Source organism: Rhinatrema bivittatum, chromosome 7 (assembly GCF_901001135.1).
Source record: "Rhinatrema bivittatum chromosome 7, aRhiBiv1.1, whole genome shotgun sequence".
In the NCBI taxonomy this organism is placed as follows: domain Eukaryota; kingdom Metazoa; phylum Chordata; class Amphibia; order Gymnophiona; family Rhinatrematidae; genus Rhinatrema; species Rhinatrema bivittatum.
In genome coordinates this window covers 30,389,645-31,543,077 of record NC_042621.1, presented here as the reverse complement: position 1 = coordinate 31,543,077, position 1,153,433 = coordinate 30,389,645, and the positions used below count along the sequence as shown (strand labels likewise).

The window sequence follows — 1,153,433 nt, the reverse complement described above, 5'->3', positions numbered from 1 at the left end:
CCCCCCCCTTCCCTCCCCTGTCCCCACTCCAACTCTCTCCCCTGACACTCACCTCTCCCCTCATTCTCCCTCCCCTGACACTTACCTCCCCCCTCATTCTCCCTCCCCTCACTGTCACCTCCCCCTGCCTACTGCCTACCCTTCAGATCAGAAAACCGTTGTCTTTCTATTTCTGTGGGAACCCCCCCACCCCAACCCCCCCCAATCCCAACCCTTTAAATCAAATAATAACCCCCCACCCTCCTGCCCCCTCCCAAGACCTGGGAAATTAAAATTGTTGGTGCTACCTGTGGTCTGTCCCTGGGCATCTGTAGCCAAATAGGGTAGTGCCTAACCAAATTTGCACTTCCAAATTTGTTTTGTGGTCTGGGGAGGGCTATTTTGGTGCGTTCCCGAGATCGTGCAAGTTTAGTGTATGTATTTGTGTGTGAACCTCCCCCTTCCCCCAAAAAACAACCCTATGAGAAAAGTTCTCTTAAACTAACCACCCCACACTCTCCTGCCCCCCCTCCCCCAGCCATGTGAAAAACAGTAGCCCCCCCTGCCCCCCCCCCCAGAGTTGCTGAATGAATGAAACCTGCCCCCCCCCTGTGACCCCTCCCAAAGATGTTCGCAATAAATTCATCACCACCCCCCACCCTCCAGACCCCCCCGAGACCTGATAAAAATGTCAGTCGGTGGAGCGGGCGTTCAGGAGCGGTCTGGGAGCGATGTATTGGCGTTGGTCCGTCGGCTGCGAGCACTGAAACGGGTTCCGACGGCCCTTTGCCCTTACTATGTCAGTGGGGTGGAGCAATGGCAGCGGTAGGTCCTCTGACATAGTAAGGGCAAAGGTCCGCCGGCTGCCAGTCCTGAAAATGGCTCCGAGGGGCCCTCGCCCTTACTATGTCACATGGGCTATTGCAGCCATTGGTGTCCCCGAGTGGCATAGTAAGGGAAAGGGCCATCGGCGCCATGTTGATTGCTGGCAGCCGACGGCCGTAGTGCAGGAGATGTGTCCTGGACCGGTCCTGGCCCCCCGCTGGAGCCTCCTGGACTTCTGTCAGGTTTTGTGTGTGTTGTGAGGGCCTGGGAAGTAAATAAATTTGGCATGTGTGTGGGGGGTGTGAGGAGGGTGGCTTTGTGTGTGTTGGGAGGCTGTGGGAAGTAGATCAATTTGGCATGTGTATGGGGGGCGTGAGGAGGGTGGTGGGTGTATTTTATCTGTAAAGGAAATAATTATCTTCCAGCGAAAAAAAAGTGCGCGAATGTGTTAAAATGGAAGTGAAACGTGGACCTGGACTGGCGAAATGATTAGTGTAGTGAGTGTTAGTGTAAGGTGTAACAGATGGTGCTTATGTCCAGCAGATGTCGCTGTTTTCTGGAAAACATTTTTAAACCTATTTTACCTGTCACAGGTGTGACATATCTGTAAGTACAGAAGAACCTTCCTGTATGCGAAATGAAGGTTGTGTCCAAATTTGAAAGCAATCAGTTCAGTGGTTTCTGAGTTTAGCGATTTTATCCAAACTATTTAACATTTTTATTTATATAGATATTATTACCCCAATGTTAAATAGAGATGTAGAGTAAGATTAGGTTTTGGAATTGCTCTGCAGGGTTGAGGGCTCAGTGCCTGAAGCGCCCTCTGGTCTGGGAGTCACCGATCTGGATGCAGAGCTCTAGGTTCAATAAGGTTGCCTGCACTCCAGAATTACTGTGTCCTGACTAGGAATCAATCTCCAGCACACTGTTGCAAGCGATCCTAGAGAAAACTCATAGGGCACTTTTAAATACTGAGAGAAAGAGATGGACTGGTTAATTCAGTCCCTTCTGTTAGCAGCTTTCTATATTCCTCAAGGCTACAGTTCAGTCAGCATTTGCAATGTCAGGGGAAAAGATGGAGAAAGAAATCTCTCACTTAAGTGCAGACAACGTTTGTGAGCTATAGCAAATACAATAATATTCATAGAAAGCTGCTAACAGAAGGGACTGAATTCACCAGTCCATCTCTTTCTCTCAGTATATTGAATATTCCTCAAGGCTACAGTTCAGTCAGCATTTGCAGTGTCAGGGGAAAAGATGGAGAAAGAAATCACTCACTTAAGTGCAGACGTTTGTGAACTATAGCAAATACAATAATATTCATTCAATATTTTTTTCATCTTAATACTGCATTGAAGATTTTCTGTCTGTAACAGTGATACTCTTTTTTGTCTTTTCTAAGTACTAGGGCTTAATTTGTAGACAAAAAGGAAGTGGAACTGTGAAGCAGGGGGCTGGGCCATATGTGAACTCTGTCTCTCTCCCCCTCCCCCCCACATTTTATCACACATGTATATGCAGTCCAGGAGAGAGGGGGTGCCAGCATGGCCATTTGGCTAGGGCCTACAATGTTCAAGGGGCCTACTTTTGTTGGGCAAAATTTTAAAAAAAGCTAAATATATCTATTTCTAACATGTATAAATAAAAGGTTTATTCAACTTATTGTACTAACTTTTTTATGCAAGAGAAGGATTCAGTCATTTTGTTCTTTAAATTCAAATATGACAGTTTTATTTTATAGAGGTGAGCAAGCTTGCAAACTTAACAGCAGAATGTAAGGCTGAACTTGGTGGTATTGAAAAGTATCTGGGCAGTTTTGAATGTGTTTAATGGCTTCAATTTGGATTAAAGTGATAACAATGATACATGAGGTAAATCTATTATTGGAATGTCGTGATGCAACATTGGACGCAGAAAGAGACAATATCAATCAATTACAAGAAAATCTTCTGAAGCTTAGAGATAAGTGGGATGAAATACTTCAAGAAGCCCGAATAGTGTCAAGTAAAATAGGTATATTGACTAACTAATTTGCGTCGTGGTTCCACACACTCAACTCAACAACATGCAGAAAATTACTTCATGGTGAATGTCTTCCATAACATAATAGATTTTGTACTAAATGGGCTTAAGTGTCGATTTTCTGCAGTTAAAGAAATATGCAACCATTTTGATTTCTTATGGGACTTAAGAACTTGAGTGAAGACAAATTATTTCAAAAAGTTAACAGATTTGTGAGCCAATATGCGAATCAATTTCAATTGAAGTCCTCGATGAAATAGCTTTGCTTAAGAGAGTGTTTGATGTAAATTTTAAAATTGATATGTCACCGAAAAAATTTACGATCAAATATAGAATTTGAAGTTATCTAATATTTTTCCGAATGTCCTTACTGCACTGAGAATTTTCTTGACACTTCCTGCAGCGGTGGCATCAAATGAAAGAAGCTTTAGTGTCCTAAAATTAATTAAATCCTATTTGCGATCGACAATGGGACAAGAACGACTAAATGGATTGGCTATATTGAATATGAATAGTGATATAGCAAAGTTACTTGACTTTTCAATTGTAATTGAAGAATTTGCTAACAAAAAAGCTCGTAAAGCTTTCTTAAATAAATAAAAATTATTTGGGAAATTTAGAAAAAGATTTCTCAAACCTTACATAGGGGCCTACTTTTCTTAGCTGGCACGGGCCTAATTCCTGCTCTCTCCGGCCCTGTGTATATGCAAACACAACCTTCACACACCATTGCTACAAGGCAGATAACAACAGATTTATATCACTATCTCTATTCTGCTTCATCCAGTCGTGGAAAAAAGGTTACAGGGTTCCCATTCTGTGAAGTCTGCCAGAAATGATTCCCTGGGTAACAGACACAAAAACTTATATGTAGTAGTGGAAATCATCAAGGCCAGGGTTGAAGCCTTAATGTCTGGCACTGCTGCTCACAAGTTTCAAATTTGTGTTAATTCAACTCTTTTGTGTGCCTATTCTTTGCTCTGCAGTGTCCGATTCAGGATCTTCTATTCCTGGGGGAATTCTGCGCACAAAAACTTAAAATTCTGCAAACTTTATATTGGTCAAAATAACACAATTTACATGACAGTCTTTAAGTAATTACATTTTAAATTAATACAGAAAAAAGATATTACTTAAAGATGCAGAATTTTTAATATTTTAAACAGAATTTCCCTAGAAATTCACTGTAAGAGTATCCCTTCCACTCACTCTCCCCTAACCACTTTGCCCTCTCAGGCCCCAACTCCTCCACCTGCTAGTATCTCTCCCCTCCATCTCTAGGCTCAATCCCTTCCACTCTATCGCCAGTCCCAGAGTTTGACCCCGTTCTCAGTACTGTCCCTCACACAGGCTCCCTCTCTCTAGTACACATACATACACCCTCATACAGGCTCCCTCACTCTCTCGCACACACACATCCCCTCATACAGTGTCCCTCTCCCTTGCATACACATCCAAACAAGCTCCCTCTCTCTCATGCATACAACCTCACACAGGCTACCCATGTCTCTCTCTCATGCACCCCTTCACACAGGCTCTGTCTCACACATACACAAAGGGGTGGATTTACGCGCACAGGGCCCTGGTGCGCCTATTTTGCATAGGCCGCTGGCGCGCGTAAAGCCCCGGGACGCGTGTAAGTCCCGGGGCTTTCGAAACGGGGAGGGAGGGGGTGTGTCCGGGGGCGTTCCCGAAACGACACGGCGTTTCGGGGGCATGCCGCAGCGTTTCGGGGGCGGGCCCGGGGGCGTGGCGCCGGCCCGGGGGCGTGGTCGAGGCCTCCAGACCACGCCCCCGGGACTGGAGGACGGAGCGGGACTGCCGGGTTTAGATAGGGCCGGGGGGTGGGTTAGGTAGGGGAAGGTGGGGGGAGGGCGAAGAAAAGTTCCCTCCGAGGCCGCTCCGAAATCGGAGCGGCCTCGGAGTGAACAGGCAGGCCGCGCTGGGCTCGGCGCGCGCAGGTTGCACAAATGTGCACCCCCTTGCGCGCGCCAACCCCGGATTTTATAAGATACGCGTGGTTACGCGTGTATCTTATAAAATCTGATGTACTTTTGTTCGCGCCATCGGCGCGAACAAAAGTACCCGCGCACATAGTGTTTGAAAATCTGCCCCAATCCCTTCACACAGGCTAGCACCCTCACATACACAGGATCCCTTTTTCATACACACCAGCTCCCAATCTCTCACACACATATACACTCCTTCACAAATTCCTCATATAGGTTCCCTCTCTCTGGCACCCACACTCAAGCATCCCCTTTGCTCTCTCTCATACCCTCCTGCTCAGCCCCCCCCCCCCCCCGCTCTCTCACACCCCTCTCTCTCTCCCCTCTCACACCCCTCCCCTCCTCTCACCCTCCCCTCTCACACTCCTCCCCTCCCCCCACGCCCTCTCCTCACACACACATCTCTACACACATTCACTCTCACTGGGGTCTTCATCTTTGCCGTGAACGGTGCGTGCTCCGTTCGCAGCATGCCAGGGTCTCCTCTGCCATTTTCTGCGCAGAATTTGGCAATTCTGCATAAGGGGGGAATTCTGCACAAATTCTGCGTTCCGCAGTAGTGCAGAATTCCCCCAGGAATAATCTTCTTACCTGTAGAACAGGAGGGTAAGGATTAGGGGACAGAGTGGCTGTTCTCTGCTTGGTTTGCTCCAGGCCTACCCCTCCCTTCAGGCTGCTCAGAGGGGAGGGGCTGGAGAAGAACACCACGTGCTGCTCTGCCTCTAAAGTTCCCCACAAATTAAGCCCTGCTAAGTACCGAATGGAATTAACAGAATTATCATGTACCAGTAGTAAAGCAAACTCCCAGAATTACTAGTGATTCTTCAGTAATATTGTATTCAGAGTTTAAATTCTCAGAAACCATTTCCCTGATGAAATCCTACCTCCTGAGTGGGTGGGTCCCTTGCAATCAGGCTGGGGGAGGGGAACTCCCCCGCTCCATCTCTTCACATTCATATTGTGTACCTTACCAGTTATACATAGCACTGCACAGAGACACATAACAGACAGTCACTGCTCCTTGCAGTTTACAATCTACTCAAGACACACAGACAAGACGCTTAGCATTAAAGCAGTGAGGCCAAGATTCAGATGGGCCAATGCAATAAAGTGCGCCCAGCCTAGTGCACAGGTTTATGCCCAGTTGGGCGCGTTTTGGATGCGCTAGACAAGCCCCTGATGCAATAAGGAGATTAGCTCGTCCAAAACGCGTGCCCAAACAAACGTGTAGCAGATAGTGCCCATCACATGTAAATTCCATGTAGATGAGGCTATTAGGTATAACCCCCGATGCAGAAAATCGCTGGGTGCCCAACACACACTTTTTAACACAGCAAATTTAACTCAAGCCCCAGAGGTAGAGTAAAGTCAATCCGCAAGTCAAGGGCTCATGAGAAATAAAATATTACTGTCCTCTCTGGTTCCTTCTACTTCAGTATTGTTGTAACACTTAAATCTACTGCTTGGTGTTTAAAAATAAAGGTATAATAATTGCTTAATGTAAAAAAGAAATTCTGGCCGCACACTTTTATACACACTTTACACGCAAAATATACACCACAAAAAAATAGCAAGGGGCAAAATCAGCCTGAAGTGTTGCAATTCTGAGCGCCCAATGCATTTGAAAGCTAGGGATGCACAATTTTTCCTTAGCATGTATTTTTTAACGCAGCCCCTCATTTAAATACAACATCGGGTGCCCAGGGGATGTGGCTGTGCGTGCGTTAGGAAAACGGGCGCCTTATTGCATCAGACCCAGAACTAAATCAGATGGACATGGGTTATAGTTAGGTTCAATGTTAATTATCTAGTAGAGCCAGAAGTACAGATTTAAAGCAGTCTCAAAATGTCAGCACCACTAGCAAGCATTTTCAAAACTCTCAGGCCAGTATGCTTCTGTTAGCCAGCACAGTTTGAAAATATTCGTGCAAGGTCGAGGCACTGTCAGCAAAAATATTTCCTTGAGCAGAGCTTTGGACAGCTCTGATTGAATTTATACCATGGTTTTGTTTATGTAACATGCTTGAACTTTGCTTACACAGGACAAATCACTATACATACTATTGTTCTCTCAAATATTTTTTTTTCTGCAAGCAATCAGCCTTTTCTTAAGTAGGATAAGTGAATTTCAATAAGCTGAAAGTCATTACAGGTGTAGGTACAGTCAGCATTGGAACTCTATGGGGTAAGTGTGATGCTGTCTGCAGTCCTGTGGACTCATTGCATGAAAAGCTCTTTGCAGCAGCATGCAGGATTCATGGGTCAGTAGTCACTCTTCAGGACTCAGGGCTCACTATAAAGCTTTGAGGGCTTACTTCTTAGGGTGACTTCTACTGGCAGTCCAGGCACATGGACCAGGATTCCAGACTGGGGGTCACTGTGCAGAATGCAGGGTCACTGCACAAAATCCAAGGGATTGGAGATCTTTTGGCTAGGAAATCAAACCATTGCATTTTTTTGGTTTGATTTCAGCATGGGGGTCAGACATAGCTGAAGTTATTCTGGTCTGGTTCCAGCTCAGGCCAATAATTGCTCAGCAACCGATTTGGCACACATGAACCAAACCTAGGAGAAATTTTAAAATATAATGGGGCAGATTTTAAAAGCCCTACGTGCGTAAATCCAGCTGGATTTACGCGTGTAGGGGGGTTAAGCGCCGAGCCTATTTTGCATAGGACTGGCGATGAGCGCAAGCCCCAGGACATGCGTGTGTCCCGGGGCTTGAAAAAAGGGGCGGGGCGAGACGTGGACATGGCCAGAGGCCTCCATAGGGCCTCTAGGCCAGGGGATCGCGCGCTGGCACTTGGCCGGCGCGCACAACCTACACCTGCCCAGAGGAAGGCGCAACTTGAAAAATAAAGGTCGGGGGGGGGTTTAGGTAGGGCTGGGGGCCGGGTTAGTTAGGGGAAGGGAGGGGAAGGTGGGGGGGGGGGGTGCGGAGGGAACAGGGAAAGCCATCGGGGCTCCCCTAGGGTTCGGTGTGCGCCCTGTTGCATGCGCCGACCCCGAATTTTATAACCTGTGCGCTGCTGCACGTGCATGTTATAAAATCGGGCGTAAAAAATACATGCATAAGTATTAAAATCCGGCCAGTGCCTATAATGATCATTTCCAAAGTATATTATCAAACCCCAGATACTGAACATACAAACATAAGATATGCCATGCTGGTTTGATGTCCTCATTCTTAGGAGTCAGTAGAACATTCTGAACCAGTAACCTGAATTTTTTTGTGAGTTTTTTCCAGTTCAGGTTCACAAAGACTTCCATAATGGTTCAAATTCTGTTCTGCTTCAAGAAAAAGAAATAACAGGTTTTGTTTGGTTTCTGATTCGGTTTGCTGTCTTCTACAAGACATAGGGGCAGATTTTAATACCTACGCGCTGGCATAGATTTGTGCGTGCAACCTGGCGCACACAAATCTCCACCCGATTTTATAACATCCGCGCGCATGTTATAAAATCCGGGGTCGGCGCGCGCAAGGGGGTGTACACTTGTGCATCTTGCGCGCACCGAGCCCTAAGGGGGCCCGATGGCTTTCCCTGTTCCCTCCCCACCTTCCCCTACCTAAACCCCCTCCCCCTCTAACCTTTGTCATACAAGATGCGCCTGCTTCTGGGCAGGCATAGATTGCGCGTGCCAGTCAAGTGCTGGTGCGCGATCCCCCGGCCGAGTGATCCCTCGGCCTAGAGGCCCTACGGAGGCCTCTGGGCACGCCCACTCCCTTTTTTCAAGCCCTGGGACATACACACGTCCCAGGGCTTGCACGCGCTGCCAGGCCTATGCAAAATAGGCTCGGCGCAGGTAGGGCTTTTAAAATCTGCCCCTTGGGGTTTGGTGGTCTGCACTCATTACGCAGTTCACCGTGGCTTTTAGAGGTCTGGTCAGGACTCAAGAAATCATTGCCAGGAGCGCCCTCTGCTGGCAATACGTGGATCATTCAATGGCACCGAGGATTCACTACTCGCCGCGGCCTCTGCCGGCAGTCCGTGGCGCCGCCGCTGCCGTGGCGAAAGTGCAGTCCAGAAGCAGCTGAGAGATTTACCCGCGGCTGGTGCAGGCGACGGCAATGGCGCAGGAAAAAGTCATTAAAGAGCAGAAATACGACCGGCAGCTGAGGTAGGGTCTAGAGGGCGTTGTGCTGTGGAGGATCGGTCCGTATTTGCGGTCGGGGAGCGGGCACTAGGGGAGCTCCCGGGACACGCGTGAACGATCCGGGGGCACATGCCGCCGGGAGAGGGAGTTTGGGTTTGAACCTGCAACCGGTGCGCGGTGGCGCTTGCTCCTGTTGCTTCCGTGTTGCTGCAGGTACTAAAATGTAGCTCCGAGTTCTGGCTTCCGATGGAGGATGGACCAAATCTGGAAGCTGACATGCTTACAAGGTACAGAACTGGGATGGAACCAGCACAGAATGGTGGGAAACATAGTGTAGAAAAGGAAATACACTTTCATCACAGGTCACGGTTTATGTATATATCTGTTTATATATATCTATATTTATCTATCTATAGTCCTAGTGTTACCGGGGCCACTACCATCAATTCCTGATTCCCTGCAATTGCAAGGGGAGATTTCCCTGACTCGACAACTAAAGGGGCTTCACGAGACAGTCTCCGCCATCCGTACTCATGCCTGCGAAAATGAGCCCCTAATTCTGACCACCCCGACTCATAAGTTCCAGGTCGATGGCTCTGGGTAAAGGAGTGGGACGACTCTGGCTGTCTTCGGCCTCACTGGAGAGGGCCCTTCACTATACTACTGGCCCCTACCGCTGTAAAAGTAACTGGCAACCCTTCTTGGATCCACTGGACCCGCGTTAAGCCTGCCGCCTCCCCAGCCTCGCAGTGGCAAGTCACCTGCAACACTAGTGTTCCTTACTTACACTGATCTTCCATAACATAAATGTAAGCTGTCACATTTACAAGACTGGGAAACATCTTTTTGCCAGTTGTTCAGCCAGTCCATTCTAAAGCTGTGTTAATAAATGCAATTCAAAGAATACAGAGATGTGTTAAGTGTTTTATGTTTCCATAAAAAAAATTTGACGGGTTTGTTTATTTGTTATTATTATTATATTTCCTCTCGTTTTTTATTGGATCTCCCTTTCTTTCTGTGGTTTGACAGAGTACTTTGAGATCTTATATTTCCTTAATGTATTTCCCCTTTTTATATATTTTGATCTCTAATGTACTATTTCTTGTCAAGTTGATTTAACTTGTAAACATTTGAAAATGATAAATGAGTTAAATTTTAAATGGGTTATCATAAATATTTTTCTGTCTTATCTTTAATTGAATTTGAAACCATTTTGAGAAATCCTCTGGCCGATACAGTAAAAATCGCTCGAGAGCGGGCAAGTGCCCTCTCTCCTGGCGCGCGCACAGGACACTCTCCTGTGCATGCGATACAGTAAATTAATTTATTTAAATTAGGGTCCGCGGCAAAAAGAGATGCTAGGGACACTAGCGCGTCCCTAGCGCCTCTTTTTGGTCAGGAGCGGCGGCTGTCAGTGGGTTTGACAGCCGACGCTCAATTTTGCCAGCGAAGGATCTCGAGTCTGCTGACAGCCACGGGTTCGGAAACCGGACGCCGGCAAAATTGAGCATCCGGTTTTCAACCCGCCATGGGCCCATTTAAAATTTTTTTTTATTTTTTACTTTTTTTAACTTTTGGGGCCTCTGACAATATCTTTGGGTAGGCGCTAATTTCTTAAAGTAAAATGTGCGGCTTGGCTGCACATTTTACTTACTGTATCGCGCGGGCATACCTAATAGGGCCAACAACATGCATTTGCATGTTGCGGGCGCTATTAGGTTGGGGGGGGGTGTTGGACGCGCATCTTCGACGTGCTATTACCCCTTACTGAATAAGGGGTAAAGCTAGCGTGTCGAAAACGCGCATCCAATCGCGGGTTAACAGTACTGTATCGGCCGGTGTGTGAGCATTTTAATTCTCTTATTCTATTGGTTCCCGAAATCCTATTTTAATTTTTCCAGAAAGTGTTTTAGACTTGGAGGTATACCATGGTAGGAACACTCAAGAATATGCCTTTGTTTCTGGAATTGAATCGAATCAGCTGTATCTATCATTTAAAAGCAGATTGCATCTTAAAATTAATTCCAGTAAGCAAAAAATGTGTGTGTGCTTGCAATCAGTCCTAGCCAAAGTGTTACTGTCTGTTTCAGTTAACTTGCTAATTGTGTTCTTTATTTTTATTTTTGCAGGCTTTGGGGTGATCATGGACAAGAAGCTTTAGAACTGTCTCATGTGTGTCTGATAAATGCAACAGCTACAGGAACTGAAATCCTTAAAAATTTGGTATTGCCAGGTAAATTTATCTCCTATTGTGTAAATGCGATCCTCAGGCATTTCCTATGGTCCTACATACACAGTTGAAAAGAGAAACAAACCAGCATTTATGTAAAAAAAAAAAAGGGAAAGAAAAGAAAAAAGATGAAAACTTAGCTTAAGAACTGTGGGGAGTCACAATCATAGTTCTCAAGTTAAGTTTGCATCTTTGTTTATGTGCATGAGAAAATATAAAAACAGCATCACTCTTGAGAATAAGGATTCAAAAACTTGTCTAGGACTTAGAATTATAATGTTTGAACCACCGCTATGCAGAGGTGATAGTTTCATGATATGATAGTCCTTATTCAACAAGCTATCTGCTTGTATAAATTTATTTGGCCTTGAAGGATTTTTGTTATAGTTTTTGGGGGGAGGATACTTTATTAGTTTAGATTTAGATTTTGCTGCTACCCCCAACCCTCAGATTTTGGCTCTCAAGGCATCTAGTTGGCCAAATGGAAGGGTCGGCTCTGCTTGTTAGCTTACTTGGAGCAAAAGAGGTATAAAGGCAGCAAACAATAATTTCCTAGCGTGTAGCAGATGGACTCAGGACCAATGGGTATAGTGTACTCCTGTTAGCAGTTGGAAACGGATCAGATTTCAATCTGACGTCAGCCCTAGTACATAAACCCCTGCAGGAAGTGCAGCTCTTCAGTATTTTCCGTCTCCATAGTAGTTAGGGACTCTATGCATGCTCGCACAGCGTTAGAGTAATCTTACCAAAGAAAATCAAAATAAGAAGAAATCCTACCTCTAGAGATGAGCCCTGCTCTCCTGTGGTGACACCCTTTGGGTCCCTCCCCCAGTTGAGAATTCCCGAGGTGATTTCTGCGATCCCTTGGAGGTAAGCCTCGGTCCAGCGGCCGACCCTCGGAGGGGACCTAGCCCCTGACATCGGGTGCAACTTCAAGCGCAGCGGTGAAGGTATTTTCCCTCTCCCCCCGCAGCCGGAGACCGCCCGGAACGAGACCGGGAAGCGCCGAGACAAGGTAAAGTAGAAATCTATTTAAAAGTCTCTGGTCCCTGAAGCTCGAGGAGTCGCACAGGTCGCCAGCCGGGACCAGTGCCACCGGGTTGATCTGCCCTAGCAGGGCTAGACTCCGGTTAGATCCGAGGGTCCTCCCACGTGGAGACCCTCCGAGGTGGTCACCATATTGTCCGCGTGGTCGCCGTCACCATTTTGATCTGTTTGCCGCTCTGTCTGCCGTCCCAATCCGTGCGCACAGAGGCGAGCCGTGCGCACAAATACCTTGTGCGCACAATTTCGCATGCCCAAATACCGTGCGCACAAGCGACATGCATAGCCACTTGCTTACTGTGCCGGGCGCATAACTTCGATCTGTGCGCGCATATCCTGAGCGCGCACCAAATCTACGCGCACAACTTCGACGCACCGGAGCGCATAACTGTAATTTACGCACACAAAGCCATGGCATCACCAGAAAAGAAGCTCAAGGCTCAGGGCCTCTGCCCAGCATGCCACATTAGAGCTGCACAGCATGAGGAGGCCACCGCCCTTTGTATACAGTGCGAGGAGGCCCTGGGGGATCCAGCCCATGGCCCCCCCCCCCCCAGCCGGTGCCGGGTTCCAGCTCCTCAAACAGTACGCCGGACCTAGCGTCTCCCAGCGGGACCCTCCCTCAAACGGGGCTCCCCAGGGACACCGCGCCTCTTAATTTAGACCCAGCATCTATCTCATGGGTGGAATTCTTCAAAGGCCTGCATACCTTCGTTCACATGCAGCCGGAGACTCCGATAATACGGCCACAACCTCCACCAGAGGACCTCAACATCACGGGACCCTCTATGCCCAGGGAAGTGATTCCACCGCCCAGAAGCCCCACCTTCGGCGACACGGACAACTCAGATGAGGAATCAGAACCCCTGGAGGAAGGGCAACTCCAGGGACAGAGCCCCACTGAACCATGAGACGCTGCTTCACCAAGTACGAGCTTCCAGACCTGGTGACACACAGCTTGCAAGAGCTTGCTCTCCTGGGCACGAGTGCCTCGGGGGAACCTAAGACGAATCCCCTGCTAGAGGGATTCCGTCAGACCTCCCGTCATTTCCCACTGTTACAAGCTGTCCAGCAGCTAATTGACCTGGAATGGGATGCCCCGGGGACTACGTTCAAAGGGGGGCGTGCTCTGGCAGCCATGTACCCTCTGGACCCAGCTGCCAAAGACCTCCTGGCATGTCCAAAAGTGGATGCCATGGTCTGCGTGGTCTCGAAGCGCACTACTATCCATGTTGAGGGAGGAGTAGCACTCAAGGATGCTCAAGAAGGATGTCTGGAATCCATCCTCAAACAGTCTTTTGATGTCTCTGCTATGTCTCTACAGATTGCGGCCTGCTGTGCCATGGTGACTTGCGCCTGCTTATCACAGACCAGGAACAACACTCCTGGGGAAGCCCTGGAACCAGCAGTATCATTCCTCACGGATGCCGCTTCTGATCTGGTGCGCACCACAGCTAGAGGAGTGTCATCAGCCGTGGCAGCCAGAAGACAACTCTGGCTCCGAAGCTGGTCGGCCGACGCATCTTCCAAAACGAGACTCACAAGGATGCCCTTCAAGGGAACCCTCCTGTTCGGAAGCGAACTAGAGAAACTAGCCAACAAATGGGGCAAGTCCCCACTGCTGCGGCTACCGGAGGACAGGAATAAGAGAAGCTAGCGACCCTTCCCCCGAACTTCCAGGGGCAGAGGATCACAGCGCTTCAACCATACAGAAGCACATATCAAGCGGCTTGCCCAGCAGGCAGAAGCCAGTCCTTTTGGAACAAGCACAACAAAAGGGGAGCCAGCTCGGGCCCAGGCCCCAGTCGCACCCCACAATGAAAATCAACCGACCCGTCCAAAGGAAGAAGCCATAGGGGGCAGACTTGCCCTATTCTACCAAAGATGGGTCGAGATAACTTCGGCCAAGTGGGTTCTAGCCATCATTCGAGAAGGATATTACCTGGATTTCCACCACCTCCCTCCAGACAAATTTGTGGAATCCCCCTGCCTCGACCCTTCCAAGAGGATGACAATGGAAGCCACACTGACCAGGTTGCTAGCCTTAGAGGCTATAACACTGGTGGCTCCAGAACAAATAAATACTGGACATTATTCCATCTATTTTATTGTTCCCAAGAAAGAGGGAACGTTCAGGCCCATCCTGGATCTCAAGTCGGTCAACCGTCACCTGAAGATTCCTCGCTTCCGCATGGAAACCCTACGCTCGGTAATAAGGGCGATACAACCGGGATAGTTCCTTACATCCCTGGATCTGTCGGACTCCTACCTACACATTCGATCCATCAAGAGCATCAGCGTTTTCTACGCTTCACGATCCTGGACCGTCACTACCAGTTCCGGGCACTACCATTCGGGTTAGCCACAGCACCCCGGACGTTCACCAAGATCATAGTGGTGGTGGCAGCAACACTGAGGAAGGAAGGAATCCGCGTACACCCTTATCTAGACGATTGGCGGATCCGGGCAAAATCCCCAGAGAAAAGCCACCAGGCGACCAACAGAGTCAAAACTCTACTGGAGAGCCTTCGGTGGGTGGTCAACATGAACAAGACCTGGGAGTCCGGCTCGACACCAAACAAGACAAGGTCATCCTGACGCCAGCAAGGAGATCAAAACTGACGACCCAGTTGCGAATCCTGTTGAGCGAGCTTTGCCCCACGGCATGGGACTACCTACAAGTCCTTGGCCTCATGGCATCCACACTGGAAGTAGTGCCATGGGCAAGAGCTCACATGAGACCCCTACAGCGCTCCCTACTATCACGATGGAATCCATTGTCCCAGAACTACACCATACGCCTTCAGCTCCCGGACAAAGTTCAGACCCAACTACGATGGCGGCTACAAGAATGTCATCTGAGCCAAGGAGTGAGACTATCCTTACCAACCTGGATCCTGCTCACCACGGACGCCAGCCTATGAGGATGGGGAGCACACTGCCAGGAGCTAACCGCCCAAGGGCAATGGAACAAGGAAGAGTCGGGGTGGAACATCAATCGCCTGGAAGCCCGGGCAGTCAGACTAGCCTGCCTATGGTTCGGTCACAGACTCCGAGACAAATCAGTCAGAGTAATGTCGGACAAAGCCACAACAGTGGCCTACTTCAACCATCAGGGAGGAACCAGAAGCCAACAGGTGTCCCTGGAAGTAGTCCCCCTAATGGCATGGGCGGAAGCGAATCTTCAAGAGATCTCGGCCATCCACATCGCGGGGAAAGACAACGTCGCTACGGATTACCTCAGCAGAGAAAGTCTAGACCCAGGAGAATGGAGGCTGTCGACCACAGCATTCCAATTGATAGTAAACCGTTGGGGAACACCAACCATGGACCTCCTGGCAAACCGGTCGAACGCCCAGGTGCCCAGCTTTTTCAGCCACAGGCGGGAACCCCAGTCCCAGGGAATTGATACCCTAGTACAGACCTGGCCACAGGAGACTCTTTTATACGCCTTCCCGCCGTGGCCCCTATTGGGCGCAATCATCCATAAGATAGAACACCACAGGGGACCAGTACTTATAATGGTCCCGGACTGGCCAAGAAGACCGTGGTACGCAGACATGCAAAGACTGCTGACAGGGAGCCCCCTCCCGCTATTTCCACACAGAGAACTGCTCCAACAAGGACCGATCCTCCACGAGGATCCAGCTCAATTCTCTCTTAACAGTCTGGCCATTGAGAGGATTCACCTGAGGAAGAACGGATACTCGGGGGCAGTAATTGACACCCTACTCCGAGCATGCCAGTTCTCCACATCCCTAACATACATAAGGATTTGGAGAGTATTCGAAGCCTGGTGCGAGGACCGTGACATCGTTCCACTCTCAGTCAAAATTCCTGCGATTTTGGAATTTCTGCAGAACGGACTACAGAAGAGATTGTCTCTCAACTCCATCAGGGTACAGGTGGCTGTATTATCATGCTACGGAACCAAGAGCGAGAGCAGCAGCATAGCCTCTCCCCCGTATGTCTCCCGCTTTCTGAAAGGAGTCAAGCAGGTCCTAGATTTCTTAGCAGGAGCCTCTTTCAGACCTCTTCGCGGCCTGTCTCTCCGACTATTATCATTGAAGACAGCCTTCCTGGTGGCAGTCTGTTCGGCCCGTCGTATCTCCGAGCTACAAGCACTGTCCTGCCGGGAGCCGTTCCACAGACTCACCCCGGGAACCATCCGGTTACGCACAGTTCCGTCATTCCTCCCCAAAGTGGTGTCCCACTTCCAAGTCAATCAAACCATCTCGCTACCATCGTCAGATGAGCATAAGAATTCAGAAGAGTCTCGCAGTCTACGCCATCTCAACGTCGGCAGACTCCTAGTCCGATACCTGGAAAGGTCGGAATCCATACGAAAGACAGACCATTTATTCGTCCTTCACAGCGGGAAGAAACAAGGGGAAGCGGCCTTGCGAGCAACCATAGCCCACTGGATCAAAGAAGTCATCAAGGCGGCCTACGTAGAAGCAGGCAAGCCACCGCCTTTACAAGTCAAGGCCCATTCCACTAGAGCCCAGGCAGTGTCCTGGACGGAAACCAAGATGCTGTCGCCCGCTGAGATCTGTCGGGTGGCGACATGGTCCTCCATCCACACCTTCTCCAGGTTTTACCGCTTGGATGTTCAGGCTCGAGAGGACACAGCATTTGCAAGGGCAGTACTAAGTGGGTCACGGGCAGCCTCCCACCCAGTTCGGGAGTAGCTTTTATACATCCCATTGGTCCTGAGTCCATCTGCTACACGCTAGGAAATGGAGAAATTATTTACCTGATAATTTCGTTTTCCTTAGTGTAGACAGATGGACTCAGCATCCCCCCCACGGCTGCTGTCAGTCATGGAATACTCGAGTGACATCACCGACAGCGAGCGATTCGCGGGTAAGCCATGCTTTTCTCCAACTAGAACACCCATCCTACTGGGTGTCGACATTTCTCGGTTGAGGGCACTGGCGGTCTCCAGCTATAACCAATTCAACCAGTTCAAATTAATTAATTTAACCAAGTTATAAAGTTAATCAAGTTATCTAAGTTATTCAGTCATACATGTATCCACAATTGCTTTTTGAGGAGAATACTGAAGAGCTGCACTTCCTGCAGAGGTATATGTATTAGGGCTGACGTCAGATTGAAATCTGATCCATCTCCAACTGCTATCAGGAGTACACTATACCCATTGGTCCTGAGTCCATCTGTCTACAGGAAAACAAAATTATCAGGTAAGTAATTTCTCCAGTAAATTATACCTTTTTATTGTACTATCTTAATACATTTATGTGGGGGGAAAAAATTCCCAGGTGCCTGGCGCTAGTCCATGTGAAGAAGAAGCTGTGGCCATTGTAGTGAGCCTGACGGGATTACTGTGGTGGATCTGGGCCAGGCAAGAACCACTGCTGCTGCAGCAGGCCCAGAGACACATACTTATGTCCCTGCCTGTACAGAACAGAGGCTGGAGGAATAGAGGGGTGAGAAAAAAAAAAAGAAGCAAAAATAGGAAAAAAAAAAAACAAATTAGACAAAACAAACAAAAAAAACCCCACAAGCAAAAAAAGCCTTAAAGGACAAAACAAACAAAACAAAAATGAAAGAGAAATCTGAAACAAGAAAAAGCGAAAAAACAGAAAGACCAACAAAGAGACAAAACAAAAAAACACAAACACATAAAAAGAAAAAAAATAAGGAAAAATACCTTTTTGCCCAGAATTCTAAACATTTTGGTTGGCACCCAAGTTTTCTAAATATACCCTCCCTCATTTGTGACTAGCTTGAAGCACAGTTCTGGAAAGCTAGTCCAAAATGTATTAAGTTAGTCCAATAAAAAGGCACCTACAGCTTATTGTTTGACTATTAATCAATTATACTTAGGGAATAGTCACTGCTATTAATTGCATCAGTAGCATGGGTTCTTCTTAGTTTTTGGGTACTTGCCAGGTTCTTGTGGCCTGGATTGGCCTCTGTTGGAAACAGGATGCTGGGCTTGATGGACCCTTGGTCTGACCCAGCATGGCAGTTTCTTACATTCTTATGACATTGTATTTCCACTTTTAAGATACAAACTGCTTTGCTGTTGACTAATTCTTCTTTTGTTTCTCAGGGATTGGCTCATTTACAATTGTGGATGGGAATCCAGTCAATGGAGAGGATGTTGGAAACAAGTATGTGTTCTTAGATTTCTGCCTTGCAGACCTCAGAATTCCAGCAATATTTATCTGTAAATTATTAATTAGATTTTAATTATTAATATTTATCTGGAAGGGATATTCTGTACTTTAGATTTAGCAGGAGCTGATGTTAGAAGTTGAAAAATATCATTTACTGCAAAGCATCAAACCTTTTGATGCTTTGCAGTAAATATATTTTTGGAATAAATGTAACAGAGTTTTTATTTTGTATAGGTAATTTAGAAATACAGAAATATCCCAAAACCTGAAAAGTGTGTTGGATTTTTCCCAACAAATATTTCATCAGTGATCTTCTGTTAGGTAATTGAATGATGGATTGAAGTAGGAAGCTGTATACTTCCATCTTATGGAGCTGTTTTTCAAATTGAGCCCCAGCTCACAGTTCAGTAGGAATCCCAAGCTGCCATTAGTAAAGTCTGGGCACCTCCCCATGACCATGTTTTTGTGTTAACATTCTTGTTTAGATAAAGATTTTAGATCTGGTTTCCAGCTGTACTAAACACCATAATTACTCTGATCACAGTTACACCTTTTTACAAAACCCAATACTATGTTGTTGTGAAATGAGTTTTGTGGCGAGTGCATTCAATGACATTCTCATGAAGTCATGTTTCATGTGATTGCTCTCACAGAAAAGATATAGTGACATTTAAACCATAAGTTATTTACTAGTATCTAATTTCTCTCCCTCCCTAACCCTACACTTTTTTTTCTTCACCTTTTTAGCTTTTTTCTTCAGAGAAGCAGTATTGGTAAGGTATGGTGAAACCCATACACAATTTTATCTATTAAGGGATCAGATTGGTTAATTCTGCACGGTCAAAATAGGGACTTCTTCCGCCCCATACAGTTGAATTAAACCAGCAGATGATAGGTATTTAATTGTCCTTGGATTTGTCTTTCCTTGGAAGTAAAAAATATGGGTTGTAAGACAGGTGATGCTAATGCTTACATAGAAGTGGAGAACATAATTATTTCTACTAATGTGTGTCTAAATAGATGACTGGCCTGGAAGAGGTAAAAGAATGTGTGAAAATTGTCAGGTAGCCTTCTCACCCTTGCAGTGGCTTTTGTGTGTGTGATTAGAAAGCACTAGAGTTGTAAAGAGTGTTTGGAGGAAAGGTATTATCTAAAGTGTTAATTTAAGTATATGCTTTGCTTTGGCTAATACTCAGCCTTAGCATTCTGGCTAAGATCAAGGTGCAGGATCTGAGATATAAGCATAGGATGGTCCTTTCTTGGACTTGTGTCTCTGATTGACAACCTGTACATTATTGGGGAGGGGGAATAGCTAATGTCCTGCCACTCAATCCCACAGGGAAACGAAAATGTAATGATCATTGCTAAAGCAAGAGGATTAAACCTCTTCTTCTGAAAACAAAGTTAAATTGTTAATACTCATATGTATTTTTAATGCAGAATCGAGGTCAAAGCGTCATGGAACTTTTGCTAGAGTTAAATCTTGATGTCTCGGGTAATTTTGTGGAAGAGGTGGGTATCCTGGGATTGCATCTATGTTTTGTCAGCATTCAGTAGAATCTCACATAGCTAGAGTTACATGTAGGAGCACATAGTACTGTGTTTTAGAGGTGCTTAGCTAAAAGTTTCACAGCTTTAGGATTAAATATTGATATTCTCATCTGCTATAATGCTGTTGTCCAGCCCAAATTAGGTCACCAATGAGAGGAACATCATAAGCTAATTTGGATTTTTTCTTCTAGTCTTTTAAAGCGGTAGTATTACCAAAACTTTTGAGGTGACCCAGTGGGCAGTATAAATAAAGGAGATCAGAGAGGTTCCACTTTACCAGCCTGCTTTTCGTTTAATGTTGGAGGAAGAAGACTAGGTAAAGTTTTTGAAAGCTCTTCCTACCTAGCTGCTCCCATCCTTAAACCGGACCTGCCGTTGGAGCCCTGTGCAGATAAATGTAACTGTAGCACAAACAGCTGATGCATGTTGGGAAGGGGAGTTTTCAAAGCCAAAAAGGTCTTATCGTAAAATTTCAGAGAGCATACAAATATATAACATATATTTATAGAACCAAATGAAGGGAACCTAGATTCAGTAAAAGAATTTAGGCGAAGCTGCTTATTTTTATCAGTTCTTGGTTCCCGGATTGAGATCTACCTTCTCCCTGCTATTGCTTGAGTAGTTCAGTGTTCTTAGTAGCATGTTTGAGTCTTTTTATCTCCAGAAGCTGGGGAGTATTTGTTTTGTTTTAACTGTGATGCATTCATATATATTGCCAGTTATTAGTTATTTGAATGTAAACTGCTTGGATTGTTCATATTTTCAGTATATCAAATAGAATATATTTTATTGTATTTAATTCCACATTTCTTAGTGTCCTGTCAGATGAATCCAGAACAAGTGGGTTATGCATTCCTGCCAGCAGATGGAGAAGGCATAAACTGCCTTCACAATACATATAACCCTGCAGTGACATCAGTCTACCAGTATTCTTCATCTCTAGCAGATAGTGGACGTGCATCTCCCCACTGGGGATTGCTTCATTTTAAACTAATGGAGAATTAAGGATAAAATTCTCCCCGCTCTTCTGTGGTAATACTAAATGGTTCCTCCCCTAGTTGAGAATTTCTGAAGTGGTCCCTCAGATGTGGTCCCTTGGTCCGGTAGCTGGTTTTGCTGGCATGGACTTAGCTGCTTGAGCAGCTGAAAGGCAGCGGGTTCAGGAAGCAGAGTGTGGTGGTGATGGCACATGCCCTCTCCCCCCGCAGCCGGAGCCCATCTCTGTGCTCAGCCAGGTACGGCAGAGCTCAGGTAAGTTTAAAAAAGGAAAAAAAAAGAGAGATAGATACAGAGACTTAGCGGGAGGTTTTGTTGTACAGGATTTCCTTCTCCCCCTATCTCCATGCTCAGCACGTCAGTCCAACATTCATTCCGCTCTATGGAAGGTCGATGGTCATGGGCAACCTGGCAAGTTGAGCAGCCTCCTTAGGCTAGGCCTCGCTCCAAGGCTTTTCCCTGCATGCCATATAGTAGGCTGCAACTGCTTTTTGCATGCTTTTTATGGCTGCCCTTTACAGGATTGTTGGTCTGGCGTGTGCGTCTCGCTGTGCATTCAGGTTTGCGCCCAGTTTTTGGGTACACACTGAGGCCTTGTAGTCTGTGTGCCCACATTAAGCGACACGTAGTGGTCGCGTGCTTACCTATGCACACAAGTGGTACTGTGCGCTTAAATTTTTTTGTGCACTTAATTTTTGGCCGCCTAGGTAAGCGCCTAAGTGTTGGATGCATAATTCCTAGGCGCTTATTTATTTAATTTTTATTTAAAAGCTCTTCTTTTTTTTTTTTCAAAATAATTTTTATTTACCTGGGTGGCAGAGACAACCAGTAAGAACGCTTTACAACTCGGAAAACACAGTACATAAGTACATGGGTACAACAAGGCAAACATGGTAGAACCAACAAGAACTCGAGTCACTGCTCATCCCAATTTTTCTTTTATCCCCCCCCCCCATAAGTCCCCCCGCCCTGAACCCGAACCCCCCGCCCCAAACCCCACTCATCCAGCCAACATTCACACCTTACGCCCCCCCCTCCCTTGTCCCTTCACTTTAGAGGACCAGTTTAGAGTATACCCATTGCGACACAGTTCCTCCTGCAACGATTTAGGAAAAGTAGCAAAGTAAATGTCCCAACAAACACAGTACATGGAGTCCGGCTGCCTCTTGCCTGCCAGGTAATCCAGTCGTTCCATTTGTGCCAGTGAAGCCATTCTCCCAAACCAGGCGGCCAGTACAGGCGCTAGCAACGGCTCAGTCCATCCAGCCAGGATAGTGCGACAGGCCATCAAGACAGCGACCCTCTCAAAACGGGCCTTAGCACAACTGCCAGGTAAATGGCGAGGAGACATACATGAAAGTAACATCCTGGCATTGAGCCGCAAAGGGACGCCGATGCATTTCCCCACCACCTCCAGTACTGCCTGCCAGAAGGACTGCAACGACGGGCATGAGATCAAGCGGTGCACCAAAGTGCCATCAGCAGCTTCACATTTAATACAGGTAGGTGAGGCAGCCAAGTTCATCCTGAACCGTCGAACGTCATCATAGTAAAGAGAATGAAGAAGCTTAAACTGAAGCTCCCGGAGACTGAGATCAGGTAACAGTTTATATAGGTCCCGACACCAGCTAGACATCTGCCGCTCCGTGATCGTAGTGTTCAAAGCTGCTGACCACCGAACAGCCATACGTCGCACTGGAGCGGCGTCACCAAGCTTCTGTCCCAATCGCTTCCAACTGGCGATGGAGTTCCGGAGATACGCAGTATCAAAAATGGTATTGGCAAATCGTATTTCAGCCTCAAACTCTTGACGTGACCAAGCAAAGGCAGTCAGGTAGTGGCGGGCCTGAAGAAAAGCAAAGAAGTGTTTGGCAGGCAGTTGGAAGGTCCGTGTAAGCGTAGCAAAGTCCATCAAAGTACCTGAAACAGGATCATACATATGAAAGGCAAACAGCAACCCCTGCTCTGCCCATTGACTAAATACTGGCTTGCAATCACGCCCAGGGAGAAATTCCACATTCTGCAAAAAAGGAAGCAGCAGAGATCGCCCTCCCGATAATTTAAATTGTCTCCGTAACCATCTCCACGCTTTGATACAGGGGGTTAAAAGAACAGTAGGATAACACGCTACCCTACGCTGGTCCACCCTCATTTGAATAAGGTTCAATGGAGACCCCGGGGTAGTCATACGCCCCAGCATCCCCGCTTCGCAGTAACGATAGGACCCCGTAAGCCATTCCCCCACAAACCTCATTTGGCAGGCCACATTATAAAGCCGGAAATCCGGTAAATTTAACCCCCCACATTCTCGTGGATATTCCATAGCCCCATAGGCCAGTCGCGCCCGTTTCCCCCGCCACAAGAAATTTTGTATGGCGGAGCGAAGGCGACACACCTCGGCCACCGTCAACCAGCAAGGGAGCATGTGTAAAAAGTATAAAAGTTTGGGCATCAACACCATTTTTACCAGGGCCCCCCTGCCAAAAAGGGAAAGGGGCAACATCTTCCACAACCCCAACTGCTCCTGAAATTTGGCAATGCAGGGAGCTATATTTAAGGAGTGCAGCTGCCGTAGGTCCCGCGGAATCATTACCCCCAAGTACTTGAGTTTGCCGGAGGCCCAGCGAAAGGGGAACTCCCCTACCCAGGTAACAGGAAGATTCTCATGCAAGGACAGGGCCTCCGACTTATCATAATTAATTTTGAGACCCGCAATCAATTGGAACTTATCAAATAAATGGATAATGGCCGGTACACTGGTACGCGGTTTCCCCACAAATAATAACAGGTCGTCTGCAAACAGGGCTAGCTTCAGGGGATGCCCATCCAAACTGATACCACTAATGTCCTTTGCACGCTGGATACTAATGGCCAAAGGCTCCAGTGCCATAACAAATAATACAGGCGAAAGGGGACACCCCTGCCGCACCCCCCGAGAAATCGGAAAAGCCTCAGTGGGCAGGCCATTAATCAAAATAGAGGCGCTAGGGAGTTGATAGAGCACCTGTAGCCATTGTAGGTACGCCCCGGAGAAGCCATATTTTTGTAACACCCAGAACAGGTACTCCCAGGAAAGTGAGTCAAACGCTTTTTCCGCGTCCAAGCTCAGGATCAATGCTTCAGCCCCTGCCGGGTAACTCAAGGCAGCTATTAAACGCCGCACATTCCTCACCCCTTGACGACCCTGGATAAACCCGGTTTGATCCTTATGAATGGTACTGGGCAAAACGGGGGACACCCTGGCAGCCAAAACAGAAGCCAAGATTTTAACATCAACATTGAGCAACGAGATGGGCCGGTAAGAGCCCACCTCCGTCGGGTCTTTCCCTGGCTTGGGCAGAACTACGATGACGGATTGATTGGAGGCTGGTGCTATTTTACCAGTATGAAGTAAATCGGCATAATACGCTCTCACAGGCTCAAGCACCCCAAAACTCAGAATTTTATAATATTCAGACCCCAACCCATCGAGGCCCGCCGCCTTGCCCAGTGAGAGCTTTTTAATAACCGCATAGATTTCTTGGGTAGTTATAGGGCCATTCAGCATCTCTAACTGGTCGAAAGTTAACTTTGGCCATGGTAAGTCCGCAAACATCGTATCAGCGAGTTCCTTATCCATTGGCTTCGAGGCATAAAGGGTCATGTAATATTCTAAAAATCGGTTCGCTATACCCTGAGGAGTTGTGTGGTGCACCCCATTCCTATCTTTAACTCCCACAATCGAAGCCCGCTGGCCACGTGGTCTAACCAAACGGGACATAAGCCGACTAGCTCGGTTACCGTATTTGTACAGCTGGTATCGGTAAAATCTGAGGGATTTAGAAGCCCGCTGATGTAACAGACTATTTAGAGCGTCCCGCACCCGGTCCAATTGGGCTTTAGCCTCCTCAGACAGAGCCCCCATGTGAGCACTTTGGGCCGCTTTAAGAGCTCCAGTAAGCCTCAGGATCTCGGCGTTACAGCGTCTATTTTTCTTAGCTACATACGCAATAATGGCCCCTCGCATGACCACTTTCCCCGCCTCCCACACAGTCGACGGGGTAACCTCCGGGGTCGTGTTATTCATTACGTAATCCTTCCAGCAGGCTTGCAAGTACCCATGAAATTCCTTGTCTAGGTAGAGATCTGGCCGCATGCGCCATGAGTGCGGGGGTCGGGCCGTGAGCCCCCAATGAAGAACCATGGACACTGGGGCATGATCAGATAACGCGATAGTACCTATGTTAGCCTCTTGTATTTTAGCAAAACACTGATCTGAAACAAGCAAATAATCCAACCTGGAATATACATTGTGGGGGTGAGAAAAGTGAGTGAAATCACGCTCTTGCGGGTGCAAGATACGCCAGATGTCCAACAATTGGAGCTCATGACAAAGCAAGTTTACCCCCTCCTTACCCTCCCCTCGGGAAGTGAGCTTGGAGGGTGCATGGTCAAGTTGGCGATTTGCCACGATGTTAAAATCCCCGCCCACTATGAGACTATAGTCCGAAAACTCGGTCAAGAGGGTGATTAAAGATACAAAAAGCCCCCGGGAGTAGACGTTAGGGGCGTAAACTGCACAAAAAACAATACGTTGTTGGTACAAAGTGCCCGCCACTAGAACATATCGGCCCTCCTCATCCTGGCAGATACGCTCCAGCTGAAACGGCAAAGTTTTGTGAATAAGAATGGCAACTCCCCTTTGGCGCCTAGTATAGGACGAATAATACGCTTGGCCCACCCAATCTCTTTTTAATTTTGCGTGTTCTGCATCCTCCAAACGCGTCTCCTGTAAGAGCGCTACCTGTGTTTTCATACGTTTGAATAAGGCAAATAATTTAGTCCGCTTGATTGGGGAGTGGATACCATCCACATTCATAGTAACAATGTTAACAGGCTCCATTATGTGATATCAGGAATATAATCCGTGTGATACAGGTGAGGGGGGAGCCGAAGCCGCCCCCTCTCCCCACCCTAGGTGTTGGAATCCCTCCCGGCCTCCCAGCCTAGGCCTTGAGGGGAAGTTGCGATCCATATTTGTGTCAGCAATAGACTGTGTGTAAACCAAAATCCCTGAGTCCCCTTCCCTTCCCACCCCAGTCCCTTAACAGTCATACTCACATACATACCCCACATCCACACCAACCAGATAAGTTTCCCCCTTCGTTCCTTAGGGCTCCAACTATCGAGCGCCATAGGAACTCCCCTATTCTGTCCTACTCCCATCTCCCGCCCCGCTCCCGCACTACCGCTACCGCTACCCATAAGCAGCATAATCCCCAGAAGAACCGAGCGCCCCCACCCTCAACAACAGATACATGTGGGAGGTCCATCGAGTGGAGGCTAAACAAGGGTCACAGAGAGGAACCGGAAAGGATGAGCCCCGCAGCACTGGAACCCCGGGTCCACCAGGGAAACAACTCAGTGGGGTGAGAGTCCCTCTCCCGCAACAATCCCACAGTTCTCAGGAGAGGCGGAGCCAGGCTTCAGCACTAAGACTCCACGACCCGAACCAGGGGGCCCGAACTGGTGCAAAACCAACAACCAAGTTCCAAGAGAAGAAAAACTGGAAAAAACTAAGGGCGTTGGAAAAAGAAAACCAGATAAAAGGCCATTCCAAATGTGAGGTAGTCCGCCAAGCTAGGCTCTTCACTCCCCAGCCGCAGGGGGGAGGCTCGCCACGAATCCTGCAGCCTCCTCCTTAGAGTTGAAATAAAGGGTTTTATTTTCATGCTGGACCTGCAGCTTAGCCGGGTAGAGCAGGGCAAAGCGAATCCCACGCTGATAGAGCGCCGTGCAGGCCGGAGCCATCTCCTTCCTCTGCGCTGCCGTGGCGGCTGAAAAGTCATTGAATAACAACAGTCTGTGGCCCTTGTAATCCACCTCCTTCTTCTGGCGATAAGACCTTAAAAGACGGGTCTTGTGATCCCAATTGAGGATCCTGGCCATTACAGGTCTCGGGCGCCCCAGGCCATCCCGCATGGGCCCCACGCGGTGTACCCGTTCACATTGGAGCCCGTTTCCAGGCAGCAGGAGGCCTACCTGCTGTGGGAGCCACTGCTCGACGATTTCTTTTAGGTCTCCTTCCTTCACCTCCTCCGGGAGACCTATGATTTTCAGATTGTTCCGACGGCCCCTGTCTTCCTGTTCCTCCATCTTGGCCAAGAGCTCCTGCTGTCTGCCGTGCAGGCCCTCTAGACGCTGCTCCGTCGTGGCCAGCCGGTCCCCCAGATCTGAAAGAAGGCCCTCCGCTGTGTCCAGTCGCTTCGCGTGGCCCTCCACCGCCGATTTTATATCCTCCATCGCCGTCTGAAGTTTATATAGGCGGCCATCCAGCGCTTCTGTGACGCGCTGTGAGATTTTTTGCAGGGCCTCCTCGGAGACTGCAGCAAGCAGGGGCTCTCCATGCTGGGCTGCCGCGGCCATCTTGGCTACACGCTGTTGATGTGGACGGCGCTCAAGCTTGCCCCGGGCGCTCGATTTGCGCATCACCCGCGGGTCCGCCCGGGCACAGAGCTGCGTGGCAGCACCTCCAGCAGCCGATCTTATAGTCGGGGTAGCGAAACGGCAAGATTTTAAAGGTAAATTGTACCGATGCAGGGGAGCGGAGCCGCGGAGCTTTCCCCTCTTACTTCCGTCTCTCGCGCGTCATCGCCGGAAGTCTCTAAAAGCTCTTCTATACCGTCGTTAAGTTAGATAACCATCACAACGGTTTACAGCAATGCACGATAATGAATAAAGTTAGTGGTATAGATTACAATTAATCATGTGCCATCATAGTGCGGTAACAATTCATTTCAATAAAATATGTGTGTACATTAAGTTTGTCTGTAGGGAGCATAGTAGACGGAAAGAATTTAACTTTAATGTGCATTTGTAGGTTACAAATAACAATTTCTAGTTTGGTGCATCCTAATCAATCAACTGTTTTTTTCCTTCTCTTTATCTTTATAAAAAGTTTGTTTAAATAGCCAGGTTTTCAGATTGGATTTGAATATTTTGAAGTTTCTCTGCAGTCTTATTTCGAGTGGCATGGTGTTCCATAGCATGGGACCAGCCAGTGATAGTGCTCTCTCCTTAACTTGCGTGAGGCGTGCTGTTTTGACAGAGGGAACAGTTAGTAGAGCCTTATTAGCAGATCTTAGGTTTCTTTGTGGGACATGTACGCGCAGTGCTGTGTTAAGCCAGTCAGCTTTTTCATCATGGATTAGTTTATGTATTATGCATAAGGCCTTATATTGAATTCTTTGTTCAATTGGGAGCCAGTGTAGATCGGCAAGCGTTCCTGTAATGTGATCATTCTTTTTTTTGCCAGTCAAAATTCTAGCAGATGAATTTGGTAATATTTGTAGTGGCCGAATTGTGGATTGTGGTAGTCCTAAAAGTAGGGAGTTGCAGTAGTCTGTACTTGCGAATATCATTGCCTGCAAAACTGTGCGGAAATTGTTTAGTGTTAGTAGAGGTTTAAGTCGTCTTACGATCATTAGTTTTGCATATCCTTCCTTTATTTTCAAGGAGATGTGTTGTTTCATGTTTAGCTCAGGGTCAATTATTACTCCTAGATTTCGTACTTTAGTTGCTAGCTCAGCGGTTTGGTTATTTTTAGTTGTGAGTGTTGGTTGGATGTGGTGTATGTTTTTACGTTCAAGGTGTAGGAATTCCGTTTTGTCGATGTTTATTACCAGTTCCATCTGATTTAAGAGCTGTTTAATTATCTCAAGATACATATTAGCAAGTTTCATTGTTTCTTCAATGGTGTTTACAATTGGTAGCAGTAGCTGTATATCGTCTGTGTATAAGTAGTGTATGATTCCAAGTCCTGCTAGTAGGTGACATATAGGGAGGAGATAAATGTTAAAGAGTGTTGCCGACAGGGCCGATCCCTGTGGGACACCAGTTAGCAGTGTGACTTTGTCCGAAAGTGTATTTTTAATTTGTACTTGGAAACATCTGTTTTTAAGGTATGACTCAAACCATTTTATTGTTTTATTAGTGAGACATATTTCTTTGTCTATTGAGTAGTGTTTTGTGATTTACTGTGTCGAATGCTGCAGAGAGATCTAATAGAACTAGAATGTAGTGTGTTCCAGTATCAAATCCTCTTAAGATATTATCTGATAAAGCTAATAGTAGAGTTTCAGTGCTGTAGTGTTTGCGACCTCCTATTTAAAAAAACAAAACAAAACAAAACAACCCCAAAAAAAAAACAGTTAGACACATGCCTCCGGCCGCCTCTCAGCATGTTGTCTGCCATCATGGCGCCTGTGCCTAAGAAGCTTAAGCATCTTTCTCTTTGCACTGCTTGTTATATATGCGCATCTCAGTTAGGAGTGCTTGCTGCTTTATGCCAGCGCTGTTGGAGGCTCAGGGTGAATTGTCTTCTCTGATTTCATTAAACCTGGTTCTTCCCAGCTGGATGTGGAGCTAGGTAAAGATGACTCAGGTGGGATGCCTGATTTTGGAACTCCCCTAACTGGTTCCTCAGCAGGGGAAGGTAGCTCAGTGAGTACACCTCAGGTCCCTCCCGGTCTGGATGCTTCTACCTTTTCATGGGTAGAATTTTTCCAGGGGTTAAGAAATGCCTCATTCAGCCCAAAAGAGGAGAGCCAAGGAGCGTCAGGTCTCTGATGCGACAGAGGTAACCCCTAAGGTTGGACCATTGGATGCCCATATACGACGAGGAATGGAGTTGGGGTATGAGTGTTCACAGAGTGCTGAGAGGGGGGAAGAAGAGCCCTCTGGTGTTCAAGAACTAATGACATGACTCTCCCCAGGGGAGAGATCTCCGCTGGTTAATCCTACCAAAAGGCTCCTGTTGATCCAAGGAGACCTAGGACCGACCAAGGGTGTCGGTGTGAAGGAGTCTCCCATGAAGTGAAGTGATCATCAGGAAGAACCTACGGCTTTGTATGACATCCAAGGAGCCGACCAAGCTTCCATTGGAGCAACAAATGTGGGGCCCGGAGTAAGTGAAGTGGGACCTTTAATACCACAGTTTAAGCCTTTGGTAAGGCCACAAACATTTTCCTTAGAATATATCTGGGAAGCTATTAATGATTTGAATAAAAATATGGGTTTACAAATGGTAGTAATGCTAAAAACAGTTAATGAAACTAAAAGGAATGTTGAAATGATGGAGAAAGATAGTTTGCAAATGAAAAGTGGATTGAAATTGGAAAAGTAAATGATTTACAGGCAGTAATGATAAAATAAAATCAAATATTGCAATTAAAGATAGAAAAGTTGGAAAATATTTCAAGTTCAAAGAACATTCATTGTATAAACTTTCCCAAATCACCTACTTTAACACCTATGCAGACATGGAGGTTTTAAATATATCTGAGGCAATGTTGCCTATAATTTCTAAAATATTTTATTTACCTCCACTAAAGAAATCCTCAAGTCGAAGAGATGTAGGAAATATACAAATGTAAGAACTGCAGCAAAGACAACCAACCCAAGACACTACACTTAATATATCAGAGATCCTGGAACAAACAGAATCTAATCTAATTAAGCCCTCAACATTATTAGTGTCATTTATGTTAGAATCTGATAGAGATTGGGTTTTCAAGAAATATTTTGTGAATAGGTCTAAAGAGTTTCTGGGCTGTAAAGTCCAGTTATTTCCTGACCTGGCACCATCAACTCAAAAGCGTAGGAAACAGTTTTTACTGTTAAAATCGCAAGCGTTACAACTAGGAATGTATTTTATTTTGAAATTTCCTTGCAAATGTGTAATAAAGTATGAGGGCAATACATATATATTTACACAACCGACACAGTTAACCCAGTTTATTGAAAATAGAGTGAATCTCACTTTAACCTCAACACCGGGAACCACATAGAAGTGCTCCTTAGATGTGAAGTGATCTCTCTAATATTAGAGTACCATTCCAAATGTTAATATTCTTTTGATCAATATACAATGTTGTGTATTGTATTGAAATTGTGTAGTCCACTATGGTGGGCTTGAAAGACAGGTTTTGAGTGGTTGGGAGTTATCCCTATGTAATGATTTATTTAATGGGGTAGTTCTCTATTGTATATGTAACCTGTAATGTAATTCAAGTTGTATATTGCTTGATGTTTAAAATTGTAAAATGCAATAAATTAAAAAAAAATAATAATTTTTCCAGGGGTTGTAATCCTTTCTTCAGGCGCAGTCCTCTGCCCTATCCCATGCTCCTAGAGCAGAGGTTCAGGGGGGAAAACCATGCCTGGATTTTTTGTTGGGTGCCGGAGCACTCGTGGAGTGGCATTGGGTCCTCTGGATGGAAATCCGGATGGCAGGGATGATGACGCTGATCCTGCCTCTTTTGAGGATGGTGAAAATCCCCTGGAATAGAAGCATATGCAGCTATGTTGTGGTTCTTTCATAGAGATGAACCACCAGCTCTGATTTCCCAGACCTTGAAAATTGCTTGGAGTTCCTGGGGCAGATTCAGTGTCTGAGCCAAAGAGAAATCCCATTTTGGTTTCCTTGCATAAAGCCTCTTGTTTTTTCCCCATGATGGAGCCATTCAAGAATTAATTGATCTTGAGTGGGACTCCCCAGAGGCTATTTTCAAAGAGGGTCGGATTTTGGAAGGCCTGTACCCTCTGGATCCAGTGGTAAGAGAGTGCTTATGTTTTACCTAAGGTGGAAATGCACTTGTGTATGCAGTCTCCAAGCGGATCACTATTCCTGTGGAAGGAGAAGTAGCCCTGAAGGATGCTTATGCTAAAAAGATTGAGACTATCCTTAAGCGAGCATTTGAAGCAGTGGCAATTATCTTGCAGATCACTTCTTGTTCCTTGGTGGCTCGCTCTTGTTTGCTTCTCTACCAGGAGCTCGATCACCCTGGGGTAAACTCTAGGGCAGTTGTAGAACCAGCTGCTGCCTTCTTGGTGGAGGCAGGCTGAGATTTAGTCTGCACTTCAGCCAGAGGGATGGCTTTGATAGTAGCTGCCAAGTGTCAGTTATGGTTGAGAAATTGGTCAGCTGATGCGACTTCCAAGGCTAATCTCACCAAATTGCCCCTTAATGGCTCGCTTTTGTTTGGTTGTGAGTTGGAGAAACTGGCCAGTAAGTGGAGTGAATCTCTGCTTCCTCGTTTGCAGAGGATAAGAAGCAGGTGCAGCGCTTCCTTCACATGAGATGGTGTGCTAGAGGATCCAAGCGTTTTCGACCCTGTAGAGAAGCGACCTTCAGAGGACTCGACCCTTTGGTTGGTCTCAGGCCTTTTGTCCCTGACAACCCAGAAGAAATGCAGCCTCAGGTAGTGGAATCTCCGGAGCTTCCCAGTGAAGGTTTGCTGACCCACCCCTGGGAATAGGAGATAGGAGGACACCTCTCTCTCTGTCTCTCTCTCATCAGAGGTAGGTCGAAATCACATCAGATCAGTGGGTCCTGGAGGTGATACAAGAGGAATATGTGCTGGGGTTTCGCAGTGTTCCTCAGGATGTGTTCATGGTATCTCCCTGCCAATCACCACACAAAAAAAAAAAAAAGGCAGTGGAAACTGCATTGGCAAGGCCCCTCAGTATGAGGGCTGTGGTTCCAGTGCCCACGTCTCAAGAAAATAAGGTACGATTTTCCATTATTTCGTTTAGCCAAAGAAGGAGGGCTGGTTTTGTCCTATCCTGGACCTCTAAGGTGTCAATTGTCATCTGTGAGTGAAGCATTTTTCACATGAAGACATTGTGCTCAGTGATAATGGCCTTGCAGTTGGGAAATTTCTTACCTCTCTGGATCTGTCAGAGGCGTATCTCCACATTCCCATCTGACTACAAAATCAGCGCTTCCTGCGGTTCGCAGTTCTGGGTTGCCACTGTCTGTTTTGGGCACTGCCCTTGGTCTGGCCACCGCTCCCAAAACCTGTTCCAAGGTAATGGTGGTAGTTGCGGCAGAGTTGAGAAAGGATGGACTCCTAGGACCAGTTGCTGGAATACCTGCGGGTTCGACACGAAGCAGGGCAAGGTGTTCCTGCCGAAAGCTCAAATTCATAAGTTGCTTGCTCAACTCCATCTGTTGTTGTACACTCTGTGCCTGACCATATAGTTTTACCTGCAGATTCTTGGCTTAATGGCGGCGACCCTGGAAGTGGTGCCATAGGTGAGGCGCATGTGTGTCCTCTTCAGCGCTCCCTGCTTTCTCGGTGGAATCAGCAGTCTTTGGACTATTCGATTCAGCTCCACCTGCCAATGGAGGCCTTCTCGCAACTGCAGTGGTAGCTGCAGGTGGATCATCTACGGAAGGGAGTTTCGCTGTCCTCTCTGGACTGGCTAGTCCTGACAACAGATGTGAGTCTCCTTGGGTGGGGAGCTCACTGTCAGGAGCTGACGACGCAAGGGCACTGGAGTGCAGAGAGTCTCTCTGGAATATCAATCGCCTGGAGACCAGGGCAGTCTGGTTGGCATGTTTACAGTTCGACAGGCTGCAGGGTTGCTTGGTCTGCAAAATGTCGGACAATGCAACGACTGTGTTTTAAATCAATCGGCAGGGAGGTACCAAGAGCCAGCAAGTGTCGCAGGAAATAGATCATATTATGGAACGGGCAGAGGTGCATCTCCAGATAATCTCAGCCTCACACATCGCAGGCTAAGACAATATAAGAGCAGATTTTCTCAGCAGGGAGAGTCTAGACCCAGGAGAATGGACGTTGTCAGTCGAGTTTCAGTTGATTCAGGATCACTGGGATCTCCTGCTCCTGGACCTGTTGGCGTCTTTGCACACTGTGTAAGTTTTGCGATTCTTCAGCTGCAGAAGAGATCTGAGGTCATTGGGGATCGATGCCCTAGTGTAGGAATGGCCGGAAGACAAGTTGCTGTATGCCTTTCCTCCATGGCCCATGTTTGCTTGATTGATTCGAAGGATCGTATGCCACAGATGGATGGTACTCTTGGTTGCTCCAGATTGGCCCAGGATACCATGGTGTGCAGATCTGTGGAGGTTTGCCTCTTCGACTTCCGACACACAGGAACATGTTGCAGCAGGGGCCTGTCCTTCACGAAGATCTGACTTGATTTTGACAGGGCTTGCTTGCTGAAACATGGATACTCTGCAGCAGAGAGCTAGAAAGTTGTCCACTTCCTTGGCTTATGTGCGGATTTGGAGAGTGTTTGAGGCATGGTGTGAGGATTGCGGTACTCTTCCTTATTTGGTCAAGACAGTGTTAATTTTGGAATTTTTGCAGGATGGCTTGAATAAAGGCTTGGCCCTTTGGTGAGTGGTAGACTAGATTATGCTGTCTTTCTGGGTCAACAGAGGTGAGAGGGCCTAAAAGAGAAGGTGGATAGTAATCACTGCTGTGGCGCATGTGGAGCCTATAAGTCAGTGTTGGCTACAGGGCCCTTGTGTGCATCTTGTGTCCGTGCAGGTGAACTTCCAGGAGAATTTTCCTGCAGCTCTGAGGCATCCAGTCACCTCCCCTGTTGGTTAGGGAGGCTTCCTTGGTGTATCCATGGTTACAGCCTATTGAGAAGGCCTCCAGCACACCCTCTTCAGTGGAAGCTTTGACCATCTTGCAGTTGCATTTCTGTTTGGATGGGGTTTTTGTGGATTTCCAGGTTCTGTCTCTCAAGGAGAGGCCTCACAAAAGAGTTCTAATGGGCCATCCTAGTGAATAGGGATTTCTCTCTTGTTCCTTTTTTTATGCTTGGAATCATCAAAAATGAACCATCTCTTTTAAAATTTAGGAAGATGGGGGAAGTGACATTACCTGGTGAAATGGCAGCTTAGGCTCAGAGCTCCTACTCCAGCTAAACAATCTTTTGCAGTCAGAGCGTTTTGGCCCAGTAGGAAAAGAAAAAAACTACTGTAAGTAGACTGGGGAACATCTTTGCAATGTCACAAAAGAAGCACTTTTCTTTTTCATGAGGTAATGAGTGGCAGGCATCGAGGAGGAAATAGAGGATATCTGCGTGGTCACTGAGGCAGAGCGAGATTCTGATTGTGCCGGAGTAAATAATGAAGAAGGAAGTGTGCCGACGGGAGAAGAGTTTAAGCAGTGGTTCGCGGAGATCATGCAAGATGTGGCTGGGATCAACGAGGAACTCAGTGCTATGGTGGTGAAGCTCAGAGAGATGTCGTGGACCTGAGCAGGCGAGTGGTGGAGTCGGAGGTCCGTTTGGATGAGCAGGCCATAGATCTGAACGCGCATCAAGAAGAAATGGCTGGTCTGTCCAAAACTGTGGTGGAATTGGAAGGAAAACTTGAGAACCTAGAGAACAGGTCAAGGCAGGCCAGTCTTCGCTTTTGGGATGTACAAGAGTCAGTAGAATTTGTGGATTTCTTGCAGATGGTAAATAGCATCTACATTATGATTTTGGGGGCATGGAATGCCTTCCATAAAATTGGAAAGAGTTCACAGGCTTTGGAGCTCAGCGTGGCAATTTACCCCAAGAAATTGTGGCATGCTTCCATAATTTTACTGTCAAAGAGAAAGTGGCACAACAGGTCAGAAAAATGGGACAAATCAACTGGAAAAACCAGAAGTGGACGATTTCCAGGATATCTCACCGATCACAATCAGGAAGCGCAGATAATTTAAAAGAGTGATTTCTTTATTGAAATGTGAAGAGATTAAATATCATTGGCTCTTCCCATTTCAGCTTGTATTTCTCAATTCAGGGCAAAGCAGCCAGAGTTAAAACAGTGGTTGCAGCTGTAATCTTTCTGCAGGAGGTTGGATTGACTGTATTCCTAGGAGAAACATCGGACAGCCACTTGTCTGTGGTATAGAGGAGGGAGGAACAACCTAAGTGGCTCAGAGTACCTGGGACCGGAAGATGACTGCACGGACAACCGGGGAGTCCCTCGTCACATGGAAAGGCGAGTGTGTGATGGAGATGAAGGGACAGTGTGTGTTTGTTTTATATGTTTTAGTACTAAGTTCTGCAATTTCTAAGTTACTTGCATAGGGTACTGCAGATCTCATATGCTGGGGATTTTGACACCAGATGGGTGCTAGTTGAGTGGAAGGTAATGGGGTGGGCATGGAAAAGCGTAATTTAGAATATTGCTGATGGAGCTGGGGATAATTGGGTTTGGGGTTTGAGCTGTTGAATAGCTGGGAGTCCTTCCTCAGGATAGGGGAAGTACACCATAGGAGGAGGTGGTATAAGAAGGTGGTGGAGGTGGGGATGGGAGGGAGGGGGAACTGGAAGGAGGTTTTAGGGAGTTGGGGGGACTTAAGGTCTCGGATGAGTGCCCAGGATTACGTGTCTGACTGGAGAATGGCAAATGTATATGGAATGGTTTAAGGGGAAGTGGTTGGAGAGGGATTGCATTTAAAAAGTATGTCCCTGAATGTGAAGAGACTACTCTCCTATCAAGAGAAAGCTATTGTTAAGAGTGGCAGAGAATTTGAAGGCAAATGTAATTCTTAGTCAGGCGATGCATTTAAAAGCTAGAAATGAGACTAATGTTGTCCTACGCATTATTTCGCCCCTTCTACTAAGGCTAACAGGTATGGGGGTGTGGGGATTCTGTTTGCAAAAACACAAATAGTAGATATTAAAGCGGTACTAAGGGACACAGAAGGGAGGTTTCTGATATTGAAAGTCTCTATTCAAGGGGAACTATTTACATTGATGAACATTTATGCGTCTAATGTTTCTAGGGGGGGGGTTGTCCTAATACTCTTATGGGTAGGGTTGAAGGTCATCTATTAATAGGGGGGGACCTTAACATGACGCATTATCCCTTTTTAGATAATTCAGAAGGGGGGGAGTTGGGCTTCTAAAACACAGAGATCTAAACTGAAGGAAATTCACTCTTGGAACTTGATTGATATTTGGGGATTGAGAAATTCCAAGTTGAAAGATTATTCCTTCTATTCAAAACCACGTGCATTCTATTCTGGAATAGACTTTTTCTTGTTAGATAAAATTTTAGCGGGACACATAGTGGGGACAGGGATAAATAATAACACATGGTCCAAGATGCGCCAGTGTGGGTGGAATTAAAATCGGGGCAGTACAACGCTTATTTCAGATGCCTAGGGTAGATGCACTGGTCACAGGTAGTTCAGAGAACAGAGCTTCCATTGAATCACTTGTTTACCTCCACGACTCTGGGTAGATGCACTGGTCACAGGTAATTCAGAGAACAGAGCTTCCATTGAATCACTTGTTTACCTCCACGACTCTGGCAATCCAGATTTCCATTTGTAGTGCTCAAGGCATTCTTGCACTGGATTCAACAGCTCTCAGAAAATGAACAGGCAACTAGAACCAGGGCTTTCTTGAGACCTCTACAGTTTCATTCCTATCTTGGTGGTTGCCTCATTTCCAGGACAATGAGGTCAGTCTCCCTCTGCCATTATCGGCAGTTTTCGTTAGTGGATGGTACTTCGGAACCTGTTGCGAAGATGTGTTGGGGCTATGGACACCAGAGGAGGCCTCTTGGTCCATCAGACCAGGTAATATTGTTCCCTGTACGTACCCGGATCAGTCTAGACTCCTGGGTTTTGCCCCCCCTCTAGCAGATGGAGACAGAAGTTTACACACAAAACCTTATCTAGGCTGGTGCCACCTACAATCTGGCAGTATTCTTCTGTCTCCTATCAGGTGGAGAGGGTGCAGAACCTACAGTTTGTGCTGAGGCCTAGTTTAAAAAAAAATATATATATAATAAATAGTAGAAGGAAGTCTAGTTAGGGTACTGAGATCGCAGTGGATTGCCTGCAGGTCCAGTCGCCTGCCTCCCAGGGTCCTGAAGGGACCATCCCCCCGGTTTCAGAGGCCGCTGGTGTGGAGTTATCTCCCTTGCCAGCATCTATTTTCCTCACTGGGGGTGACACCGGGGATCCCGGCTCACTCCCCCCAGGTGGTCCTGGAGCCGGCGGCGAACGGAAATGGTATTTAAAAAAAAAAAAAAAAAAAAAAAGTTTGCCTTTCTTTTGTGTTCCTTGCTTGCGAAGTTCTCTCTCGTTGCGTCCCGGCCGTGTTCAAGGGCAGTGCGCCGGGGGTTGGCACGTTTTTGCGGGTTGAATTTTTCTCTTCTTCCCTTCGCTCGCAGTTTTGAGGGCGGGCATGCCGCGACGGATGGTTTGCCGCGCTTGCGGCACTGCTCGGCGCCTCTCCCGAGACAGTCTATATTCCAGCTGTGTCGGGGGGCGAAGGGGCGTCTTCGCTCCCGGATGGAGCACGGGGTAGAGTGCCATTACGAGCCGCAGCTCCGGGGAGCAAATCCGGGTCCGGATCAGGCCCGTTACCGCGGAGCGCGGGAACGGGCGCCATTTTGGGCTCTAGAGACTCGGCAGCGGCGGGACCGTCCACCATTTTGATTTCTTCAGGTCCCGCGGTTCCCACATCCCTGTCAGATCGGGGGGAGGCGGACTCACCGCTGCGTTTATTCCCAAAACGCAGGGTCCCTGAGGGGGACAAACATGTGAGGCCACGCTCTGCCAGTGATTCGGAGGTCCCTGAAGGGGATCCTGGGGATTGCTCATCTGATTCTTCTTTTTCATTGGAGTTTGTTTTATTAATGCACAAGGCTTTTAAGGCGCGTCAGTTAGCAAGAAAGAGGTCACAGGGGTCTCATGAACCAGACCCTTCCACAGAGTCGGGGAAGCGGGCTAGGCCCGACCAGGCGTCAGATCCCACTGAGGGGCCCCGGCCCTTCAGACTGAGTGCCCCGCAGGGGGATCCTGATACCACTACGGACACCAATGACCCAGATGAGCAACAGGGGGACCAGGACCCACCGTCCCAACTCCCGAGGGGGATTGAGGGGGACGGTGAGCGGTTAAAAGGTGGCCTGAGCGGTACCCATGGGACAGACAGAGATGACCCCAAGGTAGTATGTCTTTTTCGCCGAGATGAGTTGGGACCCCTTATCCTGGCAATTCTTGGTGAGTTAGGCATTCAGTTACCGCAGGCAGAGTCCAGACTAGGGGCGACAGACCCGGTGGTCTTGGGTCTGAGAGGTCCTCCATCCGCCTTTCCGTTGCATTGTTCAGCATCGGATTTACTCTTCAAGGAATGGGATACCCCAGATTTGGGACTTAAAGTGGCTAAAGCGATGGATAAACTCTACCCTCTGCCTGAGGACGCTTTGGAGCTGCTGAAGGTCCCTAAGATAGATTCGGCGGTGGTGGCGGTCACAAAGAAGACCACCATCCCGGTTACCGGGGAACGGCTCTTAAGGATTTGCAAGATCGAAAGCTGGAGATACAGCTTAAAAAGATATTCGAAGTCTCCGCACTAGGAATTTGTGCGGCTGTCTGCAGTAATTTCGCTTTGCGAACGGGACTTCGGTGGGTTCAACAATTGTTGGCCAATGAATCTCTTTCACAGGAGGAGGCGCTTCAGGCGGGGCGTTTAGAAGTGGTGATTGCCTATAGTGCGGATGCTTTTTATGATTTACTTCGCACATCGGCTCGATCCATGGTTTCGGCAGTATTGGCACGACGTTTGTTGTGGCTACGCCATTGGGCGGCAGATGCGTCGTCTAAAGCCCGGTTAGGTTTGCTGCCATTTAAGGGCAAGTTGTTGTTTGGAAAAGAACTGGAGGATATGATTGAGTCTCTAGGCGAGAACAAGGTACATCGCTTGCTAGAGGACAGACCTAGGTCTAGAGGGTCCGTCAAGGGCCCGTTTTCGTGGAGGATGGAGGCCTCCCAACTCGTGAGGGGCAGTCTCCTCTTTTCGTCACAGTGCCAACCGGCAACAGACATACTCACAGTCCTTTCGCGGGCGCCGCTTTGGACGTCTAGGGGCTGGTACGAATACACAGAGTGGTAAGCCTTCGCAATGATGTACAGCCAGTCCACTCCTCGGTACCAGTGGTTGGAAGCAGATTAACTCGGTTTTACGAGGAGTGGACCAGGATCACCTCGGATCAGTGGGTCCTAGAGGTGATAAGTCAAGGTTACGCGTTAGATTTTGCACGGCAGCCCCGCCAGTGTTTCCTGGTATCGCCTTGCGGTTTTCCGAAAAGCACTGAGCGGTATGGGAGATGCTCAGACGCCTTCGCGACCTCGGCGCGATTGTGCCAGTTCTGCTGCACGATCTTCGCAGAGGCCGGTATTCCATCTATTTCGTGGTACCAAAGGAAGAAGGAACTTTTCGACCGATTTTTCGACCTAAAGAGCGTCAACAAGTGTCTGCGAATATCTCGTTTTCGTATGGAGACCCTAAGGTCCGTGATTGCTTCGGTGAGACAGGGAGAGTTTCGAGCATCTCTGGATCTCACGGAAGCGTATCTTCATATCGGAATCCGTACAGAGCACCAACGATACCTCAGGTTCGCCGTGCTGGGACAACAAATCTGGCAAACTGTGTTTAGAGGTTCGTGTAAGGGCATGGCGGCCTCTAAAGATAGTCTAGCTCACTGGATCAGAGACACAATTTGTTTGGTGTATCTCCTTAGCAGTTGGCGAGCCTCTGAGAATGTTCACGCCAGTTCTACTAGGGCCCAGTTTTCTTCTTGGGTGGAAGTGGTTGTAGAAGCACTGGTGAACATTTGCAGGACAGTTGTTTGTTTATTCTTCCATTCCTTTGTGAAACATTACTATCTAGATGTGTTTGCTAATGGGGATACAGCTTTTGGAGCTGGGGTCCTTAAAGTGACTCTTATTTCCCTCTCCCTTAATATTTGAGGCTTGGGTACTTCCCACCTGTTTGGACTGGATTGGCGTAGCAGGAATAAATGGAAGGAGAAATTTTCTTATCTGTTAATTTTCTTTCCATGAATCCTGCTACACCAGTCCAGGATCCTCTCAGGAAGTTGGGCTGGCTGTCTTATTTATTTAATTTATTTATTTACGATTTTTATATACCGATGTTCATTTCAAAAAGAGATATCACATCGGTTTACAATAAGGTACAATAGGTAATTCACTATCCCCTAAAAGGGCTTACAATCTAAAATTTTTGTACCTGAGGCTAAGAGATTACAAAAATAAAATCATCAAAATCAAAGTTCTTAACAATTAAGCAAAAGGTATAACAAGGAGCATATTAAACAAATAATACAAAGGGGTGCATGATTTATTTCGCTACTATATGTATATATATATTTTTTTAAGAACAAGTGTCCAACTTTATCTTTTCTTATTCCCTATCTGTTCTTCTCATTATACTTTTTTTCTTTGGTTTTTATACAGGAGGGTGGACTTGAGGGTTATTTCTCTCCAAGCATTTTTGGGATGTTTGAATTAATTTTGGTTAATGCAATTCATGTTCAGTACTTTGTCATATGAATGCTGGAGTTTCTCTGTACTACACCACCTCCGCATAGCAGTGATAATGTCAAAGAGAGAGTCTGTGTGCTCTGCCTATCTGCTAATAGGGGGACATAACCCACCTGTTTGGATTGGACTGAACTGGTGTAGCAGGATTTATGGAAAGAAAATTAACAGGTAAGAAAAATTTCTTCTTTTGAATCAACAGCAGCATTTAATCGGAAACCAGTGCTCGTTACCTGAGAAAAGAAATGGTATGAGAATGGTGGGAATCTGAGAGAAGAGAAGAACTGCAAAATGTTGAAGAGCCTGGAGTGGGCGGAAGGCAGAGGCAGGAAGATCTGTGGTAGTTGAGTTTTGAGTTAGAAAGAGTTGGCAGGAATGAGCAGCTAGCACTGAAAATTACAGTTGTATATTATATAGAATGACCTTGTGGAGCAAGGTTGAGAACAGCTAATAATCAGGTCTATCCAGTACCGAGCGGTAGGAAGAGCTGCGTTAGTGCCTGCGGCACCTGCGGTTGCCGCACGCACAGTGCAGCTCACCTACCGCTCGATCCTGAACACTAATTTTATTTAAATGTAAACCGCGTCCGTGAAGCCTTAGGTCCGCGCAACCCATTTTACTGGATAGAGCGCCTATACAGTATCCTGGGTGCGCGGGCCTAAGGCTTCACGCCACGCTGGTATCTGTCATTTCAAATGTCATTTGAAATGACAGATACCAGGGAGGAGGGGAGAAGAGATGACAGCGGCGAAGCAAAAAAAAAGCGAAAAAAACGTTGCAGCCCCCCTCCGATGCCCGGACTGGGGCTGCCACGGAGACTGCAACGGCGAAGCAAAAAAAAACCAAAAGCAATTTTGGTTTTTTTTTTTCCAAAAGCGAAAAAACCAAAAGCAAAAAGTAAGTCGCTTCGCCACTTCACTCTTCCCTCCTCCCGGAGCAGGGCGCGAAAAGCAGCCTTGCTCCGGGAGGAGGGAAGCGGCGAAGCGACTTACTTCTTGCTTTTGGTTTTTTTTTTTTTGCTTCGCCGCTGTGTCTCATCTCCTCCCGGAGCAGGGCGCGAAAAGCAGCCTTGCTCCGGGAGGAGGGAGAGACACAGCGGCGAAGCAAAAAAAAAAACCAAAAGCAATTTTGGTTTTTTTTTTTTTTCAAAAAGCGACAATTTTGGTTTTTTTCCAAAAGCGACTTATTTTTGGGATCTGTCAAGATCCCAAAAGTAAGTCGCTTTTGGACGCCTGCACAACTTACTTTTGCAGCCATCAGCAAACACGATCGTAGCTCCTCCCGACGAAGACGAAGATGGCCGCCTGCACGGGGGAAAGCGTGCAATTGGCCGCTCAAGACGTGGCGTCACATCCCGTGACGCCAAACGTCGTGACATCACGTCTTCAGCGGCCAATTGCACGCTTTCCCCCGTGCAGGCGGCCATCTTCGTCTTCGTCAGGAGGAGCTACGATCGTGTTTGCTGATGGCTGCAAAAGTAAGTTGTGCAGGCGTCCAAAAGTAAGTCGCTTTTGGAAAAAAAACAAAATTGTCGCTTTTTGGAAAAAAAACCAAAATTGCTTTTGGTTTTTTTTTGCTTCGCCGCTGTGTCTCTCCTCCTCCCAGAGCAAGGCTGCTTTTTGCGCCCTGCTCCGGGAGGAGGGAAGAGTGAAGCGGCGAAGCGACTTACTTTTTGCTTTTGGTTTTTTCGCTTTTGGAAAAAAAAAAAACCAAAATTGCTTTTGGTTTTTTTTTTGCTTCGCCGTTGCTTCGCCGTTGCAGTCTCCGTGGCAGCCCCAGTCCGGGCATCGGAGGGGGGCTGCAACGTTTTTTTCGCTTTTTTTTTGGCTTCGGGAGCAGGGGAGAGGACTGGGGCTGCCACGGAGACCGGCACCCATGATCGCGGCCGGGGCAGGTGAGCGGGGGCTGGGGGAAAGCTTGCCACCTACCCTTACCCCTGCCTCTACCGCAGGGGTCAGGGTAGGCGGTAAGTTTGCAGGTTAAACGCGCGACAAAACGGCAGAGAAAACTAGCGATAGTCGGGGCGCGGGTTACGGGATGCTAGGGAATAGCTAATTCGCTCGTTTGCATGCAATATACATGCTGCGTGCGGTAGGGGTTGCCTGGGGAATTTAGGACGCGGTAGGAGTAGGTTAAAGGGGATTTGGGATCGCAGGAAGGGCTAACGCGGCCGGAAAGTGAGTAAAAAGCGGCTTAGGAGCAGGGTAAATGCGGCCGCACTTTACAGGATAGACCTGAATTTGAGCTGTTTTGATAGTGCAACTGCCTTAAATCCATTATTTCCTAGCATGTAGCCTGATAGACTCAGGACCAATGGGGTTATGCTCCCCTGCCAGCAGATGGAGAAGGAGTCAGGTTTCAAAGCTGATGTTACCCAACATACACTCCTGCAGTGACCTCAGCCCTTCAGTATTTCTCAGTCTCCAACAGATGTAGATATGCTTTTCCTATGGGGATCACTGTACTTTTTGGAAGAAAAAATTCTACTTTTAAATTGGAGAAAAGATTGAGCCCCGCTCTCCTACGGTGATACCTAAAAGGTCCCTCCCCAAGTTGAGAATTCCTGAAGTGATTTTCGAGATTCCTCAGAGGTATGTCTTGGTCTGGTAACAGATTCCCAGCATGGAGTTTGCTGCTTAAGCAGCTGAAAGGCAGAGGGTGCATAAAGCCGAGTGCAGCGGTGACGGGCAAAACCCTCTTCTCCCGCAGCTGGAGACCGTCTCTATACTCAGCCGATAAGCGCTGAGCCCAGGTAAGTTTAAAAAAAAGAAAAGAGAAGAGGATTCCTCCTGATTCAGAGACGTTTTGGACATTTTGGAGGGGTTTTGCTAAGACTTCCTCCGATCTCTTTGTTCGGCGTGCCGTACCATAGTCTTCCTGATCCCGTTGGGGTAAGGGGAAGTGGGCTTCTGACCGGGTTGAGCAGCCTCCTGGTGGGCTAGGCCCCTCTTTAGGCTTGGTTGGCACACCGCATGGTAGGCCTCAGTGGCGCTATCTGGTCCGCAAGACGAGACTGCCTGTTTGTCCTTCACGGTGGAAAGAGGCAGGGCGAACCAGCTTCACGGGCTACCATAGTTCGCTGGATTAAGGAGGTGGTCACAGAAGCCTATATGGAGGAAGGAAAGCCATTACCTTTTCAAGTTAAAGCTCATTCCACTAGGGCTCAGGCAATCTCATGGGCGGAAGCTAGACTGCTGCCTCCCATTGACATCTGCCGAGCAGCGACAAGGTCCTCCTTGCACACCTTCTCTAGGTTCTATCGCCTGGACATTCAGGCCAGAGAGGACGCAGCCTTCGCAAGGGTGGTGTTAACCGGACCGTGGGCAGCCTCCTGCCCCGATCGGGAGTAGCTTTTGTACATCCCATTGGTCCTGAGTCCATCGCTAGGAAATGGAGAAATTTACTTACCTGATAATTTTGTTTTCCTTAGCCCAGTTGCCCAAGAACGGTGCCAAGGATTCGCCCATGGAGTGAATATCTATTCCAAGAGATTACGGGTAAGCTGTCATCCAGTCCATAGATCAGGGCATCTATAATTTTACTGTGTTTGGAGTACAGTTATGGTTATCCCTTTTTAATCGTTTTTTCATTAGTATGTCCACAGCAGCTTTTGAAGAGAATACTGAAGGGCTGAGGTCACTGCGGGGGTGTATGTAGGGTGACATCAGCTTTGAAACCTGACTCAGTCTCCATCTGCTGGCAGGGGAGCATAACCCCATTCGTCCTGAGTCCATCTGTCTGCACTAAGGAAAACAAAATTATCAGGTAAGTAATTTCTCCAATATACCAAATGTGTGCCTCTTACAGTCACTGTGTCTTAAGGAATTTCAGTTTTAAGGGCATTCTCTTAGTTTTCTGACTTACACTAATAATTTTTATTTTTTAAGGGCCTGTCAAAAATGATGGGCAAAAAAGGCATATATGTATAACCTCATACCCCCCTCAGCCCCAGCTGAGGGGGGTATGAATTACATTTGCACTTCTCACAGTGGGTAAAAAGTATGGGCTTGATTTTCAAAAGCATTTACATGCTTAAAAATGGGTTTTACACATGTAAATGCAATTTATCCATGTAAGTTGGCTTTTGAAAATTGCTGCCATTTATGCCATTGAATTGTCCATAGGCTTTTGAAAATTGCTACAATAGTAGTTACATTTACGTATGTAAATTATTTTGAAAATTACTTCCTAAATGCGCTATTGCACTGCAAGCATACTTTTATCCTTACACAGACCTGACCATTCTGAAACGTGTTTACACTTACACATATCCTCACACACTGGAAATGTGCAAACAAGCGCTGTCTTTGTCTCGTGCGAAAATCATCTCTTCTATTTCTTCTGCAGTTGAAGTTATTAAAGCACAATTTTGGGTGGGATACTGAGAGGAGAACCTACATAAACAAAATCTCTTGAAAATGCAGCACAAATGAGCAACACAAAAATATAGCATTTAGAGAGAATGGATTTTATATGTTGTTTAGAGTAATATGTCTTTTTTTTTTTTTTTCCCAGAGCCCAGAACAACTTCTAGATAATGATCCTTCATTCTTCTGTAGGTTTAACCTGGTTGTTGCAAGTCAGTTAACAGAGAGGTAAATGTTGCCCTACTTTGAATGTTTTCAGAGTGTAGTTTGTCTTTCTGTCTAGAAATATTCAGAATCAAACAGCCTTTCCGAAAGATCACTAGGTTAAAGAGTCTCCTCCTTACCTGCTCTGTATTATATACTATGGGCCGGATTTTAAAAGGGTTAAGCGCATAAGGTACGCGCGTAACCCTTTTAAAAACCCCCTGTGTGCGCTGAGCCTATTTTGGATAGGCTCTGCGGCGAGCGCAAGCCCCGGGACGCGGCATGTTGGGGGGCGTGTCGGGAGTGATGCAGCGTTTTCGGGGTGTGTCCGGGGCGTGTTTCCAGCTCGGGGGTGTTTCGGGGGCGTGGCTGAGTGCCCGGACACAGCGGCCTGTGTCGGGGCCTGCCGCACCGGCGTGCGTAAGTTGCTACTGCCCGGAGGCAGTAATAACTTTTAAGATAAAGGTAGGGAGGGGGTTTAGATAGTTCCCGGGGGGTGGGTTAGGTAGGGGAAGGGAGGGGAAGGTGCGGGGGGGGGGGGGGGTGTGTGTGTGTGTGTGAATGGAAAGTTCCCTCCGAGGCCACTCCGATTTCGGAGCGGCCTTGGAGGGAACGGACAGCGTGCGCCGACTCCGGATTTTATAAGATACGCGCATATCTTATAAAATCCTGCGTAGATTTGTAAAATCTACCCCTATGTTTATAAATGTGACTGCCTGCCTAATTGTGGCTCCTTCCAGGTTTAGCTTCTCTCTCGCACCTCTCTGAGTGCAGTTAGAGCATTACTTGAGGATTGTCAGACAGGACTATGGATAAAGTGAAAGAAAATAACTTAAAAATATTATGAAGTTGCAGTATTTAGGATTTTATTTATTTTTGCCTGGTAATTTTCTCCTATTTATTTAAGAATCTTGCTCATTTGGAGCTAGCCTTTATTGGGCATTGGCATCCTGAACCTTGATGTGCATCCAACCAGAAAGGGAGATTTTTCCTCAACCAGAGGTCCACAAGTTGCACCCCCCCCCCCCCCCCCCCGAGCTGGCTGATGAAATGAACCTTACGTCTGGCCACTAGGTGTCACTGTTGAGCAATGACAGAGACTCCTTTCCCCTACCAAGGACTTGTGAATGCTGCCTTTGCCGCATTCTTGGCTGGCATGGGAATGAAACTCAGGTCTTCCGCATGGTGGTGCAGTCCGGCTTGGAAATTTTTATTTAACAATTGGCATCTATAATTAGGAAGGGTTTTTCTATTCTTTTTGAAAGAAAACTGTTTTCCTGTATGTACCCGGATCAGTCCAGACAGTGGTTGAGCCTCCTTTCCAGCAGGTGGAGACAGACCAAAACTTGAAGGATGACCTATATCAGGACAGAGCCTATCCTCTACCCCTTCGGTATTTGTCTGTCTCTAGCAGGTGCAGCATCTCCCCTTCGGTTCTCTGCTGTAGGCTAGTCAGCCTCTTCTTCTTTCTTTTTCGGCTCAAGCAAGTAGTTCTTTGATTCCCGCTTGTTTTAGAAACAAAGGAAAAAAATCTAGGAAGAAAATTTTGCCTTCTTTTAGTGCTTTTACTGTTTTTGTGTGGGAGACGTCCGTCTCCCAGCTCTTGCCCGGCTCAGGGGGGGCTTTGCCCCTTTTGCAGGAGGGGGTTCCCTGCATAGTCCTGAGTCCGTGGATGCTTCCAGGTGTGGGGACCGATGCTCTCTGGGCCTCATTCCCCCTCTGGCTGCCGAGAGGGTTTTTAACCCGCTGCTGCGCTCAGTAAAAAAAAAAAAAAAGGAGTTTAAAAGTTTCAAACTTTCAGTAAGTTGCAGGTACTCACCTACCTCTAACTTATTTGCAGCAGTTGACCAGCTTTTTTATTTTTTTCTGGTCAGAGTAGGGCTAGAACTGGCAGCCAGAGAAGCAGAAGGCAGCAGGTTTTCCGCCTGCTCTCTCCTGCTGTGCAGGCTGTCAATCAAGCTTTTTTTTTCAGCTTTTTTTTCTTCGGCCGCGGCTTAGCTATGTCCAGGCTGGCAGCCTGCCTTTCTTGTGGGCTGTCCTCTTCGCATTTTTCGCGGCAGGGCCTCTGCACTGCTTACCTGCCGGGTGGGGAAGGTCCCTCCTTGGCAGGACAAGCAAATTTAGCCCGGGGCTCCACTCCTCCCGGCATGGCTAGGCCTTTCCCGGGTCGGCAGAGCCCGGGAACGGCCGCCATCTTGGATTTTTCATTGGGGCCGATTTCAGTGCTCCCTGGGGCTGGGGGGCCAGATATTTTTGATTTAACCCCCGATTTGGCCCCCGCGGGTGCCCAGGAGGGGGTCCTGACCTTCCCTCGCCCCCCCCCCCCCCCCCCCCCCCGCCAAATCCAGGGTCCCTTTTTCAGCAGATTTCGTCCTCCTCATGCACAAATCTTATCTAGCTAGCCTGCATGAGCTGGACGAAAGCCCCCCCCGCTTGCTCCCCCCCGCCAAAGATCCCTCGCTCAGCGACATTGACCACTGGACCGGCCGCGGAGCCCCAGGGACCAGTTCGGGTGCGGGTGGTCCCGGGGGTGCCCCCCCCCCCCGGGTCTCTCCCGTGTCCTCGGATCCCACTGCTTCCTCGGATTCGGCAGATGCCCCCCCCTAGGGGGGGATGACCCTAGAGCCCTCCGTCTTTTTCGTAAGGAGGAATTAGAGCCCCTCCTCCCTTTTGTTTTGCAGGAGCTGGGTCTGGAGAGTCACTCCGTGGATTATCTCATGGCCTCGCTCCCTAAGGATATGAACCCGGTTCTGGGAGGGCTCCGGGCTCCGGCCTCGGCCTTTCCCTTCCACCCCATGCTTAAGCTCCTTATCCTGAGGCTCCTGAGGGTGCGCTTCGGGTGGGGCGTGCGATGGATAAGCTCTATCCCCTCCCGGAGGAGGGCTTGGAGCTGTTGCGATATCCATCGGTGGATTCTTATGTTTCTGCAGTGGCCAAGCACACCACGATTCCAGTGGAATTTTCCACGGCCTTGAAGGATTCACAAGATCGTAAGCTGGAGGATCACCTGAAGCACATCTTCGACGTTCTGGCCCTTGGGGTCCGGGCGTCTTGCTGTAGCAGTCTCATGATGCGAGCGGGCCTCCAGTGGGTCCAACAGTTACTCTGCGCCCGGGAGCTTCCGCCAGGTGAGGCAGAACAAGCCGAACGTCTGGAGGCAGTCACCGCTTACGTATCGGACGCCCTCTACGATCTGGTCCGTGTCCAGGCGAAGGGGATGGTTTCGGCAGTGGCGGTCCGGAGGCTCCTTTGGCTACACCACTGGTCGGTTGATCAGTCCTCGAAGACTCGGCTGGACACACTGCCCTTCAAAGGTAAGATGCTCTTTGGCGAGGATCTTGAGAAGCTTATGGATCCTTGGCTGACAACAAGGTCCATAAGCTCCCAGAGGACCGCCCTAAGTCTTCCCGATCCTTCGCGGCCTCTCGCTCTCGCTTCAGGGGTCAGTGTCGCTTCGCTTCTCGGGGGCGGGGCGGTTCTGCGAGGGGGTCTTCTCGTGCGCAGTCCTGGTCGCAGTCCTTTTGTGGCAGACGGCCCTTTCGTGAGGGCCAGCCTGTGCGTGCCGCCGCTAAACCTGCCACGCAATGAAGTTCAGCCGACCCATTCCTCCGTTCCTTACCTCGGCGGACGCCTCTCCCTGTTCTTCGAGGAATGGGTCAAGATCACGTCGGATCAGTGGGTCCTCGACATTATCAGAGAAGGGTACGCTTTCGACCTCATCAGGGAACTTCCAGATCTCTTTCTTTTCTCGCCTTGCGGCCGGGCCAAGAGGGACGCGGTGGTCCAGACTCTCTCCAAGCTTCTGGATCTGGGAGCGGTGGTCCCAGTCCCGGAAAGGGAAATTGGCGCCGGCCAGTATTCTATTTACTTCACCGTGCCCAAAAAGGATGGGTCCTTCCGCCCAGTACTGGACCTCAAGAGGGTCAATCGGGCTCTCAAGATCCCCCACTTTTGCATGGAAACCCTGCGGGCGGTTATTGCGGTGCTCCGCCCCGGAGAGTTCCTTGCTTCCCTCGATCTCGCAGAAGCTTATTTTCATATTCCCATTCACCGCGACTATCAGAAGTATCTCAGATTCCACATTCTCAACCAGGACTTCCAGTTTCGAGCTCTCCCCTTCGGCCTCGCAACGGCTCCTCGCACCTTCACGAAGGTCATAGTAGTAGTAGTGGCGGCCTTGCGCCGGGAGGGGATTCTCGTCCATCCCTATCTGGACGATTGGCTCATCAGGGCCAAGTCTGAGACCTCTTGCCGGCGGGCGGTGGATCGCGTCTTGGAGCTCCTTGCCTCTCTCAGGTGGATAGTGAACTTTTCCAAGAGCAAGCTTCAGTCCTCCCAGGAGTTGGAATTTCTGGGAGCCCACTTCGACACCCGAGTAGGCAAGGTTTTCTTACCTCGGGCGCGAGCCCTCAAGCTGATCAATCAGGTCCAGACTTTGATTGCCCTACCCTCCCCGACAGCCTGGGATTATCTCCAAGTCCTGGGATCCATGGCTTCTACCATCGACCTTGTCCCCTGGGCTTTTGCTCATATGCGTCCGTTACAGAAAGCTTTGCTGTCCCGTTGGCAGCCAGTGTCTGAGCAGTTCCACATAGTCCTTCCGTTCTTGGATTCTACTGCCGACGAATTTCAGTGGTGGCTGTCTCTTCCTCATCTTCTGCAAGGGATGCCTCTTCAAGCTCCACTGTGGACGATAGTGACCACGGACGCCATCCTGTTGGGCTGGGTCCACCCAGGGAACATGGTCACAGACTCAGTCGCGCTGGCACATCAATCGACTGGAAACTTTGGCGGTCTGCCTGGCGCTTCAGGAGTTCCTTCCCCTGATCCGCGGCAAGGCGGTACGAGTCCTGTCTGACAACTCCACCACAGTGGCCTACATCAATCGCCAAGGGGGCACTCGCAGTCCCCTGGTAGCCTTAGAAGCCAGCCGTCTCCTCGCTTGGGTGGAGCATCACCTACAGTGCCTTGTGGCTTCTCACATCGCCGGAAAAGACAATGTTCAAGCCGACTTCCTCAGCTGGCAGTCGCTCGATCCGGGAGAGTGGGAGCTCTCTGACGCGGCCATGGCTCTGATAGTGGACAGGTGGGGTCCGCCTCACCTGGACCTCATGGCGACTCTGCGCAATGACAAGGCCAATCGGTTCTTCAGCCGCTGGAGGGAGCACGGCTCAGAGGGCGTGGATGCTCTGGCTCTACCTTGGCCAGCGGACATCCTTCTGTACGTGTTTCCCCCGTGGCCACTGGTGGGGAAAGTTCTCAGGAGAATCGAGCTCCACCGGGGACCGGTGATTCTCGTCGCTCCCGAGTGGCCGCGAAGGCTGTGGTTCGCGGATCTCATCAATCTAGCCGTGGACGGGCCCCTGCACCTCGGTCATCTCCCTCGTCTCCTCCGGCAGGAGCCTTTATTTTTCGACCAGGCCGATTGCTTCTGTCTTGCGGCCTGGCTTTTGAACGGCGTCGCCTGAGGCACAAAGGTTATAGGGAGGAGGTCATCTCCACCCTGTTGCGAGCCCGGAAGCAGTCGACTTCTCTGGCCTATGTGCGCATCTGGAAAGTTTTTGAGTCCGCGTGTACGGAGGCAGGTGTCCATGCTACTCCGCCTCGATTCCTTTGATTCTTTCTTTTCTTCAGAAGGGTCTCTCTAAGGGCCTCTCCTTCAGTTCTCTACGCGTTCAAGTCTCTGCACTCGGCTCTCTCCTGGGTCGGGTGGACGGTCATGCCTTAGCAGCTCACTCTGACGTGATTCGTTTCCTGAGGGGCGTTAGACACCTCCGCCCCCCCCTCTCGGGCCACGTGTCTGTCGTGGAGTCTCAACCTAGTCCTTCGTGCTCTCTGTGCGGCTCCCTTCGAGCTTCTTCGCCATGCTACGCTCAAGGATCTTACTCTAAAGACTGTCTTTCTGGTCTCTATTTCCTCTGCTCGCCGTATTTCCGAGCTTCAGGCGCTGTCCTGTCGGGAGCCCTTCTTGCGTTTCTCGGATTCCGGGGTTTCTCTCAGGACGGTTCCTTCTTTCTTGCCTAAGGTTGTCTCCGCTTTTCATGTCAACCAGTCTGTCGAACTCCCAGCGTTCTCTCCGGAGGAGATTGCAGGTACGGCAGGTGGCGACCTTCGTCGGCTAGATGTAAAACGAGTCTTGCTTCGCTATCTCCAGGTCACCAATGACTTCCGGGTATCGGACCATCTCTTCGTCCTTTGGAGTGGTCCCAACAGCGGTAAACAGGCTTCTAAGACCACGATTGAGCGGTGGTTGAAGGAAGCCATTTCCTCGGCGTATCTTTGTCAAGGTCGTCCGCTTCCTGAGGGTCTGAAGGCCCATTCTCTGCGTTCTCAGGCTATTTCGTGGGCGGAGAGTCAATCTGTCTCCCCGCAGGAGATTTGCAGGGCCACCACTTGGACGTCTCTGCACACTTTTGCTCGGCACTACCGTCTGGATGTACACGCTCCGGTGTTCGGTTCCTTTGGGCGGCAAGTGCTTCGAGCGGGACTGTCTCGGTCCCACCCAGTTTAGGGAAGCTTTGGTGCATCCCACTGTCTGGACTGATCCGGGTACGTACAGGAAAGGAAAATTAGTTCTTACCTGTTAATTTCCTAGCGTGTAGCAGATGGATTCAGGAACAATGGGTATAGTGTACTCCTGTTAGCAGTTGGAGACGGATCAGATTTCAATCTGACGTCAGCCCCTAGTACATATACCCCTGCAGGAAGTGCAGCTCCTCAGTATTTTCCGTCTCCATAGAGGTTAGGGACTATCTGCACGCTCTCAGAGCGTTAGACCAAAATTTAAAGAACAAAACCTAAATTAAGAAGAAACCTACCTGAAGACGAGCTCCGCACTCCTGCGGTGATACCCTCGGGTCCCTCCCCCAGTTGAGTTTCCCGAGGTGATTTCCGTGGTCTCTCGGAGGTGAGCCTCGGTCCGGTGGCCGATTCGCGGCAGGGACTTAGCCCTCGAATCCTCGGGCATGGCGTAGAGGCAGCCTCGGTCCGGTGGCCAAATCGCGGCGAGGACTTAGCCACCGTTCTCGGGCACGGCTGAGAGGCAGCGGGTGCACCCCCTCGAGCGCGGCGGTGAAGGTATTTGCCCTCTCCCCCCGCAGCCGGAGACCGCCCGGAGCAAAACCGGGAAGCGCCGAAGACAAGGTAAGGTGTAAATCTTCTACTTAATCCGGTCTCCGAAGATCGAGGAGGAGCACAGATCGGCGATCGGAATCTGTGCCACCGGGTTGATCCGCCCTAGCAGGGCCAGGCTCCGGCTTTTCCAGGGTCTGCCCATGTGGAGACCCTCCAAGGAGGTCGCCATATTGCCCACACACTCGCCGTCGCCATCTTGGCCTTGTTCGCCGCGCCACCCGCCGTCCGATCCGAGCGCACAAATTGAGCTAAGCGCACAAAATTATTTGTGCGCATATTCTTAGGCGCACATAAAACCTTAAGTGCATAAGTTACGCGCACAGTACAAGGCGCACATCTATGGCTAGACGCACACCTGCGTGCACATATCAGACGCAATGGAGCGCATAAGAGCTTACGCGTCCACAGAAATGGCACCTCCAGAAATAGGAATAAAAACTCAAGGCCTCTGCCCAGCATGCCACATCAGAGCCGCACAGAGCGAGGAAGCAGACACCCTATGCACACACTGTGAGGAGGCCCTGGGAGATCCAGGTCAGGGCTAGTCCCACCCAGGGCCCAGTGCTAGCTCCTCAGGGGGCACCCCGGACCTAGCAGGCCCCAGTGAGTCCACCCCACAGACGGGGACCCCCAGGGAACCGGCGCCCCTCAGACCCAGCATCGATCTCCTAGGTAGAGTTATTTAAGGGGATTCACGCCTTTGTCAAGATGCAGACTGAACCCCCATATGCGACACCGGAAGACCCTCATGCCCCAGGACCCTCGAGGCCTAGGCACAGGCTCCCACCACCCAGAAGCCCCGCCTACGGGGACACGGATTTCTCCGAGGAAGAAGTCGAGCCCCTTGAGGAGGGAGAACTTCCCTCGGGGACAGAGCCACACCGAACCATGAGACGCTTCTTCTCAAAGGATGAGCTTCCGGACCTTGTATCCCAATGCCTATCGGAACTCGCTATCCCGGGCCAAGGCACCCCAGGGGAACCTAGAATGAACCCCCTGCTGGAGGGCCTTCGACAGACTTCTCGCCATTTTCCTCTCTTACAGGCCGCACAACAGCTAATTGACCTGGAGTGGAATGTGCCGGAGTCCTCTTTCAAAGGGGGTCGAGCCTTATCGGCCATGTACCCCCTGGACCCAGCAACCAAGGAGCTTCTGGCGTGCCCTAGAGTGGACGAGGTCACTAAACGCACTACCATCCCAGTGGAGGGAGGAGCGGCGCTCAAGGATGCACACGACCGGCGCCTGGAAGCCATACTAAAACAAGCATTTGAGGTGGTAGCCATGTCCCTGCAAATTGCGATCTGCTGCACCGTGGTGACACGTTCCTGTTTATCCCAAGCCAGGAACAACACCCCGGGAGAAGACATGGAATCAGCACTATCATTCCTCACTGACGCGGCTTCTGATCTAGTGCGTACAGAAGCCAGAGGAGTGCCATCCACAGTGGCAGCCAGGAGACAACTCTGGCTTCGAAATTGGTCAGCTGACGCCTCCTCCAAGACACGCCTCATGAGAATGCCTTTCAAAGGATCCCTCCTGTTTGGCAGCGAACTAGAGAAACTGGCTAACAAATGGGGCGACTCCCCATTACCTTGTCTGCCGGAAGACAAGACGAAGAGAAACCAGTGTCCCTTTCTCAGGTCCACCAGAGGCAGAAGTTCACAGCGCTTCAACCCTTACAAGAATAACTATCAAGCGCCCCGCCCTACGGGCAGGAACCAGTCCTTTCGGAACAAACACAACAAGAGGGGAACCAGCTCGGGTCCAGGCCCCAGCCGCACCCCACAGTGAGATTCAGCCGACCCATCCAAGGGAAGAAGCCATAGGGGGCAGGCTAACCCTATTCTACCGCAGATGGGTCGAGATAACTTCGGACAAGTGGGTCCTAGCCATCATCCGAGAAGGGTACTACCTGGACTTCCTTCAAACCCCTCCGGACAAGTTCATGGAATCTCCCTGCCATGACCCCCGCAAGAGGGCGGCAGTGGAAGCTACACTGACCAGACAAATCTCCAGGACATCTCCGCCGTCCACATCGCTGGGAAGGACAACACCACGGCAGACTTCCTCAGCAGGGAAAGTCTAAACCCAGGAGAATGGAAGCTGTCACCCACAGCCTTCAAGATGATAGTGAATTGGTGGGGGACTCCAGACATAGATCTTCTAGCAAACAGATCTAACGCTCAAGTACCCAGATACTTCAGCCGCAGGCGGGATCCGCAGTCCCAGGGGATCGAAGCCCTGGTACAGGCCTGGCCACCGGGGACCCTACTATATGCCTTTCCGCCGTGGCCCTTGCTGGGCGCAATCATTCACAAGATTCAGTGGCACAGGGGACTAATTCTTCTGGTGGCCCCGGACTGGCCAAGAAGACCCTGGTACGCAGACATGAGAAGACTACTGGTAGGGAATCCACTACCTCTGCCTCCACACAGAGACCTGCTACAACAAGGTCCCATCCTCCACGAGGACCCAGCTCAATTTTCTCTTACGGTCTGGCCATTGAGAGGGCCCGCCTGAGAAAGAGGGGATACTCGGGGGCAGTAATAGATACTCTCCTCCGAGCACGCAAGTTCTCCACATCTCTAACATACATAAGGATCTGGAGAGTCTTTGAGGCCTGGTGCGAAGACCACAATGCCAAACCATGTTCCTCTAAAGTTCCTGTGATCCTGGAATTCTTACAGAACGGACTACAGAAGGGTCTGTCCCTCAACTCCATCAAGGTACAGGTGGCCGCATTGTCATGCTACGGCTCCAGGAGCGAGGACGACAGCTTAGCCTCGCACCCAGATGTATCACGCTTCCTGAAAGGAGTCAAACACATTCGCCCACCACTAAAGTGGCCAGTGCCCCTGTGGAACCTCAACCTTGCCTTGGAGTTCCTAGCGGGATCCGCCTTCAGACCTCTCCGAGGTCTGTCCCTCCGTCTGTTAACCTTGAAGACGGTGTTCTTGCTGGCCGTGTGCTCGGCCCGCCGCATCTCAGAGCTACAGGCCCTGTCCTGCCGTGAGCCATTCCTCAGACTCACCCCGGGGACCATTCAGCTACGCACGGTTCCCTCCTTCCTCCCCAAAGTGGTCTCACACTTCCACCTTAACCAAATCATCTCACTGCCTGCGATGGACGGCTTGAAGAAGTCGGAAGAAGCCCGTAGACTGCGCCATCTCGACATCAGCAGACTCCTATCCAGATATCTGGAAATGTCGGAACCAGTACGAAAGACGGACCACCTTTTTGTCCTTCACAGCGGAAAGAGGCAAGGGGAAGCGGCCTTGCGGGCAACCATTGCCCGCTGGATCAAGGAAATCATCAAGGCGGCCTACGTAGAAGCAGGAAAACCACCACCTCTACAGGTCAAGGCCCATTCCACCAGAGCCCAGGTGGTTTCCTGGGCAGAAACTAGAATGCTGTCACCTGCCAAGATCTGCAGGGCGGCAACGTGGTCCTCCATCCATACCTTCTCCAGATTCTACTGTCTGGATGTTCAGGCTCGGGAGGACACAGCATTTGCAAGAGCAATCCTTAATGGACCACGGTCAGCCTCCCACCTAGTTCGGGAGTAGCTTTTATACAGCCCATTGGTCCTGAGTCCATCTGCTACACGCTAGGAAATGGAGAAATTACTTACCTGATTATTTCGTTTTCCTTAGTGTAGACAGATGGATTCAGCAGCCCACCCTCGGCTGCCACTATACATAGTCCTTCAACAATCAAGGGTAAGCCATGCTTTCATTTCCCTAGGGCATCCACCCTGCCAGGTGTCGACGCTTTCCAGTTGGGCACACTGGCGGTCTCCAGCTATAGTCAACCAACCAGTTCAAGTTAATCAAGTTTTAACGTTCTAACAAAAGTTACCTAAGTTAATCATATTAAGTAAATCAATCAGTCAGTCACACATATATCCACAATGCTTTGCAAGGAAGAATACTGAGGAGCTGCACTTCCTGCAGGGGTATATGTACTAGGGGCTGACGTCAGATTGAAATCTGATCTGTCTCCAACTGCTAACAGGAGTACACTATACCCATTGGTCCTGAGTCCATCTGTCTACACTAAGGAAAACGAAATTATCAGGTAAGTAATTTCTCCATTTTTGTTCCTGTAGTACCACGGATCAGTCCAGACGCACTTCCCTGTCTGTCTTCTGTCCTATCGAAGCTTGTTTTCTTGCAGGTCTGCAGATTTCCATATATTTCTTTGTGCAAGATTACTGAGCAATTACACCGGAAGCCTTGGTCATTTTCTTATACCAAGTTGATGCAAGAGCGTATAGGTATACCATGTTTTCTACATTATTCTATATTTGCTCCGTTGAGCTTTACAGTTACTTGCTTGATCCTATTCTTGGGTTTGTTGTTTTATGCTTTGACATACGTTATACTGAAGGGGTAGAGGATAGGCTCTGTCCTGATATAGGGCATCCTTCAAGTTTTAGTCTGTCTCCACCTGCTGGAAAGGAGGCTCAACCATTATCTGGACTGATCCGTGGTACTACAGGAACGAAAATTAACAGGTAAGAACTAATTTTCCTTTAAGGTGCTTCCTAAGTTACGTCCTGCATTATAAATCTAAGTAAGTCAGGGCGCTGCTATGCTTTTTTTTTTTTTTTTTTTTAAGCAGAAATCCTAAACAGTAGTCTGAGGAGGACATTTTTTAAAGCAGGGATCAGGGCCATAATTAAAGGTGCATGCTTATTCATTTAATTCATTATTTTTTCTTAGTTGTCCCTCCGGGAAGCATTTAGAACGAGTTACAAAATAAATATGAAAATAAAATAGAAATTACATATAATCTAAACTCACAATGCATTACCAATAATATAGTTCACACATGCATTTATTTATTTATTTATAAAATTCTTGTATACCGTCATTCGGACAGGCCATCACAGCGGTTTCCAAACATAAAATGCAAATAAAAGTACAATTAAATTCGTATAAAACACATCTACTAAATTATTATAAAATAAAAATAAACACAAATAAAAATAGTTGGATAATATGAAATATAAAATCACCCTTTTAAATTAAACAAGAAATAAAACATGATAAAGTGTGTTCATGATATAGATCAAAGCACAGCAATCAAAAATTCATAGTAGTAATTTTTAAGTCTCGTACTCTCAGTTGTAAAATAGCTGCTTAGTCTATAATGTAATCATTAAACGCCCATAAGAATCCCATCCTACTCATCAACCACCTAAACCCTCCTTTACCCACCTGCCTCATACCAAGTTTCCCAAACTCCTCCCCACCAAAACTTTGAAAAATCCAACCCAAACTCACAATAAACTTGATGCCATAGGAGTTTCATGGTCTCAAATTCAAGGCTTAGCCCAGAGAGATTAACCACTTGTTGATGGACTGTTTTTGATGCTAATTATTAAACGCCCACAACTTTAGCTGGCAACGAAAAAACCCCAGTAGGACACAGTTATATTTGTGCACACTTTGTATTCCAAACTCTGCACAAATGTAAGAAATAGAATATGATAGGAGAAATGAGAGAAGAATTAGACTAAAGGAGAAAGCAGGTGGGCTCCGAAACAGGCAAGAGAATGTTTGATGTATTGGTGCTGTAGCTTCCTTTAAGGTGTGGTAGACTCTGCCAAAATGCTTTAAAGTCCTTTTTTGTAGTCCACTCATTCTTTTTCCTTCTACTACCTTAGATATGGCATACAATTTTTTAAGTTTTGTATGCTTGTTACATTTGACTATCCTCTGAACTACTTTGATTTGCTAGTTGTTTTAATATAGTTTCCTATAGGGAAACTAACCCTATGTAATCCCCTTTTGGTTTAGAGGTCCCTAAGCCAGGGGTGAAAACAGAAGTCTCTGGGACTACTGTCTCCTGGATTTATCTTTCCTCTCGCTTGCACTATTCAAAATACCACATTCCCTGTACGTACCCAGATCAGTCCATACTGCTGGGTTTTGCCTCCCAGCAGATGGAGACAGAGAAAAACTTGACGAGCATCCCCTCTTAACCTAGTGTGCCACCTGCACCTCTTCAGTATTTCTCTGTCTCCAGCAGATGGAGGTGGTGCAAAACCTGCAGTCTTGGACCAACTCTTCATTTTATATTAAAAAAAAAAAAATAGAGATAGGAATTCTAATTCTACAGAAAGGACGATCAAGCAGGACAACCAGGGTGATACCTCCCAGGGGATAGGCAGGTCCTAATGGGACTATCTCCCTGGTAGCAGGTCTGTAGAGCTGGGGTTGGTTACCCCGCTTGGCTCTCCTTGTTTGGTAAAGCGCCGGTAGTCCGGTCCCTCGCACCTTGCACACAGGGGGGGCCTCCATCTTTGTCTCTGGCCTGTTCCGGGTTGGGGAAAGGGGGGGCTAGAAGGGGAGGAAAGCTCTGGTTTGCCTGTTTTTCAACCAGACCATGCTAGTTTTGGTGCAGGGAGGCTTTTCTCCACAGACTTTGTTTTGTTACTTCATGATGCCTATATGGCCAGTCAGAAAGCGGCTTGGGGGACTTCACAGCCGCAGATTCCACCAGTCCAGCCCACTGAGGGTCCTTCAGGGGATCCCAGGAGGTTTCCTATGCCCGATAATAGGATTCCCTCAGCACAGGGCTTGATTTTTTGCCCGCAGGGTGATGCAGCTGGGGCGGATGATCCAGAGGACACTAACATAGCTCCTAGTGGTACTGGTTCAGGGTCTGGCCAAGCTCCCCTGGTGGCTCCGGTTATTCCGGCTACAGAGGATGCGGGTCAAGGGGATGACCCAGTCTCTTTTATTCATGAGCCGGAGGATCCTAAGGTGGTCCGCCTTTTTAAAAGGGAAGAGCTGGAGGTTTTGCTTCCCTTGGTTTACCAGGTTCTTGGGGTTAAAATGCGTCAGGAGAACCAGGATTTGGATGGTGAGGACCCGGTACTAGGTGCCATCCGAGATCCTCCATCTTCTTTCTCTTACCACAAGTTGGTTAGGAAGTTAGAAGAGGAATGGGGACTCCTGATTCTGGTTTAAAGGTTGGCAGAGCCATGGGGAAACTTTACCCTCTCCCGAAAGTAGATGTGGCGGTGTCTGCTTTGATTAAGCGCACCATGATTCCGGTTATTGGTTCGGCCACTTTAAAAGATGTAGAAGATCATAAGGCAGAGTTATACCTTAAAAGGATTTTTGAGGTGGGGTACCTGGGTTTGCTTGCAGCGCTTTGTTCAAGTTTCTTGCAGTGTGCTTGTCTCCGGTGGGTACAGCAGCTTCAAGGTAATTTGTCTCAATCAGCTATGGGCGCGGATACGGCTGAGCTTGTGGAAGCAGCTGTGGCGGATGCCCTCTATGATTTGGTGCATACTTCCTCCAGAGTAATGGCATCTGCTGTGGCCGTCCGAAGGTTGCTTTGGCTTCGCAATTGGGCAGTGGATGTTTCCTCTAAGGCACAGGGAAAGGAAAGTTGGATCTTACCTGCTAATTTTCGTTCCTGTAGTTCCACGGATCAGTCCACAGCCCGCCCAATTAGGGGCTTATATTAAGGGGAGAGTTGTCCGCTCAGCTGTAGGATTGTTCTTGTTAATTGTTGTTAATGGTTCCATATTTTTTGCTATTATCTGCTTTGATATAGATATATACTGATGAACTGCAGGTGGCACGGTTGCTTAGATATGGTGTCAGCGAGGTTTTTTTTCATCTGTCTCCATCTGCTGGTAGGGGGAAATGAACCCAGATGTCTGGACTGATCTGTGGAACTACAGGAATGAAAATTAGGTAAGAACCAATTCTCCTGTGCCTTAATTATCTCCTGAGTGGGGAAGGACCTTCGGGGGCTTTGCCGGGGTCTGGGTTGAATTCCCGCAGTGCGGGTAAGCGATCTGCCCACTGTGAGGCGCTGGCCGATCCGTTCCCAATCAGTGCGGTAACGGCAGCCATTTTGAAGTCCTTCACCAATGCGCAGGCTAAAGCGTTTGGGGGGAGGGGATCTCCGCCCAACTTATCTCCTGCACAGGACATAAGAACATGCCATACTGGGTCAGACCAAGGGTCCATCAAGCCCAGAAATGAGGGTGGTGCGTCTGGCACTACAGAGCTACCTCTCCTGTGCAACCGGGTGGTGAGAGTCTTGTCCGACAATGCAACGACGGTGGCTTACATCAACCGTCAAGGGGGTACCAAGAGTCGTCCGGTAGCTGCGGAAGCAGAACAACTCATGTCCTGGGCGGAGCAGCATCTCGCCCTGCTGGTGGCCTCGCATATTGCGGGAACAGACAAATGTGTAAGCGGATTTCTTGAGCCGGCAGCAACTAGACCCCGGAGAGTGGGAACTTCTGAGCAAAGTGATGTCCCTTGTCTCTCGTAGATGGGGCCCTCCCCATCTAGACTTTATGGTGACTCACATGAATACCAAGTCTCCACGTTTCTTCAGTCGCAGAAGAGAACATGGAGCGGAAGGGGTCGATGCGCTGGTGCTTCCGTGGCTGACCGATGTGCTTCTTTATGCGTTCCCACCATGGCTTCTGATAGGCAAGGTCCTCAGAAGGATAGAAGTTCATCCCGGGAAGGTCATCTTGGTAGCCCTGGAGTGGCTTCGGCGGCCCTGGTTCGCGGACCTAGTCAATCTCACGGTAGAGGCCATTACTTCTGCGTACATTTGTCATGGCTGGCCAGTTCCTGATGGCTTAAAAGCGCATTCGATTTGATCTTAGGCAGCTTCTTGGGCTGATAGCCAGTTGGTCTCGCTGCAAGAAATTTGCAGGGCGGTGACCTGGAAGCCTCTACACGCTGTTGCTCGGCACTACCATTTGGATGTCCAAGCTCCGGATGTCAACGGTTTTGGCAGCAGGGCCATTAGAGTGGGACTCTCAGGGTCCCACCCTAAGTAGAGGGATTTGGTACATCCCAGCAGTCTGGACTGATCCGGGTACATACAGGGAAAGGAAAATTGGTTCTTAACTGCCAATTTTCGTTCCTGTAGTACCATGGATCAGCCCAGACTCCCTCCCATTAAAGGGGTCATCACTCAGTATTTTCATGAGTCCGCTCTGTTTGTCCTTAGCTTGAAGAAGGCTACAGGTTTCTCCTTTTCCTGGGTTCTTTTTTTTTTTTTTTTAGCAAATTTGGGTTTATTTGTTTCGTTTCCTTCTTGTCCTTTGCTTGATCTATGATATTTAGCATATTCTTATGTAATGCTTCGGTAATGTTCATACTGAAGAGTGCAGGTGGCATACCAGGTTAAGAAGGGATGCTCTTCAAGTTTTTCTCTGCCTCCATCTGCTGGAAGGGAGGCAAAACCCAGCAGTCTGGACTGATCTGTGGTACTAAGGGAAGGAAAATTAGCAGATAAGAACCAATTTTCCTGTAACCCACCACTGGGGCTAGGGTTCAAGCAGCGGGGAGGACAAGCCTCCGGGGTCCTAAGCTGGAAAGTCTCTCACACTCAGTCATTCTCCCTCTTGCACTCACTCTTGGGCATATATATCAGTTCAGCAGATTGGTTCTTAAGGTATAAAAGAGCAGGCAGAGGCTTGGAGTGGTGTTCAACAGTTTTACTGTAACATAAAAATAAAGTCCAGCAGGAATGGCAAAATCATCAAAAGAAAAACAGGATGGCATCTCCAAGTACTAGTGTCTATCCAGGGTCAGCCTCTGAATCAGTGTCCTAGTGTCGAGGGAGCTAGTGGTGAAAAACAAACTCCAGCCTTCAAAAGATGACAAAGAATTTTCTGCAGAAACTAAAGTCTTCTTCTCCTTATAGGTCACTACAGTTCCCACTTTTGCTGGATGCAGGGCAGAGTAGCACCTTGGGCAACTGTAGACCCCACCTTGACTGGCAGCAGGGCTAACAGCACCCAATTCTGTCCCCTCAGGTAGTGGGTCCCCTCCTGAACTGTGAGCAGGTAAAAAAACAAACCAGCTCTCTTAAAAGTCAAAATCTTCTCAGAACTCTCCTGCGGTATCCCACTGGTGCAGACTGGGGTGCCTACTAGGATCCACTCAGAACAGCAGCTTCCACTTCCAACAGAAACTACCTCCAACCACATCTTCCTTGTGCTCTTCGCAGCATGTAAAGGGAAGCTCAGCCAATCCCAAAATAAGGGGAAATAGCCAAACAACTGGGGAGAATCTAAAAATGCAAAACCTCTCCCAGCAGCTGGAAAGAAGGCAGAAACATCTAGTAAGGAACGAAGCCTTCCTTACACCTATAATGTCTGTCCCCCACCAAATAACTTGGGTATTGTTCATCCAAGTTCATTCAAATATGCGTCAGGTAGCAGAGTGCCCAGGGACCCCTGGCTCAAAATTTTCATGGGTCCTTGACATCCTCACCACTTAGAATCCCTTTTTCTTTTTATTTCCTATTGGAAAATGGACCAGTTCATTTCAAAATCTGAGGGAGGTCAGAGCAGATTGTGATGTCACTGAGCATGTTTAAAGCTGCCCCGCCATTGGTTACTGCATGTGGTCACCAACTGACGCCACTTTTTTTTTTTCTATAATGTTTGCTATGCTAGTTTTTGTGTAATAAGTACATTGTCATAATCATGTACTACTTTCTATACTAAAGAAGAAAATTGAGCATCATGAAATGTTCATGCCATCTCTTCATTTCAGATTTTCATTCATATTTTTGTTTTTATACAGTACGCTGTTGCGGTTAGCAGAAATCCTATGGGACTCCAGTATACCTTTCCTAGTCTGTAGGACTTATGGACTTATTGGCTACATGAGGATTGTTGTAAAAGAACATACTGGTAAGAAATTTTATTTGGGATCAGACTCTGTCGGCTACTGTCATGCCCGACTGATAAGACATGTAGTATGTCTTTTCTCACACATTATGACGTATGTTTACTGGAGCAGCTATTTGAGTATTTACAGTTTTGATTTGGACTATATAACTTTTATTCTTGTCAATGTTATTTATTTAGAATATTTCTAACCTGCACGTCCAATACGGTGTTCCGTGTACATACCCGGATCAGTCCAGACAGTGGGTTTTGTCCCCTTTCCAGCAGATAGAGAAAACTTCAAAGGGTGCTCCCATATAAACCAGTGCACCCTCTGTTATCCTCCAGTATTCTTCTGACTCCAGCAGATGAGAGTGGCTGAACTCTAGTTCCCCACTAAGACTTCTGAAAAGCTAAATTTTAGTGCTCTTTTCTCTATTTCTTAGCTTCCTTCCTAACTTATCATGGATCAAGGTTAACAGAGGATAGTAAAAAAAAAAAGAAACACAGGAAAAGCTCAGACCCTTGTCTAGGGTCCAGCAATCTAACTTGCAGGAAGAGCCGTTTTTCAGTCTCCATTGCTGTATTTGCTTTGTGGGGGTAAGTTTTTGTACCTTTCTTACAGGCCGATATAGTAAAGCGCGGCCGTGGTTACCCTGCTTCTAACCCGCTTTGTACCCACAATTTGGCCGCGTAAGTCCAACCCGCGATTCACTATCCCTTTTAACCCATCCTTACCGCTTCTTTAAATCAACGGGCAACCCTTTCCGCCCGTGGCATGTATATGATATGTAAACGATCGGATTAGCTATTCCCTCCCATACAGTAACGTGCGCCCTGATTATCGCCTTTTTAACCTGCAGTTTTGCTGCGTGTTTAATCTGCTAATTTACAGCCTACCCTTACCCCTGCGTTAGTGTGGAGTGTCAGGTCAGAGAGACGAAATTTCATGGGCAAACGACCCCCTCACCCCCCGGGACAAGACCTTTAAAGGAGCCAGGATCAGGCAAACTTTCCCCCAGCCCCCGCTCACCTGCCCTGGTCGCGTCCATGGGTGCCGGTCTCCCATGCGGGCGCGCTGACAGCTCTGGAGCAGGAAGGAAGGACCTGTTGTTTCCAAGCATAACCTAAACTCTTGCCTGCCCAACCTAAAATCCAATGCAACGGGAAAGCCACTCTTCAGATCGCGACTAATCCCATCACTGGAAGGATGAAAGATTTTTTTAAGCGTCCCAGTTCCTCTCTCCGCTTTATCAATGCATTCTCCTTTCCACTGCAATGCGAACAGTATTCTGAAAAATAACTTTCAAACCCAGGGTGGTGGAGCATTGTTGTGCTTGATAAAACCTGCACTCAACAGGATCGGGCAAACTTTCCCCCAGCCCCCACACACCAGCCCTGGCCGCGTCCATGGGTGCCGGTCTCCGGAGCAGCCCCAGTCCTCTCTCCCCTCCTCCCGGGGGCAGCCGGCGGCGAGAGCGGCTTCAGTAGCCCGGGGCGAATCGGGCGCTCCCCATGCGAGGCGGCTTCCCCGGAGAGTGGGAACTCTCCGGGGAAGCAGTGGCACTTCTATTCAGTCGGTGGGGGTCTCCCCACCTGGACCTGATGGCCATTCTATGGAACGCTAAAGCTCCACGATTCTTCAGCCGCAGAAGAGAGCATGGCACAGAGGGAGTGGATGCCTTAGAGCTTCCCTGGCCGCAACACATTCTCCTCTACGTGTTCCCGACATGGCCCCTGGTGGGAAAGATGATCTGAAGAGTAGAGAGTCACCTCAGTCCAGTAATTCTGGAGGCGCCAGAATGGCCACGTCAGCCGTGGTTCGCGGACTTGGTCAACCTCGCAGTGCACGGCCCTCTTCGCCTGGGACATCTACCACGCTTACTGCGCCAGGGTCCGGTATTTTTTGACCAGGCAGATCACTTCTGTCTTGTGGCCTGGCTTTTGAGAGGCGCCGGCTGAGAAGACGAGGATACCCGGAGGCCCTGATCTCGACTCTCCTCAAGGCTAGGAAGACCTGTACGTCCATTGCCTATGTCCGAGTTTGGAAGGTCTTCGAGACCTGGTGTGGTTCCGTACCTGTGTCGCCGCGGAGCACCTCAGTGGCTCAGTTACTGTCGTTCCTGCAACAGGGCCTGGAAAAGGGATTGGCCTACAATTCCCTGAGGGTGCAGGTGGCTGCCCTCTGTTCCCTGATCCATCACCGGGAGGGAACCACTCTTTCCTCTTTCTTCGAATTCTAGACGGTCCACCTTTTGAACTGCTACAAGCCGCTACCCTCAAGGATCTTACGCGCAAGACAGTCTTCGTGTTGGCTATTTGCTCTGCCTGCAGGATTTCGGAGCTTCAGGCGCTATCGTGCAGGGAACCCTATCTCCGTTTCATGGATTCAGGAGTTTCCTTGTGTACGGTGCCCTCTTTCCTGCCCAAGGTTGTTTCCGCGTTTCTTATGAATCAGACGGTGGAACTCCCATCATTCTCAGCTGAAGATTCCCGTGAGCTACGCAAGCTTGAGGTTAAGCGCATTCTCATTCGCTATCTGGAGGCAACGAATGACTTTCACTCGTTGGATCATCTTTTTGTGCTTTGGAGTGGCCCATTTCTCGCTGAGTGAAAAAAGCCTCAGCATACATTGGTGCCAGTCAACAGCCTCCAGTGGGCATCAAGGCCCATTCCCTCTGAGCTCACGCGGCCTCCTGGGCGGAGAGTCAATCCGTTTTGCCTCAGGGTATACGCCGAGCAGCCACCTGGAAGTCTTTACATACCTTTGCTCGGCACTATCTTTTGAATCTACAGCCACCGGTCTTCGGCTCCTTTGGTAAATTGGGTCATTTGAGCAGGGATATCCGGAGCTCCTTACCTGCTAATTTTCATTCCTGTAGTACCACGGATCAGTCCAGATGCCCACCCTAAGGATTTATGGGATTGGGATTGTCTCTCTGCTCAAATTGTTTTCCGTATACCACGTGTTTAGTGGCTGTTTCATGGTTCATTTTGCAAGTTTAGTTGCCTCTAAAAGTTCAATACACACTGTATGTTGAAAGAGTTTTATACCTTGATCCATCCATCTTGTCTCTTCATGCTTTGATATTCTTAATACTGGAGGATAACAGAGCGTGCACTGGTTTATATGGGAGCACCCTTCAAAGTTTTCTCTGACTCCATCTGCTGGAAGGGGGACATAACCCACTGTTTGGACTGATCCGTGGTACTACATTAACGAAAATTAGCAGGTAAAGAATAATTTTCTTGTCTCCTCCGAGGAATGACCAAACACCATAATATGTACATAAAAAACATGTATAGAAATCATAAAAATGCATAAAATCACTTTTATAATCACATGTAAAACATATTTGTATGTATTGTAGAACTTGTATGTATTATAAAGTCTTGCAATGAAGAAATAATTGATCATTCTGATTCCAAATAGTATTTTGCCTATTTAACAGTCATAGAGTCTCATCCTGATAATGCACTGGAAGATCTGAGACTAGACCAGCCATTTTCAGAGCTGAGGGACCATCTTCAGTCCTACAATTTGGATAATATGGAGAGAAAGGTAAGCAGGCAGTTTGTTCTCTGAAGGTCTTAAATTGCAGGCTTGGATCAGGTCTCTGTGTGTCTAATCCTGATCCAATACCCTTAAATTATATGATGATATTACTCAAAGGTGTGATGCCAGGATCCGACTCCCTCCCCTTTTACCACCCTCCCTCCAACTTTAATATGAAACCTTTATCCTGGTCTCTCCTCTTCCAGACATTGGCCAAATTTAACTGAAATTTCTGGAACGTCTGGTGGGACTGCATTTTGTATTGATGAATTCGGTGTGATAACCATAAAAATGGATATTTAGGCATTATCTACTCCCAGAATTTCTCAATGGCAGATTTTCACATGTGTTTCTCTAACATGAGCGTTGGTTAAATTTACACTGCGAAATGGTAAGGTTGTCTAATTAATGTGTTCATTGTAATATCTTCCATGCACCTTCTTGATTGTCGTTTGCAGGATCACAGCCACACTCCATGGATTGTGGTGGTTGCAAAGTGTCTAGAAAAGTGGTACAATGAGGTATGTTGGGTCTGAAATGTATCACTAAAGCAGAGTTTTCCAAACTTTTCATGTTGGTGACACACTTTTTAGACAAACATAATTTCGGGACACAGTAATTCAGTCTATTAGCAAACCAGAGGTTAAAGGTTAAACGGACGAAATGTATTTCGACAATTTATGTATGTTTCCTTAAATATATACATAATAAAATGTTTCACGACACAACCTATCTTGTGAAAACCTTTCATTTATATTAAAAATATATAATATTCCAAGATTAATGCTATTGTTATAGTTTATAAGTAACAATAATAAAACAAAGTTATTGTGTTATTCAATTTACCTCTTTAATGAGATATATGAGCTTGATGGGATGAACACAGCTTTTGAATATTTGGTGTTAATAAAAAAAAGTCCAAAGGGTCTTCTGCGTAATTTTAAAAAGCTGGCCAGTTTCACACTATATAATTATTTGATAGCCTCATTCAACTAATTCTATATGGCTATGAGAGTGAAGTCTGGAATTTATAGGAAGGGACAGAATGTCAATATAAATCCTGCACCTCCAGTTCTGTAACTCTATGCATCCACTGAAATTCCCCAAACAATGGAGCTTGGATGTTTCCCTTACAGCTCATCATACTAAAAGATATTTTAAAATTCTGGTGTCACCTCACAGTAACAGCAGCACAAACACCTTCCACTGCCAGGCACATTGTGAACTAACACAAAACCTCACAAAAAAGACACTCAAAATCTGTACTGCAATCCCATTGTAACATAAAGCAAGTGTTGCTTACCTGTAACAGGTGTTCTCACAGGACAGCAGGATGTTAGTCCTCACATATGGGTGCCATCATCAGGATGGAGCCCAATCACAGAAAACTTCTGTCAAAGTTTCCAGAACTTTGACTGGCCCCTACTGGGCATGCCCAGCATGGCACCAACCCTGCAGCCAGCAGAGGTCCCCCTTCAGTCTTATTTGATAGCTACAGGCAGTGCCGAAAAAATAAAACAACGAAACGTTATGAACCCAACACTGCGGGGCGCCGGGCGTGTTTCGTGAGGACTAACATCCTGCTGTCCTGTGAGAACACCTGTTACAGGTAAGCAACACTTGCTTTCTCACAGGACAAGCAGGATGGTAGTCCTCACATATGAGTGAGTACCGAGCTGAGGATGTCCGAACATGCACCAAATGTACCCAGCGGCGTGCAACAGGCACAACGGGTGGAATTTGGTAGAGGGCATCCTGAACCCCACCGGGCAGGTGGAAGGGTGTTGGTACATCACTTTGGAAATAGGTTACGCAGGACAGATTGGCCGAAGATGGAATCTTGTCTTCCGGCTTTGTCCAAGCAATAGTGGGCTGCGAAAGTGTGGAGAGAACTCCAGGTGGCAGCCCTGCAAATGTCTGGAAGCGGCACCGATCGTAGGTGTGCTACTGAAGTTGCCATGGCCCTCACAGTGTGTGCTTTAACACGGTCTTGGAAAGGAATGCCTGCTTGCTGATAGCAAAAAGATATGCAGTCCGCCAACCAGGAGGAGAGAGTCTGCTTACCCACAGGTTGCCCTAATTTGTTGGGATGGAAAGAGACGAATAACTGAGTGCTCTTCCTGTGGGCAACTGTATGGTCTAGGTAGAACGCTAGAGCCCGTTTACAGTCAAGGGTATGCAGAGCCTGTTCCGCTGGGTTGGAGTGGGGCCTGGGAAAGAAGGTAGGTAGTATGATGGATTGATTAATGTGAAACTCCGAAACTACCTTAGGCAAAAACTTAGGGTGAGTGCAGAGTACCGCCCGGTCCTGCAGGAGTTTAGTGTAAGGTGGATAGGTAACTAGGGCCTGTAACTCACTAACCCTGCGAGCTGAAGTGAGAGCCAAAAGGAAAATCACTTTCCATGTGAGATATTTTAGGTCACAGGAGTGAAGAGGTTCGAATGGTGGTTTCATGAGCCGCCCGAGAACCAGATTAAGGTCCCAAGAAGGGGCCGGAGGACATAAAGGTGGCTTGATATGGAGCAAGCCTTTAAGAAAACGTGTTATGAGGGGTTGTACCGATATAGGGACATCCCCGACACCTTTATGGAAGGTGGCTACCGCACTGACATGCATTCTGATGGAAGAGGTCTTTAGACCTGATTCTGATAAATACTAGAGATAGTCCAAAAACCTTGGGATTGGACAGGAAAAGGGATCAAGGGATTGCGAAGAACACCATGATGTATACTTTTTCCATTTATAGGAATAAGACTTTCTTGTGGAAGGCTTCCGTGAAGCAATCAGGACACGAGAAACCGAATCTGAAAGGTTAAGTGGTTGAAGGATTAACCTTTCAACATCCATGCCGTCAGGGACAAGGCCTGAAGATTGGGATGGCGTAGACATCCGTCGTGCTGAGTGACCAGAAGCGGGTCTGTTCCCAAGGGAATGTGCCTGCAGATGGAGAGATCCTCGAGTATGGGAAACCACACTTGGCGTGGCCAGTGAGGTGCTATCAGGATCATGGTTCCTTTGTCCTGACGGAGCTTCACGAGAGTCTTCGAGAGAAGAGGAAGTGGAGGGAATGTGTAAAGCAGACCCGGCTGCCCACGAGAGGGAGAATGCATATCTGGGCTGAGAGGGCTCGCTCCGAATGAGGGAGCAGTAATTGTCCACTTTGTGGTTCTGAGGGGACGCAAAGAGGTCTATTTGGGGATAACCCCATTGCTGGAAGAGAGAGGTTGCTACCGAGGGGTTGAGAGACCACTCGTGCGGTTGGAAGACACGACTCAGTTTGTCTGCCAAGACATTGTGCACTCCCGGCAAATAGGTGGCCCTGAGGTACATTGAGTGGGAGAGCGCTTCCGCCCAAATCTGCGCAGCTTCCTGACACAGAAGGAAGGAGCCTGTGCCTCCCTGCTTGTTGATGTACCACATGGCCACCTGGTTGTCCGTCTGAATCAGGATGACATGATTTGATAGGCAATCTTGAAAAGCTCTGAGAGCATATCGCATTGCTCGAAACTCCAGGAAATTTATCTGGTGTTTGGCTTCCTCTGGAGACCAAGATCCTTGTGTCTGTAGATCATTCACATGAGCTCCCCACCCGAGGTTGGAAGCGTCTGTGGTGAGAATGAGTTGAGGATCTGGTAGGTGAAAAGGCAGTCCCTGGAGGAGATTGTTTTGATCTTTCCACCAGGCGAGAGACAGACGGAGTGCGTCGGTGATGTGGACAATGGTTGATAGAGGCTGAGTCGCTTGAATCCATTGTGACCTCAGAGTCCAATGCATGAGCCTCATGGCCAGGCAGGCCATTGGTGTGAGATGGACTGAGGATGCCATGTGTTCGAGAAGGACAAGGAATTGCCGAGCTGTTGCTGTATACTGAGACTGCAACTGGTGAGCGAGGGACACGAGGGTTTGCACTCGTTGTTGAGGTAGAAAGGCTTTTGCATGTAAGGTGTCCAAGTCTGCCCCAATGAACGACAAGGTTTGAGATGGGACTAAATAGGATTTCTCGTAATTGACGAGAAATCCTAGAGAAATTAGAGTGTGTAGGGTCAAATCCAGGGACGATCGAGCGGTTTGCTGGGTTGGGGCCCTGATTAACCAGTCGTCTAGATAGGGGTAGACGTGAACACCAACTTTCCTGAGAAAGGCTGCGACAACTACGAGGTACTGAGGTACTTGCGATGAGCTGGAGATATCGCAATGTGGGTGTATGCGTCCTGGAGGTCCAGAGAGCAGAGCCAGTCTCCTCTTTGTAGAAGAGGTAGAAGCGAGCCCAAGGTTACCATCTTGAACTTTTCCCGCTGGAGGTACTTGTTGAGGGCACGTAGGTCTAGAATTGGACGAAGTCCCCCGGATTTTTTGGGGATCAAAAAGTACCGGGAGTAGAACTCTAGGCCTTGTTGCGAAAGAGGGACGGGTTCTATTGCTCTTAACTGGAGAAGAAGGGAAACCTCCTGCTCCAGAAGGACAGAGTGGATGGTTACTCTCCATGCTTGTAGAGGTGGTGATTCCGGTGGAAGAGCAAGAAAGTTTAGGTGGTAACCCTGAGCAATGATTGCTAGCACCCATTGGTCGGTTGTGATTGATTGCCACATGCCGTGAAAGTGGCACAATCGACCTCCCACTGGCAGAGGAATCGGGCTGCTGCTCTCCAAGGGAAAGTCAAAAACCTGAAGCAGGCCCCGGCTGGAGAGCTGCTTGTGGCTTTTGCTTCCGGGGCTGGCGAGGCTGAGATTTTTGATAAGACCTCGTAACTCGGGACCTTGTTGGTGGAGGATAGTACTTCCTTGGGCGGAAAAATGACTTCTTAGAGTCCTTCTTGAAGGGCTGTCTAGAAGGGAAGTCAGAAGGTATTGATGAGAGCTGTTTAAAGGTCTCATGATGGTCCTTTAATTCAGCCACTATTTGCTGAATCTGTTCACCGAACAGATTATTTCCTATACAGGGCAGGTCAGAGAGCCTGTCTTGTACTTCTGGGCGAAGGTCAGAAGACTTGAGCCAGGCCCAGCGTCTTGCCGAAATGGCAGTTGCAGACACTCTAGTGGAGGTGTCGAAGATATCATAAGCTGTTCTTATCTCATGCTTTCCTGCCTCAAACCCCTTGTTGACAAGGATTTGAAGCTGGTCTTGGAATTGTTCAGGCAGGGTTTCAGAGAAGTCCTGTATTTGCGTGAAAATGACCCTGTTGTATTGGGTCATGCACAGCTGGTAAGAAGCAATTCTGGAGATGAGCATGGCCCCTTGGAACACTCGTCGACCAATATTGTCTAGGAACTTGTGTTCCTTAACAGGAGAGGTAGAGGAGTGAGGCTTTGTCCTTTTTGCTTTCTTTTGAGCTGATTCTACCACAACTGAGTGGTGGTCGAGCTGAGATTTTTGAAAGCCAGGGGCTGACTGTACTAGATAGGTAGTGTCAGCCTTTCTGTGTACTGGGGCAATGGAGCCAGGGTTTTCCCAGTTCTTTTTGAGGAGGTCAAAAAGAACTTGATGAATGGGAATAGAAGTGATCACTTTAGGGGCATCTAGGAATTGGAGGAGCTCCATCATCTGGTGCCTATCATCTTGCTCCGTCTGAAGCTGAAAAGGGACCAATTCCGACATTTACTTCACAAAATTAATGAAAGAAAGGTCCTCCTGGAGGAGAACGCTTTCTACTTTCAGTAGGAGAGGGAAGTGAAGGTAAGTCATTGGTGTCTGTGGAAGTTTCATCACCCCGAGTGTCATAAGGATCAGCAGGCTGACCTGTAGGATGAGAAGGGGGTTGGATACCCGAAGGGCCCTGCTGAGGCTCCGAGAAAATTGAAGGAATCACCGGGGGCACCGTGGACGCACTGGGGGGGTATCAGTGCCGGCATCGATGGCGCTGATGTGCGTATTGCCCCCGATGAATGACTCGGTGGCGAGGGACGACATGGCATCGATGGCTGAGGCAATACCCCCGAAGGAGGAATGCGGAATGGTGTTTCTCCTTCCGATGAAGCTGTCATCGGGGAGCGCATCGTAGACCCGGGAATCACCGGTGGAAGGGCGGTCATGAGCACTTCCATCCAGGATAGCAGCGGTGCCAGCGCTGCTGGAATCGGGTCAGTGACCCGTTCCACTCTCGATGCTGGTGTTGGTGCCGGAGGAACCTGGAGTCGTTGCATCGCCTTGTCGATGGCCTCCTGGACCAGCCGGTCCAGTTCTTCCCGGAGACCTGGGGCAATCAGCCCCGGCTCCGTGACGGAAGAGGGAGGCTGAGGCACAGTCGAAGGGACCACCTTTACAGGCGGAATCGCGACTCCCAAACCCCGATCGGGTGAGGGTGGCCTCGATGTCTCGGTCGCAGGAATGGTTGGTGTCTTTCCTGGACGGGGCTTCTTCGATGGTGGCTCGGACGGTGGCGAGGTCGATGATTTCGCTCCCTCGACGGTCCGAGACTTACGATGCCGATGGCGATGTTTCTCTCTACGAGCCCCTCGATCTTGAGGGGAAGAAACGGGAGTCAATGGCCGTGAAGACGTCGATGGCGGGCATTCACCCGGACGGTTATCGATGCTGGTGCGACTTCGATGGTGCCGGTTCCGATGACGTCGATGCGATGGACGGTGTCGGGGTGTGAGCACAGAAAAGGAGTCCCATCTTCTCCATTCTGGCTTTGCGACCTTTTGGTGTCATGAGGGCACATTTGATGCAAGTCAGGACATCATGCTCATGGCCTAAACACATTACACAGACTCCATGAGGGTCTGTGATAGACATGGTGCGAGTACAGTCCGGGCACCGACGAAACCCCGACCCATGGCCATAGAAAAATCGAGCCGCGGTACGGTCGACGACCAGTAGGCCGCGAGGGCCAAACTCGACGGTAATCGACGAAAAACGGTGAAAAAACTTACCGGAGTACCGCGGCCTGAGAAAAGTTAGAGGAGGGACCCCTGTGGGGCAATCTAATTTTAATTAACTCCGTGAGGAAAATTCCTGTCAGGAATCTCTTCAGAGCTCCTAAACAGCGAGGCTACTGCTGCGCGGAAAAAAGAAGACTAAAGGGGGACCTCTGCTGGCTGCAGGGTTGGTGCCATGCTGGGCATGCCCAGTAGGGGCCAGTCAAAGTTCTGGAAACTTTGACAGAAGTTTTCCGTGATTGGGCTCGATCCTGATGATGTCACCCATATGTGAGGACTACCATCCTGCTTGTCCTGTGAGAACAGTAATAACACCAAGGACTCAAACAACAATAACCCTAAGTGTGAAAAAGCAAGGGTAAATATTACACTGGGTCCTAGAATACCAATACACCACCTACTGAGGAAACAAAACAAACCAGATTGCTATAGATCCCTATGGTAGCAGAATCTCTCATCATGGTCACACACACAGAGCAGAGACAGACCCTCACTAAATACAGAATACAAAATAAAGGAGCACAAATTAGACAAAAACTGAAATGGAAACCCCAAGAAGCCAGACTCTGTGTATTAACAAGGGAAAAAACAGAACCACCATTCCTCATAAAACAGAACCACCATTCCTCATAAAACAAATAAAATCAAGAAACATAAAGCATCAGTTATAATAGTAAAAACCATACTAATAAAATAATATTTTAAAACTACTAATAAATATTTATATTAATTAAAATCATTTACATTTTTTACAATTTCCCAAACACCAATAAAATGTTTCAAAACAGCACATATATCAAATAACACCCAATAATTAAAACTAATAAGGATTTTAAAAAGCCCCTGCTGTGTCCATACATGGGAGCTCTTGATTTCCAGTCACCCTGATATTGTCAAGGATTAGGAGGTTATCCTCTCTCTCACACATACTCACATGTCCATTCTCTCTCACACATACACTGTCACATACATACACATTCATGCTCTTATACCCACCATAACCTCTCGCTCTCACAGACACACTCTTAGGCTCTAAGACACTCTGTCCCCCTCCTCACACACCCCCCACACAAACTCTTACTCCCCTGGATTTTCTCATACACACTCATGCTCTCACTCTCTCTGGCTCCCTCACATACACTCAAACACACACACCCAGGCAAGTTCCCAATCAATCATTCTCACACAAACACACACACCCAGGCAAGCTCCCAGCCATTCTCACACACTGAAACTGACCCCCAGGCAGGCTCTCATTCATTTTCACACCACTCCCTCACATTCCCCAGGCATGCACACATTCATTCTCACACACACAAACCCCCAGGCAGGCATCAATTCATTCTCACACACACACATACATCACACACAGGCAGGCACCTTTCTCACACATACAAACCCCAGGAAGACACCCATACATTCTCATACACAGACACACCCTCAGGCAGGCACTCATTCATACACATGCACACACTAAAGGCAGACCCCTCTCTTTCTTTTGCCAGCAACCTCGGAGCCTCTCTCATTTCTCTGCTGCCACTGTCACTGATGCCGCATGGCTATTGGGGAGGCGCTGATTGCTGCTATTGGCACTGAAGCCCATTCTGCTGCCTCCTCTGTGCAGGCCCCATGGGTTTCCACTTCCTCCATGTTGATCTTGTACATTGTGAGATCCGCAAAGAGAAAGTGCTACTCTTGCACATTACCAAAGATTACATGTGCAATCAGTAAAAAGTAATTTTTTTTTTTTACCTTTGCTGTCTGATCTTAGTTTTCTGTGTGAAATATATTTTTATTAAGTGGTGCAAAGGCTCCAAATACAACAGGCATGGAACTCATACAGGCAACAACATACATCAAAGCAACACAATATAACGTATCCACATTGTACAGGTAAATGATACCACTATCTTTTTCTCCCCCCGCGGCATAGCAACACACTTCTCTATCACTCTGGAACCCAAGTCTCTCAACTGGGCACCAGTAGCGTGTCCTCCACAGTAGCTTAGCCGCCATATGCCCCTCCCCCCTCCCCCCAAATCAGTCCCCAGAGTTCAGTGCCGTATAACCAAAGCTCTCAGGTTGCAGTCCAGTATGATTAACATCCACTATTCAGTATCAAACTCCTAGCCCGGTGGGGCAGATGTTGAATATAAGCGTCCCACGTCTGTAGAAACAGCCGACGACTGTTCAATGAGGTCCGAGATGACATGTTATCAAACTCCATCAGCCGGTGGAAATGTACTCTCCAAGTCCAAAAAGAGGGCCCCTTTGCGTCCCGCCAATACAAAAGAAGCATTTTTTTCCCCACTAACCCGCTTTCTTTAACAATGCCCGAAATCCATAATTAGGTACCAGGTGTCTAGTGATACAGTGAAATAGCCATAAGTACGGTGAGAAGGGCAACTGCACCCCCACCAGGTCCTCCAAATAAGCAGAAATTCGGTGCCAATATCGTTTCGTTTGGGAACAGGACCAGAACATGTGCGCCAAGGTACCCCTCTCAGTTCCACACCGCAAGCACCCAGCAGTGGAACTGACGCCAAATTTAAAAGCCATGTATGGTGAGACATACGCCCGACACAGAAATTTAAAATGCATTTCCCGGAAATACATATTACTTGTGACAGGTAATACCCCCCTCACGCTGCCTGCCAAAATACGTGGCGTCAATTGAAAACTCCCATCTTTGTTCCAACGATCTACAGACAGCGCAAATGTATCAAAGCGAACACGCCTGGCATACCCCTTATAATACATGGAGAGGGAAGGTTCTTTAGGAGCATCAAGATGCAGGACCTCATTTAGTACCTTAAAAGCCGCCAGGTGTTGCTCCGATCCCCCCAGAGTGCGGACATAGTGACTCAGTTGGATGTAGCCAAAACGATGTTTATTAGGGATTCCGTACAACTCCTGCAGAGTCTCAAAGGACATGTAGCGTCCATCGGAGTCAAAGACATGCCCCAAATATTCCACTCCCCGAGCCCGCCAATCAACAAAATAAGTAGTCGTAGACCCAGGAGTGAAATCAGGATTACCTGTCAAGGAGGTTAAATAAGTACATTGAATACCGATCCCTAAAATCTTGGTAAGATGTGCCCATGTCTTTCTCAACGGAAGAACCAGTGGGTGTTGCGTCAGTAGTGGAGATAGTGTATCCCCCCGGCCCATTAGTACAGAACTTAAAGACAGTGGACTAGTAAATGTGTTTTCCGCCATTAAATTGATAAAGGACGACTTCCCCAACAGCCAGCCTCTGATCAGGCGCAGATTCGCCGCCCACCCATAATGTTGTAAATTCGGGAGTCCCATACCTCCCGCCGACTAGGGCCGTTTTAACCAGCCCAGTGATATTCTAGCTCTCCCCCCTTTCCAAATGAAATGACGTAATAGTTGGTCTACCCGAGCAAGATCCTTGGGCCGTAACAACATGGGATATGTCTGTAACACATACAGCCATTTGGGTAGTATCACCATTTTGAATAAAGCTATCCTCCCCCCCAGGGAGAGCGGTAAATTACGCCACGCCAACAATTTCTCTTGTGTCACTTTCAATACAGGGGCAATATTTAAGGAATATATATTCTGCACCTCAGTAGTGATATGTATACCCAGATATTTAATGGACCCTCGCGCCCATTTCAAAGGGAAGGGCCCCTCCCATCTCTCCTTAAGTGTCTCAGGGAAAGCCAGCGCCTCAGACTTCTCCCAATTGACCTGATCTTAGTTTTCTAATCGGTTGGTCACAGACTTTTTTGTTCTACCTCCTCTTATTTTTTTGCCTATTGCTTTCATATAGTCTTTTTTTCTATTTTTTTTCTCTCCATCTATCTTCTTCCCTCAATCAGGTTCTCATTCTCACATGCTTTCTCTCTCTCTGTCACACACACACAGGCTCTCAACTCCTCTCATACACGCACACAATCTCTCACACACACACACACAGGCTCTCACATGCTGTCTCTGCAAACATTCAGGTCCTCACTCCCACACACAAATCTCTCAACTCCTCTCATACACGCACACAATCTCTCAACTCCTCTCATACACGCACACAATCTCTCAATTCATCTCATACATGCACACAATCTCTCAACTCATCTCATACACGCACACAATCTCTCAATTCATCTCATACACACACTCTACGGGCCCTCAGCCTCTCTCTTACCTCTGGGCCTCCTCTTCATGGGTCACTGCAGGATGGGCTCTGCAGCGGCCCAATCTTCTTGGGCCGATCCGCGGTGGGGACCCTGCTACCGGACCTCCTCCTCTTCTCAGCCCGCTGCAACAACGCTGCTCCTCTTCTGCACGCGGCTGATGCTCCTCCTCCTTCCTGCCCATGCGGCTCCGGCGGCAACATTTTTCTTCTGGGGCCACGTGGGCAGGAAGGAGGAGGAGCACCTGCACGTTTAGATGTGACCTTTTTCTTCGGGCCGTGGTGACGTGAGCTCCACCACGGCCCTGCCGATCTTCCTGGTGTGTGTCTCCGGCACACAGCACAGCGATTCTTCACTGCTCAGCCGCCAGTGGGATGAGGTCCACCAGTGGCTGCATTGGCTCCCACTTGACGGTGTGTCACGTGCACCGGGCTTGTGAGACACACCGGCACACTGCAGGCGACACACACTTTGGAAAGCTCTGCACTAAAGTGTATGCTGAGTTTTACTGTAATTATTTTCTAAAAATGTTAAGTTTATTAGCTGCAAAAACTCTTTGAAAGAACAAAACATAGAATATTAAAAAAAAAAAGTCCTATCAAGCATCTCTACTCATTTTACACAACCAATTTAAGGTTAAAAAGATAGATTTTCATATATGGAACCCAAACACACATAGGGGCGGATTTTAAGAGCCCTGCTCGCCGGGAAGCCTATTTTACATAGGCCTACCGGCGCGCGCAGAGCCCCGGGACTCGCGTAAGTCCCGGGGTTCTCCGAGGGGGGCGTGTCGGGGGGCGTGTCGGGGGCGGGCCCCGGTCGTCACGGCGTTTCGGGGGCGTGTCGGCAGCGTTTTGGGGGCGGGTACGGGGGCGTGGCTACGGCCCGGGGCGGTCCGGGGGCGTGGCCGCGCCCTCCGTACCCGCCCCCAGGTCGCTGCCCGGTGCGCAGGAGGCCCGCTCGTGCGCGGGGATTTACGCCTCCCAGAGGGAGGCGTAAATCCCCGGAGAAAGGTAAGGGGGAGGTGTAGACAGGGCCGGGCGGGTGGGTTAGGTAGAGGAAGGGAGGGGAAGGTGAGGGGAGGGAGTTAGAGGATTCCCTCCAAGGCCGCTCCGATTTCGGAGCGGCCTTGGAGGGAACGGGGGTAGGCTTTCGCGGCTCGGCGCGCGCCGGCTATACAAATCCATAGCCTTGCGCGCGCCGATCCAGGTTTTTAGCAGATACGCGCGGCTCCGCGCGTATCTACTAAAATCCAGCGTACTTTTGTTTGCGCCTGGAGCGCAAACAAAAGTAGGCTATTCGCGCTTCTTTTAAAATCCGCCCCATAATGAGTAACTGAATTCTTCAAAACTTATAATTATAGGTCTTTATTGCCTCTTTTTTTCAAATATTTTTCATGCACAATAAAATTTTGGTACATGGTACTTTGCTTAATCCTGACGTGGATCCATGTTTTGAAATGCTGCTCTGTATAAATTGATAAATGCTGCTCACAGATAAATTGATTTTTCAACCAAGCATACATATATTTAATGCTTTATTTCACTGACATTTGAAATTACAAAAGGACACAAGCAACATTCAGTTTTTTTAAAAAAAGATTACCTGACCAAATATGCTTTGATACCTACCAAGGGTGTGGTGTGGTATAGTGTAACTCACTTGTACAGGGTACTCACTAGACAGTAGTACTTACTTAATTATAAATTGTGCTGCTACGTTAATTGTGAAAATCATCACTGGAAATGAAATTGAATGTATTGTAATTATCATCAGTTGGTTCTAGGACTTTATGGTATTTGCGTCTTGCATTTCTTAATTATTGAAATATTCATTAGATGTGTAGGAGGCTTTCACTGAAGAATGTAATAATAGACTTTGTTTGAAATTTTAATTGCCAATTATTGTTTTAAATTATTATTTAGAATAATGGGCAAATACCTAAAAGCTACAAGGAGAAAGAAGCCTTCAGAGAGTTGATTAGAAGAGGTAATGTACATGTGTCCGAACATGAGCGATTCAGCAGTCTGCTTTTAGCAGAGATTTTGTTATGTCTTATTTATAGTTTGCAATTTGTTAATTTTTGATGCTGTTGTAAAGCAGAGTTGCTTACCTGTAACAGTTGTTCTCCTAGGATCACAGGATGTTAGTTCTCACACATAGGTGACATCATCAGATGGAGCCCAGTACAGAAAACTTATGTCAAAGTTTCTGGAATTTTGACTGAGTATTGTGAGCATGCCCAGCATGCTCTATTCCACGTGTCCACGCAGGGTTCCTCTTCAGTCTCATAACATAGAATTATGATAAAAATTAAATAAAAAATAGGAGAAACCCAACTCCCCGGGGTGACGGGCTAGTTTTAGTGAGGACTAACATCCTTCTGTCCTAGGAGAACACCTGTTATAGGGAAGTAACTCTCCTTTCTTCTAGGACAAGCAGGATAGTAGTCCTCACACATTGGTGAATCCCTAGCTACAGGCTGCTCCCCAACACAAAATGGGACCAACAAGCACCAACCAGGTGCCAATGGGCACAACAACCACAGTGCTGTTGGTAACAGAGGGGGAGGCAGCCTGAACCCAAACAATGGGCCCTAGGCAGGGAGAATTGGCTTCTACGCCTCAAAGACATTCCGAAGGACAGACTGGCCAAACCTACTGTCACGTTGGTCATCCCTATCCAGACAATAGTGAGATGTGAATGTGTGGAGACAACTTCACGTCACAGCCTTGCAGATCTCCTCCATGGGAACTGCTCGCAAGTGGGCCACCAACGTTGCCATGGCTCTGACAGAATGAGCCTTGACATGACCTCCCCCCCCCCCCCCCAGATGCAGTCCAGCCTGGGCATAACAGAAGGAGATGCAGTCTGCTAAACAATTCGATAGTGTCTGTTTGGCAACAGCAACTCCCAGTCTATTTCCTATCAAAGGAAATGAAAAGTTGGGTGGACTCTCTATGGGTTTCTGTCCGCTCCAGATAGGTAAGGTTCTCTTGCAATCCAAACTATGCAGGGTTTGTTTGCCTTGGTGTGAATGTGGCCTGGGAAAGAATGTTGGCAGGACGATTGACTGGTTAAGATGGAAACTTATCATGAAAATAATTAGTATAAGGTGGATAAGTCACTAAGGTCTGGAGCTCGCTGAACCTGTGCACTGAAGTGACTGCCACCAAAAATGTGACCTTCCAGGTCAGGTACTTCAGGTCAGAAGAGCGCAGTAGCTCAAAAGGAGCTTTCATCAGCTGAGCCATGACACAGCAAGAGGCCTTAGGGGAGGCTTCAATTGAAGCAGGCCCCGTATAAAGCATACAACAGCGATTGGCATACCTTGGTGGTATGGCCAATTGCACTGAGATGAACTCTAACGAAGTTGGTTTTCAAGCCAGCCTCCGATAGGGGTAGAATGTAGTCAAGCAGTTTTTGTGTGGGGCAGGAGAATGGATCTAGGGCCTTCTGCTCACACCACACAGAAAACTTCCTCAACTTCAACCTCAACCGGTCAAGTCCACTCTCTGAGTCCCACAAGGATCCTCCCTCTCCCCAACCCTGTTTAACATTTACCTTCTCCCCCTATGTCATCTGCTCTCAAGTCTAAAGAACACACACTTCATATACGTCGATGACGTCCAGATCCTGTTGCCTATCACTGAATCTATCTCCAACACCATCAACTTCTGGAACAATTGTCTACAGTCCATAAACTCCCTCCTCACTAGCCTTAACTTAGTTCTCAATACTGCAAAAACGGAACTTATGCTGATCACCCTGGATGACAACGGTCAGGCTGCCAACAATCTAATCACACCACTAATGAGCTCCCCCACTCACGTAAGAGACGTTGGCGTTACTATCGACAATAGGCTGAATCTCAAAAAATTTGTCTCAAACACTACGAAAGAATGTTTTCACAAGCTACACATATTGAAAAAGCTAAAACCTCTCCTCCACTTTCAGGACTTTAGAACAGTCCTCCAAACAATTCTATTTTCAAAAATGGACTATTGCAACTCTCTGCTAATTGGCCTCCCAGCTATCACCACCAAACCACTACAAATGCTGCAGAACTCAGCTGCCAGGATTCTAACCAACTCTAGTAGAGTTGAACACATCACACCTATTCTAAAGAACCTACACTGGCTCCCTATTAAATCTAGAATCCTATTCAAAGTACTAACCATAACCCACAAGACCATTCATTCCCAAACTTCGCTAGATCTAAGTGACCCACTTCGTCCTCACGCATCATCGAGACCAATCAGAACCAGCTACTTGGGCACCTTATATGCACCTCCAGCCAAGTCATCACTCAAGAAACGTGCATTCTCGACTGCCAGCCCCTCTCACTGGAATGCCCTCCCCACGGACCTTCGTCTAGAAAGTCGGACGTTAAAAAAGAAGCTCAAAACTTGGCTTTTCACAAAAGCCTTCACATAAAGGTCTCTCCCTCAGGGACAGATTCACGCATTTCTTAATCCAATATGCGAGATTTCCGACGCCATAACCATTTAATCTTATAAGTTAATCTCATTATCTCCCCGTTAGCTGTATGTTATAATGCATTCACGCTTATCAAGTCTGCTGTAAATCCAAGTTTGATTGTTTATTTATTTATATTTATAATAATTTAATTTTAATTTTAAGTCGTTCGCTGCTTTATCTATAAGTTCATAGAAGTTAGCCCTGTAATTTCCAACTTTGGTTCTATGTAAACCGTCGTGATATGTACTAGTACAGGAACATCGGTATATAAAAGCCTTTAAATAAAATAAATAAAACTTCAGTCCATAGGACTTTCTAGGGGAAGGCTTTCTGGAAGCCAACAGGACCCGAGACACATCCTCAGAAAGATCAAGCGGCTGCAGGATTAACCTCTCAACATCCAGGCAGTGAGCAACACGGCGTGGAGGTTGGGATGCCGCAGCCTGCCCTGATCTTGCGTGATGATGTCTGGGGAAGTCCCCAGTCTGATCGTCTCTGGATGGACAATTCCCGAAGTAGTGGAAACCAAATCTGTCTCAGCCGTTGAGGGGCTATGTTGATCATAGTCCCTCGGTGCTTGTGAAGCTTCAAGAGAGTCTTCATGACTAGAGGAATTGAGGATACGTGTACAGAAGACCCCTCCCCCAAAGAAAGGCAAAGGCGTCCAAGGCTTGTTTGCCGTCTGACCTGTACAGAAAGCAGAACTAAGTCACCTTCCTGTTGCAGGGGGATGCGAACAAGTCTACATCCGGGCTCCCCCAGAGGCAGAAGATCTGGTTCACTACCCCCTGGTCCTTATATTCTTAATAATGAGTTTTATTATTATTATTTATTTTTAAATGAGTTATATCCCAGTTCTCCTTTCCCTGTTCTATGTAAGACTCACTTTCAGTCATTTCAATTGTTGTATGTAAACCGAAGTGCTTAGTGACTCTGTCACTAGAACCTCGGTATATAAAAATGTTAAATAAATAAATAAATAAATAAATAAATAAATAAATATACCACTCATGGAGTCTGAAGTCAAGATGCAGTCTCTCCTCCATCACATTCTCTATTCTGGCCAGATACATGGCTCCGAGTACCATCCCATAGGACAGGGCCCAGGACTAGATCTGGACTACTTCCTGTCACAGGAGGTACAACCCTGTGCCTCCCTGCTTGTTGTGTCATACCACATCACAACTTGATTGTCTGTCTATCAGGACAATTTTGTTGGACAGCCGATGTCTGAAAACCCATTTTATGTACCTGATTGCCCGGAGCTCCAACAAGTTGATCTGAAACCGTGCTTCCTGGGCGGACTATAAACCCTGGGAGCGGAGCCCCTCTACATGATCTCCCAACCCCAAGATGGACGCATCCGTGGTTAGGACAATTTGGGAAGGGAAATTTTGGAAAAATATTCCCTGTTCCAAATTCGAGGGAGACTGCCACCAGGACAAAGCGTCCCGGAGAAACGGAGTGACTCGGATGTGAGCCTGGAGGCTCTGCATGGCCTGGTGCCACTGCAACCTCAGGGTCCATTGGGATCTGCGCATGTGTAAGCATGCCGAGGGAGTAACATGGATGGTTGCGGCCATGTGGCTCAACAGCCTCAACGTGTGCTGAGCTGAAACCTGCTGGCTCTTTTGAATCACCGCTGCTATGGACACCAAGGTGACCACCCTGGAGCGCAGTAGGAAGACTCTTGTCTGAGCTGTGTCTAGCAGGGCTCCTATGAAGTCCAATCGAAGTGACAGGCTGAGATGGGACTTTGGGTAGTTGATGACGAACCCTAGTGACTTCAGTACCTGGATGCTCAAGCGCAATGACCGATGGGCCCCTATCTGAGAGGTACTCCTGACCAGCCAATTGTTCAAGTACAGGAAAACATGCATTCTCAGTCTGTGGAGGTGCGCCCCCAGCATGGCCAGATATTTTGTGAAGACATTGGGACCGAAGCTAGCCCAAACGGCAGCACTCTGTACTGGAAGTGCTCTTTTCCCACTACAAATCTGAGTTCCCTGTACGTACCCGGATCAGTCCAGACTGTGGGTTGAGCCTCCTGTCCAGCAGATGGAGACAGACCAAAACTGAAAGGGTATCCCATATCAGGACAGAGCCTACCCTGCAGCCCTTCAGTATTTGTCTCCAGCAGATGCGACAGCTCACCCTGCGGTTCCCTGATCTGTCATAGTTAGCCCTATTTCGGCGGGTTATCTCGTTCATTTCTTTATCCAAGATCAAGCAAGTACTTTATTGTCTCTTAGTTTAAAAAAAAAAATTAGTAAGTACATAGAATTGTCTCTGCATTTTTTTCTCTTCACAGGAGACAGCGCTGTCTCCTCGCTCTTGCGGGGCCCAGGGGGGCTTGCCCCTTGCATTCAGTAGCCTGGGCCCTTTTCCCGGTGATCCTCAGATGAGGTGAAACTGGTGGTCCAATTACTCCCCCCCCCCCCCCACCTGGCTGCTTTGCTCCGGGATGTCTCTTCCCCCGGCAGTATACCTAGGGATGTGCCATTCCCCTATTTAAAGTAAAAAAAAAAAAAGGAAGGTGTACTTTTGATTTGGGGCATTTTTCTTCTTTATTGTCTGCAGCCAAGGTTTTTTTTCGTGAGGAGCGAGCAGGGTTCGATCCGCTGCCTCTGCCCCTCCCGGCACTTAGCCCAGCTGATTTCTCCCTGCTCGCGGCTTCTTCTTACAGAGAATGCCGCGTTCACACTGCTGCCTCGCGTGTGGAGAACCCTCGGCGCGTCTTTCGCGCGAGGGACTTTGCTCCGGCTATCTGCCGGGTGGGGAAGGGCCCTCCACGGTAGCGACTAAAACTCCAACCCGGGGTCACTCATCCCACCGCATGGCCAGGCCTTTCCCGGGCCAGCAAACCGTGGGAACGGTGGCCAATTTGGGAGTTTCAGCAGCCCCTGATTCGGGGCTGCAGGAGAGTGAGGAGTCAAATTTCTCTGTCCCCCCCCCTCCCCGATTTGAGCCCTGTGCAGCCCCAGGAGGTGGTCCTTGACCCCCCCCTCCCCTCCGGCAAGTCCAGGCCACGTTTTTCCTCTGTTTGTGCTTCTAATGCACAAATCTTACCTGGCCAGCTTGCAGGAGGAGGAGGACCCTCACTCAGGTCCTCTTCCTGCCAAGATTCCGCGGCTGCCCCCGGCCCCTCTGGTGGCTCCGGTCCAGGATCCGGATGCGGATGTGGCAGACATGCCCCACCCTCTAGAAGGGGGCAATCCCTGGGTCCTACGATTATTTCAAAGGGAAGAACTGGAACCCCTCATTCCCTTTGTTCTTCAGGAGTTAGGGATCGAGGGGCCCCTGGCGGATACGCTTACTGCCATGCTGCCTGCACATATGGACCCGGTCCTGGCAGGACTTAGGGCTCCCGCCTGCGCTTTTCCCTTCCATCCTGTGCACAAGTTGCTGCTCCTCCGGGAATGGGAAGCTCTCGAAGTGGGGCTTCGCGTAGGGAGAGCTGTGGACAAGCTCTATCCTCTCCCTGAGGACTGCTTAGACATGCTGAAAATTCCCACGGTGGATTCTTCAGTTTCCGCTGTCACCAAGCACACCACCATTCCAGTGGTGGGAGCCATGGCCCTGAAGGATGTGCAGGATCGTAAGCTTCAATTCCATCTCAAGCGTATCTTTGAAGTTCTGGCACTGGGAGTTCGAGCGATGATCTGCAGCAGTCTCATGCAGCGGGCAAGCCTTAGGTGGGTACAACAGTTACTTGGCACCTGCAGAGGCGGAGCAGGCTGAGAGATTGGAAGGCGCCATAGCATATGGGGCGGATGCTCTGTACGACCTTCTCCGCGTCCAGGCAAAGGCGATGGTTTCGGCGGTCTCAGCCAGATGTCTCCTCTGGCTATGCACGTGGTCGGCGGATCCGTCTTTCAAGTCTAGGTTGGGCACTCTGCCTTTTAAGGGTAAGTTGCTCTTCGGCGCGGACCTGGAGCAGCTTATTAACTCCTTGGGGGAGAATAAGGTTCATAAGCTGCCTGAGGACTGTCCGAAACAGATGAGAGCCTTTGTTCCCTCTCGTTCCTGCTTCAGGGGCCAGCGTAGATTTAATGCTCGGGCGTGCGGAGCCTCTACTAGAGGTTATCCCTCCAGATCCCAGTCTTGGTCTCAGTCCTTTTGAGGCCACCTGTCCTTCCGAGATGGAGCTCCTCAGCGCCCCGCTCCCAAGCCGGCTTCCCAATGAGATTTGGCCGGCCCATTCCTCCGTTCCCAACCTCGATGGTCATCTCTCCCTGTTTTACGAGGAATGGGCCAGAATTACATCAGACCAGTGGGTCCTTGAGATAATAAGAGACGGTTATGCTTTAGAATTTGCTCGCGATCTGCCAGATCTGCACGCCGTTTCTTCTTGCGGACTGTTGAAATGGGCTGCCGTGGATCAAACCCTCACCAGGCTCCAGGGCCTGGGAGCCATTGTCCCAGTCCCGGCGGAAGAAATTGGCACAGGCCAGTATTCCATCTATTTCGTAGTTCCAAAAAAGGACAGTTCCTTCCGGCCAATCTTGGACCTCAAAAGAGTCAACCGGGCCCTTAAGGTGCCAATTTTCGGATGGAGACCTTGAGGGCGGTCATAGCGGCGGTTCACGCCGGCGAGTTTCTGGCATCTCTCGACTTGACGGAGGCCTACTTACACATCCCAATTCGTCACGAGCATCAGAGGTACCTTCGCTTCCACATTCTGGACCAGCATTTTCAGTTCCGGGCGTAGCCCTTCGGCCTAGCCACCACGCCGCGTATGTTCACCAAGGTTATGGTGGTGGTGGCTCTCCTTACCTCTCTCGGCTGGATAGTCAATCTTCCCAAAAGCAATCTCCAGCCGTCCCAGGTGTTGGAATTTCTGGGGGTGCGCTTCGATACCCGGGTCGGCAAGGTGTTCCTGCCATACGCTCGGGCAATCAAGCTTATGGATCAAGTGCGCAACCTGCTTTCACTCCCGTTTCCTACAGCGTGGGACTATCTCCAGGTCCTGGGGACCATGGCTTCCACCATCGACCTGGTTCCCTGGGCTTTTGCGCATATGCGACCATTACAGAGAGCTTTGCTATCCTGCTGGCAGCCAGTGTCGGAACAGTTTCAAACGATCCTCCTGCTTTCGGACTCTACCATCGCCGACATATAGTGGTGGCTATCACTGCCGCACCTTCTGAGGGGGATGCCCCTTCAGACTCCGCAGTGGGTTATAGTCACAACAGATGCCAGTCTTTCTGGCTGGGGAACAGTCTGCCAGTCATGGACCACACAGGGATACTGGTCCCCAGTCCAATCCCGCTGGCACATCAATTGCCTGGAGGCCCGGGTGGTCCGTCTGGCTCTCCAAGAATTTCTCCCTCTGCTCCACGGCAAGGCGGTACGAGTTCTTTCTGACGGAGCGTCACCTGGAGTGCCTCGCAGCCTCCCACATAGCGGGCAAGGAGAATGTGCAAGCCGATGTCCTGAGTTGCCAGCATCTCGATCCGGGCGAGTAGGAGCTCTCGGACGGAGCAATGGATCTGATCATCAACAGGTGGGGTCCCCCTCACCTGGACCTCATGCAACCTTGAGTAATGCCAAAGCCAACAGGTTCTTCAGCCGCTGGAGGGAGCACTGTTCGGAGGGAGTGGATGTCCCACCACATACTCCTGTACGTGTTTCCTCCTTGGCCTCTCGTGGGCAAAGTTCTCAGAAGAATCGAACTTCACAAGGGTCGGTCATCCTGGTGGCCCCTGAATGGCCCCACAGACCGTGGTTCGCGGATCTGGTAAACCTGGCGACTGACAGGCCCCTTCGTCTCTGCCATCTCCCATGCCTGCTATGGCAGGGTCCCATATTTTTCGACCAGGCAGATCACTTTTGTCTAGCGGCCTGACTTTTGAATGGAGACGTCTGAGACAGAAAGGATATAAGGAGGAAGTTATCTCTACCCTCCTTCGGGTGAGAGAGGTAATGGTGGTGGGGCCGCTTGGCAATAGTGATCATAATATGATCAAATTTGAATTAACGACTGGAAGGGGTACAGTAAGCAAATCCACGGCTCTCGTGCTAAACTTTCAAAAGGGACATTTTGATAAAATGAGAAAAATAGTTAGAAAAAACTCATAAGCCATCTACTTCTTTGGCTTATATACGCGTTTGGAAGGTATTTGAGAATGTATGTGCTGAATTGGGTGTTTCGGTGCGCTCAGCCCCGGTCTCGGTGGTTCTTTTCTTCCTTCAGAAAGGGCCTCTCCAAGGGTCTTTCCTTCAGCTCGTTGAGTGTCCAAGTGTCCGCCCTCGGCTCTCTCTTAGGTCGAGTGGAAGGGCACGCTGTAGCGTCTCATTCGGACGTTGTTCGTTTCTTGAGGGGTGCCAAGCATTTGAGGCTGCCCGTCCGGTCCACCTGTCCGTCCTGGAGTCTCAATTTGGTTCTTCGGGCCCTCTGTGGGGCTCCATTCGAACCTCTCCGTCGGGCTACTCTCAAGGATCTTAAGCTTAAGGCAGTCTTTCTGGTGTCTCTTTGTTCTGCTTAACGGGTGTCTGAGATCCAAGCGTTGTCCTGTCGGGAGCCCTTCCTGCGGTTTTCTGACTCGGGGTCTCTCTCAAAACTGTTCCTTCCTTCTTGCCAAAGGTGGTTTTTTCTTTCCATGTCAACCAGGTGAGCTTCCCGCGTTCTCTCCGGAGGACATCGCGAGTCCAGTTGGGGGCGATCTTCGCCGGTTTGATGTGAAACGTGTGTTACTGCGCTACCTCCAGGTCACCAATGAGTTTCGGATCTCCGATCATCTTTTTGTTCTCTGGAGTGGTCCAAATAGGGGCAAACAGGCTTCTAAGACTACTATTGCCCAGTGGTTGAAGGAGGCGATTTCGTCGGCCTATATCTGCCACGGTCGGGCGGTTCCTGATGACCTACGAGCACATTCTTTGCATTCTCAAGCTACTCCGTGGGTGGGGAGTCAATCGGTCTCTCCGCAGGAAATTTGCAGGGCCGCTATATGGAAATCCCTGCATATTTTTGCTTGCCATTACCGTTATGATGTGCAAGCACCGGTGTTTGGTTCCTTCGGTCGGCAGGTACTTCAAGCGGGACTGTCTCGGTCCCACCCGTTTTAGGGAAGCTTTGGTACATCCCACGGTCTGGACTGATCTGGGTACGTACAGGGTAAGGAAAATTGGTTCTTACCTGTTAATTTTAGTTCCTATAGTTACCACGGATCAGTCCAGACGCCTTTTCCCTGTTCCTTTTTCTTCCATCCACTCGAAGCTCTTTCTACAGGTCTCTGGATGAAAGTTAGCTATCATTATCCAAAGGACACCGGAAGCATCTGCGTTGATGATCAAGGATATGCAAGAGCGTTCTCATACAGAGTCCATTCAATGTTTGTAATGGCTTAGTTTGTTACTCACTTGAGTTCTTTCGTTACTTGCTTGACCTTTTTTCTTGGTTATCTTTGTTCTTATCTGCTTTGACAATAGTTATACTGAAGGGCTGCAGGTTAGGCTCTGTCCTGTTATGGGATACCCTTTCAGTTTTGGTCTGTCTCCATCTGCTGGACAGGAGGCTCAACCCAAGGTCTGGACTGATCCGTGGGTACTACAGGAACGAAAATTAACAGGTAAGAACTAATTTTCCTATACTGCTGTGACCTGAAAGATCTTAATGTGAGTGCATGCAGGAGGGAAATCAGGGTACCCAGGAAAACCATCTTGAACTTTTTCTTTTTCGATAAACTTGTTCAAGGCCCTCCAGTCTAGGATGGGACGGAGTACCCCTACTCTCTTTGGAATCAGGAAGTACCGGGAGTAGAATCCCTGCCCTTTTTGCCTTGGGTTGGCTCAGGCTCAACTGCTCTGGCTGTTAAGGAGGCAGAGAGCTTCCGACATAGTACTACCTGATGTGTTATTGGTCCCCAAAAAGGGCATGGAGCAATTTGGGCGGAACACCCAATAGGTTTAATTGGTGCCTTTGATGGGCGATTGACAGAACCCACTGGTCCGAGGTTATACTGGGCCACCAATCCGTAAAGAACTGTAGCCTGCCCTCGACGGAAGGTCCAGCAATCGCAAGTACAGGTGGCTGGGTTTATTCTCCCTACGATCCAGTCAAAAACCCCGTTCCAAGATTTGGCTGGGGTGCTGGCTGAGGCTTTGGGAGCTGTCTGCTGCCTGAGATGGCCACGTGAGCTCACCCTCTGCGAATGGGGGCAAGGGGCTGGAGGATAGTACTTCCTCTTGTTGGTAGAGAAGACTTCCTCTGACCCTGCCTTGCAGACCTGATGGCTGAGGAGGGTGGGTCTGAAGTTGCTGGCGGGAAGGTCTCATGGTGATCCCACAATTGGGCCACTACGGTCCCCTTACCTTTTCTCCGAAGAGATTCTCTCCTGCGCACAGCGAGTCTTTTCTGTACCTCCGGTCGGAGATCCGAGGCCCGCAGCCATGCCATTCTGCAGGCACCGATTCCCACTGCAGAGTCTCTCACTACCATCTTGAAAACATCGTAGGTTGAACGAACCGTGTGTTTTCCACACTCCAGGCCCTGTGACTCACCAGCGATAAGAAGGGGTCTTGCAACTGTTGAGGCAGTCGCTCGGCCACCTCTTGCACCTGCTTCCAGAGGTTGCATGAGTATTGGCTCATGTAGAGCTGGTAAGAGGCAATGCGGGCAATGAACATGGCCCCTTGGAACACTTTGCTCCCAAGAGGGTCCATCACTCTGATCTTCACCGAAGTGTGGATGTGAGAGCGCTTGGCCTTCTTGAGAGCAATTCGACCACTACCAATTGCTGTGACAGCTGACGCTTCTCGAAATAGTAGCCTGTTGGAAGAGGTAAACCCCATCCGCCTTCTTGTTGACAGGAGGTACTGTGAGGGGGTGCTCCCAGATCCTCAGCAGCAAACTCCTTAAGATCTCATGCACAAGGAAGCACCATGATCTCTTTAGGAGCCTCCACGAACTGGAGGATTTGCAGCATCTAAATCCTGGCATCCTTCTCCATCATTAACTGAAAAGGGCTGGCCTCTGCCATCGCCCCATACAAACCTGCAAAGGTCTAGTCCAGTGATGACCAACCTTTTGAGCTCAGTGTGTCAAAATTCATAAAAAAAACGAGCATAACTCGGGGTGGTGTGTCACTTCTAGAAAAATCCATAATTTGTGATATTTGTAGCTCTAATCAATAACAAAAAGTTATAATTTTAATATGTACTGTATTTATTAATAAAGCAAAAACAAATAATTCTTTACCTTACCTGCTTAGTGACTTTTTTGTTGCTGAATTTCATTGGCTAAATCTTCAATTGAAGGTTGATATTTCGTACACTTCAAGTCCAAGCAAGCGTTACAAACGTCATCTGTCAGTCGGTTTCTTTTATTGGCTCCCATTCATTTTCACACCACTCCCTCCCCATCCCCCAGGCATGCCACACATTCATTCTTACACACATAGACCCCTAGGCAGGCACCCATGCCTTCACACCACATACACCCCCTGGCAGAGTCCCATTCATACACATGCACACCACTAAAGCAGACCCCCCTCTCCTTTTGCCAGCAACCTCGGAACCTCTTCTCATTCCTCTGCTGCCACTGTCACTGCTGCCACGTGGCTATTGGGGAGGTGCCAATTGCTGCCTACTGACACTGAAGCCCCTTCTGCTGCCTCCCTCTGTGCAGGCCCTGTGGGCTTCCACTTTCCTCCATGCTGATCTCGTACATTGTGAGATCCGTAGAGAAAGTGCTATTCTTGCACATTCCCAAAGATTACATGTGCCAATCACTAAAAGTAATTTTTTTTTTTTTTGCCTTTGCTGTCTGATCTTAGTTTTCTAATTGGTTGGTCACAGGCTTTTTTTTTTACCACCTTCCCTTTCTTATTTTTTTGCCAATTCCTTTTATATTGTCTTTTTTTTTCTGTTTCTTTTCTCTCCATCTTCTTCCCTCAAACACACAGTCAGGTTCTCATTCTCACATGCATTTCTCTTTCTCACACACACACAGGCTCTCACTGGCACATTGCTCTCTCTCATAGAATCATCATAAACACAGGCTCTCACTGGCACATGCTCTCTCTCATACAATCATTCATACACACAGGCTCTCACTGGCACATGCTCTCTCTCTCTCCACAAACACACAGAGGCTCTCACATGCTGTCTCTGCAAACATTCAGGTCCTCACTCTCACACACAATCTCTCAACTCATCTCATACACGCACACATGCACACTCTACAGACCCTCAGCCTCTCTCTCACCTCTGGGCCTCCTCCTCGCGGGTCGCCGCAGGATGGGCTATGCAGCGGCCCTGATCTTCTCAGGCCACGGCGGCCCTGCCTACCGGGCCTCTTCCTCTTCTCGGGCCGCTGCGACTTGGAATTCGCGGCGGCCCCGTAAACGCAAATGCTGCTCCTCTTCTGCACGCGCTGATGCTTCACCTCTTCCTGCCCACGCGGCTCCGGCAACGTTTACTTCCGGGGACGAACAGGCAGGGAAGGAGGAGGAGCATCAGCGCGTTTTTAAATGCGATCTTTGTCTTGAGCCTCATCGCTGCGCCGCATGAGCCTCCCTGCGCCTGGGGGGCATTGGTGGAGGGGGATACTAAAAAACAAATTTTAAAGGGTTGGCGCAGCTGAAAAAGAAAAGGCTCGGCGCAGCCGATTAAAAAAAAAAAAAATTCCCGATAGTCCTTGAAACACTGCGCGTGTCAGCAAAAACGTCTCGGCGTGTCACCTCTGACACGCGTGTCATAGGTTAGCCATCACTGGTCTAGTCTCAACTTTTTTTGGCCGGGGGACACACCTGACATGATGGTTCTCACATGCGTGACAAACAGAACATGTGACCCCCTCTCAACCCCCCACAATGTGTCAGAACAGAACTAGGTCATTACCCATACAACTCACCATATAAAAAGATATTCTGGTTCTGGTGACATCTCAGTAAAAGCAAAACCAAATCCCTTTACTACTAGGTACAGTAGCCTTCCTTATGAAAAGACAGTAATTACCACTAATGCATTGAGAAAACACAACAAATAAGATTGATACAAATGCCTACATGTTAGTAAAATACCTCTCCTCGGTCACACACAAAGCCGACCTTCACCCAAGGACAAAAAGACCACAACTTATAAATATGGAGACAGAAACTGGAATGGAAAACCAAAAAAGCTACTCTGCATGCAGTGCAAACCTGGAGAAATGGAAACAAATATAGCACCTAACATAGTCCCGGATCTGCAATAATGTACACAAACTAAGAACATGCCATACTGGGTCAGACTAAGGGTCCATCAAGCCCAGCATCCTGTTTCCAACAGTGGCCAATCCAGGCCATAAGAAACCTGGCAAGTACATAAGAACATAAGAAAATGCCATACTGGGTCAGACCAAGGGTCCATCAAGGCCCAGAATCCTGTTTCCAACAGTGGCCAATCCAGGCCATAAGAACCTGGCAAGTACCCAAAAACTAAGTCTATTCCATGTTACCATTGCTAATGCAGTGGCTATTCTCTAAGTGAACTTAATATCAGGTTAATGGACCTTCTCCTCCAAGAACTTTATCCAATCCTTTTTTAAACACAAGCTATACTAACTGCACTAACCACATCCTCTGGCAAACAAATTCCAGAGTTTAATTATGCATTGGAGTAAAAAAGAACTTTCTCCGATTAGTTTTAGGAAAAACATTTTATTAATTTCAGATAAACAAAGAGAACCAGTACAGTGAGGAAGAGGGGTTCTGCAAAACCTCACCATAACCGATTAGTTTTTAAATGTGCCCATGCTAACTTCATGGAGTGCCCCCTAGTCTTTCTACTATCCGAAAGAGTAAAGAACCGATTCACATCTACCCGTTCTAGACCTCTCATGATTTTAAACACCTCTATCATATCCCCCCTCAGTCGTCTCTTCTCCAAGCTGAAAAGTCCTAACCTCTTTAGTCTTTCCTCATAGGGGAGTTGTTCCATTCCCCTTATCATTTTGGTAGCCCTTCTCTGTACCTTCTCCATCGCAATTATATATTTTTTGAGATGCGGCGACCAGAATTGTACACAGTATTCAAGGTGCGGTCTCACCATGGGAGAGATACAGAGGCATTATGACATTTTCCATTTTATTCACCATTCCCTTTCTAATAATTCCCAACATTCTGTTTGCTTTTTTTTGACTGCCGCAGCACACTGTACCGACGATTTCAATGTGTTATCCACTATGACACTAGATCTCTTCTTTGGGTTGTAACACCTAATATTTATTTATTTATATATTTTGGTTTTTTTATATACCGGTCTTCTTGCATTAGATGCAAATCAAATTGGTTTACATTGAACAATTAAACTGCTTGAAAAGCATTACATGTAACAAAGAACATCCCAAACATGATAAACCTGTAGGAACAATAATAAAAATGGAGATTTGAATTATTCATCTTAACCAATATGGAACCCAACATTGTGTAATTATAGCATGGTTATTTTTTCCCTATATGCATCACCTTTGCACTTATCCACATTAAATTTCATCTGCCATTTGGATGCCCAATTTTCCAGTCTCACAAGGTCTTTCCTGCAATTATCACAATCTGCTTGTGATTTAAACTACTCTGAACAATTTTTGTCATCTGCAAATTGATTATCTCACTCATTGTATTTCTTTCCAGATCATTTATAAATATATTGAAAAGTAAGGGTCCCAATACAGATCCCTGAGGCACTCCACTGTCCACTCCCATCCATTGAGAAAATTGTCCATTTAATCCTACTCTCTGTTTCCTGTCTTTTAGCCAGCTTGCAATCCACGAAAGGACATCGCCACCTATCCCATGACTTTTTACTTTTCCTAGAAGCCTCTCATGAGGAACTTTGTCAAACGCCTTCTGAAAATCCAAGTATCTACCGGTTCACCTTTAGCCACATGTTTATTAACTCCTTCAAAAAAGTGAAGCAGATTTGTGAGGCAAGACTTGCCCTGGGTAAAGCCATGCTGATTTTGTTCCATTAAACCATGTCTTTCTATATGTTTTATGATTTTGATGTTTTAGCACACTTTCCACTATTTTTCCCTGGCACTGAAGTCAGGGCTAACCGGTCTGTAGTTTCCCCGGATCGCCCCCTGGGGCCCTTTTTAAATATTGGGGTTACATTTGCTATCCTCCAGTCTTCAGGTACAATGGATGATTTTAATGATAAGTTACAAATTTTTACTAAATAGATCTGAAATTTCATTTTTTAGTTCCTTCAGAACTCTGGGGTGTATACCATCCGGTCCGGGTGATTTACTACTTCTTCAGTTTGTCAATCAGGCCTACCACATCTTCTAGGTTCACCGTGATCTGATTCAGTCCATCTAAATCATTACCCATGAAAAACCTTTTCCATTACGGGTACCTCCCCAACATCCTCTTCAGTAAACACCGAAGCAAAGAAATCATTCAATCTTTCCGCAATGGCCTTATCTTCTCTAAGTGCCCCTTTAACCCCCTCGATTATCTAACGGTCCAACTGAACTCCCTCACAGGCTTCTGCTTCGGATATATTTAAAAAGTTTTTACTGTGAGTTTTTGCCTCTACAGCCACTTCTTTTCAAATTCTCTCGTAGACTGTTTATCAATGTCTTACATTAACTTGCCAACGTTATGCTTTATCCTATTTTCTTCTGTTGGATCCTTCTCAATTTTTGAATGAAGATCTTTTGGCTCTAAAATAGCTTCTTTCACCTCCGCTTTAACCATGCCGGTAATCGTTTTTGCCTGCTTTCCACCTTTCTTAATGTGTGGAATACATCTGGATTGTGCTTCTAGGATGGCATTTTTTAACAATGACCATGCCTATTTTTCTCATTTTATCAAAGTTTCCCTTTTGAAAGTTTAGAACACGAGAGCCGTGGATTTGCTTACGGTCCCCCCTTCCAGTCGTTAATTCAAATTTGATCATATTATGATCACTATTCCAAGCGGCCCCACCACCATTACCTCTCTCACCAAATCTTGTGCTCCACTGGAATTAGATCTAAAATTGTCTCCCTCTCTCGTATGTTCCTAACCAATTGCTCCCATAAAGCTATCATTTTATTCCATCCCGGAACTTTATCTCTGTAGCGTGTCCCGATGATACATTTACCCAGTCAATATTGGGGTAATTGAAGTCTCATATTATTACCGCACTAACAATTTGGTTAGCTTCCCTAATTTCTCTTAGCATTTCATTGTCAGCTCTCACCATCTTGACCAGGTGGACGGTAGTATATTCCTATCACTATAGTCTTCCCCGACACATAAGGGATTTCTACCTATAAAGATTCAATTGTGCATTTAGTCTCATGCAGGATGTTTATCCTGTTGGACTCTATGCCATCCCGGACATAAAGCGCCACACCGCCTCCCTGGTGCTCCTCTCTGTCATTGCGATATAATTTGTACCCCGTTATAGCACTGTCCCATTGGTTGTCCTCCTTCCACTATGTCTCTGAGATGCCAATTAAGTCTATGTCATCATTCACTGCTATACATTCTAATTCTCCCATCTTACTTCTTAGACTTCTGGCATTAGCATACAAACATTTCAAAGTTTCTTCTTGTTTGTATTTTCATTCTGCTTTTTAATTGATAGGGATAAGTTTTATTTATTTATTTTTTTAAAAACTTTTCTATACCGTTGCTAAGTTAAATACCATCGCAACGGTTTACATGTAGGCACATATTTAATGTAGGTAAAAGTGTACTATAGTACATTCTAACAGGTGCCGTCAAAAGTTTGGTTACAATATATCCCACATTTAGGAAAAGACTCAAAACATGGCTATTCATGAAAGCCTTTCCAGACCTAAACTGAACCCCAATTCGTCATTAACTAGTCGCTTAGATTTTGCCTTAACATGGTAATTAATAACTCCACCTCAACAGGGCAATTCATTAATGCTACAAATGCATTGATTGGCATATATGTTCTCTCTATTAAAACCCTAGCTTCTTTTCTCTGTTCCAAGTTGTATAACTCCCTTGTTTTATTGTAACTGCAATCCTTAGCCTTCACTTGTTTAATGTTTACTATTATTATTATTATTATGATCAATGTTATTTATTACCTTTTTTGTTCCCTCTCCACTTGTTAATTGTAAACCGACATGATGCGATATTTATCACGAATGCTGGTATAGAAAAACTTAAATAAATAAATAAATATCCTTAAACATAGACATTTAGTGAAGTAGTTCATGACCAATTGTACCAAGGTACTTACACCGGTAGTTTTGTCACATATAGTATTATCGTTATGCTTTATTGTGGTGTGGAGTTTGTAGACTAATCTACTGTACAGTCCTCGGACTGTGTGTCTGTGCCTTTCTGTCTTTTCCTGAATAATTTCTCTCTATTTTCCTGTCTCTTTATAAAATGCTTGTTTAAAAAGCCATGTTTTTAAACTTTTCTTAAATGTCTTGAGATCACTTTGTAGTCTGATCTCTGGAGGCATTGTGTTCCAGATTATGGGTCCTGCTAGTGATAGGGCTCTTTCTCTCACTTGGGTTAGTTTTGCTGTTTTAACTGATGGAATGGTTAGGAGTGCTTTATTTGCTGATCGGAGGTTCCTGTGTGGAATGTGTACCCGTAATGCTGTGTTCAACCAGTCTGATTTCTCATCATAAATTAGTTTGTGAATGATACATAGGGTTTTGTATTTAATTCTGTGTTCAATTGGTAGCCAATGTAGCTCTGCTAGGGTTTCAGTTATATGGTCCCTCCTTCCTTTTCCGGTTAGTATTCTAGTTGCTGTGTTTTGAAGTATTTGCAGTGGTCTTAATGTTGGATTAAGTAGTCCTAACATAAGGGCATTGCAGTAATCTGTGCTGGAGAAAATTAGTGCCTGTAGTATTGTTCGGAAGTCATTTTGAGTTAGTAGTGGCTTAAGTTTTCTGAGTACCATGAGTTTTGCATAACCTTCCTTTACTTTTAGTGATATGTGTTGTTTCAGATTGATTTCAGGGTCCATTATTATTCCCAGGTTACGTACTTTTCCTGCTAGTTCTATTTCTGGTTGTCTTTGAGTATTATTGAGCTTTGACTGATTTCAGAATTTTTCGTTCTAAGTGTAGAAATGCTGTCTTATCAATATTAATTACAAGTTCCATTTGTGTCAGTAGTTGTTTTATAATACTTAGGTACATGTTGGCTAGGTTTAATGTTTTCTCTAGAGTGTCCTCTATGGGTAGAATTAGTTGAATATCGTCGGCGTAAATGTAGTGTATAATTCCTAGCCTTGCAAGTAAGTGGCATAATGGCAGCATGTATATGTTAAAAAGGGTCGCAGATAGGGCTGATCCCTGTGGAACTCCTGTTTTGAGATTAATTTTTTCTGACAATGTATTGTGATCTGAACTTGGAAAAACCTGTTTTTTAGGTATGAATTGAACCATTTTAATGTTAGGCCCTGTAATCTGATTTCTTCCAGTCTATTTAGTAATATTTTATGGTTTACTGTGTCAAAGGCTGCCGATAGGTCAAGCATTAGTAGAATATAGTGTTTACCACTATCAAAGCCTCTTAGAATGTTATCTGTTAGAGAGAGGAGTAAAGTCTCAGTGCTGTAGTGTTTTCGAAAGCCGTGTTGAGATGGATACAGTATGTTATTGTTATCCAGGTGTTCAGCTAGTTGTTTCTGTACCGTTTTTTCAATTAGTTTGGCTACTAAAGGAAGATTTGATACTGGTCTGTAGTTGTTTAGGATAAGGGGGATCACTGTTTTTTTTCTTAATTATTGGTTTTATTATTGCTCCTTTCAGAATATCTGGCATTGTTCCTTCTTTTAGGGATAGGTTATGATTTTAGTCAGAGTTTGGGCTACTATGTTAGCTGATTTCTTCAGTTCAATTGTAGGTATTGTATCAATTTTGGTGTGGGGCGGGGTTTACATATTTAGCATATGTTCCACTTCCATTTCAGTTATCTCAGTGAAAGATGGTCCATGGGTTGAAATTCCTTTTTTTTGCATTTTATATTTCTTGGTTGGCAGTGTTTGGAAGTTTTTCTCTTAGTTTAGTAATTTTGTCACTGAAAAATTTGGCGATTTCATTACATTTTGGTTTCTGGTAGGTTTTTGTGGTGTTCTTGTTTGTCACTGGTTAGGTTTGAAACTATTGAGAATAGTGTTCTTGGATTATGTGCAAATTTTTCAATTTATTGCTGAAATATTCTCTCTTAACATTAAGTATTAGCTTGTTTGTAGAAAGCTAGATGCTTTCTGTATTTAGTTAGGTTCTCGGATGTTTTGTGTTTTCTCCATTTTCTTTCCAGTGCTCTGAGAGTCCTTTTTGTATCTTTTACTTTTGTATTATGCCAGGGGTTGTTTTGTCTTGCTCGCATAAATCCGGGCGGATTTACGCGAGCAGGGCTTTTAAAATCCGCCCCCTAAGGGTTTATGATTTTGTTTGATTTGGGGGTTTCAGGAATTTTACGTCCGAATGAATAAGGAAGTGGTCTGACCATGGAATTTGTGTGTATTCAGATTTGCAGTGTTCTAAATAATTGTGGTTGATGAAGGTGAGATCCAGTGAATGTCCAGCTTTATGTGTTGGTTTGTTTGTTATTAGCGAGAAGCCTAATGCTGTCATAGTGTCTAATAGTGCTTGGCATGTGTTAGATAAAGGGTGGGCATCCATGTGAAGATTAAAATCTCCTAACACTATGGTTGGTTTAGAGATATTTAAGTGTGTGGTAAGGAACTCAATTAATGGCGATATATTTAATTCTAGGAGGCTCGGTGGGCAGTAGATAAGGCATATTTGTATATTGTTGGTATCAAAAATGGCAATTTCATGATTTTGTTGGGGTGTTATTTGTATGGGTTTACATTTAAAGGTTTTTTCAATAATTAGTAAGAGCCCTCCTCCGCCGTTTGTTTATTCAGGGGACTGAAAATACTTCGTAATTTTTGCGAGCTATTTGATTTTTTAGAACCTACGTCTGCTTTTTTTAACCATGATTCCGTTATTGCAACAAAGTTTGGTTTATTATCATACAGTAAATCCGTAATGATTGGGAATTTCTTTGCAACTGAATGTGCATTTACTAGGATGAATGTTAGTTTTATTGCAGGAGTTTTTGGAAATAGACATAGGGTCCTTTTTTATCTGTAATCAGATTATTTCATGAGGATTTTGTCTTTTTTGTTCTCTCTCTGGGATTGTTCCCTAAGTAATTATTCACATATTTACCTTTGTTCATGCAGATGGAAATTGGATATTCCAGTGGTGGTTCGTTTTCCTTGTCCATGTTGAGTGTTGGTAGATGTGTAGGGCTGTTGAGGTTGGCTCCTAGGTTTCTCAGGTGTGTATGAAGGGGCGTACAAAGGGGGCATGCCCCTTTGGTGCGCCCCGCCAGTGCGTGGCGCCTACCGGGTCCCCGACGGGTTTTAATCCTCCCGGGGGCCTCAATGACGCCGGCAGCGTCACCAAGGGGGAGGGGCAAAACCCGGAAGTCCCGGCAGCAGAGAGAGACCTGTAAGAGAAAAAAAGGGAAAATAAAACAGAGAAATCCTGGGGAAAAGACAGTCAGAAAGCCTCAGCTGGTCCTGGAGGCAGGGGGGCACGTCGACCACCGGGTCCCCCGACAGGTTTTAATCCTCCAGGGGCCTCAAATTAATCTGCACAAAGTTACACCTGCATTATGGCATGTACTCCAACAGTAACAACCCTATCTATGAAAAGGTAACACTACAAAATTAACCAGGCCCTAAACACCAATATATTTTCTATTTGGAAAACAGAATAAGCCAAGCCGCTATAGAACCCCACACAGAAATAATTGTAAAACTATACTAATAAAATGTTTTCAAAACAGCTGATGAACAGAATAACAGCCAACAATTAAAAACTCATAAAAATTATTTAAAAATTGTCCAAATACCAATCAAATATTTCAAAACAGACACATAATACCCAATAATTAAAATGGCAGTCAATCAAGAAAAATAAACTTAGACACTTTTACTTACCATCTCCAGCAACTCTCCTACACCTTTCTCTTGCAGGCCAAAAGCACACACCAGAAGCAGCAGCGGCTGCTTGAAACTCTGTCCTCTTCTTAGGGCCCACAACCAGTCACTCCCACACACACCAGTCATCTTCCTGACCAGTCTCTCTTTCTAACCCAGAAACACATCAACTCACAGACTAATCTCTCTCTCAATCACACCACATGCTCTTCTTATATACAGGCTCAAAATCACACACAAATGCTCTCGCACCCATTCACACCCGGCTCCCATTCACACATGCATGCACCGGGCCTCACCGCCAAACCTCTTTTTCCTTCGCTGCAGGGATGGGTCCCAGTTCCACTGCGGCTTTACTCCAGCGGGACCTCTTTTTCGCCGCCACTGGGATGGGCTCCCGTGGCGGCCTTGCTTCATCGGGGTCGGGTTTCCTCTTTACTGCCATGGGGATGAGCTTCCGTGGCGGCCTTGCTTCATCGGGGGGTCGGGTTTCCCTCTCACCACCATGGGGATGAGCTCCCGTGGGCGACCTTGCTTCATCGGGGTCGGGTTTTCTCTTCACTCACCGCCACAGGGATGAGCTCCCGTAGCAGCCTCCCTTTGACACTGCCACTCCTTCCAACCCCGGCCTATGCTTTGTCCCTTCTTCCTGCCTCACCGGCCAACCAGAAGCTTCCTCCCTTCTTCCTACTCCCACTGGCAGGTAGAAGGGAGGAGGCTTCCGATTGGTCTGCCAATGGCGATGGCTAGGACTTCCTCGACCCGAAGAGCTTTTCTCCATTTTGTCGAGCCGAGCACAATGTCCCCTGGGGGTCATCTGGGCACATATGCAGAATCCTGGACTTCGTGCGATGCCCCCAGGCAGAGGGCACACACCTCGTGGGGGTCTGTGATGGACATGGTCCTTGGACACTGGGGACACTGACGGAAACCGGATGAGGCCATGACGAACGTAAAGAAAGGGGTAAATCCTATCTTTAATTCCTATCCTGACTTCACTATCATGACTTCCTATCATGACTTCACCCCTATCCCAAATTCTAGGTCTGATGACCTTTTCCATCTTGCTTATTAATATTCAATCCATCCAAAAAAAGGCTACACTTTTCAGCGATATACTTACAGATGAATCCCCTTATATTTGTGCATTAACTGAAACATGGCTAAAAAACACGGACATTGCCATTACAAATCAACTATTTACAAACACCTACAATGTATTCTCTGTACCTAGACTTAAAAAGAAATGAGGCGGACTTCTCCTGGCTGCCAAAAAGAAATTCAACCTCACTCTACAAACCATTATTCCTCCGCCCAAAATTGAGATTGCTCTATTTAAATAAAAAACACTGCAAATATGCCTTATATACGCTCCTCCAGGCATACTTGAAAACAACCCTGCTTTACTCACTGAATATATATCAAAATACATCAATATTGACACCCCTGCAATTATCCTAGGAGATCTTAACCTTCATTTCGACCGCTCCACACCAACTCCAGCCTGTGAAGCTACTCTTACCACCCTTAACGCACTTGGTTTTAAACAATGGGTTTCGGGCCCTACTCACAAAGGAGGTCACACCCTAGATGTTATTTTCACTAACTCTCTTGTTGATGCTGACCCACCCAAATTCACTCCCATACCCTGATCAGATCATTACCGGATTGACACAAGATGCACTATTACATGCAACCCCCACTCTCCTCACACAAAAAAAAGATCCATTACATTCAGAAAACAATGCAACATTGAGGACATCGCTGAAGCGCTTTCAGAAGAACTTTTGAAGTTAGATCTCTCGGATGCCAACTCGGCTTGCTCCTCCTGGTATCACATCACTAGTAACATAGCAAATGAGCTCTGCCCTTTACATACTAAAGAATCAACTCTGAGAAGAAAGACAAAAAACCCTGGTACACTCCTGATCTTAAAAAATTGATACTTGAACTCCGTAAAATTGAAAAGAAATGGCGTAAAACCAAACACCAATGTTACTTCAGAAATTTAAGCCACTCCTTCATGAATACAGGAAAAAGACCGACAAAACAAAAAAAAACTATTACGCCTTGAAGATCCACCAATACCAATTCAATCCGCGAGCGCTCTTCCAATATGTTGCTTCCATCATCACTCCCCCAGCTAACTTTAACTCTGATAATGATGACAGAAATAGATGTGAAACACTTGCAACCTACTTTCATGACAAAATCAATGCTATTATGAACCGCATCTCTACTTCACCCCTGTCTAACCTCTCTATAAACAATACCACACCCCCTATTACCACAACACATAGAGTGCCCACACACAATCTAAATCTAAACAATCCCTGCCCTGCTTCACTTACAAAATTCGAACCCACAACGACTTTAGAAATTGAAGGGATTCTTAAAAAAACTAAACCAGCAACGCACCCATTTGACATCATGCCTACAAAAACTCTCCTCGCCATCCCTTCTAGAATTGCAAAACTCATAACTAAGATTCTTAACAAATCCATCACCTCTGGAATCGTACCTGCACAACTCAAACACGCCATAATAAGACCAACATTAAAGAAACATGATTTAAACCCAACTGAAGCAGCAAATTTTTGCCCTGTCTCGAATCTACCTTTTCTGTCCAAAATATTAGAGAAAGTCATTAACAAACAACTCACTGAATTCCTTGATGAAAATCAATTACTCTCCTCATTCCAATATGGATTCCGTAAGCACCATAGTACAGAAACGCTTCTCCTAACACTCTCAGATACAATTCTAAAAGCATTAGACACTGGTCATTCATATATACTTGCCCTGCTAGACCATTTCTTCGGCATTTGACACAGTCAACCTTTTAACTCGCCTCTCTCAAATTGGTATCACCGGCACTGCTCTATGTTGGCTCAAATCTTTTCTTAACGACAGGAAATACAGTGTAAAATCTGGACAACATGAATCCAAACCCAAAAATCTGTTGCAAGGAGTACCCCAAGGCTCCTCTCTTTCTTCCACACGTTTCAATATTTACCTCACTCCCCTCTGCCAACTGTTGATGAAACTGGGTCTCCCGCACTTCATTTATGCAGATGATGTGCAGATCCTTATCCCTATCAAGGACTCACTTCCCAACGCACTCAAAACTTGGAAGACTGCACTGACGGAAATTGAGAATCTACTAACTGAAAATTCATTGGCAATAAATACCAACAAAACACAACTTCTCATCATTTTGCCACAAAACAACAACCTTACTAGCCCCACTCAACAATCCCTATCTGACCTTCACACTATACAACAAGTCCGCAGCCTTGGTGTCATAATTGACAATCATTTTACACTGAAAAAATTTATCACTTCCACCATTAAAAATGGTTTCTATAAGCTTCAAACATTGAAAAGGATAAAACCACTTCTATACCCAAATGACTTCCGGACTGTACTACAAGCTACTATATTAGCTAAATTGGACTACTGTAACTCCATTTTACAAGGGATACCAAATAATTCAATACAACCACTACAGATGCTACAAAATGCAGCTGCTCGATTGCTCACTAACACACACCGCTATGAACACATTACTCCAGCTCTTCAATTCCTACACTGGCTTCCGATTGGATTTAGAATAATATTCAAAGTTCTCACCCTTATACATAAGTCATTATATAATCAAGATATGAATTGGTTCACTGAATGTTTTACATTCCATACATCAGTCAGACCTATTAGAAAAATGCAGTTGGCTAAACTAACTACACCAATGCTTAAACAAATAAAACATGTCTCAACGAGAGAACGAACATTCTCGATAGCAGAAATCAATCTTTGGAATAAACTACCCACAGATCTACGCCAAGAACCATGCCACAAGAAATTTAAACAGAACTTAAAAACATGGCTGTTTAAACAAGCATACAGTTTGTGAAATCTATCCATTCAGTCTCTTATATTTTAATATGACATTTATATAATAATATCTTTTCCTTACAATCAGTTACTATTTCAATAAAACTAAGCACACCTTTTGGTGACATATATACTTTCAATATACCTACTATTATAGTAATGAACTGACAATTAATTCTGAATTTCAAGAAATTACATATTCTTGTGCTCTATATTCTCAATCTGTAATATTTGAACTGCTAATTCTGTACTGATACACTTGATCTTCCAGTCCTTTACACCACTACTGAATTCTTGTTTAGTTTATTGTAATTTTAATTTATTAGTTATAGTTTTAATGTTATTAACTATGTTTCATTCTATAATTAATTTGATTTGTAAAGCTTGTTGCTAATTTAATGTTCTTTGTAAACCGAGGTGATGTTTGTTAACGAGCCGCGGTATATAAAAACCCTTAAATAAATAAAATAAATTAAATAAATAAATCGAGAGATGGTGATGGAATGTGGTTGACGCCGGCGGGCACTGAGGCACCGCCGCCACGGGGAGGGGGGAAAACGGAAGTGAAATTAAACTTACTGAACCGCTGAAAATCCTGACTGGGGAAACAAGCAAGTTTGTTTACCGTAATCGGTATTTCTGTAGATAGCAGGATGAATTAGCCATGCTGTCTGGGAGCGTGCACATGACCGGAGTTTTCCTCAGTGAGTCACAGAGCTTTGACTCCGTGCGGCTGCGTGGTCGTCTTCCTGCGTGAATGTACCTCCTCCCCTCAGACTCTTTGCAGCTAAGCCAGAAGTAACATTTAAATTGGCCTTTGTGCAACTGTCTAGGGAGGCGGGTGGGATCGCATGGCTAATTCATCCTGCTATCTACGGAAACACCGTTTACGGTAAGCAAACTTGCTTTTTCCCGTCGATATCAGGGCTGAATTAGCCATAATGTCTGGGAGTCCCAAGCTTCCGGGTTGTGTCCATGTAAGTATGTGTTAGAAGTTCAGGACACTAACCCGTAGAAGAAGTAGACAGTCTTATCGGTGTTGAAGCTTTGACAAGACTGCTGAGCCCAGTGCTGCATCAGAGGCTGCTTGTTGCTGCAGACAATAATGCGATGTGAAAGTATGAATGGAGGACCAAGTAGTTGCTTTGCAAATGTCCAGTAATGGAACCTTTTTTAAGTGGGCAACCGATGCTGCGGTGGCTCGTATTTGGTGCGCATGAGGTTTTTTGTCGAGTTTAATTGAACACTTTTCATAACAGAACTGAATGCATTGCAACAGCCAACTGGCAATGGTTCTTTTAGAGACTGGTTGACCAGGGTCGTTCAGGTTAATGGAAAGGAAGAGCTGAGAAGGCTTGGAAGGAGATTGAGTTCTTTGTTTATAGTAAGCTAGAGCTTGTTTACAGTCTAGCGAGTGCAGGAGGCGGTCTCGCTCATTGTGATGAGACTTCGGCATGAAGATTGGTAAAGTGATGGTCTGGTTAAGATGAAAAGCGGATACCACCTTGGGAAGGAAGGTGGGATGAGGTCGAAGGGTAACCTTGTTGTGGTAAAACTCTAAGTAAGGAGAGTAGTGAACCAAGGCTTGCAACTCACTTGCTCTCCTAGGCGATGTGATGGCCACCAGGAATACTGTCTTCCAGGTGAGGTATTTTATGTGGCAAGTCTCTAAAGGCTCGAAGGGAGACATCATTAGCTGTTCTAGGATAATGTTAAGGTCCCAGGGTACAGGTGCCTTTGCTGCTGGCGATCGGAGGTGAAGCATGCCTCGCATGAATCTGGAGACTAGAGGATGATTGGAAATGGGTAGGCCATTGTGAGGGTGATGAAAAGCCGCAGTGGCACTGATATGCACTGGAACTAATGTGGTAGCCAGACCAGCTTGGTAAAGAGAGTGGAGGTACTCCAGGAGATGTGTAGCAGTAGAGGAGAATATTTCTAGATCCTGTGGTTTGCACCATTCAGCATAGCAATGCCATTTCCCTACATAGTTGCGTCTGATTGAATTTCTTTCTTCATGCTATAAGTATATCTTCTACCTGGGAAGGTAGCCGAGGTGGTTTAATATTTGCCTTTCAATCTCCACGCCGTCAGATGGAGGGAATGATGCATTGGATGAAGGAGTGAGCCTCCTTCCTGTGTAAGTAGTTGTTGGTGGGTCCACAGCGGAATCAGTGGGCGTATGGAAACCGAATGAGATACGCATACCATGGTTGCCTCGGCCAGGCTGGAGCTATGAGAATCATGTCTGCTATGAATGCATTTCTGAATTGTCCTTGAGATTAGAGGTATGGGAGGGTAGGCATACAGCAAGCCCTCTGTCCATGGAATGAGGACGGCATCTGGGGCATATCGAATTCTGCTGGGGTAAAGGACTTGTGTTTGCTGGTTTTCCTCCGTGGCAAAGAGGTCGATTGCTGGGAAGCCCCAATGTTGGAATATGGTCAGGGCTACCTCTCGATTTAAAGTCCATTCATGGGGGGGGGAAAAATTCTACTCAGGCGGTCTGCCATGACGTTGTCCAGACCTGGTAGGTAAATGACCTGGAGGGATACCTCGGCTGCGCTCACCCAATGGAGTATCCAAAGTGCTTCTCGGCAGAGAGTCCATGAACCGGACCCTCCTTCTTTGTTTATGTAAAACATGGCGACCTGGTCGTCTGTGTACACCATGAGATATTTTCCTTGGACCTGAGAGGAGACGGTCTGTAGTGCTCTCCAGATTGCCCGGAGCTCTAATAGGTTGATCTGACATTTTGGATTTCTCGGGAGACCACAATCCCTGAGTTTTGAGATCGGCAAGATGGGCTCTCCAACCCTTCCTGGAGGCATCTGTCATATTAGCTGATGAGGAGGCACTCGGAAGGGAGCGCCTGTGAATAGGTTGGTGGGAGAAAGCCACCATTGAATGTCTGTGATCATTGGTCTGGTTAGGTGTATCCTGGTTGTTAACGGTTGCAGGAACTGAGACCATTGGTGTTTTAGGCCCCATTGTAAACAGCCTGAGCCGAGAGACAAACTGGATGCAAATCCTGTAGACACTCGTACAAATACTGTGTCATGTAGAATTGATGTGGTGGATTTTGGTAGACAACATGGAAGTGTGGTAAACTCTATGTCCAAAGTAATCTAAGTATTTATGATCTTTACCGGGAGGTGCATTCGCGTGAAGCTTCGAACGTTTTGCCTTTGCCAACGCAGACTCTACCACAATAAAATTGTGTGGTAGTTGGGTCGAGTCATAGATGGGAGAGTTCCTCATTCGAAATTTTAGATCCATCTTCCGAGAAAAAGGGGTTTCCCACATCTTTTGGAGGACTCCGTCCAAAACTGGATGGGGCGGTAAAGCCATCTGTTCCGGTGGCATCTCAATGATTTTTAATATGCCTAGCACCTTGGCCTGTGGATCCGGAATTTTTCCCGTCTCTATGTTAAGTAGACTTCCCGCTTTTTCAATGAACTTAGCATAGGAGAGATCCTCTGATGGAAAATATGGTTCTGGGAATCCCTCTGGTGGATCTGAGAGCATGCCTGTAGAGGAACTCTGAGATGATGCGGTTGAGATTTGCGAATCCGGGCTGCGTGGAGGAACTGGAGCTGGAGACGGAAGGTTGGCTGGGTCAGTTGGTCTAGGAGGAGTTGTCAGTGGTGAAGCCGCTGGAGACGTCATTGGTGGTTTTGACCCTGCTTGCATAGATTCCAGATCCTCAAAGAAGGAACTTAGGGCCTGCGAAATCTGCAGCATGACCCTAGATGCCAGATTGCCTGATGTGGAGGCATCTGATCCCATTTCATGGGGGGTCTTGTCGGTAGTGCTGCCAGAAGGATAACCTGCGCATCAGTGCGCTTCAATTGAGGACCCAGAGGAATGATAGGAGACGGTCTATGTCTCTGTCGGAGCGGTACCTGCATCTGAGGAGACAACCTCTTTCTTCGGGATACAGACGATAAGTCGGAGAAGAAGGAGTTTCCACTTCCCGAGGGACATCTCGATGATGTGGAGTCCGGGTCCAACAGCAGTTCTATGTCCACGTCAGGACTTTTTCGTGGCTGCTTACGTTGCATGGAGTGCCCTGAGTGTTCAGAATGCGTGGATGGAGGCCCCTGAGTGGCATGCTTGGCATGTTCCGACTGCTTAGGACGGGATGAGTGGTCTTTATGGCTGGAATGCGCCATCCATGTTGCATGCGTCGTGGCATGCGTCTAATGCATGGTGTGCATCGAATGCGTCGGACACTCTTTGTGCGCCGTGCAGTCCGAATGTGTCGAGTGTGCTGTAGGCTTCGGTTGCTCCGGTTTCATCGATCGATTCTGGGATTTTTTAATGGGTGCTGGAGGTTGATCTAACCTGGGCCCGGCACCTGGAGCGGCGCAAATGGGGTACCATGGGCCAAGTGAGGAGGCCCTCTTCATGTTTTTCTTCGCCGGTCCCGGCAAGGAGTGCATCATCATCATTATCAGGGCATAGGAGCCCAAGCGAAGTTGCACCATTTTTTCAGCACGCTGACACTGCGCCCAGGGGGACATCCGACCACAGTCTTGGCAAGAGGCCTGGTTGTGGTCCGGCCTGAGGCAAATGTAGCAATAGTTATGCCCATCTGTGATGGACATAACTTTGCCACATTGGAATATTTGAATCCGGATGGCTTGGGAGCTATCGCGGCAGCAGAAATTTGAAAAAAGCTGACAAAAAGTTGAGAGGAAAAAACCCCGCGTGTGAACGGCTCACGGAAAGAGACTGAGGGGAGGAGGTACTTGGGAAGATTACTGTGCAACTGCACAGAGCAAAGCTCTGTGACTCACTGAGGAAAACGCCGTCTACTTCGGTCGCGTGCACGCTCCCGGTCAGCATGGCTAATTCAGCCCTGCTATCGACAGGAAATAGAGGGAAACGAGAGGGACCCACGTTCGATGAAATCGTGAGAAAACCCAAAAAGGACAGTGAAAAAAGTTTTCCAAGGCAATTTTTTAAGGAAAAGTCACAGGCTCACTCTGCCATGAGACAAAAGCTCTGCGGGGAAAAAAAGAAACCGAAGAGGGACCCCACGTGGATGCATGAAATAGGGCATGCTGCGGATGCTCAGTCAAAGTTCCAGAAATTTTGACATAAGTTTTCCTTGCTGGGCTCCATCTGATGATGTCACCCATGTGTGAGGACTACCATCCTGCTTTCCTAGAAGAATATAATTTACTCCTCAGCCAGTGTTTGTGGACCCTTCCTCCTCAGCCAGTGTTTGTGGGGGAGGCAGTAATTGGATTAAGATTGCTAGAGTCTCATGTGCTTTGGGAACTGAATCACTTTGGAGCTGGGATCTTCATGAGCCAGAGCCTTTTCTGCTAAAGTTAAGTCCATTTTTGGTTGTTATCTGTGCTTAGAAGTAGGGCATTATATTTGCCAAAACTAGTGCACTGTCTGTTAAAAAGAAGCACAACTGAAATAGAAATTTGGGAGTGCTGTTAGTCTGCTTTACCTGTTTGACACCCTCCCACCCTACCCCTCTACCCACCCACCCACCCCTAGGTTTGTGTTTCTTATATAACCTGCCTAAATTCATAAATGGCAACAAGGTAAATTAGTATTTCCATAATTGCTATGCATCAGACAAATGACCAAAATGAGGTCTATCCAATGCAACTGTTGTGGAGCCTTTATATTGAGGGTAATCATATGGAAACTTAAGGCTTGCCCCATTTGTTCACCACTCTTTACCTTGGAAAAGGAGCTGGCTGAAGGTAAAGCTAAATTAGCTTCAATAAAGAAAGTCTCAGCCACGGTACATTATTCAGAAATTAATTTCCCATTACCACTGAATAACCAAAAGTCAAGGAAAAAGAGATTTACTGTGGGCTCAGGTAGGATAAGACCGGTGACCCACAGACACCCATTCTTGACAGCTGTGCAGCCCACAACTCTACCCCCCCCACTCACACAAGGTATTGAGAAGCTTAAAAAACAGTATTACCGTGGGCTCGGGAAGAATTAGACCTGTGATCCGGAGACACACACTGTATCAAGTGCAACAAGTACAAAATGCCTTCTCTGTATTAAATACTGAAGAAGTTCTTGAGGAAAAGATTGAAATGTTATCTGAAAAGAGAGAAAAAACCCAATGCATACAGAAATTCCAGATCAAAAACCAAAGGAAAAATCTCACTGTGATGGATGACTCTGCCATCAGAGGCACTAATCCTTTCCCTTGCACAAAGGCAAAGGGAAAAGTGGATAACAAAACTCAACTAAAGAGGTCACAAAAGGAGTCCAGAAACAGCAGTAACCTGAATGAAGAAAGCTGGAAAGCTATGAGCACAAATGCTCGTAGTTTGGGCAATAAAATCCCAGATCTGCAAGCCCTAATGGTGGAGGCGGACCTGGACGTTGTTGCTGTCACGGAAACGTGGTTTACGGAATCTCATGACTGGGATACGGCAATACCGGGCTATAACTTGTTAAGGAAAGACAGAGAGGACAGGAAAAGGGGGAGGAGTGGCTCTTTATGTCAGAAACAATATCCAAGCATCGGAGCTGCAAGGAAGATGGGGCAATGAAGAAGCACTATGGGCCAACCTAAAAAAAGATGGGACATCCATTTTTATTGGAGTGGTTTACAGGCCTCCAAACCAAAAAGAAGAGCTGGACAGAGATCTGGTTATTGACATCCACAGGATAGGAAAGAAGGGAGAAGTGGTGATCGTTGGAGACTTTAATATGCCAGATGTAGACTGGAGAATCCCATCTGCAGAATCTAATAACAGTAGAGAAATAGTGGATGCCCTGCAAGTAGCTATGTTCAAACAAATGATTATGGAACCCACAAGAGAAGGAGCAATACTTGACTTAGTGCTCACTAATGGAGATAACATCTCTGATGTCCAGGTGGGCACCCACCTCAGCACCAGTGATCATCAAACGGTATGGTTTAATATCACAAAAAAGATACGGAAAAGAAGCACAAAAACCTGAGTTCTGCAGTTCAAAAACACAAACTTTCATGAAATGGGGAAGTACCTGGAGGAAGAACTAAAAGGCTGGGAGAATGTGAGAGATGTGGATCAACAGTGGACCAATCTAAAAGGAGCAATTGCCAAGTCAACTAATCTATATGTTAGAAAAGTAAAGAAAAGCAAAAGAAAAATGAAACCTATCTGGTTCTCAAAGGAGGTGGCTGACAAAATAAAGGCTAAAAGAACAGCGTTCAAGAAATACAAAAGATCCCAAAGAGAGGAGCACAAAGAAGAATATCTGGTAGAACTGAGGGAGACGAAGAAATTAATCAAGACAGCAAAAAGTCAAGCAGAAGAGAGGATTGCCAAGGAAGTAAAGAGAGGTGACAAAACATTTTTCAGATACATCAGTGAAAAGAGAAAAGAGAAAAGTAGTACAGTGAAATTGAAAGGTGGAAAGGATCAATGTGTGGAGAGAGACGAAGAAATGGCAGAAATATTAAACAAATACTTCTGTTCTGTGTTCACTAAGGAGGACCCTGGAGAAGGACCATCCCTAGTTAACAAGATACTGGAGGGGAGTGGAGTAGATGTAACTCCATTTACAGAAGAAAATGTATGGGATGAGCTGGGGAAACTGAAAGTAGACAAAGCCATGGGACCTGATGAGGTTCATCCCAGGATACTGAGGGAGCTCAGAGATGTGCTGGCGGGTCCACTGTGTGACCTGTTCAATAGATCCCTAGAAACTGGAGTGGTGCTGAGTGATTGGAGAAGAGCTGTGGTGGTTCCGCTTCACAAGAGTGGAAACAGAGAGGAGGCTGGTAACTACAGACCAGTTAGCCTCACTTCGGTGGTGGGAAAAGTAATGGAGTCACTGTTGAAAGAGAGAATAGTGAACTATCTACAGTCGGGAGAATTGCTAGACCAGAGGCAGCATAGATTCACCAGGGGAAGATCCTGTCAGACAAATCTGATTGATTTTTTTGACTGGGTAACCAAGGAATTGGATCAAGGAAGAGCGCTCGATGTCATCTACTTGGATTTCAGCAAAGCTTTTGATACGGTCCCGCACAGGAGACTGGTGAATAAAATGAGAAGCTTAGGAGTGAGTGCCGAGGTGGTGACCTGGATTGCAAACTGGTTGACGGACAGAAGACAATGTGTGATGGTAAATGGAGCGCTCTCTGAAGAGAGGGAGGTTTTAAGTGGTGTACCACAAGGATCGGTGTTGGGACCGGTCCTGTTCAATGTATTTGTGAGCGACATTGCAGACGGGATAGAAGGTAAGGTTTGTCTTTTTGCGGATGACACTAAGATCTGCAACAGAGTGGACACGCCGGAAGGAGTGGAGAGAATGAGAAGGGATTTAAGGAAGCTGGAAGAGTGGTCGAAGATATGGCAACTGAGATTCAATGCCAAGAAGTGCAGAGTCATGCATATGGGGAGTGGAAATCCGAATGAACTGTATTCGATGGGGGGAGAAGGGCTGATGTGCACGGAGCAGGAGAGAGACCTTGGGGTGATAGTGTCTAATGATATGAAGTCTGCAAAACAATGCGACAAGGCGATAGCAAAAGCCAGAAGAATGCTGGGCTGCATAGAGAGAGGAATATCGAGTAAGAAAAGGGAAGTGATTATCCCCTTGTACAGGTCCTTGGTGAGGCCTCACCTGGAGTACTGTGTTCAGTTCTGGAGACCGTATCTACAAAGAGACAAGGACAAGATGGAAGCGGTACAGAGAAGGGCGACCAGGAAGGTGGAGGGTCTTCATCGGATGACATACGAGGAGAGATTGAACAATCTAAATATGTACTCCCTGGAGGAAAGGAGGAGCAGGGGTGATCTGATTCAGACTTTCAGATACTTGAAAAACTTTAATGATCCAAAGACAACGACAAACCTTTTCCGTCAGAAAAAAATCAGCAGAACCAGAGGTCACGAGTTGAGGCTCCAGGGAGGAAGACTAAGAACCAATGTCAGGAAGTATTTCTTCACGGAAAGAGTGGTGGATGCCTGGAATGCCCTTCCGGAGGAAGTGGTGAAGTCTAAAACTGTGAACGACTTCAAAGGGGCGTGGGATAAACACTGTGGATCCATCAAGTCTAGAGGGCGTGAATAAAGAGGAGGCAGCAAAACACTGCACGGAGCGGCAGTAGCCACAGAGGCATTCAAACACTGCACGGAGCGGCAGTAGCCACAGAGGCATTCACGGAGCGGGATGCCAGTGGCCAGTAGTTGGTGTTCCACCTTCACGGAGCGGAAGGATGGAGGGCTGCTATCTCCAAGAAAAAAAAACAAACAAAAAAATTAAAACAGGGGTGGGTAAGAGTATGGGGTAAGGGTGTGGCCTGCTTGTTACAGCGGTTGTTACCCCTAATTGAGCTGGACGTTCACTTGGATGCAGATACGGCGCTGCTCTCTAAATTGGTGGTGGGCTGGAAGGGAATTAGGGCTGGAGGGTCCTGGAAGCCAATAGTAACAGGTGGGAGAGAATAAAAGGGGAAAAAAATGGATAAAGTGCATAGCTTGCTGGGCAGACTAGATGGGCCGTTTGGTCTTCTTCTGCCGTCATTTCTATGTTTCTATCTGTGTGTTTATATTTTTTGTATCATGCTTCAAGATATGATTGTAGATGTGTTGTAAGATTATGGTTCCTGTAAATTCATGGTCAATCCTCTTTCATCCAGGAATGTTAAAAAAAGAAAATGGGGTACCAGAAGATGAAGAGAACTTTGAAGAAGCTATTAAAAATGTTAACACTGCTTTGAATGCCACAAAGGTAGGCTGGAGTTTATTTTATTCATTTATTTAAAACCATTTATATTCCTTTTTATAATGGAGTCCACTGCTAGGTGGATCACAGTCAATAAAACAATAATACAATATCTAAAATAACAGTAAAATAAATAATACAAACCAACTCATCATAAAATCATAATTACAAAAAAGCTGTCTAATACAATAAAGCCTTCAGCTGTTTACAATAGACCTTTATATGATCTAATACACAAAGAGAATCTGGTAAAGAGTTCCTTAAAGACGCTATGCTATGACTTTTTTTGATTGTGGGAACATCGAGAAGAAATTTCCCTTGAGAACATAAGACACATGTTGCTTGATAATTTTTTTTTTAAAATTTAGAATTTTGACTCCATAACCAGTAGAAGACCCATAATAATAATACAATCACTGATATGTAGAAGTCAATACAGCTTTTCACACCAACCCTTCAGCCCCCCCTCCCCATACCATACCATACCTGCTTGATAAATGTTTAATAGAGATAAGTAATTTGGACCACTCTGCTTTTCAGTTTTAAAAACCAGTGACAATCATATAGTTTAAACTCAGTTCGCTGCTTCACTAGAAAATAGTGAAGCTCTTTTAAAATTGGAGTGATATGATACCAAGGTCGCCCACCAACAGAGTTACTTTCAGAGAATAAGGGTGAGATTGTGTTCTTAAAATTATCATTTCCCTGTACTTTAGGGAAGTGGAGCATCCCGACTGGATATCCATGGAGGACAGATGGGGGGACGGGGGACGGACGGACGGACTGCAGTCTTAAGAGCTGAAACTTTTGAGGGTGATTTTGATCAGTGGCAGATTTTTCCCACCAGCCACCCTTTGGCATATAGCCTGCTGGCTGCCCTCCTTCCCTTCACCTTAAAGCTTGTTTAGCTAAGATGGTGACACAGCTGATGATGTAAGGCAGGGCGGCTGCCCATAGGCACTTGACTACTCTGCCTATTGATAAATCTGCCCCTACTTCCAATATAACTTGTAAAGGGTACTAGTTGTGATTTTGAAAATGGGTATGAAGCTATAATGTATTGCCTGTACGTACCTGGATAAGTCCAGACTGTGGGTTATGCCTCCCTTCCAGCAGATGGAGACAGAGAAAAACTCAAAGTACGCCCTCTCTTAACCCGAGGTGCCTTCTGCATCCTTTCAGTCTTTCTCTGTCTCCAGCAGATGGAGGTGGTGCAAATCCTGCAGACTTGCCCTGCTTTAAGGGTGGACATGCGGTCCCTTTAAAAAAAAAAGAAAAGTAGTAATTTAGCTTTTGTCTCTAGCCTACAACGAATCAAGCTATAAAAAAAAGTAGAGCTCCCGGCCTTTTCCAATTTGTCCTCTACGGATCCACACGTGAGAGAGCTACAGCAGTTAGATGTGCGTCGGGTCCTCTTGCGATATTTAGAGGTCACGAATCCGTTCAGATTTTCAGATCATCTGTTTGTATTGTGGAGCGGTCCTAAAAAAGATCAGAAAGAATCTAAGGCAACTATTGCACACTGGTTAAAAGATGCTATTGCATCTGCTTATATTTGTAAAGGAAAGCCTGTCCCGGAGGGATTGAAGGCACATTCCATTCGCTCACAAGCAGCTTCGCCAAATGCCAGCTGATATTCAAGAGATATGTAGAGCTGTTACCTGGAAGATGCCACATACATTTGCTCGTCACTAGAGTTTGGATGTGCAAGCCCCAGATGTCTGTAATTTTGGCAGCGGGACTTTCTTCGTCCTACCCTAGTTAGGGAAGCTTTGGTACTTCCCATATTCTGGACTGATCGGGTACGTACAGGGAAAAGTAAATTGGTCTTACCTGCTAATTTTCGTTCCTGTAGTACCACGGATCAGTCCAGATGCCCACCCAGGGGTTTTTTATTGACAAATCCACGCTCATATTGTATTGTAGGCAGCAAGCAGAGGAACGAAGGCTACAGGTTGCTTACATTAATCTCAAAAAACCCAAAAAACAATCAAAAGAAGTTGTCTTTATAACAGTTGTTTCTTGATTCGTTGTTATGGTTGTTATTATTATTCTTTGCTTGGATATTCTTAAGACTGAAGGGATGCAGAAGTCACCTCGGGTTAAGAGAGGGTGTCCTTTGAGTTTTTCTCTGTCTCCATCTGCTGGAAGGGAGGCATAACCCACAGTCTGGACTGATCCGTGGTACTACAGGAACGAAAATTAGCAGGTAAGAACCAATTTTCTTATCCGAATCCTTTGGCAAATTCAATTCTATTTCCCTTAAAGCTTTATCAGTGAGATTTAGTGCTCACAAAAGATACTGGATTGAGAGCACTGGAATCCAAAATCCCTCATTTATCCACAGAACAGATTCAACCTGGGCAGTAGCAGTGCCCTGCCCGCACGCTCTTGAGGAAGCACATCTGGGGGAGAGCAAGTAATTCACGGGACGATACAGTAAAGTCTGCGGGAGAGCGGGCAAACACCTGCTCTCCCGGCGCGCGCACCGGCCACTCACCGGTGCGCGCGATGCAGTATTTAAATTAGGTCTGGCGAAACATGAGCAAATCAATGGCTCTGGCAAGCTCCGAGATTCTGAAGCGGGAGTGGGATGGGGATTTTCCACTGAAATGGGCGGGTGAGTCCCTTCAGTATCTGGGTTTTCTCATCCCTCGGGACTTATCTAGGTTGTATGCTCTAAATGTCCTCCCGTTGTTGCAACATACACTTGGCAAATTGAAAATGTGGGCAGATATCTCCCTATCGCTAAGGGGTAGAATACAGTTGTTTAAGATGGTGATTCTGCCCAAATGGCTTTACCTTTTTCAAAATCTGCCGCTCGTACTGCGGAAGGCTGAGTTGAAGCAATTAGATAGGATGCAGAGGCAATTTTTCTGGAGGGGGGGGTAAGGCCCGAATTCCCTTGACATGGTTACGTGGCGCCTGGGGGAAGGGTGGAATGGGTGTTCCAGACTTTGCCTTGTATAATTTAGCCGGGAATCTTAGGTTTATCAGAGACTGGTTGTTGGGATCTTCGACCTATGTGAATTTGCAGGTAGATAAAGCGTGGGCATATCCTTATGCATTACCCTTTGTATTACAGGTGCCAGCAGCCAGTTTGAACATCATATTAACTCAGAATATCTTAGCCACCTCTGTGCGTATGACGTGGGCTAAGTTCATGCGTTTATTGGGGGTAGGCAGGGTGTGCAAGTATCTATTGCCCATTCAGGGAAACCCGGACTTTTCCCCTGGGATGCATACCATTTCTTTTCAGAGGTGAGGTAAACTGGGAATAACTTATGTGGGACATGCGGTGACTACAGAGGGTAAGATTTTCTCCTTGACGGAACTGAAAGATACATATGGGGTCTCCGCTAAAGAGGTATTCCCATATTTGCAACTCAAACATTACATTGCTTCCTTACCATCCCATGATGATCCAGCAATTGCCCTAGATAATATCAGGAAATACTTATTACTAGAGCAGACACGGTCTCCATCCCTTTCGCAACACTATCGGTTGCTTGGGCAGCTAACTTACAGATACTTGTACGGTTTTGGTGGAAAGATGGAACAGGGATGGGATATTTGTATTAACTGCAGCGATTATCCACACAAATTTTAGGCGTATCTCACAGCTCTCACTTAACATGTATTATAGGGAAATGCAGTATAAATTTATTAGTCGTAGCTATATAGCTGCACAAGAGGCGTTCCATTCTAAATTAACGGCTTCGCCTAGTTGCCAAAGATGCGGTGCAGCAAGGGGCTCATTATCTCATGTGTTTTGGGCTTGTCCACAGATACAATCCTTTTGGCATAAGGTGGTGCGATATTTGGAGTCTGTGTTGGAAATATCTATTCCGCTGTCTTATTATTGGCTACTATTTGGCTGCATTTCACCATTGAAAGTGAGAGTTCTGGGAGCCCGGCTGCTTATCCAAAAAGCGTGTTTAGTGGCTAAAAAGACTATATTGACCTTTTGGAGAGAGTCAGACAGCCCGTCTTACTGGGCATGGAGAAATAGTTTACATCAGATGGTACAGATGGAGGCCTACATAGCGCATCACGAACCTCGTCGGAAGAAGTACTTCCTGGATATTTGGAATCCTTACTTGCAGAAGCTTCCACATCGAGTACGTAGTTTACTAGTAAATCAGTGATGGACTGTTAGGGGATTTCCTTGCAGAGGACTAAATACTCTGGTCAAAGAATTGGACTACAGATGGCACTGGAACTTATGGGGGAGGGGGGAGGAGGGGGTAAGGAGGGTGTAACTGGGATTTCTTGTACCATTGAATATTCTTGTTTGTTATGGAGGGACTGATTGTTTAGGAGCCCTCCCAGAAAATGTTAGTGGTGTTAAAATCAATAAAAAACCGTTTAAACAAAAAAATTAGGTCTGGCGGTAGATCCGGGCAAAAGGAGGCGCTAGGGACACTAGCGCGTCCCTAGTGCCTCCTTTTTGACAGGAGCGGCGGCTGTCAGCGGGTTTGACAGCTGACGCTCAATTTTGCTGGCATCAGTTCTCGAGCCCGCTGGTAGCCACCGGGCTCGGAAACCGGACGCCAGCAAAATTGAGCGTCCGGTTTTTGGCCCGACAGCTGCGGGCCAAATTCAAAAATTTTTTTTTTTTAAACTTTTTTTTACTCTTCGGGACCTCCGACTTAATACCGTTATGATATTAAGTCAGAGGGTGCACAGAAAAGCAGTTTTTACTGCTTTTCTGTGCACTTTCCCAGTGCCGGAAGAAATTAGCGCCGACCTTTGGGTCGACGCTAATTTCTGAAAGTAAAATGTGCGGCTTGGCTGCACATTTTACTTTCTGTATCCCGCGCGCATACCCAATACCCTAATTTCTCAAACTAATGAACTAAAGAAGCAATAAAACATTTGCTTTAGTATTTAAAGCAGTGTCAGATTGTCCAGAAAGTAATTTATTAATAGCAAAATAGTCAGTGGGTTTAAAAATCACCAAATATTTTGAAGACATAAAAAGTCCTGTATTTTACATAAGGATGCAGATCAACATTTCTCTTTTTTTTTGTCTCATTAAATTGTTTTCCTTTTGGTTACTGCCATGGCTCAAGGTGCAGAAAGAAATTAGCTTATGTAAAGCCATGTACTCTGTCAAAGAATGCTCCTCAGGATATTTTATTTGATCAAGAGAACTACAGCCTGAAGTTCCATGTCTCCAACAATAGTGAGAAAACAAGAGGATCATTCAGAGCCACACACATGATCATATTTATTTATTTATTTTATTTATTTAAAAGTTCTTATATACTGCACCCTCCGTAGTTCGGGGCAGTTTACAATAAGACATGCATAATAACTAATATTAAATAATTAAAATACAAAATAAAATAGACATCAACATAATCATAAAAATTAAAAAAAAACTAACAACTTAATCAGGTAGTCAGATAAAGCAGAGTTGCTTACCTGTAACAGGTTTTCTCACAGGGCAGCAGGATGTTAGTCCTCACATATGGGTGACATCAGTGGACGGAGTCCTGTCATGGAAAACCTTTCTGTCACAAGTTTCTAGAAAGCTTTGACTGACACAGGCACACTGAGTGCACTGAGCATGCTCATGCTGTGTCCACAGGTGTCTCCCTTCAGTCTTGTGTGTAACAAAAAGTGTGAGTGAAAAATAAAATAATAAACATATGTAGACCCAACTCCGCGGGGTGGCAGGCAGGTTTTGTGAGGACAAATATCCTGCTGTCCTGTGAGAACACCTGTTACAGGTAAGCAACTCTGCTTACTCACAGGACAAGCAGGATGGTAGTCCTCACATATGGGTGAGTAGTGACCTGAGGATGCCCGAGCAATGCACCAAATGTACCCAGCCGTGCAACAGGCACAACAACAGGGGTGGAATTTGGTAAGGAAGGCATCCTGAAACCCTGAACGGGTTGGTGGAAGGATGTTGGGTAGTTAAACTGAAAACAAGTTGCGTAGAACAGATTGGCCGAAGATGAAATCTTGTCTGCCAGCCTTATCTAAGCAATAATGGGCTGCGAAGGTATGGAGAAAGCTCCAAGTCGCAGCCTAACAAATATCAACAAGTGGCACCGACCGAAGGTGTGCCACTGAGGTTGCCAAGGCCCTAACAGAGTGTGCTTTCACATGGTCCTGCAGCAGAATGCCTGCTTGCTGGTAGCAAAAGGAGATACAGTCCGCCAACCAGGAGGAAAAGGTCTGTTTGCCCATTGGAACTCGCAGCTTGTCTTTTGTCAAAGAAGGAAAGAGTTAAGTGTAATTCCTATGGAGTGTAGTGCGGTCTAGATAGAATGCAAGTGCACTCTTACAGTCCAAGGAGTGGAAAACCCTGTCGCCCTGGTGAGAGAGAGGTGTTGGGGAAAAAGTGGGCAGAGTATATTCTGCGTCTACCTTAACAAGGATATGAGGGTCATTACGTAGGACCACTCAGTCACGGAGGAACGCAGGGTCGGGTGAGTATGTAACAAGGTGTGTAACTCACTGACCCTGTTGGCAGAAGTGATGACTACGAGGGAAAGAAATTCCCATGCCAGACTGTTAAGTGATAGGAATGTAAAGGCTCGAACGGGGAACGTACGAGTCTTGTAAGCACTAAATGTAGGCCCCATTCCATAACCAGTGAAAATAGAGGCAGCTTAATCAGTGGACAACCCATGGTAAGCTGACTCAGAAGGGGTTGAACCGTTGATTGGGCATCCCCATTCCCAAGTGGTATGCCAAATTGGAACCGAGGTGTACCCATGCGGAGGATGTCTGGGGAGCAGAATCCGAGGGAGTAAGAGAAAAAGAGTGGTGTAGAAAAAAGGGGGTAATACCTTTTTGTATGCGCCATGTGGTAAATCATGCCATTTTGAATGGTAAGATTTATGTGTGGAAGGCTGTTGTGAAGCTACCAGTACCTAAGAACATCAGTGAGTCCGTGATTTGAGACTGACCTGTGAGAAGGCGAATTGGTTACTGGTGTGATAGGTTGAGAAGTATGGGAAAGCATACTTGTCGCGATCAGGACGTGGGTCTGAAAAACAGTGAACCCCATCCTGTTGCAGCATAATGAGAGTTTTGGCTATGAGAGGCATTGAAAGAGACACATATGAGAGGCCTTTGTTGCAGAACTCTCTGTTTCAGTGGCAGGGGGAATGAAGAAAAGATGATTTATATTCAGACAACAACAACAAGGGACTGAATTACATAGTTTGGGTAAACAAATAAGCATGGGTGTAGCTTGCTTGTTACGGTGGTTACTACCCCTAACCAATTAAGCTAGAATCTTCACTTAGATGCAGCTCCAGCACTGTTCTCTACATTAATGGCGGGGGTGGAAGGGAAATAGAACCATAAGGTTACTAAGGGCCAAGAGTAACAGATAAGTATGAGAAAAAAAACAAGTGTGAAAGCTTGCTGGGCAGACTGGATAGGCCATTTGGTCGTCTTCTGCCGTCATTTCTATGTTTCTATGAGTAAAGTGGATAGTGAAAAAACCCTGTGGCCCATCAATGAAAGAATTGAGGGGCTGAGGTTATGTTGCATGCGTGCAGAGATGTTTAGGAATTTGTCAGTATGTCTACGCGGTTGTTGGGCAGGAAGTTAGTTGACTGTAGTGTCCAGAACTGTTCCATATGGGATTTATGGTAGTTAAACAGCAATCCTAGGTAGTAGATTTATAGTGAGTCATGGAGAAGATAGAGCTCCTTGCTTGGATTGACTGCTGTTAGGCAGTTGTCCATGCAAGAAAAGTGTGAATGATGTTTTACTCCGTAGAGAAACAGCAGCCAGTGCTATTGATTTTGGTGAAATACACAAGTTATCGAAGCTAGTGCAACTGGCAGAACTTGGGATTGTAATATTATTGACTCACTATGAAGCACATAGAAAGACTAGAGGAGAGAGGCATCCCACTTACTGCGGTAAGGGAAGCATGGTGGCCAGAGACACCATTTCACATATCCCTTCTGAAGAAAGTTGACATTTCTGAGGTCCAGGATGGGCAGAGAGCATCTGCTTTCTGTTGAAAGAATAGTGAGATTAAAAACTCCCCCCCCCGCCCCCCCCACACACTTTGTAGCGTCTGGGGGACTGTACCCTGAACCCTGGTACTAAGTGGGGTGGCCGCTCTGATATCCGGCAAGTTGAGAGACCAGGACAGGAGGTGTCCAACTGGCGGAGCTGATGTAATCTGGATATCAGCTAGTATCCCACGGGAGAGTGAGCGTTAAAAGTCTTTCCCGCATCTCTGCTGTGCAAGAAAACGTCGAGAGCTGTTGCCAGGTCTCGAGGTGGGCTTGCAATTGAGGCAGTGTCTGCTGGATCTTGTGTCTAGCAGATCAGCTAATGCATCTGGGACTTCGGGCCTTAATTAGGAATCAGAAGACAGAGTATTATCGAGTACGGAGTCCTGTTGCTGACAATGGGAGGATGTCTCGATGCAATCCCAAATTATTGGTAGAGAGGTTCTCTTGGTGTTGTGGCAATAGCAATATGTGACACTAATACGGTAGCTGGCAATAGCGATATGTGACACTAATACGGTTCTTGGAAGATAACACGACCTAGAACCTCCAAAACCATGTGGCCCGATTTAGCGACCAGGTCTCGATGGAATTGTTGCTGAAGCGGGATTAGAGTACTTACCGTCCTTCATGGTGGATCGCAGAAGGACGAGTCTGTGAATATCGATGGCTCCATGGATTTCGGGAGGCATCGAGGACAGCCTGAGCGACGTAAACGTCCGGCTCACCTCTGTAATCTGGTATGGTAGCGCAGCTACAGAGGAGACAGGCTAGGCATGTCTGGCGCTTCCACATTATTTTGTGGTGGCTCAGAACCCCACACCGGTGTCGGTGGGGAACGCCTCGGCGCCTTGGGTGCAGAGGAGCACATGACTCATGAACCCGGGCCTGCTTCGCAACTGGCTCAATGTACATTGACTCCGGTGTGGAATAGGTATCTCTCGGAGCTCGGCCCGGTCATTCTCCAGCACCGAGGAACTGCCACAGATGTGGAACAATGGCGGTGGCAGTAGTGATGTCTCCCTCCGCCCGGTCATTCTCCAGCACAGAGTAAGATAGCACCGATGTTCTGGACTGCGTCGGTGGCGGACGATCACCGTGCCGGTGACAATGATTGCCACAGTGCTCGGCCCGGTCTTTCCCCAGCACCGAGGTGGATGCCCTCACTATCTTGAATGGCGAGGGGTGACGGACTGTTAGCATGCCTGCACTGCTCCTGGTACTATGTAGTGCCCTAGGATGATACGGGGCTTTGGTTAAGGACCTGGAGCATTTTGTTTAGTTGAGGGCATTGCGTTTAGGTGCTACAGTAGTATTGACGGTATCGATGGTGGCATTGAAGGCGGCCTCGAGGGTATCGTTGAAAGCGTCGATGGCCCAGGCAGAGCACCGACGGCATTGGTGTAGGTATCAATGGAATTGATGTGGCATCGATGGCATCGGCGAAATTGATACCAGCATCGACGGAATCGATGGTGGCATCGACAGTATCGGTGGAAACGATGTGGGCGTCGATGGCATGGATGGAATGGACATGGGTGTCGATGGAATTCATGGAGAGATCAGTGCATGGATGTAAACATCGATGGCACTGACAGAATCGATGCAGGGATCGATGGCATCGATGTAGGCAGGATGGCATGGATGGAGGCAACGATGGTATTGATGGGGGCATCGACCGCAACGAAGGTACCGAGGGAATCGATGGAGGCATGGATTCGACAGTGGCCCTGGCAGCAACGGTAACCGTGGATGTCCCTATCCCACTAACCCTAATAACCAGGTGGAGAATCACAGGAGGGCACTCGCAGGCTTTGTGCGGCTGAGATGAAAACATAGGGAGAGGGAAGGCCACAATTCGGTTGGTAGGCCGGTGAAACCGTTAGTGAGGTGACAGGAACTGACTGAAAAACAGGGCATAGTAGTCACAGAGTGTCGATTAAATGTACGCGAAGGGAGACCCGTGAAGGGAAAAATTATTTGTGAAGTAAAACTTCAAGTGTTTCCGTGAGGAAAAGTTGTGAGAATTTCTCACAGAGCTTCTGACCGCAATGCTAACTGCAGTGCGGAAAAAAGAAGACTGAAGGGAGGCACCTGTGGACACAGGGATAATGGCATGCTGAGCATGCTCAGTGTGCCAGTGTCAGTCAAAGCTTTCTAGAAACTTTGACAGAAAAGTTTTCCGTGACAGGGCTCCGTTCACTGACATCACCTATATGTGAGGCCTACCATCCTGCTTGTCCTGTGAGAAACTAAGGAACACAAAATAAAGGAGGGAAAAATGAGAAAGAAGTAAAAGACATGAGAAACGAAGAGATTATGGGACAGATCAAATAGAAGTGGTTAGAATGTTCACTGGTCTGGAAAGACATTTGAAAAGGTGAGTTTTTAGTACTTTTTTGAATTCCTTGGTATTGGTTATATGTTGAATAGATGTGGGAAGAGTGTTCCTAATAATAGGGCCAACAATAGAGAAGGATCTTTCACATGTAATGGCAAGCCTGGTAAACTTGGGAGATGGTACTTGTAGTAACATTTGGTTCTGAGATCTTAAGGTTCAAGAGGGAGTGTACAAATGTAAAGTTGAGGAAAGCCAGCAGTTTTTGTTATGAAATAGATTATGAATGACAGTGAATAGTTTGTTCTGTATGCACCAGCTGATGGGAAGCCAGTGGAGTCTGTAATATCAGGGTAATATGATCAGAAAACTTGGTGCCGGAAAGTAAGCGAGCAGCAGAATTCTGTATACAGAGGATGTATGGAAGAAGCAGGGAGGCTGGTGTAAAGAGTGTTACAATAATCTGAACCGGTTAATACAATGGACTGAAGGACAGTACGGAATGCTTCATGTTCCAGTAATGGTTTGATGCATTTAACATCCTACATATGTGTTTAAAACTGCTTCACCCCTGGCCTCCTGCACTTTAAAGACATTTTTTGGCTTGTCAATTACCTCTTGTTTTTTGGGCTTCTAGCTTAGTGAGAACTGGCCTGTTTCAATCTCAATTATGGACACTGGCACACTGAGCATGCTCAGCATGCCATTATCCCTGTGTCCACAGGTGCCTCCCTTCAGTCTTCTTTTTTCCGCACTGCAGTTAGCATTGCGGTCAGAAGCTCTGTGAGAAATTCTCACAACTTTTCCTCACGGAAACACTTGAAGTTTTACTTCCTATGTGCGCTCCCCATCCTAAGGTGGACGCATCAGTAGTCAGTTACTTGCGGAATTGGCTGTTGGAAGGGTAGGCCTGTAAGCAAGTTGTCTGTGTTCGCCCACCAGAGGAGAGAGGAACGCAGTTGTTGAGGTATTTGAATTGGAGACGACAGTGGTTGAATGGCTTGAATCCACTGTGCTCTTAAAGTCCATTGAGTGATCCTTATGGCTAATCTGGCCATAGGAGTGACATGAACTGTGGAGGCCCTGTGGCCGAGCAGAGTTCGGAACTGATGGGCTGTCTCATGTGTCTTTGTGTGTAGAGATTTCGCTAATGAGGAGTGTCTCTGCACGGTCTTTTGGAAGGAAACCTCTTGACATTATGGTGTTTAATTCTGCTCCGATGAATCACAGTAGGCGAGATGGTATGAAATGGGATTTCTGGTAGTTGATTAGGATTCCCAAGGAATGGAGTAGATTGATTGTGAGCTTGAGAGAGTTGAGAGCTCCTTGTCTTGACTGGCTTCTGATGAGCCAGTCGTCCAGGTAGGGAAAAACGTGTACACTTTCCTTGTGTAACTGGGCCGCTGCCACTGCCAGGCACTTTGTGAACACTCGAGGTGCTGAGGCAAGTCCAACAGTAGAACTCGGTTCTGAAAATGCTGATGTCCCACCAGAAAGTGTAGATACTTGCGATAAGGAGGGAATATTGGAATGTGAGCATAAGCGTCTTGAAGATCCAGAGAACAGAGCCAATCTCCCGCTTGAAGCAGAGGTAGCATGGTGCCTAAGGATACCATTCTGAATTTTTCTTTACGCAGGAATTTGTTGAGTTTCCGGAGGTCTAATATGGGACGTAGGCCTCCTGTTTTCTTTGGAATGAGGAAATATCGGGAGTAGAATCCTCTGCCCTGCTGAGGTCGGGGAATTGGTTCCATGGCCCTGGCTCTCAGAAGGGTGGATAATTCTTTTTGTAGAAGCGTGGAATGATTTTGAGTTGTCCAACACGATCTGGGTGGAGTATCGTTTGGTACAGTTAGAAAGTCTAGATGGTAACCGTGAGATATGATTGAGTACCCATTGGTCGGTGGTGATGTGCGACCAATTTTGATGAAAAAAGGCTATTCGACCACCTACAGGTAGAGTTGGTATCGGATTGGTGGAAAGGCTTCTGTTCTCTGGCAAGGTTTCAAAACCTCGAGGCCTGGCCTGTCTGGAGTGGAGGCTGGGCTCTAGGAGCTCTTGGTTGTCGGGCTTGGGCTCTTTGCACTGGCCTTGATGACTTACCATGGGGTGCTGGGGGATAGTATCTCCGAGGTCTGTAATATGGCTTTTTTGATTCTTTCCTGGGAGGCTTGCGTGCAGAGGACTATGATTCTGCTGGAACAGAGGAAAGCTGACGTAGAGTTTCTGAGTGCTTCTTGAGCTGTGATACAGCTTCACGTACCTTGTCTCCAAAGAGATTATCTCCCGTACAAGGGAGATCTGCGAGCTTTTCTTGTATCTCTGATCTAAGTTCTGAGGCCTTCAACCAGGCCCATCTGCGAGCACTGATACCCTTTGCTGCCATCCTGGATGATGTTTCAAAACTGTCATAAGCTGCACGGACCTCATGCTTTCCAGCTTCCAGGCCTTTGTAAATGATATTATTAAAAGAATCCTGGAACTTTTGTGGAAGTGAGTCAGCTAGTTCTTGCAGCTGTTTCCATAGATTATGCTGGTATTGTGTCATATAAAGCTGGTATGACGCAATTCTGGAAACCAGCATTGAGCCTTGGAACATCTTTCTTCTGATGGTGTCTAAGAATCTGTGCTCCTTCCCAGGAGGAGTAGATGAATGTGGCTTGATTCTTTTAGATTTCTTTTGGGCCAATTCCACTACCACAGATTGGCGGGGAAGCTTAGGCTTCTGAACCCCTGGAATGTGCTGTACCAAATAGGTGGCATCAGTCCGTTTATTGACAGGTGGTATGGTACAAGGGTGTTCCCATAACCTGTGTTGGAGGTCCACGAGCACCTTATGCACCGGTATTGCAAGAACTTCTTTTGGTGGATCCACAAATTGTAAAACTTCTAGAGTTTTTTGTATGGTATTTTCCTCCGTCACTAACCGGAAAGGGATGGTATCCGCCATCTCTTTAACAAAAGTAGAAAAAGAGAGGTCCTTTGGGGGTGACCACCTACTTTCCTCCGGAGGCGAGGGATCTGATAGGACTTCATCTGATGAAGTATTGGTACCTGCATCATCCCAGGTATCCGAGGAAGGTCAACGCAGAGGAGTCGAAGGAAGATGATATCGAGGGCATCGACGATTTCATCGGTGGCCTCAATGGAATTAATGGAGAGAAGGAAGGTTTGGGATGAGAAACTCCTGATGGACCTGGTGTTGGTTCAGGCATCTGTAAAGTCTTCGATATATCTTCATCTGTGGGCCGTGGCATCGGAGCGTCTAGTGGCTGCACCGGTATGGCACCGATAAGAGTGTCCAACTTGGCAAGTATTGACGCTAACAGCGACAAATCCAGCATTGGCATCGGTACAGGCATCGGTGCCGGCGAAGGTGTTGGCATCGGTGATGGAATCCGTGTCGGTATCTTGCAATACCGGTGATAGAATCGGTGCCGGAGCTGGCATCGAAGGTATCTCTCGGATAGCATCTCAAACCGCCTGGCGTATATATACATCCAGTTCCGCCCTTATAGCTGGTGAAGTCAGAGCAGCTATAGGGGGTGGCAGTGAGGGCGAAACCGGCCGTTACACAGGTCCCTGTTATGGCACGGTACCCGGCACCGATGTCGGTGGGGATCGCCTGGGAGTCATAGGCCTCGAGGGCATCGATGACTCATCCATCCGAGGTTTCTTAGGAGTTGGCTTGATAGGCATCGAAGGAACTCCGGGCATCGTGTCAGAATCTGGATCCAGAGGTCGTCGATGCCGATGTTTCATGCGATGCTTGGCACTCTTTTTCTCGATGATAGAGGTTGACTTTATAGACGACCGAGAAGGGGTCGGTGATGGTTGGTCACCCGCTTCTTCCGAATGACGTCAAGTTTTCAATACTAATTTTTTAACCGCTCCAGCTGGAGACAATTGCGTTGAAGTCGAAGTCGATGGCAACAATTGAAGATGGAACAGATGCTCCATCTTTTCCATACGAGCTTGTCTGCCCTTCGGTGTCATTTCAGCGCATTTCAGGCATGTCGATACGTTGTGTTTCTCGCCTAAACATAGCATACATTCAGTGTACGGGTCCGTTATGGACATAGTGCGAGTACAATTCGGGCATTTTTTAAACCCTGTATCCATATTGAAGGCCAGACAGCCATCGACGACCTTCTGACTAGAAATTTAGTGAACGATATCGACCGGAAAATTTGTTTTACTCACCGGTGGTGAAAAAAAGGGTGACCCCTACGGTGGGATACATTTTTCCGAAAATTTTTTTAAACTTATTTCAAGTGTGAATTTACCATACAGGGCTCATTATCTGCGAGGCTAATAGCAGTGTGGAAAAAAGAAGACTGAAGGGGAGACCCCTGTGAATCAGGGAATTATGGCATGCTGGGCATGCTCAGTGGCCTCAGTGTGCTAGTCAAAAGTTTCTAGAAACTTTGACAGAAAGTTTTCCGTGATAGGGCTCCGGCCAGTGAATTCGCCTATATGTGAGGACTAGCATCCTGCTTGTCCTGGGATAAAGGATATTCCTTCATTCTGGCAATAGAGAAATTTGTTACATAATATGATGCAGATAGATTACATGCTATCCCATATATCCTTTAAAGGTCTGAAGACATTTTTGGCAATTTGGGTAAAATATATTCAAAGTTTGTCCCATCGTATCCGCAGTATGATTCTCAGTGTTTGAGTCGACTTGTCTTGTAGAACCCAACAGTTATTTTTGTTTTGTTTTTATGTCAGTATGGGAAATACAATATCTGGTATATTATTGAATTAAAAAGGTAGCTTGATTCAGTGTTTATCTATATGAGGGTGGGAAGGGGAGGGTTAAGGGTGGGGAAATAACTAAAATGGTTTTTGCTTTGAGATATTTACTGTTTAATTTGGACGTGCTTAAGGATCATTGTACTTTTGAAGGACTGTAATATTGATTATTATAGTTTCAATCACATCTCTCAATGTATAGATATGAAGGGAAAATTGATACATTGTATATCTTCACTTGGTAGACATAAGAGCCAAATGTACACTATGGGGTAGATTTTCAAACCGCGCGAATTGGCGTACTTTTTCTGGCGCATCAGGCGCCAGCAAAAGTACGCGGGATTTTAGTAGATACGCGCGTAGCCGCTAAAATCCTGGATCGGCGCGCGCAAGGCTATCGATTCCGTATAGCCGGCGCGCGCCGAGCCGCGCAGCCTACCCCCGTTCCCTCCGAGGCCGCTCCGAAATCGGAGTGGCCTCGGAGGGAACTTTCTTTTGCCCTCCCCTCACCTTCCCCTCCCTTCCCCTCCCTAACCCACCCGCCCGGCCCTGTCTAAACCCCCCCCTTACCTTTGTCGGGGGATTTACGCCTCCCGGAGGGAGACGTAAATCCCCACGCGCCAGCGGGCCGCTAGTGCGCCGGGACGCGACCTGGGGGCGGGTACGGAGGGCGCGGCCACGCCCTGGGCCGTAACCACGCCCCCGGGCCCGCCCCCGAAACGCTACGGCCCGCCCCGAAAACGCCACGTGGATCGGGCCTGCCTCCGACACGCCCCCCTCAGAAAACCCCGGGACTTACACGAGTCCCGGGGTCTGCGCGCGCCGGTAGGCCTATTGAACATAGGCGCACCGGCGCGCAGGGCCCTGCTCGCCTAAATCCGGGCGGATTTAGGCGAGCAGGGCTCTGAAAATCCGCCCCTATGGGCTGGATTTTAAAAGGGTTACGTGTGCCGGGCCTTTTAAAAAAAGGCCCAGCGACGTGCGTAAAGCACCGGGATGCGTGTCCCGGGGCTTTACAAAAGGGGCGGGGCTTGAGTCGGGCGGTCCAGGGTGGAGCGGGGTTGGGGCCAGAGGCCTCCAACATAGCGGCTATTCCCGCTGTGTTGGAGGATTGTGTGCTGGCAGGCTGCCGGTAGGCGCAAAAGGTAAGACAAGGGGGGGTTAGAGTAGGGCTAGCAGGGAGAAAGATTAGGGGAAGGGTTGGGAAGGTTAGGTTAGGGAGAAGGGAACTGAGGAAGGCAGCGCGGCTCTGCGCATGCAAGGTGCACAATTGTGCACTCCCTTGCATGCACTGACCCTGGATTTTATAACATTCGCGCACATGTTATAAAATCGGGCGTAAATGTGCGCGCGCCAGATATGTAGGTCATGTGCACTTCTTTTAAAATCCACTCCTAAGTGTTGGATTATTTGCTTTTATTTAATAAAATGTTTGAACATAAAAAAGTGGTTTTACTTGGGAAACTTTAGCCAGTGTTCAAAATCGTGCAAGGGTCCCAAAATTGCTTTAGACTTATTTATTTTAAAATGTATGTACTACTGTACCATAAGCAAAGCTATCACAGTGTTTTACAATAAAATAACATCCATAAAAATATAAAATCAAATAAATAACTGGATAAAGTAAAAGAATAATGTTTGTTATAGCTAGCTGTCCAATATTTTTCTCAAAGCATAACCAAGTTTTACAAGAAAATAATGGGAGTCATGAATGCACAGCAGCATCTCGAGCCATTCTTTGCTAGCCTGAAGTAGGAGCAAATATATTTGGGTACAAGGGATCCAGGAGGCAAATACAAGCTGCATAGGTATATGGGTGACTTGTGTCCTTGGGCATGTCTGTGTGTAGAAAGGAGACTGTTTAATGGAGCATCTTCTGCACATTCCAAAATCATTCTTTTCCCCCAGGCCATCATAAATATTTCATTAATATCTCCCATAGACAGTTGCAGTTGAGTAAAATCTGAATTTTTCTCTTTATTTAACCTCCAGGGACCAAGATTTTTTAATTACTTGCTTGTCCCAAATGTGACAGTTCTCAAAGGAGGTCTTGCAATTAATCATCTACTGTGTTATCTTTTTCCAGATGCCGAGCAGTATTAATGAGCTCTTTAATGATGAACGCTGCATCAACCTCTCTCAAGAGGTAACAATAATAATTAAATGCTGGCCAATATCATTTAAACATAGAAGTGTATTATGTGTGACCATAGATGAGAAGTAAGAAGTAATATTATGATTTGTACATTGACAGTCGCCTCCATTTTGGATTTTGGTTCGAGCCCTGAAAGAATTTGTTGCCAGGGAGGGTCGAGGAAATTTACCTGTTCGAGGCACTATCCCGGATATGATCGCCGACTCAGATAAATTTATCCGACTGCAGAGCGTGTAGGTATTCTGTAAGGAGGGGACAACAATTGGCAGAGGAACAGAGAAATCGAGGGCCTTAATAAACCTTTTTATGCTGGGGTTCCCACCCCAACAAATAATTAATCTCAGCTTTTGTCTCGTGTGTAATTGTACGTTCTTATTTTGCAAACCTGGGCAAGAATGACGTTTTAAAAACCATGATGCATTTAAGTCTTTAGGAAAATCGTAGTAGTACTTCTGTTTTCCTAATTATGATACTGAATACTTCATTGTCAAAGTGTTATTTTTGTTCACATTTTGTGTCTACTTAATACATTTTAAATACATTAGTTAAACATATTACATTTTTAAATTAATTATTGGAGGGTCCTGGGTATCTTTTACATAGACTTCCTTCCAATTATTATTTCATCATTAACTTTTCTAAACCTGTTTCTGTAATTTTGGCGGGCAATGATTTCAGACTAGAAAACATCAGCTTTTAATACGAAAATGTTTTGTGTTCTACTTTAACAGATGTGCAGGGATTATCCTTAAAGCACATCATTTAGCCATCAGATCACAGAAGGCACTTTGTGGTTCCTCTGGTGCTATCTTCTCTGTTTCCAAGGTGGTCAAGTAAACTCTACCAGGCAAACTGACCCTCTCTCTGCTCAGTACTTTCTGTTTGTGTGTTGCTTTTAAAATTTGACATTACTCTTTAATGAAGAGTGATTAATTCTGGGAACTAGAGGTGGGCTTTTGTGACTTGCAAGCTGGCACCTACTGACTTGATTTAATTTTTTTGGTTTGGTGCTCACATTTCCTTTTTCAGCAGGAAGCTAGTCATCCATTTTCATGATTTCAACTCTTTCCATGTCAATTACTGCAGCAGCAAGACAGTGTCACACCTGCACTGTCCTAGGCCTAACTGCCTCTAGGTTTGTAGTATTATGTTACATTGCTGCCCCATCATCACCATTTTATTCCTTTTTAACTGTGAAATGAAACAGACTATCATCAAAATACTCAAAGCAGAGGGTATTTTTATTTTTGTGTGCTGTAGGTTGTGGTATCTTCCTTTTAAATATTACATTGGTCCAGGGGACTTTTTAAATTCTTCTCCTCTCGGTGTAATTTGCATTGTGACAAATTAGAGGTGGTAACTCTGATGTATTAGTTTGTTGCAGGTATTAAGACTATTAAGGCTGATATTAAAAAAAAAAAGGTGAACTAAATTGAGGTCTCTAAATTAGGGTCCTAACTTAGGAACCTATTTTCAGCTGAACCTACCTCCCTAAGTTTTCAACTGAAAATTCCCATAAAGTTAGGGGCCTAATAGTTAGAGTCCTAAATTCATACCTCCTATTTATTTGCCTAGATTTAGGATCCTAAATTAGGTGCCTAGTTCTGAAAATCAGTGCTAAGACCCTAACTTTGTTTCCCCACCCTAACTCCTCCCATGTAGCTACCCATTTTTTAGGATCCTACATTTAGGAGCCTAATAAAACTAGGAGCCAAAATGTAGGGACTTGGCCCTAGTAAATTTTCAAAAAGACCAATTTAGGAGCGTAATTCCAAAAGTTAGGAGCCTAAACTGTTTGAAAATTGGCCCCTAAATGCCCAGAAATTCTGTGACATGTTCATAATTCTCTATTCTTAAAAGAAAACCAAATTTAAATTTAAAATATTCTGCTATGCTGTCTTTTCAGATATCGTGAAAAAGCTAAAAAAGATGCCGCAGCTGTTGAGGACCATGTTGCCAAACTGTTACAGTCAATAGGCAGGGCAAGTAGTATTTTCAGAGTTCTTTTTTATATGCTCCAAAAGAATGACTATATATCCCTCATTTTAAAAAAGATGAAATTAAAGGGCAGTGTAATAAAAAGATGGGTTTTTGGTATATGCTGTGTTTTAGAATTGGGGAGACGAATGGTTCTTGACTTGTTACCTTTGATACAATGTAAACTGCTTTGATGTTCATGAAAGGTGGCGTATTAATAGGCCTTATTGGATTAAAAATGTAAGTACATTTCCTTGACAGGCATGTGCTTTTACAGTACTGTTGGTTTTCAATGTGAGTTTAAAGGCAGATACTTTATAATAATGGCTGACCTTACCAGTACTGCCTTTTTTAAATTTTTATATATTTCACATTTTCAGGCACGTCAAAGCAGATTACATTCAGGTACTATAAGTATTTCCCTGTGCTCAGAGGGCTCACTGGTATTCATATTCTATACCTCACTTAATTAGTACAATAAAGCAAAACCCTTTTGCTTGTTTCTTTGCAGCTCCCTGAATCCATTCAGCCGAAAGATATTAGGTTGTTCTGTAAGTTTTCTTGCTTCTTTTAGCATATTGAATTCATTTGTTTCTCAGAGTTTCCTAAACAATATAATTTAATTGAATTGTAAATAAATTCAGTATTGGAACATAATTTCTTCTGAAATATATATTTTTAGGACTGTTGAGACTAAAATCTAAACTGTAAACTAATATTCATCTCAAAAGAATAAATATAATTTTTGAGGTGGTATCATAGCTTTGTGCTTGCATGCAGTGGATACCGGTGTATACTAATGTTATCCTCACAGACCTGATTCTCTTCTGTACTCTGAATCCAGGCAGAAATGCCGCATTCCTTCGAGTAACACGCTGTAGATCTCTAGCAGAAGAGTACAGTTGGGATACAGTTAAGAAGGATGAAATTGGTAAGTATCTTCTTTATATGGATCTTTTTCTACAAGTGGCTGTTTTTTTTCCTGTAGAGACTTGCACTAGAACACACAACTAGAAATAACCTGCTTGTCATTCTTCATCCTTTCAAGCCTGTCTTGGGATAGTGGGGGTGAAGGATTGCAGGTCCATGAAAAGCAGTGCCAACTGCTGTCCTTATGCCAGTTAGTCAGACCCTTGTATCTATTTATCGTATTTGCATAAAAATGGAGTGCACTACTTGTATACAGCCAGTTAATAACGACTCATTTTAGAAGGAATGGAATTCAGGAGTGTCTCAGAGAAAACTTGCGCTGAGGCAGACTAGAATGTTCTACTTCATTTCAGTCCTCTCTTCCATGTAGTGCAAGATGATCTCTTATACTATGAGGTGCCCTCCTCAATACTAGTGTCCACGGCTTAATCTGTAAACAGTGGCATTGTTCTCTGAACAAGCTTTAGAGATGATGAAAAAATAAAAATCTTTAGTATATACAGTTTATACTTGCTTACCCAAAGACAATCACAGTGGCTTTTCATTTCAGCTTCTTGGATGGATAATGCAGACAGTGAGATAGTGCTGTACCTAATGTTAAGAGCTGTTGATAGATTTCGAAAACAGCATGGCCGATATCCAGGTAAATAAATGTTTTTTTCTAGACATTTACTGTAAGCATATCAGCTCTTTACCTTTTGCAATTTTCACCACAACATACTATTTATAAACACAAAATTAAAGAACCAGTTTTGCTCAAAAACAGCAACTTGCATCACTATCATAGTGCAACTCACTTGAGAGGTTGGGAACAAAAGTATGAGAAGCACCTCCTGCAAGTTCTCTCCATACAAGAGAGTAATGAAATAGTTTTTCAAGGTACTTAGGCTTTCTCTCATCTCTGGAGCTCTTTTACACATTAGTCCGGTCAAAGTAAAACACCATAAGGCACACAGTAGATGTTGTCAAAAATAAAGTTCTTTACTGGTCTCTGATGGCAGGAAACAAAAATCCACAGCAGCACACTAAACTTTCATGCACCGAACAGGTCAGGAAATAAAGTTCAACAGCACAAACAATAACTCTGTCCTCACATTAGCATAGGCTGCATGCCTTTGTAGGTAAACTCTCTTTATTTATTTAATTCTTTTTATATACCGACCTTCATGACGGGTGTCATATCAAATCGGTTTACATGGAACAAGGGGTAAACATTCTTATCAACCATTTAACAGTAAAATAATTAGAGGAGGTAAAAAAGTTACATATAACAAGGAGATCAAACTTGGGAATAGAAGAAAGAGAAGGACAGAGGGATAACCCTTGTGATTAAAGGGTTTTGCTATGTAAGTTGTCCGGAAGGCTTGAGATGTAGAGTTCCGAAAGTGAAAAGATTAAGGGAAAGCTTGGCTAAATAGCCAGGTTTTTAGTTTTTTCCGAAATGTTTGTAGGCAGGGTTCCTGTCTTAGGTCCGGCGGTAAGTTATTCCAGATAGTGGGTCCTGCTATCAAGAATGCTCGTTCTTTGGTTGCAGTGTGGCGTGAGGTTTTGTTAGGAGGCACATGGAGAGATCCTTTGTATGATTCTCTGATGGGTCTGGATGAGGAATGGAGTTTTCTCTTGGGAAGGAACCCTCCTTTCTGTGCAGCACTGTCTCCTCACAAGCAGATGCTCCCCTGGCTTATTCCTTTTGTCCATCAGAAACTCTTAGGACCTTTCCTTGTTAGGCAGTTTTCCCTCTGAATTCCCACAAAGGCAAAATCCTGTTTTCTCCACACCTCTGAAGCATTCTTTCTGGACAGTTGAGGAATAGGGGCTTACACTGCTCTTCAAGACTACTCCTGTGTCTTCTGAACTCAGGAACATTACTCTTTTTATAGATCCCGCTCACAAAAAGAACAGACTGAGGAGAATCTGTTACTTTCTTGCACGGGAACACGTGCAGCCGCAGAGAGCAAAAATCTAAATCTCTGCTTGGAAAGCTCCGCTTCCTGGACCTGATTGACAGATCCCATGACAGCATGGCTAATTCAGCCCTGCTATGGACGGGAAACTGACTCACTCCGTCAGTCTCTAGCCTGGTGGAAAAATCAGATCAATCTCCTCCACGGCTTGCCCTTTCAGGCTCCAAAATCTCAATTAATTCTCACCATTGATGCTTCCAACCTCGGATGGGGAGCCCATGTGGCCAATCTGCAGACACAAGGATCTTGGTCTCCAGAGGAAGCCAAACACCAAATAAATTTCCTGAAGCTTCGAGCAATCAGATATGCTCTCAGGGCATTTCAGGATTGCCTCTCAAATCAAGTTATCCTGATCCAGACGGACAACCAGATGGCCATGTGGTACATCAATAAACAGGGAGGCACAGGCTCCTTCCTTCTGTGTCAGGAAGCTGCACAGATTTGGGTGGAAGCTCTCTCCCATTCGATGTACCTCAGGGCCACCTACTTGCCAGGAGTGGACAATGTGTTGGCAGACAAGCTGAGCCGCATCTTTCAACCGAACGAGTGGTCTCTCAACCCCTCGATGGCGAACTCCATCTTCCAACAATGAGGATATCTTCAGATAGACCTCTTTGCGTCTCCTCAAAACCGCAAAGTAGAGAATTCTGCTCTCTCATTTGCAGCAAACACTCTCAGCCCAGAGACGCATTCTCCCTCTCGTGGGCAACTGCATTCCCTCCACTTCCTCTTCTCTCGAAGACTCTCGTGAAGTTACGTCAGGACAAGGGAACCATGATCCTGATAGCACCTCACTGGCCACGCCAAGTGTGGTTTCCAATACTGCAGGATCTCTCCATTCGCAGGCTCATTCCCTTGGGAAACGACCTGCTTCTGATCACTCAAAACGACGGGTGCCTCCGCCAGCCCAATCTTCACGCCTTGTCCCTGAACCAGTTTCCCGTGTCTTGATTGCTTCACGGAAGCCTTCCACGAGAAAAGCTTACTCTTAAAAATGGAAAAGGTTCTCTTCTCAGTCCCTTGACCCCTTTTCCTGTCCAATCACGAAGTTTTTGGACTATCTCTGGCATTTATCAGAGTCAGGTCTAAAGACTTCTTCCATCAGAATGCATGTCAATCCGGTAGCCGCCTTCCATAAAGGTATCGGGGATGTTCCTATATCAGTACAACCCCTTGTAACACGTTTTCTGAAAGGCTTGCTTCACCTCAAGCCTCCACTGCGTCCTCCGGCCCCTTCTTGGGACCTCAATGTGGTTTTAGGTCGGCTCATGAAATCACCATTCGAGCCTCTTCACTCCTGTGATCTTCACTATCTCACATGGAAAGTGCATGTTCAGACATCCTCAACTCGGTACTCACCCATATGTGAGGACTACCATCCTGCTTGTCCTGTGAGAAAGCAAATGTTGCTTACCTGTAACAGATGTTCTTACAGAACAGCAGGATGTTAGTCCTCACTAAACCTGCCCGCTGCCCCGCGGTGTAGGGTTCGTAACGTTTTCTTATTTTATTTTTTGGCACTGCCTGTAGCTTTTAAATAAGATTGAAGGGGGACCCCTGCTGGCTGCAGGGTTAGTGCCATGCTGGGCATGCCCAGTTAGGGGCCAGTCAAAGTTCTGGAAACTTTGACAGAAGTTTTCCGTGATTAGGCTCCATCCTGTGATGTCACCCATATGTGAGGACTAACATCCTGCTGTCCTGTGAGAACACCTGTTACAGGTAAGCAACATTTGCCTAACCACTCTTTTACAGGCAAGGAAAACATTTACTTCATCAGCTTATATTATAATCTGGAAGATTTTTGACCTGTGATGCACAGAAGCTAAGGTTTCTCCCTTTAAATCTTTCGTTCCTATATATCTGTCTTGTTTGCAGAAGGGTCTTGTTTGCAGGTTTAGCTCCTTGAAGATATAAGTTGCCACAATTACCTGTTATGAAGGAAAAGTCTTTAGCAGTTCATCTGGATGTTTCTCATTTCCTTAGAGGAGTAAAGCATCTTGGTTCGCCATTTCATAAATAGATTCCTCTATGAAAAATCAGTTTAGCTATTCGAACCTTGTCTGCAGCGCTGTTTGAGCTCATTAAAAGGACATAAATTAAGAATTTAACGCTTTAGATGTTTTTTCTAGTTGCTGTTTATTAGGTGAAAAATATTTCCAACTTGCAAGCTCTATCTTGTGGAGATTAGTTTCTTCAGTTCTCGGATTCAAGGCTATCCATATGGAAGGTCTCTTCTATTTTGTTTAAGGTTGTGTCTCAGTTTCACCTGAACAAGTCTGTGGATCTCTCAGTATTCAAGAAGTGTGAGTTGAGAGAAGAATTTAAAGATTTCCATGTTTTGGAAGTTTAAAAGATCTTTGCTCAGATCTTTAAAGGTGACCAGCCCCTTTAGAAGATCAGATAACTTGTTTGTTCTCTTCGGGAATCAAAAGAAAGGTGATGCAGCTTCTAAGGTGACTGTTAAGATGGTTTAAGGGAGCTATTGCTTCAGCTTACATATCTAAGGGATTGTTGATTCCGAAAGACTTTAAAGCTTACTCCATGGGCAGAGTGACAGTCAGTGTCACTTGAGATCTGCAGGGCAGCCATGTGGTCTTCCTTGCATACTTTCTCAACGCACTACAGATTGTATCTGCACGTTAGGGAGTTTACCTCCTTCGGGGCTGGGGTCCTGAGGTTAGGTTTGTCCAGCAACCTCCCTGTTTAGATGGGGTTGAGTACAGCCCATGCGTTCTAGGCTGGTCTCGGGGACAATAAGGAAAGAAATTGACAGATGATAAACCTAATTTTTCCACATAGAGGTCTCTTATACGTATACTTTTACCTGCATATCAGGCAGGCAGTTTTGTTAAATCCCATTTCTGTGGGTAAAGTACCGTTTACCCATAGAAATGGCTTTAAAAATGATCCTCCCTATGTTTGTGACTTTTTAAAACTTGCTATATCACGTTTATGTGGCTTAATGAAAATTCCAGCAATATGCCATAGATATTGTTTTTAAATGGGCAGATGTTTTAGTCCCAAAAACATTGGTGGTATTTGAATGCTTTGTTTCATTTTCATAACTCTTATTTTCCCAGGACAAGCAGGATAGGAGTCCTCACAGATGGGTGACATCATTAGATGGAGCCCGACACAAAATACTTTTGTCAAAGTTTCTAGAAACTTTAACTGGCACATTGAGCATGCCCAGCATACCACTAATCCCACAACCATGCATGGTCCCCCTTCAGTCTCCTTTTTTCCGCGGTGCTGTTGCCTCGCAGGTATTTGGAGCTCTTCACTTCTTTTTTCCTCACGGGGAAAAATTATCTGTTTTTCACCGGTACTTCCCGCTCCGGGGTTCCCCTTCGTGTGTCTGTTCCTCTGGCATTCAGTAAGTACATTTTTTCTGAGTTGTTGCGGTCGATTCCTGAGCATTTGCCCCCCAGTGGCTGCTGGCTACCGACCACGCATAATCTTTTTTTCAATGGCGACTGGCTTCCGGAAGTGCCCCCAGTGTCTGCAGACTGTCCATTATGGACCCGCACGACGTTTGCGTCCTCTGCCTGGGGCCTTCCCACGATGTTTGTCGGTACCCCACTTGTACTCAGATGACTCTCAGAGGCCAGTGGGCCCGCCTGGACAAGACGGAGCACTTGTTTGATTCTCGAGAATCGGCTCCATCGACTTCAGTACCGGGGCCGTTGAGCCAGGGGCATCTGTCTGACTCCGGGCAATTACCCTCGATGTCCTGTTACGATGACAAAGGTGTGGGGGAATTGCCCCTCACCAGCGTCGGGCAAATCCAAGGCTTCGGGATCGTCTTCCTTGGTGCCGGAGAAGGACCAGGCCAAGCACTGACACCGGCACAGACTGTCGTCACCGCACGGTGCCTGCACCGATACCGGAGGGGCACCGGCTTCAGCCGAACCCCCTCTGAAGCAGCCCTGAGGCATGGAAGCCCCGTCCTCCTCTAGGCCTGGGAGCGCAGGGCATTCCCCCACCGATCTCTGTGTCTGGTACCAAGACTCCAAGAATCCCTGTGGAGGCGCCGGTTACGCATCATCTGCCTTCTCATCCCTCATTGGCACTTACCACGCCTGAGTTTTGGGAGGAGTTGGACCGCGTAGTCCAGCAGGCAGTGCGCCATGCCCTTCGGGGCCTCGAGCAGCCAGTGCCAGCCTCCGTACCGGCATCGGAGCCAGCACCATCAATGTTGGCACCCCTATTGGTGAGGCTGGACGTGCTGCTTGGTGCCTTACTGATGCAGCTGGTGCCTGGAGGTTCTCCGGTGCCTCATCCGCCACCAGTTCCACCCTCCGATAATATCCCGATTCCTTGGAGGAGGAGGATGCTGCTCTGCGCCAGCCACCACGGGCAGCACCGGCAGGAGGTCTCAGTGGACCTAGGGGCTCTACCCTAGGTCCACTGAGGCCTCCTGACAGGCCGTGAATGCCGGTACCCTGGGACCCAGGATTGGGCCTTCCTCCCCGACCCAAACGGGTTAGTGGGGAGGAGGAGGCCCGTTATGACCCATGTGGTGATGATTCCTCTGAGTTTTCCTCAGTGGCTGCGGATGATTTCCCGTCGGAACCTTCACCTCCGGACGAGAGAGCCGCTCGCCCCAGAGGACTTGTCCAGTTTTGTTCGGGTGATGGCGGAGGCCGTGACTTTTCAACTGCTGACTGAAGAGGACGCCCGCCATAAAATGTTACAAGTCCTCCAATTCGTGGATGTGCCAAAGAGGTGGTGGCTGTCCTGGTGCCCGAGGTCCTCCTTGAGCTCCTCTACCGTTTATGGGAGTACCCAGGCTCCGTCGTCTCGGTCAGCCGGAAGACGGATGCCATTTATTTAGTGCAACAGGCCCTGGGCTTCCAGAAGAGCCAGTTCCCACACCAGTCCATTGTCGTGGAGTCAGCGGTCAAGAAGGCCAAAAGGGCACGCACTCACTCCTCTGCCTCGCTGGAGAAGGATCAGAGGGCCTTGGGTGCCCTAGGCCACAAAATCTTCCAGGGGGCGATGCTTATTGCCCGAATAGCAGCATATCAGTTGTACATGAATCAGTACAACCGTAACCTCTGGAAGCAGGTCCAGGAGCTCGTTGAAAGTCTCCCACAGCAGTTCCAAGAGGGCTTGGAGTCCATCAGGCAGAAGGAGTTTAAGGCTGGCAAGCATGAAGTGCGAGCGGCCTATGACGTCTTTGAGACGGCAGCAAGGGTGTCGTCAGCGGTATTAGTGCCCGGCACTGGGCCTGGCTTAAGGCCTCCGCCCTGAAGTCCAGGAGAAGCTGGCTGACCTCCTGTGCACAGGGGAAAACCTGTTTGGAGATAAGGTCTGGGACGCAGTGGCTCAGGTAAAGGACCACTACGAGACCCTGCGACAATTGCCCACCAGCGCTTTGGACCCCTTCCCGGCGACCCATCGGGCGCCGTGTCTGGACTCCAGAAAACCCTTCTTTTTATTTTTTTTAAATTTATTATTTATTAGTTTTCAATAATTAACAAAGAGTCACAATATTTCAATATATTACAACATATTCATCCATCTACACTTTCATAATACCATGCCCCTATCTAATACACTATATCTAATACAAAAGAAAAATAATCCAAACAGGACTCTTATAATTAGTAGAATAAAAATAATCAGGAATATAAGGGGATCCAAGATGTTAAAGGGAGCATAAATCATCTAATTTCAAAAATTATAAGAATTATAAGAATACTTTTATCGTTTATGCCCGAACTACTGAGGTGCCACTGTCTCAGTTCCATAATTATCCAAAAAGGAACGTAAATGTAAGGGGTCATAATATATATACTTGTTATTATTTATATACATTAAACATTTGCAAGGATATCTAATTGTAATTTTAGCTCCCAGCTGCCTTGCTTCTTGGCACATCTCCAACATCTGTTTTCAACGAAGTTGAGTGCTTCTTGAGAGATCAGGATAAATTCTTATTTTTTCGTCATAGAAAAACTTATCTCTATTGCGTAAAAAACAGAGCAGAATCTCTGTCCATAGGAAAAACAAAAGTACACAAAACAGTTCCCCGATACTCTATTTGTTCTGGCGTAGATGTTTCAAGAAAACCAGTCAAATCTACCCCTAAATTTAGGGGACCATTTGGTTCCATGTGTGTGATTTCAGTTGTTCTTGATACAAAATAAATCTTTGAAATAGGTGGTATAGCTTCACTTGGAAATAAAAGAACTTCCAGCATATATTTTTTAAACTGATTGCATAATGGTACCAATTTTATAAAGGGAAAATTTAGTATCCTCAAATTTAAATATTTCTGAGAATTTTCCAAGGATTCCAGCTTATTCAAAGTATTTGCCTCACTTTGTATTAATTTCACTTGAGTGTCTTGAATTTTGGTCACATTTAATTCAATTTCTTTGATTTTCTTCTCTTGAATGTCCAGCACAGGTTTAATTTCATTATCACAGTTAGAGTGGAAATTGCCTTCTCCAAGGCAACTAAGGCATTCCACACAACATCTAAGGTTATTTCTTGCGGTCTTCTTAGCTTAAAACTGGGATCTGGGCTTACCTCCTTAGACCGGCAGACCTCCGAGATTTTCTGGATTTCGTCTGCCAGCTCCTCTCCCCCACCGATAGCATTCATGGGCATGTTCTCATCCACCGGACTCTGCACGGTGGGTCCCCGCTGTTCTCTCCGCTCTTCTCGAGCGTCAACACACGCCCTCTCTCCAGCGGGTCCTAACCCGGAGACAGCCGCTGCCTCCTGGGCTCCTGCCAACCCCTCCGGTCGCCGAGTCCAGGCCTGTTCCGGGTTCCCGTCGTGGATAGGGGGAGAGGGAGTATCGGGCGCCCCAGGACTTAAAGATATTGAAATGTCCAATGGCGTCTGGGCGCGCTCCCCACCCGACGCTGCGGACCTCCTCTCTGGGGTAGAAGTAGTAGCCGCGTTGAAAAAGCCCTCGATCTTAGGTTGAAGGGGATCTGATGAGGCGGCGACTGTGGACTCCAGCCTCACCCTCCCCTTCCTCTTTGTGTGAGGAGCAGCTCTCAATGCGTCCTCTCCTTAGGACGCCATCTTGGATCCTGATCCAGAAAACCCTTCAATAGGCTACAGAGATGATATCCTTCAGCCTCGTGAGCTCGTCCAGCTAGGGCTACCCCAAAGGGCCATCCATGCCCACAACGGATGCCTCGGGCTCAATCCGGGCCTGCGGCGGGTTTTTGACTGGCACAGAGAGAGCAGCAGCTTAACCCCAGTGCCTACAAGTCCTGACCCACCGGTTGGGGGCCAGCTGTGCCTGTTTGCAAATTGCTGGACCCCCATTACCACCGACCGATGTATGTTAATCATCATGAAACAAGGCTATCGCCTAAATCTGCTCAGCATCCCACCAGACTCCCTCCCTCCCTCACCGGGTTGGGGCCTCGTGAAGCACGTGGCTACCTTAGAGTTGGAACTCTCGGCCCTGTTGCGGTCAAAAACCGTCGAATCTGTTCCCCGTGCCCAGCAGGGCCGGGGGTTCTACTCCAGGTACTTTCTCATTCCAAAGAACAGGCGGCCTCTGTCCCATCCTCGACCTCTGAGCCTTAAACAAGTTCCTGAGGCGAGAGCGGTTCAGGATAGTCTCATTGGGCACCTTAATCTCACCGCTTCATCAGGGGGATTGGCTCTGCTTTCTCGATTTGCAAGACGCCTATGCTCACATCGCAATATTTCCACCTCACCGGAGATTCCCGCGCTTTGTGGTAGGCCAGCGGCATTTTCAATACAGGGTTTCACCCTTCGGCCTCGCATCCACACCCCAGGTCTTCACCAAGTGTTTGGCAGTGGTGGGAGCACATCTGCACCACAAGGGGTTGCATGTGTTCCCATATTTGGACAACTGGCTCATCAGGAGTGCACTGCACTCCACAGTCAGAGTGCTCCAGTCCTGGGATTTCTCATCAATTATCCAATATCCCAGCTCATGCTATCCCAGCGGCTCAGCTTCAGCGGAGCGGACCTGGCCCAGTCCATTCGTCGCCAACGGACGGCCTCTGCTCGCCTGCTCCTGCGGCTGCTGGGCCACATGGCAGCATCGGTGCATGACACTCCGATGAGAATGATGTAGCGGAGCTTGCGTTCCCGGTGGCACCAAGCCTCTCAGGACCTCTCTGTGCTGGTCCAGATAACAGAGCCGCTCCAGATCTCCCTCGCCTGGTGGGCACAAGAAGCCAAGGAGCAAAGGACTCCCATTTCAGCCTCCTCCTGCTCAGGTGATTCTTACCACAGATACCTCCAACATTGGCTGGGTTGCTCATGTCGACAGCCTCCGCACACAGGGTGGGTGGTCAAAACCCGAGGCGAGATGGCAAATAAATTTCCTGGAACTACAGGCGATGTGATACGCCCTCTATGTGATCCAAGATCACCTGTCCCACAAGGTTGTCTTAATACAAATGGACAATCAAGTGGCCATGTGGTATGTGAACAAACAGGGGGGCATAAAAATTTGGGCCTGGGCCCTATCGCGAGCCATGCTCCTGCGAGCAGTATACCTGGCAGGAATGGAGAATGTGGTGGTGGACCGCCTCAGTTGGACATTCCACCCTCACTCCGTGGCAGACAAGATCTTCTGCAGGTGAGGTCGGCTGGACGTGGATCTCTTCGCATCCATTCAGAACCACAAAGTGAATCGCTTCTGCTCCCTGCGCAAGGAGGACAGGGAACCAGACGTGGATGCCTTCACCCAATCCTGGAGTGCGGGTCTCCTGTACGCATATCCTCCAATTCTGCTCACAGGCAAGACCCTCGTGAAGCTCCAAAAGGACGGAGGCTCCATGATCCTGATAGCCCCGCATTAGCACTACAGGTCTGGTTTACGATTCTCCGTGACCTGTCTATCCAGGAGCCCATCCGCCTGGGCACCTCTCCTGACCTCATCACACAGGATCAGGGCAGGCTGTGCTACCCGAACCGCCGGTCGTTGGCCCTCACAGCCTGGATATTGAAAGGCTAGTGTTACAGTCCCTTGACCTTTTAGACAACGTCTCACAAGTCCTGTAGCTTCTCATAAGCCTTCCACACGGAAGTCCTACCAATCGAAGTGGAGGAGGTTCTTGGTCTGGTGTGTGGAGCAGGGTCTCGACCCTTTCATTTGTCCCTCTCCTGGACTACCTGTGGCGTCTCTCGGAGTTGGGGTTGCAGACTACCTCGATCTGAGTCCATCTGAGTGCCATCAGCGCCTTCCACCGCGGAGTGAGTGACACTCTGATCTTGGTGCAGCCCTTAGTGGGGCACTTCATGAGAGGCTTACTTCAATTGAACCCGCCACTGCGTCCTCCTGTTGTGGCCTGGGGACCTCAGCATAGTGCTAGCGTGGCACATGCGGTCTCCATTTGAGCCTCTGTGCTCCTGAGTTGAAACACCTCACCTGGAAGGTTATCTTCCTGATGGCAATCACTTCCGCTTACAGGGTCAGTGAGCTGCAGGCCCTGGTGACCAATCCTCCTTATACGAGGTTCTTCCACTCACCCTAAGTTCCTGCCTAAGGTGGTGGCTTCCACCTGAATCAGTCGATTGTACTGCCCACCTTCTTTCCGAGGCCACATTCTCACCAAGGTGACCAGGCTCTGCCTACCTTGGACTGCAAACGTGCTCTTGCTTTTTACCTGAAGTGCACTGCAGCCCACAGGCAGTCCACCCAACTGTCTCCTTTGACAAAAATAGACTTGGGGTTGCGGTGGGCAAGCAGACTCTATCCAATTGGTTGCTATGAGCAAGCGGGCCTTCTGCTCGGAGGCAGAGTGAAAGCGCACTCAGTGAGGTTCATGGCAGCATCAGTGGCCCACTTCCGTGCAGTCCCTATTGCTGAAATCTGCAAGGCTGCGACATGGTGTTCCCTCCACATCTTCATAGCCCATTACTGTCTGGACAGGGATGGCTGACAGGACAGCGTCTTCAGCCAGTCTGCCCTCTGTAACCTGTTCCAAGTATGAGAGCCCAACTCTCCCTGCTTAGGGCCCAATATGTAGTTCAGTCTGCCTCCCGTTGTTGCCAACAGTTCCCCTGCCGTTGTGCCTGTTGCACCTTGTTGGGTGTCTGTTGGCCCTGTATGTCCTGGGGGCAGCCTGCAGCTTGGTGTTCACCCATCTGAGAGGACTACGATCCTGCTTGTCCTGGGAGAAAGCAGAGTTGCTTACCTGTAACAGGTGTTCTCTCAGGATAGCAGGATGTTAGTCCTCAACAAGACCCACCCGCCACCCCATGGAGTTGGGTTCATCTGCGTTTTATTTTATTTTTCGCTCGTCTTTTATGCTTTGTAACAAGACTGAAGGGGGACCTCATGGGGATAGGGGCATGTTCAGTGTGCCAGTCAAACAAAAGTATTCCGTGCTGGGCTCATTCTGATGTCACCCATCTGAGAGGACTAACATCCTGCTGTCCTGGCAGAACACCTGTTACAGGTAAGCAACCCTGCTTTCCTCAGCCAACACAATCACAAGTTCATGGATGATCACAGGTCTTTATCCTTTTGCGTCTTAAGAGGGTAATTTTCAGCAGTCCATGTAGAGCTAAAGCAGATTTGTGTGCCCAAGTCTGCTTTTAAAATTCTTGGATTGTGCCTGTGGCATGTAAACTGCTCCAGAGCAGGTGTAACTTTCTGCATATACATTTATGTGCATATTTGCAAAAGTGTGCATGTGAATGCTTTCACTGCCCCAACTTTGCTCCTGGATCGTCTTCCATGAGCATGGGGAAAAGTATATGTGTGAAATTGTTTTGCACATATTTTCTTTCCTGCACAACTCCCCCTCACTGGTTGATCCCCTAAGAGCCCCATTCTTTAGCTGGTTGGGTTCCGCCCAGTGCTTCCAGCCATTGCAGTGGTTTCTCTTATAGACCAGACCTCCATACATAGGGATGGGATACCGTCTTCCTTCAAAAAGCATATGATAGAGCATCTAGATGACATAGTCAGTGTGTCTAGGGAGGATCAAAAAAAGATCAAGTGCACTGACCAGTTGCCCACCAAGCTGTTCCCTAATACTTTAATAAAGTGCTTGTAAATGAAGTCGTTTTTTTTCTAGATGAAATAATTTATGCTAATTTTTTGTAGGTGTGTACAACTGCCAAGTGGAAGATGATATTGGAAAGTTGAAATCCAGCCTCACTGGGTTTCTCCAGGAATATGGCTTATCTGTAATAGTAAAGGATGATTATATTCATGAATTGTAAGTATTGTTGGTCATGAACAGATCATTCTCGTAAAAATGCCCGTTTAGTGCAAACTAATTTTTTATTCTTAACTTTTTCACTTTTAGCTGCCGTTATGGAGCTGCTGAGCCACACACCATTGCTGCATTCTTGGGAGGTATGCTTTCACTAAACTACTGGGTATCTGACTGGGATTTAAACTGGTTGCCGGTAATAATTCTGAAGCGTGCCATAATTTGTTTTCCTTTAAAATAGAAAGCAAAAGACATGAAGGGTACTTTAGAGAACAGTAGGGTTGAAGGTGATTCAGAATTACCACAGTACGTGTTCAGAGGACATAGAACTTCCTAGTGGTGTCCAATGTTCCCTCCAAGGAGTGACTAGGTGTATGCAAATTTTTTTTCATGTGAGCAACAATTTTTTTTTTAAACCAATAATTTTTGAGTGCCAGTATTAAAGTTTCATTTTTGTATATAGCACAAAGAAAAATTCATGTGAGCAACCATGTAAAACCTGTGTGTGATGCGCCGAAATGTATGAGCAATTGCTCAGGCGCTCAGCTTAAAGGGAACGATGGTGGTGTCATGTTAACATAAGCCATATAATCTCTCCTGCTGTTATGTTTCTATTTTGGTTACCCATCCACAATCCCCTGTCTTTCCCTCATAGATGCCTTGTGTTTGTTCCATGCTTTCTTGAAGTCAGATAATATTATTGTCTCTTCCTGTACATACTCAGATAGTTCCAGACCAGTGGGTTTTGCATCCCTACCAGCAGATGGAGTCAGAGAACAAAACTTTGGACATTGCTACTTAGGAAAGAGTGCCACCTGCAGTCCCTCAGTATCTCGCTGACTCCAGCAGATGGTGGAGATGCAAACCTGCAGTCTAGGACTTAGTCAAAAAAAAAAAGTTACAATTTAGGATGAATGAGGTAGGCTAGTTTGACTTTGCTCTCTGAGGTGTTAGGCACCGTCGCAGGCCATCCCTCAAGTGGAACCGGGCAACCGGGGGGTTGGATACCCCTGGCTGTGCTTCGCCCGTGTCCTACCAGAGGACCTGACATCCAGAAGCTTCTGGCTCTGTTGGCCTCTGGGGCTGTTCCCGGGCTTTCCTCTGGTCCTGCTTCTATGAGGTTTGGGTAGTTAAAAAATAAATAAAAAATAATAAAAGAAAATATTAAGTGCAGCCAAGTCCTTCAGGTAAGCCTCCGGAGTCAGGCAGGACCAGGCAGGGGCAGTGAATGCTGCGGCCTGTTGAGGAGTACGGGGCAGCGTCGGTTGTGAGAGGGGGGTCGGCAGCCCAGGGCTCCGGGTGGGTTCAGCGGCAGGCATGATTTCTAGCCTGGGGGAGGGAGTTCCCTCTGTCTCCTCCGGGCGTGTGTGCTCCTTTGAGGTCCCACGGCGCAGAAGACGCAGATGCGGCCGACAACAGTGTGTTGCAAGGACTTTGGGCGGCTGCCGGTATTGGTAGCGAGGCTGCCTTTCTAAGGGCCGCTCGAGGGAGTTTGTGTTTGGCCATATGGCTGCGTGGTTTGTTGCATGGCACCCAAATCCAAGATGGCCACCTGCCGCGTGTGCGGTGCAGCAGGTGAGAAGTCAGATGCGCGTTCCCTCTGTGCTGCCTGCGTGTCTAGCCAGGAGGGCCCTTCGGTATAGAGCCGTTTCGTTAGACTGGGCCTTCGTTCGGCCGGGGCGGCTTCCATTTCCGTGGGAGCGGAGGCTTGTGATATCGCAGGGAGGGGGGATTCCCCTCCCCCCCAGTCCCCCATGGAGATTGGCTGTGCTGCTGAGGAGGAAGATCCACAGCATGATATCCCTCGGGTGGGGGAGAAAAAGCCTGCAGGCTTCTCCCCAGAGTTTGTTGTTTGTTTGTTTGTTTGTTTGTTTATTTATTTATTTATTTATTTATTTAAAATCTTTTCTATACCGTCGTTAAGCGGCGCCATCACAACGGTTTACAATATGGCACAAAAACTATGTGTTAGATCCAGTGTCTGGAATTCTAAACTCTTAAACAGGTGCCGTTAATTTACTGTAACAGTTTCACAAAAAAAAATATAATGTGGTGAGTGTTATAAGTCATGTCCAGTTTCTTTTTAATCGGTTATGATATATCGTACTCCTTTATTTTGGTTCTTTGTTGTTTGAAAAGAAAGAATAGTTTTAGGATAAAGTAATGAGAGGCACACACTTAAAGGGACAGGTGTGTGAGTGTGAGCTAGGCTAACTACAACCAAAATTTCCGTTTTTTCTGCTCTCAGTTCTCTTTGTGGTATGCTTGCTTAAATAGCCATGTTTTTAAACTTTTTTTAAAGGTTTTGATGTTACTTTGTAGTCTGATTTCTAATGGCATATTGTTCCATATTGTGGGTCCTGCTAGAGATAGGGCCCTATCCCTTACCTGTGTTAGTCTGGCCGTCTTTACTGAGGGAATAGTTAGCAGTGCTTTGTTTGCTGATCTCAAATTTCTGTGGGGGGTATGAACACGTAGGGCTGTGTTCAGCCACTCCGCTTTTTGTGCTGCTCCTTCATCAGGCTTTTTTAGCCAGTCAGAGAGCCGGCGTGAAAAGGGCCGCGGAGCGACTGGTAGGCGGGGGCTCCAAGTGGGCTGCCCAATGTCCTCCTGACATCCTTCTACGCCTGGGTCTTTGCCCAGCACGGGGGGGACCCGACCTTCGGGGAAGACACACAGGGTGTCCTGCACCTGAGTGACCCTCCAGACCCTCAGGGGACTATACCTCCCCTGATCTGGGGGATGGCTCCAAAGATGACCCGACCTTGGATGAGTTCCCCATCCCGGAGGGGGATGACCCTTGGGTCGTTTATCTGTTCAAGTTGGAGGAGCTTGCGCCCCTTGCTTTCTCAAGTTCTGGAGGAGTTGGGGGTTAAGATCTTCCAAGAAGAGTCCAATAATGAGGGGGGTCAATGGTGCTTGATGGTCTGTGAGGACCGATGACGTCTTTTCCGCTGCCCAAGAAGATCAGGAAGTTGGTCATCTGGGAGTGGGACTCCCTGGATGCCAGTTTGAAGGTGGACAGAGCAATGGTTAAGCTTTATCCCCTAGTGCAGGAGACATTAGTCCTCCTGAAAGTGCCGCATGTGGATGCGGATGTGTCGGTAGTCACTAAGAAGATGACAATTCCGGTGGCTGGGGTGGTTCCGTTGAAGTACATGCAGGATTGCAAGCTGGAAATTCAGCTGAAGCGGTTATTTGAGGTCTCAGCCCTAGGTCTGTATGTAGCGGTTTGTGCCAGCATGATGCAGCGGGCCTGTCTGTGTTGGGTCCAGAAGGCTGCTGAGGGTGCTAAGTCCGGTGGCCCGCCTGGAGGCAAGGGGTCGCCTGTGTGGCAGATGCGCTGTATGACTTAGTTCATACCTCAGCCCGTAGTATAGTTTCCTCCGTTGCGGCCCGCAGCCTTTTGTGGTTGTGGAACTGGTTGGCGGACTTGTCCTCCATGGCGCAACTTTGTAATCTGGTCCGGGGAGGATTTGGACCAGTTGGTGAAACTGTTGGGGGAGGCTAAAGGTCACAGGTTGCCTGAGGATAGAAGACTGAGTAAGAAGGTGTTCCCGTCCTGAGCTTGTTTTAGAGACTCTCGTAGGTTTCGTTCCAGTAAACCTGTTCCTCCTCCTGTGCCCAAGCCGAGTCCTGGTCATCAACAATCCTTTCGTGGGGGCCGTTGTGCGTCCAGAGATGGTGCAGGCCTAGGTTTGAGAGGCGGCAAGCCTGCCCAATGAAGCCAGGGTTACCCACCCATGCGTAGAAGCTGTAGGAGGCAGATTATCCAGCTTCTATGAGGTGGGAAAGGATTATCTCGGACCGTTGGGTCTTGGAGGTGGGTAGGCACAGTTATGCTCTAGATTTCTTGTGCCCAGTCAGAGACGCCTTTGTAGAGTCTCATGTTTCGCGCGGCAGGAGAGAAGTGTTATGGACGATGCTGCGGAGGTTACTCAACCTGAATGCCATTTACCCTGTCCTTCCTGCAAAACAGGGCCAGTGCTCAGTGTACTTCGTTGTTCCCAAAAAAGAGGGCTCCTTTTGTCCTATCCTCGACTTGCAGATAAACAGGTGCCTGCGAGTTCCCAGGTTTCCAATGGAATCGCTACGCATGGTGGTTGCGGCGGTGCGCAAAGGAGAGTTCCTAGCAACTCTAGACTTGATGGAGGCATATCTGCATATCCCTATCCGCCAAGACCATCAGAAGTTCCTGTGGTTCAAGGTGCTGGGCCAGTACTTTCAGTTTTGAGCGCTTCCCTTTGGTCTGGTCACCGTGCCTCGCACGTTTACCAAGGTGATGGTGGTAATGGCAGCAGCACTACTCAAGGAAAGGATATTGATGCACCCGTATTTGGACAATTGTCTCATCCGGGCAAAGTCTTGGGAAGACTGCAAGAGGTCGATTCAGAGAGTGATGAACACTTTACTGTCTCTTGGTTGAGTCATCAATCTTCAGAAGAACCATTTGGTGCCCACGCAGTGGCTTGTGTATCTTGGAGCGCTGTTCAATACTCAGGAGGGCAAGGTCTTTCTGGCGGCAGACAGAGTGCTGAAGTTGCAGGCGCAGGTGAAGTGCCTTCTGCGTCTGAGGGTTCCAACAGTTTGGGATTATCTCCAAATCCTGGGCTCCATGGCTTCCACTTTGGAGTTAGTTCCTTGGACCTTTGCGCACATGAGGCCTTTACAACTTGCACTGTTGTCCAGGGGAGTCCCGTATTGGAGCAGTTCCACATCCCCCTGCCTCTTCTTTGGGAACTCAGGCTCAGTCTCTCTTAATGGCTGTCACAATTTAAAGAAGGGGATGGATTTGGACCCCCCAGATTTGGTGGTAGTCTCTGCGGATGCCAGCCTCTCCGGTTGGAGAGCTGTCTGTCAAGATAGGATGGCTCAAGGCCTGTGGGGAGTGACGGAGAAATCTTGGTCCATCAACAGACTCGAAACCAGGGCGATTCACCAGGCCCTTCAAGTGTTTCTGCTCTTAGTCAAAGGTCAGATAGTGCGACTTCTGGTTAGTTGGGAAGGATCCAACTTTTGAGAAAGATCATCCCTTAGTTGAAGTTTAGTGTTGGGGCTTGGGTACAGGCAGATGGGACTGAGGGACTGCAGGTGGCACTCTTTCCTATGTAGCAATGTCCAAATGTTTGGGCTCTGACTCTATCTGCTGGTAGGGATACAAAACCCACTGGTCTGGAATGATCTGCTGTATTATAGGAACGAAAATTAGCAGGTAAGAACCAATTTTCCTTTCTACCTCCACTGCGAGACTATTCCATGCATCCACTACTTTTTCTGTAAAGAAGATCTTTCTTAGATTATTCGAGTCTACCCCCTTTCACCCTCATCCTATGTCATCTTGTTCCAGAACCTTCTTTCCATTAAAAGAAGCCCGCCTCTTGGAGATATTTAAATGTCTCTGTTATCTCATGTCTGTCCCATCTTTCTACTAAGGTATACATGTTTAGATTTTTAAAGTCTGGCTTTAGGCGCAGGATCTCAGGGAATAAATTTGGCCTCTGTGAATTATAGGCAGTGCTGCAAACTGCATAGTTTAGATTGCATATCTGACAACCTGCCACAGAATCAACATTTCTGAAAGCTTTCACACTGAAGCTTCATACAATTCTGTAACATCAAATATACTGTATCACATTTGTATTAACATGCTGCCTTATAATAAACTTTCATAACACAGCTTCTGAGCGTTTTTAAAATTATACCCCCACCCATGAACCTCCTTCCCCCCCATCTGTAGCCGAAGGTGACAGAGTAAGGTCTCATAGCCCCAAAGGTAAATATTGATACTAATGTATATGCTATCAAACACGTATGGCCAGTTGAAGGAAAAAGAGAGGCTGAGCCAGAACGTGCATATATACCCCAAAAGAGGATAACATGTAAAAGTAGGAGACAAAATTACACCGCCCTCAGACCCCCATCATTGATGTGAAGAAATTATGTGGGCCCCTTAGACTTCCATTGTATATAGGGGTGCCAGCCTCTCAAACCTAGTCATCCTATCATTGTGTATAGCAGGGTGTTCTATATGGAAAAGCTGTCTAATCTAGCGCATATGTCACGCAGTGAGGGGACAGATGACTTATGCCACCAATACATGATTTCGCATCTAGCTGCTGTGACCACTTGCTGGACCCATCGCTGAAAAGACTCTGTCCCAACATAAGTTGGTAAGCATAATAAACACACTTTAGGATCTTTGGGGACTTGAGCATCACCCAACGAGCATATGAAATCAAACACGGCATCCCATAGGTTCCCAAAGGCCCACCACAGCTACAAAAAGGTGCCCCTGTCACCACAGCCATTCCAACACCTGTTGTCCAAACCCATGAACATCTTGCTCAAATGAACAGGGGTGAGATACCACCGGTAGAGTACCTTATACCCATTCTCCTTAAGCAACGATGATACTGAGTTCCTACTGACAGCCAGAAAGCATTAATCCCAATCTTTGTCCTCCAACCCAGGTCATGTTCCCAGGCAATTTGGAAAGACATTTTCTGTTGGGGATCACAATTTAGTAATGTATAGATCCTAGAGATAGGTTTGGTAAGTTTATCAGCTTGAGCACAATAATTTCCAAATAGAGACTTGCCCTTAAGATCCCGGCCTACCTTCATGGATGTGAAAAAATGGATAATTTGATTATAAGCAAAAAGATCCAATTCCATAACCAGATAAAATTGTTTCAATACTGAGAATGGCAGCAACTTTTAGACCATCCCATAATTGCTCCCATTTAAATAAACTCTTTCCTGTCCAGCGTTCTATTCCTCTTTTCATTCCCTGGAGGAAAGGACCTGTCAGAGAAAAGAGGTTAAATGGTATGCCTGTTTATCACCCACTAGAATATGTGATAAACCTTATAAATTAAACTAGAGAAGGGGGAAAGACCAGAAAGATTAAACCCTCTCATGCCAAGCTCTAATGTGTAGCGGCGGATCCCCAGCACCTGGGACACTATTCGGGTCCATGGCTTCAGCTCACCATCAATTTACCAGTATAGGAATGCACTCAGTTAAGATGCAGCAAAGTACCATTCCAGATGCGGTACCTGCAACCCCCCCCCCCCCACCTCTCAATTTGTCTAAAAACAAAACGGTTTTGGCAATTCTAGGCTTACGCCTCCAGATAAAGCAGAGAAGCTTGCATTGCCATTGCTTCAACAGAAAAGCAGGTACAGGGATAGGCAGTGTTGCACTGGGAGTGGACCCTTGGCCTGGTGCAGGATTGGTACGGCCCTCCGGTCGGACCCGGAGAGCACCTGCCACCAGGAGGCGGAGCACAGGAGGAGACAGAGGCTAGCTGGAGCTTCACCAATAGCAACCCAGGGTTCCCTCAGGTGTTAAGCCCTTGGTTACCCGGGCCTCCTGGTCTTAGGTGAGCCTCACAGGGTCTCCTAGAGAGAAAGTTCAAAGGAGTGCCCACCATGAACAAGGGTGTGTGGTCTGTGTTCAGACAAGGAAGTCCAGAGGTCGCAGGAGGCCAGAGTAGAGTATCCGAATGTATAGCGAGAAGGCCAGAGTCTTGATGCAGAATGGGTCAGCCAGGCAGGGTCGGTAACAGAGGTCAATCCGGGCGTAATCAGGTAAAGCAGGAGGTCAGATTCCAGGTGGCAGACAAGAGTAGCTGTTCCAGGCAGAGGTCAGGGCAGGCAGCGATCAGAGAGAGGTCAAGAACAGGCAAAAGTCAGTATCATGAGATCAGTCCGAAGGGTACTACCAGGGATGGAGAGTCGAAGGAACAGGAGACGCTGGAACGGGAGACACAGGAGACGCTGGAACAAGACCCTGGAACAGAAGACTGGAACAAGGACACTGGAACGCAGGAAGGCAAACTTACTATCACTAGGTAATCGACCCGATTGCCAAGGCAAGGAAGTGATGTGAGGCACCCTTTTGTATAGGGGTCAATCTGGGTGCACCGCGGAGCTGGGACCTGCCCTTGGCCCTTTAAGAGGCTGGCCAATCCGCAAGCGCCTAGGGGCGGGGAGGACACCGAGCCCCGCAGTGAGGCCTGGCTGGAGCTGGGAGGTGAAGCGTTGGGGAATGCCGCCGCGGAACGCTGTGGCCGAGTGGAGCTGGCAGCAGATGCGAGGGAGGCCGACCTGGCATGGAGGAAGGGTAAGCGGGTCAGGCACGAGCGGGACGCGCAACAGGCAGGGTTTGGAAGAAATAACAAAAATGTGGCAGCACATTCATTTTAATCATAGCTACCCTCACCAACCAAGAGAAGGCAGTCCTATCCCATCTGTCTCAATCACTTTGAATGTTAATTAACAGGGGAATATAGTTAAGTTGAAAAACAATAACAAAAAAACCCTTAATATCTGGTCCAATTTTAACCCTAGGTATTTCACCCACCCCTTAGCTACTCGAAATGGGAGATAAGATGCAATCCGAGCAAAGCAATCGCTGGGTACTGAGATATTTAAGAGCTCTGATTTATCTTCATTAACTTTAAAACCTGAGTACCATAGGCTCTCAGAGCCTGCAGCAGAACCGGAAGGGAGGATTCTGGGTCTCTCACCATGAATAAAAGGTCATCTGCAAACAAACTGAGCTTATAATTATGGGACTGCATGGCCATTTGCTGAATATGAACATTACGTCTCACCATTTCTGCAAATGGTTCTAAAGACAAAGAGAATAACAACAGCGAAAGAGGACAATCCTGTCTAGTATCTCTCTTGACCGCAAAAGGCAAAGTATAACCCCCATTGATTTTTAAACAGGCCTTGGGGCTCGCAGATAGACAATGAAGCCACCTAATAAAGTCAGGTCCTAAATTCATTTTCTCCAAAACTTTAAATATAAATGGCCAATGTACCCTATCGAAAGCTTTCTTAGCATATATAGCTAATAGTACCAAGGGAGTATGACTTATTCTGTGCTTGCCAGATCAGTTCCAGAACCCTACACACATTGTCGGAGGTCACTCGCCCAGGTACAAACCCTGACTGGAGCTACCATCCCCAACCGCATAGCCAAAATCTTGGCAAGGATTTGTAAATCAACATTAATGAGAGATATTGGTCTATAGGACCAGCAGAATGTAGATTCCCTACTGCATTTAGCTAGGAGAGTTATCCCAGCCAGATTAGAGTCCAGTGAAATCGAGCCTCCACCCATAAGGGCATTAAACATATCCAACAGAGGTGGGATCACCACATGATGGAATGTCTTATAAAACTTGGTCATGAATCCATCTAGCCCAGGTGATTTCCCTAACTTTAGGCACTCAATAGTGTGGAAAACTTCAGCATATGTAATTTCTTTATTCAAAAAGCTCACGAGCTTTTTGGAAGGAAGGGCAGCTCCACTCCCCAAAGAAAAGATTCAGTGTCCTGTTCTCCCACTGAATCATCAAAAGCATAAAGCTCCTCGTAAAAAGCCATAAATTGCTGCTTATATCCCTCGATTCATAGAAAAACGACCCAGATAAATCATTTATTTTGTAATAAGAGATTGTGCAGCTCACTCCTTAAGTTTCTGGGCGAGCAACCTCCCTGCTTTATTGTTAAGCTCAAAGTGCCTCTGTTTAAGCATATCTAACTGGAACGCCATCCTTGCTAGATCTAGTGCCTGTAATTCCCTCCTTAGAGCCTCCATTTCCGCTAGCTTCCGGGGGTCCAAGTTACATTTATGACTTAACGCCAGTTTGGCAATATGCTGCATAAGGCGCAACCTATGGGCAGTTCTTTCATTCTTAAGGTAAGTGGACCTCGATATAAGCTTACCCCTAACCACAGCTTTCAATCACAAATTGTACCAGGAGAAACGTCCTTGGTCTGATTAAGGTCTAAGAAAGCTTGTATATCATCAGAAAGGGAATCAGTAAAAGATTTATCATCCAACAAGCTGTCATTCACATGCCAAAAACGTTGCCCAACTCCAGTACTCTTCAGTCCCAAAGCCGCCCAGATCATGGAATGGTCAGACCAGGTAGGGGAACCCACTTCAGCTTCAGAGATCAATTCTACCAAAGGTTTATCAATAAGGAAAAAATCTATACGTGAATAGGATTGGTGTGCATGGGAAAAGTAAGTATAATTACGCAAGGTAGGGTTTCGCAAGTGCCAAATATCAACTAAACCTCGATCAGTGATTCAATTTTTAAGCGCCTGACGGTGACACCGAGATCTTCTTGCATCTGAATGAGAATTATCTAGGTACGGGCATTTAGGTTAAAATCTCCCTCAACTATAATGTGACCTTCCGCCCATTCCTCCAAGAGAACAGATATACGGTTAAAGAAAAGGTCTTGCTCTGTATCCAGGCCATATATAGAGAGGAGTGTAAACAATTCTCCATCCAGCATCACTTTAAGAGCGATGTATCTGCCCTCGGCATCCCGTTTAGTATCCTTGACCTCTGCTACTAATGTTCTCGCAAACAAAATACCCACACCACAATATTTCTTTTTAACCGTAGCAGAGGCCAGAAACTGCTGGGGGAAAAACCTATCCCATAACAACCTTTCCGTGCGTTTAAGCAGATGAGTTTCCTGGCAAAAAATAACATAGATCTCTAGCCTCTTGAAATATTAATTTCCTCTTTAAAGGGTATTTAAACCCTTAGGGGTAGATTTTCAAAAAACGCGAATAGGCGTACTTTTGCTGGCACATCAGGCGCCAGCAAAAGTACGCTGGATTTTAGTTGATACGCGCGGAGCCGCGCATATCCGCTAAAATCCTGGATCGGCGCGCGCAAGGCTATGAATTCTGTATAGCCGGCATGCGCCGAGCCGCGCAGCCTACCCCCGTTCCCTCCGAGGCCGCTCCAAAATCGGAGCGGCCTCAGAGGGAACTTCCTTTTGCCCTCCCCTCACCTTCCCCTCCCTTCCCCTACCTAACCCACCCACCCGGCCCTGTCTAAGCCCCCCCCCTTACCTTTGTCGGGGGATTTACGCCTCCCAGAGGGAGGCGTAAATCCCCGCGCGCCAGCGGGCCACTAGCGCGCGCCGGGACGCGACCTGGGGGTGGGTCCGGAGGGCACGGCCACGCCCCCGGGCCGTAACCACGCCCCCGGGCCCGCTCCCGGCACGCCCCCTAAACGCCGCGACGACCGGGCCCGCCCCCCGACACGCCCCCCTCGGAGAACCCCGGGACTTACGCGAGTCCCGGGGTCTGCGCGCGCCGATGAGCCTATGTAAAATAGGCTCACCGGCACGCAGGGCCCTGCTCGCCTAAATCCGCCCGGATTTGGGCGGATTTAGGCGAGCAGGGCTCTTAAAATCCGCCCCTTAGTGTTAATAGAAATTATGCGTAGCCCTGCCATTTTGTAAAGAACTTATTTATTTTTATTTTATTTATTTTGTTTTTCTATACCGGTGTTCGATTTTACATATCACATCGGTTTACAGTCAACATGAGTGGTGCAAGAAATCAGGCGTTTCCTTTTGTCTTCTCTGGCTTGTGACTAGTTGAACACCACCAGCCTAAATCCTGTATGTAACATCTCAGCCTACCCTGCCTAAAGAAGTACCCAGCCACCAAGATCAAAGAAACAGCTATACAACCACCCATACCTAACCCTCCAATACCAACTCTCCTCCATGACCCCCCCAAATACAAATCCACCTCCCACTGGTAGAACCACTTCATGAGAAATGAAATTATCGTGCCAACTAGCCACTCCACCCCACCCCCGACACAGTTATGGGTAGAGAAACATAGATTGAGAGAATCACCCTTCTAACTCAACCAAATACTAAACAGATCTATGGTGTAACATCTGAAAAAATGCGAAAAATCAGGAACACTTAAGTCTCCATATGAATCAGTCAGTCCACGACTCAAAAGAACCAAGAAGTTCAGGTTGGAGGCTCCTTAGAAGGAAGCAAACTGCTAAAATGTCTCCGAAGACATCTGCCTTCCCTGTCCACTTGCTGCCATCTTTAAGTCTCATTACGCAGTTGTCCACCTCCAATAGCAGGTGCACTGGTAGCCGAGGAAGTAACTTCCAGACCTGCAGCTTACAAAATATCCACTGCTTTGGACACGTGGAAACACGGGAGGCCACTCCAGCCAAGCTAAAGCTCAAACCAAATGGAAACAGCCACCGGTACTTGATGTTGTGCCCACGAGGCATAGAGACAACCTCTCTAAACTCTCTGTGGTTTCGAATGTTCGAGATCGTAAAGTCCTGATATATTTCCACCTTGTGACCCTTCTACTTTGTGAACCCAGACTTCCGGGCAGCTGCAGCGATGTCCTTTTTTAATGAGCAACTGTGAAAGCATGCTATGATGGTCACGTGGGCGATTATTGCGCATAGCCCCTAAAGCACGGTGCGCTCTCTCCAGTTTCACCGCAGGGGTCTCCGATTCTTCTGTACACGAGGCCAGAACTTGCTCGCAGATGCGACAACTACTTTTTTGTAGTCAGTAAATTCAGAGCTTTTGGTATCCCACGAAACCTGAGATTCACTCTTCTGGACCTATTTTCCAGCTCCTTGAATTAATTCAGCAAGTCCATATTAATTTGCACAAATTTATCTTGTGCTATCTTACAGCTTGCCAATTCTGAGGCCTGATCATCCACCCGCCTCCCCAACTGAGTGACATCTGATCTCATCTCAGAGAGCATGCCCTGATTTCGGTTTTCAGGCTTGCCATATCTGATTGCAGGGTCCCGAACCAGCTTAAAAAATCAGCCCGGGTCTCCTGCCTCGCTCACCTCCTGAGCTTGCATGGCTGGCCGGCTCACCACCATCTGGGCCTGCATCTATCAGCGCTGCAGTGGCATTCGTGAACGAAAACTTATGTAAGTCCACATTCTTTTTATGGGACTTCATTCTGCCACTAGAGAGGGCTGCAGGAGTGTTCAAAAAGCACAATTATGCACCGCGGGGAATCTATGCAGAGGGATCCCGTTAGGTCGGGAGCTCCAGGTTTATGTGGCCATTTTGGGCGATGACGTCACTCTTCTCCCCCCCCCCCCCCCCAATTTCACAGGTTTTTTTCCTTATTGTTCCTTTGCTGGGTCCCACTTGGTGCCTTCTCATAATGTATCCTAGTCAGGGGTTTTGGTGATTCGGGTAAGTTTCCTTTCACAGTTGATTTCCCCATGACAGCAGTGCATTGGTGCCCGCCAGCCATCGACGCACTGCTGCCATCGTTTTCATTTCATGCCCCTTTTGTTTCATTCAATATGACTACGTCTTGTTTTCGGCAATGCCCCTGGTACCCGAGGACCATGTCCATGAGATATTTGTCCTCTGCCTGCGGGCATCACATGATGTCTGGTGTTGCCATTTATGCACACAGAATACCCCAAAGGGACATCAGCTTCGACTCGACAAGATGGAGGAGCTCTTCAGGTCGAAGACATCCGAGCCATTGGTATTGGAATCAAAGGACCAAGGAACCACACTGATGGACACTGAGCCATCGATGTCGGTGGGATCATCTGTTCTGTCGATGCCATCGTCAGATAGGGAAGCCAGAGACCAACCACCATAGCTCTCTTCAAGGCCAAAGATGTCTGGTTCTTCGGCAGCAGCCTCGGCACCATGGAAGGACTGGGCTGAGCACACCAGACCTGTTGTCCGTTTCTAGGAGGCCAGCAAAACGGGGGACAAGGAAATCTTTCTTTCATCAAAGGAAGCACTGTCCTCTGCCCCATCAGGGCTCCTGCGGCTGTCCTAGGCAGCAGAAAGGCCCCAAGCACCAGTCGGCTCCTCAGTCATTAGGGCTCAAGTTAAAGTTATAACAGCACTTTTTGAACTGGCCAGGCCCAAAAAAACTGTTAGCTCTTGTATTGTTGTTAACCCTTATACTGCTGACTCTTGAAAAATCCTTACCAGGTGTCATCAATGTATAGGCAACACTGGTAATCTATGGAGGCCACAAATTCCCCCATGAGATAGGAGCAAAAAATCTAAAGCAATGTGTTTTGGCAGGGTAAAAAGGGTACATAATTGTCTCATGGTGCCTTGATCTTCAGCCAGACTAGACTTAGCTCAATCATTTTATTCAATTCGTTATTTTTTTCGTTGCCCCCCATTTTATCTTATCCAAGTTCTACGTCCTGTTCTATGTAATCGCATTCTTACATGCGTTGTTTTTCCATTATAATGTAAACCGAGATGATATGTAATTTCTTACATGAATCCCGGTATATAAAAATGTTAAAATAATAATAAAATAATAAAGGGTTAGAATTTCTCACAGAGCTCCTAACTGCTATGCTTACTGCAGAGCGGAAAAAAGAAGACTGAGGGGAGACACCTGTGGTTCACAGGGATAATTGCAGGCTGAGCATGCTCAGTGCACTCAGTGTGCCAGTGTCAGTCAAAGCTTTGTAGAAACTTTGACAGAAATGTTTTCCGTACAGGGCTCCATCCTGTGATGTCACCCAGATGTGAGGACTACCATCCTGCTTGTCCTGTGAGAAACATATTACAGTAAGCCCACCCCAGGAAATAAAAAAACCAAAACATGAACATAAGAAATTGCCATGCTGGGTCAGACCAAGGGTCCATCAAACTCAGCATCCTGTTTCCAACAGAGGCCAAACCAGGCCACAAGAACCTGGCAATTACCCAAACACTAAGAAGATCCCAAGCTACTGATGCAATTAATAGCAGTGGCTATTCCCTAAGTAAACTTGATTATTTATTTATTTATTTATAGATTTTTCTATACCGGGGTACGTAAGTAACATCACCTTGGTTTACATTCAAACAGTAATTCAGCATTGCGCTTTACAATATAACATAGTAACTGAACGAATACAAAACCATGTATAACTTTGTATTAATGGAATATGAGCAATATATGAGAGACTGTGGAAATTAAGAGGAGTAGTAGCCGTTAATGGACTTTTCCTTCAAGAACTTATCCAAACCTTTTTTGAACCCAGCTGCACTAACTGCACTAACCACATCCTCTGGCAACAAATTCCAGAGCTTTATTGTGTGTTGAGTGAAAAAGAATTTTCTCCGATTAGTCTTAAATGTGTTACTTGCTAATTTCATGGAATGCCCCTTAGTCCTTCTATTATTCACATCTACTCGTTCAAGATCTCATGATCTTAAAGACCTCTATCATATCCCCCCCTCAGCCGTCTCTTCTCCAAGCTGAACAGCCCTAACCTCTTCAGCCTTTCCTCATAGGGGAACTGTTCCATCCCCTTTATCATTTTGGTTGCCCTTCTCTGTACCTTCTCCATCGCAACTATTTTATTTATTTTTATTTATTTAACGGTTTTATATACCGACATTCATCAAAGATATCACATCGGTTCACAGCGTAACAAGAAACTAGTGCCAGTGGCGGCGCTTTACATCGAACAAGTTTAACATAATACAGTTAAAAAATATTGGAACATAATAACTAGAGCATGAGGAAAGGTAGGGGAAGTAAAACATTAGACTAAAATTAGAATAACATGATTACAAGATGGTAAAAGAAGAGAAAAAAGGGGGGGAGAAGTGACAGAAGAATAAAATTAGATTAGTGAATTATTGTAAGCGAAGATTGCAGGTATATACAAAATGTACAATTATAGGGAATAATATAAAATAACAATAGTTCAGGGAAGGGGTGAGGTGAGAAGGGGGGGGGAGAGGTAGGGAATGGAGGGGGGAAGGGTAATACAGAAGGGAGGGAGAAGAGGAATGGTGTAAGCTTAGGGAGAAGCCAGTTCAAGCGGGGACTCACCCGCTTTTAGTGAAAAACCAAGTCAAGAGGGGACAGAGAAGGGAGGGTGTAGATGAGAGCACGGGGACTTTAAGTATATGCTTTGGTGAAGAGCCAGGTCTTGAGCTTGCGCTTGAAGGTTTTTGAGCATTCTTCTTGGCGAAGTTCAACTGGCATTGTGTTCCAGAGAATAGGCCCGGCGATAGATAATGCACGGGCTCTCGTGGAGGTTAATTTGTAAAGTTTAGGTGAGGTGGTGGGCATGGTGGCGAGATGAATGTGTCTAGTGGGTTTATTGGCTTGGTGAAATCGGAGGGTGTCATTGAACCAATTCATTTCGGGATTGAATAAGGCCTTATGAACGAGTGAGAGAGCCTTATATTGTATACGGGAAGCTATGGGAAGCCAATGTAGATCTTTTAGGACCGGTGTGATGTGGTCGTGTCTGTGTGTGTTGGTCAAAATCCGGGCTGTTGTATTTTGTAGTATTTGAAGGGAGTGGATGGCATTGTTGGGGAGTCCGAGGAGAAGGGAATTACAATAGTCGATTTTGGCAAAGATAATGGTTTGTAGAACCGTACGGAAGTCAGGGGGATGAAGTAGAGGTTTAAGTTTCTTAAGGGTGTGAAGTTTAAAAAATCCATCCTTTATTATACTACTGATGAATTTCTTCAGTGTGAGGTGGCCATCGAGAATGATACCCAGATCTCGGACTTGTTGAGCAAATGGGATGTGTGACAGAAGAGAGGAGTTCAGTTGGTTTTGGGGTGAGATAAGCATAATTTCAGTTTTAGTGGTATTAAGGGCTAAGTGGATGGAAGATAGGAGATTGTTTATGGATTGAAGGGTATCTTTCCAGATATCCATGGTTTTTGAAAGAGAGTCGGTAATGGGGATGAGCAACTGAACATCGTCAGCGTATATATAATGAGGGAGGTTGAGGCTAGAAAGGAGGTAACAGAGGGGTAAGATGTAGATATTGAAAAGGGTTGAGGAGAGGGATGAACCTTGTGGGACACCTTGCTTGAGGGGTATGGCCTTGGAGATATGATTTCCTAGCTGAATTTTGAAATCTCTACTAAGGTAGGAGTTGAACCAATTGAGAGCAACACCTGTGATGCCAATTTCAGTTAATCGCTGTAGGAGAATGGAATGGCTGATGGTATCAAACGCAGAGGAGATATCGAGAAAGGCAAGGATATAAGATTGTCCTTTCTCGAAGCCTTTGAGTATATGATCTGACAGAGAGAGTAAAAGAGTCTCGGTGCTATGAGATTTTCGAAAACCGTACTGAGAAGGTGCAAGGATGTGATTGTCATCGAGATATTCAGTGAGTTGTTTGTTAACGGTTTTTTCAAGGAGTTTGGATATGAAAGGGAGATTGGAAATGGGGCGGTAATTGGCTAGATCAGAGGGGTCTAGTTTAGGTTTTTTTAGAATAGGTTTGACGATTGCTTGTTTAAGGGGGACAGGTACCTTTCCTGAGTTAATGGACAGGTTGATGATATTAGTTAAGGGTTTAGCAATCAGGTTAGGTATTGCGAGAAGATGTTTGGTGGGTATTGTGTCAGTTGGATGGGTGGAGGGTTTGGCCTTTTTAATGAGAATTTCTATTTCTAGTGTAGAAGTGCATGATAGAGAAGATAGAATATTAGTGTTATTTCTAGTCTTAATTTGGTTGCAGATGGGTTCAGATTGTTGGATGGGAGTGGATGATGCATTGGTGAACTTGGATATCAACTTGTCTATTTTGGTTTGGAAAAATGTGGCAAGTTCTTCACATTTAGATTTGGCTACGTCATCTGGGACGTCAGAAGCTGCTGACTTGGTAAGAGAGTTAACGTACTCATATAGCACTTTAGGATTGTATTGGAATTGGTGTATTTTGTTAGCGAAGAAATCTCGTTTTGTATTAAGTTTTTCTTTATACAGGTGTAGGGAGGATTTGAATTGTGCCAAATGTTTATGAGATGGGTCATGGCGCCAAATCTTTTCGGATTTTCGAAGTTGTTGTTTGAGGTTTTTTAGTTCGTGGGAGTACCAAGGTTTCTTTTGTTGTTGTTTTGTGAGGAGATGAGTTTGGCTTGTAGGGGGCACGTGGAATTGGCTATAATATTTGTAATGTCATGCCATCAGGCCAGTGCTGTGTCAGCGTTGGAGAGGTCTAAGTGATCAAGATTGTTTGAGACTGCTGAAATAAGGTCATCTCTAGTACAATTTTTTCTGTAGTGGATAGTTTTATTAGTGTTATCGTGGCGTGTGGGTATCTTGATGGAGAGAGATGCATTGATGAGGTGATGATCTGACCAAGGGATGGGTGTTTGGGAAGGAGGGTCAGTTTGAATGAGGGCATTAGTAAAGAGGAGATCGAGGGTATGGCCTGCCTTGTGAGTAGGGAAATCAATGGATTGTTTGAATCCAAGAGCATTTAGTGAGTCGAGTATAGCGTCACATGATGGGGTCCGGGGGGAGCTATCAACATGTAAGTTGAAATCGCCTAATATGATTGCTGGGGTGTCGATAGAGATGTTCTTAGCGATGTATTCTATAAGGGTTGACGGGTTGCTATGTAGAGTTCCTGGGGGGGCATAGACGAGACAGATTTGTAGAGAGGGGGACTTGAACAGTCCTATTTCAATTTTAGGTGGGGGAGGGATGGGGAGGAGAATCATATTGAATTTTTTCTTAATGGCTAAAAGTAAACCACCTCCTTTCTTTTTTGCCCTGGGGATAGAAAAAATGTCGTATGTATCAGATGGAAGCTGATTAAGGAGAACCGTATCAGATTCCTTAAGCCAGGACTCTGTTATGGCACAGATATCCGGATTTTGGTCTATGAGTAGGTCATTGAGTAGAGGGGTTTTTTTGTTTAGTGACTGGGCATTGAGGAGAACAAGAGAGAGAGCAGTAAGACCAATGATTTGGGTGAGAGGGGGGGAGATCATGGAAGGGAGGATGGTTTTTAGATGTGAGTAATGCCGTGGGTATAGGGGAGAGTTGGGCCTGCATTTGTTGTATTTGAGAATAGTGATTTGGTGTTGATGCATGCTGAATGGGTGTTAGGATGTAGTGTATGAATGGAATTGGGTGCTGATAAGAGAGATATATTTTTTGAGATGCAGCGACCAGAATTGTACACAGTATTCAAGGTGTGGTCTCACCATGGAGCGATATAGAGACATTATGACATTTTCCGTTTTATTAACCATTCCCTTCCTAATAATTTCTAACATTCTGTTTGCTTTTTTGACTGCTGCAGCACAGAGCCAATGATCTTTTTCCTGGGTGGTAGTTCCTAATATGGAACCTAACATCGTGTAACTACAGCAAGGGTTATTTTTCCCTATATGCAACATCTTGCACTTATCCACATTAAATTTCATCTGCCATTTGGATGCCCAATCTTCCAGTCTTGCAAGGTCCTCCTGTAATGTATCACAATCCGCTTGTGATTTTGTGAATAATTTTGTATCATCCGCAAATTTGATAACCTCACTCGTCGTATTCCTTTCCAGATCATTTATATATATATATATATATTGAAAAGCACCGGTCCAAGTACAGATCCCTGAGACACTCCACTGTTTACCCTTTTCCACTGAGAAAATTGACCATTTAATCCTACTCTCCGTTTCCTGTCTTTTAACCAGTTTGTAATCCACGAAAGGACATCGCCTCCTATCCCATGACTTTTTAGTTTTCTTAGAAGCCTCTCATGAGGGACTTTGTCAAACGCCTTCTGAAAATCCAAATACACTACATTTACCGGTTCACCTTTATCCACATGTTTATTAACAGAAATTCTGAGCACTTTCAGTCCATAAAATGAAGGATTCAAGATGTCTTCTGTGGCAAAAGGTGGGGATGTCTAAGTTATGAGGTCAATGACAAATGATGTGTACAAGTCTCGCAGCACACCAATCTGGAAGCTGTTATCGAAGTACAGCCTCTGCACTCTCATCACTAATTCAGATGTTCATGTTATGGATTAATACCTGAGATTAGATGAGTAAAAACTGAAATTAAGTAAATAAAGTCTAGAATTTAATGTGGACAAGTGCGAGGTGATGCGTATGAGGAAAAATAACCCATGCTATAGTTAAACAATGCTAGGTTCCATATTAGGAGCTACAACACAAGAAAGAGATCTAGGGGTCATAGTGGATAACATTGAAATAGTTCAGACTAGACTTGGCTGCGGCATATAAAAAGTGTGCTGCGGCATCAAAAAAGCAAACAATGTTGGGAGTTATTAGAAAGGGAACATGTCATAATGCCTCTGTATCGCTCCATGGTGAGACCGCACCTCGAATACTGAGTACAATACTGGTCGCCGCATCTCAAAAATGATATAGTTGTGATGGAGAAGGAAAATGATAAAGGAGATGGAACAGCTCCCCTATGAGGAAAGACTAAAGAGGTTAGGGCTGTTCAGCTTGGAGAAGAGATGGCTAAGAGGGGATATGATAGAGGTGTTTAAAATCATGAGAGGTCTAGAACAGGTAAATGTGAATCGGTTATTTAGTTTTTCGGATAATAGAAAGACTAGGGGGCACTCCATGAAGTTAGCATGTAGCACATTTAAAACTAATCGGAGAAAGGTTTTTCACTCAACGCATAATTAAACTCTGGAATTTGTTGCCAGAGGATGTGGATAGTGCAGTTAGTGTAGCCATGTGTTTAAAAAAGGATTGGATAAGTTCTTGGAGGAGAAGTCCATTACATGCTATTAAGTTGACTTAGAAAATAGCCACTGCTATTACTAGCGACAGTAACATGGGATATACTTAGTTTTTGGGTACTTGCCAGGTTCTTATGGCCTGGATTGGCCACTGTTGGAGACAGGATGCTGGGCTTGATGGACCCTTGGTCTGACCCAGTATGGTATGTTCTTTTGTTCTTAAGCATCAATAACTCCTTGTATGTAATAATCCCTGTAAACACTATGAAGACGGATATCCAACAATGTTTTATTATAGTTCAAAGAAGCAGCTACATAATGTCCAGTCCCTTCTTTATTTCCCCACTTTTCTATAAGACAACACACAATATTCAGATAAAGATAACCTAGGTACTCATTCATCCAGTCACACTACATAGAGACCATGAACTAATGGCACAAGTGCCATCATTGCACTATCCCAATCACACACAAAATGGGTACTGACAAGCACAAAACATCAAACAAATAGCAAACATTTGAGCTCACAAAAGGTAGGCCTAAAAAGAATTTGGATCCAAAGAAAAAAAGTCAGAACTAAAACAGATCTGTTTAAAAAAAAACACAAACAAACAAACAGAAAAATTACATCTTCAAGCGTCACATCCCACTTGATAAAGAAGGCTTCACCTTGTCAATCTGGAAAAATATAAAATCTGTCATACAACAAAAAAAAATTAATGTAATGGTTAAAGTGAAATTACAGTTTAATGTCTAAACTAAATTGGAATTCCACCCCCTTCCCCTCTCCTTGGAATGCAGCACACTTTATTGGCAGAGTATCTGAAAACTCCGGCCTGGATCAAGGCTTGGGAATAACAGCATCCGTGAAAGATATAATAGTTTGAAGAACAAGCGTGCATGTCAGTGCTGCTTGCTAGTACACGCACTGCAGTGGTTAGTCTTTCATTTTTATATTCACCACTTCTATTCCTTTGTAGTTGATCAGCGGGGTCCCACATTGAGGCTGGGCATCCTCGCCCTCTAGGAGGGCGAGGATGCCCAGCAAATTGGAAATTATTCGCAGCAAATTGGTAATTTATCCTATCTGTTCTTGGACATGAACTGTGGCACGGACATATCTTGATGAAGAACAAGTGGTTCATACACTTTTGTTGGCTCCATACACTGAATGGTGCCTCATACGTTTATGCCGCCAGTTAGGGTGTAACGTCTCCACTCAGATTGTGAGTGTATGAACCGCTTGTTCTTCATCAAGATATGTCAGTGCCGCGGTTCATGTCCAAGAACCGATAGGATAAATTTCCAATTTGCTACGAATTTGACAGTTATTTGCAAGCCCCTGAGGCAGCCACTTGGATGTGGCGAAACTCGGCCTGAGTTGGGCGATTTTATTTTTTTCATACGTCTCCATCCAATAAAGATATTGGAAAAAGACATCTTTCGGCATCTACTTTCCTACATTTGTTATAGTATGAAAAGCAATTAATTGATTAGAAATTATCTTCCTGCGGAGAGCTTTTCTGATAGACTGCACCACATAGCCGAACCAGAGAACTTTCCCACAGACTAAGTTCCTAATCTTTATCTTTATATATTTTTTGTTCCAGTGCATCTATGTGCAAATTATTAATCTATGCAGTTCTTTGTTTTTTCTAACTGTTCAGAAAATCCCCACTATTTCACCCACATCCTCCTGTTACAGTTGCCATTGCTGTTACTAGGCATTTTGCCGACCAAGTTCATGTGTGTCCTCCAGATTATGCAGTATTCCTAAAAAGCTGTGTGTGCAAGGTCAACTGTCAGCAGTTTTTCATTAGGGCCTAAGTTAAAGTAATAACAGCACTTTTTGAAGTGGCCAAGCCCAAAAAACTGTTAGCCCTTGTACTTAGCCCTTATACTGCTGACTCTCTACAGTCTTCAAGCCAGCCTCCGAGAAGCTTCTAGGAAAAGTAAAAAGTCATGGGATAGGTGGTGATGTCCTTTCGTGGATTGCAAACTGGCTAAAAGACAGGAAACAGAGTAGGATTAAATGGGCAATTTTCTCAGTGGAAGGGAGTGGACAGTGGAGTGCCTCAAGGATCTGTATTGGGACCCTTACTTTTCAATATATTTATAAATGATCTGGAAAGAAATACGAGTGAGATAATCAAATTTGCAGATGACACAAAATTGTTCAGAGTAGTTAAATCACAAGCAGATTGTGATAAATTGCAGGAAGACCTTGTGAGACTGGAAAATTGGGCATCCAAATGGCAGATGAAATTTAATGTGGATAAGTGTGCAAAGTGATGCATATAGGGAAAAATAACCCTTGCTATAATTACACAATGTTGGGTTCCATATTAGGTGCTACAACCCAAGAAAGAGATCTAGGTGTCATAGTGGATAACACATTGAAATCGTCGGTACAGTGTGCTGCGGCAGTCAAAAAAGCAAACAGAATGTTAGGAATTATTAGATAGGGAATGGTGAATAAAACGGAAAATGTCATAATGCCTCTGTATCGCTCCATGGTGAGACCGCACCTTGAATACTGTGTACAATTCTGGTCGCCGCATCTCAAAAAAGATATAATTGCGATGGAGAAGGTACGGAGAAGGGCTACCAAAATGATAAGGGGAATGGAACAACTCCCCTATGAGGAAAGACTATAGAGGTTAGGACTTTTCAGCTTGGAGAAGAGACGACTGAGGGGGGGGGATATGATAGAGGTGTTTAAAATCATGAGAGGTCTAGAACAGGTAGATGTGAATCGGTTATTTACTCTTTTGGATAGTAGAAAGACTAGGGGGCACTCCATGAAGTTAGCATGGGGCACATTTAAAACTAATCGGAGAAAGTTCTTTTTTACTCAACACACAATTAAACTCTGGAATTTGTTGCCAGAGGATGTGGTTAGTGCAGTTACAATAGCTGTGTTTAAAAAAGAATTGGATAAGTTCTTGGAGGAGAAGTCCATTACCTGCTATTAAGTTCACTTAGAGAATAGCCACTGCCATTAGCAATGGTAACATGGAATAGACTTAGTTTTTGGGTACTTGCCAGGTTCTTATGGCCTGGATTGGCCACTGTTGGAAACAGGATACTGGGCTTGATGGACCCTTGGTCTGACCCAGTATGGCATTTTCTTATGTTCTTAGGTGTAGGAGGTAGTCAAGCAGTTTTTGAGTGGGGCAGGAGAACAGATTTAGGACCTATGGCTCACACCACAAAGAAAACCACTTCAGTCCATAGGACTTTCTAGAGGAAGGCTTCCTGGAAACCACCAGGAACCGAGACACATCCTCAGAAAGATCAAGTGGCTGCAGGATTAAACTCTCAACATCCAGGCTGTGAGTGACAGGGCTTGGAGGTTGGAATGCCGTAGCCTGCCCTGATCTTGCACGATGAAGTCTGGGGAAGTCCCCAGACTGATCGGTCTCTGGCTGGACAACTCCCGAAGGAGTGAAAACCAAATATGTCTCAGCCAATGAGGATCATAGTGACTCTGTCCTCGCGAAGTTTCAAGAGAGTCTTGGTGACTAGAGGAATCTGCATACAGAAGAACCCTTCCCCAATGTTGGGCAAAGGCGTCTGAGGCTGGTTTGCTGTCTGACCTGTACAGGGAGCAGAACTTAGTCACCTTCCTGTTGCAGGGGGACGTGAACAAGTCCACAGCTGGGCTTCTCCTGAGGCGGAAGATCCAGTCCACTCATGGTGTCTGAAGGCATGACTGTCTGTCCGCCATCACGTTCTCCGTTTCGGCTAGATATGTAGCCCTGAGCCCCATCCCGTGGGACAGGGCCCAGGACCAGATCTGGACTGCTTCCCGACACAGGAGATACAACGCTGTGGCCTCCCTGTTTGTTGACATACCACATTGCAACTTGTTTGTATCAGGACAATTTTGTTGGACAGCCGATCTCTGAAAGCCCACAGTGTGTACTTGATTGCCCAGAGCTCCAGGAAGTTGAACTGACACTGTGCTTCCTGGGCAGACCATGAGCTCTGGGTGTGGAACCCCTTTAAATGAGCTCCCCCACCCCAAGGTGGATGCATGCATGGTTAGGACAATTTGGCTAGGGGGATTTTGGAAAGTTATTCTCCATTCCAAATTTGAGAGAGCCCGCTACTAGGACAAAGAATTCTGAAAAGATGGGAGTGACTCGGATGCAAGCCCAGAGGGTCTATTGGGCTTTGGCATGTGAAAGCATGCCAAAGGAGTAACAGAAACAGTTGTGGCCATGTAGCTCAACAGCCTCAACATGTGCCGAGCTGAAATGTGCTGGTTCTGTTGAATCACTGCTGCTGTGGACACCAAGGTGACCGCTCTGGAGTGCAGTAGGAAGGCTCTTACCTGAGCTGTGTCTAGCAGGCCTCATTAAGTCCAATCGACGTGACAGGCTGAGATGGGACTTTGGGTAGTTAATAACAAATCCTAGTGACTCCAATACCCAGATGGTCAAGCACAAAGACCTATTGGCCCCTGAGAGGTGCTCTTGACCAGCCAATCGTCCGTTACGGAAAAACATACTACCAGTCAGCGGAGGTGCACCCATACCACAGCCAGACATTTTGTGAAGACATGTGGGGCTGATGCAAGTCCGAACTGCAATACACTGTGCTGAAAGTGCTGCTTTCTCAGCACATATCTGAGATATTTCCTGCAACCCGGGAAAATCTTGATGTGGGCAAAGGGAGTATAGCCAGTCCCCTTTTTTTGCAGGAGGAGAATCAGGGTGCCCAAGGAAACCATCTTGAATTTTTCTTTTTTTGAGAAACTTTTTTAAAGCCCTTAGGTCTAGGATGTGATGGAGTCCCCCTCCTCTTTGGAATCAGGAAGTACTGGGAGGAAAATCCCTGCCCTCTTTGCCTTGGTGGGACAGGCTCAACTGCTCTGGCTGTTAAGAGGGTGGAGAGCTCCCGAAATAGTGCTTCCTGCTGCACTATTGGTCCTCAAAATGGGCACTGGGGGGGGGGGGGGGCAATTTGGCAGGACACCCAATAGGTTTAATTGGTAACTTTGACGAACGATAGACAGAACCCACTGGTCCGAGGTTTTACTGGGCCACCGATCCACAAAGAACCGTAGCCAGCATCTCTGGTACAGATGGCTGGCTTATGCTCCCTACAATCCAGTCAAAACCCCATCCTGGCATTTGGCTGGGGAAGCTGCCTGGGACAGCCAAGTGAGCTCACCCTCTGCGAAAGGGGGCAAGGGGCCGGAGGATATTACTTCCTTTGGCGGTAGAAAGACTTCCTCTAACCCTGCTTCACAGATCTAGCTGAGAAGGACAGGTCTGAAGTATTGGCGGAGAGCTACTGGAGGGTCTCATGGTGATCCCACAAGTGGGCCACTGTGTCCCTCACCTTTTCTCCGAAGAGATTCTCTCATGTGCACGGCAGGTCAGTGAGTCTTTCCTGAACCACCGGTTGGAGATCCGAACTGCAGCCATGCCATTCTGCAGGCGCTGATTCCTCGTGCAGAGACTCTTGCTCACATCTTGAAAATATCGTAGGTGAACAAACCTCGTGTATTCCACGCTCCAGGCCCTGACACATCAGCAATAAGAAGGGGTCTTGCTGCTGTTGAGGCTGTCACTTGGCCATCTCTTACACCTGCTTCCAGAGGTTGCATAAGATATTGGCTCATGTAAAGTGGTAAGAGGCAATGAGCATGGCCTCTTAGAACATTTTCCTCCCAAGAGCGTCCATCGCTCTAGGATACTTGCCTGGGGATGCCGAGGCGTGGATGCGAGAGCGCTTGGCCTTCTTGAGAGCGGATTTGACCACTACCGATTGGTGTAACAGCTGACGCTTCTCTGTTGGACGAGGTAAACCCTATCTGCCTTCCTGTTGATAGGAGGTACTGTGAGGGGGTACTCCCAGATTGTCAGCAGGAACTCCTTAAAGATCTCATGCACCATGACCACCACGATCTCTTTTGGAGCCTCCATGAACTAGAGGATTTACAGCATCGTATGCCTGGCATCCTCCTCCATCATTAACTGAAAAGGGATGGCCTCCATTATTGCATGTACAAAACCTGCAAAGGTCAAGTCCTCCGGAGGAGACTGTTTTGAAAGGAGACCCTCCAAGTCCTCAGATGAGAATTTTGTAGTGTCGCCCCCCCCCCCCCCCCCAGGGGGTCATACGGGACCTCATCCTCACTATAGTCCACAGGGGCTGGGGCCCTGGGTGCTTGGCCTTTGTCCAGAGGCACCGGCATCAGTGGCACCGGTGACGGCAAAGCTGGATGGGGGGGCCTGCAGGTCTCTATGGAACTTCCTCCTCGGAGGAACCGGCGCAACAAGCACAGTATCTGTTGGGGTAAGCATCGGTACCTCGCTGGGCATTGATGGCCTCTTGGGAACCGGCATCAACTGGGCTAAGCTCGTTGAGCCATTCTATGCAGTGGTTCCATCAGGGCAAGTGCTGGCAACGGCATCGTTGGTGCTGACGGTTCAATGCCCTGCAATGCCCGCTGCACCATCACCTGGACCTTGTGCTGCAGCTCCTCCTCGAAAGTGGCCAATGCCAAAACAGACTGGGAGGCAGGAGGAATGGCCAAATCTTCCTCAGATCCCAGAGGTAGATCGGCGACTGACACCAGGACCGGTGGAGACAGTCACGGACCTCAGACATTGATGGAGGAGATGGGCACTCCTCTTCGCGGGGTCGCTTCTGGGGCATGCATCAAAGGTGACCAGTGCCGATGCTTCCTTGGCTTCACTCTGTGCTCAGCCCAGTCTTTCCCTGGTGCCGAGGTCAGTGATGAACCTGACATCTCGACTTGGAAGAGACAGACTGGTCCCCAGCTCCCCTCTCCGCCGACGGAACAGATAGCCATGCTACTAGCTCTGTGTCCAGTGGTATGGCTTCCAGGTCCATCTGTGTAAATGCCGCCGATGTCTATGGCTGGGACTTCCTCGACCCGAAGAGTTTCTCCATCTTGAGCTGAGCGTGACGTCCCTTGGGGGTCATTTGGGTGTACATGCGGCAATCCCAGACATCGTGTGATGCCCCCAGGCAGAGGACCACACCTTGTGGGGGTCTGTGATGAGCATGGTCCTTGGACACTGGGGGCACTGACGGAAACCAAATGAGGCCATGATGAACAAAAAGGGGAAAATCAAGAGACTGTGACCGCAGGTGGTAGCTGGTGGGTACCAAGGCACTGCCACCACGATGGGGGTGGGGGGACAGATGGAAGCTGAAATTAAACTACTGAACCGCCGAAAAACCTAACTGGGGAAACTAGAGGGAACTGAGAAGGACCTGCATTCCATGAAATCGCGAGAAAATCCGAAAAGGACGGTGAAAAAAGTTTTCCAAGGCAATTTCTTCTTTCACTCTACCGCAAGGCGAAAGCTCCGAGGGGGAAAAAAGAAAGAGACCTTCGTGGAATAGGGCATGCTGGGCATTCTCAGTACGCTGAGTCAAAGTTCCCGAAAATTTGACAAAGTTATCCATGCCAGGCTCCATCCGATGATTTCATCCATGTGTGAGGATATGCTGCCTCTGGGGGAACCTGGAAGTAGATCTGTTAGTGTCCCCTTCCAAAAGGAAGGTCCCTCTGTTTTGCTCTCTGTACAGATCAGATGGCAAACCAGCCTTGGACGCCCTTGCCCACAGAGCAAGGGCAAGGATCTACTGTACGTGTATCCTCAGATTCCCTTAGTGGTGAAGACTCTCTTGAAGCTTCGTGAGAACAGGGGGACTATGATCCTTATAGCCTGAGTCAGGTCTAGTTTCCACTTCGGTAGGAATTGTTCATCCAGAGACCGATCAGTCTGGGGACTTCCCCAGATCTCATTACCCAAGATAAAGGCAGGCTGCGGCATCCAAACCTCCAGGCCCTGTCGCTCTCACAGCCTGGCTGTTGAGAAGTTAATCTTGCAGCCACTTGATCTTTCAGAGAATGTGTCTTGAGTCCTAGTAGCTTCTAAAAAGCCTTCCACTAGAAAGTCCTATGGACTAAAGTGGAGGAGGTTTTCCGTATGGTGTGAGCAGAAGGCCCTAAATCCGTTCTCCTGCCCCATACAAAAATTGCTTGATTTCCTTCTACACCTATCGGAAGCTAGCTTAAATAACTCCATAAGAGTTAATCTCAGTGCAATTGGTACATACCACCAAGTTGTAGATGGTATACCCATCTCCGTACAGCCTATAATTGTATGATTCATGCGGGACCAGCTTCAATTGAAGTCTCCCCTAAAGCCTCCTGCTGTGTCTTGGGACCTCAACGTAGTGTTAGCTCAGCTGACAGAAGCTCCTTTTGAGCCGCTGCACACCTGTGTCCTGAAGTACCTAACCTGGAAGGTCATATTTTTATGGCAGTTACTTCAGCGCACAGGGTCAGCAAGCTCCAGGCCTTAGTGAATTATCCACCTTACACTAAGTTTTATCATGACAGGGTGGTCTTGCGTAGGCACCCTAAGTTCCTGCCTAAGGTGGTGACGGACGTCCATCTTCCTGCAAACATTCTTTCCCAGGCCCCATTCATACCAAGGCAAACTAGTACTGCACCATTTGGACTGCACATGAGCCTTAACCTTCTGCCTGTAGTGGACAGAAGCCCATCACAGTCCACCCAACTTTGTATTTCTTTTGATAGGAATAGGTTGGGTGTTGCTATTGCTAAACACACACTATCCAGTTGGCTAGCAGATTGCATCTGCTTCTGTTATGTCCAGGCGGAACTGCATCTTGGGGATCATGTTAAGAATCATTCTGTCAGAGCCATGGCAGTGTTGATGGCCTATGTGTGAGCAGTTCCTGCGGAGGAGATTTGCAAAGTTGCAACGAGAAGTTCTCTCCACGCATTCACATCTCATTATTGCTTGGATAGGGATGGCCAACGCGAAAGTAGGTTTGGCCAGTCTGTCCTTTGGAACCTGTTTGAGGTGTAGACCCCAACTCTCCTGGCTTAGGGCCCATTGTTTATGTTCCCCCTTCTATTAACAGCAGCACTACTGTTGTGCCCATGGGCACCTGGTTGGTTGTCTGTTGGACTTTTAGTTTCAGGGAGCAGCCTGTAGCTAGGGATTCACCCATCTGTAAGGACTACCAGCCTGCTTGTCCTCAGAGAAAGCAGTTGCTTACCTGTAACAGGTGTTCTCAGAGGACAGTAGGATGTTAGTCTTTACAAAACTAGCCTGCTACCCACGGAATTGGGTTTCTCCTATTTTTAATTTTAATTCCATATAACAAGACTGCAGAAGGACCCTGCGTGGTACAGTTTTTTTCTCCCTGTTAATTGTAATTCTGTTTCTCAAGTTTTATTGTAAACCAATATGATGATCTTACGAATATCGGTGTATAAAAGCCTATAAATAAATAAATAAATAATAAATGCTCAGTGCTCTAGAAACGTTGATATAATTTTCCACATCAGACTCCATCTGATGTCGTCATCCATGTGTGAGGACTAACAAACTGCTGGCATCAGAGAACACCTGTTACAGTTAATCAACACTACTTTCCTTTAAACTTTGAATTTTTAGTGGTAGTACAATACATTTGTTTGGCTCACACTATCCCAGTGAGTTCTAGCCCCATTTCCTTTATAAGAGGGGCCCTGGTATTTAAAAGATTTCTTACCCATCTTTCCAAGGTTGAGGGCAGGGTACAATGAAACATTCACAATGGATCAAAAAATACAACTGTGAATACACAAGTGCAAATATTTCAGTCTGAATCAGCCATGAGAATAGTGTTGAGACTGTCAACTATCAGGATTGTAAGCCTTTTGAAATAAATAGGTCTTTAAGGTTTTCTTGAAGAATTCTGCATGGACATATTGATCTTATCTCCATGGGAAGACAGTTCCACAGTATGGGGCCAGCCCTCAAGGAAGCATGTTCCCTGGTTTCATCAAGGCAATCTAGTTTCAAAGGGCATGTCCAATAGCCCTTGACTGAGAGACCTCAGTGAATGACAAGAAGCATACAATTTTTAAAAGGCAGTATGCCATGGGGAAAAGATACTGTTCAGCAGAGTATGAAGTGTTGATACAAGTTTATATTGAGCATAGTAACTGGAAGCCAATAGAGAGATTGCAGTATTGAAGTGTATTTAACAGACGAGCAGCAGTGTTTTGTATTATTTGTAATGGACAAGTGACATATGTAAAGATATCCGTGGAAAGGGTTTTGCAATAATCAAGCCCAGAGAACAGAAGAAATTGATGCACCATATGAAAGTCAGGAGGCTCTAGCCATTTTCATGGGTAAAAAATGGATTTTCCCCCATGGAAATTGGTTGTCTGAAAAATTGCTCTCCTCCAAAGGGCCATCAGGGTATATCCACTGTTCTACAGGACTCACACTTTGGCCACATTTCCAGGGGGACATTCCTGGGGGCTTGTTTGGGATGGGGGGAGGAAACGTCTATGCCTAAATTGTATTTTCAGATTTACATGTGTGTAATTCCAGCAAAACTACCCACATAAAAAGCAGGCACTGGTGTCTGTGGATGCTGTGTGCCCCCGCAAGCTTCAAAGCAAAAAGTACACATGTACTTTTCAGTTTGAAACTCACAGCAAAGCAAGGTAAAAAAAAAAAATACTCAGACTTTGCTCCATAATGGACAGTTTGAAAAGTATCCCTTTAATGTGATTTCATCTTCTAATATGAAATTATACAAGTACATTTTTATACTTTAAAATAATTTAGGAATGCAATGTGTACACACCATTCACTTAGTTTTGTAAGTGTTGCAATGTACAGTTAATTGTAGTGTGTTTCCTCAAACATGACTTTCATCTGCCTTTAAGAGAAAGCTCTGGGAAAGTATTTCAGCATGTCCAATTTTAGGAGGAGAGACAAACTTAGTTGATAGAAACGAATGCTCAAATGGAAAACCAGCTATCTACTGTGAAAAATGTGGGTCTTCACCAGCTCTTAGCTTTAGCACTTTGTGCAGTCAGCATTATGTAACTACAGTCAGTCCGGCACTTCTCAATGCCTCCTGCCTTTAAGTGGCCTGAGGGCCCAGTGATGAGAAACAAGAATAAAGGATCTTTATGCTTTGCAGAAGTGCAAGACCATGCAGTTCAATACCATTCCCCAGAATATTTCCAGCCCTATCACTTTGAGAATCCAATGCTCTGCCATGCAGAACAATAACCACTGTTTCACTGAGTCACACTTCCTATTCTAGATCTTGGGACTGTTAAAAGTACTTGAATGTGTTAACTAGTTAATTTATGCATTTTTATTTTTTTATCTTCCATTCACAGGAGCTGCTGCTCAAGAGATTATAAAGATTATTACAGGCCAGTTTGTAATTTTTAATAACACTTTTATCTACAATGGCATGTCACAAACCTCAGCAACTTTCCAGCTATAAAAACAATTTTGTTCAGATGTCAGCTAATGTTTAAAATTGTAAATGACTAACTTGTGCTAAGTTGTGTAAAATACTTTTTGTCATTTGTATTGGATTAAACTTGAAAGCAAAAAAAAGAATCTTTTTGCATCTTGTTATACTTTATATTCCTAAACATATCCTTTAAGCTTACAGCACATGTGCAATTATATATTAAAATGGTTCATTGGACTGATGGGATCAGTTAAGAAGCAAATCATTTTAGGTATCTACTGGCTTCTCTCGTGAATGTCATATTAAAACCAGGATTCCCTGCTGACTACAGACTAAATGAAGCTAAATAAATATAAAATAATTACATTTTATGCAAATTAGAATGATTACTGTTAATCTAAAATTTCCTAGCGTGTAGCAGATGGACTCAGGACCAATGGGTATAGTGTGCTCCTGATAGCAGTTGGAGGCAGAGTCAGATTTCAATCTGACATCAGCACCACATATACCCCTGCAGGAAGCACTGCTCTTCAGATTTCTCCATCTCCTTAACAGTTTGGGACTCTACACACGCTTGTCTGTTAAAGAAGCACAACTGAAATAGATATTTGGGAGGGCTGTTAGTCTGCTTTAACTGTTTCAGCCATTAGTTCAAAGCAGTCCCTTCCTCCTCAGCCTGGGTTTGTAAGGGGAGGCAGTAATTAGATTAAAGTTGCCAGAGCCTCATGTGCATTGGGAACTGAATTCACTTTGGAGCTGGGATCTTCAATGAGCCAGAACCTTTCCTGCTAGAGTTAAGTCCATTTTGGTTGTTATCTGTGCTTAGAAGTAGGGCATTATATTTGCCAAAACTAGTGCACTGTCTGTTAAAGAAGCACAACTGAAATAGATATTTGGGAGGGCTGTTAGTCTGCTTTAACTGTTTCAGCCATTAGTTCAAAGCAGTCCCTTCCTCCTCAGCCTGGGTTTGTAAGGGGAGGCAGTAATTGGATTAAAGTTGCCAGAGCCTCATGTGCATTGGGAACTGAATTCACTTTGGAGCTGGGATCTTCAATGAGCCAGAACCTTTCCTGCTATCTACGGAAAACACTGTTTATGGTAAGCAAACTTGCTCTTTTCTTGTAGATAAGCAGCATGAATTAGCCTTGCTGTCTGGGAGTCCCCAGCTAATGCATTGAGCACATAAAGCCCATATCATGTGTCCCTGAAAAACCAGGAAAAAAAATGCACTAAAAGCTTATACCATAATAGGCGGACAGATTTATGATGGTACTGTTGTAGTGGTTCAGATATGTGCTGCTCGAGAATTGTTTCTGTCAAGCGCACATCATTCACAGTCCGCTCATAAAGCAGTAGCAGGAGGTTATCAGATATAGCGAGGATCTTGGGGTTGTGTTATGGATATGGTTCAGTGAAGCAAGTACAGTGTGGACATGGTGTATGAAATAGGCTGTAAAAACAGGGTCTCTGAATTTTGTTAACAGCGGAGAAGAAGTAGTCAGTGCCAGGAAAAATAGTGGAAAGTGTTCTAAACATCAAAATCACAGAACATATAGAAAGACAAGGAAGCCGCGTTGTTTGGACGCGGCGAGGGTAACAGAGGGAAAGCGCGCGAACTAAGTCAGGCGTGGGGGAAGGGTATCGTAGAAAGGGCGGGAAAGATTAGCAGTTGGGGAAGGGGAAGGGCAGAGACAATTCAAACGGAAGGTTGGGATTGGGGAAAAAGATTGTGACGTCAGCGTCCCTGCCAGTTGCTGGGGGAGAGAAGGAGTGCAGGCAGGCGAAAAGTGTAGTGGCGGCTTAGGTCTGTATAGATTTGTGAGCCTTGTTTGGCGGTAGGGCGAGGCGCGAGGTGTCATGAGGAGGGTGGGAGAGAGAAAATGCTTACCTTTAAGCCAAGGTAGGGCGGGTTCGGGAAAAAGGGGGCGAGCTGGCCCGGTTCCCGGCGGCGGGAGCGCTTCCACCCCTGGCGGTCGAGCGGGTCAGTCCACAGGGAGACCTAGCAGTGTAGCGGTAGCCAGCTCCGGCGAAAGTGGGCCAGAAGCGGAGTCGGAGAGAGGGGGGTTTGGCGACACGGGGGACGCGGGCGGTTCCAGCCGGGAGATTTCGCCGAGCCCTGAGTTAGAAGATCGGGCCCATGCGGTTCGCGGGGAGAGTGGCATAGGGGACTGGCGGGAGGAAGCGGGAGCCGATGTGGGCGGCATTGGGGCTACGGATGCGGCCCGACGTGGGGAACTCAGGGGCGCGGCTGTTGTTGGGTCGGCGGGCCCGAAGACGTCAGGAGGTGCGCGCCCCAGGGAGCGACAGGCGGCGAGAGAAGAGGGAGGACGGCACGGAGCGAGCGGCACCATTCCTGCGGAGAGGCCGTTAGCAGACGGGGCTCCGGGCCGTGGGACCAGGAGGACTGGCAGAACCGGGACGAGTGAGGTGCGACAGGCTGGCGTGCGCAAGCAGCAGAGTCGTGGAGGTGCGGTCGGAGGGGAGCGACCAGAGTGCGGTGAGTGTGACCGGAGCAGGGATCAGGAGCGGGGGGCAAGGGGTGGAACAGGGGTCTCCAGGAATGGGAGGGCTAGGGAGGCACGCTATGTACGTGCGCGGCGGGGATTCGGGGGTTGGCGGGCGTGGGATAAAGGAGGGGGTGCGCAGGAGATTGGGGATATTGGCGAGGGGGCATGGAGGCAGCTGGGATTGGAAGGGGAGGGGCCGAGGGTGCGCGCGGCTTGGGCTGTGGATTCCTGGGGAGGGAGGCGGCAGGTGGCACTGACGCAGGTGTGAGTCTTTTTCCCTATTCAGAAGCAGCAGGAGGCAGCGTGCGTAGGGCAGCACCCATGGAAGACAACCAGCGTTATGAGGTGTTATGCGCGCAGGCGGAAGACTCCTTCTTAGGAAGTGGGGATAGAGCGCGTGGAGAGGCAGCTAAATCTCGGATTTGGGGAGCGCCGGAAGGTAAAAGTAGTCAAAGAGGAGGCGAGACGGAGGTGACGGTCTCGGCAAAGAAGCGCAAACATGACAGCAGTTCGAGCGATACTGACAGTAGCTCGTCTGGCTCCTCTTCGTCGGCGTCCAGCAGCAGTCGGCGGGGCAGACGAGGAGGACTGGGGCCAGCACAAGACATGGGGCACCCAGCATTAGCGTCGTTAACTGAATTGTGGGAAGGTGTGCCGGGTAGGATACGGAGACGTATAAAAAAGCGTAAGTATGTGAACATCTTTAGCTTACTGGAAGGAAGAAGTGGGGGACGGAGGAAAAAAGGAAAGAGTAGTAAGAAGAAGAAGAGTGGAGAGCAGGGAGTGCGAGTGACAAAAAATATAGTGAACTGGGTCAGAGGTTTTTTACGATTGGCGAGCATGGTGGGGCACTACCGGCCAGATCAGCATGGGGCATTGTTAGCTTATGGTGATAGTATTCTGGGAGCTTTCAGGGAATATGATGATTGGGCGTGGCTCAACTATGACGAGCGTTTTCGGGAAAAGATGGCAGCTAACAAGTTCATGACTTGGGGTACTCAAGACATTAACTTGTGGTTGACTCAGATGACCAATAAAAGCGCGGCGACAGGTAAAAGGGGAAGCATTGGGTCGGGCCAGGGGGAGATGTCCAAACAGTGGCGCAGGACTGGGGGGAGGGCTCGCAGTGCCCAAAGGGAGCGGAGCGCGAGGGAAGGACGGAAAAGGTGGGAATATGCAGGGTGAGGTATGCTGGAGGTTCAACAGGGGCTACTTGCTTGTTCCCAGACTGTAAGTTTAAACATGCTTGTGCCTCGTGCGGAGGGAGCCATCCTAGTGTGAGGTGTACCCAGGCAGTGAGCAAACAAGGGGAACGAATAGGTAAATAAAAAAAAAAAGACAATTCCAAAAAAAAACCAAAAAAAAAACCGGGGTTCGAAAGGAAATAGCCAGGCGGAGGGTTATGATCGGGTCTCACAGCCTCTATTTAGGTGCGTGTGCGGCAGGGTTGGTGGGGAGGGCATTGGTTTTGGGGGGGGGGGGGGGGGCGGTAGGTAGATGACGGGTTTGGGGTGATGGGACCGTAGGGAAGGGGTAGTGGTAGTTAGTGTGACGATTTTCTTTATCAGATGCTGGCGTAGGAGGAAATGAAGCTTGCCGGGTGAGGTCGAGGACGTCGAGGGACGAAGAATGGGCGCTCATCAGGGCGTCTATGGCTCCGAGTACTTGGTCCGCTTACTCTAGAGGTTGTGCGTCGGTTGGGGATTTTATGAAGGCTAGAGGGTGGCAGGTGGGACCAGTGGTTGGTGGACTATGTAGTGGAGGCTAAAAAGGGAGGTAGGACTCTCGCGTCCATACGTTTGCACCTAATGGGGTTTTCCTTCTTTAGCAAGTTGAAAGGGGCGGGGAATCCGATGAGTAGTTTCCGTTTAAGGAAGGTGTTGAGCCGGTGGCAAAAAGGCGGGGGGAGGGGGCAGGATAAGAGATTGCCGATACGGTATGGGGACTTAGTGCAGATAGGGGATTGTTTATTGGGAGTTTGTTGGTCCAGTTACGAGGTAGTTCTTTTCAGGGTAGCTTTTTCATGGGCATTCTTTGGGGCGTTTCGGGTTAGTGAGTTGGTGGCCAGGTCAGGGAAGGACACAGAGTTCTCAGGAATTCGAGCAGAGTGGGTAAGTATTAGCGAGGTGGAAGTCGTGTTATTCCTGCCACGGTCAAAAACAAATCAGAAGGGCAGGGGAGCAACCATTAGACTGTTACTGGCGGAGAGCGCGGTGGTATGTCTGGTGCGGACAACATTGCAATATGTTCGTTGGAGGCCGCAGGTGGCTGGACCCTTTCTGGTGCACGAATCAGGAGCGGCATTGACAAAATTTCAATTTTCGCAAGTCCTTAGGAGGGTGATCGCTGCAGCGGGGAACGACCCCGCGGGGTTTTAGTACCCATTCTTTTCGTATTGGGGCGGCGGAGGCGGGTATACCGGAAGTGGGCATTAAGAGCATCGGGAGGTGGGCCTCCAAGGCGTACATGCGATACGTGCGATCTGATAGGGTGTAGATTTCTAGGATTGGGGGGAGGATAGGGAAGGGGGAGCGACAACAGAGGACTTGGGGGCGTATAAAAGCGGGAGGGATGAAAGGGGGAGGACAGTATTCGTGATAAGATGTGATAATGCTCTTTCTCTTGCAGTTGATAAGGGGTGGAGAAGTGGCCTGAAATGCGCCTGGATCGTGGGCCATTCTTTCATACATCGCGCACAGCGACGAGCCATGAAGCAACCATATGGAGAACATCTGGAGTTAGAGCGCTTGGGCTGGAGCGTCGCCTGGTTTAGCCGACGCAGTATGGAATGGGACAAGTTCCTACCGTTCGTCGCTGACAGAATTGACTTATGGGGGGTACCGGACATTATATTGGTGCACTTGGGGGGTAACGATGTGGGGAAGAAGACGTGCAGGCACTTGTTGACGTGCATCAAGAAGGATTTGGCTCAGGTATGGGTTCGGTGGCCTTCAGTGCGTCTAGGATGGTCTGACATAATAGTTAGATTAAAGCATGCCGAAGAACAGGTATGGAAGAGCGGAGTAAAGAAGCTTAATAAGCAGATGGGGCGGTGGATGGGATGGGAGGGGGGGTTTTGGATCCTGCATGCGTGGGCATGGAGTGGGAAGGCTGGGTTCTTCTGTGGTGACAGTGTACACCTTTCGGATATAGGTAAGGATCAATTCAACCATACTATCCAGGAGGGCCTGGAGAAGGAGATTTGCAGTAAAGCACAGATGGCCGCAGGGGGGGGGGGGGGGGGGGGGGGGGTGGTGTGTGTGGAAATGGTCGTAGTCGACCGTTTCTCCTGTGGCGGGTAACCCGAGCCCAAAGTTATTGGTTGTAAATGGGAGTGGGGGGGGGGCACTTGGAAGTGGGGTTAAGGCCCATGTAGCTGGGGGGGGCTGCTGCATGGAAGACTGGAGAACTGCGGGGCTAGGTTCCCGGTAAAAGCTTGCTCACACTGGCCTGAGGCGGAGCAGGCAAGGGGTGGGGGGAAGGCAGCTCCACCATTAGGGATCAAGGTGGTGGGGGCTCAAGGGGAGGGGGAAAGGGGGGCTATTCGGTGGGGTTATATTGATGGTTGTGAGGGCTCAGGTTCATGGAAATAAACTGCAGCCTATTTTACTGCCAGTAAAGAAGTGTGTTTTGTGGGATGGGGGGGGGGGGGGGGGAGGGGAGGGTCATGACGATGTGAGCGAACGTCTTTCATCCTGCTGTTAATGGTTTAATGGAACAAAGTCAGCATGGCTTTACCCAGGGCAAGTCTTGCTTCACAAATCTGCTTCACTTTTTTAAGGAGTTAATAAGCATATAGACAAAAGGTGAACCTGTAGATGTAGTGTACTTGGATTTTCAGAAGGCATTTGACAAAGTTCCTCATGAGAGACATCTAGGAAAAATAAAAAGTCATGGGATAGGTGGCGATGTCCTTTCGTGGATTGCAAACTGGCTAAAAGACAGGAAACAGAGAGTAGGATTAAATGGACAATTTTCTCAGTGGAAGGGAGTGGGCAGTGGAGTGCCTCAGGGATCTGTATTGGGACCCTTACTTTTCAATATATTTATAAATGATCTGGAAAGAAATACGACGAGTGAGATAATCAAATTTGCAGATGACACAAAATTGTTCAGAGTAGTTAAATCACAAGCAGATTGTGATAAATTGCAGGAAGACCTTGTGAGACTGGAAAATTGGGCATCCAAATGGCAGATGAAATTTAATGTGGATAAGTGCAAGGTGATGCATATAGGGAAAAATAACCCATACTATAATTACACAATGTTGGGTTCCATATTAGGTGCTACAACCCAAGAAAGAGATCTAGGCGTCATAGTGGATAACACATTGAAATCGTCGGTTCAGTGTGCTGCAGCAGTCAAAAAAGCAAACAGAATGTTGGGAATTATTAGAAAGGGAATGGTGAATAAAACGGAAAATGTCATAATGCCTCTGTATCGCTCCATGGTGAGACCGCACCTTGAATACTGTGTACAATTCTGGTCGCCGCATCTCAAAAAAGATATAATTGCGATGGAGAAGGTACATAGAAGGGCTACCAAAATGATAAGGGGAATGGAACAGCTCCCCTATGAGGAAAGACTAAAAAGGTTAGGACTTTTCAGCTTGGAGAAGAGACGGCTGAGGGGGGATATGATAGAGATTTTAAAATTATGAGAGGTCTAGAATGGGTAGATGTGAATCGGTTATTTACTCTTTCGGATAGTAGAAAGACTAGGGGCACTCCATGAAGTTAGCATGGGGCACATTTAAAACTAATCGGAGAAAGTTCTTTTTTACTCAACGCACAATTAAACTCTGGAATTTGTTGCCAGAGGATGTGGTTAGTGCAGTTAGTATAGCTGTGTTTAAAATAGGATTGGATAAGTTCTTGGAGGAGAAGTCCATTACCTGCTATTAAGTTCACTTAGAGAATAGCCACTGCCATTAGCATTGGTAACATGGAATAGACTTAGTTTTTGGGTACTTGCCAGGTTCTTATGGCCTGGATTGGCCACTGTTGGAAACAGGATGCTGGGCTTGATGGATCCTTGGTCTGACCCAGTATGGCATTTTCTTATGTTCTTATCCACACCAAGAGAGTGTCATTGACGGTAGGCAATCTCGGGCGTTCGGGTTAAAGAAGACTGACAGCTGTGGGGCTCTGTAGTCAGAAGGATTGTGACATTGTGAAAGGCGAATGTTTGGTTACAACTTAGCGTATGGAGGGTAATCTCGCCCTGGTAGGCTTGAGGTTTTGGGAAAAAAACCAGGAGGCGATGGATTTGTTAATGTAGAAGCTGACAAGCATCTTTGTGTGGGAGGCGGTATGCGTACGCAGCACAACCTTGTCATGGTGAGATGGTTGTAGTTCACTGATGTGCCTGGCGACGGTGGAAGCAATCGAAAGGGCAGCCCTCCAGCTAGGAAACATAGGATGAGAAGTGTGTAGGAGTCCCCGTGGTGGGAGCATGAATATGCTATGGAAGCCGTGTATTTCCATTAGAATCATGGGTATTTGGCCACAACCGGAAACGCAAGATCCCTGACTTGAATTTGGAGGTAAGCGGGGGCAGAGGCACAGACAAATTGAAGGGGAAATGGCAAGGGCTTTGATGCTGAGGTATGCCTGAGCCGAAGCTGGTCAGAGGGCTCCAGCGAAGAGGTGGAGGAAGACTGGAGACGGTCTGGTGTATCTGCGCTGAAAACAAAAATAGTGAAGTTGCAGTGTGGATTTTTTTTTTTTATTTTGGTAGTTTATGTGAAGGAGTATGTTCTGCAACAAAGCAGAACTGCAAGCTTCGGAAACAACCCCGAATATGGGATCTGAGTCGTGCAATGTTAATGGTTAAGTGGTGTAGCAGCTACCGCTTGGGCGAGAAGGTGTTTTATTTCTTTTCTTTTTTTTTTTTTTGAGGGATCAGTAGTCAACTATAACTGATTTAGGGAGCGATGCTGACTGTTGGTTTGATGCTAGAGCGTTAAAAACTAGGTTCGCGCAATTTGTGACGTAGTTCTGGATAGCTCTGGGAAGGCCGGTAATGAGAGTAGACTTTGTCTCAGTCTACGAGGACTGCGACCTGTGAGAGAGGACAGACGGTTGGGCAGCATCAACAATCAGTCGAGTATATTGTGCTGCTCAGACACGAAGTGGTCGAGACGGGAAAAACGCTCAGTGCATCTTTCCATTAAAAAAAAATTTTTTTTTTTAAATTGACGCCACTTGAAATTGCCCAGTCGAGGATATGAAAAATAAAGTTGAAAACTAAAAGTTATTTATTGCAGGTAGAAAAACAGGAATGCAGGGGAATAGATCTGCTTCCTTCTTGTTCGAGGATATTACTGGAGCTCTGCAGGGAATCCGGAATTGACAGTCCTTATTTGGTGAAGGAGAATGGGAAAAGTGATTGTTTGGGTGGAGCACCAGGATGAGTCTAAGAAGGGTCCCCACCGAATGTCAGAAGAGCGAGTTGGGTCCCGAAGCTCCGGGCGGATGAGTTGTCGCGCCCACTGTAATGGGTACCGTCCGTGAGTCTATAAGTGGGTGAAAAAAAAAAAACGGGGACCGCTGTGCAATGTAGTGGTGGATGCTGTGGAATGAATGAAGCCCGCCGTTAACGCCGATGTGTCACGCCATCACATCAAATATCTGCGGCGCCTGGAAGAGAGTGAGCCAGCAGTAGAGGGAAGATAAAAGCTGACTATAAGAACATAAGAAAATGCCATACTGGGTCAGACCAAGGGTCCATCAAACCCAGCATCCTGCTTCCAACAGAGGCCAATCCAGGCCACAATAACCTGGCAAGTACCCAAAAACTAAGTCTATTCCATGTTACCATTGCTAATGGCAGTGGCTATTCTCTAGGTGAACTTAATAGCAGGTAATGGACTTCTCCTCCAAGAACTTATCCAATCCTTTTTTAAACACAGCTATACTAACTGCACTAACCACATCCTCTGGCAACAAATTCCAGAGTTTAATTGTGCGTTGAGTAAAAAAGAACTTTCTCCGATTAGTTTTAAAAGTGCCCCATGCTAACTTCAGGGAGTGCCCCCTAGTCTTTCTACTATCCGAAAGAGTAAATAACCGATTCACATCTACCCGTTCTAGACCTCTCATGATTTTAAACACCTCTATCATATCCCCCCTCAGTCGTCTCTTCTCCAAGCTGAAAAGTCCTAACCTCTTTAGTCTTTCCTCCTAGGGGAGCTGTTCCATTTAGATGCCCAATTTTCCAGTCTCACAAGGTCTTCCTGCAATTTATCACAATATGCTTGTGATTTAACTACTCTGAACAATTTTGTGTCATCTGCAAATTTGATTGCACTATAATGGGTCCAGTGTGGGTGGCACATATGGTTGCATATGAGGTGCGATATTGATTGAGGATGTCCTGTGCGAGTATGGTGAGGACTCATCTGGCAGAGGCCCATGCTGGTCACTCGAAGTGCGATTAATACGTTTTGTCCCCGGACTGCGTTCGGGGTGAAGCCTGTGTGTGCCGCAGATAGGATTCTGCGTACGCGAATAGTGTGGAGTAGGAAAGAAGAAGAAATGCATGGGAAGATTGGTCGTAGAGTGGATTGTCTAGTGGCCACTTGCAGGCAGTCTTCCAGGTAGGGAAAAAACATCTGTATCCAATTCTTTATAGGGTGTCTTCTGAGACAATCCAATAAGGAATCAGTAAGTTTTTGCTTGGGAAATTTTCTTTTTTTTAAAAAGTATTGGGATGAAGTTAACTATTTGGGAATATTATTTAGTGTGTTTGTGCGTGTTTGTGCTTTTAATAGTCAGTAAGGCAGGGAATAAACTGAAGTTAGACTGTATTTTTAAATAGTCAGTAAGGCAACTAATACGCAATAGTTGTTGTGTTTATTTATAATAGTCTGTAAGGCAGCTAAGAAGCAAAAGGTAGAGTGTTTGTATAAAAAAAAAAAAGTAGCCAGAAGCTAAAAATAAGCTAGGAGCAGTGTATACCTAAGTAGAAAGGTCGAAAAGTTCAGCACTCACCTTGGAAAGGTGTTAAGGTAGTGTGATTTGGTTTGATTAGGTACCAACATTTGATAATCAAGAGAGCAGTGAGTCGCTCTAGCTGACTAATTGAAGTTAGACTGTTTGTATTCCCCAACCCTCCCACCCCTTGCCCACCCACCCCTAGCTCATCCTTTAATTTATAGGCAGGTGCCACTTTCACAAAAAAAAAACCAAACAAAAAAAACCCCAAAATAATGTATTGAGAGTTTGATCAGACATATAGTGAATTCACCAATACATTTAAAGGACGTTAATTAGACACATTCCTACTCCCATAGCAACCTAAAACTTAACTAGGAAATGAACAAATTTGAGATGAAGGCAGCAGTCCATCAGCAAGAGTGTGGCTTCCCAGTCTTTTGCATCGAGTGTCACATGTATGATTTTTTACCCGCTGATGAGAAATTCTACATGTGAACGCGATGCAAAGAGCTCCTGTCTCTCAGAGAACGAGTCCGATCTCTGGAGGCTAGAGTGGCAGACTTGGAGGAGCTGAGGCAGACAGAGAGGTATATAGATGAGACCTTCAGGGACATAGTAGCCAAGTCCCAACTTCAGACTGGCAGCCTTGGTGCTGCCTTGGAGGAAGGTCTCATAATTGGAAAGCTTCAACCTGGTGCAGCAGGAAAGGATCCTGTAGCAAGGATCTACTCTCCAGGTGGTGCATTGTCCTTTCATACCAAGGATGTGTCTCCAAGGCCTACTGCCCAGGAGGGAAGGCTTAGGTCAGCTGTCATAGTTGGAGATTCGATTATTAGGAATATAGACAAATGGGTGGCTGGTGGGCGTGAGGATCGCCTGGTAACATGCCTAACTGGTGCGAAGCTGGTGGACCTCACATGTTACCTAGATAAGATTTTAGACAGCTCTGGGGAGGAGCCGGCTGTCGTGGTACATGTGGGCATCAACGACATAGGAAAATGGGGGAGGGAGGTTCTGGAAGCAAAATTTAGGCTCTTAGGTAGAAAGCTTAAATCCAGAACCTCCAAGGTAGCATTCTCTGAAATGAACATAAGAACATGCCATACTGGGTCAGACCAAGGGTCCATCAAGCCCAGCATCCTGTTTCCAACATTGGCCAATCCAGGCCACAAGAACCTGGCAAGTCCCCAAAAACTAAGTCTATTCCATGTTACAGTTGCTAGTAATAGCGGTGGTTATCTAAGTCAACTTAATTAATAGCAGGTAATGGACTTCTCCTCCAGGAACTTATCCAATCCTTTTTTAAACACAGCTATACTAACTGCACTAATCACATCTTCTGGCAACAAATTCCAGAGTTTAATTGTACGTTGAGTGAAAAAGAACTTTCTCCAATTAGTTTTAAATGTGCCACATGCTAACTTCATGGAGTGCCCCCTAGTCTTTCTATTATCTGAAAGAGTAAAAAAACCGATTCACATCTACCCATTCTAGACCTCTCATGATTTTAAACACCTCTATCATATCCCTCCTCAGCCGTCTCTTCTCCAAGCTGAAAAGTCCTAACCTCTTTAGTCTTTCCTCATAGGGGAGCTGTTCCATTCCCTTTATCATTTTGGTCGCCCTTCTCTATACCTTCTCCATCGCAATAATATATTTTTTTAGATGCGGCGACCAGAATTGTACACAGTATTCAAGGTACGGTCTCACCATGGAGCGATACAGAGGCATTATGACATTTTCCGTTTTATTCACCATTCCCTTTCTAATAATTCCCAACATTCTGTTTGCTTTTTTGACTGCCGCAGCATACTGAACCGATGATTTCAATGTGTTATCCACTATGACGCCTAGATCTCTTTCTAGGGTAGTAGCACCTAATATGGAACCTAACATTGTGTAACTATAGCATGGGTTATTTTTCCCTATATGCATCACCTTGCACTTGTCCACATTAAATTTCATCTGCCATTTTGATGCCCAATTTTCCAGCCTCACAAGCTCTTCCTGCAATTTATCAAAATCTGCTTGTGATTTAACTACTCTGAACAATTTTGTATCATCTGCAAATTTGATTACCTCACTTGTCATTTCTTTCCAGATCATTTATAAATATATTGAAAAGTAAGGGTTCCAATACAGATCCCTGAGGCACTCCACTGCCCATACCCTTCCACTGAGAAAGTTGTCCATTTAATCCTACTCTCTGTTTCCTGTCTTTTAGCCAGTTTGTAATCCATGAAAGGACATCGCCACCTATCCCATGACTTTTTATTTTTCCTAGATGTCTCTCATGAGGAACTTTGTCAAATGCCTTCTGAAAATCCAAGTACACTACATCTACAGGTTCACCTTTTGTCTATATGTTTATTAACTCCTTAAAAAAGTGAAGCAGATTTGTGAAGCAAGACTTGCCTTGGGTAAAGCCATGCTGACTTTGTTCCACTAAACCATGTCTTTCTATATGTTCTGTGATTTTGATGTTTAGAATACTTTCCACTATTTTTCTTGGCACTGAAGTCAGGCTAACCGGTCTGTAGTTTCCCGGCTCGCCCCTGGAGCCCTTTTTAAATATGGGGATTACATTAGCTATCCTCCAGTCTTCAGGTACAATGGATGATTTTAATGATAGGTTACAAATTTTTACTAATAGGTCTGAAATTTCATTTTTTAATTCCTTTAGAACTCTGGGGTGTATACCATCCGGTCCAGGTGATTTACTATTCTTAAGTTTGTCAATCAGGTCTACCACATTCTCTAGGTTCACTGTGATTTGGTTCAGTCCATCTGAATCATTACCCATGAAAACCTTCTCCAGTACGGGTACCTCCCCAACATCCTCTTCAGTAAACCCCGAAGAAAAGAAATCATTTAATCTTTCCGCGATGGCCTTATCTTCTCTAAGTGCCCCTTTAACCCCTCGATCATCTAACGGTCCAACTGACTCCCTCACAGGCTTTCTGCTTCGGATATATTTTAAAAAGTTTTTACTGTGAGTTTTTGCCTCTACGGCCAACTTCTTTTCAAATTCTCTCTTAGCTTGTCTTATCAAGGTCTTACATTTAACTTGCCAACATTTATGCATTATCCTATTTTCTTCTGTTGGATCCTTCTTCCAATTTTTGAATGAAGATCTTTTGGCTAAAATAGCTTCTTTCACTTCCCCTTTTAACCATGCCGGAAATCGTTTTGCCTTCTTTCCACCTTTCTTAATGTATGGAATACATCTGGATTAAGCTTTTAGGATGGTATTTTTTAACAATGACCACGCCTCTTGCACACGTTTTACTTTTGTAGCTGCTCCTTTCAGATTTTTCTAACAATTTTTCTCATTTTATCAAAGTTTCCCTTTTGAAAGTTTAGCACGAGAGCCATGGATTTGCATACTATTCCTCTTCCAGTCATTACATCAAATTTGATCATATTATGATCACTATTGCCAAGCGGCCCCACCACCATTACCTCTCTCACCAAATCCTGTTCTCCACTGAGAATTAGATCTAAAATTGCTCCCTCTCTCGTCTGTTCCTGAACCAATTGCTCCATAAAGCTATCATTTATTCCATCCAGGAACTTTATCTCTTTAGCGTGTCCCGATGATACATTTACCCAATCAATATTTGGGTAATTGAAGTCTCCCATTATTACCACACTACCAATTTAGTTAGCTTCCCTAATTTCTCTTAGCATTTCACTGTCAGTCTCACCATCTTGACCAGGTGGACGGTAGTATACTCCTATCACTATAGTCTTCCCCGACACACAAGGGTTTTCTACCCATAAAGATTCGATTGTGCATTTAATCTCGTGCAGGATGTTTATCCTGTTGGACTCTATACCATCCTGGACATAAAGCACCACAATGCCTCCCGGGTGCTCCTCTCTGTCATTGCGATATAATTTGTACCCTGGTATAGCACTGTCCCATTTCAGAGAATGCTCCCTGTTCCACACGCAGGTCCCCAGAAGCAGGCAGAGCTCCAGAGTCTCAATCCATGGATGAGATGATGGTGCAAGGAAGAGGGATTCAGTTTTGTAAGGAACTGGGGAACCTTTTGCGGGAAGGGGGAGTCTCTTCCGAAGGGATGGGCTCTATCTTAACCAGGGTGGAACCAGACTGCTGGCGCTAACCTTTAAAAAGGAGATAGAGCAGCTTTTAAACTAGAACAAAGGGGAAAGCAGACAGTTGCTCAGCAGCGCATAGTTCGGAGCGAGGTATCGTCAAAGAATACTAATGATGCATTAGAAATAGGGCATCCCAACAGTGAGGTTCCAATAATCAGAAATGTAGTCCAAATGCCTGTAACTAAAAACTCACCTGAGCTAAAAAGATTCTAACTTATCCCTATCAATTAAAAAGCAGAATGAAAATACAAACAAGCAAACTGAAATGTTTGTATGCTAATGCAAGAAGTCTAAGAAGTAAGGTAGGAGAATTAGAATGTATAGCAGTGAATGATGACAGACTTAATTGGCATCTCAGAGACATGGTGAAAGGAGGATAACCAATGGGACAGTGCTATACCGGGGTACAAATTATATTGCAATGACAGAGAGGAGCACCCAGGAGGCGGGATGGCATAGAGTCCAACAGGATAAACATCCTGCACGAGACTAAATGCACAATCGAATCTTTATGGGTAGAAATCCTTTGTGTGTTGGGGAAGCCTATAGTAATAGGAGTATACTACCGTCCACCTGGTCAAGATGAGATGGACAGTGAAATGCTAAGAGAAATTAGGGAAGCTAACCAAATTGGTAGTGCGGTAATAATGGGAGATTTCAATTACCCCAATATTGACTGGGTAAATGTATCATTGGGACACGCTAGACAGATATAGTTCCTGGATGGAATAAATGACAGCTTTATGGAGCAATTTTAGATCTAATTCTCAGTGGAGCACAGGATTTGGTGAGAGAGGTAACGGTGGTGGGGCCGCTTGGCAATAGTGATCATAATATATTCAAATTTAAATTAATTACTGGAAGGGGGACAATAAGCAAATCCACGGCTCTCGTGCTAAACTTTCAAAAGGGGAACTTTGATAAAATGAGAAAAATAGTTAGAAAAAAACTGAAAGGAGCAGCTACAAAGGTAAAAAGTGTGCAAGAGGCATGGTCATTGTTAAAAAATACCATCTTAGAAGCACAGTCCAGATGTATTCCACACATTAAGAAAGGTGGAAAGGCGGCAAAACGATCACCGGCATGGTTAAAAGGGGAGGTGAAAAGCTATTTTAGCCAAAAGATCTTCATTCAAAAATTGGAAGGATCCAACAGAAGAAAATAGGATAATGCATAAGCATTGGCAAGTTAAATGTAAGACATTGATAAGACAGGCTAAGAGAGAATTTGAAAATAAGTTGGCCGTAGGGGCAAAAACTCACAGTAAAAACTTTTTAAAATATATCCGAAGCAGAAAGCCTGTGAGGGAGTCAGTTGGACCGTTAGATGATCGAGGGGTTTAAAGGGGCACTTAGAGAAGATAAGGCCAACACGGAAAGATTAAATTATTTTTTTGCTTCAGTGTTTACTGAAGAGGGTGTTGGGGAGATACCCGTACTGGAGAAGGTTTTCATGGGTAATGATTCAGATGGACTGAACCAAATCACGGTGAACCTAGAAGATGTGGTAGACCTGATTGACAAACTGAAGAGTAGTAAATCACCTGGACCGGATGGTATACACCTCAGGGTTCTGAAGGAAATAAAAAATAAAAATTCAGACCTATTAGTAAAAATTTGTAACCTATCATTAAAATCATCCATTGTACCTGAAGACTGGAGGATAGCTAATAAAAATTATTAAAATTTTTATTAAAATTTTTATTAAAAATAAAAATTCAGCTTGGAGAAGAGACGGATGAGTGGGGATATGATAGAGGTGTTTAAAATCATGAGAGGTCTAGAACGGGTAAATGTGAATCAGTTATTTACTCTTTCGGATAATAGAAAGACTAGGGGGCACTCCATGAAATTAGCATATGGCACATTTAAAACTAATCGGAGAATGTTCTTTTTCATTCAACACACAATTAAACTCTAGAATTTGTTGCCAGAGAATGTGGTTAGTGCAGTTAGTGTAGCTGTGTTTAAAAAAGGATTGGATAAGTTCTTGGAGAAGCCCATTACCTGCTATTAATTAAGTTGACTTAGAAAATAGCCATTGGCCAATGCTATTACTAGCAACAGTAGCATGGAATGGACTTAGTTTTTGGGTACTTGCCAGGTTCTTGTGGCCTGCATTGGCAACTATTGGAAACAGGATGCTGGGCTTGATGGACCCTTGGTCTGACCCAGTATGGCATGTTCTTATGAGATACAAAGGGTCGGGTTCGACGGAGGCTAACGTATTCCATGTCAAGTGGAGTAGCTCTAAGTGGGAGGAGAGGATTGATCATCTGTAGCAGAAGCCTGTAGTGCAGATGCGGTAGGCCAGGCAGTACAGGTAAGGCAAGAAGAAGCCGAGAGAAAAGTATCTCCGTAGAACACCGAGAGTAAAGGTCAATTGACCTTTTGTCCTGGATAGAATGAAGTTTGGAAGCTTGTTTTCTATTAAATGTGTTGGGAATAGAGTGTCTCAAAAATTAGATGGTTCGTGGAAGTTGGCAGGGGGTTTGAGAATGCCACCGCCTCCCCGTGAATGTGAAGGTTGAGGTCGACACCAGCGGGTCAGTAAATTAATATGGTCGGTAAGAAGATATAAATAAAAAAATTGTCCCGCAAAATTATTTTATGAATCATGCACGGCCAGAAGCATGACTTTATTTCCTGTCTCCATAGACGAAGAAAGTTGTTCACCGTCTGTAATTTTTAAGAGGGAGAGGCAACTTACCTCTGGGAACTTCTGAGTAGAGAGTGAAAAAACCTGTTTTGTTTTTGTTTTTTTACTCTGGTTGATAGTTTTGATCACTAGGAGCTACATTAGACTAGAACCTTGATTGTTTCCACCCATCTGTCACCAATAAGAATGTTGGGAAAAATAGGATGGTTCGTAATTTAGTAACATAGCTGTTTTCGTCTGTAAGGATGGTCAGTGATCACGGTCATAGTGGTGTTGGTGGTGGATTATTCTGAAAAACATGAAATCTTCATATAAATGAAGAAGGTATCATGAAGATTGGCTATGCCATGTAGTGCTAAAAAACGAGTGTCCTGGGACAGAGGCTTCAGAGATTGGAGACATGTGTGGAAGACCGCAGCACACCATCCATGTGGCATTTTATTGTCGTATGCAGTATTGTGTATCGGGGTGTCCTTTGATCGAAAGAACCAAGATATGCTCTTTCTCGCTTGGGGATTTTTTTATTTTTTTTTTTGAGGACTGCTTTATACGAAGTTTGACGCCCTCAGAAGGGTAACGCCCCCGGCTGGTTCTTTTTTTTTTTTTTTAGGCAACGTCCGGGTGTCAGGAATACTCTTAAGTATTCCAAATCTCTGTTGTGTGAGTAACAGAGTCTATCAGTTCCTACTGCGAGGCTGTGTCCCTCCTGTTTTACGGAAGTCAATGAGACGGATTCTTCGAAGAAGAGACAGGTCACACCGCAGTGCAGCGGGGTGTTGGAAGATATCCATACGGATGGGAGTGCCCGGAGAAAATCATGTATGGGAAGACTGCGGAGGGGGCCGGAGGCCGCAGAAGAGTGTGATATGGTAAACGCAGTGAACAAGTGTCATCGGTGTCCATTGAGGTTGGCACTCTATGACCATGTCAAGCTATAAGAGCTCTGGTAGCTGATTGACTCTGTGAAGTATGCGGGGTCGGGACACCATTTCAAAGCCAATTTCTGACATCATCAACCTCTCCTTAACTCAAGGTCTAGTACCAGACCAACTAAAGCTCGCCATTCTTAAACCCATTCTAAAAAAACCTAACTTGTCGCCATCGGACCCAGCCAACTTCCGCCCAATAGCCAACCTACCCATGATTGCTAAAATCATGGAAAAAATAGTTAACAAACAGCTATCGGAATACCTTGAAGAACATAACGTTCTCTCCCCCTCTCAACATGGATTTCGTAAGACACTTAGCACAGAAACTCTCCTTATATCCCTTGCGGACACTATCCTTATAAACATGGAAAAAGGACAAACCTATCTACTGGCACTACTCGATCTATCTGCCGCTTTTGATACGGTGAACCATGCGATCCTACTAGAAAAACTAATAGACATTGGCATAAAGGGATCTGCTCTGAGCTGGCTCAGATCATTTTTGAACAACAGGTGCTTCAAAGTCAGGATTAACACTAAAGAATCCCTCCTCCCCCATCTGCTCTAACCAGGGCGTCCCCCAAGGATCCTCTCTCTCACCCACACTCAACATCTACCTTCTACCACCTTCTTACAAAGCTTAAACTATCCCACTTTGTGCACGCGGATGACGTCCAAATACTCATCCCGATCACAGAATCTACAAAAAAACTTTCAACCACTGGAACAACTGCCTTCAAGCAATTAACCACCTTCTTTCCACTCTTAACCTGGTCTTGAACACTAATAAACAAAACGGAACTCCTTCACATCTCCTCGCACCCCCCTGACCTCCTACCTAACGACCCTAAACTTAACCTCCTCACAGCTCAACCCTCCGTTAGAGACCTCGGAGTCCTTCTTGATCCCAACCTAAGTATGAAACCTCACATCAACTCCATCCTCAAAACTGGCTTCTTCAAGCTAAATGTACTAAAGAAACTCAGACCCCTGCTCTACGCCCATGACCTCCGCACAGTGATCCAAGCTACCCTCACCTCCAAACTAGATTACTGTAATGCCCTCCTCTTAGGGCTCCCATTGTCTTCTATCAAACCCCTTCAACTTCTGCAAAATGCTACTGCAAGACTCATTACAAACACACGCAAACATGACCATATTACCCCCATCCTCAAGGATTTATATTGGCTCCCCATAATGTCCCGTATACACTACAAAACTCTGACCATAATTCACAAGTCCATTTACACCCACAACTCCAACTGGCTCGACCTCCCTTTCACTGCCCCCCTGTCCATCCGAGCCACCAGATCTACCAACAAAGGCACCCTACACGTTCAATCCTTGAAACAGGCACATCTCTCCTCCACCCGAGACCGTGCCATCTCTATTGCCGGGCCCGTTCTCTGGAATACACTACCTGTCCACATGCGACTTGAACCCTGTGCATTTAAATTCAAAAAGAAATTAAAAACTCTCCTGTTCAACCATGCTTACACAGAATAACTCCCTCCACTCCCCCTCGCAGTCCCCTTTCAGGTAACCTCCTTATTAAGGAGACTTTCATTGTAAATTTTTTTGGTTATTACCTTCTTGTTCTCCTATCCTTCCTACTGCCTTTCTGTTCTTCCCCCCGCCCAGTTACATTCCCCTGTTGCAATGTATTTTCCAATCTTTCAGTTACTATGTGAACCGGTATGATGTCCCCACAAATACCGGTATATAAAAGTTTCTAAATAAATAAATAAATAAATAAATAATAAGACTGAGATTCTAATCATCTCACAAGACGGTCTCGCAACACATCCTAGCGGGCCATCCTCTTCCCAATCAGCCAATGCTACTATTAATAACTCTCCATTTGTCAGGGACCTAGGAGTAATCCTGGAAAAACAGTTTAACCTAAGGAGTGCTTCTTCAAACTGCAAGTCCTTAAAAACCTAAAACCACTATTTCACTTCCAGGACTTCAGACTGGTGCTGCAATCCATCATCATGTCGAAATTGGACTATTGCAACTCCCTTCTTCTCGGTCTCCCGGCCATCTCCATAAAACCCCTTCAAATGGTTCAAATCTCCACAGCAAGGATCCTCACCAATACCAAAAATAGGGAACATATCTCCCCCACCCTTCAGAGCCTCCATTGGCTACCTATCAAATTCAGGATCCTCTTCAAAGTCCTCACGATCATTCATAAAGCTAAAAACAACCTCACACATCTACACACTTCTACTCAACTAAGACCTCATACCTCCTCCAGACCAATCAGGAATGCCTACAAAGACACCTTGTATGCCCCTCAAGCGAAAACATCCCTAAGAAAACGCGCCATATCGACAGCAGGTCCCCATCAATGGAATGCGTCACCCCCGGACCTCAGACAAGAACCTTGCCCATCTGCTTTCAAAAAAAAACTTAAAACATGGCTATTCAGCCAAGCCTTCCCGGACACCTAATCCATCCTCACTTGCATCCTCTCTTTCTCAAGTAAACTTCCCAATCGAACACCATTGCCCAGTTTTTCATCTCCGTTGTTAAATATGTCCTGAAGACCATTATGTCTGAAGAAGAAGGACTACTCTGGTTTTTTTTTGCTAACCACTGGAAGGATCCCTTGTTGTCCACACCTCGACCATGATCCCTGGGCCATGCAGAGGCATCGCGTACGATGCGTTAGTGTTGGCAGCCAGCCGCTTGGTTGTCTCACGGAACACGTTTGTAATGTAGGGGCCGACCAGTCGACGCTGGTGAGTTCCGCGTCTGTGTGCGGTTGATTGGCTGGGTAACCGGCGTACACAGTAGCCTGCTGGCACGCCTGGTAGGTGCATCCCAGTGTCCGAACACTGTGCCCTCACCAGTGCTCCTGCTAGCTTATGGACGCGCTTTTGGTTCAGTTTGCCGGTGGAGGCACTGGTGTTTGCGCTGACTCGTTGGTGCTTATGCGCGTTCGAGCACCCGTCGGGGCGTCGGTGCGTCCGCGCCTTCTTAGGAGTCTCTGCACTCCCGGGGGCGCGTCGGTGCTTCGGCGTGTCTGCGCTCTATTTAGGGCTTCAGCACCCCCCCTCCCCCCCCCCACGTGTCCGTGCTTTGGGGAGCCCGTGCCCGGTTTGGAGGTTTGGCATCCAGGTCACTGTGTCTGCGCATGCTTCGGTGGCCCGGCGCATGGTTCGGCAGCTCGGCGAATGCTTCGGGCAACGTTGCTGTTTCTGGTTTTCGGCGCGCCAGCACATGCTTCGGGCATAGGTGCTGTTTCTGGCTTTGGCGTCGATGCTCCGGCGCACGTGCCTCTCCCTCAGTACGCCTGTGGATGTGTTGGTGCGTCAGCGTGCCGGTGGACACATCTGTGAGGTCTGTGCCCCGGCGTGCTCGATGAAGAAAAACGAGTTGCACCTCAACATGGCCATATGACCGTGAGTAAATGACTTGGGCGTTGCCCCCCCATCCCCCCCGGACTTGTCCTCGGTGCCGGCCCAGGCAAACCGGGAGGCTTGATGTAAAAACTTCTAACGAGTGGAGGAGGGGGTGCCCAGAGAAGATTGTTCACTTCTCATATGGGCAATTAGAGAAGACACAGCATAAACTACTATCTTCTGTTCTGTTTTTTTTTTTTTTAAACGTGAGGAGGAGAAAGCTCTGCACACTCAGTCATGCGGAAAAAAACAGACTGAGGAGACTTGAGGTGGCGCGGGATCAGGCAAGCAGGCACGCCTCACTATCAAAGTTAAGCTTTTCAGCTTTGAGAGCTGCGCCACCTGGTGGCACGGAGGACATTCTCAGACAGCATGGCTAATTCATGCTGCTTATCTATGAGAAAAAATAAAGTAACGAAAGACAATATAGAAAAAAACCCATGCGACATACACTCAAGCAGTTCTACTGGGAACAGTGACAAGTTATACTGTCGTGATATAAGCATTATAACAATGAATCACCCAGATTTCAACCCATCTCTGATTTACTTAGTCCCTTTACCCACTGTATATCAGGTCCCCAGTATTCCTCACACATGGTGAAGTTTTTCATCTTAATGGCAGTCAGCCGACTTAAGTAATACATTTTCCCCAATCTCAGGTCAGGCCTAATACTTTCTTCCAACTACACGCTAACTCCACCTTGACGCAATCACTATTTGTTGTATAAGAAATTGTATGGATTTATTCCATTCAGAATCAGGCACATTTAATAAGAAAAATAAAGGCTCCTTATTAACCTTCTTACCCATGATATCATAGATCAATTGTATAACCTGCTCCCAATATAGAACTATTTTTGGGCAGTCCCACCAGATATGTATAAAAGATCCCCTCATATCACACTGCTTCTAACAATCATCTCCCACTGTAGGAAAAATCTTATGCAAATCTTAGATCCCAATGGCCTCCCCAGATTTTGCTTCGAAGCTAAAATGAAGTTGGTACAGATTCCAGCACCCCATTTAATAAGCCATAGATTTTAGAGATACCTCTGGAGATTCTACTAGCCATTTCGCAATAACCTTAAAAAAGAGATTTCCCCTTCTTTATATCACTCAATTCTCCTCCCCCTCTTAAATAATGACAAACCTGAATATAATAAAAACCATCCCCTTTGGGGATATCTAAGGACTGTTGAACTTTCTCAAAAGCGCACACCTCATTTCCATCCCAGTTATGCTCCACCACTGCCTAGCTGACGGGCTATCCATCCCTGTTTGGAACTCCTTATTACTTTAGGACATCTTTTCATTTTAATATCTTCTTTCACCTGCCAATGAGACTTCCATTTATCCCATAATTCCAATGCCATCCAATTACAGGGGAGATGATATCAGGTAACATTCATAAGAACATAAGAAATTGCCATGCTGGGTCAGACCAAGGGTCCATCAAGCCCAGCATCCTGTTTCCAACAGAGGCCAAAACCAGGCCACAAGAACCTGGCAATTACCCAAACACTAAGAAGATCCCATGCTACTGATGAAGTTAATAGCAGTGGCTATTCCCTAAGTAAAATTGATTAATAGCCATTAATGGACTTCTCCTCCAAGAACTTATCCAAACCTTTTTTGAACCCAGCTACACTAACTGCACTAACCACATCTTCTGGCAACAAATTCCAGAGCTTTATTGTGCGTTGAGTGAAAAAGAATTTTCTCCGATTAATCTTAAATGTGCTACTTGCTAACTTCATGGAATGCCCCCTAGTCCTTCTATTATTCAAAAGTGAAAATAACCGAGTCACATCTACTCGTTCAAGACCTCTCATGATCTTAAAGACCTCTATCATATCCCCCCTCAGCCGTCTCTTCTCCAAGCTGAACAGCCCTAACCTCTTCAGCCTTTCCTCATAGGGAAGCTGTTCCATCCCCTTTATCATTTTGGTTGCCCTTCTCTGTTCCTTCTCCATTGCAACTTTATCTTTTTTGAGATGTGGCGACCAGAATTGTACACAGTATTCAAGGTGCGATCTCACCATGGAGCGATATAGAGGCATTATGACATTTTCCGTTCTATTAACCATTCCCTTAATAATTCCTAACATTCTATTTGCTTTTTTGACTGCTGCAGCACACTGAGCCGACGATTTTAAAGTATTATCCACTATGATGCCTAGATCTTTTTCCTGGGTGGTATCTCCTAATATGGAACCTAACATCGTGTAACTACAGAAATGGTTATTTTTCCCTATATGCAACACCTTGCACTTGTCCACATTAAATTTCATCTGCCATTTGGATGCCCAATCTTCAAGTCTTGCAAGGTCCTCCTGTAATGTATCACAGTCTGCTTGTGATTTAACTACTCTGAATAATTTTGTATCATCTGCAAATTTGATAACCTCACTCACCGTATTCCTTTCCAGATCATTTATATATATATATTGAAAAGCACCGGTCCAAGTACAGATTCCTGAGGCACTCCACTGTTTACCCTTTTCCACTGAGAAAATTGACCATTTAATCCTACTCTCTGTTTCCTGTCTTTTAACCAGCTTGTAATCCACGAAAGGACATCGCCTCCTATTCCATGACTTTTTAGTTTTCGTAGAAGCCTCTCATGAGGGACTTTATCAAACGCCTTGTGAAAATCCAAATACACTACATCTACCGGTTCACCTTTATCCACATTCGTATTTCTTTAGGCATCCATACCATAATATCTGCAGTATATCATGTAACAAGAATAGTTCTAGAGCTCCCCACCTCTTGTTTTCCTCACCTTTATGCCAGTCCAGAATCACCCTTAACTGAGAGGCAACATAGTATCACAATAAACAGGGCACCCCCAGACACCCCCCCCCCCCCCCCCCGCTTTAGGAAGATATAATATATGCCGTGCCACCTTGGAGGCCTTCACTTCCAGATAAACCTCATCAATTTATGCTGGCACCCCACAAAACACTTCTCAGATATAGCTACTGGTACAGTTTGAAATAAATAACATAAGCTGCTTTACATCCTAGCCAGGTAAGATTACCTCTATCCCACCACAGGAGATCTGACTCTATTTTCATCCATGTTCCCCTGTAATTCAACTGAAACAGATCAGCCAAATTAGCTCCAGTCTTCACACCCAAATACTTAACCCCTGCCTTTACCACCTTAAAAAGAAATTCTTCTTTAAGGCGTTCCCAACTGCGTCTCAGACAAGGAGATATTCGTAAGCTTGGATTTATCTACATTCATTTTATATCCTGATACCTTCCCAAATTTCTCCACTCAACAACTGAGAGTAAAATGTCTCAGGATTGCCCACAGTGAATAAAACATCATCCGCAAACATAGACACCTTATATTCCTGATCCTCCAACCGAACTCCCGCAATGGACGACAGTTCCCAAACCCTCACAGCAAAAGGCTCCCAAGTAAAAAGCAAATAAAAGGGTGACAAAGGGCACCCCTGCCTAGTGCCCCTCTCTATCGGAAAAGATTCTGCATATCCCCCCCATTAATTTTAATACTTGCACTGTACTGCATATATAATTTCTTAATCCAAGTAGAAAAATTACCCCCCCCCAGATCCACCTTATCTGAAAGTGTAAAAAGATAATCCGAATGCACCATATCAAATTCCTTTTTGGAATCTACTATTAGCAGCATCAAAAGGTATACAAAGATGTTTAGCCTACCAAATTAAATTAATAACCCTCCTGACATTATCTGCCGCTAATCTCCCAGGAATAAATCCTGGCTGGTCTGGATGAATCAAGGTCGATGTTAGTGGCCCCAACCTAGCTGCCAGGCGCCAATATTTTTAAGTCTATGTTAATGAGTGATATAGGTCAATAAGACCCACCTAGGATCCCATCCCTTCCCAGTTTTGCAAAGACTGTAAACCGTGCGCAGTTAAAATCCTCTGCTATGAAGTTATTCCTCAGCAAAGAATTAAACATAGCTGCCAGAGAGAGAGCAAACCTTATAAGAAACGTGCAGAAAAGCCATCTAAGCCTGGAGCCTTGCCTTTTTTAAGATCTTTTATCGCCTGTTTCGCCTCAAAGACAGTAATCTCTTTATGAATCCTCTATTGGGCCTTCTCGGCTACTAAAGATAAATTAATACCTTCCAGGTATCCAATAATATTACATGTGTCTATACTTGTCTGTTTAGCATATAACTCTGCTTAGAACTGGGAGAACCATGCTCCAATGCTCTCATTATCAAACATTATCTTCCCAGCCCTATCCTTAGTCTTCAAAATTTGGCTTTGCAACATCTTCTCCTAGAGGTGCCTCACCAAAAGGCAACCCAGCCTTATTGCCCCCTCAAAATTCTCCTGCTTCAAATTTATCCAACTGAAAAAGAATGGACCCTTTGTCTAATTTTTTAAACTCTATCCAACTGGACCCCCAACCCTGACCCAGGATGCTGTTTATGTTGTAATTCTAATTTACCCAATTTTTCCATCAGGCGAAGTCTAGCAGCATTTCTCTCTTTTTTCTCATGTGAAACTCTCGCTATTAAATTTACCCCGTACAACTGCCTTTAAGCAATCCCATACTGTTACCAATATAACCTCCCCATTATCATTCTCGGCTAAATAATTTTGTATGTCTACCCGCAACTTTTCACAAAACTCCTAATCATCCAATAAGCTATCATTCAAGTTCCAGAATTTTGTCCCAGACTGGCAGCCCCCCACCTGCAAAGATATCCAAACAGGGCCATGATCCGACCACATTATAGGGCTTATACCAGAGTCCCCAGTACCTTATCCACCAGAAAGAAATCAATTCAAGAATATACTTTATGAGCCTTAGAATAAAAAGTATAATTATGTTCTGTGGGATGCATCAGCCGCCATATATCTATTGGACCCCCAGTCTACCAACAACGCTTTAAGACATTTCCTATGTGAATTGGCAGCTACACCTCTTCCCCCCCAAATTGTCATAGTAAGGGTATCTGGTCATATTAAAATACCCCCCTCCCCCAAGAACTATGCACCTCAGCTCAGGTATCCAGGATTTGATAGCTTCACAATAAAGGCCCCTTGGCCAGCAGTAGGAGCATTCACATTCACTAAGTATTTGCTTGTTTAATCTTATTTCAATGATAATATAATGACCGTCTGTATCTCACAATGTGGCTTGGACATCTGCTAGCAAATTTTTTGAGAAAAGAATATCTACACCATTATATTTACTGGACTCCGAAGCTGAGGCAAAGAATTGATGAGGAAAAGCTTGAGAAGCAATCAATCTCTCATCTTTTTCAAAAACATATCAGTTTGCATATGGACAACGTCTTTAATCAGCAACTGCCTCTTGACATAAGTATATAAACCCTTAATATTTAAAGAGACTAGTTTCACCAGTCCCATCTAGTCTGATAATCACATTAGATGCAAAAGAACCCAAAATGAAATCTGAAAACCAGAGAAATAAGTACATACTGTGACAGAAACCATTATTGCTTGAAATTCCAATCTAACTTTATTAGAAAAACAGCAAACTCCTCCCCTACCCTCACTGTATAGATTCCCATCCCCCCGCCCCATCTTCCCAGCCCCTTCTACTAGCTAGCCAAATACCTTGAGGAATGACATCACCCATGCTTGCTACAAGCTTTTACCTCTTTCGTTTGCTCCCTACACTCTCACATTCAGAATGCTCAAACAGAAAATCTCGAGTCCTCCAAATTAACCTCACATTCTCATACTCTGCCACCCAGCAACTGCAGAGACCACTCCCTTATTTCCTTTCATTTTGTGTTTTACTCTTTTTTTTGTTTTGTTCCATGTCCCAGAAACCACACATAAGCTCAGTCTCAAACCTTTAGCTGAGAATGCTGCCGACATCCATTTTCCTGACTGTGATTTGATAGTCCTCTCATGTGTCCACAAATGCTTCCCTCGAGGACGATGAGCTTCCTGAGTGTCTGCGAAGACTCCTGCCTTCAGACTGTACATGCTGCCATTGCGATGCGCTTCTCTACTCCAGAACTAAGGCACCACTCTGGAACCAGTGCTACGGCCCTGTGCTGCCTGCAAAATTTTAGCCGATTCTTCCACAGTTTTAACACAGGAAGATACTCCATTGATAATGAATTGTAAACCAAATGGAAACAGCCATTTATATTTGTAATTCTCTTTACGTAGCACTTGAAGAATTTCCTTAAATTCTCTCCTTTTCTTAATTGTCAATGGAGACAAATCCGGAAAGATCACTTTATGGCCCTGCCAGATGATCTCTCTCCATTTCCTGTCTTGGTTCAAAACTTTTTCTTTCACAGCAAATTGATGAAAGCAGAGGATGATTTCCTGAGGTATGTTTCCTCTGGGCTTCACCAGAGATCTGTACACTCTATCTAGTTCAATCTCCAATAAGGCTGCAGCTCCAGCATCCATATCTAGGATTTCCGTGCAGATACTCGCTGCCACTCTCACACTGTCCTGAAACTCCGGGCCCTCAGGGACCCCTCGAATATGAAGATTGCCTCTTCTGGACCTGTTTTCCAGGTTTTCAATGCAATCTTTAAGAGCCGTGTTGACTTTCCCCCAAAGTTCACAGCAGTTTATGGTTCCATTCCAAATCTTCCACATGTTCTTCCAGGCAACTCTCGGTGTCATTCAGTCTCGCTCCCAGATCGGCACATTGCCAATCACTCAATATTTCAGCCTTAAGTGATTGCATATCCTGCTGGAGCTCAGTAAAACACTTTTGAAAGTCCACCCTAATAAGTGATTCCCTCTGAGTACTTATTGCCTCCCCAGATTGATCTGCATTGTCATTGAGGCCTACCAGGGCTGTACCACTTTCTAGGCTCACCAAGTCCTCTAGGCCGTCCTCTGATCTCATGCCAGCTGCGGATACGAAAATTGCTTTAAATCACACATCTTCTTTCGAACAGACATAATGCTAGATTCTTTCTTTCAGACAAACCTTTTCTGCTGTATTTAGGTAAGTGGGGCTGCGATTTATAGAAACATAGAAACATAGAAATGACGGCAGAAGAAGACCAAATGGCCCATCTAGTCTGCCCAGCAAGCTTCACACATATTTTCTCTCATACTTATCTGTTTCTCTTAGCTCTTGGTTCTATTTCCCTTCCACCCCCACCTTTAATGTAGAGAGCAGTGATGGAGCTGCATCCAAGTGAAATATCTAGCTTGATTAGTTTGGGGTAGTAGCCGCCGCAATAAGCAAGCTGCACCCATGCTTATTTGTTTTACCCAGACTATGTTATTAGCCCTTATTGGTTGTTTTTCTTCTCCCCTGCCGTTGAAGCAGGGAGCTATGCTGGATATGCGTGACGTATAAGTCTTCTCCCATGCCGTTGAAGCATAGAGCCATGCTGGATGTGCATCGAAAGTGAAGTATCAGGCCCATTTGGTTTGGGGTAGTAACCGCCGTAACAAGCCAGCTACTCCCCGCTTTGTGAGTGCGAACCCTCTTTTCTTCTCCCCTGCCGTTGAAGCAGAGAGCTCTGCTGGATGTGTGAAGTATCAGTTTTTCTTCTCCCCTGCCGTTGAATCAGAGAACTATGCTGTATATGCATTGAAAGTGAAGTATCAGGCTTATTTGATTTGGGGTAGTAACCGCCGTAACAAGCCAGCTACTCCCCTCTTTGTGAGTGTGAATCCTTTTTTCCACATTTCCTCTTGCTGTTGAAGCTTAGAGCGATGTTGGAGTCAAGCCTGTGTAGAAAGATTAATGTTGCTGGGTTCGGGAACACTACTCTCACGCATCCATCTACATGGGTGACATCACTTCCTCTCTCTCATGATTTTATAAATCTCTATCATCCCTTCTCCAAGCTGAAGGGCTGTAACCTGTTTAGCCTTTCTTCATAAAAGGGAGTCATTCCATTTATAATTTCTGTTATTTATCTTTGTACCTTTTCTGGTTTTGCTATTTTGTTTAAGATGGGGCATTCAGAATGGCAAATGCTATTCAAGGTTTGGTCTCATTATATAGATGCCTTATGCTATGTCAGATACTTGAAAGGTTTTAATGGTCCAAAGACAACGACAAACCTTTTCAGTTGGGAAAAAAATCAGCAGAACTAGGAGTCACGATTTGAAGCTCTAAGGAGGAAGACTCGGAACCAATGTCGGGAAGTATTTCTTCACGGAGAGGGTGGTGGATGCCTGGAACGCCTGTCCGGGGGAAGTGGTGAAGACCAAAACTGTGAAGGATTTCAAAGGGGTGTGGGATAAACACTGTGGATCAATAAAGTCTAGAGGATGTGAATGAAGAGAAGAGGCATGGGGGTGGCTTGCAGGAATGACAGCTACTACCTGGAGATTAATACCTTATTCAACAAACATACAAAAGGTTAATGCGACTCCAACATTGCTCTATGCTTCAACGGCAAGAGGAAATGTGGAAAAAAGGATTTGCATTCACACAAAAGCGGGGGAGTAGCTTGCTTGTTGCGGCGGTTACTACCCCAAACCAAATAAGCCTGATATTTCACTTTCAATGCATATCCAGCATAGCGCTCTGCTTCAATGACAGGGGGAATGAAGAAAAGAGGATTTATATTCAGACAATAACCAACAAGGACTGAATTGCACTGGCTGGGTAAACAAATAAGCATGGGTGTAGCTTGCTTGTTACGGCGGTTACTACCCCGAATCAATTAAGCCTGATACTTCACTTGGAATACATATCCAGCGCAGCTCACTGCTTCAATGGCAGGGGGAATTAAGAAAAGAGGATTTATATTCAGACAACAACCAACAAGGACTGAGTTGCACAGGCTGGGTAAACAAATAAGCGTGGGAGTAGCTTGCTTATTGCGGCAATTACTATCCCTAACCAATTAAGCTAGATACTTCACTTGGATGCAGCTCCAGCACTGCTCTCTATATCAATAGCGGGTGTGGAAGGTAAAAGTTACTAATAAGGGCCAAGAGTAACAGATAAGTATGAGAAAAAATGTGTGAAAGCTTGCTGGGCAGACTGGATGGGCCATTTAGTCTTCTTCTGCTGTAATTTCTATGTTTCTATGTTTTATTTTCTATTTATTTCAGAATAACTCCTAACATTGTATTTACATTTTTGACCAATGCGGCACAATGAGCTAAGGATTTCAATGTACTGTCATTTCAGGAACATCCCCTCCCCCTCTCCACAAATTAACTTTTTCTTAATACAAGGGCATGCTTTGATTTTTATATATATATATATATATAAATCTGAGCCTGCCCTTGTATAAAGATATATATATATATATATATATATATATCTTTGTCCATATTTATTTATGCATTTGGATACTGTCTAAGTAAATGCAACACACTTATTTATTTATTTATTTATTTAAGGGTTTTTTTTTTATATACCGCGGCACGTTAGAAAACATCACCTCGGTTTAGAATGAACATTAAATTAGCAACAAGCTTTACAATCCAAACAATTATAGAATGGTACATAGCTGATAAAAATTAAAACTATAAAATAATTAATATCAAACAATCCATAGAAGGCGCATTTGGCCGGAAGATCAAAATAACAATACAAATATTTACAGTTTGGGAATATAAAACAGGAGATGTAGGTTACTTGTGAGTCAGGAATTAATTGACAAATTAGTGGATCAGAATAGTCTTTACAATATAATGAGTATTGCAAGTATATCAGTCAAAGGATGTGCTTAGCGTTATTGAATAGAAACTGAAAGGTATGGATAGATAATATTGTATAAGTGGCATGTTATATAGAATTATCTGAAGGGAAGAGTTCATTAATTGTAGGCTTGTTTAAACAGCCAGGTTTTCAGGTTCTGTTTAAATTTCTTGTAAAATTTCAGTTGGAAGGTGAAACCTTTTCATCGAGAGGAAGGTCATGGACCTATTACTCTACCACAATGTCCAGTCATACCCCAACCAGAGGGTTCAAATTGCGCATATTATTACATCTTCCGTTTACATACAAAAGTCTATTTGATGCTTCTAGCTCAGCAGCAACTGGACATTATGGATATAAAAAGTAGTCCTTGACATTCTTTCGAACAAAAAAGTATCCCCTGCCAAATGTGGTTGCATTTACTAAAATGATATCCAAATACATAAACCCCATACACAAGCATTTAAATTTATATATAGATTTAAAAGATTTGGAATCATGGGGCCTTATTCAATAAAGGTTTTTGTTTCCCATAGGCACAAAATGTGGAAAAACTTTTAATGTTATACCTGTTCTGTCTTCTTCTGTTCTCTTGCCTAATCAAGGCCAATTTACTAACCTGCAGTGTTTTACTGCAGTGAAAATTACCTGTGGTACCAAGTACCGCAGGTCCATAAATCTTGCAGTAATTTTTAATGCATTCCCAGGAATGCACACTGCAGCCCAACATTTGTTAAAGGGCAAGATTCACCTCAGAAGCTTCCCTCGAGCCATGAGTGTTTATCCCTGAATGTAATGGGCCCTTGTGGGTAAAAGAGGAAGCTTCTGGGCCCCTCTATAAAATTAAACACTCCCTTAGCCCACCCATCCACCCCCAGGTGCTTAGAGCAGAGCTTTCCAAACTTTTCATGTTGGTGACACACTTTTTAGAAAAACATAATTTCACGACACGGTAATTCAGTCTACTAGTAAACCAGAGGTTAAAGGTTAAACGAACGAAACATATTTAGACAATTTATGTATGTTTCCTTAAATATATACATAAATAAAATGTTTCACGACACAACCTATCTCATGAAAACCTTAAATTTATATTAAAAATATATATTCCAAGATTCATGTTATTGTTATAATTTATGAGAAACAATAATAAAACAAATTGTCTGTCCCCCACACCCTCATCTCTCTCCTCCCCCCAGCACATGTCTGGCCCCCTCACTCATGTACCTCGTCTTTTTGATTGTTGCCAGTTAAGTGCTTCACTCCCTTCCATGATCACCAGACACTGCTGCTTGCAGTCAGTACTCCTCATAGCCAGGCCTCATCGGCAGCAGCAGCCAATGCAAGGATGGCTGGGCTTGTTCCACCCACCAAGCCCCCCAAAAAAACGCGATTGACAGCAAAAATCACCCAATAATAAGCAACCCATAAACTGAAAAAAAAAAAGTGAATCTCTAGAAAAAAAAAAAGCCCAAACTCGCATCAGAGTTGACCGGGCTTGCGCGACACACCTGCACACTGCAGGCGACACACTAACGTGTCCCGACACACAGTTTGGAAAGCTCTGGCTTAGAGTCTCTGGAGGAAAGGATTAACATCCTTTCATGCTTGTCTCACAAGCACCATTTTTCAAAATGGAACTGACTGACCTTTGATGCTACTTTGCCGCTCTATGTTGGGGGGAGGGGGGGTTCCAAAGAGCATCAAAGGTTCTGGGAGTGGGGGTGTGGTCCATTAGATCCCCATGGATCTTGTCACTCTGGGCTGAGGATATTTCCCAAAGCTGGGTGGGCCCTCTATGGGAGCACTGGAACACTAACTACACCTTTTGCGAAGTTGTTAATTTTAATCAAATAATGCCTTGTGTGCGCTTCAATGCAACTTGTGTTATTAACTAGCACGTAATGAACTGGTCTGTGTGTAGTTGCATGCAAACCAGCTCATTATCATTCCTATCAATGCTGTATTATCGCTGTTGCTGCTCTCAACTGCCTGTCACAGCACGTTAGCAAAGATAACATTTCAGATTTTGGTCGATGTCAGGTAAGCAGGTACAAGAGTCAGTGGTCTGGTGATGCCATTTTTACATTGGTGCTTTTTCTTCTCTAAGGGAGGGAGCTTCCTTCGATTTAGCAGCCTTCAAGCTTATGGAGTGGTAGCTGCACTCTCAAGCTTACTCTTGCTGCTTCCTTCCCACAGCTGGGCTTTGAAAGTAGGAAGTGAATAATGCTACTGCGGGTAAGGGACAGCTAGATCCAGGCTGGGCCAAGCTAGGGATTTTTGTTGGTTTTTTTTGCCTAGTTCATCTGGAAAGATGGGGGGGGGGAGAGGAGAAAGATGTGTTATGTACAATAGGAAGAGGGAAAGACAAAGGGGGGGGGGGGGTGTTGAGTTGCAGATATAGTGTTAGATAAAAGATGGGAAAAGCATTCCATGCCTACGCTCCAAACTAACTTCACTCGCCGAGACACCCCGTACTCATAGCAATCGCAAGCCAACAACCGTCAGCTGGAGAGAAGATGCTGAAAAACTGAGGCCCATCTTATCACACACGGGCGCCTCCCGATCCTGCTACAGAGTGTCCTCTGCGCCCCAACACCGCGGGCCTTCCATCTCCGACCGCTCTGCTGCCAATGTCCCTTCCCAGTCCTTCCGGCAGCACTGTGCGCACACTCACATCACGGGTGTGTAGCTAATGAAATAATAATAATAATAATAATAATAAATAATGCTCTCTGAAATAAAGATGGTTACGCCTTCAAGTTGTTTCAAAACACAAACCTCGATTGTAATCTACAGCCATCAAAACACAGTAATGCAACACACCTGGGAGAGGCGGAGAAGCATGCGCAGTATTATTAGTTCCCTGCAGGACAGGAAGTAGGGGTTGGATGCCTGCAGCCTGTGACTTGTACGCGTTGGTCAGAGAAGAATGTGTAAAACAAAGAGAGAAAAAGTCTTCTTTCGTTGTCCGCAAGAGCGCAGTGAAAAGTCGCAGCCGGAAAGGAATAGTTGCTTATAAATGTAAGAAGCGGCCCGATTTGGCGGGAAAACAGATTCACTTAACACGGGGTGGGGGTGCGGGTGGTCTTGCCGGCGGGAAAATATAAGAGCGCGTGCTGCGGAGGCGGTTGCGGAGGCGAAAAATAATAGAAAGGTGTGTGGGGAAGCTCGAGGACAGGCGGCTACAGGTTCCTAACCCTTGCAAGAATAGTGATTTGAAGGAGATGGAAGCGAAAAAGGAATTAGGGAAATAATATAAAACAAGCCCAGCGAGAAAGCTGTGTGTGGTAGGGAGGCCATAGTGATCAAGTTGGGGATGAGGTGGAAAGTTGGGTCAAACAGGCAACTTTATAAAGAAAACAGCTGAGAAATTTTAAAAAGAAAGAAAGAAAATACTGTGGGAAAAGAAATCTGAATGGGGACTTGGGAGGAATTAAAAGAAATAGGAGGGGAGAAATAGTCTAGTGTTACAACAACCAGCTGAGAACCAGGGATGCCAGGGTCCAAATCATACTGATGCTTTTTATGACCTTGGGCAAGTCACTTCATCTTCCCTTGCCTCTGGTACAAATTTATATCGCAAGCCCTTAGGAGATGGAAAATATCTATTGAAAATGTGACTGCCATTCCAAAATGGTGATTTACAACATAACATTCATAATTTCAAATAACCACATATGTCCTACAATGAAAAAGCTTATGAGCTAAATTTTTTAAAAAGTTGCTTATCTGTAACAGTTCTTCTTCAAGGACATCAGGATATCCATTCCACATATATGAGTGATGTCATGGATGAAGCCAGGATCAGATACAGCTCTGAAAACTGTTATGTAGAGCTTCCCCAACTCAATATATTAACTTTATTAAAGGGCATTCTCCTAAGGGAGATGGGTGGGTTTGTGTGACATAAATATTATGCTGTTCTCAGAGAACACCTGTTACAGTTATGAATTTGCTTTCTCAAGGTCAAGCAGGTTATCCATCTCACATTCATGGGGAACACTAGCTACAGGAAAACATTTGCCAACAGGCGAGCAACTTGTTTTTATTGGCAATAATCCAATTTATGTTGGGTTTTTTTTCAGAAGACAACTTGAAATAATAAAAAATAGGTCCTGACACGATGCAAGACACGATGCAAGACAGATTGACAAAACCTACTGGCACACTGGGAGTCTTTATCCAAAGAGTAATGTGATATAAATATGTGCACTGATTTCTGTGTCACAGCTATGCAAATCTCCTTGGAAGTTGACCTTGGTGGGCTACTGATGCCGCCATGGCTCTAACATGCCCTTCCAGAGTCAGACCTGTCTGAACACGACAAAGATGCAGCTTGCTATCCAATTGGTGGGCACTTTACTACAGCAAAACCAGATGTATGTGGGACAAAAGAAACAAAAATCTGGAAGGACTTCTATGATTTTCAGTCCATCCCAGATAGAAAGCTAGCACTTTTTTGCAAACCTGACTGTGCAAAGCTTATCCACCTTTATTGATATGGGACCTTTTGGGAGGATGATTGACTCGCTAAGGTGAAAATATGACACTGTCTTAAGCAGGAACTTAAGATATATGTGCAGAATCACCCTGTACAACAAAAACTTTCATGGATAAGTCATTAGAGCTTGGAGCCCAGTGACACTGGGCTAAAGAGACTACTACTAAAATTATGACCTTCCAGGTCAGGAACTTCTACTCACAGGAGTCCATAGGCTCAAAAAGAAGGTGTTATGTTTTTGTAAGAATGTGAACCCTGGGCTGAGGTGAGAGGTGTCTCAGCCCACAGGGAGGAGCCCTATGAGCCTCACCGTCGGTAGGCGTGGTCTCAGTAGCATAGGACATAGCTGTAAGATAGGGACTTTATTATGAAGGAAGGAAAAGTAAAGCCCGCGGAGCGGGAATTGCAGTTAAAGTACAGTTACATAGAAACGACAGCAGAAGAAGACCAAACAGCCCTTCCAGTCTGCCCAGCAAGCTTTCGCAAATTTTTTTCTCCTACTTATCTGTTTCTCTTGGCCCTTAATAACCTTTTGGTTCTATTTCCCTTTCACCTCCGCCATTAATGTAGAGAGCAGTGTTGGAACTGCATCTAAGTGAAATATCTAGCTTAATTAGTTAGGGGTAGTAACTGCTGCAATAAACAAGCTACACCCATGCTTATTTGTTTACCCAGACTATGTAATTCAGTACTTGTTGGTTATTGTCTGTATATAGATCCACTTTTCTTCATTCCTCCCTGCCATTGAAGCAGAGAGCTATAGTTCAGAGCAGAAGGGTAAATCCCAGGTGATACCTCCGATGTGAAGATCCGGTAGTGGCCCGCAGAGTGGGGTACGCCAGGAAGTGTCTTCAGAAGTGTAGCAGTTACCTCAGATGTGCAGATTCCATAGTGGCCCGCAGAGTGGGGTACGCCGAAGATGTCTGTTCTGCAGTGAAGATGAAGTAGTCTGAGGTGCAGGGATCCGTGGTGGATCCTGTAGATGGTGTGGCAATAACCTGTAGTGCAGGAAAGACCAGAGCGACTCCTACTGAGGAGGATACGGTAGTGGCCCGAGGAATGGGGTACACTGTAGAATCTCAGTAAGGCTTCGTATCGTTGAAGTCCGTAGTAAAGTACTCACAAGAGGTAGTTCCAGGAGAGTGTCCCGAGAAGTAGGACAGGTAGCAGTCCAAGGCAGGAAGGCCCTCCGAGAAGCAGATAGCCAGGAACGCAGAAGGGCCCCCGAGGAGCGGGTACCCAGAGCGTTCAACGCCTAGTGAGAATCTGGAACCGGAAGTGAAGGATGGAGCGGATTCAGCAAAGAGGAAACTCCTTGCTAACTCGTAGAAGCATAGGGCCAGTCAGCTTAAGTACAGCAGCGATTTGACGTCATCCGGAGGGTCGTCCCTGAGGTTCCCGCCATGATGTGTACAAAGGTAGCCCATGCGCACGAGTCTTAGGTGATTCTTGAAACCCAAGGCATGGATCACTGTGTTTAGGCGAGGGCATTACGTGGCAGTTCTATTTCGGTATTGATGTCGATGGCGGCCGAAGTGGCCTCAAGGGTATCGTCAAAAATATATATGAAAAAATGTTGATGACTCGGCCAGAGTAATGATGACATTGACGGAGCACTAACGGTATCGGAGTAGGTATCTATGGGAACGATGTGGCATTGAATAATTGAAAAACCATCGTTGGTATCAGAAAAATGATACCAGCATCGACAGAGTCGATGACCGCATTAACAGGAACGTCGAAGACACTGATGGAAACAACGTGGGCATCGAAGGCATCGATGTATGGAGGCGGGCGCCGACGGCATTGACGGTATGGCCACGGGCATTGACGGTATGGCCACGGGCATCGACGGTATCGACTGGATCAACTCGAGTACCAATGGCATCCATGGCATCCATGCCACGGACATGGGCACCGATGGAATCAATGTTGGCATGGAATCGATGTTCCAAGAAAACAAAGAGGTAGGTGATCTATGATACCGTCAGGTGAACACAAAAAGAATAGAGGCCTGGATCTTTTTCAACGCTTTATTGGTGCAGAGACGTGTCAAATAAAATCGCCCGACTCAGGCCGAGTTTCGCAGCTGTAAAGTCGGGCGATTTTATTTGACACGTCTCTGCACCAATAAAGCGTTGAAAAAGATCCAGGCATCTATTCTTTTTGTGTTCACCTGATGGAATCGATGTTGGCATGGACTCCATCGATGGAATTGACATTGGCATCGATGTCCATCGATGGAATCAACCAGGGCATCGATGAAAATGACCCTGGCGATGGTGGCATCGACCCGAGCATGAATGGCAGCGACGAGACAAGGTGTACGTCGATGGCATCCATCTGGGCAATGATGGCACCGATGAAACCCAAGGAAAAATCAGTGCCATGGATGAAAAAACATGGATGGCACTGATAGAAACGATGCAGGGACGATGGCATCAGAGTACAGTGGGGGGAGGGGTACCGATGGCATCTAAGAGTCCAGGATGGTCTGAAGGGAGTACCGATGGTAGCGATGGGGGCATCGACTGCGCGAGGGTACCAAGGAAATCGAAGGACCCGAATCGACAGGGGCCCTGTCTCACTAGCGCTAATAACCAGGCAGAGTGTCACAGAGGGACACTCGCAGGCTGTGTGTGGCTAACTGACAACATAGGGAGAGGGAAGGCCGCCATCAGTTGGCAGGCCAGGGAGGTGACAGGAACTGACTGAAAAAACAGGGCATAGTACTCACCGAGCATCGAATAAACGTACGCGAAGGGAGACCCGTGCAGGGAAAAGTGTTTGTGAAGTAAAAGTTTAAGTATTTCTGTGAGGAAAAAGTGTTAGAATTTCTCACAGAGCTCCTAACCGCTATGCTTACTGCAGAGCAGAAAAAAGAAGACTGAAGGAGACACCTGTGCCTCACAGGGATAATTGCAGGCTGAGCATGCTCAGTGCACTCAGTGTGCCAGTGTCAGTCAAAGCTTTGTAGAAACTTTGACAGAAAAGTTTTCCGTACAGGGCTCCATTCTGTGATGTCGCCCATATGTGAGGACTACCATCCTGCTTGTCCTGTGAGAATGATGGTTTTTGATTATGGCTGCATGTCTTTGTTTTTGTTTTTTAAGAAAGCTAACAGCAAAAGTATTTCGAAGATGTGGACTCTCTGAAAGATGGAAGTGTCGGGAAGAGTGCTTTAATGGTGAGTTTTTTATAGAACGAAGTTGTTTTAAAGAGCTCTCTGTAAGAAATTGGTGAGATTTATTTTTGAAAAGCTATGGATTTGCAGTCTGTGAATTAGTGAACTCTTTAAATTATTAGCAGGCCGATACAGTACAGTGCGCTCCGACGGAGCGCACTGTTAACCTGCCCTTGGATGCGTGTTTTCCCTTACCCCTTATTCAGTAAGGGGAGGAAAACGCGCGTCCAACCCGCGGCACCTAATAGCGCCCTCAACACGGCTCCTGGCAAGACAAGGCCTGCAGCTCTGAAATTCAGCAAGCAGAACAAATTGCCACCAGAAACACTGTTTTCAAGGTCAGAAATTGCAAGGAAAGGCTATGCAGTGGTTAAAACCTAGGGTCCGCCAATAAATCCAAAACCAGGTTAAGACTCCACAAAGGAACTGGTAACAGCAAGGGGCCACATCAGGAAAACATAATAAGGATTCATCATTCACCTGACCCCTAAAACAGGCAAGAGCCACTACCTGTACCTTCAAGGAATTAAGGGCCAACCTTTATTTAACCCATCTTGCAGAAATTCCAAAATGAGCGGGATCTTAACTGAATGAGGAAGAACCCCTCGATCTTCTTACCAAGCCTCAAACACTCACCAAACCCACACCAAACCCACACATGCTCGTTGACTCTCTTCACCTGTACTTTTGTATATTATCCAGTTAGCCCTCTTTCCTCATTCATTGTAATTTCCTTTCTCAGTTACTTGTAAACCGACATGATGTGTCCTACGAATGCCGGTATAAAAAAGTGTTAAAATAAAATAAATAAATAAACATAGGCTAAGGAAGTGGAGAACTTTTATGCTCACAGCAAGGTGGCAATCACCGCAGAAGAATATCCATGCTTCAACAAGCAAGCCTTCTCAAGAGCCAAACCATAAGACAAAATTGAGTCGGATCTTTGTGAAGGACAGGCTCCTGCTGCAACACATTCCTGTATGGTGGAAAATGAAGGGGGAAGAGGGTATTCTACCAAGAGTCTTCGCAGATCTGCATACCATGGTCTTCTGGGCCAATCTGGTGCCACCAAGAGCACCATTTCCCTATGGCCTTCAATCCTTTGAACTATTTTGCCCAACATGGGCCATGGGTAAAAGGCATACAACTTGTCTTACGGGACTAGACCTTCATAAGAGCATCGATACCCAAGGACTTCGGATCTCTCCTGCGACTGAAGAATCGAACTTTCGCATTGTGAGAAGTCGCCAGCAATTCTAGAACAGAAAGGTCCCAGCAATCCACTATCAACTGGACCACATCATCCAACAATACCCAATCTCCCTGCTGAGAAAGTCTGCTCTTACATTGTCTGTTCCTGCAATGTGCATTACTGAAATCAACTGAAGATGCATTTCCACCCATTATATAAGTTGGTGTATCTCTTGCAATACCTGCTGGCTCTTGGGTCCTCCCTGCTGATTGATATAAGCCACCTTCGTTGTTTTGTCCGACATTATTCTAGGACCACTTGATGCTGCAGCCTGCAGAACTGCAAGCACACCAACCGGACCGCACAGGCTTCCAGCCTATTGATGTTCCAGAAAGACTCCTCTGTATTCCAGCACCCTTGTGTCATTAATACCAGACAGTGGGCTCCCCAACCTTGGAGGCTCACATCTGTTTTAATTTGAATCAGTTGTTTCAAATTAGATTGTACTTTATTATAGATTATCTGTTCATTTTATTTTATTCGATATGTTCCATGTAAACCGCCTCCCCGGCGACAGTTATCTCTGTTATTTGTGAACCGGAGTGATATGTATTGTATACAGGAACTTCCGGTATATAAAAACCAAAATAAATAAATAAATAAATCTGTCGTGAGTTCCAACCAGTCCAGCGATGTCAGGGAAACTCCCTTTCTCAGATGATCCGCTTGCAACCACAAGTGGAGGTGAGAGCAGACTTCCATCAGCAGGAGGAGCCGAATTGAATAGTCCTGAGACTGTGGGTTCCAACGAGACAGCAGGGAATGCTGAAGTGGACGCATATGCTCTTTTGCCCATGGTACCACTACCATAGTTGCGCCATCAACCCAAGAACGTGTAGATACTACCACACTGAGGGGCGTAGATTGTTCACCAAAAGACACACCTGAGCCATCAACTTTTGAATACGAACTTATAGCTGAAAAACTTTGCTCTGCTTTGTGTCGAATTGTACACCCAGATATTCCAATGACTGAGATGGGTGAAGACTGCTCTTGGCTACGTTCACCACCCAACCGAGCTCCTGCAACAGGGAGATCACCTTGCAGGTTACTAGATGATTCTCTTTCAAAGACTTAGCCCGAATCAACCAGTCATCTAAATACGGGTGTACAGGATCCCATCCTTTCTCAGTTCTGCCACCACCACCACCATAACCTTGGAAAACGTTCTGGCAGTGGTGGTTAGACCAAAAGGCAGCACCCAAAACTGAAAACGGCACCACAACACCGAAAACATTGGTGCTCCAATCGGATAGGAATATGGAGGTATGCCTCGGACAGATCCAAGGAAGTCAGAAATTCCCCCGGCTGCACAGCCATTATCACTGATCGCAATGTTTCCGTCAGAAAAAAATCAGCAGAACCAGGGGTCATAAGTTAAAGCTCCAGGGAGGAAGACTCAGAACCAATGTCAGGAAGTATTTGTTCACGGAGAGGGTGGTGGATGCCTGGAATGCCCTTCCGGAGGAAGTGGTGAAGACCAGAACTGTGAAGGACTTCAAAGGGGCGTGGGATAAACACTGTGGATCCATAAAGTCTAGAGGACGTGAATGTAGAGTGGGTGGCTCGCGGGAATGTCGGCTACTGCCTAGCGATAATACCCTTATTCAATAAACACACACACGGTTAATGCGACTCCAAAATTGCTCTAAGCTTCAACGGCAAGAGGAAATGTGGAAAAAAGGATTTGCATTCACAAAAAAGCGGGGAGTAGCTTGCTTGTTACGGCGGTTACTACCCCAAATCAAATAAGCCTGATACTTCACTTTCAACAGCATAGCTCTCTGCTTCAACGGCAGGGGAGAAAGACTGATACTTCACGCATATCCAGCATAGCTCTCTGCTTCAACGGCAGGGGAGAAAGACTGATACTTCATGCACATCCAGCATAGCTCTCTGCTTCAACGGCAGGGGAGAAAGACTGATACTTCATGCACATCCAGCATAGCTCTCTGCTTCAACGGCAGGGGAGAAAGACTGATACTTCACGCATATCCAGCATAGCTCTCTGCTTCAACGGCAGGGGAGAAAGACTGATACTTCACGCATATCCAGCATAACTCTCTGCTTCAACGGCAGGGGGAATGAAGAAAAGTGGATCTATATACAGACAACAACCAACAAGGACTGAATTACATATACATACATATACAAATAATCATGGGTGTAGCTTGCTTATTTGGCGGTTTCTACCCCTAACTAATTAAGCTAGATATTTCACTTAGATGCAGTTCCAACACTGCTCTCTACATTTATGGTGGGGGTGGAAGGGAAATAGAACCAAAAGGTTAATAAGAGCCAAGAGTAACAGATAAGTATATGAGAGAGAAAAAAAAAGTGCGAAGCTTGCTGGGCAGACTGGATGGGCTGTTTGGTCTTCTTCTGCCGTCATTTCTATGTTTCTATGAAAATGGGTCACCCACAAATGACAATTGATCCCTTTGAGATCCAGGATATTTATTTATTTATTTATTTAAAAACTTTTTTATACCGGCATTCGTAGGACACATCATGTCGGTTTACAAAAAACTGAGAAGGAAAGGAAATTACAAAGAACAGGGTAGGGGGTAACTGGGTGAATATACAAGTATAAGAGAGTAAAGTTAACAGGCAGCGATACAACTATTTGCATTCGATTCGGATTAGATATGCAAAAGAACTAATATACAATGTTACATGGCATGTGCATTTGATACATTTAGCATATGGAACTTATTTACAGTGCAACATGGCATGTGTACTTGATATACAGTGATGGTTGCGGGGTGGGGGGTGAGGGGGGGGAGGGGGCAGGGGGGGGGGGGAGGGTTGAAGAGAATAAGGTAAGAGGATATAGGGTAGGGTGGGATTGAGGTGAATCAAGGAAAAATCTGTTAGGATTGGGTGGAATTAGGGTATGCTTGTTTAAAGAGCCATGTCTTGATTCCTTTTTTGAAATGGCTCAGGGACGGTTCTAAGCGGAGATTGACGGGTAGGGAGTTCCAGAGGGTGGGGCCCGCAATGGAGAAGGCTCTATTCCTAGTGGCGGTGAGGTGCCCAATTTTAAGTGAGGGGGTTTGGAGAGTACCCGCAAGGGAGTTTCTAGTGGGACGGTTAGCTTGACGGAATTGTGGCATGTCTTCAAGCCAGGGTGGATTGTTGTTGTGTAGCGTGTTGTGGAGAATGGTAAGTGTTTTATATTGGGAACGGAAGGTGATGGGGAGCCAATGGAGGTCTTGGAGTATGGGAGTGATGTGGTCAGTTTTTCTAGTGTTTGTTAAAATTCTTGCCATGGCATTTTGGAGGATTTGGAGTGGTTTCATGGTAGAGGATGGGAGTCCTAAGAGGAGGGAGTTGCAATAGTCGAGTTTGGTAAGTATGGTGGTTTGCATAACCGTGCGGAAGTCATGGGCGTGGAGAAGGGGCTTCAGTTTTTTGAGGATTTGTAGTTTGTAGAAGCCCCCTTTTAGAAGGGATTTAATGTGAGATTTGAAGCAGAGTTGATTGTCAAGGGTTACTCCTAAGTCTCTGACACTAGGCGATAGTGTGTGAGATTGTGAGGCGTTGAGGATCATTTGGTGGATTGAGTTGAGGGGTTGGTTAGCTAGGACGAGGATTTCGGTTTTCGAGGTGTTAAGTGCGAGATGGAGATTGGAGAGGAGAGAATTAATGGATGTCAAGCATGTTTCCCAGTATTGTAGGGTTTCGCTGATGGATTTTTGAATTGGAATAAGTATTTGTACGTCGTCAGCGTACAGGAAGAATTTTAGTCCAAGTTTAGAGAGGAGGTGGCAGAGAGGGAGTAAGTATATATTGAAGAGGGTGGAGGATAGAGAGGAGCCTTGGGGTACCCCTTGTGTGAGGGGAATGTGTGTGGATTCAAAATTGTCGAGCTTGACTAAGTATTTGCGGTGGTCTAGGTATGAGGAGAACCAGGATAAGGCTGTGTTTGCGATGCCTATCTCTGCTAATCGTGATAACAGGATTTGATGATTCACGGTATCGAATGCGGCTGAGATATCGAGAAGGGCGAGTAGATATGATTGGCCGTGGTCCATGCCTTTGAGAATGGTGTCCGTTAATGCGAGTAGGAGTTTTTCGGTGCTGCGGTCTTTACGAAAACCATATTGGGTGGGGTGTAGGATATTGTTTTCTTCTAGGAAATCGGAGAGTTGCGTGTTAACCACTTTCTCCATGATTTTAGATATGAAGGGCAGATTAGAGATGGGTCTGTAATTTGCAGGGTCATTGTGGTCAAGGGTAGGTTTCTTTAGTAGTGGCTTCACGATGGCGAGTTTAAGTGGGTCGGGGACTTTCCCGGAAATGATGGAGCAGTTTATGATATCTGTTATAGGATAGGCCGAAAGGAGCCTTCCTTCTTGGGCACAATGAAATAAACAGAATATCGACCTGTATTTTCTTGAGACGTGGCTACTGGAACCACAGCCCTCAGACTGAGGAGCCTTGACAGTGTACACTCCACTGCCTGCGTCGAAGCTGTCGGAGGCAGATTATCCAACTTTTACATGGAATGGGCAAGGATTACCTCAGACCGCTGGGGTTTGGGAGGTGATCAGAGACGGATACGCTCTGGAGTTCTCCCATCCCGTGCGGGAGGTGTTTGTGGAGTCCCACGTGGTCTCACGCATCAAGCAGGATGCGGTGCAGAGACCCTGTGGCACCTCATTGATCTCCAGGCCATTGTCCCAGTGCCGGAGGCAGAACAGGACCAGGGATGTTACTCGTTTTACTTTGTGGTTCCCAAGAAGGAGGGCACGTTCTGTCCCATCCTCGATCTCCAGAAGGGGAACCGTTGTCTTCGAATACCTCGTTTTCGCATGGAGACACTGCGGACGGTAATGGTGGCTGTCTGACCAGGGGAGGTCCTAGCATCTCTGGCTCTCACGGAAGCATATTTACATATTCCAATCCAGCTGAGTCACCAGAGGTTTCCCCGCTTCAAGGTTTTGGGGCAAAAATTCCGGTTTTGAGCCAACAATTCTGGTTTCGAGCCCTTCCCTTTGGTCTTGCATCGGCTCCCCGAACATTCACCAAAGTTCTGGTGGTGGTAGTGGCCTTCCTTCGCAAGGAAGGGGTTCTCGTCCATCCATACCTGGACAACTGGCTAATTCGCGCCAAGTCACTGGAGGACTGCGAAAGATCAGTTCGCATGGTAATGTTCACCTTAATGTCTCTTGGGTGGGTCATCAAGGTGCAGAAGTGTCACCTGGAACACATACGGTTCGATACCTTACATGGTGGAGTCTTTCTGGCGTCGGTTTGCATGCCGAATTTGCAAAGCCAGATCTGGGCGCTTCTGCTCAGGAAATGTCTCACTGTATGGCATCATCTGCAAATGCTGGGCTTCATGGCTTCCACCTTGGTCTTGGTCCCATGGGCGTTCACTCACTTGCGGACGTTGCAGCGTTCTTTGTTGTCACGATGGAGTCCGGTGTCGGAACAGTTCCAACCCCGTTGGCCCTGCTTCCCGCTTCCAGACTCAGTCTATCGTGGTGGCTTTCACACAACATTCTGGAAAGGGGGGGGGGGACTTGGACCCGTCAAATTGGCTGCCTTTCCGGTTGGGGAGCAGTGTTCGCGACAAATCTGCTCAAGGTCTTTGGTCTCCAACGGAAGGCTCATGATCCTTCAATCGGCTGGAGATGGGAGCTGTCCGCCTTGCCCTGCAAGCTTTCCTACCCTGGATTCAGGGAAGAATGGTTCGAATTTTTGCCGACAATGCGACAACGGTGGCTTACATCAACCGTCAGGGCGGGACGAGAAGCCCCGCGGTAGCGCTTGAAGCGCGTCTCCTGTTCGCCTCAGCAGAGCGTCATCTCGGGGGAATTGCTGCATCTCATGTTGCTGGAGTAGAGAACGTGCAGGCAGATTTTCTCAGCAGACGACAACTCGACCCGGGAGAATGGGAACTGTCTCCCGAAGCGTGGAACCTCATTTGCGCCAGGTGGGGCGTCCCACAGTTGGATCTGATGACAACACGGGAGAATACGAAGATAGAACGTTTCTTCAGCAGTCGAAGAGAACAAGGCTCTAAGGGGTTTGATGCTCTGGTGTGCCCCTGGCCAACGGGGATTCTGTTGTATGCCTTTCCCCCCTGGCCTCTCATCGGCCGGATTCTCCTTCGTATAGAACTCCATCCAGGCAGGGTGGTTCTAGTGGCTCCAGAGTGGCCACGTAGCCCATGATTTGCGGATCTGATTCGCTTGACCCTGGAGGGTCTTTTGCAGCTGGCTCATCTCCAACTTCTTCTTCGACAAGGTCCTATATTTTCGGATCGGGAGGATCGCTTCTTTCTCGCAGCTTGGCTTTTGAGAGGCGACATTTACGCATGAGCGGTTATTTCGAGCAGGTTATTCCCACTTTCCTGCAGGCAAGATGTCTGACCAATTCTATGGCCTATGTAAGAGTCTGGAAGCTTTTTGAGGCGTGGGGTCACCAGCGTCTTTGTGATCCTTTAACGGTCGAGGTCCCTTTCATTCTTGATTTTCTGCAACAGGGACTCGCTAAGGATTTAGCGTTCAATTCTCTTCGGGTTCAAGTTGCAGCCCTAGGTACCTTGCGGGGACAGTGTGCTGGCTGCTCGCTTGGAGCACACCCGGACATTGTTCGGTTTCTCAAAGGGGTTAAGCATTTGTGGCCTCCGGTCCGTGCGGTGTGTCCGGATTGGAGTTTAAATCTTGTACTGCGCATGCTGTGTAGTGCTCCCTTCGATCCTCTCCGCAGGGCCTCCCTGAAGGATCTGATGTTGAGTACAGTGTTTTTAGTGGCCATTTGTTCGGCGAGTCGGATATCAGAATGGCAGGCCCTGTCGTGTCGGGACCCTTTTCTTGGGATCCACAACGATAGGGTGACGTTACGCACGGTTCCTTCCTTTGTTCCTAAGGTGGTTTCGGCCTTTCATGTTAATCAGACAGTGGAGCTTCCAGGGTTCCTGCAGGATTCCAGGGGGTCGCCTCAGGACAAGGATCTTCTTCTTTTAGATGTGCATCGGGTCTTATTGCATTATCTAAAGGTTACCAATGACTTCAGACGCTCCGATCATTTGTTCATTCTTTTCGGGGGTGCAGAGAAAGGGGACAAGGCGTCTAAAGCGACCATTTCTGGATGGATTAAAGAGACTATTACTTCAGCATACTTGGTCCGTGGCCGCCAAGTGTCTTTGGGTCTCCGAGCTTATTCCACCAGGGCTCAGGCTACTTCCTGGGCGGAGTGTCAGTTGCTATCACCTCAGGAGATCTGCCGGGCGGTGGTGTGGTCCTCTTTGCACATATTTACTAAGCATTATCGCTTGGACGTTAAGACCTCTGATGAGGCGTCCTTCGATGCAAGTGTTCTATGCGCGGGTCTTTCGGGTTCCCACCCAGTGTAGGGTGGCTTGGGTATATCCCACTTCTCTGGACTGATCCTTGTATGTATAGGGAAAAGAAAATTGGTTCTTACCTGCTAATTTTCATTCCTATAGTACCAAGGATCAGTCCAGAGGCCCACCCCTTACTTCAGTTACCGAAAAACTGTGCTGGCTACAATATGCCTAGTTTTTCATAGAGCTCCTTTTTTGCAGAATACGATTGTTGGAGCAGTTTTTTTCTAACAGTTTATTTACTCGTGTTGTTTCCTTGGGGCGGTGGGGGACAGTGGTTTTTGGTCGCCCCTTTGCCCATTAGTATTGGTTGTTTGGCTTGGGTACAGGTCAATACTGAGGGACTGCAGGTGGCACTCTCGTTATGAGCAGTGCCCAAAGTTCTAATTGTTCTCTGACTCCACCTGCTGGTAGGGATACACAACCCACTTCTCTGGACTGATCCTTGGTACTATAGGAATAAAAATTAGCAGGTAAGAACCAATTTTCTTTTTCTCAAAAATAGCTACAGAACTTTTTAAGAAAGAAAGGTCTCTCGAAGCAACTCACATTCTATAACACTCAAAAATCAACTTTCCCAAGCACTCAGCGTTCTGGCACAGCTGATATCTGAAAGCACCCTAGTTGTTCTGTCTCCATCTGCTGGAAAGTGAGTAAAACCTGTGTCTGGACTGGTCTGGTAGAACTCAAAAAAGGAAAATTAACAGGTAAGAACCACATTTTTCCTTAGCCAAATAGATTAGAGAAAGTCATTGCTATCTTTGGAAATGAGTAGCAAAAAATTGTTCTGTTAGGATTTGTGGGTTTGTGGGCCCTGGGCCAAGGTGAGAGATGGTACCACCCATGGGGAGGAGCCCCGTGAGCCTCACTGTAGGGAGGTGAGGTCTCAGCTGCTAGGTGTGCAGGACAGCAGGTACTGGAGAGAGAGCAGAGAGAGAGGTACTGCCCGTAGAGCGGGGAGTGTAGCAAGAAAGTCACACGGACACAGAGGTGCCACAGGGTCTGTGGAGTGGGGTATACCCAGGAGAGAGTGAAGATAGGGCAATGGTCCACAGAGCGGGGTACACCGGTGAGGGTTCCTCAGTAGAGATGATACGGTAGTGGTCCACAGAGCGGGGTACACCGATGATGGTTCCTCAGTAGAGATGATACAGTAGTGGTCCGCAGAGCGAAGTACTCACAGCGGAAGTAGATATGGTTCCAGTGGGAGCCCCGGGGAACGGGGCAGGCAGCAGTCCTAGGCAAAAGGCCCTCCCAGGAGACGGATAGCCAGAGACAAGGAAAGGGCCCCCGAGGAGTGGGTACCCGGTATGTCTCACGCCGAGGAAGCAGGAGCTGGAACAGAAGATCTGTAGTGAGCGAAGCAGATTCAGCAATGAGGGAACTCGTTGCCAAGTCATAGGTAGGCAGGGCCAGCCAGCTTAAGAGTCCATGGGGAATGACATCATCTGAGGGGGACGCCCCTGAGGTTCCCGCCATGATGTGCTTAAGACTGACCCGGAAGCGCGCGCGCCTAAGGAACTCCGAGGGCAAGATGGCAATCGGCAGCTTTCACGCCGTCCAGGGAGGCCCAGGAACAGGGGTGGGCAGGTCGGCAATAGCTGGCAGAGGCCGCCAGTCTTCCTACTTGAGTCAGTGCAGTGAGACAAGAGGTGAGCAACAGCAGTCGCAGCCGTCTGCGACCAATGGGCGTAACATGTTCTACTTTTTGGGACCTGTTATGCGCGCTGGCCGCAGCAGACCCGTGGCTCAGCCCCCTCACCTCTTTCAAAGTACTCCAGCATCTGGTCCCTCGTCTCTGGCAGCTATGGGCCGCCAGCTCCATCCTCGGGCTGCCCCTGCTGCCTCTGGCTCTGCTGCAGCTCCTGATGCTCCGCGTTGGGCCTCTCCGCATGGCCCGCAGAGACGCCATCCCAACCAGCGCCGCGCCGCTCCCTAGGCGCGCACACGTTCAGCTAGCCTTTAAATAGGGCCCGCGGCGGTAACCTGGCTGCGGCCCCAGATGATGATGAAGTCGGCAGAGCTCCGGTATATAAGCCCAGGCTCCGCTCTCTCAAAATGCCTTTGCAACAGGTCCCCTCGCTAGTCGAGTACTCGTTGCCTCTTCAGTTCCTGGTTGCCGATCCTGATTGCCTTCATTCCTGTTTCCTTGTTCCTGTGTTCCTGTTCCTTTGTCTCTCCTTCGGATTGCTAACCTGGTTTGACCTCTGCATTGCCTGACTACTCTGTTGCCTCTCTCCAGCCCTGGACCTCTGCATTGCCTGACTACTCCATTGCCTCTCTCCAGCCTGGACCTCTGCATTGCCTGACTACTCTTTGCCTCTCTCCAGCCCTGGACTTCTGCTTCATCTGACCATCCTTTTGACTCTCTCCTCATCTAGACCTCAGCCTTGCTTGCCACTGCTTCCAGATTGCCGCCAGCCCTGATCTCAGCTTGCTTAAAGACGCCTCTTCAGCTTTGACGCTACCCGTAGGATCCCTCCTACGGGTAGCGTCAACTCCACCTTGGCCCAAGGGTCCACCTCCGGCGCAACACCTGCCAGGTACCTGTGACCTAGATTGGCCACTGTTGGATTTTGGTCTGACTCAGCATGGCATTTCTTAAGTTTTTAAGAGGGAACATTTCAAAATGATGAACAACCTAAGGAACATAAAAAGGAACAGGGAAACTGAACTGGAGGAGGCAAAATGAAAAAATACACCTTAAAAAGCAGAACAACCATGCTGTTACAGCCCAAAGCAGAAAAAACATTTGTTGGGCACCACAGCCAAAATGAAACTGGAGGGGGCCCCACATGATTGATAATGTAGGGACAATCCATACATGCTCAACAGAGTATGTAGAAGGCTCTGGAAAGCTTTCCAAGCAGTATCTGGTATGGGCTTCAGCGACAAAATCACTCATATGTGGAATGATATCCTGCTTATTTTCAGAGAATACAACAGCTCTGTGAGAACTCTAGGTCATGTGTATGAATGAGTGTGGGAGTACAAATATATTGAACAGGAAGTGTTTTGACAAAAAAGCAGAAATCTAAAGCAAGACCGGGAGAATGTTAATCATCTCTGTGGGGAGACTGTGTGCTTGTTGTGGGAACTGCACAGTGCTGGTAAAGGGCAGAGATAGCAGAAGAGGTACAAATGCAGATGATAGGGCTAAAGAAACAGTTTGCTCACCTTGGGGGAGATTTTAAAAGCCCTATGTGCGCCAAGTCTATTTTGCATAGGCCCGGCGACGCGCACAAGCCCTGGGACGCGCGTATGTCCCGGGGCTTTGAAAAAGGGGCGGTAAGGGAGCAGGGGCAAGGGCGGGGTGCCGGTCCGGGGGCGGGGCCAAGGCCTCCGGCACAGCGTCTGTGCTGGGGGATCGTGCCCCGGCCAGCTGGCCAGCGTGTGCAAATTACACCTGCCAGAGGCAGGCGTAAATAACAAAATAAAGGTGTGGGGGGATTTAGGTAGGCCTGGGGGGCGGGTTAGATAGGGGAAGGGAGGAGAAGGTGGGGGGGAGCGGAAGGAAAGTTCCCTCCGAGGCCACTCCGATTTCAGAGCAGCCTCGGAGGGAACGGGGAAAGCCATCGGGGCTCCCCTAGGACTTGGCGCGCGCAAGGTGCACAAGTGCGCACCCCCTTGCGTGTGCCGACCCCGGATTTTATAACATGTGCGCGGCTGCACGCGCATGTTATAAAATTGGGCATAGCTATTAAAATCCGGCCCTGTGTGAGCAGTTGCATGAAGAGCAAGTCTGTTTCAAGTCTTGCACAGAAATGTTGTTTATGATATGTATGCATTTAAGTGAGTATTAGCGAAAGGTATTCTGTTCCCATTCTGTTTTGTCAGAAAAGTTAGTCCAGTTGTGAGCTTTAAGAGTGACAAAATTAGGCATATGGACACTCATTATTTTTTGTTTCTCTTAGTCGGAAGACTGGTTTAAATGTCCTTCCAAGGGCAGTCATGAGCTCACTATTAAGAAATAAAAGATTATTTTTCACCAACAATAAACATGCTCTGACATAGTGAATGCCTGTTGTATATTCTAAATTTTTAGTATAGCCATACCTCTCTATAATGGTGAGTGACTTGATACCTAGAAGAAAAAAAGAACATAGTCAAGTTTTAAAGAAATATAAAAGAAGAGTGTCAAAATGCACTCAGGGCACTCCTGTGTTGGCTGTAAATTTGAATAGATTCCCATAAAAGAGAGAAGTACAATTCAGGAAAATCTAAAGAAAACTATTTAGAATTATTTAATAGTTCTTATGGTTATTACCTGTTTAGAAACTGGAAAGCTGACAGACTACAAGTAAGGAAAAAAATTAATTTGAATGAAACGTCTGCAGTTTTTAAGAAGAAAACAATTAGTTGGCGTTACATTATGTTCACCTGTGTGAGATATTATCAGATTATGCTTGTTCCAATGGAAATGAAAACATTCACTTTGTCCATCTAACCTCAGGTTTAATCTACATAGACTTATAAAACTTCATAGTCTTGGCATTTCCATCTCCCTACTCAACCTCCTAGGAAATTATTGTCCAGGCCAGGTGGGTTCACCATTCATTTCCAAGTAACCTGGTCAGGACACCGAAATTGAAGAAACAGGCAGCATTTCCCTTTTATTATAGCCTCTCAAATAGCTGAGGGAACTAAGGAAATGTAACACCAGTATTTGTACACCACTGAACCACAGGTATCGTGAGCAAACATTTCTCAGTCTCTTGGTGCGTTACAGTAGTTCTTCTCTCACTGTAGGTTGCTTGATAAATTGAATATACAGTTACAAGAAATGCATGGAATAACACATTTCTGAATTAGAGCTTAATTTCTCCTCCCCTTATAAGATGGACAGGGAAAAATGTTATGCATTTTTTGTCCAGTGGTAATTGCTATTCTGAAGGATACACCAAATTCTGTATTTCAAAATGAACCTCAAGAAATAGCTATGAGTCATATTCCATCTGATGGGAGCTGAGGGTTGAACTAGAGTTTGTGTCCTGTTGGTTAAATGACACTTGTTTTACCACATGAGCAAGAAGGAAGTAGAGGACAGGATGTACAAGGCAAGAAAAAGTCACTGGATTCATATGATGGACTTATGTTTTTAATATTTGTTTTACACTTTTTGAGTTTGGCAAAACAGTTTAGAAAAGATTTTAAATAAATAAAATATTTCAGGTTTCACTGAGTTAAAGCAGGTTGTGAGGCTGATGCAATTTTATTTTGGTATGGAGACTGAATGACAAGGAAGGAAAATGAAGTTAAATTCTCTCTTAAAAATAGGAGGCTGATTTTAAAAGTTACGCGCGCGGGGTACATTTGTGCACGCCACTCTGTGCGCACAAATGTACACCCGATTTTATAACATGCACGCACTGCTGCGCGCATGTTATAAAATCCAGGGTCAGCGCGCGCAAGGGGGTGCACACTTGTGTACCTTGCGCGCACCGAGCCCTAGGGGAGGCCCGATGGATTTCCCGGTTCCCTCCAAGACCGCTCCGAAATCAGAGCGGCCTTGGAGGGAACTTTTTTTTTGGTTCCCCCCCCCACCTTTCCCTCCCATCCCCTATCTAACCCACCCCCCCAGCCCTACCTAAATCCCCCCACTTTATTTTGTCGAGTTCCGCCTGCCTCTGGCAGGCGTAACTTGCGTGTGCTGGCCAGCTGCCAGCGCGCCATGCCCCGGCACAGGCTGCTGTGCTGGAGCACTTGGCCCCGCCCCGGACCACCCCCGGACCGCCGCCACGCCCCGGCCACACCCCAGATCGCTGCAATACCCCCAGCCATGCCCCAGGACCGCCCCTTTTTTGAAGCCCCGGGACGCACACAGGGTTAGGTTTTCGGGGGTTACGTGCGTATCTTACGCACGTAACCCTTTGAAAATCTACCCGTGTTAATTAGTACTTGTCTGAGGTTTACTCTGAAACATATTTTAGCTCTTGAAAAATGTTTTACTTGCAGATTTGAGACTATGAATGCAGCACAAAATGGAAATCTTGGAAATAAAAATCAACATTGTGGTAAGAATTTAACAGCTTGATTACATTTGTAATATTTTACCACCCTTAGGAGGCTAAAGCTTTCCCGTCAATAGCAGGGCTGAATTAGCCATGCTGTCATGGGATCTGTCAATCAGGTCCGGGAGGCGGAGCTTTACAAAGCAGAGATTTAGATTTTAGCTCTCTGCGGCTGCGAGTGTGTTCCCGCACAGGAAAGTAACAGATTCTCCTCAGTCTGTTTTTTCCGCGAGCGGGTTTGCACGCGGGGCTAACTTCTCCTCAGCATTTATTTTTCCCGTCGATAGCAAGGCTGAATTAGCCATGCTGTCATGGGATCTGTCAATCAGGTCCGGGAGGCGGAGCTAGTCAAAGCAGAGATTAGAGTTTTGCTCTCTGCAGCTGCGCGTGTGTTCCCATGCAGGAAAGTAACGGAATCTCCTCAGTCTGTTCTTTCCGCGTGCAGGATCGCACACGGAGCTGTTCTTCTCAGCGTTAATAAATTAAACATGTCAAAATCGGGGCTTAAACCCTGTAATTGCGGCAAGGTAATGTCTGTCACGGATGGCCATGACCGATGTTACCATTGCCTGGGGCCAGATCACAATCGTGAGGATTGTGGATTTTGTTCAAGGATGTCTCTGAGAGCCCTGAAACAACGGGCCTACAGGCTTCAGGAACTTTTTGCCTTACCGGAACCATCGGAGGCTCACTCGTCACCTGGCCCCGATATCTTACCGGCTCCCTCAAAAAAGAGGGCATCATCATGGGATCCTCAGTCCTCCAATCTTGGAGGTAAGGACTTGGCGAGCCGGCAAAGGCCATCGGCGCCTAAAACTTCTGCACCTAAGATGCCTTACGCGCCTGAAGAAGTATCGGCGCACAAGACTGCTGCGAACATGGCGCCGAAGACACTTGTGCGCAATGCGCCGAAGGACCCTGCGCGCACGGCGAAGAAGACTTCTGCGCGCACGGCGCCGAAGACTTCTGCGCGCAAGGCACCGGAGACATCGGCGCCGATAACTCTTGTGTGCATGGAGCCAAAAACATGCGCACAAGTCTAGATCTGAGCACAAGTCCAAATCGGCGCACAAAATATTGGAACACCCATCTCAGGTAATACAACATGGGTTAAAGTGATGACGTGGACACTCACAGAGGTCTTACTCCACCCCTCCATCGATAACCCCATCTCGTTCAGGTACTTCCCTCTCTTCGAGAGCTACTTCGACAGAGTTTACAATAAAATGTAGAAAGCGATCACCATCTTCACGTAGAAGTCATATAGACTCGTCGTCACACTATTATCATAAGCACTCACGGCACTCCCACCACAAAAAGTCTGCAAAGAGGAGTGCAACATGGGAAGTAAGCCCTTCGACTTCTAAATCATCTCATGTACCAACTTCAAATACCTTCTCCCACAGAGAGGTAATACAAGTTGTGCTTCTACAGCTTCAGAGGATTTGATGGACATAATATGTGAAAAGAAACAGAAAGACCATAAAGTATCTAGTACTTTACCTCAAACCACTCCAATGCAACCTAAAGCATGTGAGTCACAAGAACCAGATAATCATACAATAAGGCCCCCTCGTACAAAATAGGCATTCTATCAATTGTCCCAATTCTTAGCAGGATTTTAGGAAACACTTCAGTCATCATTCAAAATGTCTAATCTTGCCTCTGTCAGTTCTCCAGAACATAAGAGACAGACTGGTAGAGAACTGTCGGTGGAGCCTCCATCTCCCATAGTGAACCGACCAACTTCACCGAATTATAAACAGGATACATCTTTTGATTCTCTTTCATCGCAAACATCCCCATCATCATCATCTATGGGATTCCCATCGGATCTGCAGGAACAACCTCAGGAGCCGTATTCCCCTCCGGAAACCTTACATACCCAAAAGTTCTTGAAAAATTGGGTACAATACTGCATCTAGAAGTCCAAAAAGAGACAGACCCTAGATCAGAAATCCTTGGTCTCCTAAAGATTTTTGATACTCCAGGAGAACCAACGTCTCTTCCTGTTGAGAGCGGCCTCTGAGGGCCTTGCATTCTGTTGAGGCCGGGGGTGGTTAGTGTGCCCTTGGGCCTCAGCCCGACCCCAGACGAATCCAGGGCCGAACCGAGGGGTGACGGCGTGTCCCAGCATGGCTAAACACGGTCTTACCCTCTGCCGGGCCTGCAAGCTCCCAGAGCCAACAACAGATGATGCTGGTAGGGGAACGATCCTCCGACTGTTCCAAGCCCTTTCGGACCTGCCGCCTGAATCGGCAAGGAGCAACAGGCTGGCCTGAGGATAAGGACATACGGAGGCCTTGATACGTAGACAGGACTATGATTGATGCGACAGCATCTTGGACGAGACTGGGTTGATGCGACGGCATCACAAGCATGACGAGGAACTTGATCCAAACAAGACAAGACATAAGGCAGGAGGACATTGGCACTGTCTCTCAGGGCGCCCTACTCAGCCCACCCGCGGGACTGAGCCGCGGACCACCCTGTCCCACTGCGCGTCCTACACAGCCCTAAGAGGCTGGTCACGGACCACGAGGAGAGTGGGTCAAGTGCAGGGAAGACCCAGGCAAGGAGGAACTCCTATGACGAAGCCGGTGTCATCTGAAGCTTCCCCCATGGCTGGCGGGAACAGAGGCTCAGGAGCACGGGGACAAATCCCTCCTGCAGGCCACTCCGTTCTCGGGCACGATATCATCCGAGAACCACGGCTTTGCAGGAACGGAAGGCTCAGGAGCACCAGATGAAGACGCAGGGAAGAACATCATCGCAGGCAGACACATAAGGACGAGGAAGATCATGACGGAACATCAGGACATGGTCAGGGACCTCAGGCAAGACATCAAGACATGGTATGAAGGCAGACGAGACGAGGAGCTCCACGAAAAACAGAAGACCTTACAAGGCTCTGGCAGGCAGGAGCCTCCAGAGGGAAGTCACTCTGATGCAAGGCAAAGACAGAATGAAGTTGAAGTCCTTTTATAGGGCTGCAGACCGGCGACTCCCTGGGAGGAGTTTGGCAGGCCCACACCTAGCTGGCCCTATAACTACGGAGAAGTGCTGCGGGCCAGCCCCTAGGGAGAAGGGCATGGCTCACACCAGGAAGTCCATGCAAACACATGCAGCCTCAGGCAGGCCCCAAGGACATCAAGGCCTCCCAGGCCCTGGAGCAAATCCTGGACAGTTCGCAGGCGAGGCCCTGGCTTTGGAGCGGCCTCCAGGAAGAGGTAAGGAGCCTCCTGTAGCACCGCTACATGAGGGTTCATAACACTTCCACCACAAGAACTACTGCATTCCGTCTTACAGAAATCCTGTGAAACACCTTACGCAATCTTAGTGGTTTACAGGAAGACGGATATAAAATTCCATATGAGGAAAACATCACCATACTCTATACTACAATTACTTCATGCTTCAATTGTAGTAGAGTCGGCGATGCAAAGATTTAAGAAAACGAAATCACATTCCTCATACCCACCAAGTTAAGACAACAAATATTTGGATGAGTTTGGCAGAAAAATATACCATAACTCAATGTTGAATGCCCAAATTATGCACCATCAATTCTACATGGTACAATACCTATATGAGTGCATACAAGCTATAAAAGGTATGTTGTCTTCGACTGCGGATTAGATACCTCCGCCTGTTCATGACATGGAAGAGTGTTCTCGACACCTTTTGAGGTCAATCTATGAAGCATATGAAACATCTTCCAAGGCATCTGCAACAGCCATTGCAGCCCGAAGACTAGCATGGTTACGCTCAAGTTCGAAACGTGAAGATTTACACAAGAAACTAACAAACCTCCCATGTACAGGAGATAACCTGTTCGGAGAATGATTCCAGGACACAGTAGGTAAACTGAAGGAGGAAGCTCTAGCAGTACAATCATTAACATCACAATCTCACTATTCCACCACGCATCATTATATGGGACCTACTCGTCTGCAATCAAATGCCAGGAGACCTTACAGGTCTTACCAGTCCTTTCATACACAGACATACCCTTCTTATCGGCGTCCTGCTCCACAACAGAATACCTCCAACCAACGTAGAGGTAAAGCACGTAACCAGAGACAGCAGGCACAACAGCCGACTACTGCAGTAAAATTGACTCCATCTTTTTAGTTACCAGGCACTATCACAGCATCAAGTACCACCCGGCAGGATTCATTCTTGCCTGGCAGCCAACTCCAGTTTGTCACAAAACCCATATTACCTCATCTTTCCACTCTCAAGATTCACAGTTTCCAACCACAACTGGGGGAGGAAATTGCTTTGCTTCGCAAACAACAAGCAATTCGACAAATTTCCCCGGGGACCCAATCAGTAGGATTTTATTCCCCATACTTCCTCGTACCCAAGAAGTCGGGTGGCCTTCATCCCATACTAGACCTAAGGGAATTAAACAAATTTCTCACCAAAGAGAAATTCGAAATGGTATCATTGAAATCAGTCCTTCCTCTGATTCAAACCAGCGATTGGATGTGTTCCATCGATCTGAAAGATGCTTACACACACATTCCAATCCACCCATCCTCGTGGCATTACCTATGCTTCCGCTACAAGCATCAACACTACCAGTACAAAGTTCTCTCTTTTGGACTATCGGCTGCACCCAGAGTTTTCACCAAATGCATGGTTGTTGTGGTGGCTCATCTCAGGCAACAAGGTATAACCATTTTTCCATATCTGGACAATTGGCTCATAATCGCCCCAGCTCCAAATATCTTACTCGATCACATCCATCGGGTGATACAATGCTTGCAGGAATTAGGATTGGTGATCAATTTTCAGAAATCACACTTACAACCGACACAACAGCTCCAATTCATAGGAGCATGCCTGGACACCACTTGCAACCAGGCATACCTACCAAATGACAGAATATCAAACTTCGGTCACCTTCTACTTGGATTGAACCATACTCAGAGACCTTCGGCGAGACAAGTTTTAGTAGTCCTAGGCCACATAGCGGTGGCTATTTTCACGGTTCCCAACACCAGGCTACACATGAGACGCCTGCAATGGGGCTTGAAACGTCAATGGAAACAACACTCACAGCCATTGACTCAGAAGTTATTGTTGACCTCCGAGATGAGAAAGGACATAACATGGTGGCTCCTGGACTCCACCCTGTCCAAGGGAGCATTGTTCAGTTCCCCTCCTCACAACGCAGTCTTAACCACAGATGTGTCTCGCAAGGGCCGGGGTGCACACCTCGAGATTTACGAAACACAAGGGTTATGGACAATCTCGGAACAGAACCTGCAAATAAATTTATTGGAACTCAGAGCGATTCAGAATGCATTGCAAGTGTTCCAAGACCACCTGAAGGGCCGCAGGGTCATGATATACGCGGACAATCAAGTGGCAATGTTTTACATCAACAAACAAGGAGGGTCCGGTTCATGGTCCCTTTGCAAGGAGACCCTGACAATCCTCGAACACGCTCACAGAAATTGCATGTATCTGCAAGCAACTTACCTACCAGGCGTGGCAAATACAAGAGCGGACAGGCTAAGCCGCATCTTTCATCCTCACGAATGGGCACTCAATACAGAAATAGCCCAAGAGATATTCATGCAGTGGGGGACACCTTCGATAGATCTCTTTGCAACGGAGATCAATGCTCAAGTTCCCAAATTCTGCTCGATAAGACCAAGCCAATTCAGGATCGCTCAAGATGCCTTCCTCATTCCGTGGACGACAGGCCTCCTCTACGCCTTTCCTCCCATACCACTCATAACAAGGACAATTCAAAAGTGCATAGCAGACAAAACTCAACTGATACTCATCGCCCCGGCCTGGCTGAGGCAACCATGGTACAGTTTCCTTCTCCGACTATCCATCATGGATCCAATTCGGTTACCGAATCGCCAAGATCTTCTCTGCCAAGATCAAGGGATGCTTCTACACCTGCTACACTCATCTCTCCACTTGACAGCGTGGAGATTGAGAGGCTCCTTTTAACAGAACAGGGAGTTTCCACTTCGGCACAATTCATTTTGCTAGAATCCAGGAAACTCTCAACGAGGAAAAATTATAGCTATAAATGGAAACGTTACTCTACCTTGTGCATTTCCAAAAGTGTACCACCATTGGACTGCTCACCTGAATTGCTCATTGATTATCTTCATACACTATATGCAGCTGGGCTAGCAACATCATCAATCAGAGTTCATCTCAGCGCCATAGGGGCATATCATAGGACAGTTAACAATATTCCTATATCCAATCATCCCTTACTATCTCGTTTCATCAAGGGGTTAACTCACCTTCGTCCTCCGATCTCTAAGCCTCCAGTTCCATGGACCCTCAACATGGTTCTGGAACAGCTTATGCTTTTCCTATTTGAACCCATGGACTCGACACATATTAAATACCTCACATGGAAAGTTGTATTTCTGGTTGCAGTAACATCGGCACGAAGAGTTAGTGAATTACAGACCTTGGTCCATTATTCTCCATATTTGCAATTTCATCACCAAAAGGTAGTTCTCTGAACTCACCCATCCTTCTTACCAAAAGTGGCTTCTCAATTCCATATCAATCATACCATGGAATTACCCACCTTTTTCCCTAAAGCTCATGCAAATGATAGGGAAAAACTACTGCACATACTAGATTGCAAAAGAGCCTTAGCATACTACAAAGAAAGGACAAACTCGGACTCCGGTGTTTCTCAACTGTCTCCTTTGACCCAAAGGCACCTGGATTACCAGTGGCTAAATGCACCATCTCCAGCTGGATAGCACAGTACATCAAATTCTGTTACGACAAACAGAAACTACAACTACATTCAAAGCCTAAAGCTCACCAAGTCAGAGCAGTAGCAGCCTCATTGACACACCTAAAGAATGTGCAACCCATAGACATTTGTAAGGCAGCTACATGGTCATCACTTCATACCTTCACATCTCACTACTGCCTTGATCAACAGGCAGCCACTGATGCGAAGATAGGGCAAGCAATCCTGCAATCTCTATCCTCCTATCCACGGTGACCGCCACACTGTCAAAGATCACGTACAAATATATATATCATAAACAACGTGATCGGGAGCTTGGGACTCCCATGACAGCATGGCTAATTCAGCCCTGCTATCGACGGGAAAAAGCATGTTTGCTTACCGTAAACTGTGTTTCTGTAGATAGCAGGATGGATTAGCCATGCTGACCCACCCTCCTCCCTGGCAGTCACCTGGTCTTCGACTACACTACAGCTTAATCACAGACTGAGGAGATTCCCTTACTTTCCTGTGCGGGAACAAACGCGCAGCCGCAGAGAGCAAAACTCTAAACTCTGCTTTGACAAACTCCGCCTCCTGGACCTGATTGACAGATCCCATGACAGCATGGTTAATTCATCCTGCTATCTACGGAAACACAGTTTACGGTAAGCAAACTTGCTTTTATTGAAATGTCAAAAAAGCCGGGGTTTAAACCCTTTGCCTGTGGCAAGGTAATGCTCACGGATGGCCATGACAGATGTTACCGATGCCTGGGACCAGAGCATAATTTACAAAATTGTGATTTTTGTGCTTGAATGTCGCCAAGAGCCCAAAAACAACGGGCCTACAAAGTGTTTGAACTTTTTACATTTTCCGAGCCATCGGAGGCTCATTCTTCACCGGGTCCCTCGTTGACGGCGGCTCCGTCACAGAAAAGAGCGTCGTCGTGGGATCCTCAACTCTCCAGGCTTGGAGGTAAGGACTTACCGAGCCGACATAGGCCTTCGGATCCGAGAGGACCGAAAGAGCCTCGGCGATCGGCGCAGGAAACAATGGCGCCTAAATCTGTGGCGCCGACAACTTATGCCCCTGAAGTACCTTCTGCGCCCAAATCACCATTGGCACATAATACTTCTGAGCCCAAATCGTCATCGGCGCACAAGACACTGGCGCGCACAACGCTGGAAGCGTATGCGCATAACACGCCGAAGACGGCTGCGTGCACGGCGCCGAAGACTTTGTGTACGGCGCCGGAGCCATCTGAGCACAAGGCGTCTGACTTCTGCGCACAAGTCGGTATATTCGCACAACTTACAAACACATCGCACATGGCGCTGAACGGATTAGCGCATTCGACAACACGCAGATCGACGCACAGTGGACTACAAAAGTCCAAACAAATACATCATTCAATACCACATGGGGAAAACGAAGACAATAGTCTCCACTTGTACCTCATTCCACCTCTTCAGACTCTATTTCTACAGAAGTGAAGTCAAAACGAATCAGACGATCACTGTCGGAAGATGGAATTCATACAGGATCATCGTCACACCATCACCATAGGCGATCACTTCACTCACATCAAAAAGCTGTGAACACGAGAGATACATGGGCAGTGAGCCCTTCCACCTCTAGGTCATCTCACCCACGAAGTGTAGATTCCCTATCTCGTAGACAATTAATACAAATCACTTCCTCTGCTGCATCTTCGTCTTCAGATATTTCTGTTAAGACCACAGAGGGCAAGATGGGGAACAAGTATGACGTACCAGCTACTTCTGCTAAAATTACTACGATATCACCTAAAATAGGTGAACTACCAAAACAATCTGGTCATGCAGCAATGCCTCCTCAAACAAAAGAGGCATTTCTTCAATTATCCCAATCATTGGCAGGGTTTTATGAAACTCTTCAATCATCTTTTAAGATGTCTAACGAGCTATCTGTGAGTTCTCCGGAACACAATATACATACCTCTAGAGAACCGTCGGTGTAGCCTTCGGCATCCCTAATGACGAAACGACCAATTTCACCAATTCAACAGTAAGATACCCCTATAGATTCTCTATCTCCACAAACGTCTCCATTGTCATCTACTGGATTCCCATCGGATCCACAGGAACAACCACAGGAACCATATTCTCCTCCAGAGGACCTGACATACCCAAAATTTTTAGAAAAATTGGGCACGATATTCAATCTGGAAGTCCAAAAAGAGACAGACCCTAGGTCAGAAACCTTTGGTCTCCTAAAGATTTTTGATCCTGGAGAACCAACATCTCTCCCACCACACGAATTATCACATTCTGTCTTGCAGAAGTCATGGGAAACGCCTTATTTGCTATCAGCGGTTTCCAAGAAAACGGATATAAAATTTTGTATGAGAAAAACATCGCCTTACTCTATACTACAGTTACCACATGCTTCCATTGTGATAGAGTCAGCAATGCAAAGACTCAAAAAAGCAAAATCGCATGCCTCGTATCCACTGGGTAAAGACAACCGGTGCTTAGATGACTTTGGCAGGAAGATGTATCATAACTCAATGTTGAATTCCCGCATTATGCACCATCAATTGTATGCACCATCAAGTGCATACAAGCCACAAAAGGTATGCTTTCCTCGACGGCTGACCAGGTACCACCGCCTCTTCATGATATGGAGGAGTGCTCTCGACACCTTCTACGATCAATATATGAGGCATTTGAAACATCTTCTAGGGCGTCTGCGACAGCCATAGCAAGCCCGTAGGATGGCATGGTTACCTTCTAGTACGGGGTGGGCAATTCCAGTCCTCGAGGGCTGCAAACCGGTTGGGTTTTCAGGATATCCCTAATGAATATGCATGAAAAAGATTTACATATGACTGAGGCAGAGTGCATGCAAATCTCTCTCGTGCATATTCATTAGGGATATCCTGAAAACCCGACCGGTTTGCGGCCCTCGAGGACTAGAATTGCCCATCCCTGTTCTAGTATGATAAGAGAAGATTTACACGAGAAACTGATGAACCTCCCGTGTACAGGAGACAACCTGTTCGGAGAACGGTTTCAAGAAACAGTTGGGAAATTAAAGGAGGAAGCTCTAGCAGTCCAATCCTTAACGTAACAATCTCACTACTCGATCACGCGTTGTTATGTGGGATCTACACGTAGACAATCCTATAATCATAGGCCTTACAGGTCTTATCAATCTTTTCGTACACAGACGTATCCATCTTACCAGCGTCCTCTGCCGCAACAAAACAACACGACTCAACGTAGGGGTAAACCACATAACCAGAGACAGCATACACAACAACCGGCTGCAGTAAAATCAACGCCGTCTTTTTAATAAATCAGCCACCACCACTACATCAAGCACCACCTGGCAGAATTCATTCTTGCCTGGCAGCCTGGGAGAAAATAACAACCGATCAATGGGTTTTAGAAATAGTATGTCATGGCTATCAACTCCAATTTACCACAAAACCCATACTACCTCACTTTTCCACTCTGAAGTCAAAGCTTCCAACCACAACTGGGGGAGGAGATTGCTTTGCTTCGCAAACAGCAGGCCATTCGACAAATTTTCCCAAAAACCCAAAAAACAGGGTTCTATTCCCCATTTCCTCATACCCAAAATGTCGGGTGGACTTCGCCCCATATTAGATCTACGGAAATTGAACAAATTCCTGACCAAAGAGAAATTCAAGATGGTATCGTTGAAATCAATCTTACCTCTGATTCAACCCAATGACTGGATGTGTTCCATCGATCTGAAGGATGCGTACACACATATTCCAATCCATCCATCCTCTTGGCGTTACCTATGCTTTCACTACAGCCATCAACACTACCAGTACAAGGTTCTTCCCTTTGGACTATTGGCTGCACCCAGGGTTTTCACCAAATGCATGGTTGTGGTGGTGGCTCATCTCAGACAACAGGGTATGACCATCTTTCCATATCTGGACGATTGGCTAATAATAGCCTCGACCCCGGAGATCTTACTTGATCACCTCCGACGGGTGATACAGTGCTTACAGGAATTGGGGCTAGTGATCAATTTTCAGAAATCACATCTCCAACCAACACAACAACTACAGTTCATAGGAGCAGGCCTGGACACTGTTCGCAATCGGGCATATCTCCCAACAGAAAGAATAACACAACTACGTCAACTTCTCTACTCGTTGAACAACACTCAAAGACCGTCGGCAAGACAAATTTTGGTAGTCCTCGGCCACATGGCGGCGGCTGTCTTCACAGTACCCAACACCAGGCTACACATGAGACGCCTGCAATGGGGACTAAATCGTCAATGGAAACAACACTTACAACCGTTGACACAGAAGCTATCATTGACTTCCGAGACGAAACAGGACATAACTTGGTGGCTCCTACACTCCACCCCGTCAAAAGGGGCAGTATTCAGTCCTCCTCCTCACAACGCAGTCTTAACCACAGATGCGTCTTGCAAGGGATGGGGAGCACATCTCGAGATTTACGAAACCCAAGGGTTATGGACAATCTCCGAGCAGTCCCTGCAGATAAATCTGTTAGAGCTCAGAGCAATTCAAAATGCGTTACAAGTGTTTCAGGATCACTTAAAGGGCCGCAGAGTCATGATCTACACAGACAATCAAGTGGCAATGTTTTATATCAACAAGCAAGGAGGATCCGGTTCATGGCCCCTTTGCAAGGAGACCCTGACAATCTTCAAACATGCTCACCAACATTGCATACATCTGCAAGCAACTTATCTGCCAGGAGTAGCAAATACAAGGGCGGACAGGCTAAGCCGCATCTTTCGTTCTCACGAATGGACACTCAATTTGGAGGTAGCCCAAGACATTTTCATGCAATGGGGACACCTGCGATAGATCTCTTTGCAACCGAGGTCAACACTCATGAGTTAACATCAACAATCAACATGCTAACTGGTTTCCCAATCCCCTTACATCACCATTTTTGCCATGGTTCATACTCCATTCCAATCATCAGGAAATTACGCAATCATCAAACTAAACCTCTACCACAACATTACAACCGTCAACAAAGGCTAATTCCAATAATGATTTCACCAATCACACAATTCCTGGGCCTTTCTCTTCTATCCCTAACACTTTTCAACGCACAATCGCTTTCGAAAAAAACACACATCTTAAATGATTACCTTACAGAAGTAAACCCTGATATCTGTGCAATCACAGAAACATGGCTTAAACCCACAGATATAGCTCTATTAAACCAACTACCTACTCAACTTTACAATTTCTTCTCCATCCCTAGACTCAAAAGAAAGGGAGGAGGTCTTTTCCTAGCATCCAAGAAAGAGCTAGGTTTAACTTTACAATATTCAAACATCACATCGAACATAGAGTTTGCAGTTTTTAAATCCGAGCATCTACAAATTGGACTATTCTATGCTCCTCCTGGAACTATAGACTCTGACCCCTCCCCGGTCATTGAACTTACCGCCAAATATTTCAACCCAGATAAACCTGCCATTTTATTGGGAGACTTTAACATACATGTCGACGCTTCACCACAAACAACAAACTGTGTTACCCTACTCTCATCACTCAGCTATATGGGTTTCACACAAATAATAAAAAGCCCAACCCACAAAGCAGGCCACACGTTGGACCTTATTTTCATTAATCAGTGTATCTTGCCCCCGGATTCACCCTCTTGTTTTCCTGTCCCTTGGACGGACCATCAAATTATTAACACGACACTCAAACTCTCAGGACATCCTCCCACTTCATTCCCAAAAACCACTATTCAATTCAGGAAACCCTGTTCCACAGAACTTCTCAGCAACCATCTCTCTAATGAATTATCTCAACTTGATCTCTCCAACGCTTCTACCGCCATATCTTCATGGTGCAACATCACCAATAAAATCGCTGATCTAACCTGTCCTTCAATCACCAAAGTAGTACAACCTTCGCCTGACAACAGGAAACCCTGGTTCACCACTGAACTGAAGCTGCTTAAACAAGAACTAAGAAATAAAGAACACACATGGAGAAAAAACCCATCCCCCACAACATTAGCTGTATACAAAACCACTCTCAATGCCTACAGGATCAACATTCTTAAAACAAAGAGAGATTTTTTCTCTAAAAAAATACATCATTTCATCTTTGATTCGAAAGCACTCTTCTCCTACGTTTCTGCCCTCACTAAACCATCCCCACCTACCATTCCAGATGATCAAGCTCTCAACAAAGCCTCCGAACTAGCTGATTACTTCAAGGAAAAAATTGATAAATTGACTGTCTCTTTCTCTTCATCTAGTTCTTCTACTCCATCTCCACCCAATACTCCACCCAAACTAATACGACTCTAGAAACTTTCGAAACCACATCAGCTCTTGAGATTGAAAATATTCTCAAGAAAATGAAACCATCCTCTCATCCCTTAGACACAATTCCAAACAACCTCCTCATCGCTATAAGGAATACCATTTCAAAGCCAATTGCCAATATCATTAATTGCTCTCTTTCCCAAGGTCTAGTTCCTGACCAACTTAAACTAGCAATTCTTAAACCTCTTCTTAAAAAACCTAATCTTCCGGCCACAGATCCAGCTAACTTCCGCCCAATAGCCAATTTGCCAATGATCGCCAAAATTATGGAAAAGATAGTCAATAGACAACTATCAGAGTACCTTGAAGAAAACTACATTCTCGCACCTTCCCAGTACGGTTTTCGTAAATCGTTAAGCACTGAATCCCTACTTATCTCTCTCACCGACAATATTCTAACTAATATGGATAAAAAACAACCTCACCTCCTTATTCTTTTAGATCTCTCTGCGGCCTTTGACACTGTCAACCATTCATCCTTATTACAAGGTCTGATAGACATAGGCATTAAGGGAACAGTACTCAGCTGGTTCAAGTCCTTCCTGGTTAATAGACAATTCAAGGTAAAGATAAACAACAAAGAATCACACCTGGTCCCAGCAAATCAAGGAGTCCCTCAAGGTTCCTCCCTCTCTCCAACCCTTTTCAACATTTACCTTCTCCCTCTCTGTCGACTTCTTAAAAATCTAAACCTAACACACTACATTTACGCGGATGACATCCAAATAATCATCCCAATCTCAGAATCCCTTCACAAAACCTTGATTCACTGGAATAATTGCTTGCAACTAATCAATCATCTTCTATCCAGTCTCAGCCTCATTCTCAACAACAACAAAACAGAGATCTTAATTATCAATCATGACGTTAATAACAATCTAATATACCCAGCTGTCCCACTCAATTCTACCACTCCTATAATTAATCATTCACCATATGTACGTGATTTAGGCGTCATGATAGATAATCAGCTTAACTTCAAAAAATTTATAAGCACCACCACTAAAGACTGTTTCTATAAACTTCTTGTCCTGAGAAAATTGAAACCACTTCTCCACTTCAATGATTTTCGGATGGTTCTACAAGCCATTATACTAACAAAAATTGACTATTGCAACTCACTCCTTTTTGGCCTACCAACCTCATCCATCAAACCCCTCCAGATGATTCAAAACTCTGCAGCTAGAATCCTTACCAATACGAATAAAAGAGACCACATAACCCCCATACTAAAACTCCTCCACTGGCTGCCTATTAAGCAAAGGATTCTCTATAAAGTATACACAGCAATTCATAAATCTATTTACAATATATCCCCACTCCACTTAAGCACCCAACTACGTTTTCACTCTTCAACTAGACCTATCAGAGGAGCTTATAAAGGCACACTCTATGTTCCTTCAACAATATCCTTACATCAGAAACGTACCATTTCTTTAGCAGGACCTGTCCAATGGAACATGCTCCCACCAGACATCCGCCTTGAGATCTGCTTTGCTTCCTTCAAAAAGAAAATTAAAACCTGGCTCTTTAGCCAAGCTTTTCCAGAACTTTGATTATTTTTACCTCCAGCTATCAAGATTTTCTCACCATCGCAATCCCTTTTGCAGATCACATTTATCTTAGACAATTACGCCTTATTTTATGATTTGATTTCTCAGAGACTTTGCAAGTTTATCAGTGTTATTATTCGAATCTGTTTTCCATGTTTTCCAAGTTCTATAACCTTGTTATATGTACCGCCTCTTGGCATAATTTTTATGTTTCAATGTAAACCGATGTGATCTGTATTTTAATACAGGAACACCGGTATATAAAAATCTAAAAATAAAATAAATAAATGTTCCCAAATACTGCTTGATAAGACCAAGTCAGTTCAGGATCGCCCAAGATGACTTCCTCATTCTGTGGATGACAGGCCTCCTGTATGCCTTTCCTCCCATACCACTCATAGAAGGACAATTCAAAAGTGCATAGCAGACAAGGCTCAACTGATACTTGTAACTCCAGCCTGGCCAAGACAACCGTGGTACAATTTCCTTCTCCGACTGTCCATCATGGACCCCATTCAATTACCGAATCGCCCAGATCTTCTCTTCCAAGATCAAGGAACGCTTCTACACCCGCTACACTCATCTCTTCATTTGACAGCATGGAGATTGAGAGGCTCCTTTTAACAGAACAAGGAGTTTCCACTTCGGCACAATCCATTTTGTTAGAATCCAGGAAACTCTCAAGAGGAAAAACTATAACTATAAATGGAAACGCTACTCAACCTGGTGCACTTCTAATGGTGTACCACCTTTAGACTGTTCACCTGAGTTACTCATGGATTATCTACATACACTGTACTCAGCCGGTCTGGTAACCTCATCCATCAGGGTCCATCTCAGTGCCATAGCGGCATATCACAGACCACTTAACAATATTCCTATTTCCAATCACCCCTTACTATCTCGTTTCATCAAGGGGTTAACTCACCTTCGCCCTCCGATCTCTAAACCTCCAGTTCCATGGAACCTCAGCATAGTTCTTGAACAGCTCATGCTTTTCCCGTTTGAACCCATGGACCCGGCACACATTAAATACCTCACATGGAAAGTGGTATTCCTCGTGGCAGTAACATCAGCACGACGAGTCAGTGAATTACAGGCCTTGGTCCATTATTCTCTGTATTTACTGTTTCATCACCAAAAAGTGATTCTCCGAACTCACCCATCCTTCCTACCAAAAGTAGTGTCTCAATTCCATCTCAATCAGACCATAGAACTACCTATCTTCTTCCCTAAACCTCATGCAAATGACAGGGAAAAATTACTGCATACGCTAGACTGCAAAAGAGCGTTAGCATATTACAAAGAAAGAACAAACTCGGACTCCCGTGTTTCTCAACTCTTTGTCTCTTTCGACCCGAAAGCGCCTGGACTACCAATGACTAAACGCACCTTCTCCAGCTGGATAGCACAGTGCATCAAGTTCTGCTATGATAAACAGAACCTAAAGCTACATTCTGTTCTCAAAGCTCACCAAGTTAGAGCAGTGGCGGCATCCTTGGCACACCTTAAACATGTACAACCCATTGACATTTGTAAGGCAGCTACATGGTCATTGCTCCATACCTTCACATCACACTACTGCCTTGATCAACAAGCAGCCACTGATGCGAAGATAGGACATGCAATCCTGCAATCTCTATCCTCTTCTACACGGTGAATGCCACACGGTTCATGATCACGTACAAACATATATACCATAAACAACGTGATCGGGAGCTTGGGACTCCCATGACAGCATGGCTAATTCAGCCCTGCTATCGACAGGAAAAAGCAAGTTTGCCTACCGTAAACGGTGTTTCCATAGATAGCAGGATGAATTAGCCATGCTGACCCACCCTCCTCCCTGGCAGTCACTGTCTTTCCGAACGACAGCTTAATCACAGACTGAGGAGAATCTGTTACTTTCCTGTGCGGGAACACACGTGCAGCCGTAGAGAGCTAAAATCTAAATCTCTGCTTTGTAAAGCTCCGCCTCCTGGACCTGATTGACAGATCCCATGACAGCATGGCTAATTCATCCTCCTATCTACGGAAACACCGTTTACAGTAAGCAAACTTGCTTTTTCTTCTGTTTTGTGTCTATGTGAAAAAATGCTTAGTAAATGAGGCCCTAATTGCTAATGTAATACGTTTACTTACAGATAAGGCAGAAAAATCTTTATAAATTTTTTTTTTTTTAATCTAGCCTTCTGACTCCACCTGAGTTGGCTTCCTCTAGGGCAACTCTGGTCTTGGAGTGCTACAGACTCCAAGAGAGGTTTTCTGAAGATTACCATGTGCTAGCTCACATGTCTGCGTGTAGCCAGTTAAAAGGCAGCAGCGACTGACAGTACATAATGTTCAGCTTGCAAATGTGATGATAAAACAACAGATTGTAAATCAAACAAAGCAAGTTAACAAAATGGGATCCTACTAACCTGAATATATTGCAAAAGTATATTTTAAACTCACAGCGACATAACCAGGGAGAGAACTAATTCTTTCCTTGTGTTTGGAATGCTGCCATCTTGAGAACAGCTCAAGCAGCTATAGGCTCTGCACAGCTGCATATGATTAAGTGCTGGAACGAAGTAAAAAAAAAAAAAGGCATAGGGATTGCTGCCTGCATCCCTTCCTCTGGGGTTTTATCTCCCCCAGATCCTTAAAAATTCTAAACAAAGTCTTTCAACCTTTCAAGACAAAGATAAATATATTTATTTATTTAAACATTTTTATATACCGGCATTCGTTGTGGACATCATGTCGGTTTACAGTAAACAAGTTAGGTTTGGAAAATTACATTTTAACAGGGAAATTCAACTGGGAGGGGGGGTAACGACAGGCAGCTAAGAAAGACAGGTTAACTAAATAAATAATTTATAAATAAATGGCATGCAATCTTCATGTCCTATAGCACAAATAAGAAATCCAATAATAGGATATACTAAGAGAGTATAGTTAGTCTTCAAATATTAGCCTCTCCCTCTGTAGATCAGAAGGAAGTAGTAAAAAAATTAATTCTGAATGATAGGCGGTCTCAGTAATCCAGTGTTAAACGTTATGAATTCATGACCTGTGGTTCGTCTATGTCTTTTTGCTCATCTGTTTAACCATATTTTATATGTGTTTTTAAGTGTAAGCCATCTAGAGCTCTGCATAGGCAGCATATAAACTTCTCTTACATAAATAAATAGTTGTGAGAGAGATACGGAAGGCATCCAAAACTGTTCCACTCTATGCAGAACTATAAACTACTTTCAGAACAGTCCTTCACGGAGACCGGCTATAGATGTATAATACCATTTTTTAAGGTTAATTCCTCTACCCTTAGAGATAAAGTAATGTCTATTTCAGAAGACACAGATTGATGCAAGGTTCTCGTTATTGAGCAGGAAATCATCTATCCCTGCAGAAGGAGGTGCTGCATGTAAGGAATTATGCTTCATAGTTTTTATTCAGCTATCTGTGCAGATAATACCTTCACTAGTGTGGCAAGAGCCTTACTAACCAGAAATCAGATTTTTGATAAAGAACAGGTGGTACAGCTTGAATTCACAGCTGCTTATCATTCTGATGAAATTTATGAATTTGTTAGTTCTTTAAGATCACTAGCACGTTAAGCGCTAGAATTCTTCTATGTCTCAGGCATTAGGCTGCTGATTCTTGGTCCAAATTGAATTTATGCAAAATGTCTTGCAAAGAGTTTATTTGGTAAGATTCTTGAAAGACTAGTCATGAGTCTAGATGAATCAAAACCACAGAGGCTTCCTGAGGAAAGAACAAATTTCAGATTTTACAGAGATGCCAGAATGCTAGAATGAATTTCTTTTTACAGAAAGTGAATCCACATTACCAGAAGCTTGGATATCATTCAAAATGTTTATGTCACTTAGAGAATAGCCACTGCCATTAGCAATGGTAACATGAAATAGACTTAGTTTTTGGGTACTTGCCAGGTTCTTATGGCCTGGATTGGCCACTGTTGGAAACAGGATGCTGGGCTTGATGGACCCTTGGTCTGACCCAGTATGGCATTTTCTTATGTTCTTATGTTCTTATGTCCTAGAATTGGTTTCCTAAACGCTGAATACATTCATGGTTTTTTCCATGTATATCACCAGTGAAGACAATTGCTGTACTGACAACACTAAACAAATTAATAAAGCTAAGAGTGTTATGTCCTGCTTCATTTCTAAAGCAAGACCAAGGATGTTAATCATTAAAATTCCAGAAGATATTAAAACAAAAACGAGGGGATTGGCTCTTACAGACCAATTCTGGATTTCAGATGGATGAACAAATGCTTACGTTAACCTTATTTTTGATTCAATTGTCTTCACTCATGTCATTTTGTCAGTAAGAAAAGGCAGGTATTTGACTTTGCCAGATCTATTAGAGAAATAAATTACAATAGACTATAATACTGAATGCTGAGTTTCCATTAAAAGATAGGGGGCTAGTGATCTTACTTCACTCTCCTAAATTCAGAATTTATTTTGCATGACTTGTCTTTGGTTGGAGTCACAAAGAAAACCAATTAATGCTAGGGGCCTGATTTTCAAAAACATTTACATGTTTAATTTTGGGCTTTATGCATGTAAAAGCACTTTACCCGTGGAAGTGGATTTTTGGACAATTGTTGTAACATATACCTTCAGGGCATAGAGTGACTGATGAAGTTGGTGGTGCACCAGAAAATTTGCTACTGCTATGTTACCTCCTATATTACCCTGTGAGCCTTCTTTGATTCAAAAATCGTATCAAATTTGTACTCATAGCAACTCAATTGTTACGCGTCCGTCCCGCGCACGGGCCTTCTCACCTTCATGGTTCCACGGCAGGTCCCGGGTCGGCGGCCCTAGCAGCAGCTGCTAGCACTTCCAGGCCCCGGCGTCTCGTGGCGGCGGTCACTGGGCCTTCCACTGCGCATTAGACCTCACGCCAGAGCTTGGCGTCCTCGGCTGTGTTGGCCACGACCCTACGTGCGTGTGGACCACTCGGCCTCTTGTAGGCCAAAGGCGGGTCTTAGCTCCGCGGCGCGCCCTGATTGATTCCTTGTTATAAGGAAGTCCCTGCTTGTACTTCCTTGCCTTGGCAATCGGGTCGGCTTGTATACTAGATTGTCACTGCGGTGGTATCTTGCTCCTTTATCGTTCCAAGTCTCGTTCCAGGATCCTTCTGTTCCAGTTCTGTCCCTGACTTATTCCTGCTTCCTAGTTCCAGCGTCCTCCTGTTCCTGTTCATCTTGCTAGGTAGTACCTATGGACTGTCTTTCTGGTACTGGTCTCGGCTTGCTCCTTGACCTGCCTGCCTGCTACCTGCCTTCTGACTCCAGTTCGCTCCTTGACCTGCCTGCCTGCTGCCTGCCTTCTGACTCCAGTTCGTTCCTCGACCTGCCTGCCTGCTGCCTGCCTCCTGACTCCAGATCGTTCCTCGACCTACCTGCTTGCTGACTGCCTTCTGCCTCCAGTCTGTTCCTCGATCCGCCTGCCTACCGCTTGCCCTGACTCCAGCCTGCTACTCGACTCACCTGTCTGCTGACTGCCTCCTGATCTCAGCCTGCCTGTGACCTCGTCTCTAGATTCTGGCTCTGTTCCTCGCCTTATCATCACCTACGCTATTCTGGTCCTCCTTGTTCCATCTGACCTCCAGTCTCGAACCTGACCGCGCTCCCCTTCTGTCTGTGGGCACGCAGGACTTCCACTCTCCCAGGAGACCCTGCGAGGCCCACCTAAATCCAAGTGGCCCAGGTCCCTACAGGCTTCTCCCGGGGGGACCTCAGGCTTCCAGTGGTGAAGCTTTTCCTAGCCTCTGTCTCCTTCCATTCTCTGCCCCTTGGGAGCAGTTGCTCCTGGTCCCTACCAGGAGGCAGTCCTCCACTGCCTCAGGACAAGGGTCCACCCCCGGCGCAAAAGGTTGCCAAGGCCATGGACTCGGCGGAGTCTCCCACCTCTAGGGCCCTACTGGGTTTGGCCGCCACAGTGAAACAGCATCACCAAGCTTTGGAGACGGCTTCTTTGGTAGAAGAACTGCGTTCTCAACTACAAGATACAGCTTTGGCCAATCCTGTGGGCCTCTTGGCCACCATGCTTCCCAAAGCATCTTTGGCACTTCCTGCACCTCCTCGATACAATTGGGACCCATGCTCCTGTCGTGGCTTCCTTAATCAGTGCTTCATGCAGTTTGCACTGCAACCCTCGTGGTTTTTGAAGGAAATCACTAAGGTGACCTTCATTCTGTCTCATTTGGAAGGGAAGGCGCTTGTGTGGGCCTCTCCCTTATGGGAACGTTCTGATCCCATCCTTTCCAAGTTGTCTCAATTCATCGCTCTCTTCAAGCAGACCTTCGGAGACCCAGGCCGCCAGGCTGTTGCCAGCCATAACTTACTCCACCTCCATCAAGGGACAAGGACCCTCTCCGAGTATACGGTGGAGTTTAGGACTCTGGCCACAGAGCTTGGGTGGCAAGAAGATTGTCTGCAAGCCATCTTCCTAGATGGACTCTCCTGTGCTCTTAAAGATGAACTCTCCATCTGTGAGACTCCCACGTCTCTAGAGGACCTGATCTCCGTTGCCGGGAACATTGATCATCGTCTCCGGCAAAGATGCCTAGAAGTAAAGGCCCCACACTCTCCTATGGCACGTCCCACAAGTACCTCCAATCCTCCAGTGAAGAATTCTGCAACACCACCTTCCTCTGTGGTAGCACCTATGGAGGTGAATCGTGGACGTTTGTCTCCGACCGAACATCTCCATCGGCGGAAGGAGGGTCTTTGCCTTTACTGTGGTACTTCTGGACATCATCTGCAGTCTTGCCCGGTTTGACCGGGAAACTGCAACGCCTGAGCCCGGTGGGGGTCCCGAGCTTGGGCACAACTGTTACAGGCCCTCAACTCGTGCTTCCTGTATCCCTGGGCATCAAGACCCACACCTTTGTTACCACTGCTCTTGTTGATACCAGAGCAAGTGGCAGCTTCATTATGGATGACATCGTCAAGCTCTTGAACATTCCTCTCCAGCCATTGGAGGTGAGTCTCCGCATTGTCTCCATCCAGGTGGATCACCTTCCAGGACTTATCACTCACCAGACAATGGGTGTCCTTCTTACCGTGGGCACTCTCCATGAGGAGGAGAAGTCTTTCTACCTATTTAAGCGATCAACCCATCCGGTTATCCTGGGGCTGCCCTGGCTCCAGGCCCACGAACCCCAGTTCGACTGACAATCCCTGCAGTTGGTACAGTGGGGTCCCAAATGCCAGAAAACTTGTTTGCACTCCGTGTCTCCAGTAGTTCCTGTCTTGAAGTCTGTTACTTTACCTGGTTTGCCTCCGCAGTATTCTGACTTCAACGATGTCTTCTCGAAGCAGAAAGCGGATACCCTACCTACGTTATGCAAGTTCAACTGTCCTATTGAACTCCTGCCAGACACCACACCTCCCAAAGGCAGAACGTACCCGTTGTCTCAACCTGAGACTCAGGCCATGTCTGAGTATATTAAGGAGAACCTAGAAAAAGGGTTCATCCGCCCGTCTGACTCCCCTGCTGGTGCGGGATTCTTCTTCGTTAAGAAAAAGGATGGTGGTCTATGCCCTTGTATTGATTACAGGGGGCTCAATGCCATAACCCGCAAAGATCGATACCCGCTGCCTCTCATTAGTGAACTGTTTGATCGCCTTGAAGGGGCGCGGATCTTCTCCAAGTTGGATCTGAGGGGTGCATACAATTTGGTACGAATCCAACCTGATGATATTTGGAAAACCGCATTTAACACAAGGGACGGTCACTACGAATATACTGTGATGCCCTTTGGGCTATGTAATGCCCCAGCGGTCTTTCAATGCCTTATGAACGAAATCTTCCAAGATCTTTTGTATTCCTTCGTAGTTGTATACCTTGACAACATCCTGATCTTTTTGAAAGACCTGGAATCTCATAGAGATCACGTCAAGATCATCCTTCAATGCTTGAGAGAGAATCACTTGTATGCCAAGCTGGAAAAATGCCTGTTTGAGCGTAATCGCTTGCCCTTCCTAAGGTACATCATTTCTCCGCTCTTACCTCCGGACCTCAGCACCGGCTCACCTCGTCCTCCCCCTCCTCTGTCGGGGCTCGGTAGGCCCAATCGGGGCCAGAGCTCGCTCGCTACACCGCGAGCCGCACAGAAGGAGCGAAACGGAAAAAAAACAAAAAACTCGAAAAAGAAAAAAAAGAGGACAACGCTTTTAAAAATTAGCCGGAAACAGCTCAAAAAATATTTAGTGACCGCGAGGGGAAACTGCAGACGGCAGAACGCACTAGGACCCCAGCACCGGCCCCCACACGGTGAGTCAGCCGCGCCCACTGCAAGGCACTAGGCCAATCAGAGGGCGGCAACCGGGTCTTTAAATTGCGGCGACTCCCATCGACGGCCCTCTTACCTCCGGACCTCAGCACCGGCTCACCTCGTCCTCCCCCTCCTCTGTCGGGGCTCGGTAGGCCCAATCGGGGCCAGAGCTCGCTCGCTACACCGCGAGCCGCACAGAAGGAGCGAAACGGAAAAAAACAAAAAACTCGAAAAAAGAAAAAAAAGAGGACAACGCTTTTAAAAATTAGCCGGAAACAGCTCAAAAAATATTTAGTGACCGCGAGGGGAAACTGCAGACGGCAGAACGCACTAGGACCCCAGCACCGGCCCCCACACGGTGAGTCAGCCGCGCCCACTGCAAGGCACTAGGCCAATCAGAGGGCGGCAACCGGGTCTTTAAATTGCGGCGACTCCCATCGACGGCCCTCTTACCTCCGGACCTCAGCACCGGCTCACCTCGTCCTCCCCCTCCTCTGTCGGGGCTCGGTAGGCCCAATCGGGGCCAGAGCTCGCTCGCTACACCGCGAGCCGCACAGAAGGAGCGAAACGGAAAAAAACAAAAAACTCGAAAAAAGAAAAAAGAGGACAACGCTTTTAAAAATTAGCCGGAAACAGCTCAAAAAAATATTTAGTGACCGCGAGGGGAAACTGCAGACGGCAGAACGCACTAGGACCCCAGCATCGGCCCCCACACGGTGAGTCAGCCGCGCCCACTGCAAGGCACTAGGCCAATCAGAGGGCGGCAACCGGGTCTTTAAATTGCAGCGACCACACCCGGCGTCGCGCGCCGGGCGTCGCGCGCCCGAAGGAGCGCGACCTAAGGGGCTTGCCCCTTAGCGCGCCCCTTGGAGCGTCCCAGAGCCAGGGCCGCTATCCCCTGCCGACCGGCACCGGAAAAATTCTCATCAGCTCCACAAGCTTCCATTTTAAACCAACTAGATCAGGCTGAATCTTTCAGAGGTAAAGTTTGTAAGCTTGCATCTGTATACAAACGTACAAGCCACATTGCCGACATCAGCAACCACTCATCCAGCCTCATCCAGCAACCACTCATCCAGCCTCATCCAGCAACCACTCTTCCATCCTTCACCCAGCCTCATCCAGCAACCACTCCTCCATCCTTCACCCAGCAACCACTCATCCAGCAACCACTCTTCCATCCTTCACCCAGCAACCACTCATCCAGCCTCATCCAGCAACCACTCTTCCAGCCTCATCCAGCCTCATCCAGCAACCACTCTTCCAGCCTCATCCAGCAACCACTCTTCCATCCTTCACCCAGCAACCACTCATCCAGCCTCATCCTGCAACCACTCATCCAGCCTCATCCAGCAACCACTCATCCAGCCTCATCCAGCAACCACTCTTCCATCCTTCACCCAGCAACCACTCATCCAGCCTCATCCAGCAACCACTCTTCCAGCCTCATCCAGCAACCACTCTTCCAACCTCATCCAGCAACCACTCATCCAGCCTCATCCAGCAACCACTCTTCCATCCTTCACCCAGCAACCACTCATCCAGCCTCATCCAGCAACCACTCATCCAGCCTCATCCAGCAACCACTCTTCCAGCCTCATCCAGCAACCACTCATCCAGCCTCATCCAGCAACCACTCTTCCATCCTTCACCCAGCAACCACTCATCCAGCCTCATCCAGCAACCACTCTTCCAGCCTCATCCAGCCTCATCCAGCAACCACTCTTCCAGCCTCATCCAGCAACCACTCTTCCATCCTTCACCCAGCAACCACTCATCCAGCCTCATCCTGCAACCACTCATCCAGCCTCATCCAGCAACCACTCATCCAGCCTCATCCAGCAACCACTCTTCCATCCTTCACCCAGCAACCACTCATCCAGCCTCATCCAGCAACCACTCTTCCAGCCTCATCCAGCAACCACTCTTCCAACCTCATCCAGCAACCACTCATCCAGCCTCATCCAGCAACCACTCTTCCATCCTTCACCCAGCAACCACTCATCCAGCCTCATCCAGCAACCACTCATCCAGCCTCATCCAGCCTCATCCAGCAACCACTCTTCCAGCCTCATCCAGCAACCACTCTTCCAGCCTCATCCAGCAACCACTCATCCAGCCTCATCCAGCAACCACTCATCCAGCCTCATCCAGCAACCACTCTTCCAGCCTCATCCAGCAACCACTCTTCCATCCTTCACCCAGCAACCACTGTTCCATCCTTATCCAGCAACCACTCTTCCATCGTTCTAGGACAACTAATCCTTATATCACCTCCCACATAAGGACTCAATTCCACTCTCCAGCTCCTCATCATGCACCCTATCCCTATACCTACAATCCCCTACAAGCCTAAACTCTCAACCAACAAACCCAGGATTCTAGGCATCCGACAACAGAGACTGATTCCAATCATGATTTCTCCCATCTCTCAAACACTAGGACTAACCCTATTTACGCTCACATTGTTCAACGCACAATCGATTACTAAAAAACTCCACCTCCTCAATGATCACCTGACTGATAACAACCCCGACATTTGCGCCATTACTGAAACATGGCTGAAACCCACTGACACAGTTCTATTGAACCAGCTCCCCACACACCTCTATGACGTACACTCAATCCCCAGAACCAAAAAAAAAGGTGGAGGGATCCTGCTAGCTTCCAAAAAAAGCCTAGGGCTCGCACCACAACTATCCACTACAATAAACAACACTGAAATTACCTTTTTCAACTCAGACCATCTACAAATAGCCCTAGTCTACTCACCACCTGGTACGCTAGATACTGACCCTTCACCATTAATTGAACTCACAACCAAACACTTCAGACAGGACAAACCAGCTATACTGATGGGAGACTTTAACCTACATGTAAACAGCGCCCGCCCTACCCAAAACTGTGACATCCTTCTCACAGCACTAAACTACCTTGGCTTCAATCAGATTGTCAAAGATCCCACGCACAAAGCGGGTCACACCCTAGACCTGATCTTTCTCAATAATGGCATAACTTCGATCACCAAGCCTTCATGTGACCCGGTCCCATGGTCAGACCACCACCTTATCACTGCGGAACTTGAAATCAAAGACCAGCCTCGTCTCACCCACACAGCTACCACCATTCACTACAGGAAACCCTGCTCCATTGACAGTCTTAGTAAAACGCTCAACAAAGAACTCGACAGACTGGACCTCACAGACGCTTCAACAGCCATCAACTCCTGGATTATGATAACAAATGAGGTCGCAGATATATCCTGCCCCTCCATCACCAAATCTCTGAAACCACCACAAGCCAATAGACATCCGTGGTACACTCCAACATTAAAATCTCTTAAACAAGAACTTAGGAAAAAAGAAAACAACTGGCGCAAATCTCCATCCACCACCTCAACTCTAAACTACAAATCCCACCTTAACACTTACAGACTAGCTATCCTCAAAGCCAAAAAAGATTTTTTTGCAAAAAAAATCCACAACTTCGCTTTCGACTCCAAAGCCCTATTCTCATTTGTATCATCCCTAACTAAACCCTCTCCACCTATCATCCCAGAAGAACAAGCAGCAGACAAAGCATTGGAACTAGCGATCTTTTTCGATAACAAGATCACCAACCTCCTCAAGCCTATCTCCACCCAACATCTGACAGCAACACCCCCTAGCACCTCAATCACAATCCCCACCCAACATATGACTTCAACACCACCGAACACCTCAACTCACAACAAAAAATACAGCCTATCATCATTCGAGACCCCATCATCCTTGGAAATTGAAATCATCCTCAATAAACTTAAACCATCCTCTCACCCATTGGACTCCATTCCCTCCAATCTCTTATTATCTACTCCCAACACCATTTCCAAAGCATTAGCAAACATCATACACTGCTCCTTAACTCAAGGAAAGGTCCCAGAACAACTCAAAATAGCCATTCTGAAACCTTTACTAAAAAAACCTAATTTGTCAACAACAGACCCTGCGAATTTCCGCCCCATCGCTAACCTACCACTAATCTCAAGAGTGATGGAAAGATTCGTCAATAAGCAACTGTCAGATTACCTGGAGGAGAACAACATACTCTCCCCCTTTCAGTTCGGTTTCAGGAAATCACAAAACACAGAAGCCTTACTAACATCACTATCTGACACCATCCTCTACAACCTTGAAAGAAAACAATCATAACTCCTCGCTCTGCTCGACCTATCCGCCGCATTCGACACAGTTAACCATACCATCCTCCTCGAGCGGCTATCAGAGATAGGAATCCAAGGGGAAGCTCACAGTTGGTTTCAATCATTCCTGGAAAATAGATTCTACAAAGTCAAAATCAACAATGCAGAATCACCTCCTATCAAATCAACCAGAGGAGTACCTCAAGGTTCATCGCTCTCCCCTACCCTTTTTAACATTTACTTGCTTCCACTCTGCCACCTACTTTCCAGCCTCAAGCTAAAGCACTATATTTTCGCTAATGACATTCAGATACTTCTTCCCATTACAGAATCACTGCAAAAAACTTGGGCTCATTGGAACAACTGCTTACTATCCATCAATTCCCTGTTATCCAGCCTGAACCTTATACTCAACACAAATAAAACAGAAATCCTCATCATCTCGCCTGACGAAAACCACACTCTCTTCAAGGCCCAAAGCACAACACCATCCACAATACCACCCATCAACCACTCACCTTCCGTCAGGGACTTAGGGGTGCGCCTCGACAATCAATTCAACTTTAAATCTTTCATTCACAATACAACAAAAGAATGTTACTTCAAACTTCAAGTGCTCAAAAATTTGAAACCACTTCTCCACTTCAGCGACTTCCGTTTAGTAGTTCAGTCCATAATTCTGTCCAAGTTAGACTACTGTAATTCTCTTCTGCTAGGTCTGCCAATCTCATCCATAAAACCCTTACAGATGGTACAAAACACGGCGGCAAGGTTACTCACCAACACAAACAAAAGAGCACACATCACACCTATTCTGATCTACCTCCACTGGCTGCCTATAAAAGCTAGAATCACCTTCAAGACTTTATCAATGATCCACAAGGATATCATGGGCAACGCACACCTAAATCTTATCTCACAACTCCGCCTTCACACATCAAATAGACCAATTAGATATAATTACAAAGGTTCTTTACATGCTCCCCCGATTAAGACTTCACTAGCTAAACGAGCACTCTCCACAGCCGGGCCCACCCTTTGGAACTCTTTACTGCCTGATTTTCGACTAGAAACCTGCCATTTAACTTTCAAGAAAAACCTAAAAACGTGGCTCTTCCGGCAAGCCTTTCCGGAATCACAGGAACACTTTGACACCGGTTCAACATAAAGTCCATGACCATCCATACACCCTCAGGACCAAAATACGCACTACCTGGACAGTTCTCTTATTATAAAGACCCTTTCTTGTTGCTTCAGCCTCAGCTCGTGCTCGTCTCATAGTTATGCCATTTTAAATGCCCACTGTCACCTGTTTACCTTTACCAGCTCATTTCATCCACCAATAATTTGCAGTTAATACCTCTTACTCATGATATTTGACAAATGTATAAGCATTTTTATTTTATATTTTATATATTTATTTATATATATATATTTATGTATATATATCTATATATAAGATTTATATTTATTGATTTACGTTTTATTGTTCTATTCGCAGTTTATTGTTTATGTTATGCTGTACGCTTTAGTTCAATACTCTGTTTTATTGTTTAATGTAACGCCTTACTTGCGAAAGTTTTGTTTTATGGAAACCGACCTGATTCGATTATGTATATCGAGAAGGTCGGTATATAAAAACTCTAAATAAATAAATAAATAAATTTCTGACCAAGTATTTTCTATGGACCTTGAGAAGGTCCAGGGGATCCGCGATTGGCCCCAGCCAGTAGGCCTCCGAGCCTTACGTTTTCTTGGTTTTACCAATTATTGCTGGAGCTTCATTGCTAATTACTCTTCCCTAGTTGCCCCACTCACCCCTATGAGTAGGAAAGGGGCCAACACCCAGGTATGGACATCCAAAACACTAGCCGCCTTTCAGACCATCAAGGAGGCTTTCTGTTCTGGCCCTTGCCTGCAGCACCCGGATCCCAAACGTCCATTCGTCGTAGAGGTTGACGCCTCTGCAATCGGTGCAGGAGCCGTTTTGAGACAGCTTTCTCCTAAGGGCAAACTGATTCCCTGCTCTTTCTATTCACATAAGTTTTCTCCCATGGAACAGCGTTACACCATTGGTGATCATGAACTCCTCACAGTCAAGTTGGCACTCCAAGAGTGGCGTCCTTGGTTAGAAGGGGCGCAACATATGTTTACCATCTTCACTGGCCTACACCTGAACTTCCCTGTATCACCCTATTCCACCCTTCCCCACTTCCACTACAGGACTTACGCCACTTCTCCCTACTACCCCTGCTCCTTTACCTGTCCTACAATTCGACAGACTTACCACTTATCCCCTACCCCCCCGCCCTTCGCCCCCCCCCCGCTGCCAACTCAATCAATGACTTACACTAAATATCCTTAACTCCCTCAGAACATAGCATTCCACTTTAAACATAAATAATTTCCAGGCCATGCTTTTGATTGTTATAATTCTTCCCCCTCCTGGACAGCAAATACGTTCTCCACATAGGGGCGGATTTTCAGAGCCCTGCTCGCGTAAATCCGCCCAAAACCGGGCGGATTTACGCGAGCAGGGCCCTGCGCGCCGGGAAGCCTATTTTACATAGGCCTCCCGGCGCGCAAGTCCCGGGGTTCTCCGAGGGGGGCGTGTTGGGGGGCGGGCCCGGTCGTCGCGGCGTTTCGGGGGCGTGTCGGCAGCGTTTTGGGGGCGGGTACGGGGGCGTGGCTACGGCCCGGGGCGGTCCGGGGGCGTGGCCGCGCCCTCCGTACCCGCCCCCAGGTCGCGGCCCGGCGCGCAGGAGGCCCGCTGGCGCGCGGGGATTTACGCCTCCCGGAGGGAGGCGTAAATCCCCCAACAAAGGTAAGGGGGGGGTTTAGACAGGGCCAGGCGGGTGGGTTAGGTAGGGGAAGGGAGGGGAAGGTGAGGGGAGGGCAAAGGAAAGTTCCCTCCGAGGCCGCTCCGATTTCGGAGCGGCCTTGGAGGGAACGGGGGTAGGCTGCGCGGCTCGGCGCGCGCCGGCTATACAAAATCCATAGCCTTGCGCGCGCCGATCCAGGATTTTAGCAGATACGCACGGCTCCGCGCGTATCTACTAAAATCCAGCGTACTTTTGTTTGCGCCTGGAGCGCAAACAAAAGTAGGCTATTCGCGCGCCTTTTAAAATCCGCCCCATAGTGTATAGTCTCTGAATACCCTGCTCTTACCTTAAGTATATACTTCTTCACATCAGCCGTGTATATAATTTTCTATCAATATGGCCAGTGATCTACTCCGAACATAATTAACTCACTCTGGTCTTAGTGTCTAACTGTGATTGTAAAAAAAATTTTCAGGTTATCCTTTTGATTGAATTGTTTGAATATTTTCTGCCCCCCATACATGGTTACCCTTTTTGCCTTTATAGCTCTTAGTCTCAATTTCCCAGATCAGTGTTTATTGTAAAGCTTGTTGCTACATTATGTTATATGTAAACCGATATGAGGTTCCCAACGACTGTCAGTATATAAAATTGTTTAAATAAATAAATAAATAAATAAATAAATAAATAAACTGACCATAAGAACCTTGAGCATCTTAAAGAAGCTCAACTCCTGAACCCTTGTCAAGCCCGTTGGGCACTCTTCTTTAAACAATTTAACTTCGTACTCTGTTTCCATCCTGGTTCCAAGAATCTCTGCGCTGATGCGCTATCCAGATCATTTGAACCTGAAGATGTTCCTGAAGTTCCTAGCTTCATCATTGATCCTGCCTGTATATCCCTTGCTGTGACCACTACAGTCCCTACTGGAAAAACCGTCATTACTCGTAGGTTATGTGAACAAGTTTTGAAATGGGCTCATGATTCCAATTTGGCAGGCTATCCGGGTCGTGCCAGAACCCTAGAGATGTTGCGAAGACACTATTGGTGGCCCAATATGGTGCAGGACTCCCGGAATTATGTGGACTCATGTCCCATCTGTGCACATCAGAAACCGCCCACTGGGAAGCCTTGGGGCTTACTTCAACCACTCCTGGCACCTACTGAGCCATGGTCTAGCATCTCGACGGACTTTATCATGGACCTGCCTCCTTCCCAGAACAACACTGTGATTTTGGTCATCATCGACCGTTTTTCGAAAATGGGTCACTTCATTCCCCTGCCGGGCCTCCCTTCAGCCCTGAAATTGGCGAAACTGTTTTTGAAGAACATCTTTCGCCTTCATGAACTCCCCAAGGAGATTATTTCCGATCGGGGACCACAGTTTGCTGCCAAATATTGGCGTTTCTTATGTAAGAAGTTCAAAATTTCCTTAAGCTACACATCGGCCTGTCATCCACAGGTCAATGGCCAAGCTGAAAGGACCAGTCAGACTCTGAAGACATTTCTCCACTCCTATGTAAATGATCAGCAGGATAACTGGTCTGATCTTCTTCCTTGGGCTGAGCTGTCGCACAATACGCATGTTGCTGCAGCCACCGACGTATCCCCATTTTCTATAGTGTTTGGACGGCAGCTCCGACTGCCTCTTCCTGTTCCTCTGACAGTTCCTTCTCCTGCGGCACAATCCATGGCTCACACCATTCGTCAAGTATGAAACCGAGCAAAAGAGCTTCTTTCTCAAGTCGCTGAACGCTCCAAGCATAACTCTGACATCCATAGACATCCTGCTCCACTGTTCTGTCCCAGCCAGAAAGTGTGGCTGAGCGCTCGACACATACGACTGAGACTTCCCTCTCATCGCTTGGCTCCGAAATACATAGGACCATTCCCTGTAATCCGAAGAGTGGGAGCTGTATCATACCAACTCCAGCTATCTCGTGCCATGGGTATCTATAACACATTCCATGTGTCCTTGTTAAAGCCGTTGGTCCTCTCCTGACCCTCACACACAGTGCCCGCTCCTCCACGGGTCTCTGCTGAACCTGACTCTTCCTTCCAGGTAAGGTCCTTAACGTTCGGCTACATCGAGGAAAATGGGAATACCTCTTAGCCTGGGAGAGTTATGGGGCCGAGGAGAATTCGTGGGAACCTTCCCATAATATCCTTGATAAAGAGCTTCTGAGGACCTTTCATAGGACACATCCTGACAAACCACGGCTGTGTAGGGGGAGGCCTAGAGGGGAGGGGGGGTGGGGTACTGTTACACACCCCGTCTGCGTCCGTCCCACGCACGGGCCTGCTCAACTTCATGGTTCCACGGCAGGTCCTAGGTCGGCCTCCCTAGCGGCAGCTGCTAGCACTTCCAGGCCCCGGCGTCCTGCGGCGGCAGTCGCCGGGCCTTTCAATGCGCATCAGGTCTCACACTGGAGCTCGGCGTCCTTGGCTGTGTTGGCCATGCCCCTACGTGCGCACACGCGGACCGCTCAGCCTCTTGTAGGGCCAAGGGCGGGTCTTAGCTCCGTGGCGCACCCTGATTGATTGCTTGTTATAAGGAAGTCCCTGCTTGTACTTCCTTGCCTTGGCAATCGGGTCGGCTTGTATACTAGATTGTCACTGCGCTTGTATCTTGCTCCTTTATTGTTCCAAGTCTCGTTCCAGGATCCTTCTGTTCCAATTCTGTTCCTGCTTCCTAGTTACAGCATCCTCCTGTTCCTGTTCATTTTCCCAGGTAGTAAATACAGACTGTCTCTCTGGTACTGACCTCGGCTTGCTCCTTGACCTGCCTGCCTGCTACCTGCCTTATTACTCCAGTTCGTTCCTCAATGTGCCTGCCTGCTACCTACCTTCTGACTCCAGTTCGTTCCTCAACCTGACTGCCTGCTGTCTGCCTTCTGACTCCAGTTCATTCCTCGACCTGCCTGCCTTCTGACTCCAGTTCGTTCCTCAACCTGCCTGCCTGCTGCCTGCCTCCTGACTCCAGTTCGTTCCTCGACCTGCTTGCCGGCCACCTGCCCTGACTCCAGCCTGCTACTCGACTAGCCTGTCTGCTGCTTGCCTCCTGACCTCAGCCTGCCTGTGACCTTGTCTCTGGATTCTGGCTCTGTTCCTCGCCTTGACATCACCTACGCTATTCTGGTCGTCCTTGTTCCACCTGACCACCAGTCTCAAACCTGACCGCACTCCCCTTCTGTCTGTGGGCATGCAGGACTTCCACTCTCCCAGGAGACCCTGCAAGGCCCACCTAAGTCCAAGCGGCCCGGGTCCCTACGGACTCCTCCCGGGGGGACCTTGGGCTTCCAGTGGTGAAGCTTTTCCAAGCCGCTTTCTTCTTCCATGCTCCGCCCCCTGGGAACAGTTGCCTCCTGGTCCCTACCAGGAGGCTGTTCTCCACTGCCTCAGGACAAGGGTCCACCAAGAGGGCAACATCAATCCTTAGAGGGAGCATTAACTAATCCCTAAAATAATCATCTAATCTACTAACAGCAGTTACAATAAAATATGTAAATGAAAAAATATTTTCTGCAAGAACATTCAAAACCACTTCCTGTATGCAAGTGAAATTAATAAATAACAAACTTTTATTTAAAATAGAAATGAGGAAGAGATAATCAATGCTATAAAAGCCAGTGATAAGTACCATCGTTTTCACAGCAAGAATTAAAGTTACACAAAAACTGGACCTTTAAAATCCAGACAGACCCTCACCAATTACAGAATAGAAATGTGCCAGCAAAAACTGAACTGGAAACCATAAGCCCAACTGTGTTATGCAGTGCCACAATGGAAAAACAGAAACATCATCACTCCTCTCAAAACATCAAGCAATAAAATCGGAGATATCAAACATCATCCATAATATTAAAACCATGTTAATAAGAATAAATGTCAAATAGTCGACGAACAGAGAGAGAATAGATGGCGCTTAATTGAAAAGGATTGCGAGGAATGCTCTGGTTTTCAATCTGAATTTTCATTTCCTTTTGCCTACCGGACAGAATTCCACATACTAAAAGGAAAGCCAAGCTCCGGGAGAGTTTGGCGGTTTCAGAAGTGTCTTTTTCTCTGGGTCAGTCATTAACACCAAGCTTCTTTGCTTCAACTCCGACTTTGCCGGGAACGAGGGCCGCGAACGGAGGTGACGCAGAGTGAATGACACCTACACCGGCCGAGATATCGCTTAGCCTCGGCGTGCCTAAGACTCCGTCCCCCCCTCATGGGTATATTGCTGCGGATTTTCTACAACTTATTGATTCTCCCAACGGTTCGAAAGGGGAACAAGAAAAAGTTACCTCTTTAGAATTTTCCAGAGGAGTGTCCACCAAGATGAAGGGAACCGTGGGTGAGAACCTGGCTCTTCAGATAGAAGAAAAACAGGTTTCCTCTCAACAGCCTGCCGCGGAGGCCGCCTTAGTGGAACAGATTCTGGATGCCAACGGAGAAGCTGAAAGTCTGGGTGAGCAGGAAATGAACTTAAAGCCTTTTCTTATCAAACCTCCTATAATAACTCTCGAATCGCTATGGGAAGCTTCGGCTTCAATTGAAAACGCTATACTTATCTTAGCAAATATTGTACTGGCTACGAATAAATGGTTTATGGCTATGGAGAAAAAGATCGTGGGACAAGATTTCCCATTGATAGCAGGGCTGAATTAGCCATGCTGTCTGGGAGAGCACCACGATCCCAGGTAGGCGGAGTTTCTCTTAGCTTGTCACAGAGTTTTGAAACTCTGCGTCTGCGCGGTTGTCTTCGCGTGCAGTTCTCTCAGCTCTTCAGTTTCTTTTTTTCCGCGAGCCGTTCGCACACGGGGTATTTTTTCTCTTAGCTGACTAACTTTTTTCGTCAAATTTTTTCCAAGATATCACATCCCAGATGGCGCCGAAGTCGTCTGGTTTCAAATATTGCCAATGTGGCAAAATTATGTCCATCACGGATGGACATAATTATTGCTACATTTGCTTAGGCCCAGACCACGACCAAAAGTCGTGCTGGGACTGCGGCAGGATGTCCCTGACAGCCCAGCGACACCGAGCTGCGAAGATGGAAGGGCTCCGTATGGGATCTTCGGCCCCACCATCTTCCATACATTCTTCGCCAGGACCGGCAAAATCGGGTAAGGCTCACCCGAAGCGGGCATCCTTGCTGGGACCAGCGGGGCTAGAAAGGCCCCAAGAAGCGCTACAGGCCAGGGTCTCACACACCCTCAAGGCCTCGTACAAAAGTCGGGGATCCGACAGAGGAGCTACGGTGTAAATCACCGGAAGGCATTTCGTCTGACCTACTGCTGTCTGCGTCATCGAAATCAAAATACGACGCCTCAGGACACAGGGAGCATGGCGCACCTATGGCGCATTGCCGTCACGCCGAATCTTCGATACGTCATACGACGCACGGAACAAGCACGGCGTACGGAACAAGCACGGCGCATGGAGCGAGCGCGGCGCACGGAGCAGGCACGGCGCATGAAGCAATTGTGCATCAAGCTAAGACACATGGAGCACATAAGGCACGAAGCAAATCACATGACGCGCCCACAGAGCATAGAATAATCAGAGATGCTCCGACAACTCATGGTGCAAAAACAATGCACCTTCAATCACCAGAAAGAAGTTTATTGGGCAAACATTGCCATGAAGCACACCATATTGCTTCCACAAGGCCAATAATAAGATCAAGAAGTTCTTCAAGATCTGAGGTAGACATTGAAGACTTCTCGGCATCAGATTCTCTATCATCAGGCCGTTCTCCAAGTGGTACTTCTTTGGCCAGTCTCTCATCACTTTCTAGAGACAAGAGACGTTCTTCTTCTTTACAAATGCCATTAACAAAACTTATTCACCCTTCGCCAGTTATACCCCCCTCAAGGTCAACACAAGCGAAAAGCACCGGAGGATATTTTGCTTGTGGCAATTCCAACAAAACACCCAAAGCAAAAGTTGCATATTCCTCCACAGGGTACTTTGGCGGTATCTACTATGACGAAAATCTCAGATATTCTCAAGAACTGGAAAAAACAAAGGAATTACCACCACAACATTCTCCAAAGGATTCTCCTGTATCACCCCTTGGTGTACAACCTCTAGAACCGGTGAAAGAGGATGCTCCAACTCAACCTACAAGCCCAGGTTCTCCAGAATCAGTTCAGTCTCTAAACTCTTCAACTGGAATGCCATCTGACCCTCAAGAATTCGTCTTATTTTATTATTTATATTTTCCTCTGCAACTGGACTACAATATCTAAGTTCAAAAATTCAAAAACTCATTTTATCTTATTTACATCTGGCATGGTTAATATGTCACTATATCCAAGTTAAATAGTTAAATTATACAGATTATATTACACAATTTTATTAATTACAATGTTAATCTATAATATTTATTATCATTATGTTTTATTGTCATCCAGTTATATTGTTACATATGTGCCACTGTTCTATGTAAAGCCCCTTATCTTGTTGGGCAGTTTATTGTTATATGTAAACCGGAGTGATTTGTAGTCTCTATAAGAACCTCGGTATATAAAAAATTAAAAATAAATAATAAGAAGGGTTACCTGAACCGTATTCTCCTTCGGAGGACTTAACATATGCTAAATTTGTTGAGAAAGTGCGCAGCCTTCTTCAGATAGAAATGGGAAGAATACCAGACTCCAGAGCAGAAATGCTCGGAATATTAAAGATATTCGAATCTCCTCCCGAACCCACTGCTCTTCCTCCTCATTCTGTCTTGGAAAATCTACTATTCAAAATCTGGAAAACCCCTTTTTCATCGCCGGCTACTTCAAGGAAAATTGACATCAAATATAAGATGCGTAACTCAATAATTTACGAATCTGCGCAACTACCCCACCAATCTATTGTGGTAGAATCAGCCTTGTCCAAAGCAACACGGAATAAATTGCATTCGAACACATCACTGGGAAGAGAAAATAAAGCCCTAGATGATTTTGGAAAAAGGATCTATCATTCCTCTGTGCTTACCAATAGGATACAGCATCACCAATTTTACATCACGCAGTACCTCTTTGAAACACTTCAAAAACTGCATCCACTGTGTCTTTTGGAAGACAATATACCACACCAGTCTTTCTTAGACATGGAAGAGGGACTTAGGCACTTACTGCGATCTATTTATGAATCATTCGAATCTTCAGCAAGACCGTCTAATTCTGCTAATGCGGCCAGGCACATGGCTCGGCTCTTTGGAGATAAGTTTGGAGACATAGTATCGCATTTGAAGGAACAAACCGCAGCTGTGCAATCTCTCACCACTCCTGCAGAGTCTCAAAAGCTGCAACACCGATCTTATCCTTACCGTCGTCGGTATTACTCCAGACCATACAATAGGCCTTACTCGCAATACAGATCACAACCATATGTCCCTCCAAGAAATACAGCTCCACAAAATTCTAGAGGTCCGGCCAGACAACAAAGACCAGCAAAACAAACACCGGCCCCTCAGCAGAAATCTGCCTCATCTTTTTTAAATTAATGCAGCCACCACTACTACCGAATTTCATAGGAGGACACCTTCAATTTTTTTTCCACGATTGGGATTCCATCACTTCAGACCAGTGGGTACTCAATATTATCAAAAACGGTTACTCTCTAAATTTTCAATCCACTCCTTCTCTTCCTCATATTCCTCCGAAGAGGATGATACCAACCCACTCTATATACCTCACAGCGGAATTGAACAATCTACAAATTCAACAGTCTATACAGATTATTCCCCTTCATCAACAACACCAAGGGTTTTATTCCCAATATTTCCTCATTCCAAAGATGTCAGGGGGCCTATGACCCATTCTGGATCTCAGACCACTCAAACACATAAAGAGGGAGAAATTCAAAATGACTCAAAAATATCCTACCGCTGATTCAGCACAACGATTGGCTATGTTCCATCGACCTGAAGGATGCATATTCCCATATACCAATTCACCAGTCTTCTTGGCGTTACCCATGTTTCCAAGTTCACAATGTACATTACCAATACAAGGTGCTCCCATTTGGCCTATCTTCAGCACCAAGAGTATTCACCAAATGTCTGGCAGTGGTGGTGGCTCACCTCAGGAAACTTTCCATCCAAATATTTCCTTATCTGGACAATTAGTTGATAGTAGCATCGGATCAGGCTACACTGAGAGATCATACAATACACACGATCAAATGTCTGCAGATGTTGGGATTTATTATCAATTTCGAAAAATCTCACCTACACCTCAATCAGTCTATTGTTTTTCCCACCTTCTTTTCAAGGTCTCACTCCCACTCAGGGGAATGGCTCTTCATACTTTGGATGGTAAAAGGGCCTTGATTTTCTATTTAGATCACACGGCCATCCACAGGCAGTCCACTCAGCTGTTTGTGTCCTTTGATTCCAACAGGCTGGGAGTTGCGTGGGTAAACAGGCCTTGTCAAATTGGCTTGCGGATTGCATTGCCTTCTTCTATGCGCAGGCATGCCTTCCGCTAGCCGGCAGATTAAAAGGTTCACTCTGTGCGGGCTATGTCGAAATCGGTGGCTCATTTACGTGCAGTCCTCCGTCATCGAAATCTGCTGCAACCTTGAGTTCTCTTCACACATTTGCGGCTCATTATTTCATGGATAAAGACAGGCGTCAGGACAGTGCTTTTGGTCAATTCATCTTGCGCAACCTGTTCCAGGCTTGAACCCAACTCTTCTGTGGGAACCAGACTGTCCTCTACTAACCTATAGCACTGCAGTCATGTTGTGCCCGATGCCACCTTGTTCGGTCACTGTTGGCCTCTTCTGTTCTCAGGGACAATCTGGCGCTTGGTATTCACCCACATGTGAGAACTACCATCCCGCTTGTCCTAGGAGAAAGTGAGTTGGTTACCTGTAACAGGTGTTCTCCTAGGACAGCAGGATGTTAGTCCTCAGGAATCCCGCCTACCTTCCCATGGAGTTGTTTTATTTTTTCGCTCGTATCTTTTATCTGTGATACGAGACTGAAAGGGGACCTCACGTGGACACAAGGATAGAGGTATGCTGGGCATGCTTAATGTGCTGCTCAAAGCTTCTAGGAACTTTGACAAAAGTTTTTCTGTGCCAGGCTCCTTCGGATGATGTCCTAGGAGAACACCTGTTACAGGTAAGCAACTGCGCTTTACTAATCTGTGACTTCAAAATCTGTAATAGTACTTAAGAAATATGAATTCTGTTATTTAGAATAAATTATTAATGGAAACTATTATATTATGTTTATTTTGCAAGTCTTAATCTCTAATTACTCCAACAGCAAATTTAAATGAATATCTCTAATGCTTTTAATCTTGCCTTCTAAGCAAATATAGCTTTCTTTTGTAATATTTTTAGAATATTAATGATAATTATTAAATAAAATGCAAAATACAACTTCCCAGGGAAAAGCTATCTTAATATGAAAGTCTCTTTTGATCATTTAGAGATGAAGACTGATCTGAACTTGCTGCTTGAGTGTCTAAAATACCAAATGGACAATCCTGCTTCACAGAAGGAAGCACTGGTCACCATTTGTTCGATTTGTCAACAAAACAGTTAAGATTCTGATTAGTAACTCTTTTGAATTAGAATTATTTGCCCAATATCTGCAATGTTATATCATTGTCTCTTAAAATTATAATAAAATTGAGTGACTGTATAAGCTTTACAAAAAAAATAAAATTTGGGGATTTTTTCTGTGAATTTTTTAAAATAAAATTATGGTATATAGACTTAGCCAAACATCTAAATATTGACCCCATTGTGTTCAATGCACGAGATACAGATTTTTTTTTCCTACGTCATTAATTTTCTGCCTGCATTTCAGATGAAGCAAGTGATTATTTTCGAGAGATTGGTGGTTTGATGTTTGTAAATAACCTTGCTAAGTCAAGCGTGGAGTGCATGGTGAAAGAAGCTGCTTTGTTCACCTTAGGAGCTCTGGCAGAAAGTAATGGTAATATAACAAAAGTCTCTCTTCATCGTTTTCTGTCCCATTTTCCAGCCTGTATGTGTTGTTGCTCATAGAAGCACTTAATCTATCTTTCTATACTTTTTTAACAGTATTGAAAAACTTGTTATAAGACATCTTTCTATATATAATTTGCTAGATGTGTAATTATCACAGTTTTACACTTGAAAAAACCTATTTGGCATCCGCTTTTGCAACATGTGTTGATTGACTGATTGCTTTCACATTCTTCTTAGTATCCCACCCAAAATTCACCCTAAAAAATGTGAATTAAAACAGATTTTTCCATTTTACGCCTTTACTGTGGGTCTGCAGGGTGAAAGTGTATGAGTTACAGAGAAACAGGGTAACTATGCATGTTGCTGTAGACAAACGGGGTGAAGATATGTGCACTGTTCATTTGTGCATTCAAGATATGGCAGAACAGAAGGGTTAAAGTATGCATGTTGTGATGGAGAAACAGGGGAAATGTATGTGTGCTGTGTACCCATGCTTTCTGTATTTCGTGGAAATAAAAGTATGCACACCGTTTGTGTTCACTGTTGAGAAAGTGAGGTTACGTATATGGACGTCATTTTCTCCTGTTATTTCTGGTGGGTACTTCCACTAGTTTTAGTAGAGATACACAAATTGACAGTTTATAAAGACCACTAGACCAAAATGATCCATTAATATTCCCTACCTACTTAAATAATGTAAAATTGTATCTTTGGCTTTATCGTTGCTGTTGCAGTGCTCAGGAATCTTTGTACTTGTCCTGTTCTATACTGAATTTTGATACCATTTTTGCCCATATTACCTTCATTGGAAGGCTATTCCATGCATCCACCACCTTTCTATAGTAGTATGACAATATGTCTAAATGGTTCAAAAGCTGAAGTATGGCATGAATGCAACTTTTCAATTTGTTACATGCTTTTGTCCCAAGAGCAACATGATTCTTAGCAAAAACTGTAGAACGTTATGAACCAATTTGCTGAATACTTAAAGCATTCTTTCATAGCTACAGGTTTGGAATTTGTGGATCTTTGCTGAAAACTTTAATTGAAAAGGAAAAAATTAAAACTGAGGAATTTGAAATCTGGCATTTAAAACTTTGATATTTACCTATTTCGTCTCTTATGTGCATATTTTAGTTTTCTGTCAACAAACCTTGTGCACTTCTGAATTGTTTGAAGACATTATTATGACCTTATCTACTGGGGAATCTTCAATTACTTTGAAAAGAATGGCCATTTATGTTGTTCTAGTCATGGTTTCAAATAACAGTGAGTGATTTTCATTTTCTTGCTATATATTTGTAAATGAAAATTAATGATAAATATTAAATTAATAAAAATTAATGAAAATTCCCTGTTCGTACCTGGATCAGTCGAGACACCTGGGTTCATCTCCCCCTATCAGCAGATGGAGACAGAGAAAAAAACCTCGCTGACACCGTATCTAAGCAACCGTGCCACCTGCAGTTCGTCAGTATTTCTCTGTCTCCAGCAGATGGCGGAGGCTGTTAATCCTGTAGTTCTGCAGTTGACTAATTTTTTCCAGCTAATTTTTTTCTTTTGAGCCTTCCTCCTGGGGGTTTCTTTCTTTTTTTTTTAGAATCCTTAGGGTTCTTCCCTGTCCGGTTGAGGCAGTTGAGCCGGGGGTTGATACACTTGTGTGTGCTTGGTCTGGGCACCCGTGAGGTGTAAATCTGGTTGTCCATATACCTCCCTTGATGAGGCTGCTGAGGAGGCTGCAGGCTCTTTACAATACTTTTTTACAAGAATGTTTTGGCTATTTTTGCCTATTTTTCAGGGCAGGTTGTTCATTTTTAACTAAAGCTAATTAAAAAAAAACCAAAACAAAACTGTGTTTGTACAGGAGCACTGCTCTACAGGTGAGGACTTCCTCCCCTTAGGTAGGAACTTTTTGTGGGGCTCTGGCTGTTTGTTTGGGGGACCTTTTCTTCTGTCGTGGTGAGTACCTTCAGAGAAAGGATTTTCATTTTATCTCTATCTTATGGCTCACGGCAGGACATGCCGTTCATGCGGCTCTGATTATTCCTGGCATAATAGGTCGGGGTTATGCCCTAACTGTGCGAACGGTGGGGAGGGTTTGTCTGTGGCTCTTTCTCCCACTAAACAGTGTCAAGTATCGTCTTTTGGATCAGCTGCAACTTCTTTTTTACCTCACCCAGTTGGCACGGGAACGGCGGCCATTTTAGATTTTGCTACGGCAGTTCCCGCGTCACCATGGGGAGGGGGAGGGCTAGAAGGGGAGGAAAGCAATGGTTTGCCTGGTTTTCAACCACAACATGCTGGTTTTGGTGTAGGGAGGCTTTTCTCCACAGACTTTGTTTTGTTACTTCATGATGCCGATATGGACAATCAGAAAGTGGCTTGGGGGACTACACAGCCACAGATTCCACCAGTCCAGCCCACCGAGGGTCCTTCAGGGGGTCCCAGGAGGTCTCCTATGCCCGGTAATAGGGTTCCCTCAGCACAGGGCTTGATTTTTCGCCTGCAGTGTGAAGCAGCTGAGGTGGTTGATCCGGAGGATGCTATCATAGCTCCTGGTGGTACTGGTTCGGGGTCTGGCCAAGCTCCCCTGGTGGTTCCGGTTATTCTGGCTACCAAGGATACGGGTCGAGGGGATGGCCCGGTCTCTTTTATTCATGAGCCGTTCCGCCTTTTTAAAAGGGAAGAGCTGGAGGTTTTGCTTCCCTTGGCTTACCAGGTTCTTGGGGTTAAAATGCCTCAGGAGAACCAGGAGTTGGACGGCGAGGACCCGGTACTAGGTGCCATCCGAGATCCTCCAACTTCTTTCCCTTACCACATGTCGGATAGGAAGATAGAAGAGGAATGGGGGACTCCTGATTCTGGTTTAAAGGTTGGCAGAGCCATGGGGAAACTTTACCCTCTACCACAACAGGATTTAGAATTTTTTTCTCCCAAAAGTAGATGCGGCGGTGTCTGATGTGACTAAGTGCACCACAATTATGGTTATTGGTTCGGCCGCTTTAAAAGATGTACACGATCGTAAGATGGAGTTACACCTTAAAAGGATTTTTGAGTTGGCGTCCCTGGGTTTACGTGCAGTGCTTTGTTCAAGTTTCTTGCAGCGTGCTTGTCTCCGGTGGGTACAGCAGCTTCAAGGTAATTTGTCTCAATCAGCTGTGGACGCGGATATGGCTGAGCATGTGGAAGCGGCTGTGGTGGATGCCCTCTATGATTTGGTGCGTACTTCCTCCAGAGAAATGGCATCAGCTGTGGCCATCCGAAGGTTGCTTTGGCTTCGTAATTGGGCAGCGAATGTTTCCTCTAAAGCACAATTAGAATCCTTGCCTTTCAAAGATAAATTCTTGTTTGGTGAGGACCTAGAGCAGCTGATCCAGTCTCTTGGAGACAATAAAATCCTCAGGTTACCCGAGGATAAACCTAAGAGTAAGAGATTTTTTCAATCACGGTCTTGTTTTTGGTCTGACAGAAGATTGCGGCCTACCCGTGGTATGCCGGAACCGCAGAGACAATATTTTTCACAGGGGGAAGCATGGGGACAATCCTTTCGTGGCACCAGAAGGTCCTTTAGGGAATCCTCTGGTGGCTCCTCAGCAGGAGGTAAGTCTACCCAAAGATGCCAGTCTGGTCCACTCCGTTGTTCCTATTATAGGAGGTTGCGTACGGCACTTTTATGACGAGTGGGCCAAGATCACTCAGGACCAATGGGTTCTCAATTTGATAAAAAACAATTACGTTTTAGAATTTGCTCGTCCCATACGGGAACCTTTTCTAATTTCCCCATGCAGCTATCCGGTCAAGCGGGTAGCGGTACAACTGACTCTAGACCAGTTATGTTGGTTAAGTGAAGTAGTACCAGTTCCCAGAGCGGAGCTCCGTTAAGGGAGATACTCCATTTATTTTCTGGTCCCCAAAAAAGAGGTCTCGTTTCGGCTGATACTCGATTTAAAGAAGGTCAATGCAAAACTCAAGGTACCACGCTTCAGGATGGAAACCCTCAGGTCGATCATAGCGGCTGTACGCAAATGGAGAGTTCCTGGCTTCCTTGGATCTCATGGAGGCTTATCTACATATTCCTATCCATCAGGACTCTCAGCGTTTTCTCCGCTTCATGATTCTGGGTCAACATTTTCAGTTCCAGGCTCTTCCATTTGATCTCGCCACAGCTCCGCAGACTTTCACCAAGGTGATGGTGGTGGTGGCAGCTTTCCTTCGAAAGGAGGGTATTCTAGTTCACCCATATTTGGACGATTGGTTGATCAGAGCCTCTATGCTGCAAGTCAGTTCATCGAGTTCTCGAAGTCCTACAGTCCCTAGGTTGGGTAGTGAATCACGACAAAAGTCAGCTATCACCAACACAAATTTTGGAGTATTTAGGAGCTCGGTTCGATACTCTTATAGGCAGAGTCTTTCTCTCTCAAAATTGAATCTTAAAACCTCAGGCCCAGATCTGCCAGTTTTTGCAGTTGCATGTACCCAAAGTCTGGGACTATTTACAGGTGCTCGGCTCGATGGCCTCCACGCTGGACTTGGTTCCCTGGGCATTTTCCCATATGAGACCACTACAGACAGCATTGTTGTCCCGCTGGAAGCCAGTATCGGAAGAATATCCTATCCGCTTACCTTTCGAGAGTTTGCAGAGAGACAGTCTGTCATGGTGGCTTCAGACTTCCAATCTCAGTCAGGGAATGGACCTCGAAGTTCCCGATTGGATGGTGGTTTCTACCAATGCCAGTCTCTCTTGATGGGGAGCAGTTTGTCAGTCCCATTTGGTTCAGGGATCCTGATCCATGAGACAGTCTGTGTGGTCTATCAACCGTCTAGAGACCAGGGTGGTTCACTTGGCCTTGAAGGAGTTTCTGCCATTACTACGGAATCGTCCAGTTCGAGTTCTGTCGGACAATGCGACAGCAATAGCGTATATAAATCGGCAGGACCAAATCAAAAGCAAGGCAGTGGCTCTATAGATGCAGAGGTTGGTGCTCTGGGTGGAACGACATCTAGAAAGATTATCGGCATCCCACATCGCAGGAACAGAGCATATTCAGGCGAGTGGGAACTGAGCCATCATGCAGTTAATTCGAGATTGTTGGGGTCTACCTCACATCGACCTTATGGCAACCTCTTGGAATGCCAAGGCCTTCCGATTCTTCAGTTGCCAAAGACAGTATGGGGTTGAAGGGGTCGACGCTCTGGTTGTACCATGGCCTCAGGGAGTTCTACTATGTTTTTCCTTCGTGGCCGCTGGTGGGCAAGGTTCTGCGTCGCATAGAAAAGCATTGTGGAGAGGCGATTCTGGTGGCTCTAGAGTGGACTCTGTGTCCGTGGTTTGCAGATCTGGTCAACCTGGCGGTGGACGGCCCGCTTCGCTTCGGCCACCTGACGTGTCTTCTTCGATAGGGTCCTATATTTTTCGACTAGGCTGGTCGCTTTTGTCTTGGGGCATGGCTTTTGAGAGGAGGTGTTTTGAAAAGGAAAGGTTACCCAGACTCGGTAGTCACCACATTGATACAGTCTAAAAGGAAGTCTGCTAACCTCTCATGTTCTGGTATGGAAGATTTTTGAATCCTGGTGTTCCGTCAGGGGAATTTGCCCTCTTAGGGCCTTAATTCCTGAAATATTATCTTTCTTACAGGATGGCTTCACCAAGGGCTTATCTCTTAGTTCTCTTAAAGTGCAGCTAGCAGCACTGGGCTCTCTCCGTGGCAAAATTGAAGGTTCCTCTATTTCATCTCATCCGAACGTGGTTCGTTTTCTTAGAGGTACGATGAATCGTCATCCCCCAGTTCAGAAATCTTGTCCATCCTGGAACCTTAATCTAGTTCTTAAAGCTCTGTGTGAACCTCCCTTCGAGCCGCTCCGAAGGGCTACGTAAAAGGATTTGACCCTTAAGGTAATTTTTCTCGTCGCCATTTTTTCGGCTAGAAGAATTTCTGAGTTGCAGGCATTATCTTGTCGAGATCCTTTCCTTCAGATTTCGGAATCTGGAGTTTCTTTACGGATGGTACCTTCCTTTTTACCAAAGGTGGTTTCAGCGTTCCATGACAATCAGTCAGTGGAACGTCTGGCTTTTCCTAACTTACTGGCATCAGATCCTAATGTGAGGGAACTCAAACGTCTAGATGTTCAGAGAGCTTTATTGCGTTACCACGAGATTACCAATGACTTTGAGGGGTCTGATCACCTCTTCATGCTGTGGATTGGTCCTAATAGAGGCTCCAAGGCTTCCAAAGCTTCTATTGCACGATGGTTGAAGGAGGCTATTTCTTCCGTGTATATTACACGGGGTCATCCAGTTCCGGAAGGCTTGCGTACTCACTCCACACGTTCGCAAGTGACCTCGTGGGAGGAATCTCAACTTGTTTCCCCAAAGGAAATTTGCATACTTTTGCAAGGCACTATCACTTAGATGTCGGGGCTCTGGCAAACCCTTCCTTTGGCAAGAGTGTTTTGCAAGCAGAACTCTCCAGGTCCCACCCTGGGTAAGGGCTTTGGTACATCCCAGGTGTCTAGACTGATCCGGGTATGTACAGGGAAAGGAAAATTGGTTCTTACCTGGTAATTTTCATTGCTGTAGTACCACGAATCAGTCCAGAGCCCGCCCAATTAGAAGGGGGTTATATTAAGGGGAGAGTCGTCCGCTCAGCTGTAAGATTGTTTTCTATTGCATTCCATGTTCTTGTTAATTGTTGTTTAATTGTTCCATATTTTTTCTATTATCTGCTTTGATACGGCTTAGATATGGTGTCAGCGAGGTTTTTTTTCTCTGTCTCCATCTGCTGATAGGGGGAGATGAACCCAGGTGTCTGGACTGATCTGTGGTACTGAAAATTAGCAGATAAGAACCAGTTTTCCTTTAATGAAAAATTAATGATTAATATCATGGTGGTTTTAACTTTTTAGACAGGGTAAAACTTATTTATTAGCTGTGGTGGCAGCAGCACAGACCTCTTAACTTAAGTGCTAGCTGGGGCTGAATATATTATGGTACTGACTCGCAGTTTATTAGCAAGTGAGTGATAGCACTCTCAGTACCTCTGTTTGTTCTGCAGCTGTAGGTTACTGAAGTGACCTTAACATATACACAAGACAGCTCAATTTCTTAGGTTTTGGAGAAATTTAAGAACATAAGAACATGCCATACTGGGTCAGACCAAGGGTCCATCAAGCCCAGCATCCTGTTTCCAACAGAGGCCAATCCAGGCCGTAAGAACCTGGCAAGTACCCAAAAACTAAGCCTATTCCATGTTACCGTTGCTAGTAATAGCAGTGGCTGTTTTCTAAGTCAACTTAATAGCAGGTAATGGACTTCACCTCCAAGAACTTATCCAATCCTTTTTAAAACACAGCTATACTAACTGCACTAACCACATCCTCTGGCAACAAATTCCAGAGTTTAATTGTGCGTTGAGTAAAAAAGAACTTTCTCATATTAGTTTTAAATGTGCCCCATGCTAACTTCATGGAGTGCCCCCTAGTCTTTCTACTATCCGAAAGAGTAAATAACCGATTCACATCTATCCGTTCTAGACCTCTCATGATTTTAAACACCTCTATCATATCCCCCCTCAGCCGTCTCTTCTCCAAGCTGAAAAGTCCTAACCTCTTTAGTCTTTCCTCATAGGGGAGCTGTTCCATTCACCTTATCATTTTGGAAGCCATTTTCTGTACCTTCTCCATCGCAATTATATCTTTTTTGAGATGCGGCGACCAGAATTGTACACAGTATTCAAGGTGCGGTCTCACCATGGAGTGATACAGAGGCATTATGACATTTTCCGTTTTATTCACCATTCCCTTTCTAATAATTCCCAACATTCTGTTTGCTTTTTTGACTGCCGCAGCACACTGAACTGATGATTTCAATGTGTTATCCACTATGACGCCTAGTTCTCACAGGACAAGCAGGATGGTTGTCCTCACAAATGGGTGACATCGAGGATGGAGCCCACCACGGAAAACTTCTGTCAAAGTTTAAACAGAACTTTGACTGGCCCCTACTGGGCATGCCCAGCAAGGCACTGACCCTGCAGCCAGCAGGGGTCTCCCTTCAGTCTTCTTTTTTCCGCGCAGCAGTTGCCACGCGGTGAAAGGAGCTCTCTAACCACGTTCCTGACAGGAATTTGGAAATTAATTTCCTAAGAAAATTTGCCCCTCAGGGGTCTCCCTTCGACAAATTTTTAGTCATCTTACGGAACCCGGTAAGTTTTTTGCCTTTTTCCATCGACTACCATCGAATTTGGCCCTTGAGGCCTGTTGGCACTTACCGATCCCCAGCCTAAATTTTGGCTTCAGGCCATGGCAACGGGGTTTCGCCGTTGTCCGGATTGTACCCGGACTATGTCCATCACAGACCCCCACAGGGTTTGTGTGATGTGTTTGGGTAGTGAGCATGATGTCCTGACTTGCACCAAATGTGCCTTAATGACACCCAAGGGTCGCAAAGCCAGGATGGAGAAGATGGGGCTCCTCTTCCATGCACCCACCCCAACGCCATCGATAGCATCGACGTCATCGGAACCGGCACCGTCGAAGTTGTACCATCATCGTCAACCCTGCGGTGACCGTCCGCCATCGATCGCTTCTCGGCCGTCGACTCCCGTCCCTTCCCCGGATGGGCGAGGGGATCGGAAGGAAAAGCACCGCTATCGACGGCACAAATCTCGGCCTGTCGAGGATCCACAGCCATCGACCTCTGCTCAAGCCGAGCCACCGACAAAGAAGCCGCGAACAGACCGGACACCCTCCACGTCTCGTTCGCAGGCATCGAGGAAACCCTCACCCTCCCGGGGTGCGGGGGCCGTGATCCCACCGGTTACGGTGGTCCCTCCGGCCCTGCCTCAGCCTCCCTCTCCCGTCGAGCCGGGTATGGTTACCCCTGGTCTCCGGGCAGAACTGGACCGGCTGGTCCAGGAGGCCATCGAGAAAGCGATGAAGAAATTGCAACCTCCATCGGCACCGTCTCCGGCACCGGTTCCAGTGCCGCCCCCGGCACCGACACCGGCACCGGCTTCGCCACCAAGGAGGGAACCGACCACTGAGCCGTTGATACAAGCGTTAGCACCGCTACTGAGCCGCATGGAGGCGCTCATGACGGCCCTTCCATCGGTGATTCCAGTGCCATCGACAACACCACCGTCTCCGACTGGATTTTCATCGGCAGGAGAAACACCGTTCCGGATTCCCCCTTCCGGGGTGGTTCCATCGGTGCCTTCTGGTATATCTCCACCGATATATCCTTCGGTTCCATCCATTCCACGCCAGGCACCGATTCCATCGACAGCACCGAAGCCATCGATGCCATTTCTGGTTCCACCTACGGCACCGATTCCACCTCGGTTTCCATCGATGCCTTTAGAGCCTCAGCCAGGTCCATCAGGGTTACAAACCCCACTTGATCCCTACGATACCTGGGGTGATTATGATGATACATCTTCTGACACGGATTTGCCTTCGCCTCCATCTCCTACAGAGAGTAGAAAAAGATCTCCTCCTGAGGATCTATCTTTCATTAACTTTGTGAAAGAGATGTCAGAAGTTGTACCTTTTCAACTACAATCTGAAGCTGATGACAGACACCAGATGATGGAACTCCTTCAATTTCTGGATGCTCCAAAAATCATCGCTTCCATCCCTATACACCAGGTGTTTTTGGATCTGCTCAAGAAAAACTGGGAATCTCCTTCATCAGTGTCCCCAGTTAACAAAAAAGCTGACTCCACCTACCTTGTTCAGTCAGCACCAGGTTTCCAAAAACCTCAACTGGATCATCGCTCTGTTGTGGTTGAGTCCGCGCAGAAGAAGGCCAAGCGTCTTAAGCCACACTCTTCTACCCCACCTACCAGGGACAACAAGTTCCTAGATAGTGTTGGACGGAAAGTCTATCATGGAGCTATGTTGATTTCACGCATAGCTTCATATCAACTTTACATGACTCAGTACAACAGAGCCATCCTTAAGCAGATGCAAGACTATGCTGACACGTTGCCAGACCAATACCAACCGCAGCTTCAAGCCCTTCTTCACAAGGGATTTGAGGCAGGGAAGCACGAGATTAGGACTGCCTACGACATATTCGATGCTTCCACAAAAGTTTCAGCCACAGCCATCTCAGCCAGACGTTGGGCTTGGTTAAAGTCATCCAACCTTCGCCCAGAGGTTCAAGATCGTCTTGCTGATTTACCCTGCTTAGGCGATAATTTGTTTGGAGAGCAAATTCAGCAGATTGTGGCGGAGTTAAAAGACCACCATGAGACGTTGAAACAACTCTCATCTGTCCCACCTGAGCTGACCTCCAAGCAACCGCAAAAGAAAGACTCTAAGAAGTCATTCTTTCGACCACGCCGTTATTACCCTCCATCGGCCAGGCCTCGTCCAGCTCGATCCTCTACTAGGCCTCAGCCGCGTCAGCCTAGGAAACAAAGGCCTACTGTAGCCCCTCCTCCTGGGCCTGCGGCTGGCCTTTGACTCCCCTGTAGGGAACACATGCCAAACCCCTCTTCCGGACATCCCTGTAGGAGGTCGACTGTACCATTTTCTACAACCTTGGTTACAGATCACCTCAGATCAGTGGGTGCTAACAATTATCGCACAGGGTTACCACCTCAACTTCATAACTCTTCCGGCAGACTCCCCGCCTCTTCAAGCGTGGAGTCTATCCACCCATTTGGCTCAAATACAACAGGAAGTATCCCTTCTTCTGCAATCAAATGCTATAGAACCTGTTCCTCCCTCTCAACGAGGCAAGGGATTCTATTCCAGATACTTCCTAATACCAAAGAAATCGGGGGGACTACGTCCCATTTTGGACCTTCGAGCCCTCAACAAATATCTTCAAAAAGAGAAGTTCAAAATGGTAACCCTAGGCGCGCTGCTCCCTCTGCTACAAAGAGGGGATTGGCTGTGCTCTCTCGACCTCAAGGACGCTTATACCCACATTGCGATCACACAATCCCATCGCAAATATCTGCGGTTTCTAGTTGGCCACGACCATTATCAATACCGTGTCCTCCCTTTCGGTCTAGCTTCTGCCCCACGAGTCTTTACCAAATGTCTCGTAGTGGTAGCAGCATTCCTCAGGAAGGAAGGTGTCCACGTCTACCCATACCTGGACGATTGGCTAATCAGGGCCTCCACCCAACAGATGGCTCAATCCTCCCTAAAATTGACAATTCAAACACTCCTTTCCTTAGGGTTTCTCGTCAATTACGAGAAATCTTGCTTAGTCCCGTCTCAAACCTTATCCTTCATTGGGGCAGACTTGGACACCTTACAGGCAAAGGCTTACCTTCCTCTTCAGAGGGTCCACACCCTAATGTCCCTGGCTCGCCAGCTCCAGTCTCAGAACACTGCCACGGCTCGCCAGTTCCTCATTCTCCTAGGGCACATGGCATCCTCGGTTCAAGTCACTCCCATGATCCGACTAGCCATGAGAGTAACACAATGGACTCTACGACACCAATGGATTCAAGCTTTTCAGCCTCTGTCCTCCATAGTCACAGTCACACAAGCGCTGCGCCTATCCTTAACCTGGTGGACGACTCAGGTCAACCTCCTTCAGGGCTTACCCTTTCTTCCACCGGATCCACAAGTAATCCTAACCACCGACGCTTCTCACATCGGTTGGGGACCCATGTGGACGACTTTCAAACCCAAGGGTTATGGTCCAAAGAGGAAGCCGAACACCAGATCAATTTCCTGGAACTTCGAGCAATCCGCTATGCGCTCCGCACTTTCAAAGATCATCTCTTTCATCAGATAATCTTAATCCAGACGGACAACCAAGTGGCCATGTGGTACATAAACAAGCAGGGAGGCACAGGCTCCTTCCTTCTGTGTCAGGAAGCTGCGCAGATCTGGGCGGAAGCCCTCTCCCACTCCATGTACCTCAGGGCCACTTACCTGCCGGGAGTAGACAATGTATTGGCAGACCAGCTGAGCCGTGTCTTCCAACCGCACGAGTGGTCACTCGATCCTCTGGTAGCGACCTCTCTGTTTCACAAGTGGGGTTCTCCCCGCATAGACCTCTTTGCGTCCCCTCAGAACCACAAAGTGGACGATTACTGCTCTCTCATTCGGAGCCAGCACTCTCGGCCGAGGGATGCATTCTCCCTCAAGTGGACAATCGGTCTGCTCTATGCATTCCCTCCACTTCCTCTTGTGTCAAAGACTCTCGTGAAGCTACGCCAGGACGGAGGAACCATGATCCTGATAGCACCTTACTGGCCACGCCAAGTATGGTTTCCAATACTCCAGGATCTCTCCATCCGCAGGCACATTCCTCTGGGAAAGGACCCGCATCTGCTCACTCAAAACGACGGATGCCTCCTCCATCCCAACCTCCAAGCCTTGTCCCTGACGGCATGGATGTTGAAAGGTTAGTCCTTCAGCCTTTCAACCTTTCAGATTCCGTTTCTCGGGTCCTGATAGCTTCACGAAAGCCTTCCACAAGAAAGTCTTACTCATACAAATGGAAAAGGTACACATCATGGTGCACTTCTCAGTCCCTTGATCCCCTTTCCTGTCCAATCTCCAAATTCTTGGACTATTTATGGCATCTCTCTGAATCAGGTCTTAAAACCTCTTCTATCAGAATGCATGTCAGTGCGGTAGCCGCCTTCCATAAAGGTGTACAGGGTGTCCCTATTTCAGTACAACCCCTAGTAACACGTTTTCTTAAAGGCTTGCTCCATCTGAAGCCACCCTTACGTCCTCCGGCCCCATCTTGGGACCTTAACCTGGTTCTTGGTCGTCTAATGAAACCTCCTTTCGAACCTCTGCGCTCCTGTGAGTTAAAGTATCTCACATGGAAAGTGTTATTCCTTTTGGCTATCACTTCAGCTCGCAGGGTTAGTGAATTGCAGGCCCTAGTTACCTATCCGCCTTACACTAAGCTCCTGCAGGACCGGGCGGTACTACTCCGCACTCACCCTAAATTTTTACCTAAGGTAGTTTCTGAGTTTCATATTAATCAATCCATCATACTACCTATCTTTTTTCCCAGGCCCCACTCCAACTCCGGGGAACAGACTCTGCATACCCTAGACTGCAAACGAGCTCTAGCTTTTTATCTAGACCGTACAGTTGCTCACAGGAAGAGCACTCAATTATTTGTCTCTTTTCATCCTAACAAGTTAGGACATCCTGTGGGTAAGCAGGCTCTTTCCTCCTGGTTGGCGGACTGCATTTCTTTTTGCTATCAGCAAGCTGGCATTCCCTTTCAAGACCGTGTGAAAGCACACTCTGTGAGGGCCATGGCGACGTCAGTGGCACACCTTCGATCGGTGCCGCTTCCTGACATCTGCAGGGCTGCAACCTGGAGTTCTCTCCATACCTTTGCAGCCCACTATTGTTTGGACAAAGCTGGAAGACAGGACTCCATCTTCGGCCAATCTGTCTTGCGTAACCTTTTTCCAACGTGATGTACCAACACCCTTCCACCTTCCCGGTAGGGTGCGGATGCCCTTTACCAAATTCCACCCCAGTTGTAGTGCCTGTTGCACGTCATTGGGTGCATTTGGTGCAAGTCAGGACATCCTCAGCTCGGTACTCACCCATTTGTGAGGACAACCATCCTGCTTGTCCTGTGAGAAAGCAAATGTTGCTTACCTGATGTAACAGGTGTTCTCACAGGACAGCAGGATGTTAGTCCTCACGAAACCCGCCCGCCTCCCCGCGGTGTTGGGTTCGTTTTGTTTTTACTTTCTAGGCACTGCCTGTAGCTTTGAAAATCAGACTGAAGGGAGACCCCTGCTGGCTGCAGGGTCAGTGCCTTGCTGGGCATGCCCAGTAGGGGCCAGTCAAAGTTCTGTTTAAACTTTGACAGAAGTTTTCCGTGGTGGGCTCCATCCTCGATGTCACCCATTTGTGAGGACTAACATCCTGCTGTCCTGTGAGAACACCTGTTACATCAGGTAAGCAACATTTGCTATCTCTTTCTTGGGTTGTAGCACCTAATATGGTACCCAACATTGTGTAATTATAGCATGGGTTATTTTTCCCTATATGCATCACCTTGCACTTATCCACATTAAATTTCATCTGCCATTTGGATGCCCAATTTTCCAGTCTCACAAGGTCTTCCTGCAATTTATCACAATCTGCTTGTGATTTAACTACTCTGAACAATTTTGTGTCATCTGCAAATTTGATTATCTCACTCGTCGTATTTCTTTCCAGATCGTTTATAAATATATTGAAAAGTAAGGGTCCCAATACAGATCCCTGAGGCACTCCACTGTCCACTCCCTTCCTTTGAGAAAATTGTCCATTTAATCCTACTCTCTGTTTCTTGTCTTTTAGCCAGTTTGCAATCCACGAAAGGACATCGCCACCTATCCCATGACTTTTTACTTTTCCTAGAAGCCTCTCATGAGGAACTTTGTCAAACGCGTTCTGAAAATCCAAGTATACTACATCTACCGGTTCACCTTTATCCACATGTTTATTAACTCCTTCAAAAAAGTGAAGCAGATTTGTGAGGCAAGACTTGCCCTGGGTAAAGCCATGCTGACTTTGTTTCATTAAACCATGTCTTTCTATATGTTCTGTGATTTTGATGTTTAGAACACTTTCCACTATTTTTCCTGGCACTGAAGTCAGGCTAACCGGTCTGTAGTTTCCCGGATCGCCCCTGGAGCCCTTTTTAAATATTGGGGTTACATTTGCTATCCTCCAATCTTCAGGTACAATGGATGATTTTAATGATAGGTTACAAATTTTTACTAATAGGTCTGAAATTTCAATTTTTAGTTCCTTCAGAACTCTGGGTTGTATACCATCCGGTGCAGGTGATTTACTACTCTTCAGTTTGTCAATCAGGCCTACCACGTCTTCTAGGTTCACCGTGATTTGATTCAGTCCATCTGAATCATTACCCATGAAAACCTTCTCCAGTACGAGTACCTCCCCAACATCCTCTTCAGTAAACACCGAAGCAAAGAAATCATTTAATCTTTCCGCGATGGCCTTATCTTCTCTAAGTGTCCCTTTAACCCCTCGATCATCTAACGGTCCAACTGACTCCCTCACAGGCTTTCTGCTTCGGATATATTTTACTGTGAGTTTTTGCCTCTACGGCCAACTTATTTTCAAATTCTCTCTTAACATTGATGATCAGTTTGTGGCCAACTCTAATAATGAAACCAAATCTCAGACTGTTCCCTGTTTGTACCCGGATCAGTCCATATTGTGGGTTATGCCTCCCTTCCAGCAGATGGAGACAGAGAAAAACTTGAAGAGCAACCCCTCTTAACCTGGTGTGCCACCTGCATCTCTTCAGTATTTCTCTGCCTCCAGCAGATGGAGGTGGTGCAAACCCTGTGGTCTTGACCTGTTCTTACGGTTAAGGCAATTTCTTCCTAAAAAAAAAAAAAGAACATTTATAAAAACTACAAAGGTTCTCTACACACTCCCCCGATTAAAACCTCGCTAGCCAAACGAGCACTCTCCACAGCGGGGCCCACCCTTTGGAACTCACTACCACCAGATCTTCGACTCGAAACTTGCCATCTAACATTCAAGAAAAACCTTAAAACATGGCTCTTCCGGCAAGCCTTCCCGGAATTGCAGGATCACTTCGACACAGGACAAAGATCAAAATAGCGCAATATAAAGTCTACTGCTAACTTAATACCCTCAGGAACATCAGGACCTTATTGCTTGTTTTAAAGTAACTCTACACATTCTCTGTTCAATACTATGTTTACTGTTTAATGTAACGACCTTATTGATTGTTAAATGTAACGCTACACGTTCTCCGTTCAATACTATGTTTATTGTTTAATGTAACGCCCTCCGGCGACAGTTGTGTTAAATGGAAACCGACTTGATTTGATATATATATATCAAGAAAGTCGGTATATAAAAACCCTAAATAAATAAATAAATAAATAAATAAAAAAGGATCAAGCAGAATAAGGCACAACCTCCCAGAGGGTAGGCAGGTCCTATGGGGACTATCTTCCCTGGTAGCAGGTTTAAGGAGCTGGGGTTGGTGACCCTGCGGGGCTCCTGAGATGTAAGGCACCTGGGGGGGATTACCGGTGGTCCGGTCCCTCCCCCTTTATCCCCAGCCCATTTAAAAAAAAAAAAAAGAGCAGCCTGTCAGCCTTCTCTGGGATTTTTGGGCAGTTGCTGCGGCTGTTTAGATGTTTACGGGCTTCGGGTTGCTTATGAGCATTTTTTTCTCTCAGTCGGTCGGGATTCTCCGATGCCCCGACTGCAGCCATGACTTCTCCTTTGCCTGGTCGGCGCCTCCCCATGTTCCCCGATGCCATGTCAGACGCGCTGTGTGGCCTGTGGAGAGTCGGCTTCGTGCCTCTCCTGCTCAGGCCTCTGCACTCGCTGCCTCTCCAGTGGTGAAGGTAGTTCTGATAGGGGACCAGGATCTTCCTCTAAGACCCGCAGAGCAGGCAAGAGATCTGCCCCTCAGGAGACTCAGGCCGATCCGTTCCCGCTCAGCGCGGGAACAGCAGCCATCTTGAATTCCTTAGCAGCATGGGCCAGGGCCGCGGGGGGAGGGGATCTCCCGCCTGATTTATCTCCGGTCCCTGGCAGTCCTGAGGACTTTTAGATCTGGACCAGGATCTGGACCAGGACTTTTCTGATGGTCAGCCCGATCCCCTGGTGGGGGAAGGGGGCGGTACTAATGCCTTCACGTTGGATTTTGTGCTTTTAATGCACAAAGCTTTTCTGGCTACTTAGGCTCAGCAAAGCGGGGCTTCGCATCTGGGTCATCCTGAGGGGCCTCCCCAGAAAATTCCCAGGTGCCTAGACTCCCAGGCATCCCTTCACGTAGTGAAGCTGTGGGGATCCTCACTTCCAGACAGACCTACCCTCCCTGATGTAGCTGGCGTTGGTGCTCCGGACCCGCTCGCGGCTCCTTTACCCCCACCCGGGACGGAACCAGATGAGGACCTGGGTAAGGCGACTCCTCTGGAAGGCAGTGACCCAAAGGTTGTTCATCTGTTCCACAGGGAAGAATTAGACCCACTTATCCCGTGGGTCCAATCGGAGCTCGGGGTGGAGCTCCTCCAGAGTGTCCTGCCCCAGGATTCTATGGGCCCGGTCCTGCGGGATTGTGGGCTCCAACAAAGACCTTTCCTTTTCATCTTATGGTTCAGCAGTTGATGACCCGGGAGTGGGATGTGCCAGAGGCAGGCTTACGAGTGGGTCGGGCTATGGACAAACTTTATCCTTTGCCTGAAGAGATCCTGGAGCTATTGAAGTTTCCTAAGGTGGATGCCTCAGTGACAGTGGTGACGAAGAGGATCACAATCTCGGTAGCAAGAGCTGCGGCCCTCAAGGACCTCCAGGATAGAAAATTCAAGGTTCTCCTCAAGCGGATATTCAAAGTTTCGGCCCTGGGTATCCAAGCGGCCGTGTGCAGTAGCTTCATGCTCCGGGCGAGCCTCCGCTTGTTAGGATTTGTGTGTTTGTGGGTCCTGGGCCGAGGTGAGAGATGGTACAGCCTACGGGGAGGAGCTCTATGAGCCTCACTGTTGGGATGCGAAGTCTCAGCTGCTGGGTATGCAGGTCAGCAGGTACTGGAGAGAGAGCAGAGAGAGAGGCACTGCCCGTGAAGCGGGGAGTGTAGCAAGAAAGTCACACAGACACAGAGGTGCCACAGGGTCTGTGGAGTGGGGTATACCCAAGAAAGAGGATTTCTTTGTAGAGATGATATGGCAAAGATCCGCAGAGCGGGGTTCACCGTGAGGGTCCTCAGTAGAGATGATATGGCAATGGTCCGCAGAGTGGGGTACACCAATGAGGGTTCCTCAGTAGAGATGAGACAGTAGTGGTCTGCATAGCGGGGTACATCGATGAGGGTTCCACAGTAGAGAGAATATGGTAATGGTCCGCAAGCGAAGTACTCACAATAGAAGTAGTGATGGTTCTAGAGGGAGCCCCGGGGAATGGGACAGGAAGTGGTCATAGGCGCAAGGACCTTCGAGGAGCGGATAGCCAGAGACGAGGAAAGGGCCCCCGAGGAGCGGGTACCCGGGTCGTCTCACGCCGAGGAAGCAGGAGCTGGAACGGAAGGTCCTGTAGTGAGCGAAGCGGATTCAGCAATGAGGGAACTCATGGTGAAGTCGTAGGCAGACAGGGCCAGCCGGCTTAAGAGTCCATGGAGAATGACGTCATCCGGGGGGACACCCCCAAGGTTCCCGTCATGATGTGCATAAGACTGATCTGGAAGCACGCGCGCACGCCTAAGGAGCTCCAAGGGCAAGATAGTGGTTGGCAGTGTCCACGCCATCCAGGGAGGCCCGGGAACAGGGGCGGGCAAGCCGGCGATAGCTGGCGTAGGCCGCAAGTCTTTCCAGTGGAGTCAGTGCAGTGAGGTAAGAGGTGAGCAACAGCAGTCACAGCCATCTGCGACTGTCGGGCGTAACACCGCTGGGTGCAACATTTGTTAACTTCCAGAGACCTTCCACCTGAGGATTCAGCACAAGTGGAGTGCTTGGATGCGGTGGTTGCGTATGTAGCGGATAGCCCTGTGCGATCTTCTGTGCACTTCCTCCTGGACTATGGCATCCGCAGTGTCCGCGAGGCAGCTCCTGTGGCTATGCAATTGGACGGCAGATGTCTCTTCCATGGCCCAGTTGAGTGCGTTACCATTCAAGGGGAAGTTTCTCTTTGGTGAAGACTTGGAGCAACTGATTAAGTACCTGGGGGAGAACAAAGTTCACAAGCTCCCAGAGGATAGTCCTAAGCCTTCCAGAGGCTTCCAGCCAGCCCACTCCCGCTTTCGGGGACAAGGGAGATTCTGGCAGAGCAGGGCGCAATCTGCGGGTCAGAGGCAGCCCGCGGGCAGGTCACAAGCCTGGGCCTCTTCCTTTCGGGGTCGTAGGCCCTCTCGCGATGGTGTATCTTCTGCGTCGCTTGGAGCCAAGTCCTCTCAATGAGATGCAGCTGGCCGGGCCCATCCCTCGATTCCTCGTGTGGGGGGATGGTTGTCCCAGTTTTACGAGGAATGGGCCAGGAAAACCACCGATCAGTGGGTTTTAAGCATCATAGAACATGGCTTCGCTTTGGAATTTGCTTGGCCTCTCCAAGACCTCTTTATGGTCTCCTCTTGTGGTTCTCGAACCAAAGCACAGATCATTCGACAAACTCTCGACCAGCTGAAATCTCTCGGGGCCATAGGGCCCATCCCCTGCGCGGAGTGTACGAAAGGGCACTACTCCATCTGTTTCATCATCCCCAAGAAGGAGGGGTCCTTCTGGCCGATCCTCGACCTGAAGAAGGTGAACAGGGCACTCAAAGTTCCAGATTTCCGAATGAAGACGCTGCGCTCGGTCATTGTGGCGGTCCGGAGCAGCGAGTTCCTGGCTTCCCTGGATCTAACGGAAGCATATTTGTATATAGCCATCCGCAAGGATCATCAGAAGTTTCTTCGCTTCATGATCCTCGGTATGCACTTCCAGTTCTGTTTCCTGCCTTTCGGTCTGGCTACGGTGCCTCGCACATTCACCAAAGTAATGGTGGTCGTGGCAGCGGCCCTCCGGAGGGAAAGGGTACTGATTCACCCATACCTGGATGACTGGCTCATCCGAGCGAAGTCGAGAGCCCTTTGCGAGGAGGCTGTCATCAAGGTCATGAGTCTTCTGGAATATCTCAGATGGGTTGTCAATCAGGCCAAGAGCAACCTCCTCCCATCTCAGAGGATGGGCTTCTTGGGGTCGCGGTTCAACACCCGTGTGGGGAAGGTGTTCCTTCTGCTGGATCGGATCATCAAATTGATGCAGCAGGTCCATCGTCTCTTGTCGCTTCCACTCCCCAAGGCTTGGGACTATTTGCAGGTCCTCTGTTCCATGGCGTCCACCTTGGAGTTGATTTCATGGGCCTTTGCTCATATGAGACCATTGCAAGGAGCGTTACTTTCCCATTGGGATCCAAAGTCAGAGGAATTTCAGGTCCCCTTACCTCTCACCAATTCCTCCAGGTCTAGTCTTGGCTGGTGGCTTGTCCCAGAACACCTGACTCACAGGGTGGACCTCGAAGTTCCACAGTGGGTCTTAGTGACCACAGATGCCAGTCTCTCCAGCTGGAGAGTGGTCTGTCAGTCCCGATCAGTTCAGAGCCGATGGTCATCGGAGGAGGTGAGCTGGTCAATCAATCACTTCCTACCACTGCTACACAACTGGGCGGTTAGAGTCCTGTCCGACAATGCGATGACGGTGGCCTACATCAACCAAGAGTCAGGCAGTGGCCGCCGAAGTGGAGCAGCTCATGGCATGGGCGGAGCGGCATCTCCCCCTTCTTGCGGCATCTCGCATCACCGGAACTGACAACGTACATGTGGATTTCCTGAGTTGGCAGCAGATAGATCCAGGAGAGTCTGAACTTTCCGAAAAGTGGAATATAAATCTAAATTAAAAAAAAAAAGATGGGGGCCTCCTCACCTGGATTTGATGGCTACGCAAAGAAATGCCAAAGCTCCTCGCTTCTTCAGTCGCAGAAGGGAACATGGTGCGGAGGGAGTTGATGTGCTGGTGCTTCCGTGGCCGACCTCCGTATTCCTCTATGCCTTCCCTCCCTGGCCTCTGGTTGGCAAGATTCTCCGACGTATAGAGGTTCATCCAGGGAAAGTAATTCTGTAGTTTGTAGACCTGGTCAATCTCGCGGTGGATGGTCCCTTGAGGCTCGGACATCTTCCACATCTGCTTCGTCAAGGCCCTATATTTTTTGACCAGGCAGATCACTTTTGTCTAGCGGCCTGGCTTTTGAAAGGAGGCAATTGAGAAAGAAAGGGTATTCGGAGGACGTGATTACTACTCTTCTGAAAGCCCGGAAGTCCTCTACCTCCCTGTCCTATGTCAGGGTTTGGAGAGTCTTCGAGTCGTGGTGTCGCGAGCAGGGCATTCTCCCCTGCCAGTCTTCGGTGGCGCACATTCTGGTGCTCTTGCAAAGGGGCTTAGCCAAAGGGTTGTCCTTTAATTTCCTCCGGGTCCAGGTGGCTACCTTGGGTTCTCTCATAGGCAAGGTTCATGGCAGGTTGCTGGCCTCGTATCCGGATGTGGTGTGCTTTCTCAGGGGGGCAAAGCATCTGAATCCTCCCGTCCGTCCTGTGTGTCCCTCATGGAGCCTTAATTTGGTGCTTAGAGTCTTGTGTGAATCGCCCTTTGAACCTATTAAGCATGCCACGTTAAAGGACCTCACTTTGAAAACTGTTTTTGGTGGCAATGTGCTTGGCTCAGAGGATCTCGGAGATCCAGGCCCTTTCTTGCAAGGAGCCTTTCTTGCAAATTTCTGATTCGGGAGTTTCTCTTAGAACGGTTCCTTCCTTTTTGCCAAAGGTGGTCTCGGCCTTTCATTTAAGTCAATCAGTGGAGTGCCTGGCTTTTTCACGTATCTCTCCAGATGTAACACATTCGAGGGAGTTGAGGCGCCTGGATGTTAGGAGGAATCTTTTATGCTATTTGGAAGTCACCAATCCTTTCCGTGTTTCAGAACATTTCTTCGTATTGTGGAGCGGTTCTTAGTAGGGATGTGAATCGTGTTTTGACGATTTAAAATATCGTCCGATATATTTTAAATCGTCAAAAATCGTTAGAGGCGATATTTAATAGGAATTTCCCCGATTTATCGTCAAAAATCGTAAATCGGGGGAAGGGGAGGGCGGGAAAACCGGCACACTAAAACATCCCTAAAACCCACCCCGACCCTTTAAAATAAATCCCTCACCCTCCCTCTCCCCCCCCAAAATGTCTTAAATTACCTGGGGTCCAGTGGGGGGGTCCCGTTGTGATCTTCCACTTTCGGGCCACGAGTGCGTTGATAGAAAATGGCGCCGGCTCTACCTTTGCCCTGTCATATGACAGGGCAAAGGTAGCGTGGCGCCATTTTGGTTCCTGTCCCCGACGTCACGAGTGTAGAAGATCGCTCCCGGACCCCCGCTGGACCCCCAGGGACTTTTGGCCAGCTTGGGGGGGCCTCCTGACCCCCACAAGACTTGCCAAAAGTCCAGCGGGGGTCCGGGAACGACCTCCTGCACTCGAATCGTGTTGCCGTATGGCCATATGCAAAATGGCCGGCGCCATTTTGCAAAATGGCACCGGCCGTACGGCAACACGATTCGAGTGCAGGAGGTCGTTCCCGGACCCCCGCTGGACTTTTGGCAAGTCTTGTGGGGGTCAGGAGGCCCCCCCAAGCTGGCCAAAAGTCCCTGGGGGTCCAGCGGGGGTCCGGGAACGACCTCCTGCACTCGAATCGTGTTGCCGTATGGCCATATGCAAAATGGCCGGCGCCATTTTGCAAAATGGCACCGGCCGTACGGCAACACGATTCGAGTGCAGGAGGTCGTTCCCGGACCCCCAGGGACTTTTGGCCAGCTTGGGGGGGGGCTTCTGACCCCCACAAGACTTGCCAAAAGTCCAGCGGGGGTCCGGGAACGACCTCCTGCACTCGAATCGTGTTGCCGTACGGCCGGCGCCATTTTGCAAAATGGCGCCGGCCATATGGCCATTTTGCAATACGGCAACACGATTCGAGTGCAGGAGGTTGTTCCCGGACCCCCGCTGGACTTTTGGCAAGTCTTGTGGGGGTCAGGAGGCCCCCCCAGGCTGGCCAAAAGTCCCTGGGGGTCCAGCGGGGGTCCGGGAGCGATCTTCTACGCTCGTGACGACGGGGACAGGAACCAAAATGGCGCCAGCGCTACCTTTGCCCTGTCATATGACAGGGCAAAGGTAGCGCCGGCGCCATTTTCTATCAACGCACTCGTGGCCCGAGAGTGGAAGATCACAACGGGACCCCCCCACTGGACCCCAGGTAATTTAAGACATTTTGGGGGGGTTCGGGAGGGTGGGGTATTTATTTTAAAGGGTCGGGGTGGGTTTTAGGGATGTTTTAGTGTGCCGGTTTTCCCGCCCTCCCCCAATTTACGATTTTCACAATATTTTAAAAACCAAAACCACGACGATCCGATTCCCTCCCCCCCCCCAGCCGAAATCGATCGTTAAGACGATCGATCACATGATACACATCTCTAGTTCTTAGAAGAGCCATAAACCGTCTAAGACGACAGTTGCGCAATGGTTGAAAGAAGCTATTTCTTCTGCTTACATTTGTCGAGGCCGACCCGTTCCCTAGGGGTTGAAAGCCCTCTCGATTCGCTCCCAGGCGGCTTAATGGGCTGAATGCCAGTTGGTATCGCTGCAAGAAATCTGTAGAGTGGAAACCTGGAAGACGCTACATACGTTTGCTCGACACTTCCGCTTTGATGTCCAGGCTCCGGATGTTGGCAACTTTGGAAGTGGTGTCCTTCAATTGGGACTCTCAATGTCCACCCTGCATAGGGAATCTTTGGTACATCACAGAGTCTGGAGTGATCGGGGTACGAACAGGGAAAGGAAAATTGGTTCTTACCTGCTAATTTTCGTTCCTGTAGTACCACGGATCAGTCCAGATGCCCTCCCTTTAAAGGGGTTTTCACTAAGTACCTATCTTGAGAGTCCGCTCTGATATTCGTTGTTGCTGCAGAAAGCTACAGCAGAAGGCTACAGGTTTCTTCTTATTCAGAGTTTGGCATTTTTTCACCAGTTTTAGTTCAAAATTCTCTGTTTTGTCTTTGCTTGATCCATTACCATTCTTGTTTCTGCCTGGATAATCTTTATGCTGAAGAGATGCAGATGATACATCAGGTTAAGAGGGGTGGTCTTCAAGATTTTCTCTGTCTCCATCTGCTGGAAGGGAGGCATAACCCTCAGTCTGGACTGATCCGTGGTACTACAGGAACGAAAATTAGCAGGTAAGAACCAATTTTCCTTTTTCATCACATGGTATGATGATGCAAGAATAAATAAGTTATACAAGTAGAAAGAATGAAAAATAATTTATATTTCAAACCCCACAGTCAGGGAGGATATGTCAGGGAGGTACTTGAAAATGAGAGATGTGTTGTTGAAGAGTTTGGCTAATTCATGTGCAGATGAGAGGCCTGGAAGCTGAATGATATGCACCATTTTTGAGAATTTATCCACAATGACACAGATGATAGTGTTGCCGCCAGAGAGGGGAAGGTCACAGACAAAATCTGTGGCCAGATGGGTCCAGGGTTCTGTGGGGGCCAGCAGCAGCTATAACAACCCCCATGGTCATGCTCTGACACTTTTACGCGTGGCACACATAGGGCAGCACTCTTTGTAACACTGAACGCTGTTCTTCATCTGAGGCCATCAGTAGTGTCTTATTAATTCCAATGTCCAGGTATGCCAGGATGATCAGATAGGCGAAAGTCATGCACCCACTCAAGGACTCAGGTTTTGGATACCACCGATTTTCTGGGAGGAACAGTGAAAGTGATTGTCACCACAATCTTGGCTGGATCGATTATGTGCTTTGGAAGCTCCAGTGTACCTTCAATATCGAAGAACTGGGAGACAGCATCAGCTCACCAGTTCTTGTCAGTGGGCCGGTACCGCAACTCGTAGTTAAACCAATTGAAAAACAACTAGCTTGCCTGGGGTTTAGTCTCTGAGCTTGCAGCAGATATTCAAGGTTTTTATGACCCATGTAGATGGTCACTGGGTTCTTGACTCCTTCCTGCAGATGCTACCATTGTTCCAAGGCCAGCTTGACTGCTAACAGCTCAAGGTCTCCTAAAGTATAGTTTCTCTCTACTGGGAAGAATTTTCTTGAAAAGTAGAAGTAGGTCATGAGCATATCAGTATGATTATGCTTCTTGAAGACAGCACTTACTCTGAGGGTTGACGCATATACCTCAAGGATGAATGACTGCTGGATCTGAATGATGTAGGCACAGATTTTGAGTGAATTCCCGTTTAAGTTGCTTGATGGCTTGAATGGCAACTGGAGTCCAGTTAAAATAAGAACATAAGAGCATGCCATACTGGGTCAGACCAAGGGTCCATCAAGCCCAGCATCCTGTTTCCAGCAGTGGCCAACCCAGGCCATAAGAATCTGGCAAGTACCCAAAAACTAAGTCTATTCCATGCTACTGTTGCTAGTAATAGCAGTGGCTATTTTTATGTATTTTTATTTATTTATTTAAGGTTTTTCTATACCGGCATTCATGATAAGATCATATCATGCCGGTTTACATATAACAGGGGGTGCAAAAACTGTTCTTTTAACAAGTGCGGAGGAAGCAAAAGTTACAATAAAACAAGGTTGTAGAACTGGGGGAGGAAGGAGACAAGGATAGCAGCATAAAAATTTACAGAGGTAACTTATTTACAATGTGCAGTGATGTCTCTTTATGGATATTTACATTGGGCAGTGAGGTCTCTCAATGGATATTTGACTCCGGAAAGGCTTATAAGACAACTTAATTAATAACAGGTAATGGACTTCTCCAAGAACTTAACCAATCATTTTTTAAACACAGCTACACTAACTGCACTAACCACATCCTCTGGCAACAAATTCCAGACTTTAATTGTGCGTTGAGTGAAAAAGAACTTTCTCTGATTAGTTTTAAATGTGCCACATGCTAACTTCATGGAGTGCCCCCTTGTCTTTCTATTAATCGAAAGAGTAAATAACTGATTCACATTCACCCGTTCTAGACCTTGTTCCGCGCCCCTTCCGTGCCTGGCCCACGCATGGGCCTGCTCACCTCACTAGGTCCTCTGCAGGTCACGGGTCGGCCTCCCCAATGGCAGCCGTGAGCTCCTCCAGGCTCCTCCAGACCTACAGCCTAGTGTCCGACCGGGCTCCCTTGCTGCTTGTGGGCATGCCTCTCTACTACCTCTCCAGGAGACCCTGCGAGGCCACCTAAGTCCAAGCGGCCCGGGACCCTATGGGCTCCACCCGGGGGGACCGCGGGCTTCCAGCGGTGAAGCTCATCCTAGCCTCTGTCTCCTTCTGTGCTCCGCCCCCTGGGGGCAGGTGCTTCCTGGTCCCTACCAGGGAGCCATTCACTGCTCCAGGACAAAGGTCCACCTCTAAGCGCAACAGACCTCTCATGATTTTAAACACCTCTATCATATCCCCCCTTAGCCATCTCTTCTCCAAGCTGAAAAGTCCTAACCTCTCTAGTCTTTCCTCATAGGGGAGCTGATCCATTTTCTTTATCATTTTGGTCGCCCTTCTCTGCACCTTCTCCATCGCAACTATATCTTTTTTGAGAAGCGGCGACCTGAATTGTACACAATATTCAAGGTGTGGTCTCACCATGGAGCGATACAGAGGCATTATGACATTTTCCGTTTTATTCACCATTCCCTGACCCTTTCTTAGTCAGGGCTGTGAGCAGAGCTCCTTAGGAAGAGTAGTTTGGGATACACTGCTTATAATAATTGGTGAACCCCAAGAAACATTGCAGTACCTTAAGACCCACTGGTCGGGGCCACTCTAAGAAAGCCTTTAATTTGTCTGGATCCATACTGAGGCCTTGGTGAGAGATAATGTTTCCAAAAAAAGGGAAGATCTTCCTGTTCAAAGGCAAAGTTCTCTAACTTAGCATAGAGGTGGTGTTCTAGGAGCCTTTGGACGACCTGTTTCACATGACCTCTATGTTTCGTCAGTAATATGGAGAAGACTATGATGAAATTCATATAAACTACTACATGGTAATAGAGGAGGTTTCAGAAGAGCTTGTTGACCATTGTTGCCTCTGAGGACCTTTGGCCCAAGACAGGCAGAGGTCAGATGGATCCAAGGCCCAGGTGATGGTCAGAGCCAGGCAGCAGTCAGGCTTATCTGAGAACAGGCAGTGGACAGAGGCAAGCAGCGGTTAACCATATCCGAGATCAGGCTGAGGTCAAACCAGGAGTCCATCCGAGAGGAGAAGCAGGATGAATAGGCAAGGAAGATTGGCTAGGAGAAGAACAAGCGAGTAACATGGAAGGAGAAAGCCTGAAGACAAGACGAGGACCAAAGAATAGGCTGGAATTGAAGACAAGGATGCTGGAACTAAAGAACTGAAGACAAGCTGGAAGCAACACGGTTTACTACTGGAGCACGTGGACCTGTTGTTGAGGCATTGAAGGTAGGTCAGCGAGGGCTTTTTATAGGCTGGAGCAAGTAAGGTTATCAGGCGGCATCTTGAGGCTTTTCCAGCCGCGGGCCCCTTTAAGTAAGGTGAAGTTGGGTGTGCGCTTTAGGAGGAGCGGGGCCAGCTGAAGTCGATGGCAGCCTGCCAACCAAGTGTAACAATCATGAATTGAAACACTGCAGGAGAGTTGCATAGCCTGAAGGGCATTACTAGATATTCGTAGTGTCCTGGATGTTAAAGGCCATTTTCCATTTGTCACCTTCATAAGTTCTGATGAGATTGTATGTCCCACCCGAGGTCCAGTTTAGTAAAGACCTGTGTGCCCTATAAGCGGTCAAACAACTCAGAGATCAAGGGGAAGGGGTAGCAGTTCTTCTTGATAATGGAGTTAAGGCCCCCAGTAATCTATACAGGAACACAAATACCCATCCTTCTTTCCAATTAAAAGGAACCCAGCAGTGCTAGGCGACAAAGAAGGGCATATAAAGCCTCTGTCCAAGTTCTCCTTAACGTACATAGTCATCACTAATGTTTTAGGAGTAGAGAGAGGGTAGACTTGGCCTTTGGGTGGAAGCTTGCCTGGGAGCAAGTCTATAGTGCAGTTGTAGACTCGGTGAGGCAGTAAGGGCACAGCCTGCTGTTTGCTGAATAAGTCTGAGTAGACTGAGTACTGGGGAGGCAGACTGGGCATTTCAGCCAGTCACTTGGTCCAGGAGTTTTTTTGATTAACCTTGTGTCCGGCAGGAGACCCACATTGGGAAATCTCCAGGGAGCCCTAGTCGATGTGGGGCTGGTGCTGCCTCATCCAAGGAAGGCCCAAGGTGACTTTATTGATAGCCCCCAGCAGGACATATAGGTGAATTTTCTCCTGATGGAGCAGGCCAGTTTTCATTTGAATTAGTCCAGTGTACTGGATAACACAAAGCTTCTCCAGTGACCAATGAGACAAGAACCATTTCCAACAGATCCATGGGTCTTATGACAGCATACTAGATCCTTGGCGGTGAAGCTCCTGGCCGCAATTATATTTAGGAGGGCTTATACATGGATGCAAGCTTCCTCCCAGAGTAGATCTACTGGTACTAGAATTTGGGGAGAAGGGCTGGAATGACCTTTGGTGACCTCCCCTACCAACCCTAAGTCCTGGTGTTTCCCGACTTGGTAGGGCAGCGGGCTATAAAGTGCCCCAGAGCAGCGTAGTAAAGGCATAGATTGTGAAGCCTCTTCTCTGCAGACAAGAGCTGACAGCAATCAACTTGCATGGGCTTGTCCAGAGCAGTGGTAGCTCCTTCAGTTCCAGGGTAGCTCAGTGAGGCTGATGGCCTGGAGGTCCTGGAGACTGGATAGCAAAATAAACCCCACTCTCTAGCCTGTTCCCAGAACCATAGATCTAGCTAAATGGACAGGCTGATGAGACTCTCTAAGATGGTCAGGAGGTGTCGTCCGATGAGTTCATCCTTTATGGATTCTGATAGACCTTGGCAGAAGATCACGGTTAGGCTGTCCTCCCTCCTTTGGAGCTCCAAAGCTAAGGTTTGAAAGTGGACCATGTACTCCCCCCCCCCCCCCACGGAGCCTCATAGCAGCAGATGTACGGCCAGGCTCATCAAAGATGAGGCAGAATTCCTTGAGGAACTGCTCCAGATTAGAAAGGAGAGGTTTGTCCCTCTCCCAGAGTAGAGCCAGGTCAATGCAGATACTCCCAACTGAGACAAAATATATGTGACCTTGGACTTATCTGTAGAGAAGAGGGCCACCTGGAAGTCAAAGTGCATAAAGCACTGGTAAAGAAAGGTCCTGTAGTCAGAGGGTCCCTATGAAATCAAGGCGGAGGCGGCAGCTGTGGCACCAGTCTGGGGTCTGGAGGTGAGGCTGGCTGTAGCAGATCTACTGAAGGAGGAACAGCTGCTTGTGCAACTGGTAGTGCATCCAGATAAGTCACCAGTCTGTCCAGAACCCCGGTGACCTGTTCTGAGACATTCTGTTGCTGTTGTATCCATTGGGCCATACCAGGAATGGCTTGTAGAGCGGCCAGAACTGCTAGGTCCATTGCCTCAGCAACCTGTAACACTCATGAGAAAAGTGGACCCTTGGTGTTGTGGTATGATTGGTGTCGCCTAGTAGGCAAGTCCACTAGGCCCATACAAACAGGTGACGGAGAAACCCTGTGGAGGGGCTGGCTGGAGCTTCGCCTATACCAGCCCACTCACCCACAGGTTGAGCCGTCAGGTCTTAGATGGGTCCCTAGAGCAATCCATATATGAGAGTCCAAGTCCAGGTGACAGATGAGGCAGGTAGCAGAGTGTAGAGGCAGATAACAGGCCAGAACTTGGGGCAGGTGGCAGACAAGGTAAGGATGATTCCAAAGTAGAAGTCTAGGCAGCGATCTGAGAAGGTCAGGGTCCAAGCAGGTCAGAATCCATGAAGTCAAGCTGAAGGGAACCAGGAGGAGACAAGGACCAAGACAGACAAGACAAGGCCTAGGGCAGGGCACAGATAGGGTAAGGGGATGGCACGAACAAAGCAAGACAGGAGCACAAACACGAAAACAAGGCAGGAGAAAAGCAACATGCACTGGACAAAAGGCACACCAGGAGACTATTGCTAAGGCATTGAGGCAGCGTTCTGAGGGGTCTTATATATGGAAGGCCTATGATGTCATCAAAGAATGCCACAGGGATCTTTCCCGCTGCGTCCCCTTTAAGAGCATGTGAGTTGCATGCATGCGTGCCTAGGGAGAGCCATAGAGGAGGTTGCAGGTGCGGTGTGCTGGTGGCGTTCAAGCCGTGTTGGGAGGAAAGGTCTGCAGCATGGCAGAGGTGATGAGCATGGCAGCTTGTGGGGCTGCAGATCAAAATATTAGGCACGTAGTTTGGCATCTATGACCAAGTGAAAAATTGTGTCCTCACCCATTACACAATACATGACACTATGAGTTAGCAGACTGTTAAGGTTTTGTGTAGCAAAATAAAGAATAAAGAAGACCATAAAGTATAAATAGAAATCCTGCTTTCAGCAGGCGTAACTTTGCGCGCCGGCCGGCAGCCCCGCTCCGTGTTCCGGTCCCGGGGGCTGGTCCGGAGGCCGCGGCCTCACCCCCGGAACACCCCCGGGCCAAATCCACGCCCGCGTTGCCGCCCCCGAAACACTGCGACATGCCCCCAAAACGCCGTGTCGCTCCGGGCACGCCCCCGACCCGCCCTTTTTACAAAGCCCCGGGACTTACACGCGTCCTGGGGCTCTGTGCGCCCCGGCGGCCTATGCAAAATAGGCGCGCCAGTGCGCGAGGGCGCTGCGCGCGTAAATCCGGCTGGATTTACGCACGCAGGGCATTTAAAATCCGCCCCTTAATCTGTTAATGGTACTCCTGTGTTCTATTACTCTTCTATTGAATTGTCTGACTGTTTTTCCTATATACCACTTATCGCAGGGGCAGATAGCAACCTATATCACACCAGTGCTCTTACAGTTAGTAGACCTATGCAATTTGTAAACCTTCTCCGTGGTGCCAATTTTTAGAAATTTCGTTTTAAGATTAACAAAGCCAACACTACAGTTTCCACACGGGCTATGCCCTATAGGTGTTTTCTCTGTGGGCAAATCAACCTGTAATGCTGATGGTAATAGAAATTCTTTTAAGGTTCTTTCTCGTTTGTTAGCTACCGTAATATCTTTATCCTGAAAAACTGGGAGAACTTGCAATATATGCCATTTGTTTAGTTTCACCTCACAATTGTTCATGAAGACACTCGTGGTATTCTTTTGTATCTGCAGTAGTCCAACCGGGTAGAGGCATGTAAGGCGCGTCTAACGACTCCTTTATTCAAGTTAATTGCATCTTCCCACCTCTTTATGAAATCATCGAATACCTCAAGCCGCGCACCCTGCCTCCGTTCCCTCCGAGGTCGCTCCAAAATTGGAGTGGCCTCGGAGGGAACTTTCCTTCCACCCCCACCCCCCCCCCCCCCCGCACCTTCCCCTCCCTTCCAATACCTAACCCACCCCCCCAGCCCTATCTAAACCCCCCTACCTTTATTAGAAAAGTTACGCCTGCCTGAGGCAGGCGTAACTCGTGCGCGCCGGCTGGCCGGCCGGTGAGCGATTCCCCGGCCCAGGAGCGATTTCGGAGGCCTCGGCCACGCCCCAGAAACGCCCCCGGGCCAGAACCGCGGCCCCGCCCCCAGATGGCACGCTGCCGCCCCCCCCCCCCCCAGGAAAGCCCCGGGACTTACGCGCGTCCTGGGGCTTGTGCGTGCCGCCGAGCCTATTCAACATACGCTCGGCGCGTGCAGGGGGAGCTTAGGGCAGGTTTTCGAGGGGTACGCGCATATCTTACGCGCATACCCCTTTGAAAATATGCCCCAATATATCTAAATCCGAAAGAGACGTGATCACCAGTTTGAGTAATGACAATACCATAGTCATAAAACCTGCAGACAAAGGTGGAGCCATAGTGATTATGGATAGATCCAAATATGTGACTGAAATAGAAAGACAACTGTGTGACACTAATTTCTATACAAAACTTACAAATGACCCGACAAGAAGGATCAAACAAGAAGTTGATAAGATTATAGCCATAGACGAATCCTCAAACTATCTTACCAAAAAAGAAATAAAATTTCTTACTGTTCAATTTCCTGTGATGCCGATAATATACGTGTTACCTAAGATCCATAAATCATTATCGAATCCCCCGGGCAGACCAATCATTTCTGCAAATGGTTCATTGATGGAACCGCTCTCTGGGCCAGCTTTTCAAAGGGGTACGCGCGTACCTCTCGAAAACCTGGCCCAAACACCCCCTGCGCGCGCCGAGCCTATGTTGCATAGGCTTCCGGCGCACTCAAAGCCCCAGGACGCGCGAAAGTCCCGGGTCTTTCCTGGTAGGGGCGTTTTGGGGGGCGTGTTGCGATCCACGCATCATCGGGGGCGTGTCAATGGGGCATGACGCGTTCAGCGCGTCATCCGGGGGCGGCACCACGGGTGTGGTTTCGGCCCGGGGGCGTGGCCGCGGCCTCCGGACCAGCCCCCGGACTGGAACATGGAGTGCGGCAGCTGGCCCAGCGCGTGCAAAGTTACACCTGCTTCGAGCAAGCGTAACTTTCGTGATAGAGGTGGGGGGGGTTTAGATAGGGCCGGGGAGGTGGGTTAGGTAGGGGAAGGGAGGGGAAGGTGGGGGGAGGGTGAAGGAAAGTTCCCTCAGAGGCCGCTCCGATTTCGGAGCGGCCTCGGAGGGAACGGAGGCAGGCTGTGCGGCTCGGTGCGTGCAGGCTGCCGATTTTGGGCAGCCTTGCACGCGCCAACCCCGGATTTTAATGTATATGCGCGGCTACGCGCGTATCTATTGAAATCCCGCATACTCTTGTTCGCGCCTGGTGCGCGAACAAAAGTATGCGTGTGCGCAGATTTATAAAATCTGCCCCTCTATTTTTGTAGATACGTTTCTACGTCCCCATGTTCCTCATATACCGTCGTATGTGAAAGATTCAGCCCACATGATCACCATTCTTATGGAGTTACCAATAGAGAACATAGACATCATAATGGTTACATTAGATGTAGACTCATTATACACATACCACAAGATAGAGCAGTCAAAATTGTAGAAAAAATTGTTCATAGTAAAAACACACATTCACGAATACCCAATCAACTTATCATTGAACTAGCAACTATTGCACTAACCAAGAATTTCTTTTCGTTCAACCAGCACTATTATATGAAATAAAGGGGGTGGCCATGGGGTCACCTCTATTGTCAAATTATATGTTGCTGAATTTGAAAATATGTTCCTAACACACCATAGGTTTAAGGATAAAATCATTTTGTGGAAAAGATACATCGATGATGTATTTTTACTATGGAAGGGAAATCACGATGAATTAATGGAATTCAAGGAATGGCTGAATGAATTAGATTCCAATCTGAAATTTAAAATGCAGCATGATACAAATGAAATACCATTTTTGGACATATCATTAAGAGGACACACACGGGTTTTGACACATGTATATCGAAAACCTACTGATACAAATAAATTTTTGTCCTACTGTAACCGTCTCTTTTAGTCAGTAAGGAGGTCCAGACAACTGATCCGTAAAGATAGACTTTTATTGCCAGCAAGATGCAGCTAAGACAAAGGCTTAGTACAACTGCATGCCCCTCCCCTTCAGGAGCAGACTCTTATGCACTTTACAGTTCTTATCTTTTACACATGCGTTCTAAGCATTGCTGAGCAAGCATATTCCGGCTGAAGGGGCTACTGACCCCCTCCCTAGATACCCTGGAACTTTCGTGAAACTTCTCCCATGTTCTGCAGGAGAGGCTGCTGGGACTTGCAGTTCTGGAAAGGAATTTGCGAGTCTGCAGTAATACAGCCCATCACATAATACATCCATTGTTCTAATCTAGGTTACAGCAGTGAAAGCTTATCAGAGAATAAGAACAGCGAAGCCAAAAAAATGAAAATGTGCAATGTGCTGACAGAGTTTCTCAATGTCCTAATTACAGCTGTATTGCAGACTGTAAGTAAACCCGTCATGAAGCAGGGAATTCTGGTACATGAAGTCCTTTGTCAGGTTGAAGCGTTCAGACCCCTTCATTCCCCCCTTTGATACTTATCATTCTCTATGAAAAGTATCACACCATCACAACCTCTCTTTTCATCACGGTTACACTACGATAGTTGTCACAACAAATCACTCGTACGCAATCTACCCTATAGCCAATTTTTACGCCTGAAAAGGTTATGTATGGATACAGATACCTTTAGAAAAAGGTCTAAGGAAATGAAAGTACGTTTCTAAAAAGAGGATATCCAGAAGAATGTATTGACAATTGCTTCACTAGGGCGGACAGACAGCAACGTTCTGATCTGTTACAGACCCGGAGCAGAAGTGTGAAGAAGGGTAAGATCATATGTCCACTAACATTTACAGGCTTATCCCACACTGTCACTCAGGTTATAAAAAAACATTGGCATATATTGCAAGTCCTCCCAGTTTTTCAGGATAAAGATATTATGGTAGCTAACAAATGAGAAAGAAACCTTAAAGAATTTCTATTACCATCAGCATTACCGGTTGATTTGCCCACAGAGAAAACACCTATAGGGCATAGCCCATGTGGAAACTGTAGTGTTTGCTTTGTTAATCTTAAAACGAAATTTCTAAAAATTGGCACCACGGAGAAGGTTTACAAATTGCATAGGTCTACTAACTGTAAGAGCACTGGTGTGATGTTGCTATCTGCCCCTGCGATAAGTGGTATATAGGAAAAACAGTCAGACAATTCAATAAAAGAGTAATAGAACACAGGAGTGCCATTAACAGATTAAGCGAGGGAAAACCCCTAGTAACCCATTGCATGGAGACAGGTCATAAATTTGCAGATTTTAGGTTCTGTATAATTAAGAAACCACATGTAAACTGGAGAGGAGGCGACTTCAATAATGTATTGCTTAGATGGGAACAGAAATGTATTTTTTAGTTCAACACCATGTTGCCTGCTGGTCTAAATTGTGAGATGACTTTGTTGAGAAGGGTTGTTTTAGTGTGCCCTTGAGCTTCAGCCCGGCGCCAGACGGATCCAGGACTGAACGAGGGTTGACGGCGTGTTCCACCATGGCTGACGGTCTTACCCTCTGCCAGGCCTGCAAGCTCTCAAGGCCAACAACAGAATGATGTTGGAATGTGAATGGTCCTCCGACCATTCCGAGCCCTTTCGGACCTGCTGCATGAAACAGCATGGAGCAGCAGGCCAGGCCTGAGGTCGAGGGCAGACGGGCCTTGACACAAAGACATGACAGCAGGATCGATGCAACGGCATCGCGGATGAAGACATGACACAGGATCGATGCAACGGCATTGCGGACGAAGACTTGACACCAAGGCTGATGCAGGCAGCATCAGAGACGAAGGCTGGCACTAGACAAGACACCAAGGTAGCTGAAGACATGACACCAGGGTCAATGCAACGGCATCGCGGACGCAGACATGTTCCCTGTACGTACCTGGATCAGTCCAGACAGCGGGTTATGTCCCCAATCCAGCAGATGGAGTCAGCCAAAGCTTCGAGGGGGCGTCACCATAAGTACTACTACCCCCTCTGCAGGAGTTCAGTATCTTCTGACTCCAGCAGATGCGAGTAGTGGAATCTGGGTTGCTCCAGATTGCTTTAAACCATTTCTTACAGTGATTGCTTGTCTTCTCTGTTTTTCTCTCACTTTTCTGTTGGATCAAGTTTGTTTTATTTAAAAAAAAAATAAAATAAAAAGTTAAAGAGGGTTCACTTTGAGACGGCGTGACTTCCCTCTGCGTTGTCTCTCCCTCTCTCTCTCTATCTCTCTCTCGGTGCTAGCTGTATCTTGTGAACCGGGGTAAGTGCATTCTTCTGTGTTTTTCCTTACAGCTGATTTTGCTCGCGGCTGCTTCGGCTCCGCCGCGTTTTTCTCCCTCACCAGCGGCCATTTTGCCGGTTCCTCGTGGGCTGCGGAGGTGAGCGGGGAGAGCTTCGTTGGCGGGTTGTGAGGCCAGGAGGGCCCCCCCGCAGCACCGTTTTTCATTGGCGGGCAGTGCAGGCCGATCGGGCCCCCCCGCACCGGCGTTTTCCTTCGCGGCCCCCCCCCCCGAGGCATTTCTTTTAATTTTGCCTGTCTCCTCCGTTGCCAGCAGGGCCCACGATGCCGCGGACGGCACGTTGCTCGGCCTGCGGCGAGCCGGGATTGCGGATTTCACGTGAAGGGATCTGTGCTCGGTGCCTCCCCGGGGGGGAGGGCCCGTCGCAGTCCCTTAGCGGATTTTCGTTTTTTTTTACAGGCATGCCCGGGCGGCGCGGGCCGGCCCCTCCCCCATTCCTGGCGGGAACGGCGGCCATTTTACATGCCCAGCGCCCTGAGGGGACTCAGGCAGCGCTGGATGACAGGGACTCCCCCGAGGTGTCTCCACCGAACTTGCTGCCGGACCACAGCCTGACGGTCCAGGATCCCACGGGGTCCCCCCCCTCCGGGGCTTCCTCAGGTAGGCCGGGATTTTCACACTGCGTATTTGCAGGGCCTCGACGCTCCCGCAGCACCGTCTCCAGCCAAGGTCCCGCAGCTCTCGCCTCCCTCTCAGGCCCCCCCCGTCCCGGCGGGTGTGGGGGCCACCCCGCCTCCCGATCGCACCCGGATTCCGGTGGGTTCCGGGGGAGTAGTGACAGGCCCAGCGTCTCCTAGGCCGGACCTGGAAAAAGGGGGCCAAGGGGATTCCACCACAGAGGGGGACGATCCGCACATGCTGCGTCTCTTCCAGAGGGAAGAGCTGGACGAACTTATTCCACTCATTATCCAGGAGCTAGATCTCGATCCGCCGCCGGACCCGCCCGCTCCAGTAGCGCCCGCCATCGTCACGTCGGCCAAGAAGGGAGATCCGGTGCTGGCAGCCCTCCGGCTGAGGGCTCGGGCGTTTCCCATCCATGATTCCTTCCTGCAGCTTCTTACTAGGGAATGGGACGCCCCGGAGGCTTCCCTTAAGGTCAGTCGGGCCATAGAGAAGCTGTATCCGCTCCCGGAGGATTTCCTGGATCTCATCAAGGTACTGAAAGTGGACTCCGCGGTGTCGGCGGTCACGAAGAGGACGACCATACCAGTGACGGGTGGCGCGGCCTTACGGGATACGCAGGATCGCAAGTTGGAAGTCTTCCTCAAGCGGATCTTCAAGGTCTCCGCGCTGGGGATGCGGGCGGTGATGTGCAGTTCGCTGGCTCAGAGGGCGAGTCTTCTCTGGGTGCAACTACTTCTCACCTCTCAGGTTCTGCTGGCCGAGGAGGCTGCCCAAGCGGATAGGCTGGAAGCTGCGGTGACGTACGGGGCTGATGCCTCCTACGACCTGTTTCGGGTCCGGGCTCGGTAGTGGCGGCGCGTCGCCTTCTATGGCTCCGCAACTGGGTGGCGGACACTTCCTCCAAGTCGAGTCTGGGTTCCCTGCCATTCAGGGGTAAGTTCCTGTTCGGAGAGGATTTGAACCAGATCATCAAGTCACTGGGGGAAAACGCAGTCCATCGCCTGCCGGAGGACAGGTACCGGCCCTCCAGGGCGTTTTCATCCTCCCGCACCAGATCCAGGGCGCAACGGCGCTATAGGAACTACAGACCGGCGGGCTCCAGGCCCTCTGTCCACAGGTCGCAGCCCTGGTTGCGCTCCTTTCGCGGGCGTAGGCCTGCGCTTCCTGCCTCGGGAGCGGGACATCCCTCTCCCAAGTCCTCCCAATGATGTTCGGCTCGCCCACTCCACCGTCCCTCGGATCGGAGGACGGCTGGCGTTCTTCTACAAGGAGTGGGCGCGGATCACCTTGGACCAGTGGGTCTTGGACACCATAGAACACGGCTACGCGTTGGAATTGTTCCGCGCTCCAAAGGGACGGTTCATCTTCTCCCCCTGCGGATCGGCCTCCAAGCGAAGGGAGGTACAGTTGACACTGGACAGGCTTCGGGAAATTGGCGCCATTGCGCCTGTGCCCTCCGGAGAGGTGGGCTTGGGCCATTATTCCACCTCCTTCATGGTGCCTAAGAAGTACGACTCCTACCGGCCCATCCTGGACTTGAAGGACGTCAACAAATCCCTCCGGGTGGTTCGGTTTCGGATGGAAACGCTGCGCTCGGTGATTGCGGCGGTGCATCGAGGGGAGTTCCTAGCCTCCTTGGACCTGACGGAGGCCTACCTTCACCTCCCCATCCGCCGGGAGCATCATCGTCTTCTCCGGTTCAAGATCCTGGACGACGGCACCGCACACTTTCACCAAGACCATGGTAGTCGGGGCGGCGGCTCTTCGGAAAGAGGGTATTTTAGTTCATCCTTACCTGGACGATTGGCTCATCCGAGCGAAGTCTTTCCTGCATGGACAAGCTGCGGTGGCCAGGGTAATAGAGTTCCTGCAGTCCCTGGGATGGGTGGTGACCTTCTCCAAGAGCTCCCTCGTGCCCTCGCAGCGCTCGGATTTTTTGGGGGCGACCTTCGACACCCGCCGGGGTGCGGTTTTTCTGCGACAGGACAAAGCGCACGCCCTGCGAGAACACATACAGCGGTTCTCTGCATTACCAGTTCCCACCTCCTGGGACTACCGGCAGCTCCTGGGGGTGATGGGCTCCACCATCGTCATGGTTCCTTGGGCATTTGCGCACCTTCGGCCCCTACAAAGAGCACTTCTCTCCCGTTGGAAATCGCTGTCGCAGGACTACCAGATGCTCCTCCCCCTGCCGCAGTTTGCCAGGATCAACCTGGCCTGATGGATGGATCCGGAGAATCTGGCTCGCGGCGTGTCCCTCGATCTGCCAGATTGGGTGGTGGTCACCACCGATGCCAGCCTCGTCGGCTGGGGAGCGGCCGCAGCGCCACGCAGGGGCCGTGGTCCGCGGAGGAGACGCAGTGGTCCATCAATCGCCTGGAGACCAGAGCGGTCGGACTAGCTCTGCGACACTTCCTGCCACTCCTTCGGAATCGGGAGGTTCGGATCTTATCGGACAACGCGACCACGGTGGCCTATATCAATCGCCAGGGCGGCTCTCGCAGTCCGCACGTCGCGCTCGAGGCAGCGATGCTGATGCAGTGGGCAGAACGTCATCTGGTCCGCCTGGCGGCCTCGCACATCGCAGGCGGGGACAACGTCCAGGCGGATTTCCTCAGTCGCCAGCTTCTGGATCCCGGAGAAGGGTCCCTCTCCGACGAGGCTATGCTCCTCCTTGTCCAGCGGTGAATTCCCTACATGGATCTGAATTCCCCACATGGATCTGATGGCGTCCGCACAAAACGCCAAGGCTCCCCCTTTCTTCAGCCGCAGAAGAGAGCGAGGAGCGGAGGGAGTCGATGCCCTAGTGCTTCCGTGACCAGCCAATCTTCTTTCCCACCATGGCCCCTGGTGGGCAGACTGCTCCGCAGAATAGAGGCTCATCAGGGGAATGTGATCTTCGTCGCGCCAGAATGGCCGAGATGTCCCTGGTTCGCGGACCTTCTCCACCTGGGGATCGTCAGACCCATCCGATTAGGACATCTCCCCCGCCTCCTGCTCCAGGGCCCAGTATTTTTCGATCAGACAGAACTCTTCTGTCTTGCGGCCTGGCTTTTGAGAGGCACCGCCTTCGACGCCGGGGCTACCAGGAGGCGGTAGTGTCAACGCTGGGGCGTTCCCGAAAGACTTCAACATCGGTGGCCTATGTTCGGGTCTGGAAGGTCTTCGAGCTGTGGTGTACTGGTCAGAACACTAGCCCTGCTACGGCTTCTTTCCTCAGATCCTCCAGTTTCTACAAGCGGGGGTGGACAAGGGGCTCGCCAACAACTCGCTCTGGGTTTGGGTGGCCGCCCTTGGTTCGCTCCTGCGCGACGGGGGCTCTCTACTGCAACACCCGGACATTGTTCGCTTTCGCAAGGGTGTCTAGTGTTTGCGGGATCCTTGTCCCTCCTGGAGTCTCAACCTTGTCCTCCATTCCATGTCGGGGCTCCCGTTCGAACCACTGCGGATTGCGACGATCAAGGATCTCACCCTCAAGACGGTGTTTCTGGTGGCCGTCTGCTCCGCGCGCCGCATCTCGGAGCTGCAAGCCCTGTCGGTTAGAGAGCCTTACCTCCGTTTCTCCGACTCCGGAGTTTCTCTTCGCACTGTTTCCTCCTTCCTGCCGAAGGTGGTATCGGCGTGCCATGTGAATCAGACGGTGGAACTGCCGTCCTTCCCATCTTCTGAGCCGAGGGCTCTACGACTCCTGGATGTCAAGCGCACCCTGCTCCTCTATCTGGAGGCTACAAATGAGTTCCGGACTTCCGACCACCTCTTTGTACTCTGGTCTGGGCCTAAGAAGGGATCTCAGGCCTCGAAGACTACCATTGCTAGACGGCTGAAAGCCGGCTTTGCTGCCGCCTACATTGGGTGGGGCGGACTCCCCCACCCGGCATTGTAGCGCATTCTACACGCTTCCAGGCGACTTCCTGGGCGGAGGTTCGTTCGGTTTCCTCTCAAGAAATCTGTAGAGCAGCCACCTGGAAATCGTTGCACACGTTCTCGAGGCACTATCGCCTACACCTCGCCTCTCCTGTCTGTCTCTGGACACTTTGGAGAACAGGTTCTACGAGCAGGCCTCGCAGGACCCCACCCGATTTAGGGACGCTTGGGTACATCCCACTGTCTGGACTGATCCAGGTACGTACAGGGAAAAGAAAATTATTACTTACCTGCTAATTTTCGTTCCTGTAGTACCATGGATCAGTCCAGACGCCCACCACGTTTGGGTTCTAATCCTGCTTGGCTGTCTTCTACGATACAGGCGTGTTTTCTGTCTTTCACGATTTCTCAGCTTTTTCACTGTTTGTCACAGTTCCCTTTGGGTTGACACGCTGTTTGCATCACCTCCTACCGGTTGGTGGGAAGGTTGCAGTTCTTTACTTAGGTTTAGCTGCTTATGGTTGCCGTTTACTTTAAACTTGATCCAATCCGGGGGTTTGTTTGTTTACTCGGGCTTTGATATACTCGATACTGAACTCCTGCAGAGGGAGTAGTAGTACTTATGGTGATGCCCCCTCGAAGCTTTGGCTGACTCCATCTGCTGGATTGGGGACATAACCTGCTGTCTGGACTGATCCATGGTACTATAGGAACGAAAATTAGCAGGTAAGTAATAATTTTCTTACACCAGGATCGATGCAATGGCATCGTGGACGAAGACTTGACACCAAAGCTGATGCGAAGACATCCCGGACCAGTGGTCGATGCGACGGCATCCCGGACCAGGGTCGATGCGATGACATCAGGAACAAGACATGATACTAAGAGTGGTGAAACGGCATCCAGGACGAGACGAGGAACTGACAAAGTCCAGACGAGACGAGAAGCTGGGCGGAAGGACATTGGCACTGTCTCTCAGGGCGCCCTACTCAGCCCACCCGGGGGACTGAGTCGCGGACCACCCTGTCCCACTGCGGCAGAGCCGCACCCTACACATGACATGCTGTCATGTCATGTGTAGGGTGCGCCCTACACAGCCCGAGGAGGCTGGTCACGGACCACACTGAGAGCGGGTCAAGCTCAGGGAAGGATCCTGTCGAAGCAGAACTCCAACGACGGAGCTGATGTCGTTCAAAGCTCCACCAACGGCTGGCAGGACATGACGGCTCAGGAGCACAGGACACCAGTCCACCTGTAGGCTAGTCCACGCTCGGGCAAGACAGCATCCGAGGGACCCCCGGCCTAACAGATACCGGAAGGCTCAAGAGCGCTGAAGACGAAGACACAGGAGCAAGACATCAAGGAACCTGGAACATCAGGAAATAGAGGATCAAAGCGAGACACCAGGACACCTGGACAGGGACCTCAGGCAACGAAGACATAACTTGACATGGCGTGACAACAAGAACTCCATGGAGAAGACGAAGAAGACCTGACAGAACTCTGGCAGGCAGGAGCCTCCAGAGTGAAGCAACTCCGATGCAAGCCGAAGACTAATGGAGCAGCCCTTTTATAGGGCTGATGCAGGAAGTCCACTCCCTAGGTGGGGCCAGCACACTTCCTGTGCCTGGCCCTTTAAAACCAGCAGAGAGTCGCAGCCATGCACCTAGAGGAAGCAGGAGAGCTGTGCAGGACCGCGGACAGCGGCCTGCACCGACGTCAGACGCAGAGGAAGCAGGGCAGGGCCTGAAGAGCAGGCCCGGTGACGGCAGCGGCTCCAGCCGCTACAGGAAGCCCCGGGAGTGGCTCCAGCCGCCACTCCGGCCTGGGGATGTGGCCTTCGTGCCGCGAAGATGAGCAAGACGTCGGCGGCGTTCCCAGCCACGCTGAAAAGAGCAAAAGGCCCGTGACTCCGGCCGCAATGGAGGGAGACCCGATGGGCGGCCTCCGGGCCACAGGGGAGCGCAAAGTCCGCGGCTCCGGCCGCGTGGGAAGGCCAACGGCGTCCTCCTGCGTCAGGAGAGCAAAAAACAGCATGGGGTGAGTGAACCTGTTCGCAGGGGGACCCACGGGCAGGGTTTCATAACAGTACCCCCTCCTAAAAAGCCCCCCTCCTCAAACCTCCTATCAACAGTTCGAGGATAAGGCTATCAGTCCATACCGGATGGAGGTATTCAAGGGTCCAAAAAATGGAAGCTAAATCCGGGGACAACATGAAACAGAGCAAAGCAGCAGGAAACCACAAAAACACGGAAGACCCGACAAGAGACCAAGGAAGACGAGACTGAGAGCAGACGAAACCGAGGGAACACGAGACCAAGCGAGCGGTGACCGCACGAGCAGAGACCGAGCGAACGGTGACTGCGCGAGTAGTGACCGAGCGAACGGTGACCGCGCGACCGACAATACAAAAAACACAAAAGAGGGAGCAAGGGAGCGGAGAGCAAGGGAGTAGAGAGTAAGGGAGCTCAGAGCGAAAGAGTGGAAAGCCGCGCGTATCTTATAAAATCCGGGGTCGGCGCGCGCAAGGGGGTGCATATTTGTGCAACCTGCGTGCGCCGAGCCCAGCGCGCGCTGCCTGTTCCCTTCGAGGCCGCTCCGAAATCGGAGCGGCCTCGGAGGGAACTTTCCTTCGTCCTACCCCGCACCTTCCCTTCCCTTCCCTTCCCCTACCTAACCCACCCCCCCGGCCCTATCTAAACCCCCCCCCCCCACCTTTGTTGGCAAAGTTACGCCTGCTGAAAGCAGGCGTAACTTTGCACGCGCCGGCCGGCAGCCCCGCTCCGTGTTCCGGTCCCGGGGACTGGTCCGGAGGCCGCAGCCACGCCCCCGGAACACTCCCGGGCCGAAACCACGCCCGCGTTGCTGCCCCCGAAATGCTGCGACACGTCCCCAAAACGCCGAGTCGCTCCGGGCACGCCCCCGACCCGCCCCTTTTACAAAGCCCCGGGACTTACGCACGTCCTGGGGCTCTGCGTGCGCCAGCGGCCTATGCAAAATAGGCACGCCGGCGTGCGAGGGCCCTGCGCATGTAAATCCGGCTGGATTTACGTGCGCAGGGCATTTAAAATCCGCCCCTAAGTGTGTAGTCTTTAAAGGACAAGTCACAATTTTAAAGTTAATTCTGTAATAAAAACCGAGATAGAGACATGGACATGAGTAATTACATTTAACATTATTGATCACTAACTATGTTACCGAACCTTATGGCACTCTTGTAAATGTGCATATCACAGTGTCATTAATTTTATGTGCCTTGATGTAAACCGTTGTGACAATATCCTCCAAACGACGGTATAGAAAAGATTTGGGCATTAGGGAGCAATCAACCACTTTATATTTATGTTTAAAATACTTTTAGTTTCTAGATTCCCCCCCTTTTTATGTTTTTTATTTTTTAAACACTTTTTATGGTTAGCTTATTTATATTATTTTTATCTTTCAATTTTAATTTTTTATTCCTTCTTTTTTAAAATGGCCTCTATTTTTATCTTGCTCGCAATTTATTACACATATTTATATTTCATTTTATTTTAATTGTATCTAGCACTTTTACCATTTCGACATGTTCATTTTTTAAATAAATAACACTACTGAATACCCATGAGATGAGATTTTACACTTTTATTTTTATTTATTATTTTTTTATCAGCTGTAATGCTGTTTTTTATCTGCAGAGTTGACATGTTAAGAACACACATTTTTTCCATATTTTTCATTCATTACACCGTTTGGTTTGACTGGTTCACTTAATAATAGCTTTCTTCATTTTTGGTATAATTAATAATCGTTTTCGCTATCAGCTTCCCTTTTTTCATTACTGAATGTATTTTAATTGAGCGGACTATCAGCTGCAACCTGCTTCATTTTTGGCGCGATAAAATCAAAGTATCGTGAGGTTTCCCATATAACTCTCATTGACGCGCTTTACTTACTTTGAGCGGCTGTATCGACCAAGAAACATTTTGCAGGTATGCGATCTGATTTAGTTGCTTGTATACTACTGAGTTTGTTGAATCTACTTGGTTATGCTGGCAGAGTCACTTTTGAGTTATGTCATCGTTTTTTGCGCGGTTTGTTCACATCATGGGCATATAGCCTTAGTTGAGCCATTGTGTTAAAAAAGGTCGGTTTTCCTATATACACTTCCTCTATTTTGCCCTTTGCTCATGGTGCTTTGCTAGAAGTTTTTTCACCCTATACAGTGATTCTTAGCTATATAGGTTTCTGGTACCTTTCACTCCTAAACGTATTGACTACCTTTTAAACCAAGTTGTTCTTATAGTTCATGCTGTGCTGCACAATCATATGCTGCTACATACAAATTTATGTACAACCAGGTAACTAGCATATTTCAGTAATGGTCTGATCGAGCTTACCTGACACCATTTTTTATTCCTTATTTTTAATTTCTGGTTGTATTTTTTATTTTTTGGCATTTAAACTGGGCATTCAGTAGTTCAATTTCATTCACATTTAAGTTGTTAGTGATTTCTTATATTTTTTATATCTCTTTTTTTATATATTTTTTAATTTTTATTATTATTTATTTTTTATCATTTTTCAGCTATCCCTTTTATGTGTTTCTAAGTTTTATCCTATTATTACAAGCTCTGTTTTTCATTTAAATATAGGACAAAATGTTTATATGAAAAGTGGACACACAATCAGTGTGACATCAGCTTTGCAGGCATGCAATAAGCCCTGCTAATATCTTGTAAGCTTTTGTTCTTTTTTAACAATTTTCATCATTTTTTAATAATTTTCACCATTATTTTACATTGTTCTTATCGTTTTATTAATACTAATATCCTCCACTTGATTGCACTCCCTCCCATTATCACCATTATTTTTAATTTTTATATGGATATTTTTAGCCATGTATTCTAATATAATATGTGTCCTAGAAAAACACCAAGTCATCCTCTCTGGCATTTTAATCATCCTCATGAATGTAGTTTTCTATCCCTGTCACCTTTGATGCACACTGTGTTCCAGTTCTTTTCAGCTTTCCTGCATACCATTGTGTTTTTCTGCATACCATTATGTTGTCACCACACATACATGTTTGATTTGCATTTTGTAAGTTTTTACACGCTTGTTTGTTGTCTGTTATTTTAAATTGTCTCTGTATGTGTGTGTGTCATTTTTAATTTGTTATATATTTGTTTTTAGTTGCCCCTGAGGCAGCTGTCGACTAAAGAGCGAAACTAGGCCAGAGTCAGGCTAATTTCAATAAAGGGCATTTACACACACCGATCTACGCTGTCTTATATAGCCCTTTATTATAAATTTAAAAACGATGCAAGCATTATGTGCTATATGGATTCATTTAAGCACAATTAATCACCTCAAAGAGTCTTTATGTCCACGGTTAAGAGTGATGTATTTCAACGTTGAAAGGTGCCATCGCATGGAACACAATACAGCACTCTTAACCGTGGACATAAAGACTCTTTGGGGTGATTAATTGTGCTTAAATTTACTTGAGATGTTCATTTAACATACATACATATTGATTATGGTCGCCCAAGTGAAATGCCTGAATGAATTTATATAGCATATAATGCTTGCACCATTTTTAAATTTACCAGGTATGGATAGTAGGGGATTTTTAAAAATCTTTATTAATTTTAATTATTAGGTGTTATTTGATGTGTCTGTTTTGAAATATTTTATTGGTCTTTTGAAAATTTTTATATAAGTTTTTAATTATTGGAGGTTTTTCTATGCGTTAGCTGTTTTGAATTATTCTTTTTATTGGGATGGTTTTACTAATCTTGATATTTCCTAGCGTGTAGCAGATGGACTCAAAACAAATGGGTATTGTGTGCTCGTGCTAGCAGTTGGAGACGGATCTGACGTCAGCACGGGTACATATACCCCCACAGGAAGTGTAGCTATTCAGTAATTTCCGTCTCCAAAGCAGTTTGGAGCTACCCCACGCTCGCTTAGCATGTTTCCAAATTCTAACGACTAAATTCATAGAAGAAAACTACTGAAGACGAGCCCCGCACTCCTGTGGTGATACCAGGCGGTCACTCACCCAGTTGAGTTTCCCGAGCTGACTTCCGTGGTCCCTCGCAGCTAAGAGCCTCGGTCCGGTGGCCGGTTCGCGGCAGGGACCCAGCCCCCGAGTGAGAAGGGCTCGGGCGTGGCTTGGCCCCCGAGCGAGACGAGTTTGTGCGCGGCCTAGAGGCAGCCTCGGTCCCGGTGAGGACTTGGCCCCCGAGCGAGACGAGTTCGGGCGCGGCCTAGAGGCAGCGGGTGCACTTCCTTAAGCGCGGCGGTGAAGGTATTCCCTTCTCCCCCCGCAGCCGGAGACCGCCCGGGTCACAGCCGGGAAGCGCCGAAGACAAGGTAAGGCGTACATCTTTACTTGGTCTCCGAGGAAGTGTGGACTAACTGGGCCTGCCTATGAGGCCGCCCGCCTGGGAGGTCGCCATTTTACCTGCCTACTCATCTTTTCCAATTAAGCGCACCTTGCTTGCTAAGCGCTCGCGATAGGCGCACGTTGTTAGCACACGCGATAGGCGCACGTTGTTAGCGCACGCTACTCGGATACGCACACTTTCTAAGATGCCCGTTAGAGGCGCACATTTATAAGACGCCCGTTTATAGGCGCACATTTCTGAGACGCCCGTTATAGGCGCACATTTATAAGACGCCCGTTTATAGGCGCACATTTCTGAGACGCCCGTTATAGGCGCACATTTATAAGACGCCCGTTTATAGGCGCACGTTCTAAGACGCCCGTTCTAGGCGCATGCTGTTAAGCGCAAGTATTAGGCGCACATCGTTGCGCGACGCTGCATTTCAGGCGAATGGAGCATAAGAACGACCCATGCGTCCGCAGAGCCGGCACCTCCAGAATCAGGCATGAACGCTCTAAGCCTCTGCTCAGCATGCAACCTCAGAGCCACACAGAGCGAGGAAGCAGACTCCCTATGTGCCCAATGTGAGGAAGCCATGGGAGTCCCAGCCCAGCGGTTCCTCAGGGACCACACCGGACTTCGCAGGCCGCGGCGAGCAGCCAGGGAACCCGAGAGACCTGGTGCCCCTGCGGCCAGATCCGGCTTCGCTTTCCTGGGTGGAATTATTTAAGGGGAATCACGCCTTTGTCCAGATGCAGTCTGCTCCTCGAATGGGTCCTCCCGTTCCGGCTGATCCAGTCCCTGGACCCTCGAGACCTAAGTGCAGCCACTCACCACCTGCCAGCCCCGATTATGGGGATTCGGATTATTCCCAGGTAAGTGAGGAGCCCCCCCGAGGAGGGTGAACTTCCCTCGGAGATAGAACCATATCGGACCATGAGACGCTTCTTTCGGAAAGAAGATCTGCCAGGCCTGGTCTCACAATGCTTATCGGAGCTGGCCATTCCGGGCCAGGACCCCTCAAGGGACTCTGTAAAGAACCCCCTGCTAGAGGGCCTGTGCCAAACGGCTCACCATTTTCCCCTACTACTAGCAGCACAACAGCTAATCGAGCTGGAATGGAAGGCACCGGAGGCCTCATTCAAAGGGGGTCGGGTCTTGTCGGGCATGTACCCTCTGGATCCGGCGTTCAAGGAGCTGCTGGCGTGCCCCAGGGTAGACGCCATAGTTAGCGCAATTGTGAAGCGCACCACCATTCCGGTGGAGGGGGGAGCGGCCCTCAAGGATACGCATGACCGGCGCATGGACACCATTCTGAAACAAGCTTTTGAGGTAGCAGCCATGTCCCTTCGAATTGTGACTTGCTGCACCGTGGTGACGCGCTCCTGTTTATCACAGGCAAGAAACAACACCCCGGGAGAAGACATGGAATCAGCTCTCGCATTTCTCACTGACGCAGCCACCGACCTCGTCCATACGGCAGCCAAGGGAGTGTCCTCCTCAGTGGCAGCCAGGAGACAGCTTTGGCTACGCAATTGGGCGGCCGACGCGTCCTCCAAGACACGACTCACAAGAATGCCCTTTAAGGGTTCCCTACTGTTCGGCAGCGACTTCGAGAACTGGGCTACTAAATGGGGTGCCTCTCCATTACCCCATCTACCAGAAGACAGGTCGAGGAGGAGCCAGCGTTCTGTTTCTAGACCAGCCAGAGGTAGAGCCTCGCAGCGCTTCAACCCCTATAGGTCTCGCTATCAAGCACCTCGTTCTCAGGCCAGGAACCAGCCCTTTCGGGCTAAGCACACCAAGAAGAGAACCGGCCCAGGTTCTGGCCCCGGCCGTAACCCACAATGACAATCAGCCGACCCATCCGAGGGTAGCAGCCATAGGGGGCAGGCTAACCCTCTTCTACCGCAGGTGGGTCGAGATCACTTCGGACCAGTGGGTCCTCACCATCATCCGGGAAGGATATTACCTGGATTTCTTTCAGCTTCCGCCGAACAAGTTTGTGGAATCTCCTTGTTCGCCACTCAAGACAGTGGCACTAAAAGTGACCTTACAGAGGCTCCTGGCCCTAAAAGCCATAATCCCAGAACCTGCGGAAGAGGTAACTTCTGGGCATTATTCCATTTATTTCATAGTACCCAAGAAGGAGGGCACCTTCAGGCCCGTCCTGGACCTCAAGTCAGTCAATCGACACCTACGGGTTCCCAGCTTTCGCATGGAAACTCTACGATCTGTCAAGAATTCAGTACAGCCAGGGGAGTTTCTCACCTCCCTAGATCTGTCGGAAGCCTACCTGCATATCCCAATCCATCGGGATCACCAGCGCTATTTACGCTTCAAAGTCCTGAATCAGTACTTCCAGTTCCGGGCTTTACCCTTCTATCTCGATGGAGTCCACGATCACGGAACTACGCCATACACCTACCTCTACCAGCCAGAGTGCGGACTCAGCTACGGTGGTGGTTACAGCCCGGCCACATAAGCCGGGGGTCAAGAATGTCCTCCCCAACCTGGATTCTGCTCACCACAGATGCCAGCCTGAACGGATGGGGAGCACACTGCGAGGAACTCACCGCCCAAGGGCGGTGGACCAGAGAAGAGTCAAGGTGGAACATCAACCGACTGGAGGCACGGGCAGTCAGGCTTGCGTGCCTGCGATTAGCCCACAGATTTCGCGACAGAGCGGTCAGAGTGATGTCAGACAACGCCACCACAGTGGCATACATCAATCGACAGGACGGAACCAGAAGCCAACAAGTGTCCCTAGAAATAACTCCCCTGATGATTTGGGCGGAAGCAAATCTCCAGGACATCTCCGCCGTCCACATTGCCGGGAAGGACAACACGACAGCAGACTTCCTCAGCAGAGAAAGCCTAAACCCGAGGGAGTGGCAACTGTCACCCACAGTTTTTCAGATAATTGTGGATCGATGGGGGACGCTAGCCATGGACCTACTAGCGGATAGGTCCAACGCTCAAGTTCCCAGATATTTCAGCCGCAGGCGAGATCCTCGGGCTCAGGGGATCGATGCCCTAGTACAACCGTGGCCTCAGGGGATCCTGCTGTACGCCTTTCCTCCATGGCCCCTGCTGGGCGCCATTGTTCACAGGATTCAGAGACACAGAGGCCTAGTTCTTCTAGTGGCCCCGGACTGGCCAAGAAGACCCTGGTACGCAGACATGAGAAGACTACTGGCAGGGAACCCTCTACCCCTGCCTCCACTCCGGGACCTGCTGCGGCAAGGTCCCATCCTCCACGAGGATACAGCTCAATTCTCTCTTACGGTCTGGCCATTGAGAGGGCTCGACTGAAGAAACGGGGATACTCGGAGCCGGTTATAGATACACTCCTCCGAGCACGCAAATTCTCCACATCACTAACATATATCAGGACCTGGAGAGTTTTTGAAGCTTGGTGCGACTCTCACAGCACCAATTCACATGCCACTAAGATTCCTCTCATCTTGGACTTCCTACAAGATAGACTTCAGAAGGGTCTGTCCCTCAGCTCCATCAAGGTACAGGTAGCAGCGCTGTCTTGCTATGGTCCCAGGCGTGACGGTAAATCCATTGCCAAGCACCCAGACGTTTCACGCTTCCTAAAAGGAGTTAAACACATTCGCCTGCCACTGAAGTGGCCAGTGCCCTTGTGGAACCTCAACCTAGTATTGGAATTTCTAGCGGGATCAGCCTTCAGGCCCCTTCGAGGCCTGTCTCTCCGTTTGTTAACCTTGAAGATGGTGTTCTTGCTGGCTGTGTGTTCAGCACGCCGCATATCAGAGCTACAAGCACTATCCTGTTGTGATCCATTTCTCAGAATCACTCCAGAGGCTATCCATCTTCGCACAGTTCCATCCTTTTTACCTAAGGTGGTTTCACACTTTCACCTCAACCAAACCATATCCTTGCCTACCACGGAAGGTTTGAAGAAATCGGAAGAAGGTCGAATACTACGTCATCTCGACATCGGCAGACTGCTGTCCAGATACCTGGAAATGTCAGAAGCAGTACGAAAGACGGACCACCTGTTCATCCTGCACAGCGGGAAGAAGCAAGGGGAAGCGGCCTCACGGCCGACCATCGCCCGCTGTATTAAAGAAGTTATCAAGGCAACCTACATAGAGGCAGGAAAACCACCACCTCTACAGGTCAAGGCTCATTCTACCAGAGCACAATCAGCCTCTTGGGCAGAAGCTAAGCTGCTGTCGCCTGCAGAGATATGCAAAGCGGCGACGTGGTCCTCCCTCCTTACCTTCTCCAGATTCTACCGTCTGGACGTCCAGGCCAGGGAGGACACAGCATTTGCGAGGGCGATCCTACATGGTCCTCGGGCAGCCTCCCGCCCAGTCTGGGAGTAGCTTTTGTACATCCCATTTGTTTTGAGTCCATCTGCTACATGCTAGGAAATGTTGAGATTACTTACCTGATAATCTCCTTTTCCTTAGTGTATGCAGATGGACTCAGCATCCCGCCCGGCTGCCGGTATACATGGGGATTCGCTGACTCACGGTAAGCCATGTTTTGCTTATAATAGGGCTTCCACCCTGCCGGGTGTCAACGCCTTCCGGTTGAGAACTCTGGCGGTCTCCAGCTACCATCAATTGGTCAGGGTAATCCTGCTGATTAATCGATCGGTCAGTCACACATATATCCATAAAGCTTTTGCTAGGAAGATTACTGAATAGCTACACTTCCTGTGTATTGAATATGGAGGCAATGAAGACGCATCAGGCAGGTTTCATGGCAGGCAGGAAAAAGGGGAAAAAAGGGCTGAGCAGTCCCAAGGGTCCTCTTTTTATTGTACATTCATACAAAGGCAGATGATGTGTCATCACATGATTGGCTCCTTTCCACATAGCAACAGACGTGACTCTACACTATTGGCTTGGCTCAGGGTGTGTGTACGGATCATTTCATTGGCTGCTGAATTCTATACCTCCTGTCTTTGTCCTGCCCCTGACTAGGGGCAACTAGCTTTTCTTTCAGGCAATCAGGGTTAATTATAAGCTAGAGAAATACATGGCAGTCAGGTATCCTCTCCTAGGCAGAGAGGTTTAAGCACAAGTGATGCTTTATTCAGCGCAAAGGTCAGGGAGAAGGGAAGTTAGTGTTTAAACCCCGAATTGGCCTGCTGGCAAAAGCTCACAATCCCCACATCTCACCCTTTCTGTTTTTATTTAAGCAGCATAAGAATATCTCTGAATTCATGCTTTAGATCCCTACTGAAGTCTTTTATGCCTTGCATATGGGCTGGGAATAGGAAAAGGGGGATATGGAGGGAAAAAGCTGAGTCGGCGTGGTGTGCCAGCCACCGATGAGCTCCTGAATCTCCATATCACCCAGAGCTGGTGCAGCGTGGTGTGCCAACCGCTGCAGGGCTCAGGATTCTCTATTAAGCAGCATACAAGACATCTTTGTATCCGGGCTGAGAGCAAGGTTTCAATATGGATATGAGGTTGGGTATGCACTGAATACAGCAGCACAGGCAAATAATTAAGATAATTACAGTAATTATAATAGAAATCACCCTTTTGAGACCAGAAATATCAGGGAGCCAGGACCATAGCCAATCCCATGGAGACTTTGGTATTCTGCCTGAAAGTGGTGCATCAGCAACCATGGTTTCTATCTGCTCTATGGTATGTGTGAGGTTTGCTTTATAGTCTGATATGTACACACAGCAATGAGATGCAATTAATGTACAAACACCACCCTTTAAAGCTAAAATAGTGTCTAAGGCAGAGCTTTCCAAAGTGTGTGTCGCGACACTTTGGTGTGTCGCCTGAGGTGTGCCGGTGTGTCGCGCAAGCCCGGTGCACGTGACACACCGGCAAGTGGGAGCCAATGCAGCCGCCGGTGGGGCTCATCCCACTGGCGGCTGAGCAGTAAAGAATCGCTGTGCTGTGTGCCGCGGACACACAGCAGGAAGATCGCCATGGCCGTGGTGAGTTCACGTCACCACGGCCCGAAGAAAAAGGGCACGTCTAAATGTGCAGGTGCTCCGCCTCCTTCCTGCCCATGCAGCCCCAGAAGAAAAATGTTGCCGGAGCCACACGGGCAGAAAGGGGGAGGAGCGTCAGCCGCGTGCAGAAGAGGAGCAGCAGCGTTGTTGCAGCGGGTAAGAAGAGGAGGAGGCCGGATGCAGGGTCCCCACCGCGGATCGGCCCGAGAAGATCAGGGCCGCTGCAGAGCCCATCCTGCAGCGACCCGTGAAGAGGAGGCCCAGAGGTAAGAGAGAGGCTGAGGGCCCGTAGAGTGCGTGTGTGAGCTGAGCTGAGCGATTGTGTGCGTCTGTGAGCTGAGTTGAGCGATTGTGTGCGTCTGAGCTGAGTTGAGAGATTGTGTGCGTCTGTGAGCTGAGTTGAGCGATTGTGTGCGTCTGTGAGCTGAGTTGAGAGATTGTGTGCGTGAATGAGGTGAGTTGAGCGATTGTGTGTGTGTATGAGGTGAGTTGAGAGATTGTGTGTGGGAGTGAGGACCTGAATGTTTGCAGAGACAGCATGTGAGAGAGCCTGTGTGTGTGTGTGAGAGAGACAGCATGTGACAGTGAGAGCCTGTGTGTATGAATGATTGTATGAGAGAGAGCATGTGACAGTGAGAGCCTGTGCTTGAGCAAGACAACATGTGGGTGTGAGAGAGAGCCTGGGTGTGTGAGAGTCAGACAGCATGTGCAAGAGAGAGACTGTATGAATGATTGTATGAGAGAGAGCCTGTGAGTGTGTGAGAGAGAGAAAGCATGTGAGAATGAGAACCTGACTGAATGTTTGAGGGAAGAAGATAGATGGAGAGAAAAGAAATAGAAAAAAAGACAATATGAAAGGAATTGGCAAAAAAATAAGAAAGGGGAGGTGGAACAAAAAAGCCTGTGACCAACCGATTAGAAAACTAAGATCAGACAGCAAAGGTAAAAAAAAAGAAATAAATTACTTTTTACTGATTGGCACATGTAATCTTTGGTAATGTGCAAGAGTAGCACTTTCTCTACGCTGATTTCACAATGTACGAGATCAACATGGAGGAAGTGGAAACCCACGGGGCCTGCACAGAGGAGGCAGCAGAATGGGCTTCAGTGCCAATAGCAGCAATCAGCGCCTCCCCAATAGCCATGCGGCAGCAGTGACAGTGGCAGCAGAGGAATGAGAGAGGCTCCGAGGTTGCTGGCAAAAGAAAGAGAGGGGGTTTGCCTTTAGTGTGTGCCTGCCTGAGGGTGTGTCTGTGTATGAGAATGTATAGGTGTCTTCCTGGGGTTTGTATGTGTGAGAATAGGTGCTGGCCTGTGTGTGGTGTATGTGTGTGTGAGAATGAATTGGTGCCTGCCTGGGGGTCTGTGTGTGTGAGAATGAATGTGTGCATGCCTGAGGGAGTGGTGTGAAATTGAATGGAAGCCTGCCTGGGGGTCAGTTTCAGTGTGTGAGAATGACTGGGAGCTTGCCTGGGTGTCTGTGTTTGTGTGTATGTGAGGGAGCCAGACAGAGTATGTATGAGAAAATCCAGGGGAGTAAGAGTTTGTGTGGGGGTGTGTGTGTGGAGGGAGAGAGAGTGTCTTAGAGCTTGAGAGTGTGTCAGTGTCTGTGAGAGCGAGAGGTTATGGTGGGTATAAGAGCATGAATGTGTATGTATGTGACAGTATATGTGTGAGAGAGAATGGAAATGTGAGTATGTGTGAGAGAGAGAGGATAACCTCCTAATCCTTGACAATATCAGGGTGACTGGAAATCAAGAGCTCCCACGTATGGACAGCAGGGGCTTTTTAAAATCCTTATTAGTTTTAATTATTGGGTGTTATTTGATATATGTGCTGTTTTGAAATATTTTATTGGTGTTTAGGAAATTGTAAAAAATGTATATGATTTTAATGAATAGAAATTCTATTTATCAGTAGTTTTAAAATATTCTTTTATTAGTATGGTTTACTATTATAACTGATGCTTTATGTTTCTTGATTCTATTTGTTTTATGAGGAATGGTGGTTCTGGTTTTCCATTATTAATACACAGAGTCTGGCTTCTTGGGGTTTCCATTTCAGGTTTTGTCTAATTTGTGCTCCTTTATTTTGTATTCTGTATTTGGTGAGGGTCTGTCTCTGCTCTGTGTGTGTGACCATGATGAAAAATTCACTAGCATAGGGGTCTATAGCAATCGGGTTTGTTTTGTTTCCTCAGTAGGTGGTGTATTGGTATTCTAGGACCCAGTATAATATTTACCCTTGCTTTTTCACAGGTAGGGTTATTGTTGTTTGAGTCCTTGGTGTTATTACTGTTATGTTATGATGGGATTGCAGTATAGATTTTGAGTGTCTTTTTTTTTTTGCGAGGTTTTATTTTCGTTCACAATGTGCCTGGCAGTGGAAGGTGTTTGTGCTGCTGTTACTGTGAGGTGACACCAGAATTTGAAAACATCTTTAGTATGATGAGCTGTAAGGGAAACATTCAAGCTCCATTGTTTGGGGGAATTTCAGTGGATGCACAGAGTTACAGAACTGGAGGTGCAGGATTTATATTGACATTCTGTCCCTTCCTATAAATTCCAGTCTTCACTCTCATAGCCATATAGAATTAGTTGAATGAGGCTATCAAATAATTTTATAGTGTGAAACTGGCCAGCTTTTTAAAATTACGCAGAAGACCCTTTGGACTTTCTTATTAACACCAAATATTCAAAAGCTGCGCTCATCCCATCAAGCTCATATATCTCATTAAAGAGGTAAATTGAATAACACAATAACTTTGTTTTATTATTGTTACTCATAAATTATAACAATAACATTAATCTTGGAATATTATATATTTTTAATATAAATGAAAGATTTTCACAAGATAGGTTGTGTCGTGAAACATTTTATTATGTATATATTTAAGGAAACATACATAAATTGTCGAAATACATTTTGTTCGTTTAACCTTTAACCTCTGGTTTGCTAGTAGACTGAATTACTGTGTCCCGAAATTATGTTTGTCTAAAAAGTGTGTCACCAACATGAAAAGTTTGGAAAGCTCTGGTCTAAGGTATAGCTGTTCTGTAATGCTACTTCTCTAATCTGAGAAACTTCTGTTGTGAGTAGTTTTAACTTTGTTCTCGCCCTCTGTACATATGTATATAACCCTTTCCTTCCTTACCCTTTCTCTTCCCTTCCCGTTCCAATTTGCTCCCCACCCCTCCTATACCCCCAGTTTTTCGCCTTGATACTAGATTAAGTTATGCAATCACATTTATTTTACTCTATATTTCTATCTAATATTCCGTTAATTAAGTTGTTCTTGATTTTGTATTTTACTGTTTTAATGTATTGTGGAATTCAGATATTATTATACTGTTATATGTACACGCAACTGCGTATTTTTGTTCTATGTACACCGACGTGATATCTTTGATGAGCGGCGGTATATAAAAACCAATAAATAAATAAATAAATAATAAATAATGCATGGACTGTCTGATTAAATAGGGCAGTCGTCCAGTTAGCTAGGATGTGTAAGTCTCTGTAATTCATATCATTTGGGTTATATAACTACAAAGGGTAAATCCCTCGTCCCCTCTATACTCTCTGCACCTGCTTGGGTCTCCCACTGCACATCCTGAAATCTGCCAATTGCACATATATGTGGTAAAGCTATGCAAGTATTCTGTGATATTTTCTTGGAATTCAGGGTATGCTGTTACATTAGAGTACGACCTGATCATGACTTCTTCTAATACAATGGTTCGGCTACAATATGGATATTTTCCCATCCGAAGCCCCTTCCCATCCCCTGTATCATAGTCCCAACAAAGAGCGGCAGTCTCTTGAATACGGCTGCCAATGTGTAGTATGGTATTATTAACTGGAGAGTTAATGAAAACACCTCTCTGTAAAGGATAATTAGTCCATACTGTAAGGTTAAATGGTACAGCATGCATCAGTAGTTCTCCGCAGGCATGGGTTGGCATGTGTGTGCAGATCCAACAGTCTGTTCGATTCAACAGGTGTGAAAAGTTCTGTGCATCGAGGATGTACATGTTGTCCTGTCAGAGTCCTTGTTCTGAAATCGCCATAGCTGGAGAAATAAGGCAAAGGAGGAGGGTGCAGAACACAATTGTTAATGAGTTGGCATTCAGGCAAGAAAAGACGGCTAATAAGTTCTCTGGAGTTTTCTCAAGTCCTTGCTGTTTGCTAATAAATTCTCTGGAGTTTTCTCAAGGCCTTGCTGTTCCACTAGTTGTGCAGATTGGTTGGATAGGGCCTTGATCTGTCTCCAGGTCATGTGGTGCTGCTTTTTGCGAGGAGTCCGGTCTCTGTCCTTCTGAGGGCTGTGGAGGCTCATGGAGAAGTTTGGGATCGGGTCCTGTAGACCTGGACACCTTTCCATCTTTCCACGGCTTGATATAATGGCTTGGAACCCACCCAAAGTGGACCTGTGGGAGCAAGCAGAAAAGCATATCCTCGTTCCCCATTTTAAGGGAACGGGACCGTACCAGACATTAAATATTCTATACAAAACTGATGGCTGTGGGTGACTAACCCTAGTCCCATAATGATTACCCATGGCTGTGGTCTTATTTGAATTTGATATGTTTAGATGATTTAATGTAAACAATACTTTGTTCAGCCAGTCCTGTTTAGGGGGAAGTCCAGGGGCATTCCCTCCTTTTTGTTTTTGTTTTGTCAAGAGCTCTTAAGGGTATGATTGGCTCTCTCCACAATGGCTTGCCCTGTGGTGTTGTAGGGGATGCCAAATACGTATTTAATGTTCAATTATTGACAAAATTCATGCAAAGGAATGGCTGCAGTAAATAGAGCCATTATCAGTTTTCAGAACAGAGGGTAATCCCATTATCAAGAAAGTTTTTATGCAGTGATCAATTTTCATTCAGTAAAATAGCAATAAATGTAAATTAATCGTTTAAAGGAAAAGTCATTTGCAGTAAGCTGAATCACAAATGACAAGTATATCAGACATTATATTAAACATATGTTACACAAGACTGACACATATCCATTTTCATTCATCCTGCAAATATTCATTCATAGTCTTCTTGGCATCAAGACAGACAACAGATAACACATAATTTGAGCTAAAAATCTTATCAATAAGGTATCAAAAACAAGATTAGATCAAGGATCAAAAGTCAAAAGGTGTTAGAAAAATGTTTGAAAAATGTTAAAATAAACTGCAAAGTGTTCATCTTCACATCTCCTCATGGCAGTGTCAATCTGGAAAATATTAAAAACTGGCATACAGCAAAAAATTTACTAAGGTAAGGATTAAAGTGAAATTCTTACTTTTTTAACCTTGGATAAATCAATTCTATTATTCAATTTAATAAAATCAATTTGGATTTGCAAGAAAAGGCTTGGGCGGGATTGCTTTAGATGTAGCAACCTCTTTCAGTAAAAATTTTAAGGTTCAGAATTCTGTAAAAATTTGTGAAAAAGAAAATAAAACTGAAGTTTCCTTAAGTCAGGAGGACTGTAGGCCTGAAAAATAAAAACTATTATACAATAGAATTATTAAAATAATAATATAATATAACTGGTAGAATAGCATAGCGCCTCCTAGTGGAGACACCATCATTACTTTATAGATTGCAACTATTGTTCCAGGTTGCAATCAATAATACTCTGAGCTTAAATTCAATGTGGAATATCAGAATACAATTTCTTCATATAATTATTAGAATAGGAAATTAAACACGCTGTTCAGTAATCTCAGTTCAGTATTAAAGAAGTTTGAAAGTATTAAAAAGATTAACAACAGATGAAGGGCTAGTGTAGGAATGCATCGAAGGTCGAGGGAAAAGATTTGGATCAGCAGGAGATCTGATCCGTCTCGTGCCCCCCTTTGAAAGCTGCAAGCACAGTTTTAAAGAAATGTATCAAGAAATGTATCAGAGTTATAACAAAATATAGAAACTAGAGAGAGAAACTGCAGTACTAAGTCCAGTTTTTTCTTTTCAAAAGTTCTCCCCCCCCCCCCCCCCATGAGTGGCAATCAAGAGTTAGTAAGAGGGGGAGGAATAGTGTTTCTCAAAAGAAAAGAAACAGAGCAGAGAACTCCACCCAACGAATTAATCCTTCAGTCAATAGGAACTGAAAGACCGCTTTGTTTAACAATCTAGATAACAATCAATCAGAGACAATGACTGGCAAGGACTTGCTAATTTCTTGCAAACAGATTCTATCTTTCTCCTATAGGGAAAATTACAATAAAAATACAAGTTCTGTGCACTGGCAATTCAAGAAATTGCTATAAACTTAAATCTCAGAGAAATGGAGTCATTTTAAATGTGAGCCAAATTTACTTTGCAAAAGGGACATTTTCACATGTAATTTATACAGTATATTGTTCAAATTTCAGTACAGTTATAACATAAGGCTCTGCATACACTTTCTGTGGGGGAAATGCTCTCAAAGTATGCAGATTTTTTGTAACTGAATATCAAAGACTAAGAGAAACCATTCCTTCCAAGTCTGCCCTGTCTGCAGCACTAGGTGTAGTCTGGTTTGTAACAGGTCATTGTACTGTCTCATTAAATCATTTCTTTCATATTGATATTTTCTTTGCTTGCAACGCAGGAGTGCAGCTGCCTGGCCCAAGGTCTTATACGCTGATTTCTTTGAAGACCTGGGGGCATAGCCACTGCCCATGGCACTCCGGGCGGCACTCAACTCTATTGCTGCCACACCTAGTTCTTTAATCTTTTTTGTAATGGGAGAGGCTTGAATCCCTTCCAATAATTCCTCCTTTGTGAGATTTTCATTCACTTGCTCTAGGTGAAATTCCATGCTGACCGCGGCACATAAATTGTTACCGGGAGCAGTGGTTTGAGATGGTAATTTACCTGGACAAATCGGTGATGCAGAATCAATGACTGTCTCAGGCAATGGCAAATGGGGGTACAGGGAGTTGGTGGTTGGTGGGGGAAGGGCTTGCAGGTAAGGTGGAGGGAGGCTAGCTTCTCTGATTTCAGCGTCCCCAGTCTCCAGGGGCCTCCTCTCTGAGGTGGACGCAGAGGAAGCCACAGGAGCCATGGTAGGGGACGGTGCCTTGTGAGTGTGTGTCCCCAGATGCTCTATTTCATATTCTGTCCCCCCTAGTTCATGGGTCTTTTCTGTGATGGGAAAGGCTTGAAGTCTTTCTAATAATTCTTTTTCTGTAAGGTTTTCTTTTTGCTGTTTCTGAGGAAATTATGTGCACAGGCCAGGTTGTGGCTTAATTGTGCTCAAGGGCTGCTTTTCTATAGAAGGCGGGAAAGTGTGAATGAGCTTGGGTGTGGGTATGGGGAGACACAAAGAATTTGCTGTCTCTGAGGGAGTTTGAGGATAAGATGGGGGAAGGGTAGATGGATGGAGTGTATTGATGCTGTCTGCTTCTAAGAGCACATGGTTTGAAAATGCTGCCTTGAAACTTTTTTTTCCTATGTGTTCTATGGCCTCTGTACATTTTTGCCATATTAATAATTGCTTTATGGGAGCTCTGGGGGCCATATGAAGACTATTGCCTATTAAAATCCAGTCCTGGATATTCAGAGTTCCCGCCTCTGAGTACCAGGGGCAACGGCAAGCTATTTCACTTATTAATTTTTCTAAGTCCCCCAGGCTGATTAGTGCTTTTTTTCTTCTGGTGATGAAATAATGATTCTTGATTATTTTCTGCAGCTCTCTAGCATGAAGCCTTTGCTGTACAGTCAAATCACTTCCCATGCTCACGAATGTGGGGAACAAACTTGCTGACAAATACTTAAAAAATACTAAAAAGTACTTTAAAAATACTTACGATTGCAAATCTGCTGTACGGTGCGCACCTAAGCTATGACCAGCCGGATGAGCAGGGAGTATATCACGTGCGGGATCACCAGATATTGAATATGGAGGCAATGAAGACGCATCAGGCAGGTTTCATGGCAGGCAGGAAAAAGGGGAAAAAAGGGCTGAGCAGTCCCAAGGGTCCTCTTTTTATTGTACATTCATACAAAGGCAGATGATGTGTCATCACATGATTGGCTCCTTTCCACATAGCAACAGACGTGACTCTACAGTATTGGCTTGGCTCAGGGTGTGTGTATGGATCATTTCATTGGCTGCTGAATTCTATACCTCCTGTCTTTGTCCTGCCCCTGACTAGGGGCAACTAGCTTTTCTTTCAGGCAATCAGGGTTAATTATAAGCTAGAGAAATACATGGCAGTCAGGTATCCTCTCCTAGGCAGAGAGGTTTAAGCACAAGTGATGCTTTATTCAGCGCAAAGGTCAGGGAGAAGGGAAGTTAGTGTTTAAACCCCGAATTGGCCTGCTGGCAAAAGCTCACAATCCCCACACCTGTGTGGGGGTATATGTACCCGTGCTGATGTCAGATCCGTCTCCAACTGCTAGCACGAGCACACAATACCCATTTGTTTTGAGTCCATCTGCATACATTAAGGAAAAGGAGATTATCAGGTAAGTAATGTCAACATTATTTATCCCTGGGATAAGCAGGTTGGAATCTATCAACCGTTTGGTATCCTGCTAGGTACTTGTTACCTGGATTGGCCACTGTTGTGTTGCGGGGGACGCTGGTGAGGTAGTTTACCCTTGGGCCATGACGCGCCCGCAGAGGAGCTCTGGGAAGCACCGAGGCAGGTGAGGAGTACCCAAGCACGGGCAGACGGGCTGGAGATGGGCGGCCCAGGCCTCTGCTGAACCTGACGCATCGGAGAGACCCAGCAACGCAATGCTGGTCTCTCGAGTAGCCCTCCGGCCACTCGACAACCCTTTCAGACCTACCGTAGGGAACGGCAGATGCGACAGGACGGACAGAGGGCGGAACACATGGGCTCAGACGAAGACTCAGACGATGTTTCAGATGGTGTTCAGGATGAAGAAGGATACGGAAGGAGTGCTGCCAAGCCACATGCCCTTCACAGCCAATCAAGGCAGGTCGTGGACCACGTTGGAGGCGAAGCAGACTCCAAAATCTGACATCGACTCAAATACATTAGAGTTCAAGATGGTGGTGAGCACTGAAGGAGTACCGCCTCACCGCGCACCATACACAGCCACTCCTGGCTGGTCGCGGACCATGCAGAATGATGAAGCGGGCTCCAGGCGAAGATTCAGATGAGGCCTGCCCCTAGGCGCACCCTCCACAGCCAATCAAGGCAAGGCATGGCCACGCAGGAACGGAGCATGTTCAGGCAGGATTTCCGGTGTAGACTGAAGCAGGTACAAGGGACTCCGGAGACCCGGTTAGGATACAGATTCACAACTGAACCTCAGGATCCAAGCTCGGAGAAAAGAACACAGAGCGGATTGCTCGGAGAAAGGAATGCTCGAGTGTAACTCGGAGCAAAAAGGAACTCGGAGCTGGAACCTGAGGCTTGAAGATAAAAATGAAGGTCCCGGAGGCTTGTGTTGCCGATGAGAAGAGGCATCTGAATATGAAGGTCAGGAACATGAAGAACATCACAATGAAGACACTAGATCAGATGAGAGACCATGACAAAGACACAGGATGTGATGAAAGAACAGGATGAAGACATGGGATCCCAAGAAGAATTGAAGTGCCTAGGAGAAGCTGGGGTTTGAAGAGTTCTAGGAGGACTAGCTCCTTGCAAAGGCAAAAGCTGGACTGAAGGCAGGGCCCTTTTATAGGGCTAAAGAGGAACTCCCTTGGTGATGTCATCAGGAGGAGCCAGAGGGGCTGGCCGTTTAAGATCCGGAGAGAGCTGCGGCCTCGCGCCTAGAGGCAGGACCCTGGAGAGCGGCCATGCTGAAGATGCCGAGCAGGAAGAGGAACGGCCACTGGAGAGGACCTAGCATGGGAGGCGGCTTCCCTGCTGCACAAGGGGAACAGAGAGTGGCTCCACGCCGTAGACAATACCGGCATCTGTGGCCTCCGGGCCGCGAGGAGGAGGAAGATGTCAGCGGCTCCTGCTGCGAAGAGCAACAGCGGCGGTGTTTCCCTGCCGCGGGTCACAGCAGCAATGACGGCGGCTCCATGCCGCATGAAAAGCGGGCTGTCTGGCCCTCTTGCTACGGAGGATTCGGGGATTCAGGATCCCTCCACCCAGGATGTGGGTGATGAGGTAGAAAATGCCACCCCGGTGGAGGGGGATGATCCGCAAGTGCTCCTTTTGTTCCGCAGAGAGGAACTGGATCCTTTAATCTCCCATGTACTTCAGGAACTGGAGATCCCCATCCCACAAGAGGTGCCGGATACTTCTCCAGGGGATTCGGTTTTGGCGGGGCTTCGGGCTCCACCCCAAACTTTTCCTTTCCATTTGAAACTTTTCAGCTCGTGACCCGTGAATGGGAGACCCCTGAGGCCTCCTTGAGAGTTAGCAGGGCCATGGAGAAACTTTATCCGCTTCCTAATGAATCTCTCGACCTGCTTAAGATTCCTAAGGTAGATTTGGCGGTCATGGCCATAGCCAAGCATACTACTATCCCTGTGACGGGAAGAACAGCCCTCAAGAACCTCAAGGATAGGAAGCTGGAAGTATTGCTTAAGCGGATTTTTGAAGTGTCCACCTTGGGGGTGCCCGCCACAGTATGTAGCAGCCTCACGCAAAGAGCTACTCTCCGTTGGGTTCAACAGATGCCAACAGCCCAGGACCTCCCTCCGGGAGAAGTCGAGCAGGTGAACCGAATGGAATCGGCAGTAGCCTGTACGGGGATTCAGGATCCCTCCACCCAGGATGTGGGTGATGAGGTAGAAAAAGCCACCCCGGTGGAGGGGGATGATCCGCAGGTGCTCCTTTTGTTCTGCAGAGAGGAACTGGATCCTTTAATCTCCCAAATACTTCAGGAACTGGAGATCCCCATCCCACAAGAGGTGCTGGATATTTCTCCCACAAGAGGTGCCGGATACTTTGGGGCGGGGCTTCGGGCTCCACCCCAAACTTTTCCTTTCCATTTGAAACTTTTCAGCTCATGACCCGTGAATGGGAGACCCCTGAGGCTTCCTTGAGAGTTAGCAGGGCCATGGAGAAACTTTATCCGCTTCCTAATGAATCTCTCGACCTGCTTAAGATTCCTAAGGTAGATTTGGCGGTCATGGCCATAGCCAAGCATACTACTATCCCTGTGACGGGAAGAACAGCCCTCAAGAACCTCCAGGATAGGAAGCTGGAAGTATTGCTTAAGCGGATTTTTGAAGTGTCCACCTTGGGGGTGCCTGCCACAGTATGTAGCAGCCTCACGCAAAGAGCTACTCTCCGTTGGGTTCAACAGATGCTAACAGCCCAGGACCTCCCTCTGGGAGAAGTCGAGCAGGTGAACCGAATGGAATCAGCAGTAGCCTGTACGGCTGATGCTTTGTATGATCTCCTTCGTACTTCGGCGGTGTCCACAAGGCGATTACTATGGCTCCGTAATTGGTCGGCGGATGCCTCTTCCAAGTCTCAGCTGGGTTCTTTTCCTTTTCGGGGTAAACTGTTATTTGGAGACGAGCTCGAGCAACTCATAAACGCCTTGGGGGACAACAAAGTTTACAAGCTACCGGAAGACAAACCCAGGTCGGCCCGCTCACCCGGTACCTACATTGGCCATTTTTGGGGACAGCGCCGTTTCCGGTCAGGTAGGTATTCCTTTTCTTATAATCCTAGGCAATCGGCTACCCAAGCACAATCATGGGTGTATTCCTTTCGTGGCAGGCGGCCTCAGCATGCTGGAGCCTCCCATACCTTCGCCCACAGCAATAAAGGATCTGGGGTCAACTCTCCCGATTTCGCGAGGATTGGGTCAAGATTACCTCAGACCAGTTGGTTCTAGATATGATAAGTCATGGGGACGCTTTGGATTTTGCTCGACCCCTGTGGGACCTCTTCCTGGAATCGCCCTGCGGGCCCCAGCTGAAGCAACAAGTTATTCTCCAAACATTGTCCCGGTTGAAGGCTCTAGGAGCCATTGTTTCGGTTTCCAGATCCGAACGCCGGACCGGTCGCTACTCCATTTATTTCGTAGTACCCAAAAAGGAGGGCTCCTTCCGGCTGATCTAGGACCTCAAGCGGGTCAACAGGGCGTTGCGAGTGCCTTGGTTTTGAATGGAGACGTTGAGATCGGTCATTGCGGCAGTCCACAAGGGCAAATGTTTGGCTTCTTTGGATTTGACGGAAGCTTTCCTCCACATAGGAATCCAAGAACACCATCAGAGGTTTCTGCAGTTCATGATCATGGGACAACATTACCAGTTTTGTGCCCTGCCCTTCGGGCTGGCGACGGCTCCCCGCGTGTTCACCAAAGTAATGGTGGTAGTGGCAGCGAGCCTTTGGCGGGAAGGGATCTTGGTACATCCCTACCTGGACGACTGGCTCATATGAGCAAAGTCGGAGATCCTTTGCAGGGAAGCGGTTTGTTCGGTTTTACATCGACTACGGTCCCTAGACTGGGTAGTCAATTGTGCAAAGAGCCAGCTGGTTCTATCCCAGGTGTTGGAGTTTTTAGGAGCCCGCTTCGACACCGCCGTGGGCAAGGTTTCACTTCCTCTGGTGCGGGTGGACCGGTTGATGTCTTAGGTACGGCACCTGTTGTCTCTTCCCTCACCCGTGGTATGGGACTATTTGCAGGTTCTTGGTTTTATGGCATCTACCCTGGAATTGGTTCCTTGGGCTTTTGCGCATATGAGACCTTTGCAGAGGGCGCTACTTTCTCGTTGGGATCCCAAGTCGGAAGAGTTCCAACTTCCATTGCCTCTGCTAGAACCGGCCAGATCCAGTCTGGATTGGTGGCTAATTCCGGATCACTTACTTCAAGGAGTGGACCTGGAGAATCCTCAATGGATAATTGTGATGACCGATGCCAGCCTAGCTGGTTGGGGGGAGGTTTGTCAATCACAGTCAGCACAGGGTCTTTGGACACCGTCACAGACCAAGTGGTCCATCAATCGCTGAGAGACCAGGGCGGTTCATCTGGCTCTGCAACAATTTCTATCCCTGGTCCGCCACCGGGCAGTACGAATTCTCTCCGACAATGCAACTACAGTGGTCTACATAAACCGTCAAGGGGGTACAAAAAGTCGCCCCGTGGCCGACGAAGTGGACATTTTAATGACCTGGGCAGAACGCAATCTGGCCCGCATTGCTGCGTCTCACAACGTTCAAGCGGACTTCCTCAGTCGACAGCAGCTAGATCCAGGAGAATGGGTGTTATCCGGGGAAGCGATGCGGCTGATCTCGAGCTGGTGGGGGACCCCCCGCCTAGACTTAATGGCAACTCATCTGAACGCCAAGGCATCCCGTTTCTTCAGTCGCAGAAGGGATCACGGATCGGAAGGGGTGGACGCCCTGATACTTCCTTGGCTGTCCCACATTCTCCTTTATGTGTTTCCTCCTTGGCCATTGGTAGGAAAGGTATTACGGCACATAAAATCTCACCAAGGTCTGGTGATTCTAGTGGCTCCGGAGTGGCCGCGAAGACCGTGGTTCGCAGATCTGGTCAATCTAGCGGTGGACAGTCCTTTGCGCCTCGGACACCTGCCGAACCTACTCCAGCATGGTCTAGTATTTTTCGATCAGGCAGACCGCTTCTGTCTAGCGGCTTGGCTTATGAGAGGAGACAATTAAGATAGAAGGGTTACTCAGAAGCAGTTATTACCACCCTTCTACGGGCAAGAAAAACTTCTACATCTGTCACCTACATTCGGGTATTTAAAGTGTTTGATTCTTGGTGCCGTGGGTTGTCTTTGTCCCTGTGGCAAGCCACTATTGGTCACATTCTTGCCTTTTTGCAGGACGACTTACAGAAGGGCTTGGCGTACAGTTCACTCCGAGTGCAGGTAGCAGCCTTGGGCTGTTTTCGTGGTAAGGTTGATGGGGCTTCCATTGCTGCTCACCCGGATGTGGCAAGATTCTTGAAGGGGGTCAAGCACTTGAAGCCTCCAGTGTGCGCAATCTGTCCATCCTGGAGTTTAAATTTGGTTCTCCGTAGTCTTTGCGGGCCCGCCTTTGAAGTGGGCTACCTTGAAGGATTTAACGCTTAAAACGGTGTTTCTCATGGCTATCTGTTCGGCTTGACGAGTTTCGGAACTCCAAGCCTTGTCATGTCAGGAGCCTTTTCTGCGTATTTCTGATTCGGGGATTTCTCTTCGGACAGTGCCCTCATTCCTTCTGAAGGTAGTCTCGGCATTTCATGTCAGTCAGTCGAGTTACCAGCATTCTCTGTTGAGTATAAGGATCTAAGGAGGTTGGATGTCCGTAGAGTCCTTTTGCAGTACCTAGAGATTACTAATCCGTTTAGATTGTCAGATCATCTTTTTATGTTGAGGAGCTGTCCTAAGAAAGGGACTAAGGCTTCTAAGGCTACTATTGCCTGCTGGTTGAAAGACACTATTGCTTCTGCTTACATAAGTCACGAGCGCCCAGTACCAGAGGGTCTTAAGGCGCATTCTCTTAGGTCACAAGCAGCGTAATGGGCAGAAAGCCAATGTGTTTCACCCCAAGAGATTTGTCGGGCGGCCACTTGGTAATGCTAGACATTACCGATCGGATGTCCGGGATCCAAAGGTGGATTCCTTCAGCAGCAGTGTGCTTCGCGCCGGACTCTCCAGGCCCCACCCATTTTAGAGCAGCTTGGGTACATCCCAGCAGTCTGGACTGATCTTGGTACGTACAGGGAAAGGAAAACTAGTTCTTACCTGTTAATTTTCGTTCCTGTAGTACCAAGGATCAGTTCAGACGCCCGCCCATTGGCAGGAGAGTCCGTATAGCTGTTTGTATTTCTCTTGGCAGATTATTTCAAAGACTATGCATCTATGCGACATAGTTATTGTTGGTTTAAGACGTTCATATAAGTTCTACTTCTTCCAGACATTTAGGTTTGACTTGGTCTAGTCATTGGTCGATAAATTAAAATAAAATAAAATAGTTATAATAACAGCCATTCATTCTGCTTTGATATTGATTATACTGAGGGATCACAGGTGGCACATCAGGTTATATGATGGGTGCTTTTCAGCTTTTCTCTGACTCCATCTGCTGGAAGGGAGGCATAACCCAGCAGTCTGGACTGATCCTTGGTACTACAGGAACGAAAATTAACAGGTAAGAAAGGAAAATTAGTTTCTTACCTGATAATTTTCGTTCCTGTAGTACCAAGGATCAGTCCAGACACCTGGGTTGTGACTCCGCACCAGCAGATAGAGACAGAGCAAGACTTGTCGAGCACCCTCACATATAGTAAGGCGCCACCCACAGCTCCTCAGTCTTACGGAATGTCAAAGCAAATTGAAATAACCAAACTAACTAACTACACCGCCCCAACCAGGGCCGATTCACGAGACCCCCAGCTGGATCAGAACTCCCAGAACCAGGGGACCAACAACCTTCAACGAAAACAATGAGACCAGCCGAGCGGACTCTCCTTATTTTAGAAAACAAAACACAGACTACATGGGCGGGCGCCTGGACTGATCCTTGGTACTACAGGAACGAAAATTATCAGGTAAGAAACTAATTTTCCTTTCCCTGTACGTACCAGGATCAGTCCAGACACCTGGGATGTACCAGAGCTGAATTACTGAGGGTGGGAACCAGAGAGTCCCGCTCGCAGTACTCTCTCCCCGAAACCTCCAGAATCCAGGCCCTGAACATCCAGCCGGTAGTGTCTAGCGAAAGTATGCAATGACTTCCAAGTTGCCGCTCTGCAAATTTCTTGCGGCGATACTTGCGAAGATTCCGCCCACGAGGCGGCATGGGCTCGCGTCGAGTGAGCTCGAAGGCCCACTGGAACTGACTTTCCTTTCAGTATGTACGCTGTAGCTTCCTTGAGCCAACGCGCAATCGTGGTCCGGGAAGCAGCCCCACCCCGCTTTGGGCCAGACCACAAGACAAAAAGGTGGTCAGAGACCCGAAACGGGTTTGTTACTTCCAGATACCGGAGTAGCACTCTGCGGACATCCAGTTTCCTCAACACCTTAGCTTCCGGAGCAGGAAACTTCCCCTCCGGAAAAGCAGGCAGCTCAACCGTCTGGTTCATATGAAACGCCGACACCACCTTCGGAAGAAAAGAGGGAACCGTTCGTAGCGAAACCCCGGAATCCGAGAAGCGTAAGAATGGCTCCCGACAGGATAACGCCTGCAATTCTGAGACTCGTCTCGCCGACGCGATTGCTACGAGAAACACCGCTTTAAGAGTAAGATCTTTTAGCGTAGCCCGCTTGATGGGCTCAAAAGGCGACGTGCACAAAACGGAAAGCACCCAATTTAGATTCCAAGGATGACGTAACGGAGGACGCAAATGCTTCGCCCCTCGAAGAAAACGCGCCACATCCGGGTGATGTGCTAGGGACCTACCTTGCACCTCCCCCCTGAGACAACCAAGTGCCGCTACCTGGACCCTAAGAGTACTACAAGATAGACCTTTTGCAAGTCCAGTCTGAAGAAAAGCGAGGACATCTGGCACGGATGGTAACACAGGATTCACCTCCCGAGTTATACACCAATCTTCAAACACCGCCCACACCCGAACGTAGGCGGAGGACGTAGACCGCTTTCTAGAACTCAGCAAGGTGGCCACCACCGCATCTGAATACCCCTTATTCCTCAAACGTTTCCTCTCAAAAGCCAAGCCGCGAGACAGAAGTGATCCGCGTCCTCCAAACAGACGGGTCCTTGACGGAGGAGTGCTGCCGCCCCTCGAAACCGGAGAGAGGGCTCCCTTGTCAACTGCAGGAGGTCCGCGAACCAAGGCCGCCATGGCCACTCCGGCGCCACCATGATCACCTCCGACGGATGCATCTCTATTCGTCGAAGGACCTTGCCTATCAGTGGCCAAGGAGGGAACACATAGAGGAGCACATCTGTGGGCCAGGGGAGAACCAGAGCATCTACGCCTTCGGCCCCGCGTTCTCTCCTTCGGCTGAAAAACCTTGGGGCCCTGGCATTCTGAGCGGTGGCCATCAGGTCCATGTGTGGCGTTCCCCACCTTTTGCAGATGAGGTGGTAAGCAACCTCCGGCAGCTCCCACTCCCCTGGGTCCAACCGATGTCGACTGAGAAAATCCGCTTGGACATTGTCCACTCCTGCGATGTGGGACGCTGTGATGTTGCTTAGATTTCTTTCCGCCCAGATCATTAGCTGGCGCGTCTGCTCCGCGACAGCCCGGCTCTGCGTTCCTCCTTGGCGATTGATGTACGCCACCGTGGTCGCATTGTCCGATAACACTCTGACCGCTTTCCCTCGAATCAATGGGAGGAAAGACTGCAGTGCCAACGTGACCGCCCGGGTCTCCAACCAATTGATGGACCACTGTGACTGAGGTTTGGACCACTGTCCCTGTACCAAGCGGCCCATGCAAACCGCCCCCCAGCCGGATAAGCTGGCATCAGTGGTGACTACCGTCCAGTTGGGCATGAGCAGGGACACTCCGCGTGTCAAATTGTCGGAGCTGAGCCACCACTGTAGACTGGATCTCGCCTGCTCCGTGAGTGGGAGTGGAAGGTGAAACTCTTCCGACACCGGATGCCATCGGGAGAGCAATGCGGATTGCAATGGACGTAGATGAGCGAAAGCCCAGGGAACCAACGCCAGTGTTGACGCCATTGACCCCAACACCACCAGGTAATCGCAAACCTGAGGAATCCGTAGGGACAATAACCGGCACACCTGACTCTGCAGCTTGCACACACGCTCCTTGGACAGAAAAACCCTGCCTCGCTTCGTGTCGAACAGCGCTCCCAAGTATTCCAGGGCCTGGGTGGGGACAAGCCGGCTTTTGGCGAGATTGACCACCCATCCGAGCGAGCACAGGAGCTGTAGAACCCTGTCGACTGCCTGTCGGCATTGTCTTTCGGATTTGGCCCGGATTAGCCAATCGTCCAAGTAGGGGTGAACCAAGAACCCCTCCCTCCGAAGTTCGGCTGCCACCACTACCATTACCTTCGTAAACGTCCTTGGAGTGGTAGCGAGACCGAATGGGAGAGCCTTGAACTGATAGTGTCTGTCCAGGATACAAAACCGCAGAAAGCGCTGATGACTCGGCTGAATGCCTATGTGAAGGTAAGCCTCTATGAGGTCCAGGGACGCCAGGAACTCGCCCGGTCGAACCGACGCTATCACCGACCGAATCGTCTCCATTTTGAATCGAGGAACACGAAGACACCTGTTGACCCCTTTTAGGTCTAAGATGGGCCTGAAAGTGCCCTCCTTCTTTGGCACGATGAAATAAATTGAGTACCGGCCCCGACGGCGCTGTCCCAGAGGTACGGGAACTACCGCGCCCAGGTCTTCTAGACGTCGCAGCGTATCCAGGACTGCCACTCGCTTGTTGTGACCCTTGCAAGGGGAAACAATAAACTTGTCCGCCGGAATCCGAGCAAAATCTAACGCGTAACCTTGTCTTATCACGCTGAGGACCCACTGGTCCGTGGTTATCCTGGTCCATTCCCCGTAAAAACGCGTCAACCTGGCTCCTACGTTTGGAGCGACCATGGGAGCCAGCTGCGGGGAATGGACCCTCCGCGTTTCATTGGGCAGCTTTCGGGCCGGTTCCTGACGTGGGACCGCCTTGTCTTCCATACTTCCTCCCACGAAAGGACTGGGACCATGACGACGGCCTAGAGGAACCAGATCGATAAGAGGCCCCTGACGACCTCTGCGGCCGTGACTTTCTGGGCCCTTGGAACCGGGACCTATTGGGGAAAGACGGTCGAGCCCGGTACCTGTCCTCCAGTAACTTGAAAACCCTGTTTTCCCCCAGAGACTGCATCAAGTCATCCAGTTGCTTGCCAAACAACAACTTCCCTTTAAATGGGAGCGAGCCCAGGTGAGCCTTGGAGGATCCATCCGCCGCCCAATTGCGGAGCCAAAGGAGACGGCGAGCGGAAACCGCCAAGACCATGGCCCTGGCCGAAGTCCTCAGAAGGTCATGCATAGCGTCCACGCTGTACGCGATCACCGGCTCCAAGTTATCTGCTTGCGCAGCCTCTTCTCCCGAGAGGCCCGCATTGGCCTGAAGCACTTGGGCCCAGCGCAAACCGGCCCTCAGAGCAAAGTTACTACAAATCGCCGCACGGACTCCCAGGGCCGAAGCCTCAAACACTTTCTTGAGTTGAGCCTCCAGTTTCCTATCCTAAATATCCTTGAGCGCCGTGGCCCCTGTAACTGGTATCGTCGACCGTTTTGTGACCGCCGACACCGCGGCATCCACTCTAGGAAGACGAAGGAGTTCAAGCGCATCATCCGGCAATGGATACAGCTTATCCATAGCTTTACTCACCTTCAGGCCCAATTCCGGGGTATCCCATTCCCGGAAGAGAATATCAGAGGCAGAGAAATGTAAAGGGAAGGCCACCGCCGGTCCCGTAAGACCCAACAGGACCGGGTCCATCTTGGCATCCTTTCGGGCCTCCATGGGTGGAGCATCCACCCCCACCTCTCGCAGGATAGCCGGGATAAGAGGTGCCAGTTCCTCCTTCCGGAACAAACGCACCACCTTGGGGTCATCACCTTCCACCGCTGGAGTGCCCTTGCTGGTCCCAGAGTGGACTGGATCCTCTTCAGCGGGCGCTCCTTCTTCCCCCAGGGGCCCTACCTCCGGGTCCGCTTCCTCCGATGAGGCCGACTCGGAGTCGGTATCCTGGGGAGCTCCCCGCACCAGGCGCCGCTGTCTAAGCGGGTCCGCGGGTCTCCGGAGAGCCTCCCCCGCTCTCCTCTTCTGGGGTTCCGACCGTCCGTCTGAACCCCCTTTATTTGCTGTCCTACCTCTTTTCCTCTTGGAACGTTTATACTTCAAAATTTTCTGCAACAGGACTGCAAAATCTGAAGAAAATGAGGCCTCCGAATCCAAGGAGGCCTCATCCTGGCTCCGATCCCCCGGCGATGCAGCCCCCCTCGGAGGTCCCCCCCCCCGGGGTCCCGCTGCTGTGGAGACAGCGCCGGGGGCAATCCGCCATCTTCTACGGCCCTCCTCGTGGCCTCCCTCACGGTTTCCAAAATGGCCGCCGTTCCCGCGACGGGGAAGGCAGGAGCCGACGGGGAAGGCAGGGCTGATCCGTTCCCGCTAAGCGGGAACGGATCAGCCCTGCCTTCCCCGTCGGGTCCAGCGCGCGGCAGCGATCGCGCCGGCCGAGATCGGGCCCCCAGACCGACCTCGGACGGCCCCTCACCGCCCGAAATGCAGCTCGAGCAAACTTCTTCGCGAGACACCCGCGCGCGCGCCGAGCCGCACGCGCGGCACGTAGCCCCCCTCGGCATGCTTGCACCAGCTCGACTCGATGAGGAAAGAAGCCACCTAAAAACAAGAAAGTCAGCCCTGCTCTTCCCCCGAACGGCGAACAAGGCAAACAGTGAGGATGGCGAACCGGCAGAAAACAGACAAAAACAAAAGTAAATACAGTTCCTTTTTTTTTTTTTTCTTTTTCTACTTGCCGCTGAACCTGGTCCTGATCCTTCTGCTCCAGCGGGGGTGAGTGAACCGGGCTCCCCGGTGTCACCCCCGACGCTGCTGCCAGACAGGCCAGGTCCTCAACCCTCAGCAGCGGCCTCAACCAGGGGGGGATGGTCCCCTCAGAACCTTACAACCCCCCTGGGAGGCTCTCAGGACGAGGGCGACGCTTTCTTCTGATTCCTTTTCTTCTTCTTATAATTTATTTTATTATTTTTTTTTTTCAAACTCAAAAATCCCTGACTAGCTACCAACTACCCAGGGACCACCAGAGACTGTGGGTGAACCTGCCCCATCTGCTGGAGACAGAGAAAGACTGAGGAGCTGTGGGTGGCGCCTTACTATATGTGAGGGTGCTCCATCTGCTGGTGCGGAGTCACAACCCAGGTGTCTGGACTGATCCTGGTACGTACAGGGAACTAATTTTCCTTTTACTTATTAATTTTTATTTCATTCTTTATATTACTTATGTGTTCTTATGATTTTTATTCTTATTTTTTATTTTTATATATACATTTTAATTTAATTATTTATTTTGTATTGTTTACTTTTCCTTTTTAATTTTAATTTTTTACATTTTCTCTTAACACTTAATTTTTCATCTTTATTTTTAGTGGATACTTCCAGAAATTACACATTGTACTTGAGTACATACTCTAGATATTATTCAATTTAAAGGTAATGTTGACTCATACATCAATGTTTTCTTCTCTGTTCTTTATTTTAACATTCAACTTGTCGTCTCCTTTGTTCATTTGTTTTGAGATACAAAGTTTCTCATTGACTGTTCATCAGTTTATCTCAATATTATGCAATTCGTTTTACTTTATTTATATTATTGGGTTGTTTTTATTACTATTAAAGTCTATATTTATTGTATTTTGTAGAGCCCCTGATGCAGCCGTAAGAGTGAAACTCGGCCAGAGTCGGGCGGGTTCTGTTCTATTGAATAAATCTTCTTTCCAAGGCATCGGTCTTGTTTTTGTTTTTTTCACATCCGTGGCTACCCTAGACTGACTACCGCTTTGCTTTGTGGGTCCTGATTTAATCTTTGGGCTGCAGGGGCCAGCTCAGCTCTGACCTTGTGCTTCTTCCAGCAGGCAGGCTGCACTGCTCCTTCTAAGGCCACGCTGGCCATTCTAATTCCGGCAGGGTCATAACCTGCCAGCCATACTGCTAATTCCAGCGGGGCTATACTGCATTGGATGGCAGCTGCAGGCAACATCTTTTTCCCTTTTACACTGGTGGCGCTATGGCGACCTTCAGGTAATGGCGCCTATGGCCAAGGCTCTGGCTTCTTAGATGTTCATCAGATCCTCCTCTGATACTTAAAGGTGACTAATTAATTTCAGAAAACAGACTTTTTGTTTTATTCATCATATATTTTAAGGGAGTGGTAGCTTCAAAATCGTCATTGTCCAGGTGGACTAAGGAGATGATTTCTTCAGCATATTTTTTTTTTTTAATTGACAATTTTTATTGCTGTTAGAATCAAACATAGATGTACAGCATAAAGTGAGGCAAAACAGCCACCTATGGCATATGCCTAAGTGGAAAGTACTAAATAATTAGCATAAGAAAAACAAGCAACATTAGTAACGTAATTATCCCCAATTCCCCTCCCCCCCCTCATGCCAATCATAGTCCATCTACTCCGGATCGTCGGTGCACCATCCCATCCACCCGCGCCATTGAGGCAGTTCTTAAGGAGGTGGAGCATGGTACAAAGTCTTATACTGGTGTCGTGAAGGTGAGAGGTCTCCATGTGATGTATGGCTCCCAGGTATTATTGAATTTAGAGAGACGATGATATTTCAGCGCCGTGAGGCGATATAGAGTGCAAGTCCTATCCAAGCGATTTAGCAACTCACTAGGGGTGGGTGGTTTCGGTCTTTTCCAATGATAAGCAATCTCCATTTTTGTCGCTGTGCAGATTTGATATACTAGTTGTTGAGCGGAGGCCGTCAGATAGTCCCCTGGAGAGAATAGAAGCGCCTGCTCCATGGTAAGGTGGCAAGGAATCTGAAGAAGATCTGACAGTAACTGGGAGACATAGGTCCAAAGAGGCTTAATAAATTCACAGTCCCACCACATATGAATAAATGTCCCGACTTGGTGGCAATTCCTCCAGCAGTGTGGATCGAGCCGAGGGTAACAACGATGAAGTCTGACAGGTGTTAAGTGCCACCGGTATAAAATCTTGTAGTTGGCTTCGGTGATCCGAGTGGAGACATTGCCCCTGGAGACCTTGGAGAACAGAGTGATCCAATCCTCAGCATTGAAGGATTTCTGAAGGTCAGTTTCCCAGGCTATCATGTGCGCATGTTTAGTAAATGGGCGAGACAGTAGCTGTTGATAGATCTTGGAAATAAGTCCCCCGATGGCCTTGGAGGAGGTGCAATAGCCCTCGAACAAGGAGCGAGAGGGTGACATCAGACCTTTAGCCTGTGACTGAAGTACAAAGTGACGTATCTGCATGTACGGAAGAAATTCCTTACTGGGTAGCTGATAGATCTCTTGCAGGGTGGAAAAAGGAGTAGGCTGACCTTGGTGCATGACATGATGTAAACTGGTGATCCCCGCAGATTTCCAGTAATCGTAAGCTTTCGTGGGGATTCTTCAGCATATTTGCTGAAGAAGCTTGCTGCTCATTCCATAAAGGGTCAGACATTCTCATGGCCAGAGTCTACAGTGATCACTCTGGAGGACATTTTGAAAGGCGGCTGCTTGGTTGTCCTTATGTTCACTCATTAAACACAAAGAGGCAGATCTTCAAACGATACGCGAGCGCGTACTTTTGTTCGCGCAGCAGGCGCGAACAAAAGTACGCTGGATTTTATAAGATACGCGCGTAGCCACGCGTATCTTATAAAATCCGGGGTCGGCGCGCGCAAGGCTGCGCAAAATCGGCAGCCTGCACGCGCCGAGCCGCGCAGCCTACCTCCGTTCCCTCCGAGGCCGCTCCGATTTCGGAGCGGCCTCAGAGGGAACTTTCCTTCACCCTCCCCCCACCTTCCCCTCCCTTCCCCTACCTAACCCCCCCCCCCCGGCCCTATCTAAACCCCCCCTTACCTTTTAAGGGGGGGTTTAGATAGGGCCGGGGGGGGGGGTTAGGTAGGGGAAGGGGGGGGAAGGTGGGGGGGGGGCGCGCGCCGGCCGGCAGCTCCGCTCCGTCCTCTGGTCCCGGGGGCCACGTCATTTCGGGAACGCCCCCGGACACGCTCCCTCCCGCCCCTTTTCAAAAGCCCCAGGACTTATGCGCGTCCCGGGGCTTTACGCACGCCGGCGGCCTATGCAAAATAGGCACATCGGCGCGCGAGGGCCCTGCACGCGTAAATCCGGAAAGATTTACGCGCGCAGGCCTTTTAAAATCCACCCCAAAGGAAGGAGGTGTGAAACAAAATTAAACTTGTCCAAAGATTCCACGATGTTTGAATTTTAATTTAGTATGTATTCCACCATGTTTGAATTTCATGGTATCCAAGTAACAAATGCTGTCTTCTTCCCACTTTCATTAGAATGGACTTGGGTAGATCCAGATCTTTTGACCGTAATAGGTTTTTAATCTATTATGGAAAAAGAACTTTAGAACATTATCTTTATCAGAGATAAACTCGAAGGTAACCAACAAAATGTCTCTTTTTGTTCTATATTTAGATCTTCTTGTGACTTCAAAAGAAAATCTGAAATGTTCATGGCTCAGCATTCATTTTTTGATTTTCCAGATCATTTTTATCCTTATCTATCTGATCAAGTTTCTTCATCTTAAGATCTACACAGCTTAGAAGGAAGAAATTCCTAGCATTAAGAAAAGGAGTAATTGAAAAAGGTGGACAATTCATACTCAGATACTCTTGTAAATGTACAATTAAGATTAATGGCCAGAATTATCAGTTTTGGGACCCAGAGCAGTTGAGAGCACTACTGGGGAGAGAAGCAATGGCGGAGTAAATTAAATTAAGGGGGATTCCTTACCTTTTCCTTTTGTATTGTGTAATACTGTGTTAGTATAATCACTCATTTTCAGTATGCTTCTCTAAATTTTCTTTTAATATTAACAGAATATGAAACAAATTTAAGATTGCACTATTTCATTTCATGTTGTAAAAACATGTATCTATTTCTGTTTCTGTAAAATTTCATATTGCAAGATATACTTGTAATGTTAGTTAAAAATGTAATAAACAGAGAATTAAAAAAAAAAGAATTGACTTGGGTATGTCCCACTTTTCTGGACTGTCTAGCAGTATGATAAGGAAGGAGAAATTTAGTATTACCTTTTAATTTTCTTCCCTTGAATCATGCTAGACAAGTCCAGAATCCTCCCAGGAAGTCAGTGGCTGCATTATGTTGTCCTTGGCTGAGGATCCTCCAGGTGTAATGGAAAGTTCACAGGTTCTGTCTTTGGAGGGAAACCAATGATTTTCTGTATCTTCTTTTCCCTTTTGGAATTTGAGGGGGAATAAATTGGAGGGTTCCTCCTATTGTCCAAGGTTTTTCATAGTGGATTTATAGTTGATTCATGGGACGGGGGAGGGGGGGTGTCCACTCTATTGCTTTGACATAAGGATACTGGCAAGTGCCTAGACTGCACCTCTCCTTATAGACAGTGATGATGCCACTGAAGTGTTTATGGTTCTCTCTCTCCATCTGCTACCAGGGTGGCATAAACCCAAACATCTAATCTGATCTAGCAGGATTCAAGGAAACAAAATTAACAGGTAAGACTAAATGTCTCCATATTCGATTATATGTAATTACAAACTAGCTATGTCCTCAGTCTGGTTTTTTTTTTTTTTATTTCATATTCAGTGAGGTAGATATTCATAGCCTACATGGCTAAGTAACTTTCCCCATCGTTTATCTACATGCATTATGAAAAAGGGGTGCGTTTATGGAAATTTGTAAGTTACCGCACCATGAGAAAGAGAGAGAGAGAGAGACTATTTACAAGGACCTCAAGGTAGTTATGTATTTATAACTCTATAGGAGGGCGCCCTGATAGGTTGAAGTGCGGTGTTAATGGTAGTTTAGGGTTTAGGGATCAGTTTTGCATGTAGAATGAGATGTACGAACAACACAGTACACCTTGGTGAAGTTTTGACATAATTTGGAGTGATGAAAGTCTCCAAAATATGAAATTTCTACTATGCTCTTTCGCCCTAGCTTGATGGACTCTATAACAGGGTACCATCAAGCTAGGATGAGAGAGCATAGTACAAAAGTTCATGTTTCGGAGACTATTGCAAAAAGCTATCGCACAGCGCAATATGGCCCTTAATTTAACTAAAACCCGCCCAAAAATTTGCTTTTGCGCCATGCACTACTATACTTTTCACATGCGTGCATTAATGCGTTATCCCAGGACAAGCAGGATGATAGTCCTCACATATGGGTGACATCATCAGATGGAACCCTGATATGGAAACTTTTGGCTGGCACACTGAGCCCACTGAGCATGCCCAGCATGCCATGATATTCTCAGCCACAGGGGTCTCCCTTCAGTCTCTTTTTTTCCGCCTTTCTGTAAGCAAAGCAGATTAGGAGCTCTGGGAAATTTTCCCTCACTTTTTTCCTCAGGGAAGAAAACTTTTTCAGTCACAAAATAATTGCCATCGGGTCTCCCTTCGACATAGTTTCGGTGAGTACAATTTTTTAATCAATTTTCGGTTGATTCCAGTCACCCTCACTATCGGTATCCGCCGGTCATCGACCGTTATTTGGCCTAACTTTTTATCATGGCCTTCGGATTCAAAAAATGTCCAGATTGTAACCAGACTATGTCGATTACCGACCCCCACAATGTTTGTGTTTTGTGCCTGGGATCAGGCCACGATGTCCGGGCTTGTACAACCTGTGCCCAGATGACACCAAAGGGCAGGCGTGCCCGTTTGGACAAGATGGAGGAGTTGTTTAAGAAAACCCCATCGTCATACATCGACATCGTCTCCAAGAATAACACCTCCCACGGTCACAAAACATCGAGGAGAAAAAAGTACCGGTGATTGTCCGTCAATGACGCCATCGGCGTCCTCCATAGCATCTTCCTCGGCATCGAAGGAACATCAGGAAAAAGACGCCATCGACATCATTCCACTGACCCATTGGATGGAAAGACATAGCCATCGAAGGACATCGAGCCGATGCCCAAACGAGTCCGGGTACTGGAACCAACACGCCCTACCGTACCCGAGGAACCGAGGTGCTCTCCAGCGGGCTCGGTGTTAGAGACTGTGCCACCACGCTCAGTCGTGGAAGTGCCAGTAGCGCCAGTCTTACCTTCCTCAGTGACAGTGGACACAGTCCCAGTTTCCAGGGAAGAGGTGACTACCATGGTCCAGCAGGCCATCGTTGAGGCTTTTCAAAACTTCCAGCCTCCTTCCGTACCATCGGTACCGACACCGACCCCGGCATCGACATCGGATCCATCAATATTTCAGTCTTTGCTGAACAAAATCGACGCCTTGATCGGTATATTCCCTCCGGCACCAACGACGCCGGTACCACCAATGCAACCATCGACTCCATTGATGCCGACGCATCTACCGGTGACTCCTTCCATTCCGATCTCTGGTTCATTGGAGGAAGATGATAGGGACTCTCAGTCCCAGGGCCATCGGGCCTTCACTGTCATCAAATACCAGAAAAACCATCAATGTCAGTAAAAGATCCCTCTATGCCAATGAGTTCCGGTCCATCGGGTGACACCAGACATCAGTTCCCATCGAGGCCCATCGATTCTCCATCGATGCCTTCATTACCTCCTATGATGCCAAAACAGATTCCATCAAAATCTGCTTTTACGACAAAGCATCATCTATATCCAGATGATCCTGAATCACCTTATCATCCTCAGTATACTCCCTGGAAGGATGTGGATTCTGATACTGAGTCAGAAGAATTACAGTCTGAGCCTTCTCCACCAGAAGAGAGGAGAAAGTCCCCTCCTGAAGATTTGTCCTTTACAAATTTCATTAAGGAATTGGCGGACACGATTCCTTTCGAATTACTGACGGAGGAGGACACAAGACACAAGGCCCTCGAAGTTCTTCAATTTGTGGATGCACAAAAGGAGGTAATGGCAATCCCAATTCATGAAGTCATTTTAGAACTCCAACAAAGGATGTGGGAACATCCATGTTCAGTACAAGCTGTAAATCGGAGAACAGATGCCACACACCTGGTGCAACATGCTCCAGGTTTCCAAAAGCCCCAACTGCCTCATCACTCGGTAGTCGTTGAATCAGCTCAGAAAAAAGCCAGGAAACAAAAGCCTCACTCTTCTGTCCCACCAGGTAAAGAACAGAAGTTCTTAGATACCTTAGGAAGAAAGGTTTTTGAGGGATCCATGCTGGTATCTCGTATTGCAGTGTACCAGCTTTATATGACACAGTACCAAAGAAACTTGTGGAAACAAGTTCAAGGTACTGCCGATGATCTCCCTCAGCAACAACTGGCTTTGAACACACTCATTGCAAAGGGGCTGGAATCCGGTAAACATGAGGTACGGGCAGCTTATGATGCTTTTGAAACATCTACTCGCCTATCCGCATCAGCAATTAATGCAAGGAGGTGGGCTTGGCTTAAGGCCTCGGACCTCAGGCAAGAAGTCCAGGAAAGATTGGCAGATCTCCCTTGTACTGGAGACAATCTCTTCAGAGAAAAGATTCAGGCTACCGTCTCTCAGTTAAAGGATCACCACGAGACACTCCGCCAACTCTCCAAACTACCATCAGATCAGCCATCCTCCATAAGGAAATAAACTAGAAGGGACACCAGGAGACCCTTGTATAGACCTAGAAGATATTACCCACCTGCTTCATCAGTGCGTTCATACCGTCCACCACAAAGGGGACATGCACGCCAGCCAAAACAGCAAAAAACCCAACCCAACTGGTCCAGCAGCGGGTTTTTGAAGCCAATCAAGAGAACAGAGGTCTTTCCATCAATCCTATGCCCCATTTACCAGTAGGAGGTCAACTCTATCATTTCAAACACCAGTGGAGTCTTATTACAAAGGACCAGTGGGTATTAGCCATACTAAATCGGGGATACCGTCTAAAGTTCAAAACAATACCCCCGCATTCTCCACCCATTCCACTTTGGACAAACATGGTCATCACTCATCAACTCCAAGTAGAACTCTCTACTTTGCTGACTGCCAGGGCTATCGAACCAGTTCCCCGGTCTCAACAAGGAAAAGGGTTCTATTCCCGCTATTTCCTAATTCCAAAGAAAACAGGCGGCCTTCGCCCTATCTTAGACCTCCGCAATCTCAACAAATTTCTTCACAAAGAAAAACTTCGGATGGTATCCCTGGGAACCATCCTTCCATTGCTTCAACGGGGAGATTGGCTCTGTTCTCTAGATCTTCAAGACGCTTATGCACACATACCAATTTCCACACAACATCGCAAGTATCTACGATTCGTAGTGGGAAGAAATCATTACCAGTATAGAGTCCTACCATTCGGACTTGCCTCTGCTCCTTGAGTATTCACAAAATGTCTAGCAGTGGTTGCTGCACATCTAAGAAAAAACAGCATTCATGTTTTTCCATACCTAGACGATTGGCTAATCAGAAGTCCATCCAGGCAGGGAGCTCTGTCTGCCTTAAAAAGCACAATAATACTATTACACTCCCTGGGTTCTCTCATCAACTATCAAAAATCACACATAGAGCCCTCTCAACTCCTCACGTTCCTCGGAGCAGACATTGACACCACAGTGGTGAAAGCTTTTCTTCCAAACGACTGTGCCAACAATCTAGCACATTTGGGGGCGGATTTTAAAAGCCCTGCTCGCGTAAATCCGCCCAGATTTACGCGAGCAGGGCCTTGCGCGCCTATTTTCCATAGGCCTGCCGGCGCGCGCAGAGCCCCGGGACTCGCGTAAGTCCCGGGGTTTTTTGTCGGGGGCGGGGCCGATCGACGCAGCGTTTTGGGGGCGGGATGCGGCGTTTCGGGGGCGGGCCCGGGGGCGTGGTTTCGGCCCGGGGCAGTCAGGGGGCGTGGCTGCGCCCTCCAGAACTGCCCCCGGGTTGCGTCTCGGCGCGCCAGCAGCCCGCTGGCGCGCGTGGATTTACGTCTCCCTCCGGGAGGCGTAAATCCTTGGACAAAGGTAGGGGGGGTTTAGATAGGGCCGGGGGGGTGGGTTAGGTAGAGGAAGGGAGGGGAAGGTGAGGTGAGGGCGAAAGAGAGTTCCCTCCGAGGCCGCTCCGATTTCGGAGCGGCCTCGGAGGGAACGGAGGCAGGCTGCGCGGCTCAGCGTGTGCCAGCTGCCCAAAATCGGCAGCCTTGCGCGTGCCGATCCTGGATTTTAGCAGATACGCGCGGCTACGGGAGTATCTGCTAAAATCCAGCATACTTTTGTTTGCGACTGGTGCGCCAACAAAAGTACGCGAACGCGCATTGTTTTAAAATCTACCCCTTGGTGAACTCTATAACCCAATACCAGTTCACCTCTGCCCATCAACTTCTAGTGCTACTAGGACACATGGCCTCGACAGCACATGTTACCCCTATGGCGAAGTTAGCCATGAGAAGAACTCAATGGACTTTGAAATCTCAATGGCTACAAGCTTTCCAACCACTATCGTACACAATTCAGATCACCCACCAATTACGCCTATCGCTCCACTTGTGGACAAATCAAACTGCCTTGAAAGCTGGTCTCCCATTCCAACAGTCAACTCTGCAAGTCATCTTGACCACAGATGCCTCCAACTTGGGATGGGGAGCTCACATCAACAACCTTCAAACACAAGGGATGTGGACTACGCTAGAAATGAAGTGCCAGATAAACTTCTTAGAACTTCAGGCGATGCGATATGCCCTTTATGCCTTCAAAGACTGCCTCTCAAACAAGACTGTGCTGATACAAACGGACAACTCAGTAGCAATGTGGTACATAAACAGGTAGGCACAGGCTCTTATCTGCTCTTCCAGGAAGGGGTGCAGATTTGGGCTTGGGCTCTAGAGCACTCCATGTATCTCCGAGCAACTTATCTAGCGGACATACAAAACGTCCTAACGGATGATCTCAGTCGACATTTCCATCCCCATGAATGGTCTTTGGATCCACATGTAGCGAGCAAAATCTTCAACGCTGGGGTCACCCAACCATAGACCTCTTTGAATCCAAACTGAACCTCAAAGTGGAAAGGATCTGCTCCCTCCACGACCGTCGACAAGCATTCCCCAGAGACGCCTTTGCTGGCCCCTGGAACACAGGACTTCTATATGTGTATCCTCCAATCCTGCTCATAGCCAAAACTCTCGTGAAGCTACAACAGGACAGAGGAACAATGATCCTCATAGCCCCGTATTGGCCTCGACAAGTATGGTTTCCCATATTCCTCGACCTCTCGATCAGAGAACCAATTCGCCGGGGCACAGTGCCCAGTCTCGTAACTCAGAATCAGGGCAAGTTGCGTCATCCCAACCTGACAACTCTTGCCCTGACAGCTTGGATGTTGAAAGCTTAATTCTGCAACCACTTAATCTTTCAACGAAAGTCTCTAAAGTTCTCTTAGCTTCACGAAAGCCTTCCACACGTAAAGCTTACCACTTTAAGTGGACTAGATTTACCAAGTGGTGCACACAAAAAGCTTTTGACCCTTTCTCTTGCCTCACTCCTTCTTTATTAGATTACCTATGCCACCTTTCCGATTCTGGTCTCCAGACATCCTCGGTAAGGGTACACCTAAGTGCCATAGCGGCATACCACAAGGGCATAGGGGATGCGCCAACACCTAGTAAGTCGGTTTATGAGAGGCTTACTTCACCTTAAGCCTCCCATTCAACCACCGGTCACTGCATGGGACCTCAATATAGTACTAACGAGACTCATGCAGTCACTGTTCAAGCCTCTACATTCCTGTGATAAAAAATTTCTTACATGGAAAGTATTTTTCTTAGTAGCCATTACATCGGCTAGGAGGGTCAGCGAGTTACAAGCTCCCATCACATACTCACCCTACACAAGGTTCCTATATGACCGAGTAGTCCTTCGCACTCACCCCAAATTCCTACCAAAAGTGGTAACGGATTTTCACATCAATCAGTCAATAGTCCTGCCTACTTTCTTTCCAAGACCTCATTCTCACCAGAGAGAGAAAGTCTTACACACATTAGACTGTAAACATGCGCTAGCTTTTTACCTGAACTGCACGACGGTCCATAGGAAATCCACCCAACTCTGTTTCTTTTGACAAAAATAAACCAGGAGTTGCGGTAGGAAAACAGACTCTCTCCAACTGGCTAGCAGAATGTATCGAATTCTGTTATGAAAAAGCAAACATTCCTCTCCAGGGGCGAGTAAAAGCACATTCAGTAAGGGCTATGTCTACATCAGTAGTAGGGGTGTGAATCGTGTGATCGATCGTCTTAACGATCGATTTTGGCTGGGGGGGGAGGGAAATCTGATCGTCGTGTTTTGTTTTGTTTTTAAATCGTTAAAAATCGTAAATCAGGAGAGGGTGGGAAAACCGGCACACCAAAACAACCCTAAAACCCACCCCGACCCTTTAAAACAAATCCCCCACCCTCCCGAACCCCCCCAAAATGTTTTAAATTACCTGGGGTCCAGTGGGGAAGGGGTCCCGGCACGATCTCCCGCTCTCTGGCCATGGCTGCGTTAAGAGAAATGGCGCCGGTGGCCCTTTGCCCTTATCATGTGACAGGGCAAAGGTAGCGCCGGCGCCATTTTGGTTCCTGGCTCCCGACGTCACGCGTGCAGGAGATCGCTCCCGGACCCCCGCTGGACCCCCAGGGACTTTTGGCCAGCTTGGGGGGGCCTCCTGACCCCCACCAGACTTGCCAAAAGTCCAGCGGGGGTCCGGGAGCGACCTCCTGCACGCGGGCCGTATTGCCAATATTCAAAATGGCGCCGGCGCTACCTTTGCCCTCACTATGTCATACGGGCGACGTCGGGAGCGGAAGACGTCAGGGCAGACGCGGCGGTAACTTCGCTGGCGGCGATAAGATAAGACCCGTTATCGACACCAGTAGCGCGCCCAATAGTGCCACCTTTCACGGTGGCGCTATTGGATGCAAAAGCCAGCAGCGATAACACAGGGGTGGTGTGTTCACTACTGGCTTTCGCAGGCCCTCCCCTTACTTCGCCCCCCTTTACCGCGGGATTCAGTAAGCTGTGCGACATAAGAAAATCCAGGCCTTAGACAGATAACTTATCCGGATAAGGCTGAATATCACTACTTAGATAAGTTATCCAGCTAAATAGCGCCGCTCCAATCCACCCACTGCCCGCCTCCAAGTTTACCGGCTAGCAAGATAACTGGATAAGTGACTTATCCAGCTATCTAGTGGTTGCTGAACCTAATTGGATATTCAGCAGCCGCTGAACATAACTGGATATTCAGCGTTCACTAGATAACCGGTTATGTCCTACTTATCCAGCTATGCAGTATCTGAATATTAGGCCTAATTATGTTTTTTTCTGTTTATCAAGGCTTGTTTCCTTAGAGGTCTCATCAGATTTTGTCCTGAGCAGCCTCCATTGTTTTTCATTTTCTCCTGCAGTCTCTCCTGTATATATGCCAAGTACTGCAAGGATTCATTCTTACTTAGGACTTTTTGTAGTGCTATTGACTAATAAATGCAATTATAAGTGTACTACTGGGTTCTGTCCTTCCCCCACTATGTGCTGTTATCGCAAAGTTTTTTCAATTGTTATGGCCCTATATTTTTTATTGTTTTAAATTTCTTTTTATCTCCACCTCAGATGAAATAGCCAAGAGGGCTGTAGGTAGTCTCTTTCAAGACTTAATCTCAATACTATTTCTTTGGCTGTCAGGAATCACTGCAGTAGCAGCCATCTTTTCTTCCTCCGTGGGATCAAACACCAGCCCCATGTTTTTATTCATAAATAAACATTTATAGTTAGCAATCAGTAGCACTATTTATTCCTGATGGGAATATTATAAAAACTGAAGAATTGTTCTGATTTGTATTTTATTATGTTAAATTATTACATATTTATTTCTGTTGATGTATGATATGCTGAAGATGCTGAAATGCAGCAGAATAATGAATCTTTTTTATTGAAATGGTGAATGTTTACAGAGACTGGACAATCTCTTGCAAGAGAAACAGGCTGCATTAATATCTTGCTACAGCTATTTAGGTAAATACATAGCATTTTAATTTACATCTTAACAGTAAGAATAGGTGTAGATATACTAAAAACTTCTGACTTATGCTTTTGATTTTGTTTATCTTTTTTTTTTTTTAACAGAACAACTCTTTCACTGTCTGAAATGAATATGTCGCATGAAAACATTAACCAGTGTTACCAATTGTGGTCTTCTGTCTGTAGTGCTCTCTGTGCCTGTGCCAATAATCCCCAGAATGGTAATTTCAGCTTTGATTCTGCAGTAATTGTATTCAGTTTTATTTTTATTGTTTATTTATTTTATTTAAATAACTTTAATATACGGCTATTTGGAAAAGACCATCATAACGGTTCACAAATATTTAACATAATGTAACAAACCGCAAACAACATAAAAAGTCTAAAACCTCATTCTTACATTCTTTACAAAATAAAAAAATTGTTGAATATATGAAAATATTTGAAGAAAAAAATAGTAAATTTAAGAATTGTTTTCATTTTTGTATGCAAATATATGTGTACTTTACACATGGATATTTCTTTTACTTGCAGATGACAATCAGAAGACATGCTGTTTAGTATTTCCATATGCAAAAGACAGGCTGCAAAAATTTATGAGACCAGAATTTGTTCGCCCTATTTGTTCACTAGTTGGGCTCACAGTTGCAAATAATGGTATGTTCATAACTTTCGGTAATATGCAATCACATTTAAACTTTTCAGCATATATTGAAATCATCAGCTTGGTGCGCTGTGGCAGTCAAAAAAGCAAACAATGTTAGGAATTATTAGGAACGGAATGTTGAATAAAACGGAAAATGGCATAATGCCTCTATATTGCTCCATGGTGAGACCACACATTGAGTACTGTGTACAGTTCTGGTTGCCACATCTCAAAAAAGATATAGTTGCGATGGAGAAGGTACAGAGAAGGGTGACCAAAATGATAAAGGGGATGGAACAGCTCCCCTAGGAGGAAAGGCTAGAGCTGATCAGCTTGGAGAAGAGACGGCTGAAGGGGGATATGATAGAGGTCTTTAAAATCATGAGAGGCATAGAACGGGTAAATGTGAATCAGTTATTTATTCTTTTGGATAACAGAAGGACTAGGGGGCATGCCATGAAGTTAGCAAGTAGCACATTTAAAACTAATCGAAGAAAATTCTGTTTCCCTCAATGCACAATTAAGCTCTGGAATTTGTTGCCAGAGGATTTGGTTAGTGCAGTTAGGGTAGCTGGGTTTAAAAAAGTTTTGGATAAGAACATAACATAAGAAATGGACCCAAGAAACAAAATGGAAGCCAATCCAAATTGCTGATAAGCGAAGAAACAAAGGTGATCGGTGTAAAAGTAGCCTTTATAGGAATAAGCCCGACTCTGGCCGAGTTTCACTCCCACAGGAGCTGCCTCAGGGGCTGTTGAGGGCAAAAAATAACTCTTAACATTTAAAATAAAATACACTTACATATGTCACATAAATAAGTATAAATAAAGCAAAAATGACTATGTGCATATGTAATGAAACAAACAAAGATTATGTACACATATACTGACAACAATGACAAAAATGTGAGTGATACAAGTGTACACATATAGGGCTAGATTTTAAAATCTCTGCGCGCACCGGCGCACCTGTTTTGTATAGGCCGCCAGTGCGCGCAAAGCCCTGGGTCGCACGTAAGTCCCGGGGCTTCGTAAAAGGGATGGGAGGGGGCGTGTCCGGTGGTGTGTCGGCAGTCCGGGGGTATGTCCGGGGTCAGGGGGCAGGCCGGGGCAGGTCCGGGGGCGTGGTGATGGTTTGGGGGCAGGCCGGGAGGGCGGTCCCGAGTTCCCCGGTACTGCGGCCTGTGCCGGGGGATGCCGAGGCGGCGCGCGCAAGTTACGCCTGCTTCAAGCAGACGTAACTTACACAACAAAAGGTAGGGGGGGATTTAGGTAGGGCTGGGGGGTGGGGAAGGGAGGGGAAGGAGAGGGTACGCAGAAGGAAAGTTCCCTCTGAGGCTGCTCCGATTTCGGAGCGGCCTCGGAGGGAACGGAGGCAGGCTGCGTGGCTCGGCGTGTGCAGGCTGCCGATTTTGCACAGCCTTGCGTGCACCGACCCTGGATTTTATAAGATACGCGCGGCTACGTGCGTATCTTATAAAATCCGGCGTACTTTTATTCACGCCGGTTGCGCGAACAAAAGTACTCGCACGCATACTTATTTAAGATCTACCTGATAATGAATCAGATAAATCAAATGGTGTGCACATATTTTAATGACATGCAGGAATGCATAAACAAATAGTACCGTTTCTCATGAGAATCATGTGTAAGTGTAAGGAAAAGTGTGGGTATATTTGTATGTGTATTATCCTTGGTACAAAGGACTAAGACTCATAAATGAATGATAAGTAATTGAAGTACTTATACGTGCTGGGCACAGAGGACACTGACACACAGTAAAGGTAGGTTATCCCAGGACAAGCAGGATGCTAGTCCTCACATATGGGTGACGTCAGCAACGGAGTCCTAGTGCGGGAAAAACTTCTGTCAAAGTTTCTAGAAACTTTTGACTGGCAGCCTGAGGCTACTGAGCATGCCCAGCATGCCATGATACTCTGTGCCACAGGGGTCTCACTTCAGTCTTTGTTTTTTCGCGCCGCTGGACAGCAGCACGGATACCTGAGCCCTCTGAGTTTACCTCAGCAATACTTACTAGTTACACTCCTTCTTTCTCCCGTAAGGGGTCTCAAAGTTTCTCATTTTTTCTCATATCACCGGATGGTGAACTATTTTAGCGTTAAAAAACACTATTCAATTTTCTGTCATCGACGGCCGTCGATGTCAAAATGTCATCAGGATTCAAAAGATGCCCGACTTGCAACCGCACAATGTCGGTTACCGATCCGCACGAAGAGTGCGTTAGATGTCTCGGCGAAAAACATGACATTTCCTCTTGCGAGAAATGTCAAGAAATGACGCCAAAAGGCCGTAAGCTCCGCCAGGAAAAGATCCAACAGCTTTTCAGTTTACAACTGACTCCTTCTCTGGCCACTTCTTTGAAGTCTTCACTATCAGGAGTATCGAAAAAGGTATTGTTAAAAAAGTGCCGAACCGATGGTTCCGGAGATAAATCCTCTCCTACCCCATCGACATCGTCGATACGCTCGGCGGCAGACATAAGGCCTAGGCATAAACATCGCCACAGGCACGCCTCGGCCTCACCGTCAGGATCTGTCCGAGGAGAACCATTAGAGAAACGGCCTAAAATTACCATAGCCTTGATGCTGGAGGGGCCTACTCCGTCAACTCTTCTGCAACAGAAGGAGTCATCAATACCTCCACCGGTGACACCCTCTACATCGATACCGCAAGACTTCACAGCCTATATAAAAGAGGCAGTCTTACAGGTGATCAAGGAACACTTGCCGGTGCCTCCACCGATGCCAGCGACATCGCTGATGCCGGTGACGTCCACCTCAACATCGACGTCACCGATGCCGGTACAATCGGTACCGATGTCTATTCCATCGACGATGACATCGATTCCGGGACATCTCCCAATGCCAGGTACCGACCCGATGCCGGGCACCGTCCCGATGCCGGGCACCGACCCGATGCCGACAACCGTCCCGAGACCAGGTACTCACCTGATGCCGGCCGCTGTGTCGATGCCGCTCACTGCCATGTCTACCACCACCATAGCAGTGCAAAGCCCCGTCCAGCTTCCGGGTTCATTCTTGACTCCAGAATCCTTCCCGAGACCACAGAACACAGCTATTCATCAGGCGACAGCATCAACCATGATGCCCTCATCGATGCCCCCATTTTCATCGGGTACATCATCGATGTTTCCTGCGCCTTTTCATCCAGCATCGTCGTACATACGTGGTATTGGTACTGAACAGTCATTGAGAGGAAAGACACCGATATCATTGATGACAAAAACAAAATCTACGATGCCACTTCCGGCTGGAGTGGATGTATCATCTGAAGCAAGATTATACTCAGTGCTTCAGAAAAAATATCAAGATCTGCTGGATTCCTTACCTTCAAACCCGGTGGAAGAGGAGGCTTCTTCACAAGAACCCATCCCAGGGCCCTCTGGTGTACCTCCTCCACATCCAACTGGAAAACCAGGTCCACATACTCCAGATTATGACTCATGGAGTGACACACAGTCTGACACCTCAGAAACTTTTATGTCTGACCCGTCTCCTCCACATCCAAGAAAGCAGTCTCCACCAGAAGACCTTACTTTTTCCTCTTTTATCCAAGAAATGGCCGACTCTATCCCATTTAAGTTAGAGTCTGAGCAGGATCTACGCCACCAAACTCTTGAGGTGCTACAATTTGTAGATCCCCCCCCAAGCAAATCATGGCAATACTATCCATGATATTCTTCTCCAACTTCAGCAAAGAATGTGGGAACATCCTTGCTCTGTTCTTCCCATCAATAAAAGAATGGACTCCACCTATTTAGTCCAACCTGCACCGGGTTTCCAAAAATCCCAACTCCCACATTCTTCTGTAGTTGTAGAGTCAGCACAGAAGAAAGCGAAAAGATCCAGGGAAAGATAATAGGTTCTTGGACACTTTTGGACGTAAGGTATTTCAAGGTGCAATCCTCAACTCTAGAATTGCAGCCTACCAATTGTACATCACACAGTACCAAAGGAACCTATGGAAGCAGATGGAGGAATTTATACCATCTTTACCCCAGGAATTCAGAGAGCCAGCACAAAATCTAATTCATAAAGCTTTTGAGGCGGGGAAGCATGAAGTGAGAGCTGCCTATGACTCATTTGAGACAGCCTCAAGGGTGGCAGCTTCTGGTATAAGCGCTAGGAGGTGGGCCTGGCTAAAAGCATCAGACCTCAGGACAGAGGTCCAAGAAAAATTAGTAGACTTACCCTGCGCAGGAGACAACTTATTTGGAACAAAAGTTCAGGAAGCGGTCTCTCAACTAAAGGACCATACTGAGACATTAAGGCAGTTATCTTCCATGCCTCATGATACCACTACCCACACTGCACATCGGTCCCAGTGGAGGGATATTCGAAGGCCCTATTACCGTCCTAAAAGATATTATCCTCCTGCAACTAGGCCTCGCCAGGCAAGATCCCAGCACAGGCCACAACCTTGCCAACAAAGAACAACCAGACCTGCACCTGCCACTCAAACCGGTCCCCCGGCTGGTTTTTGAAAACATCTCCAGAGAACTCAGCCAATCCCTGAATCCTCAGCCAGAGCTCCCTGTGGGGGGAAGATTATCCAACTTTTACAACACATGGAAAACTATAACAACGGATCAATAGGTTCTTTCCATCATATCTCACGGGTACAAGCTCAATTTCCTAGCAGTACCTACAGAACTTCAAGCACCTCGGATTCCTCCCAACAGAAATCACATTATTCAACTTCAAATAGAATTATCCACCCTTTTGAAATCCAGGGCCATAGAATTAGTGCCCCAATCTCAGCAGGGCAGAAGATTCTACTCTCGATATTTCCTCATTCCAAAGAAAACAGGAGGCCTACGGCCCATCCTAGACCTCAGAAATCTAAACAAATTTCTAAAAAAGGAAAAGTTCAGAATGGTCTCGCTAGGCACTATGCTTCACTTCTCCAAAAAGAAGATTGGCTTTGTTCTCTGGACCTTCAAGACGCATACGCTCACATCCCAATATTTCCTCCTCACCGCAAGTACCTGCGCTTCATGGTGGGTCATCAACATTTCCAATACAGAGTACTTCCCTTCGGACTCATCTCTGCTCCCAGAGTATTCAAAAATGTCTGGCAGTAATAGCAGCACACTTACACAAGCAAGGTGTTCATGTCTTCCCATACTTAGACGACTGGCTCATCAGAAGTCAATCTCAACAAGGAGCAATAACTTCTCTCAACCAGACAATTGTTCTACTTCACTCCATGGATTTCTCATCAATTACCAAAAGTCCCATCTCACACCGTCTCACCTGCTCCAATTCATAGGAGCAGAGCTGAACACCATCCTTGCAAAGGCTTTTCTACCCGAGGATCGAGCAGAAACATTGGCCTTACTAGCAAATTCCATTCTCTCAAACACGCAGGCAACAGCTCATCAGTTTCTAACCTTACTAGGCCACATGGCCTCCACAGTTCATGTCACTCCTATGGCGAGACTAGCCATGAGAGTAACCCAATGGACTTTAAGATCACAATGGATCCTAGCCATTCAACCACTGCATTCTCCAATTCAAGTAATCCACCAACTATGTTCTTCTCTCCTTTGGTGGGCGAACAAGGACAACTTGCGCAAGGGCCTACCCTTCCAACAACCAGTCCCACAGATTACTTTAACTACAAATGCATCCACCTTGGGTTGGGGAGCCCACATAGACAATCTCCAAACTCAAGGAACTTGGACAAAGCTCGAAGCAACATTTCAAATCAATTTCCTGGAACTTCGAGCTATACGTTATGCGCTGCATGCGTTCAAGGACTGCCTTTCACACAAGACTGTTCTGATCCAAACAGACAACACAGTAGCCATGTGGTACATCAACAAACAAGGAGGTACGGGCTCGTATCTCTTTTGTGAAGAAGCTGCACAGATTTGGGGATGGGCCCTGAACCACTCAATGTTCCTCCGGGCCACTTATCTGGCAGGCATACACAATGTAGTAGCAGATCGACTCAGTCGTCATTTCCAACCACACGAGTCGTCTCTGGATCCTTCAGTAGCGACCAAGATATTCCAACGTTGGGGACATCCAACAATAGACCTCTTTGCGTCACATCTGAATCACAAAGTGGACAAGTTCTGTTTTCTACGCACGCACAAGAACCAGACAGCCAAGGACGCCTTCGCTCGCCCTTGGAACTCAGGCCTACTATATGCGTATCGTCCGATACCGCTCATAACCAAGACTCTAGTGAAGCTACAACAGGACAAGGGGTCCATGATACTCATAGCCCCATATTGGCCTCGACAAGTATGGTTTCCCACACTTCTAGACCTCTCAGTCAGGGATCCAATTCGCCTGGGAGTAGCTCCCACTCTCATAACTCAGGATCAGGGTCGGTTGCGCCATCCCAACCTCCAGTCCCTATCCCTCACAGCATGGATGTTGAAAGCTTAATCTTACAACCACTTAATCTTTCAACTCATATCTCCCAAGTGCTTATAGCTTCACATAAACCTTCCACTCGAAAGAATTACGCTTCCAAATGGAAAAGATTCACCTTGTGGTGCAAGCAAAACAACATTGATCCCTTCACTTGCACCATTACCTCGCTACTGGACTACTTATACCATCTTTCAGACTCTGGTCTTCAGACTTCATCTGTAAGAGTCCATTTGAGTGCAATCTCTGCTTACCATAACAAGGTGGGAGATGCACCAATTTCCACACAACCTCTCGTCAGCAGATTTATGAGAGGCTTAGCTCAACTCAAACCACCAATTCGACCTCCAGTCATAGAATGGGACTTGAATCTGGTATTAACAAGACTTATGCGTTCTCCTTTCGAACCCATAGACTCCTGTGATCTTAAATTTCTCACATGGAAGACTACCTTCCTCATAGCCATTACTTCAGCTAGAAGAGTTAGTGAATTACAAGCACTAGTCACGTATGCACCCTACACAAAGTTCCTACATGACAGAGTGGTCCTCCATACGCATCCAAAATTCCTTCCCAAAGTAGTCACAGAATTCCACTTGAATCAATCCATAGTTTTACCCACATTCTTTCCAAGACCTCACTCACATCAAGGAGAATCAGACTTACATACCTTGGACTGTAAACGTGCGCTATCCTTTTACTTAAACCGCACTGAAATACACAGAAAATCAAATCAGCTTTTTGTTTCCTATTATCCAAACAAACCGGGTAAAGCAGTGGGTAAACATACTCTATCCAACTGGCTAGCAGATTGCATACAGTTTTGCTATGAAAAAGCAGGCCTTCCTCTCCAAGGACAAGTAAAGGCACTCTCCATAAGAGCAATGTCAACCTCAGTAGCACACTTCCGTTCAGTGCCAATCCTTGACATATGTAAAGCAGCAACATGGACTTCTCTTCACACTTTTGCAGTTCATTACTGCTTGGACAAGCAAGGAAGACAAGATTCGGCCTATGGACAATCTGTCTTAAAGAACTTGTTTCCAGTATAATCCCAACTCCTTCTACAACCAATCTGCTGTGATCTTCAGCTGACTCATTTCCACAACAACACATCACTGTTGCCTTCATATTAAATGACTCAGCCTCTAGCTTGCTAATCACCCATATGTGAGGACTAGCATCCTGCTTGTCCTGGGATAAAGCAAAATTGCTTACCTTGTAATAGGTGTTATCCCAGGACAGCAGGATATAGTCCTCATAAACCCACCCGCCACCCCGCGGAGTTGGGCCTTCTTATTTTTCTAAATTTATTTTGCTAACGCTTATTGCTACATACGAGACTGAAGTGAGACCCCTGTCGCACAGAGTATCATGGCATGCTGGGCATGCTCAGTAGCCTCAGGATGCCAGTCAAAAGTTTCTAGAAACTTTGAAAGAAGTTTTTCCCACACTAGGGCTCCGTTGCTGACGTCACCCATATGTGAGGATTACATCCTGCTGTCCTGGGATAACACCTATTACAAGGTAAGCAATTTTGCTTTATGGTCGGAAAACAAAAAATACAAGTACCTATCGTTGGTGAGTATCTTCGATTGTGAAAGATACAGTAAGCAGTCAAAAATGTTATTCAATCCAGACAGAGCAACTTGGTGTTGTGATCTATTAGAAAGAAAAAACCAAAGTATCAACCAGTCTACAGTTAAAAATGGATGAAGATAAGAGGATAAAAACAAAATGGATAAAAACAAAAATGGAAAGAATAAAAAGAACCTCAATAAAACTTAAAAACAAAGGGTAGGCGGGGGTTTAGATAGGGCCGGAGGGGTGGGTTAGGTAGGGGAAGGGAGGGGAAGGTGCGGGGGGGTGGAAAGAAAGTTCCCTCCGAGGCCGCTCCGATTTCGGAGCGGCCTCGGAGGGAACAGGCAGCGCGAGCCCGGCTCAGTGCGCGCAAGTTGCACAAATGTGCACCCCCTTGCGCGCGCCGACCCCGGATTTTATAAGATATGTGCGGCTACGCGCGTATCTTATAAAATCTAGCGTACTTTTGTTCGCGCCTGGTGCGCGAACAAAAGTACGCGCTTGCGCAAAATTATAAAATCTACCCCATAGTGTGCAACCTTAAAAAAGTGGAGCAGAGTAAGTCAAATTAAAAAATAAATAAAAATAGAAATAAAAAATAATAATAATGAAAACTGATCGGTTGGTGAGACAAATAGTTCTTAATGGAAATATTGAAGGCAAATACAATTTTTTATATACAGAGGTATAGGATATGCGAAGGTATCAAAACTTAACTGTTATCAGGAAACACACGTCCCGTTTTTTTTAAGGAACAGGGGATTGTAAAGGCAGATCTAAATGAGTTTATGAACAAGTGTGGCATGCAGTAATCATAAGACATTTTGTATTGAGAGTATACCCTCAACATGTATTAAAACAAAAAGATAAGCCAGATGCTGTTACAGCCTCTTTCTAAAAGCCTGTTCTGTGCGATCATTACGCAGCCGCGGTGAAAACACACTGTATATATTCAAAGTCTGCTAAAAGTAAAACAGAATCGGTTAAATTTAGTTAGCAAATAGTAGAAAAAACGATCGATTTTTAAAGGATAGATAATTGATCATGTTAAAACAAACCACCAATGGAATCACTAAAACAAACTGCTACTAAATGAGATTTACCCATAGGGTATGAGTTGACTCCAGTCCCGTTTTTGAATAGCATTTAAAAATTCTGCAAGAGACTGTAAAAACTAAACTAAACCAAACTGAGATGCGATATTCATAAAGAATTACTAACAAGAGCCACTGACAAGAATCTACCTTCAGCATGTATTAGAAATGGAAAACAAATCCGATTCTGTTAGGGATATTTAAATGTATACTCATAGAGGTACATTTTAAAAGACAGCGCGCTTGCGTACTTTTGTTCACACATCAGGCGCGAACAAAAGTACGCTGGATTTTATAAGATACGCACGTAGCCGCGCGTATCTTATAAAATCCGGGGTCGGCGCGTGCAAGGGGGTGCACATTTGTCCCTAATCCACCCTTCCGGCCCTATCTAGACCCGCTCCCTACCTTTATCTGAAAAGTTACTACTGCCTCCGGGCAGTAGTAACTTACACGTGCCGGCGCGGCAGGCCCCGACACAGGCCGCTGTGTCGGGGCACTTGGCCACGCCCCCAGACCGCCCACACGCCCCGGACACACCTCCGATCGGAAACCACGCCCCCAGCCGCCCCTTTTTGCGAGCCACGTCCCGGGGCTTGTGCGCGCCGCCGAGCCTATGCAAAATAGGCTCGGCGCACGCAGGGGGGTTTTAAAAGGGTTACACGCTTACCTTATGCGCGTAACCCTTTTAAAATCCGGCCTAGAGCGTTTTTCAAAAAAGCCCGCCAAAACCGGTTCAGTGCTAACACTGCGCAGCCTTTGTAGAAACTCACTGTGTGTATACTATGTTTCCTAGTGATCAAGTTTCATGTCAATATTATTGAAATGGTTGTTGATTGGTTTTTGAAACATCAATCGGTTTATAAAATGAAACTAGTTAAGAAACAAAGGTGGTGTCAGAAGTTCTCCGTGAGGAGTTAGCAATCTGATGTGTTCTCCATGAGGAGTTAGCAATCTGATGTGAATCTGTTAAAGCTCTGTAGAGAAAGCGGGAGTTAACAATCTGTCAGAAAGCTCTGTTCTTAAAGCTGGTATTTAGCAATCTGTAGTGATTTAGAATAGTTGTGGGTGGATCCTTGGACCAGTGGCAGGTGACCACGCCCTCAGGGGAAATCCCGAGAGGGACCACTGGTTAAGCTTAGTGTAGGAGACAGACACACACTAGTTCTTTTATTAGACAATATAGTAAACCACCAGAGGTGGTTTACTATATTGTCCAATATAGTATTGTCCAATACTATAGTATTGTCCAATATAGTATTGTCCAATACCAGAGGGACTACAGCCCGGCTGGGCTGTAGTCCCTCTGGTATTGGAACAGCGATCCCAGGGTGGCTGAGCTGTAGAGAAACTAAGACAGTGAGTAGGCAGTACATGCAGAGTTCTGGAACAAGTCCTTGATAGTAACACTCACACAATAGTCTCTTAAGGCAGCCCAGGAGATGGTATACATTAGGCCCTCGAGGAGCGAGTACCTGAACCCAGGGAAAGCTCTGAATGATAGATGGAAACCCACAATGTTGTAAGCAGCAATGATTTCTTAGCAGAAGTGGTTTTCAGGAGCAAGTCCGGGACGTGGGCCCTCGAGCGAGTACCAGTTCCGGACTGTGACCTGAAAAGAAAAGGAGAGAGCGAGTCCCCCAAGGAGCGGGTACCTCTAGTGAAGTCCGATGAGGCAGAGTAGCTGGGTTTGTGGAGAGCGAATCCCATCCGCAGTGACCAGGAGGAAGCGAACCCTTGCTAACTCGTCTTGTTAGTGAAAACTGAGGCCTTAAATATTTGGAGCTGGTGATGTCATCTCAGGGGGACGCCCCTGAGGTTTGCGCCAACGCTGGTACATCAGTCAGGCCGCTTGCGCACCCTTAGACATCTGGTCAACATGGTGGCTTGCAGCGTCGAGCCGGTCTGGGAACGCTGGTGGAGGACGGCCTGGAGACGCCCCAGCAGCTAGCCTTCCATCAAGCCCGAAGGGAGTTGCCAACGAGGTAAGGTGGGCGGAGCTGAGACGTCAGACAGCGACAGACACAACCGGTGGATTATAAAATTAAAGAAATGAGAGTCAAAAAGATGAAAAATAAAAAAATAGAAAAATAGGAACTACTAGCTAATATATAAAAAATAGATAAAAAGATAAAAAGATAATAAAGATCAAATAATGAAAAAAGATAAAAAATTAAAAACATAAATAAAATACCTGCAACATGTATCAAAGCAAAAAGATGAGTCTGATGCTGTTTAAGCGTCTTTCTGAAAGCCGGTTCTGTGCGATCGCTACGTAGCCACGGTGAAGCCACTAACAACTAATCGGTTACATTTAGTTATCATATAGTGGAAAAACCAAATAAATAAACATATTAAAACAAACTACCAATAAAACCGCTAAAACAAACTGCTACTAAGTGGGTTTTTCCCACAGGGTATGGGGTAACTCCTGTTCCGTTTTTTTTTTTTTAAACATTTAAAATACAGCAAAAGACTATAAAAACTAATATAAAACAGATTAAGATACGATACACATAAAAAATCAAGAACTAGAGTTACTGACAAGAGCCTACCTTCAGCATGTATTGGAAATGAAAAACGAGTCCGATTCTGTAAAGTGTATTTAAATGTACACTCATAGCGTTTTTCAAAGAAGCCCGCCAAAATCGGTTCAGTGCTATCACTACATAGCCGCTGTGGAAACTCACTGTGGGGCAGATTTTCAAAGGGGTACACACAGGAGTATACCCCCCCCCCCCCGAAAACCTGCCCCAAACTCCCCCTGCACATGCCAAGCGTATGTTGAATAGGCTTGGCGGCGGCGCGCGCAAGTCCCGGGGCTTTCCTGGGGGGGCGTGTCGTAGGAGCGCGTCATCCGGGGGCAGGGCCGCGGGTGTGATTCTGGCCCAGGGTATTTTGGGGGCGTGGCTGAGGCCTCCGAAACTGCTCCCTGCTGGGGAATCGCGCGAGTTATGCCTGCCTCAGGCAGGCGTATCTTTTCGAACAAAGGTAGGGGGGGGGTTTAAATAGGGCTGGGGGGGTGGGTTAGGGAGGGGTGGAAGGAAAATTCCCTCCGAGGCCAGCCTTGCATGCCCTGACCCCGGATTTTAAAAGATACACGCGGCTACGCGCGTATCTATTAAAATCTGGCGAACTTTTGTTTGCGCCGGATTTACATATTAAAAAAAATGTTTACCGATCGGTGGCTGAAACACCGATCGGTTTATAAATTAAAACTAGTTCAGAAGCAGGGGTGGATAATAAAATTATAAAAATGTGTGTCAAAAAATTAAAAAATAAATTATTGAAAAATAAATAATGAAAAATAAAAAATAAATAATAAAATAAAATAGAACGGGACGGGTATTTCCTGATAACAGTTAAGTTTTGATACCTTCACATATCCTATACCTCTGTATATAAAAAATTGTATTTGCCTTCAATATTTTCATTCAGAGCTATTTGTCTCACCAACCGATCGGTTTTCATTATTATTATTTTTTATTTCTATTTTTATTTATTTTTTAAGTTGACTTACTCTGCTCCACTTTTTTAAGGTTGCACATTTTGGTTTTAAATTTTATTGAGGTTCTTTTTATTCTTTCCATTTTTGTTTTTATCCATTTTGTTTTTATCTTCTTTTCTTCATCCATTTTTAACTGTGGACTGGTTGATAATTTGGTTTTTTCTTTCTAATAGATCACAAAGAAAATTATTCCTTACCTGCTAATTTTTGTTCCTGTAGTACCAAGGATCAGTCCAGACAGTGGGATGTACCAAAGCTTCCCTATATAGGGTGGGCCCCGGAAAGCCCTGGTCGAATGACCCTAGAGCCAAAGGAGCCAAAAGTAGGCGACTGTATGTGTAGACGATAATGACGAGCAAAGGTATGTAACGATTTCCAAGTTGCTGCTCGACAAATCTCCTGGAACGAGACCAATTGCATCTCCGCCCTGGAAGCAGCCTGAGCTCGAAGAGAATGGGCCTTGACACCCGCCGGAGGTTGTCAACCCGCTCCAATGTAGGCCACCGAGATCGCCTCCTTCAGCCAGCAAGCAATGGTAGTTTTCGATGCCTTGGCCCCCTTCATCAGACCATGCCAGAGAACAAAAAGATGGTCTGACAAGCGAAAATCATTAGTGACTTCGAGATAGCGAATGAGGATACGCTTGACATCTAGCTTGCGTAGATCCACCGATGCGTCCGCTGAGAAGGACGGAAGCTCTACCGTCTGATTCAAGTGGAACTCGGAAACCACCTTGGGCAGAAAAGCAGGCACAGTGAGCAAGGAAACTCCCGAATCCATAAAACGAAGGTAGGGCTCTCTGCACGAGAGTGCTTGAAGCTTCGAGAATCTGCGGGCAGAACAGATAGCTACCAGGAAAACCGTCTTGAGAGTGATATCCTTGAGGGTCGCGGAACGTATGGGTTCAAATGGTGGACCGACCAAGATTCGGAGAACGAGATTGAGACTCCACGAAGGATAAACAGCATGGACCGGGGGTTTCACGTGCTTCACCCCCCCTGAGGAATCGGATGATATCCAGGTGAGAGGAGAGGGAAGTTCCCTCTTGTTGATGAAGTAGAGAGCCTAGGGCAAAGACTTGCACTCTTAGCGAGTTGTAGGTCAGACCCTTGTCCAGTCCCTGTTGAAGAAAAGATAGGATCTGAGCCACCGATGCGGTCCGTGGTGACACAGGTATGGAGGCACACCAGTTCTCAAAAACTTTCCATACCCTGATATAGGAGATGGAGGTAGACGTCTTTCTAGCCTTGAGGAGGATCGAGATAACGGCCTCTGGGTATCCACGTCATCTCAGCCGGCACCTCTCAAAGCCAGGCCGCAAGACAGAAGCAATCAGCCTGGGCAAAACATATCTGACCCTGATGCAGCAAGCGTGGAAGGTGACCCAGACGAAGAGGTCCATCCACTGCAAGGTTGATCAAGTCTGCAAACCACGGACGAGGGGGCCATTCCGGCGCCACCAGCATTACCGGACCCTGGTGGGACTCTATTCTCCGGAGCACCTTGCCCACCAGAGGCCAAGGGGGAAACACGTAGAGGAGAACGTGATGGGGCCAGGGGAGGGCTAAGGCATCCACTCCCTCTGCGCCGTACTCTCTTCTGTGACTGAAGAACCGAGCTGCCTTGGCATTCCGGGAGGTTGCCATTAGATCCAGATAGGTGGTCCCCCATCTGTGGAACAGGAGATTCACTGCCTCCTCTGAGAGTTCCCACTCTCCGGGATCTAGATGTTGATGACTGAGAAAGTCGGCTTTAACGTTGTCTATGCCTGCGATGTGGGAAGCCGCTAGGAGGGAGAGATGAGTCTCCGCCCACGCCATCAACCTGTCTGTCTCCCGAGAGACATGCCGGCTCCTCATGCCCCCTTGGCGATTGATTTAGGCCACAGTGGTCGCATTGTCTGAGAGTATTTGGACTGCGCAATGATGGACGAGAGGTAGGAAGCGTTTCAATGCCAGACACACTGCTCTGGTCTCCAAGCGATTGATCAGCCAAGTTGCTTGGGATGGTGTCCACTTCCCTTGCGCAGAACTCATCTGACACACCGCTCCCCAGCCAGAGAGACTGGTGTCCGTTGTGACGATTACCCATTTCAGGATGTCCAAAGGAACACCCTGGAGAAGATGAGACAGGTTGAACCACCACGAGAGACTGTCCTTGGCTCCCTGCGGGAGAGGAAGGATGGCTTGGAAGTCCCAAGACACCGGCTTCCAGCGGGAGAGCAAGGCGTGCTGTAAGGGACGCATATGTGCAAATGCCCAGGGGACCAGATCAATGGTGGAAGCCATGGATCCCAGGAGCTGGAGGTAATCCCACGCCGTTGGAAGCGAGAGACCGATGAATCGCTGTATCTGAGCTATGAGTGTATGAGCCCTGTCCAGAGGCAGAGACACCTTGCCCAGCGCTGTGTCGAAATGCGCCCCCAGAAAGTCCAGAGACTGAGTTGGAAAAGGCTGCTCTTGGTGAAGTTGACCACCCAACCGAGGGAGTGAAGCAGTGTCAACACCTTGTTGACCGCCCGGTGGCACTGGGCTGAGGACTTTGCCCGACTGAGCCAGTTGTCCAGGTATGGGTGCACCAAGACTCCCTCCCTCTGGAGAGCAGCAGTTACTACTATCATCACCTTCGTGAAGGTTCGAGGAGCGGTCGCAAGACCAAAGGGTAGAGCCTGGAACTGGAAATGCTATCCCAGAATCTTGAATCGCAGAAAACGCTGGTGCGCTTGGAGGATGGGAATGTGTAGATAAGCTTCCATCAGATCCAGGGAGGCCAAAAATTCTCCGGAGTGTACCGCCGCTATCACGGAGCACAAGGTTTCCATCCGAAAGTGGGGAATCTTGAGGGCCCTGTTGACCATCTTGAGATCCAAGATCGGGCGGAAGGAAACTTCCTTCATGGGGACTACGAAGTATACCGAATAATGTCCCCGGCCTCCTTCCAGGGAGGGGGGGGAACCAGACAAATTGCTCAAAGAGCAAGAAGCCGGTCAAGTGTCTGCCGGACTATGAGTTGTTTCTGGACTGAGCCACATGGAGAGAAGAGGGACCTGTCTCTTAGTGGCCGAGCAAATTCTAACGTGTAGCCGTGTCTTAGAATATCCAGGACCCACTGATCTGACGTGATGTTGACCCACTCCTCGTAGATGTCCCCCTATCCTGGGGATCGGGGAGTGGGCCGGCATAGCTTCATTGTGAAGACTTGGAGGAGGTCCCTTGGGCCGGACCAGAGCGGGGCTGTCTTCGGGCACGAAAGGACTCAGTCCAGGATTGAGATCGAGAGGACTGCTGACGAGCTGCAGTCCTTGCCTGGCGGAAACAACGTTGATTCCTGAATCAGCTTCTAGTGGAATTAAAAGACCTAGAAGAACGAGGGCGATCCTCTGGCAGTTTGTGTACCTTATTCTCTCTGAGGGACTTGGTAATCTGGTCCAGATCCTCCCCAAATAGTAGCTTGCCCTTGAAGGGTAGGGATCCCAGCTGCGACTTGGAAGAAGAATTTGCAGACCAGTTGCGAAGCCAGAAGAGGCATCTAGCTGAGACTGCAGAAACCATAGATCTGGCCAAAACTCTCAGATTGTCATATAGAGCGTCTGCTCCATATGCTTTGTCGGCCTCCAGGTGGTCTGCCTGAAGTGCTTCCTCAGGAGGCAATTCTAGGGAGCTGATCAGCTGTTGAAGCCAGCGGAGGCCTGCCCGCTGAGCGAAGGAACTACAAATGGCCGCCCGGACCCCCAGGGTGGACACCTCGAAAACTCTCTTAAGATAAACTTCCAGATTTCAATCTTGAAGATCTCGCAAGGCTGCACCACCCATTACTGGAATGGTAGTTCTTTTAGTCACCGCTGAGACTGCAGAATCTACTTTGGGAACCTTAAGAAGCTCCAGGAAATCATCTGGGAGAGGATATAGCTTATCCATGGCTCTGCCGACCTTGAGGGAGGTCTCCGGTGAATCCCATTCCCTGGATAACAGTTGAAGGAACGTGGGATGGGAAGGAAAGGACCTACATGGCGGACGTAGACCAGCCAGAAGGGGATCCCCTTTCTTCGCTGGTGGATTAGGCTCAGGCGGGTCCTGAGGGGCCTCAGTGTCCAATTCCTGTAGGATATGTGGAATGAGGGGGTCCAGCTCATCACTCTGGAAGATCCGCAGGACTCTAGGATCATCCCCTTCCAATTGAGCCATAGTTGAAGGTTCATCCGGATCTGGGTCCTGCTGAGGAACAGACCCCCCCCCCCCCCACAGAGGGGTGTACCAAACGGACTCTTGGAGCGCTTGAGGTGGTCAGAGGTACTCCTGGTCCCGGGACCGCTGACCCTTGGGCACTCCCCACGGTCTGGGCATTTTCCAAGACCTCAGTGGAATCAGCCATTCTGGGTACCTTAGGAGGAGGAGGTCCCACCAAAAATTCCTGGTGCTGACCCATTCTGGCCAGGTAAGCATTGTGAAGCAGGAGAACAAAATCCATGGAAAACGGAGGTGGCCCTGATGGAGGAAGAGTGGGAAGATCCCCTGACGGAGGAAAAGGCTCCAGAGGTGGAACGTGTGTCAAAACCGGCGGCTGAGATGAAAAAGGAGCGTCCTGCTCTTCTCCTGTTAGCGCCGGAGCAGCCGAGTCTGGAGACAAAATGGCTGCCGTTCCCGCGGTCAGCCGAATCGGGGTCGGCCCCTGAGCGTCGAGGCGCACCAGAAGACGAGAACCAGAGTGGCCCGGCGGTTGAGAGGGTCCCTCCCCACCAGGGAGGCTAGCTGTGCAAATCCCCTCGCGGGAGAGCCTCGACCCGGGCTCTCCACAAGCGCAGCACCTGGACGAACGAGGCATGGGGCACCCTGATGGAACCATGAGGGAACCAGCTGTTCTTAACGCGAGAAACAGGCAAGGTTTAAAGCTGCGGGAAGCGGGAAAAACCTCCGCTTCAGCCTGTTCTTCCTCACGCTCACCAGGTTCGTGGCTGTAAGAAACGGGTAATAGCCTCCACTTCAGTCCTGCTCTCTCTCCATCCCTCAGCAACCACAGATAGAGCCACAGAGGAATGAAACCTTCGCTCCACCCCGAAGATTCCATCCCTACAAAACTGCTACTTGCTATCCCAGACGCAATAGCCAAACCTATCTCCGATATTATTAACCGATCCCTTTCCCTAGGTAAGGTCCCCGATGAACTCAAACAAGCCACCCTCAAACCCATTCTAAAGAAACCTAATCTGGACCCTGCTGTCCCGGCCAACTACCGTCCGATATCCAACATTTCATTCATAGCTAAACTCATGGAAAGGGTAGTTAACGCTCAGATCATAGAACATCTTGATAGTCACAACCTGCTTTTCCCCTCCCAATTCGGATTCCGAAAATTCTTCAACACTGAAACCTTACTAATATCTCTTACCGATACAATTCTCAAAGGGTTAGATAAGGGCCAATCTTATATCCTGGCCCTGCTAGACATCTCTGCGGCCTTCGATACTGTCAACCACAATCTCCTTATCAATCGCCTCTCAGATATCGGTATTGCGGACTCAGCCCTTAACTGGTTATCCTCCTTCTTAGATAACCGCTTCTACAAAATCAAAATAGGCAATCACGAATCTAACTCAGTCAAGTTATCTCATGGTGTCCCCCAAGGCTCTTCCCTCTCCCCTACCCTCTTCAATATTTATGTATTACCCCTATGCCAATTACTTGCAGATCTTGGACTCACACACTATGTATATGCGGACGATGTCCAGATACTTCTTCCCATCACTGATTCTGTTACAAATGCCCTTAAACTATGGGATAAATGCCTATCCTCAATCAACTGCCTTCTCACCAACCTTAATCTCACCCTTAATTCCTCAAAAACTGAACTACTCTACATTGCTCCTGCCCGCCACCTTCCCACATCGCTGCCCCCGACTCACCCCTTCTCACAACATGTCAGAGACCTTGGAGTCACCTTGGATGACCACCTCAATCTCCAAAAACACATAACCAACATTACAAGAGACTACTTTTACAAACTACACATCCTGAAAAAATTAAGACCCCTCTTACACCATAATGACTTCCTAACTGTCCTCCAAACTACTCTATTTTCAAAAATTGATTACTGCAATACCTTACTTCTAGGATTGCCAGCGTCCACCACCAAACCACTGCAGATGCTGCAAAATGCAGCAGCCAGAATTCTTACCAATTCCCGGAGATCTGACCATATCACTCCAATCCTCAGGGATCTCCACTGGCTCCCTATCTCAGCTAGAATCCTTCATAAAAGCCTAACCATCATCCACAAAACCCTACACAATAATGAGATTCACTGGCTTAATGACGCCCTCCAGTTTCACATCCCCAACAGGCCCACCAGATCCGCCTACCTAGGAACTCTAGCTGCCCACTCTCACAAATCTGCCCAGCTCACTTCCACCCGAGAACGGGCTTTCTCCATCGCAGGTCCTACACTATGGAACTCAATGCCACCAGACCTATGCCTGGAACACTGCCCAAACACCTTTAAAAAAAAGTTAAAAACCTGGTTATTCAAACAAGCATACGCTTAATCCCTTCCTTGTCTCTTCCGACCTCCCGGTCTCCTTTATTCCAGTTCTCCATTACTCCAGTTTCCATAACCACAACTATTTAACCCTTTCACTACCTAACTTACCTATAGCCATCCCTGGTAAACCCCAACTATGTTTCATTGTCACTTCAATCTGCTTCAACAGCTAATGCCTTTGACTGTCGTACAGTTGTGTAAATATATTATGTAATATAGTTGCTATCGCAACAAAGTCTTAATTTTTTGTTCCTGTATACTTCCTGCTAACACTTTGTCTTGGCCCCTTAGACCATTCCGCTCTCTCATCCAGTTCCTTATGATTCCCTGTTAATTGTAACTTTTTTACTCTTCCTTTCTCTCTTTTAGTTTTTGACTCCCCAGTTATATGTGAACCAATGTGATATTCATTTGAATGTCGGTATATAAAAGTTATAAATAAATAAATAAATAACGCCTCTCTGTGCTGGCTGCCCCGAGGAAAATAGCGTCTCAGAGGCAGGGGTCAGATAGCAGCCACAGGGGGAGAGGTCGGCCACACCAACATGCACCACGGAGAGAGGAAGAGAGGAAATAACCTGTCAAAAGGAAATAAAAACAAACTTACCCCGACAACAGAGATGGGAGGGGTGGGAAGAGCTGCAAATAGTACTGCCTGCAAGCAATAGAATGCTCCCACTAAAACAGGAGCGGAGGCTACAGGAAAGCTCTCCAAATAATTCCCTCAGAAAATTCAAAATTCAAAGATTTTTTTTTAAATTAGACTTGATCCATCCAAAAGAAAGGAAAGCTGAGGAAAATAGAGAAAATTCCTAAAATACCTTTCTAGTCATCTCAGTGGGGAACGAAAGCCACCACTGTCATCTGCTGGAGTCAAGAGAATACTGAGGATTAGTAGAGGGTGCACTACCTTATAAGGAAGCATCCTTCAAAGTTCTAATTGTCTCCATCTGCTGGAAGGGGGAGATAACCCACTGTCTGGACTGATCCTGGTACGTACAGGGAACACCAAGTTGCTCTATCTGGATTGAATAACATTTTTGACTGCTTACTGTATCTTTCACAATTGAAGATACTCACCAACGATAGGTACTTGTATTTTTTGTTTTCCGACCTTAACCTACCTTTACTGTGTGTCAGTGTCCTCTGTTCCCAGCATGTATAAGTACTTCAATTACTTATCATTCATTTATGAGTCTTAGTTGTAGTCCTTTGTACCAAGGATAATACACATACAAATATATCCACACTTTTCCTTACACTTACACATGATTCTCATGAGAAACGGTACTATTCGTTTAAGCATTCCTGCATGTCATTAAAATATGTGCATACCATTTGATTTATCTGATTCATTATATATGTACAGTTGTATCACATACATTTTTGTCAGTATATGTGTTCATAACCTTTGTTTGTTTCATTACAGATGCACATAGTCATTTTTGCTTTATTTACACTTATTTATGTGACATATGTATGTGTATTTTATTTTAACTGTTAAGAGTTATTTTTTGCCCTCAACAGCCCCTGAGGCAGCTCCTGTGGGAACGAAACTCGGCCAGAGTCGGGCTTATTCCAATAAAGGTTACTTTTACACCAATCACCTTTGTTTCTTCGCTTAACATAAGAACATGCCATACTGGGTCAGACCAAGGGTCCATCAAGCCCAGCATCCTGTTTCCAACAGTGGCCAATCCAGGCCATAAGAACCTGGCAAGTACCCAAAAACTAAGTCTATCCCATGCTACTGATGCTAGTAATAGCAGTGGCTATTCTCTAAGTCAACTTAATTAATAGCAGGTAATGGACTTCTCCTCCAAGAACTTATCCAATCCTTTTTTAAACACAGCTACACTAACTGCACTAACCATATCCTCTGGCAACAAATTCCAGAGTTTAATTGTGCGTTGAGTGAAAAAGAACTTTCTCCAATTAGCTTTAAATGTGCTACATGGTAACTTCATGGAGTGCCCCCTAGTCCTTCTATTATCCGAAAGAGTAAATAACCGATTCACATTTACCCGTTCTAGACCTCTCATGAATTTAAACACCTCTATCATATCCCCACTCATCCGTCTCTTCTCCAAGCTGAACAGTCCTAACCTCTTTAGTCTTTCCTCATAGGGGAGCTTTTCCAACCCCTTTATCATTTTGGTCGCCCTTCTCTGTACCTTCTCCATCGCAACTATATCTTTTTTGAGATGTGGCGACCAGAATTGTGCACAGTATTTAAGGTGCGGTCTCACCATGGAGCGATACAGAGGCATTATGACATTTTCCGTTTTATTCACCATTCCCTTTCTAATAATTCCCAACATTCTGTTTCCTTTTTTGACTGCCGCAACATACTGAACCGACAATTTCAATTTGTTATCCACTATGATGCCTAGATCTCTTTCTCCTGTGGTAGCTCCTAATATGGAACCTAACATTGTGTAACTATAGCATGGGTTATTTTTCCCTATATGCATCACCTTGCTCTTATCCACATTAAATTTCATCTGCCATTTCGTTGCCCTTTTCCAGTCTCACAAGGTCTTCCTGCAATTTATCACAATCCGCTTGTGATTTAACTACTCTGAATAATTTTGTATCACCTGCAAATTTGATTACATTACTCATCGTATTCCTTTCCAGATCATTTATAAATATATTGAAAAACACGGGTCCCAGTACAGATCTCTGAGGCACTCCACTGCCCACTCCATTCCACTGAGAAAATTGTCCATTTAATCCTACTCTCTGTTTCCTGTCTTATAGCCAGTTTGTAATTTATTTATTTATTTATTTATTTATTTGAAGAGTTTTATATACCGTTATTCGGAAAGCCATCATAACGGTTTACAAAGGAATAAATTTTAACAAAGAGGTTATTAGATATCAACAAACATGTTGTAGTAACAATAATGGTAAATATAACCAAGTAAGTCTCTGCAGATATAAGGTTGAATGTGGAGGGAGGTTAGTAATGTTGAGAATTAAGGTTATGAGTTTATTTGAGAGTTGGTCTGTGTAGATGATTGTGGATCCAAGAAGAATCTACGAAACAGTAAAGTTTTTAGGTCTTTTTTGAAGGTTTTTATATTGTGTTGAGATCTTAGGTCTTCAGGTAGATTGTTCCAAAGATTAGGGGAGGCGATGGAGAAGGCTCTCTCTCTTGTTGATGTTAGGTGAGCATCTTTGACAGTAGGGATTGATAAGAGGTTTGAATTGCTGGAACGTAGGTTTCTTGAGGGGTTCTGTAGAGATATGTTAAGGGATTTAAGTCCTTGATGATCATTGTTAAGGACTTTATGGATGATAGACATGAATTTGTAGGCGATTCGTGCAGTGATAGGGAGCCAGTGTAGAGACGATAAGATGGGCGTAATATGGTCATTTCTTTTTGTTCCAGTTAGGACTCTAGCGGCAGAGTTTTGAAGTATTTGTAGTGGTTTGAGGGATGAGAAGGGTATACCTATTAGAAGGGAGTTACAATAGTCGAAGGTGGAGAAGATAAGTATTTGAAGTACTGTTCTGAAATCATCAGTGTTGAGAAATGGTTTTAAATGTCTTAGGGTTAGGAGTCTGTGGTAACCTTCTTTGGTTTTGTTTGATATGTGGTTCTTAAAAGACAAGTCTTTGTCTATGATGACTCCGAGGTTCCTGGAGTGGGATGTAGGGATTATAGTTGTCATGTGTTTGTCAGGAATTATCAGGGGTGGTGGAGCTGGGTTCTGTTTTTTGTCCATCAATATAATTTCAGTTTTGTCAAAGTTGATAATGAGTTTTAGGGAGTTTAGGAGTTGCTTGATAGAGATTAGTAGATCTGATGTTTCTCTGTAGGTGTCTTCAATTGATTTTTTTATGGGGATCAAAAGTTGTATGTCATCAGCATATAGGAAATGTGTAATTTTGTTTTTTTGGAGAAGTTGGCATAGGGGAAGAAGGTATATGTTGAAAAGGGTGGCCGATAGTGCAGATCCTTGGGGGACGCCAGTGTTGAGGTTGATCATTTTTGATGGGTTGTTGTTGATTATTACCTGGTAGGTTCGGTTAGATAGATAAGAGGAGAACCATTGCAATGTGGTGCCTGTTAATCCAATTTGAGAAAGTCGTTCTAACAGTATCTTGTGGTTTACTGTGTTGAAGGCGGCTGAGAGGTCGAGTAGTATGAGGAGGAATTTTTTTCCTTTGTCAAAGCCTCTTAAGATGATGTCATTTAGTGAAATGAGGAGAGATTCGGTGTTAAGATTTCTTCTAAATCCATATTGTGAAGGGGGTAGGATTTTGTTTGATTCGAGATAGTCATCCAGTTGAGTATGTACGATTTTTTCAATGGTTTTGGCAATGAATGAGAGGTTTGATATTGGGCGGTAGTTGGTAAGGATATCAGGATCAAGGTTGTTCTTTTTTAGAATAGGTTTGATGATGGCAGATTTGAGGCATTTGGGGTAGTTACCTTCAGTTAGGGATAGGTTGACAATTTTTGTGATGGTTTTTGAAATGGTGGGTTCAATATTTTTGAGTGTTGTAATTGGGATGCTGTCTAAAGGGTGGCTTGCGGGGTTCATTCTGTTTATAATCGATTGGATTTCAAGTGTAGAAGTGATCTCGAAGTTTGACCATAAAGATGTTAGATTGATGTTAAGTTTGGTGATTTGGTTGTCTTCAGTAGTATTGGTTTGAATTAGATGTGAGATTTTTTGATTGAAGAAATCAGCAAAGTCATCACTTTTGTGCTTGGTGCAGGTAGGTTTTTGGTTTGTTTTGGTAAGTTTTTGAACTATTGTGAATAACATTCTGGGGTTATGATGGAATTTGGAGATTTTACTGGATAAGAATTCTTTTTTTGCATTGTTGATGATATTTTTGTATTCAGATAATTTATTCCGATAGTTGTTAAGTTGTTGCATTTTTGTTTTTTCTCCATTCTCTTTCTTTTTTTCTGAGTAGGCGTTTGGCAATTCTGATGTTTTCATTATACCATTGGTTATTGTGTTTGGTATTGTGTTTAGTTTTAGTAATGATGGGGTTGATTGAGTCTGCTACGTTTTTTGTGATATTTAACCATGATGTAGTTGCAGATTCTGCGTCCTCTAGGTTTATGTTGTTGAGTTCTGTTTGTAGAGTTTTTTGTAGAAGGTCAGTGTTGAATGGTGGACGATAGGAGAAGTTGCTAGGAATGGTGTTGGGAGGTTTGATGTTGGAGTTAAGGGTTAATTTTGCTTGAATCAGATGGTGGTCGGACCAGGGAATGTCAGTGGTTTGAACAGAGTTGGATTGCCAGCGATCAGTGTTGATGAAGATGAGGTCAATAGTGTGTCCAGCCTTATGAGATGGTGATTGGATTATTTGGTTTAATTTTAGAGTAGAGAGGGCGTCAGAGATAGTTTGGCAGGTTTTAGATTTCGATGGAGAGTTGAAGTGAATGTTGAAGTCTCCAAGGATTATAATGGGTTTGTTGAGAGAGATATTATTCATGATAAATTCTATGAAAGGTGAGCAGTTTTTGTCGAGGGTTCCAGGAGGACAGTAGGTGAGGCATATTTGTAGTTTCGGTGAGTCGAATAGTGCAATTTCAAAAGGTGGAGGGATGTTTAAAGGACGTAGTTTGAGTTGAAGGTATTTTTTTGAGATGAGCATTAAGCCACCTCCTTTTTTGTTTTTTCTGGGAATTGAGGAGATGGTGTATTCTGGGTTGGAAAGTTGGTTGATTAGAACGATGTCCGTTTTTTCGAGCCAGGTTTCAGTTATAGCGATGAAATCAGGTTTGACGTCGAAGAGTAGGTCATTGATTATAGGAATTTTTTAAATAATTGAGCGGGTATTGATGAGTATGAAAGAGAGAAGTAGGTAGTTTGAGAGTTGGATATTTGCATTACTTTTGTTTGTTGGTTGTTGAATTTTGTTGGGTGGTTTGGTTGTGTATGGTTTGTGTGTTGAGTGAGTGTTTGGTAGGGATGCAGGTAGTTTGTTTGAAGGTGCTGGTTTTGTGTGCATTTTTTTTTGAGTTGGGAGGGAGTGAAAGTAGGAGAAGGTAAGGTAAGCTAGTAGGCTACGTCGAATGGGCTGCGCGAAGGGGCGCGCAAAGGGGCTTGCTCCTTTGGCTGCGCTCCTTCGGCCGCGCGGCGCCTGGGGTGAGTGTTGATTTAAAATCCACTCACCCGGCCCCTCCTCTCTCGTCAGGGGGCTGGCTTTGCAGCAGGTCAGGTGGTGTTGTTGCTGGGAGGCCTTTCCGAGGCCTAGCTGATGTTCGCTGACGCTGGCTGTGATCGCGTTCGGGTGCGGGTCCCCCTCGATAGTCTCCCTCGGAGCTGGTGGAGGCAGTCGGGAGAGTGCAGCGTGCAAGGGGAAAGCCCCTGCGGAGTTTTGGCGTCGGCACGGTTCGAGAGGTTCCCGGCAGCGATGGAGGAGTCCCCTGAAGCTAGTAGGTGGGGAAAGACAGCTTAACGGTCCTCTGGTGTTTGGGGGGGGCGCCCGGGGTGAGTGTTGATTTAAAATCCACTCACCCGGCCCCTCCTCTCTCGTCAGGAGGCTGGCTTTGCAGCAGGTCAGGTGGTGTTGTTGCTGGGAGGCCTTTCCGAGGCCTAGCTGATGTTCGCTGACGCTGGCTGTGATCGCGTTCGGGTGCGGGTCCCCTCGATAGTCTCCCTCGGAGCTGGTGGAGGCAGTCGGGAGAGTGCAGCGTGCAAGGGGAAAGCCCCTGCGGAGTTTTTGCGTCGGCACGGTTCGAGAGGTTCCCAGCAGCGATGGAGGAGTCCCCTGAAGCTGGTAGGTGGGGAAAGACAGCTTAACGGTCCTCTGGTGTTTGGGGGGGGCGCCCGGGGTGATGTGTTGATTTAAAATCCACTCACCCGGCCCCTCCTCTCTCGTCAGGGGGCTGGCTTTGCAGCAGGTCAGGTGGTGTTGTTGCTGGGAGGCCTTTCCGAGGCCTAGCTGATGTTCGCTGACGCTGGCTGTGATCGCGTTCGGGTCCCCTCGATAGTCTCCCTCGGAGCTGGTGGAGGCAGTCGGAAGAGTGCAGCATGCAAGGGGAAAGCCCCTGCGGAGTTTTGGCGTCGGCCCGGTTCGAGAGGTTCCCGGCAGCGATGGAGGAGTCCCCTGAAGTGGTAGGTGGTAATCCACGAAAGGACATCGCCACCTATCCCATGACTTTTTACTTTGCCTAAAAGCCTCCCAAGAGGAACTTTGTCAAATGCCTTCTGAAAATCCAAATATACTACATCTACCGGTTCACCTTTATCTACATGTTTATTAATCCCTTCAAAAAAGTGAAGCAGGTTTGTGAGGCAAGACTTGCCCTGGGTAAAGCCATGCTGACTTTGTTCCATTAAAAAATATCTTTCTATATATTCTGTGATTTTGATATTTAGAACACTTTCCACTATTTTTCCTGGCACTGAAGTCAGGCTAACCGGTCTGTAGTTTCCCTGATCGCCCCTGGAGCCCTTTCTAAATATTGGGGTTACATTAGCTATCCTCCAGTCTTCAGGTACAATGGATGATTTTAATGATAGGTTACATATTTTTACTAACAAATCTGAAATTTCATTTTTTAGTTCCTTCAGAACCCTGGGCTGTATACCCAGGGTTCACCCAAGATTTACTACTCTTCAGTTTGTCAATCAGGCCTACCACATCTTCTAGGTTCACCATGATTTGGTTCAGTCCATCTGAATCATTACCCATGAAAAACTTCTCCAGAACGGGTATCTCATTTATTCCTGAACATATCTAGATCAGTCCAGACAAGCGGGTTTTATTCATCCCTACCAGCAGATGGATGTAGAGAACAAAACATTGGGCACTGCTACATATACAAGAATGCCACCTGCAGTCCCTCAGTATTTCGCTACCTCCAGCAGATGGTCAAGGTGCTAACCCTGCAGTCCTGACTGACTGGATATTTTCAGGAAGAATGCTCCCCAAGGTGGCAGGCTCCTGGAGAAGGGTCACCCCTCGGGTGGAGCCAGGCGAACAGGGGATTAGATGCCCCTGGCCAACTTCAGCCCGCAACTCCGGGACCACTGGTAGCCAGTGGTCTGGTTTTCCTCGGTGGGACCAAAGCTCCTTAATTAAGTACCCTTAATTTTTTACTTTTTGGGGTTTTGCTTTCCTGCATGTCTGCTCCTTTAAGAATTTTGTAAAAAAAAAAAAAAAAAGAGAAACAGATACCGGCAGCTCTCTGCTTCACATCTGCAGCAGTTAGCAGGCAGGCTGTGCTGTCGGACAGCCAGTTACCTTGGCGGGATCATTGGGGCAGGCCTCAGTCTTTGTGGGCAGATCGGGTGAGTTTTTTTGGAGGTGGGTGGTGCCAGCCGGGACAAATTTCCTCTAGGGAGGGCTGACTGCACTCCTAATTGGGTGCGAGATTTTTCAGCTGCAGCAGCGGGCTGTTTTTTGTGCGCCAGTAGGAAGCACTTAGGGCAGTGCGCCCTCTTCTGTGTGTATCAGCTGCTGAGTAGTTCACCCCTCCCCCATGCGTCCCGGACCACATGGCAACTCGGTCAGATAGGAAATTGCTTGTTTCTTATCCCAGGACAAGCAGGATGATAGTCCTTACATGTGGGTGACATCATCGATGGAGCCCCTCTCACGGAAAAAAAACTTCTGTCAAAATGTCTAGAAACCTTTGGCTGGCACACTGAGCCCACTGAGCATGCCCAGCATGCCATGATCCCTGCAGCCACTGGGGTCTCCCTTCAGTCTCTTTTTTTTCCACGCTGCTTTTAGCCTCATGTTGAAGGAGCTCTGTGAGATCTTCTCACTGTTTTTTCCTCACTGAATATTACTTATAATAATAAGATTTCTGTCACAAAATTTCTCTCTCGGGTCTCCCTTCAACATCCCGTTCGGTGAGTACTCTTTGGACTCTTTTTTCTGTCTATTCTGGATACTCTTTTTTCACTATTCGTGAGCCATCGACCATTACCCGGCCTGAAAGTTTCAACAATGGCCACAGGTTTTAAAAAATGTCCAAATTGTCCCCGGACAATGTCGATTACAGACCTGCATGAGATTTGTGTTCTCTGCCTGGGATCAGGCCATGATGTCCACGCATGTTCCACCTGCGCCCAGATGACACCGAAGGGCAAGCGTGCCCGACTGGATAAAATGGAGGAACTTTTCAAAAAGATCACTCCATCATCATCTTCGGCGTTATCACCGAAGATAATGCCTTCCTCTGTTGAAAAACATCGAGGTAAAAAGAAGGTCGATGACCGTCTGTCACCGATCCCATCTGGATCTTCTATAGCGTCCACTTCGGTCTCCTGCAAAGATCATCGAGAAATAAAGACGCCATAGGCACCATTCTGATTCCATTCCTTCGGAACCATCAGTGACCGCATCGGCTTCGAGGGATCTCGAACCGATGAAAAAGCGGGTCTGGGTACAAGAGCTACCTGAGGCACCGAGGCGCTCTCCGTCGGTGACGGTGTCGGAGGCTGTGCCACCACACTCTGCTGTGGAAGTGCCAGCAGTGCCAGCCTTACCTTCTCCTGTGACAGAGGACCCAGTCCCAGTTTCCAGAGAAGAAGTGACTTCAATGATTCAGCAGGCAGTCACCGAAGCTTGGCAAAAATTCAAACTTCCATCGACGCCGATGCCACCACCTGCACCGATACCGGAGCTGACCATATTTACTCCTCTCCTGACAAAGATCGATGCCTTACTCAGTGCTCTTCCAGCACCAACACCGATCCCATCGACGGGTTCCCCGATGCCTCCATTGGCACTGTCCATACCAAAGCAGCTACCAATGGCTCCAGTAATACCTATACCAGGCTCATCTGAAGATGATGACTCTGGTCACATTCCAGGACCATCGGGCTTACAAAAACCCCGCTTTCCATTGATGCCCTCGAGGTCATTCCCGGGTCCATCGATGCCCTTACTGCCTGGTCCATCGGGGGACTCCGCGCATCGGTTCCCATCGATGCCATCGATACCTTTCGGTTCCCCATTGATGCCTTTTCTGCCTCCATCGATGTCAAAACAGATTCTAACCCAACCATCGAAATCTGCATCGATGAAAAAACATCCTCTTCCACAGGATCCCTTATATCCTTCTGGATCCCATTTCCAGCCTCAGCTCAATCCTTGGGAGGATGTTAATACTATTACTGACACTGATACTGATGACCTCGCATCTGAACCTTCTCCACCAGAGGAAAGAAGGAAATTCCCACCAGAGGACCTATCTTCCCAACATTTCATAAAGGAAATGGCTGATACCATCCCCTTTGAAGTGCTGGCTGAAGAGGATACCAGACATAAGACTCTTGAAGTACTACAGTTTGTAGATGCACCAAAAGAGGTCATGGCGATACCCATCCACGAAGTCCTTTTAGAGCTTCAGCATCACCTATGGGAGCATCCCTGTTCTGTACCTGCTGTCAATAGGAGAACAGACACAACATACCTGGTTCAGCATACACCAGGTTTTCAAAAACCACAGTTGCCACATCATTCATTTGTTGTTGAATCTGCCCAGAAAAAAGCAAGTTAGCAGAAGCCACATTCATCTGCTCCTCCAGGAAAGGAACATAGACTTCTAGATTCTTTAGGGAGAAAAGTATTCCAAGGATCCATGCTTGTGTCCCGTATAGCTGCATATCAGTTATATATGACGCAGTATCAAAGGAACTTATGGAAACAAGTACAAGATATAGCGGATACCCTCCCACAACAACAACAAGTAGCACGCAATGCTCTTATTGTCAAAGGGCTAGAATCAGGGAAACATGAAGTAAGGGCTGCATATTATTCTTTTGAAACAGCGGCCTGTATAACAGCCACAGGTATTAGTGCATGGAGATGAGGTTGGCTGAAGGTCTCAGATCTCAGAATGGAAGTCCAAGAGAGACTCGTGGACCTACCATGTACAGGAGACAACCTCTTCGGAGAGAAAATCCAAGCTACTGTCTCTTTACTTAAAGATCATCATGAGACACTCTGCCAGCTGTCTAAGCTACCATCGGACCAACCATCCTCAGTACGTAAACCTGCAAGATGTGACACTAGAAGGCCCTTCTATTGGCCTCGTAGGTACTACACGCCCTTTACGTCAATCCCAGAGAGGATGTCCACGTCAACCAAAGCAGGCTAAAACTCAGCCACCCCCACAAACAGGACCAGCATCTGGTTTTTGAAATCCATACCAGAGAACAGCAGCCTTTTCAACAACCCCCAACGCTACCTGCCTGGCAGAGGTCGGCTCCACTACTTCCAACACCAATGGAGCCTCATCACCACGGATCAGTGGGTGTTACCTATCCTGAACAGGGGGTACCGTTTAAAATTTCAAAAGCTACTCCCAGAGTCTCCACCCATTCCTCTAAGGTCGCACAGCATCATAACATCTCAACTACAATCAGAACTCTCTACCCTGCTGACTACCAGGGCTATCGAAACAGTTCCCTGGTCTCAACACGGCAGGGGGTTCTACTCCCGTTATTCCTAATTCCAAAGAAAACAGGCGGTCTCCGACCCATCCTAGACCTCCGCAATCTCAACAAATTTCTTCAAAAAGAAAAATTCTGCATGGTTTCCCTGGGAACCATTCTTCCCCTGTTGCAACGAGGGGATTGGCTCTGTTCTCTGGATCTTCAAGAAGCTTATGCTCACATTCCTATTTCCCCACAACATCGAAAGTATCTACGATTCGTAGTGGGAAAAAGACGTTTCCAATACCGAGTTCTTCTATTCGAACTGGCCTCAGCACCTCGGGTGTTCACAAAATGCCTGTCAGTTGCGGCGGCACATCTAAGAAAAAACAGCATTCATGTTTTTCCCTACCTAGACGTCTGGCTCATCAGGAATCCATCCAAACAAGGGGCTCTGGCTGCCTTGCAGACCACCATATCTCTTTTGCATTCCCTGGGGTTTCTAATCAGTTATCAGAAATCACATTTGAACTCGTCTCAACTTCTTACTTTCATCGGAGCAGACCTCGACACCACAGTCGCAAAAGCTTTTCTTCCAAGCGACCGTGCAAACAATCTAGCGAATCTTGCAGACTCCTTGAGCACCCACAACTTCGCCTCTGCTCATCAATTCCTGACTTTACTAGGCCACATGGCGTCCACAGTCCATGTAACACCTATGGCAAAGCTAGCCATGAGAAGGGCTCAATGGACCCTGAAGTCTCAATGGCTGCAAGCTCTTCAGCCTATGTCGACCTTGATTCGAGTCAACAACCAGTTACGTCTTTCACTTCAATGGTGGGCAAACCAATCGGCTTTGCGGACCGGGTTACCATTCCAACAGCCGACTCCTCAAGTAACTCTAACTACAGATGCATCCAACTTGGGATGGTGAGCCCACGTCAACAAACTTCAGACTCAAGGTACGTGGACCCCACTCGAAAAAAATTGTCAAATAAACTTTTTAGAACTTTGAGCGATAAGATATGCCCTTTATGCCTTCAAGGACTGCCTCTCACACAAAACTGTATTGATATAGACATACAACACAGTCGCAGTGTGGTACATAAACAAACAAGGAGGCACAGGATCCTATCTCCTGTGTCAAGAAGCAGTACAGATTTGGGCCTGGGCCCTAGCACACTCCATGAGTCTCAGGGCCACTTATCTCGCAGGCATACAAAATGTCCTAGCAGACAATCTCAGTTGCCGTTTCCACCCATATGAATAGTCTCCGAATCCCTGTGTAGTAAGCAACATTTTTCAACGCTGGGATCGCCCAACCATCGACCGTTTTGCATCCAGGATGAACCACAAAGTGGAAAAGTTCTGCTCCCTCCACAGCCATCGACTAATGTTCCCCAGGGACACCTTTGCTCGCCCCTGGAACACAGGGCTTCTATATGCGTATCCTCCAATTCTGCTCATAGCCAAGACTCTCGTGACGCTAAAGCAGGACAGAGGGTCAATAATTCTCATAGCCCCGTACTAGCCTCGGCAAGTATGGTTTCTCATATTTCTCAATCTTTCAATCAGAGAACCAGTTCGCCTGGACACAGCGCCCACTCTCATAACTCAGAATCACGTCAGGTTACGCCATCCGAACCTACAAACTCTTGCCTTGACAGCTTTAATGTTGAAAGCTTGATCCTACAAGCACTCAATCTTTCAATGCAAGTCTCTCAGGTTTTTGTAGCTTCACGAAAGCCTTCCACACGTAAATCTTACTGTTTCAAGTGGTCTAGATTTACTGAATGGTGCACTCAGAAAGGTATTGACCCTTTCTCCTGTTCCACTCCATCTTTACTAGATTACCTATGGCACCTCTCAGAGTCTGGCCTCCAGACTTCTTCTGTATGTGTACAACTCAGTGCCATTGCAGCATATCACAAACAAATAGGGGATGCCCCAATCTCAGGGCAACCCCTAGTAAGTCAATTCATGAGAGGCTTACTTTAGCTGAAGCCTCCCATTCGACCACCAGTTACAGAATGGGACCTTAATGTAGTATTTGCACGACTCATGCGATCTCATTTGAGCCTTTGCATTCCTGTGATGTGAAATTTCTTACATAGAAAGTACTTTTCCTAGTAGCCATTACATCTGCTAGGAGGGTTAGTGAGTTACAAGCACTGGTCACATACTCACCCTACACAAGGTTCCTGCACGACCGGGTGGTCCTGCGCACTCACCGTAAATTTCTACCTAAGGTGGTAACAGATTTTCATCTTAACCAATCCATAGTTTTGCCCACTTTCTTTCCAAGGCCTCACTCTCACTAGGGCGAGAGCGTTTTGCACACCTTAGACTGTAAACGTGCACTTGCTTTTTACCTCGACTGCACTGCAGTCCACAGGAAGTCCACCCAACTCTTTGTTTCTTTTGACAAAAACAAACCTGGAGTTGCAGTGGGAAAACAAACTCTCTCCAACTGGTTAGCAGGCTGTATTGAGTTCTGCTATGAAAAAGCAGGCCTTCCTCTCCAGGGGCGAGTAAAGGCGCACTCAGTTAGGGCTATGTCAACATCCATAGCACACTACCATTCAGTACCTATTGCAGACATTTGCAAAGCTGCAACTTGGAGTTCTCTGCACACATTTGCAGCTCATTACTGCTTAGATAAGGAAGGAAGACAAGACTCTGCCTTTGGACAATCCGTCTTGAAAAACCTATTTCCAGTGTAATACCCAACTCCTTCCACAACCGCCTGCTGTGATTCAGGTTGCCTCACCTTAGTCAATGGCACCTCAGTTGTTGTGCCTGTTGCACGAGTTACATGCCATTGACCTATTACAGGATGCGACAGCCAGTAGCTTGCTAATCACCCATATGTGAGGACTATCATCCTGCTTGAAACGGTAAGATTTACGTGTGGAAGGCTTTCATGAAGCTACGAGAACCTGAGAGACTTGCGTTGAAAGATTGAGTGGTTGTAGGATCAAGCTTTCAACATCCAAGCTATCAAGTGATTGGAGAAGAGTAACGGTGGTCCCGCTTCACAAGAGCGGGAGCAGACAAGAGGCTGGAAACCACAGGCCGGTTAGCCTCACCTCAATGGTGGGAAAGAAATTGGAGTCACTGCTGAAGGAAAGAATTGTGAACTATCTACAAGCAGCAGAATTGATGGACCAGAGGCAGCATGGTTTCACCAAGGGAAGGTCCTATCAGACAAATCTGATCGACTTTTTTGATTGGGTGACTAAGGAATTGGATCAAGGAAGAGCACTCGATGTCATCTACTTGGTTTTTAGCAAAGCTTTTGATATGGTCCCATTCAGGAGGCTGGTGAATAAAATGAGAAGCTTAGGAGTGAGTGCCAAGGTGGTGGCCTGGATTGCAAACTGGTTGACAGACAGAAGACAATGTGTGACAGTAAATGGAACTTACTCTGAAGAGAGAGCGGTGTAAGTGGAGTGCCGTAAGGATCAGTATTGGGACCGGTCCTGTTCAATATCTTTGTGAGCGACATTGCGGACGGGATAGAAGGTAAGGTTTGTCTTTTTGCGGATGACACTAAGATCTGCAACAGAGTGGACATGCCGGAAGGAATGGAGAGAATGAGACGGAATTTAAGGAAGCTGGAAGAGTGGTCGAAGATATGGCAGCTGAGATTCAATGCCAAGAAGTGCAGAGGCATGCATATGGGGTGTGGAAATCCGAAAGAACAGTATTCGATGGGGGGGGGGGGGGGGGGGGGGGGAGGGCTGGTGTACACGAAGCAGGAGAGAGACCTTGGGGTGATAGTGTCTAACGATCTGAAGTCGGCGAAACAATGTGACAAGACGATAGCTAAAGCCAGAAGGATGCTGGGCTGCATAGAGAGAGGAATATAGAGCAAGAAAAGGGAAGTGATTATCCCCTTGTACAGGTCCTTGGTGAGGCCTCACCTAGAGTACTGTGCTCAGTTCTGGAGACCGTATCTCCGAAGGGACAGAGACAGGATGGAAGAGGTCCAGAGAAGGGCGACCAAAAAGGTGGAAGGTCTTCATCAAATGACTTATGAGGACAGATTGAAGAATCTAAATATGTACACCCTGGAGGAGAGGAGGCGCAGAGGTAATATGATACAGACTTTCAGATACTTGAAAGGTTTTAATGTTCTAAAGACAATGACAAATCTTTTCCATTGGAAAAAAAAAATCAGCAAAACCAGGGGTCACGATTTGAAACTCCAGGGAGGAAGACTCAGAACCAATGTCAGGAAATATTTCTTCACAGAGAGGGTTTTGGATGCCTGGAACGCCCTTCTGGAGGAAGTGGTGAAGACCAAAACTGTGAAGGACTTCAAAGGGGCATGGGATAAATACTGTGGATCCATAAAGTCTAAAGGATGTGAGTGAAGAGAAGAGGCATGGGGGTAGTTTGCGGGAATTACGGCTACTACCTGGAGATTAATACCCTTATTCAATAAACATACTCACTGTCATTGCAACTCCAGCATTGCTCTATGCATCAACAGCAAGAGGAAATGTGGAAAAAAAGGATTTGCATTCATAAAAAAACCAGAGAGTAGCTTGCTTGTTGCGGCGGTTACTACCCCAAACCAAATAAGTCTGATACTTCACTTCAATGCATATCCAGCATAGCTCTCTGCTTCAACAGCAGAGGAAATAAAGAGGAAAAGAGGATTTATATTCAGGCAACAACCAACGAGGAATGAATTACATAGTCTGGGCAAACAAATAATTATGGGAGTAGCTTGCTTGTTACGGCAGTTACTATCCTGAATCAGTTAAGCCTGATACTTCACTGGGAATACATATCCAGCGCAACGCACTGCTTCAACGGCAGGGGGAATAAAGCAAAGAGGAATTATATTCAGACAACTAACAAGGACTGAATGGCACAGGCTGGGTAAACAAATAAGCGTGGGAGTAACTTGCTTATTGCAGCAGTTGCTACCCCTGACCAATTGAGCTGGATGCTTCGCTTGGATGCAGCTCCAGCGCTGCTCTCTACATAGATGGCGGGGGTGTAGGGAAACTGGAACCATGGGGTTGCTGAGGGGGGCCAAGAGTAACAGATAAGTATGAGAAAAAAAAAAGTGTGAAAGCTTGCTGGGCAGACTGGATGGGCCGTATGGTCTTCTTCTGCCGTCATTTCTATGTTTCTATGCTTGTCCTGGGATAAAGCAGAGTTGCTTACCTGTAACAGGTGTTATCCCAGGACAGCAGGATGTAGTCCTCACGAAACCCACCCGCCACCCCGTGGGGTTGGGCCAATTTGTTTTCTTATTTTATTTTTTCGCTCGTACTTTTATTGCTACAAACGAGACTGAAGGGAGACCCCTATGGCTGCAGGGATCATGGCATGCTGCGCATGCTCAGTGGGCTCAGTGTGCCAGCCAAAAGTTTCTAGAAACTTTGAAAGAAGTTTTTTTCCGTGAGAGGGGCTCCATCGATGATGTCACCCATATGTGAGGACTACATCTTGCTGTCCTGGGATAACACCTGTTACAGGTAAGCAACTCTGCTTTGCCTTTATTTTTGATTTCTGGGTTCCATGACAGACAGGCAGCTCAAGGAGGCCTGTAGGGCCTGCATGAGCTTGTCGGTCTGCCTCACTGACCTTCTCCTCTGCACGGGGTGTGCTGGAGGGGGAGGAGGGGGGGCTCAGATAGGCAAGCTAGGCCACGGAGCCATTCACGGTAGCCATCGCTACTCCCTCATGTGCTCTGGGCACATGAGGGAGTAGCGATGGCTGCGGAGGCAGAGCCAGATAGGGAGATGGCTCCCCAGGGTTTCAGGGTGTCCCCGCCGCTCCTGTCTCCCATGCTACGTCCGAGGGACAGAGGCCCGGGGGTCTCGGGCCCTAGCATCCCCAAACACCCTTCGGGAGCCCCGGGTGGGGTTTCTCCCGAATTCGTACTTTTGCTGCATGAGGCCTTCCTAGCTAGGCTTTCTGGTACGTGTGGTGTCACGGAAAATCCGGTGGTCTCGGGGAAACGGGGGAAGGTTTCTGCTAAAGGTGGGACAAGTTTGTGAATTCCGCCCCCCCGAGGACCGTCTGGTGCGCTTGGCATTAGCCTCGGATGATTCGGATGAGTCTAGGGAGGAGGATGAGATGTCCTCAGACGATCGCAATGGGGACCCGAGTGGAGGTCCTCCTCTGTGCCCAGGAAACTCTAAAATGGAGCAGGGGAGTTCGGAGGGTTCAGAGACTGAAGGAGATGATCCACAGGTGATCCGTCTCTTCAAAAGAGAGGAGCTTCAGCTGCTCATACCTCAGGTGTTGGAGGAGTTTGGTATTAAGCTCACCTTGGAGGATTCAGATGCTGAAGGGGTTAATCCGGTTCTGGATGGCCTATGGAGACCCCCCCAGCACTTTCCCAATTCCGAAGAAAATCCAGAAGTTGATCAGCCGGGAGTGGGATTCTCCTAACTCGGATCTGAGAGTGGGCAGGGCAATGTCCAAGCTCTATTCTCTTCTGCAGGACCATTTAGATGTTCTCAAGGTCCCGAAGGTGGATATGGCAGTTTCGGCAGTCACTAATACAACCACTATCCTAGTTGCGGGTGCTTCTGCCCTGAAAGATGTCCAGGATCGTAAGTTAGAAGTGCATCTCAAATGAGCATTTGAGGTCCTGGGGCTCGGCCCGCGAGCAGCGGTCTGTGCAAGCCTGATGCAGCAGGCCTGTTTGTGTTGGATCCAGAAACTGCAGGAGCCATCGGCCTCTGGGACTCTTTCCCCAGTCCAGGCGAACCGCCTGGAGGCGGGCATTGCCTATGGCACAGATGCCTTGTATGACCTGCTGAGAACTGCAGCCCACGCTATGGTGTCGGTGGTGGCAGCCAGACGACACTTGTGGCTGCGTAACTGGTCAGCAGACTTGTTGTCAAAATCGCAGCTCTGTAATCTGCCCTTTCAGGGGAAGCTGCTGTTCGGTGAGGATCTCGATCGCCTGATGATGTTGCTGGGAGAGACAAAAGGGAATAGGCTAACAGAGGATCGAAAGTCTGGCCGGAAACCTTTCTCCTCGCGGCCTCGCTTTCGGGAATTGAGGCGTTTTCATCCACCGAGATCCTCAGGGTCCTCGGTCCCACGACAGTCCTCGCACAGGCAGCAGTCCTTTCGAGGATCTGGAAGGGCATCTAGAGGCGGAGCCACCCTGGGAGCGAGTGGCAATAAGTCCTCACAATGAGATTTGGCAGGTCCACTCTTCGTCGCTGGTAATAGAGAGCAGGCTGGCCCGGTTCTATGGGGAGTGGACCAAGTTAACCTCTGACCGGTGGGTCTTGAGCATGGTGAGAGACGGCTACGCCTTAGAATTTTCTCGCCCTTTACGGTCTGTGTTTCTGGAATCGAGTTGTCTTTCCCAAAAGAAGCGGGCAGCAGTCCAGGAAATACTTCAGTGATTGTTAAGTCTGGAAGTGGTGGTGCCAGTACCAAGGTCAGAACAGGGGCAAGGCAGATATTCCATCTACTTCGTGGTACCCAAGAAAGAAGGCACGTTTCAACCTATTTTGGACTTGAAGAAAGTCAACCAGAGTTTGAAGGTACCATGTTTTCGGATGGAGACTTTGCGCACCGTGATTGCAGCCGTACAGGGAGGAGAGTTTTTGGTGTCTCTCGATCTCACAGAGGCTTATCTCCATCCATCAAGAGCACCAGAAATTTCTCAGGTTCATGGTTCTGGGACAGCAGTATCAGTTTCAAGTGCTTCCTTTCGGGCTGGCCACCGCTCCCCAGACCTTTACGAAGGTGACTGTAATGGTGGCAGTGGCTCTACGGCAGGAGGGATTTCTGGTGCACCCATATTTTTCAACGACTGGCTGATCCGAGCGAAGTCACTAAAGGAGTGTGTGCGGTCCGTGAACTGAGTTCGGTCATTCCTGGAATCTCTGGGCTGGGTCATCAATGTGCAGAAGAGTCATCTGATCCCCTCATGTTCCCTCGAGTACTTGGGTGCTCGTTTCGATACCCAATGGAGCAGACTGTTTCTTACGAATGACAGGGTGAACAAGATTCAGGGACAGATAACATGTCTGCTTTGTCTACAGGTGCTGAAGGTCTGGGATTATTTGCAGGTCCTGGGTTTGATGGCATCCACGTTGGAACTGGTGCCCTGGGCGTTTGCCTACTTGAGGACTTTGCAGAGAGTGTTTTTGTCCCGCTGGAATCCTCTGTCACAGCAATATTTTCTGCCCCTGCCTTTAATGGAACCGGCCAGGTCCAGTCTGGCCTGGTGGATGACGCGGGGCAATCTGGAGGAGGGAATGCCTCTCGAGGTCCAGGATTGGGTGGTGGTCACCACGGCTGCCAGCCTGCGGGGCTGGGGAGCAGTTTGTCTGGGCAAGTCTGCTCAGGGTCTTTAATAGACGTCGGAGCAGGAGTGGTCCATCAATCGCCTGGAGACGAGAGCGGTGTGCAGGGTTCTAGAGCAGTTTCTGCCCTTGGTCTGCGGTCGGATGGTGTGAATTTTCTCGAACAACTCGACCACAGTAGCTTACATCAACCACCAGGGGGAACCAAGAGTCCCGTGGTGGCGCAGGAGGCGCAGCTGCCATTCGAGTGGGCAGAGCTTCATCTCGAAGGAATTGCCACATCCCATGTTGCAGGAGTCGACAACATCCTAGCGGATTACCTCAGCCGGCAACAGTTGGATCCGGGGGAGTGGGAACTCTCTCAAGAAGCCTGGGAGCATCTTTGCGGGTGGTGAGGGACTCCGCAGTTCGATCTCATGGCAGCGAGTCTCAATACCAAGACGCATAGGTTCTTCAGCCGCCGGCAGGAGTCCGATGCCCTGGTATGTCCGTGGCCGACTGGAGTCCTCCTGTATGTCTTCCCTCTGTGGCTGCTGATAGCGAAGGTGCTCAGGCGAGTTGAAGGCTACGCAGGGTCAGTGATAATGGTAGCTCCAGAGTGGCCTCGTCGCCCGTGGTTCGCGGATCTGGTGCGTCTAGTAGAGGACAGTCCGCTGCGTCTGACCCATCTGCCGGATCTTCTTCGGCAGGGTCCTATCTTTTACGATCAGGAGGATCGCTTCTGTCTTGCGGCCTGGCTATTGAGAGGAGACGATTGCGTGTGAAAGGGTATTCGGAACCCGTAATTACCACGCTTCTCCAAGCATGACGCCCTTCTACCTCGTTAGCCTATTCCAGGGTATGGAAGGTGTTTGGGACCTGGTGTGGACAACAGGGCTTGGACCCTCTTCAGGTTTCGGTATCCCATATTTTGTCCTTTTTGCAAGTAGGTTTATCCAAAGGATTAGCCCATAGTTTCCTTCGAGTCCAGGTTTCCGCTTTGGGCTGTCTCAGAGAGAGAGTACAGGGGAAGGCCTTGGCTTCCCATCCAGATGTGGTGCGTTTTCTATGGGGAGTCAAACATCTCCGTCCACCTCTGTGTTGCATTTGTCTGGAATGGAATCTCAATCTCGTATTGCAGGCCCTTTGCGAGGAGCCTTTCGAGCCTCTGAACCGGATGTCGTTGAAGATCCTTACTCTGAAGACGGTCTTTTTTGTAGCTATCTGCTCGGCTAAAAAGATTTCGGAATTGCAGGTGCTTTCATGCCGTGAACCGTTCCTCTGGATATCTTCAAATAAGGTGTCTTTGCGAACTGTACCTTCGTTTCTTCCTAAGGTGATGTCGGTTTTTCATGTGAACTAATCAGTGGAGTTGCCCAGGTTTCCAGATTGGGCTCGGGATCTGTTGGTGGGGCGCGAGCTTCAGGTTTTGGATGTGAGACGAGTGGTTTTGCATTACTTGAAAGTCAATAATGCTTTCCGTCGTTCTGATCACTTGTTTGTCCTGTTTGGGGGAGCAAAGAAGGGTGAAAAGGCATCTAAGGCTTCTTTGTCTCGTTGGTTGAAAGAGACTATTTCTGCAGCTTATGTCTCCAAAGGAAGAGCGGTTCCAGTGGGGCTTAGAGTGCATTTGACTCGGGCTCAGGCGACGTCTTGGGCTGAGTGTCAGCTGGTGTCTCCACAGGAGATCTGTAGAGCCACGGTGTGGTCCTCATTGCACACTTTACCAAGCATTACCATTTGGATGTACGGGCTCCGGAGACAGCTCCTTTTGGGGAGCATTCTTCGAGCGGGTCTTTTTTTTTTTTGTAAACTGTTTTTTATTGGTTTTCAATACATAAACAATTAAACAAAACTTGAGATTACATTGACATTTGTTTGCATGTATGTTTCCCCTCCCTCCCCTTTTTCCCTCCCCCTCCCCTATTACGATATACAAGTTCTCAGAATATCTTGTCCTTCATCCTGAACATGTTCAGGGCTCTACTGATGTGGTCTTCCTGGTGTCGTCGGGCGTACAAATCGTCTCTGTTGAGCGGGTCTTTCAGGTTCCCGCCCAGTGTAAGAGGGCTTTGATACATCCCGTTTGTCTGGACTGATCTGGGTATGTTCAGGAAAGGAAAATAGGTTCTTACCTGCTAATTTTCATTCCTGAAATACCACAGATCAGTCCAAAGGCCCGCCCTGAGGATCTATGCCGAAAGACTGCTGTATTTGTTTGCGTAAGCAGAGTTGCCATAATTGGCTGTTATAAATTGGATTTCCAGTGGGTCAGGGGTATCCATGTTGGGAGCCCCGTTCACTCTTTTTGCTTATCTTAGCTTGGGTATCGATTAATACTGAAAGACTGCAGGTGGCACTCTGGTATATGTGGCAGTGCCCAAAAGTTTGTTCTCTATCTCCATCTGCTGGTAGCGATGAATAAAACCCGCTTGTCTGGACTGATTTGTGGTGTAATACTAGTTTTCCTATCTTTCTGCAATGGCCTTATCTTCTCTAAGTGCTCCTCTAACCCCTCAATCGTCTAACTGTCCAACTGACTCCCTCGCAGGCTTTCTGCTTCGAATATATTTTTAAAAGTTTTTACTGTGAGTTTTTGCCTCTACGGCAGACTCCTTTTCAAAATCTCTCTTAGCCTTTCTTATCAATGTCTTACATTTAACTTGCCAACGTTTATGTTTTATCCCATTTTCTTCTGTGGGATCCTTCTTCCAATTTTTGAATGAAGTTCTTTTTCCTAAAATAGCCTCTTTCACCTCACCTTTTAACCATGCTGGTAATCATGTTGCCTTCCTTCCACCTTTCTTAATACGTGGAATACACCTGGACTGTACTTCTAGGATGGTATTTTTTAACAATGTCCATGCCTCTTGCACACTTTTTACCTTTGTAGCTGCTCCTTTCAGTTTTTTTCTATTTTTCTCATTTTATTGGTTTCCCTTTTGAAAGTTTAGCACTAGAGCCGTGGATTTGCTTACTGTCCCCCTTCCAGTCATTAATTCAAATTTGATCATATTATGATCACCATTGCCAAGTAGCCCCACCACCCTTACCTCTCTCACCAAATTTGTGCTCCACTGAGAATTAGATCTACAATTGTTCCCTCTGTCGGTTCCTGAACCAATTGCTCCATAAAACTGTCATTTATTCCATCCAGGAACTTTATCCCTCTAGCATGTCCCAATGTTACATTTACCCAATCAATATTGGAGTAATTGAAATCTCCCATTATTACTGTACTACCAATTTGGTTAGCTTCTCTAATTTCTCTTAGCATTTCACTGTCCTTCTCACCATCTTGGCCAGGTGGACAGTAGTATGCTCCTATCACTATACTCTTCCCCAAAACACAAGGGATTTCTTCCCATAAAGATTCGATTGTGCATTTACTCTCATGCAGGATGTTTATCCTGTTGGACTCTATGCCATCCCAGACGTAAAGCACTACACCACCTCCCGGATGCTCCTCTCTGTCATTGTGATATAATTTGTACCCCAGTATAGCATTGTTATCCTCCTTCCACCATGTCTCTGAGATGCCAATTAAGTCTATGTCATCATTTACTACTATAAATTCTAATTCTCCCATCTTACTTCTCAGACTTCTGGCATTAGCATATAGACATTTCAAAGTTTGGTTTTTGTTTGTATTTTCATTCTGCTTTTTAGTTGATAGGGATAAATTAGAATTTTTTTAGCTCAGGTGAGTTTTTAGTTACAAACACTTGGACTACTTTTTGTTGCATCGGAGGTAGACCCTTGGGCCGAGGTGGGATTGACGCAACCCATAGGTAAGGACCTACGGATCCCCACCTTCGGCAGGCGGAGTGGGCTGATAGACAGAGGCCGCTGGAGCTTCACCTATACCAGCCCTCGTTCCCCGCGGGTTGAGCCTTTGGGTGCTGGGGCCGGCAGGACTTAGGTGGGCCTCTGTGTGTAGTCAAAGTAAGAGTTGGTTCAGCCCAGAGACAGCAGGTTAGAGATGGTACAGTCTTACTCTGGACTAGGTAATGTCCTGGAAACTCGGGCGCCAATGGAACAGAGGCAGACAGAGGGCGCTCGAGCAAAAGGAGGCCGAAGCCTGAAGAAACCACGTCCAGGGAGTAAGCTGAAGAGGCGTCCAAGGGCAGGCTTGAGTTAGGGCTGGCAGCATTCCGAAGGCAGTGGAAAGCAAGGCTGAGATCTGATCACGGAGATAGTCAAGAGCGTAGTCAGGCAAGGCAGAGGTCTGATCACAGAGATGGTCAAAAGCATAGTCAGGCAAAGCAGAGGTCTGGGTCTGGAGATAGGCAGTAGCGTAGTCAGGCGAAGCAAAGGTCCAGGCTTGGAGAGAGTCAATGGCGTGGTCAGGCGAAACAGAAGGACGGGCTTGGAGAGGGTCAATGGCGTGGTCAGGCAAAGCAAAGACAAAGTCTGTGTAGTCAATCCGAGGTATGAAGCAAGGCAGGAACGAGGAGACAGGAACCAGAAACAATGAGGAACTGGAGCGCAAGGTTGAGATGAATCTCTAGGAGGCAATGAGTACTTGACCAGTGAGGAGATCTGTTGCAAAGGCAACGCTAGGGAGCGGAGCCTGAGCTTAAATACTGTAGGTATTGACGTCATCATCCGGGGCCGCGGCTAGGTTTCCTGCCGTAGTCCCTACTTAAGGATGAATGGTGCGCTTGCGCACGCGCGCCTAGGGAGGGGCGCAGCACGAGTAGCAGCATTTCTCTGCGGGCCACGCGGAGAGGCCCGACGAGAAGTGGTAGCAGGACCAGGAATGCCGGGGACTGTGGCAGGGCCGTTGGCTTCGGAGGAGGCCCAAGGATGGAGCTGATGGCCCACCACCGCCAGCAAGGAGGAACCAGAAGCTGGAGTCACTGTAGAAAGGTGAGGGGGCCGTGCCGCAGGTCTGCCATGGACGGCACGCGTAACAGTACCCCCCTTTATGCCCACCTCTTGGAGATCGGGGTTTGCCCGGATGGGCACGATGAAAGTTCAAAAGGAGGGTTTTGTCCAGGATGTTCTGAGCTGGCTCCCAAGAATTCGGGTCCATAACCCTCCCAGGAAATAAGGTATTCCCACCGGCGGCCCCTACAGCAGTCGTCGAGGACCTCATGTACCTTATACATCGTATCAGTCTCAGCCACCAGTGGAGGTGGTTCAGGAGCCTTTCGGGCAGGCCAGGACAAGACTACAGGTTTTAAAAGAGATATGTGAAACGTATTATGTATTCCCAGCGTAGGATGCAGCCGAAGCTGGTATGGAACTGGTCCAATGCAATTGGTGACCGTAAAAGGTCCAGTGTACCTTGGAGCGAACCTTTGAGAAAGTATTCTGAGTCGGATATACCGAGTACTTAACCATACTTTCTGGCGAGGAAGGAATTCAGGAGCCGAGTGTCAGTGACTGTCAGCAGTTCTCTTGGCTTGGGAAGCGGCTTGACGTAAGCAAAGATTCATCTTTTCCAATAAATTCTTGAGGGCATCCGCGTAGCCTGCGCCGCAGGGAGCAGTACTGACAAAGGTATGGGCAGTGGTGGTCGTGGTTGCTTTCCATAGATGATGGAGAATGGTGACGTGCCTGTAAGCAGTGGCAATGTGGGAGTTGTGAGAAAACTCAAAAATGGGCCATTTTTGAAAATCGATCTATGGTTACCAATATAACGGTATGACCCTTAGATGGAGGCAAATCCACGATGAAATCCGTGGACAGATGGGTCCACGGTTCCTTGGGAGCTGGAAGTGGTTGCAGAAGACCCCATGGTCGACCGACCGGGGGTTTTTGCTGTGCACAAGTGTTACAGGATTTGACGTATGCTTTAGAATCAGAGACCATAGTAGGCCACCAGGAGGAACTGCTGGAGCAGCACCAAGGTTTGTGCTTGCCCTGGGTAACCAGCAAACTTAGAATCATGCGCCCAGCGGAGGACTCTTTTTCGGAGTCGTCAGGGCATGACAGTCTTCCCAGCAGGGACTGGGTGAATAGCAGACCGACAGATACAAGCTGGGTCTGTTATATGACCAGGTTCTTCCTGGGTGTCTTCAGGCTTGAAAGAGCCTGATAGGGCATCTGCCCGGAGGTTTTTTTCAGCTGGACAGTAACGAAGCTCAAAATTGAACCTGGAAAAGAACAGGCCCCATCGGGCTTGACGGGTTTTGAGACATTGGGCATGGCTCAAATGTTCCAGGTTCTTATGGTCAGTGAACACGATGAACTTATGTTGCGTGCCCTCTAGCCACGGGCGCCATTCTTCAAGTGCTAATTTTATGGCAAGTAACTCACGATCTCCAATACTGTAGTTCTGTTCCACAGATGAGAACTTGCGGGAGTAGAACGAACATGGGACTGTAGATCCGGAAGCAGTGTGTTGACTCAGGACCTCCCCAGCTCCAACCATGGAGGCATCCACTTCTACTTGAAAAGGACGGTTGGGGTCTGGGTGATGTAAATAAGACCCCGCCTGGAAGGCCTCCTTGAGGCGGTGGAAGGCTGTGATGGCTTCTGGAGACCATTTTCGAGGGTCTTGGCCCTTATGAGTCAATGCTGTCAGAGAAGCAGCCAAAGTGGAATAGTGTGAGATAAAATGACGATAGTAATTTAGAAATCCTAGGAAGCGCTGGAGGGCTTTAAGACCCACAGGTTGCGGCCAATCCCGGATTCCTTTCAACTTGGCAGGGTCCATAGAAAATCCTCGTTGGGAAATAATGTATCCAAGGAAAGGCAGACTGGATTTCTCAGATAAGCATTTGTCCAATTTTGCAAATAAGTGATTCTTGTGAAGGCGGTAGAGGACGGTACAGACATCGATGCTGTGAGTGGCCAAATCCTTAGAAAAGACAAGGATATCGTCCAAGTATGCCACAACCTTGGTATACAGCAAATCTCTGAAAATTTCATTTATCATTCCTTGGAAAACTGCGGGTACCTTACTGAGGCCGAAAGGCATCACCAGGTATTCGTAATGCCCGTCCCGGGTGTTAAAGGCAGTCTTCCAAATGTCGTCGGGACGGATCCGTACCAAGTTATATGTGCCGCATAAGTCCAACTTCGTGAATATAGATGCTCCATGCAAGTGATCGAATAATTCCGAGATCAGCGGCAGAGGGTACTTGTCTTTGCGGGTGATGGAGTTTAGACTGTGATAATCAATACACGGCCTGAGTGACCCATTCTTCTTGGTCACAAAAAAGAATCCTGCTCCAGCAGGAGAAGTTGAGGGGCAGATGAATCCCTTAGCATGGTTTTCTTGGATGTACTTCGTCTCATAGCCTTTGTCTCTGGCAGAGAAAGAGGATAGGTGCGTCCTTGGGGAGGGGTGGTCCCAGGATGGAGGTCAATGGGACAATCAAACCTTCGAAGAGGTGGAAGAAGGTCTGCTTTTTGCTTGGACACATCTTCGAAATCCATGTGAGGAGCGGGTATACCTGAAGAAGTAGCAGCCAGAGGAACCACGGGTAGTGGTACCACTTTCTGAAGACAGGACTGGTGGCAGGCAGGGCCCCACTCCACAGTTGCAATGAACCCCAATTAAATTGGGGAGAGTGTCTTTGAAGCCAGGAGAGGCCTAGGACTACCGGATGGATTTCTCCAATACTAACAGTTCAAGTTCTTCTGTATGCAGGGCGCCAGTGCGCAGTTGAACTGGTTCTGTGGTAAGGAAAATCAGACCGGGTAATGTTCTCCATAAATACATGCTATGCACAAGGAGGTCTCTAGAGGACGGGTCTTTATACCCAATAGCTGAACTAGATCCTTGAGAATGAAATTACCTCCTGCTCCGGAATCCACCAGAGCAAAAACTGGGAAGGACCGGGAGTCGCAGATCAAGGTGACCAGTACAGACAATTGAGGGGCCTGAGAAGTTGCACCCAACTTCAGGACCCCTACTGAGCTTAGGCTGAGAAGTTTCCCGGACGGTCAGGACAGGTCTGTAGATGGTGGCCAGGTGCTCCGCAATACAGACATAGACAGATTTGTCTCTGCCGGAGGCGCTCTTCATGTGTCAGCCGCCCACGGCCCAACTGCATGGGCTCTTCCATCTTGACCACAATAGAGACCCTACTCAGGGCAGGACTGGTGGTCGGTGGTGAACGGGATCGAACCAGAGAGGGCTTCTTGGGCATCCGACTCTCCCGGTGACGCTCTTGGAGACGGTGGTCGATTCGGCCTGTCAAGTCTATAAGGTCCTTGAGAGAGGAGGGGAGCTACCTTGCAGCCAACTTCAGCTGTGAGGAAAGTCCATCCAGGTAAATAGCTCGTAGGCAGTCTTCTTGCCAGGCGAGCTCGGAAGCCAAAGTCCGGAACTCAATGGTATAGTCGAAGAGACTTCTTTGACCTTGATGAAGATGTAACAAGCTGGTGCTTGCCATGGCATGCCGCCCAGGATCATCAAAGGTCTGTCGAAACTCAGCCACAAACTGAGATAACTCCCATAGGAGGGAGTCCGATCGTTCCCATAGGGGCGAAGCCCAAGCCAGTGCCTTCCCTTCAAGATGAGATAGGAAGAAGGTGACTTTGGTCAGTTCATTCTGGAAGATAGAGGGCTGCACAGCGAATTGCATATAGCATTGGTTGATAAACCCTCTGCAGAGTCTGGAGTCACCTTTTAAGCGTGGGGGCACTGGTAGGGCCTACAGAGCTCGAAGCATCATAGATGATGACTGTGGATGAGGAGGAGCCGGTATGGAAACCGGATTACTGGTGAGGGCATCAAGCCAGGCATGGAGATATGGAGGCCAATGCCTCAAGAAACTGCTGATGTTCTTGAAACTAGGATGCCAGGTCCGGGATGGCCTGGAGGGCATGCACCTCCACCAAGTCCATGGCCTTTGCAACCTGTTGCATCGGAGGTGGAAACTTGGGCTGAGGTGAGGTTGACGCAACCCGTAGGTAATGACCTATGGGTCCCCACAGTTGGCAGGCGGAGTTGGCTGATAGACAGAGGCCACTGGAGCTTCACCTATACCAGCCCTCGTTCCCCACCGATTGAGCCTTTCCTGTACGTACCCAGATCAGTCCAGACAGTGGGTTGAGCCTCCTTTCCAGCAGGTGGAGACAGACTAAAACTTGCAGGATGCCCTATATCAGGACAGAGCCTATCCTCTCACCCGTCAGTATTCGTCTGTCTCCAGCAGGTGCAGCATCTCCCCTTCGGTTCTCTGCTGTAGGCTAGTCAGCCTCTTCTTTCTCTTTAGGCTCAAGCAAGTACTTCTTTTGGTTCTTGTTTAAAAAAAAAGGATCTCTGAAGGAAATTTCTGCCTTCTTTAGTGCTTTTTTGTTTTTTGTGTGGGAGACGTCCGTCTCCCAGCTCTTGCCCGGCTCAGGGGGGCTTGTCCCCTTTTGCAGGAGGGGGTTCCCTGCATAGTCCTGAGTCCGTGGACGCTTCCAGGTGTGGGGACCGATGCTCTCTGGGCCTCGTTCCCCCTCTGGCTGCCGAGAGGGTTTTGAACCCGCTGCTGCGCTCAGTAAAAAAAAAAAAAAAAAAAGGGAGTTAAAAGGTGTTAAACTTTCAATAAGTTGCAGGTACTCACCTACCTCTAACTTATTTGCAGCAGTTGACCAGCTTTTTTATTTTTTTCTGGTCAGAGTAGGGCTAGAACCGGAGGTCAGAGAAGCAGAAGGCAGCAGGTTTCCCACCTGCTCTCTCCTGCTGTGCAGGCTGTCAATCAAGCTTTTTTTCAACTTTTTTTTCTTCAGCCGAGGTTTAGCTATGTCCTGGCTGACAGCCTGTCTTTCTTGTGGGCTGTCCTCTTCGCATTTTTTGCGTCAGGGCCTCTGCACTGCTTGCCTGCCGGGTGGGGAAGGTCCCTCCTCGGCAGGACAAGCAAATTTAGCCCGGGGCTCCAGTCCTCCTGGCATGGCTAGGCCTTTCCCGGGTCCTCGGACCCCGCTGCTTCCTCGGATTTGGCGGATGCCCCCCCCAGAGGGGGATGACCCCAGAGCCCTTCGTCTTTTTCATAAGGAGGAGTTAGAGCCCCTCCTCCCTTTTGTTTTGGAGGAGCTGGGTCTGGAAAGTCCCTCCATGGATAATCTCATGGCCTCACTCCCTAAGGATATGAACCCGGTTTTGGTTGGGCTCTGGGCTCCGGCCTCCGGCCTCTGCCTTTCCCTTCCACCCCATGCTTAAGCTCCTTATCCTGCGGGAATGGGAGGCTCCTGAGGGTGCGCTCCGGGTGGGGTGTGCGATGGATAAGCTCTATCCCCTCCCGGAAGAGGGCTTGGAGCTGTTGCGATATCCATCGGTGGATTCTTATGTTTCTGCAGTGGCCAAGCACACCACAATTCCGGTGGAAGGTTCCACGGCCTTGAAGGATTCATAAGATCGTAAGTTGGAGGCTCACCTGAAGCGCATCTTTGACGTCCTAGCCCTCAGGGTTCGGGTGTCTTGCTGTAGCAGTCTCATGATGCGGGCGGGCCTCCAGTGGGTCCAACAGTTACTCTGCGCCCGGGAGCTTCTGCCAGGTGAGGCAGAACAAGCTGAACATCTGAGGCGGTAATCGCTTACGTGTCAGATGCCCTCTACGATTTGGTCCGTGTGCAAGCGAAGGCGATGGTTTCAGCAGTGGCTGCCCGGAGGCTCCTTTGGCTACGCCACTGGTCGGCTGATCAGTCCTCGAAGACCCGGCTGGGCACACTTCCCTTCAAAGGTAAGATATTTTATTTCTATTTTCTTTTGTAGATAATATAATCTTCCTTCAAGCACGACATGAAGATTTCTACAATACTTGGCCAAGGAAGATATGGACCACTTCAATCAAAAAGAACTTTTTCTAGACCTCGACAAGTAACCTCAATCATGCATCATACTTACCCTACGTTGAACACTTTCATATTTACAACACTAACATTTCTTTTAATAAATATCCAATCCATTAGAAAGAAAACACCAATAATTTACGATTTAATTTCTGCCTCCTCAGCTGACGTATTTCTATTCACTGAAACTTGGCTATATGAACATGATATCGTAACCTTAAATAATTTATGTCCGGAAGGCTACATCCCTATATCACAACCTCGAGCTGACCGTAGAGGTGGTGGTCTACTAGCAATAATTAAATCATCACTCTCTCCTATTAAAAAAACCATTACTAAAATAGAAACAAGAATAGAAATTCTCCTTATCACCACTAATATAATAAATATCTGTTTGATTTACAGTCCTCCTGGAACACTCCATACTCACGAATCTTCATTACTAGAAACATTATTTATTTATTTATTTATTTAACACTTTTTTAAACCGACCTTCATAGTAAATAAACCATATCGGATCGGTTTACATAAAACAAGGGTATAACAGAAGCAATAAATAAAAGTAATTAACAAGAAAAGAGAATAAGATAAAGTTACATTTAACAAGGAGTAAAAAACTTGGGAAGCTTAAGAGCTGGAAGGAAGTTAAAGGCCAAAAAATAATTAAAGAAGCATAGTCCAAAAGGAATTTGGATTAATGCAAAAGATGCTTTATTCAGTAAGTAGCTACACTACCTTGCGATCTATCAAATACAATCATTGCAGGTGACTTTAATTTACATTTCAACAAACCTCAACAAAACTCTGTCCAAACAAATTTAACTGAAGCACTATATGGCTTAAACTTTGTTCCCCTTATAAATGAACCTACACATAGACTAGGTAACACTCTAGATCAAATTTTCTATAACCAATCTACCATTGAGCTAAATTCATATATTACAAATGTTCCCTGGTCTGACCATTATCTTATAAAAGCCGCTGGAAAAATTAAAACTTCATGTAAAAACAATATTAATCCTTACACCTGTACTTCCAAAATTCCACGCCGAAAGAAAATAAACACTGAATTATTTACTGGTACTTTGTTACCAATAATTAACCAAAATCCACATTCAAATGTGACTGATATGCTTTTTGGAATAATTCCATTACTGAAACCTTAGATCAAATTGCACCATTTAAACTACAGAAAACATTTAGGAAAAAATCAGCTACCTGGTACAATGACTCTTTAAAAGCATCTAAAAGAAAACTTTGAAATTTAGAACGAAGATGGTGAAAAAACCCCCTTCCTACACGTAAACAAGAATACTATGCTTGTTTACAAAAATACAAAAAAGAAATAATAAACACCAAGAAAGCCTATTATACCTCGAAAATACAAAATGCCTATGGCAATCCCAGAATACTATTTTCAATTGTGAAAGATTTAACCACAATACAAGATACTTTATCTCCTATCACATCAAACGAGTTTTGTGATAAAATCGCTATACACTTTAAAAAGAAAACACAAGACATTTCTACAGAATTTCTCTCATTACCTATACCTAATAATACCTCTTTGCAAATGATCTGCACTTTTTCAGAATTCTCCCCAGTTAACAATAAAACTATCATCAACATACTATCAAAATCCAAACCTTCCAACAGTCCTTTTAATCCATGTTCAGGTCATCTACTCAGGGATTCAAAAGATCATCTTGCTCCTGCTATTACAAATTTAGTAAATGCCTCATTATCACAAGGCACTTTTCCAGATGTCTTAAAACAAACTTCTATCTTACCAAATCCCAAAAAGAAAAACCAAGATCCTACAGATTTAACAAATTATCGTCCAATCGCCTCAATACCATCCATTGCAAAAATTATAGAATCCGTAGCACTACACCAGCTATCAGAATATATTGATGAAAATAACATCCTACACAATAACCAACACGGGTTCAGAAAAGGTCATAGTACAGAATCTTTACTCACATCATCTTTCGATACAAAAAAGATATAATTGCGATGGAGAAGGTACAGAGAAGGGCTACCAAAATGATAAGGGGAATGGAACAACTCCCCTATGAGGAAAGACTAAAGAGGTTAGGACTTTTCAGCTTGGAGAAGAGACGACTGAGGGGGGATATGATAGAGGTGTTTAAAATCATGAGAGGTCTAGAACGGGTAGATGTGAATCGGTTATTTACTCTTTCGGATAGTAGAAAGACTAGGGGACACTCCATGAAGTTAGCATGGGGCACATTTAAAACTAATCGGAGAAAGTTCTTTTTTACTCAACGCACAATTAAACTCTGGAATTTGTTGCCAGAGAATGTGGTTCGTGCAGTTAGTATAGCTGTGTTTAAAAAAGGATTGGATAAGTTCTTGGAGGAGAAGTCCATTACCTGCTATTAGGTTCACTTAGAGAATAGCCACTGCCATTAGCAATGGTTACATGGAATAGACTTAGTTTTTGGGTACTTGCCAGGTTCTTATGGCCTGGATTGGCCACTGTTGGAAACAGGATGCTGGGCTTGATGGACCCTTGGTCTGACCCAGTATGGCATTTTCTTATGTTCTTATGTTCTTATGTTCTTACAGTCATCAGAGGCTTTGATTCTAATACAAATTATCTACTGGTACTACTTGACATCTCCGCTGTGTTTGATACGCTAAATCATGAAATCTTACTTTCAATTTTATCGCAGATTGGTATCACAGGGCTTGCTCTACAATGGTTTTCTTCATTCTTATCAAATCGTAAACAGAGAATCATGGTTGGTCAATATCATTCGGACTGGTACGCCACTGAGACAGGCGTTCCACAAGGCTCAGCGCTGTCACCTTTACTGTTTAATCTCTACTTATTGCCCCTCTGTCGTCTCCTTGCAGGTTTGAACCTCAATTTCAAAATCTACGCAGATGATATACAGTTCACTATACCTTTTACGGAATCCTGGTCCAAAACTTTCTCACTACTAGATTTATATTTATCTACAATAAAAACATGGCTCTCACACAACAGGCTGAAATTAAACACAAACAAGACAGAATTAATTTATTTATCAACTGTACTGGATTCAACCCTTCAACCACCTCCGAATTTTATTTTTCAGAATCAAACTATCACTATAAAACCTTATGCAAAAAATCTGGGTATACTCATCGATTCCAGACTCGCTATGACAAATCACATATCGGACATTGTAAAAAAATCATTTTACAAAATATTTATGCTAAAAAAAACTTAAACCAATTCTTCTTCCAAAAGATTTTCGTTCGGTCACCCAAGCTCTAATACTATCCTCTCTAGATTATTGCAATTCATTATATCTTGACTTGCCACAATCAACCATACAACCTTTACAGCTAATACAGAATACCGCAGCCCGAATGTTGTGTAATGTATCTCGACGAGACCATATTTCACCTGTTTTGCAATATTTGCATTGGCTTCCCATTCAATATCGTATAACCTACAAAGTTCTATCCACAATTCATAATCTGCTCTATAACACTAACGCTATTTGGCTATGCTCACTTTTAAGAATTTACAGACCGACTAGGCAACTCCGTTCCTTAGATAAATGTATTTTAGAAATACCAACAATAAAATCTGCTACTTTATCTCTAACCCACAAACGAGCATTTTCTGTAGCAGGTCCAATAATGTGGAACTCGCTTCCAGAACATATCTGATTGACAGCCAACCGCTCAGAATTTAAGAAACTACTAAAAACTCATCTTTTCTCCAGTGCATATAATCTATATTAAAATCTTCACACAACATTACAGTATATAACTTCAGTTTGTTCAAATCTTGTTTGTACTAAGTATTGTAATTATGTTTTTAATATGTGACCAAATTATGTATGTTTGAATATGTGAACAGCCTAGACGGATAGTTTACCTACCCATTGTGCGGTATATAAAACTTTTAAATAAATTAAATAAAATAAAATAAATAAATAAAGATGCTCTTTGGCGAGGACCTCGACAAACTTATGGACTCCTTGGCTGACAACAAGGTCCATAAGCTTCCAGAGGACCGCCCTAAGTCTTCTCGGTCCTTCGCGGCCTCTCGCTTTCGCTTCAGGGGTCAGCGTCGCTCCGCTTCTCGCGTGCGGGGCAGTGCTGCGAGGGGGTCTTCTCGTCCGCAGTCCTGGTCGCAGTCCTTTCGTGGCAGGCGGCCTTTTCGCGAGGGCCAGCCCGTGCATACCACCGCTAAACCTGCCACGCAATGAAGTTCAGCCGACCCATTCCTCGGTCCCTTACCTCGGCTGACGCCTCTCCCTGTTTTTTGAGGAATGGGTCAAAATCACGTCGGATCAGTGGGTCCTCGACATTATCAGAGACGGGTACACTTTCGACATCGTCAGGGAACTTCCAGATCTCTTTCTGTTCTCCCCTTGCGGCCGGGCCAAGAGGGACGCTGTGGTCCAGACTCTCTCCAAGCTTCTGGATCTGGGGGCGGTGGTCCCAGTCCCAAAAGAGGAAATTGGCGCCGGCCAGTATTCTATTTACTTCACCGTGCCAAAAAAGGACGGGTCCTTCCGCCCAATCCTGGACCTCAAGAGGGTCAATCGGGCCCTCAAGATCCCCCAATTCCGCATGGAAACCCTACGGGCGGTCATTGCCGCGGTCCGTCCCAGAGAGTTCCTTGCTTCCCTCGATCTCGCAGAAGCATATTTTCATATTCCCATCCACCGCGACTACCAGAAGTATCTCCGATTCCACATTCTCAACCAGGACTTCCAGTTTCGAGCACGCCCCTTCGGCCTCGCGACCGCTCCTCGCACCTTCACGAAGGTCATGGTAGTAGTGACAGCGGCCTTGCGCCGGGAGGGGATTCTCGTCCATCCCTATCTGGACGATTGGCTCATCAGGGCCAAGTCGGAGACCTCTTGCCGGTGGGCGGTGGATCGCGTCTTGGAGCTCCTTGCCTCTCTCGGGTGGATAGTGAACTTTTCCAAGAGCAAGGTTCAGCCCTCCCAGGAGTTGGAATTTCTGGGAGCACACTTCGACACCCGAGTAGGCAAGGTATTCTTACCTTGGGCGCGAGCCCTCAAGCTAATCGATCAGGTCCAGAATCTGATTGCGCTATCTTCCCCGACAGCCTGGGATTATCTCCAAGTCCTGGGCTCCATGGCTTCTACCATCAATCTGGTCCCCTGGGCCTTTGCTCATATGCGTCCGTTACAGAAAGCTTTGCTGTCTCGTTGGCAACCAGTGTCGGAGCAGTTCCACATAGTCCTTCCGTTCTTGGAGTCTACTACCGACGAATTACAGTGGTGGATGTCTCTTCCTCATCTCCTGCAAGGGATGCCTCTTCAAGCTCCACAGTGGACGATAGTAACCACGGATGCCAGCCTGTTGGGCTGGGGTGCGGTCTGCCTTTCTCAGTCCACCCAGGGGACATGGTCCCAGACTCAGTCGCGCTGGCACATCAATCGACTGTAAACTTTGGCGGTCCGCCTGGCCCTTCAGGAGTTCCTTCCCCTGATCCGCGGCAAGGCGGTACGAGTCCTCTCCGACAACTCCACCACAGTCGCCTACATCAATCGCCAAGGGGGCACTCGCAGTCCCCTGGTAGCCTTAGAAGCCAGCCGCCTCTTCGCCTGGGCGGAGCGTCACCTACAGTGCCTTGCGGCCTCTCACATCACGGGAAAAGACAATGTTCAAGCCGACTTCCTCAGCCGGCAGTCGCTCGATCCGGGAGAGTGGGAGCTCTCGGACACGGCCATTGCTCTGATAGTGGACAGGTGGGGTCCTCCTCATCTAGACCTCATGGCGACTGCGCAATGCCAAGGCCAATCGGTTCTTCAGCCGCTGGCGGGAGCACGGCGCAGAGGGCGTGGATGCTCTGGCTCTCCCTTGGCCAGCGGATGTCCTTCTGTACGTGTTTCCCCCGTGGCCTCTGGTAGGAAAGATTCTCAGGAGAATCGAACTCCACCGGGGTCCAGTGATTCTCGTCGCTCCCGAGTGGCTGCGAAGGCCGTGGTTCGCGGATCTCATCAATCTAGCGGTGGACAGGCCCCTGCGCCTCAATCATCTCCCTCGTCTCCTCCGGCAGGGGCCTGTATTTTTCGACCAGGCCGATCGCTTCTATCTGGCGGCCTGGCTTTTGAACGGCGTCGCCTGAGGCGCAAAGGTTATAGGGAGGAGGTCATCTCCACCCTGTTGCGAGCCCGGAAGCAGTCGACTTCTCTGGCCTATGTGCGCATCTGGAAGGTCTTTGAGTCCGCATGTACGGAGGCGGGTGTCCCGGCGCGCTCCGCCTCGATCCCTTTGGTTCTTTCTTTTCTTCAGAAGGGTATCTCTAAGGGTCTCTCCTTCAGTTCCTTACGCATTCAAGTCTCTGCACTCGGCTCTCTCCTGGGTAGGGTGGACGGTCATGCCTTAGCTGCTCACCTGGACGTGATTCGTTTCCTGAGGGGTGTTAGACACCTCTGCCCCCCCCCCCCCCCGGGCCACGTTTCCATCTTGGAGTCTCAACCTGGTCCTTCGTGCTCTCTGTGCCACTCCCTTTGAGCCTCTTCGCCACGCTACGCTCAAGGATCTTACTCTTAAGACTGTCTTTCTAGTCTCTATTTCCTCTGCTCGTCGTATTTCCGAGCTTCAGGCGCTGTCCTGTCAGGAGCCCTTCTTGCGTTTTTCTGATTCCGGGGTCTCTCTCAGAACGGTTCCTTCCTTCTTGCCTAAGGTTGTCTCCGTCTTTCACATCAACCAGTTGGTAGAACTCCCCGCGTTCTCTCCGGAGGAGATTGCGGGTACGGCTGGGGGCGACCTCCGTCGGCTGGATGTCAAGCGAGTCTTGCTTCGTTATCTTCAAGTCACCAATGACTTCCGCATATTGGACCATCTCTTCGTCCTTTGGAGGGTTCCCAACCGGGGTAAACAGGCTTCTAAGACCACGATTGCGCGGTGGTTAAAAGAAGCCATTTCCTCGGCATATCTTTGTCAGGGTCGTCCGCTTCCTGAGGGTCTGAAAGCCCATTCTCTCCGTTCTCAGGCTACTTCGTGGGCAGAGAGTCAGTCTGTCTCCCCGCAGGAGATTTGCAGGGCTGCCACTTGGACATCTCTGCACACTTTTGCTCGGCACTATCGTCTAGATGTCCGCGCCCCGGTGTTCGGTTCCTTTGGGCGGCAAGTGCTTTGAGCGGGACTATCTCGGTCCCACCCAGTTTAGGGAAGCTTTGTTACATCCCACTGTCTGGACTGATCCGGGTACGTACAGGAAAGGAAAATTAGTTCTTACCTGTTAATTTTCGTTCCTGTAGTACCACGGATCAGTCCAGATGCCCTTCCCTGTCTGTCGTCTGTCCTCTCGAAGCTTGTTTTCTTGCAGGTCTGCAGATTTTCATATTTTCCTTGGTGCAAGATTACTGAGCATTTACACTGGAAGCCTTGGTGGTTATTTTATACCAAATTTATGCAAGAGCGTATAGGTATACCATACTTCTACATTAATCTATGGTTGCTCCGTTGAGCTTTTTGGTTACTTGCTTGATCCTATTCTTGGGTTTATTGTTTTATGCTTTGACATACGTTATACTGAAGGGTGAGAGGATAGGCTCTGTCCTGATATAGGGCATCCTGCAAGTTTTAGTCTGTCTCCACCTGCTGGAAAGGAGGCTCAACCCACTGTCTGGACTAATCCGTGGTACTACAGGAACGAACATTAACAGGTAAGAACTAATTTTCCTTTGGGTGCCAGGGCTGGCAGGACTTAGGGTGGCCTCTGTGTGTAGTCGAAGGAAGAGTTGGTTCAGCCCAGAGACAGCAGGTGAGAGATGGTACAGTCTTACTCTGGACTAGGTAATGTCCTGGAAACTCGGGCACCAATGGAACAAAGACAGACAGAGGGCGCTCAAGCAAAAGTAGGCAGAAGCCTGAAGAAACCACGTCCAGGGAATACGCTGAAGAGGTGTCCAAGGGCAAGCTTGAGTTAGGGCTGGCGGCAATCTGAAAGCAGTGGCAAGCAAGGCTGAGGTCTGATCACGGAGATAGTCAAGATCGTAGTCAGGCAAGGTAGAGGTCTGGGTCTGGAGATAGGCAATGGCGTAGTCGGATGAAGCAGAGGTCTGGGTCTGGAGATAGGCCATAGCATAGTCGGGTGAAACAAAGGTCCAGGCTTGGAGAGAGTCAATGGCGTGGTCAGGCGAAGCAGAGTCAAAAATCCATGTAGTCAATCCGAGGTATGAAGCAAGGAAGGAATGAGGAGACCAGAACCAGGAACAGGAACGCAAGGATGAGACGAATCTCTAGGAGGCAACGAGTACTCGACCAGCGATGAGACCTGTTGCAAAGGCAACGCTAGGGAGCGGAGCCTGAGCTTAAATACTGTATCTAGGATGACGTCATCATCCAGGACCACGGCTAGGTTCCCGCCGCGGTCCCTACTTAAGGATCAATGGTGCGCATGCGCGCCTAGGGAGGGGCACGGCGTGGCATGAGTGGCAGTATCTCTCTGCGGGCCATGCGGAGAGGCCCGACGAGAAGTGGTAGCAGGACCGGGGACTGTTGCAGGGCCGGAGGCACCGGGGAAGGCCCGAGGATGGAGCTGACGGCCCACCGCCGCCAGCGAGGAGGAACCAGAACTGGAGTCACTGTAGAAAGGTGAGGGGACCGTGCCGCGGGTCTGCCGCAGACGGCACGCGTAACACTTTTCTTGTTATTGGAACCTCACTGTTGGAATGCCCTAATTCTAATTCATCATTAGTATGCTTTAAAGATACCTCTGTCCGAACCATGCACTGCTGAGAGATTGTTGTCTTTCTCCTTTGTTCTAGTTTAAAAGCTGCTCTATCTCCTTTTTAAAGGTTAGCGCTAGCAGTCTGGTTCCACCCTGGTTAAGGTGGAGCCCATCCCTTTGGAATAGACTCCCCCTTCCCCAAAAGGTTCCCCAGTTCCTTACAAAACTGAATCCCTCTTCCTTGCACCATCGTCTCATCCACACATTGAGACTCTGGAGCTCTGCCTGCCTCTGGGGACCATCACGTGGAACAGGGAGCATTTCAGAGAATGCTACCCTGGAGGTTCTGGATTTAAGCTTTGTACCCAAGAGCCTAAATTTGACTTCCAGAACCTCTCTCCCACATTTTCCAAAGTCGTTGGTGCCCACATGTACTACGACCACCAGCTCCTCCCCAGCACTGTCTAAATTCCTATCTAGGTGACACGTGAGCTCCACCAACTTCGCACCAGGTAGGCATGTTACCAGGCGATCCTCATGCCCACCAGCCACCCGGCTGTCTAAAATCCTAATAATCGAATCACCAACTTTGACGGCCAACCTATCCCTTCCCTCCTGGGCAGTAGCCCTTGGAGACACATCCTCAGTGCTACAGGTGCCTTTCCTGCTTGACCAGGTTGATGCTCTCCGATCATGAGATCTTCTTCCTCCAAGGCAGCACAAGGGCTGCCAGTCTGAAGTTGGGACTTGGCTACTATGTACCTGAAGGTCTCATCTATATACGTCTCTGTCTGCCTCAGCTCCTCCAGGTCTGCCACTCTAGCCTCCAGAGATCGGACTTGTTCTCTGAGAGACAGGAGCTCTTTGCTTCGGATGCACATGTACAACTTCTCACCGGCAGGTAAAAAACCATACATGTGACACTTGATACAAAAGACCGGGAGGTCCCCCTCTTGCTGCTGGATTGCTGCCTTTATCTCAAATTTGTTCAGTTGCTAGTTAAGTTTTAGGTTGCAATGGGAGTAGGAATGTATCTAATTAGTGTCCTTTAAATGAGTGAATTCACTATATGCCTGGTAGTAGCCTACAGGGGAATGATCAAACTCTCAATAAGGTGTGGGGAATTCGTGAAGTGAAATTAAAAGGCTGATTTTTTTTTTAGTGTGAAAGTGGCACTTGCCTATAAATTAAAGGATGAGCTAGGGGTGGATGGGTGAGGGATGGGAGGGTTGGGAAATACAAACATACTAACTTCTGCTTATTAGCTGCCTTACTGACTATTAAAAGCACAAATACACAAACACACTAAATAATATACCCCAATAGTTTACTTTTCCCCAATTTAAAAAAAAAAAAAAAAATTCCCAAGCAAAACTTACTGATTCCTTTCAGCCACCAGCAAGGTGATCCTCTCCTCTCAGTGCTCCCACTGAAGGAGCAGTCCATTGACTGCTATTAATCAAGTTGGCATCAGTAGCATGGAATCTACTTAGTATTTTGTTACTTGCCAGGTACGTTTTTCCTGGATTGGCCACTTCTGGAAACAGGATGCTGGCCTTGATGGACCTTTGGTCTGACCCAATATGGCAATTTCTTATGTTCTTATGTAAACCTATTCTTTTAGGTTTGAGGATAGTATCAGTATAAAAGCCTATAATTTACCTAAGTTTGTTGTATCAACTTTATTTATTAAAAATTTGAATAAAGTATTTTTCCAAGTATGTTTTATAAATACAAGTTTTTGTCCTGTTCCAAAATCACAGAGTCATTTATCAAATCGCATTTGGGTCTTATTACAGGCTTAAGGGCCATAACACATGCAATAGGTAATGCATCGTGAGATGTGTATGAAAACTTTCAAAATTTAGTCAAAAGGGAGGAGTTTGGGTAGAATTTATGAAAATGAGGGATGTTTAACATTGTGTGCGGTAGCGTAATGCATGCTATTGAACGATTTAATGCCGGAAATAACTACACCTTTTTTCCTTTTTTCCTGGCGTTATGTTGATTGCAATCTCTACCTAGCTGCTATCAAGCTAGTTTGAGAGTACATTGTACAAATCTCTTCTTTGTGTACCTGTCATTACTGCAGATCACATCAAATCTTCACTGATGATGCTGTTCGTACCTCTGACTGTGCATGTAAAACTGCCCCCCAAAACATAGGCCACTACAAAAACCTCCCCTGAGTTACCAGTTGCCTATCTTATAGTGATATAAATAGTTTACTTATATGAGAGCCTTATAGTCTCTTCCTCTCTCTCTCTCTGTCTCCCTCCAGCAGCAGCCAAAAACATGATAAAAGCCTGTCTGGGCATATCGTAGGCTGAGATAAATTTAATGCACGTTGCGTTAAAATACCTATGCAATGCAGTAAAATAGTGCATGTTGTGGAATCTCGAAAATTACCCTAACCACACCCATTTTTATTGCAGGTGCTATTTTTGCTATATTTTTAGCAAAATGATAACTCTAGGTCTGAATCTGATCCTTTATATTAAGGGTATATGCCATATTTTTATCTCTAACAAATTCTTATTGAATACAGCCTTTAGTAAAGTCAGTCAAATCACCAAAAATATGTATAGTGTAACATTATTTGACATATCAGTATAGTAATTATAATTTTCTTGCAGCATATGCACAGGATTATTTTGCTTCTGTTGGTGGACTTGATACAATGGCTGAAATTCTTGTAAAGCTGGTGGAGGATTCATATAAGAACTACTCAAGTGCTAAGCTCGCTGTAGTGGTTACAAAAACTCTTGATGCTTGCATCACTGATAACCGTGAGTGAACATTCAAGTGCAAAGTTATTCCTATGTTGTATAACAAATTAGGGTCCATATTCAGTAAGCTGATGGGCAGACAAGTCTTACTTTAGCTGGATAACTTTTAACCTAACTGGATATATTCTAAATATAGCTAGATAGGTTTAAAGGTTTACAAGTACATTTTCCCAGATGTTTAATCCTAACCAGCTATATTCAGAATTTCTCACAGGACAAGCAGGATGGTAGTCCTCACATATGGGTGACATCACAGGATGGAGCCCAATTACGGAACACTTTTGTCAAAGTTTCCAGAACTTTGACTGGCCCCTACTGGGCATGCCCAGCATGGCACTAACCCTGCAGCCAGCAAGGGTCCCCCTTCAGTCTTCTTTTTTCCGCGCAGCAGTAGCCTCGCGGTTAAGGAGCTCTGCAGAGATTCCTGACAGGAATTTTCCTCACAGAATTACTAAAAGATAATTTGCCCCACAGGGGTCCCTCCTTTAACTTTTTCAAGCCGTGGTACTCCGGTAAGTTTTTACCCGTTCTCCGTCGATTACCGTCGAGTTTGGCCCTCGCGGCCTACTAGCCGATGACTGTACCACGGCTCAATTTTTTCTATGGCATTGGCTTCGGGTTCTGTTGGTACCCGGACTGTAATCACACCATGTCCATCACAGACCCCCATAAAGTCTGTGTAATGTGTCTTGGACGAGAGCACGATGTCTTGACCTGCACCAAATGTGCCCTAATGACACCAAAAGGTCGCAAGGCCAGAATGGAGAAGATGGAACTTCTCTTCCATGTTCAAACCCCGAATCCGTCCATTGCATCGACATCGTCAGAACCGGCTCCGTCAACTTCACACCAGCATCGACCACCGGCCAATGACCGTCCAGCATCAACGACATCTCGGCCTTCGACACCCTCTACTCCCCCTCAGGACCGAGGGGATCGCAGAGACAAACATCGCCATCGATAGTCTCGGACCATTGAGGGAGTGAAATCATCGACCTCGCCATCGTCCAAGCCGCCGTTGAAGAAACCGCGTCCAGAAAAGGCACCGACCTTTTCAGCGACCGGGTCACCGAGGCAACTCTCCCCCGACAGGGTATCGGGAGCCGCAACTCCGCCTTTAACGGTGTTCCCTCCGGCTATGCCTCTGCCTCCTTCTTCTGTTCCGGAGCCGGGGCTGCTTGCTCCAGGTCTCCGAGAAGAACTGGACCGGATGGTTCAGGAGGCCATCGACAAGGCGATGCAACGATTCCAGGTTCCTCTGGCACAGACACCGGTACCAATTGTGGAACAGACCACCGACCCGATTCCGGCAACGTTGACACTGCTGCTCTCCAGGATGGAAGCGCTCATTGCCGCTTTTCCACCAATGGACCCCGGGTCGCTGATGGCTCCAGTGCCCTCCCCACTTACTCTGTCATTGGGCGGAGAAACACCGTTCCGCATCTCTCCATCGGGAGTTCTACCTCGGCCATCGGTGCCGATACGCCCGTCGGCGCCACCGAGCCATCCATTGATGCCCTCGATGCCTTCGCCGGTGCCTTTATCGGTGCCTCCAATTATTCCTTCGGAGCCTAGACCAGGACCCTTGGGTATCCCACCACCCCGTCCTCCTCTAGTTCCTAGAGGGGCAGGTACTGATCCCTATGGTACCTGGACTGATGATTCCTCCCCAGACACCGATGATTTGCCTTCACCACATTCACCCACTGAAAGTAAAAAGCGTTCTCCTCCAGAGGACCTTTCCTTTATAAATTTTGTGAAGGAAATGTCTGTGGGTGAAGAGTGGGTGACTCGCCAGAATGACAGCTACTGCCTGGAGACAATACCCTTATTCAATAAACATACACATGCTTACTGTGACTCCAACATCGCTCTAAGCTTCAACAGCAAGAGGAAATGTGGAAAAATGGATTTACACTCACAAAGAGGGGAGTAGCTGGCTTGTTACGGCGGTTACTACCCCAAACCAAATAAGCCTGATACTTCACCTTCAATGCATATACAGCATAGTTCTCTGCTTCAACGGCAGGGGAGAAGAAAAAAGGGTTCGCACTCACAAAGCGGGGAGTAGCTGGCTTGTTACGGCGGTTACTACCCCAAACCAAATGTGTCTGATACTTCACTTTCGATGCATATCCAGCATGGCTCTCTGCTTCAACGGCATGGGAGAAGACTGATACATCACGCATTTCCAGCATAGCTCCCTGCTTCAACAGCAGGGGAGAAGAAAAACAACCAATAAGGACTGTATAACATAGTCTGGGTAAAACAAATAAGCATGGGTGTAGCTTGCTTATTGCGGCGGTTACTACCCCTACTACCCCTAACTAATCAAGCTAGATATTTCAGTGGTGGGGGTGGAAGGGAAATAGAACCAAGAGCTAAGAGAAACAGATAAGTATGAGAGAAAAAATGTGTGAAGCTTGCTGGGCAGACTGGATGGGCCGTTTGGTCTTCTTCTGCCATCATTTCTATGTTTCTGAATTGGTTCCCTTCCAATTACAGACTGAACAGGATGATAGACATCAGATGATGGAGTTGCTACAATTCCCAAGGAAATAACCTCCATCCCTATCCACCAGGTTCTTCTGGATCTCCTCAAGAAGAACTGGGAACATCCTGGCTCCATTGCTCCAGTCCACAGAAAAGCTGACACTACCTATTTGGTGCAGTCAGCTCTGGGTTTTCAGAAACCTCAATTGGATCACCAATCTGTAGTGGTAGAATCTGCACAAATAAAGAGCAAAGAGATCAAAGCCTCACACTTCTTTTCCCCATGGCAAGGAACAGAAGTTTTGAGATGCCATTGGTCGCCGTGTCTTCTGAGGATCAATGCTCATCTCCCGAATTGCCGCTTATCAGCTCTATATGACCCAATATAATAGGGTCATTTTTAAGCAGATACAAGATTTGACAGACTGCCTGCCTCAGCAATTTCAAGATCAGCTCCAAACCCTAGTAAACAAGGGTTTTAAGGCAGGCAAGCATGAGATCAGATCATCTTACGATATCTTTGACACTGCTACTAGGGAATCTGCAGCCACTATTTTGGCAAGGAGAAGGGCCTGGCTCAAGTCTTCTGAGTCTGATAGGGTTTGCCCAAGATCACCCTCCCATCTTAACTGGTAACTCAACTTGGATCTAGGGCCACTATTAAGAAGCATATACAGGCGAGATATAGGCTTAGCTATTGGCCCGGTCTGTGCACAAAGTGATTCAAAAAGAGACTTGCCCTTAAGCAATGCTGCAGGAGCTCCTTCTGAGCGAAAAAAATGGGTAATTTGCCGGTAGGCATACATATCCTTGGGAGTCAGTACATGGGCGTCTTGCAGGTCCACAGCCGGTATCAACTGAGAGCCCTTGTAAAATTGCCCCGCAGTAGTGGTCCCCAGTTGCCTCCACCTCCGGATAAATGCTGAGTCCTGGCCGGGAGGGAAACGGGGGTGCATCAAAAAGGTAGTCATATGGTAAATACTCTTGTCCCCCACCAGACGCCCCCTCCATCTTTCCCAATGGCGCAGAACTGCTTGAGTGAATGGAGTCAGTGAATGAGGCACACCCTTCCCCATATTGCGACACCAAACCCTAGAGGCCAGTGAGATAGGCTCTGAACCCGCCTGCTCAATGACCACCCATGGCTTAACGCTGCCCTTGGAGTGCCAACTGATGACCACTCCCAGCATGATGGCGGAGTAATACCAGTGGAGGTTAGGAATGTTAAGGCCCCCTCGTGACTTGTCTTTATATAATATATGACGGGATACCCGTGGAGGTTTCCTCTTCCATATAAACCGAAAGAGTTTCCTTTGCCATATTCTCATGGCCCCTTCCGGGATCGCTACAGGTAAGGTTTGAAACATATAGCAAAATCGTGGTAAGACATTCATCTTCACTGCCGCCACCCTGCCAAACCACGTAAGGTCTGACCTATCCCACCGGTCTAAATCTTGCTGAATGCAGGAGATCAGATGATCGTAATTTAAACTGTAAAGATCAGCCAGATGAGTTCCAATTTTGACTCCTAAATATTTAATGGAGTTCTTAGCAAGGCGGAAAGGCAATTTACTGCCCACCAGGGCATATTGATCCGCAGGAAGCGAGACATTTAATAATTCAGATTTGTCTGCATTAATTTTGAATCCAGACAACCTACCAAATTGTCTCATTTCCTCCAGCAACAGGGGCAATGACGACGCTGGTTGAGAAACAGTAAATAATAGGTCGTCCGCAAAAAGCGTAATCTTAAAGGATACGTCATTAATCTGTATGCCCCGGATAGCCGGGTGACACCTAATTCTCTCCGCAAGGGGCTCCAGGGAGAGAGCAAACAACAATGGCGATAAAGGGCAGCCTTGGCGCGTGCCCCTCTTTACCCCAAAGGGTTCCGAGTATGCCCCATTAATTTTGATTCTGGCTTGGGGATTGTCATACAGTTTGCGAATCCAGGTGATAAAAGAGTCCCCCAATCCCATAGCCTCTAGAACCTGAAATAAATAAGGCCAGTGTACCCGATCGAACGCCTTTTCCGCGTCGATGGCTAACAATGCAGCTGGTATACCTTTAGTTTGGGCCCACCACATCAATTCTATGACTCTACGCACATTATCCGACGCCAAGCGCCCTGGGATAAACCCTGACTGGTCACTATGTACCAACCCAGGCGCTACCCTCCCAAGCCGGATAGCCAGTGCCCTCGCTAAGATTTTCAGGTCAATGTTAATCAACGAGATGGGGCGATAGGAGCCACAAAGCGTGTGATCCCTACCCGGCTTAGCCAGAATCGTAATCCCCGCCGTGTTGGATACTGTGGATAGACTCCCATCCATGCGTAGTGCATTGTACATGGACACTAGCAGGGACAATAATTCCGAACTAAAGGTCTTATAGAATTTCCCGGTGAAACCGTCCAACCTGGGGGCTGTCCCCAATTTAAGATCTTTGATGATCAAGGACACCTCCCCCTCCCTAATCTCCTCGTTGAGTGGGCGTCTTTGGCCTTCCGATAGGACAGGGAGTGTTATACTCTGAAGGAATTGAGCAATCTCCTCAGGAGTGCTCAGCCGCTCCGCATCATACAATGTGCGATAGAACTGATTAAAACAGTCCCCAATTTCCTTTGGGGAGTACACAAATTGGCCCTGGGGACCCTTAATCTTAATGATTTGTGATTGGGATGCTTGCTCCTTTAATTTCCTAGCCAATTGCCTCCCCGCTTTATTTCCCCACTCAAAATAGCGCTGCCGCAGCCTCTGCAATTGAAACACTATCATGTCCGCGTCCATAGCTTGGAGCGCCCTCCTGGATTCCGTAAGTTTCCCTAGAGTGTCAGGATCAAGAGTGCGTTTATGCCGTAACTCTAACCTGGAAATCTTGTCCATTAACGAAAGGCGTTCCCTAGCCCTCTCCTTTTTTACATATGATGCCCTGGCAATGAAAAGACCACGCACATAAGCTTTCAAGCTGTCCCACAACACAACCTGGGTAACTTCCCCATTATCGTTATCCTCTAAAAATCGAGCTATCTCGACCTTCACAGTTTCCACAAAGGGCTTATCATCCAACAGTCTATCATTCAGCCTCCAAAATTTCAAACCCGTTTGGGGACTACCCAAGGAAAGCCGGACCCAAATAGGCGCATGGTCCGACCACGAGATAGTTCCTATATCCGCGTCCCTGATAAGCCCCACAAGATCTTTATCAACAAGGAAATAGTCAATCCGGGAGTAGGACTTATGCGGGGCGGAAAAGAATGTGTAGTTACGGGTCGTGGGGTTGCGTAATCGCCACACATCCACAAGACCCCTATCCACTATGAGGTTTTTTAAAGCTTGCCTAGTAGTCCTGCTCCCTACTCCCCCTCCCCCAGTGTTATCCAGGTAGGGGTATCGTGTGAAATTAAAATCTCCGCCCACAATTAAATGCCCTTCAGCCCATTCACTGAGAACTGTGGACAGTTTGTGAAAAAGGGAGGATTGGTCTGTATTGGGGGCATAAACATTCAGGAGAGTACACAACGTTTCATTTATTTTAGCTTTCAAAAGAATATACCATCCCTCCGTGTCTCTGATCACCGAAATAATATCAGCGACCAAAGAGTCAGCAAAGAATATGCCCACCCCGGTGTATTTGTGGTGTACCGTGGCAGCCGCGTGGAAAACCTGCGAGAACCCTTTAGTGGAGAGTAATCTCTCGTGTCGTTTCCGGATATGAGTTTCCTGGCTAAAGATTATATCCGCCTTTGCGGAGGACATATCCTTTATGAAGATCTGTCGCTTATGATAAGTGTTGAGGCCCTTTACGTTTAGTGAGACAATATTGAAAATTCCAGAAGCCATGGGATCAGCGACTGCAACAACCCGCCAACAATAGCCCTCCCTCTAAGTAAGGGCATCCTAAGCATAAGCAGTAAGCCCAGAGTGCAGAAACAAGAATGAATAGACAGACCCAATCGTCCCGACTCAGACCCCCCTCCCACCCCCCCTCCCTCCCTTCCCATCGTACAACCACTCTCCACTTCGTGGTTCAGACCCATGAGAGAGCTGACGTTTCCCGCCTTCCCTGGATCTGCTACTTTCCCCCTCCTATTATAAAACATTTAGTCTGATATCTCCCCCCCCGTGATCCATGAATTCAATCAGAACCTATAACCGGCTTAACTTAAAACAACCAATGCAACAGTTATAATTATACCTCCTGGGCGTCAGCAGGTTCCAGTACAGCCACAGAACAGACTGCCCAGACACTACTTCCTTTTCCATGATACCATAGGAAATCCTAGAGGAAATCCTGGCCCAGGTAATATCAAGTCAAATGCAAACCCCCAGAGTCTCATCCATTTTCCTCCAGCGCAGTGTTGCCCCCCGATCTCCGGCTCAGTCGCCCTCTTCCCGTGTCGACTCGCTGCCACCTGGGTCTCTGGCCGCCTCGCTTGCTGTCGTCCCTGGATATCACCGCAGTCCCCTCAGTTGTCGGGTCCGGTAACCCCGCAGCCCGAAGTATGTCCTCGGCTTCCATAACCTGATGCACGCGGGAAACCACCCCGCTGATGGTAAATTGTAATCCAAACGGAAACAGCCAGCGATACTTTATATTGTGAGATCGGAGGATGAGGATGACATCACGGAAGGCCCTGCGCTTTTTAATGGTGGAGACGGCTAAGTCCTGGAATATCTCTATCTTGTGGCCCTTCCACATAATAGTACCAAGTGATCTGGCTGCCTGAGCCACTTGCTCCTTGACCAGAAAACTGTGGAAACAAGCCACAATGTCCTTTGGGAGATTGTTGCGTGGATTGCCAAAGGTCCGGTGAGCCCGCTCAAGTACCACCTCCCGGGGCCGCTCTGCTGTGCCCTCCGGATCTAGAAGTTGAGAACAAATGCTTTGCACCACATGTGTGCAGTCTCTGAATTCCTCTACCTCAGGTATGCCCCGAAAACGGAGGTTTACCCTCCTTGCTCTGTTCTCCAGATCTTCTATATGGCTCTGCAGCTCCTCCTGCGCATCTCTGATTTTCCCTTGTTCATCCTGGACCCGTTCTATTTCAGTCTGCATCTCCTGCAATCCGGACTCAGTGTCGTCCACCCGCCGACCCAGCTCCTGGACCTCCCGCTGTATGCCAGTGAACATAGCCCCCAGTTCCTCCCGATATCGGGCCATATCACCTCTAAGCTCCTGGAACCAGGTCCTAAATTCTAACCGGGTGGGAGCCTCCATATCGCCGTTCTCTCCTGGTGCCTCCGGGGCTTCAGTAGATTCGGGGGCCGGCGCCATTTTGTCCTCTTCAGCTGAAGCGAGGGCCGCAGCTGTAGACGCGGACGCGAATGAAAATCTATTAAGGTCCGGTTTTTTTTTGGCAGCGGACATCTCCTGGCTCTGGCGGTCCAGAATCGCTAGTTTTTATAATTATTAAGCCGGTTATTCCCGCGATGGGAGAAGATTGCCGTCGACGGAGGGGAGAGCACAGATCTCAGGCGTCCATTACAGCGGGTGACGTCACCGCTCTCTGGCTCAAGTCTTCTGACCTTCGCCCTGAGGTACAAGACCGGTTATCCAACCTACCCTGTGTAGGAGATAATCTGTTTTGCGAACAGATTCCACGGATGGTGGCGGAACTTATGGACCATCATGAGACCCTCAGACAGCTCTCTCTGATGCCTTCTGACTATTCTTCTAAACAGCCCTTCAGAAAGGACTCTAAAAAGTCATTCTTCTGCCCGAAGAAGTCCTACCCGCCACCAACCAGATCCCGTTCTACGAGACCTTTTCAAAAAGCCCAGTCTCGTCAGACACGGAAACAAAAACAGCAAGCAGCTCCTCAACCAGGTCCTGCTTCAGGTTTTTGACTTCTACCTAGAGAGCAGCAGCCAGCTTCCATTGCCTCACATACAAGTGGGAGGTCGTCTGTGCCAATTCAACAACATATGGCACTCAATCACCTCAGACCAATGGGTGCTGGTGATAATTGCTCAAGGTTACTATCTGAACTTTCTCTCCGTGCCACCGGACTCCCCACCTCTACCGACGTGGAGAACATCCGATCACTCCATCCTTCTGGATCAGGAGGTCTCCCTCCTTCTCCAGTCCAAGGCAATAGAACCCGTATCCTACTCTCAGCACAGCCTAGGATTCTATTCCCGGTACTTTCTAATCCCCCAAAAATCGGGAGGCGTTCGTCCTATTCTGGACCTACGGGCCCTCAACAAGTACCTCCAGCGAGAGAAATTCAAGATGGTAACCTTAGACTCGCTTCTTCCTCTTCTACAAAGAGGAGACTGGCTCTGCTCTCTGGACCTCCAGAATGCATACACTCATATTGCGATAACTCCATCTCATCGCAAATACCTGAGGTTTCTAGTAGGCCCCAAGCACTATCAGTACCGAGAGCTTCCATTCGGCCTAGAGTCTGCGCCATGAGTCTTCACAAAATACCTCGTTGTAGTTGTACCAGGGCTCAAGGTGTTCACGGCTACCCCTATCTAGATGAATGGTTAATCAGGGCTCCCACTCAGCAAGCTGCTCTGTCGTCCCTCAATCTAACCTTACACACTCTAATTTCATTAGGATTTTTCGTCAACTACGACAAATCCTACTTAATCCCATCTCAAACCTTGTCGTTCATTGGGGCAGACTTGGACACCTTGCAGGCAAAGGCTTTTCTGCCTTGACAGCGAGCTCTGACCCTCATGTCTCTTGCACACCAGCTGCAGTCTCAGCACTCCACGACTGCACGCCACTTTCTCATCCTCCTGGGACACATGGCGTCCTCAGTTCAGGTCACACCAATGGCCCGTTTGGCCATGAGAGTCATGCAGTGGACTCTAAGGTCTCAATGCACTCAAAGGTTCAGCCCCTGTCGACCATTGTCCACATAACCGACTCACTCCGTCAGTCTCTTGCCTGGTGGAAAAATCAGATCAATCTCTTCCAAGGCTTGCCCTTTCAGGATCCAGACCCTCAATTAACTCTCACCACCAATGCCTCCAACCTTGGCTGGGGAGCCCATGTGGCCAATCTGCAGACACAAGGATCTTGGTCTCCAGAGGAAGCCAAACACCAAATAAATTTCCTGGAGCTTCGAGCAATCAGATATGCTCTCAGGGCATTTCAGGATCACCTCTCAAATCAAGTTATCCTGATCCAGACGGACAACCAGGTGGCCATGTGGTACACAACAAACAGGGAGGCATGGGCTCCTTCCTTCTGTGTCAAGAAGCTGCGCAGATATGGGCGGAAGCCCTCTCCCATTCAATGTACCTCAGGGCCACCTACTTGCCGGGAGTGGACAATGTGTTGGCAGACAAGCTGAGTCGCATCTTTCAACTGCACGAGTGGTCTCTCAACCCCTCAGTAGCGAGCTCCATCTTCCAACAATGGGGAAATCCTCAGATAGACCTCTTTGCATCTCCTCAAAACCGCAAAGTAGAGAACTTCTGCTCTCTCATTTGCAGCAAACACTCTCAGCCCAGAGACGCATTCTCCCTCTCGTGGGCAACCGGTCTACTTTATGCATTCCCTCCACTTCCTCTTCTCTCGAAGACTCTCGTGAAGTTACAACAGGACAAGGGAACCATGATCCTCATAGCACCTCACTGGCCACGCCAAGTGTGGTTTCCAATACTTTAGGATCTCTCCATTCGCAGGCACATTCCTTTAGGAAAGGGCCCGCTTCTGATCACTCAAAACGATGGGTGCCTCCGCCACCTCAATCTTCAAGCCTTGTCCCTGAAGGCATGGATGTTGAAAGGTTAATCCTTCAGCCACTTAACCTTTCTGACCCAGTTTCCCGTGTCCTGATTGCTTCACGGAAGCCTTCCACGAGAAAATCTTACTCTTACAAATGGAACAGGTTTACGTCATGGTGCTCTTCTCAGTCCCTTGACCCCTTTACCTGTCCAATCATAATGTTTTTGGACTACCTCTGGTACTTTTCAGAGTCAGGTCTCAAAACTTCTTCCATCAGAATGCATGTCTGTGCGGTAGCCGCCTTCCATAAAGGTGTTGAGGATGTACCCATATCAGTACAACCCCTTGTAACACGTTTTCTGAAGGGCTTGCTTCACCTCAAGCCTCCACTGTGTCCTCCGGCCCCTTCTTGGGACCTCATTCTAGTTTTGGGTCGGCTCATGAAACCACCTTTCGAGCCTCTTAAATCCTGTGATCTTCGCTATATCACATGGAAAGTGATTTTCCTTCCGGCAATCACTTCGGCTCGCAGAGTTAGTGAATTACAGGCTCTAGTTACTTATCTACCTTACACTAAACTTCTGCAGGACCAGGCAGTACTCTGCACTCACCCTAAATTTTTGCCTAAGATAGTTTCGGACTTTCATCTCAATCAATCCATTATACTACCTAACTTTTTTCCCAGGCCCCATTCCAATCCAGGAGAGTAGGCTCTGCATACCCTTGACTGCAAACGGGCTCTAGCGTTCTACCTAGACCGTACAGCTGCCCACAGGAAAAGCACTCAATTGTTTGTCTCTTTCCATCCTATCAAATTGGGGCAGCCTGAGGGTAAACAGACTCTCTCCTCCTGGTTGGCGGACTGCATATTCTTTTGCTATCAGCAAGCGGGCATTCCACTTCAAGACCGTGTTAAAGCACACTCTATGATGGCCATGGCAACTTCAGTAGCACACCTACGATCGGTGCCGCTTCCTGACATTTGCAGGGCTGCCACCTGGAGTTCTCTCCATACTTTTACAGCCCACTATTGCTTGGACAAAGCCGGAAGACAAGATTCCGTCTTCGGCCAATCTGTACCTCGTAACCTATTCACAACTTGACATACCACACCCTTCCGCCTGCCCATTAGGGTTCAGGATGCCCTCAGCCAAATTCTACCCCAGTTGTTGTGCCTGCTGCATGTCTTGGGTACATTTGGTGCATACTGGGATATCCTCAGCTCGGTACTCACCCATATGTGAGGGCTACCATCCTGCTTGTCCTGTGAGAAAGCAAATGTTGCTTACCTTTAACAGGTGTTCTCACAGGACAGCAGGATGTTAGTCCTCACGAAACCCGCCCATCGCCCCGCAGTGTTGGGTTCGTAACGTTTTCTTATTTTATTTTTCGGCACTACCTGTAGCTTTTAAACAAGACTGAAGGGGGACCCCTGCTGGCTGCAGGGTTAGTGGCATGCCCAGTAGGGGCCAGTCAAAGTTCTGGAAACTTTGACAAAAGTGTTCCGTGATTGGGCTCCATCCTGTGATGTCACCCATATGTGAGGACTAACATCCTGCTGTCCTGTGAGAACACCTGTTAAAGGTAAGCAACATTTGCTATATCTAATGAAAATTGCCTTCTGGATCTTCAGGCTTGATCCCCCATTCCTGTTTGTACCCCAGATCAGTCCAGACAAGTGGATTTTGCATCCCTACCAACAGATGGAGGCAGAGAACTAAAATCTTTGAGGCACTGCTACATAACCAAGAGTGCCACATGCTGTCCTCAGTATTTCTCTGTTTGCGGCAGTTGATAGAAGTGTAAACCTGCAGTTAAGAAAAAAGGGACAGAAGAAGAGAAGTTAGAAGATGCTCCCTATGTATAAGGTTCCTTCATGGGCCATCCCTCAGGTTGAGCTGGGCGAGCAGGAGGTTGGTAATCCCTGATCAGCTTTAGTCCGCAGCAGATCCAGGGGTCTGACAGCCAGGGGTCCTGGTTCTCCCAGGACAAGCAGGATATTAGTCCTCACATGTGGGTAACATCACTGGACGGAGCTCTATCATGGAAAACCTTTCAAAGTTTCTAGAACTTTTGACTGGCACACTGAGCATGCCCAGCATGCCATAATACCTGTAGCCACAGGGGTCTCTCTTCAGTCTCTTTTTTTCCGCGCTGCATGAGAGGTCTAGAAAGGGTAGATGTGAATCAGTTTTTTACTCTTTCAGATACTAGAAAGACTAGGGGGCACTCCATGAAGCTAGCATGTGGCACATTTAAAACTAATCGGAGAAAGTTCTTTTTCACTCAACGCACAATTAAACTCTGGAATTTGTTGCCAGAGGATGTGGTTAGTGCAGTTAGTATAGCTGTGTTTAAAAAAGGATTGGATAAGTTCTTGGATGAGAAGTCCATTACCTGCTATTAATTAAGTTGACTTATATAATAACCACCACTATTATTAGCAATGGTAACATGGAATAGACTTAGTTTTTGAGTACTTGCCAGGTTCTTATGGCCTGGATTGGCCACTGTTGGAAACAGGATGCTGGGCTTGATGGACCCTTGGTCTGACCCAGTATGGCATATTCTTATGTCTTATGTAAGCTTCTATAATAGTTGTTGAACCCCAGGAATCTTCTCAGGGCCTTCAGGCTGGTAGGTTGGGACCAATTTTTGATACTCTCAAGTTTGTGAGGATCCATCTGGAAGCCTTCTTTAGACACAATATAGCCAAGGAAAGGCACGGAGTCTTTGTGGAATTTGCACTTAGAAAGTTTGGCGTAGAGCCGGTGTTCATGGAGTCGGCGGAGTACTTGTTTGACATCTTCAATGTGAGTGGGCATGTCCTGGGAGAAGATCAGGATATCATCCAGGTAGACCACAACACTCTTGTACAGCAGATCCCACAAGATGTCATTCATCAAGTTCTGAAATATGGTGGGTGCATTGCACAGGCCGAAGGGCATCACTAAGTACTCGAAGTGGCCGTCTCGAGTGTTGAAGACTGTTTTTCCATTCGTTGTAGGCCCCCTTCAGGTCGAGTTTTGAAAATATTTTGGCCCCTTGAAGCCAGGCAAACAGCTTTGAGATTAAAGGCAAGGGGTAGCAGTCTTTAATCGTGATCTCGTTCAGACCTCGGTAATTGATATATGGACGTAGGGTACCGTCCTTCTTCTCCACAAAGAAAAAGCCTGCGCCAGCTGGAGACTTCGATGGTATGATAAACCCCTTCTGAAGGTTCTCTTCAATGTATTCAGACATTGCCTTGTTCTCAATTGCTGAGAGAGGATAGACACGTCCTTTAGGAGGTTCAGTATTGGGTTTCAGTCTTATGGCACAATCAGCAGCTTCTTTGGAGAACACATCCCCATAGGATGCGTATTGGGGCAGCAGTCCTGGCAATGCTGGAGTCGTAGGCATGCAGATGACAGGAGAAATCTTCTTAAGGCACCTCCCATGACACTCTGGGCCCCGGCAGGAGAGTTCCAAGGATGCCCAGTCAAATTGGGGTTGGTGCGCTTGCAACCAGGGTAACCCCAGGGCGATAGAGTGCATGGCCTTTTCCAACACAAAGAAGGGAACCGATTCCGTATGGAGAGCTCCGGTGCAGAGAATCCCTGGTATGGTTTGGCAAGTCACATCACCCGGTAAGGGCTCTCCATGAATGGAGGATAGAAGTAGCGGAACTTTCAAACTGACGAGGGGAATCCGCAGGTGTTTCACTAAATGTCGGAGAATAAAGTTGCCTCCTGTCCCTGAATCCACCAGGGCAAGAGTTTGAACCGTAGATGGTCTGCAGGTCAAAGAGACTGGGAGAGAGAGTGGAGGAGAGGGCGTAGTGAGGCCTAAGAACAGTCTTCCTGCAGGACTTAGGCCTGTCCGTTTCCCGGATGAATAGGGCATGTAGGGACATCATGGCCGGGCTGACCACAGTACATGCAAAGACCGTGCCTCTTCCAAAGTCTTCTCTCTTTGGAAGTCAAATGCCCGCGACCAAGTTGCATTGGTTCGTCTTCACTGGCAGCAGGAATTACTGGAACCATCCGAGGTGCAGGTTTAGCACTAGCCTGTTTCAGCCCAGGTATTCTATTAGACCGGAGTTCCTTCACCTTGTCACGAAGCTGGTGATCGATCCGAGTGGCCAAAGCCAGCTCGTCTTTTAAACGGGTAGCCAGGCCTCTGAAGAAAAGGGTCTTCAGGCATTTAGGGTCCCAGCAGAGTTCTGTAGTAAGAGTTTTAAACTCTATCGCAAAATCAGCCAGTGGTCTGTTGCCTTGCTTCAGGTCCACCAAAGCAGAGCCGGCAATGGTAACTCGAGCAGGATCATCGAAAACAGATTTAAATAAGTCCAGACATCCATCTATGTCCTGCAATATAGGATCCTTGCGTTCCCACAGTGTAGATGCCCAAGACAAGGCCCTTCCATCCAGATAAGAAAGGAGGTAAGTAGTCTTGGAAAAAGCTGTAGGGAACTGAGAAGGCTGTAGAGCAAAATGCATGCAGCACTGGTTTAAAAAGCCCCTGGTCTTCCAAATCTCTCCTGAGAAACGAACTGGAGCCGCCAGCGGTACAGCAGTCTTTAAAATTACCTCCTGTAACTGACCTTCATTGCTGGAAGCAGTGCCTTGGGTCTTCTGTGTGTGCAGCTGATGAAACGCTGAAGTGATTTTCTCCAATGCGTCTTGCTACTCCGAAATGCACAGGGCCAGGCCCGGTATGGCCTGCAGGGCATTGAGCTGTGCTGGATCCATGGAGTTAACAATCTGTTATTATTTGTAAGGGTTTTGGGTGGATCCCTGGACCTGTGGCAGATGACCACGCCCACGGGGGGAAGTCCCGTGAGGGGCCACAGGTCAGGCTCAGCGTAAGAGACACACACACACTTTGTTCTTTTATTATACAGGATTGGTGAACCACCAGAGGTGGCAGTAGTGAGCTGGAATGTAGCCCGGTTGGGCTTGTAGTCCCTCAGGCTCTGGAACAGAGCTCCCACAATGGCTGTGCTGTACTGGAGAGAACTGTTATTGTGAGTAGTAGCAGTATATGCAGAGTTCAGGAATAGAGCCTCGTTGGTAATGTACTCACGCAGCTGTCTCTCAGTATGGAGCACAGGAGCTGGAGTAAAGGCAGGCCCTCGAGGAGCGAGTACCTGGTTCCAGACAGTGACCTGAAAGATAAGAGAGAGAGAGAGACCCCCTAGGAGCGGGTACCCCAAATAGAGTAGGTCCAAAGGAGGCAGAGTAGCAAGGTACGGAGAGCGAATCCCATCTGATAGGAAACCTTTGCTAACTCGATTAGCTAGCAATGGCATAGGCCTTTTGTATCCTGGATGCATGACGTCATCAGAGGGGGACGCCCCTGAGGTTCGCGCCACTGAAGGTACTTGAAGCAGGGCCACGCGGCGCGTGCGCCCTAAGGCAGCTGAACAGCATGGCGGGAGGCAGCGCCCAAGCCGATCCGGGGACGCCGGAGAGGATGGCAGGCAGATGCCGCGGCAGCCAAACATCCGTCAACCGCAGGAGGAGTCGCCAGAGAGGTAAGGAGGGCGGAGTGGAGACGTCGGGCAGCGACAGTCGTTATAATCGCTCCATAGCAACAAGTCAGGGTGTCCGAACCTTATGGTGACGTTCCTGGAGGCGGTGATCAATCCGGCCTGTCAAATTGATTAAATCCTCCACAGAGGATGGAAGTTCTCGAGCTGCGAGTTCGTCTTTCAATTGGGATGAAAGACCATCCAAGTAAATGGCTCAGAGACAATCCTCTTGCCACGCCAATTCAGTGACTAGAGTCCGAAACTCAATGGTGTAGTCGTTGAGGGCTCTCTGACCTTGTCGTAAGCGTAAGAGATGGGTACTGGCCACAGCCTGCCTGCCAGGATTATCGAAGGTCTAACGGAAGACGATCATGAAGCGTGATAATTTTTGCAGGAGAGAGTCTGAGCGCTCCCATAAGGGAGAAGCCCATGCCAATGCCTTGCCTTCCAAATGAGAAAGAATAAAAGTCACCTTTGTTAGTTCATCCTGGAAGATGGAAGGCTGCAGAGCAAACTGCATATAGCACTGGTTAATAAACCCTCTGCAGAGACGAGGATCGCCGTTGAAGTCCTGGTCGGTGAGACTGCAGGAGGTGGGCTTACTAGTGCAGATGTTGGAGCTGTGGCACTTGTGTGAATGTCCAGTCGAGTGTGGAGATGTTCGACAGAAGAGGCCAATGCCTCTAGGAACCGCTACTGTTCTTGTATCTTCAAGGCCAGGCCAGGAATGGCCTGGAGGGTGGAAGACTCCGCCGAATCCATGACCTTGGCAATCTGTTGTGCTGATGGTGGACCCTTAGCCCGAGATGGGGTTGGTACTACCCGCAGGGCAAGCCCTACGGGTCCCCACTGTCGGGTGGCGGAGCAGGCTAGGAGACAGAGGCCAACTGCCAATACCAGCCCACGTTTCCCTTAGGTTGATCCCTCAGGTGCCAGGGCTGGCTGGACTTAGGCGGGCCTCCATAAGACGACTCCTGGTTGGTGTAGACAAGGGTATGCCAGAGACCAGCAGAGGTATCGGAAGGCCGAGGATGGTCCAGACGAGGCAGGGTTCCAAAGACTCAGACGCCAACAGGAACAACAGAGAACAGGGGGCGTCCAGGTAAAGATAGGCCAAAGTCTGAGAGGCAAGTCCATAGGAGACCTGGAGTCAGGGCAGGTGGCAGGAAGACACAAGAGCAGAGCAGAGGTCAGAGCCAAGAGAGAGGACAGACGAAAAGGAGGTCAATACTAGAGAATCAGTTCAAGTGAGGTCCAGGCCAGAGAATCAATACAAGGGTCAATACCAGAGAATCAGTCCAAGCGATGCAGGGGTCAATACCAGAGAATCAGTCCAAGGAACGAGGAACAGGCACGGGAGCACCCAGGGACAGGAACCAGGAATGATGACAGGAACCGAAGACAGGAACAGAAACCAGGAACGAGAAACTACTATGCGAGCAATCGTGGAGACCTGTTGCCAAGGCAGGGAACAAGTGGCTGCGCCTTGTCTTTTATACAGAGGCTCAGTCATGTCTTCATCCAGGGCCACGGGCTACTTTCCTGCCGTGGCCCCTTTAAAGGGCGCAAGTTGTGCGCGCGCCTAAGCCAGAGCCCGTAGAAAGTAGGGTGGCAGCGGCGTCACTCCGCGGCTCATGCGGGGAGGCCCGCCGGGCACCAGGAGGAACCACGCAGAAGAGGTGGCTACCCGCCGCCGCAAGCGAAGGTGAACCGGAGCTGACAGCTGAGCTCCCGGGGTGAGAAGGCCCGGGTGTGGACCTTGCACAGCCGGGACACAAAACAAGGGTAGAGTATGGGTGTTTCCCTTGACACCGCCTCTTCCCCCAGCTCAGCATACCATCAAGGAGCTTGCTGCTAGCTACTCTTTGGGGGATGTGGTTCCTGATGATGGCGTCGGAAGAGGAGCCTCCGTATCATCTGGGGAAATATCTTTAAGCCCCCAAGAGTTAAGGCTACCACGGGCACACTCCACCCTTTTCCCTCCAAATTCGACACTCATAGCCACGGGAATGGAACACCCGAAGGCTGTGATAGAGGGAGAAGTAGCGGAAGGGATGGCAAGAACGTTGACAACAACAGCGGATAACGTGAGCTGCTTTGATAACACTGCTACCGCTCATGTAGCTCCTCTTAGTGGAGGTGAGTCCACTTTGATTTCTACTTTAAATGAACAAACATCAATGGCTTCAACTTTGATATCTGAGCTTGTTTTTTTCAACATCTCTCCCCAAGCCGGCCTTGGTAACCCTAGACTCTCTGTGGGAACTGGTGGCTCAGCTGGGCTCTGCCTTTCAAGAATGTTCCTTTCAGATTAAGCAGCTTTCTTCTAAAATGGCCACTCTGTCCATGGATCATAACTCCCAATTTGGTGGACCAAGTGAAATCAGTTCAAAACAAGCAACATTAGTCCAGGATCATTTGATTTTGAACAGGAAAGTTGAATTCATGGAAAATCATCTGAGACTTTTGAATTTAAGGCTTCTGAACTTTCCAAGATTAATTGGTGAACAGCCAAGCAATACTCTTAGGAAATACTTGACTGAGGTACTGCATATTCCTTCAGAAAACATTCCTCTACTTAATAAAGTATATTTTCTCCCTTATTCATGCACAAGAGGGAATGAGGCACAGCAGCCTTTTGATTTGGAAAATCTAACTGAATTCCTGGAATCCTCTACTACAGAGATCATTGAAAGAGCAACACTGCTAGTATCTTTTATCCATGAACAAGATCTTGGATTGGTCATGCGTAACTATTTCCAGTATATATGGGGGTAAATTTCATGGGTCAGTTTGTCCAAATTTTTCCCAACCTGGCCAAAGCCACACAAGAGAGGAGAAAGGGTTTCCTGACTTTAGACACAATCTCTTGGAGCAACCTTTCAATTAAGGTATCCTTGCAAATGTATAGTAAAATACAATAATGATTGCTATAAATATTTTCTTACTGAACAACTCAAAACATTTCTCGAGTCTCGTAAAAGGTTGCTTCCATCTTCTTCCCCTAATGAGAGTCTTATAACTTAAGAATATATAGGGTAGTGTATGCATGTTAAGGCTACTCTTCATATTGTTTCCTATTATGTGCTCCTCTTATGGATCCGCCCCCATTTCAAGGATTTGTGGTCTAATTGTAAACATTTGGCTTTCCTTAAATATTATTCTAATACTTTTTCTGTTGTTTCTGTGCAAAGATAATATGCCTTGTAATTATGCTAAAATTTAATAAAATTAAAAACAAACAAACAAACAAACATCTGGACGAAGTGCTGCAGGTCCTGAAAAAGTGGGTCCCAATGCTCCCACGGGGGGAGGCCCAAGCCAAGGCCTCCCCAAGAGGGAGGGAGAGAATAAACGTAGTCTTGACGATGTCTGTAGAAAATTGTGCCGGCTGCAGGGTAAAGTGCATAAAGCACTGGTTGAGGGACCTGCGGCACTACTTGGGGTCGCCAGCATCTCTAGGAGGAGCCGGAAGGCAAATGGTGGGGGCCACAGGTGCCACCTGAGGAGGAGTGTTAATGGGAGCTCCCGCGGCATTGAGGCGGGCGCTTATGCGCTCCAACGATGTTGCCAACACCTCCAGGAACTGCTGCTGTTATTGAAGTTTATGAGCCAGACCTGGTATGGCCTAGTGGCCTGAGAGGTCCGCCGGGTCCATGGCCTCAGCAAACTGTTGTGCTGTGGACCCTTGGGCTGAGGTGGAGTTGATGCTACCAGCGGAAGGAGCTCTCCTCCACAGGTCCCCATCGTCGCCAAGCAGAGCAGTGCAGAGACCCCATTGCACTTTCAACACTACCAATCCTCGTTCCCCGCTGGTTGAGCTCTTGGGTACCGGGGCTGGCTGGACTTAGGCATGAATCTCTGAGCAACAAATCCAGGAGGATGACAGGCGAAGGCAGAACCAGACAGGCCGAGGTCAGGGGTAGGCAGCAGACAAGTGAATCCAGGGAGCAGGCCAAAGGTCAGGATGGGCAGCAGACAGACGAAATCCAAAGAATGTACCAGGGTCGAAGCCAGAAGAACCATCCAAGGAGCAGGAGAGCGGGTCCGGGGCAGGAGCACAGGGCTAGGAGGAGAGTAAGAACAGGTGCTGGAGCAGGGATACGGAGAAGCAGGAACTGGAACAGGAACATGGAGAAGCAGGAACTGGAGCAGGAACACAGACAAGCAACTTGTAGACTCAGGAGAGTGCGACCTGTTGCTGAGGCAAGGTTAGAGCAGCAGGGGCTGCCTTAAATAAGCCCTCCCTGCTGACGTGGACATCCAGGACCACGGGAAATTTTCCCGCTGCGGCCCCTTTAAGTGTTGTGAGGAGCCGTGTGCGCGCGCCTAGGGAGGGCTGAGGTTAGCGGCATGATGGCGGCAGTGCCGGCTCCCCGCTGCATGGAAAGGAAGCAGCAGTGGCGGCTCCGGGGGTTAGGAGGCCGGGCAGGGCCGTTTCAGGGGGTAAGTGTGGCTGCCCGTAGGTGCTGTGGCCAGCCATCACAACAGAGTGATAGCAATTTGCCAGAATCTCCCCCACCCCTTGATTTAATTTTACACAGGTATGTCCCAATCCTTTGTGAATGGATTCCAAGTCTCTCACAGAGACAGTCTTCAAAAATTTGCTTAAAAGAGCAAAAAGCAATCAAAAGTAAGTCAGACTGAAAGGCTGATCCACAAAGGGTGAAAACAGACAACCATTCTAGAATAAGTTAACAAAAACAAATAAAAGGAGACCGAGCACTCATGCCTTCAGGAAATTCAGCAAAAATTCCCATATCTTAAGTTGGTGCCTGGTGGTCAAAACGGCTAAAGTACACCATCTCAGTTTCCCACAGGGGGAGCAAAATCCAACCCAATCTCTTTGAACCTCCCCAGCTAGTTAGTACATTCCTTCTGGTAAGGAAACCAAGGGTTTCTTACATTATTATAAGGTGAATTGGTGCTTGAACTCTGGGATTTCCCACTATTTTCCACTTGGTAGACAATGATATAGTTGAATTTCTTTTCTTACTGTTGAAGTGCTGACTTAAGAGCCCATCCTGATTACCCCCCATCGCCACTCCATTTCCTTCTTTTCTTATACGGATTGATGGTGGGGCAAAGACCTGATTTCTTGCAGCTTTACCCTCTTGAATACAGTGGTTTCCCTCAATTATACCCCACTTACTAATCCACTTTTATTTATGTAGCAATATTTGTTGCACACTTATTTTAACAAATTCTAAGTAAGTTACAATAAATCAAACATGAGACATAATACAAATCATAAATCTCAAATTGCAATTATTATAATGCAAAAATATAAAAAATATTTAAAGAGGAGAAAAAATCAGAACAATATGTATTACTCAAAAGCAGGTAAATCAAAATACAAAATCAGAATGCCTGTGGAAATAATCATGTTTATACATATTTGAGATTGTAAATCTTATCCTTGGTTCTCCTAAACACTAATTTGTCTTGTCATTTTGTCTTGACTAATTTGCAAGTCTTTAAGAGCAGGGACTTTCTCTTATGTGTACCTGTACAGCACTGCATGTATACTGTAGTGTTATATAAATGAATGATAGTAGTATTTGATTATGAAGCTGTACATCTCAACTCTATTTGCTATAAAAGATCAAACTGACAAAGCTTTATATATTGGCAGCCCTTTATTTTATCTGCAGGACTAGTTCAAACAGTACCAGTCTTCCTAATGCTAATCTCGTAATATAGCACCTTTCCAGCAATTCAAATGAAGCCAGCCTTGGTGTTTTACATAAATTCTGAATTTATGTAAAACACCAAGGCTGATACACCGTTTCCTGTATAAAGCCCTAAGGAAGTTTGTTACAAATGCTAGAACAAAGAAATTGTCATAATTGAAAAAGTTTGATTCTTCTGTGTTTGATTCTTCTGATTTAACACACATTGTTTTGTTGATATTTTTTTAGCTACTGCTAGCATTGTGTTGTCAAAATATAACACTGTGCCAAGCCTGTTGGCATTGTTATCTTCTGCCAGTCTCGATCCAGGAGATAGATTTAGTATTATACTTACGCTTGGGCATTGCACCGAAGACTGTGGTAAGTATCTTTTATTTTGATGAATTTAGTGATAATATAGTTCATTAAACAGAACCTAAGTGATTGTTCTCAGTGGGCACCATAGATTGTTTTTTCATGTGTGTTTGAAAAAAACAGTAAATATGAGAAGAACTTGTATTATGAAAAATGTGGAACTCAAGGCACTTTTCAAAGCCTTTTACTGTAATAGATTGGCCTGGCTGAAAATTGCTGTCATCTTCCCAGCTAATGTACGCACTGGTTTTTATATTGCATATAAGGATAACTTGGTTAAAAGTAGGCATTCTGGAGAGAAGAGATTTAGATTGGGGGAGAAAAACTATACGTACATTCAATTTCAAAAGTATGTGCTATACTTTACCCCCCACTTGGTCGCCTGCAGAAACAACAGGTGCAGCATACATACACCTTTTGTAGATGCATACTTTATGCTAGCTAATTTTCAAAGTGAAACTGCCCAGGCAATTTCTCTTTAAACTTTGAGAGTTCTGCTTCTAAATTGGCCCTTTTTAAAATTTGTTATGGCTGAGTATCTAAATTTAGGCTCCTAGTTGTTGCATCCGTTGGTCTTATACGGCTTCAACCTCTGTGCCTCACCTTTCTTCCTTCTCTCTCCTCAAGCCTTGGGAAGCTGGCTGCCACCGCTTCCTCATGCCGATCTCTCCAGCGTCCCCGGATCAGCGACGGCGTTCGCCATGTTTCTCCTAAGAGCCTCCTAGGGTGCGCACGTGCACGCCACCCACGTCTTTATCCACGTCATGGCGGGAATAACGGGGGCGTCTCCTCCGATTGACGTCAGCACATCCTGGTATTTAGCCTGCCCTTCATTTGCTAACAAACCGAGTTAGCAAGGATTGGAATGCTCCAGTCTAAGTTGCTCTGCCGCTTCCCAGCAGCCGCTGGAAGCTCTCTCTCTGCCCTTTGGGGTAATTCAACGCTAACCTGGGTACCCGCTCTTTGGAGGCCCTTCTCTCTTTCAGGTACCTATCTGGGAAACCGGGTACTCGCTCCTTGAGGGCCTGCATTCCCTAACCTGGTGCCTGTATCCAATCTGCTTCTGCCTGCCAGGATCTTCATCAATACAGCCAACTGCTCAGTGAGTACTAACACTCTGTCTATCTCACCTTCAGCTTCAGCGCTTGGAGTCTACATCAGAGTTCTGCCTCTACTACCCTGCGCTGTCCTTCAGCTACCTAAGTGTGGGACTGGTCTCCTCTGCAGAGGACCCCTGGACTGCTTCTACTGAGTTGCCTTCATTACTGTCCAACCCGGGCAGTACCATCAAGCTGTATAATAAATACAAATTCTCTGTGTCTGCGTGTATAGAGTCTAGCCTAGCACTGCGGTTCCTCATGGGGCTCCTCCCCGTGAGAGTGGCCATCTCTGCAGTGCCCAAGAATCCACTTCTACACCTCAAAACGATAACACTAGTTTCATTAGGATCCTACATAGTGGGTGGCTACAGAGAAGGAGTTATAGTGGGGAGACAGGAACTTAGCACATATTTTCAGAACTAGGCACCTAATTTAAGGACCTAAAAGTAGGCAAATGAATAGTCCTAAATTTAAAACTGAAGGAGTGGCCCTATTACCCCTTCTTAACCTGTGCAGGAGCAGGCTCGATACCTGGTCCACTTTAAATCCCATAGAGGGAGACAGCTCTGTGGGAAGGACCCTGCTGGGCAGGAAGAGCTATATGGGTGGGAACCTGCTGGGCAGGTTAAAAGGCAGAGCACAGCTGGGATCAGGAGGCCTCCCTGTCTCCAGGAGTACAAGCTCCTGACCCTCTCTGAGAAGTTGTGTTTGAATATACTGCAAAGGTAGGCAGTTATTGCTAGTATTATTTGCTGGTTATATCAATAAAAGTTGAAATTGCATGAGAAACAACTGGAGTCAGCGTGGCTCCTGCTCCAGCCCACAAGATTTTGCTTAGTTACTGTCACATATGGTGTCAGGTTGGGGATTTTCTCTACGCAAGGCACAGAGAAAAACCAAGTCTCCAGGGAAGACTGTGAAAGAAAGTTTGTTGGGAGTATAGACTTGGACTGAGACAAGGTTGATGCTACCTGCAGAAGGAGGCCCTCCTGCAGGCCCTCGTCATTGTCAGGCAGTACGGGGTGATGCGGAGATGCAACTGGACCTTCACCAATACCAGCCCTTGTTCCCCGCAGGTTGAGCCCTTGGATACTGGAGTCAACTGGAACTTAGGCGCAGGTTTCCGGGCAATGAATCCGATGATGACGATAAGTGAGGTGGAGTCCAGGAGATGGGCAGAAGATCGGGGCAGGCAGCAAGCAGATGAATCCAGGAGGAGGCCAGAGGTCAGGGCAAGTGGCAAAGGGAATAGAGTCCAGAAGGCAGGCAGATGGTTGGGGCAGGCATCAGGCAAGCAGAAGTCAAGAGAACGTACCGAGGTCAAGCCAATGAGTCAGTCCAAGGAACAGGAGCACAGGAACAGGAACACGGAGCCAGGAACAGGAACGAGAAGAAGCAACTCATCACTCGAGAGAGAGTTCAACCTGTTGCTGAGGCAAAGGTTTAGCAGCAGGGACTGTCCTTAAATAGTCCCAGAGGTTAACGTCATCATCCAGGGCCACGAGACGTTTTCCCACAGTGGCCTCTTTAAATCTGAGAGGAAGCTGTGCATGTGCCTTGGGACAGCGGTGACTGGTTGTGCATCGGCGTTGGCTCCCTGCTGCACCAAGCGTCGGTGGCAGCTCCCCAATACCGCGAACAAGGCCGGGACATGGCCGGCTCGGTGGGGGGTGAGTGAAGCTGGTCGCATGCCTCCACGGTCAGTTGTCACAACAGTACTCCTCCTCTAAGCCCCCTTCCCAAGGGCTTGGGCTTCTTTGGGTGAGAGGCATGGAACTTCTTAAGTAGTGCTTTGTCCAGAATATTGACTGTGGGTTCCTATGAATTCTCCTCTGGGCCTTACCCCTCCCAGGATATTAGGTACTCCCTTCTTCTGTTTCCACGTCAGACATCTAATATTTCCGGGTTGGCCATGACAGAACTACTGGTGTGAGAAGGGAGACATGGAAGACATTGTGAATTCTTAATGACATGGGGAGTCGGAGCTGATATGTGACTGGGCAAATGTGCTGGAGGATGGAGAAAGGACCAATATAACAAGATGCCAGTCTCATGGAGGGTACCTGATCTCATATGTTGCGAGTACTCAACCACATCTTATCCCCGGGTTTGAACTGCGGGGCAGGACGCCGATGTTTGTCTGCCATCGTCTTTGCTCTCTGGGCGGCCTTTTGGATCATGGCCTCAATTTGGGACCACAGTTTCTGGAGTTCTTGTGCGGCCCAGGGTATCCCCAGGATCGTGCAGTCTAGATAGAGCGTCTGCCCTGGCATTCTTTATGGCCGGTTGGTAGCGTAGGGTAAAGTGGAATCGGCTAAAGAAGAGAAACTAGCCGGCTTGGCATGGATTCAAACACTGTGCTTTACTGAGATATTCCAAATTTTTGTGGTCGGTATAAACCATAATGGGATGTTGCGCCCCCTCCAGCCACGGTATCCATTCCTCGAAAGCCAGTTTAATGGCCAAGAGCTCCTTATCTCCAATTCTATAATTCCTTTCAGCCGGGGAGAATTTGTGAGAGAAGGAGCAGGGCTCCTTGGGGTTTGTGTTGGCTGAGCACAGCCCCTACAGCTATGTTGGAGGCATCCTCCTCCACAATAAAGCGACGAGAAGGGTCCGGGTGGCGAAGGCAAGGTTCTTGTAGAAAAGCCTGTTATAGTTCTTCAAAAGCTGTAACAGCTGCTGGGAGCCACCGTTTGGCGTCTGCACCCTTTTTAGTTAGAATAGTAAGTGGTGCCACGATGTGAGAGTACTGTGGAATGAAGTTCCTATAGAAGTTGGCAAAGCCAAGGAATCGGAGTGAGTCCCACAGGTTGAGGCCACTCCCGGATGTTGGCTAGTTTGTCCAGGTCCATTCAGAAGCCTGGTGTGGAGACAATTATCCCTAAGAAGGGTAACGATTCCCACTCGAAGAGACATTTCTCCAATTTAGCGAATAAATGGTTGTCTGTCAGATGCTGAAGGACTTGGTGAACTTCAGCACAATGGGTTCTCAGGTCTTTGGAGTAGATCAGGATGTTGTCGAGGTAGACAATCTCACACACTTGTTGAGCATCTCCTGAAACACTTCATTCATTAGATTTTGGAAGACCGCCGGCGCGTTGCACAAGCCGAAAGGCATCACTAGGTACTCGTAGTGGCCATCACATGTATTAAAGGAGGTCTTCCATTCATCCCCACGCTTGATTCGGACCAAATTGTAAGCCCTGCAAAGATCCAGTTTTGTAAAGACCTTGGCTCCCTGAAGGCAATCCAGGAGCTCAGGGATGAGGGGGAGAAGATAGCGGTCCTGGAGAGTAATGGAGTTGAGACCCCGATAATACAGGGTCTCAATGAGCCATCCTTTTTATTACGCGTGCCGGCCGCAGCAGACCCGTGGCTCGGCCCCCTCACCTCTTTCAAAGTGATCCAGCATCTGGTCCCCCGTCTCTGGTGGCTGTGGGCCGCCGGCTCCATCCTCGGGCCGCCCCTGGGGCCTCTGGCTCTGCTGTAATTCCTGATGTTCAGCGTCAGGCCTCTCCACGTGGCCCCTGGAGAGACGCCGTCCCGACCAGCACCGTGCCCCTCCCTAGGCGCGTGCGCACACAGCTAGTCCTTACATAGGGGCCGCAGTCCCAGATGATGATGTCAGCAGAGCTCCGGTATATAAGCCCGGGCTCCGCTCTCTCAAATTGCCTTTGCAACAGCCCCTCCTAGTCGAGTATTCGTTGCCTCTTCAGTTCCTGGTTCCCGATCCTGATTGCTTTCATTCCTGTTTCCTTGTTCCTGTGTTCCTGTTCCTTCATCTCTCCTTCGGATTGCTAACCTGGTTTGACCTCTGCATTGCCTGACTACTCTGTTGCCTTTCTCCAGCCCTGGAGCTCTGCATTGCCCGATTACTCATAGAAACATATACATATAGAAACATAGAAGTGACGGCAGAAGAAGACCAAACGGCCCATCCAGTCTGCCCAGCAAGCTTTCACACCTATTTGTTTTCATACTTATCTGTTCTCTGACCGCTGAGGTCAGGGCCCTTATTGGTAACTTTTTGGTTCCAATTCCCTTCCACCCCCACCATTGATGCAGACAGCAGTGTTGGAGCTGCATCTAAGTGAAGTATCTAGCTAATTGTTTTGGGGTAATAACCACCATAATAAGCAAGCTACTCCTGTGTTTCTTTACCCTGCCTGTGCATTTCAGTCCTTGTTGGTTATCTGAATATAAATCCTCTTTACTTCATTCCCCCCTGTCGTTGAAGCAGTGAGCTGCGCTGGATATGTATTCCAAGTGAAGTACCAGGCTTAATTGATTCGGGGTAGTACCCACCGTAACAAGCAAGCTACACCCATGCTTATTTGTTTACCTAGACTATGTAATTCATTCCTTGTTGGTTGATGCTGAATATAAATCATCTTTTCTTCATTCTCCCTGCCGTTGAAGCAGAGAGCTATGCTGGATGTGCATTGAAAGTGAAATATCAGGCTTATTTGGTTTGGGGTAGTAACCGCCGTAACAAGCAACCTACTCCCCTGCTTTTTTGTGGATGCAAATCCTTTTTTCCACATTTCCTCTTGCCGTTGAAGCATAGAGCAATGTTGGAGTCGCATTAACTGTGTGTATGTTCATCGAATAAGGATATTAAACTCCAGGTAGTAGCCGTCATTCCCGAAATCAAGCCACCCCCTTGCCTCTTCTCTTCATTCACATCCTCTAGACCAGGGGTCGGGAACCCATGGCTCGCGAGCCAGATATGGCTCTTTTGAGGGCTGCATCTGGCTCGCAGACACGTGTCGCCATACTTCGCGGTTCCCCGCTGACCCAGCTGCTCCCCGGTCCTCCGCCGCCCGGGCTTAAAATGCTGTCAGCCCGGGCGGAACGCGGCAGGACAGCTGGAGTCAGCGGCACCGGCGTGCTCTCTTCTCCTCCCCCCCCCCCCCCCCCCCCGCGGCCCGGAAGAGGAAGTGGAGAGCATCGGGTGCCTGCGCGGGAAGAAGAGACTACACTAGCGTGGTCTCTTCTTCCGCGCAGGCACCCGATGCTCACCACTTCCTCTTCCGGGCCGCGGGGGGGGAGGAGAAGAGAGCACGCCGACTGGAGTCATCCGGGTGCCTGCGCGGGAGTCATCGGGTGTCAGCCGGGTGCCAGCGCTGGAGTCATCGGGTGCCTGCGCGGGTCTTCCCGCGCAGGCACCCGATGCTCTCCACTTCCTCTTCCGGGCCGCGGGAAGAAGAGAGCACGCCGGTGCTCTCTTCTTCCCGCGGCCCGGAAGAGGAAGTGGAGAGCATCGGGTGCCTGCGCGGGAAGAAGACTGCAGCGCGGCTCGGAGGAAAATGAAAATCTTCAACCGCGGCCGATGGGACTCCGCCTTCGCCTCCGCGAGGGCTGAAAATGAAGGAGGTTAGCGTTGGGAGGTGGCTGCTGCTGCCGCGAGTTCCGGGGGGGGGAAGGGGGAGAGAGAGAGTGAATGAGTGAGCAAGCATGTGTGTTTGAGATCCTGTGTGTGTGAGTGAGAGATTGCATGTATGTGAATGATTGAGAGCCTGTATATGTGAAAGAGAGTATGTCTGTGATTGAGAGCCTGCCTGTGAGAGAGAGAGAGAGCATGAATGTAAGTTTACCATTGGGAACCTGTATGTGTAAGTTTGTGATTGAAAACCTGTTTGTTTGAAAGAGTATGTGTGTATGATTGAGATCCTTTGTGTGTGAGAGAGATCATGTGTATGTATGATTAAGAGCCTGTGTGTATAAGTAAGAGAGAGATCATGTGTGTCTGTGTCTGATTGACAGCTGGTTTAGGTGATGGAGCATGTGAGTATGTGATTGAGAGCCTGTGTTTAAATGAGAGAGAGAGACCATGTGTGTCTGTGTGATTGAGAGCTGATTTAGGTGAGGGAGCATGTGAGTATGTGATTGAGAGCCTGTGTTTAAATGAGAGAGAGAGACCATGTGTGTCTGTGTGTGATTGAGAGCTGATTTAGGTGAGGGAGCATGTGAGTATGTGATTGAGAGCCTGTGTGTAAATGAGAGAAAGAGAGGACATGTTTGTAAGCATGTGAATGAGAGTCTGTGTGTGAGAGAAAAAGACAGCATGTATTTATGTGATTGAAAGCCTGTGTGTGTGTAAGCGTGAAAAGATAGACAGCATGTGTGTAAATGTGTAATTAAGAGCCTATATAAGTGAGAGAGAAAAAACATTTGTATATGTGAGTGACTGAGAGCATGTGTGTATAGGTGTGTCATTGAGAGCCAGTGTGAGAGAGAGCGCTGGTATGTGACTGAGAGAGGAGAAAGTTCCAAGCAAACCACCCCACCTCCTGCTAATTCAGAACAATCTCAGGACACCTGGATATCAAACGTTCCCAGGTATGCAGAGCAAAAAAATTTTTGTATCCTTATTATTTTTCATTACTGGATCTTTGTGTCTGCTATTTTGAAATATTTTGTTGGTATCTGGAAATGTTTTATATGAGTTTTTAATTATTGGATATTCCACTCATCAGCTGTTTCGAAATATGTTCTTTTTGTTAGTACAGTTTTACTGCTGATGATTTTATATTTCTTGATTTGTTTTATAAGGATGTGTGATGTTTCTTTTTTCCTTTGTTACACTGCATACAGAGACTCTGGCTTGTTGCAGTTTCCAATTCAGTTTTTGTCTGCATGCTTCTTGTTATGCGTTTTGGTCTCTTTATTCTATGTTAGGTGAGGGACAGCACGTGATTCAGGTGAGGTTTTCTGCTGGCGTGTAGTTTCTGTGTAGGACTCTATAGCAGCCTGACTTGGTCCATTTTCCTAATAGGAGATGTATTGGTGTCTTAAGGCCTGGTGTAATATTTTCAGAGACTTATTGTACTTTAAAAGTGTGATCTTACATAAAATGCACACATTTACTTGTATTTAGTTTTAAACATATTGTATGGCTCTCATGGAATTACATTTTAAAATATGTGGCGTTTATGGCTCTCTCAGCCAAAAAGGTTCCTGACCCCTGCTCTAGACTTTATGGATCCACAGTGTTTACCCACGCCCCTTTGAAATCCTTCACAGTTTTGGTCTTTACCACTTCCTCCAGGCATCCACCACCCTCTCCATGAAGAAATACTTCCTGACATTGGTTCTGAGTTTTCCTCCCTGGAGTTTTAAATCATGACCCCTGGTTCTGCTGATTTTTTTGCAACGGAAAAGGTTTGTCATTGTCTTTGAATCATTAAAACCTTTCAAGTATCTGAAAGTTTGAATCATATCACCCCTGCTCCTCCTCCTTTCCTCCAGGGTGTACATATTTAGATTCTTCAATCTCTCCTCACAAGTCATTCGATGAAGACCATCCACCTTTTTGTTCGCCCTTCTCTGGACCGCCTCCATCCTGTCTCTGTTCCTTCGGAGATACGGTCTCCAGAACTGAGCACAGTACTCCAGGTGAGGCCTCACCAAGGACCTGTACAAGGGGATTATCACTTCCCTTTTCTTACTCTATATTCCTCTCTCTATGCAGCCCAGCATTCTTCTGGCTTTACTATCGCCTTGTCACATTATTTCGCCGACTTCAGATCATTAGAGACTATCACCCCAAGGTCTCTCTCCTGCTCCGTACATATCAGCCCTTCTCCCCCCATCGAATACAATTCTTCTGGATTTCTACACCCCATATGCATGACTCTGCACTTCTTGGCATTGAATCTCAGCAGCCATATCTTCGACCATTCTTCCAGCTTCCTTAAATCCCGTCTCATTCTCTCTACTCCTTCTGGCATGTCCACTCTGTTGCAGATCTTAGTGTCATCCGCAAAAAGACAAACCTTACCTTCTATCCCATCCGCAATGTCGCTCACAAAGATATTGAACAGGACCGGTCCCAACACCGATCCCTGCGGCACTCCGCTTAACACCGCTCTTTCTTCAGAGTAAGTTCCATTTACCATCAAACATTGTTCTCTGTCCGTCAACCAGTTTGAAATCCAGGTCACCACCTCGGCACTCACTCCTAAGCTTCTTATTTTATTCACCAGTCTCCTGTGCAGGACCGTATCAAAAGCCTTGCTGAAATCCAAGTAGATGACATCGAGCGCTCTTCCTTGATCCAATTCCTTGGTTACCCAGTCAAAAAAGTCAATCATAATGGTCTGACAGGATCTTCCCCTGGTGAATCCATGCTGCCTCTGGTCCAGCAATTCTCACGACTGTAGATAGTTCACTATTCTTTCTTTCAACAGTGATTCCATTACTTTTCCCACCACAGAGGTGAGGCTGACTGGTCTGTAGTTACCAGCCTCTTCTCTGTTCCCACTCTTGTGAAGCGGGACCACCACCGCTCTTCTCCAATCACTCGGCACCACTCCTGTTTCTAAGGATCTATTGAACAGGTCAGACAGCAGACCCGCCAGCACATCTCTGAGCTCCCTCAGTATCCTGGGATGAACCTCATCAGGCCCCATGGCTTTGTCCACTTTCAGTTTCCCCAGCTCTTCCCATTCTCTACTAGCATCTTCTACTCCTTAGCCCCATTACCCCTGTTTTATTGTAACTTTCCTGCAACTTGTTATGTTAAGGTTAAGGTTTTATCACACTGTTCCTTGTAAACCAATTTGATATGACATTTCTCACAGGACAAGCAGGATGGTAGTCCTCACAAATGGGTGACATCATAGGATGGAGCCCTGTATGGAAAACTTTTCTGTCAAAGTTTCTACAAAGCTTTGACTGGCACTGGCACACTGAGTGCACTGAGCATGCTCAGCCTGCAATTATCCCTGTGAGCCACAGGTGTCTCCCTCAGTCTTCTTTTTTCCGCTCTGCAGTAAGCATAGCGGTTGGAGCTCTGTGAGGAAATTTTAACTTTTTTCCTCATGGGAAAACTTAACTTTTTACTTCAAAAGACACTTTTCCCTGCACGGGCCTCCCTCCGCGTACGTTTTTACGACGCTCGGTGAGTACTTTGACTTGTTTTTTCGGTTGGTTCCTGTCACCTTCTGGCCTGCTAACCGACTGAAGCCTTCCCTCTCCCTATTTTTCAGTTAGCTACACATAGCCTGCGAGTGTCTCTCTGTGACACTCTGCTTGGTTATTAGCGCTACTGGGACAGGTACTTCAACGGTTTCCGTTGCCGCCAGGGCCCCTTTACTTTAGGGTCCTTTCTTCCCCGGTACACTCGCGCAGTCGATGCCCATCACTACCGTAGGTACCCCTCCTCAGACCGCCCTGGATTTTAGGTGCCATCAGTACCCCTCCCCCGCGGTACCCTGATGCCATCCTCCCTGCATCGTTTTTTTATCAGTGCTGCCAGGTTTTTTACTCCTTCGCACTTTCTTTCCCTTGGGCTCCTTCGGTGCTGCCTTACCTGGGTGCATGCCCTCGACGCACACCTTGTCTCTTCATTGCCACACATACTCAGGTCGATGCCACCGTTGCCTGGGACACTTCCATCGATGCCAGGATCACTTCCTCGATGCCATCCCTTAAATTATGGAGGCCATCGAGGTCCAGAGCCTTTCCATCGATGGGCACCGATGGGCATCGATGCCGGTCGATTCCACCGATGGGCATCGATGCCAAAATGAATTTCATCAATGTCGGTGTCCCTTCCATCCATGGGGTCCATGCCAACATTGATTCCATCGGTGCCATTAACACCCCTGTCCATGGCGCCGATTCCATGCACACCTTCCTACCCGAGTTGGTCCAAATTGATACCGTCAACGTCCGTGGCCATACTGTCAATGCCCGTGGCTATGCCACCGAGGACGTCGGTGCCCGCCCCTATACATCGATGCCCTCGACACCCACGTCGTTCCCCTCTGTGTCTTCGACATTCCTATCGATGCGGTCATCGACTCCATTGATGCCGGTATCTTGTTTCAATAACGACAATGTTTTTTCGACTATTCGATGTCACATCATTCCCATAGATACCTATGCCGATGCTGTCAGTGCTCCATCACTGACATCATTACTCTGGCCGAGTCATCGACGTTTTTTCATATCTATTTTTGACGATACCTCGAGGCCGCTACGGCTGCCCTCAATACCATCAATCCCGACATAACACCGCCATGTAATGCCCTCGCCTGCACACAATGCTCCACGCTATGGGTTTTTCTAAAGCCCCTTTTTAGTAGAGCAGGCGTCCTGACAGTCCGTCATCTATTGCCATCAAGGACAGCGAGAGCTTCCATCTCGGCGCTGGGGAAAGACCGGGCCGAGCACCGTGGCGCCCATTGTCACCGACACAGTGATCGTCCGCTGCTGACGCCATCCAGCTCATCGGTGCTATCCTTCTTGAGACTGGACAATGCTCGGGCAGAGCAATAGCACCACTGCCATCAGCACTGTTCCATACAGTTTCAGCAGTCCTTGGTGCTCCAGAAACACCGGATCGAGGTCCGACGGATTCTGCATTGGCGTCACTACACATCGAGCCGCTACGACGAGGGAGGGAACATGAGCTCCGAGGGGCTCCCCTGTTCCTGGCGTGCCCCACCATCAAGTGGTGCGGGATTCTGGCCCTCTGTTTTCAATAGCAGTCAAAATGCCAGTCACGTCTGACCTGTCTCCTCTGTACCTGTGCCACCATACCAGGTTTCAGAGTGAGGCGGACGTTTTACATCCACGGCCTACCCCTCGAGGACTCCGGATATCGACGATACCAACAATCTTCACCGGCTCGTACTGCGGCGATCCACGTCGGATGGTAAGTACCCGCTTCTGCGGGATTCCCATTGAGATGTGTTCTCTAATTCGGGCCACATGGTTCGAAAAGTTCTGGGTCATGTGCCTTTCAAGAACTGTATTGGTGTCACATATCGCTATGCTATGTCAGCCACAATACCAGGAGAACCCCTCTATCATATCTTTGGGATTGCATCAGGGCTTCCTCCCTTGTCAGCAATGAGGCTCTGTACCAATTAATGCTCTGTCCTCTGGTTCCTGCTTCAAAACCAAAGTTCAGGTGCGTTCACTGATCTGCTCAACACGAGCCTCAGCAAATACTGCCTCAAGTACAAGTCCACCTTGAAACCTGACGTCAGGTCTCAGTGTTGCCTTGTACAGCACGAGACATGCGGGTACGACTTACCGCTCACACTCCCGTGGGAGCTTACATGATATCCATATTACTTCAGCCCTCCACTGGGACACCCCTTGGTCTCCCATCTGGCCGGATATCAGAGCGGCTACCCCCACCTTGTACCAAAGTTCCCGGTACACTCCCCCAGGTGCTACGAAGCGCAAAGGGGGGAAGGGAGGGGTTTGGGGAGTTTTAATTGCACTATTCTTTCTTTCCACAGAAAGTAGTCGCTCTCCGCACATCCTGGACCTCAGAAATACCAAATTTCTTCAGAAGTCACAGGTACAATGGTAACTCTTTTTTCTATGCTTCCAGATTGCAGTAAGTGCATTACTCTAATCTTTCTAAGTGCTTTATGGTGAGTCAACAACTCTGCCGCTGGCATCAGCTTCGGCAGCCGAAGTTTTTCATTGAATCACTATTGGTGAATGCTGTTTCTCTGCGGACTGCAACATCATTCACTCTTTTCCTTGCATGGACAACTGCACAACCACAGTCAGTGCATGCAAGGAGCTCTAACTTCTTCATGACTCACTATACATTTCCTAACTGGGATTACTGTCACTACCATAAATCCCTTATACAACACTTCTGGACACCACAGTCAAAAAGACTTCCTGTCCAGCATACATGCAGACATTCTAAAAAACTTTTTACATGTCCCTGCGTGCATGGCCCTCAATTTTTCATTGTCGGGCCATGGGGTTTTTTCACTATGCACTTTCCGCATAGAAAACTGCTATGGGTTACATTCAGTGACTTTCCAATATTAGTGGGTCTAAGCTGCGCAACCGCTTCGTCCCTCATCCATATTCCAGATCTAGAACCAAAACCTAGTCTGATTCTGCTCATGATCGCATTTACTCAGGGTTGTCAAGTTTGTCCTAAAAGCTTCCCAACCCTATATGCGTCTAGCCACTCCAGGCACAGTTTTCTCATAAACTTCCTGAAGCTTATAGTCATGAGTTATACCCTTATGCCTTCCAATACTGCCTCTGCAACAAATCTTTGTGCATACAGACAGACAGCATAGGGACAATGTGCTTTCTAACACACAAGCACGCATTACCTTAGCTGCCCTGCTGAGAAGCTGCGCAGCTCTATCCTTGGCCCTTGCTCATTTCATGCATCCTCGGGCCACTCATCTAAGAAATTTTCTGAACGCACTAGCAGACCTTCTCCATGTAGGTTTCTATCCTCTCGAATGGTCTCCGACTACATGTGTAAAGAGAAAATCTTCTAACGCTGAGGTCAACCGAACTTGCCCTCTTCGTCTGAATCGAACCATATGGTGCACAGATTCTACTCCCTACACATGTTTCCAATGCGTTCCCATAGATGCCTTTCTTCCATCAAGGGCCTCTTAAATATATCTCTTCTGCTGCCTCTCATAGCCAGCACTCTTCTAATGTGGAACTGGGATGGGGTTCACTATTTCTCTAACCCTCGCCCTGACCGAGACCAGTATGCTTCCCATACTTATCAATCTATCACACCAGTAACCAATCTACCTCCTCACCAGTCAGTCCCACATCGTAGACTAACGGATGTTCTCAGGTTTCTGGTAGTGTCACAAAACCTTCCACACATAAATCCTACCATTCAAAATGGCAGGATTTACCACATGACGCATACAAAAGGGTATTACCCCTTTTTCTTTTCCACACCACTCTTTCTCTTGCTCCCTCGGATTCTGCTCTCCAGACATCCTCCACATACGTACACCTCTGTTCCAATTGGTGTATCGTTTGGGAGTGGGGATACCCGAATTACGGTACATCCCTTCTGAGTCAGCTTACCATGGATTATCCACTGATCAAGCCGCCTCTATTTTCACTAGTCACAGAATGGAATACATATATATATATATATATATATATATATATATATTTCATGCTTATAAGTCTCATACATTCTCCGTTCGAGCCTTTCCATTCCTCTCATTTCACAGTTTGGCATGGGACATTCTTCCCTCATAAATGTCAGTTCTGCCAGCAGTGTCAATGAGTTATACACTTCTAGTTACATACTCATCTGACCCTGCGTTCCTCCGTCACTGAGTGGTTTTCACAAGTTCAACTTTCTATCTTTCTTGAGGAAGACGTTGCATCTCTCCTTACTCAGCATATACTCTGCCCATTTTTTCCAACATCTCTCTCTCACCAGAGCGAGAGGATTCTTTCCTTTTCTTGGACAGAAAGGCTACGCTTGCATTCTACCTAGCTTGCCTACATTCCATAGGAATTCCACCTAACTCTTTCCTTCTGTGGCAAGAGCCAAGCTGCGAGTTCCAGTTGGCAAACAGACCTATTCCTCCTAATAAACGGTCTGTATCGCTTTCCTACCAACCAGTAGGCTTTTCACTACAACACTGTGTGTAACCACACTCTGTTGCATCCACCTCAGCCTTAATAGCTTCCCTTCGGCTGCTGCTGCTTGTACACATATTATCAGGCTGCAACCTGGAGTTCCCTGTACGTACCAGGATCAGTCCAGGACACCTGGGTTGTGACTCCGCACCAGTAGATGGAGACAGACTAAAACTTGTGGGCGGAGCCATATATAAGCCCCTGTGCCAGTCACAGCCCCTCAGTCTTACTCTGTCTCCAGTAGATGGTGCAGGTCCAGTCACAGCCCTGCCTGACCTGATTCTGGTGTTTAGTCAGGTTTGATTTTTGAGTTAGTTTTGTTAGTTTTTAATTGTTCTGTGCTAAACTGGGTTTTGTTTTTTAATTCTTTCCCGGGTGCCCTGCCTCCCAGGGGAGTTGAGAGGTCCTGAGGGGACTACCCTCCCCCGGTTGAGGCCGCTGCCAGGGTTGAGGACCCGGCTAAACTAGTGGCAGCGTCAGGGGTGACACCAGGGAGCCTGGTTCACTCACCCCTGCAGGAAAAAGGGCTTTCAGAACCAGGGACAGCGCATTTTTTTCTGTAAAAAAAAAAAAAAAAAGTTTTACTTTTATTTTCTTGCTGCTCTCCGTTCCTCGGCGTTGACGCTCCGTTTTCGTCGGTGGGGGGGCGTCGCCAGCTGGGGGGAGGTCGCCGAATTGCTCCGTTTTAGTTATTTAAAATTTTTTTCCTCTGTGGTAATTTTGTTCGGCGCGTCTCTATTTTCCCGCGTTCGTCGGCATGCCTCGGGGTTCACAATGCAGGGCCTGCGGCTCGGCGCGCGCGCGTCTCTCCCGGGACAGCCTTTGTTCGGCATGTGTCCCGGGTGATGAGGGAACCTCAGCAGCACCACGGGGGGCTCGGTCCCGGGTTGTGCGATCGCCGCAGCGAGGTGGGGGCCCCCCTGACACACCTCAGGACCTGTTCCCGCTTAGCGCGGGAGTGGCGGCCATTTTGGCCACCGGCCGGGAAATTTCCAGGGAAACGGTGGGGACTTCGTCTCTACCTCCTGCGCTTTCCCCGCAGCGTGACAAGGCGAGGGAGGTCCCCTCGGAGGGGATTCGGTCCCGGGGGGACTCGAGTAGCGATTCAGCGGGTTCCGGAGAATTTTCTGAGGACTTTGCGCTGTTGCTGCGCAAAGTCCTCAAATATAAGCGCAGCAAGCGCATACGGGGGGATATCTCGCGTACTGCTATCCGCAAGTCCCCGCCATGGAAAAAGAAGGCCAGGAAGGGTGCGGAGATCGCCCAGGGCTCGTCCCGGGGGAAGCGGCTTCCCCGGGGGCTGCCGCAGGAATCGGATTCCGAGGATTCCCCCGGGACGGATACGGAGGCCTCCGAAGAGCCCCTGATGGGGGCCGGGCGGCAGCACCGGATGCAACGGCACAGCCTAGTGCAGGGAAAGGTGCACAGGCCTTAGACGGGGATGACCCCAAGGTGGTGCGGCTATTCCGCAGAGAGGAACTGTCACCTCTCATTCCAGCCATTCTCCAGGAGCTGGGGATTGATGCTCCCCCAGTGGTGGTCCGCCAGGAGGCGAACATGGATCCCGTTTTACTCGGCCTCACAGGGCCGGCGGTCGCCTTCCCTTTTCATTTCTCATCCACGGATATCCTCTTCAAGGAATGGGATACTCCGGAGCTGGGTTTGAAAGTCAGCAAAGCCATGGATAAGCTCTACCCTTTACCGGAGGAGGCGTTGGAACTCCTCAGACTCCCGAAGGTGGATTCGGCGGTCTCCGCTGTCACGAAGAGGTCTACCATCCCGGTCACGGGAGCAACAGCCCTCCGGGATATTCAAGACCGAAAGTTGGAGGTTCAACTCAAAAAGATTTTTGAGGTTTCTGCCCTAGGAGTGCGAGCTGCCATTTGCACGAACTTTGCTATGCGTGCTAGTCTGCGCTGGGCCCAGGTATTGCAGGCTAATGCGGATCTCTCTCCGGAGGAGGCTTCCCAAGCAGATAGGTTGGAAGCGGCTATTGCATATGGGGCTGATGCGCTCCATGATCTTTTGCGCACTTCAGCTAGGTCCATGGTAGCAGCGGTGTCGGCACGCCGTCTTCTTTGGCTACGCAACTGGGCGGCGGATGGTTCGTCCAAGGCTCACCTCGGGGCGTTACCCTTTAAAGGGAAATTGCTGTTCGGAAAGGAGTTAGATGACTTAATGGTTTCACTAGGTGAGAACCGAGCGTTTAAGCTGCCAGAGGATAGGGCCCGGGCGCGCTCTTCGTTTTCCAGCAGAGCTCGTTTCCGGGGACCCCGAAAGTCCAGGCCGCAAAGATCCACCGGATCCTCTTATAGACCGTCCTCTTCTCGGAACACTCACTGGCAGCAGTCCTTTCGAGGTAAACGTTTTGGCAGGCAAGGAGGAGCCCCGTCGGGTGCGGGGTCCAAGCCTTCGCAATGAAGTTCGGCCGGCCCATCCCTCCTTGCGTCCTCAGCACGTTGTCCCAAACGTGGGGGCGCGTCTATCCTTGTTCCTCGAGGAATGGGCCAGCATTACGTCGGATCAGTGGGTCCTCAATGTGATAAGACTCGGTTACGAGTTAGATTTTGCTCGCATCCCAGTGGACAAATTCCTGGTCTCGCCCTGCAAAGATCCCAAGAAGAAAGCGGCGGTGCTAGATACCATTCGAAGACTAGAAAGCTTGTGGGCCATCTCTCCGGTTCCGGCCGATCAGTACGGCAAGGGCCGTTATTCCATTTACTTCATAGTTCCCAAGAAAGACGGCACTTTCCGACCCATTCTGGATCTCAAAGGAGTCAACAGATGCCTTCGGGTCCCTCACTTCAAGATGGAGACCATTCGTTCGGTGATCGCGTCAGTGCGGCCAGGAGAATTCCTTGCGTCACTAGATCTCACAGAAGCATACCTTCATGTGGGCATCCAACCAGCGTTCCAGCGGTTCCTGCGGTTTTGCATTCTGGGAAGACACTTCCAGTTCCGGGCTCTTCCGTTCGGCCTGGCGACAGCGCCTCGGACATTCACGAAAGTGATGGTGGTGGTGGTGGCGCACTTACGTCGGGAAGGCCTCCTGGTTCACCCTTACCTCGACGATTGGCTGATTCGGGCGAAGTCAGAGAGCTTGTGTCGGCAGGCGGTAGCCAAGGCGCTTCAATTCTTGCAGTCCCTGGGCTGGGTGGTCAACTACAACAAGAGTCATCTGGAACCCACTCAGTCCTTGGAGTATCTTGGAGCCGTCTTCGACACAAAACGAGGCAGAGTGATTCTCTCTCAGGAACGGATATGCAAATTACAGTCTCAGGTGCGACGTCTTTTGTCTCAGCACCGTCCGCGAGTCTGCGATTACCTGACGGTTCTCGGATCTATGGCCTCCACGCTGGCTAGTCCCTTGGGCATTCGCTCACCTGCGGCCGCTGCAGTCTTCATTGCTTTCCTGCTGGAAACCGATTTCAGAGGAATTTTATCTTCCACTGCCTCTCGACAGTCAGGCGCGCTCCAGCCTGAGCTGGTGGCTGGATTCCAAACATCTCTCCTGTGGAGTATCTCTTCTCCTTCCCAACTGGACAGTGGTGACCACGGATGCCAGTCTTTCCGGTTGGGGTGCAGTTTGCCAAGGGAAATCGGTTCAAGGTCTGTGGTCAGAAGATCAGACCCGGTGGTCTATCAAACGCCTAGAGTCCAGGGCAGTCCGTCTGGCATTGCAAGCTTTTCTACCCCTCGTACGAGGAAAGGCGATCCGAGTATTGTCGGACAACGCTACCACCGTGGCTTACATCAATCGCCAGGGCGGGACGAAAAGCCCTCAAGTAGCGGAAGAAGCGCGTTCCTTGATGGCCTGGGCAGAGCGGCATCTCAGCGATCTCGCTGCGTCTCACATAGCAGGAGTCGACAATGTCCAGGCGGACTTCCTCAGCCGGCACCACCTGGATCCGGGAGAGTGGGAGCTGGCGGAAGAAGCGTTTCTTCTCATTTGCAGGACTTGGGGAATGCCCCACATGGACCTGATGGCCACGTGGAACAACTCAAAAGCTCCGAGATTTTTCAGTCGACGCTGAGAAAGAGGAGCAGAAGGGGTCGACGCGTTAGCTCTTCCCTGGCCAGCGGACGTGCTACTCTATGTGTTCCCACCGTGGCCCATGATCGGCAAAATCCTGCGGCGCATAGAATTGCACCCGTCCAACGTGATCATGGTGGCGCCGGAATGGCCGCGCCGTCCGTGGTTTGCGGATCTGATCCAATTGTCGGTGGCGCCGCCCCTTCGTCTACAGGGGTTTCCGGGGCTCCTTCGTCAGGGCCCCGTCTGTTTAGAGGATGCGGATCACTTCTGTCTCGCGGCATGGCTTTTGAGAGGAATCGATTGAAGCGCAAAGGTTACTCAGATGCGGTAGTTGCCACGTTGCTGAGATCCAGGAAGCAGTCTACTTCTCTGGCTTATGTTAGAGTCTGGGTAGTTTTTGAAGAGTGGTGCGTAGAGCGGGGTCTGGATCCCACTTCCGCTACTATTCCTGATATTTTGGCTTTTCTCCAGGCTGGGCTGGCCAAAGGTTTAGCATGCAGTTCCCTACGGGTCCAAGTGGCGGCGCTTGGTTGTTTGCGTGGTAAAGTCCGGGGAGTCTCCCTGGCTCTCCACCCAGATATCTCCCGTTTTCTAAGGGGAGCGAAACACCTCCGTCCTCCTTTGCGGCCTCCTTGTCCGTCTTGGAACCTCAACTGCGTGCTCTCGACTTTATGCTCAGCTCCTTTTGAGCCTCTGAAACGTTCTACGATCAAAGATCTCACGTTGAAGACTGTATTCCTGGTAGCGATTGCGTCGGCTCGCCAAGTTTCCGAGTTGCAGGCTCTGTCCTGTAGGGAGCCCTTCTTGCGCATTTCCGATTCGGGGGTTTCCTTGAGGACCGTTCCCTCTTTTCTGCCTAAGGTCGTATCGGCTTTTCATTTGAATCAATCGGTTGAACTTCCCGCTTTCGCGGTAGGGGAGTCTTCAGATCCAAAATCGAGGGACTTGAGAAAATTAGATGTGCGGAGGTCTCTTCTGCGCTATCTAGAGGTTACAAATTCTTTTCGGTTGTCGGATCATCTGTTTGTGTTGACGTCGGGTCCGAAGAAAGGTTCTGCTGCGTCCCGCACGACGATCGCCCGTTGGCTCAAGGAGGCCATTGGTTCCGCGTACATTTTGCGCGGTAAATCACCGCCGGTAGGTCTTCGTGCTCATTCGACGAGGTCTCATGCTGCGTCTTGGGCGGAATCTTCTCAGGTGTCGCCTCAAGAGATTTGCAGGGCGGCTACCTGGAAATCGTTGCATACCTTCATTAAACATTACCGGTTGGATGTTCAGGATACTGATGCTGGGGGTTTTGGAGAGAGGGTACTCCGAGCGGGACTCTCTGCTTCCCACCCTCGATAACTTAGCTCTGGTACATCCCAGGTGTCCTGGACTGATCCTGGTACGTACAGGGAAAGGAAAATTAGTTTCTTACCTGATAATTTTCGTTCCTGTAGTACCAAGGATCAGTCCAGGATCCCGCCCGCAGTGTTGCGCTATAGTAACGGAGAGTCCGCTCACTGTCGTTTTCTTATAATATGCTGACCCCTTGTTTTGTTCGCTCTCCCGGTTGGGGAGTCTGTTTTCCTGTAGGGGTGTTGGAGTTATTTTCGTTTACTTAGTAAGTTTTCTATGGTTAGCTATGTTGGCTTTTGGAATTTTCTACTTTGACATTACGTATGACTGAGGGGCTGTGACTGGCACAGGGGCTTATATATGGCTCCGCCCACAAGTTTTAGTCTGTCTCCATCTACTGGTGCGGAGTCACAACCCAGGTGTCCTGGACTGATCCTTGGTACTACAGGAACGAAAATTATCAGGTAAGAAACTAATTTTCCTTTCTCTCCATATCTTCGCAGCCCATTATTGCTTACATACGGCTAGCCGGCATGCTCCATGTTTGGCCAGTCCATCTACTCTTCTTCCTTTCGGGTTAACTACCCAATATCCTTCCACCAACCCTTTAAGGATTTCCGGATGCACTCCGTTCCAAACTCTACCCACGTCATCGCGTCCTTCGCGCGTCTTGGGTGCATTTGGTGCACTCTCAGGCATCCTCAGCTCGGTACTCACCCATTTGTGAAGACTACCATCCTGCTTGTCCTGTGAGAAAGCAAATGTTGCTTACCTGTAACAGGTGTTCTCACAGGACAGCAGAATATTAGACCTCACGAAACCCACCTGCCACCCTGCGGAGTTGGGTCTCTATACGTTTTCACGTTTATTTTAGTTTCGCTTGCGCTTTTAGCTATAAGATGAGACTGAGGGAGACACCTGTGGCTCACAGGGATAATTGCAGGCTGAGCATGCTCAGTGCACTCAGTGTGCCAGTGCCAGTCAAAGTTTTGTAGAAACTTTGACAGAAAAGTTTTCCGTACAGGGCTCCATCCTATGATGTCACCCATTTGTGAGGACTAACATTCTGCTGTCCTGTGAGAACACCTGTTACAGGTAAGCAACATTTGCTTTTTCATGAAGGTCGATATAAAAAAAGTATAAATAAATAAATAAATACTGTAAATGGAGTTACATCTCCTCCATTCCCCTCCAGTTTCTTGTTAACTAGCGATGGTCCTTCTCCATGGTCCTCTTTAGTGAACACCGACCTGAAGTATTTGTTTAATATATCTGCCATTTCTTTGTCTCTCTCCACACATTGATTCTTTTCATCTTTCAATTTCACTATACCACTTTGGACTTTTCTCCTTTCACTGATGTATCTGATTAATGTTTTGTAACCTCTCTTTACCTCTTTGGCAATCCTTTCTTCCGCTTGACTTTTTCCCGTCTTCATTACTTTCTTTTCTCCCTCAGTTCTACCAGATATTCTTCCTTGTGCTCCTCCCTTTGGGATCTTTTATATTTCTTGAACGCTGTTCAAGAAATATAAAAGATCCCAAAGGGAGGAGCTGTTCTTTTAGTCTTTATTTTGTCAGCAACCTCCTTTGAGAACCAGATAGGTTTCATTTTTCTTTTGCTTTTCTTTACTTTTCTAACATATAGATTAGCTGCCTTGCTCCTTTTAGTTTGGTCCACTGTTGTTCCATGTCTCTCTCGTTCTCCCAGCCTATTAGTTCTTCCTCCAGATACTTCCCCATTTCATCAAAGTCTGTGTTTTTGAACTGCAAAACTTGGGTCTTTGTGCTTCTTTTCCGTATCCTTTTTGTGATATTAAACCATACTGTATGATGATCACTGGTGCTGAGGTGGGCACCCACCTGGATATCAGAGACATTATCTCCATTAGTGAGCACTAAATCGAGTATAGCCCCCTCTCTTGTGGGTTCCATTACCATTTGTTTGAACAAAGTTCCTTGCAGGGCATCCACTATTTCTTTACTATTAGATTCTGCAGATGGGATTCTCCAGTCTATATCCGGCAAATTAAAGTCTCCAACGATCACCACTTCTCCCTTCTTTCCCATCTTTTGGATGCCTTCAACCAGATCTCTGTCCAGCTCTTCCTTTTGGTTTGGAGGCCTGTAAACCACTCCAATAAAAATGGATGCCCCATCTTTTTTTAGGTTGGCCCATAAAGCTTCTTCATTGCCCCATCTTCCTTGCAGCTCAGATGCTTGGATATTGTTTCTGACATAAAGAGCCCTCCTCCCTCTTTCCTATCCTCTCTGTCCTTCCTTAACAAGTTATAGCCCAGTATTGCCATATCCCAATCATGCGATTCCGTGAACCATGTCTCTGTTACAGCAACTCAGTTGCTTCTCTCCAGCCCCGGACATCTGCATCGCCTGACTATGCTGTTGCTTCTCTCCAGCCCTGGACTTCTGCTTCGTCTGACCATCCTTTGACTCTCTCTCCTCATCTAGACCTCAGCCTTGCTCGCCACTGCTTCCAGACTGCTGCCAGCCCTGAACCCAGCTTGCTTAAAGGCGTCTCTTCAGCCTTTGTCCTGGTTTTTGGCCTGCTCTTGCTCAGCCTGCTCTTGCTCGGGCGCCCTCTGTCAGACTGTGTTCCTATTGGTGCCCGGGTCTCCGGGACTCCGGGCTGACTCTGGGCTGACCTCAATCCACCCATCGATGACCACTGACGGAGGACACCTAAGTCCAGCCGGCCCCGGCACCCAAAGGCTCAACCCGCGGGGAACGAGGGCTGGTATTGGTGAAGAACTTGTAACTTGTATGCTCACCAACTTACAGAACATGGACCTCTATGTCTCTAAGAAAATATCAGTTGTACATTTTTTTTCAGCCTTATGACAGAGTGCAGTAATAATATGGATATGAACTGTTATGACCTCGTTGCCTTCGAATTCTGTAGAGGACGCAGAGGCACGGTCGCCTGCTCCTCGGAGATTGTAAGCCCTTGGGCCATGCGCCAGATCAGGAAGGAGCCCCAAGACACACCGTGGGAGGTGAGTGTGTACAGGCACGGGCGGAGCAGGAACAAGGCTGGACTGGAAACAAGGCAAGGAACATCAGAAACAGGAACTAGGCAGGCTTAGCCCTCCACTGGACTTACACGCACCAGTGAGACCCAGCAACGCAATGCTGGTTTCAGGAATAGCTCTCTGGCCCCTCGGTATCTGGGGAACGACGAATGCATGAGGCCAGATGGAGGCTGAGGGCAGGAACAAGAGGAGACAAGGAACTTGGAACTTAGAAGACTCAGACTCGGACTCAAGATACTTGGAGGACTCAGACAAGGATTCAGGAACTTGGAAGTCTCAGGCAAGGATTCAGGATACAGGCCTTAGTACTGGGTGGATATTGCATCAAAGCGCACCTACACAGCCGCCCATGGCTGGTCGCGGACCACGCCAGAAGCGAAGCAGACTCCAGGCAAAACAGTGGAACTTGAGACTGGAGATATGTCGAAGATTCAGGAGAGGCTGGCACCAAGGCGCGCCCTACACAGCTGCCTGTGACTGGTCGCAGGCCACGCTGAAGAGGAGGAGGATCTGGCAGAGTCTTGGGCATGGATGGAAGCAGGCACAAGGTACTCCAAAGACCAGGACAGGATTCAAGACTCAGGAACTTGGCATTAAAAACAGGAGCCTTCTGGAGGCTTGTGCTGCAGACAAGAAGGTAGGCCTTGTGCCACGAGGTGCCCTAGACAGTCCACCATGGGCTGGTCACGGACCACAACGGTGGCACGCCCTGAAAGGTAGATAAGCAAGGAACCTAGAAGCAGGATGAGGTGCTGGAGGTGAGGACATCAGAACCAGGACTGGAAAACGGAACATCAAGGACATCTGGAACACGGAACATCAGGAACTTCTGGACCGGGAACATCAGGATGAGGAACATCAGGACTTCTGGAACATCAGGACTTTAGGATGAAGAACATCAGGACTTGGAACAGGCAACAAAGGGACTTCAGGACAAGGAACAGGCGACGAAGGAGACCAGGAACATCAAGAACATGGAACACAAAGCCATCTGGACAGAAGCAGACCACGGAAGACCTTGACTGGTGAAGAGGAACATGGAAGACCATGGAACCCGATTTGAAGGCCCAGAGGAAGTGAAGCAGAGCCCTTTCTATAGGGCTGGATTAGGGCAAGGACCGATGAGGTCATCTGTTGGGGCCACGAGCTTTTCCCACCGCTGGCCCTTTAAATATCATGAAAAGGCATGCGCCCATGCCTAGAGGAGTCCAGGGAGGGAGGAAGTCGGCGGCGGCTCCAAGACCGCGAAGAGGTGTCCTGGCAGCAGCTTCCAGCCGCAAAGAGAGGTTGCTGGTGGCTGTGGCGTTCAGGCCGTATGAGTGGAGGCAGGGTGGCTTCCTGCCACTCGTAGAGGACATCTGCGGCAGCTTCCCAGCCACAAAGATAGGATCCGACACCATTTTCAATGGTGTCGGGCCACGAAGATGAAGGAATATGACACGGCACCAGGGCCACAAGGAGCAGTGTCCCGGCGGCGGCACTAGGGCCAGAAAGGCATCGGGCCGGGGAGCAGGGCCTCTGACAGCGGTGATTGTGGTAGGTGAAGGGCCTGCTCACGGGATGGGCTCTGTGAGCAGGCTCATAACAGTACCCCTCCTCAAAGCCCCCTCTTCAGCCTCTTCTCTACGGCCGAAGACAGGAAGGCATAACTCTTGTGCCAACTGGGGAACTTGGGGGTCCAAACACAAGATCTTCAAGATGCTTGGAAGGAGCTGAAGTGATGAAGTGTTTGGAAGATACTGAAGACAGGACATAGACAAAGACTCAGGAAAAGCATGACCCAGATTGAACAGGAGGCACAGATGAGTGGTAGCATCTTGGAGTATAGTCTGGTTCTTGTTTCTTATTTAGTCAAGATGAAAGTAAAGAACATATAACAGACATATTCCTGGTGGTAGCAATGGCGAAGGTAGAAATCGGGGCGTCATTGCTGGATTCTTAGATGCGGAGGAGGTATACAAACTTGCAGGTTCCCACTAGTTCTAAGTTGACGTTGGTGCAAGGAGCACCAGGTAGAACTAGGAAGTCCAACAAACATTGCTCAGAAGGTGGAAAACTGAGCTTGGGGGCATATTTATACTCTTGAAGATAGATGGTACATGGAGTTGATGATAGCAGGCAAAATAAAACTTAGGGTATCAATCCCAGCCTTTGCAAAGCCAGGGATGGATGTGAAAAAGTCCCTTTTAAAAGGTCAAAGAGGAAGTTGCATCTCAGTATAATTTGCATGTTAGAACAGTTTCCCTTAAGGTGGTGAAGCTGTTCCCAAATGGAACTTGATAGCCAATAGATTTCACTGCTATACTTTACGCAGGAAACTGTTTCCTTGAAGGGGATTTCTCAAAGTGGCTGGAGAGATGGAATATCCCTCAGGCTCGAATCAGACGGACTGCTTCAAGGTAGATGGTAAGGCTCAAAGAGGCAAGGCTCGAAGATAGCAGAGGATTCCAGCAAGTGTTTAAAGAATCATTTTTCCACTGTGATAGATGGTTGGAAGTACAGCCAATGGTGAAAATTCTTGCAGAGGCAACTTTAACTGGTGGAAAACACTTGAAAGGCTGACAAGTTCTTTTAGTTATTCTTGAAGAGCCGTTCTCTTCCAGAAATGGATCTCTGGGGTTTTGGATTGAAGATAGCTCCCAGAAGTAAAGAAGATAGAAAGCTCAAGGAGAAGATGACAGCAACAGCTCTCATGGATCCATGGGTAGCAAAGCTGAATCTCACGTGTGATTCCAAAGGGAGATAGGGTCCTTTCAGGAGGATTGCAGCACAGGAGCTACGCAAGTTTACCAGACAAGCTGGAGGATGGCAATTACTGTCCTTTGCCTGGCAGAGAAGATAGTACCAGAAGAGCAGATGAACAGGGAAATCAGGATCTCTCAATCCTGATTCTACCAGCTCAGAATGTTGAGTGTATGACACTGGAGGATGATGGTGGCGAGCTTTGGATTCAGGCAACTCACCATGCAGTCTGAGCATGCCCAGCCTTCTGCTATCCGCGTGTCCACGCGAGGTCCCCCTTCAGTCTCTTCTTCTCCGCTGTGCAGTATCCTCGTGGTTGTGGAGCTCCAAACCCTTAAAGAGTTTTCTTGCATTTTTGGGGGGGGGGGGGGTTCTTTCTGCGTCGGGTTCCCCTTAGCATTCAGTTCCCAGTAGATACCCTTGGCTTTTGCCACTGCAATTCGCAGTCGATTCCCGACTCCCACTTCTGGGTCCCTGTCGGTTATTGACCGCGTGCCGGCCTCTATTTTCAATGGTGTCGTTGGGTTTTCGACGGTGCCCCCAGTACCCGTGGACCATGTCCATCATGGATCCACATGAGGTATGTATCCTCTGCCTGGGGGCCTCACACAACGTCCGAGGGTGTCATTTGTGTGACCAAATGATCCCCATAGAGCGTCGTGCTCGCCTGGAGAAAATGGAGAAACTTTTTGGCTCTCCAGAACCCTCCACTTCGGCTTCGGTATCCTCTACGCCTAAGGACTGTGGGGAACTGTCCCCATATCTTCCCCTGGTGGTCCCACTTTCCAGTACCCCTAAGGATCACAGAGAGGGAGATCGATCCTTGGTGGTCTCTCCCCTCCCCCTAACCTCGGGGTCTTCATCTTCCTTGGCGTCGGGGAAAGATCAGGCTGAGTGCCGGAAACCCAGGAAGCATCGACACCGGTCACTGTCCCGACACGGTTCTGGTTCTGGAGTGGCATTGGCAGCTGCTAAGCCACCACCGAAGCGACACCAGTCACTGGAGGCCCCCTCCTCCGGTACCCCTGGTAGCCCAAGGCGTTCCCCACTGCAACGGTGCTGGCCGCTGTGCACCCTCATGATTATTCTGTGGGTATGCTGGCAAAGCCTCATCCCCCTCCATTAGTCCTCACCACACAGGACTTCCAGGAGGAGTTGTACTGCAGGATGCAATCAGTGGTGCTCAAAGCTCTCCAGAACATCGAGCTGCCGATACCACCAGCCCCCATACCAGTGCCGCACCCCTGCTAGAGCGTCTGGGCGTCCTTCTTGGTGCCCTATTGATGCAACCGGTGCCCGAGAGACCCCCGATGCCTCCTCGCCCACCGATGCCCTCCACCGGAGCGATCTCGATTCCTGGGTCCTCCGAGGAGGATGAGGCTATGGGGACTGGATGCCCATGCCCGCAGTTCCCTGGGCCGCCACCAGTTCTCCCGGTGTACCACGGCCGATGCCCCCCTCGATGCCCGAGGGCCCATTGATGCCGTCTGTGCCTCCACGGCCCTCCGTGCCCTTGGGGCCCAGGCCCAGTGCCCCCTCCCAGTCCCCACCCTCGGTGCCCGGATCCTAGTGAGGAGGAAGGCCCCAATGACCCATGGGATGATGACTCCTTGGACGCATCATCCGAGATCTCCGAAGACCCCCTCTCGGAGCCTTCCCCTACAGAGGAATGGTGTTGCTCTCCGCCCGAGGACCTTTCTTTCGCCAGCTTCGTGAAGGCAATGGAAGAAGCCATTTCCTTCCAAATTCTGTCAGAGGAGGACTCCCATCATAAGATGCTGGAGGACTTCCAGTTCATTGATACTCCAAAACAGGTTGTGGCGGTGCCAGTTCACAACATCTTTAAAGAGCTCCTCCTCTGCATATAGGAACAGCCGGTGTCAGTGGCCCGGTGAACAAAAAAGCTGATGCGACTTACCTGGTTCAACAAGCAGTGGGCTTTGAACAGTGGCACTTACCCCACCAATCTGCGGTGGTGGAGTCCACACTCAAAAAGGCCAGACGCTTCCGGACACATGCTTCTGCCACTCCAGGACCTCAATGGCATTGGGAGAAAGATGTTTCAGGCGGTGATGCTAGTGGCCCACTTTTGCGGCCTACCAGCTGTACTTAGCACAATATGACCGCAACTTGGTGGAAATAGGTCCAAGATTTTGCGGGGAGCCTCCCCCAGCAACAGCAGGAGTCCCTTACAGCCCTCGCCATGCTGGGCCTGGAGGCAGGTAGACACGAGGTCAGGTCGACCTAAGACATCTTTGAGACTGCAGCCTGCCTAGCCACCGGGGGCGTTGGCGCCAGGTGGCTGGCTTGGCTCAGAGCCTACGACCTCCACCCGGAGATGCAGGACAGGCTTGCTGACCTCCCCTGCACAGGAGAGAACCTGTTTGGGGACAAGGTGAAAGAGGTCATGGCGCAACTGAAGGATCAGCATGATACTCTTCAGCAATTCTCCGCCAGCCCCTCTGAAGGACCTTCCACCTCCAGGAAGTCTTCTTGGCCGGGCTCTCGCAAGCCCTTCTACCGGACGAGGAAATACTTCCCTCCAGCTGCCCGCACTCAACCACCTCGGCCCAGTCCCAGAGGCCACAGCTAACAGCAGTGGGTACCGAGGGCCCAACCAGCCTCCCAGCAGACCCCCGTCCACCGGCTTTTGACTGGGGCCCATGCCAAATGCCAGTTCCCATGGCTACGATCCCCCAGTCGGTGGCAGGTTCCTTTGCTTCGCCCGCCACTGGGAAGCAGTCACTTCAGACCGTTGGGTCCTCTCCATTATCCGGCAGGGATACTGCCTAAATTTCAGCAGGCTTCCAGAGACCGCTCCCCCATGTCCATCTTGGGATTCATCTGCCCATCAGGTCATCCTCCAATTGGAACTTTCCATCCTTCTAGCAGCAGGCGCAGTAGAATCGGTTCCCCACGAACAGTGGGAGCACTGCTTCTACTCGAGGTTCTTCCTCATTTCGAAGAGGAACAGTGGCCTGCGCCCCATTCTCAACCTCAGGGCGTTGAACCATTTTCTCATAAGAGAAAAATTCAAGATGGTCTCTCTGGGCATGCTGATTCCACTCCTCCAAGGAGGAGACTGGCTCTGTTTCCTCGACTTGAAGGAGGCTTAAGCCCATATTGCAGTTGTCCCCAACCATAGAAAGTACCTCCGCTTTCTGGTGGGGATGGCACATTTTCAATACAAAGTGCTGCCCTTTGGGCTGGCATCAGTCCCATGTGTCTTCACGAAATACTTGGCGGTGGTGGCTGCCTACCTCGGTCCACGTTTTTCCATACCTGGATGACTGGCTGATCCGAGTGATTCACACTCTGGGGTCATGAATACTGTAGCCTTGACGGTCAACACTTTACAGACTCTGGGATTCATTATCAACTTCCCCAAGTCACACCTCAATCCGTCTCCACAGCTGGACTTCATCGGTGCCAGTTTGGATACGGTACAAGCGAAGGCTTTTCTGCCCAGGGATCGAGCTGTCTCCCTTTCTTCACTGGCTACCCTCATTCACAACAAAGCGACGGTACCAGCCCGTCTGCTGCCCCACCTGCTGGGCCATATGGCTGTTTCGGTCCACGTGACCCCCTTGGCCCACCTCCACATGAGGGACCCGCAGTGGGCCTTGCAGTGTCAAATGGTGGCAGGTATCCCAGGATTTGGAAGTGCCAGTGATGGTCACAAACCCTCTCCGTCTCTCCCTAGCCTGGTGGGAAGCCCTGTCTAATCTGGAAATAGGACACCCTTTCCAGCCTTCCCCATACCAGGTGATCCTCTCCACCAACGCCTCGCCTCAGGGTTGGGGGACCCACATGGATGTCTGCATACTCAGGGCCGAGTCCTGTTGCCAGATACATTTTCTGGAGTTGCAGGTGATCCGGTATGCCCTGTGGGCCTTCCAGGACAGGCTCTCTTCCAAGGTCATCCTCATCAGAACGGACAACCAAGTGGCGATGTGATACATCAACAAGCAGGGAGGCACGGGCTCCTTCCCCCTCTGCCAGGAGGTGTTGCAGGTCTGAGATTGGGCCCTCTCCAAGGGGATGTAACTGCGGGCGACATACCTGCCGGGCCACCTAAACACACTGGGGGACCACCTCAGCAGGTCCTTCCAGCCACACACAAGTGGTCCTTGAACCTGCAGCCAGCCTAAACCATCACTGGGGCACGCCAGATATGGACCTGTTCGCCTCTCCCCACAATCACAAGGTGAGCGTGTTCTGCTCCCTGATCCTGGGAAAGGACCGTCCGGCATGCGAAGCATTCTCCCTTCACTGGGGATGGTCACATGTACGCATAACCCCAATTCCTCTCCTCTTGAAGACTCTGATGAAGCTGCAAGAGGACGGGAGGACCATCATCCTTGTGGCACCCTCTTGGCCAAGGCAGGTGTGGTTTCCTCTGCTCCAGGACCTGTCCATGAGTGCACCGGTTCCACTGGGGACAGCCCCTGACCTCCTATCGCAGAACCAGGGTACCTTGAGCCATCCAAACCTCCAGGCCCTGGCCGTCACAGCGTCGATGTTGAGCGCATGATCCTCCAGCCCCTGCAGCTCTCAGACGGGGTCTCCAGGGTCTTGATTGAATCCCGGAAACCTTCCATTCAGAAATCTTACAACTCAACATGGAAGCGTTTCTCCATCTGGTGCGGGGGCCACGGACTGGACCCTTTCTCCTGCCCGCCCACCCGCCTGCTGGATTATCTGTGGCACCTGTCCAAGTCTGGCCTCCAGACCAGCTTAGTCAGAGTACACCTCAATGCCCTCAACGCCTACCACCAGGGGGTCGCTGGGGCACTCATTTCAGTCCAGGCCCTGGTCGGGTGCTTCATGCTGGGCCTGGTCCAACTGAAGCCCTCGCTTCACCCGCCGGCAACCCCATGGGATCTCAACGTTGTCCTGGTGAGGCTCATGCGTCATCTGTTCAAGTGTCTGTAATCCTGTGACCTGAAGTTCCTCACCAGGAAAGTTATGTTCCTGGTGGCGATCACTTCCGCTCGCAGGGTGAGTGAGATCCAGGCCCTGGTTACGTACTCTTCCTACACAAAATTCTTCCATGATCGTGTGGTGCTGCACACGCATCCAAAATTTCTGCCTAAGGTGGTAACTGCTTTCCACATCAACCAGTCAATCATCCTTCCCACGTTCTTCCCAAGGCCTCATTCTCATCAGGGGGAACGTGCTGTCCACACTCTAGACTGCAAGCGGGAGCTTGCTTTCTACTTAGACCTTACAGTGAGTCACAGATAGTCCACCCAGCTCTTTGTGTCTTTTGACACCAACAGGCTAGGAACAGCAGTGTGGAAGCAGATCCTATCCAACTGCCTAGCGGATTACATTGCCTTCTGCTATGAGCAAGCAGGCCTCCAGCTGGCTGGCAGGGTGAAAGCTCATTCTGTGCGGGCTATGGCGACGTCAGTGGCCCATCTGTGTGCGGTCCGTATCGCCAAAATCTGCAGGGTCACGACCTGGAGTTCTCTCCACATGTTCACAGTGCACTACTGTTTCGACAGGGATAATCACAGGACAGCGCTTTTGGCCAGTCTGTCCTCCGTAATTTATTCCAATCCTGAACCCAACTGTTCTCATCGTGCCCTCGGTGGGGCCAGACTGTCCCTGTTTCCCACAATGCCGCAGTTATATTGTGCCCATTGGCACCTTGTTCAGCCACTATGGGTCCCTCTTTTCACAGGGGGCAGTCTGGAGCTCATTAATAACGCATTGAGGACTACCATCCTGTTTGTCCTAGGAGAAAGCGCAGTTGCTTACCTGTAACAGGTGTTCTCCTAGGACAGCAGGATGTTAGTCCTCAGGAATCCTGCCCACCTCCTCACGATGTTGGGCTCACCTTCGGTTTGTTATGTTATTTTTCTCGCTCGTATTTTTTGCTGTTACGAGACTGAAGGGGGACCTCACTTGGACATGCGGATAGCAGCAGGCTGGGCAAGCTCAGTCTGCCAGTCACAGATTCTAGAAACTTTGACGAAAGTTTTCCGTGCCGGGCTCCATCTGATGATGTCACCCACATGTGAGGACTAACATCCTGCTGTCCTAGGAGAACACCTGTTTCAGGTAAGCAACTGCGCTTTGTGTACATAACCGGCTATATTTTGAATATAGCTGGTTATGAACATAAAAAGTACCATGCTGGGTCAGAATAAAGTCCATCAAAGCCAGCATATTGTCTCTGACAGTGGCCAGAATTGATGTGTTTCCCTCCCTGTGATAAGTGATAGCTTTACTACTTTGCTAATAACTGTTCATGGACTTTTCCTTCATGAACTTGTCCAATCCTCTTTTCAACCCCACTATGTTAGTTTCCTTGACCGCTTTCTCTAGCAACAGATTCCATAGCTTGATTGTGTGCTGAGTGAAAAAATTTTTTCTGGGTAACCAGATAACTTTAGAACTGCTCTGAGGCAGTTTGGTGGGTAGTGAGGGGTGCTAAGAAGGGGGGAGATGTTTTGTGTTCTATAGCCTAGGCTATTTTAATTATGACTTATTTTCTCAAACAAATGTGCTTTTCTACAGAAGAAAATCAGTATGACCTGCTAAAGAACAATGGCCTTCCAGTTATGATTCAGGTATTAGCTGAGTCTCAAGATGAAGAAATGAACAAGGCAGCCACTTTTGTTCTGCAGAACTGTAGGCAAATCAGTAAGCTCTCCATTCCTTTTTTGTTTTGAACAATTATTGCATGACCCAAATTTTAATACTATTTCTTGTCAGTATAAGAAAATATTTTCACTTAACTTGGGAGAAGTTATGCATAATTTCATGTTGCTATAGTATAATAAATCATCCTTTTATTTACTTGAAACACATTCTTAAAACAAAGTCTAGTTTTAGTTTATGTCAGGAAAATTATACTGGGTACAACAACTAAGCAAGCAGTGGAAAGAAGGTAAATCACACATAAATATATAACACCAAGCTAGAAGTCTGTCGCATGGTAAGTATGTTTTGCAAAAGACTTAAAATATATAACCAACATCTTTGAAGATAAAACTGAAGTTTAATGAAGAATCATCAAGCTTTGCAAGCTAAAAGTAGCAATCATGTAAATATCTTGATGCAACTAAATTCCACAATAGGTTCCTCAAAATGGGCCATGTTTCGCAGATAGCTGCGTTGGGAGGGACAAGAATGACCAATCGGTCTTTATTTAGAGCATTTCTTTAATGTGCATTGGCAGAACATGATGATAGCAAAATTATACTGCACCATTGAAGTATTAAATCAGCATAGTAGACACCGTAGGGGCAATTTTGAATAGCCATCCTTGTTTGCAATGTACGTGAACACTTTTAGCCTGCATATATCACATCTAATTTTCAAAAGGAAAATACCCATGTTGTTCGCTATGAAGATTAGCAGCTGCAAATTATGCACACTAAAATTGTTCACGTACTTTGTATGGACAAAATCACATATACATTTGAAAATTGAATGTATATGCACTATTTTATACCTCCTGACCTAAATACATGTGTTATGAACTCTGCTGCCCGCGGGCTTCCCCGCGAGCAGGCACTCACCATGTCGCTGCCTTCTTCACCCGACACGGCAGGATGCCGCCGTCGGGCCTTCAACGCGGCTGGAGCCGCAGTCTTGTCTGCCCCTCAGATCCTCATCTTCACTGCGGCCGGTGCCGCGGACTTTCTACCTCTCTCTGCAGGTCTGGGACTGCCCCCAATGGGATTACCATCTTCGCGGCGCTAGGCTGCAAGCCCCGGTTCCTTCTGGTGGCTGGAGCCGCCCCCGGGGCTCTCCGCAACGGCTGGAGCCGCTGCCGACGTCAGGGCCTGCTCCTCGGGCCCTGCCTGTGTCTCTACGCGATGACGCTTTGCAGGCCGCTGTCCACGGTCCTGCACAGCCCTGCTCCTGCTTGCTTCTTAGGTGCCGGCCCGCACCTCTCTGCCAGATTTAAAGGACCAGACACAGGAGAGGGCTGTCTTCTCAGTCTGTCGTGGCCTTGCATCGGAGTACCAGCCCCTCTGGAGGCTCCTGCCTGCCAGAGTCTTGTAAGGTCTTCTGTTCTTCGTGGAGCTCCTCGTCTCGTCTGCCTTCTACCACGTCTTCATGTCTTGGTGTTTCGCCTCAGGTCTTGGTCCATGTTTTGATGTCTCGTCATGATCTTCCTCATCCTGATGTGCCTGCCTTTCCGGATGTTCTTCCCTGCGTTTTCGTCTGGTGCTCCTGAGCCTTCCGTTCCTGCAGAGTCGTGGTTCTCGGATGATGTCGTGCCCGAGAATGGAGTGGCCTGCAGGTGGGATTCGTCCCTGTGCTCCTGAGCCTCTGTTCTGCCAGCCATAGAGGGAGCTTCGGATGACACCGGCTTCGTCATTGGAGTTCCTCTTTGCCTGGATCTTTCCCGCGCCTGTCCCACTCTCCTCGTGGTCCGTGACCAACCTCCAAGGGCTGTGTAGGGCGCGCAGTGGGACAGGGTGGTCCGCGACTCAGTCCCACGGGTAGCCTGAGTAGGGCGCCCTGAGAGACAGTGCAAAGGTCCTTCCTCCCAGCTGTTGTCAAGTACCAAGTGTCTTCGTCCGTGATGCCGTCGCATCAGCCAAGTGTCTTCGTCAGTGATGCCGTCGCATCGACCATAGTCCTGTCTACGTGTCAAGGCCCGTCTGCCCTCAACCTCAGGCCAGGCCTGCTGCTCCATGCTGTTCCTCGCAGCAGGTCCGAAAGGGCTCGGAATGGTCGGAGGACCATTCAACTTCCAACATCTTTGGGTGTTGGCCTTGGGAGTTTGCAGGCCTGGCAGAGGGTCAGCCCGTCAGCCATCGTGGGACACACCGTCAACCCTCGGCCCGGCCCTGAAGGTCTGGGCTCGGTCTGAGGCCCAAGGGCACACTAAACCACCAGAGTGTAACAACATGCCTGAGAAAGCCCCTTTTTAATCCAGCTAAAAATATGCATACTGTCAAAGCTGGGCAAAGGAAGGAAATTTTCAGCTAAGTCATTTTATTCTAGTTAATAGTGATTTACCTGGATTTATAACTTTGAAAATCGACCTCCATGAAGAAATATCTGATTTAAAACCATAACATTATATTAAAGATTATGACAACTCTGCAAAAGCAGGAATTAATTTTATAATAAATTGGAGGCAGAGATGGATACAGGAAATAAAAACCTTTTTCAGATTTTTAAAAACAGATTTGTAAAGCTAAAATTCCAAGCTCAGTGCTGAGAAAATATCAAAAGCAGACCACAGTATTTCCTACTGTAACACCATGAGTGGTCCTTTGCTTGCCGAAGAATAGAGCTTTTTGGAATCCGACTCTCCTTACACATTCCTTTATTATTTACAAGGTAACATGAAACCAAAAAGGCCTGCTTACCTTAGCAGCGCTTGAATCAAAACAAGGAATAGTTCAGCAACAGCAATAGATCAGTGTTGTAGTAGGAGCTCCCTTCTCAGCAGTCAGTCAAATAATGGTCAGTGTTGTCTTCTCATCCTGGGGTTTTCTTGTTGCCTCTGGGCCTAGCTTCTTGTCCCCCTGCTAAGGGAGATCATATCTCCCCTCAGCCATCTCTTCTCCAAGCTGAACAGCCCTAACCTATTCAGCCTTTCCTCATAGGGGAGTTGTTCCATCCCCTTTATCATGTTGGTCGCCCTTCTCTTTACCTTCTCCATCGCAATTATATCTTTTTTGAGATGCGGCGACCAGAATTGTACACAGTATTCAAGGTGCGGTCTCACCATGGAGCGATACAGAGGCATTATGAAATTTTCCATTTTATTCACCATTCCCTTTCTAATAATTCCCAACATTCTGTTTGGTTTTTTGACTGCCGCAGCACACTGAACCGACGATTTCAATGTGTTATCCACTATGATGCCTAGATCTCTTTCTTGGGTTGTAGCACCTAATATGGAACCTAACATTGTGTAACTATAGCATGGGTTATTTTTCACTGCATCACCTTGCACTTGTCCACATTAAATTTCATCTGCCATTTGTCTTTCCTCATAGGGGAGCTGTTCCATTCCCCTTATCACTTTGGTTGCCCTACTTCTACCCTACTAGGGTACTTCTCTCAGCTACCTACACAGTTCCAGCCGGGAAGACTATGGTTCCCCGGACACTCAGGAAGAAATTCCTCAGATGGGCCCATGACTTTCTGCTTGCAGGTCATCCTGGACAATCCAGAACGCTGACCACCCTGCAAAGATATTACTGGTGGCCCTCCATGAAAGAAGATGTACAGGCCTACGTGGAGTCATGTCCTACCTGAGCAAGACAGAAACCACCAGCCGGTCGTCCCTGGGGACTTCTACAGCCTCTGCAGGCTCCTAGTGAAGTGGACACATATAGCCATGGACTTTATTGTCGATTTACCTGTGTCACTGTAGATCGCTTTTCTAAAATGGCTCATTTTATGGCATTACCTGGGTTACCATCAGCTCCAGAATTAGCAAAGTTATTCATCTGTCACATCTTCCCTCTGCATGGCATGCCAAAGCACATCCTCTCTGACTGAGGGGTTCAATTTACAGCGAAATTCTGGAAATCCCTCTGCAAAAAGTTTGACATATCCCTGGATCTTACTTCAGCTTACCATCCGCAAGCCAACGGACAGACAGAGAGGAAGAATCGTACGCTAAAACAGTTTCTCCGAGCATATGTCAATTCCAGACAAAGCGACTGGTCCGAGTTGCTCCCCTGGGCCGAATTTGCGCTGAATTCCCATCAGTCAGCTTCAACAGGATCGTCGCCTTTTCAGCTCATCTATGGACGTCAACCCCTACCTCGTCTATGGACGTCAACCCCTACCAATGCCTTTGTCAGTATCGTCTCCTGCAGCCCAGGCCTCGGCGCAAGAACTGCATCAGCTTTGGGAACACACTAAAGAACTTCTCCAGAAAGCTGGACAACAGGCTAAGAAGTTCTACGATACCCATTGCAGAGCAGCTCCGCAGTTACAACCCGGAGACAAGGTATGGCTCAGTACCTGCTTCATCCGCCTAAAATTGCCTTCTGCTCGATTTGCGCCCAGGTATATAGGGCCTTTTGCAATACTCCACCGCCTGGGTCCAGTCACGTACTTGCAGTTACCATCCTCTCTTAGAATCCACAACGCCTTCCACATCTCCCTTCTAAAACCGCTCATCTTGTTGGAATTCTCGAAGAAGACACCTGAACCTCAACCTCTCTCTGTAGAAGAGGACATTACTTATCAGGTGGAAGATATACTTGATGTTTATTTGTTTATTTAAAATCTTTTCTATGCCATCGCAACGGTTTACATGTGGGCACATAGATTAAGATGGGTGAATGCGTACATTCTAACAGGTGCAAAAAGGTTCAGTTACATTTTCTCATTAAAAAAAAGGCTTCAATTGTTTAGTGATGTAGGTCCTGACCATGTGTACCTGTAAGGTACTATTCACAGGTAAAATTCACATCCTTTAAGTTTTACTACTACGTTAGTTGTGAAATAAAGTTATTAAAATATTATGCAGCACATTTTGAGAATAGTGCTGTTTGCTGGTGCTCTTTTGCCTATTCCTATATATTTTCTATTCTCCCGTCTCTTGTAAAAGGCTTGTTTAAAAAGCCATGTTTTTAAACTTTTCTTAAAGGTTTTGAGATCCCTTTGTAATCTGATCTCAAGAGGCATTGTGTTCCATAGAGTAGGGCCTGCCAAAGATAAGGCCCTTTCTCTCACTTGGGTTAGTCTTGCTGTTTTAACTGATGGAATGGTTAAGAGTGCTTTGTTTGCTGATCGAAGGTTTCTGTGTGGGACGTGTTTAGCCAGTCCGCTTTTTCATCATGTATTAGTTTATGTATGGTACATAGGGCTTTGTATTTTGTTCTGTGTTCTATGGGTAGCCAGTGTAATTCTGGTAGAGTTTGTTATATGGTCCCTTCTTTTTCCAGTTAGTATTCTAGCTGCTGTGTTGTGTAGTATTTGAAGTCGTCTTAATGTTGCAGTCAGGAGTACTAGTAAAAGTGCATTACAGTAATCAGTGCTGGCGAAAACTAGTGCCTGAACATAAGAACATAAGAAAATGCCATACTGGGTCAGACCAAGGGTCCATCAAGCCCAGCATCCTGTTTCCAACAGTGGCCAATCCAGGCCATAAGAACCTGGCAAGTACCCAAAAACTAAGTCTATTCCATGTAACCATTGCTAATGGCAGTGGCTATTCTCTAAGTGAACTTAATAGCAGGTAATGGACTTCTCCTCCAAGAACTTATCCAATCCTTTTTTAAACACAGCTATACTAACTGCACTAACCACATTCTCTGGCAACAAATTCCAGAGTTTAATTGTGCGTTGAGTAAAAAAGAACTTTCTCCGATTAGTTTTAAATGTGCCCCATGCTAACTTCATGGAGTGCCCCCTAGTCTTTCTACTATCCGAAAGAGTAAATAACCGATTCACATCTACCCGTTCTAGACCTCTCATGATTTTAAACACCTCTATCATATCCCCCCTCAGTCGTCTCTTCTCCAAGCTGAAAAGTCCTAACCTCTTTAGTCTTTCCTCATAGGGGAGTTGTTCCATTCCCCTTATCATTTTGGTAGCCCTTCTCTGTACCTTCTCCATCGCAATTATATCTTTTTGAGATGCGGCGACCAGAATTGTACACAGTATTCAAGGTGCGGTCTCACCATGGAGCGATACAGAGGCATTATGACATTTTCCGTTTTATTCACCATTCCTTTTCTAATAATTCCCAACATTCTGTTTGCTTTTTTGACTGCCGCAGCACACTGCACCGACGATTTCAGTGTGTTATCCACTATGACACCTAGATCTCTTTCTTGGGTTGTAGCACCTAATATGGAACCCAACATTGTGTAATTATAGCATGGGTTATTTTTCCCTATATGCATCACCTTGCACTAACCCACATTAAATTTCATCTGCCATTTGGATGCCCAATTTTCCAGTCTCACAAGGTCTTCCTGCAATTTATCACAATCTGCTTGTGATTTAACTACTCTGAACAATTTTGTGTCATCTGCAAATTTGATTATCTCACTTGTCGTATTTCTTTCCAGATCATTTATAAATATATTGAACAGTAAGGGTCCCAATACAGATCCCTGAGGCACTCCACTGTCCACTCCCTTCCACTGAGAAAATTGCCCATTTAATCCTACTCTCTGTTTCCTGTCTTTTAGCCAGTTTGCAATCCACGAAAGGACATCGCCACCTATCCCATGGCTTTTTACTTTTCCTAGAAGCCTCTCATGAGGAACTTTGTCAAACGCCTTCTGAAAATCCAAGTATACTATATCTACCGGTTCACCTTTATCCACATTTTTATTAACTCCTTCAAAAAAGTGAAGCAGATTTGTGAGGCAAGACTTGCCCTGGGTAAAGCCATGCTGACTTTGTTCCATTAAACCATATCTTTCTATATGTTCTGTGATTTTGATGTTTAGAACACTTTCCACTATTTTTCCTGGCACTGAAGTCAGGCTAACCGGTCTGTAGTTTCCCGGATCGCCCGTGGAGCCCTTTTTAAATATTGGGGTTACATTTGCTATCCTCCAGTCTTTAGGTACAATGGATGATTTTAATGATAAGTTACAAATTTTTACTAATAGGTCTGAAATTTCATTTTTTAGTTCCTTCAGAACTCTGGGGTGTATACCATCTGGTCCAGGTGATTTACTACTCTTCAGTTTGTCAATCAGGCCTACCACATCTTCTAGGTTCACCGTGATTTGATTCAGTCCATCTGAATCATCAGCCATGAAAACCCTCTCCATTACGGGTACCTCCCCAACATCCTCTTCAGTAAACACTGAAGCAAAGAAATCATTTAATCTTTCCGCGATGGCCTTATCTTCTCTAAGTGCCCCTTTAACCCTCAATCATCTAACGGTCCAACTGACTCCCTCACAGGCTTTCTGCTTCGGATATATTTTAAAAAGTTTTTACTGTGAGTTTTTGCCTCTACAGCCAAATTCTTTTCAAATTCTCTCTTAGCCTGTCTTATCAATGTCTTACATTTAACTTGCCAATGTTTATGCTTTATCCTATTTTCTTCTCTCGGATCCTTCTTCCAATTTTTGAATGAAGATCTTTTGGCTAAAATAGCTTCTTTCACCTCCCCTTTTAACCATGCCGGTAATCGTTTTGCCTTCTTTCCACCTTTCTTAATGTGTGGAATACATCTGGACTGTGCTTCTAGAATGGTATTTTTTAACAATGACCACACCTCTTGGACATTTTTTACTTTTGTAGCTGCTCCTTTCAGTTTTTTTCTAACAATTTTTCTCATTTTATCAAAGTTTCCCTTTTGAAAGTTTAGCACGAGAGCCTTGGATTTGCACACTGTTCCTCTTCCAGTCATTAAATCAGATTTCATCATATTATGATCACTATTGCCAAGCGGCCCCACCACCGTTACCTCTCTCACCAAGTCCTGTGCTCCACTGAGAATTAGATCTAAAATTGCTCCCTCTCTCGTCGGTTCCTGAACCAATTGCTCCATAAAGCTATCATTTATTCCATCCAGGAACGTTATCTCTCTAGCGTGACCCGATGATACATTTACCCAGTCTATATTGGGGTAATTGAAGTCTCCCATTATTACCGCACTACCAATTTGGTTAGCTTCCCTAATTTCTCCTAGCATTTCACTGTCCATCTCACCATCTTGACCAGGTGGACGGTAGTATACCCCTATCACTGTAGTCTTCCCTGACACACAAGGGATTTCTACCCATAAAGATTCAATTTTGTATTTAGTCTCATGCAGGATGTTTATCCTGTTGGACTCTATGCCATCCCGGACATAAAGCGCCACACCTCCTCCCGAGTGCTCATGTCTGTCATTGCGATATAATTTGTACCCCGGTATAGCACTGTCCCATTGGTTATATCCTCTTTCCACCATGTCTCTGAGATGCCAATTAAGTCTATGTCATCATTTACTGCTATACATTCTAATTCTCCCATCTTACTTCTTAGACTTCTGGCATTAGCATACAAACATTTCAAAGTTTGTTTTTTGTTTGTATTTTTATTCTGCTTTTTAATTGATAGGGATAAGTTAGAATTTTTTAGCTCAGGTGAGTTTTTAGTTACAGGCACTTGGACTACTTTTCTAATTAGTGGAACCTCACTGTCGGGATGCCCTAATTCTAATGCATCATTAGTATCCTTTGAAGATACCTCTCTCCGAACCATGCGCTGCTGAGCGACTGTCGGCTTTCCCCTTTGTTCTAGTTTAAAAGCTGCTCTATCTCCTTTTTAAAGGTTAGCGCCAGCAGTCTGGTTCCACCCTGGTTAAGGTGGAGCCCATCCCTTCGGAAGAGACTCCCCCTTCCCCAAAAGGTTCCCCAGTTCCTAACAAAACTGAATCCCTCTTCCTTTCACCATCGTCTCATCCACGCATTGAGACTCCGGAGCTCTGCCTGCCTCTGGTGACCTGCGCGTGGAACAGGGAGCATTTCAGAGAATGCTACCCTGGAGGTTCTGGATTTAATCTTTCTACCTAAGAGCCTAAATTTGGCTTCCAGAACCTCCCTCCCACATTTTCCTATGTCGTTGGTGCCCACGTTTAAGCACTGTTCTAAAGTCTGTGAGTGTTAGAAGTGGTTTTAGTTTTCTGAGGATCATGAGTTTCGCATAGCCTTCTTTTACTTTTAGCGATATGTGCTGTTTTAGATTGATTTCTGGGTCCATTATTATTCCGAGGTTCCGTACTTTTTCATCTAGTTCTATTTTCTGGTTGGTTTTTTTTAGTTATTGGAGTTTGAATAATTTAGATATTTTTTCATTCTAGGTGTAGGAATTCCGTTTTTTCAATGTTAATCACGAGTTCCATACAGTTTAGCAGTTGTTTTATAATGTCTAGGTACATGTTAGCTAGGTTTAACGTTTTCTCTATTGTGTCATCGATTGGTAGAATTAGTTGAATATCATCTGCATAAATGTAATGTATGATTCCCAGTCCTGCTAATAGGTGGCATAAGGGCAGCATGTATATGTTAAACAGGGTTGCGGACAGGGCTGATCCCTGCGGTACTCCTTTTTCGAGAGTGAACTTTTCAGATAATACGTTGTTAATCTGAACTTGAAAAAACCTATTGTTCAGAAATGAACTGAACCAGTTTATTGTTTTGTCGTGTAATCCAATTTCTTCTAGTCTTTTTAGTAGTATTTTATGGTTTACTATTTCGAATGCTGCTGATAAGTCTAGCATTATTAGAATGTAATGTTTTCCACTGTCAAAACCACTTAGAATGTTATCTGTTAGTGCGAGAATTAATGTCTCAGTGCTATAATGTTTTCTAAATCCATGTTGTGATGGATACAGTATGTTATTATTGTCTAGGTGTTCAGCTAGCTGTTTCTGTACAGTTTTTTCTATTAGTTTGGCTATTAAGGGAAAATTTGAGACTGGGCGGTAGTTGTTCAGAATCAGGGGGTCGCTGTTTTTCTTTATGATTGGTTTTATAATTGCCCCTTTTAATGTATCTGGCATTGTTCCTTCTTCTAAGGATAAGTTTATGATCTTGGCTAATGTTGGGGAAACTGTGTTTGTTGCATTTTTTATGTCATATGTTGGTATTGAGTCGATTTTGCGTGGAGCCGGGTTTAGGTTTTTTAGTATGGATTTTACTTCCAGCTCTGATATCTCAATAAATGAAGACCATTGATTAACGTCTCTTTTTTGCATTTTAATTTCTTGTTTGGTGATGTTTGGAAGTTTGGTTCTTAAGGAAACATGGAAGATGCTGGGAGTACCTCATATCCTGGGAAGAATTTGGTCCTGAGGAGAATAGTTGGGAACCTGCAAGCAACATCCTTGATAAGGAGTTGATCAGACAATTTCACATGTCACATCGTAGGAAACCAAAACCCCCGGGGAGGGGCCCTAAGAAGGGGGGTCCCTTTATCATAATAAAGTCACCTTGTGAACTCATCCTTCCTTTGTCCCCAAGGTAGTCTCGGCCTTCCACCTCAACCAAACAATCACTCTACCAATTTTATTCCCAAAACCTCATGCCTCACAAAGAGAGTCACTGTTGCATACGTTGGATTGTAAAAGGGCTTTAGCTTACTAAAAGCAGAGTGTTACACCCGTCAGTCGCAGATGGCTGCAACCACTCATGCTCACCTCCTTTTCCCTGCACCGTCAATCCTAGGAAGAATGGCGGCCTCCGCCAGTCACCGCTGACCTCCCTGGCGACCCTGGGACGGCGTGGGCGCTGCTGACCACCATCTTCTCTCCAGAATCACCTAAGGCGCGAGCACACGCAAGAGCCTCCTTTGTACATGTCATGGTGGGAACCTTGGGGGCGTCCCCTCCAGTTAACGTCAACTCACTGCTATACTACTTGGTTGACACAATGCATAAGTTTTTGTTATAACAAGCAACCAATCACCTTATCCACAAACCCTAAAGCCCATCAGTTGAGGGCAGTGGCAATGTTCATTGCTCACTTGAAACAAGTTCCTCTCCAAGATACTTGCAAAGCAGCAACGTGGTCGTCCCTACATTCTTTCGCTTCCCATTACTGCCTGCAGCAACAAACTAAATCAGGCTCCCTAATGGACCATACAATTTTAACTCAAGGCACTAACTCATAGAGATGTCCACAGAAATACAGGCTTCTCAGCAAAAAAAAATAAAAAAGCTCATGCGATATTTATGCACTATATCACGTGCATGATCACCATAAACTATTTTTCGTCACCTCCACTCCCTCCAGTCCCCACCTCCACTCCCTCCAGTCCCTCCAGTCCCCACCTCCACTCCCTCCAGTCCCTCCAGTCCCCAGCTGAAGGCCTGTGAAGCCTTCAGCTGGGGACTGTCAGAAAGCAAGACTAATTCAGCCCTGCTTAACTGTGGAAAAAAACAAGTTTGTTTACAGTAAATGGTGTTTTCTCTAGATTGCAGGATGAATTAGCCATGTGTCCCCACCCACCTCCCTGGACACTCTATGTCTTCTTCTTTATCCTTTCTTATTGCTAATCCTTTATCTTTCTATTGTTTGCTTTGGAATGAACTGGCAGGAGACCGTTGGCTGTGCAGGAATAGCACCATGCAGGCATCATGGGGTAAGGGGTAGCAAGGGGTAAGGCCTAGCAAAGGGGTAAGGCCTAGCAAAGAAACACTCACCCCAAGCGGGTCCACCAGGCCGACCACGAGGTATCCTTCGCTGAACGTCCGCAGCCGAAACTTCCTCCTGCAGCGCTCTCCCCTCCTCCACCGAGCTGGCCAATCGGGATCCTCTTCAGACAGCCAATCGGGCTGTTCCTACAGGGCTTCAAAGCCCAGCTCCTGCTGGCGCCGCGCGCCGAGCGTCGCGCGCCGAAGGAGCACAACAAAGGGGCCAGCCCCTTTGTGCGCCCCTTCGTGCAGCCCCGAAGAGAATCACCATTTACCTAAACTAAACGGCTCAAAAACTCAAGCTATTTTATACCATTCCACCAACTAAAGTGGAGTCAACCGCTCACCAGAGAGTCAACCAACATCCTGCACTCATCTCGTCCCACAACCTGCAATTACGAAGCTCAACCTACAACCAACCCATCTCCTCCAGAAATCTTCCATATCCAATCAAAAAATCACCAAGACTCAAACATACCCTATCCCCATTGTTTCACTCCCATTCCTTAACAGATACAAACCACTCACGCACAATATTCAACGCTCAAAGAGATCACTGATTCCTATCATGATCTCTCCTCTAACCCAATTCCTAGGCCTCTCATTAATCACCATTACCCTTCTCAACTCCCAGTCCCTCTCAAAAAAATCTCACTTGCTCAACGACTACCTCTTAGACACCCAACCGGATATCTGTGCGTTAACCGAAACTTGGCTGCAAAACACAGATACTGCCCCAATCAACCAATTACCAATACAACTCTATGACTTTTTCTCTTTACCTAGACTTAAAAAAAGAGGAGGAAGAATTCTACTAGCCGCAAAAAAAGAGCTGAGACTTTCCCAACAAGCCTTTAAATCGACGACTAAACTAGAAATTGGATTATTCAAATCTAATCAATTACAAATTTGTCTAATATACGCCCCCCCAGGGATCCTAGAATCGGACCCTTCACCTCTCATCGAAACTATAGCTAAACACATCAATACGGACGCCCAGCCATCATTTTAGGAGACTTCAACATACATGTGGACTCCCCTTCACCCACCTCCAATTGTGAAGCCCTTCTATCATCTCTCCAGGCAATGGGATTCAAACAAATCATAAACAAACCCACTCATAAAGCAGGCCACACTCTGGACCTCATATTCTTAAATGAAGTCATTTCGCCCTCCACCCCCCCCCCCTACCTGTACTCCCATCCCCTGGTCAGACCACTCGCTGATTTATACGGAATTAGCAATTAAGAAAAAACTGACACCCGTCATCCCTAAATCTACTATCAAGTACAGAAAACCATGCGCCTTAGACGTCCTCAGCTACAGCCTCTGCAAGGACCTAACTGACCTGGATCTTTCCAATGCTGACTCTGCCATTACCTCTTGGCTAAACATCACTCACTCCGTGGCAGACAAAATTTGCCCCATTGCATCTAAAGAGATCAATCCAACCAGGCACAACAAAAAACCCTGGTTCTCTTTAGAATTGAAAAAGCTCAAACAAGACCTACAACATAAAGAACAACGCTGGCGTAAGGAACCCTCCCCTACTTCCCAGGCCGTCTATAAAACTGCTATGAACCTTTACAGGATCACCATTCTTCACTCTAAGAGGGATTTTTACACCAAAAAAATCCATAGCTTTATGTATGACCCGAAGACGCTATTCTCATATGTCGCAACCCTCACCACCCCGGTTCCTCCAATCATCCCAGAAGAAGAAGCCCAAATCAAATCTACGGAACTTGCCTTATTCTTCGATAACAAGATCAAAAACTTACTCGCAAATATGACCACTACCATTACCACATCAAACATCCAGCCTCCGACAGTTCTAAACCCTGCCCCATCCTCATACAAATCGATGCTGGAATCATTCGAACTCACATCTTCACTGGAGATCGAATCTCTAATCAAGAAAATGAAGCCTTCGTCACATCCAACTGACCAGTTACCCACCAAACTCTTACTTACTATCCCAAACACCATAGCCAAGCCGCTGGCCGACATTATAAATTGCTCCCTTACTCAAGGATCTGTCCCGGACACATTAAAAACAGCTTCTCTAAAACCACTAATAAAAAAACCTAACGGACCCAGCCAACCCGGTAAACTTCCGCCCCATTGCCAACTTACCATTTATTGCCAAGCTAATGGAAAAACTGGTCAATAACAGACTCATAGATTACCTTGACTCCCATAACATTCTTTACCCCTCTCAATTTGGTTTCCGGAAACGACTAAATACGGAATCACTCTTACTCTCGTTAACAGACAAAATCCTGATGGGGCTTGACAAAGGCTAATCATACCTTCTGGCTCTCCTCGACATATCAGCAGTGTTCGATACCGTAAATCATTCAGTCCTCATCAAATGGCTAACTGAAATCGGTATCACAGGATCCGCACTCATATGGCTCAAATCCTTCCTCAACAACCAGCACTACAAAGTCAGAATAAATGATAAAGAATCCCACCCCGTCCACTCCAATCAAGGAGTGCCCCAGGGTTCCTCTTTATCCCCCACACTATTTAATATCTATCTACGACCTCTATGCCAGCTACTAGAAAGTCTCAACCTTACACACTTTATCTACGCCGACGACGTACAGATCTTAATCCCCATCACGGAACCCCTCTCCAGCACTCTAAACTTCTGGAACAGCTGCCTTCACTCCATCAACCTCCTACTCTCTAGTCTCAACCTGGTACTTAACACTTCCAAAACTGAACTCCTCGTTATCACTCCCAATGAAAACAACCCCCTCGTCTGCAACCCAATCTTACCATCAACATCTCAAGTGAGAGACCTCGGGGCGATTCTGGACACTAGAATGAACTTCAAAAAATTCATTCACAACACCACTAAGGAATGCTTCTATAAGCTGCATGTTCTAAAGCAGCTAAGACCTCTCCTACACTTTCAAGATTATTGTTCAGTCCTCCAAGCCATACTATTTTCAAAGTTGGACTACTGCAACACACTACTGCTCGGCCTCCCCGCCTCCACAACTAAACCTCTACAGATGCTGCAAAATGCCACAGCCAGGATCCTCACAAATTCTCTACATAAAGACCACATCACACCGATACTAAAAAACCTACATTGGCTCCCCATCCACTATAGAATACTGTTCAAGTCACTGACCATCATCCATAAAACCATCTATCATCATTCCTCACTCCAACTAACAATCCCACTCGAACCCCATTCTTCCAACAGGCCGATTAGAGCCGCACACAAAGGAACTCTCCAGGCACCCCCTCATAAATCCGTCATGCACAAGTCCTTCCAAAAATGAGCACTGTCCACTGCGGGACCGCAACTATGGAACACACTTCCCGCAGATCTTCGCCAGGAACAATGTTTGCTCTCCTTTAGAAAGAAACTGAAAACCTGGCTGTTCTCGCAAGCCTACCCCTGACAAATTCTTCCCCCTTCTATTATAGAAAAGAACTGTTATGCTTGAACCACTTAGTTAACCATCCATGCTAATCAATGGTGTATTATCTCGTTTTACTCTTAGGAGAGCTGTGTTTAAACTAATTCTTCCTCTTTCAATTGTCCTGTTTTGTAATCCCTGTTCATTGTAACTCTCTCTCTTCTGGTTATTGGTTTCCCCTGGTTATACTGTAAACCGGTAGGATAAGACTTTGTCTTGAGCATCGTTATAGTAAAAGAATCTAAATAAATAAATAAAATAAATCAAGCAGCAAATAAAAAATTAGCTGCTAGAAGAAGTTCCTGCCGAGAGCCACCAGGGGGTGCTCCCAGAAAGCATGGCTAATTCATCCTGCTAGCTACAGAAAACACCTTTTACGGAAAGCAAACTTTCTTTTGCAGTAAATGTGGTAAAACTGCATTTCAGTAAGATCTAACATTGTTCCACATACGTGGATGAGCAATCAGTCTAGTAGCTGGAAGAAAAATGATAAACTGGGTGATCAGTTGGTTCAGTAACAGGATTCTGAGAGTGATGGTCTCAGGAAAGAGACATGGGATCATCATCTCTGTTGACTTCAAGATAGCCAGTCAGTGTGGCAAAATCATTGGAAAAACTAATTGTATACTTGGCTGCATAAATAGAAATATCAAGGTCCATATTTAGTAGGGATGTGAATCGTTTTTTGACGATTTAAAATATTGTCCGATATATTTTAAATCGTCAAAAATCGTTAGGGCCACGATACAATACCAATTCCCCCGATTTATCGTCAAAAAATCGTAAATCGGGGGAAGGGGGAGGGCAGGAAAACCGGCACACTAAAACCCACCCCCGACCCTTTAAATTAAATCCCCCACCCTCCCGAACCCCCCCCCCAAATGCATTAAATTACCTGGGAGTCCTCCGTAGCGGCGGTCCGTGGCTAAATCGGGGGAAGGGGGAGAGCACGAAAACCGGCACACTAGATCGTGAGGTCTTCAGCCGGCGCCATTTTTCAAAATGGCCGCCGCAAAATGGCGGCGGCCATAGACAAAAACGATTCGACGCAAGAGGTCGTTCCGGACCCCCCGCTGGACTTTTGGCAAATCTTGTGGGGGTCAGGAGGCCCCCCCAAGCTGGCCAAAAGTTCCTGGGGGTCCAGCGGGGGTCAAGGAGCGATTTCCTGCCGCAAATCGTTTTCCGTACGGAAAATGGCGCCGGCAGGAGATCGACTGCAGGAGGTCGTTCAGCGAGGTCTGGAAATCTCGCGAGGGTTCCGGACCTCGCTGAACGACCTCCTGCAGTCGATCTCCTGCCGGCGCCATTTTCCGTACGGACAATGGCGCTGGCCATACGCGTATGGCCGGCGCCATTTTCCGTATGGAAAACGATTTGCGGCAGGAAATCGCTCCTTGACCCCCGCTGGACCCCCAGGAACTTTTGGCCAGCTTGGGGGGGCCTCCTGACCCCCACAAGACTTGCCAAAAGTCCAGCGGGGATCCGGAACGACCTCTTGCGTCGAATCGTTTTTGTCTATGGCCGCCGCCATTTTGCGGCGGCCATTTTGAAAAATGGCGCCGGCTGAAGACCTCACGATCTAGTGTGCCGGTTTTTGTGCTCTCCCTCTTCCCCCGATTTAGCCACGGACCGCCGCTACGGAGGACTCCCAGGTAATTAATGCATTTGGGGGGGGGTTCGGGAGGGGGGGGATTTAATTTAAAGGGTCGGGGGTGGGTTTTAGGGGGTTTTAGTGTGCCGCTGGACCACCAGGTAATTTAAGGCATTTGGGGGGGATTTAATTTAAAGGGTCGGGGGTGGGTTTTAGGGGGTTTTAGTGTGCCGGCTCACGATTTTAACGATTATGACGATACTTTACACACACAAACGGCAACAATACGATTCCCTCCCCCTCCCAGCCGAAATCGATCGTTAAGACGATCGAGGACACGATTCACATCTCTAATATTTAGAGATAGTCCAGATAGCAAATTTAGCTGAATAAACTTATCTGGCTAACTTTGGAGGTATATTCAATAGTATAACTACACTATTGAATATAGCCAGCTATCTTAAAGTTAGCCGGCTAACTATAACCCCCTAACTTTAGGACAGCTCTTTGACCCAACCAGACTTAGCCGGCTAAGTCATTTGAATATTGGAATTAACCGGTTAATTAGCCAACCAACTCAGCTCCTCCCACTTACACCCCTGGAACGTCCCAAACTTATTCAGCTAAATTCTAGCTGCTTAATTTATTAGGAGGCTAGAATTTAGCCAGATATGTGCCCAAACATTCATTTAGGACGCTAACCTCTGAGTTATCTGGCTAAATGCTTTTGACTATGGATCTCAATATTAGTAGAAAGAGGGAAGAAATATTGCTCTGTACAGATCTTTGGAGAGACTCCACCTTGAGTACTGTGCTTAGTTCTGGAGACCCCATCTACAAAAGGACATTAATACACTAGAGACAAGAGTGCTGACAAAATGGTACACTCTTAAGCCATATATAATGAAGGAGGTAAAGATGTAACCTCTAGAACTGTGGTTCCCAAACCTATCCTGGAGGACCCCCAGCCGGTCAAGTTTTCAGGATATCCACAATGAATATGCATGAGATAAATTTGCATGTAGTGCCTGATCCCTGCCCCATGTAGTGCATACAGATTTATCTTATGCATATTCATTGTAGATATCCTGAAAACTTGACTGGCTGGGGATCCTCTAGGACAGGTTTGGGAACCTCTACTCTAGAAGAAAGAAGGGAATACAGATTTATGGTACAAACCTTCAAATATCTGACAGGCTTTGATAAAGTACTAAAAGGTAACATTTTCCATAGAATGAAAAATTCAAGGACAAGTTCATCCTATAAAGCTGAAGGGAGAGAGGTTCAAAAGGAATTTGAGAAAACACTTTTTCATTGAGAGGTTGATGGACATAGGAGCAAACTTACAGCAGAGGTGATAGGAACCAAAACAGTGGTAGAATCCAAGCATGCAAGACACAGGCAAAAAGTGACTTCAGTGGCTGAGGGAGAGTGAACAGCTGTTACGAGCGCGGCCTTCGGCTACTGTTACGAACCGAGGGCTTGGAGGCCTTCGGATACTGTAAAGAGCGTGGAGACGCGGTCATTTCTGAAACAGGAGATGTGAGCCCTTGGACCACAGGATGACTAAGGGAGGAGCCCCAAGACAGACCGTGGGAGGTGAGCTGGTGCGTGCACGGGTAACACGTAACAAGGCAAGGCTGGAGCGAAGACAAGGAGACGAGAGGTCTGATCTTCTACCGGACCTGCACGCCCCAGGATGACCAACAATGCAATACTGATCAATGAACAGTCCTCCGACCGTTACAAGCCCTTTTGGACCTGCCGCTGGGTAATGGCAAAAGGCGGCAGGCCGGACAGAGGACGAGGGCAGATGGAGTCCTTGGAACATGGGAACATGGAAGACTCTGGACAAAGACTCAGGCGAGGACACTGTAGACGAAGACTCAGGCGAGGACACTGTAGACGTAGGATCAAGGCACTGTAGATGAAGGATCAAGGCATAGGATCAAAGTGCTGGGTTGAGACTGCGACGCAGCGCGCCCTACACAGTCCACCCACAGTACTGCTCACGGACCACGCTGGGCTCGAAGCAGACTCTTGGAGAGATAATGAAGGCTGATACTGGAACATGGCGAAGATACTGAAGAGGCCTGCACCGGGGCACGCCCTACACAGTCTACCCACGGGACTGGTCGTGGACCACGCTGGAGCAGAGCAGGTTCGAACAGAGTCTTTAGCATGGGTGGACACACATGCAAGGAGCTCTGAAGACCGGGACAAGATACAATCTCAGGATTCAGGATTCTCAAGGATTCAAAGACAACTCAGGATTCAAGACTTGGGACTCAAGCAGACGTCTTCCAGAAGCTTGCACTGCACTGGCAAAGATGGCCTTGTACCGTGAGGCGCCCTACACATCCCACCCGTGGGCTGGTCATGGACCACGACAACGGCACACCAGGAAAGTGGACATCAAGGAACCAAGGCCTGGAGGCAGAGGTGAAGGCAAAGGCATCAGGAAGGACATCTGACATCAGGAGGTATGAATGAAGAACATCAGAAACATGAAGACATCTGGAGACACAGTCAAAGGATATCAGGAACCTGAAGACATCGGGAGGCACGGACGAAGGACATCAGGAACAAGGAGACAACTGAAGGCATGAACGAGGAACATAAAGACGAAGCCGTCTAAACAGGAGAAGATGACGGAGGACCTGGACTGGTCATGAAGCACAGACAACTGTGGAACCTGATCCAAAGGCTAGGAGTGACTGAAGAGGAGCCCTTTTATAGGGCAGACACAGGAAATTAAGACCAGCTGGATTCCGGTGGGGCCAGGAGCACTTCCTGCTTCTGGCCCTTTAAATACACAGAAGAGGCACACGCCGGCGCCTAAGGAAGGCTGGAAGCAGAGAGGAGCAGCACCACGGACAGCGGTGCTCTTCTGCACTTCAACGCGGAGGCGCAGGCAGGCTTCGGGGCAGCCTCCAGGCCGCAAGATGACGTCGGAGCGGTAGCGGCCTCCCGCTGTCGCTCAGGAAGGACCCCGGCGCCGGCACAGGCTGCAACGAAGAGTTGGCAGGTGTGGCCTCCCACGGGACTCGGCGGCGGATCAGGGCCACAAGAAGATGGCGTTGGGTGCGGCCATCCAGGCCGCGGCGGCCTCCAGCCGCGGCCAGGCCACAAGGAGCAGGCAATTCGTCGGCGGCCTCCCAGCCGCATGAGATGTCCCGGCAGCATGGTAATGTGAGAGGCCTGCTTGCAGAGAGTAGCTTCGTGGGCAGGAATCGTAACAACAGCAAAGTAGGCAGGCACAAATGGACAGACTGACGATATCTTCTATGTTTCTAATTTCTATGTAATACATACTAAGATAACTAAAGATGCATATTACTGTAGAAGATAGCGGGAGCAATTTTCAAATTGCCCACAGCGATTTTCAAAGTGAAAGTACTTGTGTGCTTTCATTGTGAAAATTGCCATGGGTAAAGTAGCCACCAACATTTGCATTTGCTTTTTCTGCAGGTAGATTTTCCATGGAAAATGACATACTTATATTTGAAAATGCAATCTGTGTACATTATTTTCCTCCCTTAACCTAATAATGCCCCCAAGTGCATCTCCTATTGCAGTTTAAAGTTTGCATGTTGTTGAATCCCGTGTGTACTTCTGCTGGATTAAGGGTGGGCAATTTTCAGACAGTCCTTTTACCTGAATAAATCAGTACTTAACAGGTAAATTGAAATTTGAAAATTGCCTTCAATATGATTTTAGCAAGCATTTTCACCTTTTCATGCATTCACATTAAAGATTCTTGCTACATCAGAAGATTATGGAATCAATATATTCTCTGTTTTACAAAGCTGAGAAGCTGTCTTTGAAACTAACTGAACATGCATCAAATCTGAATGAAGCTGCACTTCTAGAGGAGTTACAGATAAAAGAAAGGAATGTGGGTGCCCATTGGAAGAAAGCAAAAGAGATTCTACATAGAATAAAACTTCTTGAAAGGCAACACAATGAGGTAGATTTGTTTATTCAACTAGAATTAGCAGAGGTTTTAGACAGTATGCAAATAGTATATGTTTCTTCAAGTATTACCTTTTATTGGAGAGATGTATGGTACAGTAATCGATTAATTTTATTTAATTGAAATTGCAGTCCATGTTATATAGCTTAGGTGGCAGGAGGCTCAGAGTTTAGGGCCTGGACTCTTGATGGAGGATAATATGTGAGTTAGGGTTACACACATACACACATAGGCCGATACAGTACAGTGCGTTCCAGTGGAGTGCACTGTTAACTGGCATTTGGACGCGCAATTTTGACACGCTAGCTTTACCCCTTATTCAGTAAGGGGTAATAGCGCGTCGAAAACGGGCGTTCAAGCCCCCCCCCCCCCCCACCGAGACTAATAGCGCCCGCAACAATCAAATGCATGTTGATGGCCCTATTAGTCATTCCCGCGTGATACAGTAAGTAAAATGTGCAGCCAAGCCACACATTTTACTTTAAGAAATTAGCGCCTACCCAAAGGTAGGCGTTAATTTCTGCCGGCGCCGGGGAAGTGCACAGAAAAGCAGTAAAAACTGCTTTTCTGTGCACCCTCTGACTTAATATCATGACAATATTAAGTCGGAGGTCCCAAAAGTAAAAAAAAAAGTTAAAAAGAAAAATTTAAAATGGGCCCGCGGCTCACGGGTTGAAAACCAGACGCTCAGTTTTGCCGGTGTCCGGTTTCTGAACCCGTGGCTGTCAGCGGGTTTGAGAACAGACGCCGGCAAAATTGAGCATCGGCTGTCAAACTCGCTGACAGCCGCTGCCTCTTTTTACCGCGGGCCCTAATTTAAATAAATTAACTTACTGAATTGCGCGCACAGGAGAGCGGGCACTTGCCCGCTCTCCCGCGATTTTTACTGTATCGGCCCCTGTCAGTTAGCTATTGAGGCTTGGGAGGTAGGCTCTTGGGATTCATAGGGGAGGGGAGTAGGGGGTGGGTGGGGGGTAATGTGATGGGAGTTGAGGGGTACAAATAAATCCAGGATTCAGTGGATGAATTTTATTGTCACATATCTTTATTAGATATTTCTGTATGTATCTTGTTGTTGTGATCTTGACCTTGCTTAAAAAAGAGTAAATTACCAAAAAAAAAAAAAAAATAAAGTTTCAAACAGTTTACTTCCTCTTCATCTGGGCAAGCTAGTCCACACCAGTGTGTTGTGCACTCCAACCAGCAGCTAGAGATGGAGAACAATGACTTGCTGACATCCTTCTCATATAGCTCACCACAGACATCAGCCAGCCAGTATTTCTTTGTCTCCAGCAGGTGTGGACAATGCATCCTTGCTTGTGGACGTTGGCCTGCCAGTATTGAACAGGCTGACCTGACCTCCTGTGGTGATACCATTTTCTCGCTCTCTCGGTTGAGTGTCTGCTATGTCAGGACAGGAGTGAGGTGAAAGCTGGTGCCCTAGTCCTCCTGATAGAAGGAGAGTTCCTGTAGGAAGAGTGTGGTAGGATAAGGGAGCCTTGGGCTCAGCCTTGTTGATTTGTCTCTCTGCCTCTCCTGTCTGTTTTGTCCTTCTATCCTCTGCCTGATCCCTACCCCAGTGATTCTATGTTGGTCTGCCTTACCCGGTCATCAATAAAGTTTAAAAAAAGAAAACCTTTGTGCTGGCAGAGTTTGCTGCAGGGATATCGAGCACAGAGCAGGGGCAGGAATAGAGGACTGCGTCGGGCTGCGTTGAGTGCCAGGGCCGAAGTACTGCTATTTCTGAGCCAGCCAGAATGCCCTAGCAGGAAAATCACGCGGAAGGCATCATTTTCGAGGTGCAGTAATACTGACGAGGCGCATGCAGGGGAGAGAAATGCGTTGGGAGAGCAGCGCAGGAAAAAGCTGCGTGCCTGCTCTGCCTGTCATATGAGGGTGATTAGCCCCAGGAGATTGCTAAGCATTTGCCAGAAATGTGTGGAGGCTCAAAGAGATGTTTCTGCAGGGGAATTTGTCCTGCAGGGACATCAGGAACTCCAGATTTGTCTCAGGAGAGAAGTGTGGCCACAGCTTCTTCCAGGGGAAGTAAGGAGTCTTTACTGCCACCTTTCCTGTTAATTCCCACGAAGCACAGTCCAGATGCATTCCACACATTAAGAAAGGTGGAAAGAAGGCAAAACAATCACCAGCATGGTTAAAAGGGGAGGTGAAAGAAGCTATTTTAGCCAAAATAGCTTCATTCAATTGGAAGAAGGATCCAACAGAAGAGAATAGGATAATGCATAAGCATTGGCAAGTTAAATGTAAGACATTGATTAGACAGGCTAAGAGAGAATTTGAAAAGAAGTATGCCGTAGAGGCAAAAACTCACAGTAAAAACTTTTTAAAATATATCCGAATCAGAAAGCCTGTGAGGGAGTCAGTTGGACTATTAGATGATCGAGGGGTTAAAGGGGCAATTACAGAAGATAAGGCCATTGTGGAAAGATTAAATGATTTTTTTGTTTCGGTGTTTACTGAAGAGGATGTTGGGGAGATACCCATATCAGAGAAGGTTTTCATGGGTGATGATTCAGATGGACTGAACCAAATCACGGTGAACCTAGAAGATGTGGTCGGCCTTATTGACAAACTGAAGAGTAGTAAATCACCTGGACCGGATGGTATATATCCCAGGGTTCTGAAGGAACTCAAAAATGAAATTTCAGACCTATTATTAGAAATTTGTAACCTATCATCAAAATCATCCATTGTACCTGAAGACTGGAGGGTGGCTAATGTAACCCCAATATTTAAAAAGGGCTCCAGGGGCGATCCGGAAAACTACAGACCAGTTAGCCTGACTTCAATGCCAGGAAAAATAGTGGAAAGTGTTCTAAATATCAAAATTACAGAACATATAGAAAGACATGGTTTAATGGAACAAAGTCAGCATGGCTTTACCCAAGGCAAGTCTTGCCTCACAAATCTGCTTCACTTTTTTGAAGGAGTTAATAAACATGTATTTATTTATTTATTTAAAATCTTTTCTATACCGTCGTTAAGTAGAATACCATCACAACGGTTTACAATGAGGCACATATATACATATTTGGAAAATATATGTTAGTACTATCTATAGGAAGTGCCATTAGAGTCCGGTAACATAGTTTAGTAATAAGGCTATTTGTAAAGTTTTTAAAATATTGTCCTTTGTCTACATTTCACAGATTTAATTGCATATCTAACTCTATTGGAGTGTATGTTTTGTTTTGCTCAAACACACTTATTGTGCTGCGTTCTGATGTTCTGCTGCCCGGTTTCTTACTCTACTAATCACCGCTATCTTTGTAAAAGGCTTGCTTGAACAGCCAGGTTTTTAAACTCTTTTTGAAAAGTTTAAAATCTCTCTGTAGTCTGATTTCTAAGGGCATGTTGTTCTACAGTATTGGTCTGGCTAAGGATAGAGCCCATTCTCTAACTTGGGTCAGTCTTGCTGTTTTAACTGATGGGATGGTAGGAGTGCTTTGTTCGCAGATCTGAGGTTTCAAGGTGGGACATGAACACGTAGTACTGTGTTCAGTCATTCTGCTTTTCGTCGTGAATTAATTTATGTATAGTGCAAAGTGTTTTATATTGAACTCTATATTTGATGGGTTCGTCTCCCACCCTCACCAGACGGGCAAAGTGGAGAAGGGCTCAGCATGCTGGGGGAGAAGGTGAGGACATGGATCATTCAGGAGACTCCTGGGAAGAGTCAGGATTCTCGATGGGGGATCCAGATGATCCATTTTTGGAGAACGGGGAGATTCCTCCAGATGCAGAGCCGCACAGTATAATGCTTCAGCTTTTTCACAGAGACGAGATGTCAGGTTTGATTTTACGGACTCTGACGGTTGTGAGGAGGCCTTGCTTGCAGTGGCTCTGGATCTGAAGAAGAATCCTTTGATGGTTGATTTGCGAAGGGCATCCTGGTTTGTTCAGGTATTGATTGATTTGGAATGGAGTTCTCTTGAGGCTAATTTTAAATGGGGTTGCTCGTTAGAAGGTTTGTACCCTATGGATCCTAAAGCTAGGTATCAGCCCCAGTTTCTTAAGGTGGATGCCCTGGCCTTTGGGGTGACAAAATGTACCACCATTCCAGTGGAAGGAGGTGCGGTATTAAATAATGTCCAGGATCAAAAGATTGAGGTGATTTTGAAACAAGCCTTTGAGGCAGTGGCAATGAATCTTCAAATCTCCGCATACTGTTGTATGGTGGCCAGGGCCGGTTTACAGTTGGCCCAGGAGACTCAGGAAGAATTGGAAAGAACAGCCCATTCCTGGAGCCAGGAGCAGATGCAGAATTTGATTTGGCGTGTATGGCTGCTTGGGGGTTGGCTTCGGTGATTGCAGCCCGAAGACTCCTCTGGCTGTGGAACTGGTCCGCTGATACTATTTCAAAGTAAGAACATAAGAACATAAGAAAATGCCATACTGGGTCAGACCAAGGGTCCATCAAGCCCAGCATCCTGTTTCCAACAGTGGCCAATCCAGGCCATAAGAACCTGGCAAGTACCCAAAAACAAAGTCTATTCCATGTTACCATTGCTAATGGCAGTGGCTATTCTCTAAGTGAACTTAATAGCAGGTAATGGACTTCTCCTCCAAGAACTTATCCAATCCTTTTTTAAACACAACTATACTAACTGCACTAACCACATCCTCTGGCAACAAATTCCAGAGTTTAATTGTGCGTTGAGTAAAAAAGAACTTTCTCCGATTAGTTTTAAATGTGCCCCATGCTAACTTCATGGAGTGCCCCCTAGTCTTTCTACTATCTGAAAGAGTAAATAACCGATTCACATCTACCCGTTCTAGACCTCTCATGATTTTAAACATCTCCATCATATCCCCCCTCAGTCGTCCCTTCTCCAAGCTGAAAAGTCCTAACCTCTTTAGTCTTTCCTCATAGGGGAGCTGTTCCGTTCCCCTTATCATTTTGGTAGCCCTTCTCTGTACCTTCTCCATCGCAATTATATCTTTTTTGAGATGCGGCGACCAGAATTGTACACAGTATTCAAGGTGCGGTCTCACCATGGAGCGATACAGAGGCATTATGACATTTTCCGTTTTATTCACCATTCCCTTTCTAATAACTCCCAACATTCTGTTTGCTTTTTTGACTGCCGCAGCACACTGAACCGATGATTTCAATGTGTTATCCACTATGACACCTAGATCTCTTTCTTGGGTTGTAGCACCTAATATGGAACCCAACATTGTGTAATTATAGCATGGGTTATTTTTCCCTATATGCATCACCTTGCACTTATCCACATTACATTTCATCTGCCATTTGGATGCCCAATTTTCCAGTCTCACAATGTCTTCCTGCAATTTATCACAATCTGCTTGTGATTTAACTACTCTGAACAATTGTGTGTCATCTGCAAATTTGATTATCTCACTCGTCGTATTTCTTTCCAGATCATTTATAAATATATTGAAAAGTAAGGGTCCTAATACAGATCCCTGAGGCACTCCACTGCCCACTCCCTTCCACTGAGAAAATTGTCCATTTAATCCTACTCTCTGTTTCCTGTCTTTTAGCCAGTTTGCAATCCACAAAAGGACTTCGCCAGCTATCCCATGACTTTTTACTTTTCCTAGAAGCCTCTCATGAGGATCTTTGTCAAACGCCTTCTGAAAATCCAAGTATACTATATCTACCGGTTCACCTTTATCCACATGTTTATTAACTCCTTCAAAAAAGTGAAGCAGATTTGTGAGGCAAGACTTGCCCTGGGTAAAGCCATGCTGACTTTGTTCCATTAAACCATGTCTTTCTATATGTTCTGTGATTTTGATGTTTAGAACACTTTCCACTATTTTTCCTGGCACTGAAGTCAGGCTAACCGGTCTGTAGTTTCCCGGATCGCCCGTGGAGCCCTTTTTAAATATTGGGGTTACATTTGCTATCCTCCAGTCTTCAGGTACAATGGATGATTTTAATGATAGGTTACAAATTTTTACTAATAGGTCTGAAATTTCATTTTTTAGTTCCTTCAGAACTCTGGGGTGTATACCATCCGGTCCAGGTGATTTACTACTCTTCAGTTTGTCAATCAGGCCTACCACATCTTCTAGGTTCACTGTGATTTGATTCAGTCCATCTGAATCATTACCCATGAAAACCTTCTCCATTACGGGTACCTCCCCAACATCCTCTTCAGTAAACACCAAAGCAAAGAAATCATTTAATCTTTCCGCGATGGCCTTATCTTCTCTAAGTGCCCCTTTAACCCCTCGATCATATAACGGTCCAACTGACTCCCTCACAGGCTTTCTGCTTCGGATATATTTTAAAAAGTTTTTACTGTGAGTTTTTGCCTCTACAGCCAACTTCTTTTCAAATTCTCTCTTAGCCTGTCTTATCAATGTCTTACATTTAACTTGCCAACGTTTATGCTTTATCCTATTTTCTTCTGTTGGATCCTTCTTCCAATTTTTGAATGAAGATCTTTTGGCTAAAATAGCTTCTTTCACCTCCCCTTTTAACCATGCCGGTAATCGTTTTGCCTTCTTTCCACCTTTCTTAATGTGTGGAATACACCTGGACTGTGCTTCTAGAATGGTATTTTTTAACAATGACCACGCCTCTTGGACATTTTTTACTTTTGTAGCTGCTCCTTTCAGTTTTTTTCTAACAATTTTTCTCATTTTATCAAAGTTTCCCTTTTGAAAGTTTAGCTCGAGAGCCTTGGATTTGCACACTGTTCCTCTTCCTGTCATTAAATAAAATTTGATCATGTTATGATCACTATTGCCAAGCAGCCCCACCACCATTACCTCGCACCAAGTCCTGTGCTCCACTGAGAATTAGATCTAAAATTGCTCCCTCTCTCGTCGGTTCCTGAACCAATTGATCCATAAAGCTATCATTTATTCCATCCAGGAACGTTATCTCTCTAGCATGTCCCGATGATACATTTACTCAGTCAATATTGGGGTAATTGAAGTCTCCTATTCCAGTCTCACCAAGTTGCCTTTTAAGGAGTGCTTATTGTTTGGGGAGGAATTCATGAAAATTGTGGATCAATGGGGACAGGAAATCTACTCCCCGGTTTTTGACAGTGAAAGGGAAATTTCAGAGCACCCGAGTAATACTCCTTTGCCAGGTCTCAGTCCTTTCAGGCAAAGAAACCAAGTAAAGATGGTGCCTGTGGTTCCAGAGATAGGTGGCCAAGTATCAATTTTATCGGAGGTAGGCCCACATCACTTCCGACCAGTTGATCTTGGAAGTGGTGTGCAATGGGTATGACTTGGAACTTATCCATCCTCTCTCAGACGCTTTTATCGTTTCCCCTTGCCATTCCGCAGAAAAGCAGACAGCGGTTCAGGCCATGTTGCAGAGGCTGCTCGCTCTGAAGGCCTTGGTGCCGATTCCAAAGGATCAGGAAGGCACAGGTTGTTATTCCATTTACTTCATGGTTTCCGAGAAGGAGGGCTCCTTTTGACCTATTCTAAATCTAAAGGGAGTAAATTGAGCCCTTTGGGTTACCCATTTTTGAATGGAAACCTTAAGGTCAATGTTATGAACACACCCTGCGGGCCCTGAGGAGGCATGCGGAGGCGCGATCATCTACTCCTGGGAGAAAGTGAGCTCTTGGCCCATGGGCAACTCAGGGAGGAGCCCCAAGACACACCCCAAGGGAGGTGAGCGAGTGTAGGCATGGGCGGAGCATGTACACCGGAGCTGGGACGAACAGGGTCAGCCCCCCGCTGAGTTACATGCCCCGGTGAAGTCAGATGGAGGCAGAGGTCTGGGAACGAAGAGACCAGGAACTGGAACAGGAGACTCCGGATCCTAGAAACAAGAGAAGAGTCAGAATAATGTCTCTGAAGAGACAGAGATAGGATGGAGGCGGTCCAGAGAAGGGCGACCAGAAAGGTGGATGGTCTTCATCGAATGACTTATGAGGAGCGATTGAAGAATATAAATATGTACACCGTGGAGGAAAGGAGGAGCAGAGGTGATATGATACAGACTTTCAGATACTTAAAAGGTTTTAATGATCCAAAGATAACGACAAACCTTTTCCGTTAGAAAAAAGTCAGCAGAACCAGGGGTCATGATTTAAAACTCCAGGGAGGAAGACTCAGAACCAATGTCAGGAAGTATTTCTTCACGGAGAGGGTGGTGGATGCCTGGAATGACCTTCCGGAGGAAGTGGTGAAGATCAAAACTGTAAAGGACTTCAAAGGGGGTTGGGATAAACACTGTGGATCCATAAAGTCTAGAGGATGTGAAATGAAGAGTGGGTGGCTCATGGGAACGACAGCTACTACCTGTGATAATACCCTTATTCAATAAACATACACACAGTTAATGTGACTCCAACATTGCTCTAAGCTTCAGCGGCAATGAGGAAATGTGGAAAAAAGGATTTGCATTCACAAAAAAGCAGGGAGTAGCTTGCTTGTTACGGCGGTTACTACCCCAAACCAAATAAGCCTGATACTTCTCTTTCAATGCATATCCAGCATAGCTGTCTGCTTCAACAGCAGGGGAGAAAGTCTGACACTTCACACATATCCAGCATAGCTCTCTGCTTCAAGGCAGGGGGGAATGAAGAAACGTGGATCTATATTCAGGCAACAACCAACAAGGACTGAATTACATAGTCTGGATAAACAGATAAGCATGGGTGTAGCTTGCTTATTGCGGTGGTTAATACCCCTAACTAATTAAGCTATTTTACTTAGATGCAGTTCCAACACTGCTCTCTACATTAATGGCGGGGGTGGAAGGGAAATAGAATAAAAAAGGTTACTAAGAGCCAAGAGTAACAGATAAGTAAGAGAGAAAAAAAAAGTGCGAAAGCTTGTTGGGCAGATTGGATGGGCCGTTTGGTCTTCTTCTGCCATCATTTCTATGTTGCTATGTTTATGTAATACATAGAAAAGACGGGGACTCTTGGAGACTTGGAAGAGATGAGACTCTTGGAACATGGAATGGATGAGACTCTTGGAGTCTTGGACGGCACTGTCCCTCAGGGCGCCCTACACAGCCCGACGTGGACTGGTCACGGACCACGATGTCCCACTGCGCGCCCTACACATCCTGGAAGGCTGGTCATGGACCACGCAGAGAGCGGAACATGCACAGGACGGAGAAGAAGATCCAGACAGTGCTTAGGAGAAGTCCAGCTGGAAGGAGACTCCAGTCACCCGAAGGCAGATACCGGAAGAAACGGATTTACTCCCACGAAGGCCAACTGGAGACTAAGTCCGGTGGACAGCAAGGCTGCTTGCGGATTCTTCAGGATCAAGATAAGGAACGAAGGAGGACGGTACACAAGAGAATGGTACCTCTGAATTCAAGGATATCTGAACGAGTGGACATCTGGACATCTGGACAAGAGGTCAGGAAGACATCAGGACGAGTAAACACCTGGACATCTGAACAAGCGGACATCGGACGAGAGGACTTCTGGTCATCTGGACGAGAGGACATCTGGACACAGATGAGGAATTCCAGGACTTCAGGAAGGGAAGCCGAGAACTGGAACATACCACGAAGGAGATCCGACGAGAGACGAGACCCAGGACATCGGACGGAGACATCAGGAACATGAAGAACATGGAACAAGAAGTCATTTGGCCAGGAGCAGCAAGATGGACCACGTTGGAACTCCATGGAGCTGGAGAAGTCCATGGAGCAGATGTAACTCCATTCAAAGACCCTGAGGAATTGAAGCAGGGCCTTTATATAAGGCAGGTCCAGGAAAACCCCGAGGACGTCATCCAGTGGGGCCGAAGAGTACTTCCTGCTTCTGGCCCTTTAAAAGAGGTGAAGAGGCATGCGTCCACGCCTAGAGGGACCTCGGAGGCTGGAGGGTGGAGCCAAGGCCTGTGGCGGCGTCCAGCCACGTGGAGAAGGAGAGAGCAGGCCGGAGGCAGCTCCTGCCACGAAGTGGAGCTCCGACGACGGCACTCAGGCCGCTGAGGAGGAGGGAATCCCGGCAGGGACTTCCCTACTTCAGGTGTCAGTGGCGCGGCTCCAGCCATGCAGGAGAAGAGCAGCAGCGGCGGCAAGCCGCAAAGATGGAGGGAGGCGCAGCTTGGTGGTGGTCCAGGCCGCAATGAAGGGCGGCAGCGGCCGGAGCAAGAGAGAAGTGAGAGCCTGTCCATGGGATGGGGACCGCGGGCAGGATCATAACAATCAGTCATCATAGCAGTACAGAGGGAAGAGTTTCTTACTTCTCTGGACCTCTCAGAAATGCACCTACACATTCCAGTTCGCAAACAGCAAACTTATGCTTTGCAGTTTTAGGCTGCCATTACCAGTTTCAGGCATTGCCTTTTGGCTTGGCCACGGCACCCAGGACCTTTTGACAGGTGATGGTGGTGGTGGTGGCTGCAGCTCTCTACAAGTAGAGAATTCTGGTTCATCTGTATTTGGACGACTGGCTAATCCGAGCCAAGTCAGATGCGGCGAGTTGGGTGGTGTCAGTTGCTGCAGTACCTGGGATGGGTAGTGAATTTGGACAAGATCAATGCAGCCATCTCAGGTTCTGGAGTATGTGGGTGTCCGGTTCGTTACAGCTCAGGGCAAGGTGTTTCTTCCTCATTCAGAAATGTGGGGGCAAGTCTGAACCCTGAGATCAGCGGTCTCTCTGTCAGTAAGGTCGTGCTTACAGATGCTGAGATCAGTGGCTGCAATAATAGAGGTAGTTCCTTGAGCACACGCGTATAAGCGTTCTCTGCAGAGGTCTTTTCTGGCCTACTGGAATTCTCAGTCTCAGGAGTTCAATGTGCCGATTACCATGCACCAGAAGTGAGATGACAGTGCTCTGAGGTTACATTGGGACAATATGGAGAAAGGAATGGAGTTTGAGACTCTCAATTGGTTGGTGGTCACTACAGATGTGAGTTTACAGGGTTGGGGAACTCACTGTCAGGAGTTAGTTGCACAGGGACAGTGTGCTCCTGAAGAGGCATGTTGGTCCATCAACTGACTGGAAGCCCAAGTGATTCGGCTAGCCTTACTACAGTTTGAGGCCCGATGGGTAGGAAAAGCAATGAAAGTAATATCAGTCAATGGGACAGCAGTGTCCTACATAAATCATCAAGGCGGGACTCGGAGTTGGCAAATCTCTCAGGAAATGGATCTCCTTCTTCCATGGGTGGAACAGCATTTACTGGCATTGTCAGCTTCTCATATAGCAGAGGTCGACAACATGTGTGTGGACTATCTCAGTTGTCACAATTTGGATTTTATTTATTTATTTAACTCTTTTCTATACCGACATTCATGACATTCATCTTTTCTATACCGACATTCATGATACAAGAGAATGGGAATTGGTTTCCGAAGTATTTCGACTCATTGTGCAGTGATGGGGTTGTCCCTTTCTGGATCTGATGGCGAGTTACAAGAATGCGAAAGTGGATCGCTTTTACAGTCTGACCTGGGATGTTGTAGCAGTCAGAGTGGATGCATTGGTTCAGTCTTGGCCACGGGGCAAGTATTTTGATGTGCTTCCACTGTGGCCCATGATTGGTCGGTTAATACAGAAGTTAGCAAGGCATCCAGGATTGGTGCTCTTGGTGGTACATGGATCTTAGTCGTCTACTGGTGGAAGATCCATGGCAGCTACCACTGCTTGGGGGCCTTCTGCAGCAGGTTCAGTTATTTCACGAGAGTCCAGATCAGTTTTGTTGTATGGTTTGACCCTTGAGAGGGCTCAGCTGTTGAACCGGGAGTATTCAGGTCCAGTGGTGGAAACCCTTTTGTATGTGAGAATGTTTTCTACCTCTTTGGCCTATATCTGGGTCTGGCGGGTCTTTGAACATTGGTGTCAGAGCCATTCTTGTCTTCCCATTTCAGCATCTATTCCTTTGATCATGGAATTTTTGCAGGAAGGTCTGAGTAAAGGTTTGACCTTGAACACACTCATGGTGCAGGTGGCTGCCATAGCATTTTCAGGCCAATACAGTAAAGTTACCCTGCTTCTAACCCGCTTTCTACTCACAATTTGGCCGCGTTAGTCCAACCTGCGATTCACTATCCCTTTTAACCCATTCTTACCGCCTCTTTAAATCAACGGGTAACCCTTTCCGCCCGCGGCATGTATATGAGATGTAAACGATCGGATTAGCTATTCCCTCCCATACAGTAACGCGCGCCCCGATTATCGCTTTTTAAACCTGCAGTTTTCCTGCGCATTTAACCTGCTAATTTACCGCCTACCCCTACCCCTGCCCCTGCGTTAGTGTGGAGCGTCAGGCAAGCCGAGATGAAATTTCACGGGCCACGGAGCAGCCCCAGCCAGCCCTGCTTCACTGCCTGACCCCCTAACTCCCCGGGACAAGACCGAAGTGAATCGGGCAAACTTTCTGCCAACCCCCGCTCTCCTGCCCTGGCCGCATCCATCTCCCGCGCTGAGAGCTCTGGAGCAGCCCCAGTCCTCTCTCCCCTCCTCCCGGGGACTGCCGGCGGCGAGAGCGGCTTCAGCAGCCCGGGGCGGATCGGGCGCTCCCCATGGTTCCCTATTCTCTAAAAGGTAATGAGTGCATGCCGTGACCTCGGATGTGCAGCCGGAGCTGTCAGCGCGGGAGATGGACGCGGCCAGGGCAGGTGAGTGGGGGCTGGCGGAAAGTTTGCCCGATTTACTTCGGTCTTGTTCCGGGGAGTTAGGGGGTCAGGCAGTGAAGCGGGGCTGGCCGGGGCTGCTCTGGAGCTGTCAGTGCGGGAGATGGACGCGGCCAGGGCAGGTGAGCGGGGCTGGCGGAAAGTTTGGGGGGAGTTAGGGGGTCAGTTAGGGGGTCAGTCAGCCCTTCTCCTGTATCCACTTCCTGATACCTGTCATTTCAAATGTAATTTGAAATGACAGGTACCAGCGCACCCAGGATACTGTATAGGCGCTGTATAGCGCCTATACAGTAAAATGGATTGCGCTTCATGGACGCGCGTTGGACGCACGTTGGACGCGGCTGGCATTTGCATGCCATTTAAATACAGTATCGAGCGGTATGTGATCCAGACTGTGCGTGTGGCAAACGCGGGTGCGCCCGGCACTAAAGCACCTCTATCTACCGCACCTTACTGTATCGACCTGTTTATCGGGGCACATTCAGGGGAGGCCCCTTTCTTCACATCCAGATGTGTGTCTAGATTTCTGAGGGGAGTGAAGCACGTTAGGACCCCCCCCCCCCTTGCGTTTCCCAGTGCCTTTGTGGGATCTGAATCAGGTTCACTCCTTGTTCTTTGTGGGATATTTCCTGAAGACAGTGTTTCTGTTCGCTATTTGTTCGGCAAGGTAGATTTCAAAATTGCAAACCTTGTGTAGAGAACCCTTTTTGGTTATCATGCCGGATAGGGTCCAGTTAAGGACCATGCCTGCCTTTCTTCTGAAGGTGGTTTCAGATTTCCATTTGAATCAGTTGTTTTTTCTAGGGATGTGAATCGTTTTTCAACGATTAAAATTATCGTCCGATAATTTTAAAATCGTCTTAAATCGTTAAAGAACACGATACAATAGGAATTCTAACGATTCATCTTTAAAAAATCGTTAATCGGGTTAGTGCGCACTAACTCCCGTTAGTGCGCACTAACAGAAAATGATGCAAATTGACACTTTTCAGGTCAGTTAGGAATGAATATGTATTCCTATTGGCTGACTGCCCTCTTATTTATTGATGTTACCAAGGTTCCCACTGAGGTGATGGTTGGGGGGGATGGGAAATGGAAACGGTTGGTAGCTTGACAAAAAAAGTAATGTGATCAGTCAATGTGACTAGAACTTGTGCCTATCCCTATACCGGGAGTGTTGTGATCTTCCTGCATTCAGTTCCCTAACCCTAATACCGGGAGTGTTGTGATCTTCCTGCACGCAGTGCCATAACCCTGATACCAGGGGTGTTGTGATCTTCCTGCATGCAGTGCCATATCCCTGATACCGGGGGTGTTGTGATCTTCCTGCACTGAGCAGGGATACGGCACTGCGTGCAGGAAGATCACAACACTCCCGGAATCAGGGTTAGGGCACTGTGTGCAGGAAGATCACAACACCCCCGGTATCAGGGTTAGGGCACTGTGTGCAGGAAGATCATAACACTCCCAGTATCAGGGATATGGCACTGAGTGCAGGAGGATCACAACACCCCTGGTATCAGGGATAGGGCACTGCGTGCAGGAAGATCACAACACTCCCGGTATCAGGGTTAGGGCACTGTGTGCAGGAAGATCACAACACTCCCGGTATTAGGGATAGGGCACTGCATGCAGGAAGATCACAACACCCCTGGTATCAGGGATAGGGCACTGCGTGCAGGAAGATCACAACACTCCCAGTATCAGGGATAGGGCACTGTGTGCAGGAAGATCACAACACTCCCGGTATCATTGATATGGCACTGAGTGCAGGAAGATCACAACACTCCCGGTATCAGGGATAGGGCACTGTGTGCAGGAAGATCACAACACTCCCAGTATCAGGAATAGGGCACTGCGTGCAGGAAGATCACAACACTACCAGTATCAGGGATACGGCACTGCATGCAGGAAGATCACAACACTCCCGGTATCAGGGCTAGGGCACAAGTTCTAGTCACATTGACTGATCACATTACTTTTTTTGTCAAGCTACCAACTGTTTCCATTTCCCATCCCCCATATATTGTCAGTGGGAACCTTGGTAACATGAATAAATAAGAGGGCAGCCAATAGGAATACATATTCATTCCTAAACTGACCTTAACTGACCTGAAAAGTGTCAAATTGTATCATTTTCTGTTAGCGCGCACTAACTTCCTGTTAGCATGCACTATCTCCCGTTAGTACGCACTAATTGGAAAACCCGATTTTTTAACTAAAAAATCGTGCCAAACACGATTTTCTTCTCCTGCCAGACGATTTTGATCGTTAAGACGATCGGGCACACGATTCACATCCCTAGTTTTTTCTACCATCCTTGAAGAGGGATTTAGATGGACAGGAATTCAGGAAATTGCAGCCTTTGGATATGCAGCAGCATTTATTGCATTATCTGGAGGTTACCAATATATTTCGTAAGAAAGATCGGCTTTTTCTCCTTCACCATGGAATGAAGAAGGGGGAGGCGGCCTCTTGTGCCACGGTGGCTTGGTAGATTAAGGAGGAGGTGAAAGCGGCATATGTGGATGCCAGGAAACCTCTTCCGAAGTAGATAAGAGCATATTCGACCAGGCGCAGGCAGTTTCCTGGGTGGAATTGCTTTTGCTTTCTCCCCACGGATATCTATAGAGCAGTGACATGGTCTTCCATGCATACGTTTGCCAGATACTGTTGGTTAGATATGGCTGCAAGGGAGGCTTCTTCCTTTGCTAAGGCAGTGCTGCTTGGGTCTCAGGCAGCCTTCTGCTCTTCTGGGGAGTAGATTTTGTATATCCCATTAGTGTGGACTGACTTGCCGGATGAAGAGGAAGGTGAAATTACTTCTTAATAATTTCCTTTCCTCAAAGTAGGGCAAGCTAGTCCACCATCCCACCCTGGGCTGCCTTGAGGCGGCTGACAATTTTCTTAAGGAACGTATGGTATGGCAAGGATCTTGGACGTGCATGGAATTGCGCTGTACCTGGTAAATGAATTTTTTTCTACGATATTCGTCTTACAGTTTTCCTATGTGACTATTGTTGGCGGAGCTGAGTCTAGTGTTTCCATTATGTAAAAAAAAACCAGATTAAAAAACTGAATTATTATATACTAGAATAATGTTCTGTTTTAAATAATGATTATTAGAAGATTCAAAAATGTTTAGGTTGTTTAATGTCCACAGTTAGCTTTTGAAGAATTAAGAGTGATCACAGAGCATAAACGTTTTAAATCCGATCTTAAAACTTGGTTGTGCACACAGTCATTTACATCTGAGAGCAATGACACATAGAATTGTTTTATAGCTTTTATTAATTTTACTATGTGTGTAGGTTTTTAAGAATGTTTTACTTAATGTATTTTATGCTGTGCATAGGATTTTAAGATTGATGTTATTTTATGCTATAGATTGCGTTATTAGAATTATTATTAGTGTTTTTTTATTTTTTAATATGACTACAATGTAATAGCATATTTATTTAAATCTTTGGCACTTGTACTAATTTATTGTTTGTATTTTATTAATTTATATTTTGTGCCATGTGAACCATTGTGAAGGAATTGATCCAAATGGCAGTATTTAAACCTTACTAAATAAATAAATACTAGCTGGCTGATGTCTGTGGTGAGCTATATGAAAGGGATGTCTCCACCTGCTGGTTGGATTGCACAGCCTACTGATGTGGACTGACATGCCCTACTTCAAAGAAAGCAAATTATCAGGTAAAAAGTAATTTCACCACAGTTGCAAACTACATGGTTGGTTTTAATATATGCACTTTATGCGGATTTTCATAGAGAGCTTACCTGTGGTGTTTCTCTTTGAAAATTAGCAAGGGCAGAGTACATGCATTAAAAGTGTCCAGGTACTTTGCACCTACTAACTGTGTGGGCAGTGGAAGCAGGGGCAAAACAGAATGCATTTGGAAATCATATGTAAGTGCACTGCTTTCTTTTCTGACCTAAATACATCAAGAGGACTGCCTCTTTATAATTTGGCTAAAAGTATATGTTCTGTTTATCCCTTCATACTTTTTGCCACATTTGAGGAGGACAGTTTTCAGTCAGGCCATTTTACTCACATAAATGTCATTGAAAATTACCCTCACAACTATCTACAAATATATGTATAAAAGGAAAAAAATTATGAATTAGAAACTGTTAAATCTTCAAGGGCCAGACACACATGTAGGTGATGTAATCCAATGGTGCACATGCAGAACCCCTTCAGAGAGTGATTCCTAATGCAATAGAAGTTTTGGCCAATCTGACTTCTAGGGTCTATTTGAGGGATAAAAACCAACTACATCCTCCGCTGGGGCTGATTATATTATTTTGGGTCAACTTCCTAAAAAAAAATGCATAAAAGAGAAAAAGGGTTTCACCTAGAAAAAACATGTTCTTCCTGTGGCATGTTCTTCCTGTGGCAGTCTAGTTGTTGTCATTCCTCTTTTTGTTGAAGGCAACCATTAGCTAAGGAATGTTATGTATGTGAGTGGTCATCCTACTTGACCTCAGAGAAAGTAAAGTTGCATGCAACCAGAGTTGGATAGGGGAGAGCACTATATCTAATGTACTTGCATTTCAGTAAGGGCTTTGACACAGTTTCACATAGGCAACTTATAAACTTGGTAGGGGCTCTAAAATGACTGACTGGACTATGGGCTAGAAAATGATTGAGTGAAAGGCGACATAGGGTAGTAGTAAACAGAGTTCAAGGAGAGGGGCATTATTAGAGGTGTTTGCAGGGATTGGTCCTTGGACCAGTTCCTTGTGACCTTATGAAAGTATTGTCAGGAAAAGTTTGATTTTTTTGCAGATAATACCAAAATCTGCAGCAGGAAGGTGTAGAAAACATGAGGAGAAATCTAGTGAAGATTGAGGAGCTAATATTTAATGCTAAAAAATGCAGATTTATGCATTTAGGTTGCAAAAATATAGGGGCTGAAATTCTTCTAAACATGAAAGAGGGGCAGGATCTGGGATGACTGTATCTGATGATCGTAAGGTAGCCAAACGGATAAGGTGATGGCAAAATACCAAAAAGATGCTTGGCTGCATAAAGAAAAGCATGGTCGGCAGAAAAAGAGGGGTGATATTGCCCCTGTACAGATTCCTGGTGAGACCTCATTTGGAATAATATGTACAGTTTTTAAAACCGCATCTTCAAAAGGGGATAAACCAGTTGGATTTGGTCCAGAAGGTGACTACTAAAATAATCAGTAGTTTTCATTCTAAAGTATATGGGGACAGTCTTAAAAATCTAAACATCGTATAGGGATAAGGTGAGACATTTAAATACCTCCAAGGTTTCCATGCACAGGAGCATGGGCTTCTATCAACGGAAAGGAGGCTTTAGAACCAAGGTTCATGGGATGAGGGTGAAAGGGGATAGACAAGAATAATTTAAGGAAATATCTCTTTACAGAGAGGGTTCTGGAAGCATGGAACAGCCTTCCCATGGAAGTGGTGGAGACAAGAACAATATCTAAATTAAGTAAGCATAGGATAAATACCAGGCAATCTGAGGGGAATGATAGAAATTGTAAAGCTGAATTAATTGGTGTGGATGGGCAGACTAAATAGTTACATAGTAACATAGTAATGATGGCAGAAAAATACCAAAATGGTCCATCTAGGTCTGCCCAGCAAGCTTCCCAAGGTAGTAACTGCCGCTCTGTGCAGGTTACCCCCATGTTTCTCTTAAGGGTAGTAACTGCCGCTCCGGGCAGGTTACCCCCATGTTTCTCTTAAGGGTAGTAACTGATGCTCCGTGCCGGTTAAGCTTTTTTATTTATTCCCATCCTCTAGCCTTTTAGGGATCCACAGTGTTTATCCCATGCCCCCTTGAAATCCTTCACAGTTTTAGTCTTCACCACTTCCTCTGGAAGGGCATACCAGGCATCCACCAGTGACATTGGTTCTAAGTCTTCCTCTCTGGAGTTTCAAATTGTGACCCCTAGTTCTACTAAATTGTTTCCAATGGAAAAGGTTTGTTGATGACCATGGATCATTAAAACCTTTCAAGTATCTGAAGGTCTGTATCATATCACCCCTGCTCCTCCTCTCTCCTCCAGGGTATACATATTCAGGTTCTTCAACCTCTCCTCATAAGTCATTCAATGGAGACCACCCACCATTTTGGTTGCCCTTCTCTAGACCACCTCCATCCTGTCTCTGTCTCCTTTGAGATACGGTCTCCAGAACTGAACACAGTACTCCAGGTGAGGCCTCACCAAGGATCTGTACAAGGGAATATCACTTCCCTTTTCTTACTAGATATTCCTCTCACTATGCAGCCCAGCATTCTTCTGGCCATATGGTCTTTTTCTGCTTTCTTGTCTTTGTTTCTATGTCTGTTTTCTGAGAAGCAGCATAAACAGTCACACTAACCCTGCAGCAAGCAGGGGTCCCCCTTCAGTCTTCTTTTTTCCGCACAGCAGTAGCCTCGCGGTTTAGGTGCTCTGAAGAGATTCCTGGCAGGAATTTTCCTCACGGAGTTAATTAAACTTAAATTGCCCCACAGAGGTCCCTCCTCTAACTTTTCTCAGGCCGCGGTACTCCGGTAAGTTTTTGACCGTCTTTCGTCGATTACCGTCGAGTTTGGCCCTCGCGGCCTACTGGCCATCGACCGTACCACGGCTCGATTTTTTTCGATGGCCATGGCATCGGGATTTCGTCGGTGCCCAGACTGTACTCGTACCATGTCTATCACAGACCCTCATGGGGTCTGTGTAATGTGTTTAGGCCGTGAGCATGATGTCCTGACTTGCACCAAATGTGCCCTCATGACACCAAAAGGTCACAAAGCCAGAATGGAGAAGATGGGACTCCTCTTCCGTGCTCACACCCCGACGCCGTCCATCGCATCGACATCATCGGAACCGGTACCGTCGAAGTCGCACCAGCATCGACCTCCGTCCAGTGACCGTCCGCCATCGACGTCTTCACGGCCATTGACTCCCGTTTCTTCCCCTCAAGATCGAGGGGATCGTAGAGAGAAACATCGCCATCGGCATCGTAAGTCTCGGACCGTCGGACCGTAAGTCTCATCGACCTCGCCACCGTCCGAGCCACCATCGAAGAAGCCCCGTCCAGGAATGGCACCAACCATTACTGCGACCGGGTCATCGAGGCTACCCTCACCCGATCGGGGTTTGGGAGTCGCGATTCCGCCTGTAAAGGTAGTCCCTCCGACTGTGCCTCCGCCTCCCTCTTCCGTCATGGAGCCGGGGCTGCTTGCTCCAGGTCTCCGGGAGGAACTGGACCGGCTGGTCCAGGAAGCCATCGACAAGGCGATGCAACGACTCCAGGTTCCTCTGACACCGGCACCGAGAGTGGAACCGGTCACCGACCCAATGACAGCAGAGCTGACACCACTGCTATCCCGGATGGAGGCGCTCATGACCGCCCTTCCACCGGTGATTCCTGGGTCTCCGATGACTCCGGTGCGCTCCCCATTGACAGCTTCATCAGGAGGAGAAACACCGTTCCGCATTCCTCCTTCGGGAGTACTGCCTCAGCCAATGATGCCAATTCGTCCCTCGCCACCAATTCATTCATCGGGGGCGATACGCACATCGGCGCCATCGATGCCTTCGATACCGGCACCGATGCCTTCCAGGCCATCCATGGTGCCCCCGGCGATTCCTTCGATTTTCTCGGAGCCTCAGCCGGGGCCTTCGGGTATCCAACCCCCTTCCCGTCCTACAGGTCAGTCTGCTGATCCTTATGATACCTGGGGTGATGATACTTCCACAGACACCGATGACTTACCTTCACCTCCCTCTCCTGCTGAAAGTAGAAAGCGTTCTCCTCCAGAGGACCTTTCTTTCATTAATTTTGTGAAGGAAATGTCGGACTTGGTCCCTTTTCAGCTTCAGATGGAGCAGGATGATAGGCACCAGATGATGGAGCTCCTCCAATTCCTAGATGCCCCTAAAGTGATCACTTCTATTCCCATTCATCAAGTTCTTCTTGACCTCCTCAAAAAGAACTGGGAAAACCCAGGATCCATTGCCCCAGTCCATAGAAAAGCTGACACTAACTATTTAGTACAATCAGCCCTCGGCTTTCAAAAATCTCAGCTCGACCACCACTCAGTGGTGGTGGAATCGGCTCAAAAGAAAGCAAAAAGGATGAAGCCTCACTCATCTACCCCTTCTGTTAAGGAACACAAGTTCCTAGACAATATTGGTCGAAGAGTGTTTCAAGGGGCCATGCTCATTTCCAGAATTGCTGCTTACCAGCTGTATATGACCCAATACAATAGGGTCATTTTCAAGCAGATACAGGACTTCTCTGAAACCCTGCCAACAACAGCTTCAAATCCTGGTCAACAAGGGGTTTGAGGCAGGAAAGCATGAGATAAGAACAGCTTACTATATCTTCGACACCTCTATTAGAGTGTCTGCAGCTGCCATTTCGGCAAGACGATGGGCCTGGCTCAAATCTTCTGACCTTCGCCCAGAAGTACAAGACAGGTGAACAGATCCAGCAAATAGTGGCTGAATTAAAGGACCATCATGAGACCCTTAAACAGCTCTCATCGATACCTTCCGACTTCCACTCAAGACAGACCTTTAGGAAGGACTCTAAGAAGTCATTCTTCCGTCCAAGGAAGTACTATCCTCCACCAGCAAGGTCCTGAACTACGAGGCCTTCTCAAAAACCTCAGCCTCGCCAGGCCCGAAAACAAAAGCCGCAAGCAGCAACCCCGCCGGGGCCTGCTTCAGGTTTTTGACTTTCAATTGGAGAGCAGCAGCCTGATTCCTCTGCCAAGCATACAGATGGGAGGTTGATTGTGCCACTTTCATGGCATGTGGCAATCAATCACAACCGACCAATGGGTGCTAGCAATCATTGCTCAGGATTACCACCTAAACTTTCTTGCTCTTCCACCGGACTCACCACCTCTGCAAGCATGGAGAGTATCTGACCATTCTGTCCTTCTGGAGCAGGAGGTTTCCCTTCTTCTCCAGTTAAGAGCAATAGAACCCATCCCTCTCTCGCAGCAAGGCCTAGGGTTCTATTCCCGATACTTTTTGATCCCCAAAAAATCCGGGGGAGTTCGTCCAATTCTGGACCTACTTGCTCTCAACAAGTACCTACAGCGAGAAAAATTCAAGATGGTAACCTTGGGCTCGCTTCTACCTCTTCTGCAAAGAGGAGACTGGCTCTGCTCTCTGGACCTTCAGGAAGAATACACACACATTGTGATAACTCCATCTCATCACAAGTACCTCAGGTTTTTAGTAGGCCCAAAGCACTATCAATACCGTGTGCTTCCGTTTGGCCTAGCATCGGCACCACGAGTCTTTACCAAATGTCTCATGGTTGTCGCAGCTTTTCTCAGGAAAGAGAAAAGCTGATTAACCAGAAAAGCTGATTAACCAGTCGTCTACCCCTATCTCGACAAAGGAAAATTAGTTTCTTACCTGATAATTTTCGTTCCTGTAGTACCAAGGATCAGTCCAGACACCTGGGTTGTGACTCCGCACCAGCAGGTGGAGACAGAGCAAAACTTGTCGGGCTTCCCTACATATAGTAAGGTGCCACCCACAGCCCCTCAGTCTTACGTAATGTCAAAGCAAATTTAACAACCAAAGTATCTAACTAGACCACCCGAACCAGGGCTGGTTCACGTCCGTAATCAAGGGACACGAACCATAACCCAACCGCAACAACTGAAGCCACCGAGCGGACTCTCCGTTACTTCAGATCAAAAAACAGCGGGCGGGATCCTGGACTGATCCTTGGTACTACAGGAACGAAAATTATCAGGTAAGAAACTAATTTTCCTTTCCCTGTACGTACCAGGATCAGTCCAGACACCTGGGATGTACCAGAGCCACAATACTGAGGGTGGGAACCTGAGAGTCCCGCTCGGAGTACTCTCTCTCCAAAACCCCCAGAACCCATTGCCTGGACATCCAACGGCCAGTGAAAAATGTGGACCGACTGCCAAGTCGCCGCTCAGCAGATCTCCTGAGGCGACACCTGAGAAGACTCCGGCCGAAAAGCGGCATGTGACCTAGTCGAGTGAGCCCGAAGGCCCACCGTAACCGGCTTCCCTCGAAGGATGTATGCCGAAGCGATAGCCTCCTTGAGCCTACGCGCAAAGTTGTCCGGGAAGCCGTACCACCCCTCTATGGTCCAAAAACACCACCCAAGGAGGTGGTCGGAGACTCGGAACGGGTTAGAGACCTCCAGGGAACGATGGAGGGAGGACCCTACGCACATCGAGTTTCCGTAGACCCTTCATCTCTGGACTGCTCCCCGGCGGGAAGCAGGGAGCTCCACCGACTGAACTAAGCCGATACAACAGGGAGCTCCACCGACTGAACTAAGCCGATACCACCGTAGGCGAAAAGGAGGGAACCGTCGTTAAAGAAACTCCTGAATCTGAGATCCATAAGAACGGCTCCCTACATGATAGAGCTTGCAACTCTGAGCCTCGTCTCGCCAACGCTATGGCCACAAGGAAGACCGCCTTCAGTGTGAGATCCTTTAGTGTCGTTCACCTTATAGGTTCAAATGGAGCCAAACCTTGTCTCGCCAACGCTATGGCCACAAGGAAGACCGCCTTCAGTGTGAGATCCTTTAGTGTCGTTCACCTTATAGGTTCAAACGGAGCCAAACAAAGGCGGAGAGTGAGGACGTAAAGTTTAGCTCTTCTAAAACAGAGCAATGTCCGGGTGAAGGGCCAGGGACACCCCCTGCCCCTTGAACCGGAGACAACCGAGATCCGCCACCTGAACCCGAAGGGTACTACAAGACAGACTTTGTGAAAAGGACACGGAATCTAACCTAGTATCCACCCTACGATGTCTGCCCCAGTCCTGAAAAACCGCTCAACCTGGCCATAGGCTAAGGACGTAGACTGTTTCCTAGATCTCAACAAGGTGGCCACCACCGCATCCGAGTATTCCCTATTTAGCAAGCGCCTCCTCTCAAACGACATGCCGCGAGACAGACGTGATCCGCGCCCTTCAAGCAAAACAGATCCGCAAACCAATGGCCAATCCGGCTGTACCAGAAACACGGCCGCCGGATGCAACGCTCACCGTCGCAGGACCTTGCCTCTCAGGGGCCAAGAAGAGAACACGTACGGCAAGACGCCTGCGGGCCAGGGGAACACCAGAGCATCGACTCCATCGGCACCTCTTTCTCTCCGTCGACTGTAAAATCGTGGAACCTTCCTGTCCTGAGCGGTGGCCATCAGATCCAAGTGTGGCGGACCCCACCTTTTGCAGATGAGGCGATACTCAACGTCCACCAATTCCCATTCTCCTGGATCCAGATGACGGCGACTGAGGAAGCCCGCCTGGACGTTGTCCACTCCGGCGATGTGAGACGCCGCGATGCTGCTGAGGTTCCGCTCCGCCCCGCACATCAAGCGGTGGTCTCCGCCACTAGCTGGCTCCTTGTCCCCCCTTGGGGGTTGATGAACGCCACAGTTGTCGCAATGTCCGACAACACCCTGACCGCCTTTCCCCGATTAGGGGAAGGAAGGAATGCAGCGCCAGCGTTACTACCCACGTCTCCAGACGAATGACGGATCACCGTGCCTGAGCTCTGGATCACTAACCTTGTACCGAGTGTTCCAGGCAGACCGCTCCCCAACCCGGGAGAGGACTGGCATCAGTCAGGACCACCATCCAGTTGGGTACTAGTAAGTGAATTCCGCCCATCAGACGGTTGGTATGGAACCACCATTGAAGACTGTCCCTTGCCTCGTCCAGGAGCTGTAGCGGAAGCTGAAATCCTCCGACACCAGCTTCCAACGGGAGAGCAATGCTGATTGCAACGGACGCAGATGCGCAAACGCCCAGGGCACCACGGCTAACATAGAGACCATAGAGCCTAAACCATCAGGTAGTCGCGAACCAGGAGCATACAAATGGACAGCAAACGTCCCACTTGACACTGCAGCTTGAGCACCCGCGCCGAGAAGAGAGACACCGTGCTCTGTGTGGTAACGAACAGCGCCCCCAGATACTCCAAGTACTGAGTGGGCACCAACCGACTCTTGGCCAGATTGACCACCCATCCGAGGGAACACAAGAGCTGTAGGACTCTGCCGATCGCCTGCCGGCACTGTATTTCGGACTCTGCTCGGATGAGCCAGTCGTCCAGAGAAGGGTGCACCCGTAATCCTTCCCTCCGGAGCTGAGCTGCCACCACCACCCTCACCCCGGGCAAGGTGCTGGGGGCGGTGCCACCACCACCATCACCCTGGTCAAGGTGCTGGGGGCGGCGGTGAGACCGAAAGGAAGAGCTCTAACTAGGCAGTGTCTGCCCAGCACGCAAAACCTGTGGAACCTCTGCTAAAACGGCTGAATGCCGCCATGAAAATATGCTTCGGTAAGATCCAACACCACCAGTCCCCCGGTCGTACCGAGGCCACCACCAACCGGATCGTCTCCATTTTGAACGTGGAATGCGAAGCCACCTGTTCACCCCTTTCAACTCCAAAATTGGTCTGAACATGCCCTCTTTCTTTGGCACGATGAAATAAATGGAGCACCGGCGCTATCCTTGCTGTTGCTGTTCATGAGGCACGAGAGTTATTGCGGCCAGGGCATCCAGCCGCCGAAGAGCTTCCTTTCGCGCTGCGCTTGACGCAGCCCTTGCACGGGGACACGAGAAAACTAGTCTACAGGAACTCGTACAAAAACTAAGGCGGAACCTTAACTTATCACGCTGAGGACCCACTGGTCCGATGTTGTTTAGGTCCACTCCCCGGAAAACAATGCCAACCTGGCACCTACGTTCGGCACATCCGTCCGAACTTGGGCCGAGAAATGAACCGCCCTCGTTTCATTGGGGCCCCTTGGACCCTGCTCCCGCCGAGGGTCCACTCTGCCTCCCGATCCGTCTATTCCGAAAGGACTGAGACCAAGACGACGTTCGGGAGGAGGCCTGTAGGACGGTCCGGACGACCTCTGCGGCCACGATCTTCTATTCCCTCGAAATCGAGTCTGATTGGCGAGCCCCGGGCCTGTCCTCTGGCAGTCGAAAACCTTGTTCTCCTCGATCGATGGCATCAGGTCATCTTCCCTTAAAAGGCAGCGCACCCAGGTGAGCTTTTAAAGAGCCGTCCGCTGCTCAATTGCGAAGCCAGAGAGGCCGGCGAGCAGCCACCGCTGAAAAACCAGGGACCTGGCCGACGGGCGCAGCAGGTCATACCGGGCATCTGCACTGTAGGCGATCACCGCTGCCAGGAGATCCGCTGGCGCCAATTTCTCTTCTGAGAGCCCCGCCTTGGCCAGCCGTACCTGGGCCCAGCGAAGTCACGCTCGCTATTACAAACAGCCGCCCGGACTCCCAGAGTCGAGACCTCCAATAACCTTTTTACGCTGCAGTTCCAGCTTTCTGTCCTGGATATCCTGAAGTGCTGTGGGCCCCTGTGACAGGAATCGGCGAGCTCTTCGTCACGGCCGACACCGCTGTGTCCACTCTCGGAAGGCGATGGAGGTCCATACCGTCCATCCATGGCTTTGCTCACCTTCAGGCCCCCCTCCGGGGTGTCCTATTCTCAGCACAGTATGCTGAAAAAAATGGAATGTAAGCCACAGTATGCTGAAAAAAATGGAATGTAAGCCACTGCCAGACCGAAGGGCCCAACAGTACTGGGTCGAAATTAGCCCCTTGCCGGTCTACCGGTGGAGCACACACAGCTCCTGGCGAATGGCCGGAATTAGCGGCGCTAGCTCCTCTCATCGAAGAACCGTACCACCTTAGGAACATCGCCGACCACTGCCAGAGTTCCCTGTCCGGTACCCGGCTGACCTGGACCCTCTGCATCCGGTTCATCTGCCCCCCCCCCGGGGCTGAACCGACGAATCCGCATCCTCCGAATCCGTAGACTCGCAGTCCGAGTCCTGAGTGGCGCCCCGCTCCGAGGTTCCTCTGGGTCTCCCTCTGGCCGTCCTCTTCCGGGGCCCTGGATGGTCCTCCTTGTACACCTTGCGCCAGCGAAGCGCAAAATCCTCTGAAAAAGACGCCTCCGACCCAGAGGACCCTTCATCCGCACTGTCCTCCCCGGGCGACGCGGCCCCCCTTTGGGAGCCGCCCCCGGGTGGTCGCTGCAGCGGGGAAAAGTGTAGGAGGTAGGCCGCCATTCCCTGCAGCTCTCCTCATGGCCTCCTGCACTGCTCTTAAAATGGCCGCCGTTCCCGCGCTAAGCGGGAACGGGACGGCACTGCCTTCCTCACGCCGGCTCCCCCGCGGCGGCGATCGCACCCTCCGAGATCGGCCCCCCTGACCGACCCCGGACGGCCCCTCGCCGCCCGAAAAAGCAGGAAAGGCAAACCCCCCGCGAAACAGCCTCGCGCGCGCCGGACCGCAGACGCGACCAAAAAAAGAGCCCCGAGGCATCCCTCTAACGCGCCAAAAACAAAGAACGGCAAAGTGAATAAATTTACTTTAATTAAAACCAAAAACTTGCGAACCGCGGCGAGGACGAAAAGAACAGAGAGCCGGCGAAGTCAAAAGTAAACAGAACTGTTTTGTTTTTGTTTTTTTTTTTTTTTTTTTTTTTCTACTTGCGCTGCATCTGCGCTGTCCCCGGTCCTGATGTCCTGCTCCCGCGGGGGTGAGTGAACCGGGCTCCCCGGTGTCACCCCCGACGCTGCTGCCTGCAAAAGGCCGGGCCCTCGACCCTCAGCAGCGGCCTCGACCAGGGGAGGATGGTCCCCTCAGGACCTTACAACCCCCCTGGGAGGCGTCCAGGCCGGGGGAGTCTGCTGAATCTTCTTCTTTTCTGATTACCTTCTTTTTTTTTTTTTTTTTTTTTTTTAAACTTTCCCAATCAAATCCAACCAAATCCAACCAAAGAAAAAATCCCTGACTAGCTAACTTCACCCAGGGATCCCAGAGGCTGTGAGTGACCCTGCACCACCTGCTGGAGACAGAGTAAGACTGAGGGGCTGTGGGTGGCACCTTACTATATGTAGGGAAGCCCGACAAGTTTTGCTCTGTCTCCACCTGCTGGTGCGGAGTCACAACCCAGGTGTCTGGACTGATCCTGGTACGTACAGGGAACTGGTTAATCAGGGCTCCAACCCAGCAAGCCGCTCGGTCATCCCTCAATTTGACCCTACACACTCTAATTTCTCTAGGATTTCTCGTCAATTATGAGAAATCCTATTTAGTCCCATCTCAAACCTTGTCGTTCATTGGGGCAGACTTGGACACCTTACAGGCAAAAGCCTTTCTACCTCAACAACGAGCGCTAACTCTCGTGTCTCTCGCTCACCAGTTGCAGTCTCAGCATACAGCAACAGCTCGCCAATTCCTTGTCCTTTTAGGACACATGGCGTCCTCAGTCCATGTCACCAATGGCCCACCTGGCCATGAGGTTCATGCATTGGACTCTGAGGTCACAATAGATTCAAGCTGTTCAACCTCTGTCGACCATTGTCCACATCACCGACTCACTCCGTCTGTCTCTCGCCTGGTGGAAAGATCAGACCAATCTTCTCCAGGGACTGCCCTTTCAAGTGCCAGATCCTCAACTCACCCTCACCACCGACGCTTCCAACCTCGGGTGGGGAGCCCACGTGGACAATCTACAGTCTCCAGAGGAAGCCAAACAGAACTTCGAGCAATGCAATATGCTCTCAGGGCTTTTCAGGAATGCCTATCAAATCACATCATCCTGATTCAGACGGACAGCCAGGTGGCCATGTGGTACATCAACAAGCAGGGAGGCACAGGCTCCTTCCTTCTGTGTCAGGAAGCTGTGCAGATTTGGGCAGAAGCCCTATCCCACTCGATGTACCTCAGGGCCACCTACTTGCCGGGAGTGGGCAATGTCTTGGCAGACAAACTGAGTCATGTCTTCCAACCGCACGAGTGGTCTCTCAGCCCCTTGGTAGCAGACTTCATCTTCCAACAATGGAGTTATCCCCAGACAGACCTCTTTGCATCCCCTCAGAACCACAAAGTCAACAATTTCTGCTCCCTCATTCGGAGCAAGCGCTCTCAGCCCAGAGATGCATTCTCCCTCTCGTGGGCAACCGGTCTGCTCTATGCATTCCCTCCACTTCCTCTTCTTTCGAAGACTCTTGTGAAGCTACGTCAGGACAAAGGAACCATGATCCTGATAGCACCTCACTGGCCATGCCATGTGTGGTTTCCCATACTTCAGGATCTCTCCATCCGCAGGCACATTCCCTTGGGAATGAACCCGCATCTGATCACTCAAAACGATGGATGCCTACGCCATCCCAATCTTCAGGCCTTGTCCCTGACGGCATGGATGTTGAAAGGTTAATCCTTCAACCACTTAACCTTTCAGATTCGGTTTCTCATGTCCTGATTGCTTCACGGAAGCCTTCCACAAGAAAATCTTATTCCTATAAATGGTAAAGGTACACATCATGGTGCACTTCGCAGTCCCTTGATCCCTTTTCCTGTCCAATCCCAAGGTTGTTGGACTATCTCTGGCATCTGTCAGAGTCAGGTCTAAAAACCTCTTCCATTAGAATGCATGTCAGTGCGGTAGCCGTCTTCCATAAAGGTGTCGGGGATGTCCCTATATCAGTACAACCCCTCGTAACACAATTTTTAAAGGGCTTGCTCCATATCAAGCCACCTTTATGTCCTCCGGCCCCTTCTTGGGACCTTAACCTGGTTCTTGGTCGGCTCATGAAACCACCATTTGAACCTCTTCACTCCTGTGACCTAAAATATCTCACATGGAAAGTGATTTTCCTATTACCTATCACTTCAGCTCGCAGGGTTAGTGAGTTACAGGCCCTAGTTACCTATCTGCCTTACACTAAACTCCTGCAAGACCGGGCGGTACTCCGCACTCACCCTAAGTTTTTACCCAAGGTAGTTTCAGAGTTTCACATTAATCAATCCATCATACTACCTACCTTTTTTCCCAGTCCCCATTCCAATCCAGGGGAACAGGCTCTGCATACCCTTGACTGTAAACGGGCTCTAGCTTTCTATCTAGACCGTACAGTTGTCCACAGGAAGAGCACTCCGTTATTCATCTCTTTCCATCCCAACAAATTAGGGCAACCTGTGGGTAAGCAGACTCTCTCCTCCTGGTTGGCGGACTGCATATCTCTTTGCTACCAGCAAGCAGGCATTCCTTTTCAAGACCGTGTTAAAGCACACTCTGTGAGGGCCATGGCGACTTCAGTAGCACACCTATGTTCGGTGCCGCTTCCTGACATTTGCAGGGCTGCCACCTGGAGTTCTCTCCACACTTTTGCAGCCCACTATTGCTTGGACAAAGCCGGAAGACAAGATTCTATCTTCGGCCAGTCTGTCCTGCGTAACTTATTTCCAACGTAACGTACCTACACCCTTCCGCCTGCCCGGTGGGGTTCAGGATGCCCTCTATAAAATTCTACCCCACTTGTTGTGCCTGTTGCACGCCGTTGGGTACATTTGCTGCATGTTCGGACATCCTCAGCTCGGTACTCACCCATATGTGAGGACTACCATCCTGCTTGTCCTGTGAGAAAGCAAATGTTGCTTACCTGTAACAGGTGTTCTCACAGGACAGCAGGATGTTAGTCCTCACGAAACCCGGTGTTGGGTTCGTAACGTTTTGTTATTTTATTTTGGCACGGCCTCTAGCTTTCAAATAAGACTGAAGGGGGACCCCTGCTGGCTGCAGGGTTAGTGCCATGCTGGGCATGCCCAGTAGGGGCCAGCCAAAGTTCTGGAAACTTTGACAGAAGTTTTCCGTGATTGGGCTCCATCCTGATGATGTCACCCATATGTGAGGACTAACATCTTGCTCTCCTGTGAGAACACCTGTTACAGGTAAGCAACATTTGCTTTAGCCTTGGAAAATGCCTGTAAAAGGAAATCAACTTTATGTATACACTTTATTTTCAGCATATTATATAAATAAAGAGCAAATATGTATTTACAACTATCTTATATTTTATAGGACATTAGCAGTAACTTTCTAATGATGGAATCAATGAATAACAATCCAGAACAGATTAACTTTGGCAACAGGGAAGTAAATCACTGTCTTCGGCATAGAGAAATGTACCAGACAACAAATACATCAAATGAAAACCTTTGTAGAAACTCTTGCATTCCACAGCAGCCTTGGGAAGCTCATAGAAATGGAGATATCTACCCCAAACTGTACCCACGTGACAAAAGAGGAATGCAACTGTTTGATACAACACCAAAAGTACATAAGAACAGTAGCCAGTTTAGAGCTAAAACAGATGAGGTTGCATCAACGTACGAAGATAACCTGTTGATGGTATAAAACAGTTTAATATGTAGAAAATTATATTCATTAGTACTCTTAAAGAATGTAAAACAAGTGGATTGGCCTATCCTGGTTGCATAATAGTTGCATCTACATACTTTCAAGCAGGAGACATTAATTTGAAAACATCTTGTGCAATACTCCCAGCAAAAGTTAATCCAAAGACACTCATTCTCAGTAACACTGTTGTATGATCAAACAGCATTATAGTAGAGTTAAACTGTTCTTCTGTGTTGCCAGTTTAAAAAATGTCCTCGTCAGCTAGCAAGTGACTATTATAAAAGTATTTTTGTGGAGAATATAAACTTTTATGATACTTTGTATTACTAGTTTCCATTCTCTACTGGCAGAAAGTATGGTAGGTGTGAGTGTAAAGTCAACTTGGTTTCTTATGAAAACATTAGGTGGAACATTCTGAAATTTCATTAGTGTTTTAGATGTGATATTGTCTTAAAATATAAATGTTGCATAATAAAAAGACTGATTTAATAAAATTACTACTTTACAAAGCACTTGGTTAAAAATAGACCAATTTTACTATTTCAGAGTAAATAATGTTTTTCGATTCTCAGACAGTAAGCAACCTCAGTGGAGGCACACTATAGGTCATGTTTGGAGAGCTTTCTAGAAAAAGCTTCTGAGCATATGTGGAAAGGAATCTGTATGATGCTGAGCAAGCTGCTACTCAGTTTCCATTTTCCATATTTTATTACTCAATGCATAATTAAGCTCTGGAATTCATTGCTTGAGAATGTGGTGAAATTAATTAGTGTAGCTGAGTTTAAAAAAGGTTTGGACAAGTTCCTGGAGGAAACGTCCATTAACCATTATTGAGGTAGAGTTGCAGAAATCCATTGCTTATTCTTGGGATGAGCAGCTTGGAATCTATCTACAACTTGGGATCCTGTCAGGTGCTTGTGACCTGGCTTGGCCACTGTTGGAAACGGAATACTAGGCTTGATGGACCTTTGTTCTGACCCAGTATGGCATGTTTTATATTCTTAAGTTGTCTATTGTTTAAGGCACATTGTTTCTAAAGAAATTGGGCCAGATTTTAGTAGCTGCGCGCGGGCATAGATTTGTGCATGCAACCCGGTGCGCACAAATCTACGCCCGATTTTATAACGTGCGCGCAAGGGGCTGTACACTTGTGCACCTTGCATGCGCTGAGCCCTAGGGGAACCCCAATGGCTTTCCCTGTTCCCTCCGCCCCCCAGCCCTAACTAAAAATCCCCCTGACCTTTGTTAAATAAGTTGCGTCTGCCTCTGAGCAGGCGTAGGTTGTGCGTGCTGCCACGCGATCCCCCAGCATGGCCACTGTGCTTGAGGCCTCAGGCCCGCCCCCACCCAGGACTGCCCCACCCACTGCCCGCCCCTTTTTTTAAGCCCCGGGACATACGTGCTTCCCGCGGCTTGCGCATGTCGCCGGGCCTATGCAAAATAGGCTCGGCGCACGCAGGAGCGGGTATTCGCAGTTACACGCATAATCCTTTTAAAATCCTCCCCATTACTACTTATGTATTCGCTTTATCTGTTAGTCCATGTACACATTATTTCCTGAATCATTCAACCTACATCATCAAATGTTCAGGTTAGGTATATCTATAGAAAAGCTTAAAAACAAAATAATTTTTTGCCATAAAACATGAGTAGTCTGTGGGTACACGATCAATCAAACTGATTGACAGGTGAGATAATGATGACAGCAGCCAATCAGCGATCAATTCCGGTCTACGCCCCGCCCACACACCTCCCACTCCTCATAGAAGTGAATGGGATTGTAGCCTGGCCCCTCCCCCTCCTCCCGCCCTCAACTCCACCCCTCCCGTCCCTGACCATGCCCCCTCCTGCCCCTGGCCCCAACTCTAGCTCTGCCCCAGGCCCCGCCCATGCTCCTCCCCCCAATAGAAGTGAATGGAAAGGCCCCTGCCAGCCCGGCCCCCAAACCAACCCCCCTATGATGTCACTGGTGGCCACACCCCCTATGATGTCACAGATATGACATCACTGGAAGTCCACACCCTCACCACAACCCCAAAAACACACCCCCTAGAACATCATCAGAAAAGGCCCTGTCACCTTTTAATGATGACAGATTTAATGGACTCTGGCTGTTTTTGATGATCTCACCGGAATTACAATACAAAATCCAAACCACCCCCAAAAATGTGGCCCCTAGAACATCAGCAGAAATGTCCCTGATGCTTTTTAATAATGACAGAGGCGGAAGCATGCTTTTTTTCTAGCCCCCCTGTTTTAAAAATTACTAGCTGTGAGGTGGCAGGAAACTGTGACTCATTCTGTATACAAGGATTTGGTTTTCTTTTTAAAAAAAAACAGACCTCTGTATTTACAGCCATATAAAACAAGCAGGCACCAGCAGATCTTAAAGAAAATGTATTATGACCCAGGCACTGTAGCTAGTTTTGCTGGTATAAATCCCGACTGATTGGCTTACAGATCGAGATGCTTATTCGCCACACAAACCTGCTAGGGTATATTTTAAAAGAAACAAAAGGTAGTGAACTGCATGCAATGTATTTTGCATAGGTATGCCCAAAACATGCAAAACCGGAGTAGTCTATGGGTATGCTGTCACTCAAATCCCCCAAGCCAAACCCCCAATAATGTCACGGGTATAACATCACAGGAAGTCCACCCCTCACCACACCGCCTCCCCAAAAAATACACCCTTTATAACATCAGCAGAAATGTCCCTGATGCTTTTTAATGATGACAGAGCCAGAAGCATGCTTTTTTTTTTCTAGCCCCTCTGTTTTAAAAGTTACTAGCTGTGAGGTGGCAGGAAGCTTTCTCTCATTCTGTACACAGAGACAGGGAGAATCTACCCCCCTTCCCTCCTCCCCTTACTGTCGATACGCATGCCCCAACCCCCAACTTTCCATATCCTGGCAGAGTGAAATCTGAACAGAAGATAATTAACAGCAGGGTGTGGGGGGTCTGCAAAGGTAGATAAAAGAAGGATTTATTTTTCTTTTAAAAAACAGACCTCTGTGTTTACAGCCATATAAAACAAGCATGATTTTAAAGAAAATTTATTATGACCCAGACACTGGTATAAATCCTCTTTTTCAGACTGTTAAAACATGTACTCAGGCAGTGACCAAAAAACAAGTGACTGATTGGCTTACAGATCAAGATGCTTATTCGCTACACAAACCTGCTAGGGTACATTTTAAAATAAATAAAACCATAGTGTCTGATATGGATGCGCAATGGCAAGCAGATCTGGTTGACCTGACCACCTTGTCTGGTTATAACAGCGGCTACAAATACATTTTAACGGTAATAGATGTTTTGTCAAAATAGCATGGGCTGTAAGCCTAAAAACAAAAACAGGTCGTGAAGTGGCCGAGGCATTTGAAAATATATTTAAAGGCAGCCGTGTTCCCAACAAAATACAAACAGACAAAATTAAAGAGTTTTTAAATAGCTCTGTGACGAGTTTGTTAAAATACAGAGGCATTCATCATTTTGTGACCAACAACGATGTTAAGGCAGCAGTTGTGGAGAGATTTAACAGGACTTTAAAATCCAAAATGTGGTGATACTTTACAACATGCAACACTTTTCGATATGAAGATGTGTTTCAGGTTTTTGTGAACAGTTATAACCAAAGCTTACACAGAAAAATACAGGCCCGCTCCATCGATGTAACAGCCTCAAACTCTCTGTGGTTCTGGAAAGTAATCTACAGCAATAACAACAAACATGAACCTCTAAGCCTTTTTTTTTTAAAAAGGGGGATCATGTTAGACTGTCAAAAACTAAAGGGAAATTTAAAAAAATTTATGAACAAACATGGACAGATGAGATATTTATAATAACTGATGTCTTAAACAGGGAGCAGAAATCAGTGTACAAGATACAAAATTATGGTGAGGAAGCCATTCAAGGTTCTTTTTGTCCTGAAGAATTATAGAAAGTCAGCCTTCAACAGGACAGAATATACCGCGTTGATAAGGTTCTAAAGGTAAAAGGGAGAGGTAAGAACAAGCAGTGCTTCGTGAAATGGCGAGGGTGGCCTGAAAAATTTAGCAGTTGGATAAAAGCATCAGAGATTCAAGACGTTTGATTTGAAAAGGCCTTGTATCGTAAAAATAAAAAAAAATGAATGAAGGGGGGGGGGGGGTGTTACATAACGCTGCCTAGTAATGCCTCTGTGAGAATATTTCCACAAAACACCAGCTCTAATTTCACCACACAAATAGCCAGGCCTTTGGACCTACAGGATCTGTGGGAAGTGGGGCTGGTGGAAATACAGTACCCAAACACATGGGATAATATTAAAGAAGACCATAAGTGTTGCGGACTGGACGGTGGACCCTTGGGCCAGCCTGGCGGAACAGAAGGCTCTGCTGAAGAAGGTAGGCCAGGAGGCGGAACCACGGCAGAGGCACAGGTGGAGTCTTCACCCTGGAGATCCCCCCAGGAGGAGCCCGTAAGGATCCGGACCGCTGGGACTTAGGTGACGGTAGCAAGACAAGTGGAGAAGATTCCATCTTCTCCACTGGAAGTCCAAGTGGAAGTCCAAGATCCCCCCAGGAGGAGCCCGTAGGGATCTGGACCGCTGGGATTTAGGAGACGGCAGTGAGAAGAGATGAGAAGACGATCCAAAAGTCGAGGCAGGCGGCAGGCACAGAGAGTCGGAAGCAAGCCGGAGTCAGGAGCCAAAGAATCAAACCAAGGGACTGGATCAGGAGCAGCCGAGACTGGCACAGGAACAGCAGGAGCAGATTCAGGAACAGCAGGAACCAACACAGGAACAACAGGAACGCAACTAGACACTAACAGAGAGACCTCGTTGCAAGGCAGTTCTCTGCAGGCAGACGCCTGCTTAAATACTTTGCCGGCGTCTAACGTCATCCAGGGGGCTGTCCAGCACTTCCGGGTGCTGGACTTTTAAAAGGTCCCTCTTCGCGCGCGCGTGCCTCAGAGGGGGGCGGAGTAAGGAGCGGGCCTCGGCGGCGTCTCCCTCGTGGAGACGCCGCTGCCACGCGGCCCAGAAGGCCCGAAACACGGCGGTTCCTGACGCAGCCTGGAGCGGAGGAAACAAGGTAAGGACCCGGTCGCTAGACTAGTGACCGGGACCGCAACAATAAGTATATTGTCACCACTTTGTTGTACGAAGAGGGTATTATGCAACCATTCAAAACCTGGTGGACCAAATGAACCACAACATGAACAGTCTCCTTAAACCCATGCCTCCACGAATCATTTATGACCCCAATATCCAAAGAATCAAATTAAAGTCAAAGGACAATGCAGTAATTTCTGCAGAGGATGATTTAGCGACCATTTTGGGGCTAGAAGCTAAAGCAAATATGAAGCGCTCGCTATTTCCAACGGATATCACAGGCGGGTTTAATACCCTATACCTGTACACAGATATTGTAGAGCACCAGCTGGTGAGAGACTATTTTGTGCAGCTATTTCGCTGTGTTCCTATTAAAGAGGGTAAGGACGAGTTTATCACCTTCACTTATGATAAACTGCATTATGTCCCTGTGTACAAGCAGCACATAGACACCATAACTTTTGAAATAAAGATAGACCAGAACCAACACGTCTCATTTTGCTATGGGAAAGTGATCCTTAAGCTACACCTATGACCCTGGAAAACTATTTTTTAAAATGGTTGTGGTTAATGACTATGGGGACCCTGCCGCATATAGAAATTACTATGCAGCACAGGCCGGTCACAGCCTTTCGGGGTATTACGGCACTCTGGTCATGTTCGGGGCGGAGATTGGCAGTGTGTTTCATAGTCTCTTTAGAAAAGCAATACCTCTTTTGAAAAGTGGTTTTGAGATTGTTAAACCTCATGTGAAAAGTGCAGCAAAAACATCGCCAAAGATGTTATGGGCCGTGTCACAACAGCCGTTCTGAATAAAATGAACAATAACACAGAGCAGGAGGGGTCAGGATTAGTGGTTATTAGAAGAGCTGTTAAAAGAAAGAGAAGCAATCAACAGGGGCCTCCTGAACCTTTTAAAACAAAGAAGACCAAATGAGTCAACCGTAAGGCTAAGAAGAGAAACCTCTCCACCAAGAAGCAAGATATATTCTAAAAAAACTATGGCTTCTGTACATCAGGGGACTGAAGAATGCTTGAAATCAGAATTGGATCTGTTTCAACTGGCCCCCACACAAACCAGCATAGAAAAAAGTATTTATGTGGAGATTCCGCCATTATCTGCCTTGACAGAAACAGCCCCTTTAGATTTTTATATAGCCGGACATGGCGAGGATTATCTGGATTTGAACAACACGTAAAATTGTGAAAGAAGATGGGTCCGATCTTGATGTAGGGGCCAAAGTAGCTCTCGTGAATTATCTAATAGCCTCTATTTTTAGCCAGCTGGATGTCACTCTCAGAGACAGACTCAGTCAGAGCAACAATTGTTACCCCTACAGAGCTTCTCAATTATGGTGAGGGTCCTCTCAAAACACAGTTTACAAGCGGTCTGTTTTATAAAGACACAGCCGGAAACCACGATGTGAGAGACATGGGGACCCGTAATACTGGTTTTACCAAAAGAGCTTTTTTTTTATAGCAATTAGCCATAAATAGAGCTTCTGGGACATTTACATAGCAATCTGTTTTTTTCAAGAAAAGCTGCTCATAAATGGCGTGGATGTGAAAATTAAACTAATGCGGAACAAAGATATGTTCTGCTTAATGAGCGGAGATGCCGATGAGAAGTATAAACTCCTTATTTTATCTGCAGCCCTCTTTGTAAGGAGAGTGAAAGTATCCCCGGGAGTGTGCTTGCGGCATGCAGAAGCACTGCTGAGAGCTAATGTCAAGTACGCCGTGGACCGTGTCGGTCTGAAAGTCTTTAGCATACCGGCTGGCGCCCATGTGACTAACCAGGAAAACCTCTATTTGGGGCAGCTACCCAAAATTATCGTATTGGGCTTTGTGGATAATGATGCTTTCAGCGGTAATTACTCTAAAAACCCCTTCAGTTTTAAACATTACGATATTAACTTTGCTGCACTGTATGTGGATGGTGAGCAAGTCCCTGGGAAACCTCTCCAACTGGATTTCGATAATGGCTGTTGTGTCAGAGAATACATGCAGCTGGTTCAAGCATCGGGTAAACATTTGAAAGACAGTGCTCTCTTGATTGGTCGTCTCGAGTTCTACCAAAGTTATACCTTACTGGCCTTTGACCTATCACCTGACCAAGAGTGCACAGACTACTACTCTTTGATTAAAACTGGTAATCTGCTGGCTGAAATCCATTTTGACAAAGCTTTGCCACACACGGTGAATATGATTATGTATGGTGTCTTTGACAACGTGATAAAAATTAACCACAGAAGGAACGTCCTTTTTGATTATGATGATGATGAATACCGTACAGATCTTCCGAATTTTAAAGAATGATCTGTATGTTACAAAATCTTTTGTAGACGTCCTGCCCAGTGACTGGCTGTCTGATGTACAAATAGAAAGGAAACCTGCAAGCTTGATGGTAAATACCTACCCCCACAACCTTCCTGGAGAACACTGGTTAGCAATATATGTGACTGAAAATGGCACAGGAGAATTTTTTGATTCTTATGGGCAACAGCCTGATAGCTTGTTCTTCCCTAACAGTATTATGAACTTTTTCAATAAACATTGTGAGGATGTTTTATACAGCAGCAAACAATTGCAACACCCGGTATCTACAACCTGTGGTAACCATTGTGTGTTTTCCTACCTCAGCGCTGTAAAGGGCTGTCTTTTGAAAATATTTTAAAATTGTATTCTGAAGAACCACTGCAAAATGACAAAATGGTTTTACAATTTGTAAAACACAACAGAGAACATATTGTATGTCTAGATCTTTTCGCTGTCTGTTTAATGCCCCCCAGATGTGTGTACCATACCAAGAATGTTGTACTAATCCTAAATAAAAACAATGTCTCTCTTGAGAGTTTTTTGAAAAATGAACCAAATGTCTATAGTCTATTTTTTTAAAAGTCTTTTTTATTGAAAAGATATAATTACCCATTCAACCATTTGTATGTGTCAAGTACTTTACATCTTTTACGGGAAAGGGGGTCTTTGCACTTGACAGTCTTTGTGGACATTTCAGCAGTTGTCGCAGAAGGATTTTCCTTGAGTTGTACCAACAAATCCCTGTTGGCTGGATCACCCATGAGGTGGAGGGCGTGTTTAGTTCTGCCAGGGTTTGCATAAACTCTCCCCAGCCTTTGGGTATCCTCCTCTGTGAAAGAGCACGGGTCTGTGTAGCTCCACGAACCAGGACTAATAGGTTAGAGCCACTTACAGGCTTTCCTTTGTATACAAAAGTCCCATTACTCTCCCAGGATGCAATGTCCTTATTCTTTAACAGTTTATTGAGAAGTACTTCTGCATTTTTTCTATAGCACATGCTGATACTATTTAACACTTCCTGCAGAATGGGGTCTGGAGGGCTATTATGCTCTAGAAATGCAGACGTTGCTGTATCATCCTGTAGGAGTAGATACAGATTTATTCTTTCTTTTTCCATTTCTCCATGTCTGTTAAGCACCAGATAGCGCTGTAACACTTCTGAATAGCATTTGGCTTTCTCATATTCAGACATACCAGAACTTTGAAGTATACCTTTCATTTCTTCATCGAGTCTTTGAGCTGCAGTGGTTCTAATATTTTCCTCAAGAACTGAAGGACTTCTCAAATGATTAAGTTGTTGACTAGGCACTAAATTCATTTTTTCTGTGTACTGCATTAGTGTTTCGCTCAAAAGACCTGTGATGAGTGGTAATACAAAGCCTAGCAGAGGCCCGATAAAACTCCCCGACTGCTTCACCAGCTTCTTTCTTTTTTTACGTGTTATTCTTTTATCACCCAGAATCCTTATGGCTTGACGTGTCCTTTTCAAGATGTTTATCTGCTGTTGTGATAAAGGAATATTACCTTTCAGAGTGTTTAATGCGATCTCCGCTATGGCCCCCACTAAATCATTAGAAGCGGCATTTAGGATAACTTTTCTCTGCTGCGGAGAGGCTTTAACTAAAAGATTTAAAAGAGCTAGGTTCCGCTTTAAGCGAGCAGACATGGTCTCTGGGACACACAAAACAAATATGTGGGGGGGGAGAATATATATTCACTTCTTTTTATGGAGGGGCTGTGTTTTTTCACAATATGCCATGGTCCATTCTGGTGGAAAGATGTTTGTCCTCAGTCTGTAATACTCAGGGGTCATAGCATCTAAATCCACGATGAGATATCCATATGGCTTTCTGATGGGATCCTCAAAGGCTTCTAAAAAGAAGCGTGACTTACCATGGTACATCTGTCTGGCTAAAACAGTGATTTGCAACTTGTCTCTAGATTTCTTAAAGAGTACCATACATTTGGTATTTAAGGCTATAGTTCTGCTTGTTTTGCCTTGACAGAAGACATTTTGTACAATATATATAGGGGCAGATTTTAAATACTTGCGCGAGCGCGTACTTTTGTTCGCTGGATTTTATAAGATACGCGTGTAGCCGCGCGTATCTTATAAAATCCGGGGTCAGCGCGCGCAAGGGGGTGCACATTTGTGCAAACTGCGCGCGCCAAGCCCAGCGCGCGCTGCCTGTTCCCTCCGAGGCCGCTCCGATTTCAGAGCGGCCTCGGAGGGAACTTTCCTTCGCCCTCCCTTCCCCTACCTAACCCACCTCCCCGGCCTTATCTAAATCCCCCCTTACCTTTGTCGGCAAAGTTACGCCTGCTGAAAGCAGGAAGCCCCGGGACTTATGCGCGTCCCGGGGCTCTGCGCGCGCCGGCGGCCTATGCAAAATAGGCGCGCCAGCGCGCAGGGGTTTTAAAATCCGCCCCATAATACTCAGATTTCTGTGATGCACGTATTGTGTGAAGGCTTTCTCAATTTCATCACTTTTACAAGCAGAAGCCATTAAATCATCAACAATAACCATATTTATTTTATTGTTTGTAAACAGTTGATCATCATTAAAAGTATCAGGCAAAGAATCTATAAAGGTAATAAAAGTATATTTATACAACATTTCTTTATACAAAGGTTGCCAGCAACTATAACACCATACAATATTATTAGGCATGTCAGTCAACACACGCCACACCCCACCCCGCCCTGCACACACCCCGCGTGATCTAGCAGGTTTTTAACAAAGAAGCTTTTGCCACTATTTGACAGTCCAGCTAAAATACACGAAAAGGGGTGCCTCCAGCGCACATCCACAAATTCAATATCCATAGGGCAGCATGATAAATCCCTCTTTTATCACTCTTTTATCGTGTACACCCCTTTGTGTTTTCTTAAGTAGGCCAGTCTCTATCGACCAAGTCTTTTTGTTTCTTATGATCCCTGTATCTTTTTAGGACTCTTGTCCACAGCCTCAGTTTTATAGTCAAAGACGAGATCTTTCAAATTAGTGAAATTGATCTTTTTATAATTTTCTACATTTAGCATAAACCCTTTCACTTTCATACTTTCTTTCCGCTGGACAGTTTGTAGCCATATGTTTTGGGTCCAGCCGATACAAACTCTGTGATATACTCATCTCCAGGTATCTCGCTCTTCAACTGACATAAATAATCTCCCAAAGGGGGGTCACTGGCACCCTCATGATTCACAAATATCACAGAGTCTGTATCGTGGTACAGACAATGTTCTTGCAAACTGTCAAGCAGGTTGTACAGTTCTAAACAAGCATAAGCAGTTGTGAAACAGGCAATGAAGATGTTTGTATTACCTGACAACACGCTGAGGTCTTTTGAATGCTTCCATGTCACATAGGCTGTTTCATCATCAATAAAATTGCATGATGAAACCTCATATTCGAGTGAAAACAAATATTTACACACATCGTCAGGATCTCTCACAATACTTGTAACAGGTAGGTTTGTTCTTTGGCCAAACTTCCCCCATAAAGAGTTTAATAAAAGCTTAGCAATTTGACGCTTTGCGGGGTTTATATTAACCTGTTCAGGCCTTAAAACTACACCTTCTTTTTTGTAAAAATCAGAAATATACATGTTTTGTTTTTCTACATCAGTACAGCACTGAGGGTAACCAGAGGCCTCCTGTTTTTGATGGAGATGCATTTTTATGTATTCAGAAAACAGACTGACAGATTTACGTTCAAAGTGCCATATTTCACATATTTCAGCAACCACATACCCTTTTGCAACAGCCACATTCACCTCCACAGTGCACCAAGTCCCTACAAGGGCTCTCCTCGTCCATGTGGGTGCACATGTCCTGCAGACTATTGTCAGCGCATGTGCGGCACAGCGGGAACATGAGCTTACCACTCACACAGACTAGTAATACAGGGAAAAAGATCTTTCGTGGTGGATATACTTTGGCTTTAACAAGCCCAAAATAGTCTGAGAGGGGACCAAAACTGTCATAAATGATTTGCGGGTGGCCAACTGGATATTCCTTGGTTTTATTGACAAAGGGGTATAGACTTGTAAAATCATAGTAATGTATTTTTTCATCAGGCCTGGCTTTATAGTACAAACAAACAGCATTGGTTCTACCACCAAAGACAACATCTCTGGTTACTAATGGCTGCGGTAGGTCAGATTTAACCAGAAAGTCTGCACAACCCCTGATATTTTCTTCCATTCATGTTCCCACAAGCTTATGACCTTAAACCCTCTTCTTTTCAGGAAATGTGCTTTGATTTGTGTTTTGTAATTGAGAAAACCAAAGGTTTTAGGCGTTAAGGGGTTCTGGTCTTTATCATTATAACAGCTCGGACAACCGTGGAAAAAACAGCCATTAAATTCAAAAGATGTTTGTACCCCATCAATAAGTGCATAACCATCAAGAAAATAGGGACCCACCTGCTTTTCACCCCCCTTTAAAGCATGGGTGATCTGTATTTGCTCTGCGGCCTCTGTATACATCAGCCACTGGATAGAGGATGTTGAATGTCTCTTTGTGTGTCTGTGATAGTTGTCTGGAGGGACGAGTGCCACAGTCTTGGGTTCTAAAAACATAAACCTGTACATAGCCATGCACACAGATGCCAGTGTTATATATTGGAAGGGATCTCTTCATCTTTTCACAGTTTTAGATCTGCCATCCTGCTCTACAACCACCTCTCTCTCTGTCATAGCCATGATTTCTGTATAAATCATGAGTACTGTATAAGATACACGCCTGTCTCAGAATGTTCACATCCTGTTGGCAATAATAGGCAAGCTCCTTTTGTAAATCAAAGGTGTTAAATTGATTGTCCCTGTACCACTTTAAAAGTTCCTCTCTTTCTCCAGGCAGTATATTCCCATCTCCAGAATACTCAACACCAGGCATAGGCCCCACATAATTTTGATTAACCCTGGTATTAAAAAATATGTGGGAAATAGCCCTTACAACCTTGAAACCCCAGGGCTTGTGGAAGCTTGCTAAGCTTTATGAGCAGGAAATTTAAAGAGTCTTTAAACCGTATAACCAGGGGTTCTATCATGATTTATAAGAGCTTAGCATCCTGAGCTAACAAGTTCACATCCATCTTTTCCTTTAGCAGCTCTCTAACTACAAAATAACCATCATAGCCTTTAGAATTATATGCTATGAAGGTGTATCTTTTGAACTTTTTGTCACAAAAAATCTTAACAAACTCAGAAATACTCTCTAGATCTTTGAACTCCCAGTTTCTTGTGTTGTTTAAATCTGTTGCGTATAGATTTATTTATTTATTTATTTATTTATTTATAAACTTTTATATACCGGTATTAGTATGCATACATCATACCGGTTTACAATGTAACTTTAAAGGTAGAAATTACAATGAACAGGGAGGGCGAACAAGGAGGAGTATACAAAGAGCAGGAGGTGGAGGAATTAAAGCAATAAATAAAAACTGCAACGGACTATTTACAGGAATATACAAGGCGTAGGCAAGATACTTGCAGAAGTCGGTGTACTTAATCAGGGTAGGCTTGTCAGAAGAACCATGTTTTAAGTTTTTTTCTGAACTTGGCGTAACATGGCTCTAGCCTGAGAGTGGTAGGGAGGGTGTTCCATTGTTTAGGGCCTGCAATGGATAGTGCACGGTCCCTAGTAGAGGAGAGGTGGGCTTTTTTCAAAGGGGGAATGGAGAGGGTGCCTTTGTTGACAGTGCGAGTGGGTCGTTCAGTGCGTATAGGACGAAAGGGTTCATCCAACCAATTGGAATTGTGCGAGTGGATGGACTTGTGCACTATGGTTAGAATTTTGAAGAGAATTCGGGATGCGATGGGGAGCCAGTGGAGTTCTTTGAGTATTGGGGTAATGTGATCAGCTTTCCTTGAGTTGGTGATGACCCTGGCGATGGCATTCTGGAGCATTTGTAAGGGCTTGGTGGTGGAGGAGGGTAGGCCAAGGAAGAGGGCATTACAGTAGTCCAGCTTTGAGGAAAGGGTGGCTTGGACGACGGTGCGGAAGTCATGATAGTGGAGGAGGGGTCTGAGTTTCTTCAGGATGTGAAGCTTGAAGAAACCTTCTTTGAGGATGGAGTTGATCTGTTTTTTGAGATTGAGTTGTTGATCTATGATAACCCCAAGGTCTCTTACTGTGGGTTGGGGTGTTATGACGTTGAAAGCTGGATCGTTGGAGATCGGTGGTTTGGGAGGGAGGTGAGGAGAGATAAGGAGCAGCTCTGTTTTGGAGGAGTTTAGAGCGAGGTGGATGTTGGTGAGGAAGTCATTGATGTTGGCAAGACATGTGTTCCAGAAGGCAAGGGCATCTGAGAGAGAGTTGTCTATACATGTTGCTGTTAAGCAGAGATGGCACCATAATGTGCAATTATGATTGTGACTGTACGGCTTCTGGCAAAATTTACAGAAGCTTCACTCCCCATAGAGCTTTTTTACATCTAAGATTCCATAAAAATGGTCATCATGTAGCAACATAAAAACAGTTTTATGGAATTCAGGTCTGTCCTTTGTCTAAAAGCAACCCCATTCTTTTGTATAAAGCACAACCCTTATGTTTATACCTAAATGTTGTTCAAATGTTGAGACATCATCTAGCATGAACTTCTTATGTTCTGACCACCCTAGCTCTGCGTAGTTTTTTAGCATGGTCTAACAGCTTTGCATCTGTGAGCTTTATTGGTGACATGAGGGCTTGTGTTATTCAAGTCTATTAAATACATTCTCTTTTTATGTACGATTTGGCTGCATAGAATAGACCTTAAAACCCTTCGTGTCCCTCCTCCCCCCTGTTCCGTATAACAAGAACGACAATACGGAATGTCTCACCAAACTGTATCTCTCTATAACTTTGCAAGAGTTTACTAACTTGATCTAAGAAATCTAAGAAACTTTCCTGAAAACAAAGAATTATGAAAACCTGTAGAATGTAAATGTACCTGAACATAATCATTAGATAAACTTCTATTGCTTATTTCACTTAGAACGTGCTGTATGCCTTGCCTCACAAGGTTTTGTGCACCTATGAATGAATCTATTCTATCTAAATTAATAAAACGAAATTCCTCTGAATAAAATACGCCATTAAATCACGGCTCCACCTTCTCACAAATTGCACAAAATTAGTCGGTTCATTTTCTGCAGATGCATTTTCAGAGGGCCCTGATATACAATTATTTACCATCCCTCCTGAAACATTGTCATCCATACAATTATCTAAGGCCATGCTTTCACATTCTTTATCTACTTCCTCCCTGTGCACAGGTCTGCTGCTGTCTCTGAGGTTCTCGCTGTCTTTTCTTTTGGAAATAGACCCTTTTGTAGCCTTTTCACAGTCTAAAAATTAAAAATAATAAAAATTAACATGGGGGTGTCATACTTTTTATTGATTTTACAATATTTTAAGAAGAATTTTGTAAAACTATAACACTATAAATTCTTACTCTTTTGTTTATCTCTTGGCTTTTGGTATGGTCTTTTGTCAGATTTCTTTGGCATATGCTGCTCTTGGTCTGTTATATAAAAAAGACACATGGTAATACCTTTTCATTTACACAGCTGTGAAATAATTGGAGGTTTACCCGTATAGATATAAAAATGCTTCCTTACCTTCAACAGGTTCCCCCCCCCCCCCTTAAGATATTACTGTCTTTTCGTTTGCATCATTTTCACGTTCTAAAAATTACAAAATAAAAAATTTGGAACATTTGGAACATAAAAGCCTGTTTCCTGCATACATTCACAATCATAAAATATATATTTTTCAGATATTTGTGCATCAATAGGAGGCATACACTACAAATGCTTGTCACCAGCAGTCAGGGTTCAGCACATAGCTTACAATGTCTGCCCCTGCATTTATACCTCTTGTCCACATACGCTTCACATTTTTCACACAGTATTTTAAACAAGCACTCAACTTTTTTTAAAGCCAGAACTGTATGCCTTTCTAAACACTCTTTAGAATGGCAATATAGTCTGCATTTAGGACATTTCTGTTGTGCACCAACATTGTCTATACATGTTGCTGTTAAGCAGAGATGGCACCATAATGTGCAATTATGATTGTGACTGTACGGCTTCTGGCAAAATTTACAGAAGCTTCACTCCCCATAGAGCTTTTTTACATCTAAGATTCCATAAAAATGGTCATCATGTAGCAACATAAAAACAGTTTTATGGAATTCAGGTCTGTCCTTTGTCTAAAAGCAACCCCATTCTTTTGTATAAAGCACAACCCTTATGTTTATACCTAAATGTTGTTCAAATGTTGAGACATCATCTAGCATGAACTTCTTATGTTCTGACCACCCTAGCTCTGCGTAGTTTTTTAGCATGGTCTAACAGCTTTGCATCTGTGAGCTTTATTGGTGACATGAGGGCTTGTGTTATTCAAGTCTATTAAATACATTCTCTTTTTATGTACGATTTGGCTGCATAGAATAGACCTTAAAACCCTTCGTGTCCCTCCTCTCCCCTGTTCCGTATAACAAGAACGACAATACGGAATGTCTCACCAAACTGTATCTCTCTATAACTTTGCAAGAGTTTACTAACTTGATCTAAGAAATCTAAGAAACTTTCCTGAAAACAAAGAATTATGAAAACCTGTAGAATGTAAATGTACCTGAACATAATCATTAGATAAACTTCTATTGCTTATTTCACTTAGAACGTGCTGTATGCCTTGCCTCACAAGGTTTTGTGCACCTATGAATGAATCTATTCTATCTAAATTAATAAAACGAAATTCCTCTGAATAAAATACACCATTAAATCACGGCTCCACCTTCTCACAAATTGCACAAAATTAGTCGGTTCATTTTCTGCAGATGCATTTTCAGAGGGCCCTGATATACAATTATTTACCATCCCTCCTGAAACATTGTCATCCATACAATTATCTAAGGCCATGCTTTCACATTCTTTATCTACTTCCTCCCTGTGCACAGGTCTGCTGCTGTCTCTGAGGTTCTCGCTGTCTTTTCTTTTGGAAATAGACCCTTTTGTAGCCTTTTCACAGTCTAAAAATTAAAAATAATAAAAATTAACATGGGGGTGTCATACTTTTTATTGATTTTACAATATTTTAAGAAGAATTTTGTAAAACTATAACACTATAAATTCTTACTCTTTTGTTTATCTCTTGGCTTTTGGTATGGTCTTTTGTCAGATTTCTTTGGCATATGCTGCTCTTGGTCTGTTATATAAAAAAGACACATGGTAATACCTTTTCATTTACACAGCTGTGAAATAATTGGAGGTTTACCCGTATAGATATAAAAATGCTTCCTTACCTTCAACAGGTTCCCCCCCCCCCCCCTTAAGATATTACTGTCTTTTCGTTTGCATCATTTTCACGTTCTAAAAATTACAAAATAAAAAACACTGCTTCACACATGCTTTTGATGTCTTTTGCAACTGCTTCATTGGTTGTTATGGAGAAAAAGAGACGTTTGGGTATAGACATTAAGGAAAAAACATTTTCTTACCTTCAGAAATGTCTTGGAGCTTTGTTTTTTGCTCTGAGGCCTTACTGCAACCCGGTTGTTGGTCTGTGCTCAACACTGTATCTGTTTTTGCAATATTTTCTTGTTCTAATAATAAAACAGACAAACACTTTTTTTTAACCACAGTTTTGAAATCATATCTAAAAACAAAAAAGATACAATAAAACTATTAAACCACCTTTCAGTTTTCTTTGTTGCCTCCGTTTAGTGAGTGACAATTTATTAATAAATCCAGACTTCTGCCTTTCTTTTTTGAAGAATCCATTTCTTTTCAAACTCTTCAGACCTTACAAACTACAGACTGGTGAACCTTTCTTGTCACTGGCCATACCCTTTTATCACCACTATAAGGGCGTAACCACCAACAACGCTCAAAACCTGTGTATTGTAACACAAAAGTTACCTGGCCCCTCTCTATCATGTGGTGGACATCTGCAACAACTAACCCAGACCCCCCCCCCCCCCCCCCCCACCCCTTATAGAATAAGATAGTTCTCTTGATTGGATTCATTTACAGGCCTTTTGTGTGTATTATCAATATCTCTTTAGATCTGAAGCCATTTCACAAAACTACAGTCTGTTGAACCTTCTGTGATTTAATGGTTCCTGACCATTGTTTCTTCCTGATTAGATCATGAGTCCAGACATCTACTCGCACCTACGTCATTACAATATCCACCCCCTTTTGTTCATGAAAGGTAGTGTGTTATCATCGCCTCTTTAGGTCTTGGGGGTACTTTACAAATATAGACTGATGAGCTTTTTCAGTGCTTTAATGGTTACCCCTCTGTGTATTCCTTCATCCCCCCACACAGCAATCCTAAAAAATATTGTGTATTATAACACAAAACTGTCTGCCCTAAACTGTCATATGTTCAACAACTGTATTGTCTACAGCAGCCCCACCACACCTTATGGGAAAGGCCTTTCTCTTGAATGACTTGTCATCCAGGTCTCTTTTTTCTTCCAAAGATTACACATTACACATTGTCTCATCCTGATTAGATTAACCATTTACAGATCTTGAGTCCAGACAACTTCCCCCACACTTAGGTCATTGCAATGTTCATTCCTTAGTTAATGAAATAGTTGCTGTATCAAACATTTTACAGTCAGTGCATTGTTATCAATGAGACTTAATAAAACCATAAGATATCCCCCCTTTGTAGCCCCACCCAAAAATCTTCCATAGATCCTTAAATCACAATTGATACATTTTGTTAATTCTGATATATATTTATTGGTTGTTTTTATTAACTAATCTATGTACATGGCAAAATGTATATATTTTCAGAAGTGTGCATTGTCAATGCACACTTCTGAAAATATAGACAAGAAAAACCTCACTAGCAAACAAAGGCTGTTTTATTATGCAATTTTAAAAAAGGACTGGTGCTTTCTCCCATAGATGATGACATTTATATATTTTATCATTAAAACCTCATCTGTAGATCTAAGCATGCTGTTTAGTTTTTCCACTGGATTTTGAGCAGTTTTCACACTATGTATAAGATATATGACCAGATTCAAATCACCATTGTTTAGACTTAGTACGCCTCTTTTATATGCTGCTAATACAATAAGATTCAAAACACATTCTAGGCACAACCTGTTACAAGCGGCCCTTAATTTTTCCTGGGTGTCAGAGGCAGTCCAATAAACACAACTATGGTCCTCCTGACTCGGTTCATCAATGAGACAGACGTCGCAGTCATTATGGCGAATGTTAGCCAGACACTTTGTAAGAATGCTGTACACAGCCACCCTTACAATAAATCTAAATGTCATTTTTCGAAAAAGGCCATGTATTAGCGGTGGCTTTGGAAACCCTATATAGCTCCACCAGCTGAAATCGTGCACATCTTCAGGTTTGATTTTTTTTTTATCACCTTCTGAGTCTCGTGGTTCTTTGATGTTTGGGAAAAGACAACACAAACAGGTCATTTTGATATCTGGTGTGTCCCCATATTATTCTGTTTGTAAAGATCCTTCATTTACCTATAAAACATAATGTAAACATTAAATTAAAGCCTCTTCTAAACAAGCTCTCTATTATAGATAGCTCCCAAACATCCTACCCCTAAAATGCATAATTAGAAGGAAAGAGATTTTTCTTACCTTACACTCAAGCTTTTCCAGCAAATAATCTGCTTCAGCATCTAATGCGGCTTGGTGCAGCTCTATATCTGCAGAGTCCAAAGCATTTTCATTGACCAAGGCTAGATCCTGCGAATCAAAAAGCTTTTGTCCCAACGGAAGTTCATCAAATTCTGGCTCTATGATTTCTTCTTCTGCACTTCTTTTCCTGCAAGAGTATGATTTGTGCACTGGTGTATCAACTTCTGTTTCAGCATATTTCAGAAGGCCTCTTCGCTTATGGCACCTCTTTAGTTTTGGCTGCTGCTCGCTTTCCATGTCCAGCCGTTTAGGGGTCTCATACACATCCATTATTTTATTTTCAGGATCACAAAGGTAAAGCTTTTCATGAACAGCTACAACCCTTCTGCCTGGAGATTATGTTTCTCTATCACATGCTTACTTCTACAGCCGGTCTTGCAAGTTTGGGCATGTCTATGCAAAATACCTTGCATGCAGTTCATCACCTTTTTGTTGAGGATTTATACCAACAAAACTACCTACAGCGCCTGGGTCATAATACATTTTCTTTTAAATCTATTGGTGCATGCTTGTTTTATATGGCTGTAAACACAGAGGTCTGTTTTGTAAAAGAAAACTAAATCCTTGTGTTTTCTCCACCTTTGCAGACCCACACTCAAAACCCTGCTGTTAATTATCCACTGCTCAGATTTCAGTCTGCCAGGATAGGGGCGGTTGAGGTTGGGGCATGCGAATCTACAGTGAGGGGAAGAGGGAAGGGGGAAGATTCTCCCTGTCTCTGTGTACAGAATGAGAGAAAGCTTCCTGCCACCTCACAGCTAGTAACTTTTAAAACAGAGGGGCTAGAAAAAAAAAGCATGCTTCCGGCTCTGTCATAATTAAAAAGCATCAGGAACATTTCTGCTGATGTTCTAGGGTCGCATTTTTTGTGGATTTTGGATTTTATGTTGTACTTCTGGTGAGTTCTTTTTTTTTTTGCAAAATAATTTTTTATTGGGAGGAAACATCAGCAGACATTAAGTCCCACACTACAGCAAATAAAAACAGGATACATATCAACTGATACAATCCAAGGAAAAACAGTAACAGAGCAACAACCACGCCTCCATCCCAACACATTTTACCTTTTTTTTCCCCCTCAACCCTTTCCCCCACAATACCTGCAAAATCCAATAACCCACACATCATCATTCACACCACACTCCAGTCTTGCTACAGCACTCGCACCCCCCCAACCCCCCTCCACCCCTATCTCCCTTCCCTTACAGAGTCCAGGGCTTATGTCCAACTAGAATCATATCCACCAGCCCATAACCCTTCCTGCACCGCCACTGGCAACAGGTTAACACATGTTTGCCAGCACTCCTTATACCACTTATCAGGTTTCCGCTGGCCCAGCACAAAGTCTAGGTGTTCAAGCTGGAGAAAGGAGGCCATTCTCTGAAACCCGGCCAGAACAGACGGAGAAGCATACGGGGCTGCCCAGTCGGCGAGTATCGTGCGACAGGCCAGAAGGATGGCCACTCTGCTAAATTTGTCCTTTGAATGACAGACTTCTGTAGAGCAAGCCTGGGGGCTAGCCAACAAAAATTGTCCAGTTGCAGGCACTGGGATGGCAGTACACTGCAGAATGACACCTGAGACCGAGCCCCAAAAAGCGGACAGAGTCTGGCAGCAAAAAAGGCGGTGCAGGAGCATGCCCTCATCAATTCTACATTTTATACAAAGAGGAGAGTCCGTACACCCCATCTGAAAGCGACGAGTATCAGTACAGTAAATGTGATGCAGAATTTTAAACTGGACTTCCCGAAGCCCAATGTCTGGAACCTGCCTGTGCACCACAACAAAACATTGTTCTGTAGACCATTTTGTCGCCAAGTGATCCAGTCGACTCTCCATCCGTAAGGCTCGTCCGAGCTTTGCCCATCCAGATATAGTGTTAGCGAGAAGAGCCGTGTCAAACAGCTTAGTGGCAAATGTGGACTCAGCCGTCCGGGCCTCTGATGTCCACTGTAGAGAAGTCAAATAATATCTTGCTTGCAAATATGCAAAACAATATCGGTTAAGTAAGTGATAAGTGTTACTCAGAGTAGCGTAGTCCAATAGTACATGCGTCTCATGGTCATAACAGTGGAAAGCGTATGCCACACCCTTGCAAGCCCAGAGTTGAAACATAGCGCCACAATCCCTGCCTGGCGCAAAGCCCACATTTCCCAAAAATGGCATCAGCATCGAGATTAGCCCCGCCATGCCACCATGCAAGCGTAACCATCGCCATGCACGGATACAGGGATGTAACAGGATTTTAGGGAAGGTCAGCGTTCGGCACTCCCTCTCGCTCATTTGAATAATGCTTAGGGGTGACCAGGGGGCAGACATATGGTTTATTAAACCCGGTTCACAGTAGCTATAAGTATCAGTGAGCCACTCCCCCACAAAACGCAGCTGACATGCAGCATTATAATGCCGGAAATCTGGCAACCCATAACCCCCCCCCCCCCCTCTTGGGCACACCAATGTCACGTAGCCAAGGCATGCCTGCCCCCCTTTCCATAAAAATCTTTGGATCGCAGCACATAATCTCTTGAGATCCCCAGCCCTCAGCCAACAAGGAATCATGTGCAAAACATAGAGTATCTTGGGGGCTACCACCATTTTAATTAGCGCACACCGCCCAAACAGCGAGAGCAGCAAGGACCGCCAAGCCTCCAATTGCCTTTGTATCCAAGACAGAGTGAACATTGAGGTCACATAAACACTCTAGTTTCCTAGGAATCCATATCCCAAGGTACTTCAGCTTGTTGGGGGCCCATTTGAGGGGAAAGGGGCCGCCCCATGTATGCTGCAGCCGGGGCTCCAAAGCTAAGGCCTCTGACTTCACAAAATTGATTGTGAGACCTGCCACGTTGTGTACCCCCTGACGACCCTTTCCAAACCCCGTCTAATCCCCATGAATAAGAGCAGGAAGAAGACACCCCAGCCTTGCGGCCAGGATAGCCGCTAGAAGCTTGATGTCAAAATTGAGTAAAGAAATTGGCTGATAAGAGCCAACTTCTAGGGGATCCTTGCCCGGCTTCGGGAGAACCACTATGACCGAGTGATTTAGGGCAGCGGGCAGTGAGTTAAGGTCCAACAATTCATTGTAAAAGTTGGGAGGGGTGTCAATAATGAAAATTTTAGGATTTTATAGAACTCAGAGCCCAAGCCATCTTGGCCGGCTGCCTTCCCCAGTTTAAGCTTTTGTATGACCGCATGTATCTGTTGCTCACTAATAGGAACATTAAGGGCTGTCAGTTGTTCGGGAGATAAGCACAGCCATGGGAGTTGATGGAACAAAGTGGTTGCCGGGTCTTGGGGATAAAATTCGAGAAATCGGTCCAAGATATCCCTTTGGGCAGTCTGATGGCACCCGTGCTGGTCCCTAATCCCCACCACTGCCCTCCCAAGGCCTCGCGGCCGCACCAGATTGGCCAGCAGTTTACTAGCACGGTTACTGTACTTGTACAACTGGTATTGATAGTACCTAAGGGATTTAGACGCCCGCTGGTGGAGGAGGCAATTTAAGGCTTCCCGTGCCTGGTCAACCTGGCCTTTGACGTCCGGGGTCATATCAACCACGTCTCGTTGTGCTGCTTTGAGAACCTTGTGAGGCGCAGTATTTCAGCATTGCTTTGCCTGTTAGTCTTAGCTACGTAGGCTATAATTTCTCCCCGCGTAACCGCCTTCCCGGCCTCCCACAACATAGTCACCGAGATATCCGGGATGACATTGAGCGTCACGTATTCCCTCCAGCGACGCTGTAGGTGGGTATGAAAATCTTTATTTAGGTAGAGATCAGGTCGCATGCGCCAGGAAAATGGGGGCCTCGGCCCCTGCCCACAAGTCAGAAGGACTGAGACAGGAGCATGGTCAGATAGGGACATAACCCCTATATTCAACTCTTCCACCCTGGAAAACCACCGATCAGAGATCAATAAGTAGTCCAATCGGGAATACGTCTGTTGGGGATTTGAGAAAAAAGTAAAATCAAGTTCCCCGGGTTGCAGGACACGCCACACATCCATGAGCTGCAATTCAGTACAGAGAAAATTTACCCCCAGGTGCTGGTCAGTATTGGCAGAGGGCTTAGGCGGTTTGCAGTCCAACTGCTTATTCGCTACCACATTGAAATCGCCTCCCACCACCCATGGTCAGAGAAGTCAGTCAATAAGCCCACCAACTGAGAAAAGAATGCCTGAGAATAAATGTTGGGAGCGTAAACATTGCAAAATACCACCTTCTGCTGATATAGAACCCCGGCTGCAATTATGTAATGACCTTCCTTATCATGACAGGTTCTAGTAAGTTGAAATGGCAATTGTTTGTGAAAGAGTAAAGCCACACCCTGTTTACGAGCTGTGTAAGAGGAGTACAGATATTGGCCCACCCACTCTCTTTTAAGTTTTTGATGTTCGGTATCGCACAGATGGGTCTCCTGGAGAAAAAACACTTGGGCATGCATTCGGTTAAACTGGGCTAGCAATTTTTTCCTCTTTTTTTTAAATTCTTTATTTATTAAGTTTTTTCATTCACTTATACAGTAAAATGAAAACAAAAGTAACATGTAATCACATCATAAGCTTCGACTTCTTATATATACTAAGAATATTGAAAATTCCACAAATGAAATATAACATAATAAGTCAAATTTCAATAAAACCTTCATTTTTTTAAAGATAGGTATACATTGATGTGGTTACTTTATCATAAGAAAAAAAAATGAGACTACTTAATTGAGTAATTGGTAAATTAAACGTGGAGATATTTATAAGCAATACTTCATAAGATAAAGCTTAACATAGAACATCAGCTGGCTATTATATATATATATGTCTGGATAGCTACACACTTGAGGAGATACACTAGCAGATGGATCTATACTTATGGGAGATATTTCGTTATTAGGTAAGGGTGATGAAACCGTTGGTTGCTGTGCATTGATAAATTGCTGCATTTGTTCTACCTGTTGGAAAATGTAGGTGTGTTCCCCTTTTTTGAGTTCACACCTACAAGGATAGCGTAGCAAGAAAGTATAACCTAAAGAGGTAACTTGAGATCTTAGGGCTAAAAATTCTCTACGCCTAATTCTTGTGACCAACACCAAATCAGGGTAGATTTTAACCATTTGTCCACAAAAATTTGTAGGAAACTTTTGAAAATATCTTTTCATTACTTTACTTTTTTCCTCTTATAGGGGAGTGGATGCCATCTACATTCAGCTGGTCACTCTAACCTTTGCCATTTCAACCATCAACACAGAAGATTATTGACACAGCCCTAAAATAGGGCTTGAAATCCGTGCAGTGCAAAGTCTTGAGGCTTCCCAGCCTAAGCCGCAAGAACCAGTCCCAAACTGCTGTGTGGCTCATGATCCCTAGTCTCAGTAGCTTCCGGTCAAGCCTTTCCCACCCCCCCAGTACCCCTAAATCCTTGGTCCCACAAACCCCCATTCACAACCCCCAGCCATACCCATACACACACCACCAAACCCACTCTCACTCGCCCCAAGAGGCGTAGAACCGCTCCCCCTCCCCCCACCATGTAGCTGAGGGTGGAGAGAGGCTCCCCTCCGGCCCCCCCACCGACCCATCCCACACCCCCACTCAAATGTCATCGAGACAGTATAGTGCAACAGTTCAAAAGTCCAGGCGCACAGTTGATCTTCTGTGCCCCCAATCCAGAAAGTCTCAATGCTTTAGGCAACAGCAACGATACTGAGGGGCAAAAGACCATATTCCCTCCTTCAGCAACCTACAAATGCATAGGCATGTGTGAAAGGCCCCAACCCAACAGGCCATGAAAATCAACAGAACTGGAGAAAACTTGCAGGTGTCAACAGGAACCATCCCAGTAGCTCAATCGAGGCAGGCAATACCAGCATGTAAGCGCTCGTCACTTTCCGCCAGCAGGTGGCAATGTGGCATTGAAACTCTCCGCCTCCTCTTTGGTGGTAAAGAAGAGAACTTTATTCTCATGAAAACACGCAGTTTAGAGAGATAGAGTAGGCCAAACTTAATACCCCGCTTATGCAACACAGTACATGCTGGCGACATAGTTTTCCGCTGTGCAGTCGTATGGGCCGAAAAATCGTTGAAAAGAATCTTGTGACCTTGATACTCCAGGGCTGCCTGTTGTTTAAAGGCCCTCATGATTTTGGTTTTCTGAGCCCAGTTCAGTATTTTTCCCAGCACCGGCTGGGGCATAGTGGCGCCCTCTCGTAGCATCCTAATGCGGTGAACCTGCTCACAAATCAGAAGCTCCGGGGAGAATTCTAAGGCCATCTGTGTTGGTAACCATTTTTCCACCAAAGTGGGAAGCTCACCCTCCTTGATGGATTCAGGCAGCCCAATGATCTGAATATTATTCCGTCGGCTCCGGTCCTCTAAATTCTCAATCTTAGCTAACAGTTCCCATTGGGTGGCTTGCAGGGTTGCCACTTGGCGCTCCGATTCCACTAGCCGGTTGCCATGATCTGACAAAACATGTTCCGCCTCGTACAGTCTTTTAGTCTGGCCCTCCAGGGCTGACTTGATGTCCTCCATAGAGGCTTGAATTTTGGTAAGGCAAAGATCCAGGGCCGCCGTGACGCTCTGAGAGATCTGGAGCAGAGCATATGCTGAGAGAGAATCCAGGACTTTTGTGCCTGCAGGAGCCTCCGCCATCTTGATGGTAGTGGTGGCACGGGGATGACAAGCAACACTCTTGTAAGCGCTTCTCTGTCGCATCGCCGGCTCGTTACTAGTATGACCAACGCCCCTGGGACTCAGAAGGACCCCAACTCGAGACACTGGAAATGTCCGTCGGTTTTCACCGGGGGAGGGCTGCAGTCGTGGAACCAAAATCACAGAATTCAGGTCCCAAACGTCCATCACAGTCACTTCAGTGGCTCAGATTGTGAGGGTCCTGAGATCTAATCCCCGGCCTCTTAAGGCTATGGCACTGATAACCATGTAGGACTCAGATCTCCCCCCTTCGGGGGGTTAGCTAGGTGGAGCGAGGTAGCAGACAGTGGCCCCCAAAATTAGCAGCTAGGTAAGAAGAAGAAGAAAATGCCATACTGGGTCAGACCAAGGGTCCATCAAGCCCAGCATCCTGTTTCCAACAGTGGCTAATCCAGGCCATAAAAATCTGGCAAGTACCCAAAAACTAAGTCTATTCCATGTAACCATTGCTAATGGCAGTGGCTATTCTCTAAGTGAACTTAATAGCAGGTGCCTGGCAAGAACTCACAGAATCCAGCCCAAGTTGTAAGTCAGTGAGGGAAACTTAATAAGATGGCTGCCATCTTGGTCTCAGCTAAGCGCACTCTGTAGGTCTGCTATCATGACCCATGCCGTCTGCAATGCTACAAGTTGCTCCCAATGCCGGCACCACTCGCAGCCAAGGCCTCCCAGGTGGAATCATCTCGGAGTCAGCAATTTATTAGTGTAGCGAGTGGTGGCAGAGCAACATGCCAGCCGCCATCTTGATCCCGCCAGTCGCGCTCTGTCATCGCTGCAGTCACCACCATGCCCACCGTCGGGGCGCCAAAAAGGCTGCGCTGGAGGCCCGAGACAATCAGAAGCCCTTTCGGGCGAAAAGATATGTGAATCGCAGCGACTTCATGGGGTAAGCGGTAGAGGTTTTGGGGGGGACCGCGGGGCTCAGGCTTCAGCCTTCCGTGCCTGGTGACATCAACACCGGAAGTCAGAGTCCATTAATTCTGTCATTAAAAAGGGACAGGGCCCTTTCTGATGACGTTCTAGGGGGGTGTTTTTGGGGGTTGTGGTGAGGAGTGGACTTCCAGTGATGTCATACCCGTGACCTCATAGGGGGTGGGGCATGGGCGGAGTCACATGTGACATCATAGGGGGGTTGGTTTGGGGGCAGGGCATGGGAGGGTCCTCTCCATTCACTTCTATTGGAGGGAGGAGCATGGATGGGGCCTGGGGCGGGGTCAGGGGCAGGAGGGGTGGGGTGGGGCTATAACCAATTCACATCTATGTTGAGTGGGTGGGGAGTGGGCGGGGCTTAGACCGGAAGTGAACACTGATTGGCTGCTGTCATCCTTATCTCACCTGTCAATCAGTTTGATTGATCATGTACCCATAGACTACTAACATGGATTTAGCCCAGAATGGGAAAATGACTTTTCACATTAAATATATGGATCTTGCCTAAAATGAACAAAAAGAAAACAAAAGAAAAACTAAAATAGAGATGCGTCAGTCTTTGCATCCAACAGAGTGGACTTGCTCAAAGTAGTTTGTAAAATTGGAATTTCTCTATATTGACCCAAATACATGTTATTCACACAAGCTCTTAATCTATACCACTTTAGTTCCTGACAAGGACTAAGTCATGAAAGTAGAACTGATGCTAGGGGAATGAAGTTCTTGGGAGAATTGCACCCCAGCAGGCCCCTGTCACTCCCTTTTCCCTCAGATAGGAAGGTCACTGCAGCTCTTCCAAGAAATGGAAAATGATGTTAGACTTTGAAGGGCAGAGCTGCCATGGCAGTGTAAGACTCCTCAAAACTGATTAGTCTCCCCTAAAGAGGGGCCTGCCAGGGGTAGTGGTGAGACTGGACTTAAACAAACTTATAACATCTTTTATAATCACAATTATTTTTAAGGAAAAAAGCATTCATGAATTGCTCTGCATTTTTTCTTAGTTATTTTCATGTGGCTTTGTGCCATCTTGCAATTCATTTACCATTTTTTCTTAGCTTTTTTATTTATTTAGATTTTTATATGCTGCTTTTTTGCACTTTAAAGTGTATATCAAAGTGTATTACATTCAGATACTAGAGGTATTTCCTTATCTGCACAGGGCTTACAATCTAAGGCCTGGATTCACTATTCTTGCAGAGAATAGTGAATCGTGCGGTACCAGGGGGCAGGTGGTCGGGTCTGTGAAAGCCGGCAGCCATCGCACCACTGCGGTGTGCTGGCTGCCGGCTTTCGCACCAAATAACTACACCATAAAAGGTGTAGTTATTTGGCATGAAACTGGCAGCGATAAGGGTCCTTACCTTTTGCCACCAGCGATGTCTCCGCAGCATCGGCCCCGGTGCCGCCCTGACTCCTCCTCTTCTGGGGCTGACTCCGCCCCAATCACTCTATCGCACGCGAAAAGTCCCTTTTCGCGTGCGAAAGCTGTTGAAAATGACCCCCTAATTTTGTAACTGGGGCAATGGAGAGTAAAGGGACTTGCCCAGCATCACAAAGAGCAAAGCAGGATTGGAATCCTGGTGTCCAGCCTGCTGCTCTAACCACTAGGCTACTAGTCCACCCTATACTTTGTATTGTCTCTAGTTAGGCTTTTTGGTTTCCAGGATTGTCTTGTCCATTTTTATAGTTATCCCAGGACAAGCAGGATGCTAGTCCTCACATATGGGTGACATCAGTAATGGAGCCCTATACGGAAAAACTTCTGTCAAAGTTTCTAGAAACTTTTGACTGGCACAGTGTGCCCACTGAGCATGCTCAGCATGCCATGATATTCCTGGCCACAGGGGTCTCCCTTCAGTCTTCTTTTTTCCGCGGAGCCATTAGCCTCGAGGTTATTTGGAGTCCTATGAGGTGATTTTTCACCACATAAAAAATTTAAAAAAAAAAATTAATAGAAAAGCTATAGAACCGCAGGGGTCTCCCATTTTCACCGTATGCGGTCTGTTGGAGGTATGGAGTTTGAAAGGGATTTCAAGGTCGAGATGGAGGTGATTATGGATGGATTTGTTTATTAAAGTTAGTGATTTGTGTAGGACTCTGTAGTTGACTGGTAACCAGTGTAGGTTTCGGAGGATGGAAGAATTTGTCGACGGTGATTCTTTATTGTTGATCTTGACCTTAAAGCTTCTATTACTAAGGAAAGACTTGAACCAATTATGGACTGACCCAGAAATGCCTATGTCTGATAGGCGATTCAGGAGGATGGCGTGGTTGATTGTGTCAAAAGCCGCCGAGATGTCTAGGAGGATTAGAATAAAGGAGTGTCCTTTGTTCAGTCCCATGATAATATGGTCTGTTAGTGAGATGAGCAGGGTTTCTGTGTTGCGTGATTTGCGGAAACCATATTGGGAAGGGTAAAGTATATTGTGATCTTCTAAATAATCTGAGAGCTGGATATTAACCAATTTCTCTGTAAGTTTGGCTAAGAATGGTAGATTTGAGATGGGGCGGAAATTAGCTAGTTCGCTGGGGTCTAAATTATGTTTCTTAAGGAGGGGTTTAAGGGAAGCGTTTTTTAGACTGTCTGGGTACAATCCTTGGGTTAAGCAGCAGTTTATGATGTTGGACAGGGGTCCGGAGATTGTGTTAGGGATGAGTAGCAGTAGCTTGGTAGGTATGTTGTCTGTTGGGTGGATGGATGGTTTCTGCCTCTTAAGAATGGATTCGATCTCTTTAGTGGAGGTTAATTCGAAGTTGTCGAATTTGGCTCCCTTAAGTGTGTGGGTGTTGGCGAATGAAGCGAGGGGGTTGGTCTTGGTTGGAAGGAGTGCGAGCGTGTTTGAGATCTTCTGCTGAAAGAATAAGGCTAGTTCGTTTGCCTTGAATTGAGCCTGTTCGTCAGGTATCGACGGTGGTAGTGACTTTATGATTTGAGAAACATATGAAAAGAGAGCCTTTGCGTCATATTGGAGATCATGGATTTTATTGGCGTAGTAGTCTCTTTTTGATTTTAGAATTGATGTCCTGTAGAGATGTAAGGTTCCTCTGTATGATGATAGAGTAGATGGGGAAGGGGCTTTGCGCCATTTGTTTTCTTTGTGACGTAGTTCTTGTTTTATCCGTTTGAGTTCGCTGGAGAACCAGGGTTGATTTCCTTTTTTTGTTGGGTTAATTAGTTTCGAGATTGATGGGCAGAGCTTGTTTGCTACCACTTCCGTGATCTTGTGCCAGGAGAGCACGGCTGTGTTGGGGTTGGATAGATCTAGGTTTGTGAGTTCCTTGGTGAGCTGCTCACTGAGAGTGTCGGAAGCACATGGTTTCCTGAAATGAATGGAGGAGAAGTGCTGGGGGGTGGGTGACTGTTTTTTTGTGGAGAGGGTGGTTGTTATCAGAAAGTGGTCTGACCAGGGGATAGGGGTACAAGCAGGTTCGATGGTGCTGGAGAAATTAGAGTTGATGAAGATAAGGTCCAGGGTGTGTCCTGCTTTGTGTGTAGGTTTGTTGACAATCTGGGTGAATCCCATAGCATTGAGGGCGGTGAGGAGGGCTTCACAATTGGATGAGTGGGGAGCGGCTTCAAAGTGTATGTTAAAGTCTCCCATGATTATGGTAGGAGAGTCTGTGTTGATGTGTTTCACGATGGATTCTATAAGGGGGGAGGCGTCTGCTTCTAATACTCCTGGGGGGGCATAAACTAGCAGTACTTGCAGGTGATTCGATTTGAATAATCCTAATTCTATTTTGGATTCTGACTTGATTGTATGCGATGTTAGTCTGAGTTCTTTTTTGGTGGCTAGTAACAGGCCACCCCCTCGTTTTTTGTGTCTGTGAATTGAAAAAAAGTCGTATTTGTGAGTGGGTAGTTGATTGATTAGAGCTATATCAGAGTTTTTTAGCCAGGTTTCTGTGATGGCACAGACATCAGGGTTACAGTCCAAGAGGTAATTGTTGAGGCTATGAGTCTTTTTTGTCAGAGATTGAGCGTTAACTAGGGTCACTGAGAGAAGGGTTAGTCCTAAGAACTGAGTCAAGGGAGTGATCATGATTGGGATGAGAGATCTGGGAATTCTTGCTGGTAGAACTTGAGCAGGAAGCAAGTTGCGGTGGTGGCGGTGGTATCTGATAGGAATATGTTGGGTTAGCATTTTTTGGGTTGATCTGGTCTTATTGTGAGCGAGGGAATGAGTCTAGCGAATGGAGATGGGGTCCTGAAGGTTATCTATAGGACTCAATTCGTTAGGAGTTTAATGAGTGAGATAGTTGGGTGAAAGAGATGAAGATGCTGTATGCAGAAGGAACCGCAACAGTGGCGGCTCCGAGAAGTCCGAGGTGACTATGCTCGTTTGTACCTTTAAGGGTTGATGAAATGGACTCCGTGCGGGGTGTACCGTACTAGAGGATTTCCGCTATTCTCTCTTTTGGTTTGAGTTCAGGCTTTGTCTTGTTGGATGCTAGGGTGTCCCTAAGAGGTTGCCGTATCCATGACTCGCTTTCAATGGAGTTTGTTGAAGAGCTGGTTGAGCCGCAGACGTGCGGAGTAGGAAAGGGAGGGCTGCTCAGGGGCTGCACGAAGGGGCGCACAAAGGGGCAGGCCCCTTTGTCGCGCTCCTTCGGCGTGCGATGCACGGCGCGCGGCACCGGATTGTAGAGAATTTAAAAGGCCTCAGGGCCTAGCCGGATTGGCTGAAGGTTGCAGGCGGGCCGGCTTGTGGGCGTGACCAGCGGCTGGAGGGCGGCGAAACGGAGCGTGATGCCGTGCGATTGGCGGCGGACCTTTCATGGGCAAGGCTGGAATTTAAAGGGCCTTACCCCGGTGGGTCTGTGGCGCTGGTTGCGCAGGCCTGCCTCGATGTTCTCCTCGCTGCGATCGCCGAAGGAAGGAGGGATCCGCCGGACTGTAGAGAATTTAAAAGGCCTCAGGGCCTAGCCGGATTGGCTGAAGGTTGCGGGCGGGCCGGTAAACATGAGGTCTGTGCAGCATACGACTCTTTCGAAACTGCATCTAGAATGTCAGCCACCGGAATCAGTGCTCGAAGATGAGCCTGGCTCAAAGCATCTGATTTGAGACCCGAGATACAGGACAAACTGGCTGATCTCCCTTGCTTGGGAGACAACTTGTTTGGAGACAAGGTAAAGGAAGCTGTTTCCTTCAAAGAGCATTCAGAGACTCTCAAACAACTGTCCTCTGTGCCTCAGGAGAATCAAAGAATCAAAATGCCCATACTATAGACCAAGGCGTTATTATCCTCCTCCTGCCCATGGACGCTCATCTAGGCCAGCTCAAAGGTCACAACCTAGACAGCCAAGAGCAACCAGGCCTCAACCCCCTCCTCAGACAGCATCCCCTTCGGGGTTTTGAACCATATCCAGGGAACAGCAACCTATCTCCCAATCCAACTCCAGAATTACCAGTAGGGGGACGGATAACATTTTTTCACCACAATTGGTCATCCATCACCACGGACCAATGGGTACTCTCCATTACAACTCAAGGGTACCACTTGGATTTTCTCACTGTACCAAACGACACTCCTCCCACTACGTTTTGGACAGCAAACAACCAATCCACACTTCTACAAACAGAATTATCCACCCTTCTGAGTGCCAGGGCCGTAGAACCAGTTCCCCGGCCTCAGCGGGGCAGAGGATTCTACTCCCGTTATTTCCTCATTCCAAAGAAAACAGGAGGTCTACGTCCCATCCTAGATCTCAGAAATCTCAACAAATTTTTGAGAAAAGAAAAATTCAGGATGGTGTCTCTAGGAACCCTGTTACCTCTACTTCAAACAGGAGATTGGCTCTGTTCTCTGGATCTTCAAGATGCTTATGCTCACATTCCCATATTCCCTCCTCATCGAAAGTACCTTCGATTCCTAGTGGATACTCAACATTATCAATACAAAGTTCTACCATTCGGCCTTGCCTCTGCAGCTCGGGTGTTCACAAAATGTCTAGCAGTTACAGCAGCTCACTTGCACAAGCAGGGCGTGCACATATTTCCTTATCTGGACGATTGGCTGATAAGGAGTCCAACCAGACAAGGAGCTTTCAATTCTCTCAAACTCACAATAAATCTGCTCCACTCCTTGGGATTTCTGATCAATTACCAGAAATCCCACTGTACGCCGTCTCACCTGTTGCAATTCATCGGAGCAGAATTAAACACCATAACGGCAAAGGCTTTTCTTCCAAAGGACCGTGCACAGACACTAGCTTCTTTAGCAAGCTCTCTGTTGCGATTCCGGTGCGCTCCCGGAATCGCCACCTACCCCGTCGCGGTTCCGGGTTGGGTCCGCGGTCCCCGGGCCTTTGGGGACCCCTGCCGCCGCAGGCCCGGCGTCTGCCCGCCTCGCCCGGGCCTGCAGCTTCCCCTGCTACGTCGTCCTCGCTGCGTCGGAGCAGCCGGCGTCCAGCCGCGGCTAGCTCCGCCCCCTAGACGCACGCCCGCGCGGCAGGCCCCGGTTCTTAAAGGGGCCAGTGCGGGAAATGCAGCCCAGCCTCGGGATGATGTCAGACGCCCTCAGGGTATTTAAACCCTGCTACGAGACCTGCTCCTGGCCTTGCAACGAGGTTCCCAGGTATTTCCTGCTTCCAGTTGCTGCGTTCTCTTTTCCTCTTGTTCTTTGTGCTTCCTGATCCCGGATTGGCTTACAACGTTCCCTGGCTCTCGACTCTGGACTGGCTTACGACGACTCTCTGGCTTCTGACCCCGGACCGGCTTACGTTGACTCTCTGGCTTCTGACCCCGGACCGGCTTACGTTGACTCTTCGGCTCTTGACCTCGGACTGGCTTTCGGTGATCCATTGAGTCCTGACTCTGGACTGGCGAGCGACAACTCTTCGGCACTTGGACTTCAACAGACTCGGCCCTCGCGGGTCCTCCTAAGTCCCAGCGGCCGGGTCCCTACGGGCTCCTCCTGGGGGGACTCCGGCTTCCAGGGTGAATCTCCTAAGTCCCAGCGGCCGAACTCCTACGAGCTCCTCTCGGGGGAGGATCGGCTTCCAGGGCGAAGGTCCTCTCAACACAGTGCCCGCACCACCATCACCTCCTTCCTCGCCAGAGCTCTTGGTCGCATAGGGCTCCCAGAGTTCCACCCTCGGCCAGCCACCAGTCTGTCTTTGCCGCCTCCCGGTCGGGGTCGCTGCTGCAACCACCTACAGCAGCTCCTCCTCTGGCTCCGATCGGCCCAAGGGTCTACGACTCCAACACTCTCTACAAAGGAGCACACGGATAACAGTGCATCAATGCCTCACCCTATTGGGGCACATGGCCTCCACAGTCCACGTCACTCCTATGGCCAGATTAGCCATGAGATTCACTCAATGGACACTCAAAAGCCAATGAATACAAGCCATTCAACCAATGTCTTACCCTATTCACATACGCAGGAGCTACAGTCTTCACTCCTATGGTGGACGAACATAGACAACTTGCTCAAGGGCCTGCCCTTTCAACAACCTGCTGCACAAGTAACGTTAACTACAGATGCATCCACCTCAGGCTGGGGAGCACACATTGGCCATTTACGGACCCAAGGTGCTTGGACAAAACTCGAAGCTACATTTCAGATAAACTTCCTAGAGCTTCGAGCTATACGTTATGCGCTTCATGCGTTCAAGGACTGCCTTTCCCACAAGACTGTTCTGATCCAAACGGACAACACAGTAGCCATGTGGTACATCAACAAACAAGGAGGTACAGGCTCGTATCTCCTCTGTCAAGAAGCTGCACAGATTTGGGACTGGGCCCTGACACACTCAATATTTCTACAGGCCACTTATCTAGCAGGCATTCACAACGTAGTTGCAGATCGCCTCAGTCGTCAGTTCCAACCACACGAGTGATCTCTAGACTCCCTAGTGTCAGCCAAGATATTCCAACGTTGGGGACAACCAACCATAGACCTCTTTGCGTCACATCTGAATCACAAAGTGGACAATTTCTGTTCTCTACACAAACAGAAGAACCAGCCAGTCAAGGACGCCTTTGCTCGCCCTTGGAACTCAGGCCTTCTATACGCATATCCTCCGATACTGCTTATAACCAAAACTCTAGTGAAGCTACAACAGGACAGGGGAACCATGATTCTCATAGCCCCATATTGGCCTCGACAAGTATGGTTTCCCCAAACTTCTAGACCTTTCAGTCAGGGATCCAATTCAAAGGGAAACCTTTCATCCACAACACAACTAAGGAATGTTACTTCAAACTACAGGTACTAAAAAATCTTAAACCTCTCCTTCACTTCAATGACTTCCGCTTAGTAGTCCAGTCTTTAATATTGTCCAAGTTAGACTACTGCAATTCTCTCCTATTAGGTCTTCCATTATCATCCATAAAACCTTTACAGATGGTACAAAACGCCGCGGCGAGGCTACTCACCAACTCCAACAGAAGAGACCACATCACTCCAATTCTGCACTACCTCCACTGGCTTCCCATAAAAGCTAGAATAACCTTCAAGACACTATCAATGATCCACAAGGATATTATGGGAAGCGCCCACCTAAATCTTACCTCGCAACTCCGCCTTCACACATCAAAAAGACCTATCAGATATAACTACAAAGGTTCTCTACACACTCCCCCGATTAAAACCTCGCTAGCCAAACGAGCACTCTCCACAGCGGGGCCCACCCTTTGGAACTCACTACCGCCAGATCTTCGACTCGAAACTTGCCATCTAACATTCAAGAAAAACCTTAAAACATGGCTCTTCCGGCAAGCCTTCCCAGAATTGCAGGATCACTTCGACACAGGACAAAGAACAAAATAGCGCTATATAAAGTCCACCGCTAACTTAATACCCTCAGGAACATCAGGACCTTATTGCTTGTTTTAAAGTAACTCTACACATTCTCTGTTTAATACTATGTTTACTGTTTAATTGTTTAATGTAACGACCTTATTGATTGTTAAATGTAACGCTACACGTTCTCCGTTCAATACTTTGTTTATTGTTTTTATGTAACGCCCCCCCGGCGACAGTTGTGTTAAATGGAAACCGACTTGATTTGATATATATATATCAAGAAAGTCGGTATATAAAAACCCTAAATAAATAAAATAAATAAATAAATCTGGGAGTAGCTCCCACTCTCATAACTCAGGATCAGGGGCGGTTGCGCCATCCCAACCTTCAATCCCTATCCCTGACAGCATGGATGTTGAAAGCTTGATTTTGCAACCACTCAATCTTCCAACCAATGTATCTCAAGTGCTTATAGCTTCACGTAAACCTTCAACACGAAAGAACTATTCTTCGAAATGGAAAAGATTTACTTTGTGGTGCAGCCAAAAAAGTATTGATCCTTTCACCTGCCCCACGACTTCTTTACTAGACTACTTATACCATCTTTCAGACTCTGGTCTCAAGACTTCATCTGTAAGAGTACATTTAAGTGCAATCTCAGCTTATCACAGCAAGATGGGAGATGCAGCTATATCATCACAACCTCTTGTCAGTAGATTTATGAGAGGTTTAACTCACATTAAACCACCAATTCGGCCACCAGTCACAGAATGGGACCTTAATCTGGTATTAACAAGGCTCATGCGTTCTCCATTTGAACCCATGAATTCCTGTGATCTTAAATTTCTCACATGGAAGACTATCTTCCTCATAGCCATTACATCGGCTAAAAGGGTTAGTGAGTTACAAGCACTTGTCACGTACTCATCCTATACAAAATTCCTACATGACAGAGTGGTTCTCCGTACACATCCAAAATTCCTTCCCAAGGTAGTTACGGAATTCCACTTGAACCAATCCATAGTTTTACCCACATTCTTTCCAAGGCCTCATTCTCATCAAGGAGAATGGGCCTTACATACCTTGGACTGTAAGCGTGCGCTAGCTTTTTACTTAGACCGCACTGCAGCCCATAGGAAATCCACTCAGCTCTTTGTATCTTATGATCCAAACAAATCAGGTAACTCAGTGGGTAAACATACTCTATCCAATTGGCTAGCAGATTGCATAAAGTTTTGCTATGAAAAGGCAGGCCTTCCTCTCCAAGGACGAGTAAAGGCACATTCAGTAAGAGCAATGTCAACCTCAGTAGCACACTATCGTTCAGTGCCAATCCTTGACATATGTAAAGCAGCAACATGGAGTTCTCTTCTTTGCGGCCCACTACTGTCTCGACAAGGAAGGATGACAAGATTCAGCCTATGGATAATCTGTCTTAAAGAACTTGTTTCCAGCATAATCCAACTCCTTCCGCATCCAACCTTTCGTGATTTCAGGCTGCCTCATTTTTCCCAACAGTACGCCAGTTGTTGTGCCTGTTGTCCAATACAAGAATGACTCAGCCTGTAGCTTGCAAATCACCCATATGTGAGGACTAGCATCCTGCTTGTCCTGGGATAAAGCAAAATTGCTTACCTTGTAATAGGTGTTATCCCAGGACAGCAGGACGTAGTCCTCACGAAACCCACCCGCCACCCCGCAGAGTTGGGGTGGCGGGTGGGTTTTATTATTTTATTTTTATTTTTTTATTTTTATTTTATTTTTTTATTTTTATTTTATTTTTGGCTAACGCAAATTACTACAAAAAAGACTGAAGGAAGACCACTGTGGCCAGGAATATCATGGCATGCTGAGCATGCTCAGTGGGCACACTATGCCAGTCAAAAGTTTCTAGAAACTTTGACAGAAGTTTTTCCGTATAGGGCTCCATTACTGATGTCACCCATATGTGAGGACTACATCCTACTGTCCTGGGATAACACCTATTACAAGGTAAGCAATTTTGCTTTTCATATCTATAAGTGAAAAGGGGAAAATTGACAAAATAGAGATTTCTCTGACATGATCCACATGTGCCTCCACTGAGCTGCTATCAAAGAATAATGATTAAACATTAATTAATATTAATTTGTAGTTCTCCATTGACAAGCAAGGCTGAATTAGTCATGACATGAGGATGACGTCATTCAGTGATGACGAACAGACCCTTTTCTCTTAGGTCATAGAGCTTTTGCTCTTCTGAGCATGTGCAGAAGTTCCCATGCTGGTGTTACCTCATGAGCCCCGCAGTTTTTTTTCATCTGAACATCAGCATGGACGTACACCCTATCTCTTATTTTCTTTACGTGATATTTCTTAGCATCTTAACTTTTTCTCTAAATTCTTTTATTGCTACATTGCCTCGCTGTCTCAGCAGCCCTCCAAACTGCAATTTTCAATGCTAATAATAATAGTAATAAAAAACAACTTCTCCAGAAGTTGTCTGGCATGAAGAAGCCCACCATCAGTGGCTTCAAGGATTGTGTATGTGGTAGGAAAATGTCCATTACCGATGTACACAATATCTGTTCATAGGTGCCTAGGACTGAATCATGACCAGTCCAACTGCTACCACTATGGCCAGATGTCCCCATGCTCTCAGAAGTCCAGAGCTTGCAAAATGAAGGAGCTGTCTAGTGTCTAAGTTTCTGAAGAGCCGCAGTTGTTCTTCCTCCAAGAGTAGAACTTCTTATAGCTCTCTTGGTGCTAGAAGATATAAATAAACATGAGTCAATTGGTATAGGATATTTGGATTTTCAGGAGGCATTTGATAAAATCTCTCATGAGAGACTCCTTAGGAAATTACAAAGTCATGGAGTAGAAGGCAGTGTTCTATTATGGATTGGTAACTGGTTAAAAGGTCAGAATCAGAGGGCAGGACTAAATAGTTTTCCAAATGGAGAAAGACTATTAGCAGAGTACCACACGGACTGGTACTAGGACGTGTGCTATTTAACATATTCATAAATGATCTGGAAAAGGGAATGATGTGTAAGGTGATCAAATTTGCAGATGACACAAAATTATTCAACGTTATGAAACAGCAGCAGATTGTAAGGAACTGCAGAAGGACCTTGTGAGACTAGGAGACTGGGCTACTGAATGGCAGATGAAATTTAATGTGGAAAAGTGCAAAATGATGCACATAGGCAAAAAATAATCCTCACTACAAATACATGATGCTGGGTTGTGTATTGAGAATTACTACGTAGGAAAAGGAACTTGGAAACTTTGTGGATAATACATTGAAATCTTTTGTTCAATATGTAGCGATGGTCAAAAAAGCAAATAAAATATTAGGAATGATCAAAACAGAATTGAAAATATCATATTGCTTCTGTATTGTGCCATGATGTGATCACACCTTGAATATTGTGTGCAGTTCTGGTTGCCCCATTTCAAGAAAGGCATAGCAGAACTAGAGGAGGGCATAAAAAAATGATAAAGAGGATGAAACATCTATTCTATGATGAGAGGCTAGGGCTCTTCAGCTTGGAAAAGGGACAGCTGAAAGGGGATATGATAGTCTACAAAATCATTGTTATTTACTCTTTCAAATAATACTAACACAAGGGTACACTCCATGAAACTAACAAGCAGCAGATTCAAAACAGATTGTAGAAAGTATTTTTTCACCCAGTGCACTATGAAGCATGATCATGACAAATAGTATAGTGGGATTTAAAAGAGGTTTGAGCAAGTTCCTGGAGGAAAAGTCCCTAACGCATTATTAGACAGATAGACTAAAGAAAGCTATTGTGATCCATGGGAGTGAGTAACAGGAATTTGATCTTTTTTATGGGATCTGCCAAATACTTGAGACCTGAATTGGACACGGTCAGAGATTAGATACTGGGTTTTGTGGACTTTGGTCTGACCTTGCATTGCAATTCTTATGTTCTTATGAGTTGAGCAGTAGCTTCTCAAGTAAGTCTCCCGTCTTTGCTGGAGCAGGCCTGGGGCCCCTCAACCTCGTTAGGGTAGAGTAAACAGAAAAAGTGCCCTTCTTGGACATAAACAAGCCCTTTGCATATATCACTTATTGTAAAACTTTTAAAAAGCAGCTTAAGGCACATTTGTTAGACAAGCATTTTAGCATCTAGTACTGGGCATGCTGTAAGAACTTGAACTAAAAATGTTAGTTTTGTGTATATATATATATATATATATAGGCATATGCTGAGAACACATATGTTTTGAATTTAGTATTATCATGTAGCTGCTACTGTTTGTACTTTTTACATGTATAATATGATATGATTGGTTTTACTGTGAGTCACTTTGGAATTTTGGAAAATATGGCATATATATCTTAAATTAATTAAATCGTGATGGTTCGAGACCTACTAAAAAGAAGTGGTGCCATTTTTTGGAGCCACCAGCATGGCCAGTGCTGAAAAGCTCCAAGTCTTGATGCCAACAATGCAGTGAAAATAAATATTCCTGGCGCACTATTCATGAGCTCAAGCCCTGGAGCTATTGAATCATTGAACCCTGGCACCATTGAATGAACCAGACACTAGCACCACTGACACATCAGGCCCTGGAGTCATCGATGTATCCTACTTTGGAACACTTGACGCATTGAGCCTTGACACTGATTATGCTTTCTCCATCAACGCCTCAGAGAGAGGATCGGTACCGTTGATGCTCTGAGTCTCAATGCTGCCAACAAAGCTTTTCTTCAAATCACAAGTTCATCCCATACACTTAAGCAGCACGGCAGGTGCACAGGGAGATACACTCCACTTACCTCCTCCTATCTCAAGAGTAATATCCCCATCAAGACTTCTGGAAAAAAGTCTATAGATACTCCAGATTCCATTTGCTTTGTAGTGCCCTTAATTTCTAACCGCCCCGGGACAAATTTTTCTAACGCCAAAGGGTTTGCAAGAAGACTTCATCTTGATCTCTAAAGAGAATGTTCCACCCCCAGTGCCTGGCTAGAGAGCACACCAGCCCTTGGACCAAGTGGCGGAGTTGGTGAAGACTTTTCACTGGCAGCTAAGGACAAGTAGGGTACTCTTCAGCCTCTTCTTTCCAAAATAAAGCTCTGCTAACCATACCCTCAGTCAAAACAGCAAAGTTAACCCAAGTTAGAGAGAGAGCACTATCTTTGGCAGGACCATTATTATGGAACACATTACCACTGGAATTAAGACTAATGAGACTTAAAACTCTTTAAAAAAGGCTTAAAAACATGGCTCTTCAAAAAAGCATTTCACAGTGAGGTAGCGGAATAACAACACATACACAAAGCAGGAAGTCACCAAGAAAAAGCAAAATTGCTTATTTTTTATTATTTTCTCACAATTAAGTATTAAATTAGAAAGACAGTTAATCATAAATGGTAACCACACCCATTCCCCATTTAGAGTATATTATTGAACCATGTAACCGTATAATAATGGCACCCTATGGATAATTGAGAAACCACATATTTGTGCCTAACTGTAAACCGTTGTGATGGTGTACTACTTAAACGATGGTATAGAAAAGTTTTAAATAAATAAATAAAATAAATATCTGAGTTGCTCCCTCAAAAATGTTTCCCTTCTACTCCTGCTTCAAAGGGTACACTATCAAAACCCCCACAAGGTGTTTTAAGTTCTCATTACCCTCTTTCAGTGGAGTCTAGCCCTTCAGAGGAAGTTCAGCAGGTATATTCCCCTCCAAGGTGACCAAGGACTCATTCTCATTCACCTACTTCATTGTTGGAGTCTTGGATCAGTGTCCCTTCTTGTCTTCAATCAGAGGAAAATGTGACAGAAATATACTCCATCCCCTACCTAAACTGCCAGAACACTGAAATCCGTTCAAAGATCTCTCCTATTCTAGTTTTTTAAATAAGGTCTAAATTCATCATTTTTCTAAAAATATAGCAGAAATAACACCTGCAATAAAAAAGGGATGTGGTTAGGCTAATTTTCCTGGTACCACATATGTATTTTTTTGTAAAGCGAGTTAAATTAATTGTACCCTGTTATTTTCACATCTCAAGCCAAACAGAATTTTATCATAATTGGTGGTTTGGGCTGCTAGCTAGAGAGAGAGAGAGAGCACCTCTGTAGAAGCTCACAAAAAAATTAACTATACCACTGTTAAGAGGGGCCACTAGTAACTTCTGGTCATAAGTCCAAACAGAACAGTTACCATCTGTTGCGATCCCGGGTCGGCCCCGGGATCGCCACTTACCACCGACGCGGTTCCGGCCCGTGCCCGCCTCGCCTAGGCCTGCTGGGGCCTCTAACGCCGCGCTCCTGCTCCGACGGGGCAGTCGGCGTCCTGCCGCGGCTGGCCCCACCCCCTTAGAGCGCCCCCTTAGAGCGCTGGCCCCTTTAAATTTAGTGCTGGGACGCGCGCGCACGTCCCAGCACTAAATTTAAAGGGGCCAGCGCGGGAAAGCCCTGCTCCTCCCTCGGATGACGTCAGACGCTGCAGGGCTATGTAAGCCCTGCAGTCCCAGGTTTCCCTGCCTTGCAACGAGGTTCCCAGGGTGTCCCTGCTTCCAGTTGCGGTGTTCCTGCTTCGTTTCCTGATCTCCCTTGCTCCTGACTCGGATTGGCTTTCGGTGATTCCTTGGCTCCTGACTCAGACTGGCTTTCGGTGATTCTCCCTTGCTCCTGACGCGGACTGGCTTTCGGTGATTCTCTGGCTCCTGACTCGGACTGGCTTTCGGTGATCCTCTGGCTTCTGACTCAGATTTGGCTTTCGGTGATTCTCTGGTTCCTGACCCCGGATCGGCTAGCGGTGATTCCCTGGTGCACGACATTGGCCTGGTGAGCAACGACCCTCTGGTTCTCTACCTAGGACTCCATCAAGACCCCGTCTCCAAAGACCCGTCTAAGTCCCAGCGGCCGGGTCCCTACAGGCTCCTCCTGGGGGGACACCGGCTTCCAGGGTGAATCTCCTAAGTCCCAGCGGCCGGACTCCTACAAGCTCCTCTCGGGGGAGTACCGGCTTCCACGGCGAAGACCTTCTACCACCAGGCCAGTCTCGCCTCCTCTTCATCTTCCTTCTGAGCCCTTGGTCGCATAGGGTCTTCTGTGGTTCTTCCTCCGGCCGTCCTCAAGCCTGCCTCTGCCGCCTCCCAGTCGGGACCACTGCTGCTAACCCTCACAGCATTCCATCCATCGGTTCCGGTCGGCCCAAGGGTCCACGAAGCTAACAGATTGCAAGGCCATGGACCCGGCGGACCTTGCCGGCCTCAAAGCCATTCCGGGCATAGCCCAGAAGCTACAGCAGCAACAGATCTGCCTCGACACCTTGATGTCGACTGTACAACACCTGGCGGATCGTGTGGAGGGGGCTTCTGCAGCCGCCTCTGTGGCATCCTCGTCTCAGGCCAGTATGGGTTCCACCGCTCCTGTACAGATGCCTGCACCAGCCCGGTACTCAGGAGATCCGAAGTCGTGCTGAGGATTCCTCAATCAATGTTACATCCGCTTTGACCTGCTGTCCACGCAATTTCCCACGGATCGAGTCAAGACGACTTATATTGTGTCCCTCCTTGATGGAAGACCTTTGGCCTGGGCTTCGTCCCTCTGGGAACGTCAGGATTCCTGACTGAACAACCTAGTGCAGTTTATCAAGTCTTTTCGGAGAGTTTTTGATGAACCGTCTCGCGCCTCCACAGCCGCCTCGGAACTGCTCCAGCTGAGACAGGGGAACCGGCCTTTGGAAGAATACGCGATGGAGTTCCAGACCCTCGCCTCTGAACTAGCCTGGGGGGAGGACAGTCTGCATGGAATTTTCCTGGAGGGGCTTTCTCCACGGCTCCAGGACGAACTCGCGACTCGGGACCTTCCTGACGATCTCCAAGAACTGATTGAGCTGGCCGGGCGAGTCGATCGACGCATCCAGCGTCGCTTCCGTGAGCGAAGACCCACCCCGGGACAGACCGGCCGTAGGACCACGCCGCCTCGGGTTCGATCATCTCCACCCGCGGCCACTGCCGTCCCGACGGAAGAACCCATGCAATTGGGTCGGGGTCCTCGCTCTTCCGAAGAACGGAGGCGCAGACGCTCGCAGGGGTTATGTCTCTACTGTGGCGGTAAGGGGCATTTCCTAGCTCGCTGCACCGAGCGCCCGGGAAACGCCCGAACCTAGAGTCTAGTGGGGAGTTGATTCTAGGCAATACTTCTCCGAACTCCCCATGTACCGTACCGGTAAAACTCTGTCTCCCGGAGGGGGGATTTGACGCCTTGGCTCTGCTAGACTCCGGGTCCGGGGGGAATTTTATCCTCCGAGACTTGGTACAACAACTCCAGCTTGAGGTGTTGCCTCAGGAACCGCCCGTGCGGGTATCCTCCATCCAGGGGACCCCCCTTCCTGGGACCATTACCACCCGGACCTGCTCCCTCCAGCTTCAGGTTGGCCTCCTTCATAAGGAGGAGATTTCCTTCCTCGTCCTTGAAAAATCCATCCACCTGCTTATCTTAGGTCTGCCTTGGCTGAGGAAACACTCGCCAGTGATAGACTGGGGCTCGCTTCAGATCACGTCACGGGGGCCTTCATGCTTTCACCGCTGTCTCCCTGCTCGTCCCGTGCAGATGCTTCCGCTCCTGGCAGCCCCGCTGACGGTTCCGCCACAGTACCACGCCTTCCGAGATGTCTTCTCTAAAGAGGGGGCTGAATTACTCCCGGAACATCGGCCGTTTGACTGCGCGATTAATCTGCTGCCAGGGACCACGCCTCCCCGCGGTAGGGTATATCCCCTATCACTACCTGAAACTCAGGCTATGTCTACGTATATTAAAGAGAACTTGGACCGGGGGTTCATAAGACCATCTAATTCCCCAGCTGGTGCTGGCTTCTTCTTCGTGGCAAAGAAGGACGGGTCTCTCCGGCCCTGCATTGACTACCAGGGGCTGAACCAGATTACCCGACGAGATCGTTACCCATTGCCTCTGATTCCGGAGCTCTTGGATCGCCTTCAAGGGGCCCGCATTTTCACCAAGCTAGATCTCCGAGGGGCGTATAACCTAGTACGGATCCGTCCGGGTGACGAGTGGAAGACCACCTTTAACACCAGAGACGGCCACTACGAATATCTCGTCATGCCGTTTGGTCTCTGTAACACTCCGGCCGTGTTCCAAAATCTTATGAACGAGGTTCTTCGCGATCTGCTGCATACCACGGTTATCGTGTACTTGGATGATGTCTTAATCTACTCCCGGGACCTTGCCTCTCATCGTCAACATGTCCGCCAAGTACTCCTGAAATTAAGAGAAAACCGGCTGTATGCCAAATTGGAAAAATGCCAATTTGAACAAGAGTCGCTGCCTTTCTTGGGATACATTGTCTCCTCAACCGGCTTTCGGATGGACCCGGATAAGGTCGCAGCCATCGAGAACTGGCCTCAGCCACAGGGGGTGAAGGCGCTCCAACGCTTCTTAGGCTTCGCCAACTTCTATCGCCACTTCATCCTGCACTACTCCAGCCTGGTAGCGCCCCTGATGGCCCTCACCCGTAACGGAGCCGATGCACGTAGGTGGACTCCCACCGCAATACAAGCCTTCCAGGAACTCAAGAAGGCCTTTCTACGGGATACCTGCCTCCGACATCCTGATCCTTTGCGCCAATTTATTGTAGAAGTGGATGCCTCCAACGTGGCGGTGGGGGCTGTGCTGGCTCAACCCTCCAAGAATGGGAAAACCTGGCCCTGCTCCTATTTCTCCCGTAAGTTTTCCTCCGCCGAGAGGAACTACGGTATCGGCGACAAGGAACTACTCGCCGTCAAGTTAGCCTTTGAAGAGTGGCGCCAGTGGCTGGAGGGAGCCCAGCATCCCATCATAGTCTACACCGATCATAAAAATTTGGAGTACTTGTGCCGTGCCCAAAGACTAAACCCCCGGCAGGCCCGCTGGTCTCTTTTCTTCAGTCGATTCAACTTCTCCCTCCATTATCGACCGGCAGCCAAGAATGTAAGGGCAGATGCCCTCTCTCGTGCTACAGAGACGGAGGATACTCCAGAACCGCTCCGCTACATTCTGGACCCAGCTAAAGTTTGTCTGGCCGCTTCTGACATCGGACCCGCAGGGAAGACTGTTGTCCCAGTCCGCTCCAGGAGGAGGGTCTTAGCATGGGCGCACGATTCCCTCACGGCCGAGCACCCAGGGATTGCCCGGACTCTTGAGCTCTTAACGGAGTTCTATTGGTGGCCACGGATGAGGGAGGATGTCCGCCTCTATGTACAGTCATGTCCCACGTGCGCTCAGCAGAAACCATTACCAGGCCGTCCCTGGGGTCTCCTTCAGCCGCTTCCCATTCCCACGGAACCGTGGACGCACATATCCACGGATTTTATTGTGGAGTTACCCCCGTCTGAGGGGAAGACCGTGATTTGGGTCACTATTGACCGATTCTCAAAGATGGCCCATTTTGTGCCGCTTGCTAAACTGCCTTCAGCTCCTGAACTGGCCGACTTATTCGTCCATCATATCTTTCGGCTACATGGATTACCCCTGCATATTACCTCGGACCGAGGCCCCCAATTCACAGCAAAGTACTGGAGGGCCCTTTGCAGAAAGTTCAGGGTACAACTGGATCTAACTACAGCCTTTCATCCGCAGGGTAACGGTCAGGTCGAACGGACGAATCGTACTCTCAAGGCCTTCCTCCGAGCCTTTGTGGGGGACCTCCAAGACAACCGGGTCTCCCTTATCCCTTGGGCTGAGTTCTCTTATAATCGACACAAACACTCTGCCACGCTACAGTCCCCCTTCCAGTTGGTCTACGGGAAGGTACCCAAGCCTCCTTTGCCGTTATCTGTGACGGTCTCCTCTCCGGCGGCACAATTGACGGCTGACCAGATCCATCAGCTCTGGCACTCCACTCAGGAGAAACTGCACAAGACCGCGGCCCGGTTCAAGGAATATGCAGACCGGTCTCGACGCTCCGCTCCAGTTTTTCAACTTGGGACAAAGGTTTGGTTAAGCACTAAACACATCCAGTTGCGGACTCCCTCCATGAGGCTAGCGCCTCGCTACATTGGACCTTTCCCGGTAGCCGAATGCATAGGGGCAGTGTCCTACAGGTTACGCCTCCCATCCACGCTGAAGATTCATGATGTTTTCCATGTATCCCTTCTCAAGCCGCTGGTACTCTCTCGCTTCCGGACCATTCCGCCTGAGCCCACCGTTGCCTCCACCGCCCAGGGAGACACGTACACGGTGAAGGAAGTCTTGGATGTACGTTGTCGCTGCCATCGGTGGGAATACCTTCTGGCCTGGGAGGGGTATGGCCCAGAAGAGAATTCTTGGGAACCCTCCTCGCATATCCTAGATAAGGACCTTCTTCTCCAGTTTCATTTGGCACACCCGACCAAGCCGCGACCCCCAGGGAGGGGGCGTAGGAGGAGGGGTACTGTTGCGATCCCGGGTCGGCCCCGGGATCGCCACTTACCACCGACGCGGTTCCGGCCCGTGCCCGCCTCGCCTAGGTCTGCTGGGGCCTCTAACGCCGCGCTCCTGCTCCGACGGGGCAGTCGGCGTCCTGCCGCGGCTGGCCCCGTCCCCTTAGACGCGTGCGCGTTCCAGCACTAAATTTAAAGGGGCCAGCGCGGGAAAGCCCTGCTCCTCCCTCGGATGATGTCAGACGCTGCAGGGCTATGTAAGCCCTGCAGTCCCAGGTTTCCCTGCCTTGCAACGAGGTTCCCAGGGTGTCCCTGCTTCCAGTTGCGGTGTTCCTGCTTCGTTTCCTGATCTCCCTTGCTCCTGACTCGGATTGGCTTTTGGTGATTCCTTGGCTCCTGACTCGGACTGGCTTTCGGTGATTCTCCCTTACTCCTGACGCGGACTGGCTTTCGGTGATTCTCTGGCTCCTGACTCGGACTGGCTTTCGGTGATCCTCTGGCTTCTGACTCAGATTTGGCTTTCGGTGATTCTCTGGTTCCTGACCCCGGATCGGCTAGCGGTGATTCCCTGGTGCACGACATTGGCCTGGTGAGCGACAACCCTCTGGTTCTCTACCTAGGACTCCATCAAGACCCCGTCTCCAAAAACCCGCCTAAGTCCCAGCGGCCGGGTCCCTACGGGCTCCTCCTGGGGGGACACCGGCTTCCAGGGTGAATCTCCTAAGTCCCAGCGGCCGGACTCTTACGAGCTCCTCTCGGGGGAGTACCGGCTTCCACCAGGCCAGTCTCGCCTCCTCTTCATCTTCCTTCTGAGCCCTTGGTCGCATAGGGTCTTCTGTGGTTCTTCCTCCGGCCGTCCTCAAGCCTGCCTCTGCCGCCTCCCGGTCGGGACCACTGCTGCAAACCCTCACAGCATTCCATCCATCGGTTCCGGTCGGCCCAAGGGTCCACGAAGCTAACACCATCAGTGAAGATTTAATGTGATTTGGAGGGATGAAAGATAAAAGAAAATTAAATTTGTATACTTTACTCTCTACCTATCCTGACTGCAGCTAGGTAGAGAGAGCATCAAGCTAGGTAGAGAGAACATGGTACAAATCTACTTTTCTTTTACCTTTCATCGCTCCAAATCACATTAAATCTTCACAGGTGATATCTGTTCTGTTCATACGTATGACTGTGCATGTAAAATTCCCCCCCAGAACCCATCCCACCCCACAAACCTCATCCCGAGTTCATAATGCCCCCTCTTACAGTGGTATAAAAAGTTCAAATACAAGTGAGCCTCCACAGAGGCTCTCTCTCTCTCTCTCTATATATCTCAGGCATAACGCACAGATAAAAAATGTAGTTATTTCCGGCATTAAATCCTACTACAGTGTGTGTTACATTATCACATGCAAAGTTAACCAGCCCTCATTTCCATTTACTCCTCCCACTAGACTTCTAATTTTAAATTTGCATACGCATTTCGCGATGCGGTGTTTATCGCATACGTTACGGCATTATCACGGGTGTTAGGGTCCTAATGCGCACAATAATGCCCTAACACATTTTGATAAATTACCCTCTAACAGCTCGATACTGTAAGGTGCGGTTGGAGATTAACTCGCTGTGGGCGCACAATTGGGACGCGTAAGGCGATCCTGCGATACAGTCTCCAGTTTCACGCGTCCTTAGCGCTTCTTGAAACCGACCCGTAACCTTTTCCGCACGCAGCATGTATATGAACGTTCTCAGATTCTTGAATCATCGATTGGTGGACACAGATCAAACTACAGCCAGAGAAGTGCTAGTTGTTCTAGGCCACATGGCGGTGGTAGTTCATGTAGTATTTCTAATCTACCAATTGCTGCAATGGGACTTCCACTCCCAATGGGATCAGTTGACTCATCCCTTGACTACCTTAGTGAATGTCTTACAGGAAATGAAGCAAGAGTTCCACTAGTGTTGGATTCGTGGACCCATGGGCTAGCTATGACAGTTGGTGGCTCACTGGGAGATACCCAATGGGTGTCGAAGCTGGGAGGTGGCACAGGAGACCAAAAGATCTTCACCACTGGAGACTCGAGGTCCCCAGGAAGAGCCCATGAGCATCTGGGCCGCTTGGACTTACGAGTGGTCTCCTGCTAGATGGTATTCAGGGAATGGAGATGAAGAGCTGGAGCCAGGAGGCCAACTGGAACTTCACCACTGGAAGCCCAGGGTCCCCCCAAGAGGAGCTCATGAGGTCCCGAGCCATTGGACTTAGGTGTGGCCTCCTGAACGAAGCTGAAGTCGGAAGCCAAAGGATGAAGCTCAATCAGAAGACTGTGGACCGAAGCTGGAGTCGAAAGCCAGGAGTCAGAAGCCAAGGATCCGAAGCAGCAACTAGCAACTCTACTAGAGTGAACCTCGTTGCAAGGCAAGGGCCCAGGCCTAGCTGCAGGGTTTAAATACCCCTGAGCGTCTGACATTATCTGGGGGCTGTCCTGCCTGTTCCCATGCTGGCCCCTTTAAATCTGGAGCTCCTGCCCGCGCCTAGGAGGTGGGGGCCAGCCGCGACAGATCAGCGGCGTCTCCCTCGAGGAGGGAGCACCACGGGAGAGGCCCCGATGGGGCCTGCTGGCCGGAATGGAGCATCAGTGGGCCGGGCCGGCCCCGAGGTGAGTGGAGGGACCGGGGCACAGCCCGGTACCGTAACAACTAGTGACTAGATCCTCATGTTTTATAGGAGGGTGGAACTCCTCTGACTATTACCTCATCAAGTAACATTAATGACAAATGCTTCCAACAAGATATGTGGACCCCATAATGGGACTTGTTCATTACTAGAAAGATAGTTTCAAATCAACCTGGTGGAACTTCGAGCAATCAGACATGCTTTAAATGCATTCTCGCATCTCCTCAAGGGAAAAAGAATTCTCATTCAAACCGACAACCAAGTCATCATGTTTTATGTCAACAAGCAAGGTGGCGCAGCGTCATGGATTCTCTGCCAGGAGGCAATAAAGAGATGGGAATGGATGTGCAACCACAACACAGTTCTGTAAGTGATCTACTTCTAGTGATCTCCAAAACTCTGGCAGATTACCTCAGCTTGAAGTGTTGACCTCAGAAATGTTCCCTACAGAAGCCAACAGACTGTTCAACTTTTGAGGTCATCCCTCAATCGCCCACTTCACATCAGAGGAAAATGGAAAGATTCTGTTCCATTCTTCCCAGTGAACTCAGGTCCACCCAAGATGCTGTCACAGTCAGCTGGAACTCTGATCTCATGTTTCTCACAGGACAAGCAGGATGGTTGTCCTCACAAATGGGTGACATCGAGGATGGAGCCCAACCACGGAAAACTTCTGTCAAAGTTTCAGGAACTTTGACTGGCCCCTACTGGGCATGCCCAGCACGGCACTAACCCTGCAGCCAGCAGGGGTCTCCCTTCAGTCTTCTTTTTTTCCGCGCAGCAGTAGCCACGCGGTAGAAGAGCTCTTAACCACGTTCCTGACAGGAATTTCAAACTTATAGTTTTGAAGAAAATTTGCCCCACAGGGGCCTCCCTTCGACAAATTTTTGGTCCGCGGAACTTCGGTAAGTTTTTGCCGTTGTTTAGTCGACTTCCGTCACCTTTGGCCCTCGAGGCCTGTTGTCAGTCGACAATCCCGCGGCTAAATTTTTGGCTTCTCGCCATGGCGTCGGGGTTTCGTCGGTGTCCAGACTGTACCCGAACTATGTCAATCACAGACCCCCATGGAGTCTGTGTTTTATGTTTAGGGAGCGAGCATGATGTTCTGACTTGCACCAAATGTGCTCTTATGACACCAAAGGGTCGCAAAGCCAGAATGGAGAAGATGGGGCTCCTCTTCCACGCTCGTACCCCAATGCCATCGATTGCATCGACGTCATCGGAACCGGCACCGACGAGGTCTCATCATCATCGACAACCCTTCGGTGACCGTCCGCCGTCGGTGACTTCACGGCCATCGACTCCCGTTCCTTCCCCTGATGCTCGAGGGGATCGAAAGGAGAAACATCGCCATCGACGTCATAAGTCTCGGCCTGTCGAGGAATCGACGTCATCAAAATCCGTGCAGACCGAGCCACCGCCAAAGAAGCCTCGATCAGAGGTGGCACCGTCCACTCCTGTTTCGCAGGCACCGAGGCAACCCTCACCCCCTCGGGGTTTGGGAGCCGCGATTCCACCAGTGACGGTGGTCCCTCCGGCTCAGCCTCAGCCTCCCTCTCCCGTCGAGCCGGGTCTTGTTACCCCTGGTCTCCGGGCAGAACTGGACCGGCTGGTCCAGGAGGCCATCGACAAGGTGATGCAACGATTCCAACCTCCTCCGGCACCGACACCGGCACCGAGGGCGGAACCGACCACCGAGCTGATAGCAGCAGCACTGGCTCCGTTGCTAAACCGGATGGAAGCGCTCATGACAGCCCTTCCACCGGTGATACCTGCGTCACCGACACCGGCAAGACCGCTGTCACCGACAGGTTTTTCATCAGGTGGAGAAACACCGTATCGAATTCCCCCTTCGGGGATAGTTCCATCGGTGCCAAGTCGTCCCTCGCCACCGATCCTGTCTTCGGGGGCGATACGCACCTCTGCTCCACCGAGATTTCCGATGCCGGCACCGATTCCATCGAGACCGACACTGGTTCCTTCGGTGCCCACACCGGTACCGATACCAACACCGATTCCATCGAGGATTTTCTCGATGCCCTCGGTGCCTCCAACTAATATTTCGGAGCCTCAACCTGGGCCCTCAGGGGTTCAGCTCCCTAGAGGTCATACAAGTCATCACCAAGATCCTTATGATACTTGGGGTGATGATACCTCTACTGACACCGATGATTTGCCTTCCCCACCCTCTCCTGCAGAGAGTAGAAAGCGTTCTCCCCCTGAGGACCTCTCTTTCATAAATTTCGTGAAGGAAATGTCAGAGTTGGTTCCTTTCCAACTCCAATCTGAACAAGATGACAGGCACCAGATGATGGAATTGCTCCAATTCCTGGATGCCCCTAAAATCATCACTTCTATTCCCATTCATCAGGTTTTTCTAGACCTCCTTAAAAAGAATTGGGAATCTCCTGGCACTGTTTCACCGGTCAACAAAAAAGCTGACTCTACATATCTTGTACAGTCAGCTCCTGGTTTTCAAAAACCTCAATTAGACCACCATTCCGTAGTCGTAGAATCAGCTCAAAAGAAAGCTAAACGACTGAAGCCACACTCTTCCATGCCTCCTACTAAGGAAAACAAATTCCTAGATAGCATAGGTAGGAAGGTGTATCAAGGAGCTATGCTGATTTCCAGAATAGCTTCTTATCAGCTTTATATGACTCAATATAATAGGGTCCTCCTGAAACAGTTGCAGGAATACACAGATGCCTTACCTGAACAGTTCCAGCCACAGCTTCAATCCCTCCTAAATAAAGGATTTGAGGCTGGGAAACACGAAGTACGAACAGCTTATGACATCTTCGATGCTTCCACTAGGATTTCTGCCACAGCCATCTCAGCCAGATGCTGGGCTTGGCTTAAGTCATCTGACCTGCGACTAGAAGTTCAGGACAGGCTATCTGATTTACCCTGCCTGGGGGATAATTTGTTTGGTGAACAAATTCAACAAATTGTTGCTGAATTAAAGGATCATCATGAGACACATAAACAGCTCTCATCTATTCCTCCTGACTTGCCTTCTAAACAACCGTTTAAGAAGGACTCTAAAAAGTCTTTCTTCCGGCCACGGAAGTATTATCCCCCTTCAACCAAGTCTAGGCCTGCAAGGTCTTATCGTAAGACTCAACCTCGCCAGACACACAAACAAAAGCCAACAGCAGCTCCACCACCTGGCCCTGCTGCAGGTTTTTGACTTTCACCTGGAGAGCATTTACCAAACCCCTCTTCCTCCTATTCCAGTAGGAGGACGGCTGTGCCACTTCCTAGGAAGGTGGCAACATATCACCGCCAATCAATGAGTAATAACAATCATTGCACAGGGTTACCACCTCAACTTCCAGTCTCTCCCTCCCGACTCCCCACCTCTGCAGGCGTGGAGACACACCGATCACTCTGCTCTTTTAGAGCAAGAAGTTTCTCTTCTCCTACAATCAAACGCTATAGAACCCGTTCCTCACTTGCAACAAGGGCTAGGGTTCTACTCCAGGTACTTCCTGATCCCCAAAAAGTCAGGAGGACTTCTTCCAATCCTAGACCTACAGGCCCTCAACAAGTACCTTTACAAGGAGAAGTTCAAGATGGTAACCCTGGGCTCGTTGCTCCCTCTGCTGCAAAGAGGGGATTGGTTATGCTCTCTAGACCTAAAAGACGCATATATCCACATTGCCATTACACAATCTCATCGCAAATATCTGCGCTTTCTGGTAGGCCGAAACCACTACCAATACCAAGTACTGCCTTTCGGCCTGGCATCCGCACCACGAGTCTTTACCAAATGTCTCGTGGTGGTAGCAGCATTCCTCAGACAGGAAGGTGTCCACGTCTACCCCTACCTGGATGATTGGTTAGTCAGGGCCCCAACCCAGCACAAGGCTCGGTCCTCCCTGACACTAACAATTCAAACCTTACTTTCATTAGGGTTTCTAGTAAATTACGAGAAATCCTACTTAGTCCCATCTCAAACCTTATCCTTCATTGGGACAGATTTGGACACCTTACAAGCAAAGGCCTACCTTCCTCATCAAAGAGCAATAGCTCTTGTGTTCCTAGCTCGCCAGCTGCAGTCTCAACACTCAGCCACAGCTCGACAATTCCTCATTCTCCTGGGACACATGGCCTCCTCAGTCCATGTAACTCCCATGGCTCGTCTGGCCATGAGAGTCACACAATGGACTCTAAGACAACAATGGACTCAGGCTCTTCAGCCTCTGACCTCCTTTGTTACAATCACAAATGCACTCCGGTTGTCTCTTGTCTGGTGGACAAATCAATTCAACCTCCTACAGGGCTTGCCCTTCCTTCCACCAGATCCCCAGGTAATCCTCACCACCGACGCTTCCAACATCGGTTGGGGAGCCCATGTAAACAATCTACAAACTCAAGGATTCTGGTCACTAGAGGAAGCCAAACACCAGATAAATTTCCTGGAGCTCCGAGCGATCAGCTACGCTCTCAGGACTTTTCAAGATTGCCTTTCGAATCAAGCAATCTTAATTCAGACAATCAGGTGGCCATGTGGTACATAAACAAGCAGGGAGGCACAGGCTCCTTCCTTCTGTGTCAGGAAGCTGCGCAGATTTGGCCAGAAGCCTTCTCCCGCTCCATGTACCTCAGGGCCACCTATCTGCCGGGAGTAGACAATGTACTGGCAGACCAGCTGAGCCGTGTCTTCCAACCACATGAGTGGTCGCTCAATCCTTCGGTAGCGGCCTCTCTGTTTCACAAGTGGGGTTATCCCCACATAGACCTCTTTGCGTCCCCTCAGAACCACAAAGTGGACAATTACTGCTCTCTCATTCGGAGCCAGCACTCTCGGCCGAGGGATGCATTCTCCCTCACCTGGACAACGGGTCTGCTTTATGCATTCCCTCCACTTCCTCTTCTGTCGAAGACTCTCGTGAAGCTCCGCCAGGACATGATCCTGATAGCACCGCATTGGCCACGCCAAGTGTGGTTCCCCATACTCCAGGATCTCTCCATCCGCAGGCACATCCCTCTGGGAAAGGACCCGCATCTGATCACTCAAAACGACGGATGCCTCCTCCATCCCAACCTCCAAGCCTTGTCCCTGACGGCATGGATGTTGAAAGGTTAGTCCTTCAGCCATTTAACCTTTCGGATTCAGTTTCTCGTGTCCTGATAGCTTCACGAAAGCCTTCAACAAGAAAATCTTACTCATACAAATGGAAAAGGTACACATCATGGTGCACTTCTCAGTCCCTTGATCCCCTTTCCTGTCCAATCTCTAAATTCTTGGACTATTTATGGCACCTATCAGAATCCGGTCTAAAGACCTCTTCTATAAGGATGCATGTCAGTGCGGTAGCCGCCTTCCATAAAGGTATCGGGGGTATCCCTATCTCAGTTCAACCCCTAGTAACACGCTTTCTTAAAGGCTTGCTCCATTTGAAGCCACCTTTACGTCCTCCGGCTCCATCTTGGGACCTTAATCTGGTTCTTGGTCGCCTTATGAAACCACCTTTCGAACCTCTGCACTCCTGTGACCTAAAATATCTCACATGGAAAGTGTTATTCCTTTTGGCTATTACTTCAGCTCGCAGGGTTAGTGAATTACAGGCCCTAGTTACCTATCCGCCTTACACTAAACTCCTGCAGGACCGGGCGGTACTCCGCACCCACCCTAAATTTTTACCTAAGGTTGTTTCGGAGTTTCACATTAATCAATCCATCATACTACCTATCTTCTTTCCCAGGCCTCACTCCAACTCCGGGGAACAGACTCTGCATACCCTAGACTGTAAACGGGCTCTAGCTTTTTATCTAGACCGTACAGTTTCTCACAGGAAGAGTACTCAATTATTCGTCTCTTTCCATCCTAACAAGTTAGGACAACCTGTGGGTAAGCAGGCTCTTTCCTCCTGGTTGGCGGACTGCATTTCCTTTTGCTATGAGCAAGCTGGCATTCCTTTCCAAGACCGTGTTAAAGCACACTCTGTGAGGGCCATGGCGACTTCAGTAGCACACCTTCGATCGGTGCCGCTTCCTGACATCTGCAAAGCTGCAATCTGGAGTTCCCTCCATACCTTTGCAGCCCACTATTGTTTGGATAAAGCTGGAAGACAGGATTCCATCTTCGGCCAATCTGTCTTGCATAACCTTTTTCCAACTTGATGTACCAACCCCCTTCCACCTCCCGGTAGGGTGCGGATGCCCTTTACCAAATTCCACCCCAGTTGTTGTGCCTGTTGCACGCCGTTGGGTACATTTGGTGCAAGTCAGGACATCCTCAGCTCGGTACTCACCCATTTGTGAAGACAACCATCCTGCTTGTCCTGTGAGAAAGCAAATGTTGCTTACCTGATGTAACAGGTGTTCTCACAGGACAGCAGGATGTTAGTCCTCACGAAACCCGCCCGCCACCCCGCGGTGTTGGGTTCGTTTTTATTTTATCTTTTCGGCACTGCCTGTAGCTTTGAAAACAAGACTGAAGGGAGACCCCTGCTGGCTGCAGGGTTAGTGCCGTGCTGGGCATGCCCAGTAGGGGCCAGTCAAAGTTCCTGAAACTTTGACAGAAGTTTTCCGTGGTTGGGCTCCATCCTCGATGTCACCCATTTGTGAGGACTAACATCCTGCTGTCCTGTGGAACACCTGTTACATCAGGTAAGCAACATTTGCTATACCTTTTCCACCAATTCCGCAGATAACTAAGACAGTGCAAAGAACACTCAATGACCAGGTGCACCTTATTACACCAGCATGACCCATCAAATGTGGTTTGCATACTGAGAGGTAGATCTTCAAATGATACACGAGCGCGTACTTTTGTTCGCGCAGCAGGCGCGAACAAAAGTACGCTGGATTTTATAAGATCCGCGCGTATCTTATAAAATCCGGGGTCGGTGCGCGCAAGGCTGCGCAAAATCGGCAGCCTGCGCTCGCCGAGCCGCGTAGCCTGCCTCCGTTCCCTCCGAGGCCGCTCCGATTTCGGAGCGGCCTCGGAGGGAACTTTCCTTTGCCCTCCCCCCAACTTCCCCTCCCTTTCCCTACCTAACCCACCCCCCCGGCCCTATCTAACCCCCCCCCCCTTAACTTTGCGCACGCCGGCCAGCAGCCTCGCTCCGTCCGGTCCCGGGGGCTGGTCCGGAGGCCTCGACCACGCCCCTGGGCCGGCGCCACGCCCCCGGGCCCGCCCCCGAAACGCCGCGTCATTTCGGGAACGCCCCGGACACGCCCCCTCCCACCCCTTTTCGAAAGCCCCGGGACTTACGCGCGTCCCGGGGCTTTACGCGCGCCGGCAGCCTATGCAAAATTGGCGCGCCGGCACGCAAGCCTTATAAAATCCGTCCCTTAGTGCAAATGTCCATCAGCCCCCCCCCCCCCCCCAAATCCCTCTAAGGGCTGATCCATCCTTACTGATTCAAGAAGGAGGTTATCTATATCATCCAAACCTTCCCTCTCTCAACTTGACAGCCAGAATGTTGAATACGTACTGATTGTTTCACTTTCTTGAGGGCATACTAGTGTCCGGTAGAAAGCCTTCAAATAGAAGAAAGAGGGTAAACCAATCTCCACTCATCTTTTAGTGTCAAAATTTATGAAAGGCTAATACTATGGCTTAGACTGACTTTCAGTATTTGGAATTGGATGTACTATTTCTGCTCCTCCTGGTTGTCATGATCCACACACTGCTCTGTTTAACTTTCAATGTATTTTTGCTGTCATTTTGATACATTGTTTTTTTCATTGAATGTGCCATATATGCATGAAATTTGTTAAATAGAGTTTAAACACGTTATGAAAGGCTTATGGCATTCTAAATTGACCTCATTGTTGTTCTAGCACAGCATATGAAGCAATGCTTTGAGCTAATAGCATTGGCTTCTATGAAATTGCCTACATGGAAAGTACATAAGAACTTAAGACATGCCAAGGGTCCATCAAGCCCAGCATCATGTCTCCAACAGTGACCAATCCAAGTCACAAGTACCTGGCAAGTACCCAAACATTAACTAGATCCCATGCTACTGATGCTGGTAACAAGCAGTGAGTATTCCCTAAGGGGTGGATTTTCAGAGCCCTGCTCGCCTAAATCCGCCCAAAACCGGGCGGATTTAGGCGAGCAGGGCCCTGTGCGCCGGTGAGCCTATTTTACATAGGCCTACCGGCGCGCGCAGAGCCCCGGGACTCGCGTAAGTCCCGGGGTTCTCAGAGGGGGGCGTGTCGGGGGCGTGTCGGGGGGGGCGGGCCCGAACCGCGCGGCGTTTAGGGGGCGTGTCGGCAGCGTTTTGGGGGCGGGTACGGGGGCGTGGCTACGGCCCGGGGCGGTCCGGGGGCGTGGCCGCGCCCTCCGTACCCGCCCCCAGGTCGCGGCCCGGCACGTAAGAGGCCCGCTGGCGCGCGGGGATTTACGCCTCCCTCCGGGAGGCGTAAATCCCCCGACAAAGGTAAGGGGGGGGCTTAGGGCCGGGTGGGTGGGTTAGGTAGGGGAAGGGAGGGGAAAGGTGAGGGAAGGGCAAAAGGAAGTTCCCTCCGAGGCCGCTCCGATTTCGGAGCGGCCTCGGAGGGAACGGGGGTAGGCTGCGCGGCTCGGCGCGCGCCGGCTATACAAAATCGATAGCCTTGCGTGCGCCGATCCAGGTTTTTAGCATATACGCGTGACTCCGCGCGTATCTACTAAAATCCAGCGTACTTTTGTTTGCGCCTGGAGCGCCAACAAAAGTAGGCCTATTCGCGGAGTATGAAAATCTACCCCTATGTCAATTTGATTGATAGCAGTTTATGGACTTCTCCTCTAGGAACTTATCCAAACTTTTTTTAAACCCAGTTACACTACCTGCCATAACTACATCCTCTGGCAATGAATTCCAGAGCTTAATTATGCATGTATTGAAAAAGAATTTTCTCACAGGACAAACAGGATGGTAGTCTTCACATATGGGTGACATCACAGGATGGAGCCCAATCACGGAAAACTTGTCAAAGTTTCCAGAACTTTGACTGGCCCCTACTGGGCATGCCCAGCATGGCACTAACCCTGCAGCCAGCAGGGGTCCCCCTTCAGTCTTCTTTTTTTCACGCAGCAGTAGCCTCGTGGTTAAGGAGCTCTGCAGAGATTCCTGATATGAATTTTCCTCACGGAATTACTAAAAGTTAATTTGCCCCACTGGGGTCCCTCCTCGAACTTTTTCAAGCCGCGGTACTCCGGTAAGTTTTTACCCATTCTCCGTCAATTACCGTTGAGTTTGGCCCTCGTGGCCTACTGGCCGTCGACCGTACCGCAGCTCAATTTTTTCCATGGCCATGGCGTCGAGGTTCCGTCGGTGCCCGGACTGTAATCACACCATGTCCATCACAGACCCCCATAAAGTCTGTGTAATGTGTCTTGGATGAGAGCACGATGTCTTGACCTGCATCAAATGTGCCCTTACGACACCAAAAGGTCGCAAGGCCAGAATGGAGAAGATGGAACTTCTCTTCCGTGCTCAAACCCCGACTCCGTCCATTGCATCGACGTCGTCAGAACTGGCACCGTTAACTTCGCGCCATCATCGTCCACCGGCCGTTGACCGTCCGGCATTGATGACATCTCGGCCTTCAACACCCTCTACTCCCCCTCAGGACCAAGGGGATCGTAGAGACAAACATCGCGACCGGCATAGAAAGTCTCGGACCATCGAGGGAGCGAAATCATAGACCTCGCCATCGTCCAAGCTGCCATCGAAGAAACCCCGTCCAGAAAAGGCACTGATCTTTTCGGCGACTGGGTCACCGAGGCAACCCTCCCCTGATAGGGCACCGGGAGCCGCGACTGCGCCTTTAACAGTGGTCCCTCCGGCTATGCCTCTGCCTCCTTCTTCAGTTCCAGAGCCGGGGCTCCTTGCTCCAGGTCTCCGAAAAGAACTGGACCAGATGGTTCAGGAGGCCATCGACAAGGCGATGCAACAACTCCTGGTTCCTCTGGCACCGACACCCGTACCGACTGCGGAACCGATCACTGACCCGATTCCAGCAGCGTTGGCACTGCTGCTCTCCAGGATGGAAGCGCTCATAGCCGCTTTTCCACCGAGTGACCCTGGGTCACCGATGGTGCCGGTGCCCTCCCCGCTCACTCTGTCATCGGGAGGAGAAACACCGTTTTGCATTCCTCCTTCGGGATTTCTGCCTCAGCCATCGATGCCGATATGTCCATCACCACCGATCCAACCATCGGTGCCGATATGCCCGTCGGCGCCACCGAGCCACCCATCGATGCCCTCGATGCCTGTGCCGGTGCCTTCGATGCCTTCATTGGTGCCTCCGATTATTCCTTTGATTCCTTTGGAGCCTAGACCAGGACCTTCAGGTATCCCACCATCCCCCTCTACATCCTAGAGGCGCAGGTGCTGATCCTTATGATACCTGGACTGATGATTCCTCACCAGACACCGATGATTTGCCTTCACCACCTTCACCCACTGAAAATAGAAAGCGTTCTCCTCCAGAAGACCTTTCCTTTATAAATTTTGTGAAGGAAATGTCTGAATTGGTTCCATTCCAATTACAGACTGAACAGGATGATAGACATCAGATGATGGAGTTGCTCCAGTTCCTGGATGCTCCCAAGGTAATAACCTCCATCCCTATCCACCAGATTCTTCTGGATCTCCTGAAGAAGAACTGGGAACATCCTGGTTCCATTGCTCCAGTCCACAGAAAAGCTGACACAACCTATTTGGTGCAGTCAGCTCCGGGCTTTCAGAAACCACAATTGGATCACCAATCTGTAGTGGTAGAATCTGCACAGAAGACAGCAAAGAGGTCAAAGCCTCACACTTCCTTTCCCCCTGGCAAGGAACAGAAGTTTTTAGATGCCATTGGTTGCCGAGTCTTCCAAGGATCAATGCTTATCTCCCGAATTGCCGCTTATCAGCTCTATATGACCCAATATAACAGGGTCATTTTTAAGCAGATACAAGACTTGACGAACTCCCTGCCTCAGCAATTTCAAGATCAGCTCCAAACCCTAGTAAACATGGGTTTTGAGGCAGGCAAGCATGAGATCAGATCATCTTATGATATCTTTGATACTGCCACTAGGGTATCTGCAGCGGCTATTTCGGCAAGAAGGTGGGCCTGGCTCAAGTCTTCTGACCTTCGCCCTGATGTACAAGACAGGTTATCCAACCTACCCTGTGTAGGAGATAATCAGTTTGGAGAACAGATTCAACGGACAGTGGCGGAACTTAAGGACCATCATGAGACCCTAAGACAGCTCTCTCTGATGCCTTCTGACTATTCTTCTAAACAGCCCTTCAGAAAGGACTCTAAAAAGTCATTCTTCTGCCCGAAGAAGTCCGACCCACCACCAACCAGATCCCGTGCCACGAGACCTTTTCAAAAAGCAAAGTCTCGTCAAACACGTAAACAAAAACCACAAGCAGCTCCTCAACCAGGGCCTGCTTCAGGCTTTTGACTTCCACCTAGAGAGCAGCAGCCAGATTCCACTGACTCACATCCCAGTGGGAGGTCGATTGTGCCACTTCCACAACATATGGCACTCAATCACCTCAGACTAATGGGTCTATCGACGTGGAGAACATCCGATCACTCCATCCGTCTGGAATAGGAGGTCTCCCTCCTCCTCCAGTCCAAGGCAATAGAACCAGGACCCTACTCTCAGTACGGCCTAGGGTTCTATTCCCGGTACTTTCTAATCCCCAAAAAATCGGGAGGCGTTCGTCCTATTCTGGACCTAGGGGCTCTCAACAAGAACCTCCAGCGAGAGAAGTTCAAGATGGTAACCTTAGGCTCGCTTCTTCCTCTTCTACAAAGAGGAAACTGGCTCTGCTCTCTGGACCTCCAGGACGCATACACTCATATTGCGATAATTCCATCTCATCGCAAATACCTGAGGTTTCTAGTAGGCCCCAAGCACTATCAATACCGAGTGCTTCATAGTAGTTGCAGTCTTCCTCAGGACCCAAGATCACGTCTACCCTTATCTGGATGACTGGTTAATCAGGGCTCCCATTCAGCAAGCTGCTCTGTCGTCCCTCAATCTAACCTTACACACTCTAATTTCATTAGGATTTTTCGTCAACTACGACAAATCATACTTAGTCCCATCTCAAACCTTGTCGTTCATTGGGGCAGACTTGGACACCTTCCAGGCAAAGGTTTTTCTGCCTCGACAGCGAGCTCTCACTCTCGTGTCTCTTGCACACCAGCTGCAGTCTCAGCACTCCGCGACTGCACACCACTTTCTCATCCTTCTGGGACACATGGCGTCCTCAGTTCAGGTCACACCAATGGCTCGTTTGGCCATGAGAGTCATGCAGTGGACTCTAAGGTCTCAATGGACTCAAAGCATTCAGCCCCTGTCGACCATTGTCCATGTAACCGACTCACTCTGTCAGTCTCTAGCCTGGTGTAAGAATCAGATCAATCTCCTCCAAGGCTTGCCCTTTCAGGCTCCAAACCCTCAATTAATTCTCACCACCAATGCCTCCAACCTCGGATTGGGAGCCCATGTGGCCAATCTGCAGACACAAGGCTCTTGGTCTCCAGAGAAAGCCAAACACCAAATAAATTTCCTGGAGCTTCGAGCAATCAGATATGCTCTCAGGGCATTTCAGGATTGCCTCTCAAATCAAGTTATCCTGATCCAGATGGACAGCCAGGTGGCCATGTGGTACATCAACAAACAGGGAGGCACAGGCTCCTTCCTTCTGTGTCAGGAAGCTGCACAGATTTGGGCAGAAGCTCTCTCCCATTCAGTGTACCTCAGGGCCACCTAAGGTACATTGAATGTACCTCAGGGCCACCTGAGTCGAATCTTTCAACCGCACGAGTGGTCTCTCAACCCCTCGGTGGTGAACTCCATCTTCCAACAATGGGGATATCCTTAGCTAGACCTCTTTGCGTCTCCTCAAAATCACAAAGTAGAGAAATTCTGCTCTCTCATTCACAGCAAACACTCTCAGCCCAGAGACGCATTCTCCCTCTCATGGGCAACCGATCTACTCTACGCATTCCCTCCACTTCCTCTTTTCTCGAAGACTCTCGTGAAGTTACATCAGGACAAGGGAACCATGATCCTGGCCAGGCCAAGTGAGGTTTCCAATACTGCAGGATCTCTCTGTTACGCTTGGGCTCCGGTCAGGAGTCGTGAACACCACCCAGCAGGGTGGCTCCAGGTGGAGAGAGACAGGAAGCTAGAAACAGTGTCAGGTTCCAGGCTGGGTCAGGGCAGGCAGCAAGTATCAGAGTCTGGGTTCAGGCTGGGTTAGGGCAGGCGGCAAGTAGCAGTGTCTAAGTACAGGCTGGGTCAGGGCAGGCGGCAGTCAGCAGTGTCTGGATCCAGGCTGGGTCAGGGCACAGTAAGCAGGGCAAGGCAGGTCAGAAGGCCCGTAGGCCACACACACACACACAGAAGGCCCGTAGGCCACACACCAATAGCGGGGCAAGGCAGGTCAGAAGGCCCATAGGCCACACACACACAGAAGGCCCGTAGGCCACACACCATAAGCGGGGCAAGGCAGGTCAGAAGGCCCGTAGGCCACACACATACACACAGAAGGCCCGTAGGCCACACACCATAAGCGGGGCAAGGCAGGTCAGAAGGCCCGTAGGCCACACACATACACACAGAAGGCCCGTAGGCCACACACCATAAGCGGGGCAAGGCAGGTCAGAAGGCCCGTAGGCCACACACATACACACAGAAGGCCCGTAGGCCACACACCATAAGCGGGGCAAGGCAGGTCAGAAGGCCCGTAGGCCACACACATACACACAGAAGGCCCGTAGGCCACACACCATAAGCGGGGCAAGGCAGGTCAGAAGGCCCGTAGGCCACACACATACACACAGAAGGCCCGTAGGCCACACACCATAAGCGGGGCAAGGCAGGTCAGAAGGCCCGTAGGCCACACACACACAGACAGAAGGCCCGTAGGCCACACACCGTAAGCAGAGCAGGCAGGTCAGAAGGCCCGTAGGCCAGGTAAGAAAAGCGAGGAAGAAGGCCCGAAGGCCGCGCAGGGCAAGGCAAGGAAAGGCCCGAAGGCCACGCAGGGCAAGGCAAGGAAAGACCCGAAGGCCACGCAGGGCTAGAGCAGGGAGCCCAGGTGAGCTCGATGCCGAAGCACCGAGGGAACTGTCAGGCAGGGTTATAAGGGCCAACCCAGAACATAGAGTGGACAGGGGAGATGGCCTGGGCCTGTCAGGAGAGCCAGCACTAGAGGGACCCCTGGTGGTGAGGCGGTTGCACTGCAGCCAAAACTGTAACAGTACCCCCTCCGCAAGGCCTCCCCCTCCTCCTGGGTCCCATCTTAGCAGGGGGTACTCAAAAATGAAATCAGACCCCTCCGAGGGCAGCAACAGCTGGAGCAATTCAACAGGCTCAGATGGCTGAGTCAGAAAGTCTGTTAGTGGTACCGGTTTGAGCCCCTCCGGGGGTGGCAGCAGGACCGGTTTGGCAGGCTCGTCTCGGGGTAGTGCAGCAGGCTCGGGCCCCTCTCGGGATGAAACAGCAGGCTGGAACACCTCTCCGGGCATTGTAGCAGGTTCGGACCCCTCTCGGGGCGATGAAGCAGGCTTGAACACCTCTCCGGGCGATGAAGCAGGCTCGAACACCTCTCCGGGCATTGTAGCAGGTTCGGACCCCTCTTGGGGCGATGCAGCAGGCTCGGCCCCCTCTTGGGGTGATGCAGCAGGCTTGGATCCCTCTTGGGGCGATGCAGCAGGCTTGGCCCCCTCTTGGGGTGATGCAGCAGGCGTGGATCCTCCTCGGGGCGATGCAGCAGGCTTGGCCCCCTCTTGGGGTGATGCAGCACGCTCGGCCCCCTCTTGGGGTGATGCAGCAGGCTCGGCCCCCTCTTGGGGTGATGCAGCAGGCTCGGCCCCCTCTTGGGGCGATGCAGCAGGCTCGGCCCCCTCTTGGGGCGATGCAGCAGGCTCGGCCCCCTCTTGGGGTGATGTAGCAGGCTCGGACCCCTCTTGGGGCGATGCAGCAGGCTCGGACCCCTCTTGGGGTGATGTAGCAGGCTCGGCCCCCTCTTGGGGTGATGCAGCAGGCTCGGATCCCTCTCGGGGCGATGCAGCAGGTTCGGACCCCTCTCGGGGCGATGAAGCAGGCTCGGACCCTTCTCGGGGCGATGAAGCAGGTTCGGACCCCTCTCGGGGCGATGAAGCAGGCTCGAACACCTCTCCGGGCGTTGTAGCAGGTTCGGACCCCTCTCGGGGCGATGAAGCAGGCTCGAACACCTCTCCGGGCGTTGTAGCAGGCTCGGCCCCCTCTTGGGGTGATGCAGCAGGCTTGGATCCCTCTTGGGGCGATGCAGCAGGCTTGGCCCCCTTTTGGGGTGATGCAGCAGGCTTGGATCCCTCTTGGGGCGATGCAGCAGGCTCGGCCCCCTCTTGGGGCGATGCAGCAGGCTTGGATCCTCCCCGGGGCGATGCAGCAGGCTTGGCCCCCTCTTGGGGCGACGCAGCAGGCTTGGCCCCCTCTTGGGGTGATGAAACAGGCTCAGATGGCAGAGCAGCAAGGTTAGAAGCAGTGCACATAGAAGACACAGATTGCACTGCTGTGGGCTTGATACCCCGAGCCAAACTCTGAGGCTCCTTATTTTGTTTCTGGAGGAGCAGTTTAGAGAAGGCACAGGCAGTTCTAGGACGTCTAGGGAATGTGCTCGTTAGTGTCTCAACAGCAGCTGTGGGAAGCAGAGCCCTGCTAGAGTTAATCAACTCTCTCCGTTTGAGGGAAACCTGTTCCTGAGGCTCTAGCACTGGTGTCACAGAAACCTTCTTGGCCAGGTAAGTCCTGGGTTTTTCTATCCACAAACTGCCAGCTAAAATGTCTGTTTTAGTGGAGCCAGAAGCAGAATACCGGTTAGGAGAGCTGATTGTTTTTTCTAATGGAACAGCTGATCCTAAAGCAGAACAACGGGGGCAGGGTTTGCCTGGTGGTAACAGACACGGAAGACAGGAGCATTTCCACCACCCTGGTTTAGGATTTAAACAATTTAAACATTCCTGATAGACTGAGACGTTCCTCTTATGACAACCACTGCATACCCAGTGTTCTTGGTCTGAGAGTTGACATGCAAGACAGTTCTTGTAACTGAGATAGTTCAAAGTCTGGCAACAAGCACAGACATAAAAACTTGGAGGCTGAGGCATAATGTGAGTAGAGGTAAAAGAAAAATTGGCTCACCGGTAGTACCAAGACCTATCTCTTCCCCTGGAAAATTGATGGCTTCGGCATACTGTTACGCTTGGGCTCCGGTCAGGAGTCGTGAACACCACCCAGCAGGGTGGCTCCAGGTGGAGAGAGACAGGAAGCTAGAAACAGTGTCAGGTTCCAGGCTGGGTCAGGGCAGGCAGCAAGTATCAGAGTCTGGGTTCAGGATGGGTTAGGGCAGGCGGCAAGTAGCAGTGTCTAAGTACAGGCTGGGTCAGGGCAGGCGGCAGTCAGCAGTGTCTGGGTCCAGACTGGGTCAGGGCACAGTAAGCAGGGCAAGGCAGGTCAGAAGGCCCGTAGGCCACACACACACACACAGAAGGCCCGTAGGCCACACACCAATAGCGGGGCAAGGCAGGTCAGAAGGCCCATAGGCCACACACACACAGAAGGCCCGTAGGCCACACACCATAAGCGGGGCAAGGCAGGTCAGAAGGCCCGTAGGCCACACACATACACACAGAAGGCCCGTAGGCCACACACCATAAGCGGGGCAAGGCAGGTCAGAAGGCCCGTAGGCCACACACATACACACAGAAGGCCCGTAGGCCACACACCATAAGCGGGGCAAGGCAGGTCAGAAGGCCCGTAGGCCACACACACACAGACAGAAGGCCCGTAGGCCACACACCGTAAGCAGAGCAGGCAGGTCAGAAGGCCCGTAGGCCACACATACACAGAAGGCCCGTAGGCCACACACCGTAGTCAGGGCAAGCAGGTCAGAAGGCCCGTAGGCCACACATACACAGAAGGCCCGTAGGCCACACACCGTAAGCAGAGCAGGCAGGTCAGAAGGCCCGTAGGCCAGGTAAGAAAAGCGAGGAAGAAGGCCCGAAGGCCACGCAGGGCAAGGCAAGGAAAGGCCCGAAGGCCGCGCAGGGCAAGGCAAGGAAAGGCCCGAAGGCTGAGCAGGGAGCCCAGGTGAGCTCGATGCCGAAGCACCGAGGGAACTGTCAGGCAGGGTTATAAGGGCCATCCCAGAACATAGAGTGGACAGGGGAGATGGCCTGGGCCTGTCAGGAGAGCCAGCACTAGAGGGACCCCTGGTGGTGAGGCGGTTGCACTGCAGCCAAAACTGTAACACTCTCCATTCGCAGGCGCATTCCCTTGGGAAACGACCCGCTTATGATCACTCAAAACGACGGGTTCCTCCGCCATCCCAATTTTCACGCCTTGTCCCTGACAGCATGGATGTTGAAAGGTTAATCCTTCAGCCACTTAAACTTTCTGAACCAGTTTCCCGTGTCTTGATTGCTTCACGGAAGCCTTCCATGAGAAAAGCTTACTCTTACAAATGGAAAAGGTTCACTTCATGGTGCTCTTCTTAGCCCCTTGACCCCTTTTCCTGTCCAATCATGAAGTTTTTGGACTATCTCTGGCATTTATCAGAGTCAGGTCTAAAGACTTCTTCCATCAGATTGCATGTCAGTGCTGTAGCTGCCTTCCATAAAGGTATCGGGGATGTTCCTATATCAGTACAACCCCTTGTAACACGTTTTCTGAAAGGATTGCTTCACCTTAAGCCTCCACTGCATCCTCCAGCCCCTTCTTAGGACCTCAACCTGGTTTTGGGTCGGCTCATGAAATCACCATTCGAGCCTCTTCACTCCTGTGATCTTTGCTATCTCACAAGGAAAGTGATTTTCCTTCTCGCAATCACTTCAGCTCGAAGAGTTAGTGAATTACAGGCCCTAGTTACCTATCCGCCTTACTCCACACTCACCCTAAGTTCTTGCCTAAGGTAGAATCAGAGTTTCACATTAATCAATCCATTATACTACCTACCTTCTTTCCCAGGCCCCATTCCAATCCAGGAGAACAGGCAGTGCATACCCTTGACTGTAAACGGGCTCTAGCATTCTACCTAGCCCGTACAGCTGCCCACAGGGAAAGCACTCAATTGTTTGTCTCTTTCCACCCTAACAAGTTAGGGAAGCCTGTGTGTAAGCAGACTCTCTCCTCCTGGTTGGCGGACTGCATATCCTTTTGCTATCATGTATAAGATGTATAATTAATCCCAATTCCTTTCCCATCATCTTTTCCTTTATCCCAGGACAAGCAGGATGCTAGTCCTCACATATGGGGTGACATCGGTAATGGAGCCCTATGTACGGAAAAACTTCTTTAAAAGTTTCCATGAAACTTTTGACTGGCACCAGAGTGCCTACTGAGCATGCCCAGCATGCCATGATATTCCCTGCCACAGGGGTCTCCCTTCAGTCTTCTTTTTTCCGCGAAGCACTTAGCATTGCGGTCTATTGGAGTCCTGAGGTGATTTCACCTCCTTTAAAAAGTTTATCTTTTCTGGAAAAAAATTATTCCCACCACAAGGGTTTCCCTTAGTTATCACCACGGTAACTTTTTTCCTTTTCGGTTTCCGGCCGGGACCGATATTTTTGGGTCATCGCCGTCGACGGCTGTCCGGCGACATGGCCTCCGGGTTTAAAAAATGCCCAAACTGTGCGGACGATGTCCATAACCGACCCGCACTTTGAATGTGTTCTTTGCCTAGGCAAAGACCACAATATTCAGTCCTGTAAATCCTGTGCGGAGATGACCTCGAAAGGCCGTCGTCTCCAAGCTGAAAAGATGGAACAATTGTTTAATATACAATTGCTTCCGAGGGCATCGACTTCCGTGCAGTCATCGCCATCAGGATCAGTTCGTCAAGTTTTACTGAAGAAAAGTCGTCCGGAGGCGGGAGATGCTTCCACGCCTTCCCCATCAGTGTCATCAAAGGCTTCGACTTCGGGCAGTGAGAAACAAAAAGAAAAACATCGACACCGGCATCGAAGACGCCAGGCATCGATAACCGATGATCCATCGAAAGGTATGACCTCACCCGCAAAGATACCTCGGACGAGTGTAGAGGCTTCGGGGCCTACTGAACCACGGCGATCCCCACCGATATCGGTGCCGGGCTCCGTACCTCCTCAGGGCTCTGAGGAGGTATCGGCATCACCAACACCGCCTCCCTCCATAGCTGCTCTGATATCACCAGCTATGAGAGTGGAACTTGACACGTTTATACGTCAAGCGGTGCAGCAGGCTCTGCGCGATGCGATTCCGCCTCAGCCATCGACACCTCCATCGATGCCGATTCCAACCCCGAGGGATCCAGCGCCATCGATGCCACCGACACCGATGATGCCACAGGAACCTATCCCGATGCCTGCTCCGGTACCCTCACCGGTGCCACCGGTGCCAACTCCGATGCCCAAAGAAGATGTCTCGATGCTACATCCAGTCATCACCAAATTAGACACACTCCTGGACATTCTTTCAAGTAAAGCACCAGAGGAGCCCATTCCAGGCCCATCTGGGATACCAAGACCTCCAAGGCCTCGTTCTCCTCTGCTGCCATCACGACCTAATGAACCAGTCACTCACCACACTCCACGTGAAATGCCTGTGGACACCAGTTCTGAATATTCTTCGGATGAAGAGATATTTTCAGAACCTTCTCCACCTGATGACCACAGGAAGTCACCTCCTGAGGACCTGTCCTTTACAAATTTTGTAAAGGATATGGCTGAAACCATCCCCTTTCAATTACAATCAGAGGTGGATGCGAGACAAAAAACATTGGAGGTTCTGCAGTTTGTGGACCCTCCTAAAGAAATGCTAGCAGTACCTGTCCATGAAGTTTTCCAAGAACTTCAATACAGAATATGGGAGCATCCAGGATCAGTTTCAGCGGTTAATAAAAGATCAGAGGCAACTTATTTGGTACAACCTATTCCAGGTTTTCAAAAATCTCAGTTGCCTCACCAATCAGTTGTCGTAGAATCCGCCCAAAAGAAGGCGAAGCGACTAAAATCCCATTCCACTATACCACCTGGGAAGGAGAGTAGATTTCTAGACAACCTAGGACGCAAGGTTTTTCAAGGTTCCATGCTGGTATCCAAGATAACATCATACCAGTTATATATGAACCAATACCAAAGGAACCTTTGGAAGCAGGTTCAAGACCTAGCTCTCTCTCTTCCTGAACAGTATCAGGAACCATTACAAAATATCATCCATAAAGGCCTCGAATCAGGAAAACACGAGGTCAGAGCCACTTATGACTGCTTCGAGACTGCAGCAAGGCTTTCTGCTTCAGGTATAGCTGCAAGAAGATGGGCATGGCTAAAGGCCTCTGATCTACGCCCAGAGGTACAAGAACGCTTGGCTGATCTTCCTTGCTTGGGGGACAACCTTTTTGGGGAAAAGGTAAAAGAAGCTGTGGCCACCATAAAAGACCACACGGAGACCCTGAAACAATTATCCTTACTACCACAGGATACTCAGTCTTCCACAAGAAGGGTCCAAAAGCGTGATACCAGACGCCCGTACTACCGTCCACGCAGATATTATCCCCCGGTAAACAGACCTAGAACAGCCCGTCCACCTCAACGGCAACGACCAAGGCAGAGGCCTGCAAGGGCACAACCACCACCACAAACTGCCACTACATCTGGTTTCTGAAACAACCCAGAGAGCAGCAGCCTTATCAACCCGTTCCCACAAATACCAGTAGGGGGTCGAATAAAGCATTTCCAAAGCATTTGGGCCTCCATCTCCACCGACCAGTGGGTGTTATCCATCACAGCTCACGGTTACAGACTAGATTTTCTTACTGTTCCAAAAGAAAACCCACCACTTCCATCTTGGACAGTAAATCAACATTCCATGATTCTTCAAACAGAATTATCCACCCTTCTGAAAGCCAGGGCCATAGAACCAGTTCCTGGACCTCAAAAGGGCAGAGGATTCTACTCCCGTTATTTCCTCATTCCAAAGAAAACAGGAGGCCTTCGACCCATTCTAGACCTCAGAAATCTCAACAAATTTCTAAAAAAAGAAAAATTCAGGATGGTGTCCCTAGGCACCATTCTACCTCTTCTTCAAAGGGGAGATTGGCTCTGCTCTCTGGATCTTCAAGATGCCTACGCTCACATCCCCATCTTTCCTCCTCATCGTCAATACCTGCATTTTCGGGTAATGGATCAACACTTTCAATACAAAGTGCTGCCATTCGGCCTTGCATCAGCACCACGAGTATTCACAAAGTGCATGGCTGCAGCAGTGGCACACCTCCACAAACAAAGAGTGCATGTGTTCCCTTACCTGGACGATTGGCTCATCAAGAGTCAATCAAAAGAAGGAGTTCTCACTTCTCTCAAGCTCACTATCCATGTGCTTCACTCCTTGGGATTTCTCATCAACTATCAGAAATCCCATCTGTCACCAACTCATCTTATACAGTTCATAGGTGCAGAGCTAAACACTGCGATAGCAACAGCTTTTCTTCCAAGAGACTGTGCTCAAACACTTGTCCTCTTGACTCACACTCTTCGAAACCAATTCCAGGTAACAGCTCACCAGTGCCTCATTCTTCTAGGGCACATGGCTTCCACAGTTCATGTAACTCCCATGGCCAGATTGACCATGCGACTTCTGCAATGGACACTCAAAGCTCAGTGGATACAAGCCACTCAACCAATGTCCACTCCTATTCACATAACACCAGAGCTCAGGTCTGCGCTCCTCTGGTGGACATCAATGAACAACCTGCTCAAAGGCCTACCTTTCCAGCAACCAGTTCCACAAGTAACTTTGACTACAGATGCATCCACCTTAGGGTGGGGAGCACACATCGGTCATCTAAAGACACAGGGCAAGTGGACGAAGCTCGAAGCCTCTTTTCAAATAAACTTCCTGGAGCTTCGAGCTATACGCTATGCGCTGCATGCATTCAAGGACTGCCTATCACACAAGACTGTTCTGATCCAAACGGACAACACAGTAGCCATGTGGTACATCAACAAACAAGGGGGGACAGGTTCTTATCTCCTTTGTCAAGAAGCAGCACAGATTTGGGACTGGGCCCTGACACACTCAATTCTTCTTCGGGCAACTTACCTAGCAGGCATCCACAACATAGTAGCAGATCGCCTAAGTCGTCAGTTCCAACCGCACGAATGGTCCTTGGATCCAGCAATAGCATCCAAGATCTTCCAACGCTGGGGTCAACCGACGATAGATCTCTTTGCATCCCATCTCAACTACAAAGTGAACAATTACTGCTCTCTCCTCTGGCAGCAGAACAGCCTACCAAAGGACGCATTTGCTCGCCATTGGAATTCAGGCCTGTTATACGCGTATCCACCGATACCACTCATAACCAAAACACTAGTGAAACTACAACAGGACAAGGGGACTATGATACTCATAGCCCCATATTGGCCTCGACAGGTATGGTTCCCCACACTGCTAGATCTCTCAGTCAGGGATCCAATTCGCCTGGGAGTAGCTCCCAATCTCATAACTCAGGAACAGGGTCAGTTGCGCCATCCCAACCTTCAATCCCTGTCCCTGACAGCATGGATGTTGAAAGCTTGATCTTACAACCTCTCAACCTTCCAACCGCTATATCTCAAGTGCTGATAGCTTCCCGTAAACCTTCCACTAGAAAGAATTATTCCTACAAATGGAAACGGTTTACTTTGTGGTGCACTCAGAAAGATTTAGATCCTTTCACTTGCCCCACTACCTCACTACTAGATTACCTTTACCATCTCTCAGACTCTTGTCTTAAGACGTCATCTGTAAGGGTACACTTAAGTGCAATCTCAGCTTATCATAACAAGCTGGGAGATGCATCTATTTCAACACAACCTCTCGTCAGTAAATTCATGAGAGGCCTAACTCACATTAAACCTCCAGTTCATTCCCCAAGCATACAATGGGACCTGAACGTAGTCTTAACCAGGCTTATGCGTTCTCCATTTGAACCCATAGATACCTGTGACCTTAAATTTCTCACTTGGAAAACGGTTTTCCTTATAGCCATTACATCAGCTAGAAGGGTCAGTGAACTACAAGCTCTAGTCACATACGAACCCTTTACAAAGTTCCTACATGACAGAGTAGTACTCCGTACACATCCAAAATTCCTTCCTAAGGTTGTCACGGAATTTCACTTGAACCAATCAATAGTTTTACCAACATTTTTTCCTAGGCCTCATTCCCATCAGGGTGAAAGAGCCTTACATACTTTGGACTGCAAGCATGCGTTATCCTTTTATTTAAACCGCACAACAGCCCAAAGGAAATCCAGTCAACTGTTCGTATCCTATGATCCAAACAAACCAGGTAAAGCAGTGGGTAAGCATACTCTGTCAAACTGGTTAGCAGATTGCATACAATTTTGTTATAACAAAGCAGGCCTTACTCTTCAAGGACGAGTAAAAGCACACTCAGTCAGTGTTGCGGTCCCGGTCGCTAGGCTAGCGACCGGGTCCTTACCTTTCTGCCGCCTCCCCCGGGCTCGCCGCGATCCGCCGTTCCTGGGGCCTGTAGGGCCGCATGGCAGCGTCTCTCTCCACGTGGAGACGCTGCCGAAGGCCGACTCTGACTCCTCCCACTGCCAGGCAACGCGCGCGCGGGGGGCTCTTAAAGGTCCAGCACCCGGAAGTGCTGAACCGCCCCGTTCCTGAAGTCAGACGCCGGCTGGCTATTTAAACCAGCGTCTGACTTCCTTGCTTTGCCTTTGCAACGAGGTCGCTCCTTTGAGTGCTTAGTTGCCTTGATTCCAGCTCTGGTTCCTGCTTGTTCCAGCCGTGCCTTGCTTCCAGCTCCGGTTCCTGCTTGTTCCAGCCGTGCCTTGCTTCCAGCTCCGGTTCCTGCTTGTTCCAGCCGTGCCTTGCTTCCAGCTCAGGCCCTGCTTGGTCCTGCCGTGCCTTGGTTCCAGCTCTGGTTCCTGCTTGCTTTATACGTATCCTGACTCCAGCTCCGGTTCCCGATTCTCCTTGCCTTCAGCCAGCCACGATCCTCGGACTTCCTCACGATTCTCCTTGTCTTCAGCCAGCCACGATCCTCGGACTTCCTCACGATTCTCCTTGTCTTCAGCCAGCCACGACCCTCGGACTACCTCACGATTCTCCTTGTCTTCAGCCAGCCACGACCCTCGGACTTCCTCACGATTCTCCTTGTCTTCAGCCAGCCACAGACCTCGGACTTATTCACGATTCTCCTAAGTCCCAGCGACTCGGACCCCTACGGGCTCTTCCTGGGGGGGTCTTGGGTTTCCAGGGTGAAGACGTCATCAGTCCGCTCCAGCTGAGCTCCGCCTCCCGGCTTATTAACACCTGTGGACATTGTCCACCTCAGCCGGCCCAAGGGTCCACTATTGACTCTCGTCACAAACATAACAGTTTGCAAAGGCCATGGACTCGGCGGACTCCTCTCCTATGCAGGCCATCCCTGGCATGGCCCAAAGAATCCAGCAGCAACAGCAATGCCTGGAGGTCTTAGCTGCTACGGTGGATCGTCTAGCCAGTCGCTTGGACGCCAATCCTCCGCTGGTGGCACAACCTCCGCCTATGCCGGCACCGCCAAACCCCGTTCAGACTCAGCTTCCAGCACCTACTCGTTACTCCGGGGATGCCAGGTCGTGTAGGGCGTTTTTGAATCAGTGCTTCATTCGCTTCACCTTGTTACCGGGGCAGTTCCCGTCTGATGCCATCAAGGTAGCATATATTTTGTCTCTGCTCGATGGGAAGGCTATGCTGTGGGCCTCACCCATGTGGGAGAAGCAAGACGCCATGCTGCACAATTTACAGGATTTCGTGACTCACTTCAAACAGACTTTTGATGAGCCAGCTCGTGCAACCACCGCTACCACTGAAATTCTACAGCTACGACAAGGATCCCGCTCTCTGGCAGAGTACGCTATTGAATTTCGTACTCTGGCGATGGAACTCGGCTGGCAGGATGACTGTTTGCGGGGTATTTTCCTGGAAGGCCTCGCAGGTCGTATCAAAGACGAGCTGATGGCTCGCGACCTTCCCCTCACCCTGAATGGGGTGATAGACTTGGCAGGGAGGATTGACCGGCGTTTGCAGCAACGAGCTAAGGAGGGTCGAGTTCCTCGTCGGCCTGTTCCATTGGCGCCCTCCTTCTCCAGGTCTCTGACTGTACCTCACAAGACACCATCAGCCACCCACAGTTCCTCGGAGGAACCTATGCAGCTTGGACGGGCGCCTCTAACCGAGGAGGAGAAGAGGCGACGCCGCACCCAGGGCCTGTGCTTATATTGCGGCACTAAGGGTCATTTCCTGGGTCAATGTCCTGCGAGACCGGGAAACGCTCAAGTCTAGGGAGAGATGAGGAGATTCCCCTAGGCTGGGTTAATGCTACTCCTCAATGTACAGTTCCTATAACCTTGGAGTATCCAGGTGGCTCTTTTCAGACTCTAGCTTTTATTGATTCCGGAGCCGGAGGGAACTTTATCTGGAAAGAACTGGTACACCAACTAGGACTACCTACTAAGCGCCAGATACCTCCGTTACGGGTTACCTCTATCCAGGGAACCCCTTTACCTGGATCCATTTCTGAAACTACGATGCCTCTCACTTTACGGACGGGCGTGCTTCATACTGAGACAATCTCCTTTTTGCTACTTGAGAAATCGGTGCACCCTGTGGTCCTGGGACTCCCTTGGTTGCAACAACATGCTCCGGTGATCCATTGGGACTCTCTCCAAATTGCGCAATGGAGTCCTTACTGTTTCCAGAATTGCCTGGATCCTTTTCCTAGACCGGAGATATTACTCTCTCACTCAGCCCTGGAACTTCCTCTGCCTTACCAGGAATACGCCGACGTGTTCTCCAAACAAAAGGCTGAACTGCTTCCATGCCATCGGCCCTTTGACTGTGCCATTGATTTGCTACCAGGCTCCACTCCACCGCGGGGTAGGGTATACCCTCTTTCACTGCCAGAAACCCGTGCAATGTCAGATTACATTACGGAAAATCTTGCCAAGGGGTTTATTCGTCCTTCGCACTCCCCTGCAGGGGCAGGGTTCTTTTTTGTGTCCAAAAAAGATGGCTCCCTCCGGCCATGCATAGACTATCGAGGCCTGAATTCCATCACTAAGAAAGATCGCTATCCCTTGCCTCTGATCCCAGAACTGCTCGATAGACTTCAGGGGGCCAAGATCTTTACAAAGCTGGATTTACGTGGGGCATACAATCTGGTTCGTATTCGTCCGGGTGACGAGTGGAAGACAGCGTTCAACACGCGGGATGGACATTACGAATACTTGGTAATGCCTTTCGGCTTATGTAATGCCCCTGCTGTCTTCCAGAATCTAATGAATGAGGTACTCCGGGAGATGCTTCATTCTTTCGTCATAGTGTACCTTGATGACGTCCTGATCTATTCCCAAGATCTCTCTTCTCATCGCCAACACGTCAAACAGGTCTTACAGGCTCTAAGAGACAATCATCTATACGCTAAATTTGAAAAATGCCAGTTTGAGCGTGAGTCGCTTCCGTTCTTGGGATACATCGTTTCCTCGTCCGGTTTCCAGATGGACCCAGAAAAGGTGTCAGCCATTGTCAATTGGCCTCGCCCGTCTGGCCTGAAGGCGCTACAGCGATTCCTTGGATTCGCCAACTTTTATAGGCATTTTATACCACATTACTCCCAGAAGGTAGCTCCTCTCACGGCGCTTACTCGCAAAGGGGTTAACGCCCACGATTGGTCCACTACCGCCTCTGCTGCCTTTGAAGACTTAAAACAAGCATTCCTAGCCGCTTCCTGCCTACGACACCCAGATCCACAATGACCCTTCATCTTGGAGGTCGATGCCTCGAATCTGGCTGTCGGAGCGGTGCTCAGTCAACACGATACTTCCGGCAAATTGATGCCATGTTCTTACTTCTCTAAAAAGTTTGCGCTTGCTGAATGTAACTACGGCATCGGAGACAAAGAACTCCTAGCCATCAAGTTAGCCTTCGAGGAGTGGAGGCAATGGCTGGAGGGGGCTAATCATCCGGTGACAGTGTACACTGACCACAAAAATTTATTGTACTTAGCCCAAGCTCAACGACTAAACTCGCGGCAAGCAAGATGGTCACTCTTCTTCAGTCGTTTCAATTTCATCCTCAAGTTTCGACCAGCAGAGAAGAACGTTCGAGCCGATGCCCTATCTCGTACCTTTCAGCCGGAAGAAGAGGACGACTCTCCACGAACCATCCTGGATCCTGCCTGTGTGCAACTAACTACTACTTTCATTGGTTCCTCAAATAAGACTGCGGTTCCTAAAAGGCTTCGGAAGAAAGTCTTGTCTTGGGGCCACGACTCGTTGACTGGGGGGCATGCTGGTAGACTAAGAACATTGGATCTTATAAATCGTTTCTATTGGTGGCCTGGTCTTCGACGTGATGTTTCCCTTTACGTGAATTCTTGCCCCACTTGCGCCCTGCAGAAACCGCTTAATGGCCCTCCGAGAGGTTTACTACAACCGTTACCTGTACCCACGGAACCCTGGACACATATCGCCACAGATTTTTTGGTGGAACTCCCGCCTTCGCAAGGCAAGACTGTGGTATGGGTCACGGTAGACCGCTTTTCTAAAATGGCTCACTTTGTGCCTTTGCCCAAATTACCTTCCGCCACTGAACTGGCTTCTCTGTTCACACACCATGTATTTTGTATTCATGGTCTGCCTCAGGACATTGTGTCTGACAGAGGTCCTCAGTTCACAGCCAGGTATTGGAAAGCCTTATGCAAAAAATTTAAGATCCAGCTGAGTTTCTCCTCTGCTTTCCACCCGCAAAGTAATGGGCAAACCGAACGCATGAATCGTTCATTAAAGTTGTTCCTACGAGCGTTGATTAACCACAAACAAGATAATTGGGTGGAGCTTTTACCTTGGGCGGAATTCGCCTATAATAATCAAATACATACGGCGACAGGGAAATCACCTTTTCAAATTGTGTATGGTAAACAGCTCAAACCACCGTTACCTCTACCAATACCAACCTCCTCACCAGCTGCTCAGTTTTCCGCGGACCAATTAAGTAAACTTTGGTCCTCTACTCAACACCGACTTCAGAAAGTCGCACGCACTGCTAAACGCTACTACGATCGACACCGAAAACCTGCATTCACTTTTCTCCCAGGCGATCGAGTGTGGCTTAGTACAAAGAACATTCATTTGAGGCAACCATCCAAGAAACTCTCACCCAAGTTCTGTGGTCCTTTCCGCATAGCAGAGAGGGTAGGGCTGGTCTCTTATCGTCTACGACTCCCAACCACTCTACGCATTCATGATGTCTTTCACGTCTCTCTTTTAAAGCCAGTAATTCTTTCCAGATTTCACCCCAGGCCACTTGAGGACGGTTCCACCACTACGGATGAGGATCCTACATTTCAGGTACGAGAGGTCCTGGATGCTCGTTTCGCCAAGAGACGTTGGGAATATTTGCTGGCTTGGGAAGGTTGTGGAGACGAGGACAATACGTGGGAGCCTGCCCGCAACATCTTGGACAAGACTCTTCTGCAGCAATATCATCTGGACCATCCTGACAGGCCAAGTCCTCTGAAGAGGGGGCGTAAAGGAGGGGGTACTGTTGCGGTCCCGGTCGCTAGGCTAGCGACCGGTTCCTTACCTTTCTGCCGCCTCCCCCGGGCTCGCTGCGATCCGCCGTTCCTGGGGCCTGTAGGGCCGCATGGCAGCGTCTCTCTCCACGTGGAGACGCTGCCGAAGGCCGACTCTGACTCCTCCCACTGCCAGGCAACGCGCGCACGCGAGGGGGGGGGCTCTTAAAGGTCCAGCACCCGGAAGTGCTGAACCGCTCCGTTCCTGACGTCAGACGCCGGCTGGCTATTTAAACCAGCGTCTGACTTCCTTGCTTTGCCTTTGCAACGAGGTCGCTCCTTTGAGTGCTTAGTTGCCTTGATTCCAGCTCTGGTTCCTGCTTGTTCCAGCCGTGCCTTGCTTCCAGCTCCGGTTCCTGCTTGTTCCAGCCGTGCCTTGCTTCCAGCTCAGGCCCTGCTTGGTCCTGCCGTGCCTTGGTTCCAGCTCTGGTTCCTGCTTGCTTTATACGTATCCTGACTCCAGCTCCGGTTCCCGATTCTCCTTGCCTTCCGCCAGCCACGAACCTTGGTCTTCTTCACGATTCTCCTTTGTCTTCAGCCAGCCACGATCCTCGGACTTCCTCACGATTCTCCTTGTCTTCAGCCAGCCACGACCCCCGGACTTCCTCACGATTCTCCTTGTCTTCAGCCAGCCACGACCCTCGGACTTCCTCACGATTCTCCTTGTCTTCAGCCAGCCACAGACCTCGGACTTATTCACGATTCTCCTAAGTCCCAGCGACTCGGACCCCTACGGGCTCCTCCTGGGGGGGTCTCGGGTTTCCTGGGTGAAGACGTCATCAGTCCGCTCCAGCTGAGCTCCGCCTCCCGGCTTATTAACACCTGTGGACATTGTCCACCTCAGCCGGCCCAAGGGTCCACTATTGACTCTCGTCACAAACATAACAGACAGAGCAATGTCAACCTCAGTAGCACACCTTCGCTCTGTACCTATTCTGGACATTTGTAAAGCAGCAACATGGAGTTCTCTTCACACTTTTACAGCTCACTACTGTTTAGACAAAGAAGGAAGACAAGATTCAGCCTATGGACAATCCGTCTTAAAGAACTTGTTTCCAGTGTAATCCCAACTCCTTCTACATCCATCCTGCTGTGATCTTCGGCTGATTCATTTCATCAACAATACTTCACTGTTACTTCACTACAAAATGACTCAGCCTCTAGCTTGCTAATCACCCATATGTGAGGACTAGCATCCTGCTTGTCCTGGGATAAAGCAAAATTGCTTACCTTGTAATAGGTGTTATCCCAGGACAGCAGGATGTAGTCCTCACGAAACCCACCCGCCACCCCGCGAAGTTGGGTACGATACGTTTTATTATTTTATTTTTGCTAAGGCTTATTGCTACAAAACAAGACTGAAGGGAGACCCCTGTGGCAGGGAATATCATGGCATGCTGGGCATGCTCAGTAGGCACTCTGGTGCCAGTCAAAAGTTTCATGGAAACTTTTAAAGAAGTTTTTCCGTACATAGGGCTCTATTACCGATGTCACCCCATATGTGAGGACTACATCCTGCTGTCCTGGGATAACACCTATTACAAGGTAAGCAATTTTGCTTTATTTTCTTATCTTCCCTTTTTCCTTCCGCCATCTCCCCTTCCCTCCTTCCTTCCCACTGTTATTTTTGAAACTATGTTTAATTACCTGTTTTTGTTTAATTCATGTAAACCGTTGTGATGGCTGCACCGAACAACGGTATATAAAACTGTATAAATAAATAAATCAGCAAGCGGGCATTCAATTTCAAGACCGTGTTAAAGCACACTCTGTGAGGGCCATGGCAACTTCAGTAGCACACCTACAATCGGTGCCGCTTCCTGACATTTGCAGGGCTGCCACCTGGAGTTCTCTCCATACCTTTGCAGCCCACTATTGCTTGGACAAAGCCGGAAGACAAGATACCATCTTCGGCCAGTCTGTCCTTCGTAACCTATTTACAATGTGACGTACCAACACCCTGCCCGGTGGGGTTCAGGATGCCCTCTACCAAATTCCACCCCAGTTGTTGTGCCTGTTGCACGCCTTTGGGTACATTTGGTGCATGTTCGGACAGACTCAGCTCGGTACTCACCCATATGTGAGGACTACCATCCTGCTTATCCTGTGAGAAAGCAAATGTTGCTTACCTGTAACAGGTGTTCTCACAGGACAGCAGGATGTTAGTCCTCACGAAACCCGCCCGCCGCCCCACGTGTAGGGTTCGTAACGTTTTATTATTTTATTTTTCGGCACTGCCTATAGCTTTTAAATAAGACTGAAGGGGGGCCCCTGCTGGCTGCAGGGTTAGTGCCATGCTGGGCATGCCCAGTAGGGACCAGTCAAAGTTCTGGAAACTTTGACAGAAGTTTTCCGTGATTGGGCTCCATCCTGTGATGTCACCCATATTTGAGGACTAACATCCTGCTGTCCTGTGAGAACACCTGTTACAAGTAAGCAACATTTGCTTTCTCTGATTTGTTTTAAATGAGCTACTTGCTAACTTCTTGGAGTGCCCCTTAGTGTTTTTATTGTCTGAAAGCCCTATGCAATACCATGCGCTGGCTGCAGCGCACGGCTCAACATGAGATTTGGACGTATGTTTAGGACACGCGTTCATAACCCCCGATGCAAAACAATGATTAGCGTGTCCAAAACGCACTTCCAATAGAGTACGTACCTAATAGTACTCATCATATGTAAATTCATGTTGATGAGGCTATTAGCTATTTCCCCCAATGAAAAAAAAAAATGTCCAACCCATGCACACATTTTTACTCTCTAAAATTAACGCCTACCCTGGAGCAGGCGTTGATTTTTGAGGAGCCCAAAAAGTGTACAGAAAAGAAGAAAATATAATCTAGTGGGAGCACTGAGAGGAGAGGATCACCTTGCTGGTGGCTGAAAGGAATCAGTAAGGTTTTGCTTGGGACATTGTCTTTTTTAAAAGTATTGGGGCAAAGTTAACTATTTGGTAATATTATTTAGTGTGTTTGTGTGTTTGTGCTTTTAATAGTCAGTAAGGCAGCAAATAAACAGAAGTTAGAATGTATTTTTAAATAGTCAGTCAGTAAGGCAGCTAGTAAGCAGAAGTTAGTGTTTGTATACTAAAAAAAAAAAAACGTAGCCAGAAGCTAGAAATAAGTTAGGAACAGTGTATACCTAAGTAAAAAGGTTGAAAAGTTCAGTTCAGTTACTCACCTTGGAAAAGTGTTGAGGTAGTGTGATTGTTAATCAAGAGAGCAGTGAGTCACTCTGGCTGCCTAACTGAAGTTAGACTTTACCCAGCGACGACTGAGAGAGGGAAAAGCCTGTGCAGTCGGCGCCGGAGACCCACCAGGGTAAGGCCTGGAGCCTTATCCAGGCCGGGCTCCCTCTTCGCTTCCGGACCCAGCCCCGAGTCATCAACCAATCGGGGAAGCAGGCGCAGAGCAGCCAATCGGGGGACAGCCCCGATTGGAACTTTAAAATCCCGGCGCTGCTAGCCTTTGCCTTCTTTACCCAGCGACGACCGAGAGAGGGAAAGGCCTGCGCAGTCGGCGCCGGAGACCCACCGGGGTAAGGCCTTATAAGTTTTACACTTACCCTTGGTCTCTCGCGGCACCGACCATGAGGCAGCCTCCCGATCCAGGCCATGCTCCCTCTTCACTTCCGGACCCAGCCCCGAGTCATCAACCAATCGGGGAAGCAGGTGCAGAGCAGCCAATCAGGGGACAGTCCTGATTGGAACTTTAAAATCCTGGTGCTGCTAGGCGCTGCGCACCAAAGGCGCACGACAAAGGGGCAGGCCCCTTTGTGCGCCCCTTCGTGCAGCCCCAAGTGCCGCCAGCAAGAGTTTCCATCCAGTTTCCTCAAAGGCCTTCTCCGTCTCCTTCAGCTTTTCTCGGAAGACTCGCACTGTGGCAGATATATAGGACTCCTCCTTCTCCAGCTGAGTGCGAGGACCGGACCCACGGATGGACGGACAGAGACGGACGGACGGACAGACGGACCGGACCCTCGGACGGACGGACAGAGAACCGGAGCGAGGCGGCGCCTGGCCTGCGCAGTCGGCGCTAAAGCCCGTCGGGGTAAGGCCGATTAAAACTCCACCCTTACCTCCTAACGGGCTCCCCGCCGACCACAAGGCAATATCCTTGCCTCTCGCCGCTCTCCTCTGCTGAACTCGCCACTCTCCTCCGCGGACCACGCCATGCCTCCTCCCTCCAGCTCATCAGCCTATCCGGAGCTAGGCGTTCCCAGCGACGTCAGCAGTCAGCGACCTCAGGGTTTTAAAGCCCCTACCGCCCTCCCGGTGTCGCACCCTTTCCCGGCGTGCCCTTTCCCGGCGTGCCCCCCTTTGTGCAGCCCCGAAGGCTGGTTGGACCTCTCGCTACTGCAGACCCCTTGCCCTCGCTTCTCTTCTTCCTCCAATCTCCTCCAGAGTACTGTCTCCGTCCAGGATTCAACCGAAGCCAACTCAGACTTCCTTACCAGCCTCTCATTCCAGCGACTCCCTGCAGCCACACCGCAGTGCTGCCCCGCCACCAACTAATCTTCACACAAGCTCCTCCCTCCTTGCCTTTAAACCTCCACCATCCCACCTCCAGCCTCCACGCTATACCTTCTAACTTGTCCACTACTTTCGCCAGCTCAACTTTCCAGAATGCATCCAGTTTTCCCAATCCCAATCCTTCAACACTGCCTGTCCTCCAAAGAAAAATGAACCAGGCAAGCTCAACACCGCAATTTAAAATCACTCACACCAATCCTGATCGCACCGATCACACAACTTCTAGGCCTCACCCTATTTTCATTAACATTATTCAACGCGCAATCTCTAACCAAGAAATCTCTGATCTTCAGCGATTATCTCAGTGACGCTAAGCCGGATATATGCGCAATCACAGAAACATGGCTTTCCTGTCGTGTAGCCAGATGGACTCAGAACAAGTGGGTATAGTGTGCTCGTGCTAGCAGTTGGAGACGGATCTGACGTCAGCACGGGTACATATACCCCCACAGGAAGTGAAGCGCTTCAGTAATTTCCGTCTCCAAAGCAGTTTGGAGAGCCTGCACGCTCGCTGAGCGTGTTTCCAATCTACTTTCTATTTTCTACTTACTAAATTTCTACAGGAACATCGAGCCCCGCACTCCTGCGGTGATACCCTCGGGTCCCTCCCCCAGTTGAGTTTCCCGAGGTGATTTCCGTGATCCCTCGGAGGTTTAGGCCTCGGTCCGGTGGCCGAATCGCAGCAGGGACCTAGCCCCCGAGCGAGAAGGGCTTGGGTCGGGCTGAGAGGCGCCTCGGTCCCGGCGTGGACCTAGAGGCAGCGGGTGCATTTCCTCAAGCGCGGCGGTGAAGGTATTTCCCCTCTCCCCCCGCAGCCGGAGACCGCCCGGGTTCCAGCCGGGAAGCACCGAGGATCAGGTAAGGCGTACATCTCTTACTTTGGTCTCCGAGGTACGAGGATCGGCAGCGTTGCCTGTATGCGGCACACCGCGGAGGTCGCCATTTTGTCGGCCTTGTTAAGGTATTGAGCGCCCATGATAGGCGCCTGTATCGTATTGAGCGCATAGTTGCTGATTTAGCGTATATTACTGACCGCATATTATTGAGCATATATTGTACTGAGCGTATATTGCTGACCGCATATTATTGAGCGCATATTGTATTAAGCGTATATAGCTGCCGCTTATTATTGAGCGCATATTGTATTAAGCGTATATAGCTGCCGCTTATTATTGAGCGCATATTGTATTAAGCGTATATAGCTGACCGCATATTATTGAGCGTATATTGTATTGAGCGCATATTGTATTGAGCGCATATTGTATTGAGCGCATATTGTATTGAGTGCATATTATTGAGCGCATATTATTGAGCGCATATTGTATTGAGCGCATATTATATTGAGCGCTTATTGTATTGAGCGCATATTGCTGCCACGAATATTCTTCAGCGCGCAATGGAACATTCGAATGCCCCGGCGTCTCCGGCAGCGGCGCCTCCTGATTCCGGCGTGAAAGCTCTCGGCCTCTGCTCAGCATGCCAGCGAGGAGCCACGCACAGCGAGGAGCCAGACTCCCTTTGTGCCCAATGTGAGGAGGCAGTGGGAGCCTCGGGCCAGGACCAGTCTCAACCGAGGTTTGCTGACAGTTCCCCAGGGGCCACCCCGGATCTAGCGGGCAGTCTCGAACAACCTGGGATCCCGGGGGACCTGGTACCCCGACGACTTGGGACCACTTCCATTTCCTGGGTGGATCTCTTTAAGGGGATCCATGCCTTTGTACAGATGCAATCAGCTTCCCGTCCAGGCCCTGCTGCTGCTGCTCCAGCGGATCCTGCCCCTGGACCTTCGCGCCCTTATCGTGGGCAAGAACACCTGCCTCTGGGCAGTCCAGTTCAGGCGGACTCTGATGTTTCAGAGGACGAATCCAAACCCTCCGAGGAGGGGGAACTTCCCTCGGGGATTGAGCCATATCGAACCATGAGGCGGTTCTTTCCCAAGGAAGATCTCTCCGACCTGGTATCTCAGTGCCTGGCGGAGTTGGCTATTACAGGCCCCAGCACTACGGTGCCATCTACACAGAACCCTCTGCTGGAAGGTCTTCGTCCTACAGCCCGCCATTTTCCCTTCTTGCAAGCCGCACAGCAACTGATAGATCTGGAATGGGCTGCACCAGCGGCCTCATTCAAAGGGGGTCGGGCCCTGATGGGCATGTACCCCCTGGATCCAGCAATCAAGGAGATGCTGGCGTGCCCTCAGGTGGACGCCTTGGTTAGCGCGGTGGTCAAGCGCACTACCATTCCAGTTGAGGGGGGGGGGGCGGCCCTCAAGGAACCTCATGACAGGCGACTGGACGCCATCCTGAAACAGACTTTTGAGGTGGCAGCTCTGTCTTTGTGAATCGCAACCTGCTGAACCGTGGTGACGCGTTCCTGTTTGTCACAGGTCAGGAACAATGCTCCAGCAGCGGACATGGAGTCCGCTCTCTCGTTCCTCATGGATGCCGCATCCGACCTAGTCCGTAGAACAGCCAAGGGGATCTCATCTTCTGTAGCTGCCAGGAGGCAGCTCTGGATACGGAATTGGTCAGCCAATGCTCCTTCAAAGACACGCCTCACCAGAATGCCCTTTAGGGGTTCTCTCCTGTTTGGCAGCGACCTCGATAAACTGGCCAGCACATGGTGTGCCTCTCCAATACCTCGACTGCCGGAAGACAGGTTCAAAAGGAACCAGCGCGCCTTTCCAAGGCCATCCAGAGGCAGAAGCTCCCAACGCTTCATTCCCTATAGGGGTCGCTACCAGGCACCTCGTCCTCAGGCCAGGAACCAGTCCTTTCGGACCAAGCAGCAGAAGAGGGGAGCCGGCTCGGGTTCAGGGCCCGGCCGCGCTTCCCAATGAGAATCAGCCGATCCATCCGGGGGACGGAACCATAGGGGGCAGGTTTATTTATTTATTTATTTATTTAAAGGCTTTTATATACCGGAGTTCATGTACTAGTACATACCACTTCGGTTTACACAGAACCAAAATTGGAAAATTACATCGAACAAGTGGGTATAAATAACAAGAGGGTATGAATTACATCGAACAAGTGGGTATAAATAACAAGAGGGTATAAAATAACAAGTGCGTATAAAATAACAAGGCTAACTTAGAAGGAACTTAGAATTAGAGGTAAAGGAGCGCACAGGCCCAAGTGGTAACAGATCAATGTAAAAGTAAATAATAAATACAAATTCTTACAATAAATACAAATGCTTACAGATTAAAGTCTTCAAAATCTAAGTTTACATCTTCAGAATAAAGGTTTAAGTCTACAAGAACTAACGGTTACATTTTCAAGGTTTGTATACTTCAAAGCTGAGGTTATATCTGACTTAAAAGGTATTGGTGTAGCATGCTGTAAATTTAACGATTAGGAATATGAGACCAAGAAACATTACGAGTTGAGGCATAAGACATCTGGTTAACGTGGTTATGAATTGCATGAAAGAGACTAGTTCTGGGACGCGGCTCTGAGCGAGAATTTCAAGTGAAGGCTTTTGTAAAGAGCCAGGTTTTGAGTTTCTTTTTGAATGTTCGAGTACAGGTTTCAAGACGAATGTCCGTGGGGAGGGCATTCCAATGGAAGGGGCTGGCAGTCGAGAATGCACGTTTCATGAGTGAGGACTTGGCTGAAGGTACGTATAAGGTGCCTAAGTAACTGGTTCTGATTGGTCTTGATGATACATGTGGACGGAGTGGACAGCTTAGATCTAGCGAAGTTTGGGAATGGATGGTCTTGTGTGTTATAGTTAGCACTTTGAAAATGATTCTGGATCTGATAGGGAGCCAGTGTAAGTTTTTTAGTATGGGTGTTATGTGTTCACCTTTGCTGGTGTTAGTAAGAATCCTGGCCGCGGAGTTCTGCAACATTTGTAGAGGTTTAGTGGTGATGGCAGGGAGGCCTATAAGCAGAGAGTTGCAGTACCCAGATGGGTAGAAGAGGGTTAACCTCTTCTACCCATACGGGGTAGAAGAGGTTAACCCTCTTCTACCCCAGATGGGTCGAGATTACGTCGGACCAGTGGGTCCTCGCCATCATCCGAGAGGGCTATTATCTGGATTTCCATCACACCCCTCCGGACAGGTTTGTGGAGTCCCCGTGTCCAAGCCACAAGAAGGCGGCATTGGAAGCTACCCTGGCGAGGCTCCTGTCCTTGAAAGCCATAATCCCAGTACCTGCCTGGGAAATGGATTCTGGGCACTATTCCATTTATTTCATGGTACCCAAGAAGGAGGGCACTTTTCGGCCCGTACTGGACCTCAAGTCAGTCAACCGATACTTACGGGTTTCGAGTTTCCGCATGGAAACTCTGCGCTCAGTCAAGACCGCAGTACAGCCAGGAGAATTCCTCACGGCCTTAGACTTGTCAGAAGCCTACCTGAATATCCCGATCCATCTGGATCATCAGCGCTACCTACGCTTCAAGGTTCTGGGACGCCACTTCCAATTCTGGGCTTTGCCCTTCGGGCTAGCCACGGCGCCGCGGACCTTCACCAAGGTGATCGTAGTGGTAGCAGCGGCGATCAGTCGGGAAGGAATCCTGGTCCATCCCTACCTAGACGATTGGCTGATCAGGGCGAAATCACAAGAAGAGAGCCATCGGGCAACCAACAGAGTGATCGCCCTTCTGGAAAGCCTGGGATGGGTAGTCAACCTAAACAAGAGTTGCCTACAGCCTTCCCAATCACTGGAATACCTGGGAGTCCAGTTCGACACCCAGGCAGACAAAGTCAGTCTCACCACCAAGAGAAGGTTAAAACTTCAGACGCGTCTCCGGTCCTTGATGGGAGCCAGCCGGCCCATAGCTTGGGGATTATCTGCAGGTTCTCGGCCTCATGGCATCCACCCTGGAAGTGGTACCCTGGGCAAGGGCCAATATGAGACCTCTACAAAGCTCCCTGCTCTCTCGCTGGAGCCCCTGCTTCCGGAATTACTCCGTGCATCTACCTCTGCCAGCCAGAGTACGGACCCAGTTATGGTGGTGTTGCAGCCCAACCACACGAGCAGGGGGTCGAAGATGTCCTCCCCCACGTGGATTCTGCTCACCACAGATGCCAGCCTGAGCGGATGGGGAGCACACTGCGAAGAACTCGCCGCCCAAGGGCGGTGGGAACAGAGAAGAAGCAGGGTGGAACATCAACCGCCTAGAGGCACGGGCAGTCCGGTTAGCCTGCCTGCACTTTGCTCACAGACTTTGGAACAGGGCAGTCAGAGTGATTTCCGACAACGCCACCACGGTGGCATACATCAACCGTCAGGGCGGAACCAGAAGCCGACAGATGTCCCTAGAGATAGCCCCGCTGATGGCTTGGGCAGAGGCGAATCTTCAGGACATCTCCGCCGTCCACATTGCCGGAAGGGACAACACCGCAGCAGACTTCCTCAGCTGGGAAAGCCTAAATCCGGGAGAATGGCAGCTGTCCCCACAGCCTTCCAGATGATTGTGGATCACTGGGGGATTCCGGACATGGACTTACTAGCGGACAGGTCCAATGCTCAAGTACCCAGATACTTCAGCCGCAAGCGAGATCCGTTCTCTCACGGGATCGACGCCCTGGTTCAGCCATGGCCTCCAGGGACCCTGCTACACGCCTTTCCTCCGTGGCCCCTGCTGGGCACTCTTATCCACAAGATTCAGAAGCACCGGGGCCTAGTTTTTCTAGTGGCACCAGACTGACCAAGAAGACCCTGGTACGCGGACATTAGAAGACTACTGGCAGGGGAGCCCCTTCCCCTGCCTCCGCTCAGGGACCTGCTACGTCAAGGTCCCATCCTTCACGAGGATCCAGCTCAATTCTCTCTTACGGTCTGGCCATTGAGAGGGCTAGACTGAAGAAAAGAGGTTACTCGGAGCCGGTGATAGATACACTTCTCCGAGCTCGCAAGTTTTCCACATCCCTCACCTACGTCAGGATTTGGAGAGTGTTTGAAGCTTGGTGCGACACTCATGGCACCAATCCACATGCGACTACTATCCCTATTGTTCTGGATTTCCTGCAGGAGGGGCTTCAGAAGGGTCTCTCCCTAAGCTCCATCAAGGTTCAGGTGGCTGCGCTGTCTTGCTACGGTCCCCAGAGGGATGGCAAGACTATTGCCACGCACCCAGATGTTTCTCGCTGCCTGAAAGGAGTCAAGCACATTCGTCCGCCACTGAAGTGGCCAGTGCCTTTGTGGAACCTCAACATAGTTTGGATTTCCTCGCGGGATCCACCTTCAGACCCCTTCGGGGCCTGTCTCTCCGTTCTCTCACTTTGAAGATGGTGTTCTTGCTGGCTGTATGTTCAGCACGCTGCATTTTGGAACTACAAGCGCTGTCTTGCCGTGACCCCTTTCTCAGAATCACTCCAGAGGCTATCCATCTTCGCACGGTTCCATCCTTCTTGCTTAAGGTAGTCTCACAATTTCACCTCAACCAGACCATATCCTTGCCAACCACAGCAGGTTTGAAGAAATCTGAAGAAGGGCGTTTGCTACGCCATCTCAACATTGGCAGATTGCTGCCCAGATATCTGGAAATGACAGAAACAGTACGAAAGACTGACCATCTGTTCGTCCTTCACAGCGGGAAGAAACAAGGAGAAGCGGCCTCTCGGCCCACCATCGCCCGCTGGATTAAAGAAGTCATCAGAGCGGCCTACGTAGAGGCCGGGAAGTCACAGCCTCTACAAGTCAAGGCTCATTCTACCAGAGCCAAGCAGCATCTTGGGCGGAATCTAGGATGCTGTCGCCTGCAGAAATATGTAAAGCGGCGACGTGGTCCTCCCTCCATACCTTCTCCAGGTTTTATCGTCTGGATGTCCAGGCCAGGGAAGACACAGCATTTGCGAGGGCAGTCTTACACGGTCCTCAGGCAGCCTCCCGCCCAGTCCGGGAGTAAAGCTTTTGTACATCCCACTTGTTCTGAGTCCATCTGGCTACACGACAGGAAATGTTGAGATTACTTACCTGATAATCTCGTTTTCCTTAGTGTAGACAGATGGACTCAGCATCCCGCCCAGCTGCCAGTATACATTGGTTTCACCGATTCAAGGTAAGCCTTATCACTTCTTACATGAGTGCGTCCACTCTGCCAGGTGTCGACGCCTTCCGGTTGGGAATGCTGGCGGTCTCCAGCTACTATCAATCGGTCAGGGGAATCCTGTTTCACTATTTCATTGATCGTCAGTACACATATATCCATAACAGCTTTTGCAAGGAAGATTACTGAAGTGCTTCACTTCCTGTGGGGGTATATGTACCCGTGCTGACGTCAGATCCATCTCCAACTGCTAGCACGAGCACACTATACCCACTTGTTCTGAGTCCATCTGTCTACACTAAGGAAAACGAGATTATCAGGTAAGTAATCTCAACATTAAGCCCTCTGATACAGCTATAATAAATCAATTACCTACGCATACCTACGACATCTTCTCCATTCCCCGACAGAATAAAAAAAAGGGAGGGGGAATTCTTTTAGCAGCCAAAAAAGACCTCAGATTATCTCAACACCCATTCAATTCAGATTCTAAACTTGAAATCGGCTTCTTCACATCTACCCATCTTCAAATCCTTCTCGTCTACGCCCCTCCGGGCCTCCTGGAAACTGACGCCTCCCCTCTTGTTGAAATAACCACAACTCTCCTCAATTTGGATGCTCCAGCAATAATTTTAGGTGATTTTAACCTGCACGTGGACAACCCCACACTTTCTCCCAGTTGCGAAGCCTTTCTCACTGCCCTCTCAGCCTTGGGATTCAAACAGATAGTTAACAAACCCACGCACAGGGCCGGTCACACGCTGGATCTTATCTTCGTCAACCCTGGCATCAAGCCTGCTTCTCACCTTAGTTGTAAAAAGGTCCCATGGTCCGATCATACACTTATTTCAACCGCATTCTCGCTGAAAGAAACCATCACCCCACATATACCCTCACCCTCCTTTCCTTACAGAAGATCATGTTCCTCTGAAGACGTTAATAATCATTTGGCATCTCAACTTCATCTCATAGACCTCACCGATCCGAACACGGCTCTCCGTTCCTGGAACAACATCATAGAATCCATTGCCAACAAGCTATGTCCACTAGTAAGAAAGAAATCCCACTCTAACTCTTCCAAAAGACAACCACGGTTCACTAAAGAACTTAGGAAACTAAAACAAAGCTTAAGACATAAAGAGAGCAAATGGTGTAAAGCCCCGTGTGCCAGCACATTGGCCTCCTACAAAGACTTAGAAAATAGCCACTGCTATTACTAGCAATGGTAACATGAAGTAGACTTAGTTTTTGGGTACTTGCCAGGTTCTTATGGCCTGGATTGGCCACTGTTGGAAACAGGATGCTGGGCTTGATGGGCCCTTGGTCTGTCCCAGTATTTATTTATTTTATTTATTTTTTATTTTTATATACCGACATTCTTACATCCGATGTTATGTATGGCATGTTCTTATATTCTTATGTTCCGTTTTTCTGTACATCATCTGACTTAATATCGTGGCGATATTAAATCGGAGGAAGTGAAAAAGTAGAACTGTCCCAAAAAATGTAAAAAAAAGTATGTCGGGCGGTCAGGTTAGGAAAAGGGACACTCATTTAACGAGCATCCTTTTTCCTAACCTGTGGCTGTGCGCTTCCTTTTTTCTCCCAGGACAAGCAGGATGGTAGTCCTAACATATAGGTGACGTTACTGGATGGAGCCCTATCACATTAAACGTTTCTGTCAAAATTTCTAGAAACTTTGACTGGCATACTGAGCACTCTGAGCATGCCCAGAATGCCATGATCCCTGTGTCCACAGGGGTCTCCCTTCAGTCTCTTTTTTTCCGCGATGCAGTTTGCCTCGGGTTTAGGAGCTCTGTGAGATTTTTCTCACAAGTTTTCCTCACAGAAACACTTGAAGTTTTACTTCACAAATAATTTCCCTACACGCGTCTCCTTTTGCATACATTTCATCGACGCTCGGTGAATACTATGCCCTCTTTTTCGGTCGGTTCCTGTCACCTCACTAATGGTTCCCCTGGGTTACCAACTGAATCACGGTCTTCTTTTCACCCTTGGTCCACCCCATGATACCCGCAAGTGTCTTTGCTGCGAACCTCTACCGGGTCCATCGGGGCTAGAGGAATTGGGATGTCCAAGGTCCCATTGCCGCCAGGGCCACCATCGATGCCGTCCACTAGGGGTGTGCATTCGTTTTGAACGCATATGGAAAACGCAACTTATATTTTTAAAAGAGAAAAAAAAGGTTTGAGGAGAAATGCATCGCGAGTTCCAACGTATTCAACATAGCTATGTTGAATACGTTGAACCTAAATAAACACTTAAACCCCCCACCCTGCTGACCTCCCCAAGACTTACCAAAACTCCCTGGTGGTCCAGCGGGGAGTCAGGAAGCCATCCCTGCATTCCTTTGCGAGGAGCACGTGACGTCGGCGTCACGTCGAGTGACGTTGGCGTCACGTGCTCCTCCGTGCCTCCGCTCCCGGACCCCCATTGGACCCAACCGGAACTTTTGGCCAGCTTGGTGGGGTCAGGAGGCCCCCCCAAGCTGGCCAAAAATTCCGGTTGGGTCCAGCGGGGGTCCGGGAGCGGAGGCGCGGAGGAGCACGTGACGTCGGCGTCACGTGCTCCTCCGTACCTCCGCTCCGCTTGGGGGGTCAGGAGGCCCCCCCAAGCTGGCCAAAAGTTCCGGTTGGGTCCAACGGGGGGTCCCGGAGCGACCTCCTGCCACATGACCTACCTGTCACGTGGTAGGAGCACAAGATGGCGCCGGTGACCATGTGACAGAGGCTGACCAATGGCACGGCAGCCCCTGTGACACAGGCTATCGGCGCCATGAGGAAATCACAGACGAGTGCAGGGATGGCTTCCTAACTCCCCGCTGGACCACCAGGGAGTTTTGGTAAGTCTTGGGGGGGGGGATTAAGGAGGGGTGAGGGGGTTTAAATTTTTATTTAGGGAACCGGTGAACGTATGGACAGACCCTCAACTTATGGAATTCTCCATATGTCCATATTGAAAGGGTTAAGGGTTAAGGGTTAATATGTCCATATTAAAAGGGTTAAGAAAGCTAGAACGGAGGTGGCGGAAACTCCGAAACGATTCATCTTTAGATACCTATAAATCAGCTTTACAAGACTATAGAGAAGCCATTAATACTGCTAAGCGCAATTTCTATGCAGAGAAAATTCACAAATTTCAATTTAATCCGAGGATGCTCTTTTCTTATGTTTCTGATCTTACTCAGTTAAAATGCAAATCCTCTTTTGGATCAAGTAACTTAAAAGATAAAAGCAACAAGTTTGCTCTTTTCTTTAAAGAAAAAATCTTAGCGGTACTAAAAGAGGTAAATACCGATGATCCACTCAAGATTACCTTGCCAACTAATCCATCAGCTAGCTGGGCAACTTTCGAACTAGTTTCTTCTTTGGAAATTGCAAATCTAATTAAAAAAATGAAACCAGCAAATCATCCTCTGGACAAGATGCCTATTAAATACCTTAAGCTTGTGCCAGATATTATTGCTAAACCGTTGGCAGATATAGTTAATCTATCTTTAGAAGAAGGTATATTTCCTGATAGTCTGAAAAATGCCGTAGTGAAACCAATTTTGAAAAAAGCTCATTTAGATTCTGAAATTTTAGCCAATTATAGACCGATCTCAATTCTTCCTTTCTTGGCTAAACTTCTTGAGAAAGTAGTGAATCGACAGTTAATGGAATACTTGGAAGATCATCAAATATTGTTTCCAGCACAATATGGCTTTAGGAAAGCTCATAGTACTGAGACTCTGTTGATCTCTCTATGTGATACTATTCAAAGAGGATTTGATCAAAATACCTCTTACTTGCTAATTCTGTTGGATATATCAGCGGCATTTGATACCGTGAGTCATGAGGCACTCACCTTAAGACTTCAGAAGGTGGGGCTATCCGATAAAACGCTGTCTTGGTTTAAATCTTTTCTTACCAACAGATCATATGTAGTTCAGTTGGGAACTATAAAATCTGAAGCAGTGGATCTTCAAACTGGAGTTCCTCAGGGTTCTGCGCTTTCTCCTACTTTGTTTAATGTCTACATGGCTCCCTTATGTAGATTTTTAGCAGGTCTGGGTCTTGTTTACTACTTGTTTGCTGACGATATTCAGATTTTGATGCCAGTAAAGGATTCTTTAGCAGACACCTTAAAAGTGTGGGATATTTACTTTAAGTCAATTAACCAACTATTATCCCATATGTCTTTAGCCTTAAACAATTCAAAAACAGAAATTCTGTTTATTTCCAACAAGGTTTCTGAAAAAATAAAGGCAGATATTTCCTCCTTTTCATCGACATACAAGATTCTTTATGATGTTAGAGATTTAGGCCTGATTTTAGATTCTGAATTAAAGATGAAAGCAGCTATAAAGGCTATTATAAAAGATGGCTTTTATAAACTAAGAATATTAAGAAAACTGAAGCCTTTGCTGCATACCGATGATTTCAGAATTGTATTGCAGGCTTTGATTTTGCCAAAATTGGACTACTGTAATGCGTTGCTTTTGGGAGTTCCATTATCTACCATCCGCCCATTGCAGCTATTGCAGAATGCTGCGGCCCGTCTTTTGACTAACTCAAATAGATGTGGCCATATTTCACCTGTGCTGATGAAGCTTCATTGGCTTCCGGTACAATATCGTATTCAGTATAAGTGTTTTACACTTATCCATAAAGCCATTTATAGTTCCAATTCGGATTGGCTGAATGCCTCATTACGTCTGCATATACCATCTAGGAATTTGAGATCAGCAGGACAAGCATTATTATCAATTCCATCTCCCAAACTGGTGCGCCTGGGTTCAGTCAGTGAGAGGTCTCTCTCCCTGGCAGGCCCCAAGCTGTAGAATTCTCTCCCAGCTGACATTCGCCTAGAGGATAACTTCTCTAACTTCAAGAAGCAGATTAAGACTTGGCTATTCCAGCAGGCTTTTAGTCATATTAATTAACTTAGTAGGCTATGTGAGGAAGGAGGTTTTCTGTTTTTTTCTGGTGGTTTAGGGAGTTGAGAGGGTGGGGTTAATGTTCTGGTGGTATGCGAGCTTTATATTTTATTTTAGATTTAGTTTATAATGAGACTGAGTTAGTATTTATCGTTTAAATTTTAAGTATAATTTTTTATTGAATGACTGTAAAATTAGATGTTTTATTACAATTATTAGTTTGATTTTGCTACTGCAATTTCGCCAATTGTAAACCGGCTTGACATGTACTTGAAAGTCGGTATATAAAGTTGTATAAATAAATAAATAAATAAATAAATTGAACGAAATCGACCCTCAACTTCAACTTATCAACTTATCAACGAAAACTTTTTGTCTGCACATCCCTACCGTCCACACCCTGTAATGCCATTGACGCCCCCATCGATGCCGTCGATTCCATCGATGCCCCCGTCGATTCCATTGATACCTCCATCGATGCCCTCGACTAAAGAAAATGCTCCATACTTTGGGTTCTAAACCAGAGCCTGTTTTAATTCTTGGGCGACAAACAATGCCAAGAGCAATAAAGGCACGGTGACCGTCTCTCACCAATGCCATCTGAGACAGCGAGGGCATCTTCTTCAGTGCTGGAGAATGACCGGATCGAGCACCATGGGAATCATCATCACCAGCACGGTGGCCATCTGTAACTGACGCCGTCCATGACATCGGTGGCATATTCCTCGGTGCTGGAGAATGACCGGGCTGAGCACCAAGGGAAACATCATTACTGCCACAGTAACCGCCTGTCGCCGATGCCATTCTGGACATCGGTGACAACTTCCTCGGTGCTGGAAAATGACCGGGCCAAGTACCAAGGGAAACATCATCATCACTGCCATGATAACCATGTGTTACCTTCACCATTCTGGACATCGGTGGCAGTTTACTCGGTGCTGGAGAATGACCAGGCTGAGCACCAAGGGAAACATCGTTGCCGGCACCGACGTGGTTCCGCATTCGGTGCCAGCACTGATACTGCACCGGCATCAATGTCTATTGAGCCAGTTGTGAAGCAGGCCCGAGTACAAGAGTCTCCATGCTCCTCTGCACCCGAGGCACCGAGGTGATCTCCACCGACACCGGTGTCGGGTACTGAGCCACCACAGATTCATGTGGAAGTGCCAGTAACGCCTAGCCTGTCTCCCCTTGTAGCTGTGCCTCCTATACCAGCTTCCAGGGAGAAGCTGGACATCCTCGTCCGTCAGGCTGTCATCGATGCCTTCCGGAATCTACTAACAACGGAGCCATCGATGTTCGCACCATTGTGGCACCGCCTCATTGTGGCACCTACCAACAGCCTATGTCATCATCACCGACTCGTCCTTCTGAGCCTCCACAGACCCCTATACCTATCACGGGATCCTCGAGGGGCAATGGGCACTCTAATCCCGCTTCGGCTTCGATCCCACCGAGACCTAAGTTAAGGATGTCCCTGAAAGCATCCCTTTCGACCTGGTCACTAAAAAGGACCAGAGGTTTTGAGGAGGTTCTAGGTCAAAATATCTTCCAAGAACCATATTGGTGTCACATATTGCAATTTACCAATTATGTTTGACACAACACCAAGGGGTAGATTTTCAAAGGGGTACGCACGTAGGATACGCGCGTACCCCCCAAAAACCTACCCCAAAACCCCCTGCGCGCGCCGAGCCTATTTTGCATAGGCTCGGCGGTGCGCGCAAGCCCCAGGACGCGCGTAAGTCCCGGGTGCGCGAACAAAAGTACGCGTTCGCGCTAAATTATAAAATCTGCCCCCAAGGGAACCTCTCTGCCATCCACATGAAATTTGAGCAACATGTGATTGCTTCGAAATGTTCTACCGTTGCCAGCAACAGGACTTCATACTAAATGGTAACCTGGCTTACAGTCTCTGATTTACGGCCCGAAGTCCAAGATAATCTAGCTGATCTGCCATGCACCGCAGATAATCTCTTCGTGCACAAGCTCCAGCAGACAGTGGTTCAATTGCAAGACCGCCGCGAGACCCTGTAATAACTCTCTATGTTTCTTGCAAATGCTCCCTCCTCAGCTAGGAAACCAGCAAAGAGGGATGCTAGGACCTTTTACCACTCACACTCCCACATGAGACCAACAGGTATCCAGATCACACCAGCTCCGCCAGTCGGGCAGGCTCCTGGATTTTTCTACTTTGCTAGAGAACAGAACGGTCCACCCCACTGAGGACCAGGGCTCGGGATACTGTTCCCCAGACATAACAAGGCAGAGGTTTTTAATCCCGCTTTCCTACTTTCAAAGAAAATAGGCGACCTCCGCCCATCCTGGACCTCACAAATCTCAATTTCTTCAGAAAGAAAAGTTCAGAATGGTGTCTCTCAGCACCATGCTTCCCTTATTACAACAATAAGGGTTGCCTCTATTCTCTGGACTTTCTATACGCTTCACAGTGAGTCAATAACATTTTCAATACCAAGTTCTGCCATTCGAATTAGCTTCGACAACTTGTGTTTTTCACCAAATACCTAGCAGTGACTGCCGTTCATCTATAAAGAACAACAGCATTCACACGTTTCCTTTCCTGGACAACTGCCTAATAAGGAGTCAATCCAAACAAGGCGCTCTAAACTCTCTAAGACTCACTATAAATCTAGAGCAGATCTGGGCACTACAGTCGCAATGCCCTTCCTGCCCAACAACCGCTCAGACATCCTATCAGATTGTCCACATCTCTGCGCGCATGCAACATAGCCTCAGCCCATCAAACTTTCAATGCTGGGTCACATGATTTCACAATCCATGTCACTCCTATGGTCAAACTAGCCATGAGAAGAACTCAGTGTATTTTAAAATTTCAGTGACTCTAAGCCGTTCCACCGCTTTCGTTCCTGCTCCATATCACCGCCCCAGTACCAAATCCTCAGATGATCTTGGCCACGGTCACATCCAACTTGGGTTGGGAAAACTCATATCAATACCCTCCAAACCCAAAATGCGTCAACTCCGCTCCATAAAAAGTTTCAGATCAACTTCCTGGAGCTTCAAACCATGCGTTATGCCCTTTATGCCTTCAAACACTGCCTCTCACACAAAACTTTGTGGATACAGACAGACAACACAGTAGCAATGTGGTTACTCAAACAAACAGGGACGCACAGGCTCTTATCTGCTCTGCCAGGAAGCCGCACAGTTCTGGTCCTGGGCACTTACACACTCCATGCATCTCTGGGCCACTTATCCAACAGGCATACCGAACATACTAACAGACCATCTCAATCGATGTCTCCATCCCCGCAAGTGGTCTCTGAATCCATGTGTAGCGAGCAAAATCTTCTAGCGCTGAGGTCAACCAACCTTCGACCTCTTGCGTCCGAATCGAACCACAGAGTGGACAGATTCTGCTCCATACATAGGCATACAAATGCATTAGCCATGGGTGCCTTTGCTCGCCCCTGCAAAAAAGGCCTTCTATAGGCGTCTCTTCCGATACCCCTCATAGCCAAAACTCTTGTGAAGCTACAGCAGTACAGGTTTTCAATGATTCTCATAACCCCGTACTGGCCTCGACAAATATGTTTTCCCATACTTCTCATACTTCTCATAACACAGACTCACTGATATTCTCAGGTACTTGAAGCTTCACGACAAGATACCATCCACTTCAGGAAACCATGCTCTCCAGACATACTCAATGAAAAGATGTCTGATGCATTAAAGCAACTAGATCTCACAGAAGCAACAACTGCAACAACCTCTTGGATCAATATTAACAATAAAATTGCAGATCAAATCTGCCCAACTACAACCAAAACCATACAACCTACACTAGACAATAGGAAACCTTGGTTTACACCCGAACTTAAATCCCTCAAACAATCTCTTAGAAAAAAAGAACAAAGCTGGAGAAAAAACCCAACCACTTCAACACATGCCATCTACAAATCTCTCCTCAACAACTATAGGAATACAATCCTTAGAACAAAGAAAGAATTCTACGGAAAAAAAATACACCACTTTATATTCGTCGACTCAAAGGCTCTTTTCTCCTACGTCTCCTCTTTAACCAAACCATCTCCTCCTACTATCCCAGACCACCAAGCTCTCAACAAAGCAAACGAACTAGCCAACTACTTCAAAACAAAAATCACCAACCTTACCCAATCAATCACATCCAACAGCCTTACCCTAACACACCATCTCACATCCTTGCCGCAACAAACCACAAGCCTGGATTCATTCGAGCTCACTTCTTCACTGGAGATTGAAAACACACTCAAAAAATTCAAACCTTCCTCCCACCCATCTGACCCAATACCAACAAATCTCCTCATCGCCATACCAAACACCATCTCAAAACCAATTGCAGAAATTATCAACACATCCCTTTCTCAAGGTTTAGTTCCTAACCAGTTAAAATTGGCAATACTGAAACCATTACTAAAGAAACCAAACGCTTGCCCATCAGACCCAGCTAATTTTAGACCCATCGCAAACTTACCACTTATCGCCAAACTGATGGAAAAAATTGTCAACAAGCAACTGTCAGATTATTTGGAAGAACATAACATTCTATCCCCAGCTCAATATGGATTCCGAAAACGCCTAAACACCGAATCGCTCTTACTATCTCTCACTGACACAATCCTCATTAATCTGGAGAATAAACAATCTTACCTGCTCATTCTTCTGGATCTTTCCGCTGCATTTGATACGGTAAAACACTCTACTCTAATAGACCAACTAGCCAACATAGGGATCAAAGGCACAGCCCTTAGATGGTTCCATTCCTTCTTAAGCAACAGATTCTACAAAGTAAGGATAAACAACAAAGAATCGCATCCAATCCTGACAGAGCAAGGAGTCCCACAAGGATCATCACTTTCACCCACCCTCTTCAATATCTACCTCCTCCCTCTCTGCCATCTACTCTCAAACCTTAAGCTTACCCATTACCTCTATGCAGACGACATACAAATCCTCCTTCTGATCACAGAATCCCTTCAAAAAACCATCACGTACTGGAACGAATGCCTACAACCCATCAAAAACCTACTCTCAAGCCTCAACTTAGTATTGAATGCTAATAAAACCGAAATGCTCATTGTCTCCCAAGATCCACGCACAATCTCTTCCACCCTTTCTCTACCAAACACAAACAACTCGTTCTCATCTGAAGTCAGAGACCTTGGAGCATGGCTAGATAATCATCTAAACCTAAAAAAGTTCGTAAACAATACCACAAAGGACTGCTTTTACAAACTGCAAGTCCTCAAAAAACTTAAACCCCTCCTTCACTTCTCCGACTTTAGGCTAGTACTACAATCCATCATTCTTTCCAAGCTCGACTACTGCAACTCCCTGCTACTAGGTATTCCCGCCAACACTATCAAACCATTACAGATGGTTCAGAATTCAGCGGCTAGAATTCTAACTAGCACTAACAAAAAAGATCATATCACCCCAATCCTTCGGAACTTACATTGGCTCCCCATTAAACAAAGGATACTCTATAAGGTACTCACTATCATCCACAAAGTGACAAACAAATTAGCCCCCATCACATTAAGCTCTGAACTCCAACCGCACACTTCCTCCAGACCAATCAGAAGCGCATACAGAGGAACACTGCATGCTCCGCAAATAAAATCATCATTGAGCAAACGAGCGCTATCTTCAGCAGGCCCACACCAGTGGAACACGCTTCCCCCAGATCTTAGACTAGAACCCAGTCATCAAGAATTCAAAAAAAGACTGAAGACTTTTCTCTTCCAACAAGCTTTCCCAGACGCTTAATCTTACTGTGACTGACAGACTTCCTAATTACCAGGTATCCCTTAACTAAGGACACTGTATCAAGTACTATTTTTAAGAATCTGCAACTGAACAATTATCTTTGAGCTCAAAAATTCACTTTATTTCATATATATATTAGGCACTGCTTATATTTATATTTATTGCTATGTTAAATAGTTATACTTCTTCTTATATAAAATATTATATTTCTTTATTTATTACCAGTTAAAATATTATTACTTTATTTAGCACTATGTTAAATTGTCAACCAGTTATACTGTTCCATATGTTATACGGTTCCATGTAAAGCTCCGCTCTTTGTTGAGCAGTTCTTCGTTGTATGTAAACCGGAGTGATTTGTAGTCCCTACAAGAACTTCGGTATATAAAAATTAAAAATAAATACATAAAATAAATAAATAAGATTTACCAAATGATGTGCACAAAAAGGTATTGGCCCCTTTTTTCCTGCCCCACTCCATCTCTATTGGGCTATCTAGTATACCTTTCGGATTCTGGTCCCCAGACATCCTCCGCACGGATACACCTCAGTTCCATCTCAGCGAACCACCAGGGAGTAGGAGATGCCCTGTTAACGGCTCAACCCCTTATGAGTCAGCTTATCATGGGTTTTCTACAACTTAAGCCTCCTCTACGATCACCGGTTACTGAATGGGGCCTAAAGGTAGTGCTTACAAGGCTCAGGCGTTCCCCGTTTGAGCCTTTGCATTCCTATAACATTAAATTTCTAACATGGAAAATTATTTTCCTCGTAGCTACAAGCCCTTGTTGCATGCTCACCCGACACTAGGTTCCTCCGTGGCTGACTGGACCTCCGTACTCACCCTAAATTTCTTCTTAAGGTGGACACAGCCTCTCACCTTACTCAGTCTATAGTCTGCCCACTCTTTCCCAAGGCCTCACTCTCACCAGGGCGAGAAGGTGTTGCACACCTTCGACTGTAAGCGTGCACTTGCATTCTACCTAGACCGCACTGCACACCATACGAAATCCACCCAACTCTTTGCTTCTTTGATAAAGACAAGCTACGAATTCCAGTGGGCAAACAAGATCTCTCCAACTAGCTAGCAGACTGTATCCAATTCTGCTATGAGAAAGCAGGCCTTCCTCTCCAGAGGTGAGTGCAGGCACATTTTGTAAGGGCCATGGCAACATCGTACCACATTATCGTTCAGTAGCAATTGCCGACATCTGCCAGGCTGCAACATGGAGCTCTCTTCACACATTCGCAGCCCTCTACTGCTTAGATAATGAAGTCCGTCAAGACTCTGCCTTTGGCTAATCTGTCTTGCAGAGCTTTGTTCCGAGATAATCTCCAACTCCTTCCACAACCACCTGCTGTGATTTCAGGCTGCCTCATCATTGCCAATAGCACCCCAATTATTGTGCCTGCTGCACGAGTTGTCAGCTATTGGCCTGTTGTAATATGAGTCAGCCTGTAGCTTGCTAATCACCCATATGTGAGGACTACCATCCTGCTTGTCCTGGGAGAAAGCAGAGTTGCTTACCTGTGACAGGTGTTCTCCCAGGACAGTAGGATGTAGTCCTCATGAAACCCACCCGCCACCCAATGGAGTTGGGTCCGCTTACGTTTTATTTTATTTTTCGCTCGCACTTTTTTTTTCTACAAACGAGACTGAAGGGAGACCCCTGTGGACACAGGGATCATGGCATGCTGGGCATGCTCAGAGTGCCAGTTTTCCGTGATAGGGCTCCATCCAGTGACGTCACCCATATGTGAGGTCTACATCCTGCTGTCCTGGGAGAACACCTGTTACAGGTAAGCAACTCTGCTTACCGCAGCAGCCAATTTGCATATTGCATCGGGCACTCCAGAAGGTTGATCGGCGTGCATTAGGAGAGCGGCGCTCAGTCATGAGTGCCAGTTTTCCATGCACCAATATTGCATCGTCCTGTGAGAGAGTAAATAATTGATTTACTTGTTCAAGTCCTGCATGATTTTGTAGACCTCTATCATATCCCCCCTCAGCTGTCTCTTCTCCAAGCTCATTAGCCCTAACCTCTTTAGCCTTTCTTTATAGGGGAGCCATTCCATGCCTTTTATCATTTTGGTCGCCCTTCAAGTACTATTCCTTATTGTAGTTACTTTGGCCAGAAGAGTCAGTGATCTTCAGGCATTAGTACATAACTTTTCATATATGCAGTTCTTCCACAATAGAGTGGTGCTCTCGCACCCACCCAAACTTTCTCTCAAAGTTGGTGTCAGCTTTTTATATAAATCAGGCCATCGCATTACCCATGTTCTTTCCAAGACCACAAATTAAGATGAAAAAGCCCTTCATTCCTTAGATTGTAAAAGTGCTTTACCTTTAGCTTATTGCAGCTACATCAATAGCTTTAGCTTTTTACAGTCACATCATCAAGCCTCAAAACTATTCATCTCATATGATCCTAAACAGCTGGGCATAGCAGACTGTATCCCACATTGTTATATATTAGCAGGCCTTCAGATTACAGATTCTGTCAAGGCTCAGCAAGTGAGAGCTATGGCTATATTAATAGCTCATCTGTGAGTTGTGCCTATTGAAGGCATTTGCAAAACTGTAAGTTGGTTGTAAGTGCACACCTTCAATCCCATTATTATCTGAACAATCTATCATGAAGCAACAGTAAAATTGGACAAGCAGTTTTGTGTAGCATATTCACCCAGTAGTCTACTTTCTACTATGGGGTCTGGGTTGCTTTTTCAGAAAATGATCCGTTGTAATCCTCAACTTGGTTAATTTAGCCCTGCTTGTTGACAGAGAAAGCAAGTTTGCTTGTTATAAAAGGTGTTCTCCATAGACAGCAGGATGAATTAGCTATGTTAAATACCTGCCTGCTTCCCTGGAGAGTTGACTACCTAGCTAGACTTAGCTCTAAAATCAACTGAGGGGCTCACGAGGCAACCCCCACACAAGAAGTCCTGCACATGCTCAGTAGAGTTCATTCAGCGCTGTCAGATGACATCATCCCTGTCATGGCTAATTCATCCTGCTGTCTTCAGAGCTTGCTTTATTGGTTTCAAACTAGATAGTAACTATTCATTGTCCTTATATAAAATAAATGCAAGTGTAATTTTCAATTGAACATATTTTTACTACAGGAAAGAGTGAGAAGACAGATATTTGTAGATGATGATATGCTGTCGCATTCAGCCTTGCCAACAATAATAGGCTGCCCAAGAACTACTGCCAGTGACAATAAAGCTAACAAAGATGATGTTTACAAGAAAACACACTGTTCTCAGCAAAGTTGTAAGGGAGATGCTTCTGTGTCAGCAGCTAATCAGCAGCTTGTAAATTGTAATGACAGAGACAGTGAACTGCAAGATGTCCAGCAGCCAGCTGCTGATCTAGAAACAGGAGACTACAGTATGGAAGAAAAAACTGTGTGTGAGACAAGTGGTTCTGTGCTTCAATCAAGGTATGGTATGCAATAGCTAAAAGTATAAGGTAAAATGAATGAAAAGTATTCAGTTTGGCTAGCTGACCCAAGTTCAACCTTGTCTGGCTGCTCTGTTTTTAATTTTTATAGTCCCCCCATCCACTCTTTTCTCGGACTTCTCATATTTTTTAATAGAAAAAGTCAGAGAACATAATGGAATCAACCTAATAAACGAAGCTTGACCGACGTGCCGCAAATGCGCAGTAGAGAGCAGCTCTACTGCGCATGTGCGGGCAAGCACGTCGGTCTCAGCGAGCGTCAGCTGGATATCAACATGGCGGCAGTGGGAGGCGTCGAGCGGTAGCGGCGGCGGCGGTGATGAGGAGCGGCCGGAGGGAGGGGAGAGAGTGAGAGGGAGGGAGTGAGAGCAGCCGGAGGAAGGAGGGAGAGACGTGAGAGGGAGGGAGGGAGTGAGTGGGAGGGAGGAGAGAGTTTGTGGGTGGGAGGAGGGAGGGAGGAATGGGTGTGTGGGTGGGAGGGATGAGGGAGGAGAGAGTGGGTGGGAGGGAGGGAGGAGTGTGTGGGTGGGAGGGAGGGAGGAGGGAGGATGAGAGTGGATGGGTGGGAGAAGTGGGGAGGAGTGAGTGGAGAGGGGAGAATGAGTGCAAGAGGGGGGAGAATGAGGGGGAGGTGAGCGAAGGGCTGTGAGTAAGTGGAGGGTAAGGAAGTTATGGAGCAGAGAAAAAGGGAGTGGAGGAGGGCTGAGGGGAGAGAGGGGAGATGGGATGAGAAGAGGGTGGGGAGTGACTGAGGGAAGGGGAGGGAGGTGAGAGTGAGGGGAGGGAGGCAGTGGGAGACAGAGGGTGAGTAAGACTGAGTGGAGGGAAGGGGGTAAGTGAACAAGGGGAAGGGGGAGTGAGGGAGAAAAAGTGTAGAAGGGTACTGTGTTCGAAAATGGACTGAAAAAAAAATTTAATGTAGCCCGTTTTAACGGGCTTAACAGCTTGTAGAATATAAAATATGGTTTCCTTTGAAGGGACATGGAAAGAACCAATAAATTAGATTACAGACAAGCTGCTGACAGGATGCACTAGGGCAGGATTTAAACAATTAAAGATACTTTTATTAAAGCAGCAGAGGTAAATAGACAGCAGCTCTGGGCCTGGAGTGCCACAAACAGGACTGGTTTTCAGGATATCCCATAATAATATGTGTGCATACAATGAAGGCAGTGTATGCAGATATATCTCATATGACATACATATTAATTGTTGATATCTTCAAAACCAGAGCTGTCAATTGCATTCCAGGACTGGAGTTTCCTACTCCAGCTTTATAGAATATCAACTTATCCCTTGTTTCTATTGCTTTGTCTTTTGGCTTTTTTCAAAGTCTTCTTTTTTGTGCTAATATACTTATTTCTCATAATTTTATTGATTTTTTGGAATAAAAGTTGGGAACCTTTAATTATAGCCATGAACTCGTCTTCTTTTTTTTTTTTTTTTAATCTTAGAAGAGTTCACCTGTAATTCGTTTATGCTGGGTTCAAGTCTGATGCCTTTATGGAGTTTAATGAGGACTTTCACAATTGTCCCCCAATTTGCCTTCATTCATCAATGCAGGCATTACTGAATAGTAGAAGTAATCCGCTTAGTATGAGTCATCATTATAAGTGGAATAAAAACACTTTTAAATAAAAAATAAATAAGGAGCTTTCTTAGTCACCAACATCTCACCAATAAATAAAAAGAAGAATGGAAAAGTTCTTAATGAGACTGTATATCTTAAAGGCAAATAAAAGTATCTAACAAAAAAAAAAGCTTTAGAGGAGTATTGCTGCTTTAAGAAAGGAAACTTGAATAGTACTCCTGAAAGCTATTTTTCTCTCCAAAATAAAACCAGAAGTGAATTGGCATATTTAAGGTAATTTGCTTTAATAGCTATATTAGGGTTCTATTCAGCAATTATTTTTCCATAGACACAAAAGAGAAACAAAACCTAAACAATCTTTCTGTGATTTTTTATTTGTATACATATACCTGACTCAACATATTAAACAAGGTTCATCTCTGCTATTAAAAATGTAGATAATTCATAAATTGAAGAAATGGGAGGGGTTGTTCCAAAGAAGCCTGCTAGAAATTCAGTAGTCTCAGGATAAAAAAAAATACTGAATTTAGCAGTGGGTTAAGGGAGAAAGGTAAGTTCCCTGTATGTACCCAGATCAGTCCAGACTGTGAGTTGAGCCTCCTTTCCAGCAGGTGGAGACAGACTAAAACTGAAAGGATATCCTATATGAGGACAGAGCCTATCCTGTAACTCTTCAGTATTTGTCTGTCTCCAGCAGGTGCAGCACGTCTCCCTTCGGTCTCCTGATCTAGGCTAGTCAGCCTTCTTTCTCTTCCTTCCTTCTGGGATTAAGCAAGTACTTATTCCTTAGGGATTTTGTAGTTGTTTTCTTCCTGTTAAAATAAAGTTAAAAAATTTAGTCAGGAAGTTGTGGATTTTTTCTTCAGGAGACAGTTCCGTCTCCTGGCTCTTGCCGGACTCAGGGGGGCTTTGCCCCTTGTGCAGTGCATAGCCTGTGTCCGTTACCGCTTCCAGGTGTGGGGACCGAGTCTGTCCAGGGCTCGTCTCCCCCCCCCTCTGGCTGCCGAAGGGTCTTAATGTTACGCTGCTGTGCTCAGTTTCTTTACAAAAAAAAAAGTGACACAGAAACAGGCTTAAGTTTAAAAGTGCTCCCAGTGCTTTTAATACTTACCTACAGCAGCAGACCAATATTCTGTGTCTTTCTCCCCCACCTGGGTTGAACCGGCAGCCAGACAGGCAGGAGTCAGCAGGTTTCCCCCCTGCTTCACTCCGGGCCTCCAGGCTGTCAATCAAACTTTTTCTCTGCAGCCTTTTTTTCTTCAGAGCGGCTCTCTTTGCCGCAGCAAGCAGCCTGCCTTTTCTCTGCCAGCCCCTTCGTGTTTTTTTGCGAGGGGACCTCTTCTCTGCCTCCCTGCCAGGTGGGGTAGGTCCCTCCTCGGCAGGGCTGGCAAATTTAGCCCAGGGATCAACTCCCCAGAACTTGGCCAGGACAGGAAAGCCCGGGAACGGTGGCCATTTTGGATTTTTTGTCGGCTCCATTTTCGGAGCTCCCTGGGGCTGGGGGGCCGATTTCTTTTTTGCAGCTACCCCCCGATTTCAGCCCCCCAGGATGGGTTTTCTGTCACCCTCTTGCCTCTCCCTCCCCTCCCCCACCCGGGATTTCCAGGGCTCGTTTTGTATCTGATTTTGCCCTCTTCCTGTGAAGATTTTATTTAGCTAGCCTGCAGGAGGAGGAGGAAGGTTCCCCCCCCTTGCCCCCCCCCCCCCGGCAAAAAAAAAATTTCCTCGCTCCACGCCATTGACGGTTAGACCGGCTGCAGAGCCCCCGGGGTCTCTTGGGGCACGGGTGGTCCCGGGAGTGCCCCTCCCCCGACCTCCCGGTGGATCCGGTACCCCCGGATCCTGCCGCTAATCCGGATGCGGAGGATACCCTTCCACCCCTTACGGCCTCTTTGCCCAAGGATATGGACCCGGTCCTGGTGGGAATCAGGGATCCGGCAATCGCCTTCCCCTCTCATCCCATGCACAAGTTGTAGCGCCTGCGGGAATGGAATGGTCCCGAGTCGGGACTCTAGGCGGGCCGTGCACTAGATAAGCTCCCCCTCCCGGAGGTATGCTTAGATTTTAAAAAAAAACAAAAAAACAAGACAATAATCCCTCCGGGGACTACTTATGCGATCACAATACAGGAGGGTTTCCCAGCTTTTAAAGCCGCACAGGTCCACATGCTCAAGGCTCATGTGATGCGCATTTTTGATGTCCTGGCGCTGGGGGTGCGTGCGCCTATTTGCAGCAGTCTCATGCTGCAGGCAGGTCTCAGGTGGGTTCAAAGTTGCTCTGTACCCGGGACCCCCCGTGGGCAGAGGCTGTGCTTACGACCTTCTCCAAGTCCAGGCAAAAGCGATGGCTATGGCGAGGTCCGCTAAACGGCTCCTCTGGCTGCGCCATTGGTTAGCCGATCTGTCCTCCAAAGCTCGGTTGGGCACGTTGCTGTTCAAACTTAAGCTATGGATTCCTTGGGGGAAAGTAAGGTCCATAGGTTTCCGAAGGACCGTCCGAAACCATCCTCTTGTCCACGTTATCTGGGCCAGAGACAGTATACCCCACGCGGGCAGGGTGATTCCTCAGGGGGTTTTTTCCGTCTTGCTCGCAGTCTTGGTTGAGGGCCAGCCCACGCGCTCCATCCTTACGCCTGCCACACAATGAAGTTCACTTGACTCTTTCCTTGGTCCCCTTCCTAGGCGGTCGACTCTCCCAGTTTTTCGTGGCATGGGTCAAACTCATGTCAGACCAGTGGGTCCTCGAAGTCCTCAGAGACGGGTACACCTTCGCTTTGTTCGAGATTCTCGAGATCCTTTTTCTATTTCCCTGTGCAGTCGGTCCCAGCGGCAAGCGGTGGAGCACACCCCTGCCTGGCCCCTGTGTCTGGGCGTGGTGGTCCCGGTTCCAGACAGCAAACTTGCTGCAGGCCAGTATTCCATTTACTTCGTCATTCCCTAACAGGACGGGTCTTTGTCCGATCTTAGACCTCACAAGAGTCAACCGGGCCCTCAAGATCCCGCTTTCCACATGAAAACTCTGCGAGTGGTCCTCGTGCCATTTCGCCCCGGAGAGTTCCTCGCCTCACTTGCTTTGACAGAGGCGTGTTTCCATATTCCGATTCATCACGGCTACTGTAGTCTCTTCGCGTTCACATCCTTCACCGGGACTTCCAGTTCAGGGCGCTTCCCTTTGGTCTCGCGACGGCACCTCGCACCTTCACAAAAGTCATGGTGGTGGTAGCAGCTGCTCTTCGCCGGAAAGGGATCCTTGTTCACCCCTACCGGGACGTCTGGCTCGTCAGGGCCAAGGTGGAGGCTCTTGCCGGCAGGCGGTGGATCGCGTGTTACCTTTCCTCGCGTCTCTCGGGTGCATACTGAATTTCTCCAAGAGCTACCTTCAGCCCTCCCAGGAGTTAGGGTTCCTGGGAGCCCACCTCGACAACCGGGTGGGCAAGGTCTTCTTGCCTCGCGTGCGGGCTCTCGAGTTGATCGGCCGGTTTAAGAGTCAGGTCTTGCTGCCTTCTCCGGCGGCCTGTGTCTGCCTGCAGGTCTCGGGCCCCTTGCCTTCTGCCATTGACCTTGTCCCTTGGGCTTTTGCTCATATGCTACTGTTCCAGAAAGCTTTGCTGTCCCGTTGGCAGACAGTGTCAGAACAGTTTCACACAGTCCTCCAGTTTTTTGGGCCTTACCGTCGCCGACTTGCAGTGGTGGCTTTCCCTTCCTCATTTGCTACAGGGAAAGCCTCTCCAAGTCCCTCAGTGGACGATAGTAACCACGGATGCCAGTTTCTCGGGCTGGGGTGCGGTCTGCCTCTCCCAGTATGCCCAGGGGATCTGACTGGCAGCTCAGTCTCGCTGGCACATCATTTGGTTAGAGACTCGGGCGATGTTTCTAGCTCTTCTGGAGTTTCTCCCTCTCATCCACGGCAAGGCGATACGGGTCTTGTCCGACAGCTCCTCCACTGTGGCTTGTCAATCGCCAAGGAGGCGCCCGCAGTCCGCTGATGGCCCTGGAAACAAGCCGTCTCTTCGCCTGGGCAGAGCGACATCTACAGTGCCCAACGGCCTCCCACATTGTGGGCAAGGGGAATGTTCAGGCCGATTTTCTCAGTCGTCAGTCGCTCGATCCCGGGGAGTGGGAACTCTCTGACGCAGCCATGAATCTCATCGTCGACAGGTGGTCCCCCACCACCTGGGCCTCATGGCGACCCTTTGCAATGACAAGGCAAATTGGTTCTTCCACCGCTGGAGGGAAGATGGCTTGGAGAGCGTAGATGCTTTGGCTCTCCTTGGCCAGCGGACATCCTTCTGTGCATGTCCCCCCCCCCCCCCCCCCCCCCCCCGGTGGCCCCTGGTCGGGAAAGTTCTCAGAAGAATGGAACTCCACCAGGATCCCGTGGTTCTGGTAGCACCAGAGTGGCTGCGCAGGCCGTGATTTGCGGATTTTCTCAACCTACCGCCGGACGGACATCTACGCCTACGCCATTTTCCTCAGCTCCTTCGTCAAGAACCTGTATTTTTCGACCAGGCCGATCGCTCCTGTCTAGCGGCCTGGTTTTTGAAAGATGACGCCTAAGGCACAAGGGCTATTAGGCGGAGGTCATCTTCACCTTGTTGCGGGCCCGGAAACAGTCGACTTCCCTGGCGTACGCGCGTATCTGGAACGTGTTTGAAGCTATTTGTGCGGAGTCGGGTATCTCAGCGCTCTCCGCCCCGATCTTGTTAGTCCTCTCTTCCCCAAGAAGATCTTCTCCCCTCTCGGCTCTCTCCTGGGTCGGGTAGAATGTCATCACTGAATGGGCCACCCGGATGTGATTGGTACTTGAAGGGCATCAAGCATCTACGTCCACCTTCTCGGCCACTTGCCCGTCGGGGAGTTTTAGTCTGATCATTCGGGCCCTCTGTGTGGTTCTGTTCGAACCTCTCCGTCGCGCAACCTTGAAAGCTATTACGCTTAAGAGTGTTTATCTGGTCTCTATCTCTTCTGCTCATCGGATCTCGGTGATCCACGCGCTGTCCTGTCGGGAACCTTTTGTTTTGCAATTTTCCGATTCCGGGGTATCCCTTGTGATGGGCCCTTCCTTCTTAGTGAAGGTTCTTCTAACCTCCATGTCAACCTGTCGGCCGAACTCCCTGCGTTTTCCCCTGCAACTGGGGACGATTTCCGTAAACTTGATACTATACGAGTTCTACTTTGCTGTTTCCAGGTTACCCATGGCTTTCGGGTCTTGGTTCATCTTTTGTCCTCTGGAGTGGGCCCATTCGGGGTATGCTGGCTTCTAAGACCACTATCGCACAGTGGTTGAAGGAAGCAATCTCCTCAGCCTCTCTTTGTCGAGGACGGGCGGTTCCCGAGGGCCTTACGGCTCATTCACTGCGTTCTCAAACTACTTCCTGGGCGGACAGTCAATCGGTCTCTCCGCAGGAGATTTGCAGTGCTGCCACTTGGACATCCTTGCATACTTTTGCTCGACACTACTGTCTGGCTGTGCAAGCTCCGCTTCTTGGTTCTTTTGGGCTACAAGTGCTTCGAGCAGGACTGTCTCGGTCCCACCCAGTTTAGGGAAGCTTTGGTACATCCCACAGTCTGGACTGATCCAGGTCCGTACAGGGAAAGGAAAATTAGTTCTTACCTGTTAATTTTCATTCCTGTTGTACCACGGATCAGTCCAGACGCCCTTCCCTGTTTGTCTTGTGCATGAATACTGAGCAAATACACCGGAAGCCTTGGTTGCCCAGCACCAAGTATATGCAAGAGCGGTTAGTCATACCATATCTATTAAATTGTTCTACATCCATTGAGCTTTAAGTTTACTTGCTTGATCCTACTCTGGTTTTGTTATTTTCTGCTTTGACATTCGTTATACTGAAGGGTTATAGGATAGGCTCTGTCCTCATATAGGATATCCTTTCAGTTTTAGTCTGTCTCCACCTGCTGGAAAGGAGGCTCAATCCACAGTCTGGACTGATCCGTGGTACTACAGGAACGAAAATTAACAGGTAAGAACTAATTTTCCTATTATTTCTCTTTGTACAATATTATTGACTTTTTGTTGATTGAATAAATGATTGCCTTCATATATTATAATCATAAAGCATAGAGTTTGATATGTAATAAAAGTTTTGCTTTGCGTGGTAGTTTGTTTATTTAGCATTAATAAACGAACATCTATACAAAATTATTTGAACAATAAAACAAGAAAATATACAGGAAATCTGCAAGCAAAAATTGTTTGTTGCCCAGTTTCAAACTAGAAGGTAAAGTACAAACTTAGTATTGCCCTAATACAAATTGAGTGTTAGTGAATCCCAAAAGAAAGAGAGATGTTGACATGATAAATTGTTATACAGTGTGTTGCATAAGCAGGATGAGATAGGAAAGACAACCCAAAGTAAGAGTTCCAAAAGGCAGAAATGAGGACAGATCTCATGATAAAATACATTAAAAAAAATAATAGAGGGCAGAAAGAGAACAGAAACTGCAAGTGTATATGAAATACAAGGAAGGAGGAATAGCTTAGTGGTTAGAGCAGCAGTGGGCTACAAACCAGGACACCAGGGTTTGAGTGTGGTTAGAGCAGTGGGCTACGGACCAGGGGACCAGGGTTCAAGTCCTGCTGAGATCAGATTGAATGTCAGTATATAAATAAAATATTACAGAATCTTTTACTGTATGCAAATTATTATTAGTATTAAGTTTATGGTAATAGAATGGTGTAAATATGAAACATTGCTCAAATTTTAGTTTCGTAGAGCAATGTTTCCCATCTATTGTTGACTTGCTTTTTTATGTGGTTAGTGCAGTTAGTATAGCTGCACTAACCACTTGCCAGGTTCTTATGGCCTGGATTGGCCACTGTTGGAAACAGGATGCTGGGCTTGATGGACCCTTGGTCTGACCCAGTATGGCATGTTCTTATGTTTTTATGTTTTGTAAAAATTACCTAGTTTTCTACATTTTCCTATGGTGTTTAACATATACAGTATTATAAAGTGTGCATCTAAAATGTTATGCGTAATAATAGATGGATTACTCCTATATAACACCATTTTGTTACCTCAGTTGGTCTTCTTGTCTCTCATTCATGACATTTATAGTTAGGAGTTACAGTTTTCTGTGGTGCTGTAGCAGATGTCATGTGATTTTCCTCTGGCAGTAGAATCACAGCATATAACCTCTGCCGCCCCTTCACAGGATATTTCAAACTACTATTCTAGGGGTTGCAAACAAAGGGCCTGTTTCTCCCATTCTGTATCTCTGAGAAAAATATTTTGTAAGAAAGTCTCTAAAGCCCACAGCTACTTCTTGTCTTCATCAGCTTTTCATCTGGTCTATCTCCATTGCCTAGGTTTATACTAAACCCTTAATCCCAAAACCATCAATGCATGGGCTCAGGCTTCTCTCCTCAGCACCCACCCCGTGTATAAAAACAAGCATCACCTTCCCCAACATCCCTTGCATAAGTTGTCTCCCCACTCAATTCTGGCTACTGTTGTGAGGCTACTGTGAACCATGTGGTACAGTCAGAAAGCAGAAAAAAAAAAACTGAAGTCCCACAAGATTACCTAGATTCCAGTGGGGCACTAGAGACCTCCAGTCTGCTTTCATTCTTCACAGCAACTCTGTGATCTGAATCAGCTCCTAGCCTGCATGGTAAAGGAAACTGTGAGGACCAGCTGTTTTACCCTGTAAAAACTTCTTCTGGGCCAAGGCAGGTTGGCGGGTAATAGGAGGAACTGCAGATCATGATTGGGGGGCTGGGGGGGGGGGGGGAACCAAAGCCCATGGATTGTACTTGTGGGGAGTGGGGATATGTGGCCTGTCAAACAATATGCATACTATACTGCCCTCAAGTCAAACATTTGCATACCCAAGCGCTTCACCATTTCTCATCCCCCTTCCAGCTCTCAGTTTATTTTTTCTATCTTGGTACCTCGTACACCCTTTCCAAATTTCTTTACCCCATACCTGCAACTGCTGTCTCTCCTTACTGTTGCTCCTGCCACCCTCGCCTTCAGAGTCATTCTGACCCTACAGCTGCTTCAGCCACTGACCTTCCTCCTCCATGGCTGCTGAAAACCATAGGGTTCTGTTTCCAACCCCAAAGCCATATGGCCAGAGGGATTATCCAAATTCCCAAAAGTAGGAACTTGGGAAATTATTAGGAAAGGAATGACTAACAAGAAAGCAAATAGAGTGTTAGGAATTATTAGGAAAAGAATGGAGAATAAAAAACAGAGAATATTATATTATCCCAGGACAAGCAGGATGTAGTCCTCACATATGGGTGACGTCAATAACGGAGCCCTAGTGCGGGAAAAACTTCTGTCAAAGTTTCTAGAAAGTTTTGACTGGCCCTGTGAGGCCACTGAGCATGCCATGATATTCTCTGCCACAGGGGTCTCACTCTAGTCTTCGTTTTTCTGCACAGCTGTTAGCAGTACGGTCACCGGAGCCCTCTGAGATTACTCTGTTTTTGACTAAAAAAGTCATATTTATCTTAATTTCTCCCACACGGGTTTTCACTCATTCTCTCTCTTCACTGGCTGGTGAAGTAATAATAGCGTTAAATTTTATTAAAACGCTTTTCAATTTTTTCAGTCATCGACGGCCGTCGGTGACATCATGGCGTCGGGATTCAAAAAATGCCCGACTTGTAATCGCACAATGTCGATTACAGATCCGCATCTAGAGTGCGTACGCTGCCTGGGTGATCAACATGATATTTCCTCTTGCCGGCAATGCCAAGAGATGACACCCAAGGGAAGAAAATTGCGTCAAGAGAAAATACAGCAACTTTTCAGCCTACAGCTGATTCCCTCTCCATCGACTTCATCGAAGTGATCACCGGTAGGAGCTCCCAAAAAAGTTCTATTAAAAAAGCGCCGACCGGACGGCTCGGGAGACAGATCCTTGCCTACGCCATCGACGGCATCGATACGTTCGGCTACGGAGGTAAGGCCCAGACATAAATACCATCATCGGCATGCCTCGGCTTCACCGTCCGCGTCTTTCCATGAAGAACCGAGCGAAAAGCGGCCTAAACGCACTGACACCTCGATGCCTACTAGGCCTACCGAAGAATCAGTTACACCACAGGTAGTGTCGTCCCAGCCTCCACCGGTGCCAATCACTTCCCCGATACCGCAAGATTTAACATCCTTTATAAAGGAAGCGGTATTGCAAGCCATTAAGGAACACTTACCTGTGGGGTAGATTTTAAAAGAAGCGCGATCAGCCTACTTTTGCTTGCGCATCAGACTCAAGCAAAAGTACGCTGGATTTTAGTAGATACGCGCGGAGCCGCGCGTATCCACTAAAATCCTGGATCGGCGCGCGCAAGGCTATCGATTTTGTATAGCCTGCGCGCGCCGAGCCGCGCTGCCTCCCCCCGTTCCCTCCAAGGCCGCTCCGAAATCGGAGCGGCCTTGGAGGGAACTTTCCTTTGCCCTCCCCTCACCTTCCCCTCCCTTCCCCTACCTAACCCACCCGCCCGGCCCTGTCTACACCCCCCCCCTTACCTTTGTCGGGGGATTTACGCCTCCCGGAGGGAGACGTAAATCCCCGCGCGCCAGCGGGCCTGCTGCGCGCCGGGCCGCGACCTGGGGGCGGGTACGGAGGGCGCGGCCACGCCCCCGGGCCGTAGCCACGCCCCGTACCCACCCCCAAAACGCTGCCGACACGCCCCCCTCCGAGAACCCCGGGACTTACGCGAGTCCCGGGGCTCTGCGCGCGCCGGGAGGCCTATGTAAAATAGGCTTCCCGGCGCGCAGGGCCCTGCTCGCCTAAATCCGCCCGGTTTTGGGCGGATTTAGGCGAGCAGGGCTCTGAAAATCTACCCCTGTGACTATACCCATGCCGGCAACATCGCCGATGCCGGTGATGTCTTCTTTACCTATAACGTCACCGATGCCGGCACAACCAGTGCCGATGTCCGATATACTGCCGAGGATGGCACCGGGTCCAGGAACTCTCTCGATGCCGGGAACCGTCCTGATGCTGGGAACCTTCCCGAAGCCGGGAACTTTCCCGATGCTGCAAGAAACATTGATGCAGCGCACATCAAGCATTTCCTCAATATCGGTGTCGATGCCTCCTCTTTCTTCGGGGATGACATCGATGCTATCTGCAGCCTCGGTTCAAGTGCCGATGCCGATCGCTACTACTGCTGCATCATATACAAGTATTGGAATGTCGACGATACCATCAATTCCAAAACCAAGATCCTCGATACCATCGATGCCACATACAACACCGACGATGCCACTTCCTTCTGGAGATACAGTATCATCTGAAGCAGCACTGTATTCAGTAATCCAAAAGAAATACCAGGATTTGCTGGATTCCTTGCCTTCAAACCCACTGGAGGAGGACTCTTCTCCTCAGGAACCCATACCAGGTTCCTCTGGACTGGCTCCTCCACCAACAACTGGGAAGACACTACAAGACACTCCAGACTACAACACTTGGAGTGATACTCAATCAGACACTTCTGAAACCTTTATGTCTGACCCTTCCCCACCACACCCTAGGAAACAATCCCCGCCAGAGGATCTCACTTTTTCTGCTTTTCTTCAAGGCATGGCTGACTCTATTCCTTTTAAGTTTGAGTCAGAACAAGATCTCTGTCACCAAACACTTGAGGTGATGCAATTTGTCGATCCTCCTAAACAAATTATGGCAATACCTATACACGATGTTCTCCTACAGCTTCAACAGCGAATGTGGGAACATCCATGTTCTGTTCCTTCAGTCAACAAAAGGATGGACTCAACATAATTAGTGCAAGCCACACCAGGCTATCAGAAATCACAACTGCCACATAATTCAGTAGTTGTCGAATCTGCACAGAAAAAAGCTAAGAGGACGAAAGTGCACTCTTCCAATCTTCCTGGGAAGGACAACAGATTTCTAGATTCTCTAGGCCGCAAGGTATTCCAGGGTGCAATGCTAAGTTCAAGGATAGCAGCCTATCAATTATACATCACCCAATACCAGAGAAACCTCTGGAAGCAGATGGAGGACTTTATCCCTTGTCTTCTCCAAGAATGCAGAGAATCATAAACAAAGCTTTTGATGCTGGTAAACATGAGGTAAGAGCTGCATACGATTCTTTCGAAACAGCATCAAGAGTTGCAGCTTTGGGTATTAGTGCCAGGAGGTGGGCCTTGCTTAAGGCCTCAGACCTTAGGCCAGAGGTCCAAGACAAGCTTGTGGAACTTCCATGTACAGGGGACAATTTATTCGGTACAAAAATACAGGAAGTGGTCTCCCAATTAAAGGAATATAATGAGACCTTACGACAGCTATCGTCCCTTCCTCAGGACCCCACTGCACATACTACCCAAAGAACTCAAAGGAGGAAAATGAGGAGGCCTTATTATCATCAGAAATGATTCTATCCTCCCGCAACTAGGCCTAGACAATCAAGAACTCAGCACAGAACACAACCTCGTCAGCAGAGAGCACCTAGGCCCCAGCCTGCTACACAATCAGGTCCTGCTGCTGGCTTTTGAAGCTATATTCAGGGAACTAAGCCTTTCCAGAAATCCTCGACCAGAACTCCCAGTAGGAGGCAGATTATCCAAATTTTACAACAATTGGATAACAATAACAACGGATCAATGGGTTCTGTCTATAATATCTCGAGGATATCAACTCAATTTCCTTTCAATTCCCATAGAATTTCCACCAACTCAGGTTCATCTCAACAAACATCACATGCCTCAACTACAAATAGAATTATCCACCCTTCTGAAATCCAGGGCTGTAGAACTGGTGCCCCGGTCTCAGCAGGGCAGAGGATTCTACTCCATTTATTTCCTCATTCCAAAGAAAATCGGAGGCCTATGTCCCATCCTAGACCTCAGAAATCTCAAAAAATTTCTCAAAAAAGAAAAGTTCAGGATGATTTCTCTGGGCACCATGCTTCCACTTCTTCAAAAAGGGGATTGGCTTTGTTCTCTGGATCTCCAAGACGCTTATGCTCACATTCCAATTTTCCCTCCTCATCGCAAATATCTGCACTTCATAGTAGGTCACCAACATTTCCAATACAGAGTTCTGCCTTTCGGACTCGCCTCTTCTCCCAGAGTATTCACAAAATGCATGGCAGTAATAGCAGCACACTTGCACAAGCAAGGTGTCCATGTCTTCCCATATCTAGACGACTGGCTTATTAGAAGTCAATCTCTACAAGGAGCTCTAACTTCTCTCAATCACACAATCACCACACCCCATTCCATGGGTTTTCTTCTCAATTATCAGAAGTCCCATCTCAAGCCGTCGCATGTACTACAATTGATAGGAGCAGAGCTCAACACCATCCTGGCAAAGGCCTTTCTACCCGAGGATCGTGCAGAAACACTATCCCTATTGGCAAACTCGATTCATTCAGACAAACAAGCAACAGCTCATCAGTTTCTAACCTTACTAGGCCACATGGCCTCCACAGTTCCTGTCACTCCTATGGCAAGGTTAGCCATGAGGATGACTCAGTGGACTTTAAGATCACAATGGATCCAAGCCATTCAACCACTGCATTCTCCCATTCAAGTAACCCACCAGCTACGCTCATCTATACTTTGGTGGACGAACAAGGACAATTTGCGCAAGGGCCTACCCTTCCAACAACCAGTCCCACAGATAACGTTAACTACAGATGCATCCACCTTGGGCTGGGGAGCTCACATAGACAATCTCCAAACTGAATGGACTTGGACAACACTCAAAGCAACATTTCAAATCAATTTTCTGGAGCTTCGAGCTATACGCTATGCGCTACATGCATTCAAGGACTGCCTTTCACACAAAACTGTTCTCATCCAAACGGACAACACTGTAGCCATGTGGTACATCAACAAACAGGGAGGTACGGGCTCGTATCTCCTTTGTCAAGAAGCTGCACAGATTTAGAACTGGGCCCTCGACCACTCAATGTTGCTCCATGCAACTTACCTGGCAGGTATTCACAACGTACTGGCGGATCGCCTCAGTCATCAGTTCCACCCACACGAATGGTCCCTGGATCCCTCAGTAGTAACCAGGATATTTCAATGTTGGGGACAACCAATCATAGACCTCTTTGTGTCACATCTGAATCACAAAGTGGACAATTTCTGTTCTCTACACAAAGGGGTAGATTTTTTTAAAAAGCGCGATCGTGTACTTTTGTTTGCGCAGCAGGCGCAAACAAAAGTACGCTGGATTTTATAAGATACGCGCATAGCCGCGCGTATCCTCTAAAATCCTGGATCGGCGCGCGCAAGGCTGCCGATTTTGGGCAGCCTGCGCGCGCCGAGCTGCGCAGCCTGCCTCCGTTCCCTCCGAGGCCGCTCCGAAATTGGAGCGGCCTCGGAGGGAACTTCCTTTCGCCCTCCCCTCCCCTCACCTTCCCCTCCCTTCCCCTCCCTAACCCACCCCCCCGGCCCTATCTAAACCCCCCCCTTACCTTTGTCCCTAGATTTACGCCTGCGAGAAGCAGATGTAAATCTACGCGCGCCAGCAGACTGCTGGTGCGCCGTCTTCCGACCCGGGGCTGGTCCAGAGGCCTGGACCACGCCCCCGGGCCGGTGCCACGCCCCCGGTCCCGCCCCCGAAACGCCGCATCCCGCCCCCGAAACGCCGCATCATCCGGTCCCGCCCCCGACACGCCCCCTTCAAAAAACCCCAGGACCTACGCGCGTCCCGGGGCTCTGCGTGCGCCAGCAGCCTATGCAAAATAGGCGCGCCGGCGCACAAGGCCCTGCTCGCATAAATCCGGGCGGATTTATGCAAGCAGGGCTTTTAAAATCCGCCCGTCACAGAACAACCAGCCAGCCAAGGACGCCTTTGCTCGCCCTCGGAACTCAGGCCTACTATATGCGTATCCTCCGATACCGCTCATAACCAAAACTCTAGTGAAGCTACAACAGGACAAAGGGTCAATCATACTCATAGCCCCATATTGGCCTCGACAAGTATGGTTTCCCACACTTCTAGACCTCTCAGTCAGGGATCCAATTCGCCTGGGAGTAGCTCCCAATCTCATAACTCAGGATCAGGGTCGGTTGCGCCATCCCAACCTCCAATCCCTAGCCCTGACAGCTTGGATGTTGGGAGCTTAATCTTACAACCCCTCAATCTTTCAACCCATATCTCCCAAGGGCTTATAGCTTCACGTAAGCCTTCCACATGAAAGAACTACTCTTCCAAATGGAAAAGATTCACTTTGTGGTGCAGGCAAAACAATATCGTTCCGTTCACCTGCTCCACCATATCTCTGCTAAATTACTTATACCATCTTTCAGAATCTGGTCTCCAGACTTCATCTGTAAGGGTACACTCAAGTGCAATTTCTGCTTACCATAACAAGATAGCAGATGCACCAATCTCCACGCAACCTCTTGTCAGTAGGTTTATGAGATGCTTAACTCACATCAAACCACCAATTCGGGCCCCAGTCACAGAATGGGATCTGAATTTGGTATTGACAAGGCTCATGCGTTCTCCTTTTGAACCCATTGATTCCTGTGACCTAAAATTTCTCACATGGAAGACTATCTTCCTCATAGCCATTACATCAGCTAGAAGGGTTAGTGAGTTACAAGCACTTGTCACTTACCCACCTTACACAAAATTCCTACATGACAGAGTGGTTCTCCGTACACATCCAAAATTCCTTCCCAAGGTGGTTACGGAATTCCACTTGAACCAATCCATAGTTTCACCCACATTTTTCCCAAGGCCTCATTCTCACCCAGGAGAAACAGCCTTACACACCTTGGACTGTAAACCGCACTTCAACCCACAGGAAATCCAAACAACTTTTTGTTTCCTATGATCCAAACAAACTGGGTAAACCAGTGGGAAAACATACTCTATCCAACTGGCTAGCAGATTGCATACAGTTTTGCTATGATAAAGCAGGCCTTCCTCTCCAAGGGCGAGTAAAGGCACATTCAGTAAGAGCAATGTCAACCTCAGCAGCACACTACCGTTCAGTGCCAATCCTTGACATATGTAAAGCAGCAACATGGAGTTCTCTTCACACTTTTGCAGCTCATTACTGTTTGGACAAAGAAGGATGACAAGATTCAGCCTATGGACAATCTGTCTTAAAGAACTTGTTTCCAGTTTAATCCCAACTCCTTCCACATCCCTGCTGTGATCTTCGGCTAACTCATTTTCAACGATAATGCTTCAGTGTTACTTCACTACAAAATGACTCAGCCTCTAGCTTGCTAATCACCCATATGTGAGGACTAACATCCTGCTTGTCCTGGGATAAAGCAAAATTGCTTACCTTGTAATAGGTGTTATCCCAGGACAGCAGGATGTAGTCCTCACGAAACCCACCCGCCTCTCCGCGGAGTTGGGTATCTTACCTTTTATTATTTTATTTTGCTAAAGCTTATTGCTACATACGAGACTAGAGTGAGACCCCTGTGGCAGAGAATATCATGGCATGCTGGGCATGCTCAGTGGCCTCACAGGGCCAGTCAAAAGTTTCTAGAAACTTTGATAGAAGTTTTTCCCGCACTAGGGTTCCGTTACTGACGTCACCCATATGTGAGGACTACATCCTGCTGTCCTGGGATAACACCTATTACAAGGTAAGCAATTTTGCTATATCTCTGTATCGCTCCATGGTGAGACCGCATCTTGAGTACTGTGTGCAGTTTTGGTTGCTGCATCTAAAAAAAATATAGTTGCACTGGAAAAGGTTCAGAGAAGGGTGACCAAAATGATAAAGAGGATGGAACAGTTCCCTATGAGCAAAGGCTAAAGAGGTTAATGCTGTTCACCTTGGAGAAAAGATGGCTGACGGGGGATATGATAGAGGTTTATAAAATAATGAGAGGACTAGAACAGGTAAATGTGAATCGTTTATTTACTCTTTCAGATAATACAAGCTCTAGAGAGCATTCCATGAAGTTAGCAAGCAGCAAACTTAAATCAAATCAGAGAACATTCTTTTTCATTCAAAATACAAATAAGCTCCTGAATTCATTGCCAGAGGATGTGGCTAAGGTAGTTAATGTAGCTGGGTTTAAAAAAGGTTTGGACAAGTACCTGGAGGAGAAGTCCATAAACTGCTATTAATCAAATTGACTTAGGGCCGGATTTTAAGAGGTACGCGCGGGCGTACATTTGTGCGCGCAACCTGGCGCGCACAAATGTACGCCCAATTTTATAACATGCGCGTGCAACTGTGCGCATGTTATAAAATCTAGGGTCGGCGCGCACTAGGGGGTGCACAGTTGTGCAAATTGTGCGCGCCGAGCCACGCAACTTTCCTCTGTTCCCTCCGAGGACACTCCGAAATCGGAGCGGTCTCAGAGGGAACTTTCCTTCTGCCCTCCCTCCCTTCCCCTCCCTTCCCCTACCTAACCCCCCCCCCTTACCTTTATCTTATAAGTTGCGCTTGCCTCCAGGCAGGCATAGGTTGCGCGCGCTGGCCGATAGCTGGCCCGCAATCCCGCTGTGCCTGGAGGCTCAGGCCCCGCCCAAACCCTGCCCCTTTTTTCAAGCCCCGGAACATACATGTGTCCCGGGGCTTGCGCGCGTCGCTGGGCCTATGCAAAATAGGCTTGGCGCGCGCAGGAGTAGGTTTTCGCGGTTACACACGTAATATATGCGCGTAACCCTTTTAAAATCCGCCTCTTAGGGAATAGCCACTGCTTGTTACTGGCAACAGTAGCACGGGATCTAGTTAATGTTTGAGTACTTGCCAGGTACTTATATTGAGAATTGGCCACTGTTAGAAACAGGATGCTGGGCTTGATGGACCTTCTGTCTGACCCAGTATTAAATATGTTCTTAAATATTTCTGGGTCACTTGACCAAGTTAGAAAAGCATTCTTCCCCTTGGTCAGCAGCCATGGGAGAGGAGTGCTGAGGCAGATATAGGATCAGGATGGCTAGAAAAAAAGCAATGAAAAAATGTAGGGGTAGGAACTAAGATACATGATGGATGGAGTTGGTGCAGGACAAACTTTGATGGAGGAACGGAGATACAGAATGGTTGAGAGAAGACTCAGAGCAAGGGACAGAAGAGGAGACAGATGGAAGAAGAGGAGAAAGCGATAGGGGACAAAATTACCCACGAGAGTGGAAAGACAGATGGGAGACAGGCTATCTTGAGAGAGGAATACACGTAGACATTAAATGGAGAAAATATGAAAAAATAACATCCAAACAAAAAAAGTAGAAAAATGTAAAATAAAAATGTTTAAAAATTTAAAGAAAAAATTTTGGGAGGGATATTAATCAATATAAAGTGCATGTTAATTTATGTAAATATGCCACACATTTTTGTAATCTTTCCTATAGAATCTATCCCTCAGCTGCTGCAGGAAACGGGGATGGGAGGCTTTGCCTATAATATTATTTCTCACTGTTTTCTTCCTTCAAATCTCTCATGCTTTTGTACCCAATTTATGATTTTTGTGAATATTATTTCTCAATTTTTTTTATTTCGTTCCCATACATGCAGGCCTTTTAATTTATCTAGATGTCCATTGGAGGTAATTTCAAAGGACATAGGCATGTAAAAGTAACAGCTGGGATTCAGTGCCAAGAAGTGCAGAGTCATGCATCTGGGGTGCAGCAATCCAAAAGAACTGTATGTGATGGGTGGTGAAAGACTAATGCGAACGGACTGGGAGAGGGACCTTGGTGTGGTAGTGTCTGATCTGAAGGCAGCAAAGCAATGTGACAAGACAATAGCTAAAGCCAGAAGAATGCTGAACTGCATAGGGAGAGGAATAACTAGTAAAAAAAAAAAAAGAGGTGATGATGCCCTTGTACAGGTCCTTGGTAAGGCCTCACCTGGAGAACTGCGTTCAGTACTGGTGCCCATATCTCAAAAAGGATAAAGGCAAGATAGAGGCAGTCCAAAGAAGAGTGACCAACATGGTGAGGGGTCAGCACTGGAAGACTTGGGAGGAGAGGCTAAAGGATCTGAATAGTATACCCTGGAAGAGAGGAGGTGCAGGGGAGATATGATACAGACCTTCAGATACCTGAAAGGTTTTAATGATGTACAATCATCAAACCTTTTCCACTGGAAAGAAATCAATAGAACCAGGGGTCATGAAATGAAACTCCAGGGAGGACAACTCAGAACCAATGTCAGGAAATATTTCTTCTCGGAGAGGGTGGCGAATGCCCTTCCAGAGGAGGTGATGAAGATGAAAACAGTGACGCAATTAAAAGGGGCATGGGATAAATACTATGGATCCCTAAAGGCTAGAGGATGGAAATAAAGAAAAGAGTGCATGGGGATAACTAGGGGTAATTTGCTGGTGTGGCAGTTGCTACCCTTAACAAATAAAAGGTAGATTTTCAAAGCTGCCAGTGTCCATGCACATGCGTGCTGGATTTTAACATCCACGGGCGCATGTATGGATGGACCATGACTCGTGCGCAAGGGGGGGGTGGATTTTATAAAGTATACACGGCGACGCGAGTAAGCCTTTGCCAGTTCTCTCCCTGTCTGCCCAATTAAGGAGCAGACTGGGAGGGAACTTCCCTAACCCTACCCTTCCTTCCTTTTCCCCTCTCCTCTCCTCTTCTCCCTGACCCCTAACCTAATCCTACCTAGCCCCTAATTTTTTATTTTAATACTTACTGCTCCTCTGGAGCAGAAGTTTCTTCTGCGTGCCGGCCCGTCCACTGGGCCGCCCGTTTCAGCAGGCCTGGCACTTTGGCGCGTAACCCCTGAAATTTACGCGTGTGGCCCTTTTAAAATCAGGCCTTAACCCTTGATACTGTTAATGCAACTCCATCATTGTTCTCTGCTTCAATGGCAGTGGGAAAAGGGGAATTGGATTCAGACAGCAACCAACAAGGCTCCTGACTTTTACAGTTTGGTAAACAAAGATGTTGGTAACTGGCTGATGCAGCTTTTACTACCCTTAATCACTAAGGGGTAGAGTTTAAAAAAGAACGTGTGCACGCTACCCGGTGCACAAACATGGGCGCCCCATCATCAGGCTTCCCCAGTTCCCTCCCAGTCTTATCCAATTAACTAACCTCCCTTCCCCTTTCCCTCTCCTACCCGCCCCTATCCCTATCCTAGATTCCCCCCCACCCCCATTTTTTAAACTTACATTTTGCTCCTGCAAAGGAGCTGTAGCAAGTTGTGTGCGCCGACACAGTGGCAAATGGCCGCTGAACCAAGCGCCTCTAGCTCCGCCCTGTCCCCGGATCATCCCTCTGTCCTTTTTTTTTTTTTGTGTAAATAGTTTTTTAGGGATGTGAATCGTGTCCTCGATCGTCTTAACGATCGATTTCGGCTGGGAGGGGGAGGGAATCGTATTGTTGCCGTTTGGGGGGGTAAAATATCGTGAAAAATCGTTAAAAATCGTGAAAAATCGAAAAATCGAAAAACCGGCACATTAAAACCCCCTAAAACCCACCCCCGACCCTTTAAATTAAATCCCCCACCCTCCCGAACCCCCCCCCAAATAACTTAAATAACCTGCGGGTCCAGCGGCGGTCCGGAACGGCAGCGGTCCGGAACGGGCTCCTGCTCTGAATCTTGTCATCTTCAGCCGGCGCCATTTTCCAAAATGGCGCCGAAAAATGGCGGCGGCCATAGACGAAAAAGATTGGACGGCAGGAGGTCCTTCCGGACCCCCGCTGGACTTTTGGCAAGTCTCGTGGGGGTCAGGAGGCCCCCCACAAGCTGGCCAAAAGTTCCTGGAGGTCCAGCGGGGGTCAGGGAGCGATTTCCCGCCGCGAATCGTTTTCGTACGGAAAATGGCGCCGGCAGGAGATCGACTGCAGGAGGTCGTTCAGCGAGGCGCCGGAACCCTCGCTGAACGACCTCCTGCAGTCGATCTCCTGCCGGCGCCATTTTCCGTACGGAAAATGGCGCCGGCCATACGCGTATGGCCGGCGCCATTTTCCGTACGAAAACGATTCGCGGCGGGAAATCGCTCCCTGACCCCCGCTGGACCTCCAGGAACTTTTGGCCAGCTTGTGGGGGGCCTCCTGACCCCCACGAGACTTGCCAAAAGTCCAGCGGGGGTCCGGAAGGACCTCCTGCCGTCCAATCTTTTTCGTCTATGGCCGCCGCCATTTTTCGGCGCCATTTTGGAAAATGGCGCCGGCTGAAGACGACAATATTCAGAGCAGGAGCCCGTTCCGGACCGCTGCCGTTCCGGACCGCCGCTGGACCCGCAGGTTATTTAAGTTATTTGGGGGGGGGTTCGGGAGGGTGGGGGATTTAATTTAAAGGGTCGGGGGTGGGTTTTAGGGGGTTTTAGTGTGCCGGCTCACGATTCTAACGATTTATAACGATAAATCGTTAGAATCTGTATTGTATTGTGTTCCATAACGGTTTAAGACGATATTAAAATTATCGGACGATAATTTTAATCGTCCTAAAACGATTCACATCCCTATAGTTTTTATTAACCACACAACAGAAAAGTACAGCTTTACAGCATATAGATTAGAGCCACCCTTGGCAAAAGCGCTACAGGTAGAAACAAATAACCATTTGTATTAATAACCCGCAATACTAATAACAGGATCACTTTCGCAGTAACAATGTCCACTCTGGTAATATGCTAACCAGTATTATGTGACATTCATAAAGTAAAAAAAAAAAGTGTCAAGAAAAGCTTAACGGCAGCTTCATGAACAGTATCGTGGTTAGTTTTTTAATTTTTTGTATTCAACCTGCTTTTCCCTTCCCACCCCTCTCCCTCCCCCTTAGAACCTCTGATTGTGTTTCCAAGTTGTATGGACGGTAATTATTGTATCTTCGTGAAGATCGATGGGCTTCAAGTCATAGAGCAATGGGTTTCATCTCATGGACATTATTGACCTGGTGAAAATGGGTCTAAATAGGTAGACTCAGGCACGGCGACCTGAGCATGAAGCTAGGTGGAGCACAGATGATCAGTAACTTCCTGTGGAAGTGTAGATATGTAGGGTCCCCAGATCAAGGTCATACGTGCAAAATGTTTATCTGACTTATGTTTTTCTGTCTCTAAACAACCTACCCCCTACAACTCTCCCAACCATCTCTCCCAAAGTCAGAAACCTAGGGGTAGTCATGGACACTCAATTGAGCTTCACAGGCTTCATTAACAACACAATAAAGGAGTGCTACTTCAAACTTCAAGTATTAAAAAGACTAAGACCCCTCCTTCATTTTCAAGATTTCAGGTCTGTCTTACAAGCGATCATTTTTTCAAAAATCGATTACTGCAATGCACTTCTTCAAGGCCTTCCAGACAACTCCATTAAACCTCTCCAGTTGCTTCAGAATGCAACTGCAAGGATACTCACAAAGTCTAACAAAAGGGACCACATAACACCGATCCTTAAGAAGCTCCATTGGCTCCCAGTCAAATTCAGAATCCTCCATAAGCTTTTAGTAATCACCCACAAAGCCATTCTTAACATCTCTCCGCTGGACCTATCGACCCCCCTACAACTTCATACTTCAACCCGTCCTCTGAGATTAGTGCAAAGAGGGACTCTTAGAACACCTACATTCAAAACCTCCTTTAGTAAAAGAGCCTTTTCCACCGCAGGCCCCAAACAGTGGAACCTGCTCCCACTGGACCTTAGGCTGGAACAATGCCCAATTACATTCAAAAAGAGACTTAAGAAGCTACTATTCAGACAAGCCTTCCCATAACACTCGTCCTTGCCTCATCCTCCATGGACCTTCTCTTCCTAAGCTCAGATGCCTAAGCACTTTTTCTTCCGCTGCCTAAGCTATTTAATATATGTATATTAGTTTCATTAAATCTATGGTAACCCTCCGCTACCCTCCCCCCCCCACCTTCCAACCCCCTTACAATCCCTCATTCCTACCCCCTCCCTCGGAATACCTTGTTACCCCAAAAAGCCAACTCTTATCAGTTCTTACCAGTTTTGACACATTACTCCCCATGCTTAGGCTGTATCCAAGTTTTTCTCTCCCCCCGTTCTATGTAAGACAACTTTGTCACTGTTTTATGGTTGCAATGTAAACCGGAGTGATAATTAACTCTGTTATTTGAACTTCGGTATAGAAAAGTAATAAATAAATAAATAAATAAGTATTCCATATGCAAGAGTTTATGAAATAGCTTCTTCCATACTCCCACCAAAGCAGGGTGGTTCACGGTCCATTGGGATAAGATGGCTGTTTTAGCAATCAATATAATTTTGTCGAATAATCGTATCTGTGGGTTTCCAGCGGTGCTTGGAAGTCGTCAAATAAGCCAAAGAGTCACAGGCGGGGTTCCAAGGGTAGCGATGTATGCCAAAATTGGTTGACCAAAGTTTGTAATGTACGCCAGAGATATTGTACCTGTTGGCATTCCCAGAAGGAATGAAGATAATCTGGGGTTGATTGGACACATCGTGTGCATTTCCGGTCAGGTGTGACCCCCATCTGATGGGCGTGCAGTTGGGAATAGAATGCTCGATGAAGGAATTTATATTGTTTATCCCGCAAAATGACATTTTCTATTGTCTCTGGGATACGTTGAAAGCAATATTGCAAGTCTATGGAAGTTAAGGCTAATGCGGGGTAAGAGTTCCATTTAGAGATAAGGTGATCGAACGCAGACATTGAGCGAAGATTCAGCAGTGCTTGATAAAACTGTGAGCAGGAAAAGCGTTTTCCATCTGTTCCCTTTAAGAAGTCTCCCAGTCGACAGGAAGAGTAGAAAGTAGGATACTTGCATACAAGATCCAACAGGAAATGCTGAAGTTGCAGATAACCGTAGAAATCTGTGTGAGGGATATTGAACGCCTCCCGAAGTTCCTGGAAGCTGAATAGGTAGGTAGGTGTGGTTTCTGTGTGAATACACTGATACAGGATCCGAAGCCCCTGGGCATTCCAGTGGTGGAATAGAGTTTGATGTAGTCCTGGCTCGAAAGCCGGGCAACCAGCAATCGGCATATACACTGTACATTCTGGAGAGAGGCGATGCGTATTACATACTGATCTCCATACACGTCTGAACGGACGGATAATCATGCTATTTCGAATATCTGCTGGCAAGGAATCTTCATGCGCGTGCAACACTGCCCCAGGTGAATAAGGTGACAGCCACTGTTTATAGTATGTTAATGGTGAGTGGGACTCGGTGTCAAAAAGCCAATCACGGATGTGTCGCAATAAACTTGCTTGATTGTAAGTCTCTAGGTTCAGGCAGTTCAGACCACCATCCTTTTTCGGTCTCATCAACGTATCTAGGGAGATACGCGCTTTCTTGCCCCCCATAAGTATTTCCGTAGTTCTTTATTAATAAGACGGACATCCTGCTTCTTAAGACAAATTGGTAACATACTGAAAACATAGAACCAACCAGAGATTTCCATCATTTTTAACAAAAGAATTTTGCCAGAGAGAGAAAGTGGTAGGCCAAGCTTTTAAATTACACAGCATTTTAGTTTTCAAGGGTGTTATATTTAAACTATACAAATCTTGTAGTGTCGCAGGGACAAATATACCCAGAAATTTAAGGTGTGAATCCATCCATTTTAAAGGAAAGGGCCCATTCCAAGAAGATTTCAGCGTTCCAAGAATATCCAGTGCCTCGGACTTATCGGTGTTAATCTTTAATCCCGCAAAACTCCCAAAGGAGGCTTGTATCTGGAGAATACGAGGCAGGGATGTGATCGGGTTGCTGAAAAAGACTAGCATGTTGTCTGCGAAAGCGGCCACTTTAAAACGTGCCTGCTTAAAGGAAAACCCTTGGATGTCCGTTGACTCTGCTATTTTTCATAGGAGAGGGTCTAGGGCCAAAATATATAAAATAGGAGACAAAGGGCAGCCTTGCCGTACCCTTCTCCGTATGTGAAAAGCGGCATAAACTGTGTCATTTGCTAACAAGTGAGATTCTGGATTATGATATAGAGCCGCGATGGCCTTAATTATATTCCCAGAAAACCCAAATCTGCTCAGTACCGAAAACATATAATCCCATGAAACACATCGAAGGCTTTTTCATAGTCGAAACCCACAACCATCACCTGTTGGCCTTGCCTTCGGGACGTTTCGATTGCCAATAGCAGTCGAATAATATGTACCCCGGCATTCCTTGATTTCACAAATACTGCTTGATTAGGGGAAATGAGAGATGGTAGAACCGCTCCCATACGCAAAGCCAAGACCCGAGCAAATAATTTTAGGTTCTGATTTAGCAAGAACATAAGAACATAAGAAAATGCCATACTGGGTCAGACCAAGGGTCCATCATGCCCAGCATCCTGTTTCCAACAGTGGCCAATCCAGGCCATAAGAACCTGGCAAGTACCCAAAAACTAAGTCTATTCCATGTAACCATTGCTAATGGCAGTGGCTATTCTCTAAGTGAACTTAATAGCAGGTAATGGACTTCTCCTCCAAGAACTTATCCAATCCTTTTTTAAACACAGCTATACTAACTGCACGAACCACATTCTCTGGCAACAAATTCCAGAGTTTAATTGTGCGTTGAGTAAAAAAGAACTTTCTCCGATTAATTTTAAATGTGCCCCATGCTAACTTCATGGAGTGTCCCCTAGTCCTTCTACTATCCGAAAGAGTAAATAACCGATTCACATCTACCCGTTCTAGACCTCTCATGATTTTAAACACCTCTATCATATCCCCCCTCAGTCGTCTCTTCTCCAAGCTGAAAAGTCCTAACCTCTTTAGTCTTTCCTCATAGGGGAGTTGTTCCATTCCCCTTATCATTTTGGTAGCCCTTCTCTGTACCTTCTCCATCGCAATTATATCTTTTTTGAGATGCGGCGACCAGAATTGTACACAGTATTCAAGGTGCGGTCTCACCATGGAGCGATACAGAGGCATTATGACATTTTCCGTTTTATTCATCATTCCTTTTCTAATAATTCCCAACATTCTGTTTGCTTTTTGACTGCCGCAGCACACTGAACCGACGATTTCAATGTGTTATCCACTATGACACCTAGATCTCTTTCTTGGGTTGTAGCACCTAATATGGAACCCAACATCGTGTAATTATAGCATGGGTTATTTTTCCCTATATGCATCACCTTGCACTTATCCACATTAAATTTCATCTGCCATTTGGATGCCCAATTTTCCAGTCTCACAAGGTCTTCCTGCAATTTATCACAATCTGCTTGTGATTTAACTACTCTGCACAATTTTGTGTCATCTGCAAATTTGATTATCTCACTCGTCGTATTTCTTTCCAGATCATTTATAAATATATTGAACAGTAAGGGTCCCAACACAGAACCCTGAGGTACTCCACTGTCCACTCCCTTCCACTGAGAAAATTGCCCATTTAATCCTACTCTCTGTTTCCTGTCTTTTAGCCAGTTTGCAATCCACGAAAGGACATCGCCACCTATCCCATGACTTTTTACTTTTCCTAGAAGCCTCTCATGAGGAACTTTGTCAAACGCCTTCTGAAAATCCAAGTATACTATATCTACCGGTTCACCTTTATCCACATGTTTATTAACTCCTTCAAAAAAGTGAAGCAGATTTGTGAGGCAAGACTTGCCCTGGGTAAAGCCATGCTGACTTTGTTCCATTAAACCATGTCTTTCTATATGTTCTGTGATTTTGATGTTTATAACACTTTCCACTATTTTTCCTGGCACTGAAGTCAGGCTAACCGGTCTGTAGTTTCCCGGATCGCCCCTGGAGCCCTTTTTAAATATTGGGGTTACATTTGCTATCCTCCAGTCTTCAGGTACAATGGATGATTTTAATGATAAGTTACAAATTTTTACTAATAGGTCTGAAATTTCATTTTTTAGTTCCTTCAGAACTCTGGGGTGTATACCATCCGGTCCAGGTGATTTACTACTCTTCAGTTTGTCAATCAGGCCTACCACATCTTCTAGGTTCACCGTGATTTGATTCAGTCCATCTGAATCATTACCCATGAAAACCTTCTCCATTACGGGTACCTCCCCAACATCCTCTTCAGTAAACACCGAAGCAAAGAAATCATTTAATCTTTCCGCGATGGCCTTATCTTCTCTAAGTGCCCCTTTAACCCCTCGATCATCTAACGGTCCAACTGACTCCCTCACAGGCTTTCTGCTTCGGATATATTTAAAAAAGTTTTTACTGTGAGTTTTTGCCTCTACAGCCAACTTCTTTTCAAATTCTCTCTTAGCCTGTCTTATCAATGTCTTACATTTAACTTGCCAATGTTTATGCTTTATCCTATTTTCTTCTGTTGGATCCTTCTTCCAATTTTTGAATGAAGATCTTTTGGCTAAAATAGCTTCTTTCACCTCCCCTTTTAACCATGCCGGTAATCGTTTTGCCTTCTTTCCACCTTTCTTAATGTGTGGAATACATCTGGACTGTGCTTCTAGAATGGTATTTTTTAACAATGACCACGCCTCTTGGACATTTTTTTACTTTTGTAGCTGCTCCTTTCAGTTTTTTTCTAACAATTTTTCTCATTTTATCAAAGTTTCCCTTTTGAAAGTTTAGCACGAGAGCCTTGGATTTGCACACTGTTCCTTTTCCAGTCATTAAATCAAATTTGATCATATTATGATCACTATTGCCAAGTGGCCCCACCACCGTTACCTCTCTCACCAAGTCCTGTGCTCCACTGAGAATTAGATCTAAAATTGCTCCCTCTCTCGTCGGTTCCTGAACCAATTGCTCCATAAAGCTATCATTTATTCCATCCAGGAACGTTATCTCTCTAGCGTGACCCGATGATACATTTACCCAGTCTATATTGGGGTAATTGAAGTCTCCCATTATTACTGCACTACCAATTTGGTTAGCTTCCCTAATTTCTCTTAGCATTTCACTGTCCATCTCACCATCTTGACCAGGTGGACGGTAGTATACCCCTATCACTGTAGTCTTCCCTGATACACAAGGGATTTCTACCCATAAAGATTCAATTTTGTATTTAGTCTCATGCAGGATGTTTATCCTGTTGGACTCTATGCCATCCCGGACATAAAGCGCCACACCTCCTCCCGACTGCTCCTCTCTGTCATTGCGATATAATTTGTACCCCGGTATAGCACTGGCCCATTGGTTATCCTCTTTCCACCATGTCTCTGAGATGCCAATTAAGTCTATGTCATCATTTACTGCTATACATTCTCGTTCTCCCATCTTACTTCTTAGACTTCTGGCATTAGCATACAAACATTTCAAAGTTTGTTTTTTGATTGTATTTTTATTCTGCTTTTTAATTGATAGGGATAAGTTAGAATTTTTTAGCTCAGGTGAGTTTTTAGTTACAGGCACTTGGACTACTTTTCTAATTATTGGAACCTCACTGTCGGGATGCCCTAATTCTAATGCATCATTAGTATCCTTTAAAGATACATCTCTCCGAACCATGCGCTGCTGAGCGACTGTCGGCTTTCCCCTTTGTTCTAGTTTAAAAGCTGCTCTATCTCCTTTTTAAAGGTTTGCGCCAGCAGTCTGGTTCCACCCTGGTTGGATATTGGTCGGTATGAAGAGGCCATCAGCAGGTCTTTTCCAGGTTTTGGCAGTATGGTAATATGTGCCTTAGTAAAAGCCTGGGGAAATGTCCCTGTTTCACAGGCAGTATTATAGAAAGAGGTCAGGAGTTTTAGGATCAGTGGCCATAAGATTTTATAGTACTCTGCTGTCATACCATCTGGGCCTGGTGATTTATTATTTTTACTAGGGGTGTGCATCCGTTTTCAACGTATTGGCGATCCGCAACGTATTTTGTCCTATCCATTAAATACGTGGGGAGGTGAAACGCATTGCGACTCCCCACGCATTTAACTTATTATCCGTTTAATTCGGTGCGCCCAGCGGCGCGCGCTTTTCTTCGCCCCCATTAGCTACTAGCTACCTGTTACGATCCCCCCTGTTGTTGCGCTACAGGTGGTATCTCACCTTCCACTGGAGGCCGCTTCGAAGCCAGGGCCTCACCTGTGTAACATCCAGGAGTTGCTCCAGGGCCTGGGAGGCCTAGCTGTTCCTGAGGCCTGCCTGTGGCTTTCTTGGCTGTGTTTGGACTTCCTGGTCGGCCACGCCCTTCTCCCTAGGGGCCGGCCCGCAGCTCTCCACCTCAGTTATAGGGTCAGCAAGGGGCGGTCCAGGTAAACTCCTCCCAGGGAGTTGCCCACATCAGCTGTATAAAAGGACTTCCTCTTCAGTTCCAGTGGGCCTTCGGATTGAGTTCTACAGTCGTCTGTACCTCTTCTTCGATCCAGGTCCTCCGTGGTCGGTCTTGCTTTGATGGCTCCTTGTCCTGTCTCTGCCTTGATGTCTGTTCCTGATGTTGCCTGATGTCTGTTCCTGATCCAGTGCCTGACTTTCCTTCCTGCAGCAAACCTGCTTTAGGCTGCCAGGAGTGCAGCAACCTACCCTGCCTTGACTGCCAGGAGTGCAGTAACCCACCGCTTCCTCTTCCCTGCACGTGTCTGCTCCCGCGATTGTAGGACAGGGTGGTCTGTGACCAGTCCAGCCATGCTGGCTGTGTAGGGCGCCCTGAGAGACAGTGCCCATATCCTGCTTCAGCCCTTGCCTTGATGTCTTGCTTCAGCCCTGTCTTGGATGTCTGCTTCAGCCCCCGTCTGATGTCTTCAGTTCTAAGGACTCTGTCTGCCCTCGCCTCTGTCTGGCCTGCCGCCCTATGCCGTGCCCAGCGGCAGGTCCGAAAGGGCTTGGAACAGTCGAAGGACTGTTCATCAATCAACATCCCACTGTTGGTTGCCATGGGCGTGCAGGTCCGGCTGAGGGTCAGACTCCGCTCCTTATCCCCTGCTTCTGTTCCTGCCTGCCTCACCATGCCTGCACCGGCTCACCTCCCACGGAGTGGCTTGGGGCTTCTCCTTGAGTCTTGCCTTGGCCCAAGGGCTCACCACCTGCTATGGAGGCGATCGCGCTCCGTGCGCTCGGTAACAGAATCCAAAGGCCATGAGCTCGGTGAGCTGTGCTTGTGATGGACTTGTTTGGTTCCAGAATTTTTTCTCCCTACTGGTTTTCGTTTCACGACCTGCTGGAGGCGCCAGCTTCTGCCATGGATTACGACCTGCTGGAGGCGCCAGCTTCTGCCACTGGAGGCTGGAGGCGCCAGCTGTCTGGGTTCCCACGACCTGCAGGAGGTGCCTGCACCCAGACCATCTGCTCCTTGTTCCCAGGATGGAGTTCCACGACCTGCAGGAGGCGCCTGCGCTCCTCCTGATGTTGCTGTAGTTTGCGCCCGCCCTCCCCCCCTTCTTGTTTCCTGTTTCTGCTTGTCTCTGCTGTGTGCGTGGGTGCACTTGTCTGTGCTGTGTGCGTGGGTGCGCTTGTTGCTCGTCTGTGCTGTTTTCCCCTTGTTGCTTGTCTGTGCTGTTTTCCCCTTGTTGCTTGTTTGTGCTGTTTTCCCCTTGTTGCTTGTTTGTGCTGTTCTCTGTCTGTTCTTCGTTGTTCTGTTTCGTTTCCGCTTGTTGTTTCCCGCTTGTGTCTTCCCGTCCTCCTCGTTCCCGCGTTTTGTTCCCTCGCTTCCTGTCTCGCCCTCTTCGCTCTTTCGCCTTTTGCTCCATCGCTTTCCGCTCTCTCACTCTTTGCTCTTTCGTTCCTGGGCTCCCTTGCTCTCTGCTCCCTTGCTCCCTGCTCTCTCGCTCTCTGTTCCCTTGCTCCCTGCTCTCTCGCTCTCTGTTCCCTTGCTCCCTGCTCCCTCGCTCTCCGTTCCCTTGCTCCCTTTTTTGTGTTTTTTATGTGTCGGTCGCGCAGTCTCCGTTCGCTCGGTCGCGCAGTCTCGGTTCGCTCGGTCGCTGCTTGCGCGGTCTCGGTTCGCTCGGTCGCTGCTCGTGCGGTCTCGGTTCGCTAGACCGCTGCTCGCGCGGTCTCGGTTCGTTCGGTCGCTGCTCGCGCCTTCTCGTGTTCGCGTGGTCCCGTGTTCCCTCGGTCTCGTCTGCTCCCGGTCTCGTGCTCTTGGTCTCTCGTCATGTCTTCTGTTGCTTGCTTGCTTGTTGGTGGTGAGTGCTTGGTTGGTTGGTTGGTTGTTGGTGGCGTGTGCTTGCTTGGTTGGTTGGTTGGTTGTTGGTGGCGTGTGCTTGCTTGCTTGGTTGGTTGGTTGTTGGTGGTGTGTGCTTGCTTGCGTGGTTGTTTTCTTTGCTTCTGTCTCTGGTCCTTCTGAAAGGGGAGGACCCCTTTGAGGGGGGGTACTGTTACAATCCCCCCTGTTGCTGCGCTACAGGTGGAATCTCACCTTCCACTGGAGGCCGCTTCGAAGCCAGGGCCTCACCTGTGTAACATCCAGGAGTTGCTCCAGGGCCTGGGAGGCCTAGCTGTTCCTGAGGCCTGCCTGTGGCTTGCTTGGCTCTATTTGGACTTCCTGGTTGGCCACGCCCTTCTCCCTAGGGGCCGGCCCGCAGCTCTCCACCTCAGTTATAGGGCCAGCGAGGGGCGGTCCAGGTAAACTCCTCCCAGGGAGTTGCCCACATCAGCTGTATAAAAGGACTTCCTCTTCAGTTCTAGTGGGCCTTCGGATTGAGTTCTACAGTTGTCTGTACCTCTTCCTCGATCCAGGTCCTCCGTGGTCAGTCTTGCTTTGATGGCTCCTTGTCCTGTCTCTGCCTTGATGTCTGTTCCTGATCCAGTGCCTGATCCAGTTCCCGACTTTCCTTCCTGCTTTAGGCTGCCAGGAGTGCAGCAAACCCGCTTTAGGCTGCCAGGAGTGCAGCAAATCCTGCTTTAGGCTGCCAGGAGTGCAGCAACCTACCCTGCCTTGACTGCCAGGAGTGCAGTAACCCACCGCTTCCTCTTTCATGCACGTGTCCGCTCTCGCGATTGTAGGACAGGGTGGTCTGTGACCAGTCCAGCCATGCTGGCTGTGTAGGGCACCCTGAGAGACAGTGCCCGTATCCTGCTTCAGCCCTTGCCTTGATGTCTTGCTTCAGCCCTGTCTTAGATGTCTGCTTCAGCCCCCATCTGATGTCTTCAGTTCTAAGGACTCTGTCTGCCCTCGCCTCTGTCCGGCCTGCCGCCCTATGCCGTGCCACGCGCTCGGTAACAGCTACCTATGATTTTCACAAAATGACTCACAGGAAAGGGTCGGACAGGTCGGCATGGATACCGCAATGCAGCGTATCCATGCTGACATTTCGTGACATGCACTGAATGCAGCCAATCGCGCTGTCATTCAGTGCTCTCTGTCTATTTTACTGATGAGCCAGCACTATATAAAGATGAGCACGAGGAAAAACATGCATTTTATTTCCAGCGATGCTGTGGGGAGGTGGGCTTGGTGGAAGAGGGAGGAGGCTGAACTAAGAGAGGCTAGTTAAGGAAAGAAAAAGTTAATTATTCTTTGTTTTGCTGCAGTGCCAGGGTCAGCTAGTCCTGTTTCTTTCAAGCTGTTTATTTTGGTCATCCCTGACTGAGAAGAGAAGCTGTGCTAGGTCAGCTAGCATTGACCACCATTTAGGGTGTTGGGCTGGCTTGGAGAGATATATTATTTTCAATTTCATCCATTTTTCTGGAGTGACAAAAATTCCAGCTTTTTTAAACTGATTTTTTTAAAATTCCAATTACTTAGTCTCTCAGTGCACTGGGCTTCACTGGGCAGTTTAACAGGCTGGGTCTGTGCAGTCAAGTGTCCAGGGAGTCTGCATCTTTTGTGCTTACAAGCAAGCAGCTTCTGTGCGCACGCCACACACATTAGTGCACAGCCAGGCACCGTGACAGTGGGCAGTGGGTAGCTTTAACAGACTGATTCTAACTATTGGGTGGGTCTGTGCAGTCAAGTGCCCAGGGAGTCTGCCTCTTTTGTGCTTATAAGCAAGCAGCTTCTGTGTACATGCCACACACATTAGTGCACAGCCAGGCACCGTGACAGTGGGCAGTGTTACTACTCAGTGACATTAAATCCATAATGTCAGGGAAAGAGAGATGTAGTCGAATGATTGGGACTGGCAGAGGAGGCACCTCAAAAGGCACTAGTGCAACACCACCAGTACAGCTAAAAAGGCAACTGTCGCACTCTAAACTCTTTGCAGGGGATGGCAGTTCCATGCCAAAAAATCTGACCATGATACATCGCCATCGCCACCACTTGTTTCTGGCCCTGTAGTTTTGGATGTGAGGGAAGGGGAGGCAGAGTCATTCCAGACAAAATATAGACACCCAAAAGCAGCAGGGGGACAGAAGTCTCGACTAACACTTAGCGTTGACAAGGTAGCGCAGTCACTGTTTGCTTCTGATTCAGATGAAGAATCTTCTTGTGTGGGATTCTCATCAGAAACGGAAGAAGTAATAGCTGACGAATCTTCGGTGGAATCAGTTAGTCCTGTCTTAGCCTCCACAAATGTGCAGCAGGGGAGAAATGAAAGTGATAACGAGGAGGAGGAAGAGCAGTCAGCACAGGCACAGAGGGTGACTGAGGCCCCCTCTGGCATTGCTTCTCAGGGTGCACCCACTACCTCAGCTCTAGTGCCAGCATCCACCCCCAAGGTGTTAGAGAGGGAAGGATCACGAAAGACATCTCCGATCTGGAGACACCTTAAAGTGACGGAAGACCCGCGTTATGCTCGGTGTAATTACTGTGCCAGGGATATTAGCAGAGGCAAGCAAATGGGACATCTATCTAATTTTGGCATGAACCATCATATGAAAAGGCAACACCCAACAAGATTACTGCCATCTGGGGATGGTGGCAGTACCAGTGGAGGGACCCCTTCCAACCAGTGTGCAGTGATAGGAAAGCAGCAGAGTCAGCCCACGCCCTCATCCCCTTCTAGCAGTCAGGTGGCAGGCCAGCAACCCCCTGACATGTGGCAGAAGTGACAGTCCACCAAGGAGGAAATGGGGTGGAGTGCGGTAACGCTATCCCGGGGTAGGAGGCAGGCAGCCTCAAAAGTTGTAACCAGGACCATTGGGGAAATGATTGCCCTTGATGACCAGCCCTTGCAGTTAGTGGAGAATGTGGGTTTCAAACGTTTTTTGAAGGTCGTACTTCCAAATTACAAAATCCCCTGCAGAACCACATTTAGTAGAAAGGTCGTCCCCAGCCTGTATAAGCAGTGTCGCAGTCACATGCAAGCACTGCTAGCTAAGGCAGAGGGAAGAGTGCATTTTACCTGCGATATCTGGACCGCCATGAATGCTGCACACTCTTACTTCTCACAGGACAAGCAGGATGGTTGTCCTCACAAATGGGTGACATCGAGGATGGAGCCCACCACGGAAAAACTTCTGTCAAAGTTTAACAGAACTTTGACTGGCCCCTACTGGGCATGCCCAGCATGGCACTGACCCTGCAGCCAGCAGGGTTCTCCCTTCAGTCTTCTTTTTTCCGCGCAGCAGTTGCCACGCGGTGAAAGGAGCTCCTATCCACGTTCCTGACAGGAATTCGGAAATTCTTATTTTGAAGAAAAATTTGCCCCTCAGGGGTCTCCCTTCGACTAATTTTTCGTCTCGCGGAACTCCGGTAAGTTTTTTGCCGTTTTTGGCTGACTTACGTCGAGTTTGGCCCTTGAGGCCTTTCGACAGTCACCAATCCCGCGACTAAATTTTTGGCCTAAGGCCATGGCGACGGGGTTTCGTCGATGTCCGGATTGCACCCGGACTATGTCCATCACAGACCCCCATAGGGTCTGTGTTTTGTGTTTAGGCAGCGAGCATGATGTCCTGACTTGCACCAAATGTGCCTTAATGACACCCAAAGGTCGCAAAGCCAGGATGGAGAAGATGGGGCTCCTCTTCCATGCTCGCACCCCGACGCCATCGATAGCATCGACGTCATCGGAACCGGCACCGTCGAAGTTGCACCATCATCGTCAACCCTCCGGTGACCGTCCACCATCGATGACTTCCCGGCCGTCGACTCCAGTCCCTTCCCCGGATGGACGAGGTGATCGACCGGAGAAACATCGCCATCGATGGCACAAGTCTCGGCCCGTCAAGGATCCAGGAACATCGACCTCTGTTCGGACCGAGCCACCGACTAAAAAGCCTCGATCAGACCTGGCACCGTCCACGTCTCATTCGCAGGCACCGAGGAAACCCTCACCCCCTCGGGGTGTGGGAGCCGTGATCCCACCGGTTACGGTGGTCCCTCTGGCTCAGCCTCAGCCTCCCTCTCCCGTCGAGCCGGGTCTTGTTACCCCTGGTCTCCGGGCAGAACTGGACCGGCTGGTCCAGGAGGCCATCGAAAAGGCGATGCTGAAGTTCCAACATCCTCCGGCACTGACTCCGGCACCGACTTCGCCACCGAGTGCAGAACCGACCATCGAGCCACTAGTGGGAACACTGGCACCTCTACTACACCGCATGGAAGCGCTTCTAACGGCCCTTCCATCGGTGATTCCAGTGGCACCGACAACATCACCGTCTCCGACTGGATTATCATCGGGAGGGGAAGCACCGTTCTTAATTCCCCCTTCAGGGGTGGTCTTATCGGTGCCTTCTCATTCCTCGCCACCGATATATCCTTCGGCTCCACCGCATCCAAGACCGGCACCGATTCCATCGACAGCACCGATGCCCTCGATGCCATTTACAGTTCCACCTTCCGCACCGGTGCCATCGAGATTATACTCGATACCCTCGGTGGTTCCTCTTACTATCCAGGACCCTCAACCAGGACCTTCAGGGCTTCAAGCCCCGCATGATCCCTATGATACCTGGGGTGATGATACTTCTTCTGACACGGATTTACCTTCACCACCGTCCCCTACAGAGAGTAGAAAGCGTTCTCCTCCTGAGGATCTCTCATTCATTAATTTTGTGAAGGAGATGTCAGAGATAGTCCCCTTTCAGCTACAATCAGAAACAGATGACCGGCACCAGATGATGGAACTACTCCAATTTCTGGATGCTCCCAAAATCATCGCTTCCATCCCTATTCACCAGGTGTTTCTGGATCTTCTAAAGAAAAACTGGGAGTCTCCGTCATCAGTTTCCCCAGTTAATAAGAAAGCTGACTCCACATATCTTGTCCAGTCAGCACCGGGTTTTCAGAAGCCTCAACTGGATCATCGCTCTGTTGTAGTTGAGTCAGCTCAAAAGAAAGCTAAGCGCCTAAAGCCGCACTCTTCAACTCCGCCTACCAAGGATAACAAATTCCTGGATAGTGTAGGAAGGAAAGTGTACCACGGAGCTATGTTAATTTCACGCATAGCTTCGTATCAGCTATATATGACTCAATATAACAGAGCCATTCTAAAACAAATGCAGGAATATGCAGACACCTTGCCTGACCAATATCAACCACAGCTTCAAGCCCTCCTCAACAAAGGGTTTGAGGCTGGGAAGCATGAAATTAGGACTGCGTATGACATCTTCGATGCTTCCACAAAAGTTTCAGCCACAGCCATCTCAGCCAGACGTTGGGCTTGGCTAAAATCATCAGACCTTCACCCAGAGGTCCAGGACCGGCTATCTGATTTGCCCTGCCTAGGGGACAACTTGTTTGGTGACCAAATTCAACAAATAGTAGCCGAGTTAAAAGATCACCATGAGACGTTGAAACAACTCTCATCCACTCCTTCTGAGATGACCTCCAAACAACCCTCTAAGAAAGACTCTAAAAAGTCGTTCTTTAGGCCACGTCAGTATTACCCTCCATCGGCTAAGCCTCGACCTGCACGGTCTTCCAACAGAGCTCAGCCACGTCAACCTCGGAAGCAAAGACCTACAGTAGCCCCACCCCCTGGGCCTGCGGCGGGCCTTTGACTTCCCGGTAGAGAGCACGTGCCAAACCCCTCTTCCATCCATCCCTGTGGGAGGTCGACTGTGCCACTTTTTAGACCACTGGCTACAGATCACCTCAGACCAGTGGGTACTAGCAATTATAGAACAGGGTTACCACCTCAACTTCACTACTCTTCCTCCAGACTCCCAGCCTCTACAGGCATGGAGCCTGAACAGCCACTTGGATCACTTACAACAAGAAGTATTACTTCTTCTGCAATCAAACGCTATAGAACCCGTCCCTCCCTCTCAGCAAGGAAGGGGATTCTACTCCAGGTACTTCCTCATACCAAAGAAATCAGGGGGGCTTCGTCCCATCTTAGACCTCCGAGCCCTCAACAAGTACCTTCAAAAAGAAAAGTTCAAGATGGTAACCCTGGGCTCGCTTCTCCCTCTGCTGCAAAGAGGGGATTGGCTATGCTCTCTAGACCTCAAGGACGCTTATACCCACATTGCGATTGCACAATCACATCGCAAGTACCTGCGTTTTCTAGTAGGCCGAAACCATTACCAATATCGAGTACTACCTTTCGGCCTGGCATCTGCACCACGGGTCTTTACCAAATGCCTCGTCGTGGTAGCAGCATTCCTCAGGAAGGAAGGTGTCCACGTCTACCCCTACCTGGACGATTGGCTAATCAGGGCCTCCACCCAACAGATTGCTCAATCTTCCCTAAAATTGACAATTCAAGCACTCCTTTCCTTAGGGTTTCTTGTCAATTACGAGAAATCTTGCTTAGTCCCATCTCAAACCTTATCTTTCATTGGGGCAGACTTGGACACCTTACAAGCAAAGGCTTACCTTCCTTATCAAAGGGTTCAAACCCTGATATCCCTAGCTCGCCAGCTTCAGTCTCAAAACACTGCCACGGCTCGCCAATTCCTCGTTCTCCTAGGTCACATGGCATCCTCGGTTCAAGTCACTCCCATGACCCGACTAGCCATGAGAGTAACACAATGGACTCTGCGACACCAATGGATTCAAGCTTTTCAGCCTCTGTCCTCCATAGTCACAGTTACACAAGCGCTTCGCCTGTCTTTAGCCTGGTGGACAAATCAAGTCAACCTCCTTCAGGGCTTACCTTTTCTCCTACCAGATCCACAAGTAATCCTATCCACCGACGCTTCCCACATCGGTTGGGGGGCCCATGTGGACGATTTCCAAACTCAAGGGTTCTGGTCTCCAGAGGAAGCCGAACACCAGATAAATTTCTTGGAACTACGAGCAATCCGCTACGCGCTCAGAACTTTCCAAGATCATCTATCGAGTCAGATAATCTTAATCCAGACAGACAACCAGGTGGCCATGTGGTACATAAACAAGCAGGGAGGCACAGGCTCCTTCCTTCTGTGTCAGGAAGCTGCGCAGATTTGGGCAGAAGCCCTCTCCCACTCCATGTACCTCAGGGCCACCTACCTGCCGGGAGTAGACAATGTATTGGCAGACCAGCTAAGCCGTGTCTTCCAACCACACGAGTGGTCACTCAATCCTCTGGTAGCGACCTCTCTGTTTCACAAGTGGGGTTCTCCCCGCATAGACCTCTTTGCGTCCCCTCAGAACCACAAAGTGGACGATTACTGCTCTCTCATTCGGAGCCAGCACTCTCGGCCGAGGGATGCCTTCTCCCTCAAGTGGACGACAGGTCTGCTCTATGCATTCCCTCCACTTCCTCATCTGTCAAGGACTCTCGTGAAGCTTCGCCAGGACGGAGGAACCATGATCCTGATAGCACCCCACTGGCCACGCCAAGTGTGGTTTCCCATACTCCAGGATCTCTCCATCCGCACGCACATCCCTCTGGGAACGGATCCGCATCTGCTCACTCAAAACGACGGATGCCTCCTCCATCCCAACCTCCAAGCCTTGTCCCTGACGGCATGGATGTTGAAAGGTTAGTCCTTCAGCCTTTTAACCTTTCGGATTCGGTTTCTCGTGTCCTGATAGCTTCACGAAAGCCCTCCACCAGAAGATCCTATTCATATAAATGGAAAAGGTACACATCATGGTGCACTTCTCAGTCCCTTGATCCCCTTTCCTGTCCAATCTCTAAGTTCTTGGACTATTTATGGCATCTATCAGAATCAGGTCTTAAAACCTCTTCCATCAGAATGCATGTCAGTGCAGTAGCCGCCTTCCATAAAGGTATTGAGGGTCGTCCTATCTCAGTACAACCCCTGGTAACACGCTTCCTCAAAGGCTTGCTCCATTTAAAGCCACCCTTCCGTCCACCGGCCCCATCTTGGGACCTTAATCTGGTTCTGGGTCGCCTTATCAAGCCACCTTTTGAACCTCTTCACTCCTGTGACCTAAAATATCTCACATGGAAAGTGTTATTCCTTTTGGCTATCACTTCAGCTCGCAGGGTTAGTGAATTACAGGCCTTAGTCACCTATCCGCCTTACACTAAACTCCTGCAAGACAGGGCGGTACTCCGCACTCACCCTAAATTTTTACCTAAGGTAGTTTCGGAGTTTCATATCAATCAATCCATCATACTACCTATCTTTTTTCCCAGGCCCCACTCCAACTCCGGAGAACAGACTCTGCATACCCTAGACTGTAAACGGGCTCTAGCATTCTATCTAGACCGTACAGTTTCTCACAGAAAGAGCACTCAATTATTCGTCTCTTTCCATCCTAACAAGTTAGGACAACCTGTGGGTAAGCAGGCTCTTTCCTCCTGGTTGGCGGACTGCATTTCCTTTTGCTATGAGCAAGCTGGCATTCCTTTCCAAGACCGTGTTACAGCACACTCTGTGAGGGCCATGGCGACTTCAGTAGCACACCTTCGATCGGTGCCGCTTCCTGACATCTGTAAAGCTGCAACCTGGAGTTCTCTCCATACCTTTGCAGCCCACTATTGCTTGGACAAAGCTGGAAGACAAGACTCCATCTTCGGCCAATCTGTCTTGCGTATCCTTTTTCCAACATGATGTACCAACACCCTTCCACCTGCCCGGTAGGGTGCGGATTCCCTTTCCCAAATTCCATCCCAGTTGTTGTGCCTGTTGCATGACGTTGGGTGCATTTGGTGCAAGTCAGGACATCCTCAGCTCGGTACTCACCCATTTGTGAGGACAACTATCCTGCTTGTCCTGTGAGAAAGCAAATGTTGCTTACCTGATGTAACAGGTGTTCTCACAGGACAGCAGGATGTTAGTCCTCACGAAACCCGCCCGCCACCCCGCGGTGTTGGGTTCATTTTATTTTTACTTTTTCGGCACTGCCTGTAGCTTTGAAAATCAGACTGAAGGGAGACCCCTGCTGGCTGCAGGGTCAGTGCCGTGCTGGGCATGCCCAATAGGGGCCAGTCAAAGTTCTGTTAAACTTTGACAGAAGTTTTCCGTGGTGGGCTCCATCCTCGATGTCACCCATTTGTGAGGACTAACATCCTGCTGTCCTGTGAGAACACCTGTTACATCAGGTAAGCAACATTTGCTTTCTCTCTGACAGCACACTGGTGGGACATGGCTGAGGCAGGGGCAGCCAGTAGCTCTATTACTGAAGAAGTATCAGGGTGGAGGTGGGCATTACTGCACACCCACCCGACGGACCAGGCCCATACCACGGCCAATATTCTAGCATGCATCAGACAGATGCTGGAGGGCTGGCAACTACACCAGCGAGACAGGAAAACGCAGGCAGGGTTCTTTGTCACAGACAATGGTGCAAACATGGTTAAGGCAATAACCGATGGGCGCTTTAAGAACATCCGATGTTTTGCACACACTCTGCACCCGGTAGTGAAGTCAGCTCTGGGCTTGGAGTCCAATGACAAAGAGAATGAATACCTGCATAGGTTAATACAGAAGTGCAGGATCATAGCAGCACACTTCCACAGAAGTGTCAAGGCGGGGCAGGTTCTCCGACAAAAGCAGACTGATTTGGATATGCCTCACAAGCGTCTCATTCAAGACATTGCCACCTGGTAGAATTCCACCTTTATGATGCTGGAGAGGTTACTGGAGCTGCAGACACCCCTTCATGAACTTTCTGGTACAATGGACATAGGTGTGCAGAATCCCCTAGGGCATCATGATTGGTTAGTCATGAGTCAGCTGGTAAAAATCCTGCAGCCCTTCAAGGATGTCACGGAGGAGCTGAGTTCCAGAAGTGCCACCTTGGCTGACATCATCCCTATAGTTAATTTCCTGGATGAACATTTAGAGGCCTTTAAACAGGAAGAGGGAATGACAGCTGAGGTGCTGCAGTGTCTGGATGTTTTGCAGCAGCAGGTGAAAGACAGATTAAGGCCTTTAACAGACCGCACATACATGCTCGCCTCAGTCTGTGATCCCCGTGTGAAAGGGAAACTCGCCCTACAGTCCAATTGTCTGTCATTTGTGAAGGAGCTGCTGTAGGCAAAAGTCCGTGAACAGGAGCATCATAGGCGGAGACAGATTAGGCTTAAAGATTCATCAGTTATGCAATGGGCGAGAGAGAAAGCAGCTGGCATGAGTGACTCTGAGCCCGCCCAAGCAAAGGAGACACCAGCACAGCTGTCAGTGACACAGTATCTCTCAGAGCCGATAGAGAAAATGCAGACAGATCCGCTGGCATATTGGGCACACAAGTCCACTGTCTGGCCACACCTAGCCAAAGTGGCTCAGCGATATCTGTCATGTCCACCAACCAGTGTGCCCAGTGAACGTGTCTTTTCAGTGACAGGGGATATTATGAGCCCTCACCGCTCAAGGCTGGCACCAGAGTTGATGGAAATGCTAGTGTTTTTGAAAGTAAACCTGCCTTTGCTTGGGTTTCCAAATTTTCCCTGTGAATGGCAAGATGAATAAAAGCAATTCAAAGCCTTGCAGCAGCTCCAATTGCCTCCTATGCTCCAGATAATATAAGCACTGCAGCACATGAACCTGACATGAAACACTGTGCCTGACCATCCACTGTCCTGTCTGTACGTCCCTACAAGGGCCTGACCTCAAACGCTGTTCCTGACCGTCAACTGTCCAGGCCTTATGTTCCTACAAGTGTTTGACCTCGATTGCTCTGCCTGTCCATCCAGGCCTTATGTCCCTAGGTGGGATTGACTTCTGTCCTCAACTGCTTTGCCTGTCAGTCCAGGCCTTGTGTTCCTACAAGTGTTTGACCTCGATTGCTTTGCCTGTCAGTCCAGGCCTTGTGTTCCTACAAGTGTTTGACCTCGATTGCTTTGCCTGTCAGTCCAGGCCTTGTGTTCCTACAAGTGTTTGACCTCGATTGCTTTCCCTGTCAGTCCAGGCCTTGTATTCCTACAAGTGTTTGACCTCAATTGCTGTGCCTGTCAGTCCAGGCCTTATGTCCCTAGATGGGATTGACTTCTGTCCTCGACTGCTTCGCCTGTCAGTCCAGGCCTACAAGTGTTTGACCTCGATTGCTGTGCCTGTCAGTCCAGGCCTCGATTGCTTTGCCTGTCAGTCCAGGCCTTGTATTCCTACAAGTGTTTGACCTCGATTGCTTTGCCTGTCAGTCCAGGCCTACAAGTGTTTGACCTCGATTGCTGTGCCTGTCAGTCCAGGCCTTGTGTTCCTACAAGTGTTTGACCTCGATTGCTTTGCCTGTCAGTCCAGGCCTTGTATTCCTACAAATGTTTGACCTTGATTGCTGTGCCTGTCAGTCCAGGCCTTATGTCCCTAGGTGGGATTGACTTCTGTCCTCGACTGCTTTCCCTGTCAGTCCAGGCCTTGTGTTCCTACAAGTGTTTGACCTCGATTGCTGTGCCTGTCAGTCCAGGCCTTGTGTTCCTACAAGTGTTTGACCTCGATTACTGTGCCTGTCAGTCCAGGCCTTGTGTTCCTACAAGTGTTTTACCTCGACTGCTTTGTCTGGCAGTCCAGGCCTTGTGTTCCTACAAGTGTTTGACCTCGATTACTGTGCCTGTCAGTCCAGGCCTTGTGTTCCTACAAGTGTTTTACCTCGACTGCTTTGTCTGGCAGTCCAGGCCTTGTGTTCCTACAAGTGTTTGACCTTGATTACTGTGCCTGTCAGTCCAGGCCTTGTGTTCCTACAAGTGTTGTACCTCGACTGCTTTGTCTGGCAGTCCAGGCCTTGTGTTCCTACAAGTGTTTGACCTCGATTGCTGTGCCTGTCAGTCCAGGCCTTGTGTTCCTACAAGTGTTTGACCTTGATTGCTGTGCCTGTCAGTCCAGGCCTTGTGTTCCTACAAGTGTTTGACCTCGATTGCTGTGCCTGTCAGTCCAGGCCTTGTGTTCCTATAAGTGTATGACCTCGATTGCTTTGCCTGTCAGTCCAGGCCTTGAGTTCCTACAAGTGTTTGACCTCGATTGCTGTGCCTGTCAGTCCAGGCCTTATGTCCCTAGGTGGGATTGACTTCTGTCCTCGACTGCTTTGCCTGTCAGTCCAGGCCTTGTGTTCCTACAAGTGTTTTACCTCGACTGCTTTGTCTGGCAGTCCAGGCCTTGTGTTCCTACAAGTGTTTGACCTCGACTGCTTTGTCTGGCAGTCCAGGCCTTGTGTTCCTACAAGTGTTTTACCTCGACTGCTTTGTCTGGCAGTCCAGGCCTTGTGTTCCTACAAGTGTTTGACCTCGATTACTGTGCCTGTCAGTCCAGGCCTTGTGTTCCTACAAGTGTTTGACCTCGATTGCTGTGCCTGTCAGTCCAGGCCTTATGTCCCTAGGTGGGATTGACCTCTGTCCTCAACTGCTTTGCCTGTCAGTCCAGGCCTTGTGTTCCTACAAGTGTTTGACCTCGATTACTGTGCCTGTCAGTCCAGGCCTTGTGTTCCTACAAGTGTTTGACCTCGATTGCTGGGCCTGTCAGTCCAGGCCTTGTGTTCCTACAAGTGTTTGACCTCGATTGCTGGGCCTGTCAGTCCAGGCCTTATGTCCCTAGGTGGGATTGACTTCTGTCCTCAACTGCTTTGCCTGTCAGTCCAGGCCTTGTGTTCCTACAAGTGTTTGACCTCGATTGCTGTGCCTGTTAGTCCAGGCATTATGTCCAGTCCTAATGGCTGAACCCTCATTGCAAAGGGAAACCTCAGTCTCTGGCAATTAAAACTAGTACTCCTTCACAGCATTGATCGTTAAATAAGACAAAGAGTTTTTTTAGTTTCAGGGCAGAGAAGAGAACTTCCTTCGTCTTACTTATGAAGTCATGATCTGTTTGCAAATGATTTAATCCAAACAATTTGTACCATTATACACTCTAGTGGCCAATCCATTCCAAGCGAGTCCTTTCCTGCTTTTGGGAAAGGGAACTCTCCCCATGTGTAGCCTGCCTGAATCTACCCTCTGACCCATGTTGAACCACTGTTCCATTTTGAAATCAGCCTCTTTCTATGCCAAGCAGTACTCTGACTGCTTTCTGGCCTACCTGTCTTTTGTCAAGGTTATTCTCACACCCTGGGGATCCCGGGTGTAGCCTGCCTGTTTCTCCCCTCCAACCCATATTGAACTACTGTGTTTACATGGTAACCTCCTCCGCTTCGGCCTTGACAATTCTCGTTTGTATATTCAATTTTCATATCACCAATATGCCAGGAAGACTGGGGTGGGGGATCCGCCAAACCCTGGTCCGAGCGACCATCCCGCCGGGTTGAATCCTCTGGGCGGACTGCATGGAACACACCCGTTTACCTCTTAATGGTTTCACGCCCTCTTGAACTCTCTCTTCAAAGTACTTTTCAACTTTCCCTTATGGTACTTGTCGAAAATCGGTCTCGTGCCGGTATTTAGCCTTAGATGCAGGGCCGCCATCAGGAATTTTGAAGCCCCATACAGCAAGCAGACAGCGACGGCCCGCGCGCTTTGCCGGCGCATACTGTCTGACGCGGCTGTGACGTCACAGCCGCGTCAGACAGTGAACGCTGGCAGGACAGAGCGCGCGGACGAGTCTCTGTCTGCGGTGCTCTGTAAATCAATGCTATGTGTGTCTAAAAGACACGCATAGCATTGATTCTCTCCCTTCTCTGGGGCCCGCACCCAGGGCCGGCTCCAGGTTTCAGTAGGCCCCTGGGCGACAGACTGTCGGAGAGAGCCTCAGTGGGCCTCTTTGCCATGAACTAATACATCCCCCAAGCGCACCTGCCGCCTGGCGGCTGCGGCGGGCCCCCATATGTGGCAGTAGATCCTGGGGCCCCATACTGCAGGCCCAAGAATACTGCCCTGATGGCGGCCCTGCTTAGATGGAGTTTACCACCCGCTTTGGGCTGCACTCCCAAAAAGTTCATCAAGGCCTCTGTTTCTACTAAAACAACAGCTGGCATTTGGGATTTTACTTCACTTGATGAAGACATTTTTATTAGTGTTTTACCTCCGGTTGTTTCTTCCATTTTGAAATCAGCCTCTTTCTATGCCAAGCAGTACTCTGACTGCTTTCCGTCCTACCTGTCTTTTGTCAAGGTTATTCTCACACTACAGTCCCTCGGGGTCCCGTGTGTAGCCTGCCTGAATCTGCCCTCTGTCCCATATTGAACCGCTGTTTAGGGGCGAACCCATTCTAGGGAGCCCTTTCCTGCTCGTAGGAAAGGGAACTCTCCCCAGGGCTCTTGTTTGAATATTTGCTACTACTACCAAAATCGGCACCCGCAGATCCTCCACTCCTCCCTGGCATAGTTCATCATGTTTCTGGTCCTAGCACTCGTGTTAGACTCCCTGGCCTGGGTCCCTGTTTCAAGATGGGTCGGGTGCACAGTATGCACAGTTGACAGTCCCTCCACATACTGAGCCTCATCTTGTCTTGCCTCCTTGTCTTTCCATTATCAAACGACAGGGAACTGACTACCTCGGCTCTGCCAGCCTGTCTTGCCCCTATCAACTTTCTGCCACTCTGCCTTGCTGCCAATCAACAGATGAATCACTCAACTCCTTGTGGTGTTATTGCCACTATCATGGTTCCTCAGTGTGTTGGTGCTAGTCTTTCTGCTTGCTATGTTCCCCTTCATTGTGCTGTAGGATGTCAATGCCACTTGTTTTGCCACTTTGACTGTCGTGCTGCCTTCGAGGGTTCATGCATCTGTTATCGGTGCTCTCTATTGAAGCTGTGGTGTGTTTTTGACACTCTTGCTGCACTCTTGCTACTTCTGGTACCCCTTTGCACCTTTACAGTGCCTTAGGCTATTCATGCCACTTTGGTGCCACTTTGCCACAGTCTAAGTACCTTGGAGCTCTTTTGTTGTTGTGATGATTGCTCCCCAGAAGTTTCATCAAAATTGATAATAAAACCCCAATTCTGCAGCCAAAAATAGGCTGGAAATCCTTCCCCCATTGACTTTAATGGGAACCGGAAAACGAATTCACATATCAACGTATCGGGGGTGCCATACGTCCAAATGCAACGGAAATGACCCCCGACGAATACGTATCCCGAATGCAACGAAAATTTTTTTGCTGCACATCCCTAATTTTTACTGGATTTGATGACCCTCATCAGTTCCCCTTCTGTAATGGGTTTATTGAGGAATTCCCTCTGTAGTTTAGATAAAGTGGGTAAATTGAGGTCTGCAAAAAACGCCTCTTCCTCTGGTTGTCCACCCATCCTATCTTCTGTGTATAAGGCCTCATAAAATAGGCGGAAAGTCTCACCGATATCCGATGAGGATGTTACAATTTTTCCCTCTACGGTACGCATCTTCCCAATGAAGGTTTTTTTTCTTTTTATCGCCACCATGCGGGCTAAAAGCTTCCCCGATTTATCTCCATACTGGAAGAAAAAATGTTCCGACTGCCTCAGCACCTTTTGGGCCCGTACATGCAAGTGAGAATTAAGAGTGTTCATACACACCCAATAGGAAGCTGTATTTATTTATTTATTTATTTATTTAAATTCTTTTAATATACCGATGCTCAAGACCAAGTCTTAACATACCGGGTTACAATAAACTAGGGGGTAAACCAGTTAACACTGAAAGCAAAGTTACATTACAACAGGGAATGTCGAACAGGGCTGTTAGAAAAAAAGGATAGATTAACGATTTCTAACTGGAGAGCCGTGCATGTGAGCAGAGAGCAGTTGCTTACATGGTAAAATTAAATACAATTTACACTTTAAATTTACACATGGTAAAATACAATTTACACAGAGGATTCGATTAGGCAAGTTATATAAGAGCGCAGTTAGCAGAAAACAGTTCCTTTGTGAGGCAGAAAGAGGACGCAACAGTGGAGTGTTGGTCCGTGTGGGTTACCATAAGGATTTATTCAGGGAAATGCTTGGGCAAACAGCCATGTTTTTAATTTTTTTCTGAATGTGATATGACAATGTTCCTTGCGGAGATCTGGCGGGAGAGAATTCCAGTGATGCGGACCAGCAGTTGATAGCGCTCGTTTTTCAATGGCGTTATGTATAGCGGATTTGTTCGGGGGAACCTGGAGGGAGTCTCTGTATGCAGATCTGGTTGGTCTTGCTGAGGAGTGTGGTTTGAGGGGTATGGTGAGTTGGAGAGAGGATTGCTGACATATGGTTTTGTGAATGATGGTCAGTGTCTTGAAGAGAATTCTGTAGCGGATGGGTAGCCAGTGAAGTATTTTTAAAATCGGTGTGATGTGGTCCATACGGCGAGAGTTTGTGAGGATCCTGGCTGCAGCGTTTTGCAGCCAGGATCCTCACTGTGAGGATCCTGGCTGCAGCGTTTTGCAGCCAGGATCCTCACTGTGAGGATCCTGGCTGCAGCGTTTTGCAGCCAGGATCCTCACTGTGAGGATCCTGGCTGCAGCGTTTTGCAGCCAGGTTTGGTAGAAGAAGCCGGGAGACCAAGCAGAAGCGCATTACAATAGTCAATCTTTGAGAATAGTATGGCTTGTAGGATCAAGCGGTAGTCATGGAAGTGAAGGAGAGGTCTTAACTGTTTTAGGACCTGTAGTTTGTAAAAGCCTTCTTTAGTGGTGTTGTTAATGAATTTTTTAAGGTTCATTCTGGAGTCTAGGATGGCTCCGAGGTCTCTCACTTGATTTACTAATGGTGTATTAGTAGAGTTGGCTAGTGGGTTATTATCATTGGGGGAGATGACCAGCAGTTCAGTCTTGGATGTATTGAGAACAAGGCTGAGGCTTGTGAGAAGAAGACTGATAGCGTGTAGGCAGCTATTCCAATAGTTTAGAGTGTCGGAGATGGGATCCTTGATGGGGATTAGGATCTGCACGTCGTCCGCATAAATGAAATAGGTGAGGTTGAGGTTATTGAGTAGTTGGCATAGGGGGAGAAGATATATGTTGAATAGGGTCGGCGAGAGCGAGGAACCCTGGGGAACTCCTTGCTTGGCCGCTACAGGGGGAGACTCTTTGTTGATTATTTTTACTTTGTAATACCTGTCGCTTAGAAAGAATTTTAACCAGAGGAGGCAGAACCTGAGATGCCTATTTCCATCAGACGGTTGATGAGGATTGTGTGGCTAACTGTGTTGAACACTGCCGAGATGTCTAGCAGAGCTAGCAAGTATGATTGACCTTTGTCGAGGCCCATCAGGATGTTGTCCGTTAATGAGAGTAGGAGAGATTCTGTGTTTCTGCATTTCCTGAATCCGAATTGTGATGGGTATAGAATGTCGTGGGAGTCGAGGTAGTCTGTGAGCCGAGTATTGACCAGTTTTTCCATTAGCTTGGCTATGAAAGGTAGGTTGGCAATGGGGCGGAAATTTATGGGGTTGGATGGGTCCAGGTTAGGTTTTTTTAGTAGTGGTTTCAGAGAGGCTGTTTTTAAAGCGTCCGGGACTGTTCCTTGAGTGAGGGAACAATTTATGATGTCAGCCAGAGGTTTGGCGATGTTTGGGATTGTGAGAAGGAATTTGATCGGAATTTGGTCTATTGGGTGTGAAGAGGGCTTCATTTTCTTGATAATAGATTCGATTTCCAAGGATGATATAGGATCAAAAGATTCTAGTGACCGTTTGTGTATCGATGGGTCGTGGTTTTGGTCAGGTGGAGGCTGGGTGTTTGGAGTAGGGTTGGAAGATGTCAGCGGAATAAGTAAATTTTTTATTTTGTTGTCGAAGAAAGCTGCCAGTTCAGAGGATTTGTTTTGTGCCTCTTCTTCTGAGATGATTGGAGGAATAGGGGTGGTGAGTGCTGCGACATATGAGAATAGTGTTTTTGGGTCGTATAGGAAGCCGTGTATTTTTTTGGCGTAGAAATCCCTTTTGGTACGAAGAATGGTGGCCCTATAGTAGCTCATTGCGGTTTTGTAGGAGGACAGTATGGAGGTGGTGGGATCCTTCCGCCAGTTTTGTTCTTTATGTTGTAGGTCTTGTTTGAGTTTATTTATTTATTTATTTAAAAACTTTTCTATACCGTCGCTAAGTTATATACCATCGCAACGGTTTAAAAATAGGCACATAGACTAAGGTAAGTAAATGTAGGATATCTTACATTCTAACAGGTGCCAATAAAGTTTGGTTACAATTTCATAAATAAAATCATTATTTGAGTAATGTTGGTCAAGTCCGGGTATATTATTGAGTTACTATCGCTTTGAAATATTACTTCTTAAAAGTAGGATTGATTAAATTCATTCTCATCTGCATTACCTTGTACTAGTTTTCTTAATTCTGATGAGAACCAGGGTTTTTTGTTAGTACGGGCAGGATTGATGTCTTTGGATGTCAAGGGGCATATTTTATCAGCTGCTGAACGGGTGATAGTTAGCCAAGAGTTCATGGCGGTGTCCGCATTTGTGAGGTCCAGGTTAGTTAGGTCCTTGGTGAGAGTGTTGCTGAGGGCTTCCATGGAGCATGGTTTTCTGAATTGGATCGAGGATTTAGGGATGTTGGTGGTCGGTTTTTTCTTTATGGATAGTTCAGTTTCTATCTTCGAGTGATCTGACCATGGGATGGGGGTACAAGAAGGAAGAGAAGTGGGCGAGATCGGATCATTGCAGGGGAGGGGTGGTCCGCCAGGCGTTGTTTAGCCTTTTGCAGTGTAGATTCCGATAAGAGAATTTGTGCATTAAGGGGCGGATTTTCAGAGCCCTGCTCGCGTAAATCCGCCCAAAACCGGGCGGATTTACGCGAGCAGGGCCCTGCGCGCCGGGAAGCCTATTTTACATAGGCCTCCCGGCGCGCGCAGAGCCCCGGGACTCGCGTAAGTCCCGGGGTTCTCCGAGGGGGGCGTGTCGGGGGCGTGTCGGGGGGCGGGCCCGGTCGTTGCGGCGTTTTGGGGGCGGGTACGGGGGCGTGGCTACGGCCCGGGGCGGTCCGGGGGCGTGGCCGCGCCCTCCGTACCCGCCCCCAGGTCGCGGCCCGGCGCGCAGGAGGCCTGCTCGCGCGCGGGGATTTACGCCTCCCTCTGGGAGGCGTAAATCCCCCGACAAAGGTAAGGGGGGGTTTTAGACAGGGCCGGGTGGGTGGGTTAGGTAGGGGAAGGGAGGGGAAGGTGAGGGGAGGGCAAAGGAAAGTTCCCTCCGAGGCCGCTCCGATTTCGGAGCGGCCTTGGAGGGAACGGGGGTAGGCTGCGCGGCTCAGCGCGCGCTGGCTATACAAAATCCATAGCCTTGCGCGCGCCGATCCAGGTTTTTAGCAGATACGTGCGGCTCCGCGCGTATCTACTAAAATCCAGCGTACTTTTGTTTGCGCCTGGAGCGCAAACAAAAGTAGGCTATTCGCGCGCCTTTTAAAATCCGCCCCTAAGTGTTATTTTTAGTAATGTTGTAGGCAATAATGGCTCCCCTCAAAACCGCTTTACTAGCTTTACAGTATAGTGCAGGATCTTGCCAATGTAATTTATTATGGCTTTCATATTCCTCCCATTTCCCTTTTAAATACTCGTGAAATCTAGTATCATTGACAAGATGGCTGGGGAATCTCCAATGTTTGGGGAGGGAGTGATCAGCGGAGAACCAGATGTCTGCCCAAACTGGGGCATGGTCATCAATTACTATACTTCCAATATCCGCTTCCTCAACTCTGGCAAACAGTTTTTCATCTACAAGGACATAATCAATCCTGGACATTGTCCCATGGGCACAGGATACATGCGTATATTCTCTTACACCTGGGTGCAGGGTACGCCAAATGTCGAGCAGTTTCAGGGTAGGACAAAGATACGATACACCCGTATCAACTCTATGCTTATAACCAAGTGGGAGGTATGATTTGTCTAAACTGGCATCATGGATGCTATTGAGATCTCCCATTAAAATCAATTCTCCCTGTGAATGTATCAACAGGATGTTAGTGAGCTGGGAAAAAAAAGTCGGATCTGGTGAATTTGGAGCATATACATTACATAATGTAATTTGCTGTCCAGCCAAACATCCCAACAGAATCACGTATCTGCCCTGCTCATCCTTTATCTCAGTGGTTACTGTCAGAGGGGTATTTCTGTGGACCAAGACAGCCACCCCACTTTTTTTTCCTTGAGCCGGGGAGAAGTAACAGGCTGCTGCCCATTCTCTACAAAGCTTCGCGCTTTCCCGTTCATCTAAGTGAGTCTCTTGTTGTTATGACCGCCGGCCGCGGTCATTCACCTACGTGGCAGGGCCAGGCTCAGACGTTGGGGCTGGCATTGGCAGCCCGCCTCAGCGGCAGTGCTGCTGCCCTACAAGATGGCCACGGCGTCCCCTCGGCACGGTTAAGCCACGCCCCCTGAATCTTACTAGGGCTGCGCGGGCGGCTAGAACCTGGCCTTAAAGGGGGTTAGGGGGTTCCTTCCTGCCTGACTCCATCTTCGATCAACTATTTAAGGCAAGGTCTGAGCCTTCAGACCTTGCCTTGGCTTCATGGCTCTGGTGGTTTTCCTGCTTTCGGTTCCTGATTTGCTCCTCCATGTTGTGATCCCTGGATTGGCTGTCGTTCCTACTTGGCTCTTGACTCCTGGACTGGTTACGGATTATTCTGGCTCTCAATCCCTGAACTGGCTGAGGTACCTTCTGGCTCTCGACCCCTGGACTGGCTGCGGTACTTTCTGGCTCTCGACCCCTGCACTGGCTGCAGAGTATTCTGGCTCTCGACCCCTGGACTGGCTGCGGTACTTTCTGGCTCTCGACCCCTGGACTGGCTGCGGAGTGTGCTGGCTCTTGTTCCCTGGACCGGCTTTCGTTTCCTCTTCTCTCTCTCGACCTGCTGGAGGCGCCAGCTTCTGTTTCCACGACCCACTGGAGGCGCCAGCTTCTGTTCTCTCGACCTGCTGGAGGCGCCAGCTTCTGTTTCCACAACCCACTGGAGGCACCAGTTTCTGTTCTCTCGACCTGCTGGAGGCACCAGCTCTCTGGATTAAACGACCCGCAGGAGGCGCCTGCATCCAGATTTTCATCTATTACCTCCAGCGACCTTCGTGATTGGCCTCACCTTCCGACGAGAGGACTTCACCCCTCGCCGGACCAAGGGTCCACCTTCCAAGTCAGAACAGTAAGCCAAGGCCATGGACCCGGCCGAGGCCTCCGCCCTAAGAGCAGTTCCTGGTTTGGCCCAGAAGATCATGGAGCAACAGAGCATGTTAGAATCTATGGCTGCCTCCATAGAATGACTCAGCGCTCAGCTTGACGCTGTAGTCTCAACTCATTCTAGTCCTCCGGCTCCCATTCCTTCGCCAGTACCAGCTCCGCCTGTTACTCAGAGCTACCATCCGCCTGTTCTTTCTCTACCCACTCCACCCCGATATGGCAGGGATCCTAGTCTCTGCTTAGGATTCCTGGATCAATGTGGCATGCATTTTCGCCTTCAACAAATTCTGTTTCCGGATGATATAACAAAAACCACCTATATTCTATCTTTACTTGAAGGTAAAGCTCTGACCTGGGCCTCTCCACTCTGGCAGCACTCGGATCCGGTATTACAGGATCTACCACGATTTCTTGCGTTTGAGGAACTAGGGAAGCAAGCTGCTGCCAGTACGGACCTGTTACATCTCCAACAAGGAGGACGATCCATTACAGATTAAAACATTGAGTTTCGGACTCTGGCTATGGAACTTCATTTGGGAAGAACCTGTTCTACGATCTATTTATCTAGAGGGACTATCTGCCAGAATCAAGGACGAGCTAGCCGCTCGTGAACTCCCATCCTCCTTAAATGCAGTAATTGAAATAGCTACCAGGATCGACCGACGGCTACAAGAAAGGGCCCGGGAGACGCTAGGATCACGGAGACGCCCGGCTACCCCTTATGTTCCGCCTTTCACCTCTACTACTTCGCGAGAATCCTCTGTTCCTGAGGGACCCGTGGCCGAACCCATGCAATTGGGCCGAGGACCTCTAACACCCGAAGAACATCTGAGACGTTGCAAGGCGGGCCTTTGTCTTTATTGTGGGGGAGCTGGCCATCGTATTGCCACATGCCCTATTCGGCCGGGAAACTCCAAAGCCTAGGGTGCTCAGGGGGAGTCACTCTAGGTCTCATCTCCCCATCTCCCCCACTCACTGTACAAGTCACTCTGGACATCAGTGGACATAAATTTAACACTTTGGCTTTAATAGACTCTGGTGCGGGGGGAGAATTCATATTACAAGAACTAGTGGATCAACTCCAGATTCCCACTCAACTCTGCTCCACACCGTTGATCATCTCTTCTATCCACGGGGAACCATTACCCGGGAAGATAACACATCACACAGTACCAGTAAACTGCCACATTGCACCCAACCATACCGAACAAATCACCTTCTACGTCCTCAGCAAAGCAGTTGCTGAGGACCCAGTTGCCCTCACCCAGTTGTTCTCGGGATTCCCTGGCTACAACGCCACAATCCACAATTCGACTGGACATCTTTAAAACTTACCCAATGGGGATCCGGATGCCATGGGACTTGCTTACGGAGACCTACTTCTGATTCTAGCTTCTTCTGCACTTCTATACTACGGAAGCTACCCCCGCAATACGAACAATTCACAGACGTCTTTTCCAAGGAGGCCGCGGATATTTTATCCCCGCATCGAGAATTCGACTGCGCTATTCGATTGGTTCCAGGATCCACTCCACCGCGTGGTAGAGTTTATCCTTTATCTGCCATGGAGACACGGGCGATGTCTGAATACATCCAGGACAATCTACAGAAGGGGTTTATCCGTCAATCCACCTCTCCTGCGGGGGATGGTTTTTTCTTTGTTGAAAAGAAAGATGGGACTTTACGTCCTTGTATTGACTTTCGTGGTCTCAATGCTATCACCATCAAGGATCGTTATCCCTGCCTCTTATTGCTGAACTGTTTGATCGTCTGCAAGGAGCTCAAATATTCTCCAAATTGGACCTGCGGGGGGCGTATAATCTAGTTTGGATTCGGGAGGGAGACGAGTGGAAAACAGCATTCAACACCAGAGATGGACACTATGAATATCTAGTTATGCCCTTTTTCTTTAACTAATGCACCTGCTGTCTTTCAACACTTTATTAATGAGATTTTTCGAGGCTTATTATATATCTGTGTGATTGTTTATCTCGATGATATTTTGATTTTTTCCAGGGACCTACAGTTGCATCGCCAACATGTGACGCAAGTTCTACAACGTTTAAGGGAACATCGATTATATGCCAAACTGGAGAAATGCATCTTTGAAGCAGAGTCCTTACCTTTTCTAGGATATATTGTTTCAAAACAAGGGTTCGAAATGGATCCGACCAAAGTGAAATGTATAAAAGAATGGCCCCAACCCAATGGGCTACGAGCTCTCCAACATTTTCTTGGTTTCGCTAACTATTATCGTCATTTCATCAAGAATTTTTCTAAACTGACCGCACCGTTATCTGCACTTACACGTAAGGGGGTCAACATCAAAATCTGGCCGGTAGAAGCGATTGAAGCATTCCAAACTCTCAAGGACACTTTTCTGCGGCAACCCTGTCTCCGCCACCCGGATCCTAGACGTCCGTTCATGGTGGAGGTAGACGCTTCTACGGAGGGGGTTGAAGCAGTTTTGAGTCAGAACGATGCTGGCGGGAAATTCCACCCTTGTTCCTATTTTTCGAAGAAATTTTCACCTGTGGAACGCAATTATTCCATTGGCAATAAAGAACTGTTAGCCATCAAACTTGCATTTGAAGAGTGGCGGCAGTGGTTAGAGGGAGCTCAGCATCGGATAACAGTCTTTACGGACCATAAAAATCTGACATATTTACAACAAGCCCACTGCCTGAACCCGCGTCAAGCTCGCTGGGTGTTATTTTTTACACGTTTCGACTTTGAATTAAGTTACCGACCAGCAAGCAAGAATATTAAGGCCGACGCATTATCGCGAGCATTTATTTCTGAAGACATAGAAGAACCTTTACAGTACATTATTGACCCAGCCCGTGTCATTCTTTCAGCAACCTTCACGGTTCCCGTTGGTAAGACCGTGGTACCCAAGAGGCTCCGTAATAAAGTTTTAAAGTGGGGACATGACTCTCAGTTGGCCGGGCATCCGGGACGCAGACGTACACAGGATCTGCTTCAGCAACACTATTGGTGGCCAGGGATGCACAAGGACATTCAAGCGTATGTTGACTCCTGCCCTGTTTGTGCGCAGCACAAGAACCCTACAGGGAAACCCTGGGGGCAGTTGCAACCACTTCCTACACCCACAAGACCATGGACACACATCTCCACTGACTTTATTGTCGATCTTCCAGCTTCCGAAGGACATACGGTAATATGGGTGGTAGTTGATAGATTCTCTAAAATGGCTCACTTTACACCATTGCCCACCCTTCCCTCCGCTCCCCAATTGGCACAGCTATTTATGGCACATATTTTTCGTCTCCACGGAATACCCCAGCACATCACGTCCGATCGTGGGTCTCAATTTACGGCTCGATATTGGCGAAGTCTCTGTACCAAGTTTCAGATTGCACTGGACTTCACCACGGCCTTCCACCCCCAGGCCAATGGGCAGGCAGAGAGAACGAATCGAGCTCTGAAACAATTCCTGCGCTCTTACATCCACACCCGACAGGATGACTGGGCGGCTTTGCTGCCTTGGGCAGAATTTTCCCACAATTTCCATTCCTGTACAGCTGGGTCCTCTCCATTTCAAATTGTCTTCGGTCACCAACCGGCCCCACCAGTACCGCTACCTCTGCCTGTCTCCTCTCCGGCGGCCCAGCTCACCACCATCCACTTTGAAAAACTTTGAACACGTACGCAACAAATGTTACAGAGAGCGGCTCTGACCGCTAAGAAATTCGCCGACCGACATTGGAGACCTGCACCATGTTTTCGCCCTGGAGGTAAGGTCTGGCTCAGTACCAGATATATTCGTCTACGGGTTCCCTCGATGCTTCTAGCTCCTCGGTACATCGGGCCCTTCCCGGTAATCAAACAATTGGGTCCAGTGACTTATCGATTACGCCTCCCGGCTACCCTACGCATTCACAACTCATTTCACGTTTTTCTTTTGAAGCCATTACTCCTCAACTGGCCCTCTCGGAAGGTTCCTGTTTCTTCTCCAGTGAGGGCAGAAGAAGACACTTATCAAGTTCGAGAGGTTCTTGATATTCGCAGGCGCGGTCGTAAGTGGGAGTATCTTCTGGCTTGGGAGGGATTCGGCCCAGAGGAGAATTCATGGGAGCCTGCTACGAACATCTTGGACAAGGATCTCCTAAAAAATGTCCATATCAATCATCCTGGGAAGCCCAAGCCTTCTAGGGGGAGGCCTAAAGGAGGGGGTACTGTTATGACCGCCGGCCGCGGCAGACCGCGACCGGGGGTCGGTCACTCACCCGCGTGGCAGGGCCAGGCTCAGATGTTGGGGCCGGCATTGGCAGCCCGCCTCAGCGGCAGTTCTGCTGCCCTACAAGATGGCCACGGCGTCCCCTCGGCATGGTTAAGCCACCCCCCCTGAATCTTACTAGGGCCGCGCGGGCGGCTAGAACCTGGCCTTAAAGGAACCCCTACAGGTAGTTAGGGGGTTCCTTCCTGCCTGACTCCATCTTCGATCAACTATTTAAGGCAAGGTCTGAGCCTTAAGACCTTGCCTTGGCTTCGTGGCTCTGGTGGTTTTCCTGCTTTCGGTTCCTGATTTGCTCCTCCGTGTTGTGATTCCTGGATTGGCTGTCGTTCCTGTTTGGCTCTTGACTCCTGGACTGGTTACGGATTATTCTGGTTCTCGATCCCTGAACTGGCTGAGGTACCTTCTGGCTCTCGACCCCTGGACTGGCTGCGGTACTTTCTGGCTCTCGACCCCTGGACTGGCTGCGGAGTGTGCTGGCTCTTGTTCCCCGGACTGGCTTTCATTTCCTCCTCTCTCTCTCGACCTGCTGGAGGCGCCAGCTTCTGTTCTCTCGACCTGCTGGAGGTGCCAGCTTCTGTTTCCACGACCCGCTGGAGGCGCCAGTTTCTGTTCTCTCGACCTGCTGGAGGTGCCAGCTATCTGGATTAAACGACCTGCAGGAGGCGCCTGCATCCAGATTTTCATCTATTACCTCCAGCGACCTTTGTGATTGGCCTCGCCTTCCGACGAGAGGACTTCACCCCTCACCGGATCAAGGGTCCACCTTCCAAGTCAGAACACTTGTATGCATGTGATATTGACCTTAAGCCTCTGGAGGTGTTGAAACATTTTTTTTCTTTTGATAGGGGTACCCAACCTGTCTATGTTTCAGGAAATACACCTGTACTTAACCCCCATCATCTGGGTAATGAAATATATATGTGAGAAATTGAAAAAATAGAGATTGAGAGGGTCCAGACTCCCAGCTGATCTTGTCCCTCTTCGGTTTTGCTCCTGCTCGACCTTTGCATCCAATCCCGTGCACACGTGCTCTCAACATCATACCATCTAACATCACGAAGCATCTAAGGAAATCCACAATCATAAGCTCAAACCCCCCCCCCCCCCCCCCGTTCCCTCCCCATCCCCCTCATATCCCATATCCCTTCTAGGCAGACCTTTAGAGTCTGTCTGGGAAATCAATAACAGATGTGATCGGGCTGCACGGCCCCCACCCGTCTCCATTTTTTTGTAGTACCAAGCTTACATTACATATCTGAATATATGTGGTCAGTGTATCAGAGTCCAGGAATTCTTTAGCAGCATTAGGAGAGTCGTAGGTGATCCATTTGCCGTTGTAGTTGACTCAAAGTTTAGCTGGGAATTGTAGGAAAAAACGGATGTTCTTGTCCACCAGCACGCTGCACACAGAAACATATGCTCTATGCATTGTGGCCACCTTTGCTGAGTAATCTGGTGCTAGCCGGACGGTGGAATTTTGGAATTTCAGATTTTCTTGTTTTCTGGCTGCTTGTAAGATAAGCTGCTTGTGGTGAAAATCCAGTACTTTAGCAATGACTATCTTGGGTCTCTGCTGCCCCTGTGCCCGAGTTCCCAGACGGTGAACTCTTTCCAGCTCTACATCCTGCTTTATATCTTTCAGGTTTAAGTTATCGTTCAACCATGTAAGCAAAGTTTCCCGGAGCGAAGCATCTTCTACTGTTTCCGGAATCCCCAGAAATCTTATATTTGATCTCCTGCTCCTATTTTCCAAATCGTCTAACTTATCTGCTTGCTCTAGCAATGTTTTTTCCAATGTACTAACTTTAGTTTGCAGGGCCTCCACGCCATCTTCCAGGGCCACTGTTCTGTTTTCCACCACGTCCAATCGGGGGGTATAGTCCTCGAGGCAGCTTGTACGGAAGATATTTGGGCTGAAATACCGCTTAATTTGTCATCCAGGTCTTTTACTACCGCCTCTTTAATTTCTTCCGTAGTAGGGTGCAGCGTCAGGCTCTGAGTAGGGCTTCCTCCGGTGAGGCCGTCTGACCCGTGCGCCGCCATCTTCCCATCCTGACCACGCACTTTCTTCTCTTCCTTCCTAGTGATTTTTGCCAGCATTGCGGACGGCGATTTCTGCATAAAGTTGGTAATAGACATATGCAACGGTGCCTTGCAAAGTTTGATGGTACTACGAATAAAAGAAATCTCGATATTTGGCGGGAGAGGAGCCGCGCAGCCCGGAGCTCAGCAGGAAGCAACCCACCTCGCTCACCACATCACGTGATCTCCCTCTGCCCTTTTAAAATGGGCGCAGCACGTGCAAGGCCTGGCCGCGCACATAACCCCTGTGTTTTACACGCACGGGCCATTAAAAATCGGGCCATAAGCCTGATACTTTTGATGTAGCTCCATCATTGCTCTCTGCTTCTACAGCAAGGGTTAACAGAAATTGGATTCAAACAGCATCCAAGGACCCTGACTTTTGCGGTCTGGGAAACTATACACATCTGCAAACTATACACATCTGCAAGACCCATCAGAGAAGCACACAAAGGAACCCTTCAAGTCCCCCCAACTAAATCCACTCGTCTAACCTCCACCAAAGAACGGGCATTCTCCTCAGCTGGCCCCACCATCTGGAACAACCTGCCGACTGATCTAAGACTGGAACCCTGCCTGCAAACCTTCCGAAAAAAACTCAAGACTTGGCTCTTCCTCCAAGCCTACCCTTAAGTGCTAAGACTTCAACAACACTCTCGTTCAGTCTCAACCATTCGGCTAAAATGCCCGGTTCAACCACAGCATAGACATACTTTCTCAGCCTCTAGTTTTTTTCTATCCTTTTATTTCCAGGCTACTCTAGCCCCCAAGTTCTTTCCCCCTGTTATTTGTAACTGCCCCTCGGCCTTCCTGTTATATGGTTATGTTTCTTAGTTAATCCCTTAGTTCTATGTAAACCGGCCTGATATGAAGCTTGTCATGAAGTTCGGTATAGAAAAATGTTAAATAAATAAATAAAATAAACTGATAAGCACAAGGAGTAACCTGTACAGTGCAGCAGATAAGCTTGCTGGGCAGACTGAGTGGATCATTTGGTCCTTTTCTGTCATCATTTTTATGTTTCTATGTTTCGTAGCAATTTTCAAAAGCCCATTTACACATGTAAAACCTTTTGAAAATTACCTGTTATTCTTCTTCTTTACCTACTCTTCCCTGTATCTGGTAACACAGTGGTCCCCAACCTTGTCCTGGGGGCCCACCAGCCAGTCGGGTTTTCAGGATATCCACAATCAATATGCATGAGAGAAAATTGGCATGTACTACAGGGTTGGGGACCACTGCGGTAAAACATTTGTTTTTTTGTTTTCTTGGGTTTTTTTAATACAGTTTTCTGTCTTGAACTGAAAGATTAAACTAAGGGGGGAAATAAAATCATCAACCCATGTAAATGAGCTTTTTGATTATTGCCCACCCTATATATGGGTAAAGTTATCCACATATGTCAGCAACACGTCTACTTTTACTCATATAGGTTTTGAAGGTGTTCCAGAGGTTGAGGCTTGTTTGAAGAAGATGTTTACAGGAGTGGTTTTGAATACTCAAAATTACCCATATACAATCACCTTTAAAAAGTACTCAAACAAAGAGCAGATGCAAATGTATGCGGGTACTTTTTGCAAAACAATAATCAAAGCAAAACTACCCATGTAATTTTTGCTTTGATTAGTTAAGTAAAGCCTGCAGGTAAAAAAAAAGGTTTGCTGATATGTGGACAGTTTGATTACTGCTTCCTTAATAAACAAAGGGTAAGTTCAAATAAACTTAAAATATGCATTCAATTTTGTTTTTAATTTTTGTAAATGTGGGTTTGATATGTTTTCCAGTGAACAGATGTTTAAATATCCTGCTCCTGTTAGAAGAAACATGAAGCAAAATGCATTGACAGGTATAAATAACAAATATACAGTATGCATTTCTTTGAGACCATTGTAACTAGTACTGAAACGTCTGTACAAGTCATGTTATAAAACCAGTTGTCCCCGCACACGTGCGCGCCGGATTTTAATATCTATGCGCGCATGGGGGGGGGGGGGGGGGATGTTCAAATTACGTGCGGCGATGCGATCGACCTTTTTTCTAGTTCCCTAACCCTCTGCCTAACCTTCCTCCCCTTTCCCCTTTCCCCTCTCCACCCGACCCTAACCCCCTATTTAACTACCCTATTTTTTTTGGTTCTGTAACTTGCCTGCTTTGATGAGCAGAAATAAGTTACGCGCATCAGCCAGCTGCCAGTGCGCACTTCCTGGGACAGTGTCGAATGGCACTATCCCGGCCCACCCCTTTGGAGAGGCCCGGCACTTCGGCTTGTAACCCTCGTTATTTACGCGCGTGGCCCTTTTAAAATCGGGCTGTTAATGTTTAGACTCGTTCTTTTCAAGCCAATCAGTGCTTGTGAAAAGTGATTACTGTTCTAAAGCAATCTCTCTAATAATGAGCCCTAAGTAGCTGTCTCAAGCAGCCTTAGAGAGAACTGCATTGAGCCCTCATCTAAATGGTAAGAGTTATACCAGATTCACCTAGTGGATACTGGAAAGGGAATCTGTGGATAAAAATCACAGTTCTTGAAGGACTAGCCAGCAAGTAGCCCAGAAGAAGAGACCACGGGGAATAGAAAGATAATTTCTTAACTTAGAAAAGTTGTTTTGTATACTTTTAATCATTTGAAATCACACATTCTCACACTTTGTATAAATAATTACTTGACATCTATTTGATACTTGATACGGGATTTTCAGATTTTGGCGTGCTATAATTAATGGAGAGAAAACTTTTTCTGTTTCGTTGTATAGTCATAAGAAAAGGCAAAGGTGACATACCTTGAATTTCCTAATTTCTTGTAAATGACACGTGCCATGACAATGTTTTCACAAAAAGCAAAGCATTCTGACAAAATTACTATACAATATGGAATTTAAAAGAGCTGAATTCTGAAGTTGCTTAAAATTAATTGCCAATGTGAACTATCAATAATTTTGGGACTGATGAAAGGAAAAAAGGGGGGAGGGGTGTGGAGAGGTGCACAAAACAGAAGAGGCCAGAATCTGTTAGAAAATCTTTTATTTGAAACAAGATGATTCATGCACAATTCTAGGTTCCTGCTTTGTCAAAACACAGACACACATGTCACATAACATAAGGCAAGAAAAGTTGTGTATAAAAATAATTTAAAAATCTGCTTATCACACTGGTTGCATATTAAGTTTCAAAAGTGGACAAGCTGCAACCTGAGTGTGGGGGGCGAAGGCAGGGAGTTGTGGGGTGCAGGAATTGTAATTTGTGGTAGGAGGAAGTGGAGGAAAGGAAAAGAGCTGGAGTCCCAGTGGCTTTGGCAAAAAAGGGAGAAGGATCAATAGGGGGTGAAAGACTGGAGATATGGGATGTGGGGGAGAGAAGTGTGTTTAAAAGTACAGTGATCTATGGAAGGGGATATGTGATGGGGAGAAGGGAGAAGGGAGGACACATGAAGTAGCAGCAGATTAAGGGAAGAAAGAAGAGGGTGAATGAGCAGGAACCTATTAGGAGAAATAGGGAGTGGGTGAGTTAAGGGGCCACAACTTGTGGCGATGAAGGAGCTGCAGAGGCCAATTTGGGCAGGGAGGGGGGTGGGAGCAAGAATGTGATGTTTGGAGCGCTTTGGCCTGTACAGATGCTAGCTTTATAAATGCAGCAGCATTTTCATGAAGACAGACCATCACCCTCATAAGAATTCAAATCTTTGTTTTCAGAGCACTAAGAAAATAGAGTTGCCAGTAACTAAAAATACAGTCTCGTGTGTTGGGTATGCTGAAAAATGTTCTTAAAATATACAAGTCCATCAGGCAACTCAGAATGCTTTTAAATTTGTAGTGCTAGCGAAGCTGTCTTCTTGCCCTAAAAAGCACAATTTTTTTTACAATGATTGTGTGTGTGTTCTTTTTTTCCCTGTACGTACCAGGATCAGTCCAGGACACCTGGGTTGTGACCCCGCACCAGTAGATGGAGACAGACTAAAACTTGTGGGCGGAGCTACATATGCTCCTGTGCCAGTCACAGCCCCTCAGTCTTACTCTGTCTCCAGTAGGTGGTGCAGGTGTAGTCACAACCTCTGGGTGCCCTGAGGACTGATATTTAGTTTAGTCAGGGTTATTTTAGTTATTTTAGTAATTTTAAGCTCAGTTTGTTTCTAAGGTAAATTTTTGATTCTAATTTTGGTTAGAATAGTTTAAAAGAAGCTGTCCGTCCTGCCTCCCAGGGGGGTGGGAAGGTTCTGAGAGGACCATCCCCCCCTGGATGTCACCCCCTGGACGCAGCAGCGTCGGGGGTGACACCGGGGAGCCCGGTTCACTCACCCCCAACAGGAGCAGGAGCCCCAGGACCCTGGACAGCGGCAGGTTTGATTTTAAAAAAAAAAAAAAGTGTATTTTATTTTTCTTTTGTTTTGTGCCGGCTCTCCGTTTTCTTCTTCGCTGGGGGGGAAAGGTCCTCGGTTCGGCGAGGGGAGGGGAGTTTTTTCGGCGTTTTGAATTTTATTTTTATTTTTATTTCCTTCATGTTTCTCGCGCGACTGTGAGGATGCCTCGGGGTACAATTTGCCGCGCTTGCGGCTCGGCGCGCGCGCGGCTCTCGCGTGAGGGGATTTGTTCCGCCTGCGTTCCGGGCGGGGAGGGACCGTCTAGAACAGGCAAGGGGGTCCGTTCCCGGTCGGTGCGGTCGCCGTCGCGCACTCCCGCCGCTTCTGTCACGCCAGCTGACTCCTTCCCGCTCACTGTGGGAGCGGCGGCCATCTTGGCTTCAGTTCATGAAGTCAGGCAGGAATCTGCAGGGGATTCTGCCATGCCTCCCGCGTTGTCGCCTCAACAACGGCCTTCGGGGGTGGCTTCCACCGGGGGGGCTGAGTCCTCGGATGAGGATGGCGATGATTCGGTCACCTCAGATTCGGAGTCTTCGTTTTCGGCGGATTTTGCCCTCCTGCTGCGCAAAGTTTTAAAATACAAGGGCCGCAGGCGCAAGGAGCTGCATGGCCACACCAAAAGGGATACTCCACGGAAGAAAAAATCCCGGGATGACCCTGCGACAAGAAAACGGACACCAAGAGGTGTCCCGCAGGATACAGATACCGACTCCACCTCACAAGATGAGGTGGATCCGCCCGACGAGCCCCTGAGGGGGGCCGATGGCGCGACGGGGGACAGTTCTGCCCAGACGGGGCCGGGCAAACCTTCGCAAGCCGGTGATGGGGACGACCCGAAGGTGGTACGCCTTTTCCGAAGGGACGAGCTGTCCCCGCTTATCCCGGCAATTCTCAACGAGTTAGGGGTTGAAGCCCCACCGACAGTCTCTCGCCCCGGAGCAACTATGGACCCAGTCCTGCTGGGACTCACTGGTCCAGCGGTAGCCTTTCCATTCCATTTCTCGGCGTCGGACATTTTGTTTCGGGAGTGGGACACTCCTGAGCTGGGACTGAAGGTAACCAAAGCTATGGATAAGCTCTACCCCCTGCCGGAGGACGCACTGGAACTTCTTCGGCTTCCAAAGGTGGATTCTGCGGTGTCAGCGGTAACGAAACGTTCCACGATTCCGGTCACTGGGGCCACGGCCCTTAGAGACATACAGGACAGGAAGCTGGAGGTGCAGCTCAAGAAGATCTTCGAGGTCTCAGCATTGGGAGTCCGAGCTGCTATCTGTAGCAACTATGCCATGCGGGCTAGTTTGCGCTGGGCCCAAGTTCTACAGGCGAATGCAGGTCTTTCCCCTGAAGAGGCCACGCAGGCGGATCGCCTAGAGGCTGCCATTGCTTATGGTGCGGATGCTCTTTATGATCTACTACGTACTTCCGCTAGATCCATGGTTTCTGCTGTCTCGGCGCGCCGCTTACTTTGGCTTCGCAATTGGGCGGCGGATGGATCCTCCAAGGCTGACCTTGGAGCCCTGCCCTTCAAGGGAAAGTTATTATTCGGTAAAGAGTTGGATGATCTGATGCTTTCTCTTGGAGAGAACAGGGCTTTTAAACTCCCAGAAGACAGGTCCAGAGCCCGGTCCTCTTATTTGGCCAGATCCCGGTTCCGAGGCAACAAGAAATCTCGTCCACAGAGGTCCTCGGGTCAGTCTTATCGCTCGACTTCTTCCCGGGCTTCTTCATGGCCACAGTCCTTTCGGGGGAAACGTTACGGCAGACAGGGAGGCACCCCGTCCAGCACGGGGCCCAAAGCCTCTCAATGAGATACGGCGGGTCCATTCCTTAAGGCAGCCACGGGCCTCCGTTCCAAACGTAGGGGCGAGGCTGACCTTGTTTTTCGAGGAATGGGCCAAAATAACGTCCGATCAGTGGGTCCTCAACGTCATAAGACACGGTTACGTGTTAGATTTTGCACGGACTCCAGCAGACAAGTTCCTGATGTTGCCCTGCAAGTGCCCAAAAAAGACGACGGCAGTGCTAAGCACCCTCCGGCGCCTGGAAGATTTAGGAGCAATCGTCCCCGTCCCTCCCAATCAGCAAGGCGCAGGTCGTTATTCCATTTACTTCATCGTGCCGAAGAAGGACGGCACGTCCCGACCAATTTTGGATCTCAAAGGAGTAAACAAATGTCTGCGTATTCCACACTTCAAGATGGAAACGATTCGGTCAGTGATTGCCTCGGTTCGTCCAGGCGAATTCATGGCCTCCTTAGACCTCACGGAGGCGTACCTCCACGTCGGAATTCAGCCGTCTTTCCAGAGATTTCTCAGATTTTGCATCTTGGGCAGACACTACCAATTTCGGGCTCTTCCCTTTGGCCTCGCCACGGCTCCGCGAACATTTACAAAGGTGATGGTAGTGGTGGCGGCTCACCTTCGACGAGAGGGGTTCCTGGTGCACCCCTACTTGGACGATTGGCTGATTCGGGCCAAGTCAGAGACCTGTTGCCGTCAGGCGGTAGCCAGAGTCCTCCAGTTGTTGCAGACCTTAGGTTGGGTTGTCAATCTCAACAAGAGTCAGCTTGTTCCTACCCAGTCCTTGGAATACCTGGGAGCTCTATTCGACACGAAGCAGGGCAAGGTATTTCTGTCCACGGATCGTGCACGCAAGCTTCAGTGTCAAATGCGTCGATTATTAAGTCTTCAGCTGCTGCTGGTTTGCGATTATCTGACGGTTCTGGGATCTATGGCGTCCACACTGGCGTTGGTTCCATGGGCTTTTGCTCATCTACGACCATTACAATTTGCGTTGCTCTCCCGATGGAAGCCGGTGTCAGAGGAGTTCCACCTACCACTTCCACTCACGACTCAGGCGCGGGAGAGTCTTCACTGGTGGCTCGATCCGGGCCATCTCTCTTGCGGAGTGTCTCTGTTGGTCCCCGACTGGACAGTGGTGACGACGGATGCCAGTCTCTCCGGTTGGGGAGCGGTCTGCCTAGACAAGTCGGTACAGGGCCGGTGGTCCTCCATCCAGTCGCAGTGGTCCATCAACCGTCTGGAAACCAGAGCGGTGCGCCTGGCTCTGCAAGCCTTCCTCCCGTTGGTCCAAGGGAAGGCGGTCCGTGTGTTGTCGGACAATGCAACAACAGTATCATACATCAATCGCCAAGGGGGGACAAGAAGTCCACTTGTGGCGGAAGAGGCAAAGCTTCTGATGAGCTGGGCAGAGCGCCATCTCAACTCCATAGCAGCGTCTCACATTGCCGGGGTCGACAATGTTCAGGCGGACTTCCTCAGTCGACACCACCTCGACCCCGGGGAATGGGAGCTGACGGAAGATGCCTTTCGTCTCATTTGCGATCGGTGGGGGCTGCCCCACATGGACCTGATGGCCACGTGGCACAACGCGAAGGCTCCTCGGTTTTACAGTCGACGTCGAGAGCGAGGAGCCGAGGGCGTCGATGCGTTGGTTCTTCCTTGGCCAACCAATGTGTTGCTGTACGTATTCCCTCCGTGGCCAATGATAGGCAAGATCTTAAGGCGCATAGAGTTGCACCCGTCCAACGTGATCATGGTAGCACCGGAGTGGCCACAGCGCCCTTGGTTTGCGGATCTCGTTCAGCTGTCGGTGGATACTCCCCTTCGGCTACAGGGGTTTCCGGGGCTCCTTCGTCAGGGCCCCGTTTGTTTGGAGGATGCGGATCACTTCTGTCTCGCGGCATGGCTTTTGAGAGGCAACGTCTAAAGAAAAAAGGCTATTCAGATGCGGTGGTAGCCACGTTACTGCGGTCAAGAAAGCAGTCTACGTCCTTGGCTTATGTATGTGTCTGGGTAGTTTTTGAGGAGTGGTGTGTCAGCCGAGGGCTAGATCCCATTTCCGCTTCCGTCTCTGATATTTTGGCTTTTCTTCAGGCCGGCCTAGCCAAAGGGCTTTCATGTAGTACCCTTCGTGTACAGGTGGCAGCGATTGGTTGTTTGCGGGGTAAGGTTTGCGGTTCCTCTCTGGCCCTGCATCCCGATGTCTCTCGTTTTCTTCGGGCGGCTAAGCATCTTCGCCCACCACTACATCATCCATGTTCCTCCTGGAATCTTAATTGGGTCCTTTATTCTTTGTCTGCGGCTCCGTTCGAACCCTTAAAACGGTCTACTCTTAAGGATCTTACTTTAAAGACCGTTTTCCTGGTTGCGATTACCTCGGCTCGGAGAGTCTCGGAATTACAGGCTTTGTCTTGTCGGGAGCCATTCTTGCGGATTTCAGATGCGGGAGTTTCCCTGCGGACGGTTCCGTCTTTTTTGCCAAAAGTGGTGTCACCGTTTCATTTGAACCAGTCTATTGAGCTTCCTGCTTTCGCAAGTGCTGAATACTCGGACCCGCAATGGAAAGAATTGCGGAAGTTGGATGTGCGGAGGGTCCTCCTCCGTTATCTAGAAGTCACTAACCCTTTCCGGGTGTCCGATCATCTCTTTGTCCTATTCTCGGGTCCAAAGAAAGGTGGCCCGGCTTCCAGGACGACAATCGCACGGTGGCTTAAAGAGGCCATTAGCTCAGCGTACGTGTTACGAGGGAAACCTATCCCGAAAGGTCTCAGGGCTCATTCGACAAGAGCTCATGCTGCGTCTTGGGCGAAATCTTCTCAGGTTTCGCCTCAAGAGATTTGTAGGGCAGCTACCTGGAAGTCCTTACATACCTTCATCAGACACTATCGGTTGGATGTTCAGGCTGCGGATTCTGGGGGTTTTGGAGAGAGGGTACTCCGAGCGGGACTCTCTGCTTCCCACCCTCGGTAATTTAGCTCTGGTACATCCCAGGTGTCCTGGACTGATCCTGGTACGTACAGGGAAAGGAAAATTAGTTTCTTACCTGATAATTTTCGTTCCTGTAGTACCAAGGATCAGTCCAGGATCCCGCCCGTACTGTTTTGAAGAAACGGAGAGTCCGCTCATTTCTTTGTTAACTGTTCCGGTTATTGCTTCGTTCCCTCGTTTTGGGGTTCTGTTCCGGTTGGGGGTCCTTGAATGGCTCCCTGTTAAGGTTAGTTATTTAGTTTGGTTGTTCTATTTTTTTTTTTTTTGTCTACTTTGACATTACGTATGACTGAGGGGCTGTGACTGGCACAGGAGCATATGTAGCTCCGCCCACAAGTTTTAGTCTGTCTCCATCTACTGGTGCGGGGTCACAACCCAGGTGTCCTGGACTGATCCTTGGTACTACAGGAACGAAAATTATCAGGTAAGAAACTAATTTTCCTTTTTTTTTTTTTTAAAGCAGATCCCTTTACATTGTGTTCAGACATAATTGATAAGGAGATCAATGCCATTCTTGCCACTTCTACTTCTGTTACAATACCAGATTCAAGATGCTCAGGTAAACTGTATTTTGTCTGAAAATTATTTGTTTACTTACTTACAAGTTCCCTATTTAATTGTGTTTTATACTTATAAAGGTGTGTGCATGTCAAGCAAATGTTGTAGAAATGTTTTACCTGCTTTACTACTTGTTATCTTGATTCTAGATAAATATATATTTTGAGGGTAATTTTCAAAGAGATTTCTATAGGTAAAAAGCATGGGTGAAAACTGCCAAGCTTATATGTGTCTAAAATTATTCATGTAGTTCTACAACCCATGAACATTTTACCTGCATTGTAGGGGAAATGTTTACAAGGTGGGGTTAGGCCAAGGAAGAAAACTACATGCATAATATAGTATTTTCAAACCTTTGTAGTTTTAGTCAGAAAAAGTATTCACCGAAAAAGCAGGTGCACATTCAAACCTTTGTAGTTTTAGTCAGAAAAAGTATTCACCGAAAAAGCAGGTGCACATTTTAAATTTTCAAATTTAAAATGTGTGTCCTTTTTTCTTTTTTAATATTGGTGCAAAGATAATGAATATAAAGTACCGATAAATACATAAAACAAGAGTATGAGCAAAAAATGGGGTTTTTTTCATTTGTTTTTATATTTTCACCATTGTAACCTTTTATATAAGGTCCACTAAGGGGTAGATTTTAAAACATGTGCGCGTCCATGTGCGTGTGGTTCCCAGTGCGCGCACATGGATGCACCGATTTTATAACATGCGTATGCCGGTGTGCGCATGTTATAAAATCCGTTGGCCGTGTGCATGTGCGGGCGATGCGCATGGGGGTGTGTGAATTTTTGCAAATTTCGCACGGTGACACAATGGGCTGGATTTTAAAAGGGTTACGCGCATAAGGTACGCGCGTAACCCTTTTAAATCCCCCCCTGCGCGCGCCGAGCCTATTTTGCATAGGCTCGGCGGCGCGCGCAAGCCCCAGGACGCGCGTAAGTCCGGGGGCTTGCAAAAAGGGGCGGGTGGGGGCGTGGCCAGGGGGCGCGGTTTTCGATTGGGGGCGTGTGGGCGGTCCGGGGGCGTGGCCGTGCCCCGACACAACGGCCTGTGTCGGGGCCTGTCATGCGTAAGTTACTACTGCCCGGAGGCAGTAGTAAATTTTAAGATAAAGGTAGGGAGGTGGTTTAGATAGGGCCAGGGGAGTGGGTTAGGTAGGGGAAGGGAAGGGAAGGGAGGGGAAGGTGCGGGGGGGTGAATGGAAGGTTCCCTCCGAGGCCGCTCCGATTTCCTTAAATTAGGAGGGAACGGGCAGCGCGCGCAAGCCTCGGCGCGTGCAAGGTGCATAAATGTGCACCCCCTTGCGCACGCTGACCCCGGATTTTATAAGATACACGCGGCTACGCCGTATCTTATAAAAATCCCGTGTACTTTTGTTCACGCCTGGTGCGCAAACAAAAGTACGTGCGCGCGTAGATTTGTAAAATCTACCCCAATGGGGCCTTCCCCAGTTCCAGTCTGCTCCAATTAAGGAGCGGCCTGGGAGGGAACCTGCCTAACCTTCCTTCCCCTTCTCCATTCCCTAAACCTAACACACCTTTCAACATTTATTTTTATTTTCTTACTTACTGCTTCTCAGGGGCAGAAGAGGTTATGCGCACAGGCCAACTGCTGGCGCGTGCTTCCCTGGGACAGCAGCTAATGGCCGCTATCCCAGCCTCCACCCCACCCCTCCCCTTTTCTAGGGCCCGGCACATGTGGTTGTATTGCCACTTACGTGTGTGGCTGTGCCTTTTTGAAAATGCACAGGGCCCAACCACGTGTGTAAGTGGTGATTTTTATGTTCGCTGGGTTTTAAAATCTGGCCTTTAATGTTTTTCTTAGCATTCTACGCATCAGCGATATTATTAAAACTAAATAGAAACTGGCAAATGCAGTTAGAGAACAATGGATGTGAAAACACCAGTCTGCCTTGTGTACAATGTTTTTCAGTAAAAGGATATCATAAATTTGTTTTTGCGTCATAATCTCAGAAAAGGTTTCCTTTTTTAAAATATATTAAAGATTCTTGGAAACTATAAGCAACAAGGAAGGATTCCAGGAAGTAAATATGCAGAAACATTTGTATGACCAAGTTCATAAAACTGGAAAATTTTAAGTACTTTAAAGGGAACAATATTTTACTTTCAAACAAATTTAAACCAAATTATGCGCTATATAAATGTGTTTTCTTTTTAGGATGTATAGGACTAGGGGCATCTCTGAATAGCAGGAACTTTAGCAAGATCTTGCAGTCTTGTCCATACCAATGCGATCGCCATAAAATCATTTTGGAAATCGAAGAAATATATAAAAGGGAAATAAGGAAATCAGTGATCTGTAATAGTCATGACTCTACAACTTACTACAAAAAATGTAATAACTTTATATATTATTTAGATTTAATATATACTGTAAAGCAATAACCAAAGAGTGGTTTTGAATCATTCTTATGAATACAGTAACAATTGATCATAAATTGGTATTGTGTGTGTACAGGAAGACAGCTGTCTCCCATCCTTAGGTTCTGCAGTATCTCCAACCACTATCATCCAAACAAGAAGATTGAGATTACAATGTAATAAAATGAAAATCTAGAAATAGAGAATCTTCTTGGTTTGCATGCTTCATTACTTACTGCTTCTTTCTTCGGTAGATATTTGATTTAAACAAATAGGGCCAACTGTCTGAGAACAGCAAGAATGTTATTAAATTACTTTCATCAAGCATTCTGATACTTATTCCATACTTCAACTAAAGAGATTTTTAATGAAAATGTTAATACCAAGTTATTCTGTAAGAATACTACTTATTAAATGTAATACATTTATAGCAATAAATCTATCAAATATTTGCTTTTGTAATATTACAGATATACAGGTGACACCTATTAGAAAAGGAGGAATGAATTGTGAGGCACTTTTCAAAAATAAAGTTGATTCACAGCAAAATCTTGAAAGTAAGTATACTATGGAGGTGATTTTCAAAGGAGTTACACACATAAAAATAGCATATATTGTAGCAATTTTTAAAAGCCCATTTAAGCGCATAAAACCATTACTTACATTATTTGCATGTTTTTACAGTGCTTTAATGTATAGACATTTTGTAAGTTTCTTGTTGTCTTATCTCTTGCAAAATATCTCAAAAGGTTTCCATGCACAGGAGGTGAGGCTTTTTTCAATGGAAAGGAGGCTCTAGAACAAGGGGCCATGCGATGAGGTTGAAAGCGGATAGACTCAGGAGTAATCTTAGGAAATATTTCTTTACAGAGAGGATGGTAGATGTGTGGAACAGCCTCCCAGTGTAAGTGGTGGAGACACTTGAATCTGAATTCAAGAAAGCATGGGATAAAAACAGGGGATCTCTAAGGAAGTGATGAGAATTATAATGCTAAATTAATTGAATGGAGGGGCAGACTGGATGGACCAGACGGTCTTTTTCTGCTGCTATGTTTCTATGTTTCTTAAACTTCCTAATTAAAGCCTTAAAACTCAGAGCCAACATTTCTTACCAATCTAAGCATGAGATGAGTGAATGAAAGATTTAATTTTATTTTTGATATATTACTTTCAGGTAATTGAATTATCAATGCTTATGAAAGATGTACAACTAGTAACTCACTAGTTACAATTGAAACCTTGATTGGTGCTACTCACAAGTTTCAAACGTATACTAATTCAGCCCCTTTGTATTTACATTGTCTTTTAGGTATTCTTTTGACTCCTAGGAAGAAAGTATTTGCTAGTACTCCAAAAATAAACAACAATCAAAATACAGATATACCTGAAAAATCTACCTTCAGTAGTACTCATACTAAAAGTGAGTATCATTACGAAATTTAATTCATTACAAAGTGCTATAAGATCAGTGCAGAGATTCTAATTAGAAGTAGCGCGAGCCTTTCCGTGCTAGCATCCCTATACGTGGTTCTGCCTCAGTCTTTTTTCGTCTGCTTAGTGAACGGTTGGAGAAATTCTCAGCATCACCATGTCAAGCTTGACAAACCCTTGAAAAACCCTTGAAAAATCCTTCTGAGAGGAAAGGGAAGAGCCTGTTTAAGAAATGTAGGCATAAGATGTCCATTTTGGATTTACATTTTTAGGCTTAAATGCCTTAGGCTGGGCCATGATACAATTAACTGTGGTCTCTGTGGACAAATATCCCCATGGACACTAGCTTATAGAGAACTGAGTCTTCGATATGAACAACCAAACTCATTGAAAAAAATATCTAAGATCGAATTCAACGTACGGTAAATAAATGGGTAACACCAGTGCCAAAAGACACCGAGAAGCCATTGGCGCCAAGACTTCTCAGTTCCAAAGAGACATGGCACTGAATTATCAGTGTCGAGGAAACACAGCAGAATTGTCAGCGCCAGACCATCAGAGTAGACATTAGTCATCACTGATTCAACAATGACATTCTCTCAGGACAAGCAGGATGGTAGTCCTCACAGATGGGTGACATCATCAGATGGAGCCCTGTCAGGAAACACTTTTGTCAAAGTTTCTAGAACTTTGACTGGCACACTGAGCATGCCCAGCATGCCACTAACCCTGTGGTCACACAGAGTCCCCCTTCAGTCTCTTTTTTTCCGCGCAGCAGTTGCCTCGCGGGTATAGGAGCTCTGAGAGATTTCTTTCACACTTTTCCTCATGGAATATTCAAAGTTTTTCTTCATTATTTCCCCGTCACTGGGGTCCCCCATCGGGCACTGAACTCCTCCGTCGTCGGTAAGTTATTGCGTTCGGTTCCTGACAGTGTACTTCTTGATGCCCGATGGCCACCGACCGCGCGCTGCCCATATTTTTCAGTATGGTGACCAGTTTCCGCAAGTGCCCCGAGTGTCCAAGGACTATGTCCATAACGGACCTACACGAGGTTTGTATATTATGTCTCGGGTCTTCCCACAACGTCCAAGTTGCGCACAGATGACCCAAAAAGGCCAGCGTGCCTGACTGGAGAAGATGGAGCATTTGTTTGGCTCCAAGCGCTCGTCTCCATCGATCCCAGGTAAAGGAGCACCGAGTCGAGGGGGCCCATCTTATTTGGACCCCTCTCCATCGACACCCCACCAGAAGGAGCGGGTGACCATCACTGATGTCGATCCATTCCAAAACCTCTGCATCATCGTCCTCGGCGCTGGAGAAGGACCGGGCTGAGCACCGAGGGAAACATTGCCATCGGCACTGATGTGAATCGCCGTCTGGTGCCGACACCGAAGCGGTATCGGCCTCGTCCAAGCCACCTCCAAAGAGGGCCTGGGAATAGGCCCAGAAGCAGCCTCTCACCTTGTAGTGGGTCCCAGAGGCCGCCGCTGCTGTCGCTGTCCGCTCTTTGTGATCTGAAGACCTCCGCCGAACCAGCCACTCTCCTCGCAGCTTGGAGGCTGCCACTGTTCTTCCTCCGCGGCCTGAAGGCTGCTGCCACTGCTGCTGCCACTGCTGCTGCCACTGACTGCCTCACTCTCCATAGCCTAGAGCCACCTCTCCTGTGTGGCCTAGAGCCATCTCTCCTGTGCGGCCTGGAGGCCGCCATCGCTGCCATCTTCGTGGCCTGGAGGCTGCCTCCGGTGCTCCTTCCATGCGGCCTGGGAGCTGCCGCTGACCAGGCCTTCTATGTGGCCTGGAGGCCACTGCCAACTCCGCCATCTCTCTGTAGCCAGGAGGCCACCACTGATGTCCTCTTCTGTGGCCCGGAGGCCGCCGCAGAACTCCTCTTCTCGCGGCAGGGAGCCGCTGACGTCTGGGCCTGCTTCTACCTTTGTGGCATGGATGCCGCTCTCCAAGGCCCTGCCTCCTTCCTAGGCACATGGCTGCGCCTCTCTTCCTCATTTAAAGGGCCCATGGTGGGCAGTCCTTCCTGGCTCCACCTGATGATGTTCCTGAGGCATTTCCTCTTCAGCCCTATAAAGAGGGCCTTCTGTCAGTCTGTCTTTGCCTTTGCAAGGAGCTAGTCAGCTCCTGGATTCTCTGTTCCAACTCATCAATCTAGGAGACCTCCATGATCCTTCCTTGCTTCTTCAAGGCACTCCGTTCTTTGTGAGAATTCCCTTGTCTTCATCTGTGGTTCCTGATCGTCGGTTCCTGCGTCCTCGTCTGTCCTGTCTTTAAGATGTTCCTGTCTTCAGACGCTCCAGTCTCCGGATGCTCCTAGTCCTGATGTCCCCGGTCCAGAAGTACCTGATGTTCCATGCTTCGTGTTCTAGAAGTCCCTAATGTCCTCATCCCCAGAGGTCCCTGGTGTCCAGAGGTCCTAGATGTCCAGATGCCCTGATGTCCTGGTGTCCAGAGGTATCCATTGTTCTATGTTCCAGTCCTGATCCTGATGTATCCAAGTTCCAAGTCTTAATCCTGATGTCCCTCTCGTCTGCAGCACAAGACGAGAAGCCCCTTGCTTTTAATGTTCCAAGTTCTGAGTCTTGATTCTGATGTCCTGTGTTCCAGTCCTGATCCTGATGTAGCTGCTAGTTCCTAGCTCTGGTTTCAAGCCTTGCTTCCCCTGCTGGACCTCACCTCCAGTTGACCTTCCTGGGAGTAAATCTGTATCAATCCGGTGTCCGTTTCCAGTGGCTGGAGTCCTCTTCCGGCTGGATCCTTCTTCGAGCGCTGCCCGGATTCCTCCTTCTTCCTGCGCATGTCCTGCTCTCCGCATGATCCATGACCAGCCTCTTCAGGTTGTGTAGGGCGTGCAGTGGGACAGGGTGGTCCATGACCAGCCCACAAGGGGCTATGTAGGGCGCCCTGAGGGGCAGTGCCAGCCTAAGTCTCCAAGTGTCTTCATCTCATCCAAGTTCCAATTATCCTCGTCTTGTTCAAGTCTTCAAGACTTGTCCAAATCTCTGAGTTCCTGTCTTGTTCCAATACCATTGCCTGCCCTCAACCTCTGTCCCTCCTGTATCATCTGCTGTTCCCAAGTAGCAGGTCCGAAAGGGCTATCGAGTGGCCAGAGGGCTACCCCAGAGATCAGCATTGCATTGCTGGGTCTCTCCTGGTGTGTTCTGGTTTGGCAGAGGTCAGAGCTCCAGTAGTAAGCCTGTCCGCCCATGCTTGGACATGTCTTGCCTGCCTCGGCAAGACATGTCCAAGCATGGGTGGACAGGCTTGGACATGCAGTCACGCCGTGGTCCAAGGGCACACCAATCTCCCCGGAATTGGGAACTACTCCCTAGTGCTCCCGCAACAAAATTGGCTGATCTGCCCTGCACAGGAGACAATTTGTTTGAGGGTAAGGTCCAAGAAGCAGTGGCACAGCTCAAAGATCATCATGAAACCTTGCGCTAACTGTCCATTGCCACCTCGGATGCCCCTACTGCAGCCTGAAGGGGCCTCCGAAGGGACACCAGGAAACAAATTTACAGGCCACGGAGGTACTACCCTCCTGCATCCCATGCTCAGACAGTCTGGCCAACTCATAGGGGCCAACCTCAGCACAGAACTCCTAGAACGCTGCCAGCCCCCCAGGCTGGACTTGCAGCGGGATTTTGACTCCTATCTAGAGAGCAGCAGTCACCCTCCCTTGTACCCCCCAACCAGTTTACTGGTGGGAGGCCACCTGTGCCACTTCGCCAACAAATGGCGACCGATGGGTGCTGTCTATCATAACCCACGGTTATCATCTCAATTTCCCCCAGACTCCCCGCCCATCCCGGTGTGGTGTCTCAGCGACCACACAGTACTTCTCAAGGCAGAGCTCTCTACCCTACTGCAGTCTAGAGCCATAGAACCGGTTCCCCAGATGCAGTAGGGAAGAGGGTTCTACTCTCGGTACTTTCTAATCCCGGAAAAGACCGGTGGCCTGTGTCCTATCATGGACTTCCGAGCGTTAAACAGATTCCTCCACAAGGAGCAGTTCAGAATGGTTTCTTTGGACACCATGCTCCCGCTTCTACAACAAGGAGATTGGCTCTGCTTTCTAGACCTTCAAGACACTTACGCCCATATAGCAATCTTTCCTCCTTATCGCAAATACCTGCCATTTGTAGTGAGACACAGACACTTTCAGTACAGAGTACTGCCATTCAGCCTTGCCTCAGCAACCCGAGTGTTCACAAAGTGTCTGGCAGTCATGGTGGTACAGTTGAGACGCGAAAGTGTCCATGTCTGTTATAATCTGCTATGCTGATGGGAGGAGCAAGCAGATGGGAGTTAGCAATCTGTTATAAACTGGCTGCTGGATACTCCTTTGAAGGAGGAGTTTAGCAAACTTGTTATGGATCTGCTAGGGAGTTGGCAATCTGTTATGATCTGCTCCTGTAGAGGGAGGAGTTAACAATCTTGTTATGCTCCGTAGGCATGCGTTCTTATTTCAGCGTCTTCTACAGCCTCATTCTAGACGCAGGAGGAAGGCTCCGTATGGGCGTCCGTATGGGGCGTCCGTATAGGGCGTCTGTATGGGTGTCCGTATAGGGCTTCCGCAGAGACATCCGTATGGGCGTCCATGTCTCTGCTGGACCCCAGAGCCTCAGGACGCCTAGTGGACGCCTATGTGTCCGTAAAGGCGTCCATGTCCAGAGCTTCAGAGATGCACAGAGATGGATGGTACAGTTGAACCGAAACAGAACACATACCTTCTCTGGTCTTGCTGCTGGGTTCTCCGGTCAGATGGGTTCCCCTTGCTGCTGGGCTCCCTGTTCGCCTCTCCCATCTGCCGAGCATTTCAAGCATTTCTCAGTCGAGCATTTCTCATTCTGCTTCTCAACCGAATGAAAAATATCGCCAGAGCCAGTATATACATGTTGTCCATGGCACTGTCCGGTACGAAGCTGACTGAACACCACACTAATGCCAGTGACAGGGTAGGGGGTAAATATTCAGGTTAAAGATGCCGTAAATAAGCTGGTTAACAGGGCGATAATTTGGGCGCACGTTACTGTATCGGAGGGAATAGCTAATCCGATCGTTAACATGTCATATACTTGCAGCGGGCGGAAAGGGATACGCGTCCTTTTCAGCAAGCGGTAAGGACGCGTAAAAGCCGATACTGAATCGCGGGTATGCCTTACGTGTCCAAAACGTGCATCCAAAGCTGGTTGAAAACTGGATAACCACGGCCGCACTTTACTGTATCGGCCTGATAGAATATAGGCTGCAGAGTTAGCAATCTGTATCAACGGAGTGTTAGAGAGGGCACTCAGCTGTAGAGGAATGTAAATAGGTGGATCCTTGGGCAGATGACAGTGCCCTCAGGAGGATATCCTGAGAGGGACCACCGGCTAGGCTTGGTTATGGAGACAGACACAGATAGTTCTTTTATTAGACAGGTTAGTAGAACCACCAGAGGTGGCAGTAGTGAGCTGTTGTGCCCAGCAGGGCTGAAGTCCCTCAGATACTAGAACTGTGCTCCCAGAGTTGCTGAGCTGTAGAAAGACTATAAATAGTGAGTAGACAGGGTATGCTGTATTCATAGCCAGAACTAGATGATAAATCTCACAAAAGGTCTTAAGGAGGCTCAGTAGCTGGAAAGAGTTAGGCCCTCGAGGAGCGAGTACCTGGTTCCAGGGAAAGCTCTGAGAGAGCGATGGTAACTCACAAATGTCTGTATCTGCGATAGTTTCCAGGCAGTAGAGAATCTTCAGAGTGTCCAGGAACATGGGCCCTCGAGGAGCGAGTACCGATTCCTATCTACAATCTGAAATAGAGAAAAGAGAGCGAGGCCCCCGAGGAGCGGGTACTCCTGGTAAGTCCGAGGAGGCAAAGTAGCTTGGACGAATTCGTAGCGAGTCCGTATTCTTGTCTTTGCTAACTCAATCTGTTAGCGAAAGTATGAGTCCTTTTATACTGGAAGCGGATGATGTCATCTCAGGGGACACCCCTGAGGTTCGCGCCCTTGCTGGTACATACATTGGAGCGTGCGCCCTACGTCATCAGGAACATGGCGGATCCACAGTGTCGACCCGGGTACGCTGGAGAGAGGCGGCATGGAGACGCCGCGGCAGCAAGCCGTCCATCAGACCCGGAGGGAGTCGCCACAGAGGTAGAAAGGGTGGAGTGACAGCGTAGAGCAGCCACAAACGCAACAATGTCTACCCTTTTCTTGACGATTGGCTCCTTAGAAGCCGATCCAGAGAACGAGCACTCCACTCTCTCCATCTCACCATACAGCTGCTCCAGTCGTTGGGGTTTCTGATAAATTACCTGAAATCCCATCTCACTCCGTCCCACCAGCTATCTTTCATCAGAGCAGACCTAGACACCACCATAGCCAGAGCATTCCTCCCCAGAGAATGCACAATAACGCTCTCCAACATGGCCAGCTCAAGCCGATGTCGTCAGACAGCCTCTGCTCCTCACCTTGCTGGGATATATGGCATTTACAGTCCACGTCACCCCAATGGCTCGTCTTGCCATGAGAATAACACAGTGGACCCTGAGGTCTCAGTGGTTTCAAGCCACTCAACAACTCTCAGAGGTCGTCCAGATAACCAGCCAGCTTTGACAATCCCTGGCTTGGTGGACAAGGGAGTCCAATCTATGCAAGGGACTACCCTTCCAACCACCAGATTCTCAAATAACGTTGACCATGGATGCCTCCAGCCTAGGCTGGGTAGCCCATGTCAGCGGACTTCAAACACAGGGACTGTGGACCAAGGCCGAGGCGGACACCAGATCAATATCCTGGACCTCCGGGTGATACGGTATGCCCTATTCACATTCCAGGACTGACTATCCAACAAGGTCGTCTTGATTCAGACAACCAGGTAGCCATGTGGTAACTAAACAAACAGGGGGGTATGGGCTTTTACCTGCTCTGCCAAGAGGCATTCACCCAGTCAGGTTAATCCCCTGTTTTTTACTCTCCCATTTGCTAAGTTTACTTTAAGGAGCTTGTTAATTGTTATGTATGTGGACCCTTGAGCTGGTAGAAGGTAGATGGAACTACTAAAGGAAAATCCCTTAGAAGTACCTCCAGCCGGGGGGTGCTGTTTGCCGCGAATCGGGACGGCTGTGTGTGCCTGAGGCTCCCGCGTTGCCAGCTTAGCATTCCCGACACTTAAAAAACTTTCAAAGCACGACTCCTGCTACAGCAGCGGATCAGGCAGGAGTCGGTGACTTTAGAAATTATTGTCAACCGGGGACGCGGATCGTAGAGTGGCGGGGGAGCCAAGGGGGAGTTTCGGCCCGGGCTCTGTTTTCTCCCTATCCGTCATTTTGGCCAAGCACACTACAGCGGGGAAGCCAGAGTGAAGGGAAACAGAAGAAACACATTTAAAACATCGGAGCTTCGTCCAGGCCCTGCCCCGGGTGAGAGTTACTTCTCTAGCGGCAAAACTATAATAAAAAAAATAATAATAATAAAATAAAAACACCGGGGGTGGGGATCGCGGACCTGCAGGGGAGCCATGGGAGATTCCAGCCTGAGTTCTGCTTTTTCCCTGGCCGCCATTTTTACCATGCAAATCGCAGCAGGGGACATAGGCACGAGAAAAGAGAAAGCCCTTGGAATTTTGCCCCTGCCCTGGACAGAGTGAGAGCCGCTTTTAAAAGGGGGGCATTTTAAAAGCAACTCTACATATATTACAAAGTAAGAACATAAAAATCCCTACACTCTTATGCCAGGTGAGCTGTTCCCTGCGGCCCTGAAGTGCTGTTACCGTTCTGCGACACTCTCAGCGGTCCCCCCGAGAGTTACCATCCTCTCTCTGCTGCAAAATCCCACTGGGCAATTTTAAAACTACGCTTAAATTAACCAGTGACAAAAAGAATTCTGCCATGACCTCGGCACAGGGTAAGTGCCATTCTTCTTTCAAATAATCTAGACATGCTGTCACTGCTTGCCATGGTCGTCTAGCCCAGACTCTCTGCTTCCCCCACTGTTGTTTTTCAAGCTTTACAACATTGTACACTTGGAGCAGCCCCCTAAGCCACTACGCAACCGCTTATTACAGTGCAGCCTGACATGACTGGCTGCAAAAAGTTAATAGATCTGGGTAAATTTTCCTATGACGTTTTGCGCCCTGGGATCAGAAGCGGTCGGGCAAAATGGGGCTGAGCGGCCTGAATCACCAACTCCTGAACAGGAGGGAACCCAGGCGATGCACACTCTTACTAAAATGGATTTTGACAACTGGTTTGCTGACCTTAAGAACGATATCAGGTCCTTAAAAGATGAAGTTAATGTTAACATAGAGAATCTTTGCGGGGACATGAGGGAGCTTGGTCGCCGCCTGGAAGACGCAGAGAGCATCGTGGAGGAGCAGGCTTTAAAAGTCACTGCGATTTCTACAGATATCAGAGACCTGCAGCACAAGTACGAGGAAACGCAACTTAAACTCGAGGACTTGGAAAATCGGTCCCGCCGAGCAAACATCTGCATTCGGGGCCTCCCAGAGGTACCAGCCTATGCCAACGCTATGGATGTTACCCACTGGATTTGTGCAGCGTTGCTAGCAACAGGCGTGGAGAGCGGGGAGCCAAAGCGCTGGACTGAGGTTGTGATAATGAGGGCTCACCGGGCACTGGGTAATGCTCCCCGAAATGTGCCTAAGGACATAATAGCTTGTCTCCACAGTTACCTCGTCAAGGAGGACCTGATCTGCTGCGCCCTCCAGGTATCCCCTTTTAGCTGGGAGGGGCACGAATTGCAGCTTTTCACTGATTTGGCGCCTGCTACTCTATGACGCTGGAGAGAAATTCAGCTGCTTACCACCCTCCTGCACAAAGAAAACCTTCGATATCGTTGGGTTTACCCGTGGGGATTAGCCTTCAATATCAAGGGTACTATGACGCAGGTGTGAAATATGCAGGAGGCTATACCATCCCTCCAGGCCACAGGAATTGATGTTTCTACCCTGGATCAGCCGTCAGTAAAGATACCTGCACAGAGCCAGCCTCAGTGGCAACGGGTGGGGAAAGGAGGAAGGCGCCATACAAGGAATCCTGTGGAGGACGTAGACAAGGAGAGGCCAACATGAGATCCGGGATGTTGGTGTTCCTGGAGGGCAACGCAATCCTGTGGCTGTTGGTCTCACATAAACACCAGTTGGTGTTGATCGTCTGTATTGTATGGTTGGGACCCCCCCCCCCCCCCCCCGGGCCTGTCCGAGTTAGCACCGGATCATGGCAAGAGAGACCATTGTTTGCGTGAGGCGACAGATTCTGGACACTCTTTGTAAACCACTTGTTGCGTATTTGGGACTGGTGCGATTTGGGGGGGTAGGGGGGTCAGTTCTTTATTACATTTGTATTCTATTGAGTTGCAATGTTAAATGTTTGATGAATATTAACTTAGCAGGAATGGTGGGGGAGGCCGAGGAAGCTATCTTCCCATGGTAGAGGTTCACAGTGCATGGAGAAGAGATGGTACAGGGACGGGGAAATGGGGGAGGGGTATGGGGTATACTAGGGGAGCGATATCAGTCACAAGGGAGGTTTTCTCAGTCGGGTATGGAGTTGGGAGAGATTGGGGAGTGTGAGCATCTTTGGATACTCTTCTTGGGGGACAGCTGGGAGAATAGAGACAATAGGTGTTTAGATGGTTGACATTAACTGTATATCCATCAATGCCAAAGGGTTAAATTCCCTGGTCAAGCGTCAGAAATTATTTAGAGAACTCACGCGGCTCTTTGCACAGCTGGCCTTCATCCAAGAAACTCATCTACGCCATAGAGATGAGCGTTTACTTATTTCCTGGCGTTTTCCCTTGCAGGTCTATGCACCGGCTATGGCATCCCAGCGTTACAGTGGGGTGGGCATTCTTTTTGGACAACACTTGCTAGTCCAGCTCCAGGATCCCCAGGGCCGTGTTCTTATTCACAATCTCTAATGTACCAATGGTACTAGTGAGCATATACTGTCGAACAACAATGCAGGTAGAAACACTAAGGGAGGTTTCCCATCGTTTAGCCACCTACCCTAGTGCAAATTAGGTACTAGCGGTGGATTCTAATATCCCTCTTGTACCCGCTATAGATATGTCAGCTCGGGCCTCTCGGGGAATGGGGAGTGCTAGGAGGGTTTTTCACCTACTCATCCATACGCTTCATTTGGTTGACATTTGGAGGCTCCACTACCCACACAGTAGAAATTATACTTTTTATTCACACCCCCATAATACTTACAGTAGAATTGATTACTTTCTGGTTACTAAAGATTTGGTTAGTGGTATTTCCAAAGTGGATAATAGAGCCCATCACATGGTCTGACCAAGGTCCATTACAGTGGTCTGTTTCCTTGCAACCCTGTGATACTGGTTGCAAATTTTGGAGGCTCAATGACTCTTTATTAAAGAACCCACTCTATAGTGACTACATCAATGAGGCCCTAGAGAACTATTTCTCCACCAATACTATGGCAGAGGAAACCCCAGTAGCGGTATGGGAGGGCATGAAGGCCGTCATCCGAGGTCATTGTATTAGCCTTGCCACGTATCATAAAAAACAATGTCAGGCTCATCGGGAGACACTGGTATGGGAATGACGAGCTCTTGAGGGGCGGCATAAAAGAAATCCAGGAGGTATTCCCATCAGGTGGTTGACCCAAAAAAGGGAGGCGATAGCAGCTTCGGATGCAGATTCTATAGCATATGCATTGGATATTTTGCAGCAAAAATATTAAGAATTTGGAGACGAACATAGTAAATTGCTGGCCAGGCAGCTGCAGGCTAAGCGTTTAAGGGCCCTTATTCATAGCATTCGGACGGCCACCAGCGAACTCCTTCTGAACCAAGAAGTGATTCGGAACCGCTTTCAGGAATATTATGAGGAGTTATATAAGCCGGATCACAGAACCCGCAGAGGCTGAAATAGTATCCTATTTGACTAGCATACCATTGCCCTGCCTCACTACCCCAGAACAAGTATCGCTGGGTAAACCGATCTCCCCTTTAGAAATAGATTGGGCCTTTAAGGACCTGAAGGTGGGAAAATCCCCAGGTTTAGATGGATACACACCCTTGTTCTATAAAAAATATTGTACCATCCTGCGGATCCCCCTTGTGGCCATGTTCAATAGCCTTCGGGAGGGGGATAAACTCCTTTCTTTTGGTAATGTAGCGGGGATCACCTTAATTCCTAAGGCTGGGAAGGATTGTGAAAGCTGTGCCTCTTATAGACCTATCTCCCTCATAAATATTGATCTGAAGATCCTGGCCAAGATCTTAGCATTTCGTTTACGGGGCAAGATTGGACAGCTTGTTCATGCAGATCAGGCTGGTTTTATTCTAGGCTGGACTACCGCTGATAATATCCGGAAACTAATGGATTTAAGATATATATCACAAACTCGAAGAGGAGCACCGCGGTATTTATGACATTGGATGCAGAGAAGGCCTTTGTCAGGGTCTATTGGCCTTTTATGTTTGCTGTCTTGGCTAAGGTAGGCTTGTAGGGGATTTTCTCCACCTGGGTACAGGAGTTATACCGTGAACCTCTAGCCTGCCTCAAAGTTAATCATGGCTACACCGCCAATTTCCCAATCAGAAGAGGAACTAGGCAGGGTTGCCCCCTATCACCCCTACTTTTCGCTCTTAGCTTGGAGCCCCTGGCCGAAGCCATATGAAGGGCTGCGAACATCCTAGGGGTCAGTTGTGGTGGGCAACAATATAAGATCACATTATATGCGGATGATGTTATTTTATCTCTCCTTCAGCCTATGGTTTCGATCCCAGCTGCAATGTCCCTGATTGAGAGCTATGGTCGGCTCTCCAGCCTCCGTATTAATCCAGACAAGTCTGAGGTTCTCCCGGCCAATTTCTCTCCTGAGTTATTGCGCTCTGCCAAACAGGTTTTTCCTTATAAATGGACATGGGGTCCTATCCATTATCTTGGAATCAATTTGGGTTTAGAGCCTGATCGTCTTGTGCGCTTGAACTATGACCCTTTGATTCACTCCCTGAAGGGGGAGTTAGATAACTGGGAGTGTGTAAACCTTTCCTGGTTTGGTCGGATGGCTGCGATTAAAATGACCTTGCTTCCAAAAATTAGCTATCTGTTTCAGGCGCTCCCTTGCCTACTTCCGGCGGGGCTCCTGCGACCTCTCCAGTGTAAGATATTTGCCTTTGTGAAGAGTAAACTCCCACCCCAGGTCGTAAGACAGACTTTATACCAATCGCGAAAGGCTGGAGGTTTAGGCTTACCATCCTTATTGCACTATTATGTGGCCTCTCAGTTAAAGTATATACTTGACGGTCATGAATTAAATTCCCCAAAGTAGTAACATATAGAAACATATAGAAACATAGAAATGACGGCAGAAGAAGACTAAACGGTCCATCCAGTCTGCCCAGCAAGCTTTCACACTTTTTTTTTTCATACTTATCTGTTGCTCTTGTCCCTTGTAAGTAACTTTTTGGTTCTATTTCCCTTCCATCCCCGCCATCAATGTAGTTAGCAGAGCTGGAGCTGCATCTAAGTAAAGTATCTAGCTAATTGGTTAGGGGTAGTAACCGCTGTCATAACTCCCATGCATGTTTATCCAGCCTGTGCAATTCAGTCCTTGTTGGTTGTTGTCCAAATATAAATCATCTTTTCATCATTCCCCCTGCCGTTGAAGCAGAGGACTATGCTGGATATGCATTGAAAGTGAAGTATCCGGCTTATTTGGTTTGGGGTAGTAACCGCCGTATCAAGCAGTGGGTCCTGATAGAGCAGGCACTGATTGGGGTAGTTCCCCTGCAGGCTATTTTTTTGGCCTTTGTGCTATACTAACCGGGAGCTGGTGTTATGATTCAGAAAGTGGACCCCTGTTCCGAGGTAGAGTCAGCGCTACCAAAAAGGAAGTCTACCCTCTTCGGCCTCTACCGTTGGATGGCAAGGCCTGCTGATGTAGATGTTAGATGAAGGCTTCACCCTGGAAGCTCGTGATCCCCCCAGGAGGAGCCCGTAGGGACACAGCCGCTGGGACTTAGGAGACTCCCTGAAGACTGAAGATAGTCTGGATGCAGCCGACTCCTGCAGGTCGTAGGTTCCAGACGGCTGGCGCCTCCAGCAGGTCGTAATCAGTCCGGGAGTAGACGTCGAAGGAGAGTCCAAAGCCGGTCCAAGGGTCGAAGTCCAGAGAGAGGTCAAGATCTGGTCCAGGAGCAGATGGGAGAGTGGTCCGAAGCCAATCCAGGGGCACCACAGGAGAGTGGTCCGAAGCCAGTCCAGGAGCAACACAGAAGAAGAGTCCAAAGCCAGTCCAAGTCAATACCAGAAAATCACCACTGCCGGTCCGAAGGTCAGAAGCCAAAGAATCAATCCAACGAAGTGGAGAAGCAGAAGCGGGACGAAGAGCAAATCCAGGAACACGGAACACAGGAACCAAGCACAGAGCCTCAATACCAAGGCAAGGTTTGAGCATTAGACCTTGCCTTAAATACAGGAACCAGAGGGAGGAGTCCCAGGAGGAGCCATGACAATTTCCTGTCATGGCTCCTTTAAATATTCTCTTCAGCCGCGCACGTGGCTCCTAGCAAAGGCAGAGGGGGAGGAGCCAGCCCAGCCGAGAGGAACCATGCGGCTGGGCTTGGCAGCGACAGTAGTCACGAGGAAGGCAAAAAAGAAGCCTGCCTGCCACAGCAGGAGCTTCTGACAAGCCCAACGCCTCGGGTAAATTTATCAATGCTGCGGCCACTTGCCTGACACTGGCTGCGGCCGGCGGCCATGACACCCGGCCCCGGTTGCGGGCTGCCGCGGCCGGTGGTCCTAACAGTACCCCCTCCTTTAGACCTCCCCCTAGAAGGCTTGGGTTTTCCAGGGTGTGCAGCGTGAAAGTTCGTGAGAAAAGACTTATCCAGTATATTCTTAGCAGGTTCCCAAGAATTCTCCTCAGGTCTGAATCCTTCCCACACTAGAAGGTATTCCCAGGTTTTACCTCGTTTCCAGATATCCAGAACCTCCTGTACTTGGTATATGGTCTCATCCTCAGCCCTATGTTGTGGAACTTCGGGAGCTTTCCGGGAAGGCCAAGTGAGGATCAATGGCTTCAGAAGGGACACATGGAAGGAGTTATGAATCCTCAAGGTGGCCAGCAATCGGAGTTGGTAAGTCACAGGACCAATCTGTCGCAGTACAGGAAAAGGTCCAATATAACATGGGGCCAATCGCATGGAAGGAACTCGCAACCGGATGAGCCAGGTGCTAAGCCACACTTTCTCTCCTGGACGAAACCATGGAGCTGATCGCCGATGCTTGTCAGCAAATGTCTTGGCGGTGTTGGCAGCTTCCGGAGCATGTGCTGGGTGTGAATCCAGAACCACGGCAACTGTACTGTGGTAAGCTGAGCTGCCGGTGATGGCACCAGTAAGGGCAAAGGTAGAGGCGGCCTAGGGTGTCGTCCAAATATAATCTGGAACGGAGAAGTCCCTGTTGAGGAGCAGACATATGAGTTATGAGAGAACTCAGCCCATGAGAGAAGCGATGCCCAATCATCCTGGTGGGAGTTGACATACATCCGAAGAAATTGTTTTAACATACGATTTGTACGTTCCGCCTGTCCGTTTGCCTGTGGATGGAATGCAGTGGTGTAGTCCAGAGAAATGTTAAACATCTTACAAAGATTGAGCCAGTAACGGGCCGTGAACTGAGGGCCTCGATCCGATGCAATATGCTGTGGGAGACCATGGAGGCGGAAAATATGGAGCATAAACAGTTGGGCCAGGCGAGGAGCAGATGGGAGGGAGAGTAGCGAGATAAAGTGGGCCATTTTAGAGAATCGATCCACAACTACCCATATTACCGAATTGCCCTCAGATGGCGGAAGATCCACAATCCAGGGCTTCTGGGGAATAGGTAGCTGCTGTAAAAGTCCCCAAGTCTTCCCAGTAGGAATCTTGTGTTGTGCACAAGTTGGACAAGAATCTACATATGCACGAATATCTTTGTACATAAGAAATTGCCATGCTGGGTCAGACCAAGGGTCCATCAAGCCCAGCATACTGTTTCCAACAGAGGCCAAAACCAGGCCACAAGAACCTGGCAACTACCCAAACACTAAGAAGATCCCATGCTACTGATGCAATTAATAGCAGTGGCTATTCCCTAAGTAAAATTGATTAATAGCCATTAATGGACTTCTCCTCCAAGAACTTATCCAAACCTTTTTTGAACCCAGCTACACTAACTGCACTAACCATATCCTCTGGCAACAAATTCCAGAGCTTTATTGTGCGTTGAGTGAAAAAGAATTTTCTCCGATTAGTCTTAAATGTGCTACTTGCTAACTTCATGGAATGCCCCCTAGTCCTTCTATTATCTGAAAGTGTAAATAACCGAGTCACATCTACTTGTTCAAGACCTCTCATGATCTTAAAGACCTCTATCATATCCCCCCTCAGCCGTCTCTTCTCCAAGCTGAACTGTCCTAATCTCTTCAGCCTTTCCTCATAGGGGAGCTGTTCCATCCCCTTTATCATTTTGGTTGCCCATCGCAACTTTATCTTTTTTGAGATGCGGCGACCAGAATTGTACACAGTATTCAAGGTGCGGTCTCACCATGGAGCGATGCAGAGGCATTATGACATTTTCTGTTCTATTAACCATTCCCTTCCTAATAATTCTTAACATTCTATTTGCTTTTTTGACTGCTGCAGCACACTGAGCCGATGATTTTAAAGTATTATCCACTATGATGCCTAGATCTTTTTCCTGGGTGGTAGCTCCTAGTATGGAACCTAACAGCAAGGGTTATTTTTCCCTATATGCAACACCTTGCACTTGTCCACATTAAATTTCATCTGCCATTTGGATGCCCAATCTTCCAGTCTTGCAAGGTCCTCCTGTAATGTATCACAGTCTGCTTGTAATTTAACTATGAATAATTTTGTATCATCCGCAAATTTGATAACCTCACTCGTCGTATTCCTTTCCAGATCATTTATATATATATTGAAAAGCACCAATCCAAGTACAGATCTCTGAGGCATTCCACTGTTTACCCTTTTCCACTGAGAAGGTTTAAGGTTTAAGGTTTATTATTATTTATATACCGTTGTCTCAGCGAGCCTTCACAGCAGTTTACAATACAAATAAATATACAGTGAAGAAATTACATTCAGTCATAAAAGATAAAAAACAGCTAAATTTAAAAAAAATTAAATTGACCATTTAATCCTACTCTCTGTTTCCTGTCTTTTAACCAGTTTGTAATCCACGAAAGGACATTGCCTCCTATCCCATGACTTTTTAGTTTTCGTAGAAGCCTCTCATGAGGGATTTTGTCAAACTCCTTCTGAAATCCAAATATACTACATCTACTGGTTCACCTTTATCCACATGTTTATTAACCCCTTCAAAAAAATGAAGCATATTTGTTAGGCAAGACTTCCCTTGGGTAAATCCATGTTGACTATGTCCCATTGAATCATGTCTTTCTATATGCTCTACGATTTTGATCTTGAGAATAGTTTCCACTATTTTTCCCGGCACTGAAGTCAGGCTCACTGGTCTATAGTTACCCGGATCGCCCCTGGAGTCTTTTTTAAATATTGGGGTTACATTGGCCACCCTCCAGTCTTCAGGTACAATGGATGATTTTAATGATAGGTTGCAAATTTTAACTAATAGATCAGAAATTTCATTTTTTAGTTCCTTCAGAACCCTAGGATGCATACCATCCGGTCCAGGTGATTTGCTACTCTTTAGTTTGTCAATCTGGCCTACTACATCTTCCAGGTTCACAGTATTTTCATTCAGTTCGTCTGAGTCATCACCCCTGAAAACCATCTCCGGAACTGGTATCTCCCCAACATCCTCATTAGTAAACACGGAAGCAAAGAATTCATTTAGTCTTTCTGCAATGGCCTTATCTTCCATAAGAGCCCCTTTAACCCGTCTGTCATCTAATGGTCCAACCGACTCCCTCACAGGTTTCTTGCTGTGGATATATTTTTAAAAGCTTTTATTATGAGTTTTTGCCTCTATGGCCAACTTTATTTCAAATTCTCTCTTCGCCTGTCTTATCAATGTTTTACACTTACCTTAACAATGCTTATGTCGGGCCACCATTAATATTGTTGTAAGAGCCTTTGAGTCTGAACTCTTCCCGGATGTCCAGCTAACTGAGAATCATGTCCCCATTTTAATACTTTATTATGAAGCCTCTTAGGCACCACAGACTTGCCAGGTGGGACCGTGAACGTCGTGGAGAGGATAATGCGAGCTGGGTCAATAATATTTTGAATTGGCTCCTCAATGTCAACATTGGAGAAAGACTGAGACAGTGCATCAGCCTTGATGTTCTTATTAGTGGGTCGATATCGTAGTTCAAAATCGAAGCATGTGAAAAAAAGCGCCCAGCGAGCCTGACGCGGGTTCAAGCGTTGAGCTTGTTGGAGATATACCAAGTTCTTGTGGTCCGTGAAGACAGTGATACGGTGTTGGGCCCCTTCCAACCACTGTCGCCACTCTTCGAATGCGAGCTTGATGACTAGAAGTTCCTTGTTGCCAATGGAATAATTGTGTTCAGCTGGAGAACATTTTCTAGAGAAATAGCACGGATGAGACTTTCCTGATGTGTTATTTTGGCTCAGGACAGCTCCTACTCCTTCAGCGGAAGCATCAACCTCTACTGTACACGGACATCTGGGATCAGGATGTCGGAGGCAAGGTTGTTGTAGGAAGGATTCTTTGAAAGCCTGAAAGCCTTCTACAGCCTCTAAAGGGCAGGCCTTGATGTTTGCCCTCTTACGAGTGAGTGCAGTAAGGGGCGCAGCCAGCTTGGAAACGTTCTGGATAAAGCTACAATAGTAGTTTGCGAATCCAAGGAATCGCTGAAGTGCACATAGACCACTAAGCTGGGGCCATTCTTGAATGCATTTTAATTTAGTGGGATCCATTTGAAAACCTTGCTTAGAAATGATATACCCCAAAAATGGTAAAGATTCTTTTTGAAAAATACATTTTTCTAATTTGGCATAGAGTCGATGTTCTCTCAAACGTTGCAATACTTGAATAACGTGTTGACGATGCGTCTGTAAATCGCAGGAAAAAAACAAAATGTCATCTAGGTAGACTACCACGCAGACATAGAGCAAGTCTCTAAATATTTCATTAGTAAAGTGCTGAAAGACGGCAGGAGCATTGGTTAGTCCGAATGGCATGACAAGATATTCATAGTGGCTGTCTCTGGTGTTAAAAGCCGTCTTCCACTCATCTCCCTCACGAATCCTAAGTTACAGGCTCCTCGGAGATCCAATTTGGAGAATACCCGGGCTCCCTGGAAGCAATCAAATAGTTCAGCAATAAGGGGCAATGGATACCGATCCTTGACCATAATCACATTCAGTCCATGGAAGTCGATACAAGGACATAAAGTTCCATCTTTTTTTCTGAGAAAAAAACCCCGGCCCCAGCTGGGGATTTGGATTTTCGGATAAACCCCTTCTGAAGATTATTCTGGATATATTCGGACATGGCGCGAGTCTCTGAAGCGGACAAGGGATAGACTCTACCCCGAGGGGGTGTGGATCCGGGAATCAAATTAATCACACAGTCAAACTCTCGATGCGGAGGCAAGATATCTGTGGCCTTTTTGGAGAATACATCCGCGAATTGTTTGTACTGAAAGGATAATTTCTCCAGGAGCAAGGTACAGATGAAGCTACAAGTGGAAGTACTTCCTTTTACGCAGGTTTCGTGGCATGCTGGACCTCAATGAGTAAGCCTTAAAGATGCCCAATCAAACTGCGGATTGTGGCATTGCAACCAGGGAATACCGAGGACCACTAGATGTATAGTAGAGATGTGAATCGTGTGATCGATCGTCTTAACGATCAATTTCGGCTGGGAGGGGGAGGGAATCGGATTGTTGCCGTTTGGGTTTTTTAAAAATCGTGAAAATCGTGAAAATCGAAAACCGGCACACTAAAACATCCCTAAAACCCACCCCGACCCTTTAAAATAAATCCCCCACCCTCCCAAACCCCCCCAAAATGCCTTAAATTACCTGGGGTCCAGTGGGGGGGGGGGGGGCGGGAAAACCGGCACACTAAAACAACCCTAAAACCCACCCCGACCCTTTAAAATAAATCCCCCACCCTCCAGAACCCCCCCAAAATGCCTTAAATTACCTGGGGTCCAGAGGAAGGGTCCCGGTGTGATCTTTTACTCTCGGACCTCCGGTGCTTGTAGAAATGGCACCGGCGCTACCTTTGCCTTGTCATATGACAGGTCAAAGGTAGCGCCGGCGCCATTTTGTTTTGTGTCCCCCGAGGTCAGGAGCGTAGGAGATCGCTCCCGGACCCCCGCTGGACCCCCAGGGACTTTTGGCCAGCTTCGGGGGGCCTCCTGACCCCCACAAGACTTGCCAAAAGTCCAGCGGGGGTCCGGAATGACCTCCTGCAGTTGAATCGTGTTGTCTACGGCCGGCGCCATTTTGCGCAAAATGGCGGCGCAAAATGGCGCCGGCCATACAACGTATGGCCGGCGCCATTTCCGCACGGAAAAACGATTCGCGGCAGGAGATCGCTCCCAGACCCCCGCTGGACTTCCTGCATGCGACGACTTCCTGCATGCGAATCGTTTTTCCGTACGGAAAAACCAAAGGTAGCGCCGGCGCCATTTCTACAAGCACCGGAGGTCCGAGAGTGGAAGATCACAGCGGGACCCTTCCTCTGGACCCCAGGTAATTTAAGGCATTTTCGGGGGGTTCGGGAGGGTGGGGGATTTATTTTAAAGGGTCGGGGTGGGTTTTAGGGTTTTTTTAGTGTGCCGGTTTTTTCGCCCTCCCCCTTCCCCCGATTTACGATTTTTTGACGATAAATCAGGGGAATTGTTATTGTATCGCGGCTCTAACAATTTTTGACGATTTAAAATATATCGGACGATATTTTAAATCGTCAAAAAATGATTCACATCCCTAATGAATAGCTTTCTGGAGGACATAGAGGATGATCTGTTCAATATGATTGGGTGCAATGTGGCAGTCCAGAGGTATAGTGTGGTGTGTTATTCTTCCTGGCAAGGGGTCTCCGTGGATGGAGGAGATGATCAACGGCTTTTGACAAAAACATGTGGGAATATGAAGTTGGTCCACCATTTCTTGTAAGATAAAGTTTCCACCAGCCCCAGAATCTACTAGGGCCAGCGTGGTGAATTTATGTCCTCCAATGACAATGGTAATAGGCAAGTTGAGTGGGGCGCTGGAGATGTAATGCCTAGGGTTACTCCCCCTGTGGAACCTAGGCTTTGTAGTTTCCCGGACGTATGGGACAGCCCGCAAAACGATGGCCTGACCCTCCACAATATAAATAGAGACCTGCCTTATGGCGTCTTTGACATTCTTCTGGTGAGAGAGGACCTCTTTCCAATTGCATTGGTTCTTTGACATTCCCTTCAGTATTAGAGGCAGTTCGAGGGACGGAAGCAACCGAGTGAGAGGGAGTAGTACCCGCCATGTGCCTTCTTGTACTTGATCCCTCACGAGCTCTTTTGGATAAACCCCTTCTGAAGATTATCCTGGATATATTCGGACATGGTGCGAGTCTCTGAAGCGGACAAGGGATAGACTCTACCCCGAGACGGTCGATCCAGGTGACCAAGTCCACGATAGAGTCCAATGATTGAGGTAACTCCCGCGCTGCCATTTCGTCCTTAATTCTGGGTGACAGGCCTTCCAAAAATATGGACCAGAGACAGCTCTCCTCCCAATGTAGTTCAGAGGTGACCGACCTCCTTGCCGAAGTTGTAGCAGCTTGGAACCGGCAACCACTTGTCTCCCTGGATCGTCAAATACCACTTGAAATAATTCCAGGAATTTAGGAAGGTTTTGTAAAACTGGATCTGACCGTCGCCAAAAGGGTGAAGCCCAGGCCAGGGCTTTACCCTCTAACAGAGACATGATATAGGTAGCTTTGGTAAAATCATCTGAAAAAAGGGAGGCTTGAAGATGAAAGTGCATACTGCACTGGTCGAGAAATCCTTGACCCAAGCGAGATTCACCAGCGTAACGTGGAGGAGTAGGTAATGGAATCACGGACCGGGTATTGCTCTGCATTACCGATGGTAATGGTGGAGGGGCTGCTTGAACCGTAGCTATAGAATCCAGACGGGCGTTAAGTCATTCCAAGGAAGACACCATGGATTCTAGTATGCGTTGCTGCTCCATGACCTTCTGGGCTAGGCCAGGAATGGCCTGGTGAGCTGAGGCCTTTGCCGGGTCCATGGCCTTGGTATTCTGTTATGATTCAGAAAGTGGACCCCTGTTCCGAGGTAGAGTCAGCACTACCAAAAAGGGAGTCAACTCTCTTCGGTCTCTACTGTCGGATGGCAAGGCCTGCTGATGTAGATGTTAGATGAAGGCTTCACCCTGGAAGCTCGTGATCCCCCAGGAGGAGCCCGTAGGGACACGGCCGCTGGGACTTAGGAGACTCCCTGAAGACTGAAGATAGTCTAGATGCAGGCGCCTCCTGCAGGTCGTAGATTCCAGATGGCTGGCACCTCCAGCAGGTCGTAATCAGTCCAGGAGTAGACGTCCAGAGAGAGGTCGAGAGCCGGTCCAGGAGCAGACGGGAGAGTGGTCCGAAGCCAATCCAGGGGCACCACAGGAGAGTGGTCCGAAGCCAGTCCAGAAGCAACACAGGAGAAGAGTCCAAAGCTAGTCCAAGTCAATACCAGAAAATCACCACCGCCGGTCCGAAGATCAGAAGCCAAAGAATCAATCCAACGAAGTGGAGAAGCAGAAGCAGGACGAAGACCAAATCCAGGAACACGGAACACAGGAACCAAGCACAGAGCCTCAATACCAAGGCAAGGTCTGAGTGTTAGACCTTGCCTTAAATACAGGAACCAGAGGGAGGAGTCCCAGGAGGAGCCATGACAATTTCCTGTCATGGCTCCTTTAAATATTCTCTTCAGCCACGCGCGTGGCTCCTAGCAGAGGGGAAGGAGCCAGCCCGGCCGAGAGGAACCATGCGGCCGGGCTTGGCAGCAACAGCAGCCACGAGGAAGGCAAAAAAGAAGCCTGCCTGCCACAGCAGGAGCTTCTGACAAGCCCGACACCTCGGGTAAGTTTATCATTGCCGTGGCCGCCGGTCCGACCCTGGTCGCGGCCCGCCATGGCCAGCGGCCATGACACCCGGCCCCGGTTGTGGGCCGCTGCAGCCGGCGGTCCTAACAGCTGGCCTTGCTGCCTCCAAGTCTTCAAACTATCCTCACTATATGGAAATGGTGGAAATGTACTTTAGTGGGAGTAAAGAAATACTCTGTGTTATCACATAATCGACACATCCGCGACTTCCCAATGGGACATGATAATTTAGTTTTTCAACGCTGGGAGGGTCGTGGTTTGACGAATTTAGGACAACTGTGGAAGCAGGGGATTACTTCTTTTTATGACTTACAATCTGTTTATGACTTGCCCAATAAGGATTTCGTAGCTTATGCGCAACTTCAGCATTTTTTGTCTTCGGCGGGCCTTAGACAGGACCTACAGAGTCCTCACTCGATTTTTGGGGGTTACTGTATTTTAGCAGGCCGGATACAAAAAGGCATTTCAAAAATTTATCAGTTGCTTCTTAATCATACACGGTGGAAAACTGCTTACATGCTGGCCTGAGAGAGAGACCTCGGGACCCAGTGGAGCATGGATAAGTGGGAGGAGTGCTTTCAGATACTGGGAAGGTATTCCATGTCCGTGTCCATGTTGGAAAACCGTTATAAGTTACTGTATCGGTGGCACTATTCTCCGGCACGTGTGGCACATGGGATGCCTGGCCGGTCACCCCTTTGTTGGTGGTAATGCTCACATCAAGGTACCTTTTGGCACATGTGGCAATGTCCCCGGATTCAACAGTTTTGGGCACAGTGTCAACACATGATAGTCGCAGTCTTGGGGGTCAAGATACCATTGCAGGCAGAGTATTGGTTTCTGGGGATTCCATACCCAGCTCTAGAGGACGAACTGCACCAAATGTTTATTTTTATTGCAACTGCCGCTTGGCTGTTGGTTGCAGCGCAATGGAAGGTGGTAGACCCACCGGGTTTGTCTCAGTTGGACATTAAATTGCTCACAGCCTTTAGGCGTGACTCAGTCGCTAAGTTTATTAGAATCTGGTCTCCCTTAAATCTGTACCTTGACCGCGTTCAGCGGCGCTAAGGGAGAACCTATATAGGCATGGGTAGACTAGCTGGAGAACCATGGCACTCACCCGGGCTCATTCCCTGCGTTTTTCAGCAATACTTGTTATCGGTCAGGGAAAGCTTTTGGGGCCCAAGAGAGGAACATTCTGTACTGAATATCTGTGACTGATGTTATTTTGCATAGGGATTGGGGGGGGAGGATGGGGTGGGAAAACCAGGGGAAGAATACAAAACAAAAAAGGGGGGGGATGGGGAGGGCAAAATTTGAGAAAAAGGGCGGATGTTTTAGCTTGTTCTTCGGATGCCCAGTTATATTTTATGCTTCATGTTCAATGTTCGGACGCTGGGCAAATTTTTATATGTCTAACCATGTTATTGTTTTGTTCAAGGTTTCTCTAAAAGTTGTCCATGCTTTTCTCAATAAACAATAAATAAAAAAAAAAGAATTACCTCCAGCCGGAATGCGGACAATACTAATAGCTTAGACAAGAACTTCACCTTACTAGTCCACGCTCCTCGCAGGTTGTACCTTTGGGTACCAGAGCCAGTAGGACTTACCAGAAAGTCTTTTAGCAGAAAAAGAGTCCAGGAAGATCTAAGTCAAGATTGATTATATTAGGGTTAATAGTAGTCTGATGATCCAGGCAAACAATTAAAGCATAAATCACTGAGGTAGCTATGACTCCAGATGTAAGCATAGAAAATAGAACTTTATTCTTTTAAAAACTCAGCCAAATATACAGCCCAGAGATTACATGCTTTCTGAGACCACAGGCAATGAGACTGAAGGGAAAAAACACAGCAGAACAAAATAATAAAAACAAGAATCCACCGAGAAAACCCTGACAGTTGCTTACTCTAAGCAGACTCGTTGCCAAAGCAACCAGAGACGCTAACAACGGCCTTACCCAACCCCCACGTGGTCATCATCCGGAACATGATGACATCGTCAGCTGCTGCTCGCGCATGCGTCCAATAAAGAAGATTTGCAGGCAAACAATCCGCCTCGGCCTGCCAACCCGAAACGCCGCCAGCACCTGCCGGCGCCCCCCCTCCCGGAGCAAGTACCACGACGGCTCTAGCCATGCCACCCACCCTGAAGGAGCAACAATCCGCCATGACCCGAAACACTGCGCCACCCCCCTCCGTCTCGAAAAAGCGCCGAGACCAGGGACCGCAACCAGACCCGTGACCAAAAGAGACCGGGGACCGTGCCTCATATCAACACTTGTTTCATTAAGATCTCCCTCCATCGGGCCCCAAGCAGTGGAATTCTCTCCCTCCTGAGCTCAGGCTGGAACATTGCACAATCACATTCAAAAAAAGACTCAAGACTTTGCTATTCAGCCAAGCTTTCCCATAAAAAGTTGCTCCACAGCTTCCACAAACTGTCCCTATACAGGGCCCTTTCTCATGTTTAATCAGCCTTATTAACTTCTCCTTCTCCTCCTCCATTAGTCTACTTTCCCCTTTTGGATTGAATCTCCTCAAGTCCACCTCTTTCTACCTGTACACATTGTTTCTTTCCTAGTTATGGTTATTCCAAGTTGTTCGCCTCCTTGTTCTTTGTAAGACATATTATTGTCATTATTTATTGCCTGTTGGAACGTAAACCGGAGTGATAAATAACTCTGTTACCTGAACCTCGGTATAAAAAAGTTATAAATAAATAAATAAAATAAATTATTTTATTATTTTATCTTTTATTATTTTCCTTATTGTATTTTACTATCCTATCAATTTGCAATCTATTTTATTGTTTAATTGATATTAATCTATCTATTTTTATTGTTTTCTGTTTTTATTTTACCTTTACTTTACTTGACAACTCCAAGGGCAATGTTTTTTATTAATTTTTGATTTCTCTCTGCTTTTAGAGTAATTATTTAAGAATTTATTTGATAATATTTTAGTTTATTTATGTAACTAATGTTTTAACTGTATTTCCAATGATTTGTCTTTTATAACAGTATTGTAAACCGTCATGAAGTTAACATGAATGTTCGGTATATAAAAGTGACTAAATAAATAAATAAATCTTACCGGTCAAAGTGGAAGAGATTCTCCTTGTGGTGCATACAAAAAGGTCTAGATTCCTTCTCCTGCCCCACGGTGAGGCTCCTGGTCTACCTCTGGCACCTCTCGGAGTCTGGTTTCTGGACTTCCTCCATCCGGGTACACCTAAGTGCCATAACCGCTTACCATAAAGGGATAGGGGATGCCCCAATTTCGGCGCAACCCCTTGTAGGATGCTTTATGAGAGGCTTACTACACTGAAGCCTCCACTACATCCCCCATTTGTGGCCTGGGACCTCAGTGTTGTCCTAGCATGGCTCATGTGACCTCCGTTTGAGCCCCTTCATTCTTGCCAGTTGTGACATCTCACTTGGAAAGTTATTTTCCTAGTGGCGATAACATCTGCTCGTAGATTCAGTGAGCTACAGGCACTGGTCACCTACCTGCCTTATACAAGATTTCTCCATGACCGGGTAGTGCTCCGCCCTCACCCTAAATTCTTGCCAAAGGTAGTGACTGATTTCCACTTGAATCAGTCCATAGTACTGCCCACCTTTTTACCGAGGCCTCACTCACATCCAGATGAGTGGGCTCTGCACACCTTGAACTGTAAACATGTACTCGCCTTTTATTTAGACCGCACTGCAGTCCACAGGCAGTCCACCCAACTCTTTGTCTCCTTTGACAAGAATAGACTCTGAGTTGTGGTGGGCAAGCAGACCCTGTCCACCTGGTTGGCGGACTGTATTGCTTTTTGCTACCAGCAAGCAGGCCTTCTGCTAGAGGGACGTGTGAAAGCACATTCAGTCAGGGCCATGGCAACGTCAGTAGCACATTTCCGTTCAGTACCCATTGCCAACATCTGCAGGGCTGCAACTTGGAGTCTCTCCACACCTTCGCAGCTCATTACTGTCTGGACAAGGCTGGTAGGCAAGACAGCATCTTTGGCCAGTCTGTCCTATGAAATTTGTTTCCAGTGTAGGAACCCAACTCTTCCTACCTAGGATCCACAGTGAATTTCTGGCTGCCCTTAGTTACCAACAGCACCCCTGTTGTTGTGCCTGTTGCACATTTTTGGGTGCTGAATGGCTAATTATGTTCTGAGGCAGCCTGTAGCTTGCTATTCACCCATCTGTGAGGATTACCATCCTGTTTATCCTGAGAGAAAGCAGAGTTGCTTACCTGTACAGGTGTTCTCCCAGGACAGCAGGATGTTAGTCCTCACAAAACCCGCCCGCCACCCAGCGGAGTTGGGTTCACCTATGGTTTGTTGTTTTATTTTTTCACTCGTACTTTTTGCTTTAAAACAAGACTGAAGGGGGACCCCGTGTGGCCACAGGGTTAGTGGCATGCTGGGGCTCTAGAAACTTTGACAAAAGTGTTCCATGACAGGGCTCCATCTGATGATGTCATCCATCTGTGAGGACTAACATCCTGCTCTCCTGGGAGAACACCTGTTACAGGTAAGCAACTCTGCTTACTGAAATACCACAAGTAATCTCTTCTGTGCCAAGTCCTATATCTGAAATAGGGAAAAAATATACAAAACAAAGGGAAACTTATGGAGTTGACAAGTAACATGTCATCACCACTTCTTTTGGATCCTCAAACACAATCAATCAAACCTTTAGGCCCGAGTGTCCTACCATAGGAACCAATACAAGAATGTCATGCCTTCATCCAAAACTATGGGCTGTCTTTGTAAAGACATGTTTGAACCAAATGCCTAAACAAGAGAAGTCTTTCACACAACCAATACTAGAAAGGTTAAAAGAATATCTTTAAGTGAGACTTCCACTTTCCTTTTTTGAGAAACCAGGAGGACTGAGAGAAGACAAAAGTCAAACACAACTTTAGTTATAGAGACCATACCTGATGATTCACAGAGTTACATGACTCCATATCAGTACAATCTAAAGCATCAGCCTCAGATCCAGCTTTGACTCAATACCTAGACAGCCCAAGAGTTTGATGCCACCGGAAGATCCCACATATTCAAAGTTTCTGCAGAAAATGTCAGAATCGTTATCATTCAGCCTAGAGGAGGATTCTGAAGAAACTAGTGACTTATAAGGAGTCCTACAATTCATCCAACCACCAAAACAATATAAAGCACTCCCAATAGATAATTCTCTCTAATGAAAGTTCAAACAAAATTTTGGAAGATACCAGTAGCAAATAAATTATTGATATGAAATATAGGCTACAAAATTCCCAGCGCATGAGAAAATTCGGCTTCCACATGACTCCTTAATTGTCGAGCCTGCAATGAAAAAAGCCAAGAAAATGAAAATCTATTCAAATTCGCTACCGGAAAAAGACAAAGAAAAGGGTATATCAAGGACCTTGCAAGCAATAATTGGTGCACAACAGATACAGATGATTCAATATTTGTACAATAACCTGGAAAGCCCTCAAGAATGTTCAAAGAAATTACCAGAATAAGAACAATATTTCAGTGAAATTATGGCAGACACAGAGGACTGTAAAATGATAGTCAATTTATGGCTCTTTTGATACTGCCAGGTGGGTATCAGTCACAGCTATAGTACCAAGAAGACTAGTTTGGCTAAGCTCCAATCTATCCTGCTACAGGGCACATTTGCCAGCTGCCAGCGTAGGACAGACTGGAGCTTCATCTATACCAGCCGCCTCCCCGCAGGTTGAGCCCTTGGGTTCTGGTGGGTCCCTAGGGTGGTGACATGCTGGGGTCAGGGCAGGCAGCAGACTAATGGAGACAGGCCAAGGTCAAGGCAGGTGGCAGACAAGAGTGGTCTGGTCCAGGCAAGAGGTAGATCCGGAAGTCAGGCCAAGGGTGGATGAGGATACATGGAGGACACTGGATGAGACGAGAAATACAAGGAAGGTTGAGAGAGGCAAGGCTGGACAAGGAATCAGGAACCAGGAACTCAAACGCATCATGCACTGTTAAGGCAGGCGACCCGTTTCTGAGGCGAGGTAGTACTGTGAGGCCTTTGCATAAGTAGACTGGTCAGCCTGATGTCATCAGAGGGCATCACTCAGCATTTCCTGCCATGGGTCCTATATAATGTGCATGTCTAAGGGACGATGGCGGGAGCAGCGGCTGGTGGCATCTCGAGCCATGCTGGGTGGTATTCGGAGCAGGAGTCTGTGTGCTGATTGCAGGACAGGTCCAGCAACATCGGGGGTGAGTGAGGTGGCTCACAAAGGGCTCACATATATGTCACCCTTCATAGATTGCTGAGGCCATGAGCTCGGCAGGCTCGCCTCAGACCTCAGCTATTGCTGGACTGGACATCAGCAGCAACAAGATCAGCTGAATACCATGGCTGGGTACTTCCCAAAGTATGGCTTCCCGGATTGCTTTGGCTTCCATTGCAGCACCCGTGATACAACCTACTACTCCCATTCTTCACTTGCCTCCGCCACCAAGGTACAATGGAGATCCAGTGAAATGTAGAGGCTTCTAAATCAATGACGGATGTAGTTTGACTTACAGGTACATTTGTTCCCCACTGATCGAGTCAAGGTGACTTACATTCTATCTTTTCTAGATGGCTTCTCCTCTCTGGGACTCTTTTACATGCACACATCTCTCCAACTCTAGCAAAGCTTCACTGATTGCCCATATGCTGGCGCATTAGACTTAAAATCTTGACAGTATTTAAGTCTTTTAAAGGATTTGCACCTAGTGGTTTTCCCAAACCTGTCATCTACTGCCCCACCCATTCCTTATGATCCACATCAAAAGGTCTGCTGGTTGTCCCTGATTTTAAAATGATCCAATTAGCCCAGTGTTGTGACCATATGTTTAGTGTTGCAGGCTGTCAACTAAGGAACTCCCAGATGTCATGAAGGCAGAAAATGACCTATTGTGCTTCAGAAAACTTCTGAAATTGTTTCTGTTTTCTTCTGCATTTCTAGTCTAATTTACTTTATTGGTCACTTCCATGCTTGACCACTGTGATACATGTGGTTGAGAATAAGCCTCCATACCTTGTATGTATGTTTTTATCTGTCTGTTTACATTTTACAACTCTATACTTTTTGTTATGTTTCTTTTAATAGCTGTGTATGTTTGTTTATTGAAACCCACTGAGATCTGTGGTTTGGCGGGCTATAAATTTTATAAATTCCAGCAGATCTTTGATGAACCTGATCGCACAGCTTCCAAGGCATCTGAACTCTTGCAGATCAGACAAGGTTCTTGATTTGTGGGGAGTATGCAGTGCAATTCCGCACCCTGGCCTCTGAACATCAGTAAGGCAGTGACAGTCTGACTGCAATATTCAGGCAAGGGCTCTGAGTGCATAAAGGATGAACTGGCTGCCAGGGATCTTCCAGAGACATTAGAAGGCCTAATCAACCTAGTGATTGAGCTAGACCTACGGTTCCAAGAACAGGTCTGAGAAAGTGACTCTATCTGCCATCCTTTCTCTCGCCCCAAATTTCCAGCTGCCAGTGACTTCCCATTCACCACCTGAGCTGGAACCACCACTAGTAGAGGCCATTCAACTGTCTGTGGAGGAGAAGTAAAGGTGCCACAATCTCAACTTGTGCTTGTATTGTGCCGCATGTGGGCGCTTCGCAAGTCACTGCCTGAATATATTGAGAAACTCAAGGGCCTAGGAGAGGCCACCCTAGTTCATCTCTGCACCTCTCCACAACTCAGTACATCTTTCTCTTGGGGACATTCCCATGGATGTTGCTTGCTTTCATGGATACCAGCGCTGGTGTCAGCTTCATCCATGAGGCTTTGGTCCATCACTATCAGATAGTCCCTTTGGATACTCCATTTTCAATCTCATCCATATGCGGAGAACCTTTGCCTGGATATGTGTTAGGAATTGTGGACCCTTGGCCTAAGGTGGGGTTGTTGCTACCTGAAGGGTTGGACCCCACGGGTCCCTACTGTCGGGAGGTGAGGCTGGCCGGGAACAGAGGCAAGCTGGAACTTCACCTGTACCGACCCTCGTTCCCCGCAAGTTGAGCCCTTGGGGCCGGCAGGACAAGAGCACCTCTGTGTGGCTGGTCCCGGAGAGGGTGGGTGAGTGGGTGCAGAGAGTGTCAGAGGAGATAAGCACAGTTCGAGACAGAAGCACCCTCAGAGGGAGGAGGAGAAAGAGTCTCAGGGAGTGTAAGGCCACTCCAGCTCTGAAGGGAGTAGAGCAGGACCACATGAGAGTGGCCTCAGGATGAGGAGGTGCAGGTGCAGAGACACGAACTGTAATATGCAGAGTAAGGACTAGAGTGGGCAAACCGCTGAAGCTGATGTCCAGAAAGTAGCAGCACAGGGGAGTGCCCCGAGGAACGGGGCGCCGAAACACAGTCTGATGGAGTACTGCGCTGAGTCCAATCTTGACGAGAACAGGCACTGTAGAAATACACGGGGAGAAGTGCCGTGGGAATCCCAGAGAGCAGGGAACATTGCGGAAGGGACTCACAATTAAGATGGCGCTGAGCCTGGCCCCGAGGAGCGGGAAGCGCTAGAGAGAATCCAGGTGAGGTAGCACAGAGCCAGGGCCCGTGGAGCGAGAAGCGCTGAAAGAGAGTCTGGGTGGAATTGCGCTGAGCCTGGCCCCGAGGAGCGGGAAGCATTGAGAGGAAGTCCAGGTGAAGTAGCGCTGAGCCAGGGCCCACGGAGCGGGAAGTGCTGAGAGAAAGTCCAGGTGAAGTGGCGCTAGACCTGGCCCCGAGGAGCGGGAAGTGCTCAGAGAAAGTCCAGGTGAAATAGTGCTGAGCCAGGACCCGTGGAGCGGGAAGTGCAGAGGCAGGAGCCTGGAAGGAGAAGCACAGAGATCCGAAGGCAGGAACAACTGGTCCGTGGAACAGGAACTGGCATCAAGAAGGAGCCAAGGAACTCATTGCCAAGTCGGTTAGTGGTGGCTGCAGATGAAGCTTAAGTACTCCAGGCCATTGATGTCATCAGCCGGGGTCAATCCTGGAATTCTCATTGGCCCTTTAAAGGGCAGACAGATGGCACGCGCCTAGAGAGGCCCAGGATCGGAACGCTGGTCGGCGGCATCCCAGCCACCATGTGGAGTGCAGGGAGCCAGAAGGAATGCGGCAGCAGTGGCTGGCCATCGCCACAAGAGTACCGAGGTAAGAGAACCAAGCCGCAGGTGCCCACAACCGACGGACATAACAATATGTTACGAGATCCACCATACCCCTCACCATGCTCACAGGGATTCTGCATATTGAGCAAATCAGTCTGAGTTACTCAAAGCAGCCAATGCAGTCATTTTGGGCTTACTGTGGTTCCTGCTACTTCAGCCCCACATCGAGTGGTCCACATTACAGATCACCAAATGGAGCTCTAACTGTTATGAGTGATACCTTGCCAGTTTCAGCTTTTAATTCCCTTGGCTCGGACTGTTACCTTAAAGCATTTGGGTCTACCGCCACAATACACAGAAATTGCAGATGTGTTCAGCCAACAGCAGACCCATCACTCTTACAACTGTGCCATTGACCTGATCCCTGGCAAAATTCCACTCAGAGGCAGGATATAGCCATTCTCTGCCACTGAAACAGAGGCTTTGTTAAAGAGAATTTAGACAAAGGCTTCATTCAACCTGCCTCATCACCTGCCGGGACTGGATTCTTTTTTGTAGGGAAAAAGGACAGGTCATTTCATCCCTGAATTGACTATCATTGTCTTCACTCCATTACCAAAAAGGATCACTATCCTTTTTTCTTGATCTCCAAGCTGTTTGCCTTCGGGATGTGAAGATACTTACCAAGCTGGATCTTCGGAGAGCATATAACCCGAGAAGGCAATGAATGGAAGACCGCCTTCAACACTCATGGTGGACACTATGAATACCTAGTGATGCCCTTTGGATTGTGTAACACCCTTGCAGTCTTCCAATTTATGGTCAACAAGATATTCTGGAACTCCCATGTGGTAGTTTACATGGATGATATTCCAGTCTTTAAATCTTTGCCAGAGCATCGACATCATGTGGAAAAGGTCCTCCAAAGACTCCATGAGCACCACCTCTAAACCAAGTTAAAGAAGTATACCTTAGAACAGGAAGAGTTTCCTTATTAGAATATACTATCTCCTGCCAAGGCTTACAGATGGATCCAGACAACTTAAAGGTGATACTGGAGTGGCCCTGACCCATGTGCCTCAAGGCACTGCAGTGATTCCTGGGATTCATAAATTACTATAGGAAATTTATTCATGATTACTCCTCCTTGGTGGCTCCAATCACAGCCCTAACCAAGAAGGGTGTGAACACTAAAAACTGTGCCATGAATGCTATCCAAGCTTTTGAGCATCTCAAAGAGGAGTTTACTCTTGATCCGTGTCTACATCACCTAGACCTAGACCGGTCCAAGTCAATCATTCTGGGGATAGATGCATCTACTCTCGGGGTAGGCACTGTCCTCTTGCAGCATAACCATAATGGTACTCTGGTAACCTATTTCTCAAAAAACTTCTCTCCAGCAGAGAAGGGCAACCAAAATGATAAAGGGGATGGAACAGCTCCCCTATGAGGAAAGGCTGAAGAGGTTAGGGCTGTTCAGCTTGGAGAAGAGACGGCTGAGGAGGGATATCATAGAGGTCTTTAAGATCATGAGAGGTCTTGAACGAGTAGATGTGACTCGGTTATTTACACTTTCGAATAATAGAAGGACTAGGGGGCATTCCATGAAGTTAGCAAGTAGCACATTTAAGACTAATCGGAGAAAATTCTTTTTCACTCAACGCACAATAAATCTCTGGAATTTGTTGCCAGAGGATGTGGTTAGTGCAGTTAGTGTAGCTGGGTTCAAAAAAGGTTTGGATAAGTTCTTGGAAGAGAAGTCCATTAACTGCTATTAATCAAGTTTACTTAGGGAATAGTCACTGCTATTAATTGCATCAGTAGCATGGGAACTTCTAGGTGTTTGGGTAATTGCCAGGTTCTTGTGGCCTGGTTTGGCCTCTGTTGGAAACAGGATGCTGGGCTTGATGGACCCTTGGTCTGACCCAGCATGGCAATTTCTTATGTTCTTATGTTCTTAACCATATCATAGGTGATTGTGAGCTGCTAGCAGTCAAACTAACCTTAGAGGAATGGCAACACCTGTTGGAAGGAGTTAAGCACTCAATAACCATCTATATGGTTCAAAAAAACCTAGAACAGCTCGCATAGGTACAGACACTGAACCCCTACCAAGCCCGCTGGTCATTTTTAATTGGTTTGACCGAGTTGCAAACCAATGCGACAAGGCGATAGCAAAAGCCAGAAGAATGCTGGGCTGTATAGAGAGAGGAATATCAAGTAAGAAAAGGGAAGTGATTATTCCCTTGTACAGGTCCTTGGTGAGGCCTCACCTGGAGTACTGTGTTCAGTTCTGGAGACCGTATCTACAAAAAGACAAAGACAAGATGGAAGCGGTACAGAGAAGGGCGACCAGGAAGGTGGAGGATCTTCATCGGATGACATACGAGGAGAGATTGAAGAATCTAAATATGTACACCCTGGAGGAAAGGAGGAGCAGAGGAGATATGATACAGACTTTCAGATACTTGAAAGGTTTTAATGATCCAAAGGCAACGACAAACCTTTACCATAAGAAAAAAATCAGCAGAACCAGGGGTCACGATTTGAAGCTCCAGGGAGGAAGATTCAGAACCAATGTCAGGAAGTATTTCTTCACGGAGAGGGTGGAGGATGCCTGGAATGCCCTTCCGGAGGAAGTGGTGAAGACCAGAACTGTGAAGGACTTCAAAGGGGCGTGGGATAAACACTGTGGATCCATAAAGTCAAGAGGCCGCCAATGAAGAGTGGGTGACTCACCAGAATGATGGCTACTGCCTGGACACAATACCCTTATTCAATAAACATACACATGGTTACTGTGACTCCAACATCACTCTAAGCTTCAACAGCAAGAGGAAATGTGGAAAAAAGGATTTGCACTCACAAAGCCGGGAGTAGCTGGCTTGTTACGGCGGTTACTACCCCAAACCAAATGTGCCTGATACTTCACTTTCGATGCACATCCAGCATAGCTCTCTGCTCCAACGGCAGGGGAGAAGAAAAACTGATACTTCACGCATACCCAGCATAGCTTCAACGGCAGGGGAGAAGAAAAAAGGATTCACACTCACAAAGCGGGGAGTAGCTGGCTTGTTACGGCGGTTACTACCCCAAACCAAATGTGCCTGATACTTCACTTTAGATGCATATCCAGCATAGCTCTCTGCTTCAACGGCAGGGGAGAAGAAAACAACCAATAAGGGCTGTATAACATAGTCTGGGTTAAAACAAATAAGCATGGGTGTAGCTTGCTTATTGCGGCGGTTACTACCCCTACTACCCCCTAACTAATCAAGCTAGATATTTCACTTGGATGCAGCTCCATCACTGCTCTCTACATTAATGGTGGGGGAGGAAGGGAAATAGAACCAAGAGCTAAAAGAAACAGATAAGTATGAGAGAAAAAATGTGTGAAGCTTGCTGGGCAGACTGGATGGGCCGTTTGGTCTTCTTCTGCCGTCATTTATATGTTTCTATATATGTTTCTATGTTTCTATCCCATGGAGAAAAACAGATGAGCTGATGCCCTTTCATGCTGCTTTGATACTGAGGGCTCTTAGGAGTCTCCACAGCATATCATCAGCCCTGTGAAGATTGTAATTGCTGTTGCATACACAGTCCTTCCTGTGAAGATCATGGTTCCCCTGTTGCGGTCCTGGGCCGTGCCCCGGTCCCTCCACCTACCTCGGGGGCGGCCCGGGCCGTTTCAGAGCTTCCTCGGGCCTGCAGGCCCTCCAGCACGTCTCTCCCTCCTTGGGAGAGACGTCGACGACTCGGCACGGCTGGCCCCGCCCCCTGACACGCGCGTGCGGGGAGGAGCTCCCCTTAAAGGGGCCAGCGCGGGAAAATCAGCAGAACAGCTGGGGATGACGTCAGACGCCTGCAGGTATATGAGTCCTGCTTCTAGGATCCTCCAATGCCTTGCAGTAGGTTCCTGGGTGTTGCCTGTGGTTGCTGCGTTCCTGATTATCTTCGTCCTGCTTCTGCCTGCTCCCCTTGCTGTTGATTCTTCTGGCTCCGACCCCTTGGACTGGCTCTGGATCGTGTTCTGGCTCTGACCCCTTGGACTGGCTCTGGATCGTGTTCTGGCTCTGACCCCTTGGACTGGCTCTGGATCGTTTTCTGGCTTTGACCCGTGGACCGGCTGTGAACCTCTCTGGATACCGACCCCTGGACTGGCTGCGGACCACCCTTGGACTTTGACTCCGGGACCGACTTCGGGATTACCTACGACCTGCTGGAGGCGCCAGCCGTCCAGAACCACGACCTGCAGGAGGCACCTGCATCCGGACCACCCTCTCCTTCAGGAGTCGCCTAAGTCCCAGCAGCCGGGTCCCTACGGGCTCCTCCTTGGGGGACTTCGGCTTCCAGGGTGAATCTCCTATGTCCCAGCGACCAGGCTCTTAAGGGCTTCTCCCGGGAGAGCGCTGGTTTCCAGGGTGAAGATTTTTCAATCTTCAAGCTCCCTCTTCGTCCGTCCGCCCACGGGGTACCGAGTCCTTGGTCGCATAGGGCTCCACCATAAGTCCTGGGTCTCAGCCTGCTTCGAACTTCCGAACCGCCTCCTGGTTGGGACAACTAAAGTAGACTTCTACAGCACTTCGTCTTCTGTCCTAACCAGCCCAAGGGTCCACGAACATAACAGATTGCAAGGCCATGGACCCGGCGGACCTTGCAGGTTTGAAAGCCATTCCTGGTTTAGCTCAGAGGCTGCAACAACAGCAAGCATGTCTTGACAACTTGACAGTGACAGTGCAAGCCTAAGCCGAACGCGTCAGCGGGGCCACGGCTGCCAGTGCTCCCTCCTCTGGAGCGGGGTCCTCTCCTGCAGCTCCCGTTCCCGTCCAGATGCCAGCACCTTCACGGTTCACAGGGGACGCAGGACGCTGCCGAGGATTCTTGAACCAATGCTATATCCGGTTCGATCTTCTTCCACTTCAATTTCCCACTGACAGAGTCAAGACCAGTTATATCATTTCCCTTTTGGATGGAAAACCTCTGACCTGGGCGTCCAATCTTCTCGAACGCCAGGATTCTCGCTTGAACAACCTGGTCCAGTTTGTATCTGCATTTAGACAGGTCTTCGATGAGGCTGCCCGCAAACCTACTGCCGCCTCCGAACTACTTCAACTGCGACAAGGTAATCGGCCTCTAGCAGAACATGCCATGGACTTTCAGACTCTTGCTGCGGAGCTGAACTGGGGAAGCGACAGCCTGCATGGTATTTTCTTGGAGAGTCTCTCCCCAAGATTACAGGACGAGCTGGCGGTCCGCGATCTCCCTGATGATCTTAATGAACTGATTGAATTAGCCGGAAGGGTGGACCGCTGCATCCAGCGACCCTTCCGAGAGAGGAGGGCAGTTCATAGGCCAATCGCTCCTGGACCAGCGTTGCCGCATCCAGAGAGTCCCTCACCAGCCCCTTCTGGGGCTCAAGAAGTTGAATCCATGCAGGTGGGCCGAGGACCTCTCTCCCAGCAAGAAAAAAGGTAATGGCGCTCACAGGGCCTTTGCCTGTATTGCGGTGGAAAGGGTCATTTCCTTGCCCAGTGTAGCGAGCGTCCGGGAAACGCTCGGACCTAGGAAATACTGGGGAGCTTCCCCTAGGTCATACCACCACCGACTCCCCATGTTTCGTTCCCGTCACCTTGCTTCTTCCGGAAGGGGAATTTGAGACACAGGCTTTAATTGACTCTGGCGCAGGGGAGAATTTCATCCTTCAGGAGCTAGTTCGGCAACTTCGGATTGGGGTACAACCCCAAGATCCTCCACTTCGCATTTCTTCCTTCCAGGGAGGACTTCTTCCAGGTACCATCGCTACCCGCACCCAACAGCTCGTCCTCCGTACTGGCGTCCTGCACCAAGAAGAGATCTCCTTTCTTATTTTAGAAAAATCCATGCACCCAATCATCCTAGGAATGCCTTGGCTTTGGAGACATTCGCCTGTCATTTCTTGGGACACTCTCCAAGTAGCCTCCTGGGGCCCTACCTGCTTTCACTCCTGCCTGTCCAAGGTCACTCGGTCTTCAGTGCTGCTCCTGGTGACCCCCTTGGCCCTGCCTCCACCTTATCAGGACTTCCAGGATGTCTTTTCCAAGGAGAAGGCCGAGATTCTTCCTGAACATCGCCCATTCGACTGTGCGATAGACCTTCTGCCCGGTACCACACCCCCACGTGGTCGGGTTTATCCTTTGTCACTTCCGGAGACACAAGCCATGACTGCCTATATCCAGGAGAACCTGGAACGAGGATTTATTCGGCCATCCAACTCTCCGGCGGGAGCAGGTTTTTTCTTTGTGGCCAAGAAAGATGGGTCACTTCGCCCTTGCATAGACTACCGTGGCCTGAATAGCATTACTCGCCGGGATCGGTACCCTCTACCTTTGATACCGGAACTTCTGGACAGATTACAAGGGGCCAAGATATTCACTAAACTAGACCTCCAGGGAGCTTATAACCTGGTGCGGATCCGCCCCGGAGACGAGTGGAAGACCGCCTTCAACACACGGGACGGGCATTATGAATACCGGGTTATGCCCTTTGGCCTCTGTAACGCTCCGGTGGTTTTTCAAAACCTCATGAATGAGGTTCTCCGGGACATGCTTCATTCGGCGGTTATAGTCTACCTAGACGATGTCCTCGTCTAGTCAAAGGATTTGGAAACACACCGTCAAGATGTTCGATGGGTATTACAGAAGCTGCGTGATAATCGGTTATTCGCCAAGCTTGAAAAGTGCACGTTTGAGCAAGATTCTTTACCCTTTTTAGGGTATATTGTTTCCTCCACTGGGTTTTTCATGGACCCTGAGAAGGTCTCCGCGATCAAGGATTGGCCACAACCACGGAGAATAAAGGCGCTCCAACGGTTCCTGGGGTTTGCCAATTTTTATCGGCAATTCATCCCTCATTATTCGCAGAAGGTGGCTCCGCTGACGGCTCTTACTAAGAAGGGAGCCGATGCTAAGAAATGGCCACCAATGGCTATACAAGCTTTCCAGGACTTAAAGGAGGCCTTCCTTCAAGACACCTGTCTTCGCCATCCAGATCCTCAAAAAACGATCATCGTGGAAGTCGATGCTTCCGACGTAGCAGTTGGGGCCGTTTTAAGTCAACTCTCCTAGAAAGGGAGACTCCTGCCATGCTCGTACTACTCCCGCAAATTTTCCCCAGCTGAAAGAAACTACGGTATTGGGGACAAGGAATTGCTAGCTATCAAACTCGCCTTTGAGGAATAGCGACAATGGCTGGAGGGGGCTCAACAGCCAATAACTGTTTATACTGACCACAAGAACCTGGAATACCTATGTCACGCCCAACGCCTTAATCCTCGACAGGCACGCTGGTCACTCTTCTTCAGCCGCTTCAATTTTATTCTGCGATATCGACCAGCTTCCAAAAATATCCGGGCGGATGCCCTCTCATGCACCGCTGAAACTGAAGAAGATTCCCCATTGACACAGTATATCATAGATCCAGCCAAGGTTCTCTTAGCAGCCACGGAGATGACTCCTGCAGGGAAGACTGTAGTGCCTGTTCGATCGCGGAGGAGAGTGTTATCTTGGGTTCATGATTCTCTTACCGCTGGGCATGCAGGAGTAGCAAGAACCCTGCACCTCCTATCTGAATTCTACTGGTGGCCACGGATGAAAAAGGATGTGCGTCTTTACGTTCAGTCCTGCCCCATCTGTGCCCGGCAAAAACCTCTGCCTGGATGCCCCTGGGGGCTTCTTCAAGCACTGCCCATTCCTACCGAGCCTTGGACCCACGTGTCTACCGACTTCATCGTCGACTTACCAGCTTCTGAAGGCAAGACCGTGATCTGGGTCACGGTTGACCGTTTTTCTAAAATGGCCCACTTCGTGCCTCTGCTAAGCTACCATCGGCTCCTGAATTAGCCGCCCTGTTTACCCAACATATTTTCCGACTCCATGGTCTCCCGACGCATATAACCTCTGACCGCGGACCGCAGTTTACTGCCAAGTATTGGAAGGCCCTCTGCAAGAAGTTTGGCGTGCAGCTTGATCTGACCACGGCTTTTCACCTTCAAGCCAATGGGCAAAGTGAGCGTACCAACCGGACGTTGAAGACATTCCTTCGTTCCTTCGTGGGAGATCTCCAGGATGATTGGGTATCTTTACTACCTTGGGCGGAGTTCTCATATAACCGACACCAGCATTCGGCGATGGCCCAATCTCCCTTTCACTTGGTCTATGGGAGGGTTCCGAGACCTCCTCTACCCCTGCCTCTGGCAGTGCCATCCCCAGCTGTCCAGGCTACGGCACAGCAGTTGCACCAATTATGGCTCAACGCTCAGGACAAGCTCCACCGGGCGGCGACCAAAGCTAAAAGATATGCAGACAAGTCTCGAAGGCCTGCTCCGGTTTTCCTTCCGGGGCAGAAGGTATGGTTAAGTGCCAGAAACATTCAGTTAAGGACACCTTCTATGCGTCTGGCTCCCAAATACATTGGTCCATTCATAGTACTCGAGCGAGTCGGGGCAGTCTCCTACCGATTGCGGTTGCCCTCCACTTTGAAGATCCACAATGTGTTTCACGTGTCCCTCCTTAAGACTGTGATCCTCTCGAAGTTTCATACGACACCGCCTGAGCCGGCTGCGGCCACGGCTGATCCTGATGTCCTCTACACCGTGAAAGATGTGCTGGATGTCCGCTTCCACCACCGCCGATGGGAATACCTCCTCTCGTGGGAGGGGTATGGTCCTGAGGAGAACTCCTGGGAACCCTCTTCCAACATTCTGGACAAGAATCTCCTCCACCAGTTCCATCTTGCCAACCCAAGTAAACCCCGGCCTCCAGGGAGGGGGCGTAGGAGGGGGGGTACTGTTGCGGTCCCGGGCCGTGCCCCGGTCCCTCCACCTACCTCGGGGGCGGCCCGGGCCGTTTCAGAGCTTCCTCGGACCTGCAGGCCCTCCAGCACATCTCTCCCTCCTCAGGAGAGACGTCGACGACTCGGCACGGCTGGCCTCGCCCCCTGACATGCGCGCGCGGGGAGGAGCTCCCCTTAAAGGGGCCAGCGTGGGAAAATCAGCAGGACAGCTGGGGATGATGTCAGACGCCTGCAGGTATATGAGTCCTGCTTCTAGGATCCTCCAATGCCTTGCAATAGGTTCCTGGGTGTTGCCTGTGGTTGCTGCGTTCCTGATTATCTTCGTCCTGCTTCTGCCTGCTCCCCTTGCTGTTGATTCTTCTGGCTCCGACCCCTTGGACTGGCTCTGGATCGTGTTCTGGCTCTGATCCCTTGGACTGGCTCTGGATCGTGTTCTGGCTCTGACCCCTTGGACTGGCTCTGGATCGTGTTCTGGCTTTGACCCGTGGACCGGCTGTGAACCTCTCTGGATACCGACCCCTGGACTGGCTGCGGACTACCCTTGGACTTCGACTCCGGGACCGACTTCAGGATTACCTCTTCTACGGACGACCCGAGGGGATCGCAGGCCTGCGCAATCGGCGCAAGGAACCCACCGGGGTAAGGCCTAGATTTAAACTCTTACCCCAGTGGGTCCACCCGGCCGACCACGCGGCTCTCTCGTCCCTCACCGAGGCTTCTCCGTCCATCTGCAGCCACGCTCCGCCCGCTCTTCAACCGGCCAATCCGGATCTCTTCAGAATTCTTCAGACAGCCAATCAGGCTGTCCCGACGGGCCCTTTAAATTTCAGCTCCGCCGGCGCCGTGCGTCGCGCGCCAAAGGAGCGCGACAAAGGGGCTGGCCCCTTTGTGCGTCCCTTCGTGCAGCCCCGGAGAAAAGCCAAGCCACACCATCTGCAGCTCTTCACCCTGCATGTTCGCCACACTTCAAGTTGGTGCCTGCTAAACAACCTTCAACAGTCCACATCCACTCACTAAGCCACTTGCTCTCCTAACGCTCACAAAACTAACTCAACTCGTCCTGGATTTTCAACACACACACAGGCTCTTCCCAGTCATCTCAGCAATCATCAAACCACCTCAAGTGCCTTTCGGCCACCTCTTCATTCATCCAGCCTTGTTCAGAACCACCATTACACTTTAATCACTTCACCTCACAGCAGACTCTCACAACCCTCCACATCCAATACGCCAGAAAACAGCAACTGCAGGCAAACCCCATCAAAGAGCTCTCATTATCCACATCATGATCCTAGGATACCCAATACATATTCTACATTACAATACCTATTTCAAGATGAAGCCATCACTACGATACCAACCTATAACCCACAGAAATTTAACTCCTGTGATGATCTCCCCCATCACTCAACTACTCGGGCTAGCTCTTTTTACTTTGACACTATTCAATGCCCAGTCTATTACAAAAAAAACACACATCCTTCACAACTACCTGCTTGATGCCAGGCCAGACATCTGTGCTATTACTGAGACCTGGTTGAAACCCGCAGATACAGCTTTAATAAATCAACTTCCTACACAGCTTTATGACATCTTTTCTATTCCTAGAAAAAAGAAAAAAGGGGGAAGTCTCCTCATAGCTGCCAAAAAATCCCTCAATCTCACGCTACAACCTATCAATACAATACCAAAATTGGAGGTAGGCTTATTCAAATCTAAGTCGCTCCAAATCCTCCTCACCTACGCTCCCCCTGGACTTCTGAATCAAGATGCTTCACCTATGGTGGAAATCATAGCTAAATACCTAAAACTGGACTCCCCTGCCATAATCCTGGGAGATTTTAACCTTCACATCGATGCCAACCCCAGATCGTCTAACTGTGAAGCTTTCTTAACAGCCCTATCGGACATGGGCTTCAAGCAATACATTAACCAGCCCACACATAAAGCAGGTCATACTCTGGACCTTATTTTTACAAACTCCAACCTCATTCCTCTTTCAACTCCACAATGCCTCCCAGTTCCTTGGTCAGACCATTTCATGATCACTGCCAACATCAGGTCATTGACAAGATCTCCGACACCCCCTCAGACGACCACCTTGCACTACAGGAAACTATGCCCTTCAGAAGACCTTGGCAATTCGCTGATTAAAGAACTTCCCAACCTAGATTTATCTAACCCCAACTTTGCTATTACCTCTTGGCAAACCATCACAGAAATGATAGCCAATAACTTATGCCCACTGACAAAAAAAAACATAAACCCCTCTCAAAAAAACAAGCAGCCATGGTTCTCTAACGAGCTCCGTACCCTGAAGCAAAATCTAAGACGGAAAAAAAAAGAATGGAGGAAGAATCCCAATCCACATTCCCTATCAATATACAAAGCGGCTCTTCACCATTACAGATCAATAACACTCCGTACAAAAAGAGATTTTTATGCACATCGTATCCATGATATGATGTTTGACACGAAAGTACTTTTTTCCTATGTATCGGAACTTACCAAAACTACGCCCCCTACTATTCCAGACGACACAGCCCAAGCGAAAGCCAACGACTTAGCTGTATTCTTTCAGAACAAAATTTCTAGCACCCTGGCTAGATTACCAACCAACCTAAACTCACTGCCTCAGAATACCCTCCTCCCACGGAACATAGATATAAGTTTGGACTCCTTTGACCTCACTCACACTTTAGAGGTGGAAAACCTAATAAAAAGACTGAAGCCTTCGACCCACCCTCTAGACCAAATACCTTCCAAATCTCTGATTCTCATACCAGAATACATCTCCAAACATCTAGCCGATATTATCAATTGTTCCCTCTCACAAGGAATATACCCGGATGCTCTCAAAATAGCCACACTCAAACCCATTCTCAAAAAACATAACCTGGATCCGGACGACCTTAACAACTATAGCCCTATATCAAATCTCCAGTTCGTAGCTAAGATCATGGAGAAAATTGTAAATAAACAACTTTCAAATTATTTAGAAGATCATAATATTCTCCACCCTTAACAATATGGTTTTAGAAAAGAACACAATACCGAAACACTACTCATTTCACTCCTCGATCAAGTTTACATTGGCTTTGATAAAGGACAATCATTCCTCTTGGCTCTTCTTGACATCTCTGCAGCTTTCGATACGGTAAATCACAATACCCTACTAAACCGTCTATCAGACATAGGTATTACAGGATCAGCCCTTAGTTGGTTCGACTCCTTTCTTAGTAATAGAGGCTATAAGGTTAAAATCAAGAACAAGGAATCCTCTAACACCAACGCACCATTCGGAGTCCCCCAGGGCTCTTCTTTATCGCCTACACTGTTCAATATTTACATTCTACCTCTCTGCCATTTACCCCCAAACCTGAAACTCAAGTTCTATATTTATGCAGATGACGTTCAAATTTTAATCCTAATATCTAATTCACTCGAATCAACAATCAAGTTACGGGACTCCCATCTGCAAATGAAAATTCATCACCTCTCAAGCCTCAATCTGGTGCTCAACACTTCCAAAACCGAACTGTTACTAATCACCCCAGAAAGCAGTCCTTTTCAACACCAGACGCAGACAATCATACAAACATCCCACGCTAGAGATCTAGGAGTCATCATTGACAATCACCTGAACCTAAAGCAATTCATAAAACACACTACAAAGGAGTGCTTCTACAAGTTACAAGTACTCAAAAAAACTCAAACCGCTCCTATTCCATTATGATTTTAGATCCGTCCTCCAAGCCATTCTATTTACCAAAATCGACTACTGTAATTCCATATTGCAAGGACTCCCGGCCTCAACTGTTAAACCCCTCCAGATACTCCAAAACGCAACGGCGAGAATTTTGACAAATACTAATCGAAGAGCGCATATCTCTCCCATTCTAAAAGACCTCCATTGGCTCCCAGTACAATTCAGGATTCTTCCTAAATCTCTTACATTAATTCACAAAAATATTCACCATCAGACCCCTCTTGATCTGCGATACCCCCTCAAACTGCACTCAACATCTAGACCTTTAAGGGATGCCTACAAGGGATCACTACATGTACCTTCTATCAAAGCTATACAACACTCAAATATCAGAGACCGGACATTCTCCATCTCAGGTCCCGCCATCTGGAACACCATGCCTCCGGACCTCAGACAGGAATCATGCTTACTAACTTTTAAAAAGAAATTAAAGACATGGCTGTTCAGCCAAGCTTTCACCGACACCAGCCTAACAGCCTGACTTATAACTGTTCTAGCAACTATGTATATAAACAAGCGCTAAACCATATATTTAAATTATTAGAGAACGTTAACAAATTATCATGAGGACTGCTCCTTGCCTCCCTCGCATACTCCATTGTATATTATAATCATTATTCCCCTTCTTATTTCCTACTCCAAGTTTACACATCCTTGTTATAATTTAACTTTATTCTCCTTCAAATTGTCTACTGTTTGTTGGTTATAGTTTTCTACTTGTTCGATGTAAACCGAGATAATTTGATTTGTATCAAGAAATTCGGTATATAAAAGCCTTTAATAAATAAATAAATAAAATTACCTACAACCTGCTGGAGGCGCCAGCCATCCGGAACCACGACCTGCAGGAGGCGCCTGCATCCGGACCACCCTCTCCTTCAGGAGTCGCCTAAGTCCCAGCGGCCGGGTCCCTACGGGCTCCTCCTGGGGGGACTTCAGCTTCCAGGGTGAATCTCCTAAGTCCCAGTGACCAGGCTCTTAAGGGCTTCTCCCGGGAGAGCGCTGGTTTCCAGGGTGAAGATTTTTCAATCTTCAAGCTCCCTCTTCGTCCATCCGCCCACGGGGTACCGAGTCCTTGGTCGCATAGGGCTCCACCATAAGTCCTGGGTCTCAGCCTGCTTCGAACCTCCGAACCGCCTCCTGGTTGGGACAACTAAAGTAGACTTCTACAGCACTTCGTCTTCTGTCCTAACCAGCCCAAGGGTCCACGAACATAACAGCCCCAGCATCTACGTTAAAAGGTTCTTCAGTGGGCTTATGACTCCTGCCTAGCAGTTTACTCAGGTATCACCTGAACCTTAGACTTAATCTTCTGATGCTGCTGGTGGCCCAAGATGAAGACAGATGTAAAGCATTATGTGGAGTCTTATCCCAAGTGTTCCATGAATAAAAGTGTGTGAGCTCAAGCTTGGGGAACAAAAGAACATAAGAAATTGCCATGCTGGGTCAGACCAAGGGTCCATGAAGCCCAGCATCCTGTTTCCAAAAGAGGCCAAACCAGGCCATAAGAACCTGGCAATTACCCAAACACTAAGAAGATCCCATGCTACTGATGCAATTGATAGCAGTGGCTATTCCCTAAGCAAATGTTAAGGTTGAGTGGTGTTTGAGTGGATCCTTGGGTACTGTGGCAGATGACCACGCCCACGGGGAGGAGCCCCGTGAGGAGCCACAGTACTGGGCTAGACTCAGAATGCACAAACACAAGATAGTTCTTTATTATACAGCTTGAAGAGTTCCACCAGAGGTGGCAGTAGTGAGGCAGTCTGGTAGTAGCAGTGTCAGGGACCTCGGCAGAGGGAGCCCTTCTCACCCCATTGGTATAGGGAGGTTCCAAAGCAGGTTTCCCAGCAAGGTAGTACTGTGGATGAGATAGACTGAGAGAGTACTCACTAGCGGGCCGATTCAGTAAAATCCACGGGAGAGCGAGCAAACGCCCGCTCTCCTGGCGCGCGTACAGGCCACTCTCCTGTGCACGAGATTCTGTATTTAAATGAGGCCCGGCAGTAAAAACGGGCAAAAGGAGGCGCTAGGGACACTAGCGTGTCCCTAGCGCCTCCTTTTGGACCGGAGCGACGGCTGTCAGCGGGTTTGACAGCTGACGCTCAATTTTGCTGGCATTGGTTCTCGAGCCCGCTGACAGCTATGGGCTCAGAAACCAGACGCCGGCAAAATTGAGCATCCGGTTTTCGACCCGACAGCCGCCGGCTGACTTCAATTTTTTTTTTTTCTTTTACTTTTGGAAAGTTTTGGGACCTCCAACTTAATATCGCCATGATATTAAGTCGGAGGGTGCACAGAAAAGCAGTTTTTACTGCTTTTCTATGCACTTTCCTGGTGCCCGAAGAAATTAGCGCCTACCTTTGGGTAGGCGCTAATTTCTGAAAGCAAAATGTACGGCTTAGCTGCACATTTTGCTTTGTGAATCGCGCGGGAATACCTAATAGGGCCATCAACATGGATTTGCATGTTGCGGGCGCTATTAGGTTCGGCGGATTGGTCACGCGTTTTCGTTCCCTTACTGAATAAGGGGTAAGGGAAAATGCGCGCCTGTAGGTATTTGCTGTAGGTATGCGATTCCACCAGGAAGAAGATAGTACAGGCACCGAGGCAGGGAGAGCAGGCCCTCGAGGAGTGAGTACCTGTTCCCTGTAAGGCACCTGGAATAAAGCAGAGGGCCCCCGAGGAGCGGTTACCCAGTTTAGCAGTTACCCCGAATGGCAGAGAAAGAGCTTCCAGCGGCAGCAAGGAAGCAGCAGAGTAGTGTAGACAGGAACGGATTCGAGTACTTGCTAACTCAACAAGCTAGCAAATTAGAATAGGTTATATACCCGATGGTGTAATGTCAGCAAAGGGGAACGCCACCAAGGTTCACGCCAGAGTTGGAATAAAGACGTGGGTGGCACGTGCATGCACCCTAGTAGATACCTGGCAGGAGCATTGTGGGAGGCTGCACCATAGCCATTCCAGGGACGCCGGAGAGGTCTGCTTGTAGATGTGGCGGTAGCCATCTTTCCTAGGTAAGCAGGAGGAGCCGAGAATAAGGTGAGGCAAATGGGGCGAAGCTATCTAGCACTGACAGACACAACTGTAAACTTGATTAATAGCTGTTAATGGACTTCTCCTCCAAGAACTTATCCAAACCTTTTTTGAACCCAGCTACACTAACTGCTCTAACCACATCCTCTGGCAACAAATTCCAGAGCTTAATTGTGCGTTGAGTGAAAAAGAATTTTCTCCGATTAGTCTTAAATGTGCTACTTGCTAACTTCATGGAATGCCCCCTAGAACTTCTATTATTCGAAAGTGTAAATAATCGATTCACATCTACTCATTCAAGACCTCTCATGATCTTAAAGACCTCTATCATATCCCCCTCAGCCGTCTCTTCTCCAAGCTGAACAGCCCTAACCTCTTCAGCCTTTCCTCATAGGGGAGCTGTCACATCCCCTTTATCATTTCGGTTGCCCTTCTCTGTACCTTCTCCATCGCAACTATATCTTTTTTGAGATGCAGCAACCAGAATTGTATACAGTATTCAAAGTGCGGTCTCACCATGGAGCAATATAGAGGCATTATGACATTTTCCATTTTATTAACCATTCACTTCCTAATAATTCCTAACATTCTGTTTGCTTTTTTGACTGCTGCAGCACACTGAGCCGACGATTTTAAAGTATTATCCACTATGATGCCTAGAACATTTTCCTGGGTGGTAGCTCCTAATATGGAACCTAACATCGTGTAACTACAGCAAGGGTTATTTTTCCCAATGTGCAACACGTTGCACTTGTCCACATTAAATTTCATCTGCCATTTGGATGCCCAATCTTCCATTCTTGCAAGGTCCTCCTGTAATGTATCACAATCCGCTTGTGATTTAACTACTCTGAATAATTTTGTAACATCCGCAAATTGATAACCTCACGCGTCGTATTCCTTTCCAGATCATTTATATATATATTGAAAAGCACCGGTCCAAGTACAGATCCCTGAGGCACTCCACTGTTTACCCTTTTCCACTGAGAAAATTGACCAGTTAATCCTACTCTCTGTGTTGTGGGAGTCTCAGTTTAGTAGACCCTTGGGCCGAACGGCTGGAGACTAGGAAGAGATGGACAATGTCTCTGATGAACAGCGGGCCAGGAGACAGATGTTCAGGTGGGACGTAGATGTTCTTAACCCTGGAAGCTGGTGCTCCCCCGGGAGGAGCCCGTAGGAGCCTGGCCGCTGGGACTTAGGCGGGTTGTGGATCAGGACAGGTAACTGGAACCAGACTAGGACAGTAGTGATACTGTAACTGGGTGCGGGTTTTGGAACCAGGCAGGAACTATAGCAAGACTCGGGTACTGGAACCAGGCAGGAACTGTAGCAGGCTCGGGTACTGGAACCAGGCTGGAACTGTAGCAGGACTCGGGTACTGGAACCAGGCAGGAACTGTAGCCGGCAGGCAGGAACCAAGCAGGTACTGTAACAAGCAGGCAGGAACCAAGCAGGTACTGTAGCAGGAATGGAGCGACGTTGCCAAGCGGGTCACTCCGGGGCGCAACGCAACAGAAAACCAGAATGCTAACCCGTTGCAAGGCAAGGGCTGGATGACCGCGGCCGGCTTATCAAGGCCGCGGCGTCTGACATCAGGAATTGGGCGGAGTCTGTACTGGCGGGAAACGGGCTATAAAGGCGCCCAAGTGGCGCGTGCGCACGCCTAGGAACAGGGCGTCCACCGGAACCTTCCCAGCGGCGCTGCCCCAGCAGGGACGCCGCCAAACAGGCCGCAGGCCAGGACTCCGGAGGCGGGAGCAGGTTCGGGAATCAAGAGGTAAGGGCCTGGCCGCGATGCTCGCGGCCAGGACAGCAACAGTACCTCCCCTCTTACACCCCCTCTTAGCCGGTCCAGGTTTACTGGGGTGGTCCAAATGAAACTGCCGTAATAAGTCCTTGTCGAGGATATTACGGGCTGGCTCCCAAGAGTTGTCCTCGGGTCCGCAACCCTCCCAGGCAAGCAAGTATTCCCATCGGCGTTGATGGAACTGGACATCCAAAACTTCACGTACTTGATACATAACCTCGTCCGGTACTGAAGGGTCCGAGGGTTCAGGAGCCCTGGAGTGGTATCTGGACAACACAAGAGTCTTCAACAATAACACGTGGAACACATCATGTATGCGCATGGAGGAGGGTAGGCGTAGATGGTATGAGACCGCTTCTACTCATTCAACGATTTGGAAAGGCTCACAGAATTTCGGGGCTAGTCTTCGAGATAGAATACGTATCTGTAGATTTCTGGTGCTAAGCCAGACACGGTCTCCTGGGAGGAAGATAGATGCTGGTTGACGATGCCTATCCGTCCACTTCTTGGCGAACAGGGCGGCTTTACAGATCTTTTCCTGGGTAGATTTCCACAAAGTACAGAGCTGGCGAGCTGAGAGTTGCACTGCCGGGAGTGCACTAGGTTCAGGCGAAGGTAGGGGCGGACGAAGTTGCTTCCCATAAAAAATGAGGAACGGGGAGCTTCCCGTAGCAGCATGCGTGTGATTATTATACGAGAACTCCGCCCAAGGGAGTAGCTTGGCCCAATTATCTTGTCGTTCGTTCACAAAGGCACGGAGAAACGCCTTCAGGGTTTGATTGGTTTGTTCCGTTTGCCCATTGCTCTGAGGATGGAATGCAGACGAAAGACTACGTTGCACATTAAAGCGCTTACATAGGGCTTTCCAAAAGCGGGCTGTAAACTGTGGTCCTCGATCGGAGACGATATCTTGCGGAAGGCCGTGAAGTCTAAAGATGTGCTGAGCGAACAGACTAGCCAGGTCAGGGGCAGAAGGAAGTTTTGGCAAGGGAACGAAGTGCGTCATCTTGGAAAATTGATCCACGGTTACCCAGATGACCAAATTACCTCCTGAGACAGGAAGATCCATGACAACATCAGTGGAGATTAGAGATGTGAATCGTGTGATCGATCGTCTTAACGATCGATTTCGGCTGGGAGGGGGAGGGAATCGGATCGTCGCAGTTTGGGCTTTTTAAATATTGTGTAAATCGTGTAAATCGTGTAAATCGAAAACCGGCACACTAAAACATCCCTAAAACCCACCCCGACCCTTTAAAATAAATCCCCCACCCTCCCGAACCCTCCCAAAATGTCTTAAATTGTTGCCGTACAGCCGGCGCCATTTTGTGCAAAATGGCGCCGGCCGTACGGCAACACAATTCGACTGCAGGAGGTCGTTCCGGACCCCCGCTGGACTTTTGGCAAGTCTTGTGGGGGTCAGGAGGCCCCCCCCCCAAGCTGGCCAAAAGTCCCTGGGGGTCCATCGGGGGTCCGGGAGCGATCTCCTATGCTCCTGCCGTCGGGGGACAAAAAAACAAAATGGCGCCGGCGCTACCTTTGCCCTGTCATATGACAGGTCAAAGGTAGCGCCGGCGCCATTTCTACAACGCACAGGAGGTCAGAGAGTAAAAGATCACACCGGGACCCTTCCTCTGGACCCCAGGTAATTTAAGGCATTTTGGGGGGGTTCGGGAGGGTGGGGGATTTATTTTAAAGGGTCGGGGTGGGTTTTAGGGTTGTTTTATTGTGCCGGTTTTCCCGCCCTCCCCCTTCCCCTCCCCCTTCCCCCGATTTACGATTTTTTGACGATAAATCGGGGGGAATTGTTATTGTATCGCGGCTCTAACGATTTTTGACGATTTAAAATATATCGGGCGATATTTTAAATCGTCAAAAAACGATTCACATCCCTAGATATGTGTCCAAGGCTCCACCGGGATGGGCAATGGTTGCAACAAGCCCCTAGGATTCCCGAGGAGTGGTTTTTTGGACCGCACAAGTAGGGCATGAGCCCACAAAAGCTTGGACGTCTTGTCTCACCGTTGGCCACCAGTAGAAACGGTTTAAAAATCTAACATCCCTTTCCAACCAGCATGGCCCCCAGTGAGGGAGTCATGGGCCCAAGCGAGGACTGCTCTCCTGGAGCGACGCGGAATGACGGTCTTCCCTTGGGAGGACACCAAGGTTGCAGCAAGGCTGACATTTTCAGGGTCCAAGATATACTGAGGTGTATCCGGGGTCTCTTCGACCTCAGAAGAGCGTGAGAATGCGTCAGCTCGAACATTCTTAGAGCCGGGTCGGTAGCGTAATGTAAAGTCAAACCGATCAAAAAACAGCGACCATCGGGCTTGTCTTGGATTCAGGCGTTGGGCTTGCTTCAAGAATGCTAGGTTTTTGTGATCGGTGTAAATTGTGACTGAGTGGTTGGCTCCCTCCAACCACTGTCTCCATTCTTCCAGGGCAAGTTTCACGGCTAGCAACTCTTTGTCACCTACACAGTAGTTGCTCTCAGCCAGGGAGAATTTCTTTGAGAAATATGAACAGGGTAACAGCTGTCCAGAATCAGAGTACTGGCTCAGTACGACCTCCACGGCCACATTGGAGGCATCAACCTCCACCACAAAGGGCCGGCTGGGATCCGGATGACGAAGGCAGGTATCTAGTAAGAAGGCTTCCTTGAGGGCCTCAAAAGCTTGGCAGGCAGAGGGAGGCCAATCCAGCGCGTTAGCCCCCTTTCGGGTGAGGGAAGTTAACGGAGCCACAATACGGGAGTAGTTGGGGATAAAGTGACGGTAGAAATTAGAAAAGCCGAGGAAGTGTTGCAAAGCTTTAAGACCCCTGGACTGGGGCCAATTCTTAATAGCCGCCACTTTCTCAGGATCCATTAGAAAGCCTGCTGCAGAGATTATGTAGCCTAGGAATGGCAAGGAGGTCTTCTCAAAACTGCACTTTTCCAGTTTTGCGTATAGGCCATGCTCCCTAAGTATCTGGAGCACTTGGCGGAAATGGTGACGATGTGACGGTAGGTCCTGGGTAAGGCCTTCCTCTCGCCCTACCACCGCTGAGCCCCCGCACCGACCACGTGGGAGCCCCAGCTCGTCCCTCGATCCGCCCACCGAGTCCGCCCAGTCTTTTAAACCCAGCCGCGATCCTAGGCGCCCTCTTACCGGCAGACAGCACGACTGGAGGAGACGCTGAAGGAGCGACTGTAGGAGCTGGGAGAGGGGCCCGCGCGACCGGCGCTTGAGCCCATCGGGGTAAGGCCTTCCTCTCGCCCTACCACCGCTGAGCCCCCGCGCCGACCACGTGGGAGCCCCAGCTCGTCCCTCGATTCGCCCACCGAGTCCGCCCAGTCTTTTAAACCCAGCCGCGATCCTAGGCGCCGCGCACCGAAGGAGCGCGACAAAGGGGCCCGCCCCTTTGTGCGCCCCTTCGTGCAGACCCGCAGGGCAGAACTAAGCCCACAGTACTTGTTTAAAAAAAAACAAAAACTTCCAGACCTAACTCTCATACATTCGCCATTGGAACACTGCAACCTGACTCAGAACCTTCGCAGACAGAAACACACAAACGGAAGATAAAGTAAAAGAAAAAGTGATACAATACGCAGGGTGAGTAAAACTGCACCCACCACCACCTCAGAATCTCTCATACAAAACGGACAGTAATACAGGATACCTCAGGTTAACGTATTAAGGGGCCTGCCCTACGATTAGTCCGACAGCCCAAAGATTCTAAATCACAGAGACAGTAGATCTCAGAGCATTTCCCACGCTCTGAAAACTGACATTGTGCAATAATCCTAGCTAAAACCTTCTTCCTCTCAAACCTCTCAACCACTCAACCAATCTTCCTATTGTACCACTCTACCCACATACCAAGTATACCCTGTACTCACCAGCATCTCAGTCAATTCTACCAGACCCCCTATACTACCATACCCCCTATTACTCTCAGAAGCTTCATACTCTCTTCCAGACGCCTGCAGTCTTTCTACTGCACATCCAAACCTCTCCAGACTATCACAGAATCATCCTGACACACCCAGTATCCAAACTAATCCTCCACAGCATTCATCCGAAAAACTTCAGTGTACTCCCCAGACAGCAGTCCTCATGCACACGTATGATATCCCGATCATCTACAACCGACGGAGAAACTGTGCAAAACAACACTCTACACCCTACTTCTTGCAAAAGAGATATATTCCAATCATGACATCACCCCTGAACCAACTTCTAGGCCTACACTATTCTCCCTAACCTTGATCAATGCACAATCAATCTCGAAAAAATCTCACCTTCTACACGACTACCTAACAGAAACAAAACCGGACTGCTGCGCCATCACTGAATCCTGGCTAAAACCGGAGGATACGGCAATAATTAACCAACTCCCCACACAAGACTACGACATATTCTCCATCCCCAGACCCAATAAAAGAGGTGGAGGATTGCTATTAGCTGCAAAAAAAGAAATAGGCCTAGTCCTTAAGACTACTAACACATCAACCTCACTCGAAGTAGCGATCTTTAAATCCAAACACCTACAAATATGCTTAACAAATGCCCCTCCAGGAAGCCTAGAATCAGACCCATCCCCTTTAATCGAACTCATAGCCAAACACATTAACATAGACTCCCCTGCTATAATAATGGGAGATTTTAACCTCCATGTGGACAAATCACCACAATCTTCCAGCTGTGAAACATTTCTCACTACTCTAAAGTACATGGGCTACAACCAAATCATCAAGGAACCTACACATAAAGCGGGACACACCCTGGATTTAATCTTCATTAACGAAAACCTTACCCCCGCCTCATCCACGACCTGCTCACCAGTCCCCTGGTCGGACCACAAGATGATCTCTATAACTCTGAAGAACATCCAACCCTCCCCTAAACCCATTAAAAAATCCACGGTCCAATACAGGAAACTATGCAACCCCGACACCATTAACTCACACCTACCTACAGCATTAAACGATCTTGACCTCTCAGAAGCAGATTCAGCCACATCTTCCTGGGTCAGGATAACAAAGAACATTGCAGACCTTACCTGCCCTTTAATTACAAAAAGTACTCTTACCAACCCGAACAACAGAAAACCCTGGTACACCCCACAACTGAAAACCCTCAAACAAGAGCTCAGAAATAGGGAACTTCTATGGCGAAAAAATCCATCACAATCTAACCATGAGACTTACAAATCTCTCATGCATCGCTACCGGATAGCCATCCTACAAACTAAAAGGGATTTTTATACCCAGAAAATCCACCACTTCATCTTCGATCCTAAAGCTCTATTCACTCTCGTCTCGTCCCTCACCAAGTCCTCCCCCCCAACCATACCAGATGACCAGGCCGCCAACAAAGCCGCTGAGCTAGCAACATACTTCAAGAAAAAAATCACAGACCTTATCACACCATTAAATGCCAATACCGGCTCACTCCTGCCTCCCCTCTACTCAGTACACCTCCAACAGAACACATCTCTGGAAAAATTTGAATTGACCTCCTCCTTAGAGATCGAAACAATCCTAAAAAAACTCAAACCTGCATCACACCCCACAGATGCGATCCCTTCCAATTTACTCATTGCCATCCCTAAAACCGTCGCCAAACCAATCACTGACATCATCAATTGTTCACTAATTCAAGGTTCAGTTCCTGATCCTCTGAAACTTGCAATCCTCAAACCGCTCCTGAATAAACCTAACCTTTCTCCAGACGACCCAGCCAACTATCGACCTATTGCAAATCTCCCCTTCATTTCTAAAATCCTAGAAAAAATAGTAAACAAGCAACTGATGGAGTACTTAGACAACAACAAAATCCTAGCATCGTCACAATTCGGCTTTCGCAAAGAACGGAGCACTGAAACTCTTCTAATCTCCTTAACTGACACAATACTCCTGAATCTTGATAAAAAACAATCCTGCATACTCATACTCCTCGATCTATCAGCCGCTTTCGACACGGTGAAACACTCAATACTCTTGGAACGACTAGCCGACATCGGAATCAAAGACACCGCTCTAAATTGATTTAAGTCATTTCTACAAAACAGATTTTACAAAGTCAGAATCAACAACAATAAATCACACCCCGTCTGCTCTTCTATGGGAGTCCCTCAAGGCTCCTCATTATCACAGACTCTATTCAACATATACCTTCTACCGCTATGCCAGCTCCTCTCCAAATTAAAATTAAAACATTTCATTTACGCAGACGACGTACAAATTTTTATACCGATTAAAGAATCCCTACAAAAAACACTAGAACTCTGGAACAACTGCCTTATATCCATCAACAACTTGCTCTCAAGCCTTAACCTAATACTCAATTCCAATAAAACAGAAATACTCCTCATCGCTCAAGATAGTAATTACGCCATACCAAACTCAAACCCTATAAATCAACCATCCTTTTCTTCCCAAGTGAGAAACCTCGGAGTCAACATGGATGATCAATTAAACCTAAAGAGATTCATAAATAACACTGCCAAGGAGGGTTTCTTTAAATTGCAAGTCCTTAAACGACTCAGACCACTCTTACACTTCCAAGATTACAGATCAGTACTCCAAGCAATCATTTTCTCTAAAATCAATTATTGCAATTCTCTGTTAATCGGCCTTCCAGCTAACACCTTTAAACCCCTTCAAATGTTGCAAAACGCCTCAGCCAGGATTCTGACTAAGACCAACAAGAGAGACCATATTACCCCCATCTTAAGGAACCTACATTGGCTCCCAATCAAGTACAGAATCTTATACAAAACACTAACGATCATACACAAAACCATCCACAAGCTTATTCCACTGGACCTCAACATCCCACTGCAACCACATCTACCAACCAGACCAACAAGAACAGCGTACAAAAACACGCTCCTAATACCATACATCAAAACCTCTCGAAGCAAACGAGCCATGTCCGCAGCAGGCCCTGCACAATGGAACTCTCTACCACCAGAACTCAGGTCAGAACAATGCCCAATCAACTTTAAAAAGAGACTAAAAACCTGGCTATTTGAGCAAGCTTTCCAATTATGACTACCTCGACAATCACCACACTAGCCAACAGGCCAAATTACAGCATATTCCATTCATGCCACTTGTACAATTTAACAAACCCTTCTCTACAGCAGCTCACTTCAAAGTTTTCTTAATTCCAGTATGTACATAGAACCTTCAGTAAGACTAAACATGGTTCCTCTTTCTTGTTTCTTTTCATGACCCTTATAATATAATCTGTGCGCCCTTTAATACAATATGTGTTTTTCCCCTTTCTATTGTAATCCAAGTTTTATGCCCTGTTCTATGTAATTGCATTCTTACATGCCTGTTCTCTGAGTTACAATGTAAACCGAGATGATATGTAAATTTTACATGAATCCCGGTATATAAAAATGCTAAATAAATAAATAAATAAATAGACTAACACGTCATCGAGGTAAACAATTACACAGGTGTTCAGAAGGTCCCGTAACACCTCATTCATCAGGTGCTGGAACACCGCCGGGGCATTATATAAGCCAAAAGGCATCACAAGGTACTCGTAATGCCCGACTCTGGTATTAAACGCGGTCTTCCACTCATCTCCGGGACGGATTCTGACCAAATTATAAGCTCCTTGTAAGTCCAACTTTGTGAAAATCTTCGCTCCTTGAAGCCAATCAAGGAGTTCCGGAATTAACGGGAGCGGGTAGCGGTCTCGCTTGGTAATCGAATTTAGGCCTTGATAGTCTATACACGGCCTCAATGAGCCGTCTTTCTTGCTGACAAAAAAGAAGCCCGCCCCTGCAGGTGACTTGGACGGGCGGATAAACCTCTTGGCCAAATTCTCTGCAACGTACTCGGACATGGCCCGGGTCTCAGGTATGGATAAGGGGTAAACCCTTCCTCAAGGGGGCATGGTACCAGGTAACAAGTCAATAGCACAGTCATATGGACGATGCTGCGGAAGGATCTCTGCCTTGGTCTTGGAGAATACATCGGTGAAGTCCTCATAAGGTGCAGGGGGACCCACAGCCATGCATCAATGGAAGTGAGGGGGTCCTAGGCACCTTCATACAATTAGCTAGGCAGAAGGGACTCCATTTGACAATCTGTAGCGTATCCCACTGAATCGTGGGTGGGTGTTTCTGTAGCCACGGCAACCCTAGCATCACAGGGTGGACAGCCTTATCCAACACTAGGAAAGCTATCTCTTCCGAATGGATCGCCCCGGTGCGGACCGTAATGGGTGCCGTGGACAGCTGGACAGGACCAGGAAGGAGCGTCCCCTGGATCTAGGTAATTCGTAATGGAACCTCCCATCTATGCGTAGGGATTCGCAACTGGGAGACTAAGTCATGCAGGATGAAATTACCTCCGGCTCCAGAGTCCAGGAACGCCATCGTCTCAAAGGAACCTCCGGGGTATTCCAGAGTAACAGGAACAGTGCATTGAGGAGCTGTAGCACAGCCTAGGAGGAGCTTCTCCTGACCTCCTAGGCGTTGGCGTTTTCCGCACGCTCCTGGCAGCGTGCCAAGAAGTGGCCCTTCTGGCCACAATATAAACACAACTTCAACGAACGGCGACGTTGTCTTTCTTCAAGAGAAAGCGGGGCCCGTCCCAGCTGCATGGGTTCGCTGGTGGGGACGTCTGGGCGAGAGCTCTTAGGAGAGGGCGCAGGTCTCGGCCCACGAGCCGGACTATGACGAGAAGAGCGCTGCTCCTTGGCCCGTTGTTGTAGGTGGCGGTCAATGCGAGCAGCCATCTCGATCAAGGCATGGAGGTCTTCCTGCAAATCTCAAGCCACAATCTCATCCTTAATGCGACCGGAAAGGCCTTCCAGGAAGATGGCCTTAAGACTACCATCCTGCCAACCTACTTCCTGGGCTAAAGTCCGAAACTCCATTGCATAGTCTGCCAAGGAGCGAGTCCCCTGATGAAGTTGCAGCAGATCAGACGTAGCCGTGGCTACTCGGGCGGGCTCATCAAAGGCCTGGCGATAGTTCGTGATGAACAATTGTAAATCTGTTAGTGAAGAATTGTTGTTTTCCCAAAGGGGAGAAACCCATATCAAGGCTTTCCCATCGAGCAAGGACAGGATGTATGCCATTTTCACCGCATCCGAGAGAAACTGCTGAGGCAACAGGGAGAACCGTACAAAACATTGGTTCAGGAAGCCGCAGCAGGTCCTTAAATCGCCAGCGTAGCGGGAGGGTGCTGGTAACTGAGTCACAGAAGAGCCGTGACCCTTGGGGGCCCTGCCAGCGGAAGGCAAGGACTCCAGGCGCGAGGATAGCCGTTCCACCGTGGCTGCCAAATTATCAATGCAGCTCTGGTGCTGTAGCATCTGCCGGGCCATCCTGGATAGATCTAAGGGAGCGGGTGCATCCGCCGAGTCCAAGGCCTTGCAATCTGTTGTGGGAGTCTCTGTTGCTGGAGACTAGGAAGAGATGGACAATGTCTCTGATGAACAGCGGGCCGGGAGGCAGATGTTCAGGCAGGATGTAGATACTCTTCACCCTGGAAGCTGGTGCTCCCCCGGGAGGAGCCCTTAGTAGCCCAGCTGCTGGGACTCAGGTGGCTTCACCCTTGGAAGCCGAAGCCCCCCCCGGGAGGAGCCCGTAGGGGCCCGGCTGCTGGGACTTAGGTGGGTTGTGGATCAGGACAGGTAACTGGAACCAGACTAGGACAGTAGTGATACTGTAACTGGGTACGGATTCTGGAACCAGGCAGGAACTGTAGCAGGCTCTGGTACTGGAACCGAGCTGGAACTGCAGCAGGACTCGGGTACTGGAACCAGGCAGGAACTGTAGCAGGCAGGCAGGAATTAAGCAGGTACTGTAGCAGGAACGGAGCGACGTAGCCAAGCAGGTCACTCCGGGGCGCAACGCAACAGGAAACCAGAATGCTAACCCGTTGCAAGGCAAGGGCTGGATGACTGCGGCCGGCTTATCAAGGCCGCGGCGTCTGACGTCAGGAATTGGGCAGAGTCTGTACTGGCGGGAAACGGGCTACAAAGGCGCCCAAGTGGCGTGCGTGCGCCTTAGGAACAGGGCATCCACCGGAACCTTCCCGGCGGTGCTGCCCCAGCAGGGACGCCGCCAAACAGGCCGCAGGCCAGGACTCCGGAGGCGGGAGCAGGTCCGGGAATCAAGAGGTAAGGGCCTGGCCGCGGTGCTTGCGGCCAGGACCGCAACACTCTTTTTCCTGTCTTTTAACCAGTTTGTAATCCACGAAAGGACATCGCCTCTTATCCCATGACTTTTTAGTTTTCTTAGAAGCCTCTCATGAGGGACTTTGTCAAACACCTTCTGAAAATCCAAATACACTACCTCTACCGGTTCACCTTTATCCACATGTTTATTAACCCCTTCAAAAAAATGAAGCTGATTTGTTAGGCAAGACTTCCCTTGGGTAAATCCATGTTGACTTTGTTCCATTAAACCATGTCTTTCTATATGCTCTACGATCTTGGTCTTGAGAATAGTTTCCACTATTTTTCCCGGCACTGAAGTCAGGCTCACTGGTCTATAGTTACTCGGATCGCCCCTGGAGCCTTTTTTAAATATTGGGGTTACACTGGCCACCCTCCAGTCTTCAGGTACAATGGATGATTTTAATGATAGGTTACAAATTTTAACTAATGGATCAGAAATTTCATTTTTGAGTTCCTTCAGTACCCTAGGATGCATACCATCTGGTCCAGGTGATTTGCTACTCTTTAGATTATCAATCTGGCCTACTACATCTTCCAGGTTCACAGTAATTTCATTCAGTTCGTCTGACTCATCACCCCTGAAAACCATCTCTGGAACTGGTATCTCCCCAACATCCTCATTAGTAAACACGGAAGCAAAGAATTCATTTAGTCTTTCTGCAATGGCCTTATCTTCCCTAAGAGCCCCTTTAACCCCCTGGTCATCTAATGGTCCAACCGACTCCCTCACAGGTTTCTTGCTTCGGATATATTTTTTAAAGTTTTTATTATGAATTTTTGCCTCTATGGCCAACTTCATTTCAAATTCTCTCTTCGCCTGCATTATCAATGTTTTACACTTAACTTGACAATGCTTATGTTTTATCCTATTTGCTTCAGATGGATCCTTCTTCCAGTTTTTGAAGTATTTTTTTTGGCTAAAATAGCCTCTTTCACCTCACCTTTTAACCATGATGGTAATTGTTATGCCTTCCTTCCACCTTTCTTAATGTGTGGAATACATATGGACTACGCCTCTAAGATTGTATTTTTAAACAATGTCCATGCCTGTTGAACACTTTTAACCTTTGCAGCTGCACCTTTCAGTTTTTTTCTAACTATTTTCCTCATTTTATCAATGTTTCCCTTTTGAAAGTTTAGTGTTAGAGCTGCAGATTTACTTATTGTCCCCCTTCCAGTTATTAGTTTAAATTTGATCATGTTATGATCACTGTTGCCAAGTGGCCCCACCACCGTTACCTCTCTCACCAAATCCTGCGTTCCACTAAGAATTTAATCTAAAATAGCTCCCTCTCTTGTTGGTTCCTGAACCAATTGCTCCATGAAGCAGTCATTTATTACATCCAGGAACTTTATGTCTCTAGCAAGTCCTGATGTTACATTTACCCAGTCAATATTGGGGTAATTGAAATCTCCCATTATTATTGCACTGCCAAATTGGTTAGCTTCCCTGATTTCTCTTAGCATTTCATCATCTGTCTGACCATTTTGTCCAGGTGGACGCTAGTATACTGCTATCACTATACTCTTATCCAACATACATGGGATTTCAACCCATATAGATTCTACTGAGCATTTAGTCTCTTGTATTTATTTATTTATTTATTTATAGGTTTTTATATACCGACAACCGTTTGCACATCGTATCGGTTTACAGATAACTTAAAACTTTTTGACAGTGTCATTATATAGGACTTTTGGCACTGCCATTACATAGAACAGTAAATTCTGCATACAAGAGAATCATATAAGAATCATACAAGAATTGTATGATCTTTATCCTGTTAGACTCTATACCCTCCCGGACATAAAGTGCCACACCCCCACCAAGTTGATCCTCCCTATCATTGCGATATGATTTGTACCCTGATATAGCACTGTCCTTCCACCAAGTCTCTGTGATGCCAATTATGTCAATCTCATCATTTGCTGCTATACACTCTTAGACTTCTGGCATTGGCATACAGACATTTCAAAGTGTGATTTTTGTTTGTATTAACAACCTGCTTTTCAGTTGTTAGGGATAATTTGGAAATCATTAGCTTCGGTGATTTTTTAATTATAGGCACATGGTCTATGTTTGCTTTTAATGGAACCTCTCTGTTGGGATGTCCTAACTCTCCTGTTTCATTAGTATCCTTCAAGGATACATTTCTCCGAACCATGCACTGCTGAGTGACTGTCGGCTTTCCCCCTTGTTCTAGTTTTGTTATGGTTAATGGTGTTTGAGTGGATCCTTGGACACTGTGGCAGCTGACCACGCCCACGGGGCGCAGTCCCGTGAGGGACCACGGTGTCAGGCTAGACTCTGGACACACAAACACAGATTTGAATCTTCTATTAAACAGTTTGGATAACCACCAGAGGTGGCGGTAGTGAGTAGTGGTTGTAGAGCCCGGCTGGGCGCATCTCACACAGAACGCTGGAACAGTGGATCCTCTACAAGACAGTGCTGTAGTGGAAAGAGACTGAGAGTTATGAGCACACAATAAGAGTAACATTCAGAGTCCCAATGTAGAAATAGGAGAAGCTCCAAGACAGGGAGAGCAGGCCCTCGAGGAGCGAGTACCTGATCCCTTAGAGCAGAGAGATTCGGAAGCATTGTCCTCACTTAGCAGTAACAGAGATTCCACTAGACGAGAGGTCTGGCACCAGAGCAGAGAGCAGGCCCTCGAGGAGCGAGTACCTGGTTCCAGTGAAGCAGTACTGTGGAGAGAGATGGTTTCTGTACTCACTGATGGTAACTGTAAGTTAGTTCTTCCAAGTAGAAGGGTAGAGGTTGCAGGCAGCGACACAGGGACCATGGGCCCTCGAGGAGCGAGTACCGGTTTCCTGATAACACCTGAAAGAAGCAAAGAGGCCCCCGAGGAGCGGGTACCCCGTTAGAGACCCCGAAGGGTAGTAAGAGTTCCAGATAGCGCTGGAGTGGCAGAGTAGCTTAGGAACGGAGAACGAGTCCCATCCGTAACAATCCTGTTGCTATCTCAATGAGCTAGCAAATACTGTAGGCAGATATACCCGGAAGTCGTGACGTCAGAACAGGAGGACGCCCCTGAGGTTAGCGCCAACATAGAGATAAAGATGAGGGCGGCGTGCACGTGTGCGCCATAGAGGTACCTTGAAGGAGAATGGCGGGAGGCAGCACAAAGCCGGTCCGAGGATGCCGGAGAGAACGGCAAGCAGATGCTGCAGCGGCCATCAGTCCAAGGTGAGCGGGAGGAGCCAAAAGTAGAGAGAGGTAGGCGGGGCGAAGCCATCGAAGACCGATGGACGCAGCAAGTTTAAAAGCTGCTCTATCTCTTTTTTGAAAGTTAGTGCCAGCAGCTTGGTTCCACTCTGGTTAAGGTGGAGCCCATCCTTTCGGAAAAGTCTCCCCTTTCCCCAAAAGTTTCCCCAGTTCCTTACAAAGCTGAATCCCTCTTCCCTGCACCATCGTCTCATCCACGCATTGAAACTCTGGAGGTCTGCCTGCCTCTGGGGACCTGCACGTGGAACAGGGAGCATTTCAGAGAATGCCACCCTGGAGGTTCTGGATTTCAGCTTCCTACCTAAATCCTAAATTTGGCTTCCAGAACCTCTCTCCCACATTTTCCTATATTGTTGGTGTCCACATGTACCACGACAGCCGGCTCCTCCCCAGCACTGTCTATAATTCTATCTAGGTGACGCGTGAGATCTGCCACCTTCGCACCAGGCAGGCAAGTTACCAGGCGGTCCTCATGTCCATCAGCCACCCTGCTATCTACATTTCTAATAGTTGAATCACCAACTATGATGGCCGGCCTAACCCTTCCCTCCTGGGCAGTAGCCCTGGGAGACTTGTACTCAGTGCGAGAGGACAGTATATCACCTGGAGAGCAGGTCCTTGCTACAGGATCACTTCCTACTACACCAGGGTGATGTTCTCCTACTGGGAGACCTTTCTGATCCAAGGCAGCACTGGGGCTGCCAGACTGGATTTGGGACTTTGCTACTATGTCCCTGAAGGTCTCATCAACGTACCTTTCTGTCTGCCTCAGCTCCTCCAAGTCTGCTACTCTAGCCTCCAGAGATTGGACTCGATCCCTGAGAGCCAGGAGCTCTTTGCACTGAGTGCACACATACAATCTCTCACCGGCGGGTAAAAAATCATACATGTGACACTTAATGCAAAAGACTGGAAAGTCTCCCTCTTGCTGCTGGACTGCTGCCTTCATATTAGCTTTATTGAATTCCTAGTTAAGTTTAGGATACTAAGAGAATTGGAATGAGAATAATTTAAATTTACAGGTGAGTTTAATAATTAATCAGCTAGTGTCCTACAAGGGGATGATTAAACTTTCAATAAGGGCTGGTACAATAGTATGATTTAGATAAGACCCTGATTGATTTTTAATGAGAAAGTGTCTTGTGCCTAAAAATCAAGGGTTGAGTGGGTGGGAAAGACAGACACTAGAATTAACTATCTTTGGCTTGCTTATTACCTCAGACACACACAAACTCTAAAGAATATATCCCTTAATTTCACCTTTCACCAAACTTTTGTAAGCCCAAAAATTTCTGAAAGCTATACTTACCAATCCTCTTTAACCACCGTTAAATTAATCTTCACTCAGTTAATGAAAGGGTTTGAGATTTGCGTGCCATTAGGCGCGCGCTTCCAGTCCTCCTCTATTGCAAAGGGTGTGGGGCCTCTGGAAGCTGGGGCTGTGGAAGTCAATCCCTGGATCGCTTGCGGTGACCTCTGGACTCTTCTCCCGGGGGGATGCTGGGAGCAGTATGCAGATGAGCCTTCATGTCCTCCTCTATTGCAAAGGGTGTGTGGCCTCTGGAAGCTGGGGCTGTGGAAGTCAATCCCTGGATCGCTTGCGGTGACCTCTGGACTCCTCTCCCGGGGGGATGCTGGGAGCAGTATGCAGATGAGCCTTCATGTCCTCCTCTATTGCAAAGGGTGTGTGGCCTCTGGAAGCTGGGGCTGTGGAAGTCAATCCCTGGATCGCTTGCGGTGACCTCTGGACTCCTCTCCCGGGGGGATGCTGGGAGCAGTATTGAGATGAGCCTTCCGGTCCTCCTCTACTGCAAAGGGTGCGGGGCCTCTGGAAGCTGGGGCTGTGGAAGTCAATCCCTGGGAGCAGTATGCAGATGAGCCTTCTGGTCCTCCTCTACTGCAAAGGTTGTGGGGCTTCTGGAAGCTGGGGCTGTGGAAGTCAATCCCTGGATCGCTTGCAGTGACCCCTGGACTCCTCTCCCGGGGGGATGCTGGGAGCAGTATTGAGATGAGCCTTCCGGTCCTACTCAACTGCAAAGGGTGCGGGGCCTGTGGAGGCTGGGGCTGTGGAAGTTAATCCCTGGGATCAGTATGCAGATGAGCCTTCCTGTCCTCCTCTACTGCAAAGGGTGTGGGAAGCTCTGGAAGCTGGGGATGTGGAAGTCAATCCCTGGATCGCTTGCGGTGATCTCTGGACTCCTCTCCCAGGGGATGCTGGGAGCAGTATGCAGATGAGCCTTCCGGTCCTCCTCTACTGCAAAGGGTGCATGGCCTCTGGAAGCTGGGGCTGTGGAAGTCAATCCCTGGATCGCTTGCGGTGACCTCTGGACTCATCTTCCGGGGGGGAGCTGGGAGCAGTATGCAGATGAGCCTTTCGGTCCTCCTCTACTGCCACTACCAGCCCCCAAGGAACCATGGATCCACTTGGCCACTGACTTCACAACTGACCTTCCACTCTCTGGTGGCAACATCACCATAAGGGTGGTAGTGGATAAATTTTCTAAGATGGCGCATTTCACACTCCTTTCAGGCCTTCCATCAGTGGCAAAACTGGCTAAACTCTTTGTCCAACATATCTTCCATCTACACGGACTCTCTTCACATTCTCTCAGTTGGGGAGTACAGTTCACGGCCCGCTTCTGGAAAGGCTTGTGCAGGAAGTTTGGAATTACATTGAATTTCACTTCAGCTTACCACCCCCAGAGTAACAGACAAAATGAGCGAGTAAATCAGAGTCTCAAGGCCTTTCTATGAGCCTATGTGAACCAACGGCAGGCTAACTAGGCCTCCCTTCTCCCATGGGCCGAATTCTACCAGAACTACATAAACTGTTCCACTAGTGTTGGGATATCATCTCCATACACCTATTCTGATTTCAGTCACTTGCCTGGCAGCTAACTTGATTTATTTATTTATTTGTTTGTTTAGTTTTATATACCGTCATTCGGTTCAGCCATCATAACGGTTTACAAAAATCAAACAGAGAATAAACCATTAAAAACATTGATGCATAAATTAATAGTGGAAAAGAAGAAGGGGCATGAACTCCAGGAATTTTTGCAGAAGACACAAAACCTTCTAGAGCAAGCAGCAGAGAGGTATAAAATACAAGCAGACACATGTCTGCTTCACCTGGGAAGCCTGCTTTGGCTCAGCACAAAAAACCTGCATTGAAATTTGCTTCACGATTCGTGGGACTATTCCCCATTGTAAAACAACTCGGTCCAGTAGTCTACAAATTCAAATTGCCGTCATCTCTGCGCATCCATGATGTCTTCAACATATTTCTGTTAAAATCTACAATTCTCTCTTGACTCGGCCAACTGCCTCCCCAGGTCTCCAAAGTCTCCACAGAAAAAGACACCCAATTCAAAGTCCAGGAGATCTTGCACTGCCGAATGGTCCAAAATCAATTAGTATGTAAAGGAGATGGAACAATTCCCCTATGAAGAAAGGCTAAAGAGGTTAGGGCTCTTCAGCTTGGAGAAGAGATGGCTGAGGGGAGTTATGATAGAGATCTATAAAATAATGAGTGGATTGGAACGAGTAAACTTAATGTTGTTTACTCTTTGGAAAGTACAAAGACCAGGGGAGACACAATGAAGTTACTAGGTAATACATTTAAAATTAATAAGAGAAAATTATTTTTTCGCTCAACACATAATCAAGCTCTGGAATTCATTGCCAGAGGATGTGGTGAAAGCTGCTATTAATGTAGCTGTTACATTTCTGCTCGCGGGCCAGCCGTAAGCAGGTGTTTACCTTCGCGGCCTGGAGAGGCCGCTGATGTTTCCTCCCTTCACCGTGGCAGGGAGCCGCGGCCTTTGGTGCTTCCTGGTACGGCATAGAGTCGCTCACATTGGGACCCTCTAGCAGCAGGGAGTGCCGCCGACGTCCTCTTCAGCCTCGCGGCCTGGAGGCCGCAATCCCCAGACTCACCTGTGCAGCAGGAGCCGCCCTCAGTCCTCTTCGAGTGGCAGGACGCCGCTGCTTTATGTAGGGGCCTGTTTCCTCAGCCCAGCTCTGCTCCGTCTCCTCGGTGTCTGTGCTGGGCCGCTGTCCAGGGTCCTGCACTTCCCGCTTCCTGTCTCCTAAGGCGCGGGCCCTTTAAATCCTGTGATTTAAAGGGCCCGCGGCCGGATATGCCCCGGGCCCCAACTGGACTCCTCCTAGGGCGTTTCCTGATATTCAGCCCTGTATAGGGCCCAGCTTGCAGTCCTTAGTTGCCTTCGCAACAGTTAGTTCCTCTCAAGGACTTCTTGTCTTTGCTCCTGCTGGTATTTCCTGTTCTTCATGGGATCCCTCTTCGTTCTTCATATTCGTGGTCTCTTCTGGATTATCTCTCGTCTTGTCCTGATGTTTCGTGGTCTTCCTGTTCCTTCCTGATGCCTCATCTCCACTTCTGCTTCCTGGACCCATGGTTCCTTATTGCTGCCTCTTCTGGTGTGCCATGTCGTGTCTCGTCACCTCGTGGCAAGAGCTTGTCTTCTCGTCTGCAGCGCCTGAAGCCAAGTCTCATCTTGGTCCCCTGTGTCATACCTGAAGCCAAGTCTCGTCTTGGTCACCTATCCTGAATCTCGTCTCGGCCCTCGGATGTTCTTGTGGCTGCTCCATCCATGCCTAATACTCTGACTGAACCTGCTCCGTTCCAGCATGGTCCGTGACCAGCCATGGGCGGCTGTGTAGGGCGCGCATCGGTGAAGGCATCTACTGAATCTTCGCCATGTTTTGGCTTCATCTTCTACGTATTCGTCTGGAGTCTGCTTCGCACTCAAGCGTGGTCCGTGACCAGTCCCATGGGTCCACCCTTTGGTGGGCTGTGTAGGACGCACTGCGTCGCAGCCTCAACCCAGTACTAGACTTTGTTCCTGAACCTTGATCCTGAGTCTTCGTGCTCAAGCTTCTCGTCTGAGTCTTCACGTCGAAAGCTTCTCGTCTGTGTCTTCACATCTCCAAATTCCTCGTCTTGAGTCTTCATGTTCCAGAGCCTTCGTCTGCCCTTATCTCCTGTCCAGCCTGCTGCCTTTGCTGTTCCCAGTGGCAGGTCTGAAAGGGCTTGGAGTAGTCGGAGGACTACTCAGAGACCAACCTTGTGTGGTTGCTCTCACTCAGGCTGTGCAGGTCGGCAGGGGCCTGGCTTCCTGGTCTCAGCCTAGGCTTGGACATGTCTCCCCAGCCTTGGTACCACCTTGGAACACTCTGGGGTTGTGCCGAGGTCCAAGGGCACACAATCTTCTTGGAAATGGGACCGCTCTTCTAGAGCTCCCTAACAGATTGCGAAGGCCTCTGAGCTTTCCCATGCTCAAAGTCTCCATCTTCCCCAACAGTAGCTGAATTTAAAAAAGGTTTGGACAAGTTCCTGGAGGAAAAGTCCATTAACCATTATTAAGATAGAGTTGCATAAATCCACAACTTATTCTTGCAATAATCAGCTTGGAATCTTTCTATCCCTTGGGATCCTGCCAGGTACATGTGACCTGGCTTGGCCACAAATCTTATGTTCTTATGTTTGTAATCTCGTGGAAAAACTATGGACCCGAGGAGAATTCTTGGGAGCCAGCCTTCAATCCACCTCAGCCAGTACACGAGTTCCACCAGAGATTCCCCAGAAAAACCAAGCCCAGGAGATGGGGGAGAGGGCTTTGGAGGGGGGTTACTTTTACATTTGGCAACTTATAGGAGAGCCCTGTGAGCCATCACATTCATCCCAATATGGCTGGACCTATCCTGCGGTCGGCACACCCATCCTCCTGCTCTGAATGCTACCTAGCATGGACCAAGATGCCATCAGCAGCCACTCCTACCACTGTTCCTTAGGTGCATGTGCATATGCACACATTATATAGGCCCCACGGCGAGAAACACCGAGCGGTATCCTCTAATGATGTCAGGCTGATCTGCCTACTTAAAGCAAGGGCCTCACAGTACTACCTCGCCTCAGCAACAGGTCTCCTGCCTTAGCAGTGCATGTTGCTTCTGAGTTCCTGGTTCTTGTCCTGCGTTCCTGATTCCTGATTCAGCCATGCCTTGTCCCTCTCCCAGCTTTCCTTGTCCAACCTTGCCTTGTACTGCTTTTCTTATCTAGTGTCTTCTGGATAAGAAAAGCAGTACAGGATAAAAGAAAAATATCCTTGGCCTGACTTGTGGACTTCTGACCTCTTACCTGGACCTGACTACGATTGCCCACCACTTGGAACTGACCTCTTGCCTGGACCTGACTACCCTTGTCTGCTGCCTGCCCCGATCTTGGCCTGTCTCCAACTCCATTAGTCTGCTGCCTGCCCTGACCCCAGTGTGCCACTGCCCTAGGGTCCTGCCTAAGACCTGCTGGCCACAAGAACCCAAGGGCTCAATCTGCAGGGGACCGGCTGGTATAGATAAAGTTCTAGTCTGTCCCACTACAGGGCGTGTTTGCCAGTTGCCAGTATAGGCCTCATAGTTTTGACTATAGGGCTGCATCAATTATGCCGCAGCACAAAGAGCTCATACCCATGCTACCCTTCACATCCAATCATACAGGAGCCATACCAGCTACAGCAACAACAGCAACAGCCACAAACTAGGCAACAAAACCATAAGACATCTCAATAAAAGCAAAACCAACAGCCTCCACAGAGATCCAGTCTGTCCTTTTAACTCCAGTTGAAATGAAAACCAAAACCCATTCCAGACCTGCAAACAGGAGGAAGACTGCAGTTTTTCAGGAATCGTTGGCATCAGATTACAGACAAATGGGTTTTAAAAATAAACAAAGAATACTTCCAAAACTTCAAAAATTTGACACCACATAGCCCCCCTGGTGGTACAGTGGAGGGAGCGGGAGAGATCGGCCACTCCCAGGGCCTCGGCTGCCACTAACCAAAATGGCACTGGTGGCCTTTAGCCCCACCCATGTGACAAGGGCCAACCAATGGCACCGGTAGCCCCTGTCACATGGTAGGGGCTGAAGGCCACCGGCGCCATTTTGATTAGTGGCAGCTGATGACCCAGGAACGGCATATTGCTCCTGGGTTCCCCACTAGACCGGGTGTTTTGTGAGGTTTTTTTTTTGGGGTGGAGGGGGAGGTTGGGAAGGTGGGGGAGTGGCGGCATGTGGTCCCTGCCCCTGGAGTCAGGGCTGCGACCGGGGGTGGGCGCAAGACTGAAGGTGCCTAGGGTGCCCAATCCCCTTGCACCGGCCCTGCTACCCTGGCATTATTTAAGGCCTGCCTGCAGTCCTTGCCTTGCGACAGGTCTTCTCGCTCCTTGCGATCTGCATGTTGCTTCCTGAGTTTCTTGGACTGCCTAGGCTTTTGACTTTGGACTGGATTGACCACGAGATACGCTGCGTGCCTCGACCCCTGCCTGGAACCTGACCACAAGATACGCCGCGTGCCTCGACCCCTGCCTGGAACCTGACCACAAGATACGCCGCCTGCCTCGACCCTTGCCCAGAACCTGCCCTCATACTCTGCTGCCTGATCCAGAACTGTGACTACTCTCTAGCATCTCTCCTTCTCCTGAACTTCCGTCATTACAGAGACCCCACTTAAGTCCAGCTGGCCCCAGCACCCGAGGGCTCAACCTAAGGGGATCGTGAGTTGGTAGTGGTGAAGCTCCAGCGGGATCTCTGCTCTTCATCAGCCTAACCTGCTGATGGTGGGGACCTGTGGGGCTCCTCTCCAAAGGTTGCATCAACTCCCCCTTGGTCCAAGCATCCTCCAGCATAACATCATCGAAAGATTGCAATGAAGAATTACACAGAGATTCTTGGTTGTACAACCAATAGGTAGATGGTGGCCTCAAAACCAGAGTACTAGGAAAAGGAACTGTTGGTGTTGTAATTGCTGAGAGTAAAATGATTTCCCACAAAGGCCAAATTAAATTCTCCTTGCATCCAGAAAGACTTCCACAAAAAAATCATACAATTTTAAATGGAGAAGATTTCCTAAATAGTGTAAACATCGCAAAAAGCAACTATTCAGTATTGAAATTGATCCAGTACACCTCATTGACTCAGGACTGAAAACAAATTCAATTAGAGTGCATAAGAGCAATAGTAGCTTACCACAAATCCTATTGAAGGTAAACAAATTTCTCAGCAACTAGTAGTTGCTAGATTCATAAAAGATCTATACAACCTTAAAACCTCCACTAAGACAACCAACACCACAATGAGAATATTTTATTGACACAGCTAATGAAGTCACCATATATTTATTTATTTATTTATTTGATGAGTTTTATATACCGTCATTCGGTGAAGCCATCATAATGGTTTACAAGATTCAAATTGTAATTTTCTTAACAATTGTGAAAAAAGGTATAACAGGATGAATATAAAACAGAAGATTAATCATTTATAGTCCATATATTTATATGCCCATGACTGGCAGAAATGAGATTTTTTTTGGCATGAAAAACATTTTTAATAGCAATAACATCAGTAAGATGAATAAGTGAGTTACAGGCACTAGTAACCTATACTCCCTACACACAGATATTAAAAAACTAAATATTATTCAGAACTCACCCAAAATTCCTACCAAGGCGATATCACAATGCGACCTGAATCAAGAGAAAGTACTTCCAACTTGCTTTCCAAAACCACATATCATAACTGCTGAACAGGTCGTACATACCTTGGACTTTAGGAGAGCCCTCTTATTCTATTTAGACAGAACACAAACACTCAGAAAATCAATTCACTTTTTAATATCTTAAAATACAGCTAAAAAAAGCTTTTCAGTCAAAAAAAATTGTCAAGGTGATTGATTCAATATATTTCTCATGGCTATTCTACCATTGGTATGAGCATACCATAAGTAATAAAGGCACATCAGATTCACGCAATGGCCACAACAATGGCACATCTCAAGTCCACAACTATCCAGGATATCTGTAAAGCTGCTACAGGGTCATTGATACACACTTTTACAAACATTACTGTCTGGATAAAGACTCACACAAAGACAGAATATTTGGTCAAGGAGTGCTTAAGAACACTTTTTAGTTATCGAACCAAACTTCCTGCAATACATTAGATAGGTTGCAAAAAAACACTGAAAGCTAAAAGCCAGCTCAAAGCAACCCTCAACTGGGGAGTCCTATCTTGTGTGGCTGTTTGTGCTTGTCGGTGAGAAAGCAAACACCTGAATTTTCGATGGCCCATGCGCGTTAAAACCAGGGGTTACGCACGTAATCCCCATTACGCACAGAAGTGTAGGGCCAGCGAAAAGGGCTGGGCCAGCGGGCGTGGTCAGGGCAGCGCGGGGGGCCAGGCAGGACAGTGACCATTAGGCCCTGTCCTGGGAAGCGCGTGCTGCAGCCAGCTGGCACACGTAACTTACTTCTGCTCCAAAGGAGCAAGTTATAAAACAAAACAAAATAGGGTAGGTAGGGGTTGAGGAGGAGAGGGGAAAAGGTAGGAAGATTAGGTAGGGGTATAGGGAAGTTCCCTTCCAGTCCACTCCTTAATTGGAGCGGACTGGGAGGGAACTGGGGAAGGCCTACTCACGTTGCCGTGCATTGGTTTCTAAAATTCCCCCCTCCCCGCACGTGAGTCCCGACCATATGTACTCTCGACCTAGCACTGCTATCAAGCTAGGTCGACAATACATTGTACAAATCTCATCTTTGTGTACCTTTCCTCACTCCAAATCTCATCAAATCTTCACTGATTACTATGCTGTTCATACCTGTGACTGTGCATGTAAAACTGACTAATATGTGTGCCTCCCCAGAGGTGCTCTCTGTCGCTCGCTCACTTGCTCGCTCGCTCTCTCCTGCCCAAAATGAGATTTGCGATAATTAGCACCGCACAGCATAACGCCAGGAAAAAAGGTGTAGTTATTTCTGGTGTTATAACGTGCATTACGCTATTGCATGCAATGTTAAACACCCCACATTTTCATAAACTCCGCCCAAACTCCTCCCTTTTGGCTAAATTTTTAGAATTTGCATATGCATCTCACAATGCTTTATTTATCACATGCATTATGGCGTTATCCCAGGCGTTAGGTCCCTAATGCCCGTGATAAGACCCTAACGTGAATTTGATGACTGACCCTGTTGGCTTGATAGGGTTTCCAGAATATTGTAACACTTTTTACATATGAAAATTGTTTTTTATTTGCTAAGCTTTTTGTCAAAGAGGCACTTTTCATTTTCATGGTATGTCATCCTTAAATTGTACAATGTACAAAGGGCCAGATTTTAAAAGCCCTACGCCCGCTGTGCCTGTTATACAAAGGCCCGGCGATGTGTATAAAGCCCTGGGACAAGTGTAAGTCCCAGGGCTTCAAAAAAGGGGTGGGGAGGGGGCGAGGTGGGGTGGTCTGGGGGGTGGGGTGGGGCAAAAGGCTTCCGGCACAGCGGCCATTTGCTGCTGTGTCGGAGGATCGCGTGCACAAGAGGTAAAATAAAGGTCGGGGAGGGGGGTTAGGATAGGGCAAGGGGGCAGGAGGGTTAGGAGAAGGGAGATTAGGTTAGAAGGTTAAGAAGTTCCCTCCCAGGTCACTCCGAAATTGGAGTGGCCTGGGAGGGAATGGGTGAAGGCTGCGGGCGTCAGCTTGCACAGGGTGCACAATTGTACACCCACTTGCACGTGCCAACCCACAATTTTATAACATGCACGCCCTGCGCGCATGTTATAAAATCGGGTGTCCATGTGTGCGTGCCGGGTAGCGAGCGCACATGGGCGCCCACGCGCAATTTCTTAAAATCTACCCCAAAATGTATTATTAAGCAGAAAATACAGTGAAACAAGTGTAGTGGAGATGTGAAAGTCCTGGATGGGTTCTGAAGATCCTGTTTGGTTTGAACTAAAACTGCAGATGTCCTACTCTTGGCACATAGAGTAAAGTAGAAAAGTAGAGAGTTGCATATGGATGGTGTGGATATAAATCAGAATATTGAGAGGGCTCAATTATTGCAGACAAAGTTTATTTCAAGATGCAAGATGTATTTGTTGTCTTCTGAAGATTTTTTACATTCCTGTGCATTCAGCCTAGAAACAAGATAAAGTAGTCCCTGATGAATATTAGGACAAATGCAAAAATGAAATGTCATTTGTAAAAATAGCGATGGCCTTTTCCATAATTGCAGATCTCCGGACTGAGGAAACTGAAAAGACATATGACACAAAACTGAAAACACCTAATGAAAAACATGTTTATTCGTGCAATGGAGAGATGGTAATTTTTATGCTAATACCAACTCTTTAAACTGAGCTGTTATATCTTTTTATACTCCTATATAGAACACTGATAATGTATTTGATTTTAAATAAGGCAGCGATACAGTGTGCATTTGAACAGCTTCCATTTAATATAATCATTATTATTCTGTAACATCTGCACAGAAGTTTAAATAAATTTGAACAGACAGGATGAGTCCATTGCAGAGTTGGAACTAGAACTCATGAGGAACAATAAACTGGAAAGTTTAGGACCAAAAATCCTTATTCACTGTTCTAGTTCTAAAGTTCTTTGACAATATTCTGATGCCTTCTTTTGAAAATTTAACTATTGAGATGGATAACCTAAGTTATCCATCTAAATGGCATACCCTGCTATATTCAGCCCTAGAATTTAGCCGGATAAAAAGGGACATTTTGAGGGCATTCCGGGAGGGGCTGAGATATTTAGCTAACTTAGCTGAATATAATGCTGTTCGACAGTGCCTGCAATCCCCTTCTACCTCTTCCTCACCTCTTGTTCCTACTCCCTCTGCCACCCTAGGCTGCTATTTGCCTCCCTGCCCAGCCTATGGCCGCCCTTGGCTGCTATACCTCCCTTCCTGATCTCTCTGCTTTCCCCCTACCCCTTCGGCTCTTCCTCTGTTTCCCCTCTCCCCCCCCCCCCCCCCCCCCATCCCTCAATGTACCCTTACCCCGCGACTAATCCCAACCATTACAATTACTCTCTTTAGTGTTAAAACATAATTGTATCCCCCATTCCTGTGACAACCCTCTATCTCCCTTTCCCCTTTTCCCTCATTAGTGTTAAAATATAATTGTTATCCCCCTTTCCTGTGACATTCCTACTTTTCCTTCTCCCCACACATTTTCTTGTGGGATACCCTCCCACCCCCTTCGTAAAACTCTTAAATTCAACTAGGCTTCCCTTCCTGCTTTCCCTCCCAACCTGTGTCATAGCCATTCCCTGTACGTACCAGGATCAGTCCAGGACACCTGGGTTGTGACCCCGCACCAGTAGATGGAGACAGATTAAAACTTGTGGGCGGAGCTACATATGCTCCTGTGCCAGTCACAGCCCCTCAGTCTTACTCTGTCTCCAGTAGGTGGTGCAGGTGTAGTCACAGCCTCTGGGTGCCCTGAGGACTGATTCTTAGTTTAGTCAGGGTTATTTTAGTTCTTTACTAATTTTCTGCTCAGTTTGTTTTAAGGTAAATTTTTAATTCTAATTCTGTTAGAGTAGTTAAACGGAAGCTGTCCGTCCTGCCTCCCAGGGGGGTGGGAAGGTTCTGAGAGGACCATCCCCCCCTGGTTGAGGCCGCTGCTGAGGGTCGAGGACCCGAACTGCCAAAACAGCAGCGTCGGGGTGACACCGGGGAGCCCGGTTCACTCACCCCCAACAGGAGCAGGAGCCCCAGGACCTTGGACAGCGGCAGGTTTGATTTAAAAAAAAAAAAAAAAAAGTGTATTTTTATTTTCTTTGTTTGTGTCGGCTCTCCGTTTTCTTCTTCGCCGGGGGGGAAATAGGTCCTCGGTTCGGCGAGGGGAGGGGAGTTTTTCGGCGCTTTAAATTTTATTTTTATTTTTAATTTTCCTTCGCGTTCCCGCGCGACTGTGAGGATGCCTCGGGGTTCGGTTTGCCGCGCTTGCGGCTCGGCGCGCGCGCGGCTCTCCCGTGAGGGGATTTGTTCCGCCTGCATTCCGGGCGGGGAGGGACCTTCTACAAAAAGCAGGGGGGTCCGTTCCCGGTCGGTGCGGTCGCCGTCACGCACTCCTGCCGTTCCTGTCACGCCAGCTGACCCCTTCCCGCTCAGTGCGGGAGCGGCGGCCATCTTGGCTTCTGTTCATGAAGTCAGGCAGGAACCTGCAGGGGATTCTGCCGTGCCTCCCGCGTTGTCGCCTCAACAACAGTTTCAGTGGGGGCTTCCACCGGGGGGGCTAAGTCCCCGGATGAGGATGGTGATGATTCGGTCACCTCAGATTCGGTCCTCGTTTTCGGCGGATTTTGCCCTCCTGCTGCGCAAAGTTTTAAAATACAAGGGCCGCAGGCGCAAGGATCTGCATAGCCACTCCAAAGGGGACCCTCCAAAGAAGAAAAAATCCCGGGATGACCCTGCGACAAGAAAACGGACACCAAGAGGTGTCCCGCAGGATTCAGATACCGACTCCACCTCACAAGATGAGGTGGATCCGCCCGATGAGCCCCTGACGGGGGTCGATGGCGCGACGGGGGACAATTCTGCCCAATCGGGGCCGGGCAAACCTTCGCAAGCCGGTGATGGGGACGACCCGAAGGTGGTACGTCTTTTCCGAAGGGACGAGCTGTCCCCGCTTATTCCGGCAATTCTCAACGAGTTAGGGGTTGAAGCCCCACCGACAGTTTCTCGCCCCGGAGCAACTATGGATCCAGTCCTGCTGGGACTCACTGGTCCAGCGGTAGCCTTCCCATTCCATTTCTCGGCATCGGACATTTTGTTTCGGGAGTGGGACACTCCTGAGCTGGGACTGAAGGTAACCAAAGCTATGGATAAGCTCTACCCCCTGCCGGAGGACGCACTGGAACTTCTTCGGCTTCCAAAGCTGGATTCTGCGGTGTCAGCGGTAACGAAACGTTCCACGATTCCGGTCACTGGGGCCACGGCCCTTAGAGACATACAGGACAGGAAGCTGGAGGTGCAGCTCAAGAAGATCTTCGAGGTCTCAGCATTGGGAGTCCGAGCTGCTATCTGTAGCAACTATGCCATGCGGGCTAGTTTGCGCTGGGCCCAAGTTCTACAGGCGAATGCAGGTCTTTCTCCTGAAGAGGCCACGCAGGCGGATCGCCTAGAGGCTGCCATTGCTTATAGTGCGGATGCTCTCTATGACCTACTACGTACTTCAGCAAGATCCATGGTCTCTGCAGTCTCGGCGCGTCGCTTGCTTTGGCTTCGCAATTGGTCGGCGGATGGATCCTCCAAAGCTCATCTTGGAGCTCTGCCTTTCAAGGGAAAGTTATTGTTCGGTAAAGAGTTGGATGATCTGATGCTTTCTCTTGGTGAGAACAGGGCTTTTAAACTCCCAGAAGACAGGTCCAGAGCCCGGTCCTCTTATTTGGCCAGATCCCGGTTCCGAGGCAACAAGAAATCTCGTCCACAGAGGTCCTCGGGTCAGTCTTATCGCTCGACTTCTTCACGGGCTTCTTCATGGCCACAGTCCTTTCGGGGGAAACGTTATGGCAGACAGGGAGGCACCCCGTCCAGCACGGGGCCCAAAGCCTCTCAATGAGATACGGCGGGTCCATTCCTTACGGCAGCCGCTGGCCTCCGTTCCAAACGTAGGGGCGAGGCTGACCTTGTTTTTCGAGGAATGGGCCAAAATAACTTCCGATCAGTGGGTCCTCAACATCATAAGACACGGTTACGCGTTAGATTTTGTACGAACTCCAGCAGACAAGTTCCTGATGTCGCCCTGCAAGTGCCCAAAAAAGACGACGGCAGTGCTAAGCACCCTCCGGCGCCTGGAAGATTTAGGAGCAATCGTCCCCGTTCCTCCCAATCAACAAGGCACGGGTCGTTATTCCATTTACTTCATCGTGCCGAAGAAGGATGGCACGGCCCGACCGATTTTGGACCTCAAAGGAGTAAACAAGTGTCTGCGTATTCCACACTTCAAGATGGAAACGATTCGGTCAGTGATTGCCTCGGTTCGTCCAGGCGAATTCATGGCCTCCTTAGACCTCACGGAGGCGTACCTCCACGTCGGAATTCAGCCATCTTTCCAGAGATTTCTCAGATTTTGCATCTTGGGCAGACACTACCAATTTCGGGCTCTTCCCTTCGGCCTCGCAACGGCTCCGCGTACATTTACAAAAGTGATGGTAGTGGTGGCGGCTCACCTTCGACGAGAGGGGTTCCTGGTGCACCCCTACTTGGACGATTGGCTGATTCGAGCCAAGTCCGAAACCTGTTGCCGTCAGGCGGTAGCCAGAGTCCTCCAGTTGTTGCAGACCTTAGGTTGGGTTGTCAATCTCCACAAGAGTCAGCTTGTTCCTACCCAGTCCTTGGAATACCTGGGAGCTCTTTTCGACACGAAGCAGGGCAAGGTTTTTCTGTCCGCGGATCGTGCACGCAAGCTTCAGTGTCAAGTGCGTCGATTATTAAGTCTTCAGCTGCCGCTGGTTCGCGATTATCTGACGGTTCTGGGATCTATGGCGTCCACACTGGCGTTGGTTCCTTGGGCTTTTGCTCATCTGCGACCATTACAATTTGCGTTGCTCTCCCGATGGAAGCCGGTATCAGAAGAGTTCCACCTACCACTTCCACTCACGACTCAGGCGCGGGAGAGTCTTCACTGGTGGCTCGATCCGGGCCATCTCTCTTGCGGAGTGTCTCTGCTGGTCCCCGACTGGACAGTGGTGACAACGGATGCCAGTCTCTCCGGTTGGGGAGCAGTCTGCCTAGACAAGTCGGTACAGGGCCGATGGTCCTCCGTCCAGTCGCAGTGGTCCATCAACCGTCTGGAAACCAGAGCGGTGCGCCTGGCTCTGCAAGCCTTCCTCCCGTTGGTCCAAGGGAAGGCGGTCCGTGTGTTATCGGACAATGCAACAACAGTATCATACATCAATCGCCAAGGGGGGACAAGAAGTCCACTTGTGGCGGAAGAGGCAAAGCTTCTGATGAGTTGGGCAGAGCGCCATCTCAACTCCATAGCAGCGTCTCACATAGCCGGGGTCGACAATGTTCAGGCGGACTTCCTCAGTCGACACCACCTCGACCCCGGAGAATGGGAGCTGACGGAAGATGCCTTTCATCTCATTTGCGATCGGTGGGGGCTGCCCCACATGGACCTGATGGCCACGTGGCACAACGCGAAGGCTCCTCGGTTTTACAGTCGACGTCGAGAGCGAGGAGCCGAGGGCGTCGATGCGCTGGTTCTTCCTTGGCCAACCAACGTGTTGTTGTACGTATTCCCTCCGTGGCCAATGATAGGCAAGATCTTAAGGCACATAGAGTTGCACCCATCCAACGTGATCATGGTAGCGCCGGAGTGGCCACGGCGCCCTTGGTTTGCGGATCTCGTTCAGCTGTCGGTGGATGCTCCCCTTCGACTACAGGGGTTTCCGGGGCTCCTTCGTCAGGGCCCCGTTTGTTTGGAGGATGCGGATCACTTCTGTCTCGCGGCATGGCTTTTGAGAGGCAACGTCTAAAGAAAAAAGGCTATTCAGATGCGGTGGTAGCCACGTTACTGCGGTCCAGAAAGCAGTCTACGTCCTTGGCTTATGTACGTGTCTGGGTAGTTTTTGAGGAGTGGTGTATCAGCCGAGGGCTAGATCCCATTTCCGCTTCCGTCTCTGATATTCTGGCTTTTCTTCAGGCCGGTCTAGCCAAAGGGCTTTCTTGTAGTACCCTTCGTGTACAGGTGGCGGCGATTGGTTGTTTGCGGGGTAAGGTTCGCGGTTCCTCTCTGGCCCTGCATCCCGATGTCTCTCGTTTTCTTCGGGGGGCTAAACATCTTCGTCCACCACTACATCATCCATGTTCCTCCTGGAATCTTAATTGGGTCCTTTCTTCTTTGTCTACGGCTCCGTTCGAACCCTTAAAACGGTCTACTCTTAAGGATCTTACTTTAAAGACCGTTTTCCTGGTTGCAATTACCTCGGCTCGGAGAGTCTCGGAATTACAGGCTTTGTCTTGTCGGGAGCCATTCCTGCGGATTTCAGATACGGGAGTTTCCCTGCGGACGGTTCCCTCTTTTTTGCCAAAAGTGGTGTCACCGTTTCATTTGAACCAGTCTATTGAGCTTCCCGCTTTCGCAGGTGCTGAATATTCGGACCCGCAATGGAAAGAATTGCGGAAGTTGGATGTGCGGAGGGTTCTCCTCCGTTATCTAGAAGTCACTAACCCTTTCCGGGTGTCGGATCATCTCTTTGTTCTATTCTCGGGCCCAAAGAAAGGGGGCCCGGCTTCCAGGACGACAATCGCACGGTGGCTTAAAGAGGCCATCGGCTCAGCGTACGTGTTACGAGGGAAGCCTATCCCGAACGGTCTCAGGGCTCATTCGACAAGAGCTCATGCTGCGTCTTGGGCTGAATCTTCTCAAGTTTCGCCTCAAGAGATTTGTAGGGCAGCTACCTGGAAGTCCTTACATACCTTCATTAGACACTATCGGTTGGATGTTCAGGCTGCGGATTCTGGGGGTTTTGGAGAGAGGGTACTCCGAGCGGGACTCTCTGCTTCCCACCCTCGGTAATTTAGCTCTGGTACATCCCAGGTGTCCTGGACTGATCCTGGTACATACAGGGAAAGGAAAATTAGTTTCTTACCTGATAATTTTCGTTCCTGTAGTACCAAGGATCAGTCCAGGATCCCGCCCGTACTGTTCTGAAGAAACGGAGAGTCCGCTCATTTCTTTGTTAACTATTCCGGTTATTACTTCGTTCCCTCGTTTTGGGGTTCTGTTCCGGTTGGGGGTCCTTGAATGGCTCCCTGTTAAGGTTAGTTATTTAGTTTGGTTGTTCTATTTTTTGTCTACTTTGACATTACGTGTGACTGAGGGGCTGTGACTGGCACAGGAGCATATGTAGCTCCGCCCACAAGTTTTAATCTGTCTCCATCTACTGGTGCGGGGTCACAACCCAGGTGTCCTGGACTGATCCTTGGTACTACAGGAACGAAAATTATCAGGTAAGAAACTAATTTTCCTTTTCACTGGTCTGGCTTGTTGTGATTGCTTTCGTATAGTATCGACCCCTGTCTTGCTGATTGCATGTTATAGTTTTAATGCTCCCCCCCCCCCCCCCCAGTTTGAATTGCACCGATCCCTGATTTGCTTTCTGCCTGTTATAGTTTTAATGCACCCCCTCCCCCCCCCCCCCCCCGCATAAATGTTATTTTATTGAAAAGCCTAGTTACGCTGCATTATTTGTTATCTGGAAACCAATGTGATATTCCCAACAAATGTCATTCTATAAAAATGTTAAATAAAATATTGGGTATATCCAGCTAGGTTATTCAGATAACTTTAGACCTATTTCTGAGCACATGCCAGCCTCATGTGGCCAGATAACTGTCTACTTACCCGGATATCTGGTTAAAAGACAGGAAACAGAGTAGGATTAAATGGTCAATTTTCTCAGTGGAAAAGGGTAAACAGTAGAGTGCCTCAGGGATCTGTACTTGGACCGGTGCTTTTCAATATATATATATATATATATATAAATGATCTGGAAAGGAATAGTGAGGTTATCAAATTTGCGGATGATACAAAATTATTCAGAGTAGTTAAATCACAAGGGGATTGTGATACATTACAGGAGGACCTTGCAAGACTGGGAGATTGGGCATCCAAATGGCAGATGAAATTTAATGTGGACAAGTGCAAGGTGTTGCATATAGGGAAAAATAACCCTTGCTGTAATGGAGAAGGTACAGAGAAGGGCAACCAAAATGATAAAAGGGATGGAACAGCTCCCCTATGAGGAAAGACTGAAGAGGTTAGAGCTGTTCAGCTTGGAGAAGAGACGGCTGAGGGGGGATATGATAGAGATCATGAGAGGTCTTGAACGAGTAGATGTGAATCGGTTATTTACACTTTTAAATAATAGAAGGACTAGGGGGCAATCCATGAAGTTAGCAAGTAGCACATTTAAGACTAATCAGAGAAAATTCTTCGGTATATAAAAGCAAATAAATAAATAATCCCTGGCCTGGCCCAGCAACACAGGACACTAGAGACTTTAGCCAACGCTTTCAACCAGTTGAGTTCTCGGCTGGACTCTGCCTCGACGCCTGACAAACTCTCTTCCACTTCACAGGCATTGCCTATATGGCACTCCATACCCTTGCCTGCACCTACACGTTTTACAGGTGATCCCCTGTTATGTAGAGGCTTTCTGAATCAGTGCTGTATGCACAGTTCACTGCAACCTACCTTCCAGACATAGGGGGTCATTTTCCAAGGAGTTAACGCGATTTGCGAATGCAAATTTGTAATTTGGTATTCAGGGGGCGGAGCATATGTAAAGCGGGAAACAGTTATCGTGTGCCGTGTTAGTGCGGCTCATGGCTACAACCCTTTCATTCGCGTTGCATTGTGCGCTAGAGGCCAGTAAAGGTTTATCGCGGTGAGAGAGAGAGAGAGAGAGAGACAGGTATTTGTATCCCCATGGTAGGCCCACCTAGTAACTCGAGGTGGGGATTAGGTATGAGCGTAGGGGGTTGGGGGCCACGTTCACATTCAACATGAGACGTACGAACAGAACAGTGGTCTCTTGTGAAGATTTGATGACCTTCGGAGTGAGGAAACTCACTCCAAGAAGAGATTTGGGCAACGTTCTCTCAACCTAGCTTGTTGTTGCCCAGGTAGAGTGTCCATCAAGCTAGGTTGAGAGAACGTTGCCCAAATCTCTTCTTGGAGTGAGTTTCCTCACTCCGAAGGCCATCAAATCTTTTGGTTCCTGGCACCCGACGGCACGAGTGCAGGAGATCGCTCCTGGACCCCCGCTGGACACCCAGGGACTTTTGGCCAGCTTGGGGGGGGCCTCCTGACTCCCACAAGACTTGCCAAAAGTCCAGCGGGGGTCCGGGAGCGACCTCCTGCACTCGGGCCGTATTGCCAGTATTCAAAATGGCGCCGGCTCTACCTTTGCCCTCACTATGTGACATATGAGGGCAAAGGCCTCATATGTCACATAGGACTGGACTTCTGGCTAGACTTTTGGCAAGTCTTGTGGGGGTCAGGAGGCCCCCCCAAGCTGGCCAAAAGTCCATGGGGGTCCAGCGGGGGTCCAGGAGCGATCTCCTGCACTCGTGCTGTCGGGTGCCAGGAACCAAAATGGCGCCGATAGCCTTGCCCTTATTATGTCACAGGGGCTACCGGTGCCATTGATCAGCCCCTGTTACATGGTAGGAGCACAAGATGGCGCCGGCCATCCAGTGCTCCTACCATGTGACAGGATCCGGCCAATGGCACGGATACCCTGTCACAAGGTAAGGGCAAAGGACGGCCCGGTAGCCGGAGGACGGCCCGGAGCAGAAGATCGCTCCTGGGACCCCCACTGGACCACCAGGTACCTGTAAAAAGGTTTTGGGGGGGTCGGGAGGGTGGAGGAAGCTAAGGGGTTACTTTTAAAGAGTCAGGGTAGGTTTTTTGTTTATCGGCTGGGCAGCCGATAAACAAAATGCGATTGGGCCCGATGGGAAAAAACCCACATGTGAATCTGAACCGGAATCCGAACCGATTCTGGTTCCGATTCACATCTCTAATTCCTAACATTTTGTTTACTTTTTTGACTGCTGCAGCTCACTGAGCTGACGATTTTAAAGTATTATCCACTATGATGCCTAGATCTTTTTCCTGAGTGGTAGCTCCTAATATGGAACCTAACATCGTTCTAGAGGACCAGCTTGATGAAAATGTAGTAGATTCGGCTACCAAGCACACAGGTCATCAAAGCCATGAAAACTGAGAGGGAAATACTGGACCTAAGACTAGAAGCAAACACCAGAATATTAAAGAAGAAAATAAAAACCTGGCTATTCCAGCAAGCCTATGCCTAATCCAAACATGGCAACTTTACCACGACCCTTAGCTATATTCGATCTCATGTTATCCTCAGAAATCAGAGCACATTTGGTGCATATGATATCTTTTATCTTAGATAGTTTTATTTTATCTATTTTAGTGCTTGCTTTCTTAAGATGTTTCTTTTTTAACGCTTTTTTTCTTTCTTGTATAATTTAGCTTAATTTTCTTTTAATTAACCATGTAACTTATTGTATATAAGTTACATGGTTACAAGATGTAACCGTTAGTTCTTGTAGATTTAAACATTATTCTGAAGATGTAAACTTAGATTTTGAAGACTGTAATCTGTAAGCATTTGTATTTATTGTAAGAATTTGTATTTATTATTTAGCTATTTACATTGATCTGTTACCACTTGGTCCTGTTCTCTCCTTTACCTCAAGTTCTAAGTTCCTACAAAGTTAGCCTTGTTGTTTTATACCCACTTGTTTGATGTAATTTTCCAATATTGGTTCTGTGTAAACCGAAGTGGTATGTACTAGTACATGAACTCCGGTATATAAAAGCCTTTAAATAAATAAATAAATAAATATATCTTTTAATTGTGTTTTATATATTATTATATTGTAAACACTCAACGCACAATTAAGCTCTGGAATGTGTTGCCAGAGGATGTGGTTAGTAGGGATGTGAATCGTGTGCCCGATCTACAGACACACCGCTAGGATGTTCGTCGGGTGTTACAGAAGTTGCGTGATAATTGGCTTTACACAAAGTTCGAGAAATGTTTATTCGAACAGGAATCGTTACTCTTCCTGGGGTACATCGTGTCCTCTACGGGGTTCCATATGAACCCAGAGAAGGTCGCTGCCATCAAAGATTGGCCTCAGCTGGTGAGGGTCAAGGCGCTGCAGAGGTTCCTCGGGTTCGCCAACTTCTACCGGCAGTTTATCCCACAGTACTCCCAGATGGTGGCACCCTTGACGGCCCTTACCAAGAAGGAATCAGACGCAAAAAACTGGTCAGTGGCAGCCATACAGGCCTTCCAGAAACTGAAGGAGGCGTTTCTCCAGGACACATACCTGCGGCACCCTGATCCCCAACGACAGTTCGTCGTGGAGGTAGACGCCTCCAACATTGCTGTCGGGGCCGTTCTAAGTCAAGTATCTCCAGGGGGGAAGCTCCTGCCCTGCTCCTACTTCTCATGGAAATTCTCGCCGGCAGAAAAGAACTATGGAATTACTAGCCATCAAATTGGCGTTCGAAGAGTGGCGCCAATGGTTGGAGGGGGCCCAACAGCCGGTGGTTGTATACACAGACCATAAAAGCCTGGAGTACTTAAGCCATGCCCAGCGCCTTAATCCCCGGCAGGCTAGGTGGTCTCTCTTTTTCAGCCGCTTTGATTTTCTCCTCTGCTACCGACCAGCCGATAAGAATGTTCGGGCGGACACTCTCTCCCGTACGACTGAAATGGAGGATATTCCAGATCCACCTCAGTACATCCTTGATCCAGCCAAGGTGCTCCTCACGGTCTCCAACACAATCCCGATGGGGAGGACTGTGGTACCCCTCCGACTGCGGAAGAAGGTTCTTTCCTGGGCACACGATTCTCTAACTGCCGGCCATCTGGGAGTAACCAGGACCCAGGAATTACTCTCGGAGTATTACTGGTGGCCCCAGTTTAAGAGGGATATTCGCCTCTACGTTAACTCTTGCCTGACAGAAGACTCCCATCGGCCGCCCCTGGGGTCTTCTTCAGCCTCTGCCGGCCCCCGCAGAACCATGGACTCACTTATCTACGGACTTTATTGTAGACCTGCCTGCTTCAGAGGGGAAGACGGTGATTTGGGTTGTCATAGATAGATTCTCTAAGATGGCCCACTTTGTGCCTCTCCCCAAACTGCCCTCAGCGCCTGAACTGGTGAACTTGTTTACGCGACATATCTTTCGCCTTCATGGGCTCCCCCTACACATCTCCTCGGATAGGGGTTCTCAGTTTACAGTGAAGTATTGGCGAGCACTGTGTGAGAAGTTCGGGGTCCAACTTGACTTCACCACCACCTTCCATCCCCAAGCTAACGGTCAAGTAGAACGGGTAAACCGGATCTTGAAGAGGTTTCTCCGTTCCATCGTGGGAGACCTGCAAGATGACTGGGTGGCTCTGCTCCCGTGGGCAGAGTTCTCTTATAATCACCACAAGCACTCTTCCACCGGCAAGTCCCCCTTCTACACGGTTTACGGCAGACGCCTGCGGCCCCCTTTACCATTGCCAGTAGATGTGCCGTCTCCAACCGTACAAACCACCGCCTGACGGTTACGCCAGATCTGGCAATCCACCCGGGAGAGACTCCAGCGCGCGGAGGTTATTATGAAGAAAGTGGCTGATCGTTTGCGACGGCCAGCCCCAGTGTTCCTTCCCGGAGAGAAGGTGTGGCTGAGTACTAAATACCTCCGCTTACGGCTTCCTTCGATGTGGTTGGCTCCTAAGTACATTGGCCCTTTTGCGGTTAAGGACAGGATTGGGGCAGTCTCCTATCACCTTCATCTTCCACACACACTCAGGATCCACAACGTCTTCCATGTTTCCTTGTTGAAACCCTTGGTCCTCTCTTCTTATCACAAGAAGTTACCCACACCCGCCACACCTGAGGCGCAGGAGGACGCCATCTATCAGGTTAAAGATGTGCTTGATGTACGGTTTCATCGCAGGCATTGGGAGTACCTTCTCTCTTGGGAGGGTTATGGTCCCGAAGAGAATTCCTGGGAGCCCGCCGTCAACATCCTGGACAAAGGCCTTCTCCGTCAGTTCCATCTGGATTACCCAGGCAAACCCAGGCCCCCAGGGAGGGGGCGTAGGAGGGGGGGGTACTGTTGCAGGACCGGGCCGTGCCCCGGTCCCTCCACCTACCTTGGGGCCGGCCCGGCCCGTGCGAGTCCGTCTCCGGACTCCCAGGCCTGTTCCACGGCCTGCCGCGGCGTCCCCACTGTGAGGGAGACGCCGCCGACTCAATGTCGCTGGCCCCGTCCCCTAGGCATGTGCGCGCGCACGGGCTCCAGTCTTAAAGGGGCCAGCGCGGGAAACCAAGGACAGCTCCTAGGATACCGTCAGATGCTGCAGGTTTTCCTGACTGCTAGTTGCTGCGACTCTTGGATTGCTTCTGTCTTCGACCCGGCTTGCTTCCTGAACTTGTCTCCTGCTTCCACTCCTTGGTTTTGGTATCAACGTCTGACTCTTGGCTTCTGACCTGGCTTCGTTCCACGACTTCGTCTTCGGCTTCTGTTCCTGGCTTGGTATTGACTTCTGACCTTCTGGCTTCCAACCCGGCTTCGTCTACTACTCTGTCCTCTGCTTCACCCCTGGCTCTGGTGTGGGTCCAGTCCTCGTCCATCTCTTCAATCGCTGCCTGGGTCCTTGGTCGCATAAGACTCCACCTAAGTCCAAGAGGTCCGGGTTCCTACGGGCTCCTCCTGGGGGGACCTCGGACTTCCAGTGGTGAAGCCTCTTCTGAGTCTCTTCCGAGCCGCCTCCCGGTTGGGACACTTGCTGTGGTCTTCCATACTGTCCCAACCGGCCCAAGGGTCCATGACCGTAACAGATCCTGCTCACAATACTGTCGCTGGAACTGCTCTTCCTCATCTCCAACAGGGTAACAAACCTTTAACTGACTATGTTATTGAGTTTAAAACTCTGTCCTCGGAACTACATTGGGACCTGGGTTGCCTACGGGCCATTTTCCTGGAAGGCCTTAATTCTTGCATCAAAGACGAATTAGCAGCACCTGAGCTTCCCGATACCTGGACTCTTTCATTGACTTAGCCGGACGTATTGATCGATGTCTATGTGAACGATCACAAGAGCTTAAAGGTCCCAAGAAGATACCATCAGGGCTTCCTCGCTCTCATCCACCGCCTGTTACCCAGACTACACCAGTAACTTGTATTGAGGAGGAGGAGGAACCCATGCAACTGGGCCGCAGTCATCTATCACTGATAAGATAAGACTGATAAGAACATGCCATTCTGGGTCAGACCAAGGGTCCATCAAGCCCAACATCCTGTTTCCAACAGTGGCCAATCCAGGCCATAACAAACTGGCAAGTACCCAAAAACTAAGGGGTAGATTTTCAAAGGGGTACGTGCGTACGATACGTGCCCCCGAAAACCTACCCCAAACCCCCCCTGCGCGCGCCGAGCCTATTTTGCATAGGCTCGGCGGCACGCACAAGCCCCGGGACGCGCGTAACTCCTGGGGCTTGCATGGAGGGGCGTGTCGGGGGGCGTGCCATGAGTGACGCGGCGTTTCGGGGGCGTGACACACGTATCTTATAAAATCCAGCGTACTTTTGTTCGCGCCTGGTGCACGAACAAAAGTATGCCCGCGTGTACATTTATAAAATCTACCCCTAAGTCTATTTCATATTGCCGTTGCTAGTAATAGCAGTGGCTATTTTCCAAGTCAACTTAATTAATAACAGGTAATGGACTTCTCCTCCAAGAACTTATCCAATCCTTTTTTAAACACAGCTATACTAACTGAACTAACCATGTCCTCTGGCAACAAATTCCAGAGTTTAATTGTGCTTTGAGTGAAGCACGGTAGTATACCCCTACAGTGATAGGGGTATACTACCGTCCACCTGGTCAAGATGGTGAGATGGACAGTGAAATGCTAAGAGAAATTAGGGAAGCTAACCAAATTGGTAGTGCAGTAATAATGGGGGACTTCAATTACCCCAATATAGACTGGGTAAATGTATCATCGGATCACCCTAGAGAGATAACGTTCCTGGATGGAATAAATGATAGCTTTATGGAGCAATTGCTTCAGGAACCGACGAGAGAGGGAGCAATTTTAGATCTAATTCTCAGTGGAGCACAGGACTTGGTGAGAGAGGTAACGGTGGTGGGGCCGCTTGGCAATAGTGATCATAATATGATCAAATTTGATTTAATGACTGGAAAAGGAACAGTGTGCAAATCCAAGGCTCTCGTGCTAAACTTTCAAAAGGGAAACTTTGATAAAATGAGAAAAATTGTTAGAAAAAAACTGAAAGGAGCAGCTACAAAAGTAAAAAATATCAAAGAGGCGTGGTCATTGTTAAAAAATACCATTCTAGAAGCACAGTCCAGATGTATTCCACACATTAAGAAAGGTGGAAAGAAGGCAAAACGATTACCGGCATGGTTAAAAGGGGAGGTGAAAGAAGCTATTTTAGCCAAAAGATCTTCATTCAAAAATTGGAAGAAGGATCCAACAGAAGAAAATAGGATAAAGCATAAACATTGGCAAGTTAAATGTAAGACATTGATAAGACAGGCTAAGGGAGAATTTGAAAAGAAGTTGGCTGTAGAGGCAAAAACTCACAGTAAAAACTTTTTTAAATATATCCGAAGCAGAAAGCCTGTGAGGGAGTCAGTTGGACCGTTAGATGATCGAGGGGTTAAAGGGGCACTTAGAGAAGATAAGGCTATCGCGGAAAGATTAAATGATTGCTTCGGTGTTTACTGAAGAGGATGTTGGGGAGGTACCCGTAACGGAGAAGGTTTTCATGGGTAATGATTCAGATGGACTGAATCAAATCACGGTGAACCTAGAAGATGTGATAGGCCTGATTGACAAACTGAAGAGTAGTAAATCACCTGGACCGGATGGTATACACCCCAGAGTTCTGAAGGAACTAAAAAATGAAATTTCAGACCTATTAGTAAAAATTTGTAACTTATCATTAAAATCATCCATTGTACCTGAAGACTGGAGGATAGCAAATGTAACCCCAATATTTAAAAAGGGCTCCAGGGGCGATCCGGGAAACTACAGACCAGTTAGCCTGACTTCAGTGCCAGGAAAAATAGTGGAAAGTGTTCTAAACATCAAAATCACAGAACATATAGAAAGACATGGTTTAATGGAACAAAGTCAGCATGGCTTTACCCAGGGCAAGTCTTGCCTCACAAATCTGCTTCACTTTTTTGAAGGAGTTAATAAACATGTGGATAAAGGTGAACCGGTAGATATAGTATACTTGGATTTTCAGAAGGCGTTTGACAAAGTTCCTCATGAGAGGCTTCTAGGAAAAGTAAAAAGTCATGGGATAGGTGGCGATGTCCTTTCGTGGATTGCAAACTGGCTAAAAGACAGAAAACAGAGTAGGATTAAATGGGCAATTTTCTCAGTGGAAGGGAGTGGACAGTGGAGTGCCTCAGGGATCTGTATTGGGACCCTTACTGTTCAATATATTTATAAATGATCTGGAAAGAAATACGACGAGTGAGATAATCAAATTTGCAGATGACACAAAATTGTTCAGAGTAGTTAAATCACAAGCAGATTGTGATAAATTGCAGGAAGACCTTGTGAGACTGGAAAATTGGGCATCCAAATGGCAGATGAAATTTAATGTGGATAAGTGCAAGGTGATGCATATAGGGAAAAATAACCCATGCTATAACTACACAATGTTGGGTTCCATATTAGGTGCTACAACCCAAGAAAGAGATCTAGGTGTCATAGTGGATAACACATTGAAATCGTCGGTGCAGTGTGCTGCGGCAGTCAAAAAAGCAAACAGAATGTTGGGAATTATTAGAAAAGGAATGGTGAATAAAACGGAAAATGTCATAATGCCTCTGTATCGCTCCATGGTGAGACCGCACCTTGAATACTGTGTACAATTCTGGTCGCCGCATCTCAAAAAAGATATAATTGCGATGGAGAAGGTACAGAGAAGGGCTACCAAAATGATAAGGGGAATGGAACAACTCCCCTATGAGGAAAGACTAAAGAGGTTAGGACTTTTCAGCTTAGAGAAGAGACGACTGAGGGGGGATATGATAGAGGTGTTTAAAATCATGAGAGGTCTAGAACGGGTAGATGTGAATCGGTTATTTCCTCTTTCGGATAGTAGAAAGACTAGGGGGCACTCCATGAAGTTAGCATGGGGCACATTTAAAACTAATCAGAGAAAGTTCTTTTTTACTCAACGCACAATTAAACTCTGGAATTTGTTGCCAGAGAATGTGGTTAGTGCAGTTAGTATAGCTGTGTTTAAAAAAGGATTGGATAAGTTCTTGGAGGAGAAGTCCATTACCTGCTATTAAGTTCACTTAGAGAATAGCCACTGCCATTAGTAATGGTTACATGGAATAGACTTAGTTTTTGGGTACTTGCCAGGTTCTTATGGCCTGGATTGGCACTGTTGGAAACAGGATGCTGGGCTTGATGGACCCTTGGTCTGACCCAGTATGGCATTTTCTTTTGTTCTTATGTTCTTAAGAAGAACTTTATCTGATTAGTTTTAAATTTGCCACATGCTAACTTCATGGAGTGCCCCCTAGTCTTTCTATTATCTGAAAGACTAAATAACTGATTCACATCTACCCGTTCTAGACCTCTCATGATTTTAAACACCTCTATCATATCCCTCCTCAGCCATCTCTTCTCCAAGCTGAAAAGTCCTAACCTCTTTAGTCTTTCCTCATACGGGAGGGGACCCGACTTGTGAGGAGAGAAGGAGCCTACACAGATTGCCTGGTACATGGACTACCACAAGAAATCATCTCCGATCATGGTCCTCAATTTGCCGCTAAATATGGGAGGTCCCTTTGTAAAATGTTCAATATTATGTTAAATTTAACATCAGCCTATCATCCGCAAGCAAATGTCTAGGCCGAGAGGACTGATCACTCTTTGAAAACATTCCTGCGAATTTGCAGATGATACAAAATTGTTCAGAGTAGTTAAATCACAAGTTAAATCACAAGCAGATTGTGATAAATTGCAGGAAGAACTTGTGAGACTGGAAAATTGGGCATCGAAATGGCAGATGAAATTTAATGTGGATAAGTGCAAGGTGATGCATATAGGGAAAAATAACCCAAGCTATAGCTACACAATGTTAGGTTCCATATTAGGTGCTACCACCCAAGAAAGAGATCTAGGCGTCATAGTGGATAACACATTGAAATCGTCGGTTCAGTGTGCTGCGGCAGTCAAAAAAGCAAACAGAATGTTGGGAATTATTAGAAAGGGAATGAATAAAACCGAAAATGTCATAATGCCTCTGTATCGCTCCATGGTGAGACCGCACCTTGAATACTGTGTACAATTCTGGTCGCCACATCTCAAAAAAGATATAACTGCTATGGAGAAGGTACAGAGAAGGGTGACCAAAATGATAAGGGGAATGGATTAGCTCCCCTATGAGGAAAGACTAAAGAGGTTAGGACTTTTCAGCTTGGAGAAGAGATGGCTGAGGGGAGATATGATAGAGGTGTTTAAAATCATGAGAGGTCTAGAACAGGTAGATGTGAATCGGTTATTTACTCTTTCAGATAACAGAAAGACTAGGGGGCACTCCATGAAGTTAGCATGTGGCACATTTAAAACTAATCAGAGAAAGTTCTTTTTCACTCAATGCACAATTAAACTCTGGAATTTGTTGCCAGAGGATGTGGTTAGTGCAGTTAGTATAGCTGTGTTTAAAAAAGGATTGGATACGTTCTTGGAGGAGAAGTCCATTACCTGCTATTAATTAAGTTGACTTAGAAAATAGCCACTGCTATTACTAGCAACGGTAACATGGAATAGACTTAGTTTTCGGGTACTTGCCAGGTTCTTATGGCCTGGATTGGCCACTGTTGGAAACAGGATGCTGGGCTTGATGGACCCTTGGTCTGACCCAGTATGGCATGTTCTTATGTTCTTATATGTCAACAACCAGCAAGATAACTGAGCTGACCTCCTGCCATGGGCAGAACTATCCCATAACACCCATATCGCCTCTGCTACAGAAGTTTCGTCCTTTGCTGTAGTCTTTGGCCGGCAACCACGCCTACCCCTGCCGATTCCACTCAATGTAGAAACATAGAAATGAAACATAGAAATGACGGCAGAAGAAGACCAAATGGCCCATCCAGTCTGCCCAGCAAGCTTCCCTCATTTCTTCTCTCATACTTATCTGTTTCTCTTAGCTCTTGGTTCTAATTCCCTTCCACCCCCACCATTAATGTAGAGAGCGGTGATGGAGCTGCATATGCATCTCATCTGCAGCCCAATCTTCAGCACAAACCATATGCTGGCTCTGGAACCAAGTAAGGGAGCGACTCTGTCACGCAGCTGACCGGACCAAACGCTTCACAGACACCCATCGTCTGACCATGCCTCTGTTTCTGCCTGGACAAAAAGTCTGGCTTAGTACTAAGCACATTCAGCTATGATTGCCTTCCCAACGGCTAGCTCCCAAATTCATTGGTCCATTTCCCATCCTTCGATGCATAGGAGCAGTCACCTACCAGTTAAAACTTCCAGCTTCCATGGGAATTCACCACACGTCCCACATGTTGCTACTCAAACCATTGGTTCTATCCTGGCCTTCCCGAAGGCCTCCTCCACCTACGCAACAATCAGCGGAACCTGAGAACACCTTACAAGTCAAAGAAGTCCTGGGCGTTCGACACCGTCGAGGCCACTGGGAGTACCTCCTGTCGTGGGAGGGCTTCAGCCCAGAAGAGAACTCTTGGGAGCCCTCTCCCCATATTCTTGACAAAAATCTGCTCCTGGACTTCCACCGAGATCACCCAGGAAAACCCAGACCGGTAAGGGGGAGGTCTAGAAGGGGGGTATTATTGCGCGTCCCCACCACATAGGTGCCGCAACCAGGCCTGCTCACCTTGCGCTGCCTTCAACTAGCTCCAGTCTCGCTGCTGCTGCCAGCTCCCGCCGTCCCTACCACTCACCACGGCCCTCTCCGGCTTCCTCCACACAGCAGGCCTCGCAGCAGAGCTCCCGTTGGGGCTCTGATTCTTCGGCCGCTTCGGCCCCACCCCTAGGTGCGCAGGCGGCCAACATCCTCAGACTTAAAGGGCCAAGTGCGGGAAAACCGATGTGGGCGCAAATTGATGACATCACATGAAAGCCCTATATATATAGCGAGGCCCTGTCCCCAGGACCTCGCCTTAGCAATCGGGTAGACACCATGGTGTAGTATTTTGCCGAATCCTGTGTTCCAGTGTTTCCTTGTTCCAGCGTCTCCTTGTTCCTGATTCTCTGTGTGTTCATGTATCCTTACTCGGGTAGTACCTTTTCGGAATGATCTCTGGTACTGACCTCAGCCTGCCTGACTATTCTCTTCTAGGGATGTGCAGAAGGAAAAAATTAATTGCTATTCTGTATTTGTTTTGCCGGGACCCAAATTCGTTGCATTTGTTTCATAGGGGGGAAACCAATTCATTGATATGTTTTATTCGTTTTCCGATTTCCCATTAAAGTCAATGGGGGAAGTATTTGCAGCCTATTTTTGGCTGCAGAATTGGAGTTTTCTTATCAATTCTGATGAAACTTCTAGGTCGCTATCATCAGAACGAGAAAAGAGCTCCAAGGTACTTAGACTGTGGCAAAGTGGCACCAAAGTGGCATGAATAGCTTAAGACACTGTAAAGGGGCAAAGGGGTACCAAGAGTGCATTAACAGCGGCGCAAAGCAGCAGCAACAGTGTCAAAAACACACCACAGCTTCAAAAGAGAGCACCGATAACAGATGCATGAACCCTCGAAGGCAGCACGACAGGCAAAGTGGCATCAACTTTGCCTGTCGTGCTCCTAGATATTTAGCCAGGTTTAGTCTTAGCTCCACAAAAGAATCTTATGTTGCGGTCTCGGTCGCCACGGTGGCGCCCGAGGCCTTACCTTCCTTTCGGGCCCCGGAGAGCTACCGCGTTCCGTGGACTCGGGACCCCGGCCGCAGCGTCCGCCTGCCGTCCCGACCCCGCGCGGGCCTGCAGGGCCTTCCTGCGCCACGCGCCAGCTCCCTCTCTGCCGCCGGCGTCCTCTCGCGGCTAGCTCCGCCCCCAGGCGCGCGCGCGCGGCTGAGCCCTGCTTTTGAAGGGACCAGCGCGGGAAAACACGGCTCCTCCCTTTCCTGACGTCAGACGCTGCAGGGCTATTTAGGCCCTGCAGTTCCCAGCCTTCCTTGCCTTGCAACGAGGTTCACTGCCTTTGGTAGCTCTGAGTTGCGTTCCTGGATTGCCTGTTTCCTGCCGGACTCTGCTTTGCCTGACCCTGCTTGCCTGTCTCCTGCCTTGACCTCGGATAGCTTGACCACGCTTGTCTTCAGCCTGCCTTGACTCCGGTCCGTGACTTCGACTCCTGCTTGTCTTCAGCCTGCCTTGACTCCGGTCCGTGACTTCGACTCCTGCTTGTCTTCAGCCTGCCTTGACTCCGGTCCGTGACTTCGACTCCTGCTTGTCTTCAGCCTGCCTTGATCCCGGTTCGTGACCCCGACTGCTGCTTGCTCGCCGCCTGCCCAGACTCCAGTTCGGATTCCACTCCTGGGTTTCTTTGTTTCCGCCTAAGTCCCAGCGGTCCGGGTCCCTACGGGCTCCTCCTGGGGGGACCTCGGGCTTCCAGGGCGAAGACTCCTAAGTCCTAGCAACCCGGGCTCCCACAGCTCCTCTGGAGGAGTCACGGGTTTCCAGGTGAAGCTCCAATTGCCCAGTGGGAGTTCTGCCTACCGACTGCTCCTTCGGGTCGGTCGGCCCAAGGATCCACATCCGGAGTTTCTCCATCCGCAACAGTTTGCAAGGCCATGGATCCGGCAGACCTCGCCGGGCTACAGGCCATTCTGGGTTTGGCCCAGCGGTTAGTTCAGCAACAACAAGTCCTGGACTCTCTGGCTGCTACAGTAGAGCGACTGGCGTCTCGCATGGACACCGAACCGCCCGCACCTGTTCCAGTACCAGCACCTGTTCCTGCACCCTCCAGTCCCCTACGCAGCTCCCAGCACCCTCTCGCTATGCCGGGGATGCCAAGGCGTGTCGAGGGTTCTTAAACCAATGTTATGTACGCTTTGCGCTACTGCCTAACCAGTTTCCTACTGATGGCACCAAGGTGGCGTACATTTTTGCCCTTCTGGATGGACGGGCCCTGAACTGGGCTTCCCCCATGTGGGAGAACAATGATCCGGCACTGGGGGATTTGAACCGCTTTGTGGAAGAGTTCAAAGCGGCTTTTGATGAGCCAGCACGACAGGCTTCCGCTACTTCTGAGTTACTCCAGCTCCGGCAAGGAACGCGGACTTTGGCGGATTACGCGTTGGAATTCCGCACCCTCGCCCACGAGGTAGGCTGGCAGGATGTGGCTCTTCGGGGCGTGTTCCTGGAGGGCTTAGCCGGTCGTATTAAGGACGAACTAGCGGCTCGGGACCTGCCGGAGACCCTGAGTTCCCTGATTGACTTAGCAGGTCGAATTGATCGGCGTTTGCAGCAGAGGGCGAAAGAGGGGCGCCCTTTCCGACGCTTGCCGTCCGTGCCTCCCAGGATCTCGAATTCAAGTTCGGGGTCACGAGGAACTGCACCTTCACCAGCAACTTCCTCTGACGAGCCCATGCAAGTGGGTCGCTCATCTTTGTCACCCGAAGAAAGGCAGCGACGCTGCGATTTGAGGCTGTGCCTGTACTGTGGCGGTAAGGGCCACTACCTTGCACAGTGTAAAGAACGAGCGGAAAACTCCCGCGCCTAGGTGTAAGGGAGGAGTGTCCCCTAGGCTGCCTTAGCCCTGCTCCTCAATGTACCATACCGGTAACCTTGGAATATCCTGGTGGTTCCTTCCTCACGCAAGCCCTAGTTGACTCCGGGGCAGGAGGCAACTTCATTACTAAGGATCTGGTGCAACAGCTGAATCTTCCTACGCGACCCAGGACTCCTGCCTTACGGGTAACCTCTATTCAGGGTACTCCCTTGTCGGGGAGCATCTCCACCGAGACCATACCTTTGATTTTGCAGACGGGCTTATTACACACAGAGGAGATTTCGTTGCTAGTGTTGGAAGGAGCTGTACACCCGGTGGTTCTTGGGTTACCCTGGCTCCAGAAACACTCTCCTGTGATTCGCTGGAAGGATTTTCAGATTACCCAGTGGAGTTCTGAGTGTTTCCACTCCTGTCTCCAAGCGAAAAGGTTCCAACGGATTCCGCTAGCTCACACCTCGCCGGTATTACCGGCTCCGTATGCTGACTTTCAGGACGTCTTTTCCAAGGAAAAGGCGGAATTGTTACCACAACACCGTCCGTTTGACTGTGCGATAGAGTTGCTTCCAGGTACTACTCCCCCTCGAGGACGGGTGTACCCTTTGTCTCAGCCTGAGACCCGGGCTATGTCCGAATACATCACCGAGAATCTGGCTAAGGGCTTCATCCGCCCTTCAAAGTCTCCCGCCGGAGCTGGTTTCTTTTTTGTCGCAAAAAAGGACGGAGCCTTACGACCTTGCATTGATTACCGTGGGCTCAATGCTATCACCAAGAAGAACCGGTATCCGCTTCCCCTCATTCCGGAATTGCTGGACAGACTCCAAGGAGCCCAAGTCTTCACTAAGTTGGACCTCCGCGGCGCGTACAATCTGGTCCGAATCCGTCCCGGGGATGAATGGAAGACGGCGTTCAACACCCGGGACGGCCATTATGAATACCTAGTGATGCCGTTTGGACTGTGCAATGCTCCCGCTGTATTCCAGCACTTGATGAACGAGATTCTGCGAGACTTACTGCACTCCTGCGTGATCGTCTATTTGGACGATGTCCTCATACACTCCCCGGATCTTACCTCCCATCGGCAACATGTGAGACAAGTACTCCAGATCTTACGAGACCACCATTTGTATGCAAAGTTCGAAAAATGTCTCTTTGAGCAAGAGTCGTTACCCTTCCTAGGGTATATTGTGTCCTCTACTGGTTTTCGGATGGACCCCAGTAAGGTGTCCGCCATCAGGAAGTGGCCCCGTCCCGAGGGGCTAAAGGCGTTGCAACGTTTTTTGGGGTTTGCTAACTTCTATAGACACTTTATTCCCCAGTACTCTCGCTTGGTGGCACCTCTAACCGCGCTTACCCGGAAAGGGGCAAACACTCACCTTTGGCCGGAGGAAGCTTGTGAGGCCTTCGAACAATTAAAGGAGGCGTTTCTCCGGGATACTTGTTTACGTCACCCGGATCCAACACGGCCATTCTTTGTCGAGGTCGATGCCTCTAACATAGCTGAGGGAGCGGTCCTCTCACAAGTCTCTACCTCCGGACATCTCCTACCTTGCTCCTATTTTTCCAAGAAATTCTCGTCAGCCGAGTGCAACTACGGCATTGGGGATAAGGAGTTGCTGGCTGTCAAACTTGCTCTGGAGGAATGGAGACAGTGGTTGGAGGGCTCCCTTCATCCAGTTACAATTTATACTGATCATAAGAACCTGGAGTTCCTTAACCAGGCCCAACGACTTAATCCTTGACAAGCACGTTGGTCCCTGTTCTTCAACCGTTTCGATTTCATCCTGAAGTACCGGCCCGCTTTGAAGAATGTACGGGCTGATGCGCTTTCCCGTTATGAAATTCAGGAGGAGAAGGAAGACCTCCCTCAACACATTATTGATCCCGCTAAAATCCACTTAGCCAGCACTACAGTTTCCACCCTAGGACGTGTGGTGGTTTCTCGCAAAGACCGCAGAAGGGTGTTGGCTTGGGCCCACGACTCTCTTTCGGGGGGTCACGCTGGCAGGGAGAGGACACTTGATCTGCTTGGCCGGTATTACTGGTGGCCTCGAATGCGACAAGATGTGCGAGTATATGTGGATTCGTGCCCAGTATGTGCCCGGCAAAAACCGCCTAGTGGTCGGCCCTGGGGGCTCCTGCAGCCGCTGCCTATTCCCGTGGAACCTTGGTCCCACATAGCCACGGACTTTGTAGTGGATCTGCCACTCTCGGAAGGTAATACGGTGATTTGGGTAACCGTAGACCGTTTTTCTAAAATGATTCACCTAGTACCCTTGCCTAAGCTGCCCTCTGCACCTGAACTCGCACTCTTGTTTACCCTCCACGTATTCCGGGCTCATGGACTACCACAGAGTATCGTATCAGATCGAGGGCCACAATTTACGGCCCGTTTTTGGCGTGCCCTTTGTAAGAAATTTGGGGTCCAATTAAATTTGTCCACGGCATTTCACCCCCAGACTAACGGCCAGACGGAGCGCACGAATCGCACTCTTAAAACTTTCCTCCGTAGTTTCATCACCGAAAAGGGAAATAACTGGGTTTCTCTCCTGCCTTGGGCTGAGTTCGCCTACAACAATCATACCCATGCTGCCACGGGACAAACCCCTTTCCAGATCGTGTATGGACGTCACCCAAGGCCTCCGTTACCGCTTCCTATTTCCATTCCATCACCGGCTGCTCTAACCGCAGCACGTCAAGTACATCATCTCTGGAAAGGGATTCAACGGAAACTGACCACCGCAGCAAGGAAGTCTCAGCAGTTTACCAACCGTCATCGACGTCCAGCGCCAGTTTTCCTGCCAGGTACCAAGGTGTGGTTAAGCACTCGGAACCTCCAACTACCTAACCGTTCTCGTAAATTGGCCCCCCGATACTGCGGGCCTTTTCAAGTTGCGGAGCGTATTGGAGCAGTATCCTACAGACTTCGCCTTCCGTCTTCACTTCGCATCCATAACGTGTTCCACGTATCCCTGTTGAAACCGGTGGTACTTTCCCGGTACCACCATCCTTCCGCTGATGCACTATCATCTCCTACATCTACGGAGACTACGTATCAGGTACGAGAGGTCTTGGACGTTCGCTTTCATGCCCGTCGCTGGGAATACCTGCTGGCATGGGAAGGGTGCGGCCCCGAGGAAGACTCATGGGAACCAGCCAGGAACATCTTGGACAAATCCTTGCTAACTCAATTTCATCTGGACAATCCCAAGAAACCTGGCCCTCGGCGGCGGGGGCGTAAGAGGGGGGGTACTGTTGCGGTCTCGGTCGCCACGGTGGCGCCCGAGGCCTTACCTTCCTTTCGGGCCCCGGAGAGCTACCGCGTTCCGTGGACTCGGGACCCCGGCCGCAGCGTCCGCCTGCCGTCCCGACCCCGCGCGGGCCTGCAGGGCCTTCCTGCGCCACGCGCCAGCTCCCTCTCTGCCGCCGGCGTCCTCTCGCGGCTAGCTCCGCCCCCAGGCGCGCGCGCGCGGCTGAGCCCTGCTTTTGAAGGGACCAGCGCGGGAAAACACGGCTCCTCCCTTTCCTGACGTCAGACGCTGCAGGGCTATTTAGGCCCTGCAGTTCCCAGCCTTCCTTGCCTTGCAACGAGGTTCACTGCCTTTGGTAGCTCTGAGTTGCGTTCCTGGATTGCCTGTTTCCTGCCGGACTCTGCTTTGCCTGACCCTGCTTGCCTGTCTCCTGCCTTGACCTCGGATAGCTTGACCACGCTTGTCTTCAGCCTGCCTTGACTCCGGTCCGTGACTTCGACTCCTGCTTGTCTTCAGCCTGCCTTGACTCCGGTCCGTGACTTCGACTCCTGCTTGTCTTCAGCCTGCCTTGACTCCGGTCCGTGACTTCGACTCCTGCTTGTCTTCAGCCTGCCTTGATCCCGGTTCGTGACCCCGACTGCTGCTTGCTCGCCGCCTGCCCAGACTCCAGTTCGGATTCCACTCCTGGGTTTCTTCGTTTCCGCCTAAGTCCCAGCGGTCCGGGTCCCTACGGGCTCCTCCTGGGGGGACCTCGGGCTTCCAGGGCGAAGACTCCTAAGTCCTAGCAACCCGGGCTCCCACAGCTCCTCTGGAGGAGTCACGGGTTTCCAGGTGAAGCTCCAATTGCCCAGTGGGAGTTCTGCCTACCGACTGCTCCTTCGGGTCGGTCGGCCCAAGGATCCACATCCGGAGTTTCTCCATCCGCAACATCTTATTACTTTATTGTATTCATTGTACTGTATTCCCCAGTTCCTTGATACAAGTTTATCTCCCTGTTCGATGTAATCGCATGTAATCGATGTAATCGCATTCTTACATGCTTGTTAATGTTATAATGTAAACCGAATTGATATGTAACATTGCTACATGAATTTCGGTATATAAAAATAAATAAATAAATATAAATATAAAAATAAATAAATAAATAAATCGACATCCTACAGCATAATGAAGGGGGAATATAGCAAGCAGAAAGACTAGCACCAACACACTGAGGAACCATGATAGTGGCAAGAACACCACAAGGAGTTGAGTGAGTCATCTGGTCCCTATGGTTTTGATAGGGGCAAGACAGGCTGGCAGAGCCGAGGTAGTCAGGTCCCTGTGGTTTTCATAGGGGCGAGACAGGCTGGCCCTGGGAAGAGTTCCCTTTCCTTTGAGCAGGAAAGGGCTCCCTAGAATTGGTTGGCCCCTAGAGTAGAGCAAGAGCCTTCAAAGCATGACGATGTGGAGGAGGTCTCACTGTGAACAATGGTTTAACATGAGTCAGCAGGTACTAAGAGATAGGCTGGCCGGCTATCCCGTGGAGAGTTCCCTTTCCTTTGAGCAGGAAAGGGCTCCAGGATGGTCAGGCACAGCATTAGAGGTCAAGCCCTTTTAGGGACATAAGGCCTGGATGGACAGGCACAGTAATCGATGTTAGAGGTCAAGCCCTCATAGGGGCATAAAGCCTGGACGGACAGGCACAGCATTTGAGGTCAAGCACTTTTAGGGACATAAGGCCTCGACGGACAGGCACAGCAATCGAGGATAGAGGTCAAGCCCTTATAGGGACATAAAGCCTGGACGGACAGGCACAGCATTCGAGGATAGAGGTCAAGCCCACATAGGGACATAAGGCCTGGATGAACAGGCACAGCAATCTAGGATAGAGGTCAAGCCCTTTTAGGGATGTGAAGCCTGGATGGACTGGCACAGCAATCGAGGATAGAGGTCAAGCCCACGTAGGGACATAAGGCCTGAATGGACAGGCACAGCATTCGAGGATAGAGGTCAAGCCCATGTAGGGACATAAGGTCTGGACGGACAGGCACAGCAATCGAGGATAGCGGTCAAGCCCTTTTAGGGATGTAAAGCCTGGATGGACAGGCACAGCAATCGAGGATAGAGGTCAAGCCCTTTTAGGGACATAAAGCCTGGACAGACAGGCACAGCAATCAAGGATAGAGGTCAAGCTCATATAGGGACATAAAGCCTGGATGGACAGGCACAGCATTTGAGGTCAAGCCCTTTTAGGGACATAAAGCCTGGACAGACAGGCACAGCATTCGAGGATAGTGGTCAAGCCCACGTAGGGACATAAGGCCTTGATGGACAGGCACAGCAATCGAGGATAGAGGTCAAGCCCTTATAGGGACATAAAGCCTGGACGGACAGGCATAGCATTCAAGGATAGAGATCAAGCCCTCATAGGGACATAAGGCCTGGATGGACAGGCATAGCATTCGAGGATAGAGATCATGCCCTTTTAGGGACATAAAGCCTAGGTGGACAGGCACAGCATTTGAGGATAGAGGTCAAGCCCTCCTAGAGACAAAAGGCACAGTATTCGAGGACTTCCTTTGTGCAGGTATGTTGTGGTTTGATCTGTCACTTCTTCTTGAACTGGTTCACTGCCAGAAGAAAATGGCATCTTTTTCATTTCTGAAAGATAATTCAACAGAGGATGCTTTTAGAGCAATAGAGACTGCCATTTGTGAAGCAAGAACTGATCTGGAGATTATTTGTGAATACCCAGAATCTATTAACTATTGTTATGTACTTCAGCTGATGAGAAAGGAACGTGAAGAGCTTTCAGAAATAAGAAAACCGCTACTCAAGTCCAAATCTACAATATCAACTTATGCTGACTTTGTGGTTTACACAGTGCCTCTGTAAACTATGGGAAGACAGAGGATGAACTAGAGTGCAACTACCACCAGTTTTCTATAGTACTAGAAACATTACTGTTGGCACCTAAGAAAGATTTCGGGAACATGGCCCGTATTATGAAGGTCAGGAAAACTATTGAGCATATGAACTATGCAAGCTCCAAACATCTGAAGTCAGCTTTTTATGTTCTTACATTCCAAATGTTCTTACATTCCAAAACAGGAAAAGAATATTCTGGAAAGAAGTGATGCACAAATACATGAAACTGAAATTAGAAATACTAGAACTAAACTCAGACAGGCACAGCATTTCAGGTCAGGCCCTTGTAGGGACGTACGGCCTGGACAGTGGACGGACAGGCACAGCATTTCAGGTCAGGCCTTGGTAGGGACGTACGGCCTGGACAGTGCACGGACAGGCACAGCATTTCAGATCAGGCCCTGGTAGGGACGTATGGCCTGGACAGTGGACGGACAGGCACAGCGTTTCAGGTCAGGCCCTTGTAGGGACGTACGGCCTGGACAGTGGACGGACAGGCACAGTGTTTCAGGTCAGGCCCTTGTAGGGACGTACGGCCTGGACAGTGGACGGACAGGCACAGCATTTTATTTATCTTGCCATTCACAGGGAAATTTTGGAAACCCAAGCAAAGGCAGGTTTATTTTCAAAAACACTAGAATTTCCATCAACTCTGGTGCCAGCTTTGAGTGGTAAGGGCTCATTTCCTAGCGTGTAGCAGATGGACTCAAAACAAGTGGGTATAGTGTGCTCGTGCTAGCAGTTGGAGATGGATCTGATGTCAGCACGGGTACATATACCCCCGCAGGAAGTGCAGCAATTCAGTCATTTCCGTCTCCAAAGCAGTTTGGAGCTACCTCACACTCGCTGAGCGTTTTTCCAAATTCTAACGACTAAATTCATAGAAGACACCTACTTGAAGACGAGCCCCGCACTCCTGCGGTGATACCATTCGGTCACTCCCCCAGTTGAGTTTCTCGAGGTGATTTCCGTGGTCCCTCGGAGGTGAGTGCCTCGGTCCGGTGGCCGGATCGCGGCAGGGACCTAGCCCCCGAGCGAGAAGAGCTCGGGCGCGGCTTGGCCCCCGAGCGAGACGAGTTCGGGCGAGGCCTAGAGGCAGCCTCGGTCCCAGCGTGGACTTGGCCCCCGAGCGAGAAGAGTTCGGGCGCGGCCTAGAGGCAGCGGGTGCACCTCCTCGAGCGCGGCGGTGACGGTAATCACCCTCTCCCCCCGCAGCCGGAGACCGCCCGATTCGCAGCCGGGAAATGCCGAAGACAAGGTAAGGCGTACATCTTTACATGTTGGTCTCCGAGGAACCGAGGAGTAGCAGAGCCTGCCTACGTGGCAGCCCGCCAAGGGGGTCGCCATTTCCCTGTCTGCTCGCCGACGTCTTCTGCGTTGCTGGGCGCACATGTTACTACGCAAACTGTTAGGCGCCCGTTGCCAAGTGCATGCTGTTAGGCGCCTGTCGCTAAGCACATGCTGTTAGGCGCCTGCCGCTAAGCGCATACTGTTAGGCGCCCGTCGCTAAGCGCATACTATTAGTTGCTTGTTGCTAAGCGCATGCTGTTAGGCGCCCGCTGCTATGCGCATAGGCGCCAGTTGCTAAGCACACGTTGATACGCGCACGTTGATACGCACAAGTTGATAAGCGCACATTCATAGGTGCCAGTGGATAGGCGCACGTTGATAGGCGCACGTTGATAGGCGCACGTTGATACGCACACGTTGATAGGCGCACGTTGATACGCGCACGTTGATGAGCGCACGTTCATAGGCGCCAGTTGATAGGCGCACGTTGATACGCGCACGTTGATAAGCGCCCGTTCATAATAAGCGCCCGTTCCTAGGCGCCAGTGGATAGGCGCACGTTAATAGGCGCACATCTTTCGCGCATATTACAAAGCGCAGACTCTAGTTGAGTTAATAGACGAGATGGAGCGTAAGAGAGCCCATGCGTAAGCGGAGCTGGCACCTCCAGAATCAGGCATAAGCCTCTGCTCTGCATGCAACCTCAGAGCCACACAGAGCGAGGAAGCAGACTCCCTATGTGCCCAATGTGAAGAGGCCCTGGGAGCTCCAGGCCAGGACCAGTCGCAGCCCAGCGTACTTGCCAGTTCCTCAGGGAACACCCCGGACCTAGCAGGCAGCGGGGAGCTGCCAGGGAACCCGAAAGACCTGGTGCCCCTAAGGCCAGATTCGGCCTCGCTTTCCTGGGTGGAATTGTTTAAGGGGATTCATGCCTTTGTCACAATGCAGGCTGCGCCCCGAACGGGTCCATACGTACCGGATGTCCCGGCCCCTGGACCCTCAAGGCCTAGGCACGGCCGCTCGCCACCCGGAAGCCCCACATGGGGATTCAGATTGCCCTGAGGAAGACGAAGAGCCCCCCGAGGAGGGAGAATTTCCCTCGGAGATTGAACCATATCGAACCATGAGACGCTTCTTTCTGAAAGAGGATCTTCCAGGCCTGATCTCTCAATGCCTGTCGGAACTGGCTCTTCCGGGCCATGACACTCCAGGGGAACCAAGAATGAACCCCCTGTTAGAGGGCCTGCGTCAGATGACTCACCATTTTCCCCTCCTACAAGCAGCACAGCAGCTAATCGATCTGGAATGGAATGCGCCGGAGGCCTCATTCAAAGGGGGTCGGGCCTTGGCTGGCATGTACCCCTTAGACCCGGCAGCTAAGGAAATGCTGGCATGCCCTCAGGTAGACGCCATAGTAAGCGCAATTGTGAAGCGCACCACCATTCCGGTGGAAGGGGGGATGACCCTCAAGGATACACATGACCGGCGCATGGGCGCCATTTTGAAACAAGCCTTTGAGGTGGCAGCTATGTCCCTACGAATTGCGACCTGCTGCACCGTGCTGACGCGTTCCTGTTTATCACAGACAAGGAACAATACCCCAGGAGAAGAGATGGAATCAGCTCTCTCGTTTCTCACTGACGCAGCCTCCGATCTAGTCCGTACGGCAGCCAAGGGAGTATCATCCGCAGTGGCAGCCAGGAGGCAGCTCTGGCTACGTAATTGGTCGGCCGACTCCTCTTCCAAGACACGTCTCACGAGAATGCCCTTTAAGGGATCCCTCCTGTTTGGCAGCGACCTCGAGAAACTGGCCAATAAATGGGGCGCTTCTCCAGTACCCCGTCTACCACAAGACAGGCCAAGGAGGAGCCAGCGCCCTTTTCCTAGACCATCCAGATGTAGAAACTCGCAGCGCTTCAACCCTTACTGGACTCACTACCAAGCACCTCGTCCGCAGGCCAGGAACCAGTCCTTTCGGACTAAGCACAACAAGAGGGGAACCGGCTCGGGTTCGGGTCCCAGCCGCACCACACAATGACAATCAGCCGACCCATCCAGGGGTAGCAGCCATAGGGGGCAGGCTAACCCTCTTCTACCACAGGTGGGTCGAGATTACCTCGGACCAGTGGGTCCTCGCCATCATCTGAGAAGGGTACTACCTGGACTTTCTTCGGCTCCCGCCGGACAAGTTTGTGGAATCTCCTTGTTCACCCCTCAAGAGGACGGCACTGGAAGCTACCTTGCAGAGGCTCCTGTCCCTAAAAGCCATAATCCCAGTGCCTGCAGGGGAGATACATTCCGGGTATTATTCCATTTATTTCATAGTGCCCAAGAAGGAGGGCACTTTCAGGCCCATCCTGGACCTCAAGTCGGTCAACCGACACCTACGGGTCCCTAGCTTTCGCATGGAAACTCTGCGGTCTGTCAAAAATTCAGTACAGCCAGGGGAGTTTCTCACATCCCTAGATCTGTCGGAAGCCTACTTGCATATCCCAATTCATCGGGATCACCAGCGCTATTTACGCTTCAAAGTCCTGCATCAACACTTCCAGTTCCGAGCTTTACCCTTCGGGTTAGCCACCGCGCCGCGAACCTTTACCAAGGTCATAGTAGTAGTGGCGGCGGCACTCAGGAAGGAAGGAATTCTCGTCCATCCCTACCTGGACGATTGGCTGATCAGGGCAAAGTCACCGGAGGAGAGCCACCAGGCAACCAACAGAGTTATAGCTCTTCTGGAAAGCCTAGGATGGGTAGTAAACTTGAACAAGAGTTCCCTACAGCCTTCTCAGTCGCTGGAATACCTAGGAGTCCGATTCGACACCCAGGAAGACAAGGTCAGCCTGATCTCCAAGAGAAGATCAAAGCTCCGGAATCGTCTGCAGGCCCTGCTGAGCGCCACCTGGCCCAAAGCTTGGGATTACTTTCAGGTCCTCGGCCTTATGGCATCCACTCTGGAGGTGATACCATGGGCGCGGGCTCATATGAGACAATTACAACGCGCCCTCCTATCTTGGTGGAGCCCACGATCACAGAACTACACCACACACCTACCTCTACCAGCCAGAGTGCGGAATCAGATACGGTGGTGGTTGCAGCCCGGCCACATGAGCCGGGGGTCGAAAATGTCCTTCCCAACCTGGACCCTGCTCACTACAGATGCCAGCCTGAATGGATGGGGAGCACCTTGCGAAGAACTCACCGCCCAAGGGCGGTAGAACAGAGAAGAGTCGGGGTGGAACATCAACCGACTAGAGGCACGGGCAGTCAGGCTAGCGTGCCTGCGATTTGCCCACAGACTTCGCAACAGAGTGGTCAGAGTGATGTCATACAACGCCACCACGGTGGCATATATCAACCGACAGGGTGGAACCAGAAGCCAACAGGTATCCCTAGAAATAGCCCCCCTGATGACTTGTGCGGAAGCGAATCTCCAGGACATCTCCGCCGTTCACATCGCCGGGAAGGACAACACCACGGCAGACTTCCTCAGCAGAGAAAGCCTAAACCCAGGGGTTTAGGCTGTCACCCACAGCTTTCCAGATGATTGTGGATCAGTGGTGGACGCCGGGCATGGACCTACTAGCAGACAGGTCCAACGCTCAAGTACCCAGATATTTCAGCCGCAGGCTGGATCCGCTATCCCAGGGGATCGATGCCCTGGTACAGCCATGGCCTCAGGGGATCCTGCTATATGCCTTTCCTCCATGGCCCCTGCTGGGTGCCATTATACACAAGATTCAGCGGCACAGAGGCCTAGTTCTTCCAGTGGCCCCGGACTGGCCAAGAAGACCCTGGTACGCAGACATGAGAAGGCTTCTGGCAGGGAATCCATTACCCCTGCCTCCACACAGGGACCTGCTGCGGCAAGGTCCCATCCTCCACGAGTATCCAGCTTAATTCTCTCTTACGGTCTGGCTATTGAGAGGGCTAGGCTGCAGAAAAGAGGATACTCGGGGCCGGTAATAGATACACTCCTCCGAGCACGCACGTTCTCCACATCACTAACATATATAAGGATCTGGAGAGTATTTGAAGCCTGGTGCGAAACTCACAGCACCAATCCACATGCCGCTAAGATCCCTATCATTTTGGATTTCCTGCAAGATGGACTTCAGAAGGGTCTGTCCCTCAATTCCATCAAGGTTCAAGTGGCAGCGCTATCCTGCTACTGTCCCCGGAGTAATGGCAGCAGCATCACCACACACCCAGACGTTTCACGTTTCCTGAAAGGAGTCAAACACATTCGCCCACCACTGAAGTGGCCAGTACCCCTGTGGAACCTCAACCTAGTTTTGGAATTTCTAGCGGGACATGCCTTCAGACCACTTCGAGGCCTGTCCCTCCGTTTGTTAACCTTGAAGATGGTGTTCCTGCTGGCTGTATGCTCAGCACGCCGCATCTCAGAGCTACAAGCACTGTCCTGCCGTGATCCGTTTCTCAGAATCACTCCCGAGGCTATCCATCTTCGCACGGTTCCTTCCTTCTTACCCAAAGTAGTCTCACACTTCCACCTCAACCAAACCATATCCTTGCCTACCACGGAAGGTTTGAAGAAGTCGGAAGAAGGTCGAATACTACGCCATCTCGACATTGGCAGGCTACTGTAAAGATACCTGGAAATGTCAGAAGCAGTACGAAAGACGGACCACCTGTTCGTCCTTCACAGCGGGAAGAAGCAAGGGGAAGCGGCCTCACGGGCAACCATCGCCCGCTGGATCAAAGAAGTTATCAAGGCGGCCTACGTAGAAGTGGGAAAGCCACCACCTCTACGGGTCAAGGCTCACTCTACCAGATCACAAGCGGCTTCCTGGGCAGAAACTAGGATGCTGTCGCCTGCAGAGATCTGTAAAGCGGTGACGTGGTCCTCCCTCCATACCTTCTCCAGATTCTACCGACTGGATGTCCAGGCAGGGAGGACACAGCATTCGCGAGGGCTATCCTGAATGGACCTTGAGCAGCCTCCCGCCCAGTCCGGGAGTAGCTTTTGTACATCCCACTTGTTTTGAGTCCATCTGCTACACGCTAGGAAATGTTGAGATTACTTAACTGATAATCTCCTTTTCCTTAGTGTATGCAGATGGACTCAGCATCCCGCCCGGCTGCCGGTATACATGGGGATTCACCGACTCACGGTAAGCCATGTTTTCTTATAATAGGGCATCCACCCTGCCGGGTGTCGACGCCTTCCGGTTGAGAACACTGGCGGTCTCCAACTACTATCAATCGGTCAGGGTAATCCTGTTCATTTAATCGATCGGTCAGTTACACATATATCCATAAAGCTTTTGCAAGGAAGATTACTGAATTGCTGCATTTCCTGCCGGGGTATATGTACCCGTGCTGACGTCAGATCCATCTCCAACTGCTAGCACGAGCACACTATACCCACTTGTTTTGAGTCCATCTGCATACACTAAGGAAAAGGAGATTATCAGGTAAGTAATCTCAACATTATATCCCCTGTCATTGAAAATCCACGTTCACTGGGCACACTGGTTGGTGGACATGACAGATATTGCTGAGCCACTTTCGCTAGGTGTGGCCAGACAGTGGACTTGTGTGCCCAATATGCCAGTGGATCTGTCTGCATGTCCTCTGGGCTCTGAGAGATACCGTGTCACTGACAGTTGGGCTGGTGTCTCCTTTGTTGGGTGGGCTGAGAGTCACTCATGCCAGCTGTTTTCTCTCTAGCCCGTAGCACAAAAGATGAATCTTTATGGGCAACATGCCTTTGGCGTACTGAAGTGGAGAAGGAGGAGGTACTAGCTGTCGCTGACAGAGTGCTGCTCCTGCTTGGGCTAGCACAACCCTCTGAAGTGCCCGCTGTTTCCTCCTCTGCTTCATGCCTGATCTGTCTCTGCCTATGGCGCTCCTGTTCACGGACTTTTAATAACAGCAGGTCCTTCACAAATGAGAGACTTCTATTCGGGACTGCTAGGAAAGCAATCCCATCTTGAGGGGATTGTGTGCCCTTGGACCTCGGCATGACCTCAGACGAATCCAAGACAGCACCGAGGGTTGGCAAGGCATGTCCCAGCATGGGCGAAGACAAAGTCTGACCCTCTGCTGGACCTGCATGCTTCTGGAAGCGAACAACATTATGTTGGTTATTGAACAGTCCTCCGGCCATTCCCAGCCCTTTCGGACCTGCCGCTAGGTATCGGCAAGAAGCAGCAGGCTTGACTGAGGATGAGGGCAGAGGGAGGCCTTGTGACACAGAAGACTTGAGATGAGACAAGAAGACTCTGGATATGGACCAGGAACTTGGAAGACTCTAAACAAGACAGGAAATTTGGAAAAGTCTGGAAGAGTCGAGAAGCTTGGAAGGTTTGGACATTGGCACTGTCTCTCAGGGCGCCTTACACAGCCCACCTACACGGGCGGACCTAATGGGCTGGTCGCGGACCACCCTGTCCCACTGCATGCCCTACACAACCTGAAGAGGCTGGTCACGGACCACGTGGAGAGCGGGACAAGTGCAGGAAGGGAATTCAGCTGAGACGAAACTCCAGTGACGAGGCTAGGTGTCATCTGAAGAACCACAGGAGCTGGAGGGTCAAGAGGACTCGGAAGCACAAGAAAGGATTCCAGCTGGCACGAGACTCCAATGACGAGGCAAGGTGTCATCTGGAGAACCACAGGAGCTGGAGGATCCGGAGGACTCAAAACAGGCAAAGGAGGAGGAGTGAAACCTCGGAACATCAGGAAGTGAATCATCAGGAAGCCTGGAACATCAGGAAGTGGAACATCAGGAAGCCTGGACTGGGAACCTCGAAACATGAAGACATGGAACATCAGGAAACCACAGGAAGCAATGAAGACTCAGGAAGCAAGACGAGACATGGAGCTCCAACGAAGAACAAAGACCTGACAGAGCTCTGTAAGACAAGACTTCCAGGAGGGAAGTAACTCCAATGCAAGGCAACACAGGAGTGCAGGAGAAGCCCTTATATAGGGCTGAGACAGGAAACAGTCCTTAGGTGGGGCCCAGGGCAAATCTGGCCTTGGGCCCTTTAAATCTGGTAAGGAGGTGCAACCGTGCGCCTAGAGCAAGAAACAGGAAGCTGTGCGGGACCATGGTCAGTGGCTCTGCATAGACACAGACAACAAAGAAGCAGGGCAGGGCCGAGGAGCAGTCACCGACATCGGCAGCAGCTCCTGCCACTGCAGGAGGAATCAGAGGCGGCTCCGGCTGCCAAGAGAGACCGGGGACTGCAGCCTCTGGCCGCAAAGATGGAACAGATGGCGGCGGCCCCAGCCACGTTGAAGCACAGTGGCAGGCCTGCCGTACCAGAGAGGTACCCCGAAGTCTGTAGCTCCTGCCGCGGTGAAGACAAACAGCTAACTGCGGCTCCTAACGCGAAGAACGTCGGCGGCTTCGTGCCAGGGTGGAGCAGGCAGCACCGGAGGTGAGAGGCCTGCTCGCGGGGAGTAGCTCCATGGGCAGATATCATAACAGAGACAACTGGACTGTAGGGTGAGTTTCCCTTTCACACAGGGATCACAGACTGTGGCGAGCATGTGTGTGGTCTTCTGTTAAAGGCCTTAATCTCTCTTGTACCTGCTGCTGCAAAATGTCCAGACAATGTAGCACCTCAGCTGTCATTCCCTCTTCCTGTTTAAAGGCCTCCAAATTTTCATCCAGGAAATTAACTATAGGGATGATGTCAGCCAAGGTGGCACTTCTGGAACTCAGCTGCTCCGTGACATCCTTGAAGGGCTGCAGGATTTTTACCAGCTGACTCATGACTAACCAATCATGATGCCCTAGTGGGTTCTGCACACCTATGTCCATTGAACCAGAAAGTTCATGAAGGGGTGTCTGCAGCTCCACTAACCTGTGCATCATCATAAAGGTGGAATTCCACCGGGTGGCAATGTCTTGAATGAGACGCTTGTGAGGCATGTCCAAATCAGTCTGCTTTTGTTGGAGAACCTGCCCCGCCTTCACACTTCTGTGGAAGTGCAATGCTATGTTCCTGCACTTCTGAATTAAGCTATGCAGGTATTCATTCTCTTGGTCATTGGACTCCAACCCCAGAGCTGACTTCACTACCAGGTGCAGAGTGTGTGCAAAACATCGGATGTTCTGAAAGCGCCCGTCGGTTATTGCCTTAACCATGTTTGCACCATTGTCTGTGACAAAGAACCCTGCCTGAGGATTCCTGTCTCGCTGGTGTAGTTGCCAGCCCTCCAACATCTGTCTGATGCATGCTAGAATATTTGCTGCTGTATGGGCCTGTTCCATCAGGTGGGTGTGCAGTAAAGCCCACCTCCACCCTGATACTTGTTCACTAATAGAGCTGCTGCCTGCCCTTGCCTCAGCCAGGTCCCACCAGTGTGCTGTCAGGGAGAGGTAAGAGTGTGCAGCATTCACGGCGGTCCAGATTTCACAGATGAAATGCACACTCCCCTGTGCCTTAGCTAGCAGCGCTTGGATGCGACTGCGACACTGCTTGTACAGGCTGGGGATGACCTTTCTGCTAAATATGGTTCTGGAGGGGACTTTGTAATTTGGAACTACGACCTTCAGAAAATGCTTGAAACCCACATTCTCCACTATCTGCAAGGGCTGGTCATCAAGGGCAATCATTTCCCCAATGCTCCTGGTTACAACTTTTGAGGCTGCCTCCTACCCCGGGATAGCATTACCACACTCCACCCCATTTCCTCCATGGTGGGTTGTCGCTTCTGCCACATGGCAGGGGGCTGCTGGCCTGCTGGCCTGCCACCTGACTGCTAGAAGGGGCTGAGAGCGTGGGGTGACTCTGCTCCTTTTCAACCGCTTTACACTGCCTGGAAAAAGGGGTCCCCTGACTGGTACTGCCACCATCCCCAGATGGCAGTACTGTTGTTGGGTGTTGCCTCTTCATATGATGCGTCATGCCAAAATTAGATAGATGTCCCATTTGCTTGCCTCTGCTAATAGCCCTGCCACAGTAATTACACCGAGCAAAACGCAGGTCCTCCGTCACTTTAAAGTGGCTCCAGATCGCAGATGTCTTTCGTGATCCCTTCTCTATAGCCTTAAGGTGGATGCTAGTGTTGCACTCCTGCTCGCGGGCCTAGCCGCGAGCAGGTGCTTACCTTCGCAGCACAGAGCCACCGACATTCTTCGCTGCAGGAGCCGCAGTCTCTGTTCTTCACCACGGCAGGGAGCCGTGGACTTCGGGGCTTCTCACAGCAGGGAATGCAGCCGACACCTTCATCCACCTTGCGGTCCAGAGGCCGCAGTCCTCGGGCTCAATTGCGGCATGGAGCCGCTCCCCAGCCTGCCTCCTGCAGCAGAGAGCTGCCTCTGGCGTCAGGGCCTCTTTCTCGGCCCAGCCCTGCTCCTCTCATCAGCATTTGTGCAGGGCCGCTGATCATGGTCCTGCACAACTTCCTGCTTCCTGTTCCTACGGTGCGGGCCGCGCCTCCTTCAGAGATTTAAAGGGCCCGAGGCTGGAAATGCCCCAGGCCCCACCTGGACTCTGCCTTGAGTGTCTCCTGATATTCAGCCCTATTTAAGGGCCCAGCTTCCAGTCCTTAGTTGTCTTCACTCCTGCTGGTATTTCCGTTCTTCATGCGATCCCTCATCGTTCTTCATGTTCCTGGTCTCTTCTGGATATCCGTTGTCTTCTCCTGATGTTTCGTGGTCTTCCTGATGTTGTATGATGTTCCTTCCTGATGCCTCGTCTCCGCTTCTGCTTCCTGGACCCGTAGTTCATCATTGCTACCTCTTCTGGCATGCCATGTCATGTCTCGTCACCTCGTGGCATGAGCCTGTCTTCTCGTCTGCAGCGCAAGCCTCCGGAGGGTCATCCTCGCCTGAAGCCAAGTCTTGCCTTGGTCCCTTGTCTCATGCCTGAAGCCAAGTCTCGTCTTGGTCCCCTGTCTCGTGCCTGAAGCTAAGTCTCTTCTTGGTCCCCTATCCTGAATCTCGTTTCGGTCCTCAGATGTTCTTGTGGCTGCTCCATCCATGCCTAAGACTCTGACTGAATCTGCTCCCTTCTAGCGTGGTCCGTGACCAGCCATGGGCAGCTGTGTAGGGCGTGTCTCGATGTAGGCTTCTACTGAATCTTCGCCATGTTCCGGCTTCATCTTTCAAGTATTCGTCTGGACTCTGCTTCGCACTCAAGCGTGGTCCATGACCAGTCCAGTGGGTCTGCCCTGTGTTGGGCTGTATAGGGCACGCTGCGTCGCAGCCTCAACCCAGTACTAGACTTTGTTCCTGAACCTTGATCCTGAGTCTTCGTACTCAAGCTTCTCATCTGAGTCGTCACGTTCCAAGCTTCTCATCTGTGTCTTCACGTCTCCAAGTTCCTCGTCTTGAGTTTTCATGTTCCAGACCTTCTTCTCCAGTCTCCTGTCCGGCCTGCTGCCTTTGCCCTTCCCAGTGTCAGGTCCAGAAGGGCTTGGAGTAGTAGGAGGACCACTCAGAGACCAACCTTGTATTGTTGGTCTCACTCAGGCCTTGGCCCTGAGACTGTTTGAGCCCTTGTGTTTGTTGTGAGCCAGTGGGTAGGTGTCTACCTGGGAGTCTGTATGTGTGTGGGGGGGAGTGTGTGTGTGTGTGTGTGTGTATGAGAGAGAGACAGTTGTATGTGGGGAGACAGAACATGTGTGTGACATATGGCATGTGAGAAAAAGCATATGTCTGATATCATGTAAGAGAGACAGTGAGCATGTTGGGGATTCATCCCAAGTCTCCCATATGGCAGTGGCATGATGCAACCATTAGAGAAGCCACTTCCGCGCCACAGAGGTGGAGGTGCAGTTGCATCAGAGCCCATGCAGTGAAGTGAGAAAAATGTGAAGGCTCTTTGTTTTCTGTATTATTATTTAAATGATAATACTGGATTGTACCGAAATGCAGAAGAATTTGCAAAAATTATTGTGTTATTTTGAAAAATACATGTGCAGAACTTTGCAGAATTCAGAAAATGTGTGCACAGAATTTTCAATTTTTTGTTGCAGAAATGTTAATATTTTTGCGCAGAATTCCCCCAGAAGTAAAATCACCCGACCACGTCTAGCTTTCCCTGACATTATGGATTTAATGTCACTTCCAACTAGGGATTTCAATTATTTATTTATTTTTATATACCGACAAGGATCGACAGTGGAACTAGAACCCTGGTCTCCTGGTTCGTAGCCCACTGCTCTAACCACTAGGCTATTCCAAAAGAGGCCCACTGGCGATTTGGCTTCACAGACCACTGCTGTCCCAATATACTTGAGTCTGCAAAACTGACTGCCCACAGGCGCAGTGCCTTGAGGTGCACTAATATAATGTGTGTGCACACAACAAACTTGTAACTACAAAAGAGGCCCACTGGGGATTTGGCTTCAGAAAGCAGTGCTCTCCCAATGTTACCATTCCTCTCGTAGCTGTGCCTCGAGAGGCCTCTCACCTTTTCTCTGGAGGCCACACCGAAGCCAGGGCCTTGCCTGGACAGTCTATCCCGGTTTTGCTCCATGGCTTGGGAGGCCATTGTTGCCATCTGGGCCTGCCTGAGGCCTGCTCTGCTTCCTCCTGGACTTTCTGGTTTGGGCCCCGCCCCTTCTTCCTAAGGGGTCGGCCCACAGCTCTTCTCCTTAGTTATAGGGCCAGCTGGGTGTGGCCCATCTAAACTCCTCCCAGGGAGTTGCCTGCTTCCTGCTCTATAAAAGGACTTCACGTACAGTTTTGCTTTGCCTTGGAGTTACTTGCTCCTGGATGTTTCACCTTCCAGTGCTCTGTCAGGCCTTTGTTCTTTGTTGGAGCTTCATGTCTTGTCTTGATATGTTTCCATGTTCCTTTTGTCCTATGTCCTTGGTTCCTGATGTTACTTCCTGATGCCTTAGCTTCACCTCTGCTTCCAGAATCCCTGGTTCCTCGATGCCACCCTTTCCTGGTGTGCCAGGTTGTAGTCCGTGACAGCCCATGGGTAGTGGCTGTGTAGGGTGCTCATGGTACAAGGCCATCTTCACCTGTGCAAGTACAAGCCTCCAGAAGACTTCTGCTTCAGTCATGAGTTGTCTTTGAATCCTTGCTTGCTTTTGTCCCGGTCTTCAGAGTTCCTTGCACTGTGTCCGCCCATGCCTAAGACTCTGATTGAACCTGTGCCATTCTAGCGTGGTCCGTGACCAGCCTCAGATGGGCTGTGTAGGGCACGCCTTGGTACAGGCTTCTACCGAATCTTCGCCATGTTCCGGTTTTCACCCATTCCATACATTGTCTGGAACCTGCTTCGCGTTCAAGCATGGTCCGTGATCAGCCCATGGGTAGTGGCTGTGTAGGGCGTGCTGCGTCGCAGTCTCAACCCAGTACTTGATCCTGCTTCTGAATACCTTTGCCTACAGTACCTTGCTTCTGAACCTTCGTCCAAAGTCCTTGCACAAGTCTTCGTCTGCGCACTCAAGTGAGTCATCGTCTGTACCTCCACGTTCCTTGTCTACGTCTAGAGTCTCTATGTTCCAGAGCCTTCGTCTGCCCTTATCTGTAGTCCGGCCTGCTGCTTCTTGTCATTCCTTGTGGCAGGTCAGAAAGGGCTGGGAACGGTCGGAGGACTGTTCAATAACCAACACTGTGTTGGTTCCAGAAGCATGCAGGTCCGACAAAGGGTCAAACTGTCCATCTCCATCCATGCTGGGATGCACCTCGCCTACCCTCTGTGCTGCCTTGGAGTTTTCTGAGGTCGTGCTGAGGCTCAAGAGCACACAATCCCCTCAAGATGGGATTGCTCTCCCAGCGCTCCTCTTCTGTAACACCCAATATACGCAAGTCTGCAAAACTGGCTGCCCATAGGCACAGTGCCTTGATGTGCACTAATGTAATGTATGTGCACACACCAAGCTTGTAACTACAAAAGAGGCCCACTGGGGATTTGGCTTCAGAGAGCACCGCTGTCCCAATATATGTGAGTCTACAAAACTGCCCAGTGCCCACTCTCACTGATGCCCAGTGCACTGCCTTCGTGAATTAAAAGAGCAGAGAGTCAGTTCAATAAATGAAAACCGCAGTTAACAAAAAAGCCTGGCTTGGCACAGCAGCAAAATCAATGAAATATCTTTTTCAAGGGCAATTCTATCAAATTAGCTACAAATTTAATATATCTCCCACCCACAACACCCAAATGCTGCTTGCAACCGACCCCAGGGAGTAAAATAAGCAGCAAAACTCCACTGCTAGTGGTAGCAGCTTCTCTCAGTGGCACAGAGAGACCGTCTCAGATCAATAAAAAAATTTGCAGTAAAAAAAAACAGGGCTAGTAGCTGGCACTGCAGCCAAATCGAACAAATATCTTTTTCTATCGATGCAGCTAGCAATTGAATACAGATTTGAGACACTCAGATTAGCTCTGAGTAAAGCCACCTTCCACAGACCACCTCCCCAGACTACCCCTGCAAAGAAAGCACGTGGCATGCCACGTGCTTAACATATATATAGTGCTAGGTCTTCAGGAACAGCGTCACAGAACACTGAGTGAGAGCAGCAGTTCGCTGCATTAGAAAAATGCTTAGCGCTGATAGGTTGCATTCTGGTCTCCTTGACAACCTGTCTGACCCACTCTGAGAGGGCTGTGAGGTCACTTATGACTCACAGGAAAGGGCTGGTTTTTTGCTATGGATACACCCGCATGGCGTTCACCTATTTCAAACGGCTGCTAAAATCGATGTGAGCGAGCCAAAAGAATAAAACTAATATGTTTGTATTGGTGGGGGATCGCGATACATTTCACGAACCCACGAATACAACGAATATGGACCTATATGTTGCGGATTGCCAATGCGTTGCAAATGAATGCACACCCCTATTCTCTTCGTCTGCTGCCTGGAACTGACCACTGCCTGCTTGACCATTCTCTTCGTCCGCTGCCTGGAACTGATCACTGCCTGCCTGACCACTCTCTTTGTCTGCTGCCTGGAACTGACTTTTGCTTACCTTGACTATGCTCGGACTGCCCTTTGTATTGACCCCTGCTTTGGCTGACCACTTCTGGACTGATACTCTGGCTCTGACCCTTGTGCTTCACTTGGACACTCTCTTCTGGCCTACTGTGACTACCAGACCAACCTGCTTGCAATCTACCTTCGGCTTTCACCTGACTAGATCCGCAGGCGCTGCCTGCCTTGCCCAGAGAACCTTCCTGAACTGTTACCTCCCTGAGGTCTCCGGAGATTCCAGTTCGGGTCTGGTCCATCTTCTCTGCATCAGCCGCGCACTCTTGCTTGTGGTGGGCACACCCCTCCGCTACCTCTCCAGGAGACCATCTGAGGCCCACCTAAGTCCAGGCGATCCGGGTACCCAAGGGCCCAACCTGCGGAAACCCTAGACTGTTATTGGCGAAGCTCCAGCTAGCCTCTGTCTCCTCGTGTGCTCCACCTTCTGGTGGCAGGTGCTCTCTGGGTCCGACCAGAGGGCCGTACCAATTCTGCACCAGGCCAAGGATCCACCTCCAGCGCAACAGCTTTACATCTGTGTACTAGTTTATCTTGACGACATACTGGTCTTTCCCAGAATCTCCAGAACCACCAATTGGACATCACCAAGATTCTTCAGAGATTGAGGGACCACCACTTATATGCGAAATTGGAGAAATGCACTTTCCATCAAGAATCCATTCCCTTTTTAGGCTATGTGGTGTCCAGTCAGGGATTTTAGATGGACCCACAAAAACCCAAGAGCATTCGAGACTGGCCCCAACCTACTGGGTTTAAAACTCTGAGAAGATTCCTTGGATTCACCAACTACTACAGATCATTCATTCATCACTATGCCACCTTGACCGTGCCTCTTACAGCTATGACGTGAAAAGGAGCTAACCCTTCTCTGTGGTCACCAGAAGCTGTGAGCGCCTTCCAACAACTCAAGAAGGCGTTCCTTCAAGAGTCTCTTCTACGCCACCCAGACCCACAATGACCTTTCATCGTCGAGGTCGATGCCTCTGATGTCGGGGTTGGAGCAGTCCTTAGCCAACATACTGATAACCATATGTTATATCCCTGTTTCTTCTTCTCTCCAGCCAAACGAAACTACGGGATAGGAGACAAGGAGCTACTCGCGATTAAATTGGCATTTGAGGAATGGCACCCTTGGCTCGAAGGTGCTCAACATCAAATCACAGTTTACATCAACCACAAAAACCTCGAATACTTGCGTCAGGCACAACGCCTGAATCACAGACATTATTTTTTAGCAGTTTCAACTTCCTCTTGAAGTATCACCCTGCGGACAAGAATACTCGCGCGGATGCTCTATCACGTTCTTTTTCTAAGGAAGATGCCCCTGACTCTCCATGCCATATCATTGACCCTACTATCCACACTGCTCCAGCCGGGAAGACGGTGGTCCCACAGGCACTCCAGAAGAAGATACTCCGTTGGGCCCACGACTCTCTGCTCGCAGGTCATCCTGGACAATTCCGGACCTTTGCCACTCTACAAAGGTATTACTAGTGGCCCTCCATAAAAGAAGACATTTGGGCCTACATGGCGTCGTGTCCTACTTGCGCAAGACAGAAACCACCACCTGGTCATCCCTGGGGACTTTTTCAGCCACTACCCGTACCAAGTGAACTTGGGACACATATAGCCCCGGACTTCATCGTTGACCTACCAAAGTCTGATGACAATAACATCATCTGGGTCACAGTGGACCGTTTTTCTAAAATGGCCCATTTCGTGGCGCTATCCAGATTACCCTCAGCACCAGAACTGGTGAAGTTATTCATCTGTCATGTCTTCCACCTCCATGGCCTGCCAAGACATATTCTCTCCGACAGAGGGGTCCAATTCACCGCAACGTTTTGGAAGGCTCTATGCAGATTTCACGAGTGCTAACCACCCACAGGCAAACGGACAAACTGAAAGAACAAATTGCCCTAAGAAGGGGGGTATTGTTGTGCCCGTCAGTTGCAGACAGCTGCGACATCTCATGCTCACCTCTTTTTTCGCTGCACCATCAATTCTCGGAAGAATGGCGGCCTCTGCCAGTCACCGCCGACCTCCCTGGCGTTCCCGGGATGGCGTGGGCACTGCCGGCCGCGATCTTGCTTCTGGAGTCACTTAGGCGCACGTGCATGGGCCACCTATGTACACGTCATGGCGGGAAACTCGGAGGCGTCCCCTCCGCATGACATCATCTCGCTACTTGTACTTAAACAGACTGGCCTAATGCTCCTACGAGTTAGCAAGGAGTTCTTCTGATTGCTGTATCTGATTCTCCTTGGACTTCCGGTTCCTGTTCTGTCTCGGTGTGGGAACACTCTGAGTAACCGCTCCTCGGGGCTCTTCCGCATTCCTAGGCTATCCGCTCCTCAGAGGGCCTTCCTGCCTTGATCTCTGGGAACCATTCCTCGTGAGTACCACTTTGCTCATCTCTGCCAAGCCTTGCTGGAATTCCCCACAGTGTACCCCGTGCCTCAGGTCCTCACCAGCAGGATTCGCTATACCTTACCCTGCGCTGCAGGATATTGTTTCTTCATCCTCAAGTACCTTCTGAGCTCCAGGACCTCAGACTACCTCAACACCATCATCACCGTACAGTCATCTTCTGCGTACCCCGCTCTGTGGGCCACTACCGGGTCATCACATCTGATGTGTCTCCCTGGGAATACTCTCAGCTCAAGAACTGTACTTTAACTGCATTCCCCGCTCCACGTGTTATGCTCTCTCTCTCTACCTAATAAAGTCTATTCTACAGCTGTGTCCTAGCTACTGAGACCGAGCCTACTGGCAGTGAGGCCCACAGGGCTCCTCCCTGTGGGCAGAGACATCTCTCACCTTGGCCCAGGGTTCACATCCATACCAAAACATAACAATTGGCAATATTTAAATGCTGTCTAGTTAAAAATAAAGTTACCAGGCTGTAGGTAGCTGGATAACCTTATGGTTGCATGTTCAGCGGGACTTTTATCCCTTAGCCGGATAACATATCTACTACCCAGCCTAATGAAAATTGGCCTCAACATTTAAAAAAACAGCTAAAAGTTGAAAGAGGTTTATATTTTTATTTGTATCTAATTTTGATTTATATTCTGATTACCATGCAGTTGTTCTAGTCCAGTAATTGATATGGAAATGTAGGACTGCACCAGACAGCTGAAAAAAGTAAAATTGCAAAGTTAAGTAATGTCATTATTTTTAGACACTGGGAGAGAAACTCCCTACAAACTTCATGTTGTCATTAACTGTTAGTTCAGCTCTCTTATCCCAATGCAGTCTAGTGCTTTTAATTTTGCAACATTTATTGGGACTGACTACTGGAAAACCAGGACTAGATCATGATTTCTTGATGACATGAAGATGAAGTTAAAGTTTCAGCTGTTGCTAACCTCGAGCATTATGGTATGTCCTCCTCAAAATGAGTCTACTACTGACAATATTCTAATAAAAGCTTATCGGGAAGGGAGCCAAGGATGAATTTAAAGGGGATAAAAAATAAAAACACAGCAGCAAAATAGGAGAAATTCCAGGAAAAAAAATTAAACATGATATGCAAAATAGAACCTCCCCATCCCACACTGCATTTTTGAAGTGCCTTCCTTTAATGCAATTTACAATTATTTTTAATTGTATAGGACACTGTTTTGAGATGAGAATTGTTAACTAGAATTAGAACTTTTCTTATGAAAATGAGCCTCTTTTATTACCATTGTTCAAGGAATTTGAAAAATAGATCATAGGGTTATCTTTGGAGGCAGAGTGAAAAGAAATGAGAATTTACATTTTTTTTTGTTTTGAGACTTCCATTGTCTTGTCATGTGGTGGTGTAGTACAAGCAGATACAAACAGCCACACAAGTCAGGTGATGTCATCCGTTGGTGCTGCCACTGTTGCGGGAGCGCTAGCGAGCAGTCCCAATTCCAGGGAGAGTTGTGTGCCCTTGGACCACGGCATGACTGCAGAGAGCTCCGTAGAAGCACCGAGGCAGGTGAAACATGTCCAAGTACAGGCATCAGGCTGAAGACCAGGGACTCTGACCTCCGCTGAACCTGATGCATCAGAAGAGACCCAACAATGCAATGCTGGTCTCTGAGGTAGCCCTCCGGCCACTCCATAGCCCTTTCAGACCTACCGTACGGGAACAGCAAATACGTCAGGATGGACAGATGTCAAGGACAGGCGATGGCACTGAACAAGACAGGAACTCAAAGACTGAAGACACAAACAGACGATACTTGAAGATGGGGTCAGATGAAGGTAGATAAGGCTGAGGCAAGGCTGAAGAGAAGGACATCAGGAACATTGATGAAGACACTTAATGAGTGGAAAGACAAGAATTAAAACTCAGCATGAATAGAAATTCAGCCATGACTCGTAGCAGCAACCGACCTGGACTGAGCTTCGAAGACCCAGCGTGATCGACGCAGGCCAACCTGAAGAAGTGAAGGCTTCAGACTCGATGTGGAAGACGCACCAGAAGGTCATCCTGAAGTTGGAGAGGACGGCCCACTAGGAGGTAAAATTCGGAACCAGGACATCTGAGAAGAAGGCTTCCCTGAAAAAGGAACCAAAGAGTATGAACGCTTGAAAGTGAAGGATCTGAAGACGAGGACATCTGGACATGAAGATGTCTGGAACATCAGGACATCAGGACTTCAACCCCCAGGACACTCAGTCAAGAGCATCAAGGAGGTATCGAACTGAAAAACAAGACATCTGGACTTCGGACCCCTAGGTCACTCAACCAAGAGCATCGAGGAGGCACTGAGAGACAGAACAACTGGATGACGGACTTCAGGAAAGACAGGACATCAGAAGGCGAAGACTTCAGGAAGATCTGAAGGTGAGGACATCAAGAAGGTTGGACGACAGATATCTGAAGACAAGGACTTAGGATCCAGCAAGAGACCAAAACATGGAATGAAGATATAGATGAAGGATCAGGAACCACAGATGAGGACAAGGGAATTCCCACAAAGAACAGAGTGCCTCGAAGAAGCGGAGATGGACATTGGAGTCTCCTGGAATGAAGAGTTGGAACAGAGGATCCAGGAGCAGTCCAGTTCCATGACTGACTCCTTGGGAAGGCAACGAAGAAATGAAGACTGAGCCCTTTTGTAGGGCTGAAGAGGAAATGACTTGATGACATCACCAGGGGGGGCTGCAGGGCTACTCCCACCGTGGGCCCTTTAAATCCAGAGGAGAAGCGCGGCCACATGCCTAAGGAGGCAGGAAGTAGGACCTGGGACAGCAGCAGCCCACTGCTACAGCGAAGGAACAGGCCCGAGGCATTAGCGGCTCCCTGCCTCAGAGAAGGAAAGCTTCAGGTCGGCCTCCAGGCCGCGAAGGAAGAAAAGATAACGTCAGCGACCTCCAAGCTGCATGGGAGAAGCTGGGGGCGGTTCCATGCCGCGTGAAGGCGTTAGCGGCCTCCGGGCCACATAGGAAGGAAGCACTGGCAATGGCCTAGCCACGAAGAGGAAGGCAGCGGCAGCTCCCTGCCACCACAGCAGGAGAGAACATAGAGGTCGGTGGCCTCCTGGCCACAAGGCTGAAGGGCAGCGGCTCTTGCCGCGCAGAGACGGCATCAGCGACTTCCTGGCTGCATTGGAGGCACGGCGGCACGGCCCACCATGCAGAGATGGCATGGGTGGTCTCCGGACCACGGAGACAACGTCGGCAAAGCAGGCAACTGGAGGTGAAAGGCTGCTTGCGGCCTAGCCGCGAGCAGAATCGTAACAGTCACAGAAAACATTTTGCGCTCTCCTAGCCTCTGAAAGACTGAGCATGCATGGAAGCATGCATGGGTGCATGCATGGGAGTTCCAGTGCAAGCTGTCCAATGAAGCATCCAGTTGAGAATTTTTTTCTCTCTTCTCAGTCTCATCATGATTTGTCAGGTGTATTCTAATTTTATTTTATTTTTATTTGGTTTCTATAATTCCTGAACGGGAAAAAAAATGTTTTTTGTTTTAACTCCCCTCCTGACAGGTATCATGTCCACTTAAATCTCTGAGATACGGTAAGGCCCCATTTAAACTGTGTGGCTGATTTGTGCTATTGTCTGTTAGGCTTTGTAGGTTTCATAGACCTTGGCCCGAGGTGGGAGTTGACTCTCCCTGTGGGGTTGAGCCCCACAGGGCCCCATTGTCAGGAGGCGAGGTGAGATGGAATCACAGACAACTGGACCACAGTTGTGGCCCAGGAGCAAGGAGGCATAGACGAGTTATCTGCGTCACAGTCACGTGATCGCAGACACCTGCACTGAGGCAATAATGTGGGGTGCCCTGAGCAGCGAGGTCTGACAGAACAGTCCAAAGTATTCCAATGCTGAGCAGGTCAGGAGACGGGTTAAACCAGAGGAAAGATCTCCAAGGCAGAGATGCAACAAACAGGCCCGAGAAGTGGGAAAGTATAGCGACAGGATCTCTGGAGTAGTAGCGCTAGGACCACCCCGAGGAGCGGGGAGGCGTAGAGACAATGTCCGGTGTGGTCACGCTGAGGCTACCCTGAGGAGTGGGGAAGCGTGGAGATAGGATCTCTGGCTAAGTCACGCTGAGGCTACCCCGAGGAGCGGGGCAGTGCAGGACAAAGTCCCGAAAAGGAAGCGCAGAGCAGGCCCCTGAAGAGCGGGTACCCAGAGCCAGAATCCAAGGTTGCAGTGTAAGGATGCAAGGCAGGAACCGCAGGTCCAGAGAAGGTACAAGCACCACAAGACCTCTGGGAACTTGTTGCCAAGTCGGTTAGCGTAGACCAAAGGAGGTGCTTAAATATCTCAGACTTGTGATGTCATCAGCTGGGGACGCCCCTGGAGTTCCTGCCATAGGGCCTTTAAAGGGAGGCCAAGTGGCGCGCGCGCCTAGGAAGGGCCGTAGTCGGAGAATAGGTCGGTGGCATCCCAGCCGCCAAGTGGAGTCTCAAAACCCGAGGAACACAGCGGTAACGGCAAGCCACAGCTGCGAGCTTACCCGGAGTGGAGAGCAGGGCCAGACATAACGTGAGTTGGATCGGCCATGGCCACCTACGGCCGACGATCATAACACTGTCCACAAAGAACATTTGTTATAATTAAGCATTTTGACTTTACCAAGATTTTAAAACTGTCAGTTATTTTAAATTCAATTTGAAACCTGGTTAACAGGCGTGGCCCGGTTTATTTTAACTATCTGTGAATTGTGATTAAAAATATTTTGTAACATAAGTTTTATTGTTTTTATTTATGTTAAAATCTGTAATCCATCCAGAACAGCATTGTATGTGTGTGGAAAAACAACATCTTTTAAAATAAATGTGCATTACAAAGGGAGATAAGATTCCATCACCCGCATATGTCAGTTTGTACCTCTGTTTTACCTCATAACTTTGTTTTGATATCTAACATATGATGGATACACAGTATAGTAAATTGGTTTATTGTAACAAGGCAGTAGCCAGTAGCACTGAAACTTTTCCTTCTACTCTCTCCTGGTTTATCTTTGTTTTAAGGAAATCCTAATGATTATGCATGAGTTTAAGAACTTAATTTTTATGTGGGTCTCATGCTTGTTCATGAGCCAGAGCAACTGCTAGAGGGAGGTTTGCTGATTCAAGAACCGCTGCCCTCAGCTATTATAAACTATCATCAAATGCAGAAAAATAAATGTTTTGTTGATCTAGTCCCATGTTGTTCTTGGCAGAGTTCTGAGAATCCCTCTTCCAGTGTATGTATAGGAGAATTCAACAAGAAGAAACGAAGAATTCGTAAAGAATTCACAAAAGAAGAATTGAGCTATCTTGAGGATGGTGTAAAGAAATTGGGACATCACTGGAATTCAATCTTGTGGTCTTACCCATTTCAAAAAGGACGAACAAATGTGGATCTTGCCAAGAAGTACCAAAAACTACAGGTAAAACAACTGATTTAACTTGTGTTTTCATCTCATTACTTTTTAAAGTCTTTTTAAGCCTCTTCTAAAGAGACTTTTCAATCTAGCTGAATCAGAAAGTTGCATAGTGTTAATTTTCTCCATATGGTGACTTGAATAATGATTTATTTTCACTGTAATTCATAAATATTGTATGTTAAAATAAAATTGTACCTTCTCTGGTAGTATATCATATTCTTATTGAGACCATCAGGAAACCTCATGCTCCCTCAGTGGCTACCTGAGAGGTTTTATCCACTCAACAGTAGTATTTAGCTGAGTTACATGAGTCAGCAAAGTTAAAGTGTTTTCCTTTTTTTTTTTTTTTTGGCTCATCTGTTCTGTTGAGCAGTATAAAGAGGGAAATTTTCAAAGGACTTTGCCTGAGTAACTAGTCAGTTCCCCAAGCTGAAAAGTACCCTGCCCTCAGCAGCCACAGCATGCATGCTTGCAGCCACAGCAAAAGGGACAGAGGAAGATAAATCAACACAGGGATTTCATTTTGAAACCTATACACTCACTTTACTACGCATACTTTTGCATCATCTATAAAGTAGATACAAAGTCCACAGATATTTTTGTACCCATGGTTCCCATCTCCAAGTTTCCCAGAATTTTAAAAAATTGCTCCATAAATGAGTAGCTATTTTATGTATCCAGTTCACTTTCTATCAATGAAACTATTATAACTGCTAGATGCAAAACTATTGTGTTTTGCCATTTTTTTTATACCTGTGCACATGTTTTCTGTATTCAGTTCTTATCTACTTCAAGAGCAATCCAAATGAGGTATGTTTTCAACTTAGACTGGAAGTCTTCAGTATGGGGAAGCTATTCCAGCTGTTATAGTGCATACATGTCCCATTACAGAGGGAAAAATTGGCACAACCTCTTGGCACTGCATTTTGTGCTGTTGCTCCTACTGAGGTCCTATGGTGGCCAGAGGGCAGGAGCTGAGGAATGTCCTAGTGTTGAGAGAGGAAAATGAGTAGCATCTGCAGCAGATGATTCTCCAGACATTTGCCCACCACATCTTGCCTTAGCAGTGGGAGAGGAGTAAGCAGCAATTAGGGCTCTCCTGGAGTGCCTGATTTCTGGTCTCTGGTTTCTCTTCTCCTATCCTAGAAAATGATCAACAGAAATATCTCCAGCCAGTTATTGACAAATGGCTGCTTTTCTGCACAGTTTTACTGATTTAGTGCAGAGGGAAGAAAAAACCTAAATTTGTCATGGACCCTTAGGTATTCTGGTAGTTGGTGTGTTAAGAACACCCATTGCTTCAGCTGTGACCCCCTCATGCCTTTAAAAAAAAACAAGGGAGAATTCTAAAAATTCTTTTTTAAAACAAATTTAATTTTTTCTCCCTGGACAAACAGGATGGTAGTCCTCACATGTGGTGACGTCAGCAGACGGAGCCCTATCATGGAAAACTTTTCTGTCAAAGTTTCTAGAACTTTTGACTGGCACACTAAGCATGCCCACTGTGCTAATCCCTGTAGCCACAGGGGTCTCCCTTCAATCTCTTTTATTCCACGCTGCAGTTTGCCTCGCGGTTAGGAGCTCTGTGAGAATTCTTTCACTATATTTCCTCACAGAAAAACTTGAAGTTTACTTCACAAAAAAAGTTCCCTCATAGGGGTCTCCCATCGCGACATTGTTTTTTGTCGCTTGATGAGTAAAATTCCTGCTCCCCTTTCCTCGGTGTTCACGGGCCATCAACCGTTTTTTGTGGTCCCTTTTTTCCATCATGGCAATGGGTTTTAGAAAATGCCAGGAGTGTCCCCGTACCATGTCGATTACCGACCCACATGATGTCTGTGTGCTGTGCATGTTATGCTCAGGCTTGTGAACCCTTGGGCCGACGGGAGGATAGAATACATTAGGAGGAAGATCCGAAGGTTCTCCCGTCGGGTGGCGAGGCAGGAGCAGAAGATGTGACCAGCTGACCCTCGGCACTGAAGACAGAGGCGACTGTGGAGGCAGACGAGGAGTCGAGACGTTTGAAGAGAGGAAGTGTGTCTTCACCACTGGAAGCCCACGGTCCACCCAGGAGGAGCCCGTAGGGACCCGGACCGCTGGGACTTAGGTGGACCTTTGAGAGGTTGGGAGTTCGGTGCAAGGGCTGAGTGGAGCTTCACCCCTGGAAGCCCGCGGTCCCCCTGGGAGGAGCCCGTAGGGACCCGGGTCGCTGGGACTTAGGCGGGCCCTTGGAGACAATGGTCAAGAAGAGTCCGAGGTCAAGTGCCAGAGGGTAGTCGCTCACCAGTCCGAGGTCACACACCGAGGGATCACCACTTGCCAATCCAAAGTCGCACACCAGAGAATCACCGCTTGCCAATCCGAAGTCAATACCAGGAATCACCACTAGCCGATCCGAAGTCAGGAACCAGGAACACCAGACGAAACAGGAACAAAGATCCAAAGCACAAGAACTCACCGAAGCAAGCAGACCTGACTAACCAAGGAAGTTGCCAAGTCAAGGAATGAGCAGAGGAAGCCGCCCTTTATACTTCCCCTGCTCTGGCTGATAGAGAACAGCTGAAGCTAGTTAAAGGGATCAGGTCCCTTTAAATCTGTCAAGGAGGCGCGGCCTCGCGCCTAAAGATGGTGGCGGCCATATTGGATTTCCTCTGTGGAGAAAATCGCGGCTGGACGCCACGAAGGGGGAGCAGGGACAGCTCCCCCTGCGACGAGCAGCACAGGGACCCGTGCCAGAGCGACGGTCCTCGAGACAGGGCCTTCCCCCGGGACTCCCGTGGCGGTTCGACATCGCGGGCAAGGTAGGGGACCGCGGCCGTGGCCTACCACGGCCGCGGAACACAACAGTACCCCCCTCTTTAGGGCGCCTCCCCGGAGGCCTGGGTTTAGCCGGATGGTCCCTGTGGAACTGCTCCAGTAGATCCCGGTCCAGGATGTTAGCCAATGGCTCCCAGGAGTTTTCTTCGGACCGAAGCCCTCCCCTGCTAGCAGGTACTCCTAATTCTTCCGGTGTTTCCTCACATCTAATACCTCTCGGACCTGATAGGTGAGCTCATCTTTGGAGGCGACAGTTTGGGGAGTCGGAGGCACGCTGGAAGGCCATGATAAAACTAGAGTCTTCAGGAGGGACACATGGAACGTGTTGTGTATCTTAAGGGAAGGCGGAAGATGAAGTTGATACGAGAAAGCACCCACCTGCCGGATGATGGGAATTGGCCCGATGAAACGTGGGGCTAGTTGCGCTGATGGTAGCTTCAGGCGGATGAACTGCGTGCTCAACCAAACCTTTTGGCCCAGCCTGAGAGGTGGGTTTGGTCTTCTTCGTTGGCCAGCATACCTCTTAGCCGCCTGACTGGCCTTGATCAGGGCGCGCTGTGTGATATCCACAGGCGGTGTAGCTCGTCTGCAGAGAGTTGGGCTACCGGGGACATCACAGAGATGGGGACAGGCAGCGGCGGACGTGGCTGTTTCCCATATACTATCTGGAACGGGGAGGATCCAGTAGCCGCGGAGCAATGAGAATTAAGAGCAAATTCGGCCCAGGGTAGCAGGCTAGTCCAGTCATCTTGTTTCTCGTTGATGTAAATGCGGAAGAACTGTTTCAGAGTCTGGTTGGTTCTCTCCGCGAGACCATTGGTCTGTGGGTGGTAAGGAGACATGTAGTCTAAGGTGATGTCGAACTTCTGGCAGAGGGCCCTCCAAAACTTGGCAGTAAATTGAGGCCCTCGATCCGTCAGGATGCTTTTAGGTAGGCCATGTAGCCTGAAGATGTGCTGGACAAACAGCTGGGCCAGCTGTGGAGAAGACGGCAATCCTGGCAACAGCACAAAGTGCGCCATTTTACTAAAGCGGTCCACGACCACCTATATCACCATGTTGCCACCGGATAGTGGCAGATCAACCACGAAATCGGTTGCCACATGGGTCTACGGTTCTGAAGGCGCAGGTAAGGGCTGAAGTAAGCCTGGAGTTGAACCAGGGATCCTTTTATGGTGGGCACATGCCTGGCAGGACTCCACGTACGCCCGAACATCTTTGTTAATTTTTGGCCACCAGTAGTACCTGCGCAGGGTTTGCAATGTCCGGGATTGTCCTGGGTGCCCGGAACAGCGTGAATCATGAGCCCATGCCAGGGCTTGCTTCTGCAAATGCAGAGGAACTAGAGTTTTCCTGGGCGGGATGGTTGTAGTGGCGGATAGCAGGATGCGTGACAGCTCAATGATGAACTGCGATTCATCGGAATCTTCCGTGGACTCAAACACCCGTGATAGGGCGTCAGCCTTGACATTCTTCCTGACCGGTCTGTACCGGAGGATAAAATTGAAGTCGGTGAAGAATAGGGCCCAACGGGCTTGTCGTAGGTTGAGTCGTTGTGCCCGATGCAGGTACTCTAAGTTTTTATGGTCGGTGTAGACTGTGAACTGGTGTTGTGCCCCCTCTAGCCATGGGAGCCACTCTTCTAAGGCTACCGTGATAGCTAAGAGCTCCTTGTCACCTATGGCATAGTTCCTCTCAGCCGGCAAGAACTGGCGGGAGAGGAAAGCACATGGGCGTAGCTTATGGCCTTCGGAGGCCTGGTTCAGAACAGCCCCTACTCCTTCTGAGGATGCGTCTACTTCGATAAAAAACGGCCGCTGCGGATCCGGATGCCGAAGGCATGGTTGTTGCATGAACGCCTCCTTGAGGCGACAAAAGGCGGCCTCTGCTCGCAGAGGCCAATTCTTGGAGTCCGCGCCTTTCCGGGTCAGGGCTGTCATCGGGGCCACGATGGACGCATAATGAGGAATAAAAGACTGGTAATAGTTTGCGAAGCCCAGGAACCTTTGGAGTGCCTTTAGTCCAGATAGCTGTGGCCATTCCCGAATGGCTTTTAGCTTCTGAGGGTCCGGAATCTTTGACTGGAGACTATATACCCCAGGAAGGGAAGAGACTCCTGTTCAAAGAGGCACTTTTCAAGCTTCGCATACAATTTATGTTTCCTGAGGCATTGTAAAACTTGGACGACGTGCTGGCGGTGGGTGGCCAGAGTGTCGGAGAAAATCAAAATGTCATCTAAGTATACAACCACGCACTGGTTCAAGAGATTGCTGAGTATCTCATTCATGGTATTCTGGAATACTGCGGGAGCATTACAGAGCCCGAACGGCATCACCAAATACTCATAGTGGCCGTCTCGGGTGTTGAAGGCCGTCTTCCATTCATCACCTCCTTGATTCGGATGAGGTAGTAAGCCCCTCGAAGGTCCAACTTGGAAAAGATCCTAGCACCTTGTAGCCGGTCAAAGAGCTCAGAGATGAGGGGCAAGGGATAATGGTCCTTGACCGTTATAGATTTCAAACCCCGATAGTCAATACAAGGACAAAGGCTTCCGTCCTTCTTTGTGACAAAGAAGAATCCTGCCCCTGCAGGAGACTTAGATTTCCGATTGAAACCTCTCTCCAGGTTTTCCTCGATGTATTCTTTCATGGCCTGCGTCTCGGCCGGCGAGAGGGCATAGTTGCACCCTCGAAGAGGTTCCATACCTGGGAGGAGATTGATAGCACAATCGAAGGATCGATGAGGTGGAAGTATCTCGGCCCGTTGTTTCAAGAAAACATCCGTGTATGAGGCGTAGGGGACCGGCAGGCCTGGAAGGCTGGTGGAGGCGATGGAGCAGGAAGCTGGAGTCACAGATTGGAGGCAATTGCTGTGGCAATTCGGCCCCCAGCGAGACAGCTGTAAGGTCTTCCAGTCGAACTGAGGCTCGTGCTCCTGGAGCCAGGGAAGGCCTAGGACGACCGGATGAATGGAATACTCCAAAACGTAGAATGGTTTCTGCTCTTGATGGAGGACCCCAGCCCTCAGCTGGACGGGAATCGTGGTGTGTGTCACCTGTTTTGGAAGGGGCTTCCCTTGGATCGAGGAGATGACCATGGGAACAGGGAGACAAACTTGTGGAATCTTTAAGTATTCCACCAGGCTTTTCATTATAAAATTGCCGCCGGCGCCGGAGTCCACTAGAGCTAGCGTGTGGAACTCCCCATCCGCCGAGGTTAACGCCACTGGCAGCGTTAGTGGAGGTGCAGGTGAAGTACGGCCCAGGAAGAGACCTCCTTCAGGACCTAGGCCCGGGAGTTTTCTGGTCGTGCTGGGCAGGCAGCTATTCAATGGTCTGCTGTGCCGCAATAAAAGCAAAGTCCTTCCTTCGTGCGCCGCCGACATTCTTGAGGAGAGACTCTCCCATGACCCAACTCCATAGGCTCCTCGGTGGGTGCTCGAAGGGCTTCTGATGCACTCTTGGAAGAAGGTGAGGGCCTTCTCGCTGCCTTTACTACCGGAAGGCGAAACCTCATCCGACGAGACACTCGATTGGCCAATTCTATCATGCCATTGAGGCCATCTGGGAGTTCCTTTGCCGCTAGCTCATTCTGAAGGCGCGAGGCTAGCCCTTCCAAGAAGATCCCGTGGAGGCAATATTCTCTCCAATTCAGCTCTGCGGCCAGGGTATGGAATTCCGTTGCGTATTCGGCCACTGTCCGAGTACCCTGTCGCAATCGGAGCAATTCTGAGACCGCAGTGGGTTTGCGGACAGGCTCATCAAAAATCTGCCGGAAAGCGGACAGAAACTGACTCAAGTTTTCGAAGACAGGGTCCCTTCTCTCCCACAGATGAGAGGCCCAGATCAGAGGCTTTCCGTCAAGCAGGGACATAATGTAGCTGGTTTTGACCAGGTCGTTGGGAAACTGTGCAGGCAGCAAGGAAAAGCGGACCTGGCACTGGCTAAGGAATCCTCAACACAACTTCACATCTCCGGCGTATCGAGAGGGTGCTGGGAGTTGTGTGGGAGTTACTTGCCCCAGATCGCCCACGGAGGCCTGGACGGCGCCTGACTGAGTAGGGCGGCGTCCTTGAGCCCTGGGAGGGGACGGAAGCGTAGGGTTCATGGGCCCTAATGCCTCGAGGCATTGGGTCAGGCCCTGCACCGCAGAGACCAGGGCATCGAGGATCTGTTGCTGATCCTTCAGGCGCTGGGCCATTCCGGGAATGGCCTGACGGGCAGATACCTCTGCCGGGTCCATGGACTTGGCAATCTGTTATGCTCAGGCTTGTGAAACCTTGGGCCGAGGGGAGGATGGAATAACTTATGAGGAAGATCCGAAGGTTCTCCCGTCGGGTGGCGAGGCAGGAGCAGAAGATATGACCAGCTGACCCTAGGCACTGAAGCTGAGGCGACTGTGGAGGCAGACGAGGAGTCAAGACGTTTGAAGAGAGGAAGTGTGTCTTCGCCACTGGAAGCCCGCGGTCCCACCAGGAGGAGCCCGTAGGGACCCAGACCACTGGGACTTAGGTGGACCTTTGAGAGGTCGGGAGTTCGGTGCAAGGGCTGACTGGAGCTTTACCCCTGGAAGCCCGCGGTCCCCCCGGGAGGAGCCCGTAGGGACCTGGGCTGCTGGGACTTAGGCGGGCCCATGGAGACAACGGTCAAGAAGAGTCCGAGGTCAAGTGCCAGAGGGTCGTCGCTCACCAGTCCGAGGTCACACACCGAGGGATCACCACTTGCCAGTCCGAAGTTGCACACCAGAGAATCACCACTTGCCAATCCAAAGTCAATACCAGGAATCACCGCTAGCTGATCCGAAGTCAGGAACCAGGAACACCAGGCGAAACAGGAACAAAGATCCAAAGCACAGGAACTCACCGAAGCAAGCAGACCTGACAAACCAAGGAAGTTGCCAAGTCAAGGAATGAGCAGAGGAAACCACCCGTTATACTTCCCCTGCTCTGGCTGATAGAGAACAGCTGAAGCCCTTTAAATCTGTCAAGGAGGCGTGGCCTCACACCTAAAGATGGTGGTGGCCATCTTGGATTTCCTCCATGGAGGAAATCGGTGCTGGACGCCGCGAGTGGGGAGCAGGGACGGCTCCCCCTGCAGCGAGCAGCACAGGGACCTGTTCCGGACCGACGGGCTTCGAGTCAGGACCTTCACCTGGGACTCCCGCAGCGCTTCGCCGTCGCGGGCAAGGTAGGGGACCGCGGTCGTGGCCTACCACGGCCGCGGAACATAACAGTGCCTCGGCTCATCACACGAGGTTTGTTGATGCCCAAGCTGTGCTCAAATGACCCCGAAGGGCAGGCGAGCCCACCTAGACAAGATGGAGTCCCTTTTCAAAATCAAGAACTCCATCGACATCCACTCAGTTGTCACCAGCAGGAACATCGAAAAAATCCATCGACAGACCTCGCCGGGAGTACCAAGGCAGCGGTGACCATCCGTCACCGACATCTAAGGCATTGGCATTGTCTTCCTCGGTGCCGGAGAAAGACCGGACCGAGTACCGAGGGAAACATCGTCAGCGGCACCGAAGCGATTCCACTCCCGGTGCTGGCACAGACACCACATCGGCCTTTATGGCTATTGACCCGACTGCAAAGAGGACATGGGTAGAGGAGCCTCCAACCTCCTCTTCATCCGAGATACCGAGGCGATCCCCACCGATATCGGTGCCGGATACTGAGCCCCCACAAACTCCTGTGGAGGTGCCAGTAGCACCTATCCTGCCTTCCCCTGTAGCTGTGTTACCGATACCAGCTTCCAGGGAGGAGCTGGACATACTTGTCTGACAGGCTGCCCTCGATGCCCTCCGGAACCTACAGCTGCCATTGATATTTACACCACTGCTCGACCACCTGGACACACTCATCGGATTCGGTGCCCTTCTGACCCACCCTGGTCCGCCAATGCCAAAACAACCTATAGAGTCTCTGAAACCCCCGTTACCCATTCCGGGGTCCTCGGAAGACAAAGGCATGGACTCCAGTCCTCTTCCAGCAACGCTTCCACCGATGCCAGAACCGGTTCCTGGTCCATTGGGGCTCTCGGGACCAAGATGCCCACAATTCCCCTCGATGCATCGATGTCGCCGAAATTTGGATCTGTGCCACTGCATCCTCCATCGAGGGATCCGTTAATGCCAACACGTCCTGTAGTACCAGCTTTGTTCCCTCCCCCGGGATTTCAGCCAGAGACCCCGTATGACCCATGGGAGGATGTTGACATCGACAATTATATGGAGGACATACTCTCAGAACCATGTCCTCCAGAAGAAAGTAAACTGTCTCCCCCAGAAGACCTCTCCTTTGCTAATTTTGTAAAGGAAATGTCAGAGACAATCCCTTTTTGACCTGGTCACAGAGGAAGACACACGTCATAAAACATTGGAAGTCCTCCAATTTGTGATGCTCCCAAAGAAATTATGGCTATTCCCATCCACGAGGTACTCTTGGATCTCCAACATCGTCTATGGGAGCACCCTTGCACTGTCCCACCAGTAAATAGTAAGACAGATGCAATGTATCTGGTCCAGCATACTCCAGGATTCCAAATGCCCCAACTACCCCACCAATCAGTGGTAGTTGAATCTACATAGAAAAAGGCCAGGAGACTGCACCCTCACTCTTCATCGCCCCCTGGAAAAGACCAAAAATTCCTGGATATTTTGGGTCAAAAAATCTTTCAGGGCTCTATGCTAGTGTCACGCATAGCTGCATATCAACTATATATTTCACAATATCAGAGGAATCTCTGGAAGAAAGTTCAGGGAATAGCTGACTCTCTTCCCCAACAACAACAAAATAACCTCAATGCCATACTACACAAAGGCCTTGAGGCTGGAAAGCATGAAGTAAGGGCTGCTTACGATTCCTTTGAGACTGCTTCTCATTTATCAGCAACGGGAATCAGCACCAGAAGGTGGGCCTGGCTTAAGGCATCTGAATTGCGAACTGAAGTCCAAGACAAGCTCGCTGATCTGCCGTGTACCAGAGAAAATCAGTTGAGCCACTGCGTCCTGTAAGACCATCACGAGACCCTGCGGCAATTGTCCATGGTTACTACGGAGGCTCCCTCTTCTGTAAGAAGGACCACGAGAAGGGACCCTAGAAGACCGTTTTATCGCTCACACAAATATTACCCACCTACATCTCGCGTGAGACTAACCAAACCACCTCAGAGGACATCCACGACAGCCCAAGCCATCCAGTCCTCAGCCACCCCCGCAAACAGGCCAAACCTCTGGATTTTGAAATCATATCCAGAGAACTGCAGCCACTCCACAAATCCAAACCAAGACTTGCCAGTAGGAGGCTGGATTCACCACTTCATAACCAACAGGCTCAGCATTACCACAGACCAATGGGTTATATCCATCATAACCCAGGGATACCATCTATACTTCCTCATGCTACCCCCGGATTCACCACCCAATCCACTGTGGATGCAAAAAGATCACACAAGTCTTCTAGAGTCAGAACTGTCCACCCTTCTGAGCGCCAGGGCTGTGGAAGCCATTCCCCGAGCACAGCAGGGCAGAGGGTTCTACTCCCGCTATTTTCTTATTCCAAAGAAATCAGGCAGCTTCCGCCCTCTCCTAGACCTGTTGTGATTCTGCCCTCTGGGCAGCCTCTTACCTTCTCTCTGCCTGCCCCGTGGCCTGGAGGCCGCAGTCCCCAGTCTTTCTTGCGGCTGGAGCCGCTCCTCAGTGTGCCCTCTGCGGCTTGAGAGCTGCCGACAATGCTGGGCCTGTTCCTTGGCCCTGCCCTGCTCTTTGGCGTTAGCAGCAGCATGGCCACTGGCCATGGTCCTGCACAACTTCCTGCTTCTTGTTCCTAAGGTGCGGGCCGCATCTCTTCACAAGATTTAAAGGGCCCATGGCCGGATATGCCCTGGGCCCTACCTGATGACTGTTTCCTGTCTCAGCCCTATAAAAGGGCTCCTCCAACACTTCTGTCTTGCCTTGAAGTTACTTGCTCCTGGAAGTCTCATCTTCCAGCGCTCTGTCAGGTCTTCGTTCTTCGTTGGAGCTCCATGTCTCATCTGCTTACTGTGTTCGTGGCTTCCCAATGTTCCATGTCTTTGTCTTGAGGTTCCTAGTCCAGGCTTCCTGATGATTTACTCCCTGATGTTCCAGGCTTCCTGATGTTCCGAAGTTCCGCTCCTTATTCGCTCGTTCCGAGTCCTCTTGACCTTCCAGCTTCTTTGGTTCTCCAGATTATACCTTGTTGGGTTAAATCCGTCTCGTCTATTCCTGTTCTCGTCATTGGAGTTTTGTCTTAGCTGGATTCCCTTCCTGCGCTTGTCTCGCTCTCTGCGTGGTCTGTGACCAGCCTCTCCAGGTTGTGTAGGGCGCACAGTGGGACAGGGTGGTCCGCGACCAGTCCTGCGGGTGGACTGTGTAGGGCACCCTGAGAGACAGTGCCAGTGTCCGCACCTTCCCAGCTTCTTGTCTCGTCGAAGAGTCTTCCAAGTTCCTCGTTTCGTGAAGAGTCTTCCAAGATACTCATGCACTTCCAGAGTCTTCTCATCCATGTCTTGAGTCTTCTGTGTCACAAGGCCTCCATCTGCCCTCATCCTAAGTCCGGCCTGCTGCTTCTTGCCGATACCTAGCGGCAGGCCCGAAAGGGCTGGGAACGGTCAGAGGACTGTTCAAATGCCAACATAGTGTTTTTGGCTTCCAGAAGCATTCAGGTCTGGCAGAGGTTCAAACTTAGTCTTCGCCCATGCTGTGATACGCCTCGCCAACCCTCGGTGCTGTCTTGGATTCGTCTGGGGTCGTGCCGAGGCCCAAGGACACACATTCCCCTCAAGTCTGGATCGCTCTCCTAGCGTTCCCTAACATAACAAGACCTCTGCAATCTCAACAAATTTCTACAGAAAGAAAAATTCAGGATGGTGTCCCTGGGCACTATGCTTCCCCTTCTCCAAAAAGATTGGCTCTGTTATCTGGATCTTCAAGATGCTTATGCTCACATTCCAATATCCCCACAGCACCACAAATACCTGCGTTTTATAATGGGACATCATCATTTTCATTACCGGGTTCTGCCTTTCGGACTTGCCTCGGCACCCCATATATTTACAAAGTGCCTAGCAGTGGCTGCGGCCCATCTACACAAGAACAGCATACACGTGTTTCCTTACCTGGAAAACTGGCTAATCAAGAGCCAATCCAAGCAAGGAGCTCTCAACGCTCTCAAGCTCACTATCAATCTCCTACACTCGTTGGGATTTCTCATCAACTTCCAAAAATCCCACCTGACTCCATCTCACCTCCTTACTTTCATCGGAGCAGATTTGGATACCACAGTCGCAAAGGCCTTCCTGCCCAATGACCACGCAGACACACTCTCCAAGCTAGCTTCTTCTCTGCGTACAAAAGAAACAACCTCAGCCCATCAATTCCTGATGTTGCTGGGCCACATGGCTTCCACGGTCCACGTCACTCCTATGGCCAGACTGGCCATGAGAATAACTCAATGGTCTTTAAAATCTCAGTGGCTCCAAGTCACTCAACCTCTTTCATCCCAGATTCATGTAACCCACCAGCTATGTCTATCGCTTCTCTGGTGGACAAACAAAGCAAACTTGCTGACAGGTCTACCCTTCCAGCAACCACTTCCACAAGGGACCTTAACCACAGATGCATCCAACTTGCTTTGGGGAGCTCATGTGAACAATCTTCAAACTCAAGGTACTTGGACACAGCTCAAAGCAATGTTTCAGATCAACTTCCTAGAGCTTCGAGCTGTACGTTATGCTCTATATGCGTTCAAGGACTGCCTTTTGCACAAGACTGTTCTCATACAAACAGACAACACAGTTGCAATGTGGTACTTAAACAAGCAGGGTGGCATAGGCTCTTATCTTCTCTGCCAAGAAGCTGCGCAGATCTGGGCCTGGTCAATGACATGGTCAGACGAAGCAGAGGTCGGGTCCAGGAGAAGATCAATGGCATGGTCAGGCAAAGCAGAGGTCGGCACCAGAAAGTCAATCTGAGGAAGGACAAGGAATCAGGAATGCAGGAACAAAGGAGAACAGGAACAGGTACTCGCAGGGATCAGGAACGCAGGAGAATCACCAGGAGGCAACTAGTACACAACCAGCGTGGAGACCTGTTGCAAAGGCAACTATCAGGAGCTGAGCCCGGCCTTATATACCGGAGCTTCAGTGACGTCATCATCCGGGGCTGCGGCCAAGTTCCCGCTGCGGGCCCTTTAAAGGTAGCAGTGTTGCGCGCTTGCGCTCCTCGGGAGGGGCATGGCACTGGATGGTGGCGTCTCAGCAGGCCACGCAGAGAGGCCCGTCATGGAACACAGAGGCTTGTAGCTGGATCACCGGGGGAGGCCCGAGGACAGAGCTGGCGGCCCACCGCCACCAGAGACCACCGCCACCAGAGACATGGAACTAGACGCTGGATTTGGCCATCACACACAACAGTTCATAGCCCCAAACGCTGCAACTCTGGGACTATACCTGCAAGTATCAATAGAGTGTTATGCCCTTCGGTCGCAGACAGCTGCAACCACTAATGCTGCCTTGTCATTTCTTGGACGAATGGCGGTCTCCGCCAACCACTGCCGACCTGCTTGGCTTTCCTGGGATGGCATGGGCAGTGCCGACTGCCATCTTGATTCAGGAATTACCTAGGCGCGCGTGCGCATGGGCCACTTTTGTACATGTCATGGCGGGAACCTCGGGGGCGCCCCCTCTGGATGACATCATGTACCAGCTGTACTTAAGCTGGCTGGCCCTACGCTATGACGAGTTAGCAAGGAGTTCCCTCGTTGCTGAATTCCGCTCCATATTTGGACTTCTGGTTCCAGACTCCACTCTTGGCGTGAAATGCTCCGGGTACCTGCTCTTCGGGGGCCCTTCCTTGTCTCTGGCTATCTGCTCCTCCTCGGACGCCTTGGACGTCTTCTATCCCGCTCCCAGGATCTCTCCTGGAACCATCTACTGTGAGTACTTTACTGCTTCAAACTTCAACTACACCAAGCCTCCTTGTGGGATCCTCTTCGGTGTACCCCATGCCTCGGGCCACTACCGCATCATCCCCAGTAGGAGTCACTCCAGTATACCTTGCGCTGCAGGTCAGGACCACACCATCGCTACAGGATCTTAGTCTGAGGTGCAGGAACCCTGAAGATCATCCCCTTACCACTACTGAAACACTTCTTCGGTGTACCCCACTCTGTGGGCCACTACCGGATCTTCACATCGGAGGTATCATCTCTGGGGTATTCCCCTCTGCTCTGAACTGTATTTACAGCACCTCCCGCTTCGCGGGCTGTGCCTTTCTTCTTTCTTAAAGACTCTATTCCACAGCTGTGTCTGATGCCACTGAGACTGTGCCTACCGACGGTGAGGCTCACAGGACTCCTCCCTGTGGGCAGAGACACCTCTCATCTCGGCCCAGGGTTCACACTATTACAAGTTATAACAAAGTGCCTTCAGAGCCTGAGCCTGGTCATAAACTATGAGAAATCCAGTCTCCAGCCAACCCAAGTCCTGCAGTTCATCGGAGCAAGGCTCCACAAGCTGAACCATACAGCATTCTTGCCCATCGACCGCGCAGACGTTTTACACAGCCTAGCCAAACAGTTGTGGTCCACCCTCATCACGTCGGCTCATCAGACCTCACCCTTCTTGGCCACATGGCGTATCCATGTGGTTCCTCACACCAGGCTACTCATGCACCACTTACAGTGGAGACTAAAGGCTCAGTGGACTCAATATCAGCAACCATTGTTGGACACAATCCACCTGATGCTCCATGCACAAGGATATAGTTTGGTGCCTACACCTACAATCGCTCACAACAGGCGCATTGTTCTGGCCACCTCCCCACAAAGTCATCCTAACCACAGACGCTTCTCAGACTGGATGGGGAGCCCACATCGGTCATCTGCGGACGCAGGGCCTGTGGTTGCCATTGGAGAGAGCTCAACAGATAAACCTCTTGGAGCTTCGAGCAATCTGGAATGCCCCACTCACATTCGTGGATCAGGTCCAAGGGAAGGTAGTCATGATCAACACAGACAATCAGGTGGCCATGTTTTACATCAACAAAAAAGGAGGATCCGGTTCTTGGAAGCTTTGCAAGGAAGCAGTAGCCATTCTGGAATGGGCTGCCCAGCACTCCATTAGCTTGCAGGCCACTTACCTCCCCAGATAGCAAATGCCTGCGGGGACCGCCTAAGCTGAATATTTCACCCACTCGAAGGGTCGCTGAACCAGAAGGTAGCAGACCAAGTATTTGCCCAGTGGGGTACTCCAATCATTGATCTGTTTGCGAAGGTACACAAGGTCGACTCTCTGTTTCCAAGCCCTCTCAGATTGGCGCAGGATGTCTTCCTCATCCCATGGTCAGGTGGTCTCTTCTCCGCCTACCCTCCCATTTCTCTGCTATCCTGCACTATGCAGAAGTTCATAGAGGACATCACCAACTTAATCCTTATCACCCCAGCCTGGCCACATCAACGACTGTCCAGGCCGACTATCAATAGCTCCACAGATTCTTCTGGCTCACGAAGAAGACCTCCTTTTGCAAGAAGGGGGAGCCCTGAGACACCCTATGCAGTCCTCTCTGCATCTTACAGCCTAGATTGAAAGGACACTACTAACAGAACAGGGGGTATCTTATGAAGTCCAAAACATCTTCACCTCCTCACGCAAGTAATCCACAAGGAGAAATTTATTATCTGAAGTGGAAGAGTTACTCTGCCTGGTGCCACGAAACCAGTTAGACCCGTTCACCTGCTTACCCGAAACCTGCTAGATTACCTACTCACTCTCTACCAGTCGGTTCTAGTGACAGCTTCGGTGAGTGCATGTCAGTGCGATAGCAGCCTATCACCACCCACTCAATGGCCAACTGTTGATCTCCCATTTCATGAGAGGCTTCCTATATCTCAGGTCCCCAGTGATGAAACCTCTTGTGCCCTGGAACCTGAACCTAGTTCTCAAAAAGTTAATGTTATCCCTGTTCGAGCCCATGGACAGTTCTCACATCAAGTATTTGACCTGGAAGGTAGTGTTTCTAGTAACTTTGACGTCGGCCAGAAGAGTCAGCAAATTACAGGTGCTGGTCCACTATCCTCCCTACTTACAGTTCGACCATAACAAGGTGATCTTTCAAACTCACCCTTCATTCTTACCCAAGGTGGTCTCTGTGTTCCACCTCAGTCAGACCATTACTCTTCCCACCTTCTTCCTGAAGCTGCTCGCTAATGCAGGCGACACCTGTTGCATACCCTGGACTGAAAGAGGGCGCTAGCCTACTACAAACGTAGGACCCAGGGGGATCACAGAGCTTTACAACTGTTTGTTTCCTTCAACCGGAATGCAACAGGTCTGCCAGTGGCAAAATGCACCATCGCCAGCTGGATTTCACAGTGCATCCAATTTTGCTACTCCAAGCGCTCCCACTTGCTCCCGACCAGAGTTAAAGCACATCAAGTCAGAGGTAGCTATATCAATCGCTCACCTACGCAATGTGCCGCTAGTGGACATCTGCAAGGCTGCCACCTGGTCATCATTGCACACCTTCACTGCCCATTACTGTCTGGACCAGCAGATGTCAACATACGCAGCGCTGGGAATGGCGGTGTTGACTGACTTCACACACCAAAACCTCCCACGACTGTCCATGGTAAGATGGGTTGTGCTCGCAGTGTGGATCCTGTAGTACGAGCAGGTGCCCATGTGTCAAGCAAGGCACAACCTGGGAGTTAGGGGCTCCCAGACAGCATGTCTAATTCAGCCCTGCTATCAGAAAAAAGCAAGTTTGCTTACTGTAAATAGGGTTTCCGTAGATAGCAGGATGAATTAGCCATGCATACCCACCTTCCTCTCTGGACAGCCTGAGATGGAGAAGAGGGGTGGGGAGATTTGCATTCAAAATTCTCCTATGCTATATTACAAACTGAGGAGGCAGAGTGCGCTGAACCACACGGGAAGACGCGCGCAGCCGCATAGGCAAAACTCTAATAGCTATGAAAAAGCTCTGCCCTCGAGGCCTCCCAGAGGGACGTCCCAGACAGCATGACTGGTTCATCCTGCTAGCTATGGAAACACTGTTTATGGTAAGCAAACTTGCTTTTACTTTGTACGTTCTGGCACTAATTATTTTGTCCTGTCCATGATTTATTACTTTCTCCTATTCCTTCCAATGGTTTGTATTTTCAGTCATCAATGAAAATTGAATGTTTTGTATACATGTCTTAGAACAGTACATATTAGCTGAAATGGTAAGTATACTCTATATAAGTAGCTGTTTAGATTATTACAAAGATTAGTAGAGACATAGAAGGGTGGGAGCTGGATATTGGATGAAGTATGGTATTTTCTATACTCATCTATCCAGGATGATAGAGAATTAATAAGGAAGAAACCAAAAACTGGCTTGGATAAGGGGGCAATATTCAAAAAATGGTCATATCATTATGATGGGATGTAACCTTGCTGTGGGAACAGGAATAACTAGATGGACCACTTAGTCTTATTCTGCTTTCATTTATTATGTTACTTTGTTAGTATGAATAATTAAAAACAAAATTCAGTGAAGAAAGTAGCATCTGTATAGATAGCTTTATTTGTAGGCCCAGGATACAGCTGCTTTCTTGATTGATTGGTGTGTGAAGGTTTTCAGTTCTAGGGAATTTTTTTTTTTTTTAAGTCTGTGAACCTAAGGCTCTGAACCACCAGAAAAAGAGAAGAAACTTATGGGTTTCAAACCTTTCAAAATAAATATTAATGAAAATGGGAAACCCCATTTCCCTGTACGTACCCAGATCAGTCCAGACTCCTGGGTTTTGCCTCCCTGCCAGCAGATGGAGAGAATGTTTTACTGACACTGCTACTTAACCACGTGTGCCACCTGTAGTTCCTCAGTATTTCTCTGACTTCAGCAGATGGTAGATGGGTGCAAAACCCGCAGTTCTGCAGTCTGGGCAATTTTTTTCTTTTTGGGCCTTCCTCCCAGGAGTTTTTTTAATCCTGGTGGGTTCTTCCCTATCCAGTTGAGGCAGGCGAGTCGGGGTTGGTGACCCTTATGTGTTCTCGGCCCGTGTGCTCGTGGGGTGTAAATCTGGTGGTCCAGATCCCTTCCCTTCACAAGGCCGCTCAAGCGGCTGTAGGCTTTAGGTATGCTTTTGGTCTGAGGCAGACTATTCTTTTTTGTAGACTTTTTCTCTCAGACAATTTGAAAAGAAAAAAAAGATGAATTATAAAAAGATCTGAAGGCAGTAGCACGGCTCTGCTGTGCAGGCGGCTTCCTCCTCAGTGTTTGGCGGCTGAAGTAGGTTTATTTTCTCCTGCTTGTGTTTTAGGCAGCTTCTCCCTGTTCACGATGGGCTGTGGCTCTGCATGCTGCAGATGCGGCTTGAAGCAGTCGTGGCTTAGTCGGCTTGGGCTATGCGTCCGATGTTCAGAGGGTGGGGAGGGCTTGTCCAATTTCCCTAAAGCTGCAAAACAGCATCAGAAGTCCTTTGCTTCCGTTTTGAGCATCTCCTTCCCCCGACGGCGCAGGGACGGTAGCTATCTTGGATTCACTTTTGGCTGTTCCTGCACTGTCAGGGGAGGGGGATTCTCCCCTTGCTTGTCTCCAGGTGCTATCAGGGGGACTAAGGAGAAAGGGAGCCCCATGCTGTCTCTGGCTCCTTTCCTGTGGGGTCTGGAGCATTAAGGCTATTCTCAACAGTCTTTGTGCTGCTGCTGCATGATGTTTACCTGACCAAGCAGCAGGCAGCTTTAGCGGCTAGGGATTTGTGGTCCCTGCTGGCCCAGCCAATGGAGGGGTATACGGTTGGCCCAAAACAGGATAGTTCTGGGAGAAATCAGGTTTCCCCTGTCCAGAGGTTGCTGGGTCCCCACTTGGGTTCTGGCCCAGGGGGGATGAGTCCGATGAGTCTGGCAAGGCTCCCATGGGATAAGGGAAGGCTCTTGACCAGGATGTTCTGGTACATTCGGTGGCTGGAGGTGCGGGTCAAGGGGATGATCCGGTAGTCCAGGTTCCCGAAGGGGCTGACCCGAAGGTAGTATGCCTTTTTAGAAAGGAAGAGCTTGGTGCCTTGCTGCCTCTGGCTTTTCAGTTTCTAGGGGTTAAAATCCCACAGGAGGACTCTGATTTGGAGGGATGGATCTGGTCCTGAATGGGATGCGAGGTCCCCTGACAAATTTCCCATATCATATCGGTAAAGAAGCTGGTGGAAGCAGAATGGAGAGCTCCAAACTCTGGGTTAAAAGTGGGAAGGGCCATGGCGAAGCTATATCCATTGTCTGAACAGGTGTTGGAACTTTTTGCTCTCCCTAAAGTCGATGCTGCGGTTTCAGCAGTTACTAAGAGGATAACTATCCCTGTGGTAGGGCATTGAAGAATGTTCAGAATCGTAAATTGGTGTGCACCTCAAGGATTTTTGAGGTCTCAGCCCTAGGTTTGTGTGCTGCTATTTGTACTAGTCTTATGCAACTTTCTTGTCTCCACTGGGTGCCTCAGATGCAAGAAAGCCTGCCGAAGTCAGGCGAGGAGGCAGACAGGGCTGAGTAGGTTGAGGCGGCAGACAGGGCTGAGTAGGTTGAGGCGGCAGTTGCTTACAGAGCGGATGCTCTGTATGATTTGGTTCAGACCTCGTCTCGGATTATGGCATCTGCGGTTTCCACCAAAAGGTTGCTCTGGCTGTGTAACTGGGCAGCGGACATCTCCTTCAAGGCATAGTTAGGCTCGCTGCCTTTCAAGGGTCAACTCTTATTTGGTGAAGACCTTGAACAGTTAATGCAGTTGCTTGGGGATAATAAGGTCTTCAGGTTGCCGGAGGATAAGCCTAAGGGCAAGAGGTTTTTTCAGGTGCGTTTCCGTTTTCAGGTAGATAGGAGGACTCATCCACCAAGAACCTTACCAGGCCCCCAAAGGCAGTTTTCTCTTCGGGGACAGTCCTGGAGTCAATCCTTTCAGGGTGCCCGAAGGCCATTCTGAGGTGCCATCAGGGGGAGTGCATCTGGAGTTAAGTCCTCAAATGAGGCAAGGGTGGTCCACTTATAGGAGGTCACCTGACACAGTTATATAAGGAGTGGCCCAGAATTACTCAAGACCAGTGGGTACTCAGCATGGTAAAGAATGGCTACACTTTAGAATTTGCTTATCCCATCCGCAATTTGTTTCTAGTTTCCCCATGCAGCTCCTTGGACAAACAAGTAGTGGTTCAAGAGATGCTGGACCATCTGTGATGCCTGGGGGCAGTGATTCTGGTTCCCTGTGAAGAGGTTCACAGGGGAAGATATTCCATTTACTTTGTGGTCCCAAAAAAGGAGGGGACTTTCCAGCCAATTCTAGATTTAAAGAAAGTAAATGCAGCACTCAAGGTTCCACATTTCCGGATGGAAACCCTAAGGTCGTCCCTACAGATCCACAATGTGTTCCACTTCTCCTTGTTTAAACCCTTCATTCTCTTGTGGCCATCCCTCAAAGTGCCTGAACCCTCGAAGATTTTGGCAGAAGCAGATCAGATCTTCCAAGTCAAAGAGATTCTAGATGTCCGAAGATTGGGATGTTAGGAATGCCTCATCTCATGGCAAGGCTTTGGGCCTGAGAAGAACACGTGGGAACCCGCCTCCAATATATTGGACAAAGGATTGCTTAAACAATTCCATGCCGCCCATCCACAGAAACTCAAACCTTCAGGAAGGGGGCTTAAAAAGGGGGGGGGGGGGGGTACTGTTACGTGGGCCTGCTGCACTAAGCGACAGCCACTCCCACTCACCAATGCCCCCAGGACGTCTGTAGGTTCCCTCGTTGCAGCAGGGAATCCCTGCCGATATTCCCTGCCATTTGTGGGCAGTGCCAGCCCCACGACAGGGATGTACTCTCCACCGCAGCCTCCAGTCAGCTTCCTAGGCACACGCACCTCTTCTCCCCTTAAAATGGCCATGGCCCGTTTTGATAACATCAGCCCTGGGGCCTATTTAACCCCAGGCCCTGCATCCATCAGATGCCTCAGCAACACAACCTTAAGAGTCAAGTTCTTCAGCATCACCCTATAGAGTGGTTCAAAAGGAGCCTCACAGAAACCTCTGAGGACAAGATTAAGATTCCAGGATGGACAAACCCGTTGAAGCGGAGGACACAAATTCTTTGACCCCCTAAGGAACGAACAACATCTGGATGTGCAGAAATAGAGGAACCATCTATCTTGCCACAAAGACAACCCAGGGCTGCCACCTGAACTTTAAGCGAGCTGAGAGACAAGCCTTTGGTGAAACCTTATTGCAGAAAAGACAAAATGTCAGGGACTGAAGATCTGAGAGAGCGAACACACCAGGACTTGTACTTAGGAAATATTAATAGACTTTCTCCACCTGCAGCAACATAGTAATGACTTCTTCTGGATAACTGCTACGTCTCAAACTCCGCCCCTCAAAAGCCATGCCACAAGACAAAAAGTGAGCAGCCTGGTCTGAAATATGGGTCCCTGCTGAAGAAGACCTGCCAGATGACCAAAGTGAATCGGCCTGGCCACAGCCAAGTTGACCAGGTCCGCGAACCATGGATACTGCGGCCATTCCAGTGCCACCAAGACCACTTCTCCCTGATGCTTTTCTATGTGACACACCTTGCCCATGAGCGGCCAGGGAGGAAAGGCATAAAGTAGAATCCCCCATGGCCAAGGCAGTACCAGAGCATCGATGCCCTCAGCCCCGTGCTCTCATCTCTGACTGAAAAATTGAAAGGCCTTGGCATTCGGACAAGTTGCCATTGTCCACATGGGGGAGCCCCACTGCTTGCGAATGAGATGCATTGCAGACTCTGACACCTCCCACTCGCCCAGATCTAGCACCGTTCGACTCAATCAGCTGAATATTTTCGACCCCAGCTATGTGGGATTTTGCTATTACTCCAGGTGCTGCTCTGCCCAAAGAACTAATTCTTGTGCCTCCCGGGCTACTGCTCTGCTCTTGGTTCTGCCCTGTTCTGCCTCATCTCATGGCAAGGCCCAAAGCCTTGCCATGAGATGAGGCATTCCTAACGTCCCAATCTTCGGACATCTAGAATCCCTTTGACTTGGAAGATCTGATCTGCTTCTGCCAAAATCTTCGAGGGTTCAGGCACTTTGCGGGATGGCCACAAGAGAATGAAGGGTTTAAACAGGGAGAAGTGGAACACATTGTGGATCTGTAGGGATGCCGGTAGCCGCAACTGATAGCATACCGGACCGACCTGTCGGGTGACAGGGAAGGGACCGATGTAGCACGGTGCAAGCCTCATGGAGGGGACTCTGAGGTGGATGTGATGTATGCTCAGCCAGACTTTTTCCCCTGGTTTGAACTGGGGGGCTCGTCGTCTGAGTTGGTCTGTCATCCTCTTCGCATGGAGACCCATCTTCAGGATTAAGCTTTCAGTCTGCTGCCAGAGTCGTATAGTTCAGTGGTCGTTAACTGGGCAGCTGTTATGCATGCCGTCTGCAGCAGACCCATGGCGTCCTTACCTTCTTACAGACTCCAGCTCCTGGTTCCTCCTTGCTGGCTCCAACCTCGAGCCGCCCCCGGTGCCTTCGGCTCTGCCATGGTCCCCAGTGTTGCAGGTCAAGATGCCATTGCTTGTCGGGCCTCTCTGTGTGGTCCCCGGAGAGACGCCACTACCCGCACCGTTCCCCTCCCTAGGCGTGCGCGGGCACATCACTGATCCTTATGAAGGGCCTGTGGCGGGAACCTGGCCACGGCCCCGGATGATGATATCAAACTCTTCAGTATATTTAAGCTCAGGCCTCACTCCATAGCATTGCCTTTGCAACAGGTCTCCTCGCTACTCGAGTACTCGTTGCTGCTAGAGAATCCTCTCTACTCTTCGTTCCTGATCTTCATTGTTCCTGTCTTCTTAGTTCCTGCCCTGTCTGTTTGGACTGATTCTACGGATATCGACTTTGCTTTGCTTGACTACGTTTCAGCCTATCTCCAGACCCAGACCTCTGCTATGCCTGACTACGCTATTGACTTCTCTGTGATCAGCATTGCTTGCCACGATCTCCGCTTTGCCACTGGCCCTGATCCAAGCCTGTCATTGATGCCTCTCCTAGCCTACTCCCTGGACGTGGACTTATTAGGCTTTGGCCTACCTTTGCTCGACCACCCCCAGCTAATCTCCGTTCTATTGGCACCTGGGTTCCAGTACCGTACCCAGTCCCGGGTAGGACTACACCACCTATCGTCTGCTGTCTCTGGGCTGAACCAACCTCTCTTGCTAACCAACCTCGAGGCCTACCTAAGTCCTGCCGACCACTGCACCCAAAGTCTCAACCGCGGGGAATGAGGGCTGGTATACGTGAAGCTCCAGTAGCCTCTACTTTCAGCCCACTCCACCTGCCGACGGTGGGGACTCGTTGTTCCTCACCTACAGGTTGCGTCAACCCCACCTCGGCCCAAGGGTCCACCTCTGATGCAACAGCAGCTGGGGAAGCAACTGAGAGAGGTAGGGGAAGCAGTGGTGCTGGTTGTCTTCCATAAACCAACAAAAAGGGAGAGGACACAGTGGCTGTGTTAGTATGCGAATTATGTGAGAATTCTGCCCAGTTATCTTGACGGGCATTGACGAAGGCTCTTAAGAAGGTCTTGATAGAGTGATTGGTTCTCTACTTGTCCATTAGCTTGAGGGTGGTATGCACTGGTGAACCCCAGGTGGATGTTAAATTTTTGCAGATTGAATGCCAGTATCTTGCTGTAAACTGTACCCCTCGGTCTGAGACTATGTGGTGAGAAAGACGATACAATTGTAAGATATGGGAGGTGAAGAGGCGGGCTAGTTCTGGTGTGGAGGGGAGCCCCGGGAGTGCCATGAAGTGGGCCATCTTCAAGATTCTGTCTGTTACCACCCAGATGATACTACAGCCATTAGAAATTGGAATGTCCGCCATAAAATTGGTGGACAGATGAGTCCAAGGTTGCTTGGAGGCTGGCAACAACTGTAACAGCCCCCATGGTCTTCTCACCGCCGGCTTGTGTTGGGCACAGGTGGGACAGGATTCCACATAGGCCTTGACATCGGGCCCCATATGAGGCCACCAGTAGTACCACTTGAGTAGGTTCAAGGTACGGAGCTGACTTGGATGTCCCGCCACGCAAGAATCATGAGTCCACTCAAGGACCCTCTGTCAAAGTCATGTGGGGACTACAATTTTCCCAGAAGGCACTGTCAGGAAAGTGGCCAGGAGGACCCTAGCAGGCTCAGTGATGTATGCTGGAGGGTTTCTTCAGCCTCAAAAGAGCGGGACATAGCGTCAGCCTGAATGTTCTTCCCAGCCGGGCGGTAGCATAGCTCAAAATCAAAATAGGCAAAAAAGAGTGACCACCGGGTCTGTAGTGCATTGAGGCATTGGGCATGGTAGCAGTACTCCAGGTTATTGTGATCCGTGAAAATCTTGATGTGGTGACGCGCCCCTTCTAGCCAGTATCACCACTCCTCGAGAGCTAGCTTTATGGCGAGCAGTTCTTTGTCCCCGATACCATAGTTCCATTCTGCTGAAGAGAATTTACAAGAGAAGAATGAACAGGGACAAAGAGCTTCAGAGTCGGTTGCTTGACTTAGCACAGCTCCTATGCCTACGAGGAGGAGTCAACCTCAGGACAAAGGGCCTTCCAGGACCGGGTGTGGAAGGCAGGGCTCCCGCAGGAAAGCTTGCTTGAGGTCAGTGAAGGTAGAGACTGCCTTCAGCGGTCAATTCCTGGTATCGGCCCCTTCCATGTGAGCACAGTCAGCAGGGCCACGACTTGGGAATAGTGCAGAATGAACTGGCGATAAAAGTTTGCAAAACCCAGGAACGTCTGGAGTCCTCGGCAGGTTGAAGGTTGAGCCCATTCCTGGATCCTATGCACTTTCTTCAGATGCATCTGGAAGCCCTGGCTGGTACCCTAAAAAGGGTAAACTTTCTTGCTCGAATGAGACTTTTCAAGTTTGGCATATAGCTGGTGTTCACAGAGGCGTTGCAAGACATCCAGACACATGCTGACGATGGGTCTGGTTGTCTTGGGAAAATACAAGGATGTCGTCCAATTATACTACCACTGAGATGTATAGGAGGTTGCAGAAGATCTCGTTCATCATGTGCTGGAACACTGCGAGAGCATTACACAGACTGAACAGCATCACAAGATACTCATAATGGCCGTCCTGGGTGTTGAAAGCAGTCTTCCACTCATCTCCTGGCTGGATACGGATGAGGTTGTAGGTTCCACACAGGTCCAGCTTCGAGAAGACCTTTGGCATTTCTGAGCCAATCCAAAAGCTCACAGATAAGTGGCAGGGGATATCTGACTTTCTTCGTGATAGTGTTTAAGCCACAGTAATCTATGCAGGGGTGTAAGGTCCCATCCTTCTTGGCCATGAAGAAAACTTCTGCCACTGCCGGCAAGGCAGAAGGTTGAATAAAGCCCTAGGTGAGGTTCTTCTGGATGTACTGTGACATTGCTGAGGATTCCAGAGGAGAAAGAGGGTGCACCCTGCCCCGTGGGGCAATGGCTCCTGGAAGAAGGTTGATGGCACAGTCAAAGTGCCAATGTTCCGGTAAAATCTCCGCTGGCTCTTGGAACAAACATCCGCGAAGTCTCAGTACTGCGGTGGGAGGTCCAGGGGGGTGATAGCCAGAGGAATGGTGGTTGCGGGCTGGACCCGTCTGAGGCAGTCCAGGAAGTAGTGAGGTCTCCAACTGGTGAGCTGGAAGGATCCCAGGCAAACTGGGGTGAATGTAACTGGAGCCAGGGAGCCCCAGGACAATGAGGTGCATAGCCCTTTCTAGAATGTAAAATGTAATCTGTTCCTCATGCAGAAAGCTTGTGCGAAGACATAGGGGGTTGGTCGTTGTTGTGACCGTCTCTGCTCAACGCCCTCACTCCGCTCTCTTTACCTCTGTGGCAACTCCCTCCGGGTCTGATGGACTGTTAGCTGCCGCGGCATCTTCTTGCCGTCTCCCTCCAGCGTCCCCAGATTGGCATGACACTGTGGCTCCGCCATGTTGCCTGATGTAGGGCGCGTGCGCTCCAATTGATATACCAGCAAGGGCACGAACTTCAGGGGCGTCCCCCTGGAATGACGTCATCCGCTTCCAATATAAAAGGTCTCAGTATTCGCTAACAAATTGAGTTAGCAAGGAACGGATACGGATTCGGATAAGGATTCATCCAAGCTACTCTGCCTCCTTGGACTTACCAGGGGTACCCGCTCCTCGGGGGCCTCGCTCTCTTTTCTTTATTTCAGATTGCAGATAGGAACCGGTACTCTCTCCTCGAGGGCCCATGTTCCTGAATACTCTGAAGATTCTTTACTGCCTGGAAGTTATCGCAGATACAGACATTTGTGAGTTACCATCGCTCTCTCAGAGCTTTCTCTGGGACCAGGTACTCGCTCCTCGAGAGCCTAACCCTTTCCAGCTACTGAGCTTTCTCAAGACCTTATGTGAGTTTTGTCATCTAGTTCTGGCTATGAACACAGCATACCCTGTCTATTCACTATCTATAGTTTCTCTACAGTTCAGCAACCCTGGGATCGTTGTTCCAGTTCCTGAGGGACTTCAGCCCTGCTAGGCACAACAGCTCACTACTGCCACCTCTGGTGGTCCTCCTAACCTGTCTAATAAAAGAACTATATGTGTCTGTCTCCATACCCAAGCCTAGCCTAGTCCCTCTCAGGATATCCTTCTGGGGGCGCAGTCATCTGCCATCGGCCCAAGGATCCACCTATCTACATTCCTCTACAAGCTGAATGCCCTCTCCAAGTACTCCGCTGGTAACAGTTTGTTAACTCCTCCCTTCTCGAGGAGTAGTGCATAACAGATTGTTATCTCCTCCTACCACGGGAGCCGAAGCATAACAGATTGCTAATCTCCTCTCTCTCCAGGAGCTAGTTCATAACAGATTGCTAACTCCTCCTTCCTTAGGAGTCATCACTAACTACTATCTGCTTGCTCCTCCCATCAGCATAGCAGATTCTAACAGTCGTAAACCCGATCTGCCCCGGCAAGGGTTCTCCAAAGATGGAGGAAATATACAGTGGCCGTTCCCAGGCATTTATGGGCAACTGCAGCTCCTTCACCAAGGCACAAAACTCTCAGCCACCCTCCATAATGGACACTGGACGCGTCAGCTGGGGGGCTGTGTTAGTACAGCCTAGGAGTATGTCCCCTCTGGCACCTAGGCTGGTCTGTTTCCTGGCTTTTGGGGACAGTGATCCATCAGATGTCCCCTCTTGGCACAGAAAAAACAGAGGCCAAGACTCCGGCGGCAAAGCTTCTCCTTGCTGAGATATGGGACCGGTCTAGCTACATGGGTTCCTCATGTCCTGTGGCAACCCCAGGTGTAGGCGGAAGGCCAGAGCCATGGGGTACCTGCCAGCGAGGAACCTGTAACTACTGGGCCTGCTGCTGGAGATGTCTATCGATCCATCCTTCCATGTTGATCAGGTCGTCCAGAGACTCAGGCAACTCCCTTGCTGCTAGCTCATCCTTTATATGAGGCGACAGGCCTTCAAGGAAAATACTGCGGAGGCTGTCCTCCAGCCAGTTCAACTCTGAGGCCAGGGTGCAGAATTCAATGTCATACTTGAATAAAGGTCATGAGCCCTGGTGAAGATGTAGTGGGTCAGAGCCCAGTGTGGCCAGCTTGAAGGCTTGCAGGAACAACTGAATATCCTGGAGCAGAGGATCCCCTTGCTCCCAAAGTGGAGACATCCAGTCCAATGTCTTTCCATCTAGAAGCAAGATGATAAAGGTGGTTTTCACCATGCTAGTGGGGAACTGTGCAGGTTGCAAAGAAAAGTGCATTAGGCATTGATTCAGGAATCCCCGACAAAGTTTGGGATCCCCACGATCCCCCGCGTACCGGGGTGCTACCAGAAGGTGGATCAGTGTGACTGCCCCCACCGGGGCCAGAATTGTAGGGTACAGTTGGCTTGCTGAAGTGGATAGGGCATCAAGGTCGGGCGCTAATCTGCTTCATGCTGGCCGCCACTATCTCCAAGCACTGCTGTTGCTGTTGAATCTTTTGCGCCATTCCAGGGATGACTTGGAGTCCGGAGAGATCAGCCAGGTCCATGGCCTCAGCAAACTGTTATGGAGTGGACACTTAGGCTGACACGAAGTTGGCACTACCTGCAAGGGGTACCCCCTGTAGGCCCTCATTGTCATCAGGTGGAACTGGTCAGAGCGGAGACCCAACTGGACTTTTACCACTACCAGCCCTCGTTCCCCGCAGGTTGAGCCCTTGGGGGGCCAGGACTGACTGGACTTAGGTGCGGGTGTCCGGTGGAGAGGAATCGCACAACGAGAGGAGAAGACAGGGTCAGGTAGTCCATGATCAGGGCAAGCGGCGATCCAGGAGAATCCGGGCAATGTTCCGAGGATCAGGGCAGACGGCAAACAAAGTCCAAGCGGCAGTCCAGAGGTCAGGGCAGGTGGCAGACAAGCGGAATCCGAAGGGTCAGAAGCCAGAAGACAATCCAAGGAGGAGGAGAGGAGCACGGAGTCAGGAACATGGCAACCAGCAGCTCCTTTGGAGTTCAACCTATGGTTGAGGCATCTGGTGGATGCAGGGCCTGGGGTTCAATAGGCTCCAGGGCTAACGTCATCAAAACAGGTTATGGCCATTTTCCCGCTGCTGGCCTTTTAAGGGGATAAGAGGTACGTGTGCCTAGGAAATTGACCGGAGGCTGCCAGGGAGAGGATGTCCCAGTCACAGCACTCTGGGAGGAATAGTGAGGCCGGTGCTGCCTGTGAGCAGCAGGGAACATCGGTGGGGATTCCGAGCCGCAATGAGGGAGCCTACAGATGTCCCAGGGGCATTGTCGAGTGGGGCCGGCTGGCACTTAGTGCAACTGGCCCGCGTAACAGGTTGTTTTTCTGGTGGCCATATGTTTGGCTAGGAGGATTTCTGAGTTGCAGGCTCTGTCTTGTCATGACCCATTCCTTCAGATTTCAAATTTGGGGGTCTCATTGAGGACAGTACCTTTTTTTTGCCGAAAGTGGTATCGGCAATTCATGTGAATCAAACAGTGACGCTTCCAACTTTTCCTATGGTAGATGCATCCGCTCCTCATGCGAGGGAGCTCCAGTTGTTAGATGTGCAAAGAGCTATCCTCGTTGTTGAGGTATCTCAAGGTAATGAATGACTTCAGGAGGTCCGATCACCTCTTTGTTCTGTGGAGCGGTCTGAAGAGAGGCTTCAAAGTTTCTAAGGCTACTATTGCTCATTGGCTTACGGAGGCTGTTGGTTCCACTTACATTATTCGTGGTCATCTGGTTCCAGAGGGATTGCAAGCTCATTCTATGCATTCTCAGGCGGCCTCATGGGCAGAAGCTCAGCTTGTTTCTCCACAGGAGATTTGCAGGGCAGCAACTTGGAAGTCACTACATACTTTTGCAAGGCACTATCATCTAGATGTGGGAGATATGAGTTCCCCATCCTTTGGCGAAAGTGTTTTGTGAGCAGGACTCTCTAGGTCCTAGCCTGACTAGGGAGCTTTGGTACATCCCAGAAGTCTAGACTGATCTGGGTATGTACAGGGAAAGGAAAATTGGTTCTAACCTGCTAATTTTTGTTCCTGTAGTACCACAGATCAGTCCAGAACCCACCCATTCTATCGAGGGGGAGAGTCATCTGCTCATTCTGGTTTGTTTGGTGGTTTTTTTGTAGCAAAGGATATTTTCATATTTTGAGAGTTTTGAAAATTTTGGACATTTTGATAATTTTTGGAGAAATATGGAAATTTTGAGATTTGCTTGGCTTTAGCTTAATACTGAGGAACTGCAGGTGGTTAAGTAGCAGTGTCAGTAAAACTCTCTGGGGCGGATTTTCAGAGCCCTGCTTGCGTAAATCTGCCCAAAACCGGGCAGATTTACGCGAGCAGGGCCCTGCGCGCCGGGAAGCCTATTTTACATAGGCCTCCCGGCGCGCGCAGAGCCCCGGGACTCGCGTAAGTCCCGGGGTTTTCGGAGGGGGCGTGTCGGGGGGCGTGTCGGGGGCGGGCCCGAACCGCGCGGCGTTTTCGGGGCGTGTCGGGAGCGTTCCGGGGGCGGGCCCGGAGGCGTGGCTACGGCCCGGGGCGGCCCGGGGGCGTGGCCGCGCCCTCCGGACCCGCCCCCAGGTCGCGTCCCGGCGCGCAGGAGGCCCGCTGACGCGCGGGGATTTACGCCTCCCTCCGGGAGGCGTAAATCCCCCGACAAAGGTAAGGAGGGGGTTTAGACAGGGCCGGGCGGGTGGGTTAGGTAAGGGAGGGGAAGGTGAGGGGAGGGCAAAGGAAAGTTCCCTCCGAGGCCGCTCCGATTTCGCCTTGCGCGCGCCGATCCAGGATTTTAGCGGATACGCGCGGCTCCGCGCGTATCTACTAAAATCCAGCGTACTTTTGTTTGCGCCTGGAGCGCAAACAAAAGTAAGCTATTCGCGCTCGTTTTAAAATCCGCCCCTCTGTCTTCATCTGCTGGCAGGGAGGCAAAACCTAGGAATCTGGACTGATCTGTGGTACTACAGAAATGAAAATTAGTAGGTAAGAACCAATTTTCCTTTATCAGCTGGAAGCAAGAAAACAATTTGATTTTTCAGTACCTTTTTCAAGGTAGAAATTAATACTTTTCAAAATACAGTGTACAGAGCTACTTAGCAGTTTTATGTATCTCTCTGAAAAATGTTATCTGACTGGAAAAACTTTCCAGATAAGAGAATTGCTCTTAATCTTTTTGGGTAACAAATCTTTGTTTTTAAATACAGAGAAATGAGAACAAGGAGCAAGCACTAAGAGGGTCATCAATGAAGAACTTAGACCTTGAAGATTAATTTTCTAGAAAATTATGCAGCTGTATTGTATGTGTATACTGTCATTGTCATATTTTGCTCTTAAGTACTGTACTTCAGAAATGAGTATCAGTTCTGTAAATTTAGACACTTGGCATATGTCAAAATTGTACATAATGGAAATACATGTATATTCTGCTTAAAAAAAACTTTAGCAAGTTATTGCTATATATAGCTCCTCACAATCAATTTCCAAACTAATTTAATTTGGTCTTGTATTGTGTAAATGAACATAGAAATAATGGCATGCTGTTGTACTTCCTCTGCTTTTAAGAGACAGCTATAGTGTTGCTCTTCATCGATAGTGAGCAGCAATGATAAAAAATATATTCTGGTACTCATCACCGTATCACTAACATTTGTGGTGTTGGAGAATATAAACATGAAAAGAGAAAGTAGGAGAACAGAAGGTGGTATGCTTTCTCTAAGTTGCTAGACTAATTGAAGTAGAACAAGTTTATGTCATGAGAATCTGGATTAAGTTTTTTAAATCCATTGGATTTATCTAGCCAAGCATGGTTCTTTGTTTTGCTAAAAGTATAAATGTCTAACTGGCTACCAAGAGCAACTATAGTGCCCAAAAAATAGAACATGATGGCAGATAAAGACCATACGTCCCACTCAAGCCGACCATCCACATCTCCTATACAGCTTTACCTTCCTTTCCTCTCAGAGATGACCTGTGCTTGTCTCATGTTCTCTTAAATTCAGATAGGATCCTCTTTCCAAGTGCCTACCATCCTTTCTGTAAAGAACTATTTTCTTAGTGTACTCCAGAACCTATTCCTTTTCACCCTCCTCCTAGGACCCCTCATTCTAGAGCCTCTTGTCTTTTGAAAGAGGTCCTCCTCCTGTGCATTTATTCTTTGGAAGTATTTAAATGTCTCTCTATCACCTTTCCCTCCAGGATATACATCTTTAATTCTGTTCTTCCCTCTACGTATCCAGATCAGTCCAGACTCCTGGGTTTTGTCTCCCCTCCAGCAGATGGAGACAGAGAGTTTTACTGACACTGTCTCTTAACTTGAGGTGCCACCTGCAGTCTCTCATTAATTCTGTCTCCAGCAGATGGTGGAGGTGTAAAACCTGCGGTCTTCAGTCTAACAAAAAACAAAAGGAGAAAAAGTAGGTTTTTAGACTCTACTGAGCCTCTCAGGGGGTTGCTAGGCACTGGTGTGACCACCCCTCCTGGTTAGTAAGGCATACAAGCAGGGGGTTGGGAACCCTGATTGCACTCTTCCTTGGCACCAGTCAGGATGACCACTGGAAGTTCCAGAGCCTGCTGCCATTCTTGAAGGGAAGTGTTCCTTTTCTTTTGCTGTTTAAAAATAAATAAATACATAACACTTTGCTTTTTGATAGCAGGCTTTGGAGAGCAGAAGTTCAATCTGTCGCGGTGTGGCTTCCCACCCGGTGCTGCAGCGATTTTATTTTTTGGTGCCTTGGTATAGCGGCTCTCTGCTAAGGGATGCCGCGTGGTTTGTGGAGACGTGCGCATGCGCGTGCCTTTCCCGGGACAATTGATGTGCCCGATGCCTCTCTGGGGGAGAGCCTTCATCTGGGAAGGATGCGTCTGGGTCCCACGGATGCCGCGAGTCTGGTGGCCTCACTTCTCTGAGGCAGTGTGTAGATGACCCGTTCCCGCTGAGTTTGGGAATGCTAGCCATCTTGTCTACCTTTTCGGCTGACTCACAGCATGCAGAAGAGGAGGAGGATTTCCCTCATTGTCTCCTGAGCCTGGTAACTCTGGGGAAGGCCGAATTAGGGCGGGGAATCTTGACCCAACTGACATGGACTCTCAAGAAGACTCCGATCCTTCATCGGATTTTTTATCCAATTTCGTGCTCCTGCTTCGTAAAGCTTACAAAACTAGGAAAACCAGAAAGATGCACGGACCCACTGGTCAGGCCAAAAGGCCTCAAACTTCCCGAGCTCTGAAGGCTACCAAGGTCCGTAGGGGCCCTCTGTAGCTCCGGACTCTCTGTAGCTCTCCGGAACTTTCAGAAGGGGAGGACCCACCAGCCGTGGAACAGCCCCCTCACAGCGCAGGCTTAATGGCTCAGGATTCAGCGCTGGAGTTGCCTAAGGGTCAGTGGCTGAAGGGGATGACCCCAAAGTGATCCGCTTATTCCACAAGGAAGAACTAGAGCCTTTGATCCCCGCTGTTCTGGAGGAGCTAGGTTTGAAAGCTCCGAGAGAAGTCGTCTATGGCAGGCATGGTTTCTGTACTGAATGGTATGCGAGGTCCAACAACATTCTTTGCCTTCCATCAGTCGATCAGTTCTATGGTATTTAAGGTCTGAAGGTCAGCAGGGCCATGGTTAAGCTATACCCCCTCCCAGAAGACACTTTGGAGCTTCTCAGGATTCCCAAGGTGGATTTGATGCCAGTAGTCACAAAGAAGACTACCATTCCGGTGGCCGGGGCCATGGCCCTAAAGGACCTTCAGGACAGAAAATTGGAAGCGCACCTCAAGAAGATTTTCGAGGATTTGGCGCTTGGAATTCAAAAAGGCGGCTCCTTTCGTCGCATCCTCGACTTAAAGAAAGTAAACACGGCCTTGTGAGTTCCTTGTTTTCACTTGGAAACTTTGTGATCAGTGATCGCTTCCGTTCACAAGGGGAAGTTTCTCACTTCATTGGATCTGACCGAAGCCTATTTACACATCGGCATCAGATTGGACCATCAGAAATACCTGAAATTTTGTGTTCTGGGGGAAAACTTCCAGTTTTGAGCTCTGCCCTTTGGTCTGGTGACAACTCCCTGGATCTTCACCAAGGTAATGGCCATAATAGTGGCCTCTCTCCAGAGGGAAGGAGTCCTAGTTCATCCCTATCTGGATGATTGGTTGATCCAGGCAAAGTCAGAATCTCTGTGCGAGAAGGCAATAGCCCTGATGCTTCACCACTTGCGGTCATTAGGCTGGATAGTCAAGAGCCATTTTTCCCCTACTCAGATTTTGGAATTCTTGGGGGCGCGTTTCAACACTCAAGAGGGAAATGTTTTCCTCATGGAAGCTCAAATTTCCAGATTATAATCTCAGGTTCGCGGCGTATTGAGGAAGTAGATACCCAGGGTTTGGGACTATTTGCAGGTTCTCGGCTCTATGACTTCCAGTTTGGAGCTGGTTCCGGGGGTCTTCACTCATATGAAACCGCTACAGTCTGCCTTACGATCCTGATGGGACCCGCGTTCGAAGCAGTTTCAAATTTCTCTGCCTCTTACAGAGCAGGCCCGGGACAGTCTTTCATGGTGATTGTTGCTGGAAAAATTGAGGCAGGGAGTGGATCTCGAACTGCTGAACTGGTTCAGTTCGGAATTTAGGGGTCCTAATCGATCCACATCTGAACCTCAAAAACCACATCACCTCTGTAATTAAGGGAGGTTTTTACAAGCTCATGGTCCTAAAAAAGCTCAAGCCACTTCTTCACACCCACGACCTCAAAACTGTTATTCATGCCACTTTAACATCTAAACTTGATTACTGCAATTCCCTGTATCTTGGCCTTCCTTCCTTCACCATCAGACCTCTCCAGATTCTGCAAAATGCCACAGCAAGGATCATTAGTAACACACGCAAATCTGATCATATTACCCCCATCCTCAAAAGTCTACACTGGCTCCCCATCTCCTACCGCATCTTGTTCAAAACCCTCACCATTGTACACAAAGCTGTTTACAACCTCAACTCCTCTTGGCTTAATGAACCCCTCCAACCCACACAATCCTCCCGCCCTACCAGAACAATTCATAAATGCACCCTGCTAATTCCCCCCCTTAAAAAAGCCCGCCTTTCAGCCACAAGAAATCGTGCCTTCTCAATTGCCGGCCCCACGCTCTGGAATGACCTACCGCTCAACCTCCGTATGGAACCCTGCCCTTTCAAATTTAGAAAACAGTTAAAAACGTGGCTCTTTCATCAAGCCTTCCCAGATTAACATCCCTGACACTTCGGCTACCCTTTCACCCCCCCCCCCCCCGGGTACTCTTCCTAACCTTTGCATATTCTATAATTGATTTCACGACCCTCCGGATCCCGGTATCACTCCTACTCTGTACTCTTGCTCCCCCTGTATATTTTTTACTCCTGCCCCTTATTTTAACCATATATATTTTCCATTTATTTTCTGTTCTCATGCATCCCTTGTATATTTTGTACTCCTGTACCTTTCTTAACCATATTTATTTTGTATACTTAAACCTTATTTAACCATGTGTTACCGTTCCTCTCGCTTCGCTCCTGCTCTATATTGTTGGGGTCTCCCCGACCCCCAGTTTCTCTTAGTTCTCCACTCCCCCTCCCCCTGTTATTTGTAATTTCCACCTTTTGTTATTATGTAAACCGATATGATGTGTACTTTAATGTCGGTATAAAAAACTGTTAAATAAATAAAATAAATAAAAATTATCATCACCCCCAATGCCAGTCTCTACGGATGGGAAGCTGTGTGCATGAACCAGTCAGGTCAGGGCCAGTGGATGCCAGAGCAGTCCCAATGGCCCATCAATCATCTGGAGACGAGATCGGTTCACTTGGCCCTACAAGCCTTCCTTCTCCTAGGGAGGGGAAAGTCAGTGCGGGTGTTGTCAGACAATGCAACCACAGTAGCATACATCAGTCGCCAAGGGGGACCCAAGTGTTGGGCAGTGGCTCAGGAGACTCAGGATCTAATCCACTGGGCAGAGCAGCATCTATTCCTGATAATGGCTTCTCACATAGCAGGCATGGAAAATGTTCAGGCAGATTTTGTAAGCCGGCAACAATTGGATCCAGGAGAGTGGGAGCTCTCAGAGGAGGCAATGTCCCTGGTTCGCCTTTGGTAGGGGACACCAGCTATGGATCTAATGGCAACCTTTCAAAATGCCAAGACTCCTTGATTCTTCAGTTGGAAGCGGGAACGAGGAGTGGAGGGCATAGATGGCTTAGTGCTGCCTTGGCTGACGTACTTCCTTCTGTACGTATTTCCTCCTTGGCCACTAGTGGGCAAGGTCCTACGGCGAATAGAGGTACACCCTGGCGAAGTGATCCTCGAGGCTGCAGCATGGCTGAGACATCCATGGTTCACAGACTTAATCAACCTGGCAATAGAGACCCCGTTGCAATTAGCTCACCTTCCCAATCTTCTTCATCAGGGGCCGATATTTTGGATCAGGAGCATCACTTTTTTCTAGCGACATGGCTTTTGAGAGGCGCCGTCTGAGAAAAAAGGGTTACTCTGATGCGGTAACCACAACTCTCTTGCAGGCTAGAAAGACCTCTACTTCCTTGTCGTATATCAGGGTTTGGAGGATCTTTGAGTACTGGTGCACGGAGCGAGGGTTAGATTCTCGGCGTGCCTCCGTTGCTCAGGTTCTGGCCTTTCTGACCAAAGGTTTGTCCTTTTAATTCTCTCAGAGTACGTGGCAGCCTTGAGCTGTCTTTGAGGTGAGGCAAAAGGTTCTTCCATTGCTACTCACCTGGATGTAGTTCGTTTTCTTTGGGGGAGGGTTAAACATTTGCGGCCACCAATTCGTCTGCTGTGTCCATCTTGGAATTTGAACATGGTCCTCAGGGGCATGTATTTGGCCCTGTTTGAATCTATCAAGCGGGTGACCCTAAAGGATCTCACTTTGAAGGTGGTTTTTCTGGTAGTGATATGTTCCACTCGCTATATCTTGGAACTCCAAGCCTTGTCATGCAGGGAGCCCTTTTTGAGAATTTCAACTTCAGGGATCACTTTACACACTGTCCCACCTTTTCTACCAAAGGTGGTATCAACATTCCTTATTAATCAGTCTGTGGAGCTTCCGGCCTTTCCAGAGTTGGAGTCCTTTGCGCCTCTATAAAGGGACTTGCGATTTTTGGACGTACAGCAGGCTGTATTGCATTACTTGAAAGTCATGAACAGCTTTCGTTTATCAGATCATCTTTTTGTACTATGGAGTGGTGCAAAAAAGGGGCAGAAAGCATCCAAGGCGACGACTGCAAGATGATTGAAAGAGGCAATTGGCACTGCCTATATCTGTCAGGATCGCCAAGTTCCAGAGGGACTTTGGGCGCATTCCACCCGTTCCCAGGCTACTTCCTGTGCCAAGTGTCAGCAAAGTTCGCCGCAGGAAATCTGCAAAGCAGCAACTTGGAAATCTTTGTACACTTTCACCAGACACTACCCCAGAGGCCATGGGCTTTGGAGAGAGTGTTCTTCGAGCAGGACTCACTCAGTCCCACCCTATTTAGGGAAGCTTGGGTACATCCCAGAAGCTTGGGTACATCCCAGAAGTTTTTTAAGCTTGGGTACATCCCAAGAAGTACATCCCAAGAAGTACATCCCAGAAGTTTTTTAAGCTTGGGTACATCCCAGAAGTTTTAAACTCTTAATGGTCTTTTCTCTTAAGTTGAACATTAATTGTAAAGCACTGCTGCTAATTTCTGTCTGTTCTAACGCTGCTGCTAAACATTGTTGAATGTGAACCGACATGATGTTACTAAACGAATGGCGGTATATAAAGAACCTCAAATAAATAAATAAATTAAATAAATAAATAAATAAGTCTGGACTGATCTGGGTACTTTCAGGGAAAGGAAAATTGGTTCTTACCTGCTAATCTTCATTCCTGTAGTACCACAGATCAGTGCAGAGTCCTGCCCTTAATTGGTGGATTCATTTGGGGAGAGTCCATTCGATCTGACTTTTTGATTGTTCAATATTCAGAAGAATGGCACAGGTTGTGTTTTTCCTTCAAGAGTTTTTGATATGCATACATTTACCTCTTATTCTGTTTCTCTTCCTACTGCTCATTGTGGTAAAAAGTTTAATGTTGCATTTTTATTTGGCTTGGGTACAGTGGAGTACTGAGAGACTGCAGGTGGACCTCAAGTTAAGTGGCAGTGTCAGTGGAGGGGAGGCAAAATCCAGGAGTCTGAACTGAACTGTGGTACTACAGGAACAAAAATTAGCAGGTAAGAACCAATTTTTTCCTTTGTATGCTTTATGATGAAGACTATTGATCTCTTTAATAACAGCCCTCTGGATGGCTGTGTCTGGTTTATATCCTTCTGAAGGTGTGGTCTCCACACCTGTATACAGTACTCCAAATAAGGCCTTGCCAGAGACTTTTACAAAGACAAGTTCTCTCCCTATACATCCAGGCATTCTTCTGGCTTTTGCTATTGTCTTATTTACATGTTTGGCTACCATAAGATCATCAGATATAATCCCACTTTTGTTTTGTGCACAGGAGATCTTCATAACCTACTGCTCAATTTCAGGTAAATTTTAAAAGGAGCGCATGTGCGCCCATAAACACGCATATTGGGCATGTGAGCAGAGAGAGACAGATAATATACCTCCCACTGTAAAAGGGGCACTTTCAATTCAGGGTGGGTTTTGGGGGGGTGGTTTTACAAGGGTCTACAGACCCTTGCGCCCTAGGCAGACCACCACCACCACCCCCCACAAAACCCACCCTGAATTGAAAGTGCCCCTCTTACAGTGGGAGATATAGAGTCATATTGTCTCTCGCGCTCTTCCCCCCCCCCCCCCCCCCCCCCCCCCCCCCCCCCGGGTTCAGGACACTCTGGCTCAAAATCTCCAGACTTGTGCCTCATCAGAACCAGCATTAAAATTTTGCAGGAAACATAGCAATGCGTGCCATAATCAGCCTTTGCAAAATTTGGGGTTACGCATGCAAGTCTTGGCACTGCCCTTTTTCTGCCTCCTTATTCTTGACACATGCACAGGTATGTATGTGTGTACCACCTGGCTTCTTATAATTCACGTTGCTCACATGTGGCCCACATACACATGTATGGGGCTGATTTTGTGCAAGCATCGCTTTTAAAATCTACCTATTAGGGTTTTGCAATCCAAAATGCATAACTGCATTTTCTGGCATTAAATCATAGCTCAATATCAATACAAAAGGTATCGCCAACTCTCATGTATATTATTTTCTACTGTTTGCCAAACAATGTGTTATTCAAAAAAATCTTATCTTGCCATGAAACATCCAAAGAGAAAATATTTTTTTGAAAAAACAGGACTGCATCAGCAAGCCAAAGTCAATGTGCTCAGGGAAACCACACTGAGCCGACGGTCTTTTCGATCATCTGCAGCCTGCATATAAGACACATACCATCCGGTATTAAATTACAGCGTATAAATCAATGTATATCACTTGTCATGTCCAAATCTTTTTTTCTTTTTATATATTTTTTCTTTTTACTATTTTTCTTATTTACTTTTGTAATTCCCTTTTGTTTCAAACAGGGTAATGATCTTGAATCACTATTCCCTAGCGACTCAAAACATTAATGTCCTTCCTTTTGCCGGTATAGGTATATGTAGCCCAATTTCAATTATGTCAAAAGCTGCCTTAAAAACTGACTCGACAGCGGCCGTGTTTCGCAGGCTTACGGCTGCTTCTTCAGGAGTCAAATGTTTTGAAGTTAAACTCTAAAAAGAGAAACAATCATTGATGCTAGAGTATCCAATAAACTGTAAAAGATGTGTACTTAACTTGCAACGGTATCTCCACCTCTTTAGAACAGGACGTGAAGTCTCCAAATGTTCCTATACAGCAGTGCCGGGCTAGAGACCGTGGTCATCCGGTGTCGAAAATTAAATAGCCCGCGCTTTTGCAGGCGTAATGACGTCATCAGACGTTCTCTGTTGCTATAGAAACAAGACGCTCACAGAAAGATATATCAACAATCAAGGCTATAAACCACATTCATACAAGTCTTTTGTGTTATCCGTAACAAGAACAAGGGTAAGTATTAATAGGATCATAGAAAAGCATTGTACTCCAAACTATTATTAAGACCCCGTGGGTGGACTGTGTCCAAACTATGAATCCATCTTTGTTCTGCTTGGAGGAGCCTTTTGTCAAAATCGCCTCCCCGCCATGATGGGGTGAGCTGTTCAAGCACACAGACTCTTAACTCATCAAAAGTGTGTGATAAGTTGAGGCAATGAGTGACCATTGGAGCAGTAATCTTTTGTGTATTGATACAAGAGCGGTGCTCAATCAACCGTGTCTTCAATGATCTCTTTGTTTTTCCAACATAACATAATTTACATGGACATTGTATAATGTAAATGACACCCGTTGAGAAGCAATCTGTGTTGTGATGCAAAAAGATGTTTTTATCCAATCTAGAGAAATGTAACACTGAGGTTGTAATCATCACATGGCAAACAGTACAAGAACCACATTGTGTGTGAGATCCTGAGTGCAAAGTGAAATCCCGTATTGAAGAGTCTGAGTGTACTAACTGATCTTTGAGGTTCACTCCACGAGTATATGTAAATCTAGGAAAATAACACATTGTTTGGCAAACGGTAGAAAATAATATACATGAGAGTTGGCGATACCTTTTGTATTGATATTGAGCTATGATTTAATGCCAGAAAATGCAGTTATGCATTTTGGATTGCAAAACCCTAATAGGTAGATTTTAAAAGCGATGCTTGCACAAAATCAGCCCCATACATGTGTATGTGGGCCACATGTGAAATCTCTGATAAATTCAAAATCAGAGATTGCGTTGTGTCTGAGAACGAGTCTGCCGAGACTGTTGCGACTCGTCTGTCCACATGCCTCTTGTCCCTTGTTGGAAACGTGTGCGTCCTCTCCCTCTGCCTAAAAAACGATTATCAGTTGAAGTCTCTCGTCTTGATGCGTTACCCTTTGATCTACTCACTAGATCATCACCAGAGGATTCATCACTCCCTGAATCGAAAGTGACTTTATTCGGTTTCGTCTTATTTCTTGTCTCATCCATCCATGGGTATACATACCCCTATGTGTAATCACGTTCGTCTCGTTGAATTACAATCACTTTTGGCTAAACCATCAATTTTTTCAACCACTCCGATTCCATCTGATACAGACCAATGGGGGTCACTCTCGAAGTTGATTCGGCGTACAGTTAGAGCTTCTCTACATGCTGACACCCTCCTTGAATATTGTCGTTTACAACGCATTCCACGGGGTTTAAGGATGATAAAAGAACCACACTTGTATAGAGAGGATCCGGAGTTTGTTCAAGATTGGAATGCCATACTCAACAAGTGCAGCCTAGATCTGTTGATCTTAATCATCAAGACAGCACAGAAAAAAGATGAGGAAATTCAGGTAGAAGTTACAGGAATAAAAGAATCATTAGCTACCTCTATGGAACCTGACAAGTACACTGAACAACTTGCTAAATTGGATGAATCCATTGACAAATTTCGGTCGGATCTGAAACAAACTAAATTTGAAAAAATTCAACGAGATGAACGTGATTACACACAGGGGTATGTATACCCATGGATGGATGAGACAAGAAATAAGACGAAACCGAATAAAGTCACTTTCGATTCAGGGAGTGATGAATCCTCTGGTGATGATCTAGTGAGTAGATCAAAGGGTAACGCATCAAGACGAGAGACTTCAACTGATAATCGTTTTTTAGGCAGAGGGAGAGGACGCACACATTTCAAACGAGGGAGAAGAGGCATGTGGACAGACGAGTCGCAACAGTCTCGGCAGACTCGTTCTCAGACACAACGCAATCTCTGATTTTGAATTTATCAGAGATTTCATTATCAACTTATCAAATACAGCTACTTAATAAAGGCTTAACATTTATACCTACCCCTAAGGCAGATTTGTTTTCACTTGAGGTGGCACTCTTTAAGTTCGTGAGAAAACTTTTTATTAAACATTATTTCATACAACAACCAAGTGGACCTGAATTGTCCCTGTTTCGAAATAAATCTACCTGGTGTCCTCCTGGTCCTCCGGATGCGGTTATAAATACCTTCTATCAAAGGACATTAGCTGATTTAAGATCCGAATTTTCCAATCAAAGATCATACTCAAATTTATCAAAAGAAGAAACATTAGCTCTTAAATCACTACGCACCAATGCACAGCTTGTGATAAAACCTGCTGACAAAGGAGGTAAGACAGTTCTGATGAACCGAGTACAATATACTGCAGAAATTCGAAGACAATTGAACGACCCACGCTTTTATAAAAGATTGTCAGATAATCCGACTGAGTCTATTTTTGGTGAAATTGAACATTTAGTAAAAACAGGTATGGAAGTTGGCTTTTTAACATCACAAGAAGCTTCTTTCCTTTTGCGGAAAAAGTCTCAAGTCCCAGTATTCTATATCTTGCCCACGATCCATAAAGACATCACGAACCCCCCAGGAAGACCTATAGTCTCTAGTAGAGGTTCGCTCCTGGAACCTTTGTCTCAATTCGTTGATTTTTTCTTGGCACCGTTTGTTCAACAATTACAATCATACATTAGAGATTCTCAACAACTTATACAATTGCTTGATACCTATCACATGGATTGTACTGATTTTCCATCTATACATCTAGTAACTTTGGATGTGGAAGCTCTGTACATGAACATTCCCCAGGAACAAGCGATTGAAATTGCACAATCCTTCTTTGAAAAAAGACTGAGACCCCATAGGATACCATCCCATTTTTTTGGTATCCCTTACACGCATTGCGTTAACAAAGAATTTCTTTGCATGGGAGGGCACGTTTTACCAACAAATCTGCGGTACGGCCATGGGAGCCATAATGGCCCCTGACATAGCCAATCTGTTCATGGGCCATTTTGAAGATGAATGGATATATATGAATAACCCTTTTTCCCAACACATCAGTATATGGAGGAGGTATATTGATGACATTCTCATTTTTTGGACTGGATCAAAAGAGATTTTTCAAGATTTCTTAACATGGTTGAATAGATGCAATTCACACCTGAAATTTACAGCAAATATACATGATACACTGATTTTTTGGATATTCACATTTCAAAAACACCAACATGTTTTGAAACCACTTTATTGAGGAAACCAGTAGCAAGCAACACCTTGCTGCACTTCTCGAGTGCTCATCCGAGATCATTAAAAGAGAATTTACCCACAAGTCAATTTTTTAGGCTGAGACGCCTGTGTACCACTTTGTCTGAATTTCAATACCAAGCGAAAGATCTATGGATTAGATTCCTCCAAAGAGGATATCCAATCAAATGCATCAAGAAGGCATACATGAGGGCTAAATATACACATCGAGAATGGTTATTTTTGCCCCGAGAAGATGATAAGGATGACAGACTTACATGTGTATTGCCTTTCTCTTCAATGACATCAAAAATCAAGCATTTGATCTATCATAATTGGAACATATTACAACTTTATTCAGAATTTCAAGATTTTCCTAGATTTACATATACTCGTGGAGTGAACCTCTAAGATCAGTTAGTACACTCAGACTCTTCAATACGGGATTTCACTTTGCACTCAGGATCTCACACACAATGTGGTTCTTGTACTGTTTGCCATGTGATGATTACAACCTCGGTGTTACATTTCTCTAGATTGGATAAAAACATCTTTTTGCATCACAACACAGATTGCTTATCAACGGGTGTCATTTACATTATACAATGTCCATGTAAATTATGTTACGTTGGAAAAACAAAGATCATTGAAGACATGGTTGATTGAGCACCGCTCTTGTATCAATACACAAAAGATTACTGCTCCGATGGTCACTCATTGCCTCAACTTATCACACACTTTTGATGAGTTAAGAGTCTGTGTGCTTGAACAGCTCACCCCATCATGGCGGGGAGGCGATTTTGACAAAAGGCTCCTCCAAGCAGAACAAAGATGGATTCATAGTTTGGACACAGTCCACCCATGGGGTCTTAATAATAGTTTGGAGTACAATGCTATTCTATGATCCTATTAATGCTTACCCTTGTTCTTGTTACGGATAACACAAAAGACTTGTATGAATATGGTTTATAGCCTTGATTGTTGATATATCTTTCTGTGAGCGTCTTGTTTCTATAGCAACAGAGAACGTCTGATGACGTCATTACGCCCGCAAAAGCGCGGGCTATTTAATTTTCGACACCGGATGACCGCGGTCTCTAGCCCGGCACTGCTGTATAGGAACATTTGGAGACTTCACGTCCTGTTCTAAAGAGATGGAGATACCGTTGCAAGTTAAGTACACATCTTTTACAGTTTATTGGATTCTCTAGCATCAATGAGTTTCTCTTTTTAGAGTTTAACTTCAAAACATTTGTGTTGTGCTCCTGCCCACAAGAAGCGTGTGCAGGTTCTTACCTCTCACAGCCACAGCCAGCTGGGCTGCTGACGCTGCTTCTTTCTCCCTGAATCAGCTGGGGCCGTTTCCACAGCTGCTGCCATGTGGTCTGCTCCTCGGCTGCTATCTCTGCCTTTCCCCGACGTGCTGCTGCGATCCCGGGACCTTCAGCGAGCAGGCCGTCTCTCCCAGTGCCTGCTTTAGCCCGGGTCCTTGCCCAGCAGGGAAGCCGTCCCTGCCGGTGCCTGCAGTCTCTCACAGTTCCCTGCAGCCAGCACTGCTCTCTACTGTGCCTGCAGCCTGCTACAGCTCTCTACTCTTCCTGCAGTCAGCCCTTCCCCCGCTCTCTCTGCTTCTGTCCGTGCAGCTGGGAGCTGCTCCAGTGACCTGCCTTCACCCAGCTCCAGTCCAGGGCTGCTCCGCGGCTTCCTTGGGCCCTCCACGTGGCTGAGGACGCCACCAGCTTCCAGCTCTTCTCTCCAGCCTCCTAGGGCGCGAGCGTGCGCTTCTCTACTGCTCTTCAAGGGCCAGCCAGGTGTGGCCCCCTGCTGACCCCTCCCTGGGCGTTGTCTACTTCAGCCCTACTAAAGGGCTCAGCTTTCAGTGTATCTTGGCCTTCGCAAGGAGTTGGTCACTCCTGAGTTCCTCGTTCCAGGAGATGCCTTGTATGCCAGCCTTCTGCAAGGTCCAGTGTTCCATGTTTCCTGTTGAAGCTTCTTGTCAAGTTGTTCCAGTCCTGATGTCTGCCTGCCATTCCAGTCCTGATGTCTTCAGTGTTCCAGTCCTGATGTTTGCCTGCTGTTCCAGTCTCAAGGTCTGTCTCTTGTTCCAGTCCTGATGTTCCTGATGTCCATGTTCCAGCCCAGAGGTGTGTCTCCTATTCCAGTATATGTGTTCCAGTCCTGATGTTCCAGATATCCTTGTTCCTGATCCTGATGCCTAACCTGCCTTGTGCTGCCAGGAGAGCAGCGTATATCCTTGCCTTGTGCTGCCAGGAGAGCAGCGAACCTGCTTCCTCTTTCCTGTGCTCTCCCGCTCTCTGCGTGGTCCGCGACCAGCCTTCCAGGGCTGTGTAGGGCGCGCATGGGACAGGGTGGTCCGCGACTCAGTCCCGCGGGTGGCCTGAGTAGGGCGCCCTGAGGGTCAGTGCCCATGTCTTCCTTCAGCCCTCGTTCCTGACTCCACCTCTGTGCATCCAGTACCTCGACCTGAGTCCTCGTCTTGCCTGCGTCCATGTCTATGCATACTGCACCCCGTTCCTGAAGTCCACGTCTATGCCTGAGTCCACGTCTAAGGATCCTGCATCTATGCCTGAGTCCACGTCTATGGATCCTGCACCTCGTCCTGAGTCCACGTCTAAGCCTGAGTCTACGTCATTCCTGAGTCTCGTCTGAATCCATGTTCCAGTCTTCACTGCCCTGGCCTCCATCCGGCCTGCCGCTTCGTGCCGTACCCTGCGGCAGGTCCGAAAGGGCTGGGAACGGTCGGAGGACTGTTCACAAGACCAACATTGCGTTGTTGGGTCTTCCGAAGCGCGCAGGTCCAGAGGAGGGCCTGTCAGCCAGTCTTCACTCCAGCCCTGCTCCCGTCCAGCCCATGCTCGGGCATGCCACGCCTCCCACGGCACTTCTTCAGAGCCCTCTGGGGACGAGCCGTGGCCCAAGGACACACATCACCCAGGAGTGGGATCGCTCTCCTAGCGCTCCACAACAATTTGACTCCTGAAGAAGCAGCCGTAAGGCTGCAAAACACGGCCACTGTCGAGTCAGTTTTTAAGGCAGCTTTTGACATCATTGAAATTGGGCTACATATATCTATACCGGCAAAAGGAAGGACATTAATGTTTTGAGTCGCTAGAGAATAGTGATTCAAGATCATTACCCTGTTTGAAACAAAAGGGAATTACAAAAGTAAATAAGAAAAATAGTAAAAAGAAAAAATATATAAAAAGAAAAAAAGATTTGGACATGACAAGTGATATACATTGATTTATACACTGTAATTTAATACCAGATGGTATGTGTCTTATATGCAGGCTGCAGATGATCGAAAAGACCGGACGGCTCAGTGTGGTTTCCCTGAGCACGTTGACTTTGGCTTGCTGATGCAGTCCTGTTTTTTCAAAAAAATATTTTCTCTTTGGATGTTTCATGGCAAGATAAGATTTTTTTGAATAACACATTGTTTGGCAAACGGTAGAAAATAATATACATGAGAGTTGGCGATACCTTTTGTATTGATATTGAGTTTTTAGATAGGTTCGCAATAATTGCTCTTTGCGTTGTTGTTTGTGTCACATTAAATCATAGCTGCCAGATTCTAAACCATTCTTGCTTAATGCAGTCTTTCCTCATGTTGTCCACACCTTCCAGGTTGTGTACCCTGTTGCAGATTTTATCATCTTCCAAAAGGCAAACCTTTTCCTGATAGCCCTTCCAGACTATCACTTACAAGATGTTAAACAGAACAGGACCAAGGTCTGATCCCTGTGGTGCACCACTGGTAACCTGGCCCCCCCCCCCTCTTTTTCTTGAAATCTGTTTACTTCGACCCTTGTTGCCTCCCACTCAACCAATTTCTAATCCAGTCAGTCAATTTAGGGCCCATACTAAGTGTGCTTAGTTTGTTTTTTAAATCACACATGTGGAACCATATCACCTTGCTGCAGTCTAAGTACACTATATGTAGCACTGTCCCCTGATCTAATAATCTCAAAGAAATTGATTAGATTCATTTGACAAAATCTACTTCTAGTGAAGTCATGCTGACTCAGATCCTGAAACTTCACTATCCTCTGTTTTAGCAGCGATTCCATTAATTTATCACCATAAAGGTCAGACTAATTGGGCTGTAGTTTTCAGACTCCTCCTTCATTCCAACTTTGTGAAGAGGAACTAGTTCTGTCTATCTCCAGCCCTTTGGAATGACCCTCAACTCTAAAGAAGTATTGAAAAGGTCAGACAGTGGAACTGCCAGAATTTCTCTAAGTTCCCTTAATGTCTCTAGATGTATCCCATCTGGCCTCTTGCTTTTATCTACTTTTAATTTTGTTAGCTTCTCATAAAAATTCTGCTGAAAATTGAGATTGTTCACTTCCATTCCTATTTTTTTTTTCTTTGCAAATAGATGCTTGTTTTGAAATTTAAAATGTAATGAACATTTTTAAAAATCATGTTGACAAGAAATAATCACAATAAATACTTACAGAAGGCCAAAATTTAAAGAGGGAGAGCCAAAGAAAAAGCAAGGAAAGTTTTATAAAAAAAAAAAAAAAAGGAAAAATTGCAAGAAAATCTATTCCAAGAGAATTTATCCCCATTCAAAACAAAAAAATATAGAACTATTATTATTTTTTTTTTAATGTGATTTATATTCGGATTATATTCAAGTACTGTAGGTAGGTCCCTATCCCCAGTACTAAACAGTACCTCAAAAATCAACTTCAACCGCCCACCCTCCTACCACATCAACAAGCAAGAACTCTGTGATTCCTGGATTTCTTAGTCTATCAAAGACTGTAATTAAGAGAGCTCAAAAATATATTTATTTGTGGCAGATGTTATGAAAACAAGTTGCAAATACTACACTGAGCAAGAGACTGGAAGTTCTTTTAAGTTAACCCTTTATTGATTCATGTGCACATGACATGACTTATGCATAATTTAAATACACTTTCTTACCAAGATTAAATAAGATAAGCACTTTAGATTGAAGATGAAAGGGTGAAGTCATCTATATTCCTAACTACACTGGGAAAGTTAATTTAACCTTGAAAACATCCTGAGGGAGATTAGGTTTACAGCATCCCTTTTTAATCACAAGCAATGAATCATGTGTTCATCCTTATCTTGTACCAGACAATTCATGCTGCTTGCGAGGCCTCACAGAGCAGAAGTTTAAACCAACAATATATTTTCACTTTAGCATTTGTGATGAAAAAGTTTCTCAAAGGACAACAGAGACAGTGCGTTTCTCATGAACAAAAGCCTTTATTTCTTATGCGCATAAGGAAGTCAGCTCACAAGCCTAAGAGACTGACTTGCTTAGTAATTGAACTGGCTAATCTTAAATACAGTTTTGCCTAGTAATTAAAACAACACTCCTTTGATTTAAGGTCACAAGGTGAAAGGAAACATTTGCTTACTTCTGACATTCCAAAGAGCCCTGGGAATCTAACTAACCTTGATGTTATAACTCTTCATTGTGCTGCCTAAAACTACAAAGTGATACATATGTTTTTCTGTTATCTAAGTGTGAGACAGCTTCAGAGACAGTTTCAAGACCGAGCAGTGCCCCCTGGAGCCCTTTTGGTAAATTTCCACTAAACAGATGGCCCTAATAAATTTTATTATCACAGTCCCTCCTTTTGGTCCAGGGGCAATGCTTGTCTTAAATATTTACTATATTTTTACTCATAGTGCATACAAAAACATCCCAGGAGGGGTTTTCTGTGTCAGTAAATTATCTATAGCTTGCATGTGATTTCTAATACTACCATCATTATTAATATAGGATGTGCCCCGGGGAGAGCCATCACCTTGTTGTAAATCTTATACAGGTGAACAGTCATGTTTAGTTCATGGTCAAAATATTCATGCACAAAGTCCCATCGTGCAGACAGACAGACGATATTTCACCACACAATAGTAACCCTTTTGTTGGTGACGGTCATCGTATCAGTGCAGTTTGCCCAGAGAAGCAAAAGCAGGGTCATATCTGTTCCAGTAGCCTTGTGAGAGAGTTTTATGTCCCGGAGCTTCCTGCTGTTGTAGTACTGTAAGCCTTTTTTTACAGTGAGAAAGGTGTACCCGGGTAGGGTGTCCTTCTAATTTTACTGCAGAATGTGAGGTTAAAAAGTACCTGATAGGGTCCCCTCCACCTGGGGGCCAAGGAGTTCTTCTGTCGGAAAATCCTTAGAAAAACAAAATCACCTGGTTACATACTCTCAGTGGACGCAGTGTACACTGGAGGAAAAGATGCTTGTACTTTCTGCCAGTGTGAAGTCAAAACTTTCTGCAACATAAACAAATAGGGGTAGATTTTATAAATGTACACGCAGGCATACTTTTGTTCGTGTACCAGGCGCGAACAAAAGTACGCTGGATTTTATAAGGTACGCGCGTAGCCGCACGTATCTTATAAAATCCGGGGTCGGCGCGCACAAGGGGGTGCACATTTGTGCAACCTGCGCGCGCCGAGCCCAGCGCGCGCTGCCTGTTCCCTCTGAGGCCGCTCCGAAATCGAAGCGGCCTCGGAGGGAAATCAGAGCGGCCTCGGAGGGAACTTTCCTTCCGCCTCCCCTCACTTCCCATACCTAACCCACCTCCCCGGCCCTATCTAAACCCCCCCTACCTTTGTTGGCAGATTTACGCCTGCGGAAAGCAGGCGTAAATCTGCACACACCAGTAGGCTGCTGGTCCAGAGGCCTCAACCACGCCCCCGGGCCGGCGCCACGCCCCCAGGCCCACCCCCGAAACGCTGCGTCACTTGCCCCCAAAACGCCGCATCACTCGTGGCACGCCCCCCCGACACGCCCCTCCATGCAAGCCCCGGGACTTACGCGCGTCCCGGGGCTTGCGGGCGTTGCCAAGCCTATGCAAAATAGGCTCGGCGCGCGCAGGGGGGGTTTGGGGTAGGTTTTCGGGGGGTACGTGCATACCCCTTTGAAAATCTACCCCTCAATGATTATACTTCTTGTGAAAATATGAGAGCAGTGGAGGGTTTTGGCATTAGACCAATAGCCATTGGTCGTCTAGTGACTATCTCAAATGGGGTAAGCCCTGTCTTGGAATGGGGTGATGCCCGCAAAGTCATTAGAGCTAAAGGGAGAGCTCGTAGCCAGGTTAAGTGTGCTGCAGCCATGATAATGGCCAGCTTAGTTTTTAGCCTGCCTTTGAAGTTTTCTATAAGGGCAGAGGCTTGAGGTCTGTAAGGGGTGTGAAACCTTAGAGAGATTCCTAATGCCTTACTTAATGACACAACTATGTCATTCACAAAGTGTGTCCCCTGATCACTATCAATTGATTCTGGGATTCCATATCTTGGAATAAATTCTTTCAGTAAAATCTTAGCTACAAGAGATTGCATCTGCCTTTATTACTGGAACAGATTCTCATCCTGAGAAGCTGCAAATCATTGTGAGTACATACTTGTAAGGCAATTTGATAAAATCAACCTGGATTTGCAAGAAAGGACCCGGGGCGCTTTAGGTGTGCAGGAATAATGACCAAACCCTTGGAGGCTTTGTACAAATTACATTGTATACACTGAGAACATATGGTAGTAGCCAGATCCCTGACTGCTGAAACCAGTCCCCAGCAGTGGTGAAAGAACATAATCACTAATGATGCAGGAGCTGCATGAGATGCCTGATGAAGAGAAAGTAAAATATGGGGCAGTATATGTCGGGGGGCCACTACTCCATCATTTGGGCCGAATCATATTTGATCTTGTTCCTGATTTTGGATAGTGGCCCCTCCTTTTGCCCTCAACTTCCAATAATCCTTATCTTGCGCCGCCACTGAATCAAAATGTTTTTAATATTAAAGTCTTTGTTTTCTCTATGTGTTTTAACAAAGGGCATCCTGCAATTCCCATAGTATTGTTAGTCAGAGCTGCATGCTTGGCTGTTTTATCTTGCCGTTATTCTTTTTGGCTACAGTTGAATCTTCCTTGCTATGCCCTGCACATTTAACTACTGCCAGCTCAAGAGGCAACAAGATAGCTTCTAGCAAAACTTTAACAAAGGACCCATCTCTAATCATTTCTCCATTTGCTATTAAAAATCCTCTCTTTTTCCATAATGCCCCATAAATGAGACATAATCCCTTTCCTCTGGTGAGAGGTCCAGCTTCCAGTACTTCTCACTGGATACAGACAGCACATCCAATCTGCAGCGAGCCTGTATCATCATGGAGAGCAGAGTTATCTACAAAATAAACTGTGTCAGCATTAGAAAGAGGGATATTTTTTTTAAGCCTTCCCGGGGCTGCAATTCATATTCCATTAGTACTGCATAATCATGGCTTGGAATCTCTAAATCAATTATTTCTAATAACAAGGTAGAAGGGGTGAGAGCAGAACAGTGATGAAAGATAATATTCCTTGATTATAAAAGGAGTTCATACTTTGTCATGTGTTCCAATGTTATTACCTGAGTCTTTGCATTATGTAAAACTGTGAACAAAGCGTAATATCTTATCTATGACACATTTGAAGTTTACCTTTTAATACTTTAAGACCTAATGAATGCAGGAAACACATCTCTACTTCAATATGGCCTAGGCAAAATTGTGTGAGACAATACAAAAAGAACATTAACAAACTAATGTATCTTAACTTTTGGGATAACTGTCAGGTGAGGTAGAATGTTGTAAGTCTTAGTTAATTCTGAATCATTTTTGTATGATTAACTCTAATTACAGACACTACATTACCACGCCATAGTTTATTCTTCTAATGCTAACTTAGTTGGGAGTTTATTAAATCTTCAGTTCCTTTACTCTTTTCTTTCATATACAAATCACTATAATGACAAATATTAAGAAACATTTCTAACCTGGTCACAAAGAAAAAGGTGTCTGTAAGTTTGGAACCCAATGCTGATACATGGGTTGTGCACCGCTCATATAATATCAAATCTTAAAACTTTAAAGCATAACAGAGAGTACCAGTTGGGTTTACCAAGCCTGCCTTTTCACTAAAGGTACATCCTGCAGCTTTCCAGTTCTCTATAGATTCATGCAGCTGCTGCACTGTTTGTAATTCTGCTTTCCTTTGTTGCTAATTGGCAAGCTTGTTTAGTAATCTCTTGTGCTGCAAAGTCTGCAGATGAAAAAGAGGTTCTCCAGTAGTTGAAACAAAGCCTTTTTACTATTCCATTTTCTTAAGTGTTTATTAATAGATGAAAATATATATATATATATATATATATATAATGTGAAGCAATGAAAACTGTCAGGGGAACTAAAGCACAAATCATGAATTCTGCTCCCTGTGCAGACATTTGTGATGGTAGTGAGAACTGTTTACATCTAAGCAGCAGCAGATCCTGGGTTTGATTTTGTACAGGACTCATCTGTAAACCAAAAATCTCTATTAGGGGTTAAAACAATTAAAATCCCTGGTACATGTGCTTGCAATTTACAGATAGCTGCTGCATATATCACAATCCTTAATTCATAATTTGAAAACCCAAACGTACCAGAGAAATAAGTTATGGGGTTAAATTGTCATGCTGAGAAGCAGCCACTGCCCATACTTCAGCCCCATAAATCAATCTTATAACTTAAATCAACAAGAACCAAACTAGGTGCTTTTAATACAAAATACAATATATCTCCTATGTCTGCTGTAAAGTCTTTTAAGTTTTATTGTTTACAAACTCAATAGCTTATTAACTTCTAACCAAATTCAATGTTAGCCAGCCAAAAAGCTGACGAATCCAATCTTTCTAAAAATCTACTAAATTAAATCCCTTACTGTAACCTTTCCCCACAATTTTAGTTCCTCAGCAGTCTGCTTATATCTTTCAAACAAAAGCAAGTCAAGTAAACCAGTTCTCCCCCACCGTGTCCTTCTGTGCATATGAATTGCCTGGAGCTTTACCCTTCCACCTTTGCTTTACCTGCCAACCCAGTTAACTCTCCAGCTCCCAGTGTCCTTTCAGGTGCTGAAATTGCCATAACAATTGTAATGCATTATACTACAGCAGAAATCAGACATAAATAAAAAACCAGATTGCAAGCTACACTTTCCCTTTTTTATGTTCCTCTAATAATCCCTCAGCCTCGCAAGCAGGGAAAGGGCTTTAAACCATAGGCTAACTGGCATTGTTGTTAAATTTCCTTATATAGTTTTTTCCAGTACACATTTATTAACAAATATACAGACAAATAATTCACAATCACTTTTAATAAGTTCTCCTTAAGTAAAAATAGTCTACAATGGGCGTCCCCAAAGTAGAGCAAAAGAAATAGTGCATTTGGCCAAAAAGAAATCTTTCAAACCAATCTACCATAGCAGAAATTCTTGTTAATTGCCGTAACTTTTGTAAAGGTACCTTCAGCTGGAAATACCCCCTTAGTGGCATGATGCCATTCAAACATATATCGGACTGATTCTGGTCCATAATTTTTCCACATATAATGGGCAGGGGTTTTTAATGGTGGTACTGGTATTTGTTTGCTGGGTAAATCTCCCATTATTTTTTTTTTCCAGTAGCAATCCTTTGTCGGATTACAGACACTCTCCTCTTGTATCACAAATACTCCATGTATGCAAGGTTTCTCAAGAAATCAAGATTCCCTTTGCTATCCCCTGATATCCCGTTTACATTTGTTGGTCTACTTTTATTGTATTTTTGTCCCCCTTTTTCTCTTTTTTTTTTTTATCATAAGCAGGGGTGCACTTCCCATACTTATCCAAGCCTTTTCCTAGGCTATATTCCCAGGGAATTCGTCTCCCTGTATTCCAGTCCTAGACTTTCCCAGAGAATTTGTCTCCCTGATTTTTGGTCCGCCTAGACTGTCCCAGCCTATTTACCTTAGGCTATATCCAGGGATTTCACCTCCCTGTATTTCACCGGGCCCAGTATTTTTCCCAGAAGCCTAGTGCCCTGTCTATGAAGCAACTGGCTTTACTGCCCTGCGCCCTGTCATGTAAGCAGAAGGTTTCTTTTTCATTTTTAAGTTTCCGGTGTTACTGGAGGCTTGCGCCCTATGCCCTGTCAGTTAAGCTGCAAGCTATTTCTAAAGCCGTGTGCCCTTAAGCTAACAGCTGACAGGTACCTTTTGTAATGCTGAATGCTTTGATATTCATAGGAATATACAAGTCTCTTAATAACAGTGCAAACAAATTGAGTAAGCATATGTCCCTTAAAGGTCTCCATGTGAGTGCAATACAAATGGTACAGCACAAAAAATAAAGAGAAAAAGATTAAAAATACCTTCAGGGATCCTGTGTCCTGTATTCTGTTCGAATCAAGAGAGGGACGGGCTGTGCGTGTCCTGTCCCAGGTCAACAAGTGTCCTCTCCCCAGCTGTCCTGCATCAGGCCAGGCCAGCACTCCCTTCTTTGATTCCTGAACAATGCACCATCTGTGATGAAAAAGTTTAGCAAAGGACAACAGAGACAGTGCGTTTCTCATGAACAAAAGCCTTTATTTCTTATGCACATAAGGAAGTCATCTCACAAGCCTAAGAGACTGACTTGCTTAGTGATTGAATTGGCTAATCTTAAATACAGTTTTGCCTAGTAATTAAAACAACACTCCTTTGATTTAAGGTCACAAGGTGAAAGGAAACATTTGCTTACTTCTGACATTCCAAAGAGCCCTGGGAATCTAACTAACCTTGATTTTATAACTCTTCATTGTGCTGCCTAAAACTACAAAGTGATACATATGTTTTTCTGTTATCTAAGTGTGAGACAGCTTCAGAGACAGTTTCAAGACCGAGCAGTGCCCCCTGGAGCCATTTTGGTAAATTTCCACTAAACAGATGGCCCTAATAAATTTTATTATCACACATTCTTTATTGAAAAGGATCTAAACCATTTTAACTATTTCAGTCCCACTTTGAGGCCCAGAACAGTGGGAGGGGGCTCTAAAGCTAAGGGCCTTCTAATATATGGTCTCTCAAAGCACATAATTTACCAAATTCTTCATTTAGGGGCCGATGCAATAAATGCATGTAGAAAGCGGGCGATAAACAGTCAGTGCCCGCTTTCTTAACGTGTCCCAGGCGCCCCCAAAGGGGACGCCATGCAATATTTAAATTAGGGGGTTGCACACCCCTAGCGCCTCCTTGCTAAGGAGAACCCAATCGCTTTTCCTAACTCGACCGTCCGCCAGTTAGGTGGGGTTTTTTTAGATGTTTCTTTAAGTTTTTCCTCCTACTTAAGATAACGATATTAATTAGGAGGAAGAACAGAAAAGTAGTTTTTTCTGCTTTTCTGTACTTGTTTTAAATGTGCTCAGCTATTAACGCCTGCTCCAGGCAGGCGTTAATAGCTGATCATTAAATGTGCCTCCGAGATGCACACTTTTTTTTTTGCATCGGAGTGAATGCCTAATAGCCTTATTTACATGCATTTGCATGTGATGAGTGCTATTAGGTTCACTCCATGTTGGACGTGCGTTGAATAGGCGCTAATCCCCTTGTTGCATTAGGGGATTGATTAGCGCCTATTCAACCCATGTCCGACTGTGGGTTATACAGTACGCTCGGCTGAACACACTGTATTGCATCGGCCCCTTAGAGAGGTGTCCTGGGCTACTGCAAGAGTTGCTGAGAGCATTATTTTAGGGATGCTTCTTTTACATAGCATTAATATACATTGAACTGATATATACAAGATGAGAAGAAATACAATCACAGTAATAAGCTTCATTAGTAACCTCTGACCCAAGATTATACCTAAACCCAAAAGTCCCAGGAGGAGTTTTTGGCATTAGTAAAGTGGGTTAGACATGATAGCAAAGTATCTATGGTCTGCATATGATTGCTAATGCTTCCCTTATTATTAATATAGGAGCAGCAAGAATAATTGATAAATTGACAGAACCCTCCTTTTTCAGCAAGTAACATATCTAAAGCTTTATTATTATTATCTATAACTACTTCCTTAAGAGACTTGATTTCTTGTTGCATTAATTCCACAATTTTCATTGTCTCATTCATATTGACTTCCACAGTGGCAGAAAGATTTTTTAAAGTACTTTCAAGTTCAAAACCTCCTAAACCAGGAAAAAAAAAGGTCCTTAAAATGCAATGAAAGGGGTCACTGTCCAATTGAAAGTCCAGCAAAGCCCACCATCTTCTTTTAGAAGTAAGCCAGTTCTGATGATCCTTGTTCCTGGAGAACAGAGGGACAACATATCCAAAGGAAAATTGAGTAGTAGTATTAAAGGAAATTGTCTTTACTGCTGCCCATGTTGCAAAGAACCACAATCCTGACGTACTATAAACAGATAATCTGCTGTCATTTCCTCTTACTTCAGAGGTAACAAAGTAAATTTTTTAGATGTTTCCTCTGGTGGCAATAGGGAGACCTAACACTGAGCAACCTTGTGCTTTGATGTAAGCCTTGGCAAGCAGGAACAAGAGGAAAGGGTATACTCATCATGGAACATGTCCCTCAGCTTTCATAGGGCACAACTGATGAATGGAATATAATGAACTATTACCCCCACCAAAATTTAAATGAGGCAGAGTCCTGTTAAAACATGGAGGATAGGTGGGACATTTGTGTCAATAATCCTCACAATACGAAGAATGTATTCCAGGAAGAGCCACCATTTTGTTGTTGACCTTGTTCAAAGGACAGTCATGTTTAGTTCATGATCAAAGCATATATGTAAAAAGTTCCATCATGTAGATAAGTGATATTTCACCATACTGTAGGACCCTTTCCTGTTGGTCACTGTCATTATGTCAGTACCATTTACCCATGGTGTAGCTGGCATTCTCAGGTTGAAAACAACAGCCTGCCTGTTTGGTATGCAAAGGAAGGGCATAAGAGTTCGGATGGGTGAGAGAGACAGTCATGCAAGGTAGGTGGCTCAACTAAGGATGGAGGATTCATTAAAAAGAATTGGAGCAAATCCAGAGCCATACAAATTCAAATGGTAACATAGCCAGCAGTCTGAAAGATTCAGAGACTCCTGCAATGTCTTAGTATAGGCCAGGTAAATCGGCACTGTGGTCCCAAATATGGCCATGCTACTGTGGAGTGGAGACACATTGGGAGAGGAAGCAGTACCATGGTGCTGGAGGGCCAGAATAAGTCTTTAGGCAAGGTTCCAAAGGGCCAGGGACATAGTCAGTTAGTGATTAGGTACTTCCTGTCAACTCAGCACTGTTTGTTTTCTTACAGTGTGAAAGATGTACCCAGGTAGGGTATCCTAATTTCACAGCAGAATGCAAAGTTAACAGTACCCCCCACCTGGGGGCCAGAGAATTCTTTCACCGAAAAATCTTCAGAAAAATCAAAATCACCTGGTTGCACACTCTCAGTAGGAACAGGGTCCACTGGAGGAAAAGATGCTCGTATTTTCTGCCAATCTGAAGCCAATACTTTCTGTAAGGTAAACCAATAATAATTCAGAAACTCCTCCTGAGAAAATGTGAGAGCAGTAGAAGGTTTTGGAATAGTTACTGGTAGGCCAGTGGCTGTTGGTCTTTTCTCAAATGGAGTGAATCCTGTTTTTGAATGTGGCAATGCCCTCAAGGTCATTAATTCTAAAGGGAGGGCTTGTATCCAGGTTAATTTTGCTGAGGCCATTATAATACCAACTGCCATTGAATTTATTTATAAGGGCAGAGGCCTGCAAGGGGTGTGAAACCTGAGGAATATACACATAACTTTACTTAAAGACACTACTATGTCATTGACCAAATGTGTCCCCCAATCACTGTCAGTTGCCTCTGAAATCCCATATCTCAGGATAAATTCTCTTAGCAAAATCTTAGCTACAGATATAGCATCTGCCTTTATCACAGAAAAAGCCTCCTCCAATCCTGACACAAAGGTTTCTCAAAGAAATTAATCTGGATCTGTAAAAAAGGGCCCAGGAGGCACTTCAAATGTGCAGGTATAATAACCAAACCTGTTGCGGTCTCCACCGCTTCCCCTCTTTTTGCTGTACTCAGGGCTCACCTCCGATGCCGGGAACGCCGCTCCCGCGGCTCTGCTGGGCCTTTGGGGCGTCCGCCATTACTGGGTCATCTCGCTGCTGCCCCACGCGCGCGAGGACACGCATTATGGACGCACAGTCGCCGGAAGTCTGGCCCCGCCTGGGCTAACTACGCCACGCCCCAAGCCTGATTTAACCGGCGTTCATCTGCCTTCTCATTGCCTTGCAACGAGGGTCGCTACTGTTAGTAGTTCTTAGTTCCGCTTCTGCCTGCCGCCTGCCATTGACCTCAGCTTGTTCCTGACTCCGCTTCTGCCTGCCACTGACCTCAGCGTGTTCCCGACTCCGCCTCTGCCTGCTGCCCGCCATTGACCAGCTTGTGCCCGACTCCGCTCCTGCTTGCTGCCAGCCTCCGACCTTTGCCTGCACCTGAGACTGCTTTGACTGGCTGCCAGCCTGACTTGGGTTCGTCTCCTTTCTACTCACTGGCCGGTCTGGCTCTTTTGCACGCTACTGGCTCTGGTCCTGCCTTCAGCGGGTCACAGCCTACGATACGCTACAGACTCTGTTCCTGTTACCTGTCTGCTCCGCTCCGCGGCATACTACAGACCCCGGGCCTGCTCTCTACCGCTTGTTCAGCAGGCTACAGACTCTATCTAATTGCCCCGCTCTCGCCGGGCCTTCCTGTTCCCTGCTGCTGGACTCTGTGGATTACTCTTGCCCAGGCCTTTTCTATAGAGAGTCCCAAGGTTCTAGGACCCTACGGGCTCCTCCTGGGGGGTTCCTGGTTCCCGGGTGAAGATCTGTGCCTGCGGCTCCGCCTCCCAAACTACTCTACCCAGGGTAGCTCGGTTCAAGGGTTCACACCTGGACTGCAGCTTCCCAGACTGCAACACAAACCTTTGGATGCAGTGTAGAAATTGCATTGCATACACTGAAAACAAATTCTAATGGCCAAAGCTTTGACCACTGAAATCATACCCACCAATAGAGATGTGAATCGGAACCGGAATTGGTTCGGTTCCGATTCAAATCTTATAATTTTTATCGTCCGGCCCGATTGGATTTTTGTTTATCGGCTACGCCCTCACCATTTGGGCCAAACCACAGTTCATCCTGTCCTTTAATTTTCCTGTAGCCCCTCCTTTTGCCCATTGCTTCCAATCATCCATATCTTGTGCTTGCCAGAGAACCAAATTGTCAAAATTAAAGTCTGCATTGTCACTAGGCAATTTTTGTATAATTAGCTGGCGTCCAACAACTCCCACAGTATAACCTGTCAAGGGCACATATTTAGTTGCCTGATCTGCCAAGTTGTTGCCCTTGATTACATCTGATTCTTCAGTCAGTTAGGACCCCCCTCATTCTGCACAATGCACTATAATCATGATCCATGCCAAAAGCATAGCGAAAGTCTGTATAGACACTGAGGTACAAATCCTTTTCCCTTAAACAAGCCCAAGTGCAACCAGTTCCACGGTTTGTGATGAACGGGCATGAATGAAGGGCCCAGCTTCCACCACTTCCCCTGAGTGCACAGAGCATATCCATCTTTCCGTGAACCTGTATCATCATGGAGAGCAGAGCCATCTACAAAATAAACTGCATCGGTGTTAAAGAGCACTATAATTCTTCTCCTAGGACAAGCAGGATTGTAGTCCTCACACATGGGTGACATCATCAGATGGATCCCCAATGTGTAAAACATGTCAAAGTTTCTTGAACTTTGACTAGGCACACTGAGCATGCTCAGCATGCCCTAAACCACAAGTCTACATGGGGTCCTTCTCCAGTCTCTCCTTTTCCATGAAGCTGTAAGACTCACAGTGTGAGTGAGCTCACTTTTTGGCTATTTTTTGGCCTTGTGGAAAACTTTGGTGTTTTTCACATTCCGTCACCTGGTCCCTCTCGGTGCTCTCCCATAGGATCTCCTAGTCAGGGTTTTCAGCGATTTGGATAAGTTTCCTTTTGTGTTCAATTCCCTGTGTCGGCAGTGCATCATTGCCAGCTGGCTATCGCTGCCATCACTTTTGGTTCATGCCCTTTATTTCATCTATCATGGACATGTTGGATTTTCAGCAATGCCCCCGGTGCCCGAGGACCATGTCCATCACAGATCTACATGAGTATGTGTCCTCTGCCTGGGGGCATTGCATGACCAGGGTTGCCGCTTACGTGTCCAGATGACCCAAAAGGGACATTGGCTTCAACTCAACAGGATGGAGCAACATTTCAGGTCAAAGACGGCTGAGCCATAAGCAACAGCGGCATTTAGCATTAAAGGACCAAGGAGCTGCATCGATTGACACTGAGCCATCAACATTGGCGGGACTCTCTGTTCCATAGATGTCGCCAGCAGACGGAGCTCCAGAGACCGACCATTGTCGATCTCCTCCAGGCAGAGGACATCAGATTCTTCGTCATCAGCTTTGGCACCAGGGAAGAACTGGGCCAAGCATCGAGGGAAGCCAAAGAAGCATTGGCAATGGTCCCTGTCAATGCACGATGATACACCTGAAGTGATCCCACAGCAAGGAGTGCCAATCCTTCAATGGTGCCAGAGGTCTGTGACAATCTTCACCGGTCCTGATGCCAGTCACCAATCCATCTCAAGGGTCCAAATAGGATCTGGCTACCCCACCTTCCTCCCAGCCAGTGTTGGCATCGGCAACATTCGAGGAGAAGCTGGAGCACCGAATCCAGCTAGCGGTTGACCGAGTGTTTGCAGGACTGAATCCTGTGGCACGGACATCACCGGGCCCCATGCCACCTGTTCTCAGACTGCTTCTGAAGAACCTCACTGTGCGTATTGGTGGTTTACCAGCCCAGGTGGTGCCATTTCCTGGGACAGCATCGGTGCATGATGGGTCACTGAGGCCTCGCCCTACTGATACAGTGGTCGTTGCTGGTTCCTCAGAGGCAGAAACTCCACCCAGGCTGGCTGAGACACCAAAGCCTACTCACCCCTCCAATCCAGTTCTACTGCTGCCTGCACCTCTGGACGATGGCCAAGCACTTAGGGAACCATCCCCTGTCACTTACAGTGAGGATGAGTAACCCCTATATCCCCTGGGCGGATGACATTTTGGAGTCCTCCTCCAAGGGCTCCAAGAGTCTCCCTTCAGACCCTTCTCCAGATGAGTGAAGGAAGTCTCCGCCTGAAGACTTTACCTTCACAGGGTTTGTGAGAGTAATGGCAGAAGCCATCTCTTTTCAGTTATTGGAGGAGGATGCCAGGCACAAAATGCTTGAGATCCTCCAGGTCATGGAGCCTCCTAAGGAGATCGTGGCAGTCCTGGTACACAAGATCCTTAAGGAGTTACTGCTGAGGATATGGGAACAACCCCTCTCAGTGCCTCGTGTTAATAAAAATGCAGATGGGGTTTACCTTGCCCAGAAGGCTACTGGATTCATAAGTCCTCAAGAGGGCCAAGCACACTTGGACTCATTCCTCAGTGCCCCTAGTCAAGGACCATAGAGCAATGAATGCTCTTGGGAGGAAGTATTTCAAGGCACCATGCTCAATGGCCACATTGCTGCCTATCAGCTCTACATGAACCAGTACTCGTGGGACATCTGGAAGCAGGCGCAGGAGGTGGCTGACCAGCTGCCTCAACAGCAGCAGGTTGCTAATGCATAAGGACCTGGAGTGCGGAAAACACGAGGTCCGTGCAACCTACGATGTTTTTGAGATGGCTTTGAGAGTTTCTTCAGTGGGAATTGGCACCCACAGATGGCTTCGGACTCCAGCAGCTCTCCGCCAGTACTCGGGACCCATCCTCCTCTTATTTATTTATTTAACGGTTTATATACCAACATTCATCAAAGATATCACGTCTGTGTACATTGAACAAAAACATTACGCCAGAGGTGTTTGACAAGAAACGTGTTGGAATATATGAGTTTAAACTAAAGTGAAAAGCATTATGTAAGAAATTTACAGGGTAGTATCAGTGATATATATTTAAAGGATAACAATAATAATAATAACAATAATAATAATGATAATAAATGATGAATTCTTCCAGGAGTTCAGCGAGACTGGGGCCTATGAAGTTTTTCTTTCAGCAAAGGAAGTACTATTCTCCACCTCCACCTCCTCACTCCTGTCAACACCATCAAGGCTCCCGTGGCTGTCCTAGGCAGCAGAAAGCCCCTAAGCCCCATCCAGCTCCTCAGTCAACTCTGGGGATGGGGGTTTTGGCTGGATCACAGGGAGCGAAGGCCAGTTGCCCGTGCCCAGAATGATGGACCCTCCATCTGGGGCAGGCTGCAGTTCTTTGCAAAGCAGTGGCCTAGTATAACCTCTGGCCAGTGGGTTCTGTCCATCGTCTGCCGAGGATACCAATTGAAACTATTGGGTATCCCACCAAATTTCCTTCCATGCCCTTTTTGGGAGCCAGCAGCATATCAGGAGGTATTACTATGGAGCTGTTCTCCCTCTTAACGGCCAGAGAGGTCAAGCCCGTACCACCAGGGCAAAGAGGGTGGGGATTCTACTCCATATACTTCCTGATTGCAAAGAAAACAGGAGGACTCCATCCCAACCTAGACCTAAGAGCCTTGAACAACTTTCCAAAAAAAGAAAAGTTCAAGATAGTTTCCCTGGGCACCTTGATCCCCCTTTTGCAAAAAGTGGACTGGCTATACTCCCTCGACCTAAAGGATGCATACACTCATATCAAGATCTTCCCCGGTCACAGGAAATATCTCTGATTCGTGGTGGGGAAACAGCACTTTCAGTACCGGGTGTTGCCGTTCATTCTTGCGTCAACCCCATAGGTTTTCATAAAATGCCTGGCTATGGTGGCGGTGCAGCTCCACAAGCTGGGAGTGCACGTCTTTCCATATCTGGATGATTGGCTGGTGTTGCGCCCGTCGGTCGCAGATGGCTGCGACCTCTCATGCTCACCTCTTTTTTCGCTGCACCATCAATTCTCGGAAGAATGGCGGCCTCCGCCAGTCATCACCAACCTGCCTGACGTTCCCGGGATGGCATGGGTGCTGCTGACCGCCATCTTGCTTCTGGAGTCACTTAGGCACAGGCGTATGCACGCATGAGCCACCTATGTACACGTCATGGCGGGAACCTCGGGGGCGTCCCCTCCGCATGACGTCATCTCGCTACTTGTACTTAAACAGACTGGCCCAATGCTCCTATGAGTTAGCAAGGAGTTCTTCTTGTTGCTGAATCTGCTTCTCCTTGGACTTCCGGTTCCTGTTCCTGTCTCGGTGTGTGAACGCTCTGAGTACCCGCTCCTCGGGGGCTCTTCCACGTTCCTAGGCTATCCGCTCCTCAGAGGGCCTTGCTGCCTTGATCTCTGGGAACCATTCCTCGTGAGTACCACTTCGCTCATCTCTGCCAAGCCTTGCTGGAATTCCCCGCAGTGTACCCCATGCCTTGGGCCACTACCATGTCATCACCAGCAGGATTCGCTATACCTTACCCTGCGCTGCAGGATATTGTTTCTTCATCCTCAAGTACCTTCTGAGCTCCAGGACCTCAGACTACCTCAACACCATCATCACCGTACAGCCATCTTCGGCGTACCCCGTGCTGCGGGCCACTACTGGATCTGCATACTTGAGCTATTTGCTACATTACTGAGAAAGACTGGCTGGTGTACCCCGCTCTGCGGGCCACTACCAGATCATCACATATGAGGTGTCACTCTGGGAATACCCTCAGCTCAAGAACTGTACTTTAACTGTATTCTCCGCTCCACCTAATAAAGTCTATTCTACAGCTGTGTCCTAGCTACTGAAACCGAGCCTACCAGCAGTGAGGCCCACAGGGCTTCTCCCTGTTGGCAGAGACATCTCTCACCTCGGCCCAGGGTTCACATCCATACCAAAACATAACAGCTGGTCAAGAGCACATCTTAAGAAGGGGCTGCCAGGTCCATGTGTTTGACCATTCAGGTGTTGGAGTCACTAGGGTTCATTCTCAACTTCCCAAAGTCCCATCTCAGCCCCTCACTTCAATTGGACTTCATGGGAGCCCTGCTAAGCATGGCTCAAGCCAAGGCCTTCCTGCCTCACCAGAGGGTGTCACCTTGGTGACCATTGCAGCAGAGATTCAACAGAGCCAGCAGGTGTCAGCCTGGCACATGTTGAGGTTGTTGGGCCATATGACTGCAACTATCCATGTCACTCCCTTGGCACATTTACCCTGAGGTTGCAGTGGTGCCAGGCCACTCAGAGCCTCCAGGATTGCATCAGTCACCCAGTCTCTCCAGGACTCATTGTCCTGGTGGCGGGAACTTTCAAATCTGGAACAGGGACCTCTTTTTGAAGTCCTGCCCAAATTGTCCCCAGCCCAGGGATGCGTCCAACCTGGGCTGGGGAGCTCATGTAGATGGGCTCAGCACCCACCACCATTGGTCCACTCAGGAACACTCTTATCAAATCTATTTCCTGGAACTTTGGGCAATCAGGTATGTTCTATGGGCTTTCAGAGATCAGCTGTCCAACGAAGTTGTCCTGATCCAGACCAACACGAGGTAGTCATGTGGCATGTCAACAAGCAGGGAGGCATGGAATCATACCTCCTATTGTCAGAAAGTGGTCCAGATCTGGTCGTGGGCCCTTTCCCATGGGATGGTGCTCAGGCCTATGTATCTGGCTGGAATGGACAACATTGAAATGAACAGGCTGAGTCGAGCCTTCAGACCCCATGGGTGGTCCCTGGACCACGGAGTATCAATTTAATATTCCAACTTTGGGGGAGCCTGAACGTAGATCTGTTTGTGTTCCCCTACAACAGGAAGGTTCCTTGGTTTTGCTCCCTGTACAGGTCAGATGACAAACCAACTTCAGTCGCTCTTGCCTGTCACTGGGGCAAGGGTCTTCTGTATGTGTATACTCCAATTCCCTTTGTGGTGAAGATTGTCTTGAAGCTTTGCGAGGACTGGAGGGACTATGATCCTCATAGCCCCTCATTGGCTGAGACAAGTCTGGTTTCCTCTCCTATGGGAATTGTCCATCCAGAATTCGAGCAGTTTAGGGACTTCCCCAGATCTCATCATGCTAGATCAAGGCAGGCTGTGGCATCCCAATGTTCCAGGCCCTGTTGCTCACAGCCTGGATGTTGAGAGGTTAATTCTGCAGCCGCTTGATCTTCAAGAATGTATCTCAGGTCCTGGAAGCTTCTCGAAAGCCTTCCACTAGAAAGTCCTATGGACTGAAGTGGAGAAGGTTTTCCGTGTGGTGTAAGCAGAAAGGCCTAGATCTGTTCTCCTACCCCACACTAAAACTGCTTGACTACTTTCAACACCTATCGGAAGCTGGCTTAAAAATCAACTCCATTAGAATTCACCTTAGTGCATTTGGTGTTATGACTGGGCGGTGGTAACGTGAAGAGTGGACCCTTGGGCCGGCCTGCAGGTACTACACAGAGCAGGCCGGGAGGCGGAGTCAGTGCTTGGCAAGGATACATGGAGCCTGGAATCCCCCCGGGAGGGGACCGTAGGGACCCAGGCCCTGGGGACTGGAGCAGTTCAATATAGTCCAGAGAGGGTATGTCCGAGGGTGGTCTGGAGAGAGGTTAGAAAGTTCAGAGATAGCTGCCGGTGGAGAGGCAGATGGCTGGCTGGCATGCAGGTCACAGAAGAAGGCGGGGTCTGAACCAGCAGTCGGTAGGAGGCCAGGCCGCGAAGCAAACCAGAGTCACAGCAGGCGGTGGGTTAGCAGAGAAGGCCGCGAGGCAACCCGGGATCAGGGGTGGCGGCAGGCTGACACAGGAGTCCGTGGCAAACCGGGGTCAAGACAGGCGGCTGGCTAGCATAGAAGTCAGTTAGGCAACCAGGATCAAGGCAGGCAGCAGGCTAGCAAGAAGTCCGTTGGGCAAACTGGGATCAAGGCAGGCAGCAGGCTAGCGAGAAGTCCGTTAGGCAAACCGGGATCAAGGCAGGCAGCAGGCTAGCAAGCAAGGACAGGAACAGGAAGCAACTAGTCAGCAGGAAACCTCGTTGCAAGGCGTCTAGTGGAGGACTGGACACCGGTTAAATCTGGAGCGAGGCGTTACGTCAGCAGGCGAGGCGGAGCCGGGCTTCCGGGTGTTGTGCGCTTAAGAGAACTCTCCTCGCGTGCGCGAGGCCAGGCAAGGGTAGGCCTGTAATGGCGTCTTCCTCATGGGAACTCCTCGGGCGGAGGCCCTGTCGAGCCTGGATTCAAGCGAATTCCTGAAAGAGCTGAAGAGACGGTAAGCGGGCCTGACCCCGAACATGAGGGGGGCGGTCGGGTCTGCAACAGTACCCACCCCCCCCCCCCCTTTACGGCCCCTCTTCAGAGGACCAGGCTTGTCAGGATGGTCAAGGTGAAACTGCCGAAGGAGAGACTTGTCCAGGATATTGCGAGCAGGCTCCCAGGTATTATCCTCATCGCCGCAACCCTCCCAGGCCAGGAGGTACTCCCATCTTCGATTGCAAAAACGCACGTCAATCACGTCGCGTACCTGGAACGTGGGATCCTCGGCTACCGGCGTAGCAGGAGTGTCCGGGAGTCGACAGTGGAAGCGAGAGAGGACCAAAGGCTTTAGCAGAGAGACGTGGAAGACATTGTGGATCCGCAGGGAAGACGGTAACCGTAATCGGTAGGAGACGAGACCCACCCTCTCGGCTACCTGGAAGGGTCCACAGAACTTGGGTGCGAATCTCTTAGAGGGCAGCCTCAGGTGGATGTTTCTTGTACTGAGCCAGACCCGGTCCCCGGGCTGGTACACCGGGGCAGGTCAATGGCAGTTGGCCACTTGCCTGGCCGAGGTGGCAGAAGCACCCAGCTTGGTCTGGGTGGTTTGCCAAAGGGTCTGTAGTTGCTGAGCGGTGAGTTGCGCGGCTGGAGAAGCACTGGGTGTGGTGATGGGTAGCAGAGGTTTGAGCTGTTTCCCATACACCACCTGGAAGGGCGAGGCTCCGGTAGCGGCATGGCACTGGTTATTGTACGCGAACTCGGCCCAGGGTAAGAGCTCAGTCCAATCGTCCTGCCTTTCATTTATGAACGCGCGCAGAAAGGTTTTTAGGGTGCGTTTCATCCTTTCGGATTGTCCATTGCTCTGCGGATGAAAGGCGGTGGAGAAGCTGAGTTGGACTTTAAAGCATTTGCAGAGAGCCCTCCAATAGCGAGCGGTGAATTGAGGGCCCCGGTCAGAGACGATGTCCAGGGGGAGCCCATGGATTCGGAAGATGTGTTGTGCAAAGAGAAGGGCCAGTTCGGGTGCAGATGGCAACTTGGGCAAGGGCACAAAGTGGGCCATCTTGGAGAAGCGATCCACGGTGACCCAGATTACGGTCTTCCCATGTGATGGCGGCATGTCCACCATGAAGTCCTTAGCGAGATGGGTCCATGATTCAGTGGGAATCGGAAGAGGTTGCAGGAGGCCGCACGGAAGTCCTGGACTGGGCTTCTGTTGGGCACAGGTAGGGCAAGAACTCATAGGTGCGGACGTCCTGCCGCACGTTGGGCCACCAGTAGTACCGGTTAAGGAGCTCCAATGTTCGTTCTCGACCGGCATGGCCCCCGGTAAGAGAGTCGTGGGCCCAACGCAAAACCTTCAGTCGTTGGCGCCGGGGAACCACGGTTCTGTCTTGATTGAGGACGGACATGGCAGAGAGTCGGACTTTGTCGGGGTCCAGGATGAACTGTGGAGGCTCTGGATCCTCCTCGGACAAGGAGGACTGGGACAGGGCATCAGCCCGGACGTTCTTGGCAGCAGGGCGATAGTGGAGAGTGAAGTCGAAGCGGCTAAAAAACAGGGACCACCGAGCCTGACGGGGGTTCAGGCGTTGGGCTTGGGACAAGAACTCCAAGTTTTTATGGTCGGTATACACTGTGACCGGGTAGTTAGCCCCCTCGAGCCATTGCCTCCACTCCTCGAAGGCAAGCTTGATGGCTAGCAGTTCTTTATCCCCAATGGAGTAGTTGGCCTCGGCTGGCGAGAACTTCTTGGAGTAATAGGAGCAGGGTAAGAGTTGGCCCGATGAGGAATGCTGGCTGAGAACGGCCCCGACAGCAACGCTGGAGGCGTCAACTTCCACTATGAAGGGGCGTGCCAGGTCCGGGTGACGGAGACAGGTGTCGGCCAAGAATGCTTCCTTCAAATCTGCAAAGGCCTCGATGGCAGTGTCGGGCCATGACTTGACATTGGCTCCCTTACGGGTCAGAGCAGTAAGGGGAGCGACTCGATGGGAGTAGCGAGGGATGAAATGTCTGTAAAAATTAGCAAACCCCAGGAACCTTTGCAGCACCTTGATGCCAACCGGGTGGGGCCAGTTCGTGATGGCAGAGACCTTCTCAGGGTCCATCTGGAACCCCGTGGACGAGATGATGTACCCCAGGAAGGGTAACGATTCTGCCTCGAAGACACACTTCTCGAGCTTGGCGTAAAGGTGATTGTCCCTGAGGGCTTGTAAAACTTGCCTGACATGTCGACGATGGGATTCCCGATCCTTGGAGAAGATCAGGACGTCATCCAAGTACACGATGATGTGTGAGTGTAGCATCTCACGCAAGACCTCGTTAATGAGGTTCTGGAAGACTGCCGGGGCGTTGCAGAGTCCGAAGGGCATCACCAGGTACTCGTAGTGCCCATCCCTGGTGTTGAAGGCAGTCTTCCATTCATCTCCGGGACGTATGCGAACAAGGTTGTAGGCCCCTCGGAGGTCTAGCTTGGTGAAGAGTTTGGCCCCTTGGAGCCTATCTGAGAGCTCGGGGATCAGCGGAAGTGGGTAGCGGTCTCTCTTGGTGATGGCATTTAGGCCTCGATAGTCGATACAAGGGCGGAGTGAGCCGTCCTTCTTTCCCACAAAAAAGAAGCCGGCCCCGGCGGGGGAGCGAGAGGGGCGAATGAAGCCCTTAGCAAGGTTCTTGGCAATGTACTGGGACATGGCGGTTGTCTCTGGCAAGGATAATGGATATACCCGGCCCCGAGGAGGTGTGGTACCGGGGAGCAGGTCAATAGGACAGTCAAACGGTCGGTGTTGCGGTAGGATCTCAGCCATCATCTTGGAAAACACATCCGCGAAGGCTTGGTACGGCTCTGGGAGCAGAAGGGACGAGCAGAGCTGGATCGGTGGCGGAGGACACGGAATCTGCAGGCAATGTGTGAAGCAGAAGGGGCTCCACTGGGTCAACTGGAGTGTGTCCCATTGAATCACGGGGGAGTGGCGGCGCAGCCACGGTAGTCCCAGGATCAGAGGGTGTACAGCCCATTCCAAAACCAGTAGCGAGATTTCTTCTGAATGAAGCAGGCCGGTCTGGAGAGTCAGCGGATCCGTACAGCAGGAGATAGTCCCGAGAAGCAAGGTGCCTCGGATAGACGAGATGCGCAGCGGGGGGTCCTTGGGCCGTGTGGGTAACGATAGTTGGTTTACCAAGTCCGCTATAATAAGGTTACCCTCGGCCCCAGAGTCGATGAAAGCTCGAGTCTGAAGTTCCCCTCCGGGGTATTTGAGTCTCACCGATATGGTGCATTGAGGAGCTGAGCCCGTATAGCCTAGGAGTAGCTCCTCAGGATGACCTAGGCACGGTCGTTTCCCGGATGCTCCAGGCATCTGGCAAGAAAGTGGCCCTTTCCTCCGCAGTAGAGACAAAGGCCCTGGGTCCGGCGTCTCCGCTTCTCCTCTGCAGACAACGGAGACCTGCCCAGTTGCATTGGCTCCCCGGGTGTGGAGGATGTGGGTGGTGCCCTGGGTACCATGGGCCGGGCATGTCCCTGGGGAACCGGGGGAGACCTTCGGGAAGAGCGCGTCTCCTTGTCTCGTTGCTGGAGCCGGCGGTCCACCCTACCAGCGATGTCGATTAAATCATTGAGGTCATCTGGGAGATCTCGACCGGCCAGCTCATCCTTGATGCGGCTAGCCAGGCCCTCAAGAAGTATCCCCCGAAGGCAGTCATCCCGCCAACCGACCTCCATGGCAAGGGTGCGGAAGTCTATGGTGTAGTCCGCCACTGAACGCACCCCTTGCCTGAGATGCAAAAGTTCAGAGGTGGCTGTGGTTTGACGAGCAGGGTCATCGAAAGCTTGGCGAAAGTTAAGAACAAATTCCTGGAGGTTATGCAGAAGAGGATCATGCCGCTCCCACATGGGAGAGGCCCAGTCCAGTGCTTTACCATCCAGTAAGGAAAAGATGTAAGCCACCTTGACGGAGTCCGAGGGGAACTGTGCCGGCAGTAGGGTGAACCGGAAGTAGCACTGGTTCAGAAAGCCTCGGCATGCTTTGGTGTCCCCAGCATAGCGAGTCGGGGCAGGCAACTGGGTCCCTGGCGTGGAACTGGAGACCAGAGCGGGAGGCGGAGCTGGACATGGATCTGGCGGTGGTGTCTCCAGGTGGGAGACCAGCTGTTCCACGGTGGCTGCAAGGGCGTCAATACAATGCTGTGGTTGTTGGAGGCGCTGCGCCATTCCTGGGATGGCCTGTAGAGTGGGGGTCTCCGCCGGGTCCATGGCCTTGCAAACTGTTATGACTGGGCAGTGGTAAAGCGAAGAGTGGACCCTTGGGCCGGCCTGCAGGTACTACACAGAGCAGGCCGGGAGGCAGAGTCAGTGCTTGGCAAGGATACCCGGAGCCTGGAATCCCCCCGGGAGGGGCCCGTAGGGACCCAGGCCCTGGGGACTGGAGCAGTTCAATATAGTCCAGAGAGGGTACGTCCGAGGGTGGTCTGGAGAGAGGTTAGAAAGTTCAGAGATAGCTGCCGGTGGAGAGGCAGATGGCTGGCTGGCATGCAGGTCACAGAAGAAGGCGGGGTCTGAACCGGCAGCAGGTAGGAGACCAGGCTGCGAAGCAAACCAGAGTCACAGCAGGCGGCGGGTTAGCAGAGAAGGCCGTGAGGCAACCCGGGATCAGGGGTGGCAGCAGGCTGACACAGGAGTCCGTGGCAAACCGGGGTCAAGACAGGTGGCTGGCTAGCATAGAAGTCAGTTAGGCAACCGGGATCAAGGCAGGCAGCAGGCTAGCGAGAAGTCCGTTGGGCAAACCGGGATCAAGGCAGGCAGCAGGCTAGCGAGGGGTCCGTTAGGCAAACCGGGATCAAGGCAGGCCGCAGGCTAGCGAGAAGTCCGTTAAGCACACCGGGAACAAGGCAGGCAGCAGGCTAGCGAGAAGTCCGTTAGGCAAACCGGGATCAAGGCAGGCAGCAGGCTAGTGAGAAGTCCGTTAGGCAAACCGGGATCAGGAACCAGGAGACAACGAGAGCAAGCAAGGACAGGAATAGGAAGCAACTAGTCAGCAGGAAACCTCGTTGCAAGGCGTCTAGTGGAGGACTGGACGCCGGTTAAATCTGGAGCGAGGCGTGACGTCAGCAGGCGAGGCGTAGCCGGGCTTCCTGGCCTCGCATGTGCGAGGCCAGGCAAGGGTAGGCCTGTAATGGCGTCTTCCTCGTGGGAACTCCTCAGGCGAGGCCCTGTCGAGCCTGGATTCAAGCGAATTCCTGAAAGAGCTGAAGAGACGGTAAGCGGGCCTGACCCCGAACATGAGGGGGGCGGTCGGGACTGCAACATTTGGTGCATACCACAAAGAATAGCCTAGTGGTTAGAGCAGTGGGCTATGAACCAGGAGACCACGGTTCAAGTCCTGCTGTTGCTCCTTGTGACCTTGGGCAAGTCACGTTACCCTCCATTACCTCAGGTACAAAACTTAGGTTGTAAGCCCTCTGGGGATAGGGAGGTACCTGAATGTAAACCAATGTGATATCTCAGATCAAATGTTGGTTATATAAAAATAATAAATAAATAAAGGTATAGATGGTATGTCCATATCTGTATAGCATATAGTTGTATGTTTCATGTGGGGTCTGCTTTAATTGAAGCCTCCTGCTGTGTCTTGGGACTTCAATGTGGTGTTAGCTCAGCTGCTGAAAGCTCTTTTTGAGCACCTGTGACCTGAAGTACCTGACCTGTAAGGTCATATTTTTGGTGGCGATCACTTCAGTGCACAGGCTCATCGAGCTCCAGGACTTAGTGACTTAACTACCTTATCCTAAGTTTTATCATGACAGGGTGGTCTTGCATACACACCCTAAGTTCCTGTCTAAGGTGGTGATGAACTTCCATCTTAACCAGTCAGTTGTCCTGCCAGTATTCTTTCCCAGGACCCATTTGCTCCAAGGCAAAATAGCACTGCACGGTTTGGACTACAAGTGAACTTTAGCCTTCTGTCTGGAGTGGATAGAAGCCCATAGACAGTCCACCCAACTTTTTTGTGTTATGCTCAGGCTTGTGAACCCTTGGGCTGACGGGAGGATGGAATATCTTAGGAGAAAGATCCATAGGTTCTCCCGTCGGGTGGCGAGGCAGGAACAGAAGACGTGACCAGCTGACCTGAGGAAAGGAACTGTGTCTTCGCCACTGGAAGCCCGCGGTCCCCCCAGGAGGAGCCCGTAGGGACCCGGACCGCTGGGACTTAGGGGGACCTTTGAGAGGTCGAGCGTTCAGTGCAAAGGCTGTCTGGAGCTTCACCCCTGGAAGCCCACGGTCCCCCCGGGAGGAGCCGTAGGGACCCAGGCCACTGGGACTTAGGTGGGCCCTTGGAGACGATGGTCAAGAAGAAGTCCAAGGTCAAGTGCCAGAGAGTCGTCGCTTACCAGTCCGAGGTCACACACCAGAGAATCACCGCTTGCCAGTCCGAAGTCAAACACCAGGAATCACCGCTAGCCGATCTGAAGTCAAACACCAGGAATCACTGCTAGCCGATCCGGTCAGGAACCAGGAACACCAAGACAAGACAGGAACAAAGATCCGAAGTAGAAGAACTCACCGAAGCAAGCAGACCTGACTAACCCAAAAGTTGCCAAGTCGAGGAATGAGCAGAGGAAGCCTCCTTTTATACTTTCTCTGCTCTGGCTCATAGGGAACAGCTGAACCTGGTTAAAGGGATCAGGTCCCTTTAAATCTAATGAGGAGGTGCAGCCTCGCGCCTAAAGATGGAGGTGGTCATCTTGGATTTCCTCCTCGGAGGAAATGCTGCAGGACGCCGTGAGGGAGGAGCAGGGACGGCTCCCCATCCGGCGGCCAGAGCGGGGACCCACGCCGAAGCGATGGGCATCGGGTCAGGGGTCTCCCCCAGAGTTCCCGTGGCGGGTCGCCGTCACGGGCAAGGTAGGGGGCCGCGCTCGTGGCCTTCCCCAAGCGTGGAACACAACATTTTGTTTCTTTTGACAAGAATAGATTGGGCATTGCTGTTGCCAAACAGACACTATCCAGTTGGCTAGCAGATTGCATCTCCTTCTGTTATGCCCAGGCTAGACTGCATCTTGGGGATCATGTCAAGGCTCATTCTGTCAGAGCCATGGCAGTATCAGTGGCCCACTTGCGAGCAGTTCCTGTGGAGGAGATCTGCAAGGCTTTGACTTTGAGTTCTCTCCACACATTCACATCTCATTAATTTCTGTAAAGGGATGGCCAACTCAACAATAGGTTTGGCCAGTCTGTCCTTCAGATCCTGTTTGAGGTGTAGAACCCAACTATCCCGCCTAGGGCCCATTGTTTGGGCTCAGGCTGTCTCCCCCTCTGTTATCAACAGCATCGGTGTTGTTGTGCCCGTTGGCACCTGGTTAGGTGTCTCTTGGTTCCCTTGTGTGTTGGGGAGTAGGCTGAAGCTAGGGATTTACCCATGTGTGAGGACTAGCATCCTGCTTGTTCTAGGAGAAAGCAGAGTTGCTTACCTGTAACAGGTGATCTCTGAGGACAGCAGGATGTTAGTCCTCACAAAACCCATCCACCACCCCGCGAAGTTGAGCTTCTCCTATTTTTTAATTTTAATTATTATTCTATGTTACAAGACTGGAGAGGGACCCCGCCTGGATGCATGGTATAGGGCATACTCAATGTGCTTAGTCTGTTGCGCTTCCCGGCTGCGTTGGCTCCGCGGCCGGGCCTGCTTACCTAGCACAACCCTCTACCAGCATGGCCTCGAGTTCCTGCTCTGTCCGATCCCGACCTCCACGGGTGTCCCAGGCTCCCTCGTGGCCTTCGGCATCATAGCTCTCCTCGCGCCGGGGCTCGGCTTCCTCCTCTGCGTCGGCCCACCCCCTTAGCACATGTGCGCGGAACTCAGTTGGATTTAAAGACCCAAGCGCGGGAAGACCTCAGGCGGCACCAGAATCTAACGTCACTCATGTACGGTACTTATACCACAGCCTGGCCCCTAGCTTGGGGCCTTGGCAATCGGGTTGTACATTCCGATGTAACTAGTTTGCCTTCCTGCATTCCAGTATTTTGCTCCTGTGTCTCTTGTTCCAGCGTCTCCTGCTCCAGCATCTCCTGTGTCTGCTGTTCCAGCGTCTCCTGCTCCTTCGTCTCTCCACTCATGGTAGTACCCTTCGGACTGATCTCACGGTACTAATCTTTGCCTGTTCTTGACTACTCCGTGATTGCTGCCTGACCTGACCTCTGCCTGGAACTCTGACTACTTGTTTCACCAAAGGTTGTGGAGGGAACAAAATGTTCCCAGAAATTTGTTTATCAGTGTTATCATGATGAAATATTGTTATTATGCACTTAACTAATACCTAGTTACATACTTACTCTGTGGATGCTATTATTTTGATTCTCACATAATGATAAAGTCTGAATTAATGCAATTTTATTGGTCCATAGTTGCTACTCTCTGTGATAATGGTACAGCAGAACATGTGATCTGCATGTCATTCTACCCAGATAATTTTTTTTTAAAGATAGAAATAGAATAGATTTTTGAAAGCACACAATATAGGGGTTTGGTTTTTTTCCTTTCATTCCTCACACCACAAGTGGGTGGGGGGGAGAGAGGAGATACATGAGTTTAACTGTCCCAGCTAAGTGGCACTGAATAATAATATCGACCTCCCCGTAGCATTTGAAAATGTAGCATTATGGATAAAATAAAATGTTGGCATAGTAATTTTCAGAAAATGAAATGATATAATTCTTTGTTTAATAATAAATGGATGTATTCAAATTGTTGAAAGACTTACCCTCCTCTTTTCCACCATACAAAATAATGATAGATTGTGCACTGCCAATTGGAGATGCTGACAAGCAAGGACCTGAGACCATAATTCATCGCAGGGTGGAGAGGCACACAAATAACTGCAAATGTGAGCTTTTGATAAGCAAGCCATGCAGAGCAAAGTGGGCCTGACCCTGAACAATCAATAACAGGTTGCTTATACACGGACAAGCCAGGTATCCCCTGAAGTCAAATAGGCCAACCATGTGTACAACTACTAGCATGGAGATTGCAATGGATGACAGAAGATATTGAGAACAGCTGCAGAGACTTGAGGCAGGTCTTGCTAAGGTTTTCAAATTGGCCATATTTCTGGGTCAACTAAACTCTGACATTGAGCTTAGATGGGGCTCAGGTATTCTTGATGAAGGTCATCTGATCAATTGCACAGAAGGAGTAATGAGTTCTAGAAATTTTGACGTAAGTTTTCTGCATCAGGGCTCAATCTGAAGATGTTACCCATGTGTGAGGACTAACATTCTGCTTTCCTTGGAGAACCCCCTGTTACAGTTAAGCAACTCTTCTATACTCCAGTGACAGATAAACTATAAAATCAGAAAAATTCAAAAAATGTCAATTATTTCAATAATTAAACTGAAAACAAATTAATTTTTATCAAACCCTTTGGGAAACTTCCACTTTGAAATCATACCAAAAGACATTTTGTGAATTCTTATGTTTTCAGATACCAGAAATCTTAAATGTGTGTCAACTGAAGTAGAAAATTGTAACTAGAATACATGAAACTATAAATACTATGAATTATTTTTAATTCTGAATCTTTACATTTAAAACCATTCAGGAAATATTTCTGTATGATTAACTCTGACTTCAAACAGAAAAATAGGGGTGTGATGCATCTGGTATCATTAGGATAAATCATAATTTTAATTAATTTAAAAAACTTTAGCATTGAATGTATGATTATTATTTTTACAACTGTTTAATTAAATAACTTATTTTTAGTCTTTTCCTCATGCATTACCATGCAACCACTCACCATCAAATAACTTACAGTAGTTACCCTCTGTTCAGACAAAACTCTTCCCAAAAAGGAGAGCTCATTCAATTCTACTTTGAGAAAAATGATCATTATAATAATGTCCTTCAAAAATATATCAAACAGTTCATTTTAAAGCAGTGCTATTTTAATCTATTAATATGTCTGAAAAATACTTTTTCTGTTGATAAGTCGAGTGAAATAGTCATGCTGTCTTGAGTGTGATGTCTTCCAGTGGTACGCAGCTTGGAACCTTCTCAGAATAGCAGAGCTTGATGCTCTGCCCATGCGCAGCTATTCCCACCCAATTACTTCAGTCAGTTCTTCAGTTGCATTTTTTCCGCATTACCAATTGGATGCGAATCTTCTCACTCAGTTCTTTAGTAAAAAACACAAAAAGAAAGCAAACAGCACTTTTCAGTGCTAGGAAGATGTCAGAGAAAACACCGGGCTTCAGGTACTGCTCGTGCGGCTACATTATGTCTGCAATGGATGGAGATAATGATTGTTACCTTTGTCTTAGTCCTAATCATAACCAGTCCACCCATAGGGACTATGGCACATGTCTCCCCAGGCCCAGAGTCAGAGAGCTAAAAAGATTGCAAGTCGTCACCAGCCCCAAAACCTCAAATGGCAGGGCAACTGAACAATGGACCAAGCACCCCAAGCCAACTGAAGCCAAGCTCCATAAACGTAAGGGCAGTGCTTCGGCTATAGAGTCAAAATTTGCATCCTCCAAGCAAACAGCTGAGGAGTCTGAGGGATGCCCAAGAATGGCATCGAGGACCCAAGAGGTCGATGCAGCCACTCACAATGTATCACGGTGCGACACGCAGCACCGTCGACACACAGCACAACAGCATCCAAGCCACGTGATGCACGTCAGGAAAGAAGCAGTTGACTCCACGCGACACAGACACACCAAAAATGAAGCTGTCCAAGCCACCACACGATGCAAAAGCGCCGCAACTGGAACAATCAAGATTCCTGAAACCACCCAAAGAAAATTCAAGCTCAGTGATCATGCAGACCACAAGAGCTGCATTTATGACCTCAGTTCCATGATCGTGACAGGACAAGAGAACACTCATTGCATAGAGAATCACCAAGAAGGAAGCCAAAACAAAACATAGACTTCTCATTGGAAGTGGAACCTATGCTACAAACTTATGTGCACAAAAACAAAAAACAAAGGGCACACAACAGAAAAAGTAAAGGAAGGTTATGCAAAGCTCATGGTACTCAGAAAACTTAAACCACTACTAACTCAAAATGACTTCCGAACAATTCTACAGGCACTAATTTTCTCCAGCACGGACTACTGCAATGCCCTTATGCTAGGACTACCTAATATGACATTAAGACCCCTGCAAATACTTCAGAACACAGCAGCTCGAATACTAACCGGAAAAAGGAGGGATCATATAACTGAAACCCTAGCAGAGTTACATTGGCTACCAATTGAACACAGAATTAAATACAAAACTCTATGTATCATTCACAAACTAATTTATGATGAGAAATCAGATTGGCTGAACACAGCATTACGGGTACACACTCCACACAGGAACCTCCGATCAGCAAATAAAGCACTCCTAGAGAGAAATTATTCAGGAAAAGACAGAAAGGCACCGACACACAGTACTTAGAACTCTACGGTAGATTAGTCTATGAACTCTACACCACAATAAGCATAACTATAATACTAAGTGTGATAAAACTACCGGTGTAAGTACCTTGGTACAATAGGTCATGAACTACTTCACTAAATGACTGTCTAATGATATATTGTAACCGAATCTTTGACGGCACCTGTTAGAATGTACTATAGTACACTTTTACTTACATTAAATATGTGCCTACATGTAAACCATTGCGATGGTATTTAACTTAGCAACAGTATAGAAAAGTTTGTAAATAAATACCTTCAAAAACCATTTGTCAAACTATAAAGAACACGGCATCAGAAAAAACTGGTGTAACCTAATGTACATCCACTGCCTCTCACCTTGCAATGGGCCACAAGCAGTATCGGCAATGGACACCTATGATATCATTCATTTGCTGGTTCAAAACCAATTTTTTGGGCCCTTTGTTTTTTTTGTTTTTGTGATTATATTGAAGGGATTTCTGCTTGTTTATTTTTAGTTTATCTATAAACATGCAGCTATACCATGGTCATCGCCAACAAAATCACATTTGATTATTTCTTCAGGGTCATCACAAGTGTTGTGGGAACACGGGTAGCGGACCCATCTCTGGTGATTTCGTGTACCCTTGGGCCACGACGCAGCTGCAGAGGAGCTCTGGCAAGCACCGAGGCAGGTGAAGAGTGTCCAAGTGTAGGCTGGTATTGCTGGAACCTTGGCCACAGCTGAACCTGTACGCAGTTGAGAAACCCAAACAAAACAATGTTGGTCTCGAGTGGTCCTCGGACTACTCAATAGCCCTTTTGACCCGCCGCACGGGAGCAGCGACTGCGACAGGACGGACAGTGGTTGAAGGACGAAGACATCGAATGAAGACGAAGACTTGAAGTGAGACAAGACTGGATACGTGGAGTGGAATGACACTCTGGATACATGGAGTGAGACAAGACTGTGAACACGTAGAGAGAAAGGAGATTCTGGATACGTGGAGTGAAATGAGACTCTGATCACATAGAGAAAGAAACTCAGGAGGGCCATGAGTTGCTTGAATAAATGTACGTGAAGGGAGACCCGGGCAAGGAAAAAGTGTTTGTGAAGTAAAAGTTTAAGCGTTTCCGTGATGAAAAAGTGTTAGAATTTCTCACAGAGCTCCTAACCGCTATGCTTTCTGCAGAGTGGAAAAAAGAAGACTGAGGGAGACACCTGTGGTCACAGGGATAATTCCAGGCTGAGCATGCTCAGTGCACTCAGTGTACCAGTGTCAGTCAAAGCTTTATAGAAACTTTGACAGAAATGTTTTCCGTACAGGGCTCCATCCTGTGATGTCACCCATATGTGAGGACTACCATCCTGCTATCCTATGAGAACACCTGTTACGTTAAGCAACATTTGCTGGTTCATATTAACCCATTCTAGATCTCTCGTGATTGTAAACACCTCTATCATATCCCCCCTCAGATGTCTTCTCCAAGCTGAAAAGTCCTAACCTCTAGTCTTTCCTCATGGGGGGGGGGGGGAGGGGGGGAAAGCTATTCCATTTCCATTATCATTTTGATCGCCCTTCTCTGTACCTTCTCCATTGCAACTATATCTTTTTTGAGATGCGCTGACCAGAATTGCACACAGTATTCAAGGTGCGGTCTCACCATGGAGCGATACAGAAGCATTATGACATTTTCTGTTTTATTCACCATTCCCTTTCTAATAATTCCCAACATTCTGTTTGCTTTTTTGACTGCCGCAGCACACTGAACCAATGATTTCAATGTGTTATCCACTATGATGCCTAGATCTCTTTCTTGGGTTGTAGCACCTAATATGGAACCCAACATTGTGTAATTATAACATGGGTTATTTTTCCCTATATGCATCACCTTGCACTTATCCACATTAAATTTCATCTGCCATTTGGATGCCCAATTTTCCAGTCTCACAAGGTCTTCCTGCAATTTATCACAATCTGCTTGTGATTTAACTACTCTGAACAATTTTGTATCATCTTCAAATTTGATTACCTCACTTGTCGTATTACTTTCCAGATCATTTATAAATATATTGAAAAGTACGGGTCCCAATACAGATCCCTGAGGCACTCCACTACCCACTCCCTTCCACTGAGAAAATTGTCCATTTAATCCTACTCTCTGTTTCCTGTCTTTTAGCCAGTTTGTAATCCACGAAAGGATATTGCCACCTATCCCATGACTTTTTACTTTTCCTAGAAGCCTCTCATGAGGAACTTTGTCAAACGCCTTCTGAAAATCCAAGTATACTACATCTACCGGTTCACCTTCATCCACATGTTTAACAACTCCTTCAAAAAAGTGAAGCAGATTTGTGAGGCAAGACTTGCCCTGGGTAAAGCCATGCTGACTTTGTTCCATTAAACCATGTCTTTCTATATGTTCTGTGATTTTGATGTTTAGAACACTTTCCACTATTTTTCCTGGCACTGAAGTTTCCCGGATGACCCCTGGAGCCCTTTTTAAATATTGGGGTTACATTTGCTATCCTCCAGTCTTCAGGTACAATGGATGATTTTAATGATAAGTTACAAATTTTTACTAATAGGTCTGAAATCATTTTTTAGTTCCTTCAGAACTCTGGGGGGTATACCATCCGGTCCGGGTGATTTACAACTCTTCAGTTTGTCAATCAGACCTACCACATCTTCTAGGTTCACCATGATTTGATTCAGTCCATCTGAATCTTTACCCATGAAAACCTTCTCCATTACGGGTACCTCCCCAACAGCCTCTTCAGTAAACACCGAAGCAAAGAAATCATTTAATCTTTCTGCGATGGCCTTATCTTCTCTAAGTGCCCCTTTAACCCCTCGATCATCTAACGGTCCAACTGACTCCCTCACAGGCTTTCTGCTTCGGATATATTTTTAAAAAGTTTTTAGTGAGTTTTTGCCTCTACAGCCAACTTCTTTTCAAATTCTCTCTTAGCCTGTCTTATCAATGTTTTACATTTAACTTGCCAATGTTTATGCTTTATCCTATTTTCTTCTGTTGGATCCTTCTTCCAATTTTTGAATGAAGATCTTTTGGCTAAAATAGCTTCTTTCACCTCCCCTTTTAACCATGCCGGTAATAGTTTTGCCTTCTTTCCACCTTTCTTAATGTGTGGAATACATCTGGACTGTGCTTCTAGAATGGTATTTTTTTTAACAATGACCACGCCTCTTGGACATTTTTTCACTTTTGTAGTTGCTCCTTTCAGTTTTTTTCTAACAATTTTTCTCATTTTATCAAAGTTTCCCTTTTGGAAGTTTAGCACGAGAGCTGTGGATTTGCACACTGTTCCTCTTCCAGTCATTAAATCAAATTTGATGATATTATGATCACTATTGCCAAGCGGCCCCATCACCGTTACCTCTCTCACCAAGTCCTGTGCTCCACTGAGAATTAGATCTAAAATTGCTCCCTCTCGTCAGTTCCTGAACCAATTGCTCCATAAAGCTATCATTTATTCCATCCAGGAACGTTATCTCTCTAGCGTGACCCGATGATACATTTACCCAGTCAATATTGGGGTAATTGAAGTCTAAACCATGCACATATACAAATACTCAGGAACAATGGTGCAGGAAACAGTTCTCACTTCCACAAAATAGATGAAAATGTTATGTTTATTCAGAAAATTGCAAAATAGCAAAAGTTCATTATGGCAACTCCATCAGTGATAACACAAATCTCTTGAAGTCCCGACACGGTCCCGTGTTTCGCACTTGCTGCATCGGGAGGGACCAATATGCAGTAACAGTCTACAATATAACATAGTAACAAGGTGAATAAAAAGTGGAAACAAAAGACTACGGTGAAAACATTACAAAGACTATCACATACCTTTAAAGTTAGTCTCCGGAGCGCAAGCACCCTCAAGCTTGACAGCCATTTAAAACACAAAAAAAGGCCGGCACCATCTTTAAAAATGGCACTGGCTGTCCTGTGCTCTTACCATGTGACAGGGGCCAGCCAATGGCATGGTTACCCTGTCACATGGTAAGGGCAAAGGGCCATCGGCACCATTTTTTTTTTTTTTTTTTTATTAGTGGCAGCAGATGGCCCGAGAGTGGGAGATTGCTCCAGGGGCCCACCAGGTAATCTTAAAAAGTTTGGGGGGGGGGGGGGGGGTGTGGAGGCTAAGGGAGCGGTTTTAAAGGGTCAGGGTGGGTTTTTAAGGTTGTGTCTTAACTCTTAGTGTGTACTAACCCAATTAATGATTTTTTCACGATAAATCAGTGGAATTTCTATTGTATTGCACTAACAATTAATGACTATTTAAAAAATTGGACGATCTTTTAAATCTTCAAAAAAGATTCACATCCCTATCCAACAAGGCATTGATCTGTGCAGTCTGGGTAAACAAGCATTGGGGTAACTTACTTTATCCCAGGACAAGCAGGATGCTAGTCCTCACATATGGGTGACATCGGTAATGGAGCCCTATGTATGGAAAAACTTTTCAAAGTTTCTATGAAACTTTTGACTAGCACCAGAGTGCCTACTGAGCATGCCCAGCATGCCATGATATTCCCTGCCACAGGGGTCTCCCTTCAGTCTTCTTTTTTCCGCAGAGCAGTTAGCCTCGTGGTTCCTAGGAGTCCTGTGGAGAATTCTCCACAACTTTAAACTTTAAAAAAGTTTAGAAAAACTTCAGCCGCAAGGGTCTCCCCTTAGTATACCATCGCGGTAAGGTTTTCACCTTCTCTCGTGGTTCCGTTCCGTTTGATGGAGTTTTTGTCCCTGGTTATTGGTCGTCGATGGCTGTCCGGCCTAGAATGGCTTCGGGATTCAAAAAGTGCCCTAAGTGCACTAGAAACATGTCGATTACCGACCCCCACCAAGACTGTGTTCTCTGCCTTGGTGAGAACCACGATGTTAGGGCTTGCCCCTTGTGTGCCACCATGACATCGAAGGGACGTCGTCTCCGGCTGGAGAAGATGGAACAACTGTTCAAAATACAGCTCTTACCGGCACCATCATCCTCAACGCAATAGTCTCCGGCTGGGTCAATTTGTAAGATGGTGTTGAAGAAACGAGTCCCAGGTGAGTCGGGAGATGCTCCTCTTTCCTCCCCCTCGTCAAAGGCATCTACATCGGGTAGTGAAAAAGCCCGGGAAAAAGAAAAAGCATAGACATCGGCATCGTAGGCCGCATACGGCGACCACCGACCCGATTCCCGGGATGCCATAGACAGAAATCGAATTGACGACTAAGAAACCCCTGCTTGACGTTCAGGCTTCGGAGCCATCGATACCAGGGCGATCCCCGCCATTCCGGCGCAGGGAACCATACCTTCTCAGGGCTCTGAGGAGGTACTGGCATCGCCACTACCGCCTCCCCCATGGGTGCTCTGTTCTCACCATCCATGCGGGCGGAACTTGATGTTTACATACGTCAAGCGGTACGGGACGCATTCCTCGAAGCGATACCGAGGCCTCAACCTTCTATACCAGCGATGCCATAGACACCGATTCTGGTACCGACGGGAATCTCGCCCTCGATACCGATGACACCACCTGTTCCGGCACCCTCTATGCCGATTCTGGTGCCAGCACCGATGAAACCATCGATGCAGATTCCAGAAGTCTCCATTTTCCAGCCTCTCATGGACAAATTGGACACCTTAATTTGTCCAATACACCTCAGGATGTGGATCAAGATATACTTCCAGAACCACTACCTGGTCCTTCTGGCATTCTCCCACCTCGGAGGCCACAATCTGCAGCAATTCCTGAGATTCCATGCAAACCTCTCAGACCATCAGGTCACCCAGTGGACACTGGAACTGAGTCTGATGCAGATGTCTCTTCAGATGAAGATATGTTATCCCAACCTTCACCTCCGGAAGATCTTTCTTTCTCCAATTTCATCAAAGAAATGTCAGAAACCATACCTTTTTCACTTCTCTCAGAACTTTATACCAGACAGAAGACATTAGAGGTGCTACAGTTCGTAGATCCACCCAAGGAAATACTGGCTATACCAGTACATGAAGTCCTCCAAGAGCTCATGTACAGATTGTGGTAGCACCCTGGATCAGTAGCATCGGTTAACAAAACGGGCAGATGCTACGTATCTCGTCCAACCCATACCTGGCTTTCAAAAATCTCAACTACCACACCAGTCTGTGGTAGTTGAGTCAGCCCAGAAGAAAGCTAAAAGGCTTAAGACACACGCTTCCACACCACCAGGGAAGGACAGTCTGTTCCTGGACAGTTTAGGAAGAAAGATCTTTCAGGGTGCAATGTTGGTCTCAAGGATAAATTCTTATCAGTTATTCATGAACCAATACCAACGCAACCTATGGAAACAGGTAGAAGGCCTTACCCAAGATCTTCCAGAACAATTTCAGGAGGGTTTCTCGCGACTCGTGCATAAAGGCCTAGAAGCAGGCAAGCACGAGGTATGAGCCACATATGACAGTTTCGAGACGGCTTCTAGATTATCAGCCTCAGGTATCACGGCTCGTAGATGGGCTTGGCTAAAATCTTCTGAGCTAAGGCCAGAAGTCCAGGAGAGATTAGCCGACCTTCCTTGTTTGGGTGAAAACCTATTTGGAGACAAGGTCAAAGAAGCAGTGGCGACCATAAAGGATCACACAGAAACCCTCAAGCAGCTGTCACTGATTCCTCAGGAGACACATCAACCTTCTAGAAGACCTCCTAGAAGAGAAGTTAGGAGACCTTACTACCGTCCACGACGATACTACCCTCCCAACAAGCCGGGCTAGACAAGCACGTCTGACTCAGTGTCCTCAGGCTCGGCAAAGGCCTGCTAGGCCCCAACCACCTGCTCAGACTGCATCTACATCAGGCTTTTGAAATTCAACCAGAGAGCAGAAGCCCCTTTCAAAATCCTCTTCCACAATTACCAGTCAGAGGTCACATAACCTATTACCATCACACCTGGACCTCCATCACAGACCAATGGGTACTCAATTACAGTTCAGGGGTACAGATTGGATTTTCTCACTGTACCAAATAAAAATCCACCTCTCATCTTGGACAGTGAATCACCACTCCAAAATCCTAAAAGCAGAATTATCCACCCTTCTGAGAGCCAAGGCCATAGAACCAGTTCCCAGGCCTCAGCAGGGCAGAGGATTCTACTCCCGGTATTTCCTTATTCCAAAGAATAAGGAAAGGCCTTCGTCCCATCCTAGACCTCAGAAATCTCAACAAATTTCTCAAGAAAGAAAAATTCAGGATGGTATCGTTAGGCACCATGCTACCTCTTCTTCAAAAAGGAGATTGGCTCTGCTCTCTGGATCTTCAAGACGCCTACGCTCACATTCCCATCTTTCCTCCTCATCGCCAGTACCTGCGATTTCTGGTCGAAGGGCAACATTTTCAATACAGAGTGCTTCCATTCGGCCTAGCCTCAGCACCTCGAGTGTTCACAGTGTCTGGCAGTGGCGGTGGCACACCTCCACAAACAAAAGGTGCATGTATTCCCTGATCTGGACGATTGGCTCATCAGGAGTCAGACACAAGAAGGAGCTCTCAATTCCCTCAAGCTCACAGTCAACTTGCTTCACTCCTTGGGATTTCTCATCAACTACCAAAAATCCCAATTCACACCATCTCACCTACTACACTTCATAGGTGCAGATCTAAACACCATCATAGCAAAAGCTTTTCTCCCAAGAGACCGTGCTCAAACACTCGTTCTCCTGGCACATTCTTTTCGAAATCAATCTCAAGTTACAGCTCATCAGTGCCTCACCCTACTTGGACACATTGCCTCCACAGTTCATGTCACTCCCATGGCCAGACTGACCATGCGCCTAATGCAATGGACACTCAAATCTCAATGGATTCAAGCCATTCAACCACTGTCCACTCACATTCAGATAACGCAGGAACTACGCTCCTCCCTCCTCTGGTGGACATCAATGAACAACTTGCTAAAAAGTCTACCTTTCCAGCAACCAGTTCCACAAGTAACTAACTACAGATGCGTCCACCTTAGGCTGGGGAGCACACATTGGTCTTCTGAAGACTCAAGGCAAGTGGACAAAACTAAGCTTCTTTTCAGATAAATTTCCTGGAGCGTCGAGCTATACGTTATGCGCTGCATGTGTTCAAGGACTGCCTTTCACACAAGACTGTGCTGATTCAGACAGACAACACAGTAGCCATGTGGTACATCAACAAACAAGGGGGAACAGGTTCCTACCTCCTTTGCCAAGAAGCAGCTCAGATTTGGGACTGGGCCCTAGCACACTCAATTCTTCTATGAGCCACTTATCTGGCAGGCATCTGCAACATAATAGCAGATCACCTCAGTCATCAGTTCCAACCACACGAGTGGTCCTTGGATCCAAGGATAGCAGCCAAGATCTTCCAACAATAGATCTCTTTGCATCCCAGCTGAACTACAAAGTGAACAATTACTGCTCCCTGTTACAACAGGAGAACAGCCTACCAAAGGACGCCTTTGCAACTCAGGCCTGTTATATGCGTATCCACAGATACCACTCTTAACCAAAACTCTAGTGAAGCTGCAACAGGACAAAGGGACCATGATACTCCTAGCCCCATACTGGCCTCGACAAATATGGTTTCCCACACTGCTAGACCTCTCAGTTCGGGATCCCATTCGTCTGGGAGTAGCTCCCACTCTCATAACTCAGGATCAGGGTCGGTTGCGCCATCCCAACCTTCAATCCCTATCCCTGACAGCATGGATGTTGAAAGCTTGATCTTACAACCACTATATCTCAAGTGCTGATAGCTTCACGTAAACCTTCCACTAGAAAGAATTATTCCTACAAATGGAAACTGTTTACTTTGTGGTGCACTCAGAAATCTTTAGATCCTTTCACTTGCCCCACTACTAGACTACCTATACCATCTTTCAGACTCTGGTCTTAGGACTTCATCTGTAAGAGTACATTTGAGTGCAATCTCAGCTTACCATAACAAGCTGAGAGATGCACCTATTTCTACACAACCTCTAGTAAGTAAATTTATGAGAGGTTTAACTCACTTAAAACATTCAGTTCATTCCCCAAGCATACAATGGGACCTGAACGTAGTCTTAGCCAGACTAATGTGTTCATTCGAACCCATAGATACCTGTGACCTTAAATATCTTACATGGAAAACTGTATTCCTCATAGCCATTACATCAGCTAGAAGAGTCCGTGAACTACAAGCACTTGTCACATACGAACCTTTTACAAAGTTCCTACATGACAGGGTGGTCCTCCGTACTCATCCCAAATTCCTTCCAAAAGTAGTAACGGAATTCCACCTGAACCAATCTATAGTTTCACCAACATTCTTTCCAAGACCTCACTCTCACCAAGGAGAAAGAGCCTTACATACCTTGGACTGTAAACGAGTGCTATCCTTCTACTTAAACTGCACTACAGTCCAAAGGAAATCCAGTCAACTATTTGTATCTTATGATCCAAACAAACCAGGTAAAACAGTGGGTAAGCATACTTTGTCAAACTGGTTAGCAGATTGCATACAGTTTTGTTATGAAAAAGCAGGCCTTAGTCTTCAAGGGCGAGTAAAAGCACATTCAGTACGAGCAGTGTCAACTTCAGTAGCACACCTTCGCTCTGTACCTATTCTGGACATTTGTAAAGCAGCAACATGGAGTTCTCTTCACACCTTTGCAGCTCACTATTGCTTAGACAAAGTAGTAAGAAGATTCATCATATGGACAAGCCGTCTTAAAGAACTTGTTTCCAGTTTAACCCCAACTCCTTCTACATCCAACCTGCTGTGATCTTCGGCTGATTCATTTCAAGAACAATACTTCACTGTTGCCTCAATACAAAATGACTCAGCCTCTAGCTTGCTAATCACCCATATGTGAGGACTAGCATCCTGCTTGTCCTGGGATAAAGCAAAATTGCTTACCTTGTAATAGGTGTTATCCCAGGACAGCAGGATGTGGTCCTCACAAAACCCACCCGCCACCCTGCGGAGTTGGGTCTGATAAATAAAATGTATTTTTGGCTAATTGCTACAAAACAGACTGAAGGGAGACCCCTGTGGCAGGGAATATCATGGCATGCTCAGTAGGCACTCTGGTGCCAGTCAAAAGTTTCATAGAAACTTTTAAAGAAGTTTTTCTGTACATAGGGCTCTATTACTGATGTCACCCATATGTGAGGACTACATCCTGCTGTCCTGGGATAACACCTATTACAAGGTAAGCAATGTAGAGATTACTTACCTGAATCTCCTTTTCCTTAGTGTATGCAGATGGACTCAAAACAAGTGGGTATAGTGTGCTCGTGCTAGCAGTTGGAGACGGATCTGACGTCAGCACGGGTACATATACCCCCGCAGGAAGTGCAGCAATTCAGTAATCTTCCTTGCAAAAGCTTTATGGATATATGTGTAACTGACCAATCGTTTAAATGAACAGGATTACCCTGACCAATTGATAGTAGCTGGAGACCGCCAGTGTACTCAACCGGAAGGCGTCGACACCCGGCAGGGTGGATGCCCTATTATAAGAAAAACATGGCTTACCGTGAGTCGGTGAATCCCCATGTATGCCGGCAGCCGGGCGGGATGCTGAGTCCATCTGCATACACTAAGGAAAAGGAGATTATCAGGTAAGTAATCTCTACATTTCCTAGTGTGTAGCAGGTAGACTCAAAACAAGTGGGATGTACAAAAGCTACTCCTGAACTGGGTGGGAGGCTGCCCGAGGTCCGTTCAGGATTGCCCTCGCAAATGCTGTGTCCTCCCTGGCCTGGACATCCAGACGGTAGAATCTGGAGAAGGTATGGAGGGAGGACCACGTCACCGCTTTACAAATCTCTGCAAGCGACAGCATCCTAGTTTCTGCCCAAGAGGCCGCTTGCGCTCTGGTAGAGTGAGCTTTGACCCAAAGAGGCGGTGGTTTCCCTGCTTCTACGTAGGCTGCCTTGATAACTTTTGATCCAGCGGGCGATGGTTGCCCATGAGGCCGCTTCCCCTTGCTTCTTCCCGCTGTGAAGGACGAACAGGTGGTCCGTCTTTCGTACTGCTTCTGACATTTCCAGGTATCTGGACAGTAGCCTGCCGATGTCGAGATGGTGTAGTATTCGACCTTCTTCCGACTTCTTCAAACCTTCTGTGGTAGGCAAGGATATGGTTTGGATGAGGGGGAAGTGTGAGACTACCTTGGGTAAAAAGGAAGGAAGGAACCGTGCGAAGATGGATAGCCTCTGGAGTGATTCTGAGAAATGGATCACGGCAGGACAGTGCTTGTAGCTCTGAGATGCGGCGTGCTGAGCATACAGCCAGCAGGAACACCATCTTCAAGGTTAGCAAATGGAGGGACAGGCCTCGAAGGGGTCTGAAGGCGTGTTCCGCTAGAAATTCCAACACTAGGTTGAGGTTCCACAGGTGTACTGGCCACTTCAGTGGCGGGCGAATGTATTTGACTCCTTTCAGGAAAGGTGAAACGTCTGGGTGTGTGGCGATGCTGTTGCCGTCACTCCAGGGACCGTAGCAGGATAGCGCTGCCACTTGAACCTTGATGGAATTGAGGGACAGACCCTTCTGAAGTCCATCTTGCAGGAAATCCAAAATGATAGGGATCTTAGCGGCATGTGGATTGGTGCTGTGAGTGTCGCATCAGGCTTCAAATACTCTCCAGATCCTTATGTTAGTGATGTGGAGAACTTGCGTGCTCGGAGGAGTGTATCTATCACCGGCCCCGAGTATCCTCTTTTCTTCAGTCTAGCCCTCTCAATGGCCAGACCGTAAGAGAGAATGGAGCTGGATCCTCATGGAGGATGGGACCTTGCCGCAGCAGGTCCTTGTGTGGAGGCAGGGGAAATGGAGTCCCTACCAGTAGTCTTCTCATGTCTGCGTACCAGGGTCTTCTTGGCCAGTCCGGGGCCACTAGAAGAACTAGGCCTCTGTGCCGCTGAATCTGTGCACAATGGCGCCCCGCAGGGGCCATGGAGGAAAGGCATATAGCAGGATCCCCTGAGGCCATGGCTGTACCAGGGCATTGATCCCCTGGGATAGTGGATCCCACCTGCAGCTGAAATATCTGGGTACTTGAGCGTTGGACCTGTCCGCTAGTAGGTCCATGCCCGGCATCCCCCACTGATCCACAGTCATCTGGAAAGCTGTGGGAGACAGCTGCCATTCCCCTGGATTCAGGCTCTCTGCTGAGGAAGTCTGCCGTGGTATTGTCCTTCCCGGCGATGTGGAAGGCGGAGATGTCCTGGAGATTTGCTTCCGCCCAAGTCATCAGGGGGGCTATTTCTAGGGATACCTGTTGGCTTCTCGTTCCACCCTGTCGGTTGATGTATGCCACCGTGGTGGCGTTGTCCGACATCACTGACTGCTCTGTTTCGAAGTCTGTGGGCAAATCGCAGGCACGCTAGCCTGACTGCCCGTGCCTCTAGTCGGTTGATGTTCCACCCCGACTCTTCTCTGTTCCACCGCCCTTGGGCGGCGAGTTCTTCCCAGTGTGCTCCCCATCCGTTCAGGCTGGCATCTGTAGTGAGTAGGGTCCAGGTTGGGGAGGACATTCTTGACCCCCGGCTCATGTGGCCGGGCTGCAACCACCACTGTATCTGATTCTGTACTCTGTCTGGTAGAGGTAGGTGTACGGTGTAGTTCTATGATCATGGGCTCCACCGAGAGAGAAGGGTGTGTTGTAATGGTCTCATATGAGCCTGCACCCATGGTATCACCTCCAGAGTGGGTGCCATAAGGCCGAGGACCTGTAGGTAATCCCAAGCTGTGGGCCGGGTGGCGCTCAGCAGGGCCTGCAGATGATTCCGGAGCTTTGCTCTGCTCTTGGCTGTCAGACTGACCTTGTCTTCCTGGGTGTCGAATCGGACCCCTAGGTATTCCAGCGACTGAGAAGGCTGTAGGGAACTCTTGTTCAAGTTTACTACCCATCCTAGGCTTTCCAGAAGAGCTATCACTGTTGGTTGCCTGGTGGCTCTCCTCTGGTGACTTTGTCCTGATCAGCCAATCGTCCAGGTAGGGATGGACGAGGGTTCCTTCCTTCCTGAGGGACGCCACCACTACTACTATGACCTTGGTAAAGGTCCATGGCGTGGTGGCTAACCCGAAGGGTAAAGCTCGAAACTGGAAGTGTTGGTTCAGGACTTTGAAGCGTAAATTAGCACTATTATATTGTTCCATGTAATGCTACTAGGCTAGTTGAATTGTTTTACTGTAAACCGGTTTGATTTGCATCCAATGCAAGAAGATCGGTATATAAAAAACCAAAAATAAAATAAATAGCGCTGGTGATCCTGATGGATTGGGATATGCAAGTAGACTTCCGACAGATCTAGGGATGTGAGAAACTCCCCTGGCTGTACTGAATTTGACAGACCGCAGAGTTTCCATGTGAAAGCTGGGGACCCGTAGGAGTCGGTTGACTGACTTGAGGTCCAGGACGGGCCTGAAAGTGCCCTCCTTCTTGGGTACTATGAAAAATGGAATAATGCCCAGAATTTATCTCCCCTGCAGGCACTGGGATTATGGCTTTTAGGGACAGGAGCCTCTGCAAGGTAACTTCTAGTGCTGTCCTCTTGAGGGGTGAACAAGGAGATTCTACAAAAACTTGTCCGGCGGGAGCCGAAGAAAGTCCAGGTAGTACCCTTCTTGGATGATGGAGAGGACCCACCTGTGGTAGAAGAGGGTTAGCCTGCCCCCTATGGCTGCTACCCCCGGATGGGTCGGCTGATTGTCATTGTGGGGTATGGCCGAGACCTGAACCGGTTCCCCTCTTGTTGCACTTAGTCCGAAAGTACTGGTTCCTGGCAGCAAGTCCTGTAAGGGTTGAAGCGCTGAGAGTTTTGACCTCTGGATGGTCTAGGAAAAGGGCGCTGGCTCCTCCTTGGCCTGTCTTCTGGTAGACTGGGTAATGGAGAGGCACCCCATTTATTGGCCAGTTTTGAGGTCGCTGCCAAACAGGAGGGATCCCTGAAAGGGCATTCTCGTGAGACGTGTCTTGGAAGAGGAGTCGGCCGATCAATTACATAGCCAGAGCTGCCTCCTGGCTGCCACTGTGGATACTCCCTTGGCTGCCGTATGGCCTAGGTCGGAGGCTGCATCAGTGAGGAACGAGAGAGCTGATTCCATCTCTTCTCCTGGGGTGTTATTCCTAGCCTGTGATAAATAGGAATGAGTCACCATGGTGCAGCAGGTCGCAATTTGTAGGGACATGGCTGCCACCTCAAAAGCTTGTTTCAGCATGGCGTCCATGCGCCAGTCATGTGTATCCTTGAGGGCTGTCCCCCCTTCCACCGGAATGGTGGTGCACGTCACAATTGCGCTTACTATGAAGTCTACTTTAGGGCACGCCAGCATTTCCTTAGCTGCCGGGTCTAAGGGGTACATGCCAGCCAAGGCCAGACCCCCTTTGAATGAGGCCTCTGGCGCATTCCATTCCAGATCTGTTAGCTGCTGTGCTGCTTGTAGGAGGGGAAAATGGTGAGTCATTTGACGCAGGCCCTCTAACAGGGGGTTCATTCTCGGTTCCCCTGGGGTGTCATGGCCTGGAAGAACCAGTTCAGACAGGCATTGAGAGATCAGGCCTGGGAGATCCTCTTTCAGAAAGAAGCCCCTCATGGTACAATATGGTTCAATCCCCGAGGGAAATTCTCCCTCCTCGGGGGGGGGGGGGGGCTCTTAGTCTTCCTCAGGGCAATCTGAATCCACATAAGTGGGTGTTCCGGGTGGCCATGCCTAGGCCTTGAGGGTCCAGGGGCCGGGTCATCCGGTACGTATGGACCCGTTCGGGGCGCAGCCTGCATTGTGACAAAGGCATGAATCCCCTTGAATAATTCTACCCAGGAAAGCGAAGCCGGATCTGGCCTTAAGGGCACCAGGTCTCTCGGGTTCCCTGGCAGCTCCCTGCTGCCTGCTAGGTCCGGGGTGTTCCTTGAGGAACTGGCAAGTACACTGGGCTGCGACCGGTCCTGGCCTGGAACTCCCAGGGCCTCTTCACATTGGGCACATAGGGAGTCTGCTTCCTCGCTCTGTGTGGCTCTAAGGTTGCATGCAGAGCAGAGGCTTATGCCTGATTCTGGAGGTGCCGGCTCCGCTGACGCATGGGCTCTTACGCTCCATCTCGTCTGTTAATTCAGCTAGAGTCTGCGTTTTGTAATATGCGCTTATCCACGGGCGCGTATCAACTGGCACCTATCTGCAGGTGCCTACCCTGTTTCCCCGAAAATAAGACCTAGTAGAGGTTTTGCTGAATAGCTAAATATAAGACCTCCCCTGAAAGTAAGACCTAGTAAAGTTTTTATTTGGGAGCATGCCCACACAGAACACCAGAGCATGCAGCTGTGATTTTTTTTACCCTGCAGGATTCACAGTTAATTGTCATCACAAACCAGCATAACCAGACAACTATTCAGAATATAATAAATGTTAATTTTTTTGTTCAACAATATATGTGAATTCTTCTTCATGGAAAAATAAGACATCCCCTGAAAATAAGGCCTAGTGCATCTTTGGTAGCAAAAATTAATATAAGACACTCTTATTTTCAGGGAAACAGGGTATCAATGGGCGCCTATCCACGGGCGCTTAGCAATGTGTGCCTATTGCGCGGTGACGAGCCAGGACAGAAGGCGTCAGCGAGCAGACAGGCAAAATGGCGACCCCCTTGGCGGGTTGCCACATAGGCAGACTGCTACTCCTCTGTTCCTCGGAGACCCACAAGTAAAGATGTACGCCTTACCTTGTCTTTGGCGCTTCCCGGCTGCAACCTGGGCGGTCTCCAGCTGTGGGGGAAGAGGGTGATTACTGTCACCGCCACGCTCGAGGAGGTGCACCCGCTGCCTCTAGGCCGCGCCGGAACTAGTCTCGCTCGGGGGCCAAGTCCACCCCGGGACCGAGGCTGCCTTTATGCCATGCCCAAGCCCTTCTCACCCGGGGGCTAGGTCCCTGCCACAAATCGGCCACCGGACAGAGACTCTTACCTCAGAGGGACCACGGAAATCGCCTCAGGAAACTCAACTGGGGGAGGGACCGAATGGTATTACCACAGGAGTGTGGGGCTCGTCAGGTAGGTTTCTTCTATGAATTTAGTCGTTAGAATTTGGAAACACACTCAGCAAGCGTGAGGTAGCTCCAAACTGCTTTGGAGACGGAAATTACTGAATTGCTGCACTTCATGCGGGGGTATATGTACCCGTGCTGATGTCAGATCCGTCTCCAACTGCTAGCACGAGCACACTATACCCACTTGTTTTGAAATTTTGCTTGATGCGGCAGTTACTACCCTTATGCTCACCTTTGATGCAACTCTAACATTATTCTGTGCATCAATGGCAGGGAGTGGCATGAAATGTTGTCAAACAGTTACCAAAGGCCTTTAACTTGGTGGTCGGTGAAACAGCTAACTATGGGAAAAGTTGTGGGAGCTTGCTGGGCAGACTGGATGGGCTGATTGGTCTGCCATCATTTCTATAATAAGACACCATTGTCACATTATTCCAGGAGTGATGCTGTAAGCAGATGTGACATGCCATATAAAAAAAACAAAGTACCACTGTCTCTTTCCTACCAGTGTAAATCACTGTATTTAAGTCTATATACTGTATCACACCTATAGTCATGAGAGCCCCTCAAAACAGCTATTGTATACTAATGTTACACAACTCACCCTAGCAGCAGGTTAGTGCCAGGGCCCTGTCCAAATAGGTAGAAACTGATGAGCTATAAAGAGATGTACTGTGACTCACATGCTTGCTGTGGCATATATTATATAACCATAGACTAGCTTTTGTGCTATGATAGCCAATTTCTCCTTGCATGATATGGGTAGCCAGGACTAACTTCTCCCTCCACCCATCCTCTCACTTCTCACTAATACATGCCTCAATTGGGGATCAAACAGGATACAGCTTTATCTGGTGCCTGAGTAAACATATAGGCCCCATCATGCACCCACCAGCAAGGGGCACATGTCCAGGCCCAGCAGCCTTAACACAACATTTGCCATATTCATCCACAACCCCCACCCAGCAAGGAATTGTGAAAATAAGCCCCCACCAAGGAGCATCATACAGCACAACTGCATCCACTTGTCCTGCCCAGTTTGGACCTGATACTTGTCAAGGCATCATACCATACCAGACCACACTGAATTCTGATTGGCTCAGGCAACCCACCACAGGATGCCCCATCCTGTGAGCCCCCTCCCCCCCCCAAAGCTGTGGCCCAGATCTCTAATGTAATAATTCCTCCAAGGCCTCCTGAAATTCATTTAAAAACAAATCCAGCCCAATAAAAGATGCACCCCGTCATTACGAAAAAGCCCTTCATCTGCATCCCATGCCTATTCATGATGAATATGATGCCCCCCAAGCAGCGACAGCCAAGAGCTAATTTTCTTTGGTGTGACAATGCTGCCATATTTGGCAGGCCTTGGAATGTTGAATCAGCAAGTTACCGCTGTAGGCAGGAAATGGAGATGGACATCAGGTCCTTCTGCACCATGCCAATAAATTTGCATCTGGACACTGAACCCCACTCATTCCTGCCCAGATGAATAATTGCCACATGAGGATAGCTGAAGTGCACAATACCACACTGAAGACAAGGAATCAATGTATCCCCGTGCATGCCTTGGCACCCCAACCAATGAACAGTCAAATTTAACTGAGAAAGGTCTAGGTGCACTCCATATGGACATTCCTGTGTGTGTCTGAAAGCCCATACAATGTAGGAGTGTCCCACAATCCAGATTAGAGTGCAACTTACAGGACCTGCAGAGAGAACAGGATTAGGATCTGCTCTTTATCATTGTTGACCCGAGTGTATGTAACCTTTAAAGGCACCCAACTTCCAGCACCCGATCTGCTGAATTACACTGCTCTGCAAACCAGTGCAAGCAGCGGAAGTGGCTGCTCTGATGAGGAAGGAATGGGTCCCAAAACGGGATACATCCAACCCAAGTGCACTTAAGTCCAACTTCAGCACTGCCTCAAATTGAGACTTGGTAAGTGGATGAGAATTTGAATGAACCAGAAATCTGGGTGTAGTGTGACAAGAGCCATGTAATTTGCTACAGGGCATGTCTACATAATGGGATGGTGTGCAAAACCACCAATGCACCTCTCCCCTGTTGGTCAGGCTTTGATCATGGGATAAATAAAATAGCATCTGCTGTCACCGTAACAAAGCAGGTAAGAAGCCCAGAAGATTCCCAACCTTTGGTGGCCCTGGCCACCAAGCTGCTGACCCAGAAAGCCCTGAAAAACGGCAAGAGAGAGACCAAAGACGTTCCACTGAATGTACCTTGAATGAAATACAATGGTAAATTGTTGAAAGGTATAATGCATTTTTATTTGTGGAAAATGTTTCACTTTTACATTAAAAAAATTATACTTTGTTTTAAACATTTTGTATTTAGTTCCATGCTCAATGCCTTAAACTTCTATAAATTCAAATACCATAACCTAGCCCCAAAAGCCACTAAACAGCTTAATGTTTTTATGCAAGCAGATAACTGTGGAAATCTCTTCCAATTGGTTAACAGCATGTGCAGTTCTTAAAGACAGTTTCCTTCAACTGCTTTCTATTCCATATTGAGATTCAAATGAGAATTTGCTATTGTATTACTGGATTGTTGCACACTTTGTCCAAATTAGCCTATTGCCACATCTTAAGGGCATTTCCTACAGTTTCATGCTGGTGTTCACTATTAACTTTAAAGTGGTTCCATCAGCAGAAGTCTCCATGGTGTTGATTTAATTAGTCACAGAAGTATCCTTTTCACAATTCAGTCATTGGTTTGACCACTTCCTCACTTCCTCTTTTCCCAGTCCAGTTGGAGTGGCATGTGTATTAAACCACTCTTGTTCCAAGTTTTGCTTTCTCTCAAGCTGGGTAGGGTAGATTAGTTGCTAGCCTCAAACTTTTCCTATTTGAATTTGTGAGCCATTTACTTGTTCAGTAGATTGGCAGCTTATTTTCAGAAAGCTTTAAAAATTTACTTGGGACTTTCTTCATATGCTATTTCAGAATCTACTTCTTCTGAAAGAATGTTAGCTTTTTGCTTAGTTGGTGCCTGGTACAAGTGCTCCATTTGCCCTGCTTTCCCCCAAGTAAGACATTTTCTCCATTTGGGCCATCTGCTCTGCTGGCATTGCCTGTTCTACTTTAGCCAGAACAGTCTGCATTACAGGTGTTGGCTGCTGTATTGAAGATAAGTTTTCCAGCAAAGGAGTGTGTTTTGCTGATGCCAAGCAAGTCTGCTCCACTATCACCGAGCTAGTATCTTGCTCTGCCGCCATCAGGTTAATAGTTTGCTCTACTGGTGCTGGGCTACCAACTGGCTTCACTGGGGTCTGATGTTCTGCTAGTACTGGACTAATGTTCTGTTCCACTGGACTATTAATTTCCTGCTCCACCACAAGTGTCTGCTCTGTTAGTACAAGGCTAGGATCTTGATTTTCTACCACTAGGCTAGCATTCTGCACCACCATGGATTCCTGTAAAGCTGACTTTTGACTATCAGCATGCTCCACAGTTGCTTCTTGCTCTGGTGGAACTATAGTGTTTTCATATGCCACTGAAATTTTGTTTTTAATGCTACCAGACTGTTCTATTTCTTGGTTGCTTTTTTGGGTAACCCATTGAGGATCACGATTAGGTTCTTGCATTTTTGATGGAGGTTTACTGGAAGCCAGTTGATGAAATTTAGTGGCTTCTGTGTCATGTTCCCCAGCCAAGCTCTGATCCTTGCCATGTTGCATAGTCTCTTCAGTGTACTCACTTGGGCTTTTGTTTTCAATTTCTAAACCGAGTGATTTAGCAAGGGGACAGCTATTTGCCAGTTGTGATATTTCTAATATTTGAGCATCCATATTTCTGCCATCCCCAGCTGTGAGAATGCCTTGCTTCCAAGTACTTGTTGATTCTGGCATTTGATTACTATCATTTTTGCAGGCCATTTTTGCAGTGGGATGCACATTTGAAATCTGAGTCTCCATTTCAGAAATATCAGTTTCTGAGTGAACAGTCTCTTGCTCAGAATGTACAGCAGAAGAAATGTTTACCGATTGCAGACATGCAAGTTCATCTTTGCTATTTGCATGGACAGTCACCACCACAGCTTGGTTCTCAGCATCCAAAATGTTAACTGTGACAGTTTTAAGTTCACCAACCTCCTTCAGTGCATTTGCAAGCAGCTTGTCTTCACACTCTTCTGGTGAGCAATCCGGCTTCTTATTGGAATCCTCTACTGGAAGGTTTTCTTGTCCTTGCAAGGGTTTGGTGTGTGGGCCTGTACCTTGATCTGGTTGTGACACAGCCTTTAAGATTATTTCAGCTTGCTGCACCAGTATTTTGTTAGATTCACTTTCAATAATTGTTTCAGTTTTATCACTTGCTTCCTGTAGGATTTTATTTGATTCTTCTTTTACTTGCTCATGTGCAAGATCTTTGCTGCATTCTAAAGCTTGGCTCTCATCTTTGGTAATCTTAGATTCTACTTCCTGGCATACAGTTTGCAGAGTCTCTGAGTCATCTTTTGACATGTTTGTTTTCCCATGGCCTGCAACCTGTTGCCCAGGTTGGATTTCATGCTCTGTCACTTCTGGCTTCTGAATTCTTATAGCTTCAGTGTCATTGGGATCACATCCCTTATTTTTCTTGCTCAGCTTTCCTCCCATAGTTCTGTAATAAAAAAACAAAAAAGACATTTGTTAAGAGTGTTATAGGAGTATTGCATTCCATTATTTGGAAAATCATGAACTGATCAGCATGATTCAGTCATGTCTTATGCTCATTACAGTTCATTAGTCATTTTTATATGTAGTATAATGGCTGGTTGTGATCCAAAAGGAAACCCTGCTCTTTATTTCAAACACTAACATTTGGGCATAAAAAGGATACAAGACAAATGCACTATTTAAATACTGTAGTACTGCTTTAAATCAATACTGTAAGAGCTGCCTTTTCCACTGTCAAGTGGAGTAACTTATTGACAGGATATGAAAAAGATATTTAACAGCTTAGGTTTAAATGCATCATTAAAGCCACCTGCATTTAATGTTGAGAAACATTGCTACAGTTATATTTGTCTGATCTAATAGATATCCCACTGCAAAATGATGTTATGGCAGAGCACTGCAGGTACACATAGTTTTCTACTATGTGTACCTGCATACTCTTCTCTGCCAAGCTTTTCAAATTCCATTTAAGAGACCTAGAGCAATATACAGAAATATGCATTGCAAGTGCATTTCAGTTCAACCAGTATTTTCTTGAAGAAATTTGTAAGCATGTATAAAGATTTTTGGTAGCCACAGTCCTGAAGTTACGGCCAATCTTAAGAGGTGCAGGGGAATGTGTAAGGTCCCATCTCCCCCCCCCCCCCCCCGAGTTAAGGAACATTCAGGCCGATACAGTAAATCCCGCAGGAGAGCCGGCACTCCAAGGCGAGCACCCAGGCCACTCTCCTGGGCACGCGATCAAGTATTTAAATGAGGGCCTGTGGTAAAAAGAGGCGCTAGGGACACTAGCATGTCCCTAGCGCCTCTTGACAGGAGCAGTGGCTGTCAGCGGGTTTGACAGCAGATGCTCAATTTTTCCGGCATCAGTTCGAGCCCACTGACAGCCATGGGTTCAAAAAAAAAAAAAATGGACGCTGGCATAATTGAGCGTCTGTCTTCCGACCCACAAGCACATTTTAAATTTTTTTTAGTTTTTGGGGCCTCCCGACTTAATATCACTAGGATATTAAGTCAGAGGGTGTACAGAAAAGCAGTTTTCTGCTTTTCTGTACACTTTCCCAGTGCCAGCAGGCATTCATTTCTGAAAGTAAAATGTGCGGCTTGGCTGCACATTTTACTTTCTGTATTGCGCGGGAATAACTAATACGGCCATCAACATGTATTTACATATTGCAGGCTCTATTAGTTCGGGGGGGGGGGGGGGGTTGGCTGCGAGCTAACAGTGTGCTCCACCAGAGCACACTGTACTGTATCAGCCTAATGCCTCATATACTGCCCCAGCAACCCCCACAGCTTCAGCCCTGTACAACCCATTCTTGGTACCCATTTCAATGTTAAAATGGTATTTCCCTAAGAGCCAGTAGACCGAGCAAGGCAAGCAGGAGCAGTGGCGAGACTAAGACTGATAGCAGATGCAGACCCAGAAGGGTCAGCTGGGTTGCAGTGCCATGAAGAGCAGCCCTATGAAAGGAGGGAAAGAGGCAGTGGCATTGGGCCATTGAGCTGGCTAGTGAACTTAGTAGCAATGGAGTATAGTGACAACTCACTCAGCCCTGCCAGATCTCTGGAACGAGTGTTAGGCTTCCATGCAATAGAGCCATCAACAAGAGGCAGTTCTTCTATCCCTCAAAGGGCTGCCCTACATTAAAGAAACAAGTTACCATCCTTAAAGCATACCACAAGCCCATGAAAGGAAATGAATATCTCATTTGCAGATCCAGTCATGTAGTGAACCTCATGTCATACATTCAGGCCATCCAAACCAACAGCTACTACTGATCTATAATCAGACCCAGACACCTGCACACTTTAATAACTAACTAACCAGGCTACTTTCTCCCCATCTTATATTTATGGACCTCTAAATGCAGCTTGAAAGAATGACCTAAGAACTAAATATCTTGTTTATAGAACTTAAGACACTGGATTCATTGCTTACTTTGCTATCTTTAAGATCATCTGCTCACAAATCATGAGCATCATGTTGCTGATATTGCTAACATTTTAACTCTTCTCTACTATCTACTTGATCTTGTGGAAGTCATTTAACCCCCTGAACTTGTAAACTCTGAAGGGAGAGGTAGTTTTACCATGCAAGTTGAATATGACAGCTAATGCTATATCAATACTCATAGGAAATAACTTTGTATTATACCTAAACCAAAATTAGGATTACACACATGCAGAAAAATGACATAAGAGCAGTCTAAGAAGTTATAATTTGCACAGACAGTATCAGTTTTTATCTGGGTTTGATCCCAGACATACTGCATGATGAAGCGACAGCACTCTTCACTGGTGGCAAGACAGTACACTAGGTGCACTAGTTCCAGAATAGAAGCGTATAGTTAAACAGTTGCTGTAGTACTGGGATAATCAAGCTAGCATACTGCTGCAGTAGTTGCCTACTGCCAGTCACAATACAAATCTCCAAGCTTATGTGCTATCCTTTAGCTGTACCAGTCACCTTCCAATTTGTGTACATATCAGCCTAATAGTAGTCCTGAAAGTCCATACATTTTTTCAATTTTGTAAGCCAAAAAAAAAAAAAAAAAGGGAAACCCCCACCCACACCACTTAATATCTTATATGAAGACAATTTGGGCAGAAAGATACAGAAATCCAATTGTATTAGGCACCAGTGGCCTAAAAAAAGCCACCACAAAATTCAGCTTAATATATTGCACCCTACAAACACCAGCCCTGTAAGCATAATGCTAGTATTGCAAACATTAGGGTAAGTCAGAGTGTGATCATACCCAACAGGCTGGCTTACAGCTATGTTCACTGCTGTTATGTACAAAGCCCACTCATTGGGAAATTCTCTCAAGGGACCAAAAATCATATACAGAAATATATTTAAACTGCAGAAGGTGGTCAATGGCTCTCCCTTTTTAGACACTGAAAGGGTTTTAGAACCCAACACATACAGTAATGCATCATTTAATTGGTCTTGGATGTGATTTTCCAGTTTTAGTCTGTTTAAGACTAACCTAGTTTAAAGCAAAGCTGACCTACGCAGAGTAAAACTGCTGTCTGAACCGTTGCTAAAAGATACTGCAGGCAGGTTAGGTGACAGGAGCTGTCCAAAGTACTGCCTGCAGTTCAGGACCGAACATAACCAAACCATTCAGGTGTGCTTGTAGTACGCACTTCTATGGATTTTTAACTGCTTCAAAATAGTAAATAGTGTCCAAATTGCCAGACTAGGTTTAATGACCTTACCAATTTTGTGGACACTCGAAATACGAAGTTATAGGCTTTACATAGCCAATCTTGAGAAGAAAAAAAAAAAAGTCTAATGCTAGTTTTAAGTAGAACTTTTGTACCACTAGATGTTTAAAAAAAGTTCCGTCCAAACAAGGAACTCTTAAAGAGATGTCTCTTTTGAAAGCAGGATAATTTAGCTACGTTTAATTATTAGACCAGCCCAGCCTCTTGTCTACACAGAAGGAAGACAGAATATCTGCTATAAATACCTCTACTTCTGAAGTGCTAGCGTTTAGAAAGCCCTCAGTCACTCGATTGTGTCAGGCCTGACTGTTTAAGACATAGGATTTAATCATGGCTAAATAAAGTCTCCACTCCAAAGTTTGAGACATCTCAGTAGCCTAACCAAAATAAATAAAAATACTCCAGAGAGAACTAACTAAATCGCAATTGGAAGTGGCAAGAAAAGTTATAGGAGGAAGCCTGCTAATGTTCCTATACATCTGCTTACCTAACACTACATAAAGGGTAAGTTAAAATACTAAAATCGTGTAGATATACATGCATGAAAGCTACAGAGGTTTTTTGTTACTTAATCAAATTCAAAGTTTGTCAGCCGGGTAATTTAGTTATAGCACCACTTTTTTTTTATAATTCAATAATGGTGGCCTCTTTAGTGGCTAAAGGATAAATCCACAAAGAAATCGTAATAAAAAGTTCATAACTGCAGTCTAAATAAAGCCAGTTATTTCGATTTCTCATCTTATACTTGATGTCTAAGGATTTTAGTAAAAAAAAACAAAAACAAGCTGCAGTTTCGAGTCAAATAATTGTGTTTTAAGAGATATAGGTAGCTATCCAACTCAGTTAGATTGAGCACTAAACTCGTTCTAGAGAAGTAGGAAAACATCACTGCAACAAAATGTTATCAAAAGAATCGCTTCATTTTGTGCTATTACAACGGATTCAGCAGCCTATAGGTAAGGCAATAGTACTTCCAACTAAACGTGGACATGTAGGACGAACAAAGGATCCTAGAATAAAGGAGGGGAGGGGGGGGTTACTCTTTACTTTCTATCAGCATCTCCCTTCTAGAACATGCTTCTACATTTAATTCTCAAACTAGCCTCCTTAAACTTACTACGCGTTTCTCTCGTGAAAAAACCTACTCACCTTTTATTTAAAAAAAGATAAAACTCTAGCAGGAACAAAAAGATGCCGTAGCCCAGGCTTCCACTATGCAGCAGAGCTTGCGGAAGAGTAACAACCACTCCCTGCTCTCTCTGAGGTACAAGCTGCTGATATCTCTCCTCCCCTTTATTTTATTCCCTCCTCTACGAGCTGCTAAAACCTCAGAAACGAGCTCTACTTAGCACTAATCGAGAGAAAACGTTTACTCCTGGCAGCTCCATTTGCCTTCTTCTGCCTCAGCGGCCACCTTTTACAATTCTGTATGGAAATCAGCCTTTCAGAGTTCACAGCAAACGCCAACTCCCAATCAATAGCCTGCTTCGTCTCTTAATGAGAATGTGCTGCTGGGTGGGGCAGACCGCTCAACAGTATGCAGTTTTTACTGAATGCTGTGCGAGCACTTAGTTTATTATACATTCGACCTTTAACTAATCAGTCTAGCATAGCTTTTACTTTTATTGCCTTTTCTCCATTGCTACCAAAATTCATTTTTAAAGCATCGTTCTGGTTCTATTGATTGGTTAAATGCTGTCACAGCATTTCAAATATTATGCCCTTCATCCTTAAATTAGAAAAATAATATGGCTACCTCATTATGGGCCTAAGGCTGTGCATTAAAGGATTTTAGTGCACTTTGTTAGTTTGAAACAAATTCTTTATTGCATTTCCAGTGTTGTTATTGAACTGGCAAATGTTCTGGGACTATAATCGCTTCCCCACTTATCTTGTACAGTTTTTCTGCTAAGGCCTCTCTCAGGGATTTAAGAGATGCTGTTTCAGTTTTGCTCCTGAATGAAGGTTTCACCCACCAAATAAATAGGTATTTTCTGTCTGAAGTGCCTGACTTGGTTCCCTTAATTTCGTAGATCTTTCATAGTCATATAAGTTTCTACTGTATGTAACCATGAGTACCCGAGTCATAAAGGCTAGCTTAGTTCCTAGTCCTTGTTGTCATGCTAATTTCCATGCATGCAAAAAAAGGAAATTCAGTACTAGCTCAGCCTCTGCTTTATGAAATGGAATTAGCTGGCATATATGTATATATTTATACTGGGTAAGAAGATCATAAAAAATATTTAAGAATATACTACAATAGCCAGGGAAACGATACTTTTTCTTGACAATTTGTGGGGGTGCTTTGTCTTTGGTTTGCTTTTCTTCATTTGCCCTAGTTTTCTCCTTTTTCACTCTCTCTATATATATTTTTGTTTGGGAGGAAGGAGGAGCGAGGAGTTATTATCCCTTTTACTTCTCTGACCCAGCCTCATCCTCTCCTGTCATTCTCTTCCTCTCCATCCATTGTCAGACTCTACCTCCATCCTTTCCCTCTGCCTTTTCCCCTTATTTCCAGCCTCTTCCTGGCCATGTCTCCCTCAACTCAAACTCCCTCCCATCCCATCTCTTATGCTCCTGGTGAACCCACTCTGGACCTCTGGCTCCTGGCAGTGCCACTTTGGGCCTGCAGCTCAATTCCATTGCTCCAGATTTTCAGCCCACATCTTCTGCTCATGGTGGTGCCACTTCTGATGTCTCCTCTGCTATTCTCAGTGGCATCAACCCAGACCTCCAAACTCCCTCGTATGCTCCCAATTGCACCACTCTAGACCTGTGACCTGCCTTTGCTGCTCCCAGTGCTGGTTTTCCAGGCTTATGGCCTGCAGCTTCTGCTTCCAACACTGCTGTTTTACATCCACAGCCTGCCCCTGATGCTCCATTCAGCACCACTTCTAGTTGCTAGTTTTGCTCTTCTGGCAGACATGGTTTGCTTTGACCAATAGGAAGCCTCCTACTACATTAGCAGGATTTGGTCTGACAGAAAAAAAGTGTTCAGAAAGACATTGGCTTTTATAGCATATGGCAGGGTTGGCAATTTTGCTCCTCAAGTGCCACAAATAGGACTGATTTTTAGGATATCCACAATGCATATTCTTGAGACATATTTGTATACAATGGAAGCAGGCATGCAAATTGTATCATGAATATTCACTGTGGATATTCTGAAAACCAAAGGATTAGAGTTGCCTACCCCTGGTATTTTGTGTCTGTATTTATTTGATTTATATTCTGCTTTTCAGGCATTTCAAAGCAGATTATATTCAAAGCAGTGTTTCATGTGCACTTGAGTTTTAAACACTTTACATGCACCCATACCCTCTTAAATCTGTTTTCCATACACCATACCAGAAAGGCATTGTAACTCTAGATAAATGAAAAGTGAGTGTGAAGGGAACTGCAACAACATGAATTTGGAATTTGCTTGTTAAGCTAGCAGTCTGTACTCTTTATAAAGAGTACAGACTGCTAGCTGTATTGGTCATGGAGACTTTTTTTGGTTGTTTTTTTTACAGACTGTGATTCTTTTTAGTGGACAAATATAAGATTTATCAAAAAATTACATTTATCTTTACTTTTATTACTATATAGGTCTCTCCATCTTTGGATAATCCTTGTATACTTAGTCCAATAAAAAGCATCATAACATACAAAGAATTCAAAATAATCAGTCTTAAAAACAATCTTCAGTCTAATGATGCCTAAAGCTTCTGGAGTGTTTAATCCACAGACCTCTGACATTATAGTGAAAATACAGGGAAGCTACAAAGGTTATTATGTACTTACGTGGGAGTGAATTTGGAAAGGGGCTACAGATAAGCTTGTCTATTGCAGCAAAAGGTTTGAAACCAGCCCAGGTACCAAAAGGGGAGTCAGATTTACTAAGGCTATGGGGGAAAATGTACAATAAACCAAAGCCAGTATTTCCATTGAGGGGTTTGGTGAGCAACATAAACTACTGAGTGTAGAGCTTGTCTGTGAAATACCTCCAAAATCTTAAGCTGGAAATTCTTCCTCAAGTTCAGAGTGAAATATACCAGCCAGTCCAAGCAAAGCAGGGATAGGCAATGCCAGTCCTGGAGTGTCACAAACAGGCCTGATTTTCCAAATGTCAACAGTGAATATGCAGGAGGTGCATTTGCATGCACTGCCTCCAATGTCTGCAAATACATCTCATGCATATTCATTGTGGATGTCCTGAAAACCAGACCTGTTTGTGGCATTCCAGGACTGATAAAACATAAGCATTGATAAGACTGATAAAACATAAGTATTGATAAGACAGGCGAAGCACTGATAAGACAGGCGAAGAGAGAATTTGAAATTAAGTTGGCCATAGAGGCAAAAACTCAAAATAAAAACTTTTAAAAAATATATCTGAAGCAAGAAATCAGTGAGGGAGTGGGTTGGACCATTAGATGACCGAGGGGTTAAAGGGGCTCTTAGGGAAGATAAGGCCATTGCAGAAAGACTAAATGAATTCTTTGCCTCCGTGTTTACTAATGAGGATGTTGGGGAGATACCAGTTCCGGAGATGGTTTTCAAGGGTGATGAGTCAGATGAATTGAACTAAATCACTGTGAACCTGGAAGATGTAGTGGGCCAGACTGACAGACTAAAGAATAGCAAATCACCTGGACTGGATGGTATGCATCCTAGGGTACTAAAGGAACTCAAAAATGAAATTTCTGATCTATTAGTTAAAATTTGTAACCTACCATTAAAATCATCCATTGTACCTGAAGACTGGAGGGTGGCTAATGCAACCCCAATATTTAAAAAGGGCTCCAGGGGTGATTCGGATAACTATAGACCAGTGAGCCTGACTTCAGTGCCGGGGAAACTATTCTAAAGATCAAAATCGTAGAGCATATAGAAAGACATGGATTAATGGAACAGTCAACATGGATTTACCCAAGGGAAGTCTTGCCTAACAAATCTGCTTCATTTGTTTTGAAGGGGTTAATAAACATGCGGATAAAGGTGAACCGAACCGGTAGATGTAGTGTATTTGGATTTTCAGAAGGTGTTTGACAAAGTCCCTCAGGAGAGGCTTCTAAGAAAACTAAAAAGTCATGGGATAGGAGGCGATGTCCTTTTGTGGATTACAAACTGGTTAAAAGACAGGAAACAGAGAGAAGGATTAAAGGTTAAACAGTGGAGTGCCTCAGGGATCTGTAATTGGACCGGTGATTTTCAATATATATATATAAATGATCTGGAAAGGAATTCGACGAGTGAGGTTATCAAATTTGCGGATGATACAAAACTATTCAGAGTAGTTTAATCACAAGCAGATTGTGATACATTACAGGAGGACCTTGCAAGACTGGAAGATTGGGCATCCAAATGGCAGATGAAATTTAATGTGGACAAGTGCAAGGTGTTATACATAGGGAAAAATAACCCTTGCTGTAGTTACTCGATGTAAGGCTCCATATTAGGAACTACCACCCAGGAAAAAAATCTAGGCATCATAGTGGATAATACTTTAAAATTGTCAGCTCAGTGTGTCTGCAGCAGTCAAAAAAGCAAACAATATTAGGAATTATTAGGAAGGAAATGGTTAATAAAACGGAAAATGTCATAATGTCTCTTTATCGCTCCATGGTGAGACCTCTGGTTGCTGCATCTCAAAAAAGATATAATTGCCATGGAGAAGGTACAGAGAAGGGCAACCAAAATGATAAAGGGGATGGAACAGCTCCCCTATGAGGAAAGGCTGAAGAGGTTAGGGCTGTTCAGCTTGGAGAAGAGACGGCTGAGGGGGATATGATAGAGGTCTTTAAGATCATGAGAGGTCTTGAACGAATAGATGTGAATCGGTTATTTACACTTTCGGATAATAGAAGGACTCTGGGGCATTCCATGAAGTTAGCAAGTAGTACATTTAAGACTAATCGGAGAAAATTCTTTTTCACTCAACGCACAATTAAGCACTGGAATTTATTGCCAGAAGATATGGTTAGTGCAGTTAGTGTAGCTGGGTTCAAAAAAAGTTTGGATAAGTTCTTGGACGAGAAGTCCATTAACTGCTATTAATCAAGTTTACTTAGGGAATAGCAACTGCTATTAATTGCATCAGTAGCATGGGATCTTCTTGGTGTTTGGGTAATTGCCAAGGTTCTTGTGGCCTGGTTTGGCCTCTGTTGGAAATAGGATGCTGGGCTTGATGGACCCTTGGTCTGAGCCAGCATGGCAATTTCTTATCTTCTTATGTTCTTAAAGCAATGTTTTAAAATACAAAACACTGAACTGGTTCAACTGGCAGCATTTCTACTGTACCTCAGAGTTGTCAAACATCTTAATTTTCCAGACTGTACAGATTTTTTGGGATACTATACAGAAAAAAGAAGACAGGCAAAAATGTTCAGAATATCCTGATTGTAGCCCTTCAGCTGCAAGTTAACACCTGATCCTCCCCTGCAATTATATAATAGAGTGTGTGTTTTGGTAGTCATTCTATATTCAATATGTATTGGATGCATTTATTTTTGTGTCACATAAACTTCAGTCTGTGATTGAATCAGAGGCCTAAAATGCTTTACAAAACAGTAATTTGACTCCTAGGCTGGTAAAAGCAAACCTTCCAAGAAAAAAAGAAGTTTGAGAACTAGTGGTCATGATATGAGGCTCCAAAGGGGTAGACTCTGGGGTAACATCAGAACATATTTCTTCACGGTGGAGGTATGGAACAACCTCCCAGTGGAGGTAATAGAAGCAACAACAAGAACAGCACTGGACAAGTAGAGAAGATTATTAACTGCAATAAAATGAAGGGAAAGTCAGAGATTAACTGGGATCTATGGCATTATATCAGGAAGTAAACTAGGCAGACTAGATGGGTTCTTATCTGTTATTATATTCTATGTTTCTGTGTTTTTTCAAATGGTGAAGAGTGCAAAAATATGTTGCATGCGTGTAAACCCCATCAGCAAAAATATTAAACAACATCTCCAAGTGTTCAGAAATTTGAAGGCAGAACATTCGCCAACTCTGATCCTTCAGAGCCACAAACAGGTCTGGTTTTCTGGATAGCCACTATGAATATTCATGAGATAGATTTACATTTGCCTTCATTGTATGTTTTTGGGTACTTGCCAGGTTCTTATGGCCTGGATTGGCCACTGTTGGAAACAGGATGCTGGGCTTGATGGACCCTTGGTCTGACCCAGTATGGCATTTTCTTATGTTCTTATGTTGAGTATTCATTGTGGATGTCCTGAAAACCAGGCTTATTTGTGGCCCTCCAGGACCAGAATTGCGTACACCTGGTATTTGAATTGTAACTCACCTTGAGTACCAGTTTGGAAAGACAAATCCAAGCAGCCAGAGGTGAAAAGTAGCTAAAGCAACACACACACACACTGACCTTATTGGCCTTCTCTTCCTTCAGAAAGTTGGGGGGGGGGGGGGGGGGGGGGAAACAGTTCTTGAACTATCCAATGCTGACTATTCTACATAAATATTCATTATTTTAATAGTTAAGCATATGACTATGACAGTGGCTTCACAACCCTCACTAGTCTTTTCTCTTGTGACAGCTGTGTTGGGGAGTTTTGCATTTCTTGAATTTCTCCCCATCTTTTGTCCATCCCCTTTTTGGAATGGATCTTGCCCTATGTACTGGGTGAGTATGCTGAAACAGAAGAGCTTGACTGAGGAGCTGGAGTATTTGGAGTTGAGGAAGTTGGGTTTTTTTGGAGGTGGAGTTCCTGATAGGCAACACAGCTCACCAATTAAAGATTCTGTGGATAGACTGCAATTTTGTGACCTTGACTAAGAGGGCCAGTACACCCTGGCTAGAAGGGCTGGATTTCCAGTTACCTCGCCCCTGTGACCAGTTAACAATGGGGACAGAGACTATTGGCTTGGAAGAAGTTTTGGTATCCAGTTTTGAAATAAGGAGGTTTTTCTCTCATTTTTACCTCCCTCTTATGATTTTGAGAGAGAAGAATTTTCCCAACCTTCTGGGGGAGACCCACTACAGGGAGGGAATTTTGGACATTGATTCAGATTATAGGAGAAGAGTTAAGAGGAGCAGCACTATGAACAAAGACATTGCAGACTTATGGGTTGTTATTCTTTTTATGCTGTTTTCCATTTTGGCTTTGATTCTGTTCTTTAGGTTGAAGTAAACCTATTCATTGTTGAACATCACCATTGGACTGCTGGCTGTATTTCTCCAAATGATTCAAATCATTGAGACCTCTTTCCTCTGAACTGAGATTGGAAGAGTATTTGAGAGTGAATGACAGTATACAGAATTTCCACCAAGACACCTAGGGCCATGGAGGTTATACCGTCCCCTCGCCAGTGGAACCCCAGCATCTAGGGCTGGGCATCTGATGAGAAAGAGGTCTGGGACGCTGAATTTAAGACCTGGGACTTGTGTGGCCCCTTATTCAGTCTACAAAACAAAGAGGGAGTTACATGATGAAAATTACTTTTCAGAATTGCATAATTTGTTTCAAGGTTCCACTGTTCACTGTATGACTTTGAGAAAGTCAACAACATCTTTCTGTGCATTTTAAAATAGTAAACCCTTTGGGGGGGGGGGGACGACGACGACAGGGCTAAATCTTCTAAACATTTGAAAACATTTTATCTACTAACTTAATAAATGTTAAGTGATTTTTGTTTTCTGTAATTAACTTTATTCTTTCTTCATGCTGATTAAAAAATATTCACAGGTCCCTATCAACAGCATCTGGTAGCTACCGTGCATATAACTTTGATCTGATCTTATCCTCGGCAAATCATTTACTGATTGCATTGACTAACTTTACTTTAAAGAAACCGAGTTGTTTGCAAGTAGCGCACCAAAACCAATGCGATTTTGCAGAAGAAGAACAGAGAAAAAGTAATAAGCTAGAGCAGTAAACACAGGGCGCTAGAAGAAGGGACAGCGCCTCAGCCCGGTGCCGAGAGCCGGCCGCCTGTAGGTGGCGCTGCGTCGCCCCGCAGATGCTTGGGCGGCTCCTCCCGCTTAGCGCTGTCGGACTTGTACCAAAACAACGGAAGCCGCCGGCGGGGCTGCCCGGACTGGTGCCTGACCGGAGCGCCGACGAGTAATATCTGGCAGAAGCCGAGGGGGATGCGCCATAGTGACTCCCTCTTCGCTCTCTCTTGCGGAGTGGGAAAAGGCGTGTAAGTTAGGGAGGGGCAAGGGACGGCAGTCCGCGGTGTTGAGGACAGGGGTTGGTTGGGGGGGGTCCTCGGGCCGCCCCGGTGATGTCATTCTTTGTGGCTGCAGTGGCAAGATGGCTCCCGTGGTGGAGAAGAGGCTGTCGGGCGGGGACGGAGCCGGGGAGTCGCTGGAGCTCAGCAACGAGGAGGAGGAAGGGCAGAGTCTGTGGTGGGTTGAGCACTCCTCGCCTCTCTCTCTCGGTCCGTGCCGCGGCCGCCGCCGCCGCGCTGGGCGCCTTCCTGTGGGCCGGCGGGGCGGAGGCTGCTGCTGCGCCGCTCCCCGAGTGCTTATTAATAGGCTCCCGGCCGGGAAGCGGGCCAGCGCGGTTACAGACGCGAACTTGGGAGAACCATTCGGCCTGCCCGGCTTTATTCCCATGGACCCCTCCTGATCTATGGCTTCCCCTCACTTCGCGGCTTGGGATCTCTCTGCGCTTCTCCTAGGCTTTCTGGGATCCCATTACCGGCCTCGTTTCCTGGGAGGCCCTGCCAGGCAATTACTGCCCTGTTCCGTGGAGTAATGTTTTCTGCTGCTGTTCCTGAGTCTACAGCTCCGCGCCGGCCTCTTATGATTGACAGAGCAGGATGGGGCAGTGCCGGTCTCTAGGGCTGGAGGTCAGGGGGGGGTGCTGTTGGCTCTGTCAGAAGACCGGGATGGGGCAGTGCTGGGACCGCCGGGTAGTGTTGCTGGCCGAGCAATAGGAAGCTTCTATAGGATGCTGGTGATTCGTTTGAGCAGGATCGGGGTCCCTGGGCCTTGCTAATAACGTATTTCTAGAGAACGGGGGAGGAAACTGTGCCAGCTACCTAGGTTTTGTTTGTGGAAATGCCATAAGGTCAGCGAAGTAACCAGACTCGTTTATTTTTGTTGCAGGTCCTCAATCCTGAGCGAAGTTTCCACGCGCTCGAGATCGAAATTACCTACAGGCAAAAATATTCTTGTATTTGGTAAGTGTGTGAGTGAATTTAAAGGTTTTTGCGACATGGCATTGCAGGACTTTGAATAATGTAGTACTCTGTGGTTTAAAATGAAAGATGTGTGAGGGATTATATGAACTTTGTAGAAATATGGACGTGATATTCAATGATTTTTTTTTTTTCAGATTTCATGTTTGCAGTTTCTTGTTTGCACAGTAAGCAATGCTTCGGAAACATCGATGCCCTAATTTCGTTTAGTGCCAAGGCATGGAACTATTGATATCCGTTGAGTCCCATGTTCTATAATAGTCTACTACTAATTATCATTTCTGTAGCGCTAAAAGACATGGAGTGTCATCCAGATGTACATAAGAAATAGTCCCTGCACATGGAGCTTACAGTCTAGTTAAACACACAGCAAGACATGTAAGATACTTCAGTAAACACCATTGAGCATATAGAAACTGCATAAAATGAAAAGTTTGTACAGCATACATTGGCGTTTACAAGAGTCAACAGCTAACCAGGCATCCAAAGTACAAGTGCTACTCCTATGCACCATCAACTGATATACATAATTATGTACAGTATTTGCATTTTGATGTTTGGACTAAAGCATTCACAATCCTTCATCCAAAATTAATTTTATGAACTAAATTTGGTTTTGCCTTTTTTTTTTTTTTTTTTTTAATGTTCAGACTGTCATAACTCTGGAAGATATCAGCTAAAGGCATGGTGGATTATAAAACAGCCATATGCAATGTTATGGACAATTGTACTTTCTGCCTGTCACATAAAGCTTACAGTCTAGTTAAACACAGCTAACACACACCAAATAATGTGTGTGTGTATAATAAAGTGAGGAACGGAGACCTTCATAGACATGTGAAAGCATTGTCAATTTGTTTAATAGTCACTTTGCTCTCTTGCTAGTTGAATTTGTAATTGATTTCGGGGGTGTTTTTTTGTACACTTTTTTTAAATTTATTTTTTATCAATCAATAGTGCAAGTCATGAGTGCACAAAGCACAATATAGTGAATATAATAGTAGGGAAACTTATCTTGAATGAGACTTGGGTAGCAAACTGCACCAAATGTTCACATCATGTTCAGCTCTTATTCTATCTACCATGTACTTTAGAATTGAAATAAAACATTTAGGGGTAGATTTTAAAAGATGCGCGCAGTTCCCGACACGCACATGGACGCACTGATTTTATAATATGCGGTGGGGGGTGAATTTTTGCAAATGACATGTGGCGATGCAATCGAGCCTTCCCCAGTTCCCTAACCCCCTGCCTAACCTTCCTTCCCCTCTCCTCCTCGACCCCTATACTGCGCGCTCTGTCCCGGCCAGCCTCCGTTCCGGTACTTGTGCGCATATCGGTGTTTATGCACGAGGCCAGGCCCTTTAGGAAATGCGTGCACTGCGCGCAAGGCCCGGCCATTCGCATAAATTCCAAAATTTACACACGCCGGGCTTTAGTATGTTGGGATTGTTTGTGTTTTGCTGAAAAGTGCTTTTTTAAATTTTTTAAGGACTTTTTTTGTCAAAAAAAAAAGATGCTAAATGTAGATTTTTTATGGATATTAATAAATGTGATCCCTCCAAACAATAAGGAAGGTAGTGCAGTCATAGTTATACAAACAAATGGAATCTAGATAATCATGTCCACATTTATTTATATTCAAAAACAAAATAGTTTGGTGAATACAGAACTGATCACTCCAAACAATAAGGTAATATTCACCATAAACAGATTATTTTCGTTTGAAATCTGAGTACACTCTATTCTTACACAGAGGAAAAGAACTTGGAGTCGAGCATGCACTTGTTACAATGAACTTCAAAACATGCTTAGGCAATTTCAGTCACTTATCTGAATGTTGTGCACTTGAATAAAAGATTCACTGGTTTAAGTTTGACCATTGTTGGTTATGCTCAACAGCCGACGTTGGCCAGTGTTTTGCTAGTATAGCTGCTTCAGGGCAAAACAAAGTCAATTAATTCAGCGCATCTAAATCTCGAAGCAATGTGCTCTCTGTGTTCAAGCTCACTAAATTTCTTTCAAAAATAAAAGCAATGGTGATTTTTATAAAAAGCATTTAAAAAGAAACACTTTTTTTATCCAATGAGGTATAGAGGTTTTTGACCCGTTACTGAAATTGCCTAAGCATGTTTTCAAGTTCATTGTAATAAGTACATGATTGGCTCGGAGGTCTTTTCCTCTGTGTGAGTAAGAATTCAGTGTACCCAGATTTCAAAGAAAATTATCAGTTTATGGTGAATGTTACTTACTTATTCTTTGGAGTGATTGGTTCTGTATTCACCAGCCTATTTTGTTTTTGAATATAAACAAATGTGGACATAATTTTCCAGATTCCATTTGTTTGTATAACTGTCTGCATTATCTTCCTTGTACAATAAGCAGCACTTTGCAAACATTAATTTACTAATTTCCTTTTAGGTACTAAGCTTCAAACTGATCACATGTTCAGTATTAAAGACCTTTTATGTGCCAGTCTTTGTTTTATAACAAAGTAAATGACCTTCCAAATACTTACGTTTAGCATTCATCCCTCTCTGAAAATGAATCTTAAGTTTTAATAAAACATTTTGTTTTGCTTTTATTTTTTTATTTTCACACTGAAATACACCCAGAAAATACCAGTTGAAGACTTGGTGGGTTAGTAAGGCATCCACAATGCAGTGTTTTGAACATTTGTGTTGTGCTGGAAAGGACTTTAAAGTTCATAAAATTCATTTTGGGTGTTTAGGGAAAATCTTATTCCAGACATCAAATGCCAATAACGTATCTATTTCTGCTTTTCAGTTAATGCACTGGGAGTAATTGCTAAGGTGGTTGTTCTTTGGATGTCAGGCAAGCTGCTGACTTTGGGAGACCTCCAGCATATGCTGAAAATGTTTTTCCTTGTTTTATGCAGTTTCTCTCTTCATGCTCATTACTGTTTGCTTCATTGGAATCAGTCTTAAATTTCTGAGCATTCTGTAATCGTCAGTCTCCACACTGGGTAACAAATGCAGAAAACATCCCTTAAATTCAGTTCTGTATCTTACGTTAAACTGTAAAGTTGCCATTTTAAATAGTTTTTTTTTCTATAATTAGGGTTTTTTTTTTCTGCAGCTATAAGTTTTATAACTGTGGCTTGTATACTTTGCAGGTGAGGATGGCTCAGGTAAAACAACACTCATGGCTAAGCTGCAGGGAACAGACCACAATAAGAAAGGAAGAGGTCTTGAATATCTATATCTAAACATTCATGATGAGGACATAGATGGTAAGCCATTTCATTCTATGGAGCTTCTCTTTATATTGGATAATTTGTTTATGGACACATGTATAGAGTCAGGCCTGGATTTAGGCATAGGCAGTTGCCTAGGATGCCAAATTTCAAAGGCACCAAATATCCAGGCCAAAGAGAAGCCAGCTTCTGCTTGCTACAGTCCCATGTGCCAGTACAGCTTCAAAGGGGTATCTGTCGCCAAGGCACTACCTATGAGTGCCACAATCTTAAATCTAGCCCTGTATAGTATGTCATGTAAGCTGCATAAAATGTTTGATTAGGCTGAGAGTGAACTGGGTACAGAAAATTATATCCCTGTTCCCTGGTTCGTAGTGTTCAAGTTAACTGTTGTCTTTTGAAGATTATTCTGGGAAAACCTCCCCCCACAAATACCTAAAACATTTTTTTTCTTTAATAGCCATAGTCTCTTCAAGACAAGGCATGAACTGTCAGTAAATGTCCTGTTCGTTGGGGGTTACTCTTTAATTGATATAGTGCATACATGTTTGAATCCTAGCCTATTAGTCAGGTTTTAGCATTGTGAGATGCTAATAAGGGTTGTGAAAAAAAATGTAATTTGCACAGTTTCATACCAGTTGCCTTCCTCAATCTTTTCCATGTCTAAACAAATGTTTAAAATACTTTTTTTTCCAGGAGGGCTTGTTTTTGACCTCGTCAGTGAGCAACTTATCACAGCTTGCTTGTCTTCAGGTCCTTGCTTATACCCTGAAATAGCATTCCGCTTAATCAGGGAAAGCATTCCCAGTCTTCTTTGTAAGTCCCTCTGTAGCGTTCAAGCATCTTTAAACACACACTGACAAACTTATTTGCACCAGACCAATAAACCTTGCAGTAGCTATCCGTACACTGCAGCGATCCTGACTGGGAAAAACTATTAAGAACAGCAAAAGTCCAGAGCCACTTGCCAAATGGACAGACTTCAAGTTACAATCTTCAGTTTTGAGTTTAGAAGGTCGAGTGACTGTATCCAGAGCCTGAACAGTGTACTGAGTTGTGTTATGGATTGAATTGAATCCCCTGGCTGAGGATTGCTGCTGCAGTGGCGGAGTTAAATGAGAGGAGGTTAGAAAGGAGGGTGGCTGTAAAAGAAAGCTCCTGGCATCTTTAACTTCATTAGCTGCCAGTTAGAAACATAGAAATGACGGCAGAAGAAGACCAAACAGCCCATCCAGTCTGCCCAGCAAGCTTCACACATTTTTTCTCTCATACTTATCTGTTTCTCTTAGCTCTTGGTTCTATTTCCCTTCCACCCCCACCTTTAATGTAGAGAGCAGTGATGGAGCTGCATCCAAGTGAAATATCTAGCTTGATTAGTTAGGGGTAGTAGGGGTAGTAACCGCCGCAATAAGCAAGCTACACCCATGCTTGTTTTACCCAGACTATGTTATACAGCCCTTATTGGTTGTTTTTCTTCTACCCTGCCGTTGAAGCAGGGAGCTATGCTGGATATGCTTGAAGTATCAGTTTTTTCTTCTCCCATGCTGTTGAAGCAGAGAGCCATGCTGGATATGCATCGAAAGTGAAGTATCAGGCACATTTGGTTTGGGGTAGTAACCGCCGTAACAAGCCAGCTACTCCCCTCTTTGTGAGTGTGAACCCTTTTTTCTTCTCCCCTGCCGTTGAAGCAGAGAGCTCTGCTGGATGTGTGTAGTATCAGTTTTTCTTCTCCCCTGCCGTTGAAGCAGAGAGCTCTGCTGGATGTGTGTAGTATCAGTTTTTCTTCTCCCCTGCCGTTGAAGCAGAGAACTATGCTGTATATGCATTGAAATTGAAGTATCAGGCTTATTTGGTTTGGGGTAGTAACCGCCGTAACAAGCCAGCTACTCCCCTCTTTGTGAGTGCAAATCCTTTATTCCACATTTCCTCTTGCTGACTCTGGTTTTATTACTAATGTAATGCGGTATATATTTATTCAAATTGAATTTTCCCATGTGTTTTTAGATCAGTGAGTATATAAAACTGTTTTTTTTTTTTTGTTATTAGTCACTGTAGTTCCAGGAAGAAACCAAAGGCACATCAGGCTTCCAAGCTTTCTACCTAGTTTTTAGTGACCCAGCTGAGATTTCTGATGAGGTTTTTTACAAAAATAGATGTTGATTTGTGCTCCTTTCTTGTAAATGTACCTACTTGTAGTCCAGGGAGTTGCAGGACTTTTTGCTAACCCTCTCATCATGATAGTTGGTGTTTTCCAGAATTTATTTTCTGTTTTTCTTATACCTACCCATGCCTCAGGAGAAACATCACCCCTTTCATTTCTACCACAGTGAAAGGTGTGGTTTGTTTTTTTTAATTAGGATTGGATAGAATGACTTATGGGTATGCTTCTGGATTGTTCAGTTGATTTTTAGGTCTTAAAGATCCAAAGTTCCCCTATCTCCCTAGATGAATTTATGTTGCTCCTTCAAATTCTCCCATTAGGGAGTGTAGGGTACTTGGCAACAGATTTCATCAATGTTTAACTGATGAAGTTAAACATTGATAGTTACACGATGTTAGGTTCCATATTAGGAGCTACCACCCAGGAAAAAGATCTAGGCATCATAGTGGATAAAGCAAAATTGCTTACCTTGTAATAGGTATTATCCCAGGACAGCAGGATGTAGTCCTCACATATGGGTGATATCATCAGATGGAGCCCTGGCACGGAAAACTTTTGGCTGGCATGCCCAGCATGCCATGATATTCTCAGCCACAGGGGTCTCCCTTCAGTCTCGTTTGTAGCAGTATGCGTGAGCTAAAAAAATAAAATAATAAAACGTATCGGACCCAACTCCACGGGGTGGTGGGTGGGTTCTGTGAGGACTACATCCTCTGTCCTGGGATAACACCTATTACAAGGTAAGCAATTTTGCTTTATCCCAGGACAAGCAGGATGATAGTCCTCACATATGGGTGATTAGCAAGCTAAGGCTGAGTCATTCTTGCATTATACCAACAGCATACAACTTGTGCAACAAGCACAACAACTGGTGTATTGCTGGAAAAAATGAGGCAGCCTGAAATCAAAGCAGGAAGGATGTAGAAGGAGTTGGTGTTTTAAATAAGTTCTTTAAGACAGATTGTCCAACGGCTGAATCTTGTCATCCTTCTTTGTCCAAACAATAATGAGCTGCAAAAGTGTGAAGGGAACTCCATGTTACAGCTTTACATATGTCGAGAATGGGCACTGAACAATAGTGTGCCACAGATGTTGACATAGCCCTTAATGAATGTGCTTTTACTCGCCCCTGGAGAGGAATGTTTGCTTTTTCATAACAGAATTCGATACAGTCTGCTAGCCAGTTGGAGAGAGTCTGTTTTCCTACCACAACTCCTGTTTTATTTTTGTGAAAAGAAACGAAGAGTTGGGTGGATTTCCTATGGACCGCCATGCGGTTCAGGTAAAAAGCTAGCGCACGTTTACAGTCTGTGTGTAAGACTCTCTCTCTCTGGTGAGAATGAGGTCTTGGAAAGAAAGTAGGCAAGACTATTGACTGATTGATGTGAAAATCCATTACCACTTTTGGTAGGAATTTGGGGTGAGTGCGAAGGACTACTCTGTCATATAAGAACCTTGTGTAGGGTGAGTATGTGATGAGAGCTTGTAACTCACTGACCCTCCTAGCCGATGTAATGGCTACTAAGCAAAATACTTTCCATGTAAGAAATTTTTTATCACAGGAATGTAGAGGCTTGAACAGTGACTGCATGAGTCTCGTTAGTACTATATTGAGGTCCCATGCAGTGACCAGTGGTCGAATGGGAGGCTTAAGGTGAAGTAAGCCTCTCATAAACCGACTTACTAGGTGTTGGCGCATCCCCTATGCCCTTGTGGTATGCCGCTATGGCACTTAGGTGTACCCTTACAGAGGATGTCTGGAGACCAGAATCCGAAAAGTGGCATAGGTAATCTAGTAACGAAGGAGTGGGGCAAGAAAAAGGGTCAAAACCTTTTTGTGTGCACCACTTGGTAAATCTAGTCCACTTAAAAAGGTAAGATTTACGTGTGGAAGGCTTTTGTGAAGCTACGAGAACTGAGACTTGCGTTGAAAGATTAAATGGTTGTAGAATTAAGCTTTCAACATCCAAGCTGTCAGGGCAAGAGTTGTCAGGTTGGGATGATGCAACTTGCCCTGATTCTGAGTTATGAGAGTGGGTGCTGTGCCCAGGCGAATTGGGTCTCTGATCGAGAGGTCGAGGAGTATGGGAAACCATACTTGTCGAGGCCAATACGGGACTATGAGGATCATTGTTCCTCTGTCCTGTTGTAGCTTCACGAGAGTTTTGGCTATGAGCGGGATTGGAGGATATGCATATAGAAGTCCTGTGTTCCAGGGGCGAGCGAAGGCGTCCCTGGGGAAAGATTGTCGACGGCCGTGGAGGGAGCAGAACCTTTCCACTTTGTGGTTCAGTTTGGACGCAAAGAGGTCTATGGTTGGGCTACCCCAGCGCTGAAACATTTTGCTTGCTACACGTGGATCCAGAGCCCATTCGTGGGGATGGAAATGTCGACTGAGATCGTCTGCTAGGACGTTTTATATGCCCGCTAGATAAGTTGCTCGGAGATGCATGGAGTGCTGTAGAGCCCAAGCCCAAATCTGCACTGCTTCCTGGCAGAGCAGATAAGAGCCTGTGCCTCCCTGTTTGTTTATGTACCACATTGCTACTGTGTTGTCTGTTTGTATCGGCACAGTCTTGTTTGAGAGGCAGTCTTTGAAGGCATAGAGGGCATATCGCATTGCTCGAAGTTCTAATAAGTTTATCTGACACTTCATTTCGAGCGTAGTCCACGTCCTTTGTGTTTGAAGGTTGTTGACGTGAGCTCCCCATCCCAAGTTGGAGGCATCTGTGGTCAAGATGACTTGCGGAATTGACTGTTGGAATGGGAGACCAGCTTTCAATGCTGCTTGATTTGTCCACCAGTGGAGCGATAGGTGTAACTGATGGGTGATTTGAACTGTGTGTACGACAGTGGTTGGAAAGCTTGTAGCCATTGAGACTTGAAAGTCCATTGAGTTCTTCTCATGGCTAACTTCGCCATAGGGGTAACATGTACTGTCGAGGCTATGTGTCCTAGTAGCACCAGTAGTTGATGGGCAGATGCGAACTGGTATTGGGTTATAGAGTTCGCAAAACGTGCTAGATTGTTGGCACGGTCGTTTGGAAGAAAAGCTTTCGCCACTGTGGTGTCGAGGTCTGCTCCGATGAATGTGAGGAGTTGAGACTGGTCGCTGTGGGATTTTTGATAGTTGCTGAGAAATCCCAGGGAGTGTAATAGTATTATTGTGCTTTTTAAGGCAGACAGAGCTCCCTGCCTGGAAGGACTTCTGATTAGCCAATCGTCTAGATATGGAAAAACATGAATGCTGTTTTTTCTTAGATGCGCAGCAACCACTGCTAGACATTTTGTGAATACTCGAGGAGCAGAGGCAAGTCCGAATGGTAGGACTCGATACTGGTAATGATTTCTTCCCACTACGAATCGTAGATACTTGCGATGTGTGGAAATTGGTATGTGTGCATAAGCATCTTGAAGATCTAGAGAACAGAGCCAATCTCCCCGTTGAAGCAATGGAAGGATGGTTCCCAGGGATACCATCCGAAATTTTTCTTTGTGAAGAAATTTGTTGAGATTGCGGAGGTCTAAGATAGGGCGAAGGCCGCCTGTTTTCTTTGGAATTAGGAAATAGCGGGAATAGAACCCCTTGCCCTGTTGAGACCGGGGCACTGGTTCGATAGCCCTGGCAATCAGCAAAGTAGAGAGTTCTACTTGGAGTTGATGAGTGATGACCATGTTTGTCCAAAGTGGAATGGGTGGAGAATGCGGGGGTATTGTGTTAAATTTTAGACGGTATCTCCGATTTAGTATGGCTAATACCCACTGGTCCTTTGTAATAAGACTCCACTGGTGTTTGAAATGATAGTCGACCTCCTACTGGTAAATGGGGCATAGGGTTGATGGAAAGACCTCTATTCTCTTGATTGGCTTAAAAAACCTGCTGCCGGACCAGTTTGTGGTGGTGGTTGGGTTTTTTGCTGTTTTGGCTGGCGTGGACGTCCTCTTTGTGGTGGACGGTATGGACGCGCTGAAGAAGCAGGTGGGTAATATCTTCTAGGTCTATAGAAGGGTCTCCTGGTGTCCCTTCTGGTTGATTTTCTTAAGGAGGGTGGCTGATCTGATGGCAGTTTGGAGAGCTGGTGAAGTGTCTCGTGGTGATCTTTTAACTGAGAGACAGGAGCCTGAATCTTTTCTCTGAAAAGATTGTCTCCAGTACAAGGGAGATCCGCCAATCTTTCCTGGACTTCTTGCCTGAGGCCTTAAGCCAAGCCCACCTTCTTGCATTAATTGCTGATGCTGATAGGCGAGTTGATGTTTCAGAAGCATCATAAGCTGCCCGTACCTCGTGTTTACCAGATTCCAGCCCCTTTGTAATAAGTGTCTTCAAAGCCAGTTGTTGCTGAGGAGATCATCGGCAATACCTTGAACTTGTTTCCACAAGTTCCTTTGGTACTGTGTCATATAAAGCTGGTATGCTGCAATGCGAGATACCAGCATGGATCTCTGAAAAACCTTTCTTCCTAAGGTATCTAGGAACTTTTGCTCCTTTCCTGGTGGGACAGAAGAGTGAGGTTTCTGTTTCCTGGCTTTTTTCTGAGCCGATTCAACGACTACCGAGTGGTGAGGCAGTTGGGGGTTTTGGAAACCTGGAGCATGTTGCACCAGGTATGTGGCATCTGTTCTTCGATTCACTGCTTGTACTGAACAGGGATGTTCCCACATCCTTTGGAGTTCTAAAAGGACTTCATGGATTGGGATTGCCATTACCTCCTTTGTTGCATCCATGAATTGAAGGACTTCTAAGGCCTTGTGTCTTGTGTCCTCCGTCACTAATTCGAAAGGAATTGTCTGCCATTTCCTTAATAAAATTTGTAAAGGACAAATTTTCAGGAGGGGACTTTCTCCTCTCTTCTGGTGGAGAAGGCTCGGATTGTAGTTCTTCTGACTCAGTATCAGAATCGACATCCTTCCAGGGAGTATACTGAACATAAGGTGATTCAGGATCCTCTGGTTGTACATGATGCTTTGTTTTGAAAACAGATTTTGATGGAATCTGCTTTGGCAACATAGGAGGTAATGAAGGCATCGATGGAGAATCGATGGGCATTGATGGGAATTGATGTCGGGTGTCACCTGATGGACCGGGGTGCATTGGCATCGAAGGATCTTTTATTGGCATCGATGGTTTTTTCGGTATCCGATGACTGAAGGCCTGATGGTCCTGAGACTGAATCAGAGTCCTTATCATCTTCTTCCGATGACCCGGGGATGGAATGGAAGGAGTCACCGGTGGATGCGTCTGCATCGATGGAGTCGATGGTTGCATCAGTGGTAGCGGCGTCGTCTGTGCCGGAGGAATTATTCCTATCGAGGCGCCAATTTTGTTCAGCAAAGGCTGAAATATCGACAAATCCGATATCGATGCCGGGATCGGTGTCGGTACCGATGGTATGGAGGGAGGCTGGAAGTTTCGAAAAGCCTCGATGATGGCCTGCTGGACCATTGTAGTCACCTCTTCCCTGGAAACTGGGGCTGGGTCCACTGTCACTGGGGAAGGTAAGACTGGCGCTACTGGCACTTCCACGACTGAGCATGGTGGCAAAATCTCTAACACCGAGCCCGGTGGAGAGCGCCTCGGTTCCTCAGGATACGGTCGGGCGTGTTGGTTCCAGTACCCGGACTCGTTTGGGCATCAGCTCGATGTTCTTAGACATCAACGGCTGTGTCTTTCCATCTGATGGGTCGATGGAACGATGTCGATGGCATCTTTTTCCTCGATGTTCCTTTGATGCCGAGGAAGACGTTATAGAGGACGCCGATGGAGTTGGTGACGGACGGTCACCGGTTCTTTTTTTCTCCTCGATGTTTTGCGACTGAGGGAGGTGTTATTCTTGGAGACTATGTCGACGATGATGATGGGGTTTTCTTAAACAACTCCTCCATCTTGTCCAAACAGGCACGCCTGCCCTTTGGCGTCATCTGGGCAGAGGTTGTACAAGCCCGGACATCGTGGCCTGATCCCAGGCACAAAACACAAACATTGTGGGGGCCGGTAATCGACATAGTCCGGTTACAATCCGGACATTTCTTGAATCTGGAGGCCATGATAAAAAGGTTAGGCCTAGTAACATAGAAACATAGAAGTGACGGCAGAAGAAGACCAAACGGCCCATCCAGTCTGCCCAGCAAGCTTTCACACCTATTTGTTTTCATAATCTGTTACTCTGACCGCTGAGGTCAGAGCCCTTATTGGTAACTTTATGGTTCCAATTCCCTTCCACCCCCACCATCGATGCAGACAGCAGTGCTGGAGCTGCATCTAAGTGAAGTATCTAGCTAATTGGTTTGGGGTAGCAACCGCTGTAATAAGCAAGCTACTCCCATTTGTTTACCCTGCATGTGCAATTCAGCCATTGTTGGTTGTCTGAATAAAAATCCTCTTTACTTAATTCCCTCTGTTGCTGAAGCAGTGAGGTGCGCTGGATACTTATTCCAAGTCAAGTATCAGGCTTATTTGATTTGGGGTAGTAACCACCGTAACAAGCCAGCTACTCCCATGCTTATTTGTTTACCCAGACTATGTAATTCATTCCTTGTTGGTTGATGCTGAATAAACATCATTTTTTCTTCTTTTTCCCTGCCGTTGAAGGAGAGAGCTATGCTGGATGTGCATTGAAAGTGAAGTATCAGGCTTATTTGATTTGGGGTAGTAACCGCCGTAACAAGCAAGCTACTCCCCTGCTTTTTTGTGGATGCAAAACCTTTTTTCCACATTTCCTCTTGCTGTTGAAGCATAGAGCAATATTGGAGTCGCATTAACTGTGTGTATGTTTATTGAATAAGGATGTTAATCTCCAGGTAGTAGCCGTCATTCCCGCAAGCAAGCCACCCCTTGCCTCTTCTCTTCATTCCCATCCTCTAGACTTTATGGATCCACAATGTTTATCCCATGCCCCTTTGAAATCCTTCACAGTTTTGGTCTTCACCACATCCTCCGGAAGGGCATTCCACTCAGTGAAGAAATACTTCCTGACATTGGTTCTGAGTCTTCCTCCCTGGAGTTATAAATCATGACCCCTGGTTCTGCTGATTTTTTTGCAACAGAAAAGGTTTGTCATTGTCTTTGGATCATTAGAACCTTTCAAGTATCTGAAAGTTTGAATCATATCACCCCTGCTCCTCCTTTCCTCCAGGGTGTACATATTTAGATTCTTCAGTCTCTCCTTATAAGTCATTTTATGAAGACCTTCCACCTTTTTGGTCGCCCTTCTCTGGACCGCCTCCATCCTGTCTCTGTCCCTTCGGAGATACGGTCTCCAGAACTGAACACAGTACTCCAGGTGATGCCTCACCAAGGACCTGTACAAGGGGATAATCACTTCCCTTTTCTTACTCTATATTCCTCTCTCTATGCAGCCCAGCATTCTTCTGGCTTTTGCTATCGCCTTGTCGCATTGTTTCGCCGACTTCAGATCATTAGAGACTATCACCCCAAGGTCTCTCTCCTGCTCCGTACATATCAGCCCTACTCCCCCCATCGAATACAGTTCTTTCGGATTTCCACACCCCATGTACATGACTCTGCACTTCTTGGCATTGAATCTCAGCTGCCATATCTTCGACCATTCTTCCAGCTTCCTTAAATCCCACTCCTTCCGGCGTGTCCACTCTGTTGCAGATCTTAGTGTCATCCGCAAAAAGACAAACCTTACCTTCTATCCCGTCCGCAATGTTGCTCACAAAGATATTGAACAGGACCGGTCCCAACACCGATCCCTGCGGCACTCCACTCAACACTGCTCTCTCTTCAGAGTAAGTTTCATTTACCATCACGCATTGTTTTCTGTCCGTCAACCAGTTTGCAATCCAGGTCACCACCTCTGTACTCACTCCTAAGCTTCTTATTTTATTCACCAGTCTCCTGTGCGGGACCGTATCAAAAGCCTTGCTGAAATCCAAGTAGATGACATCGAGCGCTCTTCCTTGATCCAATTCCTTATTTACCCAGTCAAAAAAATCAATCAGATTTGTCTGACAGGATTTTCCCCTGGTGAATCCATGCTGCCTCTGGTCCAGCAATTCTTGCGACTGTAGATAGTTCACTATTCTTTCTTTCAACAGTGATTCCATTACTTTTCCCACCACGAGGTGAGGCTGACCGGTCTGTAGTTACCAGCCTCTTCTCTGTTCCCACTCTTGTGAAGCGGGACCACCACCGCTCTTCTCCAATCACTCGGCACTACTCCCGTTTCTAAGGATCTATTGAACAAGTCACACAGCGGACCCGCCAGCACATCTCTAAGCTCCCTCAGTATCCTGGGATGAACCTCATCAGGCCCCATGGCTTTGTCCACTTTCAGTTTCCCCAGCTCTTCCCATACATTCTCTACTGTAAAAAGTTACATCTACTCCATTCCCTTCCAGTTTCTTGTTAACTAGCGACGGTCCTTCTCCAGGGTCCTCTTTAGTGAACACCAAACTGAAGTATTTAATATTTCTGCCATTTCTTCGTCTCTCTCCACACATTGATTCTTTTCATCTTTCAATTTCATTATACCACTTTGGACTTTTCTCCTTTCACTGATGTATCTGAAAAATATTTTGTCACCTCTCTTTACCTCTTTGGCAATCCTTTCTTTTGCTTGACTTTTTGCCATCTTGATTACTTTCTTCGTCTCCCTCAGTACTACCAGATATTCTTCCTTTGGGATCTTTTATATTTCTTGAACGCTGTTCTTTTAGCCTTTATTTTGTCAGCCACCTCCTTTCAGAACCAGATAGGTTTCATTTTTCTTTTTCTTTTTCTTTTCTTTACTTTTCTAACATATAGATTAGTTGCCTTGGTAACTGCTCCTTTTAGATTGGTCCACTGTTGATCCACATCTCTCTCATTCTCCCAGCCTTTTAGTTCTTCCTCCAGGTACTTCCCCATTTCATCAAAGTCCGTGTTTTTGAACTGCAAAACTTGGATCTTTGTGTTTCTTTTCTGTATCCTTTTTGTGATATTAAACCATACTGTTTGATCACTGGTGCTGAGGTGGGCGCCCACCTGGACATCAGAGACATTATCTCCATTAGTGAGCACTAAGTCGAGTATAGCTCCTTCTCTCGTGGGTTCCATTACCATTTGTTTGAACAAAGCTACTTGCAGGGCATCCACTATTTCTCTACCATTATTAGATTCTGCAGATGGGATTCTCCAGTCTACATCCGGCATATTAAAGTCTCCAACGATCACCACTTCTCCCTTCTTTCCTATCTTTTGGATGTCTTCAATCAGATCTCTGTCCAGTTCTTCCTTTTGGTTTGGAGGCCTGTAAACCACTCCAATAAAAATGGATGCCCCATTTTTTTTTAGGTCCATAGTGCTTCTTCATTGCCCCATCTTCCTTGCAGCTCAGATGCTTGGATATTGTTTCTGACATAAAGAGCCTATCCTCTCTGTCCTTCCTTAACAAGTTATAGCCTGGTATTGCAGTATCCCAGTCATGAGATTTCGTAAACCACGTTTCTGTGACAGCAACAACGTCCAAGTTCGCCTCCACCATTAGAGCTTGCAAATCTGGGATTTTATTGCCCAAACTACGAGCATTTGTGCTCATAGCTTTCCAGCTTTCTTTGTTTAGTTTACTGCTGTTCCTGGACTCCTTTTGTGACCTCTTTATTTGAGTTTTGTTATCCACTTTTCCCTTTGCATTTGTGCAAGGGGAAAGATTAGTGCCTCTGAGTCATCCATCTCAGTGAGCTTTTTTTCTTTGGTTTCTGATCTGGAATTTCTGTATACATTGGGTTTCTTCTCTCTTTTCAGATAACACGTCAATCTTTTTCTCAAGAACTTCTTCAGTATTTAGTACAGAGAAGGAATTTTGTACTTGTTGCACTTGATACAGTGTGTCTCTGGATCACAGGTCTAATTCTTCCAGAGCCCACTGTAGTACTGTTTTTTGAGTTCCTTAATTCCCTATGTGAGTGGGGGGGTAGAGTTGTGGGATGCACAGCTGTCAATAACGGGTGTCTGTGGGTCACAGGTCTTATCCTTCCTGAGCCCACAGTAAATCTCTTTTTCCTTGACTTTTGGTCAAGGTTGCTGTCAGGACCCTGTATCTGATATTGCATTTGACAATAGCCTCCCACAGATTGGCTTACTATGTTAAACTTTCTTACGTAGCTGGACACAAGAAGCTTTAGTATCTCCTGTGTTCTGGCTGAGCACAGCCCTCAAATGATCTAATTGCCCCCTGCTGGTTCTGTAAGTCTGCTGCCCAAACTGCTTACAGCAAGGCTGTTTCAGTAATGCTTTCAGTTTTGCTTTAAAACTCACTCCACATCAATTTTTGGCCCCAATGTTTATATCTAGACAAACAGTGATTTTTAATAACAGCTATATGTAGTTAAAGATAGAGATTAAAGTGTAGAGTGATTATAAAGACAGGAGTATCTCAACAGGAATTTCTTTTTTGTCTTGAAATAACCCACAGCAAAATTAATATACAATCTCAATAACTAAAAGCAGAGAGAGAGAAATATGAAGTACAGACAGCAATATATTCTATCACCAAAGCAATGACAGGCGGATACTGATAGTGAGGGTGACCGGAATCGACTGAAAAATGATTTAAAAAATGTACTCATCCAAACTATCTCGAAGGGAGACCCGATGACAATTCATTTGTGACTGAAAAAATTTTCTTCCCTGAGGAAAAAATTGAGGGAAAATTTCCCAGAGCTCCTGATCTGCTTTGCTTACAGCAAGGTGGAAAAAAAGAGACTGAAGGGAGACCCCTATGGCTGAGAATATCATGGCATGCTGGGCATGCTCAGTAGGTTCAGTGTGCCAGCCAAAAGTTTCTAGAAACTTTTGACAGAAGTTTTCCATGCCAGGGCTCCATCTGATGATGTCACCCATATGTGAGGATTATCATCCTGCTTGTCCTAGGATAATACTTTAAAATCGTCGGCTCAGTGTGCTGCAGCAGTCAAAAAAGCAAACAGAATGTTAGGAATTATTAGGAAGGGAATGGTTAATAGAACGGAAAATGTCATAATGCCTCTATATCTCTCCATGGTGAGACTGCACCTTGAATACTGTGTACAATTCTGGTTGCCGCATCTCAAAAAAGATATAGTTGCGATGGAGAAGGTACAGAGAAGAGCAACCAAAACGATAAAGGGGATGGAAAAGCTCCCCTATGAGGAAAGGCTGAAGAGTTTAGGGCTGTTCAGCTTGGAGAAGAGATGGCTGAGGGGGGGATATGATAGAGGTCTTTAAGATCATGAGAGGTCTTGAATGAGTAGATGTGACTCGATTATTTACACTTTCGAATAATAGAAGGAACATGAAGTTAGCAAGTAGCACATTTAAGACTAATCTGAGAGAATTCTTTTTCACTCAATAAAGCTCTGGAATTTGTTGCCAGAGGATATGGTTAGTGCAGTTAGTGAAGCTGGGTTTAAAAAAGGTTTGGATGAGTTCTTGGAGGAGAAGTCCATTAACTGCTATTAATCAGGTTTACTTAGGGAATAGCCACTGCTATTAATTGGATCAGTAGCATGGGATCTTCTTAGTGTTTGGGTAATTGTCAGGTTCTTGTGGCCTGGTTTGGCCTCTGTTGGAAACAGGATGCTGGGCTGGATGGACCCTTGGTCTGACCCAGCATGGCAATTTCTTATGTTCTTATGATGGGATAAGTCATTGACTGGTTGTATACCTCAGAAGTGGGACAAGTTAAATAACTTTTATACTAAAGATTTACGATGGAGAGAGTAAGAGTTTCAAGAGAGATACTTTGTTGGAAAGTAAAACAAATTCTAACATCTTACAGGGTGTTATCAGGCTGCTTGTAAAACTTCTTTTTTTTTTTTATTTACAGCATAATTTAAAAAGCATAGATTCCTCATTTTAGAATAGTTTGCTAATGTATGTTGCTAGGTTCTTGGGGTAGGAGCAGATAATGTGATTGTTAAACAAGTCATTGTCGCTTGCCACCTGTATAAGGTGACATTTTGGTCAGAAGTAAAGCATGATTGCCTATTGATTATGTTCCCAATCCAATATACGCAATCTACATTTTCCATTTTTGGATTGTAGTGACAAATGTTCTATCTTTAGTTACTTATGTCTGAAATTCTCAAGTTTACATTAAACAAAAAAAATCACATGCCAAAGTGTGTTTAATGATTGTTTCTTAATCAGTAGGTACATCAAAGAAAGTAGCTTGGGTTTCAAAAAGGATATTTTTAAAATAAATTTGAGAGAAGGAAATTATATGACTTTAATCTTGCACTATAGGAAATGCTGACCTATTTTACTGCATGGGTGGGGGCCTCACTAATTTCTATAAATCAAACCAAGCCATGAATCATCCTAGCAAGAATACTACATGATTCTTCTAAATGTAATTATTAAAAGGTTATATTGCTCCTAGTAATTTTAAGAAAAATAACCCATTGGTGTGTAAAATTTTATATTTGGAATTGTAGTGATAATCAGTATAGGGAAATTATAAGAGAAAAGTAAGCATTTTCACACATCTTTTTCTAGGTCCATGATCATTTTGGTTTGTCTAGTATTTTTTTGTATTGCCGCAAGTATTGTATTGTACTGCATATGTATTGCTTTTTATGCTCGTTTGCCTCCTGTATATCGCCTAGTATATAGGCAATTAATAAATGTAAAAGATAAAGATATTTGATGCATTTTAACTTAATGATGCGGGTGCATTCACTTGTTAGTCTAGTCTTTAGTCTTTTTGAAAGTCTATGTACATGTTGAATTGTAGCAGAGCATGTGATCTGGTAATTCAGTTCCAAGAGAGGTAAATTTTGGCCCACAACAGATTTATCATCTTGCTTGGTTGTTTCTGGTGCTCTTTGTGCTGAGCGGCAGTCATGTGACATGATGGGAAATGCTTTCCAGAAATATAGAAATGACGGCAGAAAAAGACCAATTGGCCCATCCGGTCTGCCCGGCAAGCTCCCACACTTATTTTCCCCATATTTATCTGTTTCATCAACCACCAATTTCAGGGCCCTTGTTGGTAACTGTTTGACTCAAATTTCTGCCATCCCCTGTCATTGATGTAGAGAGTAATACTGGAGTTGCATCAAAGGTGAGCATAAGGCTTAATGGTTAAGGTAACTGCCGCATCAAGCAAGTTACCCCGATGCTTGTTTACCCAGACTGCACAGATCAGTGCCTTGTTGGATGTTGTCTGAATGTAAAACCTGTTTTCCACATTTCCCCCTGTCGTAGAAGCAGAGAGCAACGCTGCAATAATAATGAAAGCATTATACAATAATTGCAACTTGTTAGTAGACATGGAAGAATAGTATTTTTCTTGCAAGCACATAGTACTGAGCTATGATGTATAAATAGCACAAGTTGTGTCATAATCACGACTGCATTTTTGCTTTATTCTCCAATCAAAACATTTGTGTAGTATATTTTGTTAAGTAGTACTTTGAAGTAATTACATCTGGGTATCATTTAGGGAAGGAGAGAGAATAGGAAAAGGCCACATTGGTGTTTTCTTGTTGGCCTTGTTCATCAGTAGCGAGAGAGGTTTGGCTTTCTGTCTGCACTTGAAGTCACAGGAGCACCATCATGTCCACTGGGGGATGAGGAGAAAGAATTGTTTTCCCCTTTTAGAGGGAACATCTGTAGATTCATGAGTAAGACCATTGCCAGGATTAAAAGGCTGTTAACGTTCCTTCCTTCATAAGGACGTTTTATCTTTTCTTGCCTAATTTGAAAACATAGGCTACATCACTGGCATTTTTGCTTAGTAGTTGCTTGCAGTGCTCTCAAAAAAAGTGATATTCCAAAGATCACAGCAAAAGTAGGCAATTTGAGAGTATAGCATCACAGTGCCTTTGAGATTTGCAGAAGTAGTGGTTTTAAAGTACAAGTGAAAACATTCAGTACATTAAATCTATCTTTATTTCATTGTAAGCAGAATAAGACAGTGCAGTGAAACTATCTTGGTTATATGTGCCTTCCTGTTTTATGGTACTAGACACATTTTACATGAACACACCCTGGATTGCTTGCAGGTATACTTATTTGTCTCGTCAGAGGGAGGAGCAGTATACTTCATGTATTATATGAATAAAGGTTTCTTTATAAATGAGCTGCTCTTACTATAGTGTTTAGCTATCGTTTATATTGTTGTTGAGAGAGAGGGAAGGCCAAAATGGTGACAGACTAAGGTGCCTTTGGGACCTTTCTGTTAGACCAAAAGCGCTTTGGCAGATTCAAAATTTTTGCTAATGTTTTTGGAGTTTCTTTGGAACTGATAGCTGAGATACACTGGTAGATTATTGCTCAGACTGGCTGCCAGATCCCTGCAGCTGCTGGCATGATGCCCACACGTGCCATGCACTACTCTGCAGAGGCTGGAGTCAGCATTGTGGTCCCAACTGTCTCCTTTGAAGGTCACAATGGCTTCTAGAGCTGGGGGATGTTATAGGCTGCAGGAACTTTTGGTTGCATGTGAGGCTGGAAGTAACAAGCACAGGTTTAATTGAAGGTAAGGAACTTTCTCCTCCTGCAGAACCCCTTAAAAGTCCTTGAGATGCCATTCTTTGTAAGTAGTACCTGATATTAATCTGGATAACCATCTGTACAGCAGCAGGTTGAGGTAGAAGACTGATGCAGTTTCTTCAAAAATAAGAACTCTGGAAATTTAGATCAGGTACATAAAATAAACAAATGACTAGAAAGATAAATGTGTGGTGCAAATTGCTGGCAAGATTTAAGCATTAGATTCTGAACTAGGGCTCGATAAGAGAATGTAAACCTTAGAAGGGAAATTTAGGTTTTTACAGAAAATTCATCTGTGATTGATTAACTTTATGAAGCCTTTGGATAAGAACATTTAAAAGATTTGTTTGTAAATATTTGAGAGATTTGTGGCTTAAAGAAGTCTTGCTCTTTTGCAAAGCTTTTGTTTTTTTTTCTTCCTCTGAATCTGAGAGTGATAAACATGCAGAATGAAGTTTCAGTATCAAAATCCAAGGAAGGAAACAATGTACTGATATTCTGTAAAACAGCATCTTTTCTTTCTTCCATAGATCATACCCGCTGCAATGTTTGGATTCTGGATGGGGACTTGTACCACAAAGGCCTCCTGAAGTTTGCCGTGGCTGCAGAATCTGTGAAGGAGATGCTGGCAGTCTTTGTGGGGGACATGTCTAGGCCATGGACTATTATGGAATCGTTGCAGAAATGGGCCAGTGTTTTACGTGAACATATCGATAAGCTGAAAATCCCACCAGAGGATGTGAGAGAGATGGAACAAAAATGTGAGTCTTAAATGTTTGTAAGTAATGTGGTTTATAAGCTGGTTAAGGTATACGAATACCGTGCGGCCATGCTGACTGCAGGAAGTCCTGTACATATCCTTTAAGAAGGGTCATGCGTTGTCTCCAAGGAAGGAAAGGGTGGCCAGAGCAGGGTGGCATTCACTGCCTGGAGCGGAACCACCGCATCCAGTGCCCAGAATTGGCATGGACTCTCGCACAATGCCAGCCCTCAAGTGAGTATGAAGTGTCAAAATATATTAAAGTTCCCCTTGAGCTTCTGTCATTCTTTTCTTTGAGTACTTAAGTATCAACAGAGTCAGACTGCTTCATTCTGAATAACCTTATTCGTCTAGGGTGGGGAAAATATTTCTATTCATAGTATCTTAGTAGATGTTGGCTGAAAAGCACCATTTTGGTTTGCTGACTCTGCCCAGGTTCCCTGGCCTATACTTTCGTAGCTCTGGTCATTGCCCTCCCTTTCCCTTTCTCACTGTACTAAAGGAGATCTCGCAGCATTGACAACGGGCTGAGCAGTCATCCTTTCAGCTGTTACCTGAGAAGCATAGTCAGGCCAGCTCTGGGCCAACCAGTGCCCTTTACTAATCTGGGTAGGTGAGCATGTATTTCCATACCTGAACCCAAGGCCTGGCTGTCCCCCCTCCCTTCCCTGCCTTTATTATCTCTCTCTGTATCATGCTTGAAGTCTGTCAAAATCCTGGCAACCAGTACTTCTGATGGGAAGCTATTCAGGCAATCAGGAAAGAGAGATTTCATCATGTTTCCTCTGACCTGCCAACCCCCGTCCCCCATCCTCAAGATTTTTTTTTGGAATATGAACTTCATTGTAACCTGCTAGACATTTGTAATTTTCTATCCTGTCCTGCTTTCTTCCCTTCAGCAAATACATTTAGAGTTTCTTAAGGCCCTCTATATAGGGCTTGTGTTGCAGTTTTGGTAGCCCTCCTCTGAACATGCTCCTAATGTCCTTACAAAGATGTGGCCTTCAGTACTGAACACAGTACTCAAGGTAGGTTCTCACCAGTATCCTGTGTAAGGGCAATATTACTTTTCTTATCTCTGATGCCTCTCTTTGTACACATAGCATATTGTAAGCTTTCTTTACTGCTTTATTGCACTGTCTTAGACAATATTCAAATCATCAGAGATTATTTCTGCTAGGTCCAGAGATGGTTGGCCAATTTTTTTTTCTTGCACTCTGTGTATGGCTGTATACTTTTTGCATTAAAGCACAACTTCCAAAGCCTTGATTAATCATTTTTCCCCCTTATCGATTTCATATTTTCCACGCCTCTCTTTACCTTCGCAGTGTCTCTGCTCTGTTATGGATTTGTGTGTCCATCTTCAGACGGGTATATTTTTCCTTCCAGTCCTTCTGCAGTGTTGCATGTAAAGGTATTGAAGGAGTATTGGCCCCTGCCCTGAATCCTGGGGCAGCCCACTGGCCACTTCACCTTCACCAACACGCGCACCGCTTACCACCATTCCTGAGTTCTATTGCTTAACCAACTCCTTACCCAGATGAGAATTTTCTCTCCTATTCCTGTACTGGATAGTTTTTTTATCAGCTGTCTTTATAGAGCCAAGTCAAAGGCCTTACTGAAGTCTAAATAGGCAAAATCTACTACATTTTGTCAAAGAACATACATTAGACATGATTTCCCCTGAATGAAACTGAGTGGGCTCCTGCAATCTACTTCATTCATGGTGCTCCACTGTCCTTTTATTTCATAAAGTTTCCAAAACTTTGGCCATTACCAACGTTAGGTTTGTAATTACCTGCTGATTCCATGTTCCCCCTGCACCTGCTCTCCTCCTGTCACCTGCTGCGTTCTCTGCCTCCTAAAGACATTTTAAAAAGCTGTGATGGGTTGACTTAGCAGCACTCGGTGCTTTCCCATCAGATCCCATGGCCTTCCTGAAATTATTGGTTCAACTGGAAGTAAAACACTTCTTTCTTTGTAAATGGACTAGCGAGCCTTTTTATTGGCACATCTGCTCTTGTTTTGAGTAGAATTTCCCTATAAATTCACTGTAAGAGTGTCCCTTCCTCATACAGGCTCCCTCACTCTCTGGCACACACACACGCATCCCGCGCACTCCCCCTTTTACCAACCAAGCTGTCTCTCGCACTCCACCACACCCCCTCTCCTCTCACACACACATTCTCTCTCACCGGCACCCCCCCTCCCCTCATATAGGCACCCTCTCTTACCTCCCATGCTCTCCCTCACACCCTTCCCCTCTCAGCAACCATGCTCTCTGTCACCCCTCCCTCACACGCACACATTCTCTCTCACCTGCACCCTCCCCTTCCCGACACACATTCTCTCTCACTGGCATGCATCAATGCCGGTTTACAATTAACAAGAGGTGAAGGAAGATAACAATTAATAAGAAACATTAATAGGTGCTCAACAAAGATTGCAGTTACAATAAAACAAGGGAATTACACAACTTGGAGCAGTGAAAAGGAGATAGGAATTTACCAGGGAGAACAAATTTACCAATTAATGGTGTGAACAAAGTTATGGAGTTTGCAGAGTTATTGAATTACCATGTTGAGGTACAGTTATTAATTACTCTCAAGAAAAATTCTGAGCGTCAGTTAGTGGTGAATTAAGGTTCAAATAGGGTCTGGAAAGGCTTTCATAAATAACCACGTTTTGAGTCTTTTCCTAAATGTAGGAAGGCAGGGTTCCTGTCGCAGATCCGGTGGGATGGAGTTCCATAATGGGGGTCCTGCGGTGGAGAAAGCCCTGTCTCTCTTACATGTCGAGTGGTTTTGGAGTGTGGTACCTGTAGGGATTCTCTGTAGGACTCTCTGGGTCTGGAGGAGGTATATTTTGTGAAAGGGATTTGAAGGTTAAGCGGAGAGTATTGATGGATGGCTTTGTAGATGGTGGTGATGGCCTTATATATGATTCTGTAGTGAATTGGCAGCCAATGTAGGTCTTTGAGGATTGGAGAAATGTGGTCTCTTCTCCTAGTGTTTGTTAATATTCTGGCTGCCGAGTTTTGAACCATCTGAAGGGGTTTAGTGTGAGATGACGGTAGACCTAATAGAATAGAGTTGCAATAATCTAATTTAGCGAAGATTATTGATTGCAGCACTGTTCTGTAGTCATGAGTATGGAAAAGAGGTTTTATTCTTTTTAAGACATTGAGTTTATGAAAGCAGTCCTTGGTAGTTTGATTTATGAATGATTTTAGGTTTAGCCTGTTATCAATGATAGCTCCTAGGTCTCTTACTTGTGAAGTTTGTAAGTTGGCTGGTGGATTTGTGTAGATGTTACTGTTTTCAGGGGAAATTAGAAGGAGTTCGCATTTTGAAGAATTTAGTATTAGGTTTAAATTGGAGAGGAGGCTGTCGATTTCTCGAAGGCAATTTTCCCAGAATTCTAGAGTTTTTGTTCAAGATTCTTTGAGGGGGATGACGATCTGGACATCATCCGCGTATAGAAAGTGTTTAAGGTTCAGATTGGTTAACAGTTGACAGAGGGGAAGCAGGTAAATGTTAGAGCATGGGTGAGAGGGAAGAGCCCTGCGGAACTCCCAGAGAGGGAGGGATAATGTTGAGATTGTTGTGTATTTTGACCTTGTAGCCTCTGTTCCCCAGGAATGATTTGAACCAGGACAGAGCCGTGCCTGTAATTCCAATGTTTGCTAACTGATTTAGTAGAATGGTGTAGTTAACCGTATCAAAAGCGGCTGAGAGGTCCAGGAGGATCAGTAAATAAGCATGACCTTTATCGAGGCCCATGATGAGGTAATCTGTCAGGGATATAAGTAGTGATTCAGTGCTTAAGGATTTTCGGAAACCATATTGGGTAGGGAACAGAATTTTGTGTTCTTCAAGGTAGTCTGAAAGTCTGGCGTTGACTAATTTTTCCATTACCTTGGCTATGAAAGGGAGATTGGATATTGGACGGAAGTTGGTAGGATCTTTAGGATTTAAGTTAGGTTTTTTTAAGAGCGGTTTGATGGAGGCAATTTTCAGGTCATCTGGATAGATTCCTTGGGCTAAAGAACAGTTGATAATGTCTGTCAGAGCTTTGGATATGGTATCTGGTATTAGCAGGAGTAGTTTGGATGGGATGTGGTCAAATGGATGTGACGATGGTTTCATTTTTTTCAATACAGTTTGTATCTCTGAAGTTGTGATGGGTTCAAAGGATTGTATAGAAATTTCTTTGTTGGGATGGAAGTATGTGCTGAATGGCGATGAAGTATTAGAATTCAGCTGTGTTAGAAGGTTGGAGATTTTGTTGCCGAAGAAAAGGGCCAACTCCTGCTTTTTCTTGTGCTTGGTTGAGCGGAATGTCTGGAGTATTGGTTTGCGTTAAATTTGATACATAAGCAAACAGGGCCTTTTGAATTGAAAATAAGGTGATGGATTTTGTGCGCGTAGAAGTCCCTTTTTGTTTTTAATGTAGAGCTCTTGTATTGGTGGAGGGCGAGTTTGTAAGCAGAGAGGGAGGTCGGTGAAGGCGCTTTCCGCCATTTGCTTTCTTTTTGTCGAAGGGAGTGTTTGAGTTTATGAAGTTCTTCGTTAAACCAAGGTTGTCTTTTGGAGGTGTTGTGTTTGAGTTTTTTTGTTGCAAGTGGACAGAGTTTGTTTGCTGCCGTTTCTGTTATAATGGACCAGGAGTGTAGGGCTGAATTAGGCGTGGAGATGTCTATGAGCGGGAGTTCTAGGACAAGGTGATTGTGTTGTTCATCGGATGAGCAAGATTTCCTGTAGGTAAATTGAGGTTGATGGACGTGTTTATTGCTCGTTTGTGCCAACGAAAAGGTTGTGGAGATTAATGCATGGTCTGACCAGGGTACTGGTTTGCATATGGGTAGTGTTGGGTATGAGATGCCTGAGTTTACAAAGATAAGATCCAGGATTTATTTTATTTATTTATTTAACGGTTTTATATACCGACATTCATCAAAGATATCACATCGGTTCACAGCGTAACAAGAAACTAGTGCCAGTGGCGGCGCTTTACATCGAACAAGTTTAACATAATACAGTTAAAAAATATTGGAACATAATAACTAGAGCATGAGGAAAGGTAGGGGAAGTAAAACATTAAACTAAAATTAGAGTAACATGATTACAAGATGGTAAAAGAAGAGAAAAAAGGGGGGGAGAAGTGACAGAAGAATAAAATTAGATTAGTGAATTATTGTAAGCGAAGATTGCAGGTATATACAAAATGTACAATTATAGGGAATAATATAAAATAACAATAGTTCAGGGAAGGGGTGAGGTGAGAAGGGGGGGGAGAGGTAGGGAATGGAGGGGGGAAGGGTAATACAGAAGGGAGGGAGAAGAGGAATGGTGTAAGCTTAGGGAGAAGCCAGTTCAAGCGGGGACTCACCCGCTTTTAGTGAAAAACCAAGTCAAGAGGGGACAGAGAAGGGAGGGTGTAGATGAGAGCACGGGGACTTTAAGTATATGCTTTGGTGAAGAGCCAGGTCTTGAGCTTGCGCTTGAAGGTTTTTGAACATTCTTCTTGGCGAAGTTCAACTGGGATGTGACCAGCTCTATGGGTAGGTTTGTTGATTATCTGCTTGAAGCCCATGGCAGACATGGCGGTTAGGAATGTTTCACAGTTGGTTGAGAGGATGGGGTCGTCGACATGTAAGTTAAAATCTCCCAATATTATGGCAAGGTGCTCCAGATTTAGGTATGAGGCTGTTAATTCTAGCATGGGTGAGGCTAGAAGGCGTCCAGAAGGCCTGTGGGGGGGGGCGTAGACTAGCAGGATTTGCAGATGGTCTGATTTGAAAAGGCTTGTCTCAATTTTTGTAGGTGATTTAATTGGGAATTGTGTAATTCTTAGATCTCTTTTGGCTGCTAGGAGAATACCCCCACCCCTTTTTTTCCGTCGGGGAATGGAGAAGAAATCGAAGGTTTGAGTTGGAAGCTAGTTTATTAGTGCGGTGTCCGTATGTTTAAGCCATGTTTCCGTTATGGCGCAGATGTCCGGATTTGTGTCTAGAAGAAGTATTAGCATTTTCTTGGAGAGAGATTGTGCATTGAAGAGAATCAGTGAGAATAGAGCTAGGCCTAGAATCTGTGTAAAAGGGGAAATCATGATAGGGATGAGGGATTTGTAGGTGAGTGGACGGGAAATCAATGAAGGTTTTCCTGTGAGTATGTTCCTGTGATGGAGAATTGGAATTGGGAGACCAATAGGCATTGTGGCCTGATGTAACCGGTGAGCTGGATTATGACATTTTCCGTTTTATTCACCATTCCCTTTCTAATAATTCCCAACATTTTGTTTGCTTTTTTGACTGCCGCAGCACACTGAACCGACTATTTCAATGTGTTATCCACTATGACACCTAGATCTCTTTCTTGGGTTGTAGCACCTAATATGGAACCTAACATTGTGTAATTATAGCATGGGTTATTTTTTCCTATATGCATCACCTTGCACTTATCCACATTAAATTTCATCTGCCATTTGGATGCCCAATTTTCCAGTCTCACATGGTCTTCCTGCATTTTATCACAATCTGCTTGTGATTTAACTACTCTGAACAATTTTGTGTCATCTGCAAATTTGATTATCTCACTCATATTTCTTTCCAGATCATTTATAAATCCCTGAGGCACTCCACTGTCCACGCCCTTCCACTGAGAAAATTGTACATTTAATCCTACTCTCTGTTTCCTGTCTTTTAGCCAGTTTGCAATCCACGAAAGGACTACAGGTTCACCTTTATCCACATGTTTATTAACTCCTTCAAAAAAGTGAAGCAGATTTGTGAGGCAAGACTTGTCTTGGGTAAAGCCATGCTGACTTTGTTCCATTAAACCATGTCTTTCTATATGTTCTGTGATTTTGATATTTAGAATACTTTCCACCATTTTTCTTGGCACTGAAGTCAGGCTAACCGGTCTGTAGTTTCTCGGATCACCCCTTGAGCCCTTTTTAAATATGGGGGTTACATTAGCTATCCTCCAGTCTTCAGGTACAATGGATGATTTTAATGACAGGTTACAAATTTTTACTAATAGGTCTGAAATTTCATTTTTTAGTTCTTTCAAAACTCTGGGGTGTATACCATCCGGTCCAGGTGATTTACTACTCTTAAGCTTGTCAATCAGGTCTACCACATCTTTTAGGTTCACCATGATTTGGTTCAGTCCATCTGAATCATTACCCATGAAAACCTTCTCCAGTACGGGTACCTCCCCAAAATCATTTCATCTTTCCGCGATGGCCTTATCTTCTCTAAGTGCCCCTTTAACCCCTCGATCATCTAACGGTCCAACTGACTCCCTCACAAGCTTTCTGCTTCGGATATATTTTAAAAAGTTTTTACTGTGAGTTTTTTTGCCTTCTCGGCCAACTTATTTTCAAATTCTCTCTTAGCCTGTCTTATCAATGTCTTACATTTAACTTGCCAACGTTTATGCATTATCCTATTTTCTTCTGTTGGATCCTTCTTCCAATTTTTGAATGAAGATCTTTTGGCTAAAATAGCTTCTTTCACCTCCCTTTTTAACCATGCCAGTAATCGTTTTGCCGCCTTTCCACCTTTCTTAATGTTTGGATCTGGATTGCACTTCTAGGATGGTATTTTTTAACAATGACCACGCCTCTTGCACACTTTTTACTTTTGTAGCTGCTCCTTTCAGTTTTTTTCTATTTTTTTCATTTATCAAAGTTCCCTTTTGAAAGTTTAGTACGAGAGCCGTGGATTTGCTTACTGTCCCCCTTCCAGTCATTAAACCAAATTTGATCATATTATGTTCACTATTGCCAAGCGGCCCCACCACCGTTACCTCTCTCACCAAATCCTGTTCTCCACTGAGAATTAGATCTAAAATTGCTCCCTCTCTCATTGGTTCCTAAACCAATTGCTCCATAAAGCTATCATTTATTCCATCCAGGAACTTTATCTCTCTAGCGTGTCCCGATGATACATTTACCCAGTCAATATTGGGGTAATTGAAGTCTCCCATTATTACCGCACTACCAATTTGGTTAGCTTCTCTAGTTTCTTTTAGCATTTCACTGTCAGTATCACTATCTGTTCTTGAAGTGCCCTCCATGAAGACAGTCTCTATCAGCCAAATATATCTGTCAGTTTCTCGCAACAGTAACATTGACAATAAGGATCTGTTATTATGCAGGATGCTTTTATAAGAGCAAAATGTTTCTTGTGATCAGTTCATGCATATAATCGCAGAATTTTGTATCTCTTATGTAGCTATTAAGATGGCTTTTACTAACATTGTAACAGTTGTTGAAAATACACTTGCTCTTTTTAATACTAAAAATAAAATCTTCACATTGATCATTGTATATTGTGTAACATTGCTAACAATTTCTAACCAAAAATTGATATAAGAAAGAAACTCATAACTTGGATTGTCCACTGTTGGAAACAGGATGCTGGGCTTGATAGACCCTCAGTCTGACCCAGTATGGCAACTTTGGTTTTTATGTTCATAAATCTGTTTTAATAAAGATTGAAACATTTTCCAAATTCTTAACCAAATTTTTTTGTAACTGTTAGGTCTGCAGATATTTAAAAAAATGTTCTCAAAGTATGTTAATACATTTTAAAGGATTTTACATCATTTTCTGTCTTGTAATACCGTTTTTTTTTCCAGGAGAGACCTCTCCCTGTCAAATAAGTGATTTAGTGTGTGCAGAACAATTCACAGATTCATAAGAGTATAGCAGGGGCCTCAATATGAATACTTTTTTTGTTTGGTTACCAGAACTGAGCAAGGCCACCAACTCGTTTTACAAAGACCTTTTTTTGAGTCCCTACCAACCTGAGCTGGATTTGAATCAGTGGGCCAGAGGTGATGCTGTGACAATTCTTTGAGCTATCCAGTTCCCTCCAGTCAGGGAAAAGGATCTGAAGTTGGCAGATGAAGTCTAAAGATTTGCTTTCTTGATTATAGTGATTCAGCTTAGGACTATTAACCTTTGAACAAGTATGTCAGCATAGATGGAGACCATTAATGTTGAGCAGTTTAGGTTCAGGTCCCCAGCTAATGGCAAATAAATTTGTCAGCATTAAGGCACTACAAGAGGTAGAACAGTTTGTTATGGGTGCTAAGCAGGGACAAAAAGTTTAGATAAAATGGAGCAGGACAATAATTGAAGTATGTCATATTGAGAGAGCATCTTTCATGGGCTGCCTTGTTAAGTTCAGGCAGGTTCTTTACCTTCTCGCACATTGCCAAAGCTGACAGTGGGAGTAGTGATATGGATCCTGCCCTGTTCTGCTTTCCCCTTCATAAGCAGCCAAGCGTTCACTTTGTGCTGCTAAAGCTGATGTGACATTGGCACTAGAGCCAGACGCTGGTTTGTTTCTGAACTGACTCGAAGACCATTAGGATCCTGATGTGATGAATACTTGTAAGTAAGGAGTGTCATCTCTCCTTGAACACACACATTCTCTTTAATTCGCAATCCATAGTCAAAAGCACCCATTCTTAACGATCTCCTGCTAGACGAAAATCCTGACATATGTGCCATAACTGAAACATGGCTTAAGGAAACAGACACGGTACTACTAAACCAGCTCCCTAGCAACACACCCATCTTCTCCATCCCTAGACCCAAAAAAAAAAGGTGGTGGTCTCCTCGCTGTAAAAAAAGAATTCAAACTAGAACCACAATCCATAAACCCTCCATATAAACTAGAAATTGGACTATTCAAATATGCTTAATATACTCCCCTCCAGACAACTTAGAGACTCATCCCCCTTATTGAATTTATCACCAAACACATATCTATAGACTCACCTGCCATCATCCTAGGAGATTTCAATATCCACATAGACACAACACCCCTCTCACCCACTTGTGAAGCTCTCAATGCATTAGGCCTCAAACAGATCATTACAAAACCCACCCACAAACTAGGACACTCCCTAGATCTCATTTTCATAAACTCCCATATCAATCCTGACACTCCTTCATATACCCCTGTCCCCTGGTCTGACCATTTTCTCATCAGAACTACCTGCTCCATACAAAACCCCTCCATCCCCCCCATGCTCTAAAAACACCAAACATTTCAGAAAGCCATGTTCCAGAGAAGACTTAATATCTGCCCTGTCCAATGATCTAGATAAACTTGACCTTCGACCCTGCTCTCACCTCATGGAATCACCTGACCAGCGCCATTACAAATGAAAGAAATATACCCATCACATAATACAAAAAAGCCCTGGTACACTCAAGAACTAAAAATGAAACATAACCTGAGAAAATATGAAAAGAATTGGCGTAAGGAAGCAACCCCCTACCCATCTAGCTAAATACAAAGCCGCCCTCCACGCCTACTATGAGAACAAAGACAAAACCAAGCAAGACTTCTATGCTCAAAGAATTCATAACCTTCAATGTAACCCCCGTGCCCTCTTTGAATATGTCTCAGCCCTTACTAAAACTTTGCCCACCCCCATACCGAACAATAATACAATAACTAAATGTGAAGCCTTAGCACTATTCTTCTATGATAAAATCACCAAACTTACAACACTGTTCCCAACAACACATATCACCTACTAAATCACTCCCAATAAATCCTAATGTTCAACTAAATAGCTTTGAGACCACTGCCTCTTCCGAAATCGAAACCATTCTCAAGAAAATGAAACAATCTTCCCATCCTTCAGACACGATTCCCACCAAACTCCTACTTTCTATCACAAATACTATTGCCAAACCCATCGCAGATATTATTAACTGATCTATTACCCTAGGTACTATCCCCAATTCACTTAAACAAGCTATTGTTAAACCAATACTAAAAAAAACCTAAACTCAACCCTGAGGAACTTGCAAACTATCTCCCCATTTCCAATCTTCCCTTTATAGCAAAAATCCTTGAAAAAAGTCAATCTGCAACTTACTGACTACCTAGAAAAAAACTCACATACTCTTCCCCTCCCAATACGGATTTCGTAAATATCACAGTACGGAGACCCTCCTCATCTCCTTAACAGATCACCTCCTCAAAGGCCTGGACAAAGGCCAATCATACATCTTGGCTTTACTAGACATATCTGCAGCCTTTGATACTATAAGCCACAAGATTCTAATTGAAAGACTCACTGAAATTGGCATTACGGGAATCCCCCTACTCTGGTTCAAATCCTACCTACACAACAGACAATACAAAGTCAAAATAGGTCAATAGCCTTTGATTTATTATTGCCTATCATGAGGTGTTCTCCAAGGCTTCTCCTTATCTTCTACCCTATTCAACATATACTTACTCCCACTCTGCCACCTCCTTTCTGAGCTTGGTCTTCCCCATTTTATATACGCGGATGATGCACAAATATTTATATCTGTTACTGATAACCTTTCCAAAGTTCATGGGCATCAGCTCTGACAGCAATTAACAACTTCCTCACTAACCTTAACCTTGCCCTCAATGCAACTAAAACAGAACTCATGCTAATATCACCCCAACACATTACTAACAACCCCTCCACACGCCCCAATCTAGCATATCCTTCTCTCAACATGTAAGAGATCTTGGCGTCACTTTAGACAACCAAATTAACTTAAAAAAATGTATTAACACAACACTCAAAGAATGCTAATTTAAACTCCACGCTCTAAAAAATCTAAAACCCCTTCTACATCTCAACGATTTCCGTACCATACTCCAGTCCACCATTTTTGCAAAAATAGACTACTGCAATACCCTTCTCCTTGGCCTCCCCAAAAACACGATCCACCCCTTCAGATGCTTCAAAATGAAACTGCTAGGATCCTCACAAGTACCCGCAAAAATGACCACATCACTTCAATTCTCAAAGAACTTCACTGGCTCCCAGTGTCACACCGAATACATTATAAAGCCCTGACTATCATACTCAAATCCCTAATCAACCAAAACATGCAGTGGTTCAACGATGCCTTCATATTCCGCAATAATATAAGACCCACCAGAACGCAATACCTAGCAACACTACGCATACAATCTCCCAAATCCACACACCTCACCACCACAAAACAACGTGCATTATCCATTGCTGGCCCTGCACTCTGAACACCATGCCAACAGATCTGCGACAAGAACTCTACCCAAAAAAGTTTAAACAAAAACTTAAAACATGGCTATTTAAACAGGCTTACTCCTGAAATTCTATTAATGACTCACACCTTTTCATCCTCCCTCTCATATACCTTTTCAAAATCTAACCTATCTGCTCCCTGCACAACTTCTACTACCATGTTATCTTAAACCTAGCAATTTTGTTCTAATACCTCCTTCCTATCATCCCTGATGCATTGTTACTATATAAACAAGACTATTGTAATTAATTTCTTATATCGCCTATAATATGTTTTAAGTTATCTTATTGTTTTCTTCTCCTAGTTACTACAATTGTATTATCCCTGTTGCAAAATCCTAGTTTGTTTTATTTATCAGTTCTCTGTATAGCCCTATAATGTTACTGTTATGTTACATGTAAACCGATGTGATGTTCCCAACAAATGTCGGTCTAGAAAAATGTTAAATAAAATAACATTATTGGAAAGCAACAGTTAAAATCGGGAATGTAGTTAATTTAGAATAGCAGCAAAGAACAATTTACAAATACAGTACAGGAAAAGTTTATTTTGGGTAGCAGTATGTGCATACTTTGCTCTTCCTACTTTTTCCAGACCAGACTTGAATCTCTCTCTCCCTTTCTCCCTTTTTGTTTTCCTAGGACACACAGGTAAGGTAATATCTTGTTGAGGGGCTATTAGGAGAGGAATATAAGTGACACAAGGCAAATATTTAATGTTGGATTTGACTTTACTTCTTTATAAACTAGGAGTGACAGTAAATATGTTTTTAAGGGTGGAACTAGACAGACTTCCAGTTACACCAGGTGTTCTCCTTTGTCAACACCTTTCATAGGAAATATAAATCTTAAATGTAGAAGATTTAATTTCAGTAGAATGTTACTTTGAGGCTAAGATATAATTAGGCTATATTGGCCTTTATTTTAACAATTCATCCTTGGAATGATAGTTTGTGTATGTAGTTAAAACTATTTTTTTTTTCCCGATATCTTTTTTTTTTTTTTTTTTTTTTGAGCTATAGTATGGTACACACAGCAGCTGCCATTTTTTCAGATCTGCCACAAGTTTTTTCCCATTGATAGCAGGGCTGAATTAGCCATGCTGTCATGGGAACTGTCAATCAGGGCCCAGGAAGCGGAGCTTCCAAAGAGAAAAACAGAGCTTTGCTCTGTGCAGCTGCGCGTGAGTTCCCACGCAGGAAAGAGATCTCTCCTCAGTTTGTTTCTTTCCGCGCGTGGGAACGCACGCGGAGCTGCTTTCTCCTCACCTATGTAACAAAAATTAGACAAGTAATGTCGAAAAAATCGGTCCTGAGGCCATCGGACTTTAAGCCCTGTAGTTGTGGAAAGATCATGTCCATCACCGATGGACATGTTCGCTGTTACCGATGCCTGGGCCCTGATCACAATCAGCGCAATGCGAGCACTGCAGCCGCATGTCGCCCAGAGGCAAAGAGCCCAAAAGATTGAAGAACTCAAGCTTTGCTCCGTCGGCACCACTATCAGAATCGCATTCCTCCCCAGGTCCATCAAAACCTAAGGGCCTGAAGGTAAGGAGGGTCTCATTGATTGATTTACCGTCCTCAAGGCCTGGAGTAGACGAAGGGAAGGCTCACAGGGGTCGAGACCTCCACAGAACGGCACCTGCACCGCATTGGGATCGATCAGGGTCTAGCCGGGGCTCCTCCAAACATCCAAGGCAGAGACCTGAAAAAGTTGATCTGCCGCGGAGCCACAGACTCTCTGATGTGTCGGATGCGCCGGGGTCGAAACCATGTTCGTCGACGCAAACACCTTCGCCTGTGCCAGTAAAGACTTCCACGACGCAGAAGAGGAAATATGGCGCCAACCCGATTCCACCATTGAAGCACGAGGCACGGCGCGAGATCGAGGCACAAAGAAGGGTCGAAGCAATCTTTGATGCACGGTGCGCCATCGAAGCCTCGCTCCCTACTCTGCGCAGGATCGACCCCAAAAACCAAACAAGGCACTGAAAAGCCACATCATTGAGTGTCATTGACGCATTCACATGCATTTTTGACGCATCCAGCATCCACCTCGACGCATAAGTTGGATAAGTCGAAGCAACAATTAAACAAGTTGACTCAGAATCGATGGGGACTGGGACCAGTCTACTACCAGAGACCAAAAGACCTCTTTCCAGAGAACGTACACAGGCCTCTTTACCTGAACCTAAGGTTTCAAGACAACACAGCTTGTCCACACCGAGCTGTCAGACTTCTAGACCTTTGAGGTCTCCGCTGGAGGAACATACCCCAGCTCATTGTCTGACATCCGACGATGAACTAATAGCGGTACCCTCTCATTCCGCATCATCTTCTCTGGAATCACAAGTATATTCAGATTTATCATCCGTATACACACACAGACGAAGGACCCAGGTTCTACAGGAACCATTCACCAAAAAATGTAAGATAATCCACGACTTACGACCACAAAAACATCCAAGGGGTAGAGATAGCTCAGACAATCCTGACTGCGGTGATCTCCCCAGGACACGGACAAGGGGTAACAAAACCTCCAATGCCCCTCAGCAAACAACAAGCCTTCTCTCAACTCATAGAAGCGCTGTCCTGATTTTTTAACACACTACAAAATACATTCACACTTCCACCATCTCTGGAAAAGGATTCACCACATTCCATTCCTTCGTCAAGGGAGCCAACCCTGGAGCCTGCTCTGATCATTCAGCCATCCAGTCCCAAGCCACTGGATCCTATAATACCTTCTCCTGCATAACCAGGCTCCCCTTATTCATCTCCGTATACCTCCATGGGTTATCCTTCTGATGCACCCGACGAGCCTCCAGAGCTTTACTCACCACTGGAGGACATGTCCTACTCCAAATTTCTGGAAAAGGTGGGCTCCATTTTGCATGTGGACGTTCAAAAAGTGCCTGACCCCAGGGCTGAAACTAGATCTTCTAAAGATCTTAAACTTACCAGCAGAGCCTACGTCATTGCCCTCCCACAAGGTCCTCGACTCAGTATTAGAGAAGTCATGGGAAACCCCATACACTGGGGCACCGGTGACCGACAAGACAGATTTAAAGTTCCGTATGAAACCATCCCCACTTTACTCATTGCCACAACTTCCACACACTTCCATCGTGGTGGAATCAGCCATGCAGAGGGCTAAGAAAATGAAACTACACACCTCTGCACCCCCAGGAAAGGATCATCGCTTACTAGATGAATTTGCAAGGAAAACATTCCGATCAGCGATGTTATCAGCATGTATTCACCAACATCCATTTTATATAGTGCAATATCTGTTCGAATGCGTGCAGGCGATTAAAGGTCAGCTAGTTACATCAGAGCTCCCTGATCCAGCCACATCCAAACCAATACAGGATATTGAAGAAGGTATTCGACATTTGCTCAGAACGGTGTATGAGGCCGTTGAGACCACAACTAGGTCCTCTGCAACGGCCATTGCGGCACGCCGCATGGCATGGCTGAGAGCAAGTGCAATCCGAGAGGATGTCCTCGCCAAGCTTGCCAATTTCCCGTGTAAAGGGGACAATTTATTTGGACCTCGTTTTCAAGAGACAGTATCAAATCTCAAGGAACAATCAGTGGCAGTGCATCATTAACTGCCCCCCCCCCCCCTCCAGCATACACTACACCGAGATGCTACTTTCCCTGGAGGGCATAGACAAACGTATTCACGTAGGCCCTTCAGACCCTACTCCTCCTATTGGCATCCCTCTTATCAGCCGCAACAACGCTTGCAACACCAGCAACCTCAAAGAGGGAGGGGATGCCCGATACCTAATCAAAACCAGAGCCAGCAACCTGCAGCTCAGGCTAAACCCTCAGTCTTTTTAGAGATTCCTTCGCCATCACCATGGCTCACTCCACCAGAACGATTAACAGCATGTTTAACGGAATGGGAAAACCTAACCTCCGACCGTTGGGTTCTGGACATCATACAAAATGGGTATCAACTTCTTTTTCTGGAAAAACCCCTGCTCCCACATCTAACAGCAGGGGGTCCCAAACTCCATAAACCCCAATTAGCGACAGAAATAGCATCGTCACTTCAACGGGCCATTCAAACCATTCCCATGTGGGCCCGCAACAAGGGGTTCTAATACTAATGCCCAAGAATTACTTCCTAATTCCCAAGAAGTCCGGTGGCCTCTGTCCAATCCTAGACATCCGGGAATTGAACAAGTATATAGTAAAGGAGAAATTCAAGATGATATCCTTAAAATCAATACTACACTCCTCCAACCCAATGATTGGATGTGCTCCATAGACTTGAAGGATGCTTACACGCACATCCCTATCCACCTGTCCTCATGGCGTTACCTATTGTTCCAATTCCAGAGCAACCATTATCAATATATGGTTCTTCCCTTTGGCCTATCGTCAGCCCCCAGAGTTTTCACAAAATGCATGGCGGTAGTGGTGGCATCCCTCCGGCAGCAGGGAATGAGGATATTTCCATACCTCGACGATTGGCTTCTGGTGGCATTGAATCCCTTGCTACTATTAACGCACCTACTCCAATTCACCAAGAGTTTAGACCAATTGGGATTAGTCATCAACTTCCAGAAGTCGATCTTAACCCCAACACAAATCCTATAGTTCATAGAAGCTTGATTGAATACTACTCGCAGATGAGCCTTCTTGCCGGAGGACAGGCGAATGGAGATGATTCGCCTTTTACACTCCCTCAGAATGACGCAGCGTCCTTCAGCTCATCAGATCCTCATGGTACTGGGTCACATGGCAGCGGCCATTTATACTGTCTTCAATACCAGATTGCATATGAGATGACTTCAATGGGGTTTAAAACGTCAATGGAATCAACACTCCCAAGCACTATGTTTCAGAGTAGTACTTACAGTGGAAATGTCCAAGGTGGCGCCCATCTGGTGGCTCAACAAACCTACACTCACCAAGGGCACCACCTTCAACACTCCACCGCACAACACAGCTGAGGCTGTGCTGGGCTCAGGGGTTTAAATCTTAGTTCCCATGCGAACACGGGAACATCCGGTCTTGCCGCTGACACGTCAGGGGGCGGAGCTTGGGTGCGCTGAAAGTTGGCGCATGCTGCCGCCAACAGTCTGCCGCACTGTGGAGTGGAAGCCCGGACCTGCCGCCGCTGACGGGTAACAGCTGGTTTGCCTGAGCACCAGTTCCTTCAAGGTAGGTCCAGGAACTGAGTGCTCCTCTGCCTGTCTCCACAGTCAAGCACCATAGCGCAGTGTGGTCTGACAGAGCTTGAATGCAGGTGGAGCAGGATGATACCGATGATGATGGTGGGGGCTCTCCTGGTGAGGGAGGGGATATTCCCCCAGATTTGGAGCTATATAGAACTACATTTCTTTCAGAGAGATGAGTTGCTGGTTCTGATATCTCAGATCCTGAAGACCCTTGGAATGGCTGGGCTTGATTCCTTGGGGATGCAGAAGGGTCTTATTTTGGGCACCCTATGCAAGGCTTCTTGCATAGGGTGCAAGAAGCCTTGCCGTGGGACGCGCTCTGTTTGCAGCATGCCAGGGTCTCCTCTGCTATATTCCTCCTGTTCCGCGATGGCCGCTTTCCTTCGTACCTCTGGCGTGTTTGAGTCTCCAAGGCAGCCAGGGAGCCACTTGCGCCATCTATCGGCGGGCTAGAAGCCCGGGCAGTCAGGCTAGCCTGCTTTGCGTTCTTGGATGCAATCCAGCTGTTCATTGATCTGGAATGGAATGCGCCAGAAGCATCCTTTAAAGAAGGACATGCCTTAGCGGGTTTATACCCCTTGGATCCGCAACCCAGAGAGCAGTTGCATTTCCCTAAGGTGGATGCTTTGGTGTGTTCTGTCAAGAAACGTACCACCATCCCAGTAGAGGGAAGTGCATCTCTGAAGGATGCTAAGGATAGGAGGATTGAGGCTATCCTGAAGCAGTGAGGCAGTGACAATGAACTTGCAAATTGCTTCTTGTTTGCCCCTTGGTAGCTTGGACTGTCTTGCAGCTTTGTCAAGAATCTGGTGGCATTGGTTCTGATTTAGGACCTATGGTAGAACCGGGGCTGCCTTCTTGGCTGATGCATAGGCTGTGACTTGGTATGCACAACCGCCAGAGGAGCTGCTTCAGTTATTACAGTCAGGTGACATCTGTAGCTGAGCAACTGGTCCGCAGGTACTATTTCAAAGTCCAGTCTGACTAAGCTGCCTTTCAAAAGCTTGCTTTTGTTTGACAGAGAATTGGGGAAAAATTGGCTAGTAAATGGGGAGAGACCTAGGTCCCGCATTCGCTGGAGGATAAGAAGCCAGTTTCCTGGACTTCGTGGGTGAGTAGCTGCTCTTCAGACTACCAGCATTTTTGGCCTTATAGGGGAGATTCTTCCCAGAGATCATGTCCCTTCTGCAGATCCCAGTCCTTTTGCCCCGAGGTCCTCAAAAGGATATGGGCTCTGGAGGCAGAGCTCCTCAGTCTTCCCAATGAAGGTTTGTGGGCTCACCTGATGGTGTGGGAGATAAGTGGTTGTCTATCCTGGTTTTATCACAGGTGGGCCCAGATTACTGAAGTGGTTCGAAACGACTATGTTCTAGAATTTCTTTACATTCCTCCGTATGCCTTCATGGTCTCTCCATGCAACTCCATGCCGAAGAAGGTAGAATAGGAAGCAACTTTTAAACTGCTGCTGTTTTTGAAAGTGGTGATCCCCATTCCCAAATGCTGGCGAAATACAGGCTGATATTCCATTTATTTTATTGTGCTCAAGAAGGAAGGGTCATTTCAGCCCACACTGGATCTCAAGGGCATCAACCGAAATCTACACGTCACGCATTTCAGGATGGAAACTGTGTGCTCTGTCATAATAGCGGTTCAAGCAGCAGAGAACCTCATGTGTCTGAATCTTTTGGAGGTGTATCTGCATATTCCCATCTGGCAGGAACATCAGCGGTTCCTCTGCTTTGCATTTCTGGATATTCAATACCAGTTTTAGGCCTTGCCTTTCGGACTAGCCACAGCACCCAAGACCTTTTCCAAGGTCATTGTAGTGGTAGCAGCCACCCTTTACAAGAAGGGCATTCTAGTTCACCCTTATCTGGACGACTGATTGATTCCAGCCAAGACATTGCTAGAGAGTCTTTGCAGTTCCTGTGGCGTGGTTTCCTTGCTACAGGAACTAGGCTGGGTGGTGTATCTGGCCAAAAGCAATTTGCAGCCATCTCAGACCCTAGAGTATCTCGGGGTTCGATTCGATACAAGGTAGGGCAGAGTGTTTCTGCTGGAGTCTCGGATTCACTTGTTGATGCTGTGAGTCCGATCTCTGTGGAACTCTGTTTGACTGACCGTGTGGTCTTATCTATAGGTCCTGGGGTTGATGGCTGCCACATTAGAAGTGGTTCCCTGGCACATATACTCGCTCCTTCTTCAGCTCTCCCGATGGGAGTCTGCAGTCGTAGAGCTATGCTATGCGGTGAGGCTGCTCCTTCCGTTAGAGGTGAAATCCCAGTTGAACTGGTTGTTCCACACGGACCATCTCAGGATGGGAATTTCCCTGATGACGCCAGATTGGTTGGTACTCATGACGGATGCGAGGTTCTAGGGCTCAGGGGCTCACTTTCAGAAGTTAGTAGTGCAAGGCAGCTGGAATGCAGAGGAGCGGCAGTGGAATATCAACAGACTGGAGACACGAGCGGTTGGGTTGGCATGCCTTCTGTTCAGCGTGGCTAGAGGCTTGGATAGTCCGGATAATATCTGACAGTGTGACAACGGTGGCTTACATCAGTCATCAGAACCAAGAGTCGATAGGTGTCAGAGGAGATAGATGCGATCATGGTATGGATGGAGCCGCGCCGCCTAAGCATATCCGCCTCTCACATTGTCAGAGCCGATTTCCACAGCAGGCGAAGCTTGGACCCAGGAGAATGGGAGATGGTGGACCAGACCTTTCAGTTCCTAGTGGACTGCCGGGGATCTAGACCTGTTTGAGAACTCAACAACACAAATATTCCACACTTCTTCAGTCACAGGCAGGATCCAAAAGCAATGGGCATAGATGCTATCTTCTTCAGGAGTGACAACATGGCACCCTGCTGAATGCGTACCCACCTAGGCCTTTGATAGGCAGGCTGGTACAGAAGATTGCAAGTCAAACTAACAGCGTGCTTTTTAGTGGCTCTGGATTAGGCTCAAAGGCTGTTGTAAGTCAATCTGCAGAGACTTCTGGTGGGCAGTCCCCTCCGGCTACCATCTCGGATGGATCTGTTATGTCAGGGGCCCATTTTGCATGAGGATCTGGGTTGGTTCTGTCTTGCGGTTTGGCCATTGAAAGGGCTCGGCTGTTGAAGCATGGTTATTCTCCTTTTGTAATTTTCACTCTTCTTTGGGCCCAGACATTTTCTACTTCTCTAGCTTATGTTGGAGTTTGTAGGGTCTTTGAGGCTTGGTATTCTGAACGAGGTACTCAACCAATGAAGATGGATATTCCTTTGATTTTGGAATTTGTATAGGACGCCTTGCTTAAGGGTTTGGCCTTTAATTTCTTGAAGGTTCAAGTTGCAGCACTGGCTTGTTATAGGGGAAGAATCAATGGAGGGCCTTTGTCTTCCCATCTGTATGTGTCCTGTTTCTTGTGGGGAGTTAAACGTCTTCACCCCCTATTGTGGCTTCCAGTGCCTTTGTGGGATCTTAACTTGTTTCTCGCGTCCTTGGCAAGTTCGACTTTTCAACCGCTGTGAACTCCCTTTCCTTGCGGTTATTTTGAAGACTAGCTTTCTGGTAGCAGTCTGTTCGGCTTGTCTGGTCTCTGAGCTGCAAGCTCTTTCCTGCCATGAGCCTTTTCTTTATATGACTCCGGGGACGGTTCAGCTTCGGCCTGTGCCTTTTTGCCCAAAGTGGTTTTGGACTTTCATTTGAATCAGTCCATTTCTCTGCCTACCTTGGACATGGACAGAGATGAAACGGAGTACTGCCTTTTGCGTTCCTTGGACATCAGGTGACAATTACTGTGCTACTTGGAGATGATGAAGACTGTTAGGAAGTCTGATCGCCTGTTTGTGCTCCATGGTGGAGTTAAGCAGAGAGCACCAGCAACGCAGGCAACGATTGCCTGCTGGGTTAAGGAGGTCATTACGGCAGCCTGTGTGGCTGCTGAGGTTGCTTTACTGAAGCAGATTAGACTGCATTCCATGAGGGCTCAGGCGGTATCATGGGTGGAGCTTAGTTTGTCTTCTGCTGAAATTTTCCGAGTGGCGACATGGTCATCTTTGTACATCTTCAAGCATTATCGCTTGGATGTTATTTAGGGAGGATGCCACTTTTGTGCAGGCAGTTTTGACTGGGCCTCTGGCAGCCTCCTGCCCTTTTCGGGATTAGTTTTTGTCCATCCCATTCGTTGGGATTGACCTAACTGAACACTAAGGAAGGAGAAATAACTACTTACCTGATTTCCTTTCCTTTAGTGAAGGGTAGGTCAATCCCAGACCCACCCTCAGCAGCCAGATTTGGATTTTGTGGTTAGCCTTCTTAGGGTGAGAATTATAGAGTATGATTCCTGCTCTTCATTGATAACTAAGTGGTTTCTCTAGCCCTTAGTTTGCTAGATATGTTCTTTCTTTTGGCTGAGCTCAGTGTTCCGGTTGATTGATTTATTTTATTTATTTGTTGATTTTTATATACCGACATTCATCGGAACATCATGCCGGTTTACATTATAACAAGTTAACAATAGAGTGAAATACAATAAACAGGGAAGGGGGAGCAGCAATGAAGGAGGAGAGAGGACAGCAGTAGGAAGGATAGAGAGAGAGATTTTAAAGGAACATTCGAAAAAATAAATTAAACAACAAATATATGTACAGGTGGATATTTGAGAAAAAAAATATAAATTAACAATAAACAATATATGTACAGGTGGGCTGGTAGGTACCAGACCATTGATGTCAGCGAAAGGGATAGAAGGGGGGGGGGGGAGGGAGTGACAGGGAAGGATAAGCTAAGGGTGGAGGAGGGGAACTAATAACAGTATTTAGTAGTCTTTGCTAGGGGGAAGAAACACTGTATATATGGAGACTTTGCTTAGGGGGGAGAAAGAGGAGAGGCAGATAGGGGGATGGTGAGAGGGCTAAGGGGTTAGAGTGTAAGCTACGTTTGGTCAACATCTGGATACGCTAATGTGAAGAGCCAGGTTTTGAGCCCTTTTTTAAATTTAGAAAAACTAGGTTCTAGGTGAAGGGCCGTGGGCAGGGTGTTCCTTTTAGGGGGGGGGGGGGGGGGTGTATAAGGTACCAGCAAGGTTGGATCTGGAGGGGCGGGTTGATGATCGGAAAAGTGGTGCATTCTCAAGCAAAGTGTGATTTTGATTGTACAATAGATTGTGGAGAATGGTGAGTGTTTTGTATTTTATGCAGGAGGCTATAGGTAACCAGTGGAGGTCTTTTAGGATAGGGGTAATGTGATCAGATTTACGTGTGTTTGTGAGAATTCTGGCCATGGCATTCTGTAGTAGTTGGAGGGGTTTGATAGTAGAGAGAGGGAGGCCCAGAAATAAGGAATTGCAATAGTCCAGTTTAGTTAAGATAGTTGCCTGTAGGACTGTGCAGAGGTCTTGGGTATATAGCAGGGGTTTAAGTTTCTTTAGGATGTGCAATTTGAAAAAGCCTGTTTTTATGGTATTGTGGATGTGAGATTTGAAATTTAAATGTTGCTCAAGATAGACACCAAGATCTCTCACAATGCAGGTGAATGCATCGGGAGGAGGGTTGATGTTGCTTAAGGCAGGGAGCGAGCTGGGGGATTGGAGATTGTGAGGAGCTCCGTTTTAGTTTCATTTAACGCGAGATGTAGGTTTGAGAGGAGAGTGTTGATTGAAGTAAGGCAGGAATCCCAAAATTGTAATGTTTTGGGGAGGGATTCTTGAAGCGGGATGAGAATTTGAACTTCGTCAGCGTACATGAAGAACTTTAGGCCAAGATCGGAGAGGATATAGCAGAGGGGAAGGAGATAGATGTTGAAGAGCATGGAAGAGAGGGAGGAACCCTGTGGGACGCCCTGTGTGAGGGGAATGTAGGATGATTCGCAGTTGGCTATTTTTACGGTGTAATTTCTACTGTTGAGATAGGACGAGAGCCATTGCAACGCAGAACCAGTGACATCGATTTCAGCAAGGCGGGTGAGGAGTATGGTATGATTGACGGTGTCAAAGGCAGCAGATATGTCAAGTAGAGCCAGTATGTATGATTGACCGTGGTCCAATTCCTTGAGTATAGTGTCAGAAAGGGTAAGAAGGAGGCTTTCAGTGTTATATGGGCTTTACGAAAACCAAATTGAGCCGGGTGAAGGGTGTTGTGCTCTTCAAGGAATTCGGTGAGCTGGCTATTGACTATTTTCTCCATTATTTTTGCTATAAAAGGCAAGTTGGAAATAGGGCAATAATTAGCTGGGATACTAGGGTCAAGGTTAGGTTGTTTTTAGGAGGGGTTTGTGAAATACGAATGGTTGCCTGTTGCTAATCAAGTTTTAACCAGGTTTGTCCACAGTTTGGCTTTTCCAGAGAATACTAGCAGGCTTAGGTCAGGGCGGGACCATATAGCCGTGATATTAGCTTTTGCTCCATCTCCATCTACTGGCAGAGGTGCATAATCCACTCATTGGTATTTTCTTTTCTCATTAGAAGTTTATTGTGGCAATGCAACAAGAAAATACAACCACAATTGAAACATTCCATTGTACCACAGAACTTTATTCCCCAAATTCCACCCCTTCCCCCCCCCACCCCTCCCCATCACACCCTTACTGCTCTAAGGACATCAAAATCCTACTTAAAGCACTTGATACAGCACACTGTGCAAGATAGAGATATAGAAAAAATAACATAACTCTTTGAAGAGGTGGTGTAGAGGCCTTCCTCAAAAAATATGCAATTTCCCTCCTTGCTGCTAATATTTGTTGAGCTAACAATATCACAGCATTAACAGGTTCTATGAAGGGAATATTCAAAAGAAAAACCAGCAGATCCTTGTGTATCCGTTTTCCCAGAGTATCAAACATCAACTGACCCACAGCATGCCAAAAAGAAGCTATCTTTGGGCTATCCCACCACATATGTATAAAAGTTCGGTCAAACCACAACCACACTATATCAGATTTATTACCCTCCTCACGTTGTCGGCCCCAAGTCTACCAGGGACAAAACCTGTTTTGTCCGGATGAATCATTGTCCCTGCCACCCCACCCAATCATTTAGCTAAAATTTTCACCAAGATTTTAAAATCTAAATTGATAAGGGAGAAGGGCTGGTAGGACCCATACAGGGTCGCATCACTCCCTGGTTTTGCCTACACCATAATGCAAGCTCTGTTAACATTATTAGCTATGGAGCCAGATGTTAGTAGGGCATTGAAAGCAGCTGCCATAGGTTTTGCATCCACCGAGCTCAGTTTCCTATAAAACCCCACCAAGAACCCATCTAGACCGGGTCGTGCCCAGTTTCAATTCCTTAATAGCTTGGACCACTTCAAATTCAGATGTTTCTTTATAAAGCCATTCCTGTTGGAAAAGATCTATGCTGGGTAAAGTAACTTCTCCCAAATATTCATCAGTAGCAGACTGACATATGTCTGTACGTTGGAGATATAACTCCTGGTAAACTTTAAACCCCGCGCTCGTATACTCACTCTATCACTATCTTGCCAGTTCTACCTTTGATTTTTAGAATCTGATTTTTGTCTCCTGCTTCTTGAGTTTCCTCATCAGGAGTCTACTAGCTTTATTCCCCCCTTCCAAAAATTCCTGCTTCACCCTATATAGTTGGAATACAATCTCTCCCACCTCTATAATCCCTCAATTCCTCTCTCAACTTCACCAACTGTGCCCCACTCTGAGCGTCCAAACACCTTTTATGACAGACTTCCAATTTGCCTATCCTTTCTAATTCTACTTTCGTCTTCCCCCTTTCTTTTTTTTAAATAGGACGCTGTAGCAAATAATTTACCTCTAGCCACCGCCTTAAAATAATCCCAAAGAATCCCAGCGGACACTTCCTCATTCTCATTTTCTGAATAATAGCTCGTCATCTCACATTTCAATAGCTCACTAAAGGCCTGGTCATCCAGTAAACTTTCATTAAGCCTCCAATATCTATCCCCAGACTGACACCCCCCCCCCCCCCCATCTCTGTAAAGTCATCCACACAGCCGCAAGATCTGACCATGTTATGGACTCAATCTTCATCTTCCGCACCCTATTCCCAAGGCTTTAACTTTAGGAAGAAATCAATCCAGGAGTATACCTTATGAGCTTGAGTAGAAAGTATAATTACGCTCAGAGGGGTGACAAGGTGCCAGACATTGGTGGTGGGGCCGCTTGGCAATATAATCAAATTTGATTAAACTCTGGAATTTGTTGCCAGAAGATGTGGTTAGTGCATTTAGTATAGCTGTGCTTAAAAAAAAGATTGGATAAGTTCTTGGAGGAGAAGTCCATTACCTGCTATTAATTAAGTTGACTTAGATAATAACCACCGCTATTACTAGCAATGGTAACATGGATTAGACTTAGTTTTTGGGTACTTGCCAGGTTCTTATGGCCTGGATTGGCCACTGTTGGAAACAGGATGCTGGGCTTGGTCTGACCCAGTATGGCATGTTCTTATCCACCAACTCCCATTCGGCAATCAAAGACTTTAATCCCTCTTAACCTGGGACATCCCCATACTCCACACAGGCTGGTACTGCACTTTAAACAGGAAATCACAAAGAACAACAAGTGCAGGTCAACTTCTTGGATCCAAATGTTTATTTAGTATGAACAAGTTCAAATGGCAACTCCACTGTCAAACTTATTGTATTATTCCGATCACAGGTAGGGGTCCCCCAACACGGACCCCGTGTTTTGCCCACTGGCTGCGTCAGGAGGGACAGCACCATATAATCAATATTCTGAAATAATAAAATTTAAACATTTAACATGGATCCCAAAGAACAAAGGGTACATATCGACACGAACTTGAATAGTATTAAAGCATACAACATACCTTAAAGAAATTCAACATCAGGGTAACAGGGAGTGCAACTAAGGTATGACTCAGCCGGCATTTTAAACGCCGAACCACATTTTGGCGCGAGTGCTATCAGCCAATCAAAGTCCGAGAATGGGAAGCCAATCAGATCAAGGCAGGTAAGTAGGAAACCTTTCAGGTGAAGATACTCCACCCCAGGTAACAATTAAGGCCACTAGGGGTCACCGTATCGAAGGTGAATTCATTTCTGTTCCCTTTGAATCAGCAAATCAGAATAATTACCGCCCCGCATCGGGGGATTTAAATGGGTACCCCGGCCGACGAAGCGACTTTCAGTTATTCAGAGGAAGCTTTTCAAGCTGTGTTAACAGAGGTTCCTTTCTTTTCAGATTCTTCATCGAACAATTGTGCATCTGTGTCATGGTTAGATGTCATCAATCTTCAGAAACGTTTGACGTGAGCTGAACTTCACGCATCAACCCTTATCGAGTATTGTCGTGTACGCCGGATTCCTAGAGGCTTACGAGTCCAAAAGGAGTCCCGTTTACATGTCGAAAATAAAGACTTTATACAATGTTGGAATCAGATACTCAACAAATGTTCGTTCGATCTAATGATTTTGATCATAGAGACTACTAAAAGTTTAACTCATACTTTACAGGACGAATTAAAAATACAAATTGATAACATCAAGAGTAACTCTTCAGTGGAACAGTTTGATCTTCAACACACTGAATTTAAAGAGAATTTGGAAAAATTTAAATCAGATTTAAAAGCTATAAAATTCAGGAAATTTCAGCGGGACGAATACGACTATCGTAAAGGATACGTTTATCAATGGATGGCTACAAATCGAGTCCCGAGGAAGGTGACTTTTGCACAGTCCTCCTCAGACGACTCTTCAGGAGAAGAAGCAGGTTTTGGTACATCTCAAAGGGACCGTACCACTGTCCCCTCAGTAAATGTTGCTTTACCTTGTTCATCGGATTATACCTCAGCACCCTCTTTTTTAGAGGGTACTCAATCCCATCAAAACTTTCGCAATCCGCGGAGCCGCGGCCGAGCCGCACCCGCACAACAATTTCAACAGAGGATAACACGCGCCACTCGTCGGCAACAAGACCCGTGGCAACAGTGATTCATACTAGTGAAACAGTATTTAACTTATCATCTCGTTCCTTATCGAATCCAGAGAAGGGCTTACTGGCAAAGGGTCTTTCTTTTGTACCCACTGTAAAATATGAATACTTTAATGTACAGATTCATCTTTACCGCTTTTTTCGAACACTTAAACTAAAATCTTACTTTTCAGAGCTACCACAAGTTCCTGATGAATCTCTAGTATATCCTAAATCGAGATGGGTTCCCCATGTGGCTCCCGACCCTCTTTTGACAGCTTTTGAAAAACTAGTACGTACCAACGTGAAAGATCTTAATCATTCTAAGGATTATGTATTTTTTAACCTATCTAAAGATGAATGGCAAGCCATCAGATCACTGGCAGAAGATCCTCAAATCGTTATAAAACCAGCTGATAAGGGTGGGGGAATTGTGATACTGAATAAAATTGATTATGAATCTGAAATCACACGTCAATTGAGCGACAGGGCATTCTATCTCCCCTTACCAACTGATCCCACATCACTAATTCAGGGTCAGATAAAGACTTTGGTACAGGATGCATTAGATCACAAGTTTATTACTACCCGGGAAGCCCAGTTCTTAACTTGTGAATTTCCCATTATACCGGCATTCTATACTCTCCCAAAAATCCACAAATCTCTTGTAAATCCACCAGGGCATCCCATCGTATCGGGAATCGGCTCTCTTTTGGAGCCATTATCTAAATTTGTTGACTGTTTCTTAAGACCTTTTGTTTCAAAGATTAAATCATATGTCAGGGATTCTTCACACCTCATTACTCTCCTTGAACAACTTCCAGTTCAGAGTGGCACTGTTTTTCTAGTGACTTTAGATATAATTTCATTATATTCGAATATTCCTCAAGAAGAAGCTCTAAGTGTGATCCAACACACGTTGGATCTAAGATCTGGCCACATTAGGACTCCTACTGAATTTCTGTTAGAATTGGCACGTTTAGCATTAACAAAAAACTATTTTATCTTTGATTCACAGTTCTATCAACAGATAAAGGGCACGGCGATGGGAGCAACAATGGCTCCCAGCCTAGCCTGTCTATACATTGCCATGTTTGAAGAGAAATTTATATATCCATCTGCATGGTCACAATTTTTACCAATTTGGTTAAGATACATCGATGACATATTTCTTATTTGGTTGGGGATGGATGTACAATTTTTTGTATTTTTAGATTGGCTGAATAGTTGTTATAATAATTTACAGTTTAATTTTGATATACAATCTAGTTGTATTTCTTTCCTAGATATTTTGATTTCTGTATCCAACAATCGCTTTAACACCACTATTTTTCGAAAGAGTACAGACAGAAACACCCTCTTACAATATGAGAGCTGTCATCCACGCTTCCTTAAACAAAATATTCCAACAGGTCAGTTCCTGAGGTTACGCCGACTGTGTTCTACTAAGGAGGAATACATCTCACAAGCTAAGCAGATGATGATGAGGTTTACCCTGAGAGAGTACCCTCATAGAATCTTGAAACGCGCATATAAGCGCGCTCTATATGTAAACAGAGACTTTTTATTCTTAACGAAAAATCCATGTGAGGAAGAGTCTATAAATTGTATCTTGCCATTTTCGGTAAAAAGTAAGACTATTTCAAATTTAGTACGGAGACATTGGTCAGCGTTATCTTTGGACCGTTTTTTTCACTCCACCCTCCGATTCACATACTGGAGAGGTAAGAATTTGAAAGACATGTTGGTTCATATGGTATCAAATCCTATCACTGTTGCTGATGTGGGTGGCCATAAGCCATGTGGCCACTGCTCGGTATGCTCCCTGACAATGGTTATGTCTGAGTTTATCCACCCCAGCAATTTTAGAACTTTCACACTCCGAAGTTCATCTGTCTGTAATTCTACAGGGGTTGTATATGTGGCTCATTGTCCATGTGGAAAATTATATGTGGGCAAAACGAAACGTATGGTGAAAACCCGTATTATAGAGCACAGATCTAATATTAAAAACCAAAGGGAAAATGAACCATTAGTTGAACATTGGATACAACAGTCCCATCAATTGACAGACTTAAAATTCTTTGTATTGGATGTGGTCTGTCCCCTGATGCGGGGCGGTAATTATTCTGATTTGCTGATTCAAAGGGAACAGAAGTGGATTTACCTTCTCGATACGGTGACCCCTAGTGGCCTTAATTGTGACCTGGAGTGGAGTTTCTTCACCTGAAAGGTTTCCTACTTACCTGCCTTGATCTGATTGGCTTCCCATTCTTGGACTTTAATTGGCTGATAGCACTCGCGCCAAAATGTGGTTCGGCGTTTAAAATGCCGGCTGAGTCATACCTTAGTTGCACTCCCTGTTACCCTGATGTTGAATTTCTTTAAGGTATGTTGTATGCCTTAATACTATTCAAGTTCGTGCCGGTATGTACCCTTTGTTCTTTGGGATCCATGTTAAATGTTTACATTTTATTATTTCAAAATATTGATTATATGGTGCTGTCCCTCCCGACGCAGCCAGTGGGCGAAACACGGGGTCCGTGTTGGGGGACCCCTACCTGTGATCGGAATAATACAATAAGTTTGACAGTGGAGTTGCCATTTGAACTTGTTCATACTAAATAAACATTTGGATCCAAGAAGTTGACTTGCACTTGTTGTTCTTTATGACATCCCCATACTCCCCAGACTATTATCCAAAAATGGATACCTTGTAAGATTAAAATGCCCCCCCCAATTATAAGATGACCTTCCGCCCATTGCTACAGTGTTTGAAATCCCTTCCAAAACCTTCCCTTGTCCAGTATTAGGACCATACAAATTCACCAGTGTATAAGTGGCATTTCCCAACTTGAATTTCACAATAATATACCTCCCTTCCACATCCCTCAATATAGAGATCACATCCACCACCACATTTTTAGAAAAGAGAATGCCCACTCCACTATACTTATTTGTTGACATGGCTGGTGCGAAGAATTGCTGCGGAAAATGAGATACCATCAACCTTTTGTACCTTTTCCTCAGGTGTGTTTCTTGACATAATAAAATATCGACCTTCATATTGACAGCATCTTGCAATAAACGTTTTCGCTTAATGTATGTATTCAGCCCTTTAACATTCCATGACAACATTAACTCCCTCATTTATCAAATTCCCATAATACTCTGTCTACCCCACACCTCAAAGAAATTGTACCGTTCACCCCTCCCCCCCCCCCCCCCCCCCCCAAGGCACAGCAAGCGATTTATTATCCCCGTAACCAACCCACAGGAAGTCTTCTCAGTGCCATATGTTCTCAGGATTATCATTCCCTCCTTCCCCATCCTGATCTCTCCCACCTCCTTTGTGAGGAATGACCACACTGAACAAACCCTGACTGCTCTCGAACCTCCCACTGACCCTTCTCTAAAGATAGCCATAGCTTCCCTCTCCTTCCCTCTTGGAAGACATCGCTATCACTATCAAATATTTAACCCATGCACTGAACAAGTATGAACCTGAAAACCTATACAATACAATTTGAACAGTAACACCAAATCAGTAATCAAAACTGGCTATGTCCACAGTGGTTCTTCACTTTGCTCAGGTCGCAGCATCCCTGGCTGAAGAAGAACCCCCTGAGTGCCTCCTCAAATGCTTTCCACCATATTGCACACTCTGCCACTTGGAAGCAGTCCCTCTACTGAGCTGAACAGAAGAAGATCTAGCAATGTGATCCATGCTTTTCACCAAGTCAGCTGCCTGAAGTATCTTTGACTCCACTGATTTGACCTTGGCCACTCCATTTATGGAAAATTGTAATCCAAGCGGGAACAACCATTTATAGCAGTGGTTACCATCCCTCAGAACTTGTAGCACGTCTCTGAAATCGCGCCGTTTCTTAATTGTGATCGGTGAAAGATCCTGAAACACTTCTACCTTGTGGCCGCGCCACTTAATTTACTTCAATTTCCTCGCCTGGGCCATCACTTTTTCCTTTTGATATATTCATGAAAGCACACAACAATATCTCTAGGTACATTTCCCCGCAGGCGAGCCAGCGATCTGTATACTCTATCCAGCATTATTGTAGGTGTTTGTTCTGCACCCTTGGCCGAATTCAAAATCAGAGTGCAGATATCTGAGACAACCTATACGTAATCATTATAGGCAGCTTCTTCAGGGACCTAAGTCTTCCACCGAATCTTTAAGTACAGCATTGTCCTCTTGTGGTTGTTTCATATCCCACTGAACAGTCTCGCTAGCACTCTCCTGCGCCTCCAATCTGTTCCCCACTTCATTACCCCGGTCCCCCAGCTCGGCATGCTCCTGTTTCAGCTCTCCTACAATCGATTTAAGTTCGTGCTTTAGGGAGCCCATATCTGCCCTCAGCTCACTGAACCAAGCTTGAAAATTGGACCTGAATAGGGGGATCTTGGGCATCCGCAAATCATCATCCGGCACCTCGAGTCCTGGCAGTCCCGTCAATTAGCACAGCTCACAGCCTCCATTTTCCTCAACCGAGCCCTCCAGCTTTTTTGCCACGGCAGCATTAAAGAAAAATTGTTTTAAGTCAATCGATTTTTCGTGCTGACGTACTCACTGCTTCGGGAGGCAGGGAGGAAGATTTGATAGCAAGTCAGCAACCCAATGACAGTGCTGGGAGAGGGATTTAGTAAATCAGAGCCCGGAGTGTGGTCCTTAGGCAGCCATTCAGCAGTGTGACATCATTTCTTCCAGCCCACTCATTGATATTGACCTACCCTTCACTAAAGGAAAGGAAATTATCAGGTAAGTAATTTCTCTATTTGAAACAATGTATTGCTTTAAGATAGCCATCTTGATTTCTATGCCAGTGGAGTTCTTGCTGCCGCATTATCCATAGTCATGGTTTTCACCTTTTCTCATGTCTGTGTCATATGTTGTGTTTTCTTGTTGCTCTGGCAGTGGTGAAAGATTTTCAGGAGTATGTTGAACCTGAGGAAACATTGCAGGGCTCGCCACAGAGAAGAGCCCCATCAGTGTCTGGACAAGAAGATGAAAACATCATCCTCCCTCTTGGAGAAAATATTCTGACTCACAACCTGGGCATACCTGTTTTGGTTGTTTGCACAAAGGTACGCTGGAGTGTTGATTGTTGAGATTTAAGGGATGATTTTTTTGTTTTGTTTCATGGGTGTGTGATGTGAAAATCCTAAGCATCTAAGAGGTGATTTACTTCCGCAAACTGAGATCCAAAAATTCTTGTCTCATACTCACCATGGTACAAATGTGTTTTCCATGTATTGCAGTCCCATCATTCTCCTTTCTTCATCCTTCACACACACATCCTCATCTCCCTCTCCTTGCCGTAAACATAGTCTTCCCTTCTTCCTTTCTGCAGCCCTCTTTTTTTTTTTTTTTTTTCCTGTCGATAGGGCTGAATTAGCCATGCTGTCTGGGAGTATGCATGTGACCGGAGTAGGCGGAGTTTTCCTCTGTGAGTCACAGAGCTTTGACTGTGCGACTGTGCATTCGTCTTCCTGCGCAAATCTCCATTTTCCCTCAGTCTCTTTTTTTTTTTTTTTTCTGCGAGCCGTTTTGCATGCAGGGTTTTTTCCTCTCACTTTTTTCCTCACTTTTTTCGAGTTTTTTGCCCACGATGGCTCTGAAGCCATCAGGTTTCAAATACTGCCAATGTGGCAAAGCTATGTCCATCACTGATGGGCATAACTATTGCTACATTTGCCTTGGGCCGGACCGCAACCAAGCCTCTTGCTGAGACTATGGTCGGATGTCCCCCCGGGCGCAGCGTCAGTGCACCGAAATAATGGCGCGGCTGCGATCAGGCTCCTATGCCCCGACAAGGCCCGCACTCCTCGCCGGGACTGGTGAAGAAGAAGCAGAAGACGTTGACAAAGAGGGCCTCCTCATTTGGCCCACCGGACCCCCTCTGTGCCACGCCGGGCCCAGGTTAGACTCAGTTGCCTCCACGGGACAAAAGACCCTCTGATGCGTCGATTGGGACTCAAGGACCTGCTCCTGATCGTCCGTGCCATTCGGCCCAAAAGCCGTCGATGCGCTCGATGCAACCAGAGCGTCCGAAGCCTCCGGCGCCCTCGACGCGTGCAGCGCCCTCGATGGACTCGGACCGCACGGCGCACAAGAAGTGTCCGCATTCGACACACCAGACGCACACTTTGACGCATGCCACAACGCGAATGACGCAGCCCAGCCATAAAGACCATTTATCACGTCCTAAGCAGTCTGAACAGACCAAGCATACTCACAGGACCCCATCCACTCATTCTGAGGGCTCTGGCCACTTCATACCATCTAAGCAGCCATGAAAAAGCCCTGATGTGGAGATAGAGCTCTTGTCTGACCCGGATTCCTCATCCTCAAGAGGTCCATTGGGGAGTGGAGACTCCTTCTTAGACTTATCCTCTGTATCCTGAAGCAAAAGGTTGTCGCCTCAGATGCAGGTACCGCTCCAATAGAGACATAGACTGTCTCCTATCATTCCACCTGGTCCTCGTTTGAAGCGCACTGACGCGCAGGATATCTGGCAGCACTGCCTGCGAGTCCTCCATCAACTGTTGGTCAGATGCCTCCACAACCAGGTAATCTGGCATCCAGGGCCATGCTGCAGATTTCACATGCCCTAAGCTGCTCCTTTGAGGATATGGAATCTCTGCAAGCAAGATCCAAACCACCGGCGACGACAACTCCTAGACCAACTGACCTGGCCAACTTTCCATCTTCTTGCCTCCCTCCCATACTCTCTTGTATATAATACTTTATCCTAGTTCTCCCTTTCTTATTTCCTACTCCCAGTTAAGGCATCCTTGTTATAATGTAACTTTATACTCCTTCAAATTGTCTCTTGTTGATTGGTTGGTTATAGTTACTGCTTAGTTCGATGAAAACCGAGTTGATTTGATTTGTATCAAGAAAGTCGGTATATAAAAGCCTTTAATAAATAAAATAAATAAATAAATCTCTGGCTCCAGTTCCCCCACACAGTCCGGATTCGCAAATCTCATCCACATCTCCAAGTTCCTCTACAGGCATGCCCTTGGATCCACCAGAGGGATTGCCAGAACCATATTCGCCACTGGAGGATCTCTCCTATGCAAAATTCATTGAAAAAGTGGGAAATCGGTAAAATTCCGGATCCATGGGCCGAGGTGTTAGGAATCTTAAAAATCTTTGAGATCTGACGGCTTTACCGCCCTATCCAGTTTTGGACGGAGTCCTCCACAAGATGTGGGGAAACCTCTTTTTCTGTCATGGCCGCATCACAAAAGACGGATCTGAAATTTCAAATGAGGAACTCTCCCATTTACGACTCCACGCAGCTACCCCACAGTTCTATTGTAGTAGTCTGCATTGGCAAAGGCAAAACGATCGAAACTTCATGCAAATGCACCTCCCGGCATGGATCATAAATACATGGATGACTTTGGGCGTAGAGTTTACCACGTTTTCATGTTGTCCACGAAAATCCACCACCATCAATTCTATATGACGCAGTACTTGTATGAGTGTCTACAGAAGTTATGTCCAGTTTGTCTCTCGGCCAGGGACACCTTGCTGAAGGCCTACGCCATCTGCTGTGGTCAGTTTACGAGGCATTCGAATCCTCTGCGAGGCCTTCAGCTGCCATTGCTGCCAGACGCCTAGCCTGGTTAAGGGGCAAGCGCGATTCGCGAAGATGTCCATGACAAGCTAGCAGACACCTTGCATGGGAGACAATTTGTTCGGCGACAAGTTTGGGGAAACAGTTTCCCACCTTAAAGAGCAAAGTACTGCCGTACTCTCTCACTTCCCCCTCTGAGCATCACGCAGCGGCTCGAAGGTTTTACCCTTCCTTCAAAAGAAGATCCTACCTGAGAGGACAATTCAGACCTTTTCCTGCATATAGGTCGCCGCATTACGGTCAACCAAGACCCTCAAGTCAACCCCATCAGTCACGGTGACGTCCACGTCAACAGACAGCCTAGGCAAAGCCCGTAAGCTCCACAAAAACAGCCGCCTGCTTTTTGAGTCTCATCGAGCCACCCCCGCTGCCCTTCATAGGAGGTCGCTTCCAATATTTTTACAGCAATTGGGAGTCTATCACCTCAGCTCGTTGGGTTCTCGACATCATCCGAGAAGTTTATCGCCTGAATTTCATAGCTCTTCCATCCCTTCCTCATGTACCTCCTCTTCGAAGTACATCGACACAATTACCATCCCTCCGGGCAGAAATCTCAAGCCTTTTACTACAAAGGTCTGTTCAAAAAATCCCTCAACAACGGAATCAGGGATTCTATTCCCAATACTTTCTCATCCCAAAAACGTCAGGCAGCCTTCATCCCATTCTTGATTTATGGAACCTCCACAAATATATTCAGAAAGAGAAGTTCAAGATTACCTCTCTCAAAAACATCCTGCCTCTCCTGCAACCCGACGACTGGATGTGTTCCATCGACCTGAAGGAGGCATACTCCCATACACCCATGCACCTCTCCTCCTGGTGCTACCTCTGTTTTCGAGTTCAGAACAAACACTGTCAGTGCCATGTCCTACCCTTTGGCCTATCCTCAGCCCCGAGGGTATTTACTAAATGTTTAGCGGTGGTGGTGGCTCCCCTCAGACAACTATCAATCCAGATCTTTCCCTAACTGGACGACTGGCTATTAGTGGCATCAGACCAGACTACTCTACGGGCGCACATAGTGCACATGATCAAGTTTATCTCCCTGTTCGATGTAATCGCATTCTTACATGCTTGTTAATGTTCTAATGTAAACCGAAGTGATATGTAACTGCATGAATTTCGGTATATAAAAATGTTAAATAAAATAAATCAACTGCCTACAAACCCTGGAGTTCTTAATAAACTACGAAAAATTGCATCCACAACCTACCCACTCACTGCAATTCATTGGGGCCCTCATCAATATGGTAGAAGAGAGAGCCTACCTTCCACAGGACAGACTCCTCTCTCCTGCCTGGCGCAGAGGTTGTGCAGCCAATCTCATACCTCGGCACGTCAAATACTTCAACTGTTGGGACATATGGTGGCAGCTTTCTTGTGGTCCCCCACACGAGACTCCACATGCGCCGCTTACAATGGGGCCTAAAACATCAATGGTCTCAGTTCCTATAACCGCCAACAACCAGGATACACCTAACCAGACCAATGATCACAGACATTAAATGGTGACTCTCTCCCACCAACCTATCCTCAGAAGTCCCCTTCCGAGTGCCTCCTCGTCAACTAATACGACAGATGCCTCCAGGAAAGGTTGGGGGGGGGAGCCCATCTCGCCGATCTCAAAACTCAGGGGTTGTGGTCTCCCCAGGAATCCAAATACCAGATCAACCTCCTAGAGTTATGCGCAATTTGGAGAGCACTACAGACCTTCTCCTCTCAAATCCAGAGAAGATGTCACATGGTATACACAGACAACCAAGTCACCATGTTTTACATAAACAAGGAAGAGGGTCTTATTCATGGACACTCTGTCGAGAAGCACTTCGGATACTCCATTGGGCGAACGCATCCGAGGTATCACTCCAGGCCACCTATTTACCGGTCTGGACAATGTCACGGCGGATCGCCTGAGCAGGGTTTTTCACCCGCACGAATGGACTTTAAATCGAGAGGTAGCCCTCACCTCATTCCAACAGTGGGGCTTCCCAGCAATCGACCTCTTTGCCACGGAAGAAAACTGGCAAGCACAAGTCTTTTGCTCCATTTACCCCAGCAACTTTCAGTACGCCCCGGATGCTTTCCTTATTCCATGGACGAAGGGCTTGCTGTATGCCTATCCTCCCGTACCGCTCATATCCAGGACAGTTCAGAAATGTATTCAAGACATAGCAGACATGATTTTCATAGCTCTGGCTTGGCCGAGGCAACCATGGTATGCGTATCTCATTCGACTTTCCATATGCCCACCGATCCCGCTGGGGGCCCACTAACAACTACTAATACAAGAAGGGGGATCCATCCTCCATCCAATGCGTCAATCCCTCCATCTGATGGCGTGGAGATTGAAAGGCAAATATTAAACCACCTGGTCTACCTTCATAGGTAAAAGATATACTCATCGCATCTAGAAAATCTTCAACCAGATGCAACTATGCAGGGAAATGGCATTGCTACGCTGTTTGGTGTAAACCACGGAATCTAGATTGGTTCTCCTCTACCGCTATACATCTCCTGGAGTACCTCCATACTCTTTACCAAGCTGGTCCGGCTACCACATCAGCGTGCATATCAGTGCTATTGCGGATTTTCATCACCCTCACAATGGCCTTCCCATTTCCAATCATCCTTTGGTCTCCAGATTCATGCGGGGCATGCTTCACCTCCGACCGCCGGTGATGAAGCCACCTGTACCCTCGGATCTGAACATTATCCTAGAGCAGCTCATGATGTCTCCCTTCGAGCCTTAGACACGTGTCATGTCAAATACCTCACCTGGAAAACGGTATTCCGGGTGGCCATCACATCAGCTAGGAGAGTGAATTGCAAGCCTTGGTTCACTACCCTCCTTACTTGGAGTTTTACCACAATAAGATTACCCTTCGATCTCATCCCACCTTCCTTCCCAAGGTGGTCTCCGCTTTTCATCTCAATCAGACCATCACTCTACCAATCTTCATGCTGAAGCCTCATCACAATGAGCGAGATCGACTCTTACACTCGCTCAACTGTAAACGAGATCTAGCTTACTATAAACAAAGAACTCAATCTCCTTCCAGACCTTCTCAGCTCTTCCTTTCCTTTAACCCAAACGACCCTGGTCAACCAGTCTCTAAGAGAACCATCGCCAGTTGGTTATCGCAATGCATTCAGTATTGCTATCAAAAGCGTTCAATCAAACTCGACAAGAGGCCTCATGCACATCATATACATGCCACAGCAGCATCAGTTGCCTACTTAAACAAGATTCCATTACTGGACATCTGCAAAACAGCTACTTGGTCCTCCATTCATACCTTCCCATCACACTGTTGTCTTCAGCAACAAGCGGCCTCTGATGCGGCACTGGGCTCAGCAGTCTTGTCAACCCTTCAAAACCGATGAGACTGTCTACTCTTCCTATGGATTGGCGTCCTGAACTCCTAATACGTAGTATATGGTCACAACCCGGAAGCCTGGGACTCTCAGACAGCATGGCTAATTCAGCCCTGCTATCAATGGGAAAAAGCAAGTTTGCTTACCGTAAACGGTGTTTCCGTAGATCAGTGGTTCTCAACCTTTTTTTGGCCAGGACACACCTGACAAATGGTTCTCACATGCGTGTCACACCGAACATGTGACCATTACGGGGCTAAATGTAAACATGCATTCTGCATCCACAGGAATCCCCTCAACACCCAGTAATGAGTGCAGAGCAGATCTAAGGCATTACACGTACAACTCACCATACAAAAAAGATATTCTGGTTCTGATGACATCTCAGTAAAAGCAAAACAAACTCCCTTTACTACCAGGCACAATAGCCTTCCTTATGAAAAGACAGTAATTTACCATTTCCTAGCGTGTAGCAGATGGACTCAGAACAAATGGCTATAGTGTGCTCGTGCTAGCAGTTGGAGACTGATCTGACGTCAGCACGGGGTACATATACCCCCGCAGGAAGTGCAGCAACTCAGTAATTTCCATCTCCAAAGCAGTTTGGAGCTACCTCACACTCGCTGAGCGTTTTTCCAAATTTTAACGACTAAACTTCATAGCAGAATCCTACCTGAAGACGAGCCCCACGCTCCTGCGGTGATACCATTCGGTCCCTCCCCCAGTTGAGTTTCCCGAGGTGATTTCCGTGGTCCCTCGGAGGTAAGAACCTCGGACCGGTGGCCGATTCGCAGCAGGGACCTAGCCCCCGAATGAGAAGGGCTCGGGCGCGGCACAGAGGCAGCCTCTGTCCCGGTGCGGACTTGGCCCCCGAGCGAGACGAGTTCGGGCGCGGCCTAGAGGCAGCGGGTGCACTTCCTCGAGCGCGGCGGTGACGGTAATCTCCCTCTCCCCCCGCAGCCGGAGACCACCCGGGTCGCAGCCGGGAAGCGCCAAAGACAAGGTAAGGCGTACATCTTTACTTGTGGGTCTCCGAGGAAGCGAGGATTAGCGGGGTCTGCCTACGTGGCAGCCTGCCAAGGAGGTCGCCATCTTGCCTGCCTGCTCGCCATCACCATTTCCCTGGTTCGTCGCCTCGCTCTAGCGTTCAGGCCAGACTGAGCGCACAGGCGACGGGGGCATATGTTGGGCGCTCGAAAATAATTGGGCGCATATTGGATAGAGGCGCACATCGAAGACACTTGATAGGCGCACGTTGATGAGCACACGCTGCTAAGCCCACGGTGATAGGCGCACGTCCATGGGCGCACGTTCATAAGTGCATATTGATAAGCGCACATCTTCGCGCATATTATAAGGCGCATAGAGATAACAGACGCGATGGAGCGTAGGAGAGCCCATGCGTCCGCAGAGCCGGCACCTCCAGAATCAGGCATAAGAGCTCTAGGCCTCTGCTCAGCATGCAACCTCAGAGCCACACAGAGCGAGGAAGCAGACGCCCAATGTGAGGAGGCCCTGGGAGTTCCAGGCCAGGGCCGGTCCCAGACCAACGTACTTGCCAGTTCCTCAGGGAACACCCCGGACCTAGCAGGCAGCGGTGAGCAGCCAGAGAACCCGAGAGACCTGATGCCCCTAAGGCTAGAACCTGCTTCGCTCTCCTGGGCGAAATTATTCAAGGGGATTCATGCCTTTGTCAAGATGCAGTCTGATCCCCGAACAGACCCATACGTACTGGAGGACCCCGCCCCTGGACCCTCAAGGCCTAGGCACGGCCACTCGCCACCCAGAAGCCCCACTTATGGGGATTCAGATTGTTCTGAGGGAAGAGAGGGTGAGCCCCCCCGAGGAGGGAGAGCTTCCCTCTGGGATAGAACCGTATCGAACCATGAGACGCTTCTTTCTTAAAGAGGATCTCCCAGGCCTGGTCTCTCAATGCCTGTTGGAACTGGCTATCCCGGGCCAGGACACCCCAGGGGAACCTAGAATGAACCCCCCCTGTTAGAGGGCCTGCGTCAAACGGCTCACCATTTTCCCCTCCTACAAGCAGCACAGCAGCTAATCGATCTGGAATGGAATGCGCCGGAGGCCTCATTCAAAGGGGGTCGGGCCTTGTCTGGCATGTACCCCCTGGACCCGGCGACCAAGGAGCTGCTGGCGTGCCCCAAGGTAGACGCCATAGTTAGCGCAATTGTGAAGCGCACCACCATTCCGGTGGAGGGGAGAGCGGCCCTCAAGGATGCACATGACCGGCGCATGGACGCCATTCTGAAACAAGCCTTTGAAGTGGCAGCCATGTCCCTACGAATTGCGACCTGCTGCACCGTGGTGACGCGTTCCTGTTTATCACAAGCTAGGAACAACACCCCGGGAGAAGAAATGGAATCAGCTCTCTCCTTCCTCACTGACGCAGCCTCCGACCTAGTCCGTACGGCAGCCAAGGGAGTGTCATCCTCAGTGGCAGCCAGGAGACAGCTCTGGCTACGTAATTGGGCAGCCGACTCTTCCTCCAAGACACGCCTCACAAGAATGCCCTTTAAGGGATCTCTCCTGTTCGGATCTCGATCTCGAGAAACTGGCTAATAGATGGGGCGCCTCTCCATTACCCCGTCTACCAGAAGACAGGTCAAGGAGGAGCCAGCGTTCTTTTCCTAGGCCATCCAGAGGTAGAAACTCTCAGCGCTTCAACCCTTACAGGGCTCGCTACCAAGCACCTCGTTCTCAGGCCAGGAACCAGTCCTTTCGGCCTAAGCACAACAAGAGAACCAGCTCGGGTTCTCGTCCCGGCCGCACCCAACAATGAGAATCAGCCGACCCATCTGAGGGTAGAAGCCATAGGGGGCAGGCTAACCCTCTTCTACCGCAGGTGGGTCGAGATCACCTCGGACCAGTGGGTCCTCGCCATCATCCGAGAAGGGTACTACCTGGACTTTCTTCGGCTTCCGCCAGACAAGTTTGTGGAATCTCCTTGTCCACCCCTCATGAGGGCGGCACTGGAAGTTAACTTGCGGAGGCTCCTGTCCCTAAAAGCCATAATCCCAGTGCCTGCATGGGAGATAAATTCTGGGCATTATTCCATTTATTTCATAGTACCCAAGAAAGAGGGCACTTTCAGGCCCGTCCTGGACCTCAAGTCGGTCAACCGACACCTACGGGTCCCCAGCTTTCGCATGGAAACTCTGCGGTCAGTCAAAAGTGCAATACAGCCAGGGGAGTTTCTCACATCCCTGGACCTGTCAGAAGCCTACTTGCATATCCCAATCCATTGAGATCACCAGTGCTACTTACGCTTCAAAGTCCTGGGCCAACACTTCCAGTTCCGAGCTTTACCCTTTGGGTTAGCCACCGCGCCGCGGACCTTTACCATGGTCATAGTAGTAGTGGCGGCGTCACGAAGGAAGGAAGGAATTCTCGTCCATCCCTACCTGGACAATTGGCTGATCAGGGCAAAATCACCGGAGGAGAGCCACCAGGCAACCAACAGAGTTATATCTCTTGTGGAAAGCCTAGGATGGGTAGTCAACACAAACAAGAGTTCCCTACAGCCTTCCCAGTCGCTGGAATACCTAGGAGTCCGATTCGACACCCAGGAAGACAAGGTCAGCCTGACCTCCAAGAGGAGATCAAAACTACGGAATCGTCTGCAGGCCCTGCTGAGCGCCACCCGGCCCACAGCTTGGGATTACCTACAGGTCCTCTGCCTCATTGCATCCACTCTGGAGGTGGTACCATGGGTGCGGTCTTATATGAGACCATTACAACGCGCCCTCCTATCTCGGTGGAGCCCACGATCACAGAACTACTCCATACTAGACATGTGGTTCGTTTATCTCCAGAATTTGAAAATCACAACGAAATTTCCTATTTCGTTGTGGTTTCGGTGACCCCGAAACCCGAAAAGAATTTTCCCCGAATTTCGGGGAAATTTTGTTTTTCGGGTTTGCATGGGGAGAGGGACACTTTTTTTTTTTTAAATTAAAAACCACCCCAAACCACCCCAAACATTAAAATAAGCTATAATACAACACCCCCCCCCCCCCCGATCCCGATCCCTCCCCAAGACTTACTAAGTACATCCCTGGTGGTCCAGCGCGGTCCCCGGGTTCCATTTGCCGATCCGTGCCCGTGATAATTCAAGCCGTGCTCTGTAAAATGGTGCCGAATAGCCTCTGAACTACCATGTCACAGGGGCTACCGGCGCCATTGGTCAGCCCCTGTCACATGGCCATCGGCGCCATCTTGTGCTCCTGTCATGTGACTGGAGCTGACCAATGGCGCCGAAAGCCTCTGTGACATAGTATGGGCAAAGGCTATCGGCGCCATTTTGATTACTGGCAGCAGACAGCGAAATCGCTTTCGGACCCCTGCTGGACCCCCAGGGATTATTGGCAAGCCTTGGGGGGGTCAGGAGGGGGCTCTTGACCCCCCCAAGGCTTGCCAATAATCCCTGGGGCTCCAGCAGGGGTCCGAAAGCGATTTCGCTGTCGGCTGCCAGTAATCAAAATGGCGCCGATAGCCTTTGCCCATACTATGTCACAGAGGCTTTCGGCGCCATTGGTCAGCTCCAGTCACATGACAGGAGCACAAGATGGCGCCGATGGCCATGTGACAGGGGCTGACCAATGGCGCCGGTAGCCCCTGTGACATGGTAGTTCAGAGGCTATTCGGCACCATTTTACAGAGCACGGCTTGAATTATCACGGGCACGGCACGGCAAATGGAACCCGGGGACCGCGCTGGACCACCAGGGATGTACTTAGTAAGTCTTGGGGAGGGATCGGGATGGGGGGGTAGTTTGTATTTACGTAGAAAACGGATTTTAAATGCTTGGGGTGGGTTTTTTTAAAGTTTTCTTTGCCGTTTCGTTTTTTGGCCTGATTTCGGGTTTCCTCGTTCCGGTTTTCAAAAAACGGAACGAGAAAACCCGAAATTTACCACGAGGTATCAGAGTCAAAAAACGACCCGGCAAAAAAAAACCGAACCACATCTCTACTCCATACACCTACCTCTACCAGCCAGAGTGCGGAATCAGCTACGGTGGTGGTTGCAGCCCGGCCACACGAGCCGGTGTCAAAAATGTCCTCCCCAACCTGGACCCTACTCACTACAGATGCCAGCCTGAACGGATGGGGAGCACACTGCGAAGAACTAACCGCCCAAGGGCGGTGGAACAAAGAAGAGTCGGGGTGGAACATCAACAGACTAGAGGCATGGGCAGTCAGGCTAGCCTGCCTGCGATTTGCCCACAGACTTCGAAACCGGGCGATCAGAGTGATGTCTGACAACGCCACCACGGTGGCATACATCAACCAACAGGGCGGAACCAGACGCTGACAGGTATCCTTAGAAATAACCCCCCTGATGGCTTGGGCGGAGGCGAATCTCCAGGAAATCTCCGCCGTCCACATCCCCGGGAAGGACAACACCACAGCAGACTTCCTCAGCAGAGAAAGCCTAAACCCGGGGGAATGGCAGCTGTCACCCACAGCGTTTCAGATGATTGTGGATCAGTGGGGGACTCGGGCATGGACCTACTAGCAGACAGGTCCAACGCTCAAGTACCCAGGTACTTCAGTGGCAGACGAGATCCTCTCTCCCACGGGATCGATGCTCTAGTACAGCCATGGCCTCGGGGGATCCTGATATATGCTTTTCCTCCATGGCCCCTGCTGGGCACCATTATACACAAGATTCAACGGCACAGAGGCCTAGTTCTTCTAGTGGCCCCGGACTGGCCAAGAAGACCCTGGTACGCAGACATGAGAAGACTGCTGGCAGGGAATCCACTACCCCTGCCTTCACACAGGGATCTGCTGCGGCAAGGTCCCATCCTCCACGAGGATCCAGCTCAATTCTCTCTTACGGTCTGGCCATTGAGAGGGCTAGACTGAAGAAAAGGGGATACTCTGGGCCGGTGATAGATACACTCCTCCGAGCACGCAAGTTCTCCACATCACTAACATATATAAGGACCTGGGGAGTATTTGAAGCCTGGTGCGACACTCGCTGCTAAAATCCCTATCACTTTGGATTTCCTGCAAGATGGACTCCAGAAGGGTCTGTCCCTCAATTCCATCAAGGTTCAGGTGGCAGCGCTATCCTGCTACGGTCCCAGGAGTGAAGGCAGCAGCATTGCCACATACCCAGACGTTTCACGTTTCCTGAAAGGAGTCACATTCGCCCGCCACTGAAGTGGCCAGTGCCCCTGTGGAACCTCAACCTAGTTTTGGAAATTCTAGCGGGACCCGCCTTCAGACCCCTTCGAGGCCTGTCCCTCCGTTTGTTAACCTTGAAGATGGTGTGCCTGCTGGCCGTATGCTCAGCACGCTGCATCTCAGAGCTACAGGCGCTGTCCTGCCGTGATCCGTTTCTCAGAATCGCTCCAGAGGCTATCCATCTTCGCATGGTTCCTTCCTTCTAACCCAAAGTAGTCTCACACTTCCACCTCAACCAAACCATATCCTTGCCAACCACGGAAGGTTTGAAGAAGTCTGAAGAAGGTCGAATACTGCGCCATCTCGACATCGGCAGGCTGCTGTCCAGATACCTGGAAATGTCAGAAGCAGTAGAAAGACTAACCACCTGATCGTCCTTCACAGCGGGAAGCAGCAAGGGGAAGCGGCCTCACGGGCAACCATCACCAGCTGGATCAAAGAAGTTATCAAGGCGGCCTACGTAGAAGCGGGAAAACCACCACCTCTACGGGTCAAGGCTCACTCTACCAGAGCGCAGGCGGCCTCTTGGGCAGAAACTAGGATGCTGTCGCCGGCAGAGATATGTAAAGCGGCAACGTGGTCCTCCCTCCATACCTTCTCCAGATTCTACTGTCTGGACGTCCAGGTCAGGGAGTGCAATCCTAAACAGACCTCGGGCAGCCTCCCACCCAGTCCGGGAGTAGGTTTTGTACATCCCATTTGCTCTGAGTCAATCTGCTACACGCTAGGAAATGGAGAGATTACTTACCTGATAATCTCGTTTTCCTTAGTGTATGCAGATGGACTCAGCATCCCGCCCGGCTGCCAGTATACATGGGGATTCACCGACTCACGGTAAGTCATGTTTTCTTATATAGGGCATTCACCCTGCCGGGTGTCGATGCCTTCCGGTTGAGAACACTGGCGGTCTCCAGCTACTATCAATCGGTCAGGGTAATCATGTTCATTTAATCGATCGGTCAGTCACACACATATATCCATAAAGCTTTTGCAAGGAAGATTACTGAGTTGCTGCACTTCCTGCGGGGGTATATGTACCCCGTGCTGACGTCAGATCCGTCTCCAACTGCTAGCACGGGCACACTATACCCATTTGTTCTGAGTCCATCTGCATACACTAAGAAAAACGAGATTATCAGGTAAGTAATCTCTCCACTAATGCTTATCCTATTGAGAAAACACAACAAATAAGATTGATACAAATGCCTACATGCTAGTAAAATACCTCACCTCGGTCACACACCCAGAACTGATCTTCACCAAGTACAGAAAAAACACAAATTATAAATATGGAGACAGAAACTGGAATGGAAAACCAAAAAAGCCACTCTGCATGCAGTGCGAACCTGGAGAAATGGAAAGAGAAATATAGCACCTAACATAATTCCAGGATCTGCAATAATGCACACAAACTAACCCGCACAAAGTTACACCTGTATTATGGAACACACGCAAACAGTAACAACCCTATCTAAGAAACACAACTATTAAACCAGGCCCTAAACGCTAATACATTTCCTATTGGGAAAACAGAATAAGCCAAGCAGCTACAGAGCCCCACACAGAAATAATTGTAAAGTTTTACCAAAAATGTTACAAAACAGCTGCTGAACAGAATAATATTCAATTAAACACTCATAAAAATTAACATGTCCAAATATCAATAAAATATTTCAAAACAGCAGACATCGCGTAATACCCAATCATTAAAATGGCAGTCAATCAAGAAAAATAAATTTAAAAAGCCACCTTTGGAGGTCACGTGAGGTGATGAGCTAGGGCGGACGTGCTCCTAGTGAGCTCCGGGCACCTCTTCACCTAATCCACCAGCATCACGCTTTACCGGCTTAAATCTCTCATCCACTCTGCTTGGGGGACCTCAGCATATGTCGATAGTGCATTATATGCAGCGTTCTCCACGGCTGATGGCGACGAAAAGCACAAAAAAGGACAAAGACAAGGAGAAGGGAAAAGCGGCGGAATCCAAAATGGTGGCGGCGAGCGGCGACTCAGAACCCTCCCTTCCCGAACAGATTACAGTGTCCATTTTGAGGGATACGATTGCGACTACACTGGACGAAAAACTAGCTAGTGTCCTGTCACAACTTGCTGAAGTGAAAGAAGCGGTGACGGAGGTAAACCCCAGGATCAAGCAACTCGAGGGGCGGGTGTCCACTGCGGAGGATGAAATGACGGCACTCACAGCAAGAGTGGTAAGGCAGGAAACCACATTAAAAGAATGCCTACTAAAAATCGATGATCTAGAAAATCGGTCACGAAGGGCGAATCTTCGCTTTCATGGATTTTCTGAACAAATCACCGATAGCGAGCTGGGTCCCCTGCTAGAGACTTGGTTGCCAGAGGCCGTGGGCCTGGCGGACCTGCAGGGCCACCTGCATATTGAGAGGGCACACCGAGTGGGGACCAGACAGGCGAAGGACGCCCGACTTCATATTGTAATAGCCAAAATCTTGAATGGGGCGCATAAACAAACCCTCTGGCTGGCATACAAAAAGAAAGGAGAAATTACTTACCAGGGGCAGAAAATTCGGATCACACAGGATTACTCTGCACGCGTCTCCCAGATGCAGAGAACATTTTCTCCGCTGTGTTCCTTATTAGTGGCCAAGTTAAATTCGGCCTGCAATTCCTGGCCACGCTGAAAATCTGGGTTGAAGGAAAGGTGCATACTTTCTCTACATTTGAGGAGGCACAGAAGTTTGTGCAGAGACGATGGGGTCAGCCAACACCATGAGAGTCTGCGATGATCTTGGAGGTCAGACCCCACTGCTTAGAGCCGAACCCCCGGTAGTGGTCAAGCGGGTTCTAGGGCTCATATCAAAGGTACTGTTAAAGTTAACGTTATTATGAGTTCTAGTTCACTAAAGAGTCCTCTGGAATCCCGGCTACAATTTAGTTTGGAGACAGGCACGTGTCCCTCAGGGGGCAGGAGGCCCTGGACTAGAGAAATTTTCCATTCTTCAAGCGGAACTACGACTGAGATATCATCAGAGACCTGCTGTTATGTTTATTAACTATCTGACGACTGAGGGAGAAGATTCGGGTAACAGGACACGGATTCGGTTGCTTGGGAGTCTCCGGTGGAAAGAGAATCCCTGCGATCTCTGATGAAGTTTCACGGAGAGACTTACTGGCGCCAGAGATGGAGAGGTGCCCTAACACCTCTGGACTAGACCCCAGTATCCCTCTGAGGAGGAGTGAGGGGGAGTGTTTGCTAGGACTCTGGTATGGGAGAACGGGGGGGAGGGAAGGGTTGAGGGGGAGGGGAATAGAAAGCAGGGGTGGGGTCTTGTTGGTTCAACTGGAGGGCTTTCGGATGTCTCAATTGTACATGGGGTGGGTGCCACCCGGATATTTATACTAAGTTTAATGAGCATGGCTTCATGGCTTTAATGGGCGGAGTTACGGACAGGAGGAGGCTAGGCTGGGAGCCTCTTCCTTTCAGATTACGAGTACTGGTACTGGAGGTGGTATTTACCGTGGGCAATGACTAAGTTACTCTCTTGGAATGTAAATGGATTGGGTACCCCGGTGAAACAAAAAAAAGTATTATCATTTGAAACATTTGAAGGCTGAGGTGGCGTGCATCCAAGAAACGCATCTCACCGATCAGGAGAGTAAAAAGCTGAAGAGCGAATGGGTGGATACATGCTTATATGCAGCAGCACTACATCGCAAAGGAGGGGTAGCGATACTAATCCATAAGGCTGCCAACTTGCAAATCTTAAACACAATTACAGACCCCGAAGGCAGATACATTATTTTAATAGGAGTTTGGAACACACGGCCGATTACCCTGTGTAATGTTTACGCACCTAATGCCTACAATCATGCTTTTTTTTTTTTACAAAGATTAGTAACTTACTTCATATCCATACTCAAGGTTCCCTTTGTGGCAGGGGATTTTAACTATGTGCATGACCCTTCAATGGATAAAACACCCCTGCAGAGAAACCCTAACGGGAAACGGAGAAGGGGTATAGCTTACCTGTGTCATTATTTGGGGCTACTCGATGCATGGCGTATATTACACCCTAATGAAAAAGATTTTACACACATAGCAAGAGCCCATCAAATGATGTCTCGTATTGACTATATATTGACACCAAAGGACCAATTACACCAATACACTGAGGTGACTATCGAACCCCAGGTGGTATCAGATCACTCCCCAATATCTCTACAATTTACCTTCCCGACGCAGGCGAATACTACTCGCCTATGGAGATTCCCGGGGTACCTTAAGGATGATGTCCACTTTAAGGTTTTCTTGCAGGATAAATGGAAAGATTATGCCCAAAATAATCATCAACATATGGATACACCCCACCTGTTTTGGGAAGCGGGTAAAGCGGTACATCGTGGGGAAATTATTACCTATGTCCATTTTCGTAATAAACAACTTAATATGGATATTATACATTTGGAAGGACAGGTGCGCAGGGCTAAAGAGTTGCTAATACAGAAAAACTCAGAAAGTACAAGAAAGGGATTCTTTAGTGTCCTTGGCCACCTGAACACACTTTTAGACTATAGAGCACAGGCCTATTTACAAAAAGGACAGCAAAACTTTTTCAAATTTGGAAATAAGCCAAGTCGAATACTAGCAAATTTAACCAAAACACAAAGGCAGAAATCCTTTATTCCTAATTTAAAACGGGACTCTGGAGAAGTCAGGGCTAACATACCCTGAGATTAGCATCCCATCGAATCTCAGATTGGAGCCATGCCTTTTAACTTTCAGAAAAAGACTTAAAACCTGGCTCTTTCACCAAGCCTTCGCCGATCCACCAGTCAATCACTAGTTGTCCTTCACTCTAACCCGGTCTGGCACTTATACTCACGAACAATGGATTCTGACACTTCCAGATTAAAGCACCTTTTAAGCTTTTAACCCGTACGCTCTATGGCAACACTTTATATTTATTTCCTGCCTTATCTTCTTTCCAGCTTGTCGCAAGCTTCCAAGTTCTCTTTCCCTGTTGATTGTAACTTTGACCTATTCCTACCTATTGTTATCTCTCGTTTACTTGAATTGTTACTCCAGTTATACCCTTGTTAAATGTAAACCGATCCGATATGGTTATTTACTATGAAGGTCGGTATAAAAAAACTGTTAAATAAATAAATAAATTAGTGAACTGTTTCGTCTATTCTATAGTACGCTTTATGCAGAGGACTCGGGAGGGGGTCCAGGTGGGATGGATGGTTTCTTTCATGACCTCAAGCTCCCAACTCTTACCTCCTCTCAACTAGACTTTTTGAAATAGACCCATACAAACATTCGAGGTCACGCAGGTTATCACAGCGGCTCATCCGGGAAAGTCTCCAGGCCCTGATGGCCTTTCTTACGACTTTTATAAAATACTCCTTCACTCTATCAGTGTAGCCTTGACAAATTACTATACGACGGGGCTGACTAAGTCTAGTTTCCCTGCATTTTTTAACGAGGCTTATATTACAGTATTACCAAAGCCTGGGAAGGATCCATTATACCCCTCCTCATACCGACCCATATCCTTGCTTAATTGTGATTTAAAAATACTAACAAAAGTTTTGGCTGAGCGGTTGAGTGTCTTGTTGCCCAGGTTGATATCTCCGCACCAAGCGGTCTTTGAGCGGGGACGGAAACCAAATACGAATCTTATCAAACTACTTACGGCTATGACCATTTGGCAGGATCAGGACATTCCCGCCCTAGCTATAGCCCTAGATTCGGAGAAAGCCTTTGATCGAGTGGCTTGGCCTTATCTTTTCTTTGTCCTTCAAAAATTTGGTATCAGAGGTGACTTTCTTCACTACATTTCCCTATTATATGACCACCCGGGGTCCAAAATATTGGTGAATAACAACTTATCTGGAGTTGTCCTGATCCAGAGGGGAGTTCGTCAGGGATGCCCCCTATCCCCGCTACTGTACATTTTGTCCATCGATCCGCTACTCCGGAAGATAGATGAGTGTGGAAGAGTGAAAGGTTTTGGGGGCCCCACTCAAATATTTAAAATAGCTGCCTTTGCGGATGATTTACTGGTCTTCCTTACACGGCCCCCAACCCTCGTTTTCAGCAGTCTTGGACATACTGCAACAATTTAGTCTTTTTGCAGGCCTTAAAATTAACTATGATAAATCTGAAGCAATTGACATCACGGGAGGCCTACGCGATAATTGGGCTGGGAAATTTCGGCTGCGGTGGGTCTCAACTACTATGCGTTATCTGGGCATTCAAATCCCGGTACAAGTAAATAAATTATATACAGCTAACATCCGACCCCCTCCTGGATTGTACGTTGTCCTCCCTGAAGCGGTGGACTCCTTTACCCCTATCGTTAATGGGGCGAGTGCATCTCTTCAAGATGAATCTAATACCTAAGTGGCTATACACCCTTCAGATGGCTCCTCTCTGGATCACCAAAAAAGACCTTAACACCATACGTCACACTCTTCGCTCCTTTTTGTGGAATGGGAAACAGGCTCGTTTACCCTTAGAGGAGTTAACAAAATCAATAGAAAGCAGGGGGTTGGGGTGTCCGGATCTGGCAGTGTACAATTTGGCCTGTTCTCTCTGCTATATTACGGATTGGCTTTTCTCTACCTCTACGTTTACTCCTTATGATTCCCTGTTGGAATGGTATGGAGTGAAGTCGCTCAATCCATTATTACAACTGGACACTCAGATGCTCCCTAATCACATTAAGTCGCAGATTCTGCTGCATATGTGTAGAAAGGCCTGACTCATGTTTTGCAGGAAGGGACGGGTGACCCACCGTCTTACTCCCTTGATTTAAGATTACTATTCATGACCTCTTTCCGCCGGGAAAAGGGAAAGGAGTTTTTTACCGCTGGCACCAAAAGGGTCTCATCCTTATCTCCGATTTATATGATAAAGTAACAGGAGACTTACTTCCTTTTCATACACTGCAACAACGATTCATGATTCCGGACACAGACCATTTTGCCTACTTACGGGTCAGGCACTTTATACAGTCCTCACAACCTCAATTGAAGGAGACCCTAGAGGTTCGGAACATAAGGGATATTATCCAGGTGGGAAAGACTAAAAAACCTACCATCTCTTATTACTGTAAAGAAGTGAGGAATCTTGAGGATTCAAAACCCCTGGAAATAGCATATGCTAAATGGTTATCTTGGGGTCTTTTTTCATTGTCTTTGAAGGAATTTGGGAAATGTTTTCAGGAAATACTTGGCATAACTGAAAATGTTGTACTGAGGGAAATTCAATACAAGTTTCTTTGGCACAGTTATATTACACCCATACGGGCAAAGCAAATGTGCATTGCGCAGTCTGACCACTGCCTTAAATGTGCAACCGCTGCTAGTCATTATTTTCATTGTTTTTGGGACTGTTTTTCTCTTCTTTTTGGGCACGAATTAGATCTGCTTGTGCCTGGTACTTAAAGGTTTTGCCGCTTGACCCTAATTTTGTGGCTGTTTGGTGTAGTTGATCTACCCCATTACTTTTTAACCCGACATGAAGGCCAATTTATCAAAAAGGCAGGGTTGGTGGGGAAACAGGTCATACTGACTCACTGGCTGCAACCCAATGCTCCCAGCTTTGCGGATGATTAAAAAAATGCTGAGTCTTTGCTCCATGGAGCATGCCCTTACTACAAAAGCCACGCCAAAGAGAATTGTAGAGACTCCCATAATTTGGGCGGGTTTTATTGCTTACCTTTCACCTAGGGTCAGTCTTACAAGAGATCCGTGGGGCCCACCAGAGACTGATGACATTGGAGAATCCTGATGTACAGATGACTGCCTACAACCACACTGGAAATTGGAATTGTTTGAAGTCTAGCCCACCACTACCTATGGCCTTTCTGTACAGGCAACCGATATAGGGGGGGGGGGGGGGGGAAGGATTGGGAGGGGAAGGGTCTACATAACAAAAATTGTATACTTATGTTATTGTACTTACCTTTGCTGTTAACGGTTCTCTTGAAGAAATAAAGTTTAAAAAAAAAAGCCACCTTTACTTACCCTCTCCAGCAACTCTTCTACTTCTTTCCCTTCCAGGCCAATAGCACTCACCAGAAGCAGCAAGGGCTGTTGAAGCTCTGTCCTCAATCTTCTTCCTTAGCGCCCACAACCAGTCACTCACAACACACACACTCCCAATTAGACTCCACGACCAGTCTCGGTCTCTTTCACACCAGTCATCTTCCTGACCAGTCTCTCTCTCTCACACAGAAACACATCACCTTCCCAACCAGTCTCGCGCTCTCACACACAGAAACACATCACCTTCCCGACCAGTCTCGCGCTCTCACACACAGAAACACATCACCTTCCCGACCAGTCTTGCGCTCTCACACACGCAAACACATCACCTTCCCGACCAGCCTCGCTCTCTCAATCACGCACACAAGCTCTCACCCAGGCTTCCATTCACATCAGCTCTCATCCAGGCTTCCATTCACACACACACAAGCTCTCACCCAGGCTTCCATTCACCCCCCCCCCCCAACACACACACACTAGCTGTCACCCGCTCTCACCCATGCATTCATTCACACCCACAGACAAAAGCTCTCACCCAGGCACCCATTCACACCCTCAGACACACAAGCTCTCACCAAAAACAACTTCTTCCTTCACTGCAGGGATGGGCTCCAGTTCCGCCACGGCTTTAATCCGGCGGGCCTTCTTTTTTCGGCGCTACTGGAATGGGCGCCTCAGTCGGGGGTCAGGTTTCCTCTTCGCTACTAGGGGTCGGGTTTTCCTCTTCACCGCTACGGGGATGGACTCCCGTAGCGGCCTTGCACTGTCGGGGTCGGGTTTTCCTCTTCACCACTACGGGGATGGGCTCCCGTAGCGGCCTTGCACCGTCGGGGTCGGGTTTTCCTCTTCACCGCTATGGGGATGGGCTCCCGTAGCGGCCTTGCTTCGTCGGGGTTCTACATTCCCATTCCTCCCACCCCACTCCCGGGCTATGCCGTGCCTGCCTCACCGGCCAATCAAAGGCTTCCTCCCTTCTTCCTACTCCCACTGGCAGGTAGAAGGGAGGAGGCTTCCGATTGGCCTGTGTGGGGGAAGGCAGAATGAAGGAGGCTTCTCATTGGGCAGTGGGGGTTGGAAGAAAGGAGGCTTTCAATTGGCCTGCGGGGGCTGGAAAAAGGGAGAAGGAAAGTACAACGGGGCAGTGGGACACCTAGAGACGCGACACACCTGCCGGTGTTTGACGACACACTGGTGTGTCGCGACACACCGGTTGAGAAGCGCTGCTGTAGATAGCATGAATTAGCCATGCGATCCCGCCCACCTCCCTAGACAGTCACACAAGGACAATTTAATTGTTAATTCCTGCTTGGCTACAAAGAGACAGGGGAAAATGGAGGTTCGCGCGGGAAGACAATTGCGCAACTGCACAGAGTCAAAGCTCTGTGATTCACTGAGGAAAACTCCGCCTGCTCTGGTCGCGTGCACGCTCCGGCTAATTCATCCTGCTTTCTATGGAAACACCTTTTACGGTAAGCAAACTTGCTTTTTTTTTTCCTCTTCCCTTTCCACCTATCCATGGTAGCTCTCTCACTCTTCTCCCTGTGACCCTATTGCTGTGTACCACAGCCATAGTCTTCAGGGGCCGTAGACATTGTAACTACAGCCCATCATTTTAAAAAAATTCACTTAGAATACATTTTCATAAACTCTGCATAGGTGTACTGCATGGCTTTGTACTCTGCTAAAAGGGCATTATCTAAGAAACGTTATCAATCTAATAAAATCAAAAACAAAAAAAAAAAACCTGACTTCCAGCAGATGGCTGTGTATCTACCACTTCAGAAACTTGATGAATAATTAAACATTTTTGAATCGGGTTATTAACTATGTCCTAGAAGTTTTGATCTTGTTGCTTTGGCAGAATGTGTATACCTTTTATTGAGAGTTCTGACATCATGTTGTGATTCTTCTAGTCTGTAATTTGTGCACATGCTATTTCATTCAGCTTCAGTTTTTACTCTTATTTCGTTATTTTAGTTTGTGATTGTTAATTTTTTATTTATCTCTAGTTTTTATATTATGTATGTTTTTACTTGTAAACTGCATTGTACATCTATTTATTTAGAGCTTGGCAGGATTAATTGTATCTGTTAATTGCCTAGAGTGTAAATAATAATTACTTACTATCATCATTTGAAATGGCAACAGCGCTGCTGGTTAATTGCAGACATCTTCTGCTGTAAACTAGGAGCGATTCTCTCAAACTGTTTGAGAATAGTGTCATAGACAATAGTCTGTAACACCAGATTCTCCTTGCTTCTTGGTATTTGTTTGTCTGCTTGGATGATTTGGTCCATTGATATCCGGACTTGAACTAAGTGTAATAGTCGGATGTGAGCAGATCTATCTGTGTTTTTAAAAGCCTTTATTACAGTACTTTGTGATTGCTCTGGCACATGAAAGATTTTTGCCTTAAAACTCTACACAGTTTCAAATTCACAAGCCAAGCAGTAATGCCCATTCTCTGTGAAATCAATTTGTTGCTATAATTGAAATTCATTAAGTACTCAGGCTGTTCCACAAAACTCTTGGGCAGCAGCCATGTTTGGAACAGTGTCACAAATGTTCTCACATGGGTCTGCAATCTCTTTAGTTCATATTATATGTGTATGTTGTATGTAACCAGTTCAGGCCAGTTAGATCTTGTGTGTGATGCAACATAAGCAGTGCAAGCCAGTTGGATCTAATGTCTATGTGTGCGATGCCATCTACCGAGTACAGGATTATCGAATCTAGTGTGTGTGAGAGATATGTGATGTCATGTAATCAGTGCATGCCAGTCAGATCTAAGGTGTGTGTATGATGCCACCTACAAAGTGCAGTCCATTTCAGTCAGTGTGAATGTGGTTCGATTATAAATCTGTTATTTCTTAGCATTCAGACAGGTTAATCCACACCAGTGGCTTATGCACCTCTACCAGCATGGAGCAAAGCTGACGTCATAGTATATTATACCCCTGCACTGACATCAGCCCGCTAGTATTATTTGTCTCCCTACTGGGGATTGCTTAAAAAAAAACAAACCCAAAAGAAAATTTGTAGGAGGAGGAAAGAAGGAAATTAATTTTCCCCTTCTCCTGTGATGATACCTTATGGTCCCTCCCTCAGTCAAGTTTTTCCCTAAGGTGATATCTGCGGTTCCCTCCAGAAGAGTGCCTTGGTCTGGTAGCTGGTTTTCTGGTGTGGACTTAGCTGTAGAGACAAATAGCTGAGAGGCTAGTGGGTGCAGAAAGAGTGCAGCGGTGAAGGCCTTTGCCCTCTCCCCTGTAGTAGGAGACCGATGCCGTACTTGGCCGGGACGGGCTGAGGTCAGGTTAAGTGTGTGTTAATTTTAGAGATTCCATTTCCCTTCTGGTCTCCGAGCTCGGTGTGCCGATCTCCGGGGGAGCTTGGAGAGTCATGGCAGCCTTTTTGGCTACGCCCCACTTTCAGGCTTTGCTTAGACGCTGCATGGTAGGCCGTGGCAGCATTCGTGCGCTTTTCTGCGCACAAGGCTACCGTGAATCTGTCTGTCGGTTTGCGCTTGTGCGGCTATGTGGGTGCTTAGGTGGGCGTCTAACTGAACCGCATATTGAGCACCTCCATTTTGGGCATCCTTAGTGTACACTTATTGGACAGAGCTTGTTTTTGGGCGCCCTGTCCAGGCAGCTGCGCAGCTGAGTGAATGGTTATCAGACGCTTTTGGGAGCATATTGATAGTGGGTGTTTATCCATAGCACCGTTAGCAAAGAAGCCTAAGTGCCTTACCCTTTGTGCTGCTTGCCATATTCAGCCATCACAGCCTCTAACTTGTGTCAGCACTGCTTGGAAGCTCAGAGAGAGTTATCTCTTGCTGATTTTGCTAAGTCTGGTCCTTCCTAGCATGATGCAGGAATGGGACAGGAGGGGAACTGCCAGAGGTTTTGCCTAGTTTTGGGACTCCCCTAACTAGTTTGTTAGTGTGGAAAGGTAGCTCAGTGGGTGTTGGGCCAATGCCCCCTGGTTTTGGTATGGACCCCTTCTGTCTTTTCTTGGATGGAATTTTTTCAAGGGCTGCAGTCCTTTCTTCAGGTGCAGTCGGCAGCCCTGGCCAAACCTAGCAGTTCAGGATCGCAGGCCTCTGATTCCGACATGCCTGGTGCTGTAGGTAAGCGTCAGAGTACATCTAGATGTGCTGCAGGTCACGGTGATAGGGACCCAGGTGGCATGGATGATGAAGCCGATTCTTACTCCCTGGAGGATGGGGAAATTCCTCAGGCTTGGAACTGAATAAAATATTGTTGCGTTTCTTTCATAGAGATGAGTTGCCGGCTCTGATTTCCCATAGAAGATGCTGGGGGCGCCGGGCGCTGATTCCATGTCTGGACCAAAGAAAAATCTCATTTTAATTTCTTTGTGAAAAGCATTGTTTCTTCCCCATTATGGATGCAAGAGTTGATGAACTTGAATGGGGCACCCCGGAAGCTAATTTTAAAGGGGAATGAGCCTTGGGAGCATTGTAACCCCTAGATCCAGCTGCGAGAGAGCAGTTGCGCTTTCTGAAAATGGATGTGCTGGTGTGTGCTGTCACCAAGTGGTCGACTATCCCTGTTGAAGAGCAAGCGGCATTGAAGGATGCGCAAGATAGGAGAATTGAGGCTCCTTAAGTAGGCCTTTTGAGGCAATGCCAGTGAATTTGCAGATAGCCTCTTGTTCCCTAGTGGCTCACACTTGTTACTACTCTCTCAGGAAGTTAATTAATCTGGTTTGAATTCTAGGGCAGTAATGGAACCGGAAGCCACCGTTTTGGCAGATGCGGGCTGTGACCTGGTCCGCACTTCTGCCAGAGGAGTGGCTTTGGCGATAGCGGCCAAGCGTCAGCTATGGCTGAAGAATTGGTTGGCTGATACAATTTCAAAGTCTAATCTTACGAAATTGCCCTTTAAAGGATCACTCTTGTTTGGGAGTGAGTTGGAAAAAATGGCCAATAAGCGAGGTGAGTCCCAGGTTCCTCGGTTACCAGAGGATAAGAAGCAGGCACTGTGCTTTCTTGGTGCGAGAGGTCGTGCTAGGGGTTTCAAACGCGTTCGACCCTACAGAGGAGTGGCTTCTCAGAGGGCTTGACCTTTGGGTAGGTCTCAGTCCTTTCGTCTCAGGCACCCCCCCCCCCCCCCGAACCTCTCAGTGAATGTGTGCCAACCCACTCCCGGGAACAGGAGATAGGGGATCGCCCCTCTATTTATCAGAGGTGGGTTGAGATCTCATCAGACCAGTGGGTTCTGGAGGTGATAAGAGATGGCTATGTTCTGGATTTTCTCAATGTTCCTCGGGATGTTTTCATGGTGTCTTCCTGCAGCTCTCTGCAGAAGAGGCAGACAGTGGAGTATAGGTTGTCAAGACTCCTCAGCCTGCGGGCTATAGTCCCAGTGCCCATGTCAAATGGAATATCGGCCCATATTTTCTTGTATTTCGTTGTACCCAAGGAGGAGGATTCCTTTCTCCCCCATCTTAGATCTTAAGGGAGTCAACCATCATTTACAAGTGACTCATTTCCACATGGAAACAGTACGCATGATGATAATGGCAGTACAGTTGGAGGAGTTTTCTTACATCTCTGGTTCCCTGTACATACCAGGATCATTCCAGACGGTGGGTTATGTTCCATGTCCAGCAGATGGAGTCAGAACACAAAATTCCCAGGGGAGGAACCATATAACCACGCCTCCCCTGTAACAGCTCTCAGTAACGTTCTGACTCCAGCAGATGTGAGCAGGGGACTTGTGGTCCCAGCTTGTTAGCTTAGGGCTACCTCCTCAGGGGGATCAAGTTTAAAAAAAAAATAAAAAAAATGTTTTAAATTTACAGTTTAGGTCACTTTGCTAAGGCTCCTCTTACAGCAGGGGGAGAGCTCTCCGCTGGTGCTGGCTCATCGCTCTCCAGCCTGGTGACTTGCTGACAGGCTGTTGCCTGTTTTTCTTTTTCTCATTTTCCTCACTGAGGGCTCAGTTGGGGTAAGTGTATTTTTGTTTCATCTTCTTTTTCAGCAGAAGACTGCAATTTTTTGGACTCCGTTCGGCTCTCTGAGGTGAAAGTCGGTAGCGCCGGCCTCTCCCTCCTAACCCAGGTTTTCCACCCTCCCTTTTGGGGAGCGACCGATGTCCCGACCTGCGGCCCCGCGAAGCACCATTCCCCGGGGCCGCCTGCTGTCGGGAGGGTAATTCCCCGTCAGTTCTTCAGGTCGGTGGGGGACCGCGGCAAGCGTCCGTTGCCGGGTTGGCGCTCATTTTAGGCGCGAGCCACCTGTAGAGCTTCCCCCCCCCCCCCCTCCCTGCGGCGATGCAGTCCGTGGCGCCTTGTGAGGGCTCCGACAGGGCCGGATTATTTTCTGAAGAGGGTCTGTACTCAGGCTGTTTCCCCGAGGGGGAATGTGCACCAGCTACTAACAAGGACGTTCGAGCTGCAGACCGCGTGGGAAGGAAGCGCCAGGCTCCGTTCCCTCTCAACGCGGGAACGGCGGCTATTTTGTTGCAAGATTCTGATGCCGCGCTTTCTGAGGAGGACACGGATAATCCGTTCCCCACTTCTAGGCCCGTTTTGGACCCTTACTCAGTCTAATCCTGGTAGGCAGAGGGGGGATGCCCCCGATGCTAGGCCTTTTCCCCTGAATTCATAGTCCTGATGCACAGGGCTTTTCTTCAGAGCAGAGACACGACCTTCGGGACCTGGGGACCCTCTCCCCCCAAGATACCATGTCCTACCCCCCTCCTGGGTGGGTCCTCCCTCAGGCTCGCCCCCCTTTAGTAGGCGGGGGAGCGGGGACATCTCGTGGCCCTACCGGGACACCATCGATAATACAGACTTCGTCGGGGGAAGGACAATCCCAGGACCCTGACGTGGACGACCCCACCTTGGCGGCCCAGGTGGAGGGCGACGACCCTAGGGTCCTCCGCATCTTCCACGCGGCGGAGTTAGATGACCTCATTCCCTACATCCTCCAGGGAATGGATATTGATCCCCCTCCGGAACCGGTGGGGCCTGACCCAGCTCTCAAGAAGGGGGACCCCCTCCTAGCAGGACTGCGGCCTCTAGCCAAGTCTTTTCCCACTCATCACAAGATCTTGCAGTTGATCACTCAGGAATGGGATTCCCCGGAGGCCAACCTTAGGGTCGGTAGAGCCATGGAAAAATTGTATCCTCTGCCGGCCGATTTTTTGGAAATTCTCAAAGTTCCCGCCGTAGCTTCTGCGGTATCAGCGGTCACAAAGCATACCACTATTCCTGTCACTGGAGGGACGGCGTTGAAGGATATGCAGGATCGGAAGCTGGAGGTTTACCTCAAGCGTTATCTTTGAGGTCTCGGCCTTAGGGATGCGGGCGGCTATCTGCAGTTCCCTCGCACAGCGAGCGGGTCTTCGGTGGGTGCAGCAGCTTCTCACCTCCCAGTCCTTACCAGACGCTGAGGCTCACCAGGCGGACAGACTGGAAGCTGTGGTTGCCTATGGAGCGGATGCTTTATATGATCTTTTAAGGGTCCTAGCCCGAACTATGGTGGCGGCGGTCTCAGCGCGTCGGCTCCTTTGGCTTCGCAATTGGTCGGCTGATGCCTCTTCCAAGACACGTTTGGGGTCCCTTCCTTTTAAGGGTAGGTATCTTTTTGGTGAAGACTTGGATCAGATCATCAAGTCCCTTAATGAGAACGCGGTGCACAAGTTGCCCGAAGATCGACCCCGTTCGTCAAGATCATATAATTACCCCAGAAACCGTTATCGTAATCAGCGGAGAGCGCGTCCTCCGAGGCAACAGCCACCTCGGGCTCCCTCTTCTCGTTCTCACTCCTGGAATCGGCCCTTTCGTGGGCGCCGCCAGGGTAAGGAAGCGCAGGGTGCTGGTACATCCGCTAAATCTACCCAATGATGCCAGACGGACCCGCGAGGTGGTCCCTCGACTGGGGGGTCGCCTTGCTCTCTTCTACGAAGAGTGGGTCCAAATCACGTCAGATCAATGGGTTCTGGATATTCTAAGACGTGGTTACGCTTTGGATTTTGTTTGCGCTCCTCTGGACCGGTTCCTGTTTTCCCCTTGTGGGTCCTTAATCAAACAGGGAGCCGTGCTGCAGACCCTTGATCGTCTCCTTCAATTGGGGGCCATAGTGCCGGTGCCAGCCACCAAACTGGGCCGGGGGCATTATTCAATCTACTTTGTGGTTCCCAAGAAGGAAGGTACTTTTCGTCCTATCCTGGACCTCAAGCAGGTCAACCGGTCCCTCGGAGTCCCTCGTTTCCGCATGGAGACACTCCGTTCAGTGTTAGTGGCAGTTCATCCGGGAGAATTCTTGGCTTCGTTGGATCTCACGGAGGCGTATCTCCACATACCAATTTATCAAGCTCATCAGCGTTACCTACGCTTCCAAATTTTGGGTCAACACTTCCAATTTCGCGCTCTTCCCTTTGGCCTGGCCACAGCTCCACGGGTTTTCACGAAGATCATGGTGGTAGTGGCGGCAACCTTGTGCAAGGAAGGCATCCTTACCTAGACGATTGGCTCATCCGTGCAAAGTCTCGAGCGCAGTGTATCCTCACAGTCGACAGAGTGGTACAACTTCTCCAATCTCTGGGATGGATTGTCAACTTCACCAAGAGCAGCCTGGTCCCGTCCCAGTCATTGGATTTTCTGGGAGCTCACTTAGACACCAAGAATGCCAGGGTTTTTCTGCATCCGGGCAGAGCTCATTCTCTGCGTCAGCAGATTCAAGGATTTATGGCGCTCGATACGCCCACTGCCTGGGACTACCTGCAGGTACTGGGGACCATGGCCTCGACCATCGATCTGGTTCCTTGGGCATTTGCGCATCTGAGGCCTCTGCAGAGATCCGTACTCTCCCGGTGGCAGCCGGTGTCGAGAGATTTCCAGGCAATCCTTCCGATTCCGAGAGGAACCTTCATCAGTCTCCATTGGTGGCTGGAACCGCGGCACCTAGCTCAGGGGGTGTTGCTGGAGGACCCGGATTGGGTGATTATCTCAACGGATGCCAGCCTCACAGGCTGGGGAGTGGTCTGTCGGGACAGCTCAATCCAGGATTGATGGACAGAGGAAGTGTCGAAGTGGCCCATCAACCGCTTGGAGACCAGGGCGGTCCGTCTGGCGTTACAGGGTTTCTTCCCCATAGTACGCCATCAAGCAGTCAGGGTGCTATCGGACAATGCGACTACAGTGGCGTACATCAATCGCCAGGGAGGCACGAGAAGTCGGTTGGTCTCTCTGGAAACCGACAAATTGATGGAGTGGGCAGAGCTTCACCTCCAACGACTAGCGGCCTCGCATATAGCGGGAGTGGACAACGTACAGGCGGACTTTCTCAGCCGACAAAACTTGGATCCCTGAGAGTGGGAGCTCTCGCAACAGGCGATGCGGATAATAGTACGGTGATGGGGGACACCGCACGTAGACCTAATGGCAACCGCCGGAAATGCAAAGGCTGCCCGCTTCTTCAGCCGCAGGCGGGAGCGCGGTGCCGAGGGCGTGGACGCGCTGGTCCTGCCCTGGCCGTGCCACTGTCTCCTATATGTTTTCCCACCGTGGCCTTTCGTGGGCAAGGTCATCCGCAGGATAGAGGCACACCAAGGGCTGGTGATCCTTGTAGCGCCAGAGTGGCCCAGATGACCGTGGTTCGCGGATCTGCGCAATTTGACGGTGGAGGGTCCCCTTCGTCTCGGTCAGCTGCCACGTCTTCTACGCCAGGGACCAATATTTTTCAAGGAGGCAGATCGCTTCTGTCTTGCGGCCTGGCTTTTGAGAGGCGTCAGTTGAGGAGGCGCAGTTATCTGGAGCCGGTTATTTCAACGCTGCTGAAAGCACGTAAGATGTCCACCTCTGTTACCTATGTTCGAGTCTGGAAGGTCTTTGAGGATTGGTGTGGAGCGAATGACATTCTTCCCATGCAGGCCTCAGTGCCACAAGTCCTTTCCTTCTTGTAGGCAGGTTTGGATTTGGGTCTTGCTTACAATTCTCTTTGGGTTCAGGTGGCGGCCTTGGGGGCTTTTCTTCGCAGTGGAAATAAGGAGTTTCTGTCCTCGCATCCGGACGTCTCCCGTTTCCTTAAAGGAGTGAAACACTTGAAGCCTCAGATTTGCCCACCTTGTCCGTCGTGGAATCTGAATCTGGTGCTCCGAGTCCTCTGTGGTTCGCCGTTCGAACCTCTAAGCTCGGCTACCATCAAGGACGTCACTCTCAAGACCATTTTTCTCGTGGCAATCAGTTCAGCAAGACGTATTTCCGAGCTGCAGGCCCTATCCTGTCGTGAACCATACCTTCGTTTCATGCCTGAAGGGGTTTCGCTGAGGACTGTTCCTTCTTTTCTCCCTAAAGTGGTTTCGGCATTCCACCTCAACCAATCGGCGGAATTACCATATTTTGCCTCTTCTGAGTCTGGAGACCTGCGTAGACTGGATGTACGGCGGTCTCTGACACACTATCTGGAGGTGACTAATGATTTTTGGCTCTCCGATCATCTGTTTATCCTCTGGTCCGGACCCCGGAAGGGTTGCATGGCCTCCAAACAATCTATAGCGCGGTGGTTGAAGGGAGCGATCATAGCGGCGTACCTTGGCGTAGGTAAGTCCCCTCCGCTGGTTGTCAAGGCTCATTCTCTTCAAGCCCAGGCGACATCTTGGGCGGAGAGCTCCTCCGTCTCCACTCAGGAGATTTGTAGGGCGGCCACCTGGAAGTCGATCCATACTTTTGCGAGACATTATCGCCTGGATGTCGGTGCTCCGGGCGGTCAGCTTGGAGACAAGGTAATACGAGCAGGGCTGTCTGCGGCCCACCCGTGATGGGAAAGCTTTGGTACATCCCACCGTCTGGAATGATCCTGGTATGTTCAGGGAAAAGAAAATTATTCCTTACCTGCTAATTTTCGTTCCTGTAATTCCATGGATCATTCCAGACACCCTCCCTTGGTTTGGGGGTTTTGCTTGTGGGACATCCCTGCCTACCTGTCTTAACAATCTTTTACTCTGTATTTCGAATACTGCGCGTCTTTTTTGTTCACGCACTGCTGTTCGCAAGTTCACTGTTCAGAATTTAGTTGCTGTTTATTTGGACAGTGGTTATTTCAATTCCTTCTTTGATTACTTGATCCCTCTGTTTTTAGTCTCTCTCTTTTGGGCTTTGTTAGTCTAGTTACTGAGAGCTGTTACAGGGGAGGCGTGGTTATATAGTTCCTCCCCTGGGAATTTTGTGTTCTGACTCCATCTGCTGGACATGGAACATAACCCACCGTCTGGAATGATCCATGGTATTACAGGAACGAAAATTAGCAGGTAAGGAATAATTTTCTTATTTGTCAGAGGCAGACCTGATATTCCCATTCAGCTGGAGCACCAGTGGTTTCTGTGGTTCGCTGTTTCGGGGTGACATTATCAGTTTTGAGCACTACCCTTCTGTTTAGCCACCGCGCCCAGAACCACCTTCTGCAGGGTTGGAAACAGGATGCTGGGCTTGATGGACCCTTGGTCTGACCCAGTATGGCATTTTCTTATGTTCTTATGTTATTAAGGTCATGGTGGTGGTAGCGGCTGTGTTTGAGAGAGGTTGGCATTCTGGTCCACCCATACTTACACGATTGGCTAATTCGGGCCAGGAGCATGAAAGAGAGTCTTCATGCCTCGTGCAAGGTGATCTCCTTGCTACAGGAACTAGGTTAGGTAGTGAACTTGGCCAAGAGCAATCTGGAACCATCCCAATCACTGGAGAATCTCTGTGTTTGTTTCGACACAAAGCAAGGTAGAATATTCTTGCTGGAGATCCGCATTCAGAAACTGTTGGTGCAGGTGTGACTATTAACAGAAACAATACGCCAGACAGTGTGATCTTATCTACAGGTGCTCGGGTTGATGGCAGCCACCTTTAGAGGTGGTTCCGTGGGTAAGGGCGCATATGCGTCCTCTTCAGCGCACACTGCTTGCTCGTTGGAGTCCACAGTTTCAGGACTACGTGATATGGCTTCACTTACCGGTGGAGACTACCATCCAATTGCAGTGGTGGTTGCAAACGGATCATCTTAAGGAAGAGCATTTCCTTTCGAATTCCAGACTGGCTAGTATGACGTATGCGAGCCTCCAGGGTCGGGGTGCTCACTGTCAGGAGTTGACAGCACGGGGGTCACTGGAGTACCCCGACCTTGGAGAGGTACTCCAGTGCCCTGTCTGGGGGTACTCCAGATGCCCTCTCTGGAGCATCAATCGGCTGAATGCCCATGCCATTCGGTTGGCATGCTTGCGATGCGTAGACTGCAGGGTTGAGAGGTCCAAATAATGACAGACAATGTGATGACAGTGGCTTACATCAGTCGCCAGGGAGAAACCAAGAGCCAGCAAGTGTCACAGGAAATAGCCCAACTCATTGAATGGGTGAAAGTACATCTTCAGGGAATCTCATCCTCACACATTGCAGGAAAAGACAATGTAAGAGCAGACTGTCTCAGCAGAGTCTGTATCCAGGAGAATGGGAATTGTGAAATGAAGCTTTCCAGCTCATAGTGGTCCGCTGGGGCCTCCCGTTTCTAGACTTGCTGGCGACATCACACAATGCAAAGGTTCCTCACTTCTTCATTCTTAGGAGAAATCTGAAGTCCATGGCCATTGATGCCCTTGTGCAGGAGTGGCCAGAAAGCAAGCTTCTATATGCCTTTCCCCCCGTGGCTCATGTTGGGCGGAATGATTCAGAGAATTGAGAATGTCATGGGGATGGTGCTCCTGGTGGCACCAAATTAGTCTAGGAGACTGTGGTATGCATAACTGCGAAGGCTACTGGTGAACTTGCCTCTCTGATTACCAGTCCACAGGGATCTGTTATGGCAGGGGCCTGTTCTTCATGAAGATCTGACTCTATTTTGTCTTACGGTATGGCCCTTGAGAGGGCTGTGTTGAAGCATGGATACTCCACTGCTGCGATTGCCATCTTGCTTTGAACACGAAAGTTCTCCACTTCCTTAGTCTGTGTTTGGGTTTGGCAATTGTTTGAGGCTTGGTGAGAGGAACAAGGGGTTATCCTTGTTCTGTTAAGATCCTGCTCATTTGGATTTTTTTGCAGGATGGGTTGATTAAGAGGTTGGCCCATAATTCCTTTAAGGTACCAGATGGCAGTTCTTGCCTGTTTCCGAGGTCAGGTAAATGGTAGACTCTTGGCCTAGCTGGATATGGCCTGATTCTTAAAAGGGGTGAAGCATCTTTGTCCTCCCTTGCAGTTACCAGTGGCCTTGTGGAGTCTTAATCTGGTTTTGGATTTTTTGGTGGGTCCCACCTTTCGACCACTGCATAGCCTCTTTTTGAGGTTACTTACTTGGAAGACAGTGTGTTTTGTGACAATTTGTTCTGTGCGTAGGGTTTCCAAACTGCAGAACTTGTCTTGCCAGGAGCTGTTTCTGTGAGTCCGGGGGCGATACAACTGCTAACTGTTCCATCTCTTTTGCCAAAGGTGGTCTCAGATTTTCACTTGCATCCAATCAATTTCCCTGCAGACTCTGGACAGGGAGAGAAATGCGGATGAATATCGCCTGTTATAGTCATTGGATGTCGAGAGGCATGTCATGAGTATTTGGAGGTTTCTAAATCTCTCAGGAAGTTGGGCTGGCTGTTTATTCTCCAAGGTTGGAGTAAACACGGTGAGCCGGCACCGTGGTCTACAATAGCTCGCTGGATGAAGGAGGTAATCACAGCCATGTATGTGGATGCTGAGTAATCGTTGCCTAGTCAGGTGAGGGCTCATTCCACTAAAGCTCATGCAGTGTCATGGACGGAGATTAGATTGTTGTCTCCTATCAAGATTTGCCAAGCTGTGATGTTCTCCTTGCACAGCTTTTCCAGGCGTTACCGCTTGGATATGCAGCCTGGGAGGACACAGCCTTCCACGTGCAGTGTTGACTGGACTGCGGGCAGTCTCCCGCCGTGTTCGGGAGTAGCTTTACTACAACCCACTGGTGTAGATTAACCTGTCTGAATGCCAAGAGAGAAGAAATTACTACTTGCCTGACAATTTCCTTTTCTTTAATGAGGAGGACAGGTTAATCCAATTTTCCACCCTTGGCTGCCAGATGGTGGTGATATTTCTGGGGATTGCTGGTAAGTGTCAGATCCAGTCCCTAGATTAGTGATTTAACACTTTTGTCTGAGCGCAGTGTTTTCCTGTTAACTGAGTGCTTGCATGGTTGTTTAATAGTTATGTTCAGTTGGCTTGTGCAGAGAATACTGGAGAGCTGATGTCACTGCAGGGGTATAATACACCATAACTTCAACTTTACTCTGTCTCCATCTGCTGGTAGAGGTGCATAACCCATAGGTGTGGATTAATCTGTCCTCATTAAAGAAAAGGAAATTATCAGGTAAATAGTAATTTCTCCATTGCCTATGGTGTAAATAATGATTAAGGTTTCGTAGTATCATATGAAATATAACCAGTACAAGCCAGTTGAATCCGGGGTGTGTGTGTGTGATGCAGCATAACCAGTGCAAGCCAGTTGGATCTAGCGTGTGTGTGTGTGATGCCACCTACCCAGTGCAGGCCATTCGGATCTAATGTGTGCCTGTATGTGTGTGTGTATGAGATGTCATGTGACCAGTACAGGCCAATTGGATCTGGTGCATGTGTGTATGATGCCACTTAATCGGAGCAGGCCACCCATATCTAATGTGAGATGCCACATTAACATAAGAACATAAGAAATTGCCATGCTGGGTCAGACCAAGGGTCCATCAAGCCCAGCATCCTGTTTCCAACAGAGGCCAAACCAGGCCACAAGAACCTGGCAAGTACCAAGAAGATCTCATGCTACTGATGCAATTAATAGCAGTTGCTAGTCCCTAAGTCAGCTTGATTAATAGTAGTTAATGGACTTCTCCTTCAAGAACTTATCCAAACCTTTTTTGAACCCAGCTACACTAACTGCACTAACCACATCCTCTGGTAACAAATTCCAGAGCTTAATTGTGGGTTGAGTGAAAAAGAATTTTCTCAGATTAGTCTTAAATGTGCTACTTGCTAACTTCATGGAGTGCCCTCTAATCCTTCTGTTATCCGAAAGTGTAAATAACCGATTTACATCTCGTTCCTCTCATGATTTTAAAGACCGCTATCATATCCCCCCCTCAGCTGTCTCTTCTCCATGCTGAACAGCCCTAACCTCTTCAACCTTTCCTCATAGGGGAGCTGTTCCAACCCTTTATCATTTTGGTTGCCCTTCTCTGTACCTTCTTCATCGCAACTAGTGTAGGCTAATCAGATCTAATTTGTGTGTGAGATACCACGTAACCAGTGCAGGCCAATCAGATGTAAGTGGTGTGTGTAATACCACCTAAACAGTGCAAGCCAATTGGATCTAGTGTAATTGAGGTAATCTGTGAGATCTGACCCATGCAAATAGAATTTCTTTAGAAAAATGGTCTGCATATCTTCACCCATATCTTCACCCATTTGCTGACTGCTATTGTGCTTGGCGATGCTTGGCGATGCTTGGCGTGTTGATTGCACACGTCGTACTGTGATCAGTCTCTGTGAAAATACTGAACATGGCTGAAGCAGCTGGTTCTCACTCTTCGCTCTGCTTTGTGTTTTCCAGTGTGATGCGGTGAGTGTGTTGGAAAAGGAGCACGACTACAGAGAAGAGCACTTTGACTTTATTCAGTCCCACATTCGTAGATTCTGCTTACAATGTATCCTTTTTTTTCTGCTTGGAGAAATGAGCACCTCAGAAAAGGCTTAATGCATTTTTGATTGTGTATTTGGCCGACTCATGCTGACACTTTTCAGTTGGCTAAATGGAAAATCAGAACTCTTTACATTTCCTGAATATTTAATGTTTGTATAGTAATATTTTAAAATAAAAATCTTAATACTATAAATAGATGTCCTACCTTAAGACTAGTAAATTAATAAAGCTATTTAAAGCTTCGAGAGCGGGAAGGCTCTGTATGCTAGTAATACAGCAGTGCTGTCTGCTTGCTTACGGGCCTGTATTCAAACTCTTTCCTTTACTCAGTTGCTGTATCAGAAGCCAGCCAAGCTGTTTTTCAACTCAAATGATTTCTCTGAGTGATTTAATTTGCATTCTAGAATAATTAATGCAGACTCAAGATAAACCAGGCTGGAGGGCTGTCTGGGCATTGTATTGCTCTCTTATTTTCCTTGGCAGCTCCCCCTGCTGGTGGTGCTTAAGGACTGGATGTTTCAGGCATCTTCTGGTGTGTATTTGGTGTGAAAGAAGAATGCCAGTCATGTTTGTTCTGTGCCAGGGGAGCGTGACCATCCTGGAAGAAAATAAATGGAAACTGTAGCTGTGCTCAAGTTAAAAGGCAGGGTATGGGCTGATTTTTACTGATAAACTGTTTCCACATGTGTGTATGCACATAAACACATGACCCACATGGGTAACCCTAAACACAAAGGTAAGAATGTGAATGTGGTGTGCTGCTGCTGTTTGTCCTGCTGTCTACTGTCATGTTTTAACTTTCCTTAAATGACTTCCCAAGATGGAGCTGCCTTGATTTATACATCAGTAAAGGAAGAAAAGAACCTGGATTTGTTGTATAAGTACATTGTGCACAGAACGTATGGTTTTCACTTTAACACACCTGCCTTAGTGGTAGAGAAAGATGCAGTATTTATGTAAGTTAAATTCACACTAGTGTGGTGTTTTTTAATTCCTTCAGGGAAATGTTTGAACACTTTATTTCTTGGAATATAGTTACAGAAGAATTCACATGGGGCTCCAAGGTGTTTCACTGCAAAAGTCTTGCTCAGTTTGGTATTCTTTCCTTTAGTCTTGTGCTTCTCTTCCAATCTTGGATAGCACATGCAGGGCCAAAACCTTTTGCTAATTCAACCCCAGAGACTATTCATTTTAGAACTTAGCTTATATGCAGAGCTTTGGGAGTTTTTGTGCTCCAGCTGAGTGTTTTACAGGACAGTCACCTGCCCTAGGGTTAAATCTTATTAAAAGATATGCTCTAGCAAACCTGCAAGAGAATTGTCCCCCCTTTTTTTTTTTTTTTTTACTTGCGTACCACTTATGGATCCCTGTTAAAAATAATTAGGAATGAGGGATAATTAATTTTTTTCAACAAAAGTCTAAAAATACAGCTTTTTGTCTCATAACCTTAAAACAGGTTCTATAGCACCATTTGCTTTTCTCCAGTCCTTAAATCTGGCACGGTTTTCACTTAACTTGTGTAAGACAATTTTTTTTTTTTTTTTGCTGAGATACCCACAGAGCTTTTAGTCATAAATTGCTACAGAAGGTTGAAAAAGTCTATCAGAAAAGGCAGATCTGTCTTTTTATTTTTATTTTTTTAATTTATTTTTCCCATTTCTGTTTATTTTTATAGTCCTGCTGGTTGGGACAATGAGAAGAAAATAGCAATTTTACATGAAAATTTCACAACAGTAAAACCAGAGGATACATATGAAGACTTCATTGTTAGACCACCAGTAAGAAAGGTATTTATGTGCAGCAGAGATGCAGAACTGTAAAATGAAAAATCAGCCCCCCCCCAAAAACAAACAAACGCACCAGCATGTTACATTGCAGTGTACAATGGCTATCGAAAGTCTACCACCCACTTAAACATTTTTCACACTGTATTGCATCGGGCTTGCGGCATCTAAATGAGTTTTTTTATCCACTCGTCAATCCCCACAGCTTTCAGGGCCCAAAGTGTCTTGCTGGGGGACAGATCATATAGTGCATGTATTTGGAAAAAAACTTTTTTTTTAAAAATTTAATAATTAGATAGGTCTCTCTCTCTCCTTAAGCCAAACTTTTTGCAATTTGGTTATGTATCCCTAGTCTTCTTTTGCATGCTTGAAATGGGATTCAAGGTGAGGTTTCTTGAGTAATGGCTTCCTGCTTGCCAGATTTGTGGAATGTTTGCGATATTGTCACATGCATACTTTGACTGCTAAAGCCAGTAGCTCTTTCAAAGTTGCAACTGGCCTCATGGTTGCCTCTCTGAGCAGTCATCTAATTTGTAAGGACAGCCTAATCTAGGCAGAATCATGGTAGTTCCATACATCTTCCACTTAATAATTATCTTGACTGTGCTCGAAGGATATTCATGGACTTTGCAATTCTTCTGTACCTATCCCCAAATCTGTGCCTTTCCACATCCTTATCCCAGAGTTTTGTCAGCTCCTTAGGGCTCATGGTTGAGACTTTACTTTGAAATGCACTACCCAGCGAGAGGCACCAACAGGAACTGTTGAATTTATCCTGTCATGTGAATTGGTACAATTTAACACATGTAGAGCCAGTTCACTTGATGTGTGCTTTTGAAAGCAATTAGTTACACCAGAACTTTGAGTATTTAGGATTACCAGAAAAGCACAATGGGGATGGACCAAGCTATTCCATGTTTTTATTTCTATTTCATTTTCTGAAGAATTCTGGAATATATTTTTCACTTGGCAGATATGGAGTAGGATGTGTGGAAACATAGAACAAACACTGCTTTAATGCATTTTACTTCCAAGCTACAAGGCAACAAAAGATGAACATTTTTTAATGGAATGTAGACTTTCTATAGCCACTTGTAAGTACATTGTCCAATAGGCTGTAGTTTTCTGAGTAATTCAGTTATGTCACATAAGTGAGACTGTGTTTATCAGGTTTAGATTGTGTTTAGGTTTGGAGGTCCCTGTGATTTTAATTTCCTAGTATGTAGCCAGATGGACTCAGGACCAATGGGTTATATGCTCCCCTGCTAGCAGATGGAGATGGAGTCAGGTTTCAAAGCTGACATCACCCTAGATACATCCCTGCAGTGACCTTAGCCCCTCCAGTATCGCTCCGTTTCCTAGCAGATGTGGATGTGCTTTCCCTATGGGGATTGCTGTAACCTTTTAGAAGAAATTCTATGGAGAAAGATTGAGCCCCACTCCCCTACAGTGATACCTAAAGGTCCCTCCCCCAATTGAGAATTCCTGAGGTGATTTCCGAGATCCCTCAGAGATGTGCCTTGGTCTAGTAGCTGGTTCCCGACGTGAACTTTGCTGCTGAGGCAGCTGAAAGGCAGTAGATGCAGGAAGCGGAGCACGGCGGTGACGGCCAAAGCCCTTTTCCCTCGCAGCCAGACTCAGCCGGTATGTGCTGAGCCTAGGTAAGCTTTTTAAAAAAAAAAAGAGAAGAGGATTCCTCCTGATTCAGAGACGATGGAGGGGTTTCAGTATGACTTCATCCAGTCTCCCTGCTTGGCGCACCATACCACCGTCATTCCCGATCCCATTGAGGTAAAGGGAAGTGTGCTTCCGAGTGGGTTGAGCAGCCCCCCGGTGGGCTAGGCTCCACTTTAGACTCGGTAGGCACACAGCATGGTAGGCTGCGGCAGCACCATCAAGAACGTGTTTTTGTGCGTCTTCCATTGCCCACCATAGAGTGGTATGCACAGTGCGTGCCGGCTCTGCGCTTGTGCTATGCGCATAACACTGCACACAACTTTCTAGGCACAGTTTAGATAAAGCCGGGCGCACGGGCTGTGTGTGCGCCTTGCCGCGGCCTGTGTAGGTTCCCGAAATCTGTGCACGCACAATTTTTCAAGCATGAGCCGGCTGAGTGAGCAGCTACCATTCCTAATGGCTCCAGCAGCAAAGAAATATAAATGCCATTCTCTGCATTGCTTGTCATATTAGGGCTGCACAGTCTGACATGGATTCTTACTTATGTTAGCACTGTGAGGAGGCCTAGGGAGAGTTGGCCTCCCCATACTTTACTAAGCCCGGCTTCTCCTAGTCAGAGGATGGGTCGGCCACTACCTTAACTGGAAGTATCCCAGGCAAGGTCTTCCATGGGAGAGGGAAATCCAGCAGCACCTACCCCAGTATTTCCTGGGCTAGGCATGGACCTGGCTGCCTTCTCTTGGGTGGAATTTTTTCAAGGGCTTCAAGCCTTCATACAGGTGCAATCTGCTTCACTTGCCCCTGTCTGGATGTAACCCCAGCCGGTAAGGCCTCCCTTTCCCAGCCCTATCTGCAGGCCTCAAGACATGCCTCGCCTTACCAAGGGTATCCCTGGCAGGGACCCGGACAGCACAGATGAAGAAGGGTACCCAGATTCCTTGGAAAATGGGGAAATCCCACCGGGTTTAGGACCATGTTATGTTTTTTCCATAGAGATGAATTGCTGGCCCTGGTTTCCCAGACCCTGAAGACGCTGGGAGTTCCTGGGGTGGACTCTATGATGGAACCAAAGAAGAATCCCATTCTTGTTTTTTCTGTGGAAAGCCTCTTGCTATTTTCCAGTGCTGGAAGCCATCCAGGAGTTGATTGACCTGGAATGGGGACACCCCTGAAACAAGTTTTAAAGGTGGATGAACATTAGACGCTCTGTACCCACTGGATCCGGCGGCGAGAGAAGGTCCACATTTCCCTAAAGTGGATGCGCTGGTCTGCGCCATTTCAAAGCGAGCAACTATCCCAGTGGAGGGAGGATCGGCCTTGAAGGATGCGCATGATAGGCGGATGGAGTCCATCCTTAAGCCTTTGACGCAATAGCAATGACTTTACAGATTGCTTCTTGTTGTGCACTGGTAGCTCATTCGTGTCTGCTCCTCTCTCAGGAGGTGGATGACTCTGGGGCGAATTCCAGAGAGGTTATGGAACCTGCTGCTGCCTTTTCCTAGCGTGTAGCAGATGGACTCAGGACCAGTGGTTATAGTGTACTCCTCATAGCAGTTGGAGACGGATCAGATTTCAATCTGACGTCAGCCCCTAGTACATATACCCCTGCAGGAAGTGCAGCTCTTCAGTATTTTCCGTCTCCATAGCAGTTAGGGACTATCTGCACGCTCTCACAGCATTAGAACCAAATTCAGAAGGAAACTTACCTCTGAAGACTAGCCCCACTCTCCTGCGGTGATACCTTCGGGTCCCTCCCCCAGTTGAGAATTCCCGAGGTGATTTCCGTGGTCCCTCGGAGGTGAGCTTCGGTCCGGCGGCCGAATCGCGGCAAGGACCTAGCCCCCGATCTCGGGCTCGGCTGAGAGGCAGCGGTGCACACTCGAGCGCGGCGGTGAAGGTATTTGCCCTCTCCCCCCCCCCCCCGCAGCCGGAGACCGCCCGGGATGAAACCGGGAAGCGCCGAAGACAAGGTAAGGTAGAAATCTTCAGCTTAGACTCCGGTCTCTGAGGTTTGAGGAGTCGCACAGGTCACCGGCCGGGACCTGTGCCGCCGGGTTGATCCGCCCTAGCAGGGCCAGGCCCCGGTTAGTTTCAAGGGTCCTCCCACGTGGAGACCCTCCGAGGTGGTCGCCATATTGGCCCTATTCGCCGCTCTGTCCGCCGTCTCGATCTGGGCGAACAAGGCCGACTAGGCGCACAAAATACATGTGCGCATAAAGTTACACGCACAAGGTACATGTGCACATAAAGTACACGCGCATAAGTTATATGTGCCTCGCGCGCCTATTGGCCTGAGTGCATATCTGCGGCTTAGATGCACATCTATGCGCACAACCCGCACGCACATCTTAGACGCGCCGGAGCGCATAAAAAGAAGGGTTTACGCGCCGTTCCCTGTACGTACCAGGATCAGTCCAGACGGTGGGTTATGTCCCCCGTCCAGCAGATGGAGTCAGAGCAAACTTCGGAGGGTGCTGGCATATAAGCTGGTGCACCCCTCCTAGATCCTCAGTATCTCTCTGACTCCAGCAGATGTGAGGAGGGGAACCCATTGTTCCCCCTACTTAGTGGCTTGCCACATTTCTTATTATTTCTATCTTTCTTCTGATGGATCAAGCTATTTAAAAAAAAAAGTTTGTTCCTTCTTGAAGTGAGCTGGCTTGGGCTTGGTTCACATTCATTACTTGCCATCAGGACTGCCTCTTCTTTCCCTTCCCCCGTCTAGCTTACTATCTCGAAGGGGTAAGTTTTTGTGGAGGATTTTGTGTTTTCTTCCTTTGCAGCTTAGATTTGGCGCTTTCCTGAGGTGGATGCTGGTGGGGCCAGCCTCTCCCCTCTCTTCAGTCGCGGTCTCTCACCCTCCCCCTGCGGTCCCGCGACGTCACATTCCCCGGGGCCGCAGGCGGCACGGACATCTCATTCCCCTGCCGCCCCCGGGGGTGAGGGGGTGTTTCTGAGTCTAGCTAGGGCACGGAAGGCCCGCTCCTCCCGCGACGAGATCTTCGGCGTTGCTGCCTCGGGTGCCTTGAGCCCCCCCCCCCCCCCCCCCCCGGACGCTCGCAATGCAGCGCGTCCGTTGTTCGGCTTGTGGCGGCCCGGGACAGGTCGCATCGAGGGACTGTCTCTGCGGCAGGTGCCTCCCCGGGGGGGAGACTAGCACTGCTCCTTCGACCACCTCTCCGCCACGCTCCGAGCGCCACAGGCCTCGGGGGGTGGCCCCGCCCCCTTCTTTGGCGGGAGCGGCAGCCATCTTGGAGTTGGAAAATAGCATGGGTTCAGACGCTGAAGAAACCACAGAGGATTTCTTACCGCTGGCACCCCCGAGCTTGGATCCGGGGCCTCTTCCCTCCACCTCCGGACTCTCCAGGGACTTCTTTCCCCCCCCCCCTCGGCTGGGCCCCTCAGTTTCTCGGCGGATTTTGTGGTGCTCATGCACCAAGCGTATCCGCAGAGCCTGAATCCGCAGGGGGGCTCAGCTGCTTCGCCTCCTCCCGCTAAGGCTCCAAGGACCACAGGTGCATCAGTTTCGGGAACGGGGGCCGGGGGGGCGGCTCCAGGGTACGCGGCTCCAGGGTACCCCTGGGTACGCCGCTGACCCTGGGCGGGACCTCGCCCTTGCCGGACCCGGGGGGTGACCCGGCGTCGCAAGCGGACGACAAGACAATCTTAGCGGCGCACCTGGAATGCGACGACCCACGGGTTCTGCGGATCTTCCGCAAGGAGGAATTGGCGGACCTTATTCCCCACGTGCTTCAGGAATTGGATCTTGACCCCCCAGTTGAGCCCCCGGGGCCTCCGGCTCCTTCCGTAGCCTCTGCTACCACTAAGGGAGACCCTGTCTTGGCGGGTCTACGTCCCCTGGCGAGGACATTTCCGATCCATGATTCGTTTCTACAGCTCCTCGTGAGGGAGTGGGACAACCCGGAGGCGTCCCTTCGGGTTGGCAGGGCCATGGATAAGCTCTATCCTCTCCCGGGCGATTTCCTGGATCTTCTCAAGGTCCCCAAGGTTGACTCAGCGGTTTCCGCCGTCACGAAAAGAACCACGATCCCGGTCACGGGAGGCACTGCCCTCCGTGATATTCAGGACAGGAAATTGGAGGTCGCCCTCAAGAAGATCTTTGAGGTCTCGGCATTGGGGGTCCGAGCGGCCATCTGCGGTTCTCTTACCCAGAGAGCCGGTCTTAGATGGGTCCAACAGCTCCTCACCTCCCAGCAGTTGCCACCGGACGAGGCGGCTCAGGCTGACCGGCTGGAGGCGGTCATCGCTTACGGGACAGACACCTTACACGACTTGCTACGGGTCCTGGCGAGGACCATGGCATCGGCGGTGTCCGCCAGGCACCTCCTGTGGCTTCGGAACTGGGCAGCGGACGCTTCCTCCAAGGCTAGCCTGGGTGCTCTCCCTTTCAAGGGCAGGTTCCTTTTTGGCGAAGACTTAGATCAGATTATCAAGACCCTGGGAGAAAACTCGGTCCACAGACTTCCCGAGAACCGTCAACGGTCATATCGTCCATCCTCGGGGACTTCTAGGAACAGGTACCGCACCCAAAGGCGTTACAGGGGTTCCAGACAGCAAGGTCCTAGGACACCGTCAACCAGATCGCAGTCGTGGACTCGGCCCTTTCAGGGTCGCAGACCCTCCAGGGACTCCTCGGCCCAGGGAGCCCCCAGCAAGACCACAATGATGCCAGGCCACTCCTCGCCAGCCCGGATTGGAGGTCGCATCGCTCTGTTTTACGAGGAGTGGGCCAACATCACCACGGACCGCTGGGTCCTAGACATCCTAAGACACGGTTACGCGTTGGAATTTGTCCGGTTTCCCAGGGACAGGTTCATCTTTTCTCCCTGCGGGTCAAGCATCAAGCGGCTGGGGATACAGCAGACGCTGGACAGGCTCCTGGAACTAGGAGCCATTTCACCCGTCCCCTCAGGAGAGGTGGGCTCGGGGCATTATTCGATTTACTTCGTGGTTCCCAAAAAGGACGGATCCTTTCGCCCCATTCTGGACCTCAAGGAAGTCAACAAGATGCTTTGGATCTCCAGGTTTCGCATGGAAACGCTCCGCTCCATCATCGCGGCGGTTCATCAGGGGGAGTTCCTAGCCTCCCTCGATCTCACGGAAGCATATCTACATATTCCGATCCGCCCGGACCATTGGAGGTTCCTTCGCTTCAAGATCTTGAGTCAACACTTTCAGTTCCAGGCGCTGCCCTTCGGTCTGGCAACCGCGCCCAGGACCTTTACCAAGGTTATGGTAGTGGTGGCAGCAGCACTACGGAGGGAAGGCATTCTGGTCCACCCTTATTTGGACGACTGGCTCATCAGAGCGAAGTCCTTGCCGCAGGGGCGGGCGGGGGTAGACAGAGTGGTGTCCTTCCTACAGTCCCTTGGCTGGGTGGTGAACTTCAGCAAGAGCAGTCTGCTACCGTCCCAACAATTGGACTTCCTGGGGGCGCGCTTCAACACGAAACTGGGTACGGTCTTCTTGCAGCCGGACAAGGCGCAAGCCCTGTGGGAGCAAATCATCAGGTTTTCTGCTCTTCAGGTACACACGGCGTGGGACTACCTTCAGGTCCTAGGCTCCATGGCGTTCGCGATCAGCCTAGTCCCCTGGGCCTTTGCACACTTGAGGCCCCTGCAAATGTCCCTTCTCTCGAGATGGAAACCGGTCTCCCGGGACTATCAGGCAATTCTTCCTCTCACTCCGACCGCCAGGGCCAGCTTGCGGTGGTGGCTAGATCCCAGGAACCTAGCCCAAGGATGCCCCCTGGAGACACCGGACTGGATAGTAGTCACGACCGATGCCAGTCTGTCCGGCTGGGGGGCAGTGTGTCTCAGGAGCTCGGCTCAAGGCCAGTGGACAAAGGAACAGACGACCTGGCCAATCAACTGCCTGGAGACCAGGGCAGTTCAGCTGGCCCTCGTGCAGTTCCTGCCCATGATCAGAGGACGAGCGGTCCAAGTTCTCTCAGACAATGCGACTAAGGTGGCTTACATCAACCGGCAAGGGGGCACCAGGAGCAGACTGGTGGCGCTGGAAGCTGCTCGATTGATGGCATGGGCGGAACATTTCCTGGAACATCTGGAGTCCTCACACATCGCCGGGGTGGACAACATCCAAGCAGACTATCTGAGTCGTCAGGTGTTGGATCCGGGAGAGTGGTCTCTCTCCGAGGCGATGGCTCTCATTGTCCGACGCTGGGGGATGCCCGCGTTGGATCTCATGGCGTCAGCGGCCAATGCGAAAGCTCCCCGGTTCTTCAGCCGCAGGCGGGAGCACGGCGCAGAGGGCGTCGACGCTCTGGTTCTTCCATGGCCCCCTCAACTGTTGCTCTACGTCTTTCCCCCCTGGCCCCTAGTGGGCAAGGTGCTACGGAGGATAGAGAGACCCCACGGTCGTGTTATCCTAGTGGCTCCGGAGTGGCCGCGGCGCCCGTGGTTCGCGAACCTTCTTCGCCTGGCGGTGGACGATCCACTTCGGCTCTCGCACCTCCCACGTCTGCTCCGCCAGGGCCCGGTATTTTCGGAGCAGGCGGAACACTTCTGTCTTGCGGCGTGGCTTATGAAAGGAGGAGCCTCCTGCGCAAGGGCTACGCTAGTCCCGTGGTAGATACGCTCCTCAAGGCGCGGAAGACCTCGACATCGGTCGCTTATGTGCGGGTGTGGAGGGTATTTGAGGTTTGGTGCTCGGCGCGGGGTGCTCTCGCGATTGCAGCCTCCCGTCAACAGGTACTGGCGTTCCTGCAGGAGGGGCTAGAGAAGGGTCTCTCCTACAATTCCCTGAGAGTACAGGTCTCAGCTCTCGCTTCGCTAGCTCGTGCCTCGGGAAGATCTGATCCGTCGTCTCATCCGGACATCTCGCGGTTCCTCAAGGGAGTCGAGCACCTACGACCGCCGGTGCGTCCTCTCTGTCCTTCGTGGAATCTAAACCTGGTGTTACGGGCCCTGGGTGGGCCCCCCTTCGAACCGCTGCGGCAGGCTGCCCTCAAAGACATCACCCTAAAGGCGGTCTTCTTGGTCGCCATCGCCTCTGCGCGGCGCATCTCCGAGCTCCAAGCTCTGTCGTGCAGGGAGCCCTTTCTACGGTTCACGGACTCGGGAGTTTACATCCGAACAGTCCCTTCGTTCCTGCCTAAGGTGGTTTCCTCTTTCCACATGAACCAGGTAGTGGAGCTGCCAGCCTTCCCGGCTGATGCCCCCATGTCTCTTCGGCGACTGGACGTAAAGCGCACTCTTCTACATTATTTGGAAGTGACTAATGAATTCCGGGTCTCCGATCACCTTTTCGTGCTCTGGTCGGGGACTAGAAAGGGTCATCCAGCGTCAAAGACTACGATTGCGCGCTGGCTCAAGGAGGCGGTGACTTCGGCATACATCGGTTCCGGGAAGGATCCCCCGACGGGTCTCAAGGCTCATTCTCTCCGAGCCCAGGCCACCTCCTGTGCAGAGTCCCAGCTCGTCTCCGTGCAAGAAATCTGTCGAGCAGCGACCTGGAAGTCTCTTCACACGTTCTCCAGACATTACCGGCTTCATGTACAGGTATCTGAGTCTGGTTCCTTTGGGGACAGGGTTATTCGAGCAGGATTCCCAGGAACCCACCCGGTTTAGGGAAGCTTTGGTACATCCCACTGTCTGGACTGATCCTGGTACGTACAGGGAAAAGAAAATTACTTCTTACCTGCTAATTTTCGTTCCTGTAGTACTAAGGATCAGTCCAGACGCCCACCCTGGACGTATTTGGATCTAGGGGGGAACCTGTTCGTCCGTCTCTCCTGTCTTACTATTCTAATTTTTATTCTCCCTTCGGGGATTCCTGACTGCGTGTTTGTGTTTGTATATGTTTTGACAGTTCTCATTGCACTTTGCATAGTTCTTTCAAAGTTTACAGTTGACTGTTTAGGGTTTGCTTGATCCATCTGCCTTGGTCTGTCCAGTATTCTGGCTTGGCTTTGATATTCTCGATACTGAGGATCTAGGAGGGGTGCACCAGCTTATATGCCAGCACCCTCCGAAGTTTGCTCTGACTCCATCTGCTGGACGGGGGACATAACCCACCGTCTGGACTGATCCTTAGTACTACAGGAACGAAAATTAGCAGGTAAGAAGTAATTTTCTTATAGCGATGGCACCACCGGGAAAGGAGCTCAAGGCCTCTGCCCAGCATGCCACATCAGAGCCGCACAAAGCAAAGAGGCCAGAGCCCAGTGCGAGGAGGTCCTGGGAGATCCAGGCCAGGGCCAGTCCCACCCAGGACAGAGTACTAGCTCCTCAGTGAGTACCCCGGACCTAGCAAATTCCAGCAGGACACCCCCTCAGACAGGGACCCCCAGGGACTCAACACCCCTTAGCTTTGACCCAGCGTCTATCTCATGGGTGGAATTCTTCAAAGGACTACACACCTTCGTCCACATGCAGACGGAGCCTCCGGCTAGACAGCCACAGTCTCCACCAGAAGACCCTTATGCCGCAGGGCCCTCTAGGCCTAGACAAATGTTTCCACCGCCCAGAAACCCCACCTATGGGGACACTGACAACTCTGAAGAGGAAACAGAGCCCCTAGAGGAAGGGGAACTCCCCTGGGGACAGAACCTCACCGAACTATGAGACGCTTCTTCACCAAGGACGAGCTCCCAGACCTGGTCACCCACAGTCTGAAGGAGCTCGCCATCCCGGATGCAGGCGCTTCGGGGGAGCCTAAGGCAAATCCCCTGCTAGAGGGACTCTGCCAAACCTCTCGCCATTCCCCTCTCTTACAAGCCGCCCAGCAGCTAATTGACCTGGAATGGAGTGCTCCAGAGTCCACATTCAAAGAGGGATGAGCTATGACAGCCATATACCCCCTGGACCCGGCGGCCAAAGACCTTCTGACATGCCCAAAAGTGGATGCCATGGTCTGCGTGATCTCGAAGCACACTACTAGCCCAGTGGAGGGAGGAGCAGCGCTCAAAGATGCTCAGGACCGGTGCCTGGAATCCATCCTTAAACAGTCCTTTGACGTCACCGCTATGTCCCTACAAATAGCGGCCTGCTTCACCGTAGTGACACATGCCTGCCTATCTCAGACCAGGAACAACACCCCTGGGGAGGCCATGGAACCAGCAGTATCATTCCTTGTGGACGCTGCTTCCGATCTGGTGCGCACAGCGGCCAGAGGAGTGTCATCAGCTGTGGCTGCCAGGCGACAACTCTGGCTCCGAAACTGGTTGGCCGACGTATCTTCCAAAACGCGTCTCACAAGGATGCCCTTCAAAGGATCCCTTCTGTTCGGCAGCGAACTAGAGAAACTGGCTAACAAGTGGGGCGAGTCCCCGTTACCGTGACTACCGGAGACAGGAATAAGAAAAACCAGCGACCCTTCCCCCGATCTTCCAGGGGCAGATGTTCACAGCACTTCAGTCCATACAGAAGCAACTACCAAGCGCCCCGCCCTATGGGCAGGAACCAGTCCTTTGGAACAAGCACAGCAAGAGGAGAAACGGCTCTGGTCCAGGCCCCAGCCGAACCCCACAATGAGATTCAGCCAACCCATCCAAGGGAAGTAGCCATAGGGGGCAGACTAGCCCTATTCTACCACAGATGGGTCGAGATAACGTCGGACAAGTGGGTCCTAACATCATTCGAGAGGGATACTACCTGGATTTCCTATGAACCCCCTCGGACAAGTTCGTGGAATCCCCCTGCCACGACCCCTCCAAGAGGGTGGCAGTGGAAACTACACTGACCAGACTACTGGCCCTCGAGGCCATAACCCCAGTGCCCCCACAAGAAATAAATACTGGGCATTATTCCATTTATTTTATCGTCCCCAAGAAAGAGGGGACGTTCAGGCCCATCCTGGACCTCAAGTCGGTCAACCGACTTGAGCCACCTGAGGATTCCCTGCTTTCGCATGGAAACCCTATGCTCCGTAATAAGGGCAATACAACCGGGAGAGTTCCTCACATCCCTGGATCTTTCGGAGGCCTACCTTCACATACCGATTCATCAGGAACATCAGCGCTTCCTACGCTTCAAAATCCTGGACCATCACTACCAGTTCCGGGCACTACCCTTCGGGTTAGCTACAGCACCCCGGAACCAAGATCATAGTGGTGGTGGCGGCAACACTGAGGAAGGAAGGAATCCTCGTACACCCTTACCTAGATGATTGGCTGATCAGGGCGAAATCGCCAGAGGACCGTCACCAAGCAACCAACAGAGTCAAATCTCTACTGGAGAGCCTCGGATGGGTGGTCAACACAAATAAGTTGTTTGCAACCCACACAGTCGCTAGAATACCTAGGAGTCCGATTTGATACCAAAGAGGACAAGGTCAGCCTGACCCCCACAAGGAGATCAAAACTGACCCCCACAAGGAGATCAAAACTGAGGAACCGGTTACAAGCCCTGCTGAGCGAATCTCGCTCCACTTGGGATTACCTACAAGTCCTTGGTCTGATGGCATCCACTCTGGAAGTAGTGCCATGGGCGCGAGCTCACATGAGACCCCTACAGCGCTCACTTCTGACATGATGGAATCCACGGTCCCGGAACTACGCCATCCGTCTAGCACTGCCGGGCAGAGTCCGGACCCTGTTAAGGTGGTGGCTGCAGGACAGCCACCTGAACCAGGGGACGAAGCTATCTTCACCAACCTGGACCCTGCTCACCACAGATGCCAGCCTACTCGGATGGGGAGCATGCTGCAAGGAGTTAACCACCCAAGGGCAGTGGAATGTAGAAGAGTCTGGATGGAACATCGACCACCTAGAAGCGCGGGCGGTCAGACTCGCCTGCCTAAGATTCGCTCACAGGCTCCGAGACAAAGCGGTCAGAGTAATGTCGGACAATGCCACGACAGTGGCCTACATCAACCATCGGGGGGGGGGGGGGGAACCAGAAGCCAACAGGTGTCTCTGGAAATCGACCCTCTAATGCCGTGGGCGGAAGTAAACCTCCAGGAGATCTCAGCCGCCCACATCGCCGGGAAAGACAACATCACGGCGGACTACCTCAGGAAAGAAAGTCTAAACCCAGGAGAATGGAAGCTGTCGCCTGCGGCATTCCAAAAGATAGTGAACCGGTGGGGGACACCAGGCATGGACCTCCTGGCAAACCGGTCCAACGCCCAAGTACCCAGGTACTTCAGCCGCAGGCGGGAACCTCAATCCCAGGGGATCGATGCCCTGGTACAGACCTGGCCACAGGGGACCCTATTATATGCCTTCCCGCCATGGCCCCTGTTGGGCGCAATCATTCACAAGATACAGCTTCACAGGGAACTAGTACTTCTTGTGGCCCCGGACTGGCCAAGAAGACAGTGGTACGCAGACATGAGATTACTAGCAGGGACCCCCCTGCCACTGCCTCCACACAGAGACCTGCTTCAACAAGGACCGATCCTCCACGTGGATCCAGGTCAATTCTATCTTATGGCCTGGCCATTGAGAGGGCTTGCCTGAGAGAGAGCGGATACTCAGGGGCTGTAATCAACACCCTACTCCGAGCATGCAAGTTCTCCACATCTTTAACATACATAAGGATCTGGAGAGTATTCGAAGCCTGGTGCGAAGACCACGACATCATACCATGCTCAATTAAAGTTCCTGTGATCCTGGAATTCCTGCAGAATGGACTACGAAGGGTCTGTCCTTCAACTCCATCAAGGTACAGGTAGCCGCATTGTCATGCTACGGCTCCAGGAGCGAGGGCGACAGCATTGCTTCTCATCCAGACTTCTCATGCTTCCTGAAAGGAGTTAAACACATCTGCCCACCACTAAAGTGGCCGGTACCTCTTTGGAATCTCAACCTGGTCTTGGATTTTCTAGCAGGAAACTCCTTCCAGCCTCTCCGAGGTCTGTCACTCCGCCTGTTAACCTTAAAGACAGCATTCCTGCTGGCAGTTTGTTCAGCCCGACGCATCTTGGAACTACAAGCACTGTCCTGCCGTGAACCGTTCCTCAGGCTCACCCGGGAACCATCCAGCTACGCACAGTCTCTTCGTTCCTTCCCAAAGTGGTGTCACACTTCCATCTTAACCAAACCATCTCGCTTCCATCACCGGATGAGTTGAATGCGGAAGAGGCTCATAGCCTACGCCACCTCAACATCGGCAGACTCCTATCCATATACCTGGAAATGTCAGAACCCATACGAAAAACGGACCACCTATTCGTCCTTCACAGCGGGAAGAGACAAGGGGAAGCAGCCTCGCGGGCAACCATAGCCCGCTGGATCAAGGAAGTCATCAAGGCGGCCTACGTAGAAGCGGGCAAGCCACCGCCTCTACAGGTCAAGGCCCATTCTACTAGAGCCCAGGCAGTGTCTTGGGCAGAAACCAGGATGCTGTCGCCCGCCAAGTTTGCAGGGCAGCGACATGGTCCTCCATCCACCTTCTCCAGGTTCTACCGCCTGGATGTTCAGGCTCGGGAGGACACGGCATTTGCAAGGGCAGTACTAAGTGGATCATGGGCAGCCTCCCACCCGCTTCGGGAGTAGCTTTTATACATCCCATTGGTCCTCAGTCCATCTGCTACATGCTAGGAAATGGAGAAATTACTTAACTGATAATTTTGTTTTCCTTAGTGTAGACAGATGGACTCAGCATCCCACCCTAGGCTGTCGTTACGCATGGACCTTTGAATGATTCAAGGGTAAGCCATGTTTTCATTCGCCTAGGACGCCCACCCATCCGGGTGGCGACGCTTCCGGTTGAGTATCCTGGCGGTCTCCAGCTATAGCCAAGTCAACCAGATCAAATTTATCAAGTTATAAAGTTTAACCAAGTTATAAAGTTAATCAAATTAACCACCCCTTTCCCCTACCCCTCTCCCCTACCTCCTTCCTACAGCAGTCAACTCCAGACGCTTTTTATCTCTTTTTCATCCCTACCACCTTCTTTGCTATCTCATATAACTGAAGAATTTGCTCTACTTAACTGCTTCACTTGTATATAATCCTTTCCTCCCTGTCCTCACCCTCATTTTCCCCTATTTAAACTTATACCTCTTCATTCCTTTTTCTCTCCTACAGTTTCCCTTGATACTATAATAAGTTATGTTATTATAACTAATCCATAATATATTATCTATATATATCTATTTATATTTGTATAACCTGTTTTTGTTAATGCATTTAACTGTTTTAATGTATTGGTTCCCAGTTGTTTTCATACTGTTTTATGTACAACGCAATTGCGTATTTTTTCGTTCTCTGTACACCGACGTGATATCTCTGATGAGCGGCGGTATATAAAATCCAATAAATAAATAAATAAATTAATTAATTAGTCTGTCACACATATATCCACAATGCTGTTCGAGGAGAATACTGAAGAGCTGCACTTCCTGCAGGGGTATATGTACTAGGGGCTGACGTCAGATTGAAATCTGATCCGTCTCCAACTGCTATGAGGAGTACCCTATACCCATTGGTCCTGAGTCCATCTGTCTACACTAAGGAAAACGAAATTATCAGGTAAGTAATTTCTCCATTTTAGCTGACGTGGGCTCTGACCTAGTCTGTACCTCGGCCAGAGGAATGGCCTCAGTGGTAGCAACCAAAATACAGCTATGGCTGCGAAATTGGTTAGCAGATGCAACTAAGGCAAACCTTACAAAGATGCCTTTAAGGGATCACTCCTCTTTGGAAGCAAATTGGAAAAGTTGCACAGTAAATGGGGTGAATCTCCAGTGCCCTGGCTACCAGAAGATGAGAGAACAGTTACAGCCCCCTTTGCTCATGAGGGGTCAATCCAGGGGCTCCCAACGCTTTCGGCCCTACAGAAACTCAACATTTCAGAGGTCTCGATCCTTTCGGAGTCGACAGCCCAAGAGAATGGCAGGTTCAGGCTCAGGTTCTTCCCGAACCTCCTAATGAAGTTTTGCTGACCCACCCCCGAAACGAGGAGATAGGGGGTCGACTGTCCTTCTTCTGCCAGCGGTGGGTCGAGATCACTTTGGATAAATGGGTACTGGATGCCATACAAGAAGGATATTAGATGGAATTTCCAGCACTCCTTGGGACTTGTTCATGATGTCTCCTTGTCACTCCCAGCAGAAGAAGCAGGCAGTGGAGTCCTCTTTAGTAAGGCTCCTTAGGTTGAGGGCTATAATTCCAGTACCTGCGCACCAGGAAAATACGTGGCATTATTCCATCTATTTCATTGTACCCAAGAAGGGGAGGGTTCCTTTTGCCCCATCCTGGACCATGAGTGTCAACAGACATCTAGGAGTAATTTATTTCTGCATGGAAACTCTGCACTCTGTGATAACAGCCGTATAATTGGGAGAATTCTTAACCTTCCTGGACCTTTCTGAGGCATACCTTCATATTCCAATCTAGCAAGAACATAAACGTTTCCTACGCTTTGTGGTGCTGGGCCACAATTATCGGTCTGGGCGCTGCCCTTTGGCCTGGCCTCTGCCCCCAGAACATTTTCCAAGATTATGGTGGTTGTAGCGGCTGCACTGAGAAAAGAGGGAATCCTTGTGCGCCTTGGACAAATGGTTGATCCGAGCAAAGTCTGTGGAAGAGAGTCTCCGGTGTCCAGCATGGTGACCTCCCTGCTTCAAGAACTTGGTTGGGTCATAAACATGGACAAAAGCAGTCTCAAACCCTCCCAGTCCTTGGAATATCTGGGAGTCTGTTTCATCACCAAGCAGGGCAAGGTCTTCCTCCCATCCATGCAGATAAGGAAGTTGATGTCCCAAATGTGTCTGACGAACACGATACGCCAGAGGGTGTGGCTCTATCTTCAGGTCCCAGGTTTGATGACGTCAACCTTGGAGGTATTACCGTGGGTGAGAGCAACCACTTTAACTCTCCCTGCTGTCATGTTGGAGCCCGCTATCCCAAGACTACTCAATTCTCCTCCACCTACCAATGGAAGTTTTGTTCTCTGCTCCAGTGGTGGCTACAAGAAGCTCACCTGGGCAAGGGTTAACCCTGTCCCTGTCGAACTGGCTGGTCCTCAAGACAGACGCGACCCTTCGGGGCTGGGGAGCTTACTGTCAGGAACTGACGGCCCAGAGGCGTTGGACTGAGAGAGAGGCACATTTGAACATAAACTGCCTGGAAGCCTGGGCAGTCATATTGGCATGTCTACAATTTAGCCACATACGCCAGGGGCAAGCGGTCTGCCTAATGTCGGACAACACAACAATGGTAGCCTACATCAATGGTCCCCAACCTTTTTAGCACCAGGGACCGGCTTCAAGCAAGACCATTTTTCCATGGCAGGGTGGGGATGGGGCAGGGGCGGGGCTTTGGTCATATGGGGGTGGGGTTATGGAGGGGGTTGGATTTTAGTGCACACTTATCATTTAATTATGACATTTATAATGTGAATGTGACTCAACTCACCATAGGTTCTCACATGCATGACACACTGACCCATGATCATCACGGGGCTAGATGTAAAAGTACAGATTGCATCCACGGGAACCCCCCTGACCCACAATAATGGATGTAAAGCAGAATTATGACATTCCCCATACAACTCACCCTACAAAAAAGATATTCTGGTTCTGGTGTCATCTCAGTAACAGCAACTCAAACTCCTTCTACTTCCAGGCTCAATAGCCCTACTTATGAAAAGACAGCAGTTTACCACCATTGCATGTCCTCTTGAGAAAACACAACAAATAAGACTGATACAAAAGCTTACATGCTAGTAAAATATCTCATCTCGGTAACTGACACAGAACCGACCTAACATACTCCCAGGATCTGTAGTAATGCACATAAACTAATCCACACACAGTTACACCTGTATTATGGAATACACTCAAACAGGAGCAACCCTATCTATGAAAAGGCAACACTACAAATATTAAATCAGGCCCTAAAAACCAATACACCTCTTATTAGGAAAACAGAACTAGCAAGCAGCTAGTGATCCCCACACAGAAATAATTGTAAAACTATACTAATAAGCAGAATAAATGTTTCAAAACAGCTATGAACAGAATAACATCCAACAATTAAAAGCTCATAAAAACTATTAAACATTCTCCAAACACCAATAAAATATTTCAAAAAAGCAGACATCACATAATTAAAATGGCAGTCAATCACAAAAAATAAACTTAAAAAGCCAGCTTTACTTACCCCCTCCAGCAGCTCTCTTACTCCCCTTCCATGCAGGGCGTGGCACACGCCAGAAGCAGCAGTAGAAGCTAAGCTCTATACTTATGGTCCTCTTCCTTAGTGCCCATGTCTCTCTCACACACACACACCATACCAGTCATGCCCCCATGACCAGTTTCTGTGTCTCACACACCAATCTCCTCCCAAACAGTCTTTGGCGCACACACACCAGTCACCTTCCAGAACAGTTTCTCTCATGCATACACACACAGGCTTCCCACTCCCTTGTTCTACTTACATATATGGGCTTCTCACTCTCATAATCACTTTCTCTGTCTCTCTCTCACACACACACACTCACCAGTCTCTCACTTCTATGCTTGTTCTCTCCACATGCACAGGCTTCTCATTCCCATAATCACTTTCTTTCTCACACACTTGCACGCACACACGCTTCCCACTCTCATGTTCTCTTTCAGATATACAGGCTTCTCACTCCCATGATGTGTCTCACACATACCCAGGTTTCTCACCCCCATGCTCACTCTTCACATGCACAGGCTTCTCATTCCCATAATCACTTTCTTTCTCTCTCTCTCTCTCACACACACACTCACACACACACGCACACACACGTCACCTGATCTCTCTCATGCATACATACACAAACAGGCTTCCCACTCCCATGTTCTCTTTCAGATATACAGGCTTCTCCCTCCCATGCTGTGTCTCACACACACACCAAGTTTCTCATTTCCATGCTCACACTCCACATGCTCAGGCTTCTCATTCCCTGAATCACATTCTCTCTCACACATTCACACACACCATCACCTTACCAACCAGTCTCTCTCTGTCATGCATGCACACACACACAGGCTTCCCACTCCCATGCTTTCTTTCACACCCCCCCCCCCCAACACCAGGCTTCTTACGCCCATGCTTTCTCACATACCCAGACTTCTCACTTCCATGCTGTTTCTCTCTCTCTCACACACACACACACACATTGGTCACCTCCCTGACTGTCTCACACTCTCACATACACATCAGTCATCTCCCTGAGCAATCACTTTCATTGTGTCTCACATACACACACATCAGCTCTCTGACCAGTTTCTCTCAATCACACACAGGCAGGCTGGCTGGCTGCTTCTCTCTTTCTTTCATTCACTCCCCCCCCCTCCCAAGCACAAATGGTAGCTGCAGCAGCCTCCTCCTCCAGCCCCCGCAGGCCAAGAAAGAAGAATCCCATCGGTCGTGGGAGGCTCATGCTGCTTTCTCCTTTCCCGATTACCGTCTGCTTTGATTGCTCGGAGGCCGCTGCTGCCGCCGCTGCTACTTTTCCACGTGGCATGGCCTTTCTCCTTCCCGCGCACCGCTCTATGTATCACTTCCTGTTCTGGGTCATGGGGGGGGGCAGGCACGGGAAGGAGAAAAGGCCAGCTGCAGGTGCCACAGCTTCTTCTAGCACCTGGCGGCAACGGCAGCAGGGAAGGAAGAGCAGCGGGAGAGACCGGGAGCATGCTACACACTAGCCGGTGCTTGGCGGCGCCGCAGACCGGCAAAAAACCCCCAACGGCTCGGTCCTGGTCCGTGGACCGGTGGTTGGAAACCCCTGGCCTACATCAACCGCCAGGGGGGAACCAAGAGCCTGCAAGTGTCAAAGGAGATAGATCTTATGGAATAGGCGGAAATAAATCTACAGATGATTTCGGCCTCCCACATCGCAGGAAAAGGTAACGTCAGAGCAGACTTTCTAAGCAGGGAGAGTCTGGATCCAGGAAAAATGGGCATTTTCGACAAAAAACCTTTCAGCTGGTGGTAGATCGCTGGGGACTCCTGTCCACCGACTTGCTGGCCGCATCTCACAATGCGAAGGTTCCCTGATTCTTCAGTTGCAGAAGACCTCAATGGTCTCTGGGGATCGACGCTCTTGTTCAGACCTGACCGGAAGAGGGCTTACTATACACCTTCCCTCTGTAGCTCCTTCTGGGGCAGGGTCATTCGCAGAATCGAGTGCCACAGGGGATTAGTTCTACTAGTAGCCCCAGATGGCCTAGGCATCCATCTCCTGGTGGAGACTCCCCTGTGCCTCCCACTGCACAGGGACTTGCTTCAGCAGGGACCGATCCTTCATGAGGATCCGTCTCAATTCTGTCTTACGGCTTGGCCCTTGAGAGGGCTCGTCTGATGAAGCGTGGATATTCAGTGGCAGTAATTGCCACCTTAGTCCGCGTGCGGAAGTTCTCTACGTCCTTAGCGTATGTGCGGGTCTAGAGAGCATTTGACGCCTGGTGCGAGGAACACAATGTTTTCCCTCAGACGGTCAAAATCCAACTAATTCTGGAATTTTTACAGGATGGCTTGAGTAAAGGTTTGACCCTTAACTCCTTGAAGATCCACGTAGCAGCTCTCTCCTGTTTCAGGAGCAAGGTGAATGGAGCCCACCTGTCAGTTCATCTGGACATGGCCCATTTTTCTGAAAGGGGTAAAGCACCTTCGACCACCCCTACGGTGGCTGGTTCCCTTGTGGAATCTTAATCTAGTATTAAAGTTTTTGGCAGGGCCCTCCTTTTGGCTGCTGCACAGTCTTTTCTTGTGCTTGTTAATCCTGAAAACTGTGTTCCTGGTGGCTATATGCTCGGCTCATCGCAATTCTGAACTACAGGCATTGTCATGTCGGGAACTGTTCCTCCGGATGACTCCAGGAGCGTTACAACTTCGTACCGTTCCATCCTTCTTGCCCAAAGTAGTCTCAGAGTTTCATTTGAATAAGTCCATTTCATTGCCATCCCTAGAAAGGCACAAGGACGCAGAAAAATACCGCCCCCTCCGCCATTTAAATGTCAGTAGGCTTTTGGTGCAGTATCTGGAAGTTTCAGAACCCGTCTGCAAGATGGACTGCTTGGAAGGAGGCAAGATGAACCAGCTTTGCGGGCTACCATAGCTCGCTGGATCAAGGAAGTGGTCATGGGAGCCTATGTGGAGACAGGAAGGCCATTACCCTTTCAGGTTAAAGCTCATTCAACTAAGGCTGAGGCAGTCTCCTGGGAGGACGCTAGACTGTTGTCTCCCATTGACATCTGCCAAGCGGCGACGTGGTCCTCCTTACACACCTTCTCCAGGTGTGTAAGGAGGACCACGTCGCTGAACGTTCAGGCCCAAGAGGATGCAGCCTTTGCAAGGACAGTGTTAACCAAACTGTGGGCAGCCTCCTGCCCTGGTCGGAAGTAGCTTTTGTGCATCCCATTGGTCCTGAGTCCATCTGGCTACATGCTAGGAAATGGAGAAATTACTTACCTGATAATTTCATTTTCCTTAGTGTAGACAGATGGACTCAGCATCCCGCCCATGCTGCCCAAGAACAGTGCCAAGGAATCTCCTGTGAAATGATTATTGATTCCAAGAGGTTACGGATAAGCCGTTGCCCAATCCCTAGATCAGGGCATCTATAATCTTGCCTGGATTCAACGTTTGGTTGAGTACAGTTATGGTTATCCGTTTTTTTGATAGTCAAATTGGTTTTAATCGAGTTTTAATCAAGTTTTTTCAATAGTATGTCCACAATGGCTTTTGAAGAGAATACTGAAGGGCTGAGGTCACTGCAGGGGTGTATCTAGGGTGATGTCAGCTTTGAAACCTGACTCCATCTCCATCTACTAGTAGGGGAGCATATAATCCATTGGTCCTGAGTCTATTTGTCTACCCTAAGGAAAAAAAAATTGTCAGGTAAGTAATTTGTCCATTGTAAATGTTAGAATATAAATTCCTACCTCAATAGACACTAATCTTTTAGGAACATTTCTGTGATTATTGGTGGTTTGTAAAGAGACCCTAGATCCATGGCATTCATTTCCAGTCTTCGAAGGCTGCAGACTGGTCAGGTTTTCCAGATATTCCTAATAAATATGGATGAGGTAGATTTGTATACATTTTTGAGGTAGTGTGCATGCAAATCTATCTCATGCATATCCATTAAAGATATCCTGAAAACATGACCTGTTTGAAGCAATTGAGGACTGGAAATGAATACTGCTGCCCTAGATTTTAGTAATGCTTTGTCATTCACCAGGCACTTCCAATATCTAAATTTCGCTTTTATTCTTCAACAGTTAGTCCATGACAAAGAGTTGGTAGCAGAAGATGAGCAGGTGTTTCTTATGAAGCAACAGGTATGAAAAGGAAAAGACAGCTTGCATGCTTGTGGCATGGAAACTCATGTGGCAGATGAGACATTTTGAAAAGCCACAGAATTTTGTCTGACTAATGTGAAAGATTTGCTTGCATGCCTGAATTTTTTTGTCACTGAAAAAAATCTTTCAGCAGTTCTTTGCTTAATTGCACGTGAAAATCCCATGCCTGTAACTGGGAGAGCTGCGGGCTCTCTGTATGGTTGTTAACTTCTGCCAGGTCAGTGGCACATTGTTAAGGAGCACCTCGCAGGTCGGATTTCATCTTCACGCTGTTCCAGTGTATCCACGCTACCTGCATGTACATAGGGAGCCCACAGCCTTGCTGCTTTTGCAGAGATGAAAGACACCGGATCATCCATTTTGTAAAAATAACACCCACATTTTAGTTAAATAATCTCCAGATATGAACACACTATTTAAAATGGGTACTCATTTAAGGGTTTCTATAATGAGTGAAAGCAGTTCAGATAGAAAACAAAACCCTGAAGGGGTTTTGCTTTATTACTCTCATAGTCTCAACTTCTTAGCTGATGTGTAACAATCCCCCCTCCCCCCTCTTTTTTCACGTACATTGCACAAATGCGTGAAACATGCCTGACAAAGTTTTCCTGTGAGGTCTTTTTGTGATGTGCTGCATGTTTACAATTGTATATTATGGTGAGTTATTTTATAAAAGTGTATCAACTATTTTTAACTTTTATTTTTAGAGCTTTAAATAGAATTTCAAACTAAATTGGAGGATGTATTTTTTTCATTATACATTTAAATAATCAACCACTTTTTTTTAAAATAACATGTCAATAAGAAAGAAATAACCTCTCAGTGATGCACAAGAAAAATAAAGATAAAAGAACAGTAATAAAACAAGCACTTGATGACAACAGTGATTTTACAAATATGACTCCAAGCCCTCCCTCCCTCCCCATTCTTTCCGCTCTTAAGCAATATTCAAGATCCCAGTTATCAGTACATAACAATTATGAATAATAAATCATAGAAAGGAGTCGTCAAAGAAATAACTAACATTAAACAGGTTTTCTCCAAAACATATAAGGACACCCATATTAAATCAAATTTCAGGAGATTGTGTCATTTAGTAGCTGTAATTTTGCTCAATGTACACACTGTATCTAATCTGATAGCATCCCTTTTAATAGTGGAACAACCTTCTGTTTCCAATAACTTACAATTTCAATCCTGGCAGTGGTACAAATCTGCTGAATCAGAAGTTGAGAAACAAGGCTTGTACATTCAACAGAACAGTTCAGGAACACACCTTCTGCCGACAGATTGACTTTGTGAAGGATCTCTGAAATGAGTCGTCATCCATTGCCAAAACAAGTGGATAATGGGACAGTCCCACCAAATATGAAAAAAAAATCCTACAGAAACACAGCCCCTCTAGCAAAGGTTACTAACATTGGGGTAAAACCTATGCAATTTATCAAGGGTATAATACTATCAATACAGCAGTTCGACTATTTTCCAAAATTAAAGATTTGCTGATCTTAAGGAAAATGAGTTCCCATTCTTGCTCTGAAAAAGAGCAACCCAGATTTTTCTCCCAAGCACAAATATGCAAAGGTTTAAAGTTTAGAAATCAAACCCTTCATTGTACCCCCTTAGTGCAGTAGCCCTCAGAGAGATTTCCCAAGCATTAAATGAGAGCCAATTTTAACACTACATTAAAAAGTGAATCAATTGTTGATAGGAGAGAAACTCAGATTGCAGAAGGTTATATTTCGATTGCCAGTCGACCTGCCTCCCATATGGTGTTCCATAAGAGAGATACACAATCCTTCCAGGATTTAAAGGAAGGTAGGGGGATCCACTCCAGCAAACTTTGGGTGGTCGTCTCTTCCATATGAAGCTAAATATTTTCTGTTGCCAGGATTTTAACATACTAAATATCAGAAGTGTTAGTCAAAATCACCCCAGTTTCATCCTTAATTTTTAAATATGGTTTTGGAGAGAGACTTTCTTTAATTTATTAGCCAACAACTTTCCTGCTGTCTCTCCACCTTCAAAGTATTTCTGTTTAACAAGGTCTAGGGTGTGCGTAATATTAGATGCTTCCAGTCGTTTCAACTCCTCTCTAGCACTAGAGAGGAGAGGTGTTTCTGAGACAAGTGAATAAGAACATAAGAACTTACCCTGCTGGATCAGACCAAGGGTCCATCAAACCTAGCATTCTGTTTCCAATAGAGGCCAAACCAGGCCACAAAAACCTGGCAAGTACCCAAACACCAAGAAGATCTCATGCTCCTGATGCCAGTAATAGCAGAGGCCATTCCCCTAAGTCAGCTTGATTAATAGCAGTTAATGGTCTTCTCCAAGAACTTATCCAAACCTTTTTTGAACCCAGCTACACTAACTGCACTAACCACATCCTCTGGCAACAAATTCCAGAGCTTAATTGTGCGTTGAGTGAAAAAGAATTTTCTCAGATTAGTCTTAAATGTGCTACTTGCTAGCTTCATGGAGAGCCCCCTAGTCCTTCTATTATCCGAAAGTGTAAATAACCGATTCACATCTACTCGTTCAAGACCTCTCATGATTTTAAAGACCTCTATCATTTCCCCCCTCAGCCATCTCTTCTCCAAGCTGAACAGCTCTAACCTCTTCAGCCTTTCCTCATAGGGGAATTGTTCCATCCCCTTTATCATTTTGGTTGCCCTTCTCTGTACCTTCTCCATCTCAACTAATATCTTTTCTGAGATACGGCAACCAGAATTGTACACAGTATTCAAGGTGCTGTCTCACCATGGAGCAATACAGAGGCATTATGACATTTTCCATTTTATTCACCACTCCCTTCCTAATAATTCCTAGCATTCTGTTTGCTTTTTTGATTGCTGCAGTACACTGAGCTGATGATTTCAAAGTATTATCCACTATGATGCCTAGATCTTTTTCGTGGGTGGTAGCTCCTAATATGAAACCTAACATCGTGTAACTACAGCAAGGGTTATTTTTCCCTATATGCAACATCTTGCACTTGTCCACATTAAATTTCATCTGCCATTTGGATGCCCAGTCTTCCAGTCTTGCAAGGTCCTCCTGTAATTTATCACAAACCGCTTGTGAATTAACTACTCTGAATAATTTTGTATCATCCACAAATTTGATAACCTCACTCTGTATTCCTTTCCATATCATTTATAAATATATTGAAAAGCACTGGTCCAAGTACAGATCCATGAGGCACTCCACTGTTTACCCTTTTCCACTGAGTAAATTGACCATTTAATCTTACTGTTTCCTGTCTTTTAATCAGTTTGTAATCCACGAAAGGACATCGCCTCCTATCCTATGACTTTTTAGTTTTCTTAGAAGCCTCTCATGAGGGACTTTGTCAAATGCCTTCTGAAAATCCAAATACACTACATCTACTGGTTCACCTTTATCCACGTGTTTATTAACCTCTTCAAAAAAAAAATGAAGCAGATTTGTTAGGCAAGTCTTCCCTTTGGTAAATCCATGTTGACTGTATTCCGTTAAACCATGTGTTTCTATATGCTCTGCAATTTTGATCTTTAGAATAGTTTCCACTATTTTCCCGGCACTGAAGTCAGGCTCACTGGTCTATAGTTATCCAGATTGCCCCTGGAGCCCTTTTTAAATATTGGGGTTACATTGGCCAGTCTTCAGGTAGAATGGATGATTTTAATGATAGGTTACAAATTTTAACTAATAGATCAGAAATTTCATTTTTGAGTTCCTTCAGTACCCTAGGATGCATACCCATCCAGTCCAGGTGATCTGTTACTCTTTAGTTTGTCAATCTGGCCTGATCACCCTTGAAAACCATCTCCAGAACTGGTATCTCCCCAACATCCTCATTAGTAAACATGGAAACAAAGAATTCATTCAGTCTTTCTGCAATGGCCTTATCTTCCCTAAGAGTCCCTTTAAAACCCCTCTGTCATCTTAACAGTCCAACTGACTCCCTCACAGGTTTCTTGCTTCGGATATATTTAAAGTTTTTATTATGAGTTTTTGCCTCTACTGCCAACTTAATTTCAAATTCTCTCTTCGCCTGTCTTATCAGTGTTTTACACTTAGCTTGACAATGCTTATGCTTTATCCTATTTTCTTCAGATGGATCCTTCTTCCAATTTTTGAAGGATGTTTTTTTTGCCTAAAATAGCCTCTTTCACCTCACCTTTTAACCATGCCGGTAATCGTTTTTTGCCTTCCTTCCACCTTTCTTAATGCTTAGAATACATCTGGACTGCGCGTCTAGGATTGTATTTTTAAACAGTTTCCATGCCTGTTGAAAACTTTTAACCTTTGCAGCTTTACCTTTCAGTTTTTTTCTATTTTCCTCATTTTATCAGTTTCCCTTTTGAAAATTTAGTGTTAGAGCTGTAGATTTACTTATTGTCTCCCTTCCAGTTATTGGTTTAAATTTGATCATGTTATGATCACTATTGCCAAATGGCCCCACCACCGGTACCTCTGTCACGAAATCCTGCGTTCCAGTAAGAATTAAATCTAAACTAGCTCCCTCTCTCTCTAAAGCCAATTGCTCCATGAAGCAGTCATTTATTACATCCAGGAACTTTGTTTCTAGCAAGTCCTGATGTTACATTTACCCAGTCAATATTGGGGTAATTAAAATCTCCCATTATTATTGCACTGCCAAATTGGTTACCTTCCCTGATTTCTTAGCATTTCATCCTCTGTTTGACCATTTTGTCCAGGTGGACGGTAGTATACTCCTATTACTATACTCTTACCCAGTACACATGGGATTTCTACCAGAAGAGTTTCTAACCTCTCTGGACCTATCCGAAGCCTACCTTCACATTCCAGTCCATCAGGATCACCAGCGTTTTCTACGCTTTGTGATACTGGGTCACCATTATCAGTTCCGAGCGCTACCTTTTGGCCTAGCAACCACCCCCAGAACATTCTTCAAAATTATGGTGGTCGTGGTGGCAACACTGAGGAAGGAATTTATCTTGGTACACCTTTACTTGGACGACTGGCTTATCAGGACAAAGTCTTTGGAAGAGAACCGGCAGGTGACCTGCTGCAGGAATTTGGTTGGGTCGTGAACTCTGGCAAGAGCAGTCTGCAGCCCTCTCAATCACTAGAGTAGCTGGGGGCCCATTTCGACACCAAGGAAACTGATGGAACAATTACAATTGATGACCAGTGCTCGCCCCAAGGTATGGGACTGTCTTCAAGTCCCCTGCCTCATGGGGACTTGAAGATAGTCCCCATGAGGCAGCGGTCCTTACTGTTATGATGGAACCCACTGTCCCAGGACTACTCAATTCGACTCCAACTAACAGCAGAGGTATGTTCTCAGCACCAGTGGTGGCTACAGGATGACCACCTAAGTAGAGGAGTAAGCCTATCCCCACCGAACTGGATATTGCTCACCACGGTTGCGAGCCTGCGAGGGTGGAGAGCCCACTGTCAGGAACTGACGGCCCAGGGACAGTGGAACAAGGAAGAGGTGGAATGGAACATAAACTGCCTGGAAGCACCTGCAATTCAGCCACAAACTCAGAGGCAAAGCGATTCAAGTAATGTCGGACAACGCTACAACGGTGGCTTACATCAACCTCCAGGGAGGAACCAGAAGCCAGCAGGTGTCTCTGGAGATATAAACCCTCTCATGGCATGGGCGGAGATAAACCTGCAAGGGATCTCTGCCTCCCACATCACAGGAAAACGACAACATCTCAGCAGACTTCCTCAGCAGAGAGAGCCTGGACCCGGGGGAATGGATGCTGTCGACCACAGCCTTCCAACTGATAGTAAATCGCTGGGGCCTCCCAGCCATGGATCTACTGGCCACCCATCTTGGTGCCCAAGTTCCCAGGTTCTTCAGTTGCAGACGAGAGCCACATTCCCAAGGGATCGATGCTCTCGTCCAAACTTGGCCAGAGGAAGACTTACTGCTCGCCTTCCCCCCCATGGCCGCTGCTGGGCAAGGACATCCGCAAGACAGAACATCACAGTGGACTAGTTCTACTACTGGCCCTGGATTGGCCAAGACAACCATGGTACGCAGCCATGCAAAGACTCCTTGCGGGGAACTCTATGTGCCTACCTCCACACAGGAACCTTCTCCGGCAGGGTCGATTCTGCACCAAAGATCTGCCTCGATTCTTACGGTCTAGCCCTTGAGAGGACTCACCTGAAGAAGCACGGTTATTCAAAGGCCGTGATTGACACCCTACTACACAAGCGCAAGTTCTCCACATCCCTGTCATACATACGGATCTGGAGAGTATTCGAAGCCTGCTGCGAGGACCGTGGGATAGTCCCACAGACTGCCAAGATCCCCATGATTCTGGAGTTCCTACAGGACAGTATGAAGAAGGGGTTGTCACTCAACTCCCTCAAGGTCCAAGTAGCCGCACTGTCCTGCTTCACAGCCAAAGTGGATGATATCCGGCTATCAACTCATCCGGATTTGTCCTGCTTCCTGAAAGGGATTAAACAACTCCGGCCACCCCTGAAGTGGCCGTGCCCCTTTGGAATCTCAATCTAGTATTAGACTTCCTAGCAGGGGCTTCCTTCAGACCAGTGCACGGTCTGTCACTCCGCCTCTTAACATTGAAGACTGTATTCCTGGTGGCAATATGTTCAGCTCGTCGCATCTCCGAACTACAGCCACTATCTTGTCGGGAACCGTTCCTTAGGTTCACCCCTGGAACTATACAGCTGCGCACCATCCCCTCCTTCCTACCGAAAGTGGTTTCAAATTTTCATTTGAACCAGGCCATCTCCCTGCCATCTCCGTATGAACATAAAGACTCGGAAGACTCACGCCTTCTTCGCCATCTAAATGTCGGCAGACTCCTGGTGCGATACCTGGAAAGATCGGAACCGGTGCGCAAAATGGATCGCTTGTTCGTTCTTCACAGCGGGAAGAAACAAGGTGAAGCGGCCTCGCATGGCGACCATAGCCCACTGGATCAAAGAAGTAATCAAGGCAGCCTACATAGAGGCAGGAAAACCCTTACCACTACAGGTTAAGGATCATTCTACGAGGGCACAGGCAGTTTCTTGGGCAGAAACCAAGCTGCTGTCGCCCGCCAAAATCTGTCAGGCGGAAACGTGGTCCTCCATACACACCTTCTCCAGGTTCTACCATCTGGATGTTCAGGCCCGAGAAGACGCAGCCTTTGCAAGGGCAGTACTAAGTGGGCCACGGGCAGCCTTCCGCCCTGTCCAGGAGTAGCTTTTGTATGTCTCACAGGACAAGCAGGATGTTAGTCCTCACATATGGGTGACATCAGGATGGAGCCGAATCACGGAACACTTTTGTCAAAGTTTCTAGAACTTTGACTGGCACCCACTGGGCATGCCCAGCATGGCACTAACCCTGCATCCAGTAGGGTTCCCCCTTCAGTCTCTTTTTTTTTTCTGCGCAGCAGTAGCCAAGTGGGTTAAGGAGTTCTCTAGAGATTCCTGACAGGAATTTCCTGACGGAACTTATTTCCAAAATTACACAACTGTTCTACCCCATAGGGGTCACCCTATCGATTCCATACTCTGCGGTCATAAGGTAAGGCTTTACCCTCATTTGCGGTCAATTCCCATTGAGTTTTCCCTTCAGGGCCTACTGGCCATCGACCGCAGCGTGGCTAAATTTTTGTCAAGGCCATGGCGTCAGGTTTTCATCGGTGCCCCGATTGTCCTCTGACAAGTGTCCATCACGGACCCGCATAGGGTCTGTGTGTTGTGTTTGGGGTCGGACCACGACGTCTTAACTTGCACCAAATGTGCCCTAATGACACCAAAGGGCCATAAGGCCCGCTCAGAGAAGATGGAGTTTTTTTCAGGCAAAGCCACTGACTCCATCGAACGTTTCGACATCATCTGAGCTGGTGCCATCGACCTCTCGCCAGCAGCGGGACACCGGTGCTGTCCACCCAGCGCCAACTACTCCGAAGGCATCAACTTCTTCCTCTTCGGCTCCTGAGAAGGACCAAGGAGAACATCGTGAAAAGCGTCGACACCGTAATCGGAAGGCTTAGTCCGCTGATCCAGGCAAGCCTTTTGCATCGGCATAAACAGAGCCACTGATAAAGAAATCCCATCCAGAGAAGGCCCCATCCTCCTCTGCGACTGGGTCACCGAGGCGTCCCCCACCTTCATTGGTACCGGAAGCCGCAACTTCACTTTTACCGGTGGACCCTCCGGCTACACCAGTACTGCCTCGTACTCCGGAGCTGGGGTTCCACACCCCAGGCTTCCGCAAGGAATTGGATCGGATGATCCAAGAGGCCATCGGAAAGGCACTGCAGGGCTTCCAGCCTCCATAGACACGCCAGCCCCAGTCGCTGACCCAATTCCCACAGTGCTCGCACAACTACTCGGCAGGCTGGATGCGTTGATTGGTGCCCTTCCACCGGTAGAATCGAGGATACCGGTATGTCCAACGCTTCCCACCCCAATCCCTTTGCCATCGGACGACGAGGAAACACAGAGGCCGGAACCTATGCCCGGGACGTCTGGGATCTTGCCACCGACTTGCCCATTGATGTCACCGATACCATCGACACTGCTTCGTCCTCAATCTGTGCCTCCATCGATGCTGTCGGTGCCTAGGCCTGATCCTTCAGGAATAGCACCATTTCTTCCCTCTGGAGATCCTATGGGAGCCGGTGATCAGCCTTACGATCCTTGGACTAATGATTCTTCCCAGGATTCTGATGATCTACCTTCAGAACCATCTCCCCCTGAGGAGAGAAGACGTTCTCCTCCAGAGGACCTGTCCTTTATTAATTTTATAAAGGAAATGTCTGAAGCCATACCATTCCAACTTCAGACGGAAGAGGACTCCAGACACAAGATGCTGGAAGTGCTCCAAGTCGTAGATGCATCCAAGGACATCATGTCCATACCTGTTATTGAAGTCCTCCTGGACTTGCTGAAGAGGAATTGGGAGCATCCAGGCTCTGTACCACCAGTGAATCGAAAAACAGATGCCACCTACCTGGTACAGACAGCCCCTGGTTTACAAAAACCACAGCTCGATCACCATTCTGTGGTTGTAGAGTCAGCCCAGAAAAAGGCACACCGTTCTAAGCCTCATTCTTCCATACCTCCAGGGAAAGAACAGAGGTCCCTGGATGCATTTGGCCATCGTATTTTCCATGGCTCAATGCTTATTTCTCACATTGCTTCCTACCAGTTATACATGAGGGACTTATTTAAAAAGATCCAGGAATTTTCTGAGTCTTTACCCGACCAGCTTCAGGATCAACTCTATACCCTGGCTCTGAAGGGTCTAGATGCTGGCAAGCATGAAGTCCGCGCTGCCTATGACATTTTTGACACTGCTTCTAGGATGTCCACAGCAGGGATGAGTGCACGAAGATGGGCCTGGCTGAAGTCCTCTGACAAGACCAGAAGTACAGGACCGGTTGGCTGACCTGCCCTGCACTGGAGATAATCTGTTCGGGGACAAAATCCAGGAGACCATAGCACAGCTCAAGGACCATCATGAAACGCTACGCCAGCTTTCGTCGGTGCCTTCTGATTTCCCGTCCACCTCTAAAAGAACATTCCGAAGAGACTCTCAGCGGCCGTCCTTCAAGCCATGGAGATAAGATAATAGCAAAAGGAGCATGGAACCATCTTAGCAACAAAAACAACGCCACATGGTTATGAAAAATTTAAAGTTTGAACCTGAAAGAAAATTTAGCATTAAAAGTTGCATGCTATAGAAAAGAATCAGGTGTTATCCTTAGTAACCAGGGATCCACCAGAATGCCTCATTAATCTATTATGTTTGCCAGGCCACTGCCAAGTTGGAAATGGGGCCCTAGAGCTGGAAATTTTAGTCATCTTTGATGCCTCTGAAGATGAAGCAAATCCACGGTTCTGAAGAATAGGAATGGCATCAGTGATAGTGCAGATTTTAGAAGTCACTCCATCAGTGGAAAAAGATAAGCCAAATGGATGGAGCCATCTATACTTACATCTTTCTTGCGTAAAGAAAATGTTAACTTCCCGCAATTCTTGCCTATTTTACAAACTGGCTTGTGAAAGGTTAGTATAGATTGCTGTTTCTTGGCCTTCCCATGACCAGATGGTTTGCATTTTTAGCAGCTGTAGCTACCTTTACTTTTACTGTGAAATCATGAAAGCAGACAATGTTTCTAGATCAGTTATTAGATATACCTATTGCCTGATGGGCTCTATCCAATTTGATGGCAGGAAGATCATTTGCTCCTTCCTCTGAGTGAGACACAAGGTGGTATTTGCAGAAACGCTCCATCAGAGCTGTGCAGTCAGTGTTTTCTGGAGATTCCCGAAAGCCTCTGAATCACAGGTTTCCTCATCATACCCAATTCTCCAAGTCAGCCAATTTTTCTTTTGTAGAAATTCTCATCTTGCAGGTCAGATGAGACTTTTGTAGAGGCCTCCGCTTGAAATTCCATGTGGTATCAAGTTCGTCGATTTGATGTCCCAAGGTAGCTATCTCCTCCTTAATTTCTTCCATCATTCCCAACAACTCTTTCTTATAATCTTTTAAATCTTTGCACAGACTGCAAAACCATTCCCTGAATTCGTCACGGGAAGGAAGGTCCACTGAAGGGATAGTTGGTGCCCTCACCAAGGTTTGAGAAATCTTCTAGGCCTTCCAGGTGATTGACATCGCAGCCTTCCCTGTCCTCAGTGATAGGAGAACTGGCGAAAATCAACCAATTTTCGTATACCGGTAGCAGCCATCGTGCCGCTGACGCAATGGAGCAGTCTTGCCGATGAGAGAGAAAAAGGCTCTGATGAAGCAAGATTCGCTAGATGGGGAGAGGAGCTCTGCTGTAAGCTTCCATTTCCACTGGTGACGTCACTTCCTCTGTTTTACCACTTTCTCAGGCCAAAGTAATATCCGCGCGGGAAAAACAGGTGCTCATGATTGAGCGCCTGCTTTCCTAATGCGCCCCCATCCACTTCTCCCGGGTGCACGATGCAGTCGGCAAATGAGCTGCTGCGAAAAAAGGAGGCAGTAGGGGAAATTGTGTGTCCCTGGCACCTCCTCAGCATTGGGCGCCCAGGAGAAGTGGCTGTGCGCAGGTTAGAAAACAGGTGCTCGTAAATTGTCTGCTCTCCTAACCTAACTGCTGTCGACACTTTTTTTTCACACTGCTTTCTGTCGTTCTTCCAACTAAATATCGTCACGATATTTATTTTTGAAAGTTAAAATGTGTATGTCAGGCACACAATTTTTTACATCGGGGGGGAGGGGGTAATAGTTAAGAGCTTCATTAACATGGCATTTACATGTGATGAGCACTATTGGCTACTCCCTGGTTTGGACGTGCGTTTTGGACATGCAGATCCCCTTATTGCATCAGGAGTTATGGGACGTGCGTCCAAAACGCACGTCCAACCACGGGTTAATCTGTGCGTTAACCTGAGCACACAGTATTGCATCAGCCTGTCATTCAGGCCAATTCAGTACGCTGCGCTCAGGCCGAGCGCACAGTTAGCCCCCGTTTGGATGTGCGTTTTCGACACGCTATTATTACCCCTTATACAGTAAGGGGTAAAAGCGCATGGAAAACGTGCGTCCAACCCCCCCCCCCCCCCCCCCGCCCCGAAACTAATAGCTTGCTCAACATGAAAATGCATGTTGATGAGCCTATTAGTTAGTCCCGCTCGATACAGAAAGTAAAATGTGCAGCCAAGCCGCACATTAACGCCCAAAGGCAGGTGTTAATTTCGGCCGGCACTGGGAAAGCGTACAGAAAAGCAGAAAAAACTGCTTTTCTGTACACCCTCTGACTTAATATCATAGCGATATTAAGTCGGAGGTCCCAAAAATAAAAAAAATTTTTAAAATCTGCCTGCGGGTTGGAAAATGGACTCTCAATTTTGGCGGCGGCCGTTTTCCAAACCCGTGGCTGTCGGCGGGTTTGACATCCGATGTCGGTAAAATTAAGCGTCTGCTGTCAAACCTGCTGACAGCCACCGCTTCTGCCAATAAGGAGGCGCTAGGGATGTGCTAGTGTTCCTAGCACCTTCTTATTAACTCAGGCCCTTATTTGCATAGTGAATCGCACGCCCAGGAGAGTGGGCGCTCGCCTCAGAGCGCCGGTTCTCCCGCGCATTTTACTGAATCGGCCTGTATGTGATGGTTAGTTTCAGGAGCTGTTGGTGCCCTCTAGTGGAACTTTTTATATATATCCATCTGAATGTTCTGCATTTTTATGCTAAGTCAGAAAGTCTATTTGGTATGTAGAGAATTGTTTAATAATTTCTCTGAGGACAAGCAAGATGGTAGTCTTCACAAATTCGTGACATCATCAGATGGAGCCCTGATACAGAAAATGTTTGTCAAAGTTTCTAGAACTTTGACTAGGCATACTGAGCATGCCCAGCATGCCCTATACCATGTGTCCACGTGGGGTCCCGCTCCAGTCTTTTTCCACGGAGCTATATGCCTTGCTGTGTGAGTGAGCTCATTTTTGGCTGTTTTTGGCCTTGTGGAAAACTTTCTTTTCCTAGCGTGTAGCAGATGGACTCAGAACCAATGGGGAATAATGTGCTCCTGATAGCAGTTGGAGACTGATCAGATTTCAATCTGACGTCAGCCCTAGTACATATATCTCTGCAGGAAACTGTGCTATTCAGTATTTTCCATCTCCATAGTTCGGGACTCTATACACGCTTGCACAGCGTTAGAGTATTGTAACCAAAGAAATCCAAAACAAAGAAGAAAACTTACCTCTACAGACGAGCCACGCTCTCCTGCAGTGATACCTACGGGTCCCTCCCTCAGTCAAGAATTCCTGAGGTGATTTCCGCGATCCCTCAGAGGTAGGCCTCGGTCCGGCAGCCGGTTCCTGGCATGGACTTAGCCCCCGGCAACAGCTGCGGCTGAGAGGCAGCGGGTGCAACTTCGAGCGCGGTGGCGGTGAAGGTACTTTTTCCTCCCCCTGCAGCCAGAGTCCGCCCGGAATGAAACTGGGAAACGCCAAGACAAGGTAAGGTAGAAAACTTCTTAAAAGTCTCCGGTCTCCGAGGCTCGAATAGCCGCAGAGATCGCCAGCCGGCGTCAGTGCTACCGGGTTGATCAGCCCTATCCGAGCAAGACCCCGGTCGGATACAAGGGTCCTCCCACGTGGAGACCCTCCGATGTGGTCGCCATATTGGTCGCGTGGTCACCATCGCTATTTTCACTTGATCGCCGCCCTGTCCGCCGATTCGATCCGTGCACACAGAGGCGAGCGCATAAGTGCCGTGCGCACAGCGACTCGCACAAGGGCACCGGGCGCACAGTCACACGCTCAATGGTGCCGGACGCATAAGTAAACCCTGTGCGCACAGTGGCGCGCACATCTTATTGAGCGCACATCCGACCTACACGCACAACTTCGGCACACCCGGAGCGTATAACTCAGCCTCACGGCGTATGCTTGAACACACAAACCAGAGTTTTCTGCAAGCCTACGCACACAAACCATGGCACCACTGGACAAGAATCTCAGGGCCTCTGTCCAGCATGCCACATTAGAGCTGCGCAACACGAAGAGGCCACAGCCCTATGTCTACAGTGCGAGGAGGATCTGGGTGAACCAGGCCAAGGTCTTCTCCAGCCGGCACTGGGATCCGGATCTGGCTACCCCCAGCAGGAGCCTCCCTCAAATGGGGCTCCCCAGGGACGCAGTACCTCTTAATTTAGACCCAGCATCTTTCTCCTGGGTAGAATTCTTCAAAGGCCTACATACCTTTGTCCATATGCAACCAGTGCCCTCAATGACACAACCACAGCCTCCCCCAGAGGACCCTAACATCCCGGGACCCTCTAAACCCAGAGAAGTGCCCCTCCCTCCTCAAAGCCCCAACATAGGGGACACGGACACCTCTGACGAGGATCAAGACTCCTTTTAGAAAGGGGAAATCCCTCCAGGAACGGAACCTTACCGAACCATGAGGCAGTTCTTCACCAAAAACGAACTATCAGACCTCGTGGCTCACAGCTTGAAAGAGCTCGCTATCCCAGGCACGAGTGCCACAGGGGAACCGAAGACGAACCCCCCCCTCCTAAGAGGGACTCCGTCAGGCCTCCCGTCATTTCCCTTTGCTGCAAGCTGTTCAACAGCTGATTGACCTGGAATGGGAGGCTCCGGAGGTCACGTTCAAGGGGGGACGGACTCTGGCAGCCCTATACCCCCTGGACCCCACTGCCAAAGATCTCCTGGCATTCCCCAAAGTGGATGCCATGGTCTGTGTGGTCTCAAAGTGCACTACCATTCCAGTCAAGGGAGGAGCGGCACTCAAGGATGCCCAGGACAGACGTCTGGAATCCATTCTCAAACAGTCATTTGACGTATCAGCTATGTCACTACAGATCGCGGACTGCTGTGCCGTGGTGACACGTGCCTGCTTATCAAAGACCAGGAACGCCACAGCACCCGTCGAAGCACTAGAACCAGCAGTATCATTCCTCACAGATGCGACCTCCGACCTGGTGCGCACCGCAACCAGAGGCGTTGTGGCAGTCAGAAGGCAACTCTGGCTCCGAAGCTAGTCAGCCGACGCGATGTCCAAGACTAGACTCATGAGAATGCCTTTTAAGGAAACCCTTCTGTTCGGAAGCGAACTGGAGAAGTTAGCCGATAAATGGGGCAAATCCCCAGTACCGCGGCTACCGGAAGACAAGAACAAGAGAAGTCAGCGTCCCTCCCCCGAATATCTAAGGGCAGGGGATCACAGCGCTTCAAACCGTACAAAAGTACATATCAAGCAACTCGCCCCGCAGTCAGGGGCGAGTCCTTTCGGAATAAACACAGCAAGAGGGGAATCGGCGTGGGTCCAGGCCCCAGCCGCACCCTGCAATGAAGATCAGCCGACCCATCCACAGGAAGAAGCCATAGGGGGCAGACTTGCCCTATTCTACCAAAGATGGGTCGAGATAACTTGGACAAGTGGGTCCTAACCATCATTCGAGAGGGATATTATCTGGACTTCCACAACATTCCTCCGGACAAATTTGTGAAATCTCCCTGCCACGACCCTTCTAAGAGGATGGCAGTGGAAACCACACTGACCAAATTGCTCTACTTAAAGGCCATAACGCCGGTGCCCACGCATCAACAAAATACTGGGCACTATTCCATCTATTTTATCGTTCCCAAGAAAGAGGGTGTATTCCGGCCCATCCGGGACCTCAAGTCCGTCAACCGCCACCTGAGGGGTACCTCGCTTCCGCATGGAAACCCTACGCTCGGTCATAAGGGCGATACAGCCGGGAGAATTTCTCACATCCCTGGATCTGTCAGAAGCCTACTTGCACATCCCGGTTCATCACGAGCATCGGCGTTTCTTATGCTTTGCGATCCTGGACCCACCACTACCAGTTCCGGGCACTACCTTCGGGCTAGCCACAGCACCCCGAACGTTCACCAAAATCATGGTTGTAGTGGCGGCGACACTGAGGAAAGAAGGAATCCTCATACACCCACATCTGGACGATTGGCTGATCAAGGCAAAATCCCTAGAGAAAAGTCATCAGGCGACCACCAGAGTCAAAACTCTACTGGAGAACCTCGGGTGGGTGGTCAACACAAACAAGAGCTGCCTGCTGCCCTCCCAGTCTCTGGAATACTTGGGAGTCCGGTTCGACACCAGACAAGTTAAGGTTATTCTGACTCCTCCAAGGAGAACAAAACTGATGAACCAATTGCGAAACCTGTTAAGCAGCCTTCGCCCCAAGGTGTGGGACTACCTCCAAGTCCTCTGTCTCATGACATCCACACTGGAAGTGGTTCCATGGGCGAGAGCTCACATGCAACCCCCTACAGCGTTCCCTTCTGTCACGATGCAATCAGATGACCCAGAAGTACTCCGTTTACCTCCAGCTCCCGGAAGAAGTTCGAACCCAGCTACAATGGTTGCTACAAGAAGACCATCTGAGCAAGGAAGTAAGGCTATCCCCGCTGACCTGGATCGTGCTCACCACGGACGCGAGCCTATGAGGGTGGGGAGCCCACTGCTTGGAACTGACCGCAATGGGACAAGGAAGAGTCGGGATGGAACATCAACCGACTGGAAGCACGGGCAGTCAGGGTAGCCTGCCTATGGTTCAGTCAGACTCCGGGGCGAATTGGTCAGAGTCATGTCGGACAACGCCACAACAGTTGCCTACATCAACTGCCAGAGAGGAACCAAAAGCCAACAGGTATCCCTGGAATTAGATCCCCTAATGGCGTGGGTGGAAGCAAACCTACAAGGGATCTCACCATCCATATCGCGGGAAAAGACAACATCACTGCGAATTACCTCAGCAGAGAAAGTCTAGACCCAGGGGAATGGAGGCTGGGTTGATAGTAAACCGCTGGGGAACACCAGCCATGGACTTCCTGGCAACCCGGTCCAACGCCCAGGTTCCCAACTTCTTCAGTCGCAGACGGGAACCACAATCCCAAGGGATAGATGCCCTCGTCCAGGCCTGGCCCCAGGAAATCCTGCTTATACGCCTTTCCACCATGGCCGCTACTGGGCAGGATCTTCCGCAAGATAGAACACCACAGGGGACCAGTACTTCTAGTGGACCCGGACTGGCCAAGAAGGCCGTAGTACGCAGATATGCGAAGACTACTGTCAGGGAGCCCTCTCCCTCTACCTCCACACAGGGATCTGCTCCAACAAGGCCCGATCCTCCATGAAGACCCAACTCTATTCTCTCTTATGGTCTGGCCATTGAGAGGACACACCTGAAGAAGAGCAGATACTCTGAGGCAGTGAATGACACGCTACTCCGAGCACAAAAGTTTTCCACATCTGTAACCTACATACGAATATGGAGAATATTCTAAGCCTGGTGTGAAGACTGCAACATCCTCCCCCGGACAGTCAAAATTCCCACGATTCTGGAATTCCTGCAGAATGGCGTACAGAAGGGCCTGACTCTCAACTCTATCCAGGTGCAGGTGGCCGCGTTGGCCTGCTTACAGAGCCAAGGTGGAGAGCGGCAACCTAACCTCTCACCTGGACGTCTCCTGCTTTCTGAAAGGGGTCAAACAGATCCGACCATCCCTAAAGTGGCCGGTACCTTTATGGAATCTCAATCTAGTTCTAGACTTCGTAGCAGGAGCCTCTTATAGACCCACTTGCGGTCTGTCCTTCCAATTACTAACATTGAAGACTGCATTTTTAGTGGCAGTCTGTTCTGCCCGTCGCATCTCCGAGCTTCAAGCACTGTCCTGTCGAGAACCGTTCCTCAGGTTCACACCGGGATCCATACAGCTACACACGGTCCCCTCCTTCCTCCCAAAAGTGGTTTCTCACTTCCATCTAAATGAAACCATCTTGCTGCCATTGCCAGATGAGCATAAGGACTCAGAAGTCCATCTGTACTTACCTGATAATTTCGTTTTCCTTAGTGTAGACAGATGGACCCAGCATCCCTCTTTATTAATAAATATTTATTTATTAATTTTATATTTAATAAATATTTATTAATAAATATTTATTTATTAATTATTAAATAAAGAAGTTCACCCCTTCTTTATTTTCCTACTCCAAGTTAAGGCTTCCTTGTTATAATGTAACTGTATGCTCCGTATCTCTTGTTGATTGGTTAATTGTATATTCTGCTTAGTTCATTGTAAACCGAATTGATTTGATTTGTATCAAGAAAGTCGGTATATAAAAGCCTTAATAAATAAAATAAAATAAATAAAATCCCGCCCACGGCTGCCGACAAACACAGAAACCTCGAGTTACAATCCCCGAGAGCAAGACAAACATGGGTAAGCCAGCTTTCCTCTAATTAGGACACCCATACCTACCGGGTGTTGGCGTTTCTCGGTTGAGTGCACTGGCGGTCTCCAGCTACATCCACTTCAACCAGTTCAAGTTAACCAAGTTAACCAAAGTTAATCAAGTTGTTCAGTCACACGTATATCCACAATTGCTTTTCGAAGAGAATACTGAAGAGCACAGCTTCCTGCAGGGGTATATGTACTAGGGCTGACGTCAGATTGAAATCTGATCAGTCTCCAACTGCTATAAGGAGCACACTATACCCATTGGTCCTGAGTCCATCTGTCTACACTAAGGAAAACTAAATTATCAGGTAAGTAATTTCTCAATTTTCCTTGCGTTTTCGTGTTTTGTTTTGGTTTTTTTCTATGCTTTTCCATTGCCAGGTCCCTCTCAATGCCATTACCATAGTGCTCCAAGTCAGGATTTTTGGTGATTTCGATAAGTTTCCTTTTACGGTCAATTCCCCGTGGCGGCAGTGCAACGCTACCCGGTGACCATCTGTGCCCTGCTGCCATCGTTTTCGGTTCATGACCCTTTCCTCTTGTCCATCATGGCCACATCCAGTTTTTGGCAATGACCCTGGTGTTCAAGGATCATATCCATTACGGATCTGCATGAGATGTGTCCTCTGCCTGGGGTCATTGCATAATGTATGGGATTGCTGCTTATGCGTCCAGATGACCCTGAAGGGATGTCAGCTTCGACTCGACAAGAAGGAACATCTCTTCGGGCCAAAGAAGTCTGAGCCGGCAGCATCGAAGGACCAAGGAGCCACCTTGATGGACACCGTCCCATCGACATTGACGGGCTCGTTGGTTCTGTCGATGCTGCCGTAAGGCGGGCGCTGGAGACAAACCATCATCTATCTTGTCCAGGCCAAGAACATCTGTTTCCTTAGCACCGGGGAAAGACAGGGCCAAGCATAGAGGGAAGCTAAAGAATCATCGGCACTGGTCCCTGTCAATGCATGCTGCCGGGTACGGGAATGCACTGGCTTTTGCCACAATGCCCCTGAAGCGACCTTGTGGTGAGGAGTGCTAATACTCCATCGATGCCTGGAGTCCGTGATGGTCTCATCCGATCTTGATGCCAGTCACAATCCACCTCATGGGTCTGAAGAGGATCTGGCCATCCTTCATTCTTCCCCGTTTTTGTGTTTGCATCGGCAATATTTGAGGAGAGCTGGAGCGCCAAGTCCAGCTAGCGGTCAACCAGGCGCTGCAGGGCTTTGGTCCTGTGGCATTGGACCTGGTGCTGCCCATCATCCTTCTGCTTCTGAAGAAGCTCAATGTGCTCTTTAGTGTGTTACCAACCCAGCTGGTGCCAGTTCCAAGGAAAGTATCTGTGACCGGTGGGGCACTGAGGCCTCCCCCTACTGATATGGTTGCTGATTCCTCTGAGGAGGAAGCTCCAAAGAGGCCGTCAGAGACACAAAGGCCTGCTGCCTCCCATTCAGTTCTACCGGTGCCTGCACCTCTGGACAAAGGGCAAGCACCTAGGGACCCATCCCCTGTGGTTTATGCTGACGATGAGGAGCCCTGTGACGCCTGGGGGGATGATGCGTTGGAGTCCTTCGAGGGCTAAGTGGGTCTTCCTTCAGAACTTTCTCCAGAAGAGCGAAGGAAGTCTCCGCCTGAGGGCCTTCACAAGTTTTGTGAAGGTGGAAATCATCCTGTATCTGTTATTGATGGAAGAGGATGCCAGGTACAAAATACTTGAGATCCTCCAGTTTGTGGCGTTTCCTAAGGAGATCATGGCAGATCCAGTCACAAGATCCTTAAGGAGTTGCTGCTGAGGATATGGAACACCTCCTCACAGTGTCTCCAGTTAATAAGAAGGCAGATGATGTCTACCTCGTCCAGAAGGCTGCCAGATTCAGTAGGCGTCAGCTGCCCCACCAGTTGGTGGTGGTCGAATCCGCCCTCAAGTGGGCCAAGTGCTCTTGGACTCGTTCCTCAGAGCCCCTGGAGAAGGACCATAGAGCGATGGATGTTCCTGGGAGGAAGGTGTTTCAAGGTGTCATGCTCATTGCCCACATTTCTGCATATCAGCTCTGTATGAGCCATTACTCATGGGACATCTGGAAACAGGTGCAGGAGGTAGCTGAGCAGCTGCCTCAGCAGCAGCAGGACACCCTCATGTCGCTGGTACATAAGGGCTTGGAGTGCAGAAAACACGAGGTCTTGTCTGACCTACAATGTTTTTGAGAAGGCATCGAGAGTCTCTGCAGTGGGAATAGGATCCCACAGAATGGATTGACTGTGGGCCTCAGATCTTTGACCAGAGGTCTACAGAAATGACTCGCTGATATACTGTGTGCTGGAGAGAATCTCTCCTGAAGTAGAGTAAGGGATACTGTGACCCAACTTAGAGACCACCTTCCAGTAACCAAAGAAGAAAGCTCATTGTGCTGGGTGACTCTGTCATCAGAGACACTAATTTGGGAATTGTTCTAGAGGGAAACACTACAGTTAATACCTCCCAGGATCATCGGCCAACAGAAATGCCTTTCAGATAGTCAAAATGATCCAAGAAGAAAGCAAAGACTCTAAAGCTGATATTACCATCCATCTGGGAACCAATGGCCTTACTAGTAACAGCATCCAAGCGGTACAGAGAGATTTCCAGTTTCTAGCAAAGCAGATTAGTCACATGGCGAAAACCATCACCTTTTCAGAAGTGTTACCTGTTCAGGGAAAGGAGAAGGAGAGGCTAAATCATATTGATAACTTCAATGTATGGCTCAAATCCTGGTGTAAGGAACAAAGTTTTGGATTTATTGGTGGCTAGGACCGTGTATGGAACAAAAAAAACTATATGTCAAAGATGGCTTACATCTCTCTGTGGCAGGAAAAAGGATCTTAAGAGAGAAATTCAAATTATTGTCATAAGGCATTTACACTTGAAGCTGGGGGTGGCAGAAAGAAATTAGAATGTCACCCCCCCCCCCCAAATACAAATGCAATGGAAAAGGGTGAAGTGGATAACAAAACTCAACTAAATAAGTCACAAAAGGAGTCCAAGAAAAGCAGTAACCTGAACAAGAAAAGCTGGAAAACTATGAGCACAAATGCTCGTAGTTTGAGCAATAAAATCCCAGATCTGCAAGCCCTAATGGTGGAGGCGGACTTGGACGTTGTTGCTGTCACGGAGACGTGGTTCATGGAATCTCATGATTGGGATATGGCAATACAGGGCTATAACTTATTAAGGAAGAACAGAGAGGACAGGAAAGGGGGAGGAGTGGCTTTTTATGTCAGAAATAACATCCAAGCATCTGAGCTGCAGGGAAGATGGGGCAAAGAAGAAACACTATGGGCCGACCTAAAAAAAGTATGATGGGGCATCAGTTTTTATTGGAGTGGTTTACAGGCCTCCAAATCAAATGGAAGAGTTTGACAAACATCTGGTTGAAGACATCCAAAAGATGGGAAAGAAGGGAGAAGTGGTGGTGGTTGGATATTTAAATCTGCTGGATGTAGACTGGAGAATCCCTTCTGTAGAATCTAACAGTAGTAGAGAGATAGTGGATGCCCTGCAAGGGGCTCTGTTCAAACAAATGGTAATGGAACCCACGAGGGAGGGAGTTATACTTGATTTAGTTCGCACTAATGGAGATAATGTCTCTAATGTCCAGGTAGGTGCCCACCTCAGCACCAGTGATCATCATATGGTATGGTTTCATATCACAAATAGGATACGGGAAAGTAGCATGAAGACCCAAGTCTTCCAGTTCAAAAACACGGACTTTGATGAAATGGGGAAGTACCAGGAGGAAGAACTAGAAGGCTGGGAGAACAAGAGAGATGTGGAACAGTGGACCAAACTAAAAGGAGCAATTACCAAGGCAACTAATCTATATGTTAGAAAAGTAAAGAAAAGCAAGAGAAAAATGAAACCTATCTGGTTCTCAAAGGAGGTGGCAGACAAAATAAAAGCTAAAAGAACAGAGTTCAAGAAATATAAAGAATCCCAAAGAGAGGAGCACAAGGAAGAATATCTGGTGGAACTGAGGGAGACGAAGAAAGCGAAAAGTCAAGCGGAAGAAAGGATTGCCAAAAAGGTAAAGCGAGGTGACAAAACAGATACATCGGTGAAAGAAGAAAAGTCCAAAGTGGTATACTGAAATTGAAAGGTGAAAAGGATCAATGGGTGGAGACAGATGAAGAAATGGCAGAAATATTAAACAAATACTTCAGTTCGGTATTCACTAAAGAAGACCCCAGAGAAGGATCGACGCTAGTTAACAAGAAACTGGAGGAGAGCGGAATGGATGAAACTCTGTTTACAGAAGAGAATGTATGGGAAGAGCTAGGAAAACTGAAGGTGGACAAAGCCATGGGGCCTGATGAGGGTTCATCCCAGGATACTGAGGGAGCTCAGAGATGTTCTGGCAGCTCCGCTGTGACCTGTTCAATAGTTCCCTGGAAACGGGAGTGGTGCCAAGTGATTGGAGAAGAGTGGTGGTGGTCCCGCTTCACAAGAGCGGGAGCAGAGAGGGAAGCTGGAACTACAGACCGGTTAGCCCTCACCTCGGTGGTGGGGAAAAGTATTGGAGTCGCTGCTGAAGGAAAGAATAGTGAAACTAACTACAAGCAGCAGAATTGATGGACCAGAGGCAGCATGGTTTCACCAAGGGAAGGACCTGACAGACAAATTTGATCGACTTTTTTGATTGGGTAACTAAGGAATTGGATTGAGGAAGAGCGCTCGATGTCTTCTACTTGGATTTTAGCAAAGCTTTTGATTCGGTCTCGCACAGGAGGCTTGTGAATAAAATGAGAAGCTTGGGTGTGAGTGCCAAGGTGGTGGCCTGGAGAGCAAACTGGTTGAAAGACAGAAGACAATGTGTGATGGTAAATGGAACTTACTCTAAAGAGAGAGGTGATGAGCGGAGTGCCGCAAGTGTAATTGTTGGGACTGTCCTGTTCAATATCTTTGTGAGTGACATAGCGGACGGGATAGAAGGTAAGATTAGTCTATTTGCAGATGATACTAAGATCTGCAACAGAGTGGACACGCCGGAAGGAGTGGAGAGAATGAGATGGGATTTAAGGAAGCTCGAAGACTGGTAGAAGTTATGGCAGCTGAGATTCAATGCCAAGAAGTGCAGAGTCATGCATATGGGCTGTGGAAATCCGAAAGAATTGTATTCAATGGTGGGTGAAGGGCTGATGTGCACGGAGCAGGAGCGAGACCTGGGGGTGATAGTGTCTAATGATCTGAAGTCGACGAAACAGTGTGACAAGGCGATAGCTAAAGCCAGAAGAATGCTGGGCTGCATAGAGAGAGGAATTTCGAGTAAGAAAAGGCAAGTAATTATCCCCTTGTACAGGTCATTGGTGAGGCCTCACCTGGAGTACTGTGCTCAGTTCTAGAGACCGTATCTCCGAAGGGACAGAGACAGGATGGAGGCAGTCCAGAGAAGGATGACCAAAAAGGTGGATGGTCTTCATCGAAAGACTTATGAGGAGTGACTGAAGAATCTAAATATGTGTACCCTTGAGGAAAGGCGGAGCAGGAGTGATATGATATAGACATTCAGATACTTGAAAGGTTTTAATGATCCAAAGTCAACGACAAACCTTTTCCGTTGTAAAAAAAAATCAGCAGAACCAGGGGTCACGATTTAAAACTCCAGGGATGAAGACTCAGAACCAATGTCAGTAAATATTTCTTCACGGAGAGGGTGGTGGATGCCTGGAATGCCCTTCTGCAGGAAGTGGTGAAGACCAAAACTGTGAAGGATTTCAATGGGGCATGGGATAAACACTGTGGATCCATAAAGCCTGGAGGATGTGAATGAAGAGAGAGAGGTATGGGGGTGGCTTGCTGGAATGACGGCTACTACCTGGTGATTAATACCCTTATTCAATAAACTTTCACATGGTAATGAGACTCCAACATTGCTCTATGCTTCAACGGCAAGAGAAAATGTGGAAAAGAGGATTTCATTCAGGCAACAACCAAAAAGGTAGCACAGTCTGGGTAAACAAATAAGCGTGGGAGTAGCTTGCTTGTTGCGGCGGTTTCTACCCCAAACCACTTAAGCCTGATACTTCACTTTCAGTGCATATCCAGCATAAATCTCTGCTTCAACGGCAGGGGGGAATGAAGATATAAGAAGATTTACATTCAGACAGCAACCAACAAGGACTGAATTGCACAGTCTGGGTAAACAAATAAGTGTGGGAGTAGCTTGCTTATTGCGGTGGTTAACAACCCTAACAAATTAAGGCTGATACTTCACTTTGACTGCATATCCAGCGTTGCTCACTGCTTCAATGGCAGGGAGAATGAAGAAATAGGATTTACATCCAGCCAATATCTAACAAGGCATTGATCTGAGCAGTATGAGTATACAAACATCGGGGTAACTTGCTCGATACGACGGTTACTACCCTCAAACATTAAGCCTTATACTTCACTTTGATACAGCTCCAACACTGCTCTCTGCATCAGTGGCGGGGTTGGAAGGAAATTAGAATCAAAAAGCTAACAATAAGGGCCTTGAACATCGGTGGCCCACTTACGAGCAGTTCCCATGAAGATCTGCAAGGATGTGATGTGGAGTTCTCTCCACACATTTACATCTCATTACTCTCTGGATAGGGTTGGATGAAGTGAGAGTAGGTTCGGCCAGTTTGTCCTTCTAAACCTGTTTGAGGTGTAGAACCCAACTCTACCCTCCTAGGGCCTGTTGTTTGGGGTCAGGTTGTCTCCCCTCTCTGTTACCAATAGCACTATTTTTTTATGCCTGTTGGCACCTGGTTGGGTGTCTATTGATCCCTTTTTGTGTTGGGGAGTGGCCTGCAGCTTGGTATTCACCCATGTATGAGGACTACCATCCTGCTTGTCCTCAGAGAAAAGCAGAGTTGCTTACCTGTAACAGGTGTTCTTCCAGGACAGCAGGATGTTAGTCCTCATGAAACCCTCCCGTCTCCGTGGAGTTTGGTTTCTCCTATTTATTATAATCGTAATTGTATGTTAGGAGACTGAAGAGGGATCCCTCATGGACGCATGGTATAGGACATGCTGAGTGTGCCTAGTCTAAGTTCTAGAAACTTTGACATAAGTTTTCCGCATCATGGTTCCATCTGATGTCACCCAGGTGTGAGGACTAACATTCTGCTGTCTTCGGAGAACATCTGTTATAGGTAAGCAACTCTGCTGTGTTGTGTTCTCTCTGTGTCTGATGTCCATATGCCATGCAGTTGTGTGCAGTATGTATAAACATTTATATTGCATTTACAGTCTCATCTTGCCAAGCAGCCAGCCACACCTACAAGAGCCTCGGTAAGGACTACTGTACTGTTATTGTTACATCGTCTGAATGAATTAGCATATAAGTAGACTCCTGGAGTATGAGGCAGCAGGTATTATGTTTTTATATCATTTTAGTGATGTGTGGGGGTGGGGTGGGGTTAGGAAGGATTTGTGTTCTAAGTCAGCTAGTCTACTTCAGTTTGCAAATCCCATCAGCTGTATTGTGGAGAACTATAAAAGTAAAGCAGCGTGCAGAAGTGATCCAACCATTGTAAAAGTTTTGAAATAGAAATGAAATTGAATATAGTGTTTTATGCCTCAGTTAAATGTTCTGGTTTGCTTTCACTTTCCTTAAAGATGTTACAACGAAGGTGTTAGGGAGCGCTAGGAGAGCGGTCCCATTTCCAAGGAGATTGTGTGTCCTTGGACCTCTGCACAACCCCAGAGGGCTCCAAGGTGGTACTGAGGCAGGCGGGTCATGTCTGAGCCTGGGCTGAGACCAGGAAGCCAGGCCCCTGCTGACCTGCACAGCCTGAGTGAGACCAACCACGCACGGTTGGTCTCTGAGTGGTCCTCAGACTACTCCAGCCCTTTCGGACCTGCCGCTGGGGACGGCAAAGGCAGCAGGCTGGATAGGAGAGATGAAAGCTCTGAAACATGAAGACTCAAGACTAACTTGGAGACGTGAAGACTCAGACGAGAAGCTTGAGCACGAAGACTCAGGATTAAGGTTCAGGAACAAAGTCTAGTACTGGCTTGAGGCTGCGACGCAGCGCACCCTACACAGTCCACCACAGGGCGGACCCTCGGGACTGGTCGCGGACCACGCTTGAGTGCGAAGCAGACTCCAGACGAATACATGGAAGATGAAGCCGGAACATGGTGAAGATTCAGTAGAAGCCTGCACTGAGACATGCCCTACACAGCCGCCCATGGCTGGTCACGAACCACGCTGGAATGGAGCAGGTTCAGTCAGAGTCTTAGGCATGGACGGAGCAGCCACAAGAACATCCGAGGGCTGAGACGAAATTCAGGATAGGGGACCAAGACTAGACTTGGCTTCAGGCATGAGACAGGGGACCAAGACGAGACTTGGCTTCAGGCGAGGATGACCATCTGGAGGCTTGCGCTGCAGACGAGAAGACAGGCTCATGCCACGAGCTGACGAGACACGACATGGCACGCCAGAAGAGGTAGCAATGAGGAACCACGGGTCCAGGAAGCAGAACCGGAGACGAGGCATCAGGAAGACCACATAACATCAGGAGACTACGAAGGATATCCAGAAGAGACCAGGAACATGAACGATGAGGAATCCCACGAAGAACAGGAAATAGCAGGAGCGAAGACGAGAAGTTCTTGAGAGGAACTAACTCCTTGCGAAGGCAACTAAGGACTGGAAGCTGGGCCCTTAAAATAGGGCTGAATATCAGGAGACACCCAAGGCGGAGTCCAGGTGGGGCCTGGGGCATTTCCGGCCACGGGCCCTTTTAAATCTCTGAAGGAGGCGCGGCCCGTGCCTTAGGAGCAGGAAGTTGTGCAGGACCATGGCCAGCGGCCCTGCACAGATGCTGACGATGGAGGAGCAGGGCTGGGCTGAGAAGCAGGCCCCGATGCCGGAGGCGGCTCTCTGACGCAGGAGGCAGGCTGGGGAGCGGCTCCACGCCACTAGGGAGCCCGAGGACCGCGGCCTCTGGGCCACGAGGTGGATGAAGGCATCGGCGGCACTCCCTGCCACGAGAAGCCCCGAAGTCCGTGGCTCCCTGCCACAGTGAAGAGCAGAGACTGCAGCTCCTGCCGCAAAGAATGTAGGCGGCTCCGTGCCGTGAAGGTAAGCACCTGCTTGCGGCTAGGCCCGCGAGCAGGAGCGTAACAAAAGGTATTCAAATTGCAACTTGGTGTGGTCCATTCTGCTGAGCTTCTGTTCCATTTGTGCTTCTTTGCTGCTGCACAGCTAGAAATAAATATAAGCTATTCGTATGTATCCGACTTTTTAAAAACAAAATAAACTTTGATTAAAAAAAAATTACAGTAGCAATCAATGCAGCCTCAGACATTTTGTAGTTTAAAAGGTCAATTGTATAGCAGTCTTAACTAGCAGATTACATAAAGTAGCTACTGAAATAGCCAAATTAACAAGTTTTAAGCAAGTGTTAGCATTCGGTATCACAGCATCAGATACATAATTCTTAAATTGTTTATGGTAGACTATAGAAAGCATTTACATAATGGAGATTAACTCAGCTGCTTAGTAAACTGGTTTGTGACATTTCATGGCCACAACCAACCTGCCAGTACCTACCTGGTTGGTTTCTTCGGGGTGTTAACCTATTGGTACCAACCTGGCTATCCTATGGCTTGCAGTTCTGCTTGATTTAAACTTCTTACTCTAGGAGCCTTCATTTCTCAACTTCATGCCAATGATGGTGTAATCACAGAGCAATTGGTCGATGAGCTTTTAACCTTACTAATGTCCCTGCAAAATAATGTTTATCTTCTAACAAGCATGTTGGGGTTCAGAAAGAAATGTGATTTTATAATGTTTCAAGGAAAAGGTGGGTTTTTGTTTGTTTTTTTTGGTTTTTTTTTTAAACTGTTTAGGGAGGTGTAGAGGTGAATGTCAAAGTGCTTGACTCTTAAATCTTTAAATGTAAATTGTCATAAATGTTTAATGCATTTTTGTAGATGTAGCAAAGCTTGCATTTTCTGAGAAGTTGTAAAGAGTTACAGCAAATGTCAGATGTACTCAAAATGTACAGACGAGGCTTGGGTAGTACCCAAGTAGCGCTGTGCACTGAATCGGGGGTATACTGTGACCTATCACTGTGTTTCTGCCACAGTCACTTTATGCTTTCTGTACTACTCTTATATCTGGGATACCAAGAGCTCATATGTTTGCTTAATGGGCTTGCAGGCCTTGTGAATAAGTTGATTTGCATATTTACTGAAGACAGATTTTGGTTATTTTCACCGTGTTTTCCTATAGGAATCACCAGCCAGAGCTCCTACAGGATCTCCAAGAACTGGCCGAACTGGTCCTAACAATGTACCTAGTGCCTCACCGATTGGATCTGTCAAGAAACCAGATCCAAATATTAAAAGTAGGTGTTTGTGTTATTTTTGTCTGTAGTGAAGGAACAACCTTAGTCTCCTTTTCTGTTTGTTTGGGATTTTTTGGTGCTGTGTTCATCCCAAATTAAAAATGAGATTTTATTACAATCCACATTTCTGCTTGTTAAACAGCAACAGAACTAAAACCTTTGCCATATAATACCTCTAATAGATCAGCAAGTGTCTCCAGTGCCAGACAAGAGACCCCATAACTGTTAGCAGCCTGTAGATGGCAAACATTTTCTGAAATGTTTTTGAAAAATAGAACTTGCCATACAGACTGCTAAATAGTTCCAGGTTGGATCTGTGAATACGATCAGAGCTCCGAGGGGTTCCGTCTGGGCATAAGAACATAAGAAAATGCCATACTGGGTCAGACCAAGGGTCCATCAAGCCCAGCATCCTATTTCCAACAGTGGCCAATCCAGGCCATAAGAACCTGGCAAGTACCCAAAAACTAAGTCTATTCCATGTAACCATTGCTAATGGCAGTGGCTATTCTCTAAGTGAACTTAATAGCAGGTAATGGACTTCTCCTCCAAGAACTTATCCAATCCCTTTTTAAACACAGCTATACTAACTGCACTAACCACATCCTCTGGCAACAAATTCCAGAGTTTAATTGTGCGTTGCGTAAAAAAGAACATTTTCATGTCTGTCTAGCCTCCAGGCTGGTTCTCTTCTCTCCAGCCTTTAATTTTTCCAAGTCTTTGTGCCGTTTATATCTGAAACTCTTGTGTAATTTTTTTTCTCACCCTTATCTTGCTCTTCCCCCCCCCCCCCCCCCCCCAACCTTATTCTCATGGCTTTGGTATTTGTGCTTTCCTCTAACTTCTGCTTCACCAGTCCTGAACCTATGGTATATCCTCTCATCCAGCACACATGGAGGCAGAGTTCTAATTTTTTTTTTTTTTTTTTTTAAATGACATCACTAGAATATGTGATTTTCAGAACCATTTCAACCAGTATTCTCTGCCTCCAGCCGTTGGATGGGAGTTTAGAGTTTTTGCTTTTGCAGCCATATAAAGAAAAGAAGGAAAAAGAGGAATTTGTCAGATTCAGCCCTTTTACTATTGTCAGAGTGGTTAGATTTGTGGCCCTGCTCCTGCAGATGGTGCTCCTGCAGTGAAGTGAACCTTAGAGAGAATTTTTGTTTGCTCCTTTACCGTTTACTGTAAAGCGGCAGAGTGTCTGCTCTCTATTTCAGCTAAAAAAAAAGGCATCAAGACATGGCTTTTCAAACAGGCCTACCCAGACACTAACCAAACCTAGACAAGGTCCACCCTGCCTCGCAGAACTTGCCTTACAATATATTTATGTATATAGCTAGCCCAGTTACTTTATGTACTCTCCCAATGATGTAAATATAGTAAGTTTCTATAGCTGTTTTGGTTCCTCTCCACTCTCTCCTCTTTACTTCATTTCAGTTCTCTACTCTTAGTCCCTCTCGTTCCCAGCCCTTTTCTTGCCTGCTCCCCACGCCCCACCCCCGTTAAATGTAATTTTCCTTTCTTTGAGTTAATTGTAAACCGGCGTGATGTGTTCTACGAATGTCGGTATATTAAAAATTCATAAATAAATAGTACTTGGCGCATTAGGTTGAGTTACCTGCTTTATGCAGTGAAATTGTTAGTTCTGCCACAGCCGAGAGCCATGTTAAATTCTCTCGATGTCTGAAAAGGTTCGTCACTGTGGCAGTTGCAGTGCAAAGCGCAATTCCTTTGAAGGAACCTTATGCTCCCTTTGACGCAGTAAAGCTGAATCGCCAGAATTGCTTAAAGCTTCATGTACAGTAAAGAAGGTACTTTTGCTTGAAGCTGCAGGTAAACAGAAGCCTCTGCTAGAGCAGCTTCGGTTACCCAAGAGCCATCAACAGCAGCTGTTCTAATGGCTGACTCGGAAGTGGCAGCCATCTTGATTGACACGCTAGGAATGTTGTCGTCAAGGCTAGGTCCCAATTTAAGCCAGGGACTCCGAAATTAGTTCCAGGCTTAACTTTTTTTTCTGAATCAAAACAAGAAGTTCCTGGTTGCAGCTCTGGAGTGTTTTCACCAGAATTTTTCAAGTTTTTACATCAGGCATTTCATGCCTTACAGGAGGGGTGTGATGATGCACAGCAGGTACGAGGTGATTTTTCTGCTGCTGAAGTTTTTAGATCACAAAAGAGAAAACGGATGGATTCAGATGAGGCTGAAGCTTTTTCTCTGGATTTGGATTGTCCACCATCTTTAAGAATGGAGGATGAGAAAGGAGGAAGTGTTAATGAATCTTTGGAAGAAGGTGAGATTGTCAGCAGAAGATGAGGTTGTTCCATAAGGAGATGTCTGCATTAATACTTCAGGTCTCTGTTGCGTTGCGCCTTGAGGAGTCAAAATATGAGGCGGCTCCAGGTTGGGATCCAATTCTGAGGGGCACGCGTAAAACAGCTTCTACTTTTCCTTTTCACCCAGAGATTGAGGCTATGATTATGGCTGAGTGGAAACTTCCTGAAGCATAGAAGCTGAGAATTTTTAATAGATTGTAGCAAAACCTAAAGACCTGGCTTTTCAAACAGGCCTACACTTGATCCACTCCTCTCCCACTAAATCCTTCAGTAACCTCTTTATCCCTTTATTACACCTACTACTAGAGATTATTCCCATTTGCATATCCTCTTCCCTCTGTTCTTGTTCCCATCCTCCTGTTTTATCGCACTTTTCTGCACTTAATACAGTACATTCACCTGATTACCACCACGTTGTTTTAATGCTATCAATTGATTTCTTCCAATGTTATAGTATAGCATAATCAGTTGTTTACCCCAATGTTCTCCCTGTCATCCCTCCTGCCATTTCTTTAGCATAATTAAGTTCATTATTTATTAAGCTGTTCCTTACTCAGTTCCGAGTTTGATGTAAAGCTTGTTACTAAATTTACAGTTTTATGTAAACCGATGTGATGTCCCCCTACTAATGTCAGCATATAGGTACTGGATCGTCTTTTTCAGCAGCTCTTGCTAGAAAGACTACTATTCTTGTGGAAGGAGGAGGTGCCTCCCTTTGAAATGCTCATGATAGGACGTTAGAGACCATACTTAAGAATCTTTTTTCTGCAGGTTTGTTTGTACTACAGGGAGCGGTTTGTGCACGTTACGTTGCCAGATCTCTGCTCTGGATTCAGTAGAGGTAGCAAGCTCAGAAAAGCTAGAGTAGGCTACAGCCTATATATCTGATGTTTTATATGACATAATCAGAATCTTGGCTAGATCTTTTGGCACTTTCTTTGGGAGCCAGATGTCATCTTTGGTTAAGAAGTTGGTCTGCTGATTCTTTATCAAAATTTAGACTTTTTCATTTACCTTTCAGGGATAAATACCTTTTTGGGGAAGAATTGGATCATTTAATAAGGAATCTAGGAGATCCAAAGATTCAGAGATTACCTGAGGATAAGGTTAAACTGAGTTTACGGCTTTATAGAAGCCATAGTCCGTTTATGGAAGCTAAGAGATATAGACCGGTCAAGCGAGTAATGCCTCAATTTTTGAGGTAAAAGTAGATCCCAGGCCTTTCGTGGGGCAAGAAGACCAAGAGGAGCGGTTGCCCGCTCCACCGGTGGTCCAAATACACAATGAAGTCAGGAGGATTCATTTTCTCGGAGAGCCTATAAGGGGGTAGGCTACAGGTTTTTCTTGGAGAATGGATCAACACTACTTGAGATCTATGGGTTTTGAATATAATCCAATATAGTTATGCCTCAGAATTAAGAAAATATAGGATCTTTTTGTAATCTCACCCGACCATTCTCCCATCAAGATTGCTGCAGTTCATGAGATGTTGAACAAGTTGTTTCAATGCAGGCAATTCATCTGGTTCCAATATCAGAACATCAAAAGGGATGATATTCTATTTATTTTGTGATTCCAAAAAAGAATGGTTCATTCAGTCCTATTTTGGATCTAAAAGGGGTAAATTTAGAATATTTATATACCTCTATTCCATATGGAATCTCTTTATATGGTCATAACTTCAGTATGCAAGGGCAAAATTTTATCGTCCCTAGATTTGAAAGAGGCTTATTTCCTAGAGTGTAGCCAGATGGACTCAGGACCAGTGGGTTATGTGCTCTTCTGCTAGCAGATGGGAGACTGAGTCAGATTTCAAAGCTGACATCACCCTAGATATACCCCTGCAGTGACCTCAGCTCCTCAGTATCTCTGTCTCCTAGCAGATGTGGACAATATCCCACACAGTAGTACAGGGCTAGGAAAATTACAGCAAGAAGACAAAATTACCTTAAAGAAAATCGAGTCCCGCTCTCCTCGGTGTTACCTAAGGGTCCCTCCCCCAGTTGAGAATTCCTGAGGTGATTTCCGATATCCCTCAGAAGTGTGCCTTGGTCCGGTAGCCGGTTCCCAGCATGGACTTAGCCCCCAGAGTGGCTGAAAGGCAGCGTGTGCATAACAGAGTGTGGCGGTGAAGGTAAAACCCTCTCCCTCCCCCCTTCCCCCCGCAGCTGGAGACCATCAAGCACACGATCGATAAGCGCCGAGACCAGTTAAGCAGAAAATTTCAATTTCCTAACGTGTAGCAGATGGACTCAGGACCAATGGGTATAGTGTGCTCCTGATAGCAGTTGGAGACGGAGTCAGATTTCAGTCTGTCGTCAGCACTACATATACCCGTGCAGGAAGTTCTGCTCTCCAGTATTTCTCAGTCTCCTTAGCAGTTCAGGACTATACACACGCTTGCACAGCTTAGAAAATTCCAAAACAAAGAAGAAATAATCTTACCTCTACAGACGAGCCCCACGCTCCTGCGATGATACCTAAGGGTCCCTCTCCCAGTCGAGAATTCCTGAGGTGATTTCCGAGATCCCTCGTGGACTTAGCCCCCAGGAACGGGAGTGGCTGAGAGGCAGCGGGTGCAATACTGAGTGTGGTGGTGAAAGTACCTTTCAAACCCCCCCCCCCCCCCCCCCCAGTTTCAAAGGAGGACAGGCCCTAGAAGACCTATATCGACTGGAACCCTCAGCCAAAGAACTCCTGGTGTTCCCCAAAGTGGATGCCATGGTCTGCGCTGTCACAAAGCACACTACCATTCCAGTTGGAGGAGCGGCACTCAAGGATGTCCAGGACAGACATCAGGAATCCATCCTTAAACAGTCATTTGATGTAGCAGCTGTCACTGCAGATCACTGTCTGCTGTGCCGTGGTGACACGTGCCTGCTTGCCACTGGCCAGGAACGCTACCACGCCCGTCGAAATATTAGAACCAGTGATATCCTTCCTCATGGATGCGACTTCCAACCTGGTGCGTACCTCAGCCAGGGGCGTCTCATCCATTGTGGCAGCCAGAAGGCAACTCTGGCTCCGAAGCTGGTCAGCCGACACTCACGAGAATGCCCTTTAAAGGAGCCCTCCTGTTTGGAAGCGAACTGGAGAAGTTAGCCAACAAATGGGATGAATTCCCAGTACCTCGGCTACCGGAGGACAAGAACAAAAGAAGCCAACGGCCCTCTCCCCGAACATCCAAGGGCAGAGGATCACAGCGTTTTAGACCGTACAAAAATACATACCAAGCAACTCACCCTGCAGGCAGTGGCCAGCCCTTTCGGAACAAACACAACAAAAGGGGAGCCGGCTCAGGTCCAGGCCCCAGCTGCACCCCACAATGAGAATCAACAAGACCCATCCACAGGAAGAAACCATAGGGGGCAGGCTTGCCCTATTCTACCAAAGATGGGTCGAGATAACTTCGGACAAGTGGGTCCTAGACATCATTTGAGAGGGATACTATCTGGACTTCCACAGCATCCCTCCAGAAAAATTTGTGAAATCCCCTTGCCACTCCCCCTCCAAGAGGACAGCAGTGGAAAACCACACTGACAAAATTGCTCGCCCTAAAGGCTATAACACCGGTGCCCACGCACCAACAAAATACTGGGCACTATTCCACTTATTTTATCGTCCCCAAGAAAGAGGGAACGTGACGGCCCATCCCGGACCTCAAGTCCGTAAACCCGCTACCTGAGAGCACCACACTTCCTCATGGAAACCCTACGCTCGGTCATAAGGGCAATACAGCCGGGAGAATTTCCGACCCCCCTGGATCTGTCAGAAGCCTATCTGCACATCCCGGTCCATCACGACCACCAGCGCTTCCTACGCTTCACGATCATGGGCCACCACTACCAGTTCCGAGCGCTACCCTTCGGACTAGCCACTGCACTTCGGACGTTCACCAAGATCATGGTGGTAGTGGCAGCTGAGGAAAGAAGGAATCCTCATACACCCGTACCTGGATGATTGGCTGATCAGAGCAAAATCTCCAGAAGAAAGTCGTCAGGCGACCTCCAGAGTCAAGAACCTACTGCAAAACCTTGGGTGGGTTAACACAACCAAGAGCTTTCTGCAGCCCTCCCAATCTCTAGAATATCTGGGGGTCCGGTTAGACGTCCAACAGGACAATGTCATTCTCCCCTTTACAAGGAGAAGGAAATTGATGGACCAGTTGAGAAAACTGTTGAACAGCGCTCGCCCCACGGTATGGGACTACCTCCAAGTCCTCGGCCTCATGACATCAACCCTAGAAGTCGTACCATGGGCAAGGGGTCCACATGCGACCAGTACAACGTTCCCTACTGTCATGATGGACCCCAATGTCCCAGGACTACCCCGTTCACCTCCAGTTGCTGGCGGAAGTATGGATCCAGCTCCTATGGTGGCTACAAGAAGACCATCTGAGCAAGAGAGTAAGGCTATCCCCACCGACCTGGGTCTTGCTCACCACTGATGCGAGCCTACGAGGGTGGGGAGCCCACTGTCAGGAACTGACTGCCTAGGAACAATGGGACAAGGAAGAGTCAGGATGGAACATCAACCGACTGGAAGCCCAGGCAGTCAGACTAGCCTGCCTATGATTCAGTCACAGACTCCGAGGAGAATCTGTCAGTCATGTTGGACAACGCCACAACAGTGGCCTACATCAACCGCCAGGGAGGAACCAGAAGCCAACAGGTGTCCCTGGAAATAGATCCCCTAATGACATGGGCGGAAGCAAACCTGCAAGGGATCTCGGCTGCCCACATCGTGGGAAAAGACAACGTCACTGCAGATTACCTTAGCAGAGAAAGTCTAGACCCAGGGGAATGGAGGCTGTCAACCATGGATCTTCTGGCAACCCGGTCCAACGCCCAAGTTCCCAACTTCTTCAGTCGCAGATGAGACCCTCAATCCCAGGGGATCGATGCCCTCGTCCAAACCTGGCCACAGGAAGATCTGCTTATACGCCTTTCTTCCATGGCCACTACTGGACAGGATCATCCAAAAGATAGAGCGCCACAGGGGGCTAGTACTTCTAGTGGCCCCGGAATGGCCAAGAAGGCCGTGGTACGCAGACATGCGAAGACCTTCTGGCATGGAACCCCCTCTGTCTACCTCCACACAGGGACCTGCTCCAGCAAGGATCGATCCTCCACGAAGACCGAACTCTATTCTTTCTTACGGTCTGGCCATTGAGAGGACTCGCCTGAAGAAGAGCGGATACTCAAGGGCAGTGATTGATACCTTGCTCCGAGCACGCAAGTTTTCCACATCTTTAACTTAGATATGAATATGGAGAATATTCAAAGCCTGGTGTGAAGACCACGACATCCTACTGCGGACAGTCAAAATTCCCATGATCCTGGAATTCCTGCAGGACGGCTTGAAGGGGTTGTCTCTCAACTCCATCAAGGTTCTACTGGCCGCACTGGCCTGCATCAGAACCAAAATGAACGGCATCAGTCTATCTTTCCATCCAGACAACTCCTGCTTCCTGAGAGGGGTCAAGCAAATCCGACCACCACTGAAGTGGCCATTATCCCTACGGAATCTCAATCTAGTACTCGACTTCCTAGCTGGAGCTTCTTTCAGACCCACACGCGGTCTGTCCCTACGACTCCTGACCTTGAAGACTGCATTTCTAGTGGCAATATGTTCAGCCTGTCTCATCTCCGAGCTTCAAGCACTATCCTGTCAGGAACCGTTCCTCAGATTCACACCGGGATCCATACAGCTACGCACTGTCCCCTCCTTCCTTCCAAAGGTGGTTTCTCATTTCCAGCTAAACCAAACCATCGCGCTGCCATCTCCAGACGAGCATAAGGACTCTGAAGACTCACGCCTTCTACGTTATCTTAACGTTGGCAGACTCCTTGTCCGATAACCTGGAAAAATCGGAATCCGTACGAAAGGTGGACCACCTATTTGTCCTTCACAGTGGGAAGAAAGAAGGGGAAGCAGCTTCACGGGCAACCATAGCCCGCTGGATCAAAGAAGTAATCAAGGCGGCCTACGTAGAAGCAGGCAAGCCTCCACCTCTACAAGTCAAGGCCCATTCCACAAGGGCCCAGGCAATGTCCTGGGCAGAAACCAAGATGCTGTCACCCGCCGAGATCTGTCGGGCAGCGACGTGGTCCTACATTCACACCTTCTCGAGGTTCTATCGCCTGGATATTCAGGCCAGGGGAGGACACAGCATTCACAAGGGCTGTATTAAGTGGGCCACGGGCAGCCTCCCACTCGGTTCGGGAGTAGCTTTTGTATATCCCATTGGTCCTGAGTCCATCTGCTACATGCTAGGAAATGGAGAAATTACTTACCTGATAATTTATTTTTCCTTAGTGTAGACAGATGGACTCAGTATCCCGCCCACGGTTGCCTCAAAATATGGAAAACTCTGGTGACTATTCCCGAGAGCAAGACTAACACGGGTAAGCCAGACCTTACTCCTAGTTAAGACACCCATAATTACCAGGTGTCTGCGTTTCTCGGTTGAGGGCACTGGCAGTCTCCAGCTAGAATTCACGCCAATTAGTTCAGGTTAATCAAGTTATCCAAACACACACTTATTTATTTATTTGTTTGTTTATAGTTTTTTATATACCGCCGCTCATCAAAGATATCACTTCGGTGTACAATGAACAGGAACTTACGCCGGAGCGTTATACATTTAACAGATTATACATTTAACAGGTTATATTATTATTATTATTATTATTATTATTATTAACTTTTATTTACCGACATTCGTGAAACACATCATGCCGGTTTACATAGAACTCAATTGGGAAATACAGTATAACAATATAACAGTATGACATTGAAACAATAGGATGTTACTAAAACGAGAAGCAACAAACAGAAAAACCAAAAGCAAAATACAACAAAATAAAATAATGTTAAAGGAAAACGAGGAGTGTAGGTTTGAAAAAAGGGTAGGCAGGGGGGTAGGGCGAGGGGGGGGAGAGGGTAAGGGGTAGAAGGTAGGAAGGGTGGGAAAAGGGGGATGAGTAAGGGAAAAGAAAGGTATAGATTGAGGAAAAAAGGGGAGAGACAGTGGGAAAAGGAAGGGAGGGGGAGAAAGGCTTGTTTGAAGAAATGAGGGGAGAGAAAGGCAGAAAAGAGGGATACCATGTACAGATGGCTAATGTACATGGAATCGCTTAACTAGGTAGGATTATGGAAAGTTGAAGTAGGTGGCATTCAAAGGGGTAAAAGGTTTTCTTCAGAGGAAGGACCTGGGAAAAGGGGGGGAGCAAGGAGTATAAGGTAGAGCAAGGGGGCTAAAGGGGATATTAAATTTGGTTTGTGTCGGGGTAGGCCTGTCGGAAAAGCCATGTCTTGACTCCTTTCTTAAATTTGTGAAAGGATGTCTCTTGGCGTAGGAGGGTGGGGAGGGAGTTCCAGAGGGTGGGGCCAGCGACAGAGAAGGCTCTCCCTCTGGTATGAGTTGAGTGTGCTGTTTTGAGGGATGGGATGTGGAGAGTACCTGTATGGGTTGTTCTTGTGGGGCGAATATAATATAGTATATAATATATATATTATAATATATATATAATATATATATAATATAATATAATTAATAATATATTATGTTGACATAATATATTAAACAAAAGTATGTATATAAATATTTTAACATAATAGAAGTAGAATCTATTAAAACATAGAACTATACTTTAGGTGTAACTTAGTTGAGGTAAATTAAACAGAACTGGGGAGTAAAGGGATTCTAGTAAATTGGGTATGAGGTAAGGGAAAGGGTTAAGAGGAGATAGAGTTCTACATTAGATGTATTAAGAGGGGGGAGAAAGCATTTCAATTGTAGTTAATAGCAATTGTAAGGAGGGGTATTTACAGAAGGAGCAGAAATAGGAGAGATTAGAGATGGTGTCTAGACAGGTGGAGAAGGGTAGCTAAGGCAGTGCGTATATGGGAGAGGAACAACATATATATTTCAAGTATAGGCATGTGTGAATAACCATGTCTTGAGTTTTTGCTTGAATGTTTTGGGAGATGGCTCAAGGCGCAGTTCAGTGGGCATGGTATTCCATAACAAAGGGCCAGCAAAAGAAAACGCTCGTGTTTTGGTGGAAGCATGGTGATATAGTTTAGGTGAAGGGGTTTGTAATGTGGCGAGGTATTGATTTCTGGTAGGTTTAATAGAAGATTGAAATTGTAGTGATTTATTAAACCATTTCATTTCAGGGTTGTGGAGGGCTTTATGGATAAGTGTTAGAGTCTTGTAGTGTATGCGGGATTGAATGGGGAGCCAGTGTAATTCCTTCAAAACTGGCGTAATATGTTCCTTTGAGTTTGTGTTAGTAAGGATCCGGGCTGCAGTATTTTGCAGGATTTGTAAGGGGCGGATGGCATTTTTAGGTAGGCCTAGGAGGAGTGAATTGCAATAATCTGTTTTGGAAAACAGCATGGCTTGTAGAACTGTCCGGAAATCAGATGCATGAAGCAAAGGTTTCAGTTTTTTGAGTGTATGTAATTTGAAAAAACACTCTTTAAGGATTGCACTGATAAATTTTTTGAGGGTTATTTGGTCATCAATAATGACTCCTAGGTCTCTGACTTGGTGGGAGAAATGTATGTGCGTTGATGTTATAAGTGAGGTAGGAGAAGCATGTAATGGGGTGGGAGGAGATATGATCATGAGTTCAGTTTTTGTGGAGTTGAGGGCAAGTTGTAAGGAGGTTAAAAGATTATTGATAGAAGCAAGAGTAGTGTCCCAGATTTCCAGGGCTTTAGATATGGATTCCGTTACTGGAATAAGAATTTGTACATCATCAGCGTACAAAAAGTGTGGAAGCTTAAGATTGGCGAGGAGATGGCAGAGTGGTAGAAGATAGATATTAAAAAGGGTAGATGAAAGTGAAGAGCCTTGCGGGACTCCTTGCTTTAAAGGGATTTCTTTAGATAAGTGATTGCCAATTTTGACTTTATAGTTACGGTTGGACAAGTAGGAAGTAAACCAGTTATGAGCAGTACCAGTTATTCCAATCTCATGTAGGCGTTGGAGAAGAATTTGATGGTTAACGGTATCAAAAGCCGCTGAGATATCCAGAATTACTAGTAGATGAGGTTGATTTCTATCTAGGCTTTTGAGAAGGTAATCAGATAGGGATAAGAGAAGAGTTTCAGTGCTATGTAATTTGCGAAATCCGTATTGTGAGGAAGAGAGGATATGGTGTTCTTTTAAATAGTCACTAAGTTGACGGTTGATAGTTTTTTCTAGGATTTTAGCAATAAATGGGAGGTTAGAAATAGGGCGGTAATTAGCAAGGTCTTATGGGTCGAGCTTAGGTTTTTTTAAAGTGGGTTTAAGGATAGCAAATTTGAGAGAGTTGGGCACTTGCCCAAGTTCGATGGATGCATTGATAATGTTAGAGATAGGGCTGGATATTAGATCAGGGACAGTGAGGAGTAGTTTTGTGGGAATGGTATCAGATGGGTGAGAGGAGGGTCTGGCTTTTTTGAGTAGGGATTCAATTTCAGTTGTTGCTGTGTTTTCAAAGATTGTTAGCTGAGGTGCAGATTCTTTTGTGTGACAGAGGTTATTAGATTGGGGCGTGTGGGAATTGTGTGGGAAGCGTGACATAATTTTGTTAATTTTGTCCTGAAAATATGAGGCGAGCTGTTCACATTTTATTTTGGCTTCTTCTTCTGGAATGATGTTCGGAGTGAGGTTAGTAAGTGAGGTGACAAATTCGAACAGCACTTTTGGATTGAATTGATATTGGTGTATTTTACCCGCGTAGTAGTTCTTTTTAGCATTATTGATCATTTCACTATAGTTTTGCAGCGAAGTTTCCACTATTGCTTTTTGAGGAGAATACTGAAGAGCAAAGCTTCCTGCACGGGTATATGTAGTGCTGACGTCAGATTGAAATCTGACTCCGTCTCCAACTGCTATCAGGAGCACACTATACCCATTGGTCCTGAGTCCATCTCTCTACACTAAGGAAAACTAAATTATCAGGTAAGTAATTTTTCCAATTCAGGTCTTCAGAGCTCGAATCAACGTACCGATTCTTCCTTCTTCCTGCGAGGTAAAAAAGGGAGCACGGATCAGGTTAAGCAGCTTTGTTTGGGCTAGGCCCCGATCCAATGCAAGGGTCCACACATGTGGAGACCCTTGGGCGGCACCATCTTACGTGTGGGGGTCGTCTGCGCCCTTGATCGGCGGTACGAGCGGGGCAGGCTGGACGGCTAAGTCGCCTAACTCGTGCGCACAATTGAATGCATACCGCGCGCACAACTGAGCGCACTCCGTGCACATAACTACATGCACAGCCGCGCATTGAAGCTCATTACCTGTGCGCCGAGTCCAAGAAGACCAGAAGACACTCGCCGCGCAGCCTGAAATGGAGTCCTGCCTGTCTCAGCATTGCGAAGAAGCCCAGGGGGGGACCTAAGCATGGTCCCTCATTGTCTGAAGATGAGCCCGGAACTACCACATCTATCTATCTATTTATTTATTTATTTAATGGCTTTTAATATACTGGCGTTCGTAGGGCACATCACGCCGGTTTACAATTAACTCAAGAAAGGAGGAAATACAATGAACAGGGAGTAGGGGGAGGGAGCAGGTGAGAAAGGGGAAGGGGTTGGGATAGAAAGAAGAGAAGAAGGAGAAAGGGCAGAAAAGAAAATGGAGAGGAGTAACCATAATAGCAGAGGGAACTTATTTACAACAATTTTTTAAATTATATCGACATTTTTTTTTAGATTATATCGTTAAATTACATCAAACGTTTTGTTAAAGATTACAGTACATAGGATAAATGTATTGGAGTTGTGCATCTACAAAATCTTCAGTGAAAGCAATAGGAATCGGATGATCAACAAAAGCCCTTTATTGCAATGCCCGACTCTGGCCGAGTTTCGCTCATAGAGCTACCTCAGGGGCAACTCGAAACAAATAAATATGTAAATAAACACAATTAAATAATTAAAACCAATAAAAACATAACATACATGTATAGGTGTACATACTCAAATCATAAAATCAAACACATGTATGGGTGTTCAAACTAGAATTAAATAATATATATGTAGACGACAACACAATTAAATAATTATTATTTAATGTGTTGGCCTACATATATATTATTCTAGTTTGAACACCCATACATGTTTGATTTTATGATTTGAGTATGTACACCTATACATGTATGTTATGTTTTTATTGGTTTTAATTATTTAATTGTGTTTATTTACATATTTATTTGTTTCGAGTTGCCCCTGAGGCAGCTCTATGAGCGAAACTCGGCCAGAGTCTGGCATTGCAATAAAGGGCTTTTGTTGATCATCCGATTCCTATTATTTTCACTGTAACACAACCAACTGGATCGGCTTCCACTTTGCTTTTTGGGTCCATCTACAAAATCTACTGCATAAAAATTCTACAATATAAGCAAATTCTACAGCATGGAAATTCTACAACATAAGCAAAGAGAAAAAGGCAGAACAGATGATGAGTTCTGAGTGGCAGGGGGAAGGTGTCTAGGATTGGTTGGTATCTGGGTAGGCCTGCCTGAACAGCCATGTCTTGATGCTTTTTTTGAAGGTGAGCAAGGAGGGTTCAAGACTGAGATGGGTGGGAAGAGAATTCCAGAGGGCAGGGCCCGCAATGGTGAATGCTCTTTCTCTGGTGGAGGTAAGGTGTGCGATAGCTCCCCGGATCTGTGCAACTCAGAGATGGCTTCTCCACAGGAAGGCACCTCAGGGGCCCCTACTCCGACTCCCCCTGGGATTAACATGGACCCAGGGACCTTCTCCTGGTTAGAATTTTTCCAAAGGCTGCAAGCTTTCGTTCAGGCACAATCAGCCCTGGCTGCGACACAGGCTTAACCCTTGCCGGAAGATCCTCCCGGCCCTACTCGGATGCCTCGAGGCATGCCTCGCCTAACCAAGAATTTCCCTGACAGGGACCCAGACACTTCAGATGATGATGGCGGCTCCCTGGAAGATGGAGAAATCCCTCCAGGCCTGGAACCATACCGAACCATGCTTCACTTCTTCCACAGGGATGAATTACCAGCCCTTGTTTCCCAGACTCTGAAGACTGGGCATTCCAGGCACGGATCCTATGGCGGAACCAAAGAAGAACCCAATCTTGGTGTCCCTTCGTAAAGCTTCATGCTACTTCCCAATGATGGAAGCCATCCAGGAACTGATTGACCTGGAGTGGGATGCCCCGGAGGCCAGCTTTAAAGGAGGTCGGGCCTTGGAAACCTTATACCCTCTGGAACCAGCAACCAAAGAACACCTGCATTTTCCGAAAGTGGACGCAATGGTCTGTGCTGTCTGAAAGCAAACAACCATTCCCATTGAGGGAGGGGCTGCATTGAAGGACACTCAGGATAAATGATTGGAATCCATTCTTAAGCAGGCCTTCAACACAATAGCTATGACACTGCAGATTGCCTCCTGCTGCGCACTGGTGGCATCTTCCTGCTTGCTCCTCTCGAGAGAGGCAAATAACTCCGGAACGTATAACCGGCGAGACAGTGGAACCTGCAGCAGCCTTCCTGACAGACGCAAGCTCAGATCTGGTGCATACCTCAGCCAGAGGCGTAGCCTCTGTAGTGGCAGCCAGAAGACAGCTATGGCTGCGGAATTGGTCTGCTGACGCAATCTCTAAAGTGAATCTCACAAGAATGCCCTTTAAAGGATCTCTCTTATTCGGAAGAGAATTGTAAAAGTTAGCCAGCAAGTGGGGTGAATCTCCAGTGCCTCAGCTACTGGAAGACAGAGGTAAAAGATTCTAGTGCCCTTCCCCCAGCAGAACTAGGGGCAAAGGCTCTCAACGCTTTCGCCCTACAGGAACTCGCAGTTCCAGGCACCTCATCCCAGCCCTTTCAGAACCAACAGACCAAGAGAGGAACAGGCCCGGGGGCAGACTCCAGCCGTGCCCCCCAATGAGAATATGCCGGCCCATCCACAGGAAGAGGAAATAGGGGTTAAATTGCCCTCTTCTACCAAAGATGGGTCGAGATCATGTCGGACATATGGGTACTAAACATCATTCAAGAAGGTTACTCTCTGGAGTTCCGCAGCATCCCTTGAGACAAATTTATGATGTCACCCTGCCACTTCCATACCAAGAGACTGGCAGTGGAAGCCACTCTGACAAGACTACTCAGTCTGAAGACAATAACTCCGGTTCCTACACACCAACGAAAAACGGGGCGCTATTCCATCTATTTTATCGTTCCCAAGAAGGAAGGATCATTCTGACCCATATTGGATGTCAAGAACGTCATCTGCCATCTGCGGATACTACACTTCTGCATGGAGACCCTTCGCTCCGTAATAATGGCAGTACAACCAGGAGAGTTCCTAACCTCCCTGGACCTCTCCGAAGCCTACCTTCATATTCCAGTCCATCAAGATCACCAGCGTTTTCTATGCTTTGCTATACCGTGTCACCATTACCAGTTCGAGCGCTACCCTTTGGCCTAGCAACCACCCCAGAACATTCTCCAAAATTATGGTGGTCGTGGCGGCAACACTGAGCAAGGAAGGGATCTTGGTACACCCTTACCTGGACAACTGGCTGATCAGGGCAAAGTCTTCGGAAGAGAGCCAGCAGGTGACTAGCAGAATCAAGAACCTCAGGAGCTCGGTTGGGTTGTGAACATGGGCAAGAGCAGTCTGCAGTCTTCCCAGTCTCTAAAGTACCTGGGGGCTCGTTTCGACACCAAACAGAACAAAGTCTTCCTCCCTACCCCGAGGAGAAGGAAGCTGGCGGAACAATTACGATTGATGACCAGTGCACGCTCCAAGGTATGGGACTACCTTCAAGTCCTCTGCCTCATGGCATCAACCCTGGAGGTTGTTCCCTGGGCAAGGGCCCACATGCGGCCGCTCCAGCCCTTCTTACTGTCACGCTGGAACCCACTGTCCCAGGACTACTCAATTCGCTTCCAACTACCAGCAGAGATACGTTCTCAGCTTCAGTGGTGGCTACAGGAAAACCACCTAAGCAGAGAAGAAAGCCTATCCCCACCGAACTGGATCTTGCTTACCATGGATGCGAGTCTGCGAGGGTGGGGAGCCCACTGACAGGAACTCATGGCCCAGGAACAATGGAGCAAGGAAGAGGGGGATGGAACATAAACCGCCTGGTTGCTCGAGCAGTCAGACTAGCTTGCCTGCGGTTCAGTCACAGATCCGAGGCAAAGCGATTCGAGTAATGTCTGACAACGCTACAACAGTTGCCTACATCAACCGCCAGGGAGGAACCAGTAGCCAGCAGGTGTCTCGAGATAGATCCTTTCATGGTATGGGCAGAGATAAACCTGCAAAGAATCTCGGCCTCCCACATCGCAGGAAAAGACGTTTCAGAGACTTCTCAGCAGAGACCGCCTGGACCCGGGGGAATGGACATTGTTGGCCGCAGCCAACTGATAGTAAATTGCTGGTGTCTCCCAACCATGGACCTACTGGCCACCTCTCTTAGTGCCCAAGTCACCAGGTTCTTCAGCCGCAGACGAGAGCCACACTCCCAAGGGATCAACGCTCTCGTCCAGAATTGGCCAGAGGATGAATTACTGTTAGCCTTCCCACCATGGCCTCTACTGGGCAAGGTTATCCGCAAGATAGAACACCACAGGGGACTAGTTCTACTTGTGGTCCCGGATTGGCCAAGACACCCATTGTATGCAGACATGCAAAGACTCCTTGTGGGGAGCCCTATGTGCCTACCTCCACACAGGGACCTTCTCCAGCAGGGTCCAATTCTTTACGAAGATCCATCTCGAGTCTCTCTTACGGTTTGGCCCTTGAGAGGACTCACTTGAAGTGCGGTTACTCAAAAGCCGTGATTGACACCCTGCTCCGCACGCGCAAGTTCTCAACATCTCTGGCATAAATACGGATCTGGAGAATATTCGAAGCCTGGTGCGAGGACTGCTGGACACTCCCGCGGACAGCCAAGATCCCCATGATTCTGGAGTTCCTACAGGACGGTATGAAGAATGGGTTCTCGGTCAACTCCCTCAAGGTCCAAGTAGCCACCCTCTCATGCTTCAGAGCCGACATGAACAGTATCCGTCTATCAGCTCATCCGGATTTGACCCGCTTCCTAAAAGGGGTTAAGCAACTTCGGCCACCCCTAAAGTGGCTGGTGTCCCTATGGAACCTCAGTCTGATATTAGACTTCCTAGCAGGGGGGATTCCTTCAGACCAACGCGTGGTCTATCACTACGCCTCTTAACACTGAAAACTGTATTCTTGGTGGCAATATGTTCAGCTCGTCCCATCTCCGAACTACAGGCACTATCCTGTCGGGAACTATTCCTGAGGTTCACTCCTGGAACCATACAACTGTGCACCGTCCCCTCCTTCCTACCGAAAGTGGTGTGAGTTCCATTTGAACCAAGCCATCTCCCTGCCATCGCCGGATAAACATAGATTTGGAAGACTCACGCCTCCTTCACCATCTAAATGTCAGCAGACTCCTGGTGCGATACCTGGAAAGATCGGAACCGGTGCGCAAAATGGATCACTTATTCATTCTTCACAGTGGGAAGAATCAAGGAGAAGTGGCCTCGTGGGCAACCATAGCCCTCTGGATCAAGGAAGTAATCAAGGCAGCCTCCATAGAGGCAGGAAAGCCTTTACCCCACTGCAGGTTAAGGCTCATTCTACTAGGGCCCAGGCAGTATCTTGGGGAGAAACCAAGCTGCTATCGCCCGCCGAGATCTGTCTAGTGGCGACGTGGTCCTCCCTACACACCTTCTTCAGGTTCTACCACCTGGATATTCAGGCCCGAGAAGACGCAGCCTTCGCAAGGGCAGTACTAAGTGGGCCAAGGGCAGCCTCCCGCCCCGTCCGGGAGTAGCTTTTTTACATCCCACTGTTCCTGAGTCCATCTGGCTACATGCTAGGAAATGGAGACATTACTTACCTGATAATTTCATTTTCCTTAGTGTAGACAGATGGACTCTGCATCCCGCCCATGGCTGCCCCAGAAAAGGAGGACCTCTGAAAGCGAACCTAAAGTCTAAACAAATAAGGGTAAGCCGTTGCCTACCCCTAGTTCAAGACACCCACAGTTAGTCTGGTGTCGGCGGTAACTTAGTTGAGGGCACTGGCGGTCTCCAGTTTTTTAAATCAATTGAATCAAGTTGTTTATGCAAAATATATATCCACAATGGCTTTTCGAGGAGGATACTGAGGAGCTGAGGTCACTGCAGGGGTATATCTAGGGTGACGTCAGCTTTGAAATCTGACTCAGTCTCCCATTTGCTAGCAGAAGAGCACATAACCCACTGGTCCCGAGTCCATCTGCATATACTAAGGAAAACAAAATGATCAGGTAAGTAATTTCTCCATTTTCATATCCCAATGAAGGAAGAATTCCAGAGATTTCTTAGCTTTTTTTTTTATAATCTGCCAACATTTTCAGTTTGCCATACCTTTTGGATTGTCAACGGCACCAAGAACGTTTACAAAGGTGATGGCTATGATAGCTGCCTTTTTTAAGAAGGAAAGAAATTTTAATTCATCCTTATTTGGACGATTGGTTAATAAGGGCCAAATTATACTCTGAAGGGATAATATCAACACAATAGTCTCATTACTTCAGCGTTTAGGTTGGGTAATCAATTTTACAAAGAGCAATTTACAGCCCTCGCAGAAGTTAGAACATCTAGGGGCAGTATTTTATTCTGCAGCTGGTATGGTATGTCTTCCACAAAAGAGAATTTTAAAGCTTTGTGCCCAGGTGAGAGGGTTTTCAGTGCAGTGAGCTCTGACTGCTTGGCATTACCTTCAGCTTTTAGGTTTGATGGCTTCGACTCTAGAGTTAGTGCCTTGAGCAAGAGCTCACAGACCCTTACAGATTTTGCTGCTTTCAAGATGGAATCCCCAGATTCAGGGTTACCAGGTGTGTCTTCCATTATCCAACGAGATTCGAGCATTTCTAAAATGGTGGACATTCACCAAATTTAAAAAAGGGTATGCTTTTAGAGAGTCCAGTTTGGGAACTTCTAACAACGGATGCCAGTCTTGGTAGGCTGGGGGGAACTCATTACAAGGATCTTCTTACCCGGAGACTCTAGGGTCAAAGCGAGACACAGTGGCCAATAAATTGCTTAGAGAACAGGGCTATCAGACTGGCTCTTTGCATTTTTAGTCTCAGCTTCAAGGAAAGGCAGTGAAAGTTTTGTGACAATGCAACTGCACTTGCATGTATATAAACAAGCAGGGAGGAACACGCAGTCAGGGTGTTTTGGAAGAGACAGACACATCTTGTTTGCTTGGGTCGAGAATCATCTGCTTCAGTTGACAGCTCAATACATAGCAGGTTAGGTCAATGTTCAAGCAGATTATCTAAGTCAGAACTTAATAGATCCTGGAGAATGGGACTTATGCCAGGAGACCTATTTGCAGATAGTGGGGAAATGGGGGCCACATCAATTAGATCTGATAGCTTCCAATCAAAACAAAAAAATAAGGTTTTTCAGTTGCCACAGAGAATTGAACAGCAAAGGAATAGATGTCTTTCATCAGAGTTGGGTTACGATCTTCCCCCATGGCCTCTAATAGCTCGAGTATTAAGGAAAATAGAGAGAGAATGTTAGTGGCTCTAGTAGTTCCCGATTGGCCAAGAAGTCCATGGTATACAGACCTAAGGAGATTATTAGTAGATCAACCCCTTCTCCTGCCACAGGTCAAGCGTCTTCTGCATCAGGCTCCTGTAGAGATGGAGAATCCAACTCCATTCTTGCTTATGGCTTGGCTATTGAAAGGACAAGGTTAACAAGGAGAGGTTACTTGCCCTCAGTGATTAGTACAGTGTTACACTCTAGAAAGAATTTTACTTCTCTGTCTTATATAAGAGTTTGGTGCATATTTGAGGAATTTTGTAGGAAAAGGAAGTTAACTCCATAGAGGGTACAATAAGGGATATTCTCATTGTTTTGCAGTGTGGTTTGGATAAAGGGTTAGTTTTTAAACTCTTTGAATGTTCAAGTAGCTGCCATTTCGTGTGTTCGGGGGGAAATTAATGGTAGTTTGATTTCTTCCCATAGGAATATTTCCTGTTTTCTAAGTGGGGTGAAACACGTCCTCCAATTAGATCTGTTTTTCCTCATTGGAGTTTAAATTTAGTTTTGCAAACGTTAACTTAAACCCCCTTTTGAGCCTTTAGGCGAATCTTCAATTAAGGACTTAACACACAAAGCAGTCTTTTTGGTTGCAGTTACTTCTGCGAGACAAATTTCGGAATTGCAGGCCTTGTCATGTCAATAACCTTTTTTGAGGTTTACAAAGAATTTGGTTATTGTGAGGCCAATTCCTTTTTTCCTGGCGTGTAGCCAGATGGACTCAGAACGAATGGGATAGTATCCGCGTGCTAGCAGTTGGAGACGGATCTGACGTCAGCACAGGGGTATGTATATCCCCACAGGAAGCGTAGCAACTCAGTAATTTCCGTCTCCAAAGCAGTTTGGAGTGCCTGCACGCTAGTTGAGCGTGCTTTCCAAGACTACTTTAATTTTTCTCTTTTCTTGTCATTCTAGCTTCTACTTTCTCAGAATCACTCCTGGGGCTATCCATCTGCGGACGGTTCCCTCCTTTCTACCTAAAGTGGTTTCACAGTTTCATCTTAACCAAACTATATCCTTGCCTACCACGGCGGGTTTGAAGAAATCTGAAGAAGGACGTTTATTACGCCATCTCGACATTGGCAGATTGCTGCCCAGATATCTGGAAGTGACACAAGAACTACGAAAGACAGACCATCTGTTTGTCCTGCACAGCGGGAGGAAGCAAGGTGAAGCGGCCTCGCGGCCCACCATCGCCCACTGGATTAAAGAAGTTATCCGAGCAGCTTACGTGGAGGCCGGGAAGGCACCACCTTTACAAGTCAAGGCTCATTCTACCAGAGCACAAGCGGCATCTTGGGCTGAATCCAGGATGCTGTCGCCTGCAGAAATCTGTAAAGCGGCGACATGGTCCTCCCTCCATACCTTCTCCAGATTCTACAGTCTGGATGTCCAGGCCAGGGAGGACTCCGCATTTGCGAGGGCGGTATTACATGGTCCTCAGGCAGCCTCCCGCCCAGGCTGGGAGTAAAGCTTTTGTACATCCCATTTGTTCTGAGTCCATCTGGCTACACGCCAGGAAATGTTGAGATTACTACCTGATAATCTCCTTTTCCTTAGTGTAGACAGATGGACTCAGCATCCCGCCCAGCTGCCTGTGTACATGGGTTTCACTGATGCAAGGTAAGCCATGTCATCTATTTCTATAAGAGCGTACACTCTACCAGGTGTCAACGCCTTCCGGTTGGGAATGCTGGTGGTCTCCAGCTACTATCAATCGGTCAGGGGAATCCTGTTTCACGTTTCACTGAGCGTCAGTACACATTTCCATAACAGCTTTTGCAAGGAAGATTACTGAGTTGCTACGCTTCCTGTGGGATATATATACCCCCGTGCTGACGTCAGATCCGTCTCCAACTGCTAGCACGCGGATACTATCCCATTCGTTCTGAGTCCATCTGTCTACACTAAGGAAAAGGAGATTATCAGGTAGTAATCTCCATTTTTTTTTTTTTTTTTTTTAAACCTAAGGTAGTATATTTTTTTCATATGAATCAGCATCTTGTTCTACCTGCTGTTAACAAGAGGGAGTGTAAGGAAGATTTAAACTCATTAAGATTGAGATGCTTAAGATTTTATCTTGATAAAACTAAGGGTTTTCAAAAGTCTGAGAGGTTATTTGTTTGTTTTTGTGGTCCATGTAAGGGAGAATTGGCTTCAAAAACTTCAGTTGCTAGATAGCTGAAGATTATTTTTTTTCTTTGGCTTACTTGTTAGAAGGTAACACGAGCACAAGCTTTGCTGTGGGCTGAAAGATGTTCAATAAGTCCATTGGAGATATGTAAAGCGGCAGCATGGACTTCTTTGGGAACATTTGCAAAGCATTATAGGTTGGATCTTCTCGCTAGACAAGATGCCATCTTTGGTTCTTCTGACTTGAAAGCAGGATTGTCATCCACCCAGCTTTAGATGGGCTTTGGTATTTCCCATAGGTTTGGGACTGGTGGCGCAGAAGTTAGAGGAAGGAGAAATTCTTACCTGTTAATTTCCTTTCCTTCTGCTACACCAATCCTGAACCTATGGTACGTCCTCTGGAGGCAGATAAGACATTTATCCTTTCTTTATGGGCAGGAGCTCTTCAACAGTACTCAAATTGTTGCAGAGGCAAGTGAAATTAGTTAGAAGCTGCTGCCTACACCAGTGTTGTAAGGGAGCTACTTCTGCCTAATTAATCAGGGAAAGATTGCAGCAATGAGGAGCATCCAGGTGAGCCAGGGCTACATGCTGGTGTTTATTATCCTTACCTTCATAGTCCTAGATCTAACTAAATTCATGCATTCAGAATCTAGTCTTAGATTTTTACCTCCTTCATGTCATTCTGTGTTTACTGTTGGCGGAAGACAACAAACCCCACAAAGCTTAGTGAGAAGCATCAGCTCCTCACTCAAAGTGTAGAATCTTTTTAGTATTCCTGCTGACTTGAAATTTTGTTTTAACACAGTTTCAAGGTCATGACACTACTCAAGACCCGTGATCGTTGGAAAAAGCTACTATACTTCATAGGCTTTAAACCTGCTTTAACCTAAGTATGGTCAAACTCCTATAACACAGTGCATGCCTATATTTTGCTTCTTGAGGCAACATAATCAGTAGCTTATCTTATATAACACTGTCTTAGAGCAAACAGAGGCGGTAAATGGGCAAAGCACTGGTTTGAGAGCTACTCTGTCAAGGAGCTCCATGGGCATAATCAAAATTTTTCTAAGCTTCAGTAATTGTTTCCCTTCTGCTTAATCTGTTTGAGCCATTATTTCCTTCATTCGCTACCTGTTGCCTTCATTAGTGATGTGTTCAATAGGGACCAAATGTAATTTCCTTACTGTATATTTATTTGTATTGTAAACCGCTGTGAAGGCTCGCTGAGAGAACGGTATATAAATAACAATAAACCTTAAACCTTATGAGAGAAAATGTTTTTCAATCTTGTAGGTAGCTAAGGTACATCATTTATTTTAACTGAAACAAAAGCTATTCAACTGCTAGTAAGTGGGTTATGAAAAAGAAGAGAGAATACTTTTCAGTATCTGTATGCAAATGCCAGAAGTCAAAAAATAAGATGGGAGAGTTAGTGTATGGCACTATGACGATATTGACATAATAGACATCTTGGAAACCTTGTGGAAAAAGGGCAGCCAAGGAGAGACAGCGCTACCAGAGTAGAAAATATATCAAAATGCCAGAGCAGATGTAAATGGTAGTGGCATGGCACTATTTTATTTATTTATTTATTTAAAGTTTTTTTCTATACGACATTCGTTAAGAAAACATCACATCGGTTTCCATGGAACAAAAAATTAGCCAACAGGGCTTTACAATGAAACTGATAATAGAACTAGGAGGTGGGTAGGGGAGGGGGATGTACTGAAGATTCCATAGAGTCAAGTAGGATACAGACAGGAATTCCAAGTGTGATCAGGAGGTGTATAGCAGTGTGGGTTTACTACTATCCAGCCAACCAGGATGGTGAAACAGATTGTGAAATACTAATGAAGATTAGACAGGCTTCTAAGCGTGGAAACAAGATTATAATGGGAAATTCCAGTAACCCCAATATTGATTTGTTGGAAGTTGGAGAGGTTAAGATTCTAGACACCATAAATGTCTGTTTCATGGAGCAACTGGTCATAGAACCGATGAGAGAAGGGGGCTACTTTAGATCTAGTTCTCACTGGAATGTAGGATCTAGTGCCAGGGGTAATAGCCATCCTAATGTATTCAATTCTGAGATAATTACTGGAAGCAAAATAAATCAAACTACTGCAAACACGTTTTTAAAAGGGTGACTGATAAGATGAGAAAACTAGTTAGAAGGAAACTAAAAAGGAGTAGTTATAAGTGGTTAAAAGTCTGCATGAGGCAAGGGGACTCTTTAAAAATATCCTCTTGAAAGTCCAGATAAAAGAAATTCTACAAATGTAAAAGGGTCAAAAGAAGAATTAGTGTCTGTCAGCATAGCTAAATACTGTTGTGAAAGAGGCCATGAAAGCCAAAACTGCATCTTCCAAAAAATGGAAAACAGGACCTAATGATGAAAATAGGAAGACACCTAAGAAAATCTGAGGAGAGACTTGCCAAAGAGGTAAAAAAGTAAGACCTTTTTCAAGTACATTGAAAACGAGAAGCTTGCAAGGGAGTCAGTTGGATTGTTGGTTGATGGGAGTAAAAGGGGTACTTGGGGAGAATAAGGCCATAGTAGAAAAACTAAATGAATTCTTTGTTTGGACCTTTACTGAGGAAGATGTTAAGGAGATATCTATGCTTGAAATGTTCTTTGTAGGTTATAATTTAGAGGAACTGAATCAAATTTGTGTGAATTTGGAAAAGGTACTAGAGTAAATTCATAGACTAAATAGTAGCAAGTCATCAGTACCTGATGGTATTCACTCTAGAGTTCTAAAGTAACTCAAATATGAAATTGCAGGCCACCTATTGGTAATCTGTGACCTGTTTATTTGGTATTTATTAGCCACTCTCTTCTTTGATAGAGGTGCTGTACAATTAAAACAATGATAAAAGTATAAAAACAAAATCAGCCAATTTCTGAGGGTAGCAAATGTAACGCTAGTTTTTCATAAAGGGGTTCCAAGGGTGACCCAAGAAACTAGAGAATGCTGAGCCTGACATCAATGCTGGGTAAAATGGTGGAAGCTATTGTTAAGAGCAAAAGTATTGATCATATGGATAAACATAGCTTAATGGAGAAGAACCAGAATGAATTTAGGAAAGAGAAATTGTGACTTTCAACTTATTAGAATTCTTTGAAGGTGTGAATTAGCATGTGCGTAAAGGTTAGCTGTTCAATATAGTGTATTTGGATTTTCAGAAGGTATTTGATAAAGTCTTTCAGGAGAGAGACTTAAAAAAAAACTAAGTGATGTCTTACTGCAGATTAGTAAATGATTAAAAGATAGGAAATGGTTGGTTTTCCCAAGGGATAGTTTGTGCTATGTCTGATCAGGAGCCTAGTGTTACCTTATAAAGTATGAATAAAATTGAAAATGTAAATAGTAGAGTGCCTCAGGGATCTGTACTAGGACCAGTGTTTAACTTATTCATCAATGATTTGCAAAAGGGAACAGCCATTGAAGTAATCAGATTTGCAGATGACACACTATTCAAATTAGTTAAATCACAGGTGGGCTCTGAGGAACAGTAGAAAGGCCTTAAAAACTGGGGAACTGGGCATTTAAAGGGCAAAAAAAATTGAAATGTGGACAAGTTGAAAGCGATGTGCATAGGGAACAATAATCCTAACTCTATATACACAGTGCTGGGTTTTGCATGAGGTGTAACCACCCAGGAAAGGATTTTGAAGTCATTGTGGATAATGCTGAAATTATCAGCCCAGTGTGTGGCAGCATTCAGAAAGCAAACAATCGGGCCAATCCTGTATCGTGCGGTAGGAAGAGCTGCGTTAGTGCCTACGGCACCCGCGGTTACCGCCCGCACAGAGCAGCTCACCTACCGCGCGATCCTGAAGCCTAATTATATGTAAATGTAAGCCGCGTCCGAAAAGCCTTAGTCCCGCGCAACCCAGGATACTGGATAGAGCGCCTATACAGGATCCTGGGTGCGCGGGCCTAAGGCTTCACGCCACGCTGGTATCTGTCATTTCAAATGTCATTTGAAATGACAGATACCAGGAAGCAACGGCGGCGACAGCGCAGAAGCAACGGCGAAAGGACTTTTCAGTGTCCCCCTCCTCTCGGAGCAGGGCGCGAAAAGCCGCCTTGCTCCGGGAGAAGGAGGGACACTGACAGCGACGAAGCTTACCCCCAGCCCGGACACCGGCGAAGCCAGAAGACAGCGGCGGAGAAACGGCGAAACGACTGTCAGTGTCCCCCCTCCTCTCGGAGCAGGGCGCGAAAAGCTGCCTTGCTCCGGGAGGAAGGGGGACACTGACAGCGACGAAGCTTTCCCCCAGCCCGGACACCGGCGAAGCCAGAAGACAGCGGCGGAGAAACGGCGAAACGACTGTCAGTGTCCCCCCTCCTCTCGGAGCAGGGCGCGAAAAGCCGCCTTGCTCCGGGAGGAGGGGGGACACTGACAGCGGCAAAACTTTCCCCCAGCCCGGACACCGGCAAAACTTACAATTTTGCAGCCATGAGCCACGAGCAGGAACGCGAAGATCTGGCTCCGATAGCTCCTCCCGACAAGATGGCCGCCTGCACGGGGAAAGAGTACAATTGGCCGCTCAAGACGTGATGTCGTGACGTCACGTCTTCAGCGGCCAATTGCACGCTTTCCCCGTGCAGGCGGCCATCTTGTCGGGAGGAGCTAAGGCAGGCCAGATCGTGTTCGTGCTCGTGGCTGCAAAAAAGTAAGTTTTTTGCCGGTGTCCGGGCTGGGGGAAAGTTTTGCCGCTGTCAGTGTCCCCCCTCCTCCCGGAGCAAGGCGGCTTTTCCGCCCTGCTCCGAGAGGAGGGGGGACATTGACAGTCGTTTCGCCGTTTCTCCATCGCTGCTTGTGCGCTGTCAGTGTCCCCCCTCCTCCCGGAGCAAGGTGGCTTTTCGCGCCCTGCTCCGAGAGGAGGGGGGACACTGACAGTCGTTTCGCCGTTTCTCCGCCGCTATCTTCTGGCTTCGCCGGTGTCCGGGCTGGGGGAAAGCTTCGCCGCTGTCAGTGTCCCCCCTCCTCCCGGAGCAAGGCGGCTTTTCGCGCCCTGCTCCGGGAGGGGGGAGAAGAGACAAGCGGCGAAACAACTTACTTGCACGGGGGAAAGCGGTCTCCGTGGCAGCCCCAGTCCTCTCCCCTCCTCCCGAAGCCAAAAAAAAAAAAAAAGCTTTTTTTTTTGGCTTCGGGAGCAGGGGAGAGGACTGGGGCTGCCACGGAGACCGGCACCCATGATCGCGGCCGGGGCAGGTGAGCGGGGGCTGGGGGAAAGCTTGCCACCTACCCTGACCCCTGCCTCTACCGCCTGGGTCAGGGGAGGCGGTAAGTTTGCAGGTTAAACGCGCGACAAAGCGGCAGGGAAAGGTAGCGTTAGTCGGGGCGCGGGTTACGGGATGCTAGGGGAATAGCTAATTCGCTCGTTTGCATGCAATATCGCGCTAATTCGCTCGTTTGCATGCAATATACATGCCGCGGGCGGAAGGGGTTACCCGGGGAATTTAGGACGCGGTAGGAGTAGGTTAAAGGGGATTCGGGATCGCAGGAAGGGCTAACGCGGCCGGAACGTGAGTTAAAAGCGGCTTAGGAGCAGGGTAAATGCAGCCGCACTTTACAGGATTGGCCCGAATGTTAGGAATGATTCATAAAGGAATAGAGAATAAAAATATAACGCCTCTGTATAGATCTATGGTGCAACTGCAGTTCTGGTTGCCCCATATCAAGACAGATTTAGTGGAACTAGAATAGGTACAGAGAAGGACAACAAAAATGAGATGGACTGGCTCCCTTATAAAGAGAGATTAAATCGGTTAGAGCTCTTCAGCTTGGAGTAGACAGAGAGGTTTATTATAATATGAGTGAGGCTGAGCCGGTAAATAGGGAATGGTTATGTACCCTTTCAGATAGTATTAGGACTAGGGGTATGATCAATGAAGCTAGCAGGGAACAGATTTAAAACATATTTTTTTATTTTTTTCATTCAATGCACAATTAAGCTGTGGGATATTGCTGAAGGATGTGGTCAAGGCATCCGGCATAGATGGCTGTAAAAGGGGGTTGAGCAAGTTTGAAGGAAGAGTCCATAAACTATTATTAGCCAGGTGGACTTGGGAAACCCACTGCTAATCCCTGGGAATGAGTAACAAAGAATTGTATCTGTTCTTTAGGATTTGCTAGGTAATTCCTAATGACCTGAGTTGGCCACCGTTTGAGACAAGATGTGGGGCTTAACCTTTTTTTTTCAAGCAATTAGAAGAGATTCATGTTCTGTGTTTGTGCTATGTCTGATCAGGAGCCTATTGTTACCTTTTAAAGTATGAATACAATTGAAAATGTCAAACAAAATAAATGTTATGCCCAAAATACCTGCTTCAAAGCTAGCAACAAGGAAGCAAAAAATGGTGTAGAGGTTAATGGATAAATGTAATGGTAAAAGAATTGAAGTTTTCAAGGAAAGATATTGCGATTCTATTCCTGCAACATCAGTACAGAAGCCATAAGTCAATAAAAATTAGCTTTTTTTGAGTATTTGAGAAGCCTTTGCTTCACAATTGTAGTGAAGAAATAGCCTAGTGGTTAGAGCAGTGGAGTGTGAACCAGGAGACCAGGGTTCGAGTCCTGCTGTTGCTCCTTGTGACCTTGGGCAAGTCACTTTACCCTCCATTGCCTCAGGTACAAAACTTAGATTGTAAGCCTTCTGGGGATAGAGAAATACAGTACCTGAATGTTGGTATATTGTTGAGATCGAATGTCGGTATATAAAAAAAGTAAACCGTTTAGTGATTTCTTGGATTCTTGTTTCCAGATGCTGCTGCAAGTGAAGGTGTGTTGGCCAGTTTCTTTAACAGCCTGTTGAGCAAAAAGACAGGCTCTCCTGGGAGTCCAGGAGCTGGAGCAGTGCCCACCTCAGCCAAAAAGTCAGGTATGCTAAAACAGACTTAATACAGACGCTTTACGGCTTGTTGTGCCTCACAGATTTGACTTAAACTGATATACGTGGAGGTGAAATGTCTTAGCAGAAACCTAAGCAAAACTTCTAACCTCTCATGGCTTGGATCCTTCCACACGGCATTCTGCAGCATGTCACATTTTCCACTTAAGTGCAAAGAATATTTAAGTTAAGAGTTATGGCTTAACTTCATTCTGTCCTGCTTCACTAATTCTTGATGTTAGGACATTAAATTTCATTTCTTCTGAGTCCTGGCAGGGATAGGAGACAGTGTGGCTTGGTAACAGGTTACAAGACTGGAAATGGTCAGTTTTCCAAAAGGGAAATGGTCATTAGTGAAGTACCACAGGGATCGGTACTCGGACCTGTGCTTTTTAACATATTCATAAATGATCTGGAAAAGAGAATTAACGAGTAAGATCAAATTTTCAGATAAATTATTCAAAGTTAAAAACAGCAGCAGATTGCGAGGAACTTGTGAGACTACGAGACCGGCAAAAGAGTGACAGATGAAATTTAATGTGAAAAAGTGCAAAGTGATGCACACAGGCAACAATAATCCCAACTACAGGTACGGCAATGGTCAAAAAAGCAAATAGAATGTTAGGAATAATCTGAAAAGGAATGGGGAATAAAATGGAAATATCATATTGCATCTGTATTGAGCCATGTTGAGACTGCACTTTGATTACTGTGTGCAGTTCTGGTTGCCTCATCTCAAGAAAAACATGGCAGAACTAGAAAAAGTGCAGAGGAGGATGACAAAAACAATAAAAGGGATGGGACATTTCCTCTATAAGAAGCTGCACTGACTAGGGCTCTTCAGCTTGAAAAAGAGACTGAGGGGGGATATAATCAAAGCTTATAAAATCATGAGCAGGGTGGAACAGGTAAATAAATGATGGTTACTTACCCTTTCAAATAATACTAAAACTTGGGCACTCTCCATGAAACTAACAACCAGCAGATTCAAAACAAATTGTAGAAAATACTTCCACTCAGCACATTATCAAGCTGTAGCATGTGTTGCCAGAGAACAAAAACAAACTAGACCGATATCTTGGAAGATGCAATATTTATTCCAATTACAAGTAAAAGTGCCCGACTGGCTGAGTTTCGGCTGCATCAGGGGCTGTAAAAACGATAATAATTTAATATTTGATAAATATCAATAAAAGTTAAAAACAATTATACACAAAATTAAATGAGCACAACAATCATAAAAACTGAAATCAATTGTAAACAATTATAAATAATCAGTTATAGAAAACGATTATAAAAGGAAAATTATGCATGTATAAAAATACCACCAACAAAAGAGTAAGGAAACAGCCTCATGGGACCCGTGACCTGGAGTGACCAGTCAGAGACAGAATGCTGGGCTTGATAGACCTGTTCTGAGCCAGCATGGTGATTCTTCTGTTCTGTGGTAAATCTCACATAGCAAATACTTCAGTGTATGCTCCAGGGTTTCTGGGAAACCTAATACTGCTCTACATCCATTTATTTCCAGAACCTTCTGCTTTAATATTTTGTTAGCTTTTTACAAGATTTTTCCCCTGAAATGGATACTGTCTACCTTTCTTTTTATCTTCAAAATGTTTTCATCTCTTTGCTGTTGCATATTTCAGAATTTGATCATTGTGCAGTCCTTTTCCTAACTGAAAATGTTTTTGTAGTGTCTTAGTTGGCATTACTTCATAGGACAGTAATAGAGCTGGTACTGAGATCGCCTGATAAAATCTGCTACGTATATCCTCAGGATGCCTTTGCCAGGCTTCAAGAGGCTGCAGGTATTAAGCAGCTGGAAAGTATTTTCAGAGAGTCACTTGCTCTAATGGGAACCAACAGTACCAAGACCGCACAGGAATCTATAGAAAGATCAGAGTTACCTGACGTTGCCTTTCAGTCACACAGAAATCTATTTGTTTTACCTTCTTTGTAATGCTGATCTTTCTATAGATTCCTGTGCGGTCTTGGTACTGTTGGCTCCCATTAGAGCAAAACGAGTGCTTCCTAAAGGAACCAATCTAAAAATATCTGTTTTTACCATTTTGTTTTTGGCCTGACAATTTCCTCTGCTCTTTGGATTTCCAGCTTTAGACCCAGACTCCCATGGGCTACAGCACTAGTAGCCTCATTTGCAGCTACACAGGGTTCCAGCCATTACAGCCATAATCCGGGGCCAGAGGCCATGCATCAGAGCTCCATCTGGAACTCTACAACCGTGGGCCCTAAATCCTGCTATTAGTTTTCACTGCATTACCCTTGAACCCAGATCCTCTGCATGGCACTGCATCACCGGTCTGACCCAGTTTCACACTTATTTCATCAGCCAATTTCGAGGATTTATTTTTAAATTGTGAAGCCTGCTGCCAGTTGGTGGGGAGGGGAATTTAGGCTCCAGCTATTTGTACAATAATTTAGTTTTATGATGTGGGAACATGTCATCAGAACTTGGTTTACACATTACAGGAACAAAGCTGGAATTTGCCACATATGTACATTGGTCATACATTGAGCAAAAAAAGGTAGGATTAGATCCTGTGGTAACAGGTGCTGAAGATTAATAATGCCAATTTATTTTTTCTGTGAACCCTACTAGTGTTATGGGGAGAGGGTTTCACTTCTCTTTAGCACTAAAAATGTGTTCAGTCATTAAAACATTCTGTTCTTTTTAGTTTTTATTTAACTTGTGTATTTACTTTGGAGAAAACACATAAGACTCGAGCGCTATCATCTTGACACTTAATGTTTTCAGCATGTTTTCATTCTAGGATTAAAATAGCTACCTCCTAATATTTCATACACAACTATGAGCTGGAAACAGATGCTTGGTACATTCTTGCTCTGTATGAAAGGGAGTATTAATTAGTGGCATGTGTTTTGGTTGCTATTGATGGCTAGCCTAGAAACATTTGAATTTTTTTTCTCTCATGTGATTGTTTTTGTTTGTTTTTAGTAACAATAGTTACTTTTTTTTTTTTAATGATCCCAGTGGCTTTGAAATGTGAATCACAAAAATCTTATAAAGCTTCATGCAACACTATTGGTATGTGAAAGCCTGTTTATTTATTTATTTATTTAAGTTCTTTTAATATACCGATCCTCAAGATGAAGGTCTTATCGGACCGGTTTACAGCATAACCAGGGGTAACAATTAAATAGAAGATAAAGTTACAATGAACAGGGAAATTACAGTGCGGGAGGAGAAGAGCGAAAGGTAATAGTTTAACAGAACATAGTTTAACATAACATCATAAAGTAAGTAACAATCTACATATGATATTAGCTTAGACAATGGCCTGGTAAGAAAAACAAGAATGATTCATGAGGAGGGGAAGGGTGGGGGGGGGGAACTGTGAAACTAAGGGGTGAGAATCTACGTTAGTTGTCGGTAGACCCATCAAGGGAAGGCTTGGATGAACAGCCAGGTTTTCAGTTTCTTTCTGAAGGAGAAAGGGCATTGTTCCTGGCGAAGTTCTGGGGGAAGTAGATTCCAATGGTAGGGTCCTGCAGTGGACAAGGCTAGTTTCTGAATGGAGGGGTGATTAGTGGATTTATTAGGGGGTGCCTGGAGAGATCCTTTGTATGCCGATCTGATTGGTCTAGTGGAAGCGTGGAGTTAGAGTGGTATTTTGAGTTGGAGTGAGGATTGATGATAGATGGTTTTGTGGATGATAGAAAGGGTCTTGAACAGGATTCTATAGTTGATGGGTAACCAGTGTAAGTTTTTAAGAATTGGTGTGATGTGGACCTTCCGACGCGAATTTGTAAGGATCCTAGCTGCGGCATTTTGAAGCATTTGTAAAGGTTTGGTTGAGGAGGGCGGAAGGCCGAGTAGAAGAGCGTTGCAATAGTCGATCTTTGAAAACAATATGGCTTGTAGTACTGAAAGGTAGTCCTGAAAGTGTAGGAGAGGTCTTAGTTGTTTAAGAACATGTAGCTTATGGAAGCATTCCTTGGTGGTGGTGGTGTTAATGAACTTTTTGAAGTTCATTCTGGTGTCAAGGGTAGCTCCTAGGTCTCTCACCTGGTTTACTAATGGTGAGAGTGGATTGCTGATGGGTGGGTTGTTGTCATTAGGAGAGATGAATAGCAGTTCTGTTTTGGAAGTGTTAAGAACCAAATTGAGACTTGAGACTCTCGATGGAGAGAAGGCAGTTGTTCCAGAAATTCAGGGTGCTGGAGGTGGGATCAGTGATAGGGATTAAGAATCTGCACATCGTCTGCGTATATAAAGTGAATTAGGTTTAGACTTTCTAGGAGCTGGCATAGAGGTAACAAATAGATATTAAACAGTGGGTGATAACGAGGAACCCTGGGGTACACCATGATTGGAAGGCTCACCATGATTGGAAGGGATGGGCTGGGATTCTTTATAGTTTATTCTCACCTTATATTTCCTATTATTGAGGAAGGATTTGAACCATTTGAGTGCAGAGCCTGTGATGCCGATTTCCGTCAGACGGTGGATGAGGATTACATGGTTTACCGTGTCAAACGCTGCGGAGATGTCGAGAAGGGCCAGTAGGTAGGATTGGCCTTTGTCAAGGCCCATCAGGATGTTGTCTGTTAACGAGAGTAGAAGTGATTCCGTGTTTAAACGTTTCCGGAAACAGTATTGGGAAGGATAGAGAATGTTGTGAGAGTCTAAGTAATCTGTGAGTTGGTTGTTGACTAATTTTTCCATTAGTTTAGCAATAAATGGTAGGTTTGCGATGGGGCGGAGGTTTGCGGGGTTGGCTGGGTCTAGGTTGGGTTTCTTTAGTAAGGGTTTTAAAGAGGTGGTTTTCAAAGAGTCCGGGACAGATCCTTGAGTGAAGGAACAATTTATAATGTCTGCCAGTGGTTTGGCTATAGTGTTTGGATTGGTAAGTAAGAGTTTAGTGGGTATTTGGTCATTTGGATGTGACGATGGCTTCATTTTCTTGATTAGGGATTCAATTTCCATGGAAGATGTGAGTTCAAATGATTCTAGTTTTTGTGTGGAAGGGGATGGCCTGTAGATGGGAGGAGGCTGGGTGTTGGAGGTAGTCAGTGGTGCAAGTAAATTGTTGATTTTCTTCTCGAAGAATAATGCCAATTCTGTGGATTTGTTTTGGGCTGCTTCTTCTGGGATGGCTGATGGAACAGGTATAGTGAGGACTGATACATATGAGAATAGTGTTTTTGGGTCGAACAGAAAATGATGTATTTTTTTGGTATAGTAATCTCTCTTCGTGCGTAATATGGCGGTCCTGTAATGGTTCATAGTGGTTTTATAGTTGGTTAGATGGGCGGGGGAGGGATCTTTATGCCAGCATTGCTCTTTATGTTGTAGGTCTTGTTTTAGCGTTTTCAGAGCTATTGAGAACCAAGGTTTTTTTTTTTTTTAATGTGCTGGATCGATTTCTTTGGATGTCGAGGGGCAAATTTTATTTGCTACTGAGAGCGTGATGTTATTCCATGAAGTCATAACAGCGTCGGCGTTGGAGAGATCCAAGTTGGGTAGGTCCTTGGCAAGGTTGGTGCGAAGGTCGTCCATGGTGCAAGGTTTTCTGAAATGTATTGTTGATTTGGAGGAGAATGGAGTCAGTTTTTTCCTTATTGATAGTTCTGTGGATATCAACGAGTGATCTGACCAGGGGATGGGGGTGCAAATGGGGGGGCCATTGGGTGAGATGGATTCATTTATGAAAATGAGGTCCAAAGTGTGGCCTGCTTTATAGGTGGGTTTGTTTATAATTTGCTTGAAGCCCATGGCATGGAACGAAGATAGGAGGGCTTCACAGTTGGGAGAGGGTGCTGGGGAGTCAACATGGATGTTGAAATCTCCTAAGCTGGGTCGTCCGTATTGATGTGTTTGGCTATGACTTCGATGAGTGGAGAAGGGTCAGATTCTAGAAGTCCAGGGGGGGCATATATTAGACAAATTTGCAGCTGGTTGGATTTGAATAATCCAATTTCTAGTTTGGTCGATGATTTCAAGGTTTGATGTGAGAGTCTCAGTTCTTTTTTTGCGGTTAACAGTATTCCGCCACCTCTTTTTTTAAGTCTGGGTAGGGAGAAGATGTACTGTTGTATTGGTAGTTGGTTAATTAAAGCAGTATCTGTGTTGTGCAACCAAGTTTCAGTGATTGCGCATATATCGGGTTGGGTGTCAAGGAGGTAGTCATTGAGGAGGTGTGATTTTTTTGAAAGGGATTGAGAGTTGAGAAGTGTTAGGGTGATTAGGGAGAGGCCCAGGAATTGAGTTAGAGGAGAGGTCATAATGGGAATCAATGATCTCTTTGAATGTTGATGATTGAGAGAGGGAGGTTTACCTCTGTTAAGGAATGGGTGTGAGATGATAGAGATGGGAAACGCTTGTAACATGGTGATTTTTTTTTTTTTGATCAAAGGAGTAGCCCGGTGGTGGTGGGGATGATATTGAAAAGTGCTGGAGGAAGCTTGTTGGGGTCAGGAAGGGTGCTGGAGGATGCTTCCTGAGGTCTGGATGAGTGCTGGAGGCTGCTTGATGGTGTTAAGGTGAGTGCTGGAGGATACTTGGTGAGGTGGTGCAGGGGGATGATTGAAGGGGTCAGGATGAGTGCTGGAGGATGCTTGATGAGAACTGGAAGCGAGTTGGAGTTACTTTGTTGATCCTGTTATTGTCTGGCGTTTGATTGTTGAGATCTGATATGTATTGGGTGGTGTTAGGTGAGTTCCGGCTGAGTGTTAGATGGTGACTGGTTTGACTGGTTTGATCCGGATGAATGCAGTCTGCTGTAGTTTAATGAGGCTTATTTTGGTTCTGATGTGAGCTGGAGTATGATTGAGATGGCTCAGATGTGTGCTTGCTGGAGTTGGTGAGAACAGTATGGGTGCTTGATGATATCCGGAGTGCAGTGTGATGCCGTTTGGTGAGGTATGCATAGATCATGAGGTACGGATGAGTGTTTGAAGGTGTTAGGTGTGCTCAGTCAGTGAGATGGAGTGTACTTAGTGCTGTCGTGATAAGATCCGGCCGCGAGTCCGACAATGGCGGCAAAGAAGAAAAACGTATTCAGCGCTTCTCCTTCAGTAAAGACGAAAGATGCGTCTCTGAGGGCCTAACCGAAGGTGAGCCTGACACCCAAGATGGCGCCCGTTCGTGCTCCTCGAACCCAGAACCTAACCTTGCGGCCACCGCTTCAGCAAGTGCGTCTGACAATGAGCACCCTACCCATGCCGAATTTAGGGACTGGTTTACTAACATTCATGCTGACATTAAAATTTACCGACAGGAGCTTTTGGCGCATGTTGAGGAAATGAGGGAAGAGCTCACAACCATGGGACACCGCATCGATGAAATGGATGCACACCTTGATTGTCAACAAGAACTTGTTAAAGCTAATAAAACCGTGTGTGAGTCACTACAGTCAGATAACCAACAACTAAAGGCCAAATTCGCCGACTTAGAGAACAGGGCCTGTCAGAGAAACTTGTGTTTTCACGGTTTCCCTGAGTCTGCAAACGCTGAGAATTGCTATGATATTGTCAGAAGATTCTGTCTTCACTTACTCATGGAGGCCAATACCTTGGCTGATTATTCTCCTCTTGATATAAAGCCGGATCGGGCACATAGGGATCTCAGAACCCCTATGCCCAACCCTAACCGGGACATTATTATGTGTTTCAACGATTATTCTATTAAGGAGCAAGTTGCGGCAGCAGTCGGATCACAGAATTCCTGGTTGTGGGAAGGGAGTGACATTTCCATCTACCCTGACCTATCCACTGCTACTTTGCAAAACAGGCAAGCTCTGAGGAAAATAACTATCTTTCTCAGAAAAGAAACTGTAAAGTTTTGCTTGTTCTCACAGGACAAGCAGGATGGTAGTCCTCACATATGGGTGACATCATAGGATGGAGCCCAATCACGGAACACTTTTGTCAAAGTTTCTAGAACTTTGACTGGTACCTACTGGGCATGCCCAGCATGGCACTAAACCTGCAGCCAGCAGGGGTCCCTCTTCAGTCTTCTTTTTTCCACGCTGCAGTAGCCACGTGGGTTAAGGAGCTCCACAGCTTACTGACAATTTTCCTCACGGAATTACTAAAAACTTTCATACCCCACAGGGGTCCCTCCTTCGAATTTTTTGACTCCGCGGTACTCCGGTAAGTTTTTACCCGTTTTCGGTCGATTCCTGTCCGGTTTGGCCCTCGCGGCCTACTGGCCGTCGACCGTACCGCGGCTAAATTTTTCAAAGGCCATGGCATTGGGGTTCCGTCGGTGCCTGGACTGTACTCGCATCATGTCCACAACAGACCCGCATAAAGTCTGTGTAATGTGTCTCGGGGGCGAGCATGATGTCCTCACTTGCACCAAATGTGCCTTAAGGACACCAAAAGGTCGCAAGGCCAGAATGGAGAAAATGGAACTTCTCTTCCGTTCTAAAACTCCAACGCCATCTATCGCATCGACATCATCTGAACCGGCACTGTCCACTTCGTGCCAGTATCGGCCCGGCCGGTGACCGTCTGGTGTCGATGACTTCTCAGCCTTTGACGACCTCTACTACCCCTCAGGACCGAGGGAATTGTAGAGAGAAACATTGGCATCGACACCGGAAGTCTCGGACCATCGATGAAGGAAAATCATCGACCTCGCCATCGTCCGAGCCGCCATCGAAGAAACCCCGTCCAGAAAAGGCACCGACCCTTTCTGCGACCGGGTCACAGAGGCAACCCTCACCCGGACAGGTATCAGGAGCCGCGACTCCGCCTTTAATGGTGGTCCCTCCGGCTATGCCTCTGCCTCCTTCTTCCCTTCCAGAGCCGGGGCTGCTTGCTCCAGGTCTTCATGAAGAACTGGACCGGATGGTTCAGGAGGCCATCGATAAGGCAATGCACAGACTCCAAGGTCCCCTGGCACCGAAATCTGTGCCGGTCGTGGAACCGACCATCGATCCCATTCCGGAAGAATTGGCACCGCTGCTTTCAAAGATGGAAGCGCTCATAGCCACTTTTCCACCGATTGATCCTGGGTCACCGATGGCTCCGGTGCCTTCCCCTCTTATCCTGTCATCGGGAGGGGAAACACCATTCCGCATTCCTCCATCGGGAGTCCTGCCGATGCCTCAGCCATCGATGCCGATGCGCCCAACGGCGCCACCAATCCATCCATCCGTGCCCTCGATGCCTTCATCAGTGCCTCCAGTACTTCCCTCGATGCCTTCAGATCCTAGACCAGGACCTTCAGGAATACCATCGTCCCGTCCTTCTCAGGTTCCTACAGGGACAGGTGCTGATCCCTATGACACCTGGACTGACGATTCATCTCAAGACACCAATGATTTACCATCGCCACCTTCTCCTACTGAAAGTAGGAAGCGTTCTCCAGAGGACTTGGCCTTCATAAATTTTGTGAAGGAAATGTCTGAATTGGTTCCCTTCCAATTACAGACTGAGCAAGATGATAGGCATCAAATGATGGAGCTGTTACAATTCCTGGATGCTCCCAAGGAAATAACCTCCATACCTATTCACCAGGTTCTTTTGGATCTCCTCAAAAAGAACTGGGAATACCCTGGTTCTGTTGCTCCAGTCAACAGGAAAGCTGATACCACTTATTTGGTCCAGTCAGCCACAGGATTCCAGAAACCTCAGCTGGATCACCAATCTGTGGTTGTAGAATCGGCCCAAAAGAGGGCAAAAAGATCAAAACCCCACTCTTCCTTTCCCCCAGCTAAGGAACAATGCTTATCTCCCGGATCGCCTCTTACCAGCTGTATATGACCCAGTACAACAGGGTCTTATTCAAGCAGATACAGAACTTTGCAGAGTCCCTGCCTCAGCAATTCCAGGAACAGCTTCAAGCCCTGGTACACAAGGGCTTCGAGGCAGAGAAGCATGAAATCAGATCCTCTTATGATATCTTCGACACTGCTTCCAGGGTATCTGCAACTGCTATTTCGGCAAGAAGATGGGCCTGGCTTGTCATCGGACTTACGTCCTAAAGTACAAGTCAGATTATCTGATCTGCCCTGCATAGGCAACGCTCTGGGGAACAGATTCAGCGGACGGTGGCGGAACTCAAGGACCATCATGAGACCCTTCGCCAGCTCTCTCTGATGCCCTGAGTATTCCTCCAAATAGCCTTTCAGGAAGGATACTAAAAAGTAATTCTTCCGTCCAAAGAAGTCCTATCCACCACAGTCTAGGACTCGTTCCACGAGACCTTTCCAAAAGGCCCAGTCTCTTCAACCACGGAAACAAAAGCCGCAAGTAGCTCCTCAGTCGGGCCCTGCTTCCGGCTTTTGACTCCTGCATAGAGAGCAACAACCAGTTTCCACTGCCTCAGATACCAGTGGGAGGGCGATTGTGCCATTTCAACAACAGGTGGCACACAATCACCTCAGACCAGTGGGTCCTTGCCATAATCTCTCAAGGTTATCACCTGAACTTTCTTTCCATCCCACTGGACTCCCCACCTCTACCAATGTGGAGAACATCCGACCACTCTCTTCTCCTGGAGCAGGAGGTCTCCCTCCTCCTCCAGTCCAGAGCAATAGAGCCAGTGCCCTACTCCCAACAAGGCCTAGGATTCTATTCCTGGTACTTTCTAATCCCCAAAAAATCAGGCGGCGTTCATCCAATTCTAGACCTAGGTGCCCTCAATAAGTACCTCCAACGAAAAAAGTTCAAGATGGTAACCTTGGGTTCCCTCCTTCCTCTTCTGCAAAAAGGAGACTGGCTCTGCTCTCTCGATCTCCAAGACGCGTATACACACATTGCGATAACTCCATCTCATCGCAGGTTCCTGAGATTTCTGGTAGGCCCCAAGCACTATCAGTACAGAGTGCTACCATTCGGCCTGGCATCTGCACCATAAGTCTTCACCAAGTGCCTCGTAGGAGTAGCAGCCTTCCTTAGGACTCAAGGTGTTCACGTCTACCCCTATCTAGATGATTGGTTGATCAGGGCTCCTACTCGGCAGCCTGCTCTGTCGTCCCTACGTCTTACTTTACACTCTCTGACTTCGCTAGGATTTCTTGTCGACTACACAAAATCCTGCTTAGTCCCATCTCAAACTTTATCATTCATAGGGGCAGACTTGGACACCTTGCAGGCAAAGGCATTTCTGCCTCGACAGCGAGCTCTCACTCTCATCTCTCTCGCACACCAGCTACAGTGTCAGCAATGCACGCCTGCACGCCACTTCTTCATCCTGCTAGGACACATGGCGTCCTCAGTACAGGTTACCCCAATGGCCCGCTTGGCCATAAGAGTCATGCAGTGGACTCTAAGATCACGATGGACTCAGGCCGTCCAACCTCTGTCGACCACTGTCCACATCACCGACCCACTTTGTTAGTCTCTAGCCTGGTGGCAAAATCAGATCAATCTCCTTCGAGGCCTGCCCTTCCAGACTCCAGACCCTCAAATAATTCTTACCACCGATGCTTCCAACCTCAGCTGGGGGGCCCATGTCGTCTCTCCAGAGGAAGCCAAACACCAAATCAATTTCCTGGAGCTTCGAGCAATCAGATATGCTCTCAGGGTATTTCAGGATCACCTTTCCAACCAGGTCATCCTCATTCAGACTGACAACCAGTGGCCATGTGGTACATCAACAAACAGGGAGGGACGGGCTCCTACCTACTGTGTCAGGAGGCTGCGCAGATATGGGCGGAAGCCCTCTCCCATTCAATGTACCTCAGGGCCACCTACTTGCCGGGAGTAGACAATGTGTTGGCGGACAAGCTGAGTTGCGCCTTTCAACCACATGAGTGGTCCCTCGACCCCACTGTAGTGGACTCAATATTCCAACGTCGGGGTTACCCCCACATAGACCTCTTTGCATCACCTCAGAACCACAAAGTAGAGAACATTTGCTCTCTCACTCGCAGCTAGCACTCTCAGCCAAGAGATGCTTTCTCCCTCTCAAGGGCAACCGGTCTCATATATGTATTCCCTCCACTTCCACTTCTCTCGAAGACTCTCGTGATGTTACGTCAGGACAAGGGACGCATGATCCTGATAGCACCTCGCCAGGTGTGGTTTCCAATTCTTCCGGACCTCTCCATTCGCAAGCACATTCCTTTGGAAAAGGACCCACTTCTGATCACTCAGAACGACGGGTGCCTACACCACCCCAATCTTCAGGCCTTGTCTCTGACGACCTGGATGTTGAAAGGTTAATTCTTTAGCCACTTAACCTTTCGGAGCCAGTTTCCCGTGTCCTGATTGCTTCACGGAATCCTTCCACGAGAAAATCTTATCTTTACAAATGGAACAGGTTTACATCATGGTGTTCTTCTCAATCCCTTGATCCCTTTACCTGTTCCACCACGAAGTTTCTAGACTATCTTTGGCACTTGTCAGAAACAAGTCTAAAATCCTCCTCCATCAGAATGCATATCAGTGCGGTAGCCGCCTTCCATAGAGGTGTCGGATGTTCATCTTTCAGTACAACCATTCGTAACACGTTTTCTGAAGGGCTTGCTTCACCTCAAGCCTCCACTGCGCCCTCCGGCCCCTTCTTGGGATCTGTCTGGTTTTAGGAAGGCTCATGAAACCACCATTCGAGCCTCTCCAATCCTGTGATCTTCGCTATCCCACATGGAAAGTGATTTTTCTTTTGGCAATAACATCTGCTCGCAGAGTTAGTGAGTTACAGGCCCTAGTTACCTATCCGCTTTAAACTAAACTTCTGCAGGACCGGGCAGTACTCCGCACTCACCCTGGGTTCTTACCTAAGCTAGTATCGGAGTTTCACATTAATCAATCCATTATACTACCTACCTTCCAATCCAGGAGAACAGGCTCTGCATGCCCTTGATTGTAAATGTGCTCTAGCATTCTATCTAGACCGTACAGCTGCCCACAGGAAAAGCACTCAATTGTTTGTCTCTTTCCATTCCACCAAATTGGGGCAGCCTGTGGGTAAGCAGACTCTCTCCTCCTGGTTAGCGGACTGCATATCCTTTTGCTATCAGCAAGCAGGCACTGCACTTCAAGACCGTGTTAAAGCACACTCTGTGAGGGCCATAGCGACTTCAGTAGCACAGCTACGCTTGGTGCCGCTTCCTGACATTTGCAGGGCTGCTACATGGAGTTCTCTCCATACCTTTATAGCCCACTATTGCTTAGACAAGGCCGGAAGACAAAATTCCATCTTCGGCCAGTCTGTCTTGCGCAACCTTTTTACTTCTAGACGTACCAGCACCCTTCCGCCTGCCCATTAGGGTTCAGGATGCCCTCTACCATATTACTCCCCAATACTAATTGCCAGGTTCTTGTGGCCTGGTTTTGGCCTCTGTTGGAAACCGGATGCTGGGCTTGATGGACCCTTGGTCTGACCCAGCATGGCAATTTCGTATGTTCTTACTTGTGCCTATTGCACATCTTGGGTACATTTGGTGCATGTTCAGACATCCTCAGCTCGGTACTCACTCATATGTGAGGACTACCATCCTGCTTGTCCTGTGAGAAAGCAAATGTTGCTTACCTGTAACAGGTGTTCTCACAGGACAGCAGGATGTTAGTCCTCACGAAACCCGCCCGCCACCCCGCGGTGTAGGGTTCATTTTCTTACTTTATTTTGCGTCACTTCCTATAGCTTTAAACAAGACTGAAGAGGGACCCCTGCTGGCTGCAGATTTAGTGCCATGCTGGGCATGCCCAGTAGGTGCCAGTCAAGGTTCTAGAAACGACAAAAGTGTTCCGTGATTGGGCTCCATCCTATGATGTCACCCATATGTGAGGACTAACATCCTGCTGTCCTGTGAGAACACCTGTTTCAGGTAAGCAACATTTGCTTTACATCCGTTTGGGCTCCAGTTTACACTTGATGGGGCTTCACATAAAATCTTTTCACCTGATGAAGCAACACCAATACTCTCACCTCATGGGTTCACCAGTGCGCAGATACCAACCAAAGAAAACAGATCTCAGACCTCCAGCTTGCCTTACCCAGCTTGGCAACGCGCAGGAAAGCGCAACAGCAGACTACGTAGACATTCCGTATGGTCCCTACAAAGTCAGGGATCCACCTGAAAATCTATAAGAAGGATCACGTAGCTAATATGTTAAAAGAGCTACCTAAGGAATCTTTCATGGTCTGCGGAACAGCTCAAGCGCTACATTTCTTTGTCCTGTGACTTTTTTTTACTTTATGATGTTAGGCTTGGAAGTTAAGCAAGAATTCTACTGTGATCTCTCACAGTTTGAAAAATATGGATGGGGGACAATGACAGACCTCCCTCTCTGTTGGTGACGTATATTCCCCCCAGAAAGGAGATGGAGACAGCCTGCATGGAGGTTGCTGCTGGCAAACCTATGGTTACTGAGGACACTTGTTCTCAGGGGGTTCATGCTACACAAGATGGCTATACTAATAGCATATTTATTACTACTTATGTCTCTCAATTGCTGATGCTGGAAATCTTTTTATATTCCAGAACTAGTCTGTGCCGATTGCTTCCTTTTGTTTGCCTCTTATTTGTCTATGCAACTAGTCCCATAAATTGTGGTACTAATAGCCCTGACACCTTTTCCTTGAGAGTTGAATTCCTTGTCTTCACAATGCTATTATCTCTCATATACTTAATATGGCGAACCTAAGAATTGTATCTATAAATACTAAGGAATTGAATTCCCTGCAAAAACAGAATCTCCTATATAGAGTTAGCAGCACTATCACCCAAGATAGTTTTCATACAGGAAACTCACCTTTCACAGAGAGATGAATCTCTTATGAAATTGTCCAAATTTAACCACCAAACCTACTCTGCCAATAACAAATCTGCTAAGTATATGGGCGTAGGAATACTGTTTGCGTCTAGTCTTATTTTTGAACGTACCCTCTCTATTGTAGATCCTAAGGGTCGTTACCTATTGCTATGTGTTAAGATTGAGACTACCTATACCCTAGTACAACATTCTGCTGAAAAACTTATATTTATTTATTTTATTTGATGCTTTTTTTATACCGGCATTCATGACAGTCATATCATGTCGGTTTACAGAGAACTGGGGAACGATAACCTTAAATACGTTAACATAGTAAAGAAGTAAAAAAGTTACAATAAATTAGGGGTGAGCAAACTGGGGGGAAGAAGAAGACAGAGCATAGGTAACTTGAAACATAACGCCAGTTATTTGGAGGGTTCTACGAGTTCTAGAAATATTCATTGTGGTGCATTGGGGCCTTAGTTCTGGTAATCAGTAAATTTATGTAAAGGCTTGTTGAAATAACCAAGTCTTAAGCCTTTTTCTAAAAGTCATTAGGCAGGGTTCTTGTCTAAGTTCAGTGGGAATGGTATTCCAAATGGTTGGACCCGCTGTAGAGAAGGCCAGTTCTCTTGTGGTTATGTGGTGAGTCACTTTGGTTGGAGGGGCATGTAGGGATCCTCTGTAGGCCTCTCTGATCTGTCTTGATGAGGTGTGAAGTCTGAGTGGGAGTTGAAGGTTAAGAGGTGCTTGGTTGTGGATGGTTTTGTGGATAATTGTGTAGAATTCGGAAACGAATAGGTAGCCAGTGAAGGTTTTTTAGGATTGGGGTGATGTAGTCTCTTCTGCCCAAGTTTGTCAGTATTCTGGCCGCTGCGTTTTGAAGCATCTGAAGTGGTTTGGTTGATGAGGTGGGTAGACCTAGCAGAATGGAATTGCAGTAGTCTATCTTGGAGAATAGGACAGCTTGGAGGACCGTTCTGAAGTCTTGAAAGTGGAGAAGAGGTTTAATTCTTTTTAGTACTTGCAGTTTATGGAAGCCATTCTTGGTTGTGTTGTTAATGAATGTTTTTAGATTCAGATGGTTATCAATTAAAACTCCCAAGTCTCTAGCTTGAGTGACAAAGTTATTTTTGAGTGACTTTTGAGGAGTATTGCTGTCTTCAGATGAGATGAGGAGGATTTCAGTTTTGGCTGGATTGAGTATAAGGTTTAGGCTCGAGAGGAGGAGGTTGATCTCTTGGAGGCAATTTTCCCAGTATTTGATTGTTTTTGTAATGGATTCTGTTATTGGGATCACGATTTGTACGTCGTCAGCGTATAAGAACTGATTTAGCTTAAGCTTGATTAGCAGTTGGGGCAGAGGTAGAAGGTATATATTGAAAAGAGTGGGGGACAAGGATGAACCCTGAGGAACTCCTTGGGAGAAGTTGATGCACGGGGACTCTTTGTTGTGGATTTGGACTTTGAAGCCTCTGTTACTAAGGAAAGATTTGAACCAACTAAAGGCCGTGTTATTCCGATGTCTGCTAGGCGGTCGAGGAGGATGGAGTGGTTTACAGTGTCGAATGCCGCGGAGAGGTCGAGAAGGATTAGTAAGAAGGATTGTCCTTTGTCCAGTCCCATGATGAGGTGGTCGGTTAAAGAGATGAGTAAGGTTTTGGTGTTTCGTGCCTTACAGAACCCGTATTGAGTAGATTGGAGTATTTTGTGTTCTTTGAGATAGTCCGATAGCTGTGAGTTGACTAATTTCTCCATTATCTTGGCTATAAAAGGTAAATTAGAAATAGGGCGGAAGTTGTTAGGTTCATTGGGATCTAAGTTAGGTTTTTTTAGAAGAGGTTTAAGAGAGGCGAGTTTAAGGGCATCTGGGAAGATTCCTTGTGATAATGAGCAGTTTATATCTACCAGAGGTTTGGAGATGGTGTCTGGTATCAGCAAGAGTATTTTAGTTGGAATTTGGTCGGGGTGTGTGGAGGGTTTCATTTTCTTCAGCATAGTTTGAATCTCCAGAGCGGTGGTGGGTTCAAACGATTCAAGCGAAATCTCATTATTTGGGAGATGATATGAGCTAGAAGAGGAGGGTGGACATGGAGGTAGAAGAGTTAGGAGGTTTGAGATTTTGCTTTGGAAGAAGAGTGCCAGTTCGTCCGCTTTGGCTTGTGCTTGGTCGTTGGGGATAGAAGGGACGTTGGTTTGAGTTAGATTGGAAACTTAGGAGAATAATGCTTTAGCATCGTAGGTGAGGTTGTGGATCCTTTGTGCATAGAAATCTCTTTTAGAACCCAAGGTTGAATTCCTGTAGAGGTGGAGGGCAGATTTGTAAGCAGATAGTGTACTGGAGGAAGGGGCCCTACGCCATTTGTTTTCTTTCTGTCTGAGATTTTATTTGAGGTGTCTTAATTCATTTGTAAACCATGGTTGTTTTCTGTGCGCGGAAGGGTTGGTTTTTTTGGTTGATAGTGGACATAGTGTATTTGCTACTGTTTCTGTGATATTACTCCAAGAAAGGAGAGCTGAGTTGGGATTTGAAAGGTCTAAGTGAGGAAGTTCTTTGGCTAGGTGATTGCTGAGGACATCGGATGGGCATGCTCTCCTGTCGTGAAAAGAGGATTGAATGGGTTGAGTATTATGGGTTTCTTTCATTGTGAAGGTAGTAGTGATTAATGTGTGGTCCGACCAGGGTATCTAGGTGCATTTGGGGGTGTAAGAGTGTGTGAGGCCGGAGTTTATGAAAATAAGATCCAGGGTGTGTCCAGCTTTGTGGGTGGGCTTGTTGATGATCTGCTTGAAGCCCATAGCTGTGAGGGAGGTGATAAATGCCTCACAATTGGCACTGCGTGGGATATTATCAACATGGAGGTTGAAATCCCCTAGGATCATGGCGGGGGGAGTCCAGATTTATGTGTTTCGCGATAAACTCTATAATGGGGGAGACGTCTGAGTCAAGAAGTCCTGGTGGAGCGTGAGGAGGATTTGGAGTTGGTTGGTTTTGAAAAGGCCTAATTCAATTTTGGAATCCATTTTGGTTTGGAGTTGGGATCGTCTTAGCTCTTTTTTGGCTGCTATGAAGAGGCCGCCGCCTCTTTTCTTGAGACCGGGTAGTGAATAAATGTTGTAAAGATGTGTGGGGAGTTGGTTTAACAGGGCTGTATCTGTTGGTTTAAGCCATGTTTCCGTTATGGCGCAGATGTCAGGTTTTGCGTCAAGAAGGTAATTGTTGAGAATAAGTGATTTCTTGGTGAGGGATTGTGCATTGAAGAGTGTTCAGGAGAATAATGCGAGGCCCAAGAGTTGAGTAAAAGGTGATGTCATGATTGGGATGAGAGACTTGATGGAACGTGATCGAGGTTGCATGAATGCTTTACTCGTGGTGAGGAGACTGTGGTGTAGGATGGGTATTGGGAATCCAGATGTCATTTTGATTTTGTTATGACGAGAAGAGGGTCATTTCTGGGTGAGGCTGGATGATTGCTGGAAGAGATGGGTGCTGGATGATTGCTGGAAGGGGTGAGTGTTAAGAGAGGTTGGAGGAGACTGGAGAAATGCTGGATGCTCGTGAAGATCCGGTGTAGTAGTATTAAGGGAGAGGGAGAGGTTCTAAGCGGTGTGGAGGGCCCCTGCCCTGGGGCTCACGAAGGGGCGCACTATAAAGGGAGGCGACTTTAATGTAACTCTCTCTCCTGCATTAGATACCTCTAAAGGCCACTCCTTTCTCGCTCTGTCCCAAATTAGAGTTCTTGAGGACCTAATGATGAATTTCCATCTGGTGGATGTATGGATTTCCGAAATCAAGCTCATACTCTTACTGTTCAAAGGTGCATGATTCATATTCTAGGATAGATTATCTTTTATTGGACAAATCATTATTTCACTCAGTACAAAAAGCTGAGGTGGTCGTCATCACCTGGTCTAACCATGCACCAATTTCTTTAGATCTTCAAGTAAAGGGGAAGGAGCGGGGCTGCCATTTCTGGAGACTCAATGACACCTTACTTAATGATATCCCATACACCAAAGACACTTCCCAAGTAATTATGGATTTTTTCCCATATAAATACTAACTCTGTGAATTCTCCAGTGGTCATATGGGACTGTTTTAAATCCTTTATAAGAGGGCATTTTATCTCCCGATCCTCATATTTAAAAAAGAAAAAAGAAACAGCCTGCTCCCACCTTCGAGATAAAATCTAGCTGCTGACACACCAACATATTTGTAATGGATCCCAAAAAACCTTCTCGCAATTGACCAGAGCCCGAGAGGATTTACACAGGTTAGAGATGGACCATATAGCACATTCCCTAGCTATTACCCATCAAGAACATTTTGAGGGAGGAAATAAAGCAGGTAAACTCCTAGCTCATCAGTTTAAAAAAATTACATACCAGAATCATATTCTCAAAATTAAAACTGACTCAGGCCAAATTGAGACGGTAAACTCAGCCATCACGCAACAATTCCTCAAATTCTATCAAAAATTGTATTCGGCAGAGTCTCGCATTTCTATGTCGGCTGTGGATCAATACTTACATTCAGTTCCTTTGCCATGCCTATCCTCTGAAATGCGTGCTCTTCTTAATGCATAAATCTTAACTTTTGAGATATTGGCAGCCATAAAACATCTTAAGGTGGGAAAGGCCCCAGGCCCTGATGGTCTCACAGCCAAATTCTACAAAACCTTTGGCCCCCAGCTAGTACCTCACCTACAAAACCATTTCAATTTTATAAGGGTGTTACGACCATGGCTGCTATGCAGCCGCTTCACCACCAGAGGTCCCCCGCGAGCATGTTCTCCTGACTGGTTCCCCTTGTCTTCTCTATGTTCCACACTTCCCTTTATAACCCTGCTTAGCATTTCCATCGAGGCTTCTGCATCGAGCTCTCTTGGGCTCCCTGCTCTAGCCTTCCTTGCCTTGCTGTGCGTGTGGCCTTCGGGCCTTCTGCTCTGCCTGCCTTGCCTTACTGTGTGTGCGGCCTTCGGGCCTCAGCCCTGCCGTGTGTGTGTGTGGCCCTCTGCCCTGCCGTGTGTGTGTGTGGCCCTCTGCCCTGCCGTGTGTGTGTGTGGCCTTTGGGCTCCCTGCTTGTCTGCTGCCTGCCCTGACCCAGCCTGAACTCTGACTCTGCTTGTCTGCCGCCTGCCCTGACAGGCGGCCAAAAGTCCCCCAGGGACTTTTGGCCAGCTTGGGGGGCCTCCTGACCCCCACAAGACGGCGCTGGCCATATGGCCATATTGCCGTATTGCAAAATGGCGCCGGCCATATGGCCGGCGCCATTTTGCAATACGGCAATACGATTCGAGTGCAGGAGGTCGCTTCCGGACCCCCGCTGGACTTTTGGCAAGTCTTGTGGGGACCAGGAGGCCCCCCTCCAAGCTGGCCAAAAGTCCCTGGGGGTCCAGCAGGGGTCCGGGAGTGATCTGTGCTCTTGACGTCGGGGGACAGGAACCAAAATGGCGCCGGCGCTACCTTTGCCCTGTCATATGACAGGGCAAAGGTAGCGCCAGCGCCATTTCTATTAACGCACCTGTGGCCCGAGAGTGGAAGATCACACTGGGACCCTCCCACTGGACCCCAGGTAATTTAAGACATTTTGGGGGGGTTCGGGAGGGTGGGGGATTTATTTTAAAGGGTCGGGGTGGGTTTTAGGGTTGTTTTAGTGTGCCGGTTTTCCCGCCCTCCCCCTTCCCCCGATTTACGATTTTTGACGATAAATCGGGGGAATTCCTATTGTATATCGCCTGTAACGATTTTTGACGATTTAAAATATATCGGACGATATTTGAAATCGTCAAAAAACGATTCACATCCCTACGAGACATACTTTGAATGCATGGTCCACTTGGAAATGTAAATTAGTGGGGGATGCCTCCTACTTTCTCCATACATCCCTATTTCATAATATCTCCTTCACTCCAGGCCTATCTTTGTTAGCCTTCACAGAATGGAAAACTAGGGGCATAACTCAGATTCTTCTTGTATTTTTACAAGACTCTCTTTCTACATTTGACAATCTCCAGTCTATCTATAATCTTTCTCCCCAGACCTAAAAAAAAAAGAGGGGGTGGAATAATGTTAATCACAAAAAAAGAATTAAGACTAACTCAACAAGCCTTCAAATCTACAACCAAACTAGAAATCGGATTATTCAAATCCTCCCAACTCCAAATTTGCCTTATTTACGCACCCCCAGGGCTCCTAGAAGCTGACCCCTCTCCACTCATCGAAATTATAGCCAAACATATCGACTCCATCTCACCCGCTATCATTTTAGGAGATTTCAACATCCATGTTGATTCTCCCTCCCCATCTTCCAATTGCGAAACCCTACTTTCCTCCTTCCAGGCTATGGGATTCAATCAAATCATAAATAATCCCACCCACAAGGCAGGTCACACGCTTGACCTGATATTCACAAATGAAACCATCTCGCCCATCTCCCCACCTTCCTGCTCCCCGATCCCCTGGTCAGACCACTCGTTGATAGTTACAAAACTAGCCATTAATCAAAAACAGACCCCTATTGCTTCCAAATCCTCCATCCAATTCAGGAAACCTTGTTCAATGGACACTCTCAGCAACAGCCTTGCCAAAGACCTATCCAAATTGGACCTCACTGATGCTGATACCGCAATTAATTCCTGGCAAACAATCACACACGCAGTAGCAAACACAATTTGCCCATTATCCTCAAAAATTATCAACCCAGCACGCACGAACAAAAAACCTTGGTTCTCTATGGAATTAAGAAAACTCAAACAAGACCTACAACACAAGGAACTACGCTGGCGGAAAGACCCCTCCCCCACCTCATTGGCTTCCTACAAAACAGCAATGAGCTTCTACAGAACATCGATCACCCGCACCAAACGAGATTTTTATGCCAAAAAAATACACGGTTTCTTATACGACCCTAAAACGCTCTTCTCATATGTGGCAGCCCTCACCACTCCCACTTCCCTTACCTTCTCAGAAGAAGAAGCCCAAAACAAATCTACAGAGTTGGCGATTTTCTTTGACAACAAAGTCAAAAACCTACTTGGCCCCCTGGCAACCTCCAACACATCATCAATAGCCTTACAACCCTCTAGCCAAACTCCTAGCCAAAATCCATCATCTACTATCCTTAAACAGACGCTAGTATCCCTTGAACCTACATCATCCCTGGAAATAGAATCGATTATCAAGAAAATGAAACCCTCGTCTCACCCTTTGGACCAAATACCAACCAAACTCCTCCTCACCATTCCTAACACCATTGCAAGATCTCTGGCAGACATCATAAATTGTTCCCTCAATCAAGGATCTGTCCCTAACTCCTTAAAAATTGCTTCGCTGAAACCCTTACTAAAAAAACCCAATCTGGACCCAGCCAACCCAGCAAATTTCCGCCCCATCGCAAACCTACCTTTTATAGCTAAACTAATGGAAAAACTTGTCAACTTCCATCTCACCGACTACTTGGACTCCCACAATATCTTATACCCTTCTCAATTCGGATTCAGAAAACGCCTAAACACAGAATCCCTCCTTCTTTCTTTAACGGACACCATCCTGATGGGCCTTGACAAGGGACAATCATACCTTCTAGCCCTACTCGATATTTCTGCGGCGTTTGACACGGTAAACCACGACATCCTCATCAGCCGTCTAATGGAAATAGGCATCTCTGGCTCCGCTCTGCTCTGGTTTAAATCCTTTCTCAACAACAGGCACTACAAAGTTAAAATAAATGACAAAGAATCCCACCCCATCCCGTCAAAACAAGGAGTACCACAGGGCTCTTCCCTTTCCCCTACCCTGTTTAATATATATTTACTCCCTTTATGCCAGCTGCTAAATAGCCTCAACCTCACCCATTTTATATACGCGGACGATGTGCAAATCATAATCCCCATCTCGGACCCAATCTCCTCAACTCTAAATTTCTGGAACGACTGCCTACATGCCATAAACCAGCTCCTCTCGAGTCTCAACCTGGTCCTAAATACGTCCAAAACAGAACTCCTGGTTATCTCCCCTAGCGATAACCACCCCTTCACCAATAACACAATAACCCCACTAGCAAGCCATGTCAGAGACCTTGGGGCCACCCTTGACTCTAGAATGAATTTCAAAAAATTCATTAATGCTACAACTAAAGAATGTTTCTTCAAGCTACAGGTCCTGAAGCATCTAAGACCGCTTTTATACTTCCAGGATTTCCGTTCTGTGCTTCAAGCAATACTGTTCTCAAAGATCGACTATTGCAACGCTCTTCTACTCGGTCTCCCCGCCTCTTCGACTAAACCTCTACAGATGCTGCAAAACGCAGCGGCCAGGATCCTTACAAATACACGGCGCAAGGACCACATCACACCTATCCTAAAAATCTTACATTGGCTTCCTATTCAATATAGAATTCTGTTCAAAGCTCTCACTATCATCCACAAATCGGTCTACCAACAATCCACTCTCCAACTCACCTTCCCTCTGGAACTACATACATCCTCAAGACCAATAAGAACTGCCTACAAAAGTAAGCTCAAGGCCCCTCCCAACAAATCATCAATCCACAACTCCATTCACAAGCGAGCACTTTCGACAGCAGGTCCGCTACATTGGAATTCGCTTCCTCAAGACTTACGCCAGGAACAATGCCACTTAACCTTCAGAAAAAAACTTAAAACCTGGCTGTTCACACAAGCCTACCGTTGAAGGAATCCATTCAACCAACTCTGTCTCTCACCCTTCAACCCACCCTTTTTCCCTCCCCTCACTCCCAACCTTCTCCCTTTCCCCCTCAACCCCAACCCACACTTTTTCCCTCACCCCCCCTCATCCCCCGCCACTCCTCCCATCAGACATACCATGTATATATCCGCTGATTATAATCCATGTTTCTGCATTACTAATTTATTGTTTTGTGTTAATGTATAGTTTAATTTTGTTAACTTATTGTTTGATTACTCGATCTCCAATTTCTGTTATAGTTTAATTCTGTCCTATCTTCCGACATCCATGTTTTTACTCTCCCTGTTTTAATGTAACTTCTCATTTCTACTTATACGTTTATTGGTTTCCCCATGTTCTAATGTAAACCGGTACGATAAGACCTGGTCTTGAGTGTCGGTATAGTAAAAGAAGTTAAATAAATAAATAAATAAAATAAATAAACAAGGTATGCTATCTCTTGAGAGATCCCTATTTGAAGGTTATTGTGTGAACTCTCGATCTCCTAGGGGATTGATATCTAAAATGCTATTGAACAAACCCTCCCATATCAAAGCCTGGGAGCAGGACATGGGTAAGTGTCTCTCTGAAGATGAATGGGCTCTGATCTTCTCGAAGCTCTCAGCAGGATCTGTATCTACATGGATCATGGAATCTAAGTACAAACTGTTATATAGATGGCATGTAACACCGGCCTAGATGCCTATCCAATAGTCCTCATTGCTGGCGCAATTGCCTTCAAATCGGCACTTACCTACATATGTGGTGGGATTGCACCTGTATGGCAATATATTTCAAATATACTTACAGATATCCTCAAGGCTCCTCTTCATATTACAAAAGAACTTGCGCTTCTTCATGTTCCTGCTGATTCCTTCTCTCTCCATGCACAAATCCTAACACATCAGGCTTTCATAGCCACTAACATGGAAATAGCAGCTACCTGGAAAAGACTACGATCACCCACCAAATTTGAGATCCTGAAACTCCTCGATAGAATGTTCTCTTTATTGACTGAGGGCAATCAGGTACCACAAATTATTCGTTTGATCTTATTTAACCTAATTTAACCTAATCTAGATCCTAATGACCCAAACAACTACCGTCCGATCGCCAACCTCCCCTTCATAGCCAAGATTATGGAGAAATTGGTGAACACCCGACTCTCAAACTACATTGAAGAAAACAACCTCCTATTCCCATCACAATACGGTTTCCGCAAAACACTAAGCACGGAGTCCCTCCTCATTTCCTTAACAGATCCCCTCATCCTGGGCCTCGATAAAGGTCAAGCCTTACTGATCCTACTCGACCTTTCTTCAGCCTTTGACACCATCAATCATTCATTACTCATTAACCAGTTAGCCTCCATAGGTATCTCAGGCACAGCTCTATCTTGGTTCATATCATTTCTCAGCTATAGAAGATACAAGGTCAAGATACAGAACAAAGAATCTTCTCAACACCCGTCGTCAGTAGGAGTCCCACAGGGGTCCTCCCTGTCTCCTACTTTATTTAACATTTACCTTATACCGTTATGCCAACTTCTCACCGACCTCAACCTCAAACACTTCCTTTACGCGGACGATATCCAGGTCCTGATACCCATTAAGGATTCCTTCGCAAAAACTCTGGCTTACTGGGATACATGCCTTCAAAAAATTAAACTCCTCCTCACCAGCCTAAACCTGGTATTAAACTCCGGCAAAACTGAACTCCTGCTCATCGCCTCAGAAAACAACACCATCACCTCTGCACAACAAGCCACGCCAACAATCACACAAGTGAGAGACCTAGGAGTCTTAATTGATAATCGCCTGAATTTCAAAGCCACTATTAACAAAACCACCAAAGACTGTTTCTACCAACTACAAGTGCTGAAAAGAATTAGACCACTTTTCCATGCCCAAGATTTCAGAACCATTCTACAAGCAATCATTTTTTCAAAATTAGACTATTGTAACACCATCCTACTTGGCCATCCCGCTTCATACACCAAACCGCTTCAGATGGTGCAAAATACAGCTGCACGAATTCTGACAAATACCAGGAGAAGGGACCACATAACCCCCATTCTAAAGAGCCTCCATTGGCTACCTACACACTTTAGAATAATATACAAGGCCATTCTTACCACATACAAAAACATCCACCAATTGGCTCCCATTGACCTACAGATCCCTCTCCGACTACACAATTCGTCAAGACCGACAAGAGATGCATATAGGGGATCGCTACAGGTACCACCGTCCAAATCCACCAGACACTGCACACTTAGAGACCGGGCTTTCTCTACAGCCATTCCACCGTTATGGAACTCCATCCCCTCAAATCTCAGAACAGAACCATGCATCTCAACTTTCAATAAAAGACTAAAGACCTGGATATTCACACAAGCTTTCCCGGACGCCAATTGATCGAACACCTCCAAGCCACCCCTAATCTCCAACTATACCATGGTTAACTAATCTCCAACATGGTTAACTAATCTCCAACATGGTTAACTAATCTCCAACTACACCATGGTCATCCTTATCTTCTATCGTTGTACCTGTGTGAATTTAATAACTTTTCCTTTCTCTTCCTTCTCAGCCAAGTTCTTATCACCCTGTTATATGTAACTGCCTTTTCAACACCATTGTTATAGTTATGTTTACTATGCACCCCTGTTTTATGTGAACCAGCACGATGTGACAGCTGTCTCGAATGCCGGTATATAAAAATCTGAAATAAATAAATAAATAAAATTATTTGGGAACCTTATACATCTTGGAGACAATTGAATACCGCTGGCACTAATCATTGACTGCTTGTTCTGGATTTTCTTTACTCCAATATTCATTGAGTACATTATATTTTATTCTATTTTAATGCTTTTATTGACTTTTTTGAAACATTCTGATCATCCGCATCAACAATGTTGTTATATCCCTCATAAATGTAGCATGAAAGGGGGGTGGGGGAGAGTAAATGTTACGTTATATATCTGTACTGCTGTTCAACTTCAATTTCCTAGCGTGTAGCAGATGGACTCAAAACAAGTGGGTATAGTGTGCTCGTGCTAGCAGTTGGAGATGGATCTGACGTCAGCACGGGTACATATACCCCCGCAGGAAGTGCAGCAATTCAGTAATTTCCATCTCCAAAGCAGTTTGGAGCTACCTCACGCTCGCTGAGCGTTTTTCCAAATTCTAACGACTAAATTCTTAGAAGCCTACCTGATGACGAGCCCCGCACTCCTGCGGTGATACCATTCGGTCCCTCCCCCAGTTGAGTTTCCCGAGGTGATTTCTGTGGTCCCTCGGAGGTAAGAGCCTCAGTCCGGTGGCCGACTCGCGGCAGGAACCTAGCCCCCGAGTGAGAAGGGCTCGGGCGCGGCATAGAGGCAGCCTCGGTCCCGGTGAGGACTTGGCCCCCGAGCGAGACGAGTTCGGGCATGGCCTAGAGGCAGCGGGTGCACTTCCTCGAGCGCGGCGGTGACGGTATTCACCCTCTCCCCCCGCAGCCGGAGACCGCCCGGGTCTCAGCCGGGAAGCGCCGAAGACAAGGTAAGGCATACATCTTTACTTGCTGGTCTCCGAGGAAGCGAGGATTAGCGGGGTCTGCCTACGTGGCAGCCCGCCCAGGAGGTCACCATTTTGCCTGCCTGCTCACCGACGCCATCTGCCCTGGTTTGTCACCTCGCTCTAGCGCTTAGGCCAGACTGCGCGCATAGGCGACGGGCGTATATGTTAGGCGCTCGAAAATACTTGGGCGCATATTCGACAAAGGCGTACATTGAAGTCACCTTAATTCATGTTGATAGCACGTTGCTACACGTTATTAAGCGCACGCTGATAGGCGCCCGTTGCTAAGGCACGCTGAAAGGCGTCCGTTGCTAAGGCACGCTGATAGGCGCCCGTTGCTAAGGCACGCTGATAGGCGCCCGTTGATAGGCGCATGTCCGTAGACGCACGTTGATAAGCGCATGTTCCTAGGCGCACATTGATAAGCGCACGTTCCTAGGCGCACATTGATTGGCGCAAGTGGACAGGCGTACGTTGATAAGCGCATATTAGTAGACTCACAGCTTTCGCGCATATTACAAGGCGCATACTCCAGCTAGGAGGAGATAACAGACGAGATGGAGCGTAAGCCCATGCGTCCGCAGAGCCGGCACCTCCAGAAACAGGCATAAGAGCTCTAAGCCTCTGCTCAGCATGCAACCTCAGAGCCACACTGAGCGAGGATGCAGACTCCCTATGTGCCCAATGTGAGGAAGCCCTGGGAGTTCCAGGCCAGGACCGGTCCCAGCCCAGCGTACTTGCCAGTTCCTCAGGGAACACCCCGGACTTGGCAGGCCGCAGTGAGCAGCCAGGGAACCAGAGACCTGGTGCCCCTAAGGCCAGATCCTGCTTCGCTCTCCTGGGTGGAACTATTCAAGGGGATTCACGCCTTTGTCAAGATGCAGTCTGATCCCCGAATGGGTCCTTACGTACCGGATGATCCGGCCCCTGGACCCTCAAAACCTAGGCACGGCCACTCACCACCCGGAAGCCCCACTCATGGGGATTCCGATTGCTCTGAGGAAGATGACGAGCCCCCCCGAGGAGGGAGAACTTCCCTCGGGGATAGAACCATATCGGACCATGAGATGCTTCTTTCGGAAAGAGGATCTCCCAGGCCTGGTCTCTCAATGCCTGTCAGAACTGGCTATCCCGGGCCAGGACACCCCAGGGGAACCTAGAATGAACCCCCTGCTAGAGGGCCTGCACCAAACGGCTCACCATTTTCCCCTCCTACAAGCAGCACAATAGCTAATCGATCTGGAATGGAATGCACCGGAGGCCTCATTCAAAGGGGGTCGGGCCTTTTCGGGCATGTACCCTCTGGACCTGGCAACCAGGGAGCTGCTGGCGTGCCCTAAGGTAGACGCCATAGTTAGCGCAATTGTGAAGCGCACCACCATTCCGGTGGAGGGGGGAGGGGCCCTCAAGGATGCACATGACTGGCGCATGGACGCCATTCTGAAACAAGCCTTTGAGGTGGCAGTCATGTCCCTCCGAATTGCGACCTGCTGCACCGTGGTGACGCGTTCCTGTTTATCACAAGCTAGGAACAACACCCCGGGAGAAGAAATGGAATCAGCTCTCTCGTTCCTCACTGACGCAGCCTCCGACCTAGTCCGTACGGCAGCCAAGGAAGTGTCATCCTCAGTGGCAGCCAGGAGACAGCTCTGGCTACGTAATTGGGCGGCCGACTCTTCCTCCAAGACACGCCTCACAAGAATGCCCTTTAAGGGATCCCTCCTGTTCGGCAGCGATCTCGAGAAACTGGCTAATAGATGGGGCGCCTCTCCATTACCCCGTCTACCAGAAGACAGGTCTAGGAGGAGCCAGCGTTCTTTTCCTAGGCCATCCAGAGGTAGAAACTCTCAGCGCTTCAACCCTTACAGGGCTCGCTACCAAGCACCTCGGTCTCAGACCAGGAACCAGTCCTTTTGGCCGAAGCACAGCAAGAGGAGAACCGGTTCGGGTCCCGGCCGCACCCCACAATGAGGATCAGCCGACCCATCTGAGGGTAGAAGCCATAGGGGGCAGGCTAACCCTCTTCTACCGCAGGTGGATCGAGATCACCTCAGACCAGTGGGTCCTCGCCATCATCCGAGAAGGGTACTACCTGGACTTTCTTCGGCTCCTGCCGGACAAGTTTGTGGAATCTCCTTGTCCACCCCTCGAGAGGGCAGCACTGGAAGTTACCTTGCGGAGGCTCCTGTCCCTAAAATCCATAATCCTAGTGCCTGCATGGGAGATAAATTCTGGGCATTATTCCATTTATTTCATAGTACCCAAGAAAGAGGGCACTTTCAGGCCCGTCCTGGAGCTCAAGTCAGTCAACCGAAAATTACGGGTCCCCAGCTTTCGCATGGAAACTCTGCGGTCAGTCAAGAATGCAATACAGCCAGGGGAGTTTCTCACATCCCTAGATCTGTCAGAGGCCTACTTGCATATCCCAATCCATCGTGATCACCAGCGCTACTTACGCTTCAAAGTCCTGAACCAACACTTCCAGTTCCGAGCTTTACCCTTCGGGTTAGCCACCGCACCGCGGACCTTTACCAAGGTCATGGTAGTAGTGGCAGCGTCACTCAGGAAGGAAGGAATTCTCGTCCATCCCTACCTGGACGATTGGCTGATCAGGGCAAAGTCACCGGAGGAGAGCCACCAGGCAACCATCAGAGTTGTATCTCTTCTGGAAAGCCTAGGATGGGTAGTCAACACAAACAAGAGTTCCCTACAGCCTTCTCAGTCGCTGGAATACCTAGGAGTCCGATTTGACACCCAGGAAGACAAGGTCAGTCTGACCTCCAAGAGGAGATCACAGCTCCGGAATCGTCTGCAGGCCCTGCTGAGTGCCACCCGGCCCACAGCTTGGGATTACCTACAGGTCCTCGGCCTCATGGCATCCACTCTGGAGGTGATACCATGGGAGCGGGCTCATATGAGACCATTGCAACGCGCCCTCCTATCTCGGTAGAGCCCACGATCACAGAACTACACCGTACACCTACCTCTACCAGCCAGAATGCGGAATCAACTACGGTGGTGGTTGCAGCCCGGCCACATGAGCCGGGGGTCAAGAATGTCCTCCCCAACCTGGACCCTGCTCCCTACAGATGCCAGCCTGAACGGATGGGGAGCACACTGCGAAGAACTCACCGCCCAAGGGCGGTGGAACAGAGAAGAATTGGGGTGGATCATCAACCGACTAGAGGCACGGGCAGTCAGGCTAGCATGCCTGCAATTTGCCCACAGAGTTCGAAACAGAGCAGTCAGAGTGATGTCGGACAACGCCACCACAGTGGCATACATCAACCGACAGGGCGGAACCAGAAGCAGACAGGTATCCCTAGAAATAGCCCCCCTGATGACTTGGGCGGAAGCAAATCTCCAGGACATCTCCGCCGTCCACATCGCCGGGAAGGACAACACCACGGCAGACTTCCTCAGCAGAGAAAGCCTAAACCCGGGGGAATGGCAGCTGTCGCCCACAGCTTTCCAGATGATTGTGGATCAGTGGGGGATGCCGGGCATGGACCTACTAGCGGACAGGTCCAACGTTCAAGTACCCAGGTATTTCAGCCACAGGCGGGATCCTCTATCCCAGGGGATTGATGCCCTGGTACAGCCATGGCCTCAGGGGATCCTGCTTATATGCCTTTCCTCCATGGCCCCTGCTAGGCACCATTATACACAAGATTCAGCGGCACATAGGCCTACTTCTTCTAGTGGCCCCAGACTGGCCAAGAAGACCCTGGTACGCAGACATGAGAAGACTACTGGCAGGGAATCCATTTCCCCTGCCTCCACACAGGGACCTGCTGCGGCAAGGTCCCATCCTCCACGAGGATCCAGCTCAATTCTCTCTTACGGTCTGGCCATTGAGAGGGCTAGACTGAAGAAAAGAGGATACTCGGGGCCGGTAATAGATACACTCCTCCGAGCACGCAAGTTCTCCACATCACTAACATATATAAGGATCTGGAGAGTATTTGAAGCCTGGTGCAAAAGTCACGGCACCAATCCACATGCCACTAAGATCCCTATCATTTTGGATTTCCTGCAAGATGGACTTCAGAAGGGTCTGTCCCTCAATTCCATGAAGGTTCAAGTGGCAGCGCTATCCTGCTACGGTCCCCGGAGTGACGGCAACAGCATCGCCACACACCCAGATGTTTCACGTTTCCTGAAAGGAGTCAAACACATTCGCCCGCCACTGAAGTGGCCAGTGCCCCTGTGGAACCTCAATCTAGTTTTGGAATTTCTAGCGGGACCCGCCTTCAGACCCCTTCGAGGCCTGTCCCTCTGTTTGTTAACCTTGAAGATGGTGTTCCTGCTGGCCATATGCTCAGCACGCCGCATCTCAGAGCTACAAGCGCTGTCCTGCCGGGATCCGTTTCTCAGAATCACTCCAGAGGCTATCCACGGTTCCTTCACACGGTTCCTTCCTTCTTACCCAAAGTAGTCTCACACTTCCACCTCAACCAAACCATATCCTTGCCAACCACGGAAGGTTTGAAGAAGTCGGAAGAAGGTCGAATACTGCGCCATCTCGACGTCGGCAGGCTGCTGTCCAGATACCTGGAAATGTCAGAAGCAGTACGAAAGACGGACCACCTGTTCGTCCTTCACAGCGGGAAGAAGCAAGGGGAAGCGGCCTCACGGGCAACCATCGCCGGCTGGATCAAAGAAGTTATCAAGGCAGCCTACGTAGAAGCAGGAAAACCACCACCTCTATGGGTCAAGGCTCACTCTACCAGAGCGCAGGCGGCCTCTTGGGCGGAAACTAGGATGCTGTCTCCTGCAGAGATATGTAAAGCAGCGACGTGGTCCTCCCTCCATACCTTCTCCAGATTCTACCGTCTGGACGTCCAGGCCAGGGAGGACACAGCATTTGCGAGGGCAATCCTGAACGGACCGAGGGCAGCCTCCCACCCAGTCCGGGAGTAGCTTTTGTACATCCCACTTGTTTTGAGTCCATCTGCTACACGCTAGGAAATGTAGAGATTACTTACCTGATAATCTTGTTTTCCTTAGTGTATGCAGATGGACTCAGCATTCCGCCCAGCTGCCGGCATACATGGGGATTCACCGACTCACGGTAAGCCATGTTTTTCTTATAATAGGGCATCCACCCTGCCGGGTGTCGACGCCTTCCGGTTGAGAACACTGGTGGTCTCCAGCTACTATCAATCGGTCAGGTTAATCATGTTCATTTAATCAATCGGTCAGTTACACATATATCTATAAAGCTTTTGCAAGGAAGCTTACTGAATTGCTGCACTTCCTGCAGGGGTATATGTACCCGTGCTGACGTCAGATCCGACTCCAACTGCTAGCACGAGCACACTATACCCACTTCTTTTGAGTCTATCTGCATACACTAAGGAAAACGAGCTTATCAGGTAAGTAATCTCTACATTGTACCTGAAGACTGGAAGGTAGCCAGTGTAACCCCAATATTTAAAAAGAGCCTCAGGGGTGATCTGTGAAACTATAGACCATTGAGCCTGACTTCAGTGCTGGGAAAAATCGTAGAAACTGTTACAAAGAAAATCACAAAACATTTAGATAGACATGGTTTAATGGGACACAACCAGCATGGATTTATCTATGGGAAGTCTTGCCTCACAAATCTCCTACGTTTTTATGAAGGAGTGAATAAACATGGACAAAAGTGAAACGGTAGATGTTGTGTATTTGGATTATCAGAAGGCATTTGACAAAGTCCCTCATGAGAGGCTTCTAGGAAAATTAAAAAGTCATGGGATAGGAGGAGATATCCTTTTGTGGATTGCAAACTGATTAAAAGACAGGAAACAGAGATTAAATTGTCTGTTTTCACAGTGGAAAAAGGTAAACAGTGGAGTGTCTCAGTGATCTGTACTTGAACCAGTGCTTTTGAATATATTTATAAATGATCTGCAAAGGGGCATGACAAGTGAGGTGATCACATTTGCAGATGACACAAAATTTATGCAGTGTAGTTAAATCTCAAGTGGATTGTGATAAATTGCAGGAAGACCTTGCAAGACAAGATGATTGGGCATCCATATGGCAGATGAAATTTAATGTGGACAAGTTCATGGTGATGCATATAGGGAAAAATAACCCTTGCTGTAGTTACCATGATGTCAGGTTCCATATTAGGAGCTACCACCCAGGAAAAAGATCTAGGCGTCTGTTCAATGTGCTGTGGCGGTCAAAAAAAACAAACAATGTTAGGAATTATTAAGAAGGGAATGGCAGAGTGAGACTGCACCTTGATTATTGTGTGCAGTTCTGGTTGCTGCATCTCAAAAAAGATATAGTTGCACTTTAGAAAGTGCAAAGAAGGGCGACCAAAATAAGGGACATGGAATAGCTCCCCTGTGAGGAAAGCCTAAAGAAGTTAGGGCTGTTCAGTTTGGAGAAGAGATGACTGAGGGGGGATATGATAAAGGTCTATGAAATCATGAAAGGATTTGAGCTGGTAAATGTAAATTGGTTGTTTATGCTCAGATAATAGAAGGACCAAGCGGCACTCAATGAAGTCAGCAAGTAACTCATGTAAAACAAATTGAAATTCTTTTTTACTCAATGCAAAGTTAAGCTCTGGAATTCATTGCCAGAGGATCTGGTTATAGCGGTTAGTGTAACTGGGTTTAAAAAAGATTTGGATAAGTTCCTAGAAGAAAAATCCATAAACTGCTGTTAATCAGCAAGGAATAGTAGCTTGAGATCTATTTAATGTTTGGGTACATGCCAGGTACTTGTGTCTTGGATTGGCCACTGTAGGAAACAGAATGCTGGGCTTGATAGACCCTTGGTCTGATCCAGCATGGCATATCTTATGTTCTTATGTACCTCCTTTAGCTTTTCTCACTTCTTGTCCAAAGTGCCTTCCTGCTCACCTGAACTATCCTGTAGACCAGGGATCCCCAACCACCGGTCCGCGGACCAGGACCGAGCCGTTGGGGGTTTTTTGCCGGTCCGCGGCACCGCTCTCCCCGGCTGCTGTTCATTGGCTGCCACTGCTGTGGGGAGGCGGGGCGAGGTGGAGACCCATCTCCTCCAACCCCAAAAGGGAGGAGGCACGTCGTGGCTGAGTGGTGAACTACTGCTGTGCTGTGTCCCGGATACACACAGCAAGAAGATCAGCAGGGCCATGGTGAAGCTCACGTCACCACGGCCCGAAGAAAACAGTCGTGTCTAAACATGCAGGTACTCCTCCTTCCTGCCCGCGTGGCCCCGGAAGAAAAATGTTGCCAGAGCTGTACGGGCAGGAAGGAGGAGGAGCATCAGCCGCGTGCAGAAGAGGAGCAGCGCAGCCCGAGAAGACCAGGGCCACTGCAGAGCCCATCCTGCAGCGGCCCGTGAAGAGGAGGCCCAGAGGTGAGAGAGAGGCTGAGGGTTTGTAGAGTGTGTAGGTGTGCGTGTATGAGATAAGTTGAGAGACTGTGTGTGGGAGTGAAGATCTCAATGTTTGCAGAGACAGCGTGTGAGAGAGACAGCATGTGACAGAGCCTGTGCTTGAGCAAGACAGCATGTAGGAGTGAGAGAGAGCCTGTGTGTGTGAGTCTCAGACAGCATGTGCCAGTGAGAGACTGTGAGTATGAATGATTGTATGAGAGAGCATGTGAGAATGAGAACCTGACTGTGTGTTTGAGGGAAGAAGACAGAAGGAGAGAAAAGAAATAGAAAAAAAGGCAATATAAAAGGAATTGGCAAAAAAATAAGAAAGGGAAGATGGGAAAAAAAGCCTGTGACCAACCGATTAGAAAACTAAGATCAGACAGCAGATGAAAAAAAAATTTTTTACTTTTTAGTGATTGGGAATGTGCAGGAGTAGCACTTTCTCTATGTGGATCTCACAATGTATGAGATCAGCATGGAGGAACTGGAAGCCCACGGGGCCTGCACAGAGGAGGCAGCAGAATGGGCTTCAGTGCCAGTAGCAGCAATCAGCACCTCCCCAATAGCCACGCGGCAGCAATGACAGTGGCAGCAGAGGAATGAGAGAGGCTCTGAGGTTGTGAGGGAGCCAGTGAGAGCATGAGTGTGTGTGAGAAAATCCAGGGGAGTAAGTGTGTGTGTGGGGGGGGGGTTGGGGGGGGGGGGTGAAGGGGGAGAGAGTATCTTACAGCCTGAGAGTGTCAGTGTCTGTGAGAGCGAGAGGTTATGGTTGGGTATAAGAGCATGAATGTGTATGTGTGAAAGAGAATGGACATGTGAGTATGTGTGAGAGAGAGAGGATAACCTCCTAATCCTCGACAATATCAGGGTGACTGGAAATCAAGAGCTCCCATGTATGGACAGCAGGGGCTTTTTAAAATCCTTATTAGTTTTAATTATTGTGTGTTTGATATATGTGCTGTTTTGAAATATTTTTATTGATGTTTGGGAAATTGTAAAAAATGTATATGATTTTAATTAATAGAAATTCTATTTATCACTAGATGTAAAATATTATTTTATTAGTATGGTTTTACTATTATAACTGATGCTTTATGTTTCTTGATTTTATTGTTTGATGAGGAATGGTGGTTCTGTTTTTCCATTATTAATACACAGAGTCTGGCTTCTTGGGGTTTCCATTTCAGTTTTTTCTAATTTGTGCTCCTTTTGTTTTGTATTCTGTATTTGGTGAGGGTCTGTCTCTGCTCTGTGTGTGTGACCGTGATGAGAGATTCTGCTAGCATATAGTGTCTGTATAGGGATCTATAGCAATCGGGTTTGTTTTGTTTCCTCAGTAGGTGGTGTATTGTTATCCTAGGACCCAGTGTAATATTTACCCATGCTTATTTACAGGTAGGGTTATTGTTGTTTGAGTCCTTGGTGTTATTACTGTTATGTTACGATGGGATTGCAGTATAGATTTTGAGTGTCTTTTCTTGTGGGATTTTGTGTTAGTTCACAATGTGTCTGGCAATGGAAGGTGTTTGTGCTGCTGTTACTGTGAGGTGACACCAGAATTTGAAAATATCTTTTAGAATGATGAGTTGTAAGGGAAACATCCAAGCTCCATTGTTTGGGGGAATTTCAGTGGATGCACAGAGTTAGAGAACTGGAGGTGCAGGATTTATAAATGTCATAATTAAATAAGTATGCACTAAAATCCAACCCCATCCATAACCCTGCCCCACCCCACCCCGTCCTGCCAGGCCATGGAAAAATGGTCTTGCTTGAAGCCGGTCCCTGGTGCAAAAAAGGTTGGGGACCACTGCTGTAGACAGAATGGATAGCCCTGCCCCTGACAGGGTGCAGGATGGGTGAGCTTCAGGCCTAACATAACTCCATGCTCGGGGGTTTGGGCTAGTGATCCCATTCAGGGATTGCCTTTCATCCCTTGAAATTCTTGATGCTGTCCTGCATGGTCAGCTACGTCGGGTACTTTGGCACAGACCCTATTGCTGTTGCTGATTATTCTTCCAAGCGTTGCTTGGGTTTTTTTGCCCATTGTGCCTATCAACCAAACATGGGCACACTTCTGCAGATGCATTCTGTCCTTCGGATGTCAGTGGACAGTAGATTTTCTGGGAACTCTCAGGCCCCAGGTGTTTTTTTATTTTTCGGTTGTCTTGTAATGCCGAAGGAAACTATGCGATCTTTATCCAAGAGTCCTTCTCTTGTTTACATCTCTAGACTTTTTCCTGTATCCAGGAGGTTCTAGACTTACTGTCATCAGGGTTTCTTCATCCAAAACCCTGCATATGTTTTCTGTGATGCGAAGTATGTTTCTTGCTGGTACTTGCATCACTCCTGCCTTAAGCGCCTCTGCTAGATATGGGGGTTTTGTGCCTCAATTGTTTCACTGGTTCTTTCTTTGTCGAACCTAACTCTTTTTTCCTGCCTCAATCCCTTTGTGGGTCAGCTGCCTCACAGGCAAAAGAGAGAGAAGTGGTGCTTTCAGCACGGTGCGTTTTCCCACTTTGTCCTGATCAGCAGCCTATAGCTTGGGAATCACTCATCCAACTTGTCCTCTGTGAAAGCAGATTTGCTTCCATGTAACAGGTGTTCTTGGAGGACAGCATGATGTTAGTCCTTACAAAACCCACTTGCCTCCCCTGGGAGTTGTTTCTCCATATATTAGCTATATCATGGATTTGAGGGACTCTGCCAGGGGGGCAGGGTGATGACTACAGTTGCACATGCATGCAGTAGGGCATGACTGAAAGTTCTAGAATCTTTGAAATCAAAGTTCCGGACCAGACCTCCATCCGATGTCACCCATGTGTGAGGACTACCATCCTGTCCTCTGAGCACACCTATTACAGGTAAACAACTCTGCTTTATAGCCCGTTAGGGACATGCAGGGTTAGACTGTTATTTCCTTTCCTCCAATGCCCTACCATTCCAGGTTGAAATTTCTTAATGCAAGAATTTTTCTATAACATGGACTCCTGCTCTGCATCAGGCTCTTCCTCCCTCCCCATCCAGATGGTTAGATTTGTGTTTAAGAACGTTTATAATACTTTTGAGAGAAACTGAACAGAAAAAACATTTCAGTGTACAGTGCTGCATCATATACCAAAGCTTTTCAGGTACATTCGAGGTAAATAGCTTGCAAGGGAGACAGTTTGACAATTAGATGATCAAGGGGTAAAAGAGCCACTTAGGAATGACAAAGCCAGAGCAGAGAGACTAAATTAATTCTTTGCTTAAGTATTCATGGAGAAAGATGTAAAAGATATACCCATCAACACAACTAGCTCAAAAAGCACAACATTCAAGAAAAGTGTTACTGTAAATCTCCAGACAGGTGTCAGCAAGCCGGGAAGCCAATGTAAGACCACCTAACAGGTGGTTGCCCAGTCAATTCAATCATTCACCTCAGAGAGAAAGTGAAAAGGAGAGTAAAGCCAGAAAAATGTTTGTACATTTTTGATATGCAAATAAAATCCACTTTTTACAAAATTACACAGCTACATTACTCATAATGCTGTCCTCTGTAGTATGACCATATGTGTTCTCTGTAATGTTTCAGAACAAACAGACACCAAGTGCACTATAATGTCTCAGACCAAACACACAAACCCCTGACATCAGCTGATGTTTCGGTCTGCCCTGCATCAGGGGGAACAGAGAATATATATGCGGAAAGCACTTCTGATAGATCCTCCGATCTTCGTCTTCTTTGAAACGCAGCTTGTGACTGATCACATCTTGAGTAGCAATTTAAAGATGGCGCCCTCTAAAGAAACGTCATGACTGACGTCTGATGTCAGAATCTGCAACAGAAACAACTTTATTGAAATATAGTTCCACAAGGCAGGCACAAATTTAAAAAAACAGGTCAACCTAGGAGTTCTTCCTATTGAAGACAAATCAGAAGACACAGGTCAAAATGAATATGGATCTAAAGAAAGGCCATAAGTTCTAACTCAGAATTTAAGCCAGTTGGTGACAGAGTTTGTAAAATTCAGATCCATTTCTGCTCAAGTTTGATCAACTGACGGGAGAAATCTCTGGGATTTTTTGGTTCATTCTGATTTCAAACAAGAAACCCCTCAGAACCAGATCACACACCTGGACATACACCCTGTGGACATTGCTCTGTGTTCCATCTCTATGCACATACCTAGTGTTACAGTCCCCATATTTGAACTGGGTATTTCATCTTCAATTCGCCACTACCTGCCAGTCCCAGAGGGGGGTAATCTATCTAATAAAATGCCTATGCGATAAATTCTATGTAGGCAAGAGCACTTGGAAACTTTGTCAGCAGATAATGGAACATCGGAGTTGCCTACACAATTAATAGCTTCGTGTTGTGGAGGAGATTTCTCCTGTCGATTGATCAAACTTGAGCAGAAATGTTTTTTTAAATTTATGCCTGCCTTGTGGAACTATATTTCAATAAAGCTGTTTTTGTTGCAGATTCTGACGTCAGACATCGGCCATGACGTTTCTTTAGAGGGCGCCATCTTTAAATTGCTACTCAAGACTCAGTCGGTCACAAGCTGCGTTTCAAAGATCGGAGGATCTATCAGAAGCGCTTTTCGCATATACCGAGAAGACTTTTAAGAAAGATCTCTGTTCCCCCTGATTCAGGGCAGACCGAAACTTCAACTGATGTTGGGGTTTGTTTGTGTGTTTGGTCTGAGACATTATAGCGCTCTTGGGGTCTGTTTGTTCTGAGACATTACAGAGAACATATGTGGTCATACTACAGAGGACAGCATTATGAGTAATGTAGCTGTGTAATTTTGTAAAAAGTGGATTTTATTTGCATATCAAAAAGTTGCATATCAAAGTTGTTAAATCACAAGATTATTGTGAGAAATTGCAAGAGGACATTGGAAAACTGGGAGACTGGGCACAGGCAAATGAAATTTAATGTGGACAAGTATAAAGTGATGTACTAGGGAAGAGTAATCCAAATTATGGCTACACAATGCAAGGTTCCACATTAGGAGTCAACACTCAAGGAAAAGGTCTAGGTGTCATCGTTGAAAATACGATGACATCTGCTCAGTGTGCAGCAGCAGCCAAGAAAGCAAATAGAATGCTAGGGATTGTTAGGAAAGGAATGGAGAATAAAACAGAGAATATCATAATGTGTGACCTTATCTTGAATATTGTGTGCAGTTCTAGACGCCACATCTCATAAGAACATAAGAGCATACCATACTGGGTCAGACCAAGGGTCCCTCAAGCCCCCAGCATCCTGTTTCCAACAGTGGCCAATCCAGGCCATAAGAACCTGGCAAGTACCCAAAAACTAAGTATTCCATGTTACCGTTGCTGGTAATAGCAGTGGCTATTTTCTAAGTCAACTTAATTAATAGCAGGTAATTTATTTATTTATTTAGAAACTTTTATATACCGGTATTAGTGGGGACATCATACCGGTTCACATATTAACAGAAGGATTGGAAAATACATTTCAACAGGGAAGGAGAGCTGGGAGGGGGGTTAACAAGAGGCAGTATGGAAGAATAGATTAAACAACAAGAAATCATAACAAGAAAAGGTAATGGACTTTTCCTCCAAGAACTCATCCAATCCTTTTTTAGACTCAGCTATACTAACTGAACTAACCACGTCCTCTGGCAACAAATTCCAGAGTTAAATTGTGCATTGAGTGAAAAAGAACTTTCTCCGATTAGTTTTAAATGTGCCACATGCTAACTTCATGGAGTTATCCGAAAGAGTAAAAAAACGATTCACATCTACCCGCTCTAGACCTCTCATGATTTTAAACACCCCTATCATATCCCCCCTCAGCCGTCTCTTCTCCAAGCTGAAAAGTCCTAACCTCTTTAGTCTTTCCTCATAGGGGAGCTGTTCCAGTCCCTTTATCATTTGGGTAGCCCTTTATCATTTTGGTAGCCCTATATAGCTATATAGCAGAATGAGAAAAGGTATAGAGAAGGGTGACCAAGATGATAAAGGGGATGGAACAATTCCCCTATGGAGAAAGGCTAAAGAGGTTAGGACTCTTCAGGTTGAAGAAGAGATGGCTGAGGGGGAGATACAATAGAGGTCTACAAGATGAATGGATCACACAATGAAGTTACTATGTAATACATTAAAAACGAATAAGAGAATATATATATAAAATATGGGGGTTTTTATTTGGGGGGGGGTTTTTTGGGGTTTTTTTGTACTCAATACAAAATTATGCTCTGGAATTAGTCGTCAGAGGATGTGATGAAAGCTGTTAATATAGCTGCTTAAAAAAAAAAGTTTGGGTACGTTCCTGGAAGAAAAGTCCATTAACCATTATTAATGTAGAGTTGCAGAGATTCACTGCTTATTCTTGGGATTAGCAGCTTGGAATCTATCTACCCCTTGGGATCCTGCCAAGTGACCTGGATTGGCCACTGTTGGAAACAGGATTCTGGGCTTGATGGACATTTTGGTCTGACCCAGTATGGCAAGCCTTATGTTCTTATGTCACTGACAACTGAAAGTCTCTTCCTTCTTGCACAGGATTTGGAAAATTGAGAATTGAAAAACCTAGTTTGCTTTTTTTCCACAGAGAAAAGAAAGTTTGCAAAGCAGTTACTGGTGTTTTGACTTCTTTGTTTCTGCATTCGTATGCAGGTTAAACTGGTGGTTGCCCTACTTGTTTTCTTTCATTGTTTACTGGTGACTTGCTTCTTTTACTAAGGCATCATTTTAGCACTTTCTTAAATGACTTAAAGGATTGCAGATCAAAATTAAGTCTGTTTTGCTGAATATTGGCAAATGTTATCAGCAGTGAAAGTGAAGAAGCAGAACTGTCTGTTAGAAAGATGAGGACCTTCTTTGGCTGTGCTTCCTGCTCTCACTTATTGCATTGCCAAGGGAACTTTCAATTTGTTGCGCTTTTTGTGCACGAGAAAAATCTCATGAAGTTACTTCTGATTATTATAGCATTAACCAAATGTGTGTGTTAGTGTGTGTGTTAAAAGCAAGGCGGAGCATATCATCTGGCACTTTTTTAAAATTTTTATAGGACAGAAGCCTGTGCTGACCAATGTCCAAGAAGAACTGGACAGAATGACCCGTAAGCCAGATGCCATGGGAACCCCAAACTCTTCCCCAACTGAGAATGAAGCTTGATGGCTCTGTAACAAACTGCTTATGTAAATGACCAAATAATAACTATATATATTGATCTGATAAGACCAAGATGTGTCTGATATTGCAGATACTGTCAGTTTTCTTGGGGGTCAGGGGGAGATGAAGATTTAACGTAAAACTTCATTGGCTTGTCCAAGGTTAAAATGCACATTCAGGAAGCTTGCATTTGAAATCCCTGTGTTCAGAGATAACTATTTTACAGTTTATAGAGGGCAGTTCCTTTGATTTTGGGTTCACACAAGATCTTTGGAAAGTAAAATGTAGAATTCCTACTAAAGCACTATTTGGGAAGTAATGCAAGCAAAAGAAATGAAATCAAATGCAAGTTACTTTGGAATATTTACTGGCAATCTGGCCAGTAGCATTATAGTAAACTCTTCTGCCTGGAAGAAAGATAAAGCAGCTTGGCATGGAAGGATCTGTGAATGGAGTGTGGCACCAAACCAAGGAAGGAAGCGACTTGGATGGGTCAGAGCAAGGAAATTTGGACAAAGGTGGAGAAGAAAGAGCAGTGTTAATGAGTCTTGTGTACTTAATGTCTCATCATTTAGCTCCTATCCTTTTGAGAAATCTCCAAACACAATTGTAAGTACAGTAGCATGGAAATGATTCTGGTTCTGATTTACATCTTTGGTTTAATAAAAGATGTATGAAACCCAGAGGCCCTTTGGGGGTGCGGCTTACACAGGGAGAAACCTGACAACTTGCTTGGATCCAAGTGCCTGACGCAGCATACAATGTGTCGTCAGTAGGTACTTGAACTTTTTCTGCACTAGAATACAGTCACGTTTTTGTTTATTTTTATTATGAAATTGGTAGTTTTGACAGATGTATTTAATTTCAAATTTTTATTTTCTGATAAACTCCTGTAATGTTTTAAAAACACAAGGCACAGCCAGGCTGCTGGTGCATGAATAGAGTAATTGATGATACACTGTTTTCCCATAATGGAATATGCTGCAGAATCTGTTTCAAACCATTATTCTTTGTGTGAGTGTGCATGTATATATGTATTTTTTTATCCTGTTAAATGGTATGTTACCTGGCAAGCAAAATAGAATTCCTACCTTATAGATGTTGAAAACGTGTGAATTTTCAAAGTCCCTCTTTTGGCATAACGAGACTGCAGTTTGCATTTAGTTCAAGCCACTAAAGAATACATTTACTACAGAAAGGTGTTGATTGTGTACCATATAGCATTTCCTTAGGGAGCCATGGATTGCAGTTGTTGCTCATCCCCCCCTTCCCCAGCCATTGTCTTACAGATTGAGTCCAAGTTTGCATTGGGTCTTCGTTCCTTAAAAGATGTCTACGATTACTGAAATGACACTTTGTAATCCTTTTTATTTTATTATTTTTTTTGTACAAACACTACTGATGTAGAACAGGCAGAATAACCTTTGCTTTGGATGCTGGAGGGGAAGGGCAGCTGAATACACTTAGAACTGTACAGTCTTTTGCTCTTAATTGAACATCCCAAAATCTGGCCTCAGCTTCCTTACAATATCATTACTTGTTCATGCACAAAGCCTGAACAGAATTTTAAATCCTGTGGACTGTGCAAATGCTATTTTTCAGTGTTTTTATTTTTCATCTGTCTAAACACCACTATCTAGAAAGCTATTTACTCGCCTCTGATAAAACATTAACATTGAAGCATGTCTTATGCCAGTTGTATGAATTAACATTGAACATATGTATTTTGCCTTTAATTGTGGGTTTTACACATTTTCATCCTTAAAATACATCGAGAATGGCACTGTCAAAGATGCATTGTATAGTTGCAGTCAGGTTGTCAGGAGATGGAAATGAAGTATGAGATGAAATGTTTCAAAGCTGGGTTTGTTTTTTGTTTGGTTTTTTTTTTGTCGGGGCACGATATTAGTTAAAGTAATGTGCCAGTCAGCGCCAGTAGGAAAGCCTATGTGCAGCCACAGCACATCAGAAGAAAAGATCATTGCATACTGCCCTTGTAATATTTGAGGACCGATTCAAGAATGCCGCTTTGAAAGTGGTAAAATAACATTTTAGAAATCAAAAGTACATCGTAGTACATTAGTCTGATTAAAACCTCAGTATAAGGTTGCATATTTTATAATGCTGCATGTCTTATGATTTGAACTGGTAAGCACTTTCCATAATGTGGTTAAAACTAAGTATTTTCATAGAGCATTATTAAACTTACAAAAATACTGATTGGTCAAAAGCCAATAACATCATACTATTTATAATTCATCAGATATTTAATGTTTTGTTCCAGTTTTTCTTAATAAATGAATGCTCCTGGTTTATCTAACGAAACATTTAAATTTGTGTGCCCAGCTTTGGAAAACTGCACACTTCTGTTTTTATTTTGTTTTGTTTTTTGGCTTTTTTTTTTTTTTTTGTAAGCATTGGAACCAAAGGCCAAATTACAAACAGCCTTTACCTTTTAAAAAAAAATTTAACTTTATTGGTAAGATTTACTTGTAGACTGTCAAACTGTTATATAAATATATTTATATGAATTGTAGTGGTTACATCTGATGTTCATGCCTAAAATTCTGTCTTGAAGAGAGAATAATTATTATGGAGACTTGGCCTACCGTTATGATAAGATATAATGCTATGGTTATTCTGCTTCATTTTACATTATCACATGAACCTTTTGTGGGGGTTTTGTTTTTTTTTAATTGGTATTTCAAAACCTGTTTGAACAGATGTTTTAATATTTTATTTAACTAGGTTGAAAGTGTATATCAACTGAATGCTGTAATGAAAATTCATTGTCCTATGTATTACGTTTATTGATGTTTTTTTAACCTACATGTAGGGACTGCAAATGTATCGGACACACACACCATAGTCCAGTTGTATGGCTTTAACCAGGCGCAGTATGCAGTTGTATGGAAGCTTGCTTTCTAGTGCTGGCAAAAAAAGAGGAGGACATGTCTAAAATACTGGCTTCAATAAAGATGAACCCAAACTGCTTAAAAAGCATGTAGTTTTTATTTGTTGACTAACTTGTTTGTGTGGGGAATAGTTTGGAAACACTTTAAGCAGCCCAAGTTCCATTATCCTGAGGTGCCTATAAAATAGTACTATCTGTAAGAAACTATTCTTATTGCAGGATAGAAATGTACAACACAATATATGATGAACCAAGTTGAATAGGGAAAAGTTAGGTACAGAGGAAAGTCTTCTAGAAAATACCTGACTGCTGATTTTCCATTGAATTATCTACTGTACGTATGACCAGAGGGAAAAGATTGAGCAGTGTTTGTGGGGAGGGGGGGGGAAACATGCTTTGTTACTGTAATGAACTGTCTTTCTTACCACATATTTCCCGTTCACCTCCTAGAAGACAGTAGTTAGAAGCCTGACTTTATGTGCTTGCTGAGGAAGACCAGAGTATCTGATGCTGCTCTGACTTAGTCCACTGCCATTAGCCTGAAAAATAAAACAAAAATGTTGTCTTAATGTTTTTCACCTTCAGGTCCTGTGCATCTGCGACCTGCAGACAGGAATTAGGCTCCCGTTCATTTACTTGGTAGTGCAATAAGCTAGTGGCTGATACTGCTCAGACCATTAAAAAGTTTCAATTTCCTAGCGTGTAGCCAGATGGACTCAGGACCAATGGGTTATATGCTCCCCTGCTAGCAGGTGGAGACAGGTTTCAAAGCTTTACGTCACCTTAGATATACCCTTGTAGTGACCTCAGCCATTCAGTATCTCTCAGTCTCCTAGCAGATATGAACGTGCTTTCCCTACACCGGCATTGGTGGTTTAGCGGGATTATAGTACTCGTTAGGAGGAAAATTTACCTTTAAATTGGAGAAAGATTGAGCCCCACTTTCCTGCGGTGATACCTAAAGGTCCCTCCCCCAGTTGAGAATTCCTGAGGCAATTCCCGACATCCCTCAGAGGTGTGCCTTGGTCTGGTAGCCGGTTTCAAACATGGACTTTGCTGCTGAAGCAGCTGAAAGGCAGCGGGTGCAGGAAGCGGAGCGCGGTGGTGATGGCCAAAGCTCTCTGCCCCCGCAGCCAGACAGTCTTACTTAGCCAGTAAGTGCTGAGCCCAGGTAAGTAAAAGGAAGGATTCCTCCAATTCAGAGATGTGGAAGGGCTTCAGTAAGTCTTTCCTCTGGTCTCCTTGCTTGGAGGGCTGTTCCGACAACATTCCCGATCTCGTAGGGGCAAGGGAAGAGG

The 1,153,433-nt window shown here is 47.5% G+C and overlaps 4 protein-coding genes across 11 annotated transcripts; 3 read left to right on the top strand and 1 right to left on the bottom strand.

Annotated features, from left to right (window-relative positions):
- Nucleotides 1-8,679: 8,679 nt before the first annotated feature.
- Nucleotides 8,680-180,150, top strand: NAE1 (NEDD8 activating enzyme E1 subunit 1). 7 transcript variants are annotated; one of them, XR_003857674.1, is made up of 21 exons: nt 8,680-8,954; nt 11,060-11,163; nt 18,284-18,344; nt 19,098-19,128; nt 19,791-19,862; nt 45,572-45,651; nt 63,351-63,460; nt 66,889-66,998; nt 67,451-67,513; nt 79,957-80,020; nt 114,978-115,069; nt 132,246-132,305; nt 132,414-132,547; nt 134,221-134,296; nt 134,803-134,842; nt 135,136-135,222; nt 135,772-135,864; nt 148,257-148,371; nt 148,462-148,511; nt 154,435-154,538; nt 179,922-180,049. XR_003857674.1 is itself a non-coding variant. In XM_029608204.1 (21 exons), the coding sequence occupies exons 3-21, from the start codon at nt 11,116-11,118 to the stop codon at nt 180,029-180,031; spliced, it is 1,491 nt and encodes a 496-aa protein (XP_029464064.1). In that variant the 5' UTR covers nt 8,683-8,954; nt 9,347-9,739; nt 11,060-11,115; the 3' UTR covers nt 180,032-180,150. The 7 variants fall into 7 exon arrangements, 6 of the variants coding, with proteins under 6 accessions (XP_029464064.1, XP_029464061.1, XP_029464062.1 ...); XM_029608204.1 differs by lacking the exon at nt 154,435-154,538 and adding an exon at nt 9,347-9,739 and having other exon boundaries at nt 8,683-8,954; nt 19,098-19,123; nt 179,922-180,150; XM_029608201.1 differs by lacking the exon at nt 154,435-154,538 and adding an exon at nt 9,347-9,739 and having other exon boundaries at nt 8,683-8,954; nt 179,922-180,150.
- Nucleotides 180,151-214,045: 33,895 nt separating this feature from the next.
- On the top strand, nt 214,046-857,867 carry TERB1 (telomere repeat binding bouquet formation protein 1). The gene is made up of 23 exons (XM_029608198.1): nt 214,046-214,237; nt 218,831-218,904; nt 233,469-233,527; nt 272,914-273,024; nt 273,297-273,425; nt 274,577-274,708; nt 359,109-359,169; nt 359,281-359,396; nt 359,710-359,832; nt 420,682-420,834; nt 442,453-442,584; nt 474,788-474,913; nt 495,200-495,360; nt 525,852-526,181; nt 629,748-630,067; nt 690,743-690,804; nt 698,560-698,658; nt 700,842-701,018; nt 701,515-701,601; nt 702,354-702,464; nt 775,679-775,767; nt 826,830-827,039; nt 857,587-857,867. The coding sequence occupies exons 3-23, from the start codon at nt 233,479-233,481 to the stop codon at nt 857,650-857,652; spliced, it is 2,844 nt and encodes a 947-aa protein (XP_029464058.1). The 5' UTR covers nt 214,046-214,237; nt 218,831-218,904; nt 233,469-233,478; the 3' UTR covers nt 857,653-857,867.
- A 64,480-nt stretch (nt 857,868-922,347) lies between these two features.
- LOC115095033 lies at nt 922,348-929,372 on the bottom strand. The gene is made up of 2 exons (XM_029608196.1): nt 929,146-929,372; nt 922,348-924,703 (listed from the first exon to the last, which is right to left on the bottom strand). Exon 2 carries the CDS (start codon nt 924,697-924,699, stop codon nt 923,083-923,085), a length of 1,617 nt encoding a protein of 538 aa, XP_029464056.1. The 5' UTR covers nt 924,700-924,703; nt 929,146-929,372; the 3' UTR covers nt 922,348-923,082.
- Nucleotides 929,373-937,207: 7,835 nt separating this feature from the next.
- On the top strand, nt 937,208-1,152,215 carry DYNC1LI2 (dynein cytoplasmic 1 light intermediate chain 2). Of its 2 annotated transcripts, XM_029608194.1 has the most exons (14): nt 937,208-937,354; nt 938,060-938,133; nt 941,288-941,404; nt 958,542-958,772; nt 990,903-991,072; nt 1,026,832-1,026,925; nt 1,027,742-1,027,877; nt 1,028,597-1,028,708; nt 1,050,570-1,050,629; nt 1,075,659-1,075,700; nt 1,078,657-1,078,771; nt 1,107,622-1,107,738; nt 1,110,764-1,110,817; nt 1,149,118-1,152,215. In XM_029608194.1, exons 1-14 carry the CDS (start codon nt 937,260-937,262, stop codon nt 1,149,222-1,149,224), a joined length of 1,524 nt encoding a protein of 507 aa, XP_029464054.1. In that variant the 5' UTR covers nt 937,208-937,259; the 3' UTR covers nt 1,149,225-1,152,215. The 2 variants fall into 2 exon arrangements, with proteins under 2 accessions (XP_029464054.1, XP_029464055.1); XM_029608195.1 differs by lacking the exon at nt 1,110,764-1,110,817.
- The last annotated feature ends 1,218 nt before the right edge of the window (nt 1,152,216-1,153,433 follow it).

Bases quoted from the DNA above. Each gene is read 5' to 3' on its own strand.
- TERB1 (XM_029608198.1), top strand. From the start codon at position 233,479: ATGAATGCAGCACAAAATGGAAATCTTGGAAATAAAAATCAACATTGT. The intron at 233,528-272,913 runs GTAAGAATTTAA...TTGATCATTTAG, and splicing joins AAATAAAAATCAACATTGTG to AGATGAAGACTGATCTGAAC. The intron at 495,361-525,851 runs GTAGATTTGTTT...TATATTTTATAG, and splicing joins TTGAAAGGCAACACAATGAG to GACATTAGCAGTAACTTTCT.
- NAE1 (XM_029608199.1), top strand. From the start codon at position 8,905: ATGGCGCAGGAAAAAGTCATTAAAGAGCAGAAATACGACCGGCAGCTG. The intron at 66,999-67,450 runs GTAAGCAGGCAG...TGTCGTTTGCAG, and splicing joins TGGATAATATGGAGAGAAAG to GATCACAGCCACACTCCATG. The intron at 132,548-134,220 runs GTAGGTATTCTG...CTGTCTTTTCAG, and splicing joins TTTATCCGACTGCAGAGCGT to ATATCGTGAAAAAGCTAAAA.
- LOC115095033 (XM_029608196.1), bottom strand. From the start codon at position 924,699: ATGGGAGGAAAGCTGAGCAAGAAAAATAAGGGATGTGATCCCAATGAC.
- DYNC1LI2 (XM_029608194.1), top strand. From the start codon at position 937,260: ATGGCTCCCGTGGTGGAGAAGAGGCTGTCGGGCGGGGACGGAGCCGGG. The intron at 958,773-990,902 runs GTGAGTCTTAAA...TTGCTCTGGCAG, and splicing joins GAGAGAGATGGAACAAAAAT to TGGTGAAAGATTTTCAGGAG. The intron at 1,050,630-1,075,658 runs GTATGAAAAGGA...TTGCATTTACAG, and splicing joins TGTTTCTTATGAAGCAACAG to TCTCATCTTGCCAAGCAGCC.